This window comes from Rhyacophila brunnea, unplaced genomic scaffold (genome assembly GCF_057557595.1).
Source record: "Rhyacophila brunnea isolate RB1 unplaced genomic scaffold, BYU_Rbru_1.0 scaffold_5, whole genome shotgun sequence".
NCBI classification, from domain to species: Eukaryota; Metazoa; Arthropoda; class Insecta; order Trichoptera; family Rhyacophilidae; genus Rhyacophila; species Rhyacophila brunnea.
The window spans coordinates 49,598,024-50,751,456 of NW_028233170.1; the positions used below are offsets into that span (position 1 = coordinate 49,598,024).

General features: G+C 33.7%; 7 protein-coding genes and 1 non-coding gene across 12 annotated transcripts; 3 read left to right on the plus strand and 5 right to left on the minus strand.

Moving 5' to 3' along the window:
• Nucleotides 1–5,933: 5,933 nt before the first annotated feature.
• On the minus strand, nt 5,934–823,624 carry mib1 (E3 ubiquitin-protein ligase mind bomb 1). Of its 3 annotated transcripts, XR_015071583.1 has the most exons (13): nt 823,423–823,624; nt 823,030–823,225; nt 821,894–822,090; nt 821,154–821,321; nt 819,825–819,932; nt 813,751–813,936; nt 811,871–812,017; nt 810,702–810,846; nt 808,626–808,843; nt 807,158–807,427; nt 600,654–600,805; nt 468,449–468,603; nt 5,934–7,158 (listed from the first exon to the last, which is right to left on the minus strand). XR_015071583.1 is itself a non-coding variant. In XM_085955264.1 (12 exons), exons 1-12 carry the CDS (start codon nt 823,534–823,536, stop codon nt 162,688–162,690), a joined length of 1,905 nt encoding a protein of 634 aa, XP_085811390.1. In that variant the 5' UTR covers nt 823,537–823,624; the 3' UTR covers nt 162,484–162,687. The 3 variants fall into 3 exon arrangements, 2 of the variants coding, with proteins under 2 accessions (XP_085811390.1, XP_085811389.1); XM_085955264.1 differs by lacking the exons at nt 5,934–7,158; nt 468,449–468,603 and adding an exon at nt 162,484–162,691; XM_085955263.1 differs by lacking the exons at nt 5,934–7,158; nt 468,449–468,603 and adding an exon at nt 326,918–327,175 and having other exon boundaries at nt 823,423–823,608.
• On the minus strand, nt 698,492–698,564 carry TRNAV-UAC (transfer RNA valine (anticodon UAC)). Its single transcript has one exon. It is a non-coding gene; the product is annotated as a tRNA-Val (tRNA).
• Nucleotides 823,625–836,811: 13,187 nt separating the features above from the next.
• On the minus strand, nt 836,812–840,045 carry Asciz (ASCIZ zinc finger protein). The gene has a single exon (XM_085955632.1). The coding sequence runs from the start codon at nt 839,904–839,906 to the stop codon at nt 837,102–837,104; it is 2,805 nt and encodes a 934-aa protein (XP_085811758.1). The 5' UTR covers nt 839,907–840,045; the 3' UTR covers nt 836,812–837,101.
• A 15,459-nt stretch (nt 840,046–855,504) lies between these two features.
• LOC147066547 (uncharacterized) lies at nt 855,505–864,958 on the minus strand. The gene is made up of 6 exons (XM_085955638.1): nt 864,839–864,958; nt 862,101–862,218; nt 860,841–860,976; nt 857,144–857,207; nt 856,645–856,805; nt 855,505–855,787 (listed from the first exon to the last, which is right to left on the minus strand). The coding sequence occupies exons 1-6, from the start codon at nt 864,920–864,922 to the stop codon at nt 855,661–855,663; spliced, it is 690 nt and encodes a 229-aa protein (XP_085811764.1). The 5' UTR covers nt 864,923–864,958; the 3' UTR covers nt 855,505–855,660.
• Nucleotides 864,959–865,417: 459 nt separating this feature from the next.
• Nucleotides 865,418–882,411, plus strand: LOC147066548 (CDK5 and ABL1 enzyme substrate 2). Of its 2 annotated transcripts, XM_085955640.1 has the most exons (9): nt 865,536–866,076; nt 867,080–867,222; nt 868,327–868,516; nt 869,153–869,422; nt 873,950–873,985; nt 878,651–878,768; nt 879,392–879,582; nt 880,234–880,441; nt 880,979–882,411. In XM_085955640.1, exons 1-9 carry the CDS (start codon nt 865,667–865,669, stop codon nt 881,117–881,119), a joined length of 1,707 nt encoding a protein of 568 aa, XP_085811766.1. In that variant the 5' UTR covers nt 865,536–865,666; the 3' UTR covers nt 881,120–882,411. The 2 variants fall into 2 exon arrangements, with proteins under 2 accessions (XP_085811765.1, XP_085811766.1); XM_085955639.1 differs by lacking the exon at nt 873,950–873,985 and having other exon boundaries at nt 865,418–866,076.
• Nucleotides 882,412–952,571: 70,160 nt separating this feature from the next.
• On the plus strand, nt 952,572–1,072,173 carry Ndae1 (Na[+]-driven anion exchanger 1). Of its 2 annotated transcripts, XM_085955454.1 has the most exons (13): nt 995,245–995,342; nt 1,038,234–1,038,362; nt 1,041,377–1,041,433; nt 1,043,979–1,044,461; nt 1,046,017–1,046,163; nt 1,051,699–1,052,768; nt 1,053,384–1,053,536; nt 1,054,376–1,054,525; nt 1,054,938–1,055,603; nt 1,056,903–1,057,145; nt 1,065,328–1,065,548; nt 1,066,572–1,066,674; nt 1,070,773–1,072,173. In XM_085955454.1, the coding sequence occupies exons 1-13, from the start codon at nt 995,249–995,251 to the stop codon at nt 1,070,860–1,070,862; spliced, it is 3,606 nt and encodes a 1,201-aa protein (XP_085811580.1). In that variant the 5' UTR covers nt 995,245–995,248; the 3' UTR covers nt 1,070,863–1,072,173. The 2 variants fall into 2 exon arrangements, with proteins under 2 accessions (XP_085811579.1, XP_085811580.1); XM_085955453.1 differs by lacking the exons at nt 1,041,377–1,041,433; nt 1,065,328–1,065,548; nt 1,066,572–1,066,674; nt 1,070,773–1,072,173 and adding exons at nt 952,572–952,675; nt 982,080–982,293 and having other exon boundaries at nt 995,239–995,342; nt 1,056,903–1,057,223.
• A 41-nt stretch (nt 1,072,174–1,072,214) lies between these two features.
• Nucleotides 1,072,215–1,092,179, minus strand: Cdc23 (cell division cycle protein 23). The gene is made up of 7 exons (XM_085955447.1): nt 1,091,274–1,092,179; nt 1,090,308–1,090,487; nt 1,090,061–1,090,225; nt 1,085,582–1,085,828; nt 1,078,939–1,079,125; nt 1,078,220–1,078,416; nt 1,072,215–1,073,552 (listed from the first exon to the last, which is right to left on the minus strand). Exons 1-7 carry the CDS (start codon nt 1,092,031–1,092,033, stop codon nt 1,073,546–1,073,548), a joined length of 1,743 nt encoding a protein of 580 aa, XP_085811573.1. The 5' UTR covers nt 1,092,034–1,092,179; the 3' UTR covers nt 1,072,215–1,073,545.
• A 3,675-nt stretch (nt 1,092,180–1,095,854) lies between these two features.
• On the plus strand, nt 1,095,855–1,108,622 carry LOC147066551 (dehydrodolichyl diphosphate synthase complex subunit DHDDS-like). Its single transcript, XM_085955265.1, has 4 exons — nt 1,095,855–1,096,245; nt 1,096,630–1,096,763; nt 1,101,979–1,102,303; nt 1,107,644–1,108,622. The coding sequence occupies exons 1-4, from the start codon at nt 1,096,057–1,096,059 to the stop codon at nt 1,107,845–1,107,847; spliced, it is 852 nt and encodes a 283-aa protein (XP_085811391.1). The 5' UTR covers nt 1,095,855–1,096,056; the 3' UTR covers nt 1,107,848–1,108,622.
• The last annotated feature ends 44,811 nt before the right edge of the window (nt 1,108,623–1,153,433 follow it).

A 1,153,433-nucleotide genomic window follows, 5' to 3' on the forward strand; every position in this document is an offset into this window, starting at 1 on the left:
GAGATCGCTAGAATGACGAAAAAGTTAAGTTAAGTATGTAGCAAGTTAATACATACTTTAGCAATGCAACAGACTCGATGTGGAGGAATGGAATGAGTCTGGAGGGTCCTTTATCCAGAAGTGAATAGATCAAGGCTGATGAAAAGGATGATAACACAAATATAAAACAACGTATGTACGATGAAATTATTCGATTTATTCCACTGTACAAATAAGTAAATAAATACATCTCAATATGCAAAGGAAATGTTGCGAGAATGAAAGCTTTTCAATATTCAGTCGTGCAGCTTTCCTGTATAATCCCTTTGCAAGTGATCGCGCAAGGTGGAATGGAAAAAAGCTCGCGTGGGGCGTGTTGTTTCGGCGTGTTATTATTTAATATTAGCTTTCTTTGATACGAAAAGGAGGCTCTGGCGTGAATCAACGAGAGCTTTTCGCCACCGTAAAAATAAAAAAAGGATATTGGCAAAACAAGAGCGCCGGGGATAAAGTGGATTTCGGGAAATTGTTACTGCCTAATTCTGGCCAAAGGCATATGCGGCAGGGTGGTGATATAATAATAAAAAATACCTCGAGATAAGTATTGTTTTCTGAGACGCATGTATAAAAATGCACAGCTTTCCCGCAGAAAAAAATGCGAGCCTCATTTTTCAATTAGTTAGTTGTGCTACAAAAAAAAACCTAAATATTATGTATCTTACACCTAAATGATGGATAAATTGACATATTTTCATAATTTATTTAACAAATGGCTGATCTCTACTTTCAAAATTTGTTGTATTAATAAAAATGAAATACCTTCAATAACATATAATAATTCATTTACTGAATATGTATAATTTGCATTGGTATACAATATAAACAAAAAATATTTTCACGGAATGGGACCTGAACCTACAACCATCGCAATGTAGGTGATGTGCTTTAAAATAAACAGTCACTAATCACGCCGGACTTTCTTAATATTATCTGCGAAGCTATTCTATACACAAGGCGGCTATCGAAGGTAGTTTATCATATTTATGTATTGAGGAGGTTAATTGTTATAATAAGTTAAACGTCAAAACTATTAAAGAGTGCAATGTTTTAACAGTCCCTCTTTTGGCTGTGTTAACTTTTAGAGCGAGACAGACAGTTTTGACAGTTTAGAGGGTTAACTTATTGTACTTAATAATTAACCGCCTCAACACACAAATATGATAAAGTGATAATATTTATCACTTTAACCGTCGATAGCCGCCTTGTGTGTAGAATGGACCCACAGAGGCATTTTTTTTAAATTCCGTTAATATTGGCAATCATCTTTAGTAAATTTGTTTTGTTTCTGTTTAATAAAAATAATAAATATTACCAACATTTAGGTATATTATATGTCTTACAATACATGATTTTATCTACAATAGGTTAGTATAAATTGTGTGGATATAATATATAAATTTTGACAGTGTTAATGGGACAAAACCCATTATGAACAAAATATAAGAAAGTAAAATAATATATCGTGTTATATTATATTATAATTAATACAATGTCCTCACACTAAAAGTTGGCATTTTACAGCATTCAAGAAATTTACTTAAAAACACACATATCTTTACACTTGATTATACTGAATATTATTATTACATAATATACGAACAATATTCCATTCCAAAATAATACACAAATAAAATGACAATAACAATTTGTTTAATAATACTAATGTTAAATACCTTAGTCAGGATACTGTCAAAAAGGCTGAAAACAAAATGATTAAAAACAACTAGATACCAAATATGTAGAATTAATGATAATTTGTTCAGATGAATTTAAAGTCAATGTTAACTCAGTCAATGAATAATGGAAACCAAGCGTTATATTAGACTCTTATTTTTATACTTATTATGATTAACTATAGACATCAGTTTTTAATATACCAAACGTATAAATAAACGAAATATTAATAATATTTTAAATGATAAGGCACATTTATGTGAATAATATCAATTTATTGTTTTTCGATTCTTAGGTTAGTTATCATTTTTTTTTTATATATTCGTGTTAATCAAACGTTTTCGTAAAAATATTGAAGACCAGCGGTAACCTTATGCTTTTTATACTAATAATCATGGCCCCCACAAGGGGCTGACAAAGCTCCAGCTTGGGGGCCCGGCTTGGTGGGTGTACCAGATAAGTGAGATAATCACACATAAAAAATTTGATTTACTAGTAAAAAAAAAAGTATTATACTTCATAAACATCAAATATTTTAAATTATATGATTATGTAATGAAATTTTTGAGTATTGTGTGTCGATACTCGACAAGTCCATAATTAAAGTAGATTTATTAAAAATTTCTAATGATACACTGTATAAATTTGACCTAAAACACAGTTTGTAAATCGTTAATGTAGTGCGTTACACTGGTTTGAACCTTAGCGATAGGTAGCGAAGCCGCCAAAGATCCCAGCCTGAGAGCCCGCTTCAGGATGTGGGAGCCATGCTCACAATATTGTAATAATAATATGTAGGTAACCAATCTTTTCAAGAGATTCAGTGTTTACTTGGAGAGAATACCTACGTAATTCTGTGCAAAAATTGTGTGATCAAAAACGTTTTAATACAATTCAAACACATTATTAAAAAAAAAAAACTTTATGCTTGCACTCGAAAAATAATAATTACACTTAATATTTTGTTACTGCATGAACGTGGGAATAAATTAGTTCAGATTACATACACCAAAAGTGATTGTATGAAATATAATAGCGATTGGTTAAATTCTTGTAATCGTGAATTATTACGTCACATATTACGAATGATTTTGCGACTCTTAACAGCTTTCGTTTTTTTAGCAATTAACATTTTTTGCCTTCATCGAAATAAAAATAAAATACTGTAAAAAAATATAATCACTTGCATGAATGAGAGCTACGATTGGATATCACTGAGTTTATTGGTACACGTACACAAATATATGTCTAAGCAACGCCAACTATAATTCCACAGTATGTAATGGACGTCGCTAACAGATACGAGACAAATTCCCCAAGTTATTTTTGGTCTGGAACATGGTAAGCCGATTACAGGAACCTAACAGGGACGCAGAGCTCGCCTTGACCACGGCTGGACAATGGAGGACGAGCATGTAATTAAAAGCGAAATTAATGCTCGTTGCCACTAACAATAAACGTACACACTCTGAATATAAACGAAACGGACTTTTGTGTTCTGTTTGCCGCTCGCATAAAATATTTTTAAGGATAAATTATGGCCATATTATTCCATTAAACCATATTCAACAAAGTTGAAACAAAGTGCTTTACATAAAAATCCTTGATTACGATTTAATGTTAAAATATTGAATTAATACAACACTGTTTCAAATGTGTACGTATTATTTTATTTGCATTTTTATATGAGTTTAAAAATATTACTTAAATACAATATAAATAAAAATTTAACACATAATTTAAAAAACAAAATTTATTAGGTATTAAATAAGAATAATTACTGCTGTTCCTATGGGGAAAAGCATAGCGGTAACATAATATAATATATAGACTGTGTTATTACAACGTTTTTATTATCTCGTATTATTATTTGTCCGGTGGTTGTTTATCCAGTACAAGTCTTGCAATGAGGTTCGTCCGCTTGGAAGGAACTTGTCAATAGTTATGTATACAAATAAAGTGTTATCATCATTAATCATATAAAGTGCTTAATTTCACAATATAGAAAACAAACAAAATCCATACAGGTACCTTAACTCTATTAATTTATTATTGTAAGCGAGTAATATTGACTTGGATCAGAATGATTTTGCTGACTATGAAAGAAAAATAATACTAACCTAATACAGTCGAACTTGGTTATTACGAGGAAGATGGGACCGACTGAATTCGCTCGTTATAAGCATTACTCGTTATATCGTGGTACAACATTTTTTGCGCCACGTTCTATTTAAGCATAGAACATGAAAAATCTGAAAACCATCGTAAAATCCCCGAAACAAGCGTGGCATTCATAAACTAGGTACATAAGAAGCTAGCGCTAGTAGGTACCTACTGACTTCACAAAGCTTGGATTTTTACATGCAATTTCAATCATATGCGTGGATACTTTTTCAATGTTGTCGGCGAAAACACCAATTACGTACTTAGGCACTTAACTAGTGTCATAATCGTAATCCGATCCCGGCGGCATCGGTCTAGTTAACTGCCCGGTTGGATTTTATTACTTAGGGTCTAAAATGTTGTTTTTAAACGATTTTCTCCATATACCCGAGAAGTAGCTCGTTATAAAAGTGAATAAATGTATGGACAAAATCATAAACTTAAATTGTCAACGAATGTTTCCTCATAACATCCGAGATCTCGCTATTTCCGTATGTAAGCATTGAATTTATTATTATTATTGTTAACAAAATATGGCTTGTAAATATTATAAAATGCTGCATACATAAACATACTCAGACTGGGTAGGTTTAAGTAGACATAATTCCATTGCACGCCCGGCTGCAAATATTATTACAGAGTCCGTGTGCGCACCATGACTTTGTTAATATAAAATAAAACGTGATCCTCCACAAAGAGCCTCGCCTTAGCACTGAAAATAGCGCCGTACAGAGTGGCAACAGACGTAACTATTACAAAGCAAAACGAAAATTTAAAAAATCATTCTTTTCAGTAGAGGTGCATTTTAATTAAAAGTAATACAGTGTTTCGTAAAGTTTCAACTAAATCTGGTACTTATTATTTTTCAATGTTTATGTTGAATAAAAAAGTATCAATATTAAATGCAACATATTACAAGCAATAACAATATTATAATATAAAACTATATATTCTGTCTAAAGTGCCGAAAGCCTTCGTTAAACGCAGAGCAATGATGATTTCCATCGGCGACAACCATGCTGCTGTATATTTCCACATCGAAATCGTCCAGAAGGAATAAATTGGTGAATGTTTCAGATACATTAACAATAATATATAGACTAAAATTGTACCGTTTTATTTATATTATTGATTGGATAGATATATTATAAGATATTTATGGGAGATATATATAGGCTATAATAACCCACGAAGGCCGCGGGGCTTAAGTGTTGGCCTTTGGCATCGTGGGTCCCAGGTTCGAATCCTGGGTCAAGTACACATATTGTTTTTAATTTGTGTATGAGCCAGAGTATGGACCTACTAGGTTGAGCAAAAAAACAAAATCTGTCAAAACAAACCTTCACTATGTGGAGGCCCATATAATCATATGAGGATCGAACATGGTCAGAAAAAATAATATAGGTGTATGAGTTTTAGTGGTTAGGGAAATTACTTACTTAAAATATCGTTGATTTAAAGTAAAAACCACGTTGGTACAATGATATGGATTAGTAGCGAAGACTCCATACTAAGGAATTATATACTTTAATAATAAAACACAATTGCCTATTAACGATTTAAATAATAACTCCATTGCTTTATAATAATATATTCCACAAAAATATAATTAACCAACGATATCTGTCTGTAAGTAAGTATTCTAAACAATTTATTGTTGACTTAGTCAAACAGACGGCGTATAGCAATTTCCCTAATACGTAAGGAGTTATAATACAATTAATATAATCTAACAAAGACTTCAACAAATTTGGTACATTTCACGCATACAACACGTACAAACGATTAAACACAATGTCGAAACCTGAGGCTATAGGTATAAAATCCTGGCATGTTTACAGTGATGTATATGTATTACTTTTAAAACCACAAAAGGATGAACTACTGAGATAGTAGAATTTTCTAACTCGAGGTCGAATACGGTTGGGAATTAATTTTTAAATCTATTTTAGTGACTGTGAATTATAAAATTATAAAAAAGGTACGAGGGTGGGTCAATAATTCCTTAGAAAAAAGCATTAAAACACTTTTTATTTTTGTATTTTTTTTTTATTTCTCAACATAATCTCCTTGGAGCTCAATACACTTGGTAAGACGTTTCTCAATTTTTTTTAAACCGTCAGAAAAATAAGTTTTCGGAAGGTCCTCAAAATAAGCATTTGTCCGATCGATGACTTCTTCATTTGAAAAAAAACGTTGTCCACTTAGCCATTTTTTTAAGTTTAGGAAAAGGAAAAAGTCACTGGGGGCTAAATCTGGCAAATACGGTGGGTGGTCGACTAATTCGAACTTCAATTCTTCAATTTTAGCCATTGATCGTAAACATGTGTGAACACGGGCATTGTCCTGATGAAAGAGGATTTTTTTCCTGTTTAAATGAGGCCGTTTTTCTTCAATTTTGTTTTTTAGCTGGTCCAATAAAGATGCATAATAATCCCCTGTTTGTTTTTCCTTTTTCCAAATAGTCAACGAAAATAATTCCACGTGCATCCCAAAATACAGTGGCCATAACCTTACCAGCTGATTTTACGGTTTTCGCCTTCTTTGGACATGGTTCGCCTTTCGCAATTCACTGCTTTGACTGTTCTTTCGTCTCGGGAGTATAGTGGTGTATCCATGTTTCATCTACAGTCACAAAGCGACGAAAAAATTCATCCGGATTGCGTTGCATGAGCGACAACAGGGCTTTAGAGGCCACCACCCTATTGCGTTTATTGTCGACTGTGAGCAAACGCGGCACCCATCTTGCAGAAATATTTTTCATGCCCAATTTGTCTTGTAAAATAGAAATGACGCTACCTTTTGAGATCCCTGTAACCTCAATTATCTCACTCAACTTTAATCTTCGGTCACTTAACACCATATCGTGGATTTTATTGATCATTTCTGGTGTAGTCACCTCTACAGGACGTCATGAGCGTGGTTCATCCTTTGTTGATGTACGACCACGTTTAAATTCATTTAACCAGTTATAAATAGTTGCAAGTGAAGGAGCAGATATGCCGTGAACTAAATCCAACTCATTTTTTATTTCCTTTGCTGTTAACCCTTTTATATTAAAATGTTTAATAACAGCTCTAAACTCAATTTTCTCCATTTTCCATTTTTCCATTTTCCACAAGCAAATTTTTTTTTTAAATGTACGAGAAACACACAACAACCCGACCGATCTGATTGAAACTTCGCAGCATACTGAATCGGTAGTGCCGCTGCATGAAAACAAACCGCTTACAGTACAATTCGCGCCACCTGTCGGCTTTTCTAAGGACTTATTGACCCACCCTCGTATATTATAATATTTTTTTGTTCAGTAAAGTGTCCCTTAAATATGGCTGTCCAAGACTTTCTTTCAGTTACCTATAACAGTCTAAAATTGCTGTTGATATGCATCTTTTAAGTAATTACGATCAGTCAATATGGTATCCGCTCCATAGTTCGTCCCCATCAGCCAGGGTCCAGATCCATTTGACATTTAAGTGAAAATTTGATAATTAAAAATAAATACATCCATCATTATCACTGTACCTACTATATGAATACGATTGTAACATCAATACAATCAGAGAATTGAAAAGTTAAGCTATATTGATAAACTATTTGAATTTCCTAAAATAAAATTGATTTATAAGACATGAATTTGTAACAAAAATGTGTAACGAAATACAACATTTTTGTGAGAAACAATTCGTACAAAATAAGCCTGCAGTGAACGCTTATCTCATAAATAAACGACTGGCCGAATTATCGGTTTCCCGCCATCCTGTGCACCGCAAAGTCTCGCGGAGGAAGCCGACAGAGCACAGGAACGATGGCGTTACAGGATCCCAAAGACGTGCAGCAATATGTCAGGATTAGCCGCTGAGCCCTTCCGTGGTTTTAAGCAACTCTTCTTCGGGGCGGGCGAGCGCCGGACGGTTTAAGGACTTAAGGGTTTTGCGCGAAACAACGGTCGCTTGAGCAAGTCAATTCGGATTTGAGATCGGAGGCGCGGGACACTTAACGCGGTTACCGAAGAAACGCACAACTAACAATTTTATGTTTCAAGGTAATATTAGTTTTACGCAGAGCTATTTTTATATCCAAATTAAAATGCTGCATGAGTAACTAAAGCTACCCTGCTGAGAGAGAGAATGTCCAAAAGCTAAAGTATGTTCCAAGATGCAACGAAAAATTTCTTACTCAATTTTCCATAAATTACAACCAAAGTATGTAGTTTTAATTAAATCCACATAATTTTCAAACTCGTTAACTCAAAATTAATAAACAGCACTTACAACATATTATTATAATTTTGAACATACATAATTTTAAAAACATTTCTGAGAAAATATTATAAACAATAGAAAAAATATTTTTGAAAAGAGTAAGACTCCCCGCAGGAATCGAACCAGCATCTCTCGGGTATCGCGCCATGCACTATGCTAAAGGCGTCATACTTAAGTATGACAAATTTCAACTAATGGCTATTTATACTCTTCTGAAGCGCTTTCCAAATTGAGCTACTACTTCAAAGCGCTTCAGTCTTACTTTTATTCAAAAAGATTTTTTCTATTGGTTATAATATATTTTCTCAGAAGTGTTTTCGAAATGATGTATGTTAAATAATTAGAATGTTACATTCTTATATCTTGTGAATTATTCGTTGGAAAAAAAAGTTATTTAATTTTAACTGTAGTGACAATATGTGTGGCTATTGTAAGTAAAAGCAACAAAATTTTATGGGAGAATGCGACTGTTGCTTTTGCTCACAGAATAGATAATAAATAAAATACCGATAGTGTGTGTAATACACCAACATTAAATGGGCGTAAATGCATAAACCGAGAGCAGTTTTCGGTATTCGACGTAAAACTTATTCGTGACACGTGAGTAAGTTTAACCCGGGTTCTTCCTTACTCGAGTCGGTTACCTGCTATCGCCTTACCCGTTATGTATTTCAGTTCCCATTATTTCTGAGTTCCTTGCTTTTGCTACTAAAATGTTTATCATTATTAAATATTGATCATCAAAATATATACATCGAATAATACGTCTTCATGGCATATTTCCAGGTACCTACTTATTTTGCAAAAAATACTAGCATTTAATATTGTTTACAAGTACATTTAATTTTACTTAAAATCACAACGAGGTCGAAAGAGCCTATATTTATGAAGCTTCTTTAGCCTAGTAAGATTATTCGTATTATTTATATTCTTTATTAAAAATGGAGATGATCAGACGTTACTTCGCTTGAGGAATATTTCAAGGAAAATGTTATCACAAGGATATAATCAGGTTAAACAGACGGTTATATGACATTAAAACCACGGTATCATTGAGTTTATATAAAATATACTATATTATATACCTGAGAAAGCACAACATTATTTTATTAAATAAATAATTACAAGATAAAAAGAATTTTTTATATACAACGTTTTTAAATTTTCTGTTGAATCATATAAAACTTGACTTGACTAGCTTAAACGATCAAAAAAAAAATGTACTTGATAGAAATAATACTGAAATGTCATATTGATTTCCATAGTAACGCACGTATATATTAATAATTTAGTTGCTACGACCCCAGACCCCTAGCAATCAATAATGGTGTTAAAATAACTTTTCATACAAAACAGAATTAACTAAAAATGAATTCAATTCTACTTAAAGATGGCTAAAAGTATTAAAAAATGTATTGGCATCGTGTTCTGATATATTCTAAAAGTTTTAAATGTCTAGCTAGTTGGGAAGTTAGTTAAAAATCGATTGCAAGATTTGTATCGGACAAAAAACCACCGGACAAATAAGAATACGAGCTAAGAAAAACGTTGTAATAAAATACTCTGAAGTCCCATATAGTTACAAATTGAGTATAACATAAATAACTCTGTAAATTAATATTTTTAATAATAGTTATAATATAAGGCAATGGTTTTTAAATACGTAGATAAAGAAATTATTTACAAAGGTACCTAATTACATTAATAGTAAAAATCTTAAAATTCATAATCATCCACAGTTAAATATTGAATAATTTTTTTCGAGAAATCTAAGTTAAATATAATAATATAAGTAAGTATATAACACTTAATATAATTTAGATTTTAATTAATTCATGATCAAGTATGACTAAAGATTTCCCATGTAAGCATATCACCATCGCGCATTTTCCTATGTCACTCATGGCATTAAATACATATCCCAAATGATCATGATACTTACTTTAAAATATAAATAAATATACTCGATGCCAATATGCTTGATTTGATGACATTAGATATGAAAATTTAATAATAAATACGTCCTTATATTAGCTACCTTACCTATATAATTCACTATTAAAACTACACATAATTATATTGTTTATGGACACTGCGATCCTGGCAGTGTCATTCTCTCATAAATAACTACACACAAGTAAGTAAAATAAGCCGATTTACTTTTGCTGTTGTTCCTCATATTTTTCAAATAAATACATATATGAAGACCTTAGTCATGTTCTTATATTATATTATGTAACTACCACTTCAAATCGGTATAGATCCACATAAAAATGCAAGCGCAACTTTAATGTGCCTCTAATTGGAAGGATAAAATGAGGCAACTTATGAAATAAAACATTTCATACGCCATATTTTACGATTTTCGTCATAACGTGTAGCTTTTATAGTTTCATGTGAATTTATTTTTGAAAAATACTTTTAACGCGATATAAATATAAGTAATATCATTTTCAAGGAAAAAACATTTAATTAAAAAAATGATTACTGAAAAACGTTCCATTGTTTAGTTTTTATTAAAAATACTTTCATTTAAATACCTACATACATCGGATAAAAATACAAAACAAAAAATAATGAAAAATTCTAAATAATAATCTTTTCAGTAAAAAATGTATATATTAAAAAAGGAAACAAATATAACAGTACAAAAAAAAATCTTGTTATACAATGTTAATATAAAAAAATCTTTGAGACACCTTTTCCTAATACAAAAAATGTTAATATAAAAAATGCACATTTTCTTATTATATGTTGTTGGATAGGTCTTCCTTAATAACCTTATTATCTGTCGGTATAATATATATATAACATTAGATTATTGATTATATATACGAATCTCGTATTTAACGGTAATTAATGACATCTGGATATACAAAGAATTACGTTTCAAATAGGTAATGTAACTGGCTGTTAGTTTGTCAGTAGTAAAAGTGTCAATTAGAGGGGGATAAACGAAAATAATACTACATATTTTGATTTTTTACAGCCATTGTAGACATACCTGTGTACATGTACATATATCGTGTCCGGAAATTTGTGCGTATACAATTGAGCGTATGACACTTATTTGTAGGCCGTTGTCTTTGAAACATGTGTTACGTATATCATTTAATAAAAAAAATGATGATTTGCTCGTTAAACATTTCACCGTGGAGTATTATTCTACGTCTCATGAAGTATTTTTGAGAAATGAATACAGTTAAGTAGACACCTATTGGTAAACTGGCATTGGTAAAAAGCAAGTACACAACAGTATGAATGGAAAATGCAACCAGAAATCCTCAATTTATAATTAGTTCTGCAATCAAAAATGTCCATGACATGCTTGCGAGAGAAAAAAATGGCAACCCAACAATCTGCCTCGATCCTCCCTTATCGCGTGTCAGCTAACAAAACGGGGGTTGACATTAATCACAGAGAAGGGGTGGGGGGTCGGTAATAAAAGGGAGGGTCCTGGGGGGTCGGCACGTGGGGGTCAGCTCTGACGGATGGCTATTCGTAATCCCGCGAAAGAATTCGAAGCGCGGAGGTATTTCGGATATTTTTTAGCACAGATTTGAAATTCGATGAGATTAATTATTACTGCCGCGTAGCAGGACTTTTTGCTGATTTTTTTCTAGTAATTCTTTCTCGTGATAAAAATGTAATTCTGTACGCTGGATAGTTTAGTAAATTTTACATAACACTCATTGTATTACTTAGATTGTTATATAGCAGTCATTCCAGAGTAAGCATATTTTTTACTTACAAACTTAATGCGTGTACTTAATAAATTTCATACAATATAATGAAATAACAAGTTGCCAAAAACAATATCTAATAATATGTCTATGTTGCACAGAACGGTGTGAATCTTTATTTATGTATCTAGAAAAAACAATTCAATTATAACGTCACTTCATTATTAAGAGCTTGTAAGTCCGATATTATGGAAAATAAAGCTTGTTCTACAAAAATTAAAACAAAAAAACATTGTAAATCATATCAAAACTTCGGTTCTCTAGATAAGTAGATATGCTATCCATATATCGACAAATTAAAAAAAACTCGTATGTCTCGTGGTTTCAAACATGCAATTAAAACCTCGTATTTCACAATCAGTGTCCGCAGATTTGTCGATTAGATAGGTGTTTAAAATATTGTTTTTATTACGTTTTTTCCTTCCCCTCAATAGTCTTCTCAAACAGGCTTACGAGGGCTTAATAGTGAAGTGACGATAAATAAAATACTATGATACAGATGTCCGCATACAATAGTTGATAAAATTTTACTGATTCACAAACGAGAGTGCACACACATTTATTCTGAACACAATTAAGTCCCCACGTGCACACATTGCAAAACAAACACATCATACAAATTTGCGTGATTTAATAACAAAAAAACCAACAACATTAAAGAAGTCAGTGTGACACTATTTTCAATAAAACAGTATTTCTCCTCCCTCAAATATGGTAACACTAGCTTGTTTATCAATTTAGTTGTACACGGCTTTTATCCCCTGCGGAAAACAAAAAAAACATGGGCAATTCAACAATTCAAAATTTGAACAAATCATTGTAAACAGTTTTTAAACAATGTTTATTTAATTACGGACATATATTATATATATTGGTCTGAACGAGGTATAACCGTAAATAATACCAATATTTTGATATTTTGCGTTGATTAAACTTAATAAAACTATATGCCTATAGCGAAATAATTTATTTGTCTGTGTTTATTTATATTTTCTAGCCAATTATAAAAGACTTTAAATAAAATCTAAATATTATCCATTTATGAAAATGAAGAATAATTTAATTTAAAATGGAATTTAATATAGTGTCGTAAGGCATACAATAAATTATTTCTTATAGTGAGTATTAAATGAGGTTGCTGTCAATCATAAATAAAATACATATAGACCTGAAAGTGATAAAATCAGTTTCACTCTTTTATGCGTAGTACCGTAATTTTACGCATGCCCCTGTATGCATTTCCATTATAGTTTTCCTATCAAAAATACCCGCAAAGTTGTTTAAATAACCAAAAAAAAATGACTAACAAAAGTAACATATTTTGAGATGGTTTCAATGTATATATTTTTTTTTTATTTCCCGACCATGTCAGATCCTAAAAGGATCATATGGGCCTCCACAGAGTGGAGGTTTGTATTAACAGTCTTTGTTTTTACGAAAAATGGATATCAGCCACTTGCTCAACCTACTAGGTTGATAATGAAAAAACTGTCTACCCAAATCAGTAGGCCCGTGTTAACTATACATTTAATATGCCATTGAAACTATTGTGAAGCATATAATAAATCATATACTTGAATGCCTAATATTATTAGATGTGCCTTAATAAAAAAAATGTATAATCAGGAAGGAACCAATTGATTTAACGAAAGAAAACTAAGTATACAAACGCAAATGTGTATATACTCTTTGGATATACCTTCAATATAATAAATGACATGGCCTTTCACGAAGAACGCGGTCATAAAACTCAAATGTTGCTAAAAGTATCGCGTTTGTGGTAATAATGATCGAATTAAATAAATTGAAGTGATTTAATGGGGCAAATTCATAGCGCAAAAAAAAACGTAAATAGTGGCTAGCAGTATGCATTCTTTAAAAATAGTAGCCGGCATGCGAATGGGCCATGAAGTTTTTTCGTGTCATTTCGCAAAACACGAATATTGCGTGTTGCCCTCTAATTTATAACGCTGCGTTAAAATAATATAAAATCAAATAATTTCGAATCGAATGGCAGCGAAGCGAATGGCTCAATAAAAAAATGTTTCCCGCTAAAAATGGCGTCATTCAAAGCACATGTAAGCCGGCCCGAAATCAGCGTATTGACTTTATGGTCGGAATAAATTATTGACAACTGTGATAAATATACATCATTCAATGTTACAATAAACAAAAAAGTCATGTACATACCATAAATAACTATAAATATATAACACATTATTAAGGTTATATTTTATTGTTTATCATTTTTGGATGAAATAAAATGATTTGAGAAGAAAACAGGCAAGCGTTTGTGATGCAATTGAGTTCGCTAATAACCTCAAATGGCTGGAAACATAGCTCGAAGAAGTGACAATCGCAGGAAAAGTCTAGTGATCCAGTGGTGCACAAGAGGTACAAAACGTCAGTAAGGTAGACCTAGAGGCAGCTGAATCGATGAAATGGTTAAGTTTTGTGGAAGTACGTGGAAACGCAATTCACAGGACCTAGATAACTGGAATCAGCTTAGAGAGGTCTTCATCCAGCAGTGGATAGATTCAGGCTGATGATGATTGCTTATAGTTCGCAGTAAATGATGATTTTCGACAGCATTTTTCATAATACATAATATAATAATCATTTCTTACAAAAAGTTTACCGTTTTGCATTCGTAGTACAAGTGATAATTATTACAACGATCAAAATTCACAATTTCGTTACACGATCTAACAACCATAGAGAGCCGTGCACATTATCGTTAACTTCGATACTTATGGGACGAAACAATACATATTCGGAGGCCTAATATATGAACAATTATTGACAATTACAACTACTGTAACAATAATCATCTTCTGCCAAAGTGATCAGAATAGGAGTCACACGATGTATCTATAGTCTGAGTCACACTATACTGCATGCCAACAAATGTCTTGGAAAATTGGTCCTGGGAGTACACTATCATAGAACTTTGAAGGGTGTTTAATGTCCGTTACACACGTTGTCGGGTGGTTGAGAAAAAAGCAAATCCTGTTTTATAAGAATCAGAACACGCGAAATAAATCGCATTTGCTCATATGCATGATTAAATAATTCGGTTGACTCTTTCTAATATATAGTGTAACTAGAATACAATAAAAAAAACTTTTGCCGAATTCTATTAAAAATTACTTACAATACAATTTAGTGGATAAATTAGTGGACTATATTAGGTTTCTAGTGGTGGGAATTAGGGATAAGTGGCAGGCACGTATTTCACTCTTATCACCAGCAGAACAAACTCAATTAGATGCTAGCTACATCATAGCTGTTAAGTCAGTGATTATTAGGTGCTGAAGAGAGATATAATGTTATGATAAGATGGAAAATAAAAGTGACAATTGCGGAACAACATAATTATAAGGTAATTTCTACTACTACAATCGAAACAACAAAGTGAAAATATATTGTATAATGAACATACATAACCTAAAACACCTTGAAAGAAATACGATGCTAGATAGGATTTGAACCCGTATATCCACTGGTATCGCGCCAATAAGCATTAAAAAATTAAGCTACGAGCCTCATACATAATTGCGATAAATAAAACTAATAGGTCTTACAGCAAACAATCATAAGGTACTGTAAGTCCCAAAGACTACGATGGGCGGGACATGTGGAGAGAATGCTTGAAGTTAGAGCGCCAAGGATCATGACGAAGTGGCTATCCCAACGGAAGACACCTAGAGGCCGTCCAAGAAGGAGATGGGCTGACGCCGTAGAAGTGGACTGGCTTCATATAGGAAGACCCGGTAACCGGAGAAGTGTGGCGAGAGACCGGAGTGAGTGGAGAGCGATTGTGGAGGAGGCCAAATCCCACCCCGGGATGTAGCGCCGTGGAAGAAGAAGGTATTACATGCAATGCTTATCAAATTGCGTTATTATTGACTATCGATTTTCATGATTTAAATCAAGGAATATTAATTACCTTAATTACTAACCGACTTCCGGGTCTCGCCAAATATTTAGTTATAAAGTCTTATAACGGGTTCCAACGCGTTAAAATCCCATCGAGCATCGTATTTTTTTCAAATGTGATTTTTTCTAGTGGGTAGGTACATATCTGAGGTGTTTTCAAGTTATGCATGTTCAATATAATATAGAATGTTACATTCTCAAATCGTGTGAATTATTCGTTGAATAAAAGAAATGGTTTATTAAAAATTGAAAATAGCTCAATAGGTAAAATAGACAATATTTAATAATAGCTGTTATATATTTATACTTTTTCATACAACACCCACGATCGCCGCGCGGCTTAAGCGTTGGACTATAACGCCGTGGGTCCTAGGTTCGAATCCTGGGTCTGGCTAGTACACGTATTGTTTTTCAATTTGTGTGTGAGTCAGGGTATGAAACTAATAGGTTGAGCAAGTAGCTGACATCCATTTCTCGTAAAAAACAAAATCTGTTAATACAAACCTCTACTCTGTGGAGGCCCATATGATCCTATTAGGATCGGACATGGTCGGAATTTATACTTCTCAAAATTATTGAATGTCATTTCTACATAATACGAATAGAATATAAATCTTTCTACCACATGTTTACACACAAGGTTGTTTATTCCCGTCTATAATATATACTTACATATACCTATATTGAGTAATATCATTGAAATTTATTTCACTACTTCCTAGCATACGCCATGTCAAATATTGCTTCGTTTTACGGTTGCAAATAAGGCACCATTTTACATAATATAACTCTGTATAACGTCTGCCTATTAGTTTTTATGTCCCGGAACCAAGTGGACTGCGATATCCCAAGTCTATAACATAAAACCAGCTCTAGCAGTAGGTACTAAAAGCTTTGATCTAGGAAATTGTCTACGTATATATTATATACACATGAAGGATGGAATTTAACCTATTATATGACATTTTGAATAAGTATATCGAATATGAAAATGTTATTGAATGTTTGCTATACTTAAATTATAATAGATATGCCTATATGTATCAATAATTATATACGGTATGCATTAGGCAATTATAGAAATTAATGTGTTTCTAAATAATTTATTATTAATCTGATATACAACCTCCCAAGTTTCAGAATATATTATACCGACCAAACTTTGCAATTTAATAAGGGTTAATAAACACTAGCCATGTAATATGATGCAATACCTACAGAATTACTCTAAATTGATAAACACAAGTATGGGACATCAGACGGCCATGGACCCACGCCGGATATCACACACAAGACATCAATAATCTAATTTTAATGACATTACCAAAAATATATAGGTAAAAAGGGAAACATATCTGGCGCCCATCGTCTATTATTTTTAAATCTTTGTAACGCGTAGGTAGGATATCTTGTCCGCTGTATATGTACTCGCATTTCCGTTGAATAAACTTTAATGTTTTAACTTTCGTGAAAGCTTAATGTTTCCCGATCATCTTCTCGCCATCTAATCTTAATACATCCTTTAACGTAAAACACTTGACAATTACCTTCAAGGCGACGATCTTTAAACGTAACAGGCCAATCAGGAGTTGCACAGAAGTCCAGTCTTTGGTAAGGAGACGAAGGAAGGATAACACCTTCAAATCACATCAGGTTCCTGTCAACTCAAGCTATCTGTTTTACCCATTTTGTCAGTATAGGAGCATATTGCCATCAATATAGAATGCCGATTAAGTGCTCATTCTTGGCTGAACCAAGGTCGATCTAATGCCTCACCTAGGTACTTCCACTCTTATCGGTCCGTAGTTATTCGCTGCCACGTAAATCTGCGGGAAATTATGTGTACATCAATCCAGCAGGTTTTGAAGCGTTCCTTTGGCAGTTTAGTGTCCCTTGGGTACCACTGTTTGAATGCATTTATCCAGCTGTATATTTGGCTCTTTGTCATTTTGCTTGGCGATTTCTATCGCACCGCGTTTTATTGTCCGCCTCTTCATCTATTAATTATATCTGTGGTCTTTCTGCATTGCACATGCACTTTTTCATGTAACATTACGATATTTACTATTATTCATAGTTTTTGGATTTTTCGTACATGTGCCCATATTTTGCAAGCATACGTGAGTACTAGTAGCATATATTGGGTGAATAATTTACGCTTTAGAAACAGAGGAAGACCACTTTTGAAGATATCTACTTGTCTTAAGAGTCTCGGCATATAGTTTCGTGGGTCTCAGGTTCAAATTCTGGGTCTGGCAAGTACACAAATTGTTTTTCAATTTGTGTATGAGTCGAGTATACCTACCCAATACGTTGACCAAGTGACTGACATCCATTTCTGGTAAAAATAAAATCTGTTAATGCAAACCTCCACTCTGTGGAGGCTGATACAATCCTGTTAGGATCGGACATGGTAAAAATGAATGAAAAAGTTAATTAGTTATAATCATTTTCGAGTCAGCATAGCAGTTAATCAAGGTTTTTATCTTCAAGACCTTTGAACCTACTTTGCAAGTGCAGATTTTTGTATAGAAAAGTTTGTTGGAAATTATTGTATTCTGTTTCCATATAAATAATATAAGAAACTAGAAAAATCATAATAACTATTAAACAGTTTCAAAATATCTGTGTCTACTATAGTTGGAATTGGTATAAAATTAAAACAGTTAGGGAAAATGGCCTATTAAAAGATATAACAATATAACTAGGATAGAATGTTTAGGGTGAAATCTGTGAGTAACGTCTACGGTGCTACGGCGTAGACCTTAATAATGTAGACCGCATACGAATCAAACGGGCTACGATCTACGGACAATCGTAAAAAGTTCGTGAAGAGTCGACAACGAGAGGACGTCCATCTCGGCTCTGAAATCTCGGCCCATTTCGGCGAATCGCCGGACCGGTCGGTCGGGCGTGACGTCATAAATTCGTACGATAACAATGCCAACTCTTGGGACCCCACACCTAAAGTTACTGGGGTGCCTACTCAGGACTTGGCAGATGGTATTGAAAAGTTTCCTATAGCGTTGCAATGGTTATTTATGAGAGATGGAGATAACACATTTAAAGGTGATATCGTTGGGATGGACCTATTTTAGAGTGCAAGACTCAGACAAGAAAATAAATATAATGCCCGAGGCTGTATCAAAAATGCAGTACTTAAAGGCGGACGTGCTCAGCGTGGGTCAAAATGGAGCTTTTATTCTTTTTTCAAAGCATGATCCTGGACATTCCTTAAACGTTGTATTTATATAATTTTGAAGCCTTATTATCTTTTATATTTATTTTAAACATTTGATGACTGCATTAAATATTTTTATTACATAAAATAGTATTCTTTTAAACCTCTCGCTCTAATGTTTTAGAAAATAGTCTTATTTCAGTACATAAATGTGCAGTGGTGTTAAGATTTTTTACGATTATTAATTTTTAAACGCATTTATAAAACCATCAGTATAATTTATGTCGACATTATTATAGTGAAATATATACGATAAAAAATTATATTGATATTCTCTGTGATCCCAAATTTGACAAGAATTAGGCATTTTATTATTCAAAAAATGGGCAAGATTAACACATTTGTAGATAATTCTAAAGAGACAAATTATAAGCTATGTCTTTGACCATTCAAATGTGATAAAGATCCTACGAATAATGATTGCTTTATAATAATTATTGACCTAAGAATAATGTAGTGTTTTTTTGAAATACGACATTTCTTTCGGCATTCCCCAGTGGTTAAGCTACAACATACGGCCGTAGCCATAAATTGACAAACTATAATTGAAGTGGGGAGTAAAATTATGTTAACGCGCGTGTTTGAACATGTACCGTTTAAAAAAAAGATTTTTTTTCGGTTAGGTTAGGTCAAATGTTTAAAATAAGTTTAATGGATAATAAGGCTTCAAAATTATATAAATATATTATCTACAACGTTTGAGGAGTGTCCAGGATCATGCTTTGAAAATATAATAAAAGCTCAATTTTGACCTACGCTGAGCATGTCCCCCCTTAAGTAATACAACATTTGTACATATACACTACACGTAATACTTTTATACATAGTTCTACTGTGTTTGATTATCATTAACACACTTAAATAATGCGGAGTAATTAACTAATTATATATAACTGAGGTGTTTCAAATTATGTATGTTCAATATATGGAATGTTACATTCTCAAAATCTTGTGAGTTATTCGTTAAATAAAAGAAATGGTTTATTAAAAATCGTCAGCATGTTCAAGTAGACGTTATAAATAAAATATTTGGCGAGAGCCGGGCGTCAGTTAGTAATTAAGGTAATTAATATTCCTTGATTTAATACACAGAAACCGATAGTCAAAAATAACGCGATTTGATAAGCATTTCATGTAGGACCTACTAGTTTTAAACACATTGACTGCTAACCAGATAATTACCACATTTAAATATCATGCTAATTATATCTAATGGCCAGCTAATCATTATGCGCATAGCGCGTCTTTAGCACTGAAAGACTTAAATTGTCGTAATTAGATAGAAATCTCGTAGTGTAATTGGTTAATGCACGGATTGGGGAAATACCAGTGGTTATACGGACTTAAATCCCGTCAAGCATGGTATTTTTTTAAAATATGTTTTTTTTCTAAGATTTATATATCTGAGGTGTTTTCAAGTTACATATGTTAAATATATGGAATGTTACATTCTCAAAATCTTGCGAATTATTCGTTGAATAAAAGAAATGTTTTATTAAAAATTATTAGTGTTTTTTTTTAATGTTGGGCCCTCTAAAACTAATTCAAAAATTGAATAATACACCTTTTTGTTAGTATAAAAATCATAAAACTCTGTATATTATAATAAAAATATGATTAATTTAACTAGTGGTGAATAAAAAATAGTGAATTCTCGATACAGAGTATAACAACTAGACAAGAGTGCTATACAACCAATAAACAATTATCACAAATCATTTTTAAAGGATAATAATAATTAAGGAAAATAAAACATTTCCTTTTATCACTTTTATCACAATCGTAAAAACCGTTCTTCGCCTAATTTGGTAATTTCAGGACAACTTCTAAGCTTAAAATTTCCCGTGATCTGGAAACACTGCACTGTTTTTTTTAAGAATTTGTAGTGTTCTATGTGTGGGTTATGGTGTTGAGGATGATGATGAAGAAGTCGAAGATGTATGCAGGAGCGAGTTTTATTTGCAGCGTAACGGTCGGTACGATAGTATAAATATAATGACAGTACATATTACGTACTGAGATAGTGACGAGCCAGGTACTTAGATTCGAGTGACATTTTGATAAATCAGTATTCGTAATTTATAAAGTCAAAAGTAATACCTTAACATTATATTCCAGTACATAATTATATTGAACGAGTCAGTGGTTTAAATACGAGTAACTGTGAATTTTATTTATTATTACAGTCATAATATAATATGATACTATGGGAATGGATATTAGACTAATTTTCCATTGCGATACCGTGTTTAATATCGCTAATTTGCTGACACAGGTAAACAGTTGTTTACCGGTATATGAGACCCTGGGAATTTATTATTGCGCTCGAATAATTTGATACATTAAAAATAGATATTTGATCAATAATATACTGACAGCTACAAATTTATGATTTATCACTGTTTGGATAGGGTGAAATCTTCGGAATGAAGAGGTTATTATCTGAACGCCAATATTAAACGCTCCTTCTCCTGATATCGATTTAAATTGTAAAAAACAATCCTTTCAATATCACTGAGTAATTTAGATGATGCTTATAATAAATGTTGTTATAAAATATACATACAAAAACAACAAATCCACGATCAATAATATCGTTATTCCGTTTAAATATACTTTGAAAGCTAATAAAAAGTTACAGGTAAGTGCCAAATAAACTCTTTAATGATGGTACCGAACATAATATTACTTGTAATCGACACTCAATGATCTCATGATGCTTTCATTATTACCCATATAATTTAAGGCTTTGTAGGAATACAGACTTAAATACCATTGTATAATAGAGAGGTATACAATAATGAATCTTTGACGAGATTAGGCGGTTTGACAAAATATAAGCGAACAAGGCATTTATTTATTTGAAACAATACTTGAAAATTCAAATTCATTTATTTTAAAGAGTGAATATTATAAGTTCTATGTTTAAAGCAAAGAGATCGGACTTCAATCTCTTTGGTTTAAAGTGTTTTCGCATCATGGCAGGAAAAAGTACAAACAAAGTAATATTATTAAAAAAAAACAATAACATAAGAACCTAAATGTATAGGTATCATAAATAAAATATAATAACAAAAAGATTTGCTATATCTAAAATGGTTAAGGCTATACCTCAGTTAAGGCATGGTCTAAAAAGATCGTAGATAGGCGATGCGCGGATTGCGGGTCGCGGGTGCGAATGACGCATGCCGACCGAAATATAATTTGTCATATAAATCCAACATGCGTCCATTTAATGTTCTGATTATTGTTCTATTAGTAACAAAAATTCTTCTTAACTTTATTCTTTAAGCACTACGGTGCATGGTTGCAGCATCAGTCCCGTGCGGCTCCGTCTCGGGACGGAATGAGAACTTAAAATCACTTCTTTCAGACACGTTTAAAGCGTCATAGAAAGCGGCCGTGCATATCCACGGCTGTGCATATATTACGGGTGGTGGTGGGAACTTTAACGTATGTTCTATTAGTAACAATAATAATATATTCATTGACATGTTTTCATGTCGCCATTACGAAATAAATTGAAGTATTCACACCTCGAAGTTCGTTCTCCGAATGCCAGCGAGTCCAAAATTGCGTCGCGCCTATAGTTGAAAATTATTTACTGTTTCACTGATGTATCGTCTTAATATAGATAATGTCAAATTATGTATAATATGTAATATATTATGTATAAATTGATCTTGTATTAAGATTTTATAAAACATCATTCACGTAAAATTACTGTCATGCAAGTGAAATTTAAATATTGACATTATATTATTTGAAGAAATTTATTCTGTTTAACATAGCTACTATCTTCCATATTAGAATCACTAATAACATGTTAGTTCTGGACGTCGAGAGGGAAAAAAGTACAGATGGCCTCGATTTCTAAAATACGTAAATCGACACTTATTGCAGTAACAGAGGAGATTTGCGAAGGTATTTGAAGAGCCATAAAAATATACATAGCTAGTCAGAAAGGATATTTCACGCATTATGACGACAATTTAATGCATTCTTGGGATTCAAACAATATGAATTTGATACTGATAATTATAACAATTCGATTTATCTTTAAAATATTTAACATTGACTTCTACAATGGAAAAAAATCCCGTTAAAAATGTAATCGTCCCTAATAACTAAAACAATGAAGAATGGGAATTGGAACAATGAAAAAAAAACGGCTGTTCATTATCATAAAATCATGTCAATAAAAGGTATAATTTATTTATTATCTGTAATTTTTTTTTATTTTGTATTAGTATAAATACAATATTTTAAATTTGTTTAGACTATATGTTTACATATAAAATGAAATTGTACCTTTTTATTGGCCTACCAATATTTTACGAAAATAGAAACTACCATTTCTGTTTTCAGAACTCTCATCTTTGCCCCTCAGCGGAGCATTTGAGCATAATTTGAATGACGCTTTTTTACGAGGAATAATTGTTAGCTAATCTTGCAATCTATATACTAATTGTTTTAAATGATAGTTTCTAAAACTGTTTGGGCTTATCACCCGTACGTATCGGTTCCATAGTTTCAATGTCAATTTTTGTTTGGCAATTTTTTTGTAAGCAAATCTTAAATCGTATGTTTGTATAGTTAAACGGAAGTTAAATGGCGGCTTAAAATATATATATATGACCATTTTTTTTTTGCATATTGCCTAATTACTATTAAACTTTTTTCCAATGGCGCCCACTTTGGGAAACTATGATTAATCTGATTAAAGAAACATAAACAAAATGTAAATTTGTCAAACGCAGGATACGATCCCACGATATACGGCTCTGTAGGTAGACGACTCTACACAAATAATATAAAAAGACTTACAAAGTGGCGTCATGCATGTTTCTTATTCAAACATTTGTGAAGGGAAAAAAAAAACTGTCATTGGATTAAGACCCAACAAAAGTAAGTCGAGTGTAAACTCCAAAAATTTGGACACTAAACTTTCCGGGAAAGAGTGAAAGAAGAGCTAGGAGTAAAGGGTGGTGCGGGTGGGGTGTCGAGGAGGGTGGAAGAAAGGAGGTGGGGGATACTTGAACCATCAATCATGCGATTATTACTCGGCGTTCTATTTTGGCGGGGATCCGATGCAAAACCTGTCAGGATACAAAAGAAGCAACATTTTTTTTGTACGCCCTGTACAGTTTTCAGGTTGACGTCGATTTAATTGGAATTTGTCGGAGACTTGAGAAATAAACGGAAAAACTACAAAAAGGGAGTCTTAATCGTATTGTTATAATATATTAAATTATATATTTTTGTCATAAGTACTATTATTACATAGATAAACACGTAAATAATCAATAAAACGGTAAATGGTAATACTATATAACGTTACTCTGGTCATATGGTAATTTATGGAGAATGTCAGGAAATTAGATATGAATTCGATTCGAGGGATTCACTTACGGTCGGGTCCGAACAAACATGATTATTTTGATACTGATTGTATATTATTTTGATTTAGATCAAATTTAGATGGTGTTTAATACACGGTAATTGAATTATTTATCATTATATTATAAATTATTGACGGGGGGGGCTTGAACTCACAATATGCTCTCTCGGTCCGAAAAAAACCAAGCCTGGAGAAGTTACATTTTTTTCAAATAGCCTACTTGGCAACAGCAACAGCGTGGAAATTGAACTTATCAGGTACACGAATTTTGAATCGCCAATATTATGCGCTTTCGCTGTAAACATCAAAACGGCGCAGATTTCAAACAAAAATTAAACTGACTCTTTGGGAATTTAATCACGATTTCAATAATATAACGTTTCACATGTGTTACCGATGTATTAATACGATGATAAGAATAGGTAACTAAGTACATTCGGTAACTACGTCTAAAATAATAATAAAATTGAAATATAGGTACACGTTGCAAAACTTATATAGACTACATAGTATAATTATTGACAATCATCACGAAATGTTCCGAAGTAATAAGAAAGATGTGAGCAAATAAACATACTTGCAAACGATTCATCACGAGTATGTAGAGTTGGGTTTCGGGAATTTCCCAACGGGAATTCTCGAGAAATTTTCGTGATTTTCCATCCCGAATCTCGAGAATTGAAATTTTCAACATTTTGGGAAATCCCGGATCTCGAGAATCTTTTCTCGGGATTCGGGATTTCTTAATTATCAAATATTAAAAAAAAAACTATTTTATATATCAAAAAAGTGGAAAGAAAACACAAAATGTTCAAAAAGACTAATCGGGGCATTTAACACAATTATTAAGCCAACGTTGACTGAAAATGAGCGCAATTTTTGCAACATCAGGGAATTTTGTGTCTCAAAAGCGTACGCGATTGTCAGACGCAGCGATTGACAGTCTGTGTTTTTTGAAATTTCATTTAAATAAGTAATGTTTTGAATTATATTTGTTTTCCTACTTCTGTCTGTCTGTCTTCTTACATCAATTTAAAAAAAAATATTTGTTTGAATTTGTCTGTTTTTACACTGATTTTAGGATTTTTACTGGTTTTTTTAAATTTCCCGATATCTCGAGAATTCTCGAGAATTCTTTTCGGGAAATCCCGAATCTCGAGATTGAGATTTTTTCGGGAAATACCCAACTCTACGACTATGTAAAATTGTACGGAGTAGTGAAATAAAGTATGGCAAGAGGGACGCGCGCCTACGTACAACCGTTGATGTTCGCGTGGACTTAATTGAAACGTTGTGTTTCCCGAACCTCGTCAATGTATTGTGAAAGCTGCTATATTTAGTTTCACGATTCCAGTGTAATTGCTTGGAGGGAAATTATCGCGGCGACAAAATTAGCGGCACGTGAAACGAATGTTAATTTTTATTTTTAAATGTGTTACAATATAACCGATAAACAAATCAAAAACCAATATTAACTTACTTAAATCAATCAGCTTGTAGTGTCGACGATTGATTGTCACATACCTGAAAAAGAGAACGAAAACATGAGTTATTATTTCAATATGTGAAGCTCTAAATTAATATTTTTTAATGTATGGTTGGGAGTCAGAGATTTAGGAATATTGAACGAATACATAAAAAAAACTACTCTGGTATAACAATAGTACTTCAAGAAACATTTTCGGGAAGAAGCTAAAATCGACATCGGATTTATAGCCAATGGTGGGGGTCAAAATGGGTAGAGTTATGATTTAATACGCGTTTGAGTTCCCACAAAGTGAAGGTTATACTATAAACATATAATACATACAATACTTGTTAATCATTCGCCCAACGAAGTGCGTAATTACTATGGATCAAAATATACAATGATTAAATAACACGTAAATAATTGTTGCCTGATGCGTGCTCGAATCCACGCCAATGGCAAAAGAGATAATTGCTCTACCAAACATCAGTGCCGATGACTCCTTACTAGACGATTATTTAGAGCCTACATTAATATAAATAAATCTTAAATATTAATGTATAAAAGCGGACTCGACAACAAACCCTTATATTCATAATATAATATAAATTGAAAATTTTACGAACCGGAGCGCTCGATAAGTTTACGAAAATATTAACACAGTTATCCAATTTTATGTAGAAAGTATAGGTATTTTATAAAAACAAATGTTTTAGATTTTTGTTATATGGCCTATCCAGCTTAGACGGTCAAATATTTTATTCCACGAGATGGAGCGATAATTTTGGGGATTTTATGAACCGGAACGGCGCTCCGGTGCGTTCTGGTCCATTACGAGCCCTCCTTATATTACTGTTTACCTAAACTTATAAGGCAATTATTAAAATTTAACAACGAAAATGTATTACCGACTAAAATGTAACGTGTGGTTGAAGATATAATATTTACTTGAAATCTCAATCATCGCAACCTTTCAATGCATTCATCACAGATATATAAAAACTGTTCATTGTCTAAAGCCAATACGCTGATGACGTCACAAGACATATTAAAGATTTATGTGGAAAAGGAAAGCATTTTATCTATTTTTGTTTAGTTTTTATATATATCCTTATTTTTTTGTGGCTTTTATAATTATATATAAGCACACATATATATATCGTCACCTCAATACAACAACTAGAACTCTGTTTTAGTTATTGTAGGGAAAATAAAATTTAAACTTTACTTGATTAACATAAATCTAGGCTTTAATTATTATTTAAAATAAAAATGGAAATTGTGCTTTGTCTAATTGGGAACAATTAAATAATGTTCAATTAGAAAATATTGTGGATATTTTTTTGTATTTATTTAAAGCATTTATGATTTTAAAGTTATCTAATATTTTCAAACACAAAATTAATATAGTCCCCATTAACTTCTGACTTACCTAGTTTTATCATCTCGCAGAGAAGGAAATGTAGAATCATATTCAATAGCTATCTCAAAAACAGTGAAAATTAATTATCTAGTTGTTAGTATTGAGGTGACGATAAGTATATCTATATATATCTACATTTAAAAAAAATACAATTGTAAAAAATTGTAAGTAAACTACTGATGAAATCTCCCCTTGAAGTCCCATAAGTATGACAGTACTAGATTTTAGCCGTTGTTAGCTATTGCCAAAATATACAATACTAATACAAAAGTATAGCTATCAATTATAAGTAGACATTTAAAACAGTAACCGAACAACACTTTGTCAGTATGTTTATTTCAACTTTATCTATGCGTTGTTAACTACAAATATTAATTAATATAATAAATGTGTATCACTACAATCGAAATATACGGTTCACATTTAAAGTTCAAACAACAGGTTGATTTATTTGCGATGCCTTTGTGGCGCACCTTTGTGCAAGATATAAATCATAATCAGACAATAAACGGAATAGTAACAAAGTGTCCAATTCGAGAACAAAACCGGGCAAAAAAGCCCCCACGAACAATGACATCGACCGGCCAGTGTCTTGTGGAACGCTGTGGGGCGGTCCTTTGTCCGCTGATATAATAAGGATAAGAGTTTAATTACGTTTAGTATTGTTACTTTAAAATGCTGTGGATTAACGAAAGTAATTTCGTTACGAAAAAGGTCATTAGGCGGGAGACCTCTCCTCAAACGGACACGGTTAGATGCGAGCACCACACGTTTTCAGATATTCAACAGCAATGATGTAATTTGATAATCAAAGAGGCAATCCTTAACATCCACCAGATTAACTCTTCTGGCTTCTGACGGTCGTAGAACATGGAGTTGGCTGCTACATAGACAACTTTTAAGACGGTACTTCAGTGAAACGGCACATAATTTTCAACTATAGGTGCGACAAAATTTTGGACTCGCTGGCAATCGGAGAGCGAACGTCGAGCTGTGAACACGTCAAGTTGTTTCGTGATGGCGACGGGGATATTAACTCTTAAATCGTGTAAAGATGACTAAAAACGTTACCCATTTACTTGAAAAAGAAAACATGTCAATGAATATATTATTATTGTTACTAATAGAACAATAAACAGAACATTAAATGAACGCATGTTGGATTTATACGACAAATTATATTTCGTTCGGCACGCGTCATTTGCACAATCCGCGCATCGCCTAGCCACGATTTTTTTTAGACCATGCCTCAACTGAGGTATAGCCTTAATATTATAATATAAATACTGTCGACCGAAGGTACTTGATGGAATTTATATTTAAATTATAATGGATTTAAGTTTTGTACTATTCCATATGAGTAGTTTTTTGTGACCCAGGTTTCGCCTTTCGGCATCATCATGCATTATGTGCACTCACCAAAAGGTAAATACACACTGAAAAAGAATACAATTATTTCGAACTTAGGTATAAAATAAAGTAGGTAAAAACTTTACCATCCACCAATTCGGTCAAAAATTATTAATATTAGAAGTGTTTGTTAAAAAACCCTTATCACTAATAATAAAATCAATAGGTGTATACATAGTCAAACCCTAATAATAGATCATTAAAGAATAATTAATAAATACTACATTCAAGAGGTCTAAAATCGTCAATACTATGAATTTATGAGATATAACAACACTAACTATCAGTCTTTAAAGTTATATTATTGGAAATTAATGGGATTAACTAATGAGATAAACTTTTATGCCGTGTGTTAACTATTTGCTCTGCTGGACCCATTTTAGTGTTCAGATATTGTATGGAATGACGTATCATTTATTTGAACTAGCGGAGCCAGGTATCTCGCGAAACATTAGAATTGGGTTGGCGTCCTAACCATAATATATTGGTGGATTTAAGGAAATAATGATGAAAATGATTTAATAATAATGATAATCATTGATTACACACATTGGCGGCTCCTCTCTTAGGTCAATTGGTCAATGACCCTCCAAAAATAAATATCTTACAATCTATGTAGGTTATAATCTAAGATGTAGGTACAATGTCTTATAGTTATCGGCTAACGCGTCAACTCGCGACGCACGCTAACCGTGTGTATAAAATTTAAACAGAAGGAATCACGATCGGTCGCTGTATAGTCGGGCTTGGGCATTTCAGAATCTGCCGGGATAAAATATTTATAAATATTTCTCTTTCTCTCTCATTTCTCATATGTCAGACGAAGAGAAGCATAAAGTCTTTTTCTTTTTCTTCATATTATTTTGTCGCCGTATTAGGCGTCATTTAGGTCATTGCCAGAAATGAAAGAGATGTAAATTTTCAATGTGTTAAAATGAAACAGGTATAAAATGGGCGAGCGTGTTTTGTTTTGGTAAACCTTTTTATACTTATTTGTTATCGCTTCCTATTGTTGTCTGAAATTTTTATATGCAATTTCAATGTTTGTATGCAGTTTAGTTTAAATCCAACCTTAGAGTAATACGCATCGACTGCATTCATTGTGTTAAACCATTGTATACAAGTTATCGATTAAAATGTCATCTGCTATATTAATCATAAAATTTACCTTCTAATAAGATCAGTGGAAATATAAAAAGTGTTTTATATATATAAATGATCCCGCCGTTCCATATCAGTACACAACACTTTTTCTGACAGTGACAGTTAAATGAAAAATGAAGCTAAAAAGCTACGGTATTTTATTAAATGTGTTTGATTGTTTGATGTGAAATGGACATTTTTTTGAAGAGTAAGTAGGCACCTATCTATAACAATTTCTAGCACTTCTTTTATAATGTATAAAAACCTAATTTGCAATACGTTTTTTAAGTATACAACGAAAAGCCAAGTTCAAATAACATAATTACTTATTTAAAAATGACCCACCAAATGGTCAAACAAAGGGCCGCCAATGATTACACATTGTAATGCGTATTTAGGATGGCAGCACAGTTTTTATTTTAGTAAGGACTTTCGATTTAAGGTCAATTTGACATTAATTTTGGCTGACTTGTCTCTTTTGCGAGGTTAGTTTTATTTTCCAAATAGTAAAAAATATTTATTTTGTTTTTTTAATTAAGCAAGAACCTAATGTATGGGGAATGACTATGTGTTATTAAAGGTTTTTTAATATAACACCGTGGAGGGGGTATGATCAATTTTAATTCAATTGTTTTATTGAAAACGTTTACAAAAGTACCCAACGTACACAGACCAATAAAGTCTTATCCGGATATATTTACGATATAAATAAACCAATTGCGATTTAAACGTATGGTCCGCTGACGGCCAGGGGTCGCCATTCAGGAAATCGAGAATGGAGTGTTTTCTTTTGACCAGCTGGGACCCGTGTCCGAATCGAACATTTGTTTCCCAATCTCGCTCTTTGTCAACGTAATGAAAGAGAGGGCGCATTCAATACGCACAAGTGCGCATAAATTCGATATTTTACACTGACACTGACAGTGGGATTGGGATGGAATTTAAACAATGCTTTAATTGCCATTGTCGCCAAAAAGTAATAAATTATAAATGCCGGGGGTAAAGAATTAACACTTGTGAAGAATTTAACCGATTCAAATATTTTACAATTATTTCTCATTAACCAAATTCGCATCTGCATTGTAAAAGTATATAGAGTTGTTTATTATTACATACTATTTTCACTGTTATTACTTGATTTTCAATTGAAAAATGTCCGTTGGAACAAAAGCGGTCTTCTGCTAAATTAAAGTCCTTTCGAATTATTTATAGCAATTTTTATTTGAATTTATTTGGCATTTCATTGTTCATTACAGTATATACTTGATTCATTTTGGCAGTCAGTACAGTGAACGGCATAGACATGATCGAAAAGTACGAAAAAATTTAATTAAACTTACACATTAATATACCTATCTAATTTATATTTTTTGTATTTACACATTTCTACTGTTTAATAACATACTATCTATCTCTATACTGATCTATCTCTTTTTATGTAATACTGTTTTATATTTCTTTGTTTCTAAATGTCATGTTGTGAACGTCCTAATTTGTAATGTCCACAATATGTGAAAAATAAATAAAGTGAAATTGAAATGTGTTTTATGTAATGTTATATAGAATGCGTATAATAATAAAAATAATACTATCTACATCTAAACGACTACATATATTGTACTTAAAAACAGACAGCGCAGTGCCTAAATATACCAAAAGACGAAATCTGGGCAGCTGAAACTCATTTAAAATAGTAAGTTCTTCAATTATATTTCTTTGTTTTTATTTTATTGTCGATACGGTAAAAAGTATTTTTTGTTAATAATAATATATTTTCTAATTTTCTTCAACTTAACTTACTTTCAACAATATTTTTCGATATTTTCAGTCGTTATTGAGTTGTAGCTGAAAAACTGAAAATCGTCCGACATTTTCCAAGATGGCAGCCGTACGACAGAATGTTCGAGTGATAATTTTTAGTATATTGTTAATGTGCACTAGCACTTTATGTAGTCTGTATATGATAAGTTATTTGATTGTAGTAATAGGGGTAGGTATATAAAAAACGACTGGTTTAAAGTTATTTTTGGAATATTCAGGGCAGAATCTAGATTCAATTTTAAGAGTATCAACATACAGTCTTGGCATCGCAATTTATTATAACAAAACTCTCGTACCTATATACAAGAGATACTTTATTTACAGTTTCTTGATTTCACCAATTTATAGAGAACGAATCAGATTAGATTATGATTCTTGAAGTAGGTAGATTAAATATACATAATACAGCATATTTAAAATCAACATCAATCTTAATCAGTCAAAAACGTAAATGTAAAGCACCTACAGCTGTGTTTATTGCATTGTAACTAGTAATTATGTACTATGTAATATTTTTCGCGAAACGGCACACTAGTCATATTATAACAAAATCGCGACTTATTCACCGTATTTACCGTATTACCTACTGGTGATTCCTGGTCAATAAACTCTAATTATCAAATTTTTGAATTGATGTTAGTGATGGTCAATGTGGAAATTTTATCAATGAGAAATGCAGTGACAAAGTATTACCTAGTTGATAAGTAGTCGTCATTATTGGATTTTCAAAAAGTTTTCGAATCCCGTCGAATTGTAAGTTTTGTCGAAAACTTAATCTTCACAAGTAAGCATAGTTCTAAATAATTACAAGATAAAAAGAACTTTTTATATAACACGTTTTTAAATTTTTTTTTGAATCATATAAACTTGACAATTCTATGTATTAATAAATACTTTTTATTGTACTTGATAGAAATACTGAATAAATATAGAATAGTGAAATGTCATTTTGACATTTCATATTGATTTCCATAGTAACGCACGTATATATTAATAATTTAGTTGCTAGGACCCACTAAGCAACCAACAATAATAACTCTCCATACAAAACAGAATTAACTGAAAATAAATTCAATTCTGCGTAAAAATGGCTAGAAGTATTAAAAGAATGCATTGTCGTCGTGTTCTGATATATTTTAAAAGTTTCAAATGTCAAGCTAGTCGGGAAGTTAGTTAAAAATCTTCAATCATCCAATACAAATCTTGGACAAACAAGAAAAAAATTATACTGGACACACAAGAAAAAATCTGTACCGGACAAACAAGAGTACGAGCTAATAAAAACGTGGAACAATTGTTTGCTATTGTTCAAATTAAAACACCGATTGCATAATAAAATAAAAAGCTCAAATTAACATATATATCTCAAAAACATCTGTATATAAAAAATACAGTGCCGACAATTTTTCATTTCAGACTTGAATTTTTTATTGGTTGTTGTATTTTTCTATAAATAATTTAATTGTAAACATTATCATCGTGTGAATTCAACGAATCGCGCGACGTTAAAAAAACGTTGATTGAATTACAATGTACGCAACACACTTCCCAGCGCTCGTAACATAACGGTTTGAAAGCACTGTTTTAATTGTTAAAAATTAAATTTTATAATTTACATTAAAAAAAAATAACCTAATGTATAGCTGTGTTAAAAGGAAGTATCATGCTGATACCCTTCTAATTGAGGGAAACAAAAAAATAAACTCTGACCTATGCAATGAGCAAGAAACGGATTCGGGATTCGGGGACCGTCAATCTGAAACGGTTGACCTCAGAGACCAGCTACATCAAATCGTTTGCATTTTTTTGCAGGGAGAGAGAGGTGTCGGCGGCCGTGTAATGGCCACCCCTGGCAGGCCGGACGGTGGCAGTTTTTGCAAATTATTTCCGTTAGCGACGGTAGCACAGCCCCGGCAAAATTGACGCGATCAATCCGCTAAAGTGATTAGGGGGACACCCGAAGGCGACCGGGGAAAATTGATATTGTCGAGAAGAAATAAGGCCATTAGATTGTTTTATGCGGCGGCATTTTTTTCGCAGAATTAAATAATGTGGACGGCGTTTCTGGCCGCCGCGCCATAATGGGCGCAATGATATTTTATGAATTGGAGACATCTTTCAAAGAACGTTGTACATTAAGAGCATACTTCAGTGAAACGGCAAATAATTTTCAACTATAGGTGCGACGAAATTTCGGATTCGCTGCCAATCGGAGAGCGAAAGTCAAGCTGTGAACACGTCAATTTGTTTTGTGATGCCGTCGAGGGAATCAATTCTTAAATCATGTAAAGATGACTAAAAAACGTTACCCATTTACTTGAAAAAGAAAACATGTCAATGAATATATTATTATTACTACTAGTAGAACAATAAACATAACATTAAATGGACGCATGTTGATTTTTTATGACAAATTATGTTTTGTTCTGCACGCGTCGTTTGCACAATCTTTGCGTCGCCTAGTCACGATCGTTTTAGACTGTGCCCCAACTGAAGTATAACCTTAACATTTTGGGTAAGTTGAATTGTATGTCATGCACCTTTAAATTTTATACAATTGTCAATTCCCTTAAAGATATCGAAAATAATCTTCCTTTAAAATAAAGCCCAAATAATGTTTTGAAAAATAAACTGAACAAAAAAAATACCAAAGTTAACTAACAATAGGTATTATTTTGAAAGTTGTTTTCTTATTTCTATGATATTATTTATTATTATTTTATTATTATATTATTATGAGTTATTTATGTTGACAGCTGTTCAAACACGCGCGTTAACATAATTTTACTCCCTATTTTAACTATAGTTTGTCAATTTATGGCTATGGCCGTATGTTGTAGCTTAACCACTAGGGAATGACAAAAGAACACTACCTTATTCTTAGGTCAATAATTATTATAAAGCAATCATTATTCATAAGATGTTTATCACACTTGAATGGTCAAAGACATAGCTTATAATAAGTATCTTTAGAATCATCATCAAATGTGTTAATCTTGCCGATTTTTTGAATAATAAAATGCCTAATTCTTGTCAAATTTGGGATCACAGAGATTATCAATATAATTTTTTATCGTGAATATATATCAAAAATTATCTCGTAATAAATTATATTAATGGTTTCATAAATGCGTTTAAAAATTAATAAACGTAAAAAATCTTAACACCACTGCACAGTTATGTACCGAAATATGACTATATTCTAAAACATTAGAGCGAGAGGTTTAAAAGAATACTATTTTATGTAACAAAAAATACTTTATGCAGTCATCAAATGTTTAAAATAACTATAAAGGGTAATAAGGCTTCAAATTATATAAATAGATTATCTACAACGCTTAAGGAGTGTCTAGGATCATGGTTTGAAAATACAATAAAAACTCAATTTTGACCTTCGACGAGCATGTCCCCCCTTAAACAAAAAACGTTTTTTTAAACAATAAAAAAATGTTATTTATATTCAGTTTTCTAAATGTTTTGTAGGAATCGATAAAACAAAGATTAGCATACTTATTATTAGTGTCGGTTGGGCTTAATTGACAAGTTGTTAATATGTGTAAGTATTATTTAAATCCAGATTATAGAGAAATATACTTCGTACATAATTTGTTATGATATATGATAGCATTATGCTGTGGAGGTTTTAATGCAATATTTCCTTTTTTATGATTTAATATTTATCTGGTGATTATTGAAATATATTGCGTAGTTTTATCTACATAATAAAGCTACATTTAAAAAGCTCGAATGCCATGAAATGACAGGTTGTAAAAATCATCAAGAGGAAGTAACAAAATGAGCTTTCAACTTTGTGAATTTTCGCCCAGTGGAAGTGTTGAGTGGAAAGACAGTTTCAGCGAGAAATGCTCGATGTTCAGCGTAAAAAGTGGACGTAGCCGGAATATCAATTTGTAGTTCAGACGTTGCCAAAAAAGGTAAAGCATTTCAAGAAAATCATTCGCAATGAACAAGTATTTATACTGTTCAAGGGAAATACAAAAATGGCTATTACTACAAGTTAATGAAATAATTACTTATTGTTATTTGACATTACCATAAACTTCCATTAACAATGGAAATATTACATAAATTTATATATCAACAAAGCTTTCTTTTAAAATATATATTTCAAATTTTCCATATTCCCTGGACAATCAGTTGGAACAAAGATTGGTAAAGGTACTGGAAAGAAATGGTTGTTTTACGAAAAACTGGGCAGGATATGGTTTTCGTCCGCCAGCTGGAACGTTCTCACAATTATTTGAAACGTCTATCTCGAAGTTTTCAAGATACTGGTTGTAAATGGCATGCATCAGAGTGTGCATAAGAAACATAGTTTAACGACTTTAATTATTACTTCAGTAGAGCTAACGTAGGTAGAGACTGTCTTATTTACCATTTGACTCCGTAACTTTATTAGATGATTAAATGCTTAATAAATGTGTCAAGAGTGCCGTGAGATTAATAAACTCAGCATGAGCTGTTGTTGACAAAGTACAAGTAATAATCTGCCAGCAAAATGAATAGACGATGAAGCAATTATTGTAGTCTGCATCGATTACAATTGTGCAGATCAAGATGGAGTGAATGAGTTGATGAAAAGGTCAGGGTTAGCAATTTTTATATAACTAGGAATGTCCCAAAATCAGTTACCCAAGATTTCGCCACGCACTTAAGTGTGCTCAAACTGAGTTAAAAATACCTTGAACTAAATGTCCGCATAGGATACCCGATAGCGGATAGAGGATTATGGAGAATAGACAACACTTAAATAAAATTTAATAAAATTAACCTTTAATAAAATATAAAACAAAAGTTTATATAAAGCTGCCGAGCAATCTAGATGGAGACATCTTCACGTTGGCAGTATCAGCAGTTTTTTACGCCTGCGAATGTATCAGGAGCAGATACCTAAGACTGAAGTCGCCATGAAATCAAGTGTGTTTTGAGTTTGCAGATACTTTCTAATAAAATGTGCCATGGGAGAGAAAAGCACAGTGAGCTGACAAAAATAAATAATTTTAATCAATAAATATATAGTACACAAAACAAAACAAAACAAATATACCTACAATACAATAAAATGCCGCAATTTTTTTAAGGCAAAAAATTGGCCATTGTGGAGACCAGGTCAGACGGCCCGATGATCCCAACAGCTGGTTAGACCGATAAAGTCGGGTGGTTTGTATATAAAGTTCATTTGTTCACCGAACCGTAGTATCGTAGTTTGGACTAGGCATAAAAGGTGTCCATTGTATGAGCCATTACCGCAATGTTAAAATGCTTCCTTTTTAATTTGACCAGAGGTTAAAATTCCGACAACGGCTCGTGTACCCTACATTGGTAGCACTGTCACGAAACAGGCGTTTCGTTTTTTTACGACCGGCATTCCGGCATCACTCCACAGCGGAGGTTAATCGCCGAGCGGCGCGTCTCCGCTCGAGTGTGTTATTGGAACGTAATGAGAGAGAGAGTGGTTCCGGAATAGAGGTACGAAGGTAAACAACCTTGTTCCGGTTCGGGTGAAGCACTGGATGCGATACACCGATATTAACAGACTACAATAATGATTATATTGGCTTGCAGTTTTCTTTTTCATTATTTAGTATTCTATACAGCTATTATATAAATAGTATGATTATATACTATATACATACTAATGGACCAATCAGGGATGACTACAATTATTGTGCAAACAGAGTGCAAATATTGCAGGGAAGTTCAATTAATTAAAATTGGGAAACAGTGTTGGCGAGGTCATGTGTACCGTATGCACGTCAATGAACTAGCAAAATGCATAATATTGAGAAGAAATATTTAATTCAGAATTTATAATAATAAATGCCACAACTTAAAAACACCATTATCTATGACGACGACATTTTTACGATGTGTTCATAATTGAGGGCACTAGAAAAAACAAGTGTTTTTCAAGAAATGAAAATATAAATATTATTAATTTCTACAGGTTTATAAAAAAGTTTTGTCGATAGCTATTTCGGTTGTAACACCATTATCAAGAGTATTCAGATAGGCCATTTCATTGTTGGAACGAATAAGAAAATGTATTCTGTCTCTATCTATACGTATAGTATTTAAGGAAAGGCAAACGGCCTATCTGAATGAATAGTCATGATAATGGTGTTACAACCGAAATAGCTATCGACAAAACCTCTTTTAAAACCTGTAGAATTTAATATTATTTATATTTCCATTTCTTGTAAAATGGAATTCTACCAAGTAAATGCTAACTCAATTAATAAGTAGTTTTCAGTTTTGAAAAATATTGGGAAATAAAAATATTTATTATAAAATGTTATATATTATTAGCACACAAACAACATTTGAAGATATTTTTCATAAACTATTATTATATAATAAAAAAAGTAGAAGACATTTTTTATCTCGCACTCTCTTTAGTAAATTGTCATGTCTTTTCTCATGCGTTACGTATACCTTATTCAAGATAAATATATTATATAAATATATGTATACAGTACAATTAATTACGTAAAATCGTTTTAAAACACTTGACACTGAAAAGTTAAACCGAAGTCAGAAAATTAAATCAAACCACGCACTAGCTGCGTAACCCTTTCTTAAGATGATCTTTTTAGATTTGGAACATCGTAGAACCTCCTACCTCTACGCAGGCTTTTCCGTAGACGCGTAGAGGCCGTCCGAATGATCGACGGGTGTCGTAAAAGACGAAATACCGCACGCACGTGCTAGATAGGGCAAAACTATACAATGATTCTATGATCACAGCATTACGATTATCCATTACTTTTAACAGACATTACGGTTTATATTAGGAATCTACATTAGTATTTAAATTTTGCTATGATCTTAAAATTTGAATTTCAAAAATTGATCATTAAGTAAATAGTGTTGTTGACTATTATTTATTAACCAATGTAAAGACGACCCGCGCAATTGCTGAAATATAGTAGGTAGCGTAAAAGGTTAAAAGCTCTATGATTTCAATATTACTGAATATGAATTTCTACATTTAGAAATTCAGTTGTTTTAGTTATTGTATTGTAACAATGCTTATAATTAATTAATTATGCATGGAAGACACGGACTATCACTCTGTAGTGACATCCTGTGAGTACATAATAAGTTAAAATTTAAATACTGAATATTCCTGCAATACTCAAGGACCAAAAAAAAAGTTTTTAAAGAAATGAAAATATAATTAATATTAAATTCTACAGGTTTTTTAGAAGGTTTGTCGATAGCTATTTCGGTTGTAACACCATTATCAAGACAAGTGTTACAACCGAAATAGCTATCGACAAACCTTCTAAAAAACCTGTAGAATTTAATATTAATTATATTTTCATTTCTTTTAAAATGGAATTCTACCAAATAAATGCTAACTCAATTAATAAAAAAAAATTATAAACTAGCTCTTAGGAAAATATTATACTATGATCTCTACATCTCATGTTTTTAAACAGCACAGTTCACAAATCATGACTTGAACGAGCGAGAGAGAGCTTGTCTATTCAGCTTGAATGTTTCTCTAGTAGTGTTAAACAAAAATAATCACACATACTCAAAGTCAATAACCAAAGTTGGAATCATGTGAGATCTAAATATTTAAATGTTGGTATAAAAATCCCATCTGGCATAGAGAAGGATTCTGTCATAGTGGCCGATCCTTTATCCCATGGCAGTTGTGTTACAATGGAGATCTACGCCCTGCATATTTCACATGGGGGGAGTCACGTGACGTGGCGATGGACTTGGGGCGTACTACGATCCGATACTCCGATTTTGGAGCGTAACATGGGTGTAGTAGTAATAGAAAATAAATCATTGTAACGAGATTTAGGTATCTGTGGGAGTGGTCAATGTGAGGGTCGATGGTGTTGTAGATGAAAGACGATCGTGGTTATTCGTGATGATGGAGAAGTGAGAGTTTATTTATGGTTACATAAGTACAAGGGTGTAATCGATAATAAATAAACTGACAGTACATATACTGAGATAGTAACGGACCAGGTACTTAATTCGAGTGACATTTCCGATGAATTATTATTCGCTATTTATACAATCAAAATAATATTCTTTTTATTGAAATAATCGAGTCAGCTATTATCTGGCGTCTATGGATGACTGACTAAGTGAAAAACGGATATGCAGAATTTATTATTGAGGTCAGCTCCTTACCGAGTTTGCTATAATTTGACACAACGAAAAACAGATATTTAATTTGAAATTCTATATCTCTATATATCTGTGGAGCTATTGATAAGATCGGAAAACTTTTCAGAAATATGATCTAGCTTAGTAGTAGTAGTGGACTGGTGCTTTTTTTATATTTTTCTATATTTTTTGTAGAACCTACCTGTCCTACATCTTACACGATCGGCAAACATCGCGATCGACAGTTTACCGCGCACTAGAATCGTGCTATCTAGGAAAGAAAGCCTCCATCATTCACTCACTTGAGAGCGGGTAGGGCTGAGTCAGTCGCGAATTGCGGGCGCGGTGCTTTCCCGACACCGAAAAGGTGACGGCATACTAAATGACTGACGCAAATGAATTCGACAGCTATTTATGAAACCGTGACGCGCGTTACTTTTCTACGTCAATTCAATTTATCGAACGCGACGAGAATTCGCGCCTTTTGTGCAATGAAAGATAAAGAATACCGGCGGAGTACGGGAACTGGCGCTCTTTATGTAAAATATTATGACGAGATTTCACGTCTTTTTTTGATGTTGTTGTTTTGGCGCGTTGTACTTTTTCAATTCGAAATGCCATGGAAGGAAATGCTAATATATTATCCGATACGTAACCGACAGATCTTAATTTTATATTAGTTATGTAGGTATATTAGATACCTGGAATATTGTTATTACTTATAATAATTTAAATATCAATGAGAACATACACGTATCATAAAATTTAAAAAATGAATAATTGCTATATAGTAGACATATTATTACTGCAGATAAGAGTAAGCGATGTGATAGATGTCGGCCAAAACAACAGTTAAAGTGGTACGCAGAAAGACATTAAACCGAACACAGGGCTGGCCTAAAAAACGCCGGATCGACAAAATTACCATGTTCAGCAGATGATGTAAGCAGCATTGAAGAAATAAAGACCGAGAGTAGTAGAAAGAGCTAGTAGAGACCTACAACCAGCATTGGATCGACCACGACTAATAATGATGATGTTGATTATGTGGAATATACAATGCATGACGAGAGGAATATGGGAAAGACGGAAATCTCGTTAAAAAGATATTTAGAAGATCAGTTAAACGAATTTATTTAAAAGCTTTAGTTTAAGATAGGAGATATTTGTTCTGGCAGGTCAAGGATGTCAAAAAACAAGGTTTTGTCTTTCGTTATTGCAAAGTAATACTCATTTTGCCAATCGTCGTGAAAATTACACGTTTTGGTATTCATTTGGGAACTCATTGCACTCATTGTCAACGCAAAGAACCTACTGCGCCTGTACACCCATTTTCTTAAGGTTGTAGGTATCTAAGTGTCCACGCCACTTCATATAGTAGGAATGAAAAGACATCGCATATAACCATTCTCCCCGGGTTCGGGTCGTGGCTACATATCATTGTCATTAGTTGTTAGGTACTATATTTAAAATAATAAATAATATGTCCAACGTAAACATATATAAATAAAAAATAAATCTCGGAATCGTGTTAATATTTCGTCGAATTGACGTTTCTTAAACGTGGCCTGATTAGGTGAGCGAACTTATTTCGAGCTTCCATTATGAAATGGCGCTTAGTTTTTGAGTAAACCCTATTGATGATGATGATAGATTTATGCACTCTAGATTTCGCTGTTCTATTAGATTAAGTAGATTGAGTTTATCAAAAATATCATCATCATCATCAGCCTGAATCTATCCACTGCTGGGTGAAGGCCTCTTCAAGCTGCTTCCACTTCTCTCGGTCCTGTGCATTGCGTGGCAATTTCATCCATCCAGCGGTCTTTAGGTCTACCTTGCGGACGTTTTGTACTTCTTGGATACCACTGGATGACTAGATTTGTCCAACAATTGTCTCTTCTTCGAGCTATGTGTCCAGCCCATCTCCATTTAAGACTTTTAATAAGCTGTATTACATCGCAAACCCTTGTCTGCTTCCTTATCCACTCATTCCTCTTTTTGTCCATTCGCGTTATGCCCAGCATGCACCTCTCCATACCACGTTGTTCTACTCTAAGTTTCTGGATCTCTCTTTTACTTAGGGTCCATGTTTCACACGCATATGTAATCACGGGAAGCACACATTGGTTGAACACTTTGCGCTTTAGGCACAGTGGAAGGTCACTTTTGAAGACATTATTCAGGCGGCCAAAAGCACTCCAGCCTAGCTTTACCCTAATTCGTCACACAAATTGTCGAATTTGACTATTTTCATCGATAGATTTTAGTAAAATAAAAATATTATTTTACTAGAAAAGAACTGACATGGGTATATAATTTTATATGATTGAAATCACAATGGATTAACAACAGCTATGCATAATACATTTTCGTTATACACTGAAAGCTTGTTGCGTAGTAGAAAATATTCAATATTTTAATAATAATAAGGCAATCATTCGGCTGAATGGCTTTTGTAAAGCACAAGCGCGACCTACATAGAATAATGAACGAGTGCAGTGCGATGTGACGTCATCGAAGAACCTTTCGGTCCCCAGACGGCGTGACGACCTTTTGCTGTATGGAAATGTCGATAAGTACATAACACCATGTATAAAGCTCACAATGCGTAGGCTTTGTAGAACAGAAACTATAGTTAGACGTAGAGAAGATTTTTTAATCTCCTTAACTTTCTCTCTTTAACACTTCAAAATCGTAGTGCTCTGTTAATTATTTGATGGACTAATGATAATTATCTTTGCCAGAGGGGTTAGACCAGTGGTTCTTAACCTGGGTTCGATCGAACCCCAGGGGTTCGGTGAATCAGTCTCAGGGGTTCGGCGTTTGTTACAACATACCTTTGCGAGCAATCCTTTTCGAGGATGCTGGACATAAAAATGAAGAAAAGGAACAGACTTTGTTGCGAAAATGACATGAGAGTGGCACTTGCCAAGGTGAAGCCGGGCATTTCTGAACTGGTCTCTGAAAGGCAACAGCAGAAGTCACACTGATTTGCAGTAAATATTCATTATGTTTTTGTGTGAAAATCATGTTTAACCGGTTAAGTGCCCAGAGCGTCTTTGCACGCCTTAATTACACCGATTCTTACGTTAATTACTATCAATTAACTAATTGCGGCATAGAAAGGATTAAATGGTTTTTTTCTTTGAACACAATGATGTTGATGCACGGTTCATTTTGTGCACCAGTAAAATATAAACATATGTTTTAAATTTGAAAAAAAATCATATTTTATTTTTCCAATTAAGAAGGGTTCCGTGAATGCGCATATGAAACTGGTGGGGGTCAGTACCTCCAACAAGGTTTAGAACCACTGGGTTAGACAAAGTTTGAGTTGAAGTTTATCAGCGCGGACACATAATATTGCGTTAGTAGTGAGGATATCTAGGTAGTAATTATAAGACTATTAATTATTTTCACTGTTCATTTTATTTTTGATGGAACGATATGTTATTATAAATAAGAAATATTTTAAAATCTTTAGTTACATTTGTATTTGAACTTAATTTGACAATATATTAAAGTAAATCTAAGACCGGTTTCTTCTTTAGGCATAAAGTCCACTAAAGCAGGCTTGCGGGGCGCTCGCGCATTTTCTATGTGAATCTTCGAAAATACAACGTAATCAAATACGCCAGCGCACACTGGATTTGACAACGCCTTCTGCCCGTCTGCCCCATGAGTCACCGTTTTTTGCTTCTCAGCGATACGAATTAACGAAAATACAACGTAGTCCATTCATTGAACACGGCAAGCAAAATCACGCTCCTCGAAGAGTCGTCGACAGACGGGCGAGAAGCCATTATTTAAGAACAGTGAGCTCTTTGTTTAGTTATTACGTGTCCGATATTAATTACAAGCCCCGAGAAATTTAATAATATTTTTATTGCTTTGTTATGACTGTTATGAGAGACGCTGATAATAATAATTATTTTGTGCTCCTTGAGCCCCTTATTACATAGGTGAAGGGTAATGCGCGGGTGGGAGGGGGCCTACTCAGTAGTGAGCGCACCGAACGCTTTTTTGGTGGGCTTTATGCCTTACGGACATTCATAAGTGTTACAAATAAAAATATAACAATACCAACATTTAACAAGAATTTGTTCTGATAATTATAAGATAAAGATATTATATTAAACAAATATACTGTAGCTGTAAAGACAAGGACGGGATGGCTAAGCGGTAGCATGGGTTCGAATCCCAGGTCCGGTAAAATTCGCATGTCGTTTTTTCAATGTGTGGTTTTTCCCCTGATCTTGTACCGAATAAGTAAGTGGGCAACATTAATTTCTTGTGAAATCGTTGTACTAGAAACTCATGTTTAGAGCATTTGACCGCCCATTTAATGCATTGTAACTGCATTAGCACCTGTCTATAAAACTTTGGTTACACGAGACAAACATATAGAAAATTTTATTGTAAATATATGTTTACATACAAATAAACTTAGTAAATAATGTATACATATAAACTTAGAAAAGACCACATGGCAGGAAGCATCGCTCAAATGAGCATATAAATCATATGTGGAAAAATAATTACAAGATAAAAAAAACTTTTTATATACAACGTTTTTAAATTTCCTGTTGAATTATTATACTCAATATGCTCAAACTTGTACTTGATAAAGTAAATAAAAAACAAACAAACAAACAAATATAGAATACTGAAATGTAATTTTGTTTTCCATAGTAACGCACTTATATATTAATAATTTAGTTGCTAGGACTATCCACTTAGCAAACAATAATAGTGGATTGGATTACGGATTTCTTCCAAATAACTTTTCATACAAAACAGAATTAACTGAAAATCAGCGCTCTAAATGGAAAATATTACGAACCGGAGCGCTCGAAAATTAACACGGTTATCAAATTTTATGTGTATTTTATAAACATAAGGTTGCTAGATTTTTTATTATATGGCATATCTAGCTCAGACGGTCAAATTATTTTGTCCACGAGACGGAGCGATAACTTTACAGATTTCACGAACCGGAACGGCGCTCCGGTGCGTTCCGGTCCATTTCGAGCCCTGCTGAAAACGAATTCAATTCTACTTAAAAATGGCTATACATATTAAAAGGATGCATTGGCATCGTGTTCTGATATATTCTAAAAGTTTCAAATGTCTAGCTAGTCGGGAAGTTAGTTAAAAATCGATTGCAAGATTTGTACTGGATAAACAACCACCGGACAAGAATACGAGCTAATAAAAACGTTGTAATATCAAAATCCAGTGCTACTATTGAAATATAAAAGTAATTAAAAGATGACGAATCGGGTGCTGGATCGATGAGAGAATCATTTTAATGAGATGTACCTACGTGGCAAGGAAAGGTCTTGTAGTCCTGTGCGTAAGACACATTATTTCATTTGGGAGCTCTGAGTTCTATTCCCGAGAGGTCATAATATATATTAAGTGATTTTCTCAAAGCCTCGCGTTTGATTCTTTCACTTTCTCTACTCCATCAATGTTTCACTACACTACTATCATTGGGTTTCAATGCCTGTTGTAAGTGTGTTAAGGACCAAGTATAAGTCTTCGTCCAGCAGTGCTACGAAAGTGGCTGAAGTTGTGATGATGATGTTGATTATGAAAAAGGTTAGTAAAAAAGTATTGTTTGAATAATTCAAACAAAATATTGTCAATAATATTTCATAGGGCGGGTATCTTTAAATTGCTCTGTCACACAAGATATTTAATGCAAACCATATATTACTCTTTATTATCTCGTACATCGCGGAAGTAGATATTATTAAAAAAAGTTTCCAAGGTAGGCCCATTTCCGCTTATCTGCTGACCCGATTATTCAAAAGGTACCTAAATTTCGCCCGGCAGTAAAAATGTTTCTTTTCGGGCCCATTCAAAACGTATAAAACAGCGTAGGTACAAGATAGAGAAGGATTAAAACAAAAAGAGAGAATAACGCAGATAGGATCCACATAATAACAGCGCGGGAACGTGCAACACGCTTCGAAGCTTTTATTCTTTGTTTAAAGAAAAGAGTCAAAGAGTGGCGGGGGAGAGGGGTACAGGGGGGTACAGGGGGGTACAAGTCATAAAGCTCTGGATGACAATTTATCGCATGCACCCCTGGATTTTCATTTGCCGTGCACGTGAGACCGGTATTGGAATTTGCAAAGTTCGCTAACTCCATTTGTTTCGCAAAGAGAAACTGTTTATAGCAAAGCTTTGAACTTTTCCGCTGTTTTTTTTTTTACTTCGACTGGAGCAATAAAAGCGCAAGGCATTATGAAGCAATTTGTTTTGTCTAATGTCGTTCGTTACTTAAATGAATCGAGTAATGTAAATTCGCGTTCGAGTGTTGTTGCGCGAGGAAGTAATTGCAAACGTAAAACCGGACGATTAAACGCAAAATGAGAAAACTTTTCTAAGAAAAAATGCGCTAAATGAGCTTCGTATATCAAAAACGAGGAATTAAGTCAACGAGACAAATTATCCCCCATAAGTTAACTAAGTACATTATTTAATATTACAAAAACAATGCAATATCTAATAGGTATAATATACTATGTACGCATACTATTATTATTCGTAATCTAAATTGTATGCAGTTCGATGGAACCTATTCCTACACAAATACATATATATACTTTTTTTAATGATTTATGACATAATCACTTTATACTGTGGAGAAGTTTAGAATACAATATTTACTTGTAATACAATATTACTAAGTTGTTGTTGAGAAGGTCTATTTTCATCAGTCTAATTTAATAGAAACTCTATTGTTGTAGGTATAAAACGTAATAATTATAATAGGAAGCTATTTTAGTCTCTGTTCCGAAAAAGCCTAATAATATATTTATAGTTAATATTGAAACATCGTGAGTATTTGTTACAAGTAATACCTATTAGTAGTAAACTATTTATTTTATTCAACGAATAATTCACAAGATTTGAGAATGTGAAATCCTTTATATAAAATATACATAATCTGAAAACACTTCAAATACCAACTTGAAAAAAAAACAACGTTTGGCGAACTTCAACATGTAACCACTAGATTCGCGCCAATTTGCTTTACTACGGGCGTCCCTTTTAATTAAGACGTAATTAACTAGTAATTCCTACATAAAGTGCTTATCAAATTGCGTTAATGTTGGTTATCGGTTTTTGTGTTATAAATCAAGATATCAACTAAGTGCCCTAATTACTAACTACAGGAAAATTAAAAAAAAAAATACTAAAACCAAGAAACTACAGTACCTCGGCCACATTATGAGAGGACAAAAATACAGCATTACCCAACTGTTCCGGGTAGCAGACAACAAAGATAAGATCGCCTTGATGTTCGCCGACCTCCGCTAGGGGATGGCACAATAAGAAGAAGAATTACTAACTGATGACCGGATTACTCCAAATTTAGTTATAACGTACTTGCACTTGCTAATACTTTAATTAACTTTTTTTTAATCAACGAATAAGTAGGTACCTACTTCACAAAATTTGAGAATGTAACATTTTTATATTGAATAAGTAAAAAGATCTTTTCTAGCAGGTATATTATCTGAGGTGATTTCAAATTATGTATGTTATTATGTTAGGTGCCATAAATTATAGTGTTTAGCCAAAACAAACCAAAGCCAAAACAAAGCCAAACAAAAAGTTTAACTTCTGTCGCGTATGTTCACGATTATTCAGAAGGTATGAGAGTACTCACTACTATAAATATACTACTAAAAACCAAACCTTTTGTTTAGATATATATATTTTTTTTCAATCTCGTGACTAAACCAAAAATGATTTAATTCTGGAAAACATTTCCAACATTTGAAACTCAAAATGCAGGGAATACATTTAAAATCTTTTCAGAGTACTATTTGCTACCTGCAGCAAATTTAATGCCAAGCCTCGTAGAGCGTTGGGAGTATTAATATATTATATGTACCTGTAACCTATGTGTTAAACCAGTAATAGTATAGTACAGCAGTAGACTATGCGGGATTATAAAGTATTACTTTTAGTCATACATTAAAAACAGAACAAAAAATAACTCAGGACGAATGAAAATAAAAAGCCATTTTCATTAAAAATGAACAAATGAATAATATATTACTATTCGTATTATTAATTCATTTTATTTTATCGTATGAAGGAAGGTAGTTAATGATAAAAAATAACTACGCTATATAGCTCAAATCATTAATAGTATTGCCAACCGTTGTTTTGCAATTTATTGGTGCCGCATAAAATGGTAAATATAAAGTTAAGTACATACAAATAAGTTACACGCCAAATATACTAAGAACGTCACGCAATCTAATGAAATTCGAAAATAAATAGACTTTAGTGAATTATAGGTACTTTTAAAATCTTCTTCTTCTTCCACCATGTCACGTCCCAACATTGGGGCATAGGGCAAGCACAAGTTGGCGCCACTTTCCTCAGGCCATCGCCAACTCCTGCGCCTCCCGCCATGTCTTTCTCATAATAATCGTAATTACAATTTAAGCCTGTAAGATTTCTTTCGTTCTGCGAGAAATATAAAAGGAAATAAACTTGTATTCCTTGTAGTCGATATACAAATACATACGTATTGCACTTATGTATTTAGGAAGAGAAAAAAGGGTACAGCGGCATGGCAAAGTTGCATAGTTCGGGGGGGTGCTGGGAAAAGTCGGCGAGTGCAGCTGACACCGCAATGGTGCCGCAATTTCCTCGTTTGCCTGCGCCTCGGCGGTACTCCTAACGGACGAATACTCGCGACGGCATCTCGAAAACACTCGTCGCCGCCTTTTGCCACTTCTTTGCGAGAAACCCTCTAAAACGTCTGGATGCTAAGAAAATGGCGAGAACTAAGCGAATAAGTAAAATGATTGAATTTAACTAGACTTCAAGGGTAAAGAGTCTTTGTTAAAGAAAAATACCCCAACGACTCCAAATCAATTCTCTATTATAATTACTATAATATTAACATAAATATTATTTAACTCATATAATGTTACATTTTAAATTTGCAAAAACACGGTACCTAGGTAGCAAGGTTGAATACAAAAAAAAATATTACATGGGAATTTTTGGCACGCGTACGTAAAAACGTTCGCCAACCCTGCAATATAATATAACTAAGTTTGCACTGTATAAAGAGCATTAGAATATTTTTTTTCTAGTACCTACGAAGACAACGATAAGAAAAAATACAAAAAAAAACACACGCAGAAATGTTTGACATTAATCTAAAAAAATATAAATTCACAATGCATGAGTTGCCTGATGCTGAGTATCTCCGCTACACGGAAGTACATTGGAACATGTATATGTCTGAGAGCGATTAAGACACATATCCACATTCCAATGTACTTCTATGTAGCGGAGTACTCAACACCAGGCTACTGATTCAGGCGGGTATTTGGAGGTTGGTGGTGTTTCGTATGTTTGGAAAATAAAGAGATTGTACACTGTGAGTTCCAAACTTTTTTTTGTTGATTGACCCCAGCGATAAGACATAATATTATCCTTGTCAAAAAGTTAATATAAATTAATAATTTTAGAAATACATAATATTAATAAAAAAAATACAAAAAGTTGCATCGGCCGGTAATCGAACCCGGGCCGCTTGCGTGGCAGGCGACTATTCTGCCACTGAACGACCGATGCATACCGGTGGCTGTTATATTTTATATAATGTTATTTTGCAAATTATTACAACATGTACTCACTTATTAACGTACCTATGTTAAATATTAATATTGAGTTTAAAATATAAATTAAAATAAAATATAAAAATAAAATAAAAAAAATTACAAATTATTTGTCGGAAGGTGGATGGATTCGAACCCACGCGAATTTGAATCTTAGACCTTGAAAAATTATAATAAAACAAGCGGCACCCATCCAGGTCATAGACGCGCTCGATGTTGCTTAACATCGGTGATTGAATGACAAGCTTTGTGAGCGCTCTATTATGGTAAGCGTAACGTTGACGTGAAAAAATTTGATAACATACTTCTAATAACACTTTCTGCGTTAAGAGTTGAATTTCTGCAAACAATTTTAATATCGTGGCAAGCAGTAAAACATATACATGTTAATATGATTATTTTAGATTAAGCTGACGAAAAATCAACGATTTTTAACCCTACGGTATATCATATTATATCTTTCTTTAAATATTTTTATGTATTATTTGTATCGCGAATCTCTACGTTGAACCTGAGTCACAAAATGCATTAGAAAATAAGTCTGAATTGTACAGTCTAGACTAGAGACTAATATATAAAAACTAATGTTTTATACGATCACCTTACGTTAACACGCGCAGTAAACGGGATTTATTATATGGAAGATTCAAGAAGGAGGTTTTGTACTGACAAGATATCAGACTTCTGTTGGTGACTTGCTGTGGAACCGTATGACTTATTTGATAGGCGTGAATATTATGTCACTTATTTACTTACAATTTTCAAGAGACACAACGGAACATTACATTAAAGCATGCTACTTTAAAAGCTCAGTGAAAGTGCTCAGTGCTAGCCAGAGAAATGACAATACAAATATTGTATCTAAAGTTCTAATAATATTAGATTCTAATTCTTTTAAAAATTATTCAACATAAGTGCAACGTATTATAATCGATGATACAGAAATTGATTGTATATTAGTAGTAGTAAAAGTAACTAGAATGTATCTGTAACATACTGAAGTGTGTGCCAAAAGTAAAGCTGTTCGCTGACACAAACCACCGGTCGTTGAGTTTGACCCCTCTGGATGCCTCTCGAATCTTCCGGTGTAGGAAATGTGGTAGCCAGCTGACGAGATACGCCTGCGCGGGGCATAGAGGGGTCAACGCAACGGCTAGTGGTTAATGCGAACATATATAAACACCGTTATTAAATGCGTCATTTATTATGACTATGCATTGTATACTTTATTTAACTGGTAAGGAAATGTCTATTCACATCAAAAGATATAGTGTGTGTGAGACACGTAACGCAGAGGATATATTCGCACAACAAAAAATAGTATTCACACATACAGGAATTTAGCGCGGTAGGCATTTCGCACAACAATACTGCGAGCACTTAGGTTGAAACAATCAGAGCATTCGAAATTTGATTGGGAATTGCGACTAATAATCTACCCTAACTAACTAAATTATAATTAAGTCATGATTGTTTATTCAACATAGCAAAAATACAGTGATTAAACTGTGTACATTTTGAAGAGTGTTACTGAATATAATTATGATGGTTCTATAACAACACCAATGATTTAAAAAAACATCCATATAGTTTGATAAAATAATTAGATTTCTTTTATTTTGTTAACTGTCAATTCATGGTGGAACTGCATTGTATTGTTGTTTTTATTTAATAAAACGCAATTTTTTTATATAGTACTTATTCCACTGTAATTAAAGTGGAATAAGTACTATATAAAAAAAATGCGTTTTATTAAATAAAAACAACAATAAAATAATTAGATATCTATTAGTGGTGAGCAGTCCATAAATGCTGTAAATGTAGAGCATGGCCAGAAATATTTATATATTTTTTTTATATTAAAAAAATAGTAGTAAAAAGTGGTTATATAATATGCCTACGGTATTTCTTCAACAAACACCCCGACAACTTAAAATCACCATTCGCCTCTGTTATATATATTTTTTTCATTAAAAAAAATGTCTTTCTACTAAGAATAATTGATAGTTGACACAATAAAAGTGATTAATAAAAGAATCTGTAAGACTCAAGACTACCATAACTTTTAAACAGCACTGTTAAAGCAAATTAAAAAAAGGAAACTAAGTAAACGTTCGGTGTAGGTTTTGTAAATAGGCATACCCAAGGGCAAGGGCAACCACGTCTTAATTTGATTTTCCAATCAAACCTTCCTGGCTCTTATTTTAGGATAGCCTTGCTATCTGGAGAAGGGACTGATTACCTACAAGTGTAAATGAAATTCGCTAAGCCTTGAGCAAATATAATCGACATCGGTTGAATTACTTGGTATATTAAATAATAATTTACACCTACACGCAATGTAGTCATTTCATTCCATTAAAATAATATGGGTACTGTGAAAGGATGATTTATTAGGGTGTATTTTAAAATTGTATAATCGGCAGAGCTTTCCACGTATCAACATATTATTCAGTAAAGAGGTATTATCATTTTTATAACAATTTTTATGTATATATAATTGAATTCTTGATAACATGTACATATTTTCAATCACAACTAATCAATCATGCTAGTATATTGTAGCAATTAAACTATTAAAATACATATTATGCAGTACTTAATACATGTAACTTAACAATGATCAAGACCGGTTAAGTTCGCTTAAATATGGCAGTTTTTATTGACTAATTTTGCAGAGGAGTTCTTGGAATATTGTAATTAATATTTTTTATATACTTATTCCATATATAGAAAGTATAAATATAATGATGTAATAATATTAATTAATACAATGTTTTTCCAGCAATAATCGACATTTAATAACATTCAAGCAGTGTGTTTATATTATTATAGGCAATATTTTATTATCTTATAATCTCTTTCTTATTTCGTTTACAATTATTAAATATTAGTAGTATAGGAAAAGAATGTAACTAGAATACTCTGTAACCAAAAACAACATAAAAATTAATAATATATCGTCGGTTTGAAGGTAAAACTCAGTGCATGTGCATATTTGGTCAAAATGAGTTTTTTTATTATTTCCACTATTTTGTACGATATCTCTCTCAGGAAAAAAATCATTGTGACGATAGGTATGTTATTTGCGACAAAAAACGGAGAAGGATTTTTTACAGTAATCATTTAAGATTTAAAAATCATTGTGTCGAAATGTTCGATAGAGGATACCACGAAAAGATGCAAGTACTTGAGACGGATTCAAAGCTTCTAGTTAAAAGTGCCACTGTTTACAAAATACTGATCAAAAATATAAAACAAAAATAAAGAAATCTAAATATATAAGTATAAGTATTTTTGTGACGAAAAATTAGTTAGGTATGTATTTAGGCAATATCGTATTTTATGATTTAGTGGGTCGGAACCGCACTCAAGTGGCATTGTTTTATTAGTATCAACTGTTAAATACATAATCACTAAAACCGTATAACAACAGACATTGTGGCAGAAATAAGTTTAAACATAAAAATGGTTTATGGTTAAGATGATTAAATCATTTAAATTGTTACGAAAATTTCTTCCCTGAAAACGCTCATTATTTGCAGGGCAAAATAAAATAATATTTTCAGAACATACACAACGCGTTCCTTTTTGTTACCTATACAACGAAATAATATTATGGAAATCATATTGCAATGTTTACACTGAAAACGAGATGAAAATGAAGACATTGAACATAATGTTAAATTTGTATTGTCTTGTGTGTATTCATTATCTTTTGAGCCGCGGTATGCAAAATTGAATGTAGAGTGAATACCGCTAAGACACGATGAAAAAACATCACAATTAACTTGAAAACAGAAAATAATAAAGTATCAAAAGTGAAACAGAAATTTTAATAAGCACGCTGCCAATTATGCTATTCCGGCCATTGTATAATTGTCGATTTTTATAAATAATATCATTATCTTTCAGATATTATCAGTTCTCTCCATAATAGTTTACAACGTTACTACAAGGAACGATATTCATATCACCATCTGAAAATTGTATTCTTAGTTCAATGAAAATAAATAAGTATGACTGACAAAGTTTAGTATGCACTATTTATGTCGCATCTTAATTGCCTACCTGCACCCCTCGCCACTGTTGATAGGTACTTACAGTTTTTCTAATAGTGATTATATTTCTTTGTTTTTGTATGTTATGCTGTGACCGTCTTTTGACGAACGAATTTTGTAAAGGTGTAAGTGAATTATTTATGAAGCGCAGGACTGAGGAACATGGAGCGACCTTGTGCTTGCACTATGGTACGATACTGACGCGTGAGAGGGTGAAATAAATATTATGTACTGCACAACGTAAGAATCATAGCGATAGTAGAATATAAGGTTAAACAATTAAACATAGCCACGCTAAAATCTGCTTTTGTATGACATGTTATTTAGAACTGAATTTACGACACACCACGCTCGCTATCTTGGCAGCCGAGAAGAGGTTTACTAAAATAACAATTTCAAATTTAATTATTCGTAATGTGGAAATTAACAAGTATTTTGGACGAACGCGGGCTAAGAAAAACATAATAAAGGGGTAGGAGGGTTGGATAAAGTGAAGAGCTGTATTAAATAAAGGCCCAAATGCCACAAAATTCAAAACTGAGTTAACTGAGAAACAAAGTACGAGGTTTTATTCTAAAGGTCCCAACGCTAATGCCACCAACATAGAAACAGGACCGAAAAACAATGATACTTATGGGAGTATGCTCCAATGTAAAACTAAAAAGAAATGAAAAGATGTAAAACTAAAAAGACCCACATCAGTGGACCCCGCCACAAACAAATTATACAATCATTTTATAAACTTTTGCCGTTGCAAAAATGTCTCAATACACAATTAAAAAGAAATTAAGTTAAATTTATAATTCTTTATATTACTTTTAATTTAATAATTACATAAAAACTTACTCTCTCTTTTTCTTTCGTACTATTTTTATTGCATCTTATTAGTAATAAAGCCGTTTTTACGTCTATTTACATGTTTTTGTAATTGAACTAGAAATATTTAAATCAGATTAAATATAGTTTGGAAAGTCCAAATCGTATAAATTGGCGAGCTTTAATCAAAACAACATTCAACGAAGTTTCGCATAGCTAGAGTATACGTTTTATCACTATGCACTTTTTCTACACTGATGATTCGCCTCTTTGCCTGATTACCTCACATAAAATTCGATAAAATGATATTCAATTGTACTAGCTGAGCCAGCCGGCTCTCGCCAGTCTGTCTCGCTAGGTCTTGCAGACAGCTTTTCGTCATAATGACATGGTGTTGGATTTTATTAAAATTGTGAAGTTATAGTTTTCCCATTGGGATGGATTTTCATGCACCTCAGACAGTTTGACATTTCGCTATTTTTATCATATGTGTATAATGTTTCGTTAAATGACGTGCATTTAAATATGATCAATTATACATCTCAATCATTCAAATATAAAGCAATATAATATATTATGATTATCATAAAAAGCGATCCAATATAACGTGAATATTAATTTCACGTTATTAATTTAGATAATAGAAGAAGGTTAGCAGTGTACAAAAAAAAATAAACATTATTTTGTTTCATTGTCTATAAATAGTAAGTGCTTGCAGCCATAGAATAATATTTAAAAAATTTAATTTTGAATTAAAATTTTAGCCTTAAATAATAAATAGTTTCCCGGTGCGGGACATTCATATCGTAACAAATATTGATAAACAATGAAGCAATGCATATATCTGAGAGGAAAAGAACAATTCTGATAAGAATATGAATTTGTAAGACCCAAAGGTTAGCTTAGAGAGGCCTTCATCCAGCAGTGGATTAAGACAGGATGATAATGAAAAAAACGATATAAATGGGTAGGTAAATAAAATCACAAATTTTTAAATATATATAGTAATAAATAAATATATTACAATATGTAAAAAAAAATATTTTTAGAATATATTACACCATTTTCATCGGAGTCATAGAGTCGGAGTGCAAAGTGATGAAGCATAAATACTCTACTTCTGATTAATATAAAAATCCTGCAAACATGACCATACTTCTTTGTTATTGCATATTTACGAGTTTTCCATAAGTTATCTTGACATAATTAACTCACCTTAAACCTCCAGAGACTAGGAAATCTCCAAAGAACGTCGATATACTCACACCTCGAAAGCCTTTATAATGTCACCAGGTATCGAGTAACATATACATACCCGTATATTGTATATAGTACCTACATCATATTACCATTTTTTAATAAAAAAATCCTTCGAAATGTTGTAATCATTTTGTTTTGAACAACAAAATATCATGTAACTTAATTAGAAATATGTGTGTTTTGTTAAATTGTTTTCTCAAAATAAGAAATTTGGTGCCTGAGCTCTTATTTACGTCAAGTCTTCAAGTGTACTCCTTCCATGGTGATAAGGGAATTCTCAATTGAGACAAGAAATAGCGCGACAAGGTTTTTGGTGACGTACCTACAAAAACTCGACATAAATCTACGAAAAAGTTCGCCGATCAAAACATGTTTTTGCCAAAAATAATATACCTGTAAACATCGATAGATGAATTGTTATTTTAGTCGAATTTATTATAAAGGTCACATTTACGTTTAATTTTAGATTTATTACCTTAGTAGAAACATCAATAAGTTAACTTTTTGGCATTTGAGCTGTCATCGTGTATTCTTCCTTGTCCTTCTTTCTTCGACATTTCAGGTTAGTGGCACAGACCATTTTCAAGAGTTAAAGATATAAATGCAAACAATGCTTTAAGAAAATAAAATTGTACGTTTCGTCATAGTCAAAAACTGTATGTCTAATTTGAGAGCAGATGTAAGCTTTCATCGCTTCTATCGATGGAAAGAAAGTGAAGGAATAATACACGATAGGAGACAAAATATAAATTTTTTATCAAATACAAAAAAAAAACATTAAAACAAGCTTTAAATAAAACCAATATTAATATTATGATTAATAGGAAAACAGAAATTAAAAATTTTCTAGGGTCAAATAAATCATGATAAATTTATAGATATTTAAAATGTAAAAAAATTAAATAACTACTTTGTAATAAGATACTTAGTAAAGAGTTACTATGTAAAATAGCGTATCCGGAAAATTGTACGTAAACAGTTCACCGCAGGACACTTATTCGTGCGCCGCAGTACGTGAAACATGAGTTCGTATAACATTTTATCAAATGACGAGTTCTTCGTGGAACATTTCACCGTGGAGTATATTTGTACGTATGCTACAACATGTGACGAATTTTATGAGAAGTCTTTCCTATGTTAGGTTAGGTTAGGGTTAATCTAATTGGAACGGTACTATTTGTAAACTATCGCCGAATTTTGTAAGATACGTACAAATGTATTCCACGGTGAAATGTTCAACGAATAACTCGTCATTTGATAAAATATTATACGAACTCATGTTTCACGTACTGCGGCGCACGAATAAGTGTCCCACGATGAACTGCATACGAACAACTTACATGTAACCGTAAAATAGAAATTTTCTTCTTTCGTTGCAACTTCGTCAACTAAATCTACTCCCATTTACAGTATCTCTATAAGTATAAAATGATAAGATAAAATCTGCAACGTTTTTCTGTCATGCTCAAAAAGCCTCCTCGCTCATTTAACGTATACAGAGAGACGAAATTCTGTACACATTCTATTACATTTTGGGGGCGGTCAAACAATGGGAGGATGGTGGCTCCAACTGTGGGTCAGGGTCTATATGTGGCGAAGTCACACTAGTAATAATTTAAAAAAAGTATTAGAATTGAAAAAATATATTATTTGTCAATGTAACTTAATAATGAATCGAAATTGATTTATGTAAAAAGTGAGGGTTATTTTTAAGAAAAGACAGTATACATGAAAAAAATGAAACGTATAAACCAGGGAACAAAAAAATAATGGGAAGTGGGTTGACTTCTCGGTGAGGCTGAAGAAAGAGCTAATTATTGAGTTTTGATAACACACGTCATTAAGTCATAACTCTGAATTGTGTTCAAACTTTAAAAACCCTTGGTAGAGTGTACGTTTTATAACTTTGCACTTTTTTTGTACTTCTTACTACACTGATAACGCCTATTTGTCTGATTACCTCGCATAAAATTAGATCAAATGATATTCGCTTGTATTAATATAATATGTACTAATATATAAATATGTAGATAATTTATAATTATTAAGATATTTTTAGAATATATTACATTATTTTCATCTGAGAGCCAGGGTGCAAGGTTATGAAGCATATACTCTACATGGCAACTGGCTTTTACATTTGTATCTTGTTAATCTGTTTCGTGGTTTATATCCTTCATTGCAAAAAACGAGTGCAAAATATATATTTTTATGTAGGTACTTTCCTAATATACGGCTTCTTATTTTAATCGAAAATGGTCTGAGTTTTCATGAATATCCTTTTACATACTCTAGCCACTTGGTCGGGTAAAATAACACAGTATAGAGAGTCTACGTCGCGGCAGAATGGGACTAGTACATAGAGGAGAGAGCCATCTGCGAAAACTTTTGTTGAAAAACTCATAACTCTTAGCCGGTTTACAATTGCGCAGGGTTCCCGGCACTTGGGCGGGGGCGGAGGGGGGCGTTTCAGTTATGGGCGGTTATACATACTAGAATCGACAAAGGATTCCCCGCGTACAAAAGCCACCGGCTCGATTTCGCGTGGATAAATTATATGGAAACCACACATGGTGTGAAATATGTGCGACGCAGAATGCAGGGCGAGAGGGCATAGAAACACGCGCTCGGGTACAATTCGCTTTGAGTTATGAATTAATACGTAAACGAACAAGGTGTCTCTTACAACATGCGCGAAATTGATAAATATTACTGGACCGCGAAAGGTAAAATGGTTTTATCGACAATCACATCTTCAAGAGATTCATTCGTCCTTATAAACGTTTAAATTAATCCCTCCAAACCAAAACTCGCCACGCACCACATCCGGTCTTAATCGAGCATGTCACGTGGCCCTACATTGGCGATGTGAAGCATCTAGTTCAGTTTAGGCCGGGAATGCCGTAGGAGAAGATACCCAGGACTAAGGTTGCTACGCTCAAAGTGAGCTCTGACTGAGTTTAAAATTACTTTCTAATGCAAAGTGCCGGGGAGAGAAGAGCACAAGGAAATTATAAAAATAAAAATGATTCTAGTGTATATAATATAACAAAAATAATGAAGCTAATAACATCTGGTTGGACCGACCTGAGCATCTCCTCCCGTTCGGAGCACATTCTAAGACATTCCCAGAGGATGTGGTTGGCATCCTGAATTTCCCCTCCGCATGGACATGTCGGACGGCTTACAAGTCCAAGCTCAAAGAGCTTGCCAGCAAACCCATAGTCACAAATTGACTGGTGTGATGGTCAGGAGTCAGATATTTAGTTATCTCCAATCGCCATTTAATATTTGGAAAAAACATATATGTGTGCCGACTCTTGGTTGATTCATCCCACCGTCAAACGTATAAATTAAATATTTGTTAGAAACCTCAATAATTGTTGTCAATTGTACTCTTTCTTAAAGCGACAAGGTGCAAGGTTGCTACGTCAGTATAAGTCAGGGTTGGCGAGCCTTTTTACGTACGCGTGGTAAAATTTCCCAAATATTATTTTTCAACTGTCTGACGTGCTAAGCAGTTATGGGGGAAAATAGTTTTTAAAGATTCTATAAAAAAAATGACGGTGTTTTAGATTAATCTAGATACCACTCACAGAAAATAGTACACGTATAATAGCTTTATCACTTTTTTCAATTACGCCATAAATTTCGGTCCACCAATTTTGAAACTGTATGTTAGAAATACTACTACTAGTTTCACCAAGTTTTGTTTCTTATTTGGTGCAGTCATTTTTGTGGTTAAAAATGAAATTATTTGTTAATGTAATAATTAGTTTGGTTATTTATGCACAAATTGACACCAGAATTGCTCCGATCAGATGAGGCATTCTCTCGCCACAGTCGTCTCAATCATTGTAAATCGATAAAAATTAAAGATTCGCATCGCGTCATTCCCCGTCGCCTGATGAGGTAAGTGCGATAATATTATTTGTGACGCATAAAGTCTAAGGACCGAACTATGCGATTATATATTTATATTAAACGTAATCTTTATTCTTGAAGAGTATTTGCCTGCTATATTTTATACAATGCGATTTGTCATTTCTTATTATTATAGGTTTTTTTTTTCTTCAAACGCGTGCCATGCAAAATCATCTCGCGTGCTACTGGTGGCATGCATGCCATAGATTCGCCACCACTGGTATAAGCAGTAACTGGCAATACTATTGAACTTTAGATTTTCACGTCGCGGCCTGACCATAGAAGGACTTGTAACAGACAATACGGAATCGCAAGTTGTTGATATGTTTCAATTATTTTACTTGTTCGGAAAAAAAATAATTAATGTCAAAACTTGTTATTACATTATTATACAAAATTAAAATTTGTGGGTTACTAAGTATAAAATATTTATTTATATATGTGATGTAAAGTAGTTCAAGTGATTCTGAGTTATTTTGACAATCGTGTTATTATAATACACGAAGTACATTTGGCCCCACTTTTTATTCCCGTCATAAGTCTGGATACCCAAAAAGTTATAACCCCTATCCAAGGAAAGAGGAAATATGAATTTCTTGGAGGAACCTTCCCCCATCCTCCGTTTCCTGGCGTAACGGAACTCGAGCGGGGGGTGAAAATTTTCTTTTTGCAGCGTTATCAAAAAAAAAAGCTCTAGATAAGAGACGGGAAAGGCATTATTAATCGATAAGGAAGGAAGATACCAATTCACCGCGACACGGATCGCATTAAGTGATAAAGTGTTTTATCAGTTATAAAATAGTAAAGTCGGGCCTTTTCAGCCAAAATATTTTGAGTAGATAGATAGAGATAAGTTTTTCGAAAAGATTTTCTGAAAAAAGTTTTGCTCAGTTGAATCTCGTATTTTATTAATTAACGGTGATAAGGTCAGGTCACCTTTGCACTGTGGTTGAATAATTAAGCGAACTTAATTTTCTAATTTTATAAAATGCATCTATTTATAATGCCGTATTTACCACAAACATACGACAAAAATTTCGCTATAAAAGTGAGATTTTCCAAATTAAAATATCCACGCCTTTTACCTGATTCAATTTAAAAAAAAATACCAATTATCTCTATCTCTAATTATTCCTCTTATCATACCATCCCGTAACGGAGGTCGTGCACCATCAGAACGATCTTTGATTTATAATCTACTACCCTACCTAACAGTTCGGTGGAGGTGGGTATTCAGAACGATAATTTATAAACGCAACATAGGTACGTAAACAATTTTACAATCCAGCAGGTAGAAAGCCTTGAGAGGCCCCAAAAGTAACCAATGGATAATATGGAAATAGAGTAAGTAGACAATAACGGCGCATTTTTATTTATACTTATACATGTTTATTATGTGAGTAAAGCACGTATCATATTATTGAATAATTTAAATGTATTGCTTCCTATAAATAAGTGATATCGCAATATTTAAGAATACAGTTTAAATATATATTTTTTAAATATATTAGTCGTTAATATAATATACAACTAGAAAAAAGATAACGTAATTTTTGTCCACATGGTCTGCAGAACTTTTGAAAAAAGAAACGACACGAAAGAACTGAAATTGGATCAACTAAAATAAATATTGTTTTTTTTATATAGAACGATCACAAAATCTTAAAAAGTGTTAGTAGAGAAATATGCAGTATTTTATAAAAGGACTAGATTAAATAAACCTATTTAAATACTACAGTAGAATACATAAATACTTATGATAAACCGATTCAAAGTAGTGGTATATCGACTGGGTATAGGGCCAATATATATTACAGTTATGTAAAATGTACATGTCATTTCAACGTGTATTCGAATGTTTAGTTCAAACGAAGATACATCTACCCATAATATAAATACTGTTAACAAAGAAACAATGTTTACTCTGAACTAGGCAGAATTTAGAGTTTGGACCTTCTGGGTTCAACAAACAGCTAACAATCATTCCTCGTAATAGCGTTTATTACGATAACCTCCACTCTGATACGAATGATATGGTTATATTTTAAATATATGTCGAATTCAAATGGTAATAATATTAATAATATACCTGTTTGTTCGCAATTTCATATATCACATCAACGTCAATGTACATTCTATCTTAGACACGTTTCATAATCCCACAATATTCGATAACAACAGACTCAATCAAGATAATGCAATATGCATGATACAAAATATCTCATGCATACGAATAGGAAATGCACCGACGCCGCATATAGGAGCGTCGCGACGCCTATGTACGACCGACGCCCGTTGAACAAAAGGCCAGCACGACTCGTGATGAGCCTGCGGTGGTCTTTCAGCAATTAACTTGCAAAGTTCAGGCGACTGTGATAACCCCAAGACGAGCAAAATGGATTTACACTACGTGACAACTGATTTACAAATCTTCAGTACGTAGTAAGACAAATACTTTGGATGGTACAGTACCTACGTTAAAATACAAGTTACAAATTCTCGAGTATAACTTATACAGTACCTACCTATTGTAATTGTCGAATAATATAATATTATAAGCGCGTTAAGCTATACGTTTTTTGGATCTCCCTTTCATTAAATGTTTGTTTTACATTTAGCCGTGTCGAGTACGTCGATGTGACGTCATCGTTATTTAACACAAACAACAAAACACACGTTGCCAAATGGAGCTCCGCAGATTGGTGGAATGCGACTGTTTCGTTTGAAAAAAACATCTGGCTGTTGCAATTGACAAATTGCATCTTTCTCGGGCTCCGAGTCGAAGAGTCGAAGTCACATACAAACACCTACGAATTGGTCATTCCTATACCGACTCGCCGATCACAGCATTCAAATATCTATACGTTTCGAAGTCTACGCGCGACTGTCGCTAGGTGCGCGGTCTTTATAAACAACACTGGATCTCAGTTCTCGGAAGGTTATAATAATAACCTATTTCTTCCGCGCTCAAATGAGCATTATCAACAGATGTTCAAAAATTGCCAGGTCGAATCAAGTTCGGCATATATATTTTTTCTGAGATATTTCAAAATTATGCATCTTCAAACTTTATAATCCTTGAATTATTCGTTAAATATAGAGCATTATTTATTTTAAATTATTTGCAAGTGTAAGTAAGTTTTAAGAGATCCAGAAGGCGGCTTCAGAACAAGGTAGATTCCTACATGCACATCATTGGTAACTTCATTCAAACCACAAAAGAGGGCTGTCAACAATAACAAAATTGGATAAACACTTCCATCACTAACTATTAGTTAATGTAATTGAGTATGGTGCAGGCAGACGTGTTTACAATAATACTCTCAAATGATATTAATGTATTTTATGCTGTCATTAAATATTAATGTCTAATATGAGAAAAGATAAGATATTATAATGACATATACATTTTTCCTATAACATCTACAGGTTATGTAGAGTCTAGACAAAACTCGTGCAGTTACCCTTTCTAATTTTTTAACCTTCACGCAGCATCCGGGTCCTTAACCATAAGTTCCTCAAACATAATTTCAATTCAATTTCCATAACGTGTCACTTGCGTTTAGTGCAGTAATTCCTAACGTGGGGCAATATGTATGTTTTTGGGGGCACTGTGCAAATAATTAATATTTAGTACACTTTTTTTTTGTTAAAAATACGCATTTTAGAAAATATTTTTTTGATATTGCATCCATGACTTTCCAAGAAAATTACTGTTGCCATTACCATCATAATATTTAGTTGAATGCGGCGCTTTAGCGGTGTGAATGATTTGTTACTGAAAAAAAGAAATCTTTTTTTATATCATAAACTGTGGAGATTTAAGATTAAAATTGACCGAATTCGTACCTCACTTAAAACTCTTTGCAGCTTACACCAAGCACAAGGATCGCACTATTTTTTTTCCGAAATGTACATCTAATTATAACATAGGTAGGTAGGTACTCACTTACGAAAGTGAAATTAAAAATAGTATTGCCTATGTGAATTTTTTATTTGAAGCAATTCATTTTTTTTTTCAGAATTTGTTAGTAGATTATTAAATTTTCCCCCCCTAATGTAGATTTTTGAAGCGGTGAAGTGGGGCATGGCACAAATAAGGTTGGGAAACACTGGTTTAGTGTGACCTGAATATTTTTTTTTAAACTGGCTAAAAACAGAGACAAGCACTCATAGGGTTTGGGTGAAAATATTCAGAGGCGATGATTGAATGAGTGTAGATATAGAAGCTACTTGCGTACAGTTCAGAAAGAAAAGAAAAAAAACAGATTTAATAAAAGTTAATTCTTCCAAAGGAGAATCTCGACGGTGACATTAAAGATGCCAGATAATCTTAAACGCAGCCTAAAAGAAATAAAGCGTTATCAGCGCAGAAGGCGGAAAATCTGACGCGGAATATAAATAGGTCGGCGAAACTGGGGCCCCTGAGGCCTGAAAATGAGAAGAGAAAGAAAGACAGACGGGGAGAGAGAGAGAGAGAAAAAAACGAAATATATGGCCTAATAAAATACTACGACCGGCTCTGTTGTGTGAGGACGAAATCTGACGGCGAAAGTTATTATGGTAATGGAAATGTGGCCCTGTGTTTATACGAAATAAAATACGCGGGACATACGAATGAAAATATTTCGACCGATATTACCATGATACTACGTGTAAGTTTTATATTATAAAGCTTCAAATGTAGCTGTCGAACTCGGTTATTACAATCACGGATATAGCGAGATCTCGCGGAAACATTCGTTGACATTTTAGTTTATGATTTTCTCCATACATTTATTCACTTTTATAACGAGCTCCTTATCGGATATTCCGAGCTAAAATAATGTCAAAAATTTTCTTACAACTATTAATGTGTGAATAATTAAAAAAGATTTCAACTCTAACCAATAATATTCGACCGGACAGGATGCCGCCGGGTTCAGATTACGTTTATGACACTAGTTAAGTGTCTAAGTACCTACGTAATTGGTGTTTTCGCCGACAATATTGATTCAATACGCGTATGGTTCAAATTGCATGTAAAAAATCCAAGGTTTGTGAAATCAGTAGGTACCTACCAGCGTTCATTACAATAAACAACTTCGTTTGGAGTTTATGAATACCATGGTTGTTTCGGGGAAAAAATCTAATTGTGTACTTTTGTTTGAATTGCGACTTTTTGTGTTATGTGACCGCTCATTTAAAAATAGATATTCTCTGATATAACGAGTAACGCATATATCGAGCAAATTCAGTTGATCGCATCTTCATCGTAATAACCATGTTCGACTGTATTACTAAATAATTTTGAAGTATTTATAAATACAACATGGAGATGCTGGCTGTGGCCTGACCCTTGAACCATGAACTCCTCAAAATGCTGTATCGGCAGCGGGCCATTTGGAAGGCTGCGGCCACCAGTGGAATGAAATTGAAGTTGTTATATTACTGTGAAAACGGAATATTTATTACGCGCTTATTAGATATCGCGCTTTTTTATATAATGCTCGATCCCAAGGCTGCAGACACACGGCATTGCAGTGAACGTGCGTCGACGCAGGTCTTATTTGGTTCCATTTTCAACCGTTTAGAATCACCAATTGGATAAAATAAATCTAATTGGTGATTCTAATCAGATAAAATTGGAATCACTTACTCGACATATTTGTCCCAAACACATTGAAAAACAATATTTAAATTTGTCAGACTCGGGATTCGAAACCGGGACCCACGGCACTAATAAATAAGCTTTTTATTCAACGAATAATTCATACGATTTAAGAATGCAAAATTCTTTTTTGAACATACATACATCCATATATAACCCGATGTTGTTTTTACGACACGTGTTTAGCTAATATCTTTCTACCCCACATCACACAGTATTGACATTATATTTATTATGACTATACTCATATACTAATATGTAATTTTCGGTACCCACACCTGAAATAGCTCATCAAGCAAGTGAGCTGAACACTTGTCGCAGAAACAATATACATGTAGTGAATACCAAGTGATTGAAATAATTTATAAATTCTCTGAAAAATGTCTAGCCTAAGGCTGCAGACACACGGCATTGCAGTATACATGCGTCGACTCAGGGTCTTATTTGATTCCAATTGAATCCGATTAGAATCACCAGTTAGCTTTGTTTTATCTAATTGGTGATCCTAATCAGATGTAATTGGAATCAAGTAAGACCTGCGTCGACGCACGTCAACTGCAATGCTGTGTGTCTGCAGCCTAAGCTAAGTCTAATGACTGATCCTCGGGAATGTGTTTCTTTCTACACAATCCAACCAATCCAGTCTTGATCTTTTCGACTATCCTTTTCACTTCTAGAATAATGAAGATGAGTTTCCCGGGGTGTTAGATAACTTCTATAGTTAAGATATGGCCTACCCAACAGTCATCTGACGTGTTTTTTTTTAGGTAAATTTATTTAGGTCAACCAACAGGGTCAACCACAGAGGATGTGATGGTCTCAATAATAGGCGGACACAAAAGGCATAATAAATCAAACTAAATTAGATCAACTATTATGCACAGTTGTAATGAATATAATTTGAGAATTATTGAAAATAATTAAAGAAACATGGAGAGAGAAAGAAAACAGAAAAACATAAAAAAGCACATACATAGATAAGACAGGCAATACAAGAAAAGAAAAATACAATTAAAAAAAATATACTTAATACAAATAAGCAGTCATCCAGATACAATTATTAGTCGTGGATTTAGGAGCAACTTAATTTGAAAGAGGCTAGAGAACATAACAGATCCACTCGATCATTGTGAAGATTCAAGGTTCTGCAGAGTCGAGCCACCGGACAATTGATACCTAAATTGGCTTTATATGTAGGTATGTAGGTATGAATGTATAAAAGTGAGAAAATGTGAGGACTAATATTACTCTTGGTAAATTAAATGTAATTAAGACAGTAGTTGTGGGGAATCTGTATGGTTATTAATTATTTTGAAGATAAAAATAAGGTCATAAATAGTACGCCATGTTTCTAAAGATTGGATTTTGAAATGTTCCACTTGGGAAGAATAATTCGGTGAGTTGATATTGAGGTGATTGCTGTGTGGTTATATGTGATACTGATACATACATTACTGAAGGAGTGAAAAAATAAATAATTAAAGATGTTAAAAATTAAAGCCGGGTCACTTCATTTCAAATAAAATAGTACAAAATCTTTACCATAAATTAAAATGTCAATTATATATCCATCACTAGAGCCGAGACACGGCTGTGTCGATGCAGGTACTTGATTTGAAATGTATCAAATTTGAGTAAAGCAAGTCAATTCCAATCAGATAGATCGATTTGGAATAAACCCACGTTGACGCAGAGCGTTGCCGTTTGTATAAGACCTTATATGACTATGAGACAGTGTGAAAATATAAATATTTGGTACTGTTCGGTTATCAGAAATAAAGCGGAAAACACATTTTGAAAATACCCGATATAATGGATTATTTGTTAGTTTGGGTTAGTTTAGGTTAGGTTAGGTTGGGTGAGGTTAGGTTAGGTTAGGTTTGGTTAGGTTAACCTAACAAATAATCCAGTTTATCGGCTATTTTCAAAAACTGTTTTCCGCTGTATTCCTGATAACCGAACAGTACCAAATATTTTACTAGTGTATTGGCCGGAATGCGATTGATGAAGATTCATGTGCTGAGTTGCGTGTGTCAGTGGATACTGTATATTACGAAGAAATATATTTTTTTAATTTATAAAAAAAAAAAACAAAAAAAAACTCTGCATAAACAAATTGTCAGGAAAAATGTAAATACTTACATAATTATATTTGATTCAGTTTTATTTTTATCTGACAAACTCAAAAAAAAAAAAAAAAACAAATTAGTAAAGCTATTTGTATTCCTTAGAGATTTGTTAAAAATAAGAGAGAGATAGAACACCATTAGTAACTTCTCAAAAGAGTGGCGTGGGAGTTCACAGAGAACTTCATTATTAATTCCACGAATGTTTAAATATAAACTGTGAATAGAACATTATGAAACTGATACCGACTTTAACATTTAATGACAAATGATCACTGCTGTAATTATGTAAATAATGAACCATTTATCTCAAAGGGCATTAAATTTTGACAAAGGAAAAATATAACAAGTTTAACAATTAGTAAAAGATGCAGGTATGTATAGTATAATATGTACCTATAGTATACGAGTGTTAAGTTATAGATATTGTTTATAAGCACCTATACTTAAAATGAAACTTAAGAATTATGAAATAATTAAGTATATGAAAAAAAATGTTTAATTAAACTTACTTGAATAATTTACGCGCAGCAAGGTTGACATGGCTTTATACGTGGTCGTTATTCTACTACCCTCAGACGCTAGCGGCTAGAGCATGGCAAGATAACTTATTCTTATTATAATAGTAATGAAACGAGATATAATTTAAAAAAAAATGTAAAACGCTAAATGAAGAATAACTTGCGAAATCTAATGTCTCCGTAGTTTGTATCATTAAATTAACTGTACCAATTTATTTATTTAAAAAAGACACGTTGAGTACATAACAAATTATTAATTCAGGACGTTCACAACATGACATTTAGAATAAAAATTACAAGTTATCAGTTAGATAAAAAACAAAGCAAAAAATAGTTTTATACAAATAAAATAGTCTTGCGACCCCATACGAATTAATTAACTCTTAGCCCTGTCGCACATATAAACTCGCCTCGACACGTCGAAATTGTCGATATGGTTTTGTTGTTATTTACAAAACACATGTAATGTCCTGCTCATAAGGTCGATGCGACATTTTTAGTAAAAAAAAAAAACACTTTACGTTGTGTCGCAATTATCACTCTGCAGGCCAAACAGTCTAGCACGAATGATTCTATTAGAACATAATATAACATATTAAAATAAATTAAAATCTAGTAGGAAAATTACACTGTCGAAAATCTGTACTGTCACAAAAATGTTTTTAAACTTTGAGCCAGATTTTATACAGAATAAATAATAATTATTAGAATACTGTAGAAGGTTAATTAGTAAGAATTATATTGGGTAGTGTAAGTAATTAAGTACAGCGAGAGTTTTATACAGTAAGTGTTAATACGCACAACACTATTTGATACAATGTTTTGTCTTCGAGAAGAAATATAACATTGCAATAATAGCAGGATGTAAAGAATGCTAATCAAAATGAACAGCTAAAAAGAAAAGTATGAAAAGGTAAAATATTTTATAATTTAACATGTCAGCATAAGAGTGCTAGGAAGGAAGAATCGTTGTGATTTTTGGCGCCAGTTAGTCTACCATATATGACAAAATATACTGAACGGGACGACATTAAACAGTGATAGTGAACCTAGCAATAAAAAATGAATATTATTTTAGTAGGCACCTATCATTATTATTAGTTCAGTGAAGTAACATACAGTTAATTAACATTACAATATTATATTTTGACATAAAAAAAATGAGTTATAAATTTAACTAACGTCAGATTACAATAAGAAAGTTAAGTAGAACCGTGTTCGAACTCGATTATAAGTTAAATATTTTTCTGTTATTAAAATATTCGGAACACATTTGAACCAGAGAGTGTGACTCTCCGTATCCTTGCCGTGGGTGCCTTCCTAACCCTGTAGTGGTGCTATAAAAGCAATCTAGGCGCTGAAGGTCTGGCAAGTCGGGGGCGCGAGAGTTGGCGATAGACCGACGGAAGTAGCACGAATTTGTGCTTGACTTATGCCCCAAGGCTGGGGCGTGATATGACGGAAGAAGAAGAAGAACATATTCGAGTTACACGGAATAGACTGACAGACATTTCCTTTCTTGCGATGTATGCACTAACAATAGTAAGAACCTGTTTAGGCTGCAGACACACGGCATTGCAGTCGTCGTGCGTTGACGTGCGTCGCCGCAGGGTCTTATTAGATCCCAACTGCATCCGATTAGAATTAAGAATTTAGAGATTAGAATCAAATAAGACTGCGTCGACTGCAATGCCATGTGTCAGCGCCGTTAGGGCCAAATGTTTTAATAATTTTACAACCCAAAACATTCGTCAAGATACATAGATAAGTGAGGCGATGAAATTCAAAACAATACATATCCACGAAATGACTTTTTGGCAAATTGAATAACAAACTGATATTAATGTATTCTACTTATTTTTGATTTATTCGGATTCGACTTTACAGGGTAAGGCTTTAACGACATTGTGAAAAATAGTAAAACAGGTTTACTTTGGTTTTAAAACAGCACAATGCAGAAATTATTTATAATTTTCATTTTTACGGCGTATTGAAAACCTGTGTTATTAAAAATCTATACGAGACGATATACGACAGTTTCAGTATTAAATATTATATTTTTCCACGTTTTTATTCGTATTCTTGTTTGTCCGGTACAGATTTTTTCTTGTTTGTCCAAGATTTGTATTGGACGATTGAAGATTTTTAACTAACTTCCCGACTAGCTAGACATTTTAAACTTTTACAATATATCAGAACACGACGACAATGCATTTTTCAATACTTTTAGCCATCTTTAAGCAGAATTGAATTCATTTTCAGTTATTTCTGTTTTGTATGTTTCGGAAAAAATCATATACGTGCGTTACTATGGAAATCAATATGAAATGTCAAGTATTCTATATTTATTCATTATTTCTATCAAGTACAAAAAAGAGTATTTGAAAATTTAAAAACGTGATATATAAAAAGTTCTTTTTATTTTGTAATTATTTCCTGAAAGTTCATTGTTATATTTATTGCTCTTATGTTTGTTCGCGTTCTATTTATTCATGGAACCAACGTATGAACGTATGCAGTGTACGGAATACACCTGGTTTAACACAGCTGCCATACGACGTCTGTGCGTGTTTGGAAATGTGGTTGACAAACGAGGCAAAGATGTGAGACTATCCGAATTGGGTAGGCAGTTTTATGAGGCGATTAATTTTTGTTTCCTGCCAGGTACATATTTATTGTTGCTCCAGAGGGGGACAGAATGAGAAAACTTTTTTTGTTTACGGCTACAAATGTCACAACACGCTTTGCATACGTGAAATATTATTTGCGAAGTATTCAATATCGAGATTTTTTTTCGCATTTATTCTTATATTCACCTACCTGCCACTGGTAGGGAAGATAAAAGCGAATGGACAACAAGCTAATAAATAAGAAATATATCGCATAAAATAACAATACAACACTCGCAATACAGCTAAGTTGAAGGAGACGTCAAAACACCGAAAAACATCAACTATTCACCTAAAAAGTGCCAGTAAATAAAATTGTTTATTTACGACATTTAAGTGATATTGCATCTAAATGAGAGCAATGTTCAATCTAAGATGCGCGTGTGTGTGAGTCCACTCTTAAATTTCTCCGCAAAAATAGTCAAACTCGCGCACACATCAGGTAACAGATATAATGGGAACTGAAATACCTAACGGGTAAAGAGAAGCAGGCAACCGATCTCGAGTAAGGAAGAATACGGGATAAATTTAAAGACGTGCCAAGAATACGTCATACGTCGAATACCGATAACTGCTCTCGGTTTATGCATTGACGCTCATTTAATATTGGTGTATTACACACATTGTTGCACGTATATCATGCGTGGTCCATCTTCGTAGGACACTCACACATTCAAAACCCTGTATTGGTACATATATAGATTTTTTTTTAGAATTATTGATAACCATGTCCTTGCTTTTTCGTACAAGGTGGTTGTTAGTAATTTTGAAGAATCACAAACACCCAGACTTTGAGAAAAACACATAAATATTGTGTGTCCTGATTGGGAATCGAACCCAGGAACGCGAAGGTGGAAGGCAAGAGCCTTACGCACTGCACCACGAGAGCCGCCTACATGTATAGATTATCGGAATTCGATTTATTATCTGTTCTGTAGCACACATATATTTTGTACTTATCAAGTAGTTAGTAAGTATAAGAAACAAACTAAACAATGACCAACATTTTAGTACATACTAATTTACAGTTACTTGTCAGGTAGGTAATTTATTTTGCGACATAATAATTTGACGAGTTCATTATTCTACGCGAAAGTGGTGATATTTTTAACACAATTTTCGTGTAAAATTTATTGCTCATATGAGTTCATAATGTTGATTGTTGGACACCTTTGCACAGTCGAACATTGAAAATCGTCTCAATTGTTATGTATATACATAAATCAAAAATGGGCGCAATGCTGCAACTTTCTCCCATGCGCATGAGCGAGGCTATGCCGGGACAGTGACGTCACGCAGATAGCCGATGTGAATGAAAAAGCATCTCCTGCACATTTGAAATGCGACATTTTGGTATTGTACCTGAGCGCCATGTCGGGTGAAATTTTTTGCTTGTGACATACACCAGTTGATTTTTTTTTTCAAATTAAAATGTCGCATTCGAGTTGTGTGCGGTGGTACATCAAATTACATGTGTTTTGTGAATACCAACAAAATCACATCGACATATTCGACTTGTTGCAATCGAGATGAGTTTAGATGTTCAACCCGGCTTATGGTCTTAGACATTTTTTGGTTTATCGATGCTACTGTTATGTATAGGTGCAGTAAGTGATAAGATAATATATGCGGGTTGGAGTAATGCCTGGCGTCGTATTTCTAGTAAGTATGTATGTTTCGAGGGTGTTTTCAATTTATGTATTAAGTAAGATCTGTGAAGTAAAATGACTTAAAATACAATATAATTATTATAAATTCATATTCTGCTATTGACGAAATTATAGTTAATGGCTAATGGCTGATACTGATTAAACAACTAACTCTAAGAGCGAGCGTAATGATGCTACTAGAGCAGTGGTTCCCAAAGTTGACTGGGCCCCAACCCATCTAACAAAAATTTCCAATCTTGGGACCCACCTCTTAGCTGTCTTAGAGAAAAGAGGGTATAAATATTGGTAATGCTCGGATTGCCTAGTGGCGAGTCGTGGAACTACTTAATGCTGTCTTATTTGTTATAATTGAAATAAAAAAAATATTTTTTATAAGTGTTACCAATATGAATGAAAGACTGTTGAAATAAGAAACACAACTTAAATAAAAAAAAATATTACTTAAATACCTACACCTGCAAGGTTTTTTTTAAAGGGTTAGGTTTAAAGGTTATTTCAATGGGAAGGATGTATTTGTTTCTTATTTTTTTTCATTACAGTTTTAGCATCAACTTCAACTTTAGTTACTTTTAATCGCAGTGAGTTTGATATATCCAATTTATTTCGGTATTTAGTTTTAATGTTAACCATAGCCGAAAATCCGACCTCACATAGATATGAGGTAGTAAAGAGGAGGAAGATTTTCATAGCTTCATCGAACAGGCAAGGATAATTATCAGCAACTGAGAGCCAGTATTTCGTTAACTGTTTACGATTGAAACTATTTTTCAGTGACGGATCTTCTGATAAATCAATGAGTTCTTCACTTGCTTTTGTTGACATACTAGTTGGTAAGTCGTCTTGAAATGGGTTACAAATCCAACGCAACGAATCAAGCCATCTGCAGTGCATTGGCAATTCAAATTATTATTATTTTATCACAATATTTTCCGTAACTTAAATTTATTTCAATTTTTAAGAATTATAAATAGCTGAATGAAATATCAAATTTATCACTTTCTATTTTTTTAAATTCATGTATACAGTGGCGAAGGCCCACTCAATACTCGCTCGCGACCCACTGGTGGGTCGCGACCCATAGTTTGGGAAACCATGTACTAGAGTAATAATTATTAAATTATTTACAGACAGAATACGAAGCATGAAATTTGACACAAATTTCTAATAATTTACAGTGTCCGGAAACTTGTACGTATGCAGTTCGCCGTATTACACTTCACCGTGAACTGTTGTATCGGAAATATATTGTCGTATATTAAAGACTATTCAACCTCTTTGGGTCGTATAGTAGATATTACTGACATAAAATAATTCATGTCTAAATAAAAAAACTGCTTTTGTCGGTTAACACTTTACAGGACGCCAGCAGCAAACAAATTTTGAAAATAGCCGATATACAGGATTATTTGTTAGGTTAGGTTAGGTTCGGTTGGGTTAGGTTTTAATTTTTTTAGTAATCCATGAATTATGCCAAAATCAGCTATGAAAATTTAATTAATATTATTATATACTAGCTGAAGTACCCGGCTTCGCACAGGGTCGCTTCGTGGTTATATTTATCTTAGATATTTCAAAAATAATAAGAGGTGATTATTTTTTTAATATTAAAATATCTGTGTTATACAATATGGCAATATGAAAATAATTCTAATAGGAGTAAAGGTCAAACAAAAGACCACTAAATTAAAATTGAATCCAAAATATGCAAACGTTATTAATATTATTAATATGTAGTAAAAAAAATCAAAATTGCATGGAACAAACAAACAATAAACGTTGTATTTTATATAATACTAATTTAGAAACCTTCGCAGGTGTGCGCACAACAACTGACAAAAGTTTCATCGCAATCGGATGAATATTATAGGAACGCATACGAATAGAAGAAGAAGATGATTTTCTAATTCAGATATCTTCGTGGGCATGCGCACGACAACTCACCAAAGTTTCATTGCGAATAGAAGAAGATAAAATAGAAGAAGAATGAGATGGTTATTCTAATTCAGAAACCTTTGCGGGTTTTGGCACAATTATTGAATACGAATAGAAGAATATAAAATAAAAGAAGAAGATGGTTGTACTAATTCAGAAACCTTTGCGGGCGTTACCAAAACAACTGACGAAGGTTTCATCGCATTTGGATGAATAGTGTAGGAACCATACGAATAAAAGAAGATATAATGAAGAAGAAGAAGAAGATGGTTGTACTAATTCAGAAACCTTCGCAGGTGTTGGCACAACCACTAACGAAAGTTTCATCGCAATCAGATGAATGGTATTATATATATAGGGATAGTCCCTATAATAGGGACCATACAAATAAAAGAAGATAGAATGATGTAGAAGAAGAAGAAGATAGTTGCACTTATTCAGAAACCTTTGCGGGTGTTACCACAACAACTGACGAAGGTTTCATTGCAATCGGATGAATGTTATAGGAACCATACGAATATTGAATACAGTATAAAGAATAATGTATAAAGTATAGGAACCATAAAATATAATGAAGAAGAAGAAGAAGATGGTTTTACTAATTCAGAAACCTTCGCAGGTGTTGGCACAACCACTAACGAAAGTTTCATCGCAATCGGATGAATGGTATTATATATATATAGGGATAGTCCCTATAATAGGGACCATACAAATAAAAGAAGATATAATGATGTAGAAGAAGAAGAAGATAGTTGCACTTATTCAGAAACCTTTGCGGGTGTTACCACAACAACTGACGAAGGTTTCATTGCAATCGGATGAATGTTATAGGAACCATACGAATATTGATACAGTATAAAGAATAATGTATAAAGTATAGGAACCATAAGATATAATGAAGAAGAAGAAGAAGATGGTTTTACTAATTCAGAAACCTTCGCAGGTGTTGGCAAAACCACTAACGAAAGTTTCATCGCAATCGGATGAATGGTATTATATATATAGGGATAGTCCCTATAATAGGGACCATACAAATAAAAGAAGATAGAATGATGTAGAAGAAGAAGAAGATAGTTGCACTTATTCAGAAACCTTTGCGGGTGTTACCACAACAACTGACGAAGGTTTCATCGCAATCGGATGAATGGTACAGGAACCATACGAATAAAAGAAGATATAATGAAGAAGAAGAAGAAGATGGTTGTACTAATTCAGAAACCTTCGCAGGTGTTGGCACAACCACTAATGAAAGTTTCATCGCAATCGGATGAATGGTATTATATATATAGGGATAGTCCCTATAATAGGGACCATACAAATAAAAGAAGATAGAATGATGTAGAAGAAGAAGAAGATAGTTGCACTTATTCAGAAACCTTTGCGGGTGTTACCACAACAACTGATGAAGGTTTCATTGCAATCGGATGCATGTTATAGGAACCATACGAATATTGAATACAGTATAAAGAATAATGTATAAAGTATAGGAACCATAAAATATAATGAAGAAGAAGAAGAAGATGGTTTTACTAATTCAGAAACCTTCGCAGGTGTTGGCACAACCACTAACGAAAGTTTCATCGCAATCGGATGAATGGTATTATATATATATATAGGGATAGTCCCTATAATAGGGACCATACAAATAAAAGAAGATAGAATGATGTAGAAGAAGAAGAAGATAGTTGCACTTATTCAGAAACCTTTGCGGGTGTTACCACAACAACTGACGAAGGTTTCATCGCAATCGGATGAACAGGAACCATACGAATAAAAGAAGATATAATGAAGAAGAAGTAGAGGAAGATGGTTTTTCTAATTTAGAAACCTTTGCGGGTGTGTGTACAATAACTGACGAAAGTTTCGTCGCAATCGGATGACTGGTATAGGAACCATACGAATAAAAGAAAATAGAATGATGAAGAAGAAGAAGATGATGATTTTTCTAATTCAGAAACCTTTGCGGGCGTGCATACAACCACTTACCAAAATTTCATCGCAATCGGATGAATGGTATAGGAACGCATATGGGACAGACAGAAAGACAGACAGACAAACAGGCATACAGACAGACAAACATTCATTTTTATATATAAGATATAGCCTATACTCTTCACGGAAGTGCAAGCAATAAGTTAACAAAGTTTTATCGCATTCGGATGAACGGTATGGCAGTGCATACAATACGAACAAACAAACAAACAAATATTAATTTTTATATATTATTAGATTATAATATATAATATATTAAATTTAATAAAATTTGAGACGGTATAGTATACGTCTATCTCTTTTCGACAGAAAGCTCATGGCGAACTGTACCACAGTGAAATGTTTTACGTACAATTTACATGCACTTAACCATAATTTACATGCTACAATGTTTAAATTATGAGTCAATACGTAAAATCTTAAGGAGCTGTGTAACAAATACATTGTAGAAATGAAGTTTATTTGAAAACTAAATTTTTAACTGTTAATTATTGTGTTGGTAACTAATACCCTCGTGATGGTTTATTGCATGAATAGAAAATTGGTGTATGCTGCATCAATTTCGTTTACAAAGAGTATTAGCAATGATTATAGCATTTGAGTGCAGAGCATGTTCAATATTGAGTGGTATTTAGTTTAAATACGATTCGCGAATTTCGCTTGAATTCAAAGCAATCCAATCGTTTTCAATCTAAACATAAAGACTCCATACAAACATTAATATAAATGAGTATTGCATTCGCTCCAATACTATTTGCTATCTGTTTTCGATATCTATTGGTTCACAAGAGTGAGCGCATTTGATTAAATTATCAAAACCATCACATACTATAAGATTGACTAGGTTATTTTAATTTTAAAACCAAAGTTCACATATCTTCTTCTTTTTCTATTTGAGTTGACTCTAGCCAACTCATCATTCGGTAAAATGCAAGGACTGTTTCTGTGGAAAATTTGGATCATTCTTCCTTTGGTTCGTACGTCTGGGCGAGCTCTTCTTCGTTGTATTCTACCTTCAACCTGATCAAATACCATTTAGGCCAAACAGATGGATCAAACCAGCACCATATTTTAAATATGTCTAGTCGTTGCCTATTCTCTATCTATTGCCTAAGTTTCGGATGCATAACTATAAACAAATTGGGAAGACAGGAGATCATACTAGATGTAATATTGTATTTGATTTGGACTAGTAATACATCGATATTAGTAAACTTTAAAAAATAATAACATGGAATGGAACGGTTTATGTTTGACATAACATGAAAAGACACCATATGCCGTAGACAAATTTATTCATACAGTGGTTCCCAGAGACCGGTTCTTGAGCCGGAAAATTGGTCTAGTTAAGAGGAAGTACGTGACAGGTGGCGAACAACTAGGAATCATGCATATTTGAGAAATCTATAACCTATCAATAATATTTCTTTTGGGAGTCCTTTACTGTGAAATACAGATATATTTAATAGTATGTATTTTGACAGTTTAAAAATACAAGCCGTAGCTGTAGCTACTGAAAAATACATCATTAAAAAATCAATTATGTACCCATTGTTATTTGAACTAAAACAATACCAATTTGATCACCTCTGATAGACCCTCTATCTATGGGCAGTAATGTTGTGCTAAATAAAAAAAAGTGCTGGGTTGCTATGTTTATTTAAGAGCATACATCAGTGAAACGGGAAATAATTTTCAACAATAGGTGGGACGAAATTTTGCACTCGTTGCCAATCTGAGATTAAGTCGAGATGTGAGCACGTCAATTTGTTTTGTGATAGCGTCGGAGGAATATATTCTTATATCGTGTAAAGATGACTAAAAAACGGTACGCATGTACTCGAAAAAGAAAACATGTCAATGAAAATATTATTATTATTACTAATATAAAAATAAACATAACATTAAATAGACGCATGTTGAATTTTTACGACAAATTACGTTTTTTTCGGCACGCGCCGTTTGCACAATCTATTTAGACCATGCCTCGGCTGAAGTATAGCCTTAATAATTTTCAGCCCCCCCCCCCATCACCAACTTTTTCCAGTGAATTTTCAATAGTTTTATGGTTAAGTACTAAAACCTAAATAATATGACGACAACGTATATTATAATGCTGCTTACTATTGTCCCAAATTGTCCCTGCACCGATAATCCTGACTGCAATATTTTGTGGTTGTAGTGATCACGTCGAAATTGAACTGACTAATTATTTACATACCTATTAAAGCTATGTATTATGTGCCAAGTTAAAATTAATAACGTCATAAACGACATTAGTATATTGACGTTATTGAAAAATATTGTGTGTAATATAATATTGACAGGAACTCCTTAAAGACGTGCATACATGTGGGGGATTTGTAAATAACATAATTGATTTTATTGCAATAATAATAATTAACCAAGTAACTGAATGTCAATAATTACCTATTTGAAAATAGAACAAAATAATTAAAAGAAATTATCACTCGTAGGTCGTGATTTTTTGTTTTCATTTTACTGAGTTAAACAAGACATCAAAAACATCCGAAAAGTAACGTAGTCTCAATGGAAAAGGCAGCTATTGATTCGAATTATTTCATCGTGAAAAGTACACCACTACATCTCCATGTTCATGCATATGTATTTCCGTTGAATGTGTACGTAGGCAATAGAAAATGCTAAACGTACCATTGGGACTCGTGCAAGTTGCAATTTGCATTTTTGTTATAGCAAGAATAAAGCGTCCGTTGTCTCCTGGCGTCAATAGTATTGAAAACTATTATTACATCCGCAAAGTAACAACATATGGAAAAATCGATTAGTAAATATAATTAAGTATTTTTTTATTCAATGAATATATTGGCGCGAATTCAGTGGATACGGGTTCGAGTTCCGCTGGGCGTCATATTTTATCCAAAAGATTTTTTCATATAAGTATACGTCATAATACAACTGAGGTGTTTTCAAATTATATACATATATATTATAATAAATAATCAAAGATTTACCCGAAAAGTGAAATCCCAGTCTGTCCAACATAGTTAGATTTTTTTTTAAATAGGTAAATATTTCTTAAAACTTCTATATATTCAGAACTGAATAAAAAATAAATTAGCACTGAATAATATTAAATTCTTGCCTGGAAAGTAAGAATGCATTGCGAATATCGAACACACGTGTCCACTATTACCCCGGCATCCCTACAGAGTCGATACAGATTAGACCTCGTTACTCGGGTAAATGAAAGTGTGATGAGGTTAATTGATGTGCAATTTTATTTTGTTTTTTCTTTCGCAGGGTGAGTTGGGGCAATTCGCCGCGGCGGGCAAGCGTTCAGAGTAAATATAAATGCAGCTAACGAATACACATTGAAAATAATGGTAGAAGGCTTAATGTTTTTTTGATGCAATATACAAGGCAATAGATTGAAACATATTGAGTTACAATTAAATAGATTAATGGGATACTATCAAAAATGGTGACGAACGCCTGCGTACATAAAGATAGAGACTAAATGTATGGAAGTGAGAGGAAGGGACAACAAACGACAATGATTATTAGGACAACTAATTTTCATGCAAACTCTCGAGATTTATCCGTTCTCTGTTTCTTTCTTCCACAAAAAGGGCACTTGGGTAAGAACTTAGCATTTAAATGCTCTTCAGTCAGTTTAGTAAACCATAGAATGCTACATTTGTAAGAAGATTTACTGTATTTAAATAGCTCGCTCTAATTTTCGATCCAAAGGAAAAAATGATGACTACAACAATATGTATGTACGTATCATTTTATAGTTGTACCGAGGCTTTGACGGAAACACGCTATCATATCGCCTTCTTTTCTGAGTAATGATTCCTCTTACAGGACCTCTATCCAATTCTGTAAAAAAACTTCAGAATTTAACCGAACAACTGAACTCTTCTGTCTTTAAAACTGTCAGGTCATATTTGAACTATTCGACGTTTTGAAAGATACTTACTTGCAAGTAGAGTTGGGTTTCGGGAATTTCCCGATGGGTATTCTCGAGAAATTTTCGAGATTTTCCATCCGAATCTCGAAAATTGAAATTTATAACATTTCGGGAAATCCCGGATCTCGAGAATCTTTTCTCGGGATTCGGGATTTCTTTATTATCAAATATTAATTTTAAAAAAGAATTTCTATATGAAATAAGTGGACAGAAAATACAAAACGTTCAAAGACTCATCGGGGCATTTAACACAATTAAGCCTACGTCGACTCAAAATGAGCGCAATTTTTGGAACATCAGGGAATTGTGTGTCTCAAAAGCGTACGCGATTGTCAGACGCAGCGGTTGACAGTCAGTGTTTTTTGAAATTCTATTTTAATAAGTAATGTTTTGGATTATTTTTGTTTTCTTATTTCTATTCTGTTTGTCTTCTTAAATAATAAAAACATGATATTTTTTTGGAATTTGTCTGTTTTTACACTGATTTTAGGATTTTTACAGGTTTTTTTTTTAAATTTCCCGATATTCTTTTCTGGAAATCCCGAATCTCGAGATTGAGATTTTCTAGGGCAATACCCAACTCTACCTGCAAGTTGTGGATGTACTCTTTGCAAAATACATTTTAAAACTAGGTACCTACCTATAATTATTATCTCATTAGAGGACATATTACATAAAAACACAGAATTGAGGATGTCACACACTGAATGAAATTTGAAAAACTTAGATGGTATAGTTATTAAATTATCTCTAAAACGATAATTTTATTGAATATTAAGATCAATTGAAAAGATGTCATACAAAGGCTTCTGATAAACAGAAGTAAATGAAACCTTATCGAATTATGGAGGGGAAAATACAAAGTGATACTTAAGTGAAAATAAAAAAGAAAAGAGATGTAAATATTATACATATCACATTGTGAATACCTCGGCACTGTCACAAGCAAGTTGTTTTTCACTAGGAAAACTTTCTACCGACTAGCGACATCTCTGAATGATTTATTTCTTAAAGCTAATGTCTTGGAAAGCTTTCGATTGTGAGAGAGACACTGCAGTAGGGAAATTGTTCGTTTTGTATATTATGGAATTTTCAACAGTTATTAATGTACCTAAATACATTTTAATATATTACGATTATCACACTAAATTGTGAATTGAATTAAGAAAACACACATTAATACACGTTTAGTAATTTATTGTATTGTCCTAAACTAAACCATGAAAAGTTTTCTAACACAGCTTTATTCAAAATTGGTTCAGTTATAAAACACTCCCTTGACCATTTAAAATACATGTAAAAAGATATTATAACTAATAATATATAGCATACCAAAAAAATACACTGATACTAATTTAATTCGTCTAGAGCCATTAATAAGAAAGTCCCATAACAATGTTGATTCGAATAACTGTTGCTAAATCTGGGACACCATTTTATATGAATGGCGCAAAAACGTATGCATGCATTTTCCAAAGTATTTTTATGTTTCCTACAACGATCATCAATGATATAAATTCAACATTTACGGAATAAAGCCACTACAGGCTAAAACAAATTGATTGAAATTCTTTATAAAACACTCCTGCGCCTATCATTAATATATGTATCAAAATACTGGGTACCTATACAGGTAATATAATGAGAAAAATACGGAAAACTTTGCGAGGAGAGTCCCGAGAAGAATTGTTGGTGTGTTATATAAAATTGCATTTGGGGGTCGAAATATAATGGAGAATTATATTCACTTAAAGTGCGGTATATATCGGAGAATACCGAAAACACTAGCAAGTCTAACGGGCTATATTCGTATATAGGGTAAAGGAGATAGTTTATCTGAGAAGTCCAAGACTAGCCAAGGGTTGTGAGCCAATAATGATGATGATCATTATATGAAATATATTGTTGTCAGTGTGTGTTTACCTTTTGGTGAGCATACACAGCGCCTGAAGATGCCGAAACGCGAAACCCGGGTCTTAAAAAACGACTTAAATGGAATAGTACAAAACTTTTATCCATTAGTATAATGTTATGTTATTTTTCTCTTTAACGGTAAAACTCAGTGACATTTGGGGAATATTTAAATGCAAAAAAAACTACTAGATTTCCTATGTATTATCACTAATGATGTTACTTGAAAATCTCGTCATTTATGTGTCAAAAAATGAGCATATCAATGATAAAATTACCATTAAAAAAAGTAGTAGTTAACCATAGTAAAAACAGGGATAACAAAAAATTGCGAGTAAAAGGTTGTCTAGGATTATTTAAATAAGCTTGTAAGTCGGCGGAGAAGTGCACTAGAAATTACACTAAAATATCGCATAAATCAAGGCGAAGTGACAAAAGCCGAGGCCGAAGCTCGCTCGCCACTCGCGACGTCGGGGCCGACTTTTTAATCCGCCATCGGACGACGGCGATAAATTAATTCCGACGCCCGACACAAAAGAGCGTCGGGGGCGTCGGGGCGCCATCCCCGCTGAAGCCTGCTCGCATAATAAGCCGACGGGCCTCGGTGTCTTCGGCCGGCGAGGAGTCGCAGGGATGGTATACCAACGAAAATCTTAGTCATGTACAATATTAATTTAATCTACTAAATAATATTATTATTTTAAAAAAAAAACATTTAAAGATTATAATCCACAGGTGAATACTGTTTGATAATTTACATTTTAAAGTATTTTAATTAATAAATACGTTGAAATATTTAAAATAAATAATGTATTTAAAACACTAAGGAGAAAAATATTTTAATTTTTTAAAGTCAAAGATGAAAAAACGTTAAAAAATGTGAATTCGTTAACGGCCCACATGATCAGCGTAGGTCAAAATTGAGGTTTTACGGTATTTTCAGAGCATAACCTTGGACAATCCTTAAACGTTGTAGATAATATATTTATATAATTTTGAAGCCTTATTATCCTTTATATTTATTTTAAACATTTGATGACTGCATAAAGTATTTTTATTACATAAAATAGTGTTCTTTTAAACCTCTCGCTCTAATATTTTAGAATATAGTCATATTTCAGTATATCCATGTGCAGTGGTGTTAAGATTTTTTAATTTTTAAACGCATTAAAAAAACCGTTAGTAAAATTAATGTTAACATTATATAGTGACATATTTACGATACAAAATTATATTTTATAATCTTTGTGATCCCAAATTTGACAAGAATTAGGCATTTTATTATTCAAAAAATGGGCAAGATTAACACATTTGAAGATAATTCTAAAGATACTGATTATAAGCTATGTCTTTGATCATTCAAACGTGATAAACATCCTACGGATAATGTTTGCTTCATAATAATTATTGACCTAAGAATAAGGTAGTATTTTTTTGAAATATATATGTGGGCCCTTTAACGATCATAATATCTTATTATTACATAGCATTTTATAACTATGTATGCTTATTTTTATAATTTAGTTCATTAAGTTTTGTGTAATGTTTTGAATAGTTTTTGACTAGTTTATAGTCTAATGTTATATAATATTTAAAAATATCGATTATAATGATTATATAAAAAATAAAAATGCGTTGGTATAGCTTGAGTTCTTTTTTATATGATATTGTTTTTTATTAATTGTAAGTTTATCTTTGACTCTAAATATTTTTGAATTTATTATTTAAAACACATTAAAATGTAAATTATCAAAAAAATGTCTCAAATTAAATAGCAAACATCGTATTTTTCTGCTTAGCCCCCTGGTGGGTTGCGCATTTACCTTAAGTTTTGAGAGATCTTCCTGTGTAACAAATATCGAATAAATGTTAGAAAAATAGAAAAAATATTATATTTGTCAAATATGTGGCTGCCCATCGTGAATCTAGAACATGCCTAATTTATTTAAGTAATACCTACATAGCTTTAAGTTGAACCTACAGTGTAAACTATATCATTTTTGTACCCTTACATATTTTCGTTAGCAAATAAAATATGGTTAGAGGTTTAAAAAATCATGCCAGAAATGAAATTTGTAAATTGCAATTGTATATATCTTTATAAAGAATTAGGACTTCAATAATTATCACGTAGTTATTAATAAACTAATATAATAGTAGATACATAATATAGAAACAGCTTCGAGGATTATTCTTCGAGGAAATAATATTTGGTAATAATTCAGTTGACACCCCTTGTAAAGACCTACAAAAAATTTACACACACGCGTATTCTGCACTGAATTCCAAATTTGATTTTTCTGCCGCGAAAAGTTTATATATGGAAATGGGAAAAATTAGCCCGAGAGGTTCAGAGACAAATTGGGCGTCTCGTGAAATGGCGTGGTGGGGCTCACAGAATTTGCTTTCAAATTAGGCAAATTAAAAATGAAAAAAAAACGGGAGTAGTCGCGAGAAGCATTTGCATTTCGGACTCGGTCGACGCTCTTGTTCCGTGTAGATATATTTTTTTATTGCGTTTATTGTGAATTTGCGGGGAACAAAGCTGCCGCCGTTTTTATGCCGGTCATTAGGGTCTATAAAATATTTTTTATGGCCGGGTAAAAGAAATGTACACGGTCCGCAATTAAGATGAATTTCTGCAAAACGCCCGAATTTAACTGGAGGAAAACTCTTAAATTCGCCCTTAAAATAATACGGCGCGCAGTAAAATTAAACTGATATGAAAAAAATATTTAATATGAAAATCTTTCGCGGCAAATAAAAAATAGCGCCGTTGTATTTTTTTAAACTTCACTAAGAAAACTTACCGGACGAGAGACCGCACATGATTTGTTGTTCACTCAATTATTTTATATGGCACATATGTATGGATGCTAAACAAGAATGTAACAATATAACCAAACCACATAAATTAATTTCAAGGTAGACAAAATATGTAATTACCCTTCTGGAGTAATTAAAGAAAGGGCGGATAGGTCAAACACAGTTAAAAAATCATACATTGTACGTAAAGCAATTTAAAAATTGTGACACGACAAACACAGTATGTACGGTTAATGCTTTGTAAAAGAGTTTTTTGTCAATTAAATGCTTTAAGGTGCATTTTCATAGCCAGTCGTTTATAAAAATAATTTATTACTTAATTGTTTTAATTTAGTTAACTAGATTTAAGTAATATTAAAATATTCTGTAAGAATAAACAGATTTGTATTTTAAATACAAACACAATTTTGGATGTTTGTATTTAACATAATATATAACTATTAGTACCATATGCGTGTGAGGTTTATATATACTATATTATACTATAGATAAAGAGTAGACCTATAAATATTGGATAAATTACTATCAATAATATTATGCATTTATTGCTCAATTAAACTATACTCCATAAAATGGTTTTAAAATGTATATATTGCTTGTGACTATCATGATTCATTGATATTATTAACATTATATATGATAAATATTGTAGAGATACTACTACTACGAAATAAATCTCACCAAAGTATTTCATCGACTGTTTACCGTGACCGAATTAATTACAAAATCTAAAGTACATTATGTAAAGCAAATATTAGGTAAATGTGTATTTTTTAAATAGCATCCCTAGAAGCAAACATCACCGCACGCAGCAGGCTATTGATTTACAGTATTACATATTTAAAAAAATAGGTAGGTATCTATTTAGGTACGCTAAATAAGTTTAATTAATAAATATTACACCAGAGTTGAATCATTTTAGGTTGGATGTATTGACGTAACCACAAAATTATTTAGACTGAAAGATTGACTAACAATGTTGACGTTATCAAACAATGAACCGGGAAATTTCGCTTGTTACTAAAACCAGAAAACTTAAGTAGGTACCTTGATCGGATTATGGGAAATAATTAATGATAAATATTTAAAATCAAGGAACAACTACTTACAATATTTCGTAAAAATGCTTATTTATATATTATTATGTAATTAGTTTATAATATTGTCAATTCAGTAGGTACGTACAAATAATAATTATAATTTTACACATTAAAAGTCGTCGACCAAAACATAATAATAAGTCGTAAATGAATTATTAAATAATTTTTCACTGTAATATAAATATAATATGTTAATATGTATACCTACACTCTAGTCATTTTTGAATTCAAATTATGTTGGTTGTGATATGTGAGGAATTTCAAATATGATATAATTAAGTATGTACGTCATTACATAGGTACACCCCAGAGATATGTTATATAGTATTCATACTTACTGATGGAAGGTGACTAATTATAAATTGCAGTGATACCCAATCAATTTTATGGTAGGAACGCTTGAAAAAAAATGTTAAATATCAAGGAAATCAGCCCTACCTGGCCAACAGTGGAACAAATACCTATAATATTTTCACTTTTTAAAATGCTTCTTCGTTTTGTTAATATTTGCCGTAAAATACAAAAAAAAAATCGATGTGCGTACTTATGTACGCGCGTTAGAAGTTATACTTCTTTGGCGTAACAAAACAAAAGCAAAACTTGTGATAACCTAGATTCTTCGACTAGCTCTTAATTAACTTGTTAAATTACACACTCAAGAAAAAGGGCAGCTTATTGGAGCGCCGTTGGTTTATTTCTATACACTTTAACTTATAATACTAAATTATATAATTATTTCTCGTTGTTTTTATTTTTAAAGTAATAACTGTCACTCTGACGTTTGATCGTTTGTTTACGTAAGGAATTGCAAATGGCCGACAATAATAAATTCTAGGCAACGGAAAAATTCTACTATCAAACTTGAGCTTGTATACAGCTGACTGATTCGCAGCTAACTTCATACTGTCGCGCAATTTCGTAACGGTGTGCGCGCGCAGCTCTCAATTATTTCACTCTCTACCAAACGCCCCAAAAGAAGGATAGCTTCAAAAAACGTGTAAAGTTGTTTTATTGGTAAACCCGGTTGGTATAAGAAATGATTGATCTATAATTTATATTACCATAAAGACAGGATATAGTGATAGAGGATAGACTGGAGAGACTAGTGGTTTTGGGTGGACTCCAGGGAAGGCAAAGCAGAAGAAGAGCGTCTGCGCGCTGGAGCGACCAAGTGAATGAGCTGACATAATCCATTCTGCCCTGAGAGAAGCGGAAGATCGAGAAGGATGGAAAGTCTTGGTCGCTCAAAGGATGACGAAATTCAAATGTATTCACGACCCTCAGCCATCAGTGTACAACCAAGAAGACAGGATAATATTGTGAGTACTCCGCAATGAGTAGTACCTACACATTATATTCCCACGACTACGGATGAAATCACATCGGGAATAATCTTATGCATTAAAATTAATCAAATAACTAACCGACAAGAAGTGCTTAGTTTCAAATCCCCCTAAAACGGTTTTTGAAATTTTTTGAGTTAGATAATATCTAACTCAAAAAATGTTAAAAACCGTTTTAGTGGGATTTGAAACTACTGTACTACTACAGTACTAACGATGGCCGCGCGGCTTAAGCGTTGGCCTATTGCGTCGTGGGTCCCAGGTTCGAATCCTAGGTCTGACAAGTACATATTATATTGTTTTGTCAATTTGTGTATGAGTCAGAATATGGACCTAATAGTTGAGCAAAAAAGGCTGACATCCATTTCTCGTAAAAACAAAATCTGTCAATACAAACCTCAACTCTGTGGAGGCCCATGTGATCCTAATAGGATCGGACATGGTCGAAAGAAGAAAAAAAAGAAGTACTACTACATAATATGTATTTAGATGGACATTTTGGTTGCCTATATGTTGGCCAAAGATTGAACTTTAAAAAACGCAAAAACCCGCAATACGTATATCAACAATTAGGGTAAAAATATATCTTTTTAGTTCAGTGTACCTATTCAAAATTTGAAAATAATTGTTAAACACTGTAAACAGTGTAATGTTCATTATCTCAAAATTACCATTTGAAGATAAAAGCTCGAAATAAATCACTTGTTATGCAAAAAAAAGTTCCGCCTTCCTTGAGTCGGAAAGTTTCCCGTAACATTATCGGGACACTTGAGAGAAAATTTACGACCCCGAATAAGAGAAAATTGAAAGCGACAATCGCCGGTTCGGGAAAGATTTCCCTCAGCTTATGATATAAAGCCTACAAGTCGCGGTTAGTTATTTTAGTTCTTCAAATGGAGATGCAAAGAGATCTGGAATACACTTTCGTAATATAAAGAAAGGAATATACTCACATTGGAGAATACATTTATCTTCAGTTTTATAACGAATACATACTCAATAAAGTATATATAATTACAAGATAAAAAGAACTTTTTAAATACCACGTTTTTAATTTTTCTGTTGAATCATATAAACTTGACAATTCTATGTAATAATAATTTAGGAGAAATAAAGCAATTGTCAACAAATCATTTTTTTGCTATTTTGCAACAAACAAACAAATATTGAATATTGAAATATCATTTTGATTTCCATAGAAACGCATATATTAATAATTTAAATGGAAGGACCACTCCCTTAGCAACCGATAATAGTGGATTGGATTACGGATTTTTTCCGAAATAACTTTTCATATAAAACAGAATTAACTGAAAATGAATTCAATTCTACTTAAAGATTGCTAAAAGTAATAAAAGAATGTATTGGCATCGTGTCCTAATATATTCTAAAAGTTTCAAATGTCTAGCTAGTCGGGAAGTTAATTAAAAATCGATTGGAAGATTTGTACCGGATAAACAACCACCGGAGATACAAGAATACGAGCTAAGAAAAAAGTGGTAATAAATCATGTTGCGCATTCAGCATCTTCGTAAAAGTATGTACTGACTTTACTTTAAAACCTTTTAATTTACACATATTATATTCTTATCATACATAAATGATTATTTAAAAGTAAACAAAACTTTCTGGTATTCAAAAATTATATACTTATATTTTCACGTAGAGTAACAATGTAATAAAAAATAATATATTACAATGGAATGTTTTAAAACTATTGATTTTTTGTTAGCATATCAGATTGATTTGATTTAAATATATATATAGTATAAATTTGCATCATAAAATCAGTAGAAAACTTTCATGTAGGTAATAATTTTATTGCTAGAAGTGCCTGTATGCATAATTTGAATATATTAGTATCTACGTGTAGTTTGATAAAGTAAATTAATCGTGGGATACGCACGTGGTATACAACAGGCTATTATTTATTCAATTCAAATTATAAATTTTGGACGTTCACAACGCGACATTTAAAAACAAATAAATATTATTTAACAGTGTAAAGAAGATATAAATATATATGCAGTATCACAAAAACAGTATGAAAAGTAAAGTAAAAGGTACACAGATTATACAAATTATAAATTAGAAAGCACGGAAGCACACCGAATAAGTGAGTGGACCCTATTTTAATAATTTATAAAACAACGTCTACCCATACTCATCTTAACGTAGGTGGAATATATCAACATCCGAAGCGATTTGGTTGAACAGGGTGAGTTATTGCTCTCCCAATTGGCATCACCAATGGCAGGTTAGTTCTGCTCCTTGGGAGAATATACAACTAATGCTTTAAATTTCTAAGATAGTTATCATGGAGGCATAAGTCAATACTGCCAAGAATGGCAGAGTTCTCATTTACAAGTCGAAAAAAATACGTGGCCAGATATTGATATCTTCGAGCATTTAAACTACAGTATGTAAGCATACCTAAGAGAAAGCCAGTTGGATAAAGCCACGGATAGTATCCATATCACCTCAAATAAAGGAGTCTCAAAAAATTCTTTTGAACTCGCTCCACCATGAGGTCATATTTCAACTGATGCTGGGCCCAAACAATCGACCCATTCATTGACAAAAACATGACATTTAAAAAGTATTTTATATCTACGGTTTTTCTAAACATTGTTTTCGGGGTTAAGAAAACATTAACTTTACCCATTAGCCTTCATTTCGGTATTTTTAATCTATTATCACAATACTTATTGTTTGTATTGTTCATTGACATTGGAAGGTGTGTTAATAAATTCAGCATATAGTTGACTAACCACGTGGTTATTTAATCATCAAGTTACCTTTACTATCCCCCACAATATGCGATTTAAAGCAATAGCAACAGTATATCAAAATAAATTTAACTAATAAACACATTTCTAAATATTACTACACTTAATCTTTCAAGCAAGTTGAAATCACTTTGTCGTTGTCTGCCGTCGCGTAGAAATTAGATAAAGAAGAACATGAGTGGTTTCAATAGATTTAGTAAAACTAATAATAAAGAAATAAATGGTAGTGCGTCCAATACTTCTATATGAACTTTAAGGTTCCATGACAACAGAACAGTGACAAAACAGAACAACGATAAATATAACTATGACCTTTCAGGAAAAATATAAATTTAATATTGAAATTGTCCTATCTCTATTATGTTAATAGATTTTTAATAGCACAGATTTTCAATACACCATAATAAATACAATTATATACATAATCGCTAGAAAGCCTCAAATAAACGGGACTTTGTCGGCAAGCTTAGGATATCTCATTTTAATCAATATAATATGTTCAAAATGATTGGGTGACTAGGTACAATGAAATAATGACCTAACCTAACCTAACCTAAGTAGATTCCACAAAAATTAATGTTTCATTTATCCCCTGGCTGTTCTATTTTGTCGTGTTTTGTTTTGTCACTGTTCTGTTTTGTCATGTTCTGTTTACCGAACTTTAATATCCAATCGATCATTTTTAAAGAAAAATGAGCATAAGTCACTTAAGAAGCATACGTTTTAAACTGCTAACCTAGACATTGTAAATAATGACAGTCCATATTTAATTGACAATTCTTAAATAATACAATACTTGAAAACGTTTAGATTTTAATAGTGAAATAAAAGCGCGAGAGGTTATTCATAAAAGCAGACAGAGCTTAAGTCAGTGGCGAATATAATAGGTAGCCATATTATATTGTAACTTTTCGAAACAATGCTCTGGCAGGCTGTGATGACGCCGCAACGCCGCTCGCAGTGGACGTCGCTGTCATGTCGCATTGCGAGATGCATTCATCTGCAGTTTTATGGCCAATGCTGCACTGTATGCATGTCCCACTGACAGGGATACTATGTTTGTCTCGCTACAAACATCCAGGCAATCGAGATGAGTGGATTTAAAGAGAGCGATACAGTATTTTAAAAAATGTAAAGTACAAGTTTAATATTGTTATTTGCATCTTTATATACACTTAAATGATTTAAAAAATGCATGTTTTGATGTATTTGTGTGTGTAGTGAAAATTCTTTAATGCATAATATTATGTACTGCAAATTTTTTCGTTATCTATCTAATGTTCTATTATGTTTGCCTGTGCATTTCTAATCGTTACGATTAATGGCGTTTTAATGGTATTGTTAAATGTATTACTATTAAACATAAATTATAGTTTATGCTAATATTAAGGCTAAGAACGGAACACACGATATGTAAAAGATTTGATGTCTTCATGGGAAGAAGCGATTCGCAGCTCTGCGATGAAAGTGTTGGTTTGGAGGACATTGTATATTATATAGCAGTACAATGACACAGAGTACAGCTGCGAATTGCAGATATCTTTGAGAATGTTGATGAATTGAAAGGTGGCCAGGCGGTGGGTAAAATGGAAGAGCTTGGCAAAATTGTAAAGTTCTTTAATAGAATTGGAGTGAGGACCTGATCAGCAGATCCTCTTCTAGATGAGAAGAGGCGATATGACAGCGAGTCGCAGTCAAAGCCAAATTCAAAAGCAAATTTTAAAAAACATACACAATATATTACTACTGGAAACATACTTTTTGAAAAACAAATATGATGCCAAAGGGGATTCGCGCCCACGTGTTCTACAAATTAAGCTATGTGGGTTCTATCTAATTCCAACGAAATTAACTAGTAGTTTCTGTTTCTACAATACTCTCTGAAGTGCTTTCTAAATTGCGATACGTAAGTATATAACAAAAGATAATACTATAAAATGTGTTGTTACGAGGTATAAATGAATAAAATAGTGTAGTTATGTATTAATAATAAAAATATTTAGATGTATTAGAACAATGGAAACGTTGATTAGGGCCAATGTTAAAACTAGAAGTAAGTCATTTACTAATCCATGCTACCATTGCAATAAACTACAATAGCAAAGGTCATAAGTTGGGTTTTTTAATGTTCGGGAAAAAATTAAACATTTTATTGTAAATTTTCATGTAGGCCGAAAATGTTTCAGATTACCCCACGTTTAATATTGCTACATAAAAAAAGTAATAAATATTTCAGACGAAGGTTTACGCGTAACTGTTCATAAAGTATTGTAATAAAAACGAATAAATTTATGATTGCTTGTTAGAAAACAAAAATAAATCATGTGCCCGGTGGATTCATATGGAATCAAAAAAAAAACTTATCCAATTTAATTAATATATTTTGCAATTGTATTCAATCATGATAAACTCATTATAGATAATTCAATTAATGATATTTACTTTTTAAAAAAATCTGTCTTTCAGTCTCAAATAAACAAAACAAAAAAATCAGTTCGCTACATAAAGTTTTATTCTGAAATATTCACAAAAAATAGCTATTATACTAAGGATAGCAAATAATGTAATATTTGCTTTGACTTAAATATAAATAAAGTATAATATATTAATAATAAATTAATATTCTAATTGATGTAAGTTTTGCACAATTCATTCCAAATGAGTCGTTTTTTGCGACCCGCGAACTTCAAGCACTATGCGCACTCACAAATGGTAAATGTACACTGTCATCGAATACAGTTAATTCGCACTTATATAATAAAGTAATACAATAAAATAAGGTAAAACCCTTAAAACCGAATAAGGAAAAGGGGTTCTGTTCGGTTATCAGGAATACAGCGGAAAACACATTTTGAAAATACCCGATATACTGGATTATTTATTAGTTTGGGTTAGGTTAGGTTAGGTTGGGTTAGGTTTGGTTAGATTAACCTTACAAATATTCCAGTTTATCGGCTATTTTCAAAATGTGTTTTCCGCTGTATTCCTGATAACCGAACAGTATCGGAAAGGGTCGAGTATAAAAAAAAATTAATGTGTTTTTAAAACCAGTCGTAGATATAATAAATAGTTACTATTAATAGGTACATTTTGTAATTATCATTACTCGTAAACACGTAAACAATGTGTTGGGAATAGCAAAATAGAGTGACTGAAAAGACATTATACTTAACATTAACTATTAAAAATCCATATTACTCAATTGGCAATTAATAATATAGACAATTAGGTTTTAATGAAATTGTGAATGTACACACTATTTCTTAGAAATGTTAAATTCTTGTCTCTTTAAAAGATCTCAATACTTTGCAACTAGATTCTGTTTTAACTGAATTTCATTAGCAGAATGAGCTAAATTTAATGAATTGAATGTGGTAAAAAGTATTTGAAAGCAAAAATATTTTTAAAAGATGCTAATTTTGCGAAATATAATGCTATAGAATATAGATCAGCAGTAACGATTGAGTCATAAAATACTATACACATCTAAAAACTGGCAATGATACATATTTGATTATGCATGAGACGTGACATATATTTTCTTACAGCGATACAAATATAGAGTAAACTCAACATGCCTACAACATAATATTATATGTTTTACAACAATAAACACATTTCTTCAAAATAAAAAATGTAATACATAATGACAGAAGTAAAATTAAAGTTTGACAAAGGTTTTCATTGAACGAGTGTTTGATAAAATAAACAAAATAAAATAGTCAAATTAAAAAATCAACCCATTTCACGATCAAATATACTGTTTTAATTTCGCATTTTCCACTACGCATCTACGCGGCTTCCGATTTCCCGGTTATAGTGCTTTGTGAATTGCTCTACATCGGCTACGCCAGCCGTAGCAATCCGCGTAGCTCGTAGCGCGGTTTTATGCACTTTTCCTCTTGTCGAGTGGCTAGCCAGCGTCCGATGCCATTTGTCCCAATCAAACTGCGTGAATTCGCATTTGCATTCACATGTTAAAAGCGCCGCGACGCCGCCCGTCCATTCAAAATAAAATAGTCGACAATAAATTATCCACGCGCTCTTTGTTAGAGCTTTCCGGATGGAGCATGGCTCGGCAACTCGGGGAAAAGCGGTGTTCCATTTCAGTAGAAAAAAATCGAGTGGAAACGTTTATATATAATATACAAATAATAAAAAAGAAAAGAATGATTGCCATCAAAATGACAGATTACAGACAAGAAGAATATTGACATATCCATAAATAAATTTTGTTTTAATAATTTTTAGTTTTAAAATTTACTTTGGAAACAATTAAAATAACAGTATCAGTGGAAATCATCACAACGAACATAGCTTAAATAATTATCATTGAATTTGTCATTGAATCAATGATCCGGATGCAACTGACGATTTTTTTAAAATAAATGTACCTACTCTTTTAGAATATCACTCAACAGATTGTGATGAAACTCATTAACTATAATTTAAGTATGTATGACTAAGAGTAGTTTTAATTTTTCATAAAAATAATATTAGAATGTTCAAATCAACGAATGTTTTATTAATATTGAAGAAAAATTGGTTACTACATTTATCGAAAGATTTTAAAAGTGTATAAGCTTATATAGTCATTCGAATGTTGTTTTTTTCAATGCGTGTTTAGATCCAAAGCATGTGGCTAATATCCAGTTCTTCTGGAAAATAATTAGAAACTTCTGAAGGGGCCAAGATCCACACTAATTAAAAAATAATATAAGAAATAGTCTAGCAGAATAATATTTGAAATGATTAGAAGGCAATCTTCACAACCTCAACACCAGTGTTTTGCGTACGCCAATTTTTCAAGAAGTCATTTTGATAAGCATTTAAATAAAACTATGATAATATCTCTGTCGACAAGTTTTTTTTATTTATTCGGAATACATAATCCAAAAAACATCAGGAACATATATATTAGAAGAAATATTGATACCGAAAATATGGGTTTTAAAAAATATATTGTATATTATTTCGGATATGTTTCCAATTATGTATGTATGCTAATTAAATGAATGCAATAATCTTATATGAATCATCTATTGAATAACGCAATAATTAAATAAATTATTATTCTACTATATTGATTTCTTCACAGTAGATTTCTTTTTTTGAATTATTATAATTGAACCGAGTAATTAGAATTTCAATATACATTATATACAATATTTATTATGAGTAAGTATCTAATTACCCACTACTTTTAATTGGGCGATTTATACAAATAATGGATTGGGTTGGGCTTGGGCTTGGGAATTTTTTTCATTCATAAGTTTTTTCATAAATCAAAACTAGTGGTTTTTGTTGCATTATTTCAATCCTTTTTTATAAAAAAAAGTCTAGGAATACGGTTGGTGAGCGCTGAGTTAAAATCGGACTGATTTAGTAATAGGCGATATCTAGCGATAAAATCGACAATAAATTAAATAATTTACGTCAAAAATAAACCATTTATCAAAAAATGTCATACATTCATACACAGTGTTATTCGTAAATGTAGTGAGCGGCATTTACTGCTCGAATTAATTGCTTATAGTTTTATTATCGAATGTGCGATAGGGCTTTAGTTTATTGCTAAATATAATTAAACAGAATTTCTGATTAAATCAAGCGTCATATCATTGAATATAAATAGAATTTTTATTAAATATATAAAATATTATTTATTTATTTAAGAAAACAAAACATTATGGTCATTACAAATCTAAATTAAAGACGTACACAATGTGAGATTTACATTATAACAAATATTACCCTCATAAGGGAGAAGAAGAGAATATAGAAAATAATAATATTAATAATAACAAAATAAAAATAAACACAATGAGTAAAATTGATTTTTATACTTATCGTTCACAAATATTATTAAATAAATGATCGTGGACACTAAAGCCAAAGGAACGGAAGGCAATGCCTTTTAGATGTGGTGTTGGCGCCGAATGCTTCGAATTTCTTGGACGGAGCACAGGACGAACCTGTCAATCATCCAGAGACTGCAGATAAAGGAACAAATGCTCTTGACAATATGTCTGAGACGAATTCTGCAGTTTTTTGGACATATTGTCAGCCTGGACAACCTGGAGAGACTGGTGGTTTTGGGTGTCCTCCAGTGAAGGCGAAGCAGAGGAAGAGCGTCTGCGCGCTGGAGCAACCAAGTGAAAGAACTGACTGGGGGCACCATTAATTCTGCCCTGAGAGAAGCGGAAGATCGAGAAGGATGGAAAGTCTTGGTCGCTCAAAGGATGACAAAATTCAAATGTGGTCACGATCCTCAGCCATGAGTGTACGACCAAGAAGAAAAATGATTTTCAAAATTGCAAAGATACAGAAAAGAAAAATGTTATTTACAAACTGTGATAAATGTATAGAAAGTCACAAGTGTAAATAGTAGTATGCACAGAGAGAGTCTATACTCTATGTGATGTTATCATTAAAATTTACGGTTACAATCTGACACAACGCGTTCACTAACTAGGCGTTTGTAGGGAATTCTATGTTGTCAACATTTCCTATTACACTTCCTAGCTTTCAAATAATAATATTTTCGTGTAGTATAAGCCTTCGTTAAGTAACATAGGGAATAGGTATCCAAAACAAAAATCATCAACGCATACAATAAACATTATTATTCGCGTAGAAAATAAAGAATTACCTCAAAACTTTAGGAAATATATTCAGCACTACAAACACATCGTGGGAGAATCAGCAATTTTCTTGCTAACAAAATCAATATTTTCACATCATATTAATACAATTAAATACGTACTTAGACGAGAATTCTCAGAAATCGTGTTCTGATTGACAATTAGTATAATTATTGGGAAAAGCAAACAATCAGAATTCAATTGCTTGCTTTTACCAATTCCAAATGTTGTTTGACTTGCTATTTATATATCTCGTTTAGTGTTTCAGAGCTGTGATTGTAGTTTTCAATGACAATATTATATTAATCATATAGTTCGAAAAAACCATTTTTTGCAAAGAGAAATATTTATATCTGTACCAATCTGATCCACGTCTGAACCATAATATTATGGAGACACTAGGAAATATGTAGGTATATCTCTTTATGATGCCCTGTCTTTTCTAATTCAAGGAATCAACATTAATTTCTTAATCAAATTAAGTATGCCAATACCTACCATAAAAGAGTAGTATCGTTAAGGTTGTTAACGTTACCGTTTAACAATTGACAATAGAATCATATTTGGGCACATGAGATTGGTTATATTATAGTACATTTAATTAATTCATTTATCAACAAGTACTTTATATATATTTATATATATAACTAATGACATATAATTACATTTTAAAGTACATTGAAGCAAAACAATAATAAATGTTCAAACTTGTATTCTGTAAAATTGTAAAAATGTAACATTCTTACAGTTAGCACTAATGTGCATTAAATTATTAATATTTGTCTTGAATTATCTGTAACGCACAAGAAAAATATATGAGGCGTCTAATTCCAAAAAGCGATAAGTCCACATTTGGTCAAAACCGAGAAAAAAATACGCACGTATTCTTTGTATAATTTTACACAATATGTATTGATCTATAAATTGCAAAACGCGACATAACCATACGAAAAAAATATTTTAAGTCTCGATTTATTACAAAAAGCGCCAAGTCCGTGTTTCATATTATTTAAAGCTTAGTTGATTTCGCGCGTGTTTAAGTCAACCAATAAGGGAACGTTAAATATCTGAAAAGGCGTCTCCCATGCTGTAGCATCTGGTAAACTTATGACAGTGCCACGGAAATATGTGCCTTATGCGGGATAAATTAAAAAGTGAAGTACAAGTAGCGCTAAGTCCAATTTTATTTTGCCTATATTTATTACATTTAAGAGTTTATCGGCTGAAACAAATTGCCATTTGGTTCTAATTTCGACATAGAATACAACGGGAAAAAAATCTCACGTTAAAACAAATAATTGAAGCTAGAAACATAAAAACGTTGTTTCCCGATAATATTGAATTGTGGAATTGTCGCTTTTTGTAATTAGACGCCTCATATAGACATGTGTAAGATAGAGCGAGACAGGGAAGGACCATAAACCAACATAAACAACGAGTTCAGCGAGCGACATGCTGGGCAAAGTAAGGAGACACTTATGCAGCAGCTCATATACAAACTAAGACAAAATACACATGTAAACTTATAAGAGAGAGCGAGACAGGGAGCAGAAGTATGAGAATGTTGACACGTGGAACTACTACTTATTGTCCGACAACATAAAATATGACAGGAAGTCTCTGTAGTTGCATATAGAAGACTTCTCAGTGACGTACCTATCATGGCAGCTAGACCTGCTAGAGGCGTATTTAAATATTATATTGGTTCTCCTTTTAGATGCAAACCCTTTTCTTGTTCGCAATAAACTAAAAGTTTACTAATAATAATTCTAACAACACTCCTATATTTTTATTATAAAAAGCTTGACATTACATAAATTGATAGATCCGTACATCACCGGAGCGTAATATTAAATGATAAATTTGGGGGCGTATCTCATTTGAAAAGGGAAGTGCGATTAGCTGCACTGGAGGGGCTTGTTAGTTCACAGTTTTAATAACGTAAAACGTAGACAAGAAGTTCTTGTTCGACAATAGTATTGTCTACCAGTATATTCCATTAACGATGTACACCAATACGGAACTTTTACAACAAAAAAAAACAAATTACAGCGATTTGGTAAAATAATCTAAAACGAAGATGTGATAGTACGGAGGAGTATTGTCACTTTTTGTTGAAGCTTTTCTGCATCAAGAGTAGTCTATAAAAAAACCTCTAAGTGGGTACCTACTGATACCTAGAGCTAAATTGTTCCGAGTCGAAAATTAAATGACTGTGGTGAGGCGTGCTTTTGTTTTACACCGATTGGATTTTTTGTGTTTAAATAGTAAATATCTATCGGTAGCGATACGTAATAAAACAATGTTCAGTTTGAATAGATGTGTCAATATTGATACGATCGGCTCAATCGATAAAATTGGTGTTGTATGAAATAGCGCATACAATAAATGCATTTACAACATTAACAATATTAAGTAAACAAAAAATGTGTGGGTAACTCTCATAATATGAGATTAAATATTATTTAAATTGGGATCAATGCGTTGTTTAATTAATTTATGTGCGCAGTTATTTTACTGCCAAATATAATATATATACTTATAGATGAATATTATTCAAGCGATATCAGCAGCTCTATTCCAATTACTTAACTCATTAACACTTTTTTGTTATTTTTACCAAGGTACTGTGTTAACTTTGGATCAATTCTGTATATAAGGTGGTTATCTAAATTGCACGTTAATACCCAATAACCGCTACATATGCGTAATGCCACTATATCATCTATATCACTTGAATAATTCTAAATAATAATAATAATAAGTCTAAATCAAATGTATAATTTACAATCATGATTGGCTAGCTTTATGTAGTCAAATTGCGACAAAGAGGTTTAAATGTTAGACGGCGATGTAAACTTATTTATAATTTATATAATTAAATGTGAAAGTAGAGGATGAATATTTAATGGACCCAGCTTGGATTGGTTTTTGCGATGAAATAAGAAATAACAATTTTCGTGAATTTATAGTCGTAAAGTGGGCTGGATTTGTTTTGCATGTGAAAAAAACAAACGATTCCCAAATACAGACATTCTTAATAAAATTTGTCGACTGGTTTATTTCTGAAAAACGCCAACCAAACAAAACTCAAATGCACCAAAAGGTCAACGCAAAAAAAACGAGATCAACCTGTGTATAATTGTAACTGGATTCGAACCTCAATTCGCTTAAAAGTTAATAGACTGTACCTATAGATATTAAGAAACATGTTATAAAACTACATAATAAAAAACGATGAAAAATGCGAATAGCAAAGGGACCTGCTTAGTGAGTTAAACAATCACTTGTTTATAAATTAATATTTAACAAAGTCCACTCAGCCGCAAGCGTACATATTATATATTAAAAAACAATTATTGCACAGATCGCGCCATCCCATTGGTATTATATAAAATATTTCTTTCAGACGATTTAATATCGATCAGCACATGAAGTGTCCTGATAATTCTGAACTTATTTATTTTATGATATCATTATATATTCAAGAATCCAAAATGACATACGTACACTTCACGTCTCGTTAGTGCGTAGCATTCTTGAATATGGGTCGATTATCTGGTATCCTTATGAGGTTTCCAGAAGAAATTTCTTCGACGTCTTTATTTTTTTTTCTATAATTCGACAAATGATTATTTTCCGACTACTGTTCTACATGGCATGCTTACTTTTCACTCTCTTGGATCTTGTAGGTCACTTCTGCTCTTGAAACATTTTTGCCTGTTATCGCGAGGGATGGTTTCCAATCCTGGTGTAGTAAAGAATTTAAATTTAGGTACATGCGCTTGTCAATTATCTACGTGGTCATAGCCATGATTTATTCTGTATCGGAACCGTTTCCTCGTGTCAAGCCTATCAGACACCATTAGAGAGGGGTGTAAGGCTAGTCCCCCAAAGACACAGACATTTTCAGTGACGCGCTATGTATTTTGTATTAGAAATTATATTTTTCTGCATAAAATTGTACTTATTATTTATCATTGTTATTATATAAATTCTCTTCTTCTCTGTTGTAGCGTTAATAATTGTAAATCTCATCGTCGTGGGTCCCAGGTTCGAATCCTGGGTCTGGAAGTAGACATATTGTTTTTCAATTGGTGTATGAGTCAGGGTAAGGACCTAATAGGTTGAGCAAGTGGCTGACATATATTTATCATAAAAACAAAATATTCTGTTAATACAAACCTCCACTCTGTGGAGATCCATATGATCATATTAGGATCGGACATGGCCGAAAAAAAAATCTCATGTTCTCATCTCGTCTCACGTCTTGAATGTCATGTTCTCATCATTCATCTCACGTCTTGAATTTAGATTTGTTATGTCCGCAATGTTTTGTTTTCTTAAATAAATAAATAAATATTATTATCACAGTTGAGAATGTGCTATTAAAACGGTTGATATTAAGGCTATACCTCAGTTGAGGCGTGTTCTAAAAAGATCGTGACTAGGCGATTCGCGGATTGTGCAAATGACGTGAGCCGAACGAAATATAATTTGTCATAAAAAATTCAACATGCGTCCATTTAATGTTATGTTTATTGTTCTATTAGTAACAATAATAATATATTCATTGACATGTTTTCTTTTTCAAGTAAATGGGTAACGGTTTTTAGTAATCTTCACACGATTTAAGATTTAATACCCCCGTCGCCATCACGAAACAAATTGACGTGTTCACAGCTCGACGTTTGCTCTCTGATTGCCAGCGAGTCCAAAATTTCGTCGCACCTATAGTTGAAAATTATTTGCCGTTTCACTGGAGTATGCTCTTAAGTGAATTTTAAAGTTACCATAGGGTTCGCTGCAGTACCTAACTATCCTCTGATTAACAAATATAACTATAAAGTATAGTTATGACAACGCACGAACTAATCACATACACTAAATTACACTACATGGAATAAATGTAGGTGTTATGAGAAATGAGTTTGAATACAAAATAATATAATATATGATATCAGAAACAATACGGCGGTTTCCAAACAAAATCGTCATTTTCAAGTTTACCATTGCCGAGCTGATTGCATTCATATTCATTCGACAAAATGTTTCGATCGTGTTTCGGCAGTAACTCAATTGTCCGACAGTAACGAACCAATAATTAAATTCCGCTAATAGCAGATGTATATATATATAGAGTAATAGATACTAAAAGCCAAAAAGCTTTTAAATACGATAAAATCGTTGATATTTTTTATGTCTTCTGAAAAAATATAAATCAAATGAAAGAAAATAATATTTTTACTTTCATGTATACAATACTTATATTTTTTAATGAAATTTTCACGCCTGAAGACTACCTACTAATAGTACATAACCCATGTTTGTTACTAAGAGGAGCATATGGGCATCCACAGGGTGAAGGTTATATTAAAATACTTTAAATTTGACGTCACACAGGATATTCTAATGACAAAATACGCTATTTCTACACAATACTCGATAACGGATTTTAAAAATAAACTAATATAAAGTGACTGTCATCTGCGTTATGCACAGAAAAATGAGTGCCTTATTAAATTATATAGAAAGTATACCACCATAGTAATTTTATTTCTAACTATCAAATTTAATGGTAGATCTAACTACTAACACCACAACCAATTTGCTCCCATAAGTAGCAGTGCATGGATTAATATGTAATAAACTGCTACTTGCCTAAAAAGTATTGTAATACACGGCTGTCGCTTTTTTTTAATTAAAAAAGCTCATTCGAAATTTATATTAGGTAGGTATCATGTATTATAAAACATCGAGATTGCTACGCAAAAAAATGCATTTTTTTTAAAGGGCATTTTGAAGAAATTTAGGCTATTTATTTGGTTATATTGATAAGAATTACCATACGGAGCGACTCAATAATAATCTTAATTAATTAGTTATAATAGTTTTTTAAATGGCTTTATCGCAATGTATTGACCATTAACATAACGTAATTGCTCAAGCAAATGCAAAATTGACAATAATAATAATTATAATATTACAAAAACTCATATGCAAATTTCGCAACTACTTTTTAATAAAACTCACCACGTGAGCGAAACACGTGATGAAAAGCAATTTTTATATGTAATGAATACCAAGCGATGTTAAATTTAATATTCATAAATAAAAAAATCCAAATAATTTCTGGCTACGTAAGCTTTTATTTAAAAATTAATTACCGTCTTGTTACGTTTTACATTATCAATAATTGCGATAATCACAAAATTTAAATATATTAAATAACATAATATACCTACCGATTTTCCTACTTATTATGTTATGAATAATACATACTAGTCTAGAAATCTTAGTATGAGCATCATTTTTGTATACAATGTCTTCATCTCCCTATATTTATTTTAAAGAAAGATTTTCCTTCGATATCTCTTGTATCATATATATATAATAAACGAAAATCTCGTTTTTCATCAGAATATTTGCAATAAACGAAAATATAACAAAAGTTTCGAATAGTTTCCGATTTTGCAGACTGGCAATCACCGCGAGTGTATCTGGCTGAGCAAACGTGGAGGAGTCGATCCCGCAGAAACAGCCTGATGAGCTACTGCCTCCCCTCCACCAAGTCTCCCCACCTCTTTTGCCAGCCAGCATGTGGAACCCGTCTAGACGCTGGTAAAAACTATTTTGCTTAGGAATTCCAGTCACTAATCACGATATACTTCATTAATCGAAATGGTATATTATATCCAAAGAGAAGTTGTGACTATTAGGAATCTTGTCACTCATGAGATATGCATGAATGCTAGGAATCACTAGGGTATTACGTAGGTACATAACCATCTCAGTACAGCAAACATATGGTAGGTTTCTATAAATAAATTATACTTTCAGATTTAACGATAGTATGTCACATATCGTCATAGGAAAGGAAAATGACGAATGTAAATTTCTCAACATTTATAGGGATCGATATATAGACCTTCCAATTGACAAGGGCGCAGGATATAGATTGCGCTATTGTGCCATCAGGCGAGTGACAATTTTTTTTATATTAACAATAACCATGTCCTTGCTTTTTCGTGCAAGGTAGTTGTTAGTAATTTTGAACAATCACAAACACCCAGGCTTTGAGAAAAACACATACATATTGTGTCCTCACCGGGAATCGAACCCAGACCTCTCGGGTGGAAGGCCAGCGCCTTACGCACTGCACCACGAGAGCCGCCAAGTGACAATATGTATATCTTCTTCGTCGTGCCGGGTCTTCAATAGCTACAATATGTCGCTCCAGAAATTAGCGAAAGCAACACCATTTTCTTGGGCTTGTAGGATCTCGTCGAAATTGCAGCTTACTGGGCAAACCTTGTATGAAAATAGGTGCATTTTTGCTTTGCATTTCACCGTACTTGCAGGTTTGGTCATCAGAGAACCCCAACTTCACGATGTTGTCTCGGGTGCGCCTTACCATGGTTTTCACTCTGTTAAGGGATTTCCATGTACAGTAGCCGAGACCGGAGGGCGTGTAAAGAACGTCCATGACGGTGCCGCCTTGAAAAGGTGACATCTAATACCACCGGCCAAACATGCAAACCGAAAATATTATTATATACAAGAGAACTTTTATTGCAGACGCAACACAAAAAAAAAATACATGAGTGGTAGTGAAAAAAACGGTATAGATACTTACTGCACTGATATGGCACTGACATGTGTATACATATCTTTAGGGTGTGTTTCAGTCTTCCCAATTATGATACACGATTTTATATCGAATATATTGAATACAATTTACATAGATAAAGCCATTGTAATAATACATCTAATCTAGATGTAGCTTTCTAATCATCAAAGGAATCGCTCAGTAAAACCGTGTGTAGTAACATCGAAAGCAACTTACGCGTCGCGATATCTAATTGATCAAAGATTTGCACAGTTGCCATAGATGCCGTAGATATAGAGGGAGATGAGCTAAAGAATTTCAACTATTCCCCTTTTGAATTTTAGACGCGCTTTGTACAGTATGCCAATGTAGCGAATACTACGAGTAGATACTTACAGGCAATTTAGATATAGATAACAAATAAAGATGGTGTACCTACCTATACTTTTTGCAGAAATTTAAATTGACAACAAATGTTTAAAAAAGCTTATCTAGAAATAGGCAGGTAGACATAAAATATTTTTTAAATAACCTAGGCACTACCAGATGAAAAGATTTTAATGCCAGCACTACAATTTGTGTTTTATTTTAAACTATCTACAAATAGTGTTTGTTTGTGATGAGTAGGGTTTCCAATCCCGGGATCCCGAATCCCGGAAATACATAAATAATATAACAGAAAAATACTTTTAATAAGAAACTACATTAGAAATAAACTGAGTTTAAATGAAGTTCGATGTATACCCATGTGTAAGTAGCCGATTCATTTTATTTTTTTACATAAATTAATAAAAACGAGAAAAATTGGAAAAAAACAATGCTTCGCACTATTAACAAAGTAATTACACCATGATCTCATACGTTTTATGGCAGTTTCATATTTGGCTGACTAATTAGATTTATGAAGCGGAAAGGCCATAAGTACACCATGATTTGCTTTACTATTTTAAATCTCGCTAACCCATTCATTAAGGCTTTACTATCAAAAACAGCAATCTCATATTAAATTCACATTATTACTTATATTACAATATTATTTACTTCATTTAACTTATGTATTTCCAAGATTGAACGTATAAAATATTAACAATAAATGATTTTATCAATGTTATTTGTAAATATATTTTTTTTATATTAACAATGGAAAAAAATCCTCTTTTGTTGATTGTCAAATTGTAATCCCGAAATCCCAGGATCAGAATTTTGGCTCGGGATTGAATTCCCTAGTGATGAGTGCATTTTAAAGAACGTGCTTTTTGTCTTTATCATAATGATCCGTCCTTATTTGATGTATTTTTTATAATACATTTCTCTATTCCGTATTTTAGAGACAACTCGTACCGCGGTCGGCGGTCCATACGTCGCATATATTATATTAATTAAATGTCGTAAACTGTTTAGCTTCATATTTAGTTTTAACTTTTAATACTTAATGTGTTTGCATACACTAAGACGGCGCCTATCAGATACTGTGTTTTGATTTGATAATAATCAATATCTCCAAAGTGTTTCTAACATAAGCTTAACATCTTGGAAGACTGGTACCCTCACTCGGTCCTTCTATAAGCTTCATAAGTGGATACGTTCTCTCCGTGATTACTCATAACACTCGTTCATTGCGGGTGTTATGAGTAATCACGGCCATTCTCAATAATACTTATTTTAAATAACAGGATGTGATCCTAAGAAAGATATATTGACATTTTTAATATGTACGTTGGCATTTAATTATGGTGCCTCAATATAAGTCAATGTCTCTAATGCCTCCAAGAACCCACCACCGCTTATAATATTATGTAATTTTTTTTTTAACTAATACGGCTTTTTAAAGAGTGATAATATTATTGATATATTTCATTAGGGAATGGGACGACTGGCCTCCGGACAATTGGATGCCGCATTGTCGTAGACACGTGTAGACGAGGTATTTTAATCAGTTTCTATCTACTACTTTGTAGTTTGAATTCATTTTACTCTTAACGTAATGTATTCTTTATCGCGAATTACGAATTACCATGCCTAAGGCTTTATATTAAATAAAAAACTCTTTTTTCGTTGGAACTTAAACATATGCACGATTAAATCATTATTTACGTCTGCATATTTACATTCTCACCAACTATTAAATCATAATATAATCATTTAAATATAAATAATAATATTACATATTTTTTTAAATACCTATAAGTACCTAACGTCTATTTATTTTCGAATTCCGTGGCGTCCAGTTGTCCGGTGCCAAATCGTCCTAGACCCCAAATAAACGACTCAAATGGAATAGTACAACACTCAAATCTATTAGAAATTAAATTCTAATTCCACTAAGTACCTTCGGTCGATAGTATTAATATTATATATCCAGTTGTTTAAATGGAGTACATGTGTATGTACATGTGTATGTACATTACGGAAAATGCGATTTTAGATGGTTCATAGCGAGTCACTAAAACCTGAGATTAATTTATCATCAATAGGAAAACCTCGAAAAGTCGATTTTTTTATTAGGTACATCTAAAAATATTATAATAAATAACGCTTTGAATTGATATCTCCAACAGTAATTATCCCACTATAACTTGTTAAAGCGTATGTATACGTAGGTATACAAAACCACCCACAGCTCATGGCCTAAACTAAACTAAACCCTTCACAGTGAAATTTAAAGCACGTCTAGGGATAATGGACTGAGTTCGGGGCTTCGATGCATAACTGGGTATGCGGCGAAGAGTATCGGAAATTGTTTTACATGACTACGTACAACGCGGGCGAATCGATTTCGCTGACTTCGACATGGCATGGGATTCGCGATTTGATATGCGGGGTTTGATATCATGACGCGTCGGGTGCTGTCACATCAGACATGTGACGAAAACTGCGTATAATACCGGATTGTCTATCGAAAAAGGCGGGGAATTTGAACACCTATATGTACAAATATGAATTAGGCGGTAACCAAACGATTTTTTAAACAAAACAAAAAAACTTTCAAATCACAGTATAAGATTTTTTTTAACGACACATGTTTTTTTTTATACACAAAAGACATTAATATGGATATATTAATATCGCGCCTGTTATATTGATTTGTTTCACACCACCATTTCTTGTTATTTGCCAAAATTCAATGGCGGGTTTAGAGACGTGGAGTCCCTTAATAATAATAAAAAAAAAAATATCCATACCTACAATCCAAATACCATGGCACTTAATAAAAACATCAATGCATTTCTTTCAAGAATCACATCATGCAATAATATTTTTTGTATTAGGTACTAAGTATGGATCTGTTTTAAGTAGTTATGTTAGTTGTAAATAGTCTGTTAATATATTTTGGTAATATTTTATACTCATTTTGTGAGAAATATGTATCTTTATAACAGGTTCTAACTGTTTTAAAGCCCCATTTTAGATCATAAGAAAAACCGATTGCGTCATTTACGCGAAGGAAATCGTCGTTACCCAAATTATTGAACACTGACAAAAATATCACCAGGTGGCAGTACCACCTGTCAGCATTATAATACGTCTTTTTTTCTGTCTCGCTATATCTTATGCATACTTTCTCTCATGCGTTACAGACACTTATTGAAGGCAAATATATGTAATGTAATTTACTGACGATTACATGCGAATCTACTATAAATCAATAAGTTGAATTATTATTGTATTAATATAAATACTATCGACCGAAGGTACTTGGTAGAATCCAAATTAATACAATAAAGTAGGTAAAAACTTTATCACCTACATATTAAGTTCGCGATCGCGATTAAAATTTGAATTATTATCTATGGATGTCACTGAATGTGGTCAATGAAACATAATGTGATACGTGAAATATATGATACTTTAAATATAATATTCTGCAGCGGCGAAATAATGGAAATAGAAATTTTAATTAATGGAAAACGCATCCGTAGACTGAAATAAATAATAGAATAACCATTATTGAACGCTGGCCGCCGGCGAAAACGTCAGCTAAACGAGGACTTTAATAATGGCGGACCGCACGGACACGTGACCTGGAACGGAACAGCCAATAACGACATCTCTGATGCGAAGGGCTCTCTCATGTGTGCAACACTATTGCGGAGAGGGCCTGTCTCGTAAAAATACACCATAGCCGTATTAATGGGCGATGAGTGATTATTTTTGTAGAAAGAAAATAGTGCTTCAAATTTCATGTGATATGACTTTTCAGTGTATTTTATAAGTTATGAGATAATCGATTTCAAAAGTTGTATTCCGAAGACTTCAGCGAATTACACGGAGAAAAAACAAATATATCTTTAAATCAAGTGTCGTACAGACATAAATTTTTGTACAAAGACTAAAGGTAACCCATTGGGATTGCAATACCGAATGAAAATGTCAATACCGGTTTTTCGATATTTCTTATTGTATACCGGTATTAATAACGGCGTTCGTTAATATATTTAATAAACTGAAGTACGTATCAGTAAATATACCAATTAAAATCTCTTTAAACATTATTTTATAGCAATAATGTTGACATGAAAATAATAACAAGATAAAAAGAACTTTTTATATACCACGTTTTTAAATTTTCTGTTGAATCATATTATAAACTTGACAATTCACTTAATAATTTAGGACAAATAAGGCAATTGTCAACAAATCATTTTTTGCTATTTTGCAACAAACAAATATATAATACTGCAATGTCATTTTTATTTCCATATTTCCATAGTAACGCACGTATATATTAATAATTTAGTTGCTAGGACCACCCCCTTAGCAACTAATAATAGTGGATTGGATTACGGATTTATTCCGAAATAACTTTTCATACAAAACAGAATTTACTGAAAATGAATTCAATTCTACTTAAAGATGGCTAAACGTATTGAAAAAATGCATTGGCATCGTGTTCTGATATATTCTAAAAGTTTCAAATGTCTAGCTAGTCGGGAAGTTATTTAAAAATCGATTGCAAGATTTGTACCGGACAAATAAGAATACGAGCTAATAAAAACGTTGTAATAAGTATTGGTCATATTATTTTAGAACTGGTGATTATTAGAAATGATTTGAATATATTGATAATTTTAATTAAAGCCCTCACAAAGACTTGAAAAAGAGTCTGGCTGCATGAAAAGCTTCTTAAAGTCAATACTTGAACAGTCATCAATAATAATTATAGACTAATAATTGAAAATATGTCACAGATGTTTTCTATTTAGAAAGTATTATGATGATAATTCATAGCGAATATAAATATATTTGATTTTCTTTTATTATTATTTCATCTCTGTTGGATTCGGTCAATATATTTGCATTTTAGCAGCATATTTTGGATTTTTAAAACCGGTATATCGGTATTGATAAATCCTGGAATATCGGTTTTGAAATACTGATAGTGTAAACATTAGAGTAGGTATCACAGTTATCCCGGTCGCACATGGAAAATAGTCAGGAAATGCATATGGCCATACATCAAACTGATGGCAATGTTGCAACTCTCTTCTATGCGCACAGGCGAAACTATGTCAGGACAATGACGTTACGCGGCTAGCCGAATAAAAATAGGCATATCTTGTACTTGAAAATTATGGCTCGAGTGAGATTTGTTACATGCGACAAGCAGTTTATTTTTTTCTACTAAAACTATCGTACTAGTACTTTTGCTGACGAATATTAAATTACATGTGTGTTGTGAATGACAACACAATCACATTTTTTCGACTTATACGAGGTATAAATGAGAACTCTGCCATTCTGGGCAGTGTTGACCTGTGTGTCCCTGATAACTAAATATCTTAGAAATAGAAAACATCAGTTGTTTATTCTCCCAAGGTGCAGAACCAACCTGCCACCGGTAATGCTAATTGGGAGGGCGATAACTATGTTCAACGAAGTATCTTCGGGTCTTGATATATACCACCTACGTGAGGATGAGTATAGGTGGACGTTGTTTTATAAATTCTTAAAATAGGGTCTGCTTAACTCGTCCGGTGTACTTCCTTGTACCTATCTAATTTATATTTTTTGTATTTACACATTACTACTGTTTAATAACATACTATCTATCTCTATACTGATCTATTTCTTTTTTTATGTAATATTGTTTTATATTTCTTTGTGTCTAAATGTCATGTTGTGAACGTCTTAAACTTATAATTTGTAATGTCCACAATATGTTAAAAATAAATAAATTGAACATTAATATTGAATCATTGACAAATTCGACGTTTTGTAGTGATGGTAAGTTTCTGTGTGCGATTTGGTTTATGGAGTTTTTGTAAGATTTGTAATCATATTGCATATATGTAAGAATGACTATAATTTTAGCACTCGAGTGTAAAATAATAGTCTTTCGTAAATGAATCACCGTGATTGAAGTAGACTCTTAAGATAAATAGTAACACCCGGATCATTGTGAACGGTTTCACGTTATCCGTTTCGATGGAAAGGGATTAAAGTCGAAACAATCACTCGTAGTTTGGTTAGATCTAGAGAACGCTCTCTTGTAATAAATTTAATTGATTTTAGATTCTTGCAATTTACAGTTCCCTGTAATTGATACAACTAGTCAAAGGAAACGAGGGACGAGTTAAGCCCGGTAGTTTAAATTTATAATCCATGGTTTTGCCAAGTAAAATATATACCTATTGTACCTACCTATATAATTATTAAATAACAAATTAACTTAATATCTAAGGACAAAAAAGTGATGACATATATTATCGCTGAATATAAATATTATAAGTATAGGAAATCGTTATATGACCTACCCCTTTGAAATAATGTCTCTAATCTTCAAACGGCACTATTAGGAAGTCCTATATTTTGCAGGTTTTGCGTAAACGGATGTGCGGGTCAACTTGTCAGTAGGAGATCAAAACATAATCGTTTTTCCAATATAACGATTCTGTGTTTATAAATAAATACATAACTAATAATTTCAGCTCAGTATAATTACACTTACAAGTGGATGAGTGCCAAGGCGCCCGACTCTGAAACTGTGGGTACGGCTTCGCCATCGGGCTACTACATAATATATTCAAATGTACGTATTTTTTTAAATTGCATATATGATCCAATGTTTCATAAAAAAAATCTATTTATAAATATAATCTTGATTTTGTTGAGACCCATACGTTCAAGTTAGGAGTAAAAACGTAATTTAAACCAATATTTTAAGACTTTTGTAAGCTGTTATAGTTAAGTAATATAATTAATATATATTATATATACATATATATAAGTAGGTATATCATTATTTATAGAGAACAAAACATTGTAGACATAACAAACAAAACCAGGACGTTCATAACATGAGATTTACATTATACGAAATATTACCCTCACAAGAGAGAAGAAAAAAATAAAAAAACACATACAAATTTGTACAGTAAAATAAAGTTTCAAAAAGAAAATGCACATCATATTATTTAAAATGTCTAATCTTTAGGGAGAGCATTCACAAGTCTTGTACCCCTCACTAATGGTGTCAGATAGGCTTGACTGGAGGAAACAATTCTGACTCAGAATAGGTCATGGCTGCGAGTTGCATATAAATTTTAATTCTCGATGACGCCAGGATTGGAAACCATCCCTCGTGATAGCAGGCAAAATGTCTCAAGAACAGAAGTGAAAAGTGAGCATGCCTTGTATAAGGCAGTCATGTTATATTTATTCCGACCATGTCCGATCCTAATAGGATCATATGGGCCTCCACAGAGTAGAGGTTTGTATTAACAGATTTTGTTTTTTTACGAGACAAGGATGTCAGCCACTTGCTCAACCTATTAGGTCCATACCCTGACTCACACACAAATTGAAAAACAATATGTGCACTTGCCAGACCCAGGATTCGAACCTGAGACCCACGGCGTGATAGTCCAACGCTTATGCCACGCGGCCACCGTGGGTGTACAATTACAATATTACAACATGTATACGATTTTTACATTTTCACGGCTTTAATTCCGATCGATCAAAATGCATCTGGCGATCAACTCGTTGGATTATAAAAACATTATAGTTAAAAATATTTTAATATACTATCGCGAGACTTAGTAGATATTAATTTATTTATTTAATAATACAAAACATTATGGACATAACAAATCTAAATTCAAGACGTTCACAACATGACATTTACATTATAACAAATATTACCCTCACAAAAAGAAGAAGAAAATATACTATATAATAATAATAATAAATAAAAAAAACATAAAACAAAGTACAATTTTATACAGAAAAAATACAATTTTAAAAACAAAATACATAGCACGTCACCGAAAATGTCTACGTCTATGGGGAGAGCATTGATTAGTCTTGCACCCCTCGCTAATGGTGCCTGATATGCTTGACAGGAGGAAACGGTTCCTATCCAGAATAAATCATGGCTGCGACCACGTAGGTAATTGACAGGAGCATGTAAATTCAAATTCATTAGGGAACCAGGATTGGAAACCATTCCTCGCGCTAACAGGCAAAAGTGTTTCAAAAGCAGAAGAGACCTACGAGATCCAAGAGAGTGAAAAGTAAGCATGATATTATAATATTGGCAAAATATGTTTGCTTAAGAGGATTCTCGTCATGCTTATAAGTGATGAGATTGTTAAGCATCAAACTTCTACAGCTTCCCCATAAAGAAGATTCCTATCCAATAGGGAAGAAAAAAATACATTTTTCAAACATCTCGTATACCGCTCTCCGTCTTATGGAAACCAATATGAGCGATAGTGAAAGACCTATCCGAAGAATACTTTGATCGCTTCGGTTATTCAGCTGACAGGGCAAGATGAAATATTCCAAAGGCGCATTCACTTCACAAAATTCCGATTGCATACTTGTAAATATTATTTCATGAAACTACATCAGTGTTGTATTAAATGGGTATGGTATAATTTGAGCTCTAAAACGTCATCTATTATTATTATTATTAATAAACCATTTCTTTTATTCAACGAATGATTCACAATATTTTGAGAATGTAACATTCCATATTATATTGAACAAATGACATTAATATGAACGAAGCATCTGGAAAAAAATGACACTCACTTTTTTGTCGGGTCTGCCGAATGGCATAATCTGTTCTAACGCTAGTACAATAAAGGTGCTATTGCTATAAATTCCCGATGCTTTTTGTCGGGTCTGCCGAATGGTTGGGTTCGAACGGATTTCGCTCAAATTAACATTGACACTAGAAACACTGTTATAATGCCATTACAATAAAGGTGATATTGCTATAAATTCCCGATGCGTGATATCGCATAATGGAAATTGCGTGACGTCTACCTATACATGTGCGAATGTCGCTATGCGCGAATTTACTTGCTAGCTACTGTACTGAGTGCATTGTCCATTAATAATGTCATTGTATTGAACATACATAACTTGAGAATGCCTCAGATATATAAACACGATGGCCGCGCGACTTAAGCGTCGGCCTATAGCATCGTGGGTCCCAGGTTTGAATCCTGGGTCTGACAAGTACATGTATTGTTTTTCAATTTGTGAATGAGTCAGAGTATGGAGCTAATAGGTTGAGCAAGTGGCTGACATCCATTTCTAGTAAAAACAAAATCTATTAATACAAACCATGACTCCGTGGAGGGCCATAATTATGATCTTATTAGGATCGGACATGGTCGAAAGAAGAAAAAATCGTATTTGAAAAAAACCACTGGTATCGCGCCAACTGTGCATAAACCAATTATGCTACGAGCCTCCTATCCAATTACGACAATTTAAAATAGTAGTATATACACAAAAACCGATAGTCAATAATACCGCAATTTGATAAGCATTTCGCGTATGACCTACTAGTTTATGGTTTTTTTCTAGTGGGTTTCTGAGATGTTTTCAAGTTATGTATCATCTATATTCTATAGCATTTAAAAAAAGGTATATATAGAGAACACATATACATGTCATGGAGTATATCTTTGTCTATAATGCACTTCTTCTCATGTTAAAAGGATGTTCTCGATCAGTAATAATGTTTGGTCAGCAGTCAAAAGTTTGTTGGTGTGTAAAATTGATGTCAAATATTATTTACTTTTTAATATCGATTATTCAAAACTAATAAATCACAGTTTTGAATTAAGGTGACGATATAATGCCCCTCTTTATAGTTATAAAGTGTAACAACATCATGATATAGGTGGTAAGTAAAATGTGAGAAAACTACATAACTGAGAAGAAACGCGTTGGAGCTGTTTAACATGCAGGGCTGACTGAAGACAGAAAGGAATGGAGGAATCAATTTGAGATGGCCAAGGCTCGGTTAAATGTAAGGATTGCAATACCGAATGAAAATATCGATACCGGTTTTTCGGTAATTTTTATTGAATTTTTGATCATAATATTGTAGAACTGGTGATTTTTACTAATAATTTGAATATATTGATAATATGAACAAAGGCCTCAAGTAGGTTAGTAGATCAAGTGCATATAAGTGAGTCTGCATGAAAAGCCTCTTCAATTCAACGCTTGCACAGTCATCAATAATTTTATTATAGCATAATTGAAAATTTGTCATAGCTATAATTTATCGCGACAATTTTATAAATAGGTACATTTGATGGATATTTCACCTCTGTTGGAATCGGCACACATTCAATTTAATAGGAAATACAGTATAAAGTAATAAAGTAATGAAGTAATAACATTAAATTTATTTTCAAAAAGATAAACGAGTTTAGTTTCTTAATACCGAAAATTCCGGTATTTTAAAACCGGTATTTCAGCATTGATAAATACTGGAATACCGGTATTACAATCCCTAGTTCAAGGTACAGAGCCGTTGGAAGGAAGGAAAATAATATATTAAATCAAAATTATTTAATAAAATAAATAACGGTCACGCTACGTGTGGCCGATACTTTGCAATATGGTAGACTCGTAACGGAAAAACTTTAAATTGGTTTCACTTAGAATGTGCTCGGGCGTTTCGTTTTCTATTAATTTTAGAAGTAGCAGCAATTTAGCGGACATTTCTCGGATACCAAATAAAAATACTTGGTATTAATACACGTGAAATATATATTCTATCATTCAACCACTAATAAGTATAAATACATTGGTCTACAACAGATTCTGATAATAGTTAAACTACCCAGGCAAGTTATCATACGCGGTATTCAGGCTTATAATTTATGTCATCATGACTATCATCCGTAGTCCGTGGATAAATGTATCCCCAATACTACTTCCTACGATCGTGTGGTGCCTGTGCCACTGTATGATTATAGTCTTATAGCTTAACACCAAATCTTGATGAAAATAGAAGAAAATGAGTGAGAAAGAATTCGTAATTTCCGTAATATATGTTAGAGTAAGATGGAATGCAATTTATTGTATGAATGGTAGACGGGCGTGAAGCCAATAATTATATAACCGTCATCATCGGCCTGAATCTATCCACTGCGGATGAAAGCCTCTCCAAGCTGATTCCACTTCTCTCGGTCCTTGCGTTACGTTGCCACGTACTTCCGCAGAACTTAATAATTATATCGATCCAGCGGCCTCTAGGTCTCCTTGGGGACTTTTTATACCTCTTGGATACCACTGGATGACTAGATTTGTCCAACGATTGTCCTTTCTTCAAGCTATCGCATACCCTTGTTTGTTTCCTAATCCACTTACTCTTCTTTTTGTCCTTTCGCGTTATGCCTAGCATGCACCTCTCCATATCACGTTGTGCTACTCTAAGTTTCTGGATTTCTCTTTTACTTAGAGTACATGTTTCACATGCATATGTGATTACGGGAAGCACACGCTGGTTGAACAATTTGAGCTTTAAGCACAGTGGGAGATCACTTTTGAAGATATTATTCAAGTGGCCAAAATCACTCCAGCCTAGCTTTACTCTGCGAATAATTTCATCAAATATACATCCATCTATAGACATTTGTTGTACCAGATAGACGTAGTTTTTCACCTGTTCGAGCTGAGTGCCATTGATGAGGATCTCTTTTTGGCCCGCAAAGCAGTTGGTTATATGAATATAATATACTAAATATATGATAACCAAATAATGCGTTGTGCTCTGTCTAAAAAAAACAATTGATATAATATCGATTTATAAACACTGTTAACTGTACTCTGTATCGAAAATTAGTACCTATCTAATGAACTTAAGAAAAACATGGTATACTCTACAAAAATGTGCAGTGGGAAAAGGTTATTCCTGAATTAAAACTGTATATTAAAAATTTACGGTTGTCCAAATTTATCTCTATCTAAAGTAGGTACTTTCATCACAATTATTCCGGATGTCTTATTGTGCGTCAAGTTCGTATTAATACGCATAGAGAATGGCATCATATAGCCGGACAGTACCTACTCTCTAGTTATAATTTTTACTCTATGGTTTGCGGGTTTACACACATTAACATGTTATTGTGGCTTAACGGCCCACATGCTCAGCGTAGGTCAAAATTGAGTTTTTATTGTATTTTAAAACCATGATCCTGGACAATCCTTAAACGTTGTAGATAATATATTTATACATGTACTAAATATCTACTAAATATGTACATACGTATATATTATTTCTTTTAGAGCACCGTAGTCTGAAGCGAAGGGCAGACTATGAAATTTACGGTAAATATTTAAATATTAAATACTTACTAAAAATACGCAGGTGCCTAAGCGAAATCGTAAACTGCCATCGCTCGAGTTTAACTGTGCCCTCCTTCAAAGAAATTGGAGAAGGTAAATTACCTGAAGAGGTCTACTGTGGCAGAGAGAACAGCTTGGTATACGTGCGCCACACATTAGACGCAATAAAATTGACCATAAACAATAAAATTTGCATTTATTAACCGCAACAAGGCCGCAATCATGTTATAAAAGGGACATAAAACAGAGAAAGCTATTCGCGATGACGGTTTTATTGTGACGCAAAGGGGAGGCAAGCGTATCGAAAGCTGTCGCCGTAATGTGCATTAAGAGGGAATGCTTCCAAAGTTGATAACACTGCGGCGAGAAATGACAAACATAAGTAACAATAGGTAAATAGTATCATCATCATTCGTTCTACGACACAGTGAGGATCGAATACGTTCTAAAAATGGTGAAAACAAAAATAAATATTCTTTAGCATGTGTGTAAGTTAATTCCAAATTTCTCCACACTCGAAAATTGTATCTTGTACATAAATAATGTAACGTATTTGCCTTATTTTTGTGTTCCCTGCGCACAACCCAGTGTCAGTTTTGACTATCGAAACGCTAGCTGCGCAATAGATATAAGACCAAATTGGCTGGACCTTCTACAAATAATGTTGCAACAAATTGATCCCCACCCGATTACTACACCTATACAAAACGTCTAAAGTGTTTTTTATTGTCAAAAATTATGAACATGTAAAACCTAAGCGAAATTAACTCAGCGTCTCCTATATAATGTGTCAATGGTTAAACAAATATAAAAAAAAAAACAATGCTTATTAACATTTCTGAGAAAATATATTACAACCAATAGGGAAAAAAAATCGCTTCTCTCGGGTATCACGCCCACGCACGTTGACCACAAGGAGTCATACTTAATAACGACAATTTTTAACTAATGGACAACTAATACTCACTGAATCGCTTTCTAAATTGAGTTATATTGGCGATCGGCTTTTGTATTTTTAATCAAAGTAGGTATTACTTTAATTACTAACCGACGTCATGCTTATATTAATGTGACATCATACCAGTCAAGAAACGCAAAACAAAAAAGTTCACGTAACATCTAGTGGATTGGTGTATGATAGTGCCACTATCACCGATACTGACAAACAAACAAGACGGTAGGAGAGAGCTTCATCTTCAGCAATTAATTGACGATGATTGGCATAATAGAAATCGTAATACCCGTACGTTGTATGTACTATTATTCGACCATGGCCGATCCTAATAACATCATATGGGCCTCCACAGAGTGGAGGTTTGAATTAACAGATTTTTGTTTTTTACGAGAAATGGATGTCAGCCACTTGCTCAACGTATTACTCTGACTCATACACAAATTGAAAAAGAATAAGTGTGCTTCTAGACCCAGGATTCGAACCTGGGACCCACGACGTTACATAGGCCAAAGCTTAAGCCGCGCGGCCATCGTGGGTGATGTATACTGAGGTAAAAAAAAAATCACATTTATTTAAAAAATATGATAGTAAATGACAGGATAAAATAATTTCAAACATCAATGATACTTTACCGCATAGAAACTTGCATCGTAAAAGTGCGAAAGAAACTCGTATCCCTTTTGTGGGCGCTGCACGTGGATAAAGAATGGCGGGAAAACATTACAACGACATACCTGAAACAAAAGAATAAAAAAAAAATTATAAGTATGCATGAAGAATATACTATATTCTTGTCAATCATAACGTTATTACTAAGGTCTTGGTCTTCTTGGACAGTTCCAATTCTGTGCACATTTCTCTTCTCCCTGTCTATGAACGGATTGACGACACCGATGAAAACTCGGTCATGCTGTTCGTTCAGCGGCCCAGCGTAAGTGTGCAGTTGTTCTTCCTCTTCTTCTTTTACCATTTAATGGCTCGTGATACGAGGACAAAGAAATGAAGAATGTGCTTCGGGCCGATGGTCGAGAGTCTATTTTTAACTCTACAGGAAAGAATTTTTGGTAATGCCTAATATTATAATACATTTTCAGGAGCATTAATTAACTATACCTTCATAACAATAATAATAACCCGCTTTTAGTCTATGTCGTGATATTTTTCACTTTAAACTGTTTACTCACGTCATGCTAATGAAATGTCAGTTGCAAGCTTTATTCGACCCATTAACGCATTGCGTGAAGATATAAACATCACCAGTGATACGTTATTATCATTATTTTTTTATAAATATAATATACTCATATATTTACATTTTAGTATATATATATATATTATATTAAACTGTATGTATGGTATTTTGATGTAAGCTGTATCTACTGAATGTCATTTTATTATTTTTAAACGAGTAAATATATTAATATTAAATTAATATTTAAATTCTAATAGGTTTAATTTAATTCCCAATGCGTTGTCATTGTTCCCAGAAAGCACGATTATACACCTCTCGAGTGTAGTATTTTTATTGTTTAACCCAATGCTTACGGGCCGCACAAAATTGTGTTTTTGCTAATTGCTTTTCAAATGCAAATTAACACGTTAATTAAAAAAATAATTAAAAGGGCCCGTAAGCATTGGGTAATACTAATGATCTATTATCAGATTTGACGATTTATTATAAGCTTATAATCGAGTGTATTATTATTGATAATATAGGCGTTTTTTTACAAACTCTTCAACTATTCATAATTTGTTTGTAATAATTTTTTTATTGTGACCCTTGGCTTGATAGGTAGGTAATGGCGTGTTTACTTTTTTTATTGTACTGCTTTGTTATATAAGTTAGAGTTAATAGTGCTCGTGGTCAGAGTTTATTTGCCTTTTGGCGAGTGTACACAGCGCCTGAAGATGCCGAAAGGCGAAACCCGGGTCACAAAAACGACTCAAATGGAATAGTACAAAACTCAAATCCATTAGAATTTAGAGTAAATATATCTCAATCATTATTTTTTTTGGATCCGCAGCTTATAGTACATTTATAGTAAAATCGTGATAAGATTATTACGATATGTTAACGTGGAGAGGATTCTATCTATTATTATTTTTTTGTTTTATAATTAGCTACTTGGTATTAATTTTAAAGTGGAAAAAATGCCCAGTAAGACGGTTTTCAGGTAATCATTTCTCGGAATAAAAAACAATCAGCAAACAGAATGTAACAAAGTTTATTATAATAGTGAAATAGTTACTTTCGTAATAAAATGTAAATTGGACAATATTAAAACATACCGAAATTATTCTACTAAGTCAAACTTTATACGACGTGATATAAAATACGTATATTATGTAGCTTTTAGAAACATGCTGAAATAAAAAGCTGGCGAAATACGTTGAAATTGACGTTACGTGAAGAGCTTTAAAAACTTTTTCGAAATCGTTACTAGCAGCTTGCAGTCAATGCTAAAAAAAGCTGAAACACCTGAAATGGTGCATGAGTAATGAAAAGCTAAAAAAAAGCGGTGTAACTGGCAACTTTGCTGAACTAATGGAAAGCATTTAACTCGAGTGTACGAAAAAAATACGTTGGACGATTAAGGGTTTTATTCGATTTGCCTTTTTTTAATCTTATAGGTACAATTTTATTAAATACTAACGAAATCACGCGACTTCGCCTGCCTGAAAAGTGGACAGATTATTCAGAATGAAGAAATGCATAGACTGATTTGTATATATTTTATAAGATATACATTCTTAAATACACGAAGACACCAGAACATTCCTAATAGTATATAATATATAAAATATAGTTGTTACAAATTTCAAATTAAAATTTATTTATCTTACATCAATGAGCATGACAAATTATAAATTTAAAGTTTTTACGACATGACATAAAGTAAGTTTTAACAATTTACAAATAAAAATACAGGGTAATTAATGTGAGTAAATAATACAATAATAAAATAAGAAAAATAAAAGAACATTGAAGCACACAGAGTGAACTTGGCTGATAGACCCTATCTTAAAAACTTATAAAACAACGTCCACATAAATTCATCTCACTTAAGTGGAATATATAAATATCCGAAAAGAAAAGAGACCTCCATACCGTAGGGTGATATCATACGGGGTGATAGGGATGAACATTGGTGCTATCTTATCACTTTACTTAGTCGAGGTTAATTATTTGTAGTGCGTTATTCGACAACGTTTAGATGTAGGCGCGCGCTATCAAATCGCCATCGCTGCTACAAGCCTCTTTACCTAGCCGGTTTAAGCCGGGTGCGGGGTGGGTTGGTTTGGTACCCCATGTCTGTGTTATTTATTGCGACATATTATATAGTTATTAAAATATGAATAATATAGATGTCCTTTCAATAGCCTCTATGTTAAGTACATATTATGGCGGTACGCGGTAATACCTGTCTACTTAGGTATTCGTAAATTTAGTTGAATTCAGTTTCTGCGTTGTTTTTAAACTCGTTAGAAAACAAACCGGACATATGTGGAAGTATGTAATTAGGTACCTAATATTTTTTAAGAAATACGATTTAGACGAAAACCAAGTTATAATTTTTGTCGTAAAATTATAGGTAATACATAAAAAAAGCTTTGAGAACGTATATAATATAATATAATACTATGCTGTCTAAAATGTAGATGTCACTAAAATTACCATTAATTATTATCTTCTCTCCAGAGCTTTGGTGTCAACACTGGACACTTTTGATGGAATAAGACAGGAATGATACGATTGGCAATGACCTCCCTCACTCGTTGATCTTAGACTTCCCGTCTTCTAAACTTCAAGGTTTCTCTAGCCAACCACAAACCAACTATCCGTCAGCTGTTAGGAGACTTCAGTTTTGTAAATTTAACAGTAATGAAAACATTTTACCTAATCGGCAGGAAAAGTGAATATTTAGTGAATTTAAAAATATTATATAGTGCATGGTATGGTGGGTGACTGACGAGTATGGATCAATATAAAAAATATCGAAATATTATTGTTCTATAAAAAGATTGACATAGGACTTGCTATTGGAATTCAATGCAACAATCCCATGAACGGTAAAGAGGACGAATTATCATTCATCACATCGATCACATCATAGTCAACGGAAACATTAAGAGTGGACGAGGAAAAAGGGGATGGCTTCCTCGATAGTGCGACCAAGTGAAGAATGGTTACATGTAAATTGTACATATCACATTTCAACGTAGCAAAGTTTACTGTGAGCTTTCTTATCGAAAAGATATGACCATATACTATACGGTCATCTCTATAGCACCGAGATGAAAAAAAGAAGCCAGGCAGGAACCGTGCCACTTTTCATAGCCGATTTTGACAAAATTCATGAATTCAAGAATGAAAACCTAACCTAACCTAATAAATAATCTAGTATATCGGCCGCTTGCTTCCTGCATCGGTTGACTAAACCGACAAGAACCGAGGTTTATTAAGACATAAATTTTATCGCAGTACTGACCCAAAGACGTTGGGCAGTCTTTAATATACGACTATTTATTTATGATGTAACATTTCACGGTGAAGTGTGATATGGCAAACTGTATACGTACAAAATTCCGGACACGGTGAAGAGCGTTACGGATCTCCTCATAAATTCAGCTATGCGGACGGTTAAATGCAGGATTCGCAGGAGAGACGTAACTAGGACATTTAAAACATTATAAATCCGGTTGCTTGTTTACTTAAGGACACCTAATAAATAAATGGGTAATACTAGAACATCATAATCATGAAGCTTACTAGATATTTATAAAAAAAAACTTTTCCAATTCAAAAACCACCCGTCTTGTTCATAAGTAAAATATGTAAGAGCTTTTTTTTAGTTAACGATGACGCCGGGGCAATGCATGCATATGCAAAAAGCCTGACTTTTGTTTTTATCATTAGGGAGCTGCGAAAGGGCGAAGTTTGTCTCTTGAATTCGCCCGCATCAGATGGCGTCCACTGAATATGCATGGACGTGAACCAGGCATCAGCTGTTGCCGCCTACGACCCGTCGTCGCAGTTGGACGATGCAGTTTTATCGTGTGAACTTTTAAGTGATTTGGAGCTAAATTTGTATTTAGGATAATCTCATATTACTGCAGTTTTAATTCGAAATATATAATTTATTAATCATTTAGAAAGTAGACTCAGTACAAATTTATAAGACGGTTTTGTGAAGCTTTTTGTGCTCAAAAATAATAGTTTAAACTATACAATAAAATTTAATTAAAATAACTGATAATACTGACAATGTTTATATCGGCCAATGGGTAGCCATATAAAGCAAATTCTATCGAATAACAAATATTATGTTGGTGTTATTGACCGTCTTAAATATTAAATTCCCCTCTACTGTATGCCTGAAGTTAATTTTTCATCATTATCAGAAGTTCTCTCCATCGCCTTCCATGATTAACCATCAATAGTTCTTTGCTACCACGTAACTACGTCGAATTTAATTAGTTTGTCGTGCCAGTGGATTATAAGTCCATTTAGTATCTCTAGCTAGGGTACCCACTGTTATTATCCAACGGTTTTCCAGTTGCCGAGCAATATGTCCAGCCATATTGCCGAACATATTTTTAAGATACCTACAAAACCATAAATCACTAAATTAATACCCGGCAATTGTCACAATCAGTAACCAATTCTCAGTCGATGAAAATTAATATAAGTACATAATTGCGTAGTAATTAAAATCTTATAATGTGTTCTACACATTTATTTTAATTAAAATATGTATAAGTAGTAATAATTGTCATTAAATATTTTTTTTCATAGCTGATTAATATTATTATTTAAGTGCATTTATTTTCTAACGGAATCAGATCATAATTAAATGAAATATCAAACATTGATTATTTTCTCGATTAAAGTTATGTTGAATAATAGTAGTTAGTTCACACTTTCTTTTGTAATCCGATTATGTACCGGTTCATAATAAGATATTGCACATATGACATAACTTAACATAACCTTTATTTACAATGCCAGTTGGTAACATTCATAACAATATTAAAATGGTAAATATCAAATATTCAATTACATTAAATAACTAGGTACAAGATAATTCTACTCAAGCAAAGCAGAATAATAAATTTAGAAATAAATATATTTTCTTGTTTATTTACTGAGGGAATTGTTCTACAGAACTAACACAGTGTATTTTAAACAAATACTAAGTACGACATTTGAAAGTGAATACGAATAATATCTTGACATGATTTTAAATATTATTTTATAATGATATAAACGAAAACGAATGCTCTCACGTGGTATAGTTTTCAATCCCGATATTCTAGATTTTATGCACCCGTCAATTATTCCGGACCTATTTTGGATGAAAGCTGTTTCCTTATGTCAGGCTCACTAAGCACCAATAGCGAGGGCTGTGCGGCTGGTCAATGCACTCCATAGAGATGTAGACATTCTTGGCGATCCATTATATATTCTGTTTTTTAAATTTTATTTTATCGTTTAATTTGTATTTTTTTGAATTATTGTTGTTTTTTTTATTACTTATATTTCTTTTGTGTAAAACTATTTTTTGGCTTGTTTTTTTTCCGCTACCTTGTTTTTTCTATAACTGATTACTTGTAATTTTTATTATAAATGTCATGTTGTGAACATCCTGCATTAATAATTTGTTATGTGCTCAACGTGTGTTTTTAAATAAATAAATAAATAGGTAGGTACCGATTTTATTACGCAATTATTTATTTTAAAAAGTTCTTTCTATCCGTTAAAAAAAACATTTATTTTAAATTATAGATACCTACTGTGAGATGTACCTAATATTGAAATTCGGAAATTTTATATTCGATGGGGTATTATTTTCTTGTCTCTTGGTAATATTTGAATTTGAAGAAGGCGTCATCTTACACTTTTTTATGGAACGTAATGCAATTATCGAGGTTCATAACTCGCGGAGGATCGATGTACCCCTTGTAATAAAATCATCGAATAAACGTTCAAGTAATTAACCAATCAAAGAGGGCGTTTTACAAACACCAAAAGTATTATGTTGAAAAGTTTTGTAGAGATGAGCTAAACAAACACGTAAAACTTTGATTTAATATGCTAGTTTAAAATCCATAACATCAGTTTACTTTTCAATAGATTCCAACTAGGGATTGCAATACCAAATCGGTATTTTCTATTGAATACATTCGTGAAATATATGGAGAAAAACAGAATTATTTACCGATATATTATCTCTGACACATCTAAAAACACACCTGACAACTTCTAAAACCCGCAAGCGACTGGCGAAAATATTTGAATAATTTTAAATGTAGGGAAGTATACCTATAATAATGTGTTTTGCAAATCTGCATTGCTGGTCACCAAAGACGTTGAAGGGCAGTGTAAGTAAATACATCGTGTAATCCGCCAAAAAATGTACAGTCCTATTAAACATTTTATGTCAATTAATACATTTTGTTTCCATTTTCAATATCGAATATATAGGTATTGTCTGATTATTAAAACTAGTACTGCAAACCCTAATTTCAACCAAAATGAACTAAAACTATCGCAAAATTAAAACCATGCAATAGTAACGAAATGAATTTGACCATAACGAACGGTTGACATAATATGGTTTCATCGATCTTAATGCATAAAGTGATGTGTCGAAAAGAGATTTCTGTTTTCTTGAATCGTACCATTTACGTGGTTGGTCATACGATTTAAAATCAAAGCAAACCACCTCGTCCACCTTTGTCCATCCTACCTTGAAGATGTAAGTACTAAGTTACCATGATGCAACTGGCAGTGTCAACCGAAAGTTGGTCGTCCGAAGCCGAACGCAGAGTTTTTTTTCTTCTTCGATTTTTAAATCAACCATGTCGTTGAACATCACAATATGGATTAGCTGTACTGGAGACGATATTGTATCACATTCACGTATGCAAAAGTTACACCAAATTGCCATGATGGGGTTTCGTCAAAGATCAGCTGATTAAACTCCACCATTGAGATGTATATAATATAATTATACCAGTGGTGAAGGGTGGGGGTAGGTTGTTAAGATCCGCCATAAATAGTGGACACAAAATTTTGTCAGTGATACGTATTTGTTTTTATTGAGCAAACACTACAATTTACAGATGGCGTTGATTAGTTTCTAAAATTAGATTAAACCTTGCCAGAACCAAGACATAATAGATAATAGTCAAAAAATACTCGTTTATTTATTAAATATTTAGGTACAATATTTTTATCTATTACCTAGTTCTGTTTCGACAGGGCATAATGAATTAAAAAAAATAACCAAGAACATGTGTAATATGTATTCATAATTCAACGAAAATAAATAAGTATGAATGAAAAAGTGTGCGGAATATTGTCAGATCACTCAAAGTAAACCAAAACTATTAGTGTTTGGTTAGGTAGGGTTTAATTGATTTTTAAAACCCAAAAAAACAACACCATCTGTAAATTGTAGTATTTGTTCAAAGAAAACAAGTAAAATTTAGTGTGCACTATTTATGTCGGATCTTAACAGCCTACCTCCACCCTTCGCCACTGACGTACACATGTTTCATTTCAAATTATGGAAAGTAAAAAACGTATGGATTACGATAAAACAGAGGAAATGACAAGGATGTAAAAAATTACATCTAACTGCCTATGAATATAGTACTGACATAATATATTTTAGGAATTTTCGGGTAAATGAAAAAATAATGAAATTTGGAAATAATATAAACGCTCCGACGCTCAATCGTCAATGACCGCTTTGTATAAGCAAATAATAAAGCGAAGTGGTAATGCAGAACGGAGGAACAAAATAAAGTTAGCGACATAGCTGGGAGGAGAAGTTAATTGATATTTGAGACATTATCGAGTTTTCTCTATAATAGATACGTCTAAGATGAGATACGCCTTCAAAACGGTTAACTTGAAGCATGAACAAACAACAGAATAAATTATAAATAATTTTATTTTGCATAGAATAATTATTCTGTCAGACTAGTTATCTAGTAAAAGTTTAAGTAAAATAATTACAAGATAAAAAGAACTTTTTATTTACAACGTTTTTAATTTTTTGTTCAATTATTATGCTCAATATGCTCAAACTTGTACTTGACATGAAGTAAATAAAAAAACAAACAAACAAATATAGAATACTGAGATGTCATTTTGATTTACATAGTAACGCACGTAGGTATATATTAATAATTTAGTTGCTAGGACCATCCACTTAGCAACCAATAATAGTGGATTGGATTACGGATTTCTTCCGAAATAACTTCTCATACAAAACAGAATTAACTGAAATTGAAGTCAATTCTACTTAAAGATGGCTAAGAGTATTAAAAGAATGCATTGGCATTGTGTTCTGATGTATTCTAAAAGTTTCAAATATCTAGCTAGTCGGGAAGTTAGTTAAAAATCGATTGCAAGATTTGTACCGGACAAATAAGAATACGACCTAATAAAAACGTTGTAAAATAGCCTTTCAGTTTTAATATAGATATACTCATATTTTTAAAAAAATATTTGGAACATAATCTTCATAATATTATGATATTCAGTGTATATAATGATATTAATATGTTAGTTGTGTATGTGTAAGCAGTGTGTAAGTATAACCTATATCAATTGTACTTTTAACGTAGGTATATATGTATGGGTATACTAATGGTTAGACATACTCTAAAAAGCGAAATCCGAGACGCTAAAACTGATATAAAAGAAATAAATATCACAAAACTTATAACGATAAGAATTTATAGAATCGTTATAGACATTGCCAGTCAAAAAATACTGATGCTTCACAACAAACGTAGCTTGTCGTGGAATGCCTAATTAAGACTAGCGCGGATATTCTTAACAGTTAGCACGTTTCCGTTATTTCCATTGGTCCAAATTAACACAGAAGGTATTTCATACACAAGGCGGTTATCGACGGCTATCGTCGGTTATCTACAATAATATTGGTGAATTCGTAATACAGCGAAAATTTAGGTTAGTAAACATGTCGGTCAAGTTCGGGTATCTTCGTACTGGCGGACACACCCGAACCCAAAAATGTTGTATAGAAACGTCAAACATATTAACATAACCTACAATTTTATTAGACATGTCATTGCGATTTCAGCATGTAGTGAAACTAATATTATGTTACTACTAGCTGCTACTAGCCACTTAATATTTGACTACTCGCGGGGAACTATTAATTAAGGCGGCATACGTATCTTGCATCTCAATGTAATAACTCAATAATATGTAAAATTGACGTACTCTATCCCGCTCTAAAAGTTAACTTAGCCAATAGAGGGGCTGTTAAAAGATAGCACCTTTCGACAGTTCAGACGGTTCACTTATTGTAGTAATTAACAACATGAATACGTAAAGTAATAAATGTGAAAGATTTATCACATGAGGTCTTTTAGGGCGTTAATTGATATGTTAGAATAGCCTCGCATGTGTACTATGGAGCCATTAATATCAATGTATCGTTATATTATGTAGTACTAAATGTTAAAAAAAATATCATTTTTTGAATATTCGGGAAATAGTCCTAAGAGTACCTACATCATTATATTGTATTTAAAAGAACTTTTAATCGTGAAAGTGGGTACACTAGATCTTAGTCAATTAAAGTTTTTTGATTTTCCCAATTCAAGAAGGCATCAGATTAATATCCATTAAAAAGACAGCATTTATTTTAGCTTTATGTAAGTATATACTTTCAACACAAAATTAATTTCATAACCAAATCAATCGACGATCTCAGTTTTGAGTTTATAAATTTTAAATACGTATCTCTTAAAAAAGTTTATTGTTATGACACTTTTAATAAGTAACATGATAGTTTAAATATAGTCTATTTGATTTTTGAATTGAATTGGCAGAATTGCTGCCATCACAAAGTCGTTACCATGCCAGTAAATTTTCTCACCTTGTTTTCTTATCAAAATAAATCATCTCACAGGCTACCATGACAACGGAACGCAAAGTACCGTCGTAAGTCTCATTTAATTTAATTTAATATTTAAAAATAGCGAGATACCCACGATTATTAATTTAAATGTGTATATTATATTAACAATGTAATACAACATGCTTAATAATATAAAGATCATAATCGTTTTCGTCCGATTAGAGCATTCATATTTAAGCGGGGTTTCGTGGAACCCTGGAGATTCGTGACCTGTGACTCGTAAAATCATAAAAGCCCGCGAATAAGCTAAAACTTTAATTGAATTGAAGACTTATTTTTAAATAATAAAGCATTATTTAAAAGTAGGTCTCAGATATCATTTATATAGTATTATTATTATCGGAGTAGGTACCGGGAGTTTTACATACCTATAAGAGGATTTTATTCTTGCAGCAAGGAATGAAGGAATTCAGTTTTCAGTAATAAATGTTGCCTGTGTATAATTTTGAGTGTCAAAATATTATTATTTAGAAAGAAAAATGTTGTAAAATTTGAAAACATTTTGAATTAATAAAAAGTCAAATACAAAACGGGAAATATTCAATTTAAATACTATTTTTACGTACACAGTTACATACGTCATGTTTGGTGTTATTATTTGACGGCTCTGAAACAGAAATAGAAGTTTCTATTCATAAAAAAATGTTGGAAAAAAATCTAATAATTTTTCGTTTATAATTCAGTACAATTTATAAAAAAAGTATTATATAATATGATTAATATACAAACAACATTTAAAAATACCTTTTCAATAGATTATGGATAATAGAAACATTACTAGACATTATTAATTTAAGCCAATATTTTACAAAAATGGAAACTGCCTCACTGTTCCTCATTAATTAATTATAAGGTTGAAAGCAGTTTTTTTATAGTAACGATGTTCTAACGATTCTAATATGTTATAGGTAAGGTAAATTAGATATCAATAACAATTTTAATGGATTTAAATTTGAGTCATTTTTTGCGACCCGAGTTTCACCTTTCGGCATCCTCAAGCACTGAGTACACTCACCAAAAGGCAAATAAACACTAACAACGAATACTCTCACAACTAATCAATACAACAGTGTAGCTAAAAACTCCATTACCTACCTATCAAGTCAAGGGACACAATAAAAAATATAACAAACAAATTATGAATACATAGTTGAAGTTTTTGAAAAAAACCGCCTATCTTATTAATAATAATATACTCAATAAGCGTATAATAAATCGTCAAAACCTAATAATAGATCATTAGTAATTATAAACAATAAAAATGCTACACTCAAGAGGTGTAAAATCATCCATTCTAGGAACAATGGTAACGTAGTGGTAATTAATGAAGTAAAACTTAAATCTATTAGAATTTAAATTCAAATTCTATCAAGTACCTTCGGTCGATAGTATTAATATTAGATATCAATGGTAAAGAGTCTGAATTGTTATGTTAAAAGAGGTCTTAAATAGGCAGTAACTCATATAGGATATAAATTATGATAAAATATGTCATAACATCACGCCTATTTTACGAGTTGTTTATGTTCGTAAAACATTTATTTCATATCGCAATATTATGACAAAAGCTTCGAAAGTTTTAAAGGCAAAAGATTAGCTGAATTTCAACTAGAATGACAGACACGACAGGCGCCATCTTTGAACCTTAAAATTTGATCAATAAAATAAAGTCCCACGCACTTATGAAATTATATTTTGCGAACGCGCAGCAAAAGTTTATTATTGAACACGTACAAGTGAGTTTTCAATCGAATCAAATTTTAAGCCAGCTGAAAAGTTTGTAGCGAACATAATCATACACAATCTACATTGGATATTGTCTGTGAATTTGTTGTATTGCGTTGCAGTGGTGTCCGAGAAGAGTGCCCGTTGTAGGAAGGTAAACGACGCGTGAACGAAAAGAATAATATTAAGTATGTAGGTACAGTACATATTGTAACGATATGAAATTAGTGGAAATAAAAGACTACAATTTTGTAAATGGAACACAAATTGTCGTTTCCGGCGGAGTTTAAAAAATATTATTAAACATGGGTCGCCATCATTATTTTTGTGGATTTAAAGCATGAACAAAATTGAGGTGCATGTCACGGACCATCACGAGACGTCACAGTGAGCTGCCGCTACGAGAAAAATGTGTGTAGTGTCGTTTTTCTTGGTGTTTAATGTAATCAGACTGATGCTCCCATCTCGTAGCACATTTTGAAGTTTTAATCTAACATTGTCAGTCGGCAACATCTTGCCAAAATCACCAGAACAACAATGAGGTCACCTCACGTTAAACTGCACTGCCTCGATACCTGCATGACTTAATGAACGTTCTTATCATCTTCTACATACTTGCCTACACTTTTCGACTGTCATGTCAAAATCACGTTTTTTTGTTTTGGGCAGTTGGCACTGTGTATTGTCTATAAGAATGTTGTCTATTATCTATGGTCTGCAGGTTGGGTTCCGTCAGCGCCATCTTTAGATAAATAAAGCCTGAGCATATTTTTTTGCACAAGCAAGTGAGTGGTCCACTGTTCAGCTATCAAAATCAGATTTCAGATTGCTTGATATATTGATTCGCCTTTTCTCGTTTCAAATTGAATTATAAAAAAATTCTCAAATCAAATACATTAACTATCAGAGTTATATATAAATAACTAGCTGACCCGGCAAACGTTTTTCTGCGATATAAATTATTTCTAGTGAATATTTTGGTTGTTAAATAAAAAATAACGAATGTATCGTAAGTGTGTGGGGATGGGATCTATGACAGAAAGAGAAATAGAGCGTTGTAGACGATGACCGCCAATAAAAACAAAAAAACATCAACCATTCATTTTCTCAATTCAAAATGAGTAATGATGTTCATAATGAATGAATTACCTGTGACAGGATCTCGTTGTTTAATGTTTATGCAATATCCGTCTTGTCCCTTCCAGAAAATTAGCGGATATTGGAGAGCGTCGTATGAACGGTGTGTGTCAGCGATGAACTCCAGATTATTGTTTCTTTTTCGAATCACGATTTCTCGCGTCGATGTGCGGTCGCCAACCATGATTCCAGCAATGTCGTCAACAACAGGCACATTAAATCGATGCACGTGCTCTCCAGCTGGTGTTTTATCAGTATTGATGACAATAGCGTGATTGTCACTTTGCAATTCGTGCATGTGTGCTTTGAATAATTTCAATAATTCATTGTGCTCATTCAACAGGGCGTCCAGTTCGCCGACGATGCGCCTGGCATTAGGCGAATTGAGGCTATTGTAGCTGCAACGTGCATCCACATGATTGATGTCCTCACCGCCCATGAAGTAGATTTGTAAAAAATTATGTGGTTCGTTTGGTATTGGCAGCAATGAGCCTACTTTGTGGTATACTTGGCCTTTGGTTTTGAACGTAGAATGGAATTGTTGACCATTTACCGCAGTATTGTGAACTATTTCTGTTGCTCCGAACGAAGTCATTTGGAAGCATGAATCTGGAACTGTGCCAATGAGCAAGCCGTTCAATGGTTATGGTAGTATCTCAATTTCTGGTAGTTGCACTTTTCCTGATGCGCAACACATCCCGGCTGACTCATGTTTGAATTTGAGCGCATGACAATGCGGACATTCTTTGTCCATAGCACCAATCAGCACTTTCGGATGAGCGGAATATTCAATATCTGGCTCGTACTCGAATGCAAGACGAAGGAACGAAACGGATGTAAATGTTCGATGTACTTGTTGGCGTTGTCGGTCATTTGCTCTGCGTGTGTTAACTACGAACCGGCGCGCTTGGCTTCGTTCCAATTGTCGTTGTTGATTTCGTTCAGCTCATACTTCTTGTGATTGAGATGCACGCAATTGAGACATGCTTACACGCACATTTTTGTTATTTTGTTGGATTTGTTCGTCTGTTCTTTTTGCTCTACTATTTTGCATGTTTGTTGCTTTATTCGTTCGACGGCCCAAATGGCCCCCCTTGCGTCTTGCTGGCATTGTGACTTTGATACACGCACATAAAAATAGATAAATTAAAATAAATCGTACAAAATTTTGCACGCACTGCGTTGTGATATGCCGAATGAAATGTCAAAATGACGCGACGCTTCTCTTGAATTCTTCTCGGACGTAGCGCCATCTGTCATTCAACAACATAAATAATTTCGATCTGTTTGAAATACAAACGACGATTAAATTTGTTCATACAAAAATAATAAAATCGCGATTAAAAAATGGAAGGGTGGGGTTAGGAAAATGAAAATTTGGGGTTATAGGTATTTTTTTATGCTAAATAATAAAAAAAATACAAAAAAAAAATTGTCAAAAAAATAAAAGAAAAATTTTCTGGATAGAGATACCCTAATCACCTAGCGGTATGAAATATACTTGTTGACCTATTCTCATACCTAACAAATATACATAAAATAATTCATAAAAATCGGTCGAGCCATTTCGGAGGAGTTCGACCACAAACATCGTGACACGAGATTTTTATATATATAGAGATATACATTCCTGTTATTCATCAACTGTTAAAGTCAGACTAGTCCTTCACACAAAAACCGGTGGTAATAACTATTTCAAAAAAATATGTAGCATTGAGCTTTTTTTATTTTTATCGTGTAACTCATCTATTCAAATTAAACCATTCCCTGTGTGAACAAGACAGACGCGTCAGTATGAGCACTCTTAGAACAATGACAGGTCATCCATAGACAACAACGGGAGGGGCGGAAAAAGTAGGACCAGTGGTTGTGAATTTATCGGCTTTCTACTTGAGTCGGCAATGGTTCTGTTCAAAATATTATCTATGGATGTCATGTCGCAAGTAATTTTAACGCACGCTCACGTAGAAACTGTTAAAATTAATTGAAATTAGCATAAATAATTAATAATAATTCAAATTACCAATATATTATAGTTGGCACTCTTCAGTGAATTTACAGAGATGTTGAACGTTCAAAATATTCTGCAAAATGACGAAACCATAAATAATCCTAAATGTGTCGCCGCGACAGCGTGACAGTAGGCGACATGCACCTCAATTTGGTTCGCGCTTAAGCCGACAAACAATTCAGACATTTAATAAGTATGCAATTAGAACACCAACGTAAGCTTTGAACCAAAGAATCGCATAATGCGAATACATATTATTTAATTAATTTACATATTCTGTAAACATATAAATAGCTCTCATTTCGGGAATAGTAAAATAATTGAAATGATAATATCGGGACAGCACACTAGAACAAAATGCAGTGGCAGCCATCAAATGCTCTTGCATGCGAAAAATCGCCAGCTAGGGTTTGTTATTTTAGCAGCCATTGTTCGTTAGAATGATGATTTAAGAACAGTGGCGTCCTACAAGTAATATTATATGTATTGACAAAAGAGGCGTATTAAAAATAATTTCAGATATAAGTAGTAACTAGGTATTATAACTTTTAGAATACCTACCTATTTGACGTTGTATGCACAAACAGATTGACAATGATAAAATGTGATTAATTTATAATGAATATACATAATTTTGAATAGGTACTTACCTCAAAAATATAACGATTAGAAAAAAATCTAGAAATAGGGTTTGGTCGGAATTGGATTCGAACTCACATTTTTGAATGTGAGTATTCTTGTCCTGTGAGCTATCAATATATAGCTTTTTTTTACATAATAGGTGTAGATCTTTGTTATATTTTGTTTATAGCCCACTACGTATTATCTTTACATTTTTTCAATATAATAGTTTTCCACTAATAATTTAAAATTCAATGCATCAAAGAGATAAATTGTTGCTATCAACGTAAGTGCTCTGAATTATATAATTTAATCAGTATAACAGACATGTTTTAAATTTTAAATTACATTTCGACTGCTTAATCTACAAAACGGCTAACTCTATTTGGCCAAATTGTTCAGGAAGGCGAAAAAACTCAATAATTTAACAATCGAGCGGAATTTAACAATTCTAAAAATACACTTGGATTTTTTTTACAAATAAGCTGCACTATAAACTAATACACTATTTTACGTGCCCTTTTATATATAAAGAAAATTTATATAAAGAGCGGAGTTGTTCCATTTACGATATTGGAAATTTGCCACCTGCAGTTGGCTGTTTTGTGTGAAGAATGATAACCCATTAATTAAAAGGTTTTTCCGACCATGTCCGATCCTAATAGGATCATATGGGCCTCCACAGAGTAGAGGTTTGTATAACAACCCATCAAAATCTCATTTTTGGTCAAAAGTGTAGTTGTTTGGTTTGCATATTAAGATTTTGAAATTAATATATGACAGCAGATAATTAAAAAAAAACAAATCTCATCACAATACTGTTCAAGACAAATATAATAAAAATATTAGTGAAGTTTGAAAATATCACAAAGAAATATGGAAATTTTCATATATAGTTATACAAAATGTATTCTTCATAAACTTTGATAATTGAAGCCTCCCCCTCATTGATGATCTATGTTTGCAACATTGCCTATGTTTAGGCATATTTATTTCTTTAATCTAGCACTATTACGTCACTTGTTTTTGATCCGTTATGTTGGTATTCCTACAATAATGATCTATGCATCAGTCAAAATGGAGGATGACACGAGAGTTTTTATTAATCCTGCGCATTCAAAAAAACTTTGCAAGAAAAATTTACATGGAAAATTGGAAGAGGAATAAAAATAAGTGATTAAGGAATTCAAGAGAGGCCTTTTAATTATAAATACTTACTTTCTTCCCAACAAAATAGTTTTATTTGATTATCTCAAAAAGCCCAATTGTAATACAGATAATTATTGAGAGGGAGGCTTCAATCATTAATAATCTTCCTCTTCTTTCTTTGGCCATATTCGCCCCTTAATTGGGACATATGGACACCACACGGCGCCTCCAAGAATCACTGTCGCTCGCCAGTCTTCTTGCTTCGTTCCAGGTCAAACCAGCATCCCGTAGCTCCGCCGTATACACTCCGTAGATAGTATTTAGCGGCCTTCCAGGACGCCGGAATCCGGTCGGCTTAAAGAACAGGCAAGTCAGGTTGAGGTTCTCTTATGGCACCCGCAGCACGTGGCCGAGCCAGGTCCAACGTCGCCTCTTCACACTCAGCGTGATGAGAGGTTGCTTGGTGCGTTCTCTTATCTCCTCGTTGCTCCTAAAGTCATGCCATCACCACCGAGTATTCGTCGCAAACATCTGTTTTCAAAGCTCAGTATACGGTTGCTCTGAGCCTTCATAAGGTGCCATGATTCGCTACTATAAAGCAGCACCGTCAGAATGCAAGCGTCGAATAGGCGGCATTTGGTTTTGACCGAGTACAATCGTGAGTCCTCTTTATTATTAATAATTGTAAAAAAAAAACAATTAAATTGTTCGCAATATGACGACACGTCAATGGTATTTCCGGTTGATTTAAAGAGCTACGCAGTCGACAGAATGGGCGCAAACCGAATCCCGACTAAAATGGGCTTTAATAGCGCGTTCATCCACCGTCCGCCGAATGCCATATTTTCCTTTCATGGATCGATACTTTATTTTTTTTATCGACAATAATAGGATTGCGACACGTCCCTGGCGTTTCAAACGCAAAACGGATTTCGGTTTTATTTTTGAACAAAGCAGAGCGAAATTGAAAAGAGAGTTTGTTTATGAGGAAGACGAGACCAACACGCATTATACCGACTAACATAAAAACAACGGGACAATATTGGAAAAAGAGCATTTCATTTTTATTCTACATTTTATGAAAATCAAATAGAGCTTTTAAAATAAAGTATGTGTACACAACATATATATTATATAACCAATCATGTATCCATACGCTTAAGCGTTAATTATTAATCACCATATTATGAGGCTATATTCTAATATTTATTTTCTTGACGTACTAATGATCAAAATTCAAAACGAATTTGAGAAGGTAGCTAGTAGCATTTTAATTCAAATTGTAATTGATTTAAGTTTTCACTTTTCATTTTAACATTACTTTTACATTACAACTTAAATACTAATCCTGAATTTTAAAAATAATAATGTGTCATTTGAGCTTAATATATACCGTCATCAGTTATCGCTACAAAAGCTCACGGCGATCATGTATTCGGCGAACAAAATACGTACAATTAACATATTCGGCCAAAAGACGGGTACTGAATGAAAGACACTAACAAAGGTTACTTAGGAAGTTTTCGCGAAAAGTATTTTCCAGTTATTCACTTGCCCTAATGTTTAGTAGCTACCGATATAATACGGATCAGAGTATATCTTTTTGAATAATTCGCAATTGCATCTAATTGAGTGACACACATATGTGAATTTTCTTTTCACCTATTATTGTAAAGTAAACAACGAAATAGTAAAAAAATATAGAAATAAATAAATAAAAATTAGGTTTTGTCCACACATTTAGATTTTGGCAATTGAATACATTAAAATTACCATAGCATGTAAACATATTATTATGAACAAAATATTTTGAACTTTTTTTATACGCAGATAGATTAAAGTATTAACTTTTTTGTAGTATGTAATTTTTAAATCCTATTGTTTATTTATCATTGTGAGAATAAATTTACGTCCATCATTAAGCAAGGCATTCGATGATTATCGCGCCCGTACGTGCTGATAATAATATGAATTAAAAACTTAAAGCCTTCTGTTAAATAAGATTTTCACTTCGGTTTGAAAATGTAACGTTTAGTTATAATTACGAAAGGCGAAGCACGCAATCTTTAACTACGTATTAATTCACATGCGTGCTTTATAACACGCACTGAGCTTTAAAAATTACATTACAAAAATAAAGAGTTAAGTGCATGGAAATGGTATGCTAAGTATTGTGAATAATGAAATAAATCAAAACGTGAATTACTATTTCGTAGATTTTATAATGTTGTGATACGGACAACCATATTATTTTCATTCGTAATTATGTTTCAAGAAACCATGTAGGTTACTAATATTTCAGATTGTGATATTATAATCGTTCAAAATTGTCGGGTTGTTTTATTATCTCGTGTCCCTTGTCAAAAATACTAATAAAACAAGCAATTAAATAAATTGTTGAATCAGCTTTAACTACAAGTGCTATTTTGATATCCGAAAGCTTTTAGGCATTCTCGATAGCGTTCGAAATAGAAAAATTTACGAACCGGAGCGCTCGTCAATTAAAAAAATCTATTTACTTGATACATGCCTAGCTTGGACACTACAAATGTATTTAAACTTCTAATAAACACATCAACTGAACAAAAAATATTTCTACGAAATCTACGGTCGAAATTGCATTATTTTCTTTTATTCCTTTATCTGCCAACAATAAGCAGTGTTTAGTTTGCCTAGCCTGAAGGACATCATTGCCTTGTAAATTATAATTTATAATAATTTAATTAGTAATAGCGATACAATAACAGTGATCACCACAGATCCTGAAATGTCAAAAAAGTAATTAAATTAAATTTTATTAATAATTCCGAGAATTAGACGGAACTGGCTCCAGTCCATTTCAAGCCCTTATTCTCAAAGAAAACAAAAACTGCACTATATATTATGACTACCATGCGACATAATGATATATACATTAAAATGGTAAGTACCCAGTAAATAAGATGAATGAAAAATGGATTTCTTTGAAAGGACAGTTCTGAGAACGATTTTTGGTAATATGTAGAGCTAACACTGACAACCTTTTATTTTATTTTTTCTTAAGCTACAAAGCTACAATTTTTACCCTACTAACATTATGTTATAGTAAAATATATAAGGAATTGTTTTAACACACTTTACAGGGGCGAAGTGACATATGAAAATGCAGAGACTGCGCTGCATCGGCCACATGCAGACAATGCCCACGGAAATTGAGCCGGCTGGACTGCGCTACAGGAGATTTAAGATTGCTCAGTCAAAGCAACTGGAGAGTGTCGGCGCTGGATCGTCCAGGATGTAGGAAGTTTTTGAAGGAGGCCAAGTCCAGCCAGGGTTTGATGATAAAAATATATACAATAATTTTATTGATGAATTTTGAAATTGTGATGAAAATTCATTACTTACCTATTAACGATATTGTATTTTGGGTAGGTATCTTGTATAGAAAAATGCACTATATATTTTTTTTTGAAATCCTAAAACCACATCCACATCACTGATCGCCATAACTATCATTACACTCATATGAATAATATTCTTCTCATTTCCATAAAATCTACTGTAGAAAAGACAGTTTGTTTATTTAATTAATTAAATTAATTAAATTAACTAAATCAGTGTATGTATAGCTTGGGTGTTTCTGCTAAGATAGTTATCATAAAAAATACTTTGAAATCATGGTTAGTATTTTGAAGAATGTTGTTTTAATCACAGCCCAGCAATTTCATTAATAATCAAATAAGTACACGGTTAGATATCCTCGGAAAAACGGTTCTTGAGTGGGCGAATTAATTTGGGGAAGTCAAAGTTTTATTGGATGAAAATGTCAAAAAAATGTAACGAAAGTAAAATGGTTTTTAAGTAATGATTGAAATACGAAAAAAACTCGATTAAAAAGTCAAACGAGCCGGTATCAAATGGCGTTTGGCATAAACCAATATCCATTTTAGCTTGTACAAATGGAACGGCACTGTTTGCCGTTTTGATTAATATTTATTCGGATTTCGCCCTTATAAATCGGCAAGCGGAGTATGACACGGATTTATGTACTCTGAAAAAGCGAAGTTGCGCGAATCTACGGTTAACGTTTACCACCGGGTGCACCGGAATACATTCGCCCTGACAGCAACCCGAATGTCTTAATTATTGTATTTTAATATTTTAAAGATAAATAGTGTCTTTTAATATTATGACCGATGTACTGTAATTTTCTAGTTTCTAAGACATCCGCTTATAACAGTGGCAAAGATTGCCTCTTGAAGGGAGGTAGATTGTGTGAGGTAACTGAATAAAAATCTCCCAAGACAGTGTAACGGAACGGGTTCGGGATAAATATATTTTTGAACTCTCCACACTAAGACTGGCGACTAAAAATACAACCATTAACATATAAATCAAGTGCCTTCCGTACGAAGTGTTGAACGAAGCGGCAACGCATCGTATATCTCCCGCTTAGCCGGCTCTCACATCAGAACTCGTCTCGTGCGCCGAACAACAAACCTTCCAAGAACTGAGATCCAGTGTTGCTTGTGAAGACTGCGCACATATACCTAGCGACAGTCGCGCGTAGCCTTCGAAACGTATAGATATTTGAATGCGGTGATCGGCGAGCCGGTATAGTAATAACCAAATCGTAGGTGTTTGTATGTGATTTCGACTCGGAGCTCGAGAAGGATGCAACCTGTCGATTACAACAGCCAGATGTTTTTTTTCAAACGAAACAGTCGCATTCGACCAATCTGCGGAGCTCCATTTGGCAACGTGTGTTTTGTTGTTTGTGTTGAATAACGATGACGTCACATCGATGTATTGGATACGTTTTAGGCGAGACGAGTTTTGATGTGAGAGCCGGCTAAGTGAAATACCTATATGATCACCAAGCAAGAACGTCTATAGGGATGAATTTAGGATTGGACGCTAATAATTAAGGTTGTACCAACATGTTTGTTATCGAGCTACGTTATTTTATTAGTTTAATATCACCACGATTGTGTTCGCATGCTAAAATCAAAGTAACCTTAATATTATATAAAATGTTGTAATTAATGATTTAGTTTAGGTTCAGTCTTTGGAAGCATAAGTCGTTTTCACATAATAAAGCAGACAGTGCTAATACTTCAAGGACTTATTGTATCGAACTACATACACAACATTTTGGATTACTGTGAGTCCTTGTATGTAAGTGGTATGTATCAAATGATCGAATACGTATACATTAACATGTCTCCAATATACAGTTCTTGAGTGGGCGAATTGATTAAGGGAAAGCCAAAGTTTTATTGGTGTTTTATAATTCCAGCTTACCCAACGGGCATTGAGCGAGCATAATAAGGCTGCTCTAAAATCTGCTGGATCGACAAACTTACCAAGTTAGGTAGATATTCGTAACAGCAAATAACTAACGAGCATAAAGGTGGGAGGTGCTAGGGGAAACCTTCATCCGGTAGTAGATCAGCTGCAGAAAGTCATGAAATATACAACCTCTCACTATAAGAACACGAGTAAGTACAAAATCTCATTTTAAAAGGTGATATATTTTCTATCATTTCAGCGGATCTGTTTTGGATTTCGTTAAAGATGTGGTCTGAGATCTTGTCCACCAAGTGCAGAATTTTTATTGTATTCGTGGAAATACATAACTATAGAAATAAATTCTTATCAGAATCTTATTTTGTTTTATTCTTCAGTTGTTTGGTATCTCCACAAAATTATGTTCAGTCTCTGCTTTGTACTAAATAGGGCTTTCGCTAAGGATGGAAATGTTGACGATTATAGGTTTTTGTAAGCGAAATTCGCCACAATCATTTTGTATTCCCCTGTGAAAACTTGCTGAGTTCTGTTAGAACGACATAGAGACAAACACATACATCACGAGATGAAGCGAGACAGGGGAGGGGTTTTTGGGAAATTGTGGGGTCGACTTTAAGGGAATTGAATGGATATTTATGTAGATATTGTGGATGACATTATGTTTTTAGCGGGAATCACACAGCGGAGCCTCCTAGCTAGACCGTGAACTGATTACATACATACACATTTATGATACTAGACAGATAATATTATATTATATAACGTTAGAGGTATATGTACGTAATTTCTTGATTTATCGTCCAAAAATTTTTTGAATAAATGTATCTAAGTCTAAGTCATATGAATTATTACTTAAATAATTTATAAATCGAAGACAAAACAATAAATGATAACATAAAACCAAAAATTTATCACATATTATGTAGCGATCATACTTTTCTGCATAAGATAGTAGATACACACTAATATGAAGGTTAGTAATAATATAATAAAGGTGTGTAAGGATAATAATAAAGGTTAGTAAGGTTAATAACAATTGTCAGCATTTCCTCAATTATAACTAGACCAGTTACTTAGTGTTTGTTTTGATTGAGAATTACGACAATATCTATGATAGTAGTATGTACTGAATTAATATAAATAAGAAGAACAATCTATGAACTATGAACTAACACTCCACTCATTGAGTCCGTCACGAGACGTAGGTATATTGTTATTGTCACAGTTCACTGAATTCTTCACTCGACGTAGTAAATTCGTTATTCCACTCGAATTTATATTTATGTGTTTTTCTCAAAGCCTGGGTGTTTGTGATTGTCCAAATTACTAACAACCACCTTGTACGAAAAAGCAAGGATATGGTTATTAATAATTCTAAAAAAAAAAAAAGATTATCATATCCACGTTCAAATCCTGATCGAAAGTATAATTTCATTGTTGTACCAACGTGAAACGACGATCTACTTTCTCCACCTTCATCATCCAGTCGAAACATAAATTAATTTACTTATTTAAATAGAATACCTAATTCCTTTTCTCTTAAGTCATTTGGTAATTATTAATTTCACCCAGCTCTTCGATGAACATTACAAATATTTATTTTGTAAATACGTGTGACACAATGCATAATAAATAAAAAAAAAAACAGTTGAGCGCTAAGACAAACGGTGTTTCAATTTGCAGAAAATTGACACAAAACTGTGGTGGTTTGCATTTGATTCCAAGTGCTATTTGAAATCAAGCATAACCTGAATTATATCACCGCAAACCACGTCGATATGCGGTACCGTGTGTATTCGCCCTGAGGAATAAGTTCAGTTAGCATTTCCAAAAATATATTGTAAACAATGCAATGCACATCTGGCGCCACGTGTATTGCCTCTAAGAAGACGAAACCAGTCCCAATAGGTTCCATAAGATTTTTTTAAAATATTTAATTAGAGAGAAATAAAGTAAGGATCGTAATGATTGATAAATATCGATTTTAAGTAAAAAGTAATTTTCTATGTTCGCTCCACAACGCGGAGTGTGTATTTCGGGTTCGAATACATGACCAAAGGCTTCGTATTTATACAAAGACGGCCGCTCTATGCACTGGGACTAGGTAAACGTGCGTCAAAAATATATACGATCTAAAATCAAAATGTACTCTAAAACTATTATGATTTGACTACGACTTTATAGAGCTGTAGGTATGCAGAGTTATGCTTAGTACATACCAAAATACATGAGTTCGGTGAGCAATGTATCATGCACACATATCGGAAGCTGTATCAATTATTTGCGAATATATAAGTAATTAACTATCTGGATATGTGGAATGTACTTGGAAGTCAGTGATATTCGCAAGATTTTGTTAAAACACAGCAGCAAAATAATAAACTATTATATTATTATGGATATATTTTCGGAATGGAGCCCCTCATATCTATTTTCTATGTACGCGCCTGGGAAGTGGGTTACCTTCTGGGTGAAGCTAACAAGGTTATTTATCGGGTGTGAATATGGGATAAACTTAAAAACGTGTTAAAGAATATGTTATTTTAAATAGTTATGTCTACATCATAATATCCAAAATTTTGTCACGCAAACGGAATATGCATTCAAATATTATATCATACATACCGGACTCGTTATATTTATTGAGTTTTATGGCCTGTGTTAAAGGGGAGTTAGAAATACTGTCACCAGTTTGTGTACTCAAATATCGGCATACAACTACCCATACTCAGTACGTTTGGCCCAATAAACATGTTCCCAAGAAATTTGTTCGAAGTTCGAACACATGCGATGAGATCATCTCCGCGACTCGCTAGTTGGTACTGTTGGTAGACTTTCAATACTAATGGGATTAAATGCGCGCGAGCGAGATAGCACAAGACACGTATGTTGAACCGTGATATACTCAACTGTCATTGGCGTCATTGCTCTCCCTTTCTCCCCAGTTGTAAAGTTGGTGTCGTTGGTATAGTGAAGTAAATTCTTTGTCTATGGTGACTGCCTTTTAGAGGTGAGGTGGAAATTTGTCACCAGTTTGTGTACTCAAGTTTCGGATAAAACTACCCATACTCAGTATGTGTAGCCCAATAAACTTATTCCAAAAAACTTGTGATGATATCATCGCGAATCGCTGTTCTGTGCACTCGCCAGTTGGTAGACTTTCAACACTATTTACATTAAATACGCGCGAACGAGATAGCACTTGAATATTTATTTAATTTATTAGTCTATTGCGTTCGAATGTATGAATAATAGGTCATAAATTTTGTATCGCAGCACAACAGGCTTAGACTTGTTATATGACCGCTCAAATCATGTTTAAAAATAAGAAAAATACTGTTATTCATTTTTGTTAACAAGAATATTGTAACCTAACAGAAAAGCAACTTATAAATTTAAAATTTTATAATAAATGGGACTATTCGACAAGCGGAGCTCAGCGTATTTTTAGCGATTCTATTGAAGCCGATACACAGTCTGAGTTCCCTGAGCCGATACGTATTTCAAATACTAAAATGGAGTTGGTTTTAGTTTCAGTTGAGTATGAAACTTTTACGCACGCCAAACGCTCTATATAGTATTCCAAATACTAGTAAGTATTTTGGAACAAGTTTATATACTAAGTATTTTTTTATACTGGTAGTAAGTATACTTCTATCTTCAAAATCGACCAGTTTTCCCATCTCTACTGCCTTTACGTTTCTATTATTTAAAGCTGTACTTCAACCAATACGGGCCAAGCAACAAACCCACTCTCAAGCCAGTTTCGAACTAATGAATTATAAAGTCGGAGTATAGGTGCGAAATAAAATATATAAAAAAACGTTACTATCGTAGAAAACCATCATGAAACTCTTGCAATGAAACGTAGTATGCTCCGTTTGAAAGAAGAAAAAAATGAAAAAAAAACTGGGTAAATAGCGCGTGATAATATAAAATCAATGTGAATATTTAAATCTCCATCGCAGACAGCAGCCGTTCCCACTGTCCGCCCCCGCCCACCCTCATGTCAGGGCGCACCCCCCCGGATCCACCTTCTGAAATATGGTCCCAATATCTGGCCGACGTTTATATGCATACCATTATAACAGAATAACGGGCTAATGTAACAATAATAAACCGGGCGGGAACAACCCTCCGGTAAAGTGGGCGGGATAATGTGGGGGTGAAATTTAGGGCGGATGGGAGATAATAACACTTTCAGAGTTTCACTCTCCTATTGTAAAGTTTTCTTGTTACCATAGGTGTGAGTGAAGAGTGGTAGAATAATAATTGCACCCTTTAATTATGAGCATTATTTTATTGGTGTTTTAAAATGTTTCCGGGTATATATTATATTAGGGGACCGGAAAGAAATTCATTATTTTATACAGAAGCATAAAAGTTTGTTTTTATTAAATGTTTGCATGTTAATCTAAAATATAATTTCTATAATTAATGACAACTATTTTCCAACTCACTTGCAACTTTTATAATTCATTTTTGTAAAATATTGCCAGATTAGAATAAAATACCGAATAATTAAGTTGGTTTTTACATCGTCCATATTACTATTTTTATTTAATCTCATAAGCCGACTCTACACTACACGGTCAATAGTATGACACTAATACGATATCAGTAATACTGACAGTTTTCATGAAAATGACATTTATCTTTTATCGACCTTACACGATCAGTATGACTGTCAGTATTTACTGGTATTAATATTTAAAATATATCACTTTTAACGTGTTTTACTAAATTTAAATTGTGGGATTATGTCGATATACATAATTAGAGTTCGCAAAAAAAACCTCAAATGGAAATGAGCTGGACACGTAGCTCGAAGAAGGGACAACCGTTGGACAAATTAATCATTCAGTGGTATCCACAAGGTACAAAAATACCGCAAGGTAGACCTAGAGGCCGCTGGATCGATGAAATGATAAAGTTCTGCGGAACGCACAGGATCGAGAGAAGTGGAATCGGCTTGCAGAGGCCTTCATCTAGCAGTGGATAGATTCAGGCTGATGATTATGACATAATTATTATTTTTATTTTTAAAGCTACTCATCTAATTTTCATCAAGATTTTTCATTTATACTTAAATTTCATGTGGCAGCAGTTCGCCGTCGATCGGAATGAACAATAATTGTTCAATAGTATTTTGGCTCTAAATTTAGCACTATCAATTGCGAATAAGCCAGTTCAGTTTATTTCTAGAAAGTGAAACAAGCTGCCTAGGAAACGATAAAATTATACTCCTCTCAATCCATTATATATGATTTTAATTGATTCTATATTATCTATGTTAGAGTCTGTCAATAATGATGGCAAAATGTCTAAATGTTCGATTATTTGTCAGATCATTCCATCACTCCATCATTCCACCCATTACAAGATCAATATTGAGGGCAATGAAAGGGCGGATGATCTGGCAAAGGAAGCTGGCCATTCAGGGGTACCATATCAGTGGATACCAGAAAACCTGGACTGGAATGAGGCTATAAAGAAAATGGGCCAAAGTATGTGGATAGATTTTCACCATAGGGCATCATTAGAAAAGGGGAAATGGAGTAAGTCTATTCTGCCACAGAGGTGCCCTGGTTTGTAGAATCTCCTTTGACGAGGAATGAGCTTAAGTTAATACTGAGGCTAAGAACAGGGCACACAATGGGCAAAAGATTTGATGTCCTCGTGGGAAGAAGCGAATCGCAACTCTGCGATGAATATCATGTTTTAGAGGACATTGTACATATAGCACTACAATGCCCTAAATATGAACTTCACATAGTACAGCTGGGAATTGCGGATATCTACGAGAATGTCGACGAATTGAAAGGTGTCCTGGCGGTGGGTAAGAAGAGCTAGGCAAAATTGTAAAGTTATTTAACAGAATAGGAGTGAGGGCCTGATCGACGGATCCCCTTCTAGAAGAGAAGTGGCGATATGACAGCGAGTCGCAGTCAATCATCAATATTACTGTCAATATCTTATATATGTTGTCTGTCATATACTTCCGTCACCCGATCTCAAGTCGGACTGTGAAAAAACGACGTTAATGTGTGTCTTATAGACTTATTACTTAATACACAATTATTATTTTTTTCCCGAGTAATTTTTGCAGTCTCACTACAGAATTGCGCGCGAGAATCATGACAAAGAAATTACCCGATTCCAGTTGACATATTTCGATGTAAGTTAATCTATAGTAGGTAATAGGAGACATACTTTTCATTTTTCACGAAAAAATATCAACGATTTATGGTGGCTAGGCCTTTATAATTATTACCGTGGATTAAAAAAATGTGATAAGTACCCAATGTATAAAACAGTGGACGCAATCAGATTGATTTCAGCACGAGGTGTAACAACGGTCAGAAAGAGTTAGTGTTCAGGGATGGGGGCAGCTTTATGAACCATCAATGTGTATAAAGCGATTTGTCGGAAACAAACGGCTCGCGATTCGGACGATTTCTGTCCGGAAATGGTGAGAATTTACAATATTTGATATTTGGATGTTTGTACAGGTCCTGCGTGAAATGGTGCGGACACGTGATAACGCATAACACACCTAGATACGGAGAGGCAGGATAGATATTTCGTAATCGAGTCACGACAAGAATAATATCATTGGTTATGATTGAAGCAGGTAATAGTCAATGCTCACTGTGAGAGTATTGTAATTATGCAATGATAATACCTATGTACTGTTGAGAGACTTCAATATCAAATGTGGATATATCGGTTTTTGAAAAATACTACTTATACTTCATCATAATCACCATCATCATCAGCTAGCGTCAATTCACTACTGGACGAAGGCTTCCCTTCCTTCTGCTGCCATGTACACGTACACATTTCATGAGTTCCTCTATCCAGAATATTTTAGGGCAGGGTTTGCGAACCTTTCTACGTACGCGTGCCAAAATTTCGAGCCGAGCAATTTTTCGAGTATTCTATTAAAAAAGTTCAAAAATTATAAGAAATTGACTTCTTGAGTATTACTATAATACTTCTTTAGTTTGGTTCTTTGCGCACAAATTGTAGCCAAATGCATATCATTGTGTCGGTGCATCAGAACAGCGAATGGAGATTTCCTGGAATTATTAAATTATACGAATTACGTGCAGTGGACCTTTTAAAAAAAAATTTATATAGAAAATCGGTCTGAATTGAGGCTGAACATTTTTCCTATACTATAACTATACAAGAAAATTTTTATTTCCTAAAAAGAATTGAGTAGGTAATATCGATTTTTTTTTTAATATACCCTTAGAGCGATTACGTGATGGTAATCAGTTTTAAATTAAAAATATCTTAGTTTTTTACACTTCGATTTACTTAGAATATTCAAAGATAAAATATAAAACCAGGGCCCAGAAAAACAGGTAGACGTGTACAAGATTTTTTCCGACCATGTCCGATCCTAATAAGATCATATGGGCCTCCACATAGTAAAGGTTTGTATTAACATATTTTGTTTTTTTTACGAGAAATGGATGTCAGCCATTTGGTCAACCTAGTAGGTCCATACTCTGGCTCATACACAAATTGAAAAACAATATGTGTACTTGCCAGATCCAGGATTCGAACCTGGGACCCACGACGCCAAAGGCCAACGCTTAAGCCGCGCGGCCATCGTGGGTGTACAAGTGTAGGTACAAGATTTAGATAGTTTTTAAGTAAAACATGATTAGCATACAAATGTATGCAGTAACACTAGGTATATCTAAGTAGTGCAATCATGTTATATGTTATATTTTGTTGTTGAAAATGGCACGAGAAGAGCAATCGTCGCTTTATCGACAAGTTTGCCAAATGTTCGATCCGCTTTGATATACGTTTGCTTTTTAAACTTACATCGAAGGACAGGGCGCTCGTTAAACGAGACCATAACATCGTTGGGAGGCTTTGCGAGTGGATATGCAGGGGAAATAGACACCGTTTTATAAAGTAACACTAGAAGTGGTAATAATTTTATTCAATTAAATATTACATACGATTTAAGAATGTAGGGAATGGAACTTGAACCAGCAATCACTGCCGATTGAGCTAATACACTGAGTAATTACGCTACCAATTTCTTACAATATGCGATTGATGTTATTTTGATGAAACCTGACTTCGTCAACAAAGCTAATAATAATATTATTATATTATGCGGATAAGTATGGTTTGGCATCACACGCTGCATAAGCGGCGTTTAAATATGCTTGCCAAAAACTATAGTGACAAACTGGTGGTTACCCTGTATAGACGGCATAAAGATGTGTTCACCAAAAGCTACATTAATACGACCACAATGACTCCAAATCTAGTGCCTTACGTATTCGATTATAAACATCGCCACTGGATCATGTTGCCAAATACTGTTTGTATAGAGTCTCCTACCTACTAATAGTTTAACACATTGCTTACGGGCCTTTTTAATTAATTTTGTAATTAACGTGTTAATTTGCATTTGAAAAGTAAGTAGCAAAAACACAATTTTGTGCGGCCCAGAAAATAGTGAAAATTTTATTTAACTATATTTTCTTTATAGTGCTGATTTCAGTATAAAAAATAAGACTAATAATTGGTACTTAACAAGTTGGGCCAATTATGGTCGCCCTCATCCCAAAATTATCTTACTACTTATAATAAAGAGAACTTTAACCTGGCTTGCCTGTTCTTCAAGCCGACCGGATTCCGGCGACTTGGAAGGCCGCTAAATACAATCTACAGAGTGTATACGGCGGAGCTACGGGATGACTGGCGAGCGACAGGGATTCACGGAGGCGCTGCGTGGTGTCCATATGTTCCAGCTAAGGGGCGGATATGGCCAAAGAAGAAGACTTATAATCCTAATTATTGTCGCTTTTGGCGCTCAACGCAATTACGGTTCGGTTCTCCCGTTAGTAGTCGTATTCACTTTATCGGTCCAGCACGTTGATACTCTTGATACAACTGTATACAACTAGCAATATGACAACGATATGTATCTGGACGACTGCTTGGTTCATTGTCCACCCAAGAAAATTGAGGAATATTTTTTTTTAAAAACAACTTTTGAACACTTTTCAAAGACATCAATTGCCCAGCGATCTCTTGCAGTCAGACCACGACGGAGATGCGGAGAACACAAATAATGTAGATAGATATAAGTTAATCTGAAGCAACTGGAGTCTTTACGTAAAGCGTTCTCTATGGGATTCTAGGCTTTGGCAATCTGAGTGCTGCGGTGAGTCAAGAGGTCTGCAGCGGCCAAGTGTACGAGAGACTCCAGTTATATACCCACCACGAAGCTGTATATTTATTTGAAACGATTTCGTGGAAATTTAGAGTGTGGTGGAGTTTAAGTGAAGGTGTGTTCAATGTGACCCCATGCCTAAAAATGTTGATCATTGTCGATAGTTATGTGTGTATTTTAATTAATTGTATCTTCTTCACTAATATAGATTTGAGCATCCCAGAAATTTAAATTCAATGATTTTTTTTCTAGATGCCTTTATGGACACCTCGCATTTATTATCGAGGTTTCTTTAAAGACTTTGATAAGCAAACTACTATACTTGATGATAGTCAATATCAGTATAATAATAGTCATATTATATATTATAAGAATGAAAAAACCTAAGTATAATTTTAATACAGAAAAAAATCGGTGTGTGTACATATATACGTGCGTTAGAAGTTATACTTCTTTGGCGTAACAAAACAAAAACAAAACTTGTGATAACCTAGATTCTTCGACTAGCCCATAATTACCTTGTTAATCACACACTCAAGAAAAAGGGCCGCTTATTAGAGCGCCGTTGATTTATTTCTGTACACTTTAACTAATATTACTAAATTATATATCTAATTATTTCTCGTTGTTTTTATTTTTAAAGTAACAACTGTCACTCTGACATTTAATAGTTTATTTACGTAAGGAAATGCAAACGGAACAATTGTACTTTCAAACTTGCGTTTATATACAGCTGACTGATTCGCAGCTTACTTAATACTTTCGCGCACTTTCGTAATGGTGTGCGCGCGCAGCTCTCAATTTCACTCTCTACCAAACGCCCCAAAAGAAGTATAACTTAAAAAATTAAATATCGAATCCAAAATACGCAGCATGTCAGTGAAAATGTCTACGTAATAAATATGGCATTGACAATCCTAAAATTACTGCTTAAAATTACCTAAAGATTATTTAATAAGCTGGTCTTTTAAAATCACAGACATTTTTAGCTCGAGATACCGCCCCGCACTGTGATAAACATTCGAATACAACCCGGCCAGAAGAGGGCTTCTGAATCCCGTTCAAGTTATGACGAAATTTACTACAAGTGGCGTGTTCGACAGATTCTGTATGCTAAACACCGGCTGTGTGGTGGGGATAGGGTACTACAGGATTCGACCATACACTTCACGGGGAAACGATAGGATTACATTTCAGCGGGAAGATGGCGGCCGTAAATCGATTAAAGTATGGATTTTGAGATTTGCGCCAGTGCCTCGATCCGTAATGTTCACATTGCTCGACGCTTCAGATCCGTTTGAAAGTATAAATAAAACATTACCCGAATAGAATTTAGAGAAAATTTTATTTTGAATAGGTTGAAGGCAAATCGTATATTCGAATCTATATTATTATGTTATAAGAACTTACAATGAATAGTTAAATTGCCTTAGTTTTCTGTCGTATTTTATTATTACTACGTTTTTATTAGCACGTATTCTTGTTTGTCCAATACAAATCATGCAATCTATTTTTAACTAACTTCCCGACTATATAGACACTTGAAACTTTTAGAATATATCAGAACACGGAGACAATGCATTCTTTTAATACTTTTAGCCATCTTTAATAAGAATTGAATTCATTTTCAGTTAATTCTGTTTTTTATGGAAAGTGATTTCGGAAAAAAATCGTAATAGTTAAAACACTATTATTGGTTGCTTAGGCGTCCTAGAAACTAAATTATTATTATATACGTGCGTTACTATGGAAATCAATATGAAATGTCAAAATGACATTTCAGTATTCTATATTATTTATTCGGTATTTCTATCAAGTACAAAAAAAAGTATTTATTAATACATAGAATTGTCAAGTTTATATGATTCAACAGAAAATTTAAAAACGTGGTATATAAGAAGTTCTTTTTATCTTGTAATTATTATTTAGAGTAAGTTGATTACATTATAAGAACTGAAGTTTGTTAAACAATAAACGACTTTCTAACAAATATTTTATAAATCTGTTTATAAAATTGTGAGCATACAATATATCTTCTATGTTCAAATTTCATTCATACATTCAGTAGATATGTAGTTAATTGGATTATTATTTACGAGAGTAGGTTATGAGTAATTTAATAATTCTATTGGATCTATGTCAAGGATACAAATGCGCAAATCGATTTTTAAAAAATGCATACGAATTAGACTCAATCACAGCTATGCAATACGATCATTTTGTTTGCCGTCTTGAGGAAAACGAATACATATTTAAAATGCGCTTGCGTAAATAAATAGATAAATTACAATAAACCTATACATAATTATTGTATTTTCTTCTTCATATCTGTTCCGCAGTTAAAGCGTTTACCACACGGCGCCTCCAAGAATCCCTCACCAGCTTCCTTGCATTTTTCCAGGTCATCCTAGTATTCCGTAGATCTAACATATGAATATGTATACCTACATAATTTTGAAAACACTTCTGATAAAATATATTATAACCGATAGGAAAAATCTTTTTCAAAGTAAGACACCCCACAGGAATCGAACCTGCCCACGCACATAGTCCAATGTGCTAAAGGAGTCATACTGAATTGCGACAAATTTTAACTATTGGCTTTTTAAGGCCGTACATCAGTTGAGGCATGGTCTAAAAAGATCGTGGCTGGGCGATGCGCGGGTTGCGGGTCGCGGGTGCAAATTACGCCTGTCAAACGAAATATAATTTGTCATATAAATCCAACATACGTCCATTTTATGTTCTGTTTATTGTTCTATTAGTAACAATAATAATATATTCATTGACATGTTTTCTTTTTAAAGTAAATGGGTAACGTTTTTAGTCATCTTTACACGATTTAAGAATTAATTGGCCCGTCGCCATCACGAAGCAAAGTGACGTGTTTCCAGCTCGACGTTCTCTCACTGAATGCGAGCGAGTCCAACATTTCGTCGCGCCTACAGTTGAAAATTATTTGCCATTTCACTGATGTGTCACCTTAATATTCACTGAAGCGCTTTCCAAATTGAGCTACTACTGGCGATCGGCTTTTGTGTTTCAAATCAAAGTAGGTATTACTTTAATTACAAACCGAAGTCACGAATAACTCCAAGATTTTTTGTTGTCTGCATAATCTATAGATTCTATTGTAACTGTATAGATGTCACTAATTGCTGCATGTTGTGGTGTGGTAAATAAATGTTTTACTTAGAAGTCATCAACCACAGCATATCGACATTTTATTTAACGCAGATGACGCAAAAAACTCGTGAGAAGATTCAAAATATCTGCCTCGAAACAGTCAAACTAATCTATAAATTATTATTCTAAAATGTTATTTAAATGTGAACGTTAAGTGCATTGGAACTCTACGTCACTAAACGTACCACTGCCAAAGCATGCAATTATAATATGTTAAATAAACGATTACTATCGAGTTTACACCCTGTATATAATATGTCTATGTACGAGTATATCGGTGGATGTAATAATTCAAAAGTGATACCAGCATCTCACACAAGACTGTTGTTAAGAGCGAGTCGACGTTAACATTTCGCTGACTGTTCGGTTTTCCCGGCAGTCGAATGTGCTTGCGACTGTCGGGAAATATACGGGATCTTGTCGGGCGTAAAATACAATAAATAGTAACAGCAAGATATTTTCAAGTGTTAGACTACGAAAAATAAAACAAAGGATACAATTTCTTTGCGGAATGCAATTTTGCACACATCCCTGAAAATCAAATGTCATTTTATTGCAGTATACCTTTCATTCTTTATAATATTCAAATATATGTTCCATAAAAATGAATATACATATTCATATTGCAAATATATTCTTTATATATGCGTATTAATATATAAGGATACTTTTTCACACATCAACAGGCCATGAGGCACAATGACTGTATGTAATACAATCGGAATAGGTTTTTAATGAAACATTTCTTTTATTCATCGAATAATTCACAAGATTTAAGAATGTATCATTCTACGGTTCCATGACAAAACAGAACAGTGACAAAACACAACATTACAAAACAGAAAATGACAAAACAGAACATGACAAAACAGAACAACGATAAATATAACTATGACCTTTCAGGAAAAATATAAATTTAATATTGAAATTGTCCTATCTCTATTATGTGATAGATTTTAATTAGTACAGATTTTCAATACGCCATAATAAATCAAATTATATACCTAATTTCTACATTCGTAATCGCTAGAAAGCCTCAAATAAACGGGACTTAACTCGGTATTGCCGGCAAGCTTAGGATATCTCATCTTAATCAATGTAATATGTTCAAAATGATTGGGTGACTAGGTACAACGAAATAATGACCTAAAGTAACCTCTCTCTTCTCTTCTTGGTCGTGCACTCATGGCTGAGGATCGTGACCACATTTAAATTTCGCCATCCTTTGACTAACCTAACCTAACCTTAATAGATTCCACAAAAATTAATGTTTCATTTTTCCTCTGGCTGTTCTGTTTTGTCATGTTGTCTTTTGTCATGTTCTGTTTTGTCTGGTTACCCATTCTACATATTGAACATACATAACTTTAAAACATCTCAGATATATAAATATACCTACTAAAAAAATCACATTTGAAAAAAATACGACGCGCTATGGGGTTTGAACCCGTCGATCTACTGGTATCGCGTCAAATGCTTTAAATAATTAAGCTACGGGCCTCCTACTTAATTACGACAATACTAGTAGGTCCTACACGAAATGCATATCAAATTTTGTTATTTTTGACTATCGGTTTTTGTGTTTTAAATCAAGGAATCATTAATTGCATTAATTACTAACCGACGCCCGGCTCTCGCCACATTTTTAGTTATAACGTCTACTTGAACTTGCTAACAATTTGTAATAAACTATTTTATTTTATTCAACGAATAATTCACAAGAAAACAATGAACTCAGTAGTTATTGTATTATGTTGGATTGAAGGACATTATGTGGACACGAGCTGCAAATGTAGTTATACTGGTCAACACATTTGAGAGGAAGATTCTGTGGCGGATATACGGGACCGTAAATTAGGGTGGGGGTGTAGAGAATCATGTAGAATGGTGAGTTTGGACGAGGATTCAAAACTTGCCATATTTATAAGATGCATAAGACTCAGTAGGCCCGGTACACTGCTGGGAAAAATAGTCCTCGTTGGGATCTCAGGAGGAATTAGGCACATGATTCTAGTTCCCTCATATCCACTCATTACGTATATGAAATTCGGGTTTGAGCACGGATATCTACCTTCTGAGACGCTATAAAAAAAAATTGTACCTCATTTCTTGGTCCCGAAACAATGTCGAACGGGACTGATGTAAAAACTACGCACTGGAGTGTTCAAAGTAAAAATGGAATACTTCATCCGCCGGCATTCATCTTTCGCAAAAGTATCATTTATAACCGAGTACTAAAACTCTACCGAAGCAGATCAGCCAAGAGTTGAAAATGATAAATATATACATAGGAATCGGAAATATTCCATTCTTCATACAATCTTGGAAAATTTACAAATAAGAGACCTTGGGAAACAGCTACACTCGTACGGAAATCAACTGCGGGCAGTCCCAAAAAATTCGGGATACCATGAATATGTTAAGAAGAGCAGCGTAAAAGCCCTCTTCAATGGCGAAAACTGAAAATGAGTTGCAAAGGATCGCGCCAGGTAGAAGATGGCGGCGTAAAAACTGGCGCTCAAATTGAGTTTTAGTACAATCGAAAGAAGCAGTAGGAGTTGCTAAATCGTTGCTGAAAGAATGACCATGACATAATAAAAATTCGGTGTGTGTACTTACGTACACGCGTTAGGAGTTATACTCCTTTGGCGTAACCAAACAAAAAAATCATCTTTGCCATACAGCGGTCAGAAGTGGAATTAATAAAAAATCAAATTTTATTGGCGTGTTATTATGATTATATTCATTTCGGTCTCAAGGGTATTTTATCGATATAGGTACCGTCAGCAATAATATTATGTATGCGAATAAATAATATTATTGCAGAATGTACTATCTTTGCTTAAACAGATGACTGTACAACTATTTTCGTTAACAATAATAATTTATTACAAATAAAAAGTAAAACATAGCCTATTTAATGGTTTAACTGAAACGTGATATTGGCTTTTGTGATGAAACATAATAATTATTATTAGCTTCAATTATTATAAACCGCTAATAAATAAATTGAAATGGGATATGCGACAAATATTGTCCTAAACTGTAAAAATATGTATTTTTGTGTATCAAGTGTCTAAATATTGCAAATTTACAACATATCTAGCATTGTTTGAATTATTTACCAACTCAACATTCACAAAATTTATTTATTTATTGATTGATATAATTTTACTCATAAATATAGCCTCAAATCTTAATGAATAATCATAATAATAAATTGTGTTGCACCGGCGCGCGCAACTTCCGTCACACGCCAAAGGCGATACATCGGCGTCACACGCAAAAATACACTCTGATGTGTTTTCCCTAACGCGCCAAAAGAAGTATAACTTCAATAAGTGAATTTAGTTTGTTCAAGTACAAGAAAGACAGCATTATGAAAATCAACCTATACTTCTGGTTCACTGGGGAGTCCGTCTATGGTTTGTATTTGTATCGCTGATTGCTTGGTTACGAAACCTGTTCTAGTCAAGAGAGCCGCTGATGGGGAGATTGCGTGATTCCATAAAACCGTAGGCAGATTGACTTCAAAAGGCCTGTTGAACTTGGAGTTCGTGTAAGGATATGCGGTCTGGAAAGTTAATTTCAGGTTGAATTTTAATAGGAAAATTATGAATATATTATAGCAAATAAACTTAACACTGGAGACAGACATGCAGTAAGCGAAGCACAGGGTCAGTGAATCATAATCGTGATATAGATATTTAGTAAAACAATTTATTTGAAACCAGTATATGTATATGATCAATCTGAATTTATTGCATTATAGATAAAAACTTCTCTATAATGATTCCTATTCTTTCGAAACTGTCACTTGTATGTTGCGTTACTACATACTTCCGCTAAAAACAACCATTAATTATATGTACCTATACTTATTGGAACCATTAAATGATAAGGTTTGTCATGTGATTGTCTATCTATAATATAGAATATATATTTCATCGCAAGAGCTTTTTTATCTCAATAACGAACGCATGGTGACTAGCATGCACTTTTTCATACTATTCCTCTGTTTTTTGTCCTTACGTATATTGATGGCCTATGTTTCCCATGCCCATATCAAAAAGAAAAGTACGTGTGCACTGACTAAAGACTGCATTTTAGGAATAAGAGAAGGTCACTTTTAAATACATCGTTCAGACGGCCTAAAGCTCGTCTAACCAGCTTTGTTCTGCGAATACCTTCATCAAAATTATTGTCCCGGATAGAAGTGTTCCTTTACCAAATCGAGGTGAATACGTTAATGAGGATCACATTTCGGTCAGAAAATCAGGTAACAATGAGGTTCGTCTATCTTAGCCCGGTCGCACATAGGAACTCGTCACGACTGCAACACGTCGAATTTGTATGTGTGATTTTGTTGTCATTCAAAAAACACATGTAACTTAATGTACTACCGCACATAGTGTTAGTGTGAAATTTTTGATCATTAGGCGGGGGGGGGGGGGGTAGAATAGCAAAATGTACAGTCATATTAGAACATAGTTGCCACGAACCCTCAGACTTGGCATATAATACATAACCAATATTTTAAAATATTATTTTTTAATTAACTATTTTTTTATTCAACGAATAATCCACAAAATTTAAAGAGTGTAACATTATAATTATTGAACATACATAATTTTGAAAACACTTCTGAGAAAATATATTGTAACCAATAGAAAAAACCTTTTTAAGAAAAAGGTAAGACACCCAGAAGAAATCGAACCTGCATCTCTAGGGTTTTAAAAAAAGATTTTTTCTATTGGTTATACCTAATATATTTTCTCAAGTATTAGAAAATAATGAATGATGAAAATATCACTTCAAATTAAATGCTGTGCGAACGTTTTGTTGTGAATTATATAAACATAGTTACAAGATAAAAAGAACCTTTTATATACAACGTTTTTAAATTTTCTGTTGAATCATATAAACTTGACTTGACTAGCTTAAACGATCAAAAGAATTTGTATTTGATAGAAATAATACTGAAATGTCATTTTGACATATCATATTGATTTCCATAGTAACGCACGTATATATTAATAATTTAGTTGCTAGGACCCCTGAGCCCTAGCAACCAATAATGGTGTCAAATAACTTTCCATACAAAACAGAATTAACTGAAAATGAATTCAATTCTGCTTAAAGATTGCTAAAAGTATTAAAAGAATGCATTGGCATCGTGTTCTGATATATTCTAAAAGTTTCAAATGTCTAGCTAGTCGGTAAGTTAGTTAAAAATCGATTGCAAGATTTGCACCGAACAAAGAACCACCGGACAAATAAGAAAACGAGCTAAGATAAACGTTGTAAAATGGATAGCATTATATCGAGTCGGTAGGCTTTAAAAAATCATAAAAAATCACAACGCCTGGGACACATTATCAACTCATTTATATCATAACAGTATATAATAAATTCAACATGCCTCCATTACAGCGAAAGCCGAATATAGTTTCCCGCTTCCGAGAAGTTTGAAGGCGAACGAAACATTAGGGATACACGATCAAAGATAGTGTGCGGAATAATAAAACAGAACGATGTGAAAATTAGCAAAATTTACATCATTCGCAAAGCCAGTATGATTGAATTATCATATTTCATAACGGGTATTCGAGTGGTTATTAATTGGCTTTATATACAACAGCGCCTAGCTCTCTACCGAGTTTCTATTTTAGAGCTACGCTCGGAAAATTTTAATTCTCCTGCAGTAGAACTTTAACTTAATTGTGTAATATTTTGCGAAAGTATTCTTTATTTAGCAATATCATTTTTCTGATTTTACATATTGCTTCCATATTGAAAACATGTAGAGTTAAAGGAATAAGTCTCTATGTATGTAAACAAAACAATATAATCACCTGAGTCAGGGCCTTTTGAAGAAAATTTACATGTATGGCATACAGGGTAGCCGGTATTTTTGAATTGATCCCAATAAAAATTATGGGGGAAAATATTAAGGCGATACTTCAGTGAGACGGAAAATAATTTTCAACTATAGGTGCGACGAAATTTTGGACTCACTGGCAGTCTGAGAGCGAACGTCGAGGTGTCAATAAGTCATTTTGTTTCGAGATGGCGACGGGGGTATTAATTCTTAAATCGTGTAAAGATGACTAAAAACATTACCCATTTACTTTAAAAAGAAAACATGTAAATGAATATATTATTATTGTTACTAGTAGAGCAATAAATAGAACATTAAATGGACGCATGTTGGATTTATATGACAAATTATATTTCGGTCAGCATGCGTCATTTGCACCCGCGACCCGCCTAGCCATGATCTTTTTAGACCATGCCTCAACTGAGGTATAGCCTTAATGCTAAATGGCGGTTCTATTAGCAGTTGGCTGTAATTTGAGGATACCGGTGGTAAATTACGAATCTAGGGGGGGTGGTTTAACCAGGAAGCCAGACACTGACCTTTTTATGTTGAGAGGGCTGGCGCGCGTTGAAGTCGGTTCAGTATTCATGCACTCACGCACTGGTAAATGGACGGATGGTTGATAGACGCGACGTCGCTCAAACCATATCAGATTTAGCACAACGAAGGTCACACATATGCGTTTTAAGTCACTCTCTGGTTAACGACGGCTAAGCTATAACAAGCCCGGACACAACCGCTTTCTTGATGTCACTCGAGCTAACTAAATGTTATTCGCAATCACGGTCGGCTCATGACCCGTAATTGCCGGTTGCCTGGTCTTGTGACAATAATAAATAAAGATATGAGGTAGGTGGGAAAATAAGGAATGATAGCCACCACAATTGCCCGAACCACAAAATTTTTAATAATACTTCTCAATATTATTTATGTTATTAAAAAAAAGATTTCCAAGAAAAATTTAGCATCTTCAGAAAATTCAGTTATTAGAGTCATAATATCTGGAAATTCAGCGTCGCCAAATCGTAAATGTTTTAAATCCATATTATGTAGTTAATTTAAATCTTTTTCTTGCTGCCACATTCAAAGGTAGATTGTGCCGCGTTACATGCTCGGCTCGGGTGATGTTCTCAGGTTTGTACGGGGAATTGTGTTCATTAATAAATGTATTATTTCACTGATGTTGCATTGTGAAAACGTCGTGATATTTTAATTAAAAATAATAACGCACATTTATAAATACATAAATAAAGAAATACAATTGAATTGAATACGGTCCCTCACACAGAATCATTGGTAATTATGAATTAAATTAAAACACCGCTTCAACATTCTATAATATGACGAATCTATAAACTATTGAAAGCTTTTTGTTTGCTTGCCCCTTTGATTAATGTCGGATACAAAATTAACACGTGTCATTCAAAAAAGCTCCACGAATAACGGAAACAATTAACGGTAGCCGCAGAACTTTCGGGACAATATTGTATTGTATTCGTTGCGTACCTGTGTAGGTAGGTATATGGGTTCGTTCGTGTAACTATTACCTATAACTTGTATGAATTACAAGCAGTGTAAGTGTTTTTGGTTAACACGTGACGACGGTCTGATAAGGAAACTTGTAAATTATAACTTAACTAAGTAGGTACTCAATAAGGCAGCATTATAATTATTTATAAGGGAGCTGGGGCTGTTTTACGATATTGTATATTACCTATACATAATATTACATTAATATGCATTTATAGTAACGGAATGTTTTCATCAAATAAAGTTGTTACAAAAAATGTACATTGGTTTAATAAAAAAAATTGTATATATTATAAATATTGATTTAAAAAAAATAACAATATAAGTAAGTACTTAATTAATTGATTAGGCTAGGATTTTTGATCTTCTATAATTCTACAGTTAGGTACCAATTATTAAGGTTATTGACAGCAACGGTTTTTGACAGTAACACGATTACCATATCAATATTATGTTCACGATTTTTTAGTGATGACGAGTTAATATCTCAAAATAAATTTTGATATCAAGGAGCGGACTATCTTATGACGCTGGATACGATGATGAAAACCTTTCAGAGAAAGTAGGATGTCCCCCACCAAGGGCATGCACATACATTGTTTGCCCTTTCCAGATATTCAACCAATGAAGATAACGGCTTTGATACCTTAACACACTATCTACAGTCTACACAAAAGTAAATTTGCTGGCAAGCTCCATAAGCTTGGACCTGCAATACGACCTTTATATCCATGTCGATGAGAATTAAAGGTTGTTATAATAAATAGAATGAGAATGCCTTGACAAATCAAATGAAAGGAATGAGTTGTAAGTCGGTTCAACTAGCTGTTGGCTAGCGTTTCAACGAATTGCGACGCCATACTGGGTACGTGTAAATATATTCACTCAGATTATACGAAAGTTTTGATTAGCGTATTGTTTTCTGTCTACAATTATATTTTTAACTTAATCTGTAACTTTAAATTACAGTTAATTCAGTCAAACACACTTGAGTGCGTGGCCACATGCTCCTGAAACATTTCTAAGTACCTATAACTAATGATGCTTCACCTATATACGTAGGGTCTCGTGATACGCTAATCAAGGCCAGTTTTGGTACGGGGAGAATTTGTTTCCAGAGGTCCATAATTGTGTTGTCAACTTACTATATGAACTAAACTAGAGCATATTTATTATGTAGTATTTTTAGGTTAGGTTAGGTTAATATTTAGAAACATGACATATTCAAGAATTAGGTAAGTAGGTATATTATATAAATGTTTACTTCATTTAAATGACGAATCAACTCCCATTACCAATTAGGTTAAGTGTTTCAAACTCGGGTAAAACTGCTCCGCTAGATACAACCGTAGACCGACCGACTGTAATAAAGGTTTAACTTGGAGGAAACCACAGCAATATTCCACAATAATTACTAGGAACGTAACATGGATATATTAAATGATTTCTCATACCTACATAATGTGTAGAGATTTGGAAAAGCACGTACTTGATAGGAAAATGAGTGAATGTTAGTAGAATTGAATTTAGAATTTTTTGCAATCTACTGCAATGTAAGAAAGAAGCATTAGAAGTAACATCGATTAATATTGTATCGTACTTGTCACAAGAGGTCAATTAAAAGAAATAAGTAATTAATGTGATAAATGGTATATAGGTAAGTACATAAAAATTTATTAGTTAAAATGTTTAGAATATAATATGGCCACTGGTTACTTTTTTAATTATTCTCTAACTGTTTACCTGTCGTACCTCTCACGCTAATCTTAATCTTCATAGTTACAATTATATAACTATAAATTACACATACATTATACAGAGATTTTATTTCTTATTTAAGGGTATTTAATTTTGTAAAACGATTTATTAAACGGTTATTTGTGGAGTATTTTTAACTAAGGGCAACATTTTTGCAGCTGTTACACACACGGTGATCCAGAATAATAGTAATAATATAACTTGCACAAGTATTTAAATAACTGGTTCTTATAACATAGCTTTACTTACGTGATAGAAACGCTTGAATTTCTACGGTGATTTGACAATAATTGTTAGTCTTACCTGTAACAATAGAAAAAAGTTTTATTAACGTTAAACAATAAAAATATGATAGTTATCTTAAAAGTATATAAAGTTAGTGGTATCGTATTAATATTGGCCATTATTGGGTACTTATTGGAAGCGAAATTCGCCCATTGCTCAAGTGACACGTCCTGAATACATGCAGGTATTAGTAATGCAATTTTTGCAATACCACTTAACGGTGTCAATTTAACAACGTTAATTACTTTTGCAAGTTTTTTTGTTTAAGTAGAATGTTTTCTAACTAAATGTCATTCATGAGCCATTTCTTGATAATATGTAGATTGCTTGATCTATTTAATGGTCGTCACTATCGAGATTAAATGAAAAACGATTCTTATTCTGAGGTTAAATAAAAGATATCTTATACGTATACCAATGGAAAAAAAAACTATACATATAATAAACAATCGGCCGAACCTTTACACTATACGAAAATTAATCGTTATTATTGGGGTAAACACGATAGAAGTGATTGGTCAGTTCAATTCCGAAATGATTATTTCACTTCCAGTCTGTGTAATTTATTTCTGAGTTCCCTGTTGTTGCCATTTTGTAATGATAGTTGAACAATTTAACCTTGAACAAGCGCAGATGTGATTTCTACCAGTGCACAGGGTAAATGTGTTTTTTTATTACGGTTACTCTTTTGGACAATATTTACATCGAGCCTAACACACATTTTGTTTTACTGGATGCCGCTCCAAGTATGTGATATTTTAGGTCAAAGCTATCGAAGTTCACGCTGATGTGGCAGGTGTATAATAATAGAAATATTTATAATTTTGTATAATGAAAAAGAGGGGTCATTTGGTTTTTGAAAAACGACGCCTCTGCACTATTTATTGCGTACTACACCACTGGTAATACGGTTTTAAAATCTAAGTATCTACGTTACTAGTTTATTAGAAAAATGGGAAGAAAAGCTGTTACATTAAGTTTATAAATATAAATATTTGAACAATAGTTTGATTCTCAAGTAGAGATCATAATGAAATCTGTACCATGAATGTACATACAATTTGAGCACAATACAATAATATAAATCAGACAGTTGCTTCTTAGTTCAGAACGGAAGTGAACAAAGTTATGAAGTGATTCATAAACCACCAACGTTCGGGCTCGGCCACAAAACTACAGTTTCCGCTTTATTGTGGATCTGAAAACTTTAGTATGGCAAATCGACTTCGGCTTACCGAAGTATCGGCACTCGGCTGTGAAATAAAACTGCATCCGTCAATGCCTCGAGCAGCGTGACAGCATATGAGAGCAAAGCTTTGCAGGTGGTGTACAATGTATCTAGATTTTTATCGGATTTATTTTATCCCTCTATTACCGGAGTGAGTGGTCAATATCATTTACGATACCCTTAGACTTGAAGAATAGTGACGATATCAAATTGATCTGACGATGAAACTAGTTGTGTAAGTACTCTCATCAAGTACATATAACGTACGGTCATTGAGCAGTTTGAGGTCCATGGAAATACTTGCGCCAATAGTGTGTATTTTAAATATTGTTTACCTGGAGGTAGGCAGTTAAGGTCCGAAATAAATAGTGTATAGTAAACGTTGTTAGTCAAATATATTTGTTTTCATTGAACTAATGCCTACTACAATTTGTATATAGTGTTTGTCAGTCTTTAAAAATCAATTAAACCCTGCCTAATCCGAGCCATAGGTAGTGGATAATAGTCAAAAATTATTCGTTTATCCATAAAATTTCCAAAATTATGCCATTAAACCATAGATAATTTTAGATGTTTTACAGATAGAAGAATATTTTTTTATCGATTACGGTATGGTTTTCAATGAATTTAAAAACAAAACTAACCAACACCATATATTATAAGATTGTGTATTTTTAATTTAACGAAAACAATAAAGTTTGAGTGAAAATGTGTGTACTATTTTTATTGGATCTTCATAGCATACTTAAACTAGTATGGTTTGGTTTAGGCAGGGTTTAATTTAATTTTAAAAACTTAGCCAACCACCGTCTGCAAATTGTATTCTTAGTTAAACGAAAACAAATAAGTATGACTGACAAAGTTTAGAGTGCACTATTTATGTCGAATCTCAACAGCCTACCTCCAACCTTCGTCAGTACTGTTTACACGTAAAAGTGGTGGCTACTCGCCAATCTCATTCTTCTAGAGTAAGCGAGTCGCGACGTTGTCAATTATTTTTATAGTACTATTCGACAGGTCGTGAAAATTGATTAACCTCAAAATGCTTAGGCGCAGATATCGCACAGTCCAATAATTGCCACGTACAAACTTATAAGCTTCTAAACTTTTTTAATATACGCATGGAATCTTGCAACTATTTGCACAATAATACGCATTTTCTGGTACGGCCACGATAATACGTAGGTATCTACTGTCAGAAGTAAATTCATGCACTGTAAACGGGGTATAAATAATAGAAGTATTTGTCTTCTTCGGCATTTTAAACGTGATATTATGACAAAGTTTCTTCATGTAAACACTTTTACTGATAATACATAATTTTGAAAAACACTTTCTGAGAGAGTATACTAATTATTATAACCAATAGAAAAAATCTTTTTTGAAAAAAGTAAGCCGCCCCGACGGCGAATCGAACCCTGTATCTCCCGGGTTTACGCCCCGCCCCATCCGTCGCATTGCTACGGAGTGACATACTAATTGCGACAAATTTTAACTATTGGTCAATTTTAATACCTACTCATCAGCGCTCTTCCAAATCAAGCTACTTTGGCAATAGATTTTTTCAATTGGTTATAATATACTCTCTCAGAAAGTCTTTTTCAAAATTATGTATTTTCAATAATTAGAATGATACATTCTTAAAATCTTGTGAATTATTCGTTGAATAATTTATCCATGACTCTATAAGATAATTAGGGTTTTCGGGTCATTCGGACTCGTTGCTTACTCAAGTCCAGACACATTGTGCCTGGCACTAAATACTTTGACACAAATTTAATGGACAAAGAATTGGTTACCTACGCTTTCGACTTTTTTAAATCGCGTTTTGCATACAATCGTGGACGTATATTTTTGTACAGACTGGAGTAACTAAAATCAATATCATAATATGATGACGTGCTGATTGTTCTCAAATATTGAATGCGAGTTATGTTTATAAGACGAACTTTAATGCATATTATGTATGAGACAGCCGTCATAATTGAAAAAAAACATTTTTTAAAACGTGATTACGTTTTCTACAGTCGAGATCCGTAACTGCCTATTCATTTTCAGTTTCCAAGGGGTATTCTAAATTTTTGTTTTGGCATCCTTAGGCTGCAAATACACGGCATTGCAGTAGATGTGCGTCGACGTAGGGTCTTATTTGATTCCGATTGCATCCGATTAGATCACCAGTTTGATTTGTTTTATCTAATTAGTGATTCTAACCGGATGTAATTGGAATCTAATAAGACCTGCGTCGACGCACGTCAACTGCAATGCGCGTGTCTGCAGCCTTAAATACTGATTATAGTTCATACTGATTATAGTGAATATTAAGTTTTGCTTTGAAAATATATTAATTAACGCCATAAAGGATGTTTAGGTAAATAGTAACATAAATCAAAATGGCGGAACACTATATTGAGAAATAAATAATAATTACATGACATTAAGCTCTGGAGTGAATAATTTATTGCATGGACTTAGTACAAGCTGCTGTGGTCGGTTCGCTTTGTGCATCGCACAGTGAATGCGTTTTGTCTACTTACATAGTAGTCAGTGGGACTTCGTAGTAGATATGAACGTACTCTTAGAACTTGTGCTAGTGGTATGCGGTCACTTCAGACAGTTTGTTGTGTGCACTGTGTAATTCAAAGAAATAAAATATACATACATCGTAATTGCAAAGTGTCATACCAAACAGAATTTTAAATAATCTGCAAATATACGGAAGTATATTAAAATCAATATAATATTTAAATTGAAGACTAAATTTACAACATATTTTCATTAATCGGACATAAATTGGTAAAGCCTCAGAGGATAATGCAGTTGGGGGGCATAACTAGAAAAGATAGGCGTCTAACTTACGTTGCCGAAATTGGCGACCTAGTTTGAGTAATAAAACAATATTATAATATTTGGTAGAAGTCTATTTTCTGGAAGCCAGGCGGCAAAAGCGACATTTTTCTTTGCCTATTTCAGCGAAATTCAAGAAATCGAGAATAATAACATAATCTAACCTAATACCCCGTTTACATGTGCACGGATTTACTGTTGACAGTAAGTATTATCGCGACCATAACAAGAAAATGTATGGTTAAACATGTGACAGTAGGGATTATTTCGATCTGCGCCTACGCAGTAGAAGGATAGTGGTGAACCTGCCGGCAAAAAAACAAACTATACTCATTTTGAGGTGAACCGATTTTCACTACATAAATGACAACTTTTTCGATTTGTGTGTGTCAGGGTATGGACCTAATAGGTTGAGCAAGTGGCTGACATCCATTTCTCGTAAAAAACAAAATCTGGCAATACAAACCTCCACTCTGTGGAGGCCCATATGATCTTATCAGGATCGGACATGGTCGAAAAAAAAATGACAACATCGCGTCTCGCTTACTCTTGAAGAAAGCCATTGGAGAGACAGTCAGCACTTTTACGTGTAAACAGTAATTGTCACGATAGTTTAAAACACGCCCTATTGCCGTCAGTAAATCCATGCACGTGTACAAGCGCTATTACTTAACAAATAATAATCCAGAATATCGGCTATTGTCAAAATTTGTTTGCCGTTCGCTTTCACTAAATATACAAGAATCTAATATTCTTATTAGAACACATTAGTAGAAGAGAAAATGAACATGCGACGTGTTTATTAGTACCTAGGTATTATTATTATAAAAACGGCTATTTAGCGCCGATATCTCTGCATTACGAACACATAGTATGTAATAAAAAATCATAAACAAATATTGGACAGAGCGGGATTCGAACACACGTATTTTGCTTTCGTATTAAATTAACTGATACAAGTATTAACCTTCTAGATATTACCGAATAACTATGCAATTTGACTCATTTTCAAATTTAATAATGTCAATAATTCCATCTATACTTTAACATAATATATCGGTCAAGAGGAAAACTATAGATAGATCTAAGTAATTTTCTCAACTCATTAAGTTCTAATTTTTAATCCAAACACGCGTTCAAAAAATAACATGTAAATTCGACAATAATGATACACCGATAAAAAAGCAGAAACCGTATCCACTGCAAAATATAATTAAATTCTCATTCGTGAGAATTTCATACTAAAACCTAATATGAATACTTCAGCATCTACATGTTCTATGTATATTATGTATGTAGATACTGAAAACCCATAAACCAATCCTCGTAAAAAAAACCATGGTAATATAAACTCCACTCTGTGGACTATTAAAAATCCGTTCAGGATTACTTAGACGCAATTTACTAAAGAAGTTATTTTATTTTTCAAACACTCAAATAAAATTCAAATACTAAACCATTTTAGCTATAAACATACGTTTGTTACATGGAGTAACTTTCTAACGGAATTTGAGCACTGAGTTTTATTATGTTTTCTTAACTGTTACAGATTTTCTCAGCAGTCGTTACGGATGTCGTTACTCCGGTATGTCGTTGCATCGTTATTTACTTTAGATGCAGGGCTTCTAGCATATATGCAACATGTCCGACATGCAACAGGGGTTCGAGCATTCAACACCAGTACGAGGCGTTATCGAAACGATTTCTCATGAAGATATTTTGAAATGTAGGTATATAGTTTATCATGGCGTTATATTTAAATAGTTTATTTATATAACGTTTTCCGGTTGTTTGACGAGTGCGAGCTACCCATGCTCATGTATAGATGTGAGATGTAGCATCATGGCCCCGACAAGGAGGGCTGACAGGGCTCTAACTTGGGGCCCGGACTTAGGAGGGGCCCGGCGAGGCGGGTCGACAAATTAAGTGAGATAAACACACACACCAGATAAATTTTCTATAATAGTAAAAAAGTCGCATGCGGTAGATACTATTTCACTTTAATTTTATAATTATTTTAGGGTGATTCCTGATTAATAAAAATGTATATTTATACAATATGGCGAAGGGTCGCATGTTACTTGGTTATCACAAAACGGGGTAGCGATTAGTGCTTCAAATATGACGCTAAGTGCCGACAATTCAAGTGAATTTATTTAAAAATACTAAAAATCGCTAAAAAACACGGATCCTGGAGTTCCATGGAATACCATTTGGGGAAGACTACTGTAGAACATTACCCTGAACCTTAGCGGTATGTTGTGGGGCCCACTTCAGGCTGTGGGGGCATGCGTGGCATCTTACCAAGGTCAAAGGTCTTTCAGAATCGAATCTTAGTAGTACACGCGTACGATTGCACTATATATTATGTAGAGTTGATACGTAGGCCCTTTCTGAGGAGTGTGAATCATGGAAAAATGCTTCACTTGGCTGGGACATATCCTTCGGAATCCACTAGAAAGTGATACAGTGTAACTTGCAACAACGCTACAACAATGTTCTACGCGTAATTGCAAGTCTCAGATGACAAGAGGAGCGGTACGTAAGGGGGAGAAAACGTTTTCAAACCCGTATTAGATTATATAATATTTTACTTCTGTATGGCCTACACGTCAGAACGCACAATTGAGTGTACAAGTGTATTATTATTTCGAATTAATAGTAATACCGAATAATCATTCATTTGAAATGTCATAGTGATTAGTGATTATTCATTTTCTATTGTGCCGGTCTTGGATATATAACGTCACACTCCAAGAAAGAGAGAATTTGATTTGATACAATGAATAGTAACTAGGTTGTTATGTGGGACGGAGGGGGGGATTGTAACAAATATGACTCACAAACAAAAACAAAAATGCCATTTCTTTATTTTCTGGCAATAAAACAGTTAGAACATTATACTAAAATCGATAATTTCCAATGAACTTGCTTTATAATGAATAGGTATAGGGAGAGGTTTAAAGATGAAATTTAGATAGGGGGAAAAAGAAATGTGACAATGAGGTGGTAAAATAGGTACTGAAAAAGTCATCTAAGTACGACCATTATGATTTTGAGAATATAATATCTATCAAGTGGATTTCATCTCACTCTTAACATTGTGTGATTATTATTTTACAAATTAATACACTAAACGAGAAATGCTTCTTTCTAGAAGCCGTTTAATATTTCTATACGAGTCCCCGGCTATAAAGCAGACAGCAAGATCTGTTGCTATGTACGCCGCAGAATTCACGGCGTGTTTTTGTTTGCATTTAATTAATATTCGCGTGCGAGAATGGAAACTCTATCCTGAACGTAGGATGAAGTTACTCTAGGTATTATTTGAAATGTTATGTTTGTGTTAAGAAGATGAGAAACAGTAGACAACATATCCAGTTAATAATTTTGTATAAATATCCAGTACTGAGTTACAAGCACAAACGTAGCGTACACTGGACGTGTGGTGAAATTAATATACATAATTATTATCTCATTCCCGGCAGTGCGCAAATATAATTTTTACATATTAATATTGAGCTGTTAAAAATTAAAAAAAAAACTCCTATGTTACAATTTTGTTTAACGATTTATTTATGTTCCCTGTTTATTTACATTATCAGACAGCGTTTTGTTTATACCATACCTATTTGATTCTAATAAGATAATAAGGACAACAAATTTGTGTGGTTTTTTTTACATGAAATGGATGATAGCCACTTGCTCAATCTATTATGTCCATACTCTGTATCCAATCACACATTGAAAAAAAACATGTAAATTTCTTTCGAAAACGGTACCCTCGACATTACAAGCCGACGAGTAAAACTTTTAACGTCTACACATACCATGAAAATTAAAATAGGCATAATTAATATTTGTATATATATATAAAAATATACTAAAAACTTATATATATATATATATATATATATATATATATATATCAGTGTAGTGGTGTTAACTGTCAATTCTTATTGGAAATATATAATAATCATCATCATCATCATCAGCCTGAATCTATCCACTGCTGGATGAAGGCCTCTTCAAGCTGCTTCCACTTTTCTCGGTCCCATGCATTGCGTTGCCACGTACTTCCGCAGAACTGTATCATTTCATCGATCCAGCGGCCTCTAGCCTTGCTTTAAGGTTTTTAATAAACTCTATTACATCGCAAACCCTTGTCTGCTTCCTTATCCACTCATTACTCTTTTTGTCCTTTCGCGTCATGCCCAGCATGCACCTCTCCATACCATGTTATGCTACTCTAAGTTTCTGGATCTGTCTTTTATTTAGGGTCCATGTTTCATACGCATATATGATCACAGGAAGCACACACTGGTTGAACACTGCGTTTTAGGCACAGTGGAAGGTCACTTTTGAAGACATTATTCTGGCGGCCAAAAGCACTCCAGCCTAGCATTACTCTGCGAACAATTTCATCAAATATACATCCATCTATAGACACTTGTTGTCCCAGATAGATGTAGCTTTTCACCTGTTCGAGTTGAGTGCCATTGATGAGGATCTCTTTTTGGCCCGCAAAGCAGTTGAACATGACTTTCGTCTTTGTTACATATTACGAAATATATATTAATTAAAATAAAAGAAATTATATACCTAGGAGTTAATTTTAATAAATGTTTAAAAATATTTTAATAAGTTGGATGAAAGTATTTCTAAGTGAATCACATTTCTCTCACCAATGTACCTTGCGTTGCGAAGTAGGTACTTCCGTAAAACCAAAATGTTAATCATGATATTATTATCAAATAATGGAACGTTAATCACGTACAAAATATTATTTTTTCTGTAGCTATTTTAAATCATACTAAATCGTTTTGCAATTGTCATCATGTTAATGTTATGTTTAAAATCGTCCAGTAAGCTGTCTTCAAAATAGTAAATCTTAACTCACACGACAATTTTATCAAAACGCAGTAAAGGTGATTTATTAAACAATAATATAACGCTCGTTCTCAAGCTTTGTTTTTATAGAATTAGCTGTTGTCAATGTCCTACAACTGATCATTATTAAATTATGTGAAGCACTATTTATTGTACTTTATTGTAAAAGTTATCGGTATAATTGTATACTATACAGAAGTGTGGGAGTTTTATGCCTAACGTTTTGTCACTCCATTCGGATTGCTTTATTCGCTTGATTAATTTACAAACTATTTAAATAGTACTGCAATTCGAGTGCTACAAAAACAACGTCACAAACTAGTTGCCAGTTTAATGAACGTCATAAAAAGTAATAAATTCAACCGGTAAACGTAGAAATTGCAGCACTTAAAATGCAACAGGGCAGCGTGAATAGCGTTCGGTCAGTCGTGCGGAATAGCAACGACCACAACTTGTGCTTAGGGGCTGGGCCTCGGGGGCCCGGTCGGGTCGTGGGGGCCCAACTGACTGCGAGTTCAGACGACCGCAATCACCGAGGGGCTGAAATTTCATTAAGAGGAAGACGGCCGTGTGGGACTGCGGTTTCATAACGGGCACTGAACGGCGCCCCCACTAACCCCCAATCTTGTTTGAAACGTGTTGAGCGCCTGTGAATTATAGAAATTATAAGTAGCTACTCACAGTATACTAACGTTATCAAATATATATTTTAGCGCACGTACGATGGAAAGTAAAAAAATAGTTTACAAAGCATTTCCTAATTTAGTTTTATAACAATATTCTAACATGTTATGTTACTTATAGTATCGCATTTAGCAGTGGACTATAAATTTAGAATGTTGGTAGATTATGAATCTGGGTTTACACAAGATGCCAGACACTGAGCTTTTATGTTGAGAGGGCTGGCGCGCGCTGGTAAACGTACGGTTCGGAATGTCACTCTCACGGTTTCACTTGGTTTGGGATGAATGATGATGGCAATTTAATGATGGATGATAGACGCGACGTTCGCTCAAACCGTATCAGATTTAGCGCAACGAAGGTCGAACATAAATGTGTTTTGAGTCACTCTGTTGTTAATGCGGCCTCGTTCGTATCGTTTCAGACAGAGTGCGATAGCTTTCACAAAGATACGCGCGTCGGCTGTCTTCAAGTAACTCGAGCTAATTCAATGTTATTTGCAATCACGGTCGTCTCATGACGCGTAATTGCTGGTTGTCTGGTCTTGTGACAATTATAAATAAGAATTTGAGGTAGCTGAGGAAATAAGAACTGGCGGACACCATATTTGGCCCAACCAACCACTTAATACAGAGTTTTTTTTATAATACGTGAAGTATACTAACTTTTTAACAAGAAAGTCAAAACTTACTTTCACTATCACTGAAGCGTCTAGACCTTAACTAATGTGTTATCCCAGCTGAGTAATTCTAAATTAAAGATAGGTTCAAAAACTGAGAGTATGCATGTCTGGCATGAGGCACAAGAATCAAAAAAAATAAATAAACGGATAAGAGAGCAAATGGTATTGTATTTAACCACAGTGTAAAGATATTTAAATGGATATGGGCCACATCGTTTGAAGAACAGATCATCCCAGGAACGTCATCATTCAGTGGCACTCAAGATATAGAAAATTACCTAAAGACCAACCAACAACCTGCTGGGTCAATAAGTTTAGCGGAAGTATATTGCAATGAAACATTATGGACCGAATAATAGGAACAGTACTGAGTGGCCTCCATCCATAAGCGAACTGAGAATGGCTGAGATGATAATTAGTCATATATAGGCGTTTAATTTAAAAGCTTCTTCTTTGTCAAAATCACTAATTACTGACCTGATGATTATTGTGCAGTTGACTCTGATATAATCCGCGTCTGTGTATGTGCTGATGGCATGTTAAATGAACAGCAATTCTTTTCTAATAAAAGTCAACTTCTTTCTCCACTTTTCTCACTGGAGAAAGTATTAATCAATTACATCAAGATATTATTAGTCTTTAACTGACTACGATGCAATGAGGCGCTAATTGATTTGGTTTTACGGAAATGAAATACGTATAAGTAACCAAAACCATAATGGTAAGACCGAAAGAAGTAGAATTACCTAGGAAAGGTTTTCAATCAACAGTCAGATAATTGTGAAACATAATATAATGTGTTTAAGCAAATGCTACGCAATAGCTCCTGGTATGAATGTCTAATCGAATCTTCCTAATCAATGGCAAGGAGTTAATTGATAAAGTAACTGATACATGGACCGGGATATCGAACGATACGTTTGGTATTAAATTTCTCCGGTCTATTGGACTGACGTATCCCGGATCATGTTACAAGGGTATACATGTCATAATTATAGAGATGCACATCGAAAGCAACAGTATCAATACTCGATCGATATAATATCAACTGCTTAATCTGCAAACCGGCTAAGTTCATTTGGACAAATTGTTCAGGAAGAAGAAAAATCATAATAATTTAACTATCCAGCGGAATATAATAATTCCAAAAGAACACTTGGATTTTTTCCAAATAAGCTGCACTATGAATTATTATTAATACATAATTTTAGCTTCCCTTTTATATATAAAGAAAATTTATAAAGAGCGGAGTTGTTCCATTTACGATATTGGAAATTTGGCACCTGCAATTGGCTGTTTTCAAGTGACGTGAAACGTCGGCCTATAGCGTCTTGGGTCCCAGGTCCCAATTTGTGCATACGTCTGAGTATGGCCCTAATAGATTGAGCAAGTAGCTAACATATATTTATCGTAAAAACAAACTTCCATTCTGTGGCGGCCCATATGATCCTATTAGGATCGGACATGGTCGGAAAAATGAGTTTGAAATTTTGTGTGAGCATAAAAAACATACTTTATAACAAAATGCCAGCAAAATATTATTTTGATCAGAAGTACAGTTGGCTGGTTTGTAGATCAAGCAGTCGATATGGTATGTTCAAATAACGCAACTTACGATAGGCATGTAAGAATTTACGGGGATGAAAAAAACATAGTTCAAAATTGAACAACTGATTTAATTAATAAAATGCGTTTTAAAAATAAAGTGAGTCGGAGACAGTTGATTTATGGCTACTTCCGACTCTGTCAAAAGTAATTTAAATCACGACTCCGACTTTACAACTCAACGTCTTATCTTTTTAGGACTACCCAAAAAATATTTTCTCCCTAAATCTATGCCCTTCCTATACGTACCGATACTTGGTTTGGGTATTATATCAAAACAAAATATCAATAAGAAAAATTTAAGGATTAATCAAAGGATATCGGTTATTTTTTTATTATATTCCTACCTATGTTTCAACATATTATGGCGAATATCAAATTTTTAACACTATGTTCACTGTATCAGCTCACGATGAACTGTGGTACGGCCAATTTCGTACGTATAGTTTTCCGGACAATAGATAACTTGTAATTATTTAATACAGTTTTTGTATTAAATAATTACAAGATAAAAAGAACTTTTTATATAAGTACAACGTTTTTAAATTGTCTGTTGAATCATATAAACATGACTTGACTGGCTTAAACGAACAAAAAAAATTGTACTTGATAGAAATACTGAATAATGAAATGTCATTTCATATTGATTTCCATAGTAACGCACGTATATATTATTTAATAATTTAGTTGCTAGGACCCCCTAGCAACCAATAATGGTATCGAAATAACTTTTCATACAAAACAGAATTAACTAAAAATTAATTCAATTCTACTTAAAGTAGTAGTACATAAAAGTTCTAATAGTATTAAAAAATGCATTGGCATCGTGTTCTAATATATTCTAAAAGTTTCCAATGTCAAGCTAGTCGGGAAGTTAGTTAAAAATCGATTGCAAGATTTGTACCGGACAAAGAATCACCGGACAAATAAGAATACGAGCTAAGAAAAGCGTTGTAAAATAGAGAATCAGCTTTATGAAATCATTGTTAAGTTTCTCTTAGTCCAGTTACTAAAAAGACAGTGATTGTAAATCGTTAAGTAATAACTATTATAATATTTTTTAAACATTGTTTAATCAAAATTAAATACCTCACCATAAACCAAACCTAGTCTAGTCTTTATTGAATATAACACTCTATCTTACTCTAACTCATCTTTGTCAATAAGCGTTTCGTAAAACTTTCTCTGTCTCAGTCACAGTACAGTTTTGTTCAGACCGTTACCATAAACTCTCTATGATTTTAAGTAGTATTTGGATATACTCGTAGTATAGACAATAATTATTAGAGATACCTGTGACATTTTCTTCGCACAATGTAATCATTACCAATGTAGGTATACTCCGATAAAATTTTATCTTATTGAATCCTTTGTATCACATTTTGGTCATTGCCAAATTGTATCGTTCGATTTGTGCTCATTACAACAAAACAAACCAAACATTACAATCCTTCAAGGTTCCTTAGAACAAAACTGTCGAAATAATGCGAGGGACTTAGTTGCCCCATATACGCACGGTCGTCGAAGGATAAGAAACGACCTAATACCCTATAAGAGTGGCCCATTATTGGGGTCCTTATTACCAGAGCGGGATCGCAGAACAAGGGGGCTCACAACAATAGGTGCCTATCAAACCATACATGCCAGGATTAATTGCTGTATTAATTGAGGACCCGGGGGAGATTTCTTGCTATCGTTTTGATTGATTTCTGGAAGACTGTTTTTGCTGTAACGTTTATATTGATTATTAATGAAATTAGCGATAATACGTCATCGCTCATTGAACAAATAAATATAATATATAATCTAGAATATTAATCGTAAAATAGTACAAATATTGTACAGCGCGTATAATGAATATGACAAATAATTACAAATTGAAAACGTTCATAGAATAATATAAAAAATAAAAAAAATTACATGTTAAAAATATTGAAATAAAAGGCAGGTTAATAATATGGGTAAAAATCTACATGGAAGCACACGAAGTGAACTAAGAATTGACTATTTAAAAATATTTATCTAAAAAATATCCATTAACATCACGTAAGTAGAATGTATCAATCAATATTCGAAATGAACTTAATGAACAGAGTTACTACCAACCCAATTGTCGGGATAGTATTATACATTGGAAGAATAAATTAATAATGAATGCTCCCGATTTCTAAAAAAGTTAGTAGGAACAAACAAGTCAACACTTAAAACGCGCATTCAATATTAGTATTGATAATATTTGAGGACACTCGGATCGTCTTGTATTTCATTGCTTTTTATGGCCTGACTGTCATAAAGAAAAAAACTAAGTTTGTAACCAGGGAACTCAGAAATAGTGGGAACTGAAATACATAACGGGTAAGGCGATAGCAGGTAACCGACTCGAGTAAAGAAGAATCCGTGTTAAACTTACACACGTGTCAAGAATACGTTTTACGTCGAATACTGAAAACTGCTCTCGGTTTATGCATTTACGCTCATTTAATGTTGGTGTATTACACACACTATTGCACTTGCATAATGCGTACTTTATTTTCGTAGGACACTCACACATTCCAAAGCCTGCTTCAACATGCGGCGTATTGAATATAGCCTATCGGTATTCTATTTATTATCTGTTCTGTGTTTGTAACTCAACAATGACGATTTTACGCTTATTGAATGTATTATTAGTGATTAGGTATCTAATGATCTATTAGGTAGCGTTTTTTTTTATAAACACTTCAACTATTTATAATTTGTTTGTTATGTTTTTTTTATTGTGGTCCTTGACTTAATAGGTAGTTATAAAGTTTTTACCTACTTTATTGTACTAATTAATTATTTAAGTTATAATTAACTATATCCGTTGGCAGTGTGTATTTACCATTGGTGAGTGCTATAGTACCTGAAGATGCTTAAATGCGAAATCCGGGTCGCAAAAAAAGACTCAAATGAAATAGTATAAAACTTAAGTCCATTAGAATTTAAACTAAGTCTGGCCTTAAAAGCTTGATCTTATACACCCTCCTTCCAATCAGTCTAATCTATGCGGACTGACTTTCATATTTCTATTTTATTAATGTGGATGTCACGAACAACTCCTAAGTAGGTATTAGTTTAAGGATTTATATCTGAAAAACCCGATGTATTCATTTGTATTTTTACTGTTTTGAGGAAGTATCCCAGCGCCATCCTTGAGTATTATAGAATTCCCGAGGAAGCAAATATTTTCACTTTGACAATCACTGGACTCTATTAGTAATATTTTAATTATAATTTTATATGTGACATATGTATATCATTGATCCTTTAATTTATTATAATTAGACGGCATTGCACGAGGATGAGAATTTGAATTTGGAATGAATCGCATGTAGGTACCGCATATACAAATGTATTTAAATTTGTGTGTGTATGTAAGAATAATAAGGGCGCCAGGTGAAGGGAGGCGGCACAATATTTACCCCACTTAGGGCCGATCTGACGTGTAAATGTTGTCCGTGTAAAATTATCGCGGAACTAAAACCCGCATTCGGTGAGCGTAAGTAGGAACGGTACCCATTGTTGAAAGGGTTAATAATAAACATTGCATGTATTAGTGCTGTGGTCTTATCGGAACAATGGATATATGGCGATATTAGGAAGATTATTTTTGTGTCAATGACGCTTTGTTTTGTTTTGTTTAAGGTTATGTGTGATGAAAGAAAATTAGAGATAATATTTTAGGTATTATTATTACATGATTTAAGAAGCTGAATGGACGAAGGGAATATGGGCAATTGGGGAATAAAATGATCCTACACAGGAATCCCTAAAGTCAAGAGAAAAAACGAACCGACATCGGCTGCACTCGTCACTATACTATGTGCTTTAAGGCTATACCTCAGCTGAGGCATGGTCTAAAAAGATCGTGACTAGGCGATGCGCGGTTTGCGGGTCGCGGGTGCAAATAACGCAAGCCGAACAAAATATAATTTATCATAAAAGTTCAATATACGTCCTTTTTATGTTATGTTTATTATTATATTCGTAATAATAATAGTATATTCATTGACATGCTTTTTCAAGTACATGCGGAACGTTTTTGAGTCATCTTTACACGATTTAAGAATATATTCATCCGACTCTATCACAAAAGAAATTGACGTGCGAACAGGCCGACTGACCCTCTCCGAATGGCAACGCGGCCAAAATTTCGTTCGACAAAGTGTTGAAAATTATTTGCCGTTTCACTTATGTACGCTCTCAAAGCTTAGCAGTCCGGTTATTTTCTTTTTCACTTGTCAGATATATTATTCAACAAAACTTGTCATAATTCAACAATAAGATCATATAGAATAAACGTTTTATAGATAAAGTCGCGTTTCGACTCAATGCCCAATGTATATATAATTAATTAGTATAAGTAGATATGTAAGTAATTGCTGTTTGATAGCGTTTTTAACAATTTTATTTCCTTTCTTGCAATGTCACCAAAAATCATTTTCATCTTATTACTACAGATGCCGTGAGTGACCAATATTAAAATAGAAGCCTAGAAATGAGGCGCTTTTCACAAGACTATTGCGACTTTCCGTTGCTCGCCAATTATTTTCACATAAATTTTGTGATAATGTATAGTAACGTTGTATCTTTTAGATAGGGTTATAAACTTTACTAATATGAAGACATGTGAATTTCCCGACACATGTTGATAAATATTATAAAAAGAATTACCAACAAAAGCGACATTTATACCCAAACATAGGGACATAATATACTAAGAGGTAGGTACTACGTTCATAGGGTAAATCTGCGAAAAATAGAAACAACTTCCAAAGGTTAGATTAACCAAGGATTCTAGCATTAGATATCTACATATTAATTGATTGTCTTGCATATTATGTAAACGATACAGGCTGTGTATCATAATACAAAACATTATACATGGTAAATACAAAATTACGTCAACAGTAGGTATATTATGTTGCTACTCAGATGTTATATTTAGAGATAATTCATTACTAAAATTTCCGAAATAGTACCTGTAAATAGAACCACATCAGTAATCAGTATATATTAATTAATAAGTCACATACGATTTAAGTGAAGTATGAATCGATTTTCCCTTATCCATTAAAACAAATTTGACGTCAAATTAAAGTAATATAAATTTTACGGTATGTGCTAACATAAGCTTCAAAGAGCTGTAAATAACCCTTCAAAGTGAATGAAACCTAACATTTTTTTAAAGAAAAGCGTCAGTAGCGAAGGGTGGAGGTAGGCTGTTAAGATCCAACATAAATAGTGCACATTAAACTTTGTCAGTCACACGTATTTGTTTTTATTGAACTAAGACTACAATTTATAAATAATGTTGGTTAATTTTTAAAAATCAATTAAACCCTGCCTTACCAAACCGTAATAGTTTTGGTATACTTTGAGCTTTGAACGATACGACAAAATTATGCACACTTTTTCATTCATACTTATTTGTGTTCGTTGGATTAAGAATACATATTATTACACAAATGTTGGTTAATTTTTTTAAATTCATTAGGCCCTGCCTCAACCAAACCATAATATATTTAAAAAAAAAATGGTTTATCTATAAAATATCAAAAGTTATGTAAGATTTAATTGCATAATTTTAGATATTTTATAGATATACTTACGAATATTTTTTGACTATTATTAATTATGGTTTGGATTCGCAGGGTTTAATTGAATTTTAAAAATTAACTGACACCGTCTGTAAATTATTGTGATTTTATTACAATGTAAACAAATACGTATGACTGACAAAGTATAAGTGTGCATTATTCATGGCTGATCTTAACAGCACACCTTCCTTCGCCATTGCCGTATATTATATATAGATATATATTATATATAATATGGGCCATTCAGAGACCGCAACAATATTTGTGGATAATATACAGCAGTGGGTGCGGTCAATATGAAAATTGCAGCAAAGTTAAATTAGTAGTTGCAGTAAGTTGGGAGTTGCATTGACTAAGTAGTCACTAGTGAATAATTTTACACAGCGCAGAAGAAAAAAGGCCTCGAATGTTGCATATTGTGTTGAATGTGTTGATATTGTATTAGCATACATAGAATGGTACCTTTGGCACCTGAAATTAAATACGAATTAGGGCATTTCGAAACTTCAGCGATTACCTTTAGAATTTAACTCAAGTTTAAATACATAAACAACATTGTTTACCTTTCACAGCACTAATCCGAAAGCCTCCAGAGAGGCTGCAGAAGATACCCCTCTAGGGTTTGAAATAATATTAAAAACGTATTATTTTAGATTAAATATAAATCCCTGCCATAAACTTTTTTCGTTGCTTTTAAATGCCATAAGGATACAGTCTGGCGTGAAAATTTAAATTGCCGAATGATGAAAAATTCAACTTCAAAAAAAGGAGAAGATAAGAATATTTTTTCTTGTAATTCTGATAACAAAACAGGCGAAGGACTTGCATAAATCAGTAATGTCGGAATTTAGCGCCTAAATTTTTAATTGAAAATAATGCATGCCTATGTGATTTGCAGCAACCTAAGAAACACCATATATGTATTAGAAACAAGTAAGCTACCATATACGCAGTGGCGGCTCGATGACTTTCTAGGTGGTAGGGTTTAGCAATTTAACTACTGTTAAATATATATACCTATCTACTTCCTCGTTTTATAAATTATGCACTAAGTATAATGATATTATTAATGACGAAATGAGTAATTTTTCAGAATAATTAATCGAATTATCTGAGTCATTACTTAATCACATCTAAAAATTGTGCTTAAAAATATTAACTTAATCGATATTAATAATTATTATAAACTTACGTTGATTATCAGTTTTAAACAACGACATACAGCGAGCATCTTTACTCACCTAGGATCTTTTGATTCACTCCCCAGTATCCGTATACTAATACTAATGCATTAACATTCTTTGTAGAACGAGATTTTCATCGCGGCGACGGAATAAGACTGAGAAATAGGTAGGAGTGAAAAATAGACGCCATAGCTTTCTTAATTTGTACAAAGGTATCGTGAAATAGGTCCTATTTAATTTAATTAATTATTTTAATACCGTGTAATCATTACATAATTTACAATCATTGCTTTATTTATTTTTTAAATTATATATAATATAATAAATATTTCTATAAAATCGCGACGGGTTTAGATGGATATAATAAATTGAATAGTTCATTTAATCATGTAATTAAATAGGCATATTAAGACGATGATAAAAATATCATACGTGTATTTTTGATGTCATGATAACGATGTGGGGATGGTCCCTACGAACCCTTAAGGTAGAGCCGCCCCTGCATATACGTCATGTGTAGAATCTCAATAATTTTTTTCCAATTGGTATTTTTTTTCAAATCATATTATAATAATATGATGTTCAATAGAGAATTTTGCATTCGTAAATCTTGTGCAGGAATAAAAAATAAATACATTTTAAAATGCGGTAGTTATTTCAATGTCACTGGATTTTTACTGAGACGATTATTGTTAATTATAATTATAAAAGTCAGAGAATACAAAAACAATGGAAGCGGGTTACCTTCTTGGTGTGGCTGTAAGAAGGTACTTATGAAATACTTATGATATGTTGAATATTTGCGTCTGTATCACTGGGTGCATTGTAGTTTGCTATATAAGCGTAAACGAAACGCACATTCAATATTGGAAATATTTGAGGACATTTAGCAGCTATGTATTTCATACGATGTATGGTCTGTGATGACTGGGTTTCGCCTATCTTTCTAATTAGTATGCTCTGTAATAAAAAAAAACTTATTTTGGGTTTTTTTCTCAATGCCAAGATATGTTGCTACAAATGAACACGTTTTATACTTATTATAAATACGAACACTATCTACACAAAATAAGAATTGTCATGAATATTTTCTTTCGTAATAAAATAATGACTTATAGTTCGGCTTCAAAGTTGTTTTAACCTTTTTTAGTGTTATTTTTAAGCTTGAAATATTGCGTTCAGTGTTTTTAATTCTCGAATAAGTTTAAGCTTGGCCCAGGTTTGTCAAACATGTTTGACCGTTGATAGGGCACCTAAGCCATGTTATCGAAAAGGCGATATATAAGCAGGGAGGATTAGGTTGGGGCGCGCATGGGGGAGAGGGTCTTATAAGGCTATTAAAAGTAACGCAGGAAACCGGCGTAAAGGTTTCCTGACAATTCAACACACGCGAAAGCTTCCTCAGACTTTTATTACGACACATTTGTATTAAATTAAGCATGTAATTTGAATGCTACTGACAAAATAAACGTAGTGTTTCTCTAACGAAGCAACCAGGATATATCATATTATTATAGTCGTAGAACAACGCTTGTCAGACAGTGTGATTTTGGTCAAACGGCCGCTAGAATAAATCCATCGAATGCGTTTTTTCCGACCCGTCTCGGCGACTTTGAGGGTCCGACCGGTGTATACTTGATATTTTCCTTTGTCTACGCAATTGTAAGTATATTCTAATGGATTTAAGTCTTGTACTATTCCATTTTAGTCGTTTTTTTGCGACCCGGGTTTCGCCTTTCGACATCTTCAGGCACTATGTGCACTCACCAAAAGGCAAATACATACTGACAACGAATACAGTTAACTCTAACTTATATAAAAAATTAATACAATGGAGTAAAACTTTATCACCTACCTATTAAGTCAAGGATCACAATAAAAATTATAGCAAACAAATTATGAATAGTTGAAGTGTTTGTAAACCCCCCCCTACCTTATCACTAATAATACACTTGATAAGTGTATAACTCTTCAAAAATTTATAATAGATCATTAGTAATTATAAACAATAAAAATACTATACTCAAGAGGTGTAAAATCGTCCATTCTGGGAACAATGGTAACGTATTGGGAATTTAATAGCCGTAACTAATGAGATATATTTATATCAATGATATATAATGGTACAAAACTTAAATCCATTAGAATTTCAATACAAATTTCATCAAGTACCTTCGGTCGATAGTAATAATATTGTAGTTATAACCTTCGTTTTCCTATGTTCAGTTATAAGCTCAGGAATAAAAATACACAATTTTGTAAAACCTTATAACATTGCTACATATTCATTTCAAATTCAAATTCCATCAAGTACCTTCGGTTGATAGTACTTACATATTAATATTGTAATTATAATCGTTGTTTTTCTATGTTCAGTTATAAGCTCAGTTTACGCAATTTTGAAAAACCTCATAGACATCGGTACAAAAGTTGGACCGAGTGGGACTCGAAGTCACATCTTCCACTTTATGGGTTAGTGCTTTCACTTCTAAGCTATCGATCCGTCTATAGTTAATGTGAATTATTTATAATAATTTCTATAACAAAACACCTTCATGATGTCAAAATATTACACATCCAAATAGGGGATTTAAAGTGATATTGTGTTATTGTGTTATTTAAATTTATAATGTTGTACATTTCGTCTTAATTTTTCAATGAATTTGAATCTTTCACATTCCAATTTGACAAATATAAAAAGAAACTGGACACGCAAGACCTGCGAAATAAACCATCGATATGTTTGCATACATATTTATCGTATTATACAATCTGTTACGTCATGTTACTAATTTTCCGATGACGAATTACTCACAGCACGTTTTCCGCCGCTCTAAATCCGCTGATGGGGAATACTGATATCGAAAGAAACGAGATAGTAAGTGAACAAAACGTGGGTCGGAGCAAAACGATTGTTGGAAAGTGGGGAGGAAAAAAAATCCCCCAACTTGAGGGCAACACACAAGTTCATATCGGATCGGGAAAAGTTTTCCGCGGCGCCGCAAATAAATCAGGGATTCCATTTCGATGTGTCGGTCGGAGGTCGGATTTTTCGCGAATAAATCATATTACGGTGTATTGAGAAAAATCGGGGACACACTTTTTGGCATTATTCGCGGGTATTTCACGAAGCTATATGCACACGTATGTATTATATGCAGTGGCGGCCGAGAGTCTCAAAAATGGGATTTTACGCTACTGAATTGTTTGAAATAATCTGTCTTAATATGCCAAACACAATTAAATTTATTACTTATAATAAATATGCGTACATTTATTCGTCTCCTGACGCATTAGCGTATTATAGTATCACCGCAAATCGATCAAAACTGACGACATACGTGATGGTTCCAAAAAATGACGTCACTTTTTCGCTAAGTCGCGTCATGTCTAAATGTATGTAAATAGGAAGCGCACGTTTGTGGCGCTTCTAAAAATGTTAATGTGAATGACACGAAAATGCAAATGGACGCCCGACACTCGTGTGTCCCTGTCTGAACGCGCCCATTCGGTTATGTGTAAATGCAGAAACTTGCCACGTTAGTGGCGCCACACAGGTGCCCCGTGAGAAACGGGTCTTATTCTTTCCAAATATTTAGTGGCGCATAGACATAACCCCTCTGTTTCAGGAATAGTAATATACGAGTCACTTCACTTTAACATACTTCTCCAGCCTGGCCATGCAGTCAGCCTACATATCTTTGAGGCACTAAATAACACAATACTAACCATATCCACAGCGAATGTTCTGACATGTGAACCGAAAAGGAAGAGGTATAAAAAGTGTTTTATCCATTGGCCATCAGATATGGTCGTCGCAAAGGTAAATTTTACTGCCAAAAAAAATGTAGCATCATCCAACGAGCGTGAAGATCTCATATTTTAGGTGACTAAACCGCTTTTATTTTTTTAAATTTTGATCTTATACTTCAAGCCGTTTTAAAAAATAAATGCTTTGAGCACACATGAGAGCATGGCAATGTAAGTTTTATGTAGCGTCTTCCTAAACATAACCATACCTAAACAAATTGCAAAATTGATACACTCGATTAAGATCCGATGTGTTAAAATGTGGGTTAGGTTGGTAGCCATTATTAACTCGAATAATCACTATTACAAAAATAGGCCTACATTATGAGATGTAAGAACCCTTTAAAAACTTAATTATTTCTAAGGGTTATGTGATGCTTATGGTTATAATATTATTTATATTGTACTTAAATATTATTAAATTTTAAATCAAATATGTATTTGGATAGAATTTTTATTCGAGAGTTCACGTGCCTGTATGCTCCAAAATAGTAACCGCTACTGATAATAGGTGCCGCAGAGTTGTTTCTGACAGGAAATACGCTCAATTTTCTGGGAAAATGTGAAATATCGCCCAGAAATTTGAATGTTTTGAAAACTTAAACGGCATAACAGCACCGTTTGTGATTTCAAATCTGTTAACTTTGATCCAATATTACAATTCGTGAAATTTTCTATATTCAAAAATGGAGCGCGGCAAAAATCCGGAAATGGTTGTATTTTGAAAGTTCGAACAATGTTACAAAATAGTATATTCAAGTGATTTTTGTAGGTATTGCAGGTAATACCTATATGATTTTACACAACAAAAAATAAAAAACTAATTACGATATGGGTGACAGATGATATTATCGTTCCCTACCTGCCCAAATTAAAAAAATAATGAGTAGTGACCAAAATTGAATTACATATACACACACATTTATATAAATCTAATGAGACCCACGGTGGCCGCGCGGCTTAAGCGTTGGACTATCACGCCGTGGGTCCTAATCCACATAGTTTCATTAAGTATTGATTTCCTTAGCTTAGAAAAACATTGTAACGCAGTATGCATATAGGTGGATGAAACTGGTTCTAATTATTATTAAATTGGATAGTTTTAAAACAAACAATATATTATAATACCTGCCTACATTTTTAAATTGCTTATTTTTACATGTTCATTTTATAACAATATTTACATAATGTTGTTGTCATATAAAAATAAATTAAAACTGCCGTGTTACAGCCAGTATAGTTTTTATAATAAATAAATGATACACTTCACCTCCATCACTAATTACTGAATTACGAACTACTACACGACTGTCATTGGGTTTCATGGCAACGCGTGAAAATGCCGACACGCGAAGCCGACATATAAGAAATTGTTACAACCCTTTCCTATTATTTTTGGATGTCTTCAAAATAATTCAAATTAGAAAACAATTTTTACAAGATAAATACATTACACGTATTTTCTATATGATTTTTTTCGAACTAATTTATTAAGAAAAACATCCGATGTTCAAACATTTCCTCGAACAAAATGTTGAGAGGATGTAAATTCAGGAGGAAACAAAAGCAAACATTAAATACGGAACGTTCTATGGATTCAAATAATAAACAAACAAATAAAACAGCAGATGTAGCAATAAAGAAATAGTGGAGAGTAAATCGAATTTCCCGAAACTCGCCTAAATTTAGATGTGAATTTGTTTATTGATATCTACGCTACTAAATAACGTCGGGAAGAAAGGGAGCTGTGGAAACTCCCTTATGCTCCCCGCCCTTCGCTTTGCTATTGTATTCAAGAAAAAAAATACACGAATATCTAGGAAATGCAAGAACAGTTGAATTTTATTCATAGACGCCATCTTTGGACAAATGGGGGTCTTTATTTAATTAATTATTATTAATACATATACGCTCATGACAGCCGAGCGGATAGCATGACGGCCTATAATGTCGTAGGTTTCAGGTTCAAATCCTGAGTCTGGCAACAGTAAAAATTATATGTTGATTTTCAATGTGTCTTTGGATCCAGAGTATGGACCCATTAGGTTGAGCAAGTGGCTAACATCTGTTTCTCGTAAAAGCAAGAATCTGTTAATACAACGTCCACGCTGTGGTGGCACATAATAATATGATCTTCTTGGGATTGGACATGGATTAAAAAAAATACATAAGTATATTATTTTAATACAACAAAGATAAGAAACCCGCATTTAAACAAGATACCTATACTTAATCGTGTACTATTCAACGAATTGTAATTGATAATTAACAGTAGGTAATATGATCGTCCAATAATGAACAAGTATTAATTTTGTAAGTACGAGTACCTACCTTTTGCATGTCTTCTAGATTTAAGGTTTTTTAATTGAATGCATATAAGTTGAGAAGAAAGAGTTGCATCTTTAACTACTAAGCAAAATTATATGGCTGCGCTTGTCAGTGGACTGTAACGGAATGATTCGGATGTTGGGGAGGAGGTTATGTTAAGGATGCCAGACACTGACTTTTATGCTAGTGAGATTGGCTCCGTGGTCTGGTCGCATTATTACTCTCGCGCGATATTGTTTATTGGGTCACCCGGTGCGCGGCACTTGACAGTCAAAAATGGTTTTGATTCGGATGTGTGAATGGATTAAATGGATGGATTGAATGGAAATTCGGATGCGGAAGTGTTTATAAGTGCAAAGTTGATTTTTTTGCTGTATCAGGGCCGCCCTAATTGACATAACTATTATATTGTTAAATACTTGAATATTGACTTAAGATGCTGCGTGAATAACTAGAAAAACAACGTGAACATATTTTATAGAAAAGTAACTTCTCATGAGAACTACGATTCCAAGATAAAGAATATTTTTTTTTCTAATTTAATCAAAAGATACGATAATTATTAGTATCTAAGTGAAGTTAATATTAAAATACAAATAAACATGTAAAACATTCGGTAAATTCGCCGCAAACCGGTCACCGACGACTATCCCGTATAGTCAATATAGAAGTATTCTAAGAAAGTCATAATACTATGCATTTTCGTGTCGATGTTTTACAACATACATAATATAAAGATGTGAACCTTACAGTTCAAAAGCCGTCGGGTTTATACTATCAGAGGCCAATGTTTGTTGCTGTTGCATCGCGAAAGCCATAGATCAAACGCAGTACAAGGCTAGACAACAAATGAAAACTCTGTGAAAATCCAATGGCGTACCTACATACGTCATAAATTTAACATAAGCAGACGAAAATGCATAATTTTGAAGTGTTATAATGTATACTTTTAACCTCGCATATAAAGAGAAATGGGGCTAATTACACACATAAAATATATATGTGGTCGGTCTTTTGTCAGTTGAAATACAATATTTAGATAAAGCTCTTTCATATGGTCAATGTAAACATTCTAAATAATTTTGAAGTCTTCTAAAAAAATTATCAGTTTCGTATTTAATTCGAGAAAAGAATACAGAATATTATCGTTCCGGCATCTCTGGTCGTAACGATTGACACATCACCCTGAACAACGTTTGCTCTTAGCTAATCGGATTCCTTTTGGGCATTCTTATAGCAATGTTTGCGTTCATACACCTACACTACACTTCATCATAACACATATCGCTTGATAATGGCCTCTGTAAGAAGGAAGAAGTACACGCGGTGTAAACTCAATCTATTACAATACGTCAAAGTTTGTCACGTGGACGAGCCGTGTATTCAATATCTGTGATATCTTAGGACTCTTGCGCCTTTAGTGTTTCTCGCGATTTATGACATGTGTAATAAGTATAGAGCCCGGTTTTACAACCTTGTCTATGGCGACTGGCTTTATTTATATCTTATCAATCTGTTCTGTGTCCGACTATGTCTGTTTAGCTTGAAGAAGGGGCATGTAACGTGGAAAACCTTCCTAGATATACGTAGAGCATAGGTGAGCATATAAACGAATTTTAATAAATTGGATTTACCTACTTCTTAAACAACCTCAATGTAAGCCACTGAGCCGACAGTACCTACACTCGAAAAGAAAATAACGCCCAGACAGTTGAAAAGGATTCCAACGTACATACATACGGTGAGCTTAGCCCGACCGGAGCAATGCATCGTTCTTATCTTCGGCCGGTCCAATTTCCTATAACTCACACCGCTGCTTCTTTCTGTTATCCTGATAACCGGTAAGTGCCTGCGAGAGAATACGCTTTGCGGACTTACAGTCTTATCACATATAACTAACCTGTGATTGTCATCTTGACAAACATTATACATAACAATAAAACGATTGAAAAAGAACTATGGTCAGAAAATGGGATGTTTGATAAGAATGTTCGAAGTAGATTAGAGTTACAGACAAAATGAGATAATGTTATTATACAGTATAAAACGTCAAGATCAAACACAAGGAGATGGTCATTTATTGGATGAGATTAAAGCGGCTGATACACATGCGAGTAGCTCGAACGCAAGTAACTCGAATGCGAAATAATTGCATGGCGTTTAATTTTTCACGTGCGAGTCGAACGCGACGTTGATGAGGGGCGGCAGGGTGCGCGCTACATACTCATATGTCATCAGCATGGCTGCACGTGCCCAACGTCTTATTTGATTCCAATTACATCCGATTAGAATCACCAATTATATAAAACAAATCTAACTGGTAATCCTAATCGAATGCAATTCGAATCAAATAAGACCCTGCGTCGACGCAGGTTAACTGCAATGTCGTGTGTCTGTAGCCTTAGTAGTATATTATCTATATATGTATCAGTAGCTAGAAGATCGTGTTTATACTGGTTATCCAGCATCCGAGTAGCTCGCATTCGAGCTACTCGCTAAAGCATGCGTTTTCCCTCGGACATTGTGTATCTGAGCCGTAACACTGTGGGTTAAAGGTCATCGTAGTAAACCGTAGATAAATGCCACATAACAAAAATGAGACGAGAATTATGAAAGAAGCATATTAAATACAAAATATCACGGGAAAAATCAGACAACTCGATTTCAAGTAATACCTGTATTAAAAACGTATGCACCTAATAGAAAAAAGAGAATTATGCTGTTTTGTTTTAATTACACAATAATCCTTTTATAACTTATTGTACTGGGGCAAAGGGCAAGGACAAGGTAACGCCTCCCGCCATGTGAGACCTTCGGCGCGTAGATAGCTTTTGTGGTACGGCTGCAGCGTGAGGAAGGTACCATACTCTCTAAAGTTGTACTTCACGTGGTTGGAAGATGTGTTTCGGATGACGCCAGAGAGTATCTTTGTGGCACAACGACCTCAACCTTTTATGATTACTGCATTACAATACAACATTATTCGACTGTTGGATAACAGCATACGAAAACACTAATACCGACAACATTCAATGCGAAATCTTGATTTTGTCACTCAAGATCTATTAATTGAATGATATGTTTATCCATGATTGTAGAAACAATATTAAACTAACTTTTCAATAGTCATTCATTTATTGTACATTCCACTAGTTTTTGTTTGGTACAAACAATTCTACATTTTCCCATCGGCCACAAGGAAGGAAGTCGGCGTGTGTGCTTAAAAGAAAAGTTTTCTTTGCGGAACCGGGGAAAGCATTTCCTCCAACAGAACGTCTCGTCTTTTCAAATGCACATTGCACGTCCGCTGAAGAATTTTATTCTTTACGGCTGCACTATTATAACCTAAAATCTACTGCTTTTCAACCGTATCTTTAATACGTAATTGCCATGTGAAAGGAAGACTAAATAAAAAAGTGCATTTTTTTCGAGCAAAAGAATCAGTTATAATATTATTTATTAAATATTCATTTTTCACATTAGTACAATCAGTCAGTACATATATATATATAATATGATTACGTGATGTTATGAGATAGCGGATCTGCAATTTCATAACATTACGAATTAATTCTACTTATTTCATCATAATTTCAAATTATTATTTGATAGTGTAAATACTTATGTATAAATAGCGGGTCAGAATCGATTGGACATCTCACTCGATTACAAGTTTCCGTCAAAGACACATCGTATCGAACTATCGTAATATTTATTGCATCGATTGTACCATTATAGTTATTTGAAACAGTAAATAAAATCTCGCCTCCTCCATAATCATGAACATATAACTACAACCGTACCTATCTCATGTACAATATATTCGTCTTTTGAACCAAAGAATACCACACGTATAAAAGAAAACTACATAATATTCTTAAACAGAGCCCAGTCCCCAGAGCGATAAATATAATATCTAAGTAACCGTTTTGGTGAAATTGCAGTATTTATTCGGCTGTAATAAATAAAGACAAACATCGATCTGTAAGCCATTCTAAATCATCCACAACGCATCGTGAACATACACACATATGGATTGTAATACAGAATGAAAATATAAATACCGGTTTTTCGGTATTTCTTATTGAATACCGGTATTCGTTAAAACGTAAGCATCTACTAATCAGTAAATATAGCTATAACAATCTCTTTAAAAACATTATGTTATAAAAAAAACCTACCTACCTACTATGGTGCCATTCAAAAATATGTATTAATTACAATATTGTAGAATTGGCAATTTTTACAAATAATTTGAATATATTGATAAATTCAACTAAAGCCCTCACAAAGCGTGGCTGCAGGGAAGGCTTCTTCAATTCAACACTTGTAATAATAAGAATAATAATAAGAGTAATTGAACATTTGTCACGGATGTTTTTTATTTCGAAATAAGATCAGTACCTATGTTAATTTATCGAGACAATTTTATAAATGGGTATATATTTTAATGAATTGTGTTTTATTGTTATTTCACCTACTTATATTGGATTCAGTCAATATTTTGCATTTTATCAACACATAACTTATAGGTACCTGCAGTCAATTGAATAGGATATACAGTACAAAGTAATAAAGAAATAACATTCAATTCATTGTCAAAAACGTAAACGAGTGTGGTTTCTTAATACCGACGATGTCGGTATTTTGGAACTTAAAACCGGTATTCCGGTAATAATAAATACTGGAATACCGGTTTTAAAAAACCGGTAATGCAATCCTTGTACACACTTCGTGTTGTCCACTGTGGCTACCAGGGAACTCAGAAAAAATGGGAACTGAAATACACAACGGGTAAGGCGATAGCAGGTAACCGACTCGAGTAAGGAAGAATCCGGGTTAAAATTACACACGTGTTAAGAATACGTTTTACGTCGAATACTAAAAACTGCTCTCGGTTTATGCATTTACGCTCATTTAATGTTGGTGTATTACACACACCATTGCACGTGCATAATGCGTGCTTTATTTTCGTAGGACACTCACACATTCCAAAGCCTGCTTCACCATGCGGCTACCTATCGGTATTCTATTTATTATCTGTTCTGTGGTGGCTACCATCACTTTCGACGCAAACGAGAGAAAAATAAAGAGCAATATAAATAATGAAGTTAAAATTTGTTTCATTCTCAGTATTTCACACATACGAAATACTATCTAAAACAGGTATCAATCTATTTCAGTAATATTTACAAATAAGTGACTTGACCATTTCATATCCATGCTTGTCCAGATGACGCGGGTCTCGACGCGATACGTCGCAAGTGCATGTGGACAGCTAAATGAGGTTACATATACCTGGAATGCGCGCGAGTCAAATCGTGCCATCTGCAGCCCTATGTTGTAACTTGTGACATGAAGTCACCCGACGACATGACGTAATTGTGACGTATGCCCAATACACGCATCGAGGTGAGCCGCCCAATGCACATGGCTCACCATAGATATTATTATGCTGAAACACCTATTTGTGTATGAGGACAATGAATAACGCCAGTATTAGAGTAGCGTTAATTTCTCGAAGACTATTGACTCACTCCGGTAGTACGTCACGATGATGTCATATGACGTCATGTCACAAGTTACAACATAGGGCTGCTGGACACGGCATATGTCGTATGCCTATTGCCAATGTAAACTGTCTAATCCTCGTTTCACAGGTTGCGAATATTATTGCGAAGTGTTTTTCTATAACACGAATAATATAAAATATTGCATCCAGTATTATTAAAAAACGCTAGTATATACATGCCACAATGGGAATGGGTCAGTTTAGCGACGATATCTGAACACCAGGACAAACTGGGCGATGGTCATCTCGACGCCGGTAAAAATTTATAAAACACAAGAAAAAAATACATACAGATACGTTATGAGTAGAATCAGCAATATTATTATTATTATTATTATATTTGAATTCTAACAGATTTAATTTTGAATAACTAACAAATACTAAACATCATGGCAATCAATACAGGATTTTTCCGTTAATAAAATTTTTTACTACTTCATCAATTAAGGAATCTATTATTAAAAACCGTATCAAAAATCAGATAAATCTACGTATCACTACGTAGTATGTGGATAAACCTACGAAATGTTAACAAAAACAACATTATTTAAAACACTTAAATAAGCGACACCTACATTTCTATGTACCATACATACATTACCGCAGATAAAATGGCTCGATCGTTAAGATGGAGGGAAAAGTGAAAAAAACATGTGGAACAGAATAAAGTGAAAAAAAACTTTTATGGAGCAGAATGCTCTCTGGTAGTGTTGACTAAGAAAACCAAAAGTTTTGTTCTGTCGGAGTTTTCCGCATATATCAAGCAACGGCTATCGGTCTAACACCTAAATAACTGGCACGAACCTATTAAAAACGGATAATAACTAATATCTATAAATTAACGTAGAGTTAAAAATTAAAGCTACGAATGCGTACGGATTCTCTGTAACAGATGAACACAACTAGGGATTACAATACCTGTATTTCAAAAGCGGTATCTCAGTATTTTTCATACCGAAATACTGTTGACAAATAAAGTTTGGCAGAATAAATCTTTATAAAACATTGCTTGCGGTCGCACTATAGCGCCATTTAGTTTCACTTACGTAACGTGAACTAAACTTATGCGAAGGCGATACAAATAGTAGGTATATTTTCTGAAATTTAAATTGTCACGGGGAATTTTATGAAAACATAATTAAAATGTTTTTAAAACCCCTACCGCACACCATGAAAGCTGGAACTCCCACTAGTGGGCGGTAGGGAGCAGATTGACAACCCCTGCGTTATCGGATTATATTATTTCGGAATCACACAACACAATCAGGAATATTGAAGCGTCCAATTTCAAAAACCGATAAGTCCACAATTTAACATTGGAAATTACCTTTTTGTACGTCAACGGATGCAAGTGGTGGTTCGTTTTAACGTTAGTTTTTTTTTATATTATATTTTATTCTCCAATTAGAACAGTACGCCAATACTATTAGCGGATACACCCTTGTTTTAAAAATAATATAAACAAAATAAATCTTTTCCATAATAATGAAAACTTAAAACACTCTTCAGGTTTTAAAAAATGATGTAATTCTTTACTTATGAATAACGCTCATTACATATGTTAATTTTGTATAAAAGCAGTGTTTATAATTTTATTTTATTTAAGTTTATTTTATTAAGCTCTGTATCAGTTGAATATTTACTATACGTTAGTGTTCATTGTGCACATAGAGGTATTAAATAAAAAGAGGGGCAACGAATCGGCTTTCTCATACAACTGAATGAAGCAGGCCAACAATAGCCGACAACTTACGAGAAATAGCGACGCGATAAAAAAAAATTCAGGGCATCACAGAGGATTTACTTTGGTCATTATAGCGTACCCATATAATATAATGTTAACGTGGAAATTTTGCCGCAAATTGATTACCAGCCTGCCTCACCATATTTTTTCATCATACTTGCCTGCTTCACCATACTTTCATATGCCGCCCCTGGATTGTGCATAACGTCATAAGAAGCCGAAAAACGGAATCCGGGAAATAGAATAGTACAAAACTTAATTAAAATAGAATTTAAATTCAAAATTCACCCGGTACAATCAGTCGGTTGTATTGGTATAACTATTTCGTGAAACAGTTATTTATTTTTGGTAAAATTCCCGTGTTTGTTGTTCGGTCTTGGGAGGGTTTTATAAGTAAAGTCCGGAGAGCGGCCAACGGAGGATATCTTTGTCCGGTCGGCACTTAATCTGGCTAAGTGCCGAATCGTTTGGAAAAAGTCCGACAGGCTCGCGGAGGAGTGGGGGGAAGAGGAATGGACCATTCGTCTACGTCCACGGCTCTATTCCGACGAATATATATACGCATGTGAGGAGGGTGAGGATAATATCCTGAAAACTATGTGTAGAACTTTTTAATACACTAAGTATCTTTATCGTCTTTATTCGCTCAATATTTCGGAAGTGGTCTAGGAGTAATATACTGAAAATATATTTTTACTTTCGGAATAATAATCGTTTAAATGCCTCACAAGGGTTTTGTAATAGGCTCTAACGAGTATAAGATCGAGGCAAATAATTATGCGTCTAAATGTGTAATGTTGACTCAATTAACGATGTGTTATTTTTAATTAACTTTTAATTAACCGACGCACCGAGGTTGGTGAGGCTATACTTCAGCTGAGGCATGGTCTAAAAAGATCGTGACTAGGCGATGCGCGGATTGCGCAAATGACGCGAGCCGAACGAAATATAATTTGTCATAAAAATTCAACATGCGTTCTTTTAATCTTATGTTTATTATTATATTCGTAATAATAATAGTATATTCATTGGCATGTTTTCTTTTTCAAGTACATGCAGAACGTTTTTCAGTCATCTTTACACGATTTAAGAATATATTCCTCCGACGTCATCACAAAACAAATTGACGTGCTCACACCTCTACTCTACCCGATTGGCGACGACTGCGAAATTTCGTTCCACCTACTGTTGAAAATTATTTGCCGTTTCATTTATGTATACTTTTAAAGCTATCGCGCTCTATCTGATACGACAAGAATGAGCCGCGTTAACTACAGGTTGGCTCAAAACGCATATTATGTTCGACCTTCGTTGCGCTAAATCTGATACGGTTTGAGCGAACGTCGCGTCTATCATCCATCCTGAACTTTTCGTCATCATTCATCCCATAACACAAGTGAAAGCGTGAGATGGACATTCCGAACCTTCCGTTTATGAGTGCGTGAACACCGAACCGGCTCGCCCATTATATCCATAACCCACCAACCAGCATCTTTAAATAACAGTCCACTGCAAAAGCGCGAGCAGTACCTATCTAGTAATTTAACTATCCGTGAAAGACAATAGTATAATTATTGTAAACAGAAAAATAGACGAACTTATAATATGTTTTAGCTTATAAGGGCGATATTACTGAGCTTTATTAATCCCTGTACATGGGTGAAAAAGTCTATGGAAGTTATGTACGTAGCATGGGCGTTCCAAGAGATAGGGCGCCGCCCTGGAAGACAAATGGCGGTGCGTTGTGCCCCTGAGATGCGTTAACAATTGTTAATGGCGTAATCAAAGCCGTCTAAAGAAGATGGGTCAAGTAATACTGGAGAGAATCAAGATAATAATATGTTGTTTTGTTGTAAGCCTGTGTCCATGGTGGCCGAGCGGCTAACGCGTCGGATTATAATGTTATGGGTCCCATGTTCGAATCTTGGATATGAAAAATCAGTAGCGAAGGGCGGAGGTAGGCTGTTAAGATCCGCCATAAATAGTGCTCAATAAACTTTTTCAGTCATACGTATTTGTTTACATCGCAATTTGTTAGCTTTGAAAATTCAATTAAGCCCTGCGAAAAATAATCCATAATAGATAATAGTCAAAAAATACTAGTCTATCTATAAAACATCTAAAATTATGCAATTAAATCATACATAACTTTGAATATGTTATAGACAGAGTAATATTTTTTATCTAATATAGTTTGCTTTAGGCAGGGTTTAATGGATTTAAAAAAATAAGCAACCATATATGTAATATGTATTCTTAATCTAACGAAAAAAATAAAATGAAGTAGGTATGAATGAAAACGTGTGCAAAGTTGTGTCCTATCGCTCAAAATATACCAAAATTATTATGGTATTGGTTTTGGCAGGGTTAAATTGATTTTTAAAAACTAAATATACATATATTGTTTTTTATGTGATTGAAATCAGAGTGTGGAACTAATAGGTTGAGAAAGTGACTAACACTAACTTGTTTATCGCAAAAACAAAAATCTGTTAATATTATAACCTCCACTCTGTGGAGGCCCGTATGATCTACTAGAGAGCGGACATGGTCATACATAAAACATAATATATAAGTACACAACGTATATACAACATTGATGTCATCACCAGCGATTTAAATATAGTTTCATTTTTCTTTTGATGTATTCTTAGGCTAAATAATGAAAGTAGACTTAACGGCCCAGATGCTAAGCGTACGTCAAAATGGAGCTTTTACGCTATTTTCAAAGCATGATCCTGGACATTCCTTAAACGTTGTAGATAATCTATTTACATAATTCTGAAGCCTTATTATCCTTTATATTTATTTTAAACATTTGATGACTGCATAAAGTATTTTTATTGCATAAAATAGTATTCTTTTAAACCTCTCGCTCTAATGTTTTAGAATATAGTCATATTTCAGTACGTCTATGTGAAGTGGTGTTAAGATTTTTTCAATCTTTCAGTCAAATTTATGTCGACATTAGCGACATTAGTCGATAAAGCTCCATTTTGACGTACGCTTAGCATGTCCCCCTTAACAAAAAAATCAGCTTATTCGCTTTACTACTTTTATTCATCTATTGTTGGGTTAATGTTATTTATTTCAAGAGGACATCATATCTACCTAAGTAACATATAATATTCATACTCACTCATTACATAGATTTAAATACTTAACTAAATTAATTACGTATCTATACGTGTAGATGTAATATATACCTGATGATAATACCATAAGTTGCAATTTAAAAAGAAAAATGCAAAATAAAGAAAAACCCAATTCCACAAGCAATTTAAAAACACTTTTCATATGAAAAAGTATTTCTTTTTTTAAGGTCTCGTTTCCCCACTTTCCAATCGAGAAGTCTCAGTTAAAAAGTAATATCGGATAAAAAAGACACTTTTTTAATAATAAAAAGAGAGCGCGCCGAGAAGCATCGAGTCCATTAGCACAGCACATTGCAAAAACAATTAAACCGAAAGCGGAATACAATGAATGAATGAATCAGGCATTAAAACAACAAATTCATCATTCCAGTTTTAATTAAACGGGAACCATATTTCACTGTCGCTCCGGCAGAGCGGTGTGGACTGCCGAGCGCCAGCTCACTTTATTTCTCCCCCAGGAGTGGCCAGCTATGCTAGACGATGCTTATGCCTTTAGCAATTGAATTTAGCTCACGGACGTAGGCTATCAAAACGGTTATGATTTAGGTACACACATACGTGCAATACGCAGTGTTACCAGCTGTCATTGTTGCAAACGTGCTAGATTTTCACAAATTTGAAAAGGAGTCGTTTCAAAATTATTATAGACAGTGTTTTAAAGTGAAAAAAATATTGAGGAAAAGTTTTTTCGTAAGAAACCATATTTGTTATTTATTTTTTAGATAATTTCAAAAATTAATGCAGGTATGACATTTGTACTTAAATAATACCTATAAGTCAGCAAGTTGATTCTCAAGCAGATGTCGTAATGTTTCAAATTTATATGAGAATATCAAAGCCTTTTGCGATGTAGAAAAACGTTAAGGCTATACTTGAGGCGTCATTCCAAAAAGTGATAAGTCCACATTTGGTCAAAATCGAGAAAAAAATACGCACGTATTCTTTCTATAATTTTACACAATGTGTACTTATATATATTTAAATTCCAAAACGCGACATAGCCCTTCGAAAAAAAATATTTTAAGTCTCGATTTATTACAAACAGCGCCAAGTCCGTGTTTCATATTATTTAAACATTTAAACCTTCCTTCCTTTTAGTGTTATGTTTATTATTATATTCGTAATAATAATAGTATAATTCATTGACATGTTTTCTTTTTCAAATACATGCGGAACGTTTTTTAGTCATCTTTACACGATTTAAGAATATATTCCTCCGAAGCCATCATAAAACAAATTGACGTGCAAACAGGTCTACTATCGCTCTCCGACTGGCAACGCTGCCGAAATTACGTCCCACATACTGTTGAAAATTATTTGCCGTTTCACTTATGTACGCTCTTAGTTACATGAGTTTTGTGAATGACAAATAAATCACATCGTCAAGACATTGCGATTGCAGGAATTGTTTATGTAAGTTAATTTATATTTCTTCTTTCGGAATAACGTGAAAAGCTTTTACCTTTCAACCGACGTATAAGGACACTACCAGAAGGTTTTATCGCCATCCTGCGATTCTCGACATAAATAAAGACGAGATTCTATTATAGTGCCTGTACACATGCATGGAATTACTGTCGGTAATTGTGCTTATTTTAAACTGTCATGACAATAACTGTTTACACGTAAAAGTGCTGACTGTCTCTCCAATCTCATTCTTGAAGAGTAAGCGAGACGCGAGGTTGTCATCTTATACTACTATCTGACAGGTCGTATTGAAAATCGGAGCTCAAAATGAGTAGTACGTTTTTTTACCGGCATGTTCTCTATCGCTCTACTGCGCAGGTGCAGATCGAAAATAATCTTACTTGCGCGCAATAAATCATTACAATTTGGAATCTTCCAATCTTGTTTGATTTATGCACGCAATCTTGCCAACTACAGGATAATACATATTTCCCCATACATTTTCTTACTTTGCACAGTACATCCATGCAGTGTAAAGGGGGTATTATGCGAAGTTGACAGATCGTATATATCGTCATATCAGTCGTGTACACTGTACACTCACCAAAGGTAAACACATACTGACAACGAACACTCTTAACTCTACCTTATATAGTAAAACAATACAATAAAGAAGGTAAAAACTCCATTACCTACCTATCTAGTCAGACGACACAAAAAATACAATAAACAAATTATGAATAGTTGAAGTGTCAGTAAAAAACCTAATTAGTAAAAACCCTATCTTATTAATAACAATACACTCGATAGCATATTATTATAATAAATCGTCAAAACCTAATAATATATCATTATTCTTTATAAACAATAAAAATACTACACTCAAGACTTGTAAATCGTCAATTCTAAGAAAAAATATTAATGGAGTTAACTAATGAGATATTAGTCTTTAAAAATACTCTTACATGGTACCCACTTTTATAACATTATTTTTAAAAACTATACATATAAAGTCGCTTAATATAATATATATAACTCACCTAATATAATATGTATATATACTATAAATACATAAATCCTCATCCATACGATCTCATACATACATATATAATTTTTGTGTCAATAACAGTTCCTAAGTAACCTAAGTTCATATATGTGTATTTGAGTCTCAATTTAAAACATGTATACGATGTTATGGCTGTAGGGTATATAATAAAGCCACATGATGAAAATCCTTTATAATGGACTCAAACGGAAAATAACTCCAGACTAATTTCACAAACTGTCCTAGCTGTATGGAGCAGGTTGAAGTTATTTATAATAATATTTAGAGAATTCCACATTGCTGTATGCAATAAATCCCAAAAGCAATTTGAGTATTTAAACGAAATGAAACTATTGCATATTGGTGGTAGACGAAAACTGCTCCAAAACCTAATTACGCGGCCAAGTCTGTTAATTAAATTGAGATAGCTGCAGAGCCTGTACCAAAGGACAAAACTAAACAGATAAATATAAGTTAGGTCATTCCGGTAATAACTAGACGGCCATTACAACAGCTAGGAACAACGGTAATCTTCATAATTGTAAAATACGATTCGAAGTAGACCGCTCTGGCGGAGATAATTGTAACTATAACAATAATAATAATTGGTGAATTATAGCGGGGAAACGAACCTCAGCAATGGCGGAAAAAATAATAATATGCATAGTCGCCTGGTATTAAACTGGGAGTGGTCATTATAAAGTTAGTTTCTTACGAAGTGTAAAGCCCCGCCATAGTGTGGCGAGGCGTGCTAGGACATAAATCATAAAGAAGTTTCTTCAGTGGAAAACGTGAACACGGGTGGATACGTGTAGGTCAGTGATGAACATTGTACAACACGCGAGCTTACCTTTTTCGTGTTGTTGAAGGCTTTTGCCGTTTGCGTTTGATACCGCCGAAATGAAAATGCGTATTATCCTGCGTAATGTCTGGATGGTAACGTGTTGTTTTTTTTTAAACTGTATCCATTAAATGTACGGTTGATTATTTGATAAAACCTACATGAGTCAGAGAATACCCGTTAATCAGAAAGTCAGAGACTGCATCTGAAACAGTCACCAGCCATTATTTAATGCAACACAGATATAGTTTCATGACGTCATAAGCCAGTTATCAGGATTCGTGACTTGATGACATGATTTTTCGAGAACAGCGGGACGCCTAGAATGATGAAGATTAAAAAATAGATTCGCGTGTTAAAATGCTATCAAGCAAAATGTTTCCCACTGACTGACATACCTATGGACCCAAATGAACTGACAGTGCGAACGGATTATTACTTCTATTTGAACGAAAGACCCCGAAAGAGAACGAGTGACTCCGTTCCCATGACTAGTACTGTCGAACAAGAACTTCTTGTCCACGTTTTAAAACTGTGAACTAACAATCTCCTCCAGTGCAGCTAACCCCATTTCTATTTTCAAATCAGGAACCAATACCATCTGTAAATTGTAGTCTTAGTCCAATAAAAACGAATCCTACGTATGACTAACAAAATTTAATGTGCACTTTTTATCGCGGATCTTAATACTTTGGACGCTGAAGACGCACATGCGCGTAATGACCAGGCAGCCGATCGATGTAATTAACGTGAATTTTAAAGGTGCTAATTAAAATCTCATTATATAGTCAGCAGCGAATGAGTTAACAGCCTACCTCTACCCTTCTCTACTGACACCAAAAGTTGTTGTAATGTATGTGTAGTTTAAAGATTGAAAGACTTTAAGTATGTCAAAAAGTTTTAAATTTTTTATTTAAGACAGTACTTCAGTGAAACGGCAAATAATTTTCAACTAAAGGTGCGACGAAATTGTGGACTCGCTGGCAATCGGAGAGCGAACGTCGAGCTGTGAACACGTCAATTTGTTTCATGATGGCGATGGGGGTATTAATTCTTAAATCGTGTAAAGATGACTAAAAAACGTTACCCATTTACTTGAAAAAGAAAACATGTCAATGAATATATTATTATTGTTACTAATAGAACAATAACAGAACATTAAATGGACGTATGTTGGATTTATATGACAAATTATATTTCGTTCGGCACGCGTCATTTGCACAACCCGCGCAACGCCTAGCCACGATCTTTTTAGACCATGCCTCAACTGAGGTATAGCCCTAACTATCATTATTTCATACAAATAAACGTTAATTATTCACAAGTGAATATCAAACAGCGTTAATTACCCGTAGTTAGGAGTGCTATTATTGTCTGTTTAGTATATTTTCTTCAAAATTATCTTTAGATTTTAGTTATTTTTATCACATTAGTTTTAAAGCACGTGCAGGCGACATCCGCAAGTATGAAATAATTGCACCTTCCTCCAGTGGTGCCGTGGCATGCAAATGCTTGGATAATTACGTTCCGAATCCATTTCGAATACTTCGCAGTGGAGCTAAAACACATCCAGCGTAAAACATGGCGGCCGTAAAATACTCTCCGCGTTGTTGCACTTGCAGCCCTCGACTTGAGAAAAAACACTTGTCACGAGATAGGGCTGCCGGAATATCGCATGAATTATAACAACTAATTAGATAAATATCAATGTATCAGCAATAATTAATAATTATACTAAAGATGCCACCTGCTCTGTAAAGATAAAAAAAATAGGAATTTTTTGTATGAATAATATATAGAATAAAGCTTAGGGCTCGAACACACGGAGAGCGAGAACCCGCAAATGACATTATCTACCAGTGGCGAAGGGTGGAGGTAGGCTGTTAAGATTCGCTATAAATAGTGCACACCAAACTTTGTTAGTCATATGTATTTGTTTTTATTGAACTAAGACTACAATTTACAGATGGTGTTAGTTAGTTTTTAAAAATCAATTAAACCCTGCCTAAACGAAACCATAATAGTTTTGGCCTAATTTGGGCGATACGACAAAATCGTGCACACTTTTTCATTCATAGTTATTTGTTTTCGTTGGATTAAAGATACATATTACACATATTGTTGGTTCATTTTTTTTAATTCATTAAGCCCTGCCTGAACCAAACTATAATAAATAAAAAATATTATTCTATCTATAAAATATTCAAAGTTATGTATGATTTAATTGCATAATTTTAAATATTTTATAGATAGACATGTATTTTTTGACTATTATCTATTATGGCTTGGTTTCTCAGGGTTTAATTGAATTTTAAAAACTAACCAACACTTTCTGTAAATTGTAGTCTTATTTCAATGAAAACATATACGTATGTCTGAAAAAGTTTAATGTGCACTATTTATGGCGGATCTTAACAGCCTACCTCCACCCTTCGCCACTGTTATCTACTCATTAGCAACATCTTCTTGTCTACGTGTTAAGAGCGTACATAAGTGAAACGGCAAATAATTTTCAACAATATGTGGAACGAAATTTCACAGCCGTCGCCAATCGGATACTGACAGTCGAGATGTGAGCACGTCAATTTGTTTTGTGATGGCGTCGGAGGAATATATTCTTAAATCGTGTAAAGATGACCAAAAAACGTTCCGCATGTATTTGAAAAAGAAAACGTGTCAATGAATATAATAATAAATATAACATTAAAAGGACGCATATTGAATTTGTATGACAAATTATATTTCGTTCGGCTCGCGTCATTTGCAAAATCCGCGCATCGCCTAGTCACGATCTTTTTAGACCATGCCTCAGCTGAAGTATAGCCTTAAAACTCTGAACTAACATGTTACGCCCATTTTTAACCGCACTTACATTATAAACTAACAAACTCCTCCCATTTAGTAGACAACAGCGCCTAGAAGCGTAGAAGCCAAGAAGATGTTGCAGAAGAGTAGACTGTAATCTAACATGTCATTATTATTTTCTATCTTTTTTAGTTCTATAAATCAACATTTTAATGACGATAAAAATATATTAATAGTAGTTATATGGGTGCATTATTGTAGACATCGTCGTTTGAAATTGACAATTAAACCATATTATGAGGAGTTACTTTTCAAAAAGGCGTATTTCCTTTGTTGACCTTGTATCATAATTTGATGATATTATTTTTGTGGCACAAACATTGTAAAATAGGTTTTTAAAATAATAAAAAATTACATGAAAACACATAAGTAGATATTACGTACAAATCTTCGTATTTCAAAGTGTCTCATCATGACACGGTTAGTTTCTTAAAATCTGAAAGAAAAAAACATTATTTTACGAAGTACTATAAAAATCGTGTAGTCTTTCTAAAATTGTTTGACACAAAAAGAGTTTTTACCAAATAGGGATTTATTTCGCTTTTATTAAATATATAAATATATAGTATCGCTTCATAAAAATTGTAGGTACCTCTATCAGTCTATCATATGAGCTATATAAAAAAAAAAACTAAAAAAGTATAATAATAGCCACACCATGATCTTTTGCGATTATCGAAAATATTTTCAACATGCAAATAAGCCCTTTGGAAAAATCACTCCGGATGTTGGGTTTACTCCTGATGTTATTTATTACACTACATTTTAGTATACTTAAAGGATATTCTCTCGTCAATGCGTATCTAGGTATACCCTTATTTTACAAATTAACTCAACGTTCATTTTCCTCACTCATTTTTTTATTTACCTGTATTTCTACGCCCAATTGGTCTATCGTAGGGTTGCTGCCAGCAGTTGGTAAGTCGACAATTTAGGTATATAGAGCTAACAATGGATTGTGTCCTACTATAAATATTTATGCTAGAAAAAAATTAAGGTCATCACATGCATATAGCACAAAGAAATTAGCATTATGGCTGATTTTAACGGGCAAGTCACACTTCAAATTGCAATAATTACTCCGTAACTCGGGACTTACCAAGTTTTTACAGTGACACCGAATGATCTATATTCGAGCCCCTACAGATGGGTGAAATCTATACGTTCTTTTTTCAGACAATACATCGATCTGAATTTAGGACACGGATGTATGTAATAGTCCCTTCAACTTTACCGCATAAATAAATGTAAACTGATTGACAAAAAAATAGCATCACATTGAGATGCTTCGTGTGCTAGAATCTAGAATAGAAATGTAAAAAAAAGAAACGTATCTGAAACATTAGGAATTTCATCATATTTTTTTTTTATAGAAACACTTTCGATTATAGAAATATAGAATATCATTAATGTAAGCTAAAACGTTTCTAAAGTTTTTTTTTTCAAAATAAGCTGTGTATATCTACTCCACAAGTAAGTAGGTGTACGACATGGTCCTGGTAGTAGAAAAAATCAAACTCCAATAGTACCTAAAAATAAGTCGAGATCCTGAAAAATATCCGGCGAAATGCCAAATTATACAGCAAAGAAAATGGAATACAATATGACAACCCTACTTTAAGTAAAACGGAGTAAGAGTGCAGTAGACTATTTGCAAGTAACAAAAACGGTATGCATATTTACGATTGCGTAATTTATTGCTGGGAACTGTTGTTTAGTCTAGAATTGTTCCTCCTGGGAAAATAAGAAGGATTCTTGATGCCATTAATCACAGTCACTCGAAATACTGTAATATAGTACTAGAATGGGAAATACCACTGATCATTTGATTAAGCCCATACATATATTATTAATTATAAAGTTTGTATATTCAACAACAAACGTTAATTCATATATTAATATTTAAAATATTGACTTCTAGTTTATCAATATATTTTATTATTTAAAGAATAACCAAGCACATAAAACTTTTATAATAATGGGCGACCTAAATGCAAAAATAGGCCAACCAAGACAAGACGAATACTTAGCTACGAAATCAAACGGGTATGGAGAAAGAAACCAGAGAGGTCAGTCCAGACCACTTTGGAGGAGGCCTTCACCCGAAGAGGGGTTCTTACAAACCAAACAAACTAATTACATACCATTGTTCAATTTATAAACATTATCTAATAGTATTATATACAAAAATAAAAAATCTTAATATATATTATAATATATGTATTATACAAAATATATAAAAAAATGATATAAATTAGAAAATAAGTAGATAATACAACCGTAGATAGATATATATATATATATATATATATACATAATAGATGTATTCATAAGTTATATATATATATTCATTAGATATAGCCATTTAACTGTCATTTACTTTTGTTTGTAAGAAATAAAAAGGCTTTTTATTATTTATTATTATTATTTAAAGAATAGTCTCAATGTCTCGCATATCCCCGCTTATCGAGGGTCTAGGACGATTTGGGACGCCGGGACAACTGGACGCCACGCAATTCGAAAATAAATAGACGTTAGGTACTTATAGGTAGTTTAAAAAAAATATTTAATATCATTTTTTATACTTAAATTATTATATTATGATTTAATAGTTAGTGAGATTTTAAATATACACACGTAAATAATGATTTAACCGTGCATTTATGTTTAAGTTCCAACGAAAAAAGAGTTTTTTTTATTTTTATATAAAGCCATAGGCATTTTCATTTTCTATCCGCAATAAAAAAAAACATTATGTTAAGAGTAAAATGAATTAAAACTACTAAGTAGTAGATATAAATTGATTAAAATTCATCGTATACGTTCTGTTTACGTGTCCACGACAGTGCGGCGTCCAATTGTCCTGGCGTCCAGTTGTCCCATTCCCCTTATCGATGTGAGCAATCGTCAATCATATTATTATTATTACTGACTTCTACTGACGCGCTTGCCGTACTCGCGGGGGTGCTACCCCTCGATCTGCACGTCCAAGTCAGAGGATCGATCACCCTCCTCTTGAGGGGGATCAGCACAATACTCCCCGGTGTCCATCTGACACCACCGCAGAGATCCGAGGACGTTCCTTACAGGAAGACTGTAAGTGACATTGTGTACAAGACCGCATTTGCGGCATGGCAGGCGAGGTGGACCGCCTCCCCCAAGGGGCGGCACACTTACCGTTTTTTTCCAGACGTATTCTGCAGGCACCAAACTAGAAGACTCCAACCTTCGCACTGGATTAGCCAGTTCCTCACCGGCCATGGCAACTCCACGAGTTTGGCTTGATAGTAGATGGGCCGGGTTGTACCTGCGGGCATGACCACCAAGGTGTTGAACACATCCTCTGGGATTGTCCGCTTCTGGAATTCGAACGAGCGGAGCTGTTTGCCAGGGTCCGTCCTCACACGGGCCCAATTGGTCATGGAGATCTGGTAGCAACCGAGGCCAACTTTGCGGCATTTGAGAAATTTGCAGCGTCGTATGGGGAGCGGGATAGTCCCGACTCTTCTGTAGACTCATCCATTTCAATTCGTGACACTCAGTATGCGGGTACACAAAGCGCTTAACGTCAGCGGACAGCAGAGCCAGTCCAAAAACAAACATTTTCTTTCTTAACTTTCTTCTTTCAGCACTACGGTGCATGGTTGCAGCATCAGTCCCGTGCGGCTCCGTCTCGGGACGGAATGAGCACTTAAAATCACTTCTTTCAGACACGTTTAAAGCGTCATAGAAAGCGGCCGTGCATATCCACGGTTGTGCATATATGACGGGTGGTGGTGGGCACTATATATGCACCCTGTTACGCTCCAGGATCAGAGCATAAAGCAAGGATAAAGTCGAGCCAATTCCTTCGCTCCATTGTCACGTTTCGCGTAGAACTGTTCAAAGTGCAAACATAGTATTGTTGTACGGCGCGGCGGATTCTCTAAAGAACTTGATGAAAGGCATCTGAAGTTTCTTATTAGCTTGACAGAATTGAGTTTCTGGAAAAAAATAGAACTTGAGATAATTATTATACCTCTCAGTTTCGGCAGGGTAAATAATAATGCCTGTACCGGCGCCGCCCTACAAGTGACTGTACAAATGGAATTATAACGTAGATTCTACGTGTTCATTAAACAACTGGAGTACTTACGTATATTAATAACAAAACTGTACAGTTGAGTAGGAAGATGTAAAAACTCTACGCTAAACATACAACTTTAACGAATTAATAAGACATGTAGGTATTTATACAAGAAAGTAATACCATTCTTACTTTGTGCTACATTGTACGAAGAGTCTTAAGTCTCGAAGTTCGTTTCTTTCAAAGATAAGTTTAAAGCAGTGTAGTTTGTTCGCAATTATTACACACAGTATAATATTTAACGAAGTACTGGGGTATAATTTCTTCAGTTAAAAGAAACTTATAGTTTAGTAAGTATTCACAAGAAATTTCGGATGATTTAGTATATACACAGTTGTTGTGCAATACAAAAATAGTTGTAAGAAAGTAAAAAGGTAGGTAAGTTCATATTTAATATAATAGATAAGAAGTATAAATGAGAACTCTGCCATTCTGGCCAGTGTTGATTTGTGTGTCCCTGATAACTATCTTAGAAATAGAGACCATCAGTTGTTTATTCTCCCAAGGTGCAGAACCAACCTGCCACTAGTAATGCCAATCGGTAGGGCGATAACTATGTTTAACGAAATTGCTTCGGGTGATGATATATTCCACCTATGTGAGGATGAGTATAGGTGGACGTTGTTTTATAAATTCTTAAAATAGGGTATGCTTAGCTCATCCTGTGTACTTCCTTGTAGCTATCTAACCTATATTTTTTGTATTTAAGCATTTCTACTGTTTAATAACATACTATCTATCTCCATACTGATCTATCCCTTTTTTATGTAATACTGTTTTATATTTCTTTGTTTCTAAATGTCATGTTGTGAACGTCTTCAACTTATAACTTGTAATGTCCACAATATGTATTGAATTGAAATATAATAAATATGCTGTTATCGAACAGACATTACCTTGAAAAGCCTCAAAAGGGTACATATTAGAAAAAACCTTGGAAAAAATCTTGGACCGAATGGGATGCACACATTTCGCTTGCCAGGCAAATGCTATTACTATTCAGCTCTCTACCCAAGTTACTTCCTTGAATATAGGCATGACTTGACGGTGATACGAATTCGGTCACCAGACGAATATTATTTTTGTAATTGAAATGAAGGTAATGACTTTAATAAATTTGAATTTAAAGATGGCATCAAAATCGTTTAAAAATTAAATTGTCATATTTTTTTCCCTATATATTTTACAGTTCAAAATATACATCTAAGTACTTATAATTTTAAAAACACTTATGAGAAAATATATATCCAATAGAAAAAATCTCCTATCCTATCTGATTGCGACAAATTTTAACTAATGGCTCATACAATACTAAGTATCTATCTGAAGCGCTTTCCAAATTCAGAGAGTATTGTATGTGCCATTAGTTAAAATGTGTGGCAATTAGATAGGATACCTATGGCATTTTGATAGATATGCGTAGGCCCGAATCCCGAGAGAAGCAAATTCGGTTCCTGCTGGGTGTCATATTTTTTTCATTTTTTTCCCCCTATTGGTTATATATTTTCTCAGAAGTGTTATCAAAATTATGTAAGTATGTTCGACAAAAAGAATGTTACATTCTTAAATTTTGTGAATTATTCAATAGAAAAAATAGTTAATTTATAATATTATAGTTTTATTGAAAACTCAAAAAATATAAAACCTCAAAAACATTCGTTCCAAGTTTTTTTTTTCTTATAATGTACTATTAGGTAAAGAGGTTGGACTTTACCTGTATGAAAGGTTATTTCATAAGAATATTTTATGTGTATCCCTTGTGGTATATATTTTTAAAGTGCGATAAATAATAATTAAAATATTGACTCACGTTAAACATAACTTGCAGGTATACAGTTAAATGAGCTTTATATAATAATATGGTATATTTATACATATTTACATCACATGTGCAATATAATAATATGTAAATTAATGGTTAAGCCAGCTCAAGTTCCAACCCAGTTTAGAAACGATAATTCAGTCAGTTGGTGGAATCTTCAAAGATGCTTAAATATATGTAGGTAGTAGAAGTTACGGAAGGCAGTCAAGGTAAGTGGCACGTATGGAAAGTTCGTTAGCTTGTATTTGCTTACAAGGAAGTGGCTCTGCAGGGTAATTAATGCTTCTGAGCTTCACGGCTAGAGAATGCCAGGAGTTTTGATCGCAAAGCCAGTCGAAAGCTTTCGCGGGGAGAACTTTTATTGACTTCAAATGCTTTTAAAATAACTACTTTGTAGATAATGTTGCCTCCGAGCTGTTGAGATGGTTCGCTGAGATACGGTAAAACATTAAATACTTTTGTTTGGTTAAGAGCTTCGACTTTACAAACGCTTTTATGAAAGGTTTAAACGTAACACGTAGGTATTATAATATATTATGTTATAGTCAAGCGTGCATTGAAGTTCTAAGATGAGGCATGCTCAGTTTTGATAACGATTATTCAATTGAATTACGATACATACACAAATATAAGCACATGTGTATCAGTGGCGTAAGGTGACTTTTGAGGTGACAAAAGCTCTTGAAAGTAAGTGGTTTAAATATGTATTACTTGCTTGCAATGTTTTACATAATATAATATATAATAATTATATTATACGAGGGTAGCCGTTTATATTTCGGGAATAACAAACAAAAACGAATTTTTTATCAATGAAAACAGTTTTTTTTGTTTTTTTAAATAATCTCCACGACAATTTATACACTTTTCGATGCGTTTAAACCAATCTGAAAAGCATTTTTACCACTTTGTAGAAGGTAGCTCCAAAACATGGTTTTTGAATGAATCAACCCCCTCTTCTGGTATAGAAAATCGTTGACCACGCAATTTATCTTTGACTGTCGGGAATAAAAAGAAATCATTTAGTACCAACTCGGGGCTGTACGGCGGATGACCCATCAATTTGATGTTTTGAGTGCTCAAATAGGCGCTTGTTTGAGCCGATGTGTGAGTGCTCGCATTGTCTTGATAAAGGATGATTTGACGCCGATGGTTGCTTTTCCACATTTCACTAAAAACTTTTGGAAAACAAATGGTTGTGTTCTATTCAAAATTCACTGTTCTATGATTTTCTAAAGGTACAGTTGCGATATGGCCCGTTTTTCCGAAAAAACTGGCGACCGTTTGCTTCTAAGTGCTTCGAGCGCGAGCAACTTTTGTTGGATTAAACTGATTTTGGGAGACCCATACGGTCGACTGCTATTTACTTTCGGGCTCATATGTATAGAGCCAAGATTCGTCACCTGTAATAATCTTATGAACGATTTTTGAAGCACCTCGATTGTATTTTTGAGCATTTCCTTGCACCAATCGACATGCGCCTCTTTTTGTGCGATTGTCAAATTATGCGAGATCCAACGCGAACATAGCTTCCTTGCGTCTAAATGTCCATGCAAGACCTTATACACGCTAGTGTTACTAATGTCCAGAGATGCCTCATTCTCACGGTATGTCACATGACGATCTTACATTATCAGTTCACGCACAGCATCGATGTTTTCTAGAGAAACAACTGATTTTGGACGACCTTACGCGGCTTGTCTGTGAGCCAACGACAGCCACGATAAAATTCGCTAAATCAGCAAAGCGTCTTTTTGTTAAAACGTTCTGAGTATTTTTGCCGTTAAAAATATCAAACTTTAAAATACAGAAGTCAAATTGCACCTAGCAACACCAGTGTAGCGAATTCCCGAAATATAAACGGCAACCTATGAATTAATGATTGCAACAAAATATAGATAATATTTTCGTTTGATAGTATATGATTTATCTAGAATATGTGATAGGTACAGTAAGTATATTAAAATAATATTAGTTCATTTCCATGACTTTAATTGAAATGATTCAAATAGTTCGGTTATGAGGAATACAGCGGAAAACACATTTTGAAAATACCCGATATAATGGATTATTTGTTAGTTTGGGTTAGTTTAGGTTAGGTTAGGTTTGGTTAGGTTAACCCAAAAAATAATCCGATATATCGGCTATTTTCAAAATTTGTTTTCCGCTGTATTCCTCATAACCGAACTGTACCATTTATTTATTTTACGTGTTATAATAAATATGTCAATATCTTGAAATAACTTATACATATGTATTTATAAAACACAGTGGAATTGTTAGTTTTAATTATAATAAAACACAATATAATATTATAGCATAGTATTTATTCACACATAATTCTAATATAAGTCTCGTTCATTTGAGTATTGTAATGGATCATAGTTACATTGTACAAACAACATACATTTTTAACCATCCGCGAGTTCGAACTTGCGACTCATGGCTTCGTATTTAAACAAACCCCTTCGCTCTACAAATTAGGCCAACGTGGGGGTCAAATCGATTACCATGAATTTCAAAAATTATTTTAAATACTTAGGTACTTAAAACTAAATATTACTGTTTATAATATTTTATATCAGTATACTTACTATAAAATGCAGTAATGTATCCATCATTCAATACATCATTTTAAATCTCATAATAATCAATTAGTTACAACGCACATAAAGTATAATATAACACAATAAATTTAATGCTTAGCGAATGATGACATATCTGCGCTGCCAGGGCAAATAACTTGTTAATGCAAATTTGCACACCGGGCCGCCCTGCGCCACCCGCACGCCTACTACACCACGTCGGGGGCGGGACGCCTATTACAATGAACACCCATCACCGAGTTAACCGATACATATTGCCTTGTGATGACATATCACGGTTAGTTGAACACGATAGTCAACCATAGACAGGAAGGATTTTGGAGAGGCAAGATTTTCGGATAGTCATAGCATAAGTGCACTTATAATAATAACCTATTAGCAATAGCGAAAGGTGGAGGTAGGCTTTTAAGATATACCATAAATAGTGCACATTGAACTTTGTTAGTCATACATATTTGTTTTTATTGATCAACAATTTACAGATGGTATTGGTTAGTTTTGGGCGATACGACAAAATTGTGCACATTTTTTCATTCATACTTATTTGTTTTCGTTGAATTAAGAATACATATTACACATATTTTTCGTTATTTTTTCAAATTCATTATGCCCTGCCTAAACCAAACTATGTTAAATAAAAAAATATTATTCTATCTATAAAATATTCAAAGTTATGTATGATTTAATAGCATAATTTTAGATGTTTCATAGATAGACAAGTTCTTTTAGTATTACCCATTGTGGCTTGGTTTGGCAGTTGAATTAAATTTTAAAAACTAACCAACACCATCTGTAAATTGTAATCTTATTCCAATAAAAAAAAAATACGTATGACTGACAAAGTTTAGTGTACACTATTTATGGCGGATCTTAACAGGCCACGTCCACCCATTCGCCACTGCTTATTAGTTATATATATTTCATGCCAGAAAGCTTAAACTGGAATGAACCCATGAAGAAAATTATCAAAACGTGTGGATAGATTCCCACCACAGGGCATTCATAAACATGGTGAAAGTAAGTAGGTTCACACTACTTTCCCCATACCGGGTACGTAGTTTATCGAGTCGGATCTAAGGATTGCAATACCGGTATTAATACAAGGTATTCGTTAAACAAACAAACACTACAAGATAGCAAGACATCTGAAATGTCAGTCCTCCTCTTTTGTATACTTTTTTTACAATATTATCAGTAGTCTATTTAAATTTGAGTATTTGGTCGATGACTTATAGGTTAATTTTGTAAGGTTAGACTTTCTTGCTTTCAGAGCCCATGTGTAAGTTTAATTTAATTTTTGAAAAATCGAATATACGTAACTTGAATTTATTTTCATTAATAACGATTTAAGCTTTGGTATGGTCATTAAGAAGTCATAGGTATGCCAAGCATGTATATTAAATTAAACAATACATTCGTAACTATTATTAATAAGTGATAGATAGTTAATGGTACTTAATGATATTTGAAAAGTTTTCTACATGTTCAAGCATATTTATATTAACTACATAACACCTTTTTGTTATATTTCTGGATCCGAGATAACGTCGTGGTATTACGGATATATTATGTGTACCTACCTACATACAGATTATTTAAACTTACTGGTATCAAGGCATCAGGCGAATGTTTAAGTTAGTACTAAACCCTTCGTGCATAGTCGCGCATGCTTCGTGTGAATTCGTTGAAAATGTTTTCCGTAATAATGGCAGGTCGTAGGTTAATCTAATTAAGAAACGTTCATTTTTTTAAGTTTATAATCTTGAGATACTATTCTTACGATATCGGAGTTAAGTTGGAATAGATCTGTTAGTACAGCATATTCTCGGTGTATGAACGTATTTTGTAATAGAATATTCACTCGCGCGATACTGTCAAGCTAGAAAATGTCGATGCTCAATCAAGCTTATGCTCATTTTGCGAGTAAAGAGAAACGCAGCCCATGATTGTATGAACACGAAGTGTATATGGATGAATATTCAGTACGCCATGATTGCTGATTTGACATGATGGCTTCACGAATCATACTTCATCAGTGCTTGTTGAACTTTTTTATAGTTTAGTCCTCAAACTAGTTTATGCCGACCAACGTACTTGCGTAATGCACTAAATTATTGAACACTTCAGTCAGACGTAAATCTTTGAGATTGGAAATTACATCTAAAGAATAAAGAAGTGCCTCGTGAACGATCGGACTGTGGAGTAAAGTAGGTTTGTTAAAAAAATAAGGGTGCGTATCGAAAATCTTCGTTTACGTGTTTACAGCATTGTTGTCCCAGTTTTTCTTGTATGTCTAATTAGAAATATCGCCACATTTAAATACAATGCAATGTGTAGTCGAAAAATTAATTCAAACTAGATTGCAACAATGTTGCATATTACAAATTCGGACGACTTATTCTGCTAACGTGTCATCGATAGTTATTTTTTCAGATACTGTATTATGGTATAACAGTGATTGATTTCAATGCCTTATAATATAATGGTATAAGTAGTAAATTAAATAAAATGAAAAATTTAAAAAAAAACTTAATTCCTAATAAAATAAATATGAAACAATTAGTATCAAATACGGAAATGGTTATAAAAGGTGGAAAATCATTTATTATCAATAATTATAAAATGCACCTATTTAGCACATGCACAAAATAGGATAATTTAAGTAAAATAGATCAACTACTATATAATAGGATGACCGCACAATAGACATGATCATTTAACATCACAATCCCATGCACCACATGACCACTTTAATATTGAGATTCCGTATGTCATTCAGTGTTTATTAGTAGTTGTATTAAACAGACTTAACACATACTTAACTATAATGAGTAATTATGCTTCGAATTTTATTGTGATAAATATGTAAGTAGGATTTATAGCAACATAATCAACTAGTAGTTTATCGGTAGGTAGGTACTATCTAAAAATATACAAAGTATACGGAAAAAAACTATTCAACTTTATAAAATTTGAGAAGAAAAGAAAAACTAAGCATAAAACGGTCATAACTACGTATCATGTGAGGTTTGTCGATAGGAAGTAATACGTTTTTAAATTCCGGATGATTAAGTACATTTCAAAAGAGAACATGAGAGAGACTTGGTGTGACTGAGCGGAAGAGAATGAAAAGTTATGATGAGAAATTGTCTTCTTAAGAGTTGGCCATATAACGCATACTATCTGATCTGATCTGATCTGATCACGCCCACGGTGGCCGCGCGGCATAAGCGTTGGACTATCATGCCGTGGGTCCCAGGTTCGAATCCTGGATCTGGCAAGTACACATATTGTTTTTCAATGTGTGTGTGAGTCAGGGTATGGACCTAATAGGTTGAGCAAGTGGCTGACATCCATTTATCGTAAAAAAAAATCTGTTAATACAAACCTCTACTCTGTGGAGGCCCATATGATCCTATTCGGATCGGACATGGTCGGAAAAAAAATCTGATGCAAACTACATCCTAACAAGTGATTTTTAAAGTTGGAGTAACAACACTTACATTGACTTGACAGAATATATATATACATAGAATTTCAATTAGGTAGTCGGTACTTATTCGTTATTACAGAAAATAAATAAATATAAATTTACAGTAAATAAGAAGGTATGTAAATAATCGTGATGACATTAGATATTTTAGACGGAATTTGAAAACAAACTAAGTTATCGTAGTTATTATGAAAATATTAGATAAACAGATACACGGTTAATTCGAAAATACGTGTTTGCATCACACAAGTCTTTTTGTTGCTATTAGTTATTTCATCATCATTATCAGCCGGGTTCAATTCACTACTAGTTCTTCGCTGCGACGTACATCCACCAAACTATATAAGAGTTCGTCTAAACAGCGGATATAAGTGCGCCCCTGTGGTCATTTAGCGTCTATTGGGTACTACCATATGATGGCAATCGTCCAGCGGTTGTTGACGCATCGAGCGACAGTCCAGCCCGTTGCCATTTCATCATCTCTATCACATCGCGTAGTCTTGTCTGCTTCCTTATTTATTGATTTATTTTGTGGTCTTCAAGTGATATGCCCAACTTCCATGCTACGGTGCGCTAATCATAATTTTTTGATTTCTCTTACATTAAAACTCAATGTTAGTAGCACACATTATTTGAACAATGTACTTTTGACACATAATGTGAGGTCACTTTGGAGATACTATTCAGGCACCCAAAAGCATTCCACGTCAGTTTGCTTGTGCGAGCAATGTCGTCATGTAATATATTTTACGCAAGTTAAGTAATATACATATAAACTATTTCACATTAACATTATTTATATTGAATATAAATAATTTGAAAGCACCTCAGACGGGCGTCGAATAGGAATTAGGACACAATTGATACCTTACTTTAAAACACAAAACCCGATAGACAGCATTAACGCAATTTGCTAAGAATTTCATGTAAAAACTAAGTAGGATGACAGTAGTTTAATTGGTAAAGTACATTGGCGCGAATCCAGTGGTTACAGGTTATATAATATTATGACATACCTACCGTGATATTGTAATATTTGTTTTAGTCTTTCCAGTGCAAACACGCGATATTTGGAGTATGTACCTATTTTGTCATAATTCTGCGTGCAAAATTGTGATCACGTCAATTCAAATATTTATTTTTGTCATAATAAATTCAATAAATCTGCTATGCGTTTGGGGATTGCAATCGAATAAAAAAGTGTAATAAATTTCATTTCATAGCAAAGCAAACTTTTTGAATTGAATTATTCGAACAAATGATAACGGCGCAAACAAAAGCAGTAAACTTGATTAACAACGGGCACATATTTTACCAATCATCTGTTTCGAATAAAATAAAAACGCCGACCTGGCAATTTTGCAAAACTGCACGTTGCAATGTAACATCCGATACACTTCCTACTCAAATTACGAGCTAATAATTATTAATTTATTAAAACAATATTACTGCTTACGTAACATATTTAATAAATATAGTATTTTAATACTTATAATTTATTTATTTAAGAAAACAAAAGATTGTGGACATAACAAATCTAAATTCAAGACGTTCAAACATCAGATATCCATTATAAAAAAAATTAACCTCACAAGAGAGAAGAGAATTATAATAATAAGTGTCAAAAAACCGAAACGTACAATTTAATACAGAAAAATAAAATTTCTAATACAAAATACATATCACGTCTTTGGGGAGCGCATTTACTAGTCTTGCAGGTCTCGCTAATGGTGCCTGATAAGCTTGACACGAGGAAACGGTTCCGATCCAGAATAAATCATGGCTGTGACCACGTAGTTAATTGACAGGCGCATGTTAATTCAAATTCATTAGGACACCAGTATTGGAAGCCATCCCTCGCGATAACAGGCAAAAGTGTTTCAAGAGCAAAAGAGACCTACGAGATTCTAGGGAGTGAAAAGTAAGCATGCCTTGTAGAAAGACAGTCGGAAAATAATCATTTGACGAATTATCGTTATTATTATAATTAGCTTGTAGGAAACTTCATAAGAACACCAGATAATCGACCCATATTCAAGAATGCTACGCCATAATTATTGGAATGCTAATTAGGCAGGCAAGAACCGTGTTCAACCAAACGCTTCAGATATCGATATATTATACGTGACGATGAGTTTAGGTGGAAGTTTTTTTTTATATTTTTTTTAAATAAATGATCGACTTAACTCATTCGGTGTGCACTTAATAATTTTTGCTTTTACTCTTCAAAGTGTTTTTTCTAATGTTGTAACATGCAACTATTTGTTTTTTAATAGGTACTGTTTGAATATTATTATTTCTTTGTTTTTTCATGTCATATAGTGAACGTCCTGAATTTTTTAATTCACTATATGTAGATAAATTACATTTACATGGTTGAACTCAGTTATAATGGTTTTGAAACCAATTTTTTTATGTTACTTCTACAATATTTGGGTTGATTATATTGACAGATGTTTTTGTCTACACTCTACGGCCTATGCTAACTAATACTTACAATTTTGAAAAAAAATGTTCATGCTCAGTCAGTTATGCTATGAGAGGGTTTAATATATAATTATCAGCTATTTTACAACGTTTTTCTTGGCTCGTATTCCTATTTGTCCGGTACAAATCTTGCAATCACTTTTAACTAACTTCCCGAATAGCTAGACATTTGAAACTTTTAGAATATATCAGAACACGATGCCAATGCATTTTTAAAAGCATTTTTTAGCCATCTTTGAGTAGAATTGAATTCATTTTCAGTTAATTCTGTTTTGTATGAAAATTTCGACACCATTATTAGTTGCTGGGGGTCTGGGGTCCTAGCAACTAAATTATTAATATATACGTGCGTTACTATGGTAATCAATATGACATTTCAGTATTATTCCTATCAAGTACAGATTTTTTGATCGTTTAAGCTAGTCAAGTCAAATTTATACGATTCAACAGACAATTTAAAAACATTGTATATACAAATTTCTTTTTATCTTGTGATTATTCTCATTCATGACATTGGCGTAGTTTTATTCTATTTATTTATATTGTATTAATTTATATTCCCATTTATTTATATTATACCAGAAGCATTTATTTATAAGGATTTAAATATATTTGATTATCAAAAGAGTGTTATGAAGGGACTATTATATATGTAAACACCTGCATTAGTAAAATCACCTCTGGACTTTTCTCTAATATATTCATTTATCTCAACTTAGTCAAAAAGGTGAAGTTAATAGATGGTCAAGTAATCTTAATTATGGATAAACTCTGGATTAGTGTGGATGTGGCGAATTGTGAATTTGGCTTACCTGTTTTTCATGAATTTAGGTACAAAATTTTCATTATTAAAAAGGTTAATTTATCCTAACTCTCGTATTCTGGATTTTCCAATATATTTTTTATAGATCGGGTTTTTCTAATTAGAGACACGCCTCGTAAAGTGAGTAGGTACACAATAAATATGTATCAATAATATAATAAATATATATTTTGTGCAATAACTGTTTTTAATATACGAAACAGTATACTTGAATTATCGCAATGTAATTTGGCCGTAGTAATTAGCTTATTGGCTTTTACAGAGATACAAAATAAAACAGAAACCGAGTAATTTGTTTCACTAATGACAAACTCGGCGCTCTAAGTATAATATGCCATCGCAGTTAATGAGAATTTTATAATTAATTATACACATTAAAATGAATGTAATATGCAGCACGGGTTTATTTAATTAAGTGCAATAGGATGAAACAAATTGCATTAGTTTCACCACACCACGCCTCTGCAAATAGCAGCAATATAGTAGTAAAAAATGAATTACTGATATTATTTTCATAAATTAATAAAGTATGATATTAAACAAAACACTTTAAACTGACTACGAAAATTATTTTTAAGAAAACATTTAGACTAAACATTTATACATCTAGACGCCACCCATTGCATTGCTAGCTGCATGCCGTGCGTTTGGTTTGTGGGTGAGCGAACGCATTCATATACAAATGTTTGAGACCATAGACCATTTCGCTGGTGTTCGCCCAAAGTGCTCGCAATAGACGCTCAGAATTAAAATATAGTTTTCTATTTTTTTACGTTATATAGTATTTTTAAGCAAAATGAAACCATTAGGTAAAAATATCCATAATCTTAGTTATTTTAAAGAAACACTAGGTCACTTGATATTAAAATATATAATAATATAAAAATAAATTATCACGAACATGTATTAACTTACCTATGAATCGTAATACCATCGTCTTGCTTATCAGTACGGCTACCACATTTTAATACAACACACAGAACCATCTTTTCTACTTAATTAACTAAAAATATTTACCACTGACTTTATGTTTAACACAAAAAATAGCAATTTTAGCAACACGCGCTCGCAGGTTATCGACGCTTAGTTAAACAAACTAAGATTTGGCAGCGACACCATAGCAAATCATCTCACAGATCTGTAAACCTTTTATCTTAATCTAGCGCGTGTCGCAGAAATATAAGGGTGCCGAATACTTTCTCACTCGCAATTATGCATCGTTTTTGTTCAGGCGTTGTTTTCGAGCGTGTTGGTTCAGGCAACGACGGTTGAGGGTATCCTGGATAGAACACAGAACCAATGCCTCGATACTGCATGAATAACAATGATAATCAGTTTTCGCTTTTTTATGTATGTTCTTTCGGTTTTAGATCAGCCATATCAATTTATTGGTTTCCAGGAGAGACAGTTATTCAACTTTTAGTGAATTTGCGGCGAAATACGATGAACGAAAATGTAGAACAGTAGACATCAAAATATAAATAATGCAAACTCTAGTGAAGCTAGTCACAACCACTATGCCGAGACACATCGATTTCCAATAAAATAGTCAATTATCAACATTCATTAAAATTATTTATTGTAATCGATGAAATTTGATCGATACTTTGATGATTTTGTGGGTGTGACGCAAACGTAGACGCGCCGTATATTGCTTTATAAAAATATTGTGAACTTTTAGCCAGCGGCTCTCACATCTAAACTCATCCCGTCTTCAACGTGTCGAATACGTCGATGTGACGTCATCGTTATTTATAAAACACACGTAAACTTATGGCCCATCGCAAACTGCTGAAATAAAACATTTTAGTTTGAAAAAAAATCTAGAGGCACATGCAACTATTTTCACCTGAGATGCAGCGCAGGTATAATCCCGAAATGTCGCACTTCGGCATTTATTTTGGATTGCCGTGTGACGTCACCGTCTCGCACATAAGCGCACAAAAGTTGGATGTTGCGCTCAATTTTGATTTATGACTATTATCCCAGTCGGAAAGATTTTCAATGTGCGACTGGGCTTAATCTATTGCACGCCATTTACAACCCGCGTCTTAAGATTATGCCGTGGTATACACCATAATCTGTGTGGAGGGAAAGCATTGAGCTACGCTTAGAAGATGGCATACAATGAAAAAGAAATCAATGATGAAAATTGATATAAAGTATTCTATATAATGAAAAAACCTTCCAATTTTGCAAAATATCTGAATAATTGAACATAACTATACTGTAATTTCTACAATATAACACAACATAACATTAAAAAACAAAAGTATAAAAGAACACAATAGTTAAAATATCCAATTAACATTAGTTTAGTACTGTATCAAAAATAATCGCAATAGATTTGTGTTATAAAAAACAAAAACACAATGTAAAAAAAAAAATCGATATGTGTACTTTTATGTACGCGCGTTAAAAGTTATACTATATAAAAACAAAACTTGTGATAATCTAGATTCTTCGATTCTTCGACTAGCTCTTAATTATCTTGTTAAATTACACTCTCAAGAAAAAGGACCGCTTATTGGATCGCCGTTGGTTTATTTCTATACACTTTACTTATATTACTAAATTATATAATTACTTACAGTTGTTTTTATTTTTAAAGTAACAACCGCCACTATGACGTTTAATAGTTTGTTTACGTAAGGAATTGCAAATGGCCGACAATAATAAATTCGCTGCCTAGGCAACGGAACAGTTCTAAACTATAGTATTTTACTGTATAATCATCATGATTGCAGTATCATACTGTGGCGTAAAGGTTATGCGTTCGGTTGATAACCGAACAATCGGTGGTTCGAATCCAATCGAGTGCGTTTTTTTACGTATGAAAAAATAAATTATGTGTTACATGTCAGACGCCAAAAATACACTCTGATCTGATTTTCCAAACGCGCCTAAAAAGTATAACTTCAATCAATAAAAACCAACATAATGCTTGTAAAAGTATGATTAAAAAGACTTACAAAATACAACAAAAAAAAAAAACACCAAGTTTCTGATGATCTAGACGTCTATGGAAAACCTCCTCACACAATAGGTACATTTTACATGTCAATTCTCACAAAGGAAATATTGTCGCACAACATTAACTTTGCATGTCACAAGTATTGGAAGTTCCTTATTGCAGTGAACGAGAAATAATATTGCTCGGAGAGAAATCGTTCAAACCCTTTCCCGGGGAATGTCGCGTTTGAGATTGATAAATGATACACTGAACTTTTCCGCGATACCAATTTTCTCATAGCGAACACTCACACCTGTTTCATTGGATATTATATTCACACATCTGCCTATATACTTTCGCAGAACCACACGATGACAACTGTCACAATTTATATACTGAAATAAATAATTGGCCAAATAAGTTTTTTTTTTGCCAGTAAGTAAGTACGTACGTTTAACAAATATACTGAATTAAATATTTTAAACGATTTATAGATTATACCTGAACATTGAATATATGTTTTTATTTATATTTGGTTAGGCCAATTAGGGTGGCCCTAATACAACAAAAAAGAACTATCCACCTGACACCCAGATCCTTGGCAGGTTGACAATTAACGGTTAGTCATTTATCAACCGTTCGCTTATAAACGCCTATGTAAACCATTTTTTACTGTCAAGTGCTGCGCACCGGGTGATCCAATAGACAATACTGCGCAAGAGTGATTGTGCGACGAGGAGTGACGAGTCCACGAAGCCAGCCTCAACAGCATAAAAGGTCAGTGCCTGGCATCCTTAACATAACCCCCCCCCCCAGCATCTGAATCATTCCGTCATAATCCGTCCACTGAAATGCGCAGTCAATAATATGTAATGAATTTTCTTATTACGTAATATTATTAAGTTTCCAACACTTCACCTAGTTCCATCGTTTATAAGTAAAGACATTTCCATTCGCTTGATGAATGTATTAATAGTGAGTCTAACACTATTTCTATATACTAGCTACTTTACTTTAGTAGTAAAGATTTCACTTTCTTTTATTGTATTTTTTTATATGTAAAATGGAATTAACTGTATTAGGTGTCAATATGCATTTGCCATTCATGAGTTCCTACGTACAGCGCCTGAAGGTGCTGAACGGTGAAACCCAGACCGTAAAGAAATACTCGAATGGTGTTTAATGTTTAGTACAATTTTAGAATATTTTTTTTTATATCTAGACGGGTAAATGGTTATTGAATTATTATTAATCCTTTCACGCGTGTTTAAATATTTAGTTATCAATTAATTGCTTAATTAGGCTGCAGCAAAATTTGATTTTATTTAATTTTAAGCATATCTAAATGGCCATCGTAACAAAGGTTCGATTCGTTAAATTATATGTACTTGCCCAGTACAGTGTATGAGTTAGAGCAGAACCCTATTCATGTATTATATTATTAATTATATAAGAATCAAATAAGATAAGTAACAATTTTTCCTTCTTAAAAGTATTAAGCGACAATTGCATGAGACAAGGCTTAGAATTATGAATTTATTTAATAGAAACAATTTGTGGAAACTTCAAATCCTCCAAAGGCGACAAGAGTACTATTTCAGATGGTGACAGTATCTAGATGTATATCACCCTTATTTCAATGAATGGTTAAGTAGATGTAGACTGAAGAGTCTAGCTATTAAAACGAGTTCTTTAGTAGGTCTTCATAAAGTAGTTCTGGAGTACCTTCCGGCCAGCTGCCGTATTTGACGGATAACGAGCTAACGAACACTGAATTAAAATCGGATTACGGAGGGTGGGCGGGTAGGGGTGGAAAGGCTGAAGCGGCAATTCGATCACGAGCCTCCCATAATGATGCACAGGTGATAATCACGACGCGGAACCTTCCCACCGAAGCGTCGCGGCGCCGACGACGCCGTGCCCAGCTTTTGTCGACTCGCAATGAGCTTTTAAGATTAAGCTTTTACCGGTGGAGATAGTAGAGACTTTAAAAGAGATCTGAAAATCGATTGCGCTGTGATTGTATTTTTATTAGCTATTATATTTATAGCTCCACAACATAAATAATGGCGAATCAAATTTAGCAAGAAAATATTCAATTAAAAATGATTCCTAGATAATATTAGGATGAAAATAACAAACAACATGACATACTTTCTGATGATATTGACATTAAATGACTAATTTTACTTCTTCTTTGAAGATATTTTTATCATTAAATACATATTAGCATTTTAATTTTAAAAATTACATTGAGACAGCAAATAATATTGCTCACTGCCAATTCTTGGTAAAAATTTATTGTATGAACAAAATTTGTTTTATTGTATGAATTATATTTAATATACTTCTTAAAATTCTAGTAAATGAAAACTCGGAATGTAGATTAAGAAATATATCCTCGTTTTCGTTCTTACATGTTGGCGATATATATTAGTTTGATAAAGATGAATAAAAATTATATATAATTATGTTTATTTGTCAAGTATATCTTTGCGGATATTTCTAGTCCCGGTGAAGTCACAATATACGTATGTGATTTTATCAAAGCCTGACTGTTGTTTCAATTCTATAACGATTGAAAATACATAACCCGAAAAAACCTCATAACACCCACTAGAAAAAAATATAATTGCAAGTGTTTTCAAGTGATGTATGTTCAATATGTAGAACATTCTAAAATCTTGTGAATTATTCGTTGAATAAAAGAAATGGTTTATTAAAAATTGTTAGTTAGCCGGGCGTCGGTTAGTAATTAAGGTAATTAATGATTCCGCGACTTAAAACACAAAAACGGATAGTAAAAAAAAACTCAATTTGGTAAGCATTTAATGTAGGACGTAATAGTTTAAATTATCATAATTAAGTATTTGGCCCGTAGTATTGGAGCATATTGGCACGATTCCAATGAATATACGGGTTCAAATCCCGTCTGGTGTCGTATTTTTTCAAATGTGTTCTTTTCTAGTATCCGAGGTATTTTCAAGTTATGTATATTCAATATGTGTAGTGTTACATTCTTAAATCTTGTAAATTATTCGTTGAATAAAAGAAATGGTTAAAGTAAAAGTAAAACAATCAATAGATGTTTAATAACATATATTGATTGTTTTACTACAATACAGTCATTGTGCCTCATGGCCTGTTGAAGTGTTAACAAAGTATTATGTATTAAAGTATATATGTTAATATATAAGCATAGATAAAGAATATAATATATGTATAATTTTTGCAATACATATGAAATTTTAAAAAACAATCGCTTACTTACGAACATTATTATCTGTAATACATAACAATGATAATAAATAAATGAAAACTTTATATTTATAAACAATATAATATATTCATCATTAACCGCTATTGGTATACCTGTAACTATATCAGTACCTACGAGTGACATTTCACAGATCGCGTGTGACACTGCGGGGAAGCTAATTACGAGACAGTTAAACGATGATTGGTCACTCATTGATGGGGGTAATCAGTAATCACTTTGAGGTCAGTCAAGCTTCATACGTCACTGGATACACGCACGCTATAAAATGACACCCAATAATGGATCGGCTGGGGGAAATTTTAATTGCGATAGGGAATAGTCGATGTTAAACATTATTAAAATTAATATTATCGACTGAGGGTACTTGACGGAATTTGAATTTAAATTCTAATTGATTAAAGTTTTGTACTATTCCATTTGAGTAATGTTTTGCGACGCGAGTTTCGCATTTCTACGCGAAAAAATATTCAAATGAAATAATATGTTGTACAAAACTGAAATCAATTAGAACATATAGACTTAAGTATCTAGAAATAAATGATGGTTGAATTATTCTTAATTCTTTCGACGGACATCTTTATGAATACAATAAGTATATGAAATTATTATCATCAGTCAGAGTCGGTCCACCGTCGAATAGAGATGCTCATTTGAATCAGTTGAATAGAGAAAAGCTTATTTTACTCTTCTCGGCTCTTAGTTTTCCGTTACCCCTACGTCCGCTGAACTTTCAATTCATTTAATGCCTTTCCCGATGACTATATTACCCCAACTGTTGTCCACTAGTCGAGTGATATGTCCGGCCCATTGCCACTTTATCAAATTGGCGATCTCTGCATCCTCATCCACTGGTGTGCTATTTTCGAGTTATGACCAACTTGTAGGCAGAAACTTACTAATGAAAGTCATGAAGTAGATTTAAAGATAAATGTTTCGAAGATATAAGTAATGCTAAACGGCTTTGTTTACCGGTCCACATAAATGGAATTTAGATCGAGCAGGTTAACAACTACGTATATTATCTTCGATCATAAATTTCTATTGACAATGTATGACGAGCATGGCCCCCACAAGGGGGGGGGGCTAACAGGGCTCTAGCCTGAGGGCCCGGGCTTAGGGGGCCTGTTGTGGCAGGTCGACCAAATACGTGAGATAACACACATCACAAATTTGCATCGATAGTAAAAAAAAAAAAAAAAAAGTCGCCTATTCGCAATTTTACATCAAATATGTTAATTAACATTTAAAAATGTGTCGTTCTGCGATACAATTTTTGAATATTGTATATACTTACTCAACAACTCCATAATTCATTTATCGTAAGTAATAAAAATTTAAAAAATCACTAAAAATACACTGAATACCTATCCTTAATTTTACCTCGAACACCATTTGGAAAAAAACGTTACACTGCCTTCAACCTTAGAGATAGGTAGGGGGGGGGGGGGCGCCAAAGATTCTGGCCTGGGGACCCGCTTCATGATGTGGGAGCCATGATGACGAGATAGCTGGCAAAACTACTCTATCGCGAAATCAATAATTTTGTACTTAACATAATTTGAATAAAACATCTTTACGTTAAAAAAAAAAAAACAAACGAATTTGATAATTATTATGATATTTTGGATATGAGGGTACATCCTACATATCCCAAGCGTGGGATAAAGAGATCAATTCGATTCTGGCAAAATACGTATAGATCTGTTATGAAGTCCCCGCCATAAACGCAGCGTTTTACTTTACAAACAAGTGCAATTTCAGTCTGTCCACCTACTTTCGGAATGGCGTTGGCGCCACGACGCGTCGCGACGCCAAGCCAAGAACTTGTTTCTGCAGTGCCTAAAAAAAGGCAGTTGCCAAGTTTTCCTCACTCGAGAGCGCCTCATTGAAATAAGGGCGCGAATGAATTGGCAATCAAAACTTTTGGATGCGAAGCTTTTGGGACTGGGGAGACGGGGTGGTTGGGAATCCTTAAAAGGGGGAGTGTCATTAGCCGCCGTGCCCCCCTCAAGGTTTATATACCTAATGCAAAATCGGGACTGCCAGATCCTAATTAATTCACTTAAATATAAAGCATCACGGTTATCCTAATTAATTGATAATTACCACTGCCGATATGGAAGTCACTTTATAAGAGAAGTAAATCGTTTGTAGGTAAAGAAAATAAACATTTTGCTGGCATTAATACCGTAGTTGTCTTAGTGTCCTCAATAGGCTTCTATAAATTACGATGTTTTATTTAATCAAATATTTTATATTCTAACTATGATTAGCCTGGTTTGTTGAGCGGCTGTTTGCTAAACCGTGGATCCCGCAGTTAAATGTATTTTGTGTTTAATCCAGTAGGTATAAATTATCCTAATGAGTTAGGCAAATGACTAAAAACCAACCCTCGAATAGTACGCTAATAAAACCACAGTCCTGTAAAGGCTCATAATATGATTAACTTAGAAATGAACGTGATAAATCACTATTTATTTATATTTAATTTTGAAGTGTGAATACTTTACTAATATTGAATACGCGTTTCGTATACGAGACACAAACTTTAATGCACATTATTACACAGTGGTGACTATTGAAAATAACATATTCTTTTACACATGTTTAAGTATATCACATATTTCTCCATACTCGAATTATAAGTCTTTTTACAGTTTCACACAGAAGGCAACCTACTTCCAATTATTTTTGCGATCCCTGGTCATAACCATGGTTATAAATATAACATGCAGAATGTATACATTTTTTTATAATTAAGTAATTAATTTATACACCCACGATGGCCGCATGGCTTAAGCGTCAGCCTATAGCGTCGTGGGTTCCAGGTTGGAATCCAGGGTCTGGCAATTACACATATTGTTTTTCAATTTGTGTTTGAGTCAGAGTATGGATCTAATAGGTTAAGCAAGTGGCTGACATCCATTTCTCGTAAAAACAAAAATCTGTTAAGTAATACAAATCTCCACTGGAGGCCCATATGATCTCATTAGGATCGTACATGGTCGAAAAATATATGTATAACAATAAATGACTACCTATGTACCTATTTGAAAAAATTACGTCAAATTAAATTTAAAATCAATAATATCAATAGTTAGTATATTTATTAGAAGGAACAAATGAGTCATGATCGAATTATATTACAAGGACTACTAATTAGATCTGATAACACACTCGTAATGTCATACAATAATCGTACCATAGAGATTCGGGTATAGTACTCGGATGCGAGCAAGTCGAAGAGTTATTCGTTGAGTCAGTGGGAAGAGACGATTTTATTATGCGAGACATGTCTGGGATATAACGAACTGAAAGCTCATTAACGGAAGCGTTAACTCCGTTGCAAGCAGAGCTTTAGAAGTTTACGTTGGAAAACTGTTTGGATAATAATTAGCACCTGACTGCATGTAAGAATATTTAGACAAGTACTGTTATCATTAACGATTATAATAATACATTTAGATTAAGAACGTAGAACGGCAGAAGTGATATTATTTAATTTTAATTTTCTGATTAAAATGTTCTTCTACAACTAACGGGTATGTGAAAAACATGGACTTTAAATTCAAAATAGGTTTAAAAATTAGGAAAAACATGGTATGTATATTTATTATGTATATTGCATATAACCAGACTATCTTAACTCTTGACAACAAATTGTTTTCACCAATATCACTATTAACTGTAATTCTACTTCTCCTCTACTAACTTTAAATTCCTTTTTCTATATCTCTCTTGTAACTTAACAACTTCGATACCATTCGCGTTAAAGCAAGTTCGCTTCATCAGCTAGTAATCAATATAAAAATCTACAGAATTATATTTAAAAAATGACTTCGTGTCAGCAATTAACGGCGTCCAGAATATAAAGCAGGAAGCAGGGTACGTGCCCACCATCTACAACAGCAGGCTAGTGCCCGATGTCCCTTATTCCCCCCACCTTAAATCCAATACTCAATACAGTCCTCTTATTTTATCCACTAGCTATTCATTATAAAGGGCAGAATTAATTATGTATGCCACGATGAAGTGATAAGTACGGATAAGTTAGTGGGAACGTGTACTGCTTGGATAATCATACAAAAATCTGCCTCCCTGTGTAAAATTTTGCATGGCACGGTTGTACGTCCTGTGTCAGTAGATAATAATAAAAATTGGCGGAAAAACTGCGATAACCGTAAATAAAAATTGAGAAAGCATTTGGCTCAGAGTTTCATATCAATTCCACTATCCAAATGGAATCGTTGGCACTACATTTTCTATCCTGCCTAGATAAATATCATAAGTCGTAAGTGTATTTCATACTGACCTCAAATATAGGCGACTATCCACAAAGGTGAGGTACGTAGCAAGACTTCGCCTATTTAATGGAAAGTAATAACAGACTGTCGTCTATACTATGTGTATAGAAGAACAAGGATTTAGGAACCAAGTCTATATTTATAGTCTATAGGTCAATGAGAAAAAATACTTCTTAGTAATAGATCCTTTTAACTTTCATATCTCTTAGTACCCATATTATGCGCCGGCTAGACGGCAGCGACTTGCCTGCGCGGTATAGTTTGTACAAATTAAGTACAAGATAAAAGAACTTTTTATATACGTTTTTAAATTTTCTATTGATTAACTTAAACGATCAAAAAAAATGTATTTGATAGAATTAATACTGAAATGTCATTTTGACACTCATATTGATTTCCATAGTAACGCACGTAGGTATATATTAATAATTTCCTAGCAACCAATAATAGTGGATTGGATTACGGATTTCTTCCGAAATAACTTTTCATACAAAACAGAATTAACTAAAAATGAAGTTAATTCTACTTAAAGATGGCTAAAAGTATTTAAAAAATGCATTGGCATCGTGTTCTGATATATTCTAAAAGTTTAAATGTCCAACTAGTCGGGAAGTTAGTTAAAAATCGTTTGAAAGATTTGTTTCGGACAAACAACCACCGGACAAATAAGAATACGACCTAATAAAAACACTTTACAGCGCTTTTCAGTTTGCGCGAGCTACAGATTTCCCGTCCATACACACGGCCTTCCCGATAACCAGTTTGCGCAGGTAAGCTTGTGGTAATCTTTTTAAACTTATTATTATACATATCCCGTAAACTATAGTAGGTAAGACACTTATGTAAATTGTTAGGTAATATAATTATAGCTTCAGTGGTTACATAACAAATAATGATATTAAGACACCACCCATTTATTTATATTTTCATCTACCACATAGAACCAATTAATTAGTGAAGGTTTCATACCGATAGTTTTTTTTTAATAAATTTGTATGCCACCTCATATTTCGGTTGTCATATCACCTCCAAGATTAAATATAATATAGGGGAGCGTGGGGCAATGAGAGCCGGTGGGTAATGGGAGCGACTGCAAAACAGGTACCATCTAACACTAAAATGACTCGGAAATAACCAAAACATCTTCGTCAATCGTCGGCTAAGCCCGTCGATCGCTGTCGGCTGCTTAGTGGCACGTGCACGCGCGTGGCGAGTGGAAGTGTGTTTTGGGCTAGGTGCTTATATAAATTTACAATACACAAACATCAACGTAAGTACTTAAATTGTACTTATTTTATCATATTTTGTGTCCATTGTATAGCCAGATACATGTATTTTTATTTAGTAGTTTCAGAATCAAGGTTTAAAATGGTTTGGTTACGTTATTTATCAATCTTCAAAGTGGTTGACATTCGGGTAATTGGAGCCTAGGTGGCTCCCATTACCCCTATATAAATTTTACACCTCTTTTACTAGTAGACAAGATTTTAATTGTTCCAGATGCCCAGAAATAGAAAGCTGACGACTTTCAAGGCTGGTTGGACGGTGACTTCGTTGGAAAATGCCCTCCGAAATCAGAAAGATTATATTTGTGTTTTTTGCTTAGTTCCATAACATGACGTGTTGATTCTTTTGATATTTTTAGTACTAGAGCATATTTTTGTTGAACTACATTAGTAAATATTTAACATTTTATTCTACCTATGTATGTTATAATGTGTATAAGTTTTTGTAAGCATATTAAAATATGAAGCTCCCATTACATATTTGGTAAATTTTCGGCTCTCATTACCCTACATGTGGGGTAATTGGAGCCAAATGTGTTTTTTGGGAAAACGTTTTTTTTGTACCTCAGTTATAGAATTTTTGAGTGGAAATTGCAGTAATATTACTACTATGTAACCAAAGGACTCATTTCAAGTCTTAATAATAAACGATTAGAACATTTTGTTACTTTTTTTCAACAATTTCCTTAGTAGGCTCTAATTCCCCCTTGCTCCCCTACTTAGCACCTGTGTACTAAATACTCAGTATCTGGAAACATGAACAAATAACATGCGAAATAGCTGTTGATAGTTTACATGAACTATCTCTCCTACATCTGCAGTATTTTCTTTGATAATGAGCTGGAAAATGCTATACTTCTGTCTGTTCATAAGGTAACCGAAGTACTATTGTTTATTTTGTTTTGATACTACGCAATTGTCCGAGTTTTCCCATTCGTTTAAGGGGGGACATGCTCGTCGAAGGTCAAAATTGAGTTTTTATTGTATTGTCAAACCATGATCCTGGACACTCCTTAAACGTTGTAGATAATCTATTTATATAATTTTTAAGCCTTATTATCCTTTATAGTTATTTTAAACATTTGATGACTGCATGAAGTATTTTTGTTACATAAAATAGTATTCTTTTAAACCTCTCGCTCTAATGTTTTAGAATATAGTCATATTTCGGTACATAACTGTGCAGTGGTGTTAAGATTTTTTACATTTATTAATTTTTAAACGCATTTATAAAACCATTAGTATAATTTATTACGAGATAATTTTTGTAAAATATTCACGATAAAATATTATTTTGATAATCTCTGTGATCCCAAATTTGACAAGAATTAGGCATTTTATTATTCAAAAAATCGGCAAGATTAACACATTTGAAGATGATTCTAAAGACATTTATTATAAGCTATGTCTTTGACCATTCAAGTGTGATAAAAATCTTATGAATAATGATTGCTTTATAATAATTATTGACCTAAGAATAAGGTAGTGTTTTTTTGAAATACGCCATTTCTTTTGTCATTCCCTAGTGGTTAAGCTACAACATACGGCCGTAGCCATAAAATGGCAAACTATAATTAAAGTAGGGAGTAAAATTATGTTAACGCGCGTGTTTGAACATGTACCTAACCGAATTTTTTTTTATTTTTTTTAAACGGTACATGTTCAAACACGCGCGTCAATATCATTTTACTCCCTACTTCAATTATAGTTTGTCAATTTATGGCTACGGCCGTATGTTGTAGCTTAACCACTGGGGAATGACAAAAGAAATGGCGTATTTCAAAAAAACACTACCTTATTCTTAGGTCAATAATTATTATAAAGCAATCATTATTCATAAGATGTTTATCACACTTGAATGGTCAAAGACATAGCTTATAATAAATATCTTTAGAATAATCTTCAAATGTGTTAATCTTGCCCATTTTTTGAATAATAAAATGCCTAATTCTTGTCAAATTTGGGATCACAGAAATTATCAATATAATTTTTTATCGTGAATATTTTACAAAAATTATCTCGTAATAAATTATGCTAATGGTTTTATAAATGCGTTTAAAAATTAATAAATGTAAAAAATCTTAACACCACTGCACAGTTATGTACCGAAATATGACTATATTCTAAAACATTAGAGCGAGAGGTTTAAAAGAATACTATTTTATGTAACAAAAATACTTCATGCAGTCATCAAATGTTTAAAATAACTATAAAGGATAATAAGGCTTCAAAATTAAATAAATAGATCATCTACAACATTTAAGGAGTGTCCAGAATCATGGTTTGAAAATACAATAAAAACTCAATTTTGACCTTCGACGAGCATGTCCCCCCTTAAAGACATAGTACATCTTCGTAAACAGTTAGTCTGTCAGTACAAGGAATGCGAGGATATATTTGAGAATATGTAACAGCCATTAAAGACTTTCAATTTGTAAATTAAAAGGATATAACAGCGAACTATACATGTACTCTCAGTCTGTGTTCTTAGTACTCAAATTAAAATTGAAAAAAAACTTCTGTCGAAGGTTATGTCTCGTGGATAAGGCTACGATTTCATGTTTTGTAAACAAACGGAGAAAAATACGCTGTTCTTGTTGATTTTATGTATATGCAAGAAATAATAGATATTGTTTGAAGTTTTTCCATTTCGAACAGTATATCATGGCGACTATTGACAATTGGATAAAGGAGAAAACTCTACAGCAAATACAAAACCTACAACATTATATTTTCAGAATTGAATGTACGACGTACGTAGATGTTACAATCCACAAGGCAATCGATTAACATTGTTATTTAAATGAATTGAACATTAAATGTGATAAACAACATCAACGGGACGATTTATATTTTACAAATATATAACTAGTATGCATAATATATGATTTTAATTAAAGGTGCCTAGGTATTTAATTTACAAGTAGCGAGATCGTGAATTTAATGTTATTTTTCCATTACTTATTACTATATTGTATAATGTATATTATTAAATTTATTGTATATTATATTACGCTACGAAACGCAAATATGTTAACTGAAATCAACAAAAGTTAAATAATATTTAAACAAAATCCCTCAAATACATTAAAATTTATAAAATTGTCGCGATGAATTAACATATTTCGTGGGAAATATTCCAATTATTCTATAACCATTGATCCTACATTGATAGTACACCGAATAAACGTTGAACTTGAGAGAGATTTTTCTGAAAAGTAGATATTTGTAAAAATTGGCAGTTCTAAAATATTATGATCTATACTTATTTACAAAAGTCAACATAATAATAAGATAAAAAGAATTTTTTAAATACGTTTTTAAATTTTCTGTTGAATCATATAAACTTGACTTGACTAGCTTAAACGATCAAAATAAATGTATTTGATAGAAATAATACTGAAATGTCATTTTGACATTTCATATTGATTTCCATAGTAACGCACGTATATATTAATAATTTAGTTTCTGGACCCCAGACCCTTAGCAACCAATAATGGTGTCTTTTCATACAAAACAGAATTAACTGAAAACTAATTCAATTCAACTTAAAGATGGCTAAAAGTATTTAAAAAATGCATTGGCATCGTGTTCTGATATATTCTAAAAGTTTCAAATGTCTAACTAGTCGGGAAGTTAGTTAAAAATCGATTACAAGATTTGTAGTGGATAAACAACCACCGGACAAATAATAATACGACCTAATAAAAACGTTGTAATGAATGCAGGTAGGTACTTTAGATTACAATAAAATAGTGTTTCAAATCGATTTTAATAGTTATGTTTATTGATAGGAACTTCTTTTTTAAAAAATGTTTTGACGAATACCGGTATTCAATAAGAAATACCGGTATTGATATATTCATTCGGTATTGCAATCCGTACTCGTCCCTAACATGATTTATATTATGTAAACGCTTTCCTTTGAAAAAGGTAATAGCTTATTAGGAGTAGTGGATTTATCTTACCTTCGTTATATATATATGTACTAAGTATATTTGGCGAAGTGTCAGCACGACGTGATAGGCTTTATAAAGGGAGAAAACTACTTTTCTTCGGACACTGCTCTTCTGTATAGGTTAAACAAAATAGATTTTCTATAAGATATGTTACACACTACAATAATTATTGTCTTTGAGGGCACTCACTCAATGGAGCAATCAATGGTGATTAATTTGGAATTTTAAACGCTCGTTAATTAATTCCACTTTGGTGATTGCAATAAGTTAATATTAGAGGACTCCATTTTATGATTTATATAGAATCAAAAGAAGTTTACCCATACCTAAGTAAATGCATGACTGAATACGTTGTGTATCTTTAAAGTCATCAATTAATATAGCGACAATACATAGATCAGATTATTAAATCAATAGCATACCTATATACAATACAGCACATAAAAATATATACTGCAAAAAAATGAATGATTAAAACGAAAAATTACGTTTTTCATCATTAACTCCAAATATGTAATATAAAAATAACCTAGATAATTTGGAAAATTTTTAAAAATATACATATTATTATAAAAAAAAATCTATGGAATTCCGAAGAATGTGCTTTCCCATCTGCAACATACCTAATTACGACGAAATTAACTAATTAAATTCTCAAAAGGGGCATTGTAATTTTAATTGACTTAAGTTTTGTACTACCTATTTTGAATATTTTTTTGCGACTAGAGTTTTGCATTTCATTTTAGCATCTTTAGTGTGCATTTACCATTTGTGAATGGTAAATGCACACTGACAGAATATAGTTCCTGTTTATATAAAAAAATAATACAATAAACCCGGGTTGCAAAAAATACTCAAATGGAATAGTACAAAATTTAAATCAAATAGAATTAAAAAATGAAATTCCATCAAATACTCTCAGTCAATAGTGCTCATTTTCTGAGTATTCTCCTACTCTTTATGTGAATGAATAAAAAATATATTGAATAATTAGTAAACACTGCATGTAGAATGTACCTACACATAACATAAAGACTTTATATCTTATAGTACTAATATAACCCTACAATTCTGTGAAGATATCGATTTTCAACGTGTCCGAAAATTTGTACGTATGCAGTTCGCCATATCACCTTCACCGTGAAATGTTGTATCGGAGATATATGATCGTATATTAAAGATCATCCAACCTCATTGGGTCATATAGTACTGAGATAAAATTCATATCTAAATAAAACCCGGATTTGTCGCTTTACAAGAAGCCAGCGGCAAACAATTTTGAAAATAGCCGATGTATTGGATTATTTGTTAGGTTATGTTAGGTTTTTATTCTCGAATTCAAGAATTTTGCCAAAACAAAAAAAGGTAATATATTTCCGATAAGAAAGCTCACGGCGAACTGTGCTACGGTGAAATATAATACGTACAATTTACATGTGATCGATTTTGATAGACCGGGTGTAATTAGTTAAATTACTGGTCACCAATTTTTTTCTATAAGTAGGAATGTATAGTAGGTTTAATGAATGAAACTGTGAAAAATTGGTGATCTACAGCAGCCATTCAAAGAAATGTCTACGCAATAAAACAGCCATATCTCATCGCGCCACGCTTACTTTATGTCGCTTCTTTCAAAATTTCGCCTCAGAAAGCTGAAAAATTATAGTTGTTGAAAGTTTTTCGAGAGTTGTAACGAGCACTTATACGGAAACAAGGACGGAACAGGACGGCGATAAACGACAACTTTTCTATTTTGCTTCCCTCACACGCATAAACATTGAAGTTAATGGCTCTAGCAATCCACACCCGGTCTTAATCGGGCGTATCATAGGACCCTACATATGGTAACGCATTTTTTTCAAATAGGAATGTCTCAGGAGGAGTTACTCAAGAAGTTGCCATGCTATCAAGTGTGCTTTGAAATAATTGAGTCACCTAGAGTCATAACTCACATATTCCAAAAATCGAGTTTTGAAATAATCAAAAAAAACCACCAGAGTACTGATTTCTTGTAATTAAAAGAAAAGTATTGAACTCCCTTGAATATTAATGAGTGAGTGAGTCGATTTAAATTATTTTTTTAAACATATATAATACACATAGCTACAGAAACACTGCACACAATGAGAAATAATATAGCTCTTTGTTTGGTTAGGTTAGGTTAGGTTATTATTCATTTAAAAATGTAAGTTATGACACCAACAGAAACTTTGTCAACAATTTTCACATGGTTTAAAGTAACTTTTGATTTCCACAACTATTTTTCTTTATGGATAGAATCACTTGGTACATTTAACTAAAAAATGACAAAATTGCAAAATGTGATTTATGACTCTAAGCGACTCAATTTACATTACTTTAAGTGCCCGTGGACGAGAGGAGTACGTAGAAGCAAAGTTTAAAATGGTTATAAGTAACAAAAGCCAATACAAATATGCCGAATAATCTAATTAATATAGACTTACTATTATCAGTTTTGAACAACGGCATACAGCGAGCGTTTTTACCCACCTAGGGGTCATTTGATACGCTCCCCAGTATGCGTATACTAACGTTAATGCATTCAAATCCTTTTTACTTGTAGAACAAAATTTGTACCGCGGCGACGGAATGGGACTGAGTGACCCCGGTCAACGAAAAATAGGTGCCATAGCTTTCTTAATTTTTACATAGGTGTCACCGTGAAATAGGGCGTATTTTACTTAATTAATTATTTAAATACCGCGTAATCATCATTATGTTATTACACAATTTACAATCATTGCTTTATTTATTTGTATAATAATAATTATTATCTCTAAAAAACTGCGACGAGTTTAGATGGATAAAATAAATTAAATATTTCATTTAATCATGTAATTAAGTAGGTATAGTATAACAATGATAAAAATCACTGACGTGTATTTTTGACATGATAACGAAGTGCGGATGGTCCCTAAGAATCCTTAAAGTAGAGCCGCCCCTGCGTGTATCATTCGTTTTCGTTCGATACCTAATTAAATTAAACGATTTATCCCATATTACAATGTTTTTCTTAGCTCGTATTCTTATTTGTCCGGTACAAATCTTGCAATCGATTTTTAACTAACTTCCCGACTAGCTAGACATTTTAAACTTTTAGAATATATCAGAACACAATGCCAATGCATTTTTATTACTTTTAGCCATCTTTAAGTAGAATTGATTTTATTTTCAGTTAATTCTGTTTTGTATGAAAAGGTTTTTCGGAAGAAATCCGTAAAAAGTAAAACAATTATTGGTTGCTAAGTGGGTCCTAGCAACTTAATTATTAATATTAATATATACGTGCGTTACTATGGAAATCAATATGACATGTCGAGTACAATTTTTTTTGATCGTTTAAGCTAGTCAAGTCAAGTTTATATGATTCAACAGAAAAATTAAAAACGTTGTATATAAAAAGTTCTTTTTATCTTATAATTATTTTATTGTTGTTTTAATTTAATAAAACGCATTTTTTTGTAGTACCTACTTATTCCTCTTTTAATCAATAAATTCCACTTTTAATCCACCATGAATTGACAGTTAATACAATAAAAGAAATTGTAATTATTTCAAATTTAGAATTTGCATTTATACGTGTAAGTTTAATACGTCTTGTCTCGATCTCGTTTTAGTTAGTTCTTACAGTACTATGTTTACTCTAATGAGTTACAGATAATTAAAAAGAAAAATAAATAAGGTATCTATTATTAAATAGAAGTAGAATTTCCTTGATGAATAGCACTGTATAATGTACAAAAGTTGTAAAACTTTACTGTATAGTCCCAACTCCCAACCCGAAGAGTATATGGAGTCAATTTTCTTAAACGACGAAGTAAATGCTTAGCAGTAAAAATAATGTACTTAACCGAGGGCAAATAAATTCGTCTTGTATTATTCGAGGAAAGTGCTTTGCGACGACAAATAATGTGGAAAATGACAAAATAATAGGCCAGCCACAAAAGACGTAAAACTTGGCCGCGAGCTGAGGCGGCCAGCCCGGCAACCACCACTCCATCTACGATTGCCGGGGTAATGAGAAAAATATTATTTTCCTTTGAAGAGCTCAAGCGGGGATTAACCGCTCTTTAAAAACGACACACATACGATATAATACACACGTGCCTGTGAATGTTAAGATGTATTCCGGAAAGACTTATAAAGGTTAAAGTAGCAAAGCGAGTTATTTCGAAGAAATTAATGATTATTTAATGAGATTTAACGCTAATGTGGTACCTGCTCAACAATAAAGCAGTGAGATTCCCAACCTTTTTTTGGGCAGAACCCTCGACATAATATTATATTGTAAAGTCAAAATTTATTTTACATAATTTGACAAAATATAAATTCAAGACGTTCATCATATCGACATTAGAAAGGAAAAAGGGCGTAATTCGCACAAAAGAGGCATAAAAACGTTTTTTCTATGGTTTTCGGTCAATGTTAATAATTAAAATACAAAATATACAATATACATTATCATTAGACAGAGAAAATACATTTTAAAATTTCTCAGCTCACTTTACTGTAGTTCACAATAGGTTTTTCAAATTCGTAAAAAATAAACATTTATCGGAAATTACCCTTCACACGTTTAATATGTACTTATAATATTAATACTATCGACTGATCTCATTAGTTAACTCCATTAATTCCCAATACGTTACCATTGTTCCCAGAATGAACAATTTTACACCTCTTTTGTAGTATTTTTATTGTTTATGAATAATTAGATACTAATGATCTATTATTAGGTTTTGACGATTTATATACGCTTATCGAGTGTATTATTATTGATAAGGTAGGGGGTTCAACTATTCATAATTTGTTTGTTATATACAATATATTTTTTTATTGACTAAATAGGTAAGAGATTAAGTTTTTACCTACTTTATTGTATCGATTTGTTATATAAGTTAGAGTTAATTGTATTTGTTGTCAGTGTATATTTGCCTTTTGGTGAGTGTACAAAGGCGAAACCCGATTCGCATAAACGATTTAAATGGAATAGTACAAAACTTAAATTCATTAGAATTTAATATGTATGATTTTAAGGAAGTATCCCGGTTTTACGTCAAACCCTGCGTTATATGATTATTTTTTTTCAATAAGTCTCGTATTTGGTCATTAGACTAAAACATCACATTGTACGCGAGCACAATATTAAAATTAATCAAATGATAAAAAAGATGTCGCGACGTATTGTAAAAGCAGACTCCGATAATGAAGCCAAACATGAATCACACAAATGACATCAAAAGCAAAATCCTTATGATTCTCAGACATCATCAAATAAGACAAAAGTAATCAAGGCACAGCGCGGGGGATGAGGATGGTGGCGAAGGGGTATGAAAGAGCTCTGGGCGAAGAGCATTAGGCGAGCATAGGCGTTCCTAAGAAAAATCGCCGCCGGGAAACAATGGCAGTACAGGCTGACCGATAGTTTAAATGACCAATTGATTATTACTTTGTTTTAAAAAACATTTTTTTTATTAATGTTGTATGCATCAATAAAGTCAGACAATGCAATGACGTGAAACACCCATAAAAAATAAATTATAAATAAGTTAAACTTCAAATTCGTATACAGCACCATAAAGTAAATGCCAAAACTGAATTCACACAACTGAATTCACATTTAAATTGAACTAATAGAAATTGAATACACACAAAAGCTAGAATAATAATAAAAAACAATATATAACATAACCATTGACAATCATGGCGCAACAACTCCAGTTGTCGTTCCCATGACGTCTGATTACGATATATATTATGCCTTTGATCGAAGATAGCAGTAACTCAGGCATCATGTAGTAATTAGTAGTAGTAATGATGCTTTTTATTACGTTAGGTTCAACAAATTGCTCGTAGATTTTATTGTTGTATCTATCACATACGATTGACGAGCGGTTAACTATCCACTAAACGAAATTCATATCGACTGTAGAAACGAAAAAGTATATAACTACAGGTTTTTTCAAAATAAGTTTTATTGCATAATAACGATGTACACGACTAAATACATGTTGTGTCCAAAGGATGCAACCTATAAATGCTGATTGTTTTTATCCAAATTTAGCTAGCAATTAAAAAAATAATAATGAAGTGACGTAGGAAAACGGCTTAATCATCATTTTTGTATGTATTTTTTAATTAACTGAATTATTAGTTTATTGAGTTAACTGAGTTATTAGTTAGGAATATAAAAACCAAATTATTAATTATCATGCACTTCAAGGTTATGTCTATTTCACATTTTAACTTAGACCGTAAACCATAACCAAAACAGTTTTGTGTCTCCTGTAAAATTTGATTTGTGTGAATTACGCCCTTTTTCCTTTCCATAGTAGATATGGATAACGAATCTTCAAATATAAGAGCTTACTGTCCAACAAGAAGATTTAGGCACAAGCCGGAAGTCACTGTTAAAAATGAGAAGAACTTGTTAGTTCACAGTTTTAATACGTAGCCAAGAAGATCTTTTTCGACAGTAATGACTCTGTTAATTTTATATACCTACTTACCTATTTCCACATAAGATTTAGTTTACGTAATTGAATTGAATATATTATATTTTTGATAATTAATATCTTTCTGTGTATATTGCCATCCCCCGAAATCCGCCGCCCGAGTCTTGCGCACCCAACAACTCCGCTTGATACTTCCCTGTATTAACATAACTTAAATGACTTTGTACCATTGAATTGTTTGATTATTTGATAAAATTACAAGACATTACAATATATGAAAGCTGATGACGCACGTGTACAAAAAAAAAACTCACAACGAATGTAATTTCATACCGCCCTGTGCATGTTTGTATCACCGCGTGGAAAAAATATGAAAAATGATTTTAATAAAATAAATCTCGGCGGGAGAAGCCGCGAGAAAAGTAAATGTCGGCCGCGAGGAGAGTAATATTGTTGTTCTGGTCTGCTCCATTCCGCCCTTTATGATGAACATAACAGCCTACCCACTCGGCATAAGTGAATGGGGTTCTTGGGCGGTAAACGGGAGGGGGGGGGGCGAATGCACGACCTTATTACTGCGGCTAAGAATAGCGCAGATCAACCATTGCCACTGGGTTGGGTATTTACTTGACATGTTCGGAGTGAGGAATAACAGCTGAGTTGACAGAATTTAAACAGCAATATTATTTAACCGGGTATACGTCGGATTAAATACGTCCAACGATTTTATATGTTTCTATTTCAATGAATAATAAAAAATGGCTGACATCGGATTTCACGTACAATCAATCATATATAACATTATTTCGTAATGTTATGAGATAGCGGATCTGCAATTTCATAACATTACGAATTAATATGATTTCAGAAACTTAGAGTAGTACAACGTGGTATGGAGAGATGCATGCTGGGCATAACGCGAAAGGACAAAAACAGGAATGCGTGGATAAGGAAGCAGACAAGGGTTTGCGATGTAATAGAGTTTATTAAAAGCCTTAAATGGAGATGGGCTGGACACATAGCTCGAAGAAGAGACAATCGTTGGACAAATCTAGTCATCCAGTGGTGATCCAAGAAGTACAAAACGTCCGCAAGGTAGACCTAGAGGTCGCCGGATCGATGAAATGATAAAGTTCTGCGGAAGTACGTGGACAGGACCGAGAGAAGTGGAAGCAGCTTGAAGAGGCCTTCATCCAGCAGTGGATAGATTCAGGCTGATGATGATGGTGATGATGATGATTTCATAATAATTTTAACATATTATTTCATAGTGCACCGGTCAATAAATAGCGGGTCAGAATCGATTGGAGATCTCACTCGATTATATGTTTCCGTTAAGGTGACGCATCAGTGAAACGCCAAATAATGTTCAACTGTACGCGCGACGAAAATTTGTACTTGCTTCGCATTCATTGAGAGAACGTGGAGTCGGACGCACGTCACTTTGCTGCGTGATGGCGACGGGCCAATTAATTCTAAAATCGTGTAAAGATGACTAAAAACTGTACCCATTTACTTTAAAAAGCAAACATGTCAATGAATATATTATTATTGATACTAATAGAATAATAAACAGAACATAAAATGGACGTATGTTGGATTTATATGAGAAATAATATTTCGTTTGACAGGCGTCATTTTCACCCGCGACCCGCAATCCGCACATCGCCTAGCAACGATCTTTTTAGACCGTGCCTCAACACATCGCACCGAATTACCGTTATATTTATTATATTGCATCGATTGCAACCTTGTAGTCATTTGGAACAGTAAATAAATCCTCGCCTCCTCCATCATCACGAACAGTTACTACCATATCTCATCTGCAATACTTATCCTCAGCCGAATCAGTAGTACAGTAGGTAATTCAAAAACCATCTAAAATAATTGCAAAAAAAGCTATAGTATAATTCCATTAGTAGACAGATGAATAAATGAAATTGCAAGATATTTTCGACAACATGATATCACAGTAAACTATGCCAGAAGTAACTAAGTTTTATGATTATTGCTGAAGGCAGTGTCCATATAGGTATATTTTAGTTCGTATATCATAATCGGATTCTTCTCAAAATCGTTATTTAGAATTGAAACCTGGACCCGGAAGTATTTATTGATGCTCCAGTTTCACATAGTCCAGCATGTAGGATTTTAAAATTCGCGAGTGAATTTATTTCAGGAATAGCTTTTAGGTATTTTATAATTATTTTTAGCTTAAAGCAGATTTTCGTTTTACTTGTGATGATTTTGTGCGGAATTTTAAATTCACAGTATTATTTTTTATTGGGAATAACTAAAAAATGAGTCGTCTGTTTTATTCTGGACAAAATTTATCAAATTCACAAGTGAAATTTTGTGGGAGAAGAGTTCAACATAAAAATGTGACGCCTTTCATTCTGAATAGAATTTGTGAAATTCACGGATGAATTTTTTGTGAAAATTATAAACCCACACAAAAGTCAATTATAAGACATTTTTACCCCATCTGACAAATTATTAGAATCGATAGTTTCGCGACTTTCGCGATTGTAGTCATGTCGCGAAAACGTGCATCCTCCAGGGGTCTAGGACGATTTGGCACCGGGACAACTGGACGCCACGCGATTCGAAAAAAAATAGACGTTAGGTACCTACTTATAGGTACTTTTTAAAAATATATTTAATATTATTATTTGTATTTAAATTATTATACTTATTATGATTTAATAGTTGGCGAGAATTTAAATATGCACGTAAATAATGATTTAATCCAACGAAAAAAGAGTTTTTTTTTTATTTTTATATAAAGCCTTAGGCTTGGTAATTGACAATCCGCAATAAACAATATTATGTTAAGAGTAAAATGAATTGAAACTACTAAGTAGTAGATAGAAACTGACTAAAATTCCTCGTCTACGTTATGTATACGTGTCTACGACAGTGCGGCGTCCAATTGTCCCGGCGTCCAGTTTTCCCATTACCTCATCCAGATGGAACGATAATCTCAGGAAATAAATAAAATTAACAATATAATAATATGCAACAAACCGATCAGTTGGGCATCGCTCCAGAAGGAAAGAGATGGTTGGGTACATTTGTAATTTCAGTGATCACCGTCCTCCGTAATGAGGCCAATGATATGAAACGATATAAAGAGAAATTTGAATATAAATATGTAGGATAAGAGATGGAGTAAATCCATACGATGAAAAATGAAATCTTTTGACTGACATTATGTGTCCTCTGAATATTTTACTACACACTAAAATTCCCATAAAACTTCTTTCTTGGACCGAAGAGAGCTGGTATTCGGGATTCTTAAATCGTGTTTTGCTCTGTCGAGGCTTAGCCTTATTGGGGTGTATTTTATTTACATAATAAACCGTTATATGCCATTATTCACAAACGATGAGCTCCAAAACAAATTGAGAAATATTTATTACCCTACTTTTCCTTTGCGGTGCACCCATTTAGTAGGAAATATTTTTTTTTACATACATTTAATATGTAAGTATATAATAATATATTCTATGATCCACAACAGATATGATATTACTATGTTATTGAAAAGTTCTGCATATATTTAGGTAAGATTTACTTGACAGAATTAAATTTTGCTATCATATAATTTTTAATTATTAAATTCCATATTTCACACCCGTAATGGTCGAGTGGTAACGTGCCGGCTTATAGAGTCATGGGTCTCAGGTTTAAATCCAGAATCTGGCAAGTGGTTTTTTTCTGAATGTGTACTTGAACGCACCCCACGTTTACTAGTGCCGAAGGACTACGTACGTGCAAGAGAAACATTATCAATATTCTTTTTTGATAGATTACGTTCAACTCGGGAATATAGTGCTACCTATTTACATCATGCGAAGCATATGACCTAATAGACATTATATTTTGTGGTTGAGCCAATTATGATCGCCATCATTCTAATATTTGTCTATTACCTAGTATAATCCAAAGTATTATCGCAAGCATATGATTGTTAGTTTTACTCGGAATGGTGGAAGTTGGAATTTATGGTTTTTCTTTTTTATAATGATAGGCCTCAATATAGGCCTGCGAGTTTATAAACATGTAACTGCCTCGATAACTATAGGGTTTGGATTTATAAACGCATAACTGAAGTTTCATTACGAACATATTCTACTGAAGCTAAGATGTTTGTTGAAATATATTGTTAAGTCTTAAAAAAGACACATGAAATTAAAAAGTCGATCATGCAATCACTGTAGCCTGATTTTAGTATTATTTACGACCCAGAAGAAAGCTCTTCTTTTATAGATCTAGGGAAAGTTCTGATGTGACAGGCAGCATTTGTTTATAGGCAATAGTTTCGGATACCGTAAGTTTTTTTTTGTGCATTTAATTTTATGGGCCGATTGTAAACGGAAAAAGAGATAATATTTTTATTGCCAACGTTACGTTAGTGTACAGTACTTTACGTGGACATAAAATAATGCCATCACACTGTTCTACGAAAATACTGACAATAATAATATAATTTAAATTATGATTGATATTATGGTAGGAATATACAGAGTCACATTCACTAATTATCTCACACAATAATGCAGGGTATCCCAAACTTTTTCTGCAATCGAACACTTTGCAAGCCAGGAAATTTTAAACGAACACTTAGTTTATTTTGTATGTTATTTATTAGCGCAGGTAATTTGGCTGTCGTTAAACTGACAAGACTTGTCAGTCGGTCAGTTAAAAACAATATACCCCAACTTTTTCATGCGCACGGTGTGAGAAAAAATGGTCCTTCGTCTGTACCTAGATCATGGCCTACACATCCCGAAGCGGGCCCCCAGGTTAGGATCTTTGCCGGGCCCCCTACTTATAGCTAATGTTAAAGGCAATGTGACGATCTGCAGCTGAATATTCTAAATGGCGTTCGAGGTAAAATTAAGGGTATTTTTAGCGATTTTTTGTATTTTTAATTCACCCACTTCTATGTTGATATGCACAATTATGTATATGTCAAATATCGACAATAATAAAAAATTGTAAATATGGCAAAACCACATATTATTAAATGTTAGTATCGTTGAAGTGAAACAGCGCCGCAGGTGACATTTTTTAACTATATGTGCATGTTTGTGATGTGTGTTTATCTCACTTGGCTGGTCGATCTCTCACGCCGGCCCCCCCGTAAGCCCAGGCCCCTAGGCTGGAGGCCTGTCAGCCCCCCCCCCCCCCTTGTCGGAGCCATGACCTATCTAGATAGTTAACGTCAAAAGCATCAGTGGAGATTGATCATCACTCGCCTTTCAATATGAAGTAGATCCTTTAATTATTTTAGTTTTACTTTATTTACTTCTACTTAGTAGAAAATCTTTAAATGTGTTGCAGTGTATAAAACCTTCCCAAATGGTCGCGGAACACCTATTCAGGTCCGGCGGAACACTGGTGTTCCGCGGAACATAGTTTGGGAAACCCTGCAATAATGTGTGGTATTAATATCTTGGGATTTTTTTTGACACTGAAATTCAAACAAATTCTATGAGTGAAAAAATTTTATATGTGTACTTTGGCGGTGGATAGGTGATTACGATGGAAGACGGTCGTGGTTGTTCGTGATGATGAAGAAGCGAGAGTTTATTTGCTGTTACATAAGTACTCATGTCTCAAAGACAAAAGTGATGAGGAACTGTTTTTCGGACCCTGCGATTATCTGTATTACTGACACCCAACTCGATCAAAGCAGCAGCTACGTCTATCTCGGACAGCAGGTGCCCATAGACGGAAGCATGCACGATGAAATTGCTCGAAGAACAAAGCTGGGATAGAATGTTTTCGGACGTCTGAATAGTATCTTCAAGAGTGACCTACCATTATGTCTTAAGCGAAGGGTGTTCAAACAATGTGTGCTACCCGTGCTCACGTATGGCTGCGAGATGTGGACCGTCAACACGAGAGATGTCCAAAGGCTAAGAGTCGCACAGCGAGGCATGGAGAGGTGTATGGTGGGCATCACGCGAAAGGATCGTAAGAGAAACGAATGGGTTAGGAAACAGACAGGATTACGCGATGTAATAAACGTTGCCGAACAGCTGAAATGGAGATGGGCGGGGGACATTGCTCGCCGAAAGGATGGCCGCTGGACAAATGCCGTCATCCAGTGGTACCCAAGGGGAACGAAACGGCCACAGGGTCGCCCTAAAATTTGTTTGTACCTAACTGATTTTTTTTTTAAACGGTACAGGTTCAAACACGCGCGTTAACATAATTTTACTCCCTACTTCAATTACAGTTTGTCAATTTATGGCTACGGCCGTAGCTTAACCACTGGGGAATGCCAAAAGAAATGGCGTATTTCAAAAAAAACCTACCTTATTCATAGGTCAATAATTATTATAAAGCAATCATTATTCGTAGGATGTTTATCACACTTGAATGGTCAAAGACATAGCTTATAATGAGTATCTTTAGAATTATCTTCAAACGTGTTAATCTTGCCAATATTTTGAATAATAAAATGCCTAATTCTTGTCAAATTTGGGATCACAGAGATTATCAATATATTTTTTATCGTAAATATTTCACTATAATAATGTCGACATAAATTATACTGATGGTTTTATAAATGCGTTTAAAAATTAATAAATGTAAAAAATCTTAACACCACTGCACATTTATGTACTGAAATATGACTATATTCTAAAACATTAGAGCGAGAGGTTTAAAAGAATACTATGTGTAATAAAAATACTTTATGCAGTCATCAAATGTTTAAAATAAATATAAAGGATAATAAGGCTTAAAAATTATATAAATAGATTTTCTACAACGTTTAAGGTATGTCCGGGATCATGCTTTGAAAATAGAAAAAAGCTCCATTTTGACCTACGCTGAACATGTCCCCCCTTAAGCACTTTTTTCCTTTCAACAGAATCTGAGGGAATACTCCTACAACCTAGCTAGAGTCTGCAATTTATTATACAATGTGTCATTGTATAATTGCAAGTTGACGATAATGGCAATGGAACCATCGTGGTCAGTTAGGAATTGGGAATTAAAGGTCTGAAGTTCGTAACCTAAGATGATGTTTTCCATACGTAGATAGTAATTTTTATACAACCAATCCCTGTGGTTACAGATCTATTATACTAACATTATAAACTATGTTATAAACGCATACCTAAGTACACAAGTAAAAATCTCTAAATAAAAATGTGAAAAAATAGCTCGAATTTTTATCAAACGGGTCCGTACAAAGGCTCAAGCGTCGGCGCTGTGATGCAGTTCACAAAAGCTCTTCTCCAAAGATAAACTCCGATAAGTCTTAGGATTGGAAACTCGCCCTAAAGCTTTCAGTTACTTCAAACTTCTAAAGCTCTTACTTAGTAATTGAACAACGAGTGAATTAACCATTACCATTTCGTGGTATCCATAATTATAAGATTTGTGCAGTTTAATTATGTATGAATATAAAACTGTTTACCTGTTTATCTCGTGATACACAAGTTATTATAACTCTCAGCATAAATTTACATAATTTACATAATATTTGTCAAAATAATTAATAAACTAAAAAGTAAAATAATAACAGTTGTAAGACTGCTTTAGTAGTTAATTACCTGACTTGTAGTGTATTGTATTGTATCAATATTATATACAATATGGCAAGCAGGACAAATCATACCTGGAACAATAAGAAATATGTAATTAAGAAACAGCATACGTACTTGTTACACAATAATACAAATATATTATCAACAATTGCAAAACAGCAATGAATAACATTTTATATAAGTAAATGTACTTATGTGAGGTCATACAGCATCCGTTTGACGTATGACTTCGTGTAGTAAGTTGTGTGGGGTACATGTTAGTGGTCGGCATGTAAATAAAACTTGTCCGGTTATGAATTACAGAAATTTAAAACCCAATTAATTAATTTGGACCAAGCAGCATCTCATCTCTTTGAAAGTGATACGGATGTCTTAATAAGATTTCAATCTGGATTGGATATCCTTGAAGATTGAAAGTAACCAGATCCAAGCGTCCTGAAAGTCCGCTAAATTCCATCGATAGTGTATACGGCAAGTGTTTTTTTTCAATTCAATTCAATTCAAATAATTTATTTTACATATTGTGGACATTACAAATTATAAGTTTAAGACGTTCACAACATGAAGAAGAAAGAAAAAAGAAAAGTAATAAAAGGGATAAAATTAAAATATAAAAAGAGAACATAATATAAACATACAAACGCAGTTAAAATACAATTATACATATATTAAAGTAGTTCAAAGAAGTACACCGAGTTAGCTAAGGAGGCCCTATTTTATAAAATTATAAAATAGCGTCCACCTAAACTCACCCTCACGCAAGTGGAATATATCAACACCCGAAGCAATTTGGTTGAACATAGTTATCGCCCTCCCAATTGGCATTACCAGTGGCAGGTTGGTTCTGCATCTTGCGAGCATAAACAACTGATGATCCCTATTTCTAATCACCAGCATGACCTGCAAATATGCAAGAAGACCGGCGAGCAACAAAGGATTCTCGAAAGCGCTGTGTGGTGTTCGAATTTTAGATATGGTCATAGAAGAAGAATCCCTGGAAAAATCTAGTTATTAACTTGTAGGTACTTAAGAGGCAAAAAAACGTCAGGAAAATAAATGTTCTGCAGAAGTACATAAAAACGCAAATCACAAAACGGGCAGGGATGCAATTACAATGGGGAAGACTTCATCCAGTAGTGGATCTAGCCTGATAACAATGATGGTGATACTTTAAAAAAAATATTGCCTGTATTTTATCAAACACTATTATTGGATAGTACAGACCTTTATAATTAGGTAACGATTTAACAAATAAATTAAAATGTGACGACTACATACATAATACGAGGGTGGGTCAATAATTCCTTAGAAAAAAGCATTAAAACAGTTTTGATTTTTGTATTTTTTTTTTATTTCTCAACATAATCTCCTTGGAGCTCAATACACTTGGTTAGACGTTTCTCAATTTTTTTTAAACCGTCAGAAAAATAAGTTTTCGGAAGGTCCTCAAAATAAGCATTTGTCCGATCGATGACTTCTTCATTTGAAAAAAAACGTTGTCCACTTAGCCATTTTTTTAAGTTTGGGAAAAGGAAAAAGTCACTGGGGGCTAAATCTGGCGAATACGGTGGGTGGTCGACCAATTCGAACTTCAATTCTTCAATTTTAGCCATTGATCGTAAACATGTGTGAACACGGGCATTGTCCTGATGAAAGAGGATTTTTTTCCTGTTTAAATGAGGCCGTTTTTCTTCAATTTTGTTTTTTAGCTGGTCCAATAAAGATGCATAATAATCCCCTGTTATTGTTTTTCCTTTTTCCAAATAGTCAACGAAAATAATTCCACGTGCATCCCAAAATACAGTAGCCATAACCTTACCAGCTGATTTTACGGTTTTCGCCTTCTTTGGACATGGTTCGCCTTTCGCAATCCACTGCTTTGACTGTTCTTTCGTCTCGGGAGTATAGTGGTGTATCTATGTTTCATCTACAGTCACAAAGCGACGAAAAAATTCATCCGGATTGCGTTGCATGAGCGACAACAGGGCTTTAGAGGCCACCACCCTATTGCGTTTATTGTCGACTGTGAGCAAACGCGGCACCCATCTTGCAGAAATTTTTTTCATGCCCAATTTGTCATGTAAAATAGAAATGACGCTACCTTTTGAGATCCCTGTAACCTCAATTATCTCACTCAACTTTAATCTTCGGTCACTTAACACCATATCGTGGATTTTATTGATCATTTCTGGTGTAGTCACCTCTACAGGACGTCCTGAGCGTGGTTCATCCTTTGTTGATGTACGACCATGTTTAAATTCATTTAACCAGTTATAAATAGTTGCAAGTGAAGGAGCAGATATGCCGTGAACTAAATCCAACTCATTTTTTATTTCCTTTGCTGTTAACCCTTTTATATTAAAATGTTTAATAACAGCTCTAAACTCAATTTTCTCCATTTTCCATTTTTCCATTTTCCACAAGCAAAATTTTTCTTTAAATGTACGAGAAACACAACAACCCGACCAATCTGATTGAAACTTCGCAGCATACTGAATCGGTAGTGCCGCTGCATGAAAACAAACCGCTTACAGTACTAGTCGCGCCACCTGTCGGCTTTTCTAAGGACTTATTGACCCACCCTCGTATCTTTGTTATTAATTGAGTTCAAGTCGCGAAGCTGAAAGCCAAATATATTACTCTACAAGATAAATAGCATGAAATGAAACCATGTTGATGAAATTATTATTCAAATGTATCGTAATATAGATATATAAGGTTATTTAATAAAAATACAAATTTTCTTCAACGTAAAAAAAAGAGTTGAAAAAATGAACGTCACGGAATACAAGTTTTATGTTTATTAATGAAAAAAGAAATATTAATTATCAAATTATCAAAATCGTATCATTAATCAAAAGCTAATCAAAAAAGAAATCAAAGCTCGCCCCACGAATGTAATAAAAGTAGAACGAGCGATTCTAGTTTCCCGCCTGAGTCATCATTTAAAAATAAACCGTACTTCCGCGAAAGCTTTCGCCCGTTTATTTTAATGAGTTTCTAAATAAAAATTTCAATAACATGGAAAGCCTTTTTTATTTATATTAAGTTCTCTCTCTCTGTCATTGAAGCGTATTCCTTTCATTTGAATTATCTCTAGTAATTAAATTAGCCTTCTTGTAAGGGCGCTCTAGTTCGGACTCTTTAAATTACCTAATTTATATTTTAAGAGAACCCTGAAAGCTTACCGTTTTTTTTACTGATTTTTTTAAGGCAACTTGTATTACTCGCCTTGAGTAAGTAGGTATTCGAAATGCAAATTATATTATAGATACAAATTTATTTAAGGTCGTGATTAGTATACGGCGAGAAGGCATTACAAAGGCATATTGATATTAAAATGGAAAAAAAAACTCAATGCTTATTTAACATATTAGAATATTAGATTTGCAACACCGCAGTCCTCAGTGACATAATATGGGGAAAAATAAAAAAATATTTGCAGCTAATGTTAGCTATGGTCAATAAAGAATCCTACAATACTTAATCTTACTAAAAATAGCATACCTTAAAAATTATGGTTACATTTAATGATGTCAGTCGACATATGTAATAAAATTATTTTGTTATATATTAAGATGCTAAGACAAAAAGCCGTTGGGCATATTATGGCTACAATTATTTATTTATGTGGATAGATTAATATGTAGAATGGCCTCATCAACACTACAAAGAATTATTCCGTGACGAAGTTAGAACTATATTTTCAATTATTATGTAATAAAACCAATAAAATCCATTTTTCATATTTCTCTCCTGTGAAGTTGCAAGAATATCATAATTTTGGCTTAGCAATATCGACTACAGTGAAGTAATGAAACAATAAAAATAATTTTAGATGATACAATCTAATAACTAAACTAAATCATTTAATAATTACTTTAGTTCTAGGCGGAAACATCTGGACATCTAGGGTTGCTTCATTATTGAAGTATAAAATTTCACTAAGCATTGCTTAATTCTATACAGAACTAAAAAAAATGATTTTTCCTTAAAAATAAGGGTTTTAGTAGAAAAGAGAGAAAACGCCAGTGTCATCGAATAAGGTTTTTTGACTTCTTTTCTGTATATAATATCGATATTACTACAAAAAATAAGACGTCATTTCATCACAATCAACACTCAACACAAATACCTCCAATAGCTTCTTAACATTTTGCTGACTCGTATTACCTACTGCCGTACATAATGAATTCGGCGATCTTGTACCTAAGCATAAAAGCGGGTTTAAAATACTTTGCAATGCATTGTTACGGAAATGGTATGTTGTATGGTAAGTACCTTAAACATATTATATTGATTGTTTTTTTAGCGTTCTGACATATATTTTTTGATAGTCTAGCGGGAAATAACAGTATCCCTACAAAACTTGAAAACTTGTTTAAGCAACGTGTTTTCCCAGTAACTGACCTCGGATATATAACATTGACACTAAATTAAAAAGAGGTTCAAAAAAGGTCACAACGAGGTATGAAGATGCATGTTGTGCATAATGAATGGTACGGATAGTGAAAATAACCATGCGATATCGTACAAAAAACACTGAACAAATTTAATGATATTTTGGTAGCAGGGAACACAGCATGAATGGGAACTGGCTTACTATAACAGAGACGGATCTTGAGTTTGGAAAAATATGAGATTAATTTTAACAGAATTATGTTATGCTAAGTAACGTCTGTCTCATAATATATATTAAAATTTATCACGTGAGCTAAACGCGGGTTCAATATTTGAGGACAGTCGGCGCGCTTTGTCTCCCATGGTTTTATGGCCTAACGCAGCGGTGCCCAACCTGTAGCTCGCGAAGGTCATCGTTCTATGTGTGGCTCGCCTAAAATTTTTAAATTCTTAATTTGTTCGAGCTAGACTAAAGGTTGGGCACCACTGCCCTAACGTAATAAAGCGAAATCTGCTCACAAAACGATAGTCGATGGCGACCTTCTTTCACATTTCTATCTTATTAATATGTTAAGTGATTGGTACCCAAGAGTTATTAAAGTACATAAAGGGTAACCGGAACCCGGTATATCGTTACGATAATCAGGATTAACACAACGAATAATAAAGGACCGATAAAAATTCCGTCAGAAAATAGAAGCCTTTAATTAGCAGTAAATCAAGAGTGTCTGAGATAACGATAATATATTTTAAGTTTATCTATAATTTATAAATACAATGTCATATTAAAACTGAAATATTTCAGTCTAGATATCCTCAAAACGTGGAATACCAAGCGAAACAAGGAAATACGAGCGAAGTTAATAGGGAGACATCTCTCGAGATAAGCAACGACATTGACAAAGTCCTGGGGAAATCCCCGGGGTTGGTGGGTCGGGGCCAACGGAACAGACTATCGGCTGATCGGAAGCTCATTCAGGCGGGCGTCGCGACGCGTCGTGGGAGCGGACCTATCTTCAAGTTCTTTGTCTCCTTATAAACGTCGAAGAAGCTCGCGACAGTGGCGTTGGTTTTGATAGTAGATCTGAGAAAGTTAATATTTTCCCAACTGAATAATGTTGTCAATAGAATTATTTTAAACATATTTATTTACCGGATAGTAGGAATCTTTAAAAAATATATATATCACTTACTGTGCTATAAAAAATACTTAAAGTAAACCATATAAATAATCATTATCGAACATACATGTATGTTCAATAATTAGAATGGTACATTGTTAAATCTTGTGAATTATTCGTTGAATAAAAGAAATAGTTAAATAACAATCATTTTCGTTTATGTGATAAGTAAACAAAACGGTTTTTTTTACATATATACATATATTCTTTTTATAAAAATCATCTGATATCATGTGGTAACTGAGACACTTGTCGCATTACATAAATTTTGTAGGCGATGCTTGCTAAGTGATTTTTAAATTTTTAGTAAGTACATAATTATAACTATAAATTAAAGAAACAACGAATTGAACGCTGAATATATATAAAAGAAAATAAAACCTATATATGCTACGAAATATATTTGCCCATACAATTATGATCATAGATTAAGTTTAAAAAAAAAACTAAGAATATGAATGATAGGAACTAATAGTGTATATACTAATTTTGAAAACACTTTAATTACAACCCGACACCACGTAAGTTACAACAAAAAATCTTGGAGTGATCCGTGACGTCGGTTAGTAATTAAAGTAATACCCACTTTGATTTAAAATACAAAAGCCGATCGCCAATAGAAATTTAATTTGGAAAGCGCTTCAGAGAGTATTAAGAGCCATTAGTTAAAATAAAGTATGGCGCCTATAGCATAGTGGTCTATGTGCATGGGCGCGAAACCTGAGAGTTGCAGGTTCGATTCCTACTGGGTGTCTTAATTTTTTCTATTGGTATAATGTATTTTTTTCAGAAGTGTTTTAAAAAATATGTATGTTCAATAATTAGAATGTTACATTCTTAAATCTTGTGAATTATTCGTTGTATAAATAATAGTTAATTGAAAACTCATATACCTATATGTAATTATTGCATGCATTTTTATCCATTGTGTTCGTGTCAACCTAACTAAATATAATTATATATGTTTACTCTATTGCTTTTTATAGGCATAAGACTAATAAAAAAATATGTTGTATTATAGATCGAAAAGTTTATTATTATAAAATACACATAACTATCATGGACCACCCGTTCGAATACAAAAATGATGATACGCTGATCTTTTTATATGGATATTAAAATATATGTAATTACTTTGTTTTGAATATTTAAATTTTTTATTATTATTATAAGTTTCATGGAAAACATTTTACAAAAACTAAGTATCCTTAGTGCTGTTACTGAAAAGCAGTTACGATGCAATGCTATATGGTTTTATTCGTGACCTTTTTCTGAAGATAAGATGAATTTACTACTCACTCTACGTTCTCAGTTGTCCTAAAGGCACATATATCTAGATTAAGACGCGTTTTATGTGTCGATGGGCGCTTATTTTAATTTATTTCTTAAAACGACTGAAAATATTTAAAAGAAAATCAAATAAAGTATTATAATATGTTCAAAGCGAAGGTAGCTAGTAGGTAGGTACTGTAAGAATCTTCTGGTTTGAGAACGGTTGCAGAGATTATGCGTCAGTTGGCTAACACAACATGTGAGTGGTGATCAGGTGAGTATATAAGGCAGAAAACGAGCATAGAAATCTAAATAAGTACTAAGGGATATTATTATATATTGCCAAACACCTGAACTACAAACAAGTTATGGTTAATTACTTTAAAATAAATTAAGTATACGAGAAGACGATAATATAAGGCATAAGCAACTGTGGACTACTAACTCACATCACCTAGTTTTATCACACAGTATACTTACAATAAACTAATGGGCGACCAATCGCTTCTGTATCGTATCTGCTTATAGATTTGTGGGTCTCGGTTTCGAAGACGGTGTCTGACAAACTCGCATGCTATTTCGCAATGTGTGATTGGAATCAGAGCATGGGTCTGGGCTTACAAAGAGCGGTCGGAGTTCTGCGTTCAACCGACCGTTGACCGCTAACGTTCAGGGACAGCAGACAGGTGGCGGTCAACAATAAGCGTTCCATTTGTTTACAAACGTTGTACTGACACAAACGCTGCATAATGCGAGACCGCTATATTCCGACTGCGAGTGGAAGTGAGAAAGCACCGCTGTTGCGTACTCACTCCCCCGTGTGGTTTCGCTCTATGTTGTATGACTGCTCAAATTCCTATGACGGTACTGGACGGGAGGTACGGCGTTCTTTGTAATTCCGGGCATAGAACTCCAGAACTCTAGCGTTCCAATTGACCGGCGCGGTCTGACCGACGGCTGTGTACCCATACAGTATGAAGTCCATACAGTACAAAGAACGCCGAACTCCGAACGCGGAACGCAGACCGCCTGACCGCGCTCTGTCTGCGCAAACCCTAATATGGTAAATAATTTTTTAACACTCATTACTCGTAAAAATAAATACGTAAATTATACATTTTCGTCAGAATTCTAAACAGTTCAGTCAAAATTCACATCGGATTGTAGAACCAATGAAAAAAAGAACAAAATAATGAAATCGCAAATCATAAAAATATTTTAGTAAATTAATATACTTACCAGAACTAGGAATTGCAATACCGAATAAAAATATCAATACCGGTATTTCCGTATTTTTCATTGGATACCGGTAAACGTGAAATATATGGAAAACACAGCTACCGATAAATATTTATATAACAATCATAATAAAATATCAATATTTTAGAGCAAAAATATCTAAATATTAACATATTATGTAAAACTTAAAAAATATATATGAGTAATATTCTCATGTTTACAAATACATAGTATATAATTAACTATTTATTTTAATCAACGAATAATTCACTAGAATTAAGAATGTAACATTCTAATTATTGAACATACATAATTTTGAAAAACACTTTCTGAGAAAATATATTACAACAAATAGAAAAAAAAATCGAAAAAAGTTAGCTACCCCGGCAAGGAATCGAACTTTACATCTCCCGGGTTTACCTGTGCATTACCACCAGATTGCCAAAGTAGCTTGATTTGGAAGAGCGCTGATGATAGAGGTAATGCACGGATGGGGCGTAAACCCGGGAGATGCAGGATTCGATTCCCTGCCGGGTGGCTTACTTTTTTCAAAAAAAGATTTTTTCTATTGGTTATAATATATTTTCTCAGAAAGTGTTTTTCAAAATTATGTATGTTCAAGAATTAAAATGTTACATTTTTAAATGTTGTGAATTATTCGTTGAATAAAAGAAATAGTTAATTATAAATTATTAGCAAGTTCAAGTAAGTTACATGATAAAAAATATTGGAGAAATCCACGACGTCGGTTAGTAATTGAAGTAATAGGTATCTACTTTGATTTAATAAACAAAAATCGATTGCCAAAGTAGCTTGATTTGGAAGAGCGCTGATGAGTGGGTATTAAAAATGACCAATAGTTAAAATTTTTTGCAATTAGTATGTCACTGCATAGCATAGAGGTAATGCACGGATGGGGCGTAAACCCGGGAGATGCAGTTTTCGATCCCTGCCGGGGTGGCTTTACTTTTTTCAAAAAAAGATTTTTTCTATTGGTTATAATATATTTTCTCCGGAAGTGTTTTTCAAAATTATGTATGTTCAAATACATATTTGTTGAACTATTGCCACTTTCCTCTTCCTTTCAATAAATTTATATTATGAAGTGTTCTTATAGTAGATGTGTATCTGACCGGAAAAATTATTAGTAATTTCACCTGTTGTATTAGTTTATTGCACTTTTTAGATATAGCAATTTCGTTACTTTTATCCCATGAGAGGTGAAATCAAACACAATGTAGGTACCCACTTTCTTGTTCAACAAAATTAAATTTCTCCAATATTGTAAAAGCTATTCTTTAGTAGATAAACATTACATTAAAATTTGACACGGGCAAGTACATTATAGTGTATAGGTAATTATCAATCGGTCATGAAACATTTGCCACTAGGATTGAGGTTACTATTGATTATACAAACAAATAGTATTTAACTGCGATTTCAGATACGTTTAAAAATACTGTTAAACTCTTTATGATAGTTAATAAATTTTGTTTCCTCTTTCAATACCGAAAATATCGGTATTGCCTGAGTTTTAAAACCAGTATTTCGGTATCGAGAAATACTGGGATACCGATTTTGAAATACCGGTATTGCAATCCCTAGCCAGAACGTAAAAAATGTTATACGGCTGTAATGTATAAAATTTTCCAGATAGAGTTACTAAATGACTAAGATCATCTGATTCTATGCCAAGGCGTGTAAATTAAATGTAAATAAAGCTATGAAAAATACTAAACATAGATTACTACTGTAAGATAACATTGATGCAGTATAACAAACTGTGTGCCAAATCCCATGAGAAGATCCGACGAGTTTAATAAAACGTATCACGTAGCGCGGTAGTTTATCACAGCCATATATTTCCTTGGGAAGCAAAATTGTGCGACAGTTTGCACAATTTCTGCAGTCCTCAGAGTGCATACTGCACCGACAAAGCGCACGGCATGACATCGGACCGACGCGACGCTGCAGCGGAAAGATGCGACCGGAAATGCGCGCGACAGCCCAGACAGACAGACAGACAGACAGACGGGCTGACAGACAGATAGAGAGCGGGTAAAAAGAGGGTAGTTTTCTGACAGAGTCGGATCAACCACAGACAATAATAGAAAACGTACATGTTAAAATTGTTAGGACCGTATGCAGAATAATTATAATTATCTAATGTTGTCTTATGCGTTATGCAATACTTAGAATGGAAACAAGTCGAATTATTATAAGCTTCAGTTTTTTCTCTCTGCAAGTAACATAATACATAATAGACGAACCCACATAATATGTGATTTGAGGCCCCTTACTTATAAGCTCAACTAGGTCGGTACCTGCCATTAATGTACAGTAGGATTTCAGTTAGTGACTTACGAATGAATCATTTGACTTATTGTAAAGAAAACATGGTTTTTATAAATTATCATCAATTGTCAGTGTTATCATCATGCATGTGTGTAGTTTTGGTTTTTTCTGATTAGTCATTTTGACATTCGGGTCCTATCTCTGAAGCAGGACGTATCCCGATTAATGTCTGTGACAAAATCAATGCTAACCATTTTATGCTTCCTCTTCGTTGGGACTCTGTGCCTACATAACTGTGACTGTATGTACTTGTCAGTGCCAAAGGGTGGAGGTAGGCTGTTAAGATCCGACATAAATAGTACGTACTAAACTTTGTCAGTCAAACGAATTTCGCTTAATGAATTTTAAAAAACTAACTTAGACCATCTGTAAATTCAACGAAGACTAATAAGTATGACTGAAAAGGTGTGCACTATTTTTGTCGGATCGCCCATAGCATCCTAAACTATTATGGCTTGGTTTAATCAGGGTTTATTTGAATTTCAAAAATTAACTAGCACCATGTGCAAATTGTATTATTATTTCAATGAAAACAAATAAGTATGTCTAACAAAGTTTAGTGTGCACTATTTATGTCGAATCTTAGCAGACTACTTACCCCTCGCCGCTGGTACTTGTCATCTCCAACCTTAGATTAGACCAAATACCACGTGTTATAACCATCATAGTAGATATACAATCAAATAAGATTACAATAATTTATATAAAACTCACAAAAGGTTCTATTTTTGTGATTATTACTGAGATTGCCCTTAGTACTACCCTGTTGGCCGCAACGTGGCGAGTCTCACTGCACTCGGTCAAGCGTGTTTTTCATTTTGTGGAGACGAGTTCACTGGCGCGAGCAACTTGCACATAGCGGTCGCCGATGGAATATATTGTGATTTCCAGTGATTTTATTACATCGTCTGCAGAACGATTGAAAAATGCTTGGCCAGTTGCTTTTATTGCAGCCTTTCTTATGAGATTTAACAAAGAAACGCCAGATTCGAGGATTATTTATTATTGAACATATTGCATTTTTACATCGGAGGTACGAATTCCGTCTCATATATTGAAATCATAAAAGTTTTTCGTGATAGATACAAATTGAATGCAAACATCGATGAATATTAATGTAGGTATATAATATACATTTAAACTACTACTTACTTGGTTTAGTAGTAGTCTGAGTGACTACTTCAGTGAGGAAGACTTCATACTAAGCGAAAATTTATAGCCCACCTTCGTGGGAAAAATAATTTATAATTACCTAATAATGTTTTTTAAAAGTAACATATTATACCAACAGTGCCTTTTTCCCCTAAGTAATATAACTTATTTATATTTTTGGTCTACGTTACCTATACATAGATAGACTTCAGAGTCTATAGAATCTTCTACTAACACAAGTAAACAAAAGATTGGGATAATCCAATGATTTGTAAGCAGTTTGACACGCATTGTCCGTAAAATGAATGAAATGTCTGGCTAATTATACGAATCGACTCATTCGGTTAAAACCTATGCTTTCGTCAAAAATAATAAAAAATGGAAAATTTTATTTCAATTTCTAGCATTTATGATGTAACTGTGTAAGTCTGACTCACAGTTACCTATATAATATGCACCATACCTAACATAGTCTACTTACTTCCAGAGATCAATCTTTGCCACTGCAGTCAGTGAATCAAATTTAATAATATAATGAATAGGTAGGTACATATATGATTTTAAAATAATATCAAAAACATACCATATCTACAGATAAACCTAAAAAAATACCAAGTGAGATTCGAACACACATAGGTATTTCTATTTCCGAATGGACTCAATCAATAATTAAGCTACCGAATTTCCTTCTACTAGTATCCTAAATATTTATATGTAACTACGATATCTGAGATCATTAAATCAGTAAGTTTAGTGTATGACTAAACATATTTTTACAAGGATTTGTTGTTAGATAGATAATAATTCAACATAGTGAAAAAAATATTTGGAAACACATACTTATTAGGTATTGAAAAGGGAACATACCAGTTTAACCATGTAACATGAATTTCACAGACCAGATAATAAATAGAATACCGATAGGCTATATTCAATACGCCGCATGTTGATGCAGTGTTTTGAATATGTGAGTGTCCTACGAAAATGAAACACGCATTATGCACGTGCAATAGTGTGTGTAATACACCAACATTAAATGAGCGTAAATGCATAAACCGAGAGCAGTTTTCAGTATTCGGCGTAAAACGTATTCTTGACAAGTGTGTAAATTTAGCCCGGATTCTTCCTTACTCGAGTCGGTTACCTGCTATCATCGCCTTACCCATTATGTATTTCAGTTCCCATTATTTCTGAGTTCCCTGATGAATTTTATGTTTTAACTTATGTTATCCTTGTAGGCGATAAGTTGAATGATTTATGATTAGTAATTCATTGTATATGAGAGTTATTGCTAAATATCCCACATATTTATAAATTTTCGAATTAGTTACCAAGTCAAATATATGTGTTTTTTTAATTATGAATACCATGCCCTTGCTTTTTCGTTCAACTGTGACGACTGGTTGTGTGTTGTATATTATATTACTATAGTCATTTTATGATTATACTGTGACAGGTGAATGCCGTAAAGATGGGTGATATTTTGGCATTAGGCTGCAGACACAGGGCATTGCAGTTGACGTGCGTCGACGCAGGTCTTATTTGATTCCAATTACATCCGATTAGAATCACCAATTAGATAAATAAATCTTCTAATCGGATACAATTGGAATCAAATAAGACCTGCGTCGACGCACGTCTACTGAAATGCCGTGTGTCTGCAGCCTTAGACAGGAATATTTTTTATACAGATGTGATAGTGATGTCTATGTAGCAGTGGCGAAGGGTAACGGTAGGCTGTTAAGATACGAAATAAATGGTGCACACTTAATTTTATCAGTCAAACGTATTTGTTTTCATTGAACTAAGACTACAATGTGTAGATAGTGTTTGTTAGTTTTTTTTTAAATCCAATTAAATCCTGCCTAATCCAAGTGAAAATAGATAATAGTCAAAAAATATTCTTTTATCTATAAAATTTCTAAAATTATGCCATTAAACCATACATAAATAAATTAACATATTATTTTAAAGATAGAAGAATATTTTTTATCGATTATGGTATGGTTTAGGCAGGGCTTAATGAATTAAAAAAAACTAATACCATCTGCAATATGTATTGTTTATTCAACGAATAAGTTGAAAAAATATAATTACTTAAAAAGTGTATAAAATCGCCCACACCATACCCAAACTATTATGGCTTAGTTTGGGCAGGGTTTAATTGAATTTTAAAAATTAACCAGCACCATCTGCAAATTGAATTACGTATTTTTTTCTCAATGAAACTAAATACTTAAATAAGACTGACAATGTAAGTTTAATGTCCACTATTTGTGTAGAATCTTAACAGGCTACCTCCACCCCTCGCCGCTGCTATGTAGATACTTTAGGTATTAATGGAGAACTGAAGAAGATGAGTTACCCACTAATACGTTTAAATACTATCGTTGCGATTTGACTGTTTAATATTATATATTATTTAATAATATATTAAATTCAAACACATCGATATACCTACTAAGAAAAGTCTAGTTGAATAGAGAAATAAATGAGAGAGGGCGAAACATTTGGGGGTTGAGTGACTGGGCGCCATATAAATCAGTCGCATTTTCTATCGCCGAACAATAAAGGTATGGAGTGGTCAAAAACGCTGAATTGTTTTGTCAAAGAACTGATGCTGTTCGGGTTAATCAAAAACAGGAAAAATAATTTCACACATTTCAAATCTTTTCATACCTACTAGCGCTTTAATGAGAGTCACAAACGATTCAAACTAAACAAAACTGTTATATGTGTAGCATACTATACATATAAATCCATCTGTATAACTATGTTACGATAGTTTGATATGGACAACACAATTAATTTCCTTCGTAATAATACAGAACCGTTTAAAAATACTGAAATATAATTTTAATACTATCGACGGAAGGTAGATACTTCAGTGGTTAACTTTCAAAACTGGACATGACCCATATATGCCGAAAATGAGTTATTATCGGAATATCATTCTATAACCTCATACACACTTTGTTGACTTTCAAAAATAGCCACAAAACACCAATTTCATACTGAAAAGAGGTTTCAAAAAGTAGGTTGACATTCAAATAGGGACACGTCCAACGTTGTTGACATTCGGAATGAGACATGTTACTTTCAGCTAATGGCGGGACTGTATTGAGTCACGTGACCAAGTATGTTGTCATACAATCTGACAGTTTGGTTTTTGTCGCGTGCGTGTTTTCGCTGTGTTTTTATTTGAAAAGTTCATTTATCTCTTAAGAGTAAATAGTGGACATGTCCAGTTTTGAAAAATAACCACTGACTTGATGGAATTTGAATTTAAATTCTAATGGATTTAAGTTTTGTATTATTCCATTTGAGTAATTTTTTGCGACCCGGGTTTTGCACTATGCGCACTTACCAACAGATAAAGACACAATGGCACCAAATATAATAAAATTAAATCTTACTGACTTAATAAATTAATACGATAATGTAGGTAAAAACTTTATCATCTACCTATTAAGTCAAGGATCACAATAAGAATATATCAAACAAATTATGACTAGTTGAAGTGTTTGTAAAAAACCCCTATCACTAATAACACAATCAATAGGCATGTACATCGTCAAACCCTACCTCTATGGTCAAACCCTAATAATGGATCATTAAATAATAATCAACAAATACTACATTCATGAGGTGTAAAATCGTCAATACTGGGAAACAATGGCAACGAATTGGGAATTTAATGGAGTTAACGAATGAGATATATTATTATCAATAATACATATCTGTCTTTAAAAAGGTAAACAAATATTCTTACGTTTAACAAATCCACAAATAAGCACACATTTGTGTCGCTAGATTTCAAAATCAGCCCATAAGAAGAAAGTCCATAATAGATGAATAGGAGTAAAACAGTTTTTTGTTTTCTCAAATACACAGTCAAAAGGGTGAAAGTATATATTATTTAAAATTAATAAATTCCACATTTTGATAATGAAGAAATGTTAGAAAGCAGTAGTTCTTCAACAATTCACAAAAAAAGTCAAAAATACCTAATGGTGGACTTGGCTGATTTTAAAATAGCGACTAACATAACATAATATGTAAATAAAAATTCAAAATGTATTTACAAATTTCTGGAACTTTCATGGTTACTGGATTATTTAGAAAAGAAAACTAGGGACTCTGACAAGAAGAAAATCGAAGCATTCGATATGTCAAATTCATGGTGTTTCTCATCCAAGTATGCCATATGGAACTTTGGTTTGGCATTTACAAAAATAATTTATCAAAGTTGAACAAATCAAATGTTATTCCATGAAAACTGTGTGTATAATATTCAATTATATTTGTAGATGCCAAACAAAAGTTTCATACGGCATACTTAGATGAAAAACACCATGGATTTGACCAATTCTGATACCAAACAACAAATGTAACGTTAGCGGATGATACTCCACATTTCATGAATGGTCATGCGATGAAATGTCTCTGTATTGGAAGAACTTGGCATTAAAGAGCGCCTGTCATCTACATTATTGAACCTGCAGAAAGTGCATTCTTCAATATTAAAGCATAAATCCAATTAATTTGAAGATAAGCATAATTACTGGTGTCTTCTAAGGAAAAAGAGTACGATTGAATGCGCCTTTTGTGATTATTACCACCAAGAAAGCGACTCACCAATGAACGGTCGATCATAATTGAATTGGAAAACTCTTTATTTTCCGTAATAAGGCAAAGTATATCAGGAAGAATACTGTAATGCACACGTTGCTAATCCTCTAAAAATGTGAGTAATAGTATATTTTTAAAGTTAAAATGATAGTTCTATTGTGGATCACGAAAAGATCTCTTATTTTCTTCGCACAGTGTAGTCTTTTTAATGTTGAAGGCGAAATGCATTAGATAATAGATTTCGGTCAATAAATGCGAATGGATATCGATCAATGTATGTCACAGTGTTTTTAAATGTAACCATCGTTTGTTTTTCCATCCAATTGAGTGCTTTTAAATAGTTGTTTATGGTCAACCTCAAGTAGGTACGTAATATACCATTATACATGAATACAGGGGAGGAGTGATAACACACAGGGATTATGTACACCGATGATTAGTTTGAGTAATTTTATTAATAATAAAATGTGCATTAAATAAATAGAAAGCCATACCATAAATAACTGCCACCGGTTAGGAAGAGCTGTATTAGATATCATTACAGTATTGTGTATTGTGCAATCATAAAAAAATCGATTTATTGTAATACCTAGCTTAAATATATAATATGAAGTTCATCAAGTACAATGATGAATACTAACTAGGATATCCAATGCAGTGGCGCACCCAGGATTTAATATTGGGGGGGGCAAGGAGGATAATGTAAATTAGTCCCATAGGATCTTTTTCTTCTTCTAGCCTAATTTCTCGTTTATCGCCTTTTTGTTTATTGCACTCGGTGTACCTACACCATGGTCCCCACATCCTGAAACGAGCCCTCAGGATAGGATATTTGGCGGCCCCCCTACCTGCCGCGAAGATTAAAGGCAGTGTGAAACACTACATTAACGTTTTTCAAATTGTGTTTTAGTTCAAATTAACGGTACTCATACAGTGAATTATTGGCGATTTTTAATACATCTAGTATCGACACAATATAATAATCAAAAAATATATTGCACAATTATATAATTGAAAATGTTCATGGCCATGAAGTATAATAGCGCCGCATGCGACTTTTTTTACTATTAAAGTTAATGTATGATGTGTGTTTATCTCAATTATCAGGTCAACCCGACACGCCGGGCCCCCAGGCTAGAGCCCTGTCAACCCTCCCCAGCCATTACTTACACCACTCCGGAATTCGGGTGGACACCGAGAATTTTTTGAGAGTTCCATTAGGGATTGGGTTTCTAAAAAACCTCACATTAGTGTTTCGAAATTTTTGTGTTAGAAATTAAAATCTAAGATTTTTTTCTAAAAAGGGTGCTGGAGAATTACAAATCATTTTTTTGCCGTGTTTTTATTTGTCTAAGCCCAAAAGTATACTTTATCGGCTTTCAATTTCAATGTTTAAAATCATTCTGATAATTTTGGGGGGTGCCAGGGCTTCTTGCCCCCCCCCCCCCCTGGGTGCGCCACTGATCCAATGATAATTCCAATAAAATTGTTTCTCGTACTAAGGGCGCAGACATCACGGCATTGCAGCCGACGCAGGTCTTATTTGATTTCAATTGAATCCCATAAAACAAATCCAATTTGTGATTCTAATCGGATGCAATTGGAATCAAATAAGACCCTGCATCGACGCACGTCCACTGCAATGCCGAGTATCTGCAACCGTAACTGGAGTAGTATAATTATCCATATTCCCATGCACTATAACTAATAAGATTTTCGCAATCAGATTAACAACGCATTTTAAAATATTAAAAATAATAGTGTTTGAATCCAGCCCTGAAAAAAGATGTTCATAGATTCCGGTCTTTAATCATGATATAATTAATATTGTAGTTTTGTTTCTAATTAGTCACACTAGATGTCCTGTAACCCTACTAAGTAAAAAAAATATTAAGAAGTTACAATACACCACTTCCTGTAAGGATACAATTTTGACAGGGGAATGTTGTGAACCTTGACATATTGAGGCGATGTTATCGCAGATATATTTATAGGTATCGCATGGGGTGAATTAATTAAACTCAAATATCTTTAACAAACTAGAAGCGGTGCGAGATGAAAGCAAAACAGCAAGGCAATAATTTCGTACCCAGAGGCAGTTCAGTGACGTATTACATTAACCGAAGTCATGTCAATGATTATCGTGCATCAAGGGCCCTCTAAATTAGTCATGGAAAACGAGTCACTAAAATTTGAATATAAGTTTTCTCGTCAATTATATTGCATGTCTCGTTCTTACTGATTCGGTCATTCGAGTCAAGAATAACAAAAAAATCGGGAACGGGACGACTGGACTCCGGACAATTGGACGCCGCACTGTCGTAGACACGTATACAGAACGTAGACGAAATATTTTAATCAGTTTATATCTACTACTTAGTAGTTTTAATTCATTTTACTCTAAACATAATGTATTATTTATTGCGGATTAAGAATTACCATGCCTAAGGTTTTATATAAAATAAAAAAATTTTTTTTTTTGTGGAACTTAAACATATGCACGATTAAATCATTTGCATATTTACATTCTCACCAACTATTAAATCATAATAATATAATCATTTAAATATAAATAATATAAGTATCTATACGTAGGTATTTAACGTCTATTTATTTTCGAATTCCGTGGCGTCCAGTTGTCCCGGTGCCAAATCGTCCTAGACCCAAAAAATCTTATCGAATGCATTCACGGTGAATGCTTTGGCATACTTCTGTCATCAGAGCGTTCACTATTACACCGTCTGACTTGCCTCTGCTTTCACAGTGTTTACGAAGTACTATATGACTCGCTCCTGTATCCTGAGCATTCACGAAAGACATTGATTGGATAGAAACATAGTGCTCAGCCATAACATCTGAATCTAAGTGATGCCACCTGCAGTCATTTTATCAGACAAAGATTACAATATTTAATAATGTTTAATTCTTCGTATTGAAAATATATAATTTTGTACGCAAAGAGTTTTTGACGTTCTTGACGGCAATTTCATTGGTTGCATCCGTCAATAAAACCGATTCATATGGAATAGTACCTACAATTCTCTCATAAATTAGATAATATGATTTATATTATACATATGTTAACTATGATCAATTTAGGAAAAAAGCAATAATTCTATTTTCGAAATACGTAAGTACACATTTATACGAAATTTTTATGAATCTTTTCACACGTTCAACGTGAACTAGGTATTTAAATAACCAACCTGGAGTTCAACAACTTCTTCCATGAGTAATGGTTCTCCGCGTTCGCTAAACTTGATAGGCTCCAATGGGTGAGCCATGCAGCAAAAATGGACAGTGCTCAGCCGCCGGGGGAATCCTGGATATCAGGTCGGAGGTCAATTGGCAGGGCCAGACTCTGGTAGTTGGAAGGTGTCAACAAAGAAGCTATAGCGCCCAGCGCAGACACCTAGCTGATGGAGGACGCTAGGACACTGGTGACGATGATGAACTATTTAAACACCATATATGTAGTACCTATTTGTCTTTTACTTATATAAAATGTAAGATTGCAGTTTTTTCGGAGTTTACATGGCAAATTCATGAAATATATCAGTTTTACTAAAGACAATAGAATATATTCAGTAGAATATAATGTTCAAAAAAAGCCTTGTGTGTTATGTATCATGCATTGGCGAAGGGTGGAGGTAGGCAGTTGTGTATAGCTAAACGAATATTTTTTTAATAGTCTACTATGACTTGTATTAGGCAGGGTTTAATTGAATTTTAAAAACTAATAAATAATATCTACACAGTTTAAAAAGTTTAGTGTGGACTATTTATGTCGAATCTTACAGCCTACCTCCACCCTTCCCCATTGGTATCATGTATATTATTATACATATATAATAACCCTCACAAGACCCGAAAGACCTCCAAGGTAGAATGCAAGAACTCGCGGATGTCATTCAAACGGTCGGTCTAAAGATAAATGTCTCAAAGACAAAAGTGATGACTGTTTTTCGGACCCTGCGATTATCTGTATTTCTGGCACCCAACTCGAGCAAGTCAGCAGCTACGTCTATCTCGGACAGCAGGTGTCCATAGACGGAAGCATGCACGATGAAATTGCTCGAAGAACAAAGCTGGGATGCAGTGCTTTCGGACGTCTGAATATTATCTTCAAGAGTGACCTACCATTATGTCTTAAGCGTAGGGTGTTCAACCAATGTGTGCTACCTGTGCTCACGTATGGCTGCGAGACGTGGACCCTCAACACGATAGATGTCCAAAGGCTAAGAGTCACACAGCGAGGCATGGAGAGGTGCATGTTGGGCATCACGCGAAAGGACCGTAAGAGGAACGAATGGGTTAGGAAGCAGACAAGAGTACGCGATGTAATAGACGTTGCCAAACAGCTGAAATGGAGATGGGCGGGGCACATTGCTCGCCGAAAGGACGGCCGCTGGACAAATCCCGTCATCCAGTGGTACCCAAGGGGTACGAAACGGCCACAGGGTCGCCCTAAAAGCCGCTGAATTGACGAACTGGTAAAGTTCGGCGGAAATACGTGGCAGCGAACGACACAGGACCGAGAGAGTTGGAGAAAGCTTGGGGAGGCCTTTATCCAGCAGTGGATTGACCCCGGCTGATGATGATGATGATATATAATAACCAGTTCACCATTTCAATGTTATCTTATCATATATCAAATGGCTCTTCTTGAGATAGCTATATAGTTTTTTATATCACTATTGTTGTTATTGAGAAAAACTTTTCAACACAACCTGTCAGTATAAAATATATATCTATAAATTATGTAGGTAGGTACACCAACTTACTCAGTTCAGGTTGTTCGTTCAGTTAGACACACTGGGTCTAAAGCTATTTTCATTAGCGGCTAATATTTGCGCCAGTGATTGGTATTGATGCCAATTACTGAAAACAAATGTTTGTACACACCCAATCACAATATTATAATGAGTACGTTTTATCTGTTAGAATCTGTGTGGCCGAGCGGAAATTAGCAAATGATCATCATACGGATTGGTGTAAATATTTCTAAATAAAATATACGTTTACACTTAAGGGCGGACGTGCTCAGCGTGGGTCAAAATGGAGCTTTTATTCTATTTTCAAAGCATGATCCTGGACATTCCTTAAACGTTGTAGATAATCTATTTATGTAATTTTTAAGACTTATTATCCTTTATATTTATTTTAAACATTTGATGACTGCATAAAGTATTTTTATTACATAAAATAGAATTCTTTTAAACCTCTCGCTCTAATGTTTTAGAATCTATTCATATTTCAGTACATGCATGTGCAGTGGTGTTAAGATTTTTTACATTTATTAATTTTTAAACGCATTTATAAAACCATCAGTATAATTTATGTCGACATTATTATAGTGAAATATATACGATAAAAATTTATATTTATAATCTCTGTGATCCCAAATTTGACAAGAATTAGACATTTTATTATTCAAAAAATGGGCAAGATTAACACATTTGAAGATAATTCTAAAGATACTAATTATAAGCTATGTCTTTGACCATTCAAGTGTGGTAAACATCCTACGAATAATGATTGCTTTATAATAATAATTATTGACCTAAGAATAAGGTAGTGTTTTTTTGAAATACGCCATTTCTTTTGGGATTCCCCAGTGGTTAAACTACAACATACGGCCGTAGCCATAAATTGACAAACTTTAATTGAAGTAGGGAGTAAAATGATGTTAACGCGCGTGTTTGAACATATACCGTTTAAAAAAAATCGGTTAGGTACATGTTCAAACACGCGCGTTATAAAATTATATAAATAGATTATCTACAACGTTTAAGGAATGTCCAGGATCATGCTTTGAAAATAGAATAAAAGCTCCATTTTGACCTGCGCTGAGCACGTCCCCCTTAATAGGAAAATCAATTCAGTTGTATAACGACATACCTACTGGTGTTGAGAGAATAATCGGAAACGCTTTCATGAACATATTACATTGATAGCAAACACAAATGCTTTTGATCGTCGTGGATATGACTTTAGTAAATTTTTAACCGCACGTACCTATATAGAATATCTTCGGAAGAACAGTTTGGTAGACGTTATCTAATTCAAAATAACACGCCGCCAAAATCTTAAAAGGCGCTATTAGCTCACCATAGGAGCTATTATTTGCTTAAAACCTAGACCCTAGGGCCTAGACGGACCATCAGAGGTTCGAATGGTTTCAAGATGTGGTTAAATCGGCGTATGGATGTCATTTTCTGTGCTGATTATGTTACGAATAAAGGAATTTAATATGAGCGAATATGCTAAGAAAATTTATAGCTACACACAAAACGCATAAAACTGCAGACTACAGTTGAATGATCTACGGTTAAATAAATATGATAAATACGGTCTACTTCAACTCATGATACAAGGATGAATAGAGGGCAGCAAACGCGTAGACAGAAAGGCATTCTCTTAGCTACGCAACTTTCGTAATGGTTCAATATACAAGGTATTGGTGATCTGATACGACCGGTTTACGACGTTTTATGCTATGACCAAAGTCCACTATAGTCAGGCCGTGACACGAAACTGTAAACTTCGACCAAAATTCTAGTTATTGCTCACACTTCGAATGCAAGATGGTAAACTAAACGTATAAAGTGATAATTGTTGCATATTTATAAATTTAATAGAAAATCTTCATTTATTGCGAATATGTTACCGCATTGGATACTAAGATTATCATTAACTAACCCTACCATCGTAATTCGAAATTCAGTGCCAAGGTCTGAATACTTATAGTCAGTGACGCCCCTAGACACAACGCCGCCCCTGGACAGCGCCAAAATGCCGCTCCATTTTTATTATACTTACAGTATTTTTATCATCCGTGCACATGTCGTTTCTGGTCACCAAGGACGTCGAAAGACAACGGAAGTAAACTAGACATCGCGAACCCGACAAAAAATACAGTCCTGTTAAATCTTCTATGTTAATTTTATACATTTGTGCGCTGTGAATTTTTTAATGGAAAGATATTTTCGTTATCACTAAGTTTAGGTAGCTATTTCTGTATACATAGGTCTATCAAATGTTTCTCCTCGATTTGCCGCCCTTCTAGTAACTGCCGCCCCCAAGCAATGCTCAATCTGCCTACCCCCACGACACGTCACTGTTTATAGTCGGCCATGGATTGAAGGATGTGATGATACGTCCTCTGTTGAAGTTTACCAGTGTTTTAACGGTTGAACGAATAGCTTAACACAGATCCTAGTAAAGATATACCTACGTAAAAGATACATCTAGCGATTTTATTAGATAAATAAGAATATTATGTATTATCATTGTTCAAGAAATTGTTTTTATTATTGTAACAAAAAAACAATAAAGGAGTTCAGATATACAAATGAAAATATCCTGCTAAGTCGTCTTAGGATTAAAACTGTTTGATGTTTAGTCAGTGTTTACTTGTCATCGTTGCCTTTCTGGCAATAAGTCAAGGAAATCCCATCCCGCCGTATCCTGAACCCCGATCACCTGCTTCCGTTAATTCTGATAAATAATTACCCCCACTCAAACATGACTGCCATCCTAAATGTAAAATATAGACACGGCTTGTTTAGGTATTAGGACAAGTCTCGACTAATCGAGGAAGGAATCCATTCACGTTTATAATATAATATAACAAAAACTACCTACTCAATATAAGAATATCGTCTCAAAATAATTGTATTATTAAAATTACATATTTAAAATAGCAGTAATTGCAAGTGATGGTTATTATGTTATTAATATCTCTTAAATCCAGAAATCCACAATTCGCACCCTCGGACTATAAAAAGCAGCATAATAAAATTACTTATTTATCGTATAGGTACTTTGACAGGTATATTATTATCAATGCGTAGCAATTTTAAGCAGTCTGGTTATTCATTTACATTTACATGTAATGTGCATATTATGAAGTTGTTAATATTAATTGATTTTTAATAAGGTATGCGAGATACCTACATTTAGGGCGCCCCCGAAAACCAACCAGAAACAGGTATTTGATGAACAACCAAACGGAGTTACCTAGAATATCTTTTAAGTATATTTTATTTTTGTGTGAACAGAATAGCTTTAAGAATTGCAACGGAACACTATCAACCTAGGTACTAGACTAGAGCACGCAGACCAGTTCCTAGAAGGTCGCACCATGCGGCGGTATCTTCTGCTGAAGACGTATTCGCATGAAAGCTAAAGTGATCGACAAGCGGGGCGTTTTACAAATCGGCACCCGGACCCGATCTGTTACCTGCGACTCTCGGACGTTTAGCTTCACGATACCTGCTTGATAATAACTACACTCTGCACCAATGCCTTCAATAAACACCGTTCTCTACTCGCATTTATCATGCTTGTTACCGGCCCGATATGCAGGCGCTTGATTAGCTAGCCAAAAGTCCGAGGACAATAATTCATCGTCTGATTTGTATATGAACTGGCCAACGGTGATCAACCAATGACATATTAAATGGACAACTCACTTCATACCCGGCGCGCACGAGAAATTGTGCATGAAAGTCATTCACAGATGTATAGGTAGATGTCACGTGACCATATGACGTTCCGTTTCCATTATGCGATACAAGCTTCGAGAATTTATAGTAATATAACCTTTATTGTAATGGCGTATAAGTGTCATGACTCATTGCGTTAGAAACAGATTCTCGGTTACTTACGACTTCTCGGAGATTAGACGCAAGTGAGACAGCGCATCACAGGCGACTGTCCAATGGTTTCTGTCATTCAATTGCATTCATTAAAATGGCATTTTATAAATAATAAATAATACTAACACATGAAAAGTGATATCCCATCTTTCTTGGAGTGTTTAGTAGATTTTTTTTACAATTTTTAACTAGGCACATTGGCATTTTGTAACACAATAATAACGGTGGAGTCGAAACCTGACAGTCAGAAATTTTGTATGGGCAGACCCAGCGGTGTCGCCAGACCGCTTGCAAGCAGAATGTTCGTTTGAGCGTAGGATACCGATATTAAAATATGAATTTCGCCATCCGGCAGACCCGACACAAAGTGAGTGTCATTTTATTTTCTAGATGATTCGTCCATATTAATGTCATTGTGATCAACGAACAGGTAAAAAAGTCGAGCTAGCAAAAGTCAAAAATTGAGGTTATTGTAATGTCTTCGGATAATCATAAAATTGTATGTTATTTACATGTGGATTTGCATAAAATAATATAACAGTGAAAAGAATACAAGTTTTAAGTTTTATTTTAAGAATTTCATAAATTCAAATTTTAAAAAAATATTGATAAATCTGTCATTTCCTAATATTATGTAAATTAACAAATTAATCAATAAAAATTAAAAGTCCGCCGATATGGGGTTCTCATTGGGAAAAAGGTCCAAAGACTGTAAATCGTCTGACTTGCGTGCCAATGGAGCACAGGCAATACAGCTTCCCGATCCCAAATGCCTAAACGTCCTAAACAGACAGGGCCATTCCTAGGCCTTAATAATATAACATAAAATCTAGATTCGGGAGAAAGACAAACTTGTATCCTGCAAGGATCGCAAATATTTAATGAATTTTATGTACAAAAGAATTGCATCACTAATCTGAGTGAACGAAATCGGACGTGATCATAATTTAATTATGTGAAATGTGGAATATAATATGATTTTTAATTACTTATAATTTTAAACACTATATAGTATAATTGATACACACGTGATTTAAGAATATAGCATTCTCAATCAGTAAAATAAACAAATTTTAATGACTTTCCTTCTTCGGTCCGATATATCACCAGAAGGAAATCTTTTCCTACAATGGAGCAGTAAACTGCTATTTATATTTATATGTAGAAAAACTTAAGAATATGATGGAATTACAAACACTTACCGACGTAATTAAAATACATATTTGACCAGGAAGAATCGACAAGTTGATCAATATAATATTACAATCAAAACACATTTTTATAGGTGATTGGATAAAACAATAAATCATTAAATAAATAAAGTTATTAATAAAGTGTATGGTGTGTACACGTTAGGTTATCAAATATTTGAATTTTCTATTAACGATAAAATTTGCATCGTATTTTGCAATAAAATCTGAATGACAAACTAAATAAATCAAAGTAATCAAATAAAACGAACGAAAATATAACTTTTACGATCAAATATTCTCGTCATGCGACAATTGTTTTATTTTTAATAGCGAATTCGTAAAATATCACGTAATCCGCTAGAGTTAGCAGCAATTCCTATTTGATTTTCCAGTGAAAATTCCGTTATTTATTACAATAGCGATCAGTCGAAACTCACTTGAAAGGTTCAAATTCAAGTTTTCTTTAAATATTTATTTGAAATTAAATTAATACTAATTATCTGCATAGAAAATAGCATAATCATAACGAATTATCTTATTCACTGATAATATAATTATATAAATCATTTCTCCTACAAAATATTGAGTAACATTCATTTAAACATTAATGTATTTGTGCGTAACGGATTTAAGTTTTCTGCTCATAAAATTATCATAAATATTTATTACCAAATTCAAGATTAGTTTAAACACCATTGATAGGAACACTTCAAGGAATCGAATGTTAGATATAATTTTGGAGGCACTTAGTAGTAGATAGGTACATATATGAATTCATAATATGAACAGACAAATCTTTCTTCATACTGCCTATACTAAGCGATAATAATTATATTGTTTGCACTGTTATGTGTGTGGTTCCATGGGTTGAGCTTCACTCCAGTCACCGTTCCTGATCATCGCCATCGCAAAGTGATTTTTTTTTCAAGAAAGATTTGAGGTGATTTTTCGAGGGCTGTGGGTATAGATAAACAATGATGTTCCGAATTTTGAAAACGTATTATTTTTGACCTATCTATAATTTACATGTGTAGTGTGAGTGTCGTTAAGTCATGTAGTTAAGTCGAAGAACAGAGAGAATGACGAAGAACACCCTCGGGATGGATAAATTAAGAATACCACGACATTTCTATTGACACAAGAGCTATCTGCCACTGAATTACGTAAGGGCGGAGTTGTCACGGAGGAGGGTGCGAAATCATCAGGGTCGCGATCCTTAGTCATGAAATTCCGACGAAGAAGAAAAAACATGCAGTCGACACTGATTTAGGTACATATTAAGAAAATATATGGTTTGAAAAAAATGGTGTTGTTTAATCAATAGTAACCTCAGTCCTTGTGGCGAATATTTCATGATCGAATAATAATTACGTATTATAATGGAATTGCCCGTGTCAATATTTTTTCATGTTTATCTACTTAATGTGTTTATGTAATAATGGAGAAATTTAATTTTGTTGAACAAAAAAGTGAGTAACAATGTGTTTAATTCTATCTTTTACGGGATAGAAGTAAAGGAATTGCTATCTCCAATAAGTGCAATAAAATAATACAACATTAGGTGAAATAACCAATTAATTTTCAGGTCAGATACACATCTACTACGTTAAAGTTCCACCACCACCCGTCATATATGTATGCCGTTTTCCATGACGCTTTAAACATGTCTGAAAGAAGTGATTTTAAGTGCTCATTCCGTCGCGAGACGGAGCCGCACGGAACTGATTCTGCAACCATGCACCGTAGTGCTTAAAGAAGAAAATTAAGAAAGATTTTTTTTTTGGACTGGCTCTGCTGTCCGCTGACGTTAAGCGCCCTGTGTATCCGCAAACTGAGTGTCACAAATTGAAATGGATGAGTCTACAGAAGAGTCGGGACTATCCCGCTCCCCATACGACACTGCAAATGTCTCGAATGCCGCAAAGTTTGCCTCGGTTGCTATCAGATCTCCATGTCCAATTAGGCCCGTGTGAGGACGGAACCTGGCAAACAGCTCCGCTCGTTCGAGTTCCATAAGCGGGCAATCCCAGAGGATGTATTCAACATCATGGTGGTCATGCCCGCAGGTACAACCCGGCCCATCTACTATCAAGCCAAACTCGTGGAGTCTGGCGGCGAAGTTGCCATGGCCGGTGAGGAACTGGCTAATCCAGTGCGAAGTTTGAGTCTTCTAGTTTGGTACCTGCAGAATACGTCTGGAAAAAACGGTAAGTGGGCGACACATCTACTATAAGAACACTTCATAATATAAATTTATTGAAAGGAAGAAGAAAGTGCGAACAGTTCAACTATGTACATACTATTATCAGCATATTATTACCTTTACATATTTTTAAAAGTTTACATAATATGTACATATTTCGATATTTTTGCCATAAAATATTAATTTTAATATGATTTTTATATAAATTTTCATTGGTACCTATGTTTTCCATAAATTTCACGAATACAGGTATTAATTATTAATGCCTGTATCCAATGGAACATACCGAAATACTGGTATTGATATTTTCATTTGGCATTGTAATCCCTAGTTGAGAATTTGCAATTGTAGGGCTAAAGAAGCCGAAAAGCGAAACAGGAAAAGTTCAAAACTTTAATCAATTAAATAGAATATAAGTAGGTACTAATATTATAATAAATAAAAGTTTTTCTAATTGGTTTATCAAAATTTTTCAAAATCTAATGAATAATTCCTTTCTATACAAACATATTTCTCGTTTAACAAATATCACATCGTAATAATGGATATTGTGATTATGAAAATGCAAATTGAGCGCGGCGCTCGAATTTATTCCGAAATGCGTTATTTTATAGGCAACGGTATATTGGGTACATTACATTATTCAACAAAATGTTATATTTTACGAGGTAGTGATTTTCAAATGCTGAATACGTTTTCGGTTATTGTTATTACCTCGTACACTGTCGGCGCAAGGATATTTTACTAGTTATCCCAATTGCCTTCCATCATACGCCCGATTCCAGTCATTACAGCACCGTTTTCGTGGCTTGTTATTTGCTCAAAGTTAGGTATATAATTTGAAAATATTACAGACAACCATTTTGAGAAAAAAACTCTAATAATAAAGGTTACATGATTTCGATATGTATGAGACGTTTTCAAATTATTTATGTTTTATACAGTCGAGCTCGGTTATTACAATCACGGATATAGCGAGATCTCGCGGAGACATTCGTTGACATTTTAGTTTATGATTTTCTCCATACATTTATTCACTTTTATAACGAGCTCCTTATCGGATATACCGAGATAAAATATCGTCAAAATTTTTCTTAAAACTATTAATGTGTGGATCGTTTAAAACGATTTCGATTCTAAGCAATAATATTCGACCGGACAGGATGCCGCCGGGTTCGGATTACGTTTATGACACTTTAGTTAACTGTCTAAGTACCTACCTTATAGGTGTTTTCGCCGACAATATTGAAAATGTTTTCACGCATATGGTTGATATTGCATGTAAAAAATCCAAGGTTTGTGAAATCAGTATGTACCTACCAGCGTTCATTAGAATAAACAACTTCGTTTGTAGTTTATGAATGCCATGCTTGTTTCGGGGAAAAATTCTAATTGTGTATTTTTGTTTGAATTGCGACTTTATGTGTTATGTGACCGCTCATTTAAAAATACCTATTCTCTGATATAACAAGTAACGCTTATAACGAGTAAATTCAGTCGGTCCCATCTTCTCGTAATAACCAAGTTCGACGTATACAGAATGTTACATTAATAAACCTTTAGCCTTTTCAGAGATAAGTCACCATTGGAGTTGCTGTATAGGCGATATTTGAGTCGTTGATTTGCAGAATCTGCTCTGGATATTTAGCAAAACCGTTTTGGATATTTTTTAAAGCTCCTTTTTTCTTAATTCCATGACATTTCCTTGCAAAATGGGATGTTGTCCATGATCGTTTTATATCATTTAATATGATCAGACAATAAAAACAGATTTTGTGATTATTTTTTTAAGTAGAAAAGGTATCCAGAGCCAGTTTTGTGAGTCGACGACTAATTTTTGTTGGTTCTAAGCCATTAGTTCAATATGAATAAAATAATTAGATATGAATTAAACATTAAATTAATGTGAATTAAAAGTACCCACCGTCAGTGTAAGGTAAAATTAATTTTATGAGAACATACTTTGTAAGGCCCGGTTGAAGGGAATAAATCTGTTACATCATACGTTGATGTCGCTTTATAGGTAACTAACCGATTAGCGAATAAGTGCCATTAGAGGAGGTGATTCGCATTCGCTGAAGCATTATGCAAAATAACTGCGAGCCGAATCCACTAAAACAGTACGAACGTACTTACTACCTAGTAGAGATTACGAGCTTATTAGCATTTACATAGGAAAATTATTTTCGAATTGGGTGAAATGGCTGGCAAAATTGAGAATATTTTAGGATTTCGTATATTTGGATTAATAGTTTCGTGCCATTGCTGAAGATTGTCTGTTGAGAGAAGGTAAGCGATGGTTAAAATAAAAGTACAGATGTTGACAGCCGCAGCGGACGAGACTGTAGTTACTAGCTAGATAATATATTACCAAATCCTCCTTAGTCCATTTTATTTCCTACAGACGGAGATAAAAGAGACGGCATCTAGCTCCCTTTCCATTCGCATAGATATTAATTTTGTCATTTCGCAGTGAAACTCTAAAGAATTTGAATCGGTACAAAATAAATAGAGCTTTTCTTATTTTCTGTAACAAAAAACATTGACGTAAAAGACTATTACTGGTTTCTAGGTAGTTCCTAGCAACCAAAAATGTATTCAATATATACATTCATATAAATATCCCAACATCATTGAAAGTTACAGCATTTCTCGAATAAGTGCAGCTGGAAATGACCAATCAATGAACTTTGATTGACCACTATGGAAAAATTTCCAACGAAACTGTCTGGATGTTTGGAGGGCCGAGTAACAGTACATGGATGGCGTCAACCAAGATAGGCAATTAATCGGTATTTCGGATAAAAAATAAAAAGCGGAATGACTACTATAGAAGGCCATGAACTACCCCAGACTGCTACTCCACGAATATTAATTTTGTCATTAAATGAAAAATCAGTGCCACGATAGTGAGGATTCAGTTTTAGTCAATTTAAACAGCGATGTTTTGTAACGTGTTTACCTGGCGACGTGCTTTTCCCCTTTATCCTTACGTAAAAGCCCTTGTCTCTCGACAGATGCAAAGCCTATCGCTGTTTCAGGAAAAAGGGCATCATGGTTTCAGTCTTCGGGTAGATTGTAGTGTGTTTACAATGATAGGTGCAATTTTCAATACGTAAAAATAAACACGACATATGCAGCTACCTCTCATATTTTCTGTCCACATTTATCCAGTGATTACAAAACATACCAATCAACATGCACTCGTCATCCGAAGAGAACCTGGGAGAAAATGAATGAACATAATATTATATTATAAGCAGTAGGTACCTACTTCGTCCACAAAACTAAATAAACACAAAACTCAGTTTCGTCCACTTATAGATAATAAAGTTGTTTGTTGGTTGATAAGTGAATGGTAGAATATTTCACAATGAGATTTTAAAAATTATTACATTTAAAAAATATTTCAATATCACGAGCTTATTATGCAATGTGTATAATAATAATTGCCATAAACAGCGCTCGTTTATTATCATAATCCGTGCTGAGTAAAAAAAAATAGCGGATTGCATACAAAGTGATGTCGGCATGAGGCATTGACAGCATAAGCCATAATGGCCCAGATAATATATGCTAATGATCACCGCAAAGTGGGCTGTGACGTCACGGGGCGATGGGGGCGGAACACGCCTAACGAGTGGGAGTGCATTTTCAACTGGAGCGCTTTATGTTTCGCATAGTGTGCGCCGAGCTTTACACCATTATGTCTATCAAAAGATTTTTTATGACAAACTACATTTTAAGCATACTAGGTTTATGCTTACATATATGAAAATGTACGGATATGCCAGTACCATATTATTACAGGCTATATAAATCTGTCTTATAAATAGATTGTTATATCAAAAAATAACGATGGTTCACAGTGAAATTATGAAGATAAGATAACTTTTTTAACCGACGTAGGCAGTAAAAGCCCTATATTAGGCACGTCCAACGTATCGTTCGCAGGATGGATTTTGATCGATTCAATCATAAGCCTATGTAATTAGGTACAACAAATGTAAAATTAAATTAAATGTAAAATAATTAAATTAATAATTTGTATTTTTTAAGCGGGCCAAGGTTCGCCAAGATCTATATTGCCAAAACCGTAGAAGAAGAAAATATGGTTCTATACGTTTATCCTGGATACAGCGGCAAACACATTTTGAAAAAAGCCGATATACTGGATTATTTGTTAGTTTGGGTTAGTTTAGGTTAGGTTAGGTTATGCTAACAAATAATCCAGTATATTGGCTATTTTCAAAATGTGTTTGCCGCTGTATACATGATAACCGTCTAGTACCGAAAATATGATTTATATTATATACAAAAAGCGGTATTTCTTTATTTTTTGCATTCTATTAACAGTATTCATTTAACTTTGTGGGGTATTATAGTGAAAGAGAGAGAATATTTATTATCTTCTCGTCTTGGGTTCAGCAAGGAACGACAATACCGATCTAGCCTGTTTTTAATTGGATCCGATTGATTTTGATCGATCGATTGATTTGCCTGATGGCAAGATTAATATTGTAGTATTACAGATTGCGACCATTTACACTGCTGTATGGCGTGGCTCTTAGCTTGACTGAAGTGACAGGATAAGTCAAACTAAAAGAAATTCTGTAGGTACACTCTTGTGCGCGCCATAGTAGAAGCGTTGCCAATTTAGCGTTTTTCTTTTCTTCCAAAAACGCGTCTGGCTTATGGCGTTTTTACTAGCGTTTTTTGATCCCTCCACCAGCTTTAAACATGTTGAAAAAAGCTAGATATTTAGTTTATTTATTTTCATGCGCATCAAATTTCTAACTATCAAATACTTAATGTAGGTAGGTCTGTACATATTTTAGTGAGAAATAAAACACGATGAAACAATGTCATGCATTATTTATTGTTTTTGTATCTTATTCCGAATCTCCCCGCATTAACAATAATTATTCATCTAAACGACGTGTTCTTTAATTCTCTAAGTCTGCTCTACAAGAAAGAAGCTCTCACCCTCAAAAATGAAACGAAACTTAAACGCCGTTGACACAATATAGGTATTTGTTGTCAATTATGTGTCGACATTTTTTCGTTACGCGAAAGCAAATGTATATTGACTTCGTACTTGGTAGAATAAGTAAATTTACTTGGAATTTTATTTTCAGAAAATCTAGCGTTTTTTCCTACCAAATAGCTTATTTTCATACCCCGTCTGGCATGTTTTTGTCAACTACACATGGTATCACTGCATAGTAGACCACGATCACGAGAAGTTCTCACAAAGAGATTCCCGGACAAGTTTGAGAAGTACTTCTCGTTTGTTCTCGACGTGGTGGGTAATAGAAGGCAAAACATTCCAGTCAACAAAAAAGACATGTAGATAGCATCACAAATTATTACAGAATAAGAGGTGTTAGATATTAGTTAAATGTCGTGTAAATAAAGTTATTAGCGGCATTAAAAAATAGAGACGAAAACAGTTTTTATTTTGTTTTATGGACGTATATATCCATTCAAACACTCAATCGATCGATACTTTCGCGTAATAACAAAAGCTCAAAAAGCAGCAGACTAATGAAAGAAAGAAACTCAAAAAAGCTTGAATACGTAATCTGTGTAATTAGATTCTAGTTCCGTAGAAAGAGCGGGCCGCGAAAATAAGAGTGTCGTAAATAAGTCGTTGAACTTATTTGAAAGTTTTGCAAAGGGGGTGGGCGATAGGGCGGAGCTTTATAAATATTAAATTTTAATATCTGATTCAAAAATAATGTGGATGCTAAACCTAGATATCATTGAATGCATTATTAGGAGCATGCCAGAATACTGTGGTTATTTTACAACGTTTTTATTAGGTCGTATTCTTATTTGTCCGGTGGTTGTTTATCCAGTACAAATCTTGCAATCGATTTTTAACTAACTTCCCGGCAGGCTAGACATTTGAAACTTTTAGAATATATCAGAACACGATGCCAATGCATTCTTTTAATACTTTTAGCCATCTTTAAGTAGAATTGAATTCATTTTCAATTAATTCTGTTTTGCATGAAAAGTTATTTCGGAAGAAATCCGTAATCCAATCCACTATTATTGGTTGCTAAGTGGATGGTCCTAGCAACTAAATTATTAATATATACGTGCGTTACTATAGAAATCAATATGAACTGTCAAAATGACGACATTTCAGTATTATTTCAATCAAGTACATTTTTTTTGATCGTTTAAGCTAGTCAAGTCAAGTTTATATGATTCAACAGAAAATTTAAAAACGTTGTATATAAAAAGTTCTTTTTATCTTGTAATTATTATCATGTAATTTTATTTATTATAGATATAGAGGAAACTATGGCGTATTATTTGCGTAGAAGTTTTGTAACAATTAAAATAAAACAATACTTAAACCTACTGTGATTAACCACATAACTAATAAATAGCGACCAGGAATAGTCTCATATTATGATTACGGTGGTGTATAACAATACAAGATACAGATATAGGTACAGTTCACAGTAAGTACCTGCAGAATACATTGCCAGTAAAAAACGGACAGTTCTTAACGCTTTTCTTTTGTTGTTACGTCGTACTGATACAAATATGTGTTCAAGTTCATTCCATATTTTTACACACTCAGCAATCTTACCTTCTTACAATCATGCCCAATAGCTAACGAGCTTATCATTATTTTTGTGTTCTCTGACAATCATTTATATAAAACAAAATATTTTTAGCTCCAACCGGCATGACTGGAGTAATATCAAAACACGAAAGAAAGTAAGTTGCGCGAGAGAGAGAGAGAGAGAGCTAAATGAATCAGGCGTTAGAAGACTGAATAAAAAAGAGAAATTAAAATTATATGGCAAAAGTTTGTCGACTACGGCTGATTCCTTTTTAAATTATAATGGCCGCGCTAGCTTTATTGCGGCAATTCACCGGCCCTGTTTACAATCAGGTGCGAGACTAAGGTTTATTTAATGTCTGCGATGTAAAATTTTCATTACAACAGCGCATTATTTTGGAAGGAATGAATAAAATTAGCGAAAAGTGCGCCCGCTAGGAGTAAAAGCCATTGACAATTATTTAGTGCGGGCCTGTACTCGGTTTATGCACCACAAGATATTATAAACACCTGCTAATCGTAATCGATGTGCGATTACCAACATTAGAAAACTAAAAAATATTACCAAAATAATTAATATAAAATAATTATTTCAACAAAACACTGTCTCTTACAGGGCGGGTAAATAATTTGTTATTTTGTAAAAATATAGTTTACATAATAATAATTGAACGCCCGCGGTAAAAACGACATTTATATGTCTAAGACGAATTCTGCAGTTTTTTGACATATTGTCCGGCGCGGACCTGGACAACCTACAGAGACTGGTGGTTTTGGGTGGCGTCCAGGGAAGGCGAAGCAGAGGAAGAGCGTCTGCGCGCTGGAGCAAACAAGTGAAAGATCTGACTGGGGGCACTATTCTACTGCCTTGAGAGAAGCGGAAGATCGAGAACGATGGAAAGTCTTGGTCGCTCAAAGGATTGCAAAATTAAAAAGTGATCACGATCCTCAGTCATGAATGTACGACCAAGAAGATGAGGAAAAAACATGTTTCGTCTATTTACTTATTCAACAAGCTGATATAGTTGATACCTCCACGTTTCTACGTGGATGGAGGACCCCTTAAGGGCAAAGTACGAGCGAAGATATAGATGCCACATTCATGGTTCGTATAGTCCGCCAAGCCAAAGTCCTTCTATCGCCGCTGTATGAATACGATGATTTGTATTAATTAACTATAAATGTTGTTTCTTTTGGGCTCAATTCTTTGAAATCGCTGTAACTTTCAACTACCTGGCAAAAAGGTGACTTGGACGACCCTTAAGGTAAAACCCAGGTAAATGCCAAGCATTCTGCTGCGGGCAAGAATGATAGAGAGGGGTGGACGTTCAGGGGTAGATTGAAAGGGACAGCGATAAAGAGACCCGGCCGCGGCACGCAGTAGGTGTCCAGGCTGGCGAGGCAGTTAGCTGAAGCCTCCGATACGCGACGGACTTTGTGTCACGTTGATTCTTAAATTTTAATTGTCACAGCCTACGGCGCCCATCATTAAAAAATTCAGGGCTGTTGAAAAATTATAAACCGTGTAAAACTTAATATTGTGTATCTGTGTGTTGTGTGTTGTGTACGTACCTTTTTTTTGTGAACTATAAGTTAAAAATAAAACTTTGTACTACGAACAACGTGTGTTTCATTGTGAAGATCCACCATAATCAACTGTCTAGGCCTAACCTTGCACTGAACGTGCTCTACCCAAACACAAAACCCAGCTTCAATTGACCGCCCTAAACAATTTAAATCACTGAGCTAGTCGAAGGGTGGAAGCTGGTCGTGTGACTCACACGAATCGACCAACAGCACGCTAATCAGGGCGTAATTGACGCCCGGTCGACCGGAGGGTCGAGCGTGGAGATCGGATCGGGCTGTGCGGCCCCGACCCCCTTCCCTACCCGGACTTCCGGGGTGTCATAGTTATATCCATTTGTGTACAAACACCGTAGTAGCGTATAAGCCAAATGTTGTTTAGATATTTTTATCAAACATCACAAAGATATTTGTTTCTGAAAAGAAAGATAAAATACCACAATAAGCAGAATGACATAACAACATGTAAAAAATATATATTATATAATTCGTCCATAAAACTCTGAAGGTGAATTACTCAGAAACCCATTTTTGAAATTATACTTACTTCTTTTGGGGCGTTTGGTAGAGAGTGTAATTGAGACGTTACGAAAGTGCGCGACAGTATGAAGTTAGCTGCGAATCAGTTAGCTGTATACGCAAGTTTGATAGTAGAATATTTCCGTTGCCCAGGCAACGAAATTATTATTGTCGGCCATTTGAAGTTCCTTACGTAAACAAACGATTAAACGTAAGAGTGACAGTTGCTACTTTAAGAACGAGAAATAATTATATAATTTAGTAATATAAGTTCAAGTGCATAGAAATAAACCAACAGGGCTTTAACGGCCCACGTGCTCGTCGTAGGTAAAAATTGAGTTTTTATTGTATTTTCAAACCATGATCTTGGACACTCCTTAAACGTTGTAGATAATCTATTTATATCATTTTGAAGCCTTATTATCCTTTATAGTTATTTTAAACATTTGATGACTGCATAAAGTATTTTTGTTACATAAAATAGTATTCTTTTAAACCTCTCGCTCTAATGTTTTAGAATATAGTCATATATCGGTACATAACTGTGCAGTGGTGTTAAGATTTTTTACATTTATTAATTTTTAAACGCATTTATGAAACTATTAGTATAATTTATTACGAGATAATTTTTGTAAAATGTTCACGATAAAAAATTATATTGATAATCTCTGTGATCCCAAATTTGACAAGAATTAGGCATTTTATTATTCAAAAAATCGGCAAGATTAACACATTTGAAGATGATTCTAAAGATACTTATTATAAGCTATGTCTTTGAACATTCAAGTGTGATAAATATCTTATGAATAATGATTGCTTTCTAATAATTATTGACCTAAGAATAAGGTAGTGTTTTTTTGAAATACGCCATTTCTTTTGTCATTCCCCAGTGGTTAAGCTACAACATACGGCCGTAGCCATAACTTGACAAACTATAATTGAAGTAGGGAGTAAAATGATATTGACGCGCGTGTTTGAACATGTACGGTTTAAAAAATTTTTTTAAAAAAATCGGTTAGGTACATGTTCAACACGTCAATAATTATTATAAAGCAATCATTATTCATAAGATGTTTATCACACTTGAATGGTCAAAGACATAGCTTATAATAAGTATCTTTAGAATCATCTTCAAATGTGTTAATCTTGCCGATTTTTTGAATAATAAAATGCCTAATTGTTGTCAAATTTGGGATCACAGAGATTATCAATATAATTTTTTATCGTGAATATTTTACAAAAATTATCTCATAATAAATTATACTAATGGTTTTATAAATGCGTTTAAAAATTAATAAATGTAAAAAATCTCAACACCACTGCACAGTTATGTACCGAAATATGACTATATTCTAAAACATTAGAGCGAGAGGTTTAAAAGAATACTATTTTATGTAACAAAAATACTTTATGCAGTCATCAAATGTTTAAAATAACTATAAAGGATAATAAGGCTTCAAAATTATATAAATATATTATCTACAACGTTTAAGGAGTGTCCAGGATCATGGTTTGAAAATACAATAAAAACTCAATTTTGACCTTCGACGAGCATGTCCCCCCTTAATAAGCGGCCCTTTTTCTTGAGTGTGTAATTTAACAAGATAATTATGAGCTAGTATGGTTTGAAAATACAATAAAAACTCAATTTTGACCTTCGACGAGCATGTCCCCCCTTAATAAGCGGCCCTTTTTCTTGAGTGTGTAATTTAACAAGATAATTATGAGCTAGTCAAAGAATTTAAGTTTTACTTTTGTTTTGTTACGCCAAATAAGTATAGCTTCTAACCCACGGACATAAGTAGACGCACCGTTTTTTTAAATACGCTGTTCTTGTACCCGTGTCTTGAATTTTTTCAAGATTGTTTTCACTAGAAAACACATAATGTATTTAGATTCACTTAAAATGTCTCGGTAATGTATATCTGTTGTTTTATGATAATGCGATTAAAACGATAATCTTCACACTCGTTAAGACATTAGGGACGATCGGAAAATTCTCTCGCAAATAAAAACAAGAAGAGGTGGGCCCATAATAATTCCAGACAATTAATTCAAAGATAAAGACAACGGGTAATGCATAAAGACTCGCTTTAATGTTCATGAAGCAAATAATAAGAAGTAAGAAGAGACTGTTCCACGTGAGAATTCCAGTCAATTACGTATTCACCTCAACATATTATTGTGTGGTAGATATTTAAATTTTTTTATTGTTTTACTAATGTTTCATCACACTAGAATAAGAAGGTGTATTGTTGGAAACTATTAATATCCCGACGCATTTTAACCGCTGGAAAAATATATTGAACGAAAAATAATTCGTTCGAAAGTGATTCGTATTCCAAACAATACGTGTCAAAACGATCCGTCTTATGTCATTTGGATGTACTCACAATGGCATAGTTCGCCGTGAGCTTTCTTATCGGAAAGAGATGACCGTATAATATTCGGTCTCCAACTTCATTAGATTCAATATGAACATTAATTTAATTTTCATAGCTGATTTTGGCAAAATTCATGAATTCAAGAATGATAACCTAACCTAACCTAACCTAACTATTTCCAAAGTGTGTTTGCTGTTGGCTTCCTGTAAAGTGTAAAACGACAAGACACGTGTTTTATTTAGATATGAATTGCATGTCAGTACTATACGCCCCAAAGAGGTTGGACGGTCTTTACTATACGGCCATATATTTCCGATACAACATTTCACGGTTAAGTGTGATGCGGCGAACTGCATACGTACAAATTTCCGGACACGCATTTGAATATGTCAGATATGTCGTCGTCATTCAACGTAAATTGGTTTAGAAACTTAAACATAACACAATCAACGAAGTACGTAATTTCTTAGTATATTTTAGCGAACTATATGAAGCAAAGACAAAATCGCTTAGCATCATAATACAACATAATCAATTAAAACTAAATCATAATGAGATATAGTATTATATCAGCTGTTCGCTTTAGAATGCGTCTGGCCATTTAACAAGTACCGTGCTGTAAATTTTAAATTAAATAGGTATGTACCTAACAACATTACAACAGTCATTACAATTTTACAATTTTGAAATTTTATTTTATTTTAAATATTTTGTGCTTATTTATATTAATTATTACACCGAATAGTTCTGAACGCACAAAAAATAATATAATTAATAATATAAGTCCGTGTTGTAACATATATCATTTGAATTGTTGTACCTTAAAATTATGTAGGTACTAATAACATCCGAGCTATCACAAACACTCGATGATGACGAGCCACTTCCTCCAATCGTGTTATTTAGATAATATTTATAGATTTTAAGCTAAAGAAAGATTTGTTGCTTTTGTTATAGATTAGGTATGGAAGCGTCTCCGGAATAATTAAGTGATTTGGAGTTTACCAAGGAACGTAGCGAAAGAAAAGGCATTGCATGCGGGCGGGCGCAGACTGTGGGCGGTGATTAGCGAATGCAAACTTTGGCGACTAGAAAAGCGATTGTTTTGGATATTATTTACTCATTAATTTCGATGAAAAATGGAAAATAACAACGGATATTTCGTTAGCGAAAAATTATTTTAGTTTCTGTGTTTACACCATATTTAAGAATAGTTACAAGCATTGTTCAACAAGATATTACATTGTTAACCCTTTTCCTACTGTGCTAATAAATAACGGTACATCCCGTGCCATCATCACGAGCAACTACTACTATATTTCATCTGCAATACCTATCCTCCGCCGAACCATGCATATCTCATCTTCCGGGTGATTACTTTAATCGTCAAGCTACCAATTCAATTGTCACTCATTAAAATATTTTTTAATAAATGCTCTATCACAATAGGTCCGGTCCACCAGGTCTAAAAAAAATTAGAGCTACCAATATGTTGGTTCTGAGGTAAAAGATGCATTTTAATAAAACGAATGTTAAATTTTAAATACTCTGTATATCATATATAGTCGAAAGATATTAATGAATTTATATAAACCGAAAAAAAATTAGGTGAAATGAGTTTACTCCAATACAATGAAACAGACAAAGGACCTAATGATAAATGGATTATTCAAAAAAGAAAAAAAAACAAATCACGTCATTTAGGCAGATGCATTATTAATAATAAAGGACACGAGGTAGCATCATTGTCTTTATTTAGGAATACATTTCCTGGTTGAAGGAACATTTGCGGAAATGACGAAAAATGAAAGGAAATTAAGCGTCAGTCATTATTTACGAAACCTTGCTAAATGCATGACTGACGAAGAAATATAAAATTTTCAGTATTTTATTATCACTGAAAGTAATGTGTTTTATTCACATTTGCTATAGAAAGGAAAAACGAAAACTAAATATAAAATTATAATTCTTTATATAGTAGTCATAATTTTTCAAATTGTCGAATTAAATTGATCGACTGTTTATAAAAATATAACGGTAAAAATAATAATAATACAATGTCACATCTAGGTCGTGCAATGTGCATAATATTATTATATTATTAATAATTATTATTATAGAAGTATCTGGACAGACTTTATGTACGGATTTTATGGCTTTTGGTTGGTGGCCATTCACTCACACCATTGGTTCCATATATGTTGGATGCCAATTATTTATGTTGTTTAAGGAAGATATTAGATTATAATTCTTAATTCACAACTCCATTAATTGCACATTGAGAAAAACAACATGCAATTTTTGACGCGTGATTCTAATGGCGAAAGATAGGTGGCCTGTCAATAAATAGTCTTAACTATACCATAAGTTGTTTCATTCACTGGATGCTCAATAAAAGAATAGTATCAGTAACACAGCATCACATTTTCAAGATACTAGTACAAAAGAGGCATCGGTAAATCCACAAATATTTATTCACGCCAGCGCAATGATATGTCATTGCGCCAGCGCGTCATAATTATTATACATTACTTAAGGGGGGACATGCTCAGCGTAGGTTAAAATGGAACTTTTATTGCATTTTCAAAGCATGATCCTGGACATCCCTTAAACGTTGTAGATAATCTATGTATATAATTTTGAAGCCTTATTATCCATTATATTTATTTTAAACATTTGATGACTGCATAAAGTATTTTTGTTACATAAAATAGTATTCTTTTAAACCTCTCGCTCTAATGTTTTAGAATATAGTCATATTTCGGTACATAACTGTGCAGTGGTGTTGAGATTTTTTACATTTATTAATTTTTAAACGCATTTATAAAACCATTAGTATAATTTATTATGAGATAATTTTTGTAAAATATTCACGATAAAAAATTATATTGATAATCTCTGTGATCCCAAATTTGACAACAATTAGGCATTTTATTATTCAAAAAATCGGCAAGATTAACACATTTGAAGATGATTCTAAAGATACTTATTATAAGCTATGTCTTTGACCATTCAAGTGTGATAAACATCTTATGAATAATGATTGCTTTATAATAATTATTGACGTGTTGAACATGTACCTAACCGATTTTTTTAAAAAAAAATTTTAAACCGTACATGTTCAAACACGCGCGTCAATATCATTTTACTTTTAGTATTTATATTACATACAATAGTATTCTTTTAAACCTCTCGCTTTAATGTTTTAGAATATAGTCATATTTCAGTACATAACTGTGCAGTGGTGTTAAGATTTTTTACATTTATTAATTTTTAAACGCATTTATAAAACCATTAGTATAATTTATGTCGACATTATTATAGTGAAATATATACGATGAAAAATTATATTGGTAATCTCTGTGATCCCAAACTTGACAATAATTAAGCATTTTATTATTCAAAAAAATGGGCAAGATTAACACATTTGAAGATAATTCTAAAGATACTAGTTATAAGCTATGTCTTTGACCATTCAAGTGTGATAAACATCCTACGAATAATTATTGGTTTATAATAATTATTGACCTAAGAATAAGGTAGTGTTTTTTTGAAATAGGCCATTTTTTTTGGCATTCCCCAGTGGTTAAGCTACAACATACGGCCGTAGCCATAAATTGACAAACTAAAACTGAAGTAGGGAGTAAGATCATGCTAACGCGCGTGTTTGAACATGTACCTAACTAGATTTTTTTTTAAACGGTACATGTACAAACACCATTGCACATGCATCTACTGAAATATGACTATATTCTAAAACATTAGAGCGAGAGGTTTAAAAGAATACTATTTTACATAATAAAAATACTTTTTGCAGTCATCAAATGTTTAAAATAAATATAAAGGATAATAAGGCTTCAAAATTATATAAATAGATTATCTACAATGTTTAAGGAATGTCCAGAATCATGCTTTGAAAATACAATAAAAGCTCCATTTTGACCTACGCTGAGCACGTCCGCCCTTAACGCGGTTATTATGGCTATACTTCAGCTGATGCATGGTCTAAAAAGATCGTGACTCAGCGATGCGCGGATTGTGCAAATGACGCGAGCCGAACGAAATATAATTTGTCATAAAAATTCAACATGCGTCTTTTTAATGTTATGTTTATTATTATATTCGTAATAATAACAGTATATTCATTGACATGTTTACTTTTTCAAATACCTACATGCGGAACGTTTTTTAGTCATCTTTACACGATTTAAGAATATATTCCTCCGACGCCATCACAAAACAAATTGACGTGCTCACACCTCGACTGTCAGTCTCCAATTGGCGACGACTGCGAAATTTCGTTCCACCTACTGTTGAAAATTATTTGCCGTTTCAGTTATGTATGCTCTTAAGAAGTATTGTTGTACGGCGCGGTAATGTTTCAGAAAAAAATGATGATCGCCTTCAGAATTAATATAATCAACCATTTTTACAAAAACATGTTACTATAATTATTATCTATGGTAAGATGGCAAAACACGATATGTCCGTTTTTCTAAATTGTTCAGGAGAGCAATTTTAAACTTTGAAAAATATTCAAACAAAAACATATTTCTCCCAACTTATAAGACCTATTAATACCATATTATTTTGATATCTTGTAGATCGCATTGATACGGGTCTGAAGGTATACATAACTCAATTTGCCGAAAAACGGACATATCATGTTTTGCCATCTTAATACAGATATAATATTGAATATATTATAGACATATTAATATATTGCGATGGTAGTAAATGGAGAAGACGACTGTTTCCACTATTGGAAACGAGAGGAGAAACACATTAGTATATTGAAATATTACCCTCTCCCTATAACACAGCAGCCCGAGATTGGAAACAAGGTATCCGAATATTCAACTGTAATTATAATCGAAATCGACCATTCCGATGATGAGTGTATAGCTCAAAATATATGTCAACGTAAATTACTCAACTATTTTTTTATTCAGCGAATAATTCACAAGATTTAAGAATGTAATATTCTAATTATTGAACACACATAATTATGAAAACATTTCTGAGAAAATAGTATATAATCAATAAAAATATATTAGTAAGTATTAAAAAAAATACTATTTTAGATTTAGATTTAGAAGAACCGAGAGATGCAGGGTCGATTCCTGCGGGGTATCTTACTTTTTTCAAAAATAGTTTTTCTATTGGTTATAATAAATTTTCTCAGAAGTGTTGTATGTAAATTACTCAATTAAAGTATAATTAACAAAAACCTTTTCATTGTACTGGAGTTATACCAGGTAAACGCTTCTATTTTCTATTAATATATTACTACATAATGTATATTATTATTCTTAAACATATGTATTATACTTATAATAAAAAAAAATGATTCGATATTGTTCAACCACGGTATTAAGTTAAATCTCAAAGATGAAAAACACGGTTTTCTTGTAAAGCGCGACACGTCGTTTGACAAAATTTTCCAGTCGATAGTGTGAGGATTCTTAAGATAAAAGATCCTCGCGGATGAAGAGAATTAAGCTCGGCTAGAATTAAAGCGGTATCGGGTTCGGGAGCCGCCTAAGTGGCGTGTTTTGCCTCCCACACGCGGGCAGGAGGGCTTTAAGCGCCGCTGCGAAAGTTTACCCACACGGCGGGGATTAGCGAGGTGTTAGTTGCGGATAAGGCTTCGAAAGTTCGGGCGACGCGCGAAGAACGCGAAAAAAGTCAACGATAGCGAACAAAGTTTCGGGTTCGACAAAGCTTTTGACAACGACAATGTATCAATACTTATTCCTTCGACGCCAACCGAGAGAATTCCATTATACCTATTAATCAGAATGAATAAAAAAATATCCGCATCCCACGGACAGATGTAGTGACATGTAGGAGGTCTTCAAAGACCTACTCTGAAAAAAAAATATTTATAAACCGAAATACAATTTCCAGATAACAATTTTTTGTTATTTCTTACCACCATAAACGCTCGTGCACAAACGTTTAATTGAAACTGAAAGCATCATCACACTCGCAAACGTTGCTATCAAATTAAATGACAGTGTGTCAATAACTTTGGGCGCTTTAATCAAAGGGAAATACTCGACACCACCCGTCGCTACTTCCGATGAGAGAGTTAAAAATCATAGCTACAATAGGTTATTTGAGTTGCGCAGTGGACGCGAGCGCAAACAGTCGTGTCAACGAGCTGCGAGTACTAAATCCGTTTTATAGTGAATGTAGCAATACGTGCAGTGAAAATATTTACTACCGTGCAAAAAAAAAATATATATATATATTTTTTCTAACTGTGTTTATCACAGTGTGGCAAGTGTCTCTGACTACAGGGACGCCACTCAAGAACCCTCACAATGTCCTCATATGCAAGAGTCACTCAACAAACACAGCTTCCAAAAAAAGATCAAGCCATCGTAATAGACGCCATAGATGGCCATACAATCCAAGAATACACAATTGCAGTTGGAAATATAGTAGAACCGTCTAATATTCGCTATGTGTCGCGAATATCACACAGTCGAGTATGTATTTACTTAAGCACGCAAGAAATCGTGGACAAACTGACAGATAATAAAACAAAAATTAATATCGGAACTAATGTACTTCTAATTCGGCCACTTATAACGAAATCGAAACGCATCATCATTTCCAACGTTTGTCCGATAATCCCAAACCACGTAATTGAAAACAAACTGGAGGAACTCGACATCAAGCCGACCTCCCAAATCACTTATATAAAGGCAGGAATTAGTGAGCCTGGTTACTCCCATATCTTAAGCTTTCGGAGGCAAGTTTATTTAGCTCCTGATGATGTACTTAAAATGCCCGAAAGCATGCAAGTCACATATGACAGTACTGCTTACTGGATCTATTTCTCAGCGGAAAAATTAACATGCTTCGTGTGCAAGAGCGAAGGACACTTGGCGAAATTTTGCAAAAATGCCGAGTCCCAGGTAGCTGCTCCTTCTCACCAAGCTCCAAGTGTCACTGTACATGAATTAACAAAAGAAAAACTATTACCGCAAGAAGACAACCCGGCAAAGAAATTGAACACTGAAACCAGTAAAATGGCTCCACCGAATGCAGTAAAAAGACTTCTGGAGAATACAACCCCATCAGGAAGTACGTCGGATGAAAAAGAAAGCCCAACCATGGATACGGCGAGGTCAGTACGTTTACCTCGGCAAAAACTAAAAAAATCTAAGCAACAGGTAACGACTAATAGTGAATTAGTCGAGCATATGCTACCAGCAAAGGAACATATCCTAAAAAATCACCTATCTTTTCCATTAACATATGAAACGCTACTGGATTTCCTGCAAAAGACACACGGAAATAAAAATATTGCGAAAATTGCCAACGATTTCACAACAGATATCCCTGCCCTTGAAAGAATGCTCACGGAAATATATGGACACCTAGAAGAACGTAGCCTAAAAAGCCGGATAACTAGAATAAAAAAACGTTTACTAAACCAACACTTCACAACTTCAAGCGAAGATTTAAGCTCCATAGAGGACCAAGCTGTTGTTTAAACTCTATATTACTATCATGGACCACCAAACTATAATAACAACTCTCAGAATCCTGTTTTGGAACGCGAGAAGCTTGATGAGGCGTAAGTACGAGATGCAAGACATTATGCGCAACATCGATATATTTGTGGCTGTTGAATCATGGCTCGACCCGTCGTCGCCATTCAATATTCCAGGTTTCGTGACATATAGAAGAGATAGAACTCACTCTAAAGGAGGAGGGATCGTAATTTTGGTCCGGAAAAATATTGCCTTCGCTGAAATTAAAAATATTAAATCGCCCGATATTTCGGTAGAAATATGTGGCATTAAAATCAATAATATTAATCCATTTTTAGATATCATAATATGCTATAGAACTCCAGGTCTTACACTCTCTCAGGTGCAATGGAACACAATTGTTGAAAATGTGAACAAAAATAATCACTGTTTATTAATGGGTGATTTTAACGCCCATAACAGTATATGGAACTGCACTGAAACAAACACGAACGGGGTAAGATTTCTTGACAGTATTACACAACATGACTTGATGATTCATAACATCAATTCACATACACGGATAGATCTGCATAGAAACAAAAAATCTAATATTGATCTTGTTCTCTCTACATTAAATGTAGCTGACAAAATAGATGTTCAGGTTAGTAATGAGACAGTAGGCTCAGATCACTTCCCTATATCAATTAACGTAAATATAGAAAAATTCCATTACAAAAAAAAAACATTCAAACTCAAGTCCCTTAAAACTGACTGGCCTCAAGTCACGCATATTTTAGAAAATTCGTACCCGGAATTTATTTCAGATAGCTATAAGCAGATGACTGCAAGCCAAAAATATGATACATTTACAAGTATCTTATCTGAATCTATAAAAACTAGCACTCCCTCAAAAAAAAAATCTAAATCAAATAAATACAGCAATCCAGCATCCTGGTGGGATGCTGAGTGTTATAAAATTAAAAGGTTAAGAAAAGCTGCATATAAAAAATGGGAACACACTCTGGAATTACAGGATTTAATTAACTATAAAAAAGCTTGTTCGACAGCAATAAAAACATTTAGATCCAAAAAAAGAATAAATTTTAAAAATTTTGCTTCTAGTATCGATCACAGGACTGACTCTGGATTCGTTTGGAACAAATGTAAAAATTTTAAAAACAATTGGATTAAAGTTAACCCTACGCATGTGACAGAGAATTTACAAACCGAAGAAAAAATCAAAATCGCTTTAAATAAGATATGTCCACCTTGGGCTCCCACTGACCCAAATTGGGAGCCGATATGCGGTGAAAATATTTTTTTTGATTGCACTTTTAACCTCATTGAGTTTAACACAGCTCTAAACTCAACTAATCCAAAGTCAGCCCCTGGTATGGACGGCATAGATTACGATATACTACAAAAAATCCCCGTTAAATACAAACTAATTCTGTTAGATATATTTAATGAAATGTTTGATTCAAGTGACTATCCATCCAAATGGAAAGAATCATTTGTTCATTTTATTAACAAAACAGATGGGAAAAGCGTGCGACCAATATCTTTATGTTCCTGCCTAAGCAAACTGTTTGAAACCCTTATAAAATACAGGCTGCAATGGTGGGTGGAATATCATAATATATTACCTAATAGCCAAACAGGATTCAGAAAAGGTAGATCATGTATTGATAACTTACTTAATTTAACGTTATACGTAGATGAAGCTATGTTAAACCAAAATGATGTACTAGCCGCGTTTCTTGACGTATGTGGTGCTTTTGATAATGTAAATAGCGATATATTACTGACAAAACTAGCTTCGATTGGTTGTTCAGAAAAAATAATCAAATTCATTAAATTTAGTTCTCACGAAAGATATATCCATGCTGATGTACTTAGAGAAGATTACAGAATTGTTTACAAAGGAGTACCTCAAGGAGGGGTGCTTAGCCCGCTCCTGTATGCAATATATGTATCTGGGATCACAGAGAATATACCGAAATGTGTAGAAATTTCGCAATTTGCAGATGATATTGGAATTTATACAAGTATCACACCTGTCGAATTAGGTCGAGACACTATAGAAAACTCGGTCAATATAATTAAAAAAGAACTTCATAACTTAGGCCTGGAACTTTCTCCGCAAAAAACGGTATTGATTCACTTCAATAAAAAAAACATTGAGCCTGGGAAAATCGGCATCAAAATTGATAACTGCACAATCAAATCTTCTGAGACCGTCCGCTTTCTAGGCGTTATTTTTGATCATAAAATGACTTTTATTCCTCAAATTAACCAAATTCAAAAGAAATGCAATCGTGCACTAAATATAATCAAATTCTTGTGTGGCACTTGGTGGGGCTCCAACCCGGAAACATTGATATTATTGTACAAGAGCTTCGTTCGCTCCGTAATTGACTATGCTAGCTTTGTGTACTTTCCTATTCGTAAAGATCTAATTGACAAAATAGAAGGAATACAATATACAGCTGTGAGAGCTGCACTAGGATATCGCATTAGTACGCCAAAAAATATTTTGCTTGCTGAGTCTAAGCTCACCCTTATTTTAGAGCGTACAAAATTTCTGTGTAATTGCTACTTGAGTAAAACACTATCAAATAGCGGTTCACAAACGTATGATAAAATTCGCAATAGTTATAATCTTTTTAAAAAGAAAAAGCACAAAAGAAAAATAAAAAGGGTCTTACGCTGTTGTATCGAAAATATAATGGACATTAGTGGCCAGATAAATATTCAAAATAACTATACACCGTACTGCCATGAATACAAAACAACATTTACTTCGATTGACATAAATACTGAGTTAGGCCACAGTCTTAAAAGTTCCAATAATCCAAATTTAGAAATAAACAATATCATTTCTCGGGGTGGTTTGTGTGCAATTTATACAGATGGCAGTAAAGTTCAAGATTCCCCTTCAGTTGGAACTGCATGTATTTGTCCGGAATTGGATATTCAAATAAAAAGAAGCATTAATCAAAATGCATCTGTATTTACTGCGGAATGTATTGCTTTGAATGATGCACTTGACATAGCGCTCAAACACGTCAACAAAAATATAATCATTTTTACGGACTCACTCAGTGCTCTCCAATGTCTACTTTTTCCAAAATTTGGCGTAAAAACCAATTTATATATACTTGAGATTAAAAAAAGGTTTAACAAATTTATACAAACAACTTCAAATAACAGCAAAATTACATTCTACTGGATTCCTTCACACGTTGGAATTCTGGGGAACGAGAACGCAGATAGCCTTGCAAAAACAGCAACTCTTGAGAGGAGCAGTGATAAACTCCCCATACCGTATACAGACGTTTTTGAAACATTCAAGAAAATAGCCAAAACTGAAACAGATAGTTTATTAAAAGAACAAGGTCTAACAAAGGGGAAAAAGTACTTTCAAAGTTATTACAATCCTGAAACCAAACCATGGTATACCAATAAAATGCTAAATAGAGAAACAATCGTCACAATCAATCGCTGCAAAGCAGACCATTATAATCTTGCCTCATCCCTGGCTCGCTTGGGTATAATAAATGACCCTGGGTGCCGGTGCGGAAGTGAAACTGAAGATGTTAACCACGTAGTTTGGCAATGTTCTTTGTATGACACCCAGAGACAGCGGCTTCTTAAAGATTTAAGTAAACAAAACTACCAATTGCCACTGGATCTCACGATATTTTTGGCTCGGCCGAATATCAAGGCGTTCCAGTGTGTCCAAATGTTTCTGAGTGAGTGTGGCCTACAAGTCTAAACTTCTTTTCTTTTTCTCTTTTTTTTTTCTTCTTCCTCTACCGTAAATTTGTATTGTAATAACTGTATGAGAAATTATTGTTATAATGTGTATATATAGTGTATGTTAAAAAGTAAAGCTAAATAAGACTCAATTGAGACTTCAGAGCTTAATAAAAAAAAAAAAAAAAAAAAAAAAAAAACAATAGGTTATTTCTCCATGTTGTTAATCAACGCTGAAATACAAAAAATATCATTGGCAATTGTAAGAAATATATTATTAATTATTTTTACACATTTTTTTATAAACAGTTTTTAGATATGACTATTTGTTCACGCAGTGTCGAAAAGGATGATAAAATTACTGGCAACATTACATATTATGTAGTAATTGGTGAGCATTACTGAAGAATTCCATTTAAAAAAAAATGATAATAAAAATAATTTATATTATTTTATTAATTATATACTTTAATTGGAACAGATATATAATTATCCGCCACTGACAGAAAGCATTAGTGTCATAGAATAAATTTGATTTTAAAATTTAATTATAATCATGGCTTACTAATAAGACGGATTTCCATAGAAATATAATACAGAATTAATGAATTTTAGTAACCACCCGTTACTGCTATCAGTGTGAACAAATTAATATAGTAAAACAGAACGACATGCTTTTTGGTAGTGTATTCAATATTACATAAAAGTTTAATATAATAATCAAAATTTAGCTTGCCCACTCCGCACGCAAGCAATAACTGCAATTGATACATTCCATTGTTATTTTTTAATATTCTGCTACCAAGTTGTTACATATACTATTTATATGTAATTTTTACTATTTATTGTAATATTTATAGTTGCTACTAGAAAATAATGTATGTTTAAAATAACGTACGATGTATAAATCGCAAGTGGATTGAAATCAAGCCTTTACTTAGATCAATCAACTTGTCGTGCGATGCAAAGGTAAATCGCCTACCACGCCACCGTATCAACAATCACAGGTAGATTAGTACCTGGCAGGTTACTCCTAAGACGATCATGTCATGAACCAGTCCAAGATGCCGTGTTGAATGAACGGCGCGGTGGCGTGCGCGAGGCTTTCGCGTGGAGCGTTCGCGAAAGCTCTGCGGTTTCCGCGATGTTGTGCTTTTCGTCTCTTGAGGCAAATATTGAAAAAGCTAACGTAGAAAAGCGTGTTGTGATACGTGGTTTGTTGGAACATTAGTGAACTAACTAAAAAGTTTAGTTTACACTGCATAGGCTGATAGGTATTCTGTCTTGTATGGCTTTTGATCATTGACTTCCATGAAACTGTTCTATACAATGTAGCTACTTTTTCTAAAAAAGGTTATATACATCTGGCCGAAAGCTATAATAATCGCCATTATTGCAATAAATGTAAAATTTCTAGTGCTAATTACAGATGCATCAAACAAACAACCTAATAATGACGTAGAGATTAGGCGATTTTCAAATTAAACGATATTACAAAACAGGTTTTTTTTTTTTTTATAGAATTATTAATAACCATGTCCTTGCTTTTTCGTACAAGGTGGTTGTTAGTAATTTTGAACAATCACAAACACCCAGGCTTTGAGAAAAACACATAAATGTTTTTGTCATGACCGGGAATCGAACCCAGGAACTCTCGGGTGGAAGGCGAGCGCCTTACCAACTGCACCACGAGAGCCGCCTACAAAACAGGTTAAGAGAGTTCGTTGTTTTGTCACTTTTACCCTAGGGGCGGTAGGTTATATGAAAGTATGGTAAAGCAGGTAGGTTATATAAAAAAAGTTACCAATTACCAAAGTAAATCCTCCGTGATGCCCTGCATTTTTTTTTATCGCGTCGCTATTTCTCGTAAGTTGTCGGCTATTGTTGGCCTGCTTCATTCAGTTGAATGAGAAAGCCGATTGCTTGCCTCTCTTTTTATTGAATATTTCTATGCTTTTACCTGTATTGATTTATATATTACGGGAGAATAAAATTTGTATGAGAGGACACGGGCAGATTAAATGCATGTGGCTAGGTGTAATTGTTTTCACAAATTTCGTCCATTAAATTTAATACGTAGGTAAATGCCTTTGGTCGCACATGACATCCAGTATTGAGTTTAAATGTAAATAGTATCTACTTAAACAGTTGAACGTATATATTATGGCCGTAAAAATTCATTACAACAACAGATGGAAAAATAGTAATTTAATTTTTAAACTAAGTATAATATACATACTATATACGATACAGGTTTTTTTTAAATGCATTTAAATTGCCGCTCGGTAAAATGGTGGACTAAGAACGCGTCATCTTGGCTGAATACTTATTTCTCTTATTTGAATAAATATCCACGGCCATAATATATGAGTACAATTTTCCGGACACGATTCATTGCACCTATTATTTGTAGATGAGGAATCGATGCAACAAAGCGAATCGGTAATGAATATAGTAATAAAAATTTGAATATATTACCTACTTACGTATAGTATAAGAACGCCAAATTTCTGAACTACCTGCACTTGGAATAGCAATTTAAATATTTTCAAACCCTTCATATTTATTAATGGTTTTTTATGGTTTTAGGAATCTCAAATTTCTGTAGGAATGAATTAAAAAAGTGAATTGGATCTGATAGAAACAATAATGTAGTGACATACGCTATATTGACACATTCTTAGGCCGGAACCGACTTCTAGTGATCTTATATATTTGTGAGTTCAATTTATTATATATACTTGTAGGTACCGTATGTTTTGTTCCAATTGAATTAATTGTGAGATTGTAATATATCTAAATGTCTGCCAATGAGCCATTTATTTCTGAGAAGGTGACACGGACGTCAGCCAACGACGGCATTCAAGTAAAGAAGAAGCCAATGATGAGTGAGAGGGGGTGATAATTACATTTGTCGACACTTTGTACTCATAAGGTCGCGCAGGTAAGAAGTCAATCGATATATATTAAATTAGTTTTAAATCAACTTTTTTAAATAAATACTTCTCTGCCATCAAGTTCTTCGAGTTGGAACAGTAAGTAAAAATCTATACTTAACTCGTGATCGGTTAAATTGTACATGTCGTATACTATATATAATCTAAAAGTATTTCTAAATAACGGTTACTGGCTCAAATACATATTGATAATTTGTGTCTAATTAGGTAAAAAAAAATAACATCTATTTTGTAATGGATTACACAAATAATGAAAAGCGAAAAAAAACATTAATCAGAAGATAATAGTACTAATTCGCAATACAATGTGAGCATACTGTGTCAGTGCTTACTATGGACATAAAACGAGGTAACCCCTTCGCAAAAGGCAAATGTTATTATTGTCGTTTCAAAAAATTTCTTTTGTTAATTCAACCATATATGATATGAAGCAGCACACACGATACAGACAGAAACAAACAAAACAAACAAACAGAAAATAAAGAAAAGAGCAAAGTCGCTTCATATTTTAAGGGCTCGAGAGTTGTAAAGCTCCACCCAACTCTGCCGCCGCGCGCTCCCCGCCGTTATGACCGACGCCCGCGGTAAAACGGCATTTATTACGCGTAAATTAGATTATATGTTCCTTTCTAACAACAAAACAGGAAAATACTTACAGAAAGTGTGGGGCGAATCCACGCGAGGGAAATGCTTCCGCTGAACGTTTAACCGTCGCCATGTATATCACAGTGGCGTGTCAGGTCACGCAACGAGGGGTTGATAATCTTCAATGATTATTACTTAAGGCGGTATGTGAGGGTCAAAAATGAAAAAAATGCAGAATCTTTGCGATTTTAGCAAAAAATAATATGTATACTTTGTAGACGCATCCTTAAAGTTCCTTGGACTGTCCGGGTGACAAATGTTGAAGTTCTCAATCGAATGGGGAAGGATCGAGAAGTTCTGCGTAGTATCAAAATTACAGTACCTCGGCCACATTATGAGAGGACAAAAGTACAGCATTCCCCAAATTGTCATTCAAGGAAAAATCAATGGTAAGCGTAGCAGAGGACGGCGAGGTTAAGAACCTCCGTGATTGGTACGAGTGCAGCTCCACTGAAATGTTCCGGGTAGCAGACGACAAAACTAAGATCGCCTTGATGGTGGCCGACCTCCGCTAGGGATGGCACAATAAGAATAAATACTTTGTAGGAGTGAATTTCATTATGATACCTTGTCTTTTCTCATCTCTAAAAAAGTAGTCAAGTAAACACAGTTTCCAGAAATAATTTGCATGACTCATAAACGGATCGAAAGCTTAAAGAATAGAGGAATTACTAGTAACATGAAGGATGTTAGTTAAAATCCCACTCGGTTTACGTGTGTATCTAGAATCTTTTCTAATATGTAATATATGTTTTTGAGGTTTTTCAATTCTTCATACAAGTATTATACAATATATTAATTTTGATAGAACTTAAATGTATTAAGTACCTACACCGTTTAAAAAAAGAACGCAGATTTGTTTTTGAGTAGTTTATGTTTACTATGTAATAAAATCTACAAGTAAGTATATAAGAAATCCCGTTTCTATGATAAATTCAACAATTACTAAAAAATATTTTAGATATTCTTTTATAAAAATAAAATAAAAAAGCAAGAGATCTTTATCTTTTACTTATATTTTTATGTAAGCATTATATATTACCGTAGTGTCCATAAATCTTTTTAAAAAGTACCTACATCGCATAAGTTAGAAATATGAAGTTTGGAAAAAAACTTCATAAAACTGCGAATGAGTGTTAAAAAATGTAATAAGTAATATATAAATGGCAGGTTTTCTAATTTTAACCAGATTAATGAAACTTATGATCTTCATTCAATGCTCGTCAGAAAGAATTAGCTTGTTTTAATGATGCTATCAATTTGAAATCTCCATCAATGTCCAATAGATTACACGTAAATATGTAAATATAAACAAAAAATTAAGGGGGGACATGCTCGTCGAAGGTCAAAATTGAGTTTTTATTGTATTTTCAAACCATGATCCTGGACACTCCTTAAACGTTGTAGATAATCTATTTATATAATTTTGAAGCCTTATTATCCTTTATAGTTATTTTAAACATTTGATGACTGCATGAAGTATTTTTGTTACATAAAATAGTATTCTTTTAAACCTCTCGCTCTAATGTTTTAGAATATAGTCATATTTCGGTACAGAACTGTGCAGTGGTGTTAAGATTTTTTACATTTATTAATTTTTGAACGCATTTATAAAACCATTAGTATAATTTATTACGAGATAATTTTTGTAAAATATTCACGATAAAAAATTATTTTGATAATCTCTGTGATCCCAAATTTGACAAGAATTAGGCATTTTATTATTCAAAAAATTGGCAAGATTAACACATTTGAAGATGATTCTAAAGATACTTATTATAAGCTATGTCTTTGACCATTCAAGTGTGATAAAAATCTTATGAATAATGATTGCTTTATAATAATTATTGACCTAAGAATAAGGTAGTGTTTTTTTGAAATACGCCATTTCTTTTGTCATTCCCTAGTGGTTAAGCTACAGCGTACGGCCGTAGCCATAAAATGACAAACTATAGTTAAAGTAGGGAGTAAAATTATGTTAACGCGCGTGTTTGAACATGTACCTAACCGAATTTTTTTTTATTTTTTTTAAACGGTACATGTTCAAATACGCGCGTCAATATCATTTTACTCCCTACTTTAATTATAGTTTGGCAATTTATGGCTACGGCCGTATGTTGTAGCTTAACCACTGGGGAATGACAAAAAAAAAGGCGTATTTCAAAAAAACACTACCTTATTCTTAGGTCAATAATTATTATAAAGCAATCATTATTCATAAGATGTTTATCACACTTGAATGGTCAAAGACATAGCTTATAATAAATATCTTTAGAATCATCTTCAAATGTGTTAATCTTGCCGATTTTTTGAATAATAAAATGCCTAATTCTTGTCAAATTTGGGATCACAGAGATTATCAATATAATTTTTTATCGTGAATATTTTACAAAAATTATCTCGTAATAAATTATGCTAATGGTTTTATAAATGCGTTTAAAAATTAATAAATGTAAAAAATCTTAACACCACTGCACAGTTATGTACCGAAATATGACTATATTCTAAAACATTAGAGCGAGAGGTTTAAAAGAATACTATTTTATATAACAAAAATACTTTATGCAGTCATCAAATGTTTAAAATAACTATAAAGGATAATAAGGCTTTAAAATTATATAAATAGATTATCTACAACGTTTAAGGAGTGTCCAGGATCATGGTTTGAAAATACAATAAAAACTCAATTTTGACCTTCGACGAGCATGTCCCCCCTTAAGCCATTGTAAATACGTCATTGTTGTTTTGCGTTCCATTCAAGAAATAATTATTACGATAACTTGTATTTATTTCAAATTACAACTTATTTATTCAATAGAGGACAAAAGAAAACTTGAAAATTTGGAGGGTAATTTATCACCATGTTTGAACCTGATTTGCAATTCGCCTGAGGCGCCACTGTGTTTATAAGGCCTCTCAGGGGGTGGGGGTGGAAGACAATTTTCATAATATACGAAAAGCAAGGGTTCACATTTGGTAAGAAGACTATGTAAGTGTTGGGATTTGGAGGCGAATATTCATAGTTTGAAAGCTTTGCTAGGAAATTGGTACGTTACTTGTTAGCGTTTTGACATAAGCAATTTGTTTGAACGTACACATGATTCTCACAAAAACAATTTGATGGATTAGAAATATTGATTAAAATTTTGCAATGTTTTTTTTTCATGGTAGATTATCCACGTAAGAGTGGTAGTGCATCCGTTGCGGGGTTCGAATCCGGCGTCTGGCATAACTCTCATGTTGTTTTTCAACGTGTATTTAATAGTAACAAGGACAGTCTCGTATTTATATTTAACCACCTAAAATATAAAACACTATCATAATATTATTGATGCCATATTTTTTTCGCACAATGCAACAGTAATCCGCCATTGGTGATGCCAATTGAAAGAGTAATAGCCGATAAAGTAAATTGCTTCGAATATCAATATTTTCATTAGAAAAATGTAGTTCGACGATAATTTATAAATTCTGAAGATACCTAGTTTCCATTTAACTAACTCAGTTTTTTCCTTGCACTTAGGCCTAGTACACGCCTATTATATGTCTGACCACAAACAAATCTATACTCGAAAACAAGCGTAGTTACCTACTACATGTTAGTGTTGTTTACCAGCAATAGAATACGAAAAAAAAGGGTAAAAAATACATGTATGTATTTAGTTTTGGGCGTAGATGTACTAGTCCGCACTAATATTTATAGTTACCGAAATAAGTTTGAATATTTTTATCATACTGTTTTCATATATACACACACATATATATAATTTATAGATCAACGTGCCTACCTATTTGTTTGCGCTGTCATGTGTAGTATTGTGTTACATTGTGGAAGTCTTAAGTTTATATTATATTGAAACAAATGTACATGTACATAAATTCATTTTAATTTTACATAATTCTAAAACAAAAGATAATATACTACGATCGTAAATATTGGGTGAGGATTTGTTATCGAAAATCGGCAGCGATACATAATAATGTTGACACTATAATTAGATTTATTGATACCTACATACTCTTGTCGAATAAAGCCGATAATCTGTTCAGACTATCAAAATGACTTTATTGACTATGCGATACCATAAAAGATATTTTGTTACCAGTAAAATTTAATGCTTACTATATCGAGAATCGAGATACCAGGAAGTTATTTTAACTGATATTGATAATGATTATTTTTATGCCCGAATTGCGCCACAGTAAGAGAGTAATTTGAAGAAGAAAGACTGACCAGAGTTGGTAATTGTCTAGCTAAATTATGTGAAGTATTTTGATTGAATTTATATTAATCCGCATACATTATAGGACGAAGAAGTGCCACGGAGAGATGTATGTAAAGCTTCGTTTACATGATTCACTTTTGACTATTGTCGTGGAGGAATCATCCCCAGTGACCCGTGTAAACGCACATTCATCAACGAATCATCGAAAGTGATCATCCGGAATCAAAAGCCAATGAAGTTCAACTGGTTCTACTTTTTGATCATTTTTTATCACTATGGATGATTACAAAAATGCTGCGCATGCGCACTGCGTCCCTGAGCATATTCCCAATGATATTACGTCGCATAACTCATATATATTTGTATATATTAGTCTATGGTTTTATCCACCAATGACCCTTTTTCCTATTCCTCTTTCTCTCAATGAAATTTCTGCATTCATGTAACAATCAGAAATGATTTGAATTCCAACATGCAACGCATTTTCACTTGACACCATTTTGGAATAAATTGAGTATTTCACTTTTGGTGACACATGTAAACAAACACTGAACGCCTGCATTCAATTCATTGTGGATGATCATCCGTAGTGACTCGTCTAAATGAGCCTTTAGGCATCATTCGTCAAGACATAAATATGAACGAATGTAAAAGGAAGCTAACAAGAATATGCGTAATAATTATGCACTTATGCCAAAACCACAAAATGGAGATGAGCACATATGAACCGCAAGCGGGATTGTCACTGGATGAATGTGATAATGCAGTTGAACCCGATTAACTGAAGACGACCGAAAGCATGCCCGAAGGTAGGTACTTAAATTGATAAAGTATTGAAAGTTAAACTTCACTGGGAAGTCTTATCCCTCAGTGTTGCCAATAAATTTTCATACACAAAATATACCGGATAAGGTGAGAAAATAAACTAGATAAAAGAAAAAATGGACTTGATTTTGTAAAAATAAAAGAATAATGAGTCATAATTATTTTCACAGGAATGAAGATTGAAAAATAATGTTTCGAAGATTTTTTTTAAATTAGAAATAAGAAAAAAAAATTTCTGATCCGTTGACCCATAGACATAACTTTACAATTTGATAAATAAATACGTCAGTATATAATATAGCACGTAGTATTATATTGATTATTTCTGGAGAAGCGGAGCATATCGGTACAGCCTATTATATGGACCGCACGCCAATGGTACCTACCAACATTATATTATATGCATGCATTATATAAAATATTATATATCGGCACACAGTACTGCGACCTTATGATTTAAGCCACTTAAAGGAACTTTATACGAGACAGAGAGTCAAAAAACAACAGTGAAATTTGACCATATTTGTTTGCATAAACGACATATAGACCCGTGTCATAACCACATATATTAAAAATTCTCCGTTTGCTCCATTTTCAGAAGAAGATTTCTCATCTCTAAACCTTAGAATAATAATAAAAAACTACTGTACCTATAGCTAAAGTAAACAAGAAACTAAGCAAGCGTCATATAAGTTTATTGCAAAATAATGTAACAACATTGCAAAATCTCGTAACAAAAAGCGAGCGTCATTAATCACGTAGCAGACTCCGTCGCTAGTCTATGAAAATGGCAAATATGGGTAAGTCATGTTACTGCGACCTTAATACAAAGAGTGGCTACACTCATTGTGTCCGAGTTGTATCTTTTTATTAAATCTGCTAGTCGTTACCGCACCGGCGCCGGACGGAGGACGCTCGGGATAGTACACGACAACTCAAGGTGATCGCCGAAAGAACAATTTAATATTTCATTAAACATATTATAATGGTAGGCAAAAGATAAAATAAAAAATACAGCACGGAAATCCACATCAGCACATTTTTTAAGTCTATAATACATAATATTCTACTTTTCCTCAACCGGTCTTATAAACCAAGTAAGTCACTACATTTATTATGTTAATAATTATACATATCTATAGATCATAATATTATAAAACTGTTAATTTTTATAAATACTATAAGTCCGGGTGGGTAACTACAGGAAAATTTCTCTCAAACGCAACGTTGGGTCAATAGTTATAGAATAATTGGAAATATTTGCCAGGAATGATTTCTTTTTCGGAATATCTTAATTCGTCGCGACAATTCTATATATTATATAATACCCCTATTGATATTATATTAACTGCAAACTTTTTAAATATTAGTATTACAAGCCTAAAAACGAGTTACCATTAGGTCAAAAATCCTAAAATTCCTATAATCCAACACGCTAAAACAGGCCACCACTTTCTACACCAATACTACTAACGTCAATAATGATATTTTAGTAACTAATGCAAACATATTATAATCATTTTTGGAATCTCTGATATTATGTTGTAACATAAAAAAAATGTGACACCTATTAGGCATAGTCAAAGTTTTCATCACGAAGAGTCGTATTGGCAATTGACAGATATATAATTAATGGAACCATATTGACAAAATGGTTACCGAAAATACCGGTATTTTGGATTTTTGAAACCGGTATTAGGTATCGATAAATAATTGAATACCGGTTTTGAAAAACCGGTATTGCAAGCCCTACACTCACTTATCTTAATTCGTCGCGACAATTCTATATATTATATAATACCCCTATTGATATTATATTAACTGCAAACTTTTAAATATTAGTATTACAAGTCTAAAAACGAGTTATCATTACTTACAAAATCCTAAAATCCAATACGCCAAAACAGGCCAATGCAGACATATTATAATAATTTTTGTAATCTCTGATATTATGTTGTAACATAATAAGACACTTGTTAATTAGGCATAGTCAAAGTTTTCATCACAAAGAGTTGTACCTATTGGCAATTGACAGACATTTAGTTGTTGGAACCATATTGACAAAATCGTTATCGAATATTAGTAAATCTAACATAACTATTATGTCAATAATATTAATACTAATTTTGATTGCGACGAATTATCCGAGCGCAACTATTCGGGGAGATGTCGCAGGGGTCCAGTCGACGGGGCGGGATATTTCAGGGGAACAGTGCACAACGTTTTTGCCACTGTCCGTTCCAGTTCCACAATTGCATTTGGGATGCAGACGAGAGTTCACACACACGTATGCAATTAAATTCACGCGCTGTCCTGCAGACTATTAATTATACATATAATGCAATTTCAATAACATTTGGTAAAAATACGATTTCGATGAAGACGAGTTTAGAATGTTGCAGATCTGATGAATAAATTATTCATGGGTTTAAATTTGGCTTGCCGGTCAATATTCATATGACATATTATTTGAGACGTTCACGGTTTGTTGTAATTGTATTTGTCCTGTAGTTATAGTACTAGTTAATCGATTTACGAAAATAATTTTTAAATTTACTAAATAATCGTTCGCTACTACTCGTCAGCTGAATGCAGAACTATCCATTATTCTAACTCACATTTTAAATGTTTTGCAGAAGAGTTTTTTGAAACAGCCTACTTCAGTTATTTAAGTATTATTTATATAGACAAGTGTATGCACCATTTTCATTCATCAATAATCCTGCTAAAAATAATGTGTACATTAATTTTCCAAGGATAATAAATAATTTCAGTAAATTGTTTCAAAAAACTCTCTCTTGAAAAATTTCAATTTTAAGTTAGAATAGTTAGCATTTAGCTGACGTACTGTTCTAATTCAGAAATAATATAAATTATCGAACATACATAATTTTGAAAACACTTCTGAGAAAATATATTATAACCAATAGTTTCACGCCCATGCACATAGAGCACTATGATAAAGGCGCCATACTTAATTGCGACAAATTTTAACTAATGGCTCTTAATACTCTTTTCGCTTTCCAAATTGAGCTATTATTGGCGATCGGCTATTGTATTTTAAATCAACGTAGGTATTACTTTAATTATTAACCGACATCACGGATCGCTCCAAGATTTTTTGTTGTAAATTACTTGAACTTGCTAATGATTTTTAATTAAGTAACTGTTTTTTTATTCAACGAATAATTCACAAGATTTAAGAATGTAACATTCTAATTATTAACCAATTTTCAAAATTATGTATGTTCAATAATAAGAATGTTATTTTCTTTAATCTTGTGAATTATTCGTTGAATAAAAAAAAAATATCATTTTGAATAATTAATCAGGATTTTCTTTTAATTCTAGTTAATGAATAAAATAAGACAATAATAAAACAGTAAATTGTCATCATGATATAAAATAAACGAAACAAAGAAAAAATCACAAGAAATCAATGACCTCCACTACGTATATTCGATGAGAAGAAGGCAATTAATAGACAATAAAAGAAGTTTATCGCTTGCTAATAAAATCTAAGATGTTTTTCCTATTACGAAAAGAGTCGAATTAATGCGAATTTTGCGAGCGAGCATCGATTTGAAATGCAGCCTGCAAATCGAATAGTCGTAACAAAGAATCTTTTTATGAGCTTTCCCAACAGACAATCTTACGTTTTTCCATTATCTCTCTTGGTATACGGTTTTAATGCCACACACCAGAGATACTTAACGCCAAAGTGGCAATTGATTTTGAAAATCTCAAATAAAATTCGGTTCATAAGGAAGCAACTCCATAATATATAATAAATTGGAATCACATTGTGGAAAGCACGAGATTTAAATAGTTTTGTGATAAGGGGATTTTGGATTATTTATGTTATAATAAATAATACATAGTTTAATACGATTTGTTGATTATTGGTAAAAACAAAATACACACCAAGAAAAATATGTACATACTTACTTTATTTTTAGTTTCACATCAAGGAAAATTACTTTCACATCTTAACTCAGTTTACACGAATCTTAAAAAAATGTTTTTAGCATCACAATAATTTCCTTATGTAATATGTTGAAATTACCTTTTTGTATAAAGGTGGCCAAGAAGTATGAACGTAATGGCAATAAAAAGGAACACTAGAACCACTAACTTTAATACCAACTATCAAATACAAGACCTTCATTAATATTTTTTCAAACAAAACTGGCACATACAAGTCAAATTGGAACTTGTTTCAACATTTTGCATATGACTATCTAGAATCCTTTAATCTGGAAGAAGATTCAACGTCTGTGATGTATTATTTTATTGTATTTATAGTGTATAAACGAGTATTTATTATTCATCGACTTCTTTTCCTGGTGTATCGAACTCGTCGCAAAGACCATTATACCAGACACACGAAAATATTGTTAATGTCATCAATAAAATTTGTCAGAAGAAATAGCTGTAATATTATATATCTTACGTTAGTAATTAAAATTGTCCCAATGAAACGGAAACCGGTCCTGATTATTAGTAAACTATATGAAATACGCCTATAATACAGCCAGGTTCGAATTCTGGGTATGGCAAGTATACATATTGTTATCCAATGTGTGTATGAGTCAGAGTATGGACCTAATAGGTTCAGCAAGTGGCTATCATAAATTTCTAGTAAAATAAAATCTGTTAATACAAAATCTCCACTATATGGAGGCCCATATGATCTTACTAGGATCGGACATGGTAAAAAAAATGAACTACACACTGTTTTTAAGAGATTCAGCATTCAGTTAGTGATAATTCATGATAGGTATAGGTAAGTGGTATCCAAGAAATACAAAACGTCCGCAAGGTAGACCTAGAGGCCGCTGGATCGATGAAATGATAAATTTCTGCGGAAGTACGTGACAACGCAATGCACAGGACCGAGAGTAGTATAAGCAGCTTGAAGAGGCCTTCATCCAGCTGTGGATACATTTAGGCTGATGATGATGATGATGATAGGTAAGTATATATTGTGTTTTATTTTAAGTAATACAATATCTTTCCAACAAGAATTAACAGTTAACACCATTAAAGAGATCAATTACATCAGTTTTACCTAAGCTTAGCGTAAACGATAAATGCATAGCGGTGTCGTATTATACATTTTTACTGCAATACGAGGGAATCGTATGTACGATTTTCCAGGATTTTATTGTTTAGGATTAAATTATCTTTCAGAGCCAATTTACTTTTTCCTATATTCATAATGGAAACTTAAAATTCCAAAAATTTTGCCAAAATATTCTTGTTGGATGTATAATACACTGGCTCTCAGATAAATACTTTGTTTTGTTTATATAGAAAAACTGTGCAGCTCACACATAAAAAAATGTCGCATAGTAGATATTAGGTAGGTCAATGTGTCTCGTAATAGTATACAACAGAGTCAACGATTAAAATTCATGACAGAACAAAGTGGTAGCAGGCGAAGGGTGTGAGATGGTTGGAAAAGTGAGAAATTTTGTAATATTATAAATGAGATGAGAGTCAGTAGTAAAACTAACGCCTAGACGAAAATAATAAGTGAGGGTGGACGGGGGCGGGCGGACCGACAAATAAGCGGACGATAAAATTATCGTTAGCGGTAACGACATGAATAAATGCATTATGACCGAACCGTCGGACTGCAGAAGCTTTCGCGAAAGCTAGGATCGCGAGCTTTTAGTGGCAAAGTGAATAAATTTGATACATAACGAAAATGGTTCAAAATTAAATAATCATCATGCATTCATCTTTAACAAACGCTTTCCAGTTTGGTACCCCAAGTATCAATGATATAGTCCTTAATACATTTTCCCATAATCATTTAGGAATTGAACTGACTCATCATTTCCCTCGCATTTTTACGCCCAGTTAAAAGAACAAAAACCTGATTTTGCTACATGATATTTGCCTGACTTAATTATTAAAAGTATCTGGAAAAGTACATAATGCAGTTGCGCTTCGGCCCTAATGCATCACGGCTAAGTACAACGGTTTTCTAGCACCTAGTCAGCGAATCTCTACTTCTGCATTCTAGTGGATTGCCCGACAATACCTACTATCTTTGCATGTCCATTAGCATTCATACGATAATCATGACCTAGCCATTGTAGTCTACCAATCTTTGCAGAGTTTACGTCCAGGTTTGTGGGAAATGTTTGATCAAACGCTTTAGAAGTATCTTGTAAAGAGTGTTTTTTAGTTCGACAATACCAAGGTAATCGGGGCATACAATTCCTGAATAGAATGAAGCATTTGTTCGCTATTTATTAACTGAATACTAAAAATAAATTAAGCACCAATTAATTACTAAAATTGTGAAGGAAATTATATACATAGTTTTATTAATTTGAAAACAAAAATTGTAAATGATTGATTTTAAAAAGTAATTTGCACACAACACCCTTCTCATATAAAGATGCATACAAATAATGATTAAGTCAGCTAATATTTTATATTTATTAGCTAGATAAAAATAAAAATAAGTGTGGTACATTCGATCTATTATCTCTTAAAAGGTGATTTCTACATTTGTAGTTTAATTTGTATGTATTTGTTTATTACAGACAGTCAATTTGTAGCTTTTTTTTATAACATCAACGCAAAGATATTAAAAATCGCATGCTAGAATGACAACTGAAATCTATGATCATTACTGAAAGCAGTGTCGACCACTTTCTTCGTATTTAAAATAATTGTTTTCGATTTTCAATTAAAGTCTTGTATAACAATATATTAAAAAATCTATATTAAATCTTGTTTGATAATAAAGATGTTCATTGGTCGAGACAACTGTCAATATATTAAGACTGCCCCAAATTGGACGCTATTAGATATTCTAAATTAAATGCATATTATAATTAAATTGATAAAAAGCAAGATGTTGGTGCACAGGCAAGTTCCACAAAGGTTTCGCTTTACTTAACACAGGTTATGTGGCTGGAATGGAAAGGGATTACTAAATAAAGGAACGGCGAAGGAGATTGTATATTTATTTATCCGAGTTGGTTTATTTGTTCAGACGGAAATAATTCAAAAGATTTCTGAAGCGAAACGCCCAACATCTTCAGACTGCATTCAATTAACATATTATAAATCATAACGTGATATACGTTTTGATTATTATTTAATGATCTCTTATCAGGGTTTTCACGATGTATACGCATATTGATTGTATTATTAGTGATAAGTGATAAGGTAGGGGTTTTTTTTACCAAGGCCTGAACAAAAACGATGCATGAGTGCGAGTGAGAAAGTATTCGGCACCCTTACAATCTCTGCGACACGCGCTAGAGTAAGATAAAAGGTCTACATATCTGTGAGCTAGTTTCCAAAAGTATCGCCATCAAATCGGGGCGAAACGCTTCACATAGCGTCGATAACTTGCGAGCTCGAGTTGCTAAAATTGATATTTTTTGTGTTAAACATAAAATCAATGGTAAATATTTTTAGTTAATTAAGTAGAAAAGATGGTTTTGTGTGTTGTCTTAAAATATGGTAGCCGTACTGATAAGCAAGAAGATGGTATTACGTTTCATAGGTAAGTTGATACATATTCGTGATAATTTATTTGTATTTTATTATATATTTTAATATCAGTGACCTAGTGTTTCTTTAAAATAACTTAAATTATGGATATATTTACCTAATGGTTGCATTTTGACCGCTTAAAAATACTATATAACGTAAAAAAAATAGAAAATTATATTTTAATTCTGAGCGTCTAGTGCGAGCACTTTGGGCGAGCACTAGCGAAATGGTCTATGGTCTCGAACATTTGAAGACGAATGAGTTCGCTCGCCCACAAACCAAACGCAATGACGCGGCTTCATTTAACAATGCAACGGGTGGCGTCTAGATGTATCTATAGTCTAAGTTTTTTACCAACGCTTCAATTATTAATAATTTGTTTGTTATATATTTTTATTGTGATCGTTGACTAAATAGGTAGGTTTTACCTACTGTATTGTATTAATTTATTGAATAAGTTATAATTAATGGTATTCGTTGTCAGTGTGTATTTACCTTTTGGTGAGAGCACATAGTGCCTGAAGATGCCGAAGGGCGAAACCAGGGTCACAAAAAACGACTAAAATGGAATACTTAGTACAAAACTTAAACCCATTAGAATTTAGTCTCATAGTGTTCAACGAGTCTACTGTGCGGCGGTAAGGAGAAACTACGTCACTGTTTAAAGCGTAGGCAATCACATCGTCTCCTTCTCTCACTCCTGCGATAATAAATCGTGAATGATGCAATATGAATGAAGTGATACAATGACGTCACGTTGGATTCTTTATGGTTAACGATTTTTACGTAATGATTAATAATGTATTCCCTTAGAAATATCAATGAAAGTACCAACCTAAATTAAATTATAACTAAATGTAGGTACACGCCTTTTACATTTGCACACACTAAATTGGTGGATGGATATGGTACTATTTTTCTACAATCTAAGGGTGCAATCGACCAAAATCCATCCCGTGATCGATGCATTGAACAATGGACACGCCTGATGTACACCATATGAACGAAAACGAGCCAGAGAAGCAAGTAATGTAAAGCTAAAATATCGATGCCTAGATTTTCAGAACGGTTAGCGTATTGAATTGGAAAGTTAATAGAAAGGGACAGATGTACAGGGTTGTTGATGGAAGCTTGGTAAGAAGAATGGAATAAATTATATTTTTTAATTCAACATAAGTTATTGGATCCAATTCCATAGCTTTGGATTAGAATATAGAGGTAAGATATTCACAGATTATTGCTAAAGTTTCCACCTTCATTATTTGCATTTGATATTGGATATATTATATTTAAACCATGAATTATACTCACATGTTTATAAAGTCATTTAACTGTCTTCAGCATTATATGTGTCAGGTAGGAATGGCTATCGATTAACGTCATGCCCATCAAGTGAACATCGGTGTTGCCTTTCTCAACATTGATGTCCATGAATAATAAATTATTCAGCGAAGCTCAAACCTCTCACTCACTGTGCAACATCGGAATTTTCTTTCTCTGGAGAAAATTAAATCAGCGCGTCTAAGAGAGCATCTCGTACATGCGTTATGCATCTGAAGACTTAATTGTATTAATATAACAGTACATTAAATGAGAGTGAAATTTAATGATAAGGATTAAACACTTACTGTAACTTTTCATATAAATGAGTTTCTCGTTTGAATGAATGGAATATGTATAAAGAGAAACTATTTATTTAGTTAGATGTAAAAATAACATTATACATACCTACTTATGTATTATTATATATAGATATACAACCTTTTCCAAAAAGAATGTATATATCAGGGAACTTAGTAATAATGAGAACTAAAATACCCAACGGGTAAGGAGAAGCAGGCAACCGATTTCGAGTAAGAAAGAATACGGGATAAATATATACACCTGTCAAGAATATGTCATACATCGAATACTGACAACTGCTCTCAGTTTATGCATTGACGATCATTTAATATTGGTGTATTACATACACTAATGCACGTCTACGATGCTTGGTTTATTTTTGTAGGACACTCACACATTCAAAATCCTGCGTAAAATTTACTGTATTGGTATATAGCCTATCGAAATTCTATTTATTATCTGTTCTGTGGTATATATGCATTCGTTAAATTTAGCACGCTCCGATGGTCGAGTCAAGTAGCAAAAATGAACAGTGCCCAACCACCGAGTGGCATCCTAGATACCAGACCGGACGGTCACGTCTCGAGTGGCAGGAACTGACTTCGGTGGATGGACCGGATCAAGAAAGAAGAGAAGAGATGAAGACAATTTTTGGAGGAGGCTGGGACCCGCCCTGAGTTATTGGAACACTTATGACGATGTATAGTAATACTAAACCAACAATAATAAAAAATGTTGGTTATATTATTTTATTAAAACTACAAAGCGTTTTTTATTATAATCAGTTCGGTATAGCACCACTAAGTTAAAATATTTTTATTAAATGTAGTTAAACAGTTCATAGTATTTATTTTCAAGTAAGAATTCAAAAAAATACTCCAAAATCTTATTACGTGAAACGAATTAAATTCTGCTACATTTTTGTAATGCCGGTAAATTCCGCGAATAAATTTATCGTGGGCAGGTAACATAATTAATAATTTTCGTTAAACTAAATGTATGATTAAAAGCAATAGAAAATTAACATTATTACGACTGCAATAAATTCCCATATCGGGCATTAGGCATTATGTAAATGTAATCAGTAAATATTAAACAATCCGAAATAACTAATTACTAATATGATTGACCGTAAAGTTCCATTGATAGACTGTAATGGTATTCAAGTATACGCTGATCCAAAAACAATTACCATACTATATTATAAATCAGTGGCGAAAAGTGCCTGTTTTAGGAAGGTGGACAATAAGTAGACAAAAAATAAAAATGTTCATTTTATTCGTACACTAGTACCATATAGATCGGTACACATACAGTGATAGGTAATAAATTCGTTCGGGTATATGCTGAATAATGCTCAGATTATTAAGAAGTATTTATTCCATTGAGTCGCATTACCACATTACTTGTTTTAATACATTTCTAAATTATAATATCTGGACAATAAATTTATTAATTTGATTGAATACCATCGGTATACTATAGACGTCGCTCGTTTGTATATATTTTATTACATACAAATAGACGAATAAATGAATGCAAACTCGTAAAATATGTGTTTGCAAAACTATTAGCCACAATTTAATTAATAGTGGGTTAATTTTGCATCATATTCATACGCATTAATCTTATTGCGAATGAATAAAAATTCTATAAGACTATTCTGGCAGACCAAAGTGTAAGCGGCTTGGTCAGCTCAGTGTCATTTTACAACGTTTTTATTAGCTCTTATTCTTATTTGTCTGGTGGTTGTTTATCCAGTACAAATCTTGCAATCAATTTTTAACTAACTTCCCGACTAGCTAGACAATTGAAACTTTTAGAATATAACAGAACACGATGCTAATGCATTCTTTTAATACTTTTAGCAATCTTTAAGTAGAATTGAATTCATTTTCAGTTGATTCTGTTTTGTATGAAAAGTTATTTCGGAAGAAATCCGTAATCCAATCCACTATTATTGGTTCCTAAGTGGGTGGTCCTAGCAACAAAATTATTAATAAATACGTGCGTTACTATGGAAATCAAAATGATATTTCAGTATTCTACCTATATTTTTTGTTTTTTATTTACTTCATATCAAGTACAAGTTTGATCATATTGAGCATAATAATTCAACAGAAAATTGAAAAACGTTGTATATAAAAGTTCTTTTTATCTTGTAATTATTATGACTCAACCACACTGAAAACGTTGAAAACAAAAAAAGAAATACAACCTTAAATAAACATTTATGAATATTTTGTTCGAAGATTGTATACGTCCGTGATTATTGGTTTGAATGAAGAATTGGGGCATATGTTATCCTGTGAGATTTTGTATGAAATATTGAATGACTTCACGAAATACTGTACATAACTACATAATGTACTCTACAATCACGGCTAACCAAGTTTTTTGCATGAAATCAGATCAAATGGATAGTGTACGAACACCATGATCACAAGATGGCAGCCGCTCGATCTGTTGATAATAAATATCATGAAACCAGGGTTACGAACCGTTATTTTTTTCGTGTCGGTTTTCATTCCGAAAAAATAACGGTTTTTCCGGTTTTCGGTTCAACTCCTAGTGATTATTTTTTAAATGTTTCCAAGACCCAAGATTTAAGACGTGTTGCGCCTAACACACAAAATTGGCTTAACATGTTGTTAACGCACTTGGTAGAAAATGAAGAATGTGGTATATAATTGAGAGTCTATATACATTGTGGAAGAGATAAGGTTATTTTGTTGCCCTATTTTCATTAAACTTAGAAATGACAGTGCATGGTCACATTAAATATTTAAATTCAGTATTATCGTGAACGTTGTCATTTTGAGTGAATACGGACATGCTTATAGCTTTTTTTTAACAATTCTTTCAGCATCACGTGATTTATAATATATTTAATTGTATTATGCAGTAAAATATATTCGATAAACTTTCTATTAGAGTTTGAAATTGACTCAGTTAATTGATGATCGTTTGTATTGATATGAGGTGTGTTTCATAAAGACTTAGCTATAGTTCAAACTCTTTGGTGAGTAAGCCTATTATTGCATAGATAAAAATGTAATAATAAATACGGTAGAATACCTATAGTACCAACATAATTAGGTTAGGTATAGTGGTAAATTCATAAACACTGACTTTATAAACCAAAAAATGCGGCCAATCAAATATGAAGTCATAACCAAAGGAATACGTTTGAAAAAAAACGATATGAAATAAGCACGAACGTTTTAAAATAAAGCGAGACCAAGTATTTTCACGAATTCTTGACCGCAGTGTTTTATTTGAGGGGGAATATTTAGTAATTAACATAGAATCACAGCGGCCCTTTAAAAGTCAATATCACATAATGAAATATCTACACGCGATCCGAGCTGGCCCACGAAACATTTGCATGTCATTATTTTACGCGCCGGGGAGCATTAGCGCGTTAGAATGTAGAACAGCTGCTTTATAAATTTGAGCTAAAATATTTTATTTAAATTTTTACTAATTATCGAGTGAGCTTTTCAAAACTTTATTTTAAAAAAACGTGTGAATGCAGTTTACGTCAACTTTAATCGGCAATCACCACATCACCACGATAATTTTCTCGTTGTATTCCGTTGCTTCCACTGAGAATCGGTACTGTGGAACTTTGGATCAACCATCTTCGCATGCCTTATGGATGCTATCGCTTTTCCAGTGAATTCCTTCAATTGGTCACATCACCCCTTTTATCAGGCAACTGCTTCAAACAATTAATCTTTCTAGGCGTTCTGGGTTCACGGCGAATAGTATGTCCAAAGAATCGTAAAACATAACGCAGGCACACAGATGACAGTTTATCGCTGATGTGCAGCTCTTGTGGTATCAAGGTACCTACTGGTTCTGTGTCCCAGAACACCCTCAGTACAGTCACCGCCAGCTCTTTTCCCATAATACCCAGGATTACACAACATATTTACATGGCGATGGAAAACAGTAAGTATTGCCAATCTAATTTATGGCAAAGATATAATAATTACTGTTAATCTTGGTTTATCATTATTTGCGACAGTTATCTTCAAATCTACTCTTAAATACAAACAGCTATTAATGGGGTTTTAATAGACGACTGATTGTGTAAGTAAGATTACAAAATAATTATTCTATAGTGGCGATTATTTAAAACTTTTGGGATAAATAACAGTATTTATAAAATTCATACTATGACTTATAGCACGTTAGAAACATTACTTTAGTTATGTTTACTGTTAAATCTTGGAAGAAAGACATTTGCATTTACACAATTTATAATTACACCTAATTTTATATGAATTAAACACCAAATGGTTACACTCGACCGGAAATACCTCTGTGACGTGCGTAGAAAAAGTTTCACGTCAAAAATGAAATACAATAAACATGTACTTAATGCCAATTGATTATTCATCTATAGAAGCTAAACCCAGTGAAACATAAAGCCGCGATTCCATCAGACTGGAACTTGCACACAATATAGTCACCGTGGGAATCGTTAGAGCCGGACGGTGCTTATTTATAAGTGCGGAATGTAAATTGGTAATTTTCCCGACGCAGCGTCGTGTCGACTTTGTCTTGTGCACGGAACCGCAAATTAGCAACGTATACAATGCCAAATCTGCGAATGAGTTTAAACAATTGTAGTTCTTATGAAGATTTTTCTTGCGTCTAATTGGGCATTGAGTATTCATCAATTCCAGAATTGAGCTACACCGCATCTTTGTGCCAATAGCTAATTTCATCATTTGGGAACGGTATAAACTATGTAGATAATGTATGCTTAAAATATACTATACAACGATGGTTTCTTAAATCATATTTACCATTCAAATATTATATCCTCTGCCGGAGTCGATTCACTGTCAGATGAACGGCTCTCTACGTTCCATCCTCTTTTCTTAGTCAATATTATGTCACAGTCACCTACTTCCATCGAACTTGGTAAATTCGTTGGCTAAATGGTACCGCTGTATAACAGCAATTAACTTTGAGTTATCCGCTTGCTGAATGCATTTCCACCCCGTTATAATTATTGCGGTTTGGTAACCTCTAACACTCTTGTCTAGTCTTTATCCATTGTTTTAATACATGTCAATGAAAAATATACACCTTTTCATGCCATACTGCTGTACTACACGACATATATTTGTTGGCACCACTGCAATACATCATCATGGTGTATGAGGCGATGTATTAGTAAGGTTAAGTACAGTTTTTAATAGATTATATTTTGTGAATGTCCCATCCCCCGATAGAAACAGTACACCTAAACTCAGACAGACGGCATTCGAACAGCAGTCAAAACAATGTTATCTCTTCTTCTACTGACGGCAGTCGTAATCTGAAATTTAAAATGGAAAACCAGCCATTTTGTTGGTTTGTTTCAGCTAGGAAGAATAAGTAACCATCCTTCTAGCCCCCTCCCCATCCGTAATTAAGTGCTTAATTATAGTAAAAACGTTCGAATATTTTATACAAGATATTACCATCACATTTATAATTAATGATATGCGGGTGCTGCGCAGGTTTGTTTGATAGTATAGTGTTAATCAGTCAAATCTATCGGTAATGAAGAAACTTCTACAATTACTACTAACATCCCAAATTAAGTAAGGTATTGTAATTTCTTATATCAAAATTCTTTCAAACTCTTTTTAAAAACTAAATTATAAATAGCTGGACATACGATGATAGTGTTAGGTATAATGTGTGAAGCTCAAATAACCATCTCGCATAGCATGCTGCTACGATACCTTTTACACTTTCCCGAGTAAAGTTTTTTTTTAATGATCATGCATAGAAAAGGATACACGATAGAAAACCGATACATGTTTTTTCAAAAAAAAAATCAGCTGTTTACGTGTAGCACAAATTGTATGAATTGCACATAAACGAGGACGGAGCGGCGCGTTGCAATCCACCGCTGAGCCACCCCACGAGCCACCCCCGACCCGTCCGCATACATTACAATAATTAACTCTTTGTTGGAAGAACATCCCTCGTGGAGCGTGATGCACGCTGTAAAGTGATTGGCCATAGTTGGACTATGTTGTATCAACGTTTAAAAAAATATATACCACGATTGAAACAAATATGATCGTAATATTTAAATGCTCAGCAGAATCAATTTGAATGATAAAATGTTACTGAAGTGTGGTGGGCAACTACATTTTACAGAAATCACTGTGTAATAAAAATATTTTCTGCCATTAACTAGGTAAGTTACTTACGGAAGACTTACTGTCCACAGAATTATTGAAGGTCTGACATCAAGATATTCATTTCCAATGACAACTAAGCTCACGTCAAATGTATGATAATTATGTTAGACACACATAAATATAGGATTTATTATAACATACAAAATACAAATTGAATGACAAGAAAATATTATAAAAAATGATTGATTAAATTAACACTGCAATTTGATCAAATTAAATCTGATTTTGACTTGTTTTCTATTGGGACATTTCATTCAAAACTAAATATAATATAATTTCTTTATTCGATTTGGTTGTTGTTGTTGGGTCTATATATTGAAAAATAATATCTTAAGTAGGTACCTACATATGTCTACTGTCAGAAATGCTTACGTAATTCTGTAAAATAGTTTGAAAATATGAAGCATTAAAATATTGTAAGCGTATTCTATATGTTTTTTTGACAGACGCGTAAAAAGTGTTAGAGGGAAAAGTAGGACGAATATCGTTGAGTTGCATATAAAAGCCGTTTTAAGAAGGCGATATTTCCCGCTGATTTAGTTCAATTAAAAAAATGCGGTAATCAACAGAAACATCACGAAAATATGGATATGTCGAAGTAAAAGCGTGAAACAATAATTAATTAAAGTAATATTTACCCGTGAAAAGTAGGTATACATACGTTCAATCAAATTGAGAGTAATAATAAGAAGTATGCCAATATTTTTCTATAATCTAAGATACTTGATATTAAAACCCACTAACTTTTTATTCAAATGAATCAAAATCTTTCGTGAAATTAGTATTTTAATTTGACAATTAAACTGTAATTTACGTGTTAGAAAATCATTTCACCGTTTTAAAACGAGTAAATAAGACTATTGTCGCTTCTAAGCAGAACACTATGAACCTGCACGGAGTAAACGTTATAATATTATAACATTTTTTTTAGCGGGAGAGAATGACAGCCATACGCTTTACCTTAACCCATTACAAATTGTAATGGATCAACGCGTATTAAAAAGTAATATGTCAGTAGGTTCAGAGACGGCCGCTAGTAGTCTTCTAACTAAGCTATTTCGGTTTTTTTAAAAACAAAGTTTAAGTTATTTCTATATCTTTTGGGTAATTCGTCGTAACGTAATGAAAGCTGTTTCGGGCGTTAAACGTATTTACAGAGAGATGACGTTTTTATTGTTAGTTCGTTTTGACTGTGAGTCTATTAGCTTGAAACAGCTAAAAAATGAAAGGATGAAAGTCTATAGGGTCTAAGTGCCAAAAATTCTTTAACAACTTTTTACTTCAATACTATATGCTAAGCCTAATGATATTCTGAAAGGTCCAAGCATCTAACTCTACCATGTTTGACACACAAATACATTTAAATATGGGCGGGATCTATGTGCCTCTACATATCTCTTTACATAGAACGTTTCTATATTGTTTTATTTTTTAAATTATGTAAACTTATCATATTATACTGATGTTCTTCTATAACTTTGCAAAAATACAAATTAAGTTTTAATATGTGTATGGTTTTATTATATTTTTTGTTATATCTTAGTTTCACATTTTAGGCACTTAGACCCTATAAATTTTAACCCTTCAATTATAAAAATAACAGAAACTTCTATTAGTTTTAACTTTCGCTTACGGGGACAGAAGCGCAGTGCAATTTCAATGCAACCATCGCAACGGGAGTCTGTTTTATCGTCCGTTAACAATAAATTGAGGCGATCCGACAAACCGTTCGCTATATTATAGCAAAATATGTAGAGTTCGACATCGGTTGACGAGGTAATTAAATTAAGAGCTTGAATATAGATTGTACACTAACCAACGTTGTGTAAACTACGGTGTAGGTATGCGATTCAGATGGCACGTGCAAAATATGACATTTTCGACACTGGCAGTATTGCAATTTCGACGTAATTGTTCATTTGCGAGAAGATTTTCTCGAGCGTAATACAATGTCCAGTTAGGTTAGACAATACTCTAATTGCGTACATATTTTTTTAAAATAACAATAATATCTTGTTCCATTACTTTAATTATGTACCTATTCTATTTGAATAAATATTCTTAAGAATTGTATTCCAAAATGTTTAGAGCCGGTTGCGATGAGAGATTGAGATTTATGTTACGTGTAATATATATTATGTGTAAAAAAATTAATATGAACTAAGAAATCAGAAAATCAGCTAGGAAAAATCTATGACGTTATATGCGATTGATTCATGTTCTGTTATATTTAAAATGTATATAAATTCAGATACAACTTAATCTGAGATTGTAATCGTACCTATAAATATATCACATGGTATTAAATATACCTTTAAAATAATTACATGTTTATTATTATATATAATTACATAATTTTAAAATAAAAATAATAAACATGTGTTCGATGCTACGATGAGTTTTGCAAATAATTAGTATTAGCGTATAGCTTTTACCATGTGGGCGAAACACGTGTCGTTCATTAATTATGTAAATTTAAACATTGTTAACATTTCACCGAATTCAATAAGTAAACAATAAATCTCATGGAAAGATGTTTCTTAGCATAGTAACTTTTTACATATCTATTTCCGTGTAGTCATTTAAGGTTTTTTTTATTACTTGTTGTTTGTAGTAAGTCTGTGGAGTGGGTGTAAGCTCATTTAATTGAAATCGGAGTGAAACAAAAATTTAAACTTTCGCACTCGTAGTACCTACCTATTAGTCAATCGAATAAGTGGTTAAAATATATATCTCGCATTGCGGATCAATGACCTAACACTTGTTCGCTACGGTTCAAATGAGGTGGAGTAAGATTGAAGCAGTATTTGGTAAAAATGTATACTTAACCGTTATAACCGATGGCTTACGTAGTACGTAGTTAGTCATATTTTAGTGATAATTACTACATTTAACAATATATAATATATTTTTGTTATACAATCGACAACTCGTGTTACTTTATCGCGTGGCTTTAGAGATAGGTATACCATTAACTTCCCAAAACATTGCAACAAGTGAATTACCAATGCTTAAATCAAGAACACGTCAAATAATATGGCGTGTTCTGATTTGTTTCACCACCAGCGTGCATGTTCTACACACACAACGATTATTACGGTATATACAACTATAATTATTTAGGTTTCTTACTGTGTTTATCGCAGCACCGCTTTGATAGGGCTGGAAAATTACCTGAAACAAACAGAAAAACGATGTTAATATACATTACAACAAGTGGTATAATATACGGAATGCTACATATTCAAATTAAAATCGGCAAGGATCACAGACTCGGCAATAAACAACAATTTAAATAATATTATAAAACAGAGAACAGAATAAATATTTATGTGTTTACATTAAACATCTTTTGCGATATTATTTAGAAAACAAACACGAGAGAATAATATATCAAGCAAGTTGGAAACCGAAACACCGCCTCTGCCTCGAAAGTATTAACATTGGCCAGACTTGACACAACACCACAGAGGAATAAAACACATTTACAATGTAAATTATTTCCAGCTAGGATAATAAAATATTCAAATTCAATAATAACTTTTGTAATAATAATTGCCAAGACATGGATGGGTCGAGCAACGCATTGGTTTAACGATCCAACTTGGTTGCCTTTGGTCAAGTTATGTGAAAAGTTTCAGCGGACCGCGGGGAGGAATTTTCTGTTTTCATTAAAATACTTTGCGTGGAAAGTGGAGACCGGGTGCGATTTCAACATATCTGGAATTACAGAAATGAATATTACTAAATCCTAATTTTACAATTACTTCTGCTTCATTTGAGAACTATAAAGCATTTAATGAAATTAATACAATTCATAGAATTATCGAGTGTGGTTACCTTATAGACAATAAATTCTAATAAGACGCCTAGAGTCATAACGCACATTTTGCAATTAAATTAAATTTAATTATATAGTTAAATATACCAAGTGATTCTAAAGGCATTAATCTATATAAAGAAAAATAGTTGGCTGTAAAAAGTCACTTTAAAAACTATGTGAAAAACGTTGACAAAATTGACGGTTGGTGTCATAACTCACATTTTTCAATTTTCTGTCAACAAAGCCTTTCTTACTAATCAGGGAGCTCTATTTATTATAGTGTGCTGTGTGTCTGCAGCCTTATGAGTCTTATATATTTAAAAAAAATGTAAATCGATCCATTAATATTCAAGGTAGTTCAATACTTTTCTTACTTTTCTTCTAATTACAAAAAACAGTGCTCTGGCGGTTTTTTACGATTCTCTCAAAACTAGATTTTTGGAATATGTGAGTTATGACTCTAGGCAACTCATATAGTCTTGGTGCGTATAAAGAATACAAATTTTAATGTACGGAATTCTTCACTTAATAGCAATGTAGGTTTCACGATCCCTTAATATGTTAATTTAAAATTATTCATTTTGTTGACAACTTTTGATGAAAGGACACAATACAACATAATATATAGAAGGACAATATTAAATAATTACAAGATAAAAAGAACTTTTTATATACAACGTTTTTAAATTTTCTGTTGAATCATATAATCTTGACTTGACTAGCTTAAACGATCAAAAAATTTTGTACTTGATAGAAATAATACTGAAATGTCATTTTGACATGCCATATTGATTTCCATAGTAACGCACGTATATATTAATAATTTAGTTGCTAGGACTCCAGACCCCTGGCAACCAATAATAGTGATAGAAATAACTTTTCATACAAAACAGAATTAACTGAAAATGAATTTAAATCTGCTTAAAGATGGCTAAAAGTATTTAAAAATGCAGTTGCATCGTGTTCTGATATATTCTAAAAGTTTCAAATGTCTAGCTAGTCGGGAAGTTAGTTAAAAATCGATTGCAAGATTTGTACCGGATAAACAACCACCGGACAAATAAAAATACGACTTAATAAAAACATTGTCAAATGTCAAACGATTCAACATGTTTAGTTACAATATTAGTAGTAGGTACTTATTCCATAATTATTATGTTTCATCAAAGACCCGTTTTATTACAACGGATATTTTAATTATATTTGTAGGTATAAGTATACACCATATTCACAAATTAATTCAATAAATTTCATTCATGTCAATATTTCTACTATTTTCTACCGAATTCAATCTCTCCCTCTTACTATGCATCAGTTGTCAAATGTCTCATGTGAAATAAATACTACATAATATTATTGTGTTTTATTTTGATTAAAATTATGCTTGTACATCAATAAAGTAACACGTCAATAGTATCTCCGATTAAATTGTATTATAGGAGTTGTATTGTCAGCAATCCCGGTAGAACTTTCAAAATTCAATATCCAAATGCATTGTTAAAAAAGGGTGCGTAATAATTATTAACAACTAAAAGCATAAAACACGTTGCCAATTTACCGTTTAAATATAAATTTATGGATATTTTTTCTTTTAATTGCATGAAACACAGTTAAAATACTTCATAATCCGATAGAGATGATGAAAAGTATGACAACAAAAACATGGACTCCTCCAAACCAACCGCCCCGCACCACACTCGGTCGTAATCGAGGCTCTGCATTTGGATGTGACGCATCAGCAATTTTTTACGCCTTGTATTGTCTTAGAAGCAGATACCCAAAACTGAGGTCACCACGCTTTTGAGTGAACTTTGACTGATTTGACTTAAGTTAATAAAATGTGGCATAAGAGAGAAAGGCACGGAGAACTAACGTAAAAGAAAATGAATTTAATTATAAATATAATACAAAACCAAGCTAAATAACACGGACATGCAAAAACTATGTTAAGAGATCTTCACATCCACAATAAGACCCCGCAATTTTTTTTAATGCGAGAGAGTACGACAAAAAAAATGACTAGGCGCAATTTGATCAATGTCTAGTAAATAAAAACCATGTCATTAAAAACTATCCGTTACATTCATCTCACAACTGCCTAACAATACCTATAAATAATTACAAATAGCATATAAAAACTTAAATTGAATCGAAATAAGATCTGGAGCAATCATACCACTCAGCATTAAATGAGTGACATATTTTAATATGCTTGTTTTGTTGTCAAAACAAAACAATAGAGTGATAATATTCGTCAAAATTTCCTTAATTCATAACTAGATCAGTATGGTTTGTTATCATTACTTAATTGCGACAATATATCTCTTGTAATATATGTACTGCATTTGTATAAATTGGAAGGACAATGCATGAATCTTCACTCATTTATCGAGTCCATTACGAGACGCTTATTTACTAGTGTCACGAATCCTTCACTGGATATAGTGAACCGTCATTCCACTCGAATCAAGCCTCTCAGTTCATTAATATATTCAATCTCTTGATCACATAAATCTCACCATAGATACCTGCGATTATAATCTTATGATGTCATCTTTATTGAAGTATAATTATATTTATGTATTCTTGTATCAATCAATAAACTCACGTCTCATAACAACCAATCAAAAACGACTTCTTTTTCTCTCTCATCAATCTTTATCTACCACCAAAGATCTAACCATAATTCAATTTTTATTTTTATTATTCTATCGACTATCGAAAGCACACACAATATTTGTCTAAATATTACATTCTGGATAGTTCTACTTTTTATTCATTGAAACTCTTGAACGGCTAGGCGCGATTATTATAAGAACACGCTAGCAATGTTGCAGTTGAACAATGTCTAGTAAATAATCGCCAGGCAGTTGAAAACTACTCATTACAAGTTACAACTGCCTAAAAAATACTTAGCCAGGGCCCGTATACTCTGCCCGGAACTTCTGGAACGACATTAACACTCGAAACTCAGCAACTGGGGGTTCGGGGTGGTGTTTAGGGGGCGTTGGGATGTCCACACAAACAAGGGTGGCTCGTGTGGAAATGTGCAAGTGACATTTATGGCCTCTCGCAGTGCGACCCTAGCCCTGGGCCTTCCAAGGCAGCGATCTCGAACCGGTAACATTAAACCCCTTCAATTCGCTCAACCTTACATTAATCTGCTGCCGATTCACCTAATTAGGGCACATCCCTGGAGTATTATTTTTTCCGAGTAAGGCGAGAAGAATAATGACAATTAAGGGTTGTTCTTTTTAGCAAAGCTGGGTAGGTAGGGAAGACGGATAAGAATGAAATGAATACTTTTCAGAAGTAAAATATTATTAGAAATAGAAAGTACCTAAGTACCTGAGTAAAATGGACGCTAACAAAATAAAATCGGTAATAGCAATTAAACTCTCATTTCGATAGAAATTTTTTAATCCGAAAAGCAATTCTTCTGTTTATGAAAATTTAATTCAACCGAGACAAAGTAACTAAATTTTCTTATGTACGTTGTACTATGTGACTTAACACTTAGTGTTTCTAATAAACCTTTCTTTTATTCAACGAACAATTCACAAGATTTGAGAATGTACCATTCTATAGTATATTAACCAAACATAACCTACTAGAAAAAAACACATTTAAAAAATACGACGCCCGTTCGTAATTAATAAGGAAGCCCGTAGCTTAATTGGTTAAAGCATATTGGCGCGATATCAGTGGATATACGGGTGTACATATCACATCTGGCGCCGTATTTTTTTAAAATATGTTTTTTCTAGTAGGTTTATATGAATATACATGATTTGAAAACATCTCATGCATATACACACTAGGAAAAATCGTTTTGTACTTGAACCTGTATTTGCTGAATTCGCCCCATCGGGTGTCGTATTTTTTTCTACAAAATATTTTTTTTCTAGTGTAGGTATATATGCATGAGATGTTTTCAAATTATGTATATTCAGTATAAAGAATGTTACTTTCAGAAATCTTGTGTCTTATTCGTTGAAGAAAATAAATAGTTTATTAGTAAGTAGGTTTATATCTTCGGTGTTTTCAAGTTATGGATATTCGACAAGTGTTTCGTTCTGTGAACTTTATCAATAATTATGATAATATCATTTTTTTCACCTCAACGTTGCGATTTATCACAGATTACATCACGGGTGTTAAGTATATAATCATGAATGGAAGGTTTAAGGTAAGAAGCCTTCAGTTAAAATTCGTCGCAATTAGATAAGATTCCTATAGCATACTGGTCAATGCACGTAGGCGCGGATTCCGAGAGACGCATGTTCGAAGCCTCCTGGGTGTTTTCTATTCGTTATATGTTTCTCAGAAGTGTTTTCAAATTATGTATATTCGATAAAAATAATGTTACATTCTTAAATCTTGTGAATTATTCGTATGAATAAAAAAAATTGTTAATGGAAGATATACGTTTTCGCCGAGATAGTAAAAAACGAGAGCAATAATTTAAAATGTAATCAACTGCTAAGTCATCAATAAATAAAACAGTTATTTAAGAAGCCAGAAAAAACGCTATGTTATACAGGCAGCTGCGTGACCAAAAGTTGCGCGGGTAATTTCATTATAACTCTTAATGTTAAACTCATTTATAGGAATAATATTTCATTTCACGGTTTGTAAATAACAAGACCTTTGGTTATCTCTGAAGTGAGATATTATCTGGGTCGCGCTAACCAAATGCGAATTTACAACAACTGCCCGTAAGACTGTTTTCCCTTGAACGGGCAGGGGAAATTATTACACTGGCTGTTTTTGGAGACGAAGGCTCGGATGGGTCGGACACAATGTCGTTCAAGAAGTTTATCAGCGCAAAGCTAAATTTCATGTGTGCGATAAAATATTGTATGTTTGGGAACGATGTGAAAATATATTAACCTAAAAACTGTCGTCCTAGTGGGCAGGGTGAATAAAAACCAGAGGAATTGAGTACCAAAAACTATGAACATTCTTACTTAATAAATAATCGCGGTATTCATTGAGAAAGTACGTAATATTACACATAGGTACAAAACTATTCAATTAAATTTATTATTACCTCATAGTATTTCAAGGTGACTTTCAAAGCGGAATAGCACTTTTGAGTATGTGTATATAATATCATTTATACACATACTTACTCATAAGCATATTATGTAATTAATTAATATTCAGTGGGATTTTGAATGTCGAAAATCAATGACTACATGCACTGCTATTCTAACATAGGTATCACTTAACTCCAAAACCATTAAAAATAATTACAAGATAAAAAGGACTTTTTATATACAACGCTCCTAAATTTTCTGTTGAATTATTATGCTCAATAATATGCTCAACTTGTAGGTACTTGATATGAAGTAAATAGAAAACAAACAAACAAACAAACAAAAAATATAGAATACTGAAATGTCATTTTGATTTCCATAGTAACGCAAGTGTATATTAATAATTTAGTTGCTAGGACCACCCACTTAGCAACCAATAATAGTGGATTGGAATACGGATTTCTTCCGAAATAACTTTTCATACAAAACAGAATTAACTGAAAATGAATTCAGTTCTACTTAAAGATGGCCAAACGTATTAAAAGAATGCATTGGCATCGTGTTCTGATATATCCTAAAAGTTTCAAATGTCTAGGTAGTCGGGAAGTTAGTTAAAAATAGATTTTAAGATTTGTACTGGATAAACAACCACCGGACAAATAACAATACGAGCTAATTAAAACGTTGTAATAATATGAATAAAATAGAAGAATATAAATCGTCTTCGTTTTAAAATTGAGAATCCTCGTTTACACGTGCATAGATTTACTGCTGACACACAACGCACGTGTGAATACGTATTATCATGAAAATTGCAAGATTGCATGCATGGATTAAAAAAGTTCAGAAGCTTCTGAATTTTCAGGCGACAATTATTGGACTGTACGATATCTGCGCCCGCGCGGAAGATAGTGGCGAACCTGCCAGTAAAAAAACGAACTACACCGCGCAGACTCATATGATGTATCTATAGTCTTAGGGTTAACCGATTTTCACGACCTGTCAAATAGTACTATAAAATGACAACATTGCGTCTCACTTACTCTTGAAGAATGAGATTGGCGAAACATTCAGCACTTTAACGTGTAAACAGTTATTATCGACGGTTTAAAATACACACTATTGGTGCAAGTAAATCGATGTACGTGTACAGGCGCTATAAAACCATTTTTAGTAGATCGGTTATCAAGGGTGCACCACTTTTTCGAATTATTCATTTGCTAACACGTACATTGTATCTTCAGATTAGAAGCTAAGACGATAACCCCGAAAATAACATACATATCATAAAAACAATACCATTACTAGAATACTAGTATGTCCACTAAAATATAATATAATATTACATAATGTTATGTCAGCTATCAAATAAGCTGAATGCCTGCATATATATATACCTGCGTGTCGTAGCGAAAAAAAAGCGTTTCCGGTATTAAACATTACACATAACACGGCGAGTGTAGTCCCTACCCAAAGGAATGTTCACCGCTGAAATTTGGAGGAATTTCGCAATAAAAAGTGTCCGCTGATCTCACTTAATGCAAGAGAATGAAGTGAGGCTGACACTTTGTGACATGCCACCGCAAGCAGGCTTCGTGTTAGTTTACGTTTACGCTTTTGCGAACGCTTGTAAAGTTAACCAGAATAAAGCGCGGTTACAGAATACCTCTGTTATTGTGGTCGTCAAGTTAAATAAAAACTATTAAACATTTATTTTATTATAAAAATTGCATATAAACATTATATGTAAGTATATCATGAAAATGTCACATTCAAGCTCGGAGTTGAATACGTTGAAATTTACAAAGTTTAAGGCGAAGTCTTCACTGAGCCTTTTTTAAAGAGGCACCTAGCGGAAAAAATACGAAGCTTGCAATTTGAGACATTTTTTTGATAATTTACAATTTCAACTGTATTAATGAATAAATATGTATCTGAAAACATTAAAAATAAAAAATATTTTTATTTGAAGAAAATAAATAGTTTATTAGTAGGTATGGTTTATATATTCGGTGTTTTTAAGTTATGGATGTTATGGAGTGTATCGTTCTGTGAACTTTATCAATAATTTTGATAATATCATTTTTTTCACCTCAACGTTGCGATTTATCACAGATTACATCACGGGTGTTAAGTATATAATCATGAATGGAAAGTTTAAGACTCGTCCGACGCGGACGACACGGCTTCCGTGTCCCCGTTAAACGGCAATTAGATGCAATTAGCATCTTATTTAAATGTGGTAATTAAAAATTAATCTTAAGGAACGCAGTGATTGTGTTAAGGTAAGAAGCCTTCAGTTAAAATTCGTCGCAATTAGATAAGATTCCTATAGCATACTGGTCAATGCACGTAGGCGCGGATCCCGTGAGACGCATGTTCGAATCCTGCTGGGTGTTTTCTATTCGTTATATATTTCTCAGAAGTGTTTTCAAATTATGTAATATAAATATTTTATTTATATTTATAAAAATAATTGATTTGATATAAATAAAAAGGATTTCAAGTTATACCTACACATTTATATTTTTTATAGAAATCGATGTTTTTTAAAATAGATATAAAAAATATTAAAACTATGAATTTGTCAAAAATCGCTTAAGTGATGCTTAGAAAACTTAATAAACTAAATTTTAATAATAAATATAACTATAAAATATATGTAATAATAGGGTGCGGACCGATAGAACAAATTCACATTTTATTACATTTTTTACAATTGTAAGTTTGTCTTTGACTTAAAATAAAAAATATTTTTATTTTTAATGTTTTCAGATACATATTTATTCATTATTATAGTTGAAATTGTAAATTATCAAAAAAATGTCTCAAATTGCAAGCTTCGTATTTTTCCGCTAGGTGCCTCTTTAAAAAAGGCTCAGTGAAGACTTCGCCTTAAGGCACAACATAGCTCCAGTATAAAAAAAAACTATTTATTCCAGTATCATTCATGTACACTACCGATTGTGGTAATTGATTTAAGACTGAGCTGAACAGGAACAAGGTAATTCATAGTTCAGTCAGAAATTAACCTCAGCGTTGAAAGGACGTCATTTTAATTCAGTCTAACTTCAAAAACCTCTAACCATCGGGGATTTATTTTAAGAAACGCAATAATTATTAATTACAATTCTCGGTCGAATGAATAATCATTATTATTATTAGTATTATTATCTTTAAACATAAAATGCATGCGACGTAACCTGATGCCGGCCGAAGGAATACAGGGCTGTCAAAATAATATCAATCTAATGGAACGTTTTAAAGAGTTACAAATTTAAAGTTAAAAATTGCTAGTAAGCTATTTTCTTATTATTCCATCTGTACAGTAGTACAGATGGAATAATTACATATTTCCAAGCGTCATACGGCATACAACATTCATTTAAAATAAGTATGAAAAGACTAGCTGATTATGTTATGTTATTTTTGTATTGTTCTTATTTTTTTTGTTATCAAAATATTTCACATATTATCTGATGATGTGTATTTTGGGTATATCGTAATATGTATCTTGTATCATTAAAATTGCTATTAAGTTGATATAACATAGGAAAATCTGTAAATCATTAAAATGTTAATTTCGTTATAGTTTTTAACTAAACCTGTGCAATTACATATTAGATTTAAACACTGTTGTACTGTGTGACTTCTATAATATCAGATAGCCTTACGCGAGATGGGCAAGATAAAAAATAAAACTGTAGGATGTCGGCAGAAGAGTAAACAAAACCCAGCTCATTGGATAACCGAATGGTAAGCAACTGTATATATTATATTTTTTCCGCCAAATTGCACACAATTAAAAACAATTTATCATAAAATCAAGTAAGACGTCTTCGACAGCCCTGGGTGATTCAATACTGTCGGTACCTTTTGTCTTGTTCTCAGCGATCCGCTAGCTTTGAATAAAAAAATTATCTGTGGGTGACTCCACGTTAATAATTATTTTTTATAAGTTTGACTTTGATAGTGTTATGATTTAAATTTAATTAAGAGATCATTATTTACTTTAGACCAAAGCATTGTCGGCGACCTTTGAATATTACCAGTAGAGCAACAATTCCGGACCACATGTAAAAAAATCATATTTTCAATTCTCAAGGGCAATTCTGTAGAGCGTCCCCTTAAGGCTTGAACTAAGTTTTCGCCGCTAAGCGATTTTTCCTAGTTAATAAATAATTACTTGTATTGTTTATTACCCATCTAGTCACAGAAAAATACATATCGTGGAATTATACACATAATGAAAAGTTACCAGAATATGATATTATATAATATATATCAATCGGTTACATGATGTTAAATATTAGTGTTCATAACAATATTATTATTAATTCTTCTTCTTCTTCCACCCTGTCACGTCCCAACATTGGGGCATAGGGCAAGTACAAGTTGGCGCCACTTCCCTCGGTCCACCGCCAACTCTTGCGCCTCCCGCCATGTCAGACCTGCAACACGTAGGTCGCTCTTGTAGCACCGCTGCAGGGTGAGGGAGGGCCGGCCACGGCGACGGAATCCTTGAGGCTGTGCCACAAGGGTACGAAGTGTCGCACTCTTTGGCGGCATCCGGAATATATATTATTAATAGTGACAACTTATTATTTATTTCTGTAATATTATATGTATTTACATTGTAAATGAATGTTTTGTTTCCATTGTAAACGATATCAAATACGAAATATGAGTAGGTGACAAAAATCTATGCTAAAGTTTATATTTTTGAGGGAGACCGAAGAAGAAGCGATCATAAAGCAAGAAAGAGACAGTTTAAAAAAATTATATATATTATATTTGGATAGAGATAAGAATTGTAAATGTGAGTAAAAAGTTTAATGAATACGACATGTTATTGACGCTGTTCCAACTACACTAACGTACTCGCAGACTAATGTCGTTCGTCGTGGGCAATTGTTACTATTAAGCAGCAATCAGGTACCAATTGTAACGTCTCGGCACTTATTGGGTTTTATTTTTAGAATTATTAATAACCATGTCCTTGCTTTTTCGTACAAGGTGGTTGTTAGTAATTTTGAACCATCACAAACACCCAGGCTTTGAGAGAAACACATATAATCTGTTGTGTGTCTTGACCGGTCATCGAACCCAGGAACCCTCGGGTGGAAGGCAAGCGCCTTACGCACTACACCACGAGAGCCGCCCAGTTATTGGGATTGGTTCATGACACAATGTTGTGCTTCTTGTAATAAAAAAAAAAAATATATATATATATATATATATAGGTAGGTATAAATTGGTTAACTTAGTTACTACACTTAACGGTCTCACTATATAGTATTTTCTCACTTTAAATATCATCGCATGGTATTGGAGATAGTACTTGGACAAGTAACACGTTGTTGATTGTTTGTATGTATTAGCATTGTATTTTTGTGTCATATTATTAAGCCATGTACTCACTAGGGGACAAATGGAGCAACATGTCAAGGGGCATGACGCTTAACACCTACGTCGAGTCTCGGGAACAATGTCGTGGAACATTTTCTTTGTAAACACCAGGACGCACATCGGTTGTCGCAGAAATGTTGCCCCAAGAGTGTTGGTCAGTGGTGTGACACTTATTGTTTTATTCTAACGAATAGTTTATCGAAACGTAATATAAAGGAAAGGTGGTGAGTGCGGAACAACTTACTACAAAGAGAAAGAAGAGTGGATATTCGAGAGATTCATGTTGAACGACATGTTGCGCATCCGTCTACACTCGCCAACATCTGAAGCGGGACAGACACGCGGCCTGTGCGCTCGCTTGCGAAAAGACAATTAATATGCAACATGTCCTGCGCCACGTAGAAATGCCGCACTATGTTGCGCAATAGTTAGCAACGTTGCAACGTCATATAGACTCGTTGCGCGTAATATTGAGGGAAATTTTGACCCTTAGTGAATACGAGGTTTTACTTTCAATACAATTAATAAAGTTCAGCGACTACAAAACATCAATATTGTTAGGTGAAGTTGGGTTAGCCAGGAAACGGAGCATAATGCATATAGTCATTATTTTTTACCCGAAAGTGGAATTCGATCCGACTATAATATAACTGTGTCTATTGCGCTCAAATTGGTCGGTGGGAGTAGTGTGTAATTTGGGTATAGTTACTGTTACATAGATTAATTTAATGGCCATTTAATTTATCCAACGAATAATTCACAAGATTTGAGAATGTAACTCTCTAATATTAAACATACTAACTTGAAAACATCCACTAAAAAAATCATATTTGAAAAAAAAGGTCGACTTATTTAGTATCAAAAAAAAGGTAAGTATTAAATAAGAAAGTTCTTTTCATGTAAAGTCAAATACGTGGAGTAGGTACAGTACGTACATGACAAAAACCATAATAGGGGTAATCGAAATATCAATAAAACAGTTTCCTTAACAAAAAAAGAAATATTACCATGGACGATAACACGAAAAGTAAAGTCATTAGCATAAAGTTTTCTTTACGATCGCCTCACGATCATTAAATAAATGAAAACGAACGCTGGCCAAAGGCGAGAAAACGACTATTACGCTGGAAAAAAAAAGTATTTGAAAATTCTGTAAGCTTTTTTTTTACATGACAAAATCCTTTTCGAATAGAAGTTCAGTGACCCTTGTTAATTAGTATTCAAACGAGAAAAGAATTATGTGCCAGTTAGCATAAGATATAGTAAAGCGATTAAAAATGTACGGAAGTAGGGGTTGAAAAGGTTGCATTTCTTTTCACTCATTTGCCCAACCCTTATGGAAATCGATGTCGGGTTAAAAGATTGTTTTATACTGCATAGAAATTTAGGTGATAAGGCATTGCACAGAGGTCCATTTGGAAATATGCCATAGTGAGGATGCTGATGTAGGGCGGGTTTTAATAATCAAGACTTATAGCGGAGAACGGTTTTTTTTAATTTCCAATTATGGACATATACACATAACAATGCATATACACAAAGTTGGCAGAAGGAAATCGAGCAAGAATCGGCATGTCAAGATATATATGTATATCTCAATTATTTGAGTGGTCAAAAATCGCTAAAAAAATTCAATTCAATTTCAATTAAATTTTTTTTTTTTTTACATATTGTGGACATTACAAATTATAAGTTTAAGACGTTCACAACATGACATTTAGAAACAGATAAATATTATTAAAACAGTATTGGGTACATAACAAAAGATATAGATCAGTATGAAGTCATTCTACAGTATAAATGTGTAAATACAAAAAATATAAAGTATATAGGTACAAGGAAGTACACCGTATGAGTTAAGCAGACCCTATTTTAAGAATTTATAAAATAACGTCTACCTATACTCATCCTCACGTTGGTGGAATATATCAACATCCGAAGCGTTTTTTTTAAACATAGTTATTGCCCTCCCAATTGGCATCACCAATGGCAGGTTAGTTCTGCTCCTCGGGAGAACACAGAGATACACGGAATACTCTTAATTTTACTACCATCTGGGTCTCACTACTGTAGAACATCTGCTGCCGTAACCTTAACGATATGAGGGAGTGCTTCAGGATGTGGAAGCCATGCCTGCAGATTTGAATTTCTGGATGGAGACAGTAAGCTGGATGAGACCAATACTCATAATATATATCAAGTTTAATGTTCCAAGCCAAAGGGGCGTTATTGACAAATAGGTACTATTCAGGCGAGCAAAAGGTTTGTTCCTTTACTTCTTCTTTCTTAGTATTGGAGTTTTTTTTCTTTCATGTATGGTAAAATAATATTGTTTTGGAGTATTTTAGTGTTAGTTAATTTATTTATTTGCAATTAAAAGTTTTAAACAAGTTAATTCCTTTTGGCTGTCTAAGAAAAAAAACAAATTTCATAAAGAAAACATCGAATTGTTTTTTTTTCCATTACGTTATTTATTTTTATTTATTATTTGTTTATTATAATGATTTTAATTTTGGAACGTTCTGTTAGTGGTAAGTACGTTGATTCTTATCGGCTTTCTGTAAGATTATCACTTATGCCTAAATTGGAAAGTCGTAACTCTGTTTACAATCATCTATCTTTTGCCAGTCTGTAAATATTTTTTTGTAAACCTACCCTCATAATTAACTCAAAATCACCAACATATCACTTACGCCCTTTTGGCTTGGAGAAGTCGATATGATTGTAGGTAGCGTCAAGAAGGAGAAGTTTCTGAGATTTTAAAAGTATTTCCAGAAAAAAAACGCCTACAAACTTATTTGAAGAATGGGATGGCGGAGCCACTGTCGAAAACTACCCAATCAAGACTCGTAATTGGACAAAATCTGACATTCGAATGAAATTTTCGTAGTTACATTTTTGGCCATTCTACAGATAAGTTTGTAAGTCTGTAAAGCGTTTTAAAATATTAATCATAGCTCTATTCCACAAACATAATCTAGGTGGAGCCTAAAGCGTAACTAAATGTCTGAGACAAACGATACAATTAATACCTATTATATTTTTGGTATACAGGTAGTGAGCGCGAGTTTGAAGAGTTTTATAAAGGTATTCACTGCGAATCTCCAGGGGGTGGCACTCCAAACAAATAGACCGAAAAGGAGAGATATTTTTCACGAAGACAAGGAACGCCTTGGAAATAATGGCGGAAATTAAGATGGGCCGGACGATCGGGGGAGGAGGCTCTGCTCCTCGGGACGGGCTATAAAATTACATCGTTATGTTATTCTGCGAGATAAAACATGTGGCAGTTAATATTATTAACAAAGGCTCGTGCAATTTGTACGCGCTAAAAACATCTCGGGCTCTTAACACAAATGAGATAATTTTTACGTTCACAATAATAGATGGCGCTTTCTTATTTCATTTTTACATACGTATACACTAGACCAGTGTTTCTCAAAATATGCATTGGATTTTAAAAGTACGTAGTATATGACGGAAAAAATCAATTGAAAGCACTAATTATGTTTGTAAAAGATAGAGCACGCCGGTAAAATATATCGCAAAAGCCTCTGCAGACACACGCGATATTTCGGGTCTAGGACGATTTGACACCGGACAACTGGACGCCACGGAATTCGAAAATAAATAGACGTTAGGTATTTAAAGGTACTTTAAAACAAATATTTAATATTATTATTTATATTTAAATGATTATATTATGATTTAATAGTTGGTGAGAATGTAAATATGCAGACGTAAATAATGATTTAATCGTGCATATGTTTAAGTTCCACCGAAAAAAGAGTTTTTTTATTTTATATAAAGCCTTAGGCATGGTAATTCTCAATCCGCAATAACGAATACATTATGTTAAGAGTAAAATGAATTAAAACTACTAAGTAGTAGATAGAAACTGATTAAAATACCTCATCTACGTTCTGTTTACGTGTCTACGACTGTGCGGCGTCCAATTGTCCGGAGTCCAGTCGTCCCATTCCCGATATTTCCGTTGAAACACTTTAGAAACATAACTAAAAAAGGGAAAAAAACGTGACTCGAACATCCATCGGATTATGACCAATGTGTTCTACCAATTTAGGAACATACTTCGTATTTACCGCTAGATGTCGCTAATAGTCGGCGCATTGACCTAAAATAATACTTTACAAATTTTGTTAATATTGGCGATCGGCTTTTGCGGTCATGGAAAGCGGTACATCTATTAAATTATATAATATTAAATTGTACCTACTTTGTTACAATGTTGTGTATTCTTAAATAAATAAATAAAAATACCGAAATTACATTGTAGATACTTTGGCATCAGATATACTTGAAAGATATATATTACCAAGATGAAATTAATATAGGATTCGAACAAACATACCTACATGCTACATCTCTCGGATATCGCGCCCACGCACATAGTCACCCATGCTAAAGGAGTCATACTTAATTACGACAAATTTTAACTATTGGCTTTTTAATACTCACTGAAGCGCTTCCCAAATTGAGTCACCTATTGGTGATCGGGTTTTGTATTATGAATCAAAGTAGGTTTTACTTTAATTACTAACCGACGTCAAGGATCACTCCAAGTATGACTCATTTAGCATAGTGGACTATGTGCGTGGGCGCGATACCCGAGAGATGCAGATTCGTTTCATGCAGGGTGTCATTCTGTTTTCAAAAAGATTTTTTCTATTGGTTATAATATATTTTCTCAGAAGTGTTAAGTGTGTCAAAATTATGTATGTTCGATAGAAACATTTATAATGGATTTAAACACATATTGAAAAGTCACCAGAATATGGTGTATAATAAATATTGGTAGGTACTGTTCGGTTATGAGGAATACAGCGGAAACCACATTTTGAAAATACCCGATATACTGGATTATTTGTTAGTTTAGGTTAGGTTAGGTTTGGTTAGGTTTGGTTAGGTTAACCTAACAAATAATCCAGTATATCGGCTATTTTCAAAATGTGTTTGCCGCTGTATTCCTCATAACCAAACAGTACCAAAATATTATATCAATCATCATATAAGAAATCTTGTGAATTATTCGTTGAATAAAAAAACAGTTAAGTAATTAAAAAATATAAGATTCGTAAAAATACGATAGTTTTTTTTCTTTACATAACGACAATGAAAAACCAAATTTATAATACAAGATACTTTTTTTCTGTAATAATCCGATTTATTTTGAATGCCCAGGTGATTTTATTAATAACAAAAACTATGTAAAATAAAAATTGACCTGGGAATAAGGGGCTGATGAAAAAGATGATTGATCCGTACGCTTTTTGCATGTTATTATAATAATGTCGGAAAATGCTCAAAAAAGTAGGTATTCGGAGACCGGGGGGAAGTGTAAAAGCGAATAGCTGTCGAAATATTTCCCGGCCGGGGTAAGGGTACCTAATTCAGGCCTCCCCCGGGAACGAGTTAAGAGGAGGCTCTACTTGGTCACTGTTTTTTTTTTTGGGTAAAAATACATAAAGGGTATTAAAGGTTGCGCTCTTGGCGTACCTCTCTTTCGGAAATGCTCATTTCGTTTTGGGAATTACCGGCGTTCCGATCATGGGATATGAATACTTTCAGAATATATTGGAAATGTGAAATGTCTTAAAAAGATATTTTTTAACAAAAATATGACAGTAAGGAATAATATACGACCGTTATTTTAAGACGATAACAAAATCAGAAATAAAAAAAAACATAGAAACAATATATAAGTAAATTCCACACGGCAGTTAAATATTTTTCAGAGACAATCTTTAGTAATAGGTACCCAGTAAGAATTTTATTAATACTGCGTATACCCGGGGGTAGGAGAAATATATGAAAAGGTCAGTTGAACTTTTTTGTAAAAATGTTTGAATTATGAGTGATTAGCAAGTAGTGTTGCAAACCGTGATATAATAATAATAATAATGTATACCTACCACAACCATGTATTTTGTATTATCAAGGAACATACAAATAAAGGAAGTGAGTTGCCTTTTGAGTTAGGCTGTAAAATTGGTAAATAAATATGGAGTAAACTTAACATATTGAAGAATGTGTATGGTATTATTGTTACTTATGACTGAATGCATTAAAATTTGTCACGTAAACGAAACGCGTATTAAATATGCTTTATAAAGATATATCTTACATTTTATGGGCTGACCGTCACTAAGCAATAAACCATACTGACTTCAAAGCCTTGATTCATGGCGGATGGCTGGGTATTGTGTACATATACCAAAAATACTATTGTTTTGCATGTCCTTTCTTGATATGGGCACGACTTAAAAAATGTTTTCTATTTGAACCTGAAGAAAAATTGTCGATTTCCAGACCAGGATTTATTTTATTATAAAATCCGTAAATCTCAAAATCTGTGTACCTAGTGTAAATCACTCCGGTCACACATACAAACTCTTCAGCGCGGCTACTACAGTCTTTGTTCAATGAAAACAAATACGTATGTCTGACAAAGTTTAGTGTGCACTATTTATGTCGGATCTTAACAGCCTATCTCCATCCTTTGCCACTGAATATATTGCACCGTGAGTGTAAAACCAAGGCATGTGCAAGTTTTTCAATTTCGAAATTAAATGCGAAACAACTCCAAAAATCGTGAACTTGATAATGTAAAAGTTAAGTAACTGAAAGAACATGCAATATAATGTAGATATAACCAAATATTGTGTTTTTTTTAGAAACTCTATTTGTCCTGACAAAACAAAGACTTCAAACCCTAATATATCACCAAAACATGTCTTTTGCACATGTATAGGTTTTACACTCACAGTGCGTAAAATACGTGAGTTCGATAAAATGTAAAAATTACAATATATTATTATGCAAACAGATTCAATGATTGTAGAGATTAAACATTGCTCAGTTGCAGATTCTATACATTTAAATTGTCTTTGATGTAAAAGCGGTCAGTATGGGAATATATAGATAAGTGACGAAAGAGATTAGAGCACCCATATAACGAGGGGTGCCGTAATTAGAAGCTCTCTCTTGCAAGCCATTAAAATAGAGATTCCGTCGCCGGGAGTCCGCTTTCTATCGCGGTCGGCGCCCATTTTAGTCGGCGATGGCACCCTGTTCACGATTCGTGGTCAGGTTGCCATTTAAAGACGTACTCAGTGGTAGCCCTGCCCTATACAGGAATAGTAACTAGGGGCTATTGCAAGATGTCGCTGAAATGTAGTTATATATTACTTAAGTAGTTATTGTTGTATTATTATATCGGACTTGTAATACGAGTAGATTGATAAGTATTACATTGTACGGAGAATATTTTGCGTAATCATTTTGAGATGCGGCATGGTGGCGCTAGCAATGCGATGTAAATATTAATTTTCCAAATAGTTGTTCATATAATTGTTGTCCCATATCTACTTAGCCGGATTCCCAGTTATACCATTAAGATGCGTTACTTTTCATACCTCTAGATAGCTAACTCTTGGAATGCGCAATAGCATTTTTATCAATATGTTTATTGATTTTTGAGTTAATATATGAAACATCCTAATAATGCTATAATTATTATAATGGGAGAGATTCTACTTCAGAGAGATAAATGTAACTTAGCTTCGAATATTAGTATGTAGGAACAGATACATTTTGGTGACTTGTGATAATAATTCTGCTAACAATCATTTAGCATCTGGCTACAATCACTAAATCACCAACGTCGTACTACACTTTTAGTATGCACTAATTAACAATATGCCTAACTGGTATCGTAAACTGCACCTATATAGATAATTTTCATCATCATAGGTCTACAATCGGATGTGGAGGCCTAACAGATTTTTGAATGATAAATGATTGTTACCCATCGGTCGCTAGCCCAGGCTAACTTAGCATGGCCAGGAAATTTCGAGGGAAAGAAATAATTTATTTTTACTAATCAGATTAAAGATGCCTTCATCTAACAGAGGATTTATTTAGGCCTCGCATGTCACAATTAAAACTAGAAGTGATCTACTACACTCTCTACATTGACATTCTGCAACTTGAACATACGTATTATACCTATTTCCCTTTACCATTCGTCGTAAAAAATGGTTTTTATTTAGATAATCATCATAATATCACTAGTCTACTATGAAAAGAGCCTACTGCGTGACGGTAAATTAAACTAGGTTTCTTCAAGCGTAATTTCAAGCGCGGGGATTCACATATTCTCTTTCTCTCACTCCTGGGACAGGCCATGAGTGATGCAGTACGAATCAAGTGATACGACGAGGTCACATGGGGTTCATCATGCTAAATCTGATAACGACTTTAACGTAACCTGGTTGAAGAAATAAAATTATGTATGGTTAATACTCGCCTTTCAAAGTCTATATTTAATTTATTATTTAATCAAAATTTACCACGAGATTAATTCGCTGGACATGGCTGATGATAATGTTGCCATTGTATTAAGTTCTTCAAGAAGACATTATTGTTTTACACCACCTTTCATATTTATTACAAACAGGTAAGGTAACTCATTAGTAAATAATTATCAAGAAGAAGCAGAAAATAGTAGACGGTTTCACCTTTTCATTTGTGGCTTTTTTCCTTTGTAAGAACAATGTACGCGCTGAACAAATGGGACGACATGCCATAGCGTGGTTGAGAGGGCAAAGGCAAGGAAGGGTGACAGAAGTCAAGACTAATTACAGCAAAAAAGGATTGAGCTTTGCATTGCACGGGAATTTCCCTCGACTGTTCTGAATGACGTTTGTAATTTGTGGGAAAATATGGTACTAACTTAAACTTGTTACGTATCTAAGTGAAGCAAGCAGTAACGTTGCCTTTAAGTTAATTTGCAAAGTTGTTTCTAGCACACAACAACTGGAGTAAAATTATCTTCTGTTATTAGTTGTATTTTAAATATATATATTAATAATTATATTTTAAAATTTGTAATGAACTTAAAAAATTGGTTATATTATATTGTATAATGAAAAACTATAGATATATCGTAAGGGATGGATGGGGGTAGGTTGATTCCAATGAATAAAAGGTTTCTGCGTGATTAAAGTAAGACCCAATATATTTCCCTTAACGATAAATGATACCAATTTTAATACAGACACGTACTATGATATTTAAGTGATTTTGACAGGTAATTACGGAGATGCGTTGCGATAAAATTACTAATCGTTAGATCATACATTCGACTAGATATTAGAATGATTTGACGACTTGCGTTATTAGGTCTCTTGCTTCCTAAGTTTTTATAATGATTTTAGACAAAGGAAATGCTATATCAACTTGAGGCGAACGACCTAAAGATGCATGCCCTGGTAAACAATTCATGGAAAAATGACTCTGCATTACGAAATCGCGTTATAAAATAATAAATAATACATGTTATTATACAAAGTTGCAAGAAGTGCATTCTTTCAAGATCGGACAAGTAATTTTCTTGCAATAACAATGATTCGATATTATCATGTTCACATTCCGAATTATTATAAACAGTTGATTCAGCAAAAAAAATGTTGTGTGTCATTATGAAATCATCGCCGAGGCGATCCGCTTACTGGGTTTATTGACCGCGGTGCGTGCCGTTGACAATGATTTATAACTGATATTAAAAGACATACCTAACAACTAGCTTTCTTACTAAGTAACATAGGGCCGAATGTATGAGATTCCCAAATTCTTTATAAGCTATTTAACCGATTTTATATCGAATAGCTTATAACACTGTTTGTGACGTAAGCGATCTGACGTCACGCGCCATTAAAAATGACTGCCTCAGCTGTCACTTTCAAATGTCATTTTAATGTTGCATTCATTGCAACAAACGTTTGGTTGAGGCCCTTGTTCGTTTTGTAGATTCTGTAAAACATTTGCGAACTTAAAAAACAGTTCCTAGTCGTGCTGTTTACAAAATACGTATAATTTTGATCCCTAGTCTATAATCTAGATAGTAGGTAACTGATAAAATGCGTCGTACCTATTTCGCTTGCAATATTTCTCATGGAGACATAAGATGGACTTGCGTAAGATTACGATAAAATATCTCCGCTAAACCACCGCAAAAATATGTACCTACTGCTGTATCTGGCATTAAAATATACAATTGGAAGCTTTCTGCGTTCTTCAAAATATTATTGTACCTACCTACCTAGTTAATTACTGTAAGATAATTGTAATAAACAAGGCACAACTCTCAAATACACTGGAAACATCAATAGTGTCATACGGTGATTGGTATAAATGATAATATTATTCAGAGATCATTACATATTATTGTCTAAATCATTTGCATTTTCTGTCATTTATTCCTATTCTGTTTTGACATTTCATAATTGAAGTGAAGTTAGTCATAATAATATTCAGTATTGCCACGAAATGGAAAAGTTTACTGGCAATACAACCTTTCGTACAGTAGAATAACTATAAAATACATGTGATAAAATAGCTGATAAATTATTTAAAGTTCATAATAATTATTCATGTATAATTATTAAATTTATATTGTACCGTTCGCACACTTTCAGACACACTTACAATTTCAAAATTTTGAATTATTTAACGGGGAATGAAATTTTATAACACGAACACCATGACACTGAGATCTCACTTTCGTGACGTCACTTAACAGCTAATTACGTTTGTACTCATGCATGCAAACGTGCAGTATATAGCCTATAAGGTTTTTGGGAATCTCATGCATACGACCCATAGGTTCTAAGGTACTTAAACAAACTATAATGATAATTTAAATATACACTATGATTGAAGATCCATGGAAATCCCACAGATTATTATTGATAAAAAATGTTTCCACGGTGTGACAACAAATTTAAATTGATTCAACATTTCGACTGCTTAATCTGCAAACCAGCCAACTGCACTTTTGACCAAAAGTGAGATATTGATGGCGAAACCTCAGATTTATATCTACTAGAAAAAATCACTTTTTAAAAAAATACGATGCTCGACGGGATTTGAACCCGTATATCCAATGGTATCGTGCCAATATGCTTGAACCAATTAAGCTACGGGCAACCTACCTAATTGCGATAATTGAAATAAATGTGATTTTTTTCAGGTGTATATATATCTGAAGTGTTTTCAACACAGAACAGATAATAAATAGAATACCGATAGGATATATTCAATACGCCGCATATTGATGCAGGGTTTTGAATGTGTGAGTGTCCTACGAAAATGAAGCACGCATTATGCACGTGCGATAGTGTGTGTATTACACCAACATTAAATGGGCGTTAATGCATAAACCGAGAGCAGTTTTCACGTGTGTAAGTTTAACCCGAATTCTTCCTTACTCGAGTCGCCTTACCCGTTATGTATTTCAGTTCCCATTATTTCTTAGGTCCCTGGTTTTCAAGTTATGTGTGAACAATATAAGGAACATTCTCAAATCTTGTGAACTATTCGTTGAATAAAAGAAATGGTTTATTAAAAATTGTAAGCAAGTTCTAGTAGACGTTATAACTAAATATTTGATGAGAGCCGGACGTCGGTTAATAATTAAGGTAATTAATATTCTTCGATTTAAAATACAAAAACCGATAGCCAATAATAACGCAATTTTGATAAGCATTTCATGTAAGACCTACTAACTGAAATTATCGCAATTAGATAAGAGGTAATTGGTTAAAGCATATTGGCGCTATACCAGTGGATACACGGGTTCAAATCCAATCGAGCATCATATTTTTTTCAAATGTGATTTTTTATATTAGGTATATATCTGAGGTGTTTTTAAGTTATGTATGTTAAATAAATACATAAATCAAATTGTAAGTTGAATTTGTGACGTATAGTCACATTAAGAATATACTTCAGTTGAGGCATGGTCTAAAAAGATCGTAGCTAGGCGATTCGCGGATTGTGCAAATGACGCGTGCCGAACGAAATATAATTTGTCATAAAAATCCAACATGCGTCCATTTAATGTTATGTTTATTGTTATATTACTAATAATTACTAATAAATAATATTCATTGACATGTTTTCTTTTTTAAGTAATACGTAAAGTTTTTTAGTCATCTTTACACGATTCGCGGATTGTGCAAATGACGCGTGCCGAACTAAATATAATTTGTCATAAAAATCCAACATGCGTCCATTTAATGTTATGTTTATTGTTATATTACTAATAATTACTAATAAATAATATTCATTGACATGTTTTCTTTTTTAAGTACATACGTAAAGTTTTTTAGTCATCTTTACACGATTTAAGAATATTTTCATCCGACGCCATGACAAAACAAACCGACGTGCGGACACCTCGACCGTCGGTCTCCGATTGGCGACTAGTGAGAACCCTTCTTAATAATTTTCACATTAATTATTCAAAATAGTGTACATGAATGTTACCAATCTGTTGTTGATGTAAATCTTGAATATGTAAGTACATACCTAATTTTAAATGTTCAATCATGTAACCAAGTGAATTTGAATTTGATTTATAGTCACCTTGATGGGACGTTTTTTGCTGAATTTCACATAAAAGCAAAACATCCGAAATGTGTATACGATACTGTTTTGTTTACGTCAAATATGGCATTATTAAAAGTCATCCGATGAGAAAAACGACCGCGGGCGCAATTTTAATACGAAGCACGGTATTTTCTTATTATTATACCTAATATAGAAAACGTTGAAAATTTTAATAACAGTTAAACGGCGGCGCGTCAGTGTAACGAGGTTTTCATAATAACGGTGCTCCTTTGTTTCTTCGTCAATAAAATTTTGGACCAGGCCATAAATTATTCCTCCGCAGGCGAATCCCGTAATAACTTGAAGCGCCATTCACTAGCGGCGACGGGCGGCACGAAAGGGTCCGGCGAAATATTAAATTCTTCAATTCATATAAATATTATTCACCCCCAAAGATATTGCATTAAATCGTAGTTCATCTCGATGATCCCAATTAAATACTATTGTAAACTATATTATGTAATGAAACTAGCTACTAATCTAAGTTTGTTCAATGGAAATTGAACTGGAATATTATAAACTTGGGCCATTGCTGTTTGCGATTTTTTATTGTTCGCTGTTTCTTCTTCTACTTTTCTTGGAAGTTGTCAAACTTGGACGATTCATGTCAACTCCAACTTAACATAGACATTATATTAAATTGGAACATGCATAAAATACTGGATTTTAATATTGATAAATGACATATCTTATTGTTTACTAGAGCCTCACGAATATTGATTTTTTTCCAATACTCGATGCATGACAAAGTTCTTTCGGAAATACCATCTATAAAGGATCGTGACATCACATGTTTTTATTTTACAGTCGCCATATGATTATATTATACCTTTCAATAATAGGCTCCATAAATTTATACAATTTTTGATGTACTTAAGTATAGGTATATGTATTTTTTATTGTATTTAATATTTTGAATTAACACCAAGTAAACGCTATTTTTTTTGAAAAGACAAGCAACTCTATAAGTTTAATCAATGCGGTAGTCTCTGGTTGGGGTATTTATATTTGCATTCATCCTCATTTCCCACCTCCCTCAAATCCCAGTATTATTGTCACAAGACCAAGTGACCGGCAGTCATGGGTCATGATAGACCGTGCTGCAAATAACATTTAGTCACTTCAAGACAGCCGTCGCGCGTAGTCAGCTCGAGAGACATCAAGAAAAGGGTCGTGTTGGGGCCTGTTAAAAGCCTAGCCGTCGTTAACTACCGAGTTCATCAAAAGTTAGTTCAAGACACTGGTGTGTGTTGGCCTGTTATCGCTAAACCACACTCGGTCTTAATCGAGCATATTGCGGGAAGACATCCCTCAACAGTGTACCGTCAAGTGCCGCGTATCGGGTAACCCGACAAACAATACTGCGATAGTGATAGTGCAACCAGACCACGGAGCCATCTTAAATAATCATAAAGGTCAGTGCCTGGCATTCTGTTAAATCGCCCCCACCCCTAGATCCGGAATCCACATCATCCTTAAAATTACAGCCCACTTGCGAAAAACGCCACCAGTCTCAAATAAAAACTATTGGCTATCAAAATTTTTATATCTTCTCTTCTTTATATATTATCTCAAATTAAGTTATCAATATACTTAAGCAGGTTGTTTATTTAATTGTCTAGTGGTAAAGAGTCAGGCCGGGCCGCCTATGCGTGAAGGACCGGTGCGGACGACAATGCAGAGTGGACTTTTGTTTTTGTCGACGTGCGATGTAAAATTTACGCGAGCGACTCCACGCCAAAGTGGGTAATGGAAACTTACCGTTGCGTCCTAATGACGCCGCCAACGCCGATATGAAATACCGACGCCCAAATTGGTACACGAAAAGCTTTTGTTGAAACAATGGCAATATTTTAAATGGAGCTTTCAATCAACCCGGGAGAGCTTAAATTAGAACATTATTCTGTTTATTCATTATTAAATTTGATTCTATCACTTGTCTTTATGCTGGAAATAAAATTTAAATAAAATTTACCAGGTACGTACTTACATAAGAAAATATTTCGCAATGACTTGGTTTTAATTCATGATACTTTATAAAATAAGTTTATTACTTCGTTTATACATAACATTGATATCATAAACGCAATTTAAAGATTACACATTTTAAAATAGTAGAATTTATTTTTTACACCACTTTAAGAACATACAATGTGAATCCAATTTATTTGTGTTAACACTATTACCTAACTAATTTTGTTAATTGAATAAGGGCGGACGTGCTCAGCGTGGGTCAAAATGGAACTTTTTTTCTATTTTCAAAGCATGATCGTGGACATACCTTAAACTTTTTAGATAACCTATTTATATAATTTTGAAACCTTATTATCCTTAATATTTATTTTAGTTTTTAGCTTATAATTAGTATCTTTAGAATTATCTTCAAATGTGTTAATCTTGCCTATTTTTTGAATAATAAAATGCCTAATTCTTGTCAAATTTGGGATCACAGAGATTATCAATATAACTTTTTTTCGTAAATATTTCACTATAATAATGTCGATATGAATTACACTGATGGTTTTATAAATGCGTTTAAAAATTAATAAATGTAAACAATCTTAACACCACTGCACATTTATGTACTGAAATATGACTATATTCTAAAACATTAGAGCGAGAGGTTTAAAAGAATACTATTTTATGTAATAAAAATACTTTATGCAGTCATCAAATGTTTAAAATAAATATAAAGGATAATAAGGCTTCAAAATTATATAAATAGATTATCTACAACGTTTAAGGAATGTCCAGGATCATGCTTTTAAAATACAATAAAAGCTCCATTTTCACCTACGCTGAACATGTCCGCCCTTAAGACTTATACAAAAGGAAGATTTTATTATAAGAGAGATTGTTGAATTCGTATGATTTAAATGTAAATCAAAAGAATGTATATACTGAATCTCGTCGCTTTGACTAGTATCATGGTTATTGATTCAATGGTGATAACCCCACTGTAGTTATTTGATAACTAGTGGTCCCTCTCCCTTTTTGATCCGTTCATTGCGTTGCTGATCCTCGGTGTTAAAGAACCCTAGTAACATTTCCAAGGTTACAGGCCCGAGTCCTTATGAGGTCAAATTTCATGAAAGGGGAGAAACTGAACATGTATCTCGTTTTTTAGTGACTTTTCTCTGACTGACATTTTAAGTTCTTGTCAGATTTAGTATTTTCAAAGAGCGTGCATTTAATTTAGTATTAAAGGTAGCGTTTTTTTGATGTGACAAGTAGTAGATTTTTTTTAAATATCCGTTTCCTGTTGACTCTTCATATTATTGTAAAATGTACCATATATATTTTTGAAGACATACTTAAACATATCTCTCGATAATATGAAAAAAAATTTAGTTCGTTATGAACATAACATAGAGTATAGACTATTTTCCATAAAATCTATCACCTTTTCCTCCCAAATAGCGTTTTACTTCGTAGAGCAAATTTTTGTCGAAAAAAGATGATACTACTACTCCTTGTGTAACACCATAAATGCATAAATTACTTAGTTGTATTTGTTTTTGCTGAATAGTTATATAATGTAGCTTACGAGCTTCCGGTTATCTTCGTAGGGGTGTATAGACGTATTTAAAAACTGAATTTACCATGAGGTCACAAGGTTATTAATAAAAAAATCAATAATGTATCAAATTTTACACAGTTACATGAAACATCACGATAGGATGGGTGGCGCATAGCTTAGCGTTTTGCTTTGCCACTTGCCGCAAAAATTGTCAGAATCTTTAAACTTCATTTGTTTAGCTTAGGCAATAATTATTTCAACCAAAATAATGTACTAATGTATCATGGTTGTAACAATACATAACAGCCACTAGGTACATCGATAAAATAAAAACCCACAAGAAAATGCTATTAAAAATATCTAATTTTTACGCCTTTTATTTATTAATTATGTATGGCCTGCCTGCTGCTTTTCCTAGTGGAAAACTGTATTTTGCAGCATGCAATTTAGCTGGCATTACGTTAAAATAGTGTATCTTACTGTAATTATAGATAATAACACTTTATTTCGCTGCATTAAAGTAATAATTAACGTCGAGATTAGCAAAATGGCGCACAGAGAGGAAAGTTTCGCAGGAAGTCTAGAATTTCTACTGCAAGATACTTTTTAAAGCACTCACGAATCGTTTTTATAGCCGTAGAAATAAGTGTACATATGAAACGTAGGTGCAAAAACCGTGCACCAACTTGACGGGGTAAATTTGCTAATGTATACCTACGCAAAATTTAAAATGATAATAATTCGTATGATCAATTAAAGAATAAAAAATCTATAGCATCAAAATGCCTTTGGGTTAAATATTTTTTTTAATTAAAATATTTAATATTGACTGTATATTTAGTTGTCGACCTACAACACAACACAATGTTACATGTATATATATCAGTATGACAATATGGAGGCTTTGGATTTCTGTTACATTAAGAGTCCATATTTAAAATGAATACGTGAGCACTGAAAGTACACAGACTAAAAACATTTTACTATTTACCGACCAAATACACTCCATGACAGATTCGTTCTACGAGCAATCTTGTCTTGCAAACATCTTAAAATATATTAACTTCAATTATTAAAATGAAATATTTCTATCATTTTATTTAGAAGAATGTAATATACTTATTAAGGAAGCAATATTCAACAATGCTCTAAAAACCCTATACTATTAGGAATTTTCTTTTGATTTAAATATAACAAGTTTCTTTATAAGCAAAACAAATTTTTAATCTTCGATTTTATCCATAAAAAATAAGTTATATATTTTTAATGTGTAGGAATCGATAAGGGAGATGTGATAGGTAAGTGATGAAGGCAGAGGTAGTGTGGATGGATGAAAATGTTAATTGTCTTGATACAAAGTACATAGAGTTACAATGGTCAGAGTAAGATAACGGTGTGGAGTGATCGCGGTGAGCTAGGTGCTCAGATCGAGCCGCGATCTGGTAGCGACGACTACCGATCTACTGTTCAACAGGTGACTGTGTCGAGTCACGGACTCGAGAAGTGATGACGAGTTATGGTTCGTCCTCGCTAATTAAACCAATGAAATAAATACATTACAAGAGTCATTGTCGCAATTAATACTTTGGACGCTGAAGACGCACCTGGCGCGTAATGACCAGGCGGCCGATCGATGTAATTAACGTGCATTTTAAAGGTGGTAAATAAAAAATTATTATCTAGTCAGCAGCGAATATAATAAATCATAATAGTACTGTTGATCTAGGTTATGATTGAGGAAATGCTGACAACCGCTTCCGTCACTCTGGTTTTGTTTTGACAGCAAATATGAATATCGAAGTGTGTCACCCTTGTAATGCTTAGAGCCTAGATTAAAAAGATTCAAAAATATAAAATAATGATTTTGTAAAAAGGTCCTGAAAGACAAGTTTACCTTCGATAGATCATTTTTAGTTCCTAATGCTTGCTATATATTATTATATAAAGTATATAGGACAACCTAGATACATCAGAACAAATGTTTTATTATAATCACTATGTTTGTTTAATTATTGATATTCAATTAAAAACCGATAGAACAAAAATATATAAATACAACTTCAACGGATTCTCACATGCAGGGTTAAATTGCGAAATTCGTCCCTCGGCGGAGGTGCTAGTTTAGATAAAGACTTTGCACGTAAGCCGCAAGCACTATTAAATTACAAAGGTTTATCACGGCTAAAATAGTGCATAACAAGGGAATCGACAACGGAACTCCATGAAACTGAAAAAAAACGACCAAGAGTGGAATGAGAGTTTTCTCAAGCGTTGACACTCGGCAATTTAAGACCTGGGAAAATTTAAACGAAGTACCGCCTCGTATAAGAATGTAGACGTGAATAATAATAGAGAATGCAAAATGAATAATATGCATAGTATGAAAATATTTTAAGTTGGTAACTGAAGTTATATATATAATATTGTGCTTTCAAGAGGTGTCAGAAATTTTAATTATATATATTTTAATTATATATATTTTAATTATATATATTTTAATTCATCTCAACTTACATAATTTAGAATAGTAATCAATATATATGATAGTCCAACGTAATGTTTATTGAATATACATAATTTTGAAAACACTTTTGAGAAATTATAATATGTATAACCTAAAGAAATACAAATAAAATATTAAAAAAAATACGACACCCAGCAGAAATCGAAACAGCGTCGCTCGGGATTAGCGCCCACGCACATCGACCACAATGCTATAGGCATCCCATCTAATTGCGACAAATTTCAACTAATGGTTCTTACAATACTCTCTGAAGCGCTTTCGATTGATTATACATTTTCTCAGAAGTGTTTACAAAATTATGTGTGTTCAATAAAAAAGAATGTTACATTCGTAAATCTTTTGACTTATTCGCTGCATAAAAAAAAGTAAAGTTTTTTTTATAATATACTAATGATTTGATTTTATATGTTATCAAATGTTATCAGTTGGAGGCAAGTTCTAGGTGCGCTCCCTTCTAGCTGCTATTATGATGTTGGTAATACTACCCTTTACCGTGCCCGTACTTAACTTAAAAGGATCAATCATAGTTTTTTTATACACCTACTTATAAAAAATAAAGTGTATAGCGAGCACACCCAAGATAAGTGAAACGTCATGTTTGAAGTATTTTAATGTAAAATAGTTAAATACAAAATAAATTTCTTATTAAAAAAAAAAAACAACTGAAGCCACCCCCTCATTGTCTATGTTAAAATTTGGCAGTTTTGAACTAAACATTCAACAATCATCTATATCACATTGCCTCTGTTTTGGCAATTTTTTTTTTGATATTTATTTATTTATAAAAAGAGTATTACAGCATTACAGCTATTGGCCAATGCGCCATAATACATAATAAATACAAATGTATAAAAATATCTTAATTACAAATAACAACAACAACAACGACAACAACAAGATATAGCAACATTAAGTCACTTGTTTTTGATCTGTTATGTTCGCCTCCCTGCAATAATGATATATCCATCTGTCAAAATGGAGGATGATACGAGAGTCTTTGTTAACCCTGCAGATGCAAAAAGACTTCACAGAGAAATTTTCACATGGAAAATTGGAAGAGCAATAAAAATAACCGATTAAGGAATTCAGGAGAGGTCTTTTAATTAAGTATAAACAATTTCTTTTCAACAAAATAGTTTTATTTGATTATTTCAAAGTGCCCAAATGTAACATAGATCATTATTGACGTTGCTTCAATTGCATACGGCCATCTATAATACGTACACAAACGAAAAACTGCACACTATTGATCAAAATCAATAATACATGGGTTTGCGTCCACAATAATTGTTTTATTGTATATATTAATAAAAAAAATGTCGCTCACGTTTGACATCCGGAATTGCGCGATCGACAGTGCGCGCGTTTTCTAATCTAAAGGCATATGAATCAAACTTGCTCTTTGCATTTGAATTTTATTTTGTTTGTCGATTAAATTATGACTGTTATTTTATAAGGCAATTTTTGTATACCGGGCGGGAGTGGTAACTTTTCAAAAAAATTATCGTTCAAGTACCTAATATGGAACGTCTTTTTTGAAACATTGTATTATGCTATATTAGATAGTTACATGTAAATTGTGCGTAAAAATTTTTACCGTGGCACAGTCCGCCGTGAGCTTTCTATCAGAAAGAGATGACCGTATACTATAAGGTTTTATTAGATTCAATATGAACATTAATTCAATTTTCATAGCTGATTTTGTCAAAATTCATGAATTCAAGAATAAAAACCTAACCTAACATAACAAATAATCCAGTATATCGGCTATTTTCAAAATTTGTTTGCTGCTGGCTTCATGTAAAGTGTAAACTGACAAGAACCGTGTTTTATTTAGACACGAATTGTATGTCAGTACTGTATGATCCAAAGAGGTTGGACAGTCTTTATTATACGGCCATATAATTCCGATACAACATTTCACGGTGAAGTATGATACGCGCGAACTGCATACGTACAAGTTTCCGGACACGATATTAGATATTATCATCGTTATTATTGTACAAATCTTTCTATAGAATTTCTGTTGGTAGAATTATTCAATTAACTCAAAAACCCTTTAGTAGTACGATGCCAAGCGAATCGTTCCACTTCGCTTGCACTCTGCTTCATTTTATCGGAAAATCTAAATTTCTCGCATTCATCGCTTACCAGATTTCAATATCGTTGCGGAATGCAGGGAGATGCAATTTAAATCGGAGGCCAGAAGTGTTCAAAATTGTAGTAATATTTCAGCTGTAAACCAAACGTGTCAGACGGTAAGCGGGGCGCATTCTGTCACCGCGTCTTATAGGTACGTGCCGAGCACAATTCGCCTCGTCGACTCGACACCTCAGACAGCCGAAACCGCCCCAATATAACATTTATTTGAAGGCGTCGACTCAGTGTGAAGAACCATGGATATATTGGAAAGCCTTTCGTGTGTTGATTTTGTCAATATATTCCAATTCGGATTTAATAAGTGAACGATAAATTCAAACTGACAATCACATTTATTATGGAGAATATTAGATGAAACATACAGCTCTTCAGAAACCTTCCCGAGTCACAATCGTCAAAGTGGACTCCAAATAAATTTCAATTACTTTCACAATTTTAAGTAAGTATACAATATAATACATTTGTTTTGCAATATAATATATTATTATATACACATAAATTTAATAGGTGAGCACGTCAGTTAGTTCAAAGATGGCTTGAATGTGAGTCGATTGTTTGGGGCACGTATTAGCCTAATGGTGGATATAGTTACGTCTATAATGCGTGGTTCATTTGGTGAATTTGGCGAAACTAACCAACATCATCTGTAAATTGTAGTCTAATTTCAATGAAAACAAATACATATGACTGACAAAGTGTAATGTGCACTATTTACAGCGTATCTTAACAGCCTACCTCCACCCTTCGTCACTGGTCTGTATATACTAAGTGATATTATAACATGTTTAATCTAACATACTTACATACTGCAGTTTGCAATCTAGAAGAAATCTTTATTTGGCTACGTATTTTTTTCGACTTATACGAGGAAAAAATGAGAACTCTGCCATTCTGGGCAGTGTTGACCTGTGTGTCCCTGATAACTATATTAGAAATAGAGAACATCAGCTGTTTATTCTTCCAAGGTGCAGAAGCAACCTGCCACTGGTAATGCCAATTGGGAGGGCGATAACTATGTTCAACGAAATTGCTTCGGGTGTTGATATATTCCACATACGTGAGGATGAGTATAGGTGGACGTTGTTTTATAAATTCTTAAAATAGGTTCAGCTTAACTCATCCGGTGTACTTCCTTGTACCTATCTAATTAATATTTTTGCATGTACATATTTCTACTGTTTAATAACATACTATGTATCTCTTTTTTTATGTAACACTTACTGTTTTAAGTATACTTCTTTGTTTCTATATGTCAGGTTGTGAACGTCTTAAACTTATAATTTGCAATGTCCACAATATGTTAAAAATAAATTGAAATTGAAATTGAAACATAAGTAATATCTATAACATATTATAACGAAGACATTAAGTGCAATAATAGGTAGGTACAAGATCGTTGCTATACTCAACTTTGAGTGCTAAAAGCTGACACCATAGGATCACGTAGGCTTTCGCAGGCGGCAATAGTGGGCGGCCACCGGGAGTCTAAAAGTGGCACGTTTGCGATAGGCGGCAGGCTGTCTCGGAGACATTTATTAGGTTTCGAAACAAACCGAGCTCGGCCAACTTCTTTAATTTCAATCCGAGAAATCGAGAGTGGGGATACCAAATTGACAATTAAATTCGGACATTCAAATGCAAATGGATTCGGAAAAATCATCTAAAAAAACTTCGACTTAACGGCATTCGAGCCTAAACTAGTACTAGCCAATGTCCTGTGCCACATCGTATTTGAATGGGACTAATAAACAGCAGACAAAACTAGATAGGTACCAAGTGATTATTTAATCACCCACACACATAATGGCCGCGCGGCTTAAGCGTCGGCCTATAGCGTCGTGGATCCCATGTTCGAATCGTGAGTCTGACAAATACACATATTATTTATCGATTTATGTTTAAGTCAGAGAATTGACCTAATAGGTTGAGCAAGAACCTGACATTCATTTCTCGTAAAAACAAAATCCCAAAGGCCCTTATATGATCTTATTAGAATCGGACATGGTCGGGATTATCTTGGATTACCACTTTGAAAACACTCAGAAACACACATATTAGAAAAAAATGGATGAGTGCTATATCCTTTAAGTTTTAAACTATTTAGAACACTAGCATACAGCTAGCGTAAGGTGTATATTGTTTGAATTCCACAAGGCCCAATTTTTTTTACTAATTAATAATTTTTCCATATTTTTTTTCCATAGACAGATAAATGTGTGTATGGCAAGCTAATTGCCTAATCACCTTTTCCCGATAAATGGGTAAATTTGTTATTAATGTAATCACCCGTTTTTGGACAGTGAGTGTTTCAACATATTATTATGCGGAAGTGTTTTGATACAAAAATTTCATAAAACTCACTGTATACATCATTTGGAAACATCATGACTCAAACCAACAGATTTCAAATCATCATATTCCGGTACTAATAATATGTAGGAAGGAACCCACCTTGACCCATAACCGGCATTATGGCATATTGCTAATAATTTAATTTACTCTTTTCTTATTCAAAAATATTCTTTATTGGACATACACAATAATATGGCGCGCAATACGCCTCGAATCCGCATGTTTCAGATATCGGTCTTTCAAGGAAGTTCCTTACCAATGTATGTCGTGTCCGCAAACTTGTAAGTATTCAGTTCACCGTATCACACTTCACCGTGAATTGTTGTATCGGAAACATATGGCCGAATATTAATTAAAGACCGTTCAACTTCTTTGGGTCGTATAGTACTGACATAAAATTCATGTCCAAATAGTACACGGTTCTTGTCAGTTTACATTTTACATGAAGCCAGCAGCAAACAAATTTTGAAAATAGCCGATATATACTGGATTATTTGTTAGGTTAGGTTAGGTTTTCATTCTTGAATTTTGCTTAAATCAGCTATGAAAATTGAATTAATGTTCATATTGAATCTAATAAAATTAGACTACGTATAGTATACGGTCATCTCTTTCCGATAAGAAAGTTCGCGGCGAACTGTGCCACGAAGAAATGTTTTACATACAATTTACATGTAAGCAATGTATGAATTCCAAAAACCGATCGCCTACCGTAACTGAATTTGGAGAGCGCTTATGAGCAGGTATTAAAAAAAGGCCAACAGTTAAAATTTGTCGCAATTAAGCATGTCAGTCGTAGCATAATGGTAATGCACCGGGCGCGATACCCAAGAGAAGTAGGTCCGTTTCTTGTCGGGTGTCTAACTTTTTTTTAAAAAAAAAAAATTATTGGCTATATTTTCTCATTAGTGTTTTCAGAATTATGTATGTTCAATGTATGTACGTTTACTAAAAACTGTAACAATTTAAAATCTGGCTCGTCGAATAAAAAAACTTTATTAAACTTTCTCCAGTTATATCTAGTCTCATTGATGATAATTGAAGTTAAAGTCCCTCCACCAAACCCGCCCCGTACCACCCTCGGTCTTAATCGAGAGTATCACGGGACCCATCAATTGGTGATGTGAAGCATCTAAGAATTGGCCTGGGAGTGTCCTGGGAGAAGATGCCCAAGACTTAGATTGCTACGCTCAAAGTGAGCTCTGACTGAGTTTACTGAGTTTACTCTAATGCAAAGTGCCAGGGAGAGAAAAAGCACATGGAAATTACTAAAAAGAAAATGAAAATGAACCTACTTGTTTATTAAATTAAAGAACGAAGCTAATCATACAGGCAGCAAAATTTATGTGAAGAGATCTTCACGCCCGTAGTAAGACGCCGCAAATTTTTTGAAAGCAAGATAATTGGCCTTAGTAGCAACCAGGTCGGACGGGCCGATGGGTCCAACAGCTGGTTGGACCGACCTGAGCATTTCCTCCCGTTCGGAGCACATACTCAGATACTCCCATAGGATGTGGTTGGCATCCTGTATTTCCCCTCCGCATGGACATGTCGGACGGCTTACAAGTCCAAGCTCGAAGAGCTTGCCAGCGAATCCACCATGACCAGTCACAAATTGACTGGTGTAATGGTCTGGAGTCAGATATTTGGTTATCTCCATTCGCCACTGTATGTTTGGAAAAAACGTATATGTGTGCCGGCCCTTGGTCGATTCGTCCCACTTTCGCTGCCAGGTCGTAATGGCCGCGTTAAGCGACATGAGTCTAATTCTGCGCCTCAATAATGCTACTCCTTCGCCAGCTAGCCGAGGGGGAGGGACGAGGTGAAAATCACCAACGTCGGCCTCCTCGCCCTTGAGGAGCAATATTGAAGCGCCACTGACCTGAATATGCAGGTCAAGTGGGAGAATGCCGGCCAGGACCGGGAGCGCGTCAGTTGAGGTAGTACGGTAGGCCTTGGTAATGGACAGAAGCGCGATGCGCTGTCCTCTTAAAAGAGAGATTCTAAGTTTGACACTTTTGGGAATGCGCGGGCACCAAGCACTGGCGGCATAAGCCGCGATTCCCATAAAAATGGCGCCGTAGGCGATCTTGAGCGCCCTTACTTTTAAGCCCCATCCTTCACCAGCCATGCGGCCGATCCTCTGGAAGGCCACCCCAGCCTTGTGGACTTGGGTTTCGGCATGGTGTAGGAAATTTAACATTGTGTCCATTTTGACGCCTAGATAGGTGACGATCTTCGACACTTTCACTCTCGTGTCACCGAATCGGACTGTGGGTAGTCTCGAACAGCTAAGTCGTCTCGGTCCTTTAAGGACAATGGCTTCTGTCTTGGAAGGTGCGAATGATAGTCTAGTTAATCTACCCCAAGCCTCAATTGATGCTAAAGCTTCGCCAACGGTGCTCTCAATCTTCGCCCTGCTGTCGGCCTCGACCAGCAGCAGCGCATCGTCAGTACAGTCGGTTGGAAGCGGAATTCTAAGGAGATCGTCGAAGAGTACGTTCCAGAGAAGGGGCCCGAGGACTGAGCCCTGGGGACATCCCATGCTGGTGTTCCTCTTTATTGTGGTTGAACCAACTCGAAACTCGATCGATCTATTGGTGAAATAACTTTGAATTGACGCGAACAAATTTCCTGGTAGTCTCTTCAGCCGGAGCTTTCGAAGTATAAGAGGCCAAGACGCACTATCAAACGCACCTGCAATGTCCAGGAAAACTCCTAGGACGTATTTACGGCGAGAATTTTCAGCAATGGCAATCACGTTCCTTATGGCGTCGACTGTTGATTTGCCTCTTCTGAATCCAAATTGCTTATCGGAAAGCGGCGAGTGTGTCTACAGGTGGACTTCAATCCTGTGGCACAGTAGCTTCTCCAGCACTTTGCCCAGAGCGGGCAGAAGTGTTAGAGGGCGGTAGGCTTTGGGGCTAGACGGTTCTCGGCTGCCAGTTTTGGGGATTACCTTAAGTAAGCCCCTCTTCCAGCAGTCGGGGAACGTGCCGCTTCTGATGCAGTCACTGAGGAGGGCTGTAATCTCTGGCGCGGCGATGGCCCATTGATGATAATTTAGCATCACAACTATTAGTAAAAATTATTATAGTTTCGTACTCCATTTAATTCTGTCAGTAATGACAAATGTCCAAAGTTCCGCCGTCCTTTTCCGATCGCATAAATGATTCCGATCACGATACCGCAACGAAGGTACATGAACTTATAGCAATAAGGCTTTCGGGCTACTTCATGAAAGTTAACCCAAGGCAACAACAACAAACAATTGAACGACATAAACTCAGGGGCAAGACTAAGAGAAGTCCCACGATGGACTATTATTATTATTATTATTATTAGGATCGTATAACGGCATTTCACTTTGTGAAATAATTTTATAGAAAACAACAACGAAAATGATAATATTAATATTAAAATAATTACAAGATAAAAAGAACTTTTTATATATTTACAAACTTACAAAAAAAATTTCGTTCAAAAAAATTTGTACTTGATAGAAATAACACTGAAATGTCATTTTGACATGTCATATGATTTCCATAGTAAAGCACGTATATATTAATAATTTATTTGCTAGGACCCCAGTCCCCTAGCAACCAATAATAGTGGATTGGATTACGGATTTCTTCCGAAATAACTTTTCATGCAAAACAGAATTAACTGAAAATGAATTCAATTCTACTTAAAGATGGCTAAACGTATTAAAAGAATGCATTGGCACCGTGTTCTGATATATTCTAAAAGTTTCAAATGTCTAGCTAGTCGGGAAGTTAGTTAAAAATCGATTGCAAGATTTGTACTAGATAAACAACCACCGGACAAATAAGAATACGACATAATACAAACGTTGTAAAATGCAGTATGATTGTGTGCACAACTATCCTATGAATACTCTTAACTAAAAAGTCATGTAAACTCAGACTAGCGGCGAAGGGTGAGGTAGGCTGTTAATATCCGACATAAATAGTTCACACTAAACTTTGTCAGTCATACTTATTTGTTTTTATTGAATGACTACAAATTACAGACTGTGTTTATTAATTTTTAAAAACCAATTTCATCAAAAATCAAAATCAAAAAGCCAAACTATAATAGTTTTGGACGATCTGACAAAATAATGCACACTTTTTCATTCGCACTTATTTGTCTTCGTTGAATTAAGAATACATAATAATATAAGACATGGTGCTGGTAAGTTCCTTTAAAATTCATTAAGCCCTGTCTAACCAAATCATAATTGATAAAAATTATTATTCTATCTATAAAATATCCAAAATTATGTATGATTTAATGGCATAATTTTAGATATTATATAGATAAATAAATATTTTTTCACTAATATCTATTATGGCTCGGTTTTCACAGAGCTAAATTTTAAAAACTAACTTACACCAACCATATTATGTAAATTGTAGTCTTAGTTCAATGAAAACAAATACGTATGAATTGTAAGTTTTGTGTGTACTATTTATGTTGGATATTAACAGCCTACCTCCACCCTTCGCCACTGGTGGCGACCTCAGTCATGGGTAACTGCTTCTGAAACACTAGTGATGTTTCAGTAAACGTAGACCTTCGTGATACGATTCGATATAAGATTCTAACGTACCTTCACCTGAATATCTGCCAGTAGATCATTTTCAAGAAAGGTTATACGGAAAGGTCAGCCAGCGCGTGTCCGTAAATTTGTACGATTTGCCGTAACACAGTTCATCGTGAAATGTTTTATCGGAAATAGATGACCGTATAAAATATTGAAATCAATTCCTTAAAACACTTAAAATTACGTTGTAAATAAAAAAAAATAAAAAAACTCCGGAATACAGGGGTGAAGGGAAAAACAGAAAAAATGGTTAGGTAAGTAAATTAGAAATGAAATCAATCATAATATATTTCATATAATTTATATGAAATACTGGTAGGTTCTCGTACCATAAAATATCTGATTATATTGACAGAGTTATTATCAAAAAATTGATGGAAATCAATAACAAATTAATGTTGTTATTGAATCTAATAAAATTGGAACGGTACTGTCCACAATGCTCCACGAACAATGGTTTTTTTTAATCTCTTTAATGCTATACGGGAATTTCTTTCCGGTAAGACAGTTCACAGTAAACTGTGCTACGGCGAAATGTAATACGTAGGTACAATTTACATGTAACCCAGCCAGCGACGCCATTCAGGTAAAGCAAAAAATACTTTACTTGAGATTGCAGGTAAGGAGGGACTTAGTACAGGCAGCATTTATAAATTTATATTTACTAGTGCAACCTAGTACCTCAACAGTCAAGTTTTTCTTGATTATTGGATTTGGTCACCCCAACCATAACACTATCTACACATTGTAGCTATATTCTGGAATGAAGAATTTCCATCACTATTCCACTGATACATAATTTAAACTTGAGCGCATAAATGGTAAATGGCAGAATTATAATTACTGCGTCATGAGTCGTGATCATTTGACTGTCGTATTTGACGTCAACTGCATCCCAAATGATCCGAATCGTTCAATCAACCGAATAATAGTGACGTGATTCATTCATTAATATACTATGTGATTTGAGGCGTCTATTAATTATCTTTTTGTTAATATGTTCACATCAAAAAGCGTACAGTACGATCCAAAGTTAAATTGTAACCGACAAATAAAATCAATATGAACACATAATAAAATGAAGTGTATGTCTGCGATTTTTAAATATTAATTGCCTTATTTCCTGGTCACGAAATTAACTTTTTTAAATGGCTGTCTATTTGTTTTTTTTTCCTTTATAACTAAAAACACTACTTGACTAATATTGATGAAACTTCCACAGCTTATTTCCTTTTTTTCTTTCGACCATGTCCGATCCTAATATGATCATATGGGCCTCCACAGAGTAGAGGTTTGTATTGACAGATTTTGTTTTTTACGAGAAATGGATGTTAGCCACTTGCTCAACCTATTAGGTCCATACCCTGACACACACAAATTGAAAAACAATATGTGTACTTGCCAGACCCAGGATTCGAACCTGGGACCCACGGCGTTATAGTCCAACGCTTAAGCCGCGCGGCCACCGTGAGTGTCAACAGCTTATAACCTACATTAATGTAACACGATATTTCTAATATCTCGATGTCCAATGCGTCGATCGCCATCACCCGGGATGAATTTTGGTCGATCGCCATATAAACTGTCAAAAAACTTGTAGATATATCTACCTTATATGGTTTAATTATTTCATAGAGATTTTGTAGGGGGAGCATTAACCATTCCTATTAATTTCCCTAACCAGTAATTTTCCAATTAATCATGAGGAAGCTCGCGTGACCTCGTTTTATTACTTGATTCGTTTTGCATCACTCACAGCCTGCCACAGGAGTGAAATAAAGAGAAGATGTGATTCTCCGGGCTTTAAACAGGGGTGTTATTTCTCTTATCTTCACATAGCATGCTCTTTGCGTAGAATGAGAATAGTTGAGTTCAATTTCTGCCCAAAAGAAGACCAAAACGTACCATTTTTCTTTTGCTGGTGAAATAAAAATGTTGTTAAATTTCGTTAGTTAAGTGAGTTTGTAGGGTGGGGTACTGCTAATTTTGATACCGGGTAGTAGATCATAGCATACCTACTTGAAGTTGGGCATGCCTGCCCTAAAGGTTCTGAATTCTTCTGAATGTTAACAATAAAACTTCCAGAAAATACCGCACTTCGTAATTTCAACAATTCAATAATTCGTCACGTGGAGCTAGTGGTCATATATGGCAGCAGCGGAATTGTGAGGTTCCAATAAAAGTGTGCCCATCAACGTACAACTGCAAGTACCTACATTAAAATTACAACACCAAGAGAACCTGTCGCCATTTAAGAGTCAACGAAATCGCCTAGAATCAAAATCACTCAATATTTAATTTGAGAAAACCTCCGGAACGTAGTCATTTCGGCATGACTAGTGTGATGTAGCTTGCTTAATAAATTGGTAATGGGCATTGGCTGGAATGCGATGGATGCAGGATCGAGCCCCGATCGGTGCCAATATTTTTCAAATCAGTCGAACTTGGTTATTACGAGGAAGATGGGAACAACTGAATTTGCTCATTATAAGCATTACTCGTTATATCAGAGAATAGGTATTTTTAAATGAGCGGTTACATAACAAAAAAAGTCGCAATTCAAACAAAAATAAACAATTAGAATTTTTCCCCGAAACAAGCATGGCATTCATAAACTACAAAAAAAGTTGTTTATTGTAATCAACGCTGGTAGGTACCTACTGACTTCAGCTTGAATTTTTTAAATGAAATTTGAACCATATGCTTGGATACTTTTTCAATATTGTCGGCGAAAACACCAATTAGGTACTTAGACACTTAACTAGTGTCATAAACGTAATCCGATCCCGGCGGCATCGGTCTACGGTCGGATTTTATTGCTTATGGTCGAAAATATTTTTAAACGATCGACACATTAACAATTTTAAGAAAATTTTTGACGATATTTTTGCTCGAAATAAAAGTGAATAAATGTATGGAGAAAATCATAAACTAAACTGTCAACGAATGTTTCCTCATTACATACGAGACCTCGCTTTTTCTGTGATCGTAATAACCGAGTTCGACTGTATTATTACTTCGATTATATTGTATGTTACTGGGGTTGTTTCAAATAATTATTATTTATTTACAAAAAAGAGTATTATGGCATTACATTTATTGGCCGACGCGCCATAATACATAGGTAATAGGTATTATAAAATACAAGTTAGGTATAAAAAATACTTAATTACTGATAACAAGACATATAAACAAGAAAGAAGAAGAGAAAGTAAGTTCTTATATAGTACAAAAGTAAAATAACGCAAACAATTAAACATTTATTTTATTTAAACACGTCCACAAAAAATAAATAATTATATATACAGTAACCATTATGGTGCTATCAAATAAGTTACTCCCACGATACATTATTTTTATTTTAACGTCCTGTATTATTTATTGAATATCAAATAATTTAATTAAGAATAACTTTTTTCCTATTTCGATAGTAATACTAACTAGTTATTTTGAAGGATTAAAAATCTTACAAAATATTATTAAAAACTCTCATGCATTCATACAAGCGTAGAAGTTGCCGTATTCTATCTATGATATACGTATTTCCCCACGTAATCCCTATTCCGGTTCGCAGAATTTGAATGCTTTCAGGCAAAGAAAACAAAACAGGATCACGTGAATTCCAAAAGTGGTTCCCTTGTTCTAGCCGAGGTATGCGCGGTCCTGATTTATGCATTCCATAGTGACGTCACAAACAGCGGCCATTTCAACATTGAATACGACAAGATAATGCTCCCCGAATCTATGTCCATCCATGAATCATAGAGAGGCAGTAAAACAGTCGTGGGAACATTGAAAGCGATCGCCATTTGTGAGTCGCGTTTTCGGGACGCGATTGTAGAGTGCTTTCGATATTATCCGTGTGTGTACATACGACGACATGATATGCGTATAGGTACATACATCTACATTCTACACTCTACAGGCTACATGTAACCATTTTCAAATTAAACATGACCTATCATCATATTAATAATACCCACCTGTATATTAATAAGAAAATGTGCATGTTGGGCGTAACGCGTAAGGACCGCAGAAGAAACCAATGGATAAGAAATCAAACAAGAGTGAGCGATGTGATAGAGGTCACCAAATTGATGAAATGGCGGTGGGCCGGACATATCGCACGGCGAACGGACAACCGCTGGACGAATACAGTCATTCAGTGGTACACGAGGGGCACTAAGCGGACACAGGGGCGCTCCAAAACCCGCTGGATTGACGAACTTGTCAGGTTTGGTGGAAGTACGTGGCAGAAAAAAGCAAGGAACCGAAAAGAGTGGAGGGAGCTGGGGGAGGCCTTCATCCAGCAGTGGATCGACCCCGGCTGAAAATATATATTAATAATAATAAAACTGACAGCATTAATTAATTTAAAACATTGTATTTCCAAGTAAAGCAAAGGTGTACAAAATGACATAGTGTAGGAAAATGATGTTTTCATCAACTGCCAAAATAGTGTAATCGATCATTTTTTAATTTGCCCAGAAACGATCCATGATTCAAAACACTCTCCATCAAGGACTGGACAAAAACGAGCCATAAGTGCCAGTGAGAAAGCATTCGGCACGCTTATATCTACACAATATACGTTAGATTAAGATAGAATTTCTACGAGTGATTTAAATATTTTTTGTATACGTCGCCGGTAATTATTGATTTGGATGACTACAGTCATTAAAAAATTGCATGTACGTGTTACTGATTATGTTTTTGTATTAAATATAAAGTTGGCAGTAATTATTTTTATTTAATTTAGTAAAAACTATGGTTAACTATGTTGTGTTTAAATTTGGTAGCCGAACTGAGAAGCAACATGATGGTTGTTATATCGACATTATTCGATTAGCAATCTGCTATGTGATCAATTGAGATAAATGACAGTACTAACATTATTGTAACAGACGTTTGTGCGCTAGCCACTTATGGATACTGAATTGTTTGATAATAAAGAATCTAATATTATTAAAATATGGTAAATAAAAGGAAATATCCATTTCATCTTAGACTTTCAATCGATTTGAATGTTTTAAAGTAGATTTTCCCACAATATAATTAACTAGACATACAAGGTATGCGTACTGATCAAATGTTATAATATAATAATATGTTAGGTACATTAAAAAGGTGCAGGGATAGAAAACCTTCTTTTCGGCCTTACCAAGTTGAGTACGAATGCCAAGCCGGCAACTATCATAAAGCAGTCTCATGCAGTGAGATATTCTCTCCCGTAATGTTCCCCACATTTCAAGCCAGCGACACTATTCCAAAGATCCAGGCGTTGGGGATTTCAGCTGTGATCACACGAATATAATAATAATATGTAAAACAGGTCGCACCGTCTAACTGCAAGACGGCAATTCATATTCAGGCGTCTCACACTAATCGCGCAATCAAGATCAAAGGTTATCAATTAGTATTAGATTGTATTCATGGTTTTACTATAGTTTCGTATAAGTAAGTGAATGAATTTGTCAAATGCTTAGCAATGGTGCGGGATACTAATTGAAGATTACAAAATGTAAATACTTACATAATCAATATATCTATACCAAATTTTCGAAAGATGTAGTTAGTGAGAGTTAAAATATCTTAACACAATATGACATAACATGTAACGCAGGTAATTTAATATTGATCAGGGCCGTTCATTATACGTATTGCCTTCAATGAGAAATTCTTTGCTGATATATAACAAATATTATAATAGCTATTCATAAAACATTAAAAGGTATAATTTAAGAGCTTCTGTTCTCCCACTACTAAGCAGGGGCAGGTTTAAAGACGCGGAGGCCCAGCGCGCTGAAAGATTTTGAGGCAACTCACGATAAAAAATAAAATAATAACGAAAATGTTAAAAATCTACACGAACATCGGTATATAGTTTTTTGAAGATTTTATCTTGCAAATATCATTCTTTACTAAACTTAATTTTTTCAGTTATAGTGCAGTTATTTTGGTATGATTTGGGCAATATTGCAGACTCAATTTGTGATGAATACAATATATGTTCTGATATTTTTTTAAAGATATAATATAATAATGTTATGACTGGTTTGAACTGTTTCGAGACCCCTCTTTTAAAACATCAAAGTATAATTACTGTCAATATTTTGTGATGGTAAAAAAGCTGTGTAATGTAAAAGATAGATATTTGGCTAAATTCCAAGTTATAGGTATCTAAGTGAATACATCGGTACAGAATTTTTAATAGGATAATCGTGAGGAGCAGCGGCGATCTCTTTTTGACACCCATAACGTGATCGGTCCATCAGATGATTTAACAGGGGGCCTCAAAATAGTTCATAGAATTTTTAAATTATAACAAAATTCTAAAAATATGCGCATTTCTCACAAATTGCGGATTAAATATTACTTAAACGATAACAAAATTCTTACAACATCAATTTTCTGTTAATAAGAGGTCTATATGATCTAAGGATCGGACTTGGTAAAAATAAACATCAAAAATGGCTATACCATAAACCACTATGTTATTTTTACTATGTCGGTAGTTAGAATTTAAGGTTTTTATTTTCTTTTTTATCGCGAGGGGCCTCAAAATCTACCAATGTCTCGGGCCTCCAATCCCTAAATTCGTCACTGGATGATGATGATTGGAACCGATGAAATAATGAAATAAATCATATTTAATATGCAAGGAAACAAGACATTTAACGTAGCTTTTCCGTTGAAATACGTATTCCTGGATAATTTATAAAATTTATAGGAAAATGTATGAATAGAATTTTCCAGAGAACTCATTATACTACTATAAGGAATATTTCTTCGAGTACCATCATTTTGTTTCATTTATTGCTTACTAAAAAGGCAGTCCTGAATGTCGCCGCAGTTATTATTGCTCTTATAAACGCAAATAGGTTAAGTCCATGTTAAACATCTCGAGATTGCCATCGCTATAAATGTATACATTTAATATAAATATAGCATAACCAATCCGAAGTGTAGAACCAGTCTGCCTTGAGGCAAGTCTTCCTGCGCGAGACAAGTGCCTCTTCGAGTGAGGTCTGCGATTTATATCCGGAAATGGTTTCTATGAAAATATATCACTGGAAATGTAAAAGTCTCGCTACACCAATGTTAACTTAGTACTTAAAAAAACAACTCATACAACGTACATTATTAGCTATTTCAGTCGACTACAAATTTAATACAGGTCTCATTATTGAAGATTATTATTCAGTTGAATGTATATAGAATTGCATATTTTATTCGCACTTTTGTTTATAAAGTGTACTTAAAAATAAATTGTTTGCATATGGAAAGGTCCAAATTTAAATAGAAATGTTGTCATTCTTTGCATTGTCTTCCACACGTATACTGTCTAATTATAAATGTATCTCCAATTACCTACTAGATTTAAATTATTAATATTGTGGTTACTTTACTTGTGACTTTACATGTCCAAGGACTGGCGTACTTGAGAATAATTAAACATTTTCATTGTATTAGATCGAAATCATCAAAATTCTTTCAATTAGTTTCTATTTCTACTAAAATATAAACGTTTTATTTCATACATTGTAGATTTCCAATTAAAAATACAAAATTTTAGAAAACTAAAATGCCATTTTTATTTAAGTACCTAGTTAAAATATATATTTTTAAGAGCAAATATATCACGGCTGTTAGTTTTACAATAATTTCCCTTTTAGTTATTGCAAATCATTCATTTATTTATATGAAAACAATGCTCATTATACTTCATATCATACATATAATCGCTTTCAAAGTGGTTAAAATTATAGTGAAAACACTTCTCATGATAGTAGCAATTTCTATTTATATGTACCTACTTCGCAATTAATCAACCAAAGTAGTAGGCGTATATGTTAATTATATTATATGATTTACACTTACAGCATGTAATCACTAATCTGTTAATTATTTTTAGCCTTACTTTCAAAAATGTAGACTCTCTATCGGTAATTTTCAACCAAGGTTTCGCAGAACCCTGGGAATCCACGAGTCATTTAAAGGGTTCCACGGGACTTCTCCAAATATTGGTAAAAATGTATGAATTATAACACCTTTTTGGTATGTAACATACCCGTAGTAATAAAAGTGTTTTAGTTACAGCACATCATTAAAATACGTTGTAAAGAAATACGAATCATACAATATTTTAGAGTAGATTCCATGTAGATGTTCAACGATTGTAGGTGTGTATATGACAATTTTTAAGCTTTTCTCATCATATATCCAATTAAGCCAATAGCCATGCCGAAATAATAAAATGTAGTAGGTAATAAATTTAAATTCAACATGCGACTGGCATTAGTATGGGATGGTGTTATCAAACTACTTAACTGGAATGAATTGCCGAAGTAGGTAATTTGTTACTATTTTTTACACGTTTAAGTATTCCCCGCTGGAAATCATTGCAATACAAAAAGCAGGGTTTCTTCAGCGTTTCTGATCTCGACACATTTTCATAATATGCGCAACAGTCCAAGCCAAGGCCAAATATATTCAAGCCGTGGCACTGAATGACGAATTACGATATGCTATATACCTATACGAATGCGATAACTTGTTCGCAATAAATGAATATTATTTTACATTGCATATGTCGTTCAAATTATTATCACTTATTTTAATTTGCAACAATCGTCATTTTATACAAATAGTTTACCAACTTATTGCATTCTAATTATGTGCAATAATTAACACTACCATCTAAGTTTACAGTTTCGTGTCACGGTCTGACTATATTGAACCGTGTTCATAGCATAACGTCGAAGAGTGTTTCGTGTATATGCGAATAATTATAAAAATATATTGATTAGCTGCGTTAGCAAATGTTAACAAAGTTATCTTTACTTTAAATTGCATAGCGTCACAGCTGATTTAAAAGATCGTCCTCCTGAAAGGGTATGCGACAAGACGGATGGCAGAGGAAAACGCAAGCACACTTTTAACGCAGTTATAAAGTATAAGGCACTACTATTACTGCAAGTGAAATAAATGCAAGCTCTGCGAAATACATTGTAATATGTAGGTACAACATAGAGACCAGACTGGATCTAGATAGACTCGAGCGAACGATGTGAGAAATTTAGCCGAGGTAGATTTACGAGTGCGCTGTTTGAATACGGGAGGAAGCAGATGGAATTTCTCAGGCATAACTCAGCCCAGGCACTGCCACGCTACGTTTAATTGTTTAACCGATGATTTGTGATTAGTTTTATCGAGTGATTTGTACTCAGAAACCATTTGGGTTGCGATGGGAGATTCAGTGAACATATTTGACTAAGAATTTACCAGATTTCACAGTGCTATAACTATAACATAATGCGTGGTCATTTTCGTTGACTATATAAAATGTCTTTGCTATCATTGCTAGTGCTACACAATTAGGCTAACGGTTAATTAAGATTTTTTTAACAAAAATGGTTGGTTAGAATCAATGTACTTACCTAATCTACTTTTTGACATACAAAATAATAACCAGCATTGCATTTATACTGCACTAAAGAAACAGGAAAACAATCTTCTAATTTGCACAAATTTCCATATATTAGGTACGTTAATGTTAAAATTAGATTTTTAAAATACTTTTATGGCTGTTCAAAATCTAGTAATTTATTTGAAAGGAAAAAGTTCAAATTTAATATTTAAACGTGGCCTAATATTACCTGAAAATATTTCAATGCCATGTGAAAGACTACGCCAACTGATCATATTATATAATATACATTTATATCATAATTATCAACCTGGATCGTTCCGCTGATGAATAAAGGTCTCTTCATGCTGATTCCATTTCTCTCAGACCTGCGCATGACATCTGCGAACCTATTCTATAGAAAAAGCGGCTATCAGCGGCTAACGACGATAGTTTATCATATTTATGTATTGAGGCGTTTAATTGTTACAATAAGTTAATAACTCTAAACTGTCTAAGAGTGCTATGTTTCAGCCTGTTGCAGCCTCTCTCTTGGCTGTGTTAACTTTTAGAGCGAGTTAGACAATTTCAACAGTTTAGACGGTTAACTTATTGAAACAATTAAGCGCCTCAATACATAAATTTGATAAAGTGATAATATCCATCACTTTAGCCGTCGATAGACACCTTGTGTACAGGATAGACTCACTGGTCCGTTAAATAAAAATGAAAGAGGTCCTGATCAACATCAAATTATTTATAATATAATTATCTTGATATGTTGGGTATTTACAGCGGTTTACCTTTTTTATAATTAGTATAACATCGAATCAACTAAGTATATACATATAAATATTATTAATAGTAGGACATAAATATGTTATTAATACAAACGAAAGAATCAACCACCAACCAATAGGTACTAATTGTTTCAAACCTCATGAGTACATTAAGTTTAATCAATTGTTAACGTACAGACAGAATTTATTCCTTTTCCTATCACGTACCTGTTACTCAATTTTTTCGATTGCAATTTTACCACCCGGCGCAACGAGAAGTCTGCGAAGTAAGTTTCCAAGATGCACGCTTTATTAAAACTGTTTCAAAGCGAGAAATTTCAATATTACTTCGAAGCTTTCATATTATAATGTTACGTAGAGAAAAATATGGCTCTACGATAGGACAATAACGGGAACATGTATGATAGGAGTCAGCGGAAGGTGAATATTGCATTTTACCTTCTATATTCAAAAAGAATAATAATTATAATATAACGTATCGTATGCAGGAAAACTGTATCAATTTTCTGAAAAATATCACATGGAAACTGTACCTATACATGTTTCCATGCTTTGTATAAAACCTTTCATTTTTTGCTATATCCGTAATAGAACGACGGCTATGATTTTGGCCATATTTTCTTTGTTGTTCTCCGCTCTCATGAAGTGTTGAACTCAAACGATAATGTGCAGCATCCCATGGGCCTTATGTTTTAACTTGCGAGTTGAAGTCGCCCGGCGACATGACGTCATATGACATCATTGTGACGTACTACTGGAGTGAGTCAATAGCATTCGAGAAATTAACGCTACCCTAATACTGGCGTTATTCATTGTCCCCATACACAAATAGGTGTTTCAGCATAATAATATCCATGGTGAGCCATGTGCATTGGGCGGCTCGCCTCGATGCGTGTATTGAGCTTACGTCACAATTACGTCATGTCGTCGGGTGACTTCATGTCACAAGTTACAACATATGGCACCGTATCTCGTGGAATATCGAATGATATTTCCAAAATATGCCGATGGTTATTAATTTCATAGTTTTAATATCTAATGTCGCTGCGACATTCGTAATTGTGAGTTCCTTGCTGACACAATTCAAAAGTTTTCTGAAAGTTTTTTGAGCGTCCATGCCTCCACTTCATATAGTAAGGCCTAAAAGACCTAAGCATCTTACTATTCTCATTTATAATCTTATGTTTACGTCGAGGCAACATCTTTTTTTCACAGTAGTGTAAAAGATGCTCTGGCCTTTACAAAACTCGGCATTACAGTTCATTGATATTCTTAATTATATAATAAACAATATATATAAATAGTTTACATATTTTGATGATATAAAGACTCAGATAAGCTCGTCATGGTATTAGATGAGATTGACCTAAAGCTTTCCATACGGTTTAAGAAGAAACCCTAGTAGCTAATCGGCATTTGGATCTCCACTGAAGGAGATGGGCAGACAACCTCAAAAAGACTCGAAAGAATGAGTGTGACTTACTGGAGAGAAAGACAGAGGGAGCTCAGGGTATCGATTCCAGTACCTAGTAAGTATACAAGTGACATATATTTTATAAACATCGAACAATATATATATTAAGGTAGCCATCGCGTGAAAAAGTAGTGACTATTTTGGGTTTCATACTCAGTTATATATTTACCATAGACAAATATACACAGAGCTTGAAGATGCCGAAATGTAAAGCCCGGGTTAAGTCTATTCTAAATATTTATCGATTAGATTTTAAATTAAAATTATGTACGTCAAGTACTATTAACATAAATGATTAATTGACAGTAGCTCTCACTTTACCTCACTATTCTATGGAGAGAAAAGGCGCCCGCGCTCAAAGGAACTCTCAACTAAGAGTGTTACTGATGTACGTGTGTAACCCTACTGATCGGGCGGGTGCAGTGTGTAAGGCGCTGGCCTTCCACCTGAAAGTTCTGCGTTCGATCCCGGTGAGGACACAATATTTATGTGTTTTCTCAAAGCCTGTGTGTTTGTGATTGTTCAAAATTACCAACAGCCACCTTGTGTGAAAAAGCAAGGACATGGTTAATAATAATTCTAATAAAAACCCTACGATCGAATGTTTATTGAAACTATTATATATGAAAAAATAAAACCTCGGTAATTTTTTTCATTTTATATACCTATTTCCGCCAACTTTCTATTTCCTCAGTTCACGCGGACAAAGTCGCTAATTAACAATAGAAAGTTACATTTCATATTCGTAAAAAATAACCAATTATGTATCGTAATAAATTGATTTTTCACAATTACGACGGTATATTAATGTAAATTATCAAGATGTTTACAGTCCATTACTATAATTGTTACTTAACATAATTACATATCAGACAATATTTATGAGTATTTCTTTTCAGTTCCACAATCACATGCAACATCAATAATTCTGCTCGTTAATACGGATTTCATAATTGAATAAAAACCATAACAAAGCATGCAATCAGACTAATAACACGTTAATGTAATAAGCCACTGCAAAGTAAAAAGCTCGCTGTTTAATTCGCAATAAAAATATCAAGTTTTCTTCAAAGCTTTAGTTTAAAGATTTAAGTATATCTCGGGGAGCTTTCTAAGGTTTATCACTGATGCATCTAGGCACGCGAGCGAATTATGTAAGGTCGAAGAGGTGCGGTTTGGTTTAGCGGCTGCATGCGCATGGTGCATATTAGCTTTATGTGTATGTATATAATATATGTGATGCTTTAACACTGAGAGGAAAAGTTCAAATGAATTAGTTTTACAGTATTAATCAGTGACACTAATATAGCCATGACACAACAGGAAAAACAACCAGATAAAAATCTTTAAGGGCCCACATGCTTAGCGTAGGTCAAAATGGAGCTTTTATGGTATTTTCAGAGCATAACCCTGGACATTTCTCAAACGTTGTAGATAATCTATTTAAATAATTCTGAAGCCTTATTATCCTTTATATTTATTTAAAACATTTGCTGCACTGCATAAAGTATTTTTATTACCTACATAAAATAGTATTTTTTTAAACCTCTCGCTCTAATGTTTTAGAATATAGTCATATTTCAGTACATCCATGTGCAGTGGTGTTAAGATTTTTTATATTTATTAATTTTTAAGTGCATTAACAAAACCATTAGTAAAATTAATGTTAACATTATATAGTGACATATTTACGATAAAAAATTATACTTTATAATCTTTGTGATCCCAAATATGACAAGAATTAGGCATTTTATTATTTTAAAAAATGGGCACGATTAACACATTTAACGATAATTCTAAAAATATTGATTATAAATTATGTCTTTGACTATTCAAATGTGAGAAACATCCTACGAATAATGATTGCTTTATAATAATTATTGACCTAAGAATAAGGTACTCGTAGTATTTTTTTGAAATAAGCCATTTCTATTGGCATTTCCCAGTGGTGAAGCTACAACATACGGCCGTAGCCATAAATTGACAAACGATAAATGAAGTGGGGAGTAAGATTATGGTAACGCGCGTGTTTTAACATGAACCGTTTTAAAAAAAAAAAAAAATTGCGTTAGGTACTTTGTCAGATATTGAAATGAAACTCTCCTCAATTGGTATTAACAATGGAGTCTATAAGCTAAGATTGTTTCATCGATATTTGGTCGAAGATACGGAGTTGAATTGTAATATAACAACATAAATAGACAAGCAGATGCATAATAATAGTTTGATCTTAGGTATCAAGAAAATAGTCAACCTGATCAAAGAGTAACTATTCACAGACGGACATCGCAATTTTATTTATTATTGATAATTATTATTCGTAATGGTTATAATAAATTGTGCACCAATTTAAAAGTTAGGTTCGATAATAAAACCCGATCTGAAACATTCACTATGCAAGATGCTGACGTGAAAAAACTGTTGAAGCGGTCAATATCCACATCGGATTATATAACTAATAGAAGAAAAAATGGTAATATTGATAAAAGATATAAAATGTAAATCTATTCAATTTAATTAGTGTTGTCTAACATTATGCTTATTCCAATTATAAGACCACGGTGGCTATAAAGAGTAATATTAGTGTTATCTGCAATAGAATATGTACTTACCTATTGTTACAAATTCTAAAGCTTGAGGCAAACGCTCTTTCTGCTGAGTGTTAAGTTACTGCATTTGTGTAGGAGCTCAATGTATCGCCCATCTAAATTAAGCTACGCTTATCTGACTCACTATTGTTCTTGCGCTGGGAAACCCGGGATGCAATTTATGTTTGTCTGCCATATATTGGATTGCATACAGTGATGCAGCCTTCCACCAAATTGCATATACTTAATTTAGATCTTTTAAATAAAATATCTCTAGTCTACAGTAATTGTATGACTGCAATTATTGCCAAGTTGACAAACTTATCAACCAGATAATCAAGTAGGTACATGATTCGTACGATTAATTTACATTATTTTGAGAACTTCCTGAAAAAATTTGAAAATAATTACAAGATAAAAAGAACTTTTTATATACTTACCACGTTTTTAAATTTTCTGTTGAATCATATAAACTTGACAATACTATGTATTAATAATTAAGGACAAATAAGGCAATTGTCAACAAATCATTTTTTGCTATTTTGCAACAAACAAATATAGAATACTGAAATGTCATTTTGATTTCCATAGTAACGAACGTATATATTAATAATTTAGTTGCTAGGACCACCCCCTTAGCAACCAATAATCGTGGATTGGATTACGGATTTCTTCCGAAATAACTTTTCATAACTGAAAATTAATTCAATTCTACAAGAATGCATTGGCATCGTATTCTGATATGTTCTAAAAGATTCAAATGTCTAGCTAGTCGGGAAGTCAGTTAAAAATCGATTGCAAGATTTGTACTGGATAAACAACTACCGGACAAACAAGAATATGAGCTAAGAAAAACGTGGTAAAATAGGTCAGTACTATAATATATAAATTTTTACAAATTCTCAATCATGAAATTGATTGACTAGTCGGTGGAGTAGTGGTAAAGCGCCCGCCTGTAAATTCATTTGTGACGGGATCGAACCCAGCGTCTGATGCCACATTTTAAATGTGTGCTTAATCCAGAGATCGATGGATCGCGCTAACGGCTACCAACCATTCATCGCAGATATAGTAAAATAATGATTTCATAATAATGTAAATGGTTGTTTAACTTTTTACGTGGAATTTACAGTATTTTGACCTTTCCTCCACACCACCACATTTAGTCACAAAATCATTTAGCACCGTTTAAATTACGTCACATTTTAAAACTAATATGTACAAATTAGTTGAAAATAATCGATTTCAGTAACGAACATTTTAATCTCAGAAAAAAATAGTTTTATAACCAGTAATGTGAACCAAAATGTTATAGCTGGTTTATATTAGGTACCTATGGTTTATATTAGGTACCTATGTAGTAATGACATTCAATTGATCCAAATCTTAACAATTCTAACATCAATCATAATTATTATTGTTTATTAAATAAAATTGTTTAAGTTAAATTATACGTTGTCAATCCACTCCACCCGTTATGTTTGAAATATATCTACCTACTGGAAACCTATTTAGGATTTCTCGATTGCATACATAGCTTTAATAAAAATTATAATGGTCTAACTACACGTCCTACAGCCCGCTTTAAAACTATTTTTCGAGAAAAAGTAAACAGCATTTTACTGCGTATTTACTATTCACTTTCTGGGTTAGTGCTTTCGCCTTTAATATATCACCGTAAAATGAAAGACGTGATATCGTATTCCACTCGGTCCAACTTTTATTAATAAGCTGAAAACAACACAGATATTAGGTATACCTACTAGAAAAAAATACATTTGAAAAAAATACGACGCCCGACGGGCTTTGAGCCCGTTTTCTTCAAATGTGATTTTTTCTAGTTAGTATACATCTGAGTTTTTTTCAAGTTATGTATTGTTGTTTTAATTCAATAAAACCCATTTTTTTGTAATACTTATTCCACTTTTAATCAATAAAATAGAACCGGTTTCGTCCGCCTCATAGGTAATACAACAATACAATGCAGTTCCACCATGAATTGACAGTTAACAAAATAAAAGAAATCATGTTATGTATGTTCGATATAATATAGAATGTTACATTCTCGAATCTTGTGAATTATACGTTGAATAAAAGAAATGGTTTTATTAATAAGGTAATCTATGTATGTTTCAGAGGTTTTTTAAAATTGTGCGTTTCCTGTAATAAAGCGCATACAAACATTCTTAAATAAATAATAGCTTTATAGTACACTATAAATCTTTAATTATAGTGGTCAGAATATTAATTAACAAGCCGTCTGCAAGACCTAGCGAGACAGACTGGCGACCGCCAGCTGGCTCAGCTAGTATTAATTAATGTTTGTAATTAATATATTAATTACAAGATAAAAAGAACTTTTTATATACAACGCTTTTAAATTTTCTGTTGAATCATATGAACTTGACTTGACTAGCTTCAACGATCAAAAAAAATTGTACTTGATAGAAATAATACTGAAATGTCATTTTTACATGTCATATTGATTTCCACAGTAACGCACGTATATATTAATAATTTAGTTGCTAGGACCCCAATAATAGTGGATTGGATTACGGATTTTTTCCGAAATAACTTTTCATACAAAACAGAATTAACTGAAAATGAATTCAATTCTGCTTAAAGATGGCTAAAAGTATTAAAAGAATGCATTGGCATCGTGTTCTGATATTCTAAAAGTTTCAAATGTCTAGCTAGTCGGGAAGTTAGTTAAAAATCGATTGCAAGATTTGTACTGGATAAACAACCACCGGACAAATAAGAATACGACCTAATAAAAAAATGTTAAATACAAAAATAGTTAAAATAAAAAAATAAAAGTGTGTTATATTAAATTATTTATATGAAACTGGGTGAGTTTTAATATTATTAAAAAAAACATATTTTTGTATTTAGATAGTATTCAATTTATCACGACTTCCAATCTTTTCCGTTTAATAAAAACTAAATCCTCCATTCGATTGTTATTAGATAGTATTTTCCCCAACACAAATCACACACAAAAAAAAACCAAGATCGCTATTCCGAGCACGGAAAACATAGAAAAGAAGCAGCCGCAAAAAAAAAACGCGCGATAAAGCCAACAGCGAAAAGGGGTTTTATTCGAAAACTAAGCTTCGTAAGTTGTTTTAATATTTTTCCCAAAGATAATCCGGGGGTTTCGGGACTCTCGCAGAGTTGCCAGTTCGCAACTTAAATCTTCGTTGTTGCCTGTTGTCTTCCTTTAGTAGCAACTTCTATGCAAATGTAATACACACATTCTTCCGCCCGCTCTCCGGATAAGGGCCTTGAGTGATGAAAAGATTTCCACCTTTTAAATTCTTTCGCTAGGACGAAAGTTTTTTTATCTGCGTTTTATTTTTTTTTCTCCGGGCCGAGAAAGTTTATTGCGCTGACAGTGAGACAAGAGATGATTTTTTCCATCTCGGTGAACATTCTAAGAAAAATCTTAGTTCTGATGTTGTGGTTTATTGGCTGGATATTGTTTTTTTGTCAAAGGAAAAGAAATGCGGAAGGCAAGGTTCAAAGACAGATAATTTATTCATTAGAAATAGTTGAGATTGTCAACGTCAAAGTTTATTGGAAACGTCTTGAAGGATATTTTAAATCTATTTATCACCATAGGACATATAATTACAAGATAAAAAGAACTTTTTATATATCACGTTTTAAATTTTCTGTTGAATCATACAAACTTGACAATTCCATGTATTAATAATTTAAGACATATAAGGCAATTGTCGACAAATCATTTTTTTGCTATTTTGCAACAAACAAACAAATATAGAATACTGAAATGTCATTTTGATTTCCATAGTAACGCACGTAAACATTAATAATATTGTTGCTAGGACCACCCCTTTAGCAACCAATAATAGTGGATTGGATTACGGATTTCTACGAAATAACTTTTCATACAAAAGAGAATTAACTGAAAATGAATTCAATTCTACTTAAAGATGGCTAAAAGTATTAAAAGAATGCATTGGCATCATATTCTGATATATTCTAAAAGTTTCAAATATCTAGCTAGTCGGGAAGTTAGTTAAAAATCGATTGCAAGATTTGTACTGGATAAACAACAAGACAAACAAGAATACGAGCTAAAAAAACGTAGTAAAAATAATATTATATAAACACATAACTTACACATTCGTGCATATAAATTATTTAATTTTTTCAATAGTCCAATAATAACGAATTTTTACTACTGGAGATCCGCTTATCTCATGTGTATAGTACAGGACCGCCCCAATTTTTATAAGGATGTATTGTCATCGCATTAGTCTTTGGATATGGGAAAAATAGACGAAAACGCTGTATTAACGAGACAGAAAAATGTATTTTTTATGTAACAGAGTAGGTTATAATATTTACTCGAAATACATTTTTTTGTATTCATTCAAATTCGTATGTTTTACAATAAGGTATATATTATCTGTTACACCATTCTCAAGTCTACTCGTAGATCAACCAAAATCGCTGTCAACCAATAATCCAATCTATAAACTTTTATACAATCATATATTTTTTAAATGAACGTAAATGTAAATGGTAACTCTGTATAACGGTCACTTCGAAGGTAATAATATGTACTATCTTTGCAATTTTATTCATCACTCAACACTTAACCTCTCAAAAGAGTTTCTTAAAATCATAACTAATAACATACCTAATTAATTTCAGAAAACAATGGTATAAACACGGGGCGTTCTTTCATACTGACTTATTTAGTAATGAACCAAAAACAGCACTTGATTCTGAAAATGTCAATTAACATAACGGTGAGATCATTATGTTAATATCTTTAATTAAGTTAACTGTCAAATCATGGTGGAAATACATTGTATTTATAATTTTAATAAAACACATTTTTTGTACTGAATCCATTTTTTTTATACTAATTGTACCGGTTTCGTCCACCTCACACTGATAATTCCCCTCTAAGGTGGATAAGGGGTAATATTTGGTATCTTAAAATAATTATTATATTATTAATACTGTCGACCGAAGGTACTTGATGGAATTTGAATTTAAATTCTAATGGATTTACACACTGATTCTGTATTTGCCATTTGGTGAGTGTACATAGTGTCTGAAGATGCCGAAAGGCGAAACCCGGGTCGCAAATAACGACTAAAATAGAATAGTACAAAACTTAAATCCATTAGAATTATTAAAAATAATATATAATTAACTATTTCATTTATTCAACGAATAATTCACAAGATTTAAGAATGTACCATTCTGATTATTGAATCAAGCTTGATTTAGAAGAACGCTGATGAGTAGGTATTAAAAAGGCCAATAGTTAAAATTTGTCGCAATTAGTACGTCACCTTGTAGCATAGAGGTAAATGTAACGGACGTGGCGTAAACCCAGGAGATGCAGGGTTCGATTCCCTGCCGGGGTGGGTTACTTTTTTTAAAAAGGATTTTTTCTATTGGTTATATATAATATATATTCTCAGAAAGTGTTTTTCAAAATTATGTATGTACAAAATAATAGTTTGTACAATTAATCGAAAAAGCGATATACCCAACTAATTAATAACAAAAAGGACTATAAAGGGGGCTCATCTATAACGTTTTAAAAACCCCCGGATTACGATAACAAAGTAGTTTTTTCGCGCGGCAGATTATTAATACTATCCGCTCAATAGTGCGTAGAAATGTGGGCGGTATAGCGGTACACGATCGGGCGGCGGCGAGGGCATAAAATAAGGCCTGGGCGGTTTTCTGTAGGCGGCTGGCCGGCGAGCTTAAAGCTCCGATAATAACCCCTCCGGCGAACCATTAATCCGATAGGCAGGTCCGCAGAGGGACAGCGGAGGCCCTCCCGCCTGTCCAGGGCCGGCGGTAAATGACGCCAATTAATTTGGAAGAGTGAAGGTTTACAAATTAATAATGGACAAAAAGTGCGAGAGAACTGAGCGGAAAAGGGATGGACATGAAACTATTCCTGTTTTTCTATCGTTTTCCATTTATAGACTAGACGTATCAATAAATTAGACAGAGGATTAGTTATTTTCTCATTGTTTAACAGCTTTACTTTGATGGTCATCATTTCATTTTATTTTATTTATTGACGAAGACAAACAATTACGTTAACTATTATAAATACATACAAAAACAAAGATAGACAATGCCAGATGTGTTGTATCCAGAAAAGTTTCAATAGATGTTTCCCAATCTTTTTTGAATAGCGATACCCCTAACATATATTTTTAAATGTCTTAGAACTCCTACATGAATGATTGTAATCTTAAATCGATATAATACCGTGGTGTTACTGCAGAAAGTTGGTAAGTCTCTCGCTAAATCATGTTCTGGAGTAATTGCAATTTTAAGTCTGACATGCCCTCTCTAAAATCAGGCGTAATGCTAATTTATTTGTGCTTTATGTGCATGTTCTATATTATATCGGATGACATTGACTTTTTTTCTAGCATACATATTTATATATGAACACCTAATCCGTTATTAACTCAAAATACCTGAATTATCGACTTACCAATTTTTCGCTAATCTAATGTTAATCTAAATCTGCTATGAAAAATTGTGTATGGGACCACTAAGGAAAGCAAAAGTTATCTATCTAAACGGGATCTCATTACCAGTACGGTAAAATATATTAATATAATTCCTATTACATGTTTCCACAGTATCTTCAACGAATGGCCTTGCCAATGAAATACAGATAAAAATAGGTAAACCCAAGTAAAACTCCCGTTATTTACATAGTACCTAACAACAGCATGTTATCTAACCAAGGTAAATAATTATTAAAATGCTGCTCTGTCAAGGGCACAGGTCACTTATCAGGAATAAAAAGGTTTTAATTCGTAGGTTAGAATTCGCATGGAATTTCTGACACAGCTCAAGGAACATGGATCACGTTAAACGTCAGAGTAGAAGCTTATTAAAAAGAAGAATTACATATCTACATATAAGAAAAAAATACTGAATGTGAATTAGGTATGTTTCTGAGGTTATCAAGTCTAGTGTATACCTATGGTTAAAGTAAAATTATTGATGGTATTTAATCAAGTATTAGTCTAAATAAAAACAAAGAAAATAAATTAAAAGAAACAAACATAGAAACACATCATCATCAGCCTGGATCTACTTATTCCTGAATAAAGGTATCTCCAAGCTGATTCTACTTTTTTGAGTCATTTGCATTGCATTGACAGGTAGTTCCCCGAAACGCAACTATATCATCGATCCAACATATACCTCCATCTTTTGGATGTCTTCTACTTTTGGATATCACTGAATACTTGATTTGTGCGGCGATTATCCCCTGTTCAACCTATTAGTACAGCTACTTCAATTTGAGGCTCTATATATTTTTGTGTTCTCACAATCATTTAAATAAAAAATAAGAATTTTTATTAAAAACTATGTATAAGATATGGATATGGGCTGGACACATAGCTCGAAGAAGAGACAATCTTTGAAAAAATCTCTAATCTATAAAATCTAAAAATCCAGTGGTATCCAAGAAGTACAAAACGTCCGCAAGGTAGACCTAGAGGCCGCTGGATCGATGAAATGATAAAGTTCTGCGGAAGTATGCGGCAACGCAATGCATAGGAGCAAGAGAAGTGGATAGATTCAGGCTGATGATGATGATGATATATAAGAAGAAATAATTTAACGTCTATTTATTGTTTGCATGCATATCTATTAAACTAAATACTATAAAAGTCATATAATATAGGTGATACTTATCAATGTATTGTTCGAAACTACAAATAATTAAATTTTAAATATCTATAAACAAAAACAAATAAAACTGGTAGCCAAGACAAGTGGGTGCCACACTGTCGAATGAAATAACATTCATAAATGAAATAAATAGACGTTAGTTACAATTTGATACAGAAAGTATACGAGGAAGTTTAATAAGTTAATATCCAATACTTAGTAGTTTTAATTCAATTTGCTCTTAATATAATGTATTGTAACGCTTATTGCGGATTGAGAATTATTATGGCTGACTGAAATGTCATTTTGACATTTCATATTGATTTCCATAGTAACGCACGTCTTTATTAATAATTTAGTTGCAAGGACCCCCTTAGCAACCTACAATAATAACTTTCCATACAAAACAGAATTAACTGAAAATGAATTCAATTCTGCTTAAAAATGGCTAAAAGTATTAAAAGAATGCATTGGCATCGTGTTCTGATATATTCTAAAAGTTTCAAATGTCTAGCTAGTCGGGATGTTAGTTAAAAATCGATTGCAAGATTTGTACTGGACAAACAACCACCGGACAAACAAGAATACGAGCTAATAAAAACGTTGTAAAAATTAGCAATCATCGATCGTTTTCAAACTAATAAATAATTTACTAATTTCAACGATAAACAAAACCACTTTTGGTTTATACACAAAATGGACTATTGAAGTTTTTCCTTACTATACCTAGTATGTACCTATACCTATCGACAAAATAAAAATTAATATTACTAATTCTACCGGTTTAAGGATAGTCATTCAACCAAATTATCAGGCCAAGGTGACGAGGAAACAATTTTCCTACGGCAATTAGTGTGTCGCTGGATCTATTCCCGTTCGGACAGAGAGTGAATGAAGGCTGATGTAGGAAGGGTCGAACCGTAAAATATCCCGTGGCGCTGAACCCTGCCCGGATTAGTCGGGGACCACTATTCCACTACCACTAGGACACTCATTGTAAGTTAGTGGGTTAATACCGCAACGTTACGATGTACCCCCTTTACCTCTATGCATATTGTAAATTGTTACTATCGTATGGATGTAGGCCGGACAAATCCTCGACATTTACAGAATCTACATAGCAATTTGACTAAACGTTCAGCATAGGTATAACTACTAAAGAGTTATCTAAGTGGAAGGCGACAAACCGAAATGAAATTTGGAGTTTATAGAATAGAAATAGATTTGAGGGGAAAAAAACTACGGCTATTTTCTTCCTGAAAATTTAGTTCATAGTAAAACAATGTTGTTAAAATAAATAACATTTGAATTCGTAGCTTTTTCCTATCAACAATTTACATTGTACATTTTCACAATTCTTTGAATGAAAAGGTCTTCGCATATAATATTATGTAGTCTAGATAATCCCCTAGGTATTGAAATAAATATTTTTGATAAAAATGTATTTTAATTTGTATTAATATTTTACGGATTGTTTTACAATAATATATTATACATTCGTTTACAATTCTAATTCTCTTTCTAATCTTCTTTGCATAAATAGTGAATTTGTTCAAAGCAAAATAGTTACTATTCATCACCATCATATTGCGATATGCGAATGAAGATATTTTATACAGTTTTGATAAGGACATTGCCTACATTATAAATGTTATTATATTATATTCAAAGAATATACTGAGAAACTTGTTTGAATTAAAAATAACAACATTATTTGCTTTAATTTGGACATTACCTTAGGGTAACATTAAGAAGCATTTATGCTATATGAGATAGGTACTCATTTTAGATGGTTTTCGATCTGTTTCGCTATATATCATATATAATAAATATAATACTGATAGGGTATATTTAATACGCCGCATGTTGATGCAGGGTTTTTGAATGTGTGAGTGTCATACGAAAATAAAGCACGCATTATGCACGTGCAATAGTGTGTGTAATACACCAACATTAAATGAGCATAAATGCATAAACCGAGAGCAGTTTTCAGTATTCGACATACAACGTATTCTTGACACGTGTGTAAGTTTAACACGGATTCTTCCTTACTCGAGTCGCTTACCTGCTATCGCCTTACCCGTTAGATATTTCAGTTCCCATTATTTCTGAGTTCCCTAATCGGTATATACAATTATGTATCCAAAACACATTGTTTTTAATATAAGAAACGAAAAATTCTCCTGTCAAAGAATAATTATTGTGGGCAAAGAATATTCCATACACCGTTTAATTAATTGGTTAGGTCCAACAGTATTTTAACTATTTAACACGTTTCTTTTATTTTTTGATCCAGAATAACATGCATATTACTCGAAACAATTCCATATACAAGTCACTTAGTTATCTTGTTATCCACAATAATTTCTTACACAGTGTAAAATGAACTAAGTCACACGTTACTGCATTTTACTTGGTTCAAAAGGCATCCGATTAGAATTAAGTACTTATGTCATATTAAAACATATGTTGCGGTATACTCAATGACATTTGACAGCTCAAAATGTAATTGTCGTACTTCCTAGAACGGTCATGAGCAGTCGTGTTAAAAGAACATCACGCATTACAGTTTACAACCCGGCGTAAATAATTGTCTGAATACGATATAGCATATCATTCTATCAATTTTTTATTGATTTTTAAAATTAAGTGATATATGAGAATATCCCTAGGTGGCATAGTAAATGTGAGGTTCACTGTGGGTCATCAATGTGGGGTTCAATTTGAGTTACCACTGTGGGAGTCGTCGACGTGCCGTAGGTCATTATGTTGAGGATGATGATGAATAAGTCGAAGATGGATGCAGGAGCGAGTTTTATTTGCGGCGTAACGGTCGGTACAATAGTATGTTACAGTAGTTACGTTACAATACTTATGATAATGTTCCGAGGTCCGAATCTCGGTAGGATGATATGTTGTGCGGTGCGATATAGATACTGAGATTCTAACGGACCGGGAACTTAATATATTCGAGTGTCATTTCCGATGTATTATTATTCGCTATTTATACAATCAAAATATTATTCTTTTTATTGAAATCATTGAGTCGAATCGAATGGACGACTGACTAAGTGAAAAAGGATATGCGGAATTTCATTGAATGGAATGTCATTTTATATCTCTATTATAACAATGAGATAATTTGGTAACATAATTAATAATATTCCTGCATTATTAGACCGTTTTTTTTTAATATTTCCTTTTAATGGCTAAAAACTAGAATAAAACAAAAGTATTACTTACTATTAAAACAAGAAGTCGGATTTCTGTGTGAATACACGCGAGGGAAACAAAATGACCTTTAGCGAAAGATTCCGCTATAAACCGAAGTACTTACACAAACATGCCAGAAATTGCGGAAACCCTCGTCAAGGCGGATGATTTGTCTTCTAGCTGAGACACCGATTTACGTTAAAAGTGTATCCAAATCAAGTCATGTTAACAAATTAAGATTGGCAGCCTCAAATGAGTTTCTGGATAGATCGCCTTTGAACGTGGACATTAAAGGGAAGACCGCTGATTTAATTTGAGGTGTGAAACGATTTGGTGAAAATAAGAAAAATAATTGCTAATTAGGTATCTGGTATATACCTTAATAAATACGTATCATTCGCAGCACGGCAAAGATAATACCAACGTGCCCGTCATATCTTGCAAATAGTCATGCATTGTTAAAATATGTTGTAATGTCTGTACTCTGGAGTCTGTACTGTACCCTGTCTGGAGCATATCTATATATAATCTAGAAATGAGTTTTCTATTAAATAAAATAATGCAAGTAACAGTAATATCTAACAATACATGTTATGCTATATAGATAAATTCACATAAATAATACTAAAGGTATTTCACCAAAAATTTTAATCGAACTATTATTGTAAAGCGCATTGTTCCATATTTATATACCTCCCGGGCACATTTAGGACCAGTACTAAATCGATCGCCACCAAATCAATATCAATTCCATACCAATAAACAACAATAATACAGAGTGATTAAGTAATCCAAACATATATATATATATATATATATATATATATATATATATATATATATAACATAATAAGCATCCGAGTGAGAGATCCGTGATCCAGGAGTACTTCAAGAGTCCAGTACGACTTCTTCTGCTAACCAAACCCTATAGATAAATAAATGTCCGATGTAGTGAAGTCCAGCCTACTCATAACAAATGAACATCTAGATATACAGCCCATTCAAAATATCGCCACGTATATTTAATCAAAACCCGATTCATTCAGTATTTTTTTTTATTATTAGAACTTACTGAAATAAAACCTCACAATGCCAAGATTGAAGATAAATATAGGTAGATACTTAAATCATACCGGTTCGTTATACCCCGTTTACACGTGCATGTATGTACTGTTAACAGTAAGAAAATATAAGGGTAAACATGTATTATCTTGCAGTTGGCAAGATTGCATAAAGTAATCAAAGAAGTATGGAAGCACCTGAATTTTCATACGACAGTAGGATCTTTCTCGATCTGCGCTTGCGCAGTAAAACAATAATGGCAAATCTGAATTTTCTGTGAAATAGTATGAAATAGTACCATAAAATGACAACATCGCGTCTCTCACTCTTAAAGAATGAATTGGAGAGACAGTCAGCACTTTTAAGTGTAAACAGTTATTGTCACTGCTCACTTTAAAATACTTAATTTAAAATACTCACTATTGCTGCCAGTAAATCAATGCAAGTATACAGGCGCTATTAGTTAGTTACCTACAATAATTAAAATTTGGGATAATTACCAGGTGGTTGGACGCATACGCCCAGAGATATTCGCAGTAACTCTACTTGGAACGACATCTAACTTCAGATTCCACGGGATAATGTTTATTATATGTAGCAAATATAAATAATGTGTGAAAACACGAACGAAATACTCCCAGTAAAGAGCATAATATTAAGTAAATGAGAGCACGCGCTTTCGGAATAACTTCGTTTGCAAAGCACCAGGGGGATTTCTTGACAAACGACTTGGAAAGTATTAGTGGGAAGCCGAGCAAACATACGAATAGGTGCGCTACATTATAAACTTAAGTAAAAATAATTATATCCGAATGTCACCGAGAGCCTGAGAACATTAAACTCATTATGAGGAGACGACACACAATGATAATTTGTATAAATGGCATGGCGGAAATACTCAGAGAGTTCGTTAGCAATTTTGTTTGATAACAAAATTTATACTGGCGTGAACGCTCGCAGAAATTTTCTGCTGTTGAGCGAAATTCGCGAGGCATTTTACAACGAAAATATTTTTTACAAGCACAGATAACTGCACCAAAATTAGCAGCGATTTTAACAGTATATTATAACCACTCAAACAGATACGTACCTGCTTTAAAACAAAAAATAAACCACTAATATTACTGTCATCTTCATAATAATTGATATGAAAGTGATACCTTGTTATTTTAAAGGTAATTGGAATTCAAGGTGTTTACTTTATAAAATTTTAAATCAATCGGTGTCTCGGGCTGACCAAAATATCAGGCGATCGTAGTAACAATTAATATTCCGTTATAATAATCGTGTGAATTTATACATAATAGTCTAATTTTAAAATAACTATAATAAATAACGTAAGGGTGCAACATATGGACCTTAAGTTCAAAAACTAAGGGTAAAACGATGCGGTATGAAGAAATGCATTTAAGCATAACGCGCAGCGATCGAATATTTAAAAATAATGATAAGTTAATGTTGTGATAACCAACCTTTTTATTTTATCGGAACCGTTGAAACTTTTTATAAAATCTCGAGAAACCCCTAGATGGTAGACAAATAATATATGTCACTTACAAAATAGATGCGTAAAACAGTAGGCATACCTAGATATAAACTCACTCCGCAAGTAGACTTAAAAAGCAATCTCATACTGTTTCTAGTCCCAAAGTGCAGTATATTCGCCCAGCAGGCGGATAAATATCTTGAAAAATATGTCGGAAATTAGTGGGCAGCTTTACTTAGCTTAATCAGGTAGGTACTTAAAAATAACTATTACAATATGAAATCAATACTGACGATGTATAGCATTTCCTGCAAATTTTAAATGAATTTACAGAAACAAGAAAAAATAAACAGTGCGTAGGAGGTAGACACATTAATCACAGACAACTGGATTCCTCAATTTGTAATACTTATTTAAACTAAAAAAATCATTGTTTAAAAATAAGTCACATGATTTTTTTTACTCTATTACCAAATGGTATCATTTTGTAATTTTGCGAATAGTTACAAAACTTCAGGACTCCCTTGAACCCAATCAGGAATCACTTGGCTACACAGATAGAACTATTTGATAAATATAAGCATGTACGGAATAACATCATTATAACAATCAGAATAACTATCGATTATTCGATTTTTTCTGATCAGAAATAAAATTGTCAAACAATAGACATTTGTCGTAAATTATGAAGGTAAATAACTACAAGGATTTACATATTATAATAGTGATAACGACACAGCCTCATGACTTGCGAATGTCAGGTAATTATCGAATGAGATGTGATTCCTATATTCTCTGTTAGGTTAGGTTAGGTTAGGTTAGGAGAGGATTGTTATTTATCCCACTGAGCCATAACTATATAGCTAAGTGATGAGAAAAAAGCTCGCATTGATGTACTCGTATAACATCAATATTCAAACAGTAACCTAACCAACATACAATTTTCATTACTAAGTTATCATACTGTACAAATATATTCATACATATATGTTATCTATTTAAATTGCTACTTCATTTACTGTGTTGAATAACGAATACGTAATTGATGTAAATCAGTAGTGCATAACCATTTTATTAGGACCATTTATCATTTTTTTCATTAAAAATATTCGAAATCTGTTAAAATTAAATTTACGAAAATTTCGATCCAATCTGTGGCACGCCGACAACTTCTTAACGCAATACTGCTTAATTTTAAAATTTACATTTTTATTTGATGCATAACAATCGTTATATGCGCCGCGCACCAAGTTAGAATGAAGAATAATTATATACTACAGCGTAAATTAATGATCTTTGTTGGAGCACTTTAAAACTTATAACAATTATTAACGGATGTTTTACTGAAACCCAGGGTAACTCATTCACTACGGACCTGTTAATTACTAATTAATTACCACATTTAAATAACATGCTAATTATATCTAATGGGTAACGCAATAGTTGCGTTGGACGCACGTAATGAGTTAACATACGAAAAAATCTCATATGTATGTACTTATATTTAATTGGGTGTAGAATCGCAGGTTGTGCACTGCTGATCTGAATAAAGCAAATTCTCGGTTGGTACAAGGAATAAAAGTAAACATTTTGCTTCGGGGCCTTGCGGTGGCAAAGAAAAGTGGGGTAGCAATTTAAGGGTATGGGGGTAGTCTGGCCCTAGACGGGGTGGGGGAAACGAAGCAATAGTTTCCAGTGTGTACCAATAACGACGTTATTAGAGTCTAACGACTGGCTCCATTGCTTTCGAGATTACGAAACGTGAGGTATTTTTCTGCGTAATTGGTTTATTGGTACTGTAAACAATGCAACTGAATGTTGAACGGAAACTAACATTTAATACCAAAGATGTTGAAACAAACTTCCGTATAAAAACATACGTTAACGGTATGTTTCAACAATATAAGTTAAAGCAACAATATGTTACTAATATTAATGGTAATGGTTAAATTAACTGTGTATCATTTCACATTACAAATTCATTTGTAGCAAGGTCTAATTTTTTGCTCTAAGAAAGGGCCAAACTGAAATGAAATAAAAACAATCTTAATGGTGTTACCCAGAGAAACTATTTCTTAATATACAACATAAATAACCACTAATTATAATATTTATATTTGGATGAACAACAATACAAAATAGAAACAATAGTACATACGTAAATAAGTATTGGTTGCGATTTCATAGTGCTATATAGAATATTGGATGAAACCGGGAATCGGGGGGATAGATTTGTAATTGAAAGAGCGAGGTGGGTTGTAGTTTCATTGATTACCGTTAAGACGTCCGTAGCCAAGATACAAAGGTAATAGATACAAGATAGGGATTCTAGATGTAAACGCTTACAGATTATGTATGCTTAGCTCTCAAAGATATCTCAAATTTTTAATTTTTTTTTTTTTGAAAATGTCCCACTGAGGCGGACGAAACCGGTCCTAATATAATAATTAAAAGTGGAATAAGTACTATAAAAAATTGCGTTTTATTAAATAAAAACAACAATTTTTAATTTTCGATATTTCTTCATTTCATTCGTCATTTGGGTACGTAATGAATACCATTATGAAACATCTAATATATGTCGATGTATATTTTTAAAAAAAAGTACACATACGACAAATTGTTAGTACCTATAAGAAATTCACATGACGGCAGGAAAAGTACAAAAATAGAACTGATATTATTAAAACCAGGCTGTACTATAACTAGAAATAATTATTATACTATGAGCCGTTTGGTTTACAAATCCATACAAAAGATAACTTCTTAAAAATAGTTCTATGAATCAATGCTTTTCCCCTACGTTCAGTTTTTAAAGCTTACTGTTAGTTATGTTAGGATTTATTAAATTCTATTTCGACCACTGCAACTTTTATGGTACCATCTTTGGAAAGTCGATGTTCTATATCTGATCAATATTTTCTTTTTAAAATTATCAATGGTTTTGTTGACTCGCCAAACCTACTCGAAAGGGTGGGTTTCCATTGTCCATCAAGATTTACTCGAAACCAAACTTTGTACCATGTCAGTCGTAGCGATTCACAAAACTCTTTTATTTGGCGCTCTTGTTTAAATTACAATATGTATTTCTCCACCGTTGATCCTTTTAATAATCCACATGTTTCATTTAAACGCGCTATCTCCAAAATTTTCTATAAATAAATATATATACTTAGGTATATATTTTTTTTAAATATTACTTTTTTGTACTTATATAATTTAATTGTTAATTATTCTTCCTCATTTTTCTCATCTAATTTTCTGATGTAATTTCTTTATATTTATGTTATTCTTACTCTCTATCTTATTAGGCTTAACTATATTATAATTTATACGTGGAAACTTTGCTGGTTGCAATAACTTTTCATAATTATGTTTAAAATTTTTGTAATCAATATGTAACTGGTCCTTAATAAATAAAATAAAAATTATAAATGTGTGTTTATTTAAGAACAGCTCTATATATCAAGGCCGTCTTAGGACATAGCTGGAGACAATAAAAAACCCCTCCTCTTCAAAAAGTGTCCCAAAGAACAATATTAGGTTACATTAGTTTCTAAGATAACATAAATACTCAGATAATGGTGGCAATTAGTCCTACTTTGTAGCAAGAAAAAATAGCGGCATTACGCGATCCAGCCGGCCAGCTTACACGTGTAATCCCGATCTATTGCCCCGCGGAGTCATCTCGGAGACTATCTCCTCGGGAGAAGTGGACCATTCCGGCTGACGGAGACGACCATCTCTCCCGTTATTAGTTTGCTTTTCCTCTTAAGCTCTTTTATTACTAGTCGTGTTCATTGCGAACGAGCCATCGCCGACGTCGGAGGTCGACTCTATGGCATGAGACGTTTCTCTCAGAATGACTTATGTCGCAAATAAGACAGTTTTATACATGGCATACTTTGATACTATAGTTAATGTGATGATACGCTCAAGTAAATGACTACTTACACGAAACGACCGTGAAATAAATTGTCACAATTAAAACTTTAATTCAATATAAATACATAATTGTATTGAAAATGTATTTTGATTACTGTAATTGATTTTTTATAAGTTTCTCTCAAAAACTATAACTTTTTTGAATTCGTTATTGTTTGCTGTTTAGAGATTGTGTGAATGCGATATTGTAATTTACTGATTTTTTTGGGTATTTCCAAAAACTTGCGAAACCGCAACAAGAAACAAAGAAACTACTATTGTTGTCACTATTATTGGGTTGGTTGCAATCAGTATACTTTGGCGTGACCGTATGTTTTCAGTGAGCGAATTTTAAAATTGCAATTTTATACATTTTGTTCATATTTTTCATTTTAAATAATCAATACTTTGGCATCTAAAAACATTAAAGTCTGATTTTTATCAAAACGTAATATTTTATTACACATTTTTTAGAAGGTGACAAACTTTTTTTGAAGTGTCAAAGCTAATATTGTTTAAATTGCAGTTTTTTCTAAAATCTTTACTGTCACCCTTAAAATAATAAGTACACATTATCAAGACAAGGTAGAGAAAAAAGACCAAAACAATACCAATATAAATATATTCTTCTTCTTGGTCGTATACTCATGGCTGAGGATCGTGACCACATTTAAATTTCGCCATCCTTTGAGCGACCAAGACTTTCCATCCTTCTCGATCTTCCGCTTCTCTCAGTGCAGAATTGATGGTGCCCCCAGTCAGCTCTTTCACTTAGTCGCTTTATCGCGCAGACACTCTTCCTCTGCTTCGCCTTCCCTGGAGGCTACCCAAAACTACCAGTTTCTCCAGGTTGTCCGGTCCGCGGCTGACAATATGTCCAAAAAACTGCAGAATTCTTCTCAGACATATCATCAAGAGCCGTTCCTTTATCTTCAGTCTCTGGATGATTGACTGGTTCGTCCTGTGCTCCGTCCAAGAAATGCGAAACATTCGGCGCCAACACCACATCTCAAAGATTATTATATTGTATCAAGATAATAAGCCGAAAAGGTCACAATTTGCTTGAAAGGAGAGTAATTTTAAATGCTAACTATTTTTTTCTTTTAGCGTATAATTCACAAGATTTAAGAATGTAACATTCTTTATCGATCATACATAATTTGAAAACACCTCAGATATAATATACATATTACAAAAAAATCTTTTAAAATACATTTTATTCAATTTTCAAATGCCAAATATTTAAATGTTTCAATCAAGAGCGAAAACGTATTCACTCAAGAGCCAATAATACGACAAATACTTTAAAACAAAGAATTCCTTAATGCGAAAAGAAAAAATATTAACGTGAGACGTTCGCAAGATAAACGGAAGCCCGACAACGTGCGCATCTCATAAAATAAAGGAAAACCTGCTCCGTGATGTGAAAAGAAAAGTAAGAAACAAACTTTTCCCTTATCTTAAGGAGAGAAATTTAAAACTCTCCGAAATAAAAGTACCGGCGGATGTTCGCTGGGAAACTCAATTGAAATCTATTCAGGGGAAAACCGCAAGTTTTGCTTCTAAAACAGACTGAAAAAAGTATTGGAGCGAATGCTGTTGCAAAAAAAAAAAAAATCGCGGGCCGCTGATACGAGGAAACTTTAAATTAGTCGTAAAGTCACTTTTGAAAAGAATCCTCGAGATTGGGAAGAGACTTTGTGAAGCATAAGCGATTACACGGTCTCCTTATATTAATTAAAGGATGATTGATGAAATCATTAAAAAGGCTCGAAACTTCAAACGGCTTTATCATTTTTATTTTATTTTTTCATCGTAAAATAAAATATAAAGATGTCTTAATGACGTTATTATCGGAATATAAACGTCAATTATTATTTCAGAACTATGAAAATTTTAAATGGCATACTTAGATCAAGTGTCCAAACTATAATAAATTATAATATCACAACGCATAAGAAATAATTACAAGATAATAATAACTTTTTATATACAACTTTTTTAAATTCTTTTGAACCATATAAACTTGACTTGACTTGACTAGATTAAACGATCAAAAAAATGTGTACTTGACATGTCATATTGATTTCCATAGTAACGCACGTATATATTAATAATTTAGTTGCTAGGACTAATAAAACCAATAATTACGAGATAAAAAGAACTTTTTACGTACCTACAACATTTTTAAATTTTCTGTTGAATCATATAATCTTGACTTGAATAGCATAAACGATCAAAAAAATTTGTACTTGATAGAAAGAATACTGAAATGTCATTTTGACATTTCATATTGATTTCCATAGTAACGCACGTATATATTAATAATTTAGTTGCTAGGACCCCAGACCCCTCTAGCAACCAATAATGGTGTCGAAATAACTTTTTCATACAAAACAGAATTAACTGAAAATGAATTCAATTCTACTTAAAGATGGCTAAAAGTATTAAAAAATGCATCGGCATCGTGTTCTGATATATTCTAAAGGTTTCAAATGTCTAGGTAGTCGGGAAGTTAGTTAAAAATCAATTGCAAGATTTGTACCGGACAAAGAACCACCGGACAAATAAGAATACGAGCTAAGAAAAACGTTGTAAAATATGTATTTGTGAAATACAGGATTTTAAGACACTTTTACGCAAAGCAAAAGTGTAATGTATCAAACAAAATAAGAAAAATTTGAAAGGTAACATAAATATATTTTTGTGAATAGAAAATCAATATTTGTTCCATTTTCAGTTTACTAATCAGATGATCAGATGTAGGGATTGCAATACCAAATGAAAATACCAATACCGGTATTTCGGTATTTCCTATTGAATAGCGGTATTCGTGAAATATGCACATGGAAAAAACCAGTATCTATCAATAAATAATATAGATAAAAAAAATCTTTAGTTTGTTTGTGTGTTTGTTTTATTGCAAAAATATCTAAATAGGTAAATATTTTGTAAGTAAACTTTGAAAAATTAGTAAAAGTAAGATTATGGTAGAGATGTTGAAGTTTACAAATACCAAGTAGTTGAACTTTCTTCACGATTATACAAACGAACAGTATTAAACCAGGATTTCAGATATATCTACTTAAAAATACACTTGACAACTTCTAAAACCCGCGAGCCACTGGCGTCATATTTGGATAAATTTAAAATTACGAAAGTAGGTGCCCACCTAACTTTAATACACACGTATTTCGAAAAGCTGCACGTATCATTGCTGGTCACCAAGGTATTCGAAAGGCAACGGAGGTAAACCAGATATCGCGTTACCCGACAAAAAAATACAGTCTTGTTAAACTTTTTATGTTAATTTCTAAAACTAATTTCTGTAAACACCAGGTCACTTGATATTAAAATATATAATAATATACAAATAAATTATCACGAACATGTATCAACTTACTTATGAAACGTAATACCATCTTCTTGCTTATCAGTATGACTACCAAATTTTAATATAACACACATAACCATCGTTTTTACTTAATTAACTAAAATATTGACCATTGACTTTATGTTTAACACAAAAAATATTAATTTTAGCAACACGCGCTCGCAGCTTATCGACGCTTAGTTAAGCAACAAACTAAGATTTGGCGGCGATACCATAGCAAACTATCAAACACATCTGTAAACCTTTTATCTTACTCTAGCGCGTGTCGCAGAGATTATAAGGGTGCCGAGTACTTTTTCGCTCGCACTTATGCATCATTTTTGTTCAGGCCTTGTTTGTATAGGTCTTCTTCTATCTTTATCGTTTTTCGATTCATTTATCGATTAATGTAAATTTAATTTCATAGACATAATATTGACATAAGTTTTGTAGGTTAGTATTATTTTCAACTAAACTGCAGTCTATTGAAAAGCACAAATTGAAAATGTAATACAATAGTTGAATGTATTATGTGATAAAAATCTCTTTGGTGATCATATATTATATTAATGAAAAATATTACATTTTAAGTGTATTGTTTCCTAAGTAATTACGCCGAGCCGTAACTTCTATATACGCTTTTCTTTGTTAAATGTATCTAAAGAATATAAGAGAAAATTCAGATAAAGAATACTTCGCACACTTTATACGGACTAATAAAGCAAGTTTTTATTGTGCCTTCTTTTTTTATTTTATCGGCATTAAATAAAGAACACACATTTTAAAAGCATGTTTATTCCGGAAGCTAGAAAAACTTCGGGTGTAAAAAATAATATATATATATACGCAAAAAAAACTAGAGGCAGAAAACTCGATAAATTACGCCAGACGAAAACTTTCTCGCGGGCCCTATTTTTTAATTTCTACACCTTAAAAACTATCGCAGTTTGTTCAGGGTCAGCTGAAGAATCTTTAGCCTTAGGGGAAGAGTTAATTGCTTTAAAACGTTGGTAAACATTTTTTTCAGGGGTTGGAGCAAAGTTAGACCGTAACTTTAATTACTTAACAGGTTGTGAAAAGCCAAACATTAAAATTAAACGAGACGCGATTAGATATCTACGTATTTTCAATGTACTAGCAGGGTACCTCTGCGAATATATTCTATACACAAGACTGCTATCGGCGGCTATCGTGGGTAGTTTATTATATTTACGTATTGAGGAACATATTATAATTATTACAATAAGTTAGTTGTAATTGTTATAATTGCTGGGACATGTATTCCGGATGCCGCCAAAAAGTGCGACACTCCGTACTTATGTGGCAGAGCGTCAAGGATTCCTTCGTCGTGGCCGGCTCTCCCTCACCCTGCAGCAGTGCTACAAAAGCGATCTACGCGTTGCAGGTCTGGCATGGCGGGAGGTGCAGGAGTTGGCGATGGATCGAGAGAAGTGGCGCGAACTTGCCCTATGCCCCAATGTTGGGTCGTGACAGGGTGAAAGAAGAAGAATTGTTACAATGAGTGCTATATTTTAACAGCACCTCTCTTGGCTGTGTTAACTTTTAGAACGAGATGGACAGTCTTGTCAGTTTAGACGACTAACTTATTGTAACAATTATAATACCTCAATACATAAATATGATGAAACTACCCTCGATAGCAGCCGATAGCGGCCGATAGCGACCGATAGCAGTCTTGTGTATAGTATAGATGCGCTGGAGCCATTAGGTGCGGTGTCAATACAGCGCTTTGCAAAATTAATATGGTTTTTGTTTTCTTTTAATATTATTGTGTATTATCGGTAAAGACGTGCTGCCACCTGCTCTACAACAAATGGCTTGAGAATCATGAAAATTGAAATCGTGTTAATAAAAATATAGTTAGTAATTTACCATCAAATTGATTTGTGATACACCAAAGTTTTTGATTTTAGAATTTCGTGAAGTAGTAGTAAGACGCTTTTCATGGTAACTGTTTGATTATATTTTTGTTAACAATTAAGGTTTTCTTTTGTTAATGACTATTAATTGCATTCCAATTCTTTACAATGTATTGAATTCCTAATAACTTTTCAATATTGAAACATTAATATTCACGTTATACATTACCTAAATGTGATTATAATACTTGATAAGCTAGATAAATGTGTTTGATTTATTTTTGAACAGAGGATTTCTTAGAATTGTATTTAATTATTATTCATATCTTCAAAATAATTTTGCCTTTTAAAATTTGTTAGTATAAATATCTGTATTATTGTATATTCTTTACCAGTTGACAATGTCTATTAAAATAAGTGTAACTAGTATTACATAATATTGTGTTTTATTTTTCTAATGAAATACCATAATTAACGTCCACAGAAAAACAGAAGTCCATACCGTGAAAGCAAGATCAGAAATGAGATGGCAAGAATTCTTTTGGAAAAAATGAAAACCTCTTCTGCAATCGAGGCATAAGTTTATCAGACAATTAAGGGCGATCAGATGCTATATTGCAGCCGTACTAGTCTTCTTTTCCGACCATGTCCGATCCTAATAAGATCGTGTGTGGGCCTCCACAGAATGGAGGTTTGCATTAACATATTTTGTTTTCACGAGAAATGTATGTCAGCCAACTTTCTCAACTTATTAGGTCCATACTCTGACTCATACACAGATTGAAAACTAGTCTAAATCTGAAGATTAGAGAAATGGACAATAATAAAAATTGAGGCTTTCGAGATGTGACTGATCACATATCCAATGATGAGGTTTTAAGATGAGCCAGCAATCGAAAAGAACTTATAATTATTACTATCAAGTGCAGAAAGTTTGTATCTTTTGAATTATTTCGCAATGCATGGAAAGATAGGAGGCAGCAGAAGCAGAATATCTTGACTATGCAACATCCATAAGTGGTTCAATATGTATGTTATTAGTGAAGATGTATTGAATTTCGGTTGAAGAACCTTCGTTATAAAACGGCATCGTTAGAATAAGAACAAGGTACCTACTAGAATAGTCTCGTACATTTGCAGACAATTTAAATATTTCAAATAGTCCTACAGGAGACAATATTACATGCATGGAGTTTCATTCATTCAATTGCGATATTGTCTCATATACAAATGTAGCACAAAGCGAAAATGCGTGGCTCCGTATCTGCAGACGAGATGTTTATTCGATTATCGACATTGTGTTACCTCCTCCCTGGGGATGTTTTGTACGTAGATTGCAAAGGAAGGAAGGAGGCATTCCGCGTGGAGTTGCCCTAACTTCGAGAAAAAACATCAAAGGGCTTATATTACGAAGTCGTGTCTTAAATATTAAGAGGAATTCGCGTATTCTTTTTGATTTATTTATTATTCTTGGCATTATGGGAATGTATTTGCATAGTTAACATTGTAACAGAATAATGTATTAAATACATTATGTACCTATTTCATAATATTATTTTATTAAGATATTGTTGTCATTCACTAATTTACTAATTTGTACATACCTGTAATCATATGTTTATATTCTAATGGATTTAAGTTTTTTACCTTCTATTATATTGTACATTAAAAATGATATTATAAATATATAGTATTATGAAAAAATATTATTGAATATTAATTGTTTAACTATTAACTTATAAAGACTGATATCATAGAATAATCTCATTAGTTAACTCCATTAATTCCCAACACGTTACCATTGTTCCCAGAGTGGACGATTTTACACCTCTTGAGTCTAGTATGTTTATAATTATTACTAATGATCTATTATTAGGTTTTAACAATTTATTATACACTTATCGAGTGTATTATTATTGATAAGGTGGGGGGGGGGGATTTTTACAAAGACTTCAACTATTTATAATTTGTTTGTTATATTTTTTTTATTGTGATCCTTGACTTCATAGGTAGGTGATAAACGTGTTACCTACTTTATTGTATTGATTTGTTATATAAGTTAGAGTTAACAGTATCCGTTGTCAGTGTGTATTTGCCTTTTGGTGAGTGTACAGTGCCAGAATATGCCGAAAGTCGAAACTCGGGTAGCAAAAAAAGACTCAAATGGAACAGTACAAAATTTATATCCATTAGAATTTTAATTCAAATTCCATCAAGTACCTTCGGTCGATAGTATTAATGTGATATGTTTATGACTTCAACCCTCAACTCCACAACTTAGAGTAATGATATAAGCACAAGGTCATGTAATTTCGTTCAATTCGGCGCCAAGTTCTGCGCCATTTACCATGTCACAGCAGAATGATAGCTAAGATACCGTGTGACACTAATTATAACCTCAAGTCTGGAAAATTGATAAATGTTGTGATATTAACGTGCGATTGGGTCCAGAGCATGTATCCAATATATTGAGAGAACGGTTAACAACCATCACTCCTAAAGACAGTTAGGCCAAAATCCACGCAGGATTGAATTGTAGAGCCAATTAAAAGAAAAAATAATTTGAAAATTGTAAGTATCTAAAATAATTCGTAGTCTATATTTTGGCGAAAAGAAGCGAACCTTCGATATTTTTAATCATGCCCTTTGATTATTTTTGGAGCCGTAAAAAAGAGAAAAAAAGGTTCAAAGGCGGACGAAAATTGAGATAATTACTCTAAATGTCGCTTCGAACAATTAACATACTTTATTTTTTCCAGGTAAAAGGATACACAGATATAATAATTATGTATTTTAAAAACACCTCTCAGCTAGTTCATTGTTTTTCAGTCTAGACAGCTTAATTTATTAATGAGCAGTTACATAAGATACAGTAGTATCTATATTATAAATTATTTAATTTAATGGGAATTAAAAAGCTTTTCTTAGTATATAATCTACAGTATTAGTCTCAGCTTGATAAATTAATGATTACCTTTATATAAGACACAGGATCATCTTCAAAAATGAATAAGTACTTATGGACTACAAGTAAGATACTTTCAAGATGTCAAAATTGTACACTTATTTTGACGGATTATAAACAATATTAAATTAATTGCACTCAATCACGTGCCTTGTTTTAATTAAGAAGTTAGACATCGCACACATAAGGTAGAATATTTACAAATGTAGTATAATTAAAGTAGATATATTTTAATAAATATTTTTACATTCATTCCGTGAAAGAAAGAGATTGTAAAATTATTATTGAAAACAATTAAATTTTAGTCTTCTTCGATGGCGCTATAGGTCAATTCGAACCTTGTTCTCATCCACCGCTTTCATCCGGTCGGCGTGATCCACAGCACCATCTCTACAGTAGTTAAAGTTGAACCCCTGCGTCCTAATTTTCCGTATAATTAGACAAAAACAGGGCTTAATTTCAAACCAACAAAAAACTTATATATATAATATAATATGCAATGGTATGCTTTGTAAATTATATTAAACCATTTTCTTATTCTTTTTCCGTCTTGTCAGAGGTTAATCATTATCAGAGCAATCTGCTGCACGGAACAGTGCAATGAAGCTGCACTTACGGAAATTCGTAAGGAAAGTTTTATTCTGGCACGTATACGTAGATATATTACTGAGGAATACTATTCTTTTGTCCTTTCCAATTCGTCTGAGAATGTAATCATTAGTAACTTTGTCAGTCTAAGGGATTTTTACAATACATCTGTCTACGTAGCTAAACTTCGAAAGCCTGCACTCTCACTAATATTTTATGGATTATGTCAAGACATTTATGGCATATCAAATATTGATATAATAGATATAATAGAAAACCATACGTAGTGTCAGTTTTATACCGAGTTCTTTACATATTACTAAGGAATCGTCTCATTTTGAAAAATTCACTTGTTGTAAATGGTTTTGAAAGAATATTATTTTTGTTAATTCTACTTTAATTCATTCACTGATTTATTTATTCAATGCAATAATTGTTATCTCAATAAATTGTATTTAAATTTATTTACGATGATCTTAATTCTCATTTACACGTGCCTGTCTCGCGAATATCAATCATGGCACAATATTAGTATATATTTTTAATTAGTTGGCTGTATCTTTATCAAACAACAAAATTCCTTGGAATATGTTGATGACAATAAGTACGTATATTCGGAAAAATTCAAATAAAATGTTAACAACTCCTATCTGTAGCCTCCACGTTGGCAGCCTCCGAACAATGTAGATATGTTAATGTCTATAGATAATAAGAAAGAATACTCTGGATACGACGCCAAAAAACTGGACTCTTGGCTAACGGAAGAAAATCCCAGAAAATTATATTTCTTTTATCAAATTGGTGATTCTAATCAGATGAAATTGGAATCAAATAAGACCTGCGTCGACGCACGTTCACGGCAATGCCGTGTGTCTGCAGCCTAAGTTGGTAGCGACGTTGAACTAATGACCCTAATTTGTAAGAATATTACTATTACGAAACCCCAAGAGTCTCGGACATTGGTTGTGGACAAAGAAGATATCAGTGGAGGACGACAGGGAGAGAGAAGTGTCATAGTGACAGAGACTTTAGGAGGCGTGGGCTTGATTTTCAGTGTATCAAAATAAAAAGAAGCAATAATAGCTAAAATATAAGGTAGTTACATTAACGTGATTTAGAATTTCGTTTATATATTCCCAGTAAAAAGACGATTCGTCAATGAAATATATTACCTACCTACTGGAATCGTACAATCACAATTACACCATTATTTATGATTGAAATAAAGAAAATGAAAACATATCGCCCACACAGGGAACACAAAAATAAAAGAAGCAGGTCGCCTTCTTGGTGTAACTACAAGAAGATACAATTCTCGAGTATGGAGAAATAGAATAAATTTAAAACACGTGTTAGAGAATGTGGTATTTTCAATATTTATGCCAGTATCATAATATGCATTAAAGTTTGCCACGTAAAAGAAAACCGTATTCAAAATTTTGAGAACACCCTTTCTTTCTGTATATATTAAGACCTGATCGTCATTAATTCGTAAACCAAAACTATCTTAAAAATGAATTGAAGTCGACTGGTTTTCGTATTGATATCTTATTAATCTGCTTTGTGTGCCCAACTGATCCATAACATATTATAAAATGATTACCATATCAACCCAATTATTTTTACGTATTTGTAATATATGAGTATTTTACGTTCCAATTGGCTATTTCCCGTTATCTAAAAAAGATGACCGATTCCCATTTGGGTACAATATCGCTTCAAAGCGATTGCCTAAAAAACCCCCTACCGATCCGATATAAATAATATGTACGCAATAATATATTGACGATGGGATGGGAATCAGAGCGGGTCGAGAGCAACGGGCCCTTTTTTAGAGATATGTGCCATATATCTTACTCTCATAAATATCTCAAATGTGTGTAAATATTTACAACGTTGCCGCGGGTTTCAGTGTCGTGATTGTAGTGCCTGGACGCGACTCAGGGTCTCTAGGACGATTTGGCACCGGGACAACTGGACGCCACGCAATTCGAAAATAAATAGACGTTAGGTACCTACTTATAGGTACTTTTTAAAAATATATTTAATATTATTATTTATATTTAAATTACCATACTTATTATGATTTAATAGTTGGTGAGAATTTAAATATGCACATGTAAATAATGATTTAATCGTGCATATGTTTAAGTTCCAACGAAAAAAGAGTTTTTTATTTTTATATAAAGCGTTAGGCTTGGTAATTCCCAATCCGCAATAAAAAATATTATGTTACGAGTAAAATGAATTGAAACTACTAAGTAGTAGATAGAAACTGACTAAAATTCCTCGTCTACGTTCTGTATACGTGTCTACGAAAGTGCGGCGTCCAATTGTCCCGGCGTCCAGTTGTCCCATTCCCCGACCCAAACATGAAAAAATCTCGAAGTGGCGCCCACTTATAGTCCAGGAAAGTTTGTAGACGTGGTAACCCTCCAAGGTAGTGAGCTGAAATTTGACATGAATGTAGCACTAAACCTCCTTCAAACCAATTCGAGTAAGGTTTTTATTTCTAGTAGGTAATTTCGTTAAATAATCCAGACCATTGGATATCTCAGTTCTTAACCGGACACGGTGGTTTTGCCTCCAAGCTCTGTCAGCTTGGTCTAATAGAATGTCCGACTTGTTTATGTGGCGAATTGCAGGATGCCGATCACATCCTCTGGGAGTGTCCCCATATGTCGGTTGAAAGGGAAGAGCTTCTCAAGTCAGTCCGACCCTCAGTTGGACCGGTCGGCCATTACGGCATTATACGGCGAGCGAGAAGGTCTTTTCTCATCGAGCATTGACCGTAATACATTATATGGAAGTAGGGATCACGCACACTTTAGTGTCAGGTCATGGGATATTGCTCCTGGGACACTTTCGGCACAAATTTGAATAGCGCCTATCGTTCATTAGGCAACGGTATGCGCCTGCATAACGGGTGTGGAGACGTGGCGGGTGGTGGAGGGAAAAGCAAGTAGGTATTTCAGTAGCGAAGGGTGAAGGTAGGCTGTTAAGATCCGACATAAATAGTGCACATTAAACTTCGTCATTTATTACAAATGTTACAAATATTACAAATGTTGTTGGTCCTGCTTTAACCATGCCATAATATAAAAATATTATTGTATCTATAAAATATCCAAAATTATGTATGGTTTAATGTCATAATTATAAATATTTTATAGATATACGAGTATTATTGACTATTATCTATTATGGCTTGGTTTTCGCAAGGTTTAATTGAATTTTAAAAACTAACTAACACCGACCTTATTATGTAAATTGTAGTCTTAGTTCAATGGAAACAAATACGTATAAAGTTCAGTATGCATTATTTATATCAGAAATTAACAGCCTACCTCCACCCTTCACCAATGGTAGGTATAATATATCCGAGGTGTTTTCAAAGCATGTATGGTCAATAATCTCAATTGCTGATAACTAACTAAGATACAATAAAATGATTTACATCTACCAATAAATGCTGTCAAATTGTTATAAAATAATCTTTAAAAAATAGCGATAATTTAAAAATAACTACAATAGTTCTGTGTGTTTTAATAACGGCGAAATAAGTACGCTGTCTGTATGAATATTAGAGCGAGCTTCGGATAATAAGTCGCAATTTTAATAAGCACATAGCTCGGCAGAAGTTTTCTTTGCCCGATGGGAAAATTTCAATCAGCCTGACTGGATCATGCAGTGGTGCAATGTAATAACTCAAACATTCTTTATTAAACTCTACCAAACTATCATGAGTACTTATAATATATTTAAACATTACTTTATTGAATATACGGATAATTAATGACATATTGTTATATGTGACTACTAGATACTTGGTTCACCAGACTGTCAACCGGCCATTAACGACATAGACAGATGGACACAGGCCAATACCATTTAGTGAATCAGTTAAATTAGTTACTATTTAAAACGTAAGTTTTGTTAAACAAACATTAGCAATAATAATTGTCAGTGGTTGCTCAATCATAACTAGATCAGTAGTATTGGTTTTGATTGAGAATTGAGACAATATAATGTGTACTGTATTATTATAAAAAGAAGAACAATCTATGAACTAACACTCCACTCATCGAGTCCGTCACGAGACGTAGGTACTGCTATTGTCAGGAGTTCTTCACTTGACATGGTACATCTGTTATTCCGGTCGAATCAAGTCTCTCAGTGCATTTTTATAATTAATCTATTGATCATATCAATCGCACAAGTACATCATTACCTAGTGATTATTATCGCACGTCATTGCATTTATTACATTCTTGTACCAACGTGGAACGATCATCATAACCACCGAACATTAAACGAATTAAAAGGATATCAAAAGGTGCAATACTGCTCCAAATTATAAAGAAAAAAATCCGCATATATAAACAGACAAGTATTATGCAACGGTTCGTGTGAGCACGTGAGCAAGATACCTACACGTGTTTGTGTGCAGAATAATGCGAAATATTTTTGGGACGACTGCGGTGATACTGACCAGCAGAGCGACCGCACGATTACTGGAAGCAATTGACAGCAGAAAAAAGGAGTCGATCGGATAGAGTGAAGGAATCTGCTCGAGGCGGCTAAGGTTCATCCCGGGTTGCCAGAGAAATATATTGAATCGTAAGACGTGCATCGGGAGTGAGAAACTCCATTTTAATTGTGGATGAGCTGGACCTTCCTGACTTTAGGCTTCCGTGCAATTATAGCATATCAGAGGCTAATTATTTGATGTGGGGATTATAGATGTGCTTATAAGTGGGACTTGAAAGAGTCCATCCTTTGCGAGTGAGGTGAAATTCAGACCACGGAGGACATTGTAGAGTCGTGCAGCATTTATATATTCCCCGGAGGAGTTTCAGCCCTACACCAGACTAAATACTACATACTGTTGTATGGATTGAAGCTTTGCTGGTCCCACTGTGACCTATTATATGAATAGTTGTGTTTCTAAGAATATATATTTTGTGATTTGTTATCTAATGCATTTTTTTAGAGCTAAATATTTTATATATTATAATATGCAAGAATGGCGGCAAGATATTTTTAAAAGTAATTTTTTTAATAAGTGTTTTCCAATAAGATGATCCGAACTAGAAGGATACTAGAAAATCCTAAATGCATGTTCGATTTGTTGATTTTTTTCACAGGTGTATATAATTTAAATAAATCACCAATGTGACTACATCAGAGAAGTGCGTGATTTTGTCATCTTAAGGGGGGACATGCTCGTCGAAGGTCAAAATTGAGTTTTTATTGTATTTTCAAACCATTATCCTGGACACTCCTTAAACGTTGTAGATAATCTATTTATATAATTTTGAAGCCTTATTATCCTTTATAGTTATTTTAAACATTTGATGACTGCATAAAGTATTTTTGTTACATAAAATAGTATTCTTTGAAACCTCTCGCTCTAATGTTTTAGAATATAGTCATATTTCGGTACATAACTGTGCAGTGGTGTTAAGATTTTTTACATTTATTAATTTTTAAACGCATTAACAAAACCATTAGTATAATTTATTACGAGATAATTTTTGTAAAATATTCACGATAAAAAATTATATTGATAATCTCTGTGATCCCAAATTTGACAAGAATTAGGCATTTTATTATTCAAAAAATCGGCAAGATTAACACATTTGAAGATGATTCTAAAGATTTTTATTATAAGCTATGTCCTTGACCATTCAAGTGTGATAAACATCTTATGAATAATGATTGCTTTATAATAATTATTGACCTAAGAATAAGGTAGTGTTTTTTTGAAATACGCCATTTTTTTTGTCATTCCCCAGTGGTTAAGCTACAACATACGGCCGTAGCCATAAATTGACAAACTATAATTGAAGTAGGGAGTAAAATGATATTGACGCGCGTGTTTGAACATGTATCGTTTAAAAAAAAAATAAAAAAAAATCGGTTAGGTACATGTTCAAAAACGCGCGTTAACATAATTTTACTCCCTACTTTAATTATAGTTTGTCAATTTATGGTTACGGCCGTATGTTGTAGCTTAACCACTGGGGAATGCCAAAAGAAATGGCGTATTTCAAAAAAACACTACCTTATTCTTAGGTCAATAATTATTATAAAGCAATCATTATTCATAAGATGTTTATCACACTTGAATGGTCAAGGACATAGCTTATAATAAAAATCTTTAGAATCATCTTCAAATGTGTTAATCTTGCCGATTTTTTGAATAATAAAATGCCTAATTCTTGTCAAATTTGGGATCACAGAGATTATCAATATAATTTTTTATCGTGAATATTTTACAAAAATTATCTCGTAATAAATTATACTAATGGTTTTATAAATGCGTTTAAAAATTAATAAATGTAAAAAATCTTAACACCACTGCACAGTTATGTACCGAAATATGACTATATTCTAAAACATTAGAGCGAGAGGTTTCAAAGAATACTATTTTATGTAACAAAAATACTTTATGCAGTCATCAAATGTTTAAAATAACTATAAAGGATAATAAGGCTTCAAAATTATATAAATAGATTATCTACAACGTTTAAGGAGTGTCCAGGATAATGGTTTGAAAATACAATAAAAACTCAATTTTGACCTTCGACGAGCATGTCCCCCCTTAATCAGAATCAAAAGTGTATTATATTTAAATAGGTCTGAAACGGAGCGCAAAAAACCCCGGGTTAATATTAAAAACAATATCATTTTAACCAGAACAAACAAAAAAAACAACACTGCCTGATAAAACGACCCATAATTACTTTGAATGGTATCATTACGGAGCGTCCTTTATTCAAAAATTAAACTACGCACCTGTAGAGAGAGGTAAACGTGGAGCAGGGGAGGGGGTGGGAAATCCTCGTTTCAGCAGACTTAGCGGAATGAGCCAGGGGTACCCAGGGGCGGGCTGGGGTGGGGTGCCAGGTCCAGGTGGCTGGCTGCTCCGAGGACCATTTGCATATATGCAAAACTCCCTTCAGACCGCTAAGTGGCAGAGGGGAGTTCTGTTTACGCGCCGTAAAACTGCATAAACACTCTCGAGAGATGGCGCGCCTTTACGCCTCTCTTCGGCTAGGCTTAGAAGAATAGATGCCGTCCACGAATGAATTACTTGACGTCATTTTAGGTATGTGATACACATCAACAAACATTAACAATAAATGAATACTAGTGGTGTAGTTCTAAATAAAGTAGTGCCAGGATGTTTTTTTAACTCCAATAACTACCCCCCTCGCAACACCTTTAATCGGGACACAAAAAGTCGAATTTCACCTCCCTAATTAAAAGTGCTTCGGAATTAGGCTGACTAATCGCTTCTCAAATGTTCACGTCCACCTTATAAATTAAAGTAAATATTTAAGTAAAAAAAACCTACGAGATGTTTTTGTAATTCATATGTTAACAATACTATTTCGAATCTACTTATAATATATAATATACTGTAAAGTATACCAAATAGTATAATTAATATTTGGCAACTATTTTAAATTCAAAGTTATTATCAGCTTAATCGGTTAGATGTAACATCTACGTAAACATAATATGCATGACTAAAAAGTGTCTGAAATCATTAATAGGATTCACAAAAGGCATAAAATCTCTTAGAACAAAACGAAATTATTGTTTTCGATTAGCATTTTGCTGAAACAATAATTTGTACAAATTTAAAAAATACATATTATATTAGTTCTTACAATATTAAAATAAATATTTAATTGGGTTAATAACATACTTACACTGTTTTTGATTTGTTTATTGGCTTTAATGAGTCACTCTTAAGTAGATACACACATTCTGAATGCAGTTCTACCCGTACAAATTACCCAACTGTCTGAACTACACTATTTTTTTAGATTGTAAATTACATTACACCACTAATTCCTCCCCCCCCCCCCATCCCTCACCTTCATGTAATTACGGTAGGTAGAGGATAAAGTATCGACAAAGAAGAATTTGGTTGTGAAGAGGTACCGGGCGACGCGTTATTTAAATGGTATCGATAATATTATCATGCTTAAGTGGGATGGACGAGAATTTCCCGCAATGAAAGAAGTTACCCGAGCGGATATGTCACAAAAATTAAGGGTTCCATGACAAAATAGAACATGACAACACAGAACAGTGACAAAACAGAACAACGATAAATATAACTATGACCTTTCAGGAAAAATATAAATTTAATTTTGAAATTGTCCTATCTCTATTACGTTGATAGATTTTTAATAGCACAGATTTTCAATACACCATAATGAATCAAATTATATACCTAATTTCTGCATTTCTAATCGCTATAAAGCCTCAAATAAACGGGACTTTGCCGGCAAGCTTAGGATATCTCATCTTAATCAATATAATATGTTCAAAATGATTGGGTGACTAGTATCACTTCCCTCCATTTTGAATGTGAAAACAAACTGCATTTTAGGGTATTGGAGGCTGATAATTAACACACCGGAATTGTTTCGGAAACGACGAGGTTTATTTGATGATAATATATACTAGATTACTACATTTTATATAATTTATTTTTATTGGATGACGAAATATGCGAGCGCGAACGAACAGTGTTTTCTCTCTGCTGTCAAAGACGCTTCTCCCCCGCCAAAAAAAACCGTCACACTCGCGAGCTGTGCACAAAATGCGGCGTTGCCATACGTTTTTTTTTTTGACAATGTTGCCGGTCAGATATTTATTAGACAGATATTAAACATTATTTAATTATTTTCGCAATCAGCCGTTATTATTTGTTGGCTTCGATACCGATTCGGGCCTCTCAAGATACACAAAGACATCCCCAAATTAGGACCATACGGGGGTGTCACACTAGGTACAATGAAATAATGACCTAACCTAACTTAACCTAACCTAACCTAAATAGATTCCACATAAATTAATGTGTCATTACCATTATCACCAAAACTAAGATAGGTAGATACATTGCAATGACATTAATATGGACGAATCATCTGGGAATAAAAATGAAACTCAAATTTTTGTCGGGTTTGCCGAATGGCATAATCTGTTCTAACGCCATTACAATAAAGGTGATATTGCTTTAAATTCCCGATGCTTTTAGTCGGGTCTGCCGAACGGTTTGGTTCGAACGGGTTCGCTCAAATGAACATTGACACTAGAAATACTATTCTAACGCCATTACAATAAAGGTGATATTGCTATAAATTCCCGATGCGTGATATCGCATAATGGAAATTGCGTGACATCACGCACAGCGAATGTCGCTGTGCGTGAATTTAATTGCTAGCTACTGTATTGAGTGCGTTGTCCATTAATAATGTCATTGATACATTGTAAGTACTAGAAGAAACAGGGATGGTTTGCTACCACGTGTGCGATGACGTGCATACATTATACAGACAATAAATAATTAGGTAGGTATGCATGTGAATGTGTGATGAAATTTGTACAACATTAAATATTTGAGATAGCGAAAATATAATTAATATTGTTTGTTTGTTTTTTTTAACAATCCTGATTATACATTTAAATATTTATAATATAATGCAGATATTTAAGAATTCTTTCGTTCTAAAAGCTTCGTGTTTTGAAATAGCGACCAAGAGAAGAGATGGTTGAAACAAACTCGCTCTGCAAAATAATAACTGTCGACATCTCTATAATTTAGTAGCCAGGCCTGCCTCTACTGGCTTTACTCAGGTGGGAGACGAGTGATTATCTTGCGGGTGTAATTCGGCAATGTGTTTATTGAAGGCCGTGGAAGGCGCGCATAACCGTTTTTACGGCCACGCTTCAAAATGGCTCAACTTCAACGTTTTCACCGTTAATTCTTTAGCCGAAAGGTCTAATGAATCCTTCCAACTATTGTTTATTTAATAAATTAACTTCTATGTTTAAAATATAATTTATTCATATTCAATATGCAAACGAAACACTGGGAGTTGTAGCTTATCCATATACCATAATAACGACCGATATCCATCATCTTTTTAGCAAAGTATAAATTATTTGATTTTTTAGATGTATTACATACGTTATGATTGTTTTATATTTAATTTCATATAGCTCACCGATTTTTTTCTATTTTCTATTTTCTGTTATTTGTATACATACAAATATCTGTTAAGACATTTTAAGTCCCGCTTACTATCTCGTCGAACTAAAAGCACTCTTTACAAAACACTTGTAAAGCCAGTGCTCACCTACGCATCGGAAACCTGGACATTAACTCTGCGAAATGAACGAGCCCTGAACATCTTTGAAAGAAAAATTCTCCGCCGTATATATGGACCGATCAGGGATGGCACCAATTGGAGGAGAAGATATAATGCTGAGCTCTACGGACTGTACGAAGATTGCAGCGCAGTTCAATCAATACAGATTGGGAGACTGCGATGGCTAGGTCATGTGCACCGTATGAATGACAATGAACCGGCAAAGAGAGTGATGTCCAGCAATCCAATAGGACGTAGAAGAAGAGGGAGGCCAAAGATTCGCTGGTTAGATGGAGCTGCCAGTGACTGCCGTATTCTGGGGGTACCAAATTGGAAAGCGGCCACACTGGATAGGGACAGGTGGAGGGAGCTGTTGGAGGAGGCCAGGACCCACACCGGGTTGTCGCGTCCCTGATGATGATGTATACATACAATATAACATCTGATCACTTTGAAAACCCTCAGAAATGTACAAAGGATTAGGGGAAAATAAGAATAAAAGTCTGACTGAGTGGGAATCCAATTCACGTCATTTTTCAGTTTTCGGGCGATTGTTATACCTATCTTTTAAAACATCATTACGTCCATGATTCGTTCAAATTATTTCTAATATCTACGTTTTATCTAAGGTACTTCAAATTTTGCATATTAAAATGCGACTAGTTTTAGAATCAATAATTAAGGTAAATGATTCGACCCAACTAATTATATTCTTTCAAATAGGTATTCCGGTATTCGGCTTTCAAGGTTTTTCTAGATTATGTATTTTCCAAAATAAAGTAGGTATCTGCCATTCCCAAATCTGATAAAGTTCTAGTCTTATTCAGTATTGAACAAAAGACTAATAAATGATCACATATTTCTCTACTTTCTACTCTGTATTAATTTATGTACATATAATATCTACTTTCCCAATCTGAATTGTATTGTTTAAATCCAAGAGCACCACGAAACTGATGTAACAATCATACACTGATGCACTATTGACTATACTGAAGACTTAACGTGAAAAAATAAGATGTGTCTAAAAAGAATTGCTCATTGTAAAAAAAGTATAATAATTCCTGCAAAAATTTCTCGGGTGGCACAATCCAGTGTGTGAATCAAAAGAGTGGAACCCGGAAAGAAGGTCTTGAGCAGACAATAAGTTGTCCGGCCATATCCGGTCTATAAATAACATGTCTGCCGGCGGGCATTAAATTGCATGAATAATAAAGACGTCCCATAGATTTTCTCTCGCCAAATGCTATGCATTGACGTCGTAAGGAACAGCGTCGCGATGGTTTGACACTGTTTAGCCGAATACAAATCCAAGATGATAGTTACGACTTTTAATATCGTGACCAGATCTGTCTAAAACTAACTATTGTTCATGAATATCATTAATTATATATTTAAAAAAACAATGAAAAAATTTAAAAAAACAAAACATCTAATTTGGTATGTAGATAAATTATAGATATATGAATACAATAATTATTGTCCTAGACACATACATAAAGCAGCATTGTTTGTACGGGACGTTTACACAATTTTGTTCTAAACATACCCTGCGTCACACAACCTTTAAGCGCACATAATATTCCACGATTTTAGTCTAGGGATGAACACCTGACATCCAGCTATAGCCATTGATGGACATGCTCACATAGGTATCAGTCGCTACGGGTAAAAGTATCCACGTCAACTTAATCTCATTGAGCAGAAATCAAAACATAAATTAATTTGTTACTTACTTGGCGTTACAAGCACGAGTAATCAGTAAACGAACAAAACACAAAAATATCGTCCATGGCATCGCAAAAATTAGGAGGTATAGTAGCCAGCCATGTTCGTAGAGGGACGGCCGGTAATACAGGATATTTTTAGAATGGAAACAAGACATCGAAGTGACTAGACGGGCGGATAGAGAAGAGATAACCGAAGAAGGAACAGAACCGCACGCGATTGAAAGAAATAGAAGTAGCGTCTTGTGCCTACATTAACCATCTTGTCAACCCTTCCGCCGAAGTAAATGTAGAAGCTAGTCGATGCTGTATTCTTGCGCGGGGTATAGAAGGCCATACATACATAAAAACGCAGCCGCAGATGGCGTTAATGGCGTACAGGTGTATCAAACAGTCAACGTATGGATACTGGAGAAAAGGGGTTTTAAAAATGTGTAGATCGGACAGTACACGATATTTGATACAGCTTTTACTGGAGACAATCAAGTTATATAATAATTATACGTATTGGCAAAGCTCAAGTGGATATTCTCAGAATGATGAATGGATTAAAATATGTGAAATAATGCTCGTGATATAAGACACATAGGTTCGTTACGTTATCAAAACTTATTTTGAAGATAAAAAAAATAATCTCGATAATTTTAAAAGAGAAACGGTATGATTTGACGATTTTTTGTAATAAGATGTCACACCGACAATAACGATCTAAATTATTCCTAGACGCAGATGAAATATTATTTAAATTGAGATGGATATATAAAAATAGTAATTGTATTCAAATTGGGTATTTGCCTATGTTTATAAATATAAAACGAAGGCGTCTGGAGGAGACTTATATTGAAATTTACGCAATCAAAAAATGCGTCTGCCCAAAAAGTAATTTCAACATACCATAATGCGAGTAGGCAGGTACCTAATGACTGTAACGTTAATTTTTAACACCCACGACGAGTCTGGTCCCCCAAAAGGTTTTTTCACAATGTGGGATGCGTAATTTTTAACTTAAGCGAGAGGCGGCAGAGAAAAAACGCAGGCGTACCTTAATTAGGCCTATTAAAAAGCATGCAGATTAGAAGGCTTAACTCTTTGGAACCCGGATCATTTAAGTGTGCCCCTGTGGATGGGAAGGTAGGTGGGTGGGTACAGGTGTGTTTAAAAGATAATTATGTCAATGATGGTCTCAGAATAAATAGGTACTCACAATTCGAGCATTTCGTTTTTTTTTTAATATTTATCCCGCAAACATAATATGTATACCTAATGTGATTCCCAAAGTATTATAAGTGGCAGTACGCGAAAAACTTGAAGTGATAAGTACGTGATTTAGTTACTATTGTCGAAGAATAACTTCTTGTCTACGTGTTAAAACTGTGAACTAACAAGCCCCTCATATGCAGTTAATCGTACTTTCGTTTCAAATGAGGAACGTCCCTAAATTTATCAGTTCATTTTACGATTCTGGTGAGTACGGATTATATCAATTTACGTAATTTGATGCTTTTTATGGTAAAAGTATATATAAAGCGATCAAGAGTGATATTAAAACTATTATTAACTTTTGGTTTATTTCGAAAAAATAGGAGTCGCATCAAAAAAGAGAGCTGATACATTATTTAAACACGCGTTGCCGCCATGACAGATACGTTACTGAACAATCTTCCATATGCGACTATAGCGACTTCCGGTTATCGACGAGAACTTGTAGTCGATATGTTTTAATCTTGGACTGGGCCTTTGTCTCCGTTATAATATTTTAATTCTGTCGGTGATGGGATGGTGAATATGCACCTTATTCGGTGTGAGAATACAATGCTCCTACTTACAAGTGTCCCTTTCTTATAAAAAAATAAAATATTCAGTAATCTACATCTTAAGCCACATTTAGCCCAAGCGAGCAAATGTTTGTTTTTCCCCCACTCCAGCGAAATTCTTATGCTCGCTCAACAAAAAGCGTTTATGTCAAGAGAATTTTACTGGAGTGGGGGGAGAACAAACATTCGCTCGCTTGGTTTAAATGCAGCTTTACACTGGTGACAGTTTGGCTATCTATGGAAAAATCAGTTTTCAGGTATCGGTTGGACAGGAACTTCTTTTCGTGACTTTCGTAGCAATGTTGCCAACTATACTAAAATTACAGTACCTACTTGAACTATTATTTCCATGGCAATTTTGCTAAGCGTACAATAATGTGTATCTTCTTCTTATTGTGCCATCCCCTAGCGGAGGTCGGTCACCATCAAGGCGATCTTATCTTTGTCGTCTGCTACCTGGAACAGTTCAGTGGAGCTGCACTCGTACCAATCACGGAGGTTCTTAAGCCACGAAATGCGGCGCCGTCCTCTGCTACGCTACCCATTGATCTTTCTTTGAATGACAAGTTGGTGAATGCTGTACTTTTGTCCTCTCGTGATGTGGCCGAGGTACTGTAGTTTCCTGGTTTTGATACTACGTAGAACTTCTCGGTCCTTCCCCATTCGATTGAGAACTTCAACATTTGTCACCCGGTCAGTCCAAGGAATTTTGAGGATGCGTCTATACAGCCACATCTCGAAAGCTTCAAGTCTCCGTGACATCTCTTGGTTTAGCGTCCATACTTCTATACCATAGAAAAGAATTGAGACCACATAACAACGTATAGGTAAATCGTTTTACAGTGGCACCATGGATACGGCAAATGTGGCTTGCAGTTGTAGTGGTATTGTTTTCTAGCATTGAAACAGACATTGTCGCAAGCAATTCAATACACGCGCGAATCGCCTATGGTGCCACTGTAGAATGATTTACCTATACCATACGTAGTCTCAGACCTAGGTTAAGATCTCGATTGCTAAGGAGGCGTCTCATTTTGAGAAAGGCGCTCCTTGCAATCTCAATAATGTGTATACTATGGAAAAATACTTTCTTATTCTCGCAATAAAAGCAACTTGAAAAAATCAGGAAATTAAAAAATATTATAAATAAAAATGATTGTCGTGTCAGAACACCTAAGATGGGTTCGGAATCTTACGATGAAAAAATCTAAGACGATGTAGAATAATATCGCGTTAGGATGGAAGCATCTACCCTGAGGGAGGCAGATGGCTATGATGATCGTTGAGAAACGGCCGGGAAATCCGTTGTGTGATACTTTACGTTATGAAGTATTAGAACAAGTCTTTATATTATACGTATGTTTTAAAAAAATCGGCATTTTTCCTGCTCCAGTAAGCGGCCATCTTCTCAAATACAATCGCGTAGTTTAAAGTGTTAAAAAGAAATAACCAAAAGGCAGTACGTCTCCCGGAATATCCAGAATGCGGCGGGAGAGCGAGCGCGCCCGGGGCAGGTCCACTGGAATATAATATGCGCGCCCGTTGGTATTATTAAACCGCCCATTACTTTGGTCCCTATCGTAAATTTCCAGCTAAATCCCTATGAGCCATCGGAAAGTGGAGGGCCGCAATATTCGCGGGATAAGGGTGATGCTCCTGAAAATTTGTTACATCAGCAGGTGATAACGATGCTTATTTTATGATTTCGTTCGAAAGGAGTGGTGGGCGGCCGACGCACTTGCCGCGGCGTCTCCGCCGTCGTCGTCCGCACCGACGGTGTTCCACTGTTGAAAGCGTCGCCCGATGCATCAATGAAACGTATCGATTGTACTATTTGGTATAGAAAATTCAATTCAAATTAATTCATTTTTACATACGGTGAACATTACAAATTATAAATTTAAAACGTCACAACATGACATTTAGAAACAAAGAAATACAGTCGAACTTGGTTATTACGATCACGGAAATAGCGAGATCTCGGATGTAATAAGGAAACATTCGATGACATTTTAGACCATGATTTTCTGCATACATTTATTCACTTTTATAATGAGCTACTTCTCAGGTATACCGAGCAAAACTGTTGATGTGTCGATCGTTTAAAAACAACATTTTCGACCCTAAGCAATAAAATCCGACCGGGCGACTTACGTTTATGACACTAGTTAAGTGTCTAAGTACCTAATAGGTATTTTCGCCGACAACATTGAAAAAGTATCCACGCATATGGTTGAAATTGCATGTAAACATCCAAGCATTTTGTGAAGTCAGTAGGTACCTAACAGCGCCGTCGGCTCAGCATTTCATCACAATAAACAACTTCTTTTGTAGTTTAAGAATACCATGCTTGTTTCGAAAATTTTTACGATTGTTTTCAGATGTTTTATGTTCTATGCTTAAATAGAATGTGGCGCGAAAAATGTTATATAACGATATAACGAGTAATGCTTATAACGAGCAAATTCAGTCGGTACCATCTTCCTTGTAATAACCGAGTTTGACTGTAGTTATAAACAGTGTAAAGAAGAAATAAATATATGCAGTATCACAAATGAAAAGTAAAAGGAATAAAAATTATAAAGCATGGAAGCACACCGAATGAGCTAAGTGGACCCTATTTTAAGAATTTATAAAACAACGCCCACCTATACTCTTCCTCACATTGGTGGAATATATCAACATCCGAAGCGATTTGGTTGAACAGAGTTATTGCCCTCCCAAATGGTATCAACAATGACAGGTTATTTCTGCTCCTTGGGAGAGCAAACAAATTATGCTCCCGATTTCAAAGATAGTTATCAGGGACATTACTACCAATAATGGCAGAGTTCTCATTTACACCACGTATAAGTCAAAAAAATACATGGCCAAATATTTATATCTTCTAGCATTTAAACTTTGTAGTCAAATGCGTAAGGTACTGACTATGCACACCAGGCCATTTAACACTATTCGTTTTAGGCTCAAAATATACTACGGAATGGGAGCATAATATATCTGATAATATTTGACATCAAGCAGATATCTTATTAATTATTATAAAACATAATACACATAATAATGAGTATTATGATTTCTCAAAGTTGTGTATTTCTGTGATGAGTTTCACTAATAATTCGTAGCGTCGTAACTAGGGTTTGATATCGGCATATAAAAAACGATACTCCAGGATTTATTTAAATATACAAAATACCGGTATACTCGTTATTAAGAAAGCAGACAGATTTACTTTTTCGAAAACGAATTTAATTTTTGCAATATATATCGACTCTGTTTAGGAAAAAGGGCGTAACCCTCGATTTTTCGAAAAGTGCTTTCATTAGATATTAACAATGTACACAACTAAATACACGTTCTGTAAAAAGGAAGAAAGCCGCAAATGCCGAATTATTATCTAAATTCAGGTTTTAATTGAGCTTTAATTTAGTTTTAATTTAAGGAAAAACGCATTTACTCTCAATATTATTAATTTTTCTGTAATAACTTATTTAATTATTATTAGATCGAAGTGATGTTACACCAAATCATCAATTACCATTTTTTTTAAATATTGAAACAAAATCATTAAAAACAGTTTTTTGCCTCTCCTGTAAAATTTGTTCTGTGACGGTTACGCCCTTTTTTCTAAACAAAGTCGAATGTAAAAATCAACAGTTCTATAATTTATCACATAGTTTTAAAGGTCAATAGAATGTTATGTAGTTACTTAGATACTTTTCCTATTTATCGAAAATGTTAATATTTTGAGGAGATTTTTAAAGCTGTTTTTTTTTCTAAATGTATAACGAATACCGGTATGAGTATTTTTATTCCGTTAATAATGTTATTGAATACCTATATATGTATATGTAAATCGATCTGCAGAACTACAATACGTAACTCATTTAAACCCCAACAGCGTCTTTCATACTTTACACTGCAATCAACGCCCATGGAGACGATGATATTGGTACCCAGAGGTATTTACCAAATAATAATAAAATATCCATAAGAGCTGACATAATGTCGCTTGATTGATGAGTTTTAATACTAAAAGAAAAATGCATAATTCAGTGATCAATAATAATTATATCACCGTTTGGTAAGCATGATAACGATACTTTGTTATAATATAATAAAAAGAGGATATTTGTCTGTCTCAGGAAAAATAACAAAGATCTTTCCTGGTAATATAATATATTGACTAGGCGCGGGAATTAATGTAGCCTTATATTTATTGTCAATAATTACGACATGGAATTAACAAACTTGTTTACTAACTACCGATTTTTCTCTTTGAGTGAAAATAGAATTAATATCATATTATTTATTCCATTTGATGCATTTGCGTCCAATTTACGGACATTGAAAACAATACTTAGAACTTGTATGATATTTGCAACAAAGCATTTACGTTTGAATTATTTTACAACAATTTTATTAGCTCGTATTCTTATTTGTCCGGTGGTTGTTTGTCCAGTACATATCTTGCAATCGATTTTAACTAAATTCCCGACTAGTTAGACATTTGAAACTTTTAGAATATATCAGAACACGATGCGAATGCATTATTTTAATACTTTTAGTCATCTTTAAGTAGAATTGAATTCATTTTCAGTTAATTCTGTTTTGTATGAAAAGTTATTTCGGAAGAAATCCGTAATCCAATCCACTATTATTCGTTGCTGTCTGGGGTCCTATCAATTAAATTATTAATATATACGTGCGTTACTATGGAAATCAATTTGAAATGTCAAAATGACATTTCAGTATTATTTCTATCAAGTACCTACATTTTTTTTTGATAGTCAAGTCAAGTTTATATAATTCAACCGAAAATTTAAAAACGTTGTATGTAAAAAGTGCTTTTTATCTTGTAATTATTTCATCTAAGTATCCAGCTGAAGTTATTTTTCTATATGAAATACGAAAAATAAAGAACTAGCTTAAAGAGCAGAAGATCTATTTCCCATGGGTTTAGTTAGATTGTGTTTCTAATAGCTTTGAATATAAGAATATGTATGTTTAACGATAACCAGCTCCGAAAAAGATAGCAAAGACCATCAGTAATACAGCCTCTAATATATTACGGAAATAAAGTACAAACATAAAAAAGAAAATTACAAAAATCGAATCTGCAGAGGAAAATGGAATAAAACCACAAAAGGGCGGCCGATAAACATAAATCTCGACAATACACATAATAGCGTTTTATTGGAATATCTCGCAGTGTTATATATATATAATATATTTCAGCTACCCGCCTTTACAAAAAGATTTGAAATAATGTTTCGAATTTCCATAAAATAACTCTGGATGAATGTTTTCTTTTCGAGCAGAAACGTATCGGAGGAGTGTCTCCCTGGAAAATGGAAAAATTCTCTACGTGAAAATTCTTATTTATGTTAATGTCGAAGTTAATTAAATTACTGAGGCCACTCCCGGCTGCTATAGAAATATTTTCGTGGAAAGGCATTAAGGAAAACCATCGCCGAAATATTTGATCTTACGGTTATACTTATTTCCCTTTATAAAACACAGTGTCTACTGTGAGAGGGAAAATTGAAAATCCGGGAAAAGTGTTTTCTTCTACGCGCTAATTAGGAAAAGCATTGAAATATCTCAATTTATAAAATATATCATTACGTACTTGAATTATGTAGACATACAAATAGGTAAGACTGGTAAAGCAAAATACCTAGTTGAATATAAAACATAAATGTTTCACATAATAATACTACAATTATATAAGAGTGCAGTGGCGCACCCAGGATTTAATATTAGGGGGGGGGGCAAGGAGGAGAATGTAAATTAGTCCCATAGACTCTTTTTCTTCTTCACAGCTTAATTTCTCGTTTACCGGTATTTTGTCTATTGCACTCGGTGTACCTATACCATGGTCCCCACCCCCACATCCTGAAACGGGCCCTCAGGCTAGGATATTTGGCGGGCCCCCTACCTACCGCTAAGATTAAATGCAGTATGAAACACTACATTAACGTTTTTCAAATTGTGTTTTAGTTCAAATTAAGGTACTTATACAGTGAATTATTGGCGATTTTTAATACATCTACTTTAATAATGGAACTGTCGAGTATCGACACATAATAATCAAAAAATATATTGCACAATTATATAAGTAATTGAAAATCTTCATGGCCATGAAGTGTAATAGCGCCGCAGTTACTATTAATACTACTTTATGATGTGTGTTTATCCCACTTATATGGTCAATCCGACACGTCGGGCCCCCCACAGCCCGGGTCCACAGGCTAGAGCCCTGTCAGCCCTCCCCAGCCATGACCTACACCACTCCGGAATTCGGGTGGATACCGAGAATTTTTGACAGTTCCCTTAGGTATTGGGTTTCTAAAAAAAACTTAAAAAAACATTAAAATCTAACAAATTTTTCTAAAAAGGTGCTGGAGAATTATTACAAATCATTTTTTTGCCGTGTTTTATTGGCTTTCGATGTCAACGTTTAAAATCATTCTGATAATTTACATGTTTGGGGGGTGCCAGGGCCCCTAGCCCCCCCCCTGGGTGCGCCACTGGTGTACACCACTCCGGAATTCAGGTGGACACCGAGAATTTTTTGACATTTCTATTACAGATTGAGTTTGTAAAAAAACCCGACACAAGGGGTTCGAAATTGTTGTGTTAGAAATTAAAATCTAAGAATTTTTTCTAAAGAGGGTGCTGGAGAATTTCAAATCATTTTTTTGCCGTGTTTTTATTTGTCTAATCTATTGGCTTTCAATTTCAATGTTTTTGGGGGGGGCAAGGCCCCTTGCCCCCCCCCCCCTCCCCTGGGTGCGCCACTGTAAGAGTGTGTAGGCATACATTACTATTGTAGCGTATAGTGGAAACAATCAAGTCGCTTTATTTTGAGGGATTCTATATCGAAACATATTTTCATTATTATACTATAATAAATCATTTGACATCAACGTAAGTAAAGTTGAATTATTTCACTGATCGATTTGATTGTGTATTTTGAATTTAAATTCTAATTAAGTGATGGAAACCCTTTTTTACCAGTATTGCCAGTTTATCCGTTTCATAATTCTTTGCACGAAAGATAAACGAAGAATAGTCTGAATAAAAAAATATATAACCTCAATGCATGTATCGAATCGACGCTGCTAAATGAGTAAATTTCAGACAAACATGTCCAGAACGTATTCTTCTGTTGCTCTCTTGAAACATTGCTATTGCAGTAGCCAGTGTAGTAGAAAATTCTTGAAGTATTTGGCTTTAATAATCTCGAAAAGTAGATCGACGACATTTTTTTTGTTTGGTGGCCCTGTAAAATTTGTAATATTGTAGATAGGTTGGAATGGTCGTGATACTTCATTTAATCAGCGTGCTGCAATAAACAGCTTGTTAGGTTGCGTACCACTCTTCGAAATGACTACGACGTTTCTACTATTTCATATGTATCGGTTTAAGAGTCACAAGTATAGCCTTTCGACATCTTTAGGATCTTTGTCGATGTATGACGTGTGTACGTAATAAATAATGTTATGATAATTTCATTAACAATACTTTTAATCGACTTAATTGAAATCGCAGTCATTTAATGACTATTTAGAAAAATATATTTTTTTACCTTTCCACATTTTGTGTCTTAAGAACTTCATCATTGGTACCTGTGCAGCTACACCTAACTGTTCCGGCAAGCAAATGATAAAACGAAGAGCGCCCTGGCACCGATATCTTTAGGGAATGGCGTAATAAGACGATGGAGAAAAACGTTGTTAAAATTTAAATTTAAATTCTAATTTCTTTATTTATATATAGTGAACTATAAACATGATTTGGAGAAAATAGTATTAAATTAATATTAAAAAAAAATACTCGTAGTAGCAGTATTAGTAAAACAAAATAAAGGTATAAGATATAAAAAGGAAATACAAGAATTATAAAGTACATAAATAAGAGTATGCCGAAAGACCTAAGTAGGCCATATCATTTAAAATATATATATATATATATATATATAATATAATCAACGACCACCTAATAGCGCCTGTACACTGCATGGATTTACTTGCAGCAATAGTGTGTATTTTAAACTATCGCGATAACAACTGTTAACACGTAAAAGTGCTGACTGTCTCGCCAGTCTCATTCTTCAAGAGTAAGCAATGTTTAGCAAAAGGGATGTTATCATTTTATAGTACTATTTGACAGGACGTGAAAATCAGTTAACTACAAAATGAGTCTCTGTGCGGTGTAGTTCGTTTTTGTACCGGCAGGTTTGCCACTATCGTTCTACTGCGCAGGCGCAGATATCGAACAAACCAACTGTCGCGTAAAAATTCAGAAGCTTCCGAACTTTTTTAATGCATGCATGCAGAATATGCGTATTCTTCTTATGGCCGCGATAATACGTACTGTCAGCAATAAATCCATACACGTGTAAATGGGGTACTTATACTGCAGATGGAATACATAAATATCCTAAGCTATTTGATAAACACACTTAGAGGCTATCCATAGACTGAAACCGTATGCGGTGTAGAACCGTGTGTCATACTAAACTTATGATTTGTGTTCATGGAAATATATTTTCACAAAGTATAGTAAGTATAAGCATTTGATCGTATCCGTTTATATACCATATACTTACACTAATTACAAACTTGGTGAAAATACATTTTCATGAACAAAAATCATAAGTAGTATGGCAAACGGTTCTAACCGCATACGGTTTCAGTCTATGGATAGCTTCTAATTGCCCGCCCAATTGACAAGTTATTATTACAAAAAAAACATATTAAAAAAACACTTCTACATTATTACGTAGATTTATAATTCCTACGGTCACAATAAAATGGCTGACAAATCGAAATCTTTCATATACGACTGTTGAGAACGGAGAAAGTCACAGCTGAGCAGACGAACGAGTTTTTTTTATTCGCAATTCTCCGATAAATAATAGCAAAAGTTTACCGAGTTAAGGTACGAAAGTGCACATTAAGACAGGCCGGCGTGACGACAAATCTTACGGAAAAAAATGCGCGAGCGAGACACAAGACTCACGTGATAAATGTGAAAGAACAGGATGGCATGTGAGTCATTCGCAACGTCTTGAAGCGAGAGAATTAGTTGTAACTGCGAGGAAAAACTTTCGCGTCACCTCCGTGCTGCGTGAGCAACGTGTGGCTGTAATTCGTTTTTCCTCTGGTCCTGGGGACGGAGTTAACCCCTAATAAGCACCGAGGGGTTATAAACACCTGGAAGCATTTTGTTTTACTGTGTTAACTCTCGCTAAACTAACAAAAGTTATGGCAGATAATAATTCGCTACAAATATAAGCGGCACAAAAAAGCACGGAGAAAAAATTCACAGCCTAGTTTTCATCGCCACTTTGGGCTTCTCTAGAAGTCTTCTTTTTAGTAGCTCACTTTACAGTATTTTCAAGTTTTATGTAAACCCACTTAAAGAAATGTATTCTAAGAAGACTTATTAGAAAGAATGTTGTTTTTTGTTTGGTACAAAAACATTTAAGGGCCAGTGTGCTATGTGTAGGTCGAAAATGAAGAATTTGAGGAATTAGCGAACTTAGCCTAAATAATCTGTTGACACTGTTGAAAACACGTATGTCGTTATGACACCGTGTTATTTTTATAAATTGATAGTCAGTGTCTACAACAAAAGTAATATCATTAAATAGTATTATTGTAAACGTCGTCGCGTTAAAATTGAGAATAATGAATGCCACAATAGATGGAACAGGGATGGAGCAGTGCGAGCTTGTCTAAAAAGATTTAAATTGAGGGATGATGACTGTTGTCCATGTGACGGCAACACATTTCAAACTGTGTGGCATGTCAACAACGACTGCTCTATACTAGAAAGGGAGCAGGACTCGGTGTAGACACCATAATCATGAAATTGACCTCCAAAAGCCTCACGAAGTACTAAGCAATAGAACAACATAAGAACACTACACAAAATATTTAATCCTGGCCATAAAGAAAATCAAAGATATAAATGGAGGAACCTAATTAGCCCCACGTCAATGCAACTAATCCACCCAACCACCTTGTACGAAAAACCAAGGGCATGTTTATTAATATTTATAAAAAAAAATGATGGAACATGAGATGTTCGTGGTTATTGCAATTTTTAACATTGTTATTTTGTGGACCGTGCAATGTAGTATCATCAATTTTCATGGAGTTCGTAATTTCTGAAAAATGGCAACATTTTAAGTTCTGAATGTGTCATGATATTTATAACAGAATTCTTTCCCACATATATCTCTGTTATTCCAAATATGGCTCTCAATGTTGACACGATAGCGTTTACAATATAAGCTGCCAAAGACAAGGTATCAAAATGACAAATACGTTTTTCCGTAAAATCTTCAGATAATGAAAACAAAGCTCGCAAGGATAGCCCAAATTCTTCATTTTCAACATTTACACAGTATCTGGACCCGAAATGGCATCTATATAAATTAAATCATACAAATACTGCTAAATTAAACATGGACAGTTTTAACTATACATACTAAGGCACGTTTTCACTACCAAAAGAGTTGATGTATTGAAGATTAGATGACTACAAAGTGACATATAAGTAAAAACTGAGTAAAAATGAGTTTTGAGAGGTCCAAACATGACATAACTGCTTTACATGAAAAGTTTTGAATTTAGCTGTTAATGTTATTATCATTTTCATGGCAAAGTATTTAATTCAAATGATTTTGGCATGCATCCATTGAAACTTTAAAAAATACTAATTTGTTTAAAAAAAAATCTTCGACTATTAGTGTTTAATAGACTATTTGAAAAACAAAATGTATTAAATGAGTTAGCATTTACTTGGTAGAATCCCATTTTACAAGAAATGAAAATATAAATAATATTAAATTCTACAGGTTTACAATTTAATATTATTTATATTTTCTTGTAGACTAAATTTACATAATCGAAGAGGTTTTGTGCGTAATGGTCACCCATGCACTTGGATCCTTGTAATCATCAGTTCTGCACTTACACCTTCTTGCTTTAAACTTTTTTCTAGGAAGGTTAGCAATCATGTGACTGGATCCACAGAATTAAAAAAATGTAATTTTGTGACTGATTTATCTACCTCTATTAAAGTGCATTCGACATGAAAGAAAAAATAATAAATCGTCAAAATAAAAAACAAGATAATAAAATTTGTCTCATTTTCATTTAAAATAAAAGTTCAGTTTTTCGTTATACCTACACGGTGGAATATTTTGTTTAAATGATTAGACGTAGATGTGCAAGAATCTTACACAGATATACTAATACTTTTTCTTCTTCCTCTTCTCGTACCATTCCCTCTCGGAGTTGCTGTACTTTCGTCCTCTCATAATGTGATTGGAACTGGAGGTACTGTAATTTTACAACGTTTTTCTTAGCCTGTATTCTTATTTGTCCGATGGTTGGTTGTCCGGTACAAATCTTGCAATCGATTATTAACTAACTTCCTGACTAGCTAGACATTTGAAACTTTTAGAATATATCAGAACACGATGCGAACGCACTTTTAAAATAATCTTTAAGTATAATTAAATTCATTTTCAGTTAATTCTATTTTGTATGAGAAGTTATTTCGGAAGAAATCAGTAATCAAATCCACTTTTATTGGTTGCTTGGGTTCTGGGATCCTAGCAACTAAATTATTAATATATACGTGCGTTACTATGGAAATCAATATGAATGTCAAAATGACATTTCAGTATTATTTCTATCAAGTACAAATTTTTTTGATCAATTAAGCTAGTCAAGTCAAGTTTATAAGATTCAAGAGAAAATTTAAAAACGTTGTAGGTATATAAAAAGTTCTTTTTATCTTGTAATTATTCTATATAAATATATATAATATGCAGAAATTCTAAGTGATTTTCCATTAATTTGAGGAGATCAACATTTACTACCTTGCCAGTCTAAGGAATTTTGAGGATGCGTCTATACAGCCACACCTTTAAAGCATTAACTCACCGTGGCATCGCGTATTCAATAAAAAAAAAATTCTTTGACCAAAATGGGATTTATGAGTTTTGCATGATTTGATTAAATTGTTTTGTAAATAAGAGTTTTAATTCAAAACAAAAAATGAATGACAATTATTTTTACGTAGCAAAAAAGAAATATTAAAAAATCTGTCACTCAAATGGTTAACGTATTAAAAGTTTACGTATTCCGACAGCCGCCATTACAATTAGGGGGCAGTATGGAAATCCAGAATACTTTTTTTAACTCGCGACTTGCAAACTCATCTGAAGATAATTTAAACTTGACTCGCAGAGGCGAAAGCGAACCGACGGGCTCTATTTGCATTTATTTCATTAAACAGATGTTAATTCTCTTATCTGAGGACGCCTTATGAAAAAGATAAATTAAATTATTCAAATTCGTTGTTTTACATGAATGAAAAGTGATACTTAAAGGGCGGAGGTCAAAGAGTTGAGCTTTATAATTGAGTCTTTTGCGGCTTCATTTTTAATAGACCCCCGTGAAAATATTCTAGCCAACCCTCTGATCAATCAGCATAATTTAACTTCACTTAAAAACGTAAAAAATAATACGAGGTTTACTCAATCGAAATATTCCACAACACAAATGTTAACATAGACGAATGCAAACCAGTTTTCAACGATGATTTTTAAAAAGTTTGAATGAAAAATTTAGGATCCAAATAAAAATATATCTATGTGCTATTTTATAACCTGGAGATAATTACAAAACATTTTTATAATTAGGTCATAAAATGGTAGTGCCGTGATAATTTATTTATAAATTTGAAATTTCTGGAATGAATCGTGGCTTCATGCACACAGATAGAATAAAATAAGCAGAATAAGTTACAATGTTAAATTAATCCTTTTATTATTGTACAATACATTTTGTGAGTTTTATACTTGAGCAAAGGCAAGTCGTTTATTTTTGTAATCTCGATAACGGTGATACAACCAAAATAGCTATCGATTTTAAAAATATCTTATAAATTTATATTACTTATCATTTTTTAATGGAATTCTACCAAGACTGATTTAAATTTTCATTTTTTTACATATCCTCCGACCATGTGCGATCCTAATAGATAGATAGTAGAATAGAAATTACAAATTATTGATTTAAGACGTTCACAACATGACATTTAGAAACAAAGCAATAATATCAAAACAGTATTATATATTAAAAAAAGAAATAGATCAGTATTAAGTTAATTTAACAGTAGAAAAGTGTAAATACAAAAAAATAGATTGTAAAGCTGACTCAATTATTAGCACTACCATCCTAATTCACAATTCAGTCGCACGGCCTGAATATAATAAGCCTTGAGTATTATTATAATATGATGGTAAGCTCGGATTTACGATCTATTACCTGTCTATGACTAGAAACGAAACAAAATATGTTTCTGTGCGTACATGATGAAAATTATATGATATAATAATTATTATGTTTATTTATGGCAGACATGCAGACGAATATAGCTAATCCATACTGGCGTATAGTATTTCTATTACTTCATCATCAAATGGACAATAATGGAAACAATGACACATTGAATTACCATCATATGCTAAGTTATCCACTGAGAGCTTGAAAGTACTGCAGGAATAAAAAAATCTCGACCAACAATACGAACAAATAAAAAGTGGAAGACACATACCACAAAGTAATCTCCAATCGCTTTGCGCTCAATACGAGAGACTCACTGCAATCAGTAATAACCCTTATGTGTGTTGCAACATTGGCCAAGTTAAAACTAATACATTTGATATCGTTGGGCGGTGGAGGTGGACAATTGCGACCAGGCCACATAGCCCATTAGCTTTATTAAAAATTGCACTTATATCGGCCACAATGGCCTCTCTAGCTCTATCTCTATGGTCGTATAACGGCCATGCTCTTTGCTTCACCAATGGCAAATGCGCCTGGAATGAAAAACACATTTTTTATATCAGCATTGCCGTGCTATCTGCTATCAGCGTAGCGATTCCAGGATATATGAAAATAGGCAATACATATACGGTGAAATGAATATTACCGATAGGTACTGAAGTCAGTAGTATTTATATACTGAATTGTATTCTTACTAGGGTTATCCAACTCGTGATACGAATTTCACAATCCTTTCATGTGTTACCTGTGAAGTTCGCGCATATTTTTTATATATCGTCAGTAATTGATAGTCTACCATTTAACACAATTAGGAAAATCAATCCCGAGCCAAAATTTTGATCCCAGGATTTCGGAATAAGAATTTAACGATACCGGGATCCCGGGACTGGTCCCGGGATTGACGTTTTTTCGATAGGTAATACGTACTATTTTTTTTATTTATACAAATAGCATTGATAAAATCGATTCAAAATGTCTAGTTTAATTTATACTATTTAGGAAGACATTTAGTGTTAATATTGTGTACGTTCAATCTTGGAAATACATGGATTTAATGGAATAAATAATATTGTAATATAGATAATAAGGTGAAAGGTTTTTAAGATATCATTCATAAAATTTGGCGTAGAAACAAGTGCCAGCCTGCACGTCCGTGGCACTAGCCGTTAGACGCCGTTCGCGTGCCAGAACGTCAGTGACATCAAACTGATTAAATGAACGAATTTTTTATTGTTTTGATGTTGTTACGATTGCGTACGACAACATAAAATGGTTATTTATTATCCGTGAGCATCCGGCGATTCCCCCAGTGATATGTGCAGGGACATACACGTCACTAAAATATTTTTTTACGCATACTAATTGATTGTGATTGATAAAAAAATCAATCCCGAAGGTTTTGGGATTATGTTTACTAATCCCAGATTCATAGGTACCGAAAATTGTCCGGGATTGGATTCCCTAAGCACAATGTGTTGTTTCTCCACCGCGCAACGTATACAAATCATATTACCAAATTGGGAAATCTTTGACGGTCGTACGGTAAAAATTAAAGTCAGAATTCGGTAGAAATCATCACCCACCTGAAGGCTGTTACGCAAGCTGAAAGACATCGAAAATTGGCATAAGTAAACGGATCGTTAGCTGCGATGGTGTCATTAGAATGATGTGTATTAGATGTGTAAGAATTTCAAACTTCAAGTTATCGATTGAAATAAATATAGGTACTCGCAAAATTTAACGATATGTGTGTTTTCCACGTCGTAAAAGCATATTATTATAATAACTGTATATTGATAACAATTATTGTACGGAAGAAAAATATTTAGCGAGAAAGATTGTGCGGAAACATGTACAAAGAAAGTATGTTTCTATATTGCAGGCTTTGAAAGGGGGATTATTAGAGAAAGCGATTTCTAACAAATTAAATAATATGAAATATTGTATTTTGCTATCACGTTCGTGCGGCGGAAACAATCTGTCGCGTTGCACGTGATTGTAAAGCTTACCACGGAACTGAAAATAATTAATTACATGGAATACTTTGAAGGAAACCCTGCTACAACGACTCGGAGATACGCAAAAAATGTGCATTTTTTTTAAATTTGATTTAAATGATTTTACCTCAATACTGTATGCAATAAAACAATTTTATATTTATGTGGTGAATACAGAGTAGCTATTAGAGGTGAGTTGGAAATACTGTCACCAATTTGTGTACTCAAGTATCGGATGAAACTACCCATACTCAGTATGTATAACCCAATAAACTTGTTCCAAAAAACTTGTGATGATATCATCGCGGAGTCGCTCGCCAGTTGGTAAACTTTCAACACTATTGACATTAAATGCGCGCGAGCGAGATAGCACTTGAATATAGGTATATTTTAATTTATTAGTCCATTCTATTGCATTCGAATGTATGAATAATAGGTCATGAATTTTGTGTCGCAGCACAGTGGTGAGATGACGCACAGGCTTATTATAATAATAACCGCTCAAAACATGTTTAAAATAATAAAAAAAATCACTGTCATTCATTTTTGTTAACAAGAATATTATAACTTGGAATATAATAAATGGGACATTTCGACAAGCGGAGCTCAGTGTATTTTAGCGATTCTATTGAAGCCGATATTTTAAATACTAATATGGATGGAGTTGGTTTTAGTTCCAGTTATGTATGTGATTTATGTCGCATACGCACGCCAAACGCTCTATATAATATTACTAATCCTAGTAAGTATTTTGGAACAAGTTTCGATACTAAGTATTTTTTATACTGGTAGTAAGTACACTTAGTCTTCAAAATCGACCAGTTTTCATCTTGATAAATATTTGATTTCTTCTTGAAATAGTGATGTGCATCAGTGCTGTCTTCTAGTAACGGATATTCTACTAAGATTGAAGTTAAAAAAAAATTATTCGTTGAATAAAAAAAATAGTTTATCAAACTATGTATTAGCAAGTGCAAGTGCGTAACAAAAATGTGTAGTGATACTGATACCGGTTAGTAATTAAAGTAAGTTTTAATACTTTATTATACAATACAAAAGCCTTTTGCCAAATAATAATGAAATTTAGAAAGTGCTTCAGTGAGAATTGTAAAAACTACGAATAAACTTAGTCGCAATTTGATATAAAACACATAGCTTAGTCTGGTTAGGTCACATGGGCACGAATCCCAGAGGGCGCGCGTTCGAATTCCGTTGGGTGTCGTATTTATCAAAAACATTTTTTTCTACTGATTAAGATATAGTCAAATAATGTATATTTAATAAATTATTATTATTTGTCTGAACAATACTTGTACAATGAACATTGTTTTCTGATAATAATGTTTTATTTAATAATTATTTTTCATAAAAGTCTGGAATATTACAAAATATTTACTTCATTAGCTAGACAAAATTTGGAAAAACCTCAAATACATAGTAATAATTTCATAGAAAAATGTTCGGACGTGGGTTGCTAGCTGACGATGTGTATTCGAATTTCAATTGGTCAAGGATTGGTTTATGATTTCTATAATATATATTAGTTTCTGAGCCGTTTCAAGTAACGTAAATTCATTGCAAATATTATTAACACCCTCCGAAATTCTTTATTCAAATATTCTAAATAACAGTTTTCTTTTCTATGCCATAAAATACTTTTAAAAACAAATATACATAATAATATAGTTCTTAATATAACTGAGCTACTATGTAAAAAAACAGTAATATGTCTTAAACCATTTCTTTTATTCAACGAATAATTCATAAGACTTGAGAGAATGTAACATTCCATATATTGAACAAACATAACTTGAAAACACCCCAGATATATACCTACTAGAAAGAAAAAAAACAACGCAATTTGATAAGCATTTCATATAAGACCTACTAATTTAAATTATCGCAATTATGTAGGATACTCTTAGCTTAATTGGGTTAAAGCATATTGACGTGATACCAATTGATATACAGGTTCAAACCCCGTCGTGCATCATATTTTTTCAAATGTGATTTTTCCTAGTGGGTATAGTATATCTGAGGTGTTTTCAAGTTATGCATGTTCAAACAGTAATATGTTTTAAATTACATTAGGCGTTTTAGAAACCAAGCCAGGCAAATTACTTAACATTCGATTTTTAAAAAATAACAAAAAAGTCTCGGTATTTATATACGCAGAATGAATTAATCGATTATATACAAACTCACAGACTTAAATAAAATACATGGTTTAAGACCGTATTATGTATTATATAAAATTTTGTTCCGTTGTTTTGTCAAGAGGAGGAATGGGGGTGAACAGAAAGACAATATGTTTTTCAACGTTTCATTAAAACAGGAAATTGCTCCGCACTTGTACATTTTGGTAATAAACAATGTTAGAACTCCCGAGTTTCGAAGATGGGTCACATCTTGATTAGTGTTCACCCAACCGGAAAATTGAGAGTACCTACGTATAGTACCTACCGAGATACCAATGGAAGTTTGCGCTATATGTATATACGGAATTTATGTACACTAAAACTTTAAGTATATATATTATACAAACCGAGCTGTGCATATTATTCAGCGGGAAACAATGAAGGAAAAAACTCCGCTTAAATTTTATTAAAACCTCAAATAATTAAATAAAAACAATTTTTCAATATTATATACAGCTTATCGAACTTGATAAGTCAGAGGAGCGTAAGTTAAATTTCTATCTATCTTTACGGGAGACCAATTTGAAAAAAATTAATCGGTTCCAGCACATTTTTTTATTAATTAAAATAATTACAAAATATCTCCTGCTGGCGCATTTTTGGGATGCTGTAGTTATCATTCGAAACAACCTGAACTCATAAATAACTGAATTTCTTCAAAAGTTCGTTTACGCACTTCCTTAACATGTTGATCTGTGTGTGCCTGATAACTATCTTAGAAAATGCTTCGGGTATTGATATATTCAACTTGCGTGAGGGTGAGTTTAGGTGGACGCTATTTTATAAATTCTTAAAATAGGGTTTCCTTAGAAGCTCGGTGTACTTCTTTGAACTTATAATATGTATGTATAATTGTATTTTCACTGTTTTTTTATGTTTATAATATTATTATGTTCTCTTTTTATATTTTCATTTTTATCCCTTTTATTACTTTCGTTTTTCTTTCTTCTTTATAAAAATGTTTTATGTCATGTTATGAACGTCTTAAAGTTATAAATTGAATTAAAATGAATTGAATTGATCACTATTACGATTCCTAGAATTTACTTAAATTGTATGGCAAACTATTTCGTAACATTTTTGTATATATAAACATTAGATCTGTTCATTTAACTTAATCTAAGGTAGCGGCATTTTTATTAAAAATGTGTACCTACACATTTTAAAATCTTCGGATACACAGACAAATACTACTTGTGAGCCTCCACAGAATGGAGATTGTATGTATTAACATATTTTTTTTACGACAAATGGACGGCTCAACCTATAAGGTCCATACTTTGACTCCAAACACAAATTGAAAAACAATATGTGTATTTGCCAGACCCACAATTCGAACCTGGGACCTAAGACATTACAAGCCGACGCTCAAGCCGCTCGGCCATTGTGGGCGTGGACGACCCACACAAATAGTGGATAAAAAACCTGTAGCGAAATTGGTTAAAGGGCCTGATGTAAATATAAGAGGCACATTTTATTGAAACTATTATCATTAGCCAAAATCAAGCCACTAATGGGCGGAGGTCTATCCAAACTATTTGTATTCCTCTATATCCACGCAATTCCGCAGAACTTAACTATTTCGTCGATCCAGCGACGTCTGAATTTCCCTTTTAGATGTTTTATACTACATGGTTACCAGTCTATGTTTATCACAAATATTATTAAATATATTCAAGAATATACAGCTGACATCAATTTATATTTTTAACTAAAATTTATGCGGGTATTTTACTGTGTTTAATGTGTTTGTTAATTATACATTTTTGTATAAATACGTATAACAATATTATGGTAGTCCCATACTTAGCGAAAACTGAGTATAACATGAATTTAAGTAAGTACATAACAATGCTTTATAAAACAAAAATAAACAAAATACATTAATCACGAAAACCTAATTAAGTTGGGATTGGGACATGTGGTTTATAAAAATTAAACATGGATATGTATCTACTTGGGCCTTATACGTTTTCTTTATATCGTATTACATATATTATACTCCTATATTATATAGGCAGGTAAATAGCTTCTCAGATTAAAAATACAACCGAAAAAAGTATCTATATTGAACTGAATTCACAGATTTAATTAAAGTAAGATGTCTTATCAATTTATAACTAATATAGAAGCTTTGTAATATTCTACTTAAGTCGTTTTATGCGAGCCGGGTTTTGCCTTTCGGTATCTTCATGCACTCAGACAAGCAGAAACCCGGGTCGCATAAAACGACTCAAATTCAATAGTACAAAACTTAAATCCATTAGAATTTAAATTCAAATTCCATCAAGTACTTTCAGTCGATAGTATTAATATAACAAAAAAAATGAATTGATCCATAATAATAGTAGGTATTCTAAAACATATATCTATGACATATTGAGTTAGTTATACCAAAATGTTCCTTATTTCAAACTTTACCGTCTGGAAACCTTCTTAATAAATAAACAGTCATTATTTTAAAGTCATCATTTTTACGATTACTTAATAAACTCACATGATAGACCATTTTAACAACTTCAAAGTCAAATTACTCAAAACTAGTATTCTCCAGTTAGTGTGTTCTGCCAGAACAGAGACGAATATATGTATGGGGTGGATAAGTTAGCGGTGAAGAAAATTTAAAGGCACGTGTGATGAATTTATATAGGAAAAATCATTGTCAAAGGAGGGCTGAAAATTCAATAAAAAAATATATGCCTCAAATTAAGAGCACTATTTTACGGGAGACATATTTAGCGCCGAAGCTATGCGTATCCATAAAAAATATGATCCCGATCAAAATTTAATTTATGAACTGTAACACGGCATATATAAATTATGACTTCCCTTTATACCCGGTAATAATATTTGACGCCATACTTCGGAGCGTAATAAACGCCCGAAATTTATAGCGATAAAATATATCGGCCCGTTTCATATTTTATTCAATACACCATCAGACCATCGACGGACATTTAGAGGGTCTTCCCCAAATTGCGCGCGATATATTCGGCTTTATGCGATACTCTTTCTGAGTCTACTTTATAGGTCAAATCAATTCAATGACAATCTCTCGGAATAAGGACGGAGATTGAACGCAGTTTGCCGAATCAGTGCGGGCATCACTAAACCATCAACAATAATAAATAATAAACATACGAACTGATTTAATTTTTTTTTCAAACTGTAACTCTTTTTTTTTTGGTCTTTCTCACATGAATTGATTCTCGTTTTGGAAGTGATCAAATTTTTTTCAACTATCACTAATGGGAACAAGAAAAAACAGATTGAAATGCTCGTTGAAGTGATATTCAAAATTTAAGAAAAAAACATTATTATGTACCTAAAATATGAATAATAATTAAAAATAGACTTACCAGTTATAATATAGTATAATGAACAACAGATAAAATACTTATATATATTAATAATATTATAATGAAGATTTTTACTATTCACTCTTCCAAATCACAAGTTTTTAAGCCACGAATGACAGTCATTAAACAATGGACAAATGGCCCAACGGTGGCTTGGGCCAGTGTACCTCGTGGTTATAGTAAATGCATACACAATATTACACTGACATCTCATGGTGTAAGTGGAAAGATGGCTTGGGCTATTTTTCCACTTATGAAATGATTATCGGATAATTCAAGCACCAGCTTAACTCAGAAAGCGAAAAATGTGGGTTGGGCTTTTTGTCTTTAGAAACCCTCAAATATTATATTATGATTAAATTATATTAGTTTGGTTTGATTATTATGGTTACAAATAACAATCGATTGCTGTCACTTAAGATTATACAATATAAGATATTATCCAATCTTATTAAACTGCACATCGTTTTTAAGTCTGTCACGGTCTAAAATGCAGAACACTCTTTGATTTACAACCGAAACAATACTTCAATATTTGAATATGGTGCCAGCAAAAATTGGCAAGGCTACTTCCGAATTCGCAAATTAAAAAAGCGCGCCAAAATTTTTGATTGTTTTTGGATAAAAATCAGCGATAAAACATACATGCATACCTTCGCAATGCCATGCAGTGAAAATGTGGTAGGTATATTTATACTAGCGAACTTTTGCAAGTAACCTGTATTTTTTTTTGTTTAATTTACAGTTATGTGGATTTGTCAATGCCTTATGATTTCTGTATTGTTTACTATTTTTTTGTTTTATTTTTTTTATTTGTAGTGATAAAAAAGGAGCATATGGCATCGCAGCGCATATGGTCGAGAGAAATGCAATCAGCTAAGAGAGGCTTGCCTTCAGTAGACCGATGTGGACGATGACTTGTTTTAAAGTGCTACTAATTATTTGTTACTGGTGCTGTATGTTCTGCAATGACTCTCTTTAACATGCCTTAATTTAGAACCTATATTAATAAACCTAAATCCTAATTATTAGCGTATAATGACGAAGACGTAAAAACAAATGCTAATTGAACATTTAACTACGAGAACATATTATTTACCATTAAATGGAATGAGTGGTAGAACAATTAATATTTACGTGAAATTAGGCAGTAAACACACGATTATCGCAGCCTTTCTATGCAGTCAACAGAGAACACAAAAAATATTGCACGAAATAATAAATATATCAAAATATATAGGCGAAAGGTGAACGCTTGTCGAAAAGTATTTGTCAAGTTTGGTTTAGTTAATCTACATATTAATTTTTTCGCGCGTTTTGCAAGCCTTCCGTAACTCGGTGGACAAGAATCCATTCCGTGAATAGTCATTTGTTTATTTAAAATAGTAAAATATATTTTTATGTTCAAGTAATGACATTTGTAAGTAAATTACTGATCTCACTTAAGTACGACTGTCATATAACTATTTTTCGGTTAGCTACCTATTATAGCACACCTCACTCCAAGAGGCACTCTTCGCCTACGGGTACGTACGTAATTCGGGCACAGAAATATTAAACCGCCGGATTTGTGATTTTCGTTTGGCAGCGTCGGGTACCGGGAGGCGGTGCAGATAGGATGGGAGAGAGAGATAGAGAGTGAGTATGAATATGAAAAGCGATATTTTATGCGCTGTGCAATATCGTAATGGAAAACAGGCGATGGTGGCCCCCCTGACCCCGGCGCCGCGGTCCCGCAACGGTCCGCCACGGTCCGCGGCCCTACCCTTTATGATTCATTGCGATGCAATGCTAATGTGCAAGAATGGCTCCGGAGATGAATAATTCTTTAAAGGAAAAATATGAATGAGATATTTTTTTAGAGCTGTGGCTTAATCTCGCCATACAAAAAGCAATATCATATAAATATTAGTTGCAGTTGGGAGCGGTTTAAAGATACTTTTTTAGTGAGACCGGCGGCAAACAGAACTATGCATTAGTTAAGATATAACGCAATAATATGTTGTACTAATTCTACAAAGTTTAACCGTGTAGAATTAATAGTAAATGTTTTGTTTTGATTAATATATCATTCTACAAATAATTATTAACATTAAAAAAATTAACCAAAATATGATTTTGAATTTTTGTATCATTCCAGGCAATTACAATGATTACATTGAGTACATGTTAATTTGTCTTGATTAATCTGTCTGTAACGCAAGACAATATATACAGCACACACATACACACTTTGACACTGTTTCTCTGTCTGCGCATTGAACGCACTGAACACATCGAGACGAAAGTTGACAGGTGGCACAGCTATCCGATTTTGTTTTCAGTTCCTATATCGTGAGCATACTGCGAAAAGTGACTATACATGAGTGAAATACTTGTTTGTTGGCAAATTGAGATTGCAATTTATAATTATAAATTCTTTGAAATATTTTGGGAACCAAGTTATAATAAATCTAATAAAATATAATATCTTTTAGCAGAATGACTTGGTCAAAAAATCTCTAAAATCGCAAAAAAATGACTTGGTCACTTTAGTATGCTCACGATATTATATTATCCAACTTCCTGTTTAATTTTTTTTAGGTGCCTTAATTTAAGATTGACCTTATTAGATAACATTAGCAACGGACGAGTGATGGGGTCGCGAGTTCAAATCCCGAGTGTGACAAATTCACATGTAGTATTTGAATATGAGTTTAAGCCCAGAGCATGAACCATACAGATTAAGCAAAAAAAAAATAGTCGTTTTAGACCCCAACAATCACATGTGTACAGACATGTTATAAACATTTTTTTATTCAACGAATAATTCACAAGATTTAAGAATATATGATTCTTTCATTCAACATACACAATTTAAAAAGCGCTACAGAGAGTATTGTAAAAAAATAGTTAACAACATCGCAATTAGATACGACATGTATAGCTTATTGGAAAGGTCATGCAGGCGCGAATCCCGGGGGACGCAGGTTGAATTCTACTGCGTGTCGTATATATTTTTAAAAGATTTTTTTCTACGTATTCTTACGTGTATTTCTCATAAGTGTTTTCAAATTACAGATATGTTATAAATAACTAAAATGAACCACAAAATATGTAATGGCAGTATCCTATTTAACAAAATATTAATTTAATATAGATTATACAGACCAACGAAAGTCTCCACAAAGAATGACTACCAAAGTGAATTAACCCACGTCCAATTGTTGCTAAATCGTATTTAGTAATACATATATCATGGGGTTTCTTTATAAAAATATATTTGCAGATTGAAATTTCATATTCCAAATCAGCCTATTCCAAATGCCACTAAACCTTTGAAATATTCCTTTGAGGATTTTTTGAACTATAAATTTAATTAAAACGTTTCAAATACAATTTTCAAAATCAAATTAGCGAACATTTCCATATTTGACAAGAATAAATTAGTTAGAAATATATATTTTCATTTTGCGGAAATCACCGTTATAGGAATATTAATTCGAAGCCTACCCCGTCCCGTGTAGTGAATGTATTCTTTGAATATATTTGAGATGGAGTATTTATAAAAAAAATATTCATCAAATTTACAACATCAAAGAAATTTTGTAGGTTTTTCGGAATTGCTTTTGTTCTTTGATGATTAATTGGTTGATTCGACGATATACCTTCGGGTTTCAGGCCACGGGCTGCATACGAACATATGGTGAAATTACGAAACAATCTCAAAGAGAAGAGCGACCTTGTATTAGAATATATATTTACTATACAAAATACAACGTGGCAGGGCCAACATTCTTGTCGATGCCTTCAATACTACTATTTAGCTAACAATATTACTATTTTTATAAAGTAAGTGAATCGATATTGGGTGAAAATATTCATAGCTAAATAACGCGTAGTAAAAGAAATAGTTAAGTAGTCGGTTAGCAATTGAAGTAATAGGTATCTACTTTGATTTAATAAACAAAAATCGATTGCCAAAGTAGATTGATTTGGAAGAGCGCTGATAAGTGTGTATTAAAAGTGGCCAATAGTTAAAATTTGTCGCAATTAATATGTCACTGTGTACCATAGAGGTAATGCGCGGATGGGGCGTAAACCCGGGAGATGCAGGGTTCGATTCCCTGCCGGGGTGGCTTAATTTTTTCAAAAAAGATTTTTTCTATTGGCTATAATATATTTTCTCAGAAAGTGTTTTTCAAAATTATGTATGTTAAATTAAATAACCCGTAGATTTGAAAACCAATATTGGTAAATATCCATTTCGATAAAACCGGTGTATTTTACGTGAGTTTCATAGTGATAGTCGCTCGAGAGAGCTACCACTCCGGCTCCATTATTACACTATGCAATGCAATGCAATTGTCGTGGTGCAGAGAGAGTGTGAGTGTGTCTGTATGCTGCGAAGCGTTACAGACGGAGTAAAAATATGACAAATCGAAAATTGATAAATCAAGACAAATTTATAATACAAATGCATGTTCTATAGCAAAATCAATAAAAAAAAATGCCAAAGTTCAAGGGATAAAAATAACAAAACATTGCTTTTTTACAATATATATTACGATGTATAAATAATTGATAATTTAATTTAATGATACCAGAACCATTATTGTCGATATACACCAAAATATTTATAGATGGTAAAAAAATTTGTGTGGTATTCTACTTTAAAATGGAATTATATATAAATAAGTACCTAAATCAAGTAGTAAAGTGGGTCTAAATCTGTGATTTAATCAAATATTTACATTTTGAATTCTAATGGATTCAAGCTCTGTACTATTCCATTTAAGTCATTTTTTTTGCGGCCCGGGTTTCGCCTTTCGGCATCTTCAGGCGACGTGTACACTCGCCAAAGGTAAACACACACTGACAACGAACACTCTTAACTCTAGCTTATATAATAAATCAATGCAATAATGTAGGTAAAAACTCCATTACCTACCTATCAAGTCAAAGGTCACAAAAATACAATAAACAAATTATGAATAGTTGAAGTGTCAGTAAAAAATCTAATTAGTAAAAACCCAATCATAATAATAACAATACACTCAATAGCATATTATAATAAATCGTCAAACCTAATAATAGATCATTATTTTTTATAAACAATAAAAATACTACAATCCTAAATACAAGTGTAAATCGTCAATTCTAAGAAAAATATTTAATGGGGTTAACTAATGAGATATTAGTCTTTAATAATACTCTTACATGGCACCTACATTTATATAACGTTATTTTTTTTTTAATACATATAAACTCGCTTAATATACACCTATATATACCTAAATCCTCATCCATACATTCTCATACAGACATATATAAATTTTGTATCAATAACATTGATCGTTGTCAGTGTGTGTTTACCTTTGGTGAGTATACACGGCGCCTGAAGATGCCGAAAGGCGAAACCCGGGTCGCAAAAAACAACTTAAATGGAATAGTACAGCGCTTGAATCCATTAGAATTTAAATTCAAATTTCATCAAGTACCTTCAGTCAATAGTATTAATATTTACATTTTGATAAGCATTTTCACTATTCCCATGACACCTAACGACAACATTTATATTTCACTCTTAATTTTTATCTGTCTGCTCCGTAGGGTAATTTCGTATATATCTCAAAACGTTCCGAAGTTTAAATAAAACTTCTCGAAACTAACGTACCTACAGACAGCGATTAATCGGGAATCATGACATTAGTAGATAAAGTGGACATATAGAAGCGATGGAGTGATGAGGAGAGGTGCGAGTAGAAGGGTGTTCGCCTCGGTTCAACCGTCGTATATTTTGTTAATTAATTAATTAATTTATTTAAAAAAGACACGTTGAGTACATAACAAATTATTAATTCAAGACGTTCACAACATGACATTTAGAATAAAAATTAAAAGTAATCAGTTAGAGAAAAAACAAGGTAGAGAAAAAAAATAGTTTTATACAATTCGTTTATCCGTTTAGTTTTTATTTCACACGGACAAATTCGCAGGCCATCGCTTGTCAACGCATAATCGTCTATTAAAAATGAATTAGTAGCAGATAATATGACGTATATAAAAGACACTCGTGAATTTACGACAAAATTACATTTTAAGTCGTACCAAATTAAATATGAGTTTATTTGGTAAATTTAAAATTAAAATACAGGGGTAGAAAGAGAGCATGGTATAGGTACGCGGCCCAAATGTCTTATTTATAAGGGCACAGCAATCGCTGTGTTGCCTTTTCATTAAAAGCGTAATTTGGGGATCGCGTAATTGGAAAAATGTTAGCTCGTTGACTCCGGGGCTATTGACTCGGGCCCGATAGATATTTAATTAGATTAATTCGATTGAAAATATGAGTACGCACTTGGTACGGCTGAAAATTATCTTAGCTACCTACTTACTGTGAATGAATTTCTAAAGTGAATTTTTGCCTTTCATAAAACGTGATGGCATAATGGTACATATAGCCAATGCAGGAAAACAAAGTGAATTTTAAGATTTTTTAGAAAAATTATCTTTCGTTTACATGTTTATTGTCGTGATGCAAAACAAATCAAATATAACTCAATAATTAATTGACCCAGTATTTTTTTATATAACTCCACTATGACGTTTAAAATACATCTGGATCGGGTTTATAATCTGAATCGGCTATCAACTAAAACAAAGTATTTACAAAAAACTTCCAAACCATCATAAGACATAAAAGTAGACGGATAATTTTATTATTGTAAAGAATTTCGAAAAATGCGGTTAATTAACTATTAAATATTTCGAGTTACGTACGTAAATCAAACAACCAAATTGGTATATCATCAATTCATTAATCTGTATCTGAGAGCTAGACTATATTATATTTAAATTAATATTTTCGGGAAAACGAAATTTAGGATTTCTATGCCCTTGGTGTGATAAGAGTTTTACTGTTTTAAGAACTTCAGGTTTCAGTTATGAATAGATTCAAAGTTGTTTATTTTGTGGCCGCCAATTGTTATTTCGCCTTGCCAATGATCTAGGGCTCTTCGCATTATATGCTCTCCATATATATTGAATAACTGTTGAGATAAAACACATCCCGGACGAACTCCCTTCTCGGTTCGGAAACTCTCAGAAACCGCACAATTTACTCTTTCTTACCTCTGTACCAGTAATAATGAAAGAGATGTCACAGAGCTGCCACACCGGGTAGAGGAAGAGAGTCGCAAATACGGCCTCCTTATTAATAGGAATAAGACCAAGTTAATGGTTGTTGATCGGACCAACCTTCTACCAACACCAAGTACACTCCAAAACCTCGAAACAGTCGACGAGTTTGTATATCTGGGATCGACCATCAGTGGAAAGGGCGGATGCGAAGCGGAAATAAGAAGGCGCACACAGATTGCAAAAAATGCGATGACACGCCTTACCACTATATGGAAGGATCGGGGCATTTCGATTGCCACAAAAATAATGCTTGTGCAAACATTAGTGTTCTCTATATTTTTATACGGAGTCGAGTCGTGGACCCTGAAGAGAACGGAAGGCAATTGATGCCTTTGAGATGTAGTGTTGGCGCCGAATGCTTCGCATTTCTTGGACGGAGCACAAGACGAACCAGTCAATCATACAGACACTGAAGATAAAGGAACGGCTCTCGACGATATGTCTGAGAAGAATTTTGCAGTTTTTTGGACATATTGTCAGGCGCGGACCAGACAACCTGGAGAGAATGGTAGTTTTGGGTAGCCTCCAGGGAATGCGAATCAGAGGAAGAGCGTCTGCGCGATGGAGCGACCAAATGAAAGAGCTCACTGGGGGCAACATCCATTCTGCCCTGAGAGAAGCGGAAGATCGAGAAGGATGGAAAGTCTTGGTCGCTCAAAGGATGGCGAAATTTAGATGTGGTCACGATCCTCAGCCATGAGTTCACGGCCAAGAAGAAAGAGATTCAAAGTGTGGATTGGGTCTACCAAACGTGATAATTTAGGTGGAATTATACATAAGACTCTCTGACTCTGAGGTACAGAAATAGTTTCATATTATAATGATATGTTAGGTAAAAAATACGTTTACCTACCGCTTCTATTTGACCAATATATCGACGCATACTTTTGATATATTGTGGGACATGGCTTTTAAATATCTTCCGAACATTATTTGATTACTAAAAATATATTGTTAATAACTGTTATCACTCACGATAAAATATATATGTACACTATAAATATTTAACATTTGTTTCACTCACACTATTACGTTTGCTATGCGAAAACGTTACACGAAATCTGGCGATTTTTTGCGATTCATTTATGTTTCCACTTTATTCGTTATGTCTCTTTCAAACCTGGAATATTTGAAAAAAATCTTTAAAAATACTACAACAACTTAGCAAAGATTTTATATAAATATGAGTAGTCACTAAACGGTTATATTGTTGTAGAATTTGAATTAAATTGTGATGTTAAAATTATGTTATTCACCTACTTCTATAAAAGTATTTCTAGTATTTGGTTCAAGATTGTGTTATTTTTTTAATTTAATTAGAATTTATGACACCGGATTGGCCATCAAATAAACACCTATACAATTGTATTAACTAATTAACTGATAAACAACATTACCTAAATTTAAAAAAAAAACAGTTGTACCCAGACAAGTGTAGCTATTAGTATATTAGTGATCAAATATCTATTTTTTAATGTATCAAATTATTCGACCGCAATAATAATTTCTCAACGACTCATATAACGGTAAACAAATTTACTGTTTAGCTGGATCAGCAGATTGATTGGCGATATGAATACGGGATCGCAATGGAAAATTAGTCGAATAATCTTTTCCATTAGTATCATATTATATTATGACTAATAATAAATAAAATTCACAAGCTACTCGTATTTAAACCGCTGACTCGTTCAATATAATTATGTACGGGAATATAATGTATAATATGTATTACTTTTGATTGTATAAATAACGAATAATGATTTATCAAAATGTCACTCGAATCTAAGTACCTGGCTCGTAACTATCTCATAGATAATATGTACTGTTATTGTATTTATACTATTGTACCGATCGTTACACTGCAAATAAAACTCGCTCCTGCATACATCTTCGACTTCTTCACCATCGTCCTCAACACCATAACCCGCACACCGAACACCACAGTGGTGACACCAACACAAGTAAACCACACACCTGAAAAACTAGGTCCTTTTGATTGAGATGGCATTCAATTACCTGCTGCAAACAAATAATATGTTATATACAGCAAGTATTTAAACCGTAAAACGACATTGACTGAGACCAAAGCTGTACAAATGTAAAAGCTCTATATCGAATTCCTGAGCGGAAAAGTGAAGAACATTCGTTATGTAAGCAAAAGCTAAAGCTTCGATGGGAATAAGTAGAGAAAGCTTCGCTCTTCAAATGAGGACTTTGATTCCATATGCGTCGCGTTAACGAGAATGTAGCGTAGCCCGCAAAGCGAACGATTACCAGAGGCGCTACGCTTTCGGCACTAACCCGTAGCATTAGACGTCTACGAAAACCTACATGGAATTTTAGTCATCTATATAATATATTTTAAAATATATTATAATTCTATTAGTACAAAAAGAAATAAAAATTTAATATACTTAAATATAAGATACTATATTATTTTAAAGCACCTGTAGTATTTCATTATTTATAGATGCTCTCATCGTGAAAGTGAGATAGAACATTCGTATCGATAAGTGACATGCTATAAAAATTGACTATAGGTCCTCAAATTTTCTTTTGGCTACTTTATACTATTAATTTTATAGTATGGAATATCTGAACGTGTACTATAAGGTATTAAAATGAACCTTTTTATAAATATCGTATAGAGAATATACCATGACTTTGCTAGCCTATATTAATTTGTATAATAGATAAGCGAACTGTTATCGAATTCTCGACTTCAGATATCATTGGTTTTCATTTATTAGGTTCGGAAAAATAGTAAAATATAACTTAGGTTAATGACTCCGATAGGTAGCTGAATTATTAGTCAGAAATTAGAAAATATGCAAAGAATTATGATGCTCAAGAACTTCCATGAATTGTCTCAGCAATATATGGAAGAACCACAGCATAATATAAAAAAACCAATATTAAAAAAACTTGTTAAAACGTTATGTTCAAATTTAAACTACTGTGTAAAAAGTGGGTACTATTTTCACAACATGTTGAGTTGGCACATTAATAAGAATACATCACAACTGTTAGTTTAAATTTTAACTCACACATATTAATTAATAGATTGCCAATTAATATGCGTGTCCTCCTTATTATATGAGATGACAAATATTGTATAATAATTGATTATATATCGATATATAGGCGACGGCAGGATCGTGACAACCCCTGACATGAGATAGTTAGATACTCTCAGTTGCAAAGCAGTGCTGAATGGATGTGCAGAATTACACGGATTACCCGAATTGAAAATGAGTATTCCATATTCGGAATCCGTGCGATGAAATAACCGAGTAAAGAATCTATTAGGGAGTCTAAACTGGTTATACGGTTTTTCTGAAAAAATATATATATATATAAATATTTCATAAAAAATATACTGGTAATTAATATAACTAATAAAATATATTATAAGCTTCGGTGAATACTAGCTTAATTTTAGTAAAACACTAAAAATGGGTAAACATAACATTCTGGTCAATCCCATCGTCGTTTAATTTATGGGTGCATTGGTAAAGCACGGAATTCGATGGATGCCGGTGCGAGTCCTGCCTGCCATCATATTTTTCTCAAAAATTTTCTAATACGTAAATTTATCAAACTATTTTCAATAAAAATAACCTCCTAAGCAAGCCTGCCTAACAGTTTCATTATTTCACATTTATTTAGTTATAAATACAAAGATGATTTTAAAAATTAACTCAACTTACATTACAATATGGCGAATTTGAGTTAATGTTTTTTACCTATTCTGCTAACGTTTTCACTGTAATACTTTGAGACTCATATTATGAGTATTTGAGAGATTGTCTTGGTGTAAGTCAACGTATTATTTATACAATTCCAATAGCAAGGTGCTCCAAAAAAGGTGAATTTTTGACAAATATATATCTATAGTTTCTCTATAAGTTCACTATGTGTAAATAAATCAATGTGAATTTGAAATAATTCAATAAGTAATTCAAAAACTCATAGTTAATTATATAATATATGCTGTTAACACTACACAAGCCTTAAGCTTCAATGACAGTAGTGTAATGAAACAATAGTGTAATCAATAATATAAGTTAAATACTAACAAATACTCAGGCTTTCAGTAATTCACATTAATATTATTGTGACCTGACCAGGATCGAACGCGGAGCTCATGGATAAAAGGCCAGCATAAAACATGCAACATAAACCATGACTACATCACAAACCAATCAGTAACGCAACAAGCCAACTTCTGTTCCGTTTATCACCATATTCGAATTATAGCTTCATATCAATAGAAAAGTTTACTTCAATATATAATATAACCGGAATTGAAAGAAGTCGGTAACACTAAGCTCCTATATTAGCACACATCCGGAGTCCTAACCATGCGATACATACATAATATCTACGCTTTCATTTCCCGTTAATCGGTTTTATTCAGTTCAGCTGCAGTTATTTTGTTTGCATGGCTGGCTGCAACGGATAGCGAACGCGAGTTGCAATAATAATCCACGTTCAAACTGCATTACTATTCCGACGAAATAATCAAAATACGACCAACAAAAGATGAAGAACACTGCTATGTGGCCGGAGTTACAACACCGCAAACTCTCTTGGAGAAAATAAAACCCCAGTACTGTTACAGAGTGGGTACTTACTGTTAACAAGCAAGTACTTGCTGTTCACAAAACAGTACTCAAACAACGGTAGCTGATTATATCGATGCATCAACCTGTGTCAGTGGATACGTCTGTTTTTAAACGATGCGATTTGTTTTATGTGGTATGCTGCACTTGACGAATAAGATTGATGGTTATGTTCTCAAACTGATTAGTTTTTGTTTAAATAGTTTTATTTATAACAAAAATACAATAACACATAAAAAAGGCTACATGAATTAGCATTTGTAATAATAAATATTGTATTTACTTATAATTTTTAAAGAGATTATGTTCGCAATGAGAAAGTGACAAAATATCAGCCTCTAATACTGTAGGACGCGGCTTTACATCCGATTCACATGGCGTTGTTTTTTTGTATATATAATTGCATCTAGAGTTCATAGGTTGAACGAATGCCAGACAACAATTTTCCGGAAAGAATAAACTCCGTCAAGAAACTCAATTAGAAAGCGGCCAAGACCTGTGTCGGATTGTAGAACCGTTTAAAAAGATTAGACGAGAAGAGCAAGAAAGTGAAAGAACGATTAAAATTTCACCAAAATAACAACTTATCATTAAAATTCTCTGATGATGGCATGACAATATTGACAACGATAATCCTATGACTAACAAATCTACTCGAAAATGCAGAACTAATCTGCCATCAGCGATGCCAGTTGGTATGGCAATTACCAAGTAACTCATAAAAATAATGGAGACGAGTTAGCTTCTGGATGTAGCTGTAGGAGGTATGATTCTTACGTGTGGAGAAATATGGGGTAAACGTGGGGGATGTGTTTAAGAATACAGTATAACCCCTATTTTAAGTTTTTTAAGGGACTGAAAAAAAACCTAATTGGAGGGAAAATGTAAAAGGGGGGTATTGAAAAAAAGAACATTTAAATTTTATGTTTCTAAAAAAATAACGTTTTATTAAAAAACAACATTCAATTTAAATTTTTATTGAAATTTTTTTTATTTTTTTATTAAAAAAAATCATGTACTTATATTAGTTTGTTGCATTTTTGTTATGTAATTCTCACCGTAACTCGCATATTTTTAATATTTCCGACGTAAATCGCGGGAAAGAAAACCGTACATGCGGGTATTAACTGTACTGAAATACATCGGGACTGAAAAAATTACACGAAATTGCCGGGAAAACGTGAATTCCGGGCACGTAAAAACGAGGTTATACTGTATGTTGTTTTCAATATTTACGTATGTATCAGTTTCTCACATAAACGCAATAAGCAATCAATATTGATTACATTTGATGATATTCAGGGGACTATGTTGACTGGCTTTCACATTTCTATCATATAAATCATTACTGAGGCAATAACTGTTTTTACCATAATTGCTCCGAGAATCGATTTATTCCATTTGGGTGAGTTTAGGTGGATGTTGTTTTATATTATATTCTTAACATAAAGGGTTTATTATCTCACTCGGTGTACTTCTTTGCACTTTTTATCATGTGGTTTTATTACCATGTGTTTTTATAATGTCGTATTCTTATTTGTCCGGTGGTTGTTTATCCAGTATAAATCTTGCAATCGATTTTTAACTAACTTCCCGACTAGACATTTGAAACTTTTAGAATATACCAGAACACGATGCCAGTGCATTTTTTTAATACTTTTATCCATCTTTCAGTAGAATTGAATTCATTTTCTATTATTGGTTGCTAGGGGTCTAGGGTCCTAGCAATTAAATTATTAATATATACGTGAGTTACTATGGAAATCAATATGGAATGTCAAAATGACATTTCAGTATTATTTCTATCAAGTACAAATTTTTTGATCGTTTAAGCTAGTCAAGTCAAGATTATATGATTCAACAGAAAAATTAAAAACGTTGTATATAAAAAGTTCTTTTTATCTTGTAATTATTTATAGATAAGTTCTACCATTATTTCATTTGAATAATTATTGTACTATTTTTCATGCCATGTTGTAAAGGTTTTAATCTTATAATTTGTGATGTGCGCTTACAGAAAGAAATAAATCTGATTTAAATAGAAATAATTTATATTATTTTTTTTATGTTTAATTGACAGCGTCTTAGTAAGGAGTAAGCGAAAGCAGTCAGTAGGTATATATAAATTTAACATAATATATATGATTTTATTCCTTTTATATAATGGCGTCCCAGCTTCAATTCCAAGCTATTGTTATTTTCATAACCAAAACCTTTGAATAATGTTCCTCTAACAGTTTCGTTTCGAGGTGTATAAATCCATAACAAGTACGCAGTCTTCATAATAGCACATGCCATTAAGTGTCACCTGTAACCCTTTCGACGCTCGTACACAAAATTACACCCGCTGCATAAACATGTAGATGAGCCGGGAGACGTCGCCTGTGACGTCAGAATGATTTACAGATCGAGCAATCTGCAAGCCAGCGTAGCACATGCGCATGCGCGATAGTCTAATTCCCGTCGCGGGATAAATATTGCATTTTTAAATTGCATCCTTGCACGACGGTGTGCATCATTCGGCGCCAGACTGCAGGCTAAAGCGAATAATGCATGAAGACTACTGCCATCCTCGGCGTTAGTAGCGAGGACCATATGCGATGCCCCACCATCTTGGTTAAGGACTGCATGTGCAAGCTGTTGTTTGGGGTAGCGCTGGAAACGAGCGAACACTACACAAGAGAGAGTAATATTATGAATAGGCACTTACATGTTATAATAAACTCAATATGATTAAAATCAAACACAGTCGATAGTTAATACGTCAATAATATGTTAACTAACCTTTCATATGGACTAAGAAATCAAAAAGTTATATGTTTATAGATATCTTTTCCAATTGAAACGACATAACGCTGCCAGAATAACTTATCTTATGAATTTATGTTGCCTAGATGCAATGACATTATTAATGGACGACGCACTCAATACAGTAGCTAGCAAGTAAATTCGCGCATAGCGACATTCACACATGTATAGGTAGACGTCACGCAATTTCCATTATGCGATATCACGCATCGGGAATTTATAGCAATATCACCTTTATTGTAATGGCGTTAGAACAGTGTTTCTACTGTCAATGTTCATTTGAGCGAACCCGTTCGAACCGAACCATTCGGCAGACCCGACAAAGAGCATCGGGAATGATAAATAATATACCTACCTACACAAATTTAATACAAAAGTATCTACACAATACTTAATACACAACGGTTAAAAAATAAATAAGTCAACATAATATAATAACTTCAATCAATTCGAATTAAACTATATATTTATTATCCTTGAGAGAAAATTTGATCTAAGCATATTGCATATCTACTTAGAGAATATCGTACCCAATACCCCGTTTACACGTGCATGGATTTACTGCTGACAGCACGTATTATCGTGGCCATAACAAGAAAATGCACGTGTAAACATGTATTACCAAGTTGCAAGATTGCACGGATGAATCAAAAAAGTTTAGATTTTCACGTGACAGTTCGATTTGTTCGATATCTGTGCCTGCGCAGTAGAACGATAGTGTCGAATCTGCCGGTAAAAAACGAACTAAGCCGCGCAGACTCATTTTGAGGTTAACCGATTTTCACGACCTGTCAAATTGTACTATAAAATGACAACACTGCGTCTCATTTACTATTGAATAATAACATTAATAACAGTCAACAAACATAATGACAGTCAGCACTTTTACGTGTAAATAGTTATTATTGCGATAGTTTAAAATATATACTATTGCTACAAGTAAATCCATGTACGCGTACTGGCGCTATAACAGTACCTTATACTACTTTAAATTTAATATTGTTGAAATAAATGAGCTCCCAACTATAAAGAATAATAAAACAAAATAAAACAATATACGCTGACTGTTATGATATTTAAAGTAAGCCATCTCTAAAGAGTTAATAACGATATATTTTCCACTTTTAATATTCCGAGACGAGACAGCTTTTTTAGTTTATAAGAAATTTTATCTAGTCGTCATATATACATATACGATATATATATATATATACACTAGTGTGCGCCTCGGGGAAATTCTCGCATAGGTAGCGACACTTGCTCTCGTATAAAAATTTAAATTCATAGCTGTGGAACATCTCGTGAGGTGAGGAGATATTGCATTTCATTTTGTCGCGTTTGGTTCAACGTTACCTTCGAAGATATTAAGGCCATAAATCATAAGCCAAACTAAAACAAATCTTACTATACGTAAAATATAGATTATATCTTCCATATATATATATACGAAACCTAATATGTGTTTGTACGTATTATTTTATATAAAAAGCTTAATTAAAAATTATGATTTTTACGTGTTTATTATTGATTTACTGGAACTATCTAGCCACAAAATATAAAAGATTCAATTAAATAAATTATCAATTAACTATTTTGTTTATTCAACGAATAATTCACAAGATTTAAGAATGTAACATTCTAATTATTAAAAATACATAATTCTACAAACACTTATGAGAAAATATATTATAGCCAATAGAAAAAATCTTTTTGAAAAAAGTAAGACATCCCGCAGGAATCGAGCCTTAAGATTTTTTTTATTGGTTAAAATAATATATTTTCTTATAGAAGTTTTCAGAATTATGTACCTACCTATATTCAATAAATAAATTATATTGAAAATTTGCATTTTAAAATATCAGAATGTAGAAAAAAGATTAAAGTATAATTGAAAAAAAAGCTATATAAAATGAGCATTTCTTGAATGATTTTATCTTATTATACCATAGATTATTGTAAGTATGTTTTTTTATTAATAAAATATAGTTTAATATGTTTTCTCGGATATATCGGAGAATTTTTTTTAATAATTTATACTTTTAATGTGGTGTCTATTTACTTAAATTTTAAATAAAAGATCGATAAAAAATATTATATCGTATAAAAGTTACGATATCTAGCAAGAAGATAAGATTCAATCGGCCTAATTGAAAAAAAAACGTAAATAAATGGTCATTGCTTACAGACACTGTCGATGATGGAATCTCTCCAATCCATATTAACTAATCGTCCATAAGATACATTTACCTATACCTATCATCAAGTTACCGACAAATTATGTTAAAAATAAACTCTAACTGCATTAAAACAATGATGCAAATTGTAAACTCGCTTTCACTAAATGATACCACATGCAATTAACATCGTATGAGAATTACATTTTGTAATTGAAAAAATAATTCTATAGTGAAAATCGTAATTAAAAAACATTTGACATATTATACTAATCTTTCTAATTTAATATTGAAATATTCTATGTGATAATGTGTCCAGTTCAGGGAATATAATGTTATAAATATTGGAAAGTGTGTTACGAGGGTGGGTCAATAATTCCTTAGAAAAAAGCATTAAAACAGTTTTTATTTTTGTATTTTTTTTTTATTTCTCAACATAATCTCCTTGGAGCTCAATACACTTGGTTAGACGTTTCTCAATTCTTTTAAACCGTCAGAAAAATAAGTTTTCGGAAGGTCCTCAAAATAAGCATTTGTCCGATCGATGACTTCTTCATTTGAAAAAAAACGTTGTCCACTTAGCCATTTTTTTAAGTTTGGGAAAAGGAAAAAGTCACTGGGGGCTAAATCTGGCGAATACGGTGGGTGGTCGACCAATTCGAACTTCAATTCTTCAATTTTAGCCATTGATCGTAAACATGTGTGAACACGGGCATTGTCCTGATGAAAGAGGATTTTTTTCCTGTTTAAATGAGGCCGTTTTTCTTCAATTTTGTTTTTTAGCTGGTCCAATAAAGATGCATAATAATCCCCTGTTATTGTTTTTCCTTTTTCCAAATAGTCAACGAAAATAATTCCACGTGCATCCCAAAATACAGTACCCATAACCTTACCAGCTGATTTTACGGTTTTCGCCTTCTTTGGAAATGGTTCGCCTTTCGCAATCCACTGCTTTGACTGTTCTTTCGTCTCGGGAGTATAGTGGTGTATCCATGTTTCATCTACAGTCACAAAGCGACGAAAAAATTCATCCGGATTGCGTTGCATGAGCGACAACAGGGCTTTAGAGGACACCACCCTATTGCGTTTATTGTCGACTGTGAGCAAACGCGGCACCCATCTTGCAGAAATTTTTTTCATGCCCAATTTGTCATGTAAAATAGAAATGACGCTACCTTTTGAGATCCCTGTAACCTCAATTATCTCACTCAACTTTAATCTTCGGTCACTTAACACCATATCGTGGATTTTATTGATCATTTCTGGTGTAGTCACCTCTACAGGACGTCCTGAGCGTGGTTCATCCTTTGTTGATGTACGACCACGTTTAAATTCATTTAACCAGTTATAAATAGTTGCAAGTGAAGGAGCAGATGTGCCGTGAACTAAATCCAACTCATTTTTTATTTCCTTTGCTGTTAACCCTTTTATATTAAAATGTTTAATAACAGCTCTAAACTCAATTTTCTCCATTTTCCATTTTTCCATTTTCCACAAGCAAAATTTTTTTTTAAATGTACGAGAAACACACAACAACCCGACCAATCTGATTGAAACTTCGCAGCATACTGAATCGGTAGTGCCGCTGCATGAAAACAAACCGCTTACAGTACTAGTCGCGCCACCTGTCGGCTTTTCTAAGGACTTATTGACCCACCCTCGTACCTTCTGAGTATGGTTATAATAAGTTTGAAATCTAGAGTGTGGATAAATATGGGATAGACTTAAGAATATTTTATTTTCAATAGTTAGGTACATCTTCATCATAACATACATTGAAAATTGTCACGTAAACAAAATTCGCATTTAATATTCCTAATATTTTAGGACACTCAGAGCTCTTTGAGTTTCTTGGGATTTAATAACAGAGTCATAAACCGAGTCCGGCTTCAAAATCTTGACCCATAGCGACTAACTATTACATACTATCTTATTTATTTTATCTGTTCCATGGTACCGTCAATATTAATGTATGGGGATAAACATCTCAACCCGTGTCAGCATATTGATCGGCGATATTAAATAACTGACCGCAATTATTCCTTAATATCCATTTGCCGTAGTGTCCAATTATGACAAACTCAGTCAATAGCTTACTGCAATTATTATTTCCGCGATATACATTTTTCCACATAGTCAGCTATATCCGATGACGCAAACTCCATACAGTAGCTGACTCAATTATAATAATTATTTCCTAAATATTCTTTTCAAGATATTGTTTTGATTGTGCGTACGTCAATAAATAGCGGATCATAATTCATTGGAAATGTCATTCGAATATAATAAGTTCACGGTATATTAGTAAGTATCTCAGTCTCTGTATCACTCCGTACAACATCTCATTTTACCGAGATTCGAACCTCGGAACAGTATCATAAGTATTGTAACATAGCTACTGTAACATACTTTAGTGCCGACTGTTTACGCTGCAAATAAAACTCGCTCCTCCATCCATCGGATCAACCACCAAATCTCGACTTACGCACAACACACACCATGGCTCCCACAGTGATGACTCCCACAAAGATAAGTATAATATAATGGCAGACCTTCACGCGCAAAGAATCTTTATAAGTAATAAACAAAGGACATTAGAATTCGGACAGGTCGTTTTTAAGCAATCTCTCTAGATTTTTAATTTAAATGAACGTTCCATATTCAATTCATAACACTACAAAATTCGGCATATTTATATGAAAATACAGTCGAACTTGGTTATTACGAGGAAGATGGAACCGACTGAATTTGCTCGTTGTAAGTATATTCGTTATTTTGTTATGTAACATTTTTTGCGCCACGTTCTATTTAAGCATTGAACATAAAAAAATTGAAAACCATCATAAAAATCCCCGAAACAAGCATGGCATTCATAAACTACAAAAGAAGTTGTCTATTGTAATGAAGTGCTGAGCCGCCGGCGCTGGTAGGTAGGTAACTACTGACTTTACAAAGCTTGGATTTTTTACATGCAATTTAAACTATATGCGTGGATAATTTTTCAATGTTGTCGGCGAAAACATCAATTAGGTACTTAGACACTTAACTAGCGTCATAAATGTAATATGATCCCAGCAGCATCGGTCTAGTTAACTTCCTGGTCGGATTTTATTGCTTAGGGTCGAAAATGTTGTTTTTAAACGATCGACACATTAACAGTTTTGCTCGATATACCCGAGAAGTAGCTCGTTATAAAAGTGAATAAATGTATGGAAAAAATCATAAACTAAAATGTCAACGAATGTTTCTTGATTACATCCGAGATCTCGCTAATTCCTTGATCGTTATAACGAAGTTCGACTGTACGTCTTTATAAACATTATATTTACACAAAGATTAAAAAATATATAATAGATACAAAAAAAAATAGTGTATGTCGGTATGCCTATATAATGTAGAAACATCATAAAATGCTCGCAAAGCCGTAATAGATAAATTACCTAACTTAAGTCGGGGTGAGTACTAGCAACTATTTCGTTTTTGTTAATGTGACTTTCAAACCATGTTAATAAATCCATCCCGCCTCCGAGCTTAACCTTTGTAACGGCCGGCGCAGACCCAAACAAAGCCGCAAAGAAAATGGCGGCTGCGGAATTAAATGTCGTGACACTTCATAACGGGAATATCAAGGAGCTTCTCTCTCCCGACTCTCGTATATCTCCAGGAATTGGAATGATAAAGCTAACAGGATATTAAACCCTTCGCCCTCCACGCCCCGGCAACCCGGGCCGCGGTGCATCACTCGTGACGAGGAGGCGAGCAACAGTACCTAAAATTTAATAATATGAACATAGATAATTTGAAAAATATTTGAATAGAATTGGACTGGAGTTCATAGCCATTACAATCCGGACGCTGGCGCTGCAACAACTGACGTTTTTGATTATGTGTAGGTAATACTACCAACTCAATATATTTTGACTGCCAGGTCACTTGAGTATGATCCAGTTTCGTGTCTCCACTCGTTATACGAAAAATTATAATCCATTTCACAATGTTTAATTTTATAAATCAAACTATTCAATGCATTCTCCAATACGAAATAGTTGGCCATGAAATTAAAGCTAATGCATCATCGCGGTATTTTTTCATAACGGTCGATTCGTCACACTATACCAGCCAATGCGATCCGCATACTAAAACTTATGCTACGTGGTTGATCGATCTATATTTTTATAAGGGTTTCAGAAGGTTTTTATTAACAATTCGTTTTTTCCACCTTGTATGCACAGTTCGTTTATTGGCATGTTCAATACCTCCGTTTTATTACTCGAAGTAAACAAATTTTCGTGTTGATTATTCGACTTGTATTTCAACTGAATTTGAAGTTTACTTATTAATTTTATTTAAAATAATAACTTAGATTTTGTTCATTTACCTGTATTTTATTGTTTACTTTTTTACTATCATGGGTTTTTGTACCATACACCTTCATTTTTAACTGGAACTATACAAATTGTTATTCTAAGGTGCATGCTCCGTTTATAAATAAAACGATAAAGACGAAAGAATCGTAGTGAGAGGTATTAAAATGACATTTCTTCCTCATCGTAACCCTCGTGACTGAGGATTGTGATCAGATCACTCTGAAATAGGCACTGTGACACTTTAAATCAATCTACTCAAGTTTTACATATCCTTTGCAAGAATTGTGGTTGATGCTATCAGATTTTTAGTAAATTCCTTAACTTGGTCACTCTACCTTATCGGTGTTCGCCATGTGGCGCTTTCACCAGGCACATTGCTCATAACAATTAATCTTTCGAGACTTTCTGGGCTATGACGAACGGTATAAACAAAAAACCGAAAAACACGACGCAGACACGCAACGACAGTCTCTTGCTACGATAACATCAATATGTTTTTTATTACTAATCATGTCAGAAGATTTCCGAGTACGCGGAGTACGTATACCTAGCCACGGCTTAGTTCTTCATATCACGCTCTACTCTAGCTACAAAATATATGGCAAACAGAATCGCCACATCAAGTCTATTTTGCCTTATCAACCCCGCAGAGAGGATCTACATCGTTCTTGTAGTATCGCCGAAGTAGCATGGCGAAGAAAGGTCGGTCCAGATAATATGAGGTAAGTATAGCATTCACAGTCGGAATCAGAAACACATTGATCTAACTTCTAGAAATTTAATAATGACATTAAAATAAGCACAAGTATTCCAATTCTTATTTTGAAATAAAGTTTGATGATTCCGTGCTCACGGGATTGTCTATTTGTTTCTTTATACGAGAACAGAGCGCACTTGTATCATAGTAAGCAGTGGGCGGTAGTCTTCTTCACTTACACTACATGAGAGAATTATATAGCCTTCATCCAATACATTATAAAAAGGTTTACATTAGTGGTACATAGGCTTAGCCTTACCTTGCAATTTATTGCCGCTCACAATTGCATAAAATATGCAATACCTAGACTAGATTTTTAGTGCACCATGGTGACACCACTCAATTCAATTGAAGAATAATATACGGAGGGTAGAAATTAGAAGCATTTTAACCCAGTCTCTAGTTCAAATACTGAATCCTAACTTGAAAATATATACCTAAAGCAGAGATAATGACCGGGGTATCTAGTATGTACCTGCTTAATTGATTTTTTTTAAATTCTACTCTTCCGCTCCGAAGCCCGCCGTTTAGCGGTTTAACAAAAATACAAACTTATAGGTACTAACTAGTCTAGACGTAGGTAAACCGAAACGTCTAATACTAGTGAAGGTTTAGTCGTTAATATTTTTTCGTGAAAACTTAATATTTTCAAAATAAGAAAATAGGAATAATCGGAAATAATTAAAATTTTCTCTAATTAACTCAAAAGTAGAATTTTGATAGTTATACGTGATACGTCATAATCAATATTAAAAAGAGTCACGTAGCACGGTAAATACAGCGCGACAGATAATTATTTTTAATCTTGTATAACCACTTAACAAAAACGCTGAATTACTTCAAAAGATTAATACGTACTAGATTAATAAACAGTGACATTGAGTGAAAAAAATACCCACGGATATTTCCCACTTGTAGAAGTTACTTTATTCATTATTAAATAAACAAGAAATAGACGTCGGACACAACTATAACAAAATTAATATCGGTGTACTTCTAATAAAGGAGAAGTTATGAAATACACGTTGGGGTTTGTCCAATTAACAGGTATTAAATCCCGTTCGTTGGCTGCAAGAGCGAATTTACTCTCGCAGGCTATTGAGTGAGGCAGTCGTAAAAAGTGCACCGGAAGTACTGCGGAAGCGCATCAAAATAAACGACGTCTTTAATCCTCTTACTGCGGAGAATCTCGTGGATGCATCTTCAAAGCCTTCGTGAGACGCGCCAATAAGAACTCGCAAACTGTAAAGTCTAAAGGTTCATTAGCAGAGGTGTCAGAATTTACCGCAGCTGGTAATAGGACTTCTGTATACGGGTTTTTGCGCGGTTGGTCTGGCTCTAATACCAAACTTTAAACTTAACTAAGATGACGTAGCCTTACTATTTAATAACAAAAAACTATTATAAAGGTTCTGAATGACTAATGCTCGAGTTAATGAAATACGTAATCGTATTTGACCAACTCTCAAGCAATTCAAGCCGTCAATTATAGAAGAATCAGATATCAGATCGTGAAAATCGGTTAACCTAAAAATGAGACTTCGCGGTGTAGTTTGCTTTTTTACCGTCAGGTTCGCCATTATCGTTCTACTGCGCAGGCGCAGATATAGAGCAAATCTGCAACACTTGAAATACACAGGACGAAAGTACATTTTATTGTAGAAATAAAAAAAAAACATGGATGCATTATACAATGACTTCGTAAACCGCGTGCGTTGAGACATTAATGACTATAATTTACACACTTACTAAAACTAAAGAGTTTACATGGTGATAACTATTAGTAATTATCACGACGGTCTAGATAACTACAGTACCTCGATGACTCTAGTAATTAAGTCCGACTGCTAAAAAAAGAAAGCCGATTCAAATTTTACAAACTAAACACACAACGATCCCGGCTGTTAGAAGAGACCATGGTGGATAAATATGGTACAAAAAGAGAAAGCTGAAGAGTCTCTGAGTTCCGAGAATAGCACCCTCCGTCAGAAACAGATAACTTTACTGATACCACTGTTTAAACTGAATAGTAGTGATGGGGTAAACTGACGACTTCATCTTATGACAGTGCACACCCACATTCTTTTTTTAAATATGTAGGAACCTACGTGCTTGAAAAATCTTTTATTTCTTAACGAATAAGCTTTGACAATTTTGACATGCACCAATGTTTCATTTAAACTATAAGCTATGTGTGTTTGGAATTTAAATTACGTTTTAATACTCCATTATGTTGCGACATCGGACAAAACGAAACATTAATTCGGCACAGTGCAGTGCGCGAACACTCCGAGAGCCGGGAGCAAGTGTCGCTTAATAAAGAGCCGGCGAGCGTCGCGTCGCATCGGAGCTAATGTGTTATGCAACAAGAAAATTGAATGGCAACGCCAGCCGGACGGAAATTGATAATTTTACATACACCGTAACGTTTCACGAGTCTCGCGACAGGTGTTTCAGCGCTTCGCAGCATTATGAGCGCGCCGCCGTATGCGCGAGGCTAATTATTATTAATACACGCGGCAGCGGCAGTTAATGGGTTACGGAAAACACAGATGGAGGTAATAAAATTAATATCATTATATGGTTATTTCATCTTATGTTTTCTACCATATATGCTGTATTTACTTATTCTCTTAGGGTGCTCGCACACGACATTTTCTTATGGGTGGGGCAGGTCGCAGTCCAGGTTTTCATTACACGGCGTACATATGTACGCACGTGCACCTTCCCACGACCACCCGGGATGTCACTTCCAACACGTCTTCTCGCTGCGAGAGTTGAGATCTAAGAGAGCGAACGTCCTCGCTTCTTCCCGCACCACGCTTCTCGCTCCCGAAGTCCGTTCGTGTGTTTTTGATTAGATCGGGATGACTCGTGCATCTTCGTATAATTATCGACCGCTTATTTGCTCAGCTGATTGATCTCACAAGTTGGCACTCTAACAATGCGTAGCTTGAAACAACTTGAGAGACGTTGGGGTTGCCATGTGGATGAAGGCAAGATGAGCGTGGTGTTATTTGAACATACTGCCTCGTAGACATGTCACATCGTGACAGAATGCAAGGAGATCCGGGTGTCCCCATGCGAAATCAACGAGATGCGGTAAGGTAATATCAGTAGAAGACAATAAGTAGTAGGTACTCCAATAACTAGATGCGGAGTACTAGTAAGTATCCAGCGTGTAATACTCATAATCCCATATTCCTCGTTTACATTTTTCTTTCCGGAGTGACGCGCTTTACTTCTAAACTCTTTTTTTAAGCACTATGGTCAAATGTTATTACAACATCGTATCTACTGAAAACTTTTCATTCAGACACATATATAGCGTCATGGAAGGCGGCCGTTATCATGACGGGTAGATATGGGGTAGCTCAAGTCATCTCTCCGATTACATTACCACACCTCGTTGCTTCTGATTTTCTCCACATTAACTCCAGATACTCCGTGAAATGAACACTTGGTTTACCACTTGCCGCATCCACAAGCCTTATCGTGTTCAAGCAGCCTTACGTCGTTCACAATAAGTATGTGATACAGTTTCTTAACTGCCTTATCACGGAATGCCATTATACCTAATCTCTGATAATTGAGTTGCTACCGTGTGTTTTTTTATTATAATATAATTCTCAAAAAAAAAAATACTCATTGCTGTATTCATTCTCCATCTTTTTTATTTGAAAATCGCTGTCCGCTAAGACTATAAAATACAAGGAATTTTTCAATAATTTTAATAATGGCGACTCGAGACACATTCCATATAAAATTATTATAAATATAAATAAATTACAAGAGCTTTAACATCGCATTTATATTTGAAATAAAATTAATACGCAAAACACGAGTCTTGATTTTGTTCTGTTGCATAGTACACGGGAAATAAAAGTCGTAGAGCTCAGAAATATACGAGAAATATCTCTTCGCAAAAGTCACGTCCTCGTACGTTTGAAGCGAATGAAAATTCACTCGACACAGAATCCAAGACGTCCTACCTACATTTAATTTGGCTAGCATACTTGAAAACATTCCTTACGTCGCGTTAGCCCACTACCCTGCTGCGTACAGACCACTCAACTTTATGACTCCGGTAACACATTTACCACTATTTCAAACATTTTTATGTTTGCACTGTAACAACTAGATGAACTTGTAGTATTACTGCACTTGATGGCAAGTCTAGAACGTGCTTACTGTGATGGAATCGGTACCTTTGGGAAGATAAATATTATATCAGATGGTGTATCAGGGCTCGAAGTGGACTGGAGCGTACAGGAGCGCCTTTCCGGATGAAATCGGCAAGACGAGAAAGGCAGTGTAGAACCTCAATCCAGAGTAGGCATAAAGGATGCTGGTCTCGACTTACTGCACTCACATAGAAAACAAGGATTTATTCGCCACTCATGTGCATGCTCGAATCGTATTGTGTTTATGGATACAATGTGTTTGCCGTGGAATTATCATAGGATCAACCTGATTAGCCTAGACAGGTATAATACACTTGAATACTTGTGATTTGAATATTTTGGTTCGATATACTTAGAGTCTAGTGTTTCCCAAACTTATTTATGCCAAGCCCCACTTCAAAAATCTCCACCCTCCCCCGCTATCAAAACTTTATAGTTCTCTAACTAATTCTAAAAAAAAAATGAATTGCTTCAGATAAAAATGCAAATAGGTAATACTATTTTTAATTTAACTTTCGTAAGTAAAGGTGTATACATACCTATTACTTTGTACATGTACAACTCGTAAGAAAATTATTGCGATTCTTGTGCTATGTTTCGTCTTCAAATGATTTTCAAGATGACCTCCCCCCCCTCCAAACATTCAAATTGCCCCCCGGTGGGGCGTACGCACCTCGTTGGAAATCACTGACTTAGACTATGATTCATGTTTGCTGTTTTTAGACGAAAGATAAGATTGTGTAATTCAATATACATTAATTTTTAACACTGACTGCCTTTCTGAGAAATTAATTATTTATCTGAAGTAAATTTCTTTCAGATTCTTGTAGCTGGAAAACTATTTAGTGGTATTTATGTATAGAAAAACAATCTGTTTCATTATTATACAATATTTGGTAATGATGCATAATTTTTTCGTGGGCGTGTTGCATAATTTCATAACTCTAGGGGCGGCAGGTTATATGAAAGTATAGTATGGTGAAGCAGGCAAGTATGGTGAGGCAGGCTGGTAATCAATTTGCGGAAAAATGTCCACGTTAATATTATATTATATGGGTACGTATAATGACCAAAGTAAATTCTCCGTGATGCCCTGGATTTTTCTATCGCGTCGTTATTTCTCGTAAGTTGTCGGTATTGTTGGCCTGCTTCATTCAGTTGTATGAGAAAGCCGATTTCTTGCCCCTCTTTTTATTTAATACCTCTATGGTTTAACTTTTGTTTGAAGTAATAATTAGTATATATCTACATATTTAACAATGATTATGAATTATGATAAATTATTCTTTCAATTTCTTATTAGCATGATAATATTACAAGAATTATTTAAGATGAACATAGTACAACTTACGTAATATTCAGGAGATAAAGGTAAATTACAATTTCTACTCTAAATTATGGCAAACAGGTCTCCACAGGGTGTAGATTCTCTGAACAAACTTATAAGACGGTGACTTACCTAAAACAAAAAGAAAAATACATTATTAGAAACACTGTAGAGTGGGTGTAGGTAGAGATAGTACCTATATATCTAGTAAAGTCGCTGGCTTAAAACAACTTCACGTTTACAACTCGGAAGTACTTATTTATATGAATAAATGTTATATAGGTTGTTACTTCAACTAAAGAAAAGCTTAATAAAAGTTTATGAATACTAAACAAAATCTGACCATTCATACATAGCTCCGAGATCAGACTTGTTGCGAAACTTCCCAACACAATATTGTCACGTTTATTATTATAACTTTTAACGATTCAACGCACATCAAAGGTTTTATAAATTCAACTACAGGCTACACAACTTCATAGTCGTGTGGTATTGTTGCACATTTTTTCAAAAGTAGGTATACATGACGGTCACATTATTCCCGGTGAAGTCACAATATATTTGAGATTTTATCAAAGCAAGATGTCATGCGAACATTTTACGTCTACTACTGCCAACAATTTCACCACAATACTTTTATTGGGCTTCATGACCTGGTATAGTGTTAAAAATAATAACGTTATACAAGTATTATATAATGTTGACAACGCATTTTTTTTAATGGGGAACTACCTACCAAATAGCAAGTCCCACATCACATCACACTTTCTCAAATAGGGTACATGTAAATGAAAATCTTAGTATATCCCCGCATTATCATATTCTGTCTAAATGGTACTGTAGGGACATGGAATAACATTATTTTACACAATTGCATTCAACATAAACTGACCAAGTCTTGTGTATATGAAATTGCGAATTGCATTTGGGGATAACCGACTGCTTATGGCATTGAATGGGCGGAAATCTTGTTGCTCGGGTATTATTTGTGGTTCCGAGATTGCATTCAAGAGCCAAAACAACCTCAGACGACGCCAAGGTTTTGATTGCGGCGGAATTGAATTTGGATTTACCACACGAAGCGGGAAAATACAAGGATTAGAATATTTCATAAAGACTGCGATAATTTGGCAGCATACCATACTCTGCGTAGGAAATAGTACTGACAGTTTCTCGAAATACTTATTTATTAAAATCTTAAACATCTACAAAACGTATTTATAGATTGTCCTGATATGACGTCACGTCCTTAGGGAGAGGGGTCTGATATCATTATTAATTATTGATGGTTTGTAACGAAGTGGTTAGAGGATGGGGGTGAGGTGAAAATTTTACACCACAAAGCATCAAAATATAAACATATTTTATTTTGAAAATAAATGAGGTATTCCACGAGAACATTTTATTGAATTTCCAACGAATTTATTTTTTAAATGAATGAGTGAAGAATTCAAAAAGAAGGAGGAATAAAGATTTTTAACGCCAGGGGATGGACAAAATAATGATACAGAAAATCATCACAAAGCCGAAGTCTCCTTACTAAAAATATCTAAAAGCAAATAGAAATAATTACAAAATAAAAAGAGCTTTTTATATACAACGTTTTTAAATTTTCTGTTGAACCATATAAACTTGACTTGACTAGCTTAAACGATCAAAAAAATTTGTACTTGATATGTCATATTGATTTCCATAGTAACGCACGTATATATTAATAATTTAGTTGCTAGGACCCCAGAGCCCTAGCAACCAATATTGGTGTCGAAATAACTTTTCTTACAAAACAGAATTAACTGAAAATGAATTCGATTCTACTTAAATATGGCTAAAAGTGCATTGGCATCGTGTTCTGATATATTCTAAAAGTTTCAAATGTCTAGCTAGTCGGGAAGTTAGTTAAAAATCGATTGCAAGATTTGTACCGGACAAAGAACCACTCTTAAAACCTTGTGAATTATTCGTTGAATAAATAAATAGTGAATTAAATTATTAGCAAGTTCAACTAAGTTACAACAAAAATCTTGAAGTGATCCGTGACGTCGATTAGTAATTAAAGTAATTAATACAAACTTTGATTTAAAAATACAAAAGCTGATTGGCAATATAGTTACTCAATTTGGAAAAAGCTTCATTTAGTATTGTAAGAGTCATTGAATAAAATTTGTCAAAATTAGATAGAATAGCTTTAATAGCATTGTGGGCGATATACGTGGGCGTGAAACCTGACAGACGAAGGTTCGATTCCTGCTGGGTGTCGTATTTTTTACAAAAGAAGATTTTTCTTTTGGTTATAATGAAATTATTACGTTTTTAGGAATGCTTGATTCTTTATTATAGCAATAAGATAATTTTTAAAAACCTCAGAAACATACATACCTACTTATTAAAAAAAATCTAGAAAAAAAATTGTGCCGAGTTGGACTTGACGTGAGTGCTTTGGCCCCTATACGTCTATGATTTATGCGAAATATTTATTATATATACTTTTAAACTGAGGTACTTCAAATTCCGCCAATCAGGAGGCAATCTACTTTGTGACCAATCAAGATAAATTACATTACTAACTTAAGGCTATACTATACTAAAAAATTGTGCCGAGTTGGACTTGACGTGAGTGCTTTGGCCTCTAAGCTACCTATTCGTCTTTGATTTATGCGAAATATTTCTTATATTTACTCAGAAGTGTTTTCAAAATAATATATGTATATTGAGAAATGTTAATATTATATACCAAGTTAAAATTCATCGCAATTAGATCTGATAGCAATAGTGGCCAATGCACGTGGGTGCGAATCCCGAGAGACGCAGGTTCGAATCCTGGTGGGTTTTTTTCTATTGGTTATAAATATTTCTCAGAAGTGTTTTATGTACATCAAGTATTGTTCCAATTATAAAATTTATAATATCATATTGAAGATTGTCGTAAATGTCGCAGATGTCAATTATCCTAGTAAAAAATAAATATTGAAATAATCTTTAACAGTGTGTACCTATACTGTATACTCACACTTGGACACTAATAATTCTTCTCTTAAAATACCATAGACAAAAATACATTCGAAAAGTATTATTGCAATATCTTTTCGGTTAATTTCCTCTCGAGAAAGGGACGTCGCGCCTATCCCCCTGTCTTCACATTGAGTAACGAACTGGATAATCGGATTAGCAAAGAGTTTTTCTCCTCTTCTTCTTAGGCCAGGAGTCGACCGGAACTCTCGTTAGTCAGTCACCGCCTACATCTCGCCCGCCCAGGGCCCACTATCACAACTGAACTGAGTTATGTACAAATACAATTACTTATGCTTCGCGGAATTGAAGAATGTCTGACAAGCTACAATAAGAAAATTATACTGTGATATAGCATTAAGAAAAGAGTTTTCGTTTATTCAACATTGAAGACAACTTTTGAAATATAGCTACTTATATATATTTATATATAGGTTGTCCTAAAATTCACGCAATATTTGAATTTTCGCCATTCGTGCGGTAAAGTGTTGTCAATGAAAACAAAGACAGCGTGATAGCTAACAGTTCATGATTATTAAAAATGGAGCGCTACACGAAAGAACAACGCGTTTTCATTGTTGAGCAATATTTTAAAAATAATGAAGGTTTTCGAACAAAATCATCTTCAGTGATGAGGCTCATTTTCGTCTTGATAGCTTCGTTAATCGACAAAATTTTCGCATTTAGGGTTTATAAAATCCATGAGTAATTGTTGAGAAACAAATGCATCCACAACGTGTCACTGTTTGGTGCGGATTTTGGGCTGGAGGTATCATCGGACCATTCTTCTTCGAAAATGCGGCTGGTCAGGCGATAACAGTTAATGGTGCTCGCTATTACATGATAATCCGACTTTTTGTACCAAAATTACAAGATATGGATGTGAACGACATGTGGTTTCAAAAAGACGGTGCCACATGCCATACAGCCAGAGAAACAATTCAATTACTGCGTGAGTCATTTCCTGGTCGTGTAATTTCCCGTTTTTTTCGACTTTTTTCTTTGAGGTTTTTTTGAAGTCTAAGGTTTATGCCAACAAGCCCACGAACACCGACGCCTTGAAAGGCGAAATTGAGCGCTGTATCAATGAAATTCAGCCACATTTATGCAAAATGGTCATGGAAAATTTCGACAAAAGAGTGCGTATGTGCCAGCAAAGCCGTGGATGCCATTTTCCCGATATGCTATTCCATACATAACCCTACACTTTATAATTTCTGAATCAATAAAAAAATATTTTTTTTTATTAAAAACCTCGAATTTCTATCAAAATTACTTCTTGCGTGAATTTTGGGACACCCTATATAACTGTAGGTCTACAATATGTGGTTGGACTTACAGAGTAAAATGTTGACGTCCTAAAACGTGTGTGAAATGACCCAGAAGAAAAATACAGAAGATACCACGGTCACACTATGAAATGACAAAAGTACAGCATTATTAACGTAGGAGGGGCCAACGCGGCATCCTATCGTGATTTAAGAAACTCCGTGAATGATACAAGTACTGTTCTACCGAACTGTTCCGGGTAGCAGACGATAAAATAAAAATCGTCCCTATGGTGGTCAACCTCCGATAGGGGATGGCACGAGAAGAAAAAGATATAACTACATCCCCATCATCATCATTATCTCAGTCACCTTTGATCCACTGCTGGATATCTTCTTGTTGTCTCCATTTTTCTCGATCAAACTTGCTTTTGCTAAAATTCTTTATCTCGTTAATCCAGCGGCCTTTTAACCGCTTTTTACGTCTAATATCTCATGGTTAGGTACCACCATATATGTCTGAGGTATTTTCAAATTATGTATGTTCAAAAAAGAATGTTATATTATTCGTTCAATAGTATAAATAATTAAAAAGATTCATGATAACTTCTACGAATTGGCACCCACGATATGCAAACTGGTAGGTCGCCTGTAGGGAACATGAAAATAAGTTCGTAACCTTCTGGGTGTGGTAGCAACAAAATTTGATTCTCGAGTGTGGGGAAATATGGGACACATGTTAGAATATGTTATTTTCAATAATTACGTCTATAATATGCATTAAAGTTTGTCGCGTAACCGAAACGCGCATTCTGTATTTAAAGACATTCCTGAGACTTTTTATGTCCAGTATTTTATGGTATGATCGTCATTAAGGCCCGTTTCAGACGGGACACCGGTGTCGCGCCCGTATATAATATAGGAGGGCTTTGTATTCGAATAAAGGGGCCTTTGTATTATGTTTATGAACGCCCCAGAGCTAATCAGTCAACGCATAATTTCGCGTTATAAATTAGAACATAAAACTGGCTGCGATAATAAAAACAAGTGTATCGGCGGCTTGAGAATGTAGTGGCCGACGGAAAAGTGAACCAGGCACGCGTTGACTCATTAGCTCTAGGGCGTTCATAAACATAATACAAAGGCCCCTTTATTCGAATACAAAGGTTTTCTATATTATATCGAGCGCGACACCGGTGTCCCATCTGAAACGGGCCTAACTCATAAAGAAATTCGTCATAATATTCTTGCTGTATGGCGGTGGTATCTTATTAATCAGTTCTATGATCGTCTACCTTTGAAGTTGCTGGTTTGATCCCGTGACTGGCATATAATTTTTATATAAAAATAACATAATTTTAAAAAACCTCAGAAACATACATAGTAAAAAACTCTAGAAAAAAAATTTGGACCGAGTGAGACTCGTACTCACGTCTTTCACTTCCCGGTGAGTGTTTTGGTCTCTAAGCTATTCATAAGTACAAGAACGTCAAAAATAAATACGTGGCTAGCGCCCAGACGTCTGTCACAGTTAAGAGCATACATAAGTGAAACGGCAAATAATTTTCAACAGTAGGTGGAACAAAATTTCGCAGTCGTCGCCAATCGGAGACTGACATTCGAGGTGTGAGCACGTCAATTTGTTTTGTGATGGCGTCGGAGGAATATATTTTAAAATCGTGTAAAGATGACTAAAAAACGTTCCGCATGTACTTGAAAACGAAAACATGTCAATGAATATATTATTATGATTACGAAAATAACAATAAATATAACATTAAAAGGACGCATGTTGAATTTTTATGACAGATTATATTTCGTTCGGCTCGCATCATTTGCATAATCCGCGCATCGCCTAGTCACGATCTTTTTAGACGTTTAGAAGTATAGCCTTAAGTTAGTAATGTAATTTATCTTAATTGATCACAAAGTAGATTGCCTCCTGATTGGCGGAATTTGAAGTACCTCAGTTTAAAAGTATATATAATAAATATTTCGCATAAATCATAGACGAATAGATAGTTTAGAGGCCAAAGCACTCACGTGAAGTCCAACTCGGCACAATTTGTTTTCTAGATTTTTTTAATAAGTATGTATATAATATGTTACTGAAGTTTTTAAAAATTATCTTATTGCTATAATAAAGAATCAAGCATTCCTAAAAACCTGTGTACATTCAACATTAAATAAAAAAATAATTAATATTTCATTTTTATATGAGTGATTGATTTAGCGCAATAATGTACTTGGTTAGGCAATTATTGGTCAACAATAATTCACCGTAGAGGTCTGAACACCTAGTTTACCTTTCATTTATATAAAAGGTATTATTTTATTGTGCAGGTAAGATCATACTTTTTCTATTACACCACACAACAGACATATATAGAATCCGGTAATACGATACGAATAGCGCAATACTTCCATACAAATATTACGTACGAAAATAAACTACAGTCTCTACAACATAATACTCTGAAATAATATATTCCTACTTGTCAGTCTGGTAGAATATGACACGTGATAGACGTACAATGCATAGAAATCGAAAATAGGAAATATAATAATAGCGTATGTATGTACGGGAGTGAACTGCCTTCCGTGCGAGGCGAAAACCTACAGAATACGATAATATTGAATTTGTTCAGGCTCAGCGGAATAATCAAATGTGTTTTGATTAAAATCGAACGAAGCTGAAGAGGAAGCGAAAACAAAAATCTACTTTCTTAAGTCAATGAAAACATCTATCTAAAAACGAATTGTAGTTAGGATATTTATCGAATAATACAGTTATTAATTAAAATAAAATACAATATGTAGTAGGTACCTATATATTATATCACTAAGTTTAATATTAATCAGGAGCGGCTTCATCCACTTCATCAATGGGACATAGTGTATGTATTTATGGTCTCAGTTTAAACTAATCACAAAAGAAACCGTGTCTGTCATTTATTATGTAAACGAATCCATGGCATGCGTACATTACAAATTATAAATTTAAGACGTTCATAACATGGCAGCTAAAAACATAGAAATATTATTAAAACAGTGTAAAGATGAAAGAAATATATGCAGTATAACAAAATGGTATGAAAAGTAAATAGGTAGAAAAATTATAAAGCATGGAAGTACATCGAATGAGCTAATTGGACAATATTTTAAGAATTTTTAAAACAACGCCCTCCTATACTCATCTTCACGTAGGTGGAAAATATCAACATGAAAAGCGATTTGGTTGGATAAAGTCATTGCCCTCCCAATTGGGATCACCAATGGCAGGTTAGTTCTGCACCTTGGGAGATTAAATAACTGATGCTCCCGATTTCTAAGATAGTTATCAGGGACACACGTCAATGTCAATACCACCAAGAATGGCAGAGTTCTCATTTACACCACGTATAAGTCGAAAAAAATACGTGGCCAAAATTGATATCATCTAGCATTTAAACTACCATAATTATTATGTTAACATACCTAAGAGAAAGCCAATTGAATAAAGACACGGATAGTATCTATATAACCTCAAATAGAGAAGTATCAAAATTTCCTTTTGAACTCACTCCACCATATGGACCAACATTTTTATTATAATTAAGTACCTATGTACGGGAATAGTCTTCGCGAATATTGCCATTATCGAAAATTGACAAAAATTACATTGTAAATAAGTAAATTCGCCCTAAACAAAAAGCCCTAACGTAATGAAGATAATAATGCGTCGAAACCAGTCAGCGAATAACAAAGAATGATGAAATAAAATAAGAAAAAGTCGCGAAGGGAGACAACAAACAAAACTGGCAAAATGATATTTCCTTCGTCTTCACTTGAAGCTGCAGGCAAGACAGCAACGGCGAAGCGATCATATTCCCAGACTATAAGACACTCGTTACGATCGAATGCGCTTTTACCTTACGTAATGCGACTCAATAATTATACCTATATTATGTACTACTAAATTCTAATTGGTTTGAATATTTTGCTAGTCCATTTAAGTCGTTTTTACTCGCTCATCCGGGTATCGCATATGTTGCATTCGATGCCAATTGTATATTTTCCACCGATGAGTGTAAAGTAAATAGTGCAAGAAGATGACTAAATGCGATACCCGGGTCGCTAAACGTTATTCAAGTGGAGTAATACCAGTGGCATGCGGTGACCTTTACTTGTGGGGATGCTGTTGAGAAAATACATACATAGCCACAAATATTGTTAAATATGACGGTTTTGAAACAAATTTAGTCTTGCTAAGCGGCCGATGTAGTAATAAAGTGGTATAGTGTAGAATTCCAAAGGAGTAGGACTGCGATATTCTAGAAATATTAAAGCAATATACTATAGGTATTATCAAGGCTCGAAATGGACCGGAGTGCACCGGAGCGCCGTTACGGTTCATGAAATCCGAATAATTATCACTCTGTCTCGTGGGAAAAATAATTTGACTATCAGAATTAGATAGGCGATATTATAACAAAAAATCTAACATTTGTATATAAAATAAAATTTTAAATAACTGTGTTGGGTAATATTTTTGGAGAATAATTATCGAACGCTCCAGTTTTTCAAATTTTCCATTTCGAGCGCTGAATTATAGAATCATTAGATGTATAGATTAGTATAATTTAATATAATAAACGCATAATATTATTAAGTAGGTATATGATACATTATAGATTATTTATAAGGGTGCTTTTCATCAACAGCATCTACGGACGTACGCCACTGAATAGAATTAATTCAGTTTTAATATTCGAATTCAATTTAGTACACACATTGAAAAACAAAATTTGATTTTTTTCGCCAGACCCGACATTTGAACCCGGGACCCATGATATTATAGGCCGACAAATTACCCTCTCTGCCATCGTGGGCACATTATTATTACACCAGTCGAAACCGGGCGATATTACTATTTTGTCCAGTGTCATTGGATGAGTTGGTGTAATAATAATTTTGACGTCATTCATAAAAGTCTTTCGAGACACCGCCGCATGAGAACCAGTTTCATTCAACCAATCCAACCATTGAATATTTTAAAATATACGTCAGACACGCACCGAAATCTAGCTTTAGATATACCTATATAATATATAGTTTGTGTATTTTAAATAATATTATTAAGGTAAGTATATTGCGCTGGGCAGTGTTAGGGAAAGTAATTACGCATATTGAATCTCGAGAAAACAGAAAAGCACTCGTATTGCTTATTATTATATAGAGACTCTTCTTAGCTTACTTATACTACCAGTATAGCAAACTACACAAGTATGTCTATTTTTCTTAATAATATGTGATATTATATTGATCAACAATGTTGGTGAAGAAGTCATTATTTCAATTCAAATACTCAGATAGTAGAAAAATAATAATGGTTGAGAAGTTTTCGTAAACAGTATTTATGAATCAAATATCAATTGAACTGGCTATTAGATATAAAACTCGATTATAATGATTTTAATAGTATAATAAATAATAAAAATACCAATAATAAAATAAAAGAAACTACGCCACTGCTGTGTAAAAGTAAGTGGATAGGTTTGACACAATACACCTCTCTTTCTGTTATTACTTGGAGTTGCAAGCGTTCGTTTTTTGGTAATCAGTTATGTAGACATTTTTCTGAAGATCAATTACATATATTACCTCCTTAAAATGAAAAGTTAGCTTAACTCACATTTTTTTTCCATTGATTGAAAGATTTTGTAACACACGTTAATTTTATTCAGTTACACATCTTATTAGGTTCATGCTATAGGTCAAACTCATATCGAAAAATAACACGTGATTTTTCCAAATCCGGGAATCGAATCTGTCACCCACGACTTTATACGCCGGCCACGTTAATTTCATGTTCAATCCTCCACGCATATAGCTCCAAGACCCCTACGGTCTTCTCCTTTAAAATATTTCTAGTTTCCTCTCATTTTTTTGTTAATGTTTATCATTCCAATAAACATTTCTACATTAAAATTCTTGTTTTTATGCAGCCATATAATTTTCAAAAAAAAAGATTCTTTCGCATACTCAAAGCTCGAAATAAACAAGCAGAAATCTGTCATTGCAACGACTTTATGGCGTCACAGATATAATAAAAACGACGCCATTTCAGGATACATCCCACCTAATTCTGGAGGCATAACTTTAACTGTTTTTAAACAATCATTCGGATGTGTATTATTTCGCTGCATTATCATTTTCAGTGAAATATTCCACTGAAAAACGTTTTATGGCATAATAACTCTAATGCGCGTCGTTAAATGGCATAACATGCTCCTCGGAATACTGCGTTCGCGGTATTCAACGTGTTAAGGAAAAGCTCACAGGCTCACGAACGACCGGAGCGTAAGGAGAAGACCAAAAGCTCTGCTAAAAGTAAACAAAACCCACAACAATACGTAAGCAAATCTAGGCCGTATTCTTACTAAGAATAACGCATAATGTATCGAAAAATTTCATTTATTTTGCGACGTATTGTGCGGGGTAGGTACTGCGCCGAGTGTGTTATCCTTGTTTTGTTTGTATTTGGGGTAGATAATTTACGTATGTCGGTATTAACCATTTACGAGCGCAAGTAGAAAAGTATGCCAGGGGGTGAAAACATATTTTTGATATTAAATAAATATTGCATTTTCAGCAATAATGTCTTCAATGTAATGTCCTTTGAGAACGGCAGAGTTTTAAAAGTATATGTATGTTATCTTATTAAGCAGTATTACTTATTGACGATAATTTAAGTGGACTGTAATGTATGGTGGTTGTTCGTATGGGTAGGTAGATTTGGGTAGATAGTGAACAGAAAGTATCATAGCTCACAAGTCACTAGCTCACACACTGCCTCGGTTATGTCACAGCGATACTTGTGGCTTTGAGGCGCACGGTATGTATAGGCCCGATCACCCCGTATGTCTGTGTTTAATGGTTTATAATCAAATTAATGTTTTGATGTTTAATTGTTAATTATTGTTGTTGGTTTCGCTGTCGATACGGTACTACAGTAAATGTACCCAGAATATAGATAGATGGGCACGATTTGGGATTGGTTGGATAGAGTATCACAGGAAATTGCTTCAAATACTTATATTATAATATATATTGCGTATCAATGAGTTTTCTACCTATCTATCTAATTTCTTTAATGGCGTTAAATACCAATCTTGATGAAAAGACACCTTTTTAACGAAAATAATACACAATTCGTAGTAGGTGGGTCGATACTTACCCCACATACTGCGTAATAATATTACAAATATTACATATTGTTATTATATTTTAACTATTATAAATAATAAAAAAAATATTAAATAAATATCGAATTTACAATTAGAAAATTCCAATGAAACATAGTTTTATACAGGAAGTAATTATTTGAATGTACCCAATTATAATGAATTATCCCATTAGAACCACAGAAATCTGTTATCGCATCTACTGTCTACAAAATATCTATGTGTAGACGTTGGAAATCTTTATAAGAACATTAGAGGAAACATTACGTCGAAAGTGATATTTATTTTTAAGTAAGTATATTAAATCGGTAATATAATGATATTCTATTTTTAACGCATCTTTTCTATACATAAGACTGCTATTGGCCGCTATCAGCAGCTATCGAGAGTAGTTTTGTATTGAATCACTTATTGTAACAATTACAATAAGTTAGTTGTAATTGGTACAATAAGTGCTATGTTTTAACAGCACCTCTTTTGGGTGTGCTAAATTTGTGAGTGAGATAAATAGTTTTAACTGTTTAGACGACTAACTTATTGTAACAATTATAATGCTTCGATACAAACATATGAAAAACTACCCTCGATAGCTGCCGATAGCAGTCTTGTGTGGAGAATAGATGCGTTGGAACCGTATTACATCTCCTTGTCTCCCCATCTTTTTAAGTTCATTCAATCGACAACAAAAAAACTCTGGAACAAGTATGATACGTCGATTAAAGAAGAATGAAATACTCGCAGTGATAGCCGAAAAACAAACTTGCTTATATTATTACAATTATAAATAAGGTTTTTTTTTTAAATTTATTTATGCAAAAGAGATTCTTGGAGCCAAGCATTTATTATCCCTGCAAAAGAGGGCGAATAATAAGGAGCGTGGAGTTCGGGGGGAGGGGCTAATGAAAACTTTTTCCGCTGATGAGCAACTTCATTTGGAAGAAAGGGAAGGGGTGTGACGTGGAAGAGCTGGGGGGGAAATGTGAGTCCAGTGGGTACTATTAACGAAATACGTTTTCGGCTCCGGGAAGAAAACGCTACCGGAAAAGGTAATGTTAAGAACGCGATGTACTGTAGCGAAAAACACCTAATGATTCGATTAATTAGCTATTAAAATTGGTTGAATACAAATACGTTAAAGAAAACTTACTTCAATATACTAAAAGGAGACTAAAAAGTCAAAGGTTTTTTAACTGATTCTTACTCAGTTTCTTCCACGGATTACGAATCAATTAAGTGACACCTGATACCCTTGAGAAAATGACGCCATCTTAGTAAAATCACGGTCAAAAAGGGGTTTTTGATAATATAACATTAACATACTTATGTCAGTTTGTTTTTAAAAAAATGTTATCTATAATGTGATCACATTTACCATTATTTCAAAAACAACACATAACATGAGTTAAAAGGCGTTAAATTTTCTTTAATTCCAGCAAAAAAAAAATCATTTGACAAAAGAGTTTCTGTCAAATAATATCTCTCTAATAAATATTTGAGGTACCTACATCAAAAGCTCTAATTATTATTATTTCTCATTGAAAAATGTGCACATATTGTGTCGCATCACACAAAAAATGTAGTTCATAATTCATAAGGAAGATATTCAATATTCTTGTAAAATTATTCAGTTTTGACATTTTATAATCCACCCTTTAATTGTATTCGGAGATGAAATGAAATGATGAAATAGATCGGTTAATTCTACACAAAAGGGTAATTTAGATATTTTTGTGTAAGCTAAATGGTTTTACCACAATTTGAGAAACTATTGTTAACATTTTGTTGTATTCTCGTTGTTTCGACTTGTATTCCGCTTTGTATAGTCGCTTAACTCCACTGTGTCCTTAATTTAAGGCGCCGGCTATCTCGTGAAGTTTTCCAAACTCGGTTATTATCGAAGATGGAGGCGTGAATCATTTATCCAGCGGGCCTCTGCGCGAGCGCTGCGCCGTGCGTAGACCCTCTACGGAGGTGAGAGCACTACGCCTGAGCACGTTCGATTAAAAGTATATTTTTATTGCCTGGACGCCGCCAATTAAAAACGGACGCGTAATTACGACGAGAAAACTTCCGAAAGAGCTTGTTTTATATGAGAAAATGATTTAAATAAGAATAATATTATATACCTCGCTTTTTATGAAATTGAAGATAGATATTTTTTATCGGTCCGACGTTTACGTGACAAAATTCATAGAAAGGGCAAGAGATTTTTTTATTCTACTTCAGTCGTTTCAATTGCCTGACTAGTATCACTACGATTTTGATATCATCATCAGTCGATCAGATCGATACACTGCAAGATGAAGTCCACCTTAGCTCCTTTAACCAATTCTATCTTTCGCTTTGTTGTTAGTATAATAAAAAAAATAATCAATTTATCGATTCAGTGGATTGTGAATAAGCTTTTTGGTAATTTATTTTTAATTAAATACTACGGTATAACAGAATTATTCCAGAAGATATTACGTTGGTTAAGTTTCCATCATTCCATAGGCCTAATATGAAGCACATCAGGCAACGTGGTTAATAGGAGTAATTCGCAAAAAGTCATTGACGGATCGATAGTTTATCGAATAAGTGCACTCATTCGAATAGGAAAGGTGTTGATTTCGAATCCCACTAAAATTATTTGTTTTCTAAGTTTTTTTTTAATAAGTATGTGACTATTCGGGATATTTAAAAATTTATGTATTCTCATTAATATTAATCAGTGGCGAGGGGTGGAAGTAGGCTGTTAAGATTCGATATAAATAATGCGCACTTAACTTAATCAGTCATACTTATTTGTCTTCATTGAAATAAGAATACAATTTGCAGGAGGTACTGGTTAGTTTTTCAAATTCAATTAAACACAGTCTAAACCAAACCATACTAGTTTAGGTATGTTATGGGCGATTCGACAAAAATAATGCACACTTTTTCAGTAATCCTTATTTATTTTCGTTCAATTAAGAATAGGTAGATACATATTACAAAGGGGTTGGTTAGTTTTTTTAATTCATTAAGCCCTGCCCATACCATACCATAATCGATAAGAAATATTCTTCTACTTATAAAATATCTAATATAATGTATGGTTTTAAGACATACTTTTAGATACCTATACGATTTTTTTGACTATTGTCTACTATGGCTTGAATAAGGCAGAGTTTTAGTGAATTTCAAAAATTCCCTACAGTATAGATATATACATTGTAGTATTGGTTCAATGAAAACAAATACGTTTGACTGACAGAGTTTAGTGTGCACTATTTATGTCGGATCTTAACAGCCTACCTCGACCCTTCATCACTGGTATATGTATACATATTTTTAATTTGTATTCTCTCTATATGCTCGCTGTACATATGATGCACTTGACAAATATCATTATAGCACAATACTACTGAATTAAACAAATAAATAAAGACGTGGGTCTTTAGAAAAGTAGGTACCTATCTAGTTATGTCGTTAATGTTTCATGTAGTGATTTTATTTGCTCTTAATGTTCCAAATTAATTCAACGAAACTTTAGAGTGATTAACACAGCTAAAACTTGGCAAGACTAATCTCATAAACCACTAAATCCGCATAACCTTATCTCGACAAATACTCACTTATAACAATAGAATATATTTTACGTCGGGAGAATGAACTTTTAACATAAGACCCCGGGTGTAAGTTTAGTTCGAGATGTCGTCGTTTTATCCTCTGGCACGACATTAAAATAGTTTAGATGGCTGAGTCGGAAGCCAGAAAACACTGAATGTGAACGCTGGTAAACTAAATACCAGTTGGGTGTAATATAGCACACTGGAAAGTCAGTTTCCTTAACTGTCGCCTCGGGCACATTCTTCCGTCACTCTTATCCCGGCTTAATGAGTTTACGCTTTAAAAAAAACATTACAAAGTAGTTGTTGAGGCAGTACGGACAAATTAAAAAAAATAAAAAATATATAATGTGATTTATTACATGAATAATTTGTTTAGTACTTACTAAAAAGAAAAAGACTATTAAATATTTAACTAAATAATAGTTATTTTGTATGAAATGATTTTCTAAGATCTATTAATTCATACACCCACGGTGGCGCGGCTTAGGCGTTGGACTATAACGCCGTGGGTCCTAGGTTCGAATCCTGTGTCTGGCAAGTACACATATTGTTTTTCAATGTGTGTCTGTCAGGGTATGGACCTAATAGGTTGAGCAAGTGGCTGACATCCATTTCTCGTAAAAAAAACAAAATCTGTTAATACAAACTTCTACTCTGTGGAGGCCCATATGATCTTATTAGAATCGGACATGGTCGAAAGAAAGAAAATAATTAATAATACCAAGAAAACGGGAACTGTAGCAATTGATAGATATTTTTTGTAAAAAAAATAATAGAATGTAGATATAATTTAACACTAAAATGTTGCATGATTAGATTATGTTTAAGTATTTAATTTTCTATTGCATTTCAGATATTAAAATTAAAATACCCGTCGATAAAATAACCAATTTGTGGAATTTGGAATACATAGGGAAAAAAGTTACAATATTTTTTTCAATATTCTCTGGCATTAAAATTTCTGCGTCTTTCAAAACGGATTTCTGTGTAACTCTCATAGCTGTGCATATACCCTAACAAAACATGCACTAGCATATTATTCTGGTCCCTAGTTATGAATCAAAGCTAAATCTTTCTTATATTGTACAATCAGCCATAGCTGGTGGTATATTATATCCCAAAAAAAGCTATGAATTCAGTTAACCCCACTCTACCCAGCGCTCGAAATGGAAAAGTTTACGAACCGGAGCGCTCGACAAATTTTCTGAAGATAATACATAGTCATCAAATCGTGTGTGTATTTTATGAAAATAAGTGTGTCAGATTTTCTATTCTATGCCATATCTAGCTCAGACGGTCAACATATTTTTTCCACGAGACGGAGCGATAATTTTACAAATTTCACGAGCCGGAACGGCGCTCCGGTGCGTTCCGTTCCATTTCGAGCCCTGACTCTACCCTATTGTAAAATGGAATTTTAGCGGGGTATGTCTGACCTTATATCTATTTTTACGACCGTTATAATTGCACTCTTTAAGATTAAAATATAAAGAGTCATTGGTTCTGAAGGAGTAAGGCAGAAATTATTTGTGGTAAAGGTCAACAAAGTTAACAATAACTAGTACATTTTTTCAAAATATGCCTATGCCACTTTGAAAATATTCATTTATTTAAATATGGTTGAATGCGGGACACGCTTCGGTACCGTTCACACTTTCTCGAGAACACTTTACTTAAATAATATTTTATGTTGTAAATCAATATACCTACTAGGCATATAATTTATATTCACAGGCAATATCACTACAGCTGTGTAATAATAGAGAATAGGTACGCAGTCTCAATAACGCTAACATGCTTAATCTTAAGTCCAGGGCCGGATGAGCATAAGCGACGCAGCGGCACTCGTTAATATGCATCGTGTACGACCACAGCACGAGTCTGGTATATCGCATTAATCTCAAAGTTGCGGCATGAATCATCCGCGGCGCGCGCCTCTCAGAGTTATGGTCCAAGTTAGCTGCCATGTGTAACCGTGCAAAACCTCGCATCCCACATATTAAGTATTTCGTATTTTTCTATAACCAAAGTACCATGGCTACAATTTAATACTATTGTAGTATAATTATAACATATTATGTAGAAGTTAAAGAGTTTTTTAGTTCTGTAAATCGCCGCTAAGAGCGAAGATAAATATAATCGATGCACAACGCTGTATCCACTTGGAATCAAGAAAGAACCGTCACAGTATGCGGCAGCGCAGTGTATCTCAGTCCTAGAATATTCACAACTATGAAAAAATGATAAGTTAATATGTAAGAATATGTTTGTCAATTAATCGGTGGTAATAATGTTTTGGTTAGAGGCTACGTCTAACAGTCGTACAGGAGCGTAAAGGTTCAAATATATTATGATCACGTTATGTACTGTCACGTGCTGTCACAGAAACTGCCCCTACGGGGAACAAGTGCGTAATTTCGTTTTTCTTTATATAGGCATCACAAGTGATTTTAACGTACGCACATGTACCTAATAATTAGCATGAATAATGAATAATAAAGAGTGGGCATTCTCCATCATTGAATTTATAGTAATCATTCAAAATATTCTGCGGAATAACTAAACCATAGACTGAATTTGTCGCCGTACCAGCACGTGACAGTACGTGACGTGATCATAATGTAATTGCAGCATAAGTAGCACGCAAAAATATTCGATTTTTGCTAGGAACTCATTAACGACGAAGCAGATTCTGTCACTGTGACCACAAGCACGTACATACTGTCACCGCATTACTTATATACTAAATCTCAATTCTATATGTATACGGAAAACGCTAAGAACAATGCTTGTTTCAACACATGGTTATATTATATACTATGTATATTTGCATACACAGAACCCGCATTTAGTTGATATAGGATTGTTAAAAATACTGCAATGGTAAAAAACATTTTATGTACTTATGTAAAAATATTTGATGGTTATGAGGTTTTGCACACTATGGTTGTAAGCGCTTTGAAGAAAAAGACACGTTGGAGTGTGGCGAATAGCGGCTGGCTAACGGCGGGCTCCACGGGTAGCCAGACCACTAACTACACCCCTGCATCATGTTTATATAGCCGTTTGATATTCACAGGAAGTAATAGAAATGAAAAACAATCTTATTTTTAATATACCATTATATTATATAACCAGGCCAACTTATTTGACATCAACTTACCGTGTATAATGTGTATATAGAATTATAATAATATTATTTTTATGTTGGAATCAATTTGTGACGGCGATTACATTTTATTATGTAAACACAGTTGTATATAGTGAAAAAAGTCAACCTAGATCTCCCTCGAACATTGTATATATAATTTCATCGATGTGTGAAAAATTAACACATCCACCATTATAAAATTAACATACCATTCCGGTAATAGCATTTCTTTCCAGGTAAGCTTTCGTAATTATGTTTCAGCAATCTCGAGTTATGTTGACTTTAAAATGATTTACGTTTTAACTTAATAAGCGGTCCACGTGTCAGTTGTGATTATCGGTTGAAATACCCATCCCAAAAAAAAAACTGCTGCAACGCTATCTTACCCATATTTTATGACATCACCAATGCCCACATTTTTTTCAATACCTTAAAAACGCATTAAAAACGATAGACACCGTCCTATTGCACAAATTATTATAGAGTCGGGTAATGATATATTAAAATTTAAAACATATAGGTATGTTTAAGACCATTATCTGACAATGTAGGTTGGTACTTACTTTAGTTATATGTCAAAAAACGTAAGTAAATGTTGTAGAAAGCATTGGGCGTAGACGTTAGGTTGTTTGTATGTCGTAGCGGACGCATTCTACGTTGGGTCTACGCTGCCTCGAATTAAACTTTGAGGAAATTTTACAGAATGCCCGACAAAGTAGTAGTTTGTAAATAGTTGACTACGGCCTGGAATTAATGTTGGCTGTTCGGACACAATATGGTCCCATTAGAATAATATGAAATATAGACAAAAATATGAGATATATTTTTTTACTGAATTAAAAACATATTAAGTTTTATTATGAATGCTTTACAATTCACTAATTATTTTGTGGGGTACATTATATATTTTATAATAGCATTCTATGAGCTTTCAGTTTTAGCACACCTTTAAACCCAGTAAATTCCAGATTAATTAGACACGAGTATGTGAAAACTTTATCAATACAGTGAAAAGTTACCCAGTTTCAAATTTAACCGAACAAGAAGTTTTTCAAATCAGCCGTATCCGGTAAAATATTTCACCTTCGACTTGCATAACTTCGTTTGGTAAAGCCAGCGAAACTTCCCTCGTCGCCAGCGCACACAAGCTATTTGACTTAATGCCTTACCATCCACAATGCATCTGAGTCAAATAATCCGGTAATGCAGTTTACTGTTGGTCTAACTAAGTGTTATCTACTTGGGACGCTATCTAGCAGTGATCTACCAATGTTATGGCATTTCGTATTCAGCGCACATCTGTGCCCGTATTATAGATAGTGCTCCGGTCAGGATTTAACTTGCAATTCAACAGAGTTCAATAACGGAATTGATTCATGTATTTTGCATGAATTACTTGGAATAGGAATAACTTCATCATTACAAACAAATGCATAATATAATATATCTTCAATAATACCTACCTATAGTTAGCTACATCTTATAGATAATCTTATTTTACATTTTCCAAAGAAATAAACATGAAATACGCACGTTCCAATTTTAAAAAAGAGTAAGAAAAGGTTTTAGAATACAATAATATGTATTTTTGGATGACTTAGTTAATCTTTCATTATTATTATCCTAAGAGATTTTGGAAAATACACCAACGGCTCATTTAAGCGACATTTTATTGTTATTTTTACATCTTCACTTCGAAATGTGCGCTACCGATTCATCTATCGTTTGAATTGACCACATTTCAGAAATTTTCAATGATTTTACAGGTACGTGACGTTTATAACTGATATTTTCTCATACAGCGTATACAATTCGCCATACTTCTTTTAACATACAGCAGAATGACGTCTTTGTCGCTTAAGACCTTCTAATCCTTTATTTGACAAACGGATTCGATTATTTTTATTCAAATATCGTAATGTAGGCATTGGCGCACTTTTTTCCGGTGAAAAAACCATAATTTTGGTACAATTTAATACGTATAATATCTTTTGACAGCGGGGTACGCCACTGACGGCCATTTCATAGATAATGTGATATTCCAAATTTGATTTTTTTAAAATACTTTGTGGCTGTTCACCCACTATTTTTGTTATTGAATAATTACCTAGGCTACTAATTTCCATACTAAAAAAGTTGCCATTGCAAACAATGAAAGAAATTAATACGAATTGTTATAGTTATCAAAATGTGTGATATTGTATAATATCTACCTATTTTTTTCGTCCCTATCATCATCAATCTTGACCTATACACTGCTGGATGAAGGCCTCCTCAGCCTTATTCTACTCCTTACTTACACATGAATTGTTATATTTATCAAAATCAGTGATATAATATTATTATCTACCTATCTATATATAATGCCATTATTATCACGAGCCTCAATAAATCCACTGCTGGATGAAGGCCTCTCTACGTTGATTGTATTCTTGACAGTATTGAATTTCTAATGTTATTTATCTACATATTCATATCGTCATCATAATCATCATCATCATCATCATCAACTAGGATCAATCCACTACTGGATGAAGGGTTCCGCAACCTGATTCTACTACTATCGGTTTAACGAATTTGTGATATTATACCTATTTCTATCATTCTTATATCATCGACCTGAACCAATCCACTGCTGGATAATGGCCTCCCTAGCCCGGTTCTACTCCTTTCTGTCATATGAATTGCTGTATTTATCAAAATCGGTGATATTATATTTAAAAACATATTCATATCGTCATCATCATCATCAACCAGGATCCATCCACTGCTTAATAAAGACCTCCCTAGCCTGATTCTACTCCTTTTGTCATATGAATGTATGTATTTATCAAAATCTGTGATATTATATGTATCTACACATTCATATCGTCATCATCATCATCATCATTATCATATACCTGAACCAATCCACTGCTTAATAAAGACCCCCTTAGCCTAATTCTCCTCCTTTCTGTCATATGAATTTCTGTATTTATCAAAATCGGTGATATTATATTTATCTACATATTCATATCGTCATCATCATCATCATCATCATCGACCTGAACCAATCCACTGCTTAATAAAGACCTCCCTAGCCAGATTCTACTCCTTTCTGTCATATGAATTTCTGTATTTATCAAAATCGGTGATATTATATTTAAAAACATATTCATATCGTCATCATCATCATCAACCAGGATCCATCCACTGCTTAATAAAGACCTCCCTAGCTTGATTCTACTCCTTTTGTCATATGAATGTATGTATTTATCAAAATCTGTGATATTATATGTATCTACACATTCATATCGTCATCATCATCATCATCATTATCATATACCTGAACCAATCCACTGCTTAATAAAGACCCCCTTAGCCTAATTCTCCTCCTTTCTGTCATATGAATTTCTGTATTTATCAAAATCGGTGATATTATATTTATCTACATATTCATATCGTCATCATCATCATCATCATCGACCTGAACCAATCCACTGCTTAATAAAGACCTCCCTAGCCAGATTCTACTCCTTTCTGTCATATGAATTTCTGTATTTATCAAAATCAGTGATATTATATTTATTTACATATTCATATCGTCATCATCATCATCATTGATCTGAACCAATCCACTACTTAAAGACCTCCTTAGCCTGATTCTACTCCTTTCTGTCATATGCATTGATGTATTTATCAAAATCGGTGATATTATATTTATCTACATATTCATATGGTCATTATCATTATCATCATCATTGATCTGAACCAATCCACTGCTTAATAAAGACCTCCCTAGCCAGATTCTACTCCTTTCTGTCATATGAATTGCTGTATTTATCAAAATCGGTGATATTATATTTATCTACATATTCATATCGTCATCATCATCATCATCGACCTAAACCAATACACTGCTTAATAAAGACCTCCCTAGCTTTATTCTACTCCTTTCTGTCATATGAATTGCTGTATTTATCAAAATCGGTAATATTATATTTATTTACATATTAATTCATATCGTCATTATCATCATTATCATCATCATCATCATCGACCTGAAACAATCCACTGCTTAATAAAGACCTCGCTAGCCTGATTCTACTCTTTTCTGTCATATGAATTTCTGTATTTATCAAAATCGGTGATATTATATTTATTTACATATTCATATCATCATCATCATCGACCTAAACCAATCCACTACTTAAAGACTTCCTTAGCTTGATTCTACTCCTTTCTGTGATATGAATTTCTGTATTTATCAAAATCGGTGATATTACATTTATCTACATATTCATATCGTCATCATCATCAACCAGGATCAATTCACTGCTGGATGAAGAGTTCCGCAACCTGATTCTACTACTATATTATACCTATTTCTATCGTCCTTATCATCATTGACCTGAACCCATCTATTGCTGGATAAAGGCCTCCCATGCCTGATTCTACTCCTTTCTGTCATTTGAATTGCTGTATTTATCAAAATCGCTGATAATATATTATATCTATTTATATTTCCATTATCATTATGAACCTGAATCAATCCACCGGTGGATGAAGGCCTCTCTAAGTTGTTTGAATTTCTGTCGGTCATATGAATTACTATATTTATCAAAATTGCTGATGTTATATTTTCCCATTCATAATATCGTCATTATCATCATCAACCAAGATTAATACACTGCTGGATGAAGGTTATCCCAACCTAATTCTACTCTTCTTGGTCATATAAACTGCAATATTTTTTTAAATTTGTGATTTTATATACCTACCCATTTATATCGTCATTATCGTCATCAACCTGTATCAATCCACTGATTCCACATCTTTAGGTCTTATAAATTCCTATTCTTATCAGATATAATATGTATTACTTCATTATTTATCAACATTTGTCTCGATATGAATGTCCCGCACCGGGAAACTATATTGTTTAAGGTTAATTTTTAAAACAAAATATGATTTTTAAAATATTATTCTGTGGCTCCAAGCATTTATTTTTTATAGACAATGAAATAAAATAATGTTTAAATTTATTTTTTATGCTGCTAACCTTTTTCTATTATGTAAATGGGACCCGAAAGAGATTAATATTCGCGTTATATTGGATCGCTATTTATGATAATCACGATTGAGATGTATAACTATTTATCATATTTAAATGCACATACGAGTACCTACACATATATTGTATTAAAATTAAAATGACAGTGGTAGCAATCGGCGATTGCCAGCTGTTTTGCTAGGCTTAGCAGCCTGAAATGGTGTCAGATGATATTGAGAAGGCCAGACTCCAGAATAGACTACGCACATGACTCCAAATTTGTATTTGCAGTGACGACATGCATATCGTAAAACTGACAAATCAGATAAATTTTCAATTGTCTGACGTGAATGAAAATCCATCCCGAAGGGAAAACTATGGCGCCGTCTATACACACTTTACAATTATTATATTAAAATCCAACACCAAGTCACTATGATGAAAAGCTGTCTGCAAGACCTAGCGAGACAGACTGGCGAGAGCCAGCTGGCTCAGCTAGTAAATTATTAATATGGAAATATCACATTTCCATACGTAAGATATTTTTATTGGCAGTGATAAAAAATCGATGCAGTGATGCGATTATGTACCTACCATCGGCATAGAGTCTTTACACAATCTTTTTCGGTTAATTTACCTACTGACTCTTAATTTTTAATTCAGCCAGCAAAAAGTTGCTAATAATTAATAGGAATTTAGATACTTTTTTGTAGATCGTTCTATGGGTTTTCCACCTAGTAATAAATAATTCATCAGTACATTATGAAAACTAATGCATTAGGCGAGGAATTTAGTTTGTGTGACATAACATCTCAGAATGATGTTTAAAATTCATAGCTATTCAAAATCACCTCGTTTATGACATGGTGTCACTTTTTTTCGATAAAATTTTCACCCGTGAGGACGGTTTCTTGACCGCTGTGTATAAAGTTAAATATATCTAACCATGTAAATTCATTCCGTTATGTTTTCGGAAAGGAAAATCGACGTATGTACCTCGCACTAGCGTTTAATAGTGTCATAATATATTTATTTGATTTCCCAAAGTCTGGGTGTTTGTGATTGTTAAAAATTACTAACAACCACCTTGTCCAAAAAGACATGGTTATTAATAGAAACTCCAAAACTTGAGGTCAACTGACTAGATGCAAATTTTTGTAGTTATTAAGTGCACCTAACTATTTAGTGGTAATTGGCCTAGTGCAGTGGTCGGCAAACCGTAACTCGCGAGCTACATACGGCTCTTTGGCCCCTTGAGTGCGGCTCTGCCACAAATGTCCTCTACCCTATTTGACATGACTACGAAGAAGAAGCAAAGAAAAACGGAAGACGAAAACCGTGCTATAAAAGTTGAATGGAGACTTTCGCGTTTATTCAAAATTTAAATGACCTACCGACCTGTAATTATTTGTCGGGAAAAATTGGCACACTCAAATTTAGACAGACACTCAGTGGCGCACCCAGGAGGGGGCCAAGGGGCCTTGGCCCCCCCCCAAAAACATTGAAACTAAAAGCCAATAGATTAGACAAATAAAAACACGGCAAAAAAATGATTTGAAATTCTCCAGCACCCTCTAGAAAAATTTCTTAGTTTTTAATTTCTAACACAAAAATTTCGAAACACTAATGTCAGGTTTTTTTAGAAACCCAATCCCTAATGGAACTGTCAAAAAATTCTCGGTGTCCACCCGAATTCCGGAGTGGTGTAGGTCATGGCTGGGGAGGGCTGACAGGGCTCTAGCCTGGGGGCCCGGCGTGTCGGGTTGACCAGATAAGTGAGATAAACACACATCATAAATTAGCTTTAATAGTAAAAAAGTCGCCTGCGGCGCTATTATACTTCATGGCCATGAACATTTTCAATAATTGTGCAATATATTTTTTGATTATTATGTGTCGATACTCGACAGCTCCATTATTAAAGTGGATGTATTGAAAATCGCCAATAATTCACAGTATAAGTACCCTTAATTTAAACTAAAACACAATTTGAAAAACGTTAATGTAGTATTTCACACTGCCTTTAATCTTAGCGGTAGGTAGGGGGCCCGCCAAATATCCTAGCCTGAGGGCCCGTTTCAGGATGTGGGGACCATGGTGTAGGTACACCGAGTGCAATAGACAAAAGGGCGATAAACGAGAAATTAGGCTGTGAAGAAGAAAAAGAGCCTATGGGACTAATTTTCATTCTCCTCCTTGGGCCCCCCCAATATTAAAAACTGGGTGCGCCACTGCAGACACTTCACAACTAAACACGCGTCATTTCGCATTAAATATTCTGTTGGTGATGCAAGGAAGAAAGCGGTCGAGGAACTTTAGAAGAATCATCTAGAGATTTCATTTCAGATTTTTAGAGAGGTCGTCTTATTGATGAGAACTTGGAATGGTGCTTAAAATTAAAAACAACAACTTACAAACCTGACTCACCCAAACTTTACAAGGAGATGCAAGACCATTATTCACATTGAGTGTTTATTAGTCATTGTCATGATTTAATTTTATTAATGACATTAATGGATACCTTGTAGGTACAATTTAATTTTTATCAATACATAAGATCATTATTACGTATGCTATCAAGCTTTATTCATTGTACCTACATATAGTTTAATTAAGACTTAACTAAAGTTTATTAAGTTAATAAACAGTGTACCTACAGATATAATTTAAGTTTAAGAAATTTGGCTCTCAAAAGAAATCTCAATCGTTGTACTATTGATATTTGGCTCTGTTGACTAATGAGTTTGCCGACCACTGGCCAAGTGGAAAGTAACCATTGAAATATTAATAATTAATATACATTGTAGTACATTTTTCAAAATGTTCACGAAAAATGCTCCAACTCGCTCCTGCCAACAATTTGATTCAGTCATGTCTTCATAGTTTAATTTCCATATAAGGAACCTCGAAATATCGAGTGACAAAGATTTTTTGACTGACTAAGTTTGTAAGGGTTGGCAACCAGACTATTAGAACGTTCAAGAATGACGATAGCGGGATAGAAACGTAGAGAGAGGGTATTCTCTGACTAATGTGTTTCAAGACAGTCGTACATGAACGACGCATGTCAACTATTACAAAATATGTGAATGATTACATCGTAATAAGTTTGAATATTGGTTAATCTATAAAAGCTTGAATTCTTTTCTTTGGTTGTAGAATTAATAGTAAACAAAATCGGTAAAGTTAATAAACAAAATGAAAAAATGCATTGTTGTTTATATATGTATGATTCAATATTTTTGTTTAACAGTAGCGGTTGCTCATTCCGTTCCATACATTGCGTTTTTCCAATTATTATAATTTTCTACAACAGGCTAGAGCTTTGAAAGTTTCCCTTCATATGAAAGTAGACTCCGGTCCATTTAGTTATATCAACGTTGCATTGAAAGCCTCATAAAATGTAATAAACATATAACTGATATTATATTACGTGGTATTATTTTTCGTTAGAGCTTCATTATTGACTAGACTCTACTGGGCTAGGTATTCAGTAGTACGCAGAACCTGTACCTACAAGTGAGAAACTCATGACATTCTTGATTTGACGAGGTTACTGCTACCTCGGCCCTGACCAAATATCACAAGTTTTTCTGAGTTCGGACTAGGTGATCGACCGTGGAGAATACGACACAGGATAACCGAAGAGATGTGTCTTGAAGCTTAGCTCGCTAATGATGGATCTATTCATTCCGTTGACTATACTCAACATTAGTGGCGAAGGATGGATATAGGCTGTTAAGATCCGATATAAATAGTGCACACTAAATTTTGTCAGTAAAACGTATCTGTTTTCATTAAACTAAGACTAAAGTGTGTAGATAGGGTTTAGTTTTTTAAGTTCAATTAAACCCTGCATAATCTATGCTATAGTAGATAATAGTCAAAAAATTATTCGTTCATCTATAAAATATCTAAACTATGCCATTAAGACATACGTAATTCTAGACATTTTATGGAAAGAAGAATATTTTTTATAGATTATGGTTTGGTTTAGGCAGGATTCAATGAATTTTAAAAACTAACCAGCACCATCTGCAAATCGTATTCTTAGTTCAATGAAAACAAATAAATATAATTGACAAAGTTTAAGTACCGACTGTCTTCAAATATTGAATGCGCGGGTCGTTTTGTATTGTCACGTGTCAATTTGTAATGCATATTATGAGACAGGCGTAACTATTGACAATAACATTTATCCCATATTTTTTCACATTCGTATTTTTTCGTCATACCCGACAGGGTAAGCCAGTTCCCATTTATTTTGTCTTCCCTGGTATTGCCCTTTATGGACCAGACGGTAGAGACGTAGGTACAGATTATTAAGATATTATATAATATGCGTTTTAGTCCCTTTGGTAACGTTCTCACGCTTCTAAATCTGTTGCATTTTTGAGACAATATGTCTGATGTTATCCCCTTCAGAAAATATATTGGTTAACTCTCCAAGTAGACGACATGCAAGATGAAATAAGTGTTTGGTGGGAATTTTTATGTAAAACGATCTCTACACAACATGAAACTCGGTGTTTGCAGCACACACAATAAAGCGTCGGCTAACGATAATAAATCGAGCATTATGGCAACACAGCCGGCGATGTAATATGATTAGAGAGCGTGCATACTCGAACAAATTTGCAATGATTAGTGCAATAAAAGCGGCCATAATCTCACTCGATAATTTATGTGGCCGAAGTCAAGCGGATTACGGCGGCATGTTGATGGAAACAATGGCTATTAAATGGGAAACACGGTCGTCAAAATCAGCTTGATATCGATCGCAAGTTATGAGAACTTAACGTAACATACGATCGTCGATCACCAACTAAAGTAGTAAAAAGGCCAGGAAGGTATTATATTATCAGTCAGTATAATATCGTCGCCCCAAAAGCAAAAGGGCACGTGTGCAATTTTGACGGTTTTGAGTTATGAAAGCAGTTTTCTTCGTAATTTTTTTCTCTACATTATGGGAAAAACGGCATTTGTGAAGCAAAACCCATGAATTCACAATTGAGCAAAGAAAATAAAGGTTACTTGTGTATTTTTAAACTGATCTTCATTTAATGTATAGGAAAAAGGTAACATGTACACGATTTTAGGAGCTATGTGCAATGTTTACAAAAATAATATAGGAAAAGGGTAACAAGAGTAATTATTTAAAAGTGAGTAAGGGCCTTTGTACAAAAAAATAATTTCGTTGCAGAAAAAGGGCACTTGTGAAATTTGTGAAACATTTAAAAACATGTTGGCAGCGGACAAAGAATCCCAAATAAATATTTTGGAAGATCACAATAAGCGTAAAGTGGGCGCTCGCAAATCAAAATATGAAGATAAAGCTATTCATAAATGCATATAGGAAAAGGGTAACATGTGACTTAAGAACTCTTAAAAATCAAAAATTGACAAATTATAAAAAAAAAAAATTGCATTTCATCTTGAGTAATAAGGTCACATGTGTTCCAAATTTCATTTCAAAATATTAAGTAATAACCTCTCCAGGATTTTTTTTCACTCCAAAAACACTTAAAATGTGTTTTTCTCAAAACTCAATTTATGCACAAGTGCCCTTTTGCTTTTGGGGCGACGAATTATATTGTACAAAGGGTTGCAAGTGCAAATATAATTTGAACAAAATCACATAGGTAGAAATTATTTTCATACAAATTTTAATTAATCAAACATAATAATATGAAAAAAATATTTGAGCGTTGATCGATTAAATAAGACATATAGTCAGTATAGTCATTTGCACATCATAATGGATGTAACGCACATTTTGTGTTGAGTGTAAATACAATAATTACGCTTGGCGTAGTCGTCCTACCATAGTACATACGTACCTACCTACTGTTACCATTGTAATGATTAATGAATAATGATATTCGGCATACATCGGCAACATAAACTGATGTATTTGCCGGCGAGAGCGATAAAAATAAGCGCTTCTGAAATCTTATATACCTGATGAGGGCAGTGGTTTGGCATTCCATTCAAAATGTTACTTCCTCAGGCTTGTTTTTCTCGGGGCGAGAGAACATGTTGTAATCTCGAGCCCCTTTCAACAATTAACAATTAACTCCACAACCGTGATTAATTATTATAAAAATGTGATTTTCCAAGTGTGTAAATTAGTAGCGAAATAAATGTGTTTGGCGGGATCTGACCGTAAATGATTTGAAAACCTATTATCAATTACCTATCCCTCGAATCGAAATCATTTGAAGCTTCTGTCATTTATTGCACACTAACATACGCCCAGTGTCATACTACTATTTGGCTTCTATATATTGACATTTATGTTATGGCGCTGTATGCGATGACAGTATTACGTCGCGCGCTTTTTGCATGCTTTCCAATATCAACGGTTTTAGTTCCAGAAACGGTCGCGGTACCGCGTACGTCTCGATATAGAAGCCTAAGTCTACGTATCTCTTGCTATTGCAATCTAATTTTATGACAATAACTATTAACAACGTTTGAGATAATATGATTGTTAACGGTCGTAAATGATTGTACGAAAAGCAAAATGAGGTAGGAACACTGATTTATTTATACGGAAAACGGGGCATTTCGATTAAAATGTTTAGAATATCTATTAATTGTAAATTGGTTGGACCCATTATAAACAAAATATTATTTTCAGTGTTTAAGCGTAGGCTGTAATTAAGCACAGTTTTTTATGTGTGTACATTACACCTGTATATAAGAATGATGTAATGTAACTTACTTATTCATTACATTACCTACATCAGGGTTTCCCAAACTTTTTCTGCAATGGAACACTTCGCAAACCCGAAAATTTTAACGGAACACTTAGTTTATTTTATAGGTCATTCATTAGCGCAGCTAACCGTTCTGCCAATTTTGGCAACCTTCGTTAATCTGACAAAACTTGTCAGCCGGTCAGTTAAAAACAATATACCCCATCTTTTTCATGCGCACGGTGTGAGAAAAGATGGTCCTCCGCCTGTAACTAGATTATGGCCCCCACATCCCGAAGCGGGCCCCCAGGCTAGGATCTTTGGCGGGTCCCCTACTTATCGCTAAGGTTAAAGGCAATGTGACGATCTACAGTTGCATATTCCAAATGGTGTTCGAGGTAAAATTAAGGATATTTTTAGCGATTTTTGTATTTTTAATACACCCCTATTTATTACTTACTTTACTTCTACTTAGTAGAAGATCTTTAAATATGTTGCAGTGTATAAAACCTTTCCAAATGGTCGCGGAACACCTATTCATGTTCGGCGGAACACTGGTGTTCCGCGGAACATAGTTTGGGAAACCCTGACCTACATCATTCAATAGTTGTCACAATTTATATTTATACTAAGTAGCATGCTAAAAAATAAAATATCGACAACATCATTTACTTTTGGCACATGTATTTTTATTTTCCAAACTTTTAGTTTTTCACTGACGTGGGATTGAACATAAAAAAACAATGAAAACGCAGTATATTTAAAACGTTTAAAAAGAAAATACGCTTTTCAATTTGAATGACAATACTACTTCCAAACGAAAATCAAATTCGTTGTGCACAAACTCTATTTTACACTATTTACGCTTCATCACAATACAAACTTTTGGATATTCGATCAAAATATAGTTGGAGTTGGAATCGAACAATTTCCTATTGTTTGACTAAGTGACATTATCCAACTTTAAGTTGTGGTATAATAATTATAACACCAAATAGATGTCTTCATCTGAATAGTTTAATAAGCTCATTTTTTTTAAACCTTGTCCGATCTTAATTATATCATATTACTTTAGGTTTAATAATTGGAGTATGATTTATAATTTAAGATACGTAATTCTAAGTTTAGATCCTATCGAATGTGTGCAATTCCCTTGTTACAATTTCCATAATAATACAGCAATCATAAACCACACAAAGAAATGAAAAATACTATCAGAGACATGCCTACAAATAAAATATCTTTAAAAGAACTTCGACTGAATAGGATTTGAACCCACATCTACTGTGTATTTTTCAATGAAGAATTTTACATTATTGTGTATTGTTCTATCTAGTAATAAAAATATCTACAGCTTAGTTTTTCGTCAGCTTAAATTCTCATCAGGTGTTTCAATTTTTCATAAATTTGATACGACCTTATAGATAATTTTCCGGAAAAATATTTGCTAAAACCACACATCACAAACCGGACGCGAGACGAAAAAATATGAAATAAAATTATATAAGTACTTACTTTGTGTAATTTGTCATAATTTTAGGGTTTTGAGTTTTTATTTTTACTAATGATAGCATTTTTGACTTTATCGGCGAGAATGTTATATTTATTTTATCAAATCAATAATATAAAATAAACAACTTTTGGAATTAGGCGCACGCTCTTCCGCCAAGCCGATCCACTTCTATGATTATCCAGTTGAGGCCTTTAGACCCGTACGTCAATATTACATTCGACTAAGAGCTGGAGTGAACCCAGGTGATCGACAAGGGTTAGAAATGTAGGTAAATGCCATCCTGCCTGCACCTCACCACTCCACCGCTGTTACCGGTCACCTTTTTTCATTATTATCGAAAAGTTTTATCATGCAACTTTGATACAATTTTTTGTGCTATGACGTAGCCACATATTATGTATATATATACCTATACCAAATTGGTTTCGGCAGTGCAAGTTTCATCAACATTCCATCCAGTAGTTTTTGAGATATACCTAGTACGACAAAAAGAGTGAGACGGCCGAAAATTAAAAAAAAAAAATCTACAAATACAAAATATTGTACTCAGGTGTTAGGAGACAGTCAATACGCTCACCAAACAAATATTTCGATATCAGTTACATAAATTTAATTGTTATGTTAGAAATAAATGTGTACGCCTTGTGTGTTTATAATGAAGAATTAATAGAATAGAATGTGTTTATAATGTAAATAATTACAATTAAAATGCATGTTAGTACCTAACTAGAAATAGATTCTTGAAAATAATGTTATAATATTAAATTAAACCTAGTTAAATGTTACCCATAAAGTTGCATTTATGCGCGTTAAATTTCTTTAAAGATAACCCGTGAACTCATAAATGTAGAAGCCATAAAGAAGAGTTACGACTATTAAAATAATGCAGGTTAACAAACAATGTTATAATAAGCATTCCGTTAAATAAATAAATAAAAATACAAGCGTTAACACGAGTTAAAGCTTTTATGAGCTTAACACGGTACCCACTGTTTTAGTGCAGAGGAATAAAATTGATTTGTTTCCACAAGTGCACACTAACCGTAAGTCTATCCACAGATGTGTATTTTACGTTACGACTTTCTACCTACTACGTACTCGACCTGTTGCAGCGCATACAGCATTTTGAATAAAAATTAAACTACCGCATCAATCTTTTATCGCGTCTTGCAACATCTTCCGGAGCTTTACACACACCAGTATGTATGCAGAGACAATTTACTGTAAGTGCATTCTTCCATATAAAATTTCAATATTCAAAATGAAGATACGTTAGGAGAAAAAATATAAACGTGCATTTGCACTTATGACCAGTATTGCTATGTGAAAGAAATAATTCGCAATCTGGATTGATTCAACCGTCAACATTGTCGCCACCATCTCAAATAGTTTTTTTTTATCTGAATATGTTGGAAACCAAAGTCAAGTGCAGTAATGCACTCATGGACGCCAATTGATATCCCAGTGCGATTCTCCGTATGCCTATCAAATTAGTGACCAAGTTATATGTATGTATCAGTAGCGAAGGGTGAAGGTAGGCTGTTAAGATCCGCCATAAATAGTGCACATTACACTTTGTTAGTCATACGTATTTGTTTTTATTGAACTAAGACTACAATTTATTTTCAGATGGTAGGTATTGGTTAGTTTTTAAAAAAACCATTAAACCTTGCATAAATCAAACCATAATAGATAATAGTCAAAAAATACTCGTCTATCTATAAAATATCTAAAATTATACAATTTAATCTTACATAACTTTGAATATTTTATAGATAGACTAATATTTTTTTATATTATATTATCGCCACGGCGTCACTTACTCAAGTGTGCTATAACTGAGTTTAAAAAGAATTTTTGTGAGTATGTTCATAAGTACGGGAACAGACAAAAAATAAATAAGTACTAAAATATAAAACAAAAGCTAAAAACTGCCGGAAAACATTCTGAAATGTTTTCACAATATAGTGTTCATTAGCTCGCGCACATATTATGTGTCTTGGTCTGGACTAGGCATTATGAGCCAAGGTTGCGACGTTGCGACGATATTAGTATTCCATCGTTCAATTAGTATTTCATCGTGTATTCTCTAAAGTCTAAACAGTCTAAACACCATAAACACTCTAAACTAGTAAGCGACCTAATTTATATATTTATTTATAAAAAAGACACATTGAGCACATAAGAAATTATTAATTCAAGACAGTCACAACAAGATATTTACACTAAAAAGTACAAGTAAGTCAACTAGAGAAAAAAACAAAGCAAAAAATAATTTTATAGAAAAGAAATAAAATTTAAAAAAAAAACAACAATAATTCAACAAAAAAAAAAAACAAAAAAATACACTTTTAAAAACAGAATACATAATGCATCGCTAAAAATGTCTACATCTCTGGAGTGCATCGATACCTGAGCTCCTGTATGGCTGTGAGACCTTTATAGGCTTAAGGTTCTCGATTTTTGAGCATTGAGAAATTATGTCTCCACCAGACCTTAGTGATACACTAGTGCGACCGCATCACAGACACACGTGGATAAAACATGGTGCTCCGGATGCTATTCCAGAGTCGACACTGGGAGAATAGCCTTTCGTTTGCGCGGGATCTTTTATTCCACGGTGTCGATTAGTAAATCAATGTATACAATACAACTAGGGATTCCAATCCTGGGATCCCGAGCTATTTTCGATACCTATGAATCCCGGGATTGGTTTTTTTACCATTTTTTATGGAAAATAAAATAAAAACGAAAATATAACAGAAAAACTACTTTTAATAACAAATAACTACATTAGAAATAAACTGACTTTGAATGAAGTTAGATTTATACCCATGTGTAAGTTACTGATTTATTTTATTTTTTCACATAAATTAATAAAAATGATTAAGATTGAATAAAAAACAATGCTTAGCACTATTAACATAATAATTCCACCATGATCCCTTACGTTTTACGGCAGTTTCATATTTGGCTGACTAATTAGATTTATGAAGCGGTTGATTGAGATTGAGCACCATGCTTTGCTTTACTATTTTAAATCTCGCTAACCCATTCATTAAGTCTTTACTATCAGAAACAGCAATCTCATATTAAATTCACATTATTATTTACTCCATTAAACGTATGTATTTCCATATATACAATATTACCAATAAATATACTAGAAACAATTATACTAGATTTATTTTTGACCGATTTTATCAATGTTATTTGTAAATATAAATAAATTATATTAACAATGGAAAAAAATGCCAATCCCGGGATGGTCAAATTGTAATCCCGAAATCCCGGGATCAGAATTTTGGCTCGGGATTGGATTCCCTAAATACAACTATCACAGGGACATAGGGTGCGATAAACTTACCGGATATCAGACTAATAATGATCGCTTAAAAGAGTGTTATGTTATGAGTATGAACCGCAAATCTAATGGGAGTACAGAATTAGGGTTGGGGGGACGTGCGGGGAAACGGTGTCAACATAATAACTGGGGAACGAAGAAATCCGCCTTAATCCCCCTTAATCCGTCCGCCCTTCGAGGCAGCACGTCTTGGGTCGCGTTTTTTTCGCCCTTCGCCTACGTTTGCCATACACCTACTATGTACAATAATTGCGGCCTTTAACAACGACAATTACAAAACTACTATTCGTCGTCGGTTATTGATTAAAAACATCCTAGCCTAGGGTCGTGCCTTCGACAATACGTTCATGTAACTTTTTAATCAAATCTCTATTGTAATCCATATTCACTAATGTAGATCATGTGGCAATTGGTGACTCGTTAATAAGTACCTACTTATATAATTATATACTAATTATAAAACAGGTGTACACATGAAACACCAAATAATAAATAACATAGAAATGCTTTTCAAAGACACCACATACCACGACTTTGGTAGTTGTTTTAGCAAGTCATTAAATGTAAGTAACACATATCCCCATGAATGTCTTCAAACATTACGAATATTGAATGCGCGTTACATTTACGTTACTGATATATACAGACGTAAATTATGTTATCACGATTTTAAGTGTATCTAATATTTCTCCAAGCACGATAATCATATCTCCTAACACCCGCTCGCAGGAGGTACGCACTTCCTATCATTATTGTATTCCCTGGTGCATATTCATACAGGACGTATACCAGGGTTGCCGAACCTTTTTACGTACGCGTGCCAAAATTTCCCAAATATTATTTTTCAACCGTCGGACGTGCCGGGCAGTTTTTCGGGGGGGAAGAATTCTATTAAAAATGATGATGTTCTAGATACCACTCACAGAATAGCACGCATATAGTTTCATTACTTTTTTCAATTACGCTATAGATTTCAGTCCACCGATTTTAAAACTGTCTGCCAGAATTACAACCAGGTACTATCTCCTCCAAGTTTTAGTAGTTGTATCCAGGAAAACCGACTAGTACCCTTTTTTCTCTTCAAACGCGTGTCATAGGTTCGCCACCACTGACGTATACGTTATAATGCCAATATAATGCGAAACAAAGTGCAGACGAGCCACAGTTGGGAGAATTGTGAGATTTAAAACATTTTAGATGTATGGTTGTAATTTGTCACGCGGACAAAGGTCTGTGTTTTGTGTGAGTCTCCGGCTCATGCATAAATGATGTGCGCAGTTAATTATTATTCCGAGTGCTTCTGAAAAAAAGCACAAAAAACATCTAATTTTTATTCCAATTAGATACCTTTTTGTTGGTACCAACGGCTACGAAAAAAGCGGTTTGCTCGCTAACCTCATTGTAGCGTGATTGACTATTATAAATAAATAATTTTAATTGTAAGGATATAGGTAATATCGTCACAGTACAGGCCAAGTAACGTAACCCTCAAATATCAAATTGTTCAGGGTGTGAAAAAAACTGTGGGCATTGGATTTACTTGTTATTTATTTTATATTATATTTATTTATTGAAGTACCTAATACTTATTTTGGCGCATTTGGGAAAACAGATCTGAGTGTATGTTTGGCGTGTGACGAAGTTGCGCGCGCCGATGTAACACATAATTTATTATTATGATTATATTCATCTCGGTCTCAAGGGTACATGCGCATGCGCATAGTGCCATTAAGTTAGTCGTTCAATACAACCAAGTAAAGAGCACGTGTTGTAAACATAACCAATATTGTGTCATAATAAATAATATAAATCTTTATAAACAAATTTCTGAAGACTAATTATACTACACTGTTATTTACATATTATACTACAATTACTAACTATTCTACACTGTAAATTTTTATTCATAAAACTTTATTTATATTGGAGTGCATATTTATTTTTCATTGTAAAGATTGTATATTAAGATTTGAGGCTATATTTATGTAAGTATTATTTATGAGTAAAATTATAAATCAATAAATAAATAAATTTTGTGAATTTTGAGTTGGTAAAGAATTCAAAACATATATTAAAATTTAATGTGGCAATCACAGTTCATCGTGAGCTATTGTATCGGAAATATATGTCCGTATAGTATTGAGATAGTATAATAAACTCGCCTCGTCTGCCGCACAGCCATAAATAAAACCTTCTCAGAACGTCACACCGATGTTGCATATGAAAACCGCGCACATATGCGTCTAGCGACAGTCGCGCGTAACCTATCGAAACGTAGATATGTATGGGATGCGGCAATCGACGAGCTTCGACGTCTAAATACGAATAACCAATTCCAAATTGGCAATTCGTAGCGTGTGCGTATGCATACTAGCGACTTCGACTCTCAGCCCGAAACGCGTGCGATATGTTGCAAGCAACACTAGGTATATGTTTTTTTTTTTCAAACTAAAAAGTCACGTTCCACCAATGTGCGGAGTTGCATTTTTAGTAACGTGTTTTTTTTGAATAACGATGACGCCACGTCGACATATCGACACGTTGCAGACGAGACGAGTTTAGACGTGCCGGCTAGTCGTGCAATGTGGCATGGCAAGGTGAATGTTGGGCATAACGCGGAAAGAACATAAATAATAGGGAGGCAGACAGGTTACTAAACTGATATAATGGCAATGTTGATCAAATGTGGATCGGCAAGTGGATTACCGCTGTAGAAATGCATACAGACAAACTAGATTACCAAAAGGACACTGAACACCCCACCCCACCCGCCCTAAAATCTGGTTGATTCACGCATCAACTTCGGTGGAGGCACGTGGTACCAAAATACACTTTTTTAACGTAATAATTTGTGACGAAGGGGGTGGGGGGTTGTATAAAATGTGATGTCATTAATGAAATCCATTATTTAATAACAAAATGGGATGGGGTTAAAAATGTGACGTAATTTATAGAGGAGGTAAGATTTTGTTATAAAACGTTATTGATATATAATTACAAGATAAAAAAACTTTTTATATACGTTTTTAAATTTTCTGTTTAATCATATCAACTTGACTTGACTTACTTGATCAAAAAAATTTATACCTACTTGATAGAAATAATACTGAAATGTCATTTTGACATATCATATTAATTTCCATAATAACGCACGTATATATTAATAATTTAGTTGCTAGGACCACCCCCTTAGCAACCAATAATAGTCTTTTACTTTATACGGATTTTTCCTATATAACTTTCTATACAAAACAGTATTAACTGAAAATGAATGTAATTCTACTTAAAGATGGCTAAAAGTATTTAAAAAATGCATTGGCATCGTGTTCTGATATATTCTAAAAGTTTCAAATGTCTAGCTAGTCGGGAAGTAAGTTAAAAATCGATTGCAAGATTTTTACCGGACAAAGAACCACCGGACAAATAAGAATACGAGCTAAGAAAAACGTTGTAAAAATAGGGGGGAGAGGATCAAATAATTATCAAAACTTGTGACGTCATTTAAGAATGAAAACAATAAATTAATAGTTTCAAAATAGGTAAACTCCATTTTTACCTTTTTTATATTTCTCTTGGTTCTGATGTTGTAAGTAAACCGGAGGTTGATTGCAAAGTCGTTTATATTAATCAGTCGCCATTTTTTATATTTCACAACTAACTTTAAATCTGTTTTTTTATTCATGTAAATGGCGTGAAGGAAATTTAATTTCGCTATTCGCCTTTTCTGAATTGTTACAAAAATAAAATACTATTTAAATAATATTCTATTTGCAGTCTTAAATGTGCTTGAAAGTTTTTTACGATTATCTCAAAATGGCGGAAATGGAGTTTTAAATAATGACATTGAAACTGACAATGTTAAAATAATTTAATATTATGCAAAACTTTGCATCGAAACCTTTTATGTATTTATGTCTTCGCCTGATAATACTTTTAAAATAGACGTTGAAATGCAAAATGCTTACAATGTTCCACTCAAAGAAATAATAAATAATTAAATGTTGCCAACAGAAAAAGTAAGATTAGCAATAATTAAAAAAAGGAAATGGCGCTATGAATAACAAGTAGGGAAGGTACGGCCTTTGTTTTCTTTTACTCTTGTTAGAATTTTGTTTACATAATGATCACAAAAAAAAAATCAACGAGCAACGCCATTACTTATTGTATGAAGAATAAATGAACACATTTTAATCAGATTAAAAAAAAACGAAATATTTATAATTATCCAAAACTAACAACTAATCGATTTCAACCGAAGTAAAACTCAGTCGAAAACGCACTTAATACAGTGATAACTTTATTTAAACATGACGAAAAAAAACTGCCTATTTTTCCAAGCAATCAGATAAAAATTAGGTTATAAATAAAGAGGTAATGTTATAATTAGATATACATACACGAGGTATAAGTTAATTTTGTTTGAAATAACATTTTCGCATAAAAACATCGTAAACTTTCTGATTTCTCCAAAGTGCGGCGCCTTTTATTTTCATAAAAAATATTAGTTACGTACGATTAGATTAAGTAAGTACTATACAATAAGTTCGTCCGATTTATTTAAAGATTTCGCTAATTCCTCGCGATGTAAATTCATTAGCAGTTGAATTGTATTGTTTTAATCTAATATTTGAACGTATTTTAATGATTTTTTGCAAGTCAAGTAACGTCACGTTAAGATAACGTTTATATGTTCATGTTATACATAAAGTACATATCTGACACAATTGAGTAAAATTTTGGATTTGAATATTATGATAAGATGTAGGAAACTTTATTTTTCGGACCCGACCATTCTCCACCCACCTTATACCTACACGCACCTGTGGTACATTAAGTATCTCTTACAACCGATAAGTTTTCTCACCCATTTTACAAAAGTAAAAGTGTGTGAGATTGTAGTGTTTAAGAATTTCGTTCGCTGATCCTTTTCCTTAACAGTTTGATAAGGAAGCGAACTCCTCTTGCACGAAAGAAGTATAAAAACTAGAACAAAAGTAGTATAAAAGAAGCCAGTTAGTTAGCAAGCAGAGGCTAGAGCGCCACCTCGTTGATTATCTGGCCCCGCTTAATATTCGTTTCACGGGGAAGTTTCTTTTGTGCTCTTCATTGGGCGGGAACGTGCCGGTGTGGCAATCCCCGCTTTTATGTTTCGCCAGACCACGGCGTCGTATTCTTTTTGCAGGCCACCCTGGGACTCATTCGCAGCGCGGTTATTATTGAAGTTTGCGCAACGCATCGGAGCCGTTCGTGTGATTATTGCCCGCCGAGGAAAATTTTAGTGCCGATAGCCGTTTGTAAGGTTAACATTTATTACTATTCCATACATCCCTTTCCAAAAATATAAGAAAACCCAACACGTTTTCTCGTGATTCTTGTTTGACGAGGAATAATTATGTAACCGACCCACATCGCTAATTATTATATAGAGTAGGTGTAAAGTGTACAGTAGAAAACGTAATGCTATTTCTGGACAACACAAATTAGTAATACCTACCTATTACATATGTGGCTATCAATGGTTCTATAAGAACCAAGCAGTGTCAGTAAAATCCATGACATATGAATCGCTTTCAAATTAATTTTAATTAATGAATTAGTTAAATTGATTATTGTTTAGTATGCGTAATTTCTTTGTATACATTTTTCACACAATCGAATTACTACTTGGTAAGCACTTTGTTTACCTCAGTGATATTCATTAAACGTTTACTATATTTTCTCACCAAATGGCTGATATACTGAGGTAAGAATTTTTCATCGTGACAGGTTCAATAAAAGGTTGTCGGGAGGAAACAAGTCAGTCTCTCCGTAATATTCACTCGATAAACTTGTATCTTACTAGAGAACATAGTGCCTCGGAAAATAACACCTACCTCTTGTTATATTGTACCAATTGTATCCTTGTACTTATGAAACCATAAATAAACTCTCACTTCTCCATCATCACGAATAACCATGATCGTCTTTCATCTACCACACCATCGACCACTCCTACACATACATAATTTGTAAGCAGAGCTATTCTAACATATCAGTTAACCTCAAAACCAATAAAAAGAAGTGATAAATCTAAATCATATTCAGGTAGTTAATTATCCCGGTAATACTTAGTTAACTGTCACTAGCACGAAATTGTTTTTAAATACGGCCGCCTATGACCGCTACCACTGCGACCTCGTTGAGTAACACAGTTAACTTGTCTTAATTGATTTTAGATACATTTAGAATCAAGTAAGACAGATAACCGCCTTGTGTATAGAATTACTCCGTTGATATCCGTGTTATTTTTAACCAATAAAAATAACGGCAACTGGACTGGACTCGAACCTGCATCTTATTAATTATATTGAATTCAACAAGGAATGTCAACTTACCTAGACTTTTTATCTTTGATATAGACAAGTGTACCAAAATTCACAGTCTTACCTGAAAAAAGTAGAGAAAAAAATTATTAGTGATTTGGGTAAGTATTTGTATTTGTATCCAACTAAAAAAATGTCCTCATATGTGCAATAGTTTGCCTAACAAATTAGGTAATAAAGTATAAGTGATAGCCAGTCGTCATAGACGAAGGCTTTGAAGCTGGATTCAGTTTATTACATTATGTCGGTCAGCTCATAAAACGCATGAAACACCAGCGCACCGAGTGTCCTCAGATATTATCAATATTTAATGCGCGTTTCGTAAACGTGACAAACGTCAATAATTAATAATATGCCTAGAGCAGATTAATAAGATAGAAATATGTAAAAACCATCCATCACCATGGACCAGGGTACTTTGACGGTCAGGCCATAAAGCCCATGTTAATCAAAATACGCCACAAATATTGAATGCGCGTTACATTTACGTGACATACTTTAATGAACAATATCATCATGATACATACGTAACTATTAATACTGTCGACTGAAGGTACTTGATGGAATTTGAATATAAATTCCAATGGATTCAAGCTCTGTACTACTCCATTTAAGATAATGGATTATGGAGATGGAAGGAACACATTGTTTACAACGTGTTTAAGTTTATCCCATATTTCTCCACATTCTAAATTTAAACGTTGTATTCCTATTATTGTGTTCCCTGGTTCACTCTCATCCCATGTTTCCAAATTGAAGATATCAGAAGAAAATATATATATAGTCCTAATTCTCCGAAAAACAATAGCTGGATTTCAAAATTTCGAAAATAATTTACAAAAAAAAAGCAATCACTTAAGGGAATTATCCCACGATCTACAGATATAATAATAGCAATTTTCTGGAAAGAAAGAATATTTTAATATTGTTATAAGTACTGAGAAATAATAAGAAGGGAAAAAAAAACATTTTACGGCATGTATTTTTTCTGGTATTGTCTAAAACGTGTATGATTTATTTCATTCCGAGTGTAATTCAACAAAGCCTATTTACGAAAATCCGAATTCCTAATAAAAATAATAATTTAGCTGAGAGTTGCGCGAAACGCGAATCCCGTAATTCAACTTTACACGACAAAGCACTTTTATTCGCAGCATTCGGTAACGTCCAAAAGAATTCGCTTTTTTGCGTAGCTACCTGCCTATTAAATTAGTGAAATTACACGCGCGCAGTACTCAGCGTGGCGATTCACTATGGGTCGGTCATTGACTTTGAGAGAATATTGTACCACATTGAGAGAAAAAATTATCTAGGTATGTTTTAAAGAAAATATTTTTTTTCTGTTATAAACTTCGATGGCGCTACAGCTCAAGTCGAGCCCTGGCCTCCTCCACCGCCGTCCTCCAGCCGGAACGGTCCTCCGCACGTCTTTTCCAGTTCCTGATTTTTAGCAGCTGGTTGGCATATTTTGTAATGTTATCACCCCATTGTGTGCGTGGCTTTCCCACTGGCCTTTTCCCCCCTGGGTTTCATTCGAGGATCTTCTTCGGTATCCGTGACTCAGGCATGCGCTGGACATGGCCTGCCCAGTTTAGCCTCTGGAGTTTTATGAATGTGAAGAGTTTTGAATCTTGGTATAAGCGGTATAGTTCCGTGTTGTACCTAATTCTCCACTCCCCACCATCATTAATGGGTCCGTATATCCGCCTCAGGATCTTTCTCTCAAAGCAGTCTACCATTTCAGCTGCTTTCATATTTAGCATCCATGACTCGAACCCATATGCAACGACTGTGCGTATGACGGTTTTATAGAGCCAGATCTTAGTTGTTCTGTAGACATTTCTGGATTTGAATATGGGCAGCAATGAGAAGTACGATTTATTTTCAGCGGTTATTCGGGCTTTTATTTCTTCCAGTTCCTCGTTTTCTTTTGTAATATTGGAACCCAGGTATGTGAACCGGTTGACAACCTCAAATTGTAAGGTTTCCAAAACTGGAACTTTGGCCCACCCTACTCTGATTTTGTCGGCTTTGTACCATTACTTTAGTTTTGTTTTCATTTACTCTTAAGCCAATCTCTAGTGCGGCCCTTTGGAGGTGGTTAAATTCTTCTTCTTTCTGTTATACACAGTTTTTTATTTTTTATTAATGAAACAAACAATTACCTTTTTATCATAAAAATATGTTTTTATTTTTGAACACATCGAAAGCTCAGAAGTATGACCTGTTCTGCCTTGCTCAGAAAAAAATTAAAATCAAAACAGGCTGTGGAGGTCAAGTTATCCCTTTTATAATAATGACATAGTTTAAATTTGGCTTACAGCATTATCATGATGGTAAAAGTACTTAATAGTATTACAATAATAAAATTAGACATTGAACAAATAACTTTAACGACTACATTTATTTTATACTTGAGTCGCCCATTTCCAAAGTTCACTTTGTCCTCGTCTAGTTTTGTTTTGAGATATTCATAAAAAACGTATATGGAACCTCTACAATCAACATAGAAAAAATAATCATTTTTTCTTAGGTCATTGGGCCGGTACTTTTAATATTTTAACTACAGAGCATTTCCAATTAAACACTTGAATGATTTACGGAACATAATATACTTTCCGGTATTGAGCAAAACTTTCAAAATACTCACTCTGTAACAATGGAAAAGATGATATTTTAAAATGGCGACCAGATGGACAAGATATATTTTTTAAATTGGACGATCTTTTTCAACCATTATTTTCTTCTTTCGACTATGTCCGATCCTAATAGGTTCATATGAGCCTCGACAGAGTGAAGATTTGTATTAACAGATTTTGTTTTTACGAGAAATGGATGTCAGTCACTTGCTCAACCTATTAGGTCCATACTCTGACTCATACATAATTTGAAAAACAATATTTATGTATTTGCCAGACCCAGGATTCGAACCTGCGACCCATGATGCTATAGGCCGACGCTTGTCGCGCGGCCATCGTGGGAGGCGTTATATTTAACCATTATACTGACTGCAAACAACTAGTTTTGGAATTGTTTATAGAATATGTGTACCTATGCAAAACTGGACAAGACGATTTTTGGAAATAGGCGACGTAAGTCTTAACCATATAATATATTAATAGTTTTTCGTAGAATCCGCATTTGATTAAAAAATATTACATCACTGAGTCATTTTTTTGTAAAACGAATCATGTCCTGTTGGGTCAGCTAAATGCTTCACAGTGTGTAGTGCGGAGTATTATAGGGGACAATACGACCGCGGTGGCACGTTCACAAAGGCGCGTCGGGACCGCAGACAAACAAAAGGATACGACTGCATCCCGTTTGCGAATCACATTCCTCTCTCGTGCTCTCCCGACACTACTGGCTATATCTACCAGCGATTCCAATCCTTTTTTCATGACTCCTAGTAGGTACGTATATTATTTCAGTCACTGTAGCCTTCAATCACATACGTATGAGACAATCGCATCTATGTTTTTCCCTCTCTCTCACACATACACTCAAATGTATAAGTATTAATAATTATATAAATATATTATCACCAAATGATATACATATAAGAATATCGACACATATTATGAGCCGCCTAGAGTTATGACTCACATTTTGCAATTTTGTCATTTTTGAGTTAAATTTACCAAGTGATTCTAATGGCATTAATCTACAAAAAGAAACATAGTTGGCTATCAAAAGTCACTTTAAACTTAAACCATGTGAAAATCGTTGACAAACTTGACAGCTGGTACTCTATTGGCCCACTAGTTTAATAAATAATAAACTTACCTAATCTAACTAAACAGGGAGCTCTATTTCTTATAGTGTGCTGTGTGTCTGCAGCCTTAGAAATATTATATATATTTAAATACTAATGTAATTCGAATCACTAACTCATTAATATTCAAGAGAGTTGAATCTGTACTTTTCTTCTAATTACAAAAAACAGTGCTCTGATGGTTTTTTTTGCGATTATCTCAAAACTCCATTTTTGGAATATGTGAGTTATGAGTATGACTCTAGGCAACTCATATATATAACAATGTGTACTTACACATATATAACATAACCTCATCCCATTTACTCATAAACATAATGTTGTGACAGCTGATATTTTAGTATAGACTAAGCCACGCGCTAAGCGCCGCAGGCAACAGGAGACGAGAGGGGGGCAATAAATGAAAATAGCGAAGATGGTCATAATAATTATAATGCTTGCTACGGGCATTCCAGCTGAGAAAAAACAGATATTAAACACGCCCTACCTCCATACTCTCCAAAAAACACCCCAAAAATATTGAGATTTTATTATCAATTAAACCAATGTTTTTCAACCGGTGGTTTGCAGAATATTTCTGGTGATCCGGGAATTTTTGGCATCCAAATGCCTACTCTAAAATTCTAATAAAAACTTCAAAACCCGTGTAGAGTAAACGCTTTATAACTTTGCACTATTTTGCACTTTTTACTACACTGATACGCCTCTTTGCCTGATTACCTCGCATTAAATTATATCAAATGATATTACTCTGTATTAATAATATATGTAGTAATAAATAAATAGATAATATGTAAAAATATATTTTTAGAAAATATTACAATATTTTCATCCTAGGGCCGGAGTGAAAAGTTATGAAGTGGCAACTCTATCTAAGTGTTTTCGCATTATATTATTGTTCTTAAAATAGATTAATGTTTTCGACGAAATCCGCGGTCAGATATTATTATACGTAACTATATAAATAATATATTTTTATATCTGCGTTAGCGTTTCTCCTATTTTTAGTGGTCCGCAGGTATAAAATGTTGAGGAACACTGGATTAAGCGACGCAATAAGCGCCCCAGAGGAGGGAATTCGTGAACATATTTATGACTTGACAATGGAAGCATTTTAATGAATGTTTACCTCAGAGTGAAACAATGATATGAAACTACAATTATATTTAATTTACCAGACGAATGTCGTATTATGTAATATGCTCATCGGTTTTCGCGCAATTCTTACAATCCTCCGGCGCCTCCAAGAGACTCTCCACAGTTTGTAAATCGCTGGACAACACATAACGCTGAAACAGTCATAACGGGAGAGGGGCCCCTTATCCTAGACACGTAGACACATTATAATCAAATGCATGTTATCGTGTAAATACACGTCGTTTCGTTGCACAAGGGTGCACTGTGTATCGCGGTTCCAACCATGGCGGAATTCTCACCAGACCATATTTGAATGTGCATCATGAACCCTGGTATATACGTACCCACTGCTAGAAATGCTGACTGAAATATAAATGACAATTTTCAGTGAAATGAACATGTCACTTCTGTCTTGGCAATATTGCCGTTGCTATACACTTGTGGTTTTCAAACGTTTTCATCTCGCGGCACCCACTCAAAATTCCGCCCTAAATTTAATAAAAAAACAAATTATAGGTATGTATGTTAAACGGATACATGCGGATATTTTAAAAATCTCATTGATACACACATACAATAGTCAAAACCACGCCTTGCACTGTCAAACCTTCGCATTCCTTCCTTAATTTATCGCTCTCCAGCAATTCGCGATCTCCTATCTACATTGGATGTCACCTGCATATATCTCAGATCTTGAATGTGTGTTAACTTTTCGATATAATTTATTATAACTTGGAAAAATACTATTTACAAATAAGCATCACATCTCAAATAAACGGCAGATGTTTTTAAAACACGTACAAACGGGGAACTCAGAAATAATGGGAACTGAAATATCTAACGGGTGTGGAGAGACAAGCAACCGATCTCGAGTGTGGACGAATACGTGATAAACTTAAACATATGTCAAGAATACGTCATATGTCAAATACTGACAACTGTGTATGCACTGACGCTCATTTAATATTGGTGTATTGATGGTTGCAACATACACTATTGCACGTCTATAATGCGTGCTTCATTTTTGTAGGACACTCACACACTCAAAACCCTGCGTCAAAATGTACTATGTTAAGATATAGCCTATCGGAATTCTATTTATTCATCTGTTCTGTGAGATACAACAAGAGCGTGTCGTTCGGTCTCAATGCTAGTTTGCCGGGTGTTATTTGAATAAATGGTCACGGCCAAAATGTATAGATACGTACACATGTAATCGCGAACAATGTATTAATTGAGTTCGTTACCTTATAATGATATTTACATTGTGGGAAAGATTCAATTTGATCGTTGGGTACTGTAAATTTTCGTCAGTTTATGATTATTTTTTGTTAGGTATCCTTAATTATGGCATATTACATGATTAATGAACATGTTATTTAGAAACTTATTCAATATAATAATTTCTTTAAGATATAAAGACACACCCAAGCATAATAATACTAAGAGTAGCGGGTAAGTACTATAAACAATAACACAAAACTTCATTGTAACTAAGTGCAACTTCCCAGAATTCCCAGCAATAGTTTTTGGTATAGCCAGAAGCAAAAGTATGTACATACCTACTCAAATAGACACATACCCGGAGAGAATAATAGTCGAATGCGTTTTGTGCAAGTCCTCGCTTATTCCGCAAGGGAAGATTATCTTTCACAGACGCGCGTTAAAAGCGAACCAAACCGCAGCTTGTGCGTGAAAATGTTTGAAATTTTAATGCACCGAGTCAGTAAAGTTATAGATACGGTTACCATACGACCCGTATTCAGGAACTGTCACCGTGGAACAAGCACAGAAACACATAGGCTTCGATACATCACATAAGGCCGGTTCGGATTAGTCGAGTGGCGAGTAATTTAGTAACTAAACATGTATGAACAGACAATTAATTTAGCCGTGTATTTTAGTAAAATCGTTTAGTCGAGTCAATCCATTTTGTTCTAATTTTTCGGTCGAGTAGCACCCCCACCACATATCACTAAATAGTAAAAAAGCCACGAGACAAATCTGAACACGTTATCTTTAGTCAAGTTCATTAGTTGTCGAAGAAATGACATTTCGTTGGAGCAAAGATACTACCCATAAATTTGGAAAATTTCATCCTCCAATTCTTCTGATATAGCCATTACAACTGAAGTTAATAACTTACTTATCGTTGGTTTGTTACGTTGTGCTCTATTCATTTTGATACGTCACTCACTAATTTACTGTGTTTGAAAACTTTTTTTTTTGATATTTTTGAAAAATTTTGTGGTAACTTAGTCATTCGTCACTCGACTAAATTACTCGACTAATCCGAACCGGCCTTCTTTTATTTTGTTAACTGTCAATTCATGGTGAAACTGCATTGTATTGTTGTTTTTATTTAATAAAACGCAATTTTTGTAGTACTTATTCCACTTTTAATCAATAGATTAGTTCTTCAAGAACTTGAGTTGAAAATGTCCCTCTGAGTCCTAATCTATTGATTAAAAGTGGAATAAGTACTACAAAAAAATTGCGGCCTATAGATGTACTGCTATTTCAGCAGGAATCGAACCCGAAACGTGGAAAGCCATAGTAAATACCTGTCATTTATTTAATTATTTTTTTGTGGAGTAGTGCAGTAGTACTTGTACATTCAGTATGCAAGATAATTTGATCGGGTGGGCGTGGCGTGGGAAGGATACTGAAAGGTAGAAAGTAAATTGACGCGTTCGAGACGTCGTGCTGGTGGAGGAAACTCCAAATGTCTCTATACTGAAAGAGCTTGACACCAAAAAACGTTTCAATCAACTGCAACAGACGCGTTCTCCAATTCTTCGGTCACGTAGCCTGGATAAAAGAGTGATCTCTGGTCGAGTCAAAGGAGGTTGCAAAGGCGTGCGCCGTACAGATGGAATAACACGATCAAGAAAGCGAATGAATTCACAACTGAAGTAACAGGCTCAGTGCAGGATCGCTATATTTAGATGGAAAGAGATTGTTGACATCGTCTATCATTTTAGTGATCACCATTCTTAGTAATGAGACGAAGGATGTGAAAACAAATAGATAAAAAAGAAGTGAGGTAAAAATATAATTCGTCACCTCAATACAACAACTAGATAACTCTGATTTGGTCATTGTTGGGAAAATTAAATTTAAACTTTACTTGATTAACATAAATCTAGGCTGTAATTATTATTTAAAATAAAAATGGAAAGTTATGCTTATCTGATTGGGAAAAATTAAAAAATGTCCAATTGTATGAAAAATTATTGTAGATACTTATATTATTTTATTTATTTAATGCATTTATGGTTTTAAAGTTACTCGTATCTAATATTTTCAAACACAACATTAATACAGTTTCCACTAACTCCTGATTTACCTAGTTTTATATCTTTGTAGAGAAGGAAATGTAGAATAATATTCAATAGCTAACTCAAAATCAGTGAAAATCGAGTTATCTAGTTGTGGTATTGAGGTGACGAATTATTTCTCCACGCCCCGCTAACCCACTGAAATGACCACACAAGCACTATAACTAATTGGTGCTATTCTACCAAACTTAAAGTCTATATAGAAAAAAAATTAAAGGAAGCAAAACAGTAGACAAATGTCTGCAAATTTTTCGAAACACGTATCACTTTGGGCAGAAATCAGGAATGTTTGCAAACATATTTTTTTCAATTTCAGGCAACTTTTTAAGTGGTTTATTAATGATTTGTGAAATTTTAATATAATTATATTTTTACATATACGGCTCCAAAGCCCCCTCCCTAATTCATCGCAGTCCCATATTTTCACCCGACATCTATGGTCACCCTAGTTATAGAGATAAGGCCCGCCGAGACGAAATGTTATCATTACGCGACGAAATTATCGTCATTCTGTGTGCACTGATATAATAAACGAGTTTCTCAGACAAAGGAAGTGTCTAATTTTACAAAAGCTTTCGAGGAAAAGCATTCATTTTTATCTCAATATAGATTGCAACCAGGTAAGTAAGTACCTACCTACTTTCTTGGCAGTTCATTAACATCAATAATAGTTTCTACCGGAAGAAAATTCTACTATTCTCATTAAAGAAATCAGGAGTATCAGTTAGTGGTGAAGGATGGGGTAGGCTGTTAAGATCAGATCCGCCATAAATAGTGCACACTAAACTTTGTCAGTCATAAGTATTTATTTTCATTTGAATAAGACTACAATTTATAGTATACTATGTAATATGTATAGTATGTATAGTCGAATATGTATTCTTAATTCAACGAAGACAAATAAGTATGCACTATTCTTCGGATCGTTCATAGCATACCAAAACTATTATGGTTTGCTTTTTGATTTTAACACATTTTTTAACGACACAATCTGTAAATTTTAGTTCAATAAAAACAAATACGTATGAGTGACAAAGTTTAGCGTGCAGTATTTATGACAGATATTAACAGCCTACCTCCACTCTTTGCCACTGGTCACCATGCACTCAAGCGTGCATTGACTGAGTTTACATGACTTTTAGTTAAGAGTACCCATGAGATAGTTGAGCACGCAATCATAATGTATTTTTTAAATATATATATTATCATTTTCGTTGTTGTTTTCCTAGAAAATTATTTCACCGCTAAATGCCGTTAAATGCCGTTATACAATGCTAATAATAATGATAGTGCATCGTGGGACTTCCCTTAGTCTTGCCTCTGAGATTATGTCGTTAAAAAATATGACAACAAAAGGCGAAAATATATGAAAGTGAGTTTGTTTGGATGAAATTCTCGATCGAAATAGTAATGAAAAAATCTGCTGGATGCGAAGAAAAAAAATAACATTCGATTTAACCCTTGCTGTGTAATAATATTTTTATAAAATTTTCTATACTTAAAAACATTATACTGAAAGATGCTCCTGCACTACTAGTAATCTCGTGCTATACTTTCAATCCGTGAAAATCTTTGGCTGTATAATTTGAAAGATGTTAAATTAGACACAAAGTAAACTAAGAAACACGGATGCAACACTCCGTGACAGTATTATAATGAGTTTAATAATTTTTACCTGTAAGATCTTAAGAGTCTATTTAAAGCGGTTTATGGTTTACCGACTTTGCACAGAAACTCCCGACGCTGTCATCCGGCAAAGCGAGTTAAAAAAAAACAGCGTAAAATTAAAACAACAAGAAAAAAAGTGTACTGACTAAAGCAACTAAGTACTTAGGAGGGGCAAGTAATGTTTGCTACGATGAAGAAAAGTTGTACGGAGCGTCACAGGTTAATGGGATGCGCGTATAAAAAGTCTCGGGGTAGTTTTCCAGTTTTATGTTATATACTTTAAGCCAGTACAGCCGGTCGACGAGTATGTAGCTTTGCCGTGGAAGACTGTACCTTCTTGTAATATTATTGTAGCATTTTTAAACCTTATTATAACATATTCTAAGAGTGGTGATAATTCTTAACGAACTTTGTATCATTTTGGATTTAATTTTCAAGGTAATAAAATAATATCTTACAAAAAGTCTTTTACGTGTATGAATCCAGTGCAGTGTAAACATGCGACAATTTAGGAAGCGGGTTGAAAAATAATGGAAGTTTATGAGGTGTGGTATTGGAGAATCAATTGGATTATCGGACTCGGTTAAATTATAGTAATTCAGTAGGAGGTCTGTAGCTTAATTGGTTAAAGCATATTGGCGCGATACCCGTGAATATACGGGTTCAAATCCCGTCAGGCGTCGTATTTTTTCAAATGTGATTTTTTCTTATAGGTATAATATGTCTGAGGTGTTTTCAAGTTATGTATGTTCAATATATGGATTGTTATATTCTCAAATTTTGTGAATTATTCGGTGAATAAAAGAAATGGTTTATTATAAATTGTTCAAGTAGACGTTATAACTAAATATTTCGCGAGAGCCGGGCGTCGGTTAGTAATTAAGGCAATTAATATTCCTTTATTTAAAACACTATAACCGATAGTCAATAAAAACGCAATTTGAGAAGCATTTTACTAAGGATCTACTACTTTAAATTATCGTAATTAAGTAGGAGGCCTGTAGCTGAATTGTTTAAAACAGATTGGCACGGTACTACCGTGGATATACGGGTTCAAATCCTGTCAGGCGTCGTGTTTTTTTTAATGTGATATTTCTAGTATGTATTAGGTATATATCTGAGGTGTTTTGTTAAAAAAAAAACTTATTACCGCCGCCCTACAATAAATCACGGAACGCAGCGTTTGACTTTCTGACTTTCCCGTCGTAGGAAATGTACAAGCCAGTCAGCGCGGTATGCTTGCGCGGGGCATAGAGGGTGATTCAAGCATGAGATGGGCGATGAGCAATGGGCGCTGAGTCTAAATAAAAAAATACACCATTTATGATTGTAAAACGCGACCTTGCATCAGCATTTAAAATGCTTGCAGTAGTCATTCTTTTCTATATATATCCATGGCTTTTGACGTTAATTCGATTTAACGTAACTCAACATTCTATGCATCTCGACCTAAGAAATTCGATTCGTAGTGGTACATTTTTATACACAAAATCAGCCATCTTTCGTACTGGGAAAACTTCTAGACTCACTGCGGATCAAATTTAAATATGAATAAAGCTTCTCCATTCTGAACGACAGTTTTCCAACCAATAATTTTACTCTTTATGGACAGTTTCTTCTTCAAATAATGGCAACTTTAAAACGGTCCATAAAAGGCATTATGGGAATCGTGCGCTAACTTGAACAATAGAAAAATGGATAATACATCGGTAATAAAAACGACTCTACACAAAGATGATATAAAGATCTCTTTTAAGAGTATATGGATATTTTATAGCGAATATGTGAATTTAGGTGTGTTAAAATTATTGTATATTATAATTTAATGTAGTTATTCGTGAATATATTTGAACATAGCAATGAGATAAATCAAATAATTTTATAAAGGTTTTATTAAGTATTTAAAATCAAAGTAACTAATACTTACGTATATTTATGAAAATTTAAGGACTGTTTTGCCTCTTTTATCACTTCTTATGTTCCTATCATCATTCCTCTAACCTTATGCCGATACAACCATACATACATCGATACATCGTGAAAGCCTCAAATCTTCTGATCGCCTTTTCTTTTAACGTTCAGGTTTCGACCCAGTGGCACCTACGAACGCCCAGGCAGAACGAGAACGAGCTTTTTGCATTCTGAATTCTGGTATTGATATCATTGTCTGGCCTCCAGTCTTCCTGTTGATGGTAAGATATTATGTATTTTACATGGTTCATCCTCTTTTTAAAATTTTCGGTCGTTTGACGACCATAACGACAGTGTTTTGAAAATTCGTATTAAGCCTATAAATATGTCCTAGTTGCGTTGTTCACATTGATGAGTAAATATTAAAAATATTCGGTATTATCTGTCAGCAACACTGTGCCATCAGTATACAGAAGACTATTTAGACCTCAGAGTAATGATAAGTATAAAGAGAGCATATATTGTTCGGCAAAATGAAACCGTGTTTCTTACGTATAACGCACAGTAGAAGCTCGATTTTATTATTATTCTTATCAAATTTACTATGAAACGTTATACCACAGTGTTGCTTCTCAATAAGGCTACCAAATTTAAGCACGTCATAGTTAGTCATATTATGTTCTACTAAAATAACTAAAAATAATTACCACTAACTATATATTTAACACAAAAACAATAAATTTCAGCAACACGTGCTCGCAGTTTTTAAATAAATGTAATCAGTCAAGTCCATATTTACCGGCCACGTTAACAAAAAATATTTAATTCAGCCGTAGAATTTCCATCTTACTCTAGCGCATAGTGCGGAGATGTAAGCGTGACGAATGCTTACTCACTCGCACTTATGGTTCGTTTTTTTCAGGCCTTGATTTTGACCTACTTATCTGCCATTTTGAATGTCGTCATATTTTATCTTGTAAAGACGTGAACAAATTTAATCTCTCCAATTAAGATAACTTCTGAAATATGTTGGTATATATTTAATACGTGTTTGTAGACAATATAAGAAAGTAATAATGTGCAAGGCGAATGCAATATTTATACATTAGAAACTAAAGTGCACCAAGGCGCAGCACACACGCGCGCGAAATTAGTGAACTGCAAAACTGAAACGAGTTCAAGTAGCTGGTTACTCGTACGAGCCAACAAATGGTCCACAACTTTCGCCAACTTGTATAATGCGAAATAATAACTTTGCCGCATTAAGCTTTATGAATATTGCAGTCCCCGAGAGAACAATATTTCAATCCGCGCAGAGCCGCTAAAGGAAATGCAACGCGATATTTACGATAATAGCTGTCCAAATAATAATATCGCATGAATTTTGGCATTATTACAAAATAGCACTATCTTCTTATGTTTCTTTTGGCTATCTGGGTCATACTATGTATAATATTATGATAAGACTAAAGCAGTGGCAAATTATGTCTGTTGAAAGCAGGTAGGCTGAGGGAGGTAATTGAAAAAAAACTCGCAAGACAGCTATTACTTATAGGACCTAAATTTGAATATTTTTTCATGTTGAATATTATATTTTATTTCATTAAAAACGACAAGCACTAAAATAATTTACTAAAAAATGGGATAAAAATGTACAGCTCAAGATAAAACTGTACACGAGAATGATTAACATATAATATGACGTACATTTCTTTTCACATGCAAGGTCCAATACTTCTGTTAAATACGTTAGGCTAATATACCTACAGCCTCAGGGCATGCGATAGTATGACAAGATTTCTGAAATTGTGTGGATGTTTTTTTTTACAAAAAGTATGTGTGCGTATGTAAGTTTTGTATGCGTGAATTACTCCAAATTCATCGGAGTATGCCTTGATAGACATTTCATTGTATCGGTTAATGCGATAGCTGGAGACGGCGGACTGGGAAAGACGACAATCGATGTATAATACATTATTCTACATACGGATATCGTTGGCGGTTAACTAATTAATTACTTACTTATATAATTTTTGTGGAATATAAAATAATGAAGTTAGTAATGTACTATTTAAATAGGTTAGTAGGCAATTTAAAATATTTTTCTTAGGAAGATAAGCTTAAAATAGTTGCCCAGAATGGAGTCTTCGCCACTGTTCTGTATTTTATGACGTTCAGCTTAGTACAGACCGATATGAACAAAGTCACCCAATTGGCAAGTATTACAACGAAAACTTCAACATAAGCTTCTGTATGCTTTTCAAAAAGTTACCGATTATTTTAAAGAACTTCCATAAAATATAATATCCATAGTAAGTTATGCATAGAGCGATTTTTCAGTGCATAATTGAATGAATTGACCACACTATTTGCATTTATTTTGTTCAACTGTCATTGAATTTTATTTCAGAATAATGTTTCAAAATTAAATTGCGCATAGAGAACCCTGTGGGTCTATACTCTATTCGATACGCAATGGATCAAACGACGGCTAAAGTGATAAATATTATCACTGTATCATATTTACCTATAGTGTCGTGAGTCCCAGGTTCGAAACCTGGGTTTAGCAAGTACCTACACATATTATTTTTCAATTTGTGTAAGAGTCAGTGTATGGATCTAATAGGTCGGGCAAGTGGCTTACATCTATATCTCGTAAAAACTAAATCTGTTAATATAAACCTCCGCTATGTGGAGGCCCATAATATGATCTTATTAGGATCGAACATAATCGGAAAAAAAATTATAATTAAAGTATTGAGGTATTATAATTGTCTCTATATGTTAACCGTCTAAACACTCTAAACAAACTGTCAAAACTGTGTATCTCGCTCTAAAAGTTAACACAGCCAAGAGAGCGACTGTTTGTAACAATTAATTGCCTCAACATATAAATATTATAATCTACCGTCGATAGCCGCCTTATGTATAGAATAGCTTCGCTGGTATATTTTATGCTTTACCTGCATTTTTTTTGTAAAATTCTCATTCATTTTTTTATTATAACGTGAAAGCGTTACTCTGAATAAATGTCACAATATGCAATGTTACAAGACAAGCTATGCATAAACCTTTATGACACATGTAGGAGTCGTCGATGTGAGGATCGATGGTGTTGTAGATGAAAGACGATCGTGGTTATTCGTGATGATGGAGGAGTGAGAGTTTATTTATGGTTACATAAGTACCAGGGTACAATCGGTACAATAATATAAATAAACTGACAGTACATAGACTAAGGTACTTAGATTCGAGTGTTATGTCTGGTGAATTATTATTCGCTATTTATACAATCAAAATAATATCTACCCATTATAATTTAGGCAATAACTATATGTATATAACGTCAATGGACATACGAGTAGCTGACTATTGTATAAAATATAGATATCGCGGAAATAACCTTTGCCGTAAGCTATTTACTTATTTTACTATAATTTGACACTACGGAAATGCATATTAAAGAATTTGTAATTGCGGTACAGTATTTAATATCGCCGATCAATCTGCCGACACAGGTAATGGGTTCTTTATCGCCATACACAGAAAAATAAGAATTTTACCTGACACTGATGTCAAGAAAAATATGAATAATTAAATACATCGAAAATGGAAATAAATGTCATGTATTTGAAATTCTCATAGAATGATATACTTAGCGAAGTGTATTGAGAGGCAGGGTAAAGAAAACAGTCTCGGATAAACATTCATTCATTACAAAAGGAGTTGGAAATAAGTGAGCTAGGTCGTCATGGTCCAAAGAAGGAAAGTTTTATTCGACGGGAAGAAAAGAAGAGAAAATGTTTTCAGAGGTGGCGGTTGTAAACCTCCAGAATCCTAAATGGCTGAAATGTAATGAATACGAAATCGCAAAGTTTTAAAGGAGACCGGCGGGTCTTAATAATAACTAAGTAACTGAGAACATAGACATCTCGACCAGTGGCTTCGTATAACTAGTTAATTAAGGGATATTTACATCGAATAGAATGACTCTCGACAACATTTCACAACATAGAAACACAAACTTAATAGAGTTTTATTTAATTCTCTAATAATTTTAAATGTCACAACTTTATATCATATTTAATCAAAAATAAGCAAAGAATAATGTCTTCTGAATAATGTCTTCAAAAGTGACCTTCCACTGTGCCTAAAGCGCAAAGTGTTCAACCAGTGTTTGCTTCCTGTAATCACATATTCGTATGAAACATCGACCCTAAGTAAAAGAGAGATCCAGAAACTTAGAGTAGCACAACGTGGTATGGAGAGGTGCATGCTGGGCATAACGCGAAAGGATAAAAAGAGAAATGAGTGGATAAGGAAGCAGACAAGGGTTTGCGATGTGATAGAGTTCATTAAAAGCCTCAAATGGAGATGGGCTGGACACATAGCTCGAAGAAGAGACAATCGTTGGACAAATTTAGTCATCCAGTGGTATCCAAGAGGTACAAAACGTCCAAAAGGTAGACCCAAAGGCCGCTGGATCTATGAAATGATAAAGTTCTGCGGAAGTACGTGGCAACGCAACGCACAGGACCGAGAGAAGTCGAAGCAGCTTGAAGACGCCTTCATCCAGCAGTTGATAGATTCAGGCTGATGATGGTGGTGATGATGATGAAGCAAAGAAAAATTTATCTAACAACGATGACGTATTTATCATTGTTTAACATTTTAATTTACTCATTTTAATAATGATATAACTTATTCTGATGTCATAACATAAAATCTTTTAACTTTCTGATAACATCTTAGAATAAAGTGTCTTTTATAGTTTTTTAATAGTTTAATTTGTTTTTTTACTAGATTTATTGGTGAAAAAATATTCTATTTTCTATGACACTTAGTTATATAGTTAGTAATATTTCTACTGGTTATGGTTGGTATTCAGTAGTTCTCCGCCACATGGACATATTCGTCGGGTGACAAGTCCAAACTCAAAGAGCTTGGCAGTGAATCCACCGTGCTCAGTCAAGAATTGAATGGTGTGATAGTCAGGAATCAAAATCGTTATCTCCAATCGCCATTGGACATTAGGAATGAACAAATATATGTGTCTGCCCTTGGTGGAGGCATCCCACTCTCGCTGCCAGGTCTTCGACGCCACATCCAGCGCCATTTCACGTAGATCCATTTCCTCAGTGATACTTTTTCAGCATCAAGGTTTGGAGGCGGAACAAGGTGAAAGTCACCAACAACGGCCTTCTTACCGTTGAGGAGCATCGAAATTAGCATAGGTATATTTATTTATGTTCAAACGAAGCATATTCTAGCCTCTATCTATATTCTTCTTAATCATCCTAGTCATTCGACATTCAATAATTCAGTATCAATCAGGTAAATTAACAACTTCGCTACTAAGAGGAGCATACGGGCTATATACAGTATTAATAGTTAATATTATATTATTATTATATCTAGTATATTACTAATTAACTAATTATTATTATATCTAGTAACATAATACCTACATAGTTCATGCTTAGTTTTTCATAAAATCATGATCAAGATAAGTCTGAAATAAAAATGCTATACTTTCAAGTCATGACTAGACAATAGTAAAAATATGCTAAAGTAATCCAGCACCTATGACAATACCAAATTATACTTTTTACTACACCATGTTACGCTCCAGCGGTTGGATAAACAAAATGTAAAATTCAATTCAATTAAGTCCTGCGAGAACATAGCCATAATAGATAATAGTAAAAAAATACCCGTAAGTATATCTATAAAATATATAAAATATACTAAATCATAAATAACATTGAAAATTTATAGATAGAATATTTTTTTATTTTTAATCCAACGAAAACAAATAAGTATTAATGAAAAAGTGTGCACAATTTTGTCGTATCGTCCAAAATATACCAAAACTATAATGGTTTGGTTAGGCAGATTTTAATTATTTTTTTAAAACTTACCAATACCATATTTAAATATTGTAGTCTTAACTCAATAAAAACAAATACGTATGACTAACAAAGTTTAATGTGTACTAATTATGGCGGATTTTAATAGCCTGCCTCCACCCTTCGCTACTGCTACAGAGTCAGATAGGATAGCAACGATTCTCGGCGTCCTCGACGCTGAACCATAAGCGTAATAAAACGAGTCTATATTTCAAATGGATATTTATCTTCATTTAGTTTATTTAGCGATCATAATCGAAATTATTGATGCAAGTATATTATTATTATCTAAATATTTTATTAACTTTTGATTTTTTTTAAACCTACAAATATTATAATATAAAAGCTGATTTCCTTATCAAGACATGACTTAGAATCTTGTTTATCAGACTAAATTATCCGATGTAGGTGCTGAAATTGTATCCGCCACGCCGCTGACGCCAAGTACCTATTATTGTTACGCCGACTACAATACAGGCGAAACTTTGAAAATAAATTATTTCCACAGCAAAGGCGACTTCATTTTCTCTTTGGTGTTGGAAATTAAATATTTAACGAAAACTAAGTGGTGGTTTTCTTTTTTGTATCAATTAATTACGCCGTCTGCTTGTTGAACTTTTCGCTGGAAATAAACGATTCGTAAGATTCTGAGAAGTTCCTGAATTAGGACATACGCCCTATTACCATCGCACTCGAGGTAATCCTACTTATAACAATTACCTATCAAGACAAAGGAAAATACAATTTTAATAGTTACAAAGAATTTTTTCGCTTCAGAGAGAATTTAACTTTTGTGATTTTAACAGATTTTGTACATATAACGGTAGTACCCTTGATCTAGTAGGTATTTCTTGAATCAAACAGATTAAAAAAAAAACATGATAAATTATGCAATTAACGACACACGCAATTGGAAGCACGCATTCATCTAATTAATCACCATCATTGTTTCTGTGACCATTAGTGTAAAATGTAAATCTTGACCTCCTACATCCAATTCCTACAGTATAGTCTCTCAACATTGGATTGTTTTACAAGAAGCTATTGCAAGCCAGTCGCTCCGCCTATTAGGCCTATGCTATGGATACAAACACTTATTGAAAGGGTCACATGTAAATTTGCCAGATATGATATTCAAGGTGGCCAAATATTGGTAAAGCCACTGTGGCCGAAATTCGGTTCAAGTACTGTTGGGCGCTATATAAGATTCTTTCTAATTTCTGAGATGTTTCCAAATTACATAATATGTAATTTAAATAAACTTTATGAATTATTCGTTAAGGGTATTTCGTTTAAAAAAAAAACGGTTAGGTACATGTTCAAACACGCGCGTTAACATGATCTTAATCCCTACTTCATTTATCGTTTGCCAATTTATGACTACGGCCGTATGTTGTAGCTTAGCCACTGGAAAATGCCAATAGAAAGCAAACATTATTCGTAGAATGTTTATCACATTTGAATGGTCAAAGACATAGCTTATAATCAGTATCTTTAGAATTATCTTCAAATGTGTTAATCGTGCCCATTTTTGTCACTATATAATGTTTACAGTAATTTTACTAATGGTTTTTATAAATGCGTTTAAAAATTAATAAACCTAATTCTAAAACATTAGAGCGAGAGGTTTAAAAGAATACTATTTTATGTAATAAAAATACTTTATGCAGTCATCAAATATTTAAAATAAATGTAAAGGATAATAAGGCTTCAAAATTATATAAATAGATTATCTACAACGTTTAAATTCCTTAAACGTTGTAGATAATCTACTAGGGTTATCCAGGGTTATGCTCTGAAAAATCCATAAAATCTCTATTTTGACCTACGCTGAGCATGTGGGCCGTTAAGAACCTATATAAAAAAATGGTTGATTATTTTTAATTTCTTAGAAATTATGTTTTTTAAGTTCGTATTTTCTACAATATTAATTTGGTTCATTGATCATCAAATCTGATTACTCACGCTGTAAACATAATTTAACAATTATGTTTCCTAGGAAGAGTGTCTGAAAATATTTCAAGAAAAATAGATAAAAAACTTTTCAATGTAACATTTTACAACACACAAAATTTGAATTCAATACTGGTGAATACTAAAGATAGATTAGATAAACTTAACCAAAGTGGAATTTATCTATTAAGTTGTGACTCTTGTGATGCCAAATATGTTGGACAAACTGGACGATCCTTTAATACTAGGATCAAAGAACATTTAGCCTGTGCCAAAAATGGTAATGAATCTTCAGCTTTTGGAAATCATTTAAATTTTAAATAATCATTCTTTTAATATCAGTAAAAATTTTAAAATCCTGCATTTGAATGAGAAATCTATAAAATTGGATAAACAGGAAATCCTAGAAATTAATAGGTATAAATTTTTGCCCAATTCTAATTTGTTAAATGATCAATTATATTTTGTGTCTTCTCCATTATTGTACCCTATTTAATATTTGGGATTGTCATAACATAACTTTATATATTGTACATTATTTATTATTTTTATTGAATTCTGACTCATATTTTGGTTGTATTTGTTTTTTATTCCATCTCACTTCAATTGATAATTTTATTTTATTTTTTTATAAAAAAAAAAAAAAATTATTGTTAATTTTGACTAATTATAATTATTTGTTGATATTAATGTTATTGTAAGTGTAGATTGTTTCATATTTTGTGGTTTGTTAATATTTTAAATAATTTGTTTAATGCCCCTGACGTAGTATGAAATATTAATGTCCAACCTCATTAGTTTTAAATTAGTCTGTTATTGGGAAGGTATTATTGGACGGATAATTATAATGTACCTATTGTTATATTATTTCTATCGCTTTGAATTTTGTTTGATAAATATTGTTTTAAAAAAAAATGTATTCAGTCGAAAATGTCCCACTGAAGCGGACGAAACCGGTCCTAATATATTAATTAAAAGTAGAATAAGTACTATAAAAAATTGCGTTTTATTAAATAAAAACAACAATACAATGCAGTTCCACCATGAATTGACAGTTAACAAAATAAAGGAAAATAGTATGAATGATGTTATTTATTTGTGAATATCTCTAAATTCCATTAAGTATATGAAAAAAAGTATGACATTTTAGCTAGTACTTACATACCCTAAATAAAACAAAGCAAAAATGAAGTGCTTACTTTTAAAAGCGGTTAAAACGGTTTTCCAAGTATTTTGAGCTGGATATATATGTTGATAAATATATTTGTCTACCACAGTATAGTCTGAGTTTTAGTTTCAAAACTCGGCTAAATACGTCGATATTAACTATTAAAAATCTACCTTAGTTTCAAAAACGGCTAAAACGGTAGTAAAAGATAGATAAATTGAAATAATATATTAAGTTATTTTAGTTTATCTCAAAACTGCATAAAACCGTCTTAACCGCTTTTGAAAGAAAGCGCTTCAAATATAATTTAAAAATGTCCAATAGTCGTATAATGTATGTTAATAAATCTGCACATTGAAAGTCTATACTATGTTGCCTTCATGATGTACCTACTCACATGGTGGTATTTATGTTTATAACAGTCAACATAACCATACTATACTACAGTGGCGAAGGGTGACTTTTGGAAACAGGTAGGCTGTGGAGAAAGCACACTTGTTAGATGTATTTACAGGAAATAAGAAGATAATCCGACATAATTACTGATGAATAGGTAGGTACACAAAAACCGATGAAATTTTAAAAGCTCACTGATGGTATAAAATTAAGCAATTAATATGAATTATGTGTTTTCTTAAATATAAACGCAAGATACGCTCAAAATATATTGAAAATATCCGTTGTTGTGAATCTGTTCCACAACAATTATTAATTTAACCCGTAAACTAGGCATTTTAAAATACTTCTATATTTGAAACACAGACTTAGATACAATATCAGATTTCAACTTACATAATTGGCTGAATAAATTGTCTCAGTCTATGAATAAACTAACTGACAAATAAAAATCACGAGATAAATAATTTATTATTTTTAACAACAATCAATATTTATATGTGATTGAATCCCTAGAAATTATTTTTTTAAATTATCTTATAAATTATTTTGAATAAATGTGCACTTACGTAATATATAAGCGTAAGCACTCCTTAAATAGCTTACCAATTTATATGGGCCGCCGCAGACGTCTTGAAATTATGAGGAACAAACTTCATATAAAAAAGTTTTTGATTCACGCGAACGTAATCCATACAATATGTAAAGCGAAACGAGATGTCGCTTATTTTTTTAAACCTTCGAGACATGCCATAAATGGTGCTTATTGAAATAGTGGAAAAGATCGTAAAATTATTATGACAATTATACGATACATGTCGTTGGGCATATTGAATATATTATTTTGTGATTATATTATTTAATATGTCAATATAAAATTAAAAAATATTTTTCTTAATAAGGTAGGCTTTAAATAATCGCCTAGTATGGAGTCTTCGCCACTGCTATACTAAAAAAACGTGATTAACCTCCGATTCGGGGAGACGTTTCGATAATTGTGAATGTTAGTAGGAATCGTACACGAAGTAAAATGATTCGATTAGGAACCGTGATCGAATTCCGTCACTCCGGCCGTGATTATCCGCCCATGGCATGATGGCGATTGCCGCCCACCCTCGTCGCCCCCGCCCACCCCAGCCTGGACAAACAAGGGCGGGCGATAACGCGTAGCGTAAATCAAACGACATTCACATGCCAGCTATACAATGTGCAATTCAGGTATGTGGTTAGTGGTTACGCGCCTAATCTATGAGATAGTCGTGCAGGACTGCATGTTATTGTTGGATAGGAATTGTGGTGTCAACAGTGAAATGACAATATTTACAGGTATTTTATATATTTTCAAAATTAACAACGTCAACAAAGGGTAAGTACTTGTTTTGAAATTTCAATTTAAATTCTAATTGACTAAATCATTACACTATCCCAGCTGTGTTGCCTATTGTTATTTGTTGTTGTTAAAATACCGTTTTTACCATATCCGAACCTAATTCAATTGAATTCAATTTATTTTTTAACATATTGTGGACATTACAAATTATAACTTTAAGACGTTCACAACATGACATGAAACATTATAAAGAAGAAAAAAGAAGTAGGTACTATTGTTATTTGTTATTGATAAAATGCCTTTTTTACCATATCCGATCCTGATTCAATTAAATTCAATTTATTTTTTAACATATTGTGGACATTACAAATTATAACTTTAAAAGGTTCACAGCATGACATGAAACATTATTATAAAGAAGAAGAAAGAAGTACCATTGTTATTTGTTATTGTTAAAATGCCTTTTTTACCATATCCGATCCTGATTCAATTGAATTCAATTTATTTTTTAACATATTGTGGACATTACAAATTATAACTTTAAGACGTTCACAACATGACATGAAACATTATTATAAAGAAGAAGAAAGAAGTAAAAAAAAAAGTGATAAAAATGAAAATATAAAAAGAGAACACAAAATAAACATACAAAATCATTGAAAATACAATTATACATATATAGAAGTTCAAAGAATTACACCGAGTTTGCTATGGAGACCCTATTTTAAGAATTTATAAAAAAGCGTCCACCTAAGCTCACCCTCATGCAAGTGGAATATAGCAACACCCGAAGCAATTAGGTTGAATATAGTTATCGCCTTCCCAATTGGCATTACCAGTGGCAGGTTGGTTCTGCGCCTTGGGAGAATAAACAACTGATGCTCTCTATTTCTTAGATAGTTATCGGTGACACACAGGTCAACACTGCCCAGAATGGCAGAGTTCTCATTTATACCTCGTATACGTTGAAAAAAATGCGTAGCTAAATAAAGATTATTAATTATTATTCACATTCGGTGGAATTCCATAACAATATATTATGGTTCTGATGGATACAAAAATAATTACAAAATAAAAAGAACTATGTATATACAACGTTTTTAAATTTTCTGTTGAACCCTATAAACTTGACTTGACTAGCTTGAACGATCAAAAAAATTTGTACTTGACATGTCATATTGATTTCCATAGTAACGCACGTATATATTAATAATTTAGTTGCTAGGACCCCAGACCCCTAGCAATCAATAATGGTGTCGAAATAACTTTTCATACAAAAAAGAATTAACTGAAAATTAATTCAATTATAGTTAAAGATGGCTAAAAGTATTAAAAAATGCATTGGCATCGTGTTCTAATATATTCTAAAAGTTTCAAATGTCTAGCCAGTCGGGAAGTTAGTCAAAAATCGATTGCAAGATTTGTACCGGACAAAGAACCACCGGACAAATAAGAATACGAGCTAAGAAAAACGTTGTAAAAATGACTTTCGATAAACAATACCTAATTCTTATATTTTTATTTTATATATCTGAATAAATTCTAATTGATTAAGAATTTGTCCTATTCCACATGATTCGTGCCATTGGAAGGCAGCCACCTGATGACAGAAACATGCGAAAAATTAATAATGCATTTTAAATAAATTACATTCACATTGTACTACTTGATCAATATGTTAGTAAATACTAAATAAATATATAACAAGCAGGCGAATATAATATATATTATATTGTGTTTGAAAACACTTCAACTCTGGCTGTTATTGACTGCTTTGCAGTTTAGCTATTGAGTTGTCACTCAGTTTCAGTTGTATTGTATGGATAAGTTCCGTTCAGATAGATAACTTAAACAACTATCTAAGTCTAAGCTTCTTGTGTGCAATCTCAGTTGTAATAGCTTGGAGGTAAATATCACGAAGTAGGTACGTCGTTCGCTCTGCAATAAGTTGTATCGTAATAAACACTTTAATATTGTCACTTTTTGGTTGAAACGACTTGCAAAGTAAAATCACGTCATTTTTTTTAAAAATCCTTACATTATATCTATATTATAAATTTCAATTTTTCACTTTCAAAATGAATTGCTACATAGCTATCCATCAATACTAGACAACTACACTGTTAACTACGTATTTTCCTATACTATATATTGCCTATGTTTTTGTCTGGTCATTTTCTGGAGACCTGTTGACACATTGATACCAACTGTTTTTATGCGATTTGTAATAGGAGTAATGTTTTCTGTATCCTCTCATATTGGGACCATAATGTTTTTTATTTTCTATGTCATAATTACCAAGATTGTAGGTGTACCTATGTATCATTGTGATTCGTCTTATAATAATCAATTACCAACAAAATTATTATTTTATTTTGTTATCTTGTCTTGTAAACACAGTACCTATTGTAATGTCAAAGAAGATATTATTCTAAACAATTGAATTAATTTTAGCCGAAATGAGCATTTTGGCTTACTTTCTTCAATACAATGTTAAGCATTGCTACCGCATTAATGTTATTGAAACGATATTTTAAATAATTCCAAAAAAAGTTTCAATTTTCATGTTAAAATAAAGTTAGAAATAATGATCTAAATCAAGTCCAAATAAAAGCAGATCACCTAAGTCGTAAAATATAATCAGACGTGAAATAAAAATATCAATAATTCGTTAGGTTTAAAACAATAGCGCGCCATTTGACTGTGGCGCAAATTGATTTACAACCCGATGATAATCTCTCACGCGCCAAATGTCATCATAAAAGGGCATTAAACAATTTCATAGCTCTAAAAAAAACCATCGGACGCGCTTTGCCTTGTTTTCATTGCGCAATAAAAACGTCATACTCGGTCCGAGCGCCGCGACGCCATTACCAACTATTATTTTTCACTCCGGGAGCGCGCGGGAAACTGGTCCGCGCCATAATTTTACACCTGGGATTATTTTCGCCTGATGTACGGTTTCATTTCGGACGCGTCGTAATTAACGCGTCGCGACGCCGGTGACAAAGGCGACGCCGAATGTTTTTTGCTACGTAGCGATTTCGGCGCCTTCTATACAGCCTTTATATTCATATTTATTACAGCCAGAAGGCTGGTTACTCTTCTAAACCGGATGCAGAAAGATTTTATACATTCAGTGTTTGAGATGATCAGTGAACGTAACTTAAAACTATAGAAGGCGATACATAAAACTCATTTTATAGATATACGAGTATTTTTTGACTTATTTATTACGGTTTGGTTTCGCAGGGTTAATTTGCATTTGAAAAACTAACCAATACCGTCTGTAAATTGTTGTATTATTTCGATGAAAACAAATACATATTATGAAAGTTTAGTGTGTACTATTTATGGCCGATATTAACAGCCTACCTCCACTCTTCGCTACTGATGTCCAATCTTTATATTATTATGAAGTATTTGGATACCTATAAAAATTTTCTTGGGACTATATTCTGTACGTGGTCGATGTTGTAGGTACACACACAATCATGAGATACACAAAAACTTAAAAGAAGAACGTTTTGATTTCTATCTTATCTTTTTACATTAGATAAATTTAGACGTTCAAAAACATCCTTACTCGAAAGTCCTCAAATTTCCTCACACATTAAATCGTTGTCATACAACTAAACGTGAACAACCTCAAAAACAACATTTTACAGTAGAGCCATTTTTGTGTTTAGCAAGGTACCTACTTAAATGATTCCATTATGTAAAGTTTTACATATTAACATTTAATTTTTTTATACTTATGTAATAAATATAATTAAACAATTTATTGAATTTAAATTTTCAGAATTTAATAAATTTATTTACTTTATGAGAAAAAAATAGTCACTTGGTAAATTTTACTTCTAGATACTACAAATGTAGTTAATTAGGTACCTAGTCATAGTAAACACCACCATACGAAATAAACCAAAATAGATATACAATAATAACAATAAAAAGCTTTGTTTTTACTAGTAGATATAATAATACAATTATTTAATATACAAAACTTTCAACTGTAATGCAACAAAGAAAAGAAGCATTCTGGTACTACAAAAATCAAATACAAAGTAATTTAATAAACAAATATATTTAAAATCACCGCTTACGTGGTTTTGACACATTTCTCCCATTGATCTACATCTATGAGTCATTTTATAAACAAATTTTGTAACTTTATTGCGAGACAAAAATTGATAAGTACGTAAAAATTTTCTCTGTAAAATTGTCACTCGGTCATTTTTTCCAGGTAAAAATGTGTCTTAAAGCAGATAGCCATTTTGACAAACTCGGGTTGGTATGTTTCTAGGCTGTGAATCAGCTGGGATTTTTTTCCAGACAACCACAATGTTAGAAGGATGTCAGATAGTCATTTAGTGCATTTTCACGAAAAATGCAGTTGGATACTTTTACTTGTATGACGACGAAATATAAATTCTAGTGCAATATGGATAATTCTTTATTCGGATGAATCCAAATGAAGTTGTTTCCATTACAGATTGTCATTAGAAAATGTTTCCAATCACAGTGCCGCAAAAATGAATTGAACAATGCCGTACGATCCAGCCTGCCAAATGAAATAACGACGCGGAAGAACGTAATAATGGCCGGACTATAAAAAATCTCGGCCATTCGAACAACTCACTTTATTCCAATAAAGAGATGTATTGTTGAAATCGCCAATGAAAGAATTATATATTGTTTGCGAAATTACCTAGTGATTGACCCTTTTATTTGTTTGTTTTTCAATCAAATCGAATTCGTAAGCGGCAAACTAAAATATTTGATCGCAACATATTCAATCAAGCTGTTCGTCAATAGGATGCAGGATAACAAAGCAATATTAATTAGAATGATAAATTCTGGTATGCTTTGCTTTGGCGCGATCAATATTGACAAAAGAAATTTCGATCGCTGTAGCACATGGGTGGCCAACGTTTTCAGCAGCCGGGTCAGATTCTAAAAATGAGATTTCCTACCGGGCCGCACAACCGATTTTTTTTATTATACAAAACAAAAAAAAGAATTATATAATAATAAAATAAAACATAAATGAGAATCAAACATATTTATTTGATTGGTTTTTATTTAAATAATAAAAAATAAACAAAATAATATAAAAATATTAAATTTTAGTGAGAAGTTTGATTTTGCATCGATATCGATATCGAGTGAGGTTGTTCCTACATGCAAACAGTTTTCCAAATGCACATCAGTGATTCGTGTTCGATTTGATATGCTTCATCCGACTAAAAAGCTGTTCACACGTGGTGTTTCCAAATAGCGAAGTCATCATTAGAGCATGTTTGTAAAATGCAGGATATTTCTCCTTGTCCAAATATGTTTTGTAAAACTCTTCCAAACCAACCTGATGGAATTTCTCCTTTAACTGTTTATCGCAGCATATTTCACAATGTTCCATTTGTAAATTTCCCGGTAATAAATTCACGTCTACGGAGAATGGCGTTGCAAATGCAGCAAAAAGCACAAGGTGGTTTTTAAAATCATGAGCCAATAATATAGAATCTCAATTTGCGAAATTAGCACATCTAGCGGTAGCATTTGATATTATTTTTATTTTCTCATCGCTTCACGGGCCACAAGTAGACACCCAGTGGCCCGCATGCAGCCCGCAGGCCGCGGGTTGACCACCCATGCGTAGCAGGTTTGTTACATCGACCAGAAAACAATATAAATGGACGTTTGTCGTTAGATAAATATTGAAATTTACGGCGTACAATGCAATAGGTACAATAACAGTACAATATTTTTTCAGTATTTGTAGGTTGTTGGCATTTGGAAGAAGGTCGGCTATGGGGACCATAGTGCATATTGTCGTTGAAACTAGAAAAATGTGTAACTTCGTGTTAATCGAAAAATGACTTTGAATTCTATCTTGTGGCCTTTGTACCTACCTTATATCTACCCGCCATACAAGTGATGTAATTCCAAAAAAAAAATGCAGCATTGTGAAATCATGGATGATTTAATTCCATAGCCGTAGATTTGTACAGAAAACTATATGATTTTTGTCTCTCCTGTAAAGTAGTATTTTTGGAGTTCTAGTTTCACCAACGATATATCGGTATTTGTCAGTCATACTTACAAAGTCATAAAGGATGTCGCTGTTGCAGTGTTGAAAGCCTAAATCTCGAGAAATAAACACACCTGTTGATGTGTTCGAGCCTTGAGACAAAAATAAACTGTGGTATGCATTCCTTGCACTGAAAACTCAAACGATTCGTAGCGTGCTCGGCAGTCGTTCGTTGGGTGCGCATAAAACGTTTCCAATTATCATTTGTTCGCACACAAATGTTTCGGATTATAGGTTGTGTTCCAGAAATAATGAATGTACACAGTGCCTGAAGATGCGCAAAGGCGAAACCCGGCTCGCAAAATACGACCTAAATGGAATAGTACAAAACTTAAATCCATTAGGATTTAAATTCAAATTCCATCAGTACCCTCAGTCGATAGTATTAATATAATAATAAAGGTGAATGTCGAACCTCAAAAGAAAAATTCGGAATTTCGAGAATTTTCATTTTTCGAGAAATCATTAATACGAATCTCGAGAATTCAAGAGATTGCTACTAGACAAAAGTAAGAAAGGGAAAGTTATTAGGAAAAAGAGAACTACCGACCGGGACCGGAATTAAAAGAAAATATGAAAAACTATTTGATCTCAAACGGATACAGAAAATTTGAGCAAAATAAAAGCAATAAAATGTTTCTCGAGAATACTCCAGAAAATCGATAAAATCTCGAGAAATCGCAAGCTGCAGTTTGTACTAGGCATAATTTTCCTTATAATTCCTCATAATTCATTAATAAATAAAAAATAAGTAACGAACTATCAAAAAGCTGTATTATGCGATGGTACGGCTAGTGTGTTGTATAGTTATTTACAACATTAAGTTATTTTTAATTAACTATTTTTTTTATTCAACGAATAATTCACAAGATTTAAAAATGTGGCATTCTAATTATTCAACTAATTTTTAAAAGAAATCTGAGAAAATAATATACTATAAGCAATAGAAAAAATCTTTTCGAATATCTATGTGCGTGGATGCGATACCCGAGAGATGCAGGTTTGATTTTACTTTTTTGAAAAAGATTTGTTATATTGGTTATAATATATTTTCTCATAAGCGTTTTGAAAATGATGTATTTTCATTCAGTTATTTGTAAAAATGTACGTGATATTATACTATACCTGTTTTATGCTATGGGTCAAGTAGTACGAGATATTTAACAGCGCACGTGCAAATTTAAAATCAGAATTTAGCGCAACATGAAACGGAGATAATTTTATTTCTGAAAGCGATTTCCAATAATAATTATTATTATAGGCTGGCAGCATAGGGGAACCCGTGATCCGCACGATTTTTGCACGCGCACCCGCGCCGACCCCGGTCGCACCCTCCCGCCCCGCTCGGCAATCGACGCCCGAAAATAAATCAGGTTTATCGCCAAATCTGAAAATAACGACCGAAATACGGACAAAACTAATCGACTTCCATAAAATATGGCGGCCGCAAAAAAGCGTTACGATACCGCGCCGTATCTCGCGAGCGGCGTGAAGTCACGGGCAGCATAATTCTCGGCCAAATGTCGACACTACATAATAATGCCGATACGGATACGATCACCGTAACGTAAAAAATATAACTAACTTCAGTGGCACCACTTAACATTGTGTGCAATGCACACCGACATAGTTATAATAATCATTATTAATCATAACTGCCCGTAATGCAAGTCTCTCCCGCGCAGTTAACCGCAACAGTGATGCGCGCGACCCCCAGTCAAAAAATGAATAAACGTTATCAATTATCATACATTAAGGGGGGACATGCTCGTCGAAGGTCAAAATTGAGTTTTTATTGTATTTTCAAACCATGATCCTGGACACTCCTTAAACGTTGTAGATAATCTATTTATATAATTTTGAAGCCTTATTATCCTTTATAATTATTTTAAACATTTGATGACTGCATAAAGTATTTTTGTTACATAAAATAGTATTCTTTTAAACCTCTCGCTCTAATGTTTTAGAATATAGTCATATTTCGGTACATAACTGTGCATTGGTGTTAAGATTTTTTACATTTATTAATTTTTAAACGCATTTATAAAACCATTAGCATAATTTATTACGAGATAATTTCTGTAAAATATTCACGATAAAAAATTATATTGATAATCTCTGTGATCCCAAATTTGACAAGAATTAGGCATTTTATTATTCAAAAAATCGGCAAGATTAACAAATTTGAAGATGATTCTAAAGATATTTATTATAAGCTATGTCTTTGACCATTCAAGTATGTTAAACATCTTATGAATAATGATTGCTTTATAATAATTATTGACCTAAGAATAAGGTAGTGTTTTTTTGAAATACGCCATTTCTTTTGTCATTCCCCAGTAGTGAAGCTACAACATACGGCCGTAGCCATAAATTGACAAACTATAATTAAAGTAGGGAGTAAAGTTATGTTAACGCGCGTGTTTGAACATGTACCTAACCAATTTTTTTTTTATTTTTTTTTAAACGGTACATGTTCAAACACGCGCGTTAATATCATTTTACTCCCTACTTCAATTATAGTTTGTCAATTTATGGCTACGGCCGTATGTTGTAGCTTAACCACTGGGGAATGACAAAAGAAATGGCGTATTTCAAAAAAACACTACCTTATTCTTAGGTCAATAATTATTATAAATCAATTATTATTCATAAGATGTTTATCACACTTGAATGGTCAAAGACATAGCTTATAATAAATATCTTTAGAATCATCTTCAAATGTGTTAAACTTGCCGATTTTTTGAATAATAAAATGCCTAATATTTGTCAAATTTGCGATCACACAGATTATCAATATAATTTTTTATCGTTAATATTTTACAAAAATTATCTCATAATAAATTATGCTAATGGGTTTATAAATGCGTTTAAAAATTAATAAATGTAAAAAATCTTAACACCACTGCACAGTTATGTACCGAAATATGACTATATTCTAAAACATTAGAGCGAGAGGTTTAAAAGAATACTATTTTATGTAACAAAAATACTTAATGCAGTCATCAAATGTCAAAAATAATTATAAAGGATAATAAGGCTTGAAAATTATATAAATAGATTATCTACAACGTTTAAGGAGTGTCTAGGATCATGGTTTGAAAATACAATAAAAACTCAATTTTGACCTTCGACGAGCATGTCCCCCCTTAAACAAATAAATAGCTATGTTGCAGTGGCGAAGTGTGAGGTAGGCTTTTGAGATCTGACAAAAATAGTGTACACTAAAATGTGTCAGTCAAAAATATTTTTTTCCATTGCATTAGACTACAATGTGTAGATAATGTTTGTTAGTTTTTAACATTCAATTATTAAACCACGCCTTATCTAAGCCATGCTAGATAATCAACTATCTATTAAACATCTAAAATTATGCAATTAAACCATACATAATTTTAGATATTCTATGATATAAGAATATTTTGTATCGATTATGGTTTGGTCTGGGCAGGTCTTAATGAATTTAAAAAAAAAAGTAATATAATGTATTTTTAATTTAACGAAAACTGAAACAACTGAAAAACTGTACACTATTGTTTGTCGAATCGCCCATAGCATACTTAAACTATTATAGTTTGGTTAGGCAGGGCTTAATATATTTTAAAAACGAACCATCACTACCTATCTGAAAATTGTGTTCTTAGTTCAATGCAAACAAATAAGTATGACTGACAAAGTTTAGTATGTACTATTTACATCGAATCTTAACAGCCTGCCTCCACCCCTCACCACTGCTATGTTGTATTGGTGTTTAATAAAAGGGCATCAATTATCAATTAGAAATATACAAATATATTATGATGTTTCAATTGTTGAGGAATATTTCTTAAACTGAAATATCATTTGATTATGATTTGGCATTTTTGCTCACTCGTGATGTACCTATTACCCGGGGTGACGCGGCGATCATGTGTACTAGTAACTAGACTGTAAGTAAAGTAACTAACACGCTATAAATTAATATGGACACTGCAGCGTGGTAGCGGCGACTTTTTGAACTACACACCAATGACATTCATGCTGCGTACCTCCAAATTTGTTGCATGCAACAGATATTTTCGTATTATATTGCATGGACATTGTATGCGGAGGTACATTCTGTTACATGTGTTTTGTGAATGACAACAAAATAACATCGACACATTCGGCGTGTTACTGTCGAAACGAGATTGTATAATATGCAACACGGCTTAGGGTGCGCAAATTCGATATGACTATAGTGGCCATCCTTAAACGGAAATTACTTGTGGTTTTGTACCATGTGATATAATAAACTTATGATTATATCCAAGCTTTCCAAATTTAGAACATATCTTCGACCGAGAACTCCCATTCAACAGTGTTAATTTATAAAACTAGGTTGGACCTACATTAATAAAAGACGGCTCGAAACAGTTAAAACCAGTCATAAAAAGATCCGTATTTCTCACATATTCAGTATAAAATAGTATCCAAAGCATAACAAAATCCTTGCAACTATACATCTACCGGTAGTTATAAGTTGTCGCCACATGCTAACGTTTGACATACCATTCAATACGTTTTATACTGTAATGACCTTAGTTCTAAATTTGAACACTTGTCGATTTATGATGGTATATCTATAACATAACCATAACCAATCAAACAGACACGTGGTTGTAAACAACAATAAAATAAACCACTAATATTATTAAGTGTCATCACTGTCATCTTCAATAATAATTGTTTCTAGATAGATTCTAGCAAAGAGAAGAATTTATATTTTTACTAAATGCAATGGTATTTGGAATTTATGGTTTGTATTTATTTTTTATCGTAGGATGCCTTAAAATAAGTAAAGTTGACGCCTACACCCGCCACTGCAAAATGCATATACATATAAATGGGTCTTTTTACGAAATTCTGTACATTATTGCAAATTCGACAATATTCCAGTAAAAAAAACAGAACAAGTTACCAGAAAATCTGCACTAATTGAGTACTTCCAGAGGGGCGATTATCTGGTGACATAGCGACGTCGTTCGACTGCTTTCGCCGTGAACCGGTTACAGAAATTTATTAAGACGCATCAATTCCACGAGATATAAATCTAATACAATTTGCCGAAATGCTTCGACTTAATTTATCAAAGCGCAGGCGGGCGGGTCGGGGTGAGGCTGCGGTGGGGTGAGAGGGGATTTCGGCAACTAATGTCTTCTAATCTCAGGGATACGTCTCGGCAAACAAACAAAAACAGAGTGATATCTGGAGTGAGACCGGAGATTAAATACGGATCACATTATTACAAGTCGCGAGAGTCGGCATTGAGCAGTACCGTACCGGGAATACTGGGATCCCGAAGATTTCTCTCATCCCTGAATTTACCGGTATTATTAATTACGACAGTAGAATTATTGATACAATGAAAAGGAATGATCTCAACAACATGATTTAACAACAAATTTAGATTTATCACCCCCGATAAATTGTACGAATTCATTATGGGGGAAAACATTTCTACCTAATACAGATGGCAGAAGAGCATCGAGAACAAATGACATTTTCAACGGCAACAGTTTTGCCGAAAGTTAATTTGTACGAATTTAAAAAAAATACTTGTGACGACCGAAATAATAAGAAAAAAATGGATTTTAGCATAAGCATGAATATAAAATACAATTACTTTACAAACCAGAATATAAGTAGATCAATCGAATAACAAACGAAACAACGTATAGGTATATAAAACAACAGTAGATATTATTGAAGATAAAACAGTACGATGAATCAAACATTTTTACCAATTTTACACATCTTTCTTGCTTTATCAAGTCGTAGTTACAGTTGAATGTGTACACAATAATTCCGATGTAAAATAATTAAAATTAATATTTCAATTTAAATATCGGATTCTCGGGTGTGCACGAAAGTTATACAAAGTTTAGTGTGCAATATGTATGTCGAATCTTAACAGCCTACCTCCACCCCTCGCCATTGCTGTGAGGTACCTTAAATATAGGCTTGGCTAGTGAATAGGCCTCGATATAATCTCACGTGTATTTCGCTTATCAAGTTATCATCAAACAAACGTTTCGCTCTGGTCAGCCGTCGTGTATTGAAGCTAAGCGTACGGAACTAATGCTCATTATACTGATCGCTAATGCGAATAATTTGTCCGACACTAATCCAACAACTATATTACGGCGATATATCTAAAGTCTACACACTATTTAGGCATATACGGTATCGAACTGTGTCGACTTAACGTGGCTGGCCTCGGATTAGAAATGAATAATTTCTGAGATACAGTGCAACAATTAATATTACTTAAACAAAAATAAAAAGATAATGAAAAGGTCAATTTAAAATGCATGTGATTTTAATTGAAAAGCGTAGTAAATTATTTGCGCTATAAACAATATATATATATATATATGTATTATATATATCTACTTACTACCAACATCCACCGCTCTGTACTCAAGTTTGTAGATATTTCAGTTCTTCTTGCACCATGACCAAAACCACAAATATTATCGATTTTCTCTGATTTACTTAAAATACCGCTTTCTATGACGCTTTAAACGTGTCTGAAAGAAAGCTACCGACTAAAGTGGGTATTATACGTGCCAATATTTTCCTAACACTACACAACTGATGTTTGAAACTCCATTAATAATCGCAATCATATTTTGTAATTTTAAATCAATATTCAGTTTTGAATAAAAAAAATATTTAATTAAAATATCTATTGATAAAGTATTGCGAAAAAATATTTTTAAAAGAACAGAACAAGTACCTAGAGATGAAAATAAACGAGTCGTACCGCTAAAGTATTATTATTCTTGAATGCGTAGAAAGTTTTGGTGCGGAAAAACTCCAGACTGCAATCAGAAAAGCAGTTTCCAGTTTGAGAGTTCCACATTAGTGAATAAACTGTTTCTAGAGTAGCAGTAAGGAGAAAACTGCAAAGGCGTACAACCAACATTTCGAACGGTCGATGTTAACTGAAATATTATATGTGGATACGAGTAATTCGATCATAGAATTATATACTCTGAAAGAAGCTCGAAAAACTTGATGCAACATTTTCACGAAACCGTTAATAGGTAATGGTTAAGTAGAGAATACAATCCACTACAGGATGAATGCCTGTCCGAATTCTTTCGGTCATATGCGTTGCCAGATATTTCAACAAAAATTAATGGTTTCGACCACCCAGTGGGTTCTAGGTCTACTTTTCGGGCAATTTCTAACACTAACAATTAGCACTACGTGACTACAATTGTTCGTCGTTTGTGTCTTTTTCGAGATATGTGGTTTTTCCATGTATATTCAAGATTCTTAATTACGTATTTTTTAATAATTGGCTATACAATCATATGTGGATCTGGGCCGCTTCACAAAGAGGTTTCTTAACATTTTTTTTACGAGAAATTGATGTTAGCCATTTTCCGGTAGAAATACGAACTTACACTACACAGAAAATTTTGACGTCTACCGATTATCGACGAAATTGTCCAAACCTGTCTGAACCTGTCTGAATCTGTCAAATAATACCATAAAATGACAACATCGCTTCTCACTTACTCTTGATGAGATTGGCGTCAGCACTTTTACATGTAAATAGAGTTATTATCGCGATAGTTTAAAATACATACTATTGGTGCAAGTAAATCCATGCATGTGTACAGGCGCTATTATTCAATTTACATTATTTCACATACTAAAATTGAGACAATTGGTTCACGAATCCGATCCTAATAAGATGATATTATGGGCCTCTATAGAATGGAGGTTTGTATTAAGAGATTTTTATTTTTACGAGAAATGGATGTCAGCCACTTGCTCAACCTATTAGGTCCAAAACATATATGTATTTTTTCTAGACCCAGGTTCGAACCTGGAACCCACGACGCTATAGGCAGACGCTTAAGCCGCGCGCCCAACGTGGGTGTGCCATGTGTAGATACTCGAAAGATACTGGAAATATTTAATTTCTAATTACTACTATTTTATAATCAGCATTGCCAGTAATTTTTAAATTAATATAAATAAAACAGCCCATTTTAGTGAATCAATCTTCGCACGCCACTCGTTCGGCGGGCACTTGTGCGTCTAATTAAATTTAATGCCGTATGTACGAAGAGAAGCGAGATGTTTGAACTAAGTTTAAACTCTTTATTTGAAGATCTTTGAGCTTTGTCAGCGGCGGTAGACGACGAACAGCGCATGCATGAAGAAGAAGAAATGGCTGGAGCGAGTCGAACGTCGCGGATGCACCGGTACGGACATATTATGTAATTCGAATGCATTCGCGGTACCTATGCATTCCCGGAGATTTCTTTTAACCCCGGGATTTCAGCGATAGTATTTTCTCAATAGGTACCATTAAATTTCACAACAAAGTCTGTTTTGTTCATAATTTATAACGTGTAATGTAAAATGTATAAATGTATAACGTATAATGTAGCGAACCGTACTATAATTATAGTATTTGTACTATAATAACGTGTCCGCCTCAGTAGTCTATGGATTAAGAGCGTACTTCAGTGAAACGGCAAATAATTTTCAACAGTAGGTGCGACGAAATTTCTCACTAGTCGCCAATCGGAGACCGATAGTAGAGGTGTCTGCACGTCGATTTGTTTTGTCATCGCATCGGATAAAAATATTCTTAAATCGTGTAAAGATGACATCATCGTCACGTCATGACATGACGTCATTTGCACAATCCGCGCATCGCCTGGGGCCTTATGTTGTAACTTGCGAGTTGAAGTCGCCCGGTCGACATGACGTCATATGATATCATTGTGACGTACTGCCGGAGTGATAATAGCATTCGAGAAATTAACGCTACTCAAATACTGGCGTTATTCATTGTCTTCATACACAAATAGGTGATTCAGCATAATAATATCTATGGTGAGCCGTGTGCTTGGGCGGCTCGCCTCGATGCGTGTATTGAGGTTACGTCACAATTACGTCATGTCGTCGGGTGACTTCATGTCACAAGTTACAACATAAGGCCCCTGGCCACGATCTTTTTAGACCATGCCTCAACTGAAGTATAGCCTTAATATGACGCGGATCGGAGTTTTTTTCTAGAGAGCTACAGCAAAAACAGTATTTTTGGGCGTAAAAATAAAATTCCTGGAAGTTTAAAGTCCATTTGATCCGATCTCGAAGATGAAAGATAGCTATTGTGCATTTTTTCATGAATCCATGTGGATATAGCATTCATTATATAAGTATTATATTACTGTCATGTTATCTACAAGCAAATAAAACATGTTTTGTAAAAAATCACCGTAAGGGGGTAGTTGTTAGGTTACAGTGTTTTCTGGGCAAATTGTTACAGTAATAACACGTCCCATCATCAAAATCAGAAACAATATTATGGTGTTTATGTTACCGTTATTTATTTGTGTATCATTAAAATCCTACTTATATTTTATGAGTTTTAAAAATGGTGCATATCTACAAAAAAGTCGGAAAGGGATATTGTATATCAAGACGTGTATAAAGTCACTACAAGAAATTAACAATTGTTCATTAGGGTTCTCCGTAAACGATAATATTCTTGTCCTTGCTTTTTCGTACAAGGTGGTTTGTTAGTAATTTTAAACAATTACAAACACCCAGGCTTTGAGAAAAACACATTAATGTTTTTGTCATGACCGGGAATCGAGCCCAGAACTCTCGGGTGGAAGGCCAGCGCCTTACCCACTGCACCACGAGAGCCGCCAAGGCCTAAAGGTTACGGTACACACTCTACATCTACGAAATCAAATCAAGATAGATCAGTCATCATCAGTGATGTGTTGAAATATATATAAAGTAAATAAACGTTAAAAAACGGTATTGCAAACCCTAGAATGCTGCAGGGCTCGAAATGGACCGGAACGCACCGGAGCACCGTTCCGGTTCATAAAATCCACAAAATTATCACTCCGTCTCGTGGAAATATTAATTTGACCGTCTGAGCTAGATATTTCATATAATAAAAAAATAACACTTATTTTTATAAATCACATTTACAATTAATGTAGTATAGTATAATATAGTTGATATTTTCGTAAAATTATCGAGCGCTCCGGTTCGTAAAATTTTCCATTTCGAGCGCTGGAATGCTGTCAATTACGGCGCTCGGTTAAATTTTATTGAATAAATTCATGCAAGTCGTCGGTTAGTTGGCGAGGAGAAGGAACTGCGAGTGTTTCAATCGTCTTCACGAGACACGTACATAATATGTATCCTCAACCTTGAAACACGTTAAATAAGTCTTATGCTGGGTCCACACGGGCAACATGTCGCGCGACAACCTCGATAAATTTTACGATAAGTATGATAATTATCGTAAAATTTCTCAGGCAATTATGATAATTATCGTAAAATTTAACGAGGTTGTCGCGCGACATGTTGCCAGTGTGGACCCGGCATTAGTCTTCAAAGGAAGGGCGTTCTTTGTACGAAATTAACATACTTATTAAGTACTTTTAGAATACATCTAGTATTATCATTGACACTAAATTGTGTTATGAAATCAACTATCAGACTTTCATGCAATTGTAGAATCTTTAATAAGTAACGAGTAATAGAGAGAACCAGAGATCACTCCGGGATGTTACGCAATATATAATTATTTATAGTGATAAATATGATTGATAAAAATATAACAAAAATTTCGATAATCATCGTAATAAATTAACAAAATTAACAAAATTAACTTTGAATTTATTATTTTTTGGGTATATGAAGGGTAGGCGGAAATGTCCACAAACTCGGAAAATGAGTTAACGATGCCATCTTGTGGAGAATTTTGTAAGCTATTACATGACATACTTGGAAAAAAATAATAAAAATCATTGCCCAAACACATCATGATACCAGAAAGAAAACATTGAAATTCAAAAAAAAAAGATCATTATCACAAACATTTGACAAAGAATATTTATATGTTTATTTTCTTTCGAAAACTATATATTATTTAACTAGCGTGAATTGTGATTGTTAGCAATATTAAATTGACATGAAAGATAAACTTTTAATTTAAGTTTATTAAATAATATAACAAGTAAGTTTACCTGTCTTAAAACTGAATTAATGTGACAATGATCTTGCTTTCTGGATACCCTTCATATTATAATATGATTGAGAACAATGATTTATTTTAAATCGAAACATTCGTGTCAACAACCGTCTGAGGATAACATCATAATATTCAACTAGAAACACAACATAACCACACTTATGTGTCGTAAATTTTCGATAATAGGACTGGGATTTGTCGTTGTCAAGTATCATTTCACTCAAAAAACTACAATAATTTGTCAATTAAAACTAAAACGGTCTTAAGGTTATCGCTTGGACATGCGTCGGATATATTCAACTGCCTATGCTAATTTTCCGAGTGGAATAGCCCCAAGTCGAAAAGTTGCGCGCGTCAATCTCCAATTAACATAAACTCCTAATCGGGTAGCCGGGATAAGTCCCATGTCCTTCTTCCAGTATGGCAGGGCGTTTCTGTTAATCGGTCATATACGACTATGCATACCGTTTTACGCAATGATTCCGATCACGAGGAGCGTCGCATCCTTAAGGGCATTCTACACGAGTGGGTCTAACGCCGCGGGTTACCGACTAGCTACCGCCTCTAAATTTTGCTAACTACACGTGACAATTATTAAAACGCGGCTAGTGAAAGACAACGAAACTGCATTGATTGCCACAGAGTGAGTATCTGACGAATCTACCGCTATGAAAAAATAGCACGATGTCGTGTTTTTTTTTACTGAATCGGGTTACGTTTACGACAAAACTATTTCGTTTTATAGAAACAATTCATTTAGAAGAGATTTTTGTTTAGCTATGTATTTTTTTTTCGACTTATACGAGGTATAAATGAGAACTCTGCCATTCTGGGCAGTGTTGACCTGTGTGTCCCTGATAACTATGTTATAAATAGAGAGCATCATTTGTATATTCTCCCAAGGTGACGAACCAAACTGCCACTGGTGATACCAATTGGGAGGGCGATAGCTATCTTCAACCAAATTGCTTCGGGTGTCGATATAGTCCACTTGCGTGAGTGAGAGTTTAGGTGGACGCTATTTTATATATTCTTAAAATAGGGCCTCCTTGGCAAACTCGGTGTACTTCTTTGAACTTCTATAGATGTATAATTATTGTATTTGCACTGCTTTTGTATGTTTATATTATGCTCTCCTTATATATTTTAATTTTCATCGCTTTCATTACTTTTCTTCTTTATAATAATTATTTATGTCATGTTGTGAACGTCTTAAACTTATAATTTGTAAGGCCTACAATATATTTAAAAAAAAAATGAATCATGCAGAATGCAATGGCACGACAATCGTTTATTATCGCATCCTGAGGCGTTCCGACCGTCGCCCGCTTTCGAACGCATCCTTCCGAGACCGGTTAAATCTTCGTACAGACAAGTTAATTATAAATCAATGTTTCTGTTTAATAAGCAGGTTCATAGCGGGTGAACCGTAGCGTTTTACCTGCTACCAGTGTTCAATGACTCTTACACGCAATGCATGAGGCACACCCTTTTGAATATCTCTAGTTAAGTACCGGCCTACCATTGATTCGATGGTCGTGATTCACTCATTGATAATATTGTAGGTATAGTAAGATTTTGCTGCTTTTTGCAACAACTTTCTTTTGAGAACAAACACCATTAAATTTAAAAACAAAGTACAGGCAAGTCGAACTGCGAAGACAGCATTCAAGTTAATCTAAGATTATTTAAAAAATACCTGACATTAGTGTTGTTTTATCGTACCAAGCCAAGCATGATGAAATCTGTAGGGAAGAGTTTTTAATGACATGCACTAATGCTTAAATCCAATTTTATTGTTACTTTTATGTGCGCTATTTTGATGTGCCCTAATTTCAATAGTAAATAATTAGATTTTTTATTTAATAATATTTGGGTTATATCATTTAATTAAAATAGATTATAGGTTACTCAAAAATTTTATGTGCATATATGGAATTCAAGTCAGTACTTGTTCGTATGTCAGTATATCTCATGTACGTATAGAAATGTTATTTATCACAAATATTGATAAACTAAAAAGTAAATAATTATGTACATTCTGAGACCTGGGACAAGCTTGGTTTGCTATCCGTTCAAATTATTAGTGACATTGGAGGCTATTGCTGTCTCCTTCATCAGCCATTACGTAACTGTATTTAATATGCGAACGTATACCGTGGCGTACCGAAGGCGAATCACGTTAAAAAAATAATAACCTGTCACTTCATATAGTGTCAATGTAATATATTTATTATAACTCAGCAATACAATCCACTACCGACCTCCATCGACCATTTCAATGAAACGAAATCAGCTGAAAGTTTCCACGACCAATAACTTCGAGGGCGCTGTGTTTATGGTGTATATTTGTTTATATAGTCCACTATCACCGACTTCACTCCATTGAGCGAGGTCTAACATGACGTCCATCCGCCCGTCCGGCCAACCATAGGCATTAACGTTATAAATCCCGTGCGGAGGCCAGAGATCAACGGCCCGGCATGATCCTCTGCAATTTGGAAATCGGAGTTTTGCGACGGGACTCACTCGGATGGGAAACTTATCCAAAACAGAGAATTGTTGCAAATAAAAAGCAGTGCTAAAGTTTCATAATATTATTACAGTTGAAAAGACATTATTTTTGCATTTTTATGATTAATAACTAAAACTAACGATAACGGTGAAATACTTTTACAATATAAAGCGAATTGTGTTACTGAATAGAATTACTTTCACTTGCGGGTCTATTCTATACAAAAGGCGACTATCGACCGCTAACGTGCTAACGTGATAATGTGTTAGTATTTGTTACATACATTTTATATTGAAATATTATAATTGTAATTGTATTGTTATCAGTTAATCAGTCGAACCTGTCTCTCTATCGCTCATGCTCTAAATTTTAGCACAGGCAGGGGGCATGCCGTTAAAATATATCATTTATTGCAACAATTAATACCGGCTAATTATAATTGTTACAATACGTGTTAATAATTTGATACAAACATACCCTAGTTAGCGGTTCTATCGGACGAAAGCAGCCTTTTGTATAGAATAGACCCGTTGGTATTGACTTGGTTTAAAATTCCGGGATTTAGTGCGATTTTTTATCTTGTTATACAGGAATTTAATAATCATTATTTTTACCTTTAAATTTCAGATAAGTATAGTTTCAACATTTTAAGTAAAAATAATTACAAGATAAAAAGAACTTTTTATGTACAACGTTTTTAATTTTCTGTTGAATTATTATGCTCAATATGCTCAAACTTGTAGGCACTTGATATGAAGTAAATAAAAAACAAACAAACAAACAAACAAATATAGAATACTGAAATGTCATTTTGATTTACCATAGTAACGCACGTATATATTAATAATTTAGTTGCTAGGACCCTAGACCCCTAGCAACCAATAATAGTGGATTGGATTACGGAATTTTCTGGAATAACTTTCCATACTAAACAGAATTAACTGAAAATGAATTCAATTCTGCTTAAAAATGGCTAAATGTATTGAAAGAACGCATTGTCATCGTGTTCTTATAATATATTCTAAAAGTTTCAAATGTCTAGCTAGTCGGGAAGTTAGTTAAAAATCGATTGCAAGATTTGTAATGGATAAACAACCACCAGACAAACAAGAATACGAACTAAGAAAAACGTTGTAATTAGAAGAGTGTATACTATGAAAACTGGTTCAAGAATAATGATGTATATATTACTTAAATATTTTTGCAGTGTTAAATCTTGTCCAAAGCAGGTATTGATTTTACATTCATTTTCAGGTAGACAGAATTTTTCTTTAAAGTTCTAAGTTTGTGGGATATAGACGGTTAGAATAAAATTCTTTGTACCTACGGATTAGATAAAAAGCGAACTATTTACACAATACCCTAACGAAAGGATGCGAGTAGGTATGCGGAGAGTAGGGAATTAAAATTCCACGTAGGGCGCGTACCAATTGGAGCGCCCCCGATTAGGGCCAGGGGCGTTTTGTAAATGAACGCGGGAAAGGGCGGTAGCCTGGAAATCGGGACTAGAGAAAATTCCCCCGGAATGAGATGAAAATTGGTGGTGTGAGTGATGGCCGAAAAGAAAAACAAATAACAATTATTATAAGTACTAAAATAACAATGTACACATTTAAGTCGATTGATCTGTTTATTTTGTTCAACAAACTTCAATTTACAAGAATCAGTTGAAAACATAATGCTATTTGGAGTCGCGAAGTTTAAAATGCTACGTTTCATGTGGGTTTAATTCTACTATTATTCGGTATTACCCAGCTAAAAAATTAATGACTAATTTTGTATTTAAACATGTTGGAACAACTTGAAATAAAAGTCAAAAAATCTTGGAATTTTAGGCCGTTAGACTCATAAAAAAAGATATCTGGGGTTATTCTAAATGTTGTACGTTGAATGAAAATTCTTCATTCAATTACCCATTGAAAAATGTTACACCTTAATCATTCTAAAATACAATTTATTATTATTATTACAACGTTTTTATTAGCTCGTATTCTTATTTGTCCGGTGTTTGTTTGTCCGGTACAAATCTTGCAATCGATTTTTAACTAACTTCCCGACTTACTAGACATTTGAAACTTTTAGAATATATTATCAGAACACGATGACAATGCATTCTTTTAATACTTTTAGCCATCTTTAAGCAGAATTGAATTCATTTTCAGTTAATTCTGTTTTGTATGGAAAGTTATTTCAGGAAAATCCGTAAAAAGTAAAAGACTATTATTGGTTGCTAAGGGGGTGGTCCTAGCAACTAAATTATTAATATATACGTGCGTTACTATGGAAATCAAAATTAAATGTCAAAATGACATTTCAGTCTTCTATATTTGTTTGTCGGTTTGTTTGTTTTTTATTTACTGATATCAAGTACAAGTTTGAGCATATTGAGCATAATAGTTCAACATAAAATTTAATAAATTTGTATATAAAAAGGTATTTTTATCTTGTAATTATTTTTAATATTACCTACTCGTAGTTTAACTAATACTATCAACTGAGGATACGTTTTGGATTCTTAATTCAAAAGTGTTTTGGACGAAGCCTATTTCAATATAATATATACTACAGAGATCCAGAAACTCAGAGTAGCACAACGTGGTATGGAGAGGTGCATGCTGGGCATAACGCGAAAGGACAAAAAGAGGTATGAGTGGATAAGGAAGCAGACAAGGGTTTGCGATGTAATATAGTTTATTAAAAGCCTTAAATGGAGATGGGCTGGACACATAGCTCGAAAAAGAGACAATCGTTGGACAAATCTAGTCATCCAGTGGTATCCAAGAAGTACAAAACGTCCACAAGGTAGACCTAGAGGCCGCTGGATCGATGAAATGATAAAGTTCTGTGTAAGTACGTGGCAACGCAATGCACAGGACCGAGAGAAGTGGAAGCAACTTGAAGAGGTCTTCATCCAGCAGTGGATAGATTCAGGCTGATGATGATGATTATGATGATGATATACTACACAATTCGTACGAATAAGAATTGACATATTATTAAATTTGTGCTTCTGAAGAAACATTTTAATATTCATAAAACGATACTTTGTATTTATCTTCTTGTTAGTATATCTGCTGCAAGCAAAAGCCACGCGAGACCGTCCTCCAGGAATCCCTGTTACTTTCCGATCATATTGCGGATTATCTTCATATAGCTGGTTATTGAAGTAGTCATACCTTTATCTATAGGTATTCATTTTTAAATATTCTACTTTATAAATAATTAAAACAAAGGAAACATCGTTCACTCGTCGTTTTTTCACCAAATCGCCCTTAAACTAAGGACAGGTTTAGTTAGATTATTTCAGTAAGGCTAGTTTATTTGGGACCAAATTACACACTTCTTGTTGACAATCCGAGCAGAATATTTTTATAGGGGAGCCTTTGAAAACATATACTAATTAATGACAAGTGTTATTTTAATTTAAAGGTTTAGTAATTCCCAATTTGGATGTTAAGGAATAAATCTAAATAATAGGCATATTGAATAAAAGAGAATTTCAATATTTGTTCGGCATATTGTAACATAATAAAATAAATACAGCAAATATGTAAAGAAATAACCATTTCTAAGAATGCAGGTATAAAAAGAATAGCATTGGACTTTCACTATATTACAATATTTGTAGAACTATTCCTAGCAAACATGAAAAAGAATAGAAATATATTATTTCCAAGAATTGACATTATTTCAAAAAATATAAAATAAAAGAGTACTGTTTTCTAGATTTATATTGTATCATATTATGATTAAAGCAAATATGAAAAAAATGACTCTTTCTAAGATAATGTAGCTAGGTACCTACCTATTCACTAAAAGAATATTGCAATATGTGTTATAATATTACAATATTAGTAGAAATATAGCAATTATGAAAAATAGTAGCTGTGTCCGCTCGAAATATTTAAATAACAGTGTATAGAACTCAGTATAAAATAATTTCTCATAATTATATTGTTAGGGAATACAGAGAATACACCATCATCATGTTATGAAAAATCAACAAAATCAAAAAAAATAAATAAATAACGAATTTAAAGTCAGCCACGATGGTCTGATTAGTAAAGCGGTCGTCACTGAAGATGTTGGTAGACAGTTTGAGCTCGCATCTGGTGACACATGTCATTGTTTCAATGTGTGTTTTATTCAGTGCAAGGACGCAATGGGTTGTGCAAATGGCTAAATACCGTCAGTTCATCTGTAGATACCCTCATCCTCTTGCTTTGGAATTTAAAACAATGTCAATTTACCTACGTCCACGACGGCCGATCAATAACGTGTCGGATTTTAACGTCGTGCGTTCCGAGTTCGAATCCCAGGTCGGGCAAATTTACATGTCGTTTTTCAATGGACTTAATATGTTGAGCAAGTGGCTAACATCAATTTCTCATGAAAAACAAAAAACCACTACGCGTATATATGTGAAGGCCCATATTATGATGCCCTTAGGGTCGAACATGGCTATGTAATGTAACAAATTATTATTTGTCTAGAATTCATTCATTCGCATATTGTATATGTATCGCATGGCGGCAGGATATGAAAGACAACAAATAAACAGACAAAAAACTACAGATAACAACACCAATTCATATTGTCAGAAATAGTTACTAGTAAAAAGGCACTACTATAGTCTATATCTATAAGATCAGCCGTCTAAGTCTAAGTACCATTCATAATCATAAATTATTCTACCCTTTCTAAGAAAACAAATCGAATAGAATTTGTTTAATATTAATTTTAAAGAGGAGTGTTTGGGGGTGGATAAAATAAATTTTGTAATATCGTCGAATAATTACTTTCAACATGAACAAAAACAGGATTTGTTATTATTACTCCACAAAAATCACAAAGCAGGATATTAAAAAAAACAATCGCTAAATAATAGAGAAATATAATATTTCCAAGAATCGTTCGTCGACGCGCGAATTCAAAGTGATTCGAGAGTCGGGCGCCAGGGTGGAAACCGGCGAAGGGGTTCGTTCTTGATAAAAAGGTTCGCGTCTGGGGTGGGGCGGAGGGGCGCACAAGATAGGCAGGAAGGGTGGGAAAATTGTTATTGGCTTTGCATCCCAGAGCCGCCCGGTGACGATAATGATAACTGCCGCGAGATAAGTGTTCCGATTGTGGAAGGAACTACCGCAGCGCCGCGGCGGGAGCGCGCTGGGAAACTTTTTTCATCATGGAGGTTTTTTTTCTCGTTAGTGTGATGGGAAATATTTTACGCGATGTGTACGTGGCCTGAGTGTGTACTTTGCGGATGCAATTTTGTGTTCGATTTTTGAAATTATGCGGATCAAAGTATGACAGTAATGGATACATGGATGACACGTGGCAGAGATCAATAACTAGGTAAGTACTAAGAATTTGGACCCGATAGAGATGGAGTCTTACACGCATTTCGTATTAGGAATTTTGAAGGCAGTTCGATTTTCGTGATTTTATTGGTAACAAGTTCATTATTTTTCTACTTCTATTGGCACCCTCTAAAAATGGCGGCTCACAATCTGTGCTTTGTTGACATAACCTACGTACGCATTTCTCGGTATTTTAGGCGATTATTCGTATTACGATCGCTTAATATAATAAACAATACACAATGTGAAAGAGGTCGCTGAGCTGATGAAATGAAGAGTGGACAAATGTTAAACAAATTCAGTGGTACCAAGAGGTACTAAACGGTCGCATGCCTCCCTATAACTAAGGATATATGAGAGTAAAAAGATCTAAGAGAGTCCTTGATCCATCAGTAAATTGAACTTTTTATGACTTTTTTTATTAAGACCACAAAACCATGGATACTAAGAAATCATAAAGTTGAACTTTTATTTGTTAAGAGATATCTTTATACACACACGATCACGGCCACAGAATAAACTAAATAAACATTAAAAATTAGAATTGCATCATAGTTTCAATTAACCATGATATAAAGTGGACCAAAACCAAACTTTAATATAATGTACTATCGCGGCATTAGCACTTTTGTACTAATTTCAAGTATTTGACGACACGGACAATTAATAGGCGACATAGTCGATAATAATTTAAATACACACAAGAGATACACCAGACCAGGGCGCGAAATCGAACGTTCCGATCGTAGTGCTAGTTATTGATAATACTTAGGGTAAACCGGTTTCACTAAATGACAATTTAAATCGACTATTTAGTTTTAAATTAATATTTTTTTTACCGTTTTCTTCATTATAAAACTACCCAAATACAGTTTACCGCTTTAGTGTTAAATAATAGTAGATAACTATCACTAGGATCGTAATACGCAACTTTTCTCCGTGACCCAACTGTTGAAGGCTTTGTACAAACAATGTTATTATATATTTTACATGAAGATCGCAAGTGCAGTTGATATTATAAACTAATTAAAAATGAGTGAAACTAATTTGAAAAAATGTGTGGTTGTTTTAAATAAAATAAAAATCACACCCACAAAATACCAACCCCTATCATTATAGAAGAGTATTTAAAGTCATAATATTATTCTAAGTGTGTACTCTCACATTTATTTAAATCGCAGTGAATATTAGTCTAATTTTATTAGAACACATACAAAGCACGTAAAGGCATCCCTTAATAACCAGAAATAATAGAATAATAAAGAAACCAATTCTAAAAGGGCTAGGTTTGGATGTTATCATTATTTATTTCCAAAATTTTGTTTCATCCCGTAAAATAAATATTAAATAATCTCCTTTTTTCAAAACGTAAGGATTTGCATCAGGCTAGCTGAGGTATCTACATGTTATATTAAATATTTCAGAAGTTTTTTTTTTACAAAAAAGGAAGGCGATTCAGAGAATGGTTTCCAATACTTGTCTTATAAATATTCCGCGGGCGTGCAGGCTGAGCAAGTACAAATCCCGCGCGGATTGAGAGGGGCCAGATCCGACCCTGCTGAGCGTCAGAACTACCCATCCGTCCCATCCGAGCGGGGCTCACTCCTCAATATCTTCTGCCAATCGCTGCCACAGTAGCGTCGCGAAAACTCTCGAAACAATGCAACATTCGTGCACTCAGTTTTTTACAAACTTACTTTTCCACTGTTCTACAACAGACCAGGAGGACCAATTACAAAATTAACACCACGTAAACATACGAGTTTGAGAAATTCATACCAGTATGAGAAGCCAGTGGATTGACACTCAATACAAAAGCGTTCAAAAATGTGCAGCGTGAAATGGAAAGGTTCATGTTACACATGACAAGTACGGACGTATGTGATGTTATAAACGACAATAGACCAGGCATATATAATATATAGATAATGGTTGAGTGAATTCAGACAACCAGTAGTATTTAAAGCTGTGTAGGTACACAAATATAAAAGTCTTTTATAAATACTTACTGTAAAATTTATTTTGACATAAATAGTTAGTATTGGGTTTGCGCTAATAACAACTTATTCAATTGTATAGCTTTACACCCTGTTTACACGTGCATGGATTTACTGCTGAAAGTACCTACTGTCACCACCTCGGACTTCGGGTCTTATACCTGGAGTACCTTTTATGGGTGTAGAGTGGCCTGAACACGCCCTTTACCTCGTAGTCAAATAAACTGCACCGAGCCGCACCCTTGATCACCCAGAGGGACGTTTCTTTCCAGAAATAAGTCCCACGGCCCGTGTCTTTGAGACTGAGGACACGGTTCATGGAAGACCAGTTGTGAATAAGTAAAAAAGTATGCGAGACGACGAATGCAATTAGGCGTCGCCACTTAAAAAGTATAAAAAGTGACCAACTGTCGCTAACAATAATGTATGAAACATGTCAGTAGAATGTATAGAAAAAAAAACCGCCAATAAATTGTAATACCATGTATAAAGAATGAATGGGAAAAATAACTTGTATTGTGACTGAGAGGGAGGAATGTTAGATAGTGCAAGGAGAAGAAAAAGAGTTGTTAGAAAATAATTAAATAATGTTGAATATCTGCTGGCAACAATGCCATAATTTTGACCGTTGGAGATATTGCAACGTCGCATTGAAAAAAACCGTTGAAAGCGGAAGACAAGATGGCGGGAGTGTTCGGAAAACAGCCAAACAAGAAACGCACAAATCTTGTCCTCCGTAAAACAAATTATAAAAAAACGTAACAATTATATAACATCCACTTAAATATACCCTACCGTTTATAAAACAAATTCCGGTGTGTTATTCTGCCCACCCTAAATCCTAAAAACCATACTAAAGATAAAAGTGACAGTTTACTAATTACTAACTAAAAATTATGATACCCACCTTCAAAAAAAACTGAAACTGAGCTAGACCAGAAGTGTGGTGGTTTATCACTACGTATTAGCACAGTCAGTACCTTTACGTGCAAACAGTATAATGACAATTGGTCATGATACACACTATTGCTGTCAGTAAATCCATGCACGTGTACAGGCGCTATAATGCCGAGAATCAATGGGCGAGTTGAGCCGAGTTGCCGGATTTATGATGCATCTAAATCCAAAATGGTATACTTAATATGGGTTCCCATAAAAGTTATTGGGATTATTAAAAAATATGTTTGATGGAAATACGTCATAACGGAAGACCACTGTGCTGAGAAGAATACAGAAAATTTGAGGAGATCGTCATCCAGTGGTGAATCGATGACGGATGATGATGAAATTGATTAAAAACATTAATTAATTGTATCCACGAATTATCACATATTCAACATTTATTCAAGGAATGGTTACTAGGCGTTCTCTTAACAGATAATTTCCGTACTATAGATCAAACGCACATTTGAAAAAATAGCATTAAATTCATATACGCGGGAACCGAACCCGCGGTCTCTCTGACACTAAAGCAAAAAGATGAATATTTCTAATAACTTTAAATTTGTTTGAAATCATTACGGTTTCGCAATACCCCAATAAAATCATCAATGATAATTAGTAATAAATACATTTTACTAAATATCGCATTTTTTGTCTCACCACCTGCCAAACATCAGATTCTTAACGCCAATGCTCGCTTCTCAAGTCTCATCCCATTCCTTTGCTATCCTCCACAGCCCTAGATATTGTAATCTTCGAGATACATTATCATGCCACACATAGACATATCTTAGATTCGGTAAGTAACCAAAATCAAAATAAACCAGTTTAGGTTAAGATGTTTTTTTCAAAAATGGGATCACGGCTGTTGGACTGGATATTTAATAATCTCAGTAAGTATAAAATATTGATTATGTTAATTAAGTATAGAGTCGAGAAAGTAAAATACCTAATTATACTTATCATATATTACATTTTCAAAAAAAAAAATCTGGAATGCGCACAGCTCTTTTACGCAGTTCTAATTAAGTCGATGATAGATTACCAAAACAAATTAAAATAGCGCTGCTGTCATTCGCATTATGCACTGAAAATAGTTAGATATTAATTAAATTATACGTGGAAATTATAATTAAGATATTGGGTGGTTTTTTAAAATAATCTAGTGGGTATATATCTGAGGTGTTTTCAAGTTATGTATGCTCAATATATGGAATGTTACATTCTCAAAATCTTGTGAATTCATTTGAATAAAAGAAATGGTTTATTATAATGGAGACCATTTTGCAAAGCTCAACAAATATATTTATTTATTTATTTAAAAAAAAAAAAAAACATTGTGGACATAACAAATCTAAATTCAAGACGTACCAACACAACATGAAATTTACATTATAACAAATATTAGCCTCACAAGAGAGAAGAAGAGAATATAGAAAATAATAATAATTACGAAAAAATAAAATCAAAACATACTTAAGTACAAATTTATACAGAAAAATAAAAGTTTGAAAACAAAAAAATATACATACATTGTATACAGAACAATACAATACAATTTCGGATACAAAATACATAGCAAGTCACCGAATATATTATCTACGTCTCTGGGGAATATTTGGTGCATATTGGAAGGTTTGGATGAAATTCATCACATATTGTGGAAATTATATATTGACATTCGCAAGACATTTTTGACACACCTTGGCAGTATTAGTAATATAATAATGGGATTATATTATAACTTATAAAGAGACTGTATTTAAGTATGTCAGGGATAATTTAGCCGATTTGTTTGTTTTTATATTTTCCATTTAGGTACGAATTGTCAGTTTTCAGATAAGCATCTAACTTGATAAATCCCGCCCTTGTATGCTGCGATATAATATGCGAAGTCGCCGATATCATTCTAGATATCTATGAAACTATCGTAAAATTATACTGTAACGCGGTTAAGTCGGCGCTGCCTGGCGCTGAGACAAAGGTGGGGGGGTTTTATTTTATACAGCGCTTCGGGGAATAAGAAAGAGGGGGGCGAGTCGGAAATTGGCGCGAAGGCTTCCTTCCGTCCGCAATGACACGTCGTCGGTTATCAATGGTTGCAAATTTTAAATTTAACGATAGGACCGGGAATGAGCGCGTTAAGATTATCGAAATCACCGCCGGAACAATGGAGTTTTAGGGTATTCGGCAGGGGATGATTTCCTCATTTGCTACTCAATTTCAGAGCATTGTTTTTACCATGCTCCACGAGGCGTGAGATAAAGGTACAAATTTCTCCAGCAGTCACTAAAACATAATATAGATGATAGGTATAGTATACATTTTAGCACTTTTTTGCACTTTTTACTATACTGATACGCCTCTTTGCCTGATTACGTCGCATAAAATTAGATCAAGATATTCACTTGTATTAATTACTGCTAATAAATAAATAAATAAATAGATAATACCTACATGTAAAAAAAACATTTTTAGAATATAAAATATTACATCATTTTCATCCTAGAGCCAGAGTGCAAAGTTATGAAGCACTTATACTCTAAGTACAGTAATTAAAAAATAGAGGTTATTGAAAAAAAATCACATTGGTAATTTTAACAATACTAGCATGTTTACCCTATACAAATGCGTGAAAAATCACTTAAAAATTCGCAAAAATGGTTACTTTGAAATCGTGTGATTTTCGAAAAAACAAAAAGATACAAAATAAATCTAATGAATTACAAATATCAAGTATGGTATATCCATTGGTATTCACCATAATTTCAGGGCACAGAGACCCATCAAATCTGGAAAATAATATTAGGATAACCCATAAGGGTTAATTACTTAATTACGAAGTTTTCCCTGCTCGGCTTCACTATATAATATAACTAACATATTTTTTATATTTGTATCTGAGCAACCCTCAGCAAACCGATTGCCGCGCCAACTAGGTCGGGAAGGAGTAACGAGAATTTATCCGTAGAATATTCGCGTGGAAACAGTGAGAAAATTTCGAAGTGTCCATCTATACGCATATGAATATAAGCTTATTTTCACACTGTCACTTGTTGCTACAATTTTTTATTATTATTTTGTTGTTATGCATACGTTATTCTTATTACAATGTTTGAATATTAAGTGAACACTAAAGTAATTCGACTATACCTACTTACATAAACATAAACACACCACTGATGTTGTGAACACATAACCAAGATATAACTAACCGGACATAATATTATTTTCTTTTAAACAGGAATTATGCATATACCGTCCTTAGTCCAAAGTGTAAGACGCTCGTTTAACATCCGAGGGCTACTGGTTAATTTCTAGATGAGGTCGCACTATATATATGTGCTTTTCTCAAAGCCTGGATCTTTCTGTGATTGTTCTACTGTTCCTACTACTGTTTTACAACTCCTACATTAGGTGCATATCCACGGCTGTACATGCATGACGGGTGGCGGTGGGAACCTAGGTAGTCGCATTTTCTTACGACGCTGAGTTTACATAAGCCCGCATCGTAATGGCTCACTGGCAGAACGTGTTGTCTCATCAGGTAGTCTCCAATATTTTTAAGCTAATCTAATTTAGAGAAATACATCAAATACGACCAAATCTCAATATTATGGTTGGGCCATTCATAGTCCCATTCCACTCCTTATCTCCTCACCCACCTGCTAATCGCGAGTGTTATTGTCACCAGACAATCAATAAGCAATTACGGGTCAGGAGAGACGGTGTTACAAAGAACATGCAGTTTCATCTCGACAGCGGGCGTTTGCGGGCTTCTAATAGCTTTCCGTCGCTTAAGTGATTGACTCAATCAGAATCTATCATCATCAATTCATACATCCTCACATATAATCCATAAAACTGTATCACAAAGTGCGTGAATGTACAAACCGGGTGACCCAAAACAACAATACCGCGCGAGCGAAAGTTGAAACCAGACCACGGAGCCATCATACATCATCACAAAGGTCAATGTCTGGCATTCAGTTCCATCGACCCCACCCCTAGATCCGACCTCCTCATCATCCCTTAAAATAATTACAGTCCACTTGAAAAGCTCAACCATATTATTATATAATAAAATCAAGGTAGTCTTGGTTATAAGACTACCAGAAGTAGGTTTGAACTTAATCCTCAAAGAGAATTCATTTGTGTATGTATAATGAACTAAAAATGTCATTTTAAGTTAAAAATGACTATAGGTACCACCATAAACACTGGTAAACTAAATACTTAATAGCTTGCACCATAAGAAAATTACATACAGTCCAGTTAGGCGGTATTAATTATTCCATAACGGGTGGCGAACCATCTGGGCATCTTGGCCCTAACTCGCCTCACTTAGTTGCCCTCTCATAAATAAATGTTTCAAGTTGGAAGTGAAGTAGATGGTGCTGTGCGCTTATTACTCACATCGCCGACACGGCTAAAGGCACTCAACAGTACCCGTTGGAGAATTTATGGTACACCAACTCGGATACAAGTTAAACCAACGACATCGACGATACTATGCAGGGTACGTAAATACTAACGTCTGTATTAGCCACAATATGAAGGTGAGAGTAGTTTAACAAAAATATGGATCGCACCCTATACGTACGAACGTAAATTGAATATTATGAAGAAGCAAAATATGTGGTGTTTTATAGACAATTTTATATCATTTTTTCAAACAAATGAAGCCTGACGGGTCTTTTACGCAGTTATAATATTTTTTAAACATTATTTTGAAGTCGATGGCGAATGAACAAAACGAACAAAAATACTGTTACTATTATTCGGATTTCGCACTATCAATAATAGTTATTACCGCCCACGATAGTCGAGAGGTAACGTGCCATGTCGTGGGTTTAAAAATTCACATGTTGACTTTTGGAGTATGGAGTCAAGGGTATGGACTTGACAGGTTGAGCAAGGAAGTTGCTAACATCCATTTCTCATAATTATTGTGATAGTAACGTGGACCCTAAGTAGAAGAGAGCACAGCACTTAGAGTAGCACAGCGTGGTATGGAGGGTGCATGCTGGGCGTAACAAAAAGCGGTATGATATAAAAAACAGACAAGGGTTTTCGCTATGAATGGAAATGAGCTGGACAAATCTAGTCATTCAGTGGTACCCAAGAGGTACAAAACGTCCGCAAAGTAGACCTAGAAATGGTTAAGCTCTGCTGAAGTACGTGGCAACGCAACGTACAAGACCGAGAAAAGTGGGATTAGCTTGGAGAGGCCTTCATCCAGCAGTGGATAGATTCAGGCTGATGATGATGATGATAATATATTGTGATGGCTCCTTAAAATAATGGGAATCATTTTGAAAGTCATCAAAAATATCTATTGGAAAATTTTAGAAGACATTCTGGGCATTTTATTTAGGTGACTTCATTAATAATTATTAATTTCAGGAAATAATACTTTTCATTGACAGAAGTTAAAAAATATGATGATGGAATTAAGTATCAACTTATATAGGGGTACCGACTTTAGGCAGTCTTTTTCTGACATTCAGTAGTAATAATCAGCAATAGTTTAGACATTTTTTGTACATCGTTGGATGCCTCTTTCTGCATATAATAAATAAAATATATCAAAAATATGTAGGTATATTATGTAAATTGCATAAAAACATTAAAAAACACTATATTGGTGGTTCAGCGTCTTCAGAAAGCTTACGATTAAAATATAATGCCGATGCTATGTCCTTAAGGGAAAGTTAATGCTTATACGAACACCAAGCATCGGAATACGAAAGTTTGTGCAAGTAAATAACCGTAAGTTATCGATCGTAAGTGGAGCATTTGGGTCTGCGCTGATTTAATGGTCAACACTTTTTAGGTTTTCAAGTTTAACACTTTTTAATAATAAATAGTTGTTGGCTATTCTCCCAACCTATTGTGTTCTTGCACTCTATCAAATACACATTTATTTTTGGTCAGCCGCGGGTCCGAACCAACAACCAATGGCTTAGTTTTTAGATAAAGAGAGCTCTTCTTAGTAGGTAGGTCAACGTGGATTTGAAATAATAAAAAATCTGATATAAAATTGCGATTAAAAAAACTAAATGTAGTATGTACATTTATTATGGATATTTTTATTTTTAAAATTGAGTGCAATAAGTTTTTCCAGTGGGTATGAGAGATGTGTATCATAGTTTTTTATCGATTTAATATAAGTATTTAATTTAAAAAAAAACATCGATTTGTTCAGATAATAAATTCAAAGAGTTTTAAGTATACAGATAACGAAGCCTGTTCGCTAGCCAATGAAATACCCACGGCAGCTGATGATGGGTTGAAGTATCATGAATTATATCGTTTACAAACAACACGTTACATCAAAATACATTCTTATGAATAGAACCAATAACTTATTTTACAGCATCGATGATCATATTGATACCTGGTTGCCCCGCCACACCAAAAGAGGGTGGGAGAGGGCAGCGCGGCAGCACCTTTTAGCCAAGACAGTTGGAAAACATTTTGAAGATACGGGTTATTATAAAATGAAGACATGCCATTTGGTAGTGTCTCCTTAGGATATTCAGCCACCTGACATAATAAAACATTATATTTCCGCGGCGGTACCCGAATACTTAAAAAAAAGCCGGTCTCCTCTATACTAAATAAACAAAAGCTCCCAATTTCTGAAAATTAAAATTAAAATTAAAATCAATATTGCAAACAACACCCCTTGCCATAGAGAGGATCCACAAACCTCACCCGAGTCTCCTCAAGACCCGAACAGGTCTCTTCAAGACCCTAAAATAAACGGGTCTCCTCAAGACCCGGAGTAAAATCGCACACGTAAATTCAGAGAAACCTTCACCAGAGACCAAAAATAGAGACGAAGGGGATAATGCTAAACGTATGTGAGCCCCATAACCATTGAAGGATGATCCAAAGTCAAGTCAATTTCTGAAGGGACAATGATGGAGCATTATGATGAAAGGAGAAAGAACATCGCCAGGTGCGCTCTTTTGTAAACAACATGATACCGAATATCATTATTGTAGGCACGTTGGAACATGCTACAAAAGGTCACTATATGTAAACGGGCAAAAAATAAAATCGTCCTAAAACGGAAAATATATAGATACCATCTTGTAAATTGGTACTTAATAAATGTAAGTACTTTTCCCATCTAGAAACAACCTCACTACTACTTATAATAAAATACACAATATATCAAAAGCTCTTGAAAACCTTTTCTATGATAATTTATCGTCGCAAGAGAAACAATCGACTAGGCGCATCGGGCGAGAATGGACGCTATGAGAGGCCTTCCATAATGCAGCGCGCACAGCTGTCCACGGGCGCCGCGGCGTCAATTATTCACCCGGCAAATGTGACGACGCTATTACGAGAATGAGAGCCTCCGCCTCGGCGCTCGCACCCAAATGGACAGGGTAATACGTTTCGACGTCGTTGTGGTAACATCTGATGGATGATGGATACGTAAGTTATGTACGGTAGGCATGATATGATGCTGTTTTACCATTTTGTCATCATTATTTATTTTGTAGAAGGCTTCAGAATCAACGAAATCACTATGAGATATTTATTTTTATACAGTTCATGTTTTATCGAGATCTTCTTTCTTCAAATCCAGAAAAACGATTTAACAAAAATAAAGTAAGCATTTACATAATTTGAAAACACAGAAAATTATCGTCGTAAGGTACTCCTACCCTGCCCTTCCAAGGAAGAAGGCAGTAACTGACTCTTGCACACTTTAGAGATAAATGGCATACCTACTCAATGTGCTTTTTTTTAATTTTAGGACTGATTTAATAAAAAACCGGTGATATTTTTATCAGTATGATGTTATAACTGTCTTTTTGCTAAGAAATGTGTATCATTTTAGCAGATGTCCATACTGTCATTAAGGATTTTAACGGTATTTTAGTGATAATACTGATTTTAAAGTGAACAGAATAATACATAGCTTTTAAAATTACCTAACTGGTGGCATTCATAACTCAATTTCACAAATTTTGTGAGTTACTGCCATCTTACTTGGAAGGGCAGAGTAGGATGCAAGTGGCTCAATTGATAAAGCAGAATAGTCGGAATCCGATGTATACAGATTCGAGGTGTCGTTTTTTTTCTAAAGTATGTTTCGAAGGTTTTACAAATCATGTACTTACATATGTTTAATTTAAATTATTCGTTGAATAAAAAAAACAGTTCATTAAAACAAGTATCATTTCATAAAGGTGGTTCTTAAGGATTGTAATCCCGGAAATTCTATTTTTTAATCCAGGGATTCAATGAATACATGATGTCGCTTTTTTATTTTAGTATGTGGTACCGATGTAATTTGAATTTAGTGACATAACAAACTACCTACTGGAAATTTCACATTAAGTAGCACTTTCTGTAGTTTATAGCAAGTTTTATAATAAATTATGCACATTGTTTTCGATCCCGTAATCCTGCGAAAGTTATGAGATTGTTTTGACACTTTTAGCGACATTTTCTGTAAAATATTATACTAGTTTGTGTATTTTTTGTCGAAATTGATAAAAAGGGGTAATCTCGAAATTCGAGATGTCATAATTTATGTATTAATTCAAGACGTTCACGACATGACATTTAGGTTATTAAATACTCAGTAAAGAATAATAATACTATATTGGCAGCTGCTACGCGTGTAGGTACCTAATTGACATGTGTACAAATTCAAACGCCAGGATTGGAAACCATCTCATGTGATAATAGACAAAAATACTTTTATTGTTTAACATAAACAGTATGTGATAAAATAAAATTTCAAAAATAAACTACACATCACATCACTGAAAATGTATGTCAAGCGCATTGATTAGTCTCGTACCCCTCGCTGATGGTGCCTGATAAGCCTGTAACGACGAAACAGTTCTGATCCATAAGAAATCATGGCTGCGACCACGTAGGTAATTGACGGGAGCATATAAATTTAAATTATACAAAGTGTCAGAAATTTAAACAATCCATCGTAGGGAGTAAGCAAAAATGTTTCAAGAGAGTGAAAAGCGACTATGCCTTAAAGAAAGTTAACCGGAAAATACTCTTTTAAGGAATTATTGAAAGGAAAATAGTTACCTATATCAGCTCCAACAATAATGTCAAAGGATTTTTTTCTTGACTCGCTCAAAAACAAGCTTATAAGAAACTTCATATTGAAAATAATGGACCCATATTCAAGAATCCTATCTTCTGCGTAGTGTACGTAAAACATTTGGATTCTTGAATGGAGCTTGATGATTAATCTTATAAGCTTACTGGCATGTAAGAAAGGTTAATGTCAAATCATCAGTTGAGTTCATCTCATGGGTTGAGTCTTACAATATTCCAAGATCTTTCAATTAGAATTGGTCCTTTGACGAGCTATTTAAGGCTATACTTCAAATGAGGCATGGTCTAAAAAGATTGTGGCTAGGCGATGCGCGGATTGTGCAAATGATGCGTGCCGAACGAAATATAATTTGTCATAAAAATCCAACATGCGTCCATTTAATGTTATGTTTATTATTATATTACTAATAATAATAGTATATTCATTGACATGTTTTCTTTTTTAAGTACATATGTAAAGTTTTTTAGTCATCTTTACACGATTTAAGATTATTTTCATCCGACGCCATGACAAAACAAATCAACGTGCAGACACCTCGACTGTCGGTCTCCGATTGAGAAATTTCGTCGCACCTACTGTTGAAAATTATTTGCCGTTTCACTGAAGTACGCTCTTAACGTAATATAATAAGTAATATATAATTGGACATCTTGATTTAAAAAAGGTAATACAGACACATTTGCCATAGGTATATTTGAATTAAGGTTTTTTTTGATCAAATTTGTGTATCGAGATTACTTTGTTATGTTAAAAAGTACTGCGAATTGGCGCATGTATAGGTACCATCTTCAAAGAGTAGAAATTCAATTCCATCTATGATATTCACAATATTATTATGAACTTGCAATAATACTTTTGCAGGACAATAATCAAAGTAAATTATTAATATGACTAATTTGATTTATACAAAAAATCCAAAGCCGTTTATGTTCACTTATATTTGTAGATATTAAATTTATTGTTTGTATAGTAGTGATATTTTATAATCACCATTTCCTGAATAGATATTTACATTGGACGAGCCGAATATACATTTATAGTGATGAACCAAATTTTGAGTAAATCTCTATCCGCTTTGAGTGAGATGTGGGTGATGTCCGTTGCTCATATCATCCCTGGTGAATTATTGAAAAGGTAACGGGTTACCGGGGTCGTGTAATTATCAGAACGCGATCCACCCTTATATATACTGCGTTTGTAACAATGGACCCCTTTTAGTAGAACGACACCGTAAAATACTCCACCGCACATTACTTTTTTATTTGAAACATTTGGTCTAAACTCCACGGGGCTACCTACATTCACCCAAGTAATAGTATACTTTAGCAGTCGTAAAATTTACGTAAGTATTCCAATTTAATTTAAATAACTAAGGATATTCAAAAACAAATGCGAATATTAATTATACCAACAGTCGTACCTACTGATTGACAGGTGAACAAAACCTTTACAAATAGTAAATAGGTAGTAAGTGAATTTTATAGCTCTAATTTTATGTAAAGTTATATTTATAGGAACAGGTTGAATTTAATTAAGAACTAAGTGTTTTACTCTCTAAATCAATCTCAACTTTTCTAAGTCAACTACTTTCAGTCGATAGTATTAATATTAAGAATTGAAATATAGATCATTCACAAATGAAAACCTAATAACACATGCATCACTTGTATTACATTTAACTATAATTCACGTTAATTAATTCGGAACATTTTCCGACCATGTCCGATCCTAATAAGATCATATGGGCCTCCGCAGAGTGGAGGTTTGTATTAACACATTTTGTTTTTACGAAAAATAGATGTCAGCCACTTGCTAAACCAATTAGGTCCATACTCTGACTCATACGCAAATTGAAAAATAATATGTGGAATTGCCAGATCCAGGATTCGAAACTGGGCGCCAGGATTTTATAGGCGGACGCCTAAGCATTGACACCACCTCAGATATATATATATATCTACTTAAAAAAACTTGAAAAAATATATGAGGCCAAGCGGGACTTGAACCCGCATCCAATGTGCTTTACCAATTACGTCACCAGCTGCTTCGAACTAAATTACGATGAAATTAAATAATTTTCATACACCTGAAGCGTTTCACAAATTACGTTAATGTTAGCAATCGACTTTTGTTGTTAGAATCAAGATACCAATAATAGATGCCGTACCTTGATTCCTAACCGACGTCAGGAACTCTCAAAATTTTAGTCTTAGCGTTCTTAAATCTTGTGAATTATTAGTTGAATATCTCTGTTGAAACATACCTACTAGAAAAAAATATTGGTGCCAGGCATAACTCGAACTTGTGTGCATCGTATATCCAATTTGCTTTACTAATCCGAATTATGTACGTCCAATAAAGAATACTGCAATCATAAGTGTCGTAAATACATAATAAACGAAGATAGTTTAACAGACATAACTTGAAAACATCTCACATATATATACCCACTAGAAAAATCATATTTGAAAAAAATTACGAAGCTCGACGGGATTTGAACCCGTATATGGTACCGCGCCAACTGTTGCATTAACCCATTATGATATGAGCGTCCTGTTTAATAACGATAATTTAAACTACTAGGTCATACATGAAATGCTTATCAAATTGCGTTATTATTGACTATCGGTTTTTGTGTATTAAAGATCAAGGAATATTAATTACTTTAATTACTAACCGACGCCCGGTTCTCGCCAATTATTTTATTATAACGTCTACTTGAACTTCCTAACAATTTTTAATAAAATATTTCTTATATTCAACGAGTAATTCACAAGATTTTGAGAATGTAACATTCCATATTATATTGAACTTACAATAATACACAACAACCGATATTCAGTAATAACGCAATATTATAAGCATTTCATGTATGACCTACTAGTTTAAATTGTCGTAATTAGACAGGACGCTCGTAGCATAATTGGTGATTGCAACAGTTGGCGTGATACGGGTTCAAATCTCGTCGAGCTTCGTACTTTTCAAATATGTTTTTTTGTAGTGGGATAATATGTTAGATATTTTCAATTTATGTTCAATATACATTCTCAAAATCCTGTGAATTATTCGTTGTATATAAGAAATAGTTTAATTCAAAATGTTGTTCTTATATGTAGGTATAGTTTACCAATTGTTTATCAGTTTTTATAGTTAAAATTTTTAAATTCTGCCATATAATAATATCAAAATAACCTGCTTTATTCGAGCATTATTATTAGCCGGAATCGATGCACGATCTAATGAAGGTCTCCCTTTACCCTTTCACTCCTATTAGTCTTAAGTTTTTCGCTGCCATGCATTTCTGCCGAACTTATCATTAAGTCGATTTATCGGGTTTCCGGACTGTCCAGTTGCCTTTTAGAACCGATTGCGTAATACCGGTGATTCGATGTCTAAACATCATTTTTTTCAGTCTGAGTGACATCTTTCTATTGCATTTCATATATATAATTTTTAAAAGATGCGTAGATTCGTCCCCAATCTTTGAACAGTTTATTTAGAAAACTGAAAAGAATCTTACATCATATTTTATAACCAAATATATTTTATGCATCTAATAGAATATACTTTCGAGCAAACAAAATCACCAAGCGGACATGGGCTATGCGTCCACATTGAAGCGAAGTGGTGAACAAACGCGGTAAGGATTTTTGGTTATTATAAGATTGTGAAATTCACGATGTCAAGCCATCGTTTTATAATAGTTGTAGTTAAAGAGTTATACTAGTTCATGTATCGTACATCAGGTAAAATTTTACGCTACACGCGCATTAATGCGGCCACGACCACAACCAAAGTCGTTGCGGCCACGATATCCATCGTTTAATTAACCTTTTTATACCTACCGCCCACTTTTTTATCTCTGGTAGTAAAATTTTCTAACCGCCCACCGGTTCCACAGTAATGGTGATTTATAAAGTAGGGAAGTAACTTTACTTTATTTATAAAATTAATAAAGCGTCGGCTGCGCATTCCTATCGCGCATCATGGATGTATGGGGGGGGGGGGCGCCGGCAACAAGTTTTGATTGCTGTTACAGCTAGGTTGTGTGAGGGGAGTTGCGCAAGTTATTATGGGACGAGGCTCTTTTGTTTGCGGTCGCACTATAGCGCCATTTAGTTTCATTTACGTAACGTGAACTAAACTTATGCGAGGGCGATACAAACAGTATAATTTCTGAAATTTAAATTGTCACGATGAATTTTATGAAAACATAATGAAAATATTTTTAAAACCCCCACCGCCCACCATGAAAGCTGGCACGCCCACTAGTGGGCGGTAGGGACCAGGTTCACTATATTTGGTTTAATATGAAAGTATGCTATTCAACGCACACTTATAAATTGCGACTAGTCTGGTCGCAGGACAAATATTTTGACTCGCTTCTGGCATGTGACCAGAAGTAGCAGATGCCAACGATTATGGTCGTCACTGCATTATTGAGCTTGTAGTGTTAGTAAGCATAGCTCATCTAGCATATTACGTGGGCCTCGAATAATGCACAATCTAAGGCTTGAACAAAAACGAACCATAACTGCGAATGAGAAAAATAGAATGAAACGGCTGAATTAAATATTTTTTGGAAACGTCGCCGGTAAAAATTGATGAGAATGATTACAGTCATTTAAAAACTGCGAGCACGTATTGTTGAAATTTATTGTTTTTGTGTTAAATATAAAGTTGTGGTACTTAAATATTTTTAGTTAATTTAGTAGAAAATATGTTTAACTATGTTGTATTTAAATTTGGTAGCCATACTGAGAAGTAACATGGTGGTATAACTTTTCATAGTTAACTTAATAATAATAAAATTGAAATTCTACTGTGCGTTATACGCGAGAAACACAGCTCCATTTTGTTGAACACTCTAAAAATGTATCCACTATTTACTACACAAAAAAAAAACGACACGTTCAAAACGTTCGCTCGGATTTGCTTCTCTTTCTTCAGTTTATGTCCGCTCCGAGATCAGTACGTAGTTCCTTCAGTTGCACAGTTTTGAGTTTTCACCGGCAATTCCAGCATCCTATAGGTCGTATACCATGCGGATGGTATTCAGCATCCTTCCAGAAAACCGGAGTTTACTTGGCTTAAAGAAAGGACAGGATAGGTTAAAATTGATGCATTAATTGTAAGGTTCAACAGCTGGTTAGCTCATTTAGTATGGGTGTACAATTTGTTTAGTGGTTTTTGTTCGACGCTTCACCTTATTGCAGCCGCAAAACTATGTAGCAAACCAAGCCATACCTACGACGTTTGCTTACATAGGACAGAATGACGCTTTTCTATTTGCTCAGTAGCAAATTTTTACAAGGGGACATAAGCAGATACTTGGCGGCCGTAAACCTTTTAGTGCAAACAATCGGTTTGAATTCGACTTCATAAACCGACTTCTGAAATCACTTACATTCCTCTCCCGGAGTTCTCTTTACGATCCATAAAGATCAACGTATCAGCGAGCCGGGGCGCGGAGTAAAAAGTATGGAACGGCTGATAGGGAAAGCCGTTATGCGAAAGTGATCCATTTATGACCGAAGTTTTCCGCCTACGAAACACTAGCGTCATGGAAGAGATCGCATTAGCTTATCCGTAATATGTGTTTTCCTCGCAAGATTCGTCATATTATATGCGATTTAAGTGCCAAAGTTTATAGATATAACTGAACAAATGTTATCCTGTATCGCTGAACTAGATAACTCTATACCTTTTATTTTATTGTATTTTTTAATTCTTTTATTTTACGTCACCATATCAGAAGACAGTCGATTCCCCCGAATGAGTCACCTATTAATTACAACTGACATTAAATACAATTATATAAAACAGAAATCGTAAGTGATAACATATAATTATTTTTGGATGCTGTTACATACAAACTCAAAATTTTATTCCTTGAACTGACAGGGTGACAAATAATGTTGAAGGCACCAAACAAATGGGAAAAAATCAAATCAATCGAATCAAAATCTGGAAACTACATTACCTCGCATTCCCATTCAGCATTCCCCAACTCGTTATGATCGATAGTATTCATGTCTTGAGAATGGCCCCCGTAATGAGCCCGAAATGTCGAGGACAGAAGGAAGGAATAAAGGCAGTAGCAAATTAAAAAATCTATTCCGATAAATACCCAAATTTTATTTAGTGTTGAAGTTTGAAAGAAATATATACAATTGAATTATGTCAGTTATTTTTATATTGATTTTTTATTTTTAGTAACTCTTCCACATTTTAAGCAATCATTTACTAATTGGGAAGCATTTCAGTGAGTAAAAAGCCAATGGTTAAAATTTGTCGTAATTAAGTATGACTCAATTACCATAGTGGACTATGTGCGTGGGTGCGATACCCGAGCGATGCATGATCGATTCCTGCGGGGTGTTGTACATATTTTTTCAAAAAGATTTTTTCTATTGGTTATAATATATTTTCTCAGAAGTGTTTTCAAAATGTATGTTCAATAATTAGAATGTTACAATCTTAAATCTTGTGAATTATTCGTTGAATAAAAAAATAGTTAATTATTACATATATATTAAATGAAGCTTTTTGTAGTTTTACCGAATAATACACCTGATTTCATCAAATCACTCCACAATTACCCACATTTACGGTTTGGAAATCTAATGAAACGGTTTCTGCCGTATTACGAATAATTAGAAGACAACATTGATCCAAATATAATAACAAATATACAGAATAATAATACGTAGTGTAATATCTCATATTATGTATGGAATTAAATTAAGCGGTTATGGCTTCGCTCAAGACTTCTAGGTAAATTAGTTCATAACTGTCTAAGAACAAGTGGCGTTCTCAGAATTCTAAATCAAAGGATACAATTTTATTATTTTAAAAGTATTTTTATGGGATTTAGAATACACTAGTGCAGACCAAGAGTAAATTCTGATTCAGCATTGCCAACTTGCCGTTTTTCTTGTCAGATTTAACATTTCTGAGACGGTATATAGCTTGGAAAATTCGCATTTGACGTATGGCTTTAAATCTACACAGAAAACAACTTAAAACATCTCTAAAAAACTACAATATTTTATTTTAAAATCATGATGATCTTTTGTACATTATATCTTACCAATAATATTACTTGTTCACACAATATTTAAGTGATAACTGATAACTAAATTTCGTACATTCATTATTTTTTAATTGTATGACTTAGTTATGAATTCTAAGACAATAAATTCGTTGTCGATGGTTGTTCTCGTGAAAACAATCTTGATAATAGTCACTTATGTTCGGACATTTTTTTAATTTTGATAAAATCTACGATTTTTGTGTCACCTAGCTTATTTTCTAATCATACTCAAGTAAGTATGAATGGAAAAATGTGCACAGTTTTATCTTATCGCCCAAAATATACCAAGATTATTATAGTTTGGTTTTGGAAGGGGTTGAATTGATTTTTAAAACTAACCAACACCATCGATAAATTGTAGTCTTAGTTCAATAAAAATAAATACATATAACTAAGAAAGTTTAATGTGCACTATTTATGGTGGATCTTAACAGCCTACCTCCACCCTTCGCTACTTGTTCCTACATATACCTAAGTATTTTTGGCCATCATACAATTTACAGGACACAAACTACAGTTCTTTGTTGATAGAATCCTGTATGCCGTTATGCAAAATTGCATACATTCTTTTAGAATGGCAAACATTTAAAACCGATTATATTAGTTTCATAAAACATACAGATAAATAACGCAGACTAAGCGGTTTATTACCATATGATTTACACGCATAGAAAATATAAAAATAAATATCTTAATAACTTACAAAAATTCTGTCCGTGCGTCGAAAAGGAAAATATGAAACATATTTTCATTATCTCACATAGGACTTCACTGAGGAAAACTTTGAAGTGAAACTCGACGCGTGGAGAATTAACCATAGGAAGGATTGCTCGTGCGGTCATCCGCACAAGGACATGGACCGCATCCTTTGGGACAGGCACCTACGCAATACGCGCTAACGTCAAAAACAGAACAATTTTGTAAGGCCTGAGGTGGATTTAGGGAAAACCATAACATTTTATCATGCTTAAAATAATATTTATAATGTAATATTATATGGAATAGTTTCTTATCTCTGCTTTGTTAAACCGTTCGTAAACAAGAGTTTTAAAGACATCAATAAAGACAATGTGACACAACATATTATCATCATCATCATCGGCACTATAATCCAGTGTGGGTCTTGGCATCCTCCTGTTAACATGACCACCCTCGCCTTTATCTTCGCTTTAGGGATAATGTCTTTTTATATGATATTTTATTTACCCCATTCTACGTCTCAGGCACTTTTTATCACTTCCTGTCTATTTAAGAAGAGACTCTTGGGTGATTGGATGTCTTCTATACTTCACACATGGCCTTCCAGACGGCATCGTTCCACTTTCACGTGTGAAACAAAGATACCACTGCGTACATTTTGTGGTTGTACCTTTTTCAACACGTGCCATTTTCATCGCTTTCGGCACCGAAATTCTTTCTCAATGAATATAAACCCAGCACTCTGATCCATAGGTCAATTTGGAACTAATTTGAAAAGTTTAACGTAACATTCTGCGGTGTTATCTGTTGAATTATTATTTGAATAACAAAAATAAATGGTTTATTAAAATATTAGCAAAAAATGCAAGTCTGAAATTTTGGTCAGAAGCTGACATCAGCTTCAGGTGCCTTGAATTAAACCATATAACCTGATTGTTAATATTAACATATTTTGAGAAGTACTTCAGTTGTATGACTATTAGTTATTTTTTTCGTAATTAGGTAATACGCAGGTGGCTCAATTGGTAAAGTACATTGGCCAGAATTTTGTCGAAAAGGCATGTGTCTGAGGTGTTGAATTATGTATGTTCAATAAAGAACGTTGATTTCTCAAATTTAATGAATTATTCGTTGAATAACAATAATAGTTTATTAAATCTCTCTGTTGACTTTATGCTACGGAGAAATAAAAAAGAATCAAAACTCTATATACAAGAATAATATTCAAGACAAACTTTAGATAATATTATGTATTTATCATGATTACGTTAACGTAAAATTCAGTTAAATTAATAAATTAAGGAATATACTTAGTTTTTATGACAGATCAAACCACCACACATCACTCTCTACTTTAGATATAATATTATAATACAGTTGTGGCCGTCGAACTGTGTATTGTTATTATTTTCGTTTGTTATAATATTTGTATTTGTCGTCATTTTAGTCATTGAGAATGTACCATATTTATCAGTGTAGTTTATATTTTGTAAAATCAGTGTTACCAACTCCCTATACTTGATAGATCGATAGAGAAATGTTCAATTAGGTTACCTCAGTAATCAATCTAAAATACTTGTATTATTTATAATATTAATGAAAAACAACTAATGAACTTACTCCAATGTCATGCGGAATCATTAATAAAACGAAAATTTCAATAAACGCCTAAGAATATTTTCGCACAGGCAAACAAAACATTTCAGACCAAGTTAATAATATAATAAATTATTTATGAATAAACCTCGAGGAGTTTAGAATTACAGGGGTTTATCACTGGGCGAAGTTAAATTATAAATAGACAAGCTGACAGTTCGATTGTATCGATAAGCATGACGGGAAAGAAAGAAACCGAATACGAAGAAAAACAAATGTTACTTAAAGTAATTGGTAACAAGCAGTATGCACATTTATCAAGTAGTGGATTGAGACAAACTGATATTGATGATGACCTTTGTGTAAGTATTAACTGTTTTTTTGTTGTTGATAAAATTCACTATGTAAATAACACCCACGATGGCCGCGCGGCTTAAGCGTTGGCCTATTGCGTCGTGGGTCTCAGGTTCGAATCCTGGGTGTGACAAGTACACATATTGTTTTTCAATTTGTGTATGAGTCAGAGTATGGACCTAATAGGTTGAGCAAGTGGCTGACATCCATTTCTCGTAAAAACAATATCTGTGGAGGCCAATAATATGATCCTATTAGGATCGGACATGGTCGGAAAAAAACACATGTCCCATGAAAATGATGTAAGTAGTGTTACACCCCCGAATGGTCCCCATTTGGGGATGTCTCTGTGAATCTGGAGAGGCCCTAATCGGTATCAAATCAACAAATAGTAAGGGTTGAGTGCGAAAATAATTAAATAATGTTAAATATCTGACCTGCAACATTGTCTGAATGCCGTTAAAAAAATACGCACGGCAACGCCGCATTTGTACCGCTCGTAAGCGGTCATTTGTTTTAGCGGGAGAAGCATCTTTAACAGCAACGCAGTAAGCAGTGTTAACCTCGCTATCCGTCAAAATTAAATTGAAAAGAATTTGTATAAAAATGTAACCATTTAGAATATATTAACGTAAATACATCTCGTCGTTTCCATCCCAATTCCGGTGTGTTATTTGTTTACCTCCAAGTCCCGAATCCAGACGAAAAACTATAAAGAATAAAAGAGCCAGCGTGACTTTCACTTTCGAAAATGGAGGGAAATGACTGTAGGTACTGTATAATTATTCAGTGTACCTTTCTGTATAATCAGTTCAATACCAACGTGACCATGGTCATCCCCCACTACTTCCCTTGACACATTTTACACATTATAACAGTTTATGACGTAGGTATATGAGAAGCAGTTCACCGGCCATAATTAAAAAAGGTAACCAGTGAATAATATTATGATTGCCCAACCTTTTGGGCCTAAAATTAGTGAATAGAATATTATGTAGGTACTTTTACTAACATAATAATGCATAGGTAAAGCATGTGAATGGATATAGTTTTATGATGGAGATTCAACGTGACTTAAACATACCAATTTGATTTTTTAAATATATTTTTCTAACGATTAAAAAAATCTCACTAGAAACCGGTAGATGGCAATAGTCTAGTTTTGAATGAATAAACAAGATGGCGGCGAGTCGAACGTTGTTAGGAGTGTCCTCCTCTTGATCCACCGCCTGATCAGGCTAGACGTATTTTCCATATTCCAAAAAGACGGCTACAATGTAAACTGCCCCGTTTTCTTTTTCAGAAGCTCCAAAAGACCTTATTTTGACACCACCCACCCCCTCCTCTAACACTCTGTAATGATGTATAATCACGGAACTTGGTGTATTACACATACTATTGCACGTCTATAATGGGTGGTACATATTCCTAGGACATTCGCACATTCAAAACTCTGCGTCAAACTTTACTGTATTGGTATATAGCCTATCGGAAATATATTTATTATTTGTTCTGTGTATAATGATGTAAAATGATAACTTCAGTTTTTCAAATACACCAAATTCTCACAATGAAATCTCATGTCTGGGGTATAGGTATTTACTGTTATATAATACATAACGGCCTAAGCTTTTTTTGCTAAGAATTTAAAACAAATCACATTGATACATTAAATGTGATGCAAAAGTAAATCTTACACACAATTCAGTAGCATGAACAATATATTCAGGAACAAAAGGGCTCACCTTCTATTTAGATCGATATAATTAATTCGCGAATTTGGCAGTGTGGAGTCCCCATTTAAAGTAGGTTCGGATTCGTAGCGAAGAAAGACTTCCTTAGAATATAAATGTATTGTTTGTAAATCATTAATCACTGACAGAGGGCGCGTCGTTTAAAATGATATCTCATTTTACCAATGGAAATTATTTAAACTTGATCAAATTTGTATGCGGAAAGTATTCAGCGCTCTGAGACAATAAGAAAAGTAACGCTTCCAGCTTTTGTAGCGACGTCAAAATGATCGATCATATTTTTATTTTCGTCAAAAGCAGACCCAGCCGGGACTTAAACAAAAATTAGTACTTACTTGAAAAGTTTGTCGCGCTAAGAATTTACAGTAATTGAACAAATTAAGGAGAAACGTCAAACTTCATAGCAGTTCGGTATGCGACAATGAATATTGAAACTGTTATCAAAGTTTCCGAAGATATTAGGCAACTATGTATATTAAAATTATGAATGTTTTATGTAATACAATTTTTAACTTTATTTAATCCCCCGACACACGACTGACTTGTAGTCGGTGAGTTCTTATAGAGGGCTCGCACATCAGAACTCGCCGCATGCGTCTTACGACGAATTCGTCGATGTGACATTATCGTAAACTAAGAAACAAACGTTATCAAATGGAGCTTCGCAGATTGGCCGATGCAACTGCGACGCTGCGACGCTCCTGCATGCGACGAGTTGCGTTTGCTAGAGCCTGCGTGTCGATATCATGCGCACAGCCGCACAATCGGCCATCTCTGTCTCTGTCTACACTGTCATTGCTCGCTCATCGCCGGTCACCGCGTTTGACGTTTGTTCATACAGTCAACACAATAAAAATGGCAGACGAGAGACTTCTCCTTAAATGTCTCCGGTACCAATACATAATAATCGCTGTTTCCGGGTCTGATGACATATTTGCGCCATGGCGTCGTCTATCTAGAGTATATTTTGACGTTTCGGGAGATTACGCGCGAATGCGGCGAATGTCGATGTCGCTAGATATGTGCGAGGTTGTATCATGCAACACTGACCGGCGGGTCTAGGAAGTTTTGATTTATGGCCGTCAGGCACATAAGGCGAGTTGTGATGTGCGAGCCGGCGTAGGGTTCTTGGTTCTCTAACCGACTTCAACAGATTTCATGTGACATCATCAGAGTTAAAATTCAGCAAAAGTCAGAGGATTTAATTAAATCTATACTATTCATTTCGCTACTATGAGAGTATCGGTACCGTTATTTTTTATAATATATTTATCATTCAGTTTATAATACGCAAACTAATTCATAAAATACAGTGACAGTACATGTCCAAGCTATCAAATGGATCAATTTAAGGCTCTTCTTCTTACTGTGCCATCCCCTAGCGGAGGTCGGCCACCATCAAGGCGATCTCATCTTTGTCGCCTGCTACCCGGAACAGTTCAGTGGAGCTGCACTCATACCAATCACGAAGGTTCTTAAACCACGAAATGTGGCACCGTCCTCTGCTACGCTTCCCATTGATCTTTCCTTGAATGACAAGTTGGGAGATGCTGTATTTTTGTCCTCTCATAATGTGGCCGAGGTACTCTAATTTCCTGGTTTTGATACTACGTAGAACTTCTCGGTCCTTCCCCATTCGATTGAGAACTTAGCAATCGAGATCTTAACCTAGGTCTGAGACTGCGTATGGTAAGTTGTTATGTTCTCTCAATTCTTTTCTATGGTATCGAAGTATGGACGCTAAACCAAGAGATGTCACGGAGACTTGAAGCTTTCGAGATGTGGCTGTATAGACGCATCATCAAAACTCCTTGAATTGAATTTAAGGTTAGTACTTAGTACACTCAATTATATCGAGACATTTAGATAAAATTACGAATACTAATTTGGTACCTACAAGTAATTTATTTTTTTTCAAATAAGTTTACGTCGTTAGAGGAGAAGTGGACAAAGCGCATTGGACTGCTAAAGGAATATATATATATTAAAAGAAAGATCGTATGATCTTTGATCTTTTACTACTGAGTAAATAAATGAACATTTCACTATTTGTCAGTTTTTTTATTTTTTTGACCATGTCCGATCCTATTAAGTTCATATGGGTCTCCACAGAGTGGAAATTTGAATTAACAGATTTCTGTTTTTACGAGAAATTGATGTTAGCCACTTACTCAAACTATTAGATCCATACTCCAACTAAAACACAAATTGAAAAACAATATGTGTATTTGCCAGACCCAGGATTTGAATCTGGGTACCACGACATTATAGGCCGACGCTTAAGCCCCGCGGCCATCATGGACGTATTTGTCACTATATTATATATCTAATATTATCCCGTCAAAAATGGTTGTATCATCGTAACGGAATAACTCTTGATTACGCACTTTTCGGATACAAAAGATAAAATTCAACCAGGGAACACAAGAAATAGGTTAACCGGGTTAGATTCTGAGTGAGGCTGTAAGAAGGTATAATTCTCAGAGAAATATGCCATACATAAACAATTTTTAATAGTAACGTTTATAACGTGTAACGCAAATCTATGAGACACTCAGCGGACTTTATATCCATTGCGTTTGTCTTTTATTTTTATTTCATATATTTATATTTAATTTTAATTACTTTACCATTTGAAGTTAGCAACGTCGAAATTGTCGTGTACCGACGGCTTAATGTTCAATATATACTTTTATTCATAAAACTAATTGTGATTTCACCATAAACTGACCTATGTAAGATGCCATATTTGCCACGAACGAACCCTCTATTGAATGCGTTACATATTAGGTACGGGCCAAGGCAAAGGCGACTCTAAAGGGCAATTTAAACGTCTGCGTGTGTCGTGGATGGCCGGCGCGGATAGCCAATTTCAATAAAGATACACACATCGACCAAAAACAATCGCGTCCTCTGCAGTCTTTGAAGAGAACCTACGCCGGAGATTGTGTTTACCAACATGTACTGACGATGAAGTAGCAATATATAAACATAACCAGGCAGAAATTTTAGAAGATCGCCAGGTCATTGTTTTCAGCGAATGTGTAAACTGCGTACACACAGAGAAAAGTTGACAATAATAGTTTATTTTACCATAATGGGCTATTGCTCTAACAGTTTGATTTTTATATTGTTTATCAAGATATTTACGAAATGAATTACTTCTTTTGTACAGGCTGCATCTAGCAGGGCTATTGGCGGTGCGTAACACCCAGGAAGTAGGTTTCAGGGGGCGGCAAAATGACGGATAAAACAATTTACGTACATTTAATAATTAAAACTGTTGTGTTGCAATATATACAGTACTTACCTGTATTTTGAGGGCAGCACTTACCAAAGTATGACAAACGGAAGAATTAACCAAAATATGTTTTAAACAATATTAAAATTCTATTTAGAAGTTCAAAATCTCCTATATATGACACATGAATCACAGTTGTACACAAAAATACTGAAAATCATTTTCTCAGAGTCTCAATAAAATGAGTCAATCGTAACATAATAGGTCGTATAAAACGTTTCTGCAAACACGTATTTCTTTGAACGGCATAGGGCATCAGAAAATGGAGCGAGTTGTAAAACTAACAAATTTGAATGCGCATTATTTTAATGAGGACAGTAAACATGTTTTGACATGCTTTTAAACATTATTTTTATTAGTATTATGCACTAATTGTTGTTATACTGAATATAAATATTTATATGCAATAACATATTATTTTTTTATTATTTAAAGCTTTATTTACCTCATCTGAGGCATGGTCTAAAAAGATCGTGACTAGGCGATGCGCGGATTGTGCAAATGACGCGATCCGAAGGAAATATAATTTGTCATAAAAATTCAAAATGCGTCCTTTTTATATTATGTTTATAATTATATTCGTAATAATAATAGTATAGTCATTGACATGTTTCTTTTTCAAGTACATGCGGAACGTTATTTAGTCATCTTTACAAGATTTAAGAATATATTCCTCCGACGCCATCACAAAACAAATTGACGTGCAAACAGGTCGGCTATCGCTCTCCGAATTGCAACGCGGCCGAAATTTCGTTCCACATACAGTTGAAAATTATTTGCCGTTTCACTTATGTACGCTCTTAAGTATCTAAGTATGGCAGTAAAAATATACCTACTTAAATGTATGGCAATTTTATGTTTGCATACAGACCTTTACGCGGCGCTGATTTTATATTCCATGATAATACTACAAACACTAAATCGACAATTTTCATATTAAATGTAGACAAATCTGGTAGAAAAATGTATGGGTATTACTTATTTTGGCTAGATATAAATTAAATTACCCATTTAATTAATATCTTAGATAGATTCCGAGGCTCCGATGCCCCAAAGTGAGTTTCCAGAGTGTGTGGTTAATTTTCGATCGAACGGCAGATCGCATGGGCGCAGTGGAAAAGGTTCCTCCCGCGAATAATGAATAAGTCACGTACGGACATTTCGTATATTATTTATATAGCTACGCATGTGCGATATATAACGCTTCGTGAGGTGAATATAGAATAAGGCCCTTCGCGGTCTGAGGCCGGTTCACATCCGGTTCCGACTCTATTGAAAATTCTTATATATATATATTTTTCAATCTAATTTCGGATGCTGGGTGTACAATACGGATGTGTATGGCATTCAGAGATTGTGTTTCGGTGCACCAAAGGAAAACTTAATATAGTTTATTTAAAAAAATAGAGATATGTGATCTTTTGTCACGGGTCAGTGTAAAATTTATATTTTTCATTAAGAAAGTTTGAAAGTATACGTCATTCCCATAAACCGTGAAAAGAAACTGAAACTGTATAATTTTGTTATATAACTAGCCTTAAAATAATAACTAACACCGTTTCAATAACCAAACGAAAGAGCTTACATGAGTAGGGCAGTCGTATTGAAACAAAAATTCTCGATACTTTATTGATGGCCATACACATATAGGTAGGTGTATTTTCAAAAGTGACCTTCCACTGTGCCTAAAGCGCAAAGTGTTCAACCAGTGTGTGCTTCCCGTGATCACATATGCGTGTGAAACATGGACCCTAAGTAAAAGAGAGATCCAGAAACTTAGAGTAGCACAACGTGGTATGGAGAGGTGCATGCTGGGCATAACGCGAAAGGACAAAAAGAGGAATGAGTTGATAAGGAAGCAGACAAGGGTTTGCGTAAAAGTAGAAGTAAAAGAGTTTATTAAAAGCCTTAAATGGAGATGGGCTGGACACATAGCTCGAAGAAGAGACAATCTAGTGATCCAGTGGTATCCAAGAAGTACAAAACGTCCACAAGGTAGACCTAGAGGCCGCTGGATCGATGAAATGATAAAGTTTTACGGAAGTACGTGGCAACGCAATGCACAGGATCGAGAGAAGTGGAAGCAGCTTGAAGAGGCCTTCATCCAGCAGTGGATAGATTCAGGCTGATGATGATGATGATGATGATCTTGAAAAAACATATTTTCCACATATCATCAATTGACTTAAAATCAATAGAATACATTTTTTCAAGGATTCAAAATAAATATGACTAGGTACAATATATACGATGGCAACTAATGTCATTCAAAATATTTAAGTTTTTATTGTTTATAATTATTATCTGCATCTTCGACAAATACCAAATAAGTAGTTCTGCGCGGCTATTCTATCATATCACATCAACATCTAAAAAGAGCTAAATTTGATCAATATATCACATGTATCACTTTATGTATTCAGGCGGTTAATTATTGCAATATTATGTTAGCCGTCTGAACTGTCAAAAAATATTTTAACAGCCCCTCTCTAGGCTTTGTTAACTTTTAGAGCGAGGTAGAATACGTCAATTTTACATATTGAGAATTGAGATGCAAGATCCGGCTGTTTTAAAAATAAGTCAAAGTGACAAATATCGAGTAGTAGTAGCTAGTACATAGTAACAGAGTATTTGTTTTACTGGAATTACATTTGTGTTACAATCGCAATGGCATGGCTAATACAATTGCAGGTTATGTTAGACGTTTCAATATATTTTTTTTAGGTTCAGGTGTATCCGCCAGCACGAACATACCCAAATTTTACCGACATGTCTACCAACCTAAATTTTTGCCGTATTACGAATTTAGTTATTATTACTGCTGACAGCCGTCGTTAACCATACTGTGTATGGAATGCCTTCTGTGTTAATTTTTATCAATGAACATAACGGAAAGTGCTAAAATGCTATCTGTTAAGAATAACTGTGCTGATATCAAACGAATTTCATCAATCTTAATGGTGGGATTGTCGTCACCCTTACGTTTTTTTTTAATGTTTAGTCTCTCTTAAGTAGATCTTACTATACATATTGATCAATATTATGTTTAAGCCTTTGTTTACTACACAGAATGTTACTCGAAAACACTAACATCACATATTCCTGAATAAATTTTTCAACTATTTAAACTCAAAATTAAAAAATCGTATATTAATTTAGAACTTCTGTTACAATTTGTCTACATTTACTGATTGCAATTTTACGGTAGGTAGATGTAAGCTTCACATTTAAAATGTATAATATAATATTATAACTGGTTCATTGGTGTACGCTCCATAGATGCTGTGCTTGTGACGTATGCCTTATTTATTATAATATCATAGTATCCACAAAACGAATAAATAACTTCAATGACATACAAGCTGCACGATACTGCTCCCTGTGAGAGCAAATAAAGTGTGGTGCGGGACTTGCTATTTGGTAGTATCTTTTTCATGCTTTGCAATCAGTCCTCCATTATTTAAATATAGCGTTGTCAACTTATAACTTCATTAGAGACTAATGACAGTACTAATACATTCAATTGTTATGATAATCTGTCATCAAGTAGAAATGATGAATTTGGAATATAGGCATATTATGCCTTTGAAGAGAATGTATTAATTACAACACATAGTTGACAATAATAATTGCACAAAATATAATTATTAGTGTTTAAAAAGTATGATTTAGGGAAAGCTTGACAATTAATCGACTAGTAGCTAGTAATAAAAGGAAAATTGTGATTTAAAATGGCATAATAAATCTATTGAATATATTCAACAATACAATCACCCGGAAATTCTTAATTTGAAAAGGTTACAAAATATAAATATCAATACACACCCAACGAACGAATCTTTTATTGTAAGTATGATATTCGAGTTAGGTGTAGTTAATCAATACCGGATGTAGATTGTGAATGAACCTTATATAAAGAGAGAATACTAGAAAGCCTAGAGATGCGTTCTTGCCACCTCGTACGCATTTAATGGACCGTGGTGATGAGAGGAAATCAGTTCGATTGGATTGAATAATTTTATTGATTGACACTACTGCTGGAAATATTTCCAAACATCAAAAAGGAAATTGGCACTAAGAAAAAGATCGTTTCCTATTTTCCGCCAATACCACTCGGTATATTGACTTATTAAGATATTCGTTAAACAGTTTTGACGTTCAATATAGGTATTGTAATATGTATATCGAAAATGAATTATTGATATTAATGTATGCGAATTTACTTACCTATATAGTGTGTTTATTGTTGCACTAAGCATTACACTAAACGAAAGCCTCGGTGAAACACAAAAAATACACTGATTCATGACATTTTTTCGCATAACAAACATCTTACGAATATAACAAGATAAATATTTTCAAACGTAGCAATCAACCTTATGCCTAGTCAACATGAATTTCGACAACGTAAAATCAACCAATAATTAAACTATCATCATATCACCACCGGATCGCGACTCGTTCTGGGCACCTAACTCACCGCGATACTCTGTACCGTTATATTACTCCGACCATTGTAACTCTCTGTAAACCACCAAAACAATAAACATATACATCCATCTACACCACTGCTGCTTTTATCACCTCATCACATTCTCCTTCACGATTCCCGAATAAATATAAGTATTTCTGTCAATACAAGCTTAAAATAAATGTTTTTCTTTCATCAAATGTTCAGAGGTTTTTTCAACCGTTTCTACAGCAAGTTTTCACGCTCTATGAGGCCGTGATCGACATGTCGCACATACAAATTTCCGAGTTATCTCGTCCGTCTTTAAACTCAAATTACTAGCCACTGTCGATTGATTTGCATAATCTAAAAAATTAAACAGACAGTGACATCTGTTTGAATAATTATGAAATACACATAAGACACAAATCATCGCTATTACAGTGATTTTAGTAAGAGCTCCGCTCTACATTCAATGTGCGTCGTTAAAAGTCTGCGGCCTGTCAGATACCTACCTACTGCCATAGTAATATCGTGAGGCATAGAAAAAGTTAAAAGCCATGTTTAACGAAATACTCTATTATACTCACATTTATCGTCGTGGTACTACTACTACATATCCATTATTTTGATTTTGATTATAATTTAATCAAATCGAACAGATATTATTAATTTTATATGAGCGTTTAATTGTATCGTTTCTTTACAAAAATAATGCATAATTGTGCAGTTGGAGGAAGTTCACACAAAGTGTACTTTTTTATTTGTTTGAAAGAAAATTTTATAGAACCTATCTAGGAATTTAAATTTTTTTAAAACAAGCTCTATGTTACTCTCTACTCCACTATAAAATATGAGCTCAAGTGTTAAACATTTATCTCTAATACTAAATAATAATATATAACTAATTTAAACCAATATGTCTATTAATATTGTAGTGTTTTTTGCAGCTTTACATTCAAATAAAATTTAAAAATCGTCTTGGATAGATTTTGAAAATAAGATATTTTGATCCAAAATCAAAATTGGTCGTTGGATAGATAATGAAATTAAGTTACACTCATTGTTTTGGTCTTTGCCTTCTAGAACACATTTTTTTTTGAAAAATATCTTGGTAAGAACAGAAAACTCTGTGCTATGTAGGTATTATACTCAATGTATGCATGCTAATTACATGTTGCATGATCATTGACTAAAAACAATATAAAGTCACATCCATCAAAAGTTTTAGAAAAATTCTTATACGAATATCATAAACACAAAGGTTCACCAAAGTTAGTCAAAGTACCCCCCATGAGAGATTCAAAGACAGACCATTTGTCGAAAACCAAGTTTCCTTACGTGACAATGTAAACTGAGCAATCGGACATAAACAAGTACATTGCAATGTGCCTGCTGCACTTACTTGTATGGCTATTAAGTGGGTATGTTGCATCGTCGTCGGTGTGAACAAGTCCCTAGGGATGATGTTGGTAGTGAACCCGATGGAAACTCAGCTCAATATTCAAATATATACACACGAAGACAAGATAAGAACGTAGTTACAAGTCTTAAATTCTTGTAATTTCAACACAGTGACAAAGATTTAATAACGTTTCCTTATTTGAAATGCATTGCAGGTAAATACATAAAAAATGTTTAAATTATTAATACTTTCCACCGAAAGTAATTTTTTATGAAAAATGATTTAATTCTAATTGATTGGTTTGTACTATTTCATAGAAATGAGTTTAAGCGTGCCGTGTTTCGTTTTCTGACATCTTCAGACACAATGTAGTAATCTATCTACCTAGGTACGTCGATAGGCGAAATCCCTACGAAATGGTGCCAAATTGCCATCAAATAAAATATATAGATACATTTATTGAGTCCACGGTATTGCAGATACATATTGAATGCATGTAGTATAATAAACGAAAAGAATAAAAATACAGACTTCGATCTGACCAAAGTTCCAATTATTTATTGTTTTATCATATCTGGCTTCATTCGAATTGCTTATTTCTACAAAAGTGCGCCACTGATTATGTATTAGCATCAGACCACATGCTTATCCTTCACCAGCTGCTGTGTTATCGCTGTATAACATGGCGTAACGAATTAGTGACGCCGAGATGATCAAAGATGTAATTACAGGAAGAACTTTCACAATACCCTGGTTGTAAATGGCGTTCACGTGTTCAAGATTACGATTACAGACCCAGAAATTTAATAGTAATTAAAGACACGCTGGTTTATCAAGTTATAATTTCATTGCTAGATACAAAGGGAAAAATAAATCAACTTGCGCAATTCGTAACAATTACTTAGTGTTCAAACGTTAAATAGTGGTGTTCAGTCTTCAACACGTGATATTGAGACTTGCGAATGCTAAAAGTTATTGATTCGAGAACGAAAGTGAAGAGCCAAGCATTGTGCTGGAGTCTGCTTGTGGCAACCAACATCTGTTGAATCAGAGGCATTTGAAAATTTTCTGCGTCATATGAAGGACAGATCATCAGTTTAAACTCCTCTGTTTTGGCAGAGTTTCAGTACACGGGTACAGAGGACACGCCATACCATTAAAGATAAATGAAGGCATAGCAAGTCAGGATTCTTTTTTATTCTCATTTAAAAAACTCTTTTTTTAAGCACTAAGGGGCATGGTTGCTACATCAGTCCCGTGCAGCTGCATTCTCGGACAAGGACGTATGGCACTAAAATCTTTTCATTATGACACGTTATGGAAGCGGCCGTGCACATACATGCCGGGTGGAGATGGGGTAACTCAAATCATTGATCGGATGTGAATTATTAGAGAAAATATTAGAACGAGTGTGATTAATAATCCGATTTTATGTAAGAAGATAAGGACTTACGTCTCAATGTATTTCATTAATTAATTGGCAGATTAAGTGAATTAACCCGTAACAAGAACACTTCTTTTCAAACCGTTGAGATAAATAATATAATCGGATTTGAAGGCTTACATTTTCTAATATATCCACTCTACAATACAATACAGAGGCGGTGACCAAAATGTTAAGCGCGAGGCCTCGTCATCTGCTTAATTGTGAGTAATTATCTCCCAGCTAACAAGAGTGTATGACAACACACGAGGAATATTCTGATCCGGGAAACATGATCTCTTAAACCAATTATTATTGTACCATAAATAATCCGGGGCAATTAGCGTCAAGAATAGATTTAAGTAATACTAGACATAAGTATTACGACTTAGATAATATAATATATTATTATAATATGTCTATATTATTAAATGAAAGCAATGGTGTATTTTATCTCTCGGTATATTCGGTATCGATCTATAAACGACCTTCAAAAGCTGAGAGTCGCAAATATTATTTTATTAGTATGTATTAATGATTGGTGAAGGTCTTCTGTCCGGCTCTCCAGAACAGATTGTGCCTTGGTTGTTACTATTAGAATAGTATTTATTGTTTTTCTTTATTATTTCATCCCTTACCAGTGTTGCCAACCGTAATATAATTATAGTATTTGTACTATAATTTTGGTCCGCGTACTATGTACGATATAAAACAGGTATAGTACGCCCAAAAATACTATAATTTTGAATATCGGAAAAAATATGTAAAAAGTACTAAAATTTTCGATATTTCCGTTCGATAAGTTAGTTCAAAGTACTATAATTTTGCAATATAAGAAGATTTGGAAAATCCTCGAAAAACGTAAAAAAATCCCTTGACTTTGGTTTAAAATGAAATTTCTTGAATTAGGTAGGTGAAGGAGGTACCTAAATAAAAAGGGGTCTCGGAGTTAATCAAATTCTCCGTTATTTTTTTTCTGAGAAACAAAAATCCTATACATTTTCAACAGATGATAACGCGTACTATGTTTTTTCCCCAAATACTATAATTTTGGAGGCTCTGTACTATAATTCCACTTTGAAAAGATGGCAACACTGTCCCTTACGCCCATTTCGTATGGCAGCATTGATGTGTATCTACAAAATGCCTCAATGATGCAATATGAGCAAGCTTTTAGTGCCTTTAATGTACTATTTAATAAGAACGGTTAGCTAGTAAACAAACGAACAGTGTGGCCAGGGTATTGAAAATATAACATAATACATTGAAAATGTCCCTCTGAGGCGGACGAAACCGGTCCTAATTTATTGATTAAAAGTGGAATAAGTACTACAAAAAAATGCGTTTTATTAAATAAAAACAACAATACAATGCAGTTCCACCATGAATTGACAGTTAACAAAATAAAAGATATAAAAAAATATTTCCTCAAACACAAATGGCGTGGACGGTTACTAGGTACCAATCGTTGATCAATGAATTCAAAATGTTTGAATGAATCTAACATTTACCTCGGAATTACGTATATCAGTGGCGAAGGGTGACTTTTTGAAAGAGGTAGGCTGTGGGAGTAACCATGCTTGTCAGATATATTTACGGGAAATAAGAAGATAACCCAATATTACTGATGAATAGGTACGCTAAATCGATGAAATTTCAAAAGCTTAATTGGTTTGTTATAATTAGTTTATAAAAATAAGCAATTGGTTTGAATTACTTATGTATTTTCCTAAACATTTATAAACGTAACATACGCTCAAAATATATTACCTATCATCTTTGAAAATATCCGTTGTATATATATTATGTTCCATAACAATTTATAATTTAACCGGTAAAACTAGACATTTTAAAATACTTCTATATTTAAAACACAGACTTAGGTACATTCAAAATCAGATGTATAAATTGTCTAATGAGTGAACTAATAGATTAATAAAAATCACGAGATAAATTATTTTATATTTTTAACAACAATCAATACATATTTATGTGATTGAATCCCATAGAAATTATTTTTTAAATTATCTTCTTATTAATTATTTTGAATAAATGTGCTCTAGCGATGCAAGCGCTAACGAAACAGCTTGTAGATTTGTATGCGGGACGCCAGACATTTTGAAATTATGAGAAAAAACTTCATATTGAAAAACTCGACGATTCACGTCAAAATAATCCTATACAATATGCATATTTAATAAAGAATGCTACATTCGTAAAACTTGTGTATTTATTAAGTATTTAATTTTATTAAATTAATTTATTATGCGTGAAGCGAAACGCGGTGTGTTTTATTTTTTTAAACTTTCGAGAGATGCCATAGATGGTGCTTATTGAAATATGGGAAAAGATCGTAATATTATGACAATTATACGATAGATGTCTTTGTGCATATTTCATATATTATTATTTGTGATTATATAAATACGTCAATATGAAAATAAAAATTATTTTTCTTAAGAAGGTAGGCTTTAAATAATCGCCTAGTATGTATTCTTCGCCACTGACGTATATAGTGTAAATTAATTATTACACTGAATGCGGAAAAAATTCAACCCATTAGACTAATTATATGATACTTATATTGGTAGTTTTAAAAAACGTTGAAAAAAACCTTTTTTGTGAGTCCTAAAAATTTGAAATTCTAAAAAATCCACGAACCCTAACTTAACTTAGCATACATTTATTGTAATCGAGATAAATTTAATATCATAAGTACCTACTATTAATTGTTGTACACTGAGATTATTTTCTTTATAAAATTGGACAATAATAATAAATGTATTTACTTAGTTTAAAATTTTAAGGATTCTTTATTGATATGATTTCTGTAATATGTGTAGTAGACTAAATTTTTGATCAATTGTTATTTTAACCCATAGCTTACGGGCCGCACAAAATTAGTCTAATGGACTAATTATATGATACTTATATTGGTAGTTTTAAAAAACGTTGAAAAAAACCTTTTTTGTGAGTCCTAAAAATTTGAAATTCTAAAAAATCCACGAACCCTAACTTAACTTAGCATACATTTATTGTAATCGAGATAAATTTAATATCATAAGTACCTACTATTAATTGTTGTACACTGAGATTCTTTTCTTTATAAAATTGGACAATAATAATAAATGTATTTACTTAGTTTAAAATTTTAAGGATTCTTTATTGATATGATTTCTGTAATATGTGTAGTAGACTAAATTTTTGATCAATTGTTATTTTAACCCATAGCTTACGGGCCGCACAAAATTGTGTTTTTTGCTAATTACTTTTCAAATGCAAATTAACACGTTAATTACAAAATTAATTAAAAGGGCCCGTAAGCATTGATTGGTTATTCGATTAATCTAAGACCATAAGATTGAGGTTATTCGCATTTCTTGTGTGAAATGTCCTACTAGCTTTTTTTCTGCACCTGTGCGACTTCTTAGTTGATCTCCCTTTAATAAATGTAATCATAAATAGTTTGTTCATACCGATATTCATGTATGTTGCGTGCGAGCATAGACTAATATACTTTATGTGCGATAATGGCAACCCTAAAATGCCGTGCGCCCCATTGAATATTTTTTACTTTTCATACTATCAAAATAATAATAGATATGGGTTTTATCTATTGGCCCAAGTCATTTAAATAATAATTATTTATTACAACGTTTGTATTAGGTCGTATTCTTATTTGTCCTGTGGTTGTTTGTCCGGTACAAATCTTACAATCGATTTTTAACTAATTTCCCGACTAGCTTGACATTTGAAACTTTTATAATATATCAGAACACGATGCCAATGCATTTTTTTTAATACTTTTAGCCATTTTTGTAGAATTAAATTCATTTTCAGTTAATTCTGTTTTGTATGAAAAGTTATTTCGGAAGAAATCCGTAATCCAATCCACTATTATTGGTTGCTAGGGTCCTAAAAACAAAATTATTAATACGTGCGTTACTATGGAAATCAATATGAGTGTCAAAATGACATTTCAGTATTATTTCTACCAAATACATTTTTTTTTGATCGTTTAAGCTAGTCAAGTCAAGTTTATATGATTCAACAGAAAATTTAAAAACGTTGTATATTAAAAGTTCTTTTTATCTTGTAATTATTTTTACAACTGATTTATGAATATCATTTATTGTTGTACCAATATTTTACATTCAACATTAAAACTGGTGGGCTGATACCGATACTTTAAAATAAATACTTACCATTTAATTAAAATTCTGACCATTGATATTAAAAACTTTTCGAAATTGTCTATTAATACTTGCTTCAAAAATGCACGCCTGTAAGTACCTAATACAATTTTATTTCTGATATATTATATTATATTGTAAGTATAGAAAATAATCACAATATTGTGTAGTACTTACTATGTTGCTTCACGAGGTAGTAAGTGTCGCATAAAAACACGTGATTTTCGCTTTCAAATTGCCATGTAGCGATAACTCATACGCGGTGCTTAATCGGATCGCCGTTAAGCGCGAATGTACGCGAATAATTAGCAGCCTGGAGGTAATTCCATCCACCGTTTGCGAAGTTGTAAAATCACGTTGTTTGTTTATTGCGCGAATCCCTTTAGGAGAGTTGCGAGCGCAGTTGGCGACCCTCGGGACCCCCCCAACCACCGCCTCCAGCCAGTGACACGACCTCACGGATCGATGCGGAAATACTACCATAAGCAACAACCAGTAATAATAAACACACTGCAGTGCACGCATGTCGATCGCATAATAGGGACATAGGAATTAACTGATAATAATGTAAAAATCATTTAGTTGTCTTATAAGTAAGCTTACCATACGTCCCGGTTTGACCGGGATTGTCCGGGTTTCACACATTGGTCCCTGCGTCCCGACCGGTTAAGCATTTTGTCCCGGCTGTTCCGAGTATGAGTGATTGTCAATAATAAATTAATGTCATGATTGACCATAGTAGCGTATAATATGTGATGAGACGGCGGGAAAGGGTGCGAAAAAAATTCATTCCAGCGAGAATTACGACCGGTACCTACAATAAACAAAATAATTTGAATTTCTGCTGCAGCAGACCTTCTGTATTCTTTTTTTGCACATAACATTAGTAATAAACCATTTTTGGTGGTTAAATTTGTTTCTTTGCCATATATCCCGTTTCTGTCCCGGTTTAGAGTTTCATAAGTATGGTAAACCTACTTATAAGTAAAACAATTTTGAAGGGGGAAGCAATAACCATTTCTATTTTTAATATTAATATTATCGACTGAAGGTATGTAGGTACTTGATGGAATTTAAATTTAAATTATAATGGATATAAGTTGTATACTATTATATTTGAGTCGTTTTTTGTAACCCGGGTTTCGCCTTTCGGCATCTTCAAGCACTATGTGCAATCACCAACACGATGACAATGAATATAATTAATTATAACTTATATAAAAAAATATTACAATAAAGTGGGTAAAAACACCTTTTCATTGTCATTCTTCGACTTGGACAAACGTATTGTATTTGGCTGGTGTATGATGCAGTTTTGTGACTTCACTCAATATATGAAAAAATTGTGACCCATTTCAGGTATGATATATGAAATGATTTCAGTAGTCATGATAATTTTGTGAAATTTAATATGACTTATATTATAAAATGGAATTCTATTAATTAAATGCTTTCTCAACTTTATTTATTTTCAATAAGCCTGAAATGCTTACGGGTCATCTGCGTAGTTCCAAGTTTCAGAAATCATTCTGGCCATTAGGATGACTTCATCGATCATTAAATGTAACATAATATTTAATTAACTATTTTTATTATTCAACGAATTATTCACAAAATTTAAGAATAAGTAATAAATTTTCTCAGAAGTGTTTTCAAAATTATGTATGTTCAATAACTAGAATGTTACATTCTTAAATCTTCGTTGAATAAAAAATATAGTTAATTAAAAATTATTGGCAAGTTCAAGTAAGTTAAAACTGAAGTGATCCGTGACGTACGTTAGTAATTAAAGTAACACCTACTTTAATTTAAATACAAAAGCCGATCTCCAATAGTAGCTCAATTTGGAAAGCGCTTCAGAGAGTATTAAAAGCCATAAGTTAAAATTTGTCGAAATTAAGTATGACGCCTTTAGCATAGTGGCATATGTGCACGGGCGCGATACCCGAGAGATGCAGGTTCGATTCCTGCGGGGTGTCTTACTTTTTTGAAAAAGATTTTTTCTATTGGTTATATGTATTTTCTCAGAAGTGTTTTCAAAATTATGTATGTGGAAAAAATAATTTGACTTTATTATGCAAGACATTTTACTTGTCAGTGTTAAAACAATGATGATGGGTAAGGGACCAACTTTATCGAGGGACATGTGACAATATTTTTAGGTATGTTCCTAAATTAGATGCAAGCATGAAGTCCGTGAAAATAAATAAGAATTTAAATTTTATGTTTTCGTACAACCTTACATTCGCTTTCTCGATTCGCGTGATTGACCAGACAATCAGATAGACGTAAATATGTTTTTGACTAAAGGGAGCATCTAAAATAATGACTTGGAAGATTAACTTATTAAGAGCAGCCATCTAAAGATTCGACAGTTATCAAAACACCCGCTGCGAAAACCTCAGGTGCGTCATAACTCGAGAACGCTCTGTTAATTGGCAGAATATTATACCCTGTGACTAGATTACCCAGGCACTTCACTGGCGCCCCAAACCGCCGCCTCCTTCGGCGAGGGCGCGGATGTACGGCCCGAACGTGGGTTTAATCGAGATATATTGCCTCTCGCACTGGTAACTGACTAGAGTAGCTGGAGGTCTTGAGCCACACACGAGCCCCGGAGCCATGTGTGGTCATATCATTTGCGATGTGTCTTTTAATATTTGCATACTTGAAATACTAATTAACTATTACATAAATCATCACTTGAACATTCTTTCATGTTTATAATGACAGCAGTAGCGAAAGGTGGAGGTGGGCTGTTAAGATCTGACATAAATAGTGCACATTAAACTTTATTAGTCATACGTATTTGTTTTTGTTGAACTAAGACAATTTACAGATGGTGTTGGGTAGTTTTCAAAAAATAATTAAACCTTGCCTCACCAAACTATAATAGTTTTGGTATACTTTGGTCGGTACGATAAAATTGTGCACAGTTTTCATTCATACAAGAATTCATATTACATATATTTTTTTTGTTTTAATTCATTAAACCCTGCTTAAACCAAACTATAATAGATAGGAAAATATTATTATATCTATAAAATATCCAAAATATTTATGATTTAATGGCATAATTTTAGATATTTTATATATAGACTAATATTTATTGACTATTATCTAGTATGGCTTGGTTTTCGCATATTTTAATTGAATTTTGAAAACTAACCGACTTCATCAGCTGTAAATTGTAGACCCAGTTCAATGAAAACAAATACGTATTAGGTACTGACTAAGTTTAGTGTGCTCTGTGTATGGTGAATCTTAACAGCCTACCTCCACCCTTCGCCACTGGATGACAGTATCATTTTTCATTTGGTAACATGTCCGTGCTAAAAAAATATTATTTCAATTCTAATTGATTCAAGTTTTCCGACTTTGTTTCGCTCCTTGACATTTCCATGCACTGTATGTACTTACCAATGGCAAATGTACACTGGCATCCGAATATAGTTAATTTTCATGGATATATGCATAACAAATTAATACAATAAAATAGGTAACTTAAATACCTTATAACTAAGTAAAAAAGCAAGTACAAAAACTAATGTTTGGACATATTGTAGTACATTAGATATCTACCATGGATGGCCATGCGCAGAAATATAAATATATTGGAAGAATTTGGTATCAACGAATGTCTAACTCTAACACCTACCTGAGTACCTATGAGATGTATTACCCAATTCTTCAGCCGCATTGTTCGAAATGGTCAGAGCAGCCATGAGTTGATCATTGGTGACGTCGAGGGAAGGAATACGCGAGGACGTGTGCTCTACAAATAGAATGACACTACCTACTCGACACATAATTTTATTCAAAATTTAACAACCGTAATTGTATTGAGCAACAAACCTCGCCGTTTTCTTCAAACCATCACCGTGTTTTTTTATCGCTCCGAAGACTACCAAGCCACAAACGATGTCTACGGAAGCCCAAAAAACGGAAGGGAGTACCTACATATTTCTCCCTCTCAAATTCGACCGGAAGTGATATTGTGAACTACTGTAGTAAAGAAGGTTATTTATTTATATTACATACCAATATGATATGTGCTAAAATGTAGAATAACTTCCCGTCGCTGTAAATGGAAAAGATTAAAACCAATATTGACATTCATGAACACATTACGGGCTTGCGGTTTTAGCGTGTTTGTTTAATAATATTATTTTCTGTTTGCTGTGCCGGGAAATGCGAACACTACGTTTAGTGCAGTAATCCTAACTATGGAAAACATGGCGCGGTCAAACTCGGCTGCATGTAAACAACTGGGAATTGTGGGATGTATGTATTCGCGATACGCTGGGATGCGAACGCTGCCCGCCCGCACCATAAGTACTGCTTAAAACGTAGCGGATAAAACTTTCGAAGCAAACGCAAGTAAATAACGTGTTGTACATTCTAATAATGCAGGAATAAAAATCCTGCAAAATTGTCTCAAGTAAATTTTTTGTTCCAGACACTACACACAGTCACGCAGGATGAAAAAAATAGAAATAATACTCGATAATTTGTACCGCATATAAAATGATGGAATGGTATTATTGAACATAGGTACATAATTTTGAAAACACTTGACAAAATATATAATAACCAATAGAAAAAATATTTTTGAAAAAAGTAAGACACCCCGCAGGAATCAAACCTGCATCTCTCAGGTATCGCGCCCATGCACATAGACTACTATGCTAAATGCGTCATACTTAAGACTTTTTTTATTGGTTATAATATATTTTGTCATAAGTGTTTTTAAAATTACGTATGTTGAAGTATAAATATCGTTATTGAGTAACTGGCTGATTCTATCTATCATAATGATTTTAGATTTGGAGTCGTTTATTTCAAGACACGGAATTATATTAATATATTCTACATCTACCTACGCGCTTATGCAGGGCTGTCATTTCTTATATATTTATATTCGGATATCATAATGAATCTAGTGTAGTGTCTAAAGTTGTAATGTAAATTATCCCCTTCGACCATTTTGGTTTAGTTTTCTTTAACATTGTAACATTGGGAAGCATTACGAACCTTGGATTTCCGCGAAGTGCAGCATGGTGCAGCGCGTTGAAGCCGTTGTTGTTGGTCAGCGTGACGTCAGCCTGGTGATCCAGCAGTAGTGTCAGCATGTCGTCACGTTTCTTAGAAATCGCATCGTGAAGAGGAGTGTCTCCTTCGGAATCCTGAAAAAAATAATTATTCAAATTGAAAATCTTTATGTTGGGACAATTGGGAGAGTCTAGCAATTGAAGTGTACGAATGACAAGATTTTTTTGACTTTATAAACGGCTTTACATCAACAAAGTATTGAAATAGTGATAGTCAAGTCTAACAGAGAGGGTCTATTAATTTGTTACATTGAATGGTAATAACAACATTTTTTTGGATAATAATTAGCCATTATTTTCATTATTATAAGCATGAAACTTTATGAAATTTCTGTAAGATTTTTTTTAAATAGTTGAAGAAAGGCTCCCGATTTTTTTCTTATGTCACGTAACTCAAACTTCATTACATATTATTAATACTATCGACCGAAGATACATGATGGAATTTGAATTTAAATTTTAATGGATTTAACTTTCGTACTATTTCATTTGAGTCGTTTTTTGCGACCCCGATGGACTATTTTACACATCTTGAGTGTAGTATTTTTATTGTTTACAATTACTAATGGTCTATTATTAGGTTTTGACGATTTATATAATATCTACGCTTACCGAGTGTATTATTATTAATAAGGTAGGGTTTTTTTACAAATACTTCAACAATTTATAATTTGTTTGTTATATTTTTTATTGTGATCCTTGACTTAATAGGTAGGTCATAAAGTTTTTAGTTACTTTATTGTATTAATTTGTTATATTAATTAGAGTTAATTGTATTCGTTGTCAATGTGTATTTATCTTTTGGTGAGTGCACATAGTGCCTGAAGATGCCGAAAGGCGAAACATGGGTCGCAAAAAAAGACTCTAATGGAATAGTACAAAACTTAAATCCATTAAAATTCAAACTATCAAATCAAATAAATTGAGTTTCGACTATAAAATGTTAATTAACTCTGTATTAAAGGTTTAAACTCTTTAAATGAAAATATCAGTTGATATCAATGCAAAAATTAACCGAAGACCATAATAGTATAAAAATACTAAGGAATATAAAATTTCCCTATTGCAATAAATAGTTTACTCACTACTGTACCCATCTATAAATCTTGCTGAGCATATTGATATACTTTGAAACAAGTTTCTCGCTATAAAAGACTCAATATTATATCACACGCCGGATTTATATTTACTGCATTGTTTTTCCACACAGATGTTTCAAAATTTTATCAGATCCGGGCGGTAAAACCCCCATACCGTAACGGCATACAAAACCGTCTACAGCCCGACAAAAACTCAGAGCGAGAGAAAGAAAGTGATGATAACTTATATCGAAAACGTACGAGGAAAACTGCCGTGTCACAAAAAATGAACCGTACGCATTTCGTACGGAGAGAAATTCTTATATTACGGTAAAATCCAATTTCGGAAAGAGAAAAACAAACGTGTTATTTTCATTCTCGCGTGATAAGCAGACTTTATGAAGGGAAGAAGGGCCTACGGAATGTCGCAGTCGTAAACATTTGTGAAATTAATGTCGAACAAAGGTAAAACTGTTGAATCGTTTTCTGAAATGCGGTCTTAAGGAAACGCTCTCGTAAAAATAAAGTAGAAAATAAACGACTCGAGATTTAAAAAGGAGGGATATTCTAAAATAAAAAGGAGACAATACTCGCGCATTCATTTTTATGAAATCGAAGTAGGTACTTGGGTATACAATAATACTTTTTAAAAATATACATAAAAATATGTTAAGCCCGATGTAAATAAAAAATAAAAAGTAAAAATGAACAGTCGATTAAACACATAGAACAAACGATAAAGTCGGACTTAAATTATTCATTTTCTGAATGTACGCAAGATCCTCTACTCATATGGAAAAATAAAACACATAGGTACAAAATTTACACGCATAATGTTTCTTGTTTTAGTAGTTATTATTAACGTTAAAATTATTATTTTATTTCAATAAAAGTGATTCCCTCTAAGTGAGGCTCTGCGAGATCTGTCAAGGGTTCCGAGAAAATTCGGAAAAGCTCATCCATAACGTAGATATATCTTGAAACCTATTTAGTAATAAACTAAAATAAATTTAATGTGACCCGCATTTAAGCAATAATTATTTAAGTTTATATATCACATCATAGTTATTATGAAACTACAGCGAATTCTAGCTGAGAAGAGAATTTTTCTAACAGCTTTATGAAGGAACCAAAATAGAGGAAATCAATTGTACTAACAACTGTTCTATCGGCAGTGAGATACCGTGCTGAAAGGCAAATCGTGTGTTATGTAGGGTAAACATTCTATGAAAACCATAAATTAAGAAATGACTATGAATAATAAAACTTTTGATGGTATATTACGTGAGGATTAGAACATTTTCATCTGCGGCGCTGAGTTGTAATTTCTCACCCTGGTCCTTAATTTGTATCTTTCGAGTAGGGGTTCAACGAGATTTAAAAAATAATATCTTAAGAGTTCCATCCACCAAATAAAAAGCTGGGAATCACTGCCCGATAATAACAGGCCGTGACACGAAACTGTAAACTGCAATGGTAGTGTTAGGTATTGCTTATTTTTCAAATGCAATATGGTAAACTGTTTGTAGAAAATAATAATTATTACATTATTACATTGCATTCAAAGATAATCAATAATTAACGCTATACACGATTTAGCATCGGCCTATCGCGTCGTGGGTCCCAGGTTCGAATCCTGGGTCTTGCAAAGTACACAATTTGTGTATGAGTCACAGTATAGACATAATAGGTTGAGCAAGTGGCTGACATCCACTTCTCGTAAAAACAAAATCTGTTAATCACTCTATGGAGACTCATATATGATCTTATTAGGATCGGATATGATCGGGGAAAAAAACAGTACCATCACAATTCGCAATTCAGTGTCATAGTTTGAATATAATCGTCCTTGCCCCCGTGTCCGGAAACTTGTACGTATGCAGTTCGCCGTATTACACTTCACCGTAGAATGTTGTATCAGGCCGTATAGAGCCGTATATTAAAGATAGTCCAACCTCTTTGGGTCGTATATACTGACATAAAATTCATGTCTAAATAAAACACGGTTATTGTCGGTTTACACTTTACATGAAGCCTGCAGCAAACAAACTTTGATATATTGGGTTATTTGTTAGGTTAGGTTTTCATTATTGAATTCATGAATTTTGCCAAAATCAGCTATGAAAATTAAATTAATGTTCGTATTGAATATAATAAAATTGGTGACCGTATAGTATATGGTCATCTCTTTCCGAACGTCATCACGGTGAACTGTGCCACGGTGAAATGTTTTACGTACAATTTACATGTAAGCCATGGCTCCACCCTATGGGGTACAAATACTCCGTTTAGGATTGAACATATTATTCTTTGCTAACCTTACAATATATACTTAGCTACTGTAAATTTGTATATCACACTGTATGATATTATGTGACACATTGGCCGAAAGCCGTAATGCTGCTACAATCAATAAATAAATACATCTAGCATTTTTTCTCTCAGATAAAATCAATCTAGTCGCACATACACGTCGTCAACTATTGGCTATGACAAATAAATTGAAAAGTTTTCCCTGCCAAAGACGGATCGGTTCCTTTCTATTCGTGCCTCTAATAATTCATCCGATCGGCTCTTTTCGACGAATTCCTTATTCGTCTTCGCCCCGTCCGGAACGGTTTGTATCGGTTTGGCTCCGGGGCGAGGATGGTGATTAATGGACCAGATATGTCATAGTCTCGGAATAAATTGGCCGACTATAGAAAAGCGCGAATTTAAAACGGAATCGATACCTCACCCTGCGCCGACTCTACTGACGTTCGCGACTTAAGAAAGATCTCAGATAACGGAAAATCTTCGAATACATTTCGTGGCATAAATTACATTTTGTAGGTACAAATTTACTTTTACAAGCATGTTTTCATTCTTATGCATTCTTAGGTCAATAATTATTATAAATCAAACATTATTCGTAGAATGTGTATCATATTTGAATGGTCAAAGACATAGCTTATAATCAGTATCTTTCAAAGTACGAGTATCTTTAAATGTGTAAGTCTTGCCCATTTTTTTAATAATAAAATGCCCAATTCTTGTCAAATTTGGGATCACAGAGATTATCAATATAATTTTTTATTGTAAACATTTCACTATAATAATGTCGACATAAATTTTACTAATAGTTTTATAAATATAAATTTTACTAATAGTTTTATAAATGCTTTTAAAAATTAATAAATATAAAAAAATCTTAACACCACTTCACATGGACGTAATGAAATATTACTATATTCTAAAACATTAGAGCGAGAGGTTTGAAAGAATACTATTTTATGTAATAAAAATACTTTATGCAGTCATCAAATGTTTAAAATAAATATAAAGGATAATAAGGCTTCAAAACTATGTAAATAGATTGTATACAACGTTTAAGGAATGTCCAGGATCATGCTTTGAAAATAGCATAAAAGCTCCATTTTGACGTACGCTGAGCATGTGGGCCGTTAACAACAGAAACCCTTAACGAAAACCAATAAGTATGAATGAAAAAGTGTGCACAATTTTGTTGTATCGCCCAAATAAACCAAATCTATTATGATTTGGTTTAGGCAGGGTATAATAGATTTTTAAACACTAACCATTTATAAATTGTTGTCTTAGTTCAATAAAAACAAATACGTATGAATAACAAAGTCTAATGTGTTAATCCTTCGCTACTGACCGGTATAATGCTTTTTGAGACTTTTCCGTGTTATGTATTTTTAACTTTAGCATCGTCATATCATGATACAGGTATGTAATATTCTGATATTGACAATCAGTCAGTGTAAACAGGTGTCTCTGGGACGGGGGGTGTCGGTAACGGTGGCACATCACCGCACTGTCAGTATGCATCCACTACTTGTTAATTGTACGGTCACCGATAATTGGCCGTAGACCGCAGCTTGTCTGTGTGACCGGATTCGAACACGTCCGGACATGTGACGTCATTAGTGATGCCGTGATATCACATGGCGAATTTAGTATGAAATGGCGCAAGAGAAAACTTCCCCAGAAGATTAGATTCTACGAATTAATTATTAGGATGCAGTGGTGGGTTCAGGGATTTGGACGCTCGAACTGATTTTTAACACCCTCGTTAAATAATGTTCGGCTCTTTTTTAGATACGACTCCTTTTCTTCTTTGCAATAAACTAAAAGTTTACTAATAATAATTCTAACCTCACTCATTATCCTTTTAGACATATTTTTATTATAAAAAGCTTCTAAATACAAATCAAATAAATTCATAGATCCGTACACTACGGAAGCGTAAGATGAAATGAAAAATTTGGGGGCGTTCCTCATTTAAAAACGGAAGCGCGATTAACTGCACAGGGGGGGGGGGGGTTAGTTCACATTTTTAGCACTTGGACAAGAAATTCTTATTAGACAATAGTGTGTAAAAATATCAGTGTTTATGTTATAGATCCTTTTATTTATTTCTATGCTTACGTAATATTTTATGGCCGAGCGGTTACATGTCAGGCTTATATCGAGGGTCCCGTAATCGTTTCATGGTTCTAGCAAATTCACATGTTGTAATTCAATGTGTGATTGGACTAGATTATGGACCTAGCACTCCTGACGAATCGATTACGTCATCTGCGTCAAAAAAATTGCCGCTGCTGGAATATCTAATATTGAAATAATTTTTCTTATCCATTCTTTCTTGGCGTTTCGGACTCGTTATACTCAAGCAATAGGTACTCAAGTTAATAAAACGTACAACAAAGATAGGGCGCATGAACGATTAATTATACGGCCGATTCAACAGTCGGACAGTCGACTGCAGTGTATTAATAATTACGTAGAAACGTGCACGACTGATTGATAAATCGTTAGTTTTAAAATCTGTTTGTAAAATGTAAAGATTGAGCAATGGGAAGGCTAAACCAAACCACTGCCGAGTCTGGGCGAGTGGCGACAATAATAAAATGTATGTTCCCATCTGTGATTTTAAAATGTTTGCCTTTCGACAAGAGATTTCACTATTTGACTATTATTGTTCTATTATAACTACTGGACCAACATTTCAAATAAAATTTGATAATAACGCACATGCAAGAGTAGATAATGAATCCGATAGCAGCGGTGGAGTGGTGAGATGTGGTACGGATAGAGGCGCCCCTTTTTTAGATCATACCGTTGTATATCTCATTGATTAATATTAGGTGTTGGAAGTCACGAGTTATTGGTAATGATGAATGAGTACCTAACTAGGATGGAGGACAATATGAAGTAGGGATTCTCCGATGATCCTTTAAACTGGGAATGCAACGGCGAAGAAACTGTGGAATAAATGATGACCTGTCCGCTCGTTACAGACAGATATATTTGAAGCCAATGACGCGGCTATGACGATAACCAAGGCACACGGTTGGGAAGAGTCGAGTCTAGACACATATCTCGCATAGACGCGTCAGAAGAAGAAGAATAATACAATTGAACGGCGACAAAAATTAATTACCTGAGTAACGTTCATTACGTGAGTTAATCAAATTTTTAATGACATTATTAAAATTACTCTTCCAATCATTATAAAGAAGGCGTACATTTCCTGCTTTTATCTGATTTGTTAGCAAAGTACATAGTTCAATATACGAGAATTGTGTAGCTATTTCTACCACTCCTACCGTCAAGCAATTGAAAAATATTTCATTAAAGCTTCGGAGAGTTTTTCTTCTATTTTGTGTTCACGGCGCGGTGCTAGCGAATTGAATGGGCAGTAACGTATTAGTACGCCCATAGAAATGTTCGATTGAACTGCACGTGAGCTTTTCTTACAAGCCTCTCTCACTCTCGCCGTATGTACGGGTTGAATGAAATCTTTCGCTATTATGACTTGAACTTCTTTTGATAATTCAATTCACGTCACGAATCGCGTGGTGTTATTGTTGGTCAAAATGAAAACTAAATTAAAATTTACTTTTTTCTAACTTCTAACGGCCAAGGATTTGAGGAATCTGTTTACAAAATCAGTTTAATATGATTGGTATTAAAGTGTCTTCAAGTAATTTATTTTCAAAAAAATATTACTTTCTCAAATCTTCTGAATTATTCATTAAATAAAAATTAATTAAAGTATTAGCAAAAATAAGTTGTACATACATTACAATTAAATTTGGAGAAATCCTGACATCGGTTACTTATGAAGTAATGTAATTGAGCCAAAAAAACAGATTGTCAAAAATTAAAGCAATTTGTTGACCAGCTCAAGATGTAAAAGCGACTAGTCAAATTCGTCATAATTAGTTATGACACACATGTGACACGGCAAAGCACATACTCTCTCTATAAAGATTTTTAGTGTTACGTAGTTTTTGAAAAAATCTTTATAGAGAAAGTAATTAAAAAATGCCAAGTGCTCTGGAAAATTAGGTGGATTCGGATTTAGGAAGATCCCAGGTATTCAGATTCGTAATAAATAGGACAGAGATAGAAATAATGGCAACCAATTTTCACTTAGCAGACAATAAATCGGACAAATGAAAGCAAGATCGTTTTCGACTTTCCCACAACCGGAGAGAACCGGACTTCATCTAGAAATCATCTGCATCTATCCTTAATACATTGATTACAGAAAAAGATAATCCCTAATTTTAACAAACACTTCAGTCACATTCACTTGTCAACGTGTTAAAACTGTGAACTAATAAGCCCATCCTGTTTTAACCGCACTTCGACTGCAACGACTTCCGGTTATTGACGAGTTGTCCGCGTGTTAAAACTGTGAACTAACAAGCCCCTCCTATTTAGTTAATCGCACTTCGACTCCAGCGACTTCCGCTTATTGCCTAGATCTTCTTGTCGGATAGTAGTTGTTGGTTAATTTCGTTAGGATTACATATGGTACGGGTGGCTCAATCGCTAAGTTGGCCGGAATATAATGGATGCGGATTCGTGTCACGGTCTGTTCTTATATGTTTTCAATAATAGTTTTCTAACATGCATGTTTATGATGTGTTGCAAATTATGTATGCGTAATTCAGTAAGTAGGTACCTACATAGGTACTACATACTATCTGAGATAATATAATCAATGATAGGATCACTTACTTATTTAATGTAGGTATATTATCCCATTGAATAGAATATCCAAACAAAAAATACATATGTAATTAAGTCACTAAATATATTATATTTGTGGCTATTTCATTCACGCATATTCACGAAAACTACCTCTAAAGACCTTTATGTATTTATTATATTTAGGTATATATACAAAAAATAAGAACAGTAATCGATCACAGGCTTACTCAATATAAATTCAAAGTACTCATTATTGGAATCTCTAGGGAAATGTATTTTCCATAAATAGCCAACAGACTAGTTTCTTTTCCACGCACTAGGTACTACCTACTTTATACATTTTCTATCTCCAGATAATAATTGCGAAAAGCAACCGGGACCTACCTACAGATAGGTGCCTTCAAAGTGTCTTGCATGGCCGATGTAATTTTCCGAGACACAGAGTAATCCATCCTTGTCTGGGTAGCATATTATTCTCTCAGTGCGAGAAACCTATAACAATATTGAGGAATTGAAACGTGACAGGAATAAGCTGCTAGTAGTTATAATATTATTTTTCATAACATCGTGAGGAATGAAGATGTTGTGTGATTCTGACGTTTCTTTGTAATTGTTTTATATGATGAGTACATAGAGGTATTGAATAAAAATTGCTGCTTGCCTGCTTCATTCATACAAATGAATGAAGCAGGCCAACAATAGCCGACAACTTACGAGAAATAGCGACGCGATAAAAAAAAATGCAGGGCATCACGGAGGATTTACTTTAGTCATTATAACGTACCCATATAATTAATAATATTAACGTTAATTTAGCCGCAAGTTGATTACCAGCCTGCCTCACCGTACTTTTTTTATATAACCTGCCTGCTTCACCATACTGTCATATAACCTGCCGCCCCTAGGAGGAGTTAGATACGTATACATGTTTGAAATATTATCAAATTACAATCTTACTTACATTATTCATTCACTCGTATGGCGGCAGGATATAGGCGAAAGCATAAATTATTTATTCAATTAAAAGCATAGACAGTCAAAAACACAAACTCACATGGCCAAAAAATCAGCACCAGCATCTATTCTATACACACGTCTGCTATCGGCAGCTATTGAGGGTAGTGTTTCATATTATTGTATTGAGGTATTACAATTGTTACAATAAGTTAATTGTAATTGTTACAATAAGTGCTAATATGGATTAACAGCATTTCTCTAGGCTGTGCTGTCTTTTAGAGCGAAATAGATAGTTTTGATTGTTTAGGTGGCTAATTTATTGTAGCAATTATAATACCTCAATACAAACATATGATAGACTACCCTCGATATCCGCTGATAGCAGTATTGTGTATATTATAATAGATGCGCAGAGATCCATCGGAAGAGCTTCATTCCATGCCAGCGTGTTTTTATTATATTGGTGGTTGACAGAATATAGTCCCCAGAAAATGTACCTATGTAAAAAGCAGGTCTAAGAACTAAGCTCACTACGGTATAAAAAATGTCGAATGCTATGCACAAATTTAATGTTAGCTGGTAGATAGCGTCTTCATTTTGTAGACAACTCATAGTATTTTTTTATAGATGACGCATCTATTTCCAAAAATCATTAAAAATCTAACAAAAAATATATTCGTATTTATGCAAACTTTGTATGAAAGATGAGTGTAGGTATCATTATTATACCCTATATTTTTTCATCCTAGAAATGAATATTTTATGATCGTGTAAAATGTAATGTAATAGTGTAACAGTGTATTCATCATTATCAGCCAGGGTCGGTCGATCCACTGCTGGATGAGGGAATCCCCTAGCTTCTTCAACTCTTCTCGGTGCCTAGATCTTCGCTGCCACGTACTTTTACCAAACTGTTATGTTCGTCTAATACGCGGGTTTTAGGACGATTTTGTAGTCGTTTAGTGCGCCTTAGATACCACTGTATGTCGTCTTAAATTGATAGTAAAGTTATATGTTGGTACATCGGTCTGTGGTCGTAAGATATTTCAAAATTATTGTGTCCAACCATTCATTTCATTAATATTCAATATTATACATCGTGAAATACATTCGGAAAGCTTTCCATTTGACTTGCATTTCATAATTTATGAGATTTAAAAAATATATATTTTGTATTCTGCATATAATATGCCAGGACAGTGGCAAGGGTTAGGTCGGTGTTTTTAAATAACTAAGAATACAAATAATTTTATTGCAGATGGTATTGGTAAGTTTTAAAAATATTATTAAACCCTGCCTAAAGCAAACCATAATTATTGATCTTTATATTATGGTTTTATTTGAAAATCAGTCGACTTTGAGAAAATATGTGTGAACGGCGTCCGTCTTCTTTGACAATTTTAATACTAAACATTAAATGAAACAATAATAAATAATACTAGTTTAACTGTCCGATCCACATTTCGCACACGTGGACGGATAGAGCTTTGAATTAACTACCACTTTGTCAAGAGCATACGGTGTATTTAACAAAAGAAAACTTCATAGAGAATTATTTAAGTTTCTCGGAAATATCGCTCGATTTATATATGCTTAACGCTTTCGCTGCTGAATAGATAATGAGATTTTAATTGCCCCCTTTAAAATGCACGTTAATTACATCGATCGGCCGCCTTGTCATTACGCACCGTGTGCGTCTTCCGCGTCCAAAGTATTAACTCAAGTAAAAATGTAGCACACCTTTATAGCAGTAATCATAATATACTGGTTGTGTCAGGTTATTCTAACTGTCATAAACGTTTTAACGGTGATTTATCATCTAAATATAACAATCCCCGAACGATAGATCAGCCGATTTCGTCACGTTATTGGCTATTAATTACTTACCCCTTTAGATGTTTTTCCATGGGTATGGATTTAAAACAAAGTCTATAAAAATAAAAGAGACTAATTAGTCACTTGCATTATTTTATTACATTATTTAAGTACTCTTAAAATCACATAAGGCAACCTTAGAAAAGCTCCATACAGGTACTACTGACAACTGAGTTGAAAAGTGCATTGAAATCGGTGGTGGTAGTTTTGAATAATTAGTTTGAACTACTTAGGGTGCCTTCAAGAAATCCTGTCACCATATTGTAGCTCCGTTGTATATACTCTGTGAATTGTATTAAGCAGCTTTCCAGGATGACGGAATCCGGTTGGCTTCAAGAAGGTAAGTTAGGTTGAAATTATCTCGACCCTTCTCGTGACCCAGCTAGGTCTAACGTCGCCACTTCACTATCTGTACAGTGAGCGGTTACATGGACCACCCTCTCATTTCCACATTACTCCTAAATTATATAAATACAATAAACCGAGGGCACTTGATGGAATTTGCATTCTAATTGATTCCATTTGACTTCCATTTGAATTATATTAATTCCGTTGGAATAGCACAGAACTTAAATCCATTATAATATACGTAATTTGTTTTTAACCTAGTACAGTCGAGAGTCCCATTCATTCCGCACTGAGTAGAATCACCCACGGTATTTAAAGTTGTCGACTTTCTCGATATTTTGACGGATAAAACTTTGAAACAGGTAAGTTTTGCAAAATATTCATGTGTTTTATATCATTTAAAAAATCAATCAACGCGACTAATAAGTCATCTGTTCGAAATACCTTTCGTAATGCTTTTTGTGTATAACATTCAAACAGCTGATTTTTTTCTCTTTATTTGGAAGCAATTGAGCTCTTCTCTGAATGGAAGGCTATTCTATTTAAAGTATACATAATCATACCCATTGGTAATTTTAATTGACACATGTTCATATGAAATTTGATACTCGAAATACTCCATACGTACCACCTCCTAAAACAACTTAATATGGCAATTGAACTTGTAAAGATACTAGGAAATCTTCATGTACATATTTGAAAATCAATACGTAAAGAAGGAAACATTATATACGATTACCATATATTCGCCGAAAACCATTTTCTCGTATATTCCGAAATCGTACGTTGGAAAAAAAACATGTTTAATTTATTACGAAATTTATACAAACTCGTGTTAAAGATTTACATGTCGCACACGGCGTAATACATTATGCAAATCCGATTATTTTTACGAAAGTGAGTTAGTTTGACAGAAACATAATTTGTACGCAATTTCCAGCGAGAAGGTCGGACGAACATATACCAGGGCGTATCAAATTAATATAAGTTACTTGAGGTAGCGAACAACGCCGTGTGTATGGAGAAGGCTTGAGCACGTCGTTAAATACATCATGCGGTGGGTTAGGGTGTCGGGGTCTGAGATGGGGTTGCTAAGTAGGGCGAGGGGGTGGCGGCTGAGCAAGAATGGGTTCGTTTGTATTAAACATGAAACATATTGTGAATACGAGTCATTTTCATCGGTTGTCAATTTGTTGCATGATATCCGAGTATGGCGTGCGAACGCTGCTCATACATTTTGCAAATGACGGTGGTAATAAAATTGGCACAGTGATAGGTATACATCAAATCTGAAAATCGTGCAATGTTTACCAAGACACGCGCTTATTCCTTAGACTAAAGAAAAATATTTATATATTTTCCAAATCATATTTAGGAAGCATTTCAAAGTACCTACTAATACCTGAGATACATGTAGGCTGGTAAGATCCTTCATCGGGCATTACTTCAGGTTTGGGAAGTGAAGACATCGGGACACATTTAGTTGTGATATTATTTTGTAAGGCAGAACTTTTCAACTTTCGTCAGGGATATTCTAATGATGTTTTTAAATTTGTGGTTAGATTACTGATTTGATATGGAGTTCTGATGCGTGATTTGTGGCATACTTTGAGGGGAGGATATATTTGATGACACTACCTATTAGTTTAAATGTCGGTAATCTTCATTTATACTTTTTTACATGATCGATTCTATAAATACCTTTCCATCATATTATGCATATTCACAAAAACATCAAAACCACCTCTGTTTGTTACAACAGCAGTCATTTCTTAAATTTGACGAATAACTTTAAACATTTTTTTTTTAAATAATTTTAATGACGTTTTATATCATTATACGCCTTTTTTAATTGTTCACTAATATGCATGCAAAAAGACAATATTCTATTTGCAGTGTGACCGACTACTGGAAAGAGAGAGTTAGGATACAGATTCTTAGAGGACGGTTGTCCAGTCGGCCATGAAGCTGAATGATCTGTAGTGCCAGTATAAGTAAGTTTAAATTATGTATTTTCATTCAAGACTCTATAAATACCAATGGCGAAGGGTAGAGGGTGGAGGTAGGCTGTTAAGATTCATCATAAATAGTGCACACTAAACTTTGTCAGCAAACGTATTTGTTTTCATTGAAATAAGACTACAATTTACCGATGGTGTGGCTTACTTATTAAAATTCAATTAAACCGTACGAAAACCAAGCCATAATAGATAATAGTAAAAAAACACTCGTCTTTCTATAAAATATCCAAAATTATGCAATTAAATAGTACATAATTTTGGATATTTTATAGATAAAATAATATTTTTTATCATTATAGTTTGGTTTAAGCAGGGTTGAATTCAAAAAAAAATAACCAACAACATATTGTGTAATATGTATTTCTAATTCAACGAAAACAAATAAGTGAGAATGAAAAATGTGCACAATTTTGTCGGATCGCCCAAAATATACCAAAACTACTATGGTTTAGTTTAGGTAGGGTTTAATTGACTTTAAAAAACTAATCAACACCATTTGTAAATAATTGTAGTCTTAGTTCAATAAAAACAAATACGCATGACTAACAAAGTTTAATGTGCACTATTTATGTCGGATGTTAACAGCGTACCTCCACCCTTCGCCACTGATAAATACAAATGATCAAACTAATGGTCAAGCTATCGATTGAAAATACAATATTTCAACTGCATGTGAGAATATTGGTAAATTTGGCTATTTTCAATACCTACTAGAACAATAAGCTACGAGAGGCTTTTTCGCCAAATCATAAACAAAAGAACAAAAAGGTCAAAATCAATACTGGGCATAATAATATATTCAGATTTCTCCGAATGCCTAAAATAGCATTTATAACGATACTATAATATATTATTTATATGTCAAACCTTTTTTTAGGGAATAAATCCTTTCCGGTGCCGAGAGTCGACCCGAGGTTTGGCGGCTAAGTAAAAAAGTCGCCAAATGAAAGTTTCTTTAATAATAAACCACGTGAGAGGGTTGCCGAAGACACCGTCTTTATCTCAAAACGTTTCCGAAGGCATCTGGGGAAATATAAATTCGTAGCGTCAGGCCTTCCTTGCCCCAACAAGAAGTGGAGAATCGGATATCAAGTAAGTTAGTTTTTTTTTTGTTTTTTTTTTTCCTCTCTGAGTTTTCACTTATTTTCGGCGAGGGAGGCGTGGGTCGTACGCAAAAGTTTTGTATTTTTGTTTCCTTTTGAGACCAAATTATGGGCATTACATCATTGATATTGGAAAGTAGAAAGAATTTTGGGCGATACAAAATGAAGACGCTTTTTACTGGCGTTATCAAATGAACATCAATCATCATTACCTAATCCAAGTGGATAAGCCGCCTTCTAGGTATCCTTGAACCTTTTAAAATATTTTGTGTTTTTTTTTAATAATTGTGACATATTAATTTGACATTGCAAAAGAATTATCAGAATATAAAAGACACGTATTTTTTTCAACTGGCAATTTTCTGATGGCTTTAAAGGTGTATACCTATACATATTATACTTACTAGTGGCGAAGAGTGGAGGTAGGCTGTTAAGATCCTATATCAAAAGTGCACACAAAATTTTGTCAGTCAAAAGTATTTCATTGAACTAAGACTACAATGTGTACATAGATTTTGTTAGTTTCCTTAAATTCAATTAAACTCTCCCCAATCCAAGCCATAGTAGATTATTGTCAAAAAATATTAGTTAAACCATACCTATATAATTTTATTTTATACAGAAAAGAATAATTTTTATTAATTAGGTACGGTTTGGTATAGGCATGAATTTAAAAAAAAACTAACCAACACCATCTGCAATATATTATTATGTTCTGGATACAACGAAAACAAATAAGTAAGACTGAAAAAGTATGCACTATTTTTGTCGGATCGTTTATATAGCATACCTAAATAATTATGCTTTGATTTAGGCAGGGTTTATATATTGAATTTCAAAAACTAACCAGGACCATCTGCAAATTCCTAGTTCAACGAAAACAAATTAGTATGACTGACGAAGTTTAGTGTGCACTGTTTATGTCGAATCTTAACAGCCTACCTCCACCCTTCGCCACTGATTACCTACTGTCACCAGCGGAAGATATCGGTTTGTGTGTCAAAAAGTACTTGATGCCGCGAAGCTTAATCATGTCATCATTTTTTCACTTATTAATCCACCGCTGTGTTTCTGGATACATTCTATTCTATTTTACAACGTTTTTCTTAGCTCGTATTCTTATTTGTCCGGTACAAATCTTGCAATCGATTTTTAACTAACTTCCCGACTAGCTAAACATTTGAAACTTTTAGAATAAATCAGAACACGATGCCAATCCATTTTATTAAATACTTTTAGCCATCTTTAAGTAGAATTGAATTCATTTTCAGTTAATTCTGTTTTGTATGAAAAGTTATTTCGACACCATTATTGGATGCTAGGGGTCTGGGGTTCTAGCAACTAAATTATTAATAATATATACGTGCGTTACTATGGAAATCAATGACATTTCAGTATTATTTCTATCAATTACAAATTTTTTTATCGTTTAAGCTAGTCAAGTCAAGTTTATATGATTCAACAGAAAATTTAAAAACGTTGTATATAAAAAGTTCTTTTATTTTGTTTTATTTTTTTAGTTTATAGTGTGTTGCACTTGCTGTTTTTTTTCAGCTGTCATTTGGACGTAACATTTTTCCAACTGCAGACATAAGTATTGTATCTAGCCGGTGTCATAAGTAAATAATTTTGGTCCATGCAATGTGCAAATTATATAAAGTAATGTATCTATAAACGTGTGATATGCAATCACTTTATAGTATCCATCTGTGTTCTTAATAATAATTAAGTCATGTCTCTTTCATCTGCTTGGAGAAGTACCCGATAGGGTGAGATGCCCATAACCCACATAAGCACAATAATACTCTAACTTTACCAGTTTTATTTAATTGTATACCTACAATACTAAATCGTCATGAATAAATATATAATATTTTGTATCGCGTATTGAAACTAAATGTTCATTCAATTTATTTTGTTTTGCTACAGCTTTCTATATATTCCAACTATCTCTATTATATCTGTTCGCTTCATCATACAGTATAAACGGTAATTAATTGCACCCACGGTGTAATACTGCCAAAGTGCCCAATCTCTAAAGTCGCAGGTTCGAGTTGAAACTTTTCTCCTCCTCCGGTATCCTTAGTGACAGAAACCCATGCGTAGAATTAACTTGAGGTCACTGGTGTGTTTAATTAATAACTAAAACTTTTACATGCACAGTTTATTCAGTTAAAAATGTTGACAATTAAAACAGCAGCATATAAAACGTTACAGTTAATTTAATAAAAGAATAAAGATACGGAGTGTGAGCGATAATTCAAAGGAATATTTAATAAATAATTCACAAGATTTAAGAATGTAACATTCTAATTATTGAACACACATAATTTTGAAAATGCTTCTGAGAAAATAAATTATATTAGGTATAACCGATAGAAAAAAATCTTTTTGAAAAATGTAAGACACCCCGCAGAAATCGAACCTGCATTTGTCGGATATCACGCCCACGCACATAGACCACTATACTAAAGGAGTTATACTTACTTGCAACCAATTTTAAGTAATGGCTTTTAATACTCTGTTGTGTTTCCAAATTGAGCTACTTATTGGCTCAGAAATGTTTTCAAAATTATGTATGTCCAATAATTAGAATCTTACATTCTTAAAACTTGTCAATTATTCGTTGAATAAAAAAAATCGTTACCTAAAAATTATTAACAAGTTCAAGTAAGAAACAACAAAGGAGTGATCCGTGATGTCGGTTAGTAGGTAATTAAAGTAATACCTACTTTGATTTAAAATACAAAAACCGGCCGCTAATAGTAGCTCAATTTGGAAAGGCTTCAGTGAGTATTAAGAGCCATTAGTTAAAAAATATCGCAATTAAGTATGTCGCCTTTAGCACAATGGTTTATGTGCATGGGCGCTCAACCCAAGAGACGCAGGTATGATTCCTGCGGTGTGGATTACATTTTCAAAAAAGATTTCTTCTATTGGTTATACTATATTTTCTCAGAAGTGTTTTCAAAAGGATGTAGGTATGTTCAATTATTTTTTATGTTCGAAAATATCCTAAGCATAGGAATAATGTATATGTTTATACCTACTTCAGGGGGTGATCTTCAAAATTGGTCTTTCAAAAAAGTCTTGACATGTGATTTTCATCAAATCCTACATGAAATCGTTTAAAAAAATTCATTTCAACCAATCCTATCATCGCAAAGGCATGCGCCATCTTGCTTAATGCCATACGTTATGAAAGGTGGTCAAAGAGAGACGACATAGGTTTTGTGTTTTATTGCAAGTAAAATAATTTGTCCAAATTTGAAAACAATTAATGTGTTATATTAGTCAGTTAGTGCAGAAATACGATAACGATTCTGCGACAGCTCTAACCGTATAAGTTTAGTTTAATCTGTACAGGACCTACGTTCGATTTATCAGTATCACGGCACAATGCATCAGTTGACATAGGCACATTTCGATCTAAATCCGACACTTGGAGTAAGCACAACATCAGTATGTCCTCCAATAGACAAACAAACACACCATTCAAGTGGAAACCGGTTCGGCAAATAGTGCTGCGGATTAGTGACATAAACACAGATAGGAATTGTATCACAGGTGGGCCGTAAAACGGTCTCTGACCAATATTATAGCAGATATCGTACATCCCGAATTACAAGGTCAGGTTTGTATTAAATACAATAGGTAAAATTATTAGCAAGTTCAAGTAAGTAAAACAACAAATCCTGGAGTGATCCGTGACGTCGGTTAGTAATTAAGGTAATACCTACTTTGATTTAAAATACAAAAGCCGACCGCCAATAGTAGCTCAATTTGGAAAGCGCTTCAGTGAGTATTAAAAGCCATTAGTTATAATTTGTTGCAATTAAGTATGACTCCTTTAGCGTAGTGGTCTATGTGCGTGGGGTGGGCGCGATACCCGAGAGATGCAGGTTTGATTCTTGCGGGGTGTCTTACTTTTTCAACTATTAGTTATAAAGAATATATTTTCTCAGAAGTGTTTTCAAAATTATGTATGTACAATAGGTATATTGTTATGGAGCAAGTGATTAGTAGGGCATTTTTCATAATAAATAAGCGTTACCAACTTAACACCATCTACAGTGGCAGGTGTAGGGACTGAAGTTCCAAGGTATTCACTGATTGTGAAGCTCCAAGATAAAAAAAAATATATATTACAACAACCGACGTGCCAGTGGGGTACAGTGAGCACTTTGTTAGTGGCCATGTCGTTGATAAAAAATACATTTTCCCTACTAAGTATGTATGCCAATATTATAATCTACTTAGGATTTTTTAACTATGTAATTGTATCTCGAAACGAAGTGTAAATTTTACAATTTAAATAATTATTTTCATACCCAACGCCCAAGTGCACAAAAATATATAAAATAATCAATATAATACACTGTTTCATCGATTATTTCTGGGGATACTTAGTATCCGCAGCTTCACGTCATTGCATCGTACATAATAAACATAACAATGCACCATAAGTTTTCCTATACAATTATTATTGAAGGAGACAGTTTTTTCGTATACAAGTACTCACGTATCTGTTTGTTATGTTATGATTATGTTATATATTTTTTCTCTTTTGGCCACGAAGCTCAGCTACAGTAGTAGCAGTGAAACAATCGCCCAGGGTTTAAGATAATTACAAATAGGTATGTATTGTGACCTCACAGTGAATCGAAGTGAAACCAGTGCCGTACACATTTGAGGGTCACCAAGACACCACACCAAGATTGACAGTTAGTGATATCGTCATGAAATACACTGTTTTTAATACCTATTTCATTTAACCAAAAGGGGGCTACGTCGATGAAAGTTATGTAAGCAAGTTAATTAATTAATTGTTCTTGGTGTCTAAGGTATGATACATTTTTGAATGCGTCCGAATTTCGGCGTGGAATAATCTCTTAACAATTATTTATTTTTTGGTAATTGTGCCGCAGATGCTGTCACGAGCTGTTATATTTTTTTCACGAAAACAGTTTATTCCATGTAGGTAGACAATAATTATAATAAAAACCTTATTCTGTTGGCGCATAAGCTTTTCGATCCAGTAATTGTTAACTTATAAATTGAAATTTTCCAAAGAGGTTGGACTCCAATCTCTTTGAAATTTTCATACATTTTGATGCATCATTATCACAAACTAAGATTATATTAGGTAAAACACAAACGATCGCCGCGCGGCTGTAGCGTCGGCCTATTGCGTCGTGGGTCCCATGTTCGAATCCTGTGTCTGGCAAGTACACATATTGTTTTTCAATTTGTGTATGAGTCAGAGTATGGGCCTAATAGGTTGAGCAAGTGGCTTACAACAATTTCTCGTAAAAACAAAATCTGTCAATACAAACCTCTACTCTGTGGAGGTCCATATGATCTTATTAGGATCGGACATGGTCGGAAACATATTAGGTTGGGGTAGGTTAGGTTAGGGTTGGTTTGGGCCAAAAAAGAATGTTATAAAATTTCATGACGGCATCTGCGGCACATTTACCGTTTTTTTTTCAGTGATATTTTCAAAACTCGACTTCGTTTCATTATATCATAAAGACGCCACGCTTTCACTATATTATTATATATTTCTCTGTGGATTTAACAATCCGAAATTCGCCTCCACTCTTTGCTAATGTGTAAAGTATAATAGCACTCAGAAATCAGGCAGCGCCACACCAAATCAGAGCGGACGAGGCAGCAAATAACGGCAAGTGCAGTCGGCAGTGACAGTGCAAGCGCTTTGTTAGCTATTTCGTCGCATTACTCACGCCTGACGTGAGAGAAATCTGCCGCAGCTTTGCAGGCGAGGGCTATATTTAGCGGGATTCAACATGTTATAAGGTACTTACCTAATGCACTGTGGTATATTTGGATATCAACAAAAAAATGTCATTGCGTGTTTTATAGATAACATGATAAATTGTTAGAATCCGATTGGATGGAAAACACAGACGGATAATACAAAATTTGTAGTGGAACCATACGGGAGGTTTGTTGGCAGAGGAGGTGCAAATTTTGTCGGATGTTCGTGGCAGTGGCGAAGGGTGGAGATAGGCTGCTAACGCTTTCGCTGCTGAAGAGATAATGAGATTTTAATTGCCCCATTTAAAATGCACGTTAATTACATCGATCGGCCGCCTGGTCATTACGCGCCGTGTTCGTCTTCCGCGTCCAAAGTATTAAGATCCACCATAAATAGTGCACACTAATCTTTGTCAGTCATACGTATTTGTTTTCATTGAAATAAGACTACAGTTTACAGATTGTGTTGGTTAGTTTTTAAAAATCAATCACACCCTGCGAAAACCAAGCCATAATAGGTAATAGTCAAAAAATACTCGTCTGCCTATAAAATATCTAAAATTATGCAATTAAATCATACCTACATAATTTTAGATATTTTATAATATTTTTATATACTTATTATGGTTTGGCTTATAAAGGAGTTAATGAATTTAAAAAATAAATAAACCCACAATATGTGTAATATGTATTCTTAATCCAACGATAACAAATAAGTGAGCACAATTGTCTTGTATTGCTTAAAGTATATCAAAACTATTATGGTGTGGTTTAGGCAGGGTTTAATTGATTTTTTTAAACTAACCAACACAATCTATAAATTGTAGCCTTAGTTCAATAAAAACAAATACGTATGCCTAACAAAGTTTAATGTGCACTATTTATGGCGGATCTTCACAGCCTACCTCCATCCTTCGCTACTGGTACGTAGGGTCATCATAATATTATCGAAAGAAAAAATATTGTTACTTACTTCAATATTACAAAAATGCAATATTTTCTTAAAAAATATAACACTAAATTTATATGCGGTATGACTATTTAATAAAATACACAACTACCGCTCCGCCTCATGGAAAGTATTTAAATAGCGCTCGGATTCAAGAATTATTTTGAAAATAGTTATATTAACTCACATATTATTTTTTAATACATTTTAATAAGCAACTTGACTATTTAAAATACATCTTAATCTAAAATGTATATTTTCTCTCACATCGTTATTTATTGACATGTCTAGGCAAATAATAGTGAAGAATCGAGATATCCACTTGTAATAGCCAAACCCTGCGCTGAGTTGTAGCGTTATTATCAAAATAATGAAAAGTTTGATTGTGTTCATAATCTTGATTGTATTGATTCAAACATCCTCTGATAAAACAGATCCAATACAAAATTAAATCCAATTTGACGATTCTTTTGTTTTCGTCCCTGAAAAAGGGCGCCCGTAAAACAAAAGCTGCTCAACAACATATTCTTCTTATCTTTCAAATAAACACTTAAAGTGAACGGAGAATAAATTCCTTTTGTAGTACAATTTAAATCTACAGCCGCCTACCGAGGAGGAAGCAGGAGCGATGGAACATTTGATTCATACAAGCGCGCTCGTTCAATTTACTTAACAACAGACCGTCTTGATTAAATTCTTCGACACTATGAATAAAACTTCTCGGTTCTGGCATCAAAGGCACGCGAAAGAGTTATGCTTTATGATGAGCTAAAAATATTTCGATTCGCGGTAGGTATACGTACTATGTACCTACGACAAAGTTTAATATTAGACTGACTGATGCGACAAAGCTTCTCCTTCAACAATAACTCTTAACAGATGAATTTTGGAATAATCATAATTAATTTTCTTTGGAGATACCTAATTATTATTTAATGAAATACCATTATGTAGGTAGGCTGCTAAGATCCGCCATAAATTGTGCATACTTAACTTTGCCAGGCACACCTCTTTGTTTTCATTGAGAAGACTACAATTTTATTTACAGTTGGTGAGTTTTTAAATTCAATTGAACCCTGTGAAAACCAAGCCATAATAGATAATAGTCAATATATACTCATATATCTATAAAATATCTAAAATTATCAATTAAATCACACATAACTTTGAATATTGTATTCAATTCAATTCAATTTATTTATTTTATATATTGTGGACATTACAAATTATAAGCTTAAGACGTTCACAACATGACATGAAAAACATGAAAAAAAAAGAAAAGTAATAAATGGGATATAAATGAAAATATATAGATTTATAGATTGGATAATATTTTGTATATATCATAATTTGATCTAGGCAGGGCTTGAAGATTTAAAAAAAATGAACCAACAATATGTGTAATATGTATTCTTAATCCAACGAAAACAAATAAGTATGAATGAAACAGTGTGCAAAATTTTGTCGTCTCGCCCAAACGATTATGGTATGGTTTAGGTAGGGTTTAATTGATTTTTAAAAACAAACTAGTACCATATGTTTGTAGATTTATTTCAATAAAAACAAAATAATAATTTTTCAATTTGTAGCTCTATCTTTGGTGTTGAAATATCAAAAAAATAGTCCGATTTCCGATTAATTTTCCTATTTTGTGTGTCAAGAAAAATAAACCAAACCAAAGGACTGCATGCGTTTAAGATGTTTATCTCGGAGCGGTATTGGTCGAAAACATCTTAATTTTACTCCAGCAATAAATTAATATCACCAATTACTGGCACGCACGTATTACGTCCGAAGCAACGGAAGTGAAAATAATGAAAGAAAGAAAAAAACCAGTTGCTTTTCGGTGGGGCCCATAAAGCCCTTTTTACTGTTGAAAACAATCATGAGCAATAAATAAAATGGATTCCTTCTCGTAATGAAGGTGGTGGTCGTAAAACAAAAGAAAAACTTGTGTCAGCGAGTCGATTGTTTATAGGCCGGGGCCGGAAGGGACCGATATATCTGAGACGGCCGATTTTATAGGCCCGATCGTATAATAAGTGTGCAAACATCAAATTCAAGTCATTACCTTAAGACAGTGGTGGCGACGCGGTGAACATCATCGCCAGATTTAAATCATTTACCAAACTTTGTTATGAGAAGAATAACAATATCTTGCATAAATGGGAAAACAAAAAAATCGAAAAGGAAGCCTTGTGCTCATATAGAGATATTTTCAACAAAAGGGAGAGTGTGTACTTATCGGATTATAAGTTGGTACCTATGTCCACTTGCTGTCTCTTACTACTACTGTCGTTGAAGACCAACAACGCGATCATATCGGTAGCGAAGTCCTGGACTGCAAAGATATTCTCGCACATACACGATAGAAGAAGAATAATAACATAGCCCCAATTGATGTACATACCTACAGTGTAATGCAGAAATGGTGCCAGAAAGTCAGAAAGAAGTTTCTGAAACTAATAAAGCTCGACATCATATCGTGGGCATTCTGACAATATGGCCTATCTGACATATTTACTGAAATTCATGTTTTATATCAATTCAATGTCAAATAATCTTGCGGATCTTTTACAATTTGTCCCACGTGTTAAAAAAAAATATTTCCAAAGTTATAAATAAAAAACAATTTTGCCTATTTCAACATTAAATAAAATTGGCGGCAACATGACCTATCTAGCATCATTCCTTTGAGAGCTGCGTTGTTAATGTGTGCTTTTCGTTGTTTTTTTTTTTAAATTTCATTAATAAATAACTATTCATACCTACTATTTTAAGCCACATCCAGATACGTTTGTATATTTTCTAACGTATTAATAATAACATTACTCCAACGGAGAGGATATTGTTCCAAGTAGCAGGTAATAAACTACTACTTCAATTAATAATTGTCGAAGTCAAGGATAATATTAAAATATATTTTTTTGTAAAGTTGATTCTATTGCAGGTATGACAGGCACACCCATTCAGCAATCTGCTGATGACGGCAATGAGAATTGAATTTGAATTTTGTACAACGTTGCATCAAATATTAGCATTCATACAAATTCAGAAGATGCTTCTTTTATTTTGGAAGATAATAATTATGATGATGCTTATGTACCGATAACTAATGAAGACTATGTACCGATAGCAACTGATGAAATTGCAGATGATTTCCTAGGAATGACTTGGAGTTCAACAACTCCTGTCCAAGCTAGTGAGCGAAATAGTACCATACCAAATCATACCATAACAAAATGTTTACAACGTAGTTTTATGAATAATTTATTATGTAAACCTTAATAAAACACTAACTATATAGTATGGATCAAAAAAACTAATAGTTTCATATAAATTATATTTTTAAATTAGTTTTTTCGTTCTCCTGAACAGTTAGCTATTTTGCAGATAGGATAGATTGCCAGAACGCCCACGATATGACAATACCTTGCTGATGTGTTATAGTTCTATTTATGCGTGAATTAATTATGAAAACGATCACAATGTTCCAAATTCATTTTAATTGAAGTTTCGTAAAATTTATATTAAACATAAATGTAAAAAAAACACGATAATTGATGTCAATGCCACTGCACTGTATTAAGGCACTGTCGAGTAAATTTTTCAAACATTAATTTTAAGTTTGCGAAACTATAGATAGCCTATAAAATCAACAATAAAGTCCATTGCGATCGACAACAAACATTATGTTATGGTCAAAAATAATACAAGCAAAAATAAACATGTTATGAAATTAACCAAAGTTTGTTTGGGATCTAACTTAACATAAATTTTAATAAATGGTAAATATAAAATATAACCTTATTATAGGGCTGGGCTATAGGTTATTTGTATTAAGAGAGTAAATAGTAGGTACTTATGTATTTATTTTTAAAATCTTTGAATGACAATGTATATTTAAAAACCTACATACCAAACTACCTTTATTTGCCTTAACTATTATTACAGGGGTCAAAATAAACAAAGGAAAACATAAAAAACATGTCCTTTGACGTAACGAAAACAACGGTTGATTATTTCCCTAGCGGCGCGTCCCTGTGAAAAATATTTCCTGAAACTACGCCAGAACATATCATTAAAAAGGTTCAAATTAGGGATTGCAATAGTTACTACCTATAGGGTTGGAATTTTAACAGTAATGTTCAGAATTTAACAATTTTGGGGACATTTATAAAACATTCTAGTTGTTGCTACGCTATGTATATTTCTCGTGATAATCTGACTTTTCAGAAGTAACAATAATATTTGCCTTCTCTCGAGAATTAATAATTAACGTCAGAAGCACCTACAATGATTCCAAAAGGTTGTATTGCTAAGAGTGTTATGACCAGTGGCGAAGGGTGACTTTTGGAAAGAGGTAGGCTGTGGAGTAACCAAGCGTATCAGATATATTTACGGGAAATAAGAAGATAACCCTATATTACTGATGAATAGGTACACTAAATCGATGAAATTTCAAAATCTCAATTAGTTTAATATAATTATTTTATAAATAAGCAATTCGATTGAATTATGTATTTTCCTAAACATTTATAAACGCAACATACGCTCAAAATATATTATCTATCATCTTTGAAAATATCCGCTGTTGTGTATAATATGTTCCATAACAATTTATACTTTAACCCGTAAAGCTAAACATTTTAAAACACTTCTAAATTTAAAAGACAGATTTAGGTATAAATAACTGATAAATAAAAATCGCGAGATAAATTATTTTATATTTTTAACAACAATCAATATTTATATGTGATTGAATCCCATAGAAATTATATTTTAAATTATCTTCTTATTAATTATTTTGAATAAATGTGCGGATGCAAGCGCTAACTAAACAGCCTATGATTTCGGAATAAAAAGGGCGTAAGTGGCGTCAAGTGACTAAAAACGCATACAAACCGCATCTTAAATTCCCATCGAATATTTCATAACATAGTTGAATCCATGCGGCTGTAGTTATGGTTATAAACCTTACTAATTTATAAAATAAAGCTATGTACTTCTGAATTTTGACGATAGATGACTATCAATTATCTTGGATTTTTCAGTGTATTTATTTTTTTTAATTTAAATTATTTGCTTGAAGATCTATTTTTCTTAGTAGGTAGGCTTTAAATAATCGCCTACTATGGAGCCTTCGCCACTGGTTATGACACACCCTTCTTAAATTCCACGAAACCATAAACAAGTTAATTAATTTTTTTTTAATTCGTTCGAAAAAATATATACCGAGATAATAGTAATGTAAACATCGTAGACTGTGGACAACGTAGCAACTAATAGATGGAAAAATGACAATTTATTCTAAATTATGAATCATTGCAAACAGATAAAGAATACGCGAGTAAAAAATAATTCTAAAAAGTGCAATAACCAAAAAATATCTTATGAAACAAAATAGCGCATTATTGTAAATGATACGTAATTACATTAATACGGTATTAAATTAATTTAAGAGGTCATTATATATTTATTCAATTGATGAGAAAAAATAAGGCATCATCATGACACATAATACTCTTCTTAATGATATGTTTAGTTGAACTAGATCAGCAAGATTGTTGAATGATTTAAAGTATTTAAGTAGGTATAAAAATGTAAGGTAGGTAGATCGTATTATATATCAAGCTATGCGATCAAAATATATAAGCGTAAGTGTATAAGTGGGTACCTACCTAATAAAGAAAAATCAAAATAAAAAAATATAAACAAAATTATAAAAATGTGAAGGTAAACCGAATAGCTTTTTGAATAAATGTTATAACGTAAACAATTTACATTATGCTAAATATTGTTTTAATATGTGGTAGTATTAATTAAGGTCAACTAAAACTAAAATTTTAATGAAAAAAATACCGGTATTTTGAAACATAAATACAAAAACTTATATAAGTATCTAATTATCATAATGGTAAAAACAAACCGGCAATACCTCTCCAGTTCAGAGAGCAAGAATTAAAATAGTGGGCCGCGCACTCCTGAGAGAGCCGGTTACAGGCCAAAGGCTTTTCGATGGAAAATAAAACGCCGCAAAGCCTCCACGGATCAAGGGCGTCCGCTCCTAATTTAATTGCCCGTTGATTTCTCTCCAGCCCAGCGGACGGGAAGGAGAGGTGAAAGCTCCCAAGGCAAAAGCTCTCTACGATGGCAAAAGTTCACCGTTTTTTGATTCACCGAATCGATACTAAACTGGCTACATTTCATTTTGTCGACTGCATGTTAGAAAACATTTTTAAATATCTACATAATTCTACTAATTAAAAATTATAAGGATTCATGAAAAAATTACCATCACGGTAACGTAGAAGAATGGATTGTAGTTATTTTACCATTTATAGTTATTATATAATTCAGAGATGCGCAAAACGAGGTATTGACAGCCAGTAATTAAACTAAAAATTGGGAAAGATCAAGATCCCAGTTGTTGGCTATGAGTCAATGTGAGTACTTTTTATCGATACCTTGAATCAAACCACATTGGCCGATAGCTAAAATTAACCCAATTTTTAAGGCGCTTCAGAATTATGAATACTAGCTAATTTCATCTTCATTAAGTAGGACGCATGTGATTAAATTTGTAAAGCACATTGGTGCGAATCCAGCGAATGGTCGAATCCAAAAATCTGAATTCAAACAGATTTTTTATAGTGGGTATGTAATATTACATATAAGGTGATAAAATTATGCATGTTCAATAAAGAATGTTACATTCTTAAATCTTGTGAATTATTCGTTGACTAAAAAGTTTATTCAAGATATTTATTACTTTAGAAACAAAAAAATCTTCTGCAATCTGATTAATAACTAGTACTTTTTTTAAATGATATTTTCGAGTTTTTTTTTTTAATATTGAGAAAATCTAACATTTTTTCTGACATCATGCGAATAGCAGTTGGCAACAGTGGTTAACAGTAACAGAAAACACTTGCACAATTATTTAAGTGATTGCATAAATAAAACAAGTGATCGGCGACGTGTTAAAGCTCAAAAATTCAGGCGTCGATGGCATCCCGACGCTACCTACACCGTAAATAAAAAGTGTGTGGTACTTTTCATAAATTCATATAAATAATATGACTTGAATACTTTGCCTTTATAGTGTAAAGTAGCTTTGAATGCATGTAGATTGTGTAGAATAATGAAGCAACAATTGCCTAGGATAATAATATAAATTAATATGTGTGTATTTAACGTTAAGTTTAAGTAGTAATTCTATATTGATATTCGTGTTAAATATCATATTCTTTCTAGAATTGAAATATTCTCTACATAGATTTTTGCTTCCCTCCGGTGAATTTAATATCCATTATAATAAAACAACATGACAGGTAAGGCATTGATTAATACGTAGGATATGTATTGCAGGTGCTTCGGTCATTTTATTAAGATATTTAGATAGAAAATTGGTAACAACAAAATATGGAAACATTATTTTGACATCCACTTCAATTAAATATATTATTAAGATATTGTAAATAGTATATTTTTTTTAAAAATGGGTAGTACGTTGATTCACTCACTCGTATAACGACAGGTTGTCGTATATCAATGATCACACACACTCATAATCACACCAATGAAACACTACATACCAATTTTATTATAAAGAGGCACCGGTAGAATTTCTCACAATTAGAAGTCAATCAAAGCTTACTGAACAATCTCTTTAACTAATCACAATGCAACAGAAAAACCTTATTCGTTAAATCTTCGACAAAGCAAATAGAAATGATGCGAAACCTTCTATCAACAAATAGGAGATAGAAACATACTAAGCACGGTGTATCGGTACAGTGTAAGCACACGTTCACGTGAAAAAATTAAGGTGATAGATTTCTGCACCCTTCATCGGAAGCTCTGGAAGACTTAGGGCGCCGTCTGATTTACGATTTTCAAAAAGCGCGCCGCGAGAACAGGCGCTGGGCATAAAATTATTTATGACTTCGCGGCATTATATCGGCTGTCGAATTTTCCAAATTCACTTCAATATTTTAGTTTATGGGGATTTCAAGAAGATTGCTTTTGTCACAATTAAAATTTATGAACATTTTACCGGCAATATATTTTAAACAAAATTTTTTCGGGTATCTATTTAAATATGCATATAATAATGATGGTTGTAAAAAGAATGATACATACCTATATTAGGTTATTGAAAACATAATATAATATTGCTCGCAGAACCAAACTGGTATGGATCATATTTAGGCGTTTGAATAATATCTTCAGGAGTTTATACATACATAAAATTTAATGTATGTTTAATGATAAATGTCTAGATGACAATAGTAATAATAAACTACTTCTCTAAACCAAAAGCGAATCTGAATAATCTCGAATTGACCACAAATTGATTACTAGTCCGTTGCAAGCTCGCACACTCAAGTTACACGGTCATACTAAATTGTCCTGCGTTGTAACGCACGTCCAAATTAACAATATATAATGATTATATATAATTCGATCAAACAAAAGTATGTACTTACATGAGATCTTCTATTAAAAATCTCACAATGGTGGCACGCGATGTGATAAATGGCAGAAGGTTGTCTATGATAAAAGTAGTATTAGTGATGGAAAAAATAGCATAATTGCCCATTTAGAAAATGCATACAGGCAAACCTTCTACACGCACAGTGCAACAACGATAATACTTATTAATACAATAAGCGTTACCTCATCGTCTGGACTCGGAATACGTGCATACCCGTCAACGCGGCGCGGATAGAAAATATATTTCACATTTAGCATACTGAACTGACTTAATATCGGCGTCAACGTAGCGCGATCGCGACATTTTGTGTGTCTTAGCACTAAGTTTCATTATTATTATCATCAGCTCGAGTCTATCCACTGCTGGATGAAAGCCTCTCCAAACTAAATCTACTTCTATCGGTCCTTAATCACTTCATCGATCCAGCGGTCTCTAGGTCCAACTTGGGGACGTTTTGTACCTCTTCGGTACCACTGGATGACTAGATTTATCCATCGATTATCCCTTCTTCGAGCTATGTGTCCAGCCGATTGCCATTTGAGGTTTTTAGCGAACTCTATAACATCGCAAACCCTTGATGATCAATTAAAATAAACTCCAAATACTTATGATACTCATTCCAAAGAATTTTCGATACCACGTAAGGACAAGTTTCCTTTGCTTAAATTAGGACGTTCTTAACTCAATTCTTATTTATGCGGATAATACAGTTCTGATAAATAATATATATGTTGATGTATAGCCGTCTAATATAACAACATAATTAAATATTATAAGTAATAATATAAGAATAAAATAAATACGTGTTTAACTCTAGCACTGGCTGCGCGACGCTGCTAAATACTAATTACTATTTTATGTTAACTTATGTGTACGGCGTGACACCAATTAGTACTCGAAGGTCAATTGTAACGCGCGCATAATAAAATGTAATCTGTTATAATAACTCTGTATATTATTTATTATTCATGAAGTTGATAACAAATAAAGTTAATCATATATATAAAACTACGTTGATAATTTACGATCCTTAAACGATCCACTATTCCCAACAATATATTAATTAATTTATATTGTCTAATTAAAATTGACAGATAACACCATTCAAGTGAGTAATCAAGTAGTATTTGAGGGATTCCGTGCCTCTAGCCGCCTACGGTGAGTCATCGATCAGTGAAGGTATCATACCGATACGATCATTAACAAAAAAATGCTTTTAACGTTATGCCAAGAACCCATGTTCTGGAGTACCGAACCGCCCCCAAATCTTAATAGAATGTATTTTCGACGCTTTAGCACATAAGTACCGAATTAAAAATCTCTGTTTTTTTATGAAGTAAGCGAAATTGAGCGTAGGTATAAACGTGACACAAAACTTAATACAAAAACAGGATATAAAAACGTTTGCCGGTTTTAGGCTATATTTTTATTATGTTATAGAATAGATATAGTTTACGCCATTTTCTCACTTAAACACTCTCCAAAACCAGCATACAATTACTGGATATATGACTCTAATATAGATCATAATATATAATGTAGACCAATAAACTCTAATATCAGAAAGATATTACGAGTCAATATAACCGAACTCAGGTATCGAAAGCCAGACCATTACCATTTGACTTCGAGCAAACGGCCGCTTCAATAATGTAAATTTGCATACAAAAGTCTTGAAGTAAAGCGTCCAGAGTCATATTATTACGATATCCACTGGATGGTATGGGGAGGGCGTCATCGATTTAAGGAGTAGAGGAAGTAAAATGAAAGGCGCAATCGGAAGTAGCTGCCTAGCGCAAACGACCTGGCTTCGACTCACCCGGCGATAGACCTTTAAATAAATTCTATCATAGAAGAAATATGAAGACTTTTCCATACAAAGTCGGATCTATAAAAAAAAAACTAAACGTTGTTTAAGTTTAATTGATTTTTCATGGATTTATTAATTTCGGTATTGTGACCATACCAAATCTCTACGCGTTATATCTTATGTTTTAAAAATGAAAACATTAAAACCAAAAGTGCTGAATCTTCTTCCAGATGAAGCCTCTTGTCTCTATAGAATCACTCAATCTAATCGTCTTTAATTATATTTGAGAAACTGTATGAAAATTAGTGGTTCTAGTGGTCCTTGTTTACCTCATTTTCATATGTTTACGCTACATCTATATACAAGAAGTTTTCTATCAACAACTTTATTTAAAACTACGAAGTAACTGAAGATCTTTCCAACACGTTCGAGAGAATTTTTTAAACTACAATTTAATTATAGAAATAACCAATAAGTAATATGGAATAATAAGAAGATTTATTTCAATAAACACACATTTTATTACAGTTTTTTTATTACTTTATGTTAAGTTGATCATTAAAATTAAAATAAAATATTAATGTTTAAAGTTACATATTAATTACTTATGTAATTTATAAAATGTAAATAATGTGTCATTTTTCATATATTTCAATAAATGTGCATATTTCGTTTTCTAACGCTGAAGGTCACTGGTAGTTTTTAAGATGTGATGAAAGGAAATGTAATGATTGATAATAATTCACATGCAAATAATAACAAAGGATGAGAAGATTTACTTATGATGGTTGATAATGAAATGATATCCACGTGAAAAGTTTTATTTTATGATTATTTTTTATATAGGTATTTTCTCACTTTATTAATTTTGTATGTTAATGTGGCAGATGATCGGTCGTGGATTGCTTGGCTACTACAAAAATGGTTGCGACACGAAAAACGATGGAAATCAATCACATCTGTATGAATATGAAAAAAAAAATTGAGAAATAAAGCCATTTACAGTAACACCAATTAGCACAACCACGTCAATTAGGTAGGTATGTAAGATTGTTTTGTTCATTTTTTCCTCACCGCTAAAATCCGTCAAAGTGTACTGAACAAATGCGGGACGGTCGTGGTGCACTGAGCGTTTTCCGATAATACTTCAATTGGAAAGATCGTCATCTCCCCTCATGAAATCATCTCCCTTCATTTCTCGCAAAATAAACGGGATGACAATCGAAACTTTTGTTACCTACTGACTGCGATTTTTCGACAGACATATTAACAGAGTGATCCGAAAAAAGGTAAACATTCAGAAATATCAATCCATTTCAATACGAATGAAATATATTACTACATATTCCCCCCCCCCCCCAAATAGCAACATGAACAGTATTAATTAGGGAAAACAAATATAAAGGGAAGAGGGTTGCCTTTTGGACGAGATAAACTTAAATACCTGTGTTGAAGATATTTTTTCAATATTCACGGTCTATAGTCTTATACTACACATGCATTAAAGTTTGTCACGTAAATGAAACTCGCATTCAATATAAGATTCGCCGAGAGTCATAACTCACATATTTCAAAAACCGAGTTTTGAGATAATCGCAAAAAACCACAAGAGCATTGTTTTTTTTCTAATTAGAAGAAAATTTGTTGAACTCCCTTGAATATTAATAAGTGAGTGAGTCGATTTACATTTTTTTTAAATATATATAATACTCATAAGGCTGCAGACATACAGCACACTATAAGAAATAAAGCTCCCTGATTGGTTAGAAAGGCCTTGGTGACAAAACTCACATTATTCATTGAAAAGTGTGAGTTATGACACCAACAGTCAACTTTATCAATGATTTTTACATGGTTTAAAGTGACTTTTGATACCCAACTATTGTATCACTTAATACATTCAACTAAAAAATGACAAAATTGCAAAATATGAGTTATGACTCTAGGCGACTCATTAAGTAATATTTTAGTCGGCATATAATGTCGTAGATCACAGGTTCGAATCCCGGGTCTAATAAATTCATATTATGTAGTCGTAGTGTGTGTTTAGACACAGAATATAGAACTTATAAATTTAGCAAGTAGCTTACATCCATGCCCCGTAAAAACAAAAATCTATTAATACAATATCCACTCAGAGGATACCGTATGATCATATTATTAGAGCTGAACATAGTGATATAATGTAAATTTTTGAGAACTGTCATGTGGGCTTTATATTTTGTGTGTTTTTTTACAACAAAGGTGGCTTCAAAGTCTTGGTCTTTGTGGACTGACTTTTACATGTACCTACAAGTATCTTATTAATTCGTCGTGTGGTGGTAATATTATAAATATACCACATCAGAGTGAGTTTTCACAGAAAACAAGATATTATCGGTAGGCTGCCAAGCGAAAGAAAACTATGCATTATTATTGATACGAATAAAGTCTATAATAGCAACCGTAACAATAAATCACATTTTCCAACCTAATTGCTATGCACTAGAAAAAGATGCGCATGTTACAAATTAAATAATACCATGTGAAAGCTTGATTGTTATATTAAATATATTTAGGTTAGAAACTTAAGTAGCATTACCAACTTCATGTAAGACAGTGATGTGTGTATTATATGGCGATATAAACATAACTTTTTCGTGCTTTAAAATGCTAAAAGCCTTGCGGCAAATATTATGCCCTGGAAGAGCATTCGAACATCTCGTTTCGCAAAATAAAACTATAAATAATGAGCGATATAAAGGATAACTTCCGTTTACCCTATAGAAAAACATAAACATGTACGCGGTCGTTTGCAGCGCTTTGCAGAAATGTCTGAGTAACTTTCAAAATAAAAGTCACTTAGAATATAAATTCATTCATATTACCTACTTTCGCAAGAGAGGAGAGGATTCCACTCCACGTGATGGCATGCTATGTATACTTATCTACAGACTGAGGGCGGAGAGGTTTGCTCTGTAACACTGTACTATACGGAACATGTTTTTTATCATATTACCCACGTGCCATTCTGTAACACAAATCAATGCATTTTACCCAGTGTTGCTGATAATAATTGTCAATTAGGCACCGAAATATGGCAGATTGATTAAAAGAAACATGCCGGTTATGTGAAATGAACGTTGAGAATATGGTTTCCGTTCTGAATCAAGTGGAAACCTTTTCGGAAAAAGGATTCATTTCTTCTGCCAATTTGGTCGACGTCTCTCCTTATTTAACTTTTCCATCAACAAATTGTATAAATTTAATTTCTGATTCGGTATTTTTTAGTTTTTCCTAAAAAGAATACGTGTTAGCGGTGCCCAAAAGTCGATGCATGTTTTATAAGCTAGATGCACAGTAAATTTAAAAATTATTAAATGATTGATTGATGTTATGAATACTTATAATATGTTCTTTTTTAATCCGAGAAGTTATGGATACTTAAATAATGTGGCCAATGATTAATACAATGATAAAACTGGAATATACGAAAGAAACGGACGGAATAAACGAAACCCGAGTCGCAAAAAACGACTCAAATGGAATAATAGTACAAAACTTAAATCCATTAGGGTTAATATAATATTATTATGCAGAATTTACTGTCACAATCTAAAACTGCTTGAATGGCTCTGTTGTAGCAGAACTACTCACTTTTACATCCTAATTTTATGTAAGTGGGCATAGTTTATAATATTATATATTATATTTCTGCTGCTGCAATGTTTTCTCTATATTAAATGTTTTTTAAATAAATAATTCACAAGATTAAAGAATGTATCATTTATTATTAGAAAGATAACCTTCTGATGGATTAACGGATTTGAATAATATCTGAACCCGAGAGGTAAATTGGGTTAAGTAATCGAAAATAGCAATATTTCGTTCGAGACGAAAAACGATATAGGTAGGTAACAAACGCTGCATATTATGACTGCCTGTACTATAACACATTTTGGTAGAGCGCTTTTCTGCCATGTCTGTTTTGCAAAACAACCGCTGCGAAACGGGGCGCCGTAATATGTTGGCACGCGCTTCTGGTGAATTCCAAATTGTTAAAAGAGGAACGGGGAGGAAATTTGATATATAACTTAATAGTTGCCGAGAGTACTTAGTTATTTACCTACTTTGTTTACGTCGTTCAATTCTATTTTGTGTAAGGGGCATTCCAAAACCAGTGTAACATCAAACACAAACCAGAGTGCCATAGAAACGTCGCGTAAATAAACAAAATAGTAAAAAAAATATATGTTTAAAAAAACTTTCTCAATATAGGTTTATGCGCTATGAGATATATTTGCTCGTTGAATCAGTGGTTACGAATATAATCTCAGAATAAGTTAAATCAATATTTTAATTACATTGCACTGTACCTACATGCTACATCGTTAATACGTAACCAGGTTTGATAACTACTTTTTTTAATCATTGTCATCAGTCATCAGTGACATCTTCTTCTTATTGTGCCATCCCCTAGCGGAGGTCGGCCACCATCAAGGCGATCTTATCTTTGTCATCTGCTACCCGAAACAGTTCAATGGAGCTGCATTCGTACCAATCACGGGGGTTCTTAAGCCACGAAATGCGAATTAAAAAATAATTTAAAATTCTTGGCAATACTTACATTTTTACATCCGTGTTTGCATGTCGGAGGTGTTATAAATGTTCAGATTAAGTTTGGCGCACACGTCTTCGGTCTTCGGAAGCCGAGTCTACACGATTTACTTAGAACAGAGCGCAAAGATGCCAATATATTATTATTTATTATATTCCAAGCGGTCAACATATATAATACTCACACGAATATATCTCATCACACGTCATTTATTATTAAATTCTATTAATCTTGATCCCTGATTACACAATAAAACAATGACCATTTTTTCTTTGTTTTTTTTCTCTACCTTGTTTTTTTCTAATTGATTTACTTGTACTTTGTATTCAAAATGTCATGTTGTGAACGTCCTGAATTAACAATTTGTTACGTACTCAACGTATCTTTTTTTAAATAAATAAATATATATAACTGCATGAGATGTTTTCAAATTATGTATATTCAGTACATACCTATATAGAATTTTACATTTTGAAATTTTGTGTCTTATTCGTTGAATAAAAGAAATAGTTTATTATAATATTTATTGGTAGAATGTAAACAAATTAATATATAAAATATATGAATTAATATACCTATATATACCAACCATGCCCGATCCTAATATGATCATATGGGCCTCCACAGAGTAGAGGTTTGTATTAACAGATTTTGTTTTTTACGAGAAATGGATGTCAGCCACTTGCTCAACCTATTAGGTCCATAGCCTGACTCGCACACTAATTTAAAAACAATATGTGTACTTACCAGACCCAGGATTCGAACCTGGGACTCGCGGCGTGATAGTCCAACGCTGAAATCGCGCGGCCACCGTCGGTGTATGTCTATATATATATAGACATATTACCTTCTGAAAATTGTACATAATTTAATGCCAGCGTCCTTCACATCCGAGAACTGGCAAGGTTGTGCAGCGTATCGCCATTTTGATAAATTCCAGCGCATTTGGAAATTGTAAAGTAAGACGTATCACCTGTGATTTATTTCGAGTCTGCCGATTTAAACTGCAATATATTTCACGATTGTGGAGCGCCAGACAAACGGATCCGGTACGTACTTAGGATTAAGTCGGCGGGAATATTTCGCGAATCTCTTCGGGACAGGAATAAAATGTCGTTAAGTTAACGGGATTTGTCTTAATCCGCTTTAACTTCGGCGGATTTATGCGTTTGTTCGACTATTCCAAATTTTTGGGTTGTTTACCCGAACGGGTTTTTATCGCGGGAAGAAAATGATTAACGCTTTTCAAATAGATTCTTTTAAAAAATCGTTTACGCGCTTCTTACGTGCTGGGTGTGAACAGTTGTTTTATTTACGTACACCTGCGACAGAAGCGACATAAGTGGGACACCTTTTTAATAATATTACTTTAAATCATTCACAGATAGCAAGGGGTGCGTTTCTCATAATGATAAGCCTTTTTATCGATCGAGACTTGAGTTGACCTAACCTAACCTAACCTAACTTAACCTGCCGCGACTATGTATGCTTCGCTGTTATGTCCTGTCAATAGGTACTTTTCTATAGCATATAAGTGTGGACGCTAAAATAGAGGAAATATCACAGAGAGTTGCTAATATTAATATGACTAATGTTAACGTTCACAAGTGAATTAGAAACAACCATGAAAATCTGAGTAGTATCTAAACCAGGAAGCTAGAGTACCCGGATATATAATGGGAGGATAAAAGTACAGCATTTTCTAACTCAGAGTGCAGACCTACTGAACCTTTCTTCGTAACAGACGATAAAACAAAGATTAACATTTGGATTTCTTCGACATCTGCGCCTGCGCAATAGAACGATAGTGGCGAGCCTACCGGCAAAAAAACGAAATATACCGCGCCGAGACCCATATTGAGGTTAACCGATTTTCACTACCTGTCAAATAGTACTATATAATGACAACATCGCGTCTCGTTTACTCTTGAATAATGAGATTGGCGAGATAGTCAGCACTTTTACGTATAATCAGTTATTATCGCGATGATTTGAAATACTACACACTATTGCTGCAAGTAAATCCATGCACGTGTACAGGCACCATTATTGCAAATCGGCATATTGAATGATCGTGTCTACAACGATTCAAAATGGAGTTTTTTTCTATCATCACTACCTATTCGCATATTATGTCAGAATGACAAATCTTGTGAACAGGGAACTTAAAAATAATGGGAACTGAAATACCTAACGGGTAAGCAGAAGCAGGCAACCGATCTCGAGTAAGGAAGAATACGGAATAAATTTAAAAACGTGTCAAGAATACGTTATACCTACGTCGAATACTGAAAACTGCTCTCAGTTTATGCATTTACGCTCATTTAATACTGGTGTATTACACACACTATTGCACGTGGATAATGCGTGTTTCAATTTCGTAGGATACTCACAGATTTAAAACCCTGCATCAACATGTGGCGTATTGAACATAGCCTATCGGTATTCTGTTTATTATCTGTTCTGTGCTTGTGAATTATTCGTTGAATAAAAAAATAGTTTAACAAAATGAATTTAGTTATATTTTGTAAAATAGTTTATCGAATATAGGTGGCATAATAATAATAAAGTTAAAAAAAAACACTTGCGATATTCTAGCGGAAAGGTATAGTGGGAATAGCAATAAGGGCAGGCAGCCAGCACCTGCCGTACCAATAAAGCACACTTAGGCTGTCCTCACACACCAAATGAAAAACAATAAAATAATATTGCGACGCCATTTTCCACATGGTGGCACACCTTTGGCAGGACAGTGGTGGTTTGCTTTTCTATCGTATTAAGCACAGAAAGGGTCTCTGATCCAGTTCAGGTACATTGAGATTTTGATGAATTTAGTTTATGAATACGTTTTAAAATCCAATCCAAATATATATATATCATTTGTCATCATTTCTTTTATTTTGTTAACTGTCAATTCATGGTGGAACTACATTGTATTGTTGTTTTTATTTAATAAAACACATTTTTTTGTAGTACTTATTCCACTTTTAATCAATAGATTAGGACCGGTTTCGTTTTGCGTTTTATTAAATAAAAACAACAATTTATCATCAAGTAAGAAAAATATTCCTAAGTAAGTTATGTCCCTATTATTGCATTGCCATTGCGATGGGTAAACTGACAATTCATCGGTTATGTTTATTAATTTATTAATTAATTAAACATTGTAAACAGTCCCGCACATACAAATGTCATTTTTCATAAACAGAAATCGAGAAACGATATCGATATGATTAAGAGATTAATAATTATAAGAATGCACTGAGAGACTTGATTCGAGTGGAATAACGGAAGCAGCACCTGCGTCTAGTGACGGACTCGATGAGTGGTGTGTGGATTCATCTATTGTTCTTCTTATTTATATTAATGCAGTACACATATTACCATAAATATTGTCGTAATTCTAAATCGAAACAAACACTAGTGGTCTAGTAATGATTGAAGAAACGCTGACAATAAATATTGCGAATGTTTTGTTTTAATACCAAAATCTATAAGTATATTAAAGCGTGTCACTAATTTAATGCAGAGAGTAGCATGATCGCTACACATATGAATGTGGTTAAAAAAATCTATATTTTGGTAAGGGTTATTATTAACGCATTTGTTATATTCTACGCATATTTTATTGTATAAAACACATTGTAATCGATAAATGAACTATACTCTACCTGTATTATAATAAATAAGATTGGGAGTCGTCTATATCAGTGGCGAAGGGTGACTTTTTGAAAGAGGTAGGCTGTGGGAGTAACCATGCTTGTCAGATATATTTGCGGGAAATAAGAAGATAACCCAATATTACTACTGATGAATAGGTACACTAAAACGAAGAAATTTCAAAAGCTTAATTGGATTGTTATAATTAGGTCATAAAAATAAGCAATTAGTTTGTCATTAGGTAGTCAATGTATTTTCCTAAACATTTATAAACGTAACATACGCTCAAAATATATTACCTATCATCTATGAAAATATCCGTTGTATATGTATTATGTTCCATAACAATTTATAATTTAACCCGTAAAACTAGACATTTTAAAATACGTCAATATTTAAAACACAGACTTCGGTAGGTACAATATCAGATATCTAAATTGTCTAATGAGTGAACTAATAAATCACGAGATAAATTATGTTATATTTTTAACAACAATCAATGCATATTTATGTGATTGAATCCCATAGAAATTATTTTTTAAATTATCTTCTTATTAATTATTTTGAACAAATGCGCTCTCGTGACGTAAGCGCTAACGAAACAGCTTGTACATTTGTATGCGGGACGCCAGACATTTTGAAATAATGAGAAAAAAACTTCATATTGAAAAACCCGTTGATTCACGCGAAAATAATCCTATAAAATATGTGAAGCGAAACGCGGTGTGTTCTATTTTTTAAAACTTTCGAGAGATGCCATACATGGTGGTTATTGAAATATGGGAAAACATCGTAAAATGATGACAATTATACGATAGATGTCTTTGGGCATATTGAATATATTATTATTTGGGATTAGATAAATACGTCAACATGAAAATAAAAAATATTATATATAATAGGTAGGCTTTAAAAAATCGCCTAGTATGGAGTCTTCGCCACTGGTCTATATAAATGAAGTAAAGAGGGAATGGACTCTGGTATAATGTGGTGATTTATGATGAAAAGTATAGGGGTTAAAAACCAACAAAATATAGTTAAACTCTTTAACGAATCGGTGTATCGAAACGACTAATTTATTGACTTATGTGTCCACTTTGATGTTATAATTTTGTGTGGGTATAAAGAATACAGATGTTTGTTACTATAGCTGTATTTAAAATAGGAATATAAACGACGAATGATATTAATTCTGAAAGTATAATAATAAGTAGGTTTATTATATCGTCTCTTCTTAATTCTTATTTCTCAAACCCGGAACAATAACTGAGATTTGAGGTCTTCGAGGTGTGTTTATATAAACGTTTATTCTAAATCTAATACACTGAGATAATGGAAAAGTAGGTACCTCAGATACATTTTGAGAGAACAGAAGTACAGCATTCCCCGGCTCATTATACAAGAAAATAGCAACAGTATAGGAAGAGACCGCAATATAACTCTGATCGATATGACAAACTTTCCTAACCAGAAGTCAATATAGTGAAGATCGCAATGACAGTGGCCGACCTCCGATACAGCATGGCACGAAAAGAAGATAATTTAATCAGATCAACACGATTTTGGACGAATCGTTAAAAATCAGCGAAATTAACAAAACGTTAAACTACAGTATTCAAAAAATATTTTATATATTCGAAGGATTGTTTTTCTATCAATACGAGGTATTTACTTATATATTAGCTATGATCATATTATGGTTTTACAACAGTTCTATCAATCAAAATAATAAAAATATACTTATTGATGTTTGCTTTAAAATGAAATGCCCAGTACATTAAGCCGGTAACAGTAACTATACCTCTTTGTTAATTGTGTAATATCCATGATTTCTGTCAGAATGCGAAAGAAAAAATAATCTATACATGAAAATTCATAAATAGCAAAATAAAAAATGTAAATATTCATTATTAGAGATTGAATAAAAATATTGACGTAATATTAATTACTGATGAAAAAATATTACTTTATGATTGGGTAAAGCGGTTGCGGCTACACACCTACTTACATAATTTCGATGTTAACTCTTTACTGCCAAATATGTATAACATTTAGGTGAAAATTAATTATTTATAAGGTAAGGTTAGGTTAGAATGGCATCTACAGTGTCTCAAAACTACTGGCAGTTACAAATTTTAATATAATATGACGAAACCAAATAAAATCTTATTTCAAATAGCTCTCCTATAATAGTAGATATTGTAATTTCGATTTGTACTCAAATAATGACATCTTGGATAATGAAAAAAAAACAATATTAAGAAAAAGCATTGTGGGAAATTTTTTAGACAGATTCCATAATATCGAGAGTATCGATAACACTCATAATCCCAGTTCGTTTCTTTGACAGACTAATTCAAATTCGCACAATAAGGCGGCGCAAAAGGAATTCTGATACGCTTGAATTTTCATGCCGACTCCTGGAAAGTCAGGTAACTTAATATTTTCATATTATTTTATCTACGCTCCTGATCAGACGGGGATTCGCTGGGTGGTTTCAAGAAAAGGGTGTGGGTGACAGGGCTGCAGGCGACGTCAAACAAAGCCTTGCTACTTTTAGATTGCTTCCTGTACAAAGGGCATGTATTCTATTTCTTGGAAATATTATAATTAAACGGCCAAGCTATTTCCAACAGACACGTTTATATTTTCATATAATTCAATGCATGTAGTATTTATCGAGTCAAATGGAATAGGAAGGGTAGCACTTTTACTAGTTAAATAATTTCTAGGCCCCATAACAGAGAATAGTAATGTGAATATAAAAGTGTAAGTATAAAAAAACTAGACAAACTATATTATTTGAATTCTGATTTAAGTTTTGTACTATTCTTGAAATTATTTGAATGTAAATGAAATTTCAAATGGAATAGTACAAAACTTAAATCCACTAGAATTTAAATTCCACCAAGTACCTTCGGTCCCCACTTTTACTATTATTTAATATACATGATTCTGAAAACATTCATGAGAAAATATAGCCAATAGAAAAAATCTTTTTCGAAAAAATTTAGTTACGGTTTTCAGAATTACGTATGTTCAATAATTAGAATGGTACATTCTTAAATCTTGTAAAGTATTCGTTGAATAAAAGAAATAGTTAATTAATGTAATTATGTGGTTCAAGATATTTTGTTCGCACGTAAAGATGAACGAGTGTATCTTGTAACCTTCGTTTTAGAAGCCTGTTTATAAAATATGGATGATCATCTAGTAATGTATATAATGTAGGTTTAAATTAAAGCTGTCCGAATCGATAGCATTCAGAATTCTTATTCTGTATTTTTTCTGATAAAGACAACGTTGAGCTTTTGCCGTTTTCCAAACAATGGCTTAGTTGTCGTTCGACAGCATACAGAATAGATCTCATCTGCTTGACAATAATAAACGCGGATGTAAGACTATGTAGTATATTATTATCACCATGGCAACGAGTCATGGCGGTTTTGAAACCTAGTGGCTTTGCGGCTTCAGAATCCATAACTACCCGCGGAACCTCTGACAGATGTTCCGTTCAATATACTATCATATTATGTTTGGGCTTAGAGTTAATAAAGTGTCACGTCAGTGGACTAATGAAAGTGGGGCAGGTAATTTAATTAGTATGTTAATATTCCGAACTATGCGCCTCAACCAATGAAATAGTTTTGAGACAAACAAAACTCTGTTATATACAGATTTATTAGGTAGACACCTAAAATTATACATTAAGCTATTATAGATTTAGTTACTACTCGCAGCACCAATCGGGTCCCCTAGAAAACTACCTTCATACAAATTGGTAGCAAAACTTTTTTTCTGTCTCAATATCTTCTGAATAGGTAGGTACCTACTCAATATTTTCGCCTCTACACGTAAATAGAACTCCAAAACTTAGTGTTCATTAAAGCTTCTACAATATATTTATATTTCATTTCAAAAATGGTTCCGAAGTTGTTCCATTTTGTTTTGTAAATCGTAATCGAGATAGTCTATAAACTTTGTCAAGTATTTTGTTTCAATAATTTTGGATGACGGATATCGGACGTTCGGATCGGACCGTGGATAAGTTACTTAGGTACACGTAAAATTTTATTTGAATATAATTAAAATTAATAAAATACAATAAACTATTTTTTATTCAACGAAAAAGACACGGGATTAGAGGCAACATTATAACGCAATTCATTAACCACTTCGTCGGTGTTTTGTAAAAAGGGCGAATCAACCATTTTGGCGAAATCGAGATTTAAATGAAAATACAATATGTACCCCACTAGCTTTGTTGTGTAAAAATGGCGAATTGTTATCTCCACAGGAAAGTACTTAAAAACGATAATCGACTAAAATTAAATTAATTAAAATTACGAAATAAAAAGCAAATGTGACATATTAAGTCTTTTAAAATATTATATAATAATACCTATTATAGTGACAGTATTCTTTCTAAGCTTTATTATAAACTTGTTAGATATGTATAATCATCTACAGGTAAAAAACAAATAAATGTCAAAAGTTAAAAATCCTCCTCCTGTAAAGTAGCATTTTGGTTAATTCGCCCTTTTTACAAAACACCGACGATTTCATGTAACAATTACTATGTAGTTAAAATCGTCATAATTAACTAAGGTGCCCGTAGCTTAATTAGAAAATCATACTGGCGCAAATCCAGCAGATACAGGTTCAAGTCCCGTCGGGTGTCTTATTTTTTTCTACAAAAAATTGTTTCTAGTGTGCATGTGCATATGATGTTTTCAAATTATGTACTTATATTGAATAAAATATATTTCTAAAAACAGAAAAAATCTTAGCTATCGAATATTTGCAAATATTAATGCTTTTGTGAGTGAAATATTATAATTTAATTATTAATATTGAAATTCTGTTCAGTTAGATTGTATATTTAATAAAATTAAAACTTTCCGAAACGTAAAAGCGTTTTCGAATTTCATAAACTGGGAAAAACTTCTTCGTATTGGGATAAAATAGTGTATAAATTTTACCGTAACTTTTACTATAGAAATTTAGTTTTAATAAGCTTTTCTCTCTCAAAAACACGTTACCTAATATGATAACACATCAAACTATGACCCTTACAAAAGCCTCTCCACAGTTAAAGTGGGGTAGAAAATCGAAAGGGGTATTTCCCGGATTCGAGTTTCCGCTCTCTTGACCATAGAGCTGTTTTATCGACGGCACACGGCGTCTATTATTGCCAACATAAAGAAACTGGCGTCACTTGCAGACTACTCGTATGACATCTCTATGGCCGGCCAGTTATTAACTACCTGCCAAAAAAGAAACTGAGATAATATTATTCTTTCGCAGACAAACCTCTCAGACATTAGAAATCTTATTGAACAATCTATATAAGAGGAAAGTATTATTCTTTATCATTCCGATGAATATTAAACTCTATTTATTAAATAATTATTAATGTAATTATAGTATAAAGAAAGTCTCCATGTCGACAGAAGTATAACTTAATTATAACCATTAGACATCAAATTAACCATTCTCAACGTGTCAAAAATACAAAAAAATCACAAATAAATGATATCAATTACCCCTTCATAAAAATGGGTAGAGAAGCGTAATATTCTTAGTACCTTCTAAGTATACTATCAATGCAATCCCTGTCCACCCGAAGAGTGATTGCTCTTTTAAAGAATTTCTTTTTACTTCTTCGTTGGCAAATATTAATTTTCATGTTCCCACCAATATCACTCATAACTCTACGGTCTTCAAGATACCTCGTCGCAGGACAGATGCTATGTTTCATGATGCTGTGTATCGTGCGATTAACTTATTTGATGGCAACGTAAAGGTTGATTTATTTTTTATTAACTATATAATGTTTGTTTACGTGTTAAATAGGTTAAATTTATAATTGTATATATTATCATGTTTCTTTAATATTTACATAAACACATGCTGTCTTTTCTACTTTATTGTTATATTAGTTGCTATTTGTAATTCAGATATTTTATAATTTTGGATTTATTATGTATTATGGCGCATTGGCCAATCGCTGTAATGCGATAATACTCTTTTTCTAAATAAATAAATAAATAATTAGGTACTTACCTATGAAACCTGAAAATTATAGATTTATTTTTAGGTGTTTTTTTTTTAATGAATTATTACGCAATAAAATATGTCAGCACCTGTGTTTGAATCAATTCAATAAGTTTGCGGAACTCACTCGGTCTTTTCAATTAATGTTCTAAATACAAAAAAATGAGGTTTGTTAAAGTCAGAATCGGAAACTTCCTCACATAATATGTTGACCTGATACTTTATATTACTATGTCATACCTCTCATTCATACGCAACGTAACTATTGACTATTTATTTTATTTTTGCATGTTGTAGATTTGTGAGTATATAGTCCAAACTTGTGTTGTCTTATATTTATTTTTTTAGGGTTGCAATAAGATAAAAAATGTTTATTAAGTACAATATTCAGATTTTAGATGAACAATAATTATAAATTATAGCAAAACATCAAAAGAGGCTGCCATATTGTTTATTTAGAAATTTTAATAAGCTAAAAATAATATTAATTCACATAATATAAAACTTTCATAATTCGAGGTTGCTACACAGAAAGGGTGTAACTATTATCATACCGGACCCGGAAATTTCCGTGATTAATGTGATAGTTAGTTAAAAATATATGAAATAACAAATAGCATCCTTATTGCAAACTGTTCTCCTCTGTCGCATACGCCCTTCTTTTTTTGCAATCCCGAATTATGAATCCATTCAGGTACCTATACTCCAAGCTCTTAGGTAAGAAGCGGTTTGGTACTGTTGTTATTATTATAACCCAATCTAATCCAGACGTTATCAAATTAAAATTGTTATAAAAGGTCGAAAGCGGCGGTTAAAATATCTCGAGTAAATCGTGATTAAAGCGAAGATCTTGACACTACCAAATGAACCGAAGAGGTGGCTCAAATAAACTAATTAGGTATAACACCGTTGGGAAAATAGTCTGAATAAAACAAACGAAAAATAAAGCACGAAATTCAGGGTTGCCACTATTGGCGAATAATATGAATGACCATATTCATAATATAAATATTATATTTTTTAAATATATATAAATCATCGTCATCATTCGGGGAACAACAGCCCGGTGCAGGACCTGATCACCTCTAGTAATCGCCGCCATTGCAATATTCTCAATCAGCTATCTTTTACCAAATGTTGTACCTATTAGCTTTAATTTGTTACTTACAATTTTTTTAATATTGCCTCTACGTGCTCATTTCTCCCATGGGTACCTTAACTTAAACCATGTAAATTCAGTGAAAGCACAATTGAGTGCATGGCGACCTTAGTCCTGGGTAACTGCTCCTGAGACGTTCCGAGTAATAAAAATAAAAATTATGCTTCACAACCAAACGTAGGGTTTCATGATACGTCCGATTAAGACCGGGTGTGGTGCGGGGCGGGTCTGGTTTGGTGAGGCCATTAACTTCAATGCCTTCTTGCGCATCCTATGATACGCCAACGGGAATGGGACAACTGGGCGCCAGGACAATTGGGCGCCGCACTGTCGGATGAAATAAATAGACGTTCGTTACATTTTTTTACAGAAAGTAGACAAAGAATTTTAATCAGTTTCTATCTACTACTTAATTCATTTTGCTATTAACATAATGCTTTTTATTGCGGATAAAGAATTACCATGAATGAGGCTTTACATAATAAATAAAAGAACTCTTCTCTCCTTGGAACTTAAATATGCACAATTAAATCATTATTTACGTGTGCATATTTAAACTCTCACCAAGTATTAAATAATAATATAATAATTTAAATATAAATAATATTAGATATGTATATATATTAAAATCTACCTATAATTCACGAATGTCTATTTATTTTCGAATTTCATTCGATTGCGTGGCGCCCAGTTGTCCCGGCGCTAATTCGTCCTAGACCCTACGCTAACCAACGTCGACACAACGAACCTCACAACAAAAGGTGTCAGATCAAAATCTTTGATGCTTCGTATTATGTTGGATTGATTAACTACATATCTCGTAGATAAAAAAAAATAATACTTATTGCGTACTATATCAGACGGTTTATTATCTACAAAGCTTAACAGTGTAAGCTTTTAATGCCAGTTATGCCCTTAAATTTATTTTGTCTTAGGCATAAAGCCCACCAAAAAAGCGCTCGACGCGCTCACTACTGAGTAGACCCCCTCCCACCCGCGCATTACCCTTCACCTATATAATAAGGGGCCCAAGAAGCACAAAATAATTATTATTATCAGCGTCTCTCATAACAAAGCAATAAAAATATTATATTATTTCGGGGCTTGTAATTAATATTCACGATGACATTATTCTGCCAGCGAAATATCGGACACGCAATAAAATTAAACAATGAGTTCTCTGTTATTAAATAATGGCTTCTCGCCCGTCGATCGACGACGCTTCCAGAGCGTGATTTTGCTCGCCGCGTTCAATGAATGGACTGCATTGTATTTTCGTTAATTTGTATCGCCGAGAAGCCAAAAAACGATGACTCATGGGGCGGGCGCGCATAATGCGTCGTCAAATCCAGTGTGTGCTGGCGTATTTGATTACGTTGTATTTTCGATGATTTACGCGCCACTTGTGAAATTTTGCGCGAGAGCCCCACTTGCTGCGTTAAGTGGGTTTTACGCCTTACGATTCCAAGCATGAGACGATATTGATTCATGAAGCCAAGAAAGGTTTCTGACGAAAGTAAGTATGCAACCTGTAATTATATTGTACTATTTTTTTATTAGTATATCTCTACTCGTTTTATAAGATCCACTGTTTACTTACATATTGAAAATTCATAATATTTAAAAACCTGATAACATTTGAACGATCTATCAAATATTATTTTAAATTGCAATGCATCCGACAAATTTTATACTCTTATTTACCTACTCCGCTTTGGGTAGGTATTTAGGTATTTAGTAATGACCTTAAATTCTGACATATAACCTGAACATGTTTAGTTTATATTAAATATTATTTTAGTACACAAACATCCAAATCTTTTTCTTAAAAGTAATGCGCTGCGTATTTTAGAATTACAGAAATTCAATAATTTTTTAAAAAAAATCTTTTAATTTCATAACTTTTGCACTACCAATTTTAATTGCATTGACATGTGGCGAAATCTCGAAGTTTAATTATTTAGATTTTTAATGCACTTTCTGTATGTAGTGATGATGTCTGCCGGAAATCGTTTTTTATTAAAAGAAAAGTACAGAAATACCGTATAAATTTACAATATTTAAATCATTTAATCAGTCATTATATGCATAATAATATTATATAGACCAAGCTAGCATTAAAATTCGAGTGTGCCCGGCAACACACCGATTCTGCATGACTCAGTTGTCATTATGCATTAGCCATTAACCGGTCCATTATCCATACGTTCTGCCTTCCCGGAACTAGACAGTCGAGTATGTAGTTTTTGTTACAAAATTATTTAAACTTGGTTTTAAGATCCGGCTTATAGGTAGTCAATATAGATATCACTGGATATTACCGATAAAAAATCATTGATTCGATTCACTTCGATTCACATATTACAAATTCGTTATTTATTTGTTCATCATCGGAAAAATCTGCAACCCTGAAAGGTGAAGGCAACAGACCCTGGGGCCTATCCGATCGGGGTTATCCTAGCAACCAAGGGACGGGGGCTGGTTACTTGGAAAGGGTCGAAGCAAAGGTAGTAGGGGGGTAACGTGGAATCGTAGAGATAGCGAAAGCCCCTGTTTCTATCGTGCGGTTTCCAGGTACGAGTGTTGCTACATTTTCACTCGTATTAATTTAAGTATCCATGAGTCGTAAACGAGAGTTATCGCTCATATATTATTATTTGCGCGGAAATTTTACACTGCAAATTGCTCTGCATGGTGATTTATGGACAGACATAAAAGTAGTATGTGCGTCCCTGTGGTTCGTTCAGAAAACGCTTGCTTTTTATAACATTGTGTCTGGGAACAAATTATGTTCCTATTTAAATTATGCCTATTATTTTTCTTCAGTTGGTGCATATGGACGCAATGCCGCGCCTTTAAGAATCCCTACCGCTCGACAATATTTTTTCGCTTTACCAGGTCGTCATAATAATTATACACCCTATAGAAGTCAACCTTTATAATACAGACCGCCCACTTTTGTATCTCTGTTAGCACCCAGTATCTGCCAAAGGGATCTTTTCTCGAATATTAGTAAACGGCTTCCAAATTTCCCTTAAAACTTTGTTATATAGACAGACATATTCGACAGTTTGTAATATTTTTATTACGAGAAAAAAGTAAGGTAGAAAACCTACATGTTTTGATAATTTTTTGCATTGGTAGGTAATATTGACATAATTTTCGAGCTTTGATCTAAAGATTCAATAGAAAGTTCATTTTACCTACTACTTCCGGTGGATTATGAATGTCATAACGTGTAGATATTTTAGTTTATGTTATAAAGAGCTATAATACGAAAACAATCTATACACCCACACTTCGGAACCGGAATTCACATACCTAATCCACTACCAATCAAAACTAGCTTCTCCAAATATGCAATATTATAGTATCGTAGTTTCTTATTGAAATGGGACAAATGTCTATTCAAATATTCTATTTTTCGAGTGCAAGCATAGAGTTTTAAGTTAGGTATTTTGTAAATAGTATAGTGCACATAGCTGCATTAAATTAGTTCTTCTATCACTTTACTATAACATCTGTTAGGTATCTTGTGGGTGTCAAAAAGTAAGCGACAATTATTAGATAAGTAAGTACATGATAATATATCAAAATATTATTATTATTTTAAATATATTGCTGTGAATATATTAATATCGCGACTGCTTATTGGAACTTTTTTATTTATAATGAATTGGCAACAAAATTTTGTTGATTCTAAAATTTTTGACTTACATATATCTACAGCACGAAGGTCAGAACGATTAAACTATAAGCAAAGCTTAATATTCAAATAGTCTCGCCCTAAATATCATGTTGGAAGAATAGGGTGTCTTCTCTGAAACCTGTATTTCTTGCCCCCCTGTACCTATACGACGGTGGAATTATGAGATTTTGTGTATAATTCTGAGGTCAAACCAGGTGTTAACATCAATAATTAAAAAAAAAAAAAACTTTGTTTCCAAACTACTGTAGTAACATGAACGGTTCAAATTTAACCATGAGACTTATCTGTTGACTACGTTTTATACAGAAGGGTACATATTATAATGTATCCAATTCGGTAATATTCTAGAAAAAAACAACATTATAATATCTACATCTACAGTTATCGATGGTATTGAGGTGGTGAAAAATAAACTTTTATTGATCACGACGTAAATATTTATATATATCATCTATTCACATTATTTAACAGCAGCTCAACAATATCCTGTCTAAATCGCAGATTTAGACCCAGAAATAAACACAATGATAGTCTGGCGCTTATAAGCTTAGCCACGAAGCCGTTTTAGTACTGTTTAGATACTGGCAATTCCCACAAGTGAGAGGTGATTTTCCCCTTTTTTTTGTTTTTCTTCCTTCCTTTTGCGTCTCTTTATTTTCAGCGATGTGAATTATTAAATTTCGCAGTCGAGACGCTGGTATTTTTATTTGCTTATTGTATCAATGTAAATGTTTGCATAAAAGAAGATTGTGTGTTGGCAATCTTATTGTAACATAACTGCAAGCGATACATTCATACAAATTTAATGTAAGAAGGAAGCATATTTTTGACAACATAGACACTCATATTTTTTGTCGACGTATAGATATGTAGAATTGTTAAAGAATATTAAACGAATTTGCCTTAGGCGCACATCCAAAGAAAGGACTAAGCACGCCAAGCCAGGACAATTGGATGCCGCACTGTCGTAGACACGTATACAGAACGTAGACGAGGTATTTTAATCAGTTTCTATCTATTACTAAGTAGTTTTAATTCATTTTACTCTTAACATAATGTATTTTTTTATTGCGGATTGAGAATTACCATGCCTAAGGCTTTAGAACGTAGACGAGGAATTTTAATCAGTTTCTATCTATTACTAAGTAGTTTTAATTCATTTTACTCTTAACATAATGTATTTTTTTTATTGCGGATTGAGAATTACCATGCCTAAGGCTTTATATACAATAAAAAAACTCTTTTTTCGTTGGGACTTAAACGTAACACGATTAAATCATTATTTACGTGTGAATATTTAAATTCTCACCAACTATTAAATCATAATATAATAATTTAAATAATATTAAATATTTTTTTTAAGTACCTATAAGTACCTAACGTCTATTTAATTTCGAATTGCGTGGCTTCCAGTTGTCCTGGCGTCAAATCATCCTAGACCCGTTATACTACACTCCGTAGAGTAAGCCAGTTCCCATTCATGTTGTGTTCCCTGCTACCAAAATATCATTAAATTTGTTCAGTGTTTTTTCTACAATAACGCATGGTTATTTTCACTATCCGTACCATTATGCACAACATGCATCTTCATACCGCGTTGTGATACCTTTTTTGAACTTCTTTTTAATTTAGTGTCAATGTTATATTATATCCTAGGTCAGTTTTCAAGTTTTGTAGGGAAACTGTTATTTCCCGCTAGACTATCATATGTCAGAACGCTAAAAAACCCAATCAATTTAAGTTTAGGGTACTTATATTATAATATACTTAGTAACATACCATTTCCTTAAAAATTCATTGCAAAGTATTTTAAGCCCGCTTTTATGCTTAGGTACAAGATCGCCAAATTCATTATGTACGGCAGTAGGTAATAATAATAATAATAGTCAGCAAAATGTTAAGAAGCTATTGGAGGTATTTGTGATCCCTGTTGAGTGTTGATTGTACCAGTATGTTATGTAGTACAGTTTGTATGATCAGATGTTATTCATAAAACATTAAAATTAGTATACCTACTAACTAAATTCTGAACACCCAAAAAACATACCTATTACAAAAAATATGGATGCTGGGGAGGGACTCGAATTACCTGCACCATACATAATTACGACGTTTTTTGTATGAATGGTTGAAGATTTGACAGATATAATTCCTCGTACATGCGAGGAAAGCAGGCAATGCGGCAGTATCCGTGGCACTTTTGCAGGTGTGGCGAACCTCTCACGTGTCGGTTTTTAAACAAACATGAAAAAATTCGCGGTGACGCGGGCCACGTTTGTATCGTTGTAGTGTGAAAAAAGCTGCTACATCGCATCACGTGTAATGCGCATTACAACCGCAATTCGCAGGCATATACGCAACATGTCATAATGAATTTGAATTTACATGCGCCTGTCAATTACCTACGTGGTCGCAGCAATGATTTATTTTGGATCAGAACCGTTTCCTCGTGTCAAGCCTATCAGGCACCATTAGCGAGGGGTGCAAAACTAGTCGATGCGGTCCCCAAAGACGTAGAAATTTTAGGTGACGTGCTATGTATTTTGTATTCGAAATTTTATTTTTCTGTATAAAATTGTACTTAAGTATGTTTATGTTTTTATATTTTATTATTATCATTATTATATTATATATTCTCTTCTTTTCTCTTGTGAGGATAATATTTGTTATAATGTAAATCTCATGTTGTGTAGGTACGTCTGTAATTTAGATTTGTTATGTCCACAATGTTTTGTTTTCTTAAATAAATAAATAACTATGTAAAGCTTATTACATAATATGAATCTGCAGTGCGAAATATCTTACAATTAATTTAATCATTAGTCGTAGTAACTATTTTGAGCTTTATTTATTTAAGGTCAGTCTATATATGGAACGTCTTGGCTGTCTCGCTTTGGTAAAAATACATGGCCAATAGTGTCATCAATCAACGTCATATCACACTTTTAGAACAGTAAGAAGTCGTTATTGAGGAATAATCTTCAAACAATTACGAAAACAACAGAACAACGAAAACAAAAAACATATTGCCAAAAATAACGAACAATACATCAAACAGCCGTATAATTGCCATTACAGATAGTTGCAACGATCCGTGAGCTTTCAGCCGGACGGGGTTAATCAAGGGGCCTCGTGGGATAGAGGAGAGGGCCGGGTCGAATAAATCACCGGCCCCGAAACAGCCCATTTCTATCGGTTCTTAGTGTCAACGGCAAGCCAAACTAACGTAATCTATGTTCCGGATTGGGGCCTCTGTCGAAAAAGGCAGCGCTACTGTTCGATATCCGTACTGAGAGGTACTTTTCCGGCTTCAACCCTAACAGGGAAGACTTTTTGGAATATTACAAACTGAGGTTTTGCAAGTATATAAGGTATATTATATTTGTCTAGAATTAGCTGTAACGCATAAGAGCAAAGATTTATGAAAATGAGTAAGAGAAAGCGAGACTGGGAGAAGACACAGGTACACGGATAAATGGAAATTCTATATTTGAAAAATTGGATAAATCGTTTCGGTCTATTACAGAATGTTGAAACACGTTACGTATAATTTCAAATCGCATATCTTTGAAGTATATATACTTTATCTTGGTCATGTACCGATGCAGTTACAACTAGGGATTCCAATCCCGGGATCCCGAGCTATTTTCGATACCTATGAATCCCGGGATTGATAAACATAGTCCCGAAATGTTCAGGATTGATTTTTTTATCAATTTTTATGGAAAATAAAATAAAAACGAAAATATAACAGAAAAAAATACTTTTAATAACAAATAACTACATTAGAAATAAACTGAGTTTGAATGAAGTTTGATTTATACCCATGTGTAAGTTGCCGATTCATTTTATTTTTTTACATAAATTAATAAAAATGAGAAAGATTGGAAAAAAACAATGCTTCGCACTATTAACAAAGTAATTCAACCATGATCTCATACGTTTTACGGCAGTTTCATATTTGGCTGACTAATTAGATTTATGAAGCGGAAAGGCCATAAGTACACCATGATTTGCTTTACTATTTTAAATCTCGCTAACCCATTAAACTTATGTATTTCCAAGATTGAACGTATACAGTATTAACAATAAATGTCTTAAATAGTATAAATTATACTAGATTTATTTTTGACCGATTTTATCAATGTTATTTGTAAATATAAAAATTTTATATTAACAATGAAAAAAAATGCCAATCCCGGGATCAGAATTTTGGCTCGGGATTGGATTCCCTAGTTACAACAATCCACGGTGCTCCGATTATTTTCACTATAATAATTATCCTACCCGAGTACCGTGCAATTTGGTTACGCCAAAACAATCATCAACTATACAGCACATTGGCGAAGGGTGACTTTTGGAAAGAGGTAGGCCGTGAGAAAAAAAAACACTTGTCAGGTATACTTACGGACAATAAGAAGATAAACCTATATTACTACTTACACACTAATGACAACGACACACTCAATATATGAAATTCAACAAAGCTCACTGATGATATAAAATTGAACGGCGAGTTTAAATTATGTATTAGCCTAAACATTCTTACACGCAACATAAATGCTCTTAATAATGTCATCTTTGAAAAAATCCGTCGTTACGTAGGTATCTGTTCTACAACAATTTACAATACTACGCTGAATTTAGATCACTAATCAAAATAACGTTCATCAATATCTCAAGTCTCAACTGACACAACTGACTGAATAAATTACGTTAGTCTATGACCGAGCTAACTGATCACGAGATACGATTATTTTTTTATTTTTAAAAACAATTTATAGTTATATATGATTGAAACCAATAGAAATTATTATTTTAAATCATCTTATTTATTTATTATTTGCTTAAAGTGGCAACCATCGACAATAAACATTTGCATAAAGAGTATAAGCTGACTCTGAGGCGCTTATAAATCAGGACTAAATTTGTAGACTTTCCTGAAGAGATGTGACGTCACAGGTATAGAAAAGTCAGTCATTCGATTGAAAACAGATGGCGCTTGTGGGTAATTATTTTTTATCCAAAACTTAACTAAATAAACGGTATTCTAAATTCTGATGACAGATGACTCTCAATATTTTGAGATTTTGCACACTTTATTTAGGTATGTATTTAAATTTAAATTAAATACCTACTTAAAGATATAGTTTTCTCAGTAGGTAGGCTTTAAATAATCGCCTAGTATGGAGCCTTCGCTACTGATAGAGCATAATGGACTATTTAGTTAAATAAATGAAAAATGACAATACGAGTCGGTCGTAGAAGGGTTGTGGGGTTTCTCTGAAGGGACTCTTGATTATAGAAATAAACTGCGCGATAAAAAGGCGATTGGGGCCGATTTAAATCGAACTATTTATCTATAATGCCAGGCTTTATAATGTACATAAATACAAACATACATGGAACGCAAGTTCATTTTAAAAAGCCAAAGAGGAGAAGTGGGTACAACGAAGATTTCGTTCCGGTACATTTAACCAAACGTGTCGGATAGCTTTTTAAATAAATTAAGTACACGTGCAAACATTCTCTCAATTGTCGTGTCTTCGTTAATGTAGCAGTGGATCTTTAAAATAAAGATTTAACAACATTTTATTGATTACATTATAGCACATTATTAAAACTCATTTATTGAACATACATAATTTTGAAAAATACTTATATATATTATAACCAATAGAAAAAATCTTTTTGAAAAAAAAAGTAAGCCACCAAGTTACATCATAAAAAATATTGGAGAAATCCACGACGTCGGTTAGTAATTGAAGTAGTAGGTACCTACTTTGATTTAATAAAAACAAAAACCGATTGCCAAAGTAGCTTGATTTGGAAGAACGCTGATGAGTAGGTATTGAAAAGGCCAATAGTTAAAATTTGACGCAATTAGTATGTCACTGTGTAGCATAAAGGTAAATGCGACGGACGGGACGTAAACCCAGGAGATGCAGGGTTCGATTCCCTGCCGGGGTGGCTTACTTTTTTCAAAAAGATTTTTTCTATCGGTTATAATATATTTTCTGAGAAAGTGTTTTTCAAAATTATGTATGTTCAATAATCAGAATGGTACATTCTTGAATCTTGGTTTATTAGGTTTATCTATTTATTATTGTTTAATTGTAATTACATGAATTATTAGTAGCTAGCTATTGTTATCTTTACTATTGTACGTTGTGGTCAAAGAAAGGAATTTAACTTGAAGGTCGTAGGTTATTACTCCTACTATTAAGACACTTTTGTCAGCTTTCATGAGGGATGGTTTCCAATCCTGACGTCCTAATACATTTAAATTTATATACGCCTGTCAATTATCTACGTGTGTGATCTATTCTGGATCAGAACTGTTTCCTTCAGTCAGGCTTATTATGCATCATTAGCGAGCGGTACGAGACTATTAAATGCCCTCACGATAGACAGTTTTACTGCTGTGTATTGTATTTTTGAAAATTTATTGTTTAACATTGATTGTATGTTTAGTTACGTCGTTTGCTTAGAACCAGTTCTTTTTCAATTTAAATCTCATATTGTGAACGTCATGAATTCTAATCTGATATATCCACAATGTTTTGTTTTTTAAATAAAATAATAAATGTAATATATGTGTGGCATTTGGAGGTCAATGTATAATGTACACACTGTATGGGAACAAAAAAAAATCACGTCTCATATGAAAATGCAGAGACTGCGCTGGATCGGCCACGTGCATAGAAATCCGGAGGATATACCGGTGAGACAGGTTACGTACGCAACTCCTGGTGGCAAGAGAATACCTGGTCAGCCGAAATTGAGATGCCAAGACTGCACCACAGGAGATTTAAAAAATGCTCGATCAAAGCGCAACTGGAAGTGTCGGAGCTCGGATCGTCCAGGATGGAGGAAGTTTTGTAGTGCTATAAATGATGATGATAATATGTTTAATTGAATGTGTGACTCTGAATCCTTTAGTATTAGTAGGTCATTATTTTGACACAGAACTAATTTTAAAACTCTTTTTTCATCAGTCAGCCGCTCACAATAATTTCCCACCGCAGTTTGGTAAGTATTATAATAATGTTTCAATCTATATTAGGTATATGCTGTCAAGAATATTTACACCAAAATACGGCGAAATATGCCCATGTTGAGAGAATATAAAATAAGTTTAAAACAATACTAAACTCCCCTCTATACCGATACAACCTCTTCACAGAATCTTTTACATACTGAGATTGAGCAGGAAGATGCCTGGCAAGCATCGGGCGTGAAGAAGTCCTTTCTGATTGCGGATCCAATAGACGAGTTACCTACCGCTCGGCACCAATATTTTTTTCGAATAATTATGCATCTGAATACCGTCTACCGAATTATATATTTGGCAAGAATGAAATAATACTTTGATAATGATGTAAATGTGGAGATTATAAGCGCGGGTAATGATGTAGGTACTGGTGAGATCGATATGATCAAGAGATTAAAACTGTTAATGAACTGAGAAACTTAATTCGAGTGGAACAGCGGATGTTCTATGTCGAGTGAAGAACTCGTGACAATTTAGTAGTACGTCTCGTGACGGACTCGATGAGATGAGTGAGAATTCGTAGATTGCCCTTCTTATTTATATTAATGCAGTACCTACTTATATTACAATAGATAATGACGTAATTACCAATCAAAATAAACACTACTGATCGCTGACAACTAAACGCTGACAATTATTATTGCTCTAATGTTTTATTTTAACAACAACACCTACATATTACAGTGTGCCATTCATTTAAGAGCATACTACAGTGAAACGGCAAATAATTTTCAATTATAGGCGCGACGAAATTTTGGACTCGCTGGCAATCGGAGAGCGAAAGTCGAGCTGTGAACACGTCAATTTGTTTCGTGATGGCGACGGGGGTATTAATTCTTAAATCGTGTAAAAATGACTAAAAAACGTCACCCATTTACTTGAAAAAAAAAACATGTCGATGAATATATTATTATTGCTACTAATAGAACAATAAACAGAACATTAAATGGACGCATGTTGAGTTTTTATGACAAATTATGTTTTGTTCTGCAGGCGTCGTTTGCACAATCTTCGCGTCGCATAGTCACTATCGTTTTAGACCGTGCCCCAGCTGAAGTATAGCCTTAATGTTGAGCAGTATGATTGTTCAATAACAAATGCTACAATCTTAATATTATGTATTATTAATTGTTCAATTAAAATAATTATTAAGTTCTCTTAAAGTCATTGAAATTCATTTTATCATAACTTGTCATGATATATCTCCATTGCGACGATACGATAACTTATTTTTAAACTAAATGCCGCTGTGATATTACTAGCGTGAGTAGGCGTAGTCATTACTTCTTTATCCCTTAAATATGACTGCTAGAAAGGGATCGTAAATTCAAAATTTCCGACATTTCATTAAAAAAGTTTTCCGTAGGCGCAAGGGCGAATACTTTCGCGAGCCTGGAAAAATTGTGACTGATTGAATTTGTTCAGTGGGCCATGACCGGGGCACACTGTACAAAAATAGCGGCCGAAGTTTTATCTTAAGAAGCTTCTTTTTTTGTACTATACCCATTACCGGACCATTGGCTATAATTTTTGATCTGAACAAAGATGAAAGTGTTGGGCTTAATCTCAATCCAGCCTCGGAGATTTTTGAAAAGTGGCGTTCATCTTCTGTTGGAGCGTCGCTAACCGGAAATCTACCCTTAAATGATACTAGACACTATAGTTTGTGTTAGTATTTCTTGAATCCAAAACTATTTGTTTTCTCGAGAATATGAGATTAGTTAATTAATTTCCAGAAAATTCACGAGAAATATCATAATGTCTTTTACCTTCGTTTACTTCGGGACGAAAAAAAATCATCGGGAATTTTCAGGAAGCAATTCTATTGGTTTCTCTAGTGAATTTTTAAAATTCCGATTGTGGTCGGCAATTTTCTTTTTCCGGTTAACTTCCTTCTATTATTTTTATCTAGTAATAATTTCTCGATTTCTTGAGATAGCTTTTCGAGAAATGAGAATTCTAGAAAATTCTGAAAATAATTTTCTTGAAAGTAGAGATTCAGCTTTCCAATCATTATTCCTCAAAAATTCTCGAGACGAGATCTCTCCATTACAAACAACTTCTAGTTGGCACTGTTAACTGACACAGATAGTAAATTCATTTATTTTGTCCGACTTGTCAGATTTATAATCATGAGCTGACTTTTCAGAAATATCACGCATACTGTGTACTTGTTTGTCTTTTTATCAAAAGAAACAAAATCGTAATATTATGATATTAGTTCAAACTGTCTGCGTATCCGAAAAAACTGTTGGCGGAAAAAATACCCACAAACACTACTCAGTATTTTATTTATACATACATAAACCAAACACTCCGTCAAAATAATTTCCCATTCGTAAATTATAACAGTGTATGTGTGCATAAAAACAAAAGGAATAATAATTACCAACGTGTTAGACCTGTGCAACGGAGCATTGTTTTATGTGGTGGAAAATGAAAAAGGAAAACAGTGGTGAATAAAAAAAAAATAGCACATAAAGAAAATATTAGACATCGAATGATACGTAATGCAGAGCGAATGTTTAATGACGCGGGAGCAAATAAAGAGGAAGAAAACAAACATATAAAATATTCGTGGTTCAACGTAGGGTGGGTGAATTTTAATATATATTTCGACTGTTAATATTTGAGTAAAAAATGGGTATACTCATCGTAGATGAAATATATGATAGGTAATAAAAAATAATAAAATTACCTTTATGTGTGTTTTTCGTAAATGGTTGTATGTGTTTTTAATTAAAAGTAACGTACCTATATATGTATTTTTTATTCAATACATTAATACATACTGAATATAATATACAATATGTTAAGTTGCAACTCTTATTGTCTTTCGTTTGGCGGAATTTAATATATGTACCTGAGATAAGCGAAGCTATTAGTAAAGGATCAATAGTTTGAAACAAATGTACAAAGATTACTATAATTGTTAATAAATAAATACGAAAAATAAAGACGACCATCGTTTTTCCCCAAATAATATTTTTTACTTAACCTTGAATAAGACATCTAAATTGTATTCAATAATCAGTAGAAAATATGCCTTTTCTAAACTAAATGGAAAAAAACTCAGATGGGAAACCAAAGTAAAATTATGTGTAACCGTTTCAATTACCTAAATGAAGTTATTTATCAAGTTCTAAACCTTTCACTCTGACCGTTGTGCAACCATCACTGACAGATCAAAAAAACAATGACGCTGTTATCATAACCACATCCGTTAATGGAATGCTTATCATGCAATCGACGTCTTGAAGGCATCACTTCATTTTTACTTTCTAGTGCATTATCATAGAGCAGGCATGTCCAACGTATTGATTGTGATCGACCACCAGATCACGGGATGTATTATGGTCGATCGCACCATAGCATTTGTGGTTTTGAAATAGATAAATTAACCATTCCTATTTTAATTTCCTTACACAGCTTACGTGAAAGTAATTTTCAAAATAACCATGATGAAGCCTACGGTGACTTGGTCATATCACTTGATTCACATTGCATCACTCACTGCCTACCGCAGGAGTGAGAGAAAGAGAATCTGTAAATCCCTGCACTTTAAACATAGACGCAGTTTTCCTTTACCGACTCACAGTGGATAATAGTTTGACAATGAGAATTTAAGTATTGCTTTCTGATGGTCAAAGACGCCTGAGTGTCTCAAGTGAACAATGATAATGGGATAGTGTGATAAATTAGTGTCACTTTAGACCATAGAGGTATTAAATACAAAGAGAGGCAAAGAATTAGCTTTCTCATACAACTTACGAGAAATAGGGACGCGATAAAAAAAATGCAGGGCATCATGGAGGATTTACTTTGGCCTTTTAACCGTCATTATAACGTACCCATACAATATAATTATGTTAACGTGGAAGTTTTGCCGCAACTTGATTATCAGCATGCCACACCATACTTTTATATAACCTGCCTGCTTCACCATACTTTCATATAACCTGCCGCCCCTATGGTTAGACACTGGATAGGTGTTAAATAGATGACAGCCTTCTTGATGCTGGATATTCCTGCCATAGAGAAAAGTAAATTGTTTTATATTCAGGATAAATTCTACATAATGAGAATGAGTTACCTTAACACTAACAAAGTGAGGGGCATTAACACTTCAGACGAGCGTTAATTAATACGAGTGCAAAGCAATTAATACAAGCTATAAATTCGCACCCGAAATATATGCAGAATGCTAGAATTCAGATGTCGAATCGCAAAGTTATGAGTGGTACGGCAAATGAACTTGGCAGACTTGGTGGTTCTCGGCTGCTGGGGGATGATTTACGACGCCCCGTTTGCGGACAGCACGACGTCGGTTTTCAAAATTATTATCATAATTAAATTCTGCGCCGCACTTTCTTCTGTGTGCGCGAAAAGACATCCATTCAAATTAGAAATTGTTACATTTGCGTATTATGAATTCCGCGCTGTGTTGTGCCTACGTGTTGAATTCTATTACGGTGTCATATTATAACCCGCGACAACGTCATAAATCGTAATTTCAACGTACACATTTAACAAGCCCATTAAAAAATAGCAAGCAGATTTTGTGTATTGACATTATTTTTTTACGCGCGGTACAGAAAACCTTCCGATAGAGTTAATCCAGATTATGAGCATAGCCGACTCGAAAAATTAATAATGAAAAAACACCCCTGGTGGGGCTCGAGCTACCAACCATTCCTATTTCAGTCCACCACTGAGCTATATCACCCAGTGGCGAAGGGTCGAGGAAGGCTGTTACGATCCGCCATAAATAGTGCACATTAGTCATACGTATTTGTTTTCATTGAAATAAGACTACAATTTACAGATGGTGTTGGTTAGTTTTTAGATTCATTTAAACCTGCGAAACCAAGCCATAATAGATAATAGTCAAGCAATACTAAATTATGCAATTAAATTTAACCATACATACCTTTGGATATTTATATATACAATAATATTTTTATATGTTTGTAGTTTGGTACAGCCAGGGCTTAATAAATTTAGAAATATGATTCAACAATATGAGAAATATATATTCATAATCTAACGAAAACAAATAAGTACGAATTAAAAAGTGTGCGCAAAGTAGGCAGTCTTTCATTGATTTTTATAAATTAACCAATAATAAAATAAAAACAAATACGTATGACCAATGACATTAATATGGACGATGCATCTGGAAATAAAAATGACACTCACTTTTTTGACGGGTCTGCCGAATGGCATAATCTGTTCTAACGCCATTACAATAAAGGTGATATTGCTATAAATTCCCGATGCTTTTTGTCGGGTCTGCCAAATGGTTCGGTTCGAACGGGTTCACTCTAATGAACATTGACACTAGAAACACTGTTCTAACGCCATTACAATAAAGGTTATATTTCTATAAATTCCCGATGCGTGATTTCGCATAATGGAAATTGCGTGACGTCTAACTATACATGTGCGAATGTCGCTATGCGCGAATTTACTTGCTAGCTACTGTATTGAGTGGGTTGTCCATTAATAATGTCATTGCGTTTGACTAACAAAGTTTAATGTGCACTATTTATGGCAGACCTTAACAGCCTACCTCCACCCGTCGCTACTGATATCACCAGACTCAGATTGATCCTGATATACTTTATTAGGTATGCATTATTTAATACGAACACAAGAAAAAAAAGATCTTTGAAACGTTTAAAATTGGCTCTACATCTACAATCCAACGTGGATCTAGGATAATCTACGTGGATCGTAGGATCTCGCATCCGAAGAGTTTTATTAAGATATATGTTAACAATAAATGGATGGCAGTTACTGTATCCAACACACGCGTTGAAAAACATACCAATTTTACTAGACGTGGGATTCAAATACGCGACCCACGACTAGAGTTGGGTATTTCCCGAGAAAATCTCAATCTCGAGATTCGGGATTTCCCGAAATGATGAAATTTCGAATTCTCGAGATTCGGGATTTCCAGAAAAGAATTCTCGAGAATTCTCTAGATATCGGGAAATTTAATAAACCTGTAAAAATTATAAAATCAGTGTAAAAACAATTATTTATGTAAGAAGACAAAGAAAATAGAAGTAGGAAAACAAAAATTATTTTAAAATTAAAATAGACTTTCAAAAAACACAGACTGTCACTCGCTGCGTCTGGCAATCGCGTACGCTTTTGAGACACTTCCCTGGTGATGCAAAAATTGCGCTCATTTTGAGTCGACGCTGGCTTAATTGTGTTAAATGCCTCGATCAGTCTTTGAACGTTTTGTGTTTCCTGTCCACTTTTTTTCATATAGAAAATCGGTTTTTCAATTAATATTTTATAATAAAGAAATCCCGAAATGTTGAAAATTTTAATTTTAGAGATTCGGGATGGAAAATCTCGAAAATTTCTCGAGAATTCCCGAAACCCAACTCTACCCACAACATCATAAGCCAACACGTTGCCATTAATTAGCTTCACTTTCATACATTGATTCGACGTATTTATTTAAGTCTGTCATTTAGGTAATATAAATGACCCTGCAGCCCTCGCGATAATTTAAAATACACACTATTGGTGCAAGTAAATCCATGCACGTATACAGGCACTAGTCACAAGTCCACATATTCAGTAGATTTTGCTAGGATATTTAGATGAACAATTATATATATTTAATCACACATAGCTTATTTCAATAAATTCAGAGTTTACGTGATGATAATTCTTAATAATTATATTTTTTTATAACTTGGCATTCACCACAAATAAAAAAATAATAATTGGCTCGCGAGCTTAAACATTAATTTAGATAAAATAATAGGGAAATTTACGTTTAAGTTTATGTGATATTTTAATTGTAGCATCAGCTTTTATTTGTCGTGGATACTAAGTGAGAAATACATTTTATAAATCATCCAAAGAGCAACTATAAATAATATATCGCCATGTCCGTCATTTTACAAAATAATGCTCTACCTACAGAATCAACAATACTAAAAACATTCCAGAAATGGCATCAGGATTGTCACCGAACATTTAATAAGCTCAATTTTTTATACGTCGTCAAGCTTTTTGGTTCTTATCAATATGTATACATAACAATTTATTTTTCCCCCCAAACCGGGACACCTAAAGAAGGTAGGTACTTATCCATTTTAGGCGCCTCATACTTTCATACAATACAATTGACAAGAGAGTAATGTTTTTTCATGTCATATTAGGTTGATTGATTGATTAAACTGGCGCTAAGGTCCATTTAGTTCCATGACCGGCTGCACAACCATCCTCCAGGAGTCTCTGTCCAGAGCTTCTCTTTTCCAGTCGGTCACACCCAGCTTCGCTGCATCCCTGCTGATGGCGTCCGACCATCTCTTCCGAGGTTGGCCTAGAGGCCGGATACCCACTGGGACTCCCTTGTAGACCCTGTAGAGAGCTCTGCTTTCTTCGCACCTTACAACGTGACCGGCCCGGCCCATCTCAGCCTTCTTGCCCTCAGAATATTTCTGATCTTCGGCTTGAAAGACTCGTAAAGTTCGGCATTCTTACGAATGCGCCACCCTTGGTCCTATTTTATTTATTTATTTGAAGATTATCGGTAGGTATGTTTGAGTAGGCTATATATAGCTACATATTTTTTAATAGTACTTACATATTATTTTATTTATCAATGAAAAGTACACACAGGTATGAAGGCATGAAAATTTATCTGATGTTATATTTTTCCGAAGAACAAATTTTGTATATCTGGTGTTGATTCCAAAAACGAATGAAATTCTTGGCAGGATTTTTTCGAATTCACTTTTATAATTAACATTGCGTTAAGGACATCTACTTTCAACTGAGTTTTTTCACTCGTCTACAACTTATTCATAAGAGAGAAAACCTTTTCTACTGGTGCATTAGTGCCGGGCAGACGTAAAATATATTCAATAATTATACGAAATTTTTTGTGATCCAATTATTGGCGCGTACGTGTTTGAACAACTCCACCCAACGACTTTCGGTTGACACTTTTTGCGGTGTAATGTAATTCGAAAAAAGTGAATACTCTAAATATTTCTGTATCTTGGTCACAAGTTTCTTTCTTTTCGAAAACGGGACATTTTGGCGTCCCGAAGCTGTGTTCGGGGACACCGGGACACGCCGCCTGAAAACGGGACTGTCCCAGTGAAAACGTCTATACATTATATTTCTGTTAAGAATGTGCATTTTTCATGGGGTTAAATATGCATTTTTACGGTTTGCTCGTAATGATATTATGAACAAATATTTATTACACTATCCTGGCAAACGAAGCGTATACTAGAGAATAATCTAGTTTGCCTTCGCGCTGTTTTTTTGCTAGGAAATGTAGCGTGCATACATTTTTAAGCGAACGAGCGAGGTTCTTTATCCGAAATGCATTTTTTGTGTTCTCACATGTGGACACAATAATGAGAGAGTGGATAATATTTCAAAGCGGGGATTCACCACGACAACGCCGTTCTAAAACAAATAGATATCACGAAAAATATTCTCATTGTTTCGCGCCAAATAAAAACAAACTTAGCTCGTATTAAAAAGTAAAAATATTACATTTCGAGCGATTTATTCTTAATTAGCCGAGAGATATGATTGTGATTCTTTTTTGTATACAGGGAGACATAGTTATGGTCTGTATCAAAAAACTGTGATACGGCGATTACGCACATACGTACAATTTTCTCCGGACACGAAATAAAATAAATCTGAATATTCAATACCTATTTTATTAACAACATTAAATCAAGATCAGGGCTGATCTCGTCCGTTGGATGTACATAGGGTTAATAAAATCGCAACACGAAAACTCATCAATGTTGTACCGGGGTCTAAAAGAATAATTAAGTTTCTTTTTATGGTACCATTAATTATACACCCTGTGTCGCTCTTTTAAATAATAATTACACAGTGTCATATTAGAATAATATGTTCAACAAAAACAACAGAGCACTAGTCACCCTGTATGTAATTAAATTTGCGGCTACACACGTTTCCCTTATCACAGGGGTGTAAAAAATCGGCGTAGAACAGAGCTTTTCTAATGGGGTTCCGCGAAATATTAAATGAAGTAGGTACCTACTGTCCAACAAGAAGATTTAGGCAATAGCTGGAAGTAGCTGTCGTCGACTAAATAGGAGGAGCTTGTTAGTTCACAGTTTTAATACGTGGACAGCTCGTCGCTAACCGGAAGGCGCTATAATCGAAGTGCGGTTACAAATGTGAGGAGCTTGTTAGTTCACAGTTTTAACACGTAGCCAAGAAGATCTTATTGTACCTATACCCGTACCTAGAGCTGGGTTTCGGGAATTTCCCGAATCTCGTGAATTGAAATTTTTAACATTTCGGGAAATCCCGGAGCTCGATAATCTTTCCTAGGGATTCGGGATTTCTTTATTATCAAATATTAATTGAAAAAACGATTTTCTATATGAAAAAAATGGACAGAAAGCACAAAACGTTCAAAACTGATCGGGGCATTTAACACAATTAAGCCAACGTCGACTCAAAATGAACGCAATTTTTACAACATCAGGAAATTTTGTGTCTCAAAAAAGGTATGCGATTGTCAGATGAAGCGATTGACAGTCTGTGTTTGAAATTCTATTTTAATAAGTAATGTTTTGAATTATTATTGTTTCCTTCTTCTATTTTGTTTGTTTTCTTACATTAATAAAAAAAATCATATTTTTTGGAATTTGTCTGTTTTACATTGATTTTAGGATTTTTACAGTTTTTTTTTAAATTTCCCGATATCTCGAGAATTCAAAATTTCATCATTTCGGGAAATCCCGAATCTCGAGATTGAGATTTGTCTTGATTCAATAAAAACAAATACATATGACTTATATAATTTTATGTGCACTATTTATGTCGGATCTTAACAGCCTACGTCCACCCATCGCCACTGGTACCTGCGCATCCTTTGAAGACAAGAAAATACCTAGACGGCCGTAACTGAGATGGCCGTCGGGGATTTAATGATGCTCGGCCAAACCATCTGGGATAGAGAAAATTTCTAAAGCAGACCAAGACCCGTTAAGGCTATACTTCAGTTAAGGCATGGTCTAAAAAGATCGTGACTATGCGACGCTGCAAATGCGGGTGCCGAACGAAATATATTTTGTCATAAAAATTCAACATGCGTCCATTTAATGTTATGTTTATTGTTATATTGGTAATAATAATGATATATTCATTGACATGTTTTCTTTTTCGAGTACATGCGTAACGTTTTTAGTCATCTTTACACGATATAAGAATATATTTTTCCGCCGTCATCACAAAATAAATTGACGTTGAATGCTCACATCTCGACTCGACGGCGACGACTGCGAAATTTCGTCCCACCTATTGTTGAAAATTATTTGCCGTTTCACTTATGTATGCTCTTAAAGGCTGTAGTACCTACCAAAAATGATGTTATGTTGGAAAACATCCAACAGGGCTCAGTGACTAAATATAATTGGGAAACCCTAGAGCAGAGGCACACAGTCAGCCAGCTAGGAGAAGCGACGCGGCTGAAAGACAATAATTATTATTATACGAACGGCGTCGGTACAATGAGGAGGATTTACGAGCATCCTGCATCCGGCGACGCAAAGAACGCAACCTTTGTTTCGGGCACGAAGCGATGAACCGGGGAACTTTATTGTCACTGTTATTGTAACGCCGACCGGAATTCTTTCGCGTCCCAGGACTCGGGGAATTATTGTAACTCAGCTGTCGCTTTTCGATTAAACAACGCCGAGGCGAAAGTGCTGAAAGTTTGTACGTCGCGACGCCAAAATGTGAGGGCGTCGTGTATAACGCCGCTGCACATTCGACGGCGGGTAGACTTTGTGTGGACATAGAAAGAAAGTTTTTCGATTCCCTGTCAAACATACACATCTAACTCCTATATATTATATAGTATCTATTGTTTTGTATATTCCAAGACCGCATGTATTAGGATTCATACCTGACTATTGATGACGCAAAATGAATAAATCGCACCTCACATTAAATAAAACAATACCTATATCCAATAAAAGATGTGGTCAAAATATAATATGGCAGAGTAGAATTCCGAGCAGAAAATACGTCGTGAATACATAAGACGTAAATAGTCGATTATAATAAAAAACCAAAACTACACAGATCTGTGGCAATTCAATAAACTATTTTTATCTCTCTTAAAATAGTTAGCCGTTGGCGTCCCGTTAACCGTTGGCGAAATTGTCGCGGATAACGACGGTTATTGAAGAAAAGGAAGATTACAACTTGATACAGTTTATAGTTTAAGTAAAATCGATTGGGTATCGACGGGTTAAGAGTTTAAGTCCCAGAGGCCCATTGCAGGTGACGCCATTTCCGACGCTCCATAGGATGCCATAGCCAAGTATCTACTCAATGCCTTCCTGGAATTTGATCACCCTCGCTTTTAGAATGTAATCTATTAGAACTGTTGAAGCTAATTTATGCATACAAAAAAAATAATATTAAATAATATATTGCAGCTAGCTCCGTTTATTCGACCAGCAAATACCGATTCCAGCTTGTTTTCAAAGAACACCCCCCTTTGAAATGTTTGTGATAAAAAATATAAAAATACGATACAAAGAAATATTGATAAAGTTTTTTAAGACTGAATAATTGTGTAGATCCGTAAAATATATTTGTATGACACATATTGATTTTTTGAATCACAACAAAAACATTTTTTATTATAAATTACTGCAATGTATATTTTCATTTGCCTACGTCAAAAACAGCTGTTTTGTGGCGGCCATTGTTGATTCACATTTTGTTTGTATAATGTGCGTTACGATAATCGTATAAAATTTTGTTAAGTTAAACTTTTCACCTTACGTTTTTATACTGAATTTTACATTGAAGATACCACATAATGGAATACGCGTAGCTTAACTTTAAAGGATATGTACTTCTTGTTCGTTATGCCATTTTATAAAAGCCCGAAAGGGTGTGAAGACGTCGTGAGATGGCGGGAAAAGCATGTACTAATAATAGAAGCGATACAATTAATTTTGTTTGCTGTTATTAATACTATTGTATTGTATTCTTCGAATGTGTAATCGATATGAAAATTCAGGCAGGAAGCTCGCGATGAAATAGATAGTGCTTTGCAGGGCGGCTTATTAAATTAACAATACAAATGCGGACAGCAACACACTCCGTCAGGCTGTTGTACCACACAACACATTGTCAGCTGATTTATAGCCTAAGAAATTAGTCGGGCATATTGGATTATGAGGCGGGCGCGCGCGTTGTGGGCGGCTGCGGGTTGGCTATGGGCGGGCAACACGCGCCCTGGATGTGCCGGCATTCTACACTAAGCGAATATCCACAAACATAATTTGTTATTCTGCTAAAGTGATCTCGTGTTTGGCATATTTTATCACCTGAACGTGTTATAGCGTCGAACAACGAAGAATAACCCACGTCTTAATAATTGTATGTTTCATATCCATTCGAGAGTCATAGACAACTCAACGTGGCCGTCATCCAACATAGAATTGAAAAACTACTTATATATTATGCTTAGATATATGTCAATATGTACATATTGGTAGGCTGTGTGTTACATTAACAATGTTTACAACATAGATGAAGAAAATAGGACTTGAAAGAATTTGGACTATAACTACTAAATAGTCTTGATGGTTTTTAATTTAGAAAATTGTAGCAACATAAAAATGAACACTCTGCACGTCGTCATATTGAAAGGTGGTGGCAATATAGGTTTATTTATAGCCACCATAATATCTGGCCTGCATTGACGATTCTTTATTGTCTACGTATGACATCAATTTTAGATGATTTTTCATTTAAATAATTATAGTTTTTATAATAATATTAAGTTTCAGCGTTCACCATGGCAACAGATTCACATTTAATAATGTATGGAATTGACTGATTTGGTAAGGTGACAATAAAATTGTGTTTAATTGTGTATTCTTCCGCCCTGTCACTTCCCCCGGTGTGTATGTAATTGTGTATAATTAGGAATTAATAGTGTGAAGTCTGTTACAAATTAATATCCAATTCGACATGATTTGCAGCTAAATTCGTGGTTAGTCTTAACACAATGCTTACGGGCCCTTTTAATTAATTTTGTAATTAACGTGTTAATTTGCATTTGAAAAGTAATTAGCAAAAACACAATTTTGTGCGGCCCGTAAGCTATGGGTTAATAAAGCTTTTTCACTTGCACTTGACATATAGGCTCGGTAGATAAATAAAATATTCTCTTAAGTGAAGTTTAGTTACCGCATATATAATATAATGTTAACCTTATAACCTAAGTCCTAGATGGTACATTAATTCATCATCGACACTACAATCACATGCTGATCTTGGCCGCATCTAATGGTATTCATTCCCCTCAATCTACCGCCAGATCTTTTGGCAGTCTGAGCCTTATGGATGCTGTGTTTCTTACTTCACTTTCCAACCACCGCAGTCTAAATCTAGCGATGTTCCGTTCCTTTTCTATCCAATCGTGAATTCCTTCATATCTATTAATGTATTATAAGACCAAATGCTTTTTTATCCATGTCATCTTTAGAACTTGCATGTGTATACGTATTGTCGAAGAACTCATGGTCATTGGGCATAGGGTGTAGGTTTGGAGAAAAGAAATAAATGAAAAAGTGATAATAGTTGTTATACAGAGATTTCTTCTTCAGTTTGACAGTATCACCATTGTAAAATGAGAACACTTCTATATATGCGGATGGAAAGGTGATTAGGTGCTCTTTTCTAAAGAATTAAGTTGGGATGGCTGAATTGTCATTATTAAGATTTTTAATCGATTGGTCGGAGAAGGCTGCTGTCATGGAGCTGTAGTATTTTTTTGGCAGTTTTACGATATGGACGTGTATGGTTATTGGTTATAATTATTATACGTTCAAGTTTATATGATGTTCAATATTTAAATTGAAATCAATTTATAACGGTCTTTCTAATACAATATAGTAATATTGCGGCATTCGGTAACTAATAAAAAAATTATATTAATCAGCAGTAGTGTGTACCAAAACACAGCATTTCATAGTGATTCTATGAGAATATACGGTTATACAAACAATTGATTCGATTTCTTTTCTTACACATGCCAACAATGAATAATTACGGCATTAAATCAATGAATTAGGGCCTAATTCCCCACCAAATCACCGCAATTCCTCTGCGGCGATGCGATTGTACTGGAATTCGATTTCCACCGGCCCAAGATGTCGGCAGATGAGTTATGCGAGAGGGAGCCTCTTGTGACAGGTATTGAATTATCCCGAGACAATGGCCCGCGACCGCTTCTCCGGCATATTTCACCAAACGGTCTTTTTGCACCACCTTATATGTGCTCCCAAGGGTTTCGCAATTTGGCGCGCTGCTTTACTGTGTCACAGGAGTAATGACCTAATTTTCTAAAGTGTTTTAACAGCGTCCTTTAGTCCCGTTAAAGATGTTTTTACGTTAAAAATAAAATAGTATACAGGAAAAATTGATGGATACATATTGTTATATGGTCGATCATACGTCGAGCGTTGTTGGTTACGTATAGTAATTTATACTACAGGTGGGGTACATTATTCAGTAGGTAGTCTTTGTATATCTGGACCAGTCAAAACCATTTCAAAACCATTTGAAGCAATATATGCAAGCAATGCATTTCGAAAACTTCTCCAGGTGTTCCAAATATTTGATTCGTGTGAACCCTACACATTGAAAAATGATAGCAAAAATAATTACCAGATAAAAATAACTCTTTATATACCACGTTTTTAAATTTTCTGTTGAATCATATAAACTTGACAATTCTATGTATTAATAATTTAGGACAAATAAGGCAATTGTCAACAAATCATTTTTTTTTTGCTATTTTGCAACAAACAAAGAAATATAGAATACTGAAATGTCTTTTTGTATTCCATAGTAACACATGTATATATTAATAATTTAGTTGCTAGGACCACCCCCTTAGCAACCAATAATAGTGGATTGGATTACGGATTTCTTCCGAAATAACTTTTCATACAAAACGGAATTAACTGAAAATGAATTCAATTCTATTTAAAGATGGCTAAAAGTATTAAAAGAATGCATTGGCGTTGTGTTCCGATATATTCTAAAAGTTTCAAATGTCTAGCTAGTCAGGAAGTTAGTTAAAAATCGATTGCAAGATGTGTACTGGATAAACAACCACCAGACAAACAAGAATACGAGCTAAGAAAACCGTGGTAAAATAAGGCGAAAGGTAGATTGGTGAGTGTCGTTCAGTTAAGAATAATATGTAGCGCGATAATAATGGAACATATTATATTTGTACCTTAGACCCAGTGTATTTTTTGTCCAAATATAACATTTTCGGGAAAACGAAATTAAATATTTCTCCCACGATTGGTGGATACGGACTTTAGTGTGAAAAATTTTAAGTTTCCGTTATTAATAAACTCGAATGGTGAAATGGCCTGAAATGTATTAATGCTACGTTAAGAACAAAATCTATAATAATTAAATAATTTTCTCTAATACGATACACTGGCTCTGTGCAAATATACGTAGGTAGAATCATATGATGACATTAAGATAAGAGATTGAATTAATCATAACAAAAAAATTCTAAAAAAAAAAATCACAAAAATAAAACTTGTCACAGTGGAACCAACAAATCATCAATTGCAAAAGCTTCTGATGATGTTCTACCTGGTTGGGGACACCTATCATATTATAACATTTTTTTTTTACCGAATAATTATTAATTTATTTTAGTTTTATAAATGGCTATAATTTTAAATAATTTTACTGTTGACATAACACACGTATGTATGTAAAAATTACTCTTTTTTTATGAAGAGAAATTAAAAACAACAAAAAAACTGATACACAATACAAGTTAACTGGTTTTCTGTTTTCAATCTCTTGCGTATTAAATATATAGGTATCTCAATGCTATAAAATTTTTCACCGCTTTCTAATTGAATAATGTATAGGTATATCTGAAAACGCATAGTCATTTTGTTGAAATGCACATTATGTTATTAATTAATATTTTAATTTCTTCGATATAATAATCGAGATGTATACATATATATATAGAGAGAAGAGTGCATTTTTTTCTTCAACTGCAATCGAAATCTTTTTAAACACAAAATAAAATTTTGTAGTATCAACGACTACATTATTACAGTTGATATTTGAAACGTTTCTAATGTATTCTACCTGATTTTATAAAGCTATTTCTGGTTTGTATGCCTTTGTTTGCTAATACCTTTATTTAATTTTAACCTTAGTTACCGGAAGGAAGCAACCATATCAGAGATTTACGTAGGACACAGTATTTGTGAGTATAATGAACCCATAAAGGGAATTTTAAACCAATTTCATAGTTTTGCCTATTAACCCACGTATATTATAAAATGGTACCTTCCTACGTACAAACGGTGGGTATCAATATTTTTTAAATTTTATGTTAGGCACTATTAATATATTCCGGTAGGCATAAGTTTTGTTGAGACAATTAATGTATAGTTCTTTCGATACAACAATCAACCGTATGGATAATAATTGAAGAGGCAAGCACCGATTATTTAAAAGTCGAACCCGGTAGATGTGAGTAGGTATATCGGTCCCATTCTTAGAAACATTACTGGATTACTATTATTTGAACCGTACCAATGCAACAATAGGTTCCCGTTAAACGCTTAACGTTGCGATGTCAACCAGCCGCCATGCGAGTGAATAAATAGATTTAGTATATCATAGCATGGTTTCCTGATGTAAGACGATCGCTTGGTCCAATTAAATCTGACTTCAAATCAAAATTACTGGATACGGTTACTACCACGTTATTTTTACATTCGACAATTTAAATCGGGAAATTAATGGTTTTGATGTGCTCCACACTCTGTTACCTTTTCCTAATTATCCAATTAAGGTATAACGAGTAAACAACATCCAGTGGTCGTAAATAAATACCTATTAGTAATATATGTATATCGTGTGGAGAAGAGTTACTTGTGTTTATTTTTTTGCTCGGTACATTACTTATTAACTTGGACAAAAAAAACGCATTATAATTAGGGAATCCAATCCCGAGCCAAAATTCTGATCCCGGGATTTCGGGATTACAATTTGACAATCCCGGGATCCCGGGACTGGTCCCGGGATTGACATTTTTTTCCATTGTTAATATAAAATTTTTATATTTACAAATAACATTGATAAAATCGGTCAAAAATAAATCTAGTATAATTTATAATATTTAAGACATTTATTGTTAATATTGTATACGTTCAATCTTGGACGTACATAAGTTTAATGGAGTAAATAATATTGTAATATAAATAATAATGTGAATTTAATATGAGATTGCTGTTTCTGATAGTAAAGACATAATGAATGGATTAGCGAGATTTAAAATAGTAAAGCAAATAATCATGGCGTACTTATGGCCTTTCCGCTTCATAAATCTAATTAGTCAGCCAAATATGAAACTGCCGTAAAACGTATGATATCATGGTGGAATTACTTTGTTAAAAGTGCGAAGCATTGTTTTGTTCCAATCTTTCTCATTATTAATAATTTATGTGAAAAAAATAAAATGAATCGGCAACCTACACATGGGTATAAATCAAACTTCATTCAAACTCAGTTTATTTCTAATGTAGTTATTTTTTATTAAAAGTATTTTTTCTGTTATATTTTCGCTTTTATTTTATTTTCCATAAAAATTGATAAAAAAACCAATCCCGAAATCCCGGGATTAGGTTTATCAATCCCGGGATTCATAGGTATTGAAAATAGCTCGGGATCCCTAATTATAATAATTCAAAGCAAAAATTTAAATACCCGCAAGACAGGTACTTGAGGCGAGATAGAACACACTCTCTCGGAAAGCGAAATATGTGGGCACAAATCCATCGTGTTTCAGATGTTTTCTAAAATTATTATTAATAAGTGGCCTAGTTAGAAGAGCGCCTGTCTCTCAACGAAATATTATGCGATGTACGACACATTCATTCAGAATAGCGACTAGAACTTATGTATTTTGTCCGCCTCCACAAATATTTCTACATGCTGCAACCCATCCCTTACCTTTTCAACAATGCTCGTCTCACGTTTATAAAAGAATGTGAATGTAAATTGAAGCTATATTAAGAAACTGATGATACTGAATATCACGATATCATTAACATACTTCTGGGCGAAATAGAAGAAATTGCGCACCAAGAAAAGAAGTGCAGACGACGTGCCGCCCTCAAACATTTATCATTTTCCTCGTTCGCGACTACTGCGCCCGATAGGAAACAATGGATAATTAATTCCCTCGCCTCGGTGCGTTTGAGTTTCTCGGCGAGGTCTACGGTGCCGTGCTCTACGCCAGCGTAGCTCGTAGCACTTGCGAAGAATCATATCGCTGAAGATCTACGATGGCCTTTTTGTTTCGCAGTAAACTTTGGAATTAAATCATTGTGCTATCTCGGAATGAATAATATAATAGCAAAGTCTTATTATGATCATACTTTAAAGCCTATATTATCAAACAATGGTTTGCCAACAACTTATAATAGCGCTGTATAATTTAATGTAGAACAGTCAAAATATTTTACATTGATGTAATTCATATTAATTTAAAGAAAAATAAATATTTACTCTATTCATGAAAACACTTCATGAATAAAGTTATTTATTTAAGATTATACATGAATAAAGACTAAAATTCACTTCATAACCAATAGAAAAAATCTTTTTTGAAAAAAGTAAGCCACCCCGGCAGGGAATCGAACTCCGAAGAGTTGCCTCTTGGGTTTACGCCCCGTCCGCGCATTTATACTTTATGCTACAAGGCGACGTACTTATTGCGACAAATTTTAACTATTTGCCTTTTTAATACCTGCTCATGAGTGCTCTTCGAAATCAAGCTACTTTGGCAATCGATTCTTGTTTATTAAACCAAAGTAGGTACCTACTATTTTAATTACTAACCGACGTCATGGCTTTCAGCAATATTTTTATGATGTAACTTACTTGAACTTACAAAAAAAGATTTTTTCTATTGGTTATAATATATTTCCTCAGAAGCGTTTTTCAAAATTATGTAGGTATGTTCAATAATTAGAATGGTACATTCTTAAATCTTGTGAATTATTCGTTGAATAAAAGAAATACTTAATCAAAAATATATTGTATTATTATGCATTGAAAAAACATAATCTGGATCAGCCTCTTCAAATCAAAATTTAGGATTCGGATTTGATACGGATTCTTGTTTGCAGTGCGATCCCTCTAGCCACCGAACTAGCAAGTGCTTTTCAAATGTATTTTATTTTAAGTCAAGATGTGAAATAATGGATGCTACGTGGACATCTTGCAAATCACTGGCAACCCAAATCCGACGTGCGCGCCACGCTCCTTGCTATACTTTTCACTTCCTTCTTTGATCATGTTCAGGTTTAGCACGAAATTTGATTTATAGATGGCGTCAGGATTTCTCCAATGTTTAAGTAGTTCTCATGTTCTTATACTTGCTAACAATTTTAACGTATATAATATTTGAAAAGGTCGCGTCACTTACCTAACTTCTCACACTACATCCCGCACCACTTTTCACGTAAACCATGAGCACGTAGATCGCTCTTGTATCATCGCTTTTAGATCATACGTACACAAAATCTCGAATTCTCGAACAGCATCCAAAACATAAGGCACAACTATATGAAGTGCCTCTTAACGATAAACGATAATATAAACGTCTACCAACGAAATCGAGCATTCGTGACGTGGTCGTACCAGTGTAGTTCATAACATAACCATATAAGAATACAGGTATAATGAACGCCTTGAATAATATAAATTTGATCCTCACATAGTTCAGCAGCAATCTATGTGCGTTTGTGAGTTGGATGATCGGACCCGCCATGCCCATACGGATACCTAGTTCACTTATAAAACTACCATCATCAGCAAATAGTTATTAATATATACGGAATACTACTGTTATTATTGAGTTATAAAAAAGAAAACCTATAAAATAAATAAATTAATTAATTAATTGTAGGTACATATAAATGATACACGGATAAATGCATATAAACGGAAAACCAAACGATTATTGTCCTTTATATAATTTTAACATTTTTTTTTCTTATATTATGGTCATATAATATATTACACCGTATAGTTTTCGTAAAGCTCTAAATATTTTATAAAACACCAATGTTTCAATTTAAGTTTATATTATGACAATGCTCCAATATATTATGTAGTTATCACATATGGTTTATAACACACCCTCAATGATGACAACCCGCCCACTATTTGTCATTTTTTAATTGGGTCTACAATCATATATATGTGGCCTGCTTCCCGAAACGGTTTATTAACATACTATGTTTGCGAGAAATGGCTATAGCCACTACTTGCTCAACGTATAAAGTTATAGCTTTAGGTCCATATATGAATTGAAAAAATAACATGTGAATTTGACAGCCTGAGATTCTAACACGTTACCGCTTAGCTAAAGTCGGTACCATTTAGATAAATCAAATTATTTATAGAGAGTATAAATTATACCTACTAGAATTTTTTGGCCGATTTTATCAATGTTGTTTGTATATATAAAAATTTTATATTAACTATTGGAATACATGTCAATTCCGGGACCAGTCCCGGGATCGTCAAATTGTAATCCCGAAATCCCGGGATCAAAATTTTGGCTCCGGATTAGATTCCCTAGTGCTAGTCCAAACATACATTGAAAAACAACATGTGAATTTGACAGCCTGGGATTCGAACACGTTACCACTAAGCTAACGAAGGTCTCATTTAGATAAATCAAATTATATACAGCTTACAAAATATATCGAAAGTCTACCTGAATTTTGTACTACAAAGCAGTTTTTGTCTTCATTGTAAAATTAAAATGATATCACTCTACGACGCTATTTCGCTAGAGTTTGGTTATGAAAATCAATAAAACGATCATAATAAAATATGCATCGTAATAAAACAAGATAGAGTAATCGCAATATCTATTAATAATACAGTTGAGGTGTCTCATTCATAATAAATATCTCGCATGATTTATGATTCGCAGTGCGAAAGTAAAGAAAATATTTCGCTCACGACCGCGGCGCCTCGGCGTTCGATCTTAAACTTAATTTATCGTCTGTCACAGTACGATAAGTCAGGCATCGATCAAAGGTATGAAAGAAGAAATATCCGGATATCCGGCGAGTCGCCCCGGCGAGGAGTTAGTTCATTTGTCCTGGAAACTGGCGCCCAACGTGGGGCAAGAAAACTCCCACATCCCCCTCCCAGGAAAGACATCAAAAGTGATAGTTGCTCCGACGGCTCTTTGTCCTGTATTGAAATAGCAAATAATGTTTTCCTCTTGGGATTCAATAAACGAATACGTGTGGATGGCGTAGCGCGGTGCTGAATTCATCAGTCGGCGTGGATACAGGGAGACTACGATTTATAAATAACATAGTACTCACCAGCATTTGAGTAAGGTATTGGATAGTTTTATACTATGATGGTTTTATACTATGATGGTTTTATACTATGATGGTTTTATACTATGATGGTTTTATACTATGATGGTTTTATACTATGATGGTTTTATACTATGATGGTTTTATACTATGATGGTTTTATACTATGATGGTTTTATACTATGATGGTTTTATACTATGATGGTTTTATACTATGATGGTTTTATACTATGATGGTTTTATACTATGATGGTTTTATACTATGATGGTTTTATACTATGATGGTTTTATACTATGATGGTTTTATACTATGATGGTTTTATACTATGATGGTTTTATACTATGATGGTTTTATACTATGATGGTTTTATACTATGATGGTTTTATACTATGATGGTTTTATACTATGATGGTTTTATACTATGATGGTTTTATACTATGATGGTTTTATACTATGATGGTTTTATACTATGATGGTTTTATACTATGATGGTTTTATACTATGATGGTTTTATACTATGATGGTTTTATACTATGATGGTTTTATACTATGATGGTTTTATACTATGATGGTTTTATACTATGATGGTTTTATACTATGATGGTTTTATACTATGATGGTTTTATACTATGATGGTTTTATACTATGATGGTTTTATACTATGATGGTTTTATACTATGATGGTTTTATACTATGATGGTTTTATACTATGATGGTTTTATACTATGATGGTTTTATACTATGATGGTTTTATACTATGATGGTTTTATACTATGATGGTTTTATACTATGATGGTTTTATACTATGATGGTTTTATACTATGATGGTTTTATACTATGATGGTTTTATACTATGATGGTTTTATACTATGATGGTTTTATACTATGATGGTTTTATACTATGATGGTTTTATACTATGATGGTTTTATACTATGATGGTTTTATACTATGATGGTTTTATACTATGATGGTTTTATACTATGATGGTTTTATACTATGATGGTTTTATACTATGATGGTTTTATACTATGATGGTTCAAGCTAACATACGTGTAATAATATAAAACTTTCATTTATATATTTACTCCAATGAAAATTTTATATTACAGCTACTTAGGTACTTATAAATAATCTACTTATGACATACTATTTTTATATTAAATGAAGTGACTATGTAGGTACTACGTATATTCATCTTACAAATGAGTACAGTAAACAGGCAACACCGAATAATATATTTTTTATAATTAGAATAGGTACGGCAGTATAATATAGAATTTCATATTTAAAACTGTACAGAAAAATTCCTAAGGGACTTAAAGTTGAAATTCATCAACCTGAATCTATCCACTGCTAGATGAAGGCCTCTCCAAGCTGATTCCACTTCTCTCGGTCTGTGCGTAGCGTTGCCACGTACTTCCGCCGAACTTAACCATTTCATCGATCCAGCGGCCTCTAGGACTACCTTGTGGATGTTTTGTACCTCGTGGGTACTACTAGATTAATAGATTTGTCCAGCGATTGTCCCTTCTTCGAGTTATGTGTCCAACCCATTTCAATTTGAAGTTTTTAGCGAACTCTATTACATCGCAAACCTATGTCTGTGTTCTTATCCAATCATTCCGCTTTTTGTCCTTTTGCGTTATGCCCATCATGCACCTCTCCATACCACGCTGTGCTACTCTAAGTTTCTAGATAAGTATCTCTTTTACTTAACTCATTTGATGCTAACACCGCGACTAGCGCGTTTGGAGTAATTGGCCATTGGATATAATTAACATGTTAATTAAATGTGGTAATTAAAACGTTAGCAGTGATTGTGTTAAGATCCATGTTTCACACGCATATATGAGTACGGGAACCACACACTAGTTCAACACTTTGCGCTTTAGGCACAGTGGGATATCATTTTTGAAGTCATTATTCAGGCGGCCATGATTAACCCCTATTTTAATTTTAAAATAGATGTTTTACAAAATAAAAATCATCACCTACAAAACCTTTTCAAAAACGTGAAAAAATAAACCTGCATATAAACTAAACCAAACTAGGAAAAAAAGCTTTTCGGCGAACGCTTCCCTCTCACTTATACAACTGGAATATGATTTGTGACGTCATCGGCGTCTTTTTTTTATACACAATGACAGTTTTTTTATGTTAACTGAATAATTTCACGTAAATTTTATTTCTTGTACTGGATTAGAGTAAAAGTTTTAAGATTTAGTGGTCAATAAATTCTCGTAGTTAAATTATGTCTTTAAAAGTCAACGTAATCATTATACCGCCATGGCAGGAGACGCTAGAGTTGGCTATGAACCGAGGGTAGTGGCGGAGACTTTTGCTTGCCCTATGCCCCAATTATAAGGCGTGACAGGTTGTGTCATTATACGTTTATAATTAAAATGTAATTTTATTAATGTATTTATTTAGGTACATTGTAAATAATCACCGGGTATGGAGTCTTCGCCACTGGTATTAGGTAATGGCATACAAATATAGTAGTAGTAAAAAAACTACATACTGATAATCGAGCTCTCGTGGGAACCTTACCATAATAAATGTAAACTTAATTTCTGTTAAATTGTCTATTTTTATCTTTATTTATATTGATGAGATAAAGCAACATCCTAATTTTCATGACTGTTTTCATGAACACATAAACTATTTTATAATAATAAGCACACGATAGAGTTATATCGTGTTTTGTGAGTTTTGAAAGTTTATAAACATCTATAAATTTATTGGTACCAGTTAATTATTGAAACATTGTTTAAAAGTAACTGTGACATATATATTTATTCATTTAAGTACCTACCTAACTGTAACAGGAAGCATTTTAAGACCACGTGTATCACAGAGCAGAATATTATACATTACATGGCATGTAGGTACTCTTGGGCCCAGTAGTTACAATAAATTTAGGGTGTCCAGATTATTTTTCCGTATTTAATGTAATTGTTATCGATAATTGTAATGTGATAATGTAATTAATAATACCTATTAGTAATTCTCATTGCTGCCCATATTCAAATCCAGAAATGTCCACAGAAAAACTAAGACCCGGCTCAGTCGTTGCATACAGGTGCGAGTCATGGACGCTAAATGTGAAAGCAGCTGAAATGGTGGGTTGCTTTGAGAGAAAGATCCTGAGGCAGATATACGGACCCATGAATGATGGTGGGGAGTGGCGAATTAGGTACAACACGGAACTATACTGCTTATACCAAGATTCAAAACTCTCCACCTTCATAAAACTCCAGAGGCTAAACTGGGCAGGCCATGTCCAGCGCATGCCTGAGTCACGAATACCGAAGAAGATCCCAGGAGGAAAAGGCCAGTGGGAAAGCCACGCACACGATGGGGTGACAATATTACAAAAAATGCCAACCAGCTGCTAAAAATCATGAACTGAAAAAAAAGACGTGCAGAGGACCGTTCCGGCTGGAGGAGGCCAGGGCTCGATTTGAGCTGTAGCGCAATCGAAGAAGAAGATAAATACCTATTAACTTCTTAAATTTACAGTCATATACATAATATTAAATTCATAAAATATGTTGTTGTTGTTGACTGTCACAAAGCGGAAAGTGCCACACAACTTGATTTATACCGTCATTGTCGCTTCCACACTGACATTTATGATCATTTATTATACCTACCTTAATAAATTAGGGATGCTGCAATATTTTAATGATGAGTTCTATATCGATTAATTGTCACAATTGTTTCCATATCAAGCATATTATTGGCGTACCAGTATTTTGTTTTACTAATTATTTAAATATTTATGGATATATTATTTAACCTATTACATTTACGCCAAGACAAAACATTTAGTTGGTCGCATTGATAAAATTTAGAAGTGGAAAATGTAAGAAAGAAGTTTGTAAGCAACGTCTGTACACGATGGCTCTGCGGACAAGAGAGAAAATCTACAAGCTGTTAACACTTGGTATGTATTATAGATTGCTACTTTATCGACTGATAGTGACAACTATAATTGCAACTGGTCACTACTGACTACACAACTGAAAATCTCCCATATTCGCATTACTTAAATCTGGCCACCCTACATATACCCCGTTATGTGTGTATATAATTCCATGTTTACATGTCATTGTATTAGTGTACAGTGTATTCCATCATGCGATAGTGTCTTAAAGTATAAACTGTTTCAACTCTCACTCACAATACATCTTATCTATACTTCCGCTTGATATAGTGTTACACGCGGTGTACCACTTCAAAGTGTGTTTATTTAAGATCCATGAAATTCGCATTATTTTATAACATCGTAAAAGTTCGTACATATTCGTGGCATAAAGCTAACGCTGCGAACGTGATATTGGCATATTCCGTTGTTGCGAGACGCACATATGCGCGTAAACACGTTTTGCCCCAAGGGTCTGCAGGCGATTAATTCTACGAAAATGTTGCCAAAATTTTCGGATGACAGCTTATCCATTTTTAATGTACCTACCAACTGTTTCAATGGAAAAGTGTATACCTACAACTTTATAATTAACGTCTTCCACAAAATCGAATTTGAACCTTTGACCACAGGTCAATAACAATATGACCAACAAAATTTAAAGAAAAAATATAAGCTCTAATGGGTAGGTACCAGTTGCGTGCAGTGAATTTTGTTTATAGGGTGTAGAGGTTTACTCAACCCTACAACTGACGCATTATTGTCTATGCTCATTTATATAGCATAGACAATAATACGATCAGGAAATGACAGTCATCAAACCACGTCCATTTACGCGCGCTGCGCTGCGTAATATTTAACCTCAAATCAAATCACAATGTAAACCTTCAAACTCAATTTAAAAACTAATGTGACAGTCCTGTACTTGTGCCGTGTATATCCAAACTTATTATCTACAATATAAAACCAAGAAAATGAAACCTCTGTGTACCATTCCTCACTACCCACATAACCATATCACGCACACTCAACGCAACCTTCCAGAACAGATATTAATAGCATCGGGGCCACATCAGTATATTCGAGGTAACCCCCGATAGGGTAATCTGTTAAAAATACATACTATTTTCTATATAGTACTAATTAGGGTATTATAACTAGTTGAATCTTGGTACAACTTCGCCGCCAGACTCCACGAGTTTGGCTCGATAGGTAGTAGACGGACAAGGTTGTATCTGCGGGCATGACCACCAAGACTTTAAACACGTCTTCTGGGATTACCCGCATATGGAATCCAAACGAGCAGAGCTGTTTGCCAGGGTCCGTCAACACACAGACCATATTGACCACGCAGATGTGATAGCAATCGAGGCTAACTTTGCGTCATTCGCGAAATTTGCAGCGTGGTATGGCGAATGGGATAGTTCCGACTCCCCTGTAGACTCATCCATTTCAACTCGTGATACTCAGTTTGCGGATACACAGGTCGCTTAACGTTAGCGAAGCAGAGCCAGTCCATTATTTTCTTCTTTCTTAACTTCCTTCTAGTAGTAGTGCTTAACACTGCTGTGCATGGTTGCAACATCAAATCAAAAGCATAAAATAACTTCTTTCATACACGTTTATCCGTCATAGAAGGCGGCCGTACATATCTACGGCTGTACATACATGACAGGTGGCGGTGGGAACCTAGGTAGTCTGTAATGTGTCTTTTGGATTGATTTCACTACATATCCGATATAAATTTTAATAATTTTCTAACGTTGTTCAAAATTGACCCTATTCTGATAATTTCCCAGACTGTACTAGTCAAAAAGTGAAGACAGTATCATAGTTCAGTTTCACAATTAAACCTTTCGTAAGTTATATCTAGCAAAAAATCCGTCACAAATAAACCAACAGCCTCCCTTCTCATTAGAGGTCTTTGCCACGAATACTTGAAACTATTGGCTGTTTTGCGATCTTAATTTGATGGAGCATCAAAAAAAAAATTTTTAGATGAACATTACCATAGATAATATAAATAGCAACAATACACCGTGAAATGTAGATGGCAGCTATTTGTATTCGTTGCTATGGTAACCAACACAACACGAAATCAAAACTGTCAAATTATTTCTCATTTTTCATTACTCGATTTATCTCACCTTTTTAGAATGACACAATTTCTTTGATGATCAAAATAAAACTTGGTTGTCAAAAGAGCAACACAAAAATCTCTTGTTTCGACGTTTCGCTCTACTAAGTACGCATCCCTATAGACGCTTAGTGGTATACACGTGACACATGCTTCGCTTATAATATAGAACATGACGTTAGAATAATACTTTTTACTCTACGTTTACCCGGAATTTACGTCTGCTACTTTGTAATAATTATGACGTATGTTTTAATGGTGTTATCAAGTGTTTTAACCGCGATTCTACTACAGATCTACAGATTTTTGTCTTGTATTTTTTTTAAATATTCCTTGGTATGCCACACATTATTTCAAATATAAAATGTTCGTCATCCCTGCCCTACAACTTATGAACAAATAGAAAATGGATAAAACGACATCACTCATGAAAAGGTTTTAATCAATATATTGTGTATGTATAGGGAAAGCAGCTGATTGATATATTTAATAAATAAAAAATAGTAAGCAAGAAATGGCACCTGCAATAACAGGCAATCTTTTATCTGTTCTCAATCTCGCCGCGCACTAACATGAACGTCTTGAATATTCCAGTATACCTGAATCGCGTGACTTGTCCGAGCTTTTATTGCGATAGTGGACGTCGGCGGCGTCTTGAATGGACGTCGCTATCCACTTCACGTCGGCATTCTCACGTCTCGGCCGAAGAGCCTCTGCCGACCTCGACAGCCATGCGTGCGGTTTAAAGTGTGCATTTCTGCTGACCGAGACGCACTTAAGCTTTCGAAGAAAACGGATTTCTGTATATGTTCTCGTTGAAAACGATGTGTTCTTTGCTTTTATTTTACTGCTGAAAAGATTTGCTTTTTTATTGTAACGGTCGCTTTCACGGAAGGATGCGTTTCTGCTAAGTTACCAGACAGATAAAAAGCATCTTATATGAAACACGTATGTATGTAAGTAACATATTAAACAAAATAAATTCGGTAAAAATAACAAATATTATAAATAGCATTAGGTAAGCAGAAGTACCGAATTACAAAAATACACATTTTCTTAAACTGCATATTTGTTGTGTTTAATTTGAAATGAAGACACATGCATAATTGTAAAGTATCTCATAAATAAACCGTAAAATTCTTTAAAAAGGAAAAAGATACATTGTTTTCTTTCTTTACGTGTATATTATAATAATTATAATATAGCGATAGCAAAACAAAAATTAGATTAAAATAATTACAAGATAAAAAGAACTTTTTATATACCACGTTTTTAAATTTTCTGTTGAATCATATAAACTTGACAATTCTATGTATTAATAAATACTTTTTTTTGTACTTGATAGAAATACTGAATAAATATAAAATACTGAAATGTCATTTTGACATTTCATATTGATTTCCATAGTAACGCACGTATATATTAATAATTTAGTTGTTAGGACCCCCATAGCAAACAGAATTAACTCAAAATGAATTCAATTCTGCTTAAAGATGGCTAAAAGTAATAAAAGAATGCATTGTTATCGTGTTCTGATACATTCTAAAAGTTTCAAATGTCTAGCTAGTCGGGAAGTTAGTTAAAAATCGATTGCAAGATTTGTATTGGACAAACAAGAAAAAATTTGTTCTGGACAGACAAGAAAAAAATTGTACTGGACAAACAAAAATACGAGCTAATAACAACGTGGTAAAAAACAAAATCATAGAGTGAAAACTACTATAAGTATATGAGCATTGATCAGGCAATAAAAATACCAAGAATGAACGTTAGTCAGACCCATATAAAGGCACATTTGCCATACATTTGAACGACGGTAATGATAGTAGGTAAATCAAACGAGCAGCATTGTTACATTGGCTTTGTGCCTTTAAGAAGTAAAAGCTTTTTAATCTCAGGGGCATTTTGTAATTAAACTTGGCGATCCAATTCCTCCGATGAAATCGTAAATCACCAAACATTTCCGCAACGCTTGCGACCAGGAGGGGGGGGGGGCTCACCTTGTCCCGCCAGTCTCTCAGCTTTATTTTTTCACTCATCCTTTCTTGTCAAAGCAGAGATAAATTTGATTCAAATGAACCGTGGCGTTCATATATTTTGGGAGAGAGAAAAAACACAGAGCGAGACAGAGAGGGAAGCGAGTATCTCCCGCGAGGAATACGTAATGTGTCCAGAGGGTTCGGAGAGAGGGGGACACGCAGGGGAAGGGGCCGCGACACAATAAAGGCCAAAACCAAATGAACCCAAATTCAATTTATGGAAAAGCCTCCGAAAAGGTAGAATGTTATTTTTCGGGATTCTGCAAATGGTTAGGATGCCGTCGGGGAGTGTCGCATTTAAAAGGCGATGGCAGATTGTTTTAAACGCTCCGCCATTTAAAATGGGAGCCCCTGACAACGAAATACATTGCAAAAAAACATCTTGTCTGATTCCCTAAATGGAATTAGTTGTGTATTTCTTTTTTTACTTGCTATAAGCTATAAGATGTAAATTAACAAAATAATGAGAACTAGATCACAAAAGAAAGTCACACCTACTCAGTGCATAATAGCGTGTATTAACTTGATTAATATTTTCTACTTAGGTACCATACAGTTCTTTTGCCACTTACCTACTACTAAATAAAATAAGAACGCATATATTGTATTCACAACGATCTGATGAATTGAAACTGCCGACTAGCTAATGGATCCATCACTTTTAGCATAAAAAATCTTCATACAATATTTATATAAGTATTTTCTTTATAACACTACAACACAATAGCGCGCATCTATTCTATACACAAGACTGTTATCGTTCGCAATCGGCAGCTATTGTGAGTAGTTTTTTTATATCTGTATCGAAGTATTAACACTTGTGCACAAGTGCTATGTTTAACAGCACCTCTCTTGGCTGTGCTAAATTTTAGAGGGATATAGACAGTTTTGACTGTTTAGACGTAACAGTTATAATATTTCCATACAAATATATGAAAAACTACCCTCGATAGCTGACGATAGTAGTCTTGTATATAGAATAGATGCACAGAAACGGGTTACCATATTAACTAGTTAGAACAGCTCAGCTAAAAGGCTAGATATAATAATTATGTATGCAAATTTGTTTTTACTGGATAGCCATTTAATTTTCATAGCAATATGATGACTAACAAACCACAAATTCCGTTGACAAACAAAACATATTAATTTTATTAATATAACTATTTAGTAGATTTATTAACTGTAATTCTACCAAGTCCACAAGTCGATAACTTATAAATGTATTAGTCATTTAAAGTCATACATTTATAAAAAAATATTAACTATCTATTCTAGATGATATACGTCCGTAATAAACTGGACAATTGAGTACGAAACATGTCCAAAAACAAACTCTATACATGGCTAAGAAGAAAATCTGACAGTTTGATAGACAGACAAGGCCGAGCGGCTCGTCGCGGACGATTTTTCACACTTGGATTACTAGACGAAGTAAACGAGTCGGACAGTAGTGGACGTTTTTCTTTTTCCTGGCAACAAACGATGAATTTGTCGACACTCCGCGCCAGATAGCAACTAAACATGGCGGCAACAAAAACTTTGACATGAAGTAAGCAACGGTAGCGCTCGGAAGAAGAAAGCAGTAGCTCAAAGCCTTACAAACACGAGGGAGTCATCGAGTCATGTCACATTTCCAACGAGAAGACATGAACATCTATTATGTGGAAAATGCAATCTTCTGATTGAGATAATCGTCATCCATATTATGTGTAGTAGTGGGGAAGGGTGGAGGCAGGCTGTTAAGATTCGACATAAATAGTGCATATTAAACTTTGTAAGTCATTCGAATTGGTTTTTATTGAACTAAGGCTACAATTTACAGATGTTGTTGGTTAGTTTTTAAAAATCAATAATTAAACCCTGCCTAACCAAACCATAATAGTTTTAGTATGTTATGGGCGATTTGTCAAAAATAGTGCACACTTTTTCATTAATACTTATTTGTTATCGTTGAATTAAGAATACATATTACACATGTTAGTGGTTAGTTTTTTTTTTAAATCATTAGCCCCGCCTAAACCAAAACATAGTAGATAAACAATATTATTTTATTTATAACATATCCAAAATTATGTGTGGTTTAATGACATAATTTTAGATATGTTATACATATAGACGATTATTTTTTTACTATTACCTGTCTAATATGGGATGGTTTTCGCAGTGTTTAATTGAATTTTAATAAACTGGGTGAATTGGGTGAAAAAATATTTGAATCTTACCAGTTAAAAAATAATAAATCGGTAAAGAGAGAAATGACAAGCACTCCAATAGGTAACTCACAGAAGAGGCAGGCCAAAAATTCAGTAGAATAGAACTGACGATGATAACCATGTGCGTAGAGTAGGTACATAATTAAAAAGAGGCCATTTTTTATAGAAACATAATATGATTAAGCGTTGAATGACGCCAGAACCCACCGCAGATTGTCGCGCGCCTAATGATGACAACCTAAGTCTCTAAACGTAAACAAACATAAAACATCAAAGCCTTCAAAATAATTTACTAAATATATATGGGATAAGAACTGTAAGAAGAATGTACTGTTTAAAAAAAAGATTTTTTTTCGGTTAGGTGCATGTTCAAACACGCGCTTTAACATTTTCATACTCCCTACTTCAGTTTCAGATTGTCAATTTATGGCTACGGCCGTATGTTGTAGCTTAACCACTGGGGAATGCCAAAAGAAAAGGCGTATTTCAAAAAATCCCTACCTTATTCTTAGGTCAATAATTATTATAAAGCATTAATTATTCGTAGGATGTTTATCACACTTGAATGGTCAAAGACATAGCTTATAATGAGTATCTTTAGAATTATCTTCAAATGTGTTAATCTTGCCCATTTTTTGAATAATAAAATGCCTAATTCTTGTCAAATTTGGGATCACAGAGATTATCAATATAATTTTTTATCGTAAATATTTTACTAAAATTATCTCGTCATAAATTATACTAATGGTTTTATAAATGTAAAAAATCTTAACACCACTGCACAGTTATGTACCGAAATATGACTATATTCTAAAACATTAGAGCGAGAGGTTTAAAAGAATACTATTTTATGTAATAAAAAAACTTTATGCAGTCATCAAATGTTTAAAATAAATATAAAGGATAATAAGGCTTCAAAATTATAAAAATAGATTATCTACAACGTTTAAGGTATGTCCAGGATCATGCTTTGAAAATATAAAAAAAGATCCATTTTGACCCACGCTGCGCACGTCCGCCCTTAAGAAGTAATGGTTTTATCCTAAGTCATACTGGATGGATGTCTAATTCCGACATTCAAATGTATGTTCTACTGATGTATCTATCTATAGTCTAAGGTTCTACTGCTTTATTTCTTCAAATATCACCAATAGAATTTGGGCATAATATTATGTATCCAGCTAGATAAAATTAATTCAATAAAATACTATAAACAAAACAATCTTTGTAGTATTGTCTGAAACAGCAACGTGAGACGTAGGTCTGAGAAACCATTGAAAGATCTAAGAGTAAGTAGAACATGGGTACTTCCTGCCTACGTCGACGTCACTTGCACCACTGACCACTGCGCTTTGTGACAACACACAAGTCTGTATCCGTTTCCGCCGGAAGCGCATTATAAATATCATTTGATAATACAATTTTGAGAACTGAAATTAATTTCCATTACCGCTAATATATTATATTATAATATACTGAAAATGCACCATAACGGTCGTATATAATAATGATTTGTTAAGGTATAAAGCATTCTATAAATGATTTATTTATGACTATTAATACTTATTAATGCTTATTCCATACAAATTAATAATTAACTGAACCAGTTTCGTCCGCGTCAATGGTACATCGTCAACTGATACAAAATATTCAATAATATGGTAAGTAAGTGTTTATACTAACAAATTTTGCAATGAAAATATTAGACACTGACAATAATTGAATGAAATTCTAAAAAGTTCTCGCTCCAAAAAAATCAAATAATTTTACCTTGCTTTTCAGAAAAAAATAGTATAATACTACAATCATATTTAGGGATTAGGATTAGTATTTAGGATTCAAGCTCTGTACTATTCCATTTAAGTCGTTTTTTGCGACCCGGGTTTCGCCTTTCGGCATCTTCAGGCGCCGTGTACGCTCACCAAAGGTAAACACACACTGACAACGAACACTCTTAACTCTACCTTATATAGTAAATCAATACAATAAAGTAGGGAAAAACTCCATTACCTACCTATCTAGTCAGAGGTCACAAAAAATACAATAAACAAATTATGAATAGTTAAGTGTCAATAAAAAACCTAATTAGTAAAAACCATATCTTATTAATAAGACACTTGATAGCATATTATAATAAATCGTCAACCTTCGTTACCTCGTTACCTTTGGTGAGTGTACACGGCGCCTGAAGATGCCGAAAGGCGAAACCCGGGTCGCAAAAAAACGACTTAAATGGAATAGTACAGAGCTTGAATAAATCCATCAGAATTAAATTCAAATTCCATCAAGTACCTTCAGTCGATAGTACTAATATTAAATCCACTTACATACTGTGCATGTAAAATTCTAAGAATAACAAGTTTGATATATCACAATGCAAATACTAGGTATTACTAAATAATTATATATCTATTATCATGACAACACTTAAACCCGTAAATCGATTTATAAATTTACAATAAAAGTATATTATTAATAATTATCTTAATAAACATACGAGTATAAGAAATGGACGATGTCCCATTGAAGCGGACAAAACCAATCCTGATTATTATTAAGCTATGTGGAGTATGTACTACATAATATTGTGTTATATATTACTAAATACAATGTTTTTCTATTAAGAATTGAAGAGGATATATCGTTATAGTTAATTTTATTAAAAAAGTTGCCTTTTGGCATATAAGATTAAATTAAGCCGTTTTTAATAAACTATTTCTTTTATTCAAATGAATAATTCACAAGATTTTGAGAATGTAATATTCCAAAAATTGAACATACATAACACTTCACCCGCTAGAAAAAAAATTTGAAAAAAATACGAACCTCGACTGGATTTGAATCTTGTGAATTATTTATTTGAATAAAATAAATAGTTTACTCATTTAGTGCTAACACCGCGACTGACAAGTTTGGAATCGTTGGCCATTGGGTAAAATTAACGTGCTATTTAAATGTGATAATTAAAAGGTTAGCAGTGATTGTGTTAAAAAATGTTAGCAAGTTCAAGTAGACGTTATAACTAAAATATTAGCGAGACCCGGAAGTCGATAAGTAATTAAGGTAATTAATATTCCTTGATTTAATACACAAAAACCGATAGTTAATAATAACGCAATTGAAGCATTTCATGTATAACCTACTAGTTTAAATTATCGTTATTAGATAGGAGTCTCGTAGCATAATTGATTAATGCACAAATTTGCGCGACAGCAATTGTTATATGGGTTCAAATCCCGTCGAGGTTCGTATTTTTTATCAAATATGAGAGTATGCCGTTTCTTTTTAATTCTATCCAATCCTGGGAAATAAATATCAAGAGCAAATTTGTGAAACTTTCTACATATGAAACGACATTGCAATAAACTATAATATGATAGTTTGCTTTGGTATTATTTAACTTACAGGATGTTATATTCAATTTTACGTGATTGTTCATCCACTGCGCATCAGTGTAGAGATCCTAACTCAACTACCCAAGGCTACGGGGCAGAACTTTGTGTTCACAAACCCAAAAACAAATTCTAGTCAGATAGCAGCCACGTCTCCTCTCATCCTGAATAGGCGGCATCGCGATAAACCAAGTGAATGAGGTCCAGGGGCGGCGGCGGGTTTTTGCGTCAGCGGAGCGGGCGCCCATTAATACGGGCCGGCCCTCGCAACTTTAATTCAATCTAGTAAACTCTAACAAACAAGAATTACCCGCGCTTGCCCCCTAAATCAAAACTTTTATCAGGGACGCGTACGCACCGCTGAGCGCGCGCCCCCCTCCCGGCCCCGCTACCAGGTGGGGCCCTCACATAATTAGATTCATTTCGTTGACTTACTTACCTTTCCTATCTCATACAACATCAAGACACACCAACCACCCCCGACCGTCCTACTCGTGTTTGTTTGTATAGGCGGTTTTTGATAGTCGATTACTTTGGCCGTCTAACTGAAATTAATTACTCATAGAGATAACATTCTGAAATCGAGACTTGGGTTTCAATAAATTTACACATCAAAATTTTGAAACTGTCATATCCCCGTATAAGAAATAAGTACGAGTAAAACCTTTTAAGATGTTATAAGAAAAATGGAGTAAATAAAAGAGTAAGTATAAGAATCGTAATAGGTAGGTAGTCGTAAATATACTTAAATAGGAACTTATTTTATATACCATGTCCGATCCTAAGTAGATCATAATATATATCTTCGCAGAGTGGAGGTTGTATTGATAGATTTCTGTTTTTACGAGATATTCATGGTAGCCACTAGTTCAACCTTTCCGAACACACAATAAAACCAAGTTGTGATTTTTTTGACGCCAGACCCTGGATACGAACCTGAGACCCGCGACATTACAGGTCGAGACGTTACCCACTCAGTCGTCGTGCGCAAGGCGATGTCTTTACCTACCAGAGGCACCTAGCGGAAAAATACGAAGCTTGCAATTTGAGATATTTTTTTTGATAATTTACAATTTCAACTGTAATAAATAATAAAATTATGTGAGTATCTGAAAACATTAAAAAGAAAAACATTTTTTATTTTAAGTCAAAGATAAATTAATTAAATAGTATGTCACTGCGTAGCATATTGGTAAATGCGACGGACGGGGCGTAAACCCGGGAGATGCAGGGTTCGATTCCCGGCCGGGGTGGCTTACTTTTTTCAAAAAAGATTTTTTCTATTGGTTATAATGTATTCTCTTAGAAAGTGTATTTTTCAAAATTATGTATATATATGTATTAATTTTAGTGCAAAATGTTGTTAATATAGAAAATTCGGTACTGTTCGGTTAAAGCGGATACAGCGGAAAACGCATTTTGAAAATAACCGATAAACTGGATTATTTGTTAGTTTGGGTTAGTTTAGGTTAGGTTAGGTTGGGTTAGGTTAGGTTAGGTTAGGTTAGGTTAGGTTAGGTTAGGTTAGGTTTGGTTAGGTTAACCGAACAAATAATCCAGTTTATCGGCTTTTTTCAAAATGCGTTTTCCGCTGTATCCGCTTTAACCGAACAGTACCGAAAATTCATATAAACATTTCTTTTGACAAAATATTAATATGGAACCACAGCGCTTACCTATCGAAAACAGGCTTTAAGTCTTATCCGATTGTGAAGCCGTCCTTTATTAGGGATATTTTCAAAGAATTTCGTCCGTCTTACAAAATTCATTCCTGTTTTCATAATAATATCAACATCTTTGACCACCGTTAGTCGATAATAACATCAAGGAAAACCGATAACATGGAATGTATGGAGGGTTTTTAATAAACAAACGTCAAATCGGCAATTTATTCAGATAATTCGTATGAAAATCTCTTTGATGGCATATATAAAATTTATTGACAAGCAATAAACACGGTAAATACGACATATTTGATAACCTAAGCCAAAGTTAAAAAGAAGCGTCAAAGTTATTTTATATAAAATATTATCGCTTCAAATCCCTTCGGATATTGATATATTGCACTCACGTGAGAATGAGTTTAGGTGGGCGTTGTTTTATAAATTCTTAAAATATGGTCTACTTAGCTGATTCGGCATACTTCCGTGTAGGTGCTTTATAATTTTTGGATACTGTTTTTTTAAATAGGTTCCAACTGCTTATTTATATGTTCTTTATCTTTTCATCAGCGCCCGAAATGGAAAATTTTACGAACCGGAGCGCTCGATAATTTTACGAAAATATTAACATTGTTATCTAATTGTATATGTATTTTATAAAAATAAGTGTGTAGATTACTATGTATCATATAGAGATGTAGATGTAGTAAAATTTTTTATTGTATGACATATCTAGCTTAGACAGTCAAATTAATATATCCAAGAGACGTAGCGATAATTTTGGGGATTTATGAACCGGAACGGCGCTTCGGTGCGTTTCAGTCCATTTCCCTGCTCTGCTTTTCATGCTATGTTGGGAACGTCATAAATAGTGCACATTAAACTTTGTCAGTCATTCGTATTAGTTTTAATTGAACTAAGACTACAGTTTACAGACGGTGTTGATTAGTTTTTAAAAATCAATTAAACCCTGCCTAAGCCAAACCATAAATTTTGCACACTTTGTCATCCATACTTATTTGTTTTCGTTGGATTAAGAATATATTTTTCCGACCATGTCCGATCCTAATAGGATCATATGGGCCCCCACAGAGTAGAGATTTGTATTAACAGATTTTGTTTTTTTAGGAGAAATGGATGTCAGCCACTTGCTCAACCTATTAGGTCCATACCCTGACTCACACACAAATTGAAAAACAATGTGTATTTGCCTGACCCAGGATTCGATCCTGAGACCCACGGCATGGTAGTCCAACGCTTAAGCCGCGCGGCCACCGTGGGTGTCAAGAATATATAATACTACACATATTGTTAGTTAATTTTTTTAAATTCATTAAGCCCTAATTGCATAATTTTGATATTTTATAGATAAACGAGTATTTTTTTTACTGTTATCTAGTATGGCTTGGTTTCGCAGGGTTTGATTGAATTTTATAAACTAACCAGCACTATCTGTAAATTATTGTAGTCTGATTTCGAAAGCCACCAGTCTTATTATTGTCCGTTGTAATATACTAACGGATATGTATTACTATTTTATTAAATACTAAGTATTTTGTCGTAATGTGAGATGTTGCACGAACTCACTACTCACATATACCTAATATAAACATAACTAGTAAGTTTAATTAACTATTTCTTTTATTCAATGAATAATGCACAAGATTTAAGAATGTGGCATTCGAATATTAATAGTTAAATTATAATAATAGTTAAAATTTATCGCAATTAAGCATGACAGTCGTAGTATAGTGGTACCTAATGCACAAGGCGCGATACCCAAGAGACGCAGGTTCGATACATTTTTCAAAAAAGATTTTACCTATTGGCTATATTTGCTGATAAGTGTTTTCAGAGTTATGTATGTTCAATAATTAGAATGGTACATTCTTAAATCTTGTGAATTATTCGTTGAATAAAAGAAAATAGTTCATTAAAATTATTAGCAAGTTCAAGTAAGTTGCAGCAGAAAGTATTGGAGTGATCCGTGACGTCGGTTAGTAATTAAAGTAATAAATACTTTAATTTATAATACAAAAACTGATCGCATAAAATTTGTCGCAATTAAACATGGCAGTCGTAGCATAGTGGTAATGCACAGGATGCGATACCCAAGAGGATCAGGCTCGATTCCTGCCGGGTGTCTTACTTTATTCGAAAAAGATTTTTTGTTTCTGTTGTAGAGTATTATGTATGTTCAATAACTAGTGTAAAAGATAGTAAAAAAAAAGTAAAAGATAAAATGGTCACCGATTTAAAACCACTCAATAGTCACGCACGTCGCTTGCAGATGCGCATAAAAATGAAGGCAGACGAAGAAAGCTCTGATCGAACTTTTCAAACTAAAAAAAAAACGGACGCACACAAAACAAAACACCGCCCCCACCCCATAAATCTTGCAAACAGATAACAAAGAATAATAGTTTATACGCCCTCGTATAAGCGCCGGAGAGAAGAAAAGAGATACACATACGAAAAAAATAGACCGATGTATCTATCACACAATCGTACATTGATAAACTAAAAATATCCAACTACTTATCGGGAGTGCCCAGATTTTTTTCATTTATTTTCCATTTTAAGCATGATAAATTAGTATCTATATCCGGTAGTCAATGAATCGATTTTATCGGCATGTATGTGAAATATATATTTGCATTTTTTTATTTTAAATTAAAAAGGTGATTGTAAAAACTACAGAACAATTTATTAAATAATATAATAGTCGCCATGAACAAAATATTTGAAGAAAAACTTTAATGCTAATAGTGGATACAGGCGTAATTATTGAAAATAACATATTCTTCAACTTTACACAATATGTTTAGTTTATTCCATATATCTATCTCCACACTCGACAATTACATAATGTTTCAGCCTCACCCGGAAGACACCCTGCTTCACATTATTTTTGTGTTCCCTGATAAAAATACATTACATTACTGATACAAAAACTGTATACATTACTGATACAAAAACATTAATACAGTTGAAATTGTATATTATCAAAAAAAAGTCTCAAATTGCAAGCTTCGTATTTTTCCGCTAGGTGTCTCTTTAAAAAAGGCTCAGTAAGGGCTTCACCTTAACAGTGATAATTTAAGCTAATATTTTGATTCGTGATTTGGTACCGAAGGTAACTCTATAAAGTTTGAATAATTTTCTTAATATAAAGTGATGTGTTCTTGATTAATTATGTTATTTAATAACAATTGCAAAAAAAAAAACTGGTTCCGGCCGGAATCGAACCGGCGACCTTCTGCGTGTAAAGCAGACGTGATAACCGCTACACTACGGAACCGATGCAAATTCTGATAAAATCGTATTACATACTACAAGCAAGTCTCAGAATAATTATTTATAGAAAGTACGTTATCTAGCGTCGGCTAAACAATAACCAACTCCAATACATATTGTGTTAAGACTTATAGCAATTCACCCCATTTAAATAGCAAAAAGGTTTCTCTCATTTTTTTTAAATTGATGACAGTCGCTCTCTCGGGAGTTCAAATTAGACTTACAGACAAAGTTATTTTTAATTTAATCAGTGGTCAAAGTATCTCAGTATACCTACTCGATTAATATTATGTAGGGTACATAAAAACGTTTCACTACTATGTCATTTTATGTATGCACATATCTAAATGCGTAAGTGATAGAGAGAAGACTCTGCTTTTAATTCACTTATTTGTTCGCTGTCTTCGGGAAAATATGTATCTTTTAAAATATTAGATATTAACAATAAACGAATTATAATTATTAATGCCTTTTAAAACACGAAACAAGCGTATATTGACCGAAATTATCAGATACTATTAAGTATATAGACCAGTGTCTGCCAAACTATGTGCCGCGGCACACGTTTCCAGGTGTGCTGCAAAACTTTTGGCAGAAGTGCAGAAGATAATAGAAAAGCTGTCTGTATCATGTTATTGAATCGTATTTTCTATCATTCCATTATTAAATGTAAAAGTCGATAATAATTTTCGAAAATACGGCATACACCTGATATTAACAGTTAAGGAAAAATTTTAATACTTAAAATAAACGATCCTGTACACAAAGCCTTATTTTCTGAGCCATTTTGGATTTCGGTATGAGGTCAATATCTTCGATTAGCTAAACCTCTGTTGCCATTTGATCGTCGTATCTTTACGAATTCACAGCGTTCATAGAAGTGAAGTTAAAAAAACTAAAACTATTACGGGAGGAGTTACGTGTTGCAGTAAATCGATTTAAGCTTCTTGTTCTAACACAATTCTTTCACAAAATCAATTCCATCTTTTTCGTAAAAAAAAAAATCTAGTATCTTGATAAAACAATATATTTATAGCGATCAATAACCTTACACCGGGTCAGCATGAATTTTGACAACGGAAAATCAACAAGTCATTTAAATATCAATTGCTTCATCTAGCATCAGCGTTTTTATTACAGGCAATGACTTGCTCATCAAAACACCTCGTAGTCGTTAGATACTGTGGTCAACTGATTTCTCAATCATAACCTAGTTCAACAATGACTAGTATGATTTATTAACCTTGATAAACGGTGTCTCGTATATGGTATTGATTGCTTTTATATAATTGGCGAAGGACAATTGATAAAAGATACAGTAAACTCTCACTTCTCACTCGACATTCGTCTCTAGAGCACAGACCCCCGAGCTCATCCCGACCATCATTACTGCGATACTCTGTATCGTTATCTTTCACTCCGACCAATGTAACAAACACTCTGTACTCAGCAACAACACACTAAACATCTACACCCATCTACACCACCGCTGCCTCAATCAACTCACCTGCCTACCTCCTCATCCCTTACCCCAAATATTTTTTGTGTGCCACGAGAGAAAGTTCTTTTTCCCAGTGTGCCGTTAAGTGAAAAAGTTTGGCAGACACCGATCTAAACCATAACTACAGCCATTATCGGTTATCGTGAACATGTGAGTATTGATCAATATAATATAATGCGAGTTCAATTAAGATAATAGTTATATGTGAAAATTTCGTTATTATCGATACCTGTTCAAATAATATGCAAATGTCCCGATGGCCCGTGGCGCCAGTAGGGTAAAACAAACGATGGAAGTTTATTCGCCCCCTCCCATGCGCCCCCCTACCATCGAAGGTCGAAAAGCTATTGAAACACCAGCAGATATGAAAATAAAACGGCTTTACGGCGCCCGCAGAGGCAGCGATGGTCGGCGCCCACCCAACTCCGCCCCTGCCTACCCCTTATAAGAGTCTTTTGGGTCGACGGGAAAAAGAATATTAATATATTTTATATCATTTTGAACACGGACTGAATCTATAAGGAGTTTTATTGCCCCTGTCTCCTTTTCAAGGATCTTTTGAAGGTAGTCGTTAAATTGTTAGTTTCTTGACAATACGCGTAGAAATAAAAATATTTGGAATAAAAAAAAATTGCAAGGATATATAACTTTATTGTCTCACCAAGTATATTGTGTTTTACCGTCATAACTTTGCATATAAATTATTTAAGTGTTTTCAAAACAATACAAAACCTCTAGCTACTGTACTAATCAACGTAGAGCGTCTGTTAATTTTTCCATTTATCCACCACTAGATTAGACCATTATACTTCAAAATATCGTAACGTGGAGATGATACTGTCGAACAAGGTTCACGTGTTAAAATTGTGAATTAACAATCTCCTCCAGTACAACTAATCTCACATCCCTTTTCAATTAATGAAGAACGCCCCCAAATGTATCATTTCATTTTTCGCTCCCGTGGTGTACCTACCTACGTATCTGTCAATTTACGTAATTTGAAGCTTTTTATAATAAAAATGTGTCTAAAACGATCAGGAGTGATGTTAGAATTATCATTAGTAAACTTATGGTTTATTGCGAAGAAGAAAGGAGAGCCGATACATTATTTAAGCACGCGTCTAGCACGTGTTGCCGCCATGGCAGTTATGTCACTGAAAAGTCTCCTACACGTGACTACAGCGACTTCCTGTTATCGCCGATTTTTTGATGTCGGACAACACGTGGATATAAATCAGATTTTTCACATTTATTTTACAAACGAAAAAAACCCTTGCTGCAGTCGCTGATATTCGATACCATGCTCACAGCAAACACAATTTCCGTGTCGGGTTCGGGCACAGAACAGATTATTAAATAAAATTCCGATAGACTATACCCCAATACACTACATTTTAACGCAGGGTTTTGAATATTGAGTGTCCTACGAAAATGACCTACACATTATAGACGTACAATAGTGTGTGTTGCAACCTTCAAATACTCAAAAATTGAATGAGCGTCAGTGCATAAGCCGAAAGCAGTAGTCAGAATGAAGTACAAGCGTATTCTTGACACGTGTTTAGGTTCATCATATATTCTTCCATACTCAAGATCGGTTGCCTGTTACCCAAACCCGTTCGGTATTTCAGTTCCTATTATTTCTAAGTTTCTTGGGTTCGGGCGTTTTGAAGGCACTCGAAAAATGACGTCATATGACATGATTGTGACGTATTTGTCGACCCTACCGAAGTGAGTCATATACTCTTCGAGAAATTTACGCTACTCAAATAGTATCGTTTACAATTAATTGTCCATATGCACAAATAAGTGTGTGGACATAATAATATATCAGTGGCGAAGACTCCATACTAGGCTATTATTTAAAGCCTACCTTCTAAGAAAAATATTTGTTTATTTTATATTGACATATTAAATAATATAATCACATAATAATATGTTCAATATGCCCAACGACATCTATCGTAAAATTGTCATAATAATTTCACGATCTTTTCCACTATTTCAATAAGCACCATTTATGGCATGTCTCGAAGATTTAAAAAAATAAGCGACATCTCGTTTCGCTTTACATATTGTATGGATTACGTTCGCATGAATCGAAAACTTTTTTTATATCAAGTTTGTTTCTCATAATTTATAATTTAATAATTTATCTCGTGATTTTTATTTGTCAGTTAGTTTATTCATACACTAAGACAATTTATTCAGCTAATTATGTAAGTTGAAATCTGATATTGTATCTAAGTCTGTGTTTTAAGGGGGGACATGCTCAGCGTAGGTCAAAATGGAGCTTTTGTTATATTTTCAAAGCATGATCCTGGACATACCTTAAACGTTGTAGATAATCTATTTATATAATTTTGAAGCCTTACTATCCTTTATATTTATTTTAAACATTTGATGACTGCATAAAGTATTTTTATTGCATAAAATAATATTTTTTAAACCTCTCTCTCTAATGTTTTAGAATATAGTCATATTTCAGTACATAACTGTGCAGTGGTGTTAAGATTTTTTACATTTATTAATTTTTAAACGCATTTATAAAACCATTAGTATAATTTATGACGAGATAATTTTACTAAAATATTTACGATAAAAAATTATATTGATAATCTCTGTGATCCCAAATTTGATAAGAATTAGGCATTTTATTGTTCAAAAAATCGGCAAGATTAACACATTTGAAGATAATTCTAAAGATACTAATTATAAGCTATGTCTTTGACCATTCAAGTGTGATAAACATCCTACGAATAATGATTGCTTTATAATAATTATTGACCTAAGAATAAGGTAGTGTTTTTTTGAAATACGCCATTTCTTTTGGCATTCCCCAGTGGTTAAGCTACAACATAAGGCCGTAGCCATAAATTGACAAAGTATAATTAAAGTAGGGAGTAAAATGATGTTAACGCGCGTGTTTGAACATGTACCTAACCGAAAAAAAATCTTTTTTTTTAAAGGTTTTTGTGTACCTACCTATTGTACAGTAGTTATGTCGGATTATCTTCTTATTTCCCGTAAATACATCTCACAAGTGTGCTTTCTCCACAGCCTACCTGTTTCCAAAAGTCACCCTTCGCCACTGTAATATATAATATGATGGGCATGCGCATTGGGTGCCTCGCGTCAATACGTGTATTGCGCATACGTCACAATGACAATGAGGGCCTTCAATGTCCCGAGTTACAGCATAGCAGTCGAGCAGAGAGAAAAAAAAGTATTTATAATACCCCGACGCAAACCAAAACATGTGTAACAATAAGTTAAAAATAAAAAAAAACGCATTTTATGCACGATGTTTTCATAAAAGCGATGCATCAGGTATTCCTTTTTAAAAAAATATCTTTAAATTTGGTAGACAGCTATATAGTGACGTTAGGTGAACTCCAACGTGACATCGCGACGAGGTCACTATTTTGATAATACTACCTACTCCTTATCGGGCGTCGGGGCCACTCCATCACAAGCACGGCGTAAAATCAGGAAGCAATTCGAAAATATCGCCGATGAAAGCGAAAACGTGCGTAACGGCAAACAACGCGGCGAGGTCGTAACCAAGAATGGATGTCTCATCAGTCAGGCCTTTAACAATGGCTGTAAAAAATAAGCAATGTATCCCATTCAGGCGGTCCGCACGCGAGGCCACATGTCGCCCGAACACCCCACAACCCCTCCTACCAAAATTGAAGGTTTCATGGGTTTACCGCATCCAAGGCAGTAAAAGCAAACAGGGGGTATAAGACACAATCAACTCATTAATGATGGAAACAAAAAAAAATAACTGGTACAAGTCGGTTATGGGGAAGCCAGGCGGGAACCGCGCTAATTGTCGTAGCCGATTTTGGCAAAATTCATGAATTCATGAATGAAAACTCCACCTAACCTAACCTAAATTAACCCAACCTAACAAATAATCCAGTATATCGGCTATTTTCAAAATGTGTTTCCCGCTACCTACGTATCCATCAATATCATCATCATTGTCAGTCGGGGTCGATCCACTGCTACATGAAGACCTCCACATAACTCCCCCCACTCTTCTCAGTCCATAATTCTTTGCTGACATGTACATCCACCGATATTGATGAGTTCGTTAATCCAGCGGGTTTTAGAGCTACCCTGTGGTCGTTTAGTGCTCTTTGGGTACCACTGTATAACAATGATTACAGCGGTTGTTCACTCACCGAGTGACATCTCCAGCACATTGCCATTTCATCTGCTTAGAGACCTCTATCACATTGCGTACGCTTGTGTGCTCTCTTTCAATTAGTTTTCTTTTGTCTTTCCGCGTTATTCCTAACATGCACTTTTCCGTGCCACGTTGCGCTACTCGTAATCTGTATTGCATCGTAATTGGTCAAATGCGACTGTTTAGTTTGAAAAAAATATCTGCTGTTGCAATCGACAAGTCACATGCTTCTCGGGCTGCGAGTGGAAGACGCCAGGATGCATATGAACACCTACGAATTGGTCACTCCTATACCGGCTCGCCGATCGCTGCATCCAAATATCTATACGTTTCGAAGGTTACGAGTGACTGTCGCTAGGTAGATCTGCGCTGTTTTTATATGCAACACCGGATTGGATTTGAGAGCCGGCTTAGAGTCCTTAAACGCACCACTGGTCTTGCTGTTAATACTTATTGAGATGTCGCGTATGCTGTCTATATTTTTTGATAATCTCAATGTTTGTAATTTTAATATACGCGGAGACCAAAAAGGCAGCTTTTTATCATCCTAATTAAGACTCTCAGGCATAAGTTACGAATTCATACACTCTGACATATATAGTGAGAATAGTACATTTAGACAGTTTAAAAATTCTTGATTTCCGATAGTTTAAGTATTAGAGACATAACATAACGTTGTAGATTTTGTTAATATGAATATACCCAAACTGGAGTAGTGGCAGAAAGTTCACCTCTCAAGCTTTGAGTCGCATCCTGGAATCCCACGTATGGCTAACTCACCCGTTATTTACCATTAACCATTCTTATTTGTATTTCCTTCGCTGGCAGCACCTGGCATGCGTGGAAGCCGTTTTCAAATGTAACCATAAAAAACCCGTGAGACCTGGTTGTATTAATTGATTCGTATTGTATCACTCACAGCCTGGCGCAGGAGTGAGAGACAAATGTTAATCCCTGAGCTTTAAACTGATACTGTAAGTGTAATTGAACGAATCTACAGACACCATAATAAATGAATCATCCAAACATAATATTATTATCAGTTTTGATACTGGATAGTATAATATGACAACCTATTTGAAGCTGGACTTGTCAGCAACGTTCCCTCTATTTTTTTCTATTGTGTGTGCAGATCATCAATGCATCTGTGAGCAGTAGCGTAACTAGGGATGGTGTCCCCCGGTTCGGTAAATTTACATTACAAATTTACAATTTACAATTTTTCATTAAAACTTATATTTTTAAGTATTTATTAAGTTCAGTGATTTTATATAATAATAACACTAACAACGATAATTTTTGAAGTAAATAAAAAATATAGGAAATAAAGAAAAAAGTATTCGTTGATAAAATATATTAAATGAATCATGCATCTGCATGAATCTGCATGGAAATCTGGCAAAGGAAACTTTCTTTTACAATCTTTTTGTGTGAGGACTGTGCGGGGGATGAAAACATGTGTGCGGACACATTTTGGTCGGTGTGCACACGCGCACACCTTACAGAGAACATTGCCGAGACTACGAGAAGTTAATTATTTGATGGTTTTTTTCACTATCAATGCTACCCAACTGTCACGTTAGATGATGCTTATTAACGACAAGATGGATTAGAGAAAATTACGTAAAATACTTTTTGTACGAAATGATTTAATCCGAATAGAAATATATTAATTTTCGTGATTTACGATTTAGGGCAGAAATTTTTTTTTAAAGATTCAAAAGAAAGTATTAATTCCAAATACCTCATTAACATTATTATGTCTGTATTGAGGCAAAACTGTTCGATAATCATGCAAGGCAAAAATCCAATCACACATTCCAATGCGTTTACGTTCACTGGCATAGGTAGCAATTTTCCACAAGGCAGCTAATCCACATACCATGACGGAAACAACCACATCACGTGCCCGATGCTAATAAATGCGGGAGAATGTAGCGCCTTAGGGTAAATTCCTCGGCGAAAGGGCTTGCCTAATTTGATAAGAGCCGAAAAGGAAGTGAAAAGAATCACTTTCAATGTTTGACGAAGATATATTTTTAATGTATTAGTTTTGAGGCGTAGCAGGAAACATTTTGGTAGAATAAAATACTGGCTATGAAACGAAGTTTTTATTAATAATATGTATTCCATCCACGTTATATTATATTAAAACCGTATTATTTTACGAAACGTCTTTCGTTGTTCGGTTTTTTAATATCTACGAATACTAAAATAATTTACATTTGAGTTAATGTGCATAAGTACTACGATACAACCTACAAGACATCACTCCTGAAGCAGCGTTCGAAATAGACCGGAACGCTCTGAGATTATCGCTCCGTCTCGTGAAAAAATTAAATGTTGCATTCCAGTTCATGAATTATTAAAAAGTAAAGTAATTTAGGTGCTTTATAAAATTTATAAAAAAAATATCAGAATCATATGAAAAATAATGTTTATGACGTGACGTAGATCTGAATGCACATTTGCGGCGCCAACAACATATAAATATGTTATATCCGGTTCGTAAAATTATCCACTTCCAGCGCCGTCTGTAGAGGTTTACCCAATTCTACAACCAAAGTATTATTGTCTATGTTAATTTTTATAACATAGACAATAGTACTAAGCGGAAATGACAGTCAACAAATCAGTCACATACTCGGCCTTGATCTGCATAGTCAAATATTGAATATCCAATCCAATAAAATCATAATGTAAATCGTATGTAACAAAACCTTCAATATCAATGTGACAGTTTCCTTTAATGCCGTCTACAATCTAAAATGTAGTGCCACAATATATACCCAAGAAAATACATCACTGTGTCTTATTTCTATTGTGCCCCGAACACTATCACACACACGACGCAACCTTCTACATATAATTAATAGATATTGAATCCTACAACCAAAAGACACAAGATTATACATCTATACGTCCAGAAGTTGGCAAAAATAACCCAGTTTTCTTCAACTTCTACGATTTCGATGAAGTTACTTTTCAGTGGGCACGTGTTAAATGATTTATAACTCGCCGGGCACAGCAGGTTATGTCATCAAAGATCATCCATTGCTCCATATTGTCTTGAGTATACTCTACTTTAAATAGAAGTCTGTAAATTTTAAACTTTCCAACTAAACCAAACTTAGATACTTATTATATATATATTAAACTTAGATTAAAGCATAGAACATTATTTTTCAGTGGGGTTCGAACTCAAGTCGTCTTTTTCCACGCAATAGCTCTTATCCAGTGAATACATAATTAATGGGAACTGGCTTACCCTATCGGGTATGGTATAATAGTGTTCAGATCTCGGGTGTGGAAAAAACTCAAATTCGTGTTAGGTATAGCAATAGCATATGTTATTTTCAATAGTTAGGTATATCTCATAATATGCATTAAAGTTTGTCACGTAAATTGAACACCCATTCAATATTTGCGGACAGTCAGTTCACTTTGTGTCTCTTGGTTTTATGGCTTAGAATAATAAAGCGGGCCCTGTTTCTAAACTGCAGCTACGCCATATAGGGTAAGCCAGTTCCCATTAATGTTACATGCTCTTATCTATTGTGGTAAGTTACAATCCAACTGTCTATCTTGCCAACAATTTTTAATTACTACGTATCTTCGGTATGTCAGAGTATGTCAAGAAATTTGGTGCCAACTTTGTAAGTTATATCAAGGTGGATGATATAACTGATATAATTTAGAGCGGATGTCGGGAGTAGTCCATTCTTTAGTTATGACACCGAAATGTTAAGAGCTGTTTTTTTTATTTAAAATAAACCATGGTTTTTATTAATATTTTTTCTCAGTTATTCCCATATTAAAAACGTAATTATTATTAATAATGTACCTAGTCTGCTATACAATCACAGAAAACTAATTAACCTACACGTATATTATTTTTCATTAAATTGTGAAAGTAACACAAACAATGTGAAAGTAAAACAAATAAAGTTTAGTGGGAAAAATTTAAATCTAGCTAGCTAGCTAAAAGGCCAATATCAACTGAATCCAAATGTTTCAATGTGATAATTAACGTTTATCTACAGTAGTTACATTATTTCTCCCGGCATATCTAAAATAAAATTATACCTCGCGGCCGTACAAGTTTTTGCAAAAATAAACCACTAATATATTCAAAGACGGTCAAAGTTTCATCTCGCAGCCGTAAAGGCCGCGAGAGAGGCAAGAAGTTGCAAAACGAGCAAATCATTTTATCTTGCGATGGATATAATTACAAGAGAGAAGAAGAAGAGGTCACCATTCATCTCTCTTTACGAGCACATTATCTGAAACGGTATCTCCGCTAGAGAGTAACAAAAGACACATGGCATTTCTTTTCCGCGGAGCTTTACCAGGATCACAAAACCAAAAAACTCCATAATAACTTTTCGCATAACTCTAAAAAGAATAATCTTTCTGACTGAACTGCCAGAAGGTAAGCTTAAAGCTCGAGGAAAAGAGCCAAAAAAAAACTTCCACGTCCGCGGTGGCTTTTTACAACTTTTTAAACCATCCGGTCCGAGAACGGAATCGATTAAACAACTTGGTTGACTTGAACCGTAACAGTCCCTTACCGAGATAAACTTTTCATGATAATCTCCCTTTTTTCTTATTCTTCTTTTAATAGCCGCTTTATAAGGGATCAGGCCGCAGGCGATCGTTTCCGAGAGTTATGTGTTCGAAGTATATTTCCGGATAGCCGAAGAAGCGAAACAATTTTAAATTATACCAATATATTACACACACCTACAGTCATACAGATAAAGAACAAGAAAGCTACGCAAAATTATTTTTGTGCTGTATAATAGAAAGATGTTAGTTTTTAGTAAATTTTCGGCGTCATACGGCGAGAAGGAACCTTATCTAGGCTCGACCGAAGTAGTAACAATATAGGTAAGTACGCCAAACTGGGAACCCTGCAAACTCTACTCTAAAAGGCGTAGTGATGCAGCGGGTGTTCAATGTAAAGCATTATGTACAATGTACAATGTGTTATAATATTATAAATCGTTTACGAACATTCCAGGAAAACTATCCATACTGACAGACATAAAAAGTATAATATATTAATTATTCTTATTAAATGTAAGTATAGTTTCTTAATTACATATTCGTTGAATTAATAGTGCTTGCTTACTGTAAACTAAACAATGTTTAGATATCAGATATATATTTTTTAGTAGACATTGACCATGTTTTGGGTGTTTTTTTTTTCTCTTTTATAACAAAATAATTACAAGATATAATTATATATACAACGTTTTTAAATTTTCTGTTGAATTATTATGCTCAATATGCTCAAACTTGTACTTGATATGAAGTAAATAAAAAACAAACAAATATATAATACTGAAATGTCATTTTGTCATTTCATTTTGATTTCCATAGAAACGCACGTATATATAAATAATTTAGTTGCTAAGACCACCCCCTTAGCAAGCAATAATAGTCTTTTACTTTTTACGGATTTTTCTGAAATAACTTTCCATACAAAACAGAATTAACTGAAAATGAATTCAATTCTGCTTAAAGATTGCTAAAAGTATTAAAAGAATGCATTGGCATAGTGTTCTGATCTATTCTAAAAGTTTCAAATGTCTAGCTAGTCGGGAAGTTAGTTAAAAATCGATTGCAAGATTTGTACTGGACAAACAACCACCGTACAAACAAGAATACGAGCTAATAAAAACGTTGTAAAATACCTAAAATCTTAACTTGACTAAATAATCAAGTTTATCAAATCAAGTTGTTTACATAAAATTATGTAGATACCTACATTGTTCGTGTAGAATGCATTGTTGGTTGAATAATAACACTTAAAATATGTGGGTAATTGTAATTTTATTCGGTTTATAAATTAGAATACCTACCTATATAATTTTCAATAATTAAATAAAGTGTTTAACAAGTAATCTTTTTTCCGTCCATGTCCGATCCTCAAAGGATCATAATATGGGCATCCACAGACTGGTGGTTTGTATTAACAGATTTTATTTTACGAGAAATGGATGTCAGCCACTTGCTCAACCTTTTAGGTCCATACTCTGACTCATACACAAATTGAAAAACAATATGTGTACTTGCCAGACCTAGGATTCGAACCTCTAAACGCTATAAAGCGGCCATCGTATTACTTATTAAACACATCATCGTTATTATCATTTATATATTATTATCAATGTGTAAAACAAGATATATCGCCATTATGATATTAATGAGTACTTATATATAATTGTCAGAGCGTTGGAGCGGAGCTCGGAGCAGGAGCACGGAGCAGGAGCACGGAGCAGAAGCACGGAGCAGGAGCACGGAGCAGGAGCACGGAGCAGGAGCACGGAGCAGGAGCAGGAGCAGGAGCACGAAGCAAGAGGAGGGAGCACTGGAGTAATGGGATTTTACCCGGAGCAGGAGCGGAGCCGGAGCACGGAAAATTTGTAGTGCTCCACTGCTCCGGATGTTTCTTTTATTATTAAATTTTCGTCCTAAAATCCAATGAAAATAGTATATTTTGACACTTTGTAACACTGGAATTATTTGAAAGATGGCAACACTGCCAAGTGATAAATAACCTCACTTTTTTCACAGAAGAGGCAAATAATGAGATACGATTTGCTGACGGAAATTTTGTTTAACAGAATTAATAATGGAAATGACGATTATTTTAAAATCACTTATTTCTTTCAAATCAAATCAAATCAAATCAAATTTATTTATTTTACATATAATGTACATAACAAATTATAAATAAAAATAAAAACGTTCACGACATGACATGAAAATAAGTGTTAATAATTTTTAAAAATAAAAATACAGAGAATAAGTAATACAATAAGAAAATAAATAATATAAGTAACAAAATAAAAGTAGATGGAAGCACACAGAGTGAACTTTGATAGACACTATCTTAAAAACTTATAAAACAACGTCTACCTAATTCACCCTTACGTAAGTGGAATATATCAATATTCGAAGCGATTTCATTAAACATGGTTACTGCCCTCCCAATTGGCATTACTAATGGCAGGTTAGTATATCTTAGTTATACTTAGGTTAGTATAACATTTGTATACCTAAATTTGTATTATTTTATAATACTTATTAAAACTTTTTACCCGGAGCGGAGCCGGAGCAAGTATTAGGTCCCAGAGCGGAGCTGGAGCGGAGCAACTCAAAAAAGGTTCCGCTCCAACCAATGACAATGTCATTGGCTCCAACGCTCTGATAATTGTATTGTAGCGACTGATAATAATCGCAGATGTTATCTAAGATTTTGTTTTCTTATGATTATTACCACTGACAACTTGTAAATTCGAGCGATCGTAAAGTGGGCATCAGTATTCAATTGTATACAATAATCAAATTAATGTAATATCACACGTACTTTGGCCCCAAATTAAATATATAAATAATCTTCCCGCAAAACAGTGTAATCTCTTAGTGAAATAATATTTATTTTATTGAATACAACTATATCTTTCCATCAAATGACGTGCAGGATGAATCTGGTCCTTCGGCAAACCAAATAAATACATCATTATAAACCATTGGCTACAGATTTTACTATGATAACGACTTGGATACGTTATACAATGTATTGTATGTATCTATTTCAATTGATTTGGTTGCACCAATTATGGCGGCCCTAGTACAATATAAATATCTTACCCACCTGAGATCATTATCCTTGCCAGGCCTACCAACAGGCAGTGATTCTGCAACCGTATAAGCGTAAACATTTATAACATGTAAAATAAGAAGACGTCATTTACGTGCACTCGTTTTGACCGTCAATTTCCGCGCATAGGATAACTCAAAAACCAGTTAACGCGCGAGAGTGGTAGTGCAAGTGAGTGAGAACCAGACCACGGAATCAGCCTCATCATCATTAAAAGTCAGTGCCTAGCATCTTTGGTACCCCCCCTAGCATCCGAATCATTCCGACATATTACAGTCCACTGAAAAGCACTGCCATAATTAATTTTTAAAACCAGGTTCTACGTGGCATGGATTGTGTTATTCTAAATCCACATAATATATATCTCAAAAATATTTATTATAATAAAAATTAAGAAAACTTTTATATTTCGTATAAGTACCTATCTCAGCTAGGCGAGCGCAATGAAAACAGTAGCACAGAAGCGCTTATTAATTTCAATTTAGCCTACGTCAATCAAATCTCACTTTAATCTGTTGGGGCACTGGCAACTTGTTGGAGTCGGCATGCACGGCAATTGTACCACCCCGCCATTCAGCGATCGAAAATATAAATTCGAATTAACCGAAGTTTTGATTGAGTTATATCTAACCTCTCTCTCACACACCGTTGGCAGACGTTCGCCCCCGGAGCAACCAACCCCGAGGGCCGACTTCGACTTCTTAAACAAATGGAAAATATTTAAATTCTATCGCGGCCAAAGTTGCGCTCCGTTTCTCCGATACGAATTCTAAAGAGATTCTATTGGTACCTACGTTACGTAAATAGCTAGCCTTCTTAGAAAATCATATCTACACAATGTCATAAGTTGGGACTGGGGATTAAACAAGTGCAAATGACATTTAATTGTTAAAAGAATAATTTTATCGTCATCACATAAATACCTACGTACCTATTTATACGTGAAACAGAATTCAAACATGTAACTGCTTGGTATGTAAATAATTTTAAACTCTAAGTATATTCCTCATATTTAATTACATTCATGTAGTTCTTTAGATAACGTGTTTTGTCGCGACTTATCCTCCTTCAAACACTAAAAACATTAATAACCATATATACATAATATATATTTTCTTGGATTAATAATACTTGATCATTTGAGAGAAATATCTCATTTGTACAATGTTAAATACCGTTATGTAGAATTTACAGTTAACTCTGCACTCGATTTACTCTAGTATGATCAAGCCGGTATACTTGTATCATGTTTTTATTAATTTTTTCTTTTATCAATAATTGATCTTTCACATATAAGATAGTTAACGGTATTCATATTCCTAAAACTTATTAGATACTGTTACCAGCGTAAATTATACCTTCGTTTTGTTCCTTTGCCTCCGAGCATATCTTGCTTATCTCACCAGTACTCTTGCGTCTCATCGTAGCTCTATCATATTATATACCTCGTGAATGGTATTTAACAGCCTTCTATGGTGCAGATATCTTGTTGGCTGTTTTATAATTACAACATATCACGAGGGTACCAAATACAGTAGTAGTGAAACAATCAATCAGTGGAAATTACATAAATGAACTGTAATGAAACCTGTAACTAGAACTCTAACTATAAACTTGTGGTGTGAGAATCCAGTGCCTACGCACAGAACTTTCTTGAGGGATATTTTAAAGCTTAGATTACGGAGATTTTGAAAGGCCACGACTCGCTAATTTAGGCAGCACCGCCAGTACGTTTTTGCCACATTTGGTTATGTGGCAAAAATATTTCCTTTCCATGGCATATCCACTACCGGATATCGGTGATGATTCTGGTATTTTCTTCTGGCTCTCTTAATAAAAATGGAATGTTGAACTCAATCAAACCAGTCTCATTTTTGGCCTAAGAAATCCTTAACTACATATTTAAAAATACTATTTGTTTTTAGCAATAAATAAACGAATCTACATCTACCAAACTTCCAAAAAACAAATATTCTCAAACTATTATTAAGACTTGTGCCTGTCATCCGAAAAATCAACCAATGAAAGCTTTAACTCATTTTGTGCTAACACCGCGACTGGCGCGTTTGAAGTCGTTGGCCATTAGATATAATTAACGCGTTATTTAAATGTGGTACTTAATTAAAAGGTAATTCAAAGATTAGCAGTGATTGTGTAATATAACATATTTTATATCTTTGCGGCGAACCATAACTGAAATCTTATATTTTAGTTATTATTTATGCATTTAATAGGTACTGAAGATACACGGATTTAAGAATGTGAAAAAATCAAGAAAAATGTTTTGAGGTTTTTCAAAATTGTGTTAGGTACTACTATTACAATGGTATCACTTGAAAGTAAAGTAAGATCTGATTTTTTATGTGCACATGACTAATGTATTTATCGTACATGGTCGCCATCCCTGAGTGTTAAGATCGAGACTGCCGTAACGTCTTGTCTCGCTCGGCACTCTTTCCGCTATTTCTCGTTTCCTGCCCAAACTATCGAACAACCTTACTTATAATGTGATAAGTACACGTTTAGTAGTATTCATAAACTTTCAGATATCAAAAAATCTAATCAAGTAGGTATATGTACAACAATATGATACAGATTGCCGAATAGCGGGGGTACGAACTGGAAAAAGGGCACGTTTGTTGGACATTGTTGGTTGTCACGCTCTTGATGATGATGATTATGATACGGATTTTTTCAGTAAAATTTTACAAATCACATCGCGGGGAACACGAAGAATGGCTAATAAAAACACACCAATCATAAGAATAACAAAACATTTGACATAAATAAAGCCCCAAATCGAGATCATCAACTTTTTACGGCACTTTTTTTATACTGCATGATTTCAACAGATATATCATAAAAAATAGAAACAATCAGCGGGGAAAGTTACAAGAGTAGAACGCCAAAGCTCGGCGTTGGGACAACTTGATCTCGCCACGCCAAAAAAACAATGTCAGCAGCCAGTTTATTTTTTCACTGCGCGCGAAAAACTAATGGTTTTTGTTCCATTTTTGAAATGAATAAAAAAAAACAAACGTCACATCGTAAAAAAAAGCGGTACACCACATTCCGACAGCTACCGCTACGGGGACAGGAGAAGGACAGCATAACAAAATAACGACCGGGTGAAAAGAGATGGGAAAGTGGCGAAGACAAAGGCAAATAGGCGATTTTTAGTGATATAACAAAACAACGAGTTTTAACCCTGTAGTAAGCATATAGGATGTATTTTGATTGAGGTAAATGTCATTGACTTATCAGTCATTTTCAACTATTTTTTTTACGATACGCCACGAATCCCAATGTTATTTTTGGCAAGGATAAATACATGTAAGTACAATTCGACCATAGCAACCGTAAATCAGTAAGAAATAGTGTGGAGCAATAAAAATCCGTCGTATTCGAAAAACAATTTAAAAGATAGAATATTTGAGGAAATTGCAAGTGTATAAAACATACAGACCAAACAGTTAGCTCTGACAGCTGAGTTTTGACGTAAAAATGAAAGGGAAAACTCTTCAGTATATCCACCAATCTAACTAAGAAATAGGTTTTAATATACCTATGTTGTTAATAATAGCAACACTACGTTTATTATAAAACCAATCCTAAGCAAGGGTCAACAAAATCGAATCGTCGCGTGTTTATAGTTTAATGACGATTTCTCATGGCAGTCGGTGTGGATCGTTGGATCTGGTTAGATCTGCGCGTCTTGTGGTGTAATTAGGCCTTACGCATTGGCCACCTGATTAAAGACAGGTCTCCATAAAAAGAGTCATTTATATAGGCCTTGTTACTTTTCATATGCTATTAAACATGATTGGATATATATTATAATTATCTTTTGGAGAAGAGTTTTTGGGAAAGAAACGAAAACCATTTGGTACATTATACAATGAAACATAATAAATAAGGAAGGGTAAACTGTTCACGTGGTATATAAAATTTCAAAGTCTATGCTGGATTTTCCGTGACATAATCCAATGCCGAGGTAGCAATCAGCAAGACACGCAATATACGTATCCCCAGATGCCAAAAGCAAACCTGGACGACCGATCGTCACGAAGAGTTAAGACCTATGAGGAGTGGCTTACGCTGTACGTATCCACAAACTGTCATGGCCTTACAGGTTGACCTCATCAAATTAATGGGAGAGAACCGTTAAGTTCTCCACAGCCTCAAAACTACGACTGTCGAACAAGAACAAAACTAACAATCCCCTTCAGTAAAGCTTAGCACTTCCGTTTTCAAATGAGGAACGCCCCCAAATTTATCATTTCATGTTACGCTTCTGTGGTATACGGATCTATTAATTTACGTAATTTGAAGCTTTTTATAATAAAAATATGTCTAAAACGATCAAGAGTGCTGTTCAAATTATTATTTGTAGACCTTTGGTTTATTGCGAAGAAGAAAAGGAGTCGCATCTAAAAAGAGACCCATACATTATTTAAACACGCCTCTTGCACGCGTTGCCGCCATGGCAGCTACGTCACTGAGAAGTCTTCTTTTTGTTTGGGTTTGTGATACTCTCGATTAAGACCGAGTGTGGTGCGGGGCGAGTTGGTTTGGAAGGGCCTATGTTTGTGACCGACCTCCGATTAGGGATGAGACGAGAAGAAGGAGGCTATCGCAAAAACAACTGATTATGATCTCGGTGCATTTTGAGCCCCTCTGCGTCACGATGGGGTTACGCGGGCAAAGTGTGAGGGCCTACAGGAAGCGAGTCGAGTGGGGCGGACGGGCGGACGAGACTGCTCCGTGATGAAAATTAAGTGGAAAACAAACGCCGCGCGCCTCCACGCCGTGACGAGAGATGGCGTCCTTTTCGGGATGGCCGTTGCGGAAGCAGTGAGCTTGTGATGACAAGTCACGCCACGGTACGATGTAACATAGTGGGTATATCGTATACCGGATAGAGTCGGGTGTATAAGTTATGATGCATGGATTAAGATGTAAAAATATTGTCTCACACGATAGGATGGAATGCTTTAAAATATAATCACTTATGCAGTACAACTGCAATGGCTTCAAATTATATCGTAGCAACTAATCATTTTAAGGATAACACGGTTTAGTTTTAGATTGTATTAAAAATTTGATAATCTGGGAAAACTGTCAAAATCAGATCAATAAAATTGTAGAAAGAACCAAAAACTATTCTTCAAAAACACTCAATCATAGGTACTTATATATAATATATTCTTCTTTCTTTTTTTCTTTCAACCATGTCCGATCCTAATAAGATCATATGGGCCAACACAGAGCGGAGGTTTGTAATAACAGATTTTGTTTTTACGAGAAAAGGATGTCAACCACTTGCTCAACCTATTAGGTCCATACTCTGACTCATTCACAAATTGTAAAACAATATGTGTACTTGCCAGAACCAGGATTCAAACCTGGGGCCCACGACGCTATAGGCCGACGCTTGAGCCGCGCGGCCATCGTTGGGAATAATATATATAATTCCATAGATATAAAATAATTCTTATGTTTTATTCATCCCACGCCAACATCCCTTGCACAACCCGCGCCAGATGAACGATATTAATTAAGTCCAATTATCTCTAAAAGTAGATCGATGGCTTCAATGTACTGTATTTTGTCATGTACATACATATTTATTGTATCATTAATATAAAAACCAAGCCATCTTAATACCCCGTTTACACGTGCATGGATTTACTGTTCACAGTAAGAAAATGTATGGGTAAACATGCATTATCTAGCAGTTGGCAAGATTGCGTGCATGAACCAAACAACATTTGGAAGCTTCTGATTTTTAACGCGCAAGTAAGATCTGCACCTGCGCATTAGAACGATAACGGCGAACCTGAAAAACGAACTACTCATTTTGAGGTTAACCGATTTTCAATACACCCTGTCAAATAGTAGGTACTATAAAATGACAACATCGCGCCTCGCTTACTCTTGAAGAATGAGATTGGAGAGACAGTCAGCACTTTTACGTGTAAACAGTTATTGTCATGATAGTTTAAAATAAGCACTATTGCCGACAGTAAATCCATGCACGTGTACAGGCGCTATAATGTTTGGAGTACCGGACGGACCGCCCCCAATTTTTAATAGAATGTTTTGTTGAAATATAGGTGGAAAATACTTTTAAGCTTAATATAATGTGAATTTAAATTCTAATTGATATATATAATGATTTACTACCGTAACCGCAAATTAAGTAACGAGACAAGTAATTGTGGTAATTTAATAACCGTTAAATTAGATAAAATAGACTGATTGTAGTTAATCATTCAAAATTACAAAGTTTTACATGTATGAACTTTGTAAGGCCTTTGATATCGTGACTCAGATCTAAGCGAGGGTTCAGTATCAGGCAGAACGTACGTTCAAGGCCCTGGCAAATAATATTACAGTATTTATTCTGCCTACATACGAAAATGCCAGAGTTTAGTTAGGCCCGGGGCAATATCTCCTACATACGTCACGATGCGTGCCGAGTTTGATGAATGACGAAGCTTTGATCTCGTAATATGCGCCAGGGCCTCCCCGGCAACGCGAAGATTAACGACGTCACCCTGTCTGACGCAAAACATAATATCGGTGACAAATGAACGTTTCCCTTGGAGAAATCAAGAAAAAACTCACGCGTGCCGGTACCGTATCGGCCGATCACGTGAAATATAATATAACGCGGATAAGTCGCTCCCCCCAGGTGAGATTGTATATACACATACATAATATTACATTCTCTTGAGACAGAAAAGGGTGGCTTTGTTTTATTGCATACCTACTCGTAACTGTCTGTTATTTAAATGGTAGGTATGTTTTAAATGTTACCGTACAATGCCATCTTCTTATCATGCCATCCCAAATTGTAACTCGACAACCATCGGAGCCATCTTCGCTCCAACGTCCGTTACCGTAGGGCTGTACCAATCATGGAAGTTCTTAAGCCACAAAATATAGCATCCTCTGTTACATTTCGTTGATTTTTTTGGGGATGCTGTACTCGTGTACTCTCATAATATGGCCGTGATACTTGTGTAGTTTTCTGGTTTTGATACGACGCATAACTTCTCTGTCCTTTCCTATTCTTTCCACCGAGAAATGAAAGTTAACTCCATTAAAGTATCTACATCTACTTAGCATCATACGATACTCGATACTATTAATATGAAAATAAATTTTGTATATGAAACGAATTTGAAAACTGCAATTTAATACATTATATTGTTAATCTTCATTTTAAATATACAACACACTAATCAAAAAACATTGTTTTTTTAGTTTCTTTTAATTGAAAAAATAAAAAAAAAACAATATAAGGTGGGCGTTTTTAGAAGTTAGATTTTTATTAGTAGGTAGGTACATCGTATTTTATGAATATTTGCGTGGTTAAAATGCATTCTGATAAGGTCTTTAGAATGTGACAAAACGATTTTAGAATTTTTTTCACACTTTCAATGAATTGTTTTGTAATTTAAAAACATTGACTATAACAGAAATTATAAATGAATAGGTATATCTTCAAATTCTTTTAATTTATCTCATTTCGAGTGTGCGGACACAAAGTTCGATTCGATATAAATAATAAAAAAACAATACTTCATACACATCTTTTTAAAATGTGTTTCACAATTCTTACTATTCATAAAGTACGATGTGTAAAAATATTACATACTTAGTTTTTTGACATTGTAAGTTTACTTTTGAACTAAAAAAAACTATGATACGAGGGTGGGTCAATAATTCCTTAGAAAAAAGCATTAAAACAGTTTTTATTTTTGTATTTTTTTTTTATTTCTCAACATAATCTCCTTGGAGCTCAATACACTTGGTTAGACGTTTCTCAATTTTTTTTAAACCGTCAGAAAAATAAGTTTTCGGAAGGTCCTCAAAATAAGCATTTGTCCGATCGATGACTTCTTCATTTGAAAAAAAACGTTGTCCACTTAGCCATTTTTTTAAGTTTGGGAAAAGGAAAAAGTCACTGGGGGCTAAATCTGGCGAATACGGTGGGTGGTCGACCAATTCGAACTTCAATTCTTCAATTTTAGCCATTGATCGTAAACATGTGTGAACACGGGCATTGTCCTGATGAAAGAGGATTTTTTTCCTGTTTAAATGAGGCCGTTTTTCTTCAATTTTGTTTTTTAGCTGGTCCAATAAAGATGCATAATAATCCCCTGTTATTGTTTTTCCTTTTTCCAAATAGTCAACGAAAATAATTCCACGTGCATCCCAAAATACAGTAGCCATAACCTTACCAGCTGATTTTACGGTTTTCGCCTTCTTTGGACATGGTTCGCCTTTCGCAATCCACTGCTTTGACTGTTCTTTCGTCTCGGGAGTATAGTGGTGTATCCATGTTTCATCTGCAGTCACAAAGAGACGAAAAAATTCATCCGGATTGCGTTGCATGAGCGACAACAGGGCTTTAGAGGCCACCACCCTATTGCGTTTATTGTCGACTGTGAGCAAACGCGGCACCCATCTTGCAGAATTTTTTTTCATGCCCAATTTGTCATGTAAAATAGAAATGACGCTACCTTTTGAGATCCCTGTAACCTCAATTATCTCACTCAACTTTAATCTTCGGTCACTTAACACCATATCGTGGATTTTATTGATCATTTCTGGTGTAGTCACCTCTACAGGACGTCCTGAGCGTGGTTCATCCTTTGTTGATGTACGACCACGCTTAAATTCATTTAACCAGTTATAAATAGTTTCAAGTGAAGGAGCAGATATGCCGTGAACTAAATCCAACTCATTTTTTATTTCCTTTGCTGTTAACCCTTTTATATTAAAATGTTTAATAACAGCTCTAAACTCAATTTTCTCGATTTTCCATTTTTCCATTTTCCACAAGCAAATTTTTTTTTTAAATGTACGAGAAACACACAACAACCCGACCAATCTGATTGAAACTTCGCAGCATACTGAATCGGTAGTGCCGCTGCATGAAAACAAACCGCTTACAGTACTAGTCGCGCCACCTGTCGGCTTTTCTAAGGACTTATTGACCCACCCTCGTACCTATATATTGAACATACATAACTTGGAAACACCCAAGGTATGTATACCTACTAGAAAAAATCATATTTTAAAAAATACGACGCCCGACGAGATTAGAAAAACGATTAGAGAAAGTATATCCACTGGTATCTCGCCAACGGGCCTCCTACTGAATTACGATAATTTTAACTATTAGGTCCTACATGTTTTCAAGTTATCTATGTTCAATATATAGAATGTTACATTCTCAAATCTTGTGAATTATTCGATGAATAAAAGATATGGTTTATTAAGATATATATATATATATATTAATAATTAAGTAAAATAAAGTTATCAGTAAAATGTATTACATTGCTGCTTTTACTAAAAACGTTTCTCATAGCCTTAAGTAAAACATTATCCTGTGTGGTAGGCACGCATCCTGCATAAAACATAAAAGCATCGATGTTAAGAAACAAAATAATAATATATTCGATATTTTGCTCCGCGTTTTGTAACACATAAAATTATTCCCGCGCGTTATGGCATCGTAAACATAAAGGTTGATTGAATGCACTACTTACCCTTTTCCCGCGGCGTATAGGGGTCGCTCACAATAGATATACCTATGTGTACACAATCGCGCATCGTGTACGCAAAACCTTGTAGCTTACCTGAAATAAACGAAAATTTTCGAACGTTAGACAATACCAACAAACTTAATGAACACAAAGTACGAACGAGTAGGTATATATGTAATAAGGCTTTAATTAACCCTCCTCCATTGATTGTGGGTCATAGCGACAAAGCCACAGTACCCATATATTTTTGTTTTATTTTTTACTGTTAAATAAATATATATTTTTTAAACATTGAATACCAAATAATTTAAGAATTCCTTTGTTCGCACTTAGCACAATGCTCTTCTTTTTTTTGAGAAGCCTATAGCTTAACTGGAGTCTTGGCCTCCTCGAACGGTTTCTTCCAGCGGACGCAATCTTTTGACCGACGTTTTTCGCCCCTGCTCTTAACGTATTCGTGGACCCCTCTCTTCTCGTAGTCCAACGAAGATAGTTAGAATCCGTGTCTTTAGTATGAGCTTGAACAACTTCTGTATTTATAAAACATAAAAGGACCGCATTAAATGACTGAGACATGTATACCAGATAGACGAGTCAGGCATGACAAAAAACTGTCATTCGAGAATCAGTATAACAAGCGACGAGCTGGTCAACCTCGTACAAACGTAAAAGTCGGAGTTTTAACACAACGAAACTACCCAAAAATTACACCAGTAACGCCGTAAAATAATACAACAAACTTTAATACTTCTAAGTTACGTAAAGCATTTTTAACCTACCAAAAACGTCATGTAGGTATACGAAAATATTTTTAGAATATACCTATAGCCCAATAACCGTGACAGTTGAAAGGATTTAGCGAAATCATAGTTCAGCAGCAGATCGACCTCGGTTAATGAATTCCATCTATCAACTCCACATGCGCATCTATTCTATACACAATACTGCATTCGGCCGCTACGGCAGCTATCTAGGGTAGGTTTGTATCGAAGTATAAACATTTATTGTAACAATTACAATAAGTAAGCCGTCTAAACAGTCAAAACTGTCTATCTCACTCTAAAATTTACCACAGCCAAAAGAGGTGCTGTTAAAACATAACACTTATTTTAACAATTACAACTAACTTATTGTAATTGTTACAATAAGTGCTAATACTTAGATACAAGCCTACCCTAGATAGATATCATAGCGGCCGAAAGCAGTCTTGTGTATAGAATAGATGCGCTGAAACTGTGACCCGATGAAATTTAATTGCATTATCTATAATTTAATATTCTTTGGTTGAAAATGCAAATTTTACCGACGTCGGTTCTAGTACTAGTTGCATCAATCAAGTAGGTGTACCTCGGGCAGAGGAAGGGCTGAAACGTGAAAGGAGAGTCGTCACACATCCAACTGCTGGAAGTAATTTACGGAGGTAATCATCTCCCAATGTGTTGTGGTACGCACAGTGTAACGCTAGCCTTACTCCATTCTATCAATATCAGGAAAAAGGGTAGGTAACACAACGGAAGATTGGTAACCTTACACTAAACTATTCCAGAAAATCAGTCGGTCAATTATTGCTCCAATTTCAAATATTGTTTTAATTTTAAGTTAACATAATATTGTATTTGAAGTACCTACCTATTATGTCTAGTATTGCATCATTAAATGAAACAAAACTGTTATATTGTTGAGCTGTTTTGTTAGAGAAGATCAATAAAAAAATAATAAGCATGGATAAATGACAATATAGTGGAATATTACGGTTTTCGGTAATAGGAATATAAGTACTAATAAAGAATTCATATAACGAAATCGAATGAGAATACTGCCTGTTGAACAAAAGTAAATGATTATAATAAACGAAAGGAATAACAATACAAGGTTAGACAATTACCATTATGTCATACTTCTAGTATATTATTCAGTAGCGAAGACTCCATACTAGGCGATTATTTAAAGCATACGTTGTTAAGAAAGATAGTATTTAATTGCATATTGACATATTTATATAATCATTTGATTATTTTATATTCTATAAAAATAATTTTATTTGTCAACGACATCTGTCGTATATGTAGGAATGTATTATACAGATTACAGAACAATCTGCTAAGGTTTAAAAATATACCAGAACACGCCATCTGTCTTAGCGTAAATAAATGTCGGATTATTCGTCAAGGAATTTTAATATTCTTTCGTAAGGACTTTACGTCACGTGACCTCAGTCAGTCTATCGCATTATATGGTAGACTCCTATCGTCAAGCCTAGAACCTATGCGCATAATTTTGTTGTCATGACTGCACTTTGTCAATTTCTTTGTAATTTTTGTTAATAATTAGAAAATTTAAAAATCGAAAAACATTTTTTATACACATATAAATAAATAAATATAGATGTTTTTAAAAATAAATTATCTAATGATATTTGATGTATAAATGATGTACCTATAAATGTTTAGGAAAATATGTAAAATCAGTTAAACATGCTCAATTCTGTGAGTGAGTTTTTTTTTTTAATTTTATTGAATGGTTGTGTCTTTGTCATCAGTGTGTAACATATTCATTAGTAGATATATTCTATTTTCCTGTAAGTATACTTGACAAGTTTGGACTTTTTCTCAGATCTCCACAGCCTACCTCTTTCCAAAAATCACCCTTCGCCACTGATATTATTAACACTAAGATAGTATTATCGAAACATTGAGAATATATTGAAAATGATCAAAATACATATCTTGTGACAGTCTCAGAAATAGTTTTATTGTCATTAGCGCCCGCGATGGACACGTGTCCTCTTATCAAAGTCGCGGGTCTCGGATTCGAATATCGGGTCTGAAAATTTTACAAAACATATGTTGTTTTTCAGAGAGACGCAGGACATGGATCTTATAGCTAGAGCAAGTGGCATTAATGTTAAAATGAAATGGCAAAGAAACCTCTTCGTGATGCAATGAAGATTCATATCGGAATGTTGAATCAAGTTAAACAAATGTGTTTAGGAAAGTCTTAATTATTCTTACGCATCGAGGTAAACGTTAAATAATTGCTCAGTATCGAGTCTCTGCCAATGGCCATTTCTTTAAGAGCATACTTCAGTGAAACGGCAAATAATTTTCAACTATAGGTGCGACGAAATTTTGGACTCGCTGGCAATCGGAGAGCGAACGTCGAGCTGTGAACACGTCAATTTGTTCCGTGATGACGACGGGAGTATTAATTCTTAAATCGTGTAAAGATGACTAAAAAACGTTACCCATTTACTTGAACAAGAAAACATGTCAATGAATATATTATTATTGTTACTAATAGAACAATAAACAGAACATTAAATGGACGCATGTTGGATTTATATGACAAATTATATTTCGTTCGGCACGCGTCATTTGCACAATCCGAGCATCGCCTAGCCACGATCTTTTTAGACCATGCCTCAACTGAGATATAACCTTAATTCTTCAAAGTTAAAATGTATTTAATGTTCCATTATTAACAGTAGAGATAACTTTACAGCCACTGAATTATTTAAAGTCACATTTTTTGGAACGTATGATAAATTTCATTGAAATCGTTTCACTACAACTTCTGGATTCCTTCTCCAGAGAGTTCGATAGGAAAATATTTAAATAGTGAAATGCAACCTAACGGCCCTCAGGGAATTCGACCGGTATCCCGCCGACCCTATCTACCCCTTGGCACACCATCAAAGTCGTTCGTATGCTGGGATATCACCTGCAATCCTAACAACAGGTCGTACTTGTGAATCGCTCCAATTAAAATATGAAACATTTACCTGCTGTTAGTTACAATATAATTTTTCTTTTAATGATAAAGTAATAGATTTCATAAATTGTAGATAACTATTTAACCAACTTTATTAAATGTATTGAGTGAAGTAAACATTATACCGTAAAGTGACTCTGATTTTTAAACATGTATATATTATATTACTATGTCTTGTTGTGTCTGTTCTTGGCTTAAATATAATTTTCAAAAAATGTATCCTGAAACACGCACGTATTACACGTATACACAATATTACAATTAATAATAATGTACAAATTCATAATATTGCTGGAACGAATAAGAAAATGTATTCTGTCTCTATCTATACACGTATAGTATTTAAGCAAAGGCAAACGGCCTATCTGAATAGTCTTGATAATGGTGTTACAACCGAAATAGCTATCGACAAACCTTTTTAAAAACCTGTAGAATTTAATATTAATTATATTTTCATTTCTTGTATATCATTTGTATACCGAAAACACTTTTGAGAAAATACATTGTAACCAATAAAAAAAATCTTTTTGAAAAAAGTATGACACCCCGCAGGATCGAACCTGCATCTCTCGGGTTTCGCGCCCACGTACATATACCACTATTCTAAAGGTACCATAATTAATTAACAACTTTTAAGTATTGGCTCTTATAGTACTTTCTGAAGCGCTTTCTAATTTTAGCTACCATTGACTGTGTTGATGTTCATTTGTAAACTATTATATATTATACTGTATATTTTTTTAACAAAATATAATATTATACTAATGGTAAAATTGAAGAGTATTCAATTTAGAAATATTCTCCAACCGTTCGTGAGTAGGTCGTAGAGGACAATATTATACGATTACGGATTACGTTTTCACTCTAATTCCCGATACAAAACAAGGATTCATAGTTATAAAAAGTAGTGTATTTTTCAGAGCGTAAATTTAAATGGTACCAACGTTAAAAAGAGAAAAAAATATTTGAAAATGAGAACGAAACCGTTTCCGAGCGGCTGTTCATTTTCACGGCGAGCTCTCATGTTCTCGTCTGTGAGATGTCAAGTACCATCGCTCATCTCTCATGACGAGTGCACGTGAATTTGTTTTTTCCTTTTGCTTAATTTTCAAATAAGAATTATTGTATTACGAGCATCATAAAAGTTGTGAATGAATATTTATTTTTAAACCATATTCTTCATAATAGTAATATACTTACGTAATATATTTGAATATAGAACGACGAAGAATTTAAAATAAACAAACGATAATAGATATTCCAATTTTATGTTTTGTATTATTCAATATGAATTTGTATTATGAAGTAGGTAGTAAAAAACTTAACATAAATTAGATTTCAATTAAAATTCCATCTATTACCTTCCGTCAATAGTAATTAGGTCTCACCAACTTCTTATATAGGTACTAAAATTTTAATTCAATACACAGAACAATACATGTCTGCACCCTCCATAAAACCGTGTCCGGAAATGTGGACGTATGCAATTCGCCGTATCACACTTTACCGTATCACACTTTACCGTATCACACTTTACCGTGAAATGTTGGATCGGATATATATATGGTAATATATTAAAGACCGTCCAACATCTTTGTATCGTATAGTACAGAGATAAAATTCATGTCTAAATAAAACACGGTTCTTGTCGATTTACAGGAAGCCAGCGGCAAACAAATTTTGAAAATAGCCGATATACTGGATTATTCGTTAGATTAGGTTTTCATTCTTGAATTTATGAATTTTGCCAAAATCGGCTATAAAAATTGAATTAATGTTCATATTTAATCTAATAAAATTGGAGATCGTATAGTATACGGTCATCTCTTCCCGATTAGAAAGCTCATGGCGAACTGTGCTACGGTGAAATGTAATACGTACAAATTACATGTAACTCCATAAAATATTCTTCAAAAAAACTAACTTATTTGTTAATGATGTTATTGGTCTTAAGCTTTCACTAATATATTTCTCGTGGACTGTTTTAAATACATGGGTATTTTCGATCTACTTTTCGAGATAATTTAATTTAAACATTACATTATTGCACGTCGTTGTTTTGCGCTTGTAAAGGCTCTCGCGAGGCTTGGCGAATTCTACAAAATAATGATGATAATTATTCTTCAGATAGTCGTAGTTATCATATAATTTAATTAATACTAGTTAATATAATATTTCTTAACGTAACCTAAAATTCTGAGAAAACCGGAGCTTTTTTGTATGTGAAAATAATGATCATTTATAATATGAAAATTTTTATAGCCGCGTTCCCACAACTGTGTGGGACAACAACATCCATTTGCCCACCCCAACGGCGGCGCCTAATAAAAGTCTTTTTCTTTAAATGTACACATTATACAACTGCCGAATGAGAAATGTTAAAAGCTCTAGGTGAAATTGCAGAGTAAATAAAGCACGAAATAAATTGTCTTCATTTAAGCATTTGCAAAAAAAGCGTCCGTTGTTGATTACGGCCGAATTACCCTTACAAAATTGTTGCCTACATCAGAACATTTGAACGTCGCCGACGGCATTACAGAGGCCATCTTTTAAAACAGAGATCGACCACCGAAGAGATTACACACTCTAAAGTAAGTTAATTTTACTACTATTGTAACACTACGTAGCGATTCTATAAATTGTTTATATCATCACCGACGGACTAAAGCGCCGGCTAGACGCTCATGCTTTACCCCGAGCTTGCCTGCGCAAACCGGATTGTATCGGGAAGCCCGTGTGTATGGACGGGAAAACTGTAGATCGCGCAAATCGAAAAGCACTGTAAAAGTGTACCGTATTTTTTGCATAAACTATACAGCACAGGCAAGTCGCTGCCGTCTAGCCGTCGCATTACGGAAAGAACCGTCTGATATTAACATAAACACGTGTTAATCTTATTTGTCACAAGCGTAGAATTTTGTCCAAAATAAGTGGCGAATTTTTTGATCGATATTTTTGAATTTGTGTATCGAATAAAAAAACACTTTTTTCGGCTTGTAACTATTCAGCGCCATCTTAAAGTCGGCTTTGAACTAATGCATGGTTGTCTTGTCATACATACCTCTGTCACATATTTAGCGTCTGAGATCGGCGTCTGGACAGACCAGATCAATTTGAGAGCCATTGATGAGGATCGCTTCTGGTTCAACAAAGCAGTGGTTTATCTTCGAGACGTTTAAACGTACTATGCTGCTTTCGTTTTCAAGCTATTGCATCCTGTTCTGAAAGTCTTCTGGGTTCTTCGCAAAGACTCAAATGACTGAAGAATTAGTCGTTAAGGGCGATACTACTGTTTTTGCAATCAACTTGTCTGACTAATAGCTGTAAAAAAATTGAGTGAGACCGTGTCGCCTTATTGGACACCCTTCCTGCCAAGCCAATCAAAAACCTGCAAGATGGTTTATAAACTTTTACGCTAGATGTTCAGGATGTTCCTAGAGAGTCATTGGTTGTGCAAGGTATATATAATAAATTAAGGGTGCAATTGATGATTATCGCTTTTATGCTATTACAAAGTCAAATATAGCTCTTGATAAGGACGGCAAATGGCTCGCACGACGCAGGTTGCTTACGCCTATTTTAGAGCTGCGAAATAGAATGGGAGAGAAAAAAGGGAGCAAGCCATTTGAGTTAATTTGAAATTAGTTTGGCGCAAGAACGGAAGAACGGCCCGCGCCGGGAACGCAGCGTACGAGCGGCGGCGAGAAAAAACACATAAAGAACACTCGCGGGCTACGGAATATCTCCCAGGGCGGCAGTATACGTTGCCATAAATCACCCGCCCCGTTTGAGAATCGCTGCTCCGCACAGAACTCTGGAACTCCTCGTCATGCAAATACGCCCGGAGAGCCTCCGCTCCGCCCCGCCCCTTCACTCCTGCCGGTCTGCGAAATTATTTTCGCTAGCTCAGCTCAAGCAGCGCCGCGGGATAATGGCATGTTAACTTCGGCGTCAGGATAAATAAAATTATCAATCATACGCATATCGTCTGCAATAAATCCTACGCGTTGAAAGTGAAAACGTTGGGAAAATGAATAAAACCTGATTTTTACAACGTCACCTTTGCACCACAGAACGCAATACACATAGCACAGAGCACAGCCTAGCTAGGACGTGTTTCTTTCGTCAGATATAGGATTTTTGAATAGGCTTGAAAAATAGACATCTGGTAGGTAAAGTCGTACTTGGTTATTACGATCACGGAAATAGTGAGATCTCGGATGTAATGAGGAAACATATAATGAGCTACTTCTCGGATATACCGAGAAAAACTATTGATGTGTTGATCGTTTAAAATTAATATTTTCGACAGTAAGCAATAAAATCCGGCCGGGCAGGATGCCACCGGGATCGGATTGCGTTTATGAAACTAGTTAAGTGTCTAAGTACCCAATTGGTGTTTTCGCCGACAACATTGAAAAAGTATCCACGCATATGGCTGAAATTGCATTTAAAAAATCCAAGCTATTGAAGTCAGTAGGTACCTCTTAGCGCCGGCGTCTCAGCACTTCATTACAATAAACAACTTCTTTTGTAGTTATGAATGCCATGCTTGTTTCGGGGATTTTTCGATGGTTTTCAGATTTTTTTAATGTTCTATGCTTAAATATAACGTGGCGCGAATAATGTTATATAACGATATATCGAGCAAATTCAGTCGTTTCCATCTTTATCGTAATAACCAAGTTCGATTGTATATGGCGTTAAATGTAGAAATTTTGACATGGCAAACATCTAACAGAAACGTAGAACATTATTTCATTTATCGATTATATTTTAATACATAATAATATAATTCTAATATTTTACCTACGATATTATTTAAATGATGACATTATTTCGTACATTATTTTAGGCCGTCCGCAGACGAAGTGCCAGCGAAAGTGGGATGCTTCTACCAAGGGCAGGTACACGTATTAATTGTTCTTTCCGATTATGGAATGGCGATTGAAGACAACCAAGTTGACTCCTGACCCCTACACTAGTCAGTTTTGACAGACCATGATGGATTCACAAGCTCTACGAGCTTTGACTAGTTACCCGATTAACATGTCGATGTAGCGAAGAAATACAGGATGCAAACCACAACCTCTAGGAATGTCCGATAATGTGCAAATATACCATCTTGTGAAAACAATATTCAAAAATATTCATGCAGGATGTGTTCTAATATGTGGTTCTGCTAACTATTGTATCTTCTTACGATGTCTCGTATATTTTTGCCAGTGACAGTCGGCAAAAATGGCAATATCTCCAATGCAGCTTAGGATACATACTGTTATTTACCGTACACAAACAATCGATAGTGCGAACAAGATTCACAAACTAATTCAAAAAAAATCTTAACAATTCACCGCGATATTGTAGAAAATTAATAATCACTATTAGGTACATTACAAAACATTGATTGCGTATTAATTTCACCATGTGTATTATTTAATAATACGGATTGGAGTATATTAGAGGTGGGAAAACTGGTCGATTTTGAAGACTAAGTAAATACTTACTAGCAGTATAAAAAATGCGTAGTATCGAAACTTGTTCCAAAAAGTTTACTAGTAGTAGTTTGAGCGTTTCGCGTGCAAAGCTGTGTCAGTGCTTTTTAGAAGCCATTTGTATACAAATTGTTCATATAATTATAATCCATTTACACAATCACGCATAAAATTTGAATACAGTTTATAATTTCCAATTATATAACTAAAAAATCGAGTAACTCGACATGACGAAACCAGATAAATGCGTAAATATTTATCAGTCTCATACTCAACTGGAACTAAAACTAGCTCCATATAATTACTATAAAACGAACTTGTACCATTTCTGTCCTTCACTATACCAACTTTACAACTGGGAAGAAAGGGAGAGCAATGATGCCAATGGCAGTTGAGTATATCGCGGCTCGACATACGTGTATTATGCTATCTCGCTCGCGCGAATTTAATGTCAATAGTATTGAAAATCTACCAACAGTACCAACTAGCGAGTCGCAGTTATGATCTCATCGCATGCGTTCAAACTTCGAACAAGTTTCTTGGAACAAGTTTGTTGGGCCACACGTACTGAGTATGGGTAGTAGCATACCGAGACTTGAGTACACAAACTGGTGACAGTATTTCTAACTTACCTCTAGAGTATATCCTAAAGAATCCGAGGTCACAGCCAAATAAATGAGTTAACCCAGTGGAATTTTCTTTTGATCAACAAAAACTATAAATTTTAAAGAATGATTGAATGTAATATATTATACGTTTACCTTCGCAAGATTTAAAACTATTAATTCTTCATTGTAAATATTATTTATTGAAAATACCTAATTTGGAAAAGCCTTGGAAATAATTCGATCAAAAAAAAATCTTTGTACTTTAACCAATTAAGCTAGTGAAGCAAGTAACTATCTTTTTCATGGATAATTCCTAATACACACGCAAAACTGAGAATTTTTGTTAAATTCATTCGATATAATATGGTTACCAACTTTTTAATTTTTAAATCAAAGTAAATGATACTACTGACATGATTTATACTTTATAGCGTCAAGACTAATCCAAATTTTTACTTATGGCGTTCCTATTGTGTAAATTACAAACGTGTCAGATAGGTATATTTTGTTTTAAACTGGATAATCGACATAGTTTAGTTTAACTATATTGAATATTATAATTTTACATTCTTTTACTTCTTTCATTTCTTGTATATTATATGTACATGTATATAATATAATATATATATTTGGGATACCGATTCAATATTTACGAAGGAAACCAAACCGCTGGGTCAAGTTACGAAGCGAGAATTCGCCCCCCGTCATGCAAATACAGCCGAAGAGCCTTCCACCGCCCTTCCTATCACCCGCGTTCCTCACCAGCCCCGCTTAATTGCACATTTGTCTGCCGCTGGTGTCTTTTTTCTGAAACAAAGCACCCCATGCTCAATTTTTTGCAGGCTTCGACGGACGCTGTGAACTACCGCTATTGCAGTCTCGCAGCCTTATTGCGATAGACAGAAAAAGTGCTGCACGATGGCTAATGGGTGTTTTATTGGACTATATATTTTTCATTTCCAAATTAACGACCTCTGCAGAGCCTTACGTAGGCGTCCAGTGAACCCTCGCGAAATTTTAATGACACCATCTACAATCGATGCTATCGCATTAAAGTAAAAGAAAATTCACATATGTAGACATCTTTTGCCTAGCTTGAATTAACTTAGAGATTATTAAACAGAGCATTAAACCGAGCTGAATACACTGTGGAACGGTACACTAACTGCATGATGTAGCATAAAGATACCCAGCAATCTACACAGTAATGTGTTTTTTTTAGAAGTATTATTAACCATGTCCTTGCTTTTTCGTACAGGTGGTTGTTAGTAATTTTGAATAATCACAAACACCCAGGCTTTGCGAAAAACACATAAATATTGTGTCCTGACCGGGAATAGAACCCGGAACTTTTGGGTGGAAGGGAAGCGCCTTACGCATTGCACCACGAGAGCCGCCCACACGGGAAAACAACTAATTTTATAAAATGGAAGAACTAAAGCTTTACCTTGCAAGATCATACTTACACAGGTTCTATAACTAGAATGATGGCAGTCGCATCGTAGAGCATCGAAGAGATTCTGCGATATATCAGAACATAGCAATTAAAATTAAAATATACGTATTTAAGCGATCAGAATTACGGATTGGAAAATTAAAGAGAATATACCGGACTGCAGTTGGTAGCTCGATGAGGCCAGGACCCATTCGAGAGTGTTGCGTCACAAGTGATATGAGAGATGTGTGAAAAATATATTTCCTAATTAGTCTTGTCTTTAATAAATAATTGTCCTAGAGTCCATTTGAGTACATGCAAGAATATATTATTTATATAGTTATTGTACTTTCCATCAGGAATTGACAGTATACACAATTAAAATTATTAATATCAGCTGTGACTATTTTTACATAATAGCGTCTGTATTTGTATTTTAAATCTGTATTTTAAACTATCGTGACAATAACTGTTTGCAAGTAAAAGTCCTGACTGTCTCTCCAATCCCATTTTTCAAGAGTAAGCGAGACGCGATGTTGCAATTTTATGGTATTATTGAACAGTTAGTGACAATCGATTAACCTCAAAGTGAGCATAGTTCGTTTTTTTGCCGGCAGGCTTGCCACTATCGTTCTACTGCGCAGGTGCAGATCTAAAAAATCCCTACTGTCACATGAAAATTCAGGAGCTTTCAAACTTCTTTGATTCATGCATGCAAGCTTGCAACTGCAGGATAATACATGTATACCTATACATTTAACGTATATACGGGGTATAACGTATAGCTATTCAACAAAACATGGTTTAATACACGGATGCTTGCTTAGGTACAATAAGCCTTATTTTAAAAATCCAGAAGGGATATTGCTTGTTTTAATTTTTTTTTCAATGGCTCTACAATCCGTCTCATGAAGAGGTTTCGTAACAGACTTTTTTACGATAAATGGATGTCAGCCATTTACTCAACCTATAAGGTTCAAATAAACGCTGAAAAATAACATGTGATTTTTTCCAGACCCAGAATTCAAACTTGAATTTATTAATTGTTTTACATATATTAGTACTTAAAATAATACAGGACTCGCGAATCTACCCATTTCAATTGAAATAGAAAAGTTTACACGCTATTTAAGTTATTCAGTCCGTTATAACATGAAATTTGATTAGTCTACAAAATTCAAATATGCATTATCAATATTCCAACTGATATGAGAGCGTTTAAATAATTATTACAGGAATATTTATTGCCTGCTTGATAAGCGGTTCGCGTCGGTTAGATTGATCGAATTTCACAAACGCACACAAAGTTTGGCCTTATGAATGGACGATTCGGGAATCGATTGATGGAGAATTGCAAATTACGTAGTACTGCAATAAAAGCAGGGCATGACAGAGCGGAAAATAATATAATTACATACAATAAACAGGAAAACCAGTTTAATTGGAAAGCCCTGCAGTGTTGCTACATGGTAAGGAAATAAACAACGCAGAATGCTAGATTTTCTCAACATAAAATAATATAGAAGTAATATTTAACATATTATTTTCTGAGAAATTTGAAGCATGAACATTGTTTTCACGATAACATATACATTGTATAAATTTAATATAGTATGTTATAAGCAAGAAAACAGAAATGATGGGAAATGCGTTACCTTTTTGGTACCACACCAAGTAACACTGTTTAATTATCGAGTTTGGAGAGATATGGGATAAGCTTAAACAGGTGTTAAAAATATGTTATTTCCAATGGTTGCGTATATATGCATTAACGTATGTAACATAACCGGAGTGCACATTTAATATTGATAATATTTTAGGAGATTCTGGAGGCTTTGTATTTCCGTATATCATTATTATAATATAATACAAAGTAATATTATTATCGCAAGGTATTTTTGAAATCACACGTAAATGCCACTTTTGTTAATTACATTTTCACTTCGAAATATACATACCCGATATACTTTCAGATTTAAAATGTACACATTCACTTTAAAATGTACATGTTCAAATTGACATTTTACACAGCCCATCAAAAATTACATTACCACATAAAAACCACATAATACCTTACGATATGTCACAATTATTATAAATCATTATTCGAACGCCGAATTATTCGAATAAATCAATACCACAGTAGCGTCCAATAAGTTTTAACATTAATTAAAAACGTGTAATTGACCCAATTATTATGGTGGTCTTCACTCCTATATTTACCTCCTACCCCAAATCTTCAGTATTGTTGCAAGATTAGGCGAAACGCAGTTACGAGTACTTAGTCGACCGATTATTAATGTAAAAACTTCAGTCATTCATCAACGCTCATAAACACTTACAATCCAAATTATTTCTGAACATCGAGTGCCGCGCACCGGGCGACTTAAGGTGACGCATCAGTGAAACGCCAAATAATTTTCAACTGTACGGGCGACGAAATTTTGGACTCACTGCCATTCACTGAGAGAATGTTGACCCAGGAACACGTCACTTTGCTGCGTGATGGCGACGGGTCAATTAATTCTAAAATCGTGTAAAGATGACTAAAAACGTTACCCATTTACTTTAAAAAGAAAACATGTCAATGAATATATTATTATTGTTACTAATAGAACAATAAACAGAACATAAAATGGACGTATGTTGGATTTATATGACAATTAATATTTCGTTTGACAGGCGTCATTTTCACCCGCCACCCGCAATCCGCGCATCGCCTAGCGACGATCTTTTTAGACCGTGCCTCAACTAATGCATGGCTTTAATAAACAATACCGCGCGAGTATCTGCAACCAGACCACGGAGGAAGATCATCAACAGCATAACAGATCAGTGCTTGGCATCCTAACATAACCCTCCCCCCCCCCAGCATCCACATTCACAATCACAAGCATACCATCAAAATCAATTACAGTCCACTACAAAAAGCGCAACCAACGTGCATTTTACGAGGAATGGTTTTTATTCAGAGAAATTTTGTTCTTCGTGATTGAAATTATCAAATCAACAAGAACGAGAACATTTAAGTAACTCACTTCTCATGATTTCAGAATCATTAAGCTCAAGTAATATAAGTACTTACATAAAAAAGCAATTTATTTTTCAAAACTACGTAGATTCGTCTCTGATAGCAAGCTATAAATGCATTGCGTTGCAGTATATATCTGCATGATATTGGTTTGCCTAGTACCTACCACCTACTAGCGCAGGCAAGCAAACGCGCCATTAATTCCCCTTTGCGTATCAACATTATAAATCAGAATTTCCGTGACACACATTAGTTCTGTTGTATTGTGTGCTGTAAGTCAGTAGCTAATGCGGGATAGATAAAGGACGAGTCAGATCAACATCTCGATTGGATTTACTGGCAGATGAAAGCGGATACTGCTTTCAATTCAGACGTAATTAGTGTAATGGATGAAGTAATTATTATTACTAGAGGGATATAATAAAGCGATGTAGATACTATGGCGTATTCATATTATTATCTTCACTAGCACCGGTAAATAGTGATTCTAATTCTTTATACAGTCACAGCACCAGTGGCAAAGGGTGACTTTTGTAAAGAGGTAGGCTGTGGAGTAACCACGCTTGTCAGATATATTTACGGGAAATAAGAAGATAACCCTATATTACTACTGATGAATAGGTACACTAAATCGATGAAATTTCAAAAGCTCAATTAGTTTGATACAATTAGTTTATAAATAAGCAATTAGTTTGAATTATGTATTTTCCTAAGCATTTATAAACGTAACATACGCTCAAAATATATTACCTGAAAATATCCGTTGTAGTGTATAATAATATGTTCCATAACAATTTATAGTTTAACCCGTAAAACTAGACATTTTAAAATACTTCTATATTTAAAACCCATGCTTAGATACAATATCAGATAACTGATCAATAACTGATAAATAAAAATCGCGAGATAAATTATTTTATATTTTTAACAACAATCAATATGTATATGTGATTAAATCCCATAGAAATTTATTTTTTAAATTATCTTCTTATTAATAATTATTTTGAATAAATGTGCTCTTGCGGATTTAGGCGCTAACTAAACAACCTATGGTTTCAGAATAAAAAGCCAGACTGGCGTCACTTGACTGAAACGCATACAACACACATCTTAAATTCCCATCGAATATTTCATAATATATCCAGACGGCGCTATTCGCGCTAGTTATGGTTATAAACCTTACTAAATAAAATAAAACTATGTACTTCTAAATTTTGACGATAGATGACTCTCAATTGTCTTGAATTTTTCAGTGTATTTTTTTTTAATTAAATTATTTACTTGAATATCTATTTTTCTTAGAAGGTAGACTTTAAATGATCGCCTATTATGCATCCTTCGCCACTGCACGGCACACTAATTAAAATACATATAAAAGTTTCTCTGTATACTGAAAAATACCCAGGAACATGAAATAATTAAATCTTGGCAACTGCCCAATGAAATTCTATGGTGTGCGGAACTTTAGCCTAGTAACTTTGATATACTTACCTATTGTTAAAAATATTTTTTTTTATCATCTCCGATCCTAATAAGACCATATGGGCCTTCACAGAGTGGAGGTTTGTATTAACAGAATTTTGTTTTCACGAGTAATGGTTGTTACTCACTCAACCTAATAGGTACATACTCCTTAAACACAAATTGAAAACAATATGTGTATTTTTGCCAGATCCAGGATTTGTACCTGGAACCCACGACACTAGAAGCCGACGCTTGCCGATCGACCATCGTGAGCATGATAAGCCTATTGTTAAAAATAATTAGGTATTAATAACCTTTAAAAATAAATTTAAGTGTAATTGACCATTCCATTGCTCAATAAATATCATTAAATAGTTATACTTAAATCGATTATTTCGAGGGATGCGGAGCATCTAACGCACCCACAGCTTGCACGCCACTGGGAAGTTATCAATATTATACTGAAGACTCTATGTAATCGGATTTTTTTATTTTGTATTAATCATAAAATCGTGACAATTATGCCTCCTATAAGAAATATTACATTTTATACTATGGGTTGTTTTATTTTAATTTAATTCATTTTGACACCAAACTGATTGGGATGAAATTACTGGCTTTTAATTCATTCATCTCGCTTCATCTTGAAGTATATATGAATACAAAGTACTTCCATTGATTAAATATAGCTGATAGCATTAAATCAATATATTTTAGTGGATTGTTATCAAATATCGTAATAAGGTTCCTTTTCTTAACTTTTAACAGAACACAAACAGGAACTATACATTTATTTAGTTTGACATTCCTTTGGGAGAGAACATTACAAAACATTTAAATTTCGAATTTCCTTCAACTTGTTTCAGCATATTTTTACCGCTTTAATAACATGCCAATAAAATGCATTCCGCCATCCGTAAACAATCGATTCCGATCGAAATGTAGAATAAAATGGTTCACCGTCCATTCGGAAGCTTCGTATCAATATTTCTTCCACAAACAACGAGCCAAGTGCAGCGAAATAAGTCAACATCGCAATCTTTATGAGAAAATTTCTTTCTCCGCCCGTTTCCATCTCACTTGCACTCACGAACTCACGCTTTGATTTATTTCCGTTCTAATGTAAAGAAAAAAACGCGCCTTATTTATCGGAATAACGGCGGGAAATTCATATTTCGCTAAGACTGTGTGTATTTTCATAGAAAACTTTTGAAATTTTGTACCGTCAGGAGAAAGACGTTAAACCCTTGCAATAGAGACGTTTACACAGCTAGTGAATTAGTTGCTAGTTCAGCGAGGTAAAATATTCAGTGCCTAACGATAAATATGTAAATATATACATAAGATTTGTAACGTGATAAACTCGTTACCTAAAGTCTAACTAAATGACATTTGACTGGCAACACTCATTCATCCCTGGCACTTCTACACCGAAAGGTGGCAAAGGCAGGTGGACGCGGGAGCAAGGTCGGCACGAGCAGCATCATAAAGTTATAAGTCCGAAATAGGTAAAGTTAATATGCTAATCCTCATTTAAGTACAGTTACTACATATGAGTACCATTCTTGTATGTAGGTAAGTATTTATAATAACAATTGAAGAACTTTCAGTCCTGTAATGTTACAGATTCTATCATCAAATGACATTATTTCTTTAATAATTGATTTTGAAATGAACTGCTAACTTATGGGTGTAGGTATACCACGTATATATTAACACCGATATAACGAGCTTGAACTATACCTAGATGGAGCCTCTCATTTTTAAAAGTATTTAGTGTGAAAGAATTCATAGATATAGCAATTAATATATACCTTTTTGGAAGTTGGCGCATTATTTTTAACCGTAATTATAAGCGGTTCCCGTTTCAGTTACTTACGTAAAAATATTTTTTTTTTTTGCGGTGGGTTATATAATTTTTTTAGATAATTATTGTTTGGTGTATTTGGGTACCTTTCTATGTATACCTATGTAACCTGTACCTACTTCCACAGAATTCATTTACGTTATAATAGATAAAAATAAAGCTTGAATACAGATATACAATATAAATGTTTAGACTACACCACTACAGTATAAGACATAAGTCGTGTCGAAATGATTAGAGCTTGTCCAGATGATGAGTGTCGCACCGCGATTCCCCACGAGTGCATGTGGACAACTCAATGAGATCACATGTACCTCAACCGCGCGCGAGAAGTCACACGCGATGTTTGCACGTGGACGGATCAATGAGGTCACATGTACCTGGAATGCGCGCGAGTTTTTACGCGCGAGTCGAATCGCGCCATCTGGACAAAGTCATTATATGTATTAATAAAAAACATCTTTCGTAGCAAATGCAAGTCGCAATTCTTCGTAATAAATATAATTATATTTACGGAGGTAACGTAAATGAATAACTAAGACTACGTCCATGACAATCATTTCGATAAACATTAGCAGGTTGACAAAATATTTTAATTCCACTTGTCGCAATTTTGTAACAAGTAAATCGATCATGTAAACGGCTTCATAACATGTACTATGTACATACCTAATAGAAAATCTAGGCAAGTAGCGCTCGCCTAGCGAACGGAAGATGTATGCAACTAAGCTGGAGATTTATTGTTCGAATTTTAAATCCTTGGTAATTTCGGAAAATTTTCGTATTTTCGCTATTTACGACGGACTTTTTTAATTTATACACAAAGCGCTTCGTTGTGTTAATTTGTTTACTTAAAAGTACTCCAATAAGTACTAACGATGCACTAAACATAAATTACCTGCACTTTTAAAACGTAGGACCGATATTAAACATTAAATTTGCGAGGACACTAAAAGGATCATTAGCTTAAAAAGTAATTACTTATATAGGTAGGTACTCATAAATTTATATACAATATAGGTACCAAGCATGAAATCGTATGACGTTGTTCATCCATACATGGATAAGTAGATATGTGAAAAAGATTTGTCGTGTTAAGGGAAGCGAACTGTTATCAACTACAGAACTGACAGAATACAGTCTAAAACAAATTTATGATAATTTATATTTTAATATATTTTGATTAATTAATACGTTCCTATCTAAAATATTAAAAAATAAGAGAATAATTAAAAAATAAACTTTTAATTAAAAAAAAATGTTATAAGATATACGTTAATTCGACAGCTGATTTTATATTACTATTTCGAAATGTATAGTTTTCTTTCTTCAGAAAATTAAAGTTTTTTCGCTAGATACTACTAATAAAGCTATGTAGGTACCTGAACTGAAATATTAGAAGCTTCTTCTTATATATAATGAAGTATATATATATATAATGAGTGAAGTATATAAAAACCACGAGGCGCTTCCAAGGATACTTGTCTCTCAGCAGACTTCTCATATTCCCGGTGATGGCAGTATCCCGTATCTCTGCTCACTGCTGTATATATACATATCTCATATTACCGTTTACTTACATAATGTTTAATTATGTGGTTAATTTTATGGCAGGCAACTTATATATAATATAACATTGATATTATAGGTTTGGGTAAAGTATTTTTCTCCAAAACTAAATTATTAATAAAGCCATAAAGTTTAAAACTAAAATAAAGTTGCAGCTTGAAAATAGAAGGTGACAACTTCGGGGTTTTAAAAAACAAGTGCACATCCTTAGTACACCGTCATACGATGTAGCTCCGGATTTTAAATTCAAAATTCGAATTGAGTATTGTAATCACATGCAGTATCGAATGGAGCACATCGCCATGTATTTATGCTGCGCGTGTTGAGCGTCAGAGTGCGCCGCTGCAGGATTTAGGATTAGGCAACATAGCTTCGAAAACAATACTTGATTGATTTCTCAGAAAACCATTATTTTGTTTCATCTAAAAGGTACCTACGTATAATTTCTCGTTGTCTATAATTATCTTCCACGCCTAAGCTGACAAGCGGTTGATTTGCTAAAAGCTGATATATCGTCTGAAGGATTCGTAGATACGTTTCTAGAAATGTACTACCTCCATTGAAGTCTACTTGTTACTACAATCACGATTTTACTATTAATTGTAGATATTAGCTTCATTATTAATGATTTAATCTAGGTAAAAACTAATTTCGTAGAATTTTATAAAGGAAAGCAACTATTTTATAACGGTACCTACATAACTAATCAAATACTAACTTACTGTAACAATAATGTATAGGTACTTACGTAAAAAAAAATATTCGATATTTTTTAAACGAAACTATTACATTCTATACATAACTTGAGAACACTCAGATATACCCATCTACCCATTTTCAAAGGTGACTTTTTCTAGTGGGTTATATATAGTGGGTTATATTAATATCTGAGATGTTTTCAAGTGATGTAATATGTTCAATATAATATGGAATCTCACATTCTCAAATTTTGTTAATTATTAGTTGGATAAAATAACTAATGGTTTATTATATTCTAATTGATTTTTATTATATTCAATTTGAGTCATGTTTAACTAATAGCTATCTGCATGTAAAAGGCGAACCGCGGGAATATAATGTAACGTATATGTACCTCCTCAAAGCCTGACATTTTCAATCAATTTACCTTAATTATACCTTAACATTATGAATTTGTTTTTATTTAATATATTTTAGTGAAATTTCTCAAAACCTAATTTCCAAAAATATTTTTATGAGTTTAATATGCTTACTGAGTAAATTAATAATGGATAACTATTTAATGAATTACGATGTTTCCAAAGACTTCAATCCAAGACTAGCATTTTTGTATCAAAACGTAGTAATACTATATTCATACATACCCACTTTTTATTAATGTATTATATGAACGAAAATTTATTTTATTTTGTGTCAGTGTGCATTTGCCATTGGTTAGTGTAAATGGTGCCTGAAGATGCTGAATTAATTCACAGAACATATAATGAAATGACAAATTCAGATTGTATAGCTATATTGTTCCAAGTAACAGGTTACAGGATAATATAGATACTCACCTATAATTTATTTAAAATATTGTCAAGCCATCGGTATACCTTCTTGATACGAAGACGTCCTTTATTTTTAAATTTCCCGCTTCCGCGAGTGGAAAGGGCTGAGGCGCGGCCAGCATAAGAAAAGTCTTACAGGGGACATGTATTGGGGAGTGGGACGGCGAGAGGGGGTGGCGCAATCGACAAGGAAAATATGGTCGGCTATTCTTCTTTTACCGGGCGACGATTGGAACGGAAAGAAGTTCCCAAAGTTTTTTTTTACCGCATATACCAAAACTTTCTCAGTGCCATTGTTTCGATATGTGATGCATTAAGTTTCAAAAGAAGTAGGAACATTGAACAGCAGTTAGTTGAAAACTGTTATCCAATACAATGCCGTCAAAGCCTTAACACTAAACTTATACCTAACAATACAAACAACTTTTTGTAAATATTATATTTAATGGAATGAAGAACATTTAGCCATACATTTAACAAAATACAAATTTTATTAAATTTAATATAGTTAACTAAGAAGGGATATTGGAATACGATACAGCCGCTAGATGCCTTCCTCCCCTTTCCGCAACTGTCCAAATGTATATATTCTTATCTGTCAGAATGTATTAGACACCATCGACTAAAATCGTTTGATTAAACATCCTCTTACTGATTAAATTTCGTATCACCATCAACCTCAGAAGTCATATTTAATTAAGATTCTAAAATATTTCAAGACAGCTTGTTATTTTTATTGTGTTTGATAGCAATAGTATTTCCGATGTCGTCATTATGGTAACCGAAACGTCGTAGCATCGTTAGTTTAACTCAACATTCTTAAACTTTATCAGTGTGGCACTCACTGCCTTTTACAATTAATTTGGTAGTAATTTTATATATACTATAATCTTCAATCTTGTATGTATGTGTTATGATGCCTATTAAATGTATAAGTCGGTGATTTCCATGTCTGTATACAAATAGTAGGTATGTATATTATATTTGTTGTAAAATTTATATCGTCTGTAAAATGTATATATTTTGTGTAGCCATGAGTTTTCGGTCAATAAGGAGATGCATACCGCGAAGAAGGGACAATTATTGGGAAAATCTAGTCATCCAGTGGTACCCAATAGGTACAAAACGTCCGTAAGGTAGACTTAGAGGCCGCCAGATCGATGAAACGATTAATTTCTGCGGAAATACGTAGAAACGCAACGCACAGGACCGATATAAGTGGATTCAGCTTGGAGAGGTATACATCCACCAGTGGATAGATTCAGGCTGATAATTATGATGAAGGAATAAGGGTGACAGAAATGTGCATGTTTTAAAAATTATAAACTGTTATAAATAGTATGGCATGTATCATATTACATAATATGAAGAAAATTTATTTAAAGTTGCTAAATTTCAAAAACCACTATAACACTTTTTTGAAATAATTAAGATATACCTATTTATCAATGGATCCGTTATTAAAATTTTTACACGAAAATTGTATCGCCTCTATCAAAATCCGCTACGACTGACTGTCATTTATGAAACAAAATCAACGCGTCTATCAATTCCCGCTATAACACTACTGAACCATTCAAAAACCTTTTTAGTTCAAAAAGTTTTGATTGATTTTCTCAAGGTAATGAAAAAGTGTTATAACGGGTTTTGAAATTTAGCGACATTAGTCTATTGTCAAACTATAAGCACACACCGGTTATTTCGATATATTCGAGATATATGCGAGAGACTTTCTGTTTGTTAAATCAAAACTATTAAAATAATCACGGTATTTTATGGTAAATGTTATATATTTTAACACTGATGTGGCGAAATGGATGTTTCAAACTTTACTAATTAAAAAAAATCATATTTGCACATAACCACAGATTTAATTATAAATATTTATGAATGTCTGGACTCATTTTATGTAATGGTGACACTCATTCCTAATATTATTATGACACCACTGCCTGGCATGCACCGTGGGCCTCTGTCTCCAGTTGAATACTCACAACGTTCGCAAATCTTTATGTAGACCATCAAGCCAGCGAAACTATGTTCATCCCACACTGCGTTAATCTTTAAGCATGGTAAGTATCATACGTTATACATGTTAGCCCCATCGCAGGCTTTGGGTTTTGATACATCTGACGACGTAGAGGCGTAGATACGTAGAAGCGTAGAGATGTAGAGCCCATGATTATAGTTACATCGCCTAATATTCTATATCAATGATGATATTTCGCCTGCAGGTTAGCGTAATTGACTTATCCTGATGATCATATTGACACCATTGGCCTACGCAACCACTATTATATTGTAGTGAGTAGGTATACTGAAAGTTTTACAGTCCCAGTGAAAGGATAAAGAGGTGACGTTAGGTTAAGTCTGTGGCATAGGCGAGGGCGCGGCGCGTGTCACCAACAGTCTAGCAGGAGACGTGCCAAGCCGCCTTTCAAACTTCAGGACGCTTCCTTCGCCAGACGTGCATTCAATGCTCAATATCAATAGTAAGCAGAAGTAAATAAAATTTCGAAAAGAAAAACAACAAACCTCCCTCGTTTTGTCACATTCCCCGTCGAAGCTGCAACGCGCAATTATGTCAATTCTGTGTATTGTACAACAGTTTATTAAATTATATCTCGTTGAAAGTTTAAAACTTTTTCTATTTCCAAAGTGACTGTTTTATATCAAACAAATTAAATCTAGTAGGTATTTAAAAATTCTTAAGTTCCTACTACGTTTTCAGAACGACGATTTACAATACATTATTTTAAGTTTTAAAGCGATTAAATGGAATGAGAAATGATTCACTTCTAAATTAAACTTTCTAGTTCCTAATTATATAACTTTTTTATTCTTTTACATGAAAACATGTTCTAAAAAATATACTGTATACACTGCACAAAATCAATATTAAAAACAAAATAGTAACGAAATTGAAGAAAATCTTCATGAATGAAAATGTAGCTTAAATATAGGAAAATGTACCTGCAAAAATATATTACTAAAGTTTTGTAATGATTAAATTAGCTGCACGTCATTTCACAATGCAGATTCAATTTTCAGGCAGTTTCAACCTATGTGCTCTAATATTTGGTAGGACGCGTAAGGTTTTAAAAATTATATAAAATTAAACATAATTATTTAGGTAAACAAAAATATAAAATCGAAATAAACAGTACCTAAGTAAGTATCTTTTTTAAATTGGTTCTGCCATCCAATGTGGATCTTGGCCGCCTCAAGTTGACGTTTCTTAACAGATTTTTGTTTTTACAAGAAATGGATGTTGGCCACTTGCTCAACCTTGTTCAAATGTTCAATGGCGTGTGGCGATTTGACTCCTGATCACTACATCAGTTAATTCTTGGCTTCTCACGGTGGATTCGCAGCCAAGCTCTTTGAGCTTGGACTTGTCACCCGATCAACATGTTCATGTAGAGGAAAACTACATGATGTAAACTACGTCATCTAGGATGTGCTCCGAAAGGTAAGACATACTCAAGTCGGTCCAATCAGCTGTTGGGCCCATCATCCGATCTGGATGACAAAAAAGCATGTTTTATGTTTGTTAGCTCACCGTGCTCCTCCCTCTAATGAGCATTTTTTTTATAAAGACTCTGTTAACGAAGTCAAAGCACACTTGAGTGCGTGGTGACCTTAGGTCACTTGGTCACTTGGTGGTCTTAGGTATCTATCTCCTCCTGAGATATTCGCAGGCATAAAAAAAACTGCTGATGCTTCACATCCAAACGTAGACTCTCGTGATAAGCTCTATTAAGAGCGAGTTAGGTCATCATGGATGGGCACGCTAGGTAATATTTTTTTACCATTTGCTTTACAGTCGATCTTGGCTAACGAAAAGGTTTCCTTACAACATATTTCAATAAGAAATGGATGTCATCCACTTGTCCAACCTATCAAATATGTTTTCTGAGTACAAACACGTTGAAAATTACATATGATTCAGAGATTAAAATTTGTGACACACAACTCCATAAGCGGATAAGTTACCACTCGCCATCGTGGTTTCAATTAGAATGATATTACATTTTGATAGAATTTTAAATATTCGTTCCATTTCTTCATCAGTGGGTCTATTCTATGCTTATCGACCGCTAAAGTGATAAAGTGAAACATATTATCAAACTTAGGGTAGGTTTGTAACAAAATATTAGCACTTATTGTAACAATTACACGAAGCCGGTTTTTATTGTTGCAATAAGTGCTATATTTTAACAGCACCTATCTTGCTGCTGTTAAAATATCGCACTTATTGCAACAATAAAAACCGGCTTCGTGTAATTGTTACAATAAGTGCTAATATTTTGATACAAACCTACCCTAAGTTTGTTACTATTTATCAATTTAGTGTTCGATAAGTATAGAATAGACCCACAGGTCTATGTTAAATTATGATGTTCAGTTTATGTTTAGGTAAATTTGTTCTAAGATAATAAACCTACGTGTAGACGCTGCATGGGATCATATTATAATACCTCCATTGTTCGACTACAAACACAGAAAAGGTGTGTTAAGTCTTTCTCATTTTAAGCGCGACGAAATGACTAAGTTATACCATCCCGCCTCGGAATCGTCACTCGCTTCACGAACGTCATTGCGAATTCTCAAATCGTATCTGATTTATCTCGCGCCGGTTGGGCTCCGTCGCTATTTATACAACCTCCCTCCCAGTCGCGATACGGAAAAAGAGTAAAGACTCTCCTACGGCGGCAGCCTCGGGGAGAGTGGGAGAATATCGCTCAGAAATGCAGGCATATTGTCTCGAAAACGACCCCACTAAAGTTAAGCAGCATTACATTTATTCACGACTACGCCACTGCATAAAAGACAATGCATCAGAAAATGTAACAAGATTTTTCATGACCAATAAAGAGAGTATACGTCAGTGACGAAGAGTGGAGGTAGGCTGTTAAGATTCGACATAAATAGTGTACATTAAACTTTGTCAGTCATACATATTTATTTTCATTGAACAAAGAATACAATTTGTAAATGGTGCTGATTAGTTTTTAATATTCAATTAAACTCTGCCTAAACCAAACCATAATATTTTAGGTATGTAATGGGCGACTCGACAGAAATAGTGCACAGTTATTCAGTCATATTTATCTATTTTCGTTGAATTAAAAATACATATTACAGATGGTGTTGGTTAGTTTTATTAGAGTCATTAAGCCCTGCTTAACCATCGATAAAAAATATTCTTCTATCTATACAATATTTAAAACGATGTATGATTTAATGGCATAATTTTAGATATTTTATAGATAAATGAATATTGTTTGACTATTATCTACTATGGCTTGAATTATGCTTGGTTTAATTAAATTTAAACAAAACTGACAAACACTACCTCCACCCTTCGCCGCTGATATACGTATCTCAATATAATACGTAGTACCTTGTATACTTTTATGAGAATTGTCAGTTAGCCACTCTTTTAACGATTACTCCAGGAAGTTAATGTGAAAAAGGGAATTGTGAACTTTATAATATGTAGTTACATTTTAGTGTCCTGTTACGCTTTTTTAATCAAAGTTCGGAAAATTAAATACATGATTAACCTAGCCTTAATATTATTTATATATGTGATTTTCTTTCAGAACTCTCTACGTCGCCACGGTTTTCAAACATATACCGTGACATTACGAACGAAAGCGCGCGCCCTTCAAAGTTTAAGGCGATTGTGAATGGCATAATATACTAAAGTGTGCATGATTCCTATTGTAACTCTTAACATTACGCCGGTCGAGCTGAAATGAGACAAGACCTTACTTCTTGTAGTATGACGCCGTAAATTTACTAAATGCTAAACCTCATGAAAGCAGGTCGCAATAGCCGATCGACTCAAGTGAAAGTCAGGCAATGTTGAATAGCGGATATATGGAAATACTAAACAAAGATGCACTGTAATTTTATTTTACTATTTGCCACATAAGCTCTTGTGGGACACAATTATACCAAGCTGACATGAGGTCACCTCACGTTGTTCCGCACTGCATCGACACCTGCATGACCCGATGAACAATTTTTATTATTTTCTACATGCCTACACATTATCAAATCGTGTCAAAATCGCATGTTTTTGTTTTAAGCAGTTGGAACTATGTATTTTCTATAAGAATGTTGTATATTATCTTTGGTCTTCAGGTTGGGTTCTGTTCAAAATATTATTGAATTTACAGACACTCGTTACTAGGTTACTCCATCATTGAATTTACGGAGATCGTGTACGTTCAAAATATTCTGCAAAATGACGAAACCATAGACTAAATTTGTCGCCGTGACAGTACGCGACGTACATCTCAATATAATCACAACTTAACTTTCTTAGCATTGTTTGTAACTAGTCGTTCTCATTTAGAAAGACACTGGGCACAGGTAAATGGCACTACACGACAGCTTAATTTTAAAGTTTTAGAATACCTAGATGTATCAAATGTTGAGTTGCCCTTTAGGAAGAATAACTAGGTAGGTACCTACATTTATTTTTCTCTTTAGGACATTATTCTTCTGACAGAACCTTACGTGCTGGAGATCTTCCCTTGAATGATAAGATAGAGAAATCGATATCTCTCGGCATGCCGCATGATGAGGTCAAAACAAGCAAACTTTCTAGTTTCTTTCTTATTCGCTTATTTCGTTGACCCTCTCCATCTTCAACACTCATATTTTTGTTCGAATCATGCGCATGTACACATACATTTCAAAAGCTTCAAGTTTTCTGAGCATTGTTTCTGTGAGCGTCCACGCATCCACCCCCTATAGTAGCACTGAAAAGATATACCACAATTACATACACAACTGAAATTTACCATTTACGTTTATATAATATATGCCAATATATGTATGTGTGTAAAAAGTAAACGAATGCCTATCGACAAATTTGAAAATATACGAGCACTTTGCGAGGTCTATAATATGTTCTACCTACAAAGCGTACATGATAATTTACCTTGATCTCCTATTCAATTTAGAAAATGTATATTATATGGAAATCCCCTCAAGATGATGGCAATAACATTGTAAGAAATCAAATAGACTATATTATATTAATTCGCAATCGTTACAGAAATAGCATTATATAGAAACATCTACTAAAACTTATCCAGGTACTGACATCTCATCTGACCACAATCCTGTTGTAGCTACAGTAAAAATTAGATTAATAAGATTACTGAGGGAACCACGCGCAACCCAACGTGTTGACATTAATCAACTGAAGGATCCCGAAGTCAAACGACAAGTAAAAAGTGCACTGAACACAGAAATAGAACAAATAAAAACTTCAGTCATTACATCCTCTGACATAACAGACAAGTGGGACAGGATAAAAGATGTGTTCTCCTCCAATTAGAATATAAAAGAACAGCTAAGAAGCAAAAATGGATGACAGATGAGATTATGTCTTTAATGGACGAAAGAAGAAAATGGAAAAATAAAAATGAAACTCAATATAGGAGAATTCATAATACCATAAAAAGTAAAATTCGTACAGCTAAAGAAGAATGGATGTCCGACCAATGCAAAGAAATTGAAAATCTCCAACGAAAATACGATTCCTTTAATATGCACAAGAAGATAAAGGAAACATTGGGAATTACGAAAGGAGCCTCATCAACTATCTTGAAATACGAAGATGGGCGTATTATATTAGATATAGAAAAGAAGCTGACTCGTTGGAAGACATATATTGAAAATCTGTTTGATGATGATAGGGGACCTATTGGCTATACTTTTAATGAATGTGAACAAGCCCCATGCATAAATAGGGCAGAAATAATAAACGCAATACGAAATTCTAAAAATGGTAAAGCTCTCGGCCCTGATAATATTTACAACGAAATGATAAAATTATTAGAAGAAGATCAATTAGAAATTCTCGTTGATTTGTTTAATAAAATTTACGAAACGGGCATAATTCCCGATGATTGGTTGAAATCGACATTCATCACTCTACCAAAAAAGGCGAATGCAAAGGAGTGCAGCGAGTTTAGAACAATAAGTTTGATGAGCCACACGAAAATGCGAAGAAGACATGGATGACACACGATTTGGCTTCAGAAGTGGTTTGAGCACTCGCGAAGCACTCTTCAGGTTGAATGTTCTAGTGCAAAGATGCTTAGATGTTAATGTTGATGTTTATATGTGTTTCATCGATTACGAGAAAGCATTTGATACTGTTAGACATCCTAAACTTCTCGAACTCTTACAGGAGAAAGGCATCGATGCAAGAGACATTCAACTGATAGCTAACTTATATTGGAATCAAACAGCGAATATAAAGATTGAAAACGAAATCAGTGGAGAGGTAAAAATTCGTCGCGGTGTATACAGGGTTGTATATTGTCACCTTTGCTATTTAATATGTACTCGGAAGCTATTTTCAAGGAAGCCTTACAAGGTGAATCGGTGGGTATTATGGTTAATGGCAAACATATTAACAATATACGATATGCCGATGATACTGTGCTGATTGCTGATAGTTTAAAGAGTTTACATCAACTGGTAGAAAAGGTTAATGAGGTCAGTAATTCTTATGGTTTAAAAATGAGCCTCAAGAAAACAAAACTATTACTAGTATCAAAAACAGCGACACCAGACACCGACACAAATTTTGTCATTAACAGCGAACCAATCGAACGTGTGACCCATTATACATATTTAGGTACATGGGTCAATGAGAAATGGGACCAGTCTCAGGAAATAAAAACTAAAATTGAGATCGCAAGGAGCGCCTTTCTCAAAATGAGACGCCTCCTTAGCAATCGAGATCTTAACCTAGGTCTGAGACTGCGTATGGTACGTTGTTATGTGCTCTCAATTCTTTTCTATGGTATGGAAGTATGGACGCTAAACCAAGAGATGTCACGGAGACTTGAAGCTTTCGAGATGTGGCTGTATAGACGCATCCTCAAAATTCCTTGGACTGACCGGGTGACAAATGTTGAAGTTGTCAATCGAATGGGGAAGGACGAGAAGTTCTACGTAGTATCAAAACCAAGAAACTACAATACCTCGGCCACATTATGAGAGGACAAAAATACAGCATTCCCCAACTTGTCATTCAAGGAAAGATCAATGGGAAGCGTAGCAGAGGACGGCGCCGCATTTCGTGGCTTAAGAACCTCCGTGATTGGTACGAGTGCAGCCCCACCGAACTGTTCCGGGTAGCAGACGACAAATATAAGATCGCCTTGATGGTGGCCGACCTCCGCTAGGGGATGGCACAATAAGAAGAAGATATTATATACCTAAATATAATGTTACATTATGTACCTACACCAGTGGCGAAGGGTAAGCTGTTAAGATCTGACATAAATAGTGCATACTAAATGTTGACAGTCAAATATACTTGGTTTCATCGAACTAAAACTACAATGTGTAGATGGTGTTTTTTAGTTTTTTAAATTCAATTAAGCCCTGCCTAATCCAAGCCATAGTAGATAATAGACAAAAAATATTCATTAATCTATACAATTTTTTAAATTATGCCATTAAACCATCCATTATTTTAGATATTTTATAGACAGAAGAATATTTTTTTCGATTACGGTTTGGTTGAGGCGGGCTTCATGAATTTTATTAACTAACCAACACCTGCATCTGCAATATGTATTATAATTCATCAAAAACAAATAAGTATGACTGAAAAGGTGTGCACTATTTTTTCAGATCACCTACAGCATACCTTAACTATGTGGCATGGTTTAGGCAGGGTTTAATTGAATTTTAAAAACCAACCAGCACCATCTGCAAATTGTAGTCTTGTTTCAATGATAACAAATAAGTATTATTATAATTATATATAAGACAAAGTTTTGTGTGCACTATTTATGTCGAATCTTAACAAAACTGCAAGAAATGATTCAGAAAAAAAACGAAAAGGGTATCGCTATGAAAAATTGAAGAGAAAATCAGTCCAACCGAGAAATCGAGATTCGCATTCACAGAGACGAAGGTGTATCAATAATAAATCACTGGAATCGTACTCTGGTGAAATAAATTGTATTTCTTTAAACATCGAGCGTTATTTAAACGCAGCAAGTCAGTGATTAAAATAAATAAATCGCTAATTTAACATCGACTTAACATCATAAAACGGCACATGAGATGATAAGGAAAATTTAAAAATTGCTGCAAGTACGTATTGTATGTCCCATATAGTTTTTTTACTGTTACGTATTATTGTAAATTTTTTCATTCGCAAATCAAACACCCTCGTTATTCCTCATATAAGATATAGACACATATTTATAATAATACTATCGACTGAAGGTACTTGGTGGGATTTGTTTACTCAAAATCGTCGCTTTTCAAAATGGCGAATTTGATTGCCAGATTTTACTGCGATGAATCAGTATGTTCCTTCTTGTCTTTTTTTATTCGTAGGTTTGTTTACTATGTACACCGAGAAATTTCCATTTATAAAATCGGAAACGATTTTTACAGAAGAGTTTTGGAATATAATGCAACCAAAACTGGAAAAAATTCTATCATGGGTGTTGACTTCCTGAATTAGTTAACCCCAGGTCCATGCTACTACGTGAACCACAGTGGATATTAAGCTATTTCCACACTGGCAACAAGTTGCTGGCAACCTCATTAAATTTTACGATACTTACCATAATTGCTTAAGAAATTTTACGATAATCATCATAATTATCGTAAAATCTAACGAGGTTGCCAGCAACTTAACTTGTTGCCAGTGTGGACCCGGCATTAGATGCACAAAACTTAAATAATATATATTATAAATAAAAATTTAAAATTATAAATATTTATGATTTATGTTTTCGACAGCCTTGATGAAATATGAGTCGGATCGAGTCATAGAGCAAATTTATTGACACAAACAACTTTTACACGACCTTTTTATAATAACTAGTAGACCAGATATTATGGACCACATGTTAAAAAATCATATTTTCAATTCTCAAGGCCAATTCTGTAGAACGTCCCCTTAACACCACTGCACAGTTATGTACTGAAATATGACTATATTCTAAAACATTAGAGCGAGAGGTTTAAAAGAATACTATTGTATGTAATAAAAAATACTTTATGCAGTCATCAAATGTTTAAAATAAATATAACGGATAATAAGGCTTCAAACATATAAATAGATTATCTACAACGTTTAAGGTATGTCCAGGATCATGCTTTGAAAATAGAAAAAAGCTCCATTTTGACCCACGCTGAGCACGTCCGCCCTTAACTAATGAGTTATATTAATAATACCTATCAGTCTTTAAAAAGTTATGTTAATTAAGCAAATATTCTTACATGCTACTTGCTATAGTGTATTGTATGTAACAAGTGTATTGCAACGTATCCAGTCATTGTTTTGTTGCAAATGAACATTTATAGTACGGAATCCATCGGGCCATAATAGATCGGCTATGCTATGCATTACACACATGATTGGGTACGATTTCTAACAAAGCCCGCATCATTTAGCCTTGAGCAGAAAGAACGGGCTTGTTAAACTTTTGTCTTTAAAACTCCGTTCGTACTTAGACATAGGAGAGTACTGAATAGAAATGAAAAAGTACTTACCTATTACTATAAAATTATCTACGTTTTATAATATTGATTCATAGCTGGAATTCAATCCCACATTGTCTTACTAATTTAATTAGCAGAGTTAGTCAACGATAATAACATAATCATCAACAATAATTTATAATAGGTGTGTGTGTGGGGGTGTCATTATAATACCCTGTCTTTTCTCACCAAAAGAAACAACATTATTCCATTATCATATAAAATATATTAATACCACAAAGGAGAATTACTTAAACGTCATTATTCCAAAATTAAGAATTAAACTATATTTGTTGTCATAGCACTATTTAAAGGGTCTATGACAATTCTGCGCCGGGACAACTGGGCGCCTCGCAGTGAAATTCGAAAATAAATAAACATTTTCTAGGTACTTTAAAAATAAATATTAATTTTTATTATTTATATATAAATAATTATATTAGTTTTTAATACTTGGTGGGAATTAACATATGCTACAATCTCATGCAAGATAATGTTAAATCCGTAATAAAAACATTATGTTAAGAGTAAAATAAATTAAAACTACTAAGTTTTAGATAGAAACTGATTATAATTCCTCGTCTACTTTCAGTAGAAAATCGTAACGAACGTATATTTTATTTAATTCGACAGTGCGGCGCCCAGTTGTCCCATTCCCATTTCAAAATGTTAAACATATGTGCGTTAAACATTTGATTTGTTATTTGTTTAATTTGATACAGTAAAATATATTTGTAGTAAAATTTTCCATTAGAATTTGAAATTGACTTAAATAATAAAATATAAAGAAATAACAACTATGCGTTATATATCTATACCATGATACATACATATTATGTATGTTATAATGTTTTAATGTATAATAATCTCAAGGTCAATTCATTGTCATTGTTTCACCAATAAATTATTTCAAACGAATTGAGTGAATCAAAGTGTCTGTATTAATTTTGAAAATAGAACACATCTTTTAATATTGTGCCTGCTAGATAACTGGGACATTGTCTGAAAGTACAAAAAAACTCGGTCTAGTATGTTTTCGTCAAAGCGGTAGCATGTAGATTCCACGGAACCTAAGAATTCCGATTACTACTTAACCGTTTATTTTTTTGTTATTTAAAAATGTGCTTCCTGTAAGATTACACTGAAAAGCAATTGTAGACACGTGGAGGCCCGAGGCACTGGCAGGCGACGTTGCATAAACTACGTGTGGTCTAAACTGCCATCGAATATTAAATATATATAAGGTAATAGTTATATAAATTAGTTGCATTTTTTACGGTTTGGTTATTTTCGGATGTTTGAAAATGCTTAACGTAATTTTTGGCTAACAAATGATGGAGAGTAACGCTAAAAATAATTTAGATATCGATTTCACGCGTAAAATGAAACTAATTGCATGACCTTCGGCAGCCATTTTATTTATAGTATGATTTAGAGTATGATGTGGCGAACTCCCCGGTTGCTTACAGCACACTAGTTGAAAACCACTGATATGAAGCAACATATTACTTCATAAAAAATATTATGTGAAACATAGCTTATTTAATAATTTTGAATCGAAGAGCGAACTCTATAGTCAACAATCCGATGTTAATCTAAACCACCTTAGGAAAAGGTTTAAGTAATAATTTTTTTATATGAAACGATCGATCACCAATCGCTCAACATATGAGGACCATACTCGCGAACAACATGTGAATTTTCATAAGCGTGATTCGAACCCGCTAACCACGGCTTCGTAACCTAACATTCTACCAAGTCCCATAATCCTTACATCAATAGTATAATTTAAATAAACTTTTCACAGTTATACTAGAATTACATCATTAGACGAAGTACACAACTTGGGCGAGTATTTCCCACAATACAGAGTCGTTCTGCTCTCGGCAAGAAAAATTACATTTTCTAGCAGGAAGTATAAAAAGACGAAGGAGAAAAGGGACGCGGGGATGGACGGAGGTGGCTCGTGGGGGGATGAAGGCCTCTCGAGGTTGAAATGACATTATTAGCATAAAAATAGGTTTTCACATAGACGAAGGCGCGCCACCAGAATCGTATGCGTGTGTATTATTTTTGGAAACCTCTCATGACAGTTGGTCTCCCTCGTGTTATTGTTTTAATTACATACTTACGGAGGGATACATGCGTAAGTATTATCGTAGTACATTTCCACACTGCAACGTTTACATAATATGAATGGTATTAGAGCGTAATAAAGGAAGCATTTAAAAAATAATTGATTCTATCAAAGACATTTCAATGAGTTTTCATGTTTTGGGTAAACTTAGATACAATCCTAATGCATTAAAATTTTGTACTTTTCCATTCAAGTCGTTTTTGGGACCGGGTTTCACCTTTCGGCATCTTCAGACACTATGTACACTCACCAAAAGGCAAATTTAATACACGCTGACAACTAATACAATTGACTATAACTTATATAACAAATCAATACAATAAAGTAGGTTAAAACTTTATCACCTACCTATTAAGTCAAGGATCACAATAAAAAAGTATATATAACAAACAAATTGAACACCCTCTACTTTATCAATAATAATATAATCGATAAGCGTACACAAATCGTCAAAACCTAATAATAGATCATTAGTAATTATAAACAATAAAAATACTACACTCAATATGTGTAAAATCGTCCATTCTGGGAACAATGGTAACGTATTGGGAATTAATAAAGTGAATTAATGAGATATATTTATAATAGTATTAGTATTAGATGCAATCAACGGCGAAGCGTGAAGTATATCTGTTAGATCGAAGTGAGCAAATATATCAAACAGTCAATCAATTACAGTCCACTGTGAAAGGCGCGACCAAATAAATGCCTTGTATATACTAATGTAATACGAGTGAATTATCACACAAAATACAGTTTTTCTCATACACGAGTACCCATGTGCATACAAAATTAAACTTATCACTGTAAGATAATAACAGCATTTATAACACAAAAAAGGTCACGAGAGAATTAATTTTATTATATTGATAAAACACATCACAGAAATATCCAGGCTTGAATCAAATCCAGAACTCCCGGTGTGAGAAGACAATGCTTTACGCATCGGACTACGGGAGGCGCTGACAACAGCATTATACAATCGCGGCGATCGTTCATAATTGCCCATAAATAATGATTAATCACTATTTTAAACAATACAATTGCCAGTCAATCTATGAATAGCTTCTTCAATACGAACATGTCAAATTATTATCGTAACGTAGCAGCGTCTACGACAGACTCTACGTCACTACGCTAACGAAGTTCATAGTGGAGCTAGTCTAATCTATGTCACAAGTCACAAACGGTTCCCTTTATAAAATAAGTATTAGTAAATTACTAGTTAATGAACAGTCAGTTATAATATCAACAATTAATTATCATGTAACCAAGTGTTATTAGACGAAGACTCGGTACCTAATCAAAGAATATTTATCGCAAGAATACAAATCATTTAACTACAAACATTTGAATCCACAATATGCAATAAAATTAATATGTATTTAAATTAGCCAAATCGCAAGATCTTTAGCAATATATTATATAATATAATATATGAATTCAATGACGGGACTCCTTTCTATTGGATGATCGTAAAATGCATTAAAAACAATAGTGCTTTCCATTAGAAGAATAAAAACATATCTAATATAATATAATTCCAATTCTTACATCGTGACCATACTGCATTACTCACACTAGTATATGGGGCTTAATGTCTGCTTTCAAACTCACCGACGACTTGATTTCGGGTTTACGTCACGTATATTTTTAATTGATTTAAAATAGGTACATACAATTGTATAGTGTCTGAGTTGTAAAAAAGTCATCGATTCCGTAGATTGTATTATCTAGCATGTATTCAGCAAGATCATAGAGGTAAGTATAATAGGCAAAATCACAATGTTTTTTAATACGCGTATGAATACGGGGCTCCTAATAGATTCACCGCGTGGCCACCAACAGGTTCTCGTAAAAAATCGAGAGTAGAACAATATTGTTTAATGATTAGCAAATGGTCATCACAGTCAAGCTAATGCTTCCTGAAGAGACAAAAAACTTCATATAGTTATGAGAACTGAAGCATCTTTCCATTACATAAAGTTAGAAACGGTGTGACCCAATGTATCGGCGACGAAATCGTCGTATACGATTTTTCAGTACCCCGTGTTTTTGTATGCGTGCGTGTTTATAAATCACAATGGCGAACATCTATCAAACTAAATTTACAAAAGAATGCGAGAAAGGGGGGGGGAGAGGGGGTTTATTCCGTTTGCGATGTGTGCGTATGTATTCAGTTGGTGGGATTTTTTCGGTTGAGTATTTTTTTTATTATTCACTGAAAGCACTCGAACAGAGGTGGCTTATCGAATTCTTCGAGGATTTTACATGAGGAAGAATAACTCGACTTACCATAATTTATTGTTTCGTATTATTATAAAGGTACGCCACTGTGCATTTGCATTTGAATAATGATGCAAGATATGCATATGTCACCTGATATGTTTTGCATGTGTTTTGTCAAAAATTATGGATTACATTTACGGAGATATGAATTTAAAAATATTTATCACAAATAGTTTAGGTACGATATCAAAAATTAGGAAATAAACTAGAATTAGCCAACCCTTAAAAACTGTAATAATGTTTTGAATATAAGAAAAATAAATATTGATCAAAAGAAAATTCAACTACGGAAAAGAAAATTTTTACCATCGTCTTCTTCATATTCTTCTAATACCAACAGAAATATCGAAATAGATTGCCTGTACTCTGAATATAATATATATACATATATAATTCCACATCTATATTATATACATATTATCATCTGCCGAATTTATATAAAATTTAGGAAAATACAATTATTCTCCCGTAAATATACAATTATGCCACGTCCTCCTTTATATACGTGTGAAGTAGCAACTCATAATATAAGCTGGTCATGTTATTTTTGAAATTAAAATATTATATTATTATACTAGAGACTTATAAATACTATTAGTAGGAACAATAACATAATCTAGATTCTAGGTGATCTATGTTGACCTCGCTCGTTCGCTTGCAATAAGCTCGTTTTTTGTAAGAAATTTTATTTTTGCATTCATCTTGAGACGGAGGTGTTTCGTTCAAGCTATCAAAAACCAAAATTCATTCAATGATTTTCGTATAATTTCAAATACAATACGGAATTATATATGTATAATAATATATATATATATATAAGAAGGGATGCTATTAAGATTCGACGCAAATAGTGCACATTAAACATTGTCAGTCATTCGTATTTGTTTTTATTGAACTAAGACTACAATTTACAGATGGTGTTGGATAGTTTTTAAAAATCTATCAAAACCTGCCTAAACCAAATCATAATATTTATGGTAAACATTGGGCGATACGACAAAATTGTGCACCCTTTTTATTCATATTTATTTGTTTTTGTTGAATTAAGAATACATACTACACATATTGCTGGTTCATTTTTTTTTAATTCATTAAACCCTGCCTTACCAAACTATATAGATAAAAATATTATTCTATCTATAAAATATCCAAAGTTATGTATGATTTAATTGCATAATTTTAGATATTTCATAGATAGGTTAGTATTTTTTTTACTATTATCTATTATGGCTTAGTTTTGCAAGGTTTAATTAAACAACACCATTTGTAAATTGTAGTGTTATTTCAATGAAAACAAATACGTATGACTGAAAAAGTTTAGTATGCACTATTTATATCGGATCTTAACAGCCTACCTACACCCTTCGCCACTGATATATGCTTAGGTTATGGGTTGTGGTAACATTGCGTGCATTTTAACTTCGTATCAGTTTTTACCAACGTATAAATAAACTGAAAATTTAAATTTTGACTGCCATTTTGTTTTATATGTCAAATCTGCGCAGAAAGGCCATGCGTATTTCAAGCTTAAATGTTTGGATAATTTAAAAATATATATAAGATATTAAAGATTAATGACTATTTTAACAGAGTGTACATAATAATATGTGGATAATTAGATAATTATTACGTTTAAAACTTAGAACTCCACATGTAAACAGAAACTTTTAAACTTCCGCGAAAAAGCTTGAAATGAACAAAACTAGCGTAGTACCTAGGTATTTTTTTGAAAAAAAGTTCAGTATTTATTTAATACGAGCTGCCCCTACGGTATACAATGCGGCGCAGGAAAATAAAAGAAAACGCTCGCAGCACTTAGCGAGGTGGTCCAGAATTTACAGGCGACACTAAAATGTTCAAAAGTTGCTCTAATGTCCGCCATAAAGGACAGACAAACATACTCCGGCAGCGCCATCAAATCACCAAAGCGCTGCTACGCAAACAACTAGATATTGCCGAGTTAAGGATGTATACAACGTCAGTGGCAAAGACTCTTACTAGGCGATTATTTAAAGCTTACATTAAGAAAAATAAACATCAGTAACAGACTAACAGAGGCTTCGATACCTAATATAATGAAATCACAATATATCTACCTACATATTCACTGCGTCGTTTATAAACCACCAATGTTAGCATTTTCAAATGCTGTAATAATCTGTACGTAAATGTATCATACTCGTGTTTAAAACATCGTGACATATATAGTAAAATTATCGTCACACATTATACGAGGGTGGGTCAATAATTCCTTAGAAAAAAGCATTAAAACAGTTTTTATTTTTGTATTTTTTTTTTATTTCTCAACATAATCTCCTTGGAGCTCAATAAACTTGGTTAGACGTTTCTCAATTTTTTTTAAACCGTCAGAAAAATAAGTTTTCGGAAGGTCCTCAAAATAAGCATTTGTCCGATCGATGACTTCTTCATTTGAAAAAAAAACGTTGTCCACTTAGTCATTTTTTTAAGTTTGGGAAAAGGAAAAAGTCACTGGGGGCTAAATCTGGCGAATACGGTGGGTGGTCGACCAATTCGAACTACAATTCTTCAATTTTAGCCATTGATCGTAAACATGTGTGAACACGGGAATTGTCCTGATGAAAGAGGATTTTTTTCCTGTTTAAATGAGGCCGTTTTTCTTCAATTTTTTTTTTTGGCTGGTCCAATAAAGATGCATAATAATCCCCTGTTATTGTTTTTTTTTTCCAAATAGTCAATGAAAATAATTCCACGTGCATCCCAAAATACAGTAGCCATAACCTTACCAGCTGATTTTACGGTTTTCGCCTTCTTTGGACATGGTTCGCCTTTCGCAATCCACTGCTTTGACTGTTCTTTCGTCTCGGGAGTATAGTGGTGTATCCATGTTTCATCTACAGTCACAAAGCGACGAAAAAATTCATCCGGATTGCGTTGCATGAGCGACAACAGGGCTTTAGAGGCCACCACCCTATTGCATTTATTGTCGACTGTGAGGAAACGCGGCACCCATCTTGCAGAAATTTTTTTCATGCCCAATTTGTCATGTAAAATAGAAATGACGCTACCTTTTGAGATCCCTGTAACCTCAATTATCTCAATCAACTTTAATCTTCGGTCACTTAACACCATATCGTGGATTTCATTGATCATTTCTGGTGTAGTCACCTCTACAGGACGTCCTGAGCGTGGTTCATCCTTTGTTGATGTACGACCGCGTTTAAATTCATTTAACCAGTTATAAATAGTTGCAAGTGAAGGAGCAGATATGCCGTGAACTAAATCCAACTCATTTTTTATTTCCTTTGCTGTTAACCCTTTTATATTAAAATGTTTAATAACAGCTCTAAACTCAATTTTCTCCATTTTTGTAAACAAGCAAATTTTTTTTTTTAAATGTACGAGAAACACACAACAACCCGACCAATCTGATTGAAACTTCGCAGCATACTGAATCGGTAGTGCCGCTGCATGAAAACAAACCGTTTACAGTACTAGTCTCGCCACCTGTCGGCTTTTCTAAGGACTTATTGACCCACCCTCGTAAAAAGCACTAATGTTTAAGGCTTTTCATCATTCAGCCTCTAAGTAAATAATTAAAAATTCAATAATTTAAAAAAAAGATGTGTTTTAAATAAAATTCGATGTTTTGTTCAGGATTTAATTTAATTTTATAAACTAACTAACTTTTCCAACACTGTTATTCTACATTGACATTCGGGTGTATTCATTAGTAGTAATATAATATCATATTAGTATTTTTATCGTTTAGATCGGATTAGACCAGAACCGGCTTCTGACGGACACATACCCAAAAGTAAACTGCAATATAGTGTACTAATATTTAAATTTATTTTGTATGTTATAATTAATTAGTTGTGAGATTGAAACGGACTACCTTTGGCGTAGCAATAATGATAATTTACCTCCACCGATCAAAATGTGTTTCGATATTATGCGTTTTACACTAACCGTCAAAGTAATCGTCATCGAATATCATTGCTGATTGCGATTACCAATACCTATTTAATTACCAAGACTTCCTGCTGGTGTGACATCACTAGTGCAGGGAGATAAAACGAAACGAAGCGTCGGTTCCGCGGCGGACGCCGGAGAGAGACGCCGCAAAAGTTGCGCGAAACTTATAAGTTGGTATTTGGAAAGTTTTGCCGGGAAAGTGGGTAGCCTAGACCAGTGTTTGGAAACCGGTGGTTCCGTAGAAATTTTCTGGTGGTCCGTGAATTTTTGGCGACCAAATGCCTACGCTCCATCTCTCCGAAACAATGCTGAAGCCACGGAAGACCATTAATAACCATTGATAAACCATTTCTCCAAATTCCAGAAATTCTATTATTAAATATCTATTTACTGATTAACTTTTCATTATTTTACAAGTAGAATTTTTATATACTATTTTTTTGTAAGTATAGGTACCTTCTTATGTCTGTTTTAATGTTTTTTAAATTATTGTTGTATATTATTAAATTTAAAAAATAAACAAAATTACACTTTTTCCGCATGTGTAAAAGGTTGAGAAACACTGGCCTAGACCACTTCTTAGCATTGCAGTGGATCAGAGATTTGTGTCTACGGTTTTCAAAGAGTTTTGTAATAAAAAAAGCTTTAGCGATTGATTCGTGAGCCTACCAAATGAAAATGCAACTCTATAACTCGCCATGAGACAAGTTTCAAGAATAAAATTCTACGCCAAAGTGAAAAATAGTGAAACAAAAATATCTGTTGACAATAGAATAGAAATTAAATTTTCGCGGCAATAACTGTGTACACACAACATTTTCGATTGTCGCGCCAATCTGATCTGCCAAGTGTCAGTGAGACGGGTTTGTTGCGTGCATATCAAGAGGTTGACAACATTTTTAATCTAACCTAAAACGGTTACCATTTGTGTAAATTAATTGTATATTATCTACACGCATGCCACTCGGTTATAATCTTATTTCTTCTCGATACCGCAAAGTTTAACAATCATAATCAGTTAAATAAAAATCTAACATTTCCCTAACATTTTCAGTGAAACGGAAGTATACAAAAACAATTCGCTATATAAAAAAATCTTGAATATTTTATATATTCATCTAAAGATATTTATCTATTGGTGAGTCTGCGAAAATATATACTTATGTGTGTCACAAACCACAAGGTTTCCAATAGATTGACTGATTTCTTTTACAACTTTTAACAGAACATTACGTTATATACACAGCGACATGGACGTATATGGAAAATTATAAGAAGATAAGTATAAATAAATTCAAAGTGACCTTATTTGGCTAACAATGAGAGCATTCCTTTTGAAAAAAGGTAGTACGCAGACCGAGGCAATAAATTTCCTCAAAGCCCTGTCCCAAGTCGACATACTTCTCTCCGAAAGCGATTATAATAAAAATAATATGAAAAAATAAAAAGGGTAAAAAAGCATCCCTAATACAGGGAAGCCAGCCATGCAGATAATACTCATTCTTTTGTTGGCTGTCTCGGCGGCGCTGGCGAAGGCGGACCTTCCCGGCCGAGGTACCGGTATTATTATAAAACCAAATTAAACAGAATGTCTCAAAATGCTATAAAATTATATTTATAGACTTAATCTATGTGTATTGCATAAAATAACATTTTACCATAAGCAGTAAAAGTAGCATGGTTAGAGGAACTGTAATAAATATGCTGAGAAAATATTACTGGCGAGCAGATATGAAAGTTGTCACTCAGAATCTACTAAAACGTCCGCGATGGTCGAACGGTAAAGTTACAGCTAAAGTCGAAACCCATATCCACATTTTGTTGTTTATTTTTATAAATGTGTATTTGGACCCAGAGTATGAATCTTATACCTAGCTGTTTTTTTTATTTTCTATTAACCACGTTCTTGCTTTTCCGTTATGTTATTAATAATTTGAACAATCACAATCACCCAGGCTTTGAGAAAATCACATAAATATATTGTTTCCTCACCGGAAATCGAACCCGGAGCTCACGGATGGTTGGGGAGCGCCTTACGCATTGCAACACGAGAGCCGTCGAATCTTATAGGTTGATCAAGTAGTTAACATCAGTTTATCGTAAAAAGAAAACTTTGTCAATATAACAAGCACTCTGTGGCCCATATGCTCCAATTAAAATCTAATATGATATTTTATTTTTACTTAGAGTACATATATGTTTCATAGCTTTGCACTCCTGTGCTTGAATGATGTAATTAATATATTCTAAACATATTTTTGTTAGGTAGGTACATATATTATCTTTTTATTTATTTATTTATTTATTATTAGATATATTAATACAATTGAATAGCATGTGATCTAATTTAATGCGAGGTAATCAAGCAAAGAGGGGTAATCAGTGTAGTAAAAGGTGTAAAAAAAGTGCAAAGTTATAAAACGTATACCTACACTACCTACCCAAACTAAATAGTATTATTTTCATAACATTTTTATTTATTTATATTATTTACTAGCGATTGTCCAAGATATATATGCGAAATACGTGTGTCTGAATTTCATTCGGTACAAGATTTATTCTAAAAAAATTCTAATATGATATATATGAGGATTTTCCAAGTATGCATAGTTCACGAAAAATTACAAATACATATTGTTCTCTCAGTCGATCAGAGAAATATTTTACCTAACTCAGTAGCTTATCTGTAAGACCGAATCCTCGGGCCAAATCAGTTATTCAGCAGTCGATGCAATATCCTTCCGCCGCCTTACCTATCGTGACGTTAGAAGGCAGGGGTTTCCACTCTAAGGCCGCACTTGACCCGCCCGATCGTCTGATAAGTCGATCGCCCTCCGAGGACCTCTCGCACTGGATCCAAACGCGAATCGTGCATCGGAATGGCAATAGTTTAAATGGACCGTTATACAGTGAATGGTGGTTTTACAAAATTGACACTTTGCCAAAGATAAAGTAACAGTTGAGACGTTTCAAAGCGGTGCGGTTATAAGGTGATGTCGGTGTTATTATTAACACTTGCGTTTTAGCACTTGCGGCGATTACTTCGTCATGCCAACTCTTTCTATTATAGCATATCAAAATGAATATTCACCATGTTGGCAACTCCGAAAATATTGTCTGTAAAAAAAATGACGACCTGCTGTTTACGCCTGATGCATGCACATGACTTTGGTAGTGTCTGTAAATATAAGACTACGAAATACTAAAAAAAGACTTTCATACAGAATGTTTTAAAGTCTTTATAAAGTGTTGAAAAGTTGAAAGTTAAGAAACGCTAGAATAGTTTTCTGACTTATAAACCGCGGGAATACTTTGTAAATTTTGATAGGTCTGACGAAAAAAAAATTGAATAGAGATTTGAGATTATTTTCCATACTCACGATTTTAAAATCCATGTAAGTACAGGTAACGGATTAACCCCGAAGAAAAAAATGAAATCGCTTTGACATCAAAAAGCCCCAAATTCTGATGTGTTTGTATTAAAAATCAAAAGACGTCATCAAAAACAACCATCGATGTACTAATATAGTGATTTTACAACGTTTTTCTTAGCTCGTATTCTTATTTGTCCGGTACAAATCTTGCAATCAATTTTTAACTAACTTCCCGACTAGCTAGACATTTGAAACTTTTAGAATATATCAGAACACGATGCCAATTCATTTTTTAATACTTTTAGCTATATTTAAGTAGAATTGAATTCATTTTCAGTTAATTCTGTTTTGTATGAAAAGTTATTTCGACACACATTTATTGGTTGCTAAGCGGATGGTCCTAGCAACTAAATTATTAATATATACGTGCGTTACTATGGAAATCAATATGAATGTCAAAATGACATTTCAGTATTATTTTTTGACCGTTTAAGCTAGTCAAGTCAAGTTTATATGATTTAACAGAAAATTTAAAAACGTTGTACATATATAAAAAGTTCTTTTTATCTTGTAATTTTTATTTGAATAATAGTGGTAGATACATTGTACATTTTATACAGTCATCAAATGTAGAATAAAAAGGATAATAAGGCTTCAAAATTATATAAATAGATTATCTACAACGTTTAAAGAATGTCCAGGCTCATGCTCTGAAAATACAGTAAAATCTCCATTTTGACCTACGTGGCGCGCGTGGACCGTTATGTGAAAGCATTTTATTTATAAATAAATACATATTTTTAATCAGAAACAATAAACCTGGATGATAATGTTGTTTTTGTGTCGAAAAAAATGTCATAGTTTATTCGTTTCTCCCACAGGTAGTCTGCAATAATTTAAAAAATATAAGCGAAATAGCACTTATATAATAATATTCTGTCTCCTCATACAAGGCAATGTTCAATTTAGTTTGAACGACTGCCTGGGGAGATTAGCTTAGATCTCATCTCGAAAACACTGAAGCTAACGACAATGAACAGAAAAATTGTCCATGAGAAAAGTGAAACATTCTAATAATGACTACCATTAATTGCTACATCTTAAGGGGGGACATGCTCGTCGAAGGTCAAAATTGAGTTTTTATTGTATTTTCAAACCATGATCCTGGACACTCCTTAAACGTTGTAGATAATCTATTTATATAATTTTGAAGCCTTATTATCCTTTATAGTTATTTTAAACATTTGATGACTGCATAAAGTATTTTTGTTACATAAAATAGTATTCTTTTAAACCTCTCGCACTAATGTTTTAGAATATAGTCATATTTCGGTACATAACTGTGCAGTGGTGTTAAGATTTTTTACATTTATTAATTTTTAAACGCATTTATAAAACCATTAGCATAATTTATTACGAGATAATTTTTGTAAAATATTCACGATAAAAAATTATATTGATAATCTCTGTGATCCCGAATTTGACAAGAATTAGGCATTTTATTATTCAAAAAATCGGCAAGATTAACACATTTCAAGATAATTCTAAAGATATTTATTATAAGCTATGTTTTTGACCATTCAAGTGTGATAAACATCTGATGAATAATGATTGCTTTATAATAATTATTGACCTAAGAATAAGGTAGTGTTTTTTTGAAATACGCCATTTCTTTTGTCATTCCCTAGTGGTTAAGCTACAACATACGGCCGTAGCCATAAATTGACAAACTATAATTGAAGTAGGGAGTAAAATGATATTGACGCGCGTGTTTGAACATGTACCGTTTAAAAAAAAATAAAAAAAAATTCGGTTAGATACATGTTCAAACACGCGCGTTAACATAATTTCTACTCCCTACTTTAATTATAGTTTGTCATTTTATGGCTACGGCCGTATGTTGTAGCTTAACCACTAGGGAATGACAAAAGAAATGGCGTACTTCAAAAAAACACTACCTTATTCTTAGGTCAATAATTATTATAAAGCAATCATTATTCATCAGATGTTTATCACACTTGAATGGTCAAAAACATAGCTTATAATAAGTATCTTTAGAATCATCTTCAAATGTGTTAATCTTGCCGATTTTTTGAATAATAAAATGCCTAATTCTTGTCAAATTTGGGATCACAGAGATTATCAAAATAATTTTTTATCGTGAATATTTTACAAAAATTATCTCGTAATAAATTATACTAATGGTTTTATAAATGCGTTTAAAAATTAATAAATTTAAAAAATCTTAACACCACTGCAAAGTTCTGTACCGAAATATGACTATATTCTAAAACATTAGAGCGAGAGGTTTAAAAGAATACTATTTTATGTAACAAAAATACTTCATGCAGTCATCAAATGTTTAAAATAACTATAAAGGATAATAAGGCTTCAAAATTATATAAATAGATTATCTACAACGTTTAAGGAGTGTCCAGGATCATGGTTTGAAAATACAATAAAAACTCAATTTTGACCTTCGACGAGCATGTCCCCCCTTAAAATACGAATAAATTCACAAGTCATGATTATCAATAAACCAAGAAAATTATAAAAAAAAATCTTCAGGAATTTATGAATTTCTTAATTAGATTATGATCCATTGTTAAAAAAGCTATTTGATCATTGACTAATTTAATCGTTTAGAGACATTATTTTAACGACTACTCTTATGTTTATCTCTCAACAAGTAGATGCTTTTCTTCATTTATGTAATATGTACCATAGAAACAACACACACGTAGTATTTGAAGGTATTATGTCCCGAATATATTTTAGCGATAATTATAGCAGTTCAACACTATTGAGATAAAGATTTAATAGTAATAGTTTAATTAGTTATGAAGAAAATGTAAAACGTACGCTTTTAGTATTATTATAATATATTTACGTATCGTAAAATATATCACATATATATTATGTAGGTACGTACTGGTATGGATATTAAAAACTATGTTCGAGTAAAAGTGATATCCATGCAAGAACACATACTCGTAGGCTTTATTACATTTTCTTTATAACTATCACTATTAATTCACGCCCAACTATATTATCTTACATTATGCATCCTTTAATTAATATGTTCCATCATTATGTGTACCTCGACGCCCTACATACAATACATTTCTTCTTATATTTCTATCGAATCAAATAAGGATCATACCTTTTAAAAATAATAAGTGAAACATGTACCTACCTTCCGAACATAATTGAAATGAATAGACAAAAACTATTTTTTTTACATTAATAACAGTGGGCATTTATTTTTACCATTCAATAAGTGTTTCAAACTATTGTAAGTGTTTCTAATTATTTTAATCATGTTTGGAAGATACATTATGTTTATGTCAAGACAGAGAGGGTAGAGTAGACCATATCCGATCCTAATAGGATCATATGGGCCTCCACAGAGTAGAGGTTTATACTAACAGATTTTGTTTTTACGAGAAATGGATGTCAACCACTTGCTCAACCTATTAGGTCCATACCCTGACTCACACACAAATTGAAAAATAATATGTGTACTTGCCAGACCCAGGATTCGAATCTGGGACCCACGGCGTTATAGTCCAACGCTTAAGCCACTCGGCCACTGGGGGGGGGGCAAGACAGGGAACAAATGTGGAAAATTACCTTAATCGTTATAAATGACACATTGTAGGAAAAACGAATTCTCAGTCTGGAGCGTAAATTGTGAAAAAATGTAATGTTGGATTTAACTTTTTAATATTATATACTAATAAAAAGTCGTCGTATTTTATAATTATAAAATTAATAATTACTGTGTATAGGTAGCTCTGGTGGGAGATACAGACAAAAATAAATAACATCAGTGTTATTAAGCTCCGTTATAGTGAAAGGCGCCTTACATCGGCTGCAATTCATGTCACGAAGTTTTCATTTTCCTCACGTCAGCAGCATTCAATGAGTTGATTGCGCAAATCGCCTGCGTCTACACACAGAGTCTAGACATTTCTTCAGAATTCAATTTACTTCTTATATACCCAGTTGAGACATTGGTATCCTTGTAATCGGTAGACCTTAAGAACTAGACTATGCTACAATACAATCTACTATATGTTATGAGAAGTAAAACAGTTGGTGAGATCTTTATATCAACTAAAACATTTTTACGTAGGTAATATACTTTATTTTTTATTGGTTACGGACGTTACGGTTGAAAAGTACTTTAAAAGACTATATTAAATAATATGCTGTTCACTACTGCTACTCATAATAAATTATGCAACTTTAAAAATATATATATATTACAAATCTAGGTAGTCATAGAAATACAATTGTTTTAAACACACGGCATTCCTTGAATACAGTATTTAATTATTAATTAGTAATTTGTGTGGAGTAAGTGAAATGTTATACATAAGCGAGGGCTTTGGAGTCAGGTATCCAGTCGTGATGTATTGAATTTTTAGTTGGGTCGGGGTCGTCAAGGCATTGTGGTTTGGATACTGAACCAAGAAATATCATAGTGAATTGAAGGCTATGGGGCTTTCAATGTGTAGATATATTATATATATTCAAAAATATATAAAATAATTGAGTTGTTCCTCGTAGAATTCAAAAAAATAACTAATTACAGTACCTTGATGTTAGGATAAAAGTACAGCCCTTCCCTGCTATTTCTCCCAAGAACAAGCATTTACTCTCACGGTTTTAGTTATAACATTATTATTTCATCTGTGTGGTTATTAATTATGATTTTTTACTCTCTCTACCTCATATTATTTCCTTTACAATGGGATCGTCCATATATAATGTTCAGCCTTAAGGGGGTAGGTAGAAGGTCCGAAATAATGTGATGAAAAGGTTAGCGGGGGTTGTAGATAATGTGACATCACACAACAAAATTTGTTTTATATTTAATATAAACACATGTTTTTATGGTAATAAAATATGTCGTGAGAACATTTAGGTATACTGAAATCGTTAATATATAATGATTTTCCTTTATACGAATAAGAGGGGTTAAATGTGACGTAATTTAGACAGCGGGTAATAAAATGTGTAGTAGTGTGATGATGGGGGGGATTGAGTAAAAAAAATACCGAAAATCGTATGACGATCACTATTCATGACAATTATTGCATACTTTTTACTTTCGCTGTGTATCCACATAATACATACTAGGATAAATAATAAATTACAAAATGTCCCACTGAGGCGGACGAAACCGGTCCTAATCTATTGATTAAAAGTGGAATAAGTACTACAAAAAAAATTGCGTTTTATTAAATAAAAACAACAATACAAAAATATTCCAACTCATATTAATTGGGTCTGTTTTATATATTCCGATATAATTTGATGAAAGCAGAGAATAAATATTTGGTTACATAAAAATAATAAAATAATTGTCGTAGAAGTCGCTTAGATAAAATCCCAACACCTTGTTTGTAAATATAATAATACACCGGACAGAGGACTATTACTTAATTCTCATCAAAATTTAATTTGAATACTTTCGAGTGCCGTTTAGCCGAGAGCACAAAAAGGGACCCTACTTTACGATTACAAAACAAACATTTTCCGAGTTTTTCCTTTTTCATTCTCAAAAAAAAAAACGAAAAAAATAAACAAAGGCATTTTGTAAACAATAAACAAACATCGGGGGTGCGAACTACAACAAAGAGAGAAATAAAAAAAAGACCGGCGGGACCCAAATATAAAATTAATCAAAAGAAAATTTTAACACCCCGAAAGTTCCCAACTCTAATTCCTTCGCTTGTTTAGTATCGAAAAAAATAATGTCCCCTTTGTATAAAGGAGGTTTCCGTATGAAAGTTTTAAGTAGTTGTCGCGCAGGAATTCCGCTAAAGGATTTCAATTTGGAAATCTAATTAATAAAAGTAAGCCGAACGTTTTTGCAGCGTGATTATTTTGATTGGTTTTTCGATCAAAAGAATTTCTGTATTTTCGGCTGATGGGTTTTGTAGCATTTTATTTTGTCAGTGCAAATTCGTTTCGGTAAACATATACGGGATTCCAATATTAAACCAGATCGTTTTTTAATATTCGTTTCGTAATCAGCTTTAGGAAAAATAGATCGCATTGCTTGTTTAATAAAATAACACGCACATCAAATTGTATTAAATCGTTGTCTAATGAAAGTGATACCTACCAGTCGAGTAAAATACATTGGATGGAATTTTAAAAAAATCAATTGTATTTTTTGTTAACCTAATACACTATATAGATAGATACTTTTTGTTTGACATTTAAACATGTATATCGTTGAGAAACGTTCTACAAAAATATATCGACTTTAGAAAAGAAAAAGGGCGTAACCCTCAGTTTTTCAAAATATGTTTTATTGCATATTAACGTTGTACACGAGTAAATACGCATTGTGTCGAAAGGATGAAAGCTGAAAATGTAGATTTATTATCTAAATTTAGCTGGCAACTAAAAAAAGAAATGACTTGGGAAAAACGACTTAACCATGATTTTTGTTGGTTTGATTTTTAATTAACGCAAAATAATAAATATCAGATGGAGGTTATAAAAACGAAATTATTAATTATCATACACTTCAAGGTGATGTCTACTTCGTATTTTAACTTTGATCGAAAACTATAACAATAACGTTTCTATGCCTCCTGTAAAATTTGACTTGCGTGGATTACGCCCTTTCTCCTTTCCAAAGTCGATATGTAAATATTATATAAAATCGTAACTGAAAATAAAGATTATATAGGTAGGTATGTTTATATTTATATTAGTTATGTACATGTTTATATTAGCTACATGTAATTTTGGAGTGCAGCTCCGCAACCATAGATCGACAACATTCGTCAAAATCAGCCAGTATTTCAGTACGATTTCAAATTAATTCATTCAATGAATTTAATAAATTATCATATACTTACGATATACCCTGAAATTATTATTTATATAAATAGTTGGCTGGTATTGCTTAATTGCTTACTACATAAATTCACTTCGAACACAAAATATGGTCGACTTGATCGGAAACCACAACATTCACATACAAAATAATATGTGCACATCATTTTTGAAGTCTATTCGAAAAAAAAAGAAAAACCTCACCGAGAAGGGTGCTTCTCCCTGGACCACAACGGATTGGACAGCCGATAAAAAAATAAATCAAAACATTATTATTAATCCTAGTTTATATTACCAATGCACACATTTACATTACACTGAATTTAGGGTACCTTTGTAATATAACCCTAGGTCGGACATAACGTGGAAAAGCCTAAGTGAATTTTTCCATCAAATGCCTTGAGTAGGTACTGCTTAATACCGAATCGTGTGGACTGTCATCGTGAAGGATTACGTTTACGTTTACGTATTAATTACAATTACGTATTGATTTATAGGATACCTATAAATTTTAATAAATATATATACTTATGGTTATTCGACAATTTCGCAAGCATCCAAAATCAGTTATCCATATTTCGCGAATTTACCCCCGTGACCAATTAAACATTTTAAATAGGTAAATCAAAGATAAACTAACATTAAAAAAAACTGCTAGAGTATTGTAATGATAAATAAGCTTGATTGTGGGTATATATTATATATACATATATCAGTGGTGAAGGGTGGAGGTGGGCTGTTAAGATCCTACATACGTAATACACACTAAACTTTGTCAGTAAAATACGTTTGTTTTCATAGAACTAAGACTACAATGTGTAGATAGTGTTTGTGAGTTTTTTTTTAATTCATTTAAACCCTGACTAAACCAAGCCATAGTAGATAATAGTTAAAAAAATATTCGTTTATCTATAAGGAATATACAAATATGCCATTAAATCATACATCATTTTAAATATTTTATAGATAGAATAATATTTTGGGTATGGTTTAGGGAGGGCTTAATGAATTAAAAAAAAAAAACTAACCAACACCATCTGTATTACGTATTAGTACTTTTTTAACGAAAACATAATAATAGGTATCTTGGGGTCATGTATCTGACTATCATGGAATTAGCACAGAACGCGTACAAATTAGTTGGTTTTCCATAGAAGAAGGCGTTAAGACTTACGAGGCCATCCATAGACTGAAACCGTATGCGGTTTAGAACCGTGTGCCATACTAAACTTATGATTTCTGTTCCTGGAAATACATTTTCACAAAGTATATAATAAGCATCTGATCTGATCGTATCCGTTTATACCCGGGTTGGCGAACCTTTTTACGTGCGCCTGCCAAATTTTCCCAAATATTATTTTTCTACTGTCTGACGTGTCGAAAAAGTAGTATATTTAAAATTAAAAAAAAAATTACAATCGAGTTTTTGAGATTCTATCTTCCGCCGTGTTTCTTTTCTAGTCTAAGTCTATTTTTTCCTTGCTTTCAAAATTTTCAAAATATCGTGGGAGCATTTTAACCACATTTCTTTCATATATTCCTTATCACTGCACGAATTTCAATTTTTAGCAATTGTGTTTGAGGAGAAATAACAAGCAATAACAATAATGTCAATTTCTATAATACAAAAATGTATAGAAAAATTGAATTTGTAAATCGTTCACGTACCAACTAAATTTTCGTACGTGCCACCTCTGGCACGCTTGCCATAGGTTCGCCAACCCTGGTTTATACCATATACTTACACTTACAATCTTATTGAAAATATCTTTTCATGAACAGAAATCATAAGTTTGGTATGGCATACGGTTTCAGTCTATGGTTTTCCTCATAGTCTCCAGACAGTATATTTATATCATACGACAGCATCATCGCGTAATTATATCAACAAAGTGTACGGACAGCGAGCGCATAATCAATTTAACCAGGCACGTGCCGCGGAACGTTTACTCCGTCGGCCATCCTTCTATTATCTATAAAAATGTACCTCTACAAGGTACGTGAAGACGTTGCCAATAATCTTCAATTTACGAAAACTGTACCTACGTCTGGAAAAAGGATCGATCGGCAATTTTACGAAAGGAAATCGCTGATCCAGAATACCAAAGTTATTGTACAATACTGATCGGGAAATGTGACTTACAAGCTGTAAATACAGAATAAGTTTTGGTAGATTAGCTACACTGAGTCCTGACGTCTGTAAATTGTCAGCAATATTATAAGCTCTTTCGGTAATCTTCAGATTCAACGGGTGAGCGAAACGTGAAAAAAATACTTCCTGATTTATGTCACCTACGCGTACTGTCATCGCCGTCAAGTACGAGAGCGAGGTGATGCATTTTCCTTCTTCGCTCAGTATGCTGGTTGCTGGTCATCGTCTGTTATTTGTGACTTGGAAGTGATCAAATAAACATCTCGGAATGGTCGAAAACTTTGACTTATACTTTTGGTTAGGTATTACATTTTACACAATTTTGCCGAGCGCGAGATGTATCTGTTTACAATTATTTCAATCTCTAGAAGCATCTACCGCTAAAACTTTTTTTGGGCTTTCGACATCGCTGTCAGCGAGAAGCCTTACGCTTTCCACTGCGAGCAATCTCATACACAAAATCAGTGTAAAAAATGCAATGTTACAGGATATTTTTTCCTCGTATCGACCATCACTACGAGTCAGCTCTAAAATGGTTCCGGCCACTCTAGACCCCCAGAGGAGACATCCCCAAATGGGGACAATTCGGGGTGTGACAGTACTATAATATAATATCTAACAGAATAATTGTTAAAATCGGTGGTTGGTGGCCGAACAGTTCGCGGGTTTCCAAAATGACCCTGATGCCACGACTAATAAATAATACGAGCTCTACCTTGGTAGCGTAAAAAATATTAAATCTACCATAACATATACCACATACCTTGAGGATTGCTGTAAGTAGACCTTGTTTTATAAATTCTTAAAACATTATTAATCAAACACAATCTTCGCTTCAGCGTATCTGTAATGTGTTTTTCTTTCTTTGAAAGATGCGCATTATGATTCTGGCAAATTCACATGTTTTTTCAATGTGTATTTGGGCCCAGAATATAGATTCAATATGTTGAGCAAGTGGCTCATTCATTTCTCGTAAAAACAAAAATCTGTTGATACACCTGCATTCACGCGTTGAACAAACGCGTGCGTGTTACCTGCAAGTACTCCTGTATGGCTATGATACATGGCATCTTACCAAGCTACAAAGGTCTCGGCTTGTGAGCTTTGAGAACCGATGTCTCCGCCGAATCTTAGGGGTACATTTGCACGACCGCGTTACATACACCCGAGTTTGTGAACGGACACAGCAGCCTTCGGTGATTGAGGTAATCGCGAAGAGACGCTTTACGTGGCTGGGACATGTATTCCGAATGCCGCAAAAGAGTGCGACACTACGTACCCTTGTGGCACAGCCTCAAAGGTTCCGTTGTCATAGCCCTCACTCTGCAGCGGTGCTACAAAAACGATCTAAGTGCTACGGTCTGGCATTGCGGGAAGCGCAAGAGTTAACGATGGATCGAGGAAAGTGGCGCGAACTTGTGCTTGTCCTATGCCGCAAAGCTGGATCGTGACAGGGTGAAAGAAGAAAGAAGAAGACACCTGCACTTTGCCGAAGCCCATAATATGATTTTCTTAGGATCGAACATAGTAAAATAGGTGAAAAATGTATTAAAAATGAGTTAATTTTTTATAACAAAGCGATTTGTCTTTCGCGTGTTGTGAATTGATCTATAAAAATGTTTCATTCATGCTACGCATAAGGGAGAAAAGGTTGCGTTACGATCTTACGCCTTCGATTTCAGCTTGATTTGCTGACGAACCGTGTGGAAATTCATTTAATATCGCCCAATTTCCTGCGGCGCTCTCATCCGAACAGCGCCATGTTTAAAAAGTCGCATTGATTAATAATCTGGATATTTATATTACACTATCGGGGGAGCATGTTGTGAATATTGATAATATTATTATTCAAGTATGGCATATTTAATATTGGAATTCGATCAAAACGCATATAAGATGAGTGCTCCAAAAATATTTTGTATTTACAATTACAAACGGTTGGGGACATTATAAAAGTATATGTCCTATCTATAACACTTATCTCCTATTATGGAATAAGTGTAATATGTGTTTGTTAACTTTAAATTAAAACATTGTAAGTAACGTACAATAATGTTATTGGCAAGAACTAACTTGATAAATCGTAACGCGGTGGTGTCACGCCAACGAAATAAAACTTTTAGTCGCCATGCAGATTCTAAACATGACCCTAAAGATTACCAGTCGCATACACTGCCAATACGCCATTACTACACATCGCGTTATTGAAAATCATGTGGCACGAAAATTCGAATGTCTGACTTAATAATTATGATTATCGATTTTTATAAAGTTTAATGTGTATAACTTGAAATCCTTTTTATTTATATAAACTCTTATTTAGTTATGGTCCCAATATTGAAGCTCGATTCAAATAAAACTTAATAAACGAAATTTTAATAATAAATATGACCATAAAATATATTATGTTATGATAAGATGGGGTCCTTTGACAAATTCACATTTTATAACATTTTTTTACAATAATTGTAAGTTTATCTTTGATTTAAAATAAAAAATATTTTCTTTTTAATGTTTTCAGATACATATTATTTATTAATTAACACAGTTTTCAAAGAGAATGACTCCTGCTCTTATGGAGTAATAAGAAAAGTCGATATTGATATGGACCTCCAAGAACTGCAAATGGAAATCAAAAGTGATGCAAAAGTCATCAACCTTAAGAGGTTGACAAGAAAAGGTGATACAGGAGAGCTGACAAAGACCTCGTCAGTCAGTATTAAATTTGGGGATAAAATATTGCCGAGAACAATTTACATATATGGAGTCTGTTTTGCTGTAGAACCGTATGTATTCAGGGTTATGCAATGCTACAAATGCTGGCGATATGGGCATATCGCGAACAATTGCGGACGTACAGTAGAAACGTGCCCTAAGTGTGGTGAAAACCACAAAACCTGCGAAAAAAATGAGGAAATTACGTGCATCAATTGCAAAGGCAACCACGCGGCAAACAGCCAAAAATGCCCAAAGTGGCAAGAGGAAAAGAATTGCAAAGCAATGAAAAAAATGAACATACCTTTCAAGGAAGCAAAAAAAAATATGTTAAATAATAGCTATGCTGACATATTAAAACAAAAAAAAATCGTAGGAAGAGATGAAAGCGAAACAATTCAAAAAACTAAGGAAATCAAAAAGAAAGAAGAAGCGGTGGTAGAAGCTTCAGGCTCAACAATAATAGCTACAGGTAGTAGCGTAAAGCCTACAAAAAATAAGAAAAATGCAAAGGGGAAGACAGAGGTTAACGCGATGGGAGAAATTATGAAAGTCTTGCTGAAAGGGGGAGACTGGCAGCAGATCATTAAACAACTAATAATTAAAGCAGTGGACTGGGTATGCAAACACTTCAAAGAAGGAAACTTAGGGGAAATTCTAGGGGAGGTTCTGCAGCAAAATGGATAGTAAAAAACAAATTAGGATTTTACAATGGAATGCCAGAAGTATGAAGCAAAAGAAGGATGATATAGAACTCTACTTAATAAGACAAAAAATTTCAATAGCATTAATCTCAGAGACTTGGCTGAGGTCGGAATTAGACTATCTGAAATTCAATGATTACACGATGTATAGAAAAGACAGAGGGGATGGTTACGGAGGAATAGCGATTCTGGTGCATAAAACACTGGCGTCTAAAGAAAAGACCCTACAAGGCCTTCCAACTGAACTGGAGGCATGTCAAGTCGAAATCAGAGGGACACAAAAACTAAAAACAGTGACAGCAATATATTGTAAACCCAATGTTACCATTCGGAAAAACGCATGGAGCAGGCTCTTCGATCAAATGGGAGAGGGATCAATTATGGGTGGGGATTTCAATGCACACCACCCAATGTGGGATCATATACTTCGAGACGCAAGAGGAGAGGATGTCGCTGACGTATGTCTTGACTCTGACTTAGTAGCGATTAACAATGGACAAAGTACCAGGGTCGCCCCTCCAAATCAGAGAGGAGCGGCACCGGATATAACATTTATCTCCAATGAGCTGGTACTGGAAACCGATTGGAAAATAGACTCCGATACTATGGGCAGTGACCACTTACCCATTATCATCGAGTTTGTGGAAAATCAATGCCAAACAGAAATTATCCCAAGAAGAAATTACCCTAAAGCAAACTGGGAACAATATCGAGAAATTATATCAAATGACATAGACAGACTTACAGAACCTACCAGAGATGTACAAGTAGAGTATGATAAATTGGAGGCAATATTGAATAATGGGGCAAATTCAAGCATTCCGAGACTCAAAGTATGCAGTCACCCAAACTTTAAACCAAAACCATGGTGGAACTTCGAAGTATCAAAGGCAATCGCTGAGAGAAGGCTTGCCTATACTCGCTTCAAAAAAATCAGTTCAACAGAAAACTACCTAGAACTAAAGAAAAAGCAAGCCACAACTCGAAAAGTAATCCTAAAAGCCAAAAGAGAAAGTTGGAAAGCATTTTGTGACTCCGTCAACTCGGAGACTTCCTACTCAGAAATGTGGAGAAAAATGAGTTGGATGAAGGGCAAATCGGGAAACAAATTCAAAAATCAACTGGATGAAAGCATGGCGTCACTCCTCCTTGAACAACTAGCAAGTAAAAGTGACGAAACGAAGGAAGAAATTGCAGAACAGGAAACATATAATCCTAATGATACAATGAATGAAATTCTTACAGTGGCGGAACTAAGATCAGTAACCAAAAATAAAGACACTGCCCCCGGCATGGACGAAGTTTCATATTCCATGATCGCTCAGCTGCCAGAGACCGGAAAAAATAAACTAGTGGAGATATACAACTTAATCATGGAAACCGGAAAAGTCCCTAGGCAATGGAAGGAAACGATGATTATCCCAATCTTAAAACCAGGGCGAGACCCTACCCTAGTGTCGTCAGTCAGACCAATTGCACTCATATCATGCATGTGCAAAACGTTCAACCAGATGATTGCAAGAAGAATCGAATGGTTTGCAGAGAAAAAACAACTATTTCATCACAATACTACAGGATTCAGAAGGCAAAAGTCGACTCTGGAGAACATAGGCAACCTAGTACTAGAAATCAATGCAGCACAGGTCAAAAACGAAGTAACTCTGACAACATTCCTGGACATCCAGGATGCGTATAATAATGTGCATGTGAAAGAAGTGTCAAGGGTGTTGAATGAATGGGGAATCGGTGGGAAGATCACTAAATATCTTAAGCAGTATTTAAATGAAAGAAAAATCACCATGTGCATTAATAATGAAAAGAAGAGTACGGTATGCTCAAGAGGCCTTCCGCAAGGAGACCCCCTATCCCCATTACTATTCAACATTCTTACAACTGACATATTAAAGTTAATAACAAGGGTCAACATTGTACAATATGCAGATGATTTTGCACTTTTTTGTTCGGGAAAAAGAGTAGATGAATGTCAAAGGTTAATGCAGAAGAGTCTTGACGAAATAAAATTATTATTGGAAACGCGAGGCCTCAAAGTAGCTCCCAGCAAAACTAAGGTGGTACTTTTTGCCAGAGGCAAGAGACAAAACCAGCTTAACTTAAAAATCGACGGCACTATAATAGAAAGAGTAGACACTTATAAATTTTTAGGTATGAACCTGGACTATAGACTAACGTGGAAGCATCATATTAGTCATTGCGCGAATAGCCTGACACAACCTCTGAACATACTCAAAGTACTGGCGGGAGGTGGGTGGGGCGTACACCCCATTCATATGAGAAGGTTATACACGGCACTCATTAGAAGCCGATTAGATTACGGGAGCATGTTTTACCACTCCGCTGCCGAAACTAATTCGGTGAGGCTAGATCGCATCCAGTCCAAAGCATTAAGAATATGTGGAGGATTTATCAGGACAACGCCCATTCACGTGCTACAAGCGGAACTCAGCGTACCTCCACTGAATGTCAGGAGATGGGCACTGGCTACCAAGACATGGATGAAGTGGAAATCTATAATAGATAACCCCATATTGGCAAAGGTGAAACTCCTATACGAGCTCGTTGAAAGCAATACATACTATGAGAAAAGAAAGCTCCCACTACTGGTAGGAATCCTTAAAGCCACAAAAAGTTGGGAGGTATTAAATACAAAATGCCTAGGTATGTATTCGCTGAGGAGGCCAGTTGGTACCTACGACCTCAGCTCTGTTATCCAACTAGAGGTCAAAGGAATAGACAAACCAAAACGGAGCATAGTATCTGATAAAGCAAGAGAGCGTGTCGAAAAAATGCTGATAGAGAGGTATGCAGGATGGAGCCACCTTTATACAGATGGATCCAAAGATCAGAATAGAGCAGGAGCAGCTCTTGTGATACCAGAAGTAGGTATAAACAAGAGCTGGAAGCTAAACCCAGCAATACCAATAATGACGGCGGAACTCATCGCGATAAACGAAGCAATTAAATACACTTTAAGCGATGATTTCTCGGCGCAATCCGCTGTCATTTTAACAGACTCCAAAAGCGCTTTACAACATCTTGCCGCAGCAACTCGCTCACATAACAGTAAAACCATAGCATACCACATCCTTGACCAGATCGACGCCAAGAAAAGTAGAGGAGGAGATCTATGCCTTCAATGGATCCCATCGCACATGGGCATTGAGGGAAATGAAAGGGCAGATGATCTGGCAAAGGAAGCCGGCCATTCAGGGGTACCACATCAGTGGATACCAGAAAACCTGGACTGGAATGAGGCTATAAAAAAAATGTGCCATAGTATGTGGATAGATTTTCACCATAGGGCATCATTAGAAAAGGGGAAATGGAGTAAGTCAATTCTACCATCACCACGAGAGGTGCCCTGGTTTGTAGAGTCTTCTTTGACGAGGAATGAGCTTAAGTTAATACTGAGGCTAAGAACAGGGCACACCATGGGCAAAAGATTTGATGTCCTCATGGGAAGAAGCGAATCGCAGCTCTGCGATGAATGTCATGTTTTAGAGGACATTGTACATATAGCACTGCAATGCCCCAAATATGAAATTCACAGAGTACAGCTACGAATTGCAGATATCTATGAGAATGTCGACGAATTGAAGGGTGTCCTGGCGGTGGGTAAGACGGAAGAGCTAGGCAAAATTGTAAAGTTATTTAACAGAATAGGAGTGAGGACCTGATCGACGGATCCCCTTCTAGAAGAGAAGAGGCGATATGACAGCGAGTCGCAGTCAAAGCCTCGGTAAAATCACAAAAAAAAAAAAAAAAAATTAACAGTTGAAATTGTAAATTATAAAAAAAAATGTCTAATTGCAAGTTTCGTATTTTTTTACCTATAGGTGCCTCTGGTTGGTAAAGACATCGCTTTAAGCCGCGCAGCCATCATGGGGCTAAATCAATGATACTCAACCTTTTTTTTCTTCGGGCCAAATACATATATTTGTAAAGTAACGCGGGCCGCATCACTACTGGTGTGACGAAAAAAATCATGAAATCCCCCCTATTTTACAAAACATTTTTGAGATTTTAAAAATTATGCGTGTTTTTTAAATTAACCGTGTGCAATAATAGCAACACTCTTATACCAGATCTGATGTGGACCATAATGACAATCCTCTTCGGGTGTCACTATCTGTGCGTCAAAGTCGAAACGAATCTCAAGATATACGAAATTCCTGATAATAAATGTGTTTCGGGCCGCACATAAAAGCTTAAAGGGCCGCATGTGGCCCGCGGATCGCAGGTTGAGTATCGCTGGGCTAAATCGTTAAATTAATAATTATTAAAAACAATATTATATTATATACTTATGTACCATTATATATTATTATGTACGCACCAGCAATATTTTCGCAAGCACCTGACCTACTTACTGATATATTTTTCAGGGGGGAAGAAAATGTGTCGATACAAAAATGAATTATGATGTTCGGTACATTTCTGTATTATTCGGATCACAATCTTGGGAAAGTTTCCATCGGGAATTGTATTTATCAAAAGTTATGCCGAAGAAGAAAACCTTTCCTAATGGATTTATCCAATAAATAAACTATTTTGTCGAAGTTTGGCGAAACTCACTCACCAAGTCAAACAAACAAATATACGGGTAATCGTTCCAATTGATACTCGCAACCAATGCGACATTATTTATGAAACTTCGACCATACAGTTAGTAACTGTATTATAATATTTAATATTGTTATGCCACTAAAGTTGTGATTATATTGAGATGCACGTCGCGTACTGTCACGGCAACAAATTTAGTCTACGGTTTCGTCATTTTGCATAATATTTTGAACGATCGGTAAATTCAATTATGGAGAGTGCCAACTCTAATGTATTAGTATTTTGAATTATTATTCATTATATATTATGCTAATGTCAATTAATTTTAAAAGTTTCTACGTGTGCGTACATTAAAATTACTTGTGATATTGCATCTATAGATAATATTTTCAACAGAACTCAACCTGCAGACCATAGATAATAGAGAACATTCTAATAGAAAATACAAAACACGCGATTTTGACACGAGTCAAATATGTGTAGGCATATAGAAAATAATAAAAAAAAAGTTCATGCAGGTGCCGATGCAGTGTTGTACGCGTGAGGTGACCTCATTGTTGTTCTAATGATTTCGGCAGATTTTGCTAATTCGTTTAAAGGTTCAAAATGTGCTACGGGATGGGAGCATAAGTCTGATAACATTTTAAACACCAAGAAAAACGACATTACACACTTTTTTACACGTGATAGTACGCGACGTGCACCATAATATATTTCGCAACCCAAATTGGGGTACATGTCATGATCATGTCGCGGACTATCACGTGAACTCGCGGCGATAAAAATGTCTATGAGCGTGAATGAACGAAAATGTCTAAAACGTGCACCATCTCGTAAATTCACTAAATAATGACACTGCCGAAGAGTGCCTACTATAATGTATTAGTAATTTGAATTATTATTAATAATTCATGCTAAGTCTCCTTCTATTTACAGTTCAAATTCCTTGGTTGATTACTGTTTTTTTAAATTGCTTATGAAACGAAAGATCGCGTGGATGTGAATAAAACGAATTGAAAGTATCATATAATAAATTGGAGTGCTTTTCATGGATGTTTGGCGAGGTCTTTTGTTGTTGAGGGACGTGACCGCCGTGATTGGAGATGACCAGGAGGTGTAGATGTAGAGCCATCAGGAGGAGAGATGAGAAGTCGAGCTTTGGTGGTTGCTCCGATGGATGGAGGAGCGAGTTTTATTTGCAGCGTAAACAGTCGGTACAAGAGTATGTTACAAGAGCGTTATGTTACAATACTTATGATACTGTTCCAAGGTCCGAGCTCGGTGGAAAAGAATGCTGTGCGGAGCGACCGACACGAAGCTTACTGATTGGACGGACATTATGATTGATAGTCAGAGGTATTTAGAGTGACTTAACTCATAAACTATGACCTGCTAATTATATGCATGAATATTCGGTAAATTGCAAGTCATTGTTGATGAAGTTTGCAATTGAGAAATCTGCTGGCCTCTGCATTATTGCACTTCAAAAGTTTCGATCCCATCGAATAATGTCAAGCGTACGCTGACTGTAGATGCGACGATAGTGCGATAGTTTAAATGACTTGCTAATTCTTACACTGTCGAAATAATGCTGACAAGGCCAAAAGTTATTGACCGCTACAAATGAAAGGTTTGCGTTCTTTAAATTTTGAGAATATAATAATATTAGCAATTATTTGTAAAATAGCTTCCGAATTATTGTATTTATATCGAATACTATTGTGCAATTTTTGCTGAAATAACGTGAGTGAGATAGAATTTATGACTCCGATTATTGTCAATATGAAACTGTGAGCCAGGATGTGAAATCCTCTCAAACTCCGTGAAGTGTGCGAGGATGGCAAAATAAGCAAACGGATTGCCGGAATGGCAATGCACGGTTCGGCAATCCCGGGATAGGAAATGTACGACGTAATTGTCTTCATTTAGAAACACGGATCCAATTTAATTAATTGTACAGACGGAGAGGGAATGATCGGGGGGACTGGCTGGTAAGGGCGTCGGTCAGTGATGGTTAACCGGTTTAAAACCTGACACGTGATAGATATGTATAGAAATGTCTCCAATATTAAAATCAGCAATCTTTAATAAAGGACTGTATTAAAACCAAGAGCGGAATGCATAATCCAACATTTCGATCTTAAGGATAAGTTGCCAAAAAGGATGAAGGATGACTATACTGACTATAGAGTTAAGGAATCCTTAACCATAGACTACTTTTGTTATGAACACGCCCCCTTCTGTATTACCATTTACCACTGACAGCTGCTGTCAAAATAAATTCGGCGTGTCTATAAAACAGTCCATACACTCAAATTCATTTAACAATTTATCTCAATATGGATATTGATAGTGTTAATTCGTTTGGCATGTGCATGCAGAATATAATTTTACTTTTTATACGCCAGTCCGCAGTAATACAAAATGCCAGACAGAATGACACTTGACGCTAGTGTTACCATGTTAAAAAAAATATCTTGCGGTGCCTGCGAAATCACGTATAATGACTGATAACGGAAACATAAGAGTATTATAATTAAATATTAATTATGTATTTATAGTTATAGTTATAGCATTTATAAAGTGCAGTTGTCATATTTTTGTCATTATTTAATAATTACAAAATAATTTACCTAAAGTATAGGAAAGTGAAATTTTAAATATGGTATTATTTTCAATAGAAAAAACGAACGAAGCTTTTAAGACGAGGTGAAAAAACGAACGATGCTTTTAACCCAATACATACGGGCCGCACAAAATTGTGTTTTTGCTAATTACTTTTCAAATGCAAATTAACACGTTAATTACAAAATTAATTAAAAGGGCCCGTAAGCATTGTGTTAAGACGAGGTGAACCATAGACAACATGATCTTAACTGAGGACGATATTTCTGCATAGTGTTTTGTACTAAGGAAATTTTAGTTATGACAAATGTTTCTGCATTCCGCTTTAAATTAACAATGATTTCTCTATCGTCCTAATTAAAGATCACAATCAGATTAATAATAATTATCGTCGTTGAAACTAGAAAATTGTGTAACTCCAAAAACACTACTTTACAGGAGAGACAAAAAACATTATGGTTTCCTATACAAATGTATGGTTTTGGAGTGAAATCATCCATGATTTAACAATGATACAATTTTTCTGGAATTACAAAATTTGCAAGACGGATAGATATTATCAACGGCCACTAGATGGCATTCAAAGTCAATTTTCGATTAAAACGGAGTTACACAATTTTCTAGTTTCAACGACGTTATGCCTAATAGGTACGTAATATAACTATGACACAAAATAGGCTTAGGTGCTGTATAAAGGATATAATTTAGAGATCTTATGGAAAATAATTAAGTACGTGACTCTCAAATCTCAGAAAGATATTTATTTGGTAAAACTATTGATTGAATGTGATTCGATAACACGTCTATCGCTAGCTTAGCGGTGACTTCGACCATTAACGAAACGATCCAGTATCAATTACATGCTTACGAAAACTGAGTTTATTTCAAAATCCATCAACACTTTATAGGTATTAGGGCTTGTTATCCTCGGCATGATTTCTCAATCTGTAAACTAATAAAAAAAAAAACTGCAATCCTGGGATTCTGGGATAGATTCTTCAAAAACATGACAGTTTCTAAATAATAATAAAAATATTATACTCTGGAAATTGCAACTTAAAAATGTTATATTATGTATTTAAAAATATTTTCGACTTATTTTCGATATTTCCGAAAAAGCGTTTCTTCAAACACGGTAGGTATTCATTTTCTAGAAATTTCGAAATCAGTAACGTATTTTGAATGACTATAAAACTTATTCCCTATACCCGCATATACCTACACTCAATAATAATATTAAAAAATATCTCTAAATGTGAAAAATATTATAATACCTATGGTTTTTTTTTTTATATTAGGTACCAACCTACTTTAGCATGGCGATAAAATATAAATAGACAAAATTTCACACTGGGATCCAACTGGGAATATTAATCCCGACGTTGCAATTGCAATTTAATTTCTAATGTTTTTCCTAATAATCACATATATTTCTGAATTATTTTTAAGCATTTTTATTTCAATGAAAATACTTTGGCTTCAAAAACCTTATGTATATTCAGTATTGAATGAATATTAAAAGATCAATACTTTTATGCATTGAAAATTAAGATACAAATGGATTGCCTCCCTATGGCAAATTTTTTATTGCAGACAATAATTATAATAATTATATAATTAAAAGGATATTTAGTAACTAAAAAGGTCGCGTATGACTGCCGTAACTTAGGCTATATCAAAACAGCTAGCATCTCTTGTGATTATTTCACGCTCAATCGCCTACGAACAGAGTAACTACGTCATTTCCATTAGCGACAATAGTCGATCAAGGCGACGCTATCCGGCGAAACAATACCCACTACTTCACTGAATATTTAATAGATATGTATTTATGTATACATAGCCTTTCGAATTTGACGAAATCGTTCACTATGTTGGCACTAACACGATATTGGACCGGATGGACGGTGGGTCTGAGTATACATACACAATATGAGGGACCTATTTTCTCTTATGATTCGTCTACGTGAGATGATAGTGTGTGTACACGAAAAGTTCTGATGCCAGCCCCAGGAGTTGGTACAATAACATGCAGAAAAATCCTAACAACTTTGCACCTGGGGGTGATCGTTGATTTATTATAACATAACTTATTTCGACATCGTATACATATAAATTCTAATTGATTTAACATATATCATTTTTTAAAACACTTCTGAGAAAATATATTAAAAGTTAAAAACCAATAGAAAAGATCTTTTTGAAAAAAGTAAGACACCCCACCCCGCAGGAATCGAATCTGCATCTTTTGGGTTTCACGCCCACGCACATAGACAACTATGCTAAAATTTTCAAAAAATATGTATGTTGAATAATTAGAATTTTACATTCTTAAATCTTGTGAATTATTCGTTGAATAATAAAAGTAAATAATTAATAATTGATCTAAGTTTTGTACTATTCCATTTGTCTTTTTTTGCGGCCCGGGTTTCGCCCTTCAGCATATTTAGGCACTATGCATACTCACCAATGTGGCAAATGCATGCTGACAACGAATACAGCTAATTCTCGTTTATACAATAAATGAATACAATAAAAGTGTTTGTGAAAACCCGTAAGTAAATCCCCAAAACTTAAATCAAATAGAATTTAAATTTCTATTCAAATTCCATACCTGTACCTTTTAATAATTCTAGTACGAGTACCTTCGGTTGATAGTATTAATTTTTTGTAGGCGTATTTATCGATACATTTAGCAATATTTCATTCCGTTGTTTTTATGTTCTCATTAGTATAATTTTAGTGTTTTAAAAAGTTATTATTATAAAATTTTTGTGAAACTATTGAAGTGGCGAGCCTTCATTTTTAACCGTTTCAAAGTCCATTTTCCACTTACAACAATGTGGTTTACGGCTCAACTCGACAAACGGTTGCTTTTACAAAAGTGTTTAGAAGGAGCATGTTATGGGGCTGGCGGAGCGCAGCACAAGAGAGCAAACGACCGAGGACCGGGAGGAATATTCGCCGCCGGCGATGAGGCTTACCGCATGCTCAAGTCACATGACTACAGTAACGCGTAATCACTTCCAAGTGATAACTAAATATTATTTTCATGCTTTTCGCATTGCATTCATTTTCGTTTCAGCGCGCCCCACGTCAGCAAGGATCTACAAGGCACCTTCAAACAAATACCGTGAAAATAGTGTGGATGACCTTGTTGATCACCAGACAGTTTCTAAAATCTTCAAATCAAACTAACTAGTCTCATTTACTGAAGTCATATTCAATTTACAATTTAGAAACATTGATAAGGGAAGTAATTTTACCACCGTCCTGAAATAACCGCTCCCTAAACATACAATTCTGTCATTGTGCATGTGCATTAGGCCATTGCATTAATACTTCCTGGAAGCTGGTCACAGTCAAAGGCTAGGTGAAATTGTAATAATTACAAGATAAAAAGAACTTTTTATATACCACGTTTTTAAATTTTCTGTTGAATCATATAAACTTGACAAGTCTATGTATTAATAAAAAAAAATATTGTACTTAATAGAAATACTGATTAAATATTATAGAATACAGAAATGTCATTTTGATATTTCATATTGATTTCCATAGTAACGCACGTATATATTAATAATTTAGTTGCTAGGGCCCACTTAGAAACCAATAATAGTGAGTAGTAAATATTACTTTTAACGAATTTTTTCCGAAACATTAAAAAACTAAAAAATACTCGCTCTTAGGGACCTGATAACGTGCCCACATTTTTTTAAAGGGGTGTGTTGATTTTGTCAAAGGCCCACTTGCATGTATATTTAATCTTACAATGGAGACGGGTATCTTTCCGGAAACGTGGAAGATGTCAAAGGTTACTCCAATCCATAAGAGTGGTACAGAGTCGTCAGTGGAAAACTACAGGCCGGTAGCTGTTCTCTCTGCACCAGCAAAAGTTCTGAAGATGATCATGCACAGCATGATTTCTCCAAAAATTGAGTCATTTATAATGAATGGACAGCATGGATTTAGAGCAGGCCGATCAACGGAAACCAACCTGATGGTATTTATTGATTATGTGTCGTCAGTACTAGATAGAGGCAGCCAGGTTGACTGTTCTTACAATGATTTCTCGAAGGCATTTGACAGAGTCGATCACGATATTCTAATGGAAAAACTCCAACTAATTGGATTGTCTGATCGATTTCTTAGGCTATTCGGGAGTTATTTTAAGAATCGTCAACAATACGTATCGTACGGCCTTTATCAGTCACATACATTTGAAACATTTTCTGGTGTGCCTCAGGGTTCAAACTTGGGGCCATTGCTGTTCACGATTTTTATAAATGACATAGCATTGGTAATTAAAAATGCTATGTTTTTGTTGTTTGCTGACGACTTGAAACTCTTCATGAAAGTTGTCACCTTGGACGATTGTCGTCAACTCCAACTTGATATAGATAATATATTAGATTGGGGAAGGCGTAACAAACTGACTTCAATATTGATAAATGCAATGTTTTATCGTTTACTAAAACCTCACGAGTATTGTTTTTCCAGTACTAGATGCATGGCAGAGTTCTCTCGCGAATATCATCTGTAAGAGATCTTGGAATTACGTTTGACGGTAAACTGACGTTTAGTGGTCATATAGATACCACTTGTAAAAAGGCGCTAAAGATGTTGGGCTTTGTCTTGCGTACTTCCCGGGTCTTTTCGGATGTTACAGTACTAAAAATTCTCTATAACTCCTTAGTTAGAAGCAGACTTGAGAGTGGGTCTATCGTTTGGGCCCCGCATCAGTTGAAGTACGGCCTTATGTTGGAGAGAGTCCAAAAGATTTTTTTAAGACTCCTTTACTTTCGGCTGTATGGATATTATCCGTGGCTCTATCCGACTGATTTTCTCTTAGGGATGCTTACATACTGTAGCTTAAAATTTAGAAGGGATCTTTATTTAGCTACATATTTTTTCAGACTTATACGCTGCGTAAATGTGAACTCTGCCATTCTTGGTGTGTGTCTCTGATAATTACCTTAGGAATCGAGGGCATCCGTTGTTTGTTCTCCCACGGTGCAGAACTAACCTGCCATTAGTAATGCCAATTGGGAGGGCAGTAACAATGTTTAATGAAATCGCGTCGGATATTGATATATTCCACTTACGTGAGGGTGAATTTAGGTGGACGTTGTTTTATAAGTTTTTAAGATAGGGTCTATCAAAGTTCACTCTGTGTGCTTCCATCTACTTTTATTTTGTTATTTATTTTATTACTTATTGTATTATTAACTCACACTTCTTTGTATTTTTATTTTTAAAAACACTTATTTTATGTCATGTCATGAACGCTTAGAATTTATAATTTGTTATGTTCATTATATGTAAAATAAATAAATTTGATTTGATTTGAAAAAAAGAAATAAAAGCAATTGTAACGGTGTCACAATTCCTATGATGTGATCAAAGCATTTGTTTTTCGTAGCAGCTAGGCTTACCTAGGTAAATGGTACAAAATGTCAGCTAAACACACTCGTGACGTCAACGACTCTCCAGCGGACTCTCAACTTTCCCAACCCTCGCCTCAGGGCGGAGACGAAGTGAAGAAAACATTGCAAATGGTTTCAGACGCAACTTGACGTTTAAGCTATAAACGGTATACCACTTCACAATTGAGGGAAACACCCTCTTGTTAACATTCTAAAAAATGAAACTAGATAAATGTGTTTCTACTTTATTCAGTTCCCTGAATGGAGTTAGAAATCTATCAATTAAGCTAGATTTTAAAATGAACGTGTATTGCTTAGTAGATATGAGATTATTTACAATTTACACGACACACATTTTGAGTAGGTGCATGTTAATCCAGGTACGCACACAGAAAAATGTTATGGGAGGTCCATTTTGAAAGAATGTCCGTAATAATATATCACCGATTTTTAAGGCAGCGATAGGGGCGGATTTCACAAAATCTAGCAGGCGCAACTGACCCCGCCAATTACTTAAAGCTTTTTGACGATTCAACCGTGAACCCTCGCACTTATCCAGGTATATGTCCCATTCCTACCATTACCCAGTTTGAGTATAGCGATGAAAACCTGACCTTCAGCTATAACTACGGATGCACTAATTCATGAGTACCACGGGTTTTCCACTACCATAGACCTTGCGTGTTGTAGAATTCCTAGAGAAAAGGGGCAAACCGTTGAGAAGCTTATTCGATAGTCAAATCATCTGGATCACTATAGTCAGTCATGAGACCCTGACAAAGAAGAAGAAGAAGGAATACTCCAATTAACTAAATAATTTGTATTATTGTTTTCCTGGCCCGAAAGCCCCCTTTGTGTGCGCGCCTGTGTTGGCCATTATCACTTTGTCATAGTTGCTAATTAGTTTTACTTGCTAATGTGTTTTATAAAGGCAAAAAACATTAATGCCTATTTTTAATTAGCATGTCACTATATTCGTATAATTCTCAGTACCTAAATCAGTAATTTAATTAATAATGAATGTGTCCTAATAATATTTTTCAATTTAATATGGAAATAAAGTTGTATTATGATTTTAAAATCTTTAATAAAGATTGATACAAAAGGCAAAGTCTTGCTTTAATTATGTTAATAATTGCCCAAACAAAGCTTAATAAGCATTTTCAGGAGGCACCGTTTTCCAATATTGCTAATTACACAAAATTAATTTATCTCTCTTTATATTCGAATGTACTTCTGCTGTTGACTCTACCCTGGCTCTCTACGTTCAATTCCGTTGAATTTTAATGAATATAATCTAAATTGACCGAAGAGGAATCCCCTAGCATTGTTGCGCGATGAGATCTTATACTCTCCACCATTGGTCGTTAACAATCAGAGTTTTGAAAAAAAAATGTTATTTAAAATCATGATGAAAAAATCATAAAATCAAAATGATTCATGCCTTTCAGATCCAGTGATTGCAGTCATATAATTCTGCATCATCAAATTGTTCAGAAGTTCAGTCCTATGCGATATTTCTTCCACGGGAAAACTATAAACAACGCGGCTATAGCACGCAGTTTAGAGAAACCCGTTTTCATTTCCCATTGAATACGACAAAATATATACAAGATCATGACCGCCTTGAGCAACAAAGAATTTTCCAGGGTTTTTGTAAGGTGGTTTCATAGGCCCTGGCCGAATCCAAATCAGCATTTATTAAACGAATTGCATTGTTCTTAGCCAGCACAATTTTCCTTTAATTTAGAATCAAGTAGAGTAGTTTTAATGCAAAAGTCCATTGATAGTAAATGCAAGGTTTCTGTGAAGGCATCTAGGAAAAAAAATATTGGGTACAACTGTTGAGTATAAAAGCACAATGTTCAATAAATGAATATTATATGTATTTCCTCTGGGTTTATTATGTAAATTTTGGCACATTTTTATAATTACCAGAATTCTCATAGACAACCGAATCTATAATAATCATAGATGTTGAAAAAAACTTTCTAATATTAAGATAGAGCCGATTACATCACCTGCAAAATCATTTCGCATTGCAAATTCATTTCTATCAAATTCACTCTGAGATTTATTTCCAAGGCCACGCATAAATAAAAACGCCTTGCAATAGTGTTATGGCTGGTACACACCTCTGCGCATCGCTCGAACCAAGCATGCGCTGCGGTAGAATTCGCAACTTGATGACTCAACGCGGAAGAGTAGATAGATGGTATCACGAACACGCTCTGAACAAGTTTGCCCGTGTCAGTTTTTCCGCGAACACAGAGGGATTCGAGGCGACGCGGCCAACGCTCGCTCTTTGCGTATGGAAAAAATCTGTTCACGCGCTACTGCCGTCTTTCGCTTACCGGACGAGGAATCTTGTCTTTAAGGCCTTGTCCAGGTGTATGTGACCTCGTTGAGCCGTCCACATATACTCGCGCCGTGACTGACGACTGTCGCGCGCGATCGAGGTACTTATGACCTAATTGAGGTGTCCACATGCACTCGCAGCGAATTGCGGCGAGACTATGCGTCATGTGGACAAGGCCTGAGTTACAGGCCAAAGTACTTACCTTGAAAATATTTCATCATAACTAAACTATTTAGGTTTTCTCAAATTCTGTCAATAATTAGTGCTATCATCCTTTAATTGAAATTAAAGCAATAATACTTTTAACTCGATCGTATGGCGTCAGCATTACTATAACGATGGATTATAACATAATATATTATATTCTCCATGACTCTGGGTGTTCCGATTCCGTTTCACGACAGTGTATACTAATGGCGAAGAGTGGAGGTAGGCTGTTAAGATCCGATTTTAAAATTCAGTTACACCCTGCTAAAACCAAGCCATAATAGATAATACTTGGTCAAAAATACTCGTCTATCTATAAAATATCAATAATTATGACATTAAATCATACATAATTTTGGATTTTTTATAGATATATATAATAATATTTTATATAGTATAGCTTGGTTTAAGCAGGGCTTAATGAATGTAAAAAACTGCCCAACAACATGTGTAATAAATATTATGTACCTACCTATTCTTAATTCAACGAAAACAAATAAGTATGAATTAAAAGGTGTGTTCAATTTTGTCGGATCGCACAAAGAATACCAAAACTATTATTGTTTGGTTTAGGCAGGGTTTAATTGATTTTTTTGAAATTAACCAATTCCATCCGTAAATTACATAAAAACAAATACGTATGACTGACAAAGTTTAATGTGCACTATGTATATAGAATCTTAACAGCCTACCTCCACCCTTCGCCACACCGCTGTATACACGACATAATACTATTTTTCATATTGCTATTTTGTAATAAAATATTTTAGACTTGGGTAATTAAACCGATAGTATCTCATCCCTGGCCCCGGCAAAAGACGTCAGGCTAATATAATAATTAAATAAGGCATCGTATCTCATTTATTATGTAAACAGGCCGAGGAGTTGTCAACTGCGCGAACAATGAAGATTCGAGCAACACGGCGGATGTAGCCATTTAAAAATGCACCTCCTTCGTTTTGTCACGATTAACGTAGCAAGATGCTTTGCATTTTGCATGGGGCTTTGAGTTGATACTCTTAAATATAATAATACACTCACTGAAGTATTTTCAGGAAAATTGTCTTGTTATAACAGTATCTACTTTTCGCGGGAGAAATCGTTTCAGAAGCATCTTGGTACTTATATAAATTATTCAAAAGTAAATTGTGACGAAAAGTCATGAAGAATTGAATATGGAACGTTTCGATACAAACAAAAAACAAAAGAACAATGATGCACATTTTATTTTTTTGTTTTCCTGGAATAATTTTGAATTTAGAATCCCATTCCTTATAAAATTATGATTTCGTGAATATTGTTTCTTTTATTTTCAATTTGCGAATGGCTATGTCTTAATACCAGGGATGGCGAACGCTTTTTTACGAGTGTGTCAAAGTATATCGCACCCCCAGTAAAATACTGTAGTAAGTCAAAATTTGGCATTTTGCAGGAGAGCCATTTGAAGTTTCAAATATTCTTTGTAAATACAGGAAAAGTCTGAATGTAAAAATTATTACTCATTTTTATGGAAAAACATGATCTATTTTCAACTGTATTCATCATTTTTCTCTAAAACATATACAAACGGAGATATTTGAATATTTCTGAGTTACGACTGTATTTTATTAGGATATTTGACAATTTCATGGTAAAATTTGAATCAACTCAATACTTTCTATGTAAATTTCCCTACCATCACTCTAATAATTTCAACTAATTTGTTGGGCACTGTAAAGGAAGGTTTTCAAAATATTAAGTTATGGTATAATCTTTAAAGATTTATTGAAAAAAAAAGAAAAATACAATTATTAGTTCAAAACAACAAAAAAATACTTAATTATTTAATTTAATGGGAAAATAAATTTTTTACATACGATTTTTAATTTTTAAACATCACTTGGAAGAGAAGCAAAAAATCATAATAAAATTCACGATGTTTAGCGGTACAGAGGAAAGCAAATCCTTCTTTTTAATTGTCGTTATTTTTGGCCACTCTTGATATGCTTTGGATATATTGAGACCATCCATTGGGAACGGTTTGCCTATTTGCTGTTGTCGAACATTCAATTTCCTACATTCTTCATGATAACTGGTTTTAAAAAAAATAATGTATGGATAGTCTCTGTCTACTTTTATAACTTTAATCTTCTGCCACAAAACTTTTTCTCCATTTTCATCCTTTTTCTAATTTTTACCGATTTCATCTGCTAGTTTTTTCATGTTGAGAAAATTATTTGTCGTCATGGGTTTAACTATGTATGGTTGTCCTGTTTTCTTACTTGTTTGTACAATGGTAATCATTTGGCTGGGCACAAATATTGGTCCACTTTTTAGAGCCCTGGTTTTCTGGTGCTCAATTGTAGAATGGACGATATCGCCTTCATTTTGTTTATGCCCGGTGACCAAAAACTTATGAGAGATCGTTGTATTCTTTTGTGAATTCCCGGTGGCATATATGTATTTATTTTTATTCTGCCCGGCACAATTGTCACTGTAAAAAATAAAATGCTCATTGTGGTGATATTTTTTACATGCATTGTAATCGAGTACACAGCTACCAATTTTATTGGATCCTCATGCAGCTTGACTCTCGTCCCACATGTATCAGTTTGCAATATTTTCAGTGATATTATAGACTGTACGATTGTACATTGCCAAACTTTCGTTTATAATAGAAAGTTGACACATTTCCGCAAGGAAGCGGTAAAACAGCCTGCAAATCATATACAGCTACATTAATGACGCTATTTTGGCCATTAGTTCGGGACTCTGCTACGTCTTTGATCTTTTCATCCCTTGTCTCTTTTTTCCAGGTTGATGTGTCTCATATTTTTCTTGAAGTTGTTTTTTTTCATCTGGTGGTGAAGAATTATTGTATAGGTCGCATTCAACGCACAAATCTTTTTTTAGGCTTAAAGAAGCCAATATTAAATTCGTCATTAAATATAGATGCGTATAATAGTGTTCTTTTCCAAATGGCATATTGCTGTCAGCTTGTTGTTTTTTGTATAACCGATACATTTCAGCAATTGTTAATTTACCATCTAAATACAATTTGGACGTCTGTGCACGCAAATAATGTTACTCGATCACTGGGAAAGACTTAATGTGAGCTCTTATATCATTTTTTTAAACATCACTAATTTTTTTGTGATTTTTGTGATCTCTTTGTTCTGGAATTGGCGTTCCGGAAAGAAGATCTCTTGTTTTCCATGCAGTGGAGCAGTACCTTTCACTCACCCCAAATGTGTTGATAAAGTATTTTTTGCATACTTCTTGTATTTTACTTCCATTTAATTGTTGATAACAAAAATTGTTGCCTCTGCTGCTTCCAGTTTTTTTTGTTTGAATACTTTGGAACAATAATATCCATGCAATTAGTGAGAAAATTACGCTGTATCTCAAGATTTTCCTGTAGTAACAGAGTTACAACAGTATTTTTTTGAAAAGTATTGTTTTAGTTTTTTAGAAAGCTTCTTGTAAAATACTGTCGTAACTTAGTTACAACACTATTTTATTATCTATTCAACAGTTTTCGGAAAGTAATGTACTGTATTAAGTGCTTTCTCTCCGACACTATTTGAGTTTGAGATACGATAGTATTTTATTAAAATAGCAAAAAAAAATACGAATCCAACCACATCCATAACTCGAAAACGCCCATTTCAGACTTACGACAGTATTTTACTGGGGGTGCGATATGCAAAAAAAAAAAGTCTTATATCATATCAAATAAATGAAATTGAAAATAAAATTTCGTTGTTACGTAATGGTTGTAAATTTACCAAAAAAGATTGTGTAAAGTGATGTCAGATTCTTGTGGCAGTGCAGGCGATTTATTTAGGTGTTGGCGTCGTTACTTTAAAATGACACTGCCACCGTTCTAAAGTGATTTCGTCGTGGCCGCAATGCCAGAATAATACATGTGTCCTTTCTCTACCTACTGTATACGAGGGTGGGTTAATAATTCCTTAGAAAAAAGCATTAAAACAGTTTTTATTTTTGTATTTTTTTTTATTTCTCAACATAATCTCCTTGGAGCTCAATACACTTGGTTAGACGTTTCTCAATTTTTTTTAAACCGTCAGAAAAATAAGTTTTCGGAAGGTCCTCAAAATAAGCATTTGTCCGATCGATGACTTCTTCATTTGAAAAAAAACGTTGTCCACTTAGCCATTTTTTTAAGTTTGGGAAAAGGAAAAAGTCACTGGGGGCTAAATCTGGCGAATACGGTGGGTGGTCGACCAATTCGAACTTCAATTCTTCAATTTTAGCTATTGATCGTAAACATGTGTAAACACGGGCATTGTCCTGATGAAAGAGGATTTTTTTCCTGTTTAAATGAGGCCGTTTTTCTTCAATTTCGTTTTTTAGCTGGTCCAATAAAGATGCATAATAATCCCCTGTTATTGTTTTTCCTTTTTCCAAATAGTCAACGAAAATAATTCCACGTGCATCCCAAAATACAGTAGCCATAACCTTACCAGCTGATTTTACGGTTTTCGCCTTCTTTGGACATGGTTCGCCTTTCGCAATCCACTGCTTTGACTGTTCTTTCGTCTCGGGAGTATAGTGGTGTATCCATGTTTCATCTACAGTCACAAAGCGACGAAAAAATTCATCCGGATTGCGTTGCATGAGCGACAACAGGGCTTTAGAGGCCACCACTCTATTGCGTTTATTGTCGACTGTGAGCAAACGCGGCACCCATCTTGCAGAAACTTTTTTCATGCCCAATTTGTCATGTAAAATAGAAATGACGCTACCTTTTGAGATCCCTGTAACCTCAATTATCTCACTCAACTTTAATCTTCGGTCACTTAACACCATATCGTGGATTTTATTGATCATTTCTGGTGTAGTCACCTCTACAGGACGTCCTGAGCGTGGTTCATCCTTTGTTGATGTATGACCACGTTTAAATTCATTTAACCAGTTATAAATAGTTGCAAGTGAAGGAGCAGATATGCCGTGAACTAAATCCAACTCATTTTTTATTTCCTTTGCTGTTAACCCTTTTATATTAAAATGTTTAATAACAGCTCTAAACTCAATTTTCTCCATTTTTGTAAACAAGCAAATTTTTTTTTTAAATGTACGAAAATAAAAAACAACAACCCGACCAATCTGATTGAAACTTCGCAGCATACTGAATCGGTAATGCCGCTGCATGAAAACAAACCGCTTACAGTACTAGTCGCGCCACCTGTCGGCTTTTCTAAGGACTTATTGACCCACCCTCGTACCTTCTAACTTTATATTATACATAAAAATACTTTATTTTTACAATGTATTGAAATTTTTTTTTAAACCATGTTCGATCCTAATATGATCATATGGGCCTCCACAGAGTAGAGGTTTGTATTAACATATTTTGTTTTTACGAGAAATGGATGTCAGCCACTTGCTCAAGTATTGAAATATACTTATTATATTATTATTGATATTATAAAACATTTATTTGCGATTTATAATAAATATTGGAGACTATAATTGTACACATGCTTCAGACAAAAAAATACGAAAGTGATGTCTTATTTTCGATTTGACCTAATTTATCGACAAAAACAGTTATTTGTTAACCAAAATGTTGCCATTAGAGAATATCTTTGCATCACCGCCTGTCGCTAACGTACATAATAGATGGTTTTGCAACTAATACAAAACTGTAGAAGTATGTAATCATGTTGTCATTTAATTAAGCGAATCGGGTAATGACTTCCCTTCATTCAATTTAAACCAACATTCTCGAACAATATTATTGTTTTTATTCCCAAGAATATATAAATAAAAAATCGGTGTGTACTTATGTACGCGCGTTAGAAGTTATACTTCTTTGGCGTAACAAAACAAAAACAAAACGTGTGATAAACTAGATTCTTTGACTAGCTCTTAATTATCTTGTTAAATTACACAGAGATTACAAGAAAAGGAACCGCTAATTGGAACGTTGTTAGTTTATTTCTATACACTTTAACTTATATTACTAAATTATGTAATGGTTTCTCGTTGTTTTTATTTTTAAAATACCAAGTGTCACTTTGACGTTTAATAGTTTGTTTAAGTAAGGAATTGCAAATGGCCGACAATAATAAATTTGCTGCCTAGGCAACGGAACAATTCTAAACTATAATATTATACTGTATAATCGTCGCGATTGCAGTATCATACTGTGGTGTAAAGGTAGTGCGTTCGGCTGATAACCGAACAATCGGTGGTTCGAATCCAATCGAGTGCGTTTTTTTTCGTGTGAAAAAATAAATTATGTGTTACATGGCACACGCCAAAAATACACTCTGATCTGATTTCCCAAACGCGCCAAAAGTATAACTTCAAAAATATTCTTCAAGTTGTTGCGTTATCTGTTCGGACGCCGATACAACTAGCGAGTGTTGTTCTATTAAGGACATTTTGAATAAGCAATAGTTTTAGATGCGTCGATATTTAATTTATGTGTAAAAAGCTACTCAACATTTACATTACAAAATTCAGCCTATGCCCTCATGTCATAGGTTCGTCATCCCTGTCCTATACCAATGGTTCGCAAGATAGTAATCCAAATGCCAATATATTATTTGTGCGACCATAACACAATATTGATAAATAATGATCCCAATTTTGGATCGTTCACTACAGTCGTGGGTAAAATAGAATAATAATTCATATACGATACAATCAAAGATCAGTGATAGTTGGGTCGACAATCACCTATATTCTAGGTTATCGTCGACCCAACTGTCACCGATTGTCGAATAAGTTGTGCGCAAAAAACATGAAATATTCTATTATGGCCACGACTCTAGGGAACGATCCCAAATGACAGCAATTATTGGCGCTGGCGATCGGGAGAGGCGGTCTAGTCAGACCTTCAGATTCCATTAAAAAATATCCATCCATATTTTACGCGGTCTTTTACACTTTCAACGGTATGACTGCCACACTGATAAGTCAGCTAACTCATTAAACTGCATACCTACTAAGTTTACAATTACATAGCAGGGTTTAATATTTTCAATTCATTTTAATGCGGCGCCTCCGTTTTATTATTGTCAAGTCAGTCTATGAGACTTTTAGTTTATTCCCATACTTCGTCGCGGGGTTTATAATTTCCACTTTTACGGCATCGTCCGTGGGAAGTTGTCGTCAGTAGTTGAAGGGAAATTTCAATTTATTATAGTGCAGGGAATTTATAACATTTGAAGCGACACTTTTCACTTTTCGAGGAACTTGTAGACGCAAAAAACACCACTGGGATATTTCACCCATTACGATCGAGTGATACCTATAAATAACATGGTAAATAAATAATACATTGGTTTTAAATACACACACATGGATAAAAAAATATATAATTTTAAAATATTTATTTGGTATTTGTATTAAGACTGTACAACAAGTCATCTAAAGTATTTTTATCGATGTTCTATAGTGCCATCTTCTATCGACTATTGGCCAAGGTTACAAGGCATCTCTCTATCCCGGACCAGTCGTATTAGATCCCCAATGCCTTTGACATTGAGCTACGTACGGAGATTGCAAAGCCAAGATAAAATCTTTCTACATATTCTGCTGTCCTCTACCTACCCCTACATTATGAGGTGGACTAAGAATAAATAGAATTCCGACAGGTTATATACCAATACAGTAAATTTTGACGCATGGTTTTGAATGTGTGAGTGTCCTACGAAATTGAACCACTCATTATATACGTGCAATAGTGTGTGTAATACACCAATATTAAATGAGCGTCAATGCATAAACTGGGACCAGTTGTCAGTCAGTATTCGACGTATGACGTATTCTTGACACGTGTTTAAATATATCCCGTATTCTTCCTTACTCGAGATCGGTTGCTTGCTTCTCTGTACCCGTTAGGTATTTCAGTACTCAATATTTCTGAGTTCCCTGGGTGGAGTAAATTATTCTTTGCATTGTGAAAATATGACCGAAGTATGCAGCTTTTATCGGTTTTTCTTTTTCTTTGTGTATCGGCTCGTCTTGATGACTTTTACAAACTGTTTTTTTTTTTTGTTATGGGTACTAATTTTTAATTTCCCCTTCCACTGTAAGTATGCGATTCTTAATAACTATATTAACCGTTTGATTTAATCCTTCTGTGTCCGCCTGTTATTAAGACCGTCACTTATTCATTTATTTTGTATCTTATATGCATCAATATTGTATAATATGTATTTTTGTGATTGATCGTGTGAGTTGAAAGGAAAAATATATCTGTAATATAAACTTGAATACCATGTTACGATTTCGCTTTTGTTGTGGAAATAATGATGTAAGGAAATATAGTTAGATTGTAATGAACATCTCTGGAAGTTTCCTAGTACATTTTTAGTGTTACGCTGTACAGTATAAATAGATCGATATAAGACTAACATAGATAAATGTATGTGGTTGTGTGTGTACCGTCTTCACTTTAAACCCATAAAATACTCCAGAAGTTTCAAACGATCACAAACTTTTTTAAGTCACAAGTTTCAACATTGCGACATCGAGCGGGTACGAATACGTCAAATAACATCAAAAGACATTTTATTGGCTCGAAAATGTTGACGAGAATCACATCCGGATCTGACGGTCGTCGGCAAGGAAAGGGGTGGCAGTTTTCGTATTTTACGACTTGTATAAATCAAATAGGCTGCTGGAGATATAGCCAGCGTAGAGTGGGCTGCAGAGGATTTCATAAAAAACGGCTTAAGTTCTGATCAGCCTCAAACGCGTGTATTCATTTATTTATATTGTATTTTTTAAACTATCGCGAGATAGTAATGTTTAATTGAGAACCAAATCGTGTTCAGATTATCTAAGGCTCAAATACTGCAATGGACGGTGCATGTGATAAACATGCCAAAATGAGTGGTTGCCTCAAAATATGACAGTTATACTCAGTGTGTATTGAAAGGCCTGAGAACTAGATGAGCGTGGCAAGGGACTGAAGGTAATAGATAATTGTTTTGGAACAGGTCAAATCCAATCGAGATGAAAATACTCAATCTCAATTCAGAAAATACATTTTTAAAGATTCCTTAAATAATGGTTTCAAAATCACTATTGTAGTAACCAAATATGTATTAGATAAATAACTAAAAATAATGGAAGAAATTCCTGGGAAGGCATTCATTTAACAGCAGATAGACAATGGCTGAAGATAATGATTAGTTATCGTATAGTATCGTATGTACATATTCGCCTTGTAGTAAATATATGGTAATGGAAATATTTTGATAACAATCGTCAAACGGCCCATAGATCAGAGATTTATCTTTCATATAAAACTCTTCGTCTATGTCCAGCTAAATGCCACGCATTATGAAAAAACGCGTCATAAGAACATCTGCACGATAACAAGTAAGATGTAACAAAATTAATAAAACAACAAAATCAATAAAATATTTTTACCCATTAATAGTTTTGGTACTTTTTTAATGACAACACCGTGTATTCATTTTTTGTGGAAAACTCCCGGGTCGCGCCACTGGCAAGAGGAGACGGGGGCAAAACGGCGTGCTGCGAGAGAGATATGAAAGTAAGTATCCTACGGGTGTGATGGAAAGTTTTTAAATAAGGCGATTGTTGGGTCGACGCCGGCGCCTCGGGGATTATTATTACCCGAGACTTTCGGAGCGCAACGCATATTTCGGAATAAATTACCCCCGCAGCACAAATTGCCCGCGTTTACCCCTAGAGACTGTTTTTTTTGCGAACGTAGGTAAAACGAGACTGTGTTTATCGGTATAAACGGTTCACTGCCAAACAATAAACTTATTTGACTCCAAAGACTAAAATTATGGTAATCTCGAGGAAAAATACGATTAGTATCGTGTATTGCGCATATCGTTCCAGAATAAGCTCGCCTGTCCTAGCATTTCCATCTACTGTTATGCAGGCGCTCCATTGACGAGCCAAAAGTCCAAGGACAATAAATCGTCCGATTTGTTTATGCTCTGCTACTGATCAACGATCGAGTAAAAAAGTCGAGCTGTCAAAAGTTACGATTATCGTTGTCTTCCGTTAATCCTAAAATTCGTTGTTATTTACACGTAGATTTGCATAAAATAACATAGCAGTGAAAATAACACAAATTTTAGGTGTTCTTTTAAGAATTTCATAAATTCAAATTTAAAAAAAAATGATAAATCTCTCATTTTCTAATGTGTTAATTAACAAATTAAAGAATAAAAATCTGTACAACAATATACATGTTTTTTTCGGTCCAAATGATTGCGTATCAATGTCAAATCGAATTTAAGTAGTGTTTGACAGACGAATTCTGGCAACTTGAGAGTAAAATATCAAACATCTTTGAAATCCAACGAACCTGGTCTGCGGACTTAAAAGTCCACAGATCCGGGGTGCTCCACGCGAAAAAAAAGTCCGAAATCGTCTGACTTGCGTGCCAATGGAGCACAGGCATTAGTAACGTCGCACACTCACACACACGAACTCGACGCAACTGCAACCCATTTGTGTATATTATTGTGATTTAGGTAGTTGAGATTCACTGAATGTACCAACTGACGCATATAGCGTCGTACAGCATTGTTCGTTGTAACAACCGATGACATATTTTTGGTCAATGACGTTTACTTAGTTTGAATATTTTACAGTAATAGCGCCTGTACACGTGCATGGATTTACTGGCAACAATAGTGCGTATTTTAACTATCGTGACAATAACTATCTCTCCAATCTCATTTTTCAAGAGTAAACTCAACTTCAGGATAAGACATGTTTACACGTACATTTTCTTGTTATGGCCGCGATAATACGTTCTGTCAGCAGTAAATCCATGCACTTGTAACGGGGTGAAAGTTGGGTTTTTTGACGATTGACTATGGATTATATCACGCCTTTGTGCGCGGTCAAGATTGCATTTTTTGGCATTGTTGAGATCGGATTATGTTAATGTCGCGTCAAGTGTAAAGTCGAAGTTATTTAGCAACTTCGCGCACACTGCTAAAGTGTATCATATAATGTTCATTATATCATGGAACTTTTGTGCGCGCGTAAAATGGTAAATTCAATTAAGTATAATAATAAACACATCTACTAGATTTTATACAAAATTAAGTAATCACACGTAAAAATAACTAGCTACAAAATGTTGCTAAATAAAAAAAAATCATAATTGTTCTTTCCTTTCCAAAACTCTCTATTTCCAAAATTGCACTTTTTCAGAAATAAAGATTTTCTATGTCAAACTATTTTAAGTAAAAAGACGCATCAAATTTGAATACACTATCATAGGTTGAATATTAATATGTTCTCATAATATATTCTGAAAACATTAGACAATTCTATCAAATTGATTAATATTTATTCAAGTAAAACTTATTTTATAGGATATATGCAGAACATAGTAGGTTTTGAAATAATATAAGAACTTATACAAACCATTCTCGTTATTATTAAGATATTATATTAGTTAATTTTCTGATTGTCAAGTCTTGTTATTATGCCTAATCAAAACACACACAAACATTACCATGAAAATCGTTTGTATAATACACGGAATTAGTGCACTATTGAATAAATTGCTGGCTCTTTGTATTGTACTTTCAAGGAAATAATCAGTTTTGAAAAAGAAAATCAAAATGATGCTTTATACGGGAGGTAAAAAAATCGCAGTTTTTAAATGGCAAAAATTACATAATTCAAACGATTATACTAGAATTAATCAGGTACACCGATTACAGCCATGATAATAATTTAAGTGCACAACTCAAGTAATTTTCGTCACCCTGAAAACAGGATTCGGTCCTACCACGTCGCCAGGACAGCGCTGCTACCAGTGCGCTATGATGGTAACAATAATTAAAATATTGCCCATCTACCATGATAACTTTGAAATATATAATTCGACCCACATATAAGAAGGTAACACTGATGTTTCTTCAAATATAGATAAAGTCATAGATGTAGGAAATAAACAGATGTTTTGTACAGAAATACAATTAAATAATTTTTCAGGGAATGTAAAGCGCTCCGGAGATAATCAATAAAATTGTTTATGTCAATAATTGTCAATTGAGCATCATTGATGCAACCAATTGATCGTTTATAGGTGCAATTGACGCGATTGTCATTTGTGACTTCTCAATTGACGGCAAATGATGAGAATTTGGATTGAAGCGTATTGACAGGCGCCATTGACAGCCGAATGATGCGCGATTGGCAATCATTCGTTCAGTAGCAAGCAGGAATCGCTTCACGCAAAAAAGAGTCTTCAACATCTTCCAAAACTCGTAATAAATGTTCGTGAGTGAAGCGGGTTCTCTGTTTATACCGTTCCTTGGACCAGCGTTTTGCCCTCTCTTTTCTTTCTTCTGAATGCAGACACCCAAAATTATGGCAAGAAAGCCCAAATCTGTATTTGACATCGTACTGTTCACACACTGTAGGTACTGTTTCTGTAGATGTTCATAAGCAACTGGCCAAAATATTGACCCATCGATATCGATCGCACTTCAATTGAAACGATCAATTATTGGTCGCACCAATGAGCATCATTGACAAATGTATTGTTCGTCTCGGGGCGCTAATATAATTTCAAGAATCAACAATGCTGAAGCCATTGTGCTAGGTAACTACTATTGTCATTTTTTTCTAAAGGCACGAATCATCCTTTGACCATAACATGTTTTCAATAAATCCACGTGCTAAGATAAAATATATAGTATAAAACAGACAAACTGAAGATGAAAACCAAGACACCTCTATGCTGAGTTGAGTCTATATATATGTATAGATATACATATATATATCTGACTAATCTGGTCACAATTATTTTCTGCATTTAAACTGAAAGTATGCATATGAAGAAAAGATAAATTCTTATAATAACTAATATATGAAAGTATGTATATAAATTTATTAAAGAAAAGGTTATTCTAAAAACTATACCTATGCCATACGATATTGCATAAAATTAATAAACACTACAAAACATTATGAAACAATAACCGCCTATTAACCACTTTGTTACACCACAAATAATGTTTAAAAATGCGCAACAAAGTGTTTCCTGTAGAATTTAAAATAATTCAATTTGACAGTCAATTGAAGAAGTCACAACAGCGGGTTTTTCTTTCTACCCATTTCTAAATCATCGGTAAAGTAAACAGAGAATTATTATTATAAATTCCAGTGTTCACATATAATTTGTTTATTTTAGTAAATTTTCTGTGACCCTAATTAGAGACTGTTTGTAATTAATTGGGTGTGATTGCATCTACCTACTCCATATGTCTGTGTCGTAGGTAACTTCGAAAAGGTTAAAAGCCACTGTCTAATATATTTAAAAAAGATAAAATTTGAAAACCAGCTAACTCAGTTAAACAAAAACATTGCTTGATAAACGAACCCATGGTCGTGGTCAATACACTTATTCTAACTACTTATCACCTTAATAACAAAACGCTTCAGAGATAACAATTTTGCATTAAGTATGGATTCACGGTGCTTGAGGTTTAAATAAAATACCACAGTGTAAAGCGTAACTGTTCAGCAATACATTATAACTCGGCCAGAGCAAAACTACACAAACGTAATGGACGTTAGTTAATTGGCTGTCAAAAATTTATGCCGCTTGCGCTATAACCAACATGTGATTTGAAAATTAACTAAGAAGCATACCAGCCTATTTAAGCAATCAGTTATTGCAATGCTGCCATTTTGTTCAATTCATTGCAATATTAATGGACTTGAAATGCACAGCTTTCAATGTTGCCTATAATATTATATGCTATGAAAATATAAATATAATCCCACATAATAATCTCCAGGGCAAAGTATATTGTCTTTCTAATTAATTGTTCATAATACTTTGTACAAAATGACAGCTTGCGGACATACGAAGGTCCCAATTTTGTAATGACTTCAGAGTTAACAGTCATATTGAAATACTTCCGCAGAAGCTTCCGTCTACAATCGCAATTAAAAAGAGACTGACCTGTAGACAAGGATGACAGCCCAGCTCCAGCAGGGTCCTCACAACAGCAAGATGTCCTTTGTTAACAGCAATGTGCAGAGCGGTCTGCCTGCGGCGGTTACGAGCGTTTAAGTCAGCCGTGGCCGCTCTCAGTAGTCGTAGGGCGCCTGGTTCGTCACCAAAGGCGGCATGGTGTACCGCACGGTCACCGTCTTTGTCCTCGGCGTCAGCGTCGGCCGAGTGACTCAGCAACACGCTGATCACGTCTAGATGACCGTTTTGGGAGGCAGCCTGGTAAAAATCACATAAAATTATATTACAATTTGCGGCGTCTTATTGCGGACGTGAAAATCTCTTCTCATAGTTCTGTATATCCGTATTGTTTAAGTTTTGTTTTTTGTATACTACATATTTATTAGCTAGAATCATTTGTTTATTGATGGTCCTCTCTCCCATGGGTATTTTTTATTAGAAATTCCCAGACATAAATAACTGATGATCCTTTACAAATGTAGGGGCTCATGATATGCTCGATTAAGACAAAGTGTGGTAAGGTCTGGGGTGGTTTGGAAGAGCCTAAATTTGTGTTGTGCCAAAAAAATTGCAAGACCAAATGCCATAAATTCAATGCATCCACATAATTTAAAATCTCTAGCTGGACACATAGTAATAACTAGTAGTTTTACATTTTTGAAAGCGCTTCTCAAATTTCATTAATAGTATATCGTCACTGTTCTGGCAGAAGACACTAATTCGAAAAAATGACATATTGAGTTAGTACCAAAATGTTCCTTATTTCAAACTTTACCGTCTGGAAACCTTCTTAATAAATAAACAGTCTTTATTTTAAAGTCATCCATTTTACGATTACTTAATAAACTCACATGATAGACCATTTCAAACATTTTAACAACTTCAAAGTCAAATTACTCAAAACTAGTATTCTTCAGTTAGTGTGTTCTGCCAGAACAGAGACGATATGTTAAATAAAGAATGATAAACTTATTCTAAAATCTTGTGAATTATTCGTTGAATAAAAAAAATAGTTTGTTAGTTTAAAATATTATGTTTTCTCAAACTAGATTGATGATTTTGATATTGTAAGTTAGATGTCTATGTTTTGGTGTTGCATTATGCTCTAATGCGCGGGCAAGACGGCAGCGAATTGCCTGCACGGTATAGCAACTTGCCTGCGCGGTATAGACTTTTACAGCGTTTCCGTTTTCCCATCCATACACACAGGCTTCTTGATACAAGCCGGTTTGCGCAGGTAAGCTTGTCGTAAAGCATGAGCGTCTAGCTGGGGCTTAAGAATCTTAAATTAATTTGCTTTACAAAAATTTCCAGTGTATTGCCAGTAACTAATCCTGGTAAAAATATTGTTATGATATCCCCATATTGTTTGACTTTACAGAGAGGTGAATACTGGTGACACATGGGGGAATACATACTCTTGTGGGAACAATATGAAAAAGACAAATAATCTCACTTGTAAGGCAGTATGACCTCCAAAGACTCCATTAACATCGGCAGTAGGAGGAGGCTGCGAGACATTAGAAGCCGCCTGATTGGCTGCAGCAGCTTGTGTCAGTATCTCATTCACTTTGGTGGCATCACCATTGGCTGCGGACTTCACCAGTTCTTCATTTACATCGCCAGACACGTGGGTCTCGAATAGTTTCTTGAGTAATGCTGATAGGCGTTCACCTGTAAATAATTGTAACACTTTATGATTAATCTGTTAAAAGTACCTATGTACAGTTATTATTGTATCAATTAGGTCAGTGCTTCACAGAGCTCATAGCCCACTAGGAAGCCATGAAGATGAAGCTCCTTTCGGTTAGCTGCGAATTATGTAAATAATTAATGGTTATAATAACAGGACACAATTTTTTCTGTATGTTCATTTAAGAGCTTTGAATGAAGTTGCAGAAGAAGTTATAATTAAAACCTATCACATGCTTATATCGATAACTAGCTGAAGTATCCGGCTTCGCACAAGGTTACTTTATTGATCAATATACATTTATCTAATTTAACAAAACAATTATAATTACATTATTCAATATTAAAATATCTTTATCTAGGCATACAACATGTAAAATGAAAATAACTCAGCTAAGTAGCTAAGTCAAACAAAATTTAAATTGAATGGAAAAAAAGAAACTTTAAAGTGTCAAATCTATTACGATGCACGTCACGTACTATCGCATGACGTCACAGTAAGCTGCCGCTATGGGAAAAAAGCGTCTAATGTTGTTTTTCTCATTATCAGACTGATTCTTCCATCCCGTAGCACATTTTGAACCTTTAAATGAACATTGTTGGTTAGCAAAATCTGCCAAAATCACCATGAGGTCACCTTACGCATACAGCGCTACATCTACACCCGCATGACTCAATGAATGTTTTTATAATTATCTACATGCCTACGCATTTTCGATTCATGTGAGTAATAAAAAGGATTTCAAGTTATACACATTTATATTTTTATAAAAATCGATGTTTTTAAAATAAATATAAAAAATAATTAAACGATGAATTAGTCAAAAATCTAAACGACGAAATATTGAAAACTTAATAAACTAAATTTTAATAATAAATATGACCATAAAATATAATGCTTTAAGATGTAAACCTGCAACGAATTTACATTTTATTACATTTTTTTACAATTGTAAGTTTATCTTTAAATTTAAAAAAAAATTAATAAACCTTTTAATGTTTTCAGGTGCATATTTATTAATTAATAAGTTTCAATTGAAATTTCAGTTTCACTTGAAATTGTAAATTATCAAAAAAAAAACTCAAATTGCAAGCTTTGTGTTTTTCCGCTAGGTTCTCTCCTGGCATGCCTCTCCCCCTTAACTCACTAATTGCACTTGCTAATAAATTTTAATGAAACCACTTTTCTGTTCAATGAATAACACAAAAAATTCAAGAATGAAAATGTAAATATGCAATTTTATTCCCTAATTCAAATTCACAAAATATTTTCGCGAATATTAATGAAAGTTGTTTATCAATATTATTAGTATGATGTATCCGTTAAAATTTAAATTTGGAGATATTCTTTAATTTTATTATTAGTAGGTACCTATAGATTTTGGTATTCTGAGATTTTTTTGTCTCCAAATTCTCAAGAAACAATCAGAAAAGGCCATCTCAATCTAAAGAAAATAATTTTCCAAAATTTCAAGAATTCTCATTTCTCAAAAAATCATCAATGAGATTTTCGAGAAATTGGTACTGGCTAACTAAATTTCCCAAGAAAATTTGATTTGATACTCATGTTAACCGAAAGAGCTTGAAAAAAGCTCTACACTTTGATTCCGGAAGGAATTTTTGAAATTCCTGAGTTAAAAACGATTTTTGCCGAAAGAGCTAAAAAAAAGACTGATTCTTGTCTTTTGACAGTTATCAAATTTCCCAGTAACAAAAAGAAATCATAAAACCAATTGCTGAAATTCTCAAGAAAACAAATATACCTGATTTCGAGAATTCTCGAATATCAAGAAGTGAAAAAAGTCGAAAAATCACAAGCTCTACATGTAATAATATATACCTGATGAATTTCCAGGGACACTTCCATCAGATGAAGCCACCTTCGTAACAGCATTAGGATTGTAAGTCCAGGACGTATTACAAACTTCCACTTTGAGATCATTGTCATGATAAATCTGTTGCACCCTTCCAATTTTTCCTAGAGTCTGCAACAACAACCATAATTAATTAACTAATTGAACTGGCGTTTACGTGGTGAACCTCCATTATAATGTCTTTTATTTTGTTAACTGTCAATTCATGGTGGAACTGCATTGTATTGTTGTTTTTATTTAATAAAACACAATTTTTTTGTAGTACTTATTCCACTTTTAATCAAGAGATTAGGACCGGTTTCGTCCGCCTCAGAGGGACATTTTCAACTGAATACATTTTTTTAAAACAATATTTATCAAACAAAATCCAAAGCGATAGAAATAATATAACCATAGGTACATAAATAATTATCCGTCCAATAATACCTTCCATAATTATCCTTATCCATTATCCTATGACATTTATTCTGATACTATTTCTCTGGGATTTTGTCTCCCTGCGAACATCATGAACCATATCTTTGAATGCAATTAAACAGAAAACATCTTTTTGAACAATTATGGGTCGATGACATTGAGCTACTTTACAAGCTGCTTGTTAACTCACCCAGTGTCATCATCGAACAAGCTGACAAGCAGATTGTAAACAATCTACCGAGAAAAGTTGAAAGCCGGTCTACTTTACATGCTGCACGCTGGCTTCTGGGCCGATATGCGTCTGCAGTAGAGTGATAGTGGCGACCTCCCGGTAACAAAACGAACTACGTCCTGTGAAAATAGTCGCCAGCTTGTGGCTTCTGAGCGAGTGGAAAGTTTTGTGTGTCATTACAATCGCACTAGCTGACTCGCCCGCTTTTAAATTCACCAACAAGCAGCTTGTAAAGTAGCTCAATGTCATCGAGGCTTAACATGTAGTGTATATAGATAGATAGCTTTTTCAGTTGTAACACCACATTATCAAGAATACCTATAGGTACTAAATACTGACTCAAAAATGAATATCATCATACAAATTTCATATGACAATGTTGACATAAATTTTGTGTGACAACTGAAGTGACACTATAAAACCAATAGAACAACTCTATAACGGTCTACCATGTGATAAATTTTTGAAAAGTAAACCGTAACTTACAGGAGCCATAGCTTCAGCCCATTCTCCGTGTCCCCGCTGCAAAGCTTTCACTCTCTCTTGATCAGCGCAAACCTGAACCAAGTCTCCCACTACAAATGCTCCGGCACCCGTTCCTGTGCTTGTGGTGCTTCCACTGACGCTGCACACCTTGAAACGATTTTAAGTATGAATCAATTAATTCAAAACATATGTAAGTATTCCTTTTTGAGGTTAAATGGAGTAGGCATAGTATCACCTTTAATATTGGGTAAATTCGCAGATAAAAACCGGTCGTCATAACTATACATGAAAAGATGATGAGAATATAGAACAGAACATAGTTACGGGGGAGCATAATAAGTATTAGAAACATCTAGTAACGGAAATATGACACATGAAATAATATAATACATTTTTTGTCAGAGTAAACACCAACGGATAGGGTATTTTATTATTATGTATTCCTATGACAAATATTTTATAACTATTTGAATTGGAGTATATTTTTAAAACCTCTGATTATTTATAATTAAACGAAATTTTTAATTTGAATTGGAAATTTTTTTTTTTTTTTTTTGACCATGTCCGATCCTGATAGGATCATATGGGCCTCCACAGAGTGGAGGTTTTGTATTGACAGAATTTGTTTTTTTTTTTTTACGAGAAATGGATGTCAGCCACTTGCTCAACCTATTAGGTCCATACCCTGACACACACAAATTGAAAAACAATATGTGTACTTGCCAGACCCAGGATTCGAACCTGGGACCCACGGCTTTATAGTCCGACGCTTATGCCGCGCGGCCACCGTGGGCGTGGGAATTGGAAATACCTACCTATAACCCTCATTCAAAAAAATTATATCATCGAAGTGTTCGAACGTTCAGGAGACACAAAAAACCGTATTGCCACATGGGCTTGCTTTCGTGAAAGTAAACTCTCATAGTAACAAGATGTTTTTGTTGTCTCTCCATTTCATTGTTCTATCTTAAATCCAAAACAATATTTTTTTAGTAAAGATGATAAATTTTCATTTAAATAATAAACAGAATTTTGACATTCACAAAATGAATAAATAGTTCATTATCATTTTTTTTTCCGGTATATGGACATTTAGCAGATTGAGAGAAAATGATTATACATGTTTGATGAGTGCAACAATTGATAATACCAGCGTATTAAATTTAACTAAAATGGAATTTACAAGATATGTTTACAAGATTGGTATTACGGTTCATACCCTATATTTTTAGAGCATGTAGTAGATTGTGTAGCTTCTATATGGTATTGATTTTAGCAGATCCCAAGAAAAATTTGTAATTGACAATTCATAAATTTTCATAGAAAAATCAATGTGTCCTGTCATTGTGAACAGAATGTGGCAAAAAATCATATTTATTTTAATCGACTCTTCTGCATAATACCGATGACATTTTGTTTGTTTCATTAGATCAGGGATTCCAAACCCTGTCCCCGCGGGGGCAAGTGGTAAGGGCTTGTTCCTACAGACCTATTTGCGCATTTTATAATTTAAAAATAGAAACAAAAATATAATTCCTATTTCGATTAATAAAAATAAATGCTATTGAATTTTTATGTTGGTTGATAATAAATTTATCGTAAATGTTTCATTGAACAAGCAACTAAATCTGTTCATTATATTTAATTATGTTTAAAACTTCATTACAGGGTAGGGTCATAGGAATGGTTAAAAAAATAAAACTAATATTTATTTGAACGAACAAAACACCTCAGACCTACTAGAAAAAATCACATTTGAAAAGAAAATATGGTGCTCGACGGGATTTGAACCTGTATATCAACTGGAATCGCGCCGATATGCTTCAACCAATTAAGCTACCAGCTTCCTACCTAATTGTGATTTATGTGTAGGTACTTACTTTAGTTAAGACAGCAGGATTGAAAGTCCAGCGGTTAGTGCTGGGATAAGACACAACGATATCATGGTCTTCGTCGATGCCCACAACTGTCCCAGTTGTTCCGAGGCATTCGAACATTCCATCCGTCCAGCCGCCATGTCCATGCTGAAGAGACTGCACTATTTCTAACTCCAAGTCCACGTTCACCTGAAAATCAAACACATGTAAAATTAAAATGTGGCAATTTTCATAGTACACTAGCGGTAAGTATAGTCAAAGGGGCGTTATTTCAATCGAAAATGCTGATTTATACACCACCCCATGGTGTGATTTTGATGTCTTATATACATATATACCTATATATTTTATTTACTACATATTCATTAGAATGATAATATAGTATTACATATTGGGTAATTAATACATATTATGCAATATTTACGTTTTTCAATCTATGCGTTGTTTTAGTTTCCAAATTATCGTAAAAATATAATCAAAATCGATCCAAGTACCCCACCTTTAGGGTGAGCAAACATTAAATTAATTATATGTTGTAAATTTAATACAATTTTGTTTTGGCAAAGTTTACTTACCAACTTAAACAACAATCATGTAAAAGGCTTATCATGTAAAATCCTTAAGGTCAAATTACATTGGCAGATTACGTCAGGCCTTATCGTCTGCCACGACTGTCAAACTCTATTTTCTATGGTTTTCAAGGATCGTGTATTCCGTCGTGTGATCCATTCATTATCAAGCGAAGATTGCCGAAAGCGTACGAAAATAGCCGAATACGCGCCTGCTCGCGAGTCATGCAAACGGTCGTTCATTTCATTCTACTGGTCGATTTCAACAACTGAACAACTACAAGATGGCGAAAACTCAAAAAAATATATGGAGTAGCACCGAGGACACAGTCCTCGTCGAATTAATACATGCCAAAGATATAGTGTGGAACGTAAAAAACCTGCTATATTCAATGGCGATCACGCTGTTCTTCAGTTAGCCAACTTTTGACCCAGTGTTTTCGTTTACGGCGAGTCCAGACCGCCTGAGCCAGTTGAAATATACCCATACTCGCTTCGATTGGTTTGGAGATTCAAGCTCGCCCAGTTATTCATGATGTAAATTAACAATAAGCATACAAAACTTTCTATAAATGTCAAACGGCCGCGTAAATTTTAACAGATGCTCGCTAGGTTTGATAGCTCAGTTTTTTTGACGTAAAATTGCGCGGGAATGCGTTCAGTGTAGCCACCAATCTAAGAAATATCTAATTTCCGGTCAACCTATATTTTTAATAATAGCAACACTATGTTTATTTCAAACCAATCAAAAGCAAGGACCAACGTGATTGAATCGTTGCGTGTAATTGCAAATAGTGTTAAAACGTTGGCCACGACGGTTTTTGGATCGGGTTGGGTCTGCGCGTCTGCCAATGTAATTAAGCCATTAGTAAGGCATATCGGGCCTCTAAAAAATTTTGATTATATTGACAGACATTTTAAAAGGAATACAGGAGGACCTCGACTTTCGCACATAATTGGTTCCTGAAAGTGTGTGCGAATGTTAAATGTTCGAAAGTAGAGGGAAGTAAAAAAAAATTAAATTGTGTGTATTTTAAAATATTTATTTATAAGATGTTAAATATAAGATGTTTAAGAGGCGTTTAAGAGACATGTTTAAGTGGGGTTTGCGGGTGTTTCCCTTAAATAGTTATCAAGTGTTAACTGTTTGTCACTCTTCTTTTTCTTAATTTAAATAAAATATTTTAAATGGTAAATTATTAACTTTACAATATTGCACGAAATGTAAAGTGAACCAATCTTTAAATATTAACGCAGTAACCCAGGCTTTTTTATTTGATTACCAAATGACTGAAAGCAATTCTTTATCTTTCCCTTTCAATGCTCTGGGATTCTGGAAGATACGAGGGTGGGTCAATAAGTCCTTAGAAAAGCCGACAGGTGGCGCGACTAGTACTGTAAGCGGTTTGTTTTCATGCAGCGGCACTACCGATTCAGTATGCTGCGAAGTTTCAATCAGATTGGTCGGGTTGTTGTGTGTTTCTCGTACATTTTAAAAAAAAATTTGCTTGTGGAAAATGGAAAAATGGAAAATGGAGAAAATTGAGTTTAGAGCTGTTATTAAACATTTTAATATAAAAGGGTTAACAGCAAAGGAAATAAAAAATGAGTTGGATTTAGTTCACGGCATATCTGCTCCTTCACTTGCAACTATTTATAACTGGTTAAATGAATTTAAACGTGGTCGTACATCAACAAAGGATGAACCACGCTCAGGACGTCCTGTAGAGGTGACTACACCAGAAATGATCAATAAAATCCACGATATGGTGTTAAGTGACCAAAGATTAAAGTTGAGTGAGATAATTGAGGTTACAGGGATCTCAAAAGGTAGCGTCATTTCTATTTTACATGAAAAATTGGGCATGAAAAATATTTCTGCAAGATGGGTGCCGCGTTTGCTCACAGTCGACAATAAACGCAATAGGGTGGTGGCCTCTAAAGCCCTGTTGTCGCTCATGCAACGCAATCCGGATGAATTTTTTCGTCGCTTTGTGACTGTAAATGAAACATGGATACACCACTATACTCCCGAGACGAAAGAACAGTCAAAGCAGTGGATTGCGAAGGCAAACCATGTCCAAAGAAGGCGAAAACCGTAAAATCAGCTGGTAAGGTTATGGCTACTGTATTTTGGGATGCACGTGAAATTATTTTCGTTGACTATTTGGAAAAAGGAAAAACAATAACAGGGGATTATTATGCATCTTTACTGGACCAGCTAAAAAACGAAATTGAAGAAAAACGGCCTCATTTAAACAGGAAAAAAATCCTCTTTCATCAGGACAATGCCCGTGTTCACACATGTTTACGATCAATGGCTAAAATTGAAGAATTGAAGTTCGAATTGGTCGACCACCCACCGTATTCGCCAGATTTAGCCCCCAGTGACTTTTTCCTTTTCCCAAACTTAAAAAAATGACTAAGTGGACAACGTTTTTTTTCAAATGAAGAAGTCATCGATCGGACAAATGCTTATTTTGAGGACCTTCCGAAAACTTATTTTTCTGACGGTTTAAAAAAATTGAGAAACGTCTAACCAAGTGTATTGAGCTCCAAGGAGATTATGTTGAGAAATAAAAAAAAAATACTAAAATAAAAACTGTTTTAATGCTATTTTCTAAGGAATTATTGACCCACCCTCGTAAATTAACATTGGGATCAATTTTAAATCACCAGTTAAGTTTCCATCAAGAAGCAATGTCAATCGGTTTTTAAAAGGTTTATGCCCAGGGGCAAGTGATTCTTCCTTAGATAAGAATGTACGACTAGGCATTTTTTCCAAAATAAACCTGTCTCATCTACATTAAATATTTGGCTAGAGGAATATTCTCCATCTTCAATAATTTTGGATAATGAGGAAATAAATTCTTTTGCAGCATCTTTATCCGCATCAGTCGATTCTCCAGTGAATTTAATATTATGAAAAGAAAACCTCATTTAAAAATTGTTAAAACAACCGCTACTTGCTTGAAAAATTGTGTTAGAATCTTCTTTTAATCCAGCCTTCCAATCTTTGTGCAAACTAAGAGCCTTCGCTTGAATAATTGAAATACTCAGAGGGAAATCTTTTGATGTTGGTCATCGATCCATGATGACAAAGATTTTTCCATTCCATCCATAACTATGCCGTGTCTTTTGAAAACAATCTATAAAGATCACAACATATCGACCATAAGAACGTTCGATTGATGCAAAAGATTCACCGCTATCAGAACGTCTAATAATTTCCATCTTTGTCTCGATCGTGTGAAGTTTATGAGTACTTCATTTCTTTTTGTTCGTATCAACACTGCAGTTTTTCCGTTTCTTATCACTAAACCAATCCTAGCTAGCTCACAAGCAAAGTGACGGGTGTGAGCAGGATGCAAGTGATGCAAGAAATGCACTTGCTTGTGAGCGAGCGAGAGAGAGATATCTTTACCCCACAGCGCGACGTTTTAAAGAAACGATTTTTTTAAATGTGCGAAATAGCGAATTGTGCGATAGTCAAACGTTCGAAAGTCGAGGTCCGCCTGTATGTACAGGCGGACCCCGACTTACGAACGTTCGACTTTCGCACAATTCGCTATTTCGCACATTTAAAAAAAAAGGTTTTTTTAAAACGTCGCGTTGGCCGTGGGGTTAAGATATCCCCTTCTCGCTCGCTCACAAGCAAGTGCATTTCTTGCGTTACTTGCATCCTGCTCGCACTCGTCACTTTGCTTGTGAGCTAGCTAGGATTTAGTCTTGCGCAGGAGCGCGTGCGGGCGTGTTATGTTATGCGTTTTGCTAATTTTATTCATTTGAAATATTTCACCCTAAAGATTTATAAACAAGGGTGAGAAACAGAAAAACTGCATTGTTGATACGAACAAAGAGAAATCAAGGACTTATAAACTTCACACTACGTTCTGATTGCGGTGAATCTTTTTCTTCAATCGGACGTTCGTATGATACAAACAGGTCTACTACGATATGTTCAATTTTGAAAAATAAAAATAAAATTAAGGAATACGTTCAAAATTGTGGGAATATATCTTTAAAGGTTGTTTCCAAAAGACACGGCATAGTCATGGATGAAATGGAAAAATATTTGTCATCATGGATCGACGACCAACATCAAAAAGATGTCCCTCTGAATATTTCAATTATTCAAGCGAAGGCTCTTAGTTTGCACAAAGATTGGAAGGCTAGATTAAAATAAGATTCTAACACGATTTTTCAAGTAAGTAACGATTGGTTTATATTAAATTCACTGGAGAATCGGCTGATTTTTGCGGAGAATTTATTTCCTCATTATCCAAAATTATTGAAGATGGAGAATATTCTTCTAGCCAAATATTTAATGTAGATGCTACAGGCTTATTTTGGAAAAAAATTCCTAGTCGTACATTCTTATCTAAGGAAGAATCAGTTGCCCCTGGGCATAAACCTTCTAAAAACCGATTGACATTGCTTCTTGGTGGAAACTTGGCTGGTGATTTAAAATTGATGCCAATGTTAATTTATCAACCAGAAAATCCCAGGGCATTGAAAGGGAAGGATAAAGAATTGCTTCCAGTAATCAAATAAAGATTAAAAAAAAACTGGGTTTACTGCGTTAATAATAAAAGATTGGTTCACTTTACATTTCGTGCCAGCAGTTAAGCAATATTGTAAAGTTAATAATTTACCATTTAAAATAAGAAAAAGAAGAGTGGCAAACAGTTAACTCTTGATAACTTTTTAAGGGAAACATCCGCAAACCCCACTTAAACATGTCTCTTAAACATCTTATATTTACTTGATAAATACATATTTCAAAATACACACAATTTAATTTTTTTTTTACTTCCCTCTACTTTCGAACATTCAACATTCGCACACCTTTTCAGGAACCAATTATGTGCGAAAGTCGAGGTCCTCCTGTAGTTATAAGCCATTGGTCCAACGCATTGAGCCTTGCTCTGGATCAAAAACACATTAGAAAAGAACATGTATTTTGTTTTTATTTAATACTGAATATACCTACACAAGATTGTTAGAAACAGAAGTTATTGATTCTTTATTCGAATTCATGCCTCCTTGGCAGAGATTGAAGTACCTCAGATAAATGTACTATTACAATAATTAATTCGCATGAATCATAGACGGATCGATAGCTTAAAACATAACATACTTACTTTGCCGGAAAGTGAATGATATGAGTTCGAGTATGTATCTAAAGTTTTCCAAAATTATATATTTTCAACATGTGAATTTGCCAGACTTCGAACCCATGACCCAAATCTTCAAAGGCAGATGTTTTACTATTACTCCTCCCGAGACATAGTTTTTATATGAATGTTCTATTTGAAGTTTAAAAAGTTCTTTGGTTTACAAAAATATTTTTATGGCTCTAAACTGTTATTAACTTTGTTGAAAGCATTCAGATTTTCTTAATCTAATGATTGAGAAAATAATTAAATTATTATTAATTAATAAACATTTTCGAAGCCAGCGTAATATAATAATATATTGTTTCTATCGTTCGGGGGACAATATTACCTGATCACCAATTTGCAGTCCATGAGGCCCACTTCTGCCAGGTCCTAATTCTCCGAGTAGCGGCAAATGCTCTTTATATACCGTTTGGCCTTTTGCATCATTCACCACCTGTAAACAATCATTCAAACATGTATGTGTAGCAATGATAATTAAAACAGTTTATGTAATAATGAATGATTTTTGGTATTTCTAAAACAGATAAGATACCTAGATGATTCGAGGCTTAATCTGAGAAATGATAATATTTTGTGCAATTATTATCAATAAAATATGTGGTAAGTATGATTTCGCAACATCCAAATATGTGATAACATGTGATACATTTGTGACAGTTATACAGTTGGATTCAAAAAATGCTCTGCGCTGAGATGCCATGTGAAAATCCCAAGGGCACCGCAGGCTTAACGAAAAAATAATAATTGCAGACAATCTTAATTCAATGCACTGATGAATGATCACAATAAAAAATTAGTACCTATTTTTCGGTGGCTATTTTCTTCACATGATAAAAAATGTACTTAATTTGCTTTTTCCTCGTCGATACAGTGATATTATTTTGATACAGATACTTAGTTTTCGTAGTTATTACCAGGGCTTCAAACCGTTATTTTCGTTCGTTTCGGTTATAGTTATGGTTCAAGTAAAAAAATATATATATCGATTTGGATCCGTTTTTCATTCCAAAAAAAATATGGGTTTTTCCGGTTTTCAGTTCGAAGCCCTGGTAATTACATATCGATTGACATGAAGAAAAACCTCTTCAATCCGATTCTAATACTGTAGATTGGCGGCACAGAAAAGTTAAATAAAGGTCTCGAATCTGATTCTAAAAGAAAAATTTTCAATTCATATAAATGAATCTTTATGCAAGCTGTTATGAAATGTTGAAGTTTGAAAAAAAAAAAGGGAGCAATTAATTCTTTGCACTTTTTAACACTATAATAGGCTGAGGCCAAATGACATTAGTGTAGTGAATCACATAAACACCCAGGCTTTGAGAAAATCACATAAATGTATTATAACCTCACCAGGTATCGAACCCGGAGCCTCCGGATGAACGTATCCTATCTAAGAAGTGAGTTCACTATCCTATAAGGCAGAGGTTTTTTAACTACTCCAAGTGTTTTACAATATTCTGGAGATAATCTGAATGTGAAATTACGAGTACAAATCTCAGAATTATATTTTATTATAAAAAAAACTGATAGTATATCACAGCTTGGCTATCCTCATCTGAAATAGTTCTCCTGAAAAGTTGCTGTTATTGGGTATATTCTTGATACATAGGATGAAAGATTAATTCTTTTAATTATTAATTGATTGTCTCACTTTAAGGTCAGCCATTCCCTCGAATCCAACCCTGTACAAATTTTTGGCACCGTTGTCCCACACAACATATGCAGCAGAGCGTGGGCTGGCGGCCGACCAATCTTGGACTTCATTAACTTTCCCCCTTCGTCCGTTTCCGCCATCCTGATCTTCCCATTGCCAATCAACCTGAAATTTATAGCAATAAAATAAACTAAACAGCCATACATATTAGTTATTATAACAACTGAAAGTTGCGGGGCCAATTCTTGGTTTTTTTTGCTTTGCCTGTTATTTTTATCTGTTAGTATATGTCCAAATACCCCATAGGTAAAACAATGTCATACTTGCAAACCTCAACATTTTTAGTAGAGGCGAAAAACTAAATCCTGTCATTGTCTCTTACCAATTGTTTATTTCTAATTGAATATTTCTGATTTCTTCAGTCCGGTATAAAGTCATACTCACTTCCGATAACAGCTTATTTGACCAAGAATGTTTAACAAACTGTAATCCATTTTTCTTTAAATACAATATTTTTTAATCATCTCTACAATCCAATATTAATCACAGCCAGTTCTTGAAGAGGTTTCTTCCCAAACAGAAAAACATCGTAAGAATTAGCTGAACGCAGAACAGTGTTCACAACTTATTACAGGGTTCACGACTTCAGAAGCAGACAGTAAATATAATTACTACATCATAGAATCCCTAGATATGGATATAAAAATATTGTAAATTACAATTTGTGCACAATTTACCCCTCTAACAACACGGGCTCCCGGAAATATTCCTCGGACAGCTTGCTTTTTGCTTTTCCGACGTGGTTCTACGAGGCTACGCTGGGCTCCTGGAGCACTTATACGGTAGAAACGATGACGCAGTTGATGTTTATCTCCATGATAACAAACCGAACACAAGTCGTAATTGGCGCACTCTCCGCACTTCCAACGAATTCCTGGAAAACGATTGATAGTAATATATTATACTATCTCTTAAGAATATCATAATCAGGACCATTCTACATTGTCACAAAGATCCAAATGACCTGCTGTCTTCCTGTGAGAATAATATCTTTTATTTTTAAGGCACAAAGCGATTGGACCGCACCATCTATAACATCCAAATTCCAAAACATTAACTTTAACTCAATTAAATGCAGCAATAATATTATGTAAATTAATTCATGAAATATAATGCGACTGGTTGACGTGTCAAGTCAAGTTATAAGAAACAACATCTGCTTTTTGACAAGACCATATACTACCGAATGTTGTAGATAAGCATAGACAATGAGCGATAGTCATACATTTGAAACATAGAGCTTAGAATATTGATAGCCACATGGCGCCATTGTCTAAAGCGATTATATTGATGTTTTTTATATATTATTTAAGATAATTATAGTTTGGTACATTTCGCTTATTTTCACCAGAGTTAGCAATGGAATCGGAACCAGACCCTAAGAACCCTTTAATTCTTTTGAAACCGGGACTGGAACTCTTGATTTCAAAACTAGATAACCCTGAACCAAAATCACATTAAAAATATTGCGGTTCTGAGGATTCCATCGCTTTTTTTAAATTTTGTCATTATTTTTGGTCATTGATATCCGATAAAATGTTTTAAAAAACTTTTTTACTAATTCATTTGAATACTTTTCTACAAATTGTGGTGTCAATATTATGCCTCCCCTAGTAAAGATATAGGTGTTGAAAAAAAATATGGACATCAAATTTTTAAGGTTTTATATTAAAATACACTATTCATCAAGTTTGTTAAGTAAACATGAGTTGTAAAAATTCTGCTTTTCCTAGATTACATTTGCATTATAATGTGAATGTTTTATTTCAGTACAAGTGAAACATACTGTTTTAAATTACATAATTTTAATTACCGAATATTGGCTGCTGGCGGCAGGTATCACACATTGTGCCATCATGCTTGACACCAGTGGGGGCGCTATCCAGTATTCGCAGATCGTAAGCTCCTGAACAGCGATAGTTAGCAGCTGTTCCATTATCCCACACAACAACGACTTCTTCGGGAGACTCGAAGTTTCTTACTGTTCCAACGTGACCCTCGCCGCCGTCCTATTAAAAATATATTGTTTGTTTACTTGACACTTTTATATTAGTTTATACCTTAAAAAATAAATTTATGACGTCATGTCAATGTCCTTTTCATCACAAAATAACTCTTGATAAACAAGTATAATTTTAAAGAAGATATTTTAGTGTGATTGTTGTCAATTTAAAAACTTGCAGCATAACAAAGTTTGAAACCTAACCTGTTTGCCCCATTTCCAATCGGGGCCTCTTATAACTCGAGCACCGACACCTTCCATCATAAAGCGTGTGGCTCTCGTGGCCGATGATGGACCGGTTGCATTGGCATTCTCCATCTCTAGCTGACAAAAATATCAGACAAAAGTTTATACTATCAACTTCACTACTTTTGACAACTCAATTGACAGAAAAACACCTTCTAGTAATGTTGCCCTCTCTATTGTCTATATGTCAAAAATAGTATTGTTGCCTCATAATTATTTATAGTTTACTCTTACCTGTTTGCGGTCTAGCATTAGTTTTATATTGGTTACTTGTTACCAGAATAATGAAATTCTCGTAACTTTGCGTGGATTATTTTTTTTCTTTACAACAAGTTGACAACTGAAATGCAATATTTTCGTTTTACACCCCTAAGGAAATGTTTCAAAAAAATAATATTTTTCGTAGGTAGTAGGTATAGGTACAAATTATTGTTCAGGTTTAAAATTAAAATAGAATGTCCATAATATACATATGACTAGGTAGGTAGGTCAGAAAACTAGAACTGAAACCTGGTATCGGGTTTCTGATTTTTGATTTGATGTGTATGTTTTTTTATAAAAATTATAGGTACATGTCGTCACTTTAGAATAATAAGGTATCATCTGGCATTTTGGTCAATTTTGAGTTTTTGGTACCAAAATTCTTATAAAAATTTTCTCTTTAAAACTGTGTTACAAGATTAAAAAATCTTTATGGTTTATGACATAGCAGGGCACCAAAGTTCTATATACTACTGGTAACTTGTTTTGGAACAACATGGTTCCATTTAAAATTTGTAAGCAACTATGGACCATTTGCTGTAAAAATAATAATTTTGGAGCAATATGGTTTCATTTCCGTTCAGCTATCAAACAAGTACGTTTCTCTCAAATATTCGCGCTCCGTTTTTCATCAATTTAATAAAAATAACATAAAGATGAGCAATAATTTAAGTAAAAGGGGTATTGTGGACATTTTAGAGGATGATAATACATGCTTTGATGACGAATATACCTCAACAACCTACAATATCATTGATTTAAATACAAGGTAGGTAACTTTAAAGTTATGTTTCATTTTTGTTATTCATGTACTTATTGCAATAATTATTCTATTTTCTTTCAAATTTAATGTAAGTACTTAATTCTATTATCTATTTATTTTCAGCAACAATCTTGAAGATAATTTATATTTTGAATAATATAAATTATCTTAAAGTTATACTGTCTGATGACATTACAATTGATCAGAATTTTGGGTATGTTTCTTTTCACATACTAGGTACCTACTTAATTTATTTGTTATTCTTTCATATTTTTTTAAATTTGACATTACATCTGAATAATTGGTTTCCATAATACGTCATAATAATATATATATATTCTCCTTTTTATTATTCAGGGATGTGGAAGTACTTGTTAGTTACAGAGTATGTTTTTTGCGAATAAAACATTGAATATGTTGGCTTATACTGGCTTTTATGGCGAATACATAATAATAGTTGCAACAGCTCTTTTCATAAACTACTTATTTAATTATTAATTCATGAATCACTGCATTAACAATAATTAAAAATTAAGTTATTTGAGAGGTTTTATAATAGGTAATAGGTAGTTTTATGAAAATATTTTTTATGCCAGTACTGCCGTACTAAGCATAGAGACCGTATCTGCATTTAAGGCAAGTGGGAGATCTGAGCTTTCATATTATTTTATTTTTCCTGCTAAAACTGGGGAATTTTTTATTTATTTTATTTGCCTTTAATAATTAATTTTGGTTTAAGATTTGTTTACATACCGTAAAAATTTGATTTGTGTCATTATAATTATTAATATTATGTATTGATATTAGCCGTATATATGTCAGATACGGCTAATATCCCTTAGTAAATGATAGTTACAACCAAATCGCTTAGTATTTATCGAGTTTTTTTCTCAAACTCCGTAGATACGGCTATTAAAACCCTTGATTTCTCCGTAACTATAGTAGTTACAGCTTGGATTTATTCGCCCATCTTATACAAAAACTCTGCAGAATCTAAATATCTAAAAACATGAAAATACCTAAATACGTCAGTTACGGCCTATGTGCTTAGTACGGCAGTATAGCTTATCATAAAAACTTTTTTTTTCAGAGTTGTGAAGTTATGTGAATAGACTGGAGAGTTTATCATGGATCATACGGATTCTAACAACAAAAACCTCGAAAGTGAAGATTTTCTGGCCATTACAGACGTCGACACTACAGCTGTTATTAATGATAATGAAGAAAATTCAATTGTTAACAGGTGTAGAAAACGCTCAAGAAAATCTGAGTCTTGGTTAAGAAATACAAGACAGAAGCATCAAGCTGGGGAAGGTTACGTCAACGGAAAAGGCAAATATGTTTTCCCCAAAAATATTGTCAGTAGGAAAGATTGTTTAACTAAATGCAAATTTAATTGCTCCTAACTAATATCAAATGAGGAACGACAGGCACAGTTTCAGTCGTATTACTCATTGACTCAAAATGAGAAATATATTTTTATTTCAAAAACCACCACAAGAAATAATATTAACAGACTGAACTACCAGAATATTGACAGATGGCCTAAGAGAAAAAAATCTTTTTAATTTTGTTTTTTTGTGAAAGGAATTGAAATACGTGTTTGTAAACCATTTTATTTGGGTACATTGTGCATTTTACAAAAGCCAGTGTACAATGTATACCTTAAAATGAATATAGAGACGAACGTTCTCGAGCCTGATGGAAGGGGTAACAAAAAATTACCTAGTAAAATTTCGCATGAGCAGAAAGTCTTCGTTAGAAGTCACATAAATTCATTTCCTCGCGTTAGCTCTCACTACTGCAGGGCAAAAACTGCCAAAGTATATTGAAGTGCCGACTTGAATATAAATAAAATGTTCGAGCTAGTATATCAAGAAGAGTGTACTCAATCGAAAAGGACTGCAGTAAAATGGTCCATGTACAGATATTTATTTGTTACTTAATTCAATTTAGATTTCCATTTTCCAAAGAATGATCGGTGTGACCTGTGTGAGCTCCACAAAGATGACACTGTTGTAAAAAATCTCTCAGCAACTACGTATTTATGAAGAACACAAAATGCAAAAACAGCTGATGCGTGGAGAAAAGAAAGATTATAAAGACAACAATATTCTAGTAACTTTTGATTTGCAAAATGTAATAACGTGCCCCAAGTCAGGAATCGGGTCATTTTATTACAAACGAAAACTCAATTTATACAATTTGACAGCACTTTATACGCCTACTAAAAAAAAGTAATGTGCGTTATGGACAGAAGCCACATTGGAAAGAACTGGTAACGACCTTGCCAATGCGTTGAGGGTTATTTTGGACCGTATTGTCGAAGAAAATGAAGTAACCGAACTTATTACATGGAGTGATTAAAATAAATGTGTTTCTCAAAATAGGAATAGTTTTATCGGATATTGCTTGTTAGATTTTCTTAAAAGCAATTCACAGATTTAAAAAAAACAATGAAATATTCGACCCCTAATACAGTAGATTCACGGATTGGAGGCATTTAAAAAAATGTGGAATTTTATTCGCCCCTAAGATTTATTCAAATTTTAAAAGCTGCGAATAAAAAAAATCCATATACCTAGGATTATTCAAATGCAACCATATCATTTTTTGGATTTTGGTACTTGTGCCAAAATACTTAATTATAAAAGTACTTATACCATTTTCCAAAGTTTGAGCCCTTGAATTTTCTCAGTTCTATTTTCAAGTTGGCTATAAAATATCTTTTAATGAATTGGATAACGTTAAAACCAATATGAAAGCAGAAAAACCAGCAAGAAGGCAAAATTCTGCACAAATCAGTAGAATAGCAGTTGTTGTTTGAAAATAATGACCATGATAGAAAGTACCAACCTTATAAAGCCTAAGTTTGAAGTGTGACGACGCTACGTCGTTCAGTAATTATAATTATTTGTCAGCCATCAACAGTGAACGCTCTCAGTGAATTTGTAAACATGGAAAAAATTGGTCAGAGTTATGTAATACAATACTTTCATTTGAAAGGCTTCAGTCCAACCAATATCAAAGCGGCGCTAAATTCTACTCTGGGGGTGTCTGCTCCTTTGTTTACAACAGTAACATATTGGGTGGCTGAATTTAAACGAGGCTGTACGAGCTGCCAAGACGAACATCGCAGTGGTCGACCAAATGAGGTGACCAGGCCAGAAATGGCGATGAAAACCCACAAAATGGTATTGGATGAACGTCGACTGAATTTTCGGAAGCTAGTAGATATGGTAGACATTTCAAAAAGTGCTGTACATCATACGTTGATTGAAAATTTGGACATAAGAAAGCTGTACGCAAGGTGGGTGCCGCGATTACTCACAATGGAACAAAAACAGCATCGTGAGGATGTTTCAATCGAGTGTTTGGCGAAGTTTCACAGCAATAAAGCAGAGCTTTTGCGTCTATTCATAACCATGGATGAAACATGGATCCATCACTTCACACTGAGATGAAAAAACAGTCAAAACAATCGACTGAAAGGGGAGAATCGGCTCCAAAGAAGGCGAAGACAGTTCCATCTGCAGGCAAGGTGATGGCGTCAGTTTTTTGGTTTGCGCGTGGGATAATTTTCATTGATTATCTTCAGAATGCAAACTTATTACAGCGTTTGAGTGATGAAATCAAGAAAAAAAACAACCATATTTGGCGAAAAAGAAAGTTTCGTTTCATCAGGACAATTCGTCAGTTCACACATCCGTTATCGCGATGGCCAAAATCAATGAATTAAAGTTCGAATTGCTTCCTCACGCACCCTATTCGCCAAATTTAGCCCCCTCGGATTACTTTCCGTTTCCAAACTTGAAAAAATGGCTCGGTGGTAAAAGATTTGCTACCAATGAAGAGGTGGAGTCTGCGGTTGATGGCTATTTTGAGGAGCTTGACGATTCTCACTATAAACAGGGTATCGAAGCTATTGAACATCGCTGGGAAAAGTGTATCGACCTAAAGTCCTAAAAGAAGACTACGTAGAGAATAATAAAAATATTTTTTCCCAAATTTTTTCTGTTTTCTTTGTTAGGTCGGGTACTTCTGGGACTACCCTCGTATCCACGCACTTTATCCGGTTCCTAAGATTTTGCCATCTAAATGAAATTTATCCAAAGAAAAAATACAATCAATGATGGAGATGATGAAACTAATGCCTGTAAATGATCAATCCTATAAAGCTCATTTACACATTACATAACTACTATGAAACTGTTTATATTTTATTGTTGTACTTATACCTTTCTGTCATTTTATAAACTACCTATTAATACCTAGGTATAGTTCTAAATATCAATATTTTGCTACATTTTTTTATACTTACCACCTGTTATTTCATAAACTACGTAACTATTAAAAACGTATTCGAAAACGACCGGACCTAAACCATCGGTTATCGAACCTGTTCCGGTAATATATAATGATTTGGATATAACCATCACAGATGATTCGGACAATCTACCACCTTTAGTCGTTGAGTACAATTGTGTCGACGAAGACATCCAGAGCTATATGCCTTCTGGCAGACGCATCGTCGACATTGGATACCTGTTTAAACAGATGGAACAAGTCTTTAGTCATCCGTTAAAATGCACTGGAGGAAAAATGGTCCTAAAAAGAGAAACAAGAGACGGTATTAAGTCAACATTGCATTTTGAATGCAGGTGTTGTGAGAAAACAGCGTCAGTATTAACTGAACCCCAAACGTCTACGATTAATACATCATTTGTTTGGGGATCTTTAAATATCGGGATTGGTTACAGTCAGGCACAGGAATTATGCGGTATTGTGGGAATTCCATTCATGTCTTCGGGAACGTTCCAAAGGCATGAAAAAAAAGTTGGCCAGTCATGGAAAACTCATTTGTGTGATCAAATGTCGAAGGATATAGAGATCGAGAGACAGTTGGCTATAGAAAATAATGAAATTGATGAAAAACACCCCTATATAACGGTCATTGTTGACGGAGGTTGGTCAAGAAGGAGTTATGGCCATAGTTTTTCTGCCAAATCCGGAGTGGCATGCATCATCGGAAAACGAACAGGAAAACTTCTTTACCTAGGTGTTAAGAACAAATATTGCCACATTTGTACCATCGCAGCCAATGAAAAAAAACCAGCTAAGAAACATGAGTGTAATATATCTTTTTCTGGACCATCGACAGGCATGGAGCAAACCATTGTAGTTGAGGGACTAAATTATATTTTTGCAAACATCAAGTATGGGTAAAATTTTTAATAGGGGATGGTGATTCAAGTGTATTTGCTAGGGTGCGTGAGAGAGCACCGTTTGGGTATAAAATTAAAAAAATGGAATGCGCGAATCACATGGTCAAATGCTACACTAGCAAACTTTATACGATGGTTAATAACGTGAAATACGATACGAAAAGCCGAAGCTTATTGCGGAAGGAGATTAAACGTCTCAAAAGTGCTGCACGATGCGCTATAAAACGATGCGAAGGCAATATCACTCAGTTAAAGTTGGATTTGAAAAATGGACCCAATCATGTATTTGGCGAACACTCTGAGTGCCGTGCAGATTACTGCAAGAAGACACATCCTGATGTAAACAATGTACCATATTTGGAAAAATCTTTGATGATGAAAGGTATACGCCTCCATCTAGACGGAATAATTCAAAAAGCTGATAGACTGGTAACGAATGTTACCACAAACTCGGCAGAAAATTATATGTCATTGGTGAGCAAATTGACAGGTGGAAAAAGAGTTGATTTCTCCAGAGGCAGTAGTTATAAGGGTAGATGTTATGGTGCTGGACTAGCTCATTCGCTGGGGTCAGCACATATTTTAGGTATGCATAAAAATATAACCGGTATGTCTCCTAGTCAAATAATTAAAAGTGTTGTTATTAGTCGGCTAAAACGTCAAAATCGTCTTAAGGCGAGACGTTTAGATTTCACTTCCAGGTATAAAAAACCAACTGTCCCTGTAAGCAACCAAGCTGACTGTGAATATGGCCCGCATGCTGCCGATTCAGATATGCCACAGTTGGACTTACAGGAGAAAATTAAAGAAATTATGGAATCTTTACAGGCTGGGGTTTCTTGCGATACAGATTGTAAGCAATTGCAGTTGGCGACAGTAGGGCAAAGTGAAAATTATTTGTGGATTGATGCCAGGCATAAACGTTTGACAGCATCTAAGTTTGGGAATATTTTCAAAATGAGAAATACGACACCACGGCATAATACTGTTAAAAATATGCTTTTCCCAAGTGATATTGTGACAAAGGATATAATGTATGGCAGGAAGAATGAACGCACTGCTATTGCCTTATATGAAGCAAAAAACAAAGTCACTGTTATGCCTTGTGGTCTTTTTGTAAGAACGGAATTCCCATTTTTAGGAGCAAGCCCCGACGGTTTAATTGGGGAAAATGGGTTGATTGAAGTTAAATGTCTTCCGTCCATCGGTTCCAAACCAATTTTATGCCGGCGCTCCATTGGCACGCAAGTCAGACAATTTACAGTCTTCGGACTTTTTTTTCGCGTGGAGCACCCCAGGTCTGCGGACTTTTTAATCCGCAGACCAGGCTCGTTGGATTTCAAACATGTTTGATATTTTACTCGCCGAGCCGCTGAAATTCGTACGTTCACCACGCTTTACCGTCACATTATTTATATCTATGCCGACGGACGACAGCGCCATCAACTGTCATTCAAAGTGTTCGGACATCTCACATCGATAACAACAATGGTAGATCTACGAGTGCATTCGAAAAGTTTCTTGGAAGATTTTATTAGTTGTTTTAAAGACAACCCATCGTTGTGGAAGACGACCAGCCCACTATACAAGAATCGTGATGCCAAGTCCTTGGCGTATGCGGAACTTTTGGAGATTTTAATCAAGGTGGAGCCGCAGGCAAGGGTCGACGATGTTAAAAAGAAAATACAGACATTGAGGTCGGGTTACAGAAAGGAGAGAAATAAAGTAAGGACATCATATCGAAGCGGAGCCGGCACAGACGCAGTTTATCTACCCAAACTGTGGTACTATAAAAATTTGGAGTTCTTGAACGACCAAATGGAAGGTACGTAGGAATGCTTTAAAGCTATTTATTATACACGTGCAGATTTTGAAATTGTCGTACCTAGCTCTGAAAGTGACATCGCATTAGATTAGCTACTATTAAGCAATTAAAACATACAGCTATGAATCATTTCTAGTCACAATAAAATTTCTTATTCTTTGCCGAGGTAGGTAATAAATAATAATAATATATAGGTACGAGGGAATGCTTTAAAGCTATTTATTATACACGTGCAGACTATGACATTGTCGTATCTCTGAAAGTGACATCGCATTAGATTAGCTACTATTAAGCAATTAAAACATACAGCTATGAATCATTTCTAGTCACAATAAAATTATTTATTCTTTGCTGAGGTAGGTAAGAAATAATAATATATAGGTACGATCATGGCGGTGGAAGCGCGGCTTATTGAGTCGTGGTCGGGTCCCAGGTTCAAATCCTGGGTCTGACAAGTACACATTGAATTTCAATTTGTGTATGAGTCAGAGTATGGACCTAATATGTTGAGCAAGTGGCTGACATCCATTTCTCGTAAAAACAAAATCTGTCAATACAAACCTCCACTCCGTGGAGGTCCATATTATGATCGGACATGGTCGAAAGAAGAAGAAAAGAAATGATCATAAAATCAAAAATCGCTCGAGTTAGGTTCCTTCAGAGACAATCAATAAATCGTCAATCATCAATCAAAACTAATGGTACAGTTTGGTTATGAGGAATACAGCGGAAAACACATTTTGAAAATACCCGATATACTGGATTACACCAATTATACCAATATCAATATTAACCGTATGAAGGAATGGGTACTTAGGGGAGAGATAATAAAAAACAAGTTTGAGTATTATGTTGTATTTTAACAATTTACATTTTGTTTTACAGAATCGAGCTCAATATCCAGCATGGTGGACGATTTGGAAAACATGTCTCCTGATGAGAGTTACTCCAACTCGTTAAACAACGAATATTGTATTGAGGTAAAACATTTTAACTAAATTGTTACATTGGTTTAATTTATCTATTGCTTATCATACTTTCTTGCCATGTGACAGCCCCGATAGTATTAAAATATTTTTTTGGTGCAGGTATTTTTAATCTGCCTTCGTCTAAACGTTTGAAAAAATCAGATTTTCTCAGTACGCCTCCATCAGAAATACGTCCATTTGTTCCAACATCAACATAAATAAATTCATAATTAGCATTTGCAATCGCCATCAAAACAATGCTGTGGAAATGTTTGTAATTATAAAAGTGGGAGCCGGCGCCTGCAGGTGGCACGATTGCAATGTGTTTCCCATCAACTGCGCCCAGGCAATTTGGAAATTGCCATTTACTATTAAATTCTTCTGCAATCGTCTCCATTTCTTCGTGCGTATCAGGGAACTGCAACAAAAAATAATCAACATTTTATTTACAGATAGAATATTCGCCTTCAACATCCACGTTGTCGACTACTCCAAGGTCGAATCTCAATAGAGCACCAGAACCCCCATCGTTCAAACGAAAAAAATCGAATGATAGCGCCAACAAAGTGTTAGAATTAATCACCGACAAACTAAGCAAGACTGAAGATGAATTTGATGTTTTTGGCAAAATGATGGCCATGAAACTACGATCGATGTCACAGGGACAAAGATTGCTGGCCGAGAAGCTGATGCATGAAGTTGCCTTTATGGGACAAAGTGACAAAATAATGCCAGCAACTACTGTTCATACTCAACCAGTTTATCGTATATTAAGCAAAAATGTACAAAAGCCGGTATAATAAATTAATGTTTTTTGTATGAATAAATATCTTGTAAAAATATTTGTTTTTTTGTTTGTTTTTATGCCTATAAACCTTAGCTTAAGCGATACAACAAATGGTAAGTATTTGAGCTATGTTAGCAAACCTATATTATTATGTGGCCTCATTTAGAAATCAAATTCCATGCTTGCTTTTCGAAGAATATGACTAGTATTACAATACATTCAACAGGAATAATTAAGCAGCTTGCTTACAGCCTATATGGAGAGTCCTGGCTAGGTACAGCATTCTAATGGTCTATTGAATATTTAGCATGTCAACGATGGCCTTATTTGTGACTATATATATACCTATCTCAAATGCATATTGTCTGCCATTCTTATGATGTTGCCGTCTATGATTTATATAGGTAAAACAATCCACTAAACGTTCACTTTATAAGACCAACCAATGTCTACTTGTTAATGATATATTTGTAAATTTGCCCAACTTTATTAGATGACGTATAATATAATACACACCTTGAAATATTCTCCTTTCAAAACGTCAATGATGACTTGGCAAGTTTCGGGAATTATCTTGCCCAGAGTTTGTCTTCCAATCGCAGTTCTATAATGCAAGTCAGTGAATGTTCCGCCGGCAGCCAAAAATCGCAGGGTTGCACATAATCTATCATGAGGAGAAATAGCTTCCCTCATCATAGTATTTTTTTTTTAATAAATGGGGAGACCAAATTATACAGTTCTGTGTATACATCCTCCGACATTCGCAAATAATTGCGGAAATCGCTCGGTTGCAAACGCAATTCTCGTATTAAATTTGTGTGGGATAATGTCGTTCGTTTCCTTATCCAATGTTTCACCCAGTATTTGTGTACCCTTTGCTTCGTTATTACATTATCTGCCACCCAATAACCCAAAAAACATAAAACGTCGGTATCATTTAACGCCATCACGATTTAACTGTCAGATATACGTATATTATCTATGCTGTCAAAGTCGACTGTTTTACTCGTCAAATTAATTATATACTCGTTTCGTTGAACGTCTGTTGGCCAGTAGCAGAACGTAGAAAAATCTGAAGACTTATTGTCGTCGGACTTTTGGCTCGCCAATGGAGCGCTGGCATTAGAGGCAGCATTACAAAACAATATATTATGTTTAACTATTGTGAACTCCGTACTTCACTTAAAAGAATCACATAATTATTGGTTTCAAATACAGGGACAGTTGTACATTGCGAAGAAGGAATACTGTGATTTAATTGTATATGCCGACAGTGGAATCGAAATCATACGACTTTTGCCAGATCCACAGTTTGAGACACGTGTTCTACCGCGTTTGATAAGTTTTTAAAATGATTGCCTTCTTCCAGAATTAGCTGATAGCCGTATCCAACGGGGTATGAGAATTCGCGAACCTGAGTTTATATTAAATAATTTGCAAACTAAAGCGAAGAAAATAAAAAAGTAATTTATGTTGACTTCTGATATAATTCTCGCTATAAATATGTCATAGTTTTCCTTGACATTTGGACATGGAATTTCGCGTATTCATAAAACTGATAGACTACGTAGTGCGCTCTTAGAAATCACAAAGGCCTACCGATCAACTTCAACGGACGCGCTTCCGGTCCTGGCGATATAATAAAATATTGTACTTATTTAAAAAAATTAATAATTATTTGAATAAGTATATATATAATAATATTATAGTAAGTAGAATATATTATATTCTTATAATATGTAAATGAATTCTTGTCTAGCGATTATTTTCATCTGGCAATTTCATCATACTTGCAACTTATTATGGTAACTTACTGCCATCTGGTTGGAATCGACCAAAGTTTTTACTAACATATTTTTAGAAATTCATGGTAGATGCCTTTAAATATAAATAGATGGCGTAAAAGTCACATTATATGTGTAATTTAGGCCAAAGACATCGCCTTAATGTTGTTTGAAAAAGGTATTTTTATTACAACGTTTTTCTTAGCTCGTATTCTTATTTGTCCGGTACAAATCTTGCAATCGATTTTTAACTAACTTCCCGAATAGCTAGACATTTGAAACTTTTAGAATACCTAAGTATATCAGAACACGATGCCAATGCATTTTTTAATACTTTTAGCCATCTTTAAGTAGAATTGAATTCATTTTCAGTTAATTCTGTTTTGTATGAAAAGTTATTTCGAAACCATTATTGGTTGCTAGGGGTCTGGGGTCCTAGCAACTAAATTATTAATATATACGTGCGTTACTATGGAAATCAATATGACATGTCAAAATGACATTTCAGTATTATTTCTATCAAGCACAAATTTTTTTGATCGTTTAAGCTAATCAAGTCAAGTTTATATGATTCAACAGAAAATTTAAAATCGTTGTATATAAAAAGTTCTTTTTACCTTGTAATTATTCAGTTAATTACTAAGCCCTGGTTCAATAGTCAGATAGAGCTTTGTTGCTCAGATTTTTTTCGATTTTCAGAGCAATTAAGTTCCATCACAAAATTTTAATGTCTGGATTAGATAATATCAGATATATTTAGTATAAAATGCTTTGAAAATGCAATAATAATAATATTGTTAATATCTACCAATTTTCATTGCATATAGTAAAGATTTTATTCATATTCAAAACTTTGGAGCTCGATATCTCAGTTTGGTATAAATGCCAGATGATACCTTGTTGTTCTAAGGTTACCATGTCATGTACTTATAATTTTTCTTTTATTTTTTTTTACCAAAGTAATTTTCACACATACCCATTAATGTTTTACTTAGTAGTTTTTTTATATGTGTTAGAATTCACAAATTGCAACTAATTTATTATATAAAAAGTTAGGAGGTACTAATAGTAAAGGCAGGAGGAGAAGGAATGGAAATATGTATCTTTTTTAAATTGAATTGACTTTAAACTTACACAAGCACCCGCACCCTACCACCCGTTCATCTTGATAAGCTGCATTATTATTGAAGTATTATAGCGCCTGTACACATGCATGGAATTACTGTTGGCAATTGTGCTTATTTTAAACTGTCATGACAATAACTGTTTACACGTAAAAGTGCTGACTGTCTCTCCAATCTCATTCTTCAAGAGTAAGCGAGACGTGAGGTTCTCATTTTATCCTACTATCTGACAGGTCGTATTGAAAATCGGAGCTTAAAATGAGTAGTTCGTTTTTTTACAAGCATGTTCTCTATCGCTATCTCGCTCTACTGCGCAGGCGCAGATCGAAAATAATCTTACTTGCGCGCAATAAATCATCACAATTTGGAATCTTCCAATCTTGTTTGATTTATGCACGCAATCTTGCCAACTGCAGGATAACACATATTTCCCCTTACATTTTCTTACTGTGCACAGTACATCCATGCACGTGTAAACGGGGTATTACTGCAATATAATTTTTTTCTGTGAGAAGAAAGGGTACCTATCAAAGTCTAGTACCTATACGGATAAACTTAAAATTGCTTGGGATAAGTAGGGAAATAAATGTCCATTGTCATTACAGTTGTTTTGCAATTTTATTAGTCTTTCGTGATTAGTATAAAAATGTATTATATTAATTGATAGGCATAATTACAATAATGAAACAATAAACATTTTAGAATATACTTCTATATGGCATTACGTGCTGAATCTAAATTGGGAATATAGCAAAATAATTACATATCTTGATAATGTGATAAAATTATTGGCGATTTGTTCACAATTGCAAAATATATTTTTTTATATATAATACAAAATGAATTAAGTAGGTCTTAGCACATTTTTTAAAAGAACATAAAGTTTTAATACATCCAATATCATAAACATGTACTATCTATGTCCTTTTCGCCATCTATTGATTCCACATTCAAATTGCAATCTTCAAAGCAGGTTTGAGTTTCTGCTGACGGTAATGACAGCAAGACATCGGACTTGCTGTTCAATAAACCGCTACTGGTACACATACTTTTGCCAGAATTCGTTCCACTCATATGTGTGAAATCACAAACATTACCCAAGATAGAATTGTCCATATCTCCGTAATTCATAGGTGAGTCCAAAAAACAAAACCCTGTTTGTGTTCCTTTAAAAGACAAATCTGGAACGTTAGCAATGCTCTCTCCGTTATCATTGATGCTTGGCGAGAAATCACTGACAAAATCGAGCACATCATCTATAGTCTGAGTTTCAGCAGATGTGAATAAGCTTCCAGGGTCCATACACACATGATCGCTACCGCCTAAGCTATCTTGTAGATTCTCAATATCCATATCATAGTCGATTGGCCATGACGTTTGAGTTTGTATGTCAGACAAGCAAATAAAATTAGAAAACAATAAATCATCATTCTTTATTTCATTTTCCAGAATCTGTTGTTTGTTAGGTATATTTGAATACAATAACTCGTCCAAAGCTGTTTGGGTTTCAATATTAGAATAACTTCCATAGCAGCTGGGAATTTTATTCAGGTCAGACGATTGAGAAGATGACATCGCTTCGTAACTAGTTTTGAGAGTACACCCAGTATCTGTCTTCTTTTCTGCATTATATGTATCAAGGTAATCAGAATTGTTGTTGAAGATTTTCTCCAATGAATCATCACCATCTTTGGCCAAATCTGTCAAGCTGTTAATTGATATAACATCAGCCGAATCAGAATCAGTAGGTTGTGTCGCTTCAATAGATTTTGAATTTGATGCGGTTTCTTCATCGATGATCATCTTTGTATCGCATGCTTCGATTTTCTGTTTGTTCATTGAGTATATAACATTTTTATTTCTTCTACTATCAGTAGCTCTATCCGCCTCTGTGATTTCTAATGTGGTATCACATGACTCTACGTGGAGTGTACTATCATTATTTTGGCATGAAACATTCGTCTGGTTAGCATGCTTCTTTTTAGAAATGGCATCAGCTGCGCTTCTATCGCATGCGTTTGTTTTCTTCAGTATGCCTACTCTTTTTATAGAACGATTATTCAACTTTTTTGAGGAATTCTTGGAATCCACCATAAAATCTTTGGTACATTTTATTTTGTTTGATAATGTTTCACCAGGCGTTTCAGCCACACCGAGGCTTATATTAGGCATAATCGGTAATTTCTTAAAACTTATTTCAGAGTCTTTACTTGGATTTAGATACGTATTTAAAATGGAGGAATTGTTAGATGATTGTTTTAGCGTGGCAATTTTATTGTTTACATGCGAATCCTTGTTACTATTAGAAATGTTCTTGAATGGTTTTGGTATAGTTTGTGTAGCGAGCGTTCTTTTAAAACTTTTATCCGTTATGAATTGGCCATTTTTATAAACTGAGTTCGTTGCCTTATCTATTTTAATTTTAGCTTTTTTTGTAACATTTATGCTAGAGGTCTGTGTTTCAACTGTGTTCTTCACAGTCACTAATTTATTGGATTTTTTGACAGTCTTTAAAATCGTTTGAGTAAATCTGTCAGCATAATTTGATAAGTCTTCTCCAAAGTCATTACACTTTTCAGCAACATTAATTTTATTTTCTACAAAACTGTCTTTGATTCCAGTTTTTGAAACCAGTTCACTCTCATACTGACTTTCAGATGACGCATTCAAAATGTTAATTCCCATGTCTATTTTAAATTTATTCATATCATTAACAGTTTTCATTGTTGTCTTGGGAATATTTTTAATACTAACAACTTTATAATTTGATAATGAACTAGGAGACATGACATGACTTTGATGGATTTGTTGGATTTTCCCATTTGTCTTATTATCAGCAGGTAAAGAATTAGGTTTACTAAATAATTTGTAAGTGTTTGACGGTGACATAATTACAATTGGTAATTTCTTCAAAATAGACTTGCTAAAGTTTGCCATTACCTCCACTTTTGATTTACCATCTGCCAACTGACTTCCTGCTGAATTCATGTTTTTTATAATTTTAATTTGACTGTTAAACGGAATATCATTTTTCCATATCCCTGTTTGTCTAATGTTATTAATTTGGTCATTTGCTTCAATTCGACTTGTGTTAGCACTCTCGTCAGAGGCATTAGGACTGCATTTGTTATTTTTTACAATCTCATCTAGCACTGGCACAGAATTGTCATTTGAATAAATTAAAACTTCACGGTTATTTGTATCCATAGGTTTTTTCTTCGAAGAATTATTTATATCTAGATACTTTTTATGCGTTTCCGGATGTTTCCGTGATAAATGTACAATTAACGATTCATTCGTATTGTATTCCCAATTGCAGACACCGCAGATATATTTGGCACCGCAGCACGCTTTGTGCCTATTTAATACGGATAAAATTGAAAATTTCCGGTCACATTTTGTACAGGAATATATCTTTTCGGCGTGAGTCTTGGCGTAGTGTTGCTTTAGAAGTTTCTTGGAAGCAAAATATTTCTTTGCAGAGTTATTTACGTTTCTGGGACACCCTTCCACAGGACAAGCGAATTGATATAATGTATCCCTAGACTTGGGTTCAATAGTTCCGATTTTATGATGCTTGACAAGATGCATGTGTAAATTCGAACTTTTCTTGAAGATACTGTCACAACCGTCCTCGGGACAAACATATTCATCTTTCCCATATAGTTCCCATAGCGGGGGGGTTACTTTTAAAATCTCCGTCATATTTTTAGGCTACAAATGTTTTTGAAAACAGAAATAAATCTATGCAGATCAACCGGGCCTACTCCAACATCAATTTTTTAACAATGAATTACGTTTTTGTCAAAACAAAACATTGGCGAATCCATAGACTAATTAACTATATCTGACATTTCGCCAGTGTTTCCATCTTTGCAAAGGATTTTTTGAGGAAAAAATATAGTACGCGTTGTCATCTGTTGAGAATGTAGGTATAGGTTTTTTGTTTCTCAGAAAAAAATTACGGAGAATTTGAGAAACTCCGAGACCCATTTTTATTAAGGTACTTCTTCCGACCAAAAATGTTTATCGAAAAATTCAAGAAAATTCATTTTAAAACATTTAATTTAATTCAGTTAATGGATTTTTTAACGTTTTTCGAGCAATTTTTTCCAAGTTCTTCAAAACTTCCTATATAGTGAAATTATAGAACTACGCATCAATTTATCGAACGGAAATATTGAAATTTTAGTACTTTTTACATATTTTTCCCGATAACTATTCAAAATTATAGTATTTTGGGCGTACTATACCTGTTTTATATCGTACAATTCAAAGGTCGGCACCGTGCTCAGAATCCATACCTATTTATGAAATGACAGGTGAAACAGAGTATTTTAAATAAAATTCTCCTGTGGTATCGTCGCTATAGAATTGGTTTGTCGAATATCCGTTTTTGTCGAAATCGAGCTTTTAACCATTTATAAAAAATGTATATTTATTTCAAAACACAGAGATATTTTTTTAAATTGTGGAATAAACCTGTTTATCACTAATTATTTCGTGTTGTTTTGTCGAATGCGTGTTAATTACACAAATCAGCATGCAGAAATGATTTCAAAAATACTACCTATATCAAATTAGTTATTTCTGTCGAATATCACGGTGCTCGAAGAACTCTTAAGATTTGAATTATCGAATATCACTTTAGCCAATCAATTTCGCGGTACATCGGCCATCTCACTCAGTTATTCGCGCTTTCTCGTTCTACCAAATACGCCCATATTTAATCTTTAACGGTCGCTAGAGGTCGCTAGTATCCGTTTACATTTTATTTTTTAAGTTTATAGGTTTAATCTAACGTTTTTTTTCAAATTGTTTTACTTCAATCATTGCTAATTCATCACCGGTTAGCCCTGAACTACAGAAGAGATGTGAAAGTGTGAATTTTAACTTGAATTACTATGTTTTGTACTGTCAGATATAGACAAAATCCCAATGCTCGACTAAAATCTATAGGGTGACTCAAAGACTGCCGTGAGTTAATATTTATTTTTCTTTATAATCAATCATATTACTTAATATAGAATCGAACAAATGTATCAATTATTTTTCGTATTTATTTATTACAGTATAATATTATTTAATTTTTGGCTGTGTGACGTAAATCTACAGGCTGTTATTATGGTTAACTATATTGATATTATGTTTAAAAATGTGAATGTACTCCTTTTAATATTTTTATGATTACAGATTGAGAAATAAGCCATAATTATATTATTATATTTGTTTCACGGTACCTATTGATTGTAATTATAATAATTTGTATTTTTTTTCTAAATAAATGTTTTCATGTTTAGACAAAAACTTTTACTACATAGTGATACCGAGAAGAATAGATGGAGAACTCACATGTATGCTGGCAGCGTTCTTCACGAGTATCACCTTGATTGAGGGTTGTGTGGACATCAGGACATATAATTCAAGATAAAACACGTCTTTCATTTGACAATTTTCCTGCGCAGGGACGTTTAATTACATTAACTTTCCAGACATTGGTTGGGTTACATTATTAATTACACTTAAAGGAGTCTTAGATTTAGCTATCGCGCAGTCACTATGTGGGAGCACGTGTTTGAACACATTGGCCAAACGGGCGCGAAAACGTTTTGTCGAGGACGCGACGCGTGGTTTTGAGGTGGTTATAGGGATTATTATTAACACAATAACGGGGAAAGAGATTCACTAACTTATCATATTGAGACAAGCGTGGCCAGGCCACGCCGAGCGCGTGGTCCTAGACACCTACCACTCTCCCGGGAGAATTTGTACTCGGCAATTATCTACGACGGATCTATGGGTGATGAGACAAGAGGGAGGGGCAAAGGGATGAAACAAAATTACGGTAAATTTTTGTTTGTCTCTCGGCAAGTTACCATTTCCTAGTAGCTGGGCTTAGGTACTCGCCCTTTTCGCCGCTGTTGAAATGTGCCATGATGATGTTATTTCGTAAATCAGGGGTAGTGAACCCTAATTCGAAGGCGTTTGATTAGGTTGTGGATTTGTGATTTGAAACTGCGGGCCAGGGGTTTTTTCGTCTGGTGACAAAACCACCCTGCCGTCTTTTGTTTCAAATTTCATATCGGCAACCACGTATGTGAATGGAGCGTGTATTGATAAAACAAAGAAAATTTCACTAATAAATCGCGGGGGTTTTGAATGGTTCACGTCGGTAACACATTGATAGGGTTTTCATGGGGCACGTTTTGTGGTTATGGGGTGATGTCGTCGAGGTTTCTAGTTCGTCTTGCGAGATACCCTCAGCAAGTGCCAACGGTTCTGGAGGGGTAGCCGGTTTCGGTAGGGTGTCGTCACATGATCGGCTTCTTCGGACTGCTGCAGTGGTCGGGGCTGGGTTGCCTATTCAGGGGTAGGCGGAGGGTTGCGGAGATCAGGTGTCGTTCGGCGGGAGGTGCAATTTGGACGTGTGCTCGAGTCCGGCGACGCCGTCGCAAGATTGACGCGGGGATGCGAAGACAGGGCTGAGTTCTCGTGCTAGGGGTCATCGGGCAGAGGGGGGCGACCTTGACAGGCAGGTTATACCCTGGACTTTTCCAGGACCTCCGGTGTCGGTGGTCCCCGGCAGCTGCCAGTAGACCGGGTGGCTGCAGCATCGTAGGAACGTCCGTTCTGTGAGAACCCACGTTCGTGGCATTTTCGGGTTTCGTTGCACTGATTTCTCATCATGGACATTAACATCGTTTTAACTTTTGAAGGCCTGCATTTATTTATTTTTTTAAACACTGCGTATGAGGTTGAACACCCCTGGTTTTGATTTTTATCTTGTTGAGTTTACGCGCGCATTTGTTGTTACTGGGTTTGTCTCGTAATTTTCACTTTGTTTTAACGGTAGCGTGGGCGAAATATATTTTTGTTTAGGGTTTTTTTTTTTAATAGGGCGCCAGAGAATTTATTTTTATTTTTAAAATTCACAAAACTATAGGTTTGATGTCACACATTTGGGTATCTCAGGGTCGTGGTTCCCGAAGTCGCATTGACTTCGTTCGCCTCACGCATGGGCGACAGAATGATACCGAGAAGAATAGGTGGAGAACTCACATGTATGCTGGCAGCGTTCTTCACGAGTATCACCTTGATTGAGGGTTGTGTGGACATCAGGACATATAATTCAAGATAAAACACGTCTTTCATTTGACAATTTCCCTGCGCAGGGACGTTTAATTACATTAACTTTCCAGACATTGGTTGGGTTACATTATTAATTACACTTAAAGGAGTCTTAGATTTAGCTATCGCGCAGTCACTATGTGGGAGCACGTGTTTGAACACATTGGCCAAACGGGCGCGAAAACGTTTTGTCGAGGACGCGACGCGTGGTTTTGAGGTGGTTATAGGGATTATTATTAACACAATAACGGGGAAAGAGATTCACTAACTTATCATATTGAGACAAGCGTGGCCAGGCCACGCCGAGCGCGTGGTCCTAGACACCTACCACTCTCCCGGGAGAATTTGTACTCGGCAATTATCTACGACGGATCTATGGGTGATGAGACAAGAGGGAGGGGCAAAGGGATGAAACAAAATTACGGTAAATTTTTGTTTGTCTCTCGGCAAGTTACCATTTCCTAGTAGCTGGGCTTAGGTACTCGCCCTTTTCGCCGCTGTTGAAATGTGCCATGATGATGTTATTTCGTAAATCAGGGGTAGTGAACCCTAATTCGAAGGCGTTTGATTAGGTTGTGGATTTGTGATTTGAAATTGCGGGCCAGGGGTTTTTTCGTCTGGTGACAATAGGTACTTAATTTCAGGATAATTACTATTATTGATATTTAATGATCAATCAGTTCTCAGTTCATTTAACAGACCAATATATTTGTTTTTATTAATTTGTTAAGGAAACAAACAGTTACATATTGATTACAAAAATTTAAAATATAATAATGAAAAGTTAATGCAACCAGCAAAGTTTCCATGTTTCATTTTATTTCGAGGCTAGAATTGGGAATATTGTAATGACGATAAATTTTCGAACATCGGGCTAATGCGGTGAGTAGGTATAATATGGTATATATTTATCTATAAATTACGAAAATAAGTACTTACTATTTTCAAAAATATTTAAATTACATTTTGCATAAAGATTTCATCGCCTAGTATTTTAACATGCATACTTATGTATTTATTCAAATACATTAAACTTTTGAACCAATAACTCCAAATGAATTCAAAAAGTAAGTGTCATTTTCGTGATAAGTATATCAATGACGCAAAAAATATAAAACTTTATTAGATTGTTACTTAGATATCCATCAATAATTAATATTTCATTATTAATTATGAGTATTAATTTAAACATTTAACGTTCATACTTTTTGACCACTCAGTACTTCATGGCCATTGAAACAATTCACTCAGGCTTGGAATGTCGAATGTCCGAAATCTGTGTCGAATATCCACTATTTTCAGAGGGCTCTGAAAATTTGTCGAATATCCACGGTGCGTATTTGAAAACAAAAGGTGTTATCAATGAATCAAGTGGTTTATACTGTTATCATTTTCTTTAAATTGCTTTGCAACAAATACAGCATTCATATGCTGCAAAAACAACAATTCAAATACCTCCATGTGTTTAAATATAGGATAATGAAATTTGTTTTTCGTTTCCTGAACATTTGACATTTGGTCTATTCGACAAACCTATCCTACAGCGACGGTATGTCACAATAATTATATACGTTGGTCCTTTTCTAACGCATGATATAGTATTGCATAAGTCAATTATTAAGGAATAAGACAGAGATACGTATCGATGAACCAATTTTCAAACTCGAGTGTCAACACCAGATAAGAAGGAGTAAAAACAAAAAGTAATCAAACCACAAAATTTATTTGTATCTGATTATAAATTTAATATATATAACTGCGAAATCCTTAAAGTAAAAAAATAAATTTATCTGAACAAAAATTTGAGTCAACAGCACTGGACCCGAGAGTATAGGTGTGGAAAACAGTGGCGCACCCAGGGGGGGCAAGGGGCACTGGCACCCCCCAAAAATGAAAATTATCAGAATGATTTTAAACATTGAAATTGAAAGCCAATAAACTATACCTTTGGGCTTATACAAATATAATTAAAACACGCCAAAAAAATGATTTGTAATAATTCTCCAGAACCTTTTTAAAAAAAAAAATCTTAGATTTTAATTTCTAACACAAAAATTTCGAAACACTAATGTCAGGTTTTTTTATAAACCCAATCCCTAATGGAACTGTCAAAAAATTCTGGGTGTCCACCCGAATCCCGGAGTGGTGTAGGTCATGGCTGGGGAGGGCGGACAGGGCTCTAGCCTAGGGGCGCGGACTGTGGAGGGCCCTGCGTGTCGGGTTGACCAGATAAGTGAGATAAACACACATCATAAATTAGCTTTAACAGTAAAAAAGTCGCCTACGGCGCTATTATACTTATGGCCATGAACATTTTCAATTACTTATATAATTGTGCAATATTTTCTTTTAATATTACGTGTCGATACTCGACAGCTCCATTATTAAAGTAGATGTATTAAAAATCGCCGATAATTCACTGTATAAGTACCCTTAATTTGAACTAAAACACAATTTGAAGAACGTTAATGTAGTGTTTCACACTGCCTTTAATCTTAGCGGTAGGTAGGGGGCCCGCCAAATATCCTAGCCTGAGGGCCCGTTTCAGGATGTGGGGACCATGGTGTAAGTACACTGAGTGCAATAGACAAAAAACCGATAAACGAGAAATTAGGCTGAGAAGAAGAAAAAGAGCCTATAGGACTAATTTACATTCTCCTCCTTGGGCCCCCCAATATTAAATCCTGGGTGCGCCACTGATGGAAAACGTAACTTTTTCTGTAAAAAAAGCGAAATTATCGGTACTGTTCGGTTATCAGGAATACAGCAGAAAACACATTTTGAAAATAGCCGTTAAACTGGATTATTTATTAGGTAAACCTAACCTAACCTAAAATAACCCAAACTAACAAATAATCCAGTATATCGGGTAATTTCAAAATGTGTTTTCCGCTGTATTCCTGATAACCGAACAGTACCAATTTGTCATTATTCACATTTATAGCATCACGTTAATATGATTGTAATTACTTATTCCGTGTGATTCCTTTATAATGTTTTATTTCTGAGGAACATTATATTATTTAATTATAATAGATTGGTATACTAAAATAATTATTACAAGTATACAAAACACCATAATTAAACATCATAAAATAGTTACCAAACAAATATGTGTACCCGGGAGGCATAGGACGTCATGTCAATTTCGACAACTTTACAGGAGAGCATAAAAACGATTTTTTGTGTTTTTTAAATAAAACGCAGTTGTTTAACATTTTATTTTATTTATTTGTTCAATTAAACCTACGAAGATGTTAAGAAATGAAAAAATTAAAAAAATGTATAAAACAAATTATAATGGACACGGTGTTTTGTCCCTCTAACTAAGTAAATGTACCTACATATGTAGAAATATTGGACTTGGTGGAGGAATTTAAGAATAATATGGTAAACGAAATATAATTTTATTGTACTTCTGAAATAAAAAAAAAACGATTTACAATATTCCACCAAAGAGTTAACGTGATTCGTTGTCATCAGGAATGTCACATTCAGGATAATCATGAGAATTAGCCCCATGTTTTAATTTTTTTTAAAAATCATGACAATATGAAGGCAAGAAAATCTTCTCCTTCGGCCATATCCGCCCCTTAGCTGGAGCATATGGACACCACGTGGCGCCTCCAAGAATCTCTGACGCTCGCCAGTTATTTTGCATCGTTCCAGGTCAAACCAGCATACCGTAGCTCCGCAATATACACTATATAGATGGTATTTAGCGGCCTTCCGGGACGCCCGAATCCGGTTGGCTTGAAGAACAGGCAACCCTAGTTAAAATTCTCTTCTGGCATCCGCAGCACGTGGCCGAACCAGGTCCAATGCCGCCTCTTCATTCTTAGCGTGATGAAAGGCTGCTTGGTGCGCCTCCTCGTTGCTCCTAAAGTCATACTACAGCACACCCAGTATCCGTCGCAAACATCTGTTTTCAATGCTCAGTATACGGTTGCTCTGAGCCTTTGTAAGGTGCCATGATTTGCTACCGTAAAGCAGCACCGTCAGAATGCAAGCGTCGAACAGGCGGCATTTGGTTTTGACCTACTACAATGTGAGTCCCAGACATTCCGCATCGAGTTGAATGTTGCTCCAGCCATTCCTATTCGGGTAGCGAGCTCTCTCTCCAAAATGCCATCTCCCGTGATGTGTACCCCCCAGGTATTTAAAGCTGTCGACGCTCTCGATATTTGCCCCTCGCTAATCAGAAGGAAACCTGGATCAGGACAGGTGCTGTTGCATAAAACGTTGGTTTTCGTCGCGTTGATTTCCAAACTAATGTGAGACGAGTTGTCATGCAACATGTCGATTGTCTCCTGAATGCCCTCGATTGAGTTGTCGAATAGGACATTATATCATTATACTTTTTATTATTATTAGGTGTGGGGTATAACAATATCGATGATTACTTGTTTAGTCTTGTATGTTATGCAAAGGGTACTTTTTATACCATGCCCTAGCGGAGGTCAGCCACCATTAAGGTAATTTTAGACCCATTTAGGCGATCTAGAACAGTTCAGTGGAGGACCAATCACGGAGGTTCTTAAACCATTAAATGCGGTATCATTCTCTGCTACGCTTACCACTGTTCTTTCCTTGAATGACAAGCTGGGGAATTCTGTACTTTTGTCGTCTCATAATGTGGCCGACGTACTGTAGTTTCCTGGTTTTGAAACTACGCAGAACTTCTTGGTCCTTTTCTATTCGATTGAGAATTTCAACATATCGTCGCTATAGATTTTGTTTCCCGAATATCCATTTTTGTCGAAATTGACATTTTAATGCAGTTCAATTTCTTTTATTGAACTCTACCGAAATCATTTATAAAAACAATATATTTTTATTTAGGAACAGAGATATTTTTAAAAAAAAACCCGAATACCCCATGTTAAGTTACAATTACTCCGTGGTGTTCTCCCGAATGTCCAACTATTCGTACCTAAATATCCAAGTTAATTTCGGTCGAAATAGATCTCTGACTGAGTGTTTATTTCCCGAATTTGACTTTAGCCAATCAAACCGCGCTGACGCCGTGCATCTCGCTCCCGCATTCACGCTGTCTAGCTCTAAAACAATCACGCCCACTTTCATATTTTTCGGCCGTCTGGAATCCTCTTTCAAATTTCGTCTTATTGATATTGTTTTTAAAGTTACTATTGTTTTAATAGTGAATTCATCAAATTTTAAGAGATCATTCATAGCTGATACATCACCAGTTTGCCCTTAACTTACAGTAAAGTTATGGAAGTGAGTATTTTAACCTAAATAACTGCATTTTGTTTTGATAAATGACACAAAATCCCAACGGTTATATGAATTTTACAGTATGACCCGGCAAATTCCATGACATAATAAATGATTATTATTTCAAATTATTATTAATCAAACATTGTTTGTCTTTATTTTACTTTTAATCTAGGTATTTCTATGAAAATAAAGGCGATGCTATTATTTATTTTTGAATGCGCTGATAGTTAATTTAATTTAATATGTATGTTAGTAACTATTTATTTGGTGAATATTATATACTTAGGATATTGGTACCTATCTAATATTAGCCAATGGTGATTAATTTAAACATGCTATTGTTTTGTGTTGTTATTACTTAAAATAGTAAATATATAATATTTATTTTGTGGTTTGTAATAAGTTTAATTGTTAATTATATAAATATATAGATATAATACAGATATATATAAATAGTTTTTTTTTTTTTTGGAAAAAGTATTAATATAAAATTGTTGGCAAGTACGAGTAAGTACCATCATAAAATATTGGAGAAATCCGTGACGTCGGTTAGTAATTGAAGTAGTAGATATCTACTTTTATTTAATAAACAAAAACCGATCGCCGATAGTCGCTTGATTTTGAAGAATGCTGATGAGCAGATATTAAAAGTCCAATAGTTAAAGTTTGTCGTCATAAGTATGTCACCTCGTAGTATAGTGGATAATTCGTGGACTGGGGCGTAAACCCAGGAGATGCAGGGTCGATTCCTGCCGGGTGTATTTCTTTTTTCAAAAAGATTTTTTCTATTGGTTACAATATATTTTCTCAGAAGTGATTTAAAAAAATATGTATGTTCAATTATTAGAATGGTACATTCTTAAATCTTGTGAATTATTCGTTCAATAAAAAATAGTTAATTACTTAAAAACTATTTTATTACTTAATCCGAAAAAAAACCGAAAAAGCGATTGCCGCATGTTATTATTACATACGAACTTGGGTAATTACGATCACTTGTAAATAAAACGCATTTTCTGTGCATTTAATGATTTATACCAGTATATTATTATTGGAATCTATTCTTAGATAATATTGCAATCATACAGTGTAGAAAGAATGATTGATACATCTACTGATATTAAAATATACGACAATGAAATTTGTTTTTCGTCTCCTGTAAAATTGACATTTGGTCTATTCGGGAAACAAATCCTATAGCGACGATATGTCACCCAGTCAGTCTAAGGAATTTTGAGATTGCAATAATACAGCCACATCTCGAAAGCTACAACTCTCCGTGACATCTCTTCAACAAGCTGTTGATCGAAGATTAATTGAAGCTCTCTGCATGTAACAATGTATTTCCCTCTATTTCAAAATTTCGGGTATCATTAAAATGTTCCCTAATCATTACTGTAATAAAATAATAATTGGTGGTAATAAAAACATGTAAATTATGTATGGAGAATAAACTTGTGTGAAATTATATTACTATAAATTTAAACCAAACAACTCATTCTAACACTTCAGTACTGTTATCCATTTTGCACGCGAACATATTATTTCCTAACTAAACTTAAATGAAAAACCATAAAAATATAGTGCCCAAACCAATAATACTAAATTACAAAAATATGGGTCTTTTGTATGAAAGTAGTTGCTATATTTTGTGAAATTGACACTCAATAATCGTCCAATATCAGTTACCATAGATTAAAAGTGAAAAAGTTCTTGGAGGCATACAACGATATGTGGATATGATGTCATTGGAAAAATAAATAATTAGAGGCATATAACTACATGTCCACATAGTGTTATATTCCCCGGAAAGAAAATAGATATAGTGTTGTTTTATACACTACTATTTCTGTTAATATACCGAATTGGAGATACTGTTATATACCCCTAGATAGAGGAAAAAAACTTAAGTATTCCTGTGTTGAAAAGTCATTTTTGGCAAAAATGGACACGATGTTCTATGTCTCCCGGGTACAGATATTATGTATTTATAAGTTAGCATATTTTTTGTATATTGTTGCCACGCATATTCATTTTTTATGAGTAAGACATAAAATTTAAGGCAGGTTAGGAACAATAGTGTTATTGTGTATTGAAATAGGCCAAATAGGGTAACCTCCCAGTGCAAACATATATTGTTTGTGACAGTGGCGAAGGCTCCATAGTAGGCGATTATTTAAAGCCTACCTACTAAGAAAAATAGATCTTCAAGCAAATAATTTAAATTAAAAAAAAAAAAATTCACTGAAAAATCCAAGATAATTGATAGTCATCAGCTATCGTCAACATTCAGAAGTACATAGCTTTATTTTATAAATTAGTATGGTTTAGAACCATAACTACTGCCGCGTGGATTCAACTATGTTATGAAATATTCGATGGGAATTTAAGATGTGGTTTGTATGCGTTTTTAGTCACGTGACACCACTGACGCCAGTCTTTGTCTGGCTTTTTATTCCGAAATCATAGGCTGTTTAGTTAGCGCTTACATCCGAACATTTATTCAAAATAATTAATAAGAAGATAATTTAAAAAATAATTTCTATGGGATTCAATCACATATAAATATTGATTGTTGTTAAAAATATAAAATAATTTATCTCGCGATTTTTATTTATCAGTTATTTATACCTAAGTCTGTCTTTTAAATATATACGTATTTTAAAATGTCTAGTTTTACGGGTTAAATTATAAATTGTTATGGAACATATTATGCACAAGAACGGATATTTTCAAAGATGATAGATAATATATTTTGAGCGTATGTTACGTTTATTGGAAAATACATAATTCAATCTAATTGCTTATTTATCCACTAATTATATCAAACTAATTGAAATTTTGAAATTTCATCGATTTAGTGTACCTATTCATCAGTAGTAATATATGGTTATCTTCTTATTTCCCGTAAATATATCTGACAAGCTTGGTTATTCCACAGCTTACCTCTTTCCAAAAGTCACCCTTCGCCACTGGTTTGTGAGCAGTTCTGTTAAAAGTTAATTTCAGTTTATTTATACAGCATGTTACATAATTGATATGCACTAATCCAGTGTTTCCCAACGTAGGGCGTACGCCCCACCGGGGGGCAATTTGAATGTTTTGGGGGGCAATGTGCAAGCATTAAATATTTGTTACATTTTTTTTGTTAAAAATGCATTTTCGATAATATTTTTTTTATATTGCAACCATGACTTTTCGAGAAAATTACTGTTGCCATTCCTATCATAATATTTAGTTGAGTGCGGCGCTTTAGCGCTGTACATGATATGTTACTGAAAAAAACATCGTTTTGATATCATAAACTGTGGAGATTTAAGATTAAAATTTACCAAATTAGTACCTCACATAAAAACTCTTTGCAGCTCACATCAAGCATAGGGATCGCACTAATTTTCTTCCGAGTTGTACATCTAATATAATTATTATTATACATAGGTAGGTACTTACTTACGAAAGTAAAATTGAAAATAGTATTTATTGCCTATGTGCAATTTTTATTTTAAGCAATTCATTTTTTTCAGAATTTATTAGTTAACTATGAAATTTTGATAGGGGGAGCATGGAGATTTTTGAAGCGTTGAATTGGGGCATGGCACAAATAAGATTGGGAAACACTGCACTAATCGCATACAATCTTTGCATGCCTACTGGCTCACTACAAATCATTTGACTGTCCGTGCTTCTATTGAATTTAGGTAAAATCAGTAGCCAAAAAATGTAAAGCAGGTCCGAATTCGTAAATATAGTACGCGGACCAAAATTATAGTACAAATACTATAATTATGGTACGGTTGGCAACACTGCATTTCACTAAAACCATAGACTAATATACTTTTCCATAGGCTGTCAAAAAAAGTGTCGATACTTTTTGACCGGTATCATTACTTTCTGTCTTGCAATTTTTTTGCAAACCTAATACCTATAAAAAAATAAATCCCTCGTAAAGCCGCGTTGACACGGTCCAAGTAGACTTGGATAGGAATAATTAGTTATTAGTATGAAGATGTCTCATCCAAGTGACAGCTTCATACTATTTATTCCTATCCAAGTTAACTTGGGTGAGTAGAACGCGGTCCAAGTAGCTTGGATAGGAATAATTAGTATGAAGATGTCTCATACGAGTGCACTTGGATAGGAATAAATAGTATGAAGCTGTCACTTGGATGGCACTCGATCCAAGTGTACTTGGATGGTACTTGGACCGTGTCAAAGCGGCTTAAGTTTCGTGTAATTGCTATTTAAAGTCGACAATTATTAAATCTGGTTGGGTCTGCGAGTTTGCTAGTGTACCTAATCTATCTCTCTTCTTGGTCGTGCACTCATGGCTGAGGGTCATGACCACATTTAAATTTCGCCATCCTTTGAGCGACCAAGACTTTCCATCCTTCTTGATCTTCCGCTTCTCTCAGGGCAGAATGGATAGTGCACCCAGTCAGCTCTTTCACTTGGTCACTCCATCGCGCAGACGCTCTTCCTCTGCTTTGCCTTCCCTGGAGGCTACCCAAAACTACCAGTCTCTCCAGGTCCGATCCAATCCAATCCAATCTCTCCAAGATCGATATTAGGGCGCTCGTTTTCGGTGACTGTTCAATGGGTGCATGCTTTTGGTAATTTACATGGACTAAATTGCGATAAACGAGTGATGACTTATGAATAGCATTGTTGCACATTGAGAGATGCTTAGGATAAAGGAGTGCAGCGCACATGCATGGTGTTAGAGAAGCCGCCGCTGGTCTCAAGTAACATCACTATTCGAAATTCTTCAATTTCAGTATTGAAACAGCCTTTGTTTCAAGTATTACAACATTGCAGGTAACTTGAGACCTAACTGTAACTTAAATTATATGAAAAAAAGATGGATTTGTCGAATACCGAGACAATAGTCAAAAATGACAAAACTAGATATTTTAAAATGTTAATACTCTTAAAGTAAAATAGCGCAGGTGACTTTTTTTTACCGTTACAGCAAATTTGTGATGTGTGTTTGTCTTACTTACCAGGTCGACCCGCCACGCAAGGCCCTCTCAGGGCCTGGACCTCCAGGCTAGACCCCTATCAGCCTCCCCCCTTGTGGTGGCCATGGTACACGCTCTACTTTACACTCATTATGCCCCGGTCGATTGCTTTAAATGATTTAATATATTGTACACACTGCCATCTCTTGGAATCATGGTGAAATACTTAAGCGAAAGACCTTTTATTATATACTTTTAGTGTACGGCCTCAGTAGGCGTTGCGTGCAGCGCGCGGCGTTCTCTGATCTGTCCTTAGTGCACAGTGAGCGTTTGGAGCGTTTAGCCAAAGTGACAATTTTAATAACTGTCTCTCACGCACGGAAGTGTATTGAATGTGTTTTTGGAAGTTTATATGCAAAGTGGTGTATATTAAGTAAAGCGATAGAAACGAACGTGGAACATGCTTGTCTAATAATAATAGCTACATGCATTTTACACAATGTTATAAGAGATCTCGAAGGTAATTTTGATCATCATCCACAAGAACATACGGGTTGTTTCCTTGTGATAATGATAATAGAATGAATTTCCCGACTCGTTTTCTTCTGGGTATGCTATCAGTGCAATCCCTGTCCACCCGAAGAGTGATTGCTCTTTTAAAGCATTTCTTTTAACTTCTTCGTAGGTTCATTTACAATCCGTATATACTGGCAAATATTAATTTTCATGTTCCCACCAATATCACTCATAACTCTACGGTCTTCAAGATACCTCGTCGCAGGACAGATGTTATGTTTCATGATGTTGTGTATTGTGCGATTAACTTATTTGATGGCAACATAAAGGTTGATTTATTTTTTATTAACTATATAATGTTTGTGGACGTGTTAAATAGGTTAAATTTATAATTGCATATTATATTATCATGTTTCTTTAATATTTACATAAACACATGCTGTCTTTTCTACTTTCTTGTTATATTAGTTGTTATTTGTAATTAAGACATTTTTATAATTTTGTATTTATTATGTATTATGGCACATTGGCCAATCGCTGTAATGTCGTAATACTCTTTTTCTAAATAAATAAATGAATAAATAAATAAAATCAATACATTATAAATAATATTACTACAGAATCAACTACGAATAAATTCTCAGGTAATAGACGAAACAACAGTTCCTCCGTCACAGCGCGAGATGTAAGAAACCAATTTTCAAACTATTTTTTGGAAAACAGAATAACTCCGGCCTGAATAAATTTGTAATGAAATACTTAATACAACGAACTTTATACTAAAAAATAAAAACATTATTTTCCTTCAATTCCGACTTTCACTGCTAATTCCCTCCACCGAATAACGAAAACAATTTGCACGCCGAACTAAACGCTGTTAAATTTCAAACTGGTTTGTCATGAGCGCGCTGATATAAACACACGCACGCCCGCTGATTTTCATAGCCAGTAAGTTCACCTGCATTGCGTAACACGTGTTCGTCCTCCATGCTGCACGCCGCGCTCTGCAAAACGCTGCTACTGAGGCCACACACTTAATATATTTCTAAAAAACATGGTTTTTTCATAGAAATTGGCGGTCCACCACTGCCATGATAATACCTACTGGCATCACAAACAAATCGAAGTAATAAAATTCTTGATATGATAAAAAAGTTATGACCGTGGATGGTCTCAAGTAATATCTACACTTTTATGGTACTTACAATTTTTTTAAGAAAAAATTTCAAGGTACTATCCGACAAGAAGATCTAGGCAATAACCGGAAGTCGCTAGTGCGGTTAAAAGTGGGAGGAGCTTGTTAGTTCACAGTTTTAACACGTGGATAACTCATCACTAATCGGAAGGTACTTCAATCGGAGTGCGGTTAAAAATGGGAGGAGCTTGTTAGTTTAAAGTTTTAACACATAACCAAGAAGATCCTGTCGGACAGTAGTTTAGGTTTTTTGAGTTTTTATTTTGTCCTTGTTAAATAGTCTGCGACATTACTTTAATATAGTTTTTTTATCATATTAATACAGAATTCAATCAAACAACAAATTTTTTGACAAACATTTTGACAAAGCCAATCAAAAAATTGGAACACAGCGTATAATATTTTGCATTTTAATAATTTGTCATTTTAGTTTATGAATATTAATTGCTTTCTCAATCTCCGCCTTCAGTTTTTCATTATATTTCCTCAAGCCCACTTCCTGCGTAGTGAGGTTTGCAGTCAAACTATCGGCTGCTTCAAAATCTTCCCTGAAATTAAAAAAAATACATCTATAAAAGACATCATCAGTTGAATGAAAATAGATCAAATTACCTAAAAACATTTTTAATCAATTCACTGCGGAGAATTTAATTACTTTTTAATTACCACATTTAAGTAACATGCTAATTATATCTAATGGCCCCTTAATCAGGAGACAACAGCTATGGCGTTCGCGCTCTAAGGATTAAATATTTATGTAGGAAAATTATATTATGTAGTAATATTATCATTATTATCATTTCACATCACTAAGGATTGATTTAACATTAGCTTTGTAGAAACCGGTGATTTTTTTAAAATTAATAATAACACTCGTAAGTAAAGTGCAAAAATCATAACTTGAAGTGTCGTGGTGCTGCGATATATTATAAAAGGATTGCGAGTATTAGGAGACTTTTTTCCCCTTCTGTGGTTCAGATTGTGTTGAGATTGAGATTCTACCTACAATGAAAAACAATACCAGATGACAATATTTTTCCAATCTGTCGGGATTTTTTAGTTATATTGTAACACTGAAATATCAAAGAATATCTAGCTGTCATTGCAGCGACTCTATCATCGACCTTATTTATAGTCTCAATGAGGTCATTTTGTTTTTTCTTCTTCGCAGTAGGTTGTAACACGACTTAATCATCCTGCTACAACTTTTCAACACTTTTTGCATTATTGACACAAACTTGCAGGACGCACAAAATAACGAACGTCAAATGATTGCAGGGCAAGGGAACGAAGAGGAAAGGGATAGGGAGGATTGTAGTTTTCGAAACGCTACACTTCACGTTATACTTGAAGCAGTCTACTAAGCAAATTTTTATGGTATGAAATTCGTGGAAAGGCTACTTACATCACTACCTTGACTGAATCCAGAGCGACGTCTTTATTAGCGGGCTCAAGGAAAGAAATTTGAAGGTCTTTTATACCATCTTCAATTATTTTGATATCCCTCTCATTCGCAGTCGCTTCATTATTGATGGCATCCACTTCCACCTGGAGCACCTGCTTTTCCTGAAAATGAGAAAAAAACATTTATGATGGAAATGTCACTTTTATATTTCTTCAATGAGATTATAATTACAGTAATTAAAATATAATAATAATAATAATAATATTTTATTATTGACCACGGATTCGCTATTTCATAAAAATTTCAGTAAGCGGCAATAATCACTATTTTATAATGAACGGACCAAATGGATGAAATCACCAAAAAGGTACGTCCTGCCTAATTATGATTATGGCCATATTTTGTAAGTAGAATTATTATTATTTCAAGAGAAGTGAAGTATAATGAGTGGAAATATGATTTGGCATAATATTTAGAAGCAGAAGTAAACACTACTTACATAAGCAGCCGGAGCCTTCCTAAATTTTTCACTGACTTCATTCAGAATCATCTCATGATTTTTCCTGAAAAATAACATACCATTAAATAAATATTAACCACTTGCGACAGTGATGCAGTGAATTAACTATATAACGACATGTAAAATGCGTGAATCAATGTATTGATTTCTAATTCTTTAAAAAAAATATAAAACAATAAAAGAAACTTTCCAAATGTAAATTATTGGGTACAGTTCGGTTATGAGGAATACAGCGGAAAACACATTTTGAAAACACCCGATATACTGGATTATTTTGTTAGTTTGGGTTAGTTTAGGTTAGGTTTGGTTAGATTAACAACAAATAATCCAGTATATCGGTTATTTTAAAAATGTGTTTTCCGCTGTATTCCTCATAACCGAACTGTACCGTATTGTTGTACCCAGTAATTTAAATTATTTAATTGCAAAAATATAGTACAACATTAAATTCTGGCCGGCACGTCATCACGGCAATTTGTGAACTAAAGATCACCCCTGTTCTTTCATGTGAATCACCTTGCCCCTTTCATTTTACTTACATAATATATCGATGGTGCAGATCACAAACCTTCTATGTCAAATTTTATGATTTTGACTTTATGGTATCAAAAAATCAACAAAAATTTAACGGATCTGTTGAACTTCACCTCCTATGTCAATGAGAAATTCAGCCCAGTTTATTGATCTTTTAATTAAAACTCCTATGTCATATTCATCGTATTATGCTGCAAACAATGACATTAATATGGACGAATCATCTGGGAATAAAAATGACACTCACTTTTTTGTCGGGTATGGCATAATCTGTTCTAACGCCATTGCAATAAAGGTGATATTTTTTATAAATTCTCGATGCTTTTAGTCGGGTCTGCCGAACGGTTCAGTTCAGTTCAGCTCGAATGAACATTGACACTAGAAACACTATTCTAACGCCATTACAATAAAGGTGATATTGCTATAAATTCCCGAAGCGTGATATCGCATAATGGAAATTGCGTGACGTCTACCTATACATGCAAATTTACTTGCTAGCTACTGTACTGAGTGCGTTGTCCATTAATAATGTCATTGGCTGCAAATAAATCAGTTTTAACCTTCCCCTATAAAATCGTATTTTTTGACTAAGGAGGTTTATGATCTGCATCATCGATATGTATCAACCCCCTCCACTTCCATTTTTTCACAATACATACCGTCGCTATAGGATTTGTTTCCCGAATATCCATTTTTGTCGAAATCGACATTTTAATGCAGTTCAATTTCTTTTATCGAACTCTACCGAAATCATTTATAAAAAAAATATTTTTTTATCTAGGAACAGAGATATTTTTTTGAATAACCCGAATACGCCATGTTAAGTTACAATTACTCCGTGTTGTTCTCCCGAATGTCCAACTATTCGTACCTGAATATCCAAGTTAATTTCGGTCGAAATAAATCTCTTGCTGAGTTTTTATTTCCCGAATATGACTTTTAGCCAATCAAACCGCGCTGACGCCGTGCATCTCGCTCCCACATTCACGCTGTCTAGCTCTAAAACAATCACGCCCACTTTCATATTTTTCGGCCGTCTGGAATCCTCTTTCAAATTTCGTCTTATTGATATTGTTTTTAAAGTTACTATTGTTTTAATAGTGAATTCATCTAATTTGAAGAGATCGTTTATAGCTGATACATCACCAGTTTGCCCTGAACTTATAGTAAAGTTATGGAAGTGAGTATTTTAACCTAAATAACTGCATTTTGTTTTGATAAATGACACAAAATCCCAACGGTTATATGAATTCTACAGTATGACCCGGCAACTACTATGACGTAAAAAATAATTATTATTTCAAATTATTATTAATCAAACATTGTTTGTCTTTATTTTACTTTTAATCTAGGTATTTCTATGAAAATAAAGGCGATGCTATGATTTATTTTTGAATGCGCTGATAGTTAATTTAATTTAATATGTATGTTAGTAACTATTTATTTGGTGAATATTATATACTTAGGATATTGGTACCTACCTAATATTAGCAGCCAATGGTAATTAATTTATAGATGCTATTATTTTGTGTTGTCATTCCAATAGTAAATATATAATATTTATTTGGTGGTTTGTAATAAGTTTAATTGTTAATTATAGAAATATATAGGTATAATAATATACAGATATATATACATAGTTTTTTTTTTTTTTTTTTGAAAAAGAATTAATATAAAATTGTTAGCAAGTACGAGTAAGTACCATCATAAAATATTGGAGAAATCCGTGACGTCGGTTAGTAATTGAAGTAGTAGATACCTACTTTTATTTAATAAACAAAAACCGATCGCCAATAGTCGCATGATTTTGAAGAATACTGATGAGCAGGTATTAACAGGCCAATAGTTAAAGTTTGTCGTCATAAGTATGTCACCTCGTAGCATAGTGGATAATTCGTGGACTTGGTCGTAAACCCAGGAGATGCAGGGACGATTCCTGCCGGGTGTCTTACTTTTTTCAAAAAGATTTTTTCTATTGGTTTTAATATATTTTCTCAGAAGTGATTTTCAAAATTATGTATGTTCAATAATTAGAATGGTACATTCTTAAATCTTGTGAATTATTGGTTGAATAAAAAAAAAAGATTATTAAAAACTATTTTATTACTTATTACGAAAAAAACCGAAAAAAGCGAATGCCGCATGTTATTATTACCTACGAACTTGGGTTATTACGATCATTAGGTATTTAAATAGTAAAAGTAATCATTACCAATTATCGTGTAAATAAATATTACATTTGAGGTGCGTACTTTTTAACCACTCAGTAATCCGTGGGCCGTGCAGCAATACGCTACGGTCTTAAGTCCCGAACGTCCATGTTTTGTCCCGAATATCCATTATTCTGAGAGAGCGCAAAAAATTTCCCGAATATCCACAACGAGTACTTGTAAATAAAACGCATTTTCTGTGCATTTACTGATTTATACCAGTATATTATTCTTGGAATCTATTCTTAGATAATGTTGCAATCATACAGTGTAGAAAGAATGATTGATACATCTACTGATATTTCAATATACGACAATGAAATTTGTTTTTCGTCTCCTGAAAAATTGACATTTGGTCTATTCGGGAAACAAATCCTATAGCGACGATACAGCACTCTGGATGTCAGAATAATATAAAGGTGGCATTATACATTGTAAGTACAAATGTAATAATTTTTTATTGTTTGCCGAGTAATTATAGGCGACTTAATATTAATTCCGTTAAAATTACCATACTGTTAATTGACTTCACATTTACCATGAATTTAAATGTGGAAACTGTGAAAACCATCATAATAATTTTAAAAGCTAAGTAGATACAACTTGTCACATGTCTCAAATACTATGCGGGTGATCCAACGACCTGAAGCTTGCAGACACAACATCGATATTAGATTTAAAAGATATATTTATTGAATGAAATGAAAAAATTTATATCGCTTGGAATGGCGTTTCAAAAAATTGGGCCACTTCAAAAATAAAAAGAGAACAATCGGAGTGAAAAGGTTAAGTAATTGTAAACATAAATTCTGCATTGATAATTTTCCTTAACCTTAAAGAACAAATATTGGACATGGTCTTCAGTCGGAGTGGGACGGTATAAAGTATCATGCTCCCAATTCCTACGTATGTGTGTATTTGATAATACTCACATAATTTCTCCCCTTTCAGTCTGTTTCTCGGCCAGAAGACAGTTTAAGAATTGATTTTCAGCTTCGGTATTGGACACGTCTTCGTGCTCTAAATCTATCCTCTTCTCCAGGCCACGCATTTCAATTTGTAAATTGGCTTCAACAAATTTAATAACATGTTCAATATATTGTAAGTGATACAACAATTAAGGTGTACACATTTATATTTTTATAAAAATCGGTGTTTTTTTTTTTTTAAATGAATACAAAATATTAAAACTATGTAACTATGAATTATTAGTCGAAAATATTTTAGGATAAGCTTATAAAACCTAATAAACCAAATTTTAATAATAAATAATACGACCATAAAATATATGTAATAATAAGATGGGGTCCTGTGACTAATTCACATTTTATTACATTTTTTTTACAATTTATCACAAGTTTATCTTTGACTTAAAATAAAAAATATTTTTCTTTTTTATGTTTTCAGATAGGTACAAATTTATTAATTAATACAGTTGAAATTGTAAATTATCAAAAAATGTCTCAAATTGCAAGCTTCGTATTTTTCCGCTCGGTGCCTCTGGTAGGTAAAGACATTGCCTTAAATTGCTGTTTAGAAACAAAAATTAAAAATAACTCAATACTATTTATCCCAAACAGTTTTACATAAAAATAACTTACTGATGTGACAATAACATGTTATTGTATTACTTATTATGTTTTATTACAATGCCTAATACTTTTTACTATCACAGTAGGAATATTATGGTGTAGACAAAATCTGTATCCTTAAATGATATCTATATTGAGGGTATTGAGTATTTTTTAATCCCTGCTCCTCCCATTGTCATAATTTTTTTGTACTTACCTACCTCAACATCGTCCTAGGATTAGTTTGTCGAAGCTCCATTTTTGGCATCACGCTTATATAAATAAATATGAAAGATCTTCAAACATTGAAATATAAGGTAACGAACTTTGATTTTCTTGACAAATCCTAAGGCAACGCAAATTAGGTCATATTTTTGAACCCCCCCCCCCCATCCGTTGAATATAGAATTAAATAGGGATATTTTTCTCACAAATATTTTATTCTTAGAAAAATTGTCACGTTTTCTATTATTATGGAACAACAATAATATAACCAATAAAAGGTGTTAAAGAAAATCCTTCTTCTATCTATTCATTTTATTAGGGACTTGAACCTCTACGATGCCAAATGAATATAGCAGCAGTAAAAGTAGATTATTTTGATGCAGATGATGAACTGACCTAGCTCGTTTTGATATCCATTCCTTATCTCTTTGGCCTTGTCTATGTCAGCCAGCAGCATTTCAAAAGTTTTCTCCAAATTTTCAGAGTGCACATCTAGGGATGACAGTGTATTGTCCTACAATAAATACATACAACCGACACCATTATTAATTAAGTACATAATAATTATAAAAACCTGCAGTGACACAGATGATGTTCCTACTTAAAAGTTTTTCTTCCAAAACTAGTCATACTTATTAAAATAGCACCTGTACATGTGCATGGATTCACTGGCATCTGTGTGGAAATTAAATTATCGCGATAATAACTATTTACATGTAATAGTGGTGACTGTCTCGCCAATCTCATTCTTCAAGCCTAAGCAGGACGCGTTGTTGTCATTGTATGGTGCTATTTGATAGGCTGTGAAAATCGATAAACATCAAAATGCGCTGTACGGTGTAGTTTGTATTTTTTCTGGCTGGTTGGCCATTATCGTTCTACCGCGCATGCGCATACGTCATAGTAAAAATGCAGAAGCTTCTGAAATTTTTTGATCTATGCATGCAATCTTGCAACTTCCACGATCATACGAGTTTACATGTGCATTTTCTTGTTATAGCCGCAATAGTGTCAGCAGTAAATCCATGCATGTGTAAACGAGCTATAGACATGTACAATAGGATGAATTTGTAGGTGTCAATTTATTATAGAAATCAAACTCATAGAAAACCTTTTCTAATTCTAGTCCAAAATCATATACATACTAAAACCAGAGATGTTAATCTTCTTCTAGTTTGACGCAAGCAATTTTTGTATGCAAACAAATATATTTGTATGAAAATTAAAGGTTTCAGAGGTTCTTTTTTGACTGGTTATCTTATGTTTAGACCCCATATTTATAGATTCATCAACATCTTGGCAGAGACCGACAGCTATAACATGAGGCCCAGCATGATTGTTGCCGGTGTATTGCAAGAAACCGCTACACCTCATTACAGGTTACGGTTGTCTGTTTCTAGAAAGACTATTTTACCTATCATTATACAATATACAGGTTGAGAAAATTATCAATTTTGATAATTGTGAATCGAATTGATTTCATGAAATGTGATTTAACATTAGCTCCATATTATAATGCTTATTTAACTTGTTGACCGCGGAGCTTTTAATTACATTTTAGTTACCGTATTTAAATAACATGCTAATTATATCGAATGGCCAATTAATTGGTGTACAACAGGTGTTCTGTCCGCGTGGAAAGGATTAATGTTTTCGACTGGTGATAATCATAAGGGCCCGTAAAGAGCAACTTTTTATGGCACTACTGTTGAACAAGAACTTCTTGTCCACGTTTTAAAACTGTGAATTAACAAGCCCCTCCTGTTTAGTTAATCGCACTTCCGTTTTTAAATGAGGAACGTCCCTAAATTTATCATTTCATTTACCGCTTCCGTGGTATACAGATCTATAAATTTTACGTAATTCGATGCTCTTTAATATATATAGTCTCTTTATCTATATTATAGTCTCTGTATCTTTAGTATATAAAAATATGTCTAAAACGATCAGGAAAAATATTAAAATTATTATTAATAAACTTTTTGTTTATTGTGAAGAAGAAAAGGAGTCGTACCTAAAAAGAGAGCCGATACATTATTTAAACACGTGTCGCCGCCATGACAGGTATGTCACTAAGAAGTTTACTATATGCGACTACAGCGACTTCCAGTTATCGACGAGATCTTGTTGTCGGACAGTATGATACGGCAATTGTGTTGCCGTTAATTGTTCCGCAAAATATGAAAATAGTAGTCTATGCTGCTGAATTTTTCCATATATTGCCCATACATTCTGGCAGCATAGTCGGTAGATATATCGAATATCAAATGCAATCAAAATAATATTATTATGATGTTGTTACTAATCGTCAATTCACACTACATACCAACAATGAAAAAATGGACAAACGACAGGGTATTGGAGCTTGTTAATAGGGTTTATTTACGTCCTGAGCCATGAAGAGAACTATATAAAGATCCAAATATGAAAAGGGCAACTATCAAAGCTACACAAACCTGTTGACAGGATCTGGAACAATGTGAACAATTAAAGACTCGAACACCCTGAATAAATATATTTAACTCATGTATGACTCTCCAGATGCCAAAAATCAAAGATTGATTGGTAATAAAATATGATAGTACCTAATCGATGTTGCTTTCTTATAACTTTACTTTCTTTTTATTTGCTTTAATTATATTTAACAAATAGGTAAGTATGTACCTACTCAAAGTAAATTTTTGGCATTCTGTTTTTAAATAAATAATTATCAATAACTAATTCCTGGCTTATAGGGATCACTTATTGTTTCATGTTTGTTTGAATAGGACTGGATCCAAATCCTTCTTTTATTTTTAATTTGTTTATGTGATTATTTAGGTCGATATAATATGCTGCAGAAACTTTATTGTCAGCCATTGTTGCTTTATCTCAAGGCACTCATGTACTCACAAAATACATTAGCCTCACTTGCCCCGGCACTGATGTTGAATGATACATTGTTCAGCAACCGGACAATAGTTTAACCATTTTTTCTGGCAATAGCGCCAGCAATCTTCAATTTTTGATGCTAGTTTACGAGCCCCCTTTGACAATTAAATTATATCTTATGACAATTATATAAAAAAAAAACAATAAAAGTTCTAATTTTGGTTAAACCGTTGATTGTAATTAAATTAAGTATTTATACTGACTTGCTCAACAGCAGTTCCTGTGATTTCATCGATTTTCTCCTCCAATTCTTCCGTACAGTACACATTGTCATTTAAATCTCCCATTTTAAGCGCAAAACGTCGTAATTTCAGAAGAAAATTAAGAATGACATCGGTTCCCAAATCTCTTATAACAAAATTCAAATTTGGAACTATTTAATAATAATAAAAAATGGTTGCGTTCAATTTTATTGTCGATGGAAGAGGAAATGTATTTTGAAAATAATTCAGAATACCTAGGTATTCCATGTTTCATAAAGATTGAATTATATTTTAAACATATTAATAAAACAATAACTTGTCATCAAGTACCTACCTTTTTAACTATTTTTCAATACTATCATATCGCGTAAGAATAATATTATTTATTTATTTAAGAAAGCAAAATACTGTGGAAATAAAAAATCAAAATTCAGGACGTTCTCCACAAATTATTATTTCTAATAAAATATATTGTTTGCAAATAATTGCACTAAATAAATAAAACTATTATTTAGCCGATTTGACTTTCTTATATTATCTATGGGTTTAACCATAGACTAAAGAGTGTCTGGTTTGACATTTCCAAAATAAAAAGAAAAACATTATTTGAAGGTTTGTTCTCCTTGGTCCTTTTATTTATACTGGGGAAGTGCAAAGGAAATGAAATTATAATTTTCTAGTTTGATAAGAAATTAACGCATTTTAATTTATATTACATCGTATAGTCGCGCTATTATTGTCCTTGGATGATTTTTCATAGACGAATGAGATTTTCGATTGCTGAAAATTTACTAAAAAATGATTAAAATATGCTGAAAATCCCAAAAAATGGCAAATTCTCAAAAGCGGGCTAGGTCCAGGCGTCGACTAGCAGCTGTAACATTCTTATCAAACATATCACTCGATGGCACATATCGTGACACTCGTTTGGGCCAAGTTCCAAGAGAACCACTGCCGGAAACCATTCAAATCACGGCTGACGATGTGCCTGCTGGTATTACCGAAGTAGACGCCATTTCTAAAGCGGTCAATGAAGCATTTTGTCGTAATAAAGATTCGCAACATAAAGGCAGTTTGAGGAAGCAACGTAATTCGATATCTCGTAAGACACCGACAGCTCTAAGAAGGGCAAGTGTTGTCGGTAGGAGCCCCGACCATCAGTCTTTAAGTTCTGATTCTGAGAGTGCTATCACACCTGCCAAAGCTCCATTTGTTGGAGGGCATTCATTCAGAGATAGGTATGTACTAAATTTGTTTTCACGTATGTTAGGTGTAATAATCGAATAAGGGGTCCTCCATAAATGTCGTCGCATGGTTTTCGGTATTTTTAACACTCCCTCCCATCATTGCCACAAGTTCTTTTGGGTCTTTTTACTGGTTCTCCGCCACCGCTCGCTGTCATGATGTCAGTGAGCGCAGTGTTGCCAACCGAACAATAATTATAGCACATTTTGGTTTGTGTACTATTAAAAAAGTAACATTTTGGTCCGCGCACTATTAAAAAAGTATAGTACGTCAAAAATACCACAATTTTGAAAAATGGAATTAATTGAATTCGCCAGTTGTGCGAATATTCCCCATTGCTTATTTCATTGCGTTTAAAAGTTATCTATATTGTCAATGCTTAAAGTTCCGTAAAATGTTCGTACTTCAATCACAGCAAATAGCAATAACGTGAAACGAGGGACATAGTAAGTATAATCTATATAATATAAGATTTCAGTGTGCGATATTAGTCTATTGACGTAGTCTTGCGTTGTATACTCTAAAAAACTAACGTGACAGTTAATGACGGTGGCCGGTGTTAGCATTTTTCGGTCGTAAGAGGTGTTTTAATAAATCAGGGCATCGGAATTTCTCGAATTCTCCGTTATGTTTATGTGACATGCAAAAAACTTACATTCCGTCCTATAATTTTTGCCGAAATACTAATGTCTTGGACCGCGTACTATAATTCGATGAGAAAAAGATAGCTGAATTCTAAAATGGCGACCGACAGATAAAGACGACGGAGAACCAGTAAAAAGCACCGATCCTTTAGTTGCCTGTCTAAATTAGGTAACCTTTTTGAACCCCCCCTCCCCACCACCAGAATAAAATCATTGAAAATTATCAATTCCAGTATAATGTTCTTACACATAAGTAAAATCACCACTGTCACTCCTAAACGGGGCATAATAATATATTTCTTCACAGTGTACATTATCAAATGTTTCATTTATTAACAATGCATGTTTCCAGAAGTACGAGTCAAACCGATCAAGGCAGAGGTCGCTTAGGGTCAATTTCTAGTCAACGAAAACGTGCACCACTTTTAACAAACTCGTCTCACACCACGAGCATTGAAGATCGTCATAACAGCAGCAGTGAAAGTCTTAATATCGGTAAGAGATAAAGACGTTGAAGTATATGAAAGTGAAGCTAAAATAAAGGACTCACCGTCTACTTTTTCGCATTGCTGGTTTAATTTGCAGCAAACTTCACAATTTTTAATCGCGGCTGTCAGAAACTGCAAGCATTCTAACCAAATTTAAACATAGTCTTATTATCATTGAAATTTTATCTATATTATTATTATTGTTATGCTGAATCTGTGTAGTTTTAATTTTAAATGGTATAATAACAATAAGCAGCAATGATGAGTGAAAATGAGAAAAAGGCTATTAACATGTATTGAATGTGAACATATGATAGTTAGAGATAGAGAATATTAGTTAGATAATAGTTAGAGAAAATTTATATGAACGATCACAAATATGTCAAATGCTTAGGTCATTTACTTATATCGAAAAATGAAAGCAAATATGGCGAATATGAACAAGCCGTCGTGTTTCAATTTATTCCAGTCTGCCAATTTACAAAATATTAATTTTGTTTTGGTTACCAAATCTACCACCCTAAAAATGTAAAATTTCATAAGGCTCCCTCTTCTAGTGATGTGGTTAAATTCTTTGATATTAGACAACTTTTTATTTCTACAATCCATGTTCTCAAACCCGAGGGTAGGAATTTTTGCAATATGCAACGTCTTCTTAATTTCATCTGACACAATTTATTAGATACAGTTACTAACTTCTGACTTAGGCCCGTTTCAGACGGGACACCGGTGTCGCGCTGGATATAATATAGGGGACCTTTGTATTCGCATAAAGGGGCCTTTGTATTATGTTAATGAATGCCCCAGAGCTAGTGAGTCAACGCATAATTTCGCATTATAAATTAAAATATTAAACTGGCTGCGGTAATAAAAACAAGTGTATTGGCGGCTTGAGAATGTAGCGGCCGACGGAAAAGTGTACCGGACACGCGTTGACTCATTAGCTCTGGGGCATTCATAAACATAATACAAAGGCCTCCTATATTATATCGAGTGCGACACCAGTGTCCCGTCTGAAACGGGCCTTAGGTTCAGTGATTTTTTTATGAATTGTCATCTGTGTCAGCGTAAAATGTAGTTTCTTTATTTTCATGATTCTATTTATTCACAGGCCGTCTAAGGTCAGGAGCTGCTGCGTGTATACCGGAAACTCAGACTATCGGAAACAAAGAAGTCCGCATTATCAAGCTTGTCAAAGGGATAAAATTCAGAGACGAACGCCTTGTTCTAGCCACCGAGAAAGGTGTTCCTTTCTTGATCTTCTCGTCTATACCGTACACCAAAGGACAACGCCTTGGAAGGTATGTGTATCTCAATTATGAAATACATTTGCGATGTGATGATATTATGTACCTGCTATCCAGTGAAAATGCTTTGTGAATCCCATATTTGCCATCGCACATTTGGCAAAATACACTATTTCGATTGACAAAGATGTATTTTCATTGATGCATATACTTATTATGACTTATTCAAACTGATTCTACGGATCATTCAGGGCCATGACCAATAATAATTGCACAGCTGTCCTCCGGGATCTGCATCCCATACTCTCCTCTCCAGTCAGTTACACTCTGCTTTTCTGCGTTGATATAATATTTATTAGATTCAGAATGAGATGAGATAAACTGTTTATATCAGGGTTTCTTAACCTTTTTTGACTAGTGCCCTGCTTTTGAGCCAAACTGTACGTGGCTTACTAATTTAAAGTTGCAAGGTTTGCAGTTTATTTATTGTTTTAATGTTGTCGTTTATGCTATATCAATTTATTGTATGACTCATACTTAATAGTTACTGAAGTTAATATTGAATATTTTTAAATGCTTTCTTTTATTTTTGGTAATTTGATAAAATTTGATTTTTGTCCATTTGCCATGTAAAATAAAATTTATAATTTAAATTCTCATTGCCTTATTTTTGTTTTGGGACCACTTCAGACCGGAACTACGCAAAGATGGCGTCCGCAGGCGAAATACTTCCGGACCGCGTCCTTTGTCGTCGATCAATGACGTCGCAATTGATGCGTTCGATTTGCTCGGAGTAGAAAGAGGCGAAAATGGTCAAGAAATGTCTTATGGGAAACTGCTGGTGCCCACTCGTCTCCATTTGCGGGATCATCACAGGAAGTTGTGCGACAATGACGGGATTATGGACCTCACTTACAATGCTGCCCTTGCGGTGCATAAACATCCTCACATTGTTGCTAGGTATTAACATGTTGAATATATATTTTTATATAAGTTATGATGGACTCATACCAAGGATTTTTATATATCTACTACATAGGTTACAAGTAGGGATTCCAATCCCGGGATCCCGAGCTATTTTCAATACCTATGAATCCCGGGATTGATAAACATAATCCCGGGATTTCAGGATTGATTTTTTTATCAATTTTTATAGAGAATAAAATAAAAGCGAAAATATAACAGAAAAAATACTTTTAATAAAAAATAACTACATTTGAAATAAACTGAGTTTGAATGAAGTTTGCTTTATACCCACGTGTAAGTTGCTGATTCATTTAATTTTTTCACGTAAATTATTAAAAATGAGAAAGATTGGGAAAAAACAATACTTTGCACTTTTAACAAAGTAATTCCACCATGGCCTCATACGTTTTACAGCAGTTTCATATTTGGCTGACTAATTAGATTTATGAAGCGGAAAGGCCATAAGTACACCATGATTATTTGCTTTACTATTTTAAATCTCGCTAACCCATTCATTAAGTCTTTACTATCAGAAACAGCAATCTCATATTAAAATCACATTATTATTTATATATACTTATATATATATATATATATTATATAATATTATTTACTCCATTAAACTTTTGTATTTCCAAGATTGAACGTAGATATACAATATTAACAATACATATATTAAATAGTATAAATTATACTAGATTTATTTTTGACCGATTTTATCAATGTTATGTGTAAATATAAAAAAATTATATTAACAATGGAAAAAAATGCCAATCCCGGGACTGGTCCCGGGATCCCGGGATTGTCAAATTGTAATCCCGAAATCCCGGGATCAGAATTTTGGCTCGGGATTGGAATCCCTAGTTACAAGACTTAATGCCTACATATCGTCGTTGAAACTAGAAAATTGTGTAACTCCGTTTTAATCGAAAATTGACTTTGAATGCCATCTAATGGCCGTTGATAATATCTATCCATCTTGCAAATTTTGTAATTCCAGAAAAGTTGTAACATTGTTAAATCATGGATGATTTAACTCCAAAACCATATATTTGTATAGGAAACCATAATGTTTTTTGTCTCTCCTGTAAAGTAGTGTTTATGGAGTTACACAATTTTCTAATTTCAATGACGAATTATGTATTGCCTCGCTACCCAAAAGTGTAATGAAATAGATTGGACTTCAAGATGTCGCCATTGAAGAGATTATCAACATGAATTGTGTAGATTATGTATCTATTATAATTATTATTATTAAATATTTAGAGCTAATCTTGAAAAAGTTTTTGCATAGTATGCTTCCAGTTTTTCATTATTTTTAAGATATATTTTTCTTTTAATTCCACTCATTTATAAGTATTAAAAATATATCTTACTAATCATAAATCACTTAAAAGGAATACATTTTTTATTGACTACTGTAAATATATGAGAATATGGAGAATTTTTTTCTAATGGCGGGTTCTGATAATTTGATTTATCAACTAAAATCAAACGAAAATGACCATGTGACCATTTTTCAAACTCAACTACTCCAACTTTATCTTTCAAGTTGTGAGTCATCCTTACTTATATAGCTGATTATTACAGATGTAATTTCATTGTGGGTGAACTGTAGTCAGTTAAGTTGAATCGCCGTAGTCAAAAGCTTAAAATGGCATTAAATAATATTAATTAATACACTTTAAAGTGGTCAGAGAGTGTTGTTTTATATTTTTCGTATCTATACAAAAAATGTGATTATGGTATGGAATCATAAATTAGACGCCTATAGAAATCACAATGCTCGGTAAAATGCTTTATCTTCTATCGCGAAAGAACTAAGCCTAGTTTATTTTTTTCTCAAAATCCATTTCATAACCCAAATAAGACGTTTTGTGTGTTTGTTTGTTAATCAATTAGAATATAAAAGAACAGCTAAGAAGCAAAAATGGATGACAGATGAGATTCTGTCTTTAATGGACGAAAGAAGAAAATGGAAAAATAAAAATGAAACTCAATATAGGAGAATTTATAATACCATAAAAAGTTAAATTCGTACAGCTAAAGAAGAATGGATGTCCAACCAATGCAAAGAAATTGAAAATCTCCAACGAAAATACGATTCCTTTAATATGCACAAGAAGATAAAGGAAACATTGGGAATTACGAAAGGAACCTTATCAACGATCTTGAAAGACGAAGAAGGGCGTATTATATTAGATATAGAAAAGAAGCTGACTCGTTGGATTGAAAATCTGTTTGATGATGATAGGGGACCTATTGGCTATACTTTTAATGAATGTGAACAAGCCCCATGCATAAATAGGGCAGAAATAATAAACGCAATACGAAATTCTAAAAATGGTAAAGCTGTCGGCCCTGATAATATTTACAATGGAATGATAAAATGATTAGAAAAAGATCAATTAGAAATTCTCGTTGATTTGTTTAATAAAATTTACGAAACGGGCATAATTCCCGGTGATTGGTTGAAATCGACATTCATCACTTTACCAAAAAAGGTAAATGCAAGGAGTGCAGCGAGTTTAGAACAATAAGTTTGATGAGCCACATGTTAAAAGTTTTATTAAAAATCATCCATAATAGGATTTTTCGAAAATGCGAAGAAGACATGGATGACACACAATTTGGCTTCAGAAGTGGTTTGAGCACTCGCGAAGCACTTTTCAGCCTGAATGTTCTAGTGCAAAGATGCCTAGATGTTAATGTTGATGTTTATATGTGTTTCACTGAAGAGAAAGCATTTGGTACTGTTAGGCATCCTAAACTTCTCGAACTCTTACAGGAGAAAGGCATCGATGCAAGAGACATTCAACTGATAGCTAACTTATATTGGAATCAAACAGCGAATATTAAGATTGAAAACGAAATCAGTGGAGAGGTAAAAATTCGTCGCGGTGTAAGACAGGGGTTTATATTGTCACCTTTGCCATTTAACATGTACTCGGAAGCTATTTTCAAGGAAGCCTTACAAGGTGAATCGGTGGGTATTATGGTTAATGGCAAACATATTAACAATATACGATATGCCGATGATACTGTGCTGATTGCTGATAGTTTAAAGAGTTTACATCAACTGGTAGAAAAGGTTAATGAGGTCAGTAATTCTTATGGTTTAAAAATGAACCTCAAGAAAACAAAACTATTACTAGTATCAAAAACAGCGACACCAGACACCGACACAAATTTTGTCATTAACAGCGAACCAATCGAACGTGTGACCCATTATAAATATTTAGGTACATGGGTCAATGAGAAATGGGACCAGTCTCAGGAAATAAAAATTAGAATTGAGATCGCAAGGAGCGCCTTTCTCAAAATGAGACGCCTCCTTAGCAATCGAGATCTTAACCTAGGTCGGAGACTGCGTATGGTACGTTGTTATGTGCTCTCAATTCTTTTCTATGGTAGGAAGTATGGACGCTAAACCAAGAGATGTCACGGAGACTTGAAGCTTTCGAGATGTGGCTGTATAGACGCATCCTCAAAATTCCTCGGACTGACCGGGTGACAAAAAATGTTGAAGTTCTCAATCGAATGGGGAAGGACCGAGAAGTTCTACGTAGTATCAAAACCAGGAAACTACAATACCTCGGCTACATTATGAGAGTACAAAAATACAGCATTTCCCAACTCGTCATTCAAGGAAAGATCAATGGGAAGCGTAGCAGAGGACGGCGCCGCATTTCGTGGCTTACGAACCTCCGTGATTGGTACGAGTGCAGCTCCACCGAACTGTTCCGGGTAGCAGACGACAAAGATAAGATCGCCTTGATGGTGGCCGACCTCCGCTAGGGGATGGCACAATAAGAAGAAGAAGTGTGTTTGTGGTACATTTTGATTTTTTTTCTTATTTCTTCATTTAATAACACAAAAACCACATGAACCAATGCATTTATTGTCATTTTGTTTCTGTCATTTCGATATTCACTGAAACATGTAAACAAAAAGTTAATTCGATTTTAGTTAATCAATACCGCAGCGTTCTCACAAAAAAGCAACATATACATAGAACAGAAAAACTTTATGATAAGGTAATGAAAATATGTGGGTACCCTACTTTATTTTATTAAACATTATGTAACAGCATTGCAGAACAATTGGTTAAATTAAATAATATCGCTGTATGAATAAATTAATATATGAATTGGCCACATGCAAAATTGGGATCCTCAAGTCATCAATAATTATTGAAACAGGTCTTAAACATTTATGTGTGAAACTAAATAATTGATATTAAATATGCCATTTCTCACCATTTCACCATTTCAGCCAAAATGAATATACCAAAGCAATAAATCAATATTCCTCAATGACATCAAATCCTTCGATGGTTAACATAATTTAATTATTATACTGATCGATCAGTAGACGGACAAACGTTTTTCAATGTGTTATGTTGGCATTTTTGGGACTGGAATTGAATGATTGGTTGTGCGGCAACAGTGGAAACAGCGTGTCATATTATAATATGTATTTTATGAGATTATTTTGAATGTTATAATTTTTAAATTGCAGGACAAAGTTATTGACTCGGCAGATGGATAAGAAATGGTAATTTTTTATACGGAATGCTAAGTATACCATCGTAGAAAATAGTACATAGTTTGAAGTTATGACCGACGTAGATCTCACTGTTTGTACTGTACTTATTATTGATATGGCAATAATTCTGTATTGAAAAAAACTCGTCCCAATAATAAAAGCTTTATTTATATAGTTTATTAAAATGTTTGTAAGTTTTTATATCTTGCATGATTGCATCCGCCATACCTAGATGATTTACAAAAAGATTCCGCAAAATATTCCCCTAATAAAAGTAATATAGTAGGTATGTATTGGCTGAAAAGTCATAAATGTAGCTTTTGGTACTGTAAATTTGTATGCTAAACCACGTAAAAAATAATTGAAATGGCAACTTTAATTTAAATTTTACACTTAGGCACGGTTAATCCATATAAGTATGTACATAGGAATAATTTAATCGTAAAACTAATACATAATAATTGTGTTAATACTAATAGGTGTGTACTTAAGAACTTAAGCACATGGATTATATCCTTTGAGTATTTAAATATTCTTGTCAAGAAGTGTACATATTAATTTATTTGGACAGTATAATATTCAGCAATAATAATTGACATACTCAAACAATAAGCTCATTCATTTGAAATATGTCAGCTATCTACAATATTATATTTTTTATATTCAAAATATAACTATAAAATTATGTACAAAATTTTTGATAATGCATTGTATATTCTGTTTAATATATTTTAACGACATAAGAATAACATATGAGGATAGTCTGAAAAGTTTGGTTTTTTTAATGAATGACATTCTTTGGAACAAAACCATTTTATTTTTTCAATATAGACCCATGTTAGGTTTGCACAATTGGCCCAAAGATTTTCCAATTTTTTCATACTCTCTGAAAAATAGTCTCGGTCGAACTCTGCAAAATGCATCGATGACATCCTGCTTCAACAATTATTTTTGAATTGTCTTAAAATGGTGAAACCAGGTATTGTCAACAGTCAAAAGTTGTTGCAAAAAGCCTTTTGGATTGTGATTGAACATTGACAAACACTGCCCTGAAATGTCAATTCATTTATGCATTTTTGGTTGTCAGCTTTAGGAAATTGTGCACCACTTGAGATGGCAACAGTCTCAGAAATCTAGTGTACGTGCACTCGGTGGACTTCCATAACAATGCCACGAGTCTATAGCGGAATTCATCTTCAGTGATAGTATGACTACGCTTCAACTCATTTTTCCAAAAATTATCAGTCTTCAACACTCGTACAGTCGCCATGGTTTTCATCTAGTTCACCCTTGATCTGTGCAATCGTTAACTTCTAAAAATACAAATACGTAATGAAAACGTTTTATGACGGGACCGGCTTTTTTCCATTGCTGCGACAAGTGTATGATTCTGATGGCTGAATTACACGTCAGATCTGATTGAAAATTTGACAGAAGTAATTTGAGGAGTGATACTAGCCAGCCGTGATTATACTTTATGAATCGTGCCACCGTCTCATAGAAATTTAACAAACTTTTCAAACTGCCCTCATACACTGCAACATCACATTTTTCCAAAGTTTATACCTAGCTTTATAGAATGATGTATTCATTTCTTATTTGCTTGGCTGTTATGAATGAATTAAAATATTATTTACATAATATGTTCTCAGGAGAAAAAAGGGATTGAGGTTGGTTTTTAACTGCTCTGCAGTCTAAGGTGCTTAGTAATGCAAACTTTTTCATTCTACTGATTTGGACAATGATTCTCTATTTATTGATCTTCTGATTTAAATTTAAAAGATCTTATGTCCATTCCCCACTGTGATCTTTCAGTCGTCGAACTTTGCTTAGGCTAGAGCTAACCTATTTAAAGATAATATGTTCAGTATGATCAGTGGTGGAACTTATCGATGTGGCACAGTGGCGCACCCAGGGGGGAGGGGCAAGGGGCCCTGGCACCCCCCAAACATGAAAATTATCAGAATGATTTTAAACATTGAAATTGAAAGCCAATAAACTATACCTTGGGCTTAGACAAATAAAAACACGGCAAAAAAATGATTTTAATTTCTAACATAAAAATTTCGAAACACTGATGTCGGGTTTTTCTAGAAACCCAATCCTTAATGGAACTGTCAAAAAAATCTCGGTGTCCACCCGAATTCCAGAGTGGTGGTGTATGTTGGTCATGGCTGGGGAGGGCTGACAGGGCTCTAGCCTGGGGGCCCGGTGTGTCGGGTTGACCAGATAAGTGAGATAAACACACATAAATTAGCTTTAATAGTAAAAAAAAGTCTAGTCTAGGCGCTATTATACTTCATAGCCATGAACATTTTAGATTATGTAATTGTGCAATATATTTTCTGATTATTATGTGTCGACACTTGACAGCTCCATTATTAAAGTAGATGTATTAAAAATCGCCAATAATTCACTGTATAAGTACCCTTAATTTTAACTAAAACACAATTTGAAAAACGTTAATGTAGTATTTCACACTACTTTTAATATTAGCGGTAGGTAGGGGGCCCGCCAAATATCCTAACCTGAGGGCCCGTTTCAGGATGTGGGGACCATGGTGTAGGTACACCGAGTGCAATAGATAAAAGACTGATAAACGAGAAATTAGGCTGTGTTGTGTTGAGTAGGTTTGTGTATAAGATGCGCTAATACTTTTTTTGTCCATTTTCAATTAATATTTTGGAACCTCAATATTAAAAAACCAAAAATCGACCATAAACATTCGGCGAAAAGAACGACTACACACACTAGTCGGTGGTAAAGAACATTTTTTTGAGTGGAATTCGGCATAAATATTGTAGCTCTCTAGACTAAGCGGGTAGCACAGCCGATAATATTTGAGTAATGATTTAGCATACTAGGCACACATGTCCAGCATTGTCCAGCAATCCTCCAGTCGCTGATGACACGCTCAACGGTTACCGCCGTTATGCCTCCAATTTAATAAAAACTAGGAGAAACTGTACAAATATACCGCCGTGTATTGTGAAAATATGTAAAAGTAATTATATGAAGAAGAAAAAGAGCCTATGGGACTAATTTACATTCTCCTCCTTGGCCCCCCCCCAATATTAAATCCTCGGTGCGCCACTGATGTGGCACAAGACCCAGCAATGTGGAAACCCAGGTCCATGGAGTAAAATTTAAAAGTGCAAGTGCAATTGGTATAAGAAATTAACTTTATTCTAGGTTCATTATTTAGGAAATATTTTCTCGTAATGAACGGTTTGCTGAAGACGTATCGTTTTGTATTAAACAGTGGTGACCATTTTAATTGAAGTAATCCCTTACTCCGCACATATGCAATATGCTATCTAATGCAAATCAACTTATTTGTGTCATTGAATGATCAATCAAAATATTTCTATACCCACATGAATTTTTTTTAACCTCCTATATGTGTATTCCCTAATGTTTATGTTTGTTATTTCAGGTTAGAGTTAATAAATATTATTTATATAAAATAAAATTATTCAGAAGATGAGTTTAGTTTTTTTTACAATATAAGTATGTAGTTACTTAAGGACGGAGGGAGGGCATGATAAATTTTTATGAGAGGGGGCTGGAGTTTGCCACTGAGTACTGTATATTGTATTGTGAATTTTGTAAAATAATGAATTGAGGTGCTGAGGATTGAACGAATACAAGTGCATCGGTGACCAAATTGAGTAAATCAACTGCAAAGTTAAATATGTAAGCGATTGTGATTTCTACATAACAGTGTTTTCAAAATTTCTATTCTCATTCATAAAGATCGTTTATTTTTATTTTATATAAAAATTGATATTTCTTTATGTTCATTAATGTTTTTTGCTTTAAGAATTATTTGAATCCTGTTTCACACATAAATAGGTATGAATGTGTTGAACTGCTCCTTGATTATTTATCACTTGTACTCATTGAATCCTCAGCGCCTCATTTATAGTGCCTTGTTGCGTATAATATGTAAATAAAATGATTAGGCATAGTACGACATTCATATCGAGTCTTCTATGTCACCACCGTCGTTTCTGGAACTAATATCCTCCCCCTGTATTTACTTTCACCGCTACTACATTCCCCACGCCTGTAATTCAGTGTGCGTTCGATATCGAGTATTATTAACATTAAAATGCCTAAACCTTTGCAGAAGCCCACGAAGAGCATTATTTCGACTGTAGAAGTATTGTTGGAGGAGAAACAGAAAATAAAGTTTTTAATTCCTCAATAGTGTCAGGATTGAGTATCTGCGATGACAACTCCAAACGCGAAGAGCATGTGACGTAGAAGATTTGATATAGAAGTTAGTCTATAGGAATATAATATTTTAGTTGATTTTGAAATGAATGATACTGTGATTTTTTGTTGTAAATAATATAAAAATATAGCATTGATAATACATACTTGGTAATGTGGAAGTGGCTCATTGTAATTATTTTATTATTATTGTACATAACAATTCTATTATCCCATGAAGTTGTGCCTTTCTATGTAGGTATGTGGATTGATGTAGGTACAATCACATCACAAGGGTGTGTAATAGTGAATTATTTATCATATTTTGTATATAGGAACCTATTCAAATTAATCATACATATTTTCTCCATTCAGGTAACATGCTATTTGGACTGGTTTAATATTATGTATATTAAAATAAATGATTAAAACCTGGTTTGGTTGGCTTCTTTTCAGGTGTTTCTCATACGAATCATCTCAAAGAACTGCAGTACCATCATCGCCTCCACATTCTCATCCATTGGACGCCAAAGCTTTTGAATGGGATGAAACGAACATTTTATCGCCCAAGATGGTAAATCTGCACTCATTATCAATCTACTATTGTAAAACTTTTCTTAGCATCTCGGTACACTCGTAACATAATAAATGTAATTAGATTTCTATCAAAACTATCATTTCACAACCATTATTATTCATATAAATGATAAACACCATTCCCACTGCCAAAGCATTTTATCTAAACTATCATAAAAAGTATACTTGATCTTACTGTACTAAATAGTTGCACACTATAAAAATGGTAGGGGGGAGGCGGTATTGCCAACTTAACGACTTTCTCACAGACTAGCATTTAGCTGCTAAACTGGCATCTGGCATGTGGTATTAATCTAGCTGTTTTCATATCACGATTAGTTTTGTGTTTATTTAAATGCCAATTTTCAGAACTCAATCCTGTTAGTAAAATTCAAATTCAAATTACAGGGGACATTATTAAATTTTCAGTTAACTATTTGATTTGTATGAAACAAACATTAAAGTTCAATTATCTCTAAACTATAAACATAGGTACCACATAAGCATGAAGCACGAGAATAGACGAGGATAAATACCCCCACTCTATGTGCACACTTATTATTATCACATTGTAAATGAAATTGAAATACATTCATTTGTCTTCATTATCTCTTGTTATAGGTACAATATTCACCAAATTTACTAGATGATCCAGAACTGATTGCCGGAAAACATAGGACATTGTTGACATTTACATCTTATATGACATCTGTGATTGATTACGTGCGACCTCAAGATTTGAAAAAGGAACTTAATGATAAATTTAGGGAAAAATTCCCTCATATTAAACTTACTCTTAGCAAACTTCGCAGGTCAGCATATATTATTAACACTGTAACTTTAATTTGATGTTAAACCAGAGCTGGAAATAGAACCAGAACCAAATCCTAGGATCCTTAGAACCCCTTAATTAATATGGAACTGGAACCGGGACCAAAACCAGATTCCGAATCTTGAGTACTCCAATCCAAAAAAAGGAATCCCTTAAAAATGACAGGGTCCATGAGGTTTTTTAAATTCTAGATGGGGACTTTTATAATATTTTTATTCCATTATTGTTGATCATCGTTCACTGATGCTGGAGCCAGTTATTTAAAAAATCATTAAATAGTTTATTCCGACGTAATATTTTACAATTTTTTGTACTAATGTGTTTCAATACTTAAGTGCTCGATATATTCATATCTTGATAAGAAAGACAAAATATATTTTTTTATAGACGTCTAATTGAGGTTTCGAATTTAAATAAAACATCCATAATCTATAACTAGAGAGGGGTAAGCACATATAGGTATTATTTTTTTAAAGAATTGGAATTGTGATTTTAAATATAATGTAAAATGAAAGGGAATTCTAACAGATTTTTTTTAAACTTATTTAACTGAGAAGGTAATTACATATATTATGTATGTATCTAATTTAATCATTCTTTATGGGTGTGATGACTTTTTGATTGTTTCTAGTATCAAACGTGAAATGCGCAAGATTGCCAAGCAGGACTGTAGTGGACTTGACCTATTAACAGTCGCCCAAGGCTATGTCTACTTTGAAAAGTTAATTCTGTCTAATTTGATTAATAAAGACAACAGAAAGCTTTGTGCTGGAGCCTGTTTGCTTCTGTCAGCTAAACTAAACGATGTGAAGGGAGACCCGCTTAAATCTCTCATAGAGGTATGTACTTTGTGGTGTTTTTTTTGATGCCTCGAAATTTAGCTGTAATGATTTTTCATAATACATACATATTTCTATTCCTTGAATAATTTTTTTAATTAAATTTATACCATTGACTTGACTATACATACAAATTTAAATTCTAATTACTGGATGTATTGTATTATTCCATCGGTTTAAGCAACCTAGGATTCACCTTTTGTTATCTTTAGGCTCTATGTATGTCTATTTGCCTATGGTAAATATACAACTAACAATTATCAGTTATTATATACTAAACTAACATATTAAAAGATCATTTTTCTCCTACCACTTTTCAACATTTTTTGCATTATTAATACGTTTAAACACTTTACACAAACTTGCAGCACAAATAACGAACTTCAAATTATTGCCCGGCAAGGGGTATGAAGAGGAAAGGACTAGGGAGGATTGTAGATCTCGAAACCGCCACACTTCATGTTATGCTTGCCACAGCTAGTTCATTTTAAGGTTTTTATTTTCCCAATGAAAATTTTGCATATTTCTTTTTTTCAGCGTACCGAAAGTGTGTTCCGTCTGAACCGCAAAGATTTAATAAACTGCGAATTCGCCGTGCTGGTAGCTCTAGAATTTGGCCTGCACGTGCCTCCGTATGAGGTCTTCCCGCACTACCAGAGATTGATGCACGAGTCTTGACGCATCACGCAGACATACATCCAATTGTGTGACAGTTTTATATGTTGAAATGTTTGTTTTTCTATTTGTGAGATTCTAGTTTTATTCTATTATTATATTTTATACAAATTTACGCTTTTGTTCTCAACACAAACATACCTGACCTGGCAATCCAATATTTCAGTCTCAAGTTTTCTCAACAAAACCGCGCTTCAAACAAAAAATCTTAGAAAGATTATGCTAAACTCAATTCGTAAATTTAAATGAAGTCATATATTAAACAATTAAATACATACATTAAATTCGTACAAAGCTCATTTGGATGATGCCAATTACAAATATTGCAATGCCTTTGTGACGTAATATGTTGTAAAACGATATTATGCTTTGTCGTCATGACGATGTGAAAACTAGAGATGAGTCCGAATGTGTAATATGGCCATTAGATGTACGATGCTACATTATCTGGATCATGAAAGTAATTATCAATAAATATATATCTTGTTATGTATTGATATAATATATGACGGTATTTTAAATATTAGCCAGAAGGGGTTGGGCAAAAAATTCCGATAATCTCTTGAGCTATTCAGGACTCAATTACATAAATGGATTACCTACTGAATCCGGATAATCTCTTCACTGTATAAATTTTAGTTGTAAATATAACAATACATAATATGTCTCTATTTTTGTACTATTATGTACACATATTTGCATACCCTCAATGCAATGCCTTTTAATACAATTGTACATTATAGCCAACAAATTATTTTGAATAAGTAGTTAATTGAGAAAGAAATCATATGAGTTTTCTGTGTTTTTTTTTAGATAAACATTTACATGCGTCTGTATAAGAAAACTTGCCGTATTTAAAATTATTGTACTTATATTCGCTACCTGATTATGTATAAATTATACATTAAAAATAGTTTATAAGGGAAGACATCAATTTTATTCAAGGAATTCTATTGAAAAACTATTTGTATAAGAATCTATTATTTTACTATAGGTATGCTAATTTATTAAATATTTCATCATGTAAAATCGTTTGGATTGTTATTTTGATATTGTTTCTGTATACAATTTAACATTGTAATAGTATTGTTCAACCTATGACTATGTTCATGGTAGGCAATAACTCTATTTTGTTTATGTATTAAGTATAATACATATATAATTTCATGGGACTGTTGAAGCTCTAACCCAGGGGCGGGCAAACTTTTTGGATGAGGGCCAAATTCAAGTATTCAAAATGAGCGGCGGGCCGCAAGTAAAATACTATTTTCAGATATACACTATTTATTATCACGAAAAATAAACATTACAAAAAAATTAATAATATGAATGAGACTGTTGTACATTTTTTAACATTTTTTTAAAATTCAGGTGTTAATTTTGTAGTTGATATTCTTAAAACTGCTTGTAAATGGGCATCGGAGATATTTGATCGTAAAGAATTTTTATTGAGGTTCATGATCGAAAATGTTTGTTCACATGTATAGGTTGATCCACAAATAACGAACATTTTTCTTGCATAATCTTTAAGTTGGTCGAATTTGTCTGAATTAAGGGCATTGTAAAATTTGGAGATTTCTTCACGACGATGCAATTCTCTTAAATCAGTGTCACACTGCAGATCAATAATCTCAAGTTGTAACTCTGTCGGTACACTATTGCTAAACAAAATTTAATCTATGTCAATATATTTTTTTTAATTATAAAAAAGTTATTCGTAATCAGAAGTACAATTAATGATGGCGGGCCGCAAAAAAATACCCGGCGGGCCACATGCGGCCCGCGGGCCGCAGTTTGCCCCCCTCTGCTCTAACCCATGGGGGGGCAAACTTTTTGGGTGGAGGGCCAAATTCAAGAATTCAAAATGAGCGGCGGGCCGCAAGTAAAATACCATTTTTTAGATATACACTATTTATTATCACGAAAAATAATGAGAAGAATGAAACTGTTGTACATTTTTTTTAAATTCAGGTGTTAATTTTGTAGTTGATATTCTCAAAACTGCTTGTAATTGGGCATCGGAGATATTTGATCGTAAAGAATTTTGATTGAGGTTCATGATCGAAAATGTTTGTTCACATATATAGGTTTATCCAAAAATAAATCTTTAAGTTGGTCGAATTTGTCTGAATTAAGGGCATTGTAAAATTTGAAGATTTCTTCACGACGATGCAATTCTCTTAAATCAGTGTCACACTGCAGATCAATAATCTCAAGTTGTAGCTCTGCCGGTACACTATCAATATCTATTGAAAATGGATCGCGTACTATTGCTAAACTTGTCTCAATTTTTCGGAAGTCACCAAATCTTTGTGAAAAATCGTCATTCAGAGCTTTAATAATTTTACCATACTCTTCAAATTTATATTCTGGTGTATTCAGCAACTTCAAAGTTGGAAAGTGGTCCACGTTGTTATTCGATATTATTTTGTCGAAGGAATAACTTGAGTTTTAATTGAAATCCATTCAAACTTTGTACCATATCATGGGCATATATTTTTTTCCTTGCAACGCGGAGTTAAAAGTATTTAAATGTGTTACGATGTTCAACGTAGAAAATAGTGGTTACATAGTGTGAGACGAGACGCAAGGAAGACGTACTGAGATAATACAATTACGAAACAACAAATTCTTCAAATTTTAATCTTTTGTCAATATTTTTTAAAAAATTATAAAAAAGTTATTCGTAATCAGAAGTACAATTAATGATGGCGGGCCGCAAAAAAATACCCGGCGGGCCACATGCGGCCCGCGGGCCGCAGTTTGCCCTCCCCTGCTCTAACCTAAGTTTTCAGATTGTCTATAAGTCCTGTTCTATTCCTTTATTTAGAAGCTTTTCTTGAGTACATACTTGCCACTGAAATTTTTACAGCTACAGTAGATAAAATTAACAACCTATGTTAATAAATTCGTTTTTATAGGCTGACATGCAATATTTTAATGGTTTATAAAAACTTAATACTTTGTTATGAGTATTTTATATATTATATTATAAGAATATTGATAATAAAATAATTATCCTAAAGTGAAATTCAAACTCAAATACCCAATATTTTCAACTCTATGCATATTTATAATGTAAGAGAGCTCAGTAATAGAGCTCAACATAATATAATATTTTTGTTGTAAATTCATGCTATTTTATTATTGATGAGTCACTACTGAGCTCATATTATGTAATATGATAAAATATACAATTATTGTGGAATTGTAACAAAAAAATCTAGTCAATCATCCGCTATGGGGATGAAAAGTAAGCTCCTATGCAGGGTTTGGGTATTTTACTATGTTAAAATTAATGATTACAAAATAATTATGGTAATATGCTCACTCCATGGGATGTGTTATTTGGCCCTGTTTTTTTTTGTAATACTTAATAACAATAAAAACAGAATAAAAACAAAAAGTGTATCTTTTTCTTGAATTTTGAAGTAGGTAGGTAGGTTATTTCATTTAAATTTTTTTTGTAGGTACATTCATCTTGTATACATTATAAATCCAAAACAACTTCTTTTCAGGCTGTATTAGGTACCTAAGAAGGAACTAAGTAGGTATCTCATTTTGGTTATAGATAGAATTTCGAAATTTAATAAACAACAAAAAACCAACTAAAAATGATAGCAATTTCTGGTAGGTTAAGTTAAGTTTTATAAGATTGACAGTAAGCCTCAGCTCTTACTACTCGGTAATAGCATCTATATATTCGTTCACATTTGTCCGTGCGGAACAGCGATCCGCTAGTCAACTATCAACAAATGGAAACCGCGTGGCTCTGTTTATATGGAGTGTTTACAGTTTATTCAGTTGAGACATGAAACCGCGCAGTCCGGACGTGTTGTCATAATGGAGCCTTGGACATAGAATTGTTATTGATGAAGTGAAGAAAAGAAATACAATTTGGGATATCCAGAGTTCAGATTGTTACAATAAAATAATAAAAAGCGAGCTTGGTAGGAATTAGTGGATATATTTGCAGATGGAGAGGACTCATCGGAAAAAAGGTTTTACTCATTAAGTCTATTTATTGCAAGTTAATAATGTAATAATTAATTGCGTTAGCATTTATTTGGTTGAATTCCATTTTAACAAATGATAATAGTGTTAGAACCGAGATAGCTATCGACTAAAAAGCCAACTTGTAGAATTTAATATTATTTATATTATCATTTTGTAACATAATATAATAAGTCTCAAAAAACTTAAGTCACAAATTGCTAAAAGCACCATAGAAAAATAATGTTTGTAGCTGTTATGGTACAAAGATCCAGAATGTTCAGGCATTTTGACTCGTATATCGTTGTTGTCAGAGGCACCGAGCAGTTTAGAAAGTTCGAAATTTTTTTCAGAGCCCATTGAATTTTTTTTCCACGTGTTATCGGAAATGTCCGACGACATTTGGAATTTTTGCCAATATTCTCTATAATGCTTCACACATTTGGCAGATTATTCCAGTAGCTGTAGATTTCCCAATCCAATAGTTTTAGTGTAGTTCTCCAAATGAGCAATCCGTAACCAAATATGTGAAACATTACTTAATGATCATATTGTTATTCAGGCACCATACTAAAAAAAAATGGAAGAATAATCGAGATACATACATAAAAGAGTACAAAAAAATATAAAAATGTTTTTTCTGGTTCTGGGTTCCAGAAAGGCGAAGGTATATTTATTTATTCTGGAAATTAAAGAAACAACTAACATAGAGGAACAAATAACATATGATAGTTTTGCAGATGTTACTGAAGTTCGGCCAATCTCAAAGAAAAGTTCTTCAGAGGAATGCTTTACTGATTTGCTAGAAAAGAGTATTCAGTCGTGAGAACAAGAAAATATTAGCAACCAAGCCGACGATAAACTATTTTGTTTGTTTTTGTACCACGAACTTAAAAAAGTACCTGTAGGGGAGAGCAGGTAGCATTCGTACACTTTTTACTCTAAGCCGTATAAAAACAAAACTGTAAGATATTTTAAAATAACTTCAATGCTGCTATATATCCAATATATTTGGCTTTAATAATAGTGAAGTGTAGTTTAGATACAAATCATCATGGCGAAGCTACGGTTACTATTCTGAAAAATGGAAAACGTACGAAACTACCCCACACGTGGGGTAGCTTCGTACATAGTGTGGGGCACATTCGTACATAATGGGAAACCTTCGTACAGTCAAATAAAATGCTATTTATTCAATGTAATATAATCATGTATTGGGATCAAAGCTAACACAGAATCAGCTTTCATGTAATAATAATTAACAGTTATTGTTAACACTTTTATTTATTTTTTTGTTAATAAAGGAACGAATAAATCAACATTATAAAATTTACCATTAGAGTAATAGGTCTTAATCTTATGTATTTAATAGTTGTACTATCCAACATTATACATAGATAGGTCTTTTTCGAAGCTAAATATTATCCGGGCTGTTCTTGCTGTAAAAGCAGATTTTGATAGCGGGAAAACACATACCACATCTGATATGTAAACTGTTCCTTCATCTTTGGTAGTGGGAAAGACAAATTTCCAGGTATGAGGCTTCTTCCTCAAAAATGAAACTTTGTATTCAACGGGACTATATTTTTTAAGCACCTGTCCAAGATAATATAAAACGGTCTTTGTTTTCTTGAACTCTACTATCACAAAGCGTTCTTCTTTGATGTTCTCTGACGTAACTAGAGTTTCATTCTCAGTATCCGATCCTTCAGACGTCTCTTCGATGGGAGAACAAGAACTCTCTCTTAAACTCATATTAGCCTCATCCTCACAATCAGTTTCATCCTGACTATCAGTCTTAACAGTTTTATTTTGCCTCTTTGGTTTAGTTGTCCTTGAAGTTTTCTTCTGTCTCTTTAATTTGGTTCTTGTATCTGACAGTAAATGTTATGCTCGCTTCATCTCCTTAGCCATTTGTTTCCTCTCTTGCTCTTGCTTCTTCAACTTTTTTGCTTTTTCTATTTCTTCTAGTCTATTTTTTTCAGGGGTATCTGTATATATTCTCGATTTTCCTGGTAGTTTTCCTTTCTTAGACTTTTTTAACGCATTTCTGTCCACTCTGGGATAGGGCCGGATAATTTCTGGAGTTATTAATCCTACAGTTGATGAAGATGCAGGCGCAGTTGTAGGTGATAGCAAGGAGGGTGATACTGGCGCTGAGCTCCATGGAAGATCTTGTTGAGTAATCTCTGTTTCTGCAGGTAGAGTTTCTGGCACATTGGCATCTTGGCACGCTGTAGAAGTTGATTGTCCACCTTGCGTGGATTCTAACGGCTGCATCTTGCATCATTGCATCTTCATCAACGCCTCTTGTTCTTGTCCCCTTTTTCAAATATATTCGCGGCATGGTTATGTAACAATAATATTTTTGGTGAACAATCTTTCTACTGCCACGCAGTTAGGAATGGGGAGCATTCGTACAGTATGAATCTACCCCACTTATAACTGCACGAAGGTACCCCAAACCGAGAAATCAACAAATTAATTGAAAATAAAAATAACCGCTATAATTAGCCTAAAATGACTATTTACATATTAAACGAAGTTATCACTTCATAAACTATACTAAGTCACTTATAACATTCGTGCAAAACTTATAACAGTTAAGCGTGTTCAAAAGTGAATACAAAAAATACTTACGTAGAGCGAAAACACGTATCGGCGTGTTCTGTCGAAGCTGTTGGCCGCACTGATGCCCTACCCCGCGGTTACACTATGCGTATGAGCGGGAGTCACACACACAAACGCGAGCACGCCAATGAATTGGATAGTGAAGATATCGCCACTGTACGAATGCTCCCTGTGTACGAATCCTACCTGCTCTCCCCTACATAATCGCCTGGCAACACAAATTGAATTATGTACTCCAAATATTACAAAAGCTCAAACTTCACCAGTATGATACATTACCCAGCATACACGTATAATTGCACATTGGCTATGTACACAGTCAAGACTCAAGAATATACTTATCCAACAGGATATCACTGCCTGGTTTCCAGATTGTTCAATGTCACTTTCAGTAAAATTCTCAGGAGAGCAATTTGAAAGTTCACATTGAAATAAATACACAACCAATATATATTATTCTACTGCAGCTGGATCATCTTCCACAGTACCATCTCCCATCAGCTCCGACTCAGATTTCTATAATAGATAATAATATATTTTGTGAAATATTTGAATTTTAAATATACTTTAAGGCTTAAATTAATAGCGAGTTTTTCTTCTGGTGACACACTGTCTCTTATAAGAGTACCTATCAGAACTTGAATTTTCTTCTCAATTTATCACAACTAATACATCAAATGATTTTATCGACATTCTGAAATATTTAAAGAATTATGATTTAAATTTTCTCAATTTGAGATAATATAATGCTGTTAAGTGGCTATGTATAAGCGTGAATGTACTGCACCATTGCCGACTCAAGTAGAAAGCCGATACATTCACAATGACTGGTCTTACTTTTTCCGCCCCTCCCGTTGTTGTCTATGGATGAACTGTTATTGTTTTATAGAGTGCTCATACTGATGCGTCTGTCGTGTTCACACAGGGAATGGTTTGATTTGTTAAGATGAGTTACATGATAAATAATCATACACTACCATTAACACACCTTCTACAAATGTAATGCATAGATCAATGCTACATATTTTTTGGAAATCAATATTACCACACGTTTTGTGTGAAGGACTAGTCTGACTTTAACAGTTGATGAATAACAGGAATGTATATTATTTATAAATAACACTGATAGTAAAGTTAATATATTTGATTTGAGAGTTTTTTATAATTCAATTTGAAACGAGAAAAGGCGAATCAATATGTCAAGCAATCTGGGATCTGATTTTGACAGCTGCGGGTCTATTCTATACAAAAGGCGACTATCAACCGCTAACGTGCTAATGTGATAATGTGTTAGTATTTGTTACATATATTTTATATTGAAATATTATAATTGTAATTGTATTGTAATCAGTTAATCCGTCGAAACTGTCATTCTCTCGCTCTCTATCGCTCATGCTCTAAATTTTAGCACAGGCAGGGGGCATGCCGTTAAAATATATCATTTATTGCAACAATTAATACCAGCTAATTATAATTGTTACAATACGTGTTAATAATTTGATACAAACATACCCTAGTTAGCGGTTTTAGCGGACGAAAGCAGCCTTTTGTATAGAATAGACCCGCTGAACAGTGGACCACTCGTTGGTTGTGCAAAAAGTTATGCTCAGGTTTTATTAATCTAAAGATGGCGCTGAATGCACCCAATCCTGTCTTTTACTTTGTTTTTTTGTGAGTACCCAAAAACATAATAATTTATAATATAAATATATTATAGAACTGATAAATTTAACGACATCTTTGAAATTAAAAAATAGTTTTGTTAAGTAGATTTCTGTTTAAATAATAGTACAGTACTTGTCAACAGGTGGCCAAACGAACATCAAATAGACAATCATAGCTAATAGCCGCCAAATAGGTATTTGAAAACTACTTAGTTTGCAAAAACAATAACGAATAGGGATGAATATAATAGTCGTAAGACGTAAATCATATTTGTTAATTAGTATTTTCTCCATTCATGTTATTAAGATATTTCAAAAATTCAACAGTCAGTTACGACCTTGCAAACTTTCTTGTATTCTGGGTCAAACAATAAAATATGTGCAAAGAAATATATCCAGCTAACGTGATGAATAATGGCTTTGTTTTCGTGACGATAGTTTATTATATTTTCTGGATACCTACGGCTCGTTTGCGCCTCCACTGATACTCCCGGAACTTCTAAAAAATCGTAAATAATATTTCTCACGTCGCAATAATTTATTTTTCCACGCGAATGTTTAGGTTTTCACCAAAACAAGTCTCCAAATTTAATATTCAAGGAGAAGAAATACAGCGGGTCCACGGCACCATAGGGGGAGGAGGGTAACTTACGAGAGGTTGTCTCGCACGAAATTTTCTTTTTGGTAAATTTTTACATCAAAAAGTTTTTAAAAGTTGAGTAAAATTAATAATCAGAGTAGAACCAATATAATTTGCGGGATGAGGTATGTTAGTAAAAATAATAGTTTTCAAATCACATTACCGATCTATACGTGGAGGCATGGCCCCCACAAGGGGGGACTGACAGGGCTCTAGCCTGGGGGCCCTGCGTGGCGCGTCAACTTTATAAGTGAGATTACATCGCAATTTTGCTCTAATGGTAAAAAAGTCGCCTGTGGCGCTAATTCACGTTAAGAGTATTAACCCATAGCTTACGGGCCGCACAAAATTGTGTTTTTGCTAATTACTTTTCAAATGCAAATTAACACGTTAATTACAAAATTAATTAAAAGAGCCCGTAAGCATTGTGTTAAGATTTAAAAATATTATGTGGTTGTGTGATGCAATTTTAAATTATTTTGTGTCGATATTCGACAATTCCATAATTTAAATGGGTGTAATTCAAGAATACGAAAAATCGCTAAAAATATACTGAATACCCTTAATTTTACCTAGAAATTTGGAAATCGCTTCTGAAAAGTATCACACCACCTTTAATCCTGCAATAGGTAGGGGGCCCTGCCAAAGATCCTGGTTTGGGGGCCCACTTCAGGATGTGGGGGGCATGCGTGGAGGGCGGAGGGCGGAGGCGCATGAGTGGGATGTTTAAATGGATCTCTCCAATGGCAGTTGGCCGTCGAACAGCCATCTATGGAGCAGCCTCCTCAACGGTTGACTGCACTCATGGCAATCGACTCCCTGACTTGAACACTGACTTGATATGCTTAATACAACGCAACGACCTTTAAAAAATATAATCGACTTGTCTAATGAGTATTAAGCATGTTTTAGCGCCAACTTTTTAGCACAAGCCCTACTTAATATTTTACAATCAATAACCTTCAGGGAAACAACATAGTTTACTTTGTGCTTTATTCCCGTCATTTTTGGCGTTAAGCCATTTTTATGTGTTTTATAGATAATGCTTAGGTATAGATTTTTATTGAGTAGGTATAACAGTTGGAATTATTTTGTCGTGTATCATTTGCCATTACATTTACCGATAGTGGGATAGCTTTCACTTCTGCAACTAGGTAATCATTATGGGATGGGGTAGGTACTAATTATAATAAACCATTTCTTTTATTCAACGAATAATTCACAAGATTTGAGAATGTAAAATTCCTACTAGTTTAAATTATCGCAAGTAGGCTCATAGCTTAATTGGTTAATGGATATTGGCGCGATACCAGTGGATATACGGGTTCAAATCCCTTCGAGCATCGTATTTTTTTCAAATATTTTTTTTTCTAGTGAGTGTAATATATCTGACATGTTTTAAAGTTATGTAATATGTTCAATACTAATTATAATATTCACGAAGGAAACAAGTAAAACTGTAAATACCCATTATAGTAATTATATTAAGTTTGAAGGGGACATGACACTTGTTTCGGCTTAAAATATTTTGTTTTGAGTTTTAGTTCTAAATATTAATTGTGATGTAGAATTTTAGAACAAACAAATTATGATATACACACAGTGGTAATCAAAAGTGGGACCCAGCAGGCTCCTGAAAAATGTAGGCAATAAACTTAATTCAATAAAAAAAACTCTTGAAATGAATGTTTTCGGTGGTGATGAAAGCGCCCGGATTGCAAAAAAATATTTAGAGAGGAAAACTAAATTAAAGATCTCGACTTAAAGTTTTGAACGGACAAATCATATTTTGTTGGAAAATTCCGCGGTCTGAAAAAAAATTAGAGAAAAGCTAAAAAAATAAACCTTTTTGAATTGGATTTTTTGGGAAAAGTGTTCTTGGCTGCTTCGAACAAATATTATTTAGGCTCGCGTCGTGAAAAAACTTCATAAGAGTAATGGTGCCGTAATGAGAAATGTTTGAATCATAGAAATAATAACGCTAATGCTGTCAATAAAATACGAGAGCACACTTTTTTGAATGGGATATTTGGTCAGGTTACTAGGTTGACTGAATGGTTTTGTGATTCATGACATGACAGTAAGGTATAAAGCCCACCAAAGCGGCGCTCGGTGCGCTCACTACGAAGTAGGCCCCCTCCCACCCGCGCATTACCCTTCACCTATGTAATAAGTGGCACAAAAAGCACAAAATAATTATTATTATCAGCGTCTCTCATAACAAAGCAATAAAAATATTATTAAATTTCTCGGGGCTTGTAATTAATATTCACGATGACATCGTTCTACCAGCGAAATATCGGACACGCAATATCTAAACAATGAGTTCACTGTTATTAAATAATGGCTTCTCGCCCGTCTATCGACGATGCTTCCAGAAGCGTGATTTTGCTTGCCGTGTTCAATGAATGGACTACGTTGTATTTTCGTTAATTCGTTCCGCTGGGAAGCCTTAAGATTATCCCGTATTCTTATTTACTCGAGATCGGTTGCCTGCTTCTCCATATTATCCGTTAGGTATTTCAGTTCCCACTATTTCTGAGTTCCTTGGTGATCATTGACCACTTTTAGAAGATTTTTGGTTACTTCATTCCCGCTATAAATGGCCGGGATTTTCTACCTGTTTGTCCACATGCATTTAATATCCATAATTAATTGAAAATGGCCTACTTTCATTTTTATTAAAATAGTCTCATTTTATCCAAAATAAACAGACACGAGTTTTTCACTTTTTGGAGTAGGCGTCCAATATTATAAAGTACCTACCTACCTTCTTAATTATTTGCTATCAACAAATTAACACCCCTAAAAATGAAAATGAAATTGGATGAAATCAAACAGACTTAATAAATCTAATTCCTTTTACACAAAGCATTCAAAGTAAATGAACTCAGATGAGCCTATTGAAATTGAGAGTTGCCATAAAAGTGACAATATTAAAAAAATATAAAGTTTTTAATAAACTTCCCTTTGTACGTCTCATCCTTGCAAAATTTGTTTATATCAAGCTAAATTTTAGCTCATTTTTCTATACACTTCATTAAATATGAAATATGAAACGAGGTCAGTTATATAATGAGTTTTTTTTCAAATATGAAAATGAAAAACAAAATTCAAAACGAGCGTTAATGACACGGAAGCTTTGCATGCATTGTCTGTAGGTATATGTGTCATCATCACATTCCGACTCGCGTATCTTATGAAAGTTTTAATAAAATAAAATTATATTATAATCATTCTTTTCATGTTTACATGATTTTTAATTAATTTATACCTACATTATGAAGTTATGTGTTAATGAATATACAAAGTCTAATTTCTATTTAATTTTTATTTGGTATAAGTATGTACTTACCTACAAATTATTATTTACTAATAGCCTATCGTGGTAAATATTCGTTGTATAATTTACTTGATGATTTAATAGTATTGTTTGAAAGTTGCTATTTCAATAAATGTATTGTCAATGTTTTATATTATTGAATTTGGTATTCGATTGCTCAATTCTAGTATCTGTCATAAATCATAATATAGTTATACATTTATTCTTCTTCTTTCTTTAGCTATATCCGCCCCTTAAGTGGAGCATATGGACACCACGCGGCGCCTCCAAGAATCCCTGTCGCTCGCCAGTCTTTTTGCTTCGTTCCAGGCCAAACCAGCATCCCGTATACACTCTGTAGATTGTATTTAGCGGCCTTCCAGGACGCCGGAATCCGGTCGGTTTGAAAAACAGGAAAGCCAGGTTGAAGTTCTATTCTGGCATCCGTAGCACGTGGCCGAGCCAGGTCCAACGTCGCCTCTTCACTTTCAGCGTTATGAGAGGCTGCTTGGTGCGTTCTCGTATCTCCTCGTTGCTCCTAAGGTCATACCACCGCACACCCAGTATTCGTCGCAAACATCTGTTTTCGAAGCTCAGTATACGGTTGCTCTGAGCCTTGGTAAGGTACCATGATTCGCTACCGTAAAGCAGCACCGTCAGAATGCAAGCGTCGAATAGGCGGCATTTGGTTTTGACCGAGTACAATCGTGAGTCCCAGACATTCCGCATTGAGTTGAATGTTGCTCCAGCCATTCCCATTCGGATAGCGAGCTCTTTCTGAAAAATGCCATCTCCCGTGATGTGTACCCCCAAGTACTTGAAGCTGTCGACGTTCTCGATGTTTTGTCCGTCGCTAATCAGAGGGAAATCTGGACCAGGTTAACAACTATTCATCAACTGTGAACAAATTAAATTAATATTTCGTTTCAATATACTTCAAATATAGGTATATTTATCTTAGATTTCACTCTTACAATAATGCATTTATATTGAAATTTTGTGTATAATTTCCAGTAATTGCAAATGTAATAATAATATTTTATTATTGTTATCGGTTTAATGTCCAGAAAAATGATTTGTATTGTTTACATTTGACATACATACATATACATAATACGTGCATTCGGATTCGAAGGGAGAGGGTCAAGGAAATCATGCCCCCTCACTTCTTGGACAAATTTAATTTTATATGTATAAGAATTAATGTTCAACCCATAACTATTTTTTTAAATTTATTGCATCTTTCCCAGATCGTGAGTCATTTCGTTTTGTGAATTACCTACGTGAGAAATTTTACATCTACCTAGAAAATAGAAATTAATACATCTTCAAATGATCGACAGAAGGATCGATTTAAGATTACACTCTGTTTAACATATATCTTAATATATAAAAATTAATATTTGTGTGTTTGTGTGTTTGTGTGTTTGTTTGTTCGTATTTAATGCGCAGCCATACCGATCATCCAATTGCGATAAAACTTTGTAAACTTATTGCTTGCACTTGCGGAAAGAGTATAGGCTATACTAATATATAAAAATGAATGTCTGTCAGTCTGTATGTCTGTCTGTCTGTGTGTCTCTCCCGTATGCGTTCCTATACCATTCATCCGATTGCAATGAAACTTTGGTGAGTTGTCGTGCGCACGCTTGCGAAGGTTTCTGAATTAGTACAACCATCATCTTCTTCTTATATTCGAATGCGTACCTACACCATTCATCCGATTGCAATGAAACTTTGGTGAGTTGACAAAGATTTCTGAATTAGAAAATCATCTTCTACTTCTATTCGTATGCGTTCCTATACCATTCATCCGATTGCAATGACATTTTGATCAAGTGTTGTGCCCTTGCCCGCAAAGGTTTCTGAATTAGTACAATCATCTTTTTCTTCTTCTATTTGTATGCGTTCTTATGCCATTCATCCGATTGTGATGAAATTTTGACCAGTTGTTGTGCGCACGCCCGCGAAGGTTTTTGAATTAGTAAAACCATCTTCTTCTTCTTCTATTCGTATGCGTTCCTATACCATTAATCCGATTTCAATGAAACTTTGGTGGGTTGTCATGCGCATGTCCACGAAGATTTCTGAATTAGAAAATCATCTTCTTCTACTATTCGTATGCGTTCCTATACCATTCATCCGATTGCGATGAAATTTTTGTCAGTTGTTGTGCGCACACCTGCGAAGGTTTCTAAATTATTATTATATACATTACAAAGTTTGTTGTTTGTTTGTTCCATCCAATTTTGATTTTTTTTTTTACTACATATTAATAACATTAATAACGTTTTCATATTTTGGATTCGATTTTAATTTAGTGTTCTTATGTTTGACCTTTACTCCTATTAAAATTATCTTCATATTGCCATATTGTATTACACAGATATTTTAATATTAAAAAAATAATTACCTCTTATTATTTTTCAAATATCTAAGATAAATATAACCACGAAGCGACCCTGTGCGAAGCCGGGTACTTCAGCTAGTATTTTATACATTTTAATAAAGTCACTGTCGTTAGGCAGTTTGTGTTAAGTTAAACAAATCGGTGTGTGTACTTATGTTCGCGCGTTAGAAATTATACTCTTTGGCGTAACAAAACAAAAACAAAACTTGTGATAAACTAGATTCTTTGACTAGCTCTTAATTATCTTGTTAAATTACACACTCAAGAAAAAGGACCGCCTATTGGAACGCCGTTGGTTTATTTCTGTACACTTTAACTTATATTACTAAATTATATAACGATTTCTTGTTGTTTTAATTTTTAAAGTACCAACTGTCACTGACGTTTAATCGTTTGTTTACGTAAGGAATTGAAAATGGCGGACAATAATAAATTCGCTGCCTAGGCAACGGAACAATTCTAAAATATAATATTGTACTGTATAATCGTCACGATTGCAGTATCATACTGTGGCGTAAAGGTAGTGCGATCGGCTAATAATCGAACAATCGGTGGTTCGAATCTAATCGAGTGCGTTTTTTTTCGTGTGAAAAAATTAATTATGTGTTACATGTCACACGCCAAAAATACACTCTGATCTGATTTCCCAAACGCGCCAAAAGAAGTATAACTTCAAAAATCCTTTTTGATGAAAATTCACGCTACCTATTTTAAAGTACAGAATTTTTTACTCTGAAATTGGAAATTACGCGTAGGTATCGGTGTGGGAAATTATGTAAATTTTATATTGAAAAACTGTTTTGACGACATCTATCACAAAGCGTATTAGTAACTGCTTATTTTACGATAATGCTGCGATTTGCCTAGCATGCATCCTTTCATGCCACGTTGTGCTACTATTATTATTTGGATCTCCTTTACATAGCGCTTGGCGAATATATGGACAAATGCAATTCACTGATTGTCCCACCCAAGGACAACTAAATGGAAACCGGGCGCCCCTAAAACCAACTGAATTGTTTATCGAAGATACGTGGCAGTGAAAAATTAGTATCGAGAGGGAAGGATTATGGTGTATTATTACTAGTGCACCAATGACCAAACATTTCATTTACTTTTCTGATACCATCCCCTATCGTAGATGAAATACTTCACCAACAATACGTCATTTTTTATCTCAATGCTAAGTGGCCATCTTTTTTCGGTACAAAAGCTCACGGTGAACTGTGATTCGGTAAACTGCATACGTATAGTTTACATGTAACCACCACAAGGGCAATCTTCACTTTTTCGTCTGCTACCCGGGATGATTTAATGCAGTTGCATTTTGAAGTTCTTAAACCACTAAATTTTCACTATTCTTTATTATAATTTATATTACATATCGTACCGTTAGGATAATAATTAAAGAGAGTGAATCACGTTTATTTTATATATTATGTTATGTCATCATCATCATTGGCTCTTAATCCTGTGTGAATCATTGTCGCCCCCAGAATATCTCTCCACATCTGTCTATACTGAGACGTAGTTCTCCATATTTGAAACCCAGCGTGCAGGGTCCCGCCAAGGATGGATGCCGTCCGAGTGCCGGCCCAAAATTGCTGCTCCACCCAAATAAAAACTATGTTTAATTGGAAATCTGGTCCATCGACCAGAATGAATCTGGTGAGTGTCTTGTATGACAGATATTTGAAATGTTTTTGTAGACAATAATAGTAAACAATAGCTATTTGTATTTCCTGTATGGTATCAAGATACGAGGGTGGGTCAATAATTCCTTAGAAAAAAGCATTAAAACAGTTTTTTTTTTTGTATTTTTTTTTTATTTCTCAACATAATCTCCTTGGAGCTCAATACACTTGGTTAGACGTTTCTCAATTTTTTTTAAACCGTCAGAAAAATAAGTTTTCGGAAGGTCCTCAAAATAAGCATTTGTCCGATCGATGACTTCTTCATTTGAAAAAAAACGTTGTCCACTTAGCCATTTTTTTAAGTTTGGGAAAAGGAAAAAGTCACTGGGGGCTAAATCTGGCGAATACGGTGGGTGGTCGACCAATTCGAACTTCAATTCTTCAATTTTAGCCATTGATCGTAAACATGTGTGAACACGGGCATTGTCCTGATGAAAGAGGATTTTTTTCCTGTTTAAATGAGGCCGTTTTTCTTCAATTTTCTTTTTTAGCTGGTCCAATAAAGATGCATAATAATCCCCTGTTATTGTTTTTCCTTTTTCCAAATAGTCAACGAAAATAATTCCACGTGCATCCCAAAATACAGTAGCCATAACCTTACCAGCTGATTTTACGGTTTTCGCCTTCTTTGGACATGGTTCGCCTTTCGGAATCCACTGCTTTGACTGTTCTTTCGTCTCGGGAGTATAGTGGTGTATCCATGTTTCATCTACAGTCACAAAGCGACGAAAAAATTCATCCGGATTGCGTTGCATGAGCGACAACAGGGCTTTAGAGGCCACCACCCTATTGCGTTTATTGTCGACTGTGAGCAAACGCGGCACCCATCTTGCAGAAATTTTTTTCATGCCCAATTTGTCATGTAAAATAGAAATGACGCTACCTTTTGAGATCCCTGTAACCTCAATTATCTCACTCAACTTTAATCTTCGGTCACTTAACACCATATCGTGGATTTTATTGATCATTTCTGGTGTAGTCACCTCTACAGGACGTCCTGAGCGTGGTTCATCCTTTGTTAATGTACGACCACGTTTAAATTCATTTAACCAGTTATAAATAGTTGCAAGTGAAGGAGCAGATATGCCGTGAACTAAATCCAACTCATTTTTTATTTCCTTTGCTGTTAACCCTTTTATATTAAAATGTTTAATAACAGCTCTAAGCTCAATTTTCTCCATTTTCCATTTTTCCATTTTCCACAAGCAATTTTTTTTTTAAATGTACGAGAAACACACAACAACCCGACCAATCTGATTGAAACTTCGCAGCATACTGAATCGGTAGTGCCGCTGCATGAAAACAAACCGCTTACAGTACTAGTCGCGCCACCTGTCGGCTTTTCTAAGGACTTATTGACCCACCTCGTATCATGAAGGTATGTTATGTATTTTTGTGAAATGCCCTCTTTTGATAATTTTATGGATCCACTAGTCACTAGTGCATGAATAGTAAGTTAATTATTATACTCATAGACATTCAAATGTAAATTTATTTCATCAATCAAAAAACATTTCAATAAAGAAAAAAACGGCACAAAAGAAAAACTCATTGTTATGTTTTTGTACCTAATCTTTATTGCGAAGGTTTTATTAACTGTGAAAAGGCTCTCAAAAATATTATGGCGCAACGAAATATTGTTTAACATTTTGACCCCTACATAATGTTTTCTCCGTTTCAAGTGGGTACATAATAATTTTCACTCCGAATGGCCTTTTTAAGGTATCCAGATAAGGTAAGCAGAGGAAGTAGGCCTGCGAAAAACAACAACGTTTATAAAATGGTCGTTGTTGAAAACAAAATGCTCGCAATTAAGTTTATTATGTAGCCACTTTGGTTATGGAAATACTGGCAGAAATAAGGCAGATATACAATTTTATTCATTGCGTTGTAAACAGATAGCAGCCATCTTTTAAATAAATTATGTAAAGTAATACGTACACACAAAGTTTATTTTGGAACGTTTAAGTACTTACTTGTATAAAACCCCGTAGTATTAGACAGGTCGAAAGTCGAAGAGGACGAGGAAGAACTTTCTTCAGATCAGTGTTTTCTAAGCTATTCCGAACTACTCTCTCTTTTACTAGAATATATTATTTACACAGCACCAACCACTCCATTAGTCAATAAAAAAATACATTGAAAATAATTTTTGTGTGTATTTTTATAATATTGCGACGTTTGTTATTTTACATCAATAAATGGGTCCAAATCACAAAATAATTGATTAAAATTGTGAACGGTTTTTTTCCTGATGTTTCTGATGTTTTTAAATATGCAGTTTCAAGATATTCAGCCTTGATTTAAAAAAAAAATAGTTTTATATCAGTATCACTGTACAATACTTTCCGTCAATACTTGTATGATTTTGCGATACGAAGTGGAAATGTTGCAATGGGAGTATGTAATCAATAGACTAAAATAGTTCATCCGTAAATTGTAAATATACGTACATGCTCTATATTTAGACAGCAGAGAACAGGGGGTCTTAAAAGGTTAGGCAGATGGGTAGGTATTAGGTAACTAACCCTTTCCTCTCAATAAAGCATAATGAAAGGAAACAGAAAAATAAAAAGCGAATTATCTCTTTTAGGTTTTTATTTAGATAGAAATATATTTTGTAATATGATTTGAACCAAATAAATAAACTATTGAATAAGTAAGTAAATAAGGAGTATCTGCAAAATGATAGTCAAATATTATCCACAGCAGTGGCATGCGGTGACTTTTAAGATCGGGTATACAGTTAATAATAATTATAAGTGGTGTTAATTCTATCAAAACAGCCATGTACATAATAAAATAATCCTTTTTGAGCTGGCTATCTATGTAATGTTGTAATGTTGTGGATAGTCATTATTACGTTACAGATTCCACGCAGTTTCTACCCAAGGCTCACTATAATCAGGCCGAAACTCGAAACTGTAAACTTCGATGGCTGTGGTAGTTATTGCTTATACTTTAAATACAATAATGGTAAAATGTTTGTAGAAAATTACGATTGTTGCACACTGAAATAAATGGTAATAATTTGAACGAAATATACAATCGAAAATCTTCATTTATTCAGCATTGTATTTGAAGATAATCTATAACTAGCACTACCAACGTAATTCGCTATTCAGTGCCACGGCCTTGATATAGTTGGCAATAATTCTTAGCGTAACAAGCAGATTGGTTTTAATTTTCATTTCATTCAAACTTTGCTAATGTAATGTTATTATTTCACTATAAAACAAGTGAAGTCTGGAACTGCATAAAATTAAATATTATCACAGTTCATTTTTGTGTAATGCGCTATAATAATTTTCAACCTTAAATCATAAGCAATTTCTTAATGTAATCCAACTGTAGATACGTAACAAAGACTAAAACTAGTTATAGTTTCTTATTCCGTCTTTGGTTACGGAGTAGAAACTCCCGGGGGTACAGATTACTTAAGGGAAGTTTTAAGGTTTCTCGCCTGTGACAAGTTTGCAGAATTAGTCGCGCGGCTTGCTCCAGATTCCTCAAGGCCCTCCGCTAACTCATGAACTTGGCCCCTCATCACTCATACTCCGGCTGGCTGTGACCTAAAACGGAGCGAACAATATGCTTTATTGAGAGTGCTTCCGACGAAGGAAGCGCTTCGAGAGAGTCACGACAATAAATTTATGAAACAATATCATAACTCACTGAAATTTTACACCAATGTAGTGGTAAAGAATATTATAATAGTGGCGTAGGGTTGTTTAATTTAATAACTAATCTCTTTCATTACACAAAACAGTTTCTTCTCCTTTAATTGGATACTTAATCATGAGTGTATGAAAATGTTTGTTAGGGTGTCGTGATGTTTATTACGTCTCAGTATTTTGAATTCCCGTGAGATTTTTAGATTATTCGGTGGTATGGTGACAGAGTCTAGACCAGTGATATTCAATATTTTTCAGTTCGCGGATTTTGTGAAATCTCTGAGAACTCCCGACTGGATGACACATTGATCTACAGCTGGGATGGCGAACCTATGGCACGCGTGCCACCAGTGGCACGCGAGATGATTTTGCATGGCACGCGGATGCTTCATTTTGAAGAAAACATATATTACTATTTTATATATATTTAAAAAATGTTTTTTTTAAATAAAAAAGTTTTACAAATAAATACTGTAATCCTTAAGTAAGTACAGTAGGTACTCTCTCAGTAATCCTCCACCCCAAACACCAGACAAGTGTCCAATTAGTGAAAGCGGCGGATTATAGTGCATACATTCAAAAAAAATTAAAACAGGTAAGTATTTCGTAAAAAATAGTTTTTTTTGAGAAATTTGTACTAGCAAATTACTGTTTTATTTATAATCAAAATCAAGTATTTACTAAATTATACATATTTATAAAGTTTATTTACTTAATATTAAACAGTAAATCACTTGACACAACTAGTAAATTCAGTGAGGCAGATATTCTTGAATAGCTTAGGATTCCTGGCTTTCCTTATGATCAAAAGCTTCATTTTGTGTGTCCCGGTTGCATTGGAGCATGGCATAATAATTGTGATACGGTCCTTGGGCACTTTCCTCTCTGATACATTACTTTCTTCGCGATAAACGTATGTTTTACGAAGGAGAAGTTTCCAAAATAAAACTCTAAATCTCATCTGCGTTGTATACTTGTACGCGGCGGACTACCGAATTTGACAATCGAATAACGGCGAATTATAGAGCTTAATTTTGTGCTTTCAACTAGTAAAAATAACGGCGGATTATAGTAGTTGTCGGATAATCGAGCGGTGGATTACTGTGAGCGTACATACTGTACTTACTTATATAATATAATATTAAAAAATAATGACAACATAGTCATACGTACTTTCTTCGGTTTTTCATTATATATTTAGGTACCAATCGATGCGGAAACGGAAACGACGAAATACATCCATAAATAATGAAAAATCGCATTGCCTGCAAATTTTTATACGATATCGCAAATCTACATACTTATCTGTATTTACAGACAGCTGTTATCCTATTATGTTAAGGGGGGACATGCTCGTCGTAGGTCAAAATTGAGTATTTTTTGTATTTTCAAACCATGATCCTGGACATTCCTTAAAAGTTATACATAATCTATTTATATAATTTTGAAGCCTTATTATCCTTTATATTTATTTTAAGTATTTGATGACTGCATAAAGTATTTTTATTACATAAAATAGTATTCTTTTAAACCTCTCGCTCTAATGTTTTAGAATATAGTCATATTTCGGTACATGAATGTGCAGTGGTGTTAAAATTTTTTACATTTATTATTTTTAAACGCATTTATAAAACCATCAGTATATTTTATATTGACATTGTTATAGTGAAGTATTTACGATAAAAAATTATATTGATAATCTCTGTGATCCCAAATTTTACAAGAATTAGGCATTTTATTATTCAAAAGATCGGCAAGATTAACACATTTGATGATAATTCTACAGATACTAATTATAAGTTATGTCTTTGACCATTCAAGTGTGATAAACATCCTACGAATATTGATTGCTTTATAATAATTATTGACCTAAGAATAAGGTAGTGTTTTTTTGAAATACGCCATTTCTTTTGGCATTCCCCAGTGGTTAATCTACACCATACGGCCGTAGCCATAAATTGACAAACTATAATTGAAGTAGGGAGTAAAATGTTGTTAACGCGCGTGTTTGAACATGTACCTAACCGATTTATTTTTTATTTTTTTAAACGGTACATGTTTAAACACGCGCGTTAATGGTCATGGTTGGTCAAAACATAGCTTATAATAAGTATCTTTAGAATCATCTTCAAATGTATTAATCTTGCTAATTTTTTGAATAATAAAATGCCTAATTCTTGTAAAATTTGGGATCACAGAGATTATCAATATAATTTTTTATCGTAAATATTTTACTAAAATTATCTCGTCATTAATTATACTAATGGTTTTATAAATGCGTTTAATAATTAATAAATGTAAAAAAATCTAAACACCACTGCACATTCATGTACCGAAATATGACTATATTCTAAAACATTAGAGCGAGAGGTTTAAAAGAATACTATTTTATGTAATAAAAATACTTTATGCAGTCATCAAATATTTAAAATAAATATAAAGGATAATAAGGCTTCAAAATTATATAAATAGATTATCTACAACGTTTAAGGAATGTCCAGGATCATGGTTTGAAAATACAAAAAAAACTCAATTTTGACCTACGACGAGCATTTCCCCCCTTAACGAGTATATAGCTGCTCACGTATCTTTTATTATATACAATATATCGTTATGAAACTTAAAAAAATAACTTTAACTTCATCGTTATATCGGTGATCTGTTAGTGTCAAGTATATGTGATAAAATGTTCTGGTAGCAGGTATAATATGATTGAAAACTATCCAATCATATTTATTTTATTTGAGTTACTATTGTATGTACGTAAGTGTTACTTTATATTCCTTTTGTCAAAGGAAAACATTAACTTCAAAGTTTTTTGAAAGCCATATTTAATCTAATGTTATATTGACATAGCAACATCACAAGCAAGATTTTAACGATTTTGCGTTCCAGGGTTATATAATAATTGTAAAGACGTCTAAAATGAAAGCTGCAATTTAATATATTTATAAAAATATGTATTTTGTATTTGCTTTTACCATTACCTGTCCATACCATTAACAAGAATTGCCCTTAACGAGAGCTGGGAATGGAACCAATACCGAACCCTGAAAACCACTTAGAAATTTGGGAACCGCAAACCTTGATTCAAAATTTTCCGAACCCCATACCGAGACCGGCACCATTCGAAATATCTGGGTTGCGGAGGTTTCTTTGTATTTTAATTTATAATATTGTAATATACGTATTCTATTGTTTTTGGCCGTCGTTCACCATGCTGGAACCAGTTAGAAAAAAATAATAGTCTAATATACTCTATTTTTTTTTTTACTAAAATTAATGAATACCTCTCGTAGTCCAGTGGGTAAGGCGCTGGCCTTCCACCCGAGAGTTCTGGGTTCGATTCCCGGTCATGACAAAAACATTTATGTGTTTTTGTCAAAGTCTGGGTGTTTGTGATTGTTCAAAGTTACTAACAACCACCTTGTATGAAAAAGCAAGGACATGGTTATTAATAATTAAAAAAAAATGTATATATATTTATGTGATTTTATCAATGTCTAGGTGTTTGTAATTATTTCATTTATATGTCTAACTACACTACTCTAATTGGGTCTCAAGACCTGTTGTAGTGTTAAAAAAGACAACATCTTTCTCAGCTAAATACCAACCTACAAAATGTGATTTTCATGTGCTCCGCCAGATAAGAATATCTTGAAAACCAGTACAGATATATACATTTTTCAGTTTTTAAATCAAAATAAGATATACATAATGTTTTTTCCCATTACTGTGTATATAATATGTAAGAAGTAATAGTGGCATGCGGTTCATATAGGCTATAAATGAAGAGCATCCTCAAAATTATTCGATAAATTACTCGGTATGTAATAATCTTATATATAAAAATTAATATTTGTGTGTTTGTTTGATCGTATTTAATGCGCAGCCATACCGTTCATCCGATTGCGATAAAACTTTGTAAACTTATTGCTTGCACTTGCGGGAAGAGTATAGGCTATACTAATATATAAAAATGAATGTCTGTCTGTCTGTATGTCTGTCTGTCTGTGTATCTGTCCCGTATGCGTTCCTATACCATTCATCCGATTGCAATGAAATTTTGGTAAGTGGTTGCATGCACACCCATGAAGGTTTATGAATTAGAAAAATCATCATCTTCTTCTTCTTCTTCATTATATTTTCTTTTATTCGTATGGTTCCTATACCATTCATACGATTGCAATGAAATTTTGGTAAGTGGTTGTATGCACACCCATGAAGGTTTCTGAATTATAAAAATCATCATCTTCTTCTTCTGCTTCATTCTATCTTCTTTTATTCGTATGGTCCCTATACCATTCATCCGATTGCAATGAAACCTTCGTCAGTTGTTGTGGTAACACCCGCAATGGTTTTTGAATTAATACAACCATTTTCTTCTTCTTCTTCTTCTTCTATTCTATATTCTTCTATTCGTATGCGTTCCTATTCCATTCATCCGATTGCAATAAAATTTTCGTCAGTAATTGTGCCAACACCCGCGAAGGTTTCTGAATTAGTACAACCATCTTCTTCTTCTTCTTCTTCTTCTTCTTCTTCATTCTATCTTCTTTTATTCGTATGGTCCCTATACCATTCATCCGATTGCGATGAAACCTTCGTCAGTTGTTGTGGTAACACCCGCAATGGTTTTTGAATTAGTACAACTATCTTCTTCTTCTTCTTCTATTCGTATGCGTTTATATTCCATTCATCCGATTGCAATAAAATTTTCGTCAGTAATTGTGCCAACACCCGCGAAGGTTTCTTAATTAGTACAACTATCTTCTTCTTCTATTCTATCTTCTATTCGTATGCGTTCCTATACCATTCATCCGATTGCAATGAAATTTTGATCAAGTGTTGTGCTCACGCCGCAAAGGTTTCTGAATTGTTACAACTATTTTCTTTTTCTTCTGTTTGTATGCGTTCTTATACCATTCATCCGATGCGATGAAATTTTGAACAGTTGTTGTGAGCACGTCCGCGAAGAGTTCTGAATTAGTACAACCATCTTCTTCATCTTCTATTCGTATGCGTTCCTATACCATTCATCCGATTGCAATGAAAATTTTATTAAGTGTTGTGTTCACGCCCGCAAAGGTTTCTGAATTGATACAACCATTTTCATCTTCTTTTTCTTCTATTCTATCTTCTTCTATTCGTATGCGTTCTTATACCATTCATCCAATTGCGATGAAATTTTGACCAGTTGTTGTGCGCAAGCCCGCGAAGGTTTCTGAATTAGTACAACCGTCTTCTTCTTCTTTTATTCGTATGCGTTCCTATACCATTGATCCGATTGCAATGAAACTTTGGTGAGTTGTCGTGCGCACGCCTGCGAAGGTTTCTGAATTAGTACAACCATCATCTTCTTCTTCTATTTGAATGCCTACCTACACCATTCATCCTATTGCAATGAAACTTTGGTGAGTTGTCGTGCGCATGCCCACAAAGATTTCTGAATTAGAAAATCATCTTCTACTTCTATTCGTATGCGTTCCTATACCATTCATCCGATTGCAATGACATTTTGATCAAGTGTTGTGCCCTTGCCAGCAAAGGTTTCTGAATTAGTACAATCATCTTTTTCTTCTTCTATTTGTATGCATTCTTATGCCATTCATCCGATTGTGATGAAATTTTGACCAGTTGTTGTGCACACGCCCGCAAAGGTTTCTGAATTAGTACAACCATCTTTTTCTTCTTCTATTTGTATGCGTTCTTATGCCATTCATCCGATTGTGATGAAATTTTGACCAGTTGTTGTGCGCACGCCCGCAAAGGTTTTTGAATTAGTACAACCATCTTCTTCTTCTTCTATTCGTATGCGTTCCTATACCATTAATCCGATTGCAATGAAACTTTGGTGAGTTGTCATGCGCATGCCCACGAAGATTTCTGAATTAGAAAATCATCTTCTACTATTCGTATGCGTTCCTATACCATTCATCCGATTGCGATGAAACTTTTGTCAGTTGTGTGCGCACACCTACGAAGGTTTCTAAATTATTATTATATAACATACAAAGTTTGTGGTTTGTTTGTCCCATCCAATTTTGATTTTTTTTACTACATATTAATAACATTAATAACGTTTTCATATTTTGGATTCGATTTTAATTTAGTGTTCTTATGTTTGACCTTTACTCCTATTAGAATTATTTTCATATTGCCATATTGTATTACACAGATATTTTAATATTAAAAAAAAAATTTACCTCTTATTATTTTTCAAATATCTAAGATAAATATAACCACGAAGCGACCCTGTGCGAAGCCGGGTACTTCAGCTAGTACATAATATTATTATATACTTACACATTTGTTACACAATTGTGTGGTAACAGTAGTACTTTTCACTATTAGATTTTATGTCGATGTTCTATACTAAAGAACTTAAATTATTATGAATGCGTAAATATGTTTAGAAAATCGCAGATCTACCAGTCTATGTTGTTTTTTTAAACCGTCTTTTCGATTTTTGATTTGATGGAATAAACCCCAAATCAAGTTTTTAGTGGAACCGAACCCAGAACCGAAGCATTTAAAGATTGAAGGCTCTAACAGCTCTGATTATAACCATGTTTATACATAAATACATTCACGAATAATAGGATTTTTATATAATACCATCATTGTAAAATACAAGGCTTTCCAACATATGGAACTTGAGAACTGTGTGGGAGTTATATTATACTTTTAAGAATTCCATACCTGATGCCCTTGGGCGGTTCTGTATTTGGTATTATTTTTCAAGCATAAAAATACACAATTATTATTTCTTGAAAGGCTATGAATTTGGCAAACGCTTTTGCTTTGAAGATTTCGCAAATTATTTCAATGCCGTATTATTAAAAACATTCTATGTGGATTGATTGCATTACTTTTTGGGACACATTTTAGTTGGATCCCAATTACTTTGTTAATTCACACCATTGAATTGCAAATTACACCTCAAGACTGTTGAGTGTTACAAAAAATGCAAATGACCTTAAATATTCGATGAGTTGAGAACATTGACATACCTCTAGGGATTGCAATACCGGTATTTCAAAACCGGTATTCCAGTATTTTTCGATACCGAAATGCCAGTTTTAAATATCAGACAATACCCGATATATTCGGTATTGAAAATGGAAACAAAATTTACTAATTCACATGAAAGGTTTATAAGTATATTTTTTTGTCGGGTTACATCGCGAATATTTCATAATGTAATAATAATTATACACTATAAATAATGGACTTGTAGCATGGAGTAACTAAAACAATAATGAAGAAATATAATTTTGTTGAAACAGTGAGAAAAATTGTGTTTGGGTATAAAAAACGGGATAAAAGTAAAGAAATTTCAAAGTATAAAAACTCCAATAAATTAATAAAACATGAGATGGAATTGCCAGTGGGGCGGGGCACTCATAATCGAAATTTATTGAAAGATCATTCGAAGAAGAAAGTACCAATAGTTCAACTACTAGGTATTTTTAAACATCAGATCTCTACCGTATTTTACCTTTACATATTTTTAACGGTTTACATACATATATGCACATATTTTTGCTATAAATTATTAATATTTTAAAGTGATTTTTATATCTCTATTTATTGGTATTGGTAGTATTTTCATTCAGTATTGCAATCGCTACATACCACGATTTACGCTCCTAATATTAAAATTAAAATAATAAAATATTGTATCGCAATATGCAAGTAAACTAATAATGTTGTACTTGTTGGAGCCTTTTTGTAAGCCTCTTTGAAATTAGCTGCTTTATAAAAATAACGATACTTGGCAAAAACTTGGTTAATTTAATTATAAATTAATTTAAGGAATAACGAAATACCTCATTATTATAGGGATATAATCCATTATGAATATATATTAGCACAACTATTAATAACACAAAACATTTATACTTACTGGATGGATGTGCGCGTACACAATTTTTACTTTCTGAGATTAGTTACTTTCAAAGAATCTGAGACTTTTCTAAATAATAATAAAACAAAATTCTCACTGACAATATTAGGGCCATTTTGTAATGTTTTATTCTATCTTGGCGACAGATTAAATTTGATTTTTGTCCATGTAGCCTAGGATAATATTTGAATGTAGGTATACAACGCCCTTATGCCTAAACCGAAGTTGAATCGTTTTTTTAGCTGTAGGTATTTGTCAAAATATTTTTTCCCACCCAAAATAAATTGCAGTATACCTCGGCCCACATTTGGTGACCCCTGTACTTAATTATTGAAATATAATTACAGTATAGTATAATTATTAATTATATATATTTTAAAAAACTGACTTTATATGGGAACTAAGAAATCAGAGAGTTAAAAGCTTATTTGCTAAGATAGATCTATAGATTACCAATCATTCGAAAAGTATAATTATAGAATAAGTTTAATTCAGATTATTCATTTTGAGCTTAATGTAAAACAATGATGAAAACGTTGCAAATGCGTTATCGTCTAAATCACTATTTCTTAAACATTTTTGACCTGTTCATTTGAATGTAATATTTTTCTATGCGCCCTCCTCTACACATAATTTATTGTAACTATGGGGAAAGTAGATTTTTAAAAAACTTACCGCTTTTTAAATTACAAAGTTGACTTATAATAAAAATCATTTATACATATTTCTTAACGTACATACATACATATATAATATCCGTTTTTTTAAAGGTAATAAATTAATATTTCCTTTATTTAGTGTGACCGATCTAAACTAGAGAGGTTTTCAATGTCTTGCTGTCTGCGAAATGATCGCCTCTAATCACAACATCGAGGAATAACCCGACTACTACACAATCTAGTAAATCCAAAATCAACAATACAGGACGTAGGAAATTAAATAAAACATAAATTTGCCCTCCCTCAGAGTTGTGGAAATGTACCCACCATTTCACTACCTGCCTATCCTGAAATTATCTTTGTTTCTAACTTTCAGTTCAGATTCAGTAGTGGCAATTTCCGACAAAAGTGAAATTGCTTATTTATACGTTGACATTATAATGTGTATTTCTATCTGGCTTGAGCTCTCGTATCACTTTGTAGCTCTATGAGATTTTCTTGTGATTTCATTTGATAATCAATTAAATTTAAACCAAATATCACCCAATCCGGGATATGTATAATATATATCTACTTCTTCTTAGTCGTTCTCTCATGGTTGACGATCGTGACCACCTTGAAATCCTGTCATATTTTGAACGACCAAGACTTTCCACCCCTTCTGATTTTCATCATCTCTCAGGGTAGAGTGAAGGCTTCCCCCAATCAGCTCCTTCCCTTGGTCGCTCCGACGCTCTTCCCCTGCCTTACCTTCACTAGAGGCTACCCAAAACCATCAGTCATATATCACTAAATCAAACTTACATATCCTTGTGAAACTGTTTCAAATGCTGATTATACACAAGATAATCATCATCTTTCACTCTTCGCTAATGATGGAAATTGCATAAATTCACGACTTACATGACCCACACACCCTAAGCTAAGCCAGGATGTTTAGCGGTTCCCCTATGTATTTCCAAGGTTAAGGGCAGTGTTATGTTTTACAGTAGTATTCCCCAAATGGTATTCAGTGTATTTTAGTGATTTTATATATTTTTAAATAAATCCCCTTGAATTATTGAGTTGTCAGCACTCGGCATCATTTATTATGAACCACTCGTCGTAACCCCCTCCCCTCTTGTGGTAGCCAAGTAACATGCGACCATCTGATATTGGATAATAGCCATTTTTATTATTCAGGAAACACTACAAATAATTATAATATAAAATAATACACATGGATTTTCATTTAATTATATCAATCATCATATTACATCAAATTGCATTGCACAACAACAAATTTTAAAATGTTAATATTCATTATGTAAGATAGCGCTGCGGGCGATTTTTTTTATAATAGAACAAATTTGTGGTGTGTGTTTATCTCACAAATAGTCGACCCGCCACGCCGGGCCCCCATGCTGGAGCCATGTCAGCCCGCCCCCCCCCTTGCGGGGGCTATGACAACTTATATTATTAATTTTGAAATGATCGTGCTTTACGAGAAAAGCGAGAATTGCTTGATTACATATTGTGAGATTACAATTTTCTGTATGTAAACTTAGCACCAGCTCTCTCTTTTCTAATTAATTTGTCATTCATATAATATGATACAATACTGCCACATAAGTTGAGTGTAACACAACAAAGATGATATTATTACCCGATACGTCAGTAGGTGCTTGAACTTTCCTCAGAGAGTTGTCGGAAAGGCGATTTGAGGTAGACTTTATTTAATGAAAATATTCGGTTTTTAATATAATACAGCCACATGTCCCCTGATTGAGAAACAATGAATTCTAGATGAAGATGTTAATTTATCCATTGCAAATATGATCAATTTGTGAGATTTATATTTAATTTTCTATTTAATGCATGATGTCTTGTTCGTTTTCCATAATACTCTAATGGGTTTAATAACTCCAAAGTGCATTTAAATTTTAAGCTCACGGGATAGTGTCAATAAACCCATAAGAACTCTTGAAAATTACAGAAAATTTTAAAGCTAGCTGTATAATCAAATGGCTTATCTCGAGCAGCGTGAAGGTGCAAGTGTTATTACATAAGGAAATAGCGGGAAATAACATTCAATCCCGTTGTATATATTCAGAGTTTCTGTAAAAATGTATTCCAAGAAATGCACACAATATTATAATATATTGTGGAGTGGTTCGTTGATAAATTGTTTTTATTATCAGTATCGTATGGAAATATTTCCATCATATTTGAATAAACATCACCTTTATTTTATTTTCAGATATCTATTCAAGGAAATTCGAAATTCAAATATTCAATAAGCATAGAAGATAATTTTCTTATTTGAAAGACACGAAAATAGAATTTATTTTATATTTATAGTATGTAAAACGCTGTTTTACGAAAGAGGTTTGACTGAAATTATTTTTTTTAAGGAATTTTTTAGACCAACAAACTTCTTTTATGTTAAAATTTGAATATAATTTATACTCAATAATTTGGTAGGTACACGAAAATATGGCAGCATCGTAAATGAAAGTTATATTGAAAACTAAAAAAATATTGAGTTTCACCGTCAAATTAAACACTCTCGTTGAAATGTGTATTCTATTCAAGGCAGTAATAACAGATAATATTATCTATATATAAATAGTTAACCATAGTTAATACAGTGTTCTATCCTAAACAAAGCAAATAGACCTCCACGGGGTGGAGGTTGTATTAACAGACTTTTAAAAGGAATAGTTATAGGCCATTCAGCCAACAGATTGAATCCTCGCAGTGGTTCAAATAACTACACATTAACAAAACAACATGAATTTTCGACCAGTCTGGGGTTCGCAGCCTTAAACCACGGCATTATATTTAAATTATAACGGCGACTGATTTACGAACGCGGCGATAATAAATAGACAGAATAAAAAAACTGCTAATGGAGCTCTGATGAATGCTGTATGTTCTGGGTATGGAATTATAAACCGGCCACTTCAAATAGAGGATGGTGGAGAAAATTGTCGGAGGAAACCAGAATCTGTCCTGCGTATTGGTCCTCCTGATGAGGATGATGAAAATATAAATAGATCATCGTCTATCAGTGGCGTGCGGTCCAAATACCGTGTAATTGAGGACCATCTCTAGAAATATTGGACAAAGTACCTACTATGAAATTGTAATAACATTATTAATTGGTATGTATATCAGGGCTACCAATCTTTAATATCAAAACCATACAGCATATGTACCTACTACTACCTACTTCATCGACCGCCCCTCAACATTATATTAGTTACAAAACTCTATCTAGATTATACATATTATGTAAATGTAGAAAATAATAACAACATACCTACGAGCAAAAGTCACCGCACGCCATATATGTATATATACAGCGTTTTTCAAGGTCTGTAAAAGTTTGGGAAGAATTTATCAAGTCAGTAGATACATTGGCAAGTTTAAAACAATACTAACAACGAGATATTTGATGTGTTGATTGAAATGTCAATATTGAATATAATTTAATATTATGAAATCTGTTTACTTCCATGTTTGAGACTTTCGCAAACATTCCCTTCGCTCGACTAGACAGTTCTTTGACCGATAGACAGGTCACTAACCCAGACAGATGGTACGTCCAAATGTTTAGGTGTCTGGAGGTGTTCAACGAGTATTTATTTACCTTTGTTTTTCTATATTATCTTCTTCGTAATCAGAAATATTGAAAATCTGAATCCATAAGAAAAACCGCAATTGTCTAGTAGAAATTAGCATAATATAGTAATTATAAGGTAGATAATTAAAAAAAGCAGTCAGTTCCACAATAATGGTGTTCTTTTATAGTATGTTGGCGATTATAACTATGGCTCTAACATTATATTATAAGTACAGAAAGATATGAAAAAGACATCAATGCAAAAATAGTTACTATCGAAATAAATAAAATAATTAATGGCAGATTTGAACATAATATTGAAAAGTAATACCTTCATTAGGGCATGCTTATAATCATATCAAATTTAATTTATGGTAGGTAGGTACTAAGAATTAGACCATGGAAAAAAATGTCACAAAATCTAGATAATTTTATTATACTTTTAATGGAAACCGAATCTAACCTATGAATATGAATCATGGCCCCCACAAAGGGGGGCCTGACAGGGCTATAGCCTGGGGGCGCGGGCTCAAGATGGGCCCGGCGTGGCGAATCGACCAGATAAGTGATTTAAACATACATCACAAATTCTCTCGAATAGTAAAAGAAAGTCGCCTGCGGGCTATTTATTTTCAATATTAGTATTATTTTAAATTATGTGGTTGTACGATACAATAATTTTTGATTGTGTATTGATACTCGACAACTCCATCATTCAAATAGATGAATTCAAATATACAAAAAACAATATATATATATATCTATTTAGTGTATATTATCTTTAGCGATAGGTAGGGGGCCCGTCAAAGATTCTAGCCTGGGGGCCCGCTTCAGGATGTGTGGGCCATGATATGAATTATTGTAATGTCGCTTTACGCAATAATTTTTACAATTTACATATTATTATATAGGTATATACTCATTATATTAATAATTTTCAGCAGCAAAAAATAGAAAAAATGTTTTAATGGCATCATTTAATTTCACGTGTTACTTTTATTGTGAGCTGTAGTTATTTCTGCTTCATCATTGTCATAACTAGGGTTTCTAAAGTCGAATAGAATTTTTAATCCTGGAATTAATATTTTATTAATTACCCAACTATTATAAATTCGTAATATTTTCTGTCCATTTTTCATTCTATAGCATCGACTGATATTATGAAATTATAATAACGTTTCAAATTTAATAATAATATTTTCTTGACTTATGATTAAGTTTTTACTTACAATTAAGCATATTTTTCCAATCCCCTAATTCCGAGGAAGTTTTGAAATGTAGGTATGTTATTTTAGACTTTCTTATTTTTTTATGAAGTACCAATTTATTATATAATCATTTGGAAACATTAAAAAAATTGGTTCAAAAAGAAAAATACATTGGAAAACAAAAGCACAAAAATAAATTCAGAAAAACCATAATCACATCAATCGAACCACAATGGGACCTGCAAGGAATCAATCCACGCAGCAGCCTCCGGCTTGACCTGGTGTGTGGCTGAAAGTCCTCCGGGGAAGACACACATGCACCATAACTCCACGATGTGCTCCTATGTCTGAATTTTATACCATTCGTAGAGTGGGGACTCTTTCAAGCTCCGTTTATGCATCATTATATTATAAGCACATCCGGAATGCCCTCACCGGAATCGGTTTGTCCATACGCAATATTTACGTGATAACTTGTAGCCTGGAGGCTCGTACAGTGGATCCATAATAATAAAAAGTGAGTTCCTCTTGTCCGATGCTAGCCAGTCACGTCGCCACATAAGTAAACACTTTTTTTATAAGTGGCACTTTATTAATTGACGAGAATGTATTTTTTCTTTAAAAGTAAAAAAAAATATATATACCTATCTAAAATTCAGATATGTCAACAATTTCAATTTGAGTTTTATGGATTGATACATTGAGTGATATTCTGGGATTGTAAACCCTATTCACAGCTTACGTCATAACATCACTGTAATAAAAAAAAGACAAAAGCATCTGGTGTGGCTTATAAAAAGCGTTGAACCGTTATCAAATAACATAAGTTACACATTATACAGTAATATAAACCACAATAAACACAAGCTAAATAAATTGTATAGTATTAAAGAGATAAATCAACATAATGTTTAAAATTTACACCGAAAAGAGTAGGTTTAATATACACTGTAAATTATTCATACCTCATAAATGGCGTCGCAAGTTTGTTATAAATAAATTATCTAATTGAAATTTTAAAGTTTACATTTACATTTAAATTGAAAGTGCCTTCTGTTTAATCGGGGTGGTAATTTATTTTAAACATTTTTCAACGAGATTAACATACTCCGAAGGCGTGAACTTTTTGGCACATTTCAAAAAATAATTGGAATTGTTTTCGAAAATATGAAAGTACCAAAATAAGCTAATTCTAGTAGTACCGAGAAATATACAATAATAGGAGAATAAAAATTCTCATTTTTTTCAAATTTAAAATGTAAGGAATTGTTGATAGCTACTATTTAAAATTCAAAATTTTCGTTATATAAAAAAGTCGTAGGAGATAATAATATACATTGATATGCTTTGATAAGATTGGCATTGGATAACATTCAAATTACATTGTTAATTTTTTATTGAGAAATAGGGACCAGAAAGCTTTTCCTCGGGATCTTCTTGTGACAGAATTCACAATATCAGATATATTTTTCAGAAAAACCACGAAACACTCTGAACACTCCATTGGCCGGTTATTATCAAGATTAATGAGAATGCCTTCGACACATCATAATTATTATTGCCTTTCCCTCTGGATGATAATTCCCCTTCAGTCATATCCCAGTTACATCCCTTACGGGATCCCTTCCAAATTATCTCAATAATTAAAGTCTTACATAAAAGTAGCAATTATTCGGATAAATTAGCATCAATGCGCAAGTCGTGGTACAACGAATCAATCGTAAACGGATGCTGTGTTTTTAACAAAGATGATTTTGATTCATAGGTAAATGCTTATTGAGTAGGTATGTCGTGGTATGAATTATTACGTATCGCGTGATGTCCATATGCTCCATCTAATGAGAAAATTAGACAACGACAAAGAAAAAGAAGAAAATATTAAATTTAAACCCTTTTTATATTATATTACTATGTAATTAATGTGTAATATATATACATATAGTAATATTACTAACATGTAACCATAAGACAAAATAGCGTCTAAGGTGCTCTAAAACCACAAGAATTGAGTGTGAAAATACGTAGGCGCTATTACAAGTCATCCTTTTTGTGTCTTTTGTAATGTCAGTGTCGACAAAGTTTCGGCATTGTTTGATGGAACTAAAATCCAGTTTGTCAACATAAGCTACGAGACGAAGAAATAACCTGAAATTTTCGTTGGAAAAACAAACTACTACTTTCAATCTCTGACACATTTATACGTGCAAAATTTTCTAATCGTAGTTTTGAATTCGTTTTAATAAAGAGAATATTACTTATATACATCGTGATATTATTTATTTTTTAAATTTGAGATGATAGCGGCTACTAAATTGATCATCCACAGAACGCAATTAAATGCCGCTAATTAATGGAACTGAAGATTATTAAATCTCTCAATCTCAACAGTGTAAATTATGAACAGTGAAAATACGTCAACAATATAAACGGCAATATTTTATTTACTTTCTGAGAATATGTTTTCACCACATTTTTTTTGTTTAATATAATAAATAATATATGTTTAATTATTATTAATTGCAGCCATGTTTTTTTAGAAAAAACCTTTGAATTTTCAGCCTTTTTGAGCAGACATTGTTTTTTATCATTCTGATTCCAATAAATAACTCAAAAAAATGTCAATCGCAGTGTTTACTGACGGCATGGGTTTATTCTTGTTTTACAATGAAAATGTACTTATCTTGATTTAAACTAATCTAAACTTTTAACTTTCTTTTGAAAGTTGGTAATATAAAAATGATGAATATATGTTGATCATTTTATATAATTTGCGGTTTAATATTCAACGTATAGGTATATAAGAAATATAAAAAGTTACACATTTATATAGCTTTAATATAGAGTTGTTTGTCCATCAATTAACAAGTGGATTCGACAGCCATCATCATCATCCGTAGATCATAAAGTTCGGTCACGTAATTGCGTCTCATTCGCGTGAAGAAATTATGAAAGCTCGTGCAAAATGACAGGACAGGCCTCAAGAGATTCATTAAGATAGACGTATTTCGTTATTTTCTTTCAAAGGAAAGCAGTGGAATATATTCATTGCAACGTGGAAAGATATTTTATTTCAAAAGTGAATAAATATTAAACGCAACTAACACTGTGCGTTTAAACATATGACAATTAAATTTACTTGGACGCTTATTAACTAAATAATATTAATATAACCATTAAATAAAAACAATAAATTTTAAACGAAGATATTATAAAATTTGCTCAATATTTTTGGATACAAATTTGGAAGGTAATAAATCAGACTGAGAAAGAAGCTGCACATTTTTATAGAAATATAAAGTTTTATAATAATATTTCAATAAATATGATCAACACAAACACACGCCTCTCCAAACCAACCCGCCTCGCATCACTCTCGGTCTCAATCGGGCGTGTCACGAGGCCCTACGTTTGGATGTGAAACATCAGCAGTTTTCCGCACTAGTAATGCCTCAGGGGCAGATACCTAAGTCTCAAGTGAGTTTTAACTGATTCTAATGATTTTACTCTAATACAAAGTGCCGTGGTACAGAAAGGCATGGATAATTAACAAAAATAAAAAGAATTTAATAATATATTTAACAAAAATGAAGCCCGCAGTAAGACGCCGCAAAATATGAACATTGTAAAATATGAATATTACAAAATAATAACTATATTACTAAATAAATATTATATTAGGTAGGTGTGATCTTATGATCTTAAATATTGGAATTGTTGGAGTCCGTTTCTGTCATCTGCGTAACGCTGTCATGTCTACATGCCGCATGGCAACATAAAAAGGCGACATTTTTTTATTTTTTTATATTTCATTCACCAAAATAATTTGCATTTTTGTTATTAATCCAGTGGAAATTATCCATTATCCATTTACAAATGAGATGGTTGCATTGCCAGAAAATTCCGAAACCTACAGATATAAAAACAGATTGAAACCCAGCCAACATAACCATAATAATTAGTATGACTAAGTAAATACATGGGATATTTAATACTGTTCGAATAACCTGATGAAACCTAATATATAACATAATGTGCAAAATAAATACTAATTGGGAACGGGGAAAGACGCCAAGAACCTGCTCCAAGTAAATAGATGGAGAGAAGCACCAGATGGCCAAATTCGTGGATGCGGAAAATTGAAGAACCAAAGACTTGATCTGGACTGTAGGGCATTACAGACGAAGAATAAGTGCTATACATTTTGTTTTATTTGAATTTTGATTATAATTAGATGGATTATAATAGGCATCTTATAATAAATAATTGGAAATTTAATCACTAATCTAGGTGATGAAAGAACTGACACATTGAGATTAATAGAATATTTTTATGATTGCATAGATACGTACTCAATTAGGAAACATGCTTTTATACTTAACGATTATAAAAAAGTGCACTTACTTACTGCAAAAGGTAAACTACAGTAAATCCATATTGAATCCTCTTTTTAAACCGATTCAAAGAAGATTTATGGGCCTCCACAAAACGTAAGTTGATTTTTGTCTTTACGAGAAATGGATATTAGCCACTTGCTCAACAGGTCCATACTCTGTGTCTGAACACACATTGGAAAACAATATGTTATTTTGATTGTTGCCAGGGCCAGGATTCAAACCGCTCAGCTATCAAGGGTGTACAACTTTACGGGAGACAATAATTAGTGACTTTTCGCGCATCAAACATATGGTATTTGTTTGTAATAAGATTTAAGGTAGGTATCTACACTTTTCTCTAATATATATTCATTGTGGTTCATTCTTTTTCATGAAGGGATAGTTCTTATTACACTGCGTCTTTATTAAAGAAAAGTTTTAAAAAATATATCATATTTCTTATTATGGAAAATGCTTCTAAATAAAAATGTAAATAAACGGTTAAATAATAAGTATATAAAATATTTAAATATAAAAAAAATATCTACACCCAAAACGCCCACCTCATGTGCCATAGGTCGCGGGTTGGAATCAAATGCTTATATTATTTTTTTGATAAATGTATCTTTGGATTCACTCTTAAACTCAATGGGCAAATGGCTATCAATCCATATAAAATATACTGTTGTACGTGTTCTGTATTTGATAAGAAATAAATTTATTATTATATATTTCGTAATTTTAGCAGGTGGCCTTCATTTTTGTGGGATACCTACTTTTTTATTAATAGTTATTTCAAATAACTACATAAATATTGCTGATAAAAACGTTTCGGTGACTGCATTTTATCTTGTTACAAACTGCATACGACGTTGCGAAATGTCAACATTTAATAAAATATCTTTCTATTAATGGCGACAAGGATATTCGCTTGTTTGGCAACACCGAGAGCAGTGAAAAACGACAACTATGAAGTATCAATGAACCAGGATCAGAGATGCGAGGGCAATAGTCTCGTAACTCTTCAAATTCTGGCAGGGGGCCAGACTCCATAAAATTCATCTAGATGACAACGCTCACTACTAACTGTACTTCCCATTTTGCGAGTAAACAAAGAAAACTATCTCCGCGAGCATTACAAAGAGATTTTCTTCATTGTAACACTTGACAAGTGATAAATCTACGTTAAGCGAATGTGAACGTATGTCTTAGGTCTGGTTTTTGTGTAATTGTGATAACTACACAATTGGAAATATCAAGTCCACATTGCATCCATTGAAGTGCTCGTCATGAAAATTGCTCAACGCGGCAGGCTATAATATTTTCGGAAACGGTGTGCACATTTTTTAATCACAATTTTTGAACTTCAGCAGTTCGCAATTATTTAACATCAATACATTCTAAGAGCACTTCGTCTGCGACACTTATAAATGCGAATTAACTGTATTCTATGAAGATGCCTAAAGGTGAAACCGGGTCGTATAATATACTCAAATGTAATAATACAAAACTTAAATCAATTAGAATTTAAAATGAAATTCCATGAAATACATCCAATCGATAGTATTATTTGTCTGCATGTATTTTGATATCCATTTATTATTTATAATAAAAATAACTGAAATACCCAGCTTCGCACAATGTCACTTGATCGATGAATTTCTCGTATTTAATAAAATATAGTAATTACATTTTTAAATATCAAAACAACCGTATTTAGGCATTCAATATGTCAATATGAAAATAATTCTGACAGCAGCAGTAAATATCAAACAAAAGAACACCAAATTTAAATCCAATCCATAATAAACGCGAATCTATGGTAAAAATTCAAAATTGGAAGGAACGAGCAAACACATTATTATTTTATATTATATTATAGATTACAACGTCAGAGACATCTTTAAATACCTACTACGAAATTCTAGAGCCCATAATTGTAACTAATATTTGTTTGATCATTTGATTAGCGACGCACATTGAAAACGTCATATCAGCTTTCATTTTATTTTGAAATTTTCAAGAGAATTTCAACATAGCTTGCCTCTTCTTTGCACCAACCGGATTCCGTCGTCCTGGAAGGCCGATAAATACCATCGACAGGATGTATATGGCGAAACTACGGGATTCCGGCATAACCTGGGATGATGCAAGAAGTTTGGTAAGCGACATGGATTCTTGGAGACTCCGTGTGGTATCCATGTGTTCCAACTGATAAGCGGATAAGCTTAAAAAGATTAAGTATAATCATGTACCTCCGTTCAATAAGCAGTCGTCGTAACTGAGCGATATACCTACATAGAAATGATACATGATAAAACCCGATTCTTACAAAACTGTCATCAATTTCAATAAATTTTCGGCCGATAACTCATTGTCAGTTGATTGTATTTCATTGGCGGAAATGTCAGTTTTTCATGCTTAAGTATTAAGAAGTAAATACCTACATTAATTATTGTATCCAGATATTACAATACATTGATTTAAAGATAATATTATAAAATGCGTATTCAATTTTCTTTCAATTTGATTGAGTTATAAATCCATCAGCAATCAATCACACATTAGCCTTTATTTGATTTCAGAGGAATTTTTCAGACAAATAATATGGAAATATTCATATTGTTTACATAGGTTTGTTCTAGGTATATCGGGAATTTACTATTTTATATAACATTTTGACGATTCTTCGCGTGGAAAATTAACTTTTTCTTTCATCTTTTCAACCGAAACAAGTGTAAAACAAAACGGAACTTTAATAATCCTATAATCATTGCTGGAATTCCCGTTACAAAAAAAACACCTAGTGTTATTATAGAGCTTGTACAAAATAGTATTGAATCATCGGCAATCTTCGGATTTGGCGGGTGAACGAAAAGTGTGTGCGGCTATGTAAGAAACAGGAATATTCATAAAAATACATCAATAAATACCTATATAAATATTTACATTTATTAATTAAAATAAAAGTCAACAATTAATTATTAATTTGTATAGCGTTTATCCACAATAAATAATTACAAAAAATAAAATACTTAATAAATTAAAACTTATCATATTATATTATTATATTCTAAGCTTCCTAGCTTCACACAATGACTTGCCGATCATTAATTGCAAAGAAATCAGTCAGCACAGATACATAGCTTACTAAGTTGTTTACTTCACCCTGTTACACCCCAGCATCGGGGCATACAACAAGCGCAAACGCCACTTCCATTAGTCAATCATCTCTTCTCGCTCCTCCCACCTCGTAAGATCTGCTGCGCGTAGATCGCTTTTATAGCAACGCCACAAAGTGAGAGAAGGTCGGTTATGGTGACGAAATCCTTAAGGTGTAGTCTTTGGCGGCATTCGGAACACATGTCCCAGCTACGTGAAGCGTCTCTTTGTAACTAATAAATCCATTAGAGGGCTGCCATATTCGCTCACAAGCCCGACTGTTTGTAACGTGGTCGTACCAATGTACCCCTGATATTTGACGGGGACTTCGATTTTCAAAGTCCAAAAGTCGAATTCTTTGAAACTCGGTAAACTGTCATTTCTCACAGACATACAGTAGCACAAGTAGTACACACAAAAACGATATTTTTGGTCCTCAAAGAATACACCCTTGATCTTCACGCGATTCCAAGTTGGCTGAAGATATACCGCGCCATACCCGTGCGGATTCCAAGTTTACTCGACAGACTGTCATCGTAATTGTGACACCTATGTATTTGAACCTTGTCACTAGCTCGATTCTTCTTTTTCTTCCACCCTGTCACGTCCCAACATCGGGGCATAGGGCAAGCACAAGTTGGCGCCACTTTCCTCGGTCCATCGCCTACTCTTGCACCTCCCGCCATGTCAGACCTGCAGCACGTAGGTCGCTCTTGTAGCACCGCTGCAGGGTGAGGGAGGGCCAACTACGGCGACGGAACCCTTGAGGCTGTGCCACAAGGGTACGAAGTGCCGCACTCTTTGGCGGCATCCGGAATACGTGGCTAATGCCGAATATTGCTGAACGTAGCTGATGATTCAAGATTAATCGTACTGTTATGTCCTAGTGATGAGTACTTTAAGAAAGCAGGTGATCTGGGTTGGCAGGTCCTGTATGGTTTGATGATATTAACCTTCCTTAAGTTTCTTACCAGAATTGGGACACTCTGTGAGACTCCTTGATGTAATTATTCACAGTTTTCTTGTACGGTTATAGACTGTACGTCTTGAAGGTAGTTTGTCAGGAGATTTACCTTCTAGGATGCTTGAGCGGTGGGCGTTTGTAATTGATGGTGAACACGGGGAAACAATAGGGTTTTACGTAAAGTAAAACATTACTATTTATTTCAGTAATAATTTTAGTACAAAGTGTTTGACAGACAGAGGTTACGTACTGTACAATGGTTGGAGACTAAAGACAACAAGAATGACATTTCCTGAGATTATATACGATTCACTTTAATGGGTTTTTTAACTTGAACAAAGTCCATTTCATCTGCATGTGTTCATTATGATATATGCTGTACATTAACAAGAAATAACATTTATAACATTATTTGACTGTGCAGGTGTTCATAAGTGTCTATCTAACCTAAAAAAATGCACACTTGTGCAATTAATGTAGATAACAGATTGCTTTACCCCGAGTATTGAACATAAGCTCGTAAATAATATTGGTAATTACCAGTTAAGTACATTTTCTGGCTCATTTCTATGCTTGCAGGAGCGTGGGAGCAATAATATAATGATGCACGTGTTTAACCGGTTAAGTGTCCAAAGCGTCTTTGGACGCCCTAATTACACCAATTCTTATGTTAATTACTATCAATTAACTAATTGCGGCATAGAAAGGACTAAAGAAATGCAGGTGTCTACCCCAAAGAAGGTGGGTAACAGATTGCATGAGCTCGTAAATAATATTAATAATTATCAGTTAAGTGCATTTCTTGACTCATGTCAGTATTTTAAAAGAGGGTAGAACATGCATGTGTTCAAATCAGTATGGATAAGAGATTGTCTTACTTTGACTTTAAAGTGCTACTTGTATAAAAAATACATATATCATCTTATTTATTTCTGCAGGTGTGCATTTGGTTCAAGACGTTATTTTAGTTAATTTACTGCTTTTAGATGGTGAGCTGAATGTTTTGAGACCTTTTGAACATTTATTAAGTTGACACAGTCAAGTGGGTACATAAATGTTTATATTATATTATGTTGTTTATTTTAAAAGCTTAAAGTTTGTATGATGCTATAATCAAATAGTATTGTAAATTAAATAGATGTGATGCCTTATTATAACAGTACGAACATCCAATCGGCGTTAGTCGAAAGTGTCAATAAAACGTTAAGTAATACGATATTGTTTTTAATGGTTTACTTTATAATAAAATAATATATAACATTTCCATTATCTTATTATTGTCTTTGAAAAGAAATTGTCAAGATTACCGCAAATAGATAGACAGCGTAACACTGGTAGACAAATAAGCGACATAATTTTAATTCACAGAGCAGTGATTTTGCCTTGCGAGTAATTAATTTTGTGATTTAATCCCTTTGATAAATCCTACCTCTATGAGCGGTCATGTGAAATAGAATCGAATAGGTATGTGATACATTTTGCGATACATAAACGCCGTAGGTATAAATTAATTGAAAATAAATATTTACATTGTTGACGGGGGGGGGGGGTGTAATGGGTACTAGAAATATCTCGTGATAAAATTACGAGATATTTAATTTCAAACAATTTATCGAAAAGTATTTTAATTATCAACACGTTACTAAAAACTGTAATCGTAAGTGTGCAAAATATACGGTTACAATAAAACATGTTATACAGTGAGCTTCCATTAAACAATATTTGGTACTTACACTTTTTATGATTATTTTATCATTTTTTCGTATTATATCTAGTAATCGTAATATTTTATGGTAAATGTTAAAAAATGGTAAAAAAAACACAGTTACGGCATTGCAAACATTCCATGTTTTTAGGAGCTCCACTAAATTTGAACAAATATAGCGTTGCACGCTTGTGCAATATGTGAGCATTTTTTTTTCAAAGTTACCATCGACTTGGTTTCGGGTTAAGGGGACGTTCTACAGAATTGGCCTTGAGAATTGAAAATATGATTTTTAAAAATATTAACACATATTATTTTTAAAATGTTAATTTCATCATAGTTTTTAATCAAACCTGTGCAAGTACGTACTGATAACTTGGGTGGGTTTTGTAGTGAACATACTATTGATATATATACGGGTATATTATTATTATAACCCAATTCAAATTGGACATAGGTTGATACTCAAATACTATTATAGTATGTTTATGATTTCGAGAAAATAATATGATGGTATAATTAATCCATATCAATTATTTGAAAACATTACATTCGCACTTTGCAAGATAACATCAAAATGTGTATATACTTATCTAAATAACGAATGACATTCATGAGTGAGCACGGCTGAAAGCTTGGAAATGTGTTTTTTTCTATTTCAAAATCTTTTAATTGTGTATTATTTTATTATAGATTCAAGGCCAACTTCATATAATTAATAAAAAATACTGTTTGTTTCTACGAATAAAAAAAGACAGGAAGGAAGATGTGTACAAATCACGGCAATCAGAAAGGCCGACAAATATGGCCGACAATGCGTGATACACAAACATAAAATACACAAAATTACAAACACATTCGAAGTTTACCGCACACGTACAGACCACGTGATATTTGTTTACGCAAAATCGTCGCTTTTCAAAATGGCGAATTTGATTGCCAGATTTTACTGCGATGAATCAGTATGTTCCTTCTTGTCTTTTTTTATTCGTAGGTTTGTTTACTATGTACACCGAGAAATTTCCATTTATAAAATCGGAAACGATTTTTACAGAAGAGTTTTGGAATATAATGCAACCAAAACTGGAAAAAATTCTATCATGGGTGTTGACTTCCTGAATTAGTTAACCCCAGGTCCATGCCACTACGTGAACCACAGTGGATATTAAGCCATTTCCACACTGGCAACAAGTTGCTGGCAACCTCATAAAAATTTACGATACTTACCATAATTGCTTAAGAAATTTTACGATAATCATCATAATTATCGTAAAATCTAACGAGGTTGCCAGCAACTTAACTTGTTGCCAGTGTGGACCAGGCATTAGATGCACAAAGCTTAAATAATACATATTATAAATAAAAATTTAAAATTATAAATATTTATGATTTATGTCTTCGACAGTCCTGATGAAATATGAGTCGGATCGAGTCATAGAGCAAATTTATTGACACAAACAACTTTGACACGACCTTTTTATATTAACTAGTAGACCAGATATTATGGACCACATGTTAAAAAATCATATTTTCAATTCTCAAGGCCAATTCTGTAGAACGTCCCCTTAATGTCATGTACCTATATTAACTATTTATCTATAACATATTAAGTTTATGTGGTATATGAGGTTTTAAAGTTCCATCTACTTCGTATTGTGTACTCATTCATCAACGGTAGAGTATACGCTTTATAATTTTTCACTTTTCACTACCGACTATTTGCCTGATTACCTTGCATAAAATTAGATCAAATAATATCCATTTATATATATGTAGTAATAAATAAATAAATGTTTAATATATGTATTAGAATATATTACATCTTTTTCACTCTAGAGCCGGAGTACAAAGTTATGAAGTGACAACTCTAACAACAGTCATAACATTATTTATGTGTATTGTTATTTTCGGTTAACAATCGTTTACTTCTCTCCAACAGGCATGTTTTCCACTAACTAGTGATATAATAATATCATTTAGCATTATAAGTACTTATCAGTCATCGACGTGTGGTCAGTCTAATGTTTAGATTGCTAAGGTGTTTCATTATTTCAAAGTTATACTTACTTAATTGTAAAAACTATATTCAGGCGTGATATGTCTAAAAATCAAGGCTCTCCGATTTCTTACTGTTTAATGAATTATCTTTGCGGTTAGTTTATTTAGCATTCATTGTCATTCTGTGTATTTTTTTTATAAAAAAATCGACTAACAACATAAAAATATCACTTCAAAAAAACAATATTCCCATAATCTGGCCATTAGAGAATGAAATTTTTGCTTTTCTACTCCACAAATTCCCACGAAAGAGGATTATTTTCATTGCTGAGAACTAGACACACTTCACTTATGATTGGTGAGCAAATTAGAATACATCATAGCATAGAGGAATCCTCAAAATGGAGGGGGCGCGTTAATATTAAAGTCTCTGCATCTCTTCGTATTGTTTTCACTGAACACGAATATTAAAAATAGTATTGATATAGATACCTGACATATATTTTTTTACTGTGATATATATATAAAATAATGATGCTGTGCATTCTGACTTGTATGTATATGGATATGGTTAGGCAGTGTATTATTTAATTTTGAGATATTTTGTTATTTATATGTATTATCTGTGGTCTTTAGTACATTTATGATTTGTTCAAAAGTGATATTTTACATAATAAGCTCCAATGTAAACTTATATTAAACTAAAAATAAAGTCTAATCATTGTGTCAATGGTTTCAATTGAACAATTTCACTGCTTCTTAAGGTGATACGCCGCCAGTTGGGAAGCATTGTTTTATGACATGAATAATATTTTGAGCTCATGCCAGCATATACCTGCTAAAAAAACTTTCAATACAGGTAGGACAGTAAATAACATAATATGAATCATGAGTAATGATTATTATTAGCAAAACAATAGATAGGGAGTGTAAATAATTCTACCATAATATATTTTATAAAAACGTGCCTACGTATTCAAAATCATTGATGAAAGATTTCGGGCCATCAATAATTGGTCGACGTATTAGTATTAGACGGTATGCAGCCAATGAGGAATCGACTAATTAGTTTGTAGTGTTTTCCAGCTAATGGGGTATGAATTCTAGATATGCCCAAACGTGGGCAATGCATTCTTTTTGGTTAAACGTAGGGACAGAATCAAACCTCATTGTTCAAAATAATATAAAATGATCATGTCCGTGAGATTTCCCGACGTGGAACTTCATCGCCTACTGGTTGGAACTGCCTGCATTGGTCCATGCTCACACATGGCCGATTGAATATCTAAACTTTAAATAATGTTAGAGACTTTACACGAACAACCTGAAAATTTATTTTATTCTTCCTTCTTCTTACTGCCTTTGCCACTCTGTTTATATGTCAAATCATAAACAATTTATGTTTGAAATTATAAGGATGTGACCTGTAGTGGTCAATGACTTCGGGCCTTGTCAGCATTATTTCGACAGTGTTAGAAAGCCATTATTTAACCTATCGCACAATCGTCGTAGGTATCTACAGTCAGCATATTCTACACGGGTGACATTATTCGATGGGATCGAAACGTTCAAAGTGCAATAATGCAGAGGCCAGCAGATTTCTCAATTGCAAACTTCATCAACAATGACTCGCAATTTACCGAATATTCATGCATATAATCAGTGGGTCATAGTTGATGAGTTAGTCAGTTTAAATACCTATTAGTACCAATCTTAATCTCGGTCCGATCAGTAAGCTTCGTATTTAAGTCGCTCCGCACAGTATTCTCTTCCACCGAGCTCCAACCTCGGAACAGTATCGTAAGTATTGTAACATAATGCTCGTGTAACATACTCTTATATCGACTGCTTACGCTGCAAATAAAACTCGGTCCTCCATCCATCGGAGCAATCACCAAATCTCGACTTCTCATCTCTCCTCCTGAAGACTCTCCATCTACACCTCTTGGTCATCCTCAAATACAACGACCTCTTCATACACAACAAAGAGACCCCGCAAAAGACCAATTTAATAAATATGCGCTGTGTATAAGCTCTATTATTATTAGGATAGACTTGTATATGGCGGCCAATTGGTGGAGCATCCGTCTCTGAAACCATTGTTCACTGGTTCAGTCATACGACGTGCAAAAAAGTAGTATTGTTTTTTTAAATATGAGTTGAATGAATACATAACAAACAATCCTCACAATATAAGTAGAATATAATGGTAATTCACTTTTAAACTATGATTAGTGTAATTATTCAACTCTGTTAATCTTGTACTGGAATAATGTTAATTAATATTATGTTAATCGTGAAGTTTATTTTGAATAATTATAATGACCATCAAAATGTGGCTAACTAACTTGTGATGAAATGATTCCATCACCTGACCGCGGTCTGGTAAACACTTCTCAAGGGTTAGTGACGAAACTGCCTCGATACGGGGCTTCCCTCTGATCAGGAAGGACGGCACGTGGTGGGTGGGGGTCGCTGACTGTGATAATACGTGGGGTGGGTGGGGGCCGGCCCTGCGCCGCCACTGGATCGCCCGCCACGCCGTCTCTGTGCGCCGATCGATACACTACCACCCGCCGCAGATAGAGGCCTGCGCGGATATAATAATTGTCAAAGGATTTCATATTATTATTATTAAAATCGTTTTCGGTTTGTTGTCTCACACAATAAGAAATTTCGTATTCTAAGCGCGTTTTTATAAGTAACGTGCCATCAAAGCGCATGGACTCTGGCAATCTAATTTAAAGCTTTCACCTTTGATGCCGGTGAACGCGACACAATTCAGCTTAAAAACGAGTTCGGAGAGCTTTTTTAAAATCCCATTTTTATACCAAACTTAGACGTATATATTATTAATTAATAAAGTTGGTATGTTAACTGACGGTTTGGGACATATCCCCAATATATTCATTTAACATCATCGATTTCACAGATATAATTAATCTCATCTTTCCATAGATAAACCACCCAACAGTTTAATCAAGTTAATTAAGTAACTTAATTAAGTTTTCTTTTAATCACACGTATCAACTGAAATATTATAGACATACTCATAGATTAAAAATGTATTGTTTATGTTATTTATTTTATGATAAAAAAGCTCATACTATTTATTAACAATGATTTTTTTATTAGAAATTATTTGCTTATTAACTGCATGTTTTTTTGTGTATTAAAATTACAATGTTGTTGATTTTAGCCTAAAATTAATGTTAGACCGATGCAGTCTTATTACTGACTAATAATGGATTTCTACCAAACTAATACCGGGAAATAAGTTTTGACAATTGTCTAGTTTTGTTTTTAAAAACAAATTATTTTAATTGGGGAAAATAATAACGAAAAAAATGAATTCAAAATGAATAAAAAAACAATTAAAATTATTATGTAAACAATTGTAAAGAGTTTTAATATGTAGTAGATGCATCATACCATTAATATTATTACGAGCAAAATAAACAAATTTTTAGTGAATCACAGTGTACTGGCGCTATCGCGGAGTGCGATATCCTCCCGGCGCCCCCTCATATCCCTCCAGGACCTCACGCGACCGCCGCGCAGTGCCCCCATCGGCAGCCATTCGACTCGCCGCCACTGTCCGCAGCAGTTCATAGCGGGCGATGTCACACCGAAGCAGCGAACCGCTCGCTCATCTCTCATCTTCCGATATAAAACGGTTCCACGTCGATCGGATGACACTGCCGAATTCGCGGGGAACCCTAAAACACCCTGCCAATCAAATACATTCTAATTCACACCGATCCGAATAGTTTTTCATTCATGAATTCGAAATTCAAAACTTCGAGTGTATCGGATAATTTTGTCGCGGTTTGAATCAATACTACGTACCGTGAAAAGTTTTTGAATTTTCTCAAAGTTCATAATTAACATGTCAATTAGATTCTGTGAAGAGCTGAATATTTCAATACAAATCTAATCTAGTGAACTTTTGTAATATATTTAGATTTCAAAAAGTGTTTTAATCCTCTGTTGCTTTCTAGTTATGTTGTTTGTTATTGTAGTGAATTATTCGAAGTTTTGAGTGATTTCTAGAAAAATATATTACGTTTATTGTGTTCAATTAGTGGGCGTTTTTATTCATCTGGTATAGAAGCGAATTCAGGTATGTGTGTGGATTTATGTATCGTATGTTAATAAAATCACAAACATAAAAAAAAAACTATTTGATTCAAGGAGTCATCTGAGCTATGAATGACAACATCATATTCTTTAGAAATAACAAACAACTTTTAAAAATGTTTAGTTATAAATTTATAATATTCCATTTGAGTCATTTTTACTACCCGGGTTTTGCCTTTCGGCATCTTCACTCACTATGCCCGCTCACCAATAGCAAACACACACTGACATATAATACAGTTAATTTTCGTTTATTTGTGTCACTGTGGATATATTTTGCGGAATAGCTACAAATATACTAATAACTAAACATATGTAAAGTGGTTTCATATTTTTAATAACTTTGTTTTACCAAGAATTAACTTAAGCATAATTAATAATAATATGTATCTATTTATTATACTTACTATAGTTTATTGGATAAGTGATATTTTGCACAACTGGATAATGAATGTATTCAATTTGATTAATGATGGTTCTGCATTGTATTTATAACTTGGTTTGCCGATAACATCAGTAAATTATTAGTCATATTACGACTCATTCACTCGTACGGTGATAGATTGTCTAGAACTCTAGAAGAAGACAAAATGCATAAAAATATTAAAAATTACTTCACTAAAACTATATTTTGCACTCAAATGTGCTACGAGCAAGTGAAAGGAAATATAATGGCATTTTGACGACACTGAATTACTTATAAACTGAAATTTTTGTTTCGAATTTAAGTTTTCAGCCACAAAAGTCTTGTAAGTAAGAGTTATTTCATGACAAAATTAAAACGGAGATAAATAAAATATATGTTCTTTTCGAAAATTTGTAACAACATCGATATTATTAATTGCAATGAAATTGTGTCCAAGTCTAATTGTTAAGGGTTGTTATTTGGAGTTTTTCAGTATAACCAATTTGACCTACCGTTAATTTATATAGTTTCATATAATTTAATAAAATATACTTGAGGAATTTTGAGTATTTAGACAAAAATAATAATTACATAGTTTTGTTTATATTAATTATAATATAAACAAAACTATATCGATTTCAATTGGAGAATTTTATACTATCAATTGTTATTATTATGCATATATTTCTGTAATTATACTATGTTTATTCGTCTACTGATCATGCAATTTGTTTTATTTTGCAGATTTCTCAATATAATCTACTGCAGATAACGTGGGCAGGAGGAAAACAAAATACAAAAACTGTGTTTACACAGCTTAATGAAAATTTCTGCATTACCAGGATGAACAAACAAGACAAATTGGAAAATTATAATCAGATTTTCCTTGACGTATTTCTTACACTGAATACCGTGCAGCAGAGTAAACAATTTGTTGGGAAAGCAGGCTGATTGCGGCATATATAAAAATATCCATGAATTTACTATGGATACAAGAAATGAGATTTAAATTGGAAGATAACATTTTGTTGTCATTTTGGTGAACAAATACAAAAAGGAGAAATACGAGACGGGAAATAAAATAAATAACCATTTTCCAAGCCCTCAACCTGAATTACCAAACACCGCCTGCTTGAAAAAAGGATAACGCTCTTTTTTTATAAATAGCGCTGTGAGTTAGTTTATTTATTGCAAAGAGGGAAAAATTACTTCAAGGGTGGTTGCCCCTCCGGTTCACGTCCCGGTTTGCTGAAGTTTACAGGAGGTATGTGCTATTTTCATTTATTATGAATTGTTTTTGTTTCGCGTGCCGTTCACTTCCCGCCATCACACAGACAGACCAATGATGCTATTCCTTTATTTTTTACCTTTATTGTGCCCTTTCGGATACGGATAGAAATATTTCGAGCATCCGAAATTTCATGGCATTTTTTTATACTTAACGCAAATTGTTGTCGGTTTTTACTGTCATTAAGTTTTATTTGTATTTTTATGACTGTTCACCGTGTCCGCTCCCAGATACAGCATATGTCTACTACATGGCGTGGAGGTATCTTGTCTGACACTTATATTCTGTTAGACAGTAAATTCGGTTTGAAAATGGATATAACTGTCTCAATAATTGTCAGTTTTTTCATTCTAAGTATTTAATAATTATTATTAATCATTGGGAGAATTTTAAACACATCCTATAACGTTTTCTTAAAGTTGTGTTATTTTATGATTAATATATATTAGAGTCACCCATTTCCAAAATTCATCTTGTCCAGTTTTGACCAAAAATGAACTGAATATGCAGTTATATCGCTTATTCAAAGGACCATATACATATTCTATACATAAATTTAAATAGTAGTCTTTTGCAGCCAGTATAACGGCGTCCAATTTCAAAATGCGTCTTGTCCATAAAACTGCGTCAAAAGTCATCTTATTGTTGTTTTTATTTAATAAAAATAACAATACAATGCAGTTCTACCATAAATTGACAGTTAACAAAATAAAAGAAATAAAAGTCATCTTGTCCAAGATAAATATTTCAAAAACTGTGTATGATATTTTAGAAAACGATGTGTTTTTCGCAAGCATATATTTATTTCAATTTGATTAAAAAAAGAGAAATTTATTTTTTCATGTATAGGTTCCATGTACGTTTTTTGTGAATATCTCTAAACCAAACAAAATGGACAAGGTGAGCTTTGGAAATGGGCGACTGTAAGTAAACCGTTTATCATACTTATTTTTCAAATGTGTTTCTTAAAAGTGTGCGATAATTGTTATTCGCCTCTTAGCTCGTGGACATTTTTTATATTTTAATAGTTTATACTTTATTTAAATTTTAAAGACGATACTTTTTTAGCTTCCTCTCAATACCAACCAATTGATTTGATGACGTGGAAAAGTCAAAAAGACAGCATGATAAATATATTTACTACATGTAGATCAAAATAATTATACTTATTACTATATATATATATATATTTACACTATGATAATAACAGTTTAAGATGTGCGTAGATTATTACCTTTTAAGTTAAGTTAAGCATTCATCAATTAATACGTAATTATTGTTATTATTAAAAAGTTAATAAATATTCTAGTAACTGATCTATTTTGCATAGTTTGCTTAGTTTGCATTAGTTTAACTAAAAGCGAAACACATCGATTTCGTAGACTTTTTTGATTGAAGATTTTTTTGGAATATGCATTTTAAAATGAGAGACAACTATTTGCGTACCGGCGCCATTGATATATTCTGTTTTTACACGAACCATTATAAAAATAGCTGTTTATTTAAATCTTGTAAAATCTTGACCTGCGACAACTTGAAGTCGATTGTTGTAGTATCAGCTGACAGAAATACCATTGCTCATTACTCATATCATATCGGTCGGTTGTCTGTCCTTTATATTGTCATAGGCATATAATGCGTATTTGTATATTATTAGATAAACAAGGCTACCAACTTGACAATGCTTTTCACATGTCACCAATGTGGGTACGGAGTACGGGAAGTGTCTACAATGAGATGTTTTATAAAATGTAAATAAATCGTTATTGATTAGGCGATAAATAAAAAGCGATAATAATAAGGAATAATGGTAGAAAAATAAACGACATTATTACGTTGAAATGTAATATGATACTTTGTTGTTAGCATTGCCTCTGTGATTGCGGAAGGGTAAATTAAAATAAAAGATTATATATATATACTTATATATTACCTAATCTATGTTGACAGGTACTTACCTACTTTTAAGTGGATGAAACTGGTCATTATGGATATTTTATATTTTATACCACTCAGTGGCACACTTCGATATTCACGTTTTGTTTGCAAAACAAATCGGAGTGACGGAAGCGATTGTCAGAAGTCTCCTCAATCATAACCTGATCAACAGTGTCTATTATGATTTATTTAATTGCGATAATGATTCTTGTAATACATTGATTTCATGTGTTTAAACGACGATCCATAACTCGTTACTCATCCCGAGTCCGGTCACTCGACACAGTCAGCCGTCGTTCGCTCTCAGTATTATAGTTAACAGTAGATTGGTAGTCGTCACCACCGGATCACGGCTCAGTCTGAGCACATAGTTCACCGCGATACGCCGGCCATTGTATCTCTTTGTATCAAGACAATAAACATCTACATCCATCTATACCGCTGCTGTCTACCTCCTCAGACCTACCCTAAAAGTTTTTGACAATATAAATATATATATATATATATATATTGACATATACCTATATATATTATTGACTAAAAAATAAATACATATATGTACTCAATCACATTGATAGAATTTACTATAATGTTGTTTACCCTAAAAAAGGAAACCATCCAATTAATTGAGTTAACATTATTTATTTGCTATAAGTTCTTCTAAAGAAATGATATCTAATAATAATAAATCATATTAAAATCTAAAGATTGGTTTATTAGTCGATATTTATTTTGGTTGCAATACAATAATTATCACCACTACAAAGATAGATGATTTGTCTCTGCGGGGGGACATGCTCAGCGTACGTCAAAATGGAGCTTTTATGCTATTTTCAAAGAATGATCCTGGACATTCCTTAAACATTGTAGATAATCTATTTACATAATTTTGAAGCCTTGTTATCTTTCATATTTATTTTAAACATTTAATGACTCCATAAAGTATTTTTTATTACATAAAATAGTATTCTTTTAAAACTCCGTTTAAAAAAAATCGGTTAGGTACATGTTCAAATACGCGCGTTAACATGATATTACTCCCTACTTAATTTATTGTTTGTCAATTTATGGCTACGGCCATATGTTGCCACTGGGAAATGCCAATAGAAATGGCGTATTTCAAAAAAATACTACCTTATTCTTAGGTCAATAATTATTATAAAGCAAACATTATTCGTAGAATGTTTATTACATTTGAATGGTTAAAACATAGCTTAGTATCTTTAAAATTATCTTTAAATGTGTAAATCTTGCCCATTTTTTGAATAATAAAATGCCTAATTCTTGTCAAATTTGCGATCACAGAGATTATCAATATAATTTTTTATTGTAAATATTTCACTATAATAATGTCGACATAAATTTTACTAATGGATAAATGCTTTTAAAAATTAATAAATATAAAAAATCTTAACACCACTTCACATGGACGTACTGAAATATGTCTATATTCTAAAACATTAGAGCGAGAGGTTTAAAAGAATACTATTTTATGTAATAAAAATACTTTATGCAGTCATAAAATGCTTAAAATAAATATAAAAGATAATAAGGCTTCAAAATTATATAAATAGTTTATCTACAACGTTTAAGGAATGTCCAGGATCATGCTTTGAAAATAGCATAAAAGCTCCATTTTGACGTACGCTGAGCATGTAGGCCGTTAAGTAGTTTGAAGTTTGAATACAAATAGGGACGGAATCTACCTTCGTTTACTCCAACAATTATTTGAGAAATAATACCTTAACCTTAAGCATTTATGGAAACCATTATTAACATAATTATATTTACTTATTTAATGAAGAGTTACAGGTAAATTATATAATACAGTTTAAAAATACTTATTATGAAGGTTTTATTGTATTTGAAGTAAATAATAAGGAAAATGCCATCTCGTTCTGAGACAAATCGTTAACATTTGTAGTAGGTGTCTACTGATAATGGTGTTACAACCAAAATAGCTATCGACTAATGAACAAATCTGTAAAATCTAAAATAGTTCTTGTTACCATTTCGTGAAATCAACGAAATAAAAAAAATACAATTAAGTAGGTAACGAATATAGGTACATAGGTATATTTACTATCCAACTACAAAATGCATTGTCATTTACAGACAAATAATAATATTTTATAATAGTTATTTTCTACAAGTTATATGATTATAATCACACAAAGGCATGACAAGACACAACAAAAATGTTTAAAAAACAACAACAAAAGTGTATCATTAAATAGATTATATTAATATATTATACTAGATGCAATCATAAAGTAAAAATTGAGGAATGGATATTTCTAGTATTATCCCAGTCATCATCACTGTTTTATATTCTAAATGTGGGTTAAGACAGTCACCAGTGGCTCGCAATTGATTCTCGTAAAAAATAGGTCTATTGAGTCACTTCTCGTATTGTTGAGAGGACCATCTGCTCCATATCGTCGTTAATTTTCTACAAACACGTATCTCAATTTTTGTCAGTTTTGAGTTGTTTGATGTAATGAATTCAGAATTTGAATACGCACATATTCCACTAACACGTATCTCAAAACATACTTTATAACATAATAGATTTAAGCCATTGCATAAAATTCGTATCACAATAAAATACTTTTATAATTATTATAAACCCGTATCTTAAGTATATCTAGTATATCTTCGCATCTGAAATCCGACAGATGATTAATTGTACTGAAGCTCTTTCTCGTAAGTCAAGATATGTGTTTACTGCAGTAATATTCATAGTAAAGTTGTAACGCATTTTCGTATCTCGGACAATATGAAAGTATATTGCGATAAATTAAAGAAACATAACATATTTTTATAAAAATATGTGTAACTATACGAAATGGATATTTCATAAAAGAAAATTCATTTCTAAATTAAAAACTGAGAGAATAAAGTTGTTATTTGCCTCTCCTGAAAAGTTATGTTTTTTGAGATACGTGTTTGTAGAAAATTAACGACGATATGGCTATCAACGCGAGTGAAAAAATGTTTATTTTATCATGTATATTAAAGGTACATACTGCATATCAATGAATAATTCATGTCATATCTGCTAGTTCATATCCTTTGTTAAGAGATTAGCCGTAGTGACATATTCTGTATATTATACATTGTGCGCGATTCTCTTTCTTTTGTTATTATAAAACAATCGCTAATTACTTACTCTAAAATGTAAGAATTCATGTCATATATACATTGTTAGGTGTGTAACTTTACTGTATGTGGCATTTTTATCAATACACATGTAGTATGTAATCTATATATATGTTTCTCAACCTTTTTACACCTGCGGACCACTGAAAATGTAAGAAACGTTTTGCGGACCGCTAACGCCGAAATAAAAATGTTATTTATATAATATATGTATAATAATGTTTAATCGCGGTCGATTTCGTGATATAAAATATTTATCTATATACCTAATATACTATTGAGCAATTGAGCATTTGACCATGTCCGATCGCAAGAAGATCGTATTATGGGGGCCTCCGCAGAGTGGAGATTTAAATTAACAGATTACGGTTTTTTTTTTAAAGAGAAATGAATGTTAGCCACTTGCTCAATTTATTAGGTAAGTAGGTATGTGTATTTTCCAAACCCAAGATTCGAACTCACGAGTTTATAAGCCGAAATGTATTAGAATAGAAAATTAATCGTCTTTTTCAGCTAATATTTATTATTACGAGTACATTTAAAAAAAAAACGCTCAATTTTCACGTTAACAGCACTTCTGATGATTGATTTACAGTTTCATTTCGATTTATTCACATCCATTAAACTTACTTACAAAGATATTGAATGTTAAAAAAACTTCGGACATTAAAACGTTTATTACAATTCATATTATGACCGAGCTATTTTACAAAAATATTTAATTACCTGTATACCACAGTAGCGAACATCTGTTAACAAAAAAAAATACATTTCACTACTAATTAATACGTGCTTTAATATGTAATCTTATAATTGAATTGTTAAATAACTGCCAAAGATGCTGTCAAAGACTAATAATATGTAACATTTCATTAGGCTAAAAAGCCATGGATTAGTTAATGTAATTACAATAATTAAATAGATGCCTATATACTATATTATTATTGGTCTTGCACTCATGGCTGAGGATCGTGACCACATTTAAATTTTGCCATCCTTTGAGCGACCAAGACTTTCCATCCTTCTCGATCGTTCGCTTCTCACAGGGCAGCATGGATGGTGCCCCCAGTCAGCTCTTTTACTTGGTCACTCCATCGGGCAGACGCTCTTCCTCTGCTTCGCCTTCCCTAGAGGCTACCCAAAACTACCAGTCTCTCCAGGTTGTCCAGTCCGCGCCTGACAATATGTCCAAAAAACTGCAGAATTCTTCTCAGACATATCGTCGAGAGCCGTTCCTTTATCGTATATACTATATTATATATACATATTATTATGCTAGATTTAAATTCTCTTTTTTGTCAGTCTATGCATGGCTCTTATGGCGGATGCAGGTTTTCTTACTAGTTACTATATATCTATAGTATATGGGCCCAAAAATTGTAATAACTACTCAAAAATAAATAAATAAGTTAAGATACCTTGATACTAAGAAGACCATTTTCTCTCATATTCTTTGGCCTCAATTGATGATTTATGAGTAAAGTAAACTACACTCAAACGTAAAAACTATCGTATTTCAAAACCTCTTTCCATATAGGTACAAAACATGTAACGAATAAGACAAAGTATAATGTTACTTAAATATCCGTGAATTCTAACTGAATAATTATTATGTTTTCGAGTTGTTCAATTAAAAAAAATCATTTTTTTTTTGCTACATAAAATGAAATATCAAAAGATTGAGTCTAAATATCATAGAAAAAAGTGGTAAGTAATCGAATGTTTTTAAAATATATTGAGGATCCAGAACCGAATGAATCTCATTTGATTATTTTTCATTTCGTTGAATTCATAATTGTTGCAGCACGGATATATGTATATAGAATATTTGGTTTTTACGTCACAGTATCACTACAGTTAGCGCAGGATTCACTCACTATGTTTGTGTTGATTTTTTTATTCGTATATAGTAATCTACCATTCAGCATTACACGTGTGACACATTTCGATATTTATGTTTTTTTTTCAAAACAAATCGGAGTAACGGAAGTGATTGTCAGAAGTTTCCTCAACCATAACCTAGAAGAATAGTGTCTATTATGATTTATTTAATTGAGAAAATAAATCTTGCATGTGTATAAATAGCGACGATGATCCATAACTCGTCACTCCGCCCGAGTCCAGTCACTCGACTCAGTCGCTTGCTCACAGTCTCTTGCTTTCAACACTCGTCATTCGACATTCGTCTCTCGAACACAGACTCCCGAGCTCGTCACCCGATCATCATTTATACCGGATCGCGGTTTGGTCTGAGCACCTAACTCACCGCGATACCGTAATCTTACTCCGACCATTGTAACTATGTGTACTCTGCATCAAGATAATACATGCTACATCCATCTGCACCGCAATTGCCTCAATCAATCCAACTGCCTAACTCCTCATACCATACCCAGATGTGTAATCACTAGATTATAATATATTAGTAACAGTATAATTATACAAAAATAATTAAAACTGCTTGTACCCCTACGTTGGCGGAGGATTTGGGACCATTTCACGAGTGGAGGGGGGGGGGGGCAGGCTTGAAGTTTTTATAAATCATGTATTTCTTTACGAAAATATGAAACTATCATAAACAAACCAATCGGTACAAACATTGTGAAGATATAATTTTAAGTAATACCTATTTCTTTCCAAATTCACACTAATGACTCTGGTCCGTAGTGTAAGTTCTTGGAAGCCGTTCGTAGTTTTGAGGAATATTCATTAATTATTCGTTTAGGTCGTTGAATTTATTATCCTCTGAAGTCTCGATCCAAACACATATAGAAATAAAAAAAAAACAGCACGTAAGTTTGATTCATCCGCGAAAGTGGAGCCCGAGACTAACGTATTTAAAGACGGGTATTTTGTCCACTCGCCACTTATGCGGGTGCTATGTACATAATAATATGTAATAAAAATTAAGAGAATATTATGTAACATTGTCATAGTCTAAATTTATGTGTGCTTCAAATTGTTTTCAATATTATAATAACATAGGTGCACACAAAGCATATTTTATTCATTCATAACCGAATGAAAATATCAATACCGGTTTTTCGGTATTTCTTGTTGAATACCGGTATTCGTTAAAACATAAACAGAAGTAAATACTTATCAGTAAACATAGCCATTGAAACATTTTTACAGAAAAATTTCACCTAGGTACCTACATTTATTATGTTGACAAATAATATGTATTGATCATAATATTATAGAATTGGTGATTTTTACAAATAATTTGAATATATTGATAATTTTGACTAAAACTCTCAAAGGGCTAGTTCAATAAGTGCAAATAAGCGCGGCTGCGGGACAAGCTTATTCAATTCAACGCTTGTAGTCTTCAATAATTTTATTATAGAGTGATTGAACCATTTGTCACGGGTGTTTTCTATTTTGAAATAATATTATGTTAATTTATCGCGACAATTTTAAAAATAGGTATATTTGATGGATTTCGTTTCATTATTATTTCACCTCTGTCGGATACAGACAATATATATGCATTTTAGCACCACATAACTTATACACTCAAATAGGCATTATATAGCAATGAAGAAATATTATTAAATTCATTTTCAAAAACGTAAACGATTATGGTTTCTTAATACCGAAAATACCGGTATTTTGGATTTTTAAAACCGGTATTTCGGTATTGCTAAATACTGGAATACCGGTTTTTGAATACCGGTATTTCAATCCCTAATCATCATCAGCCTGGATCTATTCGTTGCTAATTGCAGACATTTTTCATTCCTCTCGGTTTTGTGCATTACGTTGCTACGTAATTTAGCAGAAAATAGCTATTTCGATGATCCAGCGACCTCTAACAAACATTTTCTACATATTGGGTACCACAGAATGACTAGATTGGTTCAGAGATTGTCTCCTTCTCAAGATATATGCCCAGTCTATTTTTATTTGAAGTTTATTATATCACATACCTATTCTTGTTTCCTCCCATATGCAATAATTCCGTTTTTGTTTATACGAGTTATGCCCCGCACGTAGCTATCCATGATACGTTGTACTACTATATTAAAAAAATATACATATTTTACAAATATAATATGTGATTATGGGACATAGGTGCTGTACTGGTAAAATAAATATTGTTAAGAAATATTTAACTTTAGTTTAATGTCATAGATGAGAATGTAGTTAAACATAACTTTCACCATTTTCATACATAAATAATTATACAGTGGCACTGTATTGGTATTGTTTTCTAGCATTGAAACAGTGCAATGCATGTTATATTTTTTACTAGGGTCCATATTTTACAAAAATAATATGTGATTATGGGACGCACGTAGTGTACCAGTAAAATATTTTTAGTTGGACGTACAATTGGAGGTCACTATTGAAAACGTCGGTCGGACAAAACCACTGCAGTCGAGCTTTTTTCTGCGAATAATGTTATCATACAGCTCACTGCCATATATGAAATGTAGTTAAACATAACTTTCACACTAATTTTCAAAGTAGGAACAAAATATGTATACTGAAATCATTCTACAGTGGCACTATGGCAAAGGCGATTCTCATTTGTATTGGTATTGTTTGCCAGAATTTAAACAGGCGTTGCGGCAAGAAGGCGGTTTTTGCCAAATGGTGGCACTGTATAATGATTTCAGTATAGATATTTTGTTCCTAGTTTGCAAATTACTTCATCAAGTTTTTGCTTTCTGCTTTGGAGGTCTTCTTGGTCTTGAAAAACAATAACTACACCATCGTCTAAACGTCGATGACTCAAGTACTCTCCAGTCATTCCCGTTAAGTTATCTGAATAAGTTTTTAAAGGTAAATATAAATACCTATTTTGCGTGCGATTTTATCACCGTATAATAAATCCAAAGTAGAATTATATGCATTTTGGAACAGATCCGGAAAATATATTACTATTACTTATATTGATAATATTGATAACACAATACCATGAATAGTTCTCACCGTTCACAATTGTTGAAATGTATATAAACAAAATTATGAACTTACGCAAATAATCCTAATTTCCATTGTGCGTGTTCAGTACCCGCAAGGGTCTACGAAAAAACGTAGAGTCTGCGTAGCATCTACTGTAGACATTCAGCTACTGGAGTTGGCACGTATTATATTGATATTTTATTTCACCATAATTGATATACATCTAAGAATATCTTACATCTAATATTATGTGACACATTTTGTAAGTAGGTATGTTCTACAATAAATTCAATCACCTTGTTCAAAATACAGCCAGATTTATTTTTTATCATTTTTATGGTAAAGTATGTTGACGTATAGTTTTAATACTGAAACTACAGTATTATTTAATGAAATATTTATATAATAAGGTGATTTTATTATAGATATAGGTACAATGTTATAATATTCGACGAAAATTATCAAAAATTGTAAATTAGTTATATTTATTATTCAGTTTAAATAAATATTAATATGAACATATATAATTTTAAAAACACTTCTGAGAAAATATATTCTATCCAATAGAAAAAATCTTTTTGAAAAAAGTAAGTAAAAAAAGTAATACCCCGCAGGAATCGAACCTGCATCTCTCGGGTATCGCGCCCATGCACATATAATCACTATGCTAAAGGCGTCATACTAAATTGTGACAAATTTTAACTAATGGCTTTTAATACTCACTGAAGCGCTTTCCAAATTATGTATTACGTATGTTCAATAATTAGAACATTACATTCTTAAATCTTGTGAATTATTCGTTGAATAAAAAAACATAGTTAATTAAGTATTAATTTAGTTGAATGAATACTGAATAAGAATTAAAAATAGTCATAACTCTTTCAAAATTTTGATTAAATTTTGTGCAAACATTCAAAAAGCTTTATTTTTATGTAAACGTAATAAAAAAAGACGGCTGGTTAACAAATGGCTTGACGTAACTAGAAGTCAAAAAGAAGCCATGTGCCAGAAATAAGGCGCCGAGCTGTCGTGTTATTGACATAAGTAAGGGAGAAAATCGGAAATTAGATTCACTCTGATTAGATGCTGGAAAATGGACGCCGAGGTGGAAAATATTCTATTATATATTTAAGTGTTCACAGAAGCTTTCTTTCATCTCTATTAACTTTACAGCTACTTACATTATCTATGGTGTAAGAACATAATAAATTGTTAAATTCGTATTTTTTCTTGCTCTTTAACGCTATGTGTACGTTTTTAATCCATACCACGGTGAAATTTTAATCAAACGTATTGCAAAAATCATACATTGTTTTCGAGTAGGGGTTTTATCCAGAACATTGACCAAATGTGTTAGGTGAATAGTTAATAATCATTTATCGTTTAAGTTTAATGAGTGAAAATGGTATCTTTTTTCTTTTCTGTAATCATTATCGTACCCAGTGTAGAAATGTGAAAGGCATTCTCGACTCCCTGACCGGTGTGTAACGAAAAGAGAAGGACTTTTTAGGGATTCATGTTAACAGAAAAAATATCGCCTTTTATTTATTTATAAATAATCGTAATTTGAAAAAAAAAAAAAAAAAAATCATTTATTTGCAACGAATGGAGTGAATAAAAATAGTAATAATTAAGATAGTGTTGAATTACTAATTCAACTAATTTTATGTTGTTTGTGACTGTGAGTTATTTATTATCGTATTTAATTGTTGGTGATTCGTTGCTGTTAAGCATATGAATACAGACGAACGCTGCTCTAAGTATATCACAAGATTCGTTTTATTTTATCTGACAGGTAACGTTGAAATTGTACTATGTTAGTCGCGACCAGAGATTCCAGATTAGGTATAGATTTTTGTAGAAGGAGCTGGAAGCCATGACGTTTATAAACGTAGTCCGCTGTCCTTATTAATATTGTTAGGGTTTCCGATATATACCACACGGCGACTATCCAAAAACCACATAAGATTATCAAATTTTGAAGTTCTCTTAATGGTGTTATAACTGTAATTAAACTATCAGAATGCAAATTAAAATAGGAGGATTTAATGTTATTAATATAATAACATTCAAAAACTATGAGAGATTTCAAATGTGTACAATTAATTCTACCTATCATAATAGTAAACATTATATTATGTATAATCTAAACATCCAAAGTCAACATACTATTGTTTATGTGTATATATTCAATAAACCAAAAACAAATATTTGTTATTCAATAAAGCTATGCGTAACCTTTATTCAACATGTTTATCTTTGGATTGATCTCTTGTGAAACGATTTCAGATAAAGTATTGCCTCAGCTACTAGGGAGAGCAGGTTTTCAATAAACTTTTTATGGCTTCACTGGTTTTAGAAATGATACGCTTCAGGTAATTTTTCTTTGATGTCCCAATAAAATTGAAAGCTTATTCTGTATTATATACGGAATATTTCACAGGTATCAATATTGTGACGTTAATTAAATATATATAGGTATTATCAACATCAACTCATAGTCACCATATATAGTTACATACAAAATATTTAATACGTTATGTATTTCATGTATGCATGTAAACATAGTAAAATTTATCAAGTTATGTACCAAGATTCTTTGGTCCCTGGCAGAATTAAATTGAATTTATAATTCAATAATTATAATATATTGGGATCGAGAACATACATCGATTAATAATGAAATATTTTATTTTATGAAGCTAACAGGATTGGAAGCATAAACCCTAGCATATACCAATTATCGGCCTTATCTCGAGTGTGGAAAAATATGAGATAAACTCAAACACGTTTTCACTCACAAACACTCGAATTACGCCTGTATCGTAATTTGTATGTAATTTAAGTTTGTCCCGTAAATGAAACGCGCATTTTTGAATAAGTAGCCGGCGTTCTTTGGGTTTCTAGCGTTTTATAGCCTGATCGTTATAAATTAATAAATCAAATCTGGGTTCAAAACTTTGGTCCGTGGGACTGGCTGTCACATTTCTATTTTATTATTCAGTTCTGTGATCTAAACTAAATTCATAATATCAAATGACGTTCCAAGTTGTGTAATTAAAAATCAAATCTACTTTAATACATTATATCATTTACGTATTATTCTATCAATTATATCATCAATTTTTTACATTTATGTATTTACGTTATTATTGTCACTACAAATTTAAAAAAAACAGCAGCTATCGGAAATGATGTGTGTCTTTTGTGTAATAAAAATGACTATAATTACTGTTATGAATAATGAAAACGTCGTTTTGGGTTGTATGTAAAGTGTATGTGAATTGTTCGAAACTGCGACATTGCCTAATAATAATTAAACCGTCCCCAAATGACTATGTATGTATGCTTTGGACATCTATCTTAATTAGGAGTGGCAACAATGGACCAAATGATAATGCCGGCAATCTATAGGAAATAAAGGCAATTTGTGTGTTATTTTAAAATGCAAGTAGAACTTTTAATATTCACGTTAATTTAATACACCTCTAGTTCACCATATTAAATATAATTGTAATTTTTACTTTTTCAATAAAATATACCTATTATTATAAAGGGTTATTCTGAGATAATTTATATTAATATGTAACATTTTTTGTCACGAGAGATTGCAATACATTTTGATATACTGAATACTCGACGAGATATTTTTTTAAAACAAATTAATGTAGTCGTTGCTTTCGTGTGGAGTCGGTAATATTAACTAATTTATAAAATTGTTGTATAAATAGTGTAGTCGATAAAAGTCCAAAGATGAGTTTATAACCCGAAATAGCTGTGAGCATAGTAGAATAATTAACAAAAATAAGTTTCTTTCAAACCCATTATTACCATACTACCACGTAAACGCCAGTCCAATTAATTAGTTCATATAGAAATTAGTTATCTATTAATAGTAATATATGACAATTATCCACACCACACCAGTGTCAAATAGTGACTTTTGGAAGTAGATAGGCTATGGCGATAATAGTGCATATTTTGTAGGTGGTGTTAAATATACGACACAGTGCATTTACATGTATATAATTATTATAATGCGGTTACTTTTAAACTATATTACTCACTGTGATTTTTAGTGGACTGCAATAGGACGGAATAGTTTAGATGTTGGGGGGGGGGGGGTTATACCAAAGATTCCAGGTAGATGATTGTGTAATGAGTTTGATTGTTTCTGAAATACGGTACATTATGCGACATTGGGCGAACCGATAATTCGCAATTGTGAACACAGAAATTATTCTATCTGGAGGTAACTGTCTGTCATTTATTTATTAATGTGTCTGGTACTTCAGTGCCTCGATGGCGGCAATAATTATTGACGTGGGTAGGAAATTTACATGGGCTTCGCGCTACCATAATTGGCCCACATAATGACGTATGCAAATTACAATGCTTACAAAATATAAAAATTACGATTTTTTTGTTAGTATGTTACTAATATAATGTAATATGAAATTTATGTTTATTATAATCACTGCTGATCTTTTAATTACCACATTTAAATAATACGTTAATTATATCTAATGGCCAATTACTCCAAACGCGCCAGTCGCGGTGTTAGCACTAAATGAGTTAAGATATGTAATAATCGCATAGTAAGGAATCTCCGCCACTGCACTACATCACATTTGCTCCCATAGCGCATACGGAGGAGCCAGTATTGATTATTCTTTCATTTTCATATATAGACAAATTATATTATTATGTATTTTATTTATTTATTCAAAATATCTCACTATAATATTTATAAAGCATGCAACCTAGTATCCACCCTAAACTTTTGTTTGTAGAATAAACCTGACTTTATATTGACAAAATAACTCAACTATTTTCATTACTTACCCGTTATAGTAAATATTACTGTAATAAGTTTTCATGGAGAGCTTGTCAAAACTTTCCATAGAGTTAGACTAATTAATTATTATAAGCCATAACACTCCAGATGGTTTGAGATTATAAATCATCGCTTCAAAAGGAAATTACACCTTGAGATTATGACAAGGTATATAGTTAATTTAAGGTGAGATTAATATTATTCCTTTCTGAATGTAATTATTTTCACATATTAAGAAGTCAAAATAAGATTTATTAATTTTCTTCCACTGTTTAATCATTATTAATTCAAATTTTAATAAAATGTTGTTGTAAGGGTTAATATTGTAAATTATATAATAATATCTTATTAAGTGTTACCTACTGTAAAATACTGATATAATAGTATCGTTCTGCTTCTGGGCCGCCTTTAATTATTCTAATCGGTCCCTTCATTAGCATTCACTTTAAAGATTTGAATTTCAAATAACGAACAGTTACCTCTTTCGAGCGTCTTTGAGAATTCAATTCTACCTACTTACCTAATGAATTTATTCCAAGTTTTTTGATGAAGGTGGACAGGTATCTGTGGCGAGCGATTTCATTTTTAGATGGAAATAGTTAATTAATGAAACGCCAAATTGAAACTTCTTCCTCAATCTTAAATTTTATCCACCTTAATTTGTTTACAAAAAAACTTGAGAAGCATTCAATGAATATTTTGATTCCCCCCCAAGTTGCAAAGAATATACTAATGAACGAATCAATTAAGCAATTAACGGATTTTCCTGAAAATTTGGTTTGTTGTTCAATTAATAATAAAAAGTTACACTGAATTCGTTTTATTGTTATGTTCTATTTTAAACACTGAAACAGACTATCCGACCAATAATTATCTTCATCTTCTTAGTCGAGGATTGTGTTCAAAAAATCTTCAGAATGCGCCTCAAACATATTGCCGTTCCTTAATCTGGAGTATCTGGATGATGAAATTATAGTATTGTAATAATAGAAGTAGGAGAGTTACAGAAATATCCAGGCTTTGAAATTACATAAATGTACTTACCTTCCTATTTTTATTGTGACCACACCGGCAATCGAACCCGGTCAATTAACAGTCAGCAGCTTACTACGCAACAACTAATGACAGCAGCTATAATGACGTGAGTATTGATGCATTGACATTAGTTATCGGCATAATATTAAATGACGTAGATTAAATTTAATAATATCGTTTATATTTAATTTGACTAAGAATTGTAAGATAAGCAAGATTAACAACGACTGAAAAAAAATGTTTTCATGTTAAACATTTTTCTATTCGTTCTCTCTATTTTGACTTGCCCTCCATTCCAATACCATGGTCAAGAGTATTGTTGAGATAATATCAAAGTAAAAAAAGTAAATATGTACTATCCTAAGCGAAGCATATCATATTTTTTCACGACGAATAGTTATTAGCCATGCGTCCTACCCATTGACAACACAAAATTTGCGGAATAGAGCACACACACGCACGGCTTCATAGTCGAGCGCACTACCAACTACACCACTGCCATAATAATGACGAAGCAATAAACTTCGTAAAAATTATTAATACAAATAGTGAAAGCATGATTATATTAACATGTTATTTAATGGAGAATTTAAAATGTTAAGCTTGGATACTTTGGAATTTGGAAGGGTACGTTTTCCAATCAAAGCTTATACCGGCCTGTGAATAGAATTACTTCATACACGTTAGAAGCGCTTACCGGCATATCGATTAGGTCGGTTCTGCCTACACGGCTGTTTGATTAATCTTTGTACATGGAATCGACTTTAGCCGAAAACTGGACGACAGATTACAATAGGTAGCCGCTGCTTTAAAATATTAAAGTGGCACCACACATAAGGAGACACTTCAAATCGGTTTCCGCAGCACTTTAATTGCGTGGGTCTGCGTCTTTGTCTCGACGCCACGGTCTCGAACAAAACGGTTCCGATGTTATCATCTCAAGTACTATTTATGAACAATGAGCTATACTAGCCCATCTATTCTATACACAAGGCTGCTATCGACGGATATCTGCGACTATCGAGGGTAGTTTATCACATTTATTGGTTTCAGTTCAAATTAAGGGTACTTATACAGTGAATTATTGGCGATTTTTAATACATCTACTTTAATAATGGAGCTGTCGAGTATCGACACATAATAATCAAAAAATATATTGCACAATTTTATAAGTAATTGAAAATGTTCATGGTCATCAAGTACAATAGCGCCGCAGGCGACTTTTTTTACTATTAAAGCTAATTTATGATGTGTGTTTATCTCACTTATCTGGTTAACCCGACACGCCAGGCCCCCCAGAGCCCGGGCCCCCAAGCTAGAGCTCTGTCAGCCCTCCCCAGCCATGACCTACACCACTCCAGAATTCGGGTGGACACCGAGAATTTTTTGACAGTTCCATTAGGGATTGTGTTTCTAAAAATACCTGACATTAGTGTTTCGAAATTTTTGTGTTAGAAATTTTTCTAAAAAGGGTGCTGGAGAATTATTACAAATCATTATAAGCCCAAAGGTATATTTTATTGGCTTTCAATTTCAATGTTTAAAATCATTCTGATAATTTTCATTTTTGGGGGGTGCCAGGGCCCCTTGCCCCCCCTGGGTGCGCCACTGATCCCCACGCTTTAAATTGAGGCGTAGTTTCCACTTACCACCATAGAGTAAGATTTTTCCACAATAGAAAATAGGTTGACGATGATTGCAATGAGTGCCCGAAAGAAAAGCAAAACTTATCATTTTCGTGGTAAATGGGAAATTGGGTATTTCTTTGCAATAGTGAAAGACAAGTTTAATTATTGTTCCCACTCAAATATAATATGTTGATTCAATTTGAATAATGACAATGGGAAAATGTGGTATATCACTGTGATTTTTGATACTGGACAGTAGCCCACAGCCTCATTGAAGTTGGACATGCCTGAGTTACACGAAATACTACACCATTATTAATAAAAAAAAACGAAAAAATATGTGCGCATACATTTATCATTTTTTGGGTAGATATGCAATGAATTTATTATGCGTGCTTTGAGACCATCTTAAACTAACAACTGGAGCAAAATACAGGACTGTTGAGCAGCCTCGTGATTTATCGTATTTTTGGTAGTCCTCATTTTTAAACTCATTTTGTTAAACATATTCTTTTCTTTATTCATAATAAAAAAATCACATCGGACATTTATAATAAAATTGTTACAAATGGAGAAGTATTCGGGGTTTGAATAGTTATTTTAAACAACTCTAAAGAACTGAAAAATTTACTAATAATACCGATGTCTTGTAATATACATTTTCTATAATCACAGAAAAATCTTCTTGATTTATAATACCTATGTGCATCATGGCCCCCCTACCTGTCACTTAGATTAAAGGCAGTTTGTCGCTCTACAGTGGCGTTTTTCAAATGGTGTTCGAGGTCAAATAAAATTCAGTGTATTTTTTGCGATTTTTTAACACATTGAATTATGGAATTGTCGATTATCAACACACAACAACCAAAAATTTCATCGCAGTAGTATGTATTTTAAAACGGTAATAACCCCAAAGTAAAAAAGCGCCACAGGCGACTTGTTTTACTAGTAGAGAAAATTAAAGATGTGTGTTTATCTCATTCATCTGGTTGACCCGCTACGCAGGACCCCCCTGAGCCCGAAGCCCTGGGATAAAGCCCTGTCAGTCCCCCCTCTCTCATAGGGGCCATGATGTGCATACACTATGGTATTGATAATCAGGTCATATTTATGAACTAAAATTTGTGTACGCCTATACCGGAATGAAAACTCCAGGTATTAAGAAATCTGATTATTGAAATATAGACATGATTATTAAAATACAATGTCTTTGTAATCATAACTTATATAATAAGCAAAATAGACATTTAAACATTAAATTCAACCAACCAATATGCATGTTAACATTTTTTTAAATAATCAAAATGCATTGAAAATATAAATCAGCTGTTATGGAACTATTGTGTCTGTGAATTATTGGTGATGTTTGTTTGTTTGTTTGGTGCATCTCGGCTGATTGGTCAGACGTGTTGCTTTTTGTCATACATAATAATATAATGACTCATCTGCCAACACAACATCAGTGATTGCCCACAAGATAACGATATATGAAATATTATACTTTATTATTATAAATATTTATATTAACAAGTTGATTTCAAACCACAGTCATTATTAAATTCTATCAATTAGTATGTAGTAGAGATAAAAGATCTACCCACATACTTAATATGCAAAAACATCTACCTTATATTGGCAAATATCCCCAACCAGTAATTGATTAAAGACTTTAAAAATTATGCTATCCCAACTGAAATTACAGATACCACAAACAAAATTGGTGCAAAAGCCACCTTAGTTTATTATTATTTCTACGGCATGAGATAAAAAAACCTAATTAAGTACATATATAAATAATTTTCTCATTTCGCAGTTTCTTCTGTTAATCAGACGGATAAGATAATCACTCTAATGAAATTTCAAATTGCATTTGTGCACGCTTTTTATCCATTTTTTTTTCTTTATAGACCCACAATCAAAGGCCATGAACTCTTAGTCAATATTTAAACAATCGCAAATCTATGAAAAAACTATGAATTGGAAATTATTAGACGACAATTTACTTTGGCAACAAAAATATTATTTCTTCTTCTGTTATGTTTCCATAAATAATCTGACTTTATAAGTGTATTTTCAAACAATATGTTTTAATATTTCTTTGACAAGTACATAATTATAGATACCATTAATATTAATAATAGTGAGGGAAAAAATATTCGTTTTAGCACTATAATAATATACGCAACATAACAGAACATAAAAGCTGTTACACTCAAAGGAAATGAATATTAATTTCTTCTTTAAATTTCGTTCATTGTTAATATTTGATGAAAAGACATGTTATTACAAAAAAACACAATATGTAAGTCATATTTTTAATTTTCGTACTTCACGACAATTTTTAATTTAATACAAGAACAGTTTCGTCCTAAATAGTTAATACATTATTGAATAGCTTATGATATATATGTAAAACTGTTATGTATCCCTCTCGCTAAGTTTAAGCAATGATAAAATATATGCTTATCGATGACCATCGGTCGCTTTCCTTTGCGAGTCCGAAGTCAGTGGGCCGACCTCTGTGACGTGTTGCACATGCATCTTATTATACGCGCCGAATGCATGGATTTAAAATGAATACGTACAAATTAATATTATGTAATACTGATTTTCGTAAAAATAAATATTTTGTTAAAATAGCTCATGGACAGTGATAATATAATATTCTTGACAATTTGAAAAATGTTGTGTCGTAATAATTTACAGAATTAAAAAAGTGTTCGTAATACTTAATTTTAATATATATGTGCGTCGTAATGAACATATTTAATTTATTCCGAAAAATACTGCCTGGGGACAAATTCAAAAGAAATACTAGAAAAGTACACCTACCTAGTTGTATAAATATTATTAACAGTTAAAAAAAGTTTTAACAAGTGCATCGAAACATTAAGTATCAGAACCACGGATAAGTCCTGTCACTAACGATCCTCGTGAGACCGTCAATATTTTTGTTATATATAATAATATTATGTTGAAGTCATTTCAATATAAGTTACATTGAAATTTTATTTATTTGTTAAATTTGTACTTGTGTTGTGTTGGTTGACAAGGTAAAGTTTGTCTGCGTAAGCCACAAGCCAGGCAGTACTGGGCATCTATTCTATACACAATAATGCTATCGGCGGCTATCGAGGGTAGTTTTTCATATTTTTGTATTTAAGTATTATAATTTTAAGCCTTGGTTCAGACACGGCGGATTGGACCACGCGGTTTCAACCGCGCGGAGTCAATATTTTGTACTAGCTCCGCCGCGGACAAGTGTGAACGAATATATTGACACTAGTACAAATTGACTCCGCGCGAATGCAAACCGCGCGGTTTGAATCCGCCGTATCTGAACCGAGGCTAAGTTAGTTGTAAGTGTTACAATGAGTGCTATGTTTTAACAGCACCTCTCTTGGCTGTGCTAAATTTTGGAACGAGATAGATAGTTTTGAATGTTTAGACGACTAACTTATTGTAAAATTATAATACCTCAATACAAACATAAATGATAAACTACCCTCGATAACCGCCGATAGCAGTCTTGTGTATAAAATAGATGCGTTGGAATAATATACTAATACCTTTTTAGAGTCTTGCCTTAAGTCAGTCCGTTGTGGGCCTCGACACGAACAAGACGCATAGTAAACAGTCATGCACACAAGTCTAAATTAACACTTTTGATATCCGTTTATTTGGATTGATAATATAAATTTGTTAATTTGTAGTTATACGTTGCAACGCAGGAAAACTTTATATATGCTTGTGCTCTGTCCCGAGGCCAACCACGATCTGACTTGACTCGGTAGTGCTACAGAACCTCCCTCTTAGTGAAATGAAAATTAAACATGTAAGAACCACCTTGCAGTACCATTGAATGATGTATGTTTGAATCATGTTTACTATGAGGCCTCAAAATCGCCATTGTACATAGATATACCTACGACTTTATTTGTAAATAAATATAAATCCTCATTAGAATATCGGCAATCACATAGTTATAGTTATTTTAATAGATCTTTACGAAGGATAATAATTGTTAACCACTAGCCCTATCAATTTAGTTATCCGCCAAATAACTTCTTCAGGGATTCTGGCCAAATACCTAATAGCATTACCATGACTTCTCGTGGGTACTAAGTTTACTTGAATTTTTATTTATGAATGTGAACATATTTCCCGATTAAGTGAGAGAAAATTATAGCTATAATATTTCTTTCTTAGACGTTATCATCAGAATGCAAGGACGCGACACATATTTAAATAGAAATCTAATAATGTACTCTGTAATAAAATAAGTAATGTTACTTGCACCGAGCAACATGGACAATGTCAATGACTGCCATATTAATTGATAACCTTTGTGTAGCATATTATTAAAAAATGTATTGTTTTACTAACATTACGTATTATAATTGCTATGCATATTTACTGCCGAGTCATTCCGATGCAATCAGTGAAATCACATACAATTTTGAGAACCTATTAACACTACGTCTTTTATCGTTATTTCATTAAAATATATTTATCTATATCTCGTATGTAGGAATGTAGACCAATGGTTTTCAATTCTTTTCTTTTCACGGCAAGCTACGTATACAAAGATTTTTCGACGACGACGAAAAGATTTTTTTCGACTTATACGTGGTGTAAATGAGAACTCTGCCATTCTTGGTAGTATTGACTTGTCGATTGACATCGGTTGTTTGTTCTTCCAATGAGCAGAACTAACTTGCCATAGGTGATGCGAATTGGGAGGGCTATAACTTCAGCCAAATCGCTTCGCGATGTTTCTTAAAATAGGGTCTGATTAACTCATCCGGTGTACTTCCTTGTACCTATCTAATTTATATTATTTGTATTTACACTTTTCTGCTGTTTAATAACTTAATATTGATCTATTTTTTTATATAATACTGTTTTAATAATATTTTTTTGTTTCTAAATGTCATGTTGTGAACATCTTAAATTAATAATTTGTAATGTTCACTATTTGTAAAAATAAATTATATTAGATTTTTTTGGTTCGATGGGTGAGTCTAGTTACGTCCCTAGCAAAGTGCCCCACATAAGCAGAATTAAAACGCTGTTTCGTCTAAAATTGTAAATAAATTAATTTCAACGTTTCTTATCGTATATTTTAAATGTATAAGAAGTAGTTATGACATGCATATTGCACATGTTACAATCTTTAGAGTCGGTACACACATAATTTCTCAGTACACGAAACCTTCATTCAAAGGTTGTATTATTCCTGTTTCCCGCTTTTCATATAGATAGTTCATTGTAAATCACAGACTGATCTATCATTGTGACAATGTGGTATGTATCCACGCATCAGATTTTCTGATGTTTTTAAAATTGTCCAAAAGCCTGCGGCGCATCCGGTTAATATTTTGTGGAGCCCCAGGGCGCCGTAGTACACAGTTTGAATACCACTGCTCTTATTAAATGATATTATAGGTACTGCTTAATTTTAATATGATGATAATCAAACCAGATACGAATCAATAAAAATAGTTTAATATCTGTTCAGTGAGTATCATCAATAACTTCAAGTATTATTTCATTTAATTGCTGTAAAGACATCTTCCGTAATACTTATGTATGAGGTACGAGCTATTTTGGCTATTTATATTAGTAATTATGATTAACTAGAATGCGTTTATTTAAAATAGGCTATACGTCTTCATCAAATTAGACTCTCTTTACAATTAATTTACAAGAAATCATCGGTACCTAAATTTAATCTTGTACAAAAGTACTTTGTATTATGTACATACTTCTAATATATTCTGAGAAATAACTTCATGTGAAACATAAGCGAAGATTGCCTATTAGATAAAAGTAAATAATGGTTAATAGTCTATCTATAGTCTTAAGTCTATGAATTTGATAGTCCATGATGAAAATAATAATAGTAATATATTGTTATCGGTGCATACGCACTACCTACTAAATATGGTACGAGGGTGGGTCAATAAGTCCTTAGAAAAGCCGACAAGTGGCGCGACTAGTACTGTAAGCGGTTTGTTTTCATGCAGCGGCACTACCGATTCAGTATGCTGCGAAGTTTCAATCAGATTGGTCGGGTTGTTGTGTGTTTCTCGTACATTTAAAAAAAAAATGCTTATGGAAAATGGAAAAATGGAAAATGGAGAAAATTGAGTTTAGAGCTGTTATTAAACATTTTAATATAAAAGGGTTAACAGCAAAGGAAATAAAAAATGAGTTGGATTTAGTTCACGGCATATCTGCTCCGTCACTTGCAACTATTTATAACTGGTTAAATGAATTTAAACGTGGTCGTACATCAACAAAGGATGAACCACGCTCAGGACGTCCTGTAGAGGTGACTACACCAGAAATAATCAATAAAATCCACGATATGGTATTAAGTGACCGAAGATTAAAGTTGAGTGAGATAATTGAGGTTACAGGGATCTCAAAAGGTAGCGTCATTTCTATTTTACATGACAAATTGGGCATGAAAAATATTTCTGCAAGATGGGTGCCGCGTTTGCTCACAGTCGACAATAAACGCAATAGGGTGGTGGCCTCTAAAGCCCTGTTGTCGCTCATGCAACGCAATCCGGATGAATTTTTTCGTCGCTTTGTGACTGTAGATGAAACATGGATACACCACTATACTCCCGAGATGAAAAAACAGTCAAAGCAGTGGATTGCGAAGACAAACCATCTCCAAAGAAGGCGAAAACCGTAAAATCAGCTGGTAAGGTTATGGCTACTGTATTTTGGGATGCACGTGAAATTATTTTCGTTGACTATTTGGAAAAAGGAAAAACAATAACAGGGGATTATTATGCATCTTTATTGGACCAGCTAAAAAACGAAATTGAAGAAAAACGGCCTCATTTAAACAGGAAAAAAATCCTCTTTCATCGGGACAATGCCCGTGTTCACACATGTTTACGATCAATGGCTAAAATTGAAGAATTGAAGTTCGAATTGGTCGACCACCCACCGTATTCGCCAGATTTAGCCCCCAGTGACTTTTTCCTTTTCCCAAACTTAAAAAAATGGCTAAGTGGACAACGTTTTTTTCAAATGAAGAAGTCATCGATCGGACAAATGCTTATTTTGAGGACCTTCCGAAAACTTATTTTTCTGACGGTTTAAAAAAAATTGAGAAACGTCTAACCAAGTGTATTGAGCTCCAAGGAGATTATGTTGAGAAATAAAAAAAAATACAAAAATAAAAACTGTTTTAATGCTTTTTTCTAAGGAATTATTGACCCACCCTCGTATATAATATTGATAGAATTTAAATAGTCACAGACAACAAATAACGTATGTTAAAAAAAAATGATTATAAACAAAACTTTTTGTCGATGGTTTTGAAAAAATATAACCAAGAAATGCCGAATATGCGCACGATGCATTTTTGCTAACCCCGGGAAAATAACAAACTTAGGATGTGCAATTTAGAGAATGTCCTTGGAAATGTATAAGTACTATGCTATTCTATTTACTGCTGCGTGACGACAGTAATTTTGGAAGTTCTTTTTAAGCACTTTTGGCGATTACTCTCATACTTAACGTGTCCATACGTCCCGTTTTTAGGTAGCCTATCCCGTTGTCTCCAAGCACAGCTTCGGGACGCCGAAATATCCCGTTTTCAAAAAGAGAGCAACCCACGGTAACAATTTCAAAATAGGCGGGAAAAATAAAAAAATGGATAGAAAAAACACAGTCGCAAGTCAGCAATGTTAATTACCAAAGTAAATTTTAAAAAGTCTTGCCAAGAATTTCATTTTTAATTGAAATCAAAACCAAATATACTTTGTTCTACAGAAAAATATAAGACCACACACATTATTTATTTTCACGTGTTCATTCCTATTCTTTTCATTGTTTCATAAATAAAAATTATGAATAAATATGCGTTTTCTTGAATATACATACTATTACCTAAAAAATAGTAGATGTCCCGTTTTGAGGAAAAGAATAAATGGTCACGTTACTCATTCTACTAGTATGTATGGTGATTATGAGTATATAATATTTTCAATACTTACGAATAAAAAAAAACAATTTGTTTCGAATTTTATTATGATGAAAACAAAAGTCGTATTGTTTTAAAATATGCAGTAAAAATGAAATATATGCTTATTACTAAGACTTTCCCGGAAAACACCCGGAGTCAAGCTCATGACTGGCACCAATGACACCTATTGAATTTTTTAGAATCAATATGTCAAGTCGTATAACAAAGAAAATATTTTATTTATCCGCTACACACAATATAATATATTCTCGTTAAAAATCTCTGCTCAACAGAAACAAAAATCAAGTCTTTGAATACCATTGTTTATTTTGATCATTCTATTTAATCACTGTATTGATTCTGAACTAGGTAATAAATATTATTAATTTAAGTGAACCCTTTAATATTACTTATCATATCAACGTGAATATGACATACTGCTAAAAGTTGGTATGTCATGTCTTCAAATCATCTTATGGAGTAATTGCAATTTTAAGTTTGACATAGTACGCTCTAAAATCAGGCATAATGCTAGTTTCCTGTGCTTTATGTATATTATGTTCTATGCATCGGATGACCTAGATTTTTTTCTGGCATACATATTTATATATAGACACATAATCCGTTGCTAAGTCTAAACTGATACTATTTACATGATTAATTGTAATAATAATATTGTTATAACAGTGTATGCTATGTAATTATAAACATAAAGCTAAATAAGATGAGACTTCGTAGCTTAATAAAAAAAACTAAACATAGGTAAGTACTTGAATTAACGACTTACCAACTTTTAGCAGCAACACCACGAGGATGAATTCATATTGTACCTACCATCTGTATAATTTATGACATAAATTTAAACATTGTTTTTCGTAATATAGTTTTAGTATAATGTCCATTTACATTCATATAATTAAGATACAAAAGCCAAACAGCCGTTTATTTATAATGGAATCTACCTGGATTACACGAATCGAGTTAACTCTTGTATATTTAGTGAAATTTTCCTTTTCCCAGAAGCCAGCTTCGCATTTTATATCCCTCTTGTAATCTTAGAAATTGCCTGTTTAAGCCCCAGGGTCTCGTAAAAACGGGATTTTGCTCACACTCGTTTTATTATGTTATATTATTTTTACCGGCCGAAACGCTATAACAATGCTCGAATATTCGGACACAAAAATCAAATATAACGAAATTGAGGCCTGTTGTTTCATTAATTTTTTGTATTATAAATATTACGAGACGTATTTTGAGATTCATGATTAATTTCTCAATGGAAAGTCGTTATGAAATAATATGTTGCTTACATTCTTGACCATATTGTATCGGGGTTGCTTTTCCGACAGGTCGTAAGGGGCATTGTGATGAAAATTAGTTATTTAAAGGATTAGATTGTTTATAATGTCAACTTCGGCGTCCCAAAAGTGTGTCAACAAAAGTTATACCGCAACGAGTTTACTTTTGAACTTACGAACTGATTTTGGTTAGGTAGTTTGTGGAAAATATATGATTAAACAATTAAAATTCTTATTTCAAATTAATCTCCTGTAAATAAATCATCAACATCTTATTGAATTTGAAAAGGGTAGATATTATAAAAGCCATATTATACTTACTATCATATTTGTATTCGTCTCCAAAATATTATTTTAAAAGGTACGACAAAAAAACAGTATACCTATCAACATAAAATGCATGTAGATTTTAATTAAACAACCGATCCGCATATAAATAATAATAAAAAAATATAATTGAAGTAAGTACTGTTAAATTATTTAATATAATAATCTCCTTCTAATATCCTTCTGATCGTGTTCTTCCACTTTTAATGGACTTTTTGTGGTTTCAACTTTCTGAGATATTTGGCACTTGTCAAGGCGTATCACAATATGTCCCAGGTAGTTGCCATACGTCCCGTATTTATGTTACTGCCACCGTAGTTTACTTTGCTGTCCAGTATTATTATATTTTTAATGAAATCAGACACTAAAGATTTTATCCTCCACTTCTTGAGTAAACTACCGCCCGAGAAGTTTTATCCTGCAGTTACCTTACCGTCCCACATTCTCAGCTATCACAGTGTTGATAACCGTACAATAATTTTATTATAGAATTATTCTAAAATGTTGATTCCGCATAAAATGAAAAATCGTAAATTATACTAGAAATACGCCAAAATACTATAGTTTCGATGGATTTAATACTAAATGTAATCGTGTACTATGGTTATTTTTATCAGAAATACTATCTTAACCGCTTTTTGTAAAATGTAACATAATTGTGTAATGAAAAGCAATATTGAGTCATCCTCACATCACTCAATTTTTTCGTTGATTTCTCATTTTCATTATTGCGATTAGTTCAAATGAAGGTAGATAAATAAAAAGAAGAAAAAGCTTAAAAACTAAGGCTACGACAATAGTAAAAATGATTTTGCCCGTCACTTTGTAAAAGTGTGATTACTATTCCAACCAAATGAATAAATATAGTCGGGTTATGCAATTTTTATTTTCGTTTGTTCGTCCCTCCTTCCCCTCCTTCTCCTCCTTCCCCCTCTTCAAATCAACAAAAACCCGCAACCCGAATTTATCACTGTCCCATATTCTTTCTCGGCATTTATGGCAACGTTACAGATACTCAACCTGTCTTCTTTTTATGTGGAAAATAATCTCTCGGCGCCTTCTTCTTTGTTAAGGTTTTCCACATTATTGACTTTATCCGCCTACGATATTCGTAGCATCTGTCAATAAAGCCACATTTCGTATATATGTATTGAAGCCGCAAAGTAGATTTAAATATAAAGGCTTCGAAGAAAAAAGTAATAATAACCGGCATTTGCTGGACCAAAAACAATCATCAATGTTTTCGGAAAAATTGCTCGCAGAACCATACCTTATTGGAGAGCTTGAATAGTATCTTTTATACTTTATAGTAACCTTCAATTTATTATATAAGTATAATAACAATTATTGTGTCTCAACCTAACCTAACCTAACCTAACTGTTCCAGTGATTGCATATGAATGTGAAACATGGACACTTGATGTGAGACGATTATTTCGGCATTACGCGGAAAAACTACACAACAAACTATTAGAAAAGGAGCCAGACAAAACTAGGTGATGAAAGAGGTCGCCATGCGCAAAATGTCAATGAGCTGGACGTGTTACTCATGAGTGGACAATCTTTGGACAAATGTCGCCATACAATAGTATCCAAGCGGCACAAAACGATCACAGAAACTGCCTAAAACCCGTTGAATAGATGAACTCAAAAGTTCGGTGGATGTACTTGGCAGCGAAGAACTAGGTACTGAAAAAATGGAAGAAGCTAGGGAGAGGCATCGAGTGGATCGACCACACCCGATAATGATAATGATGACGCCTCTTTAAAGTTTAATCTCTTAATAATGTAGAGCGCGAGTAATCATTTATTTTGCAAGTTTATAAAAGATCAATGTGAAATAACAATTTTATTGGTTTCACATATTTGTAACACCCTACTAATCGCAATATTATAACTTGCTGAAAGGTTTTTTGGTACATTTAAAATTATATTCTAAACAATTATTGAACTAGATAAATTAAAAACTCATATTTACCTCTTTCGCTCCTTTGGCATAACGCTATCGGTCAATAATACATAGTTTTCAGATGAGAAATATAGATTGTGGATCTAGAAAATTTTGTTATTTAAATAAAATTTGCTGCTTCACAAAATATGGATTCAAATAAACATCAAGTCACACCATACTCTTGTTTATTACTACATATACAACAAAACACTCAAATAATATATAAAAACATATATAGATAGGCTAGATAAAAGTTTTCGCAAAACTATTTTCTCATAACGCTGTTTAAGTATATAGTTTTTATGGTAAATATTCTTGCGCTACGCCATTTATTTTGACTACCTTTACCTACGAAATGTCTTGTATCAATAGAAATTTCATAAAATGCGCTGTTTTTTTATCTTGGCTTACTCGGGTTTTATGCAGATGTTATTATATAAGTACAAACCTTTGCGTTATCGTATGGAAGATATTCTACATAATGCAAAAAAGGTCTTTACAGCAAAGTGATATTATTTACAACTTTATTGTTGGAATGTGGATTCCTTTTTTATATTCGTGGTGGAGCCTTGATATAATGTATCTACATATTACGTGGCTCCATGGTGGCGTGGTTGATAGAACGCCTATCTCTGAAGACGTGGAGACAGATTTGGCTACGCGTCTCGCAAAAAATACTCGTTTTTTTGCGATGTGTATTTTTGAGATGAGAATAAAATGTTTAATAACGTTTAAGAGTTAAAATGGTAATTTGAATTTAACTATGTATTTAATATTGATGGTTACAATAATATAAAAATAAAATAGTTATTTTAATAACGCATTCAATTCATAAAACATAAATAATATAATAATCACGATTAGTTACTCATTACAACAGAATGTATAATACTATAATTTATAGATTTGGTAGTAAGTAAGGTCAAATACGATAAACTCATTTTGTTTCAAACATCAACATATTAATAAGTACCTATTGGGATACAATTAAAAAGCTTTGAATTGGGTATTGTGATATTACTAGTATTATAATAATATGATGTAACTTACACTTCTCACTTGCATTCTTATCTCATGACATGTTTCCTGGTAATGATTTATTATTTATGTAAGAAAATCATGTCCGAACACTTATGAATTAAACAATAAGATATCGTTGCAAATATATGAATATATTTATATAATAATTTATACATCATGTTACTTACATCATACATTCGTTTATAGTTACATATTCTATATTATGTTATGACAAATAACTAATAACTATAAAGTAAGACCAAAAAATACAAATCAAGAATAAGATATCGAGATCATCTATATTCTACAGGTTTAGGTGTCTTGTACAATTCTTGTCAATATACAACTAACACTTGCACCGGGACCGTTATGAATTTCCCTGAAAATATATTCTTTACGACGAATGATGACATTTTTTTTCAATACACATAAATTGAGATTGTATTCAAATACCGTTGGATTCAAATATTTTTTGGCTACGATGCAGGGCTGGAAATGCACTAGAACGCACTAGAACGCACCGGAGCGCCGTTTCGGTTCCTTCAAATGTTTCCTTTCATCTAGTGGAAAAAAATAGTTCGACCGTCTGAGGTAAGATAGGTCATAAAAAATCTAACACACTTATATTTTTTTATAAAATACACATAAAATTAGATACTTAACTATGTTAATATTTTCTGAAAAATTATCGAGCGTTCTGGTTCATAAACATTTCCATTTCGGGCGCTGTTCCGATATTAATGTAACCGATAACACAAAGAATTAAAATAGCTTGTAATACATGGTGTAAATTCAATAGTTATCTTTATATTAACAACAGCACTAATAGTAGGAACCACCGTTCTATTACATTACATAACCATATTCGATCCTAAGAAGATCATAATATGACCCTCCACAGGGTGTGGGTTGTATTAACATATTTTTGGTTTTGCGAGAAATGGATGTTAGCCACTTGCTCAATCTATTAAGTCTATACTCTAACTGTAAACAGACTTTCAAAAACAACAAGTGAATTTGCCAGACCCTGGATTCAAACCCGGCACCCACGAAATTATAATGCTGAGTATATATTATTTCAAGCCGCGGGTTGTGCACACATGTGTTACACGTTTATACGTAATAACAAACACTTTTCATGTCTGGGAAATGCATCGTCTAAGTTTTTATTACAAAATTTGGATGTCGGTTGAAAAAGGTCTGAATTCAACTATACATATTATTAAAGTGATGGCTGTATTCATATTTATTTGTACCTTGATAAGAAATTGCAATTTATAATTATATATTACTAAATTTCAAATAATCCGTGGTCAATTAACGAGTTTGGGAATTCACAGATAAACTATATCTTTTAATCTAGTCTATAGATTATTATCGATGTATCACTAAAAATCATCAAAGAAAAACTCAATGATTTTATTGGTCGCAATATAATATGTGACAGGCGGATATAAAACTTACTACGATTCGATAAAGATTGTTTGTCGGCATAGATGTATAGTTTTAGATGATTTGATAAAATCGCAATTATATATTAATATACTTATTTTAGTTGATTATCGTTCTATTGCAAATCATTGTACGAGTTTTGCAATTTACTAACGATAGAAATACGGAAATAAAAATTTTACAGTTGTGCAGAATGAAGATTGATTCGCTTTGATTTAAAAAATAAATCAATTAGATGGAGAACTATTGGATTTAAACTCACGCCCCTCTAGCAATTCACTTCTGCTATATGACAATTTTACCTACTCGCGATGAATTATTGCAAGTAGGTACCTACGTTATGTTCGAGAAATGTTATTATTAAAATCATAACCTTTTATTATTATTAACACTACATTCCAATATATCACGTGGGTATCGATTAGATAGTATGTCGTGAAACAATCATAGAATAACCAGACCTGAGTCGCATGTGCATGGGTAGCGTGAGCTTACCGACAATTAAATCTGGAAACCCGGTGTCATGACATTGAGTCAGTGCCGTATGAATTGGACTACGATCGCCACACTTCCTTCAATATGAGACTAAATTACATTAGTACCAACAATATAGTTTATAAGCTGTGCAAGGTTTATGAATATTATTAGTTTTTGTAGTTTTTTTTATTAACACATGAACATACGAGCAAACAGACAGACAAAAATAACAACACAAACCATATTTTTCTCTTTTCTTCATATAGCAAATATTTCGAAATCAATGACAACACTTCATGTATGTTATTATTATATTCGATCCTAATAACGATAGCATATAGCTGGAACATACATGTTGTCCCGCTTTAACATTTCGCATTGACTAATAGAATTTAACGCAGTACCTACCACGTAATATCTAATAAGTACTAATATTTATCAATACGATGTGACGTTTTACAAGCGTCGGTGTCATTTTTATTTTAACAGTTTATATTTTTGATATTGTATGGTGTTCTTGAGCTGTGACCTAATAATGACATCAATTTAGAAAAAAAAATGTTATCAGACGACAGTGTCGTGAATTCGTGGTTGAACGACGTGATTGACTGATTTGTGAATGTGACGTCCGTCAAATTTACGTAGATATAATGTTATATAAGTACGTCAAAAGACAGGGACAGTATCTGACTTCTTACGGCGGCTAAACTATAGTATGTATGTATTCAAAATCAAACTAAATAAATAAAATAAATCAACTCAATCCAATAAATAGAGTAAATCAAACAATGCGAACAATAAAATTATACTAGGTTACAGTTATTAGATTTATTCATAAAATCATTGAAAACATACATAATATATCTACTTACAACCGGTAACATAGTCAACTATTGTGAAATTAGCTTTGTTTCACGCAGTAGAAGTATAAAATTGATCTATGTTTTCGCATAAGTGCCACAATGATGAGCATTATCTGGACGAGTATTATTTATTTTAAAATATTCTTAATTCAGTGAATCATCTGAATTAAATGTGATTTACTCAGCAGCGTAAAAATATTTATTTAATTCTTAAACAAACAAAAATGTGTCACGATTCAATAAAATAATTCACGTTTTCTGAGGAATTCGTAAAACATTGCTAACAGTTTACCATTTTATGATTGTTTCATACAATTGCTAAATAATCTTCTAAATTGCATTTATAATACATAAATAAATTACGTGACAATTTAATTAAGTAAATGAAGTTACCAGGGCAAATACTATAAATGAGATGTCATTAAATCATATTCACTATGTATGTTAATTGTTATGATAAGCATATCAAATACCGCTTTAATGGCTTTATGCAAATTGTGATATAATTTGAATATAATATCGCTGTCAAGTAAACTTTACAAGAACATGGATTAGTTCCATATTCGTGTCTTAAAATTATGTATGACGTAGGAATATGGCGCAATAATCATAATGACATAAACAAGAGAAACAAAGGGCTGAAACACAAACAGTAATCATTTCAAACATAACTAAAACAAAAAAAAACTTTTGTTTAACTTATTTTGACAGAAAGTACACAGTTAGATGGATACTGCATACATTATTACAAGGATACATACATTGGGTAGAGGCCTCCCTTAGCTCATTCCACTGTTATCGGTCCGTTGTTCTTTTTTGCTACTTACATCCGGCGAGCTTTATGAGATTATCGATCCAGCTGGTTTTAAAACCTGTGATCATTTAGTGCCCTTTGGGTACCACTTTATGACTGTATTTATCCAGTGGTTGTCCACTTGCCGAGCAACATGACTAGCCTATTAATTTTATTCTGCCTCCTTGTTCAGTAGTATTTCGCGTCATTCCCTACATGCCACGTTGCGCTACTCGTATTTTTTTTAATTTGTATTACACTGAGTGTCCATGTTTCACACGCTTACGTGAGCAATGGTTGCACACATTGGTTGAATTGGATTCTTGAAGCAATCTCGTGATACATACCACCGTTAATTAACATTATTTGTTGTTCGGGATTGACGTAGTTTTCGACTCGCTCGTTTTGTGTGGAATTGATGAGGATCGCTTTTGGTTCAGCAAAGCAGTTTATCATTACTTTTTTCTTCGAGACATTTATCTGTAATCCAATTGACGGCCATCTGATATACATATAAATATTCGGTATATACAAACATTGATTAGTCTAGTATAGCTAGACCAGTTGTTATGCACAACAAACTTATGACATGCGTGCCACGCGTAGCACGCGGAGGGTTTCGTTTAACACGTGAAAGAACTGTAAAACCAAATAAAACCTCAAACACTAGTCCGCAGAACGTCTGATTTTTTTTGAAGAAGAAGAGCCAGAAAGAAACTGCGAGCTTGTGATTTTGGAACTTTGCAGAAAACCGACCGTATTGTATTAAATATTTTTTTAGTCAAGGAGTTTGCGGGGAAAATTTAACTAGGCGAAAATTCTATAGGAGTATTTTTTGGCAAAAATATAAAAAAAAACTAGCCCACTTTCGTTTATGAGGGGGGAAAAAACCTTGGCATGATACCCATCGTTACGAATATTTTTATTATTTCTTTGACACCTAACCATTATAGGATTTGCCACCCCTGGTCTAGACTCTAGACTCAATCATTTCCATTGCATTAAATGAGGTTATCCTTGAATTATACCCACATTATCCATACATTTACTTTAATTTCACCTTAAATAAACGTTTTAGGCACGGCATTGAAATGTGTAGTTTATAATACGGTAATAATTGATTATATTAGTTTATAATAATTAATCGCGTGAGTACGTAAAATATAAATCAAAATTTACGTGTTTCTAAATTAATTACTACTAGTTCAATCGTACATTAGAGCTGAAGTTTGACTTTACTACTAAATTAGATAAGACGTTCCGACTAGGGGATGATATCCTGAAATACATGTGATGATACATATTATAAAGTTGTTAAATTATCATTAATTTTCCACATATATGTATTATACGAGTACTACTCATTACTTACTATTATAGATAGAGTCACTACTTGTGCTAATACTATTTCACCCTGTCAAGCTTCGTTTTCGGAGCATAGAGCTAAAAAAAGATTGTGCCACGTCCCTTAGTCTGTCATGTATTTAATGTATTTATTTTATTTATTTCTTTAAGAAAACAAAACATTGTGGACATAACAAATCTAAATTCAAGACGTTCATAACATGAGATTAACATTATAACAAATATTACCTTAACAAGAGAGAAAAAAAGAATACCTATATATAATAGTAATAAAGAAAACATAAATACAATTTTATACAGAAAAATGAAATTTTGAAAACCAAAAACATACAATTATGTACAGACAAATTAAATTTCTAATACAAAATACATAGCATGTTACCGAAAATGTCTACATCTATGGGGAGCGCATTGACTAGTATTGCACTCTTCGCTAATGGTACCTGATAGGATTGATACTAAAGAGGCAAGTCAGGCCAATACATTCAAATTACATACCGTTACTATTAAAATGACATTTTATACGCAGAAATCCGTGGGACGTAATCCAGTGTTATGACTAAAATACTTATCTTCATCTTATCGTGCCATCCTCTACCGTGGAGCTGCATTCGATTGAAAACGTCAATATTTTTTTTGAGCATGTCCAATCCTAAGAAGATCATAATATTATGGGCCTTCATGGAGTGGAGATTTGATTTAACAGATTTTTTTTACGAGAAATAGATGTTAGTCACTTGCTCCACTTATTAGGTCAATACTCTGGCTCTAACGCAAATTGGAAAAGCAATATGTTTATTTGCATAACCCAAAATTTTGAACCGACGTTATTTGCCGACGCTTTAGCGGCTCTACCATCGTCCAATATAGTCATAGTCCACGGAGTTCTAAGGATGCGTCTATACAGTTATAATATCTGTACCTCAGAGGCAGACGGATGTAAATCCAAATACCCAATTGTTCAGGAGAGCCAAAAAACAATTTTTATTTTAACGAATACTCATAACTTCTAAGAAAATATATATAGAATAATCATTATTTTTTTTATTCTAATTCAATTAAAGTACTTCTGGAATATGTCAGAAAGGAATAAATATAATACAATTTTATATCTAAAAAAAAATAAAATAAAAAACGTAGATTGGATTTGCATCCTTCGGCTTCTAAAGATATTTTGTTAATGTGGATTTGTATATTATTTACCTAGCCAAAATAAAACAATTTATAAGTTAAAAAAATTTATAGGTATACATATAACAAAGCAAAACACATTTTTAAAAAAAAATTTATTATGTCATCATCATCATCACCAGCCTGAATCTATTCACTGCTGGATGAAGGCCTCGCTAATCTCCAAGCTGATTCCACTTCTCTCGTTCCTGTGCGTTGCGGTGCCAAGTTTTTCCTCAGAACTTTATCATTTCATCGATCCAGCGGCCTCTAGGTCTACCTTGCGGAAGTTTTTTACCTCCTGGATACCACTGGATGAGTAAATTTGTCCAACGATTGTCCTTTCTTCGAGCCATGTTCCACCCCATTTCCATTTGAGGTTTTTAGCAAACTCTATCACATCATTAATCCTTGTCTGTTCCCTTATCCACTCATTCCTTTTTTTGTCCTTTTGCGTTATGCCCAGCATGCACCTTTCCATACCACGTTGTGCTACTCTAAGTTTCTGGATCTCTCTTTTACTTAGGGTCAACGTTTCACACGCATGTGGTTACGGGAAGTACACACAGGTTGAACACTTTGCACTTTAGGCATTTTCGAAGAAATTATTCAGGCGGCCAAAAGCACTCCAGCCTAGCTTTACTCTGCGAACAATTTCATCAAATATACATCCATCTATAGACACTTATTGTGCCAGATAGATGTAGTTTTTCACCTGTTCGAGCTGAATGCCATTGATGAGGATCTCTTTTTGGCCCGCAAAGCAGTTGAACATGACTTTATTCTTTGATACATTTATTTTCAAGCCTACTTTGTTGCTTACTCCAGCGAGTTACTGCATTCTGCTTTGGAGGCCTTCTGAGTCTTGCAAACTACTATTTATTGTTATCGGCAAAGCGTAGATGACTCACGTATTCTCCATTTATTGGAACCCGTGTCATTCCAGTCAAGTTGTCTAAATAAGTCTTCAAATGTAGCTGTAAATAGTTTAGGTGAGATTGTATCACCTTGTCGGACTCCTTTGCTGATAGGAAATGCGCGATGGTTTATAGAGATGTTGCTGCGCTACTGTATATATTATTGAAAATATTTATATAGAGCCCGGGGATTCTTGATTTCTGAGTGCATCGAGTATTGAAAATTTCTTTATGGAATCGAACGCTTTCTCATAGTCTATAAAACCCATGGATAGCGGCAGCTTGTATTCCTGTTACCGCTCTGATTTCTCTGATGACTTAGATAATATGGTCCATAGTGCTGTATCTTCCTCTAAAGCTCGTTCTCCTGGCTGGTTCTCGTCTAGTACATATTGCAGACGGTTTGAGAGAATTTTACCTTGGTGGATTATTGGATTTGCATCCTTCTGCTTCTAATGTAGGTATGGCATTTGCATCTTTATGCTATGCATGTCTTGGACTAGGACTTTCATCTCTCTGCCAATAATAGATAAAGCCTTTAGCATGACGATTCTTAAAAAAACTCATTTTCCCCAAAAACGGAGTTGCATCTGTCTGCCTCTGAGGTATCTCCAGTGGTATCTCCTGGTTTAGCGTCCATACATTCTGAGCATAGAAAATAATTGAGATAATAATATTAACAGCAAACCATATGCAGTCTCAGTCAGTTTTATACAAAAAACAGTTTAGTACATATTTAAATATCGTTACACATACATTTTATGTATAATATTATGATAGGTAGTGTAAAAACTGCTAGAAACTTTTTTTTATTTGTCACTAACACTGCTATCAGGATATGAGATGAAAGTACTGGCTTCACTTTGTTTCGTAGACTTTTATAACAATCATAACTTACCAAATCAGTAAAACCCTTTTGCACCCAGCGATGTACTCGCATGCAGTGGCGGGACTATTATATAGCGTGAGTAACGTTCGCGTTTCACATCCTGTCCATATAAAATGCATGCATAGTTATCTCTTCGGATTAGTGTAAAATTCATTCTGGGCTTGCATAAATTCATCAATCAAACTGTCACGGGAACGTTTACAAACTCAAGGTTTAATTTATTAGGAAAACGATTTCGTTTATTGTTTTATCCTCATTCTCACATTGGCCTGTCGTATAACGATTTAAAATATAAAATGCTAGCAAAAAAATCACACTTCATGAAAAAATCTGTTAATAAATTAAAATTATGATACTTAGTCTACTACTAACACTAATAAAATGATATTATATGCTTAATGTATAGTGTGGATATGTAGAGTAACAAATTTTTTTTTTAAAATCCAACAGACAATTTGGGAAACGCTTCAGAGATTAAAAAAAGCCATTAGTTAAATTTATCGCAATTAGTATGTCTGCTTTAGCGTGGTCTATGTACGTTGGCGCGATACCCGAGAGATGCAGGTTCGATTCCTGCGGGGGTGTCTTACTTTTTCTAAAAAGATTTTTTCTATTGGTTATAATACATTTTATCAGAAGTGTTTCCAAAATTGAGTATGTATATATTTTAATTATTTAATGCGTTCGTATATATTAAAACAATCGTACAAAATAGAATAATTTCTAATGGATTTAAATATCGTACTATTCTTTTTCCGTTTCCATTCCGTATTACTCGGGTTTTGCCTTTCGGCATCTTCAGGTACTATGCGTACTCACCAATGGTAAATGCACACTGACAACGAATACAATTAATTCTCGCTTATATAAAAATTAATACAATACAAGTATTATTGATCTAATAAATTGAATAAATAAGAAATAGTTAAGGGGGGACATGCTCGTCGAAGGTCAAAATTGAGTTTTTATTGTATTTTCAAACCATGATCCTGGACACTCCTTAAACGTTGTAGATAATCTATTTATATAATTTTGAAGCCTTATTATCCTTTATAGTTATTTTAAACATTTGATGACTGCATAAAGTATTTTTGTTACATAAAATAGTATTCTTTTAAACCTCTCGCTCTAATGTTTTAGAATATAGTCATATTTCGGTACATAACTGTGCAGTGGTGTTAAGATTTTTTACGTTTATTAATTTTTAAACGCATTTATAAAACCATTAGCATAATTTATTAAGGGATAATTTTTGTAAAATATTCACGATAAAAAATTATATTGATAATCTCTGTGATCCCAAATTTGACAAGAATTAGGCATTTTATTATTAAAAAAATCGGCAAGATTAACACATTTGAAGATGATTCTAAAGATATTTATTATAAGCTATGTCTTTGACCATTCAAGTGTGATGAACATCTTATGAATAATGATTGCTTTATAATAATTATTGACCTAAGAATAAGGTAGTGTTTTTTTGAAATACGCCATTTCTTTTGTCATTCCCCAGTGGTTAAGCTACAACATACGGCCGTAGCCATAAATTGACAAACTATAATTGAAATAGGGAGTAAAATGATATTGATGCGCGTGTTTGAACATGTACAATTTAAAAAAAAATTTAAAAAAATTCGGTTAGGTACATGTTCAAACACGCGCGTTAACATAATTTTACTCCCTACTTTAATTATAGTTTGTCAATTTATGGCTACGGCCGTATGTTGTAGCTTAACCACTGGGGAATGACAAAAGAAATGGCGTATTTCAAAAAAACACTACCTTATTCTTAGGTCAATAATTATTATAAAGCAATCATTATTCATAAGATGTTCATCACACTTGAATGGTCAAAGACATAGCTTATAATAAATATCTTTAGAATCATCTTCAAATGTGTTAATCTTGCCGATTTTTTGAATAATAAAATGCCTAATTCTTGTCAAATTTGGGATCACAGAGATTATTAATATAATTTTTTATCGTGAATATTTTACAAAAATTATCTCGTAATAAATTATACTAATGGTTTTATAAATGCGTTTAAAAATTAATAAATGTAAAAAATCTTAACACCACTGCACAGTTATGTACCGAAATATGACTATATTCTAAAACATTAGAGCGAGAGGTTTAAAAGAATACTATTTTATGTAACAAAAATACTTCATGCAGTCATCAAATGTTTAAAATAACTATAAAGGATAATAAGGCTTCAAAATTATATAAATAGATTATCTACAACGTTTAAGGAGTGTCCAGGATCATGGTTTGAAAATACAATAAAAACTCAATTTGGACCTTCGACGAGCATGTCCCCCCTTAATATTTTTCAAAGATTAACGTAACATTTAAAGATAATAAAACTGTTCGATTAGTTTAATTTTGTATTATCTACTAATTGTGTTTGAAAAAAAATATTATTTTAAAACAACCCTTTAAAATTAAAAAAAGTTTTGTGTGAAATCACAAATGGAGTTATAAATGATAGAAATGCAATTATTAATTTATATAGCGATTACAATCAACAAAATAATCTGATACCGCTAATAATAAAAAAAATATTTCCGGATTATACATTTTTCATTATAATTTTTGAGAAATATATTTTTTTGAAATCGTACCTTTTTCTTCTAATACAATGAAACTGTTGATCATTTACAGATTAGATTCAAGATACAATTTAGATTAATAGATGCCAATACATCACTCATAACTACATTTTAAAGGAAACATACCAATTAATTATGTATTTTAAATTGTAAGTAAGTCTGTAAAATAATTGTAATTTAAAATCTGAATTTGCATTGTCCCAAAAGTGTTATTTTATAATATAAGGTAGTCTGGCTCTTGGGTATAGATTTTTAATTTAGTGGTTTGGACAAAAAGCGTTCAAACATGACAAAAGAATTCTACTTACCTTTTACATAGTACACATAGGTATACGTCTTCTCACTAATGAAATGTCAACAAATTATGCCATTTCCTCAAAACACGTAAAATTTCGATAAACATTCGAAATTACAAATGGAATAAAAAATAAAGGCATTTTATCAAATTCCATTTCCGAATATCTCGAATGAAAATGGCAATGGAAAAAATATTTATTTCAAAAGATTTTATTACATTTCTTTGTAGATAACATATTTTTATGATTTTCTACGCTTCAATAATCATAATTGTTACTGAAAGCTGTATCATTCTCACCCAATGATAATGACTAGTCAATATTATTGAGGTTGTATTCACAATTGAAGAGCTTTTCGTTGTATGCACATTGATAAAGTTGGCATCGGAGTATTCTTTATGGGTGGCTTTAGTAGAGTTTGTATTTTCCCCGCCAAAATTCATTTCTATACACCGAAAACAAACAAATTCCAAAAAACTTTTAGATCTGGACTCAATATGTATTCCACATAGGAATTGTTTTATGTCACGCTTCTGTGAAACATTCTTATGCCATTATTTTTATTTTTCGTTCCTTGGAATTAAAAAAAAGAGAATTATTTTATTTTGTCCACTTTTTCCCGATTTAATTATCCTAAGTTACTCAACCCAATTACAAGAAATAATTTATTGTTGAAGCTTTTTTTAAGCTTTTTCTACCATATTAATTAATTGAACTGGCATTTAATTGAACTACGGTCTTATGGTAAACGAAAAAAATTTTGTTTACTTCTTAGCTCTATGAATATTGTCCGTGGTTTTATCTCTAGGGCGTCGCATCCATAAAGTCAAATGATACGATTGTGCGAAACGTATATCTTGTAAACGTAAACGATACATGCAGTCAGTCTGAATACAAACAATATTTGAATTATTGAAGTACGTGACAATATTCATTCGTAATTTATGATTATTACTTATCTACATGCTTGAGCATAAATTACTGAGGGTGATTAACATCGTTTTATAGTAGGCTATTATTTATATCTTAGAGCAAGATTTTTCGTACACAGGTGGCTGTAATCGTGTAATCCATACGGCAGCCCTAAATTACATATTGTAGGTACTTATAAGTTTAGAATAGATCTTTTTTATTTGTGTATTTTTCCGACTTATCGAAGTAACCGACCATTCATAATTCTAATTGGTTGAATTTTTCCGTTACCTCCATAAAAAAAATAATGTTTATTATTAACTAACTAACGTTAAATTTCCTCAGTTTGTCTATTTTATATTACTACAAAAATAACTCGTAATAGTGTACATATTCATGGGAATTTATTTAATAAATTCAATATTAGGTTGTACATGCTGTGAGAGTTACTTTAGCATATAAACACAATTTACAAAGATCTATGATTTATTTAAATAATTTATTATTTTATTGTTTTTTTTTATGAAATATTTGTTAACAATCCAATCAACCCACTTCATCAAAATAGACATTTGAAAAAAACACAAAATTTTAATTGGATCCAGTTGCAAGATACGAATCGATATACCACGAATTTAGAGACATACGGTTTATCCACTACAATAACAATAATTATTGTGATTCATGTTTAACCAACGTAATGTTTACGTACCTAAATATATAAGTAATTATATTATGATTTATCTATTTACCTTTATCATATCATCATCATCAGCCTGAATCTATCCACTGCTGGATGAAGGCCTCTTCAAGCTGCTTCCACTTCTCTCGGTTCTGTGCATTGCACAACTTTATCATTTCATCGATCCAGCGGCCTCTAGGTCTACCTTGCGGACTTTTTTTACCTCTTGGATACCACTGGATGACTAAATTATTTGTCTAACGATTGTCTATTCTTCGAGCTATGTGTCCAGCCCATCTCCATTTGAGGTTTTTAATGAACTCTATTACATCGCAAACCTTGTCTGCTTCCTTATCCACTCATTCCTATTTTTCTCCTTTATCGTTATGCCCAGCATGCACCTCTCCATATGCCCAAAATGCTGTAATAAGTTTTATTATATATCCACTGTATTATATACTATTGTCATCGTCAATATACATAAGTACCTAAATGTTCTATATAGGTACCTACTTACTAAAAATAACTAATAAAAATCCTCTGTCATAAATTTAATTCTCATAAATAGTGATATAGCATAGTTTGAATAATTTTATTCATGACTATGTATGTGTTAAATTGTATAACGATAGTGTTGCATTCCGTAACGCACCTATTATGGAGTTACATAAATCTGAAGTCTTCATGACGTCCGTACAGATTTTTTTTGCGAAATAAAAACAAAAGTAAACGTAATAATCAATAATACATTGACTTTATTGATTACTTGCGATAAGTTTAAGTGATATAAGATTGGCATTTGATAAAATATACATTAAAATGTGTTACTATAATTGAATATGAAGGTTACTACTTTGAAATCATTTTAAAATAAACCTAATGTATAAACAATAATAATAATATTGACATTGATAAAAATAATTCCAATATACAAAGGTTAAACTATTCTTAATGCAACAAGTCAATTTCAAACAACAAAGTTTCCTGCAATGTAAACGTCATATTTTGCGTGTACTGTTAATACCTAGTGCTTAAAATTCAATATTTGCGTACATGCTTCCATTGATCCTCACTTATTAATGAAACCTGAAATTTATCATAAGCGCTAAAAATATCAATTTTCGTAAACCGATGGACAACGCCCAAATCACCTCTTCAAAGAAATTATCTTACTCTGAATATTATATATAATATATTGTTGTGTAATTACTTTTCTGCAACATTTTATGATAATATAGTTTCTGTTTTTGATAGTTATGCTATTTGACCAAGTTTTCAGGAGGTCAAAAATCCCTATTTAAACATGCTTCATAAATACGATATGTATATTAAACAATGAATGCTATATCTTTAAATCTAATGTGCACTTACTGCAATCACTTCGTCGTCAATCTGACAAAGAAGCGTAAGTTAAAATTTGACTGTTTTGAGTTAAAAATGGAGAATTGTAGCTTTATACATGCATACGTGTCAAAATAGCATATCTGAATTCAATCTCTGTCAAAAGTTATCATAGAAAAACATATAGCTGTATATTCAGTTATTTCAATAAAATTTGTGACAAATAGCCCAAATCTAATATACGCCTCTTTGACTGATAGCGTTAGCGACATTTCTTTCGTTTCCGCATGTTCTCGCCTTTAGTTTTGACGTTTTTTATGTTTATATAACTATAAAATAAGTGTTTCATCTTAATAATAACTCTCATAGTTTATGTGTGTATATGTAGGTTCAAAATTACTTCAGTGTTATGTTATAGCTAAAACAATAGTTTAAAATACTGGTAGTTAGTGAGAAAGTAGTAAGAACAACTATGGAAAAAATTAAATCTACAGGGTTCTTAGAAAAAGATAAGAGGGGAAGAAGGGTACAATCTTTAAAAGACAAAGATGCAATTGAAAGCCATTTCAAAAGATATCCAAGAGTGGAATCGCAATACTGTTGCCAATCCACTAGCTCCGACTTAACCATAGAATGCATAGCATGTTTTTAATTGAAAATCTCACCCATTCACCGAGCATCGCTACATATTATTATTATCGTGTTTTTAATGACATGCATAATTTATCTTTTCACCATCCAAAAAAGACCAATGCAGCCTTTGTATGAATTATAACCAAGGTGATGCCGTAACACAAGAGAGACTGAAGGAAAAATATCTTCAGCACAGTAACGAGAATATTAAAATCAGGGAATTAAAGAAGTATTATAGAACCAAATCTGCCAAATATTAGGATAGGTACGCATCTTTGCGCAGTTTTTGATCTCCAGCAGGTATTATACCTGTCTATAGCAAAAGCCATTTTTTAAAAATGAAGATTGACCAAGTATAATTTTACAATATTCTTTGTAGTTTCTAAGTGTTGTCAGTGTTTTTCGTGGCATGAGGGTATAAGTAAACAAGGATACTCTGAAATAGTAACTACTACTCTCTTTTAATATTTAAATGAACATGATGATAAGGGGACTCAAAAAGTTTATCCTTTTGGCCATGGAAGTACCGGTCAAAATAAAAATGCAATCGTTGCATCTATGCTCTTACATCTTACGCAACACCCAAGAATATGAAAGCAATATGTCTCCTTTTCTTCGAGGCACACCATCGCTACAATGAAGAAATCTATTTCAAAAGCCGGAGAAGTTTTTCTTCAAACACAGCTCATTCCAATATTACTCTGGCCATAAGACAGCAACCATACGTCGTCCATGCTATGAGTTTCGATGATTTTTTGGATTTAAAGGTTTTCCAAAGATATGAGGATTCTTGGAATTCAAGATGATGACGAGAACGAAAGTATTAACTGAACAAAAATGGCTACAATAAAAGTCACGAAAAGTAATTTTATAAGAATTTATTTTAAAACAAGCCATCTTGATAAAAATCACCGATGCATTTCTTTATGTATATGTATTATATGTACAAATACGTAAACTAAATAAAAAGCCATTAAAAATACTAGTTCAAAAATATAGGAATTTAATGTCACTGTGCGACGGAGATAGCCATATTATAAGAAATCTTATAAACCATTACCTCATTAAAAGTTTAAGATAATCTTCTCTCCTACAATACCAACAGCATAGTTTGTTACTTTCCAAAATCTATAGCTATATTATTTTTTTATATCAATTTTATTTAAATTGTTAACTAACTTTCTCCCTTCTTGGTCGACACTCATGGCTGAGGATCATGACCACTTTTAGCTTAACTTAATTTAACTTTGTTAGCAAACTATCATTTTTATTTTCAATTCCAGTTAATACGCATACATGCAACGTTTATAAGTCAATATTATCATTTTGGATTCACGTACCCATTCAATTATAATTATGGAAAAAATTTACCTATGTATTTATTTATTTTATGTATCATTTTAAAAATTTTCAAATACCATAGTATTTTTTGTGTACTCACTTAAATATTTTCCGATGTTACAGATGTATTTTTCTTATATTTGTTAATAAAATATTATCATTAACCGGAAAATTGCTAATGAATAATTTTATCATAAAAAAGCATAAGCATAAGTAATGCTTAATGATGGCGTAAGTAAATGATACAATCCAGTTACTTGCTGACAAAAGGGCGTATGTAAATTTTCTGTTGTTTTAATTGAAAAAAAAAACATGTTAAATAAGTAATTTTGCTCAAATAATTATATAAGTATACTAGCTGACCCGGCAAACGTTGTTCTGCCATATAAATTATTTCTAGTGAATATTTTGGTTGTTAAATAAAAAATAACGAATGTATCGTAAGTGTGTGGGGATGAAATCTATGACAGAAAGAGGAATAGAGTGCTGTAGACGATGACCGCCGATAAAAACAAAAAAAACATCAACCATTCATTTTCTCAATTCAAAATGAGTAATGATGTTCATAATGAATGAATTACCTGTGACAGGATCTCGTTATTCAATGTTTATGCAATATCCGTCTTGTCCCTTCCAGAAAATTAGCGGATATTGGAGAGCGTCGTATGAACGGTGTGTGTCAGCGATGAACTCCAGATTATTGTTTCTTCTTCGAATCACGATTTCTCGCGTCGATGTGCGGTCGCCAACCATGATTCCAGCAATGTCAAACTTTGCAATTTGTGCATGTGTGCTTTGAAGAATTTCAATAATTCATTGTGCTCATTCAACAGGGCGTCCAGTTCGCCGACGATGCGCCTGGCATTAGGCGAATTGAGGCTATTGTAGCCGCAACGTGCATCCACATGATTGAGTAGATTTGTAAAAATGTATGTGGCTCGTTTGGCATTGGCAGCAATGAGCCTACTTTGTGGTACACTTGGCATTTGATTTTGAACGTAGAACGGACTTGTTGACCATTTGCCGCAGTATTGTGAACTATTTCTGTTGCTCCGGACGAAGTCATTTGAAAGCATGCATTGAATGTGCGAATGGACCTGGAACAGGTTTGAATCTGGAACCATGCCGATAAGCAAGCCGTTCAATGGTTCTGGTGGTATCTCAATTTCTGGTAGTTGCACTTTTCCTGATGCGCATCACATCCCGGCTGACTCATGTTTGAATTTGAGCGCATGACAATGGGGACATTCTTTGTCCATAGCACCAATCAGCACTTTCGGATGAGCGGAATATTCAATATCTGGCTCGTACTCGAATGCGAGACGAAGGAACGAAGCGGATGTAAATGTTCGATGTACTTGTTGGCGTTGTCGGTAATTTGCTCTGCGTGTGTTAACTACGAACCGGCGCGCTTGGCTCCGTTCCAATTGTCGTTGTTGATTTCGTTCAGCTCGTGCCTCTTGTGATTAATATGCATGCAATTGCGACATGCTTACACGCACGTTTTTGTTAGCTTGTTGGATTTGTTCGTCTGTTCTTTCTGCTCTACTATTTCGCATGTTTGTTGCTTTATTCGTTCGACGGCCCAAATGGCCCCCCTTGCGTCTTGCTGGCATTGTGCACTGTAATACACGCACATAAAAATAGATAAATTAAAATAAATCGTACAAATTTTGCACGCACTGCGTTGTGATATGCCGAATGAAATGTCAAAATGACGCGACGTTTCTCTTGAATTCTTCTCGGATGTAGCGCCATCTGTCATTCAACAACATAAATAATTTCGGTCTGTTTGAAATACGAACGACGGTTAAATTTGTTCATACAAAAATAATCAAATCGCGATTAAAAAATGGGAGGGTGGGGGTAGGAGGGTGAAAATTTGGGGTTATAGGTATTTTTTTTATGCCAAATAATAAAAAAAAATACAAAAATAAATTGTCAAAAAAATAAAAGAAAATTTTTCTGGATAGAGATACTCTAATCACCTAGCGGTATGAAATATACTTGTTGACCTATTCTCATACCTAACAAATATACATAAAAAAAATCATAAAAATCGGTCAAGCCATTTCGGAGGAGTTCGACCACAAACATCGTGACACGAGATTTTTATATATATAGAGATGTAATACACCCTATAGTATTACACTGATTAAAATTTATATCAATAAATTCATAAAATAGTCTAAAAATGACATTTCAATCAAAAATTAAAGTGTAAAATATCTTATTTTGCCTCTATATCAAAACTGTCTTTTTCGACTTACGCCTCTTTGTCAGATTGAGGACGACTTTACAGTGGCAACATGGGCGATTCTCAGGTTTATTGGTTTCGTTTGATACGATGCTTATTTCAATGCTAGCAAATAAAACCAAAACAGCGGCGAAGCTTCCGCACCCATGATTCCACTGTACGATGATTTACACATTTTATTTGAATAAAAAATAATAATATTGTTTAAAAATATGTATTTTAGTAAAACGTACCAAAAAATCTCAGTTTCGCGTAAAATGATTTATTTTTCCTCTTTGCTTAAAGAGGAACGACATTGTATTTCGTGCTTACCGTATGACTTACAGTGCTTCCCAAACGTTTTTTTTAAACGGAACTTTTGAAAAATTGTGTTAAAAACCTCTAGGAATATCTATATGACTGACACACATTATTAAGATCTAAAAAAGTTGGTAGAGAATCACGTAGGCAAAAAGTCACTCTTTACTATTTTAACTTCTATTGTACATAATAATATTATGTACAAATCATTACGTAATATACTTTATTTACACGTGGCTATTCAATTTAATTCATTTATTTTTTTAACATATTGTGGACATTACAAATTATAAGTTTAAGACGTTCACAACACGACATTAAGAAACAAAGATATATAAATATAAAAGTATTACATAAAAAAAGAGATATATCAGTAGATGAATTAGATAGGTACAAGGATATACACCGGATGAGTTAAGCAGACCCTATTTTAAGAATTTATAAAACAACATCCACCTAAACTCATTCTCACGTAGGTGGAATATATCAACACCCGAAGCAATTTCGTTGAACATAGTTATCACTCTCCCAATTGGCATTACCAGTGGCAGGTTGGTTCTGCACCTTGGGAGAATAAACAACTGATGGTCTCTATTTCTATTTCTATTAATAACGGATAGGTACATTAAAAAACTTTAATATTTTGATATAATAGGTACATTACCCACAAACAACCATGAGTCTGTTGGTGCCGCAGTCCAAGAAAATCATAGTTAATTTTCTCATTGTAATTCATTAATTCTCTGTAGCTACAAAAATTATAATCACTAGTAAAACCTCACTACATCAATAATGGATATGACGCGATATTTAAACATAGCAAACATTTCAAATTCTTCATTATTTAAAGCTAGGTCAGGTTATACCCTTTTTACTCTATTACAAAGGTGATTAGGTACTTACGTGTTAAGTTATTTCGAATTATCGCGGAACTCTTGATACGGCTCACGGAACCCCGGTTTGGAATCACTGCCGAAAGAATTTGATTTATGACATTGTGAATTCGTGGTAATCAGTTATATTCTGGGTAAGTAGTGAACGTAAAGTGTATCATCAGCTCATCTAGAATGCAATCTAGATCGTCCCTTAATCTGTAACAGCATATGGCCGTAGAATATCCTTATCTCGCCGGCTTATGAGAACCAAGTGCTCGTTTCCTGAATACTACCGACTTGCGAGAGAAGTGAATGATGCCCCGAATTGTGAGCTCGTGATGTAAATTAATATTGAAATAATTGCGGAAAGAGCAGTTTGTGAAGTTACTAGTGTCAGCGTGCGAGATTAACAAAAATACACGACGGATGGAAACATATATTCAGGATTATTGGTAAGTCAATAAATTGGCAAATTTTCGTGTTTTTGATACTAATTTAGTCATGGTAGATGCCTAATATTTTTTATTATCTAATGAGTTCTTTTGATTGGACATAAAACAGAGTTAGCGAAGTGTTATTTGATTTCGTAAAATCGGTCTTTTAAAAATAATATTATGTTATATTTTACTAACAAAAAATATTCGAAATTACATGAGACAGATATAATATCGACGTTTATTTAGATATTGTGCTACTTCTATTTTTTTATTTTGACTATTATGCCGTTTACAAAATGCATTACAGATATATAAACGAGATTATCGGATTATATTCTTCGATATGTTATATACCTATATCTACATTTTTATCGGCGGCTAAGTATATCGAAGATAATACGATTCGAATAAACAATATTTGTATTTAAATTTAGTAATATAATGTTACGGTGATTAAATACATCAACTTTTTCAACATATTATATAATAAATATATTATGATTACGTTTTTTACATTGTATTTTATTGTATAGCATTCGATTAACGTCGTTGAAAATTTTAGCGGTTATAATATTATTTATAAAATTTAAATTTCTGCTTGTATAAAGATGTTAAAATTAATATTAAAGATTTAACAGAATATATTTTAGAGGCTGAAACAAACGATGTCGATCGTTATGAAATAATATTAAGTAAGTAAGTACAATATTTTTTTATTTCTTTAAGTGGATTTCTACAAATAAAAAAAAACAAAGTAAGTACCTAATATATATTATTTAAGTTATGTTTTATTATTCAATGAATAATAAAACAACTATTTACAGTAGGTACACTATTTAACATTCCAATATTACTATTTATAGAGCATAGGTACCTACAACGTTTTACAAAACAATAATTCAAGCATGATTTTGAACAATCTCAGAAATACAGTATAACCTCGTTTTTACGTTCCCGGAATTCACGTTTTCCCGGCAATTGCGTGTATTTTTTTCAGTCCCGATGTATTTCAGTACATTTAATACCCGCATTTACGTTTTTCTTTCCCGCGGTTTACGTCGGAAATATTCAAAATATGCGAGTTACGCGCACTTGACAATGATTGGGTCGTGACATTCGAACGATTTTTCAATAAAAAAATTTATTGAATGTTGTTTTTTAATAAAACGTTATTTTTTTAGAAACATAAAATTTAAATGTTCTTTTTTTCAATACCCCCCTTTTACATTTTCCCTCCAATTAGGTTTTTTTCTTCAGTCCCTTAAAATGGTGGTATCCATTTACAAACCTTTGCGGGCGTGAGACCAACACTTGATCAAAATTTCATTGCAATCGGATGAATGGTATAGGAACGCATACGAATAGAAGAAGAAGATGATTTCTAATTCAGAAATATTTGTAGGCATGCGCACGACAACTCACCAAAGTTTCATTGCAATCGGATGAATGGTATAGGAACGCATACGAATAGAAGAAAAAGAAGATGGTTGTACTAATTCAGAAACCTTTGCGGGCGTGCGTACAACAACTGGTCAAAATTTCACCGCAATCGGATGCATGGTATAAGAACGCATACGAATAGAAGAAGATAGAATAGAAGAAAAAGACGAAGAAAATGATTGTATCAATTAAGAAACCTTTGCGAGCGTGAGCACAACACTTAATCAACATTTCAACTGGTCAAAATTTCATCGCAATCGGGTGAATGGTATAAGAACGCATACGAATAGAAGAAAATAGAATAGAAAAAGAAGAAGAAGAATATGATTGTACTAATTCAAAAACCTTTGCGGGTGTTACCACAACAACTGACGAAGTTTCATCGCAATCGGATGAACGGTATAGGAACCATACGAATAAAAGAAGATATAATGAAGAAGAAGAAGATAGTTTTTCTAATTTAGAAACCTTTGCGAGTGTACGTACAATAACTGGCGAAAGTTTCGTCGCAATCGGATGAATGGTATATGACCCATACGAATAAAAGAAAATAGAATGAAGAAGAAGAAGAAGATGATGATTTTTCTAATTGAGAAACCTTTGCGGGTGTGCATACAACCACTTACCAAAATTTCATCGCAATCAGATGAATGGTATAGGAACGCATACGGGACAGACAGACAGACAGTCAGACAGACAGACAAACAGACAGACATACATTCATTTTTATATATAAAATATAGCCTATACTCTTCGCGCAAGTGCAAGCAATGAGTTCACAAAGTTTTATCGCAATCGCATGAACGGTATGGCAGCGCATAAAATACGAACAAACAAACAAACCAACAAACAAATATTGATTTTTATATATTAGATTTATCCCAAGTATTGCATTAGGTACATTACATCACCATTGAGGTTATAATTAAAGATTTTTAATTTTACGAAAAATTAATATTATAACCTTGCTCAACCTATTAGGTCCATACTCTGGGTTCAAACACACTTTGAAATGCAACATGTGAATTTGACAGACCTAGAACTCAAACCCGGGACCGACGATATTATAAGCCATCTGTGTTATCTCTATCGATCAGTGGGTCTATTCTATACTTATCGAACACTAAAGTAATAAATAGTATCAAACTTAGGGTAGGTTTGTATCAAAATATTAGCACTTATTGTAACAATTACACGAAGTTGGTTTTTATTGTTGCAATAAGTGCTTTATTTTAACAGCAGTAAGATAGGTGCTGTTAAAATATAGCACTTATTGCAACAATAAAAACCAGCTTCGTGTAATTGTTACAATAAGTGCTAATATTTTGATACAAACCTACCTTAAGTTTGATAATATTTATCACTTTATCACTTTAGCGGTCGATAAGTATAGAATAGACCCACAGGTAGGCGTAATATACGGTTACTGATATTATTGTTTCATGTTTATTGGCAATTCTTTGCATTTAAAGTCTTATTTATAATGCTCGAAAATTCCGTTTTATTGGGTAATGATTTTTTTATTTGGAATACTTATTCATAGTGTTTTAATAAGCATTTGCAACTTTTTCCTCTTTTGACAGAAATGGATAATTAATAATGAAACTATATAAATTTATAATAAAAATTAATAATGTCATTGTTCACAGTAGACGCTGAAATATTTTTTATTAAAAAAATCGCTACTATAAAAATTATTCTATATATTATAATACCTACGTAGTGTAACTATTACTATTAAAATTTTTGCGATTAATAATGTAAAGGAAGCCTTCGATGATACAACAAATAATGAACACTCAATAGTGGGTAATGAAAGCCTTTCAAGGAATATGAAGCCTCAGAAAGTCTTTCAATTGCCATTTTAATTACTGTATATACATATTCATTTCCTTTACTTTATTCTTTCAAAAAACTTAGACTGTAATCGAGGCGATACGCGAATCGGGTTACTGAGCAGAATTATATTCAATACAAATTTATAAAAGTACCTATCTACATCTACACTAGGTTTTAAAAATACGCGTGAAATTTTTTCAAAGCAGAGAATGAAAGTTGAATGGAATAGAGGTTGGAAGAATATTAACGAGATGATTTGATCTATATGCATATTATTGTATTGAACTAAATGTGGGAAATACATTTTCTTTGCTTATTCGGTTTTCCAATTAATCCCTATCGTCATTGTCACTGCTCGTAATTGCATCTGGTCGCCTTCAACATTGCTCTTCAACCACCTCCTACCCCTCTCGTTGGTCGCCAGTTGGCCATACCGAGAATCTGGAGGTTTCTAATTATCGAATGTCATAAGATATTACAGTAATTGTATATTACCATTTCATCCTGTTAGTTTCGACAGTCAGAATTTATAGTGAAAACGGCAGTTTAATTTCCGACTAATTATGTTCACCGAGTGGTAAGTGGTAAGTGGTGAGGAGGGAGATATAAAAGGAACTAGTGAATGCCTTCACCAGGCAGTGGATGCACCTCCAATAATGATTATAATATATTAATACTTTATCATATACCAACATATTCTTCTATATTACGATTGATAGATATTTTAAAGTCATACGAGTATGTTTTCTTTCCTGCCTTTGTCATTTCTTCCCGTATATTAAGAATGGGTGCGTAAAACAGCTGTCAATATTGTTGAATTATCAAATACTTTATGTCGAACGATTATAAATGGCATGCATGATTGTAAAATGAAACGAAATGTGATCATTGCTAATTCACATGCAAACATAGACAAAGTGAGAGAACATACATAATTTTGAAACCAATTCTGAGAAAATATATACTTAAGCAATTGAAAAAATCTTTTTTGAAAAAAATACGACACCCAGCAGGAATCCAACCTATACATCTCAGGTTTTGCGGCCACGCACATCGATCGCCAATAGTAACTCAATTTGGAAAGCGCTTCAGAGAGCTGGCAAATACACACATTGTTTTTCAATTTGTATATGAGTCAGAGTTGTTGAGAAATGGCTGACATCCATTTCTCGTAACGAAATCTGTTAATACAAATCTCTACTCTGTGGAGGCCCATATTATGATCTTATTAGGATCGGACACGGTCGAATAAAATAAAATAATAAATAAATAAATATAAAAAGTGTTTTCAAAATGATGTATGTTCAATAAAAGAAATGTTACATTCTTAAATCTTGTGAATTAAGTATTCATTGAATAAAAAAATAGTTAATTAAAGTGAGAGAAGTTTTATAATAACTGAGAAATTATAATCCTCGTGTAAGGTTTTATTTTATGATTTTTTTCTCGTCCATTAAAAAACTCTTTAAACTAAAGTTCAGGGGGTGACCGATACTAAAAACTTCGTACTTCAGTGTATGTAGTTTGCCGACCACAGACTAACATAATATATACGTTCTAGGCCTCCAGATCCAATGTATTATAAGTTCCAAAATTGTAATCTATTTTTGTATCTATAATATTTTTCTTTTTAAGTTTGTTCACACAATTTTATTATACCTATATCTTTCCTGTGAGAGCTCCATGCATAATTATTTAAGAACCACTGATTGCAACAACCTCTCAAATCACTTCGTGCATAACAAGTATTTCCAAGAATTAAAATCGTTATCAACTTAGTTTAACTTACATACTAGTACCTACGTACATGGTTTTTTATTGTATTTTAAAATCAACGACTATTAGCGATAATCTTTAGTTTTCAAGTGTTAGATCTTATTTGTGATTTGATAACTGTGTTTAAAAATAACTATCTTTACAACAGCAAGTCAATGTTTCTAATTACAATGTTACCAGACATAATTTTGAAAGACCACAGAAATAAAATCTACATATTAAATGAAAACTTTACAAAAATATGGTACCAGATAGGACTCGAATCTATATTCACTAAATTCCAGCCACTTGCACCATAACTTTACGCAATAATAATCATGCGACTGAAACGCTTCTCAAATTGTATTAATATTTGTAACCGGTATAATATTTGGTTTGAATCAAAGTACCAATAATACATAATTTCATTCTCAGCCGGTATGAGGATCTCTCCAAATTTTAGTCTTAACGTACATGTATTTGATAATAGGTTAGTAAACTACTTTTTTGATTTATCGAGTAATTGGCGTGATTCAAAATCATGTATGTTCAAAAAAATAATTCGAGTGAGGAATGGAAAAAGGGCGTATTCAACACAGATTAAATTTAACAGGAGGCACAAAAACGTTTTTGTTTTTGTTTTCAGTCAAATACAAAATAGACGTAACTGTGAAATGCATGATAATTAAGAGCATACATGAGTGAAACGGCAAATAATTTTCAACAATAGGTGGGACGAAATTTCGCACTCATCGCCAATCGGAGAGCGCTAGCGAGGTGTGAGCACGGCAATTTGTTTTGTGATGGCGTCGGAGGAATATATTCTTATATCGTGTAAAGGTGAGTAAAAAACGTTACGCATGAACTCGAAAAAGAAAACATGTCAATGAATATATTATTATTATTACTATTAGTAATATAACAATAAACATAGCATTCAATGGATGCACGTTGAATTTTTATGACAAATTATGTTATGTTCGGCACGCGTCATTTGCACAATCCGCACGTCGCATAGTCACGATCTTTTTAGACAATGCCTTAGCTGAAGTATAGCCTTAATAATTTGGTTTTTATATCCCTAATCTGATATTAATTATTGAGTTAATTTAAAAAAAAAATCATCAAAAAGAGTTGTTTTTCCCAGTCCACTTCCTTCTCCTTTTTAAATTGGTCGCCAAATTTAGATAATAAATCGGCATTTGCAGCTTACATCCTTTGAACACAACGTATATAGTCGTGTACAATATTATTATGCAATGAAACCTATTTTGAAAAACTGAGGATTACGGCCTTTTTCCTTTCTACAGTAAAGTTGATATGTTACATTCATACAGTGGCGCACTCAGGATTTAATATTGGGGGGAGCCCGAGGAGGAGAATGTAAGTTAGTCCATATACTCTTTTTCTTCTTCATATAATTATTTTACATATTTTCACAATACACGGCGGCATATTTGTATAGTTTCTCTTAGTTTTTATTAAATTGGTAACCGTTAAGCGTGTCATCAGCGACTGGCAGATTGGAAGTGACTAACAGCGACCATGCTGGACATGTGCGCCTAGTATGCTAAAACATTACTCAAATAATATCGGCTGTGTTACCCGCTTGGTCTAGACTCTAGAGAGCTACAATATGTATGCCAAATTCCACTGAAAAAAATGTTCTATTGATTTACACCACCACCGACTGTAGTGGGTGTAGTCGTTCTTTTCGCCGAATGTTTATCATCGATTTTTGGTTTTTTAATATTAAGGTTCCAAAATATTAATTGAAAATGGACAAAAAAAAAGTATTGTTGCACATAACTTATACACAAATCTACTCAATACAACACAGCCTAATATCTCATTTATCGGTGTTTTGTCTATTGCACTCAGTGTACCTACACTATGGCCCCCACATCCTGAAACGGGCCCTCAGGCTAGGATATTTGGCGGGCCCCTACCTACCGCTAAGATTAAAGGCAGTTTGAAACACTACATTAACGTTTTTCAAATTGTGTTTTAGTTCAAATTAAGGGTAGAGTGAATTATTAGCAAATTTTAATACATCTACTTTAATAATGGAGCTGTCGAGTATCGATTGACACATAATAATCAGAAAATATATTGCACAATTATATAATTTAAAACGTTCATGGTCATGAAGTATAATAGCGCTGTAGGCGACTTTTTTTTACTATTGAAGCTAATTTATGATGTGTGTTTATCTCATTTATCTGGTCAACCTTAAAATCTAAGAAATTTTTCTAAAACGGGTACTGGAGAATTACAAATCATTTTTTGCTGTGTTTTTATTTGTCTTAGCTCAAGGTATAGTTTATTGGCTTTCAATTTCAATGTAATCATTCTGATAATTTTTATGTTTGGGGGGTGCCAGGGCCCCTTGTCCCCCTCCCCTGGGTGCTATAACGCAGTGAATAATATTAGTAGAGTACCTAGCTTACAATGTTACCGTTTGTGTAACCGTCGTCGTCCGTTAAACAATACAATTCTCTTTCTCCACGTGTATCTCATAATTTTCTCATCAGTCTCTATCGAGAGACATTAAAATACTACTACATACTGTCATCCAATTAAACAAAAAGGAAACTCGTGTCATAGGAACTAAAAGGCCATCGGTTGCAAGTTATGAAACAAGTAATGAATAGGAAGGACTCTGACAAAAGTTATTTCATATGATGAAAGTTATTAATGGAAGTAGCGCGCCAGGTGCCGCTTTATAACCAGTAGAGATATTGTCATTAAATTTCACACATTCTTATAATTTGTAGTACACAATATAAAAAAGGTCGCGTTTCATTTTATATAATGTAGGTACAGTGACTGAATGTGGAGGATAAACTGACAGAAGACTAAGACCCTGTAGGTTGTCAATCAAATGATGTAGGTGTATGTATATAATATTATAACAGCTGACTATTGCCTGATATATTAGTTACCAGTGGCGTGCGTTTTTTTAATGCTGATGATGCCGAGCATGGCCATTAAAATGGGATAACTTAAACATGTCACATTTTACTTAACTTTACTTTTAATTGTGGTTTAATATTATATAGTACTTGAGACTCTAACAATTAATTGATAGTTTTCATTTTTTTAATATCCATATTATGAATATTACGTAAATACATACGTTAAAATATACTATACTCCGAAATACCACACAACCCGCCAAAATTCAATTAGATCCAAATTGTAAGTACCTATATAATAATTGAAGCAAATGGTAGATATATATTTTTTATTCCAATGCATACCTTCAAGCAAAAGCCGCCGCAGGCCAGCTGTATTTACATATGTATATAATCACCTGTCACGTGGCGATAAGATAATATTGTTGTTTGTTAAAACGCATTTTTTTGTAGTACTTATTCCACTTTTAATCAATAAATTAGGACCGGTTTCGTCCGCCTCAGAGGGACATTTTCAACTGAACTTTCAACTTTCAGTTGAAAATGTCCCTCTGAGGCGGACGACACCGGTCCTAATTTATTGATTAAAAGTGGAATAAGTACTACAAAAAAATGCGTTTTATTAAATTAAAACAACACTACAATGCAGTTCCACCATAAATTGACAGTTGTTAACAAAATAAACGAAAAAAAAGATAAGATAATAGTAAAATTTATGTTTTTCTGGCGATAATTATATGATTCATAATTTTAGGATTTCTCATAGGTCCATGTTCCACGTGCATCATCGAACACTGATAGCACATATTGGCAGAACACTTTATGCTTTAGTTAGACATAATTTGAGGACACATTAAGATATTATTAAAAATTAAGCGATGTGATAAACGTTGCCGAGCAGATAGAATAGCAATGAGTTGGACATATCGTTCAGTGAGTAGACAACCCTTGGACAAATGCACTCATTCAGTGATCCCATGAGGCACTAAATGATCACAGGGAGTCACTAAAACTCCGCTAAGTCGACGAACGGTAAATGTACGTTACAGCAAAAACTAGGGATTGAGAAGAGTGGAAGAAGCTAGGGAAGCCTTCATTCAGTACATTTCATACACGCAATATATATATATATATTATATATGTATAGAGTACCTATATATTTTTTTGCAATGAACGAATCTGAAAAAGAAATGAGAATAAAGTAATAATTCTGAACTACAAGCCGTTAATATGTTTGATAAAACTAATATATATGTATTATAATATTTTTGTAATACGTAAATTAAATAACGTCGTGGATCCCAGGTTCGTATCCTGGGTCTGGCAAGTACACATATTGTTTTTCATTTTGTATATGAGTCAGAGTATGGACCTAATAGGTTGAGGAAGTAACCAACATCCATTTCCCTTAAAAACAAAATCTGTTAATACAAAACCTCCACTCTCTGAAGGCCTATATTATCCTATTAAGATCGAAAATGGTAAATATATATTTATTTATTCAAACATCTAGAAAAATTTGCTGACGTTTATCCCTAGAGTTCATGATTTGGAATATAGTCTTTCCTGGAATAGATATATGTATTGGGACAGTGACATACATAAAATATTATGCCATTATTCTCTTAGTTGCATATTATGGCGATAATAAAATACATATTTTCAAACACAGCAAGAAGTATTCACAAAAAAACGAAAACTATACCTATAGGAACATAATAAATGTATTATAATGCAGATGGCTATAATCGTGTAAATACTTATCTTATAACAATGTATTCTTTTCGCTAATGACTGTGTATTGTACATACAGCATTTTATTATTGCACTTGTACACTTATTTATTCTTTATATGGAACACAATTTCAATACAGTGCAATAATAATATGGAGTTAGTCAAAATACGTAAGTGAAAGTTTTTAACTTTAAATGAGAGCAATTTGAAATAGGAATACATTTTCCCTCATACCTATTTGACATTTTGTCTTCATTGTCAAAAATTAATTTATGCGCACACATCTGGCATTTATTATTTGAACATAAATAATAATAAATACAACCAATAAAAATAATGGTTAACACAGCCCTCAATATTTTGCGGTGACGTTTGAAGTAATAAGAAATACTGTTTATCTGTTTAATGAAGCCACCAAACTGACAACTAAAGACACAAAACCCGGAATTAACGCAATTTGCAAGCGCTTCAAAATGTAAAATCTACTAGTTTTCGTCGTAATTAAATAGGACGCACAATAGGTAAAGCACATTGGCGCGAGTTCAGTGGATTCGGGTTCGAGTCCCACTGGGTGGCATATTTTTTCAAAAAAGATTTTTTCAAATTATGTATGTTATATTTTTTTCTAATGATATTTTTGTTGGTATTTTGTAAAACTCGTTAATGAAAAATGTATGTAAAATAATTCATATTACTACAGACTAATAAAAAGGATTAGCAATGCAGTATCAGATAAATATGACAATTAACAATATTCATTAGTAGGTACGCTTATCATAAATAATTCATAATACCCATATTGAGGACAGTATTACATAAAGAAAAATGGAATATCTAGATGTTTACCATCATATAATATAATCACGATATAGAAAGCATCATTACCTGACGTGTGACAATAAACCAATAATATTATAACAGGTAGATTAAGTTGATTATTAAATGCGTTGAGCGCATTATTACTAGGTGAGTATGTAAGTAACTAATTTTGCTTCTGATAACAATGATAACAGTAATGGAGATGTGCTTACATATAAACTGATCTACTTTGCAGCAAAAATATTAAATGCTATAAAAACAGTGATCTTATACAACTAACAACGAATTTAATATACATTGATCGAAGCATCAGTAATACAATTGAACTTGGTCATTTTAGATAAGCTTCTACTAAGGTATCATAATTCGGTTAGAGTTTTTATTAAAATAACCATGTGGCATGTACAATAAAATATTGAAGCAACTTTATCTAAAATATAATATTATGAGAACTACAGAGACAGCGGGCGAGTGTTACGTATGAGGCATTAGGAGCATGTTAATAATGTGATATTTGTTTTTTAGTTATGTATACATCTAGCATATTGAATACCGCAGAGAACATGAAGAAATTTAAAGATAATTAGTATTATTAACGTAGGCATATAGTTAAAAGAGAATTCCACACGTAATTATAATAATACTATTTCATATTATACAGTATCTTATAATATATAGATCTTGATATAACAAACAACGCATAAAGGTTCAATCCATTATAAAATAATTCTCAAAATTATTTTATATTCCTCCTTATTCTCATGTTTTTATTATAATATCATATTACGAAATGAAGCAAACGGACGAAGGCTGCTTGTAGCTAATAATATATTCCTATTAATATTGATGCTGCTTTTCTGAAATTCAAATTACAGAAAATCACTGAATCAAAAGTTATTATGTACTTATTTTCGATATTTCAAGCCAGAAAAGAAAATCCGTAGACATGTCCTTGATTTGCCGAAACCTTTTTTATTTACATATCTTTGTGCTGGAATTTTATAACTACTTTGACCAAACGAATAAAATTCTTTTACTACTCAAATATCGACTACGTAAAATTTTTCGGATAAAATATATTGCTTGGCATTTTTTCTTAACCCCGGCCTGCTTCTGTCGCCACATTAGGGTTTGCAATTTTATTTGTATTCTAGATAAATTTCATTCTATACGAAATATCCTCTGAAAATATTACATGTGACGTCTTCCAACATGCCTAATGAAACAAAAAAATATTCCGGCTTCATTTCGTTCATTTTTTTATTGCGTAGCATTCTCGTATCCCGCATATATAATTCATTAACGGAGAAAAATATATGATTTTGCTAAAAATAATAACTTTCATTATGAGATGAAAACATTGCCTTTTTGTTGGCCGTACTTAAATATATGTAGATACTTTTTAATGATTAAAATCATGTTTTTGATGGTATGAAACAAATATGACATGTTTATATGTGGTGCATTTTTATGATGAGAAAATTAATTCGAAATTGATATGTAATACATTAATGTCTTAACATAAAATTATAGTACTTAATCCACATAATTATGGGAATTAATATAGTGTTAACAGATCGCACCATGAAAGTGACGCATTAATAATTATTATCTAACTGCGAAAAATGAATACTTCAATTCCGATAATCGTGACCGTTGCCACTGCACCTTATACTTATACAATATATACTTATTATCAACATCATCAGCAAGAGTCGCTTTTATTCTGGATAAAGCTTCTCCTAGCCCTTTCTATTCTTTTCGGTCCGAAGTTCGTTGCTACGTACATCAACAAACTTATGAGTTAGTCAGTCCAGTGAGTTTTAGGGCGTCCATGTTGTCGTTTTGTGCTCATTGGATACCACTGCATGACTTCATTTTTCCAGAAATTGTCCAGCTCATTTTCATTTATATTATATCAATAATATTGTCTTACTCATTATTATTTGTTTCTTTCGTCATCTTTCCATGTTATGCCCAAGATGCACATTTCCATGCGTTACACAATATTGAGAAATATAGTGATTAAATACCTACATGCATACTTAGAACAAAATATAAAGAACACAAGATTAGTTTTTGCTTCATCATTATCAAGAGACCAAAAACTCGGTCCATGTGGTGGATTTCCAGTTGAGACCCCAGTATATGGAAAACATTGATAGCTATAATATCTAACCACAGAATTTTTGGCCTGATTTTTCTTATGCGTTCTATTGGATTGTTCGATATTACTCGGTATGTATGTTCATTGCCATTCATATGGTACGGTGAACGTAGTCTTTCAATATTAACTTATGGAACTGCTCTGCAATATTCCTACAGACGTGCGCGTTGTATCTTCTCATCAGACCGTTGTTGTCTGATTGGTCAATAAATATTTTTTTGAAATACGTTCCTTTATTATTAATTCCAAATCTCAACTATGTTAACGTGTAATATTATTGGTTGCAGGCCACAGCCGATGGATCCTCCAAGAGTGGGGGAGGATGAAGCGCCGAAGGATCCAGCTGCGAGGCAGCCGCTTCATCAAGGATTTACAGAACAAGACTTTGAAGGTAATCTTCCATCTACAATACAAAATTATTCTCTCGCTATATATTCATATTAAACTTAGAATTTATTACTGTATTACACAGTGAATTCTAGTGACACTTATGTAAGTTTTATTTTGTTTTGGCGGTTTTAGGTTGAAGGTCCATTTATATGTACATACATCCAGACACATAACGTCTATCTATATATCTATGAGTGTATTCAAGAGCGGCTCTGCCTTAGGGGTTCGTTGGGACTACCCCCACACACCTATCATGTCAAAAATACACGTATTTTATTTTTGTTATTGCAAATAATATTCATTACATGATTAAATTACCTACTACTTAATGACATATTACTTAAGTTTACATCGCTCATTAACTAGACTAGGCAATAATTGTTTGTGCAACTTTATTTATATGTTTACTAAACTTAAATTACTTGGGGTAATTTACCCCGGTTTATCGACCCCTGATAATATAATAGGTAGTAATGTAATCACGGGAAATGCAGGTGTTCTATTGACGAGCACGTCAAACGACTTAACGCAAATACCAATCTAAACAAATTTCCTTCACAACATAACAACATTGCATCCAGACTGCCAACACGCTAGCATACTGCAGAGCAGAGGTTTGAAAACTTTTTCACATAAATCGACAATATGTAGGGCGTAATATAATGCGTCCTCCGTGTTAAAAAGGTTGTCAATTTCTTCTCTACAGTATGATTTTACGACGGCCTAGCCTGGCTGCTATGTTTGTTTTTACATGAAGCTTTTTATTTAAATTGATATTGCTAGAAATCGCCTGACTTACTCGACAATGGAGTGCCTGTAGAAGACTTCAACATAAATGGCTAGACATCTTTTAAATGTTTGAAAGTTTATATGTTCTGACGAGATATCTAGTGCGTAGCTGAACAAAAATATTATGCTTGCGAGTCTGCGACAAATAATATTGCTGCGTTACGCTCCTTTCACATTATACGGTTTTGACCGTACGGAAAAAATCTAACGGTGACATTCTTTTAGTGGCGTTTTATATATATAGCATCCGTCCATTCCACTGTATTCACGGCGCCCGGACGGCCACCAATGACTTAGCGGTGTACGTGACCTAATGCACGCTCTTACAGTAGACGGTTTTGAATCGTACGGCCAGCACAAGACTCAACCACAAACTGAGCTTATGTCGGGAAAAAAACCGTGCATAAACCGTATATTATGAAAATAACGTGAACTTGTTGCCGATTCGGATTTTTACCGTTCGATTTTTTTCCGTACGGTTAAAACCGTATAGTGTGAAATAGGTGACGCGATTCGCACGCTGGCTATCTGAAAATATGAATGGACCTTATCTCCCAGCATTCAATATTGCATATATGATAAGAAAAGCCAACATTAGCCGGGAATTCTATTAGTAATAATAATTCGTCATATGATTTGTAATATTAGTTATCCCGGAGTCAAAATAAATATTTACTTTTTTAAAGAAATGCGTGTTTATTTTTGCTGCTTTTAAATAAAAATGTGAATAATAAATAAATTACTACTGAAAGATGCTTATTTATATATAAATTCTTTAACAGTATATTGTATGACATGTGTTATATTAACAAATAAAGAATTCCGCGATTAATTATGCTACTAGAAATCGAACGTATGGTAAAAAGTTACATCAACAAGTCTATTATATTTCAAGATATTTCATTATTTATACGTGATTTTAAGAAAATACAATTTATGAGACTTTATAAATATGGAGTCTGTTAATTAAGATCGCGATTCTCATTAACATTTGAGGCGTATATTATCAAAACCTGCTTAACTCCACGAACACAACTGTTGGCAAAAGCGAAAAAACTGCTGTGGGCTTAATTATTGCAAAATATAAGAAGAGATAAAATTAATGAATAAAGAAGTAGATAATAACACGTCACCTGCCGGATTACTAATGTAAAAGCAACATTTAAAAAGTTATTTAGTGTTAAAAAATCCACGTAGGTAGGTTTTGATACTTAACATAGGATTTGAGTAGGTTTTGAAAGTCAATCATGTGGATATAGGCTTTTTTTGAAAGGAAATAAAGTGGATTGAAATAAAAATTTATGCCAGGGGTGTATGACGGAGTAAGCAATAATTTATCAAAGAAAAAAGAATATTGGTCGTAAAATAATTTCGACATTACAACTTAAATTATACGTTTTCATTACATACTTGCAATATAAAACGATAATACAATATAGTAATAGTGATTATAGTATATGCAATATAATGATTAAAACTAGCAAATAAATGAAAAATGTAAAATTTAGAGATATGTACCTAACCTAACTAAAATTGTTGAAATACAATAATTAATATTAGTGATAATTAAGAAAATAATTTCGACATTAAAACATTACACTATACGTCTTCATTACATACTTGCAATATAAAACGATAATACAATATACCGGGTGCCGGTCGAAATCCCGAACGCCGAAATCCCGAATGCTGAAATCCCGAATGGCTGAAATCCCGAATGGCCGAAATCCCGAAAAGCCGAAATCCCGAAAGGCCGAAATCCCGAAAGCTGAAATCCCTAATGCTGAAATCCCGAATTGCCGAATGGCTGAAATCCCGAAAGCCTAAATTCCTAAAGCCGAAATCCCGAAGGCCGAAATCCTGAATGCTGAAATCCCGAATGGCCGAGATCCCGAAAGGCCGAAATCCCGAAATTCCGAAGGCCGAAATCCCGAAAGCCTAAATCCCGAAAGCCGAAATCCCGTATGCTGAAATCCCGAATGGCCGAAATCTCGAATGGCTGAAATCCCGAAAGCCTAAATTCCTAAAGTCGAAATCCCGAATGCCGAAATCCCGAATGCTGAAATCCCGAATGGCCGAAATCCCTAAAGGCCGATATCCTGAAAGCCGAAATCCCGAAGGCCGAAATCCCGAATGCTGAAATCCCGAATGGCCGAAATCCCGAATGGCCGATATCCCGAAAGCCTAAATTCCTAAAGCCGAAATCCCGAATGCCGAAATCCTGAATGCTGAAATCCTGAATGGCCGGAATCCCGAAGGCCGAAACCCCGAAAAATAAAAAAAATACAAACAGTAATAATTGCGCAATCTCAACACTTATCTCGAATTGCGCAAATTTAACACGAGAGACAAAAACCATTTTTTTGTAGAACAAATGGGTAAACGTAATTTTAAAAAATAATATTTTTTTTTCTTTATATGTCTAATTCATATGGTTATCACTTATCACATAAAATTTTACACATTACATTCCATTATTTATACTTTATTATACCTATATTATATTATTATGTATTGTAGGTATAATGTGTATAAAATTTCGATGTATTTCGATTATTTTAGGTTGCAAAATATTATTATTTACACGTGTTCACCAATGGTATTTAAACTAATAATGCTAAATATCTTTACGATGCAGCAGCTAATGATAGCTAGCCTGACACTCAATAATAAAAATTAATACTAGGTATAAATACCCACAGTACCTATTCATGAATACGGTGCGGTAGGTAATGTATATGTTTGTTTTTATCAATGACTATCATAAAATGTCATAAGAAGTATGATAGTATCATCATATTAAGATTCATAAGAATCATCATAAGTATTCATGAATAAAGTGTGGTAATGGATATTAAGTTTGTTTTTATCAATGTCAATCATAAAATATCATATCACGTCATTATTGTTAGTTTATGTTTACCTGTCAAACATAATTCTATTTTTAGTAAATTCAATTTTAGTAAAGAGAATTTAGTAATACATAGGTACTTTCAATTAGTAGGTAGAATTTTTTCTGATTTTATCATTTGTAAAAAAAGTAGGTAGGTACTTATTCCTATACAAATATTATATTCATATAATGTACATTTACATACGTATAAAGTACATTTTATTATCTATCTATACAAATATTATATTCATATAGGTACTTAATGAAAGCATTTTTTAAAGAAAAATTTTATCACGTAAAATAAAATCAAATAAATTGATACAAATAAGAATACACCCATGTTGGTTAAAACTTCAAGATAACTTGCCTGTCATTTGTTTGTAATCGACTTTTTCATCTTTCCGGATTCCTCTGGCGTTTTCTAGCTTTACCAATATGTGCTAGTAGAATTGTTGAACACACTGAACCACTCATAGTCTTAAAAATCTCAAAAAAATAATAAGAATTCAATGAAAACACGGAGAAAATTACTGTCACAACAATCCTGAAGGTTAGACTGAAGGCAGTGACCTTTCCTTCTACGGTCTTAATTGGACGAAAAATCAAAATGGCGGTTTTTATCTCTGATGTTATTGGTTGTATGGATATGAGTCTATTTTGAAACTAAACCATTAGGGATTTGAGCACGATTTGATACTGAACATGATTTTCAACATGAATTATCTCTGTATTTAAAGCAGTTACGCAAGCGAATGAATATTTATTCTATAGGTATTGCCATAGAGAACAGTTTGGCATCAAAATTTGAAAAAACTCGAAAATGGTCGTTAGGTATCTTTTGATAATAAGGTGCTCATTTAATTGAACAAGAAAATTCATTTCGTTCACAATACATTTAACAATATCTATTCGATTAAATTGACTTATATATGTTATATTGTCTAAATCTGACTTTGCTTGATTGTGTGTAATATGTAAGGGCAAATATTTACCGAGCTCTTCTGAAAATAATATCTTCTGACAGATACGACTGAAATTTGTTCAAACAATAACCTTCTTATAAAAGAGAGCTGAGATTGAATTAGGTACCTACTAGTATAAATACTTCGGCAATAAATATTTACCAGATAGATCAATAAAGTTTTCATTAAAATGTTGAGTTTTTATATTTTATAAGAAGCTAATTATCTCTTATGTGTATCTTTTAGAATCTATATGTTCAGGATATCACAATAATTTTGGGAACATATAATGGGCCCCATTCATTTCAAAAGAGTGAAAAATAAAATAAGAACATTGATATAACCAAAATTATAATCTGAGCAGTTTTTTATAACTTTCTGTATTTTACTATTTAATACCATTAAATTAGACTATCAATTAATTATTTTAATGTTCTAATTTTTTTTAAATGTGTAATATTCTATACGTTAGCAGCAACGTTTGTAAATTAAAAAGATATTTATTCATGTTTTATTTAGTCGCTTACTTACTTAGGTAGGTACTGTTAGTTGGTTGTTAGATTTAAATGAAGATCCATTGCACAAAAAAACTTAACAAAGGGCTGTAGCCTCAGAGTTTACTAGAAATACATCTACAAATAATGAGGACATTCTACAGAATTGGCCTTGAGAATTGAAAATATGATTTTTTAACATGTGGTCCATAATATCTGGTCTACTAGTTAATATAAAAAGGTCGTGTCAAAGTTGTTTGTGTTAATAAATTTGCTCTATGACTGATCTGACTCATATTTCACATTTATTTTATCAGGGCTGTCGAAGACATAAATCATATATATTTATAATTTCAAATTTTTATTTATAATATATATTATTTAAGTTTTGTGCATCTAATGCCGGGTCCACACTGACAACAAGTTAATTTGCTGGCAACCTCGTTAGATTTTACGATAATTATGATGATTATCGTAAAATTTCTTAAGCAATTATGGTAAGTATCGTAAAATTTAATGAGGTTGCCAGCAACTTGTTGCCAGTGTGGAAATGGCTTAATATCCACTGTGGTTCACGTAGTGGCATGAACATGGGGTTAGCTAATTTAGGAAGTCAACACCCATGATAGAATTTTTTCCAGTTTTGGTTGCATTATATTCCAAAACTCTTCTGTAAAAATCGTTTCCGAGTTTATAAATGGAAATTTCTCGGTGTACATAGTAAACAAACCTACGAATAAAAAAAGACAAAAAGGAACATATTGATTCATCGCAGTAAAATCTGGTAATCAAATTCGTCATTTTGAAAAGCGACGATTTTGCGTAAACAAATATCACGTGGTCTGTACGTGTGCGGCAAACTTCGAATGTGTTTGTAATTTTGTGCAAAGTGCGAATGTAATGTTTTCAAATAATTGATATGGATTAATTATACCATCGTATTATTTTCTCGAAATCATAAACATACTATAATAGTATTTGAGTATCAACCTATGTTCAATTTGAATTGGGTTATAATAATAATATACCCGTATATATATCAATAGTATGTTTGCTACAAAATCCACCCAAGTTATCAGTACGTACTTGCACAGGTTTGATTAAAAACTATGATGAAATTAACATTTAAAAAATATGAATGCTTAATATTATTTTGACAGCCCTGTTTTCTGATCGGCTTTACATCTCGCAGGTGTTCATTAAAAAAATAATAATGTTTCGCGGCAGAAATTATCAGTAATAATAATAATGTTTCTTGAAATAAAATCTCCGATGATTAGTGATTTTTGCAAAAAGATCGATTTAAATTAACGTAGTTACGACGCCGAGGTCCTTTTTATACTGAATTATATTTGAACGTCGAGCTCTTCAGCGGCCCCTTAAAAGCATTGAGTACTTTTATTTTATATAAAAGCTTCGTCTGGACACATTTTTTTTTCTTCGACGTCCTTAATCTATTCAGACTGCGGATTATCTTTTATGAAGTCTGCATAGACATATAGTTATTATTAATAATTTATAATAATTGCTACTTAGAACTGTATGAAATATTTTGTTATAGTTTTATTTTTATTTTAGCGGGGCTTTGACCGTAACCCGCTCTCATGTAGTATCATCTCTTTTAAGTGAAGCTGTTAAAGAGCTTTACGATTTTACTGAGCTTTTCCGTCTTCCTCAATAACAGGCCACATTTTACTTCCTCGACATTCTCAAAGACGACTGTATACCGCAAGTCTGCTTTGTATACTTAACTCAAATTGTCGCCATTTTAATACTATGTAAAATGTGTTGTTATTATTTATTAATACTACTACTTATTAATTTTCCACTATATAAGATATATTTTGTTATTGTCACTAAATATCCAATTCTACTTTAGGGGTAGGTAACTAAAGTTCGCATGTTTTCTAAATGCATGCATTCTGACGGCAGTGTTTTACAGTAGCAAATCATGACTTCTTATGGAGACTAGAAGTAACTGTAGGTATATTATTGAGCTTCGAGGACTTATACTGAATGTATTATTTTGCGAGAACGAAGGACAATGAAAATACAACATTTGACCTGGCTCGGCCACGTGATACAGATACCCCAAGAGAGTTTAAACCTCACATGCCTTTCTTCAACCCGACCAGATTCAGTCATTCTGGTAGGATGCAAAATTCTATCCTCACCACAACGAGACTGGCAAGCGAGAAAGATTCTTGAGAACATGAGAAGACCGTTCGTGACGTACAAAGCCGCGCTAAGGATAGTTGCCGCCCCTCCCTCAAATATAGAAAATGAAATGAAAAAAGTTTAAATAATTATTTTATTTCTATATTATTCATAGCACGGATTATTTCATATACTCAGGTCTATGAAATTGTCGAGATACTTACATATTTCATTAATAGCGTAAAAATAAATTGCGTCGCATGCGATTTTTATCCCATTTATGAAATTTAATACCTGTGATGCATTAGCCGTAGAGGTATTAATTTGTACTTTTAAACACATTTTGGGTAAATTTTTCGATTTACCACCCTTTGGTAAATCCCGCCCTTCAACGGTATGCTATATAGGTATGTAGGTACTTCATATATTTCTACATAAGATACAGTTTATGTATTTGAATTTAATATATTTTTGATAACACGTTTTTTTGCGTTGCCGTCATTGAATCCTGCTACACACCCCCAACTCCCTCGCTTGGTATGGTATTGGTGATATATATTCTGCAGTACGTCTAACAGCATACATGAATAAAGAGGAAAGAAGACATAGGATTTTTGATAGGGTGGGATTAAACTGTATTTTAATTTTTATCAAAAACAGTTCATCGTTACATTCTTCATCATCTATATAAAATGGCTTCACATAGACATAATTTTCCATGCGATTATATTGTATGGCTTTTATTGGAAACGCTAAGTTTTCCGCACTTCGGTGACATTGACATATTGAGAGACAGAGAGTGAGAGAGAGAGAAGCCCACTTACACCTACATATACTATGAGCATGCTGAACAAGTGATAATTGAACAGCGGGTGATAAACCAGGTTAAGGTGAGATACTCATCTAATAGTATTTACGGGAAGCGATTTTCTTTGAATGAAATCCCAGCAGTATACATAGAGTCTTTCATATATATATATAACAAAAGCGTATCTAGAAACATGATCGTGTGAAAATGGTTGTAACTCCCAACTGTTTAGAAGTCTTTTTTCCATCCATACGTTGACAGCTCGTTATTCATCGTTAAATTCGATTTTACCGACCAGGGAATCAATGTTTCCTGATAAAATTACTAGCAAACAGCAGGATAATTGTAAAAAAATTGTTTACCTGCGTATATTGAATTTATTACTGTAAGGAGGTTTTTAAACATATTAATCTGTTTTTTTACCATATTAAGTTAAATAGTTCTCATGATAAAGAATAAATAACGGTAAGTAATTGTCAAAATTAGGTTAAAGCTGGGGAGTTGTTTTACTTTATTGCTTACAATAAATTAAGTATTTCAACATATTTAGATTAATCGCGTTTTCACAATTTTTAAATATAATATTTATAAAATAAATAAATATTAGCAACGTACTTGTTAGTAAATGAAAACTGTCTTGTAATATTATTGTGTTTTATTTAAAATAATGTTACAAGTCGGTTTACAGGAAGCCAGGCGGGAAGCGCCTCAATTTTCATAGCCGATTTTGAAAAAATTCATAAATTAAAGAATGAAAACCTAACCTAACCTAACCCAACCTAACAAATCATCCAGTATAATGGCTTTTTTCAAAATTTGTTAAACCAACAAGAACTAGAATAATATTATTACTTTACTACTGTTATTTACTTACTTTTTAATAGATATCCTCCATAAATGTGAGATGAAAATTATAATTTAATAATTATTTCCGTCAATATAAACGCATAGGTATACATATTCCGCTCAAATCTTAATAATATATAAGTAATTAAAGGTTATATTGTCGGTATCGAAAAGTAGTCATCATAATACATAAATACTCATCATAAATAAAAGTATCAAAAAGACAGTAAACAAAAATGTTGAGCAGAATCCTTCGTCCATTAACTTGAAGTAGACAAAACATTACCAAGACTAATAATTGAATTACCTTCAAGTATTTTTATATTGCAAATTTGTAGGATTATTTATTTTCCAGGATATGATATGATAAATCTTGAATTACTTTTACAATAGTAAAATAAGTTTAATAATATACTTTGAATCCTATATTAAACAAAAATAACCAAATAAAAGTATAAAATAACAATCTTCTTCTTCTTTCACCCTGTCACGTTCCAACATTGGGGCATAGGGCAAGCACAAGTTGGCGCCACTTCCCTCGGTCCATCGCCAACTCCTGCGCGTTACTTCCTACCTTCTGACATGGCGGGAGATGTCAGAACTGCAGCACGTGGGTCGCTTTTGTAGCATCGCTGCAGGGTGAGGGAGGGCCGGCCACGGCGACGGAACCCTTGAGGCTGTGCCACAAGGGTACGAAGTGCCGCATTCTTTGGCGGCATCCGGAATACATTCCCCAGCCACGTAAATCGTCTCTTCGTGATAACTTCAATCACCGATTAGATAAGTGCTAAACAAGGAAAAAAACCCTTAAAATAGGTCGACAATAAATACTGAATCAAGTCGAGTAGTATTTAATTTTTCAGAGAATACATTTGCTAAGCCATAAACAACATTTAAATGAAAATCTACGTCGTTCATATTTCAAATAAAATATAAATGAACTCACTTCAATATATTATGAAAGATATTACTAAAATAAATATCGAAAGTGTATAAGACAAGCACTTCGTTTAATGGATACGTAAAGTCTATCTGATAATATGATTTCAGTTATCGACAAACTGAAATATTTTACATGTGACAGTTTAAAAGTTGCCATCGTGAAAATATACAAGAAGATTCAATGTAACTAGATAGGTACCGGTAAAATGAAAAAAATATATTTTAAAAATAATCTCGGACATCAAACATCCATTAAGGAATATTTTTCATTTTAAAGGCAATAAAAAAGTAGCAACACTGAGTAAATGGCGAGGTTCAAAAATCAATTCACCATTTACATTGTTCGAAACACTACTACTAATAAAGTTAATAAGAGACGACAGAAATTTTAAATAACAATCGACCTCCCGTGAAAAAAACAAATGAATACTACTTGTTGACAGATGTATATAATAAAAATGTCACATATTTTTATGCAATATTAATAATTGACAATTGATCTTTTCAAGTCTATTTCTAAAGTAATATAAATTTTATAGAGTTAAAAGCTTTTTTAAGCATACAAAGTTTTCATATCGTTCAAATGAAACAAAAACGCTTTAACTTCTAATAATATGTAATAAAACAGGGGAATGCCGTGCAACTGAATACCTGAGAAATTGAATAAGCATAGAAATCCAAAGAGGTAATGCAGTCGCTCTCTGAGGTGCTCTTGAGTTATCCGGGGGACTGAGGGAGATATTTTATATACTTGGGGAAACCTAGTATATTAATAGTTTTATAATTATTATTTTTTTGGTTTATATATAATACTAGCTGACCCGGCGAACTTCGTACCGCCTCAGAATCAATAATTTTGTGTTAACTTATTAGCTGAATTATATTCAGTTTATTATTAAGTTAAAATGAATACTCAAAATGAATAAGTTCAATAAATGTGCAAAAATCAAATCAACATGAAAGGTATTTTAATTACATCGAACTGTACACACTGTACACCCACGATGACCGCGTGGATTAAGCGCCTGTCTATAGGGTAGAGGGTCCCAGGTCACTGGGTCTGGCAAGTTCACATATTGTTTTTCAATTTGTGCATGAGTCAGAGTATTGTCCTAATACGTTGAGCAAGTGGCTGACATCCATTTTTCGTAAAAATAAAATCTGTTAATACAAATCTCTACTCTGTGGAGGCCCATATGATCCTATTAGGATAGGACATGGTCAAAAGAAAAAAAAGAATGTAATTCACGTGGCAGCAAGGCATTTGCTTTATTGAAGCGAATCGAAATGATTCGCGTAGCATTGTGCACTACTTTCTGTTAAACTATTTGCTGGATGGGTTGCACTCAGGTCAATTCCCTTCATTGAAGCACCTTGTGATATACGACATTTTTCGTTTTGTTGTCAGGTGCGAAAACGAACAAAGCAGATGGTTTGCCGACACATGAACATTTTACGTACAATTAACCGTGAGAGAAACATTCATTTTATAGATTCAGGCCACAAACACTCAAGGATTGGCCTTGTAATTTGTTGATCGTCATTACGCAGATCTTTCATAGTTCGATTGAGTGCTTTCAATGCGCGTTTGTGCACCATTGTGCATTCATCCCATGTGATGATTTTACTTGCTAACAAAACTTTGGCCATTACTGAGTTTTTCGCAATGTTGCATATCGGTTTTTCAGACGTTTGCAGGTTTAAGGGCAATTTCAACTTTGAATGAGGCGTTTGGCATCTTTCTAGCAACGTGGCCGCTATCCCAGAAGAAGCAACTGCTACAGCATTTTCGGATCTCGCACGAACAGTAGCCAAAATCAATGTCATGAGGAATGTCATCCCAGTTCCACCGGGCGCGTCGAGGAAAATAAGCCACCATTTCCATCATTAATTGCCTTCATTAATGTATCGTACACTTCTTTCTGTTGGGGGTTCAACAGTGGTACATTCGTTCGAACTGATTGGTTCAATTCATCTCGATCATATTCACGTTCACGTTCCAATTCTCGATTGAAAGCGTCGTTCATTTCACGATGTGGCGTTGGCATTACTAACTTGACTAACAAACTGCCGCACATGAGGTAACACATCTATTCGATCAATCCCCTTGACCTCTCATTCACCTTGAGATCGGGATTCCCTGAACTGACACGAATTCGATGTCAAATGTTTTCTAACATGTCATCCTTGTACTTGTTCCACAGTTCAGGTGGATTCGATGGGAATATATCTAAATAATGATAGCAAATAATGTGCGTATCTGATTTGGAGATATAAAAACAATTGCTTCAGCGATTGTCATATCCCAATGAGTATCGTTTTCAAGCAAATTGAGCTGTTGACATGAAGCACGAAATGTTGGGCACACTACACCATTGAAAGTTAGACATTTCGACTAACATTCTTTCTTTTGTTTGTTTGTTTGTTTCTTGTTTATGGTTTCTATCATGTATCAGAGATGGCGTTGTATACGGATTTAAATTTTTTGTGATTTTCTTTTATTTTCGAATGCGCGAGGTTCATTGTTCAAAATGTCAAAATGTATGAGAAAATGAATTTTCTTCATAATTTATTTTTTCCGTAATTTATCCGATGTTTTAATAGTTATTCTGATATTCGAGGCGGAGACAAATCCAACAAATCAAAGATTATAAAAATCGGTCCAGCCGTTCTTGAGTTATAAATGGTGTAACTAACCCGACTTTGTTTTATATGTATAGATATAATGTAAGTAGGTAAGTACTCTTTTATTATTTCTCTGTAATATAATATGTAACTGTTTGTTTGCAATATAAATGAATATGCTTTAATATAATATTTGAATAACAAAACGTGGCATGGAATTGTGCACGTTGGGCATAACGCGAAAATGCCACAAAATAATAAATGCATAATAGAGTACGTAATGTGATAGAAGTCGGGAAAATTGAACAGTGGTACCCAAGGGGCATTAAACGACCGCAGGGGCGACCTAGAATCCTCTAAATTGATGAACTTGATGGTGGGGTCTGAGCAGAGTGGAAGAACCTAGGAGAGACCTTCAGTTCTATTTAGCTCATTCGGTGTACTGCATATAGGTACCTACTTTACTCATTATACTCATTTAATACTGGTTCTGTTTCTTTGCTTTTTCATGTCACGCTGAGGTATGTCTTCAAATTGTAATTTGTAAAGTTTACTTAGTACCTATATTTAAATAAATAAATTTGAATTAACTATTTTTTTTATTCAATGAATAATTTACAAGATTTAAAATACAAAAACCGATCGCCAATAGTAGCTTAATTGTGAAAGTAATTAAGAAAGTATTAAAAGCCATTAGTTAACATTTGTCGCAATTAAGTATGACGCCTTTAGCATAGTGGTCTATGTGCATAGGCGCGATACCCGAGAGATGCAGGCTCGATTCCTTCGGGGTGTCATACTTTTTGCAAAAAGATTTTTTCTATTGATTATACATAATATATTTTCTCAAAAGTGTTTTCATAATTATGTATGTTAAATAAATTTGAATTTGAATCCAGTATTGGATCGACTCCAGTTAATGTTAATTTGGACAGATTCATGACAATCTCAATCGTTTCTTTTCACGAAACTAATATTTTACACTGATTGAAGAACTGAGACTCATAAAACAATATGCATAGTTCAAATTTCTTACGAGTCATTATATTTTCTTGTTTAACTTTGTGTTTGCTTTTCGGCAAACCTTTCACAATGAAAACTAGCTTAAGAAATATTTCAGTGAACTTGCAGCAAGCAGTCTAAAAAATTCATCCCGCTAAAAATAATTGGAGTGTTTTCTTTCGTCACCTCTAAAACTTGTCTCGCCTTAAGATTGCCGACGCCATTCCAGTTCTTACATTAAAAGAAGAACCATGTCGCTATTTCTATATTAAATATTTTTTTGGTTCAGTAAACATTTTTGGCGGGAAATACGTTACGAAATGGCAGTAATGTCCCCAAGTAATTCCGCAAGAATTTTTTATTTTTCTGAAGAAAAAGAAACCACAAATATGCTTTATATATAATATATTATATTACCTATGTGTATTGGTAGAAATAGTATATATTTGAATTTTGTTCCACACGAGACAGCAATGGTTATTGCATTGTTTCTGTTCACGCACACAGCAAATAGGTACCCGAGGAGTCCAATGAATGGCTAACAACACAATCTTCATAACAATGTCTACATTGTGGAAGTTTAAAGTATGCTTCGCCGCAAACCGTTATAATATATTACCATGCGTGTCAATGGCCATGCTTATTCTAATTCAACACAATATCTTCGTCTAGTCATCATCACCATCAGCCTCTTCACACTGTTTCCACCCCTCTTGGTCTTGTGCATTGCATTACTTCGAGTAGGCACGTAACATATTTAAAATGTGTTAAATGAATATCAGATTATTAACATTGTTTGAAATGTTTGAAATCAAAATTATTTTGTTTTATGAACTTCTACTTCTTTTTATCCATATAAATGATCAGCGATAAGCCTCGTCACGTTAATATTGTGTAAGAAAGAAGAAGATTAAATAATAATATGCCAATGTACCCTATCAATTATTATATTTTACTTTAAAGGTTTTCAGTAAACGCTGTTTTACCATGTAGTAACCATTGTTTGTTCCTTTATTGTAATTCGTTTTTAGTACTTAGGTACCCGATATACCCAGTACCTATGCAATTTCCCATACCACTGCGTGCTACTGTAACTTTTCCTTTATACGTTTTAATTTCATAATAATATAATTATTATTATTTTGGAATTATTGTTTTCTATCCAACCTAGATTTTAGACGATATTGTTCATTAAATTAATTGCATTATGAAGTATTTTTTCAAGACAGATAGATACATTATAATATTTTGACATACTTTATTAATTTAAAACTCTGTTTTTATAGTAATGTACATATTTCACTATATATATTCTACAAATACGAAGTGAATTTAAACGGGCGTTGTTTTTTATACGATACATTACATATATATCGTCGCTGCATATTCAATATGACCTATGTGCAGTTTTTGGTCAAAATGAGTTAATGATACCACTCGAAGCGGATTTTTTTTCCCCACAATCTGAACGTATGCTTATATTTTAAAAAAAATCTGAGACAGCATGAATACCATATTAAATAAATCGTATGTGCAGCTATTCTAAAAATGCATCTGAATTAGTCGTATGTGAGCAATGTTGCACATACGATCATTTCATTTCGCACAAATTTTTTACCGTAGAGCACATCCGATTTATTTCACACTGACTATGATTTTGACGGTTTGCTACAAATCGACTTCGTTGCCGTTGAAGGTGTTGTTTCAGACTAAAGACATCACAATTTATCGATTATTATTTATCATCTTTCAAAGACTTAATTTACAATACATTATACTTACGTATTGACGTTTTATAAAATCCTTATTATCCATTAATTCGTCAATAATACTGTGAAAATATTCACGCATCGTTTTTAGATTATGTTCTTGAAGCGTTCGGTACATATGTCATGTTTATCACAATGTAGTGGCCTTTCTTTAGTATTATTTAAATATTTTTTTTCAAATTAGGGAAAGATTTTATTTTTACATATAAACTGTTAATAATACATCAACATTACGTAGTATTCTTATTTTATGCAGGGAACTAATAAAGGTGTAGGTAAGAATCGAGTCGCGGGTATAAAATATTAGGTACCTACTTCTTTCGAGGCAACAAAATGGAATTGAAGACACTGAATCGTCAGTATCACGTAAAGTAAAAAATGTTTCAAATACGATATATTTTTAACGTTTACCCCACCCTCGCAATGTAATGAAATTAATCCTCAACCTTCAACATCATATTAACCAGAGGATATTTATAATATGCCCACACTCTGTAAAGACGGTATATTATCAAACTGTAATAACATACTGTGTGAATCTGCAGGAGAATTGATATTACAAAAAGAGCCAGAAAATGAAAACCAAATGCCTACATCATCATCATATCAACCAGAGGAAATTTATAATATGCCCACACTCTGCGAAAAGGTATATTATCAAACTATATACTAAGATAAATGTCTCAAAGACAAAAGTGATGAGGAACTGTTTTTCGGACCCTGCGATTATCTGTATTTCTGGCACCCAACTCGAGCAAGTCAGCAGCTACGTCTATCTCGGACAGCAGGTGTCCATAGACGGAAGCATGCATGATGAAATTGCTCGAAGAACAAGGCTGGGATGGAGTACTTTCGGACGTCTGAATAGTATCTTCAAGAGTGACCTACCATTATGTCTTAAGCGTAGGGTGTTCTAACAAATGTGTGCTATCCGTGCTCACGTATGGCTGCGAGACGTGGACCCTCAACACGAGAAATGTCCAAAGGCTAAGAGTCACACAGCGAGGCATGGAGAGGTGCATGTTAGGCATCACGCGAAAGGACCGTAAGAGAAACGAATGGGTTAGGAAGCAGACAAGAATACGCGATGTAATAGGCGTTGCCAAACAGCTGAAATGGAGATAGGCGGGGCACATTCCGTCATCCAATGGTACCCAAGGGGTACGAAACGGCCACAGGGTCGCCCTAAAAGCCGCTGGATTGACGAACTGATAAAGTTCGGCGGAAATACGTGGCAGCGAACGACACAGGACCGAGAGAGTTGGAGAAAGCTTGGGGAGACCTTCATCCAGCAGTGGATTGATCCCGGCTGATGATGATGATATACTATGTGAAACTTCAGGAGAGTTAATATTATAAAAAGAAGCAGAAAAAGAAAACGTAATGCCTCCATCATCATCATCATCATCATCATCATCATCATCATCATCATCATCATCATCATCATCATCATCATCATCATCATCATCATCATCATCATCATCATCATCATCATCATCATCATCATCATCATCATCATCATCATCATCATCATCATCTGAAGACAATAACTACTAATATTGTGCTTTGTGAAAATACTGGTGAAATATTACATACTATGAACAGTATGGACTATACGTCATTGTCGTTGGACATTCCTGTTACGCATTTGATGAAACGAAATAAAATAAGGAGAACGTTAGGAGAGGCATACATTGGGTACAGAAAAGTGAATGATAAATATGTACTCGATGCTGTGAAACCTAGAAAAATATTGGGCGAACGGTGTCAGCACAAACTACCCAATAAAATATTGAAAACCTCATATTTGTGCCATTTAGTTACGGAAGACGACGGAATGACATTATAAAAAAATATTTTTATCCTGTTCTTATTTTTATAACTGTAACAATGTAGGTATTTCTAATAACTACCTAAATATATACTTTTTTATATCGGCCCAATGTTTTCTTATCTTGTTCGTTTATATTAATATGTTTTTGTGAAAAAATAATTATTAAATCTTTCCACAAAAAGTTTCTTTTATTGAATGATCATACAAAACTCCTTTTGCTACATAAGCATACCCACAGGTAGTCAATTTCTGGAGCATGGGTTGAGGGTTAAATCCCTCGGCTGGCAAAATATGCATGTTATTTTTTCAATGTATGTTTGATCGAAAGCGAAGACCCAATAGGTCGGGCTGTTGGTTAAAGACAATTCTCCTAAAAAATCTTAATAATATAACCACTACTCTGTGGACGCTCTGACTTGGCACAGAAAAATGGTGACTTATTTTTTAATATTTTTTATAAGTATAGGTACACCAATAATATTATAATAATATCACACACAATTTTCGTTCATGCTTAAATGCACTATTCTAATGTTTAGATGAATCTATTTTAGTATGAATTCTAACAAATTGTGTCAGTATAAAATAAATCGTATGTGCACAAAATGATGCATAGAATAAGTCGTATGTGCAAAATAATCGGAAAATCGCATATTTTATGTTGAAATAGTTGTTTTTTTTGTTTTTCCAAACTCAAATAACATGTGAAATATTTAGGTCGAATTTAAAAAAAATAAAAAATGTATAAAATATTTTTAGTTATTTTTTAAAACAGTTTTTTTCGATTATCTCAGAATGTGTCAAATGACACATACGATTTATTGAATATGCAGCGACGATATATTACATTACATTCAGTGCTCGAAATGGAAAATTTTACGAACAGGAACGCTCAATAATTTTTCAAAAATGTGCAATATTAGATATAATATCTGTAATATAAAAAAATATCTTAGTTTTACATAATGTACTTTATAAAACATTTTCCTCATCACCTTCGCCCGAATCAGTTGTTTGTAACATAAAAAATATATCATAATATAAGTTTACGAAATCGTTTACTAAAAAATACATCATTCATAATAATAATAATTATAAAAATATGTATACCTAAATGTAAGTATATGAATCTAATTGGAGTAGGAAACATAAAAATATATGAAATAATGGACAAACCAATACAATTGTCCATTTGTTTCGTCAGTAGTTTGAATAAAAACATGTAAATAAGTGTAAATGGAAACATGAGTGAAGATACCTTATCGTTATTGATTTTTGGGTTTTCACCACGTGTACTTCTTCCTTCTTTCCTCGATATCATATAATATCTCTTGATAATGGCCTCTGCAACAAGCCCGAAACGTCGAGCAAAGAATGAAGAATTACACACGGTGAAAACCCAAAAATCAATTACGATGACAAACAACCGTGAAAGTCTCAAACAGAAGATAATTACATTGGTTAAACCAAGTTACATGCTACTTTATTTAAAGCTAGTACCTAAATTGGAAATATTTTGATTAAACAATTTTTAATCACATCAAAATCCATCATGTACGAAAAAGTAGGAGCATGGTTCATAATGAATTAATTTAATAAAATTAAGTACTTAATGAATACACAAATTTTACGAATGTAGCATTCATTATTAAATATGCATAATTTTAAACAACCCCAGACTTGTAGATATTAGAAAAAAATATTCAAATATTTACACCATGTGGGCATGTGGGATAATTTATTCTAATAGGTTTCTGATGTTGTTGAAACTATTAACTACTATGTAAGTAAATTCCCATTGGATTCCTCTATGATTTTATTAAAATGTATGCTACCTCTTTTATTTCGACAACATCTATCGCATGAGTTTTCGCAATGTATTATTTGCTCAATGCAATCTATATGTTATGTATTATTTCATATGTCATTGGTATTATATAATATATAGGTGCATATGAGGGTGAGAAAAACACGTCACACAGTGATGTTCCTAAATAAAATGCCGCGTCAATTTTTCTACAGTATTTTAAATCTCCCTATGATGACTCAAATACCTCTGTAATAAGGAATCTGTTCTATGAATATATAACAAAAAATACCTTTGCGATAATAGGTATATGAAATTAATAACTAATACATAATATTTATTCGCTTTTTATGTTACTAGGTATAAGATAGAGTTTAGACACTTACCCAAATCACCGGAGTGTAAGGTCTATTCGATACCCAACTTCTATAGGGAAACAACTCAAAATACATTGTTCTAAGATTTCGTCGTTACCACTTGGCAATACCTACACAGTTTTGTTATTTTTACTCATTTGTACTCTGCTATTATTGTACAGTAGGTACCTATATAAAAATCCTTAGTACTATCATAGTACCACTATGTTTGTGGTTTGCATAGTATGCGACAAGTTTCTCCAATCACAAGACAAACAATAATTCAAAACACCAACAAAAACTCACAATCAAGACACGATAATTATTATAGTACCTACTTGATTTAGGTGGGTATGTACTTTTTTATAATTATTATGGTTTTATAAATAAATACTACGACGATGTAAACGACCTCGACCACGACCTCAAAGCCCTCAAATCAAAAATTACATGTGCTATTAGTTATTGTTTATAAAACCTTTTTTTGAGACAAAAAATCTCTTCAAGCAATAAATCTTCACACAATATTTTTTTCAATGCACAATAGGTAGGATTCATTGTATTATAATTGAGTAGTAAACAGCTTTGCTACGTAGAAGTTTTGTGAAACAAAAAATATGAACTAAGTAGGTACCAACCTATATTGATTTAATGATTTATTTCAAAGGACCGTATTACTATGGTTATTTTAATATCCTCAACAATATATTTTTTCCATTAGCTTTATTTTCTGTATAACATGAAGGATAGGTAAAGAGTTTAGGTAGGTACCTACCTACGAGTATTTTTTCACTGCGAAGTATTTCTGCCGAACTAAAACCGAAATAAAAAATAAGAGTAGGTACCTAGCTCAGCATAATATGGGTAATACTATGAACGTTTAAATTTGTTCGTTCCCCCTGATGAAGATGCCCATACACGCAAAAATTGTACAGAGACCACAGACATTTTAATTTACTTGCACAATAGCGTTATTAAACCTCCTTGGATGTATATCGCTCCATACCGATGGGAAGACACCTTGTTGGTTGCATACCATCTAATATCAACAGGTCGACTAATGAACGGCCTCGATTGTCTTATGATGTATTGTGAAAACTATGAATGCGTCAAGCCAACCTAGTACCTAAAGTTAGCTATCCTGTATTCTATATTTTACGCAATCGTCAATCGGACAGTTATTGTTTTATTTCTTCCATCCATTTCTCTCCCGTTTCATTCCATAAAATATTGTGACTTCCACTCCCGTATTGATTACAAATTTAATGTACTCAAAATCATAACTGTTTGGGAACCCGCGATTTACACTCTTACCCAAGTCAGCTAAGCCCTGTGGTTCATACCAAAGTGTCTAAAATCCAAGCCTTGGTAGATACCTACACAAAGGTAATTTATTTATTCATAAAACATTAATTAACAAATGAATTATTTTTCACAACACCTATGTAGATATTTCATGTGTTTTAATTGAAAATCAAAAAAAGGTGCGTAATAATTTAACGTTATTATCGATATTAGTAGTAGGTACCTACCCTAAATAAATGATGTATTTTGTGATTTTGTCTGCAAGCAAAAAAAACTTGTTGAATAGCACTGAAGAATAGAATAATATACTATTATCTCATATTGTCTTAAAGAAAACGGAAGAGAGCAATACAGTCATGTAAGGGTGCTTTCTTCAATAAAAACTGTATTTTTTATTATCAGGCATGGGTTGTCTAGAAATGCATTGTTAGGAAAAAATATACCTAGATGCATTTCTAAGAAATTTGCCTGTTATTATCGACATGTACGAATTATTAAAAATCAGGGATAGTCAACAAGTAAAATCATTGCTTAATATTTTTTTTTTTAAATATATTTATATACCAATTCATATTCCTCAATTTCAACACAGTCTGAACCGGAACGCTATATTAAATATTCTGATGAGGCTCGTTACGAGACATCTCGCTATCAGGATTCCACGAGAAAGAACGGTAGATTCGAAGAATCCACGAGACGGAACGGAATTGTCAACGAATTCACGAACCGGAACGGCGCTCCGGGGCGTTCCGCTCCATTCCGAGCGCTGATTACATTATATATGTATTTTAAATAGAGTGCCTACGTTTAACGGTTTAACCCATTTGTAGACTGTTGTATGTTATATACATGTTATTTTACATAAACTTTGTTTCTCAAATGATATACATAATTAGTATTGTTATGATGCTTGCATTTCAAATAAATTATTTATAATGTCCATAACAAGTTCAAAATAAAGGTTAATTAAATCATAGATTACGTGGATAAATAATTACATGGGGAAATATATATGAGGAATAATAAAAGAACAAAACACAACAAGACTGAGAACATATATAAAATTAAATGCTATAAGTATATATATATTTTTTTCTTTATTTGTAAGTATATATTATACACTTTTGCGGAGTATTTTGCGCTCGAAGACAGCTAATTTATTTTCCTCGTTTTGAGTCAAGCACCAAGTCTCACAGCCGTAAGTGACCACTGGCCTTATAATTGTTTTATAAATTAGAAGTTTACTTCTTCGGCCTAGAATTTTCGACCACACCAGTCGCTTGCAGGCATGCCAGCATTTATTCCCGGAGATAAGGCGGATTTTTATCTCCTCTGCTGTCTTATTTTGGGTATTTAGGCTGGATCCAAGATACGTGAACTTGTCCACCCCTTCATATGCATGCTGTCCTATATCTATATTCTGCAGCGGTACCTGACCGCGTGTGCTGACCATATACTTAGTTTTTGACTGGTTTATATGCAGCCCAGCGTTTTCTGCTTTTATTTTCATAGTGCCACCATGGTCGATCATGCTCTGTTTGGATCTGCTTGTAATTACTATGTCGTCAGCATAAGCGCACATCTGCGTTGTATTGTTATCTACCCATCCTCTTATGTTGGTTTCACGAGCTATGGATTCCACCACAAGGTTAAATACCATAGTGGATAGCGGGAACTACGGAATAAAAATGAACAACGAGTTGGAAGAGCTGATTGAACAACAAACAATCATAAGATACTGTAAGTCCCAAAGACTACGATGGGCGGGACATGTAGGGAGAATGCCTGAAGTTAGAGCGCCAAGGATCATGACAAAGTGGCTACCCCAACGGAAGAGACCCAGAGGCCGCCCAAGAAGGAGATGGGCTGACGCCGTAGAAGTGGACTGGCTTCATATATGAAGACCCGGTTACTGGAGAAGTGTGGCGAGAGACCGGAGTGAGTGGAGAGCAGTTGTGGAGGAGGCCAAATCCCACCCCGGGATGTAGCGTCGTGGAAGAAGAAGAAGCAGATATACTCGTATTATAAACTAAAATTTATAAAACTATTGATATCCTAGGTTTTCCTTAGAATGTATCTTCAAATCTCTTGGATACCTCAAGAGGAACCCAAATCAGCGGCTACATTACCTCTTTGGATATAGGTATATAATTATTCGATGTCTCAGATACCTACTTATGTTAACGGTATTCACATATTGTCTTATCAGTCAAACGATGAATAACTTCGGCGTCTGTCTACACAGTACCAAGGCTAGGATATGGAAGAGCATTTTACCAAAGACCCGATTAACGCCGTGAAACTGCCATAAATCGAGCAGTTTCCATGGGGGGACATGCTCAGCGTAGGTCAAAATGGAGCTTTTGTTCTATTTTCAAAGTATGATCCTGGACACACCTTAAACGTTGTAGATAATCTATTTATATAATTTTGAAACCTTATTATCCTTTATATTTATTTTAAACATATTTTGATGACTGCATAAAGTATTTCTATTACATAAAATAGTATTGTTTTAAACCTCTCGCTCTAATGTTTTAGAATATAGTCATATTTCAGTACATAAATGTGCAGTGGTGTTAAAATTTTTTACATTTATTATTTTTAAACGCATTTATAAAAATATCAGTATATTTTATATTGACATTGTTTTAGTGAAGTATTTACGATAAAAAATTATATTGTTAATCTCTGTGATCCCAAATTTGACAAGAATTAGGCATTTTATTATTAAAAAAATGGGCAAGATTAACACATTTGAATATAATTTTAAAGATACTCATTATAAGCTATGTCTTTGACCATTCAAATGTGATAAACATCCTACGAATAATGATTGCTTTATAATAATTATTGACCTAAGAATAAGGTAGTGTTTTTTTGAAATACGCCATTTCTTTTGGCATTACCGAGTGGTTAAGCTACAACATACGGCCGTAGCCATAAATTGACAAACTATAATTAAAGTAGGGAGTAAAATGATGTTAACGCGCGTGTTTGATAATGTACCGTTTAAAAAAAATCGGTTTGGTACATGTTAAAACACGCGCGTTAATGTTATAGCTTAACCACTGGGGAATGCCAAAAGAAATGGCGTATTTAAAAAAAACACTACCTTATTCTTAGGTCAATAATTATTATAAAGCAATCAATATTCGTAGGATATTTATCACACTTGAATGGTCAAAGACATAGCTTATAATGAGTATCTTTAGAATTATCTTCAAATGTGTTAATCTTGCCCATTTTTTAAATAATAAAATGCCTAATTCTTGTAAAATTTGGGATCACAGAGATTATCAATATATTTTTTTATTGTAAATATTTCACTATAACAATGTCGATATAAATTATACTGATAGTTTTATAAATGCGTTTAAAAATTAATAAATGTAAAAAATGTTAACACCGCTGCACATTTATGTATTGAAATATGACTATATTCTAAAACATTAGAGCGAGAGGTTTAAAACAATACTATTTTATGTAATAAAAATACTTTATGCAGTCATCAAATGTTTAAAATAAATATAAAGGATAATAAGGTTTCAAAATTATATAAATAGATTATCTACAACGTTTAAGGTGTGTCCAGGATCATACTTTGAAAATAGAAAAAAGCTCAATTTCGACCCACGCTGAGCACGTCCGCCCTTAAAGAAAAGAGTTTTTTTTTCTAATTCCGAAAATTGGATTGTCTAAATCTTTTGGATGGAAAATTTATCTGGTTCAGGCAAAATCGTGATGTTACACCACTTTTTCAATGGAATATATATGACACCCCGGAAGTCCGGGTAGGGAGGGGAGACGGGGCCACACGGCCGATCCGACCTCCGCGCTCGACTCTCCGGTCGGCCTGACGTTAATGACGCCCTCGTAGCGTGCCGTCGGCAGAACGCGGGAGCCACACGACCAGCTTCCACCCTTCGACTAGCTCAGAATAGTTCAAGGCGGTCAATAGTAGCTGGTTTTTAGTTCAATAGAGCACGTTCAGTGTACGGTAGGTCTTGACAGTTGGGGGTAAATGCGGGATTGACGGGATGGTAAAATGATGAACGCACGTTGTTCGTAGCACAAATCGTTGCCGAAAGTTTTATTATTAATTAGGGTTCACAACAAAAACAAAAAAAAAATACATACACAACACAATACACAATTATTAAGTTTTCACAGTTTATAAATTTTGAACAGCCCTAAATTTTTTTTAAATGGGCGCCTAGGCTGTCAATTAAAATCTAAAGGATCTAATCCTTCCACGTTCGTAACACGTGTACGCTGAAATTATTTTTTTCACAATAGGCGAAAACCCTAGGAATGGTTCGCGAGGACACACAGTCCTATCCAACGGCCTCGGTGGTACTACCCCGCCAGCCTCGACACCTACCGTGTCGCGGCTAGGTCTCCTCTTTTGGGCTTTATCGCTGTCCCTTTCAATCTACCCCTGAACGTCCACCCCTCTCTATCATTCTTGCCCGCAGCAGAATGTTTGGCTTTTGCCTGGGTTTTACCGTAAGGGTCGTCCAAGTTACCTTTTTGCCAGGTAGATTGAAAGTTACAGCGGATTTCAAAGAATTGAGCCCAAAAGAAACAACATTTGTAGTACTTAATTACTAAAGAGCATTATATTCATACGGCGGCGATAAAAGAACTTTGGCTTGGCGGAATAAAGGAAACATGAATGTGGCATCCATAACTTCGCTCGTACTTTAACCATAAAGGGGTCCTCCACGCACGTAGAAACGTGGAGGTATCATATAATATATATCATTTAAATTTTCAAATGAAATATTGAAATATATAAATATTACATTACGCTTGTTAGTTGTAGGTACAATCATTTATTTTAGCAGATATTGCGTAAATAGTATGACGAATTATGTAAATACACACGTAGAAAAATCTACAGGATTGTTTAGATAATGGTAAATACTTTGTATTCATATAATGTAAACGCATACAGTTTCTTTTATTCGAATGCACTCAAACATGCATTTATGCAGCAGAATAAGTAAACAACATTTTCTTTAATGCAATTTTAGTGACGTACGTGTTTGGCTCAGTCTGTCAATTTTAATAATATGGTTAAAAATATCTTTATAATTGAATCAATGACAACGAATGGGATAAACAAAATCTAAGCATAAAACCAATGTATAGAGAGCATCTGATGACTTTTATAAAACTGTAAAATACATCTATACAATAAACGAATGATTTGAAAGTACATTGGCCGGAACTCAATGGATGCGGTTACATTTAAATTGTGCGTAAAACATTTCACCGTGGCACAGTTCGCCGTGAGCTTTCTCATCGGAAAGAGATGATCGCAACTTACTGCTTAAACTTAAATTTGATCATTTCAGCAATACTTGTATCAAAATATTTCAGTGGTTAAATCGATTTCAATTATGTTTTGCTCTATTGCTCTTTTGTGGACCGATTTAATTCAAGTAACACGATCGCCCAAAAAAACCATTTGCCGAAATGGGAGAAGAATTCTCTTCGCAAGATGTCACTTAATTGAATTATTATTTTTCTCAAAGAATTTCTGCTGTGAAGAAACTGGCAGAGGTATTTATTTCTCAAGGGTTAATGGCTCCCCGCCCATTATTTACGCCAAGAAACACAGACAGTTGGCGTTCTTAATGCCAACTATGCTATGGTGTGTAGGGCAATCATCGTAGAAGGAAGAGACAGAACTCAATTTAATTACACCGTGATGTATAACCAGAGATGTCCCTTTAAACATTCGCAAAATATTGGTAATCAAAATAACTAGTAATTCAAATCGAAATATTCAAATATACAAACACCAGTAATTTATGAACAGGAATAAATTTTTAAACAAAGAATAAAATATTTCAAATTTGTTTTGTGCAAGAGTGGATTTTTAATTTGCATTTCCACTGTCCGCAATGTTCGAATAAACATAAGCTTGTGAGAAGTTGTTTCTTTAATGGATTTTATTAAATCTTCAGAAAAACTGAAAAACTGGTTAAGAAATGAAATGATAATGGCATTATGATTAAAGTTGAGTAAATGTTTATTACCATTTTCGCTCCTAAGCTAAAAAATACCACCAATAAACATCAGATGGAAAAATATCAAATAATACGATTTCCCCAAAATAAAATATATTGTAAAATTATTTTTTTCTTATATAGAGTTCATTGTATTTTTTCCTATGTACATGTAGATTATAAATACAATACAGTACCTACCCGTATAGGTAAGTGATCTTCTTTTTATATTTTTAATTGCTTAAATTGAATATTTGATCATTAATTTGGTGTTTTTTTTTAACCATTTTGACCCATTTGCAGGATGTTCGCCAGCGCTGGCTTAGAGTGTATAAATTATACTGTTTAATATATCAACGTTTCCGAAATAAGATTCCGCGAGGGATTTTGGTTTTTGTAAGATATAATTTTAAGTTCTAAGAAATATTATAGCTAAAAATATTCCGATCATACTTACAATTGTGCAAGATGTAGCAGTCCAGATAAATAATTATATTAAAAGTCAATCATTAAAAATGATATTAAGAAAATATGGGTAATCACAGCTCTCCCTGCAGAAATCCATAGGGATAATAAGGAAAACTCCTCGTTGATATTAGCATATTTTCTGGATCATAAATTATGACCTTTTGGTCGATTAACAAATATATTATCTTGCCGACATGCTCACAAAATTAAGTTCCAACTTATTTTCACCTCATCACTTTAATGAGAAATGTATTTAAACATTTTTGATGCGAATAATAAAATATCTTCACTGTCTCGTAAGCTGCGATTTTTAATTTCAACCGTGAAAAAAGATAAGACTCTTTTCAAACAGAACGAAATTCACAGTGATTGTAAAGAATGCCACGTAAAATTATTGAAGGGGTTAGGTTAGGTTATAAAACATAAAAGGGTTCCTTAGCCAAGATTAATTATTGGAAAAGGTTTATCTATATAGGTATTCAGTACCTAGATATTGAGATACTAATTATTTTATGAAATATATACGGCTTCTTCTCGCAATTGGCGCCAACATCGTACGTTAGTAGATAATATTTTATCGCAAAACTCATCAACTTCTATTATGTACGTGTAACATAGTAAAATCTGCTAGACATTATTAATGAAGACAATTTGAGTTGCTTAGAGTCATAACTCACGTTCTGCAATTTTGTCATTTTTGAGTTAAATATACCAAGTGATTCTGAAGGCATTAATCTATAAACACATTAGTAGTAATCATACGAAAAATAGAGGAAAAATACATAAAAAAACATAAAACAGTATATCCCTAGGAAAGGCAGGCAATATCATTATATACCTACATAAAAAAAATGTAAATCGATTCACTCACTCATTAATATTCAAGGGAGTTCAATACCTCTCTTCTCATTACAAAAAACAGTGCTCTTGTATTTTTTGCGAATATTTCAAAACTCAATTTTTGGAATATGAGTTGCCTAGAGTCATAACTCATAACTCATAACTCACATATTTTTCTTTATATGGATTAATACCCTTAGAATCACTTGGAATATTTAACTCAAAAATGACAAAATTGCAAAATGTGAGTTATGACTCTATGCGACTCATTTTAGCGAGCCGGTTTATAGCTATTTTGGGAACATCGCTATGCTCAACACGTCTTATTTCAATTAGCTAAGAGCATGCGTGTTGTGTCACAGTGTATAGTTTGACCTATTCTCTGTTCTTAGTCTGAATAATTTTGATTTGTCTCGAAACGTCTTCTAACTACACATTAAACGTTGTTTTTATGGTAGATAAGTACGTACCCAATAAAACATTACTTAGTTCAGTGCTACAAATGAGGATGGAAATAAGACGCAATAAGACGTAATTAAAATTGATTCCTATGGAACACTGAAAAGATGAAGTCGAATTCAAATTCAATATACATCAAAATATACCCTCAGTCAATATTATTATTTATGATTGCTGTAAGAAGCAAACCACTCCTGAGAACATTTTAATTTCTCAATTTTTACGTCTCTTTTGAGAAGGCTTATTTTTATGTACATTCAAAAATACTCACCTCCCCTACTACCTTATTCGGGATGTCTATCTTTTCCAAGCGATAGACGATTATACAAGAATTGCTTGCGTAATAGATACTTTATAAATACCTACTGCCTAGTATGCGTAGTTCTGAGTTCTGGCAGGAGGATGTTGCTTAGCAACCGGTGAACGATGATAGTTGTAATTCACACCACAGGTGAAACGTTTTTGTTAGATAGTACATAATGTTGTAAATTAATTAAAACATTTTCGTGGATATAATATAATAATGATTTATTAATTTTTGAGCAACTGCTTAAATTTTTTTCATTATGACATTCGCCTGCAAAAAAAATCGTATTTATTAAAAATACTGACTGTACACTAAATACATTCAATGAATGGTGAAAAATTATGTTATTTAAATCAAGGTGATATTGCTAAAATGCTTTATATATGGCGTCAGGAGTAATCCAAATTTGTACTTAATTTTTGGGAATTATTTTAAAAAAAAATAACAATTGGATCGGTAGCTTAAATCGTTAAGGGACCATACGCTAGAAGTCAATGATGTATTTAAATTCATTTTATTTGTAAATTATCTAAGAATGTTCATTATGCTATTGCGAGTAATTTGATAAATTGATTTATTATCAACTAATCATATTATTTTAGCCTTTGGAAAGGTTTAATAGTTTTCTTATAAAAAACTACTCTAGTCAAACATTATGAAGCACACAATCTGAATATAGGTGCATTATGAATCTTATTACGCGAATCGGCAATTAACCATTTATATTTTAATTACAACCAGATGTATTCATTCATTGTAATTCACTGCTTGAATAATGAATGAAATTGGATGCGAAGATGACATCCTGAAGCGAGTAGATACTACCGTAAACTGTATCGCTGAATCGTGACACTTGTGAAATTATGACGACTTATTGGCGACTCCATGACCAATGGATAGAAAATTCACAACCACACAAAACTCAAGCATACTTAATAGATAATAAAGGGAGACTTGAGAGACCTAAACTGATATGGTTTGAATGTGTTACGGGACAAAATAGAAAATAAACTGTGGGTATTATTTTTATCATTCACTCTTTTATACGTTTACAATTTACGCATTCGAATGTTGGTATATCTATAATATTATTTTATCCTATTTAACCATCCGAGAAAGATTATACAAGTGGGAAGTGAATTACTATTCCTCACACATAACCTAGCGGTCGTAAATATACACATTATGTGCACTGGTTGCATACTACCGCATTATTTAATCACCGCCTCTCCAAGTCAAGTGGACAATTTTCCAGTCTGCATTTCTCCTTATTTTATTTCCGACAACATTGTTTACTCCTTACTGAGCTGCATCGGTACATTTGTATATGTTACGCCAAATGTGCGAAATTGACTATTACATGAAATGGGCTAAATTTTGGCTAATTCATGTAATAGTCAAGTCTGTTGCCTTATTCATGAATTAGGTCAATTTTCTGCCGAGTACATGAAGTCGCCAGGGCATGGAATTCTTAAACTGTCAACATGACAGTAGAAAAAGTAAATTTAATACGGATGGTTTTATAATATTATTGGACATAATATAATATTATTATTATTAGGTTAGGTTGGGTTAGGTTAGGTTAGGTTAGGTTTTGAAATTCTGAATTATTCAACTGAATTTCCATTTTGAGGTTAGCTAACAAGTGTCAATAAACTATCAAAAACATACAATCGACCATTGCACAATCGATACCCAAGCAGGAATCAAATCGCGAAAATACCTTTTAATAAAATTCATCCGTTATCATATTATAGTTCTAGTTTTTTTGCGCATAGTAAATGGATATGAACGTCATTGTAGTTATTGATTGGTATATTTTTATATTATAATCAATGACATTTGACACATTTGGTTAGTTTGATTAGTTGCAAAAAACACCACCGTAGCGCGACCATCTATTTTGACCATAGATAATATACGTACATTTTGACCAATCCACGAGCATTTCACACATTTAGTTTAGTTGTAAAAAAATACCACCGTAGCGCTACTATCTAATTTGTCCAATGCATGAACAAGGCAGAAAAATTACTGGCGAATTCACGCACTCACCAGATATTTTGTCTAATTCATGAATAAGGTAACGGGCTTGCATTTTTCATGATTTAGGCAAAATTTAGCCCATTTCATGTAATAGTCAATTTCACACATTCGGCGTAACATATATAAGAAAAATATTCCAAAACCCACTAGGTGTCAATATTTATATTTTAATTGTTATCATATTTTTATTTTCCTATAGGATATAATACAACATACAACCCCTTGTAGATATTGATCTCCTGAAATCCCTTATAAGAATCCTTTTAGTTTCTACATTATACATTCATATTTCTTCTGTCATCTAGCTTCGAAAAAATCAATTATTTTACCATGTATTTTACTGTGTATGAATTCGTCGTCGATGGTTTTGAAGGTACCTACCCCGCAGCACCCTCCATCTAAAAAATCCCACTTTTCTATCAGTATGTTTGATCACCTACTAGGTATTTTGTCGTCTCTATTTATTAATTAAATACTTATAAATCTTAAGTTTTTAAACGAAATATACTGCATGTTGGCCATTCGACGTAAAAACCTCAATTTATCTGCTTCATTTTGATAATCATGCACAACTCCACAGAATTATTGAACTCATTATTTCGTTGTAGGTACCTAGTCACCCAAGCATTATGAACTATGCCCTGTCCACACTAGATTGATTAAGATGAGCTGATATACCTTGCTTGCCGGTAACACTGAGTTGAGTCCCGTTTAATTGAGGCTTCTCAGCGATTCGAAATGCAGAAATTATATAATTACATTTTTTATGACGAATTGAACACCTGTGTTATTAAAAATCTATACAATATATAGAGATACGACAATTTTCAATATTAAATATTATGTTTTTCCTGAAAGGTCATAGTTCTATTAATCGCTATCCTGTTTTGTTACCTACCGTTCTTTTTCTTCATGATCTGTTTATTCATGGAACCGTCTTGTACAAAATCCAGCTCAAATTGTGGATTAATATGTTGGAACACAAAAACTAAGCAAGACTGAAGCGACGTTTTATTTCATTTTGTGCAATAAGTATCATAATATATATATATATATTGAATTATAAATACAATATGTTATTTTCCACATGAAACGTTATCTCTTGATATCGTTGTGCGACTATTATAATAACGAATTACCTGCCTAGACAAAGGTCCGTTAGCTATACGGGAAGTGCAGATTTCCCTATGCACCAAGCCAATTTGCTAGCCTTGTAAATACATCTTTAATGTCATTAAATAAAGTAAGGTACTTTGAGACGTTGAAGCATAATTGTCAATTAAATTCGATGTAAATATTTTATTATCTTAGTGGACCTATAGCAGTTACTCAATTACTATGTATCTAGATAGTATTATTTTAATTATAAAGAAACATTAATCAAACTGGGTATTAGTTATCACACTATATTATTATACTGTAGCATCAAAAAATCAAATCGTAAACTATTGTATATAATATAAGTATTTCCAGCTATTCATATTTGAAGGAAAAAATAGATCACCAGTATTAAAAATATGCATATTTTCTCATTCTATTGAATCCTTAAGAATTAAATATTGTGAAATGAGAAGTGAGTTAGCCAAGTGTGGGATTCCAGGATGCGACTCACAGCTTTAGGTGGACCTTCTGCCACTACTCCAATGTTGGTAAAAATATTCATATTAACAAAATCTATAACGTTATGTTATTGTCTCTAATAATCTAACTAAAGGAAATGAAGACATCTTAAACTGTCTAAATGTACTATTCTCACTGTGTCAAAGTGTATGAATTCGTAACCTAAGCCTGACAGTCATAATTAAGATGATAAAAACTGTCTTTCTGATCCCCGTGTATATTAAAAAGATTGCGTTAAATAGGCAAAAATATCAACAAAAAGATAGAGAGGATACGGGATATCTCAATAAGTATTATCTTTCAAAAGAAGTTATATGATAAGCAAAACCAGTGGCGCATTTAATGACTCTAAGACCCCGGAGGCACTAACTGATTTTGAGCCCGCCCCCATGATAAACAATAAAATAAAAACCATAAATTCCAACTAACAATGTTAAATAACAACGTATCTCTATCAAATTATTATAACAATATTAAGGGGGGACATGCTCAGCGTACGTCAAAATGGAGCTTTTATGCTATTTTCATGCATGCATGATATTGGACATTCCTTAAACGTTGTAGATAATCTATTTATATAATTTTAAAGCCTTATTATCCTTTATATTTATTTTGAACATTTGATGACTGCATAAAGTATTTTTATTACATAAAATAGTATTCTTTTAAACCTCTCGCTCTAATGTTTTAGAATATAGTCATATTTCAGTACATGCATGTGCAGTGGTGTTAAGATTTTTTACATTTATTACTTTTTAAACGCATTTATAAAACCATCAGTATAATTTATATCGACATTATTACAGTGAAATATTTACGATAAAAAATTATATTGATAATATCTGTGATCCCAAATTTGACAAGAATTAGACATTTTATTATTCAAAAAATGAGCAAGATTTACACATTTAAAGATACTTTTAAAAATACTGATTATAAGCTATGTCTTTGACCATTCAAATGTGATAAACAGTCTACGAATAATGTTTGCTTTATAATAATTATTGACCTAAGAATAAGGTAGTATTTTTTTGAAATATACCATTTCTATTGGCATTTCCCAGTGGCTAAGCTACAACATACGGCCGTAGCCATAAATTGACAAACGATAAATGAAGTAGGGAGTAAGAACATGGTAACGCGCGTCTTTGAAGATGTACCGTTTTAAAAAAAAATCGGTTAGGTATATGTAACATGGACATAAAAAATCTTAGCACCACTTCACATGGACGTACTGAAATATGACAATATTCTAAAACATTAGAGCGAGAGGTTTAAAAGAATACTATTTTATGTAATAAAAATACTTTATGCAGTCATCAAATGCTTAAAATAAATATAAAGGATAATAAGGATTCAAAATTATGTATATAGATTATCTACAACGTTTAAGGAATGTCCAGGATCATGCTTTGAAAATAGCATAAAAGCTCCATTTTGACGTACGCTGAGCATGTGGGCCGTTAATGGAGTTTTTCCTACACGTAGGTAGGTTTTTATTCGAGTGGTTATGTTATAGATATAGGCCCTTGTCATGTTACTTGTTGGAATTACGTTATGCTTTGCTTTATATTTTATATTCAATTTGTAATAAATACGCATATTTTTAAGATTTTGGTATAGAACATACATAACTTGAAAACACCTCAGATATAATATATTATATTATATATACCCACTAAAAAAATCATATTTGAAAAACAAATGAAACTCGACGGGATTTGAACCCGTTGGTGTCGGGCCAATCTGTGTGTTAACCAATTATGCTACGGGCCTGCTATCTAATTACGACAATTTAAACTAGTAGATCATACATTAAACGCTTATCAAATTCCGTTATTATTGACTATCGGTGGGTATATATCTGAGGTATTTTCAAGTTCAATATATGGAATGTTACATTCTCAAAATCTTGTGAATTATTATTCATTGAATAAAAGAAATGGTTTATTAAACATTTTGGTATAGATATAACTCGTGGTTTAAACTTGCCGCTGAGCGAGACCCTAGTCATCCTGGCTAAAAAACATCATCTCTCATTAGATTGCTAAAAATAAATCATAGATGTTGCAAATAGAAGAAGTGTAAAAAGCACGTCGATAGTCTATATTGATGAACGTTTTATCGATTCAATGTGTTGACAAATTTTATAAGCTTATTATTTTTCGCAATTGATTAAGTCTATCGCTTGCATACTTATCGAATTGTCGCATTTCCGTGTCGATGGAGGGGTGTCTTGTCTTTCGATACACGTATCGTTGCGGCGTCTCGAAGCTTTTTAAGGACGCCCTTCTAAGGGTGGTTTTCCGCCTCGATAGCATTTTCCAACGAGAACGGAAGCGCGGTCGCCTCAGGGTTCAGGTACTTTCAATCCGAATTCTCTCACGCCTGGCTTAGCGATTTGACGTAAACCTTCAACGCTCACACCTACACATAGTATTAAGCTGAATACATACTTGATGTAAACGACGACGCAGCGACTGCGAGCATTGACCAAACGCGTATGAATACAATTAAACCGACCAGAATGATTGTGCAGAAAATGTAATATATTGATTCACTAATGTACACTCCATAAAGCTCCATTATGTCTCATTCTTTTGTAAACAGGTGAATACAGATTCACAATCTACAGAGTGTATACGGCGCAGCTACGGGATGCTGGTTTGACCTGGTACGAAGCAAGAAGTCTGGCGAGCGATAGGGATTCTTGAAGGCGCCGCGTGGTGTCCATATGCTCCAGTTAAGGGGCGGATATGGCAAAAGAAGAATACAGATGAATGAGATTGAAAAAGAAACTCTAAATCCAGCTTATTGTATTTCTCTCACTTCATATCTTTTTCACCATTACTGAGGATTATAATCACTGAAATAACAGGCGTTGACAACAATATTTTTCCATCTAGACTAGTGGTTCTCATGTGCGGCCACCAGCGCTTTACATAATAATATTTCAAAAAATATTTATAAAATTATGAAATTGGTCGAATACACATGTCTTAAATTTCTTTCCATGCTCAAATGATCCATAATGTGTTTTTGTGATGAGATCTTGTGTAAAATAGTCCGTTTCTGAGATAAAGTCAATTCAAAGAATTGGCAACAATTGCTTTATTAATATTGTTGATTTTTCCTACTACTGTTTACTGTGAAAGATCATTCAGTGTAATGCACTTCATAAAAAACAAATATCGAAGTCAGTTGACAGATGTAAACTTAGAAGCAGCTAAGCAGCTCGCATTAGAAAAAAGGAACATTGAGGAATTCCATTTGCATTATTTTTAAATAAATGTATATGTACTAAAATATTCAAATGTCTTTTATTAGATGGACTTGTCTATAATTAAATTGATCTATTTTTTTAGTAAATAAAATTTACCTATAATTTTTTCAATCACGACAAAAGTGAAATTTGGTGCGGTCACCAGACGTTTCCATTGAACTGGCAATGTCTATTGTGCGGTCACACTTAAATTTATCGTGAGAACCACTGATCTAGACTGATCCCGCGTTGCTCTTGTACTTCAGTCGCTTTCCTGATAGTGTATCTGGAAAGCACACGCCCTCACAAAATCCTGCATTCAACGTCAACAAAGATCACTAGTATCTCCAGGATCTTACCACGATCTCTGATGCCAAGCTCTTCCACTGTAGATATATATTTTGTACACCAGGCCGCAGAATCCTCCGCCAGCCTCACACCTCGAACGCTTCAATTCTCTCCCTCTCTGATTGTCTGAATGTCAAGGTTTCGACACTTTATATTCATTAATTTGACAATTCAATACAATTCGGTCTGAATCTAGGCCGCCTCATAAAGACGTTCCGCAGCAGATTTTTTTACAAGAAATTGATGTTAGCTTCTTGCCCAATCTATTAGGTCCAAGTTCTGGCTCCAAGCAAACATTGAAAAAACATTTGAATTTTGCCAGACTCCGGATTCGAACCCGAGTCACTCTATTTAAATATGTTACCACTTAGGTATAGTTAATGCTATAAAGTTAATAATAATAAATCACAAGTTATTGGATTTAAGTTAAGCTACCTGAACAAAACAATGGCTTTTTTTCATTGCCTCGATAATCCGATGTGGATTTTGGTCGCCTCCTCAGGAAAATTTTCAATAAAGAGAATATTACATTTCTTAGCCTTTTGCTCAATCTATTAATTACGCGATCTGTGGGTCTATTCTATACACAAGGCGGATATCGGTGGCTATAGGTGGTAGTTTATCATACTTGCATATCATGTTTTTAGGCGGTTAATTGTTGCAATAAGTTAACCGTCTGAAGTGTTAAAAAATGCTATGTTTTAACTGCTCCTCTCTTGGGTGTGTTAACTTTTAGAGCAAGATAGACAGTTTTGACAGTGTAGACAGCTAACTTATTGTAACAATTAATATAATACCTCAATACATAAATATGATAAACTACCGTCGATAGCCGTATATAGAATAGACCCATTTTTTTAGAATTATTAATAACCATGTCCTTGCTTTTTCGTACAAGGTGGTTGTTAGTAATTTTGAACAATCATAAAAACCCAAGCTTTGAGAAAAATACATAAATACTGTGTCCTCACCGGGATCGAACCCAAGACTCTCGAGTGGAAGGCCAAAGCCTTATGCACAGCACCATTAGAGCCTCTAGAATAGACCCATTGGATTCAAACAAACATGACACACTAAAACCATGTGAATTTGTCTGACTACTTGAGCGACTCGTGAATTTAGGTGTGAACGTTCTACCACTATTCGACATTAGGCGCATGACATCAGTTATATTATGAAGCATATAGGTACACTTAAAATCTTACTTAGGTAATTAATTTATTTGGTATGTTTGTACATATTCAAACCGAATCAGCTAATTTTGTACATGAGCAAACTTAACAATTCTAATACAGGTGTTCGAGGCACGAGTTGAGTCATGTTTATTTTTTCCTCACCCTTTTTCACCCTCAGGTTAAGTGTCTCACTGACTTTTATTTGTCGTAATTCATCTTCCTATGGCGTATTTATCTATTCTAAACGGATTTTTCGCTTGGTTAGCTATAAAAAAGGTCTCGGACATATTACGTCAGCAATACTGCCAACGTAATAGGTTTATAAAACGGCATGTCATGTATTTGCCGGTAGCAGTTGTGGTGTCAATTTAGCTTCACGCCTAAATATTTTTTATGAATGGAGTTTTTTCAAAAACCCTGGTAGCAAAAAACAACTTGGTGCGATAAATAATTGTATTGGATTCAGTTAACATATTATTTACATTTCTACGCAGGCCGGTTGTTGGCGATTTACCTAAATCCAACCTTTTTATTCACGTGAATGAATTCAAATCAGAGAGATGTTTTGATACGGTTACGTCAATTATATGGATATACTTGTGTCTAACATACGTATCCCAGTGGGCTTTTATTTATACATCAAGAATGAAGGTTATTTTATTAAATAATAAAGACATGTAAGAGGATGACATGGATTTTATTTGACATGTATTTAGAAAATCGACTAGCTGAGGATATTAAAGGCTTTCATCTCATATGGCAGTGCTTTCCAACCCTTTTCACGATATTCGCGTCACGCTACATTGAATAATCATAACGTGTTAATAGCTATCTATAACGTTTTCAAACTCATAAATTAAGATATTGTTATATCCATCGATATGGATCTTGATGCTTGAAAGAGCTATTCGTAATTTCCAATCAGGATTGCCCACGGATACGTGTAATTGAAAAAAATGGTGGAAGAGTTTTTGTAGTATTTACTTCAATAGATGGAAACTTTTATTTTTCTTCAGACAACTAACTAGACTTTGAGAGAGTTCGGTCTCTTTTTAAATCTTAGAGCTTTTTCTTTTCTTTCATCGAATGATCAAAGTTCGAAATGTTTTGAGGAAATGATTCAGAATACAGTCAAACTTCTGAGCGTCCGTTTTCAAAAATAATAGTTGAGTTTCTCTTCAGCAATGGCCAGTCACCATACTAGTTCTAATGATTATGTGATATAATGTACAGTTAGAAGGACTATTAATAACTCAATTATTTCAAAGAATATTCTTAAATTCGAAAACACCCATTGGTTTTATCAGGAAGTACATTTTTTATGTACCATACAAACGGTGCATTCTTATTTGCATATTTCTATAAATTGTTTTCACGTCAATGACATTACAAAGAGAGGACATGCTCGTCGAAGGTCAAAATTGAGTTTTTATTGTATTTTCAAACCATGATCCTGGACACTCCTTAAACGTTGTAGATAATCTATTTATATAATTTTGAAGCCTTATTATCCCTTATAGTTATTTTAAACATTTGATGACTGCATAAAGTATTTTTGTTACATAAAATAGTATTCTTTTAAACCTCTCGCTCTAATGTTTTAGAATATAGTCATATTTCGGTACATAACTGTGCAGTGGTGTTAAGATTTTTTACGTTTATTAATTTTTAAACGCATTTATAAAACCATTAGTATAATTTATGACGAGATAATTTTTGTAAAATATTCACGATAAAAAATTATATTGATAATCTCTGTGATCCCAAATTTGACAAGAATTAGGCATTTTATTATTCAAAAAATCGGCAAGATTAACACATTTGAAGATGATTCTAAAGATACTTATTATAAGCTATGTCTTTGACCATTCAAGTGTGATAAACATTTTATGAATAATGATTGCTTTATAATAATTATTGACCTAAGAATAAGGTAGTGTTTTTTTGAAATACGCCATTTCTTTTGTCATTCCCTAGTGGTTAAGCTACAACATACGGCCGTAGCCATAAATTGACAAAATATAATTAAAGTAGGGAGTAAAATTATGTTAACGCGCGTGTTTGAACATGTACCTAACCGATTTTTTTTAAATTTTTTTTAAACGGTACATGTTCAAACACGCGCGTTAACATAATTTTACTCCCTACTTCAATTATAGTTTGTCAATTTATGGCTATTATGTAATTACATTATTAACATATTTTATTAAAAAAATAACATTTAAATTCTTCAATGTCTTAAAAAAGTTGGTAAAATAAAAAATGTAAATATTCACAAAGTATTATCCTTATAAAATGAATATTTTCTGAAGAACTTTGTCAAAAACTTAAAATAATATTAAGTAAGTAAAACAGATTAACTGTTAAGAAACATGATTTCCTTTGTCGAGTTAATATTTCAATATCCTAAAATGTAATAATGAAGAAAGTTTTGTGATCTTTGCTACTTAATAATGGTAAAGCTATATGATAAAACTTTATTAATTTCAAAAATGGCGTCGTTCTGTTAAAAATTAGGATTATTAAATCCTTGCTCTTATATTCAACATCTAACAAATTTTTCAAGTAATTTTTGTTCAAAGTAATGATTCTGCGAAAAACATATACCAGAACCAGCTTATCAATGTGATGTGTCGAGCTTTGAATGACAGATACAATAAAATATTATATTCCAAATGTTTTTTTAAAATAGCACTTTTTATTATTCGGCTTATATTATGTACCTGTATCAAAGATGAAGGCAATGGCAAGCGTGAAAATTACTGAAATTCTTATATAAACTGTCTCCACATAAGATTTCTATCATAGGGTAAAAAGTAAATCATGTCAGGAAAATAATATGACAGCACGCAAAGTAAATATGTCACCCTAATAGGTATTATAAAATATGATATTTGTTCAACGGTTATAACACCGACAAATTGAAACGAATTTCGTGTAAATAAACACATCATTTATATTTAAAAATACTTATTTATTATAAAAATATTCTTCTGCATCTCAATTTAGATGAAGGCCTCTCGAAGTATATTTATTCAAACCTATATTATTGTGTATATATGAAGTATATTTATCAACTCCATGTTATGGTGTAGATAAGTATTAAAATTAACTTAAATTAAATGAAACTTTTATCCTCAATTATTTGCTTAATGAATTGATTGGTTATTTGGCCAAAAATAATCAATGATTTAAACAAATAATTGTATTGGTGGATAACTCCAAGCAAACCCATTCGTAATATTTGATTTTTTTTATTTGTAGTAATGTATTATAATATTGGATACGAGTTTGGAAATTAGTTGCAGATTCCAAAACACAAAATACTGTTTCAATGCTAATAAAATAGATTTTGAAACACTATTTTTTGAAACGTTTAAATCTAATGTTTATGGTTCAGACATGGTATGATATACATAATTTATTGTCTTTCGAAGAATCAATTATTTTTATCCGTTTTGGTTTGTTATATTTTACCTAGGTACCACTTAAATTTAGATGGTATCAAAAGAAAAAATATATATTATAACCACTAAGCTACAAATTTGTATAAAAAATATTTAAGATTATTCAAACCAGTTTTCTATCAGTACGTGTCGGAAAGACAGGCATCTCAAAGTAATACGCACACACACACACACACACACACAGCCGGGATCGATTCACTGCGGGAAGAAGGCCTCCCCTAACTAATTTATACTGTACCCTGTCTCTGTATAATATTATATGTACATATATATATCTACCATACAATATTAAAATAATGTTTGTTAGTATTTTATTTCGCTAGAAGTGTGAAACTACATTGTTATACTTAATGTTTATTTTTCCATTTTTTTAATTAAGTAACTAAAAAATTCTGCTGGAGTTGAAATTTTTAATGGTCTTTTTTATAGCTTCCCGGGTGTTTATTCGAGATGACGGCAAAAATGACTTTTAATTAATTTGTCCATCACAGGGCGATTACTGTTTAAGCTTTCGATTAATTATTCCATTATTATGACTTTTCTGCCAATATGACACTTTGAACAACACAATACGTTAAAATCAACTTTCGTTCTAAAATTCAGTGGTTTCCAAACCTTATGTTACTATGCATCATATTATAAAAAAACTAACTAACAATCCCCCCTATTTCAAATATATGAAAAATTTGCATAAAAATATATTGTTTACACGAAATTTATTACACGAAGCAATGAATGACCTTTTCAGAACTCCCTTTAAACTAGTACACGCCCTTCAATTTGAAATGTTTTCAATCTCCGCATAGCAGAATTTTGTAGAATATTCTTAGTATTAACAGCTGATATCTGGACACACATATTATTATTTTCACAGCTGGATTAAAGCCTTTTCTTATATAGAGGTGGGTGTTGTAGATTGTAATAAAACCTTGTTGTGTTACTTTATAGTATGGTTATTAAGAAAAGGTTGAGAAACCGTGGTGTATACCAACCTCGACACGTATATTATACAAATACCTACTTTTTGGGAAGAAAACCGTAAAAGCTTTTTAACGACTTTTTTTCATTTTATTGCCTATATTTTTGCAACGCAATCTCTCCAGCCTTCGGGTAGGTACTTATTTGATTTGCGGTTCGTATTTAAATTCTGAAGAACCAACGAAACAAATAACTACCGTTATATTTTTTTTACTATTTACTACAAAAAAGCTTTTCCATTTCTTAATTATCTTGTTCCCGCTGTTATGCCATCCGCTATCAGAGGTCGGCCCCAATCGGGCAATCTTAATTGTATCCCCAAAAGTTCTGCAGCCTCCACGACCACAACAAAATTATAGATTCCATTGTTGCATCCGTTTGTGACTTCCAATATTTCCGCGTTATATATTGAACTAAGCAGTTGTTTCTAAGCATCACCTATATCAGCTTAACAACTGGTTTCAAAAATAATTTCAAGACGGTATTCACAAGACAAGTTCACATCGATTCAATATTTGCATACAATTAAACTAGATTCAATTAAGTCCTGTGTGTGTATTGTGCAACATTCTAACGGCTCAGTAAATAAAAAAAGAATGCTGATAATATAACTTTTGTGAGTATCAATATCAAGTTGTCATATTTTCTCCTGCGACGCTAACAAACTTAGGTATATTGAATATACATAATTTGAAACATCTCATGCATATACACACTAGAAAAAATAGTTTTGTTTAACGCAATTCGACAAGCATTTGATGTAACAAGTAACAACTACTAGTTAAAATCGTCGTAATTATCTAAGGCGCCCGTAGTTTAATTAGTAAAACATACTGTCGCAAATCCAGCAGATACAGGTTCAAATCCCGTCGGGTGTATTATTTTTTCTACAAAACGATTTTTTTCTAGTGTGTATTATGCATGAGATGTTTTCAAATTATGTTGGTATATTCAGTATATAGAATGCTACATTCTGCAATCGTATTCGTTGAATAAAAGAAACAGTTTATTAAAACTGTACCTATATTATTGTGTTTTTGAACGTCTAAAGAATTTACATTGAAAATATTTGTTAATTTAAGATATTGCTAAAGAGGCATCTAAATTAAAGAAATGTACTCCTTGTTAGATAACTTAATTCTTGTTTTTATTTATTTGTTATTTACCGACCGCTCTTTAATAATATGTGAGAATTGAATTCAATACACAGGCAAACGAATGCTATATTAATAAATCTTGTGTATTTTTATTTGAATAAAAAAATAATTGTATTAAATGATATTAATAGAAAGGTTTTCTCGTGTTTGTTTCAGGCCACAGAGCTCACACAGTTTTCGTGGGTGTGCATTTACCTGGAGAGAAGCGTCACTCGCACAGGCGCCATAAACACCACTCAAAAGCAGACGGCGAAAAGGGGGATGACGATGAACAGGAAAGACCACGTAAGATCTAGCAATAGTTTTCTTATAAATGTTCTAAGTATTTTAATTATATTTAACATCTCTTCGACATACTTATGTGACGAATCGCAATGCCAATCACGTCCTCTGGGAGTGTCGGTTTGACCGGAAGACCTACGAAAGTATATTATTGCGACCTGGTGTCAACGTGGGCTAATTACTTAACATTTAGTAAGTCTGCGGCGTCATACGGTGAGTGATGATTGTATTTTCATCTAGGTTTGATCGAAATAACATTAGATATATTCAAAATAAAAAATATTCACAATCTAATGGACGCTATTCACAACCAGGATGATGTGAAACTCTTCCTGGGACACTCATAACATAACTCTGCGGAGAGATTCTTGTTTGTTACGTCACGGGATACGCCTAAAAAGTCATAGAGGTATGGCGACTAGTAGTGACAAAGCATATATTGTACACTATTAACAAGTTAACAAAATATATCCACATTTATTCTATAGGTAATAATTAGTATTTTGTCTCAAAATTTTAAGGTTTGTTCAATAAAGTATATTCCAAGACTCATTAAACCATGTATTTAAAATAAAATATGCGTGAATATAATATATTTAACTCTCATTTTGATCAAACGTTGTAAAAGTGGGTTCACAAGCTGAAACTACTGTACAAAGTCCCTACGTGTTCAAACTATAGTCTAAAATTATTATCAAAAGTTCGCAATTCATTTTAATGTTTTTTTTTGTAAAAAAACATTAAAATGAAAAAAAAAGACAATACAAATAAATAAATTAATACAAAGCACGCAATGTTGTCATAATCCGCCAGGAACAGTGCTATGAAGACGTTAAATAAAATTATTTCTTCATTTCTCCATCAACGGAAACACGCAAAACGAATGAAAGTTGGTGCTTAATCGACGGAGTCATTCATTAGGGTTATTACTTATTCGTCATTGTCAAATAACTTAATTTTACTCTCAACACAATGTGTTGAAAGATATTATTTACCCCCATATCTACATTTGTTACTTGTAAATATAAATATATCAAAATATTAAAACAATACAGTTAGTTTTGAGACGAAGCAACATTGAACCTTCAAGAGATTCGGCGATTACTTCGTAATAATTGTATAACATTTATCAAAGTATACCTATACAACTATAATATTGATTGATGGATAAATTTCATAAAAAATATATATATTTAATCTAGTGCTCTGAATGAGCTTTCCAAATTACACGTTTGTTGAAACTACATCGGGGTTCTATGACAAATGGCGTTAGGAACTTCATGGTTTAAAATAGTGATATGCAGGATTACTTTATGTTATCTTGAAATGTCATATATAAAGAATATTCCGTATTAAAGTTACGACATTTTTATAGGATAGTTATAAACATATTAATATTATAAAATCAGTAAAAAATACTTGTTTAAATCGCTCTCTTTTAAAGATGCAAATTATCACTAATGTCTGTTTGACTTGTGTCGGTGTACCTACCTTTATTTATGAATTCCTACCTCAATTATTATGCTCAACTCTGAAACAACAAAATCTTTATTTTCTCTACAGTGGCGTAACTGGTAAAACGCCTGTAATTGTAATAGTGGCCACGGGTTCGATTCCGAGTATGGTAAAAAATACATATTGTTTTCTCAATGTGTTACCTGAGTAGATTGGGAAAATGGCCATCGTTCATTCCCCGTACAATTATGATAATAAAACGTCTAACCTGCGAAGGCCTATGTGGTCTACTTAGGACCGAAAGTGGTAATTTATTTTAATTCTATAAATTTGATTTGATTTGATTTGATTTGAATTTGATTTAAATTTGATTCATTTCAAAAAATTATTAAAAGTGAAAATTTATCGTATAATGCCTCCTCCAAATAATATTATTATGTATTATTATATTATATCGCGATAGCCGAGCGGTAACTCATGGAATTATAAAGTCATGGATCTCGGGTTTGAATCCTACATCTGGCAAAATAGCATGTTGTTTTTTCAATGTGTGTTTAGACCCCGAGCATGATCTTAATAGGATGACCAAGTGGCTAATATACATTTCTCGCAAAACAAGAATCTTAACGAAACTTCTTCGTGATGCAGCCAAGAAACGCGTCAGATTGTAGAACCATTTTAAAAAAATATATATATATGTAATAAACATACAATTATTGTGTGATATATTATGTTTTCAGTGTAAAGTGTTTCCTGGAAAATTAGTTAAAAAAACTAAAAATATATAATGCACGTGTAAAACATCTGTTTGTGATAGTGTTTTTTTTTTTAATCATTTTACTGCAATTATAATTCTAGTTTTTAGTGATATTTATACTCTAAATCTGCAATCGTAGCAATGCACAATTGAGGGTTTAATGAACACCTTTATTAGCTATGTGATAATAAATTGAAAATAAAACGCTGCAAAAAGTATCACGAGATGTCTATTTTTAAGTGCACCGTAGCCTCGTAGAGCTCGCCGTAGATGTCTTGTAGCCTTCTACGATGTTTGCCGTTCGGGCAGATAACGAGTCACCGGAAATTACTTTGGGTCGCAACTTTACTACCAATATCATTTTAAAACTTCAATTAATATACTACCTCTCTACTCGTGCACAAGATGCGGATATAAGTAAACTTCCTGTCATGTCATGTCATGTCAATTTATAAAAGAAAGACTCGTGTTGCAGTGCAATTAAAATGATGTATTAGTGTTTGTTTACGTTCTTTCGAATAGTTACTCTTTTAAGTGGATAAAAACACGATATCATATTTTGAAAAGTCTTTTATAGTTATAGCGCCTGTACACGTGCATGGATTGACTGCCAGCAATAGTGCGTATTTTAAACTATCGTGACAGGATATTTTAAAATAAGCACTAATGCCGACAGTAAATTCATGCACGTGTACAGGCGCTATTAGTTCATGATAGCAACGATTGATAATATAAATGGTAGGTATTAGCAATATATTACTATGTATCCATTTTAAGGAAGGTTAATATTGGCATTATTTTTAAGGTCCCGTCATTGTAACTCGACGAAGAAGAGTAAGCATTTCGGAGGATGGCGAAATCTGTAAGATATGAAAAAATATCAATCGAAAATTTTCATTTCGCTTTTCACGGAGCATCTCAGCTTTTCAATCGAAAAGCATTTTTGTATTTAGATTTTTCCTCTGCCTAGTCGTTTTGTGAACGTGTAGAATCAGTATTCATTTAATATTGATACACTGATTGTTATATTAATTAGTGAAAATGAATGAATGTAATGCAATTTCTCCAATAAAAAATGTTTAACTTACCATTTTTTTTTAATCCCTCACTAAATATCATTCAGTGAATCAATATTACAATAATAGTCTCTACTACATTGATGTTACTACATTTTGTTTTTAATTTTCAATCAAGCTTACTCGTTAATCGAGTGTCATTGTATATTATTTATCAAATTCTGCGCTCTATGGTAGGTATACTTCATCGTTTTATTATAGACAAATTTATTGATTAGTTCAGTCTTCTTTTTATATTTTCAAATGCCGTTTATTTTAACAAAATCAATATTATTATAATGCTTATCACCATTTTCCTGTTACAAATAATATTTAAAAGAATATCACAAAAAAAACATCAATCACAACTTCTATCGTGAAATATAATCAACAATCAAGTATTAGCATCGTGAAATCGATTATGTTACTACACAAGTTACTCTACCAATCTCCATATTATAAAAATTTCTCCATTGACCACATAAAACACCTCCATTTATATATTATGTTTTAATCACTTCTCCATTAATTAAGGTAAGTCTTAATATAGGACATAGTTAAAAAATAGTTGTATATATTATGTCCATTTACTTTTTAATAGGAAATATTATAGTACCTACATTAAGATGCATGTACCTATGTTTGATTACTGATAAAAAAGTGTATTTAACCCTTTAGTGACCTTAGCAAAGCTCCATTATTACCAGTTCAATTATTACTTAGATGCCTACAAATTGGGCCGAGGATAGAAAATTTAATTTTAAGGAAATATGACGATTTGGCGCCGCCGATTGAACGCTAGGACAACTTTAGGATGAACATCTGATGGATGAATAAAATGCGTTTAAAACACATGTATGTTACGACTTGGACCAGTGAGTAGAGAAACAATTGTAATATAAAATATCTACCTAACTATACGAACGCAACGATCATTTTGATGCTGTGTTTTCACATTCTAATCCTGTATTAAACTATAGAGATATTGCCAGATCTATACACCTCGCATTATTATAGGTTATATTATACTTCTTTGACTGTGTTTGCTCAAGTCGTAACTAAAGTGTTGTTTCTCGTGCATTTCATCCATCTGTACGGCGCCCATATGTCCGTCCTCCAACTGTTGTCCTGGCATTCCATTGACATTATCCAGTCGTCGGCGCCAACTCGTCCCACTATATTTTTATTAAGTTGGTACCTTGTGTTTGTATTAAAAATATTTTTCATTTACAAAGCTGCTGTGTGAAAAGTTTTCAACTTGTTATTTTCTGCAAATTGCGCGATGTTAAAACTTTTATCGGAAAAAATATAAGTTTGATTTTAAATTGTCTGTAACATATTTTTTAGCGTATTTTTCACAATAAGGGTCATTAACATATTCTATTTTTACAATATTTGCGTTTAAAGGAGAGTGGACGGGAGACTAGTGATATCTAGCGACAGAATACGAAATATGCAATTAAATACAATTTACTGATAGTTTACGTTGTCGGCTGATCTAAATAATAATACGTAGGTATCTAAAAACATTAAAAATAAGGTTTTTTTTTAATTCGAAGGTAAACTGAAAAACTGTTTTAATGTTTTTGATATGGCATACCTAATTAAAACACACTATCAATAAATTGGACTAAATTTCTTTTTACTTAATCTATCGCTAGGTGCCACTAGAAACACTTCAGTAGCTCTGCACTTCTAAGTACGTCTAGTAAGTACACTAACGCATTTATTAGATAGTTAATAAGTGGAAGAAAAAATACATCCTTAAGTGTGTTATTCGATTTGAATTGAGTTTTTTTTAAATACATCACGGTGACGTACATTTAATTGTTATGAAACCCAACTTTTAGTTTAAGATAGATTACGTTATAAATAAGCCTCTATTGTTTTATGATAGGTAGGTACATTTCGAAAATTACTCGTAATAGCACATACAAGTACATACAGCACGACTTCTATTATTCTGGTCAATACGTCATGGCGCTCTACTGTACAATAGCGAAAACGCGGAACTGGGAGATGTACCTACATATATAGGTATATATGATATGAAAATGTTGGGTAGGATCTGAAAATATTGTAATTCCCCATGCGACCGTTATGAATGTGTCATCCAGAATATTGAATTCGTACTATAGATAGTTTGTTTGGGTCAAGATTCATATTATTTTCCTGACGAAATATTTATTTCATCACTATTTTTATTTACAGTAGGTATGAACTACATAACTAGCAATATGTATATTATTATAATCTCCTGTTATAGAAACAACCGATAGATCATTAGCGATTAATTGTTAGTCATAAATACACCTCTAAACGTATAAACGTAACTATCTTGACCATTTTCAGTTACACCTCCTGCCCAGCGAGTTCAGTTCATACTGGGCGAAGAAGTCGACGATGGCACTCACGAATCACATCCCCTCTTTTCGGAGATGGAAGAGCTGGTCAAAGAAGGAGACGAACTCGAGTGGAAAGAGACGGCACGCTGGATTAAATTCGAGGAAGACGTCGAAGAAGGCGGAAATAGATGGTCCAAACCTCACGTGGCAACACTATCTCTACATTCCTTATTTGAATTACGCAGCTTATTACTAAATGGAACTGTTATGCTGGATATGGAAGCTGGGAATCTGGAACAGATTTCGGATCTCGTTTTAGACAATATGGTCAATGCAAATGCTCTGGCGTTTGACAAGAGGGATCTGGTGAGAGACGCTTTGTTGAGGAGACACAGGCATCAGCATGAAAGGCGTAAAGATAATAACATGTCGAGATTACCCATCATCCGGTCGCTGGCTGATATTGGACGCAATCATTCATCGTCTAAAAGTAGGTTTGATTAATCTTTTTTTGCTTTAAATTATGAATAAGCAGTTTTAAGATGACAATTTATCTTTTAATGTAGACAAACATTGAGGTATATAGTATTCTTATAGTATAAAAATATTAAACACAATTATTTTCTCTATAATTTTCGATGATCATTTTTCATGTCTATAAATCAAACAATAATAGATATTATCTAATATATAGATCACTGATGAACAAACCAATGAGCTTGAAATCATAATTCGCCATAAAGAATGAATTAATAGTGAATGCTTCGAAAGTGCAATCAAAGCAATTCAGTTTTTCACGTTTCATGCAATTGTCCACACAATAAATTGGTAGCGATCACACACAATAATCTATTGTCGCCTGTACGTCAAGCAGGTACTTTGACCTGTTGTTCATGAATCACACTTCCGTGAAAGTAAGGCATCGCTTTAATATTACCGGATTTCTCCTGACAGCGGACTAAAGGAGCGAGGTGTTAAACCCTTGGGCTTAGCAAAAGGGGTGCATTTTCATCCAATATGTTAACAACAAAGTAGCCACTAATCCATATTGCATAAGAATCTCCAAACTGCATTTAAGTTGTCGTCAAGTATAATATGTGTCACCAAACTCAACACAAAAAATATGTGTCGTATTTATTGTTGATTTTACAATATACCTACCTTTAAAATTATCACTGCTCGAAATGGATTTTTTACGAACCGAAGCGCTTAATAATTTTCCAAAAATATTAACATACTTATCAATTTTATGTATATTTTATAAAAATAAGTGTTTTAGATTTTTTTGTATGAACTATCTAACTCAGATGGTCAAATTATTTTTTCCACGAACGGCGCTCCAGTCCATTTAGAGCCCTATAGATAATCCCTCATGTTTCATAACCAAATCGGAACGTCTAAAACGTGTTAGTATTTGACAGGACATAATCGTAAAATTTCTTCTAAGATATGTATCTATTTTAAGAATATGGCTGTCAATAACAGATGTTGCATAATACATTCTTTTCCAGAAAAAAAATAGATTTACAATGAACCAGCTACACTGTGCGAAATAATCATTAAGTTTCCGCTCTATATAGCAACACATGTATTGATACTATGATTACCGCCACACTATTCGGAACCGGAGCGCAAAATACGTAAAGCCGTTTAAATTACGTTCCCGTTCTCCTTCTTATTGATAACAGAACCACTGGGTTTTGGCCGTTTTGCCGGGTACAGCGCTTATTTAAATGTAACGCTAAATACTGTTCTACATTTACCAACACGTCTGCGTATATATCGTTGGATATGCATGAACACTTCGAAGACGTAAGTCGTAAATAGTAGTGTCGACAGTAACTCCTCAAACTAGTGTGGGCAGTAATCTACGAAACCGGAAAATACAGTGAAGCCGAGTTCGCACCGCACAGTGTGGCCAGATCCTAAATATTTTCATCCATGAAAGTTGCGGTTTTTCTATATCTGTGAAAATGTTAGAATGATGTTATTTAATGATTGAAGATCACTCCTAAACAGGCAAACCCGCCACGTCGTCGTTTCAGATTGCCAAGGCTGTTATTGTGGTATATTTGGATCAGACTTACAGGAGAACACAAAGAAGAACGGTCGACAAAACATCGTCCTGCCGTCGGCTCATACGGCGCTCCTCAACTCCGGCGACCGCCGAGGCTCCTATTTGGCCGTCCCAGGTATCCACGTCGTTCGCTTGTGACTGTCCTCCGGGGGTGCAAACACCGCAAACCCCTCCTTGGTGTTGGCGCGCGTCGGTAGCGACTACCGCGCCGCCTTGCGGTGCTTTTGGTAAAATGGCCTACTACTTCCGGGCGCTTCTATTAACGTTGTGACTGACGGGGAATTGTGGTAACAGGCAAAATTTCCGCACAGTTTCCGCTTTTGTATTCGCAGTTTCCCGCCATCGGCAGTGAGACCAGACTAACCTGTTTCTGCTGTTATCTAATCCTGTCACCCTTGATTATAACTATCGTTGAAAGCTTTCTGTTGTGCATTAATCCATATTCTATAGTTTGTGCTAATATAATAACCTGGTATTTGTGTATGTCACTAATAAAATTGTTATTCAAGTGAATAAGTCAATACTACATCAATAAGTAAACAATCATAACAATGAATTTAATACACGACCTTACTTATTTGCTCGCGAATTCCACATTCAGGGATTAGAAATAATGATTAGTCTTATGTATTGAAATATTAAAAAAATAGATAGGAAATGAATTTATCTCAATTATGTTTTAAATTAAAATATTTTCAATCAAAACTGGGCGGATCTGTTTCGCCTCTCTTTAATAAAATTTAATTTAAAAAATGAATTAGAGACACTATAAAATTTGGCAGACATTTTTAATATCTATTCTGTTTTGGTAAAATCTGTCCGTACCATAAAATTAGATTCTACCCTTGTTCAAACTTTTTAACTCAACATTCTACAGATCTATGTAGGTAGATAGGTACCTACATATTGTACTTAAATTCAGGAGACAATGTTCACTCAACAAAAAACTATGCTTGGTGACTTTTATCGAAATATCATAGCAAATCATAATGCTGTCACATTTATGGTTATTGTAATGATAAATTACTTGTACTAATATATGAGATATGCGCATTAAATTGTGCTAAAAACACACATATAAGAAAATTATAAAGTACTTAATATTGCTATAATCTAAATTAATCATAGTATTTTACAGTAGACTTGATTTAACTTTCACTGATAAGTAGAAAATGTTGTCAGCACTGGTTTAGTGTGAATTATGTATTCAGTATTCCAATTAAATAAAGTGCTCTTCTTGGCTCGTTGTACGTTATAACCACGTGTTCTGTGTGCTAATTTTAATATTGTAATTTGTATTCATAATATTAATTTGTATTAATATTTATACACCTCAGTATTCATTAAAGACTGTGTAGAGTGGTTGTAGTATACATTAAAACAATATACCTATATATATTTTATAAAGCTTACCTACATTTTGTTGTTGTGGGAATAGCTTCTAATTATTGTTCGCTTAATCAAATGAAAAACGATTAAAGCAACACTATGTATGTATCGTATATGTACTGAAATATTTCACCTTCCATTAGTTTTCAAAACGAAAATATAACGTTCCAAAAATATATATTTGTTTTTATGATCAAATATTTGTCGGTCATAGCTTTTTGTGATAACTCTAATACTTTCGAGAAGTCTTAACTTAGTTTTCAACCACTACAAAATTGAATTTGTCAACAAAATAATTCCCATAAACTTTTCAAGTTTGTCGAAGAAAAATACTTCAACTACCTAAGTATGTCAAGTCGCCTTTTAAAAAGTTAAATTGTATTCGACATATTTATAAATAATACGAATCTCGTTCTATATAAAAAAAAAACAGTATCTTTTGAAACACTCCATGTTATAAATATTACATTAGGATGCAGTGGCAATATCACATCTTTTAATGTTAGTCTTAAAGTATATACATTAACAATTGCATTATATATTTTTTTCTCGGTTATCCTAAGCGAATAAATTAGGTGCAACAAAATATCATGTGAAAAAGTCATAAAATCTACCCTTAAAAGATGTATTGCTCTGCTTCTTTCCGTCGTTCATTTGAATATTGCCGAAAACAGTGCATACCTACATAACCTGCCTACCACCATAGATGTTACTGGTCTCAAATATAACAGAAAAATACAATATTTTCATGTATACATAATAGAAATATTCAATAATTATTAGGTGCCTATTCAAATACCTATGTAAGATGGGAAACCCACTGTGAAAATTCATTGCATTCTTAAAAGTCTTACGCCTTGATAACACGTAACGAGTACAGTGGCGAGACAGCAAAATGTCACTAAGCCGAGAGAGTGTTTATACGTATTTTTCTCTTTCGACTTTTGTGGCGAGTCAGTTCCCTTTCGATCAAAAGGCAGGCTAGTTTTGTGTACCAAAACATGGATCGTAAAATGTACATTTAAAATATACTAACACTACGTCTTGCATGAGCGACGTCAGCGAAGCGATGAGCGGCGCGCGCAACTCAAACGTATAACCGTACGTACAACAAAAAAAACTGTTTACGAACATTTTCACGTTTATGTTTGAGTTGCGCGTGCCACTCAATGCTTCGCGTGACTTCGCCCACGTAAAACGCCCCGTAAGCTGCTCATACCACACCTGATAGAAGAATTGAATGAATTATTGCGTGAAGAAAATAAACGTCTTTGGACAAGACGATGGATTTTATGGAAACCAGATCGTGGTGCAACATACACTCTTTTTATGAATTGGAGTTAGAAGACCGAGAGAGTTAGAAAATTGTTAATAAATATTACTCCAATGATACAAAGATACGAGTGACGAGTACGCACCGAGTGTGTGGTTAAACATGCCGAGCGGGCTAGCGAGCATAGATAAGATACTTCTAGCGAGTCAGTGCCGGTGGTTGGGCACTCGGTCTAGTTGTAAATAGAAAAGGTTCCGAGTGGCTGTCTCGCCATCCTACTAGGCATAACGCTCGGCCGAGAACACTGACCCTTGATTACACGTAACGAGTACAGTGGCGAGACGGTTACATGTACGTTGTACGTATGCAGTTCATCGTGGGACACCTATTCGTGCCCGCAGTACGTGAAACATGAGTTCGTATAATATTTTATCAAATGACAAGTTCTTCATTGAACATTTCACCGTGGAATACATTTGTACGAATCTTGCAAAATGAGGCGATAGTTTGCAAACAGTACCTACTGTTCCAATTACACCCACGATGGCCGAGTGGCTTAAGCGCTGGTCTATAGTGTCGAGGGTCCCAGGTTCGAATCCTGGGTCTGGCAAGTACACATATTGTTTTTCAATTTGTGTATGAGTCAGAGAATGGACCTAATAGGTTGAGCAAGTGGCTGACATCCATTTCTCGTAAAAATAAAATCTCACTCTGAAATAAGAACCCACACTCAAAAATAATACTCTCTGGAGGCCCTTATGATCCTATTAGGATCGGACATGGTCAAAGAAGAAGAGTGTTCCAATTAGATTTAACCTAACTTAGTAAAGACATCTCATAAAATTCGCCACATGTTGTAGTATACGAACAAATATACTCCACGGTGAAATGTTCAACGAAGAACTCGTCATTTGATTAAACTTCACGTACTGCGGCGCACGAATAAGTGTCCTGCGGTGAACTGTTTACATACAAATTTCCGGATACGGTAATCAAGGCATTATGTATCGGTTTAATAGATTTTTGTTATTTGGACTAAGAGATTGTTAAATAATATTTTCCCCATTCTACAGCCGAGTTCATGCCGTCCGGACACGTGGTTGGATTTACCACGTGGCTCACAATGTGTCCCTCTCAAAAAGGTTCGCTCAGTCATGCAAGAGCCTTCAATAAATTATTATTACTGTTATTGGAATGTACTAGAATTTCCACATTTTCTTTCAATCACCCTATAATTACTGAACGATATAGTATTTTCATATTATATCACGTTGTTAGCACAAGGAAACTATGCTTTTTTTTTTAAATACTTTGGGTTGTTAATACTTTCAAACAAACACTTTTTATTGTGAAAATACTTTTCATCCACTTTTCAGTTATTACATAATATTATTATAATCTTTTCCGTTTGATTTTTGTGTGATTTCTAGATCTTTTAAATACCTCTGCACGAGCTTTCCAGATTTTATAAAAGTGTTTAGGTAATTTCGGCAAACTCTTTCTTGATCAATTCTATTTCTGATACTTACAAGATTTTTCGCATGATACGAGTATATTAATCGACCTTCGACACAATCCTGTACCTGAACGACGTTTTTTTTATTGTGAGCGATTTCAGGCATACTTACTTCACTATTCATAGCTCCATTCGAATGCCCCATTTTGCAGTGGACGAGCATACTCAACCTGGGACAATCGGGGCCCCCAATACTGGAGGGCTAAAACAAGGAGACTTCGGTCGCTATCTTTCCATACCGGGAGCGGGTAATCCGCCTTTTCAAAAACATTATTATATTTATTTTTGCGATAAATATCTAAGCATCGATGTTCCTCATCGCAATGTTTACGACTTAGTTTCTTTTCAGTATCCTAAATTGTCAGCATGTCCATTTATTTTGATAATTTTAATATTAATTATAATTTAATATTATGTTTTATGTATATGTGTGTTGTGAGTGTGTTAACTAATATTAATTATTATTGTTATTTGTTTTATGTAGTTGTTGTGTAACCTTTTATCGTATATATATTCACTTTTTATATTATTTAATTAATGATAACTAAAGAAGCATAGGTATCCATACAATTAACGATACATGGATAAAATAATCAAAAATTAATCATTTTAATATTATTTCCTCATGTGTAGTTTGATGTGTTGTCTCTGCTTTTTTAGTAAAAACCTTAACACTTGAGTTTGTAGGTTGGTATTTTGAATTTGAGCTTCTTAGCAATAATTTTCTATTATCGTAATGATAATATTTTTCAGATTTTATTTTATTATTAGGGTGAATTTGTGCTACTATAGTGTTGCTAGGAACATTTACTGGTGGAATTACGAAACATGAAATTAAATACAGTTCAATGAAAATTTACATTTTTCCCAAAAACGTTAAAAAAATATAATTCTTGTCCCAATACTAAAGCTCGATTAGATATAAATAAATATAAAAGGATTTTAAGCAAGCAACACATTTTAATTTTCTAGAAAAAACATTTTTTTAAATTAGATAGGTAAGTAGGTACCTACTTACATTAAAACTATTCAAAATTCTATCATACATCTTTTAACTTGTCTAAATGTATTTGAATGATAAAACTAATCAAAAAAAATCATTACCATCAACCGGGATCGATCCACTGCTGGATGAATGCCTCCCTTAGCTCCCTCCACTGTTCTTGCTTCTTCGCTGCCATGTACCTACCTACATTTACACCAACTTTATGATTTCGTTTATGCAGCGGATTTAAAGGCAAATCATAAAAAATATGAATGATAGAAAGCGATGAATGATTGTTTTGTAATTGCAAGTTTATTATTAACTTTAAAAAAAAAATTGATACGTATTGATCAATTATTAAAATAGGTACTCACATTGTAAAAGTAAATTGTATTATATCCCATATCTCGTAATTTTCGTCAGTAGATGTTCGTCGTAGCAATACACTCTCTCTTAACGTTTTTCTGAATATTTTTCTCATTTTCAGGAAACGGCAATGACGACAATATGGTAAAAAGTCCTAGCAGCGTGTCGATGCACCGAATTAACAGTTCCGGAGATTTGCCAAACGGCGATAGCAATCATCGAAGTAATACTCACTTCATGAGAAAAATTCCACCTGGGGCAGAAGCTTCAAATATTCTCGTCGGCGAAGTAGACTTTTTGGAGAAAACTCTGTCTGCATTTATTCGATTAAACACTGCTACACTCATGGGAGACCTAACAGAGGTGCCGGTTCCAACTAGATTTTTATTCGTGTTACTGGGACCCAGCTCTAGTAATTCAAGTTTTCACGAAATTGGAAGAGCGATGGCAACACTGATGTCCGATGAAGTTTTCCACGAAGTTGCGTATAGAGCTCGAAAGAGGGACCACCTTTTGGCGGGAATAGATGAATTTTTGGATGCCGTAACCGTTCTCCCGCCCGGCGAATGGGATCCCTCGATAAGAATAGAACCGCCCGCGGCTATACCTTCGCAAGATCCTAGAAAAAGACCGCAGGAAAAATGCAAGGAAGAACACGATGAAGAAGAAGAGGAACAAAAACAAAGGGAAGAATCGGGACTTTCTAGAACGGGTCGCCTTTTTGGCGGACTCATAAATGATGTCAAAAGAAAAGCGCCATTTTATATATCAGACATCAAAGACGCACTTGCTTTGCAATGCATAGCGTCGTGGATATTTTTATACTTTGCTTGTTTATCGCCTATCATTACATTTGGCGGCCTTTTGGGAGAAGCGACGGGAAAAAACATGGCGGCGATGGAGTCGCTAGTTTCTGGATTCGTCTGCGGATTAGGTTATGGATTTTTTTCAGGCCAACCGCTGACTATATTAGGATCTACGGGACCAGTTCTTGTGTTTGAAACAATAGTGTACGAGTTTTGTAAGAAAACAGACTGGGATTACATGTCCTTCAGGCTTTGGATAGGAGTTTGGATTGCGATAATTCTGTTGATACTAGTTGCAGTTGATGCAAGCGCTCTAGTTTGCTACATAACCAGATTTACTGAAGAAAATTTTGCAACTTTGATAGCATTCATATTTATATACAAGGTAAGAAACCCACAATATCATAATTACATTTTACAAAATCAGCTGACCATACAATCTTGCAGCATATTTAGTATAATAAGTGATCCTAAATGTCAATACGGAAGCGACAATGAAAATATAAATCACGTTGTTTGGCAATGTCCGCTTTATGGTGGTTAAAATTATCAATAATAATTACTAATTCAGATTTTTATAGTTCAGCCAAACATCAAAGCGTTTTTGTGTATCCAAATGTTTCTGAGAATATAACCTGCAAGTATAAAATATTATAATACCATGGTTCATGGTTGATGCAAACATATAATATTATGTAACAACCTATTATGAAAAATATGTATTTTTTGTATTGTTTTTATAATCATTAATATTATTAGAATATATAATTTCATATACAAACATTAATATATAAGTTATTTTATGCGATTCACCTTATTACACAATATGTGTATAATTAATTGAGTTTGTTATGTGCATTATATCAATAGTGGATAAACTGTCTCGGGCCACTTAACAAGAACTAAAAATGTGTGATAAGAAATTTAATATAAGCACCTCTGCATATTATTTACAATATACTTTTAAAAAATAACATAATTATTATTCTTCACTTTTCAGGCCGTGGAAAACGTCATTGTGATCGGTAAAAAGTTTCCTGTAAATACACATCCAAATGACATAGTCAATTATGAATGCTTTTGCCTTCCTAGTAATGAATCAAATGTTGAAGATGATTTTCAATGGACGACAGTGGACAGGAAAGCTTGTCTGGTAATATAATAAAATCAAAAAATCCATTATTATAACACTCTTAATATAAATTGATTTCACATGGCAAGGTCCACCAAAAAGGCATTTAGGTTATAATAGATAATAGGCACTACAACATAATTATTCAATCAAAGCTTCTTTATAAATAAGGGGAAATTTTATTTGACATGAGCAATGGCATTATGTATTCTTATCAATGCAATTTCAGTTAAGATATGTTCATAAAATAATTTCCTCGAACTACCTAAATCAAAATATATTAATCAGAAAAGACCTTTGTGAATGGGTATGTTAGGTTTACCATATCCTGGGTATTAGAAAAAAAGACACCAAAAGTATAATTAGTTTTTGGGAAAAAATAAAAATGCTATATAAGAATCCTTCATTGAATTTTGTACAATCCTTTTGGCATGGTCTAAGCAAAACAATATTTTATTTCGAAATGAATATAAGAGGCAATTTTTAGGAATACATGTGTGGCTATCGAACACATGAGTTAAGTTGCTGGGATATATAGTTTCTCATTTTTTGACAATCAAATCAAACTCAAGTTTCATAGCGGTAACCATACATACTCCATTCCTGCCACAAAGCTAGCAAATCGTTGCGTGCACAACCTTTCAGTTCCACTGGTAGACAGACTTAAGCAGCAATAAATTTTAACAAGCAAAATTCAAATAAAAAGTTTAAATTACTAAGCCACACATTTTTACATGTTTCGACAAACTCGGCTGGACACAAATTTAACACCGGGGAAAATAAGACAATATAATATTGTAACCTTAGGTAGGTGACTGAATTACAAATTGGTGGTTTTTCATGATTATTTTTTTTTTCAGATAAATAACGGCACTCTTGTAGGGTCGGGTTGTGATATAAAGGTTTACGTGCCTGACGTATTTCTAATGTCTATTATATTATTTTTGGGAACATTCATAACGTCGGTGCAATTAAAGGATTTCAAAAACTCACTTTTCTTTCCGTCTAAGGTAAATAATAATATAAAGATTTTTTTTATTATTCCTAAAATTATTTAATTATTTTTTATTGTGTACCTAGGTATAGAAAAATAAAGAAATTGAGGAGCTGGAAAGGCGTTCCTTAGTAAAATTGGGCTATTATGCTGTGGATCAGAAATCCATATCAGAAAAAATCATTTCAATCCGATGACTACATGTGCCGCTAGTGGTGAAAATGGAAACATACTACACCTTACATTATCTAAAAAAAAATAATATTTTACAAAAATCAAAGTTTTTCAATATGTTTATCTCAAAACGAACTATAGTTTAACACTTATGACAGCTCCTCAATTGTTATTACTGTATTAAATCATGATTATATTTAATGATTTTTTACTGTTATGGTAATATGTAATATAAAAATTTAATTGTTTATTAGGTTCGTCAAGTCATAAGCGATTTTTCAGTAATCATTGCTATTCTGTCGATGTCCGCACTCGATTTTTTCGTCGGCATCAACACGCCGAAGCTGGAAGTGCCTGGAGAGTTTAAGCCGACACTATCCGGGAGAGGTTGGATGATCTATCCTTTCAATCGGAACCCGGTGTGGTCAGCGGTTGTCGCAGTTCTGCCAGCGCTTCTAGGAACAATTCTAATATTCATGGATCAACAAATAACGGCGGTCATCGTGAACCGGAAAGAGAATAAGCTGAAGAAAGGCTGCGGATACCATTTGGATTTATTTATTCTGTCTATTCTTATTCTAATCTGCTCAGTGATGGGCTTACCGTGGTTTGTCGCTGCGACAGTATTGTCCATCAACCATGTGAACTCGTTGAAGTTGGAATCAGAATGTGCAGCCCCCGGGGAGAAACCCCAATTTTTGGGAGTCAGAGAGCAGCGCGTCACTCACATATTAATATTCCTAATGATTGGCTGTTCAGTTTTATTGACTCCGATGCTCAGACACATTCCGATGCCGGTACTGTTTGGAGTCTTCCTATACATGGGTGCCGCTTCGCTGAAAGGACTTCAGTTCTTCGACAGGATACTAATCATGTTCATGCCGCCCAAATACCAACCCGACTACATGTTCCTCCGGCAGGTAATAAAATTTCATCTTCACTATTCATTTAATATTATGGGGTTATCACACGGACAGTAAAACTAGACTGAAGTTTCATATCTATTAGCATCAAAAACACTGCCCCAATGGTTTGTGTGAATGGCTAATAACCAATCGTCCAAATAAACATCTATTAAAATACGTCGACATCGTGCATACAATATATGCAACGATATTCTATGTTTAATATTATAATCTATTATGAAAGAAATCAATGTGCAAGTTCACTACAATATTGTGATACCACAACAAATTCTAGACAAAATTTTCAATCCCTGGGATTCTGGGATAAGTATTTTTGTAATTTTGAATTAGATAAAAACGGGTGAAGTTTTCCAAAACAAACTTTTTTATTCTGTGAGGTACTAAAAAACCAACCATAAAAATCACATGTAGTAGAACTTTTAGATGTAGGTATAACATGCCTTAATTGCCTTTGTTGAATTATGACTCATTGTCTGAAAAAGTGTAATTTTTGACAACTTATATAAAATCATATTTCTATATCCCGATTTTCAATGATTTTAAATCCCAAATTAATCAGATTAATTGTAATTTTAATTAAATGTAACCATTAATAATAATTAATTATTATATTCATATCAACTGATGATGCAATGACATTTATTGGCATGAGAGTATAATATTATAGTAGTACACAGTAGAAACATAGTGCAGGGTCGTTCACAATACCTATATTATTTAGCTTTCATTTCAATTTTCAGGCTGAACCTTTTTTAGGCAATATAGATTTACTTTCCCTTTAATTACCTTTTGTATAGTATTTTTCCAGTAGTGAATCCGGCTGATCTGTAACATCATACCAGAATCAAAATTAAAATCGAAAAATGCCCACAGTTGGTGTCAAACCACCAACTTTTCGGTTAATGGCCGAGCGCACTCCCATTTGCACCATTGAAGCCATGCATGTGGTAAATGTGAATATTTTTCATTACTATACAAGTGGATATTCAATATAATAATAGCCAATAGTGTAAATCACTCAACGTTCACGCAGTTATAAAAATTTCAACAATAACAAAACAGAAATCACGAGCTGATACTTATGTTTCATTAGATAAAACTTCACTAGATCAATTATTCCGAAATCACAGGCACAACAATCGTAAAAATATTCCGAAAGAAGACGTGTGAAATACAGATAAATAGTATTCCTAAAATGCAGCTATGTGTCCAAATCACAAACACTCATTGTTTTGATGAAATGGGATATCATTTATATGACGGTACTGATATATTTTATACATTTGATTCCAGGTTCCAATAAAGCGTGTCCACATGTTCACTCTTATCCAGCTGGCATGCCTCATCTGTTTGTGGCTAATAAAATCATTCACATCGACTTCCATCCTGTTCCCGCTAATGTTGGTTGTCATGATCGGGATACGAAAGTCACTGGACTTGGTTTTCACGAGGAGGGAACTGAAAATTCTTGACGACGTCATGCCTGAAATGACCAGACGGGGAGAGGACGACATGCACCATCTCGGAGACGTTGAGGTGGGCTGGGGTGCTAAATTACTTGGTTATTTTAAAGGAAAATAGTAAAAAAACACAATTGTGCGCTCCAATTGTAGGAAGAATGAAATAAAAAATTTAAAACTATCAACCAATTACAAAAAACAATAAGATTGAGATTACATAGTACACTTGAATAAGAATAAAGACAAAAATTATATTTTATTTATAAAATATAATTTAAATTAGGTATAAAAAAAGATATGAGTCGTATAGTGTCAAAAATAGAACTCTCCCATATATGTCGGAATTGAACTAATGATGCCACATCATTCTTCTGATCATAATGTATGACTGGCAATAAAATTCTCGTATCAAAGTCATATATATTTTGTGGTATAAAAACGTGAATGAAAATGGGACTTGATATCAAAGTTACAATTTCTGATTTCTAAAATTAGACTCAAGTAAAAAAGTAAACTCAAAAACCCAACAAAACATTTTTTCGTCATTTCCTCAAAACGATGAATAATGAATAATTCTACATAATATTATGTATTCTATGACTCATATTATGCTAATTTATCACAGTGAGATTTCTATATCGTGACCAAAACGTCAGATACATCAAATGTGTTAAGCCAAAACGTAAGGGACTTTTTGACAAAAATAAGTTATTTTTGGGCTAGATGGTTTAAGTAAACCCTTTAAGTATAGCGACAGAGGCAAAATGACAGTATCAATTAGAGATGTTGTGTTCGACTGGATGTTCTGCGGCACAACAAGCAACATTACCGCTCTGAGAGCAGCAGTGTCGTTCTATCACTGTTATCTGTCTCAATAGTTATCGAAAGGCTAGCTTTCAATGTCATCGTCAGTATCTTAAAAGCACATCAGAAATAGTTATTCCGTGGCAAATTTACAATTATGTTGGTAGAATAAGTAGTTTACTGAAAAATATATGACAAAACCAAAAAAAAACTTTTTTAAAATTACTCCTGTAAAATTGCAAATTGTCATTTACGCCCTTTTGGCTTAGCAAACTTGTGCAATACAGTGTGAAAGGACAAGAGCGGGAGGCAAAGCATAGAGATGTACATAAAAGAACAGATGAATATTTAGCTCTCCTAATGTCTGTGGTGACGTGTTGGTTAGAATTTAAAAGGTGAACTGTACGTAATCTTCTCTTTTATTTTCAGTCATAATGATGTATCCACTTATCCACGTAACTATGATAACACTTTGAAGTTGGTAATTTACTTATTGATTTTAGCCTATATAGTGTGTAATGAATAATCATCTTGGATATTCCGTGGGTACATGCTTATGACTGCGAGCGTCAAAAATTAAAAATACCAAAGTTGAGATAACTATACCGCATAATATTATCAGAATTCTGACTCCATAAAAGGCTTAGAACTACCCAAGTTATGTATTTTTGGTGGTCCAATTTATAATAATTAGATATTTACCAAATGTATTAATAATGGTACCCAATGATCCTTTTCCTATAAAATTTTATACTTATTTTTTTAAATCTACCTTTATTGATGTAGCAAACCCAATTATTGTTACCTATAATTAATAATCAATGATCCTAGAATTAATATAATACTTAAAGGCACAATAATAATTAATTTGTAATTCTTGTGAATATAAAAAGAATATTGCGCATTATGCTATCACAGAATTAGGTACACATAAATATGTTGGTACATGAGAGTCAATGTTTTATTGTATGTCCAAAAATAACACTTTCAGGAAAACACAGTTTTAGATGTTTTTATCTTCTTGATGTCTATGGACTTTGGGCTTTTGATTTTAAGAATTTCAGCTTTTCGTTAAAGGTGCTTGGCTCTGAAAGATATGATAATTTAGGTACGAAATCTGTACCTACTCAAAACAGTTTCTACAAAATTAGGCTCTATGTTACGACCGTACTCCCTGGATAAACGTCAGATTTCTATAGTCAATACTTGAAAGCATCTAAGCGAGATTTTTTGAGCATAGACAATCATCGAAAAAACCGCTATTATATGGCGAAAACGCTATTATAAGCGTAGACAATAAGTAAAAATATAAAAATAATTTACAATGTAAGTATAAAATTCAAACATTTTAAATTAACAAAATTCGCCGTTTTCAAAAATCAGTATAGCATAATAGAGTTCGACAATGCATTTCATAAAATTTAAATAATTATAAAGTAACCTAAAACATTCGTGCACACACCAAAGCGAATTATTCGCCAATCAAGCTCGTATTGGCTTACGGGAAAGAGCACGCGACGTTCAGATTTCGGAAGGGAATTAAGTTATTATCTTACAAAGTTCAATATGGAACGCTGCGATTGTTTGACGTTTCGGTATCGAGCATTCAAATAATATATCAATAATTTTATATTATCATTGATACAATTATTTGCTCTGACACTGCCATCCATTCGCATTTACCACGTCAAAATAACCCGAAAAAAGCACCCGCATCGATATGGAAGGTCCGGTCAAAAGAGTCTCAAAAAATAGCCAAATATATGACAAATTGATGGCTTTCATTGTATCTTTTGATCCCCAGCGTGAATAAATGTCACGTTTGTTCATTAACAACAGGTAAGTAGGGAGCATTACAGCGGCATAGGCTTTTTTTGAGACTCTTTTGACCGGACCTTCCGTACCGATGGCGGGTGCTTTTTTTGGGATATTTTGACGGGGTACTTGGTGAATATTCGCATTGGTTTGTGCGAGCCTTAACCTTCACATAAAAACGCTCTAAATAGATAAGTAGGTATGCGAAAATAAGGAACATTTTTCAAAATAACGTTATAGAAAACAATATTTGATATATAAAATTGAGCCGTGTTAACTAAACGACATTGTTATAATTTCTTCAATGGCTTTTATTTACTCTTTGATTAGTGATTGTTCTTATAAGATTGTAATATTTATATCCATAGTCAGTATTCCGTATTAACGCATTACCGAGAAAATTAAGATTAAAAAACATACGAGGTTAGTTTGGTATAATATTTAATATGAAAGATAACACGCTTCATGCATATTTATGATATGTATATTATGCCGAAAGGTAAGTTTTAAGTAGGAAAAGTGGCATTTTAATGAAAACCAGTGACGTTTAATTTCAATCAGTGTGAGCCGTTTTATCGAGGCTATTTGACCGGGCCATTTGTTTGTGGAAGCGAAATATTAAATATCATCAACTGGAGCCTGTTTTATTTATTATACATTTAATAAAATGAATATAAATTAAATACGGAATACTGACTATGGATAAATATTATTATCTTATAAAAACAATCACTAATCAAAGAGTAAAAAGAACAATTCAAGCCATTTTCACTCGTATTTCTTATTTTATTGATTAAATTTGAGTCAAAATTATTTGAAATAATAACAATATCGTTTAGTTATGTAACACGGAAAAATTTTATAAGTACAAAAAATATTGTTATCTATAACGTTATTTTGAAAAATGTTCCTTATTTTCGCATACTTACTTACCTTTTCAGAGCGTTTTTAGACGAAGGTTTAAGCACGAGTGTCTTTGTGTCAAAGATTACTTTATAATTATTTAAATTTTATGAAATGCATTGGCGAACTCTAATATGCTATACTGATTTTTGAAAACGGCGAATTTTATGAGGTAATTGAAAATGTTTGAATTTTATTCGTTGTAAAAGATTTTTATATTTGTTCTTATTGTCTACGCTTATAATAGCGCCTAAGCCATATAATAGCAATTTTTCCGATGATTGTCTATGCTCAAAAAGTGGCGCTTAGATGCTTTCAAGTATTGACTATAGAAATCTGACGTTTATCCAGGGAGTACGGTCGTAACATAGAGCCCAAAATTATAATATAATTTTCTCATCCATATTATATTATGACAGACTGGCTATAAGGTGCAGATTCTACAATCATAAACATTTAATTCGTTCTCAAAAACCATTAATGCAAAATCTCTCTACAATATAATGATATTAATATGTACCTATTGGTAAACATATTATATTATGGTGGATAACTAATTATCTTTTGAATTTTCAATAACAGCTGTACATTGAAGATTTTATAAATCGCTAGCAAAGTTTAGATAAACCTACACTTTCATTTTTAGTAAGTAGGTACTTTTTATATTACCTACATATTGAATTATATTTTAATTAGTTGACTAATAATCATCTTAATTGTTGTAATTAACCTTTTCTATGCCTCACGATATTACTATGGCGATCTGACAGGCCGCAGATTTTACAAAAATCGCTGTAATACCGATAATTTGTGGCTTAGTATTTCATAATTATTCAAACAGATGTCACTCTGTTTAATTTTTTGGATTATGTAAATCAATCGACAGTGGCTAGTAATTTGAGTTTAAAGTCGGATGGAATAACTAGCAAAATTTGTATGTGTGGCCTGTCGATAAAGGCCTCATAGAGCGAGAAAACTCGCTGAAGGCACAGAACCGGTTAAATTTTGACATCAAAGTAATATTGCTTAGACCTTGGAGGTATCAGAAGACTGGATATTACAAACACCCATGACACATTTCATATATTATACGTATTATAATATTTGGATAGTGATAATATACAATACGGTAATTAAATAAACAACCTTCGTCTTTTTCATTTGAAATATCGAAACTGACTGAACCAATATTGATTTATTTAAAAAATAAAAGTCGTAATAGTACTACAAAATTAAAGTTGTTTCCTTGAAGGTTTGACAGTAACAAAAAATTCAACATTTTAATAGATTTTGTACCTCCATGGTCGTCGGTCAATACAACATATTTTATAAACGTAAATATTGCAGGTTGATTAAATAAACTAGACTTAAGTACCTTAATTAAGCAACCCTAATGATGCCTATATTAAAATATGATAATTGTTATTGACCTGTGTGATAGTTGTCAATTACATTTCCAAGTGCACAGTAAAACCATTAATAATCCACATAATTGAATGAGCCACAACATGCCTTTCCCATAGAAAAGAGTGAGTTAGGGTAATACCAGTGTCTTAGATAATGGCAAAAATAGAATAATTTGTGTATCTCTATAATATAATATCCTTATCCTTATCTTAGTATAATATCCACCTCACACAATAGTAAATAAATAAAATAATTATAACAGTTTTTATAATATAAGTTTTATTTTCATTATGATCATTAATAAAATTACCAAATCTTTATTTAAAACTCATTGTATTATAGAAGTTATTTTTTTCTACGGGCTATTTTTAGATCGTATTTTGTAATATAAACACATTAATTTTTATTTTTTTTTAAATTAAAATTTTCAAATAAGTATTACCATTTCGACAATGTGTCACCATTTAACATATTATTATAAGTTCTTTGTAAGTATTTCACAAACTGTCACAATCATGATTTTTTTTTTTAATTATGCTGTGATAATTTTGTTAATTATTATTGTTTTTAGGGAAAGAAAGATAGTGCATTATTTCCAGGAGTATGAAAATTTATTAGCAATATCCTTCAATGTAGACCATTTAATTATTTAAGTCATTATCGGAATCCTTAAATATGCCTGTAGATTTTAACGTGATACTGTTGATTGATATACAATATATTATGGAAACAGCCAATGGTAGAATTTACAGATTTTAGAAAAGTAGATCGATCTTATTGAGCTAAATAATACAATAAAAAAATGAGCTTTAGAAAACATTAAACCTGTGTTGTTATGTTTTTAATTTATCAAAATAGTCAATTGATAAGTAATTTCGAAGTGAAACACTAAATACCATAATGTTTATAGAAAGAACATAATATCATAATCATAAAATCCAATCACTAGGGTGATTTTACTATTGACACATATTCAATATCCATATATAACAAACTATTGTTTAACATTGAAAGTAGAATGTAATGTGGTATTTATTGAAAATTAGTATTTCTTATGTATATTACTAAAATAATTCAAAGTTCCCCAAAGATTACAATTGTGTTCTGTTTGATTCCATTTCTGTAATAGATGTTCTGGAATGTTTAGTAAAATGACAAATGAAGATGCATGCCAAAATTACTGATATTATATTTCAATGTTGTTTAATCACAGAAAATTCATCTAGAAAAAAATCCCATTCTGTTTCCGCCTGTCATACTTTTTGGTTGAGTTGCTTAACGTGTGCCAATTTACATCCCATTACAATTTTATGTTTTTATAAGAGTCTGTATTCAAATAAGTGATAAGCGCTAGTCGTTTTGTTTCTGTATATATCAATAATAATAATTATTATAATATTAATAATCCAATAATTTGTTTCATTTGTGATAAGACATTTACTTTTATGTCTGGCTAAAAATATTTTACCAAGTATTGAGCCTTACCTATATGCCTTAAGAAAACAATGCCACAAAATATTTTAAATCTTTTAAAGTAATTGTAATTTTTTAGCAACTGTGTTTATTTTTTTCATTTAAAAAAATACCAAATCAATTATTGTGGATAATCATTAAAAGAAAACGTTTTATAGTAACTAAATCCTCGATCCAATAACTCTACCTACTGATAAAAAAAAGTTTTTGAAATATTTTTGAACATTTTACCCTGTTGTCGTGGAATGTTGTAATTTTTTGTAACCCGTATCAATGACCTCGGGAGAAATGTAATCAAAATGTGTGTATTGTTATTTTATTAGTTATCTGTCTTGTGCCAAATGAATAAACTTATGTTGAGTACATACTGTTAATATTTTTATTTGTTTTTTATTTATTTACCACATAACCGCCAATCCCCCATCATGCCATCATTCATCAGTAGAAAATTATATAAAAGTCCCGTCAGACTAGATTACAAAAAGATTTGGCGCCATGATCATGTAAGGCTAAGTGAGTACAATAGAACCTAGACAATATTGGTAGATAACGACAAGTTTAACGTGATGCTTCGTGCCATAGCTGCCAACGCGGCAGCTATGGTACGGAGGTCATAGACCGTGTCAATTCAAAAACAATTTACCACTAATTGTTTGGTTATGAAAAATATGTTAAAAAAGTGTTAAGTTTATATTAGCAGTCCGAGAGTTTTTAACAGAAAAAACCATGATGTAGTTATTTTCTCAAATTGTTCCACTAAAAAAAACTTTCAAGGCAGATTCAATAGTTGATTAAAACTACTAAAAACAATATAGGTAATTAAGATGGTGGAAAAAATATATGTTTAAAGAAGATGGTAGAAACTTTTCATTATAAATGATATTAATTGGAAAACGTTGTTCACTGTAGGCATTTAAACATAATTATACTACATTGATTTATTAACTGCATCAACTAGATCAGCGTTTCCCAAACACGACACAGCCGTGACCTAATATATTTCAGTCTAATTTTTCAGACTGTTATGCAACATTTCTTCCAATTTGTATGTGTGTGCGGATGTGCAGATGGATCATAAATCATCTGAGGGGTAAATTTTGTAGGTACATAATATATTCACATTTTTTTGCATAGATAAATGAACATGTCACGTAATCTTAGTACGGAAAAAATAAGTACCATAATTTTTAATTTTGGAAATTTGAATAGATTGTTTCGATCACTTTTACTAACTAGATTGAAGGGACAATGTGATCGTACATAGAACACTGATTGTTTCTCCACATTCGTCCTGTGAAAAATGAGTCTGTGAAGAATGTGCAAAATTTTGTGGGTGTAATAAAATGTTTAGTCTATTTAGGCAGACAAAAAATCTGTTATTGCATACTAGTACTTTCTATAAAACTTATGTCTACTATTAAACTGATGTCGGAAACATTATTGTGCGGCAAGAAAAGACACAACACATCATTTTCGCTATGGTTAGTAATTCTTTTTTTCCATTTCGAGTGACTGGTTTTTAAATGACACTTCAATTTTATTTCGAAGGTTTCATAAATGAAAATACAAAGATTTCATTTTTTCCGAAGACATACCGAAGACAATCAGCATTTTCAACATGACACTGACACATGTAATAAACAAAAAATAACGAATTTGATAAATTTAATGTAATAATTTATATTTTCGGTACGATCCGTGGCGACACATAATATTATTTTGCAACCCACAAAAGGGGAAACGCTGAACTAGATTATGATACTGAAGGATAAAGCAAACGGTCGGATTGGATCGGTTTGGTAAGGATACTGAATAATAAGTTAACATGCTGTATGGGGCACCCTCTGTCTTTTCAGGATGTTCCTTGTGGAAACCCTCCCCCGTACCCCGGAAATGTACAAATTCCTCTCAATAATGGCAACATCATGAAAATTCCAATCACGTCCATAAATATTTCGGAAGAAGTAAAGAAAACAGGCATATGGAAGCAAGTCAATAATACCAACGCTAAAAACTCTCTATCTCCTCCAAAGAATGACACTAACAAAGCAGAGAAAAAGAGTCCCAAGGCAAATGGGTAAGTAATACCTTAACTTCCCAGTTCTCATTTCCCAATGCTTCAATACTTATTTCCGGTCAAGAAGAAAAAATAAGACATCATTTGTAATGTCTAGTAAACAATATATTCTCCTAATTAAATTTTAAAACCTGCTGCTACTTACAAAATGTAGCTTCTTTTATCAGTGTGATTCAATTCCAATTTTTAAGATTACCCATTAAAACAAGACTATTTACTATTGACTAAATACAAATAGACAAGTCGATGAATATTTTAAAATTAACAAAAAACTTTATTTTAAAAGCATTATTCATAGTGACATTAATTTTGTGCAGTTAATAATAATTAAAGATTACATATTATTATTCATATGATTCACAGTGACTATACCCAAATTTGAAAGTAATTCATTGCTATTAATCATTCTGGCAACTACAATCAAATGTTTTGTAATGATTGTGTTATCAAAATTAATTCGGTATAATATTCATGTTCAAATGAGGTGAACGTTTGACAGAAAAACAGACTGAATATTAGGTAAAATTATTATATTATTGTTATCATAAAGATACCACAATACGATAATAATCTAAATTAACACATTTTGTAGAATTGCAACAAAATCACAAGCAACAAAATTGTAAAATACATTAAAAACAAGCGATTTTTGAATACATGACTGTGAAGCGATTTAATAAGTCCTAATTTGTAACTCACGGAGTAGTCCAGAGTGTCTTCCTCTATAGCTATGGGTCGCAGATTTAAATTAAGGTTAAAATTCATGTGTTATTTTTTTTTAATGTGAATTTCATCCTAAGAGAGTAAGGACCCAATAAGTTGCGCACGGCTAACAACCATTCCACATAAAGAATAATCTCTCAAAATAACCTCCACTCTGTATATTTCCTTATGTTCGAAACTACATAAATGGTAATATTTAAAAATATATACAGTGATGAAGAATAGGATTGATTTATCATCCACTGGAATTGTATCTCATTAAAATCTCAACTGCAATAAAGAATTGTTTAATATTTTCAGATCAAAACATAAGAAATTGACAAAAGAGGTACAGTCCGAAGTAGACAAGCGACTATCGACAATGCCCGAAGAGGAAGAAGACGATTTCCCCATAACGGTGAAGGTGGGAGAGTATACTTCTGATTCAAGGTTTTAAGTGTGGGCCAAAAATAGCCGAATATGTGACTTACCAACTGTGAGAATGTTTTCCACCTTGCACAACCAAGCATTGTAGCACCCTATTACTCGAAAACCCGTGCTAACGGGCACTTGTTTTGTGCACTTTGATGTTAATATCCAATTAATGTGAGTAGAAAACCAGAATACACTACGATACTAGATAACCAAGTAGATATTGATCGGCTTACCGCAGACTATAGTTTATTCCCTTTTATTTAATTAAGGAAATTTTATATACCTATTAATTAAAAACATATTAATTTCTTAGCGACATCAAAAATCATCCAGATCTACCAAAAAGAATATGCACACAGAAATAGATTGTGAATGTGAGTGTCAAAAATATTAATACTTTTATTAACTATTTGACTCCCAGTTCACAAAAGCTGCCAACGCCATAATTGTTTTTTTTAACAAAATATTATACATTTACAAAGGAAAATATATAATCTTTTTAGCACTACAACAGGTCATGATGCCCAATGACAGTAGTATAGTGAAAAAGTAGTATAATTAGTAATACATGTGAAACAACCGCAAACACCCAGGCATTGAGAAAATCACACGCATCGTCTCAAACTACAGAATTACATTAATTATTAAGAAGTATACTATATATATGTATATCTCCTAGAAACATAAATACTGATTTATCGTATCGGCAACATTTTCGCGAGGGGGACTCCAAGCCTGTCAGCACCTCAAACATCCACATACCTGTACTGGCTGCAACTATTCTAAAAGTGCACTTTAAGGAAGATGTGACTTGTGAAATTGGTGATAGTATAGTATGTATGGCCCACAACAATAATGTATAAATGATAAAAAATAATACATTAGATCGGTATTAGACTATCGAAAATCTTTGACAAAGATGTTTAATGAAGAATATTTTATAAAATCTTTTACAGAACAATAGTATATATTTTCATTAGTTTCATATATCACGACGCTACCTTATATCATAGATCTAGTCTATGGTAAAGAGTGGTTTGCAGCCGGATGAAATATTCTAAATAGAATAGATTGGCAAAAATGTATAAAAATCAACGTATATTAGTTAATGAAAAATAGCCAAAGCGTGCCATTATTATAATCTCACAAGTATCTTCTAAAAAGTCACGCACATATTATGACCTTAAATTCAATATTAAATATCAGTAGATCTATTGAAATTTCAGTAAACATAATATCACTGGGCTACCACTGTTGAGACAGATTGTTTCAGAATGGAAGGCGGCAAAAAATTAGCTGACAAAATTATTGATTGTAGAATACGAAAAATATTAAATACTATATAACACGTTCCACTAATGGCACGCGGACGAAAACCAATAAAAATTTTCAAAAAAGTTTTACAAATAAATATTACCTATACTTACTTACATTTTATAAAAAAATAATGACATTTTGTGATGACACATAGCCATGCGCCTTTCCTTCGGTTTTTAAAATTACCAATCGACGCGCATATCGCATTGTACAAAAAATAGCAGGCAAAAAAACTAGCCGACTGTGAAAAATTGTGCAACCTGCGGCGGCCCGCGTTGAAAATATTTTCCTAAAAAAAATTGTAGCAATCTGCGGCCCGCGCCGACTGTTTGGCACGTCAGACAGTCGAGAAATTTTTTTTTGTGAAATTTTGGCACGCGTATGTAAAGAGATTCGCCAACCCTGCTATATAATAATTGCCTTACCTATATTATCCAATCAATAGTGAAATAGCCTCATTGATTGACATGAAAGAATTATTAACTATACAAAGTAGAATATTTGAAATTCCAGATGTAAGGATTACATCGCCACTTTTAGGCTGGGAGTCAAAATGTTAATAAGAATACCCATCACATCTCTCTATTCTCTATTAGTATCTTTCAAACATTACCCTTCTTTCCTTCTTCTTCCTTGAACATGTAATGGTATCCATTTTTGTAGAATGCTCATATCATAACGCTAGCAGACTATCACTAAACCTAAAGGTGAGTACAGACTTGAGGCAGAGACTGCCTTAAGTCTAAAGACATGGTTGAATTCATGTTTATCAATAATAATTGGTGTTCACTTGTTTGTCAGCATCATCTTATTCAAGTACTACATTTATATGGCTGGCTGAACATTAATTCTATTTGAGAACTTCAATGGTATCATGGAAGATCGAAGAGTTCTTAAATTCAGTTTTGTTAATATGGATCTCCGCTTAAATACAGCATATAGCTGAAGAAGATCATATATTTTCCTCATTCCTATGGAAATCAAATACCTAATGAAAAACCTATAATATAAATTGATAAAATATAACTTCTTCTTCTTTGATGGTGCTACAGCTCAAGTCGGGCCCTGGCCTCCTCCACCGCCGTCCCCCAGCCGGAACGGTCCTCCGCACGTCTTTTCCAGTTCCTGATTTTTAGCAGCTGGTTGTCATCTTTTGTAATGTTATCACCCCATCGTGTGCGTAGTTTTCCCACTGGCCTTTTCCCCCCTGGGTTTCCTTCGAGGACCTTCTTCGGTATCCGTGACTCAGGCATGCGCTGGACATGGCCTGCCCAGTTTAGCCTCTGGAGTTTTATGAAGGTGGAGAGTTTTGAATCTTCGTATAAGCAATATAGTTCCGTGTTGTACCTAATTCTCCACTCCCCACCATCATTCATGGGTCCGTATATCCGCCTTAGGATCTTTCTCACAAAGCAGTCCACCATTTCAGCTGCTTTCATATTTAGCGTCCGTAACTCGCACCCATATGCAACGACTGTGCGTATGATGGTTTTATAGAGCCGGATCTTAGTTTTTCTGTGGACATTTCTGGATTTGAATATGGGCAGCAATGAGAAGTACGATTTATTTGCAGCGGTTATTCGGGCTTTTATTTCTTCCAGTTCCTCGTCCTCTTTTGTAATATTGGAATCCAGGTATGTGAACCAGTTGACAACCTCAAATTGATGGTTTCCAAAACTGGAACTTTGGCCCAGCCTACTCTGATTTTGTCGGCTTTGTACCATGACTTTAATTTTGTTTTCATTTCATTTCACAACTCACAACGCATAATAAATTGCTGCTATGTTAATGTTAATCCCTTTGTTTTTTTATACGCAGAGTGTTTGGTTGGCTTCACTGTTTGTTTGTTTATCTATATATATATCGATAGCTAAAGATATACCAACATAAATCGTCCATTGTTCAAATTTGAAACTATGCTCATCACTAGGCTTAGGATTCTTAGGTATTTAAATTTTTTTTTTGAGGGGCTCCACAACAAAATATCTATCTGTTTCAGACAATTTTGAAACATTTAAGCCCTATTTGTTAGGGTAGGTTTGTATCAAAGTATTAGCACTTATTGTAACCATTACAATAAGTGCTATATTTTAACAGCACCTCTCTTGGATAAAATTTATAGCGAGATAGACAGTTTTGACTGTTTAGACAGCTAACTTATTGTAACAATTATAATACCTCCATACAAATATGTAATAAATACTATCACTTTATCAGTTTAGCGGTCGATAGTCGCCTTGTGTATAGAATAGACCCGCGGAAATAGTTTCATTTACATACTCAATAATGACATGTAAAAGTGGAAAGAAGTTTTTCCATGTATAAAAATTTGCTAGGATCAAATCGTCAAAGATTCACTTTCGAAAATTTGAATCATTATTTTATTATTTATTGTAATAAAGCATTTTCTATTTGTGAATAAATAATAAATTAAACTGTTGAAATATATATGATTTATTGTAATACTTACTTAAATTTTTAGTACCTATTTTTGTTTTTTTGCACATAATTATGAAATTTTAATAAGATATTTTCCAATTATATCTACATATTTTAGGTACCTATTATTCATTTTTTAGCACCTAAAAATCCTAAGCCTACTCATCCCAGTATAAAAATTAGTGAATGATATGCCAAATGGTAACATGTGGCGATCATCCTCACTCAGTGGACAACTTATACTGGTAGATCTGTAACAGTAATTTAGCCAAAATGATATTCACAACTATTGAATTTACAATAATCTGGTCATCTACATACTTTGTTGCAGAGTGATTCTAATAGACCAAAAGACTGCTGGAGTAATGACAACCGAAAGAGAGATCTAAAGAAATGCAGTTCTGCCGAAACGTCTGTCTAATTAATATAAAGCTGGGTCAAAAACAATTACTTGCTTATAAGGTCCATGTATATTTTTAATTCAGTAACAAATGTATAAATGTTTTGAATTTGCGTAATTAGGTCAAGTAGCAAACAAATAATATAAATAGCTCTCCATATCTATTAGTTTTCTTCTGAGAATTGAAGTAATTCAAATTGCTTTTTTGATCAATCGGGATAAAACCATGTCTTAGTGCAAGAACGTAGTGGTCGCGCAGGGGCGGCGCGGCGCCGTCTTGCGAAACTCAAACGTATAACCGTGTGTAAAATGATCGTAGACAGTGTCTTTTTTGGGGCATAATACACACGGTTATACGTTTGAGTTTCGCAAGACGCCGCCGCGCCGCGTCCGCCAAATTACTACGGCCGAGCACTTACAGTAAACATTTACTAGATACAACATTTAAATCAAGCTACACAATAAACTATTTTAAATTTCATTCAGTAATTAATACAATATACTGTCATTGATTCTGCAATGTCTACTATGTGTATAAAGTAAAATTTTCAGTTGAATGATCCAACTTTGTAATATCTTAAAGAAATCATTACTCACTGACAGATTGTAAAATGTGTTTATAAGTTTTTGATTACCTTCACTGTGGACTGTTTTACATAATATTGTCTGGTCCCGTGGTCATAAAAAGCAACCTCTTCTTTTTTGACAAGAGAATATACAATTTGTAAAAGTTATACCTCTGAAACAATTACCAACAAAGAAAACACATTTGAATATTTTTATTATTCATAATGAATTACGATAGAAAACCCATGTCTTTGGACATATTTTTAGATTTAAAATTATAAATGGAAAGATAAAGGTTACTTCTTATGACCACAGGATCAGCTATGCATATCAATTCCTTTTTGCGGTTCTGATACATATGGTACAGAGATACATATTACAGAATCAATGACAATATGCAGTTTCTCACTTAATGTCAATAATCAATGAATTAGCTCCAAGTTATAATGTATTGTGTAATAATAATTCAATTAACCATTCAATACTGATGTATGTCGGAAGGTCAGGAACTACTTACCTTAATAATATATACTGCTATCAAACATTAACGGATGCCACTTTCAATTTGATATAAATACGCATTACATAATTTATATTATGTGTTAGTATAAATCGACTGTACTTGTAGACATAATATAAGTGTTTTGAAAGCAGCTTTTATTATTAAATTCCTGTAGATAAAATATATTTGTATATTTTTTATATCCAATTATTATATTTTTTATACAAAAAATTGCATAAAATGAACATTTTTAAAAAGCAAAGAGTTTTAGTCTCTTCAAACTCTAGAAATGATGCGCACTTTTATGATCCTTGATTTATTACGTAAAAAAAAACTATAACTACAATTCAGCACTATAATCATTTAAATTTTGCTTCTATAATCCTCATTCAATTATAAGTTGTATTAGTTATGTTTTGTTAAGATATTAAAATTATTCAACCCGTGTTTGAGGTATATATAAATAAAATTCTGAATTATTATCTTTAATATTAACTACCGATCAATTTTATTCGCATCGGCAGTTTATTAAGCAGACATTAATACCTAAATAAAATGAAATTGAAGCATTATAAAAAGATTTTAATTAGTCGAACTAGGTTATTACGAGGAAGATGGGACCGACTGAATTTGCTCGATATATCATTATATAACATTTTTCGTGCCACGTTCTATTTAAGCATAGAACATAAAAAATCTGAAAACCATCGTAAAAATCCCCGAAACAAGCATGGCATTCATAAACTACAAAAGAAGTTTGAAGAAAGATAAGATGTTTATTGTAATGAAGTGCTGAGCCGCAGGCACTGGTAGGTATCTACTGAATTCACAAAGCATGGATTTTTTACATGCAATTTCAACCATATTATGTGTGGATACTTTTTCAATGTTGTCGGAAAAAACACCAATTAGGTACTTAGACACTTAACTAGTGTCATAAATGTAATCCGATCCCGGCGGCATCGGTCTACTTAACTGCCCGGTCGGATTTTATTGCTTAGGGTCGAAAATATTGTTTTTAAACGATCGACACATTAACAGTTTTGCTCGGTATACCCGAGAAGTAGCTCGTTATAAAAGTGAATATGGAAAAAATCATAAATTCAAATGTTTCCTCATTACATACGAGATCTCGCTATTTCCGTGATCATAAGAACCAAGTTCGACTGTATTATCTTTAATATTAACTACCGATCAATTTCATTCTCATCGACATTAAGCAGACATTAATACCTAAATAAAATGAAATTAAAGCATTATAAAAAGATTTTAATTATATTCCAGTAAATAATTATATCTCCTCGTGTAATATAATCTCATACAAAAGATTGAATCCTTTACTTACCATACCGTGACGAGGGAATCCTAACCTTGTGCTACAGTCTTAAATAAAGAAATGATTATATATAATGAATAAAAAGTATGTATTAAGTTTAATCAACAAACTTCGCACATTATTCGATATTAATATTATTAGAGACTTTTCTTACTTCCATAATAAAATACATTAATTTATATTCTGTTTTGCCCTTTTAAAATTTATATTACTAAATCTTACTGCCAACGTTACACCACAAAAATCTGCGTGATTGTTTAGAACACAGAAATTACTCCTTTTCCTGAGTGGTGTGAATTTCATTTTCTGAAAAAGAAATAGAAAAAACACATAAATGCTTGTTCATATACGAAAGAAACTTAGCAGAAATTAAATCATGTTTATGAATGAGTTTGTCACATGTAGGAATGTTACTGATTTCATATTAGTCATATAACACTGCAATGTAAATGAATGCTGATTGTATATAGAAATAAAAACAGACTGTCAATGAGTCTTTTCAATATTCATTAGGGCTATACTTCAGCTGAGGCATGGTATAAAAAGATCGTGACTACGCGACGCGCAGATTTCGCAAACGACGCTTGACGAACAAAACATAATTTGTCATAAAAATTCAAAATGCGTCCATTTAATGTAATGTTTATTGTTATTTAAGTAATACGACACCCATGGTGGCCGCGCGGCTTAAGCGTTAGACTATAACGCCTGGGTCCCAGGTTCGAATCCTGGGTCTGGCAAGTACACATATTATTTTTCAATTTGTGTGTGAGTCAGGGTATGGACCTAATAGGTTGAGCAAGTGGCTGACATCCATTTCTCGTAAAAAACAAAAATCTGTTAATACAAACCTCTACTCTGTGGAGGCCCATATAATCCTATTAGGATCGGTCATGGTCGAAAGAAAAAGAAGAAAGTAATAATAATAATATATTCATTGACGTGTTTTGTTTTTCGAGGAAATACGTAACGTTTTTTAGTCATCTTTACACGATTTAAGAATTAATTCTTCCGACGCCATCAGAAAACAAATTGACATGCTCACAGATCGACTATAGCTCTCCGATTGGCAACGGGTGCGAAATTACGTCCCGCCTATTGTTGAAAGTTATTTGCCGTTTCACTGAAGTATGCTCTTAAGGTAAATGAAAACAATAAATGTACATCAGTTCCAGCAATTTAAAATGGAAACAATATGCACTAGAAACTGAAATTAAAACAGCATAATTATTTGAAATTTGCTCCGTTTCTAATTTTTTGAGAAGTAATTACCAATACAGTATATTACCTATAATTCAAAACTGTTTTGGACCCAGTGTAAGTTATATTTTCAATAAAAAAACAGATCTGATGAAACAATAATTTAACTGTATAACAGCTTCGTCAACTCCAATGCAACGAGTAATAAATAGATAATTAGGTTACTGATCGGTTGGTAAATAGATTCTATGGGTATTTTTCAAAAAATTGTTTAATTTTCAAATTTCTTTAAAAAAAATCTGAAATCAAATATACCCACATATTATGCATTTTAAAATTTTTAGTGTTTTCTTAATTTCAGTTAGACAAATACTTTAAATTGAAAAGATTTAACTATTACTGCGGTAAAATGTCATAGCGTCGTATGTAATATAAAAGATGAAAGCGGGAGTCAGATTGGATATGTACATGAAAGAGCTGAGTAATTTGTTAGGTCTGCAAATCGCTGTTCAGATGTCACAGCCATGATATCATATTGATAGATCAGTCCATAATTTTTTTAATTTTCTTATCAGTAAGTCGTCTGTTCAAAATATATAAGATATGATTTTCTAGTATTTTCTGTGTCAAAAACTATTCCATTTATGTTGTAAGAACGATATGGAATGAACAAAAACAAATAAGCATATGATTTGTGATACCATTGACTGAATGTGCAGTTTATACTACATATTATAATAGTAGCCCAATATGATGTACCTTTTAGACATTTGATAGTAACCTAGTTAACATTATATAATTTTTTTTAATGGATTTGGAATAAATTATTTACATTATAAATTCTACACAATGTAAATGAATAATATTATGAAAAAGTTAATTGTATAAAAAGCCACAACTTGATTAACGATCGATTAGAGTTGTGTAGTATGTATTTATAGTCGAAAATATATTTCTAACCAAGTTCTAGCCAAATTATGATATTAATTCACCATTTTAATTATAATTTATGATGAGATAATAAATAAAAGAAACACAGTAAAAAAAAAGCAATAAAGTGAGTAGGTACTCTGAGGTTACGTCCATTGCTCCAGTTTGTTACTTGAGTCGAAATCAAGATAGAAAAATTCCTACATTTCCATATTAAAATGGCATAATTGTCAGTTTGATCATAAAAAATTCAACAATTTATTGCAAAAATACACTTAATTAATGTAAAACAAAATGAGCATTTTCATTAGGGGAGGAGGAGAGTCCAATAGTGAAATCTGGCAGGATAAAGATTTTTCTCTCGAAAAATTTCATCGTAACAGGCAAACCAGTTTCTTCACGCATTGTCCAACAGTCGCCGCTGTTGCTCAATCGATATAATTGCGCATTTATTAAAATAAATATATTTTACATTAGCAAATTCACCGATGGAGTGAATAAGTATAATGAAAAACTGTCATAGTAGATTCGAAAATCGTAAAACAAAAAATAGCCAGGCCACGGTCAGCCTCAAGCCACCCTTCTTTCGGTTAACAGTCAAGTGCGCTACCATATACATCAATGACATTATGGCAAATGTGATTTTTTCTTTAGAACACTTAGTACAAACATCTACTTGTCAAGGTGAAGCCTTGATTTTAAGTTGGCCATATACACAATATATACCTACTTTGGCTATTTTTCCTTTTATGTATAGAAATATGTCGCGAAAACTATGTAACTCTAACTGATGAGTAACTTTGTCAGTATACGGAGAACCTTAGTGGAAGGGAAGACGGAATGGTTTACAGTGATGATGGTAATTCCATGCACAGTTGCCATACATCGATGACTATGATGTTGAAGATTATGACAATAGAGAGCAAAATATAGTTTCACATCTGCTGTGTGCTTGTCACACTCACTCATTTTTTTAATCAAAATATTTAAAATTACAAACGATGTAAATCAAGGTAACATGTCGGGATATTGCGTTATATAAATATACAAATTAGTAGATACCATCGATAGAAATACTGAACAAACCTCATCTAATGACTTTTGCATGTATGTACTACATAAATGTTCATGTAAAAGTCAATAATAAAGACATGTTCATAATTGTCATCCTAATTTTTTTTTTAATTGATTATGTATATTTTCCTTTAGTAAATAAGAAGGTAGAAACTGTATTTAATCTTAGTATCGGTAAGAAGTCTCATTGTGTCTAGAAAAATACTTATAATTTAATAGTGAAGTTATTTCATAAACCTATATTCGATAACCTTTTTGTTATTTACCTATTCTTAACCAGATTGTTAAAATGCAATAAAAACTTGAATACAACCTGTAGTTTTTACTGAAATCTTTCCTAATCTAACAGCACCTTAAAAAATAATCTAACATGTTTTTAACTCTTGCAGGATATGGCTACATTATAATACTTCCTTTATGCTATCAAATTACCATACATGAAGTGGCGGATTTACGTTAGGGGCTCAAGGGGATTGCACCCCATAACAATTATATGAAAATGACGAAAGAAAACCAACATTATTTCTTTAATTAACGTCTGTGGTTTCTTCTGAGGATACAGCATATTTATTACAAATCAATATACTGTAGAAATTAATTAAATATGTAGGTACCTGCCGAAATTCATTTTATATTTTGTTGATGTATAAAAAATAATAAATCAATAATTATTATTATTTAATAATATTTTTTAGTATTTCTTTCACCTATTTCTATTATTATTCAAATGAATCTGCAGCATTAATGTTTGATTGTATCGTGTACAATTCTATGTATTCAGCTTGAAAGCTTCATGTGCGTTGAGTTGATGGCATGATGGTACTTTTGAAGAAAAAATCACCATAGGTGTCATGTGAGTATTGATAATACGGATGCCGATTCACGATTCACCGTGTCTTATGGGATTACTTTTCTTATAATAATGCATTTATGTAAACCTATCATTTTATTTTATCAATCATATTATATTTATAGCTATCTACTAATATTAGGTATTATTTCAGTGTGTTTGAAAGAATTGTTTTAACTTGGAAATGTATTTCTTTATAATAAGGCAATAATGAATTTATTGATGGGTCACATTTTTGACAAATACAAGGTAAAAGGTAAATACCATTTTGATTTGTAAGCAGTGTTTTTTTAATACATACTATTTTTATAATCATTTGCCCAACACATTGGGACATTTGAATTAAATGCATATTAAAATAAAAAATGTGAATTTGCCAGATGCAGATACTGTCCTACCAAATGCTTGTCAACAAATACACTTACAACACAGTAAATATTGAACATTCCCTATTAATCCATGAATTATGGGTTCTAATAAAGACATTGTTTTTTTCAGTGTGTTGTTGAATCAACTGCATGAACCCAATTAGTTGTGCAAATACATAACTAACAACTAACACTCCTACAACGCCCACGGTGGCCGCGCAGCATAAGCGTTGGACTATCATGCCGTGGGTCCCAGGTTTGAATCCTGGGTCTGGCAAGTACACATATTGTTTTTCAATATGCGTGTGGGTCAGGGTACGGACCTAATAGGTTGAGCAAGTGGCTGACATCCATTTCTCGTAAAAACAAAATCTGTTAATACAAACCTCTACTCTGTGGAGGCCCATATGATCCTATTAGGATCGGACACGGTCGAAGTAGAAGAACACTCCTACATACTACATACATACTCTGGCTTGGTGAGAAAATGGTTATTTATAATAATTATGAAAGAAATAATTTTAACATAAATATTGATGAATATTTTGTACCTTGATGAGTCTGCAGACTGAGCCGGACTGGGAGAATTATAATTTAAAGCAATAGCACATGATGGCTTGGGAGTGGCAGCCATATCAGATATTTCCAGGGAGTCATTACATTTAAGTCCATCCCTAGAAGTGTTATCCGAATGTGTAACACGTTTCTCTGATATCGTGGTCAATAAAGCCTTCCCTTCTTCCTTAGTCTGAAATTTTTTTAAATATGTCACAACAAATACTATCTTTCCATTCTTCACGACTATCATAATATATTATTAAGATGAATAGAGTAATAATATGAATAAATTATTAAGTAGTAAAATCAAATATGGTGTCAGTCCGTGGAAGAATAATGTGTAAAACTCCCACCTCCGCACCCGTTATGTATATGCAGCCACGTCATACGCGGCCGGCTAACATAATCCTTACGTGTGCCAGATCAAAGAATTTAAGCCCTCATTTTGTCCCGAGCAGAGCCGCCGTGGAAGAATAGCGGGGACTAAACTTGGCTTAATTCTGAATAAAACTGACCGATCGGTCTATAGCAAGAAGAAATATGAAATAAAGATAAACAATCGGCTTTCTGCTGTAAATGATAAAACAAGGAAACCAACCCAATTTGTGACTACCGAAGCCATGAATCAATCATTAAAGATGTGTGAAATAAACATGTGTGAAGCTGAGGATTAAAAGAATCCAAATGCATAGAATCCAAACATATTACATACCTCTTCGTGATTAAGACACTTATAGGCGTAATGAGCTGCAAGGTCTAGCTGATTGTTTTTAAGATGGTAGTGAGCAAGATAGCGATAGGCCTCCTGTAGTCCTTTATCAGTATCCGCATCACCATCGAGACAGGCTGTGCTGTAAGCCGCTGCGGCACTGTCATGCATCAACAATCTATCGTATAACCTAAAAAATATGCACCAAATAATATCACTCATGAAATAATTTAAGTAGACATTGTCTGTTTTCATTGAAATACCAATAATGTACGATACAACTGACATAATTCAAAGAATCATCTTAACCCAGTGAGGGCCATGGACCATTAAGTCAATAATGAGTTAAATTGCACCTTATTTTTGATGAAACGTTTATTTTCTATCTATTCTGTCATTCATACACCCACGATGGCCGCTCAGCTTAAGCGTCGGCCTATAGCGTTGTGGGTCCCAGGTTCGAAATCCTGGGTCTGACAAGTACACACAGGGCTTTTTTTTTAAAAAAAAAGGTGCCGGAACTCACTTCATGTCAAGCTTTTTACTAAATAAAATTATATTCAAATGTCACTTAAATGAAATTTAAAGGAGCTATGCCATGAAGCGAACAAAAAAAGGTTGATTTTTACGATAATTTTTTATTTTAGTCAAAACAAAGCTACAGAAACAATAAAATACATACATTATATTTGAAATATATTGTACAAATAAGACTAAATAAGACTAACTTTAAAATATAATTGTAAATACATATGTAATGTATTTATTTATGAACTTGAATAAAAGTTTAGAGTGATTTCCAAAGTTTTTTCCAATTCTCGTCTGATACATCATCTCGATTCCTTTTCTTAGTGTTAGAGTCTAAGGCCGAATGTCTTCCTTTAAGTAACCACCTATCAACATATTTTGAAGGATCGAAAAGTGTCAAGGGTGGTCCCACGAGTTTGATGAACAAGAGTGCCGAAACTGTTTTAGTGTTTAACGAAGCTCTTGTTGGGGTAATAATAAGATTCATTTGCGAAAACGGGGGTTTTCACATTCACTTGAAGAAATGGGAATAGAATTCAGAGCATATACCAAAAGCAAGAGTTTTTCAGAATATGTCTTTTCGAGAATGTATTCGCGAAATCCACGAATCATTTCTCGTTCATCTAGTTGTAGCCTGATCGAAATGTTTCTAATTTCCATCTCTCCAAATGTCAACCGATTATCAATGTCTTCAGGCCAATATTTTTGGTCAAGTACGCGAGCCCAAAGTGCAAACTCAACATCTTTATTATCTAGCAGCCTTTTTTCAATTGACGTTTTCAACGTGGAATAAAATATTTTCGGATCAATAGGAGGATCATTTTTAGAAACTTTTTCGTGAAGTAAAACTCCACGAAAATGCAGATTGCTTATAGCAGCTGCAGCACATTTATAATAGGGTCCAAAATTCTGTTTTCTTTCTTCAAAAACTTGAACGAGTTCATTTATTTTTCGATTTGCAATGTAAAGGTTCACATTGCGATTTTGTAGGTCCAAACTAAGTTCCGACAATTCTTTGAGAGCGTCGCACATCAATGCTAGATCCAATAAAAATGCTGTTGATGTTATTTTGTTCTTTAAGCCACTGTAAGTACACTTGTCATTTTTATCTCTTGTAGGGTCATTCATCGCTTCTTCAAAATGACGCACAAGGGATTCATAATTATTCCACACAGCCGAAACTGAACGAAAACTAGATGCCACCCATCGGGTACTTAAAACTCTTCCGATTTTCAGTACCTCAACGCCTAGTGATTCTGCACATAAATGCAACTCTCTATTATTTTTCGGCGACGCGTGGTATAAAACATAAAGTTTATCAATAAATGATTTGAATCTATTGATCCCTGAAATTTTTTTTACAACATCACTTACTGATAATTCTAATCTGTGATTAGTACAATGCCAAACTATAATTGAAGGAAATTTTTCTGTCAGCAATTTTTTCACTCCATTTTTAGAACCTAACATCACAGCAGCGCCGTCGCATGCAACCGAAACTAAATATTTTTTTAAATATTCTTCTGTCATCCCATATAAATCAAGAGATTGGAGTAATGATTCAAATATTCCTTTTGCCGTTACGTCTTTAAATTCAATCAAATCCAAAAACAAATTAATTGGTGAATTCATTCCAACACTTTTGACACAGCATCGAACATACACAATGAGGGTGGTTTTTTGGCTTATGGTGGTAGACTCATCAATTATCAAAGAAATTATATTTTTCGATTGAACAATTTCTTTGAAAACATTTTTTCTCATTTCATCACATATATGATTTACAATGTTAACACATGCGTTAGTGGAATGGAGAATATGACCCATTTCGATCCCATTTAGTTCTTGGAGATTAATTTCACTTTCAAACATATTGAATGATTGATTTTCCTTAGCTACTTTATATGCAGTTCGAAAAATGTTTGCTGTTATTACTTTTTCGCGAGATAACGATTTTAAAAAAGTATTTTCAATCTGCTTTTTTTTGGCTTCAGAAATGATTTTTAACGCTGCTTTGTGTGCAATAGATCCTCTGTGATCGAAAAATTTTTTTCGAAGTGACCCCAATTGTAGCTTCCTCTCTTTCCCAGAATACGTGATTTCATTATTGGCCCATTCTTTGGATATTTTCATTCCCATTGTCGTTTCAGTTCCAAGAGTTCCAACGTTTCTGCAAATTGTGCAGCCAAGTTTCATTTTGTGTACGTTCAACCATTCGTTTTTTGAGCAAAAATCGTTTTTTTGATCTAATGACCAGCAGTCTGGCCAATCGTTTTGAGTTCGACCTTGATCCCCGAGATCAGCTAGAGATGATTCAGGAACATCTACATGTACCGATATTTCCATATCTTCTGTCATCGTTTCTGTTTTGAGCTTTTTATTTGCGGAATCGGCGCCGCTGCCGGTGGTTGAGAAGTAACAGGAAATTTTTTTCATATTTAAACTTGGGGTTGCACTAAATAATATATAAAATAGTTGCACAACACGTAATCGTAACACAAACTGACTAAACAAACGTAAATAACAATATACGCAGATGCTGCCATGCGATAAACGTCAAACTGTCAAAATCATAATACGCAGCATACGTATGAAGCTAGTTACATACGCTTGTTTGCTATTTAAACTATACGGTTACTTCACTAACACTAACACGCCAACATTCAAAATGGCTTCCACCTGTACCTTATTTTATCATTTTAACGAATTATTATTGTAATTACTTAAGCGCAAATATTTTTTCGTTTAATTGATTTTGAAATAAAACCGTGAAAAAAGGTGCCGGAACGCCGTTCCACCGCGTTAAATGGAAAAAAAAGCCCTGAGTACACATATTGTTTTTCAATTTGTATATGAGTCAGAGTATGGACCTAATAGGTTGAGCAAGTGGCTGACATCCATTTCTAGTAAAAACAAAATCTGTTAATACAAACTTCCACTCCGTGGAGACCCATGTGATTTTATTAGGATTGGACGTGATCAGATTCATGTATATTTTCAAGACAATAGGAGTTTTATAGACAATTTAAGTGTGAAAATATTTTTAAAAAACTCAAGAAACATGTTGATTTTGTAAATTTTCACCATTCAATGCTTATTAAGTACATGTTAATTTAGTAGTAAAGTATTTTATAAATTTCATACAACCAGTAAAATTAGCCCAGCAACGAAAAGGGTAAGAATGAGTTTTTCAATATATCGACCATCCTAAGCCAAAAGGGCAGGGCGTAAGTAACATTTTGGTGATTTCGAGTTAAATGACGTTAGGTTAGGTAATGGCATCTATTATCTGTCAAAACGTGATATAGGTATGTGTTGTGTAGTATCTCCTAATTTTTTATGGTCTTTTTCATTTGCAACATTGAAATTGATTGGTTTTTTTAATGGTAAGTGTTAATTTGATTGTTTTCTGAACAAATGCAGTTAATAACATACGTGACATTTTATCAGGGAACTCAGAAATAATGGGAACTGAAATACACAACGGGTAAGGCGATAGCAGGTAACCGACTCGAGTAAGGAAGAATCCGGGTTAAACTTTCACACGTGTTAAGAATACGTTTTACGTTGAATACTAAAAACTGCTCTCGGTTTATGCATTTACGCTCATTTAATGTTGGTGTATTACACACACTATTGCACATGCATAATGCGTGCTTCATTTTCGTAGGACACTCACACATTCAAAAGTCTGCTTCACCATGCGGCGTATTGAATATTGCCTATCGGTATTCTATTTATTATCTGTTCTGTGCATTTTATCATAATCATTATTATAATGTTATTTGTCACCACATGCTAAAATATCATGTTAGCATGTAGTGCCAAACACATATTTGTGAATAATCTTTTGCAACGTTCTTATTTTATTTTCTACACAACGTGCAAAACTAATAGTGCAGATGGCTTTTGGCGGGAAGAGTGAAAATTCTATTTCCGATGCTATACCTGTTGACTCGTTGACCACTTCTGATGCTGTCCTTGCTGACGGTATAATGCCTTCAGATAACGAAGACCCGCCATAATTTAACCAGTTACCTAAATCTTATTTAACAGGATTGGATTATATAAAAAAGTATTGCGGAAAGTAAATGAAACAAAATCTGTTAAAGGAATCATAAAAGGATAAATTTAATTTGTGTGAAGGTTACAAAAACAATGGTCACTCAAATACTGAAGCTACAGTTCTGAATTTGAAAAATCATAAAGATGACGTGGAGCAGGCAAAAATATTTTTTCAAAGTCAACAAGATAAGTCTAAAATAGATACTCGTTTTCAATGTGCTAGCTTCGATCTACTAAAAGTCTTGAATACTCCTTATGGTGACTCTATGATGCTATTTTATAGCCAAAAATATTCTTACTACAACCTTTCAGTATATGAAAGTGGAACCAGAGAAGGTTTTTGCTATTTATGGGGGAAGTGTGACGGAAACAGAGGTGTTAATGAAATTTTCACGATTTTGCATTAATACATTACAATGGTAAATGAAATCTCGACCACAGACCATCTATCTCTTTTTTATGACAGCTGTCCTGGACAGAACAAAAACCGTCAAATATGGTATCCATGGTTCATTACACACTGCAGAGAGCCGTCCATTTAAAAAAAAATGCTATCAACTTCCTCATCCATGGTCATACATAAATGCCTATGGATTCAGTTCACGCAACCATAGAATCAAACTTGCGTAGAACCATGATTAGGGGTCCCTCAGAGTGATCCATAGTAAAGTTATTAAAATTTCTCGGCACACTCCCAAACCACACAATGTGATTGAGATGAATCACCATGAGTTCCAAGACTGGAAAATAGTTCAAGGAAAAGTATTCCCAAATCGAAAGACTGTTTCACAAGAAAAGAACACATTTTTGATCAATAGGGTGAGAATTTATAAATTGTCAAAAGGGAGTCATGAAATTAAAATATTATACTCATTATTTAACAGCAATTCTCCAGAAGACACAAATCAATTTTCGGACAAAAGAAATGTCAATATGGAACAAATGCTACCTAAATACTCATTATACCCTACCAAGTTCTATTCAAAAACATGAAGATTTCATAAATTTATGCAATAAAAATATTATTCCCAAGAATTTTCAGAGACTACTTAGATATGGCGACTAAAATTAATATCGTAGAGACTTCACCAGAAACCGATGAAGAAGACGATCCACCGCATGGAGAAACAATTTAAAGGTGCTTTTATTTCTATAACCAATTAAGGTATTCATGGTTAACCATTATCATTAAATTTGTTATCTAATCTTTCATTATCATTCATGTATTAATAATGTTTACTATTTTTATTGCATTAATAAATATAAATTCATCTTCACTGTTCACCACTACGTATATTTTTATTCTTGTTTAATAAGTGTATTTTTTTTTAGTTTTATGCAATATCGATATTATTATAATAAACAAATAATACATAACAGAAAACCCAACAAAAACATAAATAAAATAATGGAAAAAAAACAGCCAAAAGGAATTAAGTGATTTAAAAATTGTAGTTATAAATAAATAAATTAATAAAAAATAAATACTCCAAGAAAATATTATTAAAATATAAAAAAAACTCCAAAACTTAGAAAGAAGTTGTAAAGAAACAAAGTTGTTCTCATTAACACGATATTTTTTCACTCTTTTTGTTCTCCTGAATAGTAGCGATTTGGTACTTACGCCCTTTTGGCTTAGGAAAGTCGATATAGACTTTTATCACATTAACATAATAATATATCCATATAATGTTTCACACAACAGAGAATTGAGCCTAGTACCTTCACTTTAATTCCTGTTTAATGCAACACTTTGCCTAGAGATATCACTCCATATAATTATGTAAGTATGTAACAGTGATGTTATACATTCATTCTCATGGCAACATGCCAAATATTTTGAGTCAATACTTTATACATCTTAAATTGTATATAATACAATGTACCTACAGCTGTCTTTCCGATAGATGTTTTAGACTTTATAGCAATGTATATTAAAATAAGTAGACTAAGTAAAATAGCTTGACAACCATACCCAATAATAATTTCAATTGTGTCAATGAAGATATTGAAAGTGTAAATCAAATTTAAATGTTTTATAAGAATTACTAACTTGGCCAATTTTAACAGAGCCATTCCCTCGATGTCACCAACACTGTGTGCTCGATAATAGCATTTCAGGGCATTCGCTATCTTATCTAGCTTTTCGAACGCTTCGCCGAGCGCTACAAGCATTCGAGAATCGCTAGGACACTGCTGAGCGGCTCTGGCATAATAATATACACAATATCCATTTAATCCTAGTATTTCATAGGCTTGCCCTAAGCCGTTCCATGCACGACAATCGTGTCGGTTGACTTCTGTAATATTAAAAAAAACATTAGATTGAATTAGTTATTAGAAGCCATTTACTTTTCTGTTCTCATAGAAGTCCTCTTCAGTTCTCACTGTACCTATATTTTATGTTAACATTCATTAAATTGGCCATGTGCTGCGAACGCCTGAAGAAAACCACAGCCTGGCTTGCATGTTCTTCAAATCAACCAGATTACGGTGTCCTGGAAGGCCACTAAATACTATCTACAGAGTGTATACAGCGGAGTTACGGGATGCTGGCATGACCTGCAGGTCTATTCTTAACAGTTATCACTTTAGGAAGTTTCCACTATTATCATTGGTCAAAATCAACACGTTAGGAATTCTTTACACTAAACGTGATTAAACGGTTAGCGTTTAGGTTTAATTTTGATAGACATGTCAGTCAAATTCAGATATGTTTTTGCGGCTGAACCCAAGCAGATAAGACCGAACACAAACGGATAAAACTAGTGCCATCTAATCGGTAATGCGCATCAACATAACCTACAATTTTATTTGTCATGTTATATGGTTTTGGTTCCCGAACGTCGAAATGCGTGAAGTTTTTCCAATAAACATTAAACCTTTAAGCCCCAAACAATCAACATAACCTACAATTTTGTCATTCCAGTCAGCCGGACATGGAGATGTTGACGTAATTATTTTTCGAATCATCTTCCATCTCAATTCTCAATATGTAAAATTGACGTCCTCTGTCACATTCTCACTTAGCACGCCTAACAGAGGCGCAGTTAAAAGATATCACTATTTGACAGTTCAGACTGTTTACATAATTAACCGCCGGAATACATAAAGTGATAAATGTGATATATTTATCACAATTAGCTCTTTTTCGATGTTAAGGGCGGACATGCTCAGCGTAGGTCAAAATGGAGCTTTTTTTATGTTTTTATTGCATTTTCAAAGCACGATCCTGGACATTCCTTAAATGTTGTAAGATAATCTATTTATATAATTTTAAAGCCTTATTATCCTTTATATTTATTTTAAATATTTGATGACTGCATACAGTATATTTATTAAATAAAATAGTATTCTTTTAAACCTTTCGCTCTAATGTTTTAGAATATAGTCATATTTCAGTACATAAATGTGCAGTGGTGTTAGGATTTTTTACATTTATTAATTTTTAAACGCATTTATAAAACCATTAGTATAATTTATGTCGACATTATTATAGTGAAATATTTACGATAAAAAATTATATTGATAATCTGTGTGATCCCAAATTTGACAAGAATTAGGCATTTTATTATTCAAAAAATGGGCAAGATTAACACATTTGAAGATAATTCTAAAGATACTCATTATAAGCTATGTCTTTGACCATTCAAGTGTCATAAACATTCTACGAATAATGATTGCTTTATAATAATTATTGACCTAAGAATAAGGTAGTGTTTTTTTGAAATACGCCATTTCTTTTGGCCCCAGTGGTTAAGCTACAACATACAGCCGTAGCCATACATTGACAAACTATAATTGAGGCGTAGAGTTACAAAACCCGCTCTAGAGACTTTTTTGAGTTTTGAGTAAATGACGAAAAACTGTTTTGGGCATATGATGATGATTTAAGTGTAATTTTAGATGTTATATTTCTTCCGTTACATACGGAAAAGTATAATAAATTGTCAAATCTAACGTATAAGCTGTATTTATTCAAATAAATGCATTTTAATTATCCCAAGAGCGGTCTTTGTCAGTCTCTACCTGACAGAGCGCCGTTCGACGCGGAATTTTTTAAAAGGAGCGGTGTTTGTCGCACAGTGGTACATTGTTGACAGGAGATGATAGTTCAGTAGCGGTCCGTATTTATTATAATTATGTAATATATTTTCGAATTTACTTTGTCTAAAAAATATTTTATAGCCATTCTTACCTACTGGGAGCTGTATATTTTTCGCACTGCACCTACATATTTAGCTGTTTTATTGGTATTATTAAAACAGTGGTATGTACTTGTCTTAAAAATATTTTTTTTTAAATTTAAAAAAATAGTTACTTAGTTGAATAGTAGGTACCTACTTTTTACTATGTCAAATTGCCTTTGTGAAACTTTTTAATTTTAATATGTTAATGTCATGTACTTATTTTTATTCTATAACAAACAAAAAAAAATATCAAAAAATGTTAATTTTCCTGGAAACAATTAGTTATTACCTACATACCATGCAAATTATTTGTTTAATATGTAACTAATCTTTTATAATTATATAAGTGCCCTAATAATTCTTAATAATTTTAATATTAATGACCATATTTTGAATCAGAAAGATATTTTTAAACCCTTAAAAGGTAATTATAAGTTAATTTGAAATAACAATAACATATTTTTTAATAATATCAATAGCATAAATAAAAAAAACCCAGCGGACTTTAGTACAGGCCTTTACCTAACTAATCCCAGTATTACCTGTGTCCCCAAATTCCATGTCTGTGGGAAACCCATCATTACCTACCAACCTATTTATTAAATGTAAAAATAAAATAATATTATTTTTAAGCTATATTATTCATAATCTACTTAGGTATATTAGATATTTTATAGCATTTAATTCAGAAAACCAAATCTGATAAACAAAAGTCGCGAAGTATGAGCTTACTTATTTTTCCACATAAATATTTATTACCTATATTCTGTTGTTCCTGCTCCGTTTTATATACCTACAAATAATAGTGATAACGTGGAATTTCTGAAATTTATTGCAAAAACGTATTATAAAAGTAACGGTATTTCTACAAGATAGCACAGCATTGTTAACTATCTGTCGTTATTACAACTAAATTAATCTACAAATTAATAAACATATTTGAATTAAAATTCATTATCGCTCATATTAACGAATGATACAATTTTATGACGAAAAAAACTTGTCCCGTGGAGATAATGATAAGGAATGTCATTTTTTATCAAGGGAGATGAAAAAACTAGCCTAACGTAACATAACCTACTAAATCTATCATTTGTATAGTACAAATTATCAAACAAAAAGCATTTCTCCGACAGAAAATAGTTTTCCTTTAATTATATTTTTGACACAAACCAAATAATGATAAAAACGTGTAAGAACCTTATGATATTTTATTATATCACACAGAATATTAAATATAAATGACAACAAAAAATACACGAAAAACTAGAAAATAATATGAGCCACCACTGGGTTATTCATAACAATACAGCAAAATATTGTCAATTTTTAAATACGTTTCTTGGCGTAACAGGCTACATTTCCAAGCAGCTGGATTTTTAAAACGCTTCCTTGATTGTTCTTGTTGAGATTCCGTTACACTAACTATTGAAACATTCATTATTAAAAGTAAAAAATAGTAAAATAATTGAAGCAAAATTATGACGCGCACGAGAAAACGGTTTGACGGTTTGTATGGAGATTAAAGGATTCGTGAAGAGTCATTATTTAAATCGCGGCGTCTGATTGGCCGGTTACGCAGAGAGGGTTTTACCAGAACAAATTTATTTTAAGAGCGGGTTTAGTCAGTCTCCTCGATATTTATTTTGATTTTTTGAAGAAACAGAGAGGAATTTAAAACTCTCATCTAGAACAGAAGATAGGTCTTACGAAAGAGCTCCTGCGTACATTCATAACTATTTTTTTTGAAAAATTGCCCAGAGCGGGTTTTGTCACTCTACGCCTCAATTGAAGTAGGGAGTAAAATGATGTTAACGCGCGTGTTAGAACATGTACCTAACTGAATTTTTTTTTTAAACGGAAATTTTTTTTTTTAAACGGAAATTTTTTTTTTTAAATTTTTAAAAAATGAGAGACTTTGGACTTTAAATCATTTCTATGTTCGGAAGTACATATATCTGCGAGCATGCCTTCTTCGACATGAAATACATAAAATCAAAATATAGAAACAGCTTGAAGGACTCCACGCTAATTTTAATTAAAAAAAAATTAAACTTTATTTATAAATAATATTGTTTTTATTATTTCTAGTTATGTTATTTTTGATTTTTTTTGTGTAAAAAAATAACTTTTGAATTGACATTAACTGACTTTTCATTTACCTATCCTCTTTGGCCCTAAAATGTTTGCTAAAGAAAAAATGGCCCGCGGCCTAAAAGAAGTTAGACAGCGCTGAGCTAAAGGGTAGACATGGCTAAAGAAGAAATTAGATGGTCAGCTGCGACAAAACTGACATAAGAACTTTTGTCCAAGAACAACAGAAGTAATGTGTACCTACTCACCGATTGCTTGTCTATAAGACTGAATGGCCGCATTGGTATTCTGCAACTCAACGAATTCATGACCCATCAGTATCCAAGCCGACAAGTAATTTGGGTTAAGCCTCAGTGCTCTTTGGAAATACACCACTGCCTTCTGATGCTCACTCCTTAAACTATAGTAATTACCTGAAAATGACAAAAAAACAATAGTGTATTTAGAGAAATAAAACAAAACTAATTATTCCAATCCAATATTATTAATTTTTACCAATAACACAGCAGGTTTCAACTTTGTATTTGTCAATCTCAACAGCTTTGTGAGCGAGGTTTGCTAATTCTGTTTTCATTTCTTTGACGTAAAGAAGGTGAGAATAGACATCTAAATTATCGAGGCGATACGGATCCAGTTGCTGAATATTCTTAAACGTTGTAATTGCGTTTTCCACATCTGAAATCAAAATAAGAAAGTCCAGTCAATATAAACAAAAAAAAAACCCAGCTCACCAATGCTGCCAACGGTTATATTATACAAAAAAGTATATTTACCCTTTTTTCATGCACAAATTTTTTTTAATTCAAAGAATATTTCTCATTACTTTTAAGTTGGCTACACTGGAACAAGATGACTCCCAGCATTCTACCACTATAATCGATTGGTCATCTTTTCCCCTAAATCTTGTAAATTCTCATGAAAAGTTATATTCTCTTTTACTTTAATTAGGTACATTACTTAAATGCATCTGTGTACCTACCTACATGCATATTGCACAAATTTTTTAAAACATCACCCCTATAATAAATTTCAAGAATGAAAACCTAACCTACCCTAACCTAACAAATAATTCAGTATATCGGCTTTTTCCAAAATGTGTTTGCCGTTGGCTTCCCCATAACAGACTTGTACCGAATATTGTAAATAAAATGTATTAAATCATCATTCCTATAAATCAAATTAAATATCCGTCAAACCCGTATTTTGGAAGTGGAAGAAGAAACAATTTAATTCAATTTTTTTAGTTATTTCTAATAATCAAAAACATATCAATTGAATATTAAAACCCCTAAGTATATTATTATTACTATTTTTAAATTTTACAAGCAAATAGTTTATCCTGCCGATCTAATAATTTATTTTGTCAGAAACCTACTTATTTAATTTTACAATGAAACGATGATATTATAAATATCCCTAGGTATAGGGATTTTCTTTTTCAAAATAGGTTGAATTGAGTACCTCGGCTATCATGATAAGCAATTGCCATTTGAGCGTTTAAATATGTAAACTTATCAAATCCATTATTTTTCAGGTTCTCGTACAACTCTATAGCTTCGTCAAGCAATTTTTGTTCGACATACATGTGCATTTGAAAGAAATGAACCATCCAATGGTTAGGTAAATTGAGAGCTTCGAGGGTTTCAGGGTATTGCAGGAGAGATGCCAATTCGAGCCAAGCCCCCCAGAGCCAAGGACATAAATTTACAGATTCTTCCAACACTTCGATAGCTTTAACACCCAAGTCCATTTTTTTCAATATTATTCCATAGAGATACAATCCGTACCCATCCAATTTTTTGTCAGTGTAATCAATCTTTAAGATATTCATCAAATCTTTTAGTGCTTTACTTCTAGTCGAATCGGACGAGCATCCTGACTCCGTCATATTATCTAAACTTTTCTTTTCGCTTGACATATATTTTGAATATAGGTGCAGGAAACGTATTCTTGGTGTGGAACAGTTTTCTGTGAAAAATGCGGCTCGATCGAATTCCTGGCAATCAAAGAAGCTTTTAGACATTAAATAAACATCGTTTTCCGGATCGCTGGAAAGATCTGGCAGAACTAAAGGTTCACCGGTGATGTCTCGTAAAGAATAATTTAATTCTGATAGCCATTTGACGGACTGAATGAGGCCTCGCTGGGAACATTCAAAAATTGCCAACTTCAATTCTCGTTTTATTACTTTCAACTCTGAATGGAGTTCGCTTGCATCCATGTTGAATGAAAAAAAAGTATCTCACTCTTAATATTATATGCGCCTATTGAGGCAGAATATAATATTATGCTATAAATTTTATAAAACGGATAACTAACGCCAATCCAAAAACAAAACGTCAAATTTCATTTGAAAATACTGTCCATAGACCATAGATTGACCATAGACGAATATACTATCATGAGTGTCATCGAATATTGTCTATGACAATCTTTATACATCTAGGGATGCCATACTACAATAATTATCATAGAAAAAAAATTATTCATAAAAAAAATACTTTACAATATAACTTCCTGTCAAAAATACTGTTTTTATTTATTTTTTAAAACAATAAATAATTTCCATAATAACTTATTTATTGACATTTTCATTTTGGGATGTCACCGTGTTTAACACTCCTTCTTTCTGTGGGCTTGCCTCGGTAATATCTAAAGAATCGTCTCTGCAACGAGCCCGAAATTCAACTCAAAAATAAAATAGGTAGGTACGTATGTATCACTAATTTTTGGGACAAATAGATGGCAACATTTCAATAAAGCAGCTTGCACACACACAATCTTGTCTGCGTGAAAGCCTCGTGTGCGCGATGTCGCACGGGAATGATCGTGTGTCTAAAGTCGCGTAGCGAACAGCGGAAAGAGTGGGATTGGTGGCGAGCAGTCTTTCACGCAAGCCGTACGTCAATCGTTGTTTTAGTGCTGAGCCGTATTGGCTTAGCGGGCGCGGCGCGGCAGCGTCTTGCAAAACTCAAACGTAGAATAACCGTGTGTGAAATGTTCGTAGACAGTGTCTTTTTTGGGGCATTATACACACGTTTATACGTTTGAGTTTCGCAAGACGCCGCCGCGCCGCGCCCGCCAAATCACTACGGCCGAGCATGTTTCATATTATTTAAAGCTTGGTTGATTTCGCGCGTGTTTAAGTCAACCAATAAGGGAAGTTCAATATTGAATATTCAATATCCCATGCTGTAGCATCTGGTAAACTTATGACAGTGCCGCGGAAATATGTGCCTTATGCGGGATAAATTAAAAAGTGAAGTACAAGTAGCGCTAAGTCCAATTTTATTTTGCCTATATTTATTACATTTAAGAGTTTATCGGCTGAACAAATTGCCATTTGATTCTAATTTCGACATAGAATACAACAGGAAAAAATAATTGAAGCTAGAACAAAGAGATTGGACTCCTCCCACAGAGGTAGCACACAAATGTCAGTGCGTACTCGTTTTGTGAGACAAAGTTTTATCTCTCTGAAATTAGGTACACTTTACTGCAAATGGGCCATACTCGGACATAAAAACGCCCCACTGAGTATTTTTTTTATCAACACTTCAGCTTACAACCAATTTATGATAAACGTATTTTCATTATAAAAAGTTCCCGCAATAAAAACTTTATTAGGATTCAGGGTAAGAAAAAATAATGCAAATGGAAGTACTTAAGTATTTTATTTTTAATAACACAAAAAACACAATATTTTGAAAAATTAAACACAAATCAGTTAATAGCAAATGGTTAAATATTGGAATAAGAAATAATAAAGTCTTGTTTTTACATATTGTTCTATATAAAAAATAACATAGCATTAATGTTTAGATAAAACTGTTAAATAAAAAACACAAATAATAACAGTTAATTACAAAAAAAAAAAAAAAAGTTTATTATATTACCTACCTATTTACACATGTGTATTTTGAAAATATTTTATGAAATAAAAATATAACATGGGTTCGTTTTTGACATATTGTGTATAAAATTACTTGTTTATATAAACCTATTAGACACAAATAATAAATAAATAAGGAACTTTAGGCAAGTTGGTATTAGAGATATCATTTCATTAAACTATAGTAAAATGTATAAAACGCACAAAGTGTTAACCACACCTGAAGTACATTCATATAAAATATCGATGGTATTGAAGACTCTTTCAGACGGATAATGTGTCCACCTCTGATGAAATCATTTTCCAAGAAATGCTTCCCACACAGTAATGAATATTGAGATGGCACCCAGCTCTCCCACCCGACTGCATCAATCCACAATTTCCGAAGAACTTCATTTTTCGGAAATCTGAAATAATTTAATTTATATAACATTATAAAATTGCTACATATACTTCATATAAATACAATTTTATTTTTTGTTTGGTATTCTTAAAAATATATTTAACTCTGAAATGAAATATAAAATCTCTGTAAATAATGAATGGCATTAACTAGCAGTAACAGTTTTTACTTTAAAAAACACATCGTATATTTTGGGTTCATATACTATGCATACGGCCCTGGATTTTTCGCAATAAACAACCATTTGACGTTTGATGTAAAAGTTGTGAATTCTTATTGTAAAAGATCTTTTAGGAAAAACTATCAATGTATAAATAATTAATAGTACGCATATTGTTCCGAAATGCTGTTACTCGTTTGTATTCTTCCAATTATAAACACATTAAGAAACTACAAAAAATGAATTCTGTGCAAGCCATTTATGTGGTAGCACTTGTATAATATATAGTTTTAAAAATGGGTCTATTAGAAAAACTGAACGAAGAAACTGACATAATATACAACGGCGAATGTAATACCCGATCGGGAACGTCGTCTTCCTTTTATTCTAACGAGTTTTTGTCCTCCCAGACTGGAGAACCGTCGTCTTTGCATCTTGGGCAAGAGAATGGAGATCTACGCACTTATTATGAATCTGCAGATATGAATTAGTATTTTTTTTTTAATTAATTTAATCGGATTACTTAACTACATAATATTATGTCTTCTTTATTTATAATTTTGACAATTATGTCACTATAAATACCTAGCTGTAATTTTGTATTTTGTAACAAATAAAGTTTACCGACCCATCATAATATGTGTTATTTAATTTCCTTATCTTCATAATATATTCTGCTTTAAGTATTTCATAGAAAGCTTTGCACGTTTCTTGTATCAGTACCTAAACTAAGAGATAGAGCCGATATTCCTGTACCTACTGAACTTTAAATGATCGTCCTGTGGCCAAAAATCTAGGAAAGTGTAGCTGTAAGACGCTCTTCGGCAATTATGCTTTTTCTCATAAGAGTATCTTGCTTTGTAATTTTGATTTTCACTTTATTTAGTAAAAAATCAAATGATGAACTTTTCATTCGTAAATATTTTTTTAAATCATCGGGATAATTTTGACGTAATTCACGAATTAAGGGTAAGTGACAAAAACACCGTATACCTATAGTCCTTAACCCAGACTTTTCGGTTTTTGTTTTGACTTAAATTTTTACCTGCGCCTGCACGTCAAGATACAGCTAGTATAATATTTCTTCTTTGTATATCCATTTATATTGTTAATAAAAATAAAGCTAAACTTGTTCACGCGTTATATTTTGGTTATGTTGTGTGCGGAAGGATTTTATTGAATTGTTTTATCTCAAGAATGGTTTGTTTACGAAACTGTTTTATGAGCTAAATAATGTAAAAATGCAGTGTCTCAAAATAACACACACTCTTGTTAAAACCGTTGAATTGTTGTACGCTCCAGCGACTTCCACGATCACGCCATAATGAACTCGCGATATGCCTTTAGACGCTCAATCCCGGCGCGCGCTCCTCAAAAAATGCGCAAAACGTTGTGCTATCGCAGGATATAGTTGACGTCATGTAAATTGTAGCAGCACACATCTGACACGTGTGATACCACGCGCTCAATACCGGGTTCTGGCGCGTACGCTCCTGAGCATGCGGTAAAGATAATGTGTGTAAAGGCCGCAGTATAGATAAACGTAAAATCTCTTGTCTATGAATCGATGACAGAAACAGAACACGTATATTATCTATGAACAGAACCGACAACCGTCAGATCGAAGTCCTAGTGTATTTTGTTTCTCGGAATTTTATGTGAATAAACATCAAAGGTTATCAATAACAATTCAAGCTTCCTGGCTAATTAAAGTATGTCAAAAAAATATTGAATACCACCAATTCACCCGTTCTTGTTCGATGTAGTCACGTGTCCTAATAAAAATATAATGTCTTGGTTAAGGGATAATACCCTCTCATGGATCCAAATGCTTTGCGTAAAAATTGTAAAAACTGGAAACGTTCCCAGACACATTGCGTTTATAATGGATGGCAATCGTAGATTTGCTCAGAAAAACAATGTGGGAAAGGGCGAAGGCCATTCAAAGGGCTTCGACAAACTAGCTGAAACATTACAAGTAGGTACAAATTTCGAGGAGTTTATATTTAAAGTCTTTATAATATCAGATCTTCTAGTATTTTAACATCTGCATAATGAGCATGTCTCATATTTTACAATTAGTTACCTATAAATGCTGAATACAGGAAAATTTCATCCAGCCTAAATTAAAACGAATTTATGAATATTACATCATTTATCGCTTACTGTCAAGTAAATAGTAAATTGTTTATTGAACATTGAATTTTTTATCAGCCAAGTAATTATTATTTAATTTGAAGACCCATATTTCGGTTATAGTACAGCACATATTACCTAAATTTTATTATAAAAGTTAGTACTTACTTACCCATCTAATTTCAATAACTTCTTTATAATATTGTGTTTGGTATTTATCTTGCAGTGGTGCCTAGATCTTGGAATCCCTGAAGTTACTGTCTATGCATTCAGTATTGAAAATTTCAAAAGAAGCCAAGAAGAAGTAGATACACTCATGTCACTAGCGAGGGATAAATTTCAGAGACTTTTAGATGAGAAGTATGCATTGAATAATATTATACACATACTTTCTTTATAGTTTATGCGCCAAAAGTCTCATAAAGTTTGATTTTCATTTATATAACATAAACATAGAGCCCTCCCAACCAATCCGCCTTGCACCACAGTCCGGACGTAATTACTCAAGGCTGAGGTCACCACACACTCGAGTGTGCCTTGTCTGAGTTTATATGAGTTTAAGTTAAGAATACCCATGCAGAAGAGGAGCACAGAGAACAGACAAAAATGAAATGCTAATATAAAACTGTCAAACGATCTAAGTGAAGAGATCTTCATATTTGCAGTATGACGTCTAAATCTTTTTAAAAGCAATAAAATTGAGCTTTGTGGCGACCAACAGCTGGCTAGACTGGTTTGAGCAGCTCTTCCCTTTTAGTAAATATTTCAAGGCATTCCCAGAGGATGTGGTTTGCATCCTGTACTTTTCTGCCATGTGGACATGTTAGTCAGGTAACAAGTCCAAACTCTAGAGCTTGCCAGCGAACCCACCATCTCCAGTTAAAGTTTGACTGGTGTAGTGGTCAGGGGTCTGAGCAATTATCCCCGATCGGCATGGTACATTAGTGAAAAAGAAATATACTGATTGATGTCTATATCGTGACCCGAGAAAAGAAAAAAAAGATGGTACACATGGTTTATTTATTTTGCTAAGATGGCCAAATAAGGTAACGGCACTAATGGTTGACACATTAAGGTGACGCATCAGTGAAACGCCAAATAATTTTCAACTGTACGCGCGACGAAATTTTGGACTCGCTGCCATTCACTGAGAGAATGTTGACCCGGGCACACGTCACTTTGCTGCGTGATGGCGACGGGTCAATTAATTCTAAAATCGTGTAAAGATGACTAAAAACGTTACCCATTTACTTTAAAAAGAAAACATGTCAATGAATATATTATTATTGTTACTAATAGAACAATAAACAGAACATAAAATGGACGTATGTTGGATTTATATGACAATTAATATTTCGTTTGACAGGCGTCATTTTCACCCGCCACCCGCAATCCGCGCATCGCCTAGCGACGATCTTTTTAGACCGTGCCTCAACTAATGCATGGCCTTAAGAAAAAAATCATGTTTTTTTTTATATAGAAAACACAATTTCTTCATAGATTTAAAAATCAGATATCTTAATCACTGCACAAAACCCTTACTGATTATACGAGGGTGGGTCAATAATTCCTTAGAAAAAAGCATTAAAACAGTTTTTTTTTTTTTTTTTTTTTTTATTTCTCAACATAATCTCCTTGGAGCTCAATACACTTGGTTAGACGTTTCTCAATTTTTTTTAAACCGTCAGAAAAATAAGTTTTCGGAAGGTCCTCAAAATAAGCATTTGTCCGATCGATGACTTCTTCATTTGAAAAAAAACGTTGTCCACTTAGCCATTTTTTTAAGTTTGGGAAAAGGAAAAAGTCACTGGGGGCTAAATCTGGCGAATACGGTGGGTGGTCGACCAATTCGAACTTCAATTCTTCAATTTTAGCCATTGATCGTAAACATGTGTGAACACGGGCATTGTCCTGATGAAAGAGGATTTTTTTCCTGTTTAAATGAGGCCGTTTTTCTTCAATTTTGTTTTTTAGCTGGTCCAATAAAGATGCATAATAATCCCCTGTTATTGTTTTTCCTTTTTCCAAATAGTCAACGAAAATAATTCCACGTGCATCCCAAAATACAGTACCCATAACCTTACCAGCTGATTTTACGGTTTTCGCCTTCTTTGGACATGGTTCGCCTTTCGCAATCCACTGCTTTGACTGTTCTTTCGTCTCGGGAGTATAGTGGTGTATCCATGTTTCATCTACAGTCACAAAGCGACGAAAAAATTCATCCGGATTGCGTTGCATGAGCGACAACAGGGCTTTAGAGGCCACCACCCTATTGCGTTTATTGTCGACTGTGAGCAAACGCGGCACCCATCTTGCAGAAATTTTTTTCATGCCCAATTTGTCATGTAAAATAGAAATGACGCTACCTTTTGAGATCCCTGTAACCTCAATTATCTCACTCAACTTTAATCTTCGGTCACTTAACACCATATCGTGGATTTTATTGATCATTTCTGGTGTAGTCACCTCTACAGGACGTCCTGAGCGTGGTTCATCCTTTGTTGATGTACGACCACGTTTAAATTCATTTAACCAGTTATAAATAGTTGCAAGTGAAGGAGCAGATGTGCCGTGAACTAAATCCAACTCATTTTTTATTTCCTTTGCTGTTAACCCTTTTATATTAAAATGTTTAATAACAGCTCTAAACTCAATTTTATCCATTTTTGTAAACAAGCAAATTTTTTTTTAAATGTACGAGAAACACACAACAACCCGACCAATCTGATTGAAACTTCGCAGCATACTGAATTGGTAGTGCCGCTGCATGAAAACAAACCGCTTACAGTACCAGTCGCGCCACCTGTCGGCTTTTCTAAGGACTTATTGACCCACCCTCGTACTATAATGTGAGAAAATTAGCAGTAATCAAATACCCTTTTTAATAAAACATTTTTGTATCCTATCTTTTATCACTAATGCTTGACATGGCAAAAAAGATGAATCACTAATAATTGACACCTTTAGATACAAATAGTTGACATGGAATATTTTGGTATAATTTACATGTACCCACCTAAATATTTTCTCCTTACCCTTTCTGGTACCTACCTACATATAAATGAAGCATCAACCGGCGACTCGTTTTTGCATTGTCAGAACAAATCATTTTTATTAAATGCCTTTTGGACAACGCAGACATATTTATGATATCTCTTTTTCCCGGGGAATTTAACAAGAATGTAATCACCTTATGAGTTTTTATACTTGATATTATTTCCTCTTTGCTCTATATTTTCACTTTCTTCATCCTTATTGGAGTCTAGATCAGTCTTTCTCAAAGTGGGCGCTGGAGGCTTTCAGGGGGGCAGTAGAAGGCTCAAAGAAAATTAGGGGGCGTTAAAGAAATCTAGAGGGGCGACGGCTTTGCCTAACATCATGTATAGCTGTCTCCATTGCTGTTTAAGAGTATCGAAACATTTTGTCCTTTTATATATATTTTTCTTGAGAACCAAAAGTTGACATTTAATTTACCTAGTAGTTGACATGTGTCTACTATTGGATAGGATGGACGAAAAATATAATTTCTTATATGGAATCAAAACTGAATGTATGTGTATGCCGAAATTGTTGAAAAATCACTCTTATTGCAACTTTAATATTGTGATCACTACTAATTGACATACCCTGTCAACTATTAGGTTTTCTTTATTTTGTGGTCCAATAATTGACACCCATCAATTTTAGGCATAAATTTAAATATATTATCACGAAAACCGTTCAAATCTACACTTTAACACAGTGGTTTCCAAACTTTATGTTACTACGCCTCCCTTTAAAAAAAATTTAATCTTCGCGCCTCCCCCCTTTATTTTATTAAATAATACAGACATTTAAAAAAATATATAAAATAAACAAGGTTTTACTTATTTACTAGGTAGGTACTTATATATTCATTTTTAAATTAATAGGTTTTTCATGCCATGAATGTGCTTGTTTATTAGCACAATCAATTTCACTAGTAGTCAATCCAAATTCTGCATCGTTCATCGTTCATTATTCCTAAATTATACACAGGAGTTATCATTTAAGTAGGTATATCAATCATCATTATAGGTATCACATCAAATTGCAACGCACAACCACATATTTAATAGCCTTGAAACAAGCGCCGCAGGCGACTTTTATTACTATTAATATAATAGTGTGAAAAGTGCATTAGCAAACTAACCAAGAACTCAGTAAATAGACTTTTGTTTGCTTCAATATATTTGGCGCAGAAATCATTTAAAAGTGGAAACATGGCGAACTTATTTTTTTTATAATTCTGATTTCCAAAGCTCTATTTTTTATGAATGCCTTCACTTTGTCTTTTTAAATCAGTGAATGCATTGGTGGTCGTTGCATTGATTTACTCACTCATTTTTTTTTAAATTTCAACCAAACAGAAAAGTATAACAACAAAATTATCGTTCCTAAACAAATTTGCCTCAAATTTCAACATTATGATTTGACCCTTTTATTTTGTTCACGAGATAGCTAGCGCGCTTCACAATAGTAAATAATTGAGGTAGGTATTATAAAATTCGACTCTATATTTTCAGACAGGTTTGCAAACAACCTTTCATAGGAGTGTTTTTTTATGTAGTTTATAACTAGCGGCCGTTTTATAAACTATGCATTTGCAAACTGCAAATCTGTGGCTACATTAATTGTTTTAAACTTTTCGCGCCTCCCCAGGGAGGTGTGCCCCTCAGTTTGTTAATCGTTGCTCTAATATATATTATTACACAGATACCAAAAAAATTGAAGTAAAAACATATTATGTAATAATTTCTTACCTGGAAGAGTACAGCATTCTAACGGATATGGTAAGAAAATTTAAAATACGTGCTTACTCTGTCACACTGTTTACAAAAATATTCGCCATAATGGTTTGGCCCGCAAAGAAATGAGTTTTGACTGATTCATCTCATAATGATGACATTGTACTAAGGCTATTTTCGAATGGATACAAGCACAGGTTTTCTTATTTTAATTAATATATTCCAAAAGTGTCAACCATTAGTGCCGTTACCTTAACTATTATTACACTACTCTAATTAACTAAAAAGTTTAGCATCTGCCACTATCAGACAAAATGTTGAGTATAATATAGATATATATAATATACAAATATAGATCACAAAATGTTACAATTTCAACAAAATTTGGAATCATTTGCAAATTCCAATGGAAAGTTTACCGAATATATTTTTCTATAATAATAAAATGAAATGAAATGTATTATTCATGTATTGACGAAAGAATAATTTGAAAAAATCCTATGACCACGGACATCTCACATACCTACCAAAATATGGGTTTATTCTCAATTTTATAGCAATGGCATTTATGCTTTTTTATTAATATATTTTTGTGTGGTAATGAAATATTGATATCTAGGATGAGAAAAGACTTGGGCATTATGACAACATTTATACATCTTTCCTACGATGTCTACAGATTGTCAGACTTAGCTCTCAAATATACCCCAAATTCTTAATTTTCACCCTTAACACATTTGGTTTATTGTTAATTTACAATTTACATCATCTCTACTAAACAAATATATATTTTTGTATTTTGATTTTAGAGAACTTCTTATGGAACGAGGAGTATGTGTCAGAGTCGTCGGAAGGTTGTCTCTTTTACCCCCAGACGTTCGAGCCTTAATATCAGAAGCAATGCTCCTCACAAAAGACAATGTCAAGGCCAGGCTGAATGTGGCGTTCGCCTATACAGGGCGTGATGAAATTGCTGGTGCTGTTAATGACATTGTTGAAGGAGCCCAACGAGGGTTGCTCAATCCTGAAGATGTGGATGAACATTTATTGGATGAAACATTGCAAGTGTCTGCTCCCGAGCTACTTGTAAGGACATCTGGTGAAGTCAGGCTATCTGATTTTCTGCTTTGGCAGGTTTGTACAAATACGTACTTGCATCATCACTATTAGCTAATTTTTTTCTTTAAGAGGATACACGAGTGAAACTTAAGGCCTATGGGTTCATTCGTAAGAATCAAATTTGATGTAAGCTCCTCAAAAAATAGCCATAAGCTTCAGCGCATATCAAAGTAAAAAAACAAAAAATCGCTTCGCTCGGCGTCTCCGGGAGTAGATACGAAATCAGAGGTTTTAAAAGTGTTGAATTAATAATATTTTTTTTCCTAACATATTTTATAAACATTTTTGTGATAGGTAGAATAAATTATAATAATAAAAATAGTAGACCTCCAAATAAGAACCTCATATTATTGATATGCTGAATTTGTGAAGTGACACCTTTTCTTGAACCTATCATATTGTAGGTTCAAATTCAGTCCAAATATTTTTCAAAAAAAAATCTAATACTTATGTATGTTTCTGAGGTGTTTCAAATTGGTATATTATTTATATATATCGGTGTGTATGAATACAAAAGTTATTCATTTTTTCATGAGCTAACATTACTAATTATAAGTTTAAAACATTCACAAGATGGCATAAAAGATTTCTGTTATTATTGCGTTTTTATTGAATTATAAAAACATGACTCATAAAAGAAAGCAATTCAATGAATATTTGTCGAGGCACAATTTTTTTTAAATTTAGTACGCAACAATCAAGATTTAAGAAACCATTATTATAATAACGTGTATTTGACGGCAGTACGTTTTGGTCGCCGCGGAGGATTTCGGAACATTAGTGTATAGAAAATTAATAATTGGTTCTTTAATTAGTGTATTGGTTTAACGGTATGCAATGTATTAGAATAACTATTATAAATTGTTTTTTTTTTATAATTTTATTTTCTTTTCTATTGATAGCTATTAATTGATAATTGATATTATTATTTGTTAACTTGATAATTATTATATTGAGGGTTTCTTATATCCATCGACCGTGTTAGTCTAATCAACGAGTTCAGGCAATACACAATTCATATAAATCTTGTCACTTGTGATGTGAAGAGTAATATTGTTTTTATTATTCAATGAAATAGGTTCATACCTCAATATATGTTTTACTTGAGTTAAATAATTACTAATAAATGCCTAAGGTGATTCCATTCAATTCAACTCGGCATTAAATATATTAAATTCTAAAAGTTTTGTACTATTTCATTTGAGTCGTTTTATGCGATCCTGGTTTCGCCTTTCGACATCGTCAGGATGCGCACTCCTCAAATATACACTGACAACGAAAGCAGCTAATTCTCACTTAACAATAAATTAATACAATAAAGTAAGGTAAAAACTTTATCACCTACCTATTAAGTCAAAGTGCACAATGAAAAATTTAACAAACAATTAATTATGAATAGTTGAATTGTGGCAGTATGAAAAAAAAAGATTTTACCACAAACCATCTGAAAAATACATACATCATAAAACATATACGTGATTTTGTGCCCCAAAACACTTATTTTATTATTATTTTGACGATTAGGAAAATTATGACACATGTTTCAGTGGCCATTACTATGACAGCATTCGAAAACGTATTTTACTTTAAATTTTCTACAAATTTACTATTTGTGACATAAACCACTTAAGATCGATAATAAATAGACCTTGAAAAATAATATTATTTTGTTTCTATTGATAATGCCAATAAACATACTCCTGGATATGTCCCTTTGAAAATAACAAAACATGGCGACCCAGGTACATAAAAACTGTATTAAGCCCAACCAAGTAGGTATTTATCAAAATAATTAAAGTCCACCTATATTTTATCTAAACTGCTCAAGTCCAAAATATTTTTTTTTATAAATGTTGCACCGAACGAATACCTTTAGGACTTCTTTGTAGCCATCGTGGTTATAAGATTCAATTATCTTACAATATCTCACATGCTGCAACCATTTGCTTAACGGTATGTAATGTATTAGAATAACTATTATAAATTATTATTTTTTAAATTTTTTTTCTTCTCTATTGATAGCATCTAATATAATTATTATATTGAGGGTTTCTTATATCCATCAACCGTGTTAGTCTAAGATCAACGAGTTCAGGCAATATACAATTCATATAAATCTTGTCAGTTGTGATGTAAAGAGTAATATTGTTTTTATTATTCAATGAACTAGGTTCTTACCTCAATATATTTTTTACTTGTGTTAAATAATTACTAATAAATGCCTAAGATGATTCCATTCAATTCAACTCGGCATTAAATATATTAAATTCTAATGGATTTAAGTTTTGTACTATTTCATTTGAGTCGTTTTATGCGATCCTGGTTTCGCCTTTCGACATCGTCAGGCACTATGCGCACTCATCAAATACACACTGACAACGAAAGCAGCTAATTCTCACTTAACCATAAATTAATACAATAAAGTAAGGTAAAAACTTTATCACCTACCTATTAAGTCAAAGATCACTATGAAAAATTTAACAAACAATTAATTATGAATAGTTGAATTGTGGCAGTATGAAAAAAAAAGATTTTACCACAAACCATCCGAAAAATACATATATCATAAAACATATACGTGATTTTGTGCCCCAAAAGACTTTTTTTATTATTATTTTAACGATTAATAAAATTATGACACATGTTTCAGTGGCCATTACGATGACAGCATTCGAAAACGTATTTTACTTTAAATTTTCTACCAATTTACTATTTGTGACATAAACCACTTAAGATCGATAATAAATAGACCTTGAAAAATAATATTATTATGTTTCTATTGATAATGCCAATAAACATACTCCTGGATACGTCCCTTTGAAAATAACAAAACATGGCCACCCAGGTACATAAAAACTGTATTAAGTACATGCAAAGTTTTTCAAATCGCTTAAAGCCCAACCAAGTAGGTATTTATCAAAACAATTAAAGTCCACCTATATTTTATCTAAACTGCTTATCAAAATATTTTTTTTTTATAAATGTTGCACCGAACGAATACCTTCAGGACTTCTTTGTAGCCATCATGGTTATTACATTCAATTATCTTTCAATATATCACATGCTGCAACCATTTGTATTACAATATAATAAATAATATAATAAAACTACATTTTTCTCAGTTTGACATTCAGTGGTACTTTACGAAGTTTGATACAAATCATAACACCTGGCGTGCGTCATGTGGTCCGAACAGAACGATAATGGTATATGTTCAAATAATTGCAACTTGCCAATTTGATTGTTACTGCAATGCGATTAAAGGTCATTTTCCCATGAGTTTCTTAAGTAATAAATAAAAGTAAATAATGTTCGCGGCGGATTAATTTTTGTAAAAAAAAGACGTCGTATCCCTTTGAAATTCCAGACCCTACTAACGAAATAAGATTTTAGAAAAACTGTATGGATTAATCGATCAAATGGTCTCTTTTTGTTAATTTTGCAAAATAATTATATTTCTAAATTGTCTGAAAACAGGATAAATACATGAAAATGTACGACGTGTTTTGGTAATATATCGTCACTAATTGTACCGAATTTATAGGGTTTTATTGATTTTTTTATTGTAAATTAATATTTATAATATTACGTGAATGTTATATTATAATAAAAAAAATATTTTTATTGTGCAGTATACATTATTTTGTGAGAAAAAATCATTCAAAATTGGCTGATGTATACTCAAACTAAAATGGCTTTAAAATCTTTATTTTTTTGATATTAAAAAAAGTACGTGGGTTAATCAATGAAATGTATTATTTGACGCATTTCTTTCATACAATATATACCTGCAAAACTATTATTAAGTTCAACATCCATTGTGGCGTGACAGTCGTTTTGGCCAATTTCGAAAACAGGACCCGACTATTTGTCATTTATTTTAAAAAGTAAAGCGATTCAGAAAATTTTAATGACACAAAAAGATTTATTTGAATATTATTTATTATATTTTAAATAAATAAAGAGTTTATTGTGTATCAGTTCGTTTTAAACGTGCTTTCTATTTCCACGATTCCGAGAAGACAGGAAAAAACGGGTCCAATGGCCTTAAAAAATCACAATGACGCGAGACACTTAACACAGACAATAGCAAATATCTAATGAATAAAACAAAATATTCTAATGGATTTAAGTTTTGTACAGTACTCTCTCAGTAATCCGCCACTCCAAAAACCAGACAAGGGTCCAATTAGTGAAAGTGGCGGATTATAGTGCATACATACAAAATATGGTAAAAATTAAAACAGGTATTTCGTAAATAGTTTTTTTAAGAAATTCGTACTAGCAAATTACGGTTTTATTTACAATCAAAATGAAGTATTTACTAAATTATACATATTTATAAAATAAGTTTATTAACTAAATATTAAACAGTAAATCACTTGACACAACCAGTTGTTCAGTGAGTTAGATATTCTTGAATGGCTTAGGATTCCTGGCTTTCACTATGACCTAAAGCTTCATTTTGTGTGTCCCGGTTGCATTGGAGCACGTCATAATTGTGATGTGGTCCTTGGGCACTTCCCTCCCTGGTACATTACTTTCTTTGCGATGAACGTACTTTTTACGAAGAAGAAGTTTCAAAAATCAACCCGTCTCAATTGCGTTGTACACTTGTACGCGGCGGACTACTGAATTTGACAATTGATTACCAGTGAGCTTACAGAGCTTACGAGCGAACAGAGCTTGACTTTGTGCTTTCAACTAGTAAAAATAACGGCGGATTATAGTAGTTGTCGGATAATCGAGCGGGGGATTATTGAGAGTGTACTGTACTATTTATTCCATTTGAGTCAAGTGGAACTCAAATGGAATTGTACAAAACTTAAATCCATTAGAATTTAAATTCAAATTCCATCAACTACCTTCAGTTGATAGTATTAATAAAACAAAATATATTAATACTATTCACCTGAATTTAAATTTAAATTTTAATGGATTTAAGTTTTGTACTATTCCATTTGAGTCTTTTTTTGCGACCCGGGTCGTTGTCAGTGTGTGTTTGCCTTTTGGTGAGTATACACAGCGCCTGAAGATGCCGAAGAGGTGAAACTCGGCTCGCAAAAAACAACTCAAATGGAATAATACAAAACTTAATCCATTAGAATTTAAAAACAAAATATGATTCTTTCGAAAAATAGATATGTTCATGTGAATAGTATGAATATTTTATGTGTCATCGATAACTCTGTTACACAAAAATTAAGATTTTGAAAACCATATCATATCTTGCATTTGGCAGCAGTTGATTTGTTAGCCGCGGAGGAATTTGAATGATTTTACGGCTATTACATGGCCCTCATTTATAATTATTATACAAAATTTTAATGTTTAATTTGATCATTTTAATTGCAGCTCACTGATACCTGCCTCTACTTCAGTGATGTCTTATGGCCTGAATTCAAAATATGGCACCTTCTAACTGCAATCATATATTTCCAGAAAACGTTTGATAAAACAGAAATCTACAAAAATACTAATGCAAGATGTTCAAATTTCATTAAAGAAATAGACGAGAAACGAATAAAACAACTAGAAATTTATGCTCAGACATCATGATTGTGTTTTATATTCCTATGTAAAAAACTTGTTATTTTGAAAAATATTTATTTAAAAAGATTTAATAGTCTTTTCTTACTACCAACTGAATTGTAAGCCAATATGTATTGATGACAAAAACGATCAATTTATATTAACAATTCAATATAACATACTAACTCACTCATATTCAAGCACAAAAGTATCTATGAGACCATAAAAATCATCCCAACGCCTAACACTACGCAAAAAACTATACAATTCATATTATTGGAACACAATCAATTTTAGTTCCCGGTTTCCCACGGCAAAATCCATACAGCAATCATTGTGTTGTACACTATCACTAAGCTGAAGATCGTCCTGTTTATGCGGATGTTGTAATTTTGAAGAATTGGATGAATCAGCGATTATAATATGCTAGATTCGATGCTATACTTTACTCATTGGAAGAGAAAACTTTGGCCATCTATCCAGCTGCATTTTCAGATTATAAAAAATATGGTAATGTATATCCATCTTGAAATGATTATATTATTAAAAAAAAAAAACGATGTGTGTACTTTTAAGTTGTACTTCTTTGGCGTAACAAAACAAAATAAGCCGTTACCTGAGTCTATTAATATTACAGTGGATTAGGTTGATGAAAACTTACACGATTCATCTGTGTCTCATATAGCACATGATAATTGTAATTTAGTTATTGTATTTGACCAAAACTCATCTTTGTCATACAGTGGTTATAATCGATTCAGAAGTGCCCATGATGAATTAATAAAAAATCAAATTTTAATATATTTTTTGAATTATTTACCAACTCAACATTCACAAAATTTATTTATTTTACTCAATTTTACTCATAAATATAGCCTCAAGTCTTGATACACAATCTTTACAATGAAAAATAAACATACACTACAATATAAATAAAGTTTTATGAATATAAATGAACAGTGTAGAATGTTAGTCTCCAGAAATTTGTTTACAAACATAAACCTATATTTCGTCGCTGCATATTCAATATGTCGTATGTGACGTTTGGCATATTCTGAGATAAAAAACTGTTTTAAAAAATAACCAAAAATATTTTGATACTTACAATTTTTTTTTTTATTAAATTAGATAAAAATATTTCACTTGTTATTAAAGTCTAATTTTCAAAAAAATATCACTATTTCAATGTAAAAAAAAACAATTTACAGATTTTTCTGCACATACGATATATTCTTCTAGCTAGACTGACACAATATTTTGGGATCTACATTAAAATTAGTTAACACTAATACTTATTACAAGAGTTTATTTTAAAATAAATATCTAATATTGTCTTTGTTACAATTTTAATAATATGCTGTATGCTTAAGAAAATTATAAGTACCAAAAAAATATTTTCTGTCCTACGTGGAGCAAATTTGGATGTCTACACAGTGAAGAATACTACATATTAACATACTTTATTTAGGATAATGGTTATTACTTAATATTATGTCTTTGCATTGGATCAAACTCATTGAAAAAACAACATACATATTTTGCCAACCACGGCATTGAACCCACTGCTCAGAAACGGGTGTTTACCAACCAAGCTTCCACGCATATGGCTTTATACACCAAAATAAAATTCATTAATAACATTTAGGTAATAAATAAAATAAAATCATTGTTTTTGCAAGATCATTCAATAAACTAAACTTTTTGTACGAATATTGTTTAATAATTTAATAATTATTCTTGCACAGAAACATATTTCATAGTATTTCAATGCAATGTAATTTAGTTCTTACTTTAGTATTGCGTGGTATGAAATGTGTATACTATGTTATGTTGATGTTTTACCAACTATATAAAGATAGAATTTAAAAAAAAAATTAAAATCATTCTCTATTTGAGGCGTCTAATTACAAAAAGCGACAAGTCCACAATTCAATATTTTCGGGAAACAACGTTTTTATGTTTCTAGCTTCAATTATTTGTTTTAACGTGAGATTTTTTTTCTGTTGTATTCTATGTCGAAATTAGAACCAAATGGCAATTTGTTTCAGCCGATAAACTCTTAAATGTAATAAATATATTCAAAATAAAATTGGACTTAGCGCTACTTGTACTTCACTTTTTAATTTATCCCGCATAAGGCACATATTTCCGCGGCACTGTCATAAGTTTACCAGATGCTACAGCATGGGAGACGCCCTTTTCAATATTGAACGTTCCCTTATTGGTTGACTTAAACACGCGCGAAATCAACCAAGCTTTAAATAATATGAAAAACAGACTTGGCGCTTTTTGTAATAAATCGAGACTTAAAATATTTTTTTTCATAGGGTTATGTCGCGTTTTGGAATTTATAAATCAATACATATTGTGTAAAATTATACAAAGAATACGTGCATATTTTTTTCTTGATTTTGACCAAATGTGGACTTATCGCTTTTTGGAATTAGACGTCTCATTTGAACAAAGATATTCAAATAATGCTTATAAGAGTAATGCATCTCTATTTAATACGACATTCCACGCGCAATTGGTGCATAACCCAAAAGACATGCTTGACATTTATCGCAACATTATAGACCATGGATTTCCAAACTTATTTGATCCACTACCCCTTTTTCAGATAAAAACTCAACGCCCCCATGGAAATCTATAAGCAAAAAGACAGAAAGATGCTGCGGCAAAGTTATGTTCTTTTGAGTACAAATCTATCCTATCCAACCTAAATGATGTTTGAGTACACTCCTTATATTTATTTTGCAAGAATCCATCTGAAGCTAATAATTCCAACAATTGCTCTTCTTCCGCATGCGATAAACCTTCTAGCATGGATGTTGTATCAATGCTTGTTGCACCAGGCGCAGTAATAGCCTGGTGCAGCGCGTACCACCACCAAACTCTTCCCGTACTCCAGGGGGTACGCGTACCACTCTTGGGGAAACACTGTTCTACACCAAGCGGGTAGCACAGCCAATATTATTTGAGTAATGTTTTAGCATACTTTCACATGTCCAGCATGGTCGTTGTAAGTCACTTCCAATCCGCCAGTCGCTGATGACACGCTCAACGGTTTCCGCCATTATGCCTCCAATTTAATAAAAACTAGGAGAAACTGTACAAAATATATCGCCATGTATTGTGAAAATATGTAAAAATAAGTATATGAAGAAGAAAAAGAGCCTATGGGACTAATTTACATTCTCCTCCTTGGGCCCCCCCCCCAATATTAAATCCTGGGTGCGCCACTGGGTATCATTAACTCATTTTGACCAAAAACTGCAAATATAGTCCAGTCAAATTAGACCGAAAAATACGTTATGGTTGCAAAAGGTCGGGTAGAAGATTTTTTTTTCCTATTTGTATATATGGTAATGAGTGACAAGAAAACGAGTTTTGCCAATTCGGATGACTTCGGCACAACTTTTGGCGGGCAAAAAACCGCAAAATTTTGGGTGTTTTTTTGGTTTTTCGGTTATATCTCAAAAACGGTAGGTCGTAGCAAAAATATTGTTATATATAAAATTAAAGCTTATTAAATTTCCTAAAATGTTTATGTAATACGTTTTTTTCTATCTCTGACCGTTTATGAGATACTTGCTGTTGAAAACAGTATATCGTCACTCTAGGATTATATTGTCCAAAGCGACAATATGTGAAATGTTCAGGAGACGAAAAACAAAGTTCATTACCGTATATTTCAATATTATTATTTTATTTTTACATTTAATAAATAGGTTGGGTAGGTAATGGTGGGCTTATTACATTCATGAAATTTGGGCCACAGGTAATGGTGTGACTAGTTAGATAAAGTCCATTCATTTCGCTGGGTTTTTTCAGTTAATATGCTATTGATATTAAATATTTTGTTATTGTTATTTGAAATTATCCTATAATTACCTTTTATTGGTTTAAGAATATCTTTCTGATTCAAAATATGGTCAGTAATATTAAAATTATTAAGAATTGAAATTATTAGGGTACTTACTTATATAATATTAAAAGATTAGTTACCTATTAAAAAAAATATTTGGGGTTTATTAATTAGTTCATTAGTTTGGGTTTACAAACTAGTCTTTATTGTCAATGGGCGCAATGTTCCAGATGGTGCGTGGGGGTGAGGGGAGGGTTAGTGGGAGTGGTAGAAAGGGCCACATTCTAATTTCTACTTTCACCAGCATTGAGACTCACAGCACCAACATTAACAATCAGTTTATTGTGGTTGATGGAGGACATCTCCTACATAAAGTAGTTTGGCCCAGAAATTCATGCTTTGATGACATTGCGAAGATGTATTCGGATTATTTGACAAAACATTATAAGTTACAAATTGAAGTTGTATTTGACGGATATCCATCCAATGCTGCATCCAGTGGGACAAAGATTGTAGAAAGATTACGCCGTATAAATTAAAAATCATGCCATGAAATTATGTTTCAAGGAAACACTGTCAATCAGGTGAACCAGGAACTTTTTTTGAGCAACGGAAGTAGGTAGAAAAAAACGTGTTATATAAATATTTTTAGAAAATTAAATAAGATTTAATTCTGTGTAAAACATAAGCAAAAAATCAAAAAAACACCCAAAATTTTGCGGTTTTTTGCCCGCCAAAAGTTGTGCCGAAGTCATCCGAATTGGCAAAATTCGTTTTCTTGTCACTCATTACCATATATACAAATTTAAAAAAAAATCTTCTACCCGACCTTTTGCAACCATAAAGTACAAATCGACTGGACTAATAGGTCATATTGAATAATATGCAGCGACGATTTATTATGACACAATATTGGTTATGTTTACAACACATGCTCTTTACTTGGTTGTATTGAACGACTAACTAAATGACACTATGCGAATGCGTTTGTACCTCTGAGACCGAAATGAATATAATCATAATAATTAATTTCGTTGCAGCGGTGCGCGCGACTTCCGTCACACGCTTAACGTGTTACATCGGCGCGCGCAACTGCGTCACACGCCAAAAATACACTCCTTCCCAAACGCGCCAAAAGAAGTATAACTACAAAAAGATTTATAAAACCTAAACTTTGTCATACACCCTGAACAAAATTTTATTCTATACAGCAGTGCTTTCCAAACTTTATGTTACTACGCCTGCATTTAAAAAAATAATCTTTGCGCCTCCCCCCCTTTATTTCATTAAGTAAATAATACCGACACCTTTTTAAATGGTCAACAATGTAAGTACTAATACAAGAATGAAAAAAAATATAAAAATAAACAAGGTTTTACTACTTATATTATATTAATTTTTAAATTAATTTGTTTTTCGTGCGATGAATGTACTTGTTTATTAGCACAATCGATTTCAATAGTAGTTAATCCAAATGTATCATCGTTCATTGACAAATGGATTCATGGTCCCCACATCCTGAAGCGGGCCCCCAGGCCAGGATTTTTGGTGGACCCACCTACCTATCTCTGAGGTTAAGGGCAGTGTGGTGCTCTAATGTAGTGTTTCCTAAATTATACACGGGAGTTATCATTTAATTAAGTATGTCAATCATCATATAGGTATCACGTAAAATTGCAACACACAACCACATATATAATGTCTATGTCTATTAATAGTCTATGAACTAATATATAGATAGACCATAGAAAATTCACCTCATCTGGCCAAAAAAGTTTACCGGCGAATCGAGGGCTCTTAATATTTTTTTTCTTGACTTCAATTTTCCTCTATTACAAAATTATAGTAGGTACTTCACACTAATTTACAGTACATACTACAGATATTGTTGAGAAAATTAAATCTGCAACAAAAAAATCCTATTTTTCGATAGGTAATCAAATTTATAGTATTTTGGGAGTACCTAGGTACTTAATACCTTTTAATTTCGTACATACCTAGTACGCGGTCAAAATTATAGTAAAAATACTTTATTATTATCGTCACTGATTGCCTCTGCAGCCATTTTTCTGTCATCGAATAATAAAATTATAATACGTGGTCAATAATAATAATTATAGTAGGTTTTTCACAAACAAATAAATAATATAGTACCTACGCCATATATCTTCAAATCAATCAAAATCAGGTTTTATATTTCTCACAAAACAAATTACATGTACCTACCTAATTTGAGAAATTCCGAGACCTATTTTTCTTCATTATTATTATTATTATTAAACTGGCGCTAGGGGCCGTTCAGGTCCATGGCCGACTGCACAACGTTTCTCCAGGCACCTCTGTCCAGCGCTCTCTCTTCCCAGTTGACTATCCCCAGCCTTTCCGCATCCCTTTGAATGTTGTCCGCCCATCTCCGTCGAGGGCGGCCAAGAGGTCGAGTGCCAGCTGGTGTGCCTTTGTAAATCCTATAGAGAGTTCTAGATTTTTCAGATCGTACAACGTGGCCCGCCCATCTGAGCCTTCTTGACCTCAGAATATTAGTGATTCTAGGTTGGTATCGGTCGAAGAGCTCAGTGTTTGTGCGGATGCGCCACCGGTGGTTCTCATTGACGGGTCCAAGTATTCTCCGGAGGATTGTATTTTCAAACACTTGGAGCGCCTTTTCTTGTTTTTCCGTAAAACCCTTTTTTCTTCATATAACCAAAAAAAAAAAAAAATAACCTACATAAAGCAGAAAAATACTATCACACAATAAATATCATAAAAGTACACCAATGTGAGTGCGTATGCCGAGACTATTAAATACAAAGTTAGGAGTGGGATCCATGACCTTCTCTGGAGCTGGTACCGTGACTTGTCGTGTATAGTAACGTCTCAGGTAGACCAGTGCTCGAAATGGAAAATTTCACGAACAGGAACGCTCTATAATTTTCCGAAAAAAAGTATGCTTGATTTTTTTCGTTACATACGTACGTATTTTGGATGTATAAATGCAACAATAAACTATGAACTTCTTACGTGGATGTATATTGAGCAAGTGGGCAAGGATTGTCAGCGCCGCAGGCGAAAGAACCTCGTCTCAACAAAGTATACCGACAAAAATTGTATTATTCTTTATTCTTACTTTATCTACCACCCATAATCCGCATGCATACTTCTACCACCACTCGTCACTGCTTATAACTTATATTACTGTCTCATTTGGGATAGTTCAGTTTGCTAATTAATTAGACAAAAAAAACAACATAATATCCACATACCTACCATAAAGATTCAAGTTAAAAATTGATTTACATATAGCAAATTTTACAGATTATAGATTCAAGACGAATACAGAATATTTCAAAAAAATCAAAGAAATAGTATTAAAATAGTGTTTAAAAAATAAAGAAATAGATGCAGCAACTATTAGAAAAAATAGTAAGTACCTATACAGAGACGAGTAAATACAAAATTTATAAAGTACATATCTGTACACCGATAGAGCTAACTAGGCCATTTAATTATTTAAGAAGTTATAAAACTAAAAATTTATAAACCGTTCACATAAACTCGTTCTCACGCAGGTGGAATATACCAATATCCGAAGCGATTTGGTTGAATAAAGTTATTTCCTACCCAATCATTATTGCAGATTAGTTCTGCAGTACAGTATGTAAGCATATGACGAGCCTCCAAATCCGCGGCTAGCTCCAAGGGTTGGAAGTAGAAGTCGATCATGTGAGGAGTCGCAGGCCAAGGTCTTGCAGTAGGTGGTGACCACATAGGTTACCATAATGAAACTCACAGCAAAGTTAGAAAAGGTCTATATATTGTTCACGTTCACAAAGTTCACATAGATTCACAAAAGTTCACAATGTTATAATTATTATTGTTTAAAAAATTAATATGATTCATATTATTGTTCAGTACACAGTATACGGTCGTACGTCAAATGTTAAAGTACATTAACACTCGTAAACGAGAAATATTAAATTCGAAAAATTTCACAATTATTCAAACGTATCAAAGGGTCGCCACTACTGGACTTGAGAACCGATGCTCGAATGAAATGAAAGTTTGAAAAATTTCGGGGCCTCCGTTGAAGAACCGCTGTACGAAAACTAAACTTTGCGTTCAAAATGTTAAAGTACCAGGTAGGTATTTACTTCGAAATTTTTCGCGATCGCGCTAAGTCGAGTTTAGGTATTTATAATTTTAGGTATGAACCAGAAGTAGGTATAAGGGGAAATTGGGTGGCCCTCACTCCTGTGCAAACTTGCACAATATTATATGATTTGTATGCGGCCGTTCAGAGCGCGCTCCGACGTGGAAACGACGCTGATACGGATATTAAGCTGGGTACAGAATTCAAAAATCCTGGGTTTTTATCTAAAATTGAAGATTTCATCCCCTGGGATCAGCGTTCTATGCGCCACAAATTTGCATAACGACTTTGCTATAAAATCCGCATTTAATTGTCTATTACGTAAGATCGCGGAGCGGGAAGCCGCCGAAAGTACTTGTATACGGTGTAGGCCGACGGTAGGTACTGTCATATCCATGATCATTGGGCTTCTCCCGATAGATAAAATTAATTATTAGGTATAACCATGTCTCCTGACCTCCTAGTCAACAATGGGCGGGCGTACGTACATTGTTCCTTGATTAGCTGTCAAAAATATTCGACTTGTACTTAGCACGTAAGAAGTATTTAAATTAATTAATAATAAGGAGTATGTGAGGGAAGGGTGGCAACACTGCTAGTGAATCTATGGTTGCGAAAAAAACAGTTGACATCCGGCCTCCTCAATTCAGAGCGATGCGTAGAATTTGAGAAAAGAAATGCCCGTTTAGTCATTAATTTTTTGTGAATGCCGAGTCTCCCAACATCCCGAGCTAGCCACCAGGTCCCGGGGTGTAACTATTAGTTATAAATTTCCGATTCGAAGGGACACCGCGTCCGTATGTTGTCTCCGCCAAAAATAAGATAAATATATCGTGGCCATCTTGTCTTGTACACATGCCGTGAGATAATTTATAGTATCGTTAGCTGTGTGTTGTCTCCCGTCCGAATTACCATATTATACCTAGGAGTTGATTGTGCCCTGAATAAACAATAATACGAAAGTTTCCGAGTGTTTCATTACTAAATATATTTTTTTTAACCTTCTCCATACTGTGAAAAAAAATTACGCGCGTTTAGCTGTGTGTCGACTCAGTGGACCGATAAAGATTTGGCATTGAAAGACAAATAAAAATAAATCTGGCTTACAAAAAAACACAAAGTGACAGTTAACAAGTTACTAAAGAATAATAATTTTAATTTTGTACTATCGAGGGGTGGTAAACACTACCACCTGAGCTATCCGACTCCCCCGAGATATGTCAATGGCGCCCAACCCAGTGGCTCAGTAAATTGTATGGATTTGCCGACCCCTCGACCATGAGGACCGAAAAAAAAACAATTAAAAATATTTTTTTTAATTTTTTAAAATAAAATAAAGTGCACACAGCCGATGCTGACACGCACCTAAGCATAGAACCACCACCGCTTTCAAGGACGTTCCAGTAAATCTGAACATGACTACGCCCAGTATAGTACTTCTGGCCCTGACACCAGTATACCAGTGGTACGATCGATGGCCCTACCAATAAGAAGAAGAAGGATGTCCCTAATGACAAGGCGCAGACCCGACCGTCGTCCGAGACTGAGGATGGCTGCGGATGGCGCTGACGGCCCGTGTCAAGCTCAGTGAATAATAAAAGTGATAGAATTAGACATTCTTCAAATGCCAAACAAAAAAAAAAAAAATTCAATTCAGAACTCACTTTTTGGGGCTGATAAAGTTTTAAATATAAGTAAAGGTGTATGTAATGTGCCCCTTCCCGACGTTTCGCAAAACCACTTTTCTACTCCGCGGCGCACAACAATTAAAGTCGACCGGGAACGACAGTAAAATATTTCATGAAAACAGTGAACCGGGAACGCTTAACCCGCCACTGTCAATTTCAAATAGCCCAATTTAAATGTCGTGCTACGGAAGTGAAAGGAGACGCATAAAAGTTCCTCGGTGAAACGTCCGGAAAAGGGAGAAATGTATAGTGTTAAGAAATGTATTGATTATAAAAGAATTGAAGAGATGAAGCATGATTGTTGGGTAGATTAAGGCTGAAACTGGCCAATTTAATTGTTATACTAACATGTCAAATCAACAGGTCGAGACCGATACTAGTGTTAGTAAAATCGTTAATAATATGTTAGGTATTAGGGATAAATATATAATAATACTCATTTAGAAGGGAAAAATAATAAAATAAATACGAAAAATACGTATTATATTTATATATATAAAATTTAAAATAAAAAAAGAATAAATACGGTGACAAAAATAGCCTAATATGTGTAGATTGTAAAAGCGGATTTTATAGTGTTGAAATAAATGATAAAAAAAATATGTATGTTTAATTTGTAAGAGTGAATTTGATAGTGTTGATGCTGACCAAAGTAATAATAATAATATGTATTTGAGTTGTCAAGTGTGAAATAATGAAATTACATATATGTGAGAAGGAGCATAGTAGAAGAAACGAATTGAGGAAGGAGGTGGCGATCAGGGGATGTCGAAGCTGACGCTTCTCTGAGTGCCTGGTCCTCGACACGGCGTTCCAAGACGACTTGCGGTGACTGTGTTGATGTGGACTTTAAGCTGATCACTTCCGGTCCACGTCGCTGCGACGCGAGGGATCCAAGACGTTTGTCTCGAGCTGAGCGGGGAACGACGAGAGGGCACTTGAGATATTGCCTGTGAGTCCCAAGAAGAAAGAGGAAAAAGGGACGGTGTACTAAGGAGGTACTACCCGTATCCTGTGGAGAAAATCTGGCGACCGACGTTGCTGCAATGCCATCTGTCCACGATCTCTCCACAGATGAAATGTCCGACGTTGACAGAACGACGTCGGACGAAAGGCTGGCGCTTGGTAGGTGCGAAATTGCGCTGGATGCTTTCATCCAGGAGGAACCGTTGGGCCCAACGGAACCTCAACCTACTAAGCGGCCGCCGAACCATCCTGAGCACAGTGGAAGCGGACGTCCAAAAGGACGTCTTCTGCGTGCTCCAGAGATAAACCCACCGGTGGTTGCCACGTCGACATCGGTTACAGAGGATACTGGCGAGGGACCCACGTTCACTAGTAGGGACCCCCGATCCCCTAGACGTAGTGTAAGACGCAGATGCCCGAAACGCGTCTACAGTCCAGCGTAAGGTGTGAAAGGTCGAAAGTTGAAGAAAGTTGAAAGAAGGTTGAAAGTAAACCTCGTTAAACCTTATATTATTATGTAAACTATAAATATGCACTTGGACCCATGTATTACGTCATAACGCATGCCGTATACATGGATGGCTAGAAATTAAAAGTACGAAAACGTACCAATTTATGACAGATATTTTTACAGTAGTAGATTTTTAGCACGATTATAGTTTGATTTTATTAGGTTTAGGTATTCCCCGTTTTTGTTATTTGGGTTATGTTGGAATTACTATAATGTTTTGTTTTGTCAACGTCCGGGTAGGTAGAGGTCCCGTCTGTGTCCAGTGACAGAGGCCGGGATTCATCGGCCAATACAATCTCTCCTTGACCGGATGGACTCCCTCCCATGACCATGTATAGCGCTAGAATGTGAGCCAACACACATGTGCATAAACTTCCGAAGCTGGAATATAATTGATGAATATATCGTCACCGTTCAGGCAAAAGTCACCAACCCTAAAAACATAGTTTTGAGATATCGCAATTTGAAAGTTTGAAAATGCAGGAAAAATCAGATTTTAATGTTTTTAAGGTTTTATCTACATTAAATTATTTTCTCATGTCTTCTTAATAATTTCTTTAAGGTACTTTTACTTTTTGATGCTAATTAAAACATCTGGAAGGTTTTAAAGGAGGCAAGGTAGCTCAAATTATGGTTTGGTGACTTTTGCTTGTTAATAATCTGAACAATGTTAGCCAAAAGAAGCATCAGTAAAACTCACCATCCATAGTATAGTGACTTTTGCTTGTATATTTATAACGAAGGATTTTTTTTTTATAGAGTCAATAATGTCTATTCATCTATAATGACTTTTGCTTGTTAAGATTTTATCGAAAGTCATTTAGTGAAAAACAAATAATTCGGATTTAAGCAAAATTTTACTAACTAATGCACCGAGGTGAGTTTTGCATCTTAAAGAACATAATTTTACGCTTCGGGTGACATACTCAACTCAAAACTGCCATTTTCAGGGTTGGTGACTTTTGCCTGAACGGTGACGATATGTTATAAATGAATCGCCAAATTCCAAGACTGGAATATAAGAATTGTATGGGGAAAAATGTAAATTAGATAAAATTGTATACTGACAGCTAACCAAGGGATAAGGCGTATGGCTGTTGAAGTCAGGTTCGACGGTTATACCTAAAAGAAGAAGGGGCATTTGTCATATCCATGATCATTGGGCTTCTCCCGATAGATAAAATTAATTATTAGGTATAACCATGTCTCCTGACCTCCTAGTCAACAATGGGCGGGCGTACGTCCATTGTTCCTTGATTAGCTGTCAAAAATATTCAACTTGTACTTAGCACGTAAGAAGTATTTAAATTAATTAATAATAAGGAGTATGTGAGGGAAGGGTGGCAATACTGCTAGTGAATCTATGGTTGCGAAAAAAACAGTTGACATCCGGCCTCCTCAATTCAGAGCGACGCGTAGAATTTGAGAAAAGAAATACCTGTTTAGTCATTAATTTTTTGTGAATGCCGAGTCTCCCAACATCCCGAGCTAGCCACCAGGTCCCGGGGTGTAACTATTAGTTATAAATTTCCGATTCGAAGGGACACCGCGTCCGTATGTTGTCTCCGCCAAAAATAAGATAAATATATCGTGGCCATCTTGTCTTGTACACATGCCGTGAGATAATTTATAGTATCGTTAGCTGTGTGTTGTCTCCCGTCCGAATTACCATATTATAACCTAGGAGTTGATTGTGCCCTGAATAAACAATAATACGAAAGGTTCCGAGTGTTTCATTACTAAATATATTTTCTTTAACCTTCTCCATACTGTGAAAAAAAATTACGCGCGTTTAGCTGTGTGTCGACTCAGTGGACTGATAAAGATTTGGCATTGAAAGACAAATAAAAATAAATCTGGCTTACAAAAAAACACAAAGTGACAGTTAACAAGTTACTAAAGAATAATAATTTTAATTTTGTACTATCGAGGGGTGATAAACACTACCACCTGAGCTATCCGACTCCCCCGAGATATGTCAGTACCCATTGGCTCGTATAGCGTCTCTCTGAGATCGCAATTTCGCGTATGTCTCAGTACAGCGAGTGTGATTTGTAAAATGCATTGTTATCTATGATTTCGATTAACCAAGCGAAAACTTTACGCACGGAGGAGTATGATACATCAAAATGCTCGTCTTCAAAAATGCTAGCATATGAACACACTCCACGTGTCTCTTCATGGCTGAGCGGCGCGAGTTACAAGCTCGAACCTATAAGTGAGCCGCCCGCGCACACCGTACACATTAGTGACAAAAATTAAAATTATTAATTTACTAGAGCTTATAATCTAAGTATATGTATGTATCTTATATCTAATTAGCTTATTATTACTGAGTGAAAATTAATCCTAGTCCTGTGCCATATATGATTGATATCTCGCAAACCTTTCTAGTTACGCGTGCTATGGAATAACTGAACTTACCGCTGTCTAGAGACGCTTACGTCATTTCAAATTTCAATCTGATCGGACGCGTGTAGCTCTAGTTATCATTTACGATTTGTTTGTATGGAGATCCCGCGGCCCGTCGCGGCTTGCGCGACAAGGATGGGGCCTTACGTGTGAGCGAGAAAGCTGCCACAATACAGGATTGGAGACGCAGCTCTAAGGGCCGCTCTTGCGCAATCTAGACTCGCGAAGGGAATCCGCGCTTTTGATTACACGCGAGATTCGTCGATTCCGCGTGTGATATTTAATATGGATGTGATAAAAATTAGAAGTCGGGGATATTAGGTTCCTCGTAAAGAGTTTAGATGCTGTGTGGATGTTTTGTATGGAGCTCAGGCCTGGATCGATTTTCGGTTAATTAAATTGATAGAAAAACGCGATTAATTAATATCTGGCTGGAGTCGCGGTTTTGTTTATGTTAATATTATATTCTATTTACGACTACGATTTTACATAATATATCAATGTCGGTCTACAATTCTGCACACTGGTAATACCTAATCATTGCATTTACATGGTACATAATTCATTTCGTTTTAATTACATCACTTATTATTAATCGAGGTCCAACATAAGATTATGCTATTTTTAACATTAATATACCTATCGACTATTTATTTAACATTACAAAAATACCTATTACTATTATGGAATACCTATTACTATCATCTTATTCAGGATGTCTATCTGTTACATTATGTGTTTATTTATCATATTAAATTTACGTTAATTGTTATTATTATTACATCGTCGCTATTTACCATCTTACCATTACCCTTCATGGTAATTGTGACCGACTGATATCATCCATAGTTCACCTTGAGAAGTAGTGGGACCTGTCAGAGCAAACTGCGGGACTTCTACATATATCACATATTGCTTCGCTTTGTCGAGGGTCGTAAGAACATAACCGGTGGTACATTGACTATTATGATCAGATCGAGCGGCTGGGTGGCACTATTTTTTATGGGAGCGTCCCCACAGGGGTACGTAAATTAGGTATGCGTCACATAATTAAGATAAATCAGTCGGATAAAGCCAAGGATGGTATCCACACAGCTTCAAACAAAGGATCCTCAAAGATTTATTTTGAACCTTCTCCACCATAGGGGCAATTAGGCCATATCTACTTCTAAAAAAGGTTCAAGCCATCATCACCAAACAACGTAATTATAGCATTTTAAATTACCAATGGTGTATCATTAATTATATAAAATAAAACATGAAGGAAGGTGAAACTCGAGTTGCTAAACACGATTCCTATAGAATAATATAAATTTGTCATTAATCAGTAGGTACCTACCTATATTCAACATTATAAGGACTAATATATTGTAGTGACACCCCGGAAGTCCGGGTAGGGAGGGGAGTCGGGGCCGCACAGCCCGATCCGACCTCCGCGCTCAACTCTCCGGTCAACCGGGTGTCAATGAAGCCCTGATTAGCGTGCTGTCAGTCGATTCGTGTGAGTCACACGACCAGCTTCCACCCTTCGACTAGCTCAGTGGTTGACATTGTTTAGGGGGGTCAAATTAAGCTGGGTTTCGGTGTTTCGGTAGAGCACGTTCAGTGTAAGGTTATGTTAGGTTAGGTAAAGATGCAGGATTGACAGTTGATTATGTTAGATCTTCCCAATGAAACACACGTGGTTCGTAGCACAGAGTTTTATATTTAACAGTTAGGTTCACAACAAAAAAAAAAAAAAAAACACACCACACAATATCAATTCACATTAACACAATTATGAAGTTTAACACGGTTTATAAATTTTGAACAGCCCTAAATTTATTAAAGATGGGCGCCGTAGGCTGTCAATTAAATTCTAAGGTTCAACGCGACACACAGTCCGTCTTGTTTCGGAGACTCCGGCCAATTGCCCGCCAGATTGGCTATGTCCTCGTTTCCACCTTATCGCTGTCCCTTTCGATCTACCCCAGGACGCTCATCCTTCTCTGTCGTTCTCGCCTGCGGCAGAAAGCTTGGGCCTTTACCTGGGTTTTTCCTAAAGGGTCGTCCAAGTTACCTTTTTGCCAGGTAATCGAAAGTTACAGCGATCTCGGAGGGATTGTGTCCGAAAGAAACAACATTTAGGTATCTTAATACAAATACAATTTAAAACTAAAGTTATTTCCTTCGAGTCTCGATCATACCAATCTCGCAGGACCAACCTTTATCTCCCCCATCTGGTAATTTGAACATTTATAAGTAATTAATACAAATTATCCTATTCATAGAGTGGCGATAGAAGGACTTTGGCTTGGCAGACTACAAGAAACATGAATGTGGCATCCATAAATTCGCTCGTACTTTACCCTTAAGGGGTCCTCCATTCACGTATAAACGTGGAGTTATCAGTAGTGTATGTATGTACCTATATCATGGGCCCCACATCGTGAAGCAGGTCCTCAGGATAGGATCTTTGGCGGGGCCCCCTACCAATCGCTAAGAATAAAGGCAGTATGTACGCGGTAAAAACAATCTGTATATTAAGTGTTTTATTGTATATTTTAATATATCCATACGAATTATGGAAATATCGAGTATTGACACACAATTAAAAATAATTGTATCGTATAACCACATAACTTTAAATAATATTATTGTAAGAAAATAGCCCCGCAGGTGACTTTTTTACTATTAAAGCAAATTGATTGGTGTTTATCTCACTTATCTGGTCGATTCGCCTCACCGGGCCCCTCCTGAGCCCGGGCCCGCAGGCTAGAGCCCTCTCAGCCCCCCCTTTGTGGGGTCCATGACCTATATGTTACAATGATGATGCTTTGGTTACCATTATTGTAATATATCTACACTTACCACCTCAGATTAAAGAACTTACCACCGTATTTATTTAAGCTATGACTACCACCTAAAATTATTTGATGTCGGCACTGAACACGCACCTACCTAATTTTCGAGTGTATTTTAAACTAAACGATTCAATTTATGATGTTTGTCATTACCTACTCTCATTATTATTGCCACGGTGACGAATGATGATAATACAGAACAATAATTTATTATTATGATAGTAATAAATTTTTATTGGAGGATATTCCTATTTTTTTAAAACAAAGTTACAAACAAAAATTAACTAAAAGTTCTCTACATAGTAGGTATGTATTATTTCTATTATTTTTAAAGTAGCAAGTTACATCGTATGTAATTATAACACAATAGAAACATCCCTTAAAAATAAACTTATTACGGTAGGCTATTCAATAGTCTCATCCCAAAAACATTTTTGTAGGAAAATGGCATAATGGTGCATTCATTTATTATTCATTGTAAAAATAGCCATTGTAAATTAAGCCTTCATTAAATTTATAAATATCCACTCATATTTATCATTTTCAAAACGATCAAATTCTGCTTGTGGCCACTGGCCAAAAGCATTATGTAAAATCAGTTTAGATACCAACGACAAAAAATATATATGTATATATAGAAAGATATCGCCTGCTGAGATGCTCAACCAAATTTTAAGAGAACGAATTTAAGTAATACAAAATATTTAAAAAAAATAAGCGATGATCATTAATAAAGTATATTATAGCGGAATTGTACGATTTAAATTACCAAACTTTATCATATTAATTTTACCACCGAAAACTCAATTCATTCGCCCGCAAAATTATATATGTGGGTATAAAATTAACACGGCGATTAAATGGCGATGAAAATAAATAAGTTTTATCACTCACAATAAAATATAACTAATAAATTAGTAGGTAAGTAAATTCGCAATGCATACCAGTCAAAGGTAAAAGCGAGACTGTTCTGAGATGTTTCATACTTTAGAAATTATTATACAAATATGTAGGTACCTACTTTATTTTTTATTGTATTTAAGTTATTTAAGTACAAAAGGTTTTCAAAAAATGTCAGCAAAGGCACAATTTTTTCAAACTTGGGTCAACTTGCGGCGGAATTTCTAAGAATGCAATTCATGGCGACGCGACGCGCTCGGAGTAATCTTATTGTTGTAGATAATTACAAGATAAAAAGAACTTTTTGTATAAAACGTTTTTAAATTTTCTGTTGAATCATATAAACTTGACTTGACTAGCTTAAACGATCAAAAAAAAAATGTATTTGATAGAAATAATACTGAAATGTCATTTTGACACACGTATTGATTTCAATAGTAACGCACGTATATATTAATAATTTAGTTGTTAGGACCCTAGCAACCAATAATAGTGGATTGGATTACGGATTTCTTCCGAATTAACTTTTCATACAAAACAGAATTAACTGAAAATGAATTTAATTCCACTTAAAGATGGCTAAAAATATTAAATAATGCATTGGCATCGTGTTCTGATATATTCTAAAAGTTTCAAATGTCTAGCTAGTCAGGAAGTTAGTTAAAAATCAATTGCAAGATTTGTACCGGACAAACAACCACCGGACAAATAAGAATACGATCTAATAAAAACGTTGTAAAAAATAGTCCCGACTTTCGCGCTATTAATTCTAAACGAATTATTAAAGTAACGTACCCAGTATGTTAATTTTTTTTCTTTAAATCCAATGACGTAAGTCCCACTTCGGGGGCATACCCACAACTGGTCTAAAGGTTATGTTAGGTTAGGGTTCCTAGGGAACTAATTAATAAACCCCAAACCCTCTGGGGAGGCTCCCCACGTTGCTCGTGCAGCCCTCATGAATCGCTTGCCAATTTGTGTAGCTTTTTTACATGTGTATTCTGTGTGTTTTGACCAGTTAAGGTGTCTGTCTAGAACTACTCCCAGTATTCTGAATGAGTCAACAAGATCTTTCTTTTGTCCTTTCCATGTAATGTTCGGTGGTTGTATGGTGCGTTTGGACATGAACATAATGTGTGTTTTTGTGTCAGAAAATGTGAGTTTAGTGCTATTTCCCCATTCAAGTGTCCTTTTTAGTATGTCGTTGGTTGTTGTTTCAAGTGTTTGTATGTCATCAGCAGCGATCGTGATTAGTACGTCGTCTGCGAATGCTTGTATGTGTGCGTTGTTTGGAATGTTTATTGTGAGAAGATCATTTATGGCAATGTTCCAGAGGGTTGGTCCGCAGGTTGAGCCTTGTATGCAGCCTGCTGTCTGTTTCCTAACGACCTCCTCTCCTGCGTATCTGAGCGTGACTTGTCTGTCCTGTAAGTAGCTTCGTATGAGTTTGTAAATGTTTAGTGGTGTGGATTTTTGTGCGAGAGAGTGTTTGATGTGGGGCCACCAAGCGTTGTCAAACGCTCCTTGGATGTCCAAGGAGATGGCTACGATTAGTTTTTTTGAATTTAAGTGACCTTTGATTGTGTTGATGGCCGTGTGTAGCGCGTGTTCTGTCGATGTCTGTGGTGTGAAGCCGTATTGATGTTCGCTGATTTCTTTGTTTTGTGTAAGGTGCCAAAAAGTTCGTTGTATGAGTAGTTTTTCTAAAACTTTTCCAAATACTGGTAGTAGTCCTATTGGTCTGTAGCTGTTTGTGTCTTTAGTGTCTTTTGCAGGTTTTGGTATTGGCTTTATGATGGCGTGTTTCCAAGTGGTTGGAAAGTAAGAGATGTTGAGGCATTGGTTGTATAGTGCGTGAATTTCTTCTGGAAACGTGTTAAAGAAGTGTGTGCAAATGTCTGCTGTCAAATGATCGTGTCCTGGTGCCTTTTTCGAGCTCATGTTGTGAACGATTGTTTTGATTTCGTGAAGTGTAAATTGGGGGTCGTCTTCAGTGTTAGGAAGGATGTGCTCGGAAGAATTTCTAGTCATGCTCTGTGTTTTTGTGTCGGAATTGGGATCGTCATCGGGGAAAAACTTTTTTGTGAGGGCTTCAGCCGAGTCACGTGCTGTGATGTGTTGGTGTCCGTTTGTGCTGAGAGTAGTAGATGGTTCTCTTGGGTTGGTGATTTTGATGGTTTTGTGTAGTGATGACCATGCTGTTTGCGAAGTTTGGTTGCCGTAGAAAGTTTTTATGCTTTTGATCTTTGCTTCATCAATGGATCTTTTGTATGTGTCTCTTTGTGTGATGTACGTGTTGAGTTTTTCCGGACGTGTGATGTGGCTGGCATTTTGTAGTTTCCGCTTAGCTGTTAGTGTTGCTCGTTTGATCTCTGTGAGTTGGTTGGTCCACCATATTGGTCTTTTCCTTGTTGAGTGTTGTGTTCTTTGAGGGAGTGATTGGTTGCATGCGTTTTTAATGGCAGCTGTCATGTTGTCTGTGATAATGTCTAGTTCGTGTGGGTAATTGGCGGATTGAATTGAGTGTAAGTTAATGTTTAGTTCTGTCATGTGGAACCGAAATGCTTCTTCCACTTCAGTCCAGTTTGTGTTTTCGTTGATAATGTATTTGTATGTTGATTCTGAGTGTGTGTATGGCTGGGACGTTTCCGTGTAAGTGAAGATTATGGGTTCGTGGTCAGATATGGGATTGTGTTGTGGTTGCACTGTCCAGTTGATGATTTTATCGGTTGTTTTAGGTGTTGAAACTGTGATGTCGATGAATGAAGTGATGTGGGTTTGCCCCCGCCATGTGTTGTACGTAGGTGTGTGTCCCTCATTTATTATATCCCAACCGCAGCTGGCTAGACAGGTTGATAACTCTTCTCCTCTTTTATCATTTTTTGGGCTGCCCCACCAGTGACTTTTTGCATTCACATCGCCTTCAATGATGACCTCAGTTCCAGTGCTGGCAAGTTGGACTATTTTGTTTGTCGTTTGGGAAAGTATGGCTGATGGAGAAATGTAGATGGATCCGATAATGAGTGTGGATTTTTCAGTAGCCAATGTGACGAAGGCATGATGTGTGTCAGAGATGTCGTTTCGGAATATGATTTTTAGCTTGGAATTTGTAGTGGCGATAACAGCTTTGCATGGGTTGTCACTGCTACCTGTAGTTTGATATATTTTGAATTTTTTTGGAGCTGTGAGAACGCCTGTTGCACCAACATATGGTTCTTGTAGTAGTAATATGTCATATTCTGATGCGTTGCTCAGTAGATGGTCTGTGGCATTTCGACATCTCTGGAGGTTTTGTTGACAGAATGTTATGTCTATTATGTGGTGGGTGTTGCTGTTATGTCTATCCTTGTTATGGCTATCCTTATCATCCATAGTTGGTTTTTTGTTTTGTAAGTTCTGTCATTTTATAGTGGAGTGGACAGCTTTTGCTCGTTGCTTTGTGGTTGAAGATCTTCTTGTTGCTTGTAAAGCAGTTCCAACATTTTTGTGAGTTCAGATCGTCTTTTTTTGAGCATTCATTTGACTTGTGTTCCCCGGCACAGTGCATGCACCTGCATTTGTTTTCGCAGCACTTTTCTGCCTTGTGGCCATATCCTTGGCACTTGTAGCACTGCAATGGCGTGCAATTGTCTTCGACGTGTACTCTTTGAAAACCTATGTTTATTCGGCCTTGGTTTAGAGCCTCTCGTCTGACGGTGTGGTCCACCATGAGAAAAACATTCTTTAAATTGTCATGTTTGTAATTTCGTGTCGTTTTTATCAGTTTGATTTGGTCTTCTGGTTCCTTGTCACCTATAACCTCGGACAGTGCTTCGTTTTGTAAAAGCATTGTCTTGATTATTTCGCTGTCTTCAATGTCTTTATTTACTCCCTTGAGTACGATGACCGGAGACAATTTTTGACCCTCGCTTGCCTTGAGTAATCCGTTGGTAGCGTCTGGGATTGTTTTGAGTAGTTTTTTCTGCATCTTTCCTGGTTTCGCAGTTGATAACAACGCTACTGTTTCTGGTTGCGTACATGTTACTTACTGAGATTTTGAGATTGGATGGATTAATGTTTTTCTTAATTGATCCTTTGATGGTTTCAGAGCAGTCCTTCCCATTTACTGATTTGACGATTACAGCAAACGTGCGATTGTTGGTGGTAGGTGGAATGTGGTTCGGTACTTTTTTGATTATGTCGGAGTATTTAGGAAGAGACTTAGGTTCAGAATTTATTTTGTCTACACGTTCGTTTATTTTAGCGATTTGACTTTCAATTCTTTGTAGCGTAGCAACGATGACGGGGTCTTGTTTGATTTTTTGTTTGTCACCAGCAGTTTGTGTATCCGAACTCAAAATTGCCTCCGAAATTTCAGTGATCGCTTTTATGATTTCTGGTGATTTAGTTTTTTTTGATATAAACTGACATAATCGTATTATTTTTTCATCACGTGATTCATTATGATCATCTTTGTCCTCTGAATTCAATGGCGAAATAGGCAAAGTCTCTTTACCTGCGTTTTTGCTTGGCGAACGCTGTGTGCGCATTGAACGATCAAAGGGGCTCGCGGACTCCATAATGTGTTTTTTTTCCTAATATTTGGGTTGCGCCTAATATAAAAATACTAGGCAATCGGGCGTACTTATACTCGTTTGACGTTTTGAAGTGTCATTGTTGAAAATAGTGACAACGTTTCAAACTTTACAGCACTGTTATTGTGTTATTACACCACGGTGGCAAAAAATTTCACTACCACGAACGTATTGTGTAGGTTTCTTATGTATATTAAACTTTGCTTGCTTATTAAAGACTTTTTTCTCACTTAGAAAAATATTTTTGTTAGACACTTCGTAGACGCGTGCGGTCAGTACAATAGTGCTGACAATTATGCTTAGGTTAGGTAAGGTTAGGTTAGGTTGGGGTTTTTTTTTTTTTTTATATGGGAGTTGCATTTATTATTGACCTTGCTTATTATGTACAAGGTTTGTAGATCTTCAATTGGAGATTTCTTTATTTATAAGCCTTTGTTTTTTAACTATATAGTGTTGGGATCAGGAGGGATATTCTACTGTGGGTCTTAACAGGAACTTCTCCGCATTTGCTCTTGTGAAGAGGAAACCACAGAAAACTCTTCAGGAGAAGACGGACTGCTGACAGAAATCACCAGGCCTTCCGTTTCACTTGAAGAGTGTTCGGCATTTTGTGTCCTGGCTTCGTTTATTTTGCCAATATCCTGCACTATTTTAATCATGTATGATACTACCTTTCGTGATAGTTCCTTGTGAACTATCACGGATCCGATGTCGCATAGGTCCTCATCTAGACTCCTGCATCGCACCTCCAGCTGCTGTCTTTGGAAGCTGAAAATGGGTCAATGCATAAAAAGATGAGGGACATCTTGAGGGGTCATATCATCACACGGGCAGCTGTCGATCTCGGAGAGCTTAAATCGATGCAGGTAGCTCATGAACCCACCGTGACCCGTGAGGAATTGTGTGAGTTCAAAGCCAACTTCCTGCATTCTCCTGAAATCAAAGGCATGGAAAATAGTAGGGAAAAACATTTTAGTAATATTTCCTGTCGTTTCTTTCAAATATCGATCATTCCAGAGTTGAAGGGTCCTGCTTTTTATTTTCCTCTTGGCAAAACTGAGCGGAAATTTGGCAAAATCTGGGGCCGTCTTTTTAAGAGTAGCCTCTCGAGCCTTTTCGTCCGCTTTTTCATTTCCTAGGATTCCGCAGTGACCCCTTATCCAGCCGATGTGCACGTTCTGTTTTCTGCATCGTAGTTCCTGGATATCAGTTTTAATGTCCATGACAATAGGATTGACCGAATTTCGGTCCGTTATTGCATGGACGCCTGATTTGCAGTCTGTCAAGATCGTTATTTGTTTCCATCTGTTTGGTGATTTCTTCAGAACGTAGCTCAAAGCTTCTCGGATCGCCAGGAGTTCCGCCTGAAACACTGAGCAGACGTCGTCGAGTTTGATCTTTCTCGACGGCAACTCTCTCACGCCATCGTAAGGTACAAATGCTGCACCCACTTTGCCGTTCAAGAGACTGCCATCAGTGAAGATTCTCAGCTCATTCTGCGTTGCCTCAGGCAGAGTCTGATCATAGTATCCATGGTCAATGCGGTTGCGTTCCGAGGGATGAGGGAGTGAGAAAAAGTCTCCGGTTCCCTGGTAGACTCTGTCTTGCGGCAAGTCCTGCAGGGTGAGAGTCTTCTTTACCTCATATGCTTCTGCAAGCTGCTTGATCCTCAGATCAAGTGGCATGAAGCCGCTCAAGACCTGAGCAGAAACTAGAGAGATCGTTCTGTATCCTTTGCAAGATCTAATGGCAATTTGTCTTTGAATGGAGTTCAGTTTCTTACGGTTGACTTTTTTCTTTACCGCGTCCGCCCACACGCTGGAAGCGTACGTTATCAGAGGCTCGACAGCACCTAAATATATTTGCTGCATAACCCCCGGCGACGCACCCCATGTGGGTTTGGCGGCTCTTATCAATTTGTTCGTGATGCTTGCGGCCTTTTTACAAATGTTGTCGACGTGTTTGGACCAGTTAAGGTGGCGATCTATGGTGAGACCGAGAACTTTAAAGTGATCCACGTATTTAAGTTGAACTCCGTTCATGTAAATGTTTGGCTGTCGGTCCTTTTTTCTGGTAATATACATCGCGTTGGTTTTGTCTTCTGCAAAGTGTAGTTTGGCTTTAGAGCCCCATGATGTGATGAATTTCAACGCCTTGTCAGTCATATTTTCAAGCTCTGTCGTATTGTTGGCTGTAGCAATCAATAGCAGGTCATCCGCAAATGCTCTCAGTTCAGCTCCAGGGCCCAAGTCCTCCTGAAGTACATCATCTAAGATGTAATTCCAAAAGCTCGGTCCGCAAGATGATCCCTGAACGCATCCTTTGGTCGTAACCTTCTGGAGCGTGGCATCAAAATGTGACAGTATGACTTTCCTTTGTTGATGATAGCTCTTCACTAGCGTAAAAAAAAGTTCCGAGGGCACTTCTTGCTTCTCAGCTGGCACATTAGAAATGGCCACCAAGCATTATCAAAGGCTCCTCTGATGTCGAGCGAGATTGCTATGACCATCTTCTTGTCTTGCAGCGCAGTCCTGATTTCGTTGACTGAAGCGTTCAGAGCGTCTTCTGTTGATTTCTGGGGCGTAAAACCATATTGCTTTTGACTCAACTTACCTTTTCGATGAAAATGCCAGTTTATCCGATTTATCATCAGCTTTTCCAGTACTTTTCCAAATACTGAAATGAGGCCGATCGGTCTGTAGGACTTGATGTCTTGAAGGTCGTCTTTTCCCGGCTTGGGAATGACAACAACCCTCGCTATTTTCCATTGAGCTGGAAAGTGGCTCACTCTGAGACATGCGTTGTACATACCCAATACTAATGACCTATCCACGTTGAAGAAATGAAGGCAAATGTCGGCGGTGAAGTGATCTTCTCCGGGTGCCTTATGTGGACTTATGTTTGAAACTATATCCTCGATCTCTTCTTCAGTGAATATCGGGTCGTTTGGGGTGTAGGGTAGAATTTCCGCCATACGTCTGATGTTAATCTGTTCGTTGGTTTCATTTTGTATGGTGTCGTCAGGGAAAAACTTATCCAATAGGCGCTGAGCGGATTCTTCAGCCGAAGCTAAGTACTCGTCGCCATCTTTGAGCGTCGCTGGTGGAGTGGTCTTTCTTCGGTTTACCAGAACTCAGTGAATTGCTGACCAAGCGGTTTCTTTCGTCTGTGATGCGCAGTAATTTTTCCAAGACTCGATTTTGGTTTTCGCAATTGCATCTTTATAAGTTTGTTTCGCTTCAAGATATTCCGGAAGCGTTTTGGTCTCTCTTCGGAGTCTTCCTGAATTCTGAAGTCTGTGCTTACATTTGATTGCGTCTTTCTTGAGCTTATCGAGTTCATCGTTCCACCAAGGACAGGGCTGTCTTTTGAAAGGTTTCCTGATTGGTATACTTGATTTGCACGATTCTCCCAAGATGTCCATCAATGTGTTTATTTTCTTTTCCAACACAAGCGAGTTGCTCACTTCAGAAAAATAGTTTTCAGAAGCGTGTATATCCGTCAGTTTGTTTTTTATATCTTTCGAAAATTTTTCCCAGTTCGCTTTTTTTGTATTATAAAGGGCAGTTTTCGGATCTGTGGGATTCCAAATCTTTGTGGAAATTTTGAAAGAAATAGGATTATGGTCGCTGAGTTGGTTATCATTTGATTCTACTCTCCACCTGTGAACAGTGTCCAGAAAACTTGAAGAGCAGAATGTCATGTCTATAACGCTTGTGATGTGACGGTTGTCACGATAGGTTTCGAAGGTGGGTCGATTTCCTTCATTGAGAATGTTCATATTGAGTTCTGAAAGAAAATCTGCGACTTCTTCGCCCCTTCTATCGGTCTTCGCGCTCCCCCACCACACATTTTTTGCGTTAAGGTCACTCCCTATGAGGATTGGAACATCTCCAAGCAGTGTGAGTTTTCCTAATGTTGGGGCAATGTCGGCGTTTGGCTCCACGTACATAGATCCAATAACAAGAGGTCCAGCTTCTGTGGTAATTCTTACAAGTGTGGTATTTGAGTCACTGAATTTGCTTAGCATTATGCCATTTATCGTGGAGTTGCAGATAATTATTGCCGCTTTGCAGACCCGCTCCTTGGAAGTCACTGATTGATAAACAGTGACCCCCGGAGCATTGATTCTGCCGGTATTGCCAGTGTAAGGTTCCTGTAGCAGCAATATATCCGCGCCCCTCTTATTGACCAGTGCTTCTTCTTGTGCCGCTTTGCAGCGGCCCAAATTCCACTGAATTACTTTTGTGGTGCCTGTAGTATTTAATTGGGTCCCGGTGGTATTAAGAACGATGGAGTTAGCCATAGTTGACTCTTTCCATGGTTCGCATCATCATTTTAATCCGATAAGGACAATTCTTGTCGTTGGCTCTGTGTTTTGACACCTCGGTCTTACCTTTGGCCATTTTAATACAATTCCAGCAGTGGTGTTCCTCTTCTTGCTCCTTCTTCGTGCAAGACATGGATTTGTGCTCACCAGCGCAGTGTAAACAACGATCCTTGCTCTCCATGCACCTGGCTAATGAATGTCCAAATCCCATGCACTTGTAACATTGCATGATGGGGCAGCTATCCTCTACCTGCACTCGCTGGTATCCGATGCTTATCCTTCCCTGGCTGATCATGGCTTCTCGGACGTCGCTGTTGACGGTTAATACGGCATTTCTTAGGCGGTCGCTGTTTCTGTTCCGGAAAGTCCTTTGTAGCTTAATGGCTTCTTTGTCCTGGCCGACGGCTTCAAAAATAGAGTCATTCTGCTGGAGAATATATTCCACAATCTCATCATCTTTGGTTTCTTTTTCGATTCCTTTGAGAACAACAGTTGGCGCTAGCCGTTTGCCTTCCTTAGCGACCAAGTTTCCTTTGGTCAGCCTTGGAAGAGCGGCTCTGATTCTGTCGGCGTCGTTGGAGGTCGGGCATTTGATGATTACTTTGTTGTCCTTGGCGGCTATGAGTCCGCTGACTCCAACTTTCAGTTCAGAGGGCCTCAAATCTTGCCTTAAGGCTGCTTTAATGTCGGAGGTAGTTTTGGTTTTGTCAGCTGCACTGACGATTACAGCATGGGAAGAACCCGACGCTGCCACCGAAGCATAGCTGAATGAGGTAGGTCCGGCTGTTGAGGGAGGGTTGATCATAGCGCTCTTTTGGATTAGCGCTATTTTCTCCTTCAGGAACGTGGTTTCCTGTGACTGGCATTTTTTTGTCAACTCTGCGTGAATATGGACATCAATCCTTCTCTGGTCTCTTTCGTGATATTCCCCTTTAAGGGGTCTACCATGCGCAGGCCTTTAGTTGATAAATTTATTACCTGTAAAGAAAGAGAGTCTACAGTGTTAGTTTTTAAGGACGCGGATTCAGGCTGGGAAACATGCTGTGTCGGGGTAACGTCCTGGATCGGTTGTGTCGTCTGGGTGTGAGCGGTCTTCTTAGCAGCCATCTCAGGAGATGCCGAAGTGAGATCCTTCTCCACTGCCTTCCTTGTCTGCCTGGTAGTGATCTTTGTTGTAGACTTGGCTGGTTTTGTTGTTCCAGTTGAGGTAGGAATAGTGACGGGTTTGGATGGTGGCTTGGGTTGGACGTCTAAAGTTCCGGTCTTCTTCTCCGTTCCCACGATCGCTGCGCGCAAAGTTCTCCCAGTCTCAGTCAGGTTCGGGCTCGATCGTGATCTCTCTGAGGGCCTGGCATCGTCGCCAGACGGCGTCGACGGCGGCGACCTCAGCACATTGGGCATGTCTAAGGAAGGGGAATTGATGGAAGTTCAACTCCCCTTCGTGAAAGTGAACGTCGTCAACGAACTTCGGTCAACCGAGTGCGTGAGACTGTTGAACTGAGTCTGTCTGACTCCGGATGATCCGCACCAGTCTTAAACTGTAGCGGACAACCAGACTCAGAAGAAAGGTCGTGCGCAGCGGAGCCGGTATGCACCAACGCCGAATCACCGAACAAGGGACTGGTTACCCTTCGGACGGGACCCAACTGGTAGCGCTGTCTGTCCCTTTTGCAGCCCACTAAGCCGTGTCAGCGACCAGTCGACCGCAATCGGGGTAAGACCTCTCCAGTCGCGCGGGTGATATGGATTGACACCCGAGTCGCTGCCCTGGGTAAGGAATACTCAGAGAGCGGAAAGGATAGAATATGAATCGTCTCCAAATCAAAAGGACGACGATGAAGGATGACGTGCACTCAATGAAAAGCTTCGAGACTCAATGCGAATCAATCCGACCCGAGAAACAGGATCGATATCCTGCCGAAGTTGAATAATGCTCTACGGTCTACGCAGTCGTAGCCTGAGATATCAACGCTCGGTCAAGCGTCAAGCTCGAAGGAGATCTCAACGCGCGGGATAAATCCGAAAGCAACCCAAAGGAAGTTTTCCAAGAGTTTTCCGGATTTCACTGGATTTTTCCGAGCTTTTCCGACATTGTAGGTGCTCGGACTTCAGAAAGAATTTTTCCGGAATTTTCCGCCTACTCAATCTGCTGGGACCAGTCCGAGAGGAGGAGATTGAGAATCCTGCAAGAGACTTCAACGCACGGACAAGTTTTCGAAAGAAAACTTAAACTTGAAGGCCAAAGGATTTTCCAGGAGTTTTCCGGATTTCACAGGATTTTTCCGAGCTTTTCCGACATTGTAGGTGTTCGAACTTTGAAACGAGTTTTCCGGAGTTTTCCAGCACACAATCGCCGGGAGCACGTCCGTTCACTGTCAATGTTAAACTAAGACTAAAAGTAGGTATTTATAAAAAAAAAAAATCGGTATGTAAATAAGTCGATAGGTAATAGTAAAAAACAGATTAAACAAATTGTCACAAAAATATTGGACACTTTAAAATGTACACATAACCTCACTTTCGGCAATGCCGAACACGTGGTTAACACACAAAACTTAATATCCTAGGAATCCCTCAGGATATTTTAGAGATAACACTCACACATATATATTACACTTGTATTTTCACTTAACAGCAAAAAGAATTTGTAAAAACAACGTATTTTTCGAGATATGGATTTTTTAATGAAGAGAAGGCAAACATGCGTGTGGTTCCCTGCAAGATAAAAAAAGCAACTCGGTTAGGTTAGGTTAGGTTAGGTTAGGTTACAGACTCTTGAAACAAAGCTGCGATGCCTCAATGGTAAGACGAAGCCAAAAAAACCAGCGAAGGCCAGTCTACTGGTGGACCGACACTATTGATGACCTCCGTCGCGAGTGCCTTTTCTCTAGACGCCGAGCACAGCGAAAGCCCAGAAACAACGACTACCAACAAATTTATCAGGACACAAGGAAAGCGCTTCGGAACGCCATCAAAGAAAGCAAGGCAAGATGCTGGGCTGAGCTCTGCACTTCGGTCAACGAAGATCCCTGGGGAATGCCATACAAAATTGTGAGGAAGAAGCTCCGGACGGCAGTTGCGGATCCCTACCTGGAGATTCCAGCTAATCTGGAGTCAGTTATAAATGGCCTGTTCCCACACCACCCTGCAAGAGAGCAAGTTCACTTGCAGACGACGATGGACGAAACCGTCTCACCATTCTCCGAGGCAGAACTGCTAGCAGCAGCTGAGCGCATCAAGACCGCAAAAGCGCCAGGACCAGACTGTGTCCCAAATGCGGTCATAAAAAGGATCGCACAGACCGATCCTGCACTGTTGCTGGCAGTTTTTAACACGTGCTTGCTCGAGGGAACCTTTGCTTCACCCTGGAAGAGGCAAAAACTTGTTCTAATACCGAAAAGCAAAGCGACGCCCAGCGGCCCTTCTTCGTATAGGCCACTTTGTATGCTGGATGGAGCCGGAAAGCTTCTCGAAAGATTGATCCTGCAGCGCCTCCAGAATTCACTGGAAAATGACGAGAAAGGGCTATCGAACAGCCAGTATGGATTCCGGCCTGGGCGTTCCACCATCGATGCGATAGCGCAAGTCGTCTCAACGATTCGTCTTGCCTGGCAGGGAAGCGTGAAGGCTAGCAAGCACGCTTTGCTGGTCACGCTTGACGTCAAAAACGCCTTTAACACGGCGAACTGGAAAAAAAACCCTCAGGTCCCTAGTTGAAATTGACGTCCCAGCAAACCTCATAAGAATAATTGAGAGCTACTTCTCCGAGAGAGTTCTTGAATATGAATGCAGTGGCAAGAAGTGCTAGCGAAGTGTATCGGCGGGTGTTCCACAGGGCTCAGTTCTTGGGCCAGCCCTGTGGAATGCAATGTACGATGGCCTGCTGAAAGTGAACATGCCCGAAGAAGCGCGCCTGGTGGCCTTCGCTGACGATGTGGCAATCCTCGTCACAGCCAAGAGGACAGAATCCCTACGTCTCGCCGGAGAAGAAGCCATCAGGCAGGTTTAGGGATGGCTGGATAGCAACGGGTTGCAGCTCGCAGTCCACAAAACGGAAGCCGTTTTCTTCACCAGGCGAAGGAAACTGTTGCCACCCAAACTTGAAGTCGACAACTTTGTGGTGCCGTTTTCCAGGTCACTGCGGTATCTCGGAGTGCAGATCGACGACAAGCTGCAGTTCACCGAGCACGTTGAAAAGGCGGCCTCAAAAGCGACCGCCATAGCAGAAGACCTTGCCAGGCTGATGCCCAACACCGGTGGACCAAAACATAAAAGACGGAAGCTCTACTCCGAGGTGGTCCACTCTGTCCTACTGTACGGCGCCCCAATATGGGCCGACGCCACCAAAAAAGAACGGACAAAACTCACCCTGGCAAGGGTGCAAAGACGAAGCGCACTGAGAGTCGCCTCAGCATACCGCACGGTCTCGGGAGATGCCATACTGGTGCTGACTGCCATCCCGCCCATTGACCTGCTCGCTGCCGAAAGGCAGGCAGTGTACAATGGGCAGAAAAGAGTCGATGCCAGGGAACTGACGATGCAAAAATGGCAAGAAAGGTGGGACGTTTCCGCAAAAGGCCGGTGGACGCATCGGCTCATTGGTGAGCTCATGGCTTGGTGTCAGCGGAAACACGGCAAGCTGTGTTACCACCTTACGCAGCTACTCACAGGGCACGGTTGCTTTGGAAGTTATCTTCACAAAATAGGGAAAGAAGTGACCTGCGAGTGCCACCACTGCGGAAGCATTAAAGATGACGCGAACACACCCTGTTTGCATGCCCTGCATGGGAGGAAGCCAGAAACAGTCTTAAAATCAAAGTCGGCGAGGAAGCAATGACGCTGACAAAAATGGTTCCTTCCATGCTGGAAAACGCTGCATCATGGTCGGCGTGGGTGGAGTTTGCATCGTCAGTGATGCAGAGCAAGGAAGAAGAGGAAAGATCCAGGCGAGGGGAGAAAGAGTAGCGGCATAATATTATGCAAGGTCATAGCTGCCCTCCTGAAGCAATCCATAAAAGCGGATTCCGGGAGGGCAGCTGGGAAGAGGAGGGGGGTTTTAGTGGGTAAGAATCCCACACTACTACCAGTCAGTCGCCGCTGACTGCTGGTGGTGTCTTAAGAAGATTTCCCCCCGCCGCAAAAAAAAAAAAAAAAAAGGTTAGGTTAGGTTAGGTTAGGTTAGGTTAGGTTAGGTTAGGTTAGGTTAGGTTAGGTTAGGTTAGGTTAGGTTAGGTTAGGTTAGGTTAGGTTAGGTTAGGTTAGGTTAGGTTAGGTTAGGTTAGGTTAGGTTAGGTTAGGTTAGGTTAGGTTAGGTTAGGTTAGGTTAGGTTAGGTTAGGTTAGGTTAGGTTAGGTTAGGTTAGGTTAGGTTAGGTTAGGTTAGGTTAGGTTAGGTTAGGTTAGGTTAGGTTAGGTTAGGTTAGGTTAGGTTAGGTTAGGTTAGGTTAGGTTAGGTTAGGTTAGGTTAGGTTAGGTTAGGTTAGGTTAGGTTAGGTTAGGTTAGGTTAGGTTAGGTTAGGTTAGGTTAGGTTAGGTTAGGTTAGGTTAGGTTAGGTTAGGTTAGGTTAGGTTAGGTTAGGTTAGGTTAGGTTAGGTTAGGTTAGGTTAGGTTAGGTTAGGTTAGGTTAGGTTAGGTTAGGTTAGGTTAGGTTAGGTTAGGTTAGGTTAGGTTAGGTTAGGTTAGGTTAGGTTAGGTTAGGTTAGGTTAGGTTAGGTTAGGTTAGGTTAGGTTAGGTTAGGTTAGGTTAGGTTAGGTTAGGTTAGGTTAGGTTAGGTTAGGTTAGGTTAGGTTAGGTTAGGTTAGGTTAGGTTAGGTTAGGTTAGGTTAGGTTAGGTTAGGTTAGGTTAGGTTAGGTTAGGTTAGGTTAGGTTAGGTTAGGTTAGGTTAGGTTAGGTTAGGTTAGGTTAGGTTAGGTTAGGTTAGGTTAGGTTAGGTTAGGTTAGGTTAGGTTAGGTTAGGTTAGGTTAGGTTAGGTTAGGTTAGGTTAGGTTAGGTTAGGTTAGGTTAGGTTAGGTTAGGTTAGGTTAGGTTAGGTTAGGTTAGGTTAGGTTAGGTTAGGTTAGGTTAGGTTAGGTTAGGTTAGGTTAGGTTAGGTTAGGTTAGGTTAGGTTAGGTTAGGTTAGGTTAGGTTAGGTTAGGTTAGGTTAGGTTAGGTTAGGTTAGGTTAGGTTAGGTTAGGTTAGGTTAGGTTAGGTTAGGTTAGGTTAGGTTAGGTTAGGTTAGGTTAGGTTAGGTTAGGTTAGGTTAGGTTAGGTTAGGTTAGGTTAGGTTAGGTTAGGTTAGGTTAGGTTAGGTTAGGTTAGGTTAGGTTAGGTTAGGTTAGGTTAGGTTAGGTTAGGTTAGGTTAGGTTAGGTTAGGTTAGGTTAGGTTAGGTTAGGTTAGGTTAGGTTAGGTTAGGTTAGGTTAGGTTAGGTTAGGTTAGGTTAGGTTAGGTTAGGTTAGGTTAGGTTAGGTTAGGTTAGGTTAGGTTAGGTTAGGTTAGGTTAGGTTAGGTTAGGTTAGGTTAGGTTAGGTTAGGTTAGGTTAGGTTAGGTTAGGTTAGGTTAGGTTAGGTTAGGTTAGGTTAGGTTAGGTTAGGTTAGGTTAGGTTAGGTTAGGTTAGGTTAGGTTAGGTTAGGTTAGGTTAGGTTAGGTTAGGTTAGGTTAGGTTAGGTTAGGTTAGGTTAGGTTAGGTTAGGTTAGGTTAGGTTAGGTTAGGTTAGGTTAGGTTAGGTTAGGTTAGGTTAGGTTAGGTTAGGTTAGGTTAGGTTAGGTTAGGTTAGGTTAGGTTAGGTTAGGTTAGGTTAGGTTAGGTTAGGTTAGGTTAGGTTAGGTTAGGTTAGGTTAGGTTAGGTTAGGTTAGGTTAGGTTAGGTTAGGTTAGGTTAGGTTAGGTTAGGTTAGGTTAGGTTAGGTTAGGTTAGGTTAGGTTAGGTTAGGTTAGGTTAGGTTAGGTTAGGTTAGGTTAGGTTAGGTTAGGTTAGGTTAGGTTAGGTTAGGTTAGGTTAGGTTAGGTTAGGTTAGGTTAGGTTAGGTTAGGTTAGGTTAGGTTAGGTTAGGTTAGGTTAGGTTAGGTTAGGTTAGGTTAGGTTAGGTTAGGTTAGGTTAGGTTAGGTTAGGTTAGGTTAGGTTAGGTTAGGTTAGGTTAGGTTAGGTTAGGTTAGGTTAGGTTAGGTTAGGTTAGGTTAGGTTAGGTTAGGTTAGGTTAGGTTAGGTTAGGTTAGGTTAGGTTAGGTTAGGTTAGGTTAGGTTAGGTTAGGTTAGGTTAGGTTAGGTTAGGTTAGGTTAGGTTAGGTTAGGTTAGGTTAGGTTAGGTTAGGTTAGGTTAGGTTAGGTTAGGTTAGGTTAGGTTAGGTTAGGTTAGGTTAGGTTAGGTTAGGTTAGGTTAGGTTAGGTTAGGTTAGGTTAGGTTAGGTTAGGTTAGGTTAGGTTAGGTTAGGTTAGGTTAGGTTAGGTTAGGTTAGGTTAGGTTAGGTTAGGTTAGGTTAGGTTAGGTTAGGTTAGGTTAGGTTAGGTTAGGTTAGGTTAGGTTAGGTTAGGTTAGGTTAGGTTAGGTTAGGTTAGGTTAGGTTAGGTTAGGTTAGGTTAGGTTAGGTTAGGTTAGGTTAGGTTAGGTTAGGTTAGGTTAGGTTAGGTTAGGTTAGGTTAGGTTAGGTTAGGTTAGGTTAGGTTAGGTTAGGTTAGGTTAGGTTAGGTTAGGTTAGGTTAGGTTAGGTTAGGTTAGGTTAGGTTAGGTTAGGTTAGGTTAGGTTAGGTTAGGTTAGGTTAGGTTAGGTTAGGTTAGGTTAGGTTAGGTTAGGTTAGGTTAGGTTAGGTTAGGTTAGGTTAGGTTAGGTTAGGTTAGGTTAGGTTAGGTTAGGTTAGGTTAGGTTAGGTTAGGTTAGGTTAGGTTAGGTTAGGTTAGGTTAGGTTAGGTTAGGTTAGGTTAGGTTAGGTTAGGTTAGGTTAGGTTAGGTTAGGTTAGGTTAGGTTAGGTTAGGTTAGGTTAGGTTAGGTTAGGTTAGGTTAGGTTAGGTTAGGTTAGGTTAGGTTAGGTTAGGTTAGGTTAGGTTAGGTTAGGTTAGGTTAGGTTAGGTTAGGTTAGGTTAGGTTAGGTTAGGTTAGGTTAGGTTAGGTTAGGTTAGGTTAGGTTAGGTTAGGTTAGGTTAGGTTAGGTTAGGTTAGGTTAGGTTAGGTTAGGTTAGGTTAGGTTAGGTTAGGTTAGGTTAGGTTAGGTTAGGTTAGGTTAGGTTAGGTTAGGTTAGGTTAGGTTAGGTTAGGTTAGGTTAGGTTAGGTTAGGTTAGGTTAGGTTAGGTTAGGTTAGGTTAGGTTAGGTTAGGTTAGGTTAGGTTAGGTTAGGTTAGGTTAGGTTAGGTTAGGTTAGGTTAGGTTAGGTTAGGTTAGGTTAGGTTAGGTTAGGTTAGGTTAGGTTAGGTTAGGTTAGGTTAGGTTAGGTTAGGTTAGGTTAGGTTAGGTTAGGTTAGGTTAGGTTAGGTTAGGTTAGGTTAGGTTAGGTTAGGTTAGGTTAGGTTAGGTTAGGTTAGGTTAGGTTAGGTTAGGTTAGGTTAGGTTAGGTTAGGTTAGGTTAGGTTAGGTTAGGTTAGGTTAGGTTAGGTTAGGTTAGGTTAGGTTAGGTTAGGTTAGGTTAGGTTAGGTTAGGTTAGGTTAGGTTAGGTTAGGTTAGGTTAGGTTAGGTTAGGTTAGGTTAGGTTAGGTTAGGTTAGGTTAGGTTAGGTTAGGTTAGGTTAGGTTAGGTTAGGTTAGGTTAGGTTAGGTTAGGTTAGGTTAGGTTAGGTTAGGTTAGGTTAGGTTAGGTTAGGTTAGGTTAGGTTAGGTTAGGTTAGGTTAGGTTAGGTTAGGTTAGGTTAGGTTAGGTTAGGTTAGGTTAGGTTAGGTTAGGTTAGGTTAGGTTAGGTTAGGTTAGGTTAGGTTAGGTTAGGTTAGGTTAGGTTAGGTTAGGTTAGGTTAGGTTAGGTTAGGTTAGGTTAGGTTAGGTTAGGTTAGGTTAGGTTAGGTTAGGTTAGGTTAGGTTAGGTTAGGTTAGGTTAGGTTAGGTTAGGTTAGGTTAGGTTAGGTTAGGTTAGGTTAGGTTAGGTTAGGTTAGGTTAGGTTAGGTTAGGTTAGGTTAGGTTAGGTTAGGTTAGGTTAGGTTAGGTTAGGTTAGGTTAGGTTAGGTTAGGTTAGGTTAGGTTAGGTTAGGTTAGGTTAGGTTAGGTTAGGTTAGGTTAGGTTAGGTTAGGTTAGGTTAGGTTAGGTTAGGTTAGGTTAGGTTAGGTTAGGTTAGGTTAGGTTAGGTTAGGTTAGGTTAGGTTAGGTTAGGTTAGGTTAGGTTAGGTTAGGTTAGGTTAGGTTAGGTTAGGTTAGGTTAGGTTAGGTTAGGTTAGGTTAGGTTAGGTTAGGTTAGGTTAGGTTAGGTTAGGTTAGGTTAGGTTAGGTTAGGTTAGGTTAGGTTAGGTTAGGTTAGGTTAGGTTAGGTTAGGTTAGGTTAGGTTAGGTTAGGTTAGGTTAGGTTAGGTTAGGTTAGGTTAGGTTAGGTTAGGTTAGGTTAGGTTAGGTTAGGTTAGGTTAGGTTAGGTTAGGTTAGGTTAGGTTAGGTTAGGTTAGGTTAGGTTAGGTTAGGTTAGGTTAGGTTAGGTTAGGTTAGGTTAGGTTAGGTTAGGTTAGGTTAGGTTAGGTTAGGTTAGGTTAGGTTAGGTTAGGTTAGGTTAGGTTAGGTTAGGTTAGGTTAGGTTAGGTTAGGTTAGGTTAGGTTAGGTTAGGTTAGGTTAGGTTAGGTTAGGTTAGGTTAGGTTAGGTTAGGTTAGGTTAGGTTAGGTTAGGTTAGGTTAGGTTAGGTTAGGTTAGGTTAGGTTAGGTTAGGTTAGGTTAGGTTAGGTTAGGTTAGGTTAGGTTAGGTTAGGTTAGGTTAGGTTAGGTTAGGTTAGGTTAGGTTAGGTTAGGTTAGGTTAGGTTAGGTTAGGTTAGGTTAGGTTAGGTTAGGTTAGGTTAGGTTAGGTTAGGTTAGGTTAGGTTAGGTTAGGTTAGGTTAGGTTAGGTTAGGTTAGGTTAGGTTAGGTTAGGTTAGGTTAGGTTAGGTTAGGTTAGGTTAGGTTAGGTTAGGTTAGGTTAGGTTAGGTTAGGTTAGGTTAGGTTAGGTTAGGTTAGGTTAGGTTAGGTTAGGTTAGGTTAGGTTAGGTTAGGTTAGGTTAGGTTAGGTTAGGTTAGGTTAGGTTAGGTTAGGTTAGGTTAGGTTAGGTTAGGTTAGGTTAGGTTAGGTTAGGTTAGGTTAGGTTAGGTTAGGTTAGGTTAGGTTAGGTTAGGTTAGGTTAGGTTAGGTTAGGTTAGGTTAGGTTAGGTTAGGTTAGGTTAGGTTAGGTTAGGTTAGGTTAGGTTAGGTTAGGTTAGGTTAGGTTAGGTTAGGTTAGGTTAGGTTAGGTTAGGTTAGGTTAGGTTAGGTTAGGTTAGGTTAGGTTAGGTTAGGTTAGGTTAGGTTAGGTTAGGTTAGGTTAGGTTAGGTTAGGTTAGGTTAGGTTAGGTTAGGTTAGGTTAGGTTAGGTTAGGTTAGGTTAGGTTAGGTTAGGTTAGGTTAGGTTAGGTTAGGTTAGGTTAGGTTAGGTTAGGTTAGGTTAGGTTAGGTTAGGTTAGGTTAGGTTAGGTTAGGTTAGGTTAGGTTAGGTTAGGTTAGGTTAGGTTAGGTTAGGTTAGGTTAGGTTAGGTTAGGTTAGGTTAGGTTAGGTTAGGTTAGGTTAGGTTAGGTTAGGTTAGGTTAGGTTAGGTTAGGTTAGGTTAGGTTAGGTTAGGTTAGGTTAGGTTAGGTTAGGTTAGGTTAGGTTAGGTTAGGTTAGGTTAGGTTAGGTTAGGTTAGGTTAGGTTAGGTTAGGTTAGGTTAGGTTAGGTTAGGTTAGGTTAGGTTAGGTTAGGTTAGGTTAGGTTAGGTTAGGTTAGGTTAGGTTAGGTTAGGTTAGGTTAGGTTAGGTTAGGTTAGGTTAGGTTAGGTTAGGTTAGGTTAGGTTAGGTTAGGTTAGGTTAGGTTAGGTTAGGTTAGGTTAGGTTAGGTTAGGTTAGGTTAGGTTAGGTTAGGTTAGGTTAGGTTAGGTTAGGTTAGGTTAGGTTAGGTTAGGTTAGGTTAGGTTAGGTTAGGTTAGGTTAGGTTAGGTTAGGTTAGGTTAGGTTAGGTTAGGTTAGGTTAGGTTAGGTTAGGTTAGGTTAGGTTAGGTTAGGTTAGGTTAGGTTAGGTTAGGTTAGGTTAGGTTAGGTTAGGTTAGGTTAGGTTAGGTTAGGTTAGGTTAGGTTAGGTTAGGTTAGGTTAGGTTAGGTTAGGTTAGGTTAGGTTAGGTTAGGTTAGGTTAGGTTAGGTTAGGTTAGGTTAGGTTAGGTTAGGTTAGGTTAGGTTAGGTTAGGTTAGGTTAGGTTAGGTTAGGTTAGGTTAGGTTAGGTTAGGTTAGGTTAGGTTAGGTTAGGTTAGGTTAGGTTAGGTTAGGTTAGGTTAGGTTAGGTTAGGTTAGGTTAGGTTAGGTTAGGTTAGGTTAGGTTAGGTTAGGTTAGGTTAGGTTAGGTTAGGTTAGGTTAGGTTAGGTTAGGTTAGGTTAGGTTAGGTTAGGTTAGGTTAGGTTAGGTTAGGTTAGGTTAGGTTAGGTTAGGTTAGGTTAGGTTAGGTTAGGTTAGGTTAGGTTAGGTTAGGTTAGGTTAGGTTAGGTTAGGTTAGGTTAGGTTAGGTTAGGTTAGGTTAGGTTAGGTTAGGTTAGGTTAGGTTAGGTTAGGTTAGGTTAGGTTAGGTTAGGTTAGGTTAGGTTAGGTTAGGTTAGGTTAGGTTAGGTTAGGTTAGGTTAGGTTAGGTTAGGTTAGGTTAGGTTAGGTTAGGTTAGGTTAGGTTAGGTTAGGTTAGGTTAGGTTAGGTTAGGTTAGGTTAGGTTAGGTTAGGTTAGGTTAGGTTAGGTTAGGTTAGGTTAGGTTAGGTTAGGTTAGGTTAGGTTAGGTTAGGTTAGGTTAGGTTAGGTTAGGTTAGGTTAGGTTAGGTTAGGTTAGGTTAGGTTAGGTTAGGTTAGGTTAGGTTAGGTTAGGTTAGGTTAGGTTAGGTTAGGTTAGGTTAGGTTAGGTTAGGTTAGGTTAGGTTAGGTTAGGTTAGGTTAGGTTAGGTTAGGTTAGGTTAGGTTAGGTTAGGTTAGGTTAGGTTAGGTTAGGTTAGGTTAGGTTAGGTTAGGTTAGGTTAGGTTAGGTTAGGTTAGGTTAGGTTAGGTTAGGTTAGGTTAGGTTAGGTTAGGTTAGGTTAGGTTAGGTTAGGTTAGGTTAGGTTAGGTTAGGTTAGGTTAGGTTAGGTTAGGTTAGGTTAGGTTAGGTTAGGTTAGGTTAGGTTAGGTTAGGTTAGGTTAGGTTAGGTTAGGTTAGGTTAGGTTAGGTTAGGTTAGGTTAGGTTAGGTTAGGTTAGGTTAGGTTAGGTTAGGTTAGGTTAGGTTAGGTTAGGTTAGGTTAGGTTAGGTTAGGTTAGGTTAGGTTAGGTTAGGTTAGGTTAGGTTAGGTTAGGTTAGGTTAGGTTAGGTTAGGTTAGGTTAGGTTAGGTTAGGTTAGGTTAGGTTAGGTTAGGTTAGGTTAGGTTAGGTTAGGTTAGGTTAGGTTAGGTTAGGTTAGGTTAGGTTAGGTTAGGTTAGGTTAGGTTAGGTTAGGTTAGGTTAGGTTAGGTTAGGTTAGGTTAGGTTAGGTTAGGTTAGGTTAGGTTAGGTTAGGTTAGGTTAGGTTAGGTTAGGTTAGGTTAGGTTAGGTTAGGTTAGGTTAGGTTAGGTTAGGTTAGGTTAGGTTAGGTTAGGTTAGGTTAGGTTAGGTTAGGTTAGGTTAGGTTAGGTTAGGTTAGGTTAGGTTAGGTTAGGTTAGGTTAGGTTAGGTTAGGTTAGGTTAGGTTAGGTTAGGTTAGGTTAGGTTAGGTTAGGTTAGGTTAGGTTAGGTTAGGTTAGGTTAGGTTAGGTTAGGTTAGGTTAGGTTAGGTTAGGTTAGGTTAGGTTAGGTTAGGTTAGGTTAGGTTAGGTTAGGTTAGGTTAGGTTAGGTTAGGTTAGGTTAGGTTAGGTTAGGTTAGGTTAGGTTAGGTTAGGTTAGGTTAGGTTAGGTTAGGTTAGGTTAGGTTAGGTTAGGTTAGGTTAGGTTAGGTTAGGTTAGGTTAGGTTAGGTTAGGTTAGGTTAGGTTAGGTTAGGTTAGGTTAGGTTAGGTTAGGTTAGGTTAGGTTAGGTTAGGTTAGGTTAGGTTAGGTTAGGTTAGGTTAGGTTAGGTTAGGTTAGGTTAGGTTAGGTTAGGTTAGGTTAGGTTAGGTTAGGTTAGGTTAGGTTAGGTTAGGTTAGGTTAGGTTAGGTTAGGTTAGGTTAGGTTAGGTTAGGTTAGGTTAGGTTAGGTTAGGTTAGGTTAGGTTAGGTTAGGTTAGGTTAGGTTAGGTTAGGTTAGGTTAGGTTAGGTTAGGTTAGGTTAGGTTAGGTTAGGTTAGGTTAGGTTAGGTTAGGTTAGGTTAGGTTAGGTTAGGTTAGGTTAGGTTAGGTTAGGTTAGGTTAGGTTAGGTTAGGTTAGGTTAGGTTAGGTTAGGTTAGGTTAGGTTAGGTTAGGTTAGGTTAGGTTAGGTTAGGTTAGGTTAGGTTAGGTTAGGTTAGGTTAGGTTAGGTTAGGTTAGGTTAGGTTAGGTTAGGTTAGGTTAGGTTAGGTTAGGTTAGGTTAGGTTAGGTTAGGTTAGGTTAGGTTAGGTTAGGTTAGGTTAGGTTAGGTTAGGTTAGGTTAGGTTAGGTTAGGTTAGGTTAGGTTAGGTTAGGTTAGGTTAGGTTAGGTTAGGTTAGGTTAGGTTAGGTTAGGTTAGGTTAGGTTAGGTTAGGTTAGGTTAGGTTAGGTTAGGTTAGGTTAGGTTAGGTTAGGTTAGGTTAGGTTAGGTTAGGTTAGGTTAGGTTAGGTTAGGTTAGGTTAGGTTAGGTTAGGTTAGGTTAGGTTAGGTTAGGTTAGGTTAGGTTAGGTTAGGTTAGGTTAGGTTAGGTTAGGTTAGGTTAGGTTAGGTTAGGTTAGGTTAGGTTAGGTTAGGTTAGGTTAGGTTAGGTTAGGTTAGGTTAGGTTAGGTTAGGTTAGGTTAGGTTAGGTTAGGTTAGGTTAGGTTAGGTTAGGTTAGGTTAGGTTAGGTTAGGTTAGGTTAGGTTAGGTTAGGTTAGGTTAGGTTAGGTTAGGTTAGGTTAGGTTAGGTTAGGTTAGGTTAGGTTAGGTTAGGTTAGGTTAGGTTAGGTTAGGTTAGGTTAGGTTAGGTTAGGTTAGGTTAGGTTAGGTTAGGTTAGGTTAGGTTAGGTTAGGTTAGGTTAGGTTAGGTTAGGTTAGGTTAGGTTAGGTTAGGTTAGGTTAGGTTAGGTTAGGTTAGGTTAGGTTAGGTTAGGTTAGGTTAGGTTAGGTTAGGTTAGGTTAGGTTAGGTTAGGTTAGGTTAGGTTAGGTTAGGTTAGGTTAGGTTAGGTTAGGTTAGGTTAGGTTAGGTTAGGTTAGGTTAGGTTAGGTTAGGTTAGGTTAGGTTAGGTTAGGTTAGGTTAGGTTAGGTTAGGTTAGGTTAGGTTAGGTTAGGTTAGGTTAGGTTAGGTTAGGTTAGGTTAGGTTAGGTTAGGTTAGGTTAGGTTAGGTTAGGTTAGGTTAGGTTAGGTTAGGTTAGGTTAGGTTAGGTTAGGTTAGGTTAGGTTAGGTTAGGTTAGGTTAGGTTAGGTTAGGTTAGGTTAGGTTAGGTTAGGTTAGGTTAGGTTAGGTTAGGTTAGGTTAGGTTAGGTTAGGTTAGGTTAGGTTAGGTTAGGTTAGGTTAGGTTAGGTTAGGTTAGGTTAGGTTAGGTTAGGTTAGGTTAGGTTAGGTTAGGTTAGGTTAGGTTAGGTTAGGTTAGGTTAGGTTAGGTTAGGTTAGGTTAGGTTAGGTTAGGTTAGGTTAGGTTAGGTTAGGTTAGGTTAGGTTAGGTTAGGTTAGGTTAGGTTAGGTTAGGTTAGGTTAGGTTAGGTTAGGTTAGGTTAGGTTAGGTTAGGTTAGGTTAGGTTAGGTTAGGTTAGGTTAGGTTAGGTTAGGTTAGGTTAGGTTAGGTTAGGTTAGGTTAGGTTAGGTTAGGTTAGGTTAGGTTAGGTTAGGTTAGGTTAGGTTAGGTTAGGTTAGGTTAGGTTAGGTTAGGTTAGGTTAGGTTAGGTTAGGTTAGGTTAGGTTAGGTTAGGTTAGGTTAGGTTAGGTTAGGTTAGGTTAGGTTAGGTTAGGTTAGGTTAGGTTAGGTTAGGTTAGGTTAGGTTAGGTTAGGTTAGGTTAGGTTAGGTTAGGTTAGGTTAGGTTAGGTTAGGTTAGGTTAGGTTAGGTTAGGTTAGGTTAGGTTAGGTTAGGTTAGGTTAGGTTAGGTTAGGTTAGGTTAGGTTAGGTTAGGTTAGGTTAGGTTAGGTTAGGTTAGGTTAGGTTAGGTTAGGTTAGGTTAGGTTAGGTTAGGTTAGGTTAGGTTAGGTTAGGTTAGGTTAGGTTAGGTTAGGTTAGGTTAGGTTAGGTTAGGTTAGGTTAGGTTAGGTTAGGTTAGGTTAGGTTAGGTTAGGTTAGGTTAGGTTAGGTTAGGTTAGGTTAGGTTAGGTTAGGTTAGGTTAGGTTAGGTTAGGTTAGGTTAGGTTAGGTTAGGTTAGGTTAGGTTAGGTTAGGTTAGGTTAGGTTAGGTTAGGTTAGGTTAGGTTAGGTTAGGTTAGGTTAGGTTAGGTTAGGTTAGGTTAGGTTAGGTTAGGTTAGGTTAGGTTAGGTTAGGTTAGGTTAGGTTAGGTTAGGTTAGGTTAGGTTAGGTTAGGTTAGGTTAGGTTAGGTTAGGTTAGGTTAGGTTAGGTTAGGTTAGGTTAGGTTAGGTTAGGTTAGGTTAGGTTAGGTTAGGTTAGGTTAGGTTAGGTTAGGTTAGGTTAGGTTAGGTTAGGTTAGGTTAGGTTAGGTTAGGTTAGGTTAGGTTAGGTTAGGTTAGGTTAGGTTAGGTTAGGTTAGGTTAGGTTAGGTTAGGTTAGGTTAGGTTAGGTTAGGTTAGGTTAGGTTAGGTTAGGTTAGGTTAGGTTAGGTTAGGTTAGGTTAGGTTAGGTTAGGTTAGGTTAGGTTAGGTTAGGTTAGGTTAGGTTAGGTTAGGTTAGGTTAGGTTAGGTTAGGTTAGGTTAGGTTAGGTTAGGTTAGGTTAGGTTAGGTTAGGTTAGGTTAGGTTAGGTTAGGTTAGGTTAGGTTAGGTTAGGTTAGGTTAGGTTAGGTTAGGTTAGGTTAGGTTAGGTTAGGTTAGGTTAGGTTAGGTTAGGTTAGGTTAGGTTAGGTTAGGTTAGGTTAGGTTAGGTTAGGTTAGGTTAGGTTAGGTTAGGTTAGGTTAGGTTAGGTTAGGTTAGGTTAGGTTAGGTTAGGTTAGGTTAGGTTAGGTTAGGTTAGGTTAGGTTAGGTTAGGTTAGGTTAGGTTAGGTTAGGTTAGGTTAGGTTAGGTTAGGTTAGGTTAGGTTAGGTTAGGTTAGGTTAGGTTAGGTTAGGTTAGGTTAGGTTAGGTTAGGTTAGGTTAGGTTAGGTTAGGTTAGGTTAGGTTAGGTTAGGTTAGGTTAGGTTAGGTTAGGTTAGGTTAGGTTAGGTTAGGTTAGGTTAGGTTAGGTTAGGTTAGGTTAGGTTAGGTTAGGTTAGGTTAGGTTAGGTTAGGTTAGGTTAGGTTAGGTTAGGTTAGGTTAGGTTAGGTTAGGTTAGGTTAGGTTAGGTTAGGTTAGGTTAGGTTAGGTTAGGTTAGGTTAGGTTAGGTTAGGTTAGGTTAGGTTAGGTTAGGTTAGGTTAGGTTAGGTTAGGTTAGGTTAGGTTAGGTTAGGTTAGGTTAGGTTAGGTTAGGTTAGGTTAGGTTAGGTTAGGTTAGGTTAGGTTAGGTTAGGTTAGGTTAGGTTAGGTTAGGTTAGGTTAGGTTAGGTTAGGTTAGGTTAGGTTAGGTTAGGTTAGGTTAGGTTAGGTTAGGTTAGGTTAGGTTAGGTTAGGTTAGGTTAGGTTAGGTTAGGTTAGGTTAGGTTAGGTTAGGTTAGGTTAGGTTAGGTTAGGTTAGGTTAGGTTAGGTTAGGTTAGGTTAGGTTAGGTTAGGTTAGGTTAGGTTAGGTTAGGTTAGGTTAGGTTAGGTTAGGTTAGGTTAGGTTAGGTTAGGTTAGGTTAGGTTAGGTTAGGTTAGGTTAGGTTAGGTTAGGTTAGGTTAGGTTAGGTTAGGTTAGGTTAGGTTAGGTTAGGTTAGGTTAGGTTAGGTTAGGTTAGGTTAGGTTAGGTTAGGTTAGGTTAGGTTAGGTTAGGTTAGGTTAGGTTAGGTTAGGTTAGGTTAGGTTAGGTTAGGTTAGGTTAGGTTAGGTTAGGTTAGGTTAGGTTAGGTTAGGTTAGGTTAGGTTAGGTTAGGTTAGGTTAGGTTAGGTTAGGTTAGGTTAGGTTAGGTTAGGTTAGGTTAGGTTAGGTTAGGTTAGGTTAGGTTAGGTTAGGTTAGGTTAGGTTAGGTTAGGTTAGGTTAGGTTAGGTTAGGTTAGGTTAGGTTAGGTTAGGTTAGGTTAGGTTAGGTTAGGTTAGGTTAGGTTAGGTTAGGTTAGGTTAGGTTAGGTTAGGTTAGGTTAGGTTAGGTTAGGTTAGGTTAGGTTAGGTTAGGTTAGGTTAGGTTAGGTTAGGTTAGGTTAGGTTAGGTTAGGTTAGGTTAGGTTAGGTTAGGTTAGGTTAGGTTAGGTTAGGTTAGGTTAGGTTAGGTTAGGTTAGGTTAGGTTAGGTTAGGTTAGGTTAGGTTAGGTTAGGTTAGGTTAGGTTAGGTTAGGTTAGGTTAGGTTAGGTTAGGTTAGGTTAGGTTAGGTTAGGTTAGGTTAGGTTAGGTTAGGTTAGGTTAGGTTAGGTTAGGTTAGGTTAGGTTAGGTTAGGTTAGGTTAGGTTAGGTTAGGTTAGGTTAGGTTAGGTTAGGTTAGGTTAGGTTAGGTTAGGTTAGGTTAGGTTAGGTTAGGTTAGGTTAGGTTAGGTTAGGTTAGGTTAGGTTAGGTTAGGTTAGGTTAGGTTAGGTTAGGTTAGGTTAGGTTAGGTTAGGTTAGGTTAGGTTAGGTTAGGTTAGGTTAGGTTAGGTTAGGTTAGGTTAGGTTAGGTTAGGTTAGGTTAGGTTAGGTTAGGTTAGGTTAGGTTAGGTTAGGTTAGGTTAGGTTAGGTTAGGTTAGGTTAGGTTAGGTTAGGTTAGGTTAGGTTAGGTTAGGTTAGGTTAGGTTAGGTTAGGTTAGGTTAGGTTAGGTTAGGTTAGGTTAGGTTAGGTTAGGTTAGGTTAGGTTAGGTTAGGTTAGGTTAGGTTAGGTTAGGTTAGGTTAGGTTAGGTTAGGTTAGGTTAGGTTAGGTTAGGTTAGGTTAGGTTAGGTTAGGTTAGGTTAGGTTAGGTTAGGTTAGGTTAGGTTAGGTTAGGTTAGGTTAGGTTAGGTTAGGTTAGGTTAGGTTAGGTTAGGTTAGGTTAGGTTAGGTTAGGTTAGGTTAGGTTAGGTTAGGTTAGGTTAGGTTAGGTTAGGTTAGGTTAGGTTAGGTTAGGTTAGGTTAGGTTAGGTTAGGTTAGGTTAGGTTAGGTTAGGTTAGGTTAGGTTAGGTTAGGTTAGGTTAGGTTAGGTTAGGTTAGGTTAGGTTAGGTTAGGTTAGGTTAGGTTAGGTTAGGTTAGGTTAGGTTAGGTTAGGTTAGGTTAGGTTAGGTTAGGTTAGGTTAGGTTAGGTTAGGTTAGGTTAGGTTAGGTTAGGTTAGGTTAGGTTAGGTTAGGTTAGGTTAGGTTAGGTTAGGTTAGGTTAGGTTAGGTTAGGTTAGGTTAGGTTAGGTTAGGTTAGGTTAGGTTAGGTTAGGTTAGGTTAGGTTAGGTTAGGTTAGGTTAGGTTAGGTTAGGTTAGGTTAGGTTAGGTTAGGTTAGGTTAGGTTAGGTTAGGTTAGGTTAGGTTAGGTTAGGTTAGGTTAGGTTAGGTTAGGTTAGGTTAGGTTAGGTTAGGTTAGGTTAGGTTAGGTTAGGTTAGGTTAGGTTAGGTTAGGTTAGGTTAGGTTAGGTTAGGTTAGGTTAGGTTAGGTTAGGTTAGGTTAGGTTAGGTTAGGTTAGGTTAGGTTAGGTTAGGTTAGGTTAGGTTAGGTTAGGTTAGGTTAGGTTAGGTTAGGTTAGGTTAGGTTAGGTTAGGTTAGGTTAGGTTAGGTTAGGTTAGGTTAGGTTAGGTTAGGTTAGGTTAGGTTAGGTTAGGTTAGGTTAGGTTAGGTTAGGTTAGGTTAGGTTAGGTTAGGTTAGGTTAGGTTAGGTTAGGTTAGGTTAGGTTAGGTTAGGTTAGGTTAGGTTAGGTTAGGTTAGGTTAGGTTAGGTTAGGTTAGGTTAGGTTAGGTTAGGTTAGGTTAGGTTAGGTTAGGTTAGGTTAGGTTAGGTTAGGTTAGGTTAGGTTAGGTTAGGTTAGGTTAGGTTAGGTTAGGTTAGGTTAGGTTAGGTTAGGTTAGGTTAGGTTAGGT

Excerpts from the sequence above, each read along its gene's own strand:
- mib1 (XM_085955264.1), bottom strand. The coding sequence starts at position 823,536 with ATGGAGAATGCCAATGCAACCGGTCCATCATCGGCCACGAGAGCCACA. Across the intron at positions 813,937-819,824 it reads GACTGCAAATTGGTGATCAG|GTGAACGTGGACTTGGAGTT; the intron begins GTAATATTGTCC and ends TTTGATTTTCAG. Across the intron at positions 807,428-808,625 it reads GAGGTCATACTGCCTTACAA|GCTGCCTCCCAAAACGGTCA; the intron begins GTGAGATTATTT and ends GATTTTTACCAG.
- Asciz (XM_085955632.1), bottom strand. The coding sequence starts at position 839,906 with ATGACGGAGATTTTAAAAGTAACCCCCCCGCTATGGGAACTATATGGG.
- LOC147066547 (XM_085955638.1), bottom strand. The coding sequence starts at position 864,922 with ATGGGAGATTTAAATGACAATGTGTACTGTACGGAAGAATTGGAGGAG. Across the intron at positions 862,219-864,838 it reads CAGGAACTGCTGTTGAGCAA|GACAATACACTGTCATCCCT; the intron begins GTCAGTATAAAT and ends TATTTATTGTAG. Across the intron at positions 857,208-860,840 it reads ACTGAAAGGGGAGAAATTAT|GAAAAATCATGAGATGATTC; the intron begins GTGAGTATTATC and ends GTTATTTTTCAG.
- LOC147066548 (XM_085955640.1), top strand. The coding sequence starts at position 865,667 with ATGGCAAATTCTCAAAAGCGGGCTAGGTCCAGGCGTCGACTAGCAGCT. Across the intron at positions 868,517-869,152 it reads AAAGGACAACGCCTTGGAAG|ACCGGAACTACGCAAAGATG; the intron begins GTATGTGTATCT and ends GGACCACTTCAG. Across the intron at positions 879,583-880,233 it reads ACTCTTAGCAAACTTCGCAG|TATCAAACGTGAAATGCGCA; the intron begins GTCAGCATATAT and ends GATTGTTTCTAG.
- Ndae1 (XM_085955454.1), top strand. The coding sequence starts at position 995,249 with ATGGATCCTCCAAGAGTGGGGGAGGATGAAGCGCCGAAGGATCCAGCT. Across the intron at positions 1,046,164-1,051,698 it reads CTCCTATTTGGCCGTCCCAG|GAAACGGCAATGACGACAAT; the intron begins GTATCCACGTCG and ends TCTCATTTTCAG. Across the intron at positions 1,054,526-1,054,937 it reads CACTTTTCTTTCCGTCTAAG|GTTCGTCAAGTCATAAGCGA; the intron begins GTAAATAATAAT and ends ATTGTTTATTAG.
- Cdc23 (XM_085955447.1), bottom strand. The coding sequence starts at position 1,092,033 with ATGGATGCAAGCGAACTCCATTCAGAGTTGAAAGTAATAAAACGAGAA. Across the intron at positions 1,090,226-1,090,307 it reads TGAAACCTGCTGTGTTATTG|GTAATTACTATAGTTTAAGG; the intron begins GTAAAAATTAAT and ends TGTCATTTTCAG. Across the intron at positions 1,078,417-1,078,938 it reads AGTGTCTTAATCACGAAGAG|ACTAAGGAAGAAGGGAAGGC; the intron begins GTATGTAATATG and ends AAAAAATTTCAG.
- LOC147066551 (XM_085955265.1), top strand. The coding sequence starts at position 1,096,057 with ATGTCTTGGTTAAGGGATAATACCCTCTCATGGATCCAAATGCTTTGC. Across the intron at positions 1,096,246-1,096,629 it reads AACTAGCTGAAACATTACAA|TGGTGCCTAGATCTTGGAAT; the intron begins GTAGGTACAAAT and ends TTTATCTTGCAG. Across the intron at positions 1,102,304-1,107,643 it reads CTGATTTTCTGCTTTGGCAG|CTCACTGATACCTGCCTCTA; the intron begins GTTTGTACAAAT and ends TTTTAATTGCAG.